We start from the raw sequence: 1090338 nt of genomic DNA on the forward strand, positions 1-1090338 counted from the left end.
ACCAACCAAACTAAAAGGCAACCTACAGAATGAGAGAAGGTATTTGCGAATGACATATCTGATAAAGGGTTAGTATCCAAAACCTATACAGAACTTCTCAAACTCAACACCCCCCAAAAATTCAAATAATCCAGTTAAGAAATGAGCAGAAGACATGAATAGACAGTTATCCAAAGAAGACATCCAGATGGCTAACAGACACATGAAAAGATGCTCAATATCAGGGAAATACAAGTCAAAACTACAGTGAGCTATCACCACACACCTGTCAGAATGACTAAAATTAACAACCCTGGAAACAATAGATGTTGGTGATGATGAGGAAACAGAGGCACACCAATGTTCATAACAGCATTATCAACAGTAGCCAAATTATGGAAAGAGCACAAATGCCTATATATATATATATATAATTTAAAAAGTGAGACTTTCGTCATTTGTGACAACATGGATATAACTAGAAGGTGTTACGCTAAGTGAAATAGTCAGAGAAAGACAAATACCATGTAATTTTACTTTCTGTGGAATCTGAAAAACAAATGAACAAACAAACAGAAACAGAGTCATACATACAAAGAACACATTAGTGATTTCCAGAGGAAAGTGGGGTGTGGGGATGGGCAAAATAGGTAAAAGTAAAAGGTACAAACTTCCAATTAATAAATAAATCACAGAGATGAAAAGTACAGCATAGAGAATATAGTCAATAATATTGTAATAATTTTGCATGGTGACTACACTTATGGTAAGCACTCAGTAATATATAGAATTATTGGATCACTATGTTGTACCCTTGAAGCTAATATAACATTGTCAGCTATACTTCAATAATTTTAAAATATTATTTTTAAAATTATAAGACATAAAAGACAAAAACCAACCCCTTATCAACAGACAAAACACTCAACAGAACCAGACACAGAGATGACTCAGATGTTTGTACTATCAAGTAAGGAATGGCTATGATTAATATGTTAAAGTGTTTAGTGGAAAAGGTGGATGATTTACCTGAGCAAATAGGGAATTTGACAGATAGATGGAAACCATAAGAACAAGTAAAATAGAAATGCTAGAAGGAAAAAAATATATATTTAACAAATTGAGAATGCCTTTGGGCTCATCAGTGAAACTGGACAGATGAAGAATCAATGAACTTGAATATAGTTAAACAGGACAAAGAAAATAAAGAGTTAAGCACACATGTGTGCATGTGTGCACATGAGCAAGAGCTGGGGGTAAATTGGCATCTTGTAAGAAGAAAGGAACACTGAGACAGACAAAATATTTAAAGAGATAACTGCTAAGAATTCTCTTGGTAAAATGAAAGGTATCAAACTGGGAAATTCACAGAGCTCAGAAAACCTCAAGTGGGATTTTTAAAACAGAAATAACAAATTGAAACTGCTAGAAAAACAAAGATAAAAAGAAAATCTTAAAGGCAGTAAATGGAAAAATTCACATTATATACAGACAACAAAAATAAGAATTACAGCAGACTTCCTCTATGCAAGACATACAACAGAGGGACATTTTTAAAGTGGTGAAATTTTTAAAATTGTCAATCCAGAATCCTATGCCACTGAAAAAAAAAACATTCAAAGAGGAAAACCTGTGTTGTTCTTGGACAAAAGCTGAGGGAATTCCTTAACAGCAGACTATAGTACAGTAGAAGCTGTAGGAAATTCTTCAGGCAGTGATACCAAAACACCAGATGGGAACTTTGATTTATACAAAGAACTGAAGATGTCTGAAAATGGTTAAAATAAAGATAAACATAAAAAGTACTTGTTGTCTTATTCTTCATAATCCTAAAAGACAAGTGTCTAAATATATGATAACAACAATGTATTGTGGATTTATAGCATATATAAAAGTAAAATATATTACAACAATAACACAAATGATGAGGGGGATATGTTGGGAGTAAACTGTTACAAGATTCTTATATAAGAAAAGGTATAATATTATTTGTATATTAATTTAAGCCAAACATTGTAAATTTTAAACAACTTTTTTTAAATAGGGTTAAATAGTAAGCCAGTAATGGAGATAAACTTGATCATAAATCCTTAATCCAAAAGCAAGCAGAAATATAAAAGGAAGAAAGAGCACATAGAACAAAAAGAAAACAGCATGCAAGATGGCAGATTTTTATCTAAACATCGATAATGACAATTAATGGAAATGTTCAAAACATACAAATTATGAATTAAAAGATTATCATATTGAGCAGGATTATCATATTGAGCAGGATCATACTTACTATACACTTCCTGAAAGAAATCCATTTTAAATATAAATGTACAAATAGACTAAAAGTAAAAGGTGGAAAAGACATACAATGTAAACACTAAGGAAAAATAGAGTGACTATAGTATTATCACACATAGTAGACTTCCGAACAAGACACATTACCAGGGCTGAAAACTGACATTATGTAATGGTAAAGGTGTTAAGTAGCCAGGAAGACATAACAATCCTAAATATGTGTCCACCTAACAAAATAGCTTTGAAATACAGGAAGTAAAAATTGATGGAACTAAAAGTAAAACCAAACCCTAATTACAGTTAGATATTTCAATACTCCTCTCTCAGTAATTGATGGCACAAGGACAGAAAGTATTAGAAGACCTAAACACTGATCAACATTTATAGAACACTTCTCCCCAAAACAATAGAATGCATACTATTTTCAAGTATACATGGGATATTAACCAAAATATACCATATTCTGAGTCATAAACATATATCAACATATTTAAAACAACCAAAATCCTGTAAAACATGTTCTCTTACCATAAGAAATAAATAGAATTCAAGATCAGAAAGATATCTGGAAACTTCTTAAGTATTTGGAAATAGAACAATTCTAAATTGCCCATGTGTCAAGAAGGAAGGATCAAGGGAAATTATAAAATATTTTGACTGAATTGAAATGGAAACAAAACATCAACATTTGTGGGATGTACATAAAGTAGTGCTTATAGGAAAACAGTGGCATTAAATGCTTACATTAGAAAAGAAATCTCATAGCAACAAAGTAATCTTCTCTATTAAGAACCTGGTGGTAGAAGAGTAAATTAAATCCAACACACACAAAAAAGGGCAGCAAATGAAATTGAGAAGAAAAGCAATAGAGAAAATCAGTGAAATCCAAAGCTGGTGTTTTGAAAAGTGAACAGAATTGACAAACCACTAGCCAGATTCATTTAGAAGTGAGAGAAACCGAGTTTAATTGCCAAAATCAGGAACGAAAGAGGGAACATCACGAAGATCCTACAGACATTAAAAGTACAAAAGGAGCTATTACAAACAACTTTATGCCCACAAAATTGACAACATAGATGATATAGACAAATTTCTTGAAAAATGCTGACTACCAAAGCTTATTCAAGGAATAGATGGGGGTGCCTGGGTGGCTCAGTCGGTTAGGTGTTCATCAGACTCTTGACTTCAGCTCAGGTTATGATCTCACAGTTTGTGAGATTGAGCCCTGTGTCATATTTTGAGAGAGTACGAGTAGGGGAGGGGCAGAGAGAGAGGGAGAGAGAGAATCCCAAGCAGGCTTTGCATGGAGGCAGCACTTGATCTCAGGACCATGACATCATGACCTGAGCCAAAATCAGGAGTCAAGGGCTTAACTGACTGAGCCAACCAGGTGCTGCCCCCAGCTCAGTTTTTGGAGCTAGCATTACCCTGATAACCAAACCAAAGACATTACAAGAAAACTACAGATAAATATTCCTCATAACCATAGATACTCTAGGCAACATATCATTTAATTGAATCCAGCATAAAAGAATAATACATTGTGACCAAGTGGTCATTTTCCTGGTAATGTAAGGTTGCTTAAACATTTGAAAATCAATCAATTTAAATAGCAGATTAAAGAACATACAGACTAAAGAAGAAACACCATATGTTTATACTAATAGATGCATAAAAAGTGACAAAATTAGTATATATTTGTGATAAAAAAATTCTCAGCAAACTAGGAATAAAAGACAACCTTTTCTTCCTGATAAAAAGTATCTACAAAAATATTTACAGCTAACATCATGACTAATGGTGAAAAATTGACTGCTTTCCTCCTATGATTGGGACCAAGGCAATGTTCTCCAAGCTCCCCACTTTTATTCACTGTTATACTGGAGGTTTTATCAGTGCAATAGAAAAATAAATAAAAGCATACAAGTTGGAAAGGAAAAGATAAAACCACCTTCATTCACAGATGACATGATTGTCTATGGAAAAAAAAAACCCTAAATATACAAAAAATTAACTAATGAATCAATTTAGCAGATTTGCAGTATGCAAGGTCAATATACAAAAATCAATTTTATTCCTATATACTGGCAGTGAATAATTGGAAGTGGAAAAAAGTACAATTTATAACAGCACAAAAACCATTAAATATTTAGATATAAATCTATTAAGATGTGGACAAATACAAAACACTAAAAAAAGAAATCAAAGAAAACTTATATACATGGTGAAAGATCACGTTCATGGTTTGCAAGACTTAATATTGTTAAGACATCTGTTCTCCTCAGATGGAACTACTATATCCAATGCAATTCCAATCAAAATCCTGGGATACTCTCGCTGAAATTGACAACTTGATTCTAAAATTTATATGGAAATAAAGAGGGTCTAGGATAGCCAAAACACATTTGAATAAAAAGATTAAAGTCAGAGAACATACATTATCTGATTTCAAGATTTTTATGAAGCTACAGTAATCAAGACAATGTAGTTTTGGTATAAAGATAGACCTATAGATCCATAGAACAGAGTAGAGTTTAAAAATAGACATATTACCGATATGATAACTTGATTTTCAGCAAAGGTGCCAAGGCAATTCAATGAGGAATAGATCTTTTCAGCAAGTGTGCTTAATACTTAGACAACCTTTTTGTAAAGAAATGAAACTTTATACCTACACATATACAAAAATTAAACTAAAATGGATAATTTATCTAAATGCAATATCTAAAACTATGAAACTTCTAAAAGGAAAACAGGAGAATCTTGAATTAGGCAAAGATTTCTCAAATAGGACATAGAAACAATCACTCTAAAACTATAAAAGGTTAAATTGTACTTAATATTAAAACAGCTGTTTAAAAACACAGTTAAGAAAATTAAAAGACAATTTTTAGACTGGGAGAATACATAAAATATATCTGAAAAAGAAGTTGTATCTAAACTATATATAGAACTACAACCCATTAAAAAGACCCCCTAAAAACCGTGATTTTAAAATGGGCAAAGCATTTGGCTAGAGACTTCACTAAGAGATACCACTGAAAACATGAAAAATGCTCAGCATCTTTAGTCACTGGGAAAATGTCCGCAAACCCAAAAAACCACAACAAAACCCCACAGTGAGATACCACTACACAGCCACGAAAGTGGCTACAGTGAAGAAGACTGACCACACTAAATCTTGGTGATAATATGGGCCCACTGGAACTTTATCTTATACACTGTTGATGGAAATGTAAAATAGTACATTTACTTTTGGAAAACAGCCTGGCATATTCTAAAAGAGTTAAACATGCACTAACATACAGTCTAACTATTCTCCTAGATATTTACCCAAGAGAAATAAAATGTATATCCAGCTGAAGTCTTATGTACGAATTAATATTCCTAACAGCTTTGTTCATAATATCCCAAACTGGAAACAAGTTAAGTGTCCACCAAATGGTGAATGGACACACCAGATTTGCTACCTCTATGCAATAGAATACTTCATAGAAATAAAATAGAATGAATTATTGATACAATATTAATAACTCTTAATGCCGAGTGAAAGAGGTATACAAAAAAAGTGGAACCTGCGTAATTCCATTTATATAAATTCTAGAAAATGCAAACTTAACTACTTGACAAAGTAAATCAGTGGTTGCCTGGAGATGGGTGTTGGGGGAGAAAGGGATGGAGAGAGGGGAAGGATTAAAAAGGAAATAAGGAAACTTTGGGACCTGATAGAAATGCTCTATAACTTGATTATAGTGAAGATTTCACAGGTATATACATAGGCCAAACCAGCCCCTTGTACACTTTAAATATGTGCAGTTTATTGTGCATCAGTTATACCTCAATGAAGTTGTAAAAAAAAAAAAAAAAAAAAAAGAATGCTGCATTAATAAATTGCTTTCTGATTTTGGATTGTACTTTTTGGAATAATATTTTTAGAAGAAGATAGCCCTTTTTAAATGCCTGTATATGGTTATTTTCAAATCCTTTTTGTAAAGTCTAATTTTTTTTTTTCTATCTGAAGATACCTTATTGAAAACTAGATGAACATTCTTTCTGGAGCTAGTTTGAATGACTATTGATGTTTGGATTTGGGGTTGAAACTTGAAAGATAATCAATTCAATTATTTGCTTTCTTTCCTTCTGCACATCCTATTGTGTGATCTGAAGCAGCAAATTGTTTTCACATTTAAAACTATTTTTAAATAATTTGGCTTAAAGTTTCCATGGAGTACAATGACAATAGAACTTGGCCATAGACCACTTTTCTAATCAGAAACCTTTATTTAAATTGCATTTAAATCCATTCTTCAGTGTAAAGCCTATCAGTGCTTTGAAAATCTTGTTAAACTCTAAAATTGAATGACTAGTATAAATAATGATGTGCCATACTCCCAACTTATTAATTGAAAAGTAGCTCACTTTTATCCCCTGGAACGTCAGATTTGTAACAACAGGTAAGTTGGATAATACATAAAAGATGTTTAATACAAAAAAGAATAACCTTTAATTTTAAAAAAAAGGCAAAAAGTGGTCATTTATTTGAAGATTTTTTCAAACTACTTGCTCTTTATTATTTGTAATCTTTTATAGATATTTAAAGTGTCGTAGTTGTTAGTTTTTATTTCAGCTTATTCATACCCTATCCTATGCCTTTGGTAATTTTTATGTTAGTGCAAATTAGTTTGGGCCATTACGGCAATGTTAGTTATCTTCTACAAAATGAATATATCAAGCAATAAGGATTTTTAATTTTTATTATTGAGAAATATAGGAACAATAAATTATCTCCAGCTATCTTTGTTTTAAGCATTGGAAAAGATTTTGAAGAATATGGGTGTTGCTGCTGTTGAACTGTTGTTTAAACATTATTTCTCACACTGTGGCTAATGGATTTAATTATGGTTCACACTCTTGTTTCTTTATCATCTCTTCAGATGGGGAGCTATACAGAAACATTGTAAACCACTACGAGAACATGTTATTAGGCTGTCTCTGCTGATGAAGGTATTTTCAAATTATGTTGTAAAAGTCCCTTGCAAATGAATTCCATTAAGCACTGGCTTTCTCCTGTAGTTCACTAATCATAGTTGCCCACGTACATCAAGTACAAAAAAAAGCCAACACATCCAAATAAAAAGGTGTTATTGTGACTGGACTCCAAAGGTTGGCAACAGTGATTAGTCTAAAATCCATTTAACATGGAGAGGAGCCCATCAAAAATATTTCTTTAACTCTTTTGTAGCCCATCGTGGCCCCTCGGGAACTCATACTTCAACTGGGAATAGTAAACTATCACAATGAAGTAAAATTTAAAACTAGTAAGAGCCAACCTCTGACTTTATGTACATTGGTATTTTTAGGAAAGTGGGTTGGAGAAAGATCTACAATCAGGTTTGAAGAATAGGTGGTTTAATATGAAGAAATAATATGAGCAAAGACAGGGTGTAAGTGAGCTTACTATGGTTTACACTAGGGAGTTTTGGAAAAACTAGCCTACTTTAGAGATGTAGTTTTCTACTTGGAAGTAATGGATAATAGGATGGGAAAAACTATCAGATTATAGAGGGCCTGAAATGCCATGAAGTTCTCATTGATCTTGACACAATGGGCAGTCATAAGATTCATTTACATTATTCTTTAATTTATAATACATACCTTCCCAATAAAATTTAAAAGGCACAAAAATGCAATGCATGAAAAATAATTGTCCCTTTTAATAAAGCGTAACAATCTGATTGAAATATCTATATGAAGAGCAAAGATGCAGGAATAGCTGAGAAACTCCTGCATAAGAGGAAAATTAGAAGGAAGAGGAGGAGGTGGGGGAGGAGGAGGGGGAGGAAAGCAACTTGACTTACCAGATAGCAAACTTACTATGAATTTATAGTAATTAAAAGTTTGTTATTAACACAGGATAGAAAATTGACAAAATAAGAGAGCCCAGAAACAGTCTGTACATATATGAGTGCTTGATTTATGACAAAATCACTGAGGAAATAGTGCTGGGACAACTTTTGGTTATCCATGTGGAAAAGAATGGATCCCTTCCTCATGCCATATAAAAATCAACTTTAGAAGGTAAAATAATAGAGCACCTGGGTTGCTCAGTCAATTGAGCATTCAACCCTTGATTCAGCTCAGGTCATGATTCCAGTGTTGTGGGATCAAACCCTATGTCAGGCTCTGTGCAGAGCATGGGGCCTGGTTAAGATTCTTTCTCTCTCTTTCTCTCTCTCTCCCTCTGCCCCTCTCCCCCACTTGCACGCATGTTCTCTCTGTCTCTCTCAAATTAAAAAAAAATGTTGTTTAAAAAAGGTAAAATTTTGAAGAAAACATGGGAACTTTGTGACCTTAGGAGGGAAGAATCTCTTAAACAAGATACAAACGGCACTAATCATAAAAGAAAAGTTTGATAAATTGGGCTGCATTAAAATTCAGAATATCCCTTCAGTAAAAGGCATCATGTAAAAAATGAGACGTGTCATAAAATGAGAGAACATATTGCAGCACCTGTAATTAGTTATTTGGAATAATATAAGAACAACTACAAATAAATCAATAAGGAAAAAACATAACTTATATGAAAGTTAGGCAATAGAAAGTAAGTATTTCACAGAAGAGAAAATGTGAATGGCTCAATCCTGGTAGTAATCAGGAAAATACAAATCAAAACCAACGAGATGCCATTTCATACTCACTGGATTGTAAAAATTAAAAAGTCTTACAACCAGTGTTGAAAGGGACGTGTCTTAGACATTTCTGGTAAAATGGTAAACAACCACTCTGGAGAACACATTGTTGTAATAATACAGTCACATAATTTACTACTCTGTTCTTGGCATTTCCAAGAGGATTTCTTGCACATGCGCATCAGAAGACACAGATGAAAATGTTCATAGCAGTGCTATTCAGAGTAGCAAAAATCTGCAAATAACCCAACTGTAACAAAAGAATGAATAAATTCCTTGTAGTATAGTCATACAGTAGAATATTATGCAGCCTTGATAATGAACTGCAGATAGTTGGGCTCTGTGCTGATAGCTCAGAGCCTGGAGCCTGTTTCAGATTCTGTGTCTCCCTCTCTCTCTGACCCTGCCCCGTTCATGCTCTGTCTGTCTCTGTCTCAAAAATAAACATAAAAAAAAATGTTTTTGAATGACTAATCTTAGAAACATAATGTATGAACATGGCAAGTTACGGAAGACTATAGCCTACCATTTTATAAAGTTCAAAAAAATATCAAGTAATACATGATATGTGTGATTAAATTTTCCTAAAAACCTGTGGGAATGATATACATTAAAATCAAGTGTTACTCTATGGTGCCAGTGAGGCATAAGGCAGGAAAGAAAGACAAAGATAGCTACAGATCTGGTAAACTAGTTGTTTTTATTTTTTTAAGTTGGGAGGGTGAGTGGGGTCATAGGTATTGTTTTATTTCTTAACTCATACATATTCTTTGTATGAAATATAACCTTAAAATTATAATTTGGAGAAAAAATATATTTCGTCCTTCTACTCACTCAACCATCCATTTTCCTTCACATAGAGACTTGTTAAATAAACTGTAGAACAGCCATACAAGAGAATGCAATGCAGCTATCAGAATAAAGCAACCCTCTATGTTCTAAATGGAATGACAACTGGATTACATTGTTAAAAGAAGTGCATGTATAATGCTACAATTTGCATTAACACACACACACACACACACGCACACGCACACACACATTTATATATGCATGAGTCAGCTATCTCTGTAAGATTACCAAGAAACTGGCTCTCATGAGTTCTTGACTCTGGAAGTGACTTACGGAAGCCATATTTTTAAAAGATTGACCCAGCCACATGTAGGAAGTGAGGTGGTGGCAGTGATAGGGTGGGGCCGTGAGGGAGCGACATTCAGTAAAGAAATCAGGGAAAACGGGGAGACCAGCTGGAGAACCATCACAGGAATGCAACCATGAGGGAACCAGGGCTGGAGAAGGGTGATGGCTGTGGGATTATAAACAGGAGAACATAGTGAAGTGAAAGGTTTTGACACTGTAAATGATTAAACAGTTCATTCTGCCTAATTACTCTTGCCAAAACCCAGTAGTCTACAAAGTCATGTAAAACTGCATTTTTAATGTACTAAATGCAATTTATTTTATTATCCTAGTTAAGACCTGTTAAATTCAAGGGATGGTCATGGAATGTTACAACACAGATGGTCTTCAGAAGGTTTTGTGGTATCCGTTTTCTCATTAAAGCCACAAAGGGAGAAGAAAATCTGAAATCCTTCCTGATTTACCTTACTTTTTGACCTTTCATCCCAAGAAGGATTTAATTGATAAATCTTCTATGAGATTATAAAAATATTTGCCTACTAATGTGCCCTATGCAGCAATGCCGAAAATACCCTCCTAATGGGGTATTCTAAGAGAAAATACTTTTAAGGCAGAAAGTAGAGATTACAGGATTTATTCTCTTGACACCTATAATTAAATTTAATTAAAACATTATAAACCTTTTCTTCTACCCAGTTACATTATGATATGAATTTTTGCATATCGGTTATATCTGCAGTTATGAATTGATTTCTCTTAAATTGTCCCATCAATTATTGAAATGCCCATACTTTTACTCAGTGTTAGTAAAATCTGCTGGCAATCTAAAATAAAATGGTCCCATCCGCTCTCTCTTCTCTCCACCCCGCCCCTCCTATGCCTCCTTTCTTCTGCACTTCTTGCCCTCCTCACTTCTCCTGCAGTTGATCTTTTTGCCAAAATGCAGCCAGGAATTAGTTGTGTGCAGATGTATTGATTATAGTTTGTATGTGTGAGTCTGTGCTGTCCTATTTTCCTGCACCTCAGATGGAGTTGTCCCTGTGCCGGCACCACCACTGACTTCTGGTTGAAGTCCCTGAGTCTTTGAACATCTGTCGTCCTTTACGTCATTCATGGGACTCAGAAAAGATCTACTTGAAGTTTTTCTTTCATACCACAGGGATTTTCTAAAACTTGTGTTATTTCCTGTGGCCCAGAGATTGTTTCATTTTCCTGCAAGAGGAGAAAAAAAAGGGATCTAAATGCTTCCTGTGATTGCATAAAGTTTATTTTAGGAACTAAAATCTGTGCTTTTTCTTTTCTATTACACCCTATTTTCCTTGCTCAAGATTTATAGGGAATGTTAGGTCATGTTTGCTCCTTTGCACCAAGGAAAATGTTTTTTACTGACTAGAAAGTTTTAAAGTAAATATTCTATGACCCTTTAGTTCAAGTTCCAGGCTTGATGTGTTTTTCAGAAGAGGAAAAAACATCACTCCGTATCTAGCTCCTTACTCTTTATTTAGCATTCAGACTGTTGCTTGAAACAGTTAACGTTATTTAGTCTCCACACTAACCAATTTTTATAAATAGTGTATATAAAATCACCAATAAGCAAAAATATCAAAACTTTTCATTAGTTTATGTCTTTTTGTGGTGAGGAGAGAAAGGTTTTACTGTCTTTAATTAGTAACTAATTGTTTTCTGTTGAATCAGGGAGATTTTTTATCCTTTTTAGGAAGGAATTTTTGTATACACAAGTTTTTGTATATGTATAAGGCTTCCAGTTAGTTACATTTTGCAAGGAATATCAAAAATGGAGATTCATTATAATCACTTCCTGTTAGCAGAGAATAAGGCACAGGAGCTATTTAGTCAAGTTGCTTTTTTATAAAATTAGATATTGGAAGGATAGGAAAATATGCCATCTAACCATTTAGGCTGGAACCTGTAGAATCCACTTTTATTTCTGAATGATGGCTTTATAGCCATGCTTTTTAGAATGCATTAGTGTCCTGAGCTTTTAGAAACAAGTGTGTATGTGACTTGCTTGCACGTTTTCTAAGAGCATATTTTCCAAATGCAGAAGAGGTGCTGCCACTTCCTTTTTTGTTTCACTTCACAACTCTGTTAATAAAAATCCCTCCTGCAAATTAATTTTCCTTAACAATTCATAGCAACCTTCACATGTTATTGTTTTAAGCAATTATTGAAGGAGTTATCAATTCCCATGTTAATGAGAACATTAGTTACCATCTTTAAAATTGGTTTGAGGAAGGGGTCGAGGGTTGATTTCCTGATGATATAAGAGACCAAACTGTGGAGAAAATCTCCTTTTGTGTAGTTAATTTATCTGTGCTGGAATGTAGCTTACCCACATGAATTTCTTTTCCTGTATTTTTTCATGTATTGGTAAGCCTAAGGTACCCATCTTTTCAGGTGGAAGAAACAGGAAGTAAATGCCCTTTGCCTAAATGTCCTTAATGCCCTTTGCCCATTTAATAAACTACCTATATAAGACTATCAAAGGAAAATATGCCAAAAGAAACTCAGGAATCATGATAAGCTTTTATTAGCTGAAACAGTCCACAGTATTAAGTGGATATCAATGATGTGAGTAAGATTCTATTCATATTGCCCTACGTTATCCATCAGAATTTCTTTGCTTTACTCACTGAAGACCTCAATGTGAATTTGAAGGAAAATTTTAATCTAAACAACAATACCAGATAAGCTAAAATAAATGTAAGTGGCATCCTTGTTAAATTAAATATTAATGAAGAATATAACTTTGACTTCTTTTTTTCTTATTCTTACTCTCCTCTGAAGATTGGTTTTCTTTTATAGCTTTAAAGACATGCTGTTTTCTCCCAACTCCATTGCTCTGGTATTTTAAAAATAATGATTGAGGGAAGCACTTGAGAGAGGTTGGCATCTGGGAGAAATAAGGAGTTTGCCTCTGATTTCCCCACCACGGAGGGTAGTGAGGAGGAAGTGCGGGGCGCTTGAAGTGATTAAATCTGCTGGGCCATCTGGTCATCAGGAAAAGGCTGTGTTTTCAATTTTGCTGTGAATAGGGAGAAGCTTATTAAGGAAGGAGAGCATTTAGTCTAAGGAAAACAGAAATCGTACTTTATTTCTACCCCTCGAGCCTCACCTACCTTATTTGTTAAAAGAAGGGTCACTTGTGGAAGACACTGACCATTGGTGCGACTATATAAATGATGCTGCTGTCTGAGTTACTAGGACCACTCAGAGTGAACACACAAGGGTGGCCACTTGGAATGGAGTCACACTAGTCCCCTGAAGTCTCCCCCCACCCGCATACCATCTTTATGGAGGGAAGAAAATGAACAAAAAGGGTTAATTTTTTTTCAGGCCCAAGGAAAGAAATCAGAGCTCCTGGTTCCTTAAAGTTTACTGGCACAGTCTCTGATCCGGGTATCACTTGGAAAGCTGTGAATCAAGCGTAATCGATTAACATCCATCCACTCTTCTATTTAATGAACTACCTCATGCTTTAAAGGTAAAAACCAAGTTCATGTTTTATTTACCATTTTTTAAATAGAGCACTAAGTTCAAGAGAGGCTATAGAGAGAAAATAAAAAACAGGAAAAGAAATCAATGCACAAAGCATATATTTGCACTAAACATTGGAATTGGAAGTCTGGTAGAGACATGGCAATGGACAGTAGTATGCAAAAAATTAAGAGCTTGGATGTGAGTCCACCTGTTGCCACCTGCTGCTGTCTGTTTGTCATCTTTGTGATTAATTAATACAGTTTCTGATACTACCTGAATTAAACCTGGAAAGCTCAAATCCTAGGATGTAATTGAGATTGAACAGCCTGAAACTTTTTTTAAAAATTTACTTATTTTTAAAAATTTATATCCAAGTTAGTTAGCATATAGTACAATAATGATTTCAGGAGTAGAATCCAGTGATTCATCCCCTACAGATAACACCCAGTGCTCATCCCAGCAAGTGTCTTCCTTAATGCCCCTTGCCCATTTAGCCCATCCCCCCACCCAGCACCCCTCCAGCAACTCTCAGTTTGTTCTATGTATTTAAGAGTCTCTTATGTTTTGTCCCCCTCCCTGTTTTTATGTTATTTTTGCTTTCCTTCACTTATGTTCATCTGTTTTGTATCTTAAATTCCATATATGAGTGAAGTCATATGGTATTTGTCTTTCTCTAATTGAGCTTAGCATAATACACTCTAATTCCATCCACATTGTAGCAAGTGGCAAGATTTCATGAGTTTTGATTGCTAAGTATTCCATTGTGTGTGTTTTATACTATATATATATATATATATATATATATATACACACACACACACACACTACATATAGTGTATATATATATATATATATATATATATATATATATATATATACATACATATACACACTACATCTTCTTTATCCATTCATCTGTTGATGGACATTTGGGGTCCTTTCATACTTTGGCTATTGTCGATAGCTCTGCTATAAACATTCGGGTACATGTGCCCCTTCAAAACAGCACACCTGTATCTTTTGGATAAATACCTAGTAGTGCAATTGTTGGGTCATAGGGTAGTTCTATTTTTAATTTTTTGAGGAACCTCCATTCTGTTTTCCAGAGTGGCTGCACCAGTTTGCATTCCCACCAGCAGTGCAAAAGGGTTCTTCCATCTCCACATCTTTGCCAACATCTGTTGTTGCCTGAGTTGTTAATGTTAGTCATTCTGACAGGTGTGAAGTGGCATCTCATTGTGGTTTTGATTTGTATTTCCCTGATGATGAGTGATGTTGAGCATTTTTCATGTGTCTGTTAGCCATCTGGATGTCTTCTTTGGAAAAGTGCCTATTCATGTCTTTTGCCCATTTTTTCACTGGATTATTTGGTTGTGGGGTGTTGAGTTTGATGAGTTCTTTATAGATTTTGGATACTAACCCTTTATCTGATGTCATTTGCAGAGCAGCCTGAAACTTTTTAAAGGATTTGTAGTACCTGCAGTTCCACAGAAAAGTGCAGTTTTCTTCATTCAAGATGTAACTAATCACTGAGCATAGGAAGAAGTTTTCCTGACCTTTTAAGAGACTATTGCCTGTGGGACACCTGGGTAGCTATCAGATAAGTGTCTGACTCTTGATTTCAGCTCAGGTCATTATCTCATGGGTTCATGAAATTGAACCCCACGTCGGGTTCCTTGCTGACAGCGTGGAACTTGCTTGGGATTCTCTCTCTCTCTCTTTCTCTCTCTCCCTCTCTCTCTCTCTCTCTCTCTCTCTCTCTCTTTCTCAAAGTAAATAAATAAACATTTAAAAAAGAGAGAGACTATTGCTCAGATGGTCTTTGGTTTACTAGGAGTACTTGTCAAGGTGAGAATTTGTTTTGGCTTCATTTGAAACTGGCAGTATGGAAAAAGAGAAACACGCTGAGGGGTGAATTGCCCTACCAAGAACTGCAAGAAGCATGGGGTGTGCAAAAGCTAGAAGGCCAAGAACTTGGTCAACTTCCAGATCACAGACAAAAAGGTCAGTGTGGCTGGGATGGGGCTGAGCAGAGATGAGCTGGGAAGGTGCAAAGGGCCAGATCATGAAGCACTTCCTACCATGTGAAGGAGTTAGACTTTCTCTGAAGATGATAAAGAACCATTGGAAAATGTTAGCAGGCAGTCTTGCCTGTCTACTGATGCCCTGGCTCACAGTCTTCTTTCCTCATTCCAAGCCCATGAACTGAGTTTACTGCTTTAGTGTGCAGCTCTTGAGCCTCAAGGGCTTTTTCACTTTCCACATTCTCTGCATTCACTCCTCTGACTTTGTTCTCATTTACATCCACTCTCCATCTGAAATCTGAAACTCTCCTAGCTCTGAATGTAGTTACTTAACAATCCTTCCTGTTCTCCTGTTCCCTTACCCTCACTAAAGTTGCTTTTCAGGATTCCCAATGCCTTGATGTCTCTTAATAAAGTCGTTCCCCTCTCTCTGGACTTACCTTCTATATTAGTTAGGATTCTCCAGATAAACAGAATTAATAAAGCGTGAGTATATATAGGTAGATGGATAGGTGGATGTAGCTATATCTTCCTATCTGTCTAATGATCAACTGAGAGGTGATTTATCTATTTATTATTGACATTATCAATGGACATATAATGTTAGTTTGAGATGTGTAACATAGTGATTTGACATTTATATATATTACAAAATACTCACCATGGTATAGTTATCATCTGTTGTCATACAAAGTTAATACAGTATTCTTTACTATATTCCCTATGCTATCCTTTACATCCCCATGATTTATTTTTTTTATTAACTGGAAGTTTGTACCTCTTGATTCCCTTCACCAATTTCCCCAACCCCTACCCCACTCTGGCAACTGCTAGTTTGTTCTCTGTATTTAAGAATCTGTTTCTATTGGGGCACTGGGGCACCTGGGTGGACCTGTCAGTTAAGTGGCTGACTTTGGCTCGGGTCATGATCTCATGTTCGTGTGTTCAAGCCCTGTGTCGGGCTCTGTGCTGACAGCTCACAGCCATGAGCCTGCTTCGGATTCTGTCTCTGTCTCTCTCTGCCCCTCCCCCACTCATGCTCTGTCTCTCTGTCTCAAAAATAAATAAACATTAAAAATAAAAGAATCTGTTTCTATTTTGTTTATTTAGCATATAATACCTGCTAGGTCCATCTGTGTTGTTCCAAATGGCAAGATTTCATTCTTTTTTATGGCTGAGTAATAGTTCATTGTGTATATATACTACATCTTCTTTTTTTTTTTTTTTTTTTCTTTTTTCTTTTTTCTTTTTTAATATATGAAATTTACTGTCAAATTGGTTTCCATACAACACCCAGTGCTCATCCCAAAAGGTGCCCTCCTCAATACCCATCACCCACCCTCCCCGCCCTCCCACCCCCCATCAACCCTCAGTTTGTTCTCAGTTTTTAACAGTCTCTTATGCTTTGGCTCTCTCCCACTCTAACCTCTTTTTTTTTTTTTTCCCTTCCCCTCCCCCATGGGTTTCTGTTACGTTTCTCAGGATCCACATAAGAGTGAAACCATATGGTATCTGTCTTTCTCTGTATGGCTTATTTCACTTAGCATCACACTCTCCAGTTCCATCCATGTTGCTACAAAAGGCCATATTTCATTTTTTCTCATTGCCACGTAGTATTCCATTGTGTATATAAACCACAATTTCTTTATCCATTCATCAGTTGATGGACATTTAGGCTCTTTCCATAATTTGGCTATTGTTGAGAGTGCCGCTATAAACATTGGGGTACAAGTGCCCCTATGCATCAGTACTCCTGTATCCCTTGGATAAATTCCTAGCAGTGCTATTGCTGGGTCATAGGGTAGGTCTATTTTTAATTTTCTGAGGAACCTCCACACTGCTTTCCAGAGCGGCTGCACCAATTTGCATTCCCACCAACAGTGCAAGAGGGTTCCTGTTTCTCCACATCCTCTCCAGCATCTATAGTCTCCTGATTTCTTCATTTTGGCCACTCTGACTGGCGTGAGGTGGTATCTGAGTGTGGTTTTGATTTGTATTTCCCTGATAAGGAGCGACGTTGAGCATCTTTTCATGTGCCTGTTGGCCATCCGGATGTCTTCTTTAGAGAAGTGTCTATTCATGTTTTCTGCCCATTTCCTCACTGGGTTATTTGTTTTTTGGGTGTGGAGTTTGATGAGCTCTTTATAGATTTTGGATACTAGCCCTTTGTCCAATATGTCATTTGCAAATATCTTTTCCCATTCCGTTCGTTGCCTTTTAGTTTTGTTGGTTGTTTCCTTTGCTGTGCAGAAGCTTTTTATCTTCATAAGGTCCCAGTAATTCGCTTTTGCTTTTAATTCCCTTGCCTTTGGGGATGTGCCGAGTAAGAGATTGCTACGGCTGAGGTCAGAGAGGTCTTTTCCTGCTTTCTCCTCTAAGGTTTTGATGGTTTCCTGTCTCACATTCAGGTCCTTTATCCATTTTGAGTTTATTTTTGTGAATGGTGTGAGAAAGTGGTCTAGTTTCAACCTTCTGCATGTTGCTGTCCAGTTCTCCCAGCACCATTTGTTAAAGAGACTGTCTTTTTTCCATTGGATGTTCTTTCCTGCTTTGTCAAAGATGAGTTGGCCATACGTTTGTGGGTCTAGTTCTGGGGTTTCTATTCTATTCCATTGGTCTATGTGTCTGTTTTTATGCCAATACCATGCTGTCTTGATGATGACAGCTTTGTAGTAGAGGCGAAAGTCTGGGATTGTGATGCCTCCTGCTTTGGTCTTCTTCTTCAAAATTACTTTGGCTATTCGGGGCCTTTTGTGGTTCCATATGAATTTTAGGATTGCTTGTTCTAGTTTCGAGAAGAATGCTGGTGCAATTTTGATTGGGATTGCATTGAATGTGTAGATAGCTTTGGGTAGTATTGACATTTTGACAATATTTATTCTTCCAATCCATGAGCAGGGAATGTCTTTCCATTTCTTTATATCTTCTTCAATTACCTGCATAAGCTTTCTATAGTTTTCAGCATACAGATCTTTTACATCTTTGGTTAGATTTGTTCCTAGGTATTTTATGCTTCTTGGTGCAATTGTGAATGGGATCAGTTTCTTTATTTGTCTTTCTGTTGCTTCATTGTTAGTGTATAAGAATGCAACTGATTTCTGTACATTGATTTTGTATCTTGCAACTTTGCTGAATGCATGTATCAGTTCTAGCAGACTTTTGGTGGAGTCTGTCGGATTTTCCATGTATAATATCATGTCATCTGCAAAAAGCGAAAGCTTGACTTCATCTTTGCCAATTTGGATGCCTTTGATTTCCTTTTGTTGTCTGATTGCTGATGCTAGAACTTCCAGCACTATGTTAAACAACAGCAGTGAGAGTGGGCATCCCTGTCGTGTTCCTGATCTCAGGGAAAAAGCTCTCAGTTTTTCCCCGTTGAGGATGATGTTAGCTGTGGGCTTTTCATAAATGGCTTTTATGATCTTTAAGTATGTTCCTTCTATCCCGACTTTCTCAAGGGTTTTTATTAAGAAAAGGTGCTGGATTTTGTCAAAGGCCTTTTCTGCATCGATTGACAGGATCATATGGTTCTTCTCTTTTTTTTTTTGTTAATGTGATGTATCACGTTGATTGATTTGCGAATGTTGAACCAGCCCTGTCCCAGGAATGAATCCCACTTGATCATGGTGAATAATTCTTTTTATATGCTGTTGAATTCGATTTGCTAGTATCTTATTGAGAATTTTTGCATCCATATTCATCAGAGATATTGGCCTGTAGTTCTCTTTTTTTACTGGGTCTCTGTCTGGTTTAGGAATCAAAGTAATACTGGCTTCATAGAATGAGTCTGGAAGTTTTCCTTCCCTTTCTATTTCTTGGAATAGCTTGAGAAGGATAGGTATTATCTCTGCTTTAAACGTCTGGTAGAACTCCCCTGGGAAGCCATCTGGTCCTGGACTCTTATTTGTTGGGAGATTTTTGATAACCGATTCAATTTCTTCGCTGGTTATGGGTCTGTTCAAGCTTTCTATTTCCTCCTGATTGAGTTTTGGAAGAGTGTGGGTGTTTAGGAATTTGTCCATTTCTTCCAGGTTGTCCAATTTGTTGGCATATAATTTTTCATAGTATTCCCTGATAATTGTTTGTATCTCTGAGGGATTGGTTGTAATCATTCCATTTTCATTCATGATTTTATCTATTTGGGTCATCTCCCTTTTCTTTTTGAGAAGCCTGGCTAGAGGTTTGTCAATTTTGTTTATTTTTTCAAAAAACCAACTCTTGGTTTCGTTGATCTGCTCTACCGTTTTTTTAGATTCTATATTGTTTATTTCTGCTCTGATCTTTATTATTTCTCTTCTTCTGCTGGGTTTAGGCTGCCTTTGCTGTTCTGCTTCTATTTCCTTTAGGTGTGCTGTTAGATTTTGTATTTGGGATTTTTCTTGTTTCTTGAGATAGGCCTGGATTGCAATGTATTTTCCTCTCAGGACTGCCTTCGCTGCATCCCAAAGCATTTGGATTGTTGTATTTTCATTTTCGTTTGTTTCCATATATGTTTTAATTTCTTCTCTAATTGCCTGGTTGACCCACTCGTTCGTTAGTAGGGTGTTCTTTAACCTCCATGCTTTTGGAGGTTTTCCAGACTTTTTCCTGTGGTTGATTTCAAGCTTCATAGCATTGTGGTCTGAAAGTATGCATGGTATAATTTCAATTCTTGTAAACTTATGAAGGGCTGTTTTGTGACCCAGTATATGATCTATCTTGGAGAATGTTCCATGTGCACTCGAGAAGAAAGTATATTCTGTTGCTTTGGGATGCAGAGTTCTAAATATATCTGTCAAGTCCATCTGATCCAATGTATCATTCAGGGCCCTTGTTTCTTTATTGACTGTGTGTCTGGATGATCTATCCATTTCTTTAAGTGGGGTGTTAAAGTCTCCTGCAATGACCACATTCTTATCAATAAGGTTGCTTATGTTTATGAGTAATTGTTTTATATATCTGGGGGCTCCGGTATTCGGCGCATAGACATTTATAATTGTTAGCTCTTCCTGATGGATAGACCCTGTAATTATTATATAATGCCCTTCTTCATCTCTTGTTACAGCCTTTAATTTAAAGTCTAGTTTGTCTGATATAAGTATGGCTACTCCAGCTTTCTTTTGGCTTCCAGGAGCATGATAAATAGTTCTCCATCCCCTCACTCTCAATCTAAAGGTGTCCTCAGATCTAAAATGAGTCTCTTATAGACAGCAAATAGATGGGTCTTGTTTTTTTATCCATTCTGATACCCTATGTCTTTTGGTTGGCGCATTTAATCCATTTACATTCAGTGTGATTATAGAAAGATACAGGTTTAGAGTCATTGTGATGTCTGTATGTTTTATGCTTGTAGTGATGTCTCTGGTACTTTGTCTCACAGGATCCCCCTTAGGATCTCTTGTAGGGCTGGTTTCGTGGTGACAAATTCCTTCAGTTTTTGTTTGTTTGGGAAGACCTTTATCTCTCCTTCTATTCTAAATGACAGACTTGCTGGATAAAGGATTCTCGGCTGCATATTTTTTCTGTTTAGCACACTGAAGATATCGTGCCAAGCCTTTCTGGCCTGCCAAGTTTCAAAGGAGAGATCAGTCACGAGTCTTATTGGTCTCCCTTTATATGTGAGGGCACGTTTATCCCTTGCTGCTTTCAGAATTTTCTCTTTATCCTTGTATTTTGCCACTTTCACTATGATATGTCGTGCAGAAGATCGATTCAAGTTACGTCTGAAGGGAGTTCTCTGTGCCTCTTGGATTTCAATGCCTTTTTCCTTCCCCAGTTCAGGGAAGTTCTCAGCTATAATTTCTTCAAGTACCCCTTCAGCACCTTTCCCTCTCTCTTCCTCCTCTGGGATACCAATTATGCGTATATTATTTCTTTTTAGTGTATCACTTAGTTCTCTAATTTTTCCCTCATACTCCTGGATTTTTTTATCTCTCTTTCTCTCAGCTTCCTCTTTTTCCATAACTTTATCTTCTAGTTCACCTATTCTCTCCTCTGCCTCTTCAATCTGAGCTGTTGTCGTTTCCATTTTGTTTTGCATTTCGTTTAAAGCGCTTTTCAGCTCCTCGTGACTGTTCCTTAGTCCCTTGATCTCTGTGGCAAGAGATTCTCTGCTGTCCTGTATACTGTTTTCAAGCCCAGCGATTAATTTTATGACTATTATTCTAAATTCACTTTCTGTTATATTATTTAAATCCTTTTTGATCAGTTCATTAGCTGTTGTTATTTCCTGGAGATTCTTCTGAGGGGAATTCTTCCGTTTGGTCATTTTGGATAGTCCCTGGAGTGGTGAGGACCTGCAGGGCACTTCCCCTGTGCTGTGGTGTATAACTGGAGTTGGTGGGCGGGGCCGCAGTCCGACCTGATGACTGCCCCCAGCCCACCGCTGGGGCCACAGTCAGACTGGTGTGTGCCTTCTCTTCCCCTCTCCTAGGGGCGGGATTCACTGTGGGGTGGCGTGGCCCGTCTGGGCTGCTTGCACACTGCCAGGCTTGTGGTGCTGGGGATCGGGCGTATTAGCTGGGGTGGGTAGGCAAGGTGCACGGGGTCAGGAGGGGCAGGCTTAGCTCGCTTCTCCTTAGGTGATCCACTTCAGGAGGGGCCCTGTGGCAGCAGGAGGGAGTCAGATCCGCTGCCGGAGGTTTGGCTCCGCAGAAGCACAGAGTTGGGTGTTTGCGCAGAGCGAGCAAGTTCCCTGGCAGGAACTGGTTCTCTTTGGGATTTTGGCTGGGGGATGGGCGAGGGAGATGGCGCTGGCGAGCGCCTTTGTTCCCCGCCAAGCTGAGCTCTGCCGTCCGGGGGCTCAGCAGCTCTCCCTCCCTTTGTCCTCCAGCCTTCCCGCTTTCTGAGCAGAGCTGTTAACTTATGACCTCCCAGACGCTAAGTCGCGCTTGCTGTCGGAACACAGTCCGTCCGGCCCCTCCACTTTTGCCAGCCAGACTCGGGGGCTCTGCTTGGCCAGCGAGCTGCCCCTCCGCCCCGGCTCCCTCCCACCAGTCCGTGGAGCGCGCACCGCCTCGCCGCCCTTCCTACCCTCTTCCGTGGGCCTCTCGTCTGCGCTTGGCTCTGGAGACTCCATTCTGCTAATCCTCTGGCGGTTTTCTGGGTTCTTTAGGCAGGTGTAGGTGGAATCTAAGTGATCAGCAGGACGTGCGGTGAGCCCAGCGTCCTCCTAAGCCGCCATCTTCCCTCCAATCTACATCTTCTTTATCCATTCACCTATTGATGGATACTTCATCTGCTTCTATATCTTGGCTATTGTAAATAATGCTGCAATGAACACAGGGGTTGCATATATCTTTTTGATTAGTGTTTTTATTTTCTTTGGTAAATTCCTAGAAGTAGAATTGCTGGATTGTGTGATATTTCTATTTAAAAGTTCTTGAGAACTTCATACTGTTTTCATTGGTGATTGCACCAATTTACATTTCTACCAGCATTACACAAGTGTTCCCTTTTCTCTTCTACTAGCAATTGTGACAGTGTGAAGTGATATTGTGATTTTGATTGGCATTTCCCTGATGGCGAGTGATGTTGAACATCTTTTCATGTGTTTTTTGACCATTTCGCCATCATCTTTGGAAAAATGTTTATGCAGGTCCTCTGGTCATTTTTAATCAGATTGTGTTTTTTTTTTTTGTTTTTTTTTTTTTGATGTCGAGTTGATTGGGTTCTTTATATATTTTGGGTATTAACCCCCTATAAGATATATCATTTGCAAATATCTGCTCCCATTCAGTAGATTGCCTTTTTGTTTTATCTCCTTTGCTGTGTAAAAGCTTTTTAGTTTTATGTAGTCCCAATGGTTTATTTTTGCTTTTGTTACTCTTGTATGAAGAGACAAATCCAGAAAAATATTGCTGAGACCAATGTCTATGAGTTTACTGTGTATGTTTTCCTTTACAAGTTTTTTGGTTTCAGGTTTTACATTTGGGTCTTTGATCCATTTTTAGTTTATTTTTGTATATCATATAAGAAAGTGGTTGAGTTTCATTCTTTGGCATGTAGCTGTTATTTCCCCAACACCATTTATTGAAGAACACTCTCTTTTTCCCATTGTATATTGTTTCCTCCTTTGTCAGATTGACTGTATAAACATGAATTTATTTATGGGCTCTCTATTCTGTTCCATTGCTCTATGTGTCTATTTTTATGCCAGTGCCATAGTGTTTTGATTCCTACAGCTTTGTAGTATAGTTTGAAATCTGGGAGTGTGATACCTCCATCCTTCTTGTTCTTTATCAAAGTTGCTTTGGCTATTTGGGGTCTTTTATGCTTGCAAACCAATTTTAGGATTATTCTACTTTTTTTGAAAAATGGTATTGATAATTGTTAGGAATTTTATTGAATCTGTAAATTGCTTTGGATAGTATGGACATTTTAACAATATTATTTCCAATCCATGAGTACAGTATATCTTTCCATTTATTTGTGTCATCTGCAATTTCTTTTATTGGTCTCATAGTTTTAGAGTACATGTCTTTCACCTCCTTGGTTAAATTTATCTCTAGGTATTTTATCCTTTTTTATACAATTGTAAATGGGTTAATTTCCTTAATTTCTCTCTGCTAGTTTGTTATTAGTGTAAAGAAACAGATTTCTCTATATTAATTTTGTATCCTCCAACTTTACTGAATTCACTTATTAGTTCTCATAGTTCTTTTGGTGGAGGTTTTATTGTTTTCTGTATATAGTGTTATTCCATCTGCAAAGTTTGACTTCTTCCTTACCAATTTGGATGTTCTTTCTCCCTTCCCTTGCCTTCCCTTCACTTCCCTTCGCTTCCCTTCCCTTCCCTTTCCATTCTTTGTCTGATTGCTGTGGCTATGACTTCAAGTATTATGTTGCATACAAGTGGTGAGAGTGGACATCCTTGTCTTGTTTCTGATCTTAGAGGAAAAACTTTCATGTTTTCACTACCAAGGATGATGTTAGCTGTGGATTTGCCATATATGGCCTTTACTGTGTTGAGTTGTGTTCTCTCTATATCCACTTTGTTTAGAGCTTTTTATCATGAATGGATGTTGGATTTTGTGAAATGCTTTTTCTGCATCTCTTGAGATGGTTATATGATTTTTATCTTTCATTTTGTTAATGTGATATAACATGATGGCTGATTTGCATGGAGAGAGGTATATTTTAAGGAATTGGCTCACACACTTAAGGAGGCTGGTGAATCCAAAATCTGTAGGGTACATTGGCAGGATGGAGATCCATGGAAGACCTGATGTTGTGATTCAACTCCAAAGACTATTTGTTGGCAGGATTCTCTCTTGCTTAGGGAGGTCAGTCTTTTGTTGTATTCAGGCTTTCAGTCAAGTGAATAGGCTTATCTACATTATGGAGGGCAAACTGCTTTACTCAAGGTCCATTTATTTAAATGTTAATGTCATCCAAAAACCCTTTCACAGTAACATCCAGAATGATGTTTCACCAAATATCTGGGTGCCATGGCCCAACCAAGTCAAAACATAAAAGTAACCATCACACCTTCCTGTCTTCTCTAACCTGGACCTATGCCATGAATGGTTCCATTGGCTTCTTCCTTGCTCCTTTACCTTGTTGTGTAACTACCACACCTGCTTTGTTAATGCCAAAGTTTGTATTACTCTGGAAATCTGCTCCCTCTACTCCTGAAACTGTTCAGCAACACTGAAGAAAACCACACACCAAGTATAATGGTGTTAAAACAAGTGAGTGGTCCCTGGCTCCAGTGAGGTCCTCAGGACTGCTTGTGTTTCCCTGGGCAACTCCATCTCCAATCCCACAGAGAGACTTTCAGACCTCTATGGTTCTAGGGAATCCCTTCATGTCCCAGTCTCTCTCTCTCAGCTAATGAGCTTAGCTATTACTACACAGTGGAAACTGTGGGTTTTAAACATGAACCACATCAACTTGCTGCTCTTCGTCCCTGTCTGAACCATTTAAATGATCTTGGTTTGCCCTCATAGAAGAATGTTGGGAGCAGGTAAGGGGCCAACAGGCATATGCACTTTGTCTTCAGAATACATCCAGTGCGACTGTGCCTCTAACCCCCTACCTAGGACTCTTTGAAGGTCATTACCACCTGCCTCCTGACTTCACCTGCCCCCTCCATGGTAGTCCATTCCATCTTTCAATTTGCCTCACCTACTAAATGCCCACTTTCACCTCCTTATCTGACATAACAACTCAGAGTGATGAATCCAAATAGGATTTAGAAATGTTAGGACATGGTGTCTGTATGTGGTTGGACGGATGGTACCAGTCATAGAGATGGCAGTAGGAAGTGGAGCAGGGTGTTTCAGAAGGAAGATGATAAGTGGTTTTGGCCACAGTAAACTTCAGGTGCCTGCGGAACATGTATAACCACTGTGATCTCTTAAAGGGCTTTTTATTAGGCCTAAATCACACAGCCTGATTTATTCCCTCCCTCCAGGCCATTTGAGTTCATTTTTCATCTTGTAGGTTGCTAAAACAAAAGGAACAATGTTGATCACTTAATCCTAGTTGTTTAAACAAGAGGGGATTTATTAAGTGTAATTGAAAAGACCCTCGTTACAGCAGGAATACCTTGCATACATCAAAGATAGGTCCCAGCCCATGACAGCATCAGCAATCTGTCAGTCTCTGTACTATAATCTTTTGCTATTTTTGCTTGTTTGTTGCCTGAAGTTCATCCCAGACTCTGGTGAGGTTATAGTGAGTAATTCTAAAGTTATCAGCTGCTAGTTGTATTGTTTGGGTCAAGTGTGTAGTTTCTGAGAACTGTTAAATAATGTTCCTTCACAACACCTCTGTTTACTCATCATTTCATTTAAGCATGTAATATAATTGCCAGCAAGGGAAATGGGTGGTGAGGACAGCCCTAATTGCACGGCAGGCATTTGGGAGGGGCTAGGATTGTCAGCGGCTATTTGCAACATCGGTCAGCATTAGAAACAGACACGGAAGAAAACAAGTGCCCAGACATCTTTTGAGTCTGTTTCTACACTGAGAACCTGACTCATTTCTCACACAGAGACCCACTCTTAAAAGGCTATTTCATGTTCTTGGTGGCAGATGCCAAGTGTGTGTGTGTGTGTGTGTGTGTGTGTGTGTGTGTGTGTGCGCGCGCGCGCGCACTTGAGTGCTGAGCCTTTGAAACAGGCCATGCAGACTTCTATGCCATCAGAGTGATAGTGTCAGAAAGGCAACTCTGTGTCTAGCCTGAAGCTCATAAAGGAGACTGGGTTGCACACAGAGCTTTGGGAGTCATTACATGCAGGTGGAGGTTGAAGCATTTTGTTCTTAGATAACCTTTGCATCCTTCCAACTCACAGATTCCTCAATTCCAGCATGAGGAATTTATGTTCTCCCTGACTGTACCAAAATTCAGCAGGCATGTGACCCTTTAACATGAAGTTATTAATGATTTTCCCCCCATCATCACATAGTTGTAAACATGCTGGTATAGGGTATAAATAATCTTGTTAGTAGAAAAATAAAGGGTGGAAACATTGTAAAATGTTTAAAGAGGAACATTTAAAAATGATTTTTATTAATTCCAGAAAGATTGGAGAATGAAGACAGATCCTCTAAATGTCTTACAAGAAGGAAATCCTTGAAGATTTTGCAATCACTAAAAAGGTATCAATAGAATGTATAGAAAAATGGGCAAGTCAGTTGTTTTATTTCTGTTTTTTTTCTTCATTTGAGGTATTTAACAGACATTTTCTCAAAAATGAATTAAGGGAGGGGAACGTGGGTGACTCTGTTGTTCTACTTCTTAAATAATGAAGTACATCTAAAGGTGCACCCAAATACAAAATTACAGAGGAATGAATGAATGAATGAATGAATGAATGAAGTCAGTAAATTCTCCTTGAGAGTAAGTTAAACTCTTTAGGATATTCCTTTTCTTCCTCAGCCTACTTATAAGTTAATGGATGGTGCTCCTTTAGTGCCTGAGGATCTTCCACTACTCCTAAGCCAAAAGCAAAAAATGATAGCTCCAATGTCCCTATTAATTCATTAGTTATCTTTGCATTTTTTCATCAAGTGCCACCAAGGAATTTCTGTCAGTCACCCAGTTTTTCTCTTTCTCTAGTGTACAGAGCTGCTGCAAATAATATATGCTTTTCATTCATTCTCTGTGTCAAATCTCCAAGAAAGGTGGCATCCCAGGGCCAGGAGACCAGACTTTCAAGGTTGGTGACAGTAGATCTTACACTGATGAAATCAAATATGTTTTGCTGGGAATATTGATAAAACGATTCATTTTTACTGAGGGCTATTCACATTGATAGATGGTCAGATGCAAGAAGCAAAATAAATATGGATGATCCTGGCATTACTGCCTCTGACACATTTTTTTTTATTCCTTTAATATTTTTCTATACAATCTGTAGGTGTGGATGAATGCCAAACTGCATTTAATTTTCCTATGCCTCCTGGAATTGTGGATGTGAGTTTTATGTACTAATTCTTACAGGAAAAGACATTTTTCTATATGAAGATATGGTGCTTCAGCTTGATAATATGACTGTTGCTTTCTAAATATGTTAAATTTTAATTAACAGAATGTGTGTCTAATGAGATATGCAGATTAATTGAAATATAGAATTATTAAGACCTTCCTAACACAAACTTTTTATAATTCCCTACCTTAATAAATTATATTCAGTATAGTCTATTTACCTTCCTTTGATTAATCTCAATTTTGTCATGCTTCAGGCTATAAATAATCATTTCTGCTTCTACTATAATATATATGCATAAATAGAGGGAGAAAGCAATTCCCCTCTCTTTATTTCCAGGATGTGGCCTCAGAATTGCATTTAAAACAACAACTAAAATCCTTTCTGTCCATTTGTTTTCTTTTTGTTACCTCTTTAACCCACAAGCTGAGTACTGTCCCAAATTCAATTTCATTGGGAATTTAGTTATTTGAGGTTTTAAAATCACTGTTAATCCTTTTTTTCAATTTCATTTGGAAGTCATACATTTTTATAAGATATAGTGAAGTTGCTGACTAAGTCAAACAAATAAGCCTCCCCTGAGTTTTAGAAAGCAAGCGTTTTTAAACAAAATCCTAAGTTAGATGACCTGAAATGCGAATTTATCTGCTGTTTGAATGCTGTAATCATCTCTGGTCTTTCTCCTAACTCTTCATTCATTGTTCAGGCAATGAATATTTATCGAGTGTTTACACCTTGTCAGACAGTGTGAGATGCTGGGGAACACAGAAATGACAAATGACAATCTTGTCTTCACTGCACTTAAAGGCTAGTAGGGCATCAGACTGTTCAGCATCAATGGTTGATAGACTACAGTCAAGGCTAGATTTCAAGTTAATTGTTCTCAGTCAATAAAAAAACCACAAAATTTCAGCAGCCTTCCTGAAAAATTAAGGCTTTCTGGTGGCAAATGTTTGCAAGAGTCTTCAACAAATAATGGTACTAGATCAGTGGTTTTCAAACTCTAGTATGCCGTGGATTACTAGAGGGCTTATTAAAACAGATTGCTGTGCCCCTCACCAGAAGGGTTGATTCAGCAGGTCTGGGGTTGGAGATGGAGTGGAGGGGGAATTTCATTTCTAGGAAGTCCCCAGGTGATACACAGACTGCTGGTTTGGGAACTGCACTTTGAGAAGCACTGGTCTAAAGTATTTTGTTCCTCAGTAGACCCTCCCTTTGGTGATGATGATAATGTTAACAATATTCATGTAGTGAGCTCCTGTGGAGTGACAGGTACCTTGCCTGTTACATCCATCATTACATTCAGTTCTCACAACAACTTCATGGAATAGATCCGATTACTCTACTCATTCGACAAGTAAGGAAATATACTTGGAGAGGTTAATTTGCTCAATGTCGCAGAGCTAGTAAGTGACAAAAGCCAGGATTTGAATTTAAATTTTCCTGTTACATGTCTGTTGTTCCAACCACAGTGTTGTTCTGACTTCCTATGATGGCAAGCACACCTAGGCAGTGATGGGCACAGTCTCCTTAAGAGACACCCATGGATGTCCACTGGACCTGTGTCCACATGCACCTACACCTAGGGGATTCTGAATAGATGGCTTTTTAGGTTCTCATGGGAAGGAGATAGCAGAACTTCCATTGTCATCTATTCTAGTGGCTAATAAGCTTTTTGTGATGGGAAAAAAGTTTTAATTAGATAAAGTGTTTCTGTTTTACCATTTTTTAAAAGCCATTCAGTCACAGAGAATTAGATAACTGTAACACAGCACACCCAGTTGAATTGAACCCGTATCTCTCGATGAAACAGGATTTGACAGCTGGAACCAGGTGTGCCGCTTTATCCAAAAGGTCAAACACCCCTTTCCAGTCCTCATCCCCTTGCAACCCATTAAAAGATGTCTTTGAAATTAATTTGAGCTCTTTGGACCTGAGTTAAAATACTTGTTGCATATCACCTAACATAAAAATAGTAATTATTTGATATATTAATTAATAGTTCTGTCAGGAAGGCTCAGTGATCTTACTCACAGGGTGAAGAAAATCAAAGAATGTGCTGGTGGTTCATCAGCATCCTGGGAAGGGCCAACTTGGTTCCTGGTTAGACAACATTTTCTGTTGAGGAGTTGATCTCATCTCCTGACCTTACAGCAGACTATTCTTACACCTACAGAGGATACAGTGGTCTTTCAGATGGGCTATTAATGTAATAATATGATATTATTATTATTTTATTATTATTATAAAAAATGCAGATACAGAAAACAACACAAAACAATTATTCTGAGTTATTCTGAGGTGAGTTATTCTGAGTTATTCTGAGATGAACATTCTTGAAAGTGCCAAGTCAAGAATTACAACTTTATCACCCACCATGATGGCTAATTTTATGTGTCGACTTGACTGGGCTAAGAAATGTCTGTATAGTTGGTAAAACATTATTCCTGGGTATGTCTATGTGGGTGCCTCTGGAAGAAACTAATATTTTAATCAGACTGAGTAAAGAAGATTGCCCTTAACAATGCAGATTGGAATTATCCAATCCATACAGGGCCTGGAAAGGCAGAAAAGGAAGGGTAAATTCACTCTGCTTGAGCTGAGATATCCATCTTTTCCTGCCCTCAGACATTGGTGCTCCTGATTCTCAGGTTATTGGACTCAGCCCAGGACTTATACCATCAGACACCCCCGATTCTCAGACCTTCAGACTTGGACTGGATTCCACTATTGGCTTTCCTGGTTTTCTGGCTTGCGCATGGCAGATTATGGAACTTCTTGGCCTCCCCAGTCATGTGAGCCAATTCCTATAATAAACATCCTTTTATATCTGTATATATCCTATTGGTTCTCTTTCCCTGGAGATACCGGACAATACTCCCACCCAAAAGTTCCACCTTCCTCACAAAAGTAACCTGATCCTGACTTTTTGTCATAATCACTTTGCTGTATTTTTATATATGCATATATGCCTTCTTAGCACTATCATTTAGTCTTGCTCATTTTTAAAATTTGATAGATCTTTAAGTTTCTTTTAATTTATAGAATCCCTCTCCATCACCTTTCCTCTAAATTTATGTGGAAGAATCTAGGCCATTTGTCCTTTAGAATTTCTCCAAGTCTGGATTTAGCTGTTTGCAGCCTCTTGGTGCATTACAGTATGTTGCTCTGTCCTCTGTATTTCTTGGAAATTGGCAGCTGGGTGCAGACAATGGAGCAGACTCATGTTTTCTCCCTTTGACAAGATTCTAGATCGTGTTTGGCTAGATGGTAGGAGGCACATGGTATCAGGTTGTCTCTCTTTTTATGATAGGAACAGCTTTGAGGCTTAATATCTACATCTTTTCATTAGATTAACAAAATGATGTTATTCTTATTCTATAATTTTTCCCACTTATTAGTTGGAATACACTTAAAAAGAAATACTTCATTTACTGTTGATTGATCAGTGGTATTGCTCATGCAGGGAGCAATTCTTTCCTTTTACTTGCCAATTCTCAGGAACTAGCACTTGAGAGGTGACTAATTCCTCTTTTCAAAGATTATTTAAGAACTCATGGATTTAAATATGTTTATAGGTTTAAATACATTGCATTTATTATAATTGCTAAAGCTCAAATGGCCACATATTTGATCAGTGGAAGCCTCTTCAAGGTAGCTCCTGAGTCCTTTTAATGTGACCCAAGTAGTCATTGATACCTTCCTTGCTTTCTGTTATGGTAGGATGTTCCAGCTTGTCTTGTATACTTTCTGTGTCATGCCTGGGATCCACAATTTCTCTAATAAGGTTTTTTTTTTTTAAGTGAGAAATTATATCTTAAAACTATATGTGGTACTAGGGATGCTCCTTGCTACTGGATCAGTCTTTTGTTTCTAGGCCTTTTCAGTAGACTGAGCTTGAAAAAGGCACAGGTGTGTAGACACATAAACACATGTGCATATATTTTGCATCTGCTCTCTTCCCTAGTTTTTAATAGCTGTACTTTTTCTAATTGTTTATATAGATAGTATGTAACTTTTGGGCCTTTTTGTATCCTATGTCAATATCACCCTAGTCATCTTGGTTGTCTGAAGCCCATTTCTCAGGAAAGGTTCTTGGGAATAATAGTCCCTGTGTCCTTGTATATTGATAAGTTTGTGCCCTTTGTACTCAAAAACAAGTTTTACTAGGTATTAAATCTTTGGCTCATTCTTTGAGCATCTTAAATATGTTACATCATTTCCTTCTGGGAAAAAAGCATTGCTGTGGAAAAAAAAACCTAATAACAATCTAATTTTCTTTCCCTTGTAATTCACTTGTTCTTTTCTACATGCCCAAGCAAAATTTCTCTTCCTGTCCCTTCTCTTCTCTTCCCAGGATGGCTCCATAGTGGTCAAATTATATGTGTGTGTGTATGTGTGTGTGTGTGTATGTGTGTGTGTATATTTTATAATTTTTAAAAAATTTTTCTTGAGTTACAGTTTTTAGTACAGTAAAACCTTGGTTTGTGACATAATTCATTCTGGAAACATGCTTGTAACCCAAAGCACTTGTATATCACAGCAAATTTCCCCATAAGAAATAATGGAAATTCAGATGATTTGTTCCACAATCCAAAATTATGCATATAAAAATGATTACAATACTGTAATATAATACAGAATAATAAAGAAAATACAAAATATAAAGAAAAACAAATTAACCTGCACTTACCTTTGAATACGTTCGCAGCTAGTGTGAGGGAGTCAAGGGAGAGGTGGATTATTGTGTAGGATGACTTTCACTATCACTAACAGATGTTGACCACAGTACAGTATTAATAAAATCTTGTCATATGCTGTATTTAATGGCAATAAAACAGCACAGGAAAGGGTCTATATGTGCAGGCAGCCTGACCTAGAATGAAGCGCAGCATTCCTAAGCTCACTCTTGTATGGAAAAGCAAAGGACTGTCCATAGGTGGTTTGAAGTGACAAAAAGTACACTAGCGCCAGTTGTGTGCACCTTCCAACGTTCTGAAAAATCACTGATTTCTGCCAAACTTTGTGGCCTAAGACCAAGCATTTGAGCATGCGAGGTGATCACCTCCAATTCTGCAAAGAGGTGGTGGGGGTGGGGGTGGGACGAATCATTGGCTCAATTGTGATCATGTGACATTTGGCATCACATACTACTCGAAGCGAGTAAACATTGCTCGTTTATCAAGTTAAAATTTATTAGATATATTTGCTCATCTTGTAGAACACTCACAGAACAAGTTCCTCACAATCCAAGGTTTTACTGTATGTGTTCTATTCCCTTACTTTGGTGTTTCTTTTACAGGGAATCCTATCATTACATTCAAGCTCCATTGCATACCTTTATTTTTTTTTAAATTTTTTAAATGCTTATTTATTTTTGAGAGAGAGAGAGAGAGAGACAGAGACAGAGTGCAAGCAGGAGAGGGGCAGAGAGAGGGAGACACAAAATCCAAAGCAGGCTCCAGGCCCTGAGCTGTCAGCACAGAGCCTGACGCAGAGCTTAAACTCACGAACCATGAGATCATTGACCTAAGCTGAAGTCGGACACTTAACCAACTGAGCCACCCAGGTGCCCCTGAATATCTTTAATGTTACTCATTTTCTTTTGAATCTTTCTAAAAATTTCTTTCTTCATTACTTTTTGATTTTTAAGAGATTTCTTTTTTGTACATTTTGTTTCTCTTAGGATATTATCTGTTGTGTGTATTTTCTCTCATGTTCCTTCATGTTTACTCTTCATTCTTGAAAGGATTTTTTATTTCCAATTTGTATGAGTTCTGTCACCTCATTTCCAAGTTTTTCTAATTTTGATTTTTTTTTCAAGTCTTCTATCAGTTTCCTAATGTCTCTGAACTCATTGTGAAGTATTAGATTACAATTTTGTTCTGTGTTGTGGACGGGTCTTTCTGGCATGCTTTCTTTGCCTATGGGATGCTATTCAGTTCCTTATTTTCTTTTTCCTTATAATAACTTGGTATGGTATCTACTTTGATACTTCCCTGTAGCATATTTCTTAGTGAAATTAGCTTTTCTGAACTTCAGAAGGGGCAGGGGTTCCATGAAACATTTCTTATTTCACAGAGCCCCCTCTCTAGTTGTTTTAGCCCAGTGTTCAAATATATGGCAGCCTTCTCTCTCAGCTTTCTTGGCTCTGTTTCTCTCCCCGACTTTGGTCTGAACTGTCTCTTTCCATTGTCTCTGTTTCCCTGTTCTGCCTGGTTTTCACTGCACTCCCATCGCTTGTCTGCAATTTGGGCAAAGTGCTAGAAAGGAGACCTGATTCACTAGCTTGCTATGGGAGAGAGCACAACCACCCAATTTCAGCTGCTGTTCTCAATTTGGTCCTCCCTATTTTCATAGTATGGTTTTTCTGTTCTCGGGTCCATAAATGAGAAGTCCCATTGCTTCCTTCTTCCTCCTGTACAGATGGGCCACCAGGCAGGTCTTGTGAGGTTGGGTTGTCTCCACCCACTTATATTTTGGGGTTCATGGGGACACCTTGTCACCTAGTTTTGTTATAAGTGTTGTCCACAGTTTTGCTATCTTGTTCTGTTTTTATGTGGGAATTTGGAGAGATTGAAACACCGTGCTTGCCACACTGTTGGCTTCCCAGAGTCGTCCCCTACCAATGAACTCTGGATAAATATTCCCCCAGTTTCCATTTCACTTAGAGCAGGGAGGACAATTTTAGCCTTCCTGGTGAAGACATTTAAGCGTTTTTGACAGATAAATTTCTCTCTTCTCTTCAGCCTCCTCTCAAGCCCTGTTTATCCTTCCTTGCCTGCCCTGGGCAAGTTTTAGCAGGATGGAGGGGGAAACAGGTATGCTTTAGAGCTTAACACTGTGGCAGGATACTTGGAACATTTTCCCAGCTTCCCCTCCATAGACTGAATTGGAAGATCAGTGACAGCAGAATGTTTCAGAGATGAGAGCTATTTCTGTCTCAACTGGACTTTTGGTGATTCATTCTTAAAAAGGAGGAAATCATTTCAAATACAGTTTTTCTGGGACTGATATTCCACTTCCAGGTGGAAGCAGACACCACTAGGGGAAATTGGCACTGTGACCTGAGAAGCATTTCAATATTTTTTTTTCTTTGGGCTGGCTACTTTATTGATGGAAAATGACAAGGTAGGGCTCCTCAAGCCCCTCCTCTTCTTCAGGGGGCCTGGGATGGAAACTGTGGAGGTCGGGAGACCCTCAGTGTGTTGGGGGTTGAGCTGGGGCAAGGGCTCCCTAGCAGCTGAGGACCTTTCTCTTCCTCTTGCTCTTGCTGGGGCTGGTGGTCCAAGGGCCCTTACTCCTTGGAGGCCTTGTAGACCATAAGGTCCACCACCCAGTTACTGTAGCCAAATTCACTGTCATGCCAGGAAATGAACTTCACAAAGTGGTTATTGAGAGCAATGCCAGCCCCAGCATTGAAGGTGGAAGAGTGGGTGTTTCAGGAGACAAACCTGGTCCTCGGTTTAGCCCAGAATGCCCTTGAGGGGGCCCTCTGATGCCTGCTTCACCGTCTTCTTGATGTCATTGTATTTGACAGCTTTCTCCAGGCAGCACATCAGATCACAACTGATACATTGCTGGTGGGGACACAGAAGGCTATGTGGGTGAGCTTTCAATTCAGTTTAGGGATGACCTTGCCTATAGCCTTGGCAGTGCCAGAAGTAAGGATGGTGTTCTGGGCAGCCCCTGAGAAGCATTTTTTAATGTTTATTTACTTCTGAGAGAGAGACAGAGCACGAGTGGGAGAGGGACAGAGAGAGAGGGGGACACAGAATATGAAGCAGACTCCAAGCTCTGATCTATCAGCACAGAGCCCAATGCGGGGCCCGAACTCATAAACCATGAGATCATGATCTGAGCTGAAGTGGAACACTTAATGGACTGAGCCACCTAGGCACCCCCACTGAAAGGCATTTTTAATGCTTTTATTCATATGGTGAAAATTGGAAAGGTGTAGGATTTTAAACTTTATTATTATTTTTTATTTACTTATTTATTTTGAGAGAGAGAGAGAGAGAGAGAGGAAAGGAGGAACAGAGGGAGAGAGGAAGAGAGAGAATCCCAGAATCCCAGGAAAGTTCTGCACTGTCAGTGCAGAGCCCTACATAGGGCTTGAACCCATGAACCATGAGATTACCACCTGAGCCTGACTAAAGAGTCAGACCTTTAACCTACTCAGCCACCCAGGCACTCCAAAAGAGGTATAGGATTTTAAACCTTGTTATATGGAACAGTTTTGTGTGTGTAAAAAAATGCAGCAGTCCACCCAAAGTGGTTTTCTTCCTCACTCCCACTTCTGGAGGAAGGCAGTATATGACTGAACTTGGCACTCCTTCTTCCCTGCCTGACTGCCCTTATGCCCTCCCCGGGCCAGTGAAGGACCATCAACTCACAGCCTCTGTAGTTTTTCTGTGCAGGTGGTGGACACCCTTAGAAATCCAAGTGCTGTTCTGCTTTGGGCTATCTGACAGCTAGGACTCCTGAGTTTCAAACCAGGCAGAAGGCCCCTTTGATTGGCATTTCTTTTATTAGCCAGGAGCCTACAAACAATCAGCCCTTCTACCATGCCAGCTTTCAGTGTTTGGCTCGAAAGTGTCTCTTGGTGACCTTTATCTGCATTGGCCTGCAGATAATAGTAAGTTTCCTTAGTAAGGAGGAGATGGGAGGAGGTAAAGGGCATATGTGAAGCCTAAGTATTAACTGTGAGGACTTAAGTATAGGCTGTGCAGCCAGCTCTGGCAACCTCAGTTCCGTTGCCCTTTACGACGGAGACAATGACTGTATCATTAGCCACCCTGGTCCACCACCACCGTGGGGACACTCACAAGTTCAAAGATTTTAGAGATCAAACTGCCACTGTCCTTCAGAGGTCTCTAAAACAGGAAGCTGTGCCTCGTAGCTGTGGAAGGAATACAACTTTGCCATATAAGAGAGGTTGCCAACTGGCAGCCTGCAGATGAGTTTTGTTTGGACTTCAGAGAGTTAAAAAAAAATTTTTTAATTAATTGCCAACATTTAAATATCAGACTTTATGTTTAAAAAAAAGAAAGAAAGGAAAGAAGGTCATTTTCTGGCTTCTCTTGAGTAACCAGGGAACTGGCAACTATTAGCTGGAGCTGAGTGGCAACTGCCCCCTTTTGTAGGGGCCTGTGTGCCCCACGTTGCCGTAGTCTCTCTCTCTGCTCTGCCATCGTTTTTGCTCTTTCCCCTGGATTATTCCCACCAGCATAAACACCTAATGTTATTTCTCCCTTCTGAAAAGACTCAACTGTTTCTGGACTCGACTTTCCCTGTGAGTGCTCACTCCCGTTTCTTTCCCCCTCTTCACAGCACAAACTCCTCACGAGAGTTGCTCACACTCAGTCTCCAGCATCCTGCTCCTGTTCTCTCATTCTCTCTGAGGTGCTCTACAGTCAGGCCCTGGTCCCCCAGGTCCCACTGAAACATGGTGAGGCCCCCAGGGGTGCCAGGGCTCATGTTTCCTCCAAGTCAACCCATGGGCCACCTATGACTCTGGCACTTGGTCCCTCCCTGACTTCCGTGCTCACTTTTTGCTCACCTGCCCTCCATGCTCCATCACTCTTGAGCTTTCCTTTCTGTCCACACTCTTAGCTGGGAGACATTTAGATCTCTGCCCATGGTCCTTTGTCTCCCCTCACCCCTTCCTGATCACCGTCAGTTTTAAGGCTTTAAGAAGCATCTGTGTATGAGCACAGAAGAGCATTATGAGCATTCTCTCTGCACAGAGCCTGGCCCTCTCTACCCTGTGGCCCAACCTTCCTGTCCCAGTCGAGCAACTGGAGGTGAGGTCAGTGACCTGAGGCTCACAGGCCCTAGGGAATGGTGTAAACAGGGTTGGACCTGCCCTGCATTCGTGGTGTTTCCTGTGTCATCAAGTCAGGCTATTAGTCCTGAGAAGAGTGTTCTAGAGCCAAACTCATAACGTCCACGCATTCTGGAGATTTCCTTGACTTCAGACCCCTGGGCAAATGCCTGCAGTTGTGTGGGATCAGGCATTGCAGCCAGATTTGGATGGAGGAAATGACGCTGGGCTGTTCCTTCCTCGTGAGCTAAGGAATGACCATGGTTGGAAGGACTGCACTGGCTCTCAATGAACTTGTAAAGGAGGCAGCATGTGTCACATGCTGACCTCATCCCCCAAATGCATCCCCTGGCTGAGCTGGAGTAATCCACCAGTTAAGATGCTGGACCACAAGGAAAAAAAAGAGTATGATTTTGTGTTTTAATTAAAATGCAACGCTAAGCCATGAACACAAGCTGACCTATTTCATTTTCATTTCTTACTGTCCCTCAAGTTGCCAGGCCATGTGTTTTCTCTAGACCTGGGAATTTAAAGGACCATCTTTTCCTGCTGCACACTGCACTGCTGACCTTGCCGCACCAGTATTCTTCTCAAAGCTAGAACAAACAACCCTAAAATTTGTATGGAACCACAAAAGACCCCCGAATAGCCAAAGTAATATTGAAGAAGGAAATCAACGTGGGAGGCATCACAATCCCAGACTTTAGCCTCTACTACAAAGCTATAATCAAGACAGTATGGTATTGGCACAAAAATAGACACATAGACCAATGAAATAGAATTGAGACCCCAGAATTGGACCCACAAAAGTATGGCCAACTAATCTTTGACAAAGCAGGCAAGAGTATCCAATGGACAAAAGAGAGTCTCTTTAACAAATGGTGCTTGGAGAACTGGAGAGTAACATGCAGAAGAATGAAATTAGACCACTTTCTTACACCATTCACAAAAATAAACTCCAAAAGGATGAAGGACCTGAATGTGAGACAGGAAACCATCAAAACTCTAGAGGAGAAAGCAGGTAAAAAAACCTCTTTGACCTCAGCCGCAGCACTTTCTTACTTGGCACATCTCCAAAAGCAAGGGAATTAAAAGCAAAAAATGAACTTTTTGGGACCTCATCCAGATAAATAGCTTCTGCGCTACAAAGGGAACAATCAACAAAACTAAAAGGCAACTGATGGAATGGGAAAAGATATTTGCAAATGACATATCAGATAAAGGACTAGTATCTAATATCTATAAAGAACTCACCAAACTCCACACCCGAAAAACAAAGAATCCAATGAAGAAATGGGCAGAAGACATGAATGGACACTTTTCCAAAGGAGACATCCAGGTGGCCATCAGACACATGAAAAGATGCTCAGCATCACTCATCATCAGGGAAATACAAATCAAAACTACAATGAGATGTCATCTCACGTTGGTCAGGGTGGCTAAAATGGACAGATCAGTATACTATAGGTATTGGTGAGGACGTGAAGAAATGAGAACCCTCTTGCATTGTTGGTGGGAATGCAAACTGGTGCAGCCTCTCTGGAAAACAGTGTGGAGGTTCATCCAAAAATTAAAAATAGAACTACCCTGTGACCCAGCAATAGCACTGCTAGGAATCTACCCAAAGGATACAGGAGTGCTAATGCATAGGGGCACTTGTTCCCCAATGTTTATAGCAGCATTTTCAACAATAGCCAAATTATGGAAAGAGCCTAGTCCATCCACTGATGAATGGACAAAGAAGATGTGGTTTATATATACAATGGAATATGACTTGGCAATGAGAAAGAATGAAATCTGGCCATTTGCAGCAATTGGATGGAACTAGAGGGTATTTTGCTAAGTGAAATAAGCCAGGCAAAGAAACCAAAGATACCATATGTTTTCACTCATATATGGATCTTGAGAAACTTAACAGAGACCATGGGGGAGGGGAAGGGGAAACAAAAGTTACAGAGAGGGAAGGAGGAAAACCATAGGAGACCCTTAAGGACTGGGGACAAAATAAGGGTAGATGGGGGGTGGGGGAGAGGGGAAAGTGGATGATGGGCAGGGAGGAGGATACTTGTCGGGATGAGCACTGGGTGTAGTATGGAAACCAATCTGACAATAAATTATATTTAAAAAAATAAAAAATATTTAAAAAATTTAAAAAAAAGAAAAAGAAGCATTTGTGTGCTGGGTCCTGAGTATATATTTCCAGCTCAGTCATAGATGCAGCTGTCTACCTGACACCTCCTCTGGATATACAATAGATGTCTCGTGTTGGCACATGCAAGCCGAACCCTTGGTCTTTCCCCCTCTGCCGGTGATCTTCCATGGATCTCCATGTACATTCCTCACCTTCCCTCTTCTCTCCCACTCACTAACCTGCAAGACTGACTTGTATGGGCTTTTCCACAATCAGGCTTCTGGTTGGTTCTCCCAATGCAAATCCCAGCAGGAACCCAGGAGAGGGAAGTCCTGGAGTTTATTTCTTGGACTCCTTCCCCACAGGTTCACCTTCTTTGCACCCTCTGGTTGCATCCCTCTATCATTTCCATATGATTCTATCCTTTCTGAGTCTGGATCTGGTCTCTCAGACATAGGGATGCTCACTGCCCCACTGTTTACTAGACTTGGAGTATCATTCTATCACTTGTGGTTTGCCTCCACCCTGCCTACACCTTTGTAAATAGTCCCTCCAGTAAATCCTCCCTGAATTATCCTAATTTGAGTGTGCCATCTGTTTCCTGCTGGGTCCCTGATTGTACCTCATATTATTGCCCTTTTTATTTGAAGAGGATGTTATTGAGAATGACCATTCCTTGTGTGAAGACACTTAGAAAGGCAGATGTGTGTCCGTCATTTTAATGTTACACGTTGATAGAAGCCTGAGGGGAAACAGAGCGACAGAGTCATTTCAATAAATATCTGTGACTAGACCTTCACCCAAGAGGAAAGATAACAATTTGGAAGTAGATGCAAATGAGATAGAAGAGCATTTACCTTAGATAACAACTCTGCTGCTCATGCCACACCAGTTGTGGACTCACGTGGCTCACTCCAGCTGTGGGAATATCAAATTGAAATTGATAGAAACCTTCCAAGAAGGATGCAAACTGTATTCCTACATCTTTTCAACCATTTTGCCAAGATACATGTAGTAGAGAAACATTGCATCTCCTTGATATGAAGAGTGGGCATTGATTTGGCTCCAGAGACAGAGGAAGCTGGAATCATTATTAATTTATCTACAGACACTGACCCAGCCATTCAATAAACAGGAGGTCCATTGCTAGGATTATGTTTCATCGATAACTATTGTTTACTCTTATTGTTAATGCTATCTATGTGCTCAGCAAAAATTCAATTAAGCAAGATCCTTGCTTGTTAATGCTTCATGTTCTTTTTGCATCTGACTGAGTATAAAAGGAAATAGAGTAGCTCATCTGCGTGCTGATTGGGACAAGAGGAGACATCCCTTTATGTGTAAATTGTGAGGTAGTCAGAGATTTTATCTTGAATCTTCCATTTCCTGTCCCTTTCCCCCTCTTAGAACACCTTTTGCCTCTAACTTTCACAAATTTAAATACAGCCTCATCTTTTCTTTCTGCAAATAAAACAATCTGATAAACATTTTTAACATGAAACCTTCAGAGAAAGATCTGTGGGCTTTTCCAGGGCATTTTTCCTTTTAAAACCACAAGAAAAAAAAAGGAATAGTAAAGGTAAAACATAAATCAAGATAAAGTAAGTATCATTTATTGCATCATTTTGGGGTCAAATATTATTTTTAAAAGTCCAAATAAAGGAAAATAAAAGCCAAAGAGGCAAATAGAGAGGCAAAGTTTTTATACACAAGGAGGTTTATTCCACATAGAATATTTATCCTGACAGAAGCAACAAAAATATGCTACATAAAAAGAATTGTTAGATGAAGTGTGATATATTCATACGATAGTTAAATAAGTTTCTATACACCCATATGCACCCATCAAACATTATCTTTTCAAAGTATATTTGAACACATAGGACACTGTTCAAAATAAAATCTTAGGTGAAAAAAGCAGCTATATGTTTAGTATTATCCCTGATTTGACTATATACATGTATGTGTATTACATATATGCATACTGATAATAATTGATAAAGATTTAGAAGGGTATATGCTAAAATGCTAGTGATGATTATCTCTGGATGATAGGATTATAGATGATCAATAGTTTTTTCTTTATAAGTTCTGTATTATATATACATATTTTTTCATTAAACATATAAACATGTTTATTTTATAATTAGAGGTAAGAAATTACTCTTTAAAGGGGAAGACATTGACTTACAAGACATTTCCACCAAGGAATGGTGGAATTTCAGGCAGCAAGGAATTGGGCATTTTAATGTGTGTGAGAGCCTCCTATTATATCAAACATAACAGGCAGCAGTAATTACCAACAGGCTTCACAGAATAATAGAAATGAACCTTTTTTGCACATTTACTTTTTGCCAGGCCCTGTGCATTAGCATACTTCGTATTCATTGCTTCTCTTTTAATCCTCTTTTTTTTTTTTTTAATTTTTTTTTAACGTTTATTTATTTTGAGACAGAGAGAGACAGAGCATGAACAGGGGAGGGGCAGAGAGAGAGGGAGACACAGAATCCGAAACAGGCTCCAGGCTCCGAGCTGTCAGCACAGAGCCCGATGCAGGGCTCGAACTCACGGACTGTGAGATCATGACCTGAGCTGAAGTCGGACGCTTAACCGACCAAGCCACCCAGGCGCCCCTCTTTTAATCCTCTTAACAGCAGTATTGAAGGTAGGTGCTAGAATTATCCTGAAGAGGTAAGTGAAGTTTAGAGAAGTTAAGTATATTGGTTAGGGTAAAAACAAAGTGCTGTAATGTAAACTTTAAATCTCATTGGATTAGCCAAAGAGAAGCTGATTGCTTAATCACATAAAACTTATTTCTTAATCGTGTAAAGTTCCATTGATAGCACCTGGTGGAGGGTGGGGTGAAGTTTCTACTCCATGCATGGAGGCCCAGGTGTCTTCAACACATGGCTTCCAAGATTGCCCTGGATATTCATAGCAGGCCAGCAGCCAGGGTGATTGAGATAATGGAGAATTCTGAGGTTTTTGTGGGCCAGAATTTCTGCCTACTTTTCAGTGGCCAGAACTCAATCCCGTGGTTACTCCTAACTGCAAAGGAGGCTAGGAAATGGAGTCTAGTCATATCTCCAGGAAGAAAGAGGTAAGGATTTGGAGAATGGTTCACTAAGTTCTGCCATGTGGGGTATCGTACTAGAGATAGCACACCAAGCAAGTGGCAGGGCAGGATTTGAATATAGTCAGTCCTATTCCAAAGGTGACATCTTAACCACAAAGCTGTACACATTCATGCCACAGAGGACTAGAAGTTTGAAAGCCAACTCCCTTAGGCACTGGCTTATAGAGCAGCAGAGTTGCTGTCTTTGGAAATGAGATATTCAATCTTTTATTTTTACTTACTTTTGAAAAGGAGATTTTACTTTTTTTTTTAAGTTAGATTCAAAATGAAAGGAGAGGTTGAAGTATGGCCGAGGCTACATACCCAAGAGTGGAATAAACATCCAAGAATTATGGATAGGATGAGCTGAGGTATGTGAAGAAATGCTTTCAATTGCAAGAAGGTAGATTTTAGAAGAGTGTAATGTAAGAAGAATAACTTCTTCTTACTGTTATAGACTGATGACAGAGGAAAGAAAAATTGCTTAATGCATATTCTATCAAGAATAATCTTCAAACAAGAAAAAGCAGAACAATTTAATTAAGAGGGACTTGGAACTGAGATACAAAACAAAAAGGATCACACAGTCCGTTGTCCAATAAAGTGAGTTCCGGGACATCGATTTTATAGAGATGGCCAAGGTGCGCATTTTGCCTGCCATTACTCCCCAGCTCCAACCAAAATGAAAGTAGAGAGGTACCAAAAGGAATAAACCCATACCAGAGAAGAGAATGGAACTAAGGTTCACAGAAGAAAGAGACTTCAACACGTTTCTGGAAGGTGGAAAGTGGTTGACAGTGAATTGACCAATAGAGACAGGTAAGGGTGATAGCCTAGCACCAGGGGCAGGGGACAAGGGAGCCATCTGCCCAGTGGAGAAGGCTTTGGGCTGAGAGTCAACAGATCCTGTGGAAAGGAGGGATGAGCAGTGGGACCAAAAATGGCAGTGAGGGGTGGAGGGAAACAGATATATGTGTTGAAGATCTGTCTATTGAAGAATCTATTAATGTAAGAGTCAAAATATACCTGATGTAAGGAAAGAAATTGGAAGGGTAGGGAGTCAAAAAAGGATGCCAATTTTTATGTAGGAAGAAATAGAGGTTTGAATATTATTTAATGTCATAATGGTCATTAATAGAAAATCTAAAGAAAAAAAGAAATTTAAACATTGAGAAGAGGAGAGAGGAATGCATTAGTATAAACAAAATCATTCTCTTATGTATCAGGGAGTCAATAAAAATGCTTTATTTGATAAGTTAAGAAATAGAAATATTTCTTAATATTTTCTAATAAATTATCCAGTGGAGATAATAACCTCCAAAAGAATAAAAATAAAAATATTAAGAGTTTGCCTTTTGGGTAGTGCCCCTCAGGGCGGAGAAAGAGCCAGTGGATTGTAAGGTCTCACTCACTATTTCAGTTGTTCATGTATTTTCTTCATGGCAAGTAAAACTCAGTGCAACTGTCTAGATTTCCTTTACTTTGTCATGCATAATATTTTCCCGGAAAGCCCGTTAGAACGTAGATTTCCAGCCCCACCTCCAGCAACCCTATGAAGTAGATACAATTGCTATATGCATTTCATAGATATTGTTTAGCAGGGGGTTCTGATACAGGCAATGGGCTGTACGCTAGGAACCATGGCTGTACACTGTGAAAAATTATGTCATGTTTCTGCCAAAATCATAGGTATGAGAGCAGAACCAGTGTTCTCTGCTTCCACTTTTCTGAAAGTGGCATTCAAATCTGGCTGCTCAGTTTCTAGCAGTTGGGAGCGTCTCCAGGGAAAGATCTGAGAAGCTGTGCCCACAGATCAGCCTGAGAAGATAGCATCTCCTAAGTGACTTCTCTTGGTCCATGGCCAGAGCCTTCTGTTTTTAAGTCCAGAAACAGTGTTGTCTGTGCCCTCAGAAAGTCACACCACTGCATATGACAACAAAGTCACTTTAGTCATTTATAATGAGATGGTGACTGCCACTTGAACTTGACATCTGATTGCCCAACTAGAATACCATCTTCTTATGGAGAAACCATTGAGAAAACCAAAATAAATCTAGAAAGTTGCCTTGTAGATGTGGAGTCAGTTTATGGGCTGAATAGGGTATTTAATAGATCAATTGTTACTAAACGACCTCCATAGCATGTGTGTACCTAGCAGGCCCACACTTCCCAACCCTAGCTATACCCTACATCCATGGATGGAGCTTTTCCTAAGTACTAGCATAGGCTCCATCCTAGATCAGATCAGGTGGGATCTCTGAAGGGGGGGCCCACATACTGATAGTTTTGTTAATCTCCCTAGAAGATTGTAACATACTGCTGGAGTTGAAAACATGCATTCTGCCAAGTTGTCTGAAGCCTCTCTTTCCTCTGATCCACATGGGAGACAAACTAGTATGTGCTTCAGGGAAAGGCCTACATGCCTGTGGCATCACTTTGGTGACTTCATATGGACCATGACTGACTAGTTCTTTAACAGGTCCAGAAACTCAATGCCATCTATAATACAAGTAAAACTTTGCTTTATGTGTGTTAATTCCTTTAGTCATCATAGCAACCCTATGAGATAGATACAGTTGTTATCTGCATTTCATAGATGTGGCACCTGAGGAAACAGAGAGATTAAGTAAGTGCCCAAGGTCACACAGTTGTTAGATGGGAGAGCTGGGATGTGAGCCCAGATGGCCTGGCTTGCAGTCTGTACTCAACCATTCTGCTATATTTCTTTACAATCACAAACTTTCCCCTGCTCCCCTTTTGGCTGATGGACTTGCTTCTTACTTCACTGAGAAAACCAAAGCAGTCAGCAAAGGCCCTGCATCTGCTTGCACAACCGCACCTATGAGCCTGCTGCATCTGTGACCGTCCTCTGCATTTGTGCACCAGATTCCGTCTCCTCTTGCTGACTCAAGGACGTGGTTCCACTGCTGAAACCATTCTGTCCTCCTTCTTTCTCACTAGCTGGCCACATAGTAGCTCTTACACATATGCTATACCATCTTCCATGGAAAAAAAAATTCCTTCTTTGATTCCACATCTGTACACCTCATTCCAGCTGCCATCCTGTTTTTCTTTTCTCTTCTGCAGCCAAGTTCCTCAGAAGAGTGGTTTGTATTTGTCTTCACTTCTTTTCCCATTCTGCTCCAATCAGACTTGAGAGGTCCCTTCCCCCAACACACACACTTATTCTCATTGCTTATCCACTGGTCTTAGTGCTTATCCACTGGACTCCACTCTTGCCAACTCCAGTGATCCTCTCTGAGTCTCTGCCTTTTCCACTTACAGCAGGATATGGCAGTGTTAATGACTTCACCTAAGAACTTCTGGGACTCCACTCTGGTTCAGCTGTCTTCTCCTATGTGACTGACCATCTATTCTTTCTCAGTCTCATCTGCTGATTCCCCTCACTCCTTCATTTTCTAAGCATGGGCATGCCCTGGGCCTGAATCCAAGATTTCTTCTCTCTCTACAGTCGTTCCATAGGTGATCTTATCCAGTACACTGATGGTCCTCAGATTTCTATTTCTAAATATCTTCATGACCAGGGGGTGGGAAAAGATTTCTTAAACAGAACATAAAATGTGCTAAGCATATCAAGAAACATGGAAAGTCAAGCTCCATTAAAAATTTAGACTGCAGGGGCAACTGGGTGGTTGAGCATTGGACTCTTGATTTCGGCTCAGGTCATGATCTTACATTTCATGGGATGGAGCCCCAAGTTGGGCTCTAAATTGACAACATGAGGCCTGCTTGGGATTGTCTCTCTCCTCTCTGTTCTCCTCTCTCTCTCTAAAAAATAAATAAAATTTAAGAAATTTAGACTGTAAATCTAAAAAAAAATTTTTAAAGGTGCCTGGGTGGCTCAGTCAGTTAAGGCCTGACTCTTGATCTCATCTCAGGTCATTATCTCAGGGATTGTGAGTTCAAGCCCCATGTAGGGCTCTGTGCTGACAGTATGGAGCCTGCTTAGGATTCTCTCTCCCTCTCTCGCTGCCCCTACCCCATTTGTGCTCTCTCTTTCTCTCAAAATAAATAAATAAACTTAAAACAATTTTTTTTTAATTTTAGACTGTAAATCAAGACACTATTCAGAGACTGAAAAGGTAAGCCACAGAGTGGAAGATAATTATAATGCATATATCTGACAAAGGACCTCTATCTATATTATGTAAATAACTCATAAATGATAAGAAAAAGACAAAGCAATACAAAAAAAAATGGGCAAAAGGCTTTAACAGCCCAGATCTCTTCTTTAAATTCCAGACTTGAATATACAACTGCATATTCATGATCTCCATTGAATAGGCATCTTAAATATAACCCATTCAGAACATGCCTGCCTTCTCCCCTCCCTTTAAACCTACTCCTCCTTCAGTAAATGGCAACTCCAGATGCCAGTTGCACAGGCCAAAACCCTTGGAGTCATCATCAGCTATTCTCTTTCTCTTAAATCCCATATCCAATCTATACTAGTTCTCTATTGCTGTACAACAAATCATTATACTTGAGTTTCTGTAGGTTGGGAATCTGGGCATGGCTTGGCTATCTCCAGGTTCATTCCCTTACATGGCTTTAGTCAGGGTGTCGGCCAAGGCAGCAGTCATCTCAAGGCTTGACTGTGGAGGACCACTTTCAAGCTCACTCATGTGGCTATTAGCAGGCCTCACGTCCTTGCTAGCTGTTAGTTAGAGACAACAGTTCCATGCCACATGGACCTCTCGAAGTGAAGATCACAGTGTGCCATCTGACTTTCCCCAGAGTTAGCCAGAGAGAGAGCTAGCGAGGGCAACTAGACAGGAGTCAAATTTTGTAACCTAATCTTGCAACTGACATATCATCACTTTGCCACATTCTTTTCATTAGAGGTAAATCATTAGGCCCCGCCCATAGTCAAGGTGAGGTAGGAATTGTTGGGGGCCATGACAAAGGCTGCCAATCACATACAACAACAAAGTCTGCCATTTCTACTTTCAGAATATGTGTAGAATCCAAGTACTTCTCACCACCTTCCTTGGTAGCTCCCAGGTCCAGTCCTCTGTTATCTCTCACCTGGCTAATTTCAATAGCCTCTTACATGGTATTTTTTCCTTCATAACCACTCCCACACACAAACTGACATACAGTAGTGAGAGTGAGCCTTTGATAATATGAGTCAGATCTTGTTAATCCTCTGCTAAAAACAAAACAAAACAAAACGAAACAAAAAAACATACCTCCAATGTTTTTTAAGGACCCAGGTGCTCTGCTCCTATCCTGACCTCCTCTCCTACTATTCCACTCTGCTCATTCAGCTGCAGCCGCACTGGCCTTCTTGATATTCATTGAACACACCAAGCATGTTCTCACCTTAGACCCTTTGCATGTTCATGTCTTCTCTTTGAAATCTGCAAGGTTGTATAAAGGTCACCTTTTGGTGAGGCCTTCCCTAGTTGCTCTGTACAAAAGGCAATATGCACACCCTCCCCACCCCCTTATTCCCTACACCATTTAACCAGCTTGTACTTACCTCCATAGTACTTGAAACCTTATGCCTTGTTTTACTTGCTTATTTTCTGTTAAATTCAGGATTCTTAAAAGTTCTGAAGAATTTATTGGCATAGAATAGGAGTGCAGTAAACATTTATTAAATACATACATACCCTCGATCAAGTTACACCAAATTCTTGCTCTTCCTGTGGCTGACACAGGACAATTTTGTGTGTGTGTGCCAGCTTTTCATAGTTGACTTCATCTGAGTTGTGGAGAATTCATCACTTAACTTTATTGTAGTGACAAGGATAGGTGGGGATATGAAAGAGGGGTAGGAGGACAGATTGGCTAGTATGTCCCTAGTCCCCCAACAGTTCCTTCCAACCCCCTGGTTCTTCATCTTCTTTTAAAAACCCTTTCTTCCCTGAGCCTCCTGGCACCTGGTTCATATTTGTACCTCCTTGCTCTCATTTCCAGACCCATGTTCCAGACCCTGCATTCATCCAGGACCTTAGGCTGGCACCCTCAGTTTAGACCTGTGGCTCTTGCTTTACCTTTGAAATCACAAACTCTGGAATATCAGTCTTTGACCCCAAATGTCTAACCTTTCAATTTATTCTCCTTCTATTTGTCCTTGAAACACCCTGAGACCTCCACCCCTATGCTCCTCCATTTTCAGCCAAACGATTATCCCTTTTTGGCTTTATGTCCTGTATCCAGCCTACACACCTGATTTATTTTCTCATTCTGTACAGAGAAGATGTAGTGTAGTGGTGGGAAACATAGGTTCTGGAGATGCAGACATAGGTTCAAAGCCTGGCTCTACCACTTGCTAAATCACCACTTGGGTGAATTAATGTGTCTCAACCCGCTTTCCTTGACTATGAGAATAGGGAGGTTGTGAGACTTGCATGAAATTTAAAAAAGCTTTTAGCTCATAAAGAGAACAATAAGTGGAAGTGATTGCTATGAATGATAATTTTTACATGAGTTAATATTTTAAAATGTTTATAACAGTGCCTGGCACATAGTAATTACTATTTAATGTTCATTAAATAAATTGATGTTTCTTTTTCTTTCTATATCATTAATTTCCTTACCTTTCCCTCTTGCTCATAAACTCCCAGTTTCTGTTGCTCCAAAAGGAGTTCTGTTCGATAAAATCACACACCAGGCAAAATGAGGAGAGTAAAAACCAGCACCCATCGCAGCTGAACAACCTTTCAGTTGTCCCTCAAAACCACCATCTCTTCTCTGCCTAGCAGTTATCTCACCCCTTCCCTTCTCATACTGAGGGCCCCTCTTACCATGTCTTCTCGCACACTGAGTAGATGTTCTTAACCTCCTACCAGACAGAAAAAGATGGAGGTCTGGCACAGACATCTGCTTTTCGACCCCGTAGCTACAACTCTTCTTCATTTATACTCATCCTCACTCTTGTCTCCCACCTAAGGGCTCTATCTTGTCTGGGCTCCTCAAGAATGCCACATTCTCTGCATATTTAACCTTCCTCTCTCTGCTGCTTCTGCTCATCTTCTAGATGTGGACGCAGGAAAACACAGTGGTTACACATGTAGCCCTGTACCCAGAATCGTCAGGTATGGACCCTGGTGCTCCTGCTTCCTGACTCTGTGGCCCTGGACAAGTTACTTCACCTTACCCTTGCTCGATTTCTTCTTCTATAAAATAGGGAGGATACTGGTAACTATCTCATAAGGTGGTTGTATGAAGGAGTACATGTGAAACACTTAGAACAGTCCTGGCATACAGCATGTTCTCAATAATTGTATGTTATTATAAGTCATTCTAATCTAAAATGCACATAAAACTTTCATATTTGTGTCTTCTCCTAGCAACTACTTTATCTAGTTTCCTTTCACATTGAAGTTTCTTGAGAAAATAAATATCCTTCGATATGTTTGTTCTCCCTAACCCTAGTGCTTGTTTATTCCCCTCTGCCAAATGCATTGTTCAACTCTTTCATTAAACTGCTTTTGATTAGGCCTTGCAAATACCAGTATGTGTATGTGTGCGTGCATGCATGTGTGCACGGGTGTGTGCTCACATACTTGTACTGGCCTCCCTTGGACCTCTGGCACTGGACCATTTTCTCTTCCTTCACGTCTCTCCCATGGCCTTCCAAGACAACATTTTCTTTTCATTCTCTGATCTCTCTAGCCCAATATTTTCCTCTTTTCCCCATGGTTACCCTATAAATGGTGGTTGCCTCCAGGACTCTTGTCATCAGCCCTCCTCCTTTTCAGGCTGCACACTCTCCTGCAGTCTACCCAAGCATTCAGTGTCCCCTTATGTGGGAGGACTCTCAGACTGAACTCTGACTTATAAACTCATCTCTTCCAAGCTCTACTTATAATTTTACTTAGTTGTGCTACAGACTCACTAAATTTATCATGCCCAACTTGAACTCTTCATCTTCTTCACCAAACACACTGCTCTTTCCTTATTCCATATCTTTTTAAATGGTACCATCATCTACCTGTTGCCAAAACTGGAAAATGGAGTGTCACTCTCAACAACACATTTTTGCTCCTATTACTCTATATTTAGATGGTCATGAAATCTCAGAGATTCTACTTCCTGCTTCTAAAATCTGTCCCCACCACTCCACTCCTGCTGTCTGTCTCTTGGCTAATCTCTCAGTATTCAATATTTCTTGCCAGGATTATTGCAATTCCCTCCTGATGCAGTTTCCTCACTTTACTCTCTAGCTGTGCCAATCTGCGCTTCACAATTCTACAGAGATGTCTTTTTAGCATACAAATCTGCTTATATTATTTTTTTTTGCTTACAATTTCCAATAACTCCTATGAAAAAAATTCAAATTGCTTAGCCTGACATGAGGCTCTCATGAATGCGTCTCTCTGCCTTTCTATCTTCATCTCGTAGCATTCCCCTTTGTAAATTCTGTGCAGTTCTCTGAGCACATCATTATCTCCCTTACCTTCCTGGCTTTGCCTGGAACATCTTTTCCTGGTTTTCTGTTAGACCAAATTAAGATTCATCCAAGCTTTGGGGTGCCTGGGTGGCTCAGTTCGTTGAGTGTCTAATTCTTCTTGATTTGGGCTCAGATCATGATCTCATGGTTGTGAGATAGAGCCCCACGTCAGACTCCATAGAGCTCCATGGATCGTGGAGCCTGCTTGGGATTTTCCCTTTCCTTCTCTCTCTGTCTTCCCCACCTGCCCATGTGCTTGCTCTCTCTCTCTCAAATAAATAAATAAACTTAAAAAAAAAGATTCATCCAAGCTTTATCTTCTCCTGGAAGACTTCTCTGACAACCTCCAGACTATATTAAATATCTCTTTGATATAGTTAGGAATTTATTGTAGCCAATGATCTATTCAGCTAGCTTAAAAAAAAAAAAGGCCAAGTAGGGAGGAATAATTGCTCATAAAATTACTAGAAGGGCTAGAGGAACAGGCTCTAGGCTGAGTTTCTAATTGGGACTCCTAGACTAACACTGCACAAGTGGCCCATCAGGGGATGGGTGCCTCTGTTGTGATCCGGACACCAGAAAGTAAGGAAAGTGCCACCACAATTCTTAGCTCTAGGTCCACACTGCCTCTGCCAAGGTCCATATCAGCATGGGACCTGGGAAGATGGGGCTAGATGCTGGCACCACTGCACTGAAAAATCAGAAACCTCCACAACTGCTTATCATTATAAACAATAGAAGCAGTACCATGTGGCCTCCTTCTTGGGGTGTTTACACACACGTTCTCTTTCCAGAGAGTAGGGACACCTGGATGGCTCAGTCAGTGAAAATCTTGATTTCAGCTCAGGGTCATGATCTCAGGGTTGTGAGATTGAGCCCTGTGTTGGGCTCTACATTGATAGCATGGAGCTGGCTTGGGATTCTCTCTCTCTCTCTCTGACTCCCCCTCCCTCTCTTTCAACCCTTCCCTGCTAGAGCACACTCGTGCGCTCTCTCTCTCTCTCTCTCTCTCTCTCTCTCTGTGTTTCTCTCTCTCTATGAAAATAAATAAATAAATAACCCTTTAGGTCTTTCTAGAGGGTAAATATGTGTGGGGAAATCAAGCTGCAAGGCAACTGGGAAGTGTAGACTTTAGTTCTCCAGTCCCTAATGTGCAGACAGGCATGCTAGAAGGCGGGTGGAATAGAGCAGAGAGAGCCATACGTGCATTTACCTCTCGCTCCTTTGTGGTCTCTTGCCATCATGTACACAGCTCTGCAGTAATACCTTGTTCTACTTAATTGCTTAATTATGTTTCTGTCTCATCTGAACAGACTGTCACCTTCTTGAAGGCACAACTGTTTTTATTCATCACTCATCTCAAATTGTGCCTGGCACATGACAGTTTCTCAGTATGTTTGTTAATTGAATGAATAAACAAGAGGTTTTAGCATGATCTTGGAATCATGCTCCTTTAATCCACCAACCAGCAGTTTCTATTAAATCTATCTTCAGGGGCATCTGGGTGGCTCAGTCAGTTAAGCATCCGACTTTGGCTCAGCTCATGATCTCATGGTTCGTGAGTTCAAGCCCAGCATGGGGCTCTGCGCTGACAGCTCAGAGCCTGAAGTCTGCTTTGGATTATGTAACTCTGTCTCTCTCTGCCCCCCCTCTCAAAAAGAAATAAACATTAAAAAATTCTAAATATATCTTCAAAATGCCCTTCCAGTGAGCTCTCATCATCTCACCTAGTACAACAACCTCATTTTCATATCTGTTCCATTCTGTGGTATAAACTCCATATCACCACTACCTACCTTTCTAAAGCACAAATCTTCCCATATCACTCCCCTAAAAGGTAAAAACCTAAAAGCTTCCAATGGCTTTTTCATTTAGGAAAAGTGCAGTTTCCTTAGCATAGCATTCAAAGTCTTCCTCCCTCTGTTCACAGGCTCTTTGTTGAGCTTCGGCTCACATCACTGTCTCATGCGCTCTCTCAGCACTAATGGCTCCCTCAGTGCAGCTGGAATGCCAGGCTTCCCTGCCTTTGCTAGAGATGCCCCACCAATTCAGCCTTTGCAGTACCCCCTATTTTAGGGTGGTTTTCCATTACGTGTTCTTTATAACCTTCACTGCCCAACACTCTGCATCTGACCAGCAGATTACTTTCATTCTTCTCCGAAGTTCTAGAGCAGCGGTGTTTACACTGTGTTGCTTAGGACCCAGAGGCTCCGCAGGGCTTTTTCTAGAGCTTCTGGAGAGCAGAGAGGGAAGCCAAGTAGGTGAGGCTCTCAGCCTCCATTTCATTTCAGCCATAGCAGCTCTGCTCCAGTCTGATTCATCTGTTGTGTTTCATATAAGACTGTGTTGAGAAAAAGCTTATGTTGCTATGAGAAAAAGAAAAAAAAAAATACTGTGGGTATAGCAGTCATCCTAATGAATTAAGTTTAATTATATGTGTGTGTGCTACTGCATCTGGCTCATTTTCTAATCCCTTCTGTTTAACCCAATGGAAGCATCCAATAGCGTTTGTCTATTTGGATTGAAGAGATAAGGCCTAAAGAAGACATCATAGTAGTCATCAATTTCATACAGAACCTTAAGGGAGAAGAGAGTTGGACCTCCTCTACTTCCTCCAAAAAACAAAAAGTAAGAATCAAGGGAAGTGTTACAGAGAAGTTTTCGATTCATACGAACAACTATCCATTTGACCTAAGCTGTGATGAAGTACCTTGCAAAAGCCTCTCAGCCAGTGGGATTATCTGCCATGAAGAGCACATAAGTGATCTCAGTGTGGGGTTGGCCATTCCACTGGAAGGCCATGCAGGTGCCTTTGTCTTCTGTGCTTCCATGATCTTCTGTTATAATGAACAGTAAGTCCCCACTGAGATTCCAGATGGCTCATTATCTGGACTTTCAAGACTATAATATTTTTCTTTTTAGTTGGAAATGAATTGATTTGATACTTTTATATTATTGAAATGGTCGCTGTCTGTTTCTGACTAAGGCCATTCTAGAAAGGCTGTCCTGGAATTGTAGTGGTGTCAGATGGGAGAGCCAATGCTGTTACCAAAGCAATGTTGTTGGCATTTTCTGGTCACAGATTTGCTACGGCAGCACATTTAAAGGAAAATTTATAGCTTCTGCTCCTTAGTAGTAAAGTAAATTCACTTGACAGAGGTAATGGATTGTGGGGGATTCTGTGATTGTCTCCGTGGGTGGTCAGCAGCTGTTTGTCAGCTGCATTAAAGTTAAGGGTTTACTTTGCCGCCTATTTTACGCTATACTTTTACTGCAGTTTGATTGAGTTTTCCCACTTGGAGATTCGGTAATGGTACATTTTATTCCCAGAACAACTAACTTTGTACTAGAAACCAAGAAGATTACTTATTATTTCCACACCCTGGGATCTTTTGCATGGCATGTTTTGGAATGTATTGGCAGGCAAGAAGAACAATGACCCAAGAAGTGCCACGGTTCTCAGGGAATTTTGACACAGTATATACAGTACTTAGAAACATTGAGAGAATTTGTTTGCTCACTGAACTGGACCAAATACCTTTCTTTACTAGGAATGGTTTATAAGATATAAAAGTACTAGTTGTAGTTTAATAATTCTGTTTTATTAATATTATTCTAATTAATTCTTGAAGTCCTGCCAATTATCTTCAGAGCAGAATGGCTAGCACAATTAATTAATTTTATCTCTACTTTTCCTGAGATGGTTTTTTAATTGAAGGCTCTTGGCATAATATTCTTCTTTAAGACAGAGAAATGTTTGATTTTATAAATCTCATATGTCACATAAGGGCACAAATTCAACAAATAAACTTCAAAGAACATTTCTCTGTGTCAAGACCAGATATTTTCCTTGATCATTTATCCTTGTGAACTGAAGACTAAACAGAACTATAATTTATGCATTATGTAATAGATCTCAGTTATACTGATATTCATACTAAATACAGGGCTGGTCTATAACACTGTACAGTTTGTGATCACCAGAATATTTTCTTCTGTAGCTTAATCTGTCCTGTATCCCTTAGCCTCTCATGCATATATGCACACATTCCATGTCATGGAAATGGAATTCTCCCTAATTCGGTTATGTCCCCTGCTGTTACTGCCAGTTGCTAATAGGGCAAAGGAGAAATTGCAGTATTTGAAATGCTATCTCCTTGGATGGGCATTCTTTTGGATCCAACCATTGATCTATAGCTAAAGATTCCCTTTTAAATTTTGGCAAAATCATTAGGTGTCTCATTTTCTAACCTGACGCTACATTAGCAAGATAGTTTAGTTATTCAGCATTTGCAACAGAGTGAATAAGAAAGGAATTTATGTAATTGTCCACAGCTTAAACTAACAGGATTAAAAACCCAGAGAGTATGTGTTACAAGCATATGGCCCATTTTCATGACGAATCACTTGAGATATGTAAATGGTGTCACCATAGAAGCAGCAGAAGGAAATATAAAAATATGTGATATAATTATGTTTCAGAGGTGAAATAACCAATTATATTACAGAGGATCAGCTCTAAAAAGAATCAAGAAACTTCTTATGTGTGGCTAAGGATCAAACACTGCTTTATTTTACAGGCTTAAATAATTTCAGAAACCACAGTCCAGGATTAAAAGGACTGTCATAAGAGATGCAAAATGCTTAGCACAGACACAATCTTTGATGCAAATGTCACAGTTCTAAAACTCCCTGATAGCATTGGACAGCCTTTGATATTTGGTTCATATGTCAAGCTTGTCGATAATGCTACCCATTCTGCCAGAGGCTTAAAATTGGTTCTTTTCTTGGTTCACTGGGGTGGGGGTAAAGAAATGCAAAATTTTTTGCTTATTCATTATATGTACAAGGCAACATCTGTTCTCTACTCATTTTTTGTCTGCATTTCTGCCTTCAGAGTCTGTTAAATAAACATAAAAATGAACTTTGTGGTTGAAATTTGCTAACTAAAGGTGGAAATAGATAGGCAGGCACCTTACCTGGGCTAACATTCAGCTGGAATGCACAGCTGTTAAAACACTAATCCCTTCCGTGTTGGTTGGTCAATAGCCACAATCCTGACACTCCCAAATACTATCGACTCTGGCTGCCTCGGCCCCTCCTTCGGGACTCTCTAGGCCTTTCAATAATTGAGCAACAGGAGGGATAATGCCTGGTTCAGCAGGGTCTCCAGGACCCTGCTGGGGCGGTATGTTACATATTTTGAATAACACCTCTGCATATTACCTAACTATCTGGAAAGCAGATTTCCATTAAAAGACTGGAAGGTTTCAACCCCTCCATATCGAGCAGTATAACATTTCCAGTCAGGATTTTAACAGGAAAGGATGACATACCCAAATTGAGATGATCTGTTGAAAATCAATTTATAAGGGAACTATTTACAAAGATGGGGCTGGGGTCGTATGTGGGCAGGGGACCACAGTGTAGCCCAATAACCCATGGCTAGAAGCAATAAAACTGCCCTCACCCTGGGTCCTAGTGAAGAGTACTATTGGTAATAGTGAGAAGGCTGCCTTGAAGGAAGTGACCTTAGGTCAAGCATATGGTACACCTGAAGCAATCCTGAAGGGAGAGATTCTGATTAGCCACGGACAGTTCTCAGAAGGCTCATCTCCTGTGAGTTCCCCATTGGCAGAATCCAGTGGGAAAGAGGCCCAAGAGACCATTGACATCATCTATGGGTTGTGCCTCCTGGGGCAGCACTCTGAGTGGAGAAGGTAGAGAGCCTGTTGGGAGGGTTGAAGGGAAGACATCTAGCCAACTGTCTAGTTGTTGTCTTTCTTTTTTTTTTTAATGTTTATTTATTTTTGAGAGAGAGAGAGAGAGAGAGAGAGAGAGAGAGAGAAAGTGCATGCATGCAAGTTGGGGAAGAGCAGGGAGAGAGGGGGACAGAGGATACAAAGCAGGCTGTGCGCTGACAGCAGAGAGCCTCACACAGAACTCAAACTCACAAATTGCAAGATCATGACCTGAGCCAAAGTTGAACACTTAACCAACTGAGCCGCCCAGGAATCCCGAATTGTTGTCTATGGAATTTTTCAAACTAGTTCATATCTCACATGAAGTGCTCTTCACAAGGAAAAAATATGAAAGCTTTAGCTTGTTTCTTTGAATTTATTACTTTAGGAAATGGAACTTTTTGTTTTGTTAACTAACTTCATTCTCCAGATTATGCTTAGCACCATACCAAAGCCACACCTTTCAAATGGATTTTTTCACAATCAGGTTTACACAAAATGTCAATATTAGAATGAGAAAAAAAAATAGGTGTGTAATTGGTCAGTAGAGATTCCTGAAAATAAAGTGACAGAAACTCAAACAGGTGTAATCACTCCTGAGGTAGGGCAGTGTAATTATTCTCAGTAAGATTCGGTTGAATCCTTGTGATGTCCACAAGTGTGAAAATACAACTCTCTTAGCAGCTCTGTGTGTAAAACATACTGGTTTAGAGAGGTCACAGTGATCTCTGACCAAATTGACTCATATTAGTTCTCCATGCAAGAACAAATACTTATGATCTGCATATTCAAGGATCAGAAGATAGATTATAGGTCAAAGAGAAACTATACTTTTTTATTTTTTTATTTTTTTGCCCTTGTTTCTTTCCAGCTCCATCTCCAAACTGTTGAAAACACAGTGGCCTTATTCAGAGATGGATTTATGCTGCTGACTTCTTGCCCCCAGGTTCCCAGGGTCCCACAGCTTTCCACTGCCACTCACTTGCCACTGCTAGACTTTAAGGAGCCATCGAGGTAGCAGAGTACGTGCATGGGTAGCCAACAGTGATAGAAATGGTTTCCAAGGTGTGGGAAAGCAAAAATCCTATGCCCTGATGAGATAGTCTAGTTGGAAGCATTGCCATTTCCAAATCCAGGTCCCTCCTGGGGGGCATGCTGCGATGCCTGGGGTGGTTACTCCTGGGAATAACAACATTAATCCTATGTTTGGTATCATGGGAGAGCTGAATTCTAGATTTCAATTAGGCAAATTACTTAGCCTCTTATACATATTTTACTTTAGTGGATATTTGTGAGCATTACTTAGAACAATGGTGGCTTGCCCTCGCCAGAGGGGTCACTTTCCTTTTAACCAAAGTCCTGACTGGCCATTTTTATTCCTTGGTCAACAGTAGCTTTTGCACTCATGATGATGTCAGCCCTCCTTGGATCAAACTAAGGAAACTATAATGTTTTTACTTCTTAAGGATATTATCTAATGCAAAAACATACAAACAGCTTTGTATATGGATAAGTATTCCAACCAAACAGAAGAGAAAGGAATGAGTTTTAAAATTCTCTGAGTATTGAGGGTTTTTTTGTTTTTTGGGTTTTTTTGGTAATTATATGCTTCAAGTGGGTAGCAAGAAACTCAGATAATGAAAAAATAACAGGGAATTCCAAGTTCAAATATTTGTTAAGGGTCTACTGAGTGCCCAGCATTGTTCAGGGTACTGACATAATGATAGAATATGATGCCTACCTTGGCCTCCAGAAGCTCATGGTCTAATAGGAGAGTACATTTAGACTTAGGAACACAGGGGATGCAAAGTAGGGAGTATTTAGCTGCTGGAGGGGGAGATGGAAACAGGGCTGGACTTTGAAGGAAAAATTCTAGGCAGAGGGAAAAACAAGGCAAAGGCATGGGATGTGAAAAACAGCATGGTGGGTTTGAACAGGCATGGTTGGGGAGGATGGGTCTGGAGGGGGAGTAGAGGCTTGTGGAGAGCCTGGTGCTAGGAGCTGGGATTTTATTTAGTGAGAAGGGGGGAGCTATTGCAGGACTTTAAACCAAGCAGAGACATGGTCACATCAGCATTTGAGAACCAGCAGCCTCATGTGGGTGCAAGGGATGAACTAAATATTCCTTTTGCAACTATGTCTATTGGACCTAAGCATATATTAAATAGCTTTCTAATTTGCGTTAATTTAAATTAACAGAGAAATTACTTGCATATCAGTCCGAGTCCTGTCAGGAGTCAGAAATCACATCAGCTTTTTGTTTGTTTTTTTTTTTTTTTTTAATTTTTTTTTTTCAACGTTTTTTATTTTTATTTTTGGGACAGAGAGAGACAGAGCATGAACAGGGGAGGGGCAGAGAGAGAGGGAGACACAGAATCGGAAACAGGCTCCAGGCTCCGAGCCATCAGCCCAGAGCCTGACGCGGGGCTCGAACTCACGGACCGCGAGATTGTGACCTGGCTGAAGTCGGACGCTTAACCGACTGCGCCACCCAGGCGCCCTCACATCAGCTTTTTGAAGAGGGAGAATTAATACATAGAACTCTTAACTAGGTGTTGAAAAGACAAAGGATACATGAAGGTATCATGGTACCATGACTGAAGGAAGTAGCTGCCAGCCCAAGGACTAGAGGAGCAGGGGGAGAGGTCAGCATTATTAAAATGTAAAAGATTTTAGGGATGGTGGCCATGTACTATGAGGCTAGTTCTGTTTTGGAAAAACTGCAAACTAGAATCACCTACTTCTACCGGAATGAAGGGCCAGGGCCACCACGAGGGCCAAAGCCGCGACACTGAGGAGACACCTATAAATCAGAAGTGAACAGAAAGCACAGGAGAGAGCAGGCCCCGTTTTTCCTCTGCAGACCTGCTGGTTCCGTCCAGCTCTCTTTCCTGGCAGAGCCTAACAGGGAGCAGCCAGCCACAGAGTCCCAGCCCCAAACTGCCAGACAGAGCATAGAGGGGCGAGTTTGGGTCTATTATGGCTTAGTAACTAGCCCAACTACAGTTCCCACAGGACTGTGGGTGCCAATGGATGGGAAGAAACAGGGCAGACATCCTAGAAGCTAAAAATTTCCTGAAACATTAGCAGGTAATCATTCACCTTTTAGGCTTATTTTCATAATGACCCATGAGTGCTATTAGCTCTTTTTGTGACCTCTAATTCTCATCTGCTTTGATGTCTTTTCCTCTGACACCTCCTACCCCAAGTCTGCTGTCCTGCAGACCCTGGAACTGTAGGGAAAAGACATGAGTGGGCCCAGGTGCCACAAAGGTAGGCAGTGCTATTCTGGTGCTGCCACCTCATGCTGATCTTATCAGTCACCTTGGATTATCTGAAGTGTATGTCATTGATGGAAAAATCTTGCTTCCAGGGGCACCCAGGTGGCTCAGTTGGTTGGACGTCCGACTTGATTTTGGCTCAGGTCATGACCTTGGGGTTCAGGGGACTGAGCCCCTCATCAGGCTCTGTGCTGACAGCATGGAGACTGCTTGGAATTCTCTCACTCCTTCACTCTGCCCCTCCCCCACTTGCTCATGCCCACTCACACACACTCTCTCAAACACAATTTTTTAAAAAAGAAAAATCATGCTTCCTTCAGTCACTCTACTTTATTAGTGTCCCTGCCAGTATTTTGCTTAGGGCCTTGCTCTTTGTGGGCATTTGTACTTGTTTGTAGAATTGAATTAAGGCCTATCAACCATGTGGATTAAGCATTTGATTATGTATTGCTGGTGTTTGTCTCCAGTTAATTTCTATGTGTAAGTCTTGCCTCACCCACTAGATGACAGTCTTCTTGAGGGCAAATCCACGTGGCAGGAGAACATGGATTTGAAGTCAATAGAATTAGGTTCAAATCCCAGCTCTAAAACATACTAAATAATTGAAGTAAGTTACTTAATCTAAGACTTAATTGCCTCATCTGTAAAATAGGGGATAGTAGGGTTGTGATGGTAAAATGAAATGATATCCTAACACACAGCCTGGTACTTAATAGGTGTTTAATAATTTACTTCCCTTCTCCCTTTATTTTATATCTCCTCCACCATTTCTCATTACGCCAGGAATGCAGTAACTTGGGTGACTTAACAAAATAGGGAAGTTGTGGAATCCTTTTAGGAGAGAGTCTGAAATGTCTTTATGTAGTTTTCCTCTTCCCCAGGCATCCAGAACATTGGGTACACCAATAACAATTTTAAAAACTATATAATGGCTGGAAGTTATTTCTAAAGAGGAAGGTCATCTTCAGTGTGTAGACATGAGCAGCCGGATTGTGTCAGAACAATAGCTATTCATTGTGTCGGTTTCAAAGCTGGCACCGGCAAGCTAGTATTCCAGTGTTGTTCCCACACAAACAGATCTCGAGCAAAATTTCCATGACCCGACGGATTAGTGTAAACAACTCATTGCAAGAGCTTTTTACATCTATCCCCATGTCATTCATTTAAACATTCAAGGCTTTGCAGAGAGTCTTGTAAGTACTGCTTCAGATTTTTTTTTTTTTAAATTTTAACAAACGTTCATCAACGCTTACCCTTACGATTATGTTTTGTTGTTGAGTACACAGGGTAAAGCTTGGTTCCTTCCACTGCGGCTGTAGGTGGGAGATTCAGCCATTGGATATCACAGGTTAAGGGAAAAGTCCTTTAAAGGCACCAAAGTGTTAATGGGCTGGCCAAGGCATGCAGGTTGCTAGAGGTCTTGACCCCTGGACCAAAGAATAATGACAGGCTTTTTATTTTTAAGTGGTAGTTAGCATTTGATAGCACTTCATATTTGCAGTGACCTTTACAGCCATTGTTATTAGTTATTCCTCCCAGTGGCTCTTTGAACTAAATGACAAAACTATTTTTACTCAAATCCACCAACTCCCTCCCCTTCCGTTCCAATCACAAGACCTGGTGGGGTTCTCTGTACATCACGCTGACATTTCCTCACAAGCAACGATCTCACTGATAAAGAATATGTTCAAGTCAAAACAATATGAAATGCAGTGCATTTTAATATATTCAGTGCAAGTTAGATCATGTCACTCCTCTGCTTTAAACCCCAACGACAGTTCCTCATCTTACTTGGAGGACCTGCCACTCTTCCCTCACTGTTTGGACCTTACTTCCTACTCCTCACCCTCTCCCTAACTCTGCCCCAGTTTCATGGGCCTCCTTGCATCTCCTCCAACCACACAGGCTCTTGTCCCAGGCCTTAGCTTTGGGTGTATCCTCTGTCTCCAATGTTTTTCCTTCAGATATTTACATGACTGACTGTCTCTTCCTTCTGGCCTTTGCATACACATGACCTTCTCAAAGAGGTCTCCCCTGCCAGCCTAATTTAAAACTGCAACTGTGATCAAGTATGTAAAGCTTTCTAATATGCTATATAATCTACTCAGCTATTGGGTTTAGTGTTTATTTTCTCTCCCCCCACAAGACTATAAAATCCACAAAGATAGGGATCTTTGTCTGGTTAGCTCAGTGCGATACACCAAGCACCTGGAACAATGCACAGAGAAGGCGTGTAATAAATATTTGTTGAGTGGACAAATACTGCTCCTCTGAAGGTCATTGTCATGAAATTTGAACTACAGACTTAGAATGTGTCTCTATATGTGGTTTATCTTTATATTCCTTAGCCATGGGTCCTATGCTTATTTTCCACTTGTATCAAACAACTCCTTTTGATAGCATTTCTATAGAGATAAATGAGGTGCACAGGTTCTTAAGGTTGCAAAGGAAGCATAATATCTCAGTGTTGCAGCATAAGAAAGACTTTATGGGTATTGTACTGCAAACACTCATCTGTTGGAATCCTAACAACGTCATTGCCATGTTGCGTTCATCTCCCTTTCCATCTTTACAGGGGCGTAGATTGCTGAATTGGTTAAAAGGATAGGATCAGGTGCCCCTATCAGCTAATTCATGTTCCACCAATGTCTACAGTGTGACTTTCAGAAGGTGTTTTAGTTTCTCCCAGCCTCAGTTTCCTCATCTGTAAAATAGTGATAAAAATCATCTCTATCTCATACGGTTTTATGAAGATTAATGAGCTAAGGCATGTAAAAAGTTTGATACAGGCGTCAAATAAATACTTGCTCTTATTATTAATTCTGATTTTAAACGAGTCCTTAATGTTGAGTTTAATCAAGTCTTATTTATTACTTGTATATGACTGATGTAAGCTACCTCACAAGTTTCTGGGTGCCAGGATACAAATAATAGGTGTATCTTTTTCCCCCTATCAGTTGCCAGAACACCTTGCTGTTCACATGAGTAGAGATTCCAAAATTTCTCTCTTAAGGCCCCAACCACCTCCCACCTCTTCTAAACGTCCAAGAACACCAAGAACACCCTGGTCTTAATTCATTCCAAAGGGTCAGTCTTGAGTCTGAGTGGTTGGCCAGTGTTGCTGAAAACTGGCTCAACACAGTCCACCACCACTTCCCCACTGCTGCCGGGATTCTCTTGCTGCCCTAGAGCCTCTACATGTATGTGTGCTTGGGCTCCAAGATCACAGCTCTTTTAGTTCATAGTGCTCAGTCATTGTTCTCAAATCACACCTACACCCTGAAGGGTTTCCAGCCTCAGCCATGGCCTGTGCTGGAACCAGCCCTCTCCAACTCCTGCAGGGGTTACCCTGTATCCTTTCTGTAACCAAGACCCTCAGTCCAGATTGCCCATTTTTTCATGGTGAGTTACCCCTTTGGGGTTTTTGAGGTCCCTTTCTCCCAGAAAGCTTCTTATGGGGTCTATCCTAACCCATCAGGGAGACTTAAAATTTTTTTTTTTTTAATTTTAGAGAGAGAGAGAGAGAGAGCAGAAGTGGGGAAGACGGGCAGAGGGAGGGAGAGAGAGAATCTTAAGCAGGCTCTGTGTTCAGTGGGAGCCTGAGGATGTGGGATCGTGACCCTGGGATCACGACCTGGGCTGAAATCAAGAGTCTGATGCTCGGGGCGCCTAGGTGGCGCAGTCGGTTAAGCGTCCGACTTCAGCCAGGTCACGATCTCGCGGTCCGTGAGTTCGAGCCCCGCATCAGGCTCTGGGCTGATGGCTCGGAGCCTGGAGCCTGTTTCCGATTCTGTGTCTCCCTCTCTCTCTGCCCCTCCCCCGTTCATGCTCTGTCAACGTTGAAAAAAAAAAAAAAGAGTCTGATGCTCAAGAGATGCTCAAGAGACTGAGCCACTCAGGCATGTCCATCAGGGGGACTCTTGAACTCCACGTACTTTCCCACATCTCGTCTCATTAGAGACGTGCTCTCCATAATAAGGGGTACTAGACATGCAGGCTTTGTCAAGCCACAGGAAGCTTTACTGGTTCTCTCTCTAGATTGCATCTTACAGCATCATAAGTAAGAGTGACCACTTAATGACTTTTCCCTGAAGGAGGGAGATAGGTATTTGCTTAGGCAGAAAAGTAACTTGGCATTACCTAGCTGACTAATTTCAGGTCGCATTCTACCCAACTCCCTATTATACTTACATTCCCTGAGTCTGGTTCTACTTCTTGAAGTCAGTATAAGCCTCTCTTCTTCCCTGTGACAGACCTTCACTTGCTAGAAAGTAATTACCCAGGCCCCTCAGATTCTTTTCTTCTCTACTGGTTCCCCAACTTGCAGAGTGATCTTAGGTGCTGATTGAGCGTACCAACAGCCAGGCACTGTGCTAAGTGTTTGAATGCATTAACTAATTTAATCTTCAAACGACCACATGAAGTAGGTATCATAGCCCCCTTTTTGTAAATGAAGAAACTGAGAGTTAGGAAGTCTTAGTAGCATGCCCAAGTTCGTGTATAGCTGCTAGGATTTGAACTCGCGCTCTCTGGTTCCATAGCCCAGTGATGTAATGCTGTTTCCTTAATTCAGTTTCACGAGTTCAATCCTTTCATGAATTCAATTCAGCTCTCAAAAACAGAGATAATACTTATCTCAGAATATCATGATTATGGTAAGGATTAGATGTGATAAATTATGGTAAAGTGGTTAATGCACTAGCTCCACTAGTGCTCAAAAAAACACGCATTTGCCACCTTTTTTCTTCCATTCAAATGAGCATCTCATAATTTAACTCCTTCACATTTTAAAAGTGCCTGACACAGAGTGGGTGCTCAGGGGGTGGTAGCTACTGCTACTATCACAGTGTGTGGTTTGAAATCCCCTCCCTATCCTGATTGTTCTCCTCTAGCTCATTTATCATTTAGATCTTAGATTGTGGTACCCAGGCTCAAATAGATAACAGAGGGGAAGGGGACAGTCATCTTCCACAGGGAAGGAGGTCCCTATTAATATTATATCCTATTGCCTGCAGTCATTACTTATTTAGTTAATCATTTATACTGTCAGTAGGTATTGAAATTGCTGCCAGTCAAGTCCTCAACATCTCTTAACCTTATACTGATCATCACCTCACTTGGCTTGTCCTTGGATGATTGTCTTTTTCTTTTCCAAAAATGTCATTCTTCCCCCCCCCCCCGATTTCTTAAGTACTATGTTTGTTGTGGAAGCTTTGAAAAGTGCAGGAAATCATAAAGAAGGAAATTAAAGTCACTGTGAATAGCACAGTCTAGAGATAATCACTATTAATATCTGCATATGTATCCTTCCAGTATACATGTAGGGTGTATTTCCTTTTTATAAAATTAGGATCACACTATTCAACATATATTTTGAGTCTTCCACCATTTACCATTTTCTCCCAGCTTAAGACAACATCATCTGTTTCTTAAAATACCAGAAAACTATTAAACTACTATCCCCCCACATTGATTTCCCTACTTCCATTCTTACCCCCTCTTCAGCATATTCTCCAAAAAGTAGCCAGTGTGATCCTTGAAAATCCTAACGACCTGCTCCCGACCTTCCAGTGGCTTCCCATATCACGTAAGGAGAACCCCCAGTAGTTCCCTTGGCTGGCAGGTGTGTGTGTGCAGGCCTCTCTGACCTCAGTGTCTTCCCTTCTGCAGCATGCCCTCTGGGCTTGCTTCCAGCCCCAACCTTTTCCTGCTTTAGGGTCTTTGCTCTTTGCAGCACTGCATGGCTCGGCTCCTCATTTCAGTCCCTGATCTAATACCATCCTTCAGAAACCAGCTTCCTAGAGTACCTCTACTTCCCCCACCTCCTCTCCCTTACCCTGACTCACTTTCTTCCTTGCCTTAATCATTCTTCTGTAATTTATCACAAATATTTTCTCTTTACAGCTTTCATCTTGGGGGGCTCCACCATTTTATCCTGCAACAGGTGTTTGGGATCCTGATAACTCTCATAATCAGGCACTCGTCTAAGTCCTTTTATACATACTAATTTAACCTATGTCATCTAGTGAGGTAGGTACAATTATTACTCCCATTTTCTAGATGGGGAACCTGAGTCAGAGCATATGAGTACCTTCCTTAGCATCACACAACCAGTAGAGAGTGGAGCTGGGATCCCGACACAGGCTCTCTGCTTCCACAGCTGTGCTCTTAACCCCTCCTCCACCCACCGGCTGCCTCCTGGTCTTTCTCCCAGCAGATGTCAGTAAACTTCCTTGTCCTGAAAGTCAAGATCGCAGACTGAACAGAAAGGCACTGAAGACAGAGTCAAATATCATTAAAATCCTTCTCTAGATTTATGCTAGCCTCTTTTCCAGCCCTATTTGGAGACTATAGTTGAGCCATTCTGAGTTCTCCTGATTATTCTGTTATGTAGCCTTTCTCCCCTACCTGCTTCAGGAAGAGATTGGTACAGCTTCACGTGTTACCATTTCCTACCTCTGTAACACCCGTGGCACAAAGCTCCCATCTGAGGAATCCTGTGAGAGAGATGAGGATGGTGTGACCAGTATTAATCTTCCTGGATCAGTAGTACAAGGTTATCCAATCTCTGTTAAAATTTTGTTAAACATATCTGTTACTATAATGGAGCACTTTGTTTCTCTATAAGTTTCTGGAAGTTCTACCATGCCTCAGAAATTCTCATATGTTATCTCATTGCTACTTTTTTTCACAAATTGATGAAATCCATGTTCTTTTTTATTTATTTATTTTTTTAATATTTATTTATTTTTGAGAGACAGAGAGAGACAGAGCATGAGCAGGGGTGGGGCAGAGAGAGAGGGAAACACAGAATCCGAAGCAGGCTTCAGGCTCCGAGCTGTCAGCACCGAGCTGCACGTGGGGCTCGAATTCACGAATCACGAGATCATGACCTAGGCTGAAGTCAGTAGCTTAACCGACCGAGCCACCCAAGCGCCCCGAAATCCATGTTCTTTTAGGGTTTTATGGCTGTTTATTTTGCTGTCCGAGTTGCAGTCAGTTTTGGGTGCATGTTCGGATGGTGCTGAGGTGCAATTGAGCAGAGTTTGGAGACTTCAAGACAGCAGCCAGGTGCTCTCCTCCTATCTCCTTACTATCTCAGACTTTAATTTCCTCTTGGCCATGTTTTTGCTCTCCTTCCTGGCTTGCAGATCATTCTTCTTGATAGAGAGGATGGGGACAAACTAGGAAGTGAGTAATTCTGTTTTCACCGTATCATCTCCAAGTTAACTGTGTCGTCTGCCCCAAGTAATAGGCCAACACTTCTCCTGTCCTTTTCTTGTTCTGTGCCCACCCCAGTGGCTCTTATTGTTGTTCTATGTATGCTTTAGTCCCAGGCCCCAGCCTCCCACCTCCCTGACTTGATTCTTTCATTTTATGCCATTCCTTTATACCTGCTCTTGGCTTCAAATTCCTCCCTCCTTTGTAAGTGTCCGTATAAAATATAAGCTGATTGGAACACACAGTAATTTTTTGGATAATTCCCTCTCTTCTTCCTCCCTGGAATTATGTATGAGTAGATGGTCAGGATTATATTATGTGGAACCTCCAATATTTCTAGAATCAATTTCTATCTGATTAGAGTCTCTGACCATGGGGTCAAAGAGCATCTAGCCTAGTGCCTTACACATAGGAGGTCTGCAATATGGTTCCAACAACACCAACAATGATAGCCGGTCTTTATGTGATTCAGACGTTGTGTTAAGGGCTTTCTGTGCCTTACCTCATTTAATTCTTAAGGGAGGTTGTGTTACTTATGACTCTACTGAGGAACCTGAGATACGGGGAAGTGTATCTGTGTAGTTGTAAGGGCAGAGTCAGGAGCCTGACTCAGGTCTGCCCAGATTCCTGAGCATATGCACTTTAACCTCCACAGTATGCTGCCCATACTCACAATATGCTGAGTTTAAGTCCATTGACTCACCCCTTCTTCTCTCTGGACCTGTGGAGTTTTCTGCTTGCTTACAGTTTCAGGAACACAAGATGCTCATATTCCCTTCTTTGGCTCTTACAAATCATATGATGACATGATTCCTTTTGTCTTCTGAGTGCCAGTCACCTCCACTCTGTCATCCATGTAGTTCTCCCTTATTGGCTAAAAATAGGTCCCTATCCTTCTGTCATGTGAGATTGTCATCAGAGCAAGGCTTGAGTGAATTAAATGCTCTGCATCTGGCAGAGTAGGGCTCTGAACAGACCTCTGGATGGTTCTTCCAACATCCCTTGGCCTGCAGAGAGTGGGGCCTGGTAGTGGAGTGACAGGTGTGCCTAGCTGGGTGGGCCCCAGGGTAAGCACCCCTCTGTCCTGCTGCTTCCCCACTGAGCTTTTCATGCTCTGGGATTATGTTGTTTTGAAGGTTTTTCTTCAATTATGATTTATATGCCACCTACTCTCAGAAAGAATGTAAAGTGGTTTACAATAAAGCATGTCTACAACAGGACAGTTAAAACACATTTTAAAAAGAGAGGCAGACAGAGAGAGGTCAGAAATCACTTGGTTTGAATTCCTGACAAGATGTTTTATAGCACATGAACGTATTTGATTAATTCCCAGTACAAACGTGTAAGTATGTGGGAATGGGTAAAGAACTCTGCTGATGGGGAGAACCTAGAACAGCAGGGCCCGTTTTATACATGTAATCAAAATCAAATGGCATCATGCCTAGTGACGTGTCTCATCTCAGGAAGCCTCTGGGGAAGGCAGCCGAGGGATAATGCTAATGGGTTAATCCTAAATTGAGAGCAGCCAGTCTGTCTGAGGGTCCTAGCCAGGATAATTCATCACTGTCATTGACAAAGGACCACAATAAATTTGTCTTTAAATTTTAATACCTCATCACATTTATACAGATAGAACTCACACTGTCCATTTATCTCTGTGTTATTATTTTTAAATACAGAATAGGTATAATCATAATGGAACCCTTTAAAATTAACACATTTGCTTCAAGGGAAGTTTATATTATTGCTTATCTGCTGAACAAGATGTTTAATAGGGAATAGATGAGTAAGGAATGAATGAATGAGTGCCCACATGGTCCCCTAACACCCGTGAATCAGTATCGTCCTAGCTGTGCTACAAACAGTTCATTCATTAAGGCTGGGTGTGTCCTCTGGCTGCACTTCCTGTTGTGACAAAGGCTGGCACTGAGTCAGACTGGCAGCCAGCACCGTGACTCAGGACATCAGGGGGCAGGGCAGGCAGTACAATGACCTTGCTGACTCTATCCAGACACACACCTACAACCACCTTGATAGGTTTGCATATGACCAAGTTCATCCTATAGCCAGATGGGAAGATAGAGAAGGAGCATTGGCAGGTGGGGTGGAGAGAGGGCTTGTGAGTTTCTATGCCACCAGAGACATAATAGACACTCAAAGTGGCAAAATGAATCAGAGGAGAGATTCATTGAGATCCCTGGTAGAGTATTTTTTCCCTTCCCTACAATTCTGTAGGCATGTTTCTGTAGTTCATTGAATGGAATCAGAGTGTTAAGGCAATCTAGGAACTGAGGTCAAGCCAGGCACTGTTAAAAACAAACAACAACAGGCATGAACTATGAAATATCACTGAACAGATCCAACTAAAACTATTTTCTTAGTTATTTCTGCTTCCCTCATATAATTTCTAAAATTGTAGGTATTTATGGGAGCAGTAGTAGTTATTTGTTATAGGCAAACACTGATATTCTCTTGGGTTGAGGAAGTCATTACAAGTAAAAATGGCATTGGTAAGTCAGCGTATAACTATTTTTCATCAGCCTCATAAATTTTTGGAGAATATTAATTTTTAAAGACATCTTATAAAGCTGGATTAAAATTTATATTGTAAGAAGCTTTGAGATGACATTATAGCAAAACCCAATCTTCACAAGTGTCACAAGTGCTTATGTGAATTTGCTCAATTCACCAAGTGTTTATTGACCACTTGGTTCTTTATCCATCCAGTCCATCTATTCATCGACCTACCCTTCCACCATTTACTCGTCCAACACTACTCATCAGCTCCAATGAGCTGAATTTTGTGACATCCCCCACCCACTGCGAATTTATGAATATTTTGAAATCCTAAAGTCCAGTGCCTCAGAATGTGACTGGTTTTGGAGATAGGGTCCTGAAAGAGTTAAAATGAAGTCAGTAGGTGGGCACTAATATACTATGACCACTGTCTTCAAAGAAGAGGAGATTTGGACAGAGACATACAGAGGAAAGACACATGAACACATAGGAAGAAGACCATCATCTACAAGCCAAGAAGACAGGCCTCAGAACAAACCAATCCTGCTGACACCTTAATCTTAGATATTTAGCCTCCAAAATTGTGAGGAAATAAATTTCTGTTCTTTCAGTGCCCCCCCCCCCACCCCGAGTCTTTGGCACTTGGTTATGGTAGCCCTAGCACACTAATGCAAGTATCTATAATATACCAGGGCACTGTGTTAGATGTGGAGAGATCATCTCTACCTTCAAAGAACTCCCAGCCTGCCAGGTACAGAACATTGCTAAGTGTTGGGAAAATTGCAAGGCTACAATGATAAGTCAGCTACTTAGTTTTTGAGATGTTAGCATTCTATAAAACCAAAGCTCTTGTCCTCCGTTGGTCTGATTGGCACATGCCCTCATTTTATTTTGAATTATGACAACAATTTTTTCCAGGATGAGGAATCAGTTGGTGAAATATATGTCAGCCACAGAGAGCTAAAACCTGCAGAGGTATGGGAGGTCGTGTTTTGTTTTTTAATCCATGTGGCATTATTTAGGTTTAAAGTAGGCTTCAAAGCATTTTTGCTGTTTTAAACTCATCAGAAAACTCATTTTCACAGTAAAATCCTGTCTTCATGGCAGATTCATTTATTCCCAGCTCACCCAGCTTTTGCTGATCTCCAGAATAAGCAGAAGGCACAGCAGTGACCCTGGCTCACTTGGATTCTGTCTGTGCAATTGCTGTTTATAGGGAGTCACTAACTTAAGGAACAAATCATGACTAGAACCAAGGCGGAGGACATAGACCAGGGCCCTGTGGCTTTTGGAGTAGTGTAGTCCAACATTTTAACAAACAGCAGGAACCAACTGTAAAAACATGGAATTTTTAAAGCTTTAAGGGATTTTGGGGCACCTGGGAGCTCAGTTGGTTGCATGTCCGACTTCGGCTCAGGTCATGATCTCACAGTTCATGAGTTTGAGCCCTGTGTCGGGCTCTGTGCTGACAGCTCAGCGCCTGGAGCCTGCTTCAGATTCTGTGTCTCCCTCTGTCTCTGCCCCTCCCCTGTTCACTCTCTGTCTCTGTCTCTCTCAAAAATAAATAAACATTAAAAAAAAAAAAAAAGCTCCAAGGGATTTTGGGTATTGTCTAGTCTGAAAACAGTCCCTCATATTTTATTGATTTGGAGCTGGGGACACAGGTTAAGTGTTTAGTGACTCACTTAAGGAAACAACAACAACAACAACCACCAAAAAACTAGTAGCAGAAATGGGATGAAGACCCTCATCTCTTGCTGCAAGTCCAGCTGTCTTTTCTGACCCTGTAGGTTCAGGTTTGGGAAATTATCCTCCAGAGATAATCCCCTCGCGTACACTATGTCTGTAATTCAGGTGCATCGTTGCTGAGTAGAGAGGGCTGTCTATCTGTGGCTTTGGTCTGAAGTGACTAGAATTCCTATCAGTGTGGGAAACCGAATAAAGCAAGGACAGCCCTCTTTTCCACTCAGAAATAGAGCTGCTTATTAACATCACAAATGGGAAAAAGAAGCAAATCAGGTACAACAAAGCGGCAGACAGTGTGCCATCACTTCGAGGCAACCGAGGTGGCAGGTATGGCCTCCCGCATTTTGCGTATGAGAACACTGAGGGTTCAAAGATTATATCTCTCATCCAAGATCTCACAGTACCAATGGGTAGATCCAGGATTTGTTTTATTCCAGTCTGTGATTCTCCCGTGTTTTTATGCTGCCCTCCTCAGCATAATTAATAAGTGTTATAGGATAAGGCCAAATTAACTTTATGTTAAGATATAAAGATACACAAACACAGAGTTATGTCTTACTGGTTCACCTTTAACCTTTTCTCAGTCGGTCACTGTTAATACAATACTGGTTCATCTCTAGGCTAAAATTGAACACCATTGAGGCTCAATTTGAACTTCTGTTGGCCAGGTAAATTCCTGGCCCAGAGTTATATAACTTTGGGACAGTTTTGCATTAACCGCCATTGCAAGAAGCTTCACTTACCCTTATAAAAGAGGAGAGTCATCATCTCCCTGGGTCCTCTTGTCTTACATAAGAGATCTGGCTGCTTTCTCTGCCGAGATGTGGATCCTCCTATGAAGACGACTTTTTTTTTTTTTTTAATTCCAGGAAGACCTCGGGTACCATGTCCTGTTCTCATGGCCAGAAATCTGGGTACTTCGATCTACTGTATATTGTTTTTTCTTTTATAGACAGATAAAAGAAAGGCCAGTGATCCACAGTGTGTTAGTTTGGCACAGTTAGATTCTGTTTGTGGAGTTCCCTTTTCTATGGAGCTAATATTTACTGAGCACTGATGTCCCAGACACCACATGGTGTCCCAGACATTATGCTGCCCCTCCTATTTTACGGAGGTATAAACGCTCACTGAGATCAAACATCTCAGCCAAGTTTATACTGCCATCAAGAAACAGTCCTGAGCTTTGAACCCAGGCTGGTCTATGCAAACTTCTGTGCACACTGCCTCCTGACCCTGTGTTTCTTTGTGCATTTCCCTAGTCAGAAGGTTTTTCTCCACCTGACCATTTATTTTCCGTAATTTTTGCTCTTGGAACAGATGATTTCCAAGATCCTTTCGAGTATTGAAATTCCGAGATTGATTAAAGTTTGTAATTTATGCAGATTGATTAATTTGCACCAACGCCTGAGTTCGTTTATTACATTAATTATTTCACTGAAGACTCCAACAGTTTTTTAGTTTACTTTCAGGTCTCCTGATGTTAAAGGAATCATGCTGCTTTTCCCAGAATAATATTTAAAACCTGAATTTTAAAATTTAAGGTTTAAAAACATATCTGAAAGGATTTTACCATGCACACAATGTATCAATTTTCCATATGGACCAAAACAGTCATCTGAAACCCCCATTCTCTTGGTTGTCTTTCCCCAGTTTCACAGATGCAGTGCTAATTGCTTGCAGCTTCGGGTCCTTTTTAACATGAGGTAACAATTTCAGCATCTTGGGGTTGAATGCTGCATTTGTCAGACATGCCAGGTCTGTACTTGGTGTTGGCTTGTCAGGAGACTGACTCCACATGGGGATCAGCTCACGTGACCTGGGGAGGCTTCCTGGAGAAGGTCCTGTGTTTGCCACTCTTAAACTTGTTGTGACTGTGTGGTTCCGCGGCCAGGGCGCCTCTTGGTCAACCTGGCAGCTTTGAGTGATGGCCTGTTGGGACTAGCACAGGCATTTGAGTCCTTCCAGGCCAGCTGTGGTTTTTGAAGAATGGTTCTGGAAGTGGCATTTATTCACAGACCTACCAGCTGGGCTGGTCTTAGTGACTGACTTGCCCTTTGCCGCTGAAGACAGACTCCACTTGGGACACGTCTAAAATTCGTTTTGACTGGATTGAGAAGACCAAGAAGGCCAAAAAGAAGGGAAGTGACAGGATTCTGCTATCGCATCTGTAATTAGGGAGCCATGGGTCTAACTTCGGGGAATGTCTGGACCTTGTCTTGTTTTGCACCTTGTCTATAGTTCTGGTCGTTGGAGTCAGGCAAGACTGGCTTCCAACAAAGCTCTGCTATTAATGGCTGTGCAATTAGGGGATGGCATTTGACCTCCCTAGCCTCAGTTTCCTCATCTATAAATTGAGATGATGGTACCTCCCGCATGGGTGTGTTATGAGGACGACAAGGTGTTGCTGAAATGCCTAGACACCTTGTGCTCTGACCGGCCACTGCACGGTCAGCGGCTACATGATGTCATTTTGACTCTCTTCTCCTCCTCCATATGGGATACACAGCTAGAAAAATAAGGCTCTTGCAAACGAGTGTTTTAGGAGCACTTATATAGGTGTGCACCATGTAATGCATGTGTGCTTTATGAGGTTTCAGTAAATTTAATGTTGAAATTATATTTTGAATATACTTAGGGAAATATAGAAAGGTACTCCAGAATAGGTCGCTTTATAGAGACAATAATAATTATTTGAATCATTTTGATTTAGGCTTTTTATATATCATATTTGTGTAAAATGAGACAACCCCCTCACCCCCATGGCTCCCTAGAGGAGCAATAGCAATGAGTAAACAATGTTTGCCTCCCAGAGATGCTCACACTCAGTCCTTCCTGTGTTTCTCCAAAGGGCAAGCTCATTTAGTGCAGTGGTCAGGGGCTTGCTACCCTTTTTTGTGATGAGGGATTGGCCCCAGTCCTCAGCTGGCTAAGACTTGAACTAGGATGTTAAAGTTGAAGAGTCAAGATGGGTCTGTGTGACAGAACAAGCAGCAGAAGGGACAGTCCACCAGGGAACTTCCCGAGGCCACCTTGGTGAGGGTGGTCCTCACCTTGCCCCAGAGATCCTATTCCTAGTAAATCCATGTGAAGCATTAGAACTGCACCTGACACACAGTAAGTGATGCGTGCTGACCATCATTATTACCACTACTATTATTACAGTACTGGTTGAAAGATGCTCTGGGATTTCTCTTGGGTTGTCTTTCCAAAAGGGTCTTCCATTTTACAAAATCAAGGGGTGGATTTTGGAGCTAGTATCTGCACAGCCGATGAAGGGGCAATTTGACAGCCTTAGGATTGAATCTACAAATCACCTCAGACCTTCTATGTCCTCCTTAGTCTCCCTAAACAGCCAAGACTAGCTGAGCTCTGGCTGGGTCTTTCCGATTTACCTGGACTATTGCCGTCTGCAGAATCCTGCAGAAGCGATGAGCACCTCATTGTGTATTCACCCGATGGGCTGATGGAAATGGAATGCAGCCAGACTGCTGAGTCCACACTGTCCTGCATTTAGGCCTCAGAAATCTGACTCTGAGAATGTACATCTTGCATTGCAATCTAGATTTCCAGAGGAAAGTTTTGGACAGAATAACCCAGATCCAGGTCTGGGTAATTTAAAGACTGGGTGAAATGAGGCAGAAAGATCCCAGAATATACAAGTCTGAGCTTTGGCTGGGAAGATGTGGAAGAATCAAGGTGCCAGACAGCTGGCTTCCCTCCAAGTGTTTACCATACTGGGGCCGTGGGGTGTGGGCAGCCCATGTGCTTATTTTCCCTTCCCCCTTCCTCCTCCTACCTTTCTTCTCCCTCCTCCTCATATTGTACATAGGCTAAAGAAATTTAGGAACCTGTGGGACCAGAGGGAAGGTAATGAGACAAATGAGCCCAAGGAATAAGACTTTGCCCTGGTTGAGGATACTGTGGGTTTACAGTGGATGATCCCTCAGACTGCAAAACATAAGGGCTGGCCTTGGACTTTGGATCCCAGTGTTTACCCTCCTCTGCCTGGGTGTGGACCTTCTTCCCCAGAAGGCTTGGTCTTTAGGAGAGAAGATGGCATGAGGCCTGGGGTTGTATCTAGGAAACAGGGAGATTGTGGCAGCCATGGATTCAGACCGAGCTAGTGACAACCGGGCTGCTGTTTTCTCCCTGCCCCATGCACCCGTCTCTGCCTACCTACCTCTCATTCTATGGTGCCCAGGCTGCCTGCACTATGTAGGCACCACAGACCTTGCCCTGGGCCTCCTAAGAGACCTCTGAGGCATGCAGCTGGGATCCCGTTCGTGGGCCTTTCTCTGAGTTCGCTTCCCAGGGGAGAAAGCACACGCAGCTGGGGCCAACTGCAGCTCCTTACTGATGTGCCTGCTACTCAGGCAATAATTGTTGTTCAGTCTGGGATTGCTTTCTCTTCTTTCTAAAGCATCATGTCACATCAAGTCCTGAGCTCTGAGCCCAGTCTAGCCTCTTGAACAGGAGAATATGTGCTTTTATAAACCCATAATATTGCCGGTGCTGCCCAGAGGACATATTTCCCCAATTCCTCCCCTCCTCCTGCAACTATGTCCCAAACTAGAGGAATTACTTTAGTAAGATGAGGGTGGGTGTCTTGTGACTGTCACTGTTCCACTCCCTGCAGGGGAATACTAGAGGCCAGGAGGGTGGTAAACGGCAGACACAGCCCAGGTTGCGTGTCGGGTGGGCAGGGGTGGGGGGACACTGGCACTGTGTGCACATCTGCAGAGCCCTGACTTCCCTCTCGTGTACCCCGACACACCTATCCCGGGGCCACAGTAAAGGCGGGTCTTTCATCCATGGATCTCACGGTCACCAAAGGCCTCAAATTTTGATTTTTGAAAATTTTATCTCTAAAGATATGCTAATAGAACTGGAAGAAGGGAGTGATCATCAGCTTTAAACTTCTGCCAAATTTTGCTACCATGCCTGTGAATTTTAAAAATAAATCCTGCTATTATGTTGTGAATAGGATGATCACATTGCCTTGTGTATGTTTTAAATTTTACATGTGCTACATGTGCTACATGTGTAAGTTTCTAAAATGTATCACAATCTTCAGAACCCTATTTAGACATCTCTTTGTTTTAACATACCTGGAGCCTCAGACCTCAGGCCTTGCTTGACGTCACCTCTTGGTAGACTGTGGGAAAAACTGTTCACTTTCCACATGTCATTTCAACTTCAGGGAATCTAAAGAACTAATCCCTGTTTCATTACAGTGGCTGACCGAGAAACTTAACAGAAGACCATAGGGGAAGGGAAGGAAGATAAGTTACAAACAGAGAGGAGGCAAACCATAAGAGACTCTTAAATACAGCGAACAAACTGAGGGTTGATGGGGAGGGGGTTGGGGGACAGGGAAAATGGGTGATGGGCATTGAGGAGGGCACTTCTTGGGATGAGCCCTGGGTGTTGTATATAAGTGATGAATCATGGGAATCTACTCCTGAAGCCAAGACTACACTATATACACTGTATGATAGCTAATGTGACAATAAATTATTTAAAAAGAAAGAAAAGAAAAGAGAAAAGGGAGAAGAGAAGGGAAGAAAGGAAGGAAGAAAGAAAGAGAAAGAAAGAAAAAGAAAGAAAGAAAAAGAAAGAAAGAAGGAAAGAAAGAAAGAAAGAAAGAAAGAAAGAAAGAAAGAAAAAAAAAAAAAGAAAGGAGGCCTTTTAGGTTCAGCATGCACAGTTCAGCCTCTTTCTCATGCCATTTTCTGTACTGTACTGTCTCACACCCCCACCACCCCTTAGGAAGTCAGTCTCACTCACTTACTTATTGCAGCCTGTTCAGCTCTGGCTGATAGTCTTGAGTCCTTTACCTTTAGATGATAGGGCACAACCATAGCTGCCCTTGGAATCAAGGGAGGAGTTTTTTAAAAACTGCTATCTGGGTCCCACCCCCAGAGATTCTGAATTACTTGCCATGGGGTGTGATCTGGGCATGGGGAAAGCCCAGGTTAAAAGCTCCTCAAGTGATCTTAATGTGCAGCAAAGTTTGAGGAACAGAGCACTAAGACATCGATTTGAAGATATAAGCATTGGAACTACCCTACAACCCAGCAAATGCACTACTAGGTATTTATCCAAAGGACACAAAAATACTGATTCAAAGGGATACATGCACCCCAGTGTTTATAGCAGCACTACCAACAATAGCCAAATTATGGAAAGAGCCCAAATGCCCATCAATTGATGAATGGATAAAGAAGATGTGGTAAACACACACACACACACACACACACACACACACACACACACACGGGAACATTACTCAGCCACAAAACAAAAAAAGAAAGAAAGAAAGAAAGAAAGAAAAAGAAAGAAAGAAAGAAAGAAGGAAGGAAGGAACAAAAAAAAAGAAGAAAGAAAGATCTTGCCATTTGCAATGACATGGATGGAACTAGAGACGATTATGCTAAGTGAAATAAGTCAGACAAAGACAAATACCATGTGATTTTGCTCATATGTGGAATTTAAGAAATGAAACAGATGAACATAAGGGAAAAAAAGAGAGAGGCAAACCACAAAACAGACTCTTAACTACCTAGAACAAACTTAGGGTTGATGGAGGGAGATAGGTGGGGTATGGGTTAGGTGGGCGATGGGTACTAAGGAGGGCACTGTTGTGATGGGCACTGGGTGTTGTATGTAATTGATGAATCACTAAATTCTATTTCTGAAACTAATATTATGCTGTATGTTAACTAACTAGAATTTAAATAAAGACTTGAAAAAGAGGCAAAAAAAGAAAATATTAGTATGTATCAAAATAATGTTGGGGGCTTATTAAAAATGAGATTGCTGGGCCCCATCCCCATAGTTACTGAATCAAAGTTTCTGGATGGTGCCTGGTAATTGCATTTCTAACAAGTTCAAGTTCCTAGGTGATGCAATGCTGCTGATCCAGGGACCATATTTTGAGAACCACCGTCCTAAAAGAAAGGAGCCAGGGACATGTGCTCAGAGGGAAATATGAGTGAATGCACAAATATCCAGCTATTTCTTATTCTCAAACTCTGCAGTTGGCTTTCCAGGCCAGGACGCTTCTAAGCTCCAGAGTACGGGTCACCACAGCTGCCACTGTACAGAAAGTCCAAGTGGGGTTAAGTTGGGGTCCAGGCAGCTGGAGGCCCAGTGGTTAGGTAAGGAGTGGGCCTGGAACAGAGTCTGGGGGTCTGGAAGGACTCTGACCAGAAATGTGAGTCACATATGTAACTTCCTATTTTCTATCCACACTCAAAGAAAACTAGCAAGAAGCAATGAGATTAACTTTAACCTAATTATCCAAAATCTTATCATTTTAACAGGTCACCAACATTAAAAATCACTACTGGGAGAGTTTACACCCTTTTTTTCATGCTAAGTCTTGGAATCAGGTGTGTGTTTTGCACCTAGAGCACATTTCCGTTCAGACTAGCCACCTTTCAGTGGCTGCATGCACATAGCATAAGTCTGGATACACCAGGCTGTGGGGCCGTGTACTTCTGAAGAAGGGCTGATGTACACTGGTCCCCACCTCTCTCAGCAGCAGGCATCCTCTCCTTCCTGTCCTTCCTAGAGCCTGGAATCTGTTCTCAGGGTCTGAGAGTCTTTCCCACGTTCTTCACCAGCAGCACTTCTGGAGAGCACAAAAGGTCGACTGGGCCAAATCATGTCTGCAAGGCTTGTTTCCTCCTGTCTGCGCGTCTGAGGTCAGGATCCGAGAGGCTCTGTAGATAATAAGCAGAGCCCGGGTGTTTGGGGGCAAGGAGGAGGCTTTTGTTGGAGAGAAACGGGTGTTGAAATGGATGGAGGAATAGAGTGAAGGGAAAGCTGTGGTTGAACTGAGCAGTAGAACCAGGATGGAGTTTCCTTTGGGATGTGGCAGGCAGGAATGAACAGACCTTTCTAGTGCTTATGCTGGCCACAGGAGCCCGGAGCACTGCAAGTTTTTCACAGCACTGGGTCAACAGTTACTGTGCGCTCTGTGGCATGCTGCCCTCTCTCTGAAGCCATTAAACGCTCAAATGTCGAGAGTGCCTACTGCATGTGCAAGCATACTGGTGAGGCAGTCGATTGTAGTTATCGGAATCACATGTTTTAGAAAGTCAGGCCTGAGTTCAAATTCCCATTTTTGCCGTATGATCTTAGGCGAGTTATTTAATCTCTAAGCCATGGTTTCTTCATTTGCAAAATGGGGATAATAACACCTATACCCCAGAAATCTTGTGAGGCGAGGTGTGTCATTTCTTAGCTCGGTGCCTGGCATGCAAGCACTCAGTGGACGGTGGTGGCTGGGACTAGGTGAGGGGAACAAGGTACATAACGTGCAAATTTTAAGGAGGCACTTGTTCTCAGGGTCACGCAAGTTACACCGTGTGGAACTCTCACTGCCGTCACCACTGTTGCTGTTGTATCATTACACTGTGGTCAGTGCCTTGGGAATTACCAGGCTCCTTCTCTCAAGGAGCATCGGGTCGTTGGAGGGAGAGAAGATGTACACACAAACAAATCAGAGATGGGCTAGATTTAATGATTGCCGTGAGCAGGAAGGAGAAATCGCTTCTACTTAAGGGATTCAGAGACTGTGTCCTAAAAGAATAGATGAGATATCTGTAGGCAGATACTGAGGGGAAGGACAGTATAGAGAGAGAATGGCTTGATCAAAGCCATGGATGTGAGGGGAGGTTGGGTAGCTCAGTCGGTTAAGCATCCCACTCTTTATTTTGGCTCAGGGCACGATCCCTGGGTCGTGGGATTGACCCTTGCATTGAGCTCCATGCTGAGCATGGAGCCTGCTTGGGATTCTCTCTCCCCCTCTCTGTGCTCCTCCCTCTCCTTCTCCCCCTCAAAATAAATAAACTTAAAAAAAAAGCCAACTGTGGTCAGGGAACATCAGATGATTGTGATACTGATGCACGGAGACAGTTAAAAGGGAATGATGAGAGGCTGGTTGCAGGACATTAAATACCCGACTGAGGAGTTTGGATTGTACTTGGTAAGAAATGGAAAGCCACAGCCCATGTTCCGGGAAGGAGTAACAAGAGTAACGATGAATACCTTTTCCTTTTGAAACAGGGATTTTGAGAGTCAGAGTTTATTGGCATTTTCCTGTCAAAGTTGAACACAAGCTCTCATGCATTGAGACACATGTAACTTGTAAGTCATGTTATCCACTAGCACCACTTCCAACCCCACTCCCCCAAAGTAGCCACTGTTAGCATCACGGTATGTATCCTCCCAGACTGTCCTCTGTACATAGACAATATAGAGAGATTTTAAAATTTTAACCAACATGGGATCACATTATATACTTACTGTTCTGCCACTTACTTTTTTTATTGTAGAAAACATATAACATAGAATTTTACCATTTTGAACACTTAAATGTATACAGTTCGGTGGCATTAAGTACATTCACATTGTTGTGCAGCTATTGCCAACACCCATCTCTGGAGCTCTCTTTATCTTCCCAAACCAAAATGCTGTATTCATTAAACACTGCCTCCCTGTTCTCCCCTCCCCAGCCTCTGCAGCCACCACTCTACTTTATATTTTTATGAATTTGACCACCTCATATGAATGGAATCATGCAGGATCTGTCCTTTTGTGGCTGGCTTATTTCACTTAGCATAATGTCCTCAAGGTTCATCTATGTTATAGGATGTGTCAGAATTTCCTTCCTTTTAAAGGCTGAATAATATCCCATCGTGTATATACACGATATTTTGTCACTCTGTCCATTGATGGACACTTGGGCTGCTTCCATCTTTGGTGTGCTGTTGAATAAGAAATACATTGTGGACATTTCTCCATGAATTCCTATAGAACCGTCTCATTCTTCTTTTTTTTTATTTAATTTTTTAATGTTTTTATTTTTTGAGAGAGAGACAGAGTGCAAGCGGGGGAGGGGCAGAGAGATAGGGAGGCACAGAATCCGAAGCAGACTCCAGGCTCTGCACTGTCAGCACAGAGCCTGACATGGGGCTTAAACTCATGAACTGTGAGATCATGACCTGAGCCAAAGTCGCACGCTGTACCCACTGAGCCACCCAGGTACCCCAAGCCATCTCATTCTTCTTAATGGCTGCCTAATAGTCCATCACATGGAAGTGACCAGTCTAAAATCACAAAACTAGCTGGTGATGTAGCGGGGATTTGAACCCATTTATTTTTTGACTCCAAAAGCTGAGGGCTTTTCCCACTCTAGGAGATGTGAGGGATGTGTACATTTTGAGCCACCACATGAACAGCAAATATAAAATAATATGATACAACCTGACCGGGTTCTGAGAAGACACTGATAAATGAAGAGAGTGGGTGGAGGCCAGATCCAGGCCTGATTGAAAAGTCCCCACTCTGTCCTCTTCCAACATGGTTATCACCAGTTGTCTGTCATTGCTCACCTGGGCCCTTCTCAGGGTAGCTCTGGAATGCAGTGGTCCCCCCTCATCCACGGGACATACATTCTAAGACCCCCAGTGGATACCTGAAACCATGGATAGTACTGAACCCTACATATAATATGTTTTTTCCTATCCATGCATATCTGTGACACAGTTTAATTTATAAATTACACACAGAGAACAATCATAAAATAAAGCAATTATAACAATCTACTATAATAAAAGTTATATAAATATGGCCTCTCTCCAAAATATCTTACTGTACTGAAGTCACTCTTCTTGTTGATGATGTGAGACGATAAAATGACTGCCTGACGAGATGAGGTGAAGTGAACTATGTAGGCGCTGTGACGTAGAGTTAGGCTACCATTGACCTTCAGTGACAGGAGAAAGTCTGTAAGAAGGATGCTACTGCCTAAGTAGCATAAGTATCCTACTGGATAAGAAGGAGAATCGTCTGCTTCTGGACTGCTGCTGACCATGGGTAACTGAAAGCTCAGAAAGTGACACCGCAGAGGAGGGGACACTACTTTAATAACAAATAGTGGCATCTTTAGGCCAGAAGGAACCTTAGAGTTAATCTGACCCAAATCTTTGTTTCAGGAGAGGAAGAAACAAGCCATCTCTGGGCCCACTCCATGTGAGTTTCTTCTGCCTTCACCTTGAGGATGCACCTGCTAGGTAAGCAGTGTGGTAAGAGGCTCCATGCTGTTTCCCATCCCAACTTTATTGACTCAGTCACCGTGTTGATGCTGGAAACGCATTTTCCCAAGTGCATTATTTTTACTGTTTCTTTCTCTTGTACACACATATTCTTCCAGCAGCCTGTCTCAGCTTTATTAAAAGATATTTATGTTTTCTGATCACTTCTGCTTCCTTCTGTTCCTTCCAGGAATGAAAAATCAATCTGAGTGTCATTAAGAGGATAGTCCCTGAAGAAGATTGCTGGTGACAGTGGATTTGTCACCCAACTTACTTTCTTTTACTGAGCAATTGGAATTTCTTCCACAGGGGATGAGACCCGGTGTTATTACACTGTCTGGATTCAGGCAGGCCTTTTACTGACTCGCCAAGTTTTCATTCCATTGTCTCTCTGTCATTGGCTCATTTGATCTCTACACTGATTAATTAGTTTCAAATCCCCTCATATTGATCTAATAAAATCCGCTTGTTTAATTCACGTCGGGAAATCCTGAGAATGTTTCATTTTGGACTTTGATGAGGGGTCTTTCTCAGTGTCCTGTCGGAGACATCCCTTGGGAGAGAGATTGCCTTCTTGCAGTATCTTGAATTTCACAGAGCAGAGGCTGAAATGGTGGCAAGAAAAGGGAGAACCCTGCTGCCAGGTCTGGATGCTTTCACAACAAACAGTTCTGCCTTTTAATGGGGCAGTTTTTTTCATGTCCTCTCACCACAGGCACGCTAGACTGCTGTCTTTTCCACCTCTAGAGGTTGTCTGAGCTGGTTCTAAGCATCAAAACCTAGCCTGCCACCGTGGGGCCTGCTCACCATCCATCCCTGCCATCGAGCGCCAGGACAGAGCCACGGCCACTTCACCAGCCCCAGTCTCTGCCACTTGATTTATAAATGCCTTCTTTTTATCTACCGGCTGTGATCCCCTCGGGAGAGGCTGGACTGAAACTCGCAAAGTTGAGTGTTTTTGCTTCTGTCACAAAAAGAAATGGATGGGCAGATACAAGTGGCCTTAAAGGGGAGAAGAGAATGGAGGTAAGAGCTAACTCCTAGCTCAGTGAGCACTCAGTGAGATGCCCGTGGGAGTGTGGTTACTCACTGGCTGGAATTAAAATTCTAATAGCTACTTTCCCAATCAGCAACCGCCAGGATGCAGGGAGCTTGTTTATTTAACACTATCAGACCATATCCCGCTAAGCTCTACTTGCCTATCTCCCCTAAGATAGCTTCCATAAGCATGTGTAAACATGCTCTTAGAATCCTCTTAGAATTCCCGCAAAGCCCCCAGCGACTGCCTGTCCTCCAGCCCAGGCTGTCCAGGCAGTGGCTGAGGTGCCCGCTCAGTGAAAGAGTTCTCCTACCTCTCTGCCAGGCAAGGCGAAAGCTGCAGCCAAAAGTGGGCAGCCCCCACAAAGCAGCTTCCCTGTGAGGCAGGGCCCTGGGAGCTGCTGTGCAAGCTGCCGCGTTCGGCTGATTCATTTGTCTTCATTAATGTTGCTTATAGCTGAGGCCTTTGTCACATATGTGATTATGTGAGATTCAATTCTCCTGAATGTGTAAACACAGAGCTCTAGCGTGAGGCTCTGAGCCCACAGCAGCCTGGAGAGAAGCTTTTCTGCTGTCACTGGGATAGCATATGCTTTCAGCCCTTAAGGATGGGGGCCATGCTGGGGACCCACGTCTAAATGTCAGGAACTGGTCCTTGGAATGATAAAGGTTAGAGATGTGCTTCCTCAGTCCTTGGCCCCGGAGATTCATCTCTGCCCCTTGGTCACCTCAGTGAGTATGTCTTTAATCCAATCCTCCCCACCAGCTCCACATTCATCAGGTCCACTCAGTGTTACCCCCTCAACATCTCTTCGCTCAGTTCCTTTCTCTCTTCTTCTCACCTCAGGCCACCATCACCTTGTGGCTGGGTTCCTACAACAGCCTTTTAGTCATACTCCCTATAACTGCAGTCTTGTTCCCCTCAAATCCATCCCACACCCTGTTGGTATCCTGATCTTTCTGAAATGCCTGTCAGTTTGGGCCTCTCTCCTTCTCTGGGAAAAGGTCAAACTGCTTCTTCAGCTAGCCTGGAAGGCCCTTCAGGACTGGGTCCCCAGAACCCTGCCAGGGTTCAACTCTATCACTATGCTCATTGCCGTATTCCCGCCCCCACCTTTCCTTCCATTTTTTAGTTTATGCTTTGTCACAGGGTTCCAGAGCAATGCTACCTTATGCCTAATATCTTAGGGCTTTTAAAAAAAGTAATTTTTAAGTTTTTTAACTCACTCTGCTCTTTCTCAGATTAAGACAGGAAAACATGGAGACGTGAATCCAATGAAATGTCCTGGTCACTACTTTGCTATGTGTATTTTTTTCCACGGACTGAAGTTTCCTTTCTGAACCATCATACTCAGGTCACTTTAGGTTCAAGAAAGACAACAATCAAGTTACCAGAGGAATGGGGGTGGGGGGGATTTGTTAAAGGATATGTATGCATGAGGGAACCCAGAGAAATCGGGCTTCAGGAAAGGCAGAAACAAGACAGCTCTAGGGCCGAGCCAATCTCTGTCTCTCTCTCTCTTCAGTTCCTCTCATCAGCTTTGCCTCTGTCCATTCTTCTCACATTCTCTTCACCAGCTTCCTCTGCTTACTTATCCTGTACACAACCCAAAATGGCAGCCACGTGCTAGGGTCTACATGGGCTTCCAGCTTAACACCCACCCTCCACTATAGCTTCCTATTGTCTGAGAATGGCTTTGATGGTCCTGTGTCATTTCTCTGAGCCAGCAGTCGTAGGTCCTGGCAAGCTTTAAGATTGGTTGTCCTTGGCTCAGAACTCCTTGCATTCTTCCCCCTAGCTTTGACCCAAGGTGAGAGGTCACAGGGGTGTTCTGCTTTCTCTATCCGGGTCTGGAGGTGGAGGCAGCTTATCAACGGGAGGCTGTATTAGTTATTAAATAAACTGTGTTAGTAACAAACAACCATAACAAATTAACAAAGGAGGCTGTATTGGTAACAAAGTACCACAAACTGGGTGGCTTAAACAACAGAAATGTATTACCTCACAGTTCTGAAGGCTGGAAGCCTGAAATCAAGGTGTTGATAGTGTTGGTTCCACTTTTTTTTAATTGAAATTTTTTTTTATTTGAGTATAGTTGACACACAATGTTACATTAGTTTCAAGTGTACAACATAGTGATTCGACAAGTTTATACATTATGCTGTGTTCACAAGTATAACTACCATCTGTCATCATATATCGCTAATATCATTGACTATATTCCTTATGCTGTGCCTTTTATCCCCATGACTTAATTCATTCCATAGCTAGAAGCCTGTATCTCCCACTCCACTCCACCCATTTTACCTAATACCCCACCCTTCTCCCCTCTGGCAACCATCAGTCTGTCCCCTGTATTTATCCAGGCATCTCATTCTGCTTTTTGTTTATTCATTTGTTTTGTGGATTTTTAATTCCACTTATGAGTGAAATCATATGGCATTTGTCTTTCTCAGTCTGACTTGTTTTGCTTAGAATAATACACTCTAGTTCTTTCTGTGTTGTCTCAAATGGTATGATCTCATCTTTTTATGACTATATAATATTCCTCTGTGTGTGTGTGTGTGTGTGTGTGTGTGTGTGTGTGTGTGTGTGTACCACATCTTCCTTATCTGTTTAGGTGCTGCCATATCTTGGCTACTGTAAATAATGCTGCAATAAACATTGAGGTGCATATATTTTTTCAATTAGTGTTTTTGTTTTCTTTGGGTAAATACCAAATGTTGGAAATATTGGATCATATTTTTTTAAGGAACTTCCATACTGTTTTCTACAGTAGATGCACCAATTTACATTCCCACCAACGTGTATGAGGGTTCCTTTTCCTCCACATTATTGTCAATATTTGTTCTCTTAGCTTTGATTTTAACCATTCTAACAGGTTGGGTGTAATGTGATATTTCATTGTGGTTCTGATTTGTATTTCCTTGATGATTAGTGATGTTGAGCACCTTTTTATATGTCTGTTAGCCATCTGTATGTCTTCTCTGGAAAAATGTATATTCAGGTACTCTGCCCATTTTTTAATTGAGTTGTTTGGGGTGTTTTGGTGTTGAGTTGTGTAAGTTCTTTATATATTTTGGATATTAACCCCTATTGGACATATCACTTACAAATACCTTCTCCAATTCAGTAGATTGCCTTTTTGTTTTGTTGATGGTTCCCTTTGCTGTGAAAAAGCTTTTTATTTTGATGTAGTCTCAGTAGTTTTGTTTTGTTTTGTTTTTACTTTTGTTTCCCTTGCCTTAACAGATGTATCTAGAAGGACGTTGCTCAACAATGTCAGACAAATTACTGCCTGTTCTCTGTTCTGGGACTTTTATGGTCAGGTCTCACATTTAGTTCTTTAATCCATTTTGGGTTTATTTTTGTGTATGGTGTTAACTTGTGGTCCAGTTTCATTCTTCGGCATGCAGCTGTCCAGTGTTCCCAACACCATTTATTGAAAAGGCTGCCATTTCCCCCATTGTATATTCTTGCCTCCTTCGTCATTGATTAATTGACCATACAATTATGGCTTTATTTCTGGGCTCTCTGTTCTGTTCCATTGATCTATGGGTCTATTTTTATGCCAGTACCATATTGATTTGATTACTACAGCTTCGTAGTGTATCTTAAAATCTGGAATTATGATACCTCCAGCTTTGTCTTTCTCAAGATTGCTTTGGCTATTTGGGGTCTTTTGTAGTTCCATACAAATTTTAGTATTATTTGTTCTTGTTTAGAAAAAAAATGCTTATTTTGATAGGGATTGCATTGAGCCATAGATTACTTTTGGTAATGTGGACATTTTAATAATTCTTCCAATCCATGAGCATGGGAAAACTTTCCATTTTTTGTGTCATATTCAATTTTTTCCATCTATGTGGTGTAATTTCCAAACTTTGGTTAAGTTTATGGGTTGGCTTCTTCTGAGGGCTATGATGGAAGGATCTGTTTCATGCCACAACAACGGCTGATTTGTTATGTTTCAACCCAAAGCATATGGTAAGGGCAGGGCCAATAGCCACCTCTATAGTTTCTCTCTTAGGTCTCCTCAGGAGCTCCCTGGACACCCACTTTGCTAGTCCTTCAGATGCAACTAGATACTAGACAGAGATGTTAGGTTCAAATTGAGGTCCCCTACAGACAGAAAGAAACTTGTAAACTCCACGTAAACACATTCTACAGGCAGCAATGCGCCACTACACCCTTTCCAGGAATATAGCCTTTCAGTATTGTGAGACCTCTAGAGAAAGATTATTTATAACGTGGATAGGACCATAGCTCTGATAGCAACTACTAATGTGGTCATACTATTTACAAAAATAGTGATAGTACTGTAAACCACATGTGTGGTGCATTAGAATTGTCAAAGCATTTTCACATACGTTATTTTGTTTCATCCTCACAGCAACTATGTGAAGTAGGAAAAGCAGATTTTGTTTTGTTTTATCATTTTTTATTGAGGAATAATTGACATACAACATTATGTTAGTTTCAGATGTACAACATAATGATTCTATATTTGAACATACAGTAAAATGATCACCATGATAAGGCTAGTTAACATAAATCACTATAGTTAGTTACACATTTTTTTCTTGTGATAAGAACTTTTAAGATCTACTCTCTTAGCTACTTTCAATATGCAATATAGTATTATTAACTATAGTCACCATGCTGTACATTACACTCCCATGACTTATTTATAAGTGAAAGTTTGTACCTTTGGACCTTCCTTCACCCATTTTGCCCACCCTCCAGCCTCTACCTCTGGCAATCGCCAATCCATTCTCTGTATCTACAAATTTTTGTATTTGTTTTATATTTCACATGTGAGTGAGATCCTATCATATTTCTCTTTCTCTGGTTTACTTCACTTAGCATAATGCTCTCAAGGTCTATCTATGCTGTTGCAAATGGCAAGATTTCATACCTTCTTAATTGCTGAATAATATTCCATTGTGTATATAAACCACAATTTCTTTATTCATTTATCATCTATGGACACAGGTTGTTTCCACATCTTGGCTATTGTAATAATGTTGCAACAAACATGGCGGTGCCAATATCTTTTCGAGTTAGTGCTTTTGTTTTCTTCAGATAAATACCCAGAAGTGGAATTATTAGATCATAGGGTACTTCTATTTTTAGTTTTTTGAAGAAGCCCCATACTGTTTTCCATAGTGGCTGCACCAATTTACATCCCCATCAACAGTGTACAGAGGTTCCCTTTTCTCCACATCCTCACCAACACTTGTTATTTCTTGTCTTTTTCTTAATAGCCATTCTCACAGGTGTGAGGTAATATCTCATTGTGGTGCCTTTCCCTGATGTTTAGTGATATTGAACATCTTTTCATGCACCTGTGCAGTTTTTTCTTATATTATCTCTTTGTGCCTCGGTTTCTCATCTGTGAAAAAGAGATAGCAATAGCTACTCAAAGGATTGCTGCATAGGTTAAATGCATTAATAACTTTAAAGCACTGATACCTTGAAAGCATGATGTAACAGATGCTATTTTCGTAACTGTCATTCATATTACAGAGGGTGAAAGGAGATGCAGAGGTTAAGAGTCTCAGACAAGACTCCCAAACCCATGACAGAAATTGGACTGGCCCTCAATCAGCAGGGAGAGGATCAAATGAGTACATCTGTGAAACCAAGAAGGCGATGCCTCTCCATTTCTACCCCCTATTCCTGTCATAGCCTAGAGTTTCTTTGCTAGTGGCTCATATAACACCATTTCTTTACACTGTGTTTTCATTGATTTTATTTCCTGTCAAAGCTAGTCTGTTGTTACCAAAATTAGGAAAGTATAAAGAAAATACATTTTAGTATAAATAACATGCAACTGTTTAGTTAGGCCTATAATATCCCAAGATCATGTAGTGCAGTCCTTTACCAGAAAGGGAAAGGGACAAGAAAAATTATGTGCCCATAGGGGTGTGCATGTACACACACACACACACACACACACACACACACAAACACACACACACGCACACAGTTATTATTAGAAGATATATGGGATCTGGGAGATTGTACAAAATGTTTCTTTTCTCTACTTTCCCCATCACATCTCCTTTCAGTCTCTACATCAAGCCCTTCTCAGACCCCTGCTGCATCTCCTGCCCTCCCACACATTGCGGGCTTATTCTCTCTCCCCCTCTTGGCTCAATTCTAAAATGTCAGATTGGGATCATCAGAGGCAGCTGCTGACATGAGGTACCAAGTGAAAGTGATTTATTAGGAGACTTTCCTTGGAAAACTTAGGGTTGGCGGTGCAGAAGGGGGAGCCAGTAGGGAGGTATAGAAAGGTATCAAGCAGGGTCCCCACGGAGTTGCTCTTGGAGACAGAGGAGGTCTTACTTCAAAGTTTTCTTCATCAGCAAAGGATGGATAAGGAGCTGGAGTAGTTTACACCCTTGCAATCAATAATCATTGGTTGTTAAGGTCTATCCCTACCTTCCTCCCCAGGAGGAAAATTCCCATATCACTTCCCAGCAATCTCTGTAGACCTGAGGGTCCTTTTCAAGAGAAGCAGGTGCTGGCTGTTGGGAATAAAGGCACTGCTAAGGCTGGTGTGTAAGTAGGTTGTGGAGAGATCTGGGGGGAAAGGGGTCTGTTCCATCACGTGCATGGTGACTCTTGGAGATTCTGTACGTAACTTCCTCATGTAACGGACTGCATGAAGTCCCTCCTGAGGTGGGAAGAAGGGGACTTTAGATCCTTCAGATGGACAGTCTACAAAACAAACATCTTTTTGTTGTTCCCGGGCACTGACTCTTTTAGCAAAGTTCTGATGTTTTATGCTACTCGGGGGCCTATTTTTATTTGCTTTACTAAACTCAGAGAAGGGAAAGAAATGACAAGACTGAAGGTGGAAGAAAACGCCACCAGTCCAAAGACATGAATATATTTTAGTTCCATTTTACTGATTTTTGAATAAACTAAAGATTGGTGAGAGTAATTTTGCATGCCAATTAAATCATATCTTAGGTCTACGGGTCTGGGGGCATCTGCTCTCCCGGAAAGGGTTTCTGATTTAATGTCAGGTGCCCCCACATCCTAAGACTCTCACCCCGCATCTTTTTTGTTCTTTGCCTCGCTCTTGCTTCTTGTGTCAAAAATTGGCCTTAATTTCTTATTTCCTTCTCCCTTTTACCTCTTTGAAAGTAGTAAATGGGTTCACTAGTATGGAAGAGACACTGATAGAGGGGATTGAACACCCAGTTGGATCCTTTTGGGGAACACGGTTTTATGTGAGGTGAGGAGAGACCTGGTGAGCTCACCCTCAATGGCAGCGAAGGAAGATTTTATGAGTGGCAGGCGTGAACAAAAGGGAACAGGGAAGTACAGAAAGAACATGCTGCCTGGGCTCTGTGTGTCAGAGCTGATTTCAGAAGAGACATATTTTCCCTAATGAGGGAAGATGGGTTTCTGGCCTCCGTAGAGGGCAAGTGCTTGGTGAGAAGGAGGCTGTTGGCAGCTGGCACCTGTTGCAGAGAACTGGGCCACTCACCTTCAGTGCCTCTTGGCAGAAAGGCAACGTACTTCCTAATGGAGACTGATGAAGCCGGAACTCAGAGAGATAACGAACTGAAACAGGATTCCTCTCTGAATGGAAAGTCGGAGCTGGTGGTAATGAATGCAGTTGTCTCTGTTGAGCCTAGAAGCTCCACTTGGCGTGGAATTTTGTGAAATGAGGCCCTCCTTGTAGAACAACAGATTGTGAGGAGAGGAATCTATGTTTAAATTGCTGTTAAACTGAGCTCAGCAAAGTTAGGCAACAGGCTTCCACCTCAACAGATTGATCCTGCAAACTAGGTGCTCAGAAATCTCTGAGAGGCTTGAAGTTTTCTTGAGTCTTCCAGCAAACTCTGAAAGGAAACAGGTGCAAAATTCTTTCTGCCACGTAGGCGCTTAAGCATCTCAATGGCAACCTAAGACTATTGTCAACGGATGTTTCTCTGAATGGAAGGACATCTTCAAGATGGAAGCTTGTGATATTATGGGGAGACCAAAAGAAGACAGAACCCTCAGGTGCAAGTACTTTGGAAATCTAGAGATGTTTTCCTGGCCAGGGAGTATCAACAAAATGCCCTAGACTCTGGGGCACATTAAAAGAAGGAACTTAAGGAATATTCATCCTATAACAATGTTGGATAACAAATCAACTGATCCTGAACTTCCAATATAACTGCCAACTTCATTAGCATTTCTACTGCACTGAATGGAAAAAACTGGGGTCTGAACTGGAGAGATTTACTCTTAAGGTAAGATATTTTAATGATTTTTAAACTAATCTATATCTGCATAGTATTTGATATTTGCATGGTCATTCACTAAATTTTTAACTCATTCCCTACATGACTGTCAATAGCATGTACAGTCTGTACTTCAGAAAAGTTTGTGTAAATTAAATGTTTGTAAATCAATGAATTTTGATGATTTAAGGTGATAATAACCCCATACATCTATAAATCATCTCCATAGTTTACAAAGCATGTTAGTACGTATGGCATCAATTTTCACAACCTCTTCATGGAGAAGTATCTTCATCTTCATTTTTAGAAGAGGGAACTAAGACTCATGGGGATGAAGGGATATATTCAACCTTCTGCTGTTTCCTAGATTGTGCTCACAAGTCAGTTCTCCCAATTGTAAATCTTATATTCTTTTTTTTTTTTTTAACTTGGTACTCCTTCATTAAGTTAATCCCCTCATAGAGTAAATGCTCATTCTGAAAAGTTAATTTTTCTGTTTTATGTGTATGTCAACAAATACTTATTTTTATTTATCAAATTGTTGTAAGCTGGGGAATAGTTATAGTGGGTCAACATGGAATGATTGTCAACTAAGAATCAAATAAGGATTTTATCCCTATGTTGTAAGAAAATGAAAGAACAATGAGGTTAAGTATATTTCCTAAATTCTTACTGAAATGATAGTATCAGTTCTGGGTAGTTCAAGCCTCTGGTTAGCCTATAAAACACTCCTATATTTTCATTTCTTGCTTTGATAGCCTGGTTATTTGCAACACCCATAAGAACACTTTCAGTGGAAGCATAATATGTGAGCTTACCCAAGGCCCAAGAGCAGATCCATGTATCTGTGCTTTGAAGGTTACACAATTTGGCAGAACAATTTTAAGAAAAAGAGCACACAATTAGTGAAGGACTCTGAAGATTAAGCTCCATTAGCTTCATAGTAAATCTCCCTCTGCCAATAGCTGGGAGGAAAGCTCCAGTAGCTCTCTTCCAGATTCTTACCCCACCCCACATCCCAGAGTTACACTATCCCAATGGGCACAGATGAGTTGGTTTTTGTCCTCCTTCATCAATGAGGATATATCCTGGAGAGATGGGGTGAAGCCCCAGTTGGGGACAAAGATATTGAGAGAAGCTGGCCATTGGAAATGCATTGTAGTCTGTAAGCCCAGATGAATAACAGTCCAGGGAACAAAAATAATTTAAAGAGAAGATTGAGGAACAAGCTTTAACAGTCTTTGAACAATTTACCAAGGATTGAATATCCACAGATGAGAGGGAGAAAATGTTACCCCAAATTTCAAAAGTGGATTTTGGAAACTGCAAACTGGTAATCTTAACATTAACCATCAACACATTTCTAAAATGGGTTATCTAACAAATTGTTAAAATGTAGAAAAGGGAGACATGATTACCAGATTCTCACTTGGATTCACTAAGAAAGAAATACCACAAATGAAGTTCATTTCCATTTTTTAAGCTGAAATATTAAACTCAATGATCAGGGGGATACATCTGGGTTTTAGAAGGCTACTTGACAGGATCTTTTGTGATATCTTTTCAGACAAGTTAGAGAAATGTGGATTGAACTACGGAATAGTTTGGTTGATAGGGTGAGATGAATCAGTGCTGAAGGGAAAGTTAGAATTGCCCCTTTCTTTTCAACTCTTGCTTGTCAGTGACAATGGAGATACAAAGATGAATATGACGGGGCTCCTGCCTTTGAGAGTTCAGCAGGAAAAAATGACATACGTATAAACAACTAGCTCTGATCATTGTGGGGAGGGTTGCAGCAGGGATAGATACAGGAAATGGGATGACTGAAGTAGAACCACTTGGGTCAGGGGTGGGAGATTTTTATGGCAATTTGTGATGTCTGGCTGTTACACAAAGCTGTCTTCTCGAGTGGTGAGGATTTCAACTACAGACTACGTGACTGTTGGGGTAGGACGTTGAAAGAAATGACTTTCAGGTTCTGTTCAAATGCTCAAGTCCTGCGTTTGTTCATGGTTAAATCCCCGCAGCTGCTCTCAACATAGCCACACCTGCTCAAAGTTCTGAGGATGAAACTCCACAGCCAGGTTCAGGGTGGGTGTGCAGACAGACGTAATGGCTGAGGTGGCTGACAGAGTCAGCTGGCAGACCGCGACCACACTAGGAATGAAGGAAGGCTAACGGAAGCTTGTTAGCTTGTTCAGATTATTAGGGTCCTCGCTAAGGGGAATATACTTGACTGTTTAAAAAATTACAAGCCAATGGTCCAGGAATTAGAGGAAACGTCCGGTCTAGCAAATGAAAGCTGGCAATATGAGTGGGAGACCCTCCACTCGGAGAGATTGTATTTATACCTAAAAGTGCTAAAAGCCTCCATATTCTCCTCATTTCAAGGCTTGTTCATGCCATTGAAAAGACTGATTCTGCTTTTCTAAAGAACAATGTGGGTTATTTATTATCATTTGTAAGAAATATTTCTGTAATGCTACCTCAAGGTTTGAAACTAGCCTTGCTGGATGATATCTAAAGTCTGAAAATCCTAATAATGTCAGCCTTGTTTCCTGTACAGAGTGTGGTTTAAAATGAAATATTAAGTTATTGAGTCATTTAAGTACCTGGAAACAACTCGTATAGACGGGGAAGCATTTATTAGAAAAACACATCTCATTCCCCCAACACAGGAGCCCACAGCTCACTGTGCAAAATTGTCCGCAGCAGGGTTCTATTAGATTCTATCATTGGCAAGTGTCCTGGCCTAAATCTAAATTCTGACTGGGCATCGCCTCCCCACCCGGAAGTCACGGTAACAAGATAGCCACACATCCTCAAAATTCTTTATAAATGTGTCTCCCTAGAGGCTCACCCTTTCTCAGATTAACACCCTCCTCTGAGGACAAAAACTGGGCATGTGGTACCAGCAAAGCCCTTTTTACCAGGCCGGCTAATTACGCACAGCCTTTCCCAGTGTACTCCGAGTCAAAGACTGGCAAGACAATGAACTCATGTTGCAGAGCTCTGGATAATGCTGGTTATTTAATGTGGTTGAATATTGCAGCCAGGTTCTTCCTGTTTCCAAGCTGGTCAGTAGTAGAGTTGTGGGTTTCTGGGTGTGTTCCTCAGCCTTTCACCATCCCATAGAGAACAAAGACGAGTTTGATGTTTGTGCCCTGAATACTTAGTGTGAGATGTGGACGTCCAGCCGTTGCTCTGCCCAGCAACAACAGGCCGTGGTACTTGGACAAATTAGGGTAGAGCTCAGTGTGCAAGACAGCACCATGCCTCTGTACTCCTAGGTCTACAGATAGGATGTTCTCAGCATGACTGGAAGGATATTCAGTCACAAAATAATATCTCTTCTCCTGCATAAACACACAGACATTGTACTTCAATTCCTTCAGGAGCTTATAAATATTAGTTGGATTTAACCATTCATTTTTGCATCCTGGCATTCCATGTTTTATTTGTAAAACCACTTGTGTTCTTTAAAATTTAATGAAACAATATTAAATAAATAATCCAGAAGTGGCATAATAAAATGCCAGTACCTCCAGGCTGTGAGTCTGTTCTGAGAAATGGGTGATGTATAAACCTCGCCGCCTTTCTATCCAGGGAAACACTCTGATTCTATGAATGTGGAAATGCAGCTGGGATGGGCCTTTCCCCTTTGGATCTCAGTAATAGAAAGGGAATACAGACTTGTGTACAGGCAGTGTCTTCATTTTATCCATAATAGCTTGGCAGTCAGATTATCCCCATGTTTTGGTTGAAAAAAAAAATGCTATGAATAACAGTAGGATGTGTGAGTCCAATCCATCCCTCCTTCCTCCCCCTTATTCCCCACCCTCTATTGGAACACTATTCTAAACATCTCAGGCAGCTAAGAATGAAAATCTAGAGATGCTATAAAAAATGTATCCTCATGCTCCTTCCTACACCATGTCTAGCAAAGTACTCAGGACTTCTGTACACTTGGCTAAGAATACAGTAGATGGGTAGATAGATGAATGGATTTAGACAGATAATTACATTATCACTTAATTTTTATGGCATGAAGTTCCTTTTAAGTACATAGAGGAAAACCAAGGTATCATTCCTAGAAATGGTCAAGCTATTTTAAATCTCTTTTAAAATAGTCTTATCTCATTCTCTTTAGCACCCTTAACCAGACAGCTCAAGGTCTTATTTTAGGAAACACCAGCCCCAGGAAACCTTCCATGACTTCTCAAGACTAGGTTGGTTGCCCTCATTCTGTATCCCCAACACATGCTATTTGTTCCCTGTCAGAGCATCATCATGCTAGACTGTATTGTTACTGCTTGTTTTACTGTCTATCTTTTCCGCTGTTCTGTAAGTTCCCTGGGGACCATGCTGTCTTTTTCACATTTTGATCTTTAGCACAGATTCTGCCACATGGTAGCTATTCAGTAGGCATTTGTTTAATGAACCAATGACCTCAAGGTCACACTGGACTTTGTAGAACCAACAAGCATGAATTGTGACCCTTTTATGTGTGAACATCATGGTCTGTCTGGTTCTCTTGAGGCCACCAAAGGATATAAGCAGTGGCCCTGCTCTCAAATCCCTTGCACACTGGGTAGACAAATGAGACAATCAGAGTCTCATTAAGGGTCACACTGAACCATTGACTTCAGCTGAAATTCAGAGGAGCAAGAGATCAGGGGAACATAAGAAATCCTGAAAGGCAGGGAATAAATGGAACTTCAGCTGGGTTTGAAGGAGGGATAGAATTGGATTAAGCAGAGAGAGTAAGGAGGGCATTGCAGGAGGGAGGAATAAGAAATGGAGGTGAGGACGAGTCTGGCATGAACAGGGATCAGGGAGGAGCCCAGCTTCTCTGGAATGGAAACCCTAGATCTCCATGAGCTGTAGAGGTTGGGCTAGATTATGGAGGTTGTGGAAAGCCAGACAGAGGGGTCTGAGTGCCAGACACTGCATCATGGGATATCAACATAAAATTTGGAGTAGGGAGTTTCATGATACAAAAGTCATTTAGGAAGAAAGTCCTACGGCCATAGCAAGGAAGACTCATGAGGGAGAGAGCTGTGCTGACAAGGTCACATAGTAGCCATCGCAGTTGTCCAAGAATGACATGGCACAGTCTGGGCTAGGGTGATGTGAGAGTGAAGAGAGGAAAATGAAAACCAGGAAGATATTTTGGAGAAAGAAATGGCAGGCTGGCCTCAGCTAGAAGCACTGATGCTCTTTAAAAGTCTAGGGGCACCTGGGTGGCTCAGTCGATTAAGTGTCTTACTTTGGCTCAGGTCATGATCTCGTGGTTTGTGAGATCAAGCCCCACATTGGACTGTCTGCTGTTAGCTTGGAGCTTGCTTTGGATCCTCTATCCCCTCTCTCTCTGCCTCTCCCCTGCTCTCTCTCTCTCTCTCTCTCTCTCTCAAAAATAAAACATTTTTTAAAAAAAGTCTAAGAGGTCTGATTTCTCTGAAGGTACAAAGGCCACTGGCCAGGGACTGCCTGGCTGATGAGGAGGAAGGAGATGGCTTTTGAGATCTGCATGCTGTGCTAACTCATCTCATACAGGTTTTTGGCCAAGCTTCCCTTCCCTGGGACTGTGCTGCTGTGCAACCTCTCCTCACTCCCAGAGCAGAGCTCAGCACAGGAGGGTAAACTTCTCTGGACACCACAGTTCTGAATTCCAGGTGGGGTCGGGGTTATGGGTAGTTGTTGTCTTGCTGCCTTGCAGAGTTTTGAGACCCTCCAGGACAAAGCACCCAGGCTGTGCTGGAGGCTTAGCTGACAGGACTGTACCAGTACCAGCTAGGGAGGAATTATTATTATTATTTTTTAAATACGCCAGCCTCTGACTGCCTTCTCTAAGGCCTCACATTCCTGCTTTCCCAGTTGGCTCCAGTGGCTTTTCATCGTGGTCTTAACAACCATCATGTGGACGCATTTAAAAGAAAAGGTGCCACTTTCCAAAATGGACTCAGGAGGAGTAGCCACCACTCCCAGTTAAGTTCTTGGTCTGGAGAATGTGGGGACTCGTTGCCATGATTTATCATTCTGGTGTCATTCCCAGACAGTCTGCCTGCTCCCCTGGTTCAGCCTTTCATCATCTTTTCAGGGCTGTTTGCTCAGCCTTCACTATTGCTGTTGCAATTGTGTTTTGGACCTGACCTTCTGGCAGGCTGTGGGCTTGGCTGAGGAAGCTGGCAGATGCTGAACGTGGCAGAGGAGAGCAGACCCAACCTTGTGAGGAAGGGGAGGAGATGGGGAAAGGACTCTGAGAGGTGCTCCTGCTTTCTTACTTGGAAAGGGGATTCATCAAGCAACTAGCTTAGGTGCCCTTCCAGAGCATCCCCTGCAGACAGGGGTTCCCACGGAGGAATGGCTCCCTGCTTCAGCTCTCCTCAATTCCATCTCCCCCCTCAGACTTTCTTGCTGTTGTCACCTCCCAACAAAATGATTCTAATTCTCTCCAAATTGTGCTTCATTTGAAATGAACCCAAAAGCAGCCCTGAGGGCAGCGAACAGCTGCCTGCCTCCACTTAGGAGCCAGGACCCTGGGAGCCTCAGGGTCCGTGGGCTTGCTGAGTTTCCCAGAGCCTTCTCCCCAATGCCCTCCTGCCCCCCAGCCTGAGTCTGAAGGCCAGTGAGACAGTAGAGAGTTGGAGAAGAGAGAAGAACTTTGGGCTGGATATCTGGAAATCCAGGAGTTCAGAATCAGCTGTAAAGCAGACTTCTCTTGTGCTGCCTACTTTATAAGAACAAAAACAACAACCTTCATCCTTGCCTTGGAGGGATGGATTTACATACACTGTTAATCCTTAAGACAGCCCTTAAGACGTAAATATTCGGGATGGGGTGCCTGGGTGGCTCAGTCAGTTGAGCATCCAACTTTGGCTCAGTTCATGATCTCGCGGGTCATGAGTTGCAGCTCTGTTCTGAAAGCTCACAGCCTGAAGCCTGCTTCAGATCTCTGTCTCCCTCTTTCTCTCTGCCCTTCCCCTGCTCATGATCTGTATCTATCTCTCTCAAAGATAAACATTTAAAAAATATTTTTTAAATAAATAAAAATATGAAAGTAAAAATAAAGACATAAATAGTTGTGTCCCAAATTCATAGTTGCTCAGAGAGTAAAAGTAATAACTTAAGGCTGTACAGCTAGTAAGTGCTAACGCTGCAATTGAGTCTTCCTAACTTCTTTTATTCCGCACTGTCTCTGAGAAAGGGTGGGCCAGCCCACGCACTGACTCTTCTGATCCATAGTCAAACAAACATATTAAAAGGCTGTTTTCAACATCTAAAACTGTTTATTTATTGAGTCCCTTCAATGTAAGGCAAGAAAATGCATCTACCTTCTTGGGGAAAATGCCATAGAAAACTCAGATTAGGTACATAGCGGCTCCTGCCTGCTTTTCTTCAGGGCCATTTGATTACCTTATGATGTGAACTGTCAGCATCATGCTTTCTCCTTTCAGCCCAGATGAGTCAGCACTGTTCAGTGGGAAAAGTGTTCTTGAACAAGAGCCTAAAGGCTGATCCCAGCTGCCTTACTGTAGGTCAGAGAACTCATCATGTAGCCTGTCTGGGGTTTAGTTGCCCCACCTCAAGAGAAAATGAACCCCATGCTCCACAGAGCTATGCAGTGGAGATATAGGCGAAGCATGCCAAACAAAAATGCTATGCTGGAGGTAATTTTCTGTTGTCCCCTCCAGGGAAGACAGGAGAAGAAAGAGTACTCCTCTAACCAGCTGCCCTGAAACTCAGAGAGGACCCCTTCGCTTTGGAAATAAGTCCTTCCTTCCTTGTTTTCCCATCACCCCCAACACAGGGACAGATGCAGTTTGCTCCATCCAGTTGTATAACATCAGGATTTTCCACATGGACAGGGGATCATGGGGGTACAGGCAGCTTATAGCTGAGGCATGTCTCCTGGGTGAACTCAATTATTCACTCAGTCTGGTGCAGAATTAAGTTACTTTACACCCCCTCCAGTGAACTGGCTGCTCCACTAGACTCAGGCTCTGGGGTAACAGACTTTGCCAAGTCACCCGACTTCTTAGCTTAGTTTCTTTGGTCTCTTGGACAACAGGACCTTTTTCTGTCTGGGTCTCAGATCCAGCCCCAGGGCACTGCTTGAGTTAGGCTGGGACTGTTGTCCACGCACCTAACAATTTACATAGGTTCAAGCCAGACCAAAGATCTCTGTTGTCCATTGGGGTGCCGCCCAGGTCCCCTTCTTGTCTTCTGTCAATGACCTCACATTCTTTCACAGCCCTGTCCTTCCTTTACTCTAGCTCAGCCATGACTAATGGCTTATATTATGTCTATCAACACCAACCACCCAGTAATGACTGCATGAAAAACAGTGTTGGCAAGAATTCTAAAGTTAAACCTCAGTTTGGTGGGAAAGAATAACCTAGCCTTGATTAGCACTGTCTGCCATGGGCATGGGAGGAAAAGGGTCAACATGCATGCAAGGTATTTGCCGTGTCTTGTACCAGCATTAAGAGCTCGTTTCTCTGGCTTCACATCAAGTGTTTTTTTTTTTTTTTTTTTTTTTTAAATCTTTATTCAGCTCACATATTTTCCTCTTGGATGTGCTGTACCATTTTTTCTCCTGATAAGAGTGGCATATTTTAAAAGCACACATTTACATTTTATCATAATTTTCCCTGCCCAAAACAGTGATTTGGGAAGGAAGGGTACTCTTTTTGCCAGTGAATTCTGGAGAAAATCTTACTACTATTATTTCCCTCCTATCTCCCTGAGAAGTTAGGAAAAAAGGGAGAATATCTTTTTTTGGAGATAGGTACTAGAAATTTATTTACTCAATAAATAAATTTTAATGGAGTAGTTATTATGTGCCAGACACTTCTAGTCACTGGGATATAAAAGGAAAATGACATGGACAATTCCTATAAGGAGCTCACATTCTAGCCTGAAAAAAGCCACATGTTAGAAACCAACTATAGAAATAAGACAAAGTCTCACCACTTTCTCTAAGGGAAGCTGCCATGATGTTCTTGGAATTGGACAATTGTTCTCATCACCTTTCATTTTCCTAAGAGGCTAAGCTGTTCAAGGAAGAACCACATTGTTATCCATCAATGATTCTCAGTTTCCAGTGTCAAAGATCCTGTGGTGCCTTTAAAATGCTCCCAGGCAAAAACTGCTGAACTGGGCTAATAAATCTGACTGAGGTAGCAACAAGCTATTTGGCAATAGTCCGTGGAACCGCCCTGTTCACCCTGTTCAGCTTCCACAGATTCCTGTGTTCATTACTTGGCCGCCCATCCTGGCTCCTGAACCAAGTCTGCCCCAGGCTTGAGATCTTCAGACGATGCCCCCTACTCCTAGTGCAAACTCACATCCCTGGGCTTCAGATTTGGGTCTTCATCCTGAAACAGCACTTGGTGCTTCCTCATGTGAATTCCCATGGCTGACACCATTGCCCACCTTCAGTGTTGTCTTCAGATCAGGCCTGACCTAGCTTCACTGAGCTGGCATGTCCCAAATTCCATTTTTGCTAAGAGTTACTTCCCAGGAATGGGTCACCCATGTAGTTGCTAAATGGTGCTAGAGCATGGGGAAATGCCTGAATTACTTTGGCTATGTCCAGGTATTTCACATTTGCTTTCATTGTGATTCTGGGCTGCATTTCAGTGCTCATCAACATGTTTGGCAATACAGAGACTCAGCTTTGGCCTGGAGGAGGCTGAAGCCATCTGTTCTTTTAAGTGACAGAAAGAATGAAACTGGATTAGCTAGAACCAGGATAACACAGGAATGCTTTCTGAAGAGCATGGCCTGGGTAGAAATTTTGCTTTGTGTGCTTATGTGGAGATCCACAAAACTTTTGAATGCACTGGTCAGAAGTCTATGGTCAGAGATGGAGTGTAAGTTAGTGGTTGCCAAGGGCTGAGGGCTGGGAGATAGTGAATGATGGCTAATGGATACAGAGTTTTTGGGAGAAGCAATAAAAATGTTATAAAATTAGATAGTAGCTATAATTGCACAACTCTGTGAATAGAGTCAAACCCACTCAATTGTATACTTTAAAAGGGTGAATTTTGTGGTATATGATGTATATCTCAATAAAGCTACTAGGTGAAGAAGAAGAAGAAGAAGAAGAAGAAGAAGAAGAAGAAGAAGAAGAAGAAGAAGAAGAAAAGAAATCAATGATCTATTATAGCCCCTGAAAAAACCCAAAAGCAAAAACAACCTGGTATACATTTAACAAACTATGCACCAGGTTTTGTTGGAGGCATGAGAGGCATTCAGAAATGAGATAGACAAGGAGTCTGCAGCTCTAAGTAACCCTTTGATGCAACTGAACTTCCTCCTTGCCCACATCGAGGCACAGTGGTTACCTTTGGACTTCCTACCAGGAAAAGACTGCCTGTCTTGGCAACACCAAAGCTCTTTCATCTTCGGGGAGTGTTTCACTTATGAGCTGGATTATCTCACTTGTTAGTAATCACAGGAACAGAACAGGTTGCAATGAATCTTTCTCTTTCCCTATGCTTGTGAGAGTCATCCAGGCCATCTCTGGGGCTCCATAGTCAGAAATATGGTTATGAGACCTCTAATAGAAGACGTTCTGAGTGGGTGGCACTCTTGCAAGGTGGAATTACCTGGCAGTTTCAAGCTCCTTGGTTGGCTGTTGCACTCAGTTTTCATCTTTGCCTTGTGAGGCTAAGTCCGTGGATTAGCAGTCATGACCTAGACCTCCACTTCACCTTTGGGACACTGTATCTGCTTTGACAAAAGCAGTGTGTTGTTTATGTGAAACTGTTCTTAGCCATGGTACCCAACCACACCTCCATCTACGACCACAATTAAAAGGGGTTGGAAGCAAGCAGTCTTCTATCCTCCCCAGGCTACATTTTCTAACTTCTACAAATGCTCAACATCCAACCCTCAAACTTTACTCTGAACCAGAGCAAGGCCAGGCCCTGACCGACCCCATTAAATACAACCCATTGTCCCAACACCCACCTCTCTCCTGTGGAACAAAATCACTTGTAACCAGATGAGAAATTCCATATGTCCCAAATGAGCTCTCAGTCAGGAAAAGAAAGGGACAGTTTTGAAAAGATGTCATGCAGTATGGAGACAAGCAGGAGTTCACATCCTGGGAGCCCGGGCTATAAACTGAGCCTAGATTCCTGTTCTGAGACACACATACACATCCCTCAGGGAAAGGAAAGCTGTGCAGATAAGCACAGTTCTGGTGATGTATTTGGAAACTGCAGGAGCAGTGAGGAGGGGCTTGTGGGAAGACAGAAGGACCCAGGGCATCTAGAAACCAGACACTTCCAACCTAGAGGTTGTCTTGGGAATTGAGTGGGGCTCTTGATGCCTTCTGTGAAGACTTGCACTAGGTGGGGAAGCTTGCTTGGCACAGGTGATAGAAACAAGACAGTTCATTTTTATTTTTGATGAAGTGGAACTTCAGCTTAAAAAAAATTCTGTTGTGACCAGAGCACATGTCACAGATGAACGCAGAAAAGCACTGGTAGCTGTTGCCATCTCCTTTCAGAAATTGTGCCTTCAAAATCACAATAAGTGGCAGCTTGAAGGTCATGAACAGGTCCTGTCCAGCTTTCTCACAGGAGAAAACAGGCAAGCAGAAGGGAAAGAGTATAAAATAACAAGGGGGCTCTTTAAATAGAGCTATAAAACTGGGTGGCAAACCTAGTCCAAGGGTTAAAAACAAGCTTTTCCTCCAAAGTTTCTATGGCAACTAGATAAAATCTACAGCAAGAGTGTAGTTAATGAAATATTTCTTCTAGATCAACATGTAGCAGTAAGTAATGAAGGCTGACTTTGTGTAAGGATCCAACATAGGTTACATTTTTAGCTGCTGCTTCTTTTTTTTTCCTGGCGAGAATTGGCATGGAGTTTGGTGAGACTCCATATATTATACACCCTGATCTTTCTCATAGAATAGAGTCTAGAGGACTGGGGCAGAAATACTGGTGTCGATCCAAAACACTTGGAGTGGAGTGATACCTTCTCCCTCCCTCTTCTTGCCCTCCCCCACCCCACGCCAACAGTTTGGATTCATTTGACACACACTTACGATGTTAATTTGGACATTTAGAATAAATGCTTTTGACTAACTAATTTTATCTGTACACAAAGAATAAACACAATCTGGTGAGGTTAGTTGGGAGTTACTTGTGTTGTACATGACTAAAAAGCACTCAGAATGCTTAGATTTGGAGGACTTGAAATACTAGCAGTGGGTCTTTGGGCCTATTATTTGATCGTTCTGTGTTTCAGTTACCCATTACATGGGCCGAGGGTAGTACCCACCCAAAAGCTGGTTTAAGGATTAGAGGAGATTAAAATACATAATAAATGTGTCTAGCAGTGACTGGTATAGAGTATGGGTATTCAATAACTACTTATTGAATCTGCTTAAATTTCTTTGGCTGCATATAACTTCAGGATTCTGGAGACTCTCCACTGTTTCTCACCAGGAAAATTAAATCCCAAATCCTTTCTTTTAAGGTGGCTTCTTAGAGAACAATTTAAAAGTATGGGATTGTTTTGTGTCAGGCATTGTTCTAAGCACTTTATATGCATTTGCTTGTAATTTGCTTGTGATAGTAGTAGTACTATCTGTTTAACAGATGAGAAAATCGAGGCATAGAGAAGTTAAAACGCTGGATAAACCCCTAGATTGTTAAAGTCACTACCACTATCATTATCAATCTAACATCTCCTGAGCCTGACACGGTGCTAAACATTTTACATGTGTTATTTCATCTCACCCTTTTTTTCCCCCATACTCCCTCTCCTATTTCATCTCATCCTTATAACTTGGTATCACTGTTGTACAGATGGGGACAATAAAGTTTGTTATACTAAGGAATTAGGCCAAGATCACAAAGCTACATCACAAAGCAAGTGGTGGAGTCACCATTCAACATAAGCAATCATGCCATTTGTAAATAGAGAGTTTTACTGTTTCTTACAGATCTTTATGCTTTTAAATTCCTTTTCTTGCTTTATTGCACTGGTTATGACCTCTGCGTGCAATGATGACTAGAAGTGGTGAGAGTAGATTTTCTTGCCTTATTCCCATTCTTAAGGAGAAAGCAGCCAATATTTCACTACTAGGATATTTGCTGGAAGTTTTATAGATGCTCTTTATCACACTCTGGAAAGTTCTCGTTCTCATTTAGTGATCGTTTTTACCACAGATAAATGTGGAATGTCAAATGTTTTTTCTGCTCCATTAAAATGGTGATATGGCTTTTGTCTTTTATTCTGTTAAAGTGATAAATTTCAGTGGTCAGCTTTCAAATATTATGCCAATTTTCATTTGAGAATAAACCCCACTTGGTCTTGATACATTGTAATAACAATTATATTGATGCATTTGATTTGCTACCATCAAATCATAAATTTTTGTGTCTATAATTCGTGAGCAATATTGGTCGATAATTTTCTTTGCCTGTATGTTATTGTCAAGTATTGGCATCAGGTTACTTCTGGAATCATAAAAGGAGTTGAGAGGTGTATCTATTAGAGTTCCAACAGAAAAATATCTGGTTGTATATATATATAGGAGTGTGTGAGTGTGTGTATGGTGATATTGCAAGGTATAGGCTTATAATTATGGGTGCTAGCTAATTGAGCCCAAAATCTGTAAGAAGGTCATCAAGAAGGACAGGTTAGAAACATTCAAGCAAGAGTGAAACTTTCATCCACAGGCAGAATTTTTTCTTCTTCAGGGAAACCTCAGTTCTGCTTTTAAAGTCTTTTAGCTGATTGGGCCTGACCCATCCAAATTAGTGAGGATAATCTCCTTTACTAAAGTCAGCTGATTGTAGATGTTAATCACATCTACAAAATACTTTCAGAAAAACACCAAGATGAGTGTTTGATTGAATAACTGGGTACTATTGCCTAGTAGAGTTGACATAAAACTGATCATCACAATCTATCTCTTGACAGCTTGGCACCCATACACATCTCCAGAAACCATACTTAATCTCCAAATAAAGACAGTACCCAAGCCCTACTTTTTCCTAACATGATACAGGATACAACTATTCTGTATATAACCAAAAATACACTGACCCTTTCTCCAGAAGAGGATAGAAAGGTCTTGAGTAATTTGGACCCTTCTCCTTGATATCCTATAATTCAGATACCATGATGTAGAGTTAACTATTAATAATTATTATTAATACATCTTATATTGGGTGATACGGAGATAAGAGAAGGAAGAAAACAAAAATATCAAAATATCAAATTATGTATGTATATACATTAACATGTTTATAACACAATAAGTTAGAAATACTCGTAACAATTACAGTCCTCGTGTCTGCAACTGGTCACATGGTCAAAGCTGGTATTTGTAATTATCTTTTAACACTATTTAACACTACTATTTCCATATTCCTTTGCCTAAAGCAAACATCCCAGCTGGTGTTGGTTCTTTGCTTGGTGGGGTGACTCAAACCATCTTTCCTGAAGGGTCTGGGCCATTAGCAGTTCTGCTTGAATTGAGTTACTACAGTTTATCACTGACTTCAATAACAGGGAATGGTAATACAAAGAGACACCCTAAGGGATTCCTGTGTTCCAGAGATACTCTTCCTTATATCCATTGTATAGTGCCAGCCCAGCTTCCCCTTGACAATTAGGATCAAAAATAGCCAGTAAAGACCCTCATCTTGCCTGTTGACTCAGGGACATGAGGAACCCAAAGTGGCTGGATGGCAGTCATAACTTCCAGTTCAGTGGAATCATTCTTGTGTCTCCTGGTGGAAGTATTCCTCCCTTTGGAACTAAGATCAGTAGACAAGCAAAGTATAAGCTCAGAAGGATCAAAGCAAAAATTTTACAGCTGGATCAACAGATCTAATAGTGAGTGGTGCTACTCCTATTTCCACCCCTTAATTCTTGGATTCATGAATTCTAGCTGTGGGAAAAACAGTGCCACATATTGCATCTTGGTATAAAACACACATAACTTCTTGGAGGACATTGCTACAGTCCTTTAAGGTATTGTCACCTAGATGGCACTATGACTATATTTTTTTTTTAATTTTTTTTTTAACGTTTATTTATTTTTGAGACAGAGCATGAATGGGGGAGGGTCAGAGAGAGGGAGACACAGAACTGAAACAGGCTCCGGGCTCTAAGCTGTCAGCACAGGGGCCCGATGCGGGGCTCGAACTCACGGACCGCGAGATCGTGACCTGAGCCGAAGTCGGCGCTCAACCGACTGAGCCACCCAGGCGTCCCATGACTACATTTTTTAAAGGCCATTCCACCATTCTATCAAGGCAGCTGCTTTAGGATGATGAGGGACACAGTCAGACTAGTGAAATACATGTGCATAGGCCTGTTGCCACATAGCCCATTGCCACATAGTCCCTTAATCAGAAGCAATGCTGTATAGAATACCATGATGATGGAGGAGGCATTCTATAAAGTCCACGAATGGTAGTTTTGGCAGAAGCATTTGCATTCAGGGGAAGCAAATCCATATCCAGAGCATTTATTGCAGTAAGAACAAAGCTCTGCCCCTTCCATGGTGGACATGGTTCATTGTAATCAACTTGCCACCAGGTAGCTGGCTAATCAGCACAGGGAATGGTGCCATATCAAGAACTCATTGTTGGTTTCTGCTGCTGGCAGATTAGGTGCTCAACAGTAACTGTATCCAGGTTGGCCTTGGTGAGTGGAAGTTGATGTTGCTGATCTCATGCATAATCTCTTTCACTGCTGCCATAGCCACTTTATTTGTGACCTCTTTGGGAAATGGCAGGAGTGGTCAGGGAAAGAGGCTGACATTGTATCCACCAAAAGTATTATCCTATCTACTTGATTATTAAAATCCTCCTCTGCTGAGGTCACTATTTGGTGAGCATTCACATGTGACACAAATATCTTCTCAGCCCACGCAGAGAAGTCTATCCACATATCTCTTCCTCAGACTTCCTTGTCATTGATTTTCCATTCATGTTACTTCCAACTCTGTGCCCACTCAGCCAAACCATTGGCTATAGCACGTGAATCACAATAAACTCATACCTCTGACCATTTTTCCTTCCAAGCAAAATGAGCAACAAGGGGCGTTGCTTGAAGTTTTGCCCATTGGAAGGATTTCCCTTCACTGCTGTCTTTCAGTGACATCCTAGAAAGGGGGTGTGGTGCTGCAGCTGTCCACTTTTGGGTGGTGCCTGCATAAAATGCAGAACTGTCTATAAACCAGGCACAAGTTTTCTTTTCCTCAGTCAGTCAATTTATTGCATGGAACTCTCCATGATGCCATTGTTCTCATCTATATTTTCTATTTCTCTGCTGAGATTTTTCCATCTGTGCATTGATTTGGGCATCTTTTAGTTTAAGTCCTTTAACATATGCTCCTTTAAAGCACTTGTCTAGGGATATCTGGGTGGCTCAGTCAGTTAAGCATTGACTCTTGGTTTTGGTTCAGGTATTGATCTCATGGTTTGTGAGTTCAAGCCCCACATCGGACTCTGTGCTGACAGTGCGGAGCCTACTTGGGATTCTCTCTCTCCCTCTCACTCTGGCCCTCTCCCTCCCTCTCTCTCTCTCTCAAAATAAATAAAATAAACATTAAAAAAAGCACTTGTCTAATAATTCCAGAATCTGGGACATGTTGGATTCTGTTTTATTTTTTCTTTCTTTAGCTTGCGTCATATTTATCTTTTACTTTGCATGCTTAGTAAATTTTTATTGTAACCTGAACATTATGGATGATTCATTAAAGAGAGCCTGGATTATGTGTTGAATGTTGAGTTTAAAGAGTGTTGAGTTTTGTTCTTGTGGGCATTGAAATCATGGGTAGATCCTTTTTGGTTCTGTTAGGCTCAGTTTTGTTCATCATTAGGACAGACCTGTTTTGGTTTTGAAGCTAGTCCTAGTTGTAGCCTTTACTTTGTGATATGGTTCTTATTTCCAAAGTAGGAAATGTATTCCTAAAACACAATGTTTCTCCGGTCTCAACTGGATTCTAGACCAGAACTCAAATATCTGCCACTGCTATATGACTTTTGACATTGTTATGCCCAGAATTCGTGATCCCCAAATACCGCCAGGGAGCCGAGTCTGATGTAACAGCAAAAGAGCCTTTATTCGAGCTAGCTAGAGCTCAATCCCCTACCTGCACTGATGCAGCAGTGAGATACTGGGGAGAGAGAGCGAGTTTCAAAAGGACAAAGGTTTTATTGGGGCCTAGGGGCAGTTGGTGAGCTAATGGCTGTGGCCTCAGCCGATTGGCTGGGGAAGGGTCCAAGTCCTGTTAGGCAGGTGGAGGGGGGGTTACTCAAGGGGAGGAGGCGTGGTCAAGGTGAAGGACACAGAACAAGATGGAGTCCGCCTGGCATAGGCCCGCCCTTTCAACATTACCACTGGTATCACCATTCAGCTCTCAGCCCTGCAGCAATCACTCTTTTTTGGGCCTCATGGATTCTTGCCCTGTGCCTTGCAGCTCCACCCTTACCCAGGACCCATGGTGAATCCCCACACAGACTTTTGGGAGCTTTTCTCTGCACAGGTTAGTACCTGATCTTACAAACTCCAACTGTTTTAGCAACCCAAAACCATAATCTCTGCCTTATCTCTTACTCTGCTTTGTCTCCATCTCCCTGTTATGGCAGGAATGTGCCCAAGGCAGTTGTGGGTTCATCTCATGCTTTCCTTCTCAAAAATTAGTCCTATGCTGCCTGTTGTCCTTTGTCTAAAAACAATTGTCTCATATATTTTGTTCATTGTTATAGTTTATTTCAGTAGGAAGACAAGTCAGGTATCAGTTATTCTGTATTGTGGGACATTGAAGTCTGTGAACATGTCATCTTCAAACCATTTTGAAATATAGTAAAGAACAAATGCTTGCATGTGATACTTGCCAATGAAGAGATATCAAGCTTCTATAAAGAAAAATAAGGCTATTTTTTTTAATGTTTATTTATTTTTGAGAGAGAGAGAGAGAAAGAGAGTGAACAGGGGAGGGACAGAGAGAGGGAGACATAGAATCCAAAGCAGGCTCCAGGCTCTGAACTGACAGCACAGAGCTTGACATGGGGCTCGAACCCACAGACCGTGAGATCATGACCTGAGTGAAAGTCAGGCGGGGGCTGAACTGACTGAGCCACTCAGGCTCCCCAAGGCTATTCTCTATAATTTTTAATGAATGTTTAAAAGATACTGCAATTGGAAAATATACCATCATTAATTTACTTAATAGCTAAGAAGTATTACATGTTGTACTTAGTTTCTAGTAAAGAATGACAGAATCAATTCAACCAATATTTTTTTATAATAATCTTCAAGACCCTGAAAGAGGTAAAGAAAGAAAATAAAGGGGAGCTCTAATGTCTAGAAGCTTTTACTGTACCAGGAAAGGCAAGTATCAATTACAAAATAAGTTAAATATGAAGGCAAGGCAGAATGCAATCACATGATAAGACTTGTTGGAACAAATAAATGAGACAGACCTGACTTAACTTCCCCTTCTAGCTGCAGGAGAACCTCTCCATCACACATGATATCCATCCCCACACCCAAGTCACAAAAGCTGGACCAGGACTGGATATCTAATCCAAAGGGTACCAATCTATAGATAGGGCTTAGCCAGTGACAATCTCCTCTCAGAATTTTAGTAGACTCAGAGATTGCAGTACAGATAAGAGTGGTTGTTTGGTAAGGAAAGTCATATAGAGTTGGCAATGAAGGTGGCACTAGGGCAAGCCAAAGTCATGGCCAAGTTATGGATCTGGAGAAGTAAGAACCATTGGTGACCAGTCTTCAGAGAGACTAGAGTAGATGCAAAAGAGAGAAATAAAAATATTACAGAGGCTGAGAGAAAAATAGATTCCTACCCAACAATTTTCCAGCTAAGTGCTCTTTGTGCTTCTAATACTTCATTTCTGTAATAGTCCACTGTATACTTTTAATAACTCTCTTTTTACTTGAGATGGTTTCAATGGTTGTTCTTGCTTCCCCCCTCCCCCCCTTATAATGACATAAAGTCTAACTAGAACCATGGTTTAGATGAAAAGCGCTATAGGAATTCAGAGAAGATAGAAATTACACTGGACTATAGCAATCGAAGAAGACTTCACGGAGGAGATGAAACTTAAATTTCATCTCAAAGGAAAGACTATATGTATTTCAATGGAGCAGAGCATGGGTGATCTTCACATGCCTCAAAATTTTCCTGTGTAGTCTATGCTATACAATCTTTGAAAATATCCCAGTAGCTTAAACCTTGCACTATGTTTCCATTGATCACTGGTAGTTACTTCTCTACTTGCTTTCTATGTCAAAGGATAAGCCTTCTAGTACTTTGTGAGATCTCAAGGTTTGAATCTCTTATCCTACTCTCCTTTGGTTTTATATGCTTTACTCCAGGCAAAGAGCTCAGTAAAAAGTTACAGCAATGCTACTGAAACTCTATGGAATTATTTTTATTTTCACTCTATCTTTGCTGATACTTGTTTATTTATTTTTTGTGCTTTATTTTATGCCTCCAAGATGTAGAATCATTTTTGTAGCACTAGCACTAAATGAGAATCAAAACAGTAAGTTTTAATTCTATCTTAGCTAATTTCCCTGTGACCTCCCAGCACCTTGTCTCACTCTCCCTGTCTGTAAAGAGAATGAATATTGAAGGCCTTGGTCCTTGTTTCATATCAGTGTATTATCATGGGAATTAATAAGATCATGTTTATAAGAGGATTTAATATCTTCATTGTGGTAAAACATCAGAGATTGCAAATCCACCCAGCAATCGCTACCATGATTATAGTAAGCAATAGGGAATCTAAAGAGAGACATAGTTTTCTACTTTTTCTATAATTGTGAAGAAGATTGGGAAGTGAGAAGGAGGGGGTAGAGACACAAAAGCCAGGTTCACCTGGACTTAGATGGCATCTGCCTTTCCCTTGGAAGTGGATGAAGATAAGAGTCTCAGAAGGAATACAGTTAATTTCCTAATCATTTGCTCTGCATCACCACAGCCTTCTCACTGTCCCCTTTGAAAGAGTACCAGTGAAAACAGCTCAGTCCTTAACTAATGCTCTCCCATTTGTTGGGATAAATGGTGACATTTGGTATAATGGCAGTGCAGGTCAGGTTGAATAATTGTATTGCTGTAAAGGGACCCTACACTGACAGGAATAGTATTAAATTTGCAATGGTCAGTGAAATAAGGGCCTCATTTTGCATGTTTTGGATGGTTAACATATAGACAGCATTCTGACATGCATTGGCAGAAATATCAGGCAAGACTGCATGAGTGATAATGTTCCCCTTGAAGAGAAAAACTAGGGGCCAGAAGGCAACCAACTATCATAAAAGTAATTAATTGTTTTACTTTTTAATGGTCTGGCAAGATTGCTTTTTTAAAAAATGAATCATACAAATGGGACTATGATGTCAGACAGACTGTCCATTGAGACTTAAGAGACTAGTTCCTGCTATAAATTATGATAATGAGTTAGTTTTAAAAATGTTTTATGAGGTTGAGAAGAGCAATGTCAAATTATTTTTCTTCAATCTCTCATAGCTTTGAATGCCTTTCAGGACACAGAGGCTAACGTTTCCTTTCAAAAATTCCTTCCAAGTTAGCTATTAGCTTTACCAATCAGGTCTTTATCCAAAGATAGTTTTAGTGCATGATTTTCATGACTCAGCTTAAACTGAACAAGACCCTATTGTGGCTTTCTTGTTTTTGCACCAGCATTATTGACAAGATCTGCATAACTCTTGGGAAAAGGTCTGTTGTCTAATGAAGCTACTATGGAAACCTGAGCCAGGCCATTTAGAAGCCTAATGCCTTTTCCTCTTGAATTTGTGAAGAATTTTGAGGCTAGTCAAACTTTACTCAGAAAATATTCATCAGGGCAGAGGGGTACAGCTTGTTCACTACATTTCGCTTTTCATCTTGAATCAGCTTTGCAAATAGACTCACTGGCCCAGGGTGAGGGGCAGGTGGCACTACTCAAGGGGTCATTGTAAAGCATTCAGATTTCATTTATTTTATTCCTCACATTCTGTCTAGGCAAGAGTAGACAGAAGCAAGGCTTGGCCCCCTTTTTTTAAAAAAGCATACCCACAAAATTGATACTTGGTAAAAATTGTATTAATTGTTCTACATCAGTGAATAGCTCTTTATTCAAGAGAAGAGTTGAAACTTTACCTCAAACCTGTAGGTTCTAAAGAAGAGCTCAGAGATGTAGTCTGTATTGTATCTCCCATGAGAATTTTCCTCCTCCCACCCCTTTCCTTTAGATATCAACTTGGTAATTGAAATAACACTCGTGGAAAGTGAAGCTAGAATGCCTGCATCACACTGGCAGCCAACACCAGGAGTGCCCCAGGCTGTGTGGCTGGTCAAGGACTTTCCTCAATAAATTCTTCAGGGTATTTCCTTTCTTTGTTTATTGCTAAGTATCATGAGGCCTTAAAAGGGTAGAGGAAGGATTCACTGCCAATATCATTCGGTATAAATCTCATCCCTGTGAAACAAGTCTTGCAAAATTTATAATGTGGTTATTCATCATTATTTATGATTCATATATACTTAAACTTCATGATAACTCTGACCACAGTCATCTCTCCTGGAACAGGGGCCAGAGGGATGGAGCCTTGGGGATATTTCCTGTGAACATTGACAAGATTCCTCACTGCGTAACAGCTGGGAGATGGGAATCTGTGAGTTGAACAGTCTTCTTCTTGGGGTTTAATGTGCAGGATGTGCCCATGGTGTGCAGGCAGGGTACAGAAAAGGAGGAGATCATAGCCTTTTCATATTCTCCTTTCATCCTCCTCAGAGGTGATGATATAATTTTACCATTATCTGAGGTAATTGGGATAACACAATACACCAACTCCATCCCTAATTCTTGCCAATATTTCAAATTCTTTTCCTGCCAGATCTTTTATGCAAGCGCAAAACCAATGCTATTAAGGTTTATATCTACCCCCCTACCCCTATGCTCAAGTTATACAGATTTTGCCAGTAATTATGATGCAAAAGCAAAGCAAGGAAAAGGAACAAAGCAAGAGTTTTAACACCCTAATGCTAGATTTGCTGCCCTCAGTGAGGTCATTCTTGGCTCAGAGCATATAGCTGAAGTTGGGGTGTGGTTTGGGCTCCCTCAGATTCCCCAGAGAGAGGGCAGTTTCTTGCACAGTTTTATTTATAAATTCTAACATACTGGCACAGAGGTTTCAAGGAAGTGGTCTGATTCCTGGCAGGTTCAGGAAGAGGTAGATTCTGAGGCTAAGGTAAGGGCTATTTGATTATAAAATATTATTAGATTATTAATTGGCTCAATCAGTAAATTTTACTGAGTACCTACTATGGACCAGGCTCTGTTCTAGATGCCTAGAATACATCACTGAACAAAAAAAAAGACAAAGTTTCCTGCCTTTCTGAAGCTTACATTCTAGTGGAAATGAAACAGATAAAAATAGAACCAGTAAGTTAACAGTAAACGTAAGGGGGGTTCGAAGTGTTGGAAGGGTGCATTTCTGATTTTAGACAATAGTGATGAGACAGGGTGGCCAGGACAAATCTCACCGGGAAATGAGATTTGAGGAAAGAGTTGAAGGAGGTGAGGGAGTGCACCATGGGGTATAGAAGAAGAGCATTTAAGTGGAAGGCACAGATGGAACAAAAGTAGGAGGTAGGAACCTGTTGGTGCACTTAAGGACAGCAAAAAGCTCTGTAGCTGAAGCAGGGTGAGCAAGGGGGAAAGGAATGGGAGTGGTGGTCAAAAGTAATAGGGGTGGACAGAGCAAGTAGAGTTGTAGGCCATTGTAAGGACTTTGGCTTTCATTCCACATGAGGTGGACAGCCTCTGAGGAGAGGTAACACAACTGGACTTGCTGAAATGCATTCATGGGCTTCTGTAAGGGCCATTTCCCCATCACTCCTGGACGTCTGCCTTCAGCAAAATGCAGAGGGCAATAATCTCCCATGCACAGCATCAGGGTCCATGCTGGGCCTCAGGTCTACTTAGCTCAGGGTTCTTAATAGTTAAATCTTGAGCCTGGAAAGGAAAAAAAATCCTGGGCTTGAGAGGATACTTTAAGAGGACATATAGAGAAATTAATCACACACCTTTCAAGAGCCTTAGCTTCCAGCATCTGAGCCAAACAAAATAATTGTCTCCTGCCTCCCATATATTGAATTTAACCATCTCAATATATTCTCTTTCCCAAGCTCAAGCTGTTCTTGGACTGACTGGTAAGAGGAGCAAGCCCCCTATAGAGAGCATTTCTGATCTTTTGTGTCTATGACAGCTTCTCTGCCCAGGAATGGTGCAGGACCTGCCACGCCAGCTGCACTTGTCAGATTCCTTCTAGAATCTGCCTATGATGCCCAAGACAAAAAGAGTACTTGTGTGGCTTCTGGTTCCACATTAAATGTAAGACTTTAAATTAATACATGTCATAATATTTAAGGCATTTTTGGATTAAACTAATTGATTAAAAACATCAATCAAACAAATAAAAAGGTGCAACTCACCTCCTGTTACCTTTAAAGGGAAATGTAGGAGATGAAAGGGCATTCTTGGAGAAGGAAGAGGAGAGTATTTGGGAAGTCGATAGCCTGATCCGCATTTGTCCCTTGAGTGACTTCTAAATGGGGAGCAGATGACATGATGCCTGTGTCACATCATAGGTGAGCAGAGCTGGGGAGGACATGGGCTCACCAGTCAAGAAGCTAGAAACCCAGGAACTGTTGGCCTGGCTTGAAAGGATGATCTGAGATCATGACACTCCTCTGTGGGTCAACTGAGACTGAGAGATGATGGAGGTGAAGCAGTAAACTCAAAACTGGAGCTGTCACACAGCATGGTACAAGTGGAAATTTTGAGGAAATTAGGAATCAGGGAGAGCAGAAGAAGCCAAGTGTGCTAATGGTGGAGTGCTGGAGTCAAGATCTTCCCACCGTGGCCATTGAAGTCATGGTAGCTCTTTCTAGTTCTTGCCCTCAGGATACCTGCCCTACCAAGGAACCCCCAACACTCCCATTCTTAGATTTCTCTGAGATTCCTTCTTATTAAGGTAAATCCCTTTACTTGACATGGTTTGAGCAAGTGTCTGTTCCTATCAACTAGAGAAGGGATGACTAGAAAATATATTCATTCACTTGTTCATTTATTCAATCAACATTTTTATCTCTGAGGACCCAGCAATGAATTAGACAAAGCCTCTATTCCTATGGAGTTACATGAATGTGGGGGCTAAAGATGACAAACAAATAAACAAGTAAATCTATACTATATTAGATTCTGGTAAGTACAGTGGAAGAATGTGGGGAATGGGGTCACAGTGGAGGAAATGACAGAAGTTCTTACTGATAACGTGGCATTCCGAGAAGGTGAGTGAGCCAGTCCCACAAATACATGGGGGAAGTATTCCAGGCCAAGAGTATAGGAAATGCAAAAGGAGGCAGGTGCTTGGTGTATCTGAGTATTGGCCAGGGTCCTATGTGGCTGGGCTGAATGAGTGAGGGTGAAAACATCAGAAGATGCATCAGAGAGCCTGTAAGACATTTCAAATAAATATCCTTCATTCATTATAATAATTTTTATTAAACTCTACTATGTGCTAAGTTTCCTGAAAGTCCTGGAATCAAAAATTAGGATACAAGTGTCTTCTGTCATAAAGGCACCGAATTTTAAGTCAGCCATCTGACACTAAAATAATCTGTAGCTTGTATTTTTCCATTCTTGGAAAATGAAACTAATGTATTAGGAGAGATAAAGTGATTGCTTACTTCTTAGGGCCAGTATACCACATGGAAAGTGATACAGAATAGCAGGGTTGAAATGAGACATTAAAGTTTTGTTTATCTACTTCAGCCCCTGCCTGCATGAGGGAGTGCCCCCAAATGCAGCCTTCTTTGCTGTACAAGTGAGGAATTTTCGTAGCTTTCTTTGGAAATGCCTTCTACTAACGCAACATTGAATGTGTGCAATTCTGCATGAGAGCATAAAGCACCCCCCCCCCAATATACTGATACTACCAAAAATTTCACCAGGTGACCCAATTCCTTCATTCAAATGTTATTTTTAGTGAATGTCAGATAAAGGAAGAGTATCATTACGAAGCTGAGAACAAATCCCCTGTATATGCCTCCTCTTTTCATCTGCACCACCCATGGAGGACAAGAATGATACTTGGCCAGTTTCTCTCTCTAGAAGATGATATCTGACAATATCCCAAAATAGTTGTGTTTCAGCCAAAAGATGAGTCTGCCTTTTCTCTTCCAAAGAAAATCAAAACTGTCCCCAAATGAAGTTCCTAAATACATAACAACTCTGCTAAATAATGGACTTGAATGCAATTTATCATTCCCCCAGAAACAGAAATAACATTAATAACTATAATTTGGTTACAACTGCTCCTCAGATTTACAATCAATCTAAGAGATTATACTTGTTTCTGTGTCTTCTAGGAGGTCTAAACGTTGGCATGTGATCCTTTAAAGAAAATGCATGAAAGTGAAGTATTATCAAATCTCCTACTCTCATCTCCTAATACACAAATCACTCGTCACTCTTGTTTCTGCTGTTCTGCTGTTGGTTGCTGTGTGTGTGTGTGTGTGTGTGTGTGTGTGTGTGTGTGTGTGTAGAATTGGGAAAATCTACATTAGAAATCTGCCTTCTCCTTGTCCCATTGAATTTTTATTTTCTCTTCCTCTCTTCTTGCAAGTCAAGAACGGTAAAAAGAAAGCTTGCTCAACTGTCAGAAACTCAGATTTTTGCCATCTGTTTACTAGGGTACAAAAAATGAAATTGGTCAAGATAAGGCTTGGGATTTCATTAGGGCAATTGGTTTCTTTGGATGAAGGGCAATGCTAATATGACCAAGGCACAGCTTCAATCCCTTATGGGCTACCTAGAGTCGCATAGAGATGAAACCTGGCTTCATAGTATCTCTACCGTCTGAACCTTGATCAGTTGTCCTTTCAGTGTTGGCTGTTGGCCACATGATATGAGAATGGATCCATGAAAATTACTATAGACTAAATGTCTTAAACGTCTGGCCCTCCCTACAGGAAATACCATCTATATGATGTAATGACGAAATGACAGGATATTGCCAACATTTGTGCTTATGTAAACATAAAGAATGCAACGTCTGTACACAGATATCTGTTTTTCAGGATGATTACTTTCTTTATATATTCACTGGAGCCTAGTGGTTAGCATTTTGAGCTGTCAGAGTCAGAGAATTTTTAACTCAAAATCTTCCTTCATCTCTTACTTGCTGGGTCATCTTGGGCAAATTAATGAACCTCTCTAAGCCACAACTTCCTGTTTATTAAATAGAAGTTTAATAGAACCCAGCTCATTGTTACAAGAATTATGAAGATTATATGAGATGATGCATGTAAAGCAGTTGGCATAATATCCCCCATGATAAGCATTCACTAACTGTTGCTGTTATTATCCAGTATTATTTGCTTCTACAGATAACAATAGTGCCCATTGTATCAGGTGGTTGCAAACATTAAATGAGATAATCCAGTAAAAAGCTTAGCATAACACCTAACTCATAGTATAAAGTCTCAATAAATGCTGGCCATGATAATTGTGATAATAATAATAATAACCAGAGAGGTGAAGTAACTATCCCAAATTTACACAGCTGGCTAATGGGTGAGTGAGAAATAGAATCTGAGTATAATGTCACTTCTATACTATGCCTCTATATTAAAGTGTGAGCTAATAATTGTTAATGAAAATTATTCTTTTTGAATCTTAATATCTTTCATTAAGCAACAGCAGACAACTTCTTAGTATTTGAAAAAGTTGCTTACTTTGGGAAATCCAGGTTTTTCTAGAACCACACTTCAAACAAAAGTCTGCTTATTGTCCCAGCCTTCACATCGTGAATTTTCAATCTTCAGTGGACACATTGGTCATTTCTCATAAAGAAAAAGTTTATCACTTCTAGAAAGCTATTGAGTACCATAGCAGTAGAGAACAAGAAGGCCACATTAAGATGAAGTTCAAAATGACACATTTGGGGGTGCCTGGGTGGCTTAGTTGGTTAAGCATCAGACTCCTGATTTCTGTTCAGGTCATGATCTCACAGTTGTGAGATTGAGCCCTATGTTGGGCTCCACACTGAGCACTAAGTGTGGAGCCTGTTTTGGGATTCTCTCTCTCTACCCCTCTCTCTGCCTATCCCCTGCTCATGCGTGCATGCTTTTTCTTTCTCTCAAAATAAATAAACATTTAAAAAACGACACATTTCTATGCAACATAGAACTCTGTAGTTTCTTACAAATAGCAGAAATTGCAGATTGTAATGTGCTATTGTGAGTTACTCATATGCCAAGGGTCTGCCCTCCCCATTCATTTCCCAGGATATTGTTCTAGGAGAAATATTTGGAGAATTTGGAGAAAAGACCAAAGTAATTTCAGAGACCATTAACGTTAAGCCATCTCTTGGTATGCAAGTTTCCTATGTTTGAATTTAATCAAATTTATTTATTTTAAGTTTGAATAAAGAGATATGATAAAGGACACCCATTATCATAGTCAGTGGTAGAGACAGAGTTATTGTTTTAATCTCACTAATCCATCATGGTGATTGAGATGGTTAGACATGGAAAAGCACATTTCCTTGGTGACATGAAAGATTCTTTCAACAAATCTCATTTGGAGTTATAGATTTAATCATAATTTCTTATATTTAATTACTTATTATTTTGGATTCACACCAATTAATCGTTACTTTGGATTCAAGATAACAAGCATTTTTCAAAAGCCATTCTTCCTATACTAAGCTGAATCTTACAGAAGACAATAATAGATTTCCTAAGTGATAATCCCTTGCCCAAATGTCTCTGAGACATGGGAATAAACATATTTCTCATTTTGTTGCTTTTTTTCTCTTGTTAGCAGAAACTTTGTCTCATATTTTATGATAGTGAAAATTATTCAAAGGGTTATAAAAAATGGGAAAGGAGGATAATGGCAAGAGTTGAAAGAAAAAAACAGGTCTTGAGCAATATGTGATACCGATGAAGTAGATAGCCCAAAGGTCATTCTTCATCACTGACATCTGTCAGTGGAGATCCAAATGAAGCCCATCCCTCATGTGCATGGGTGCACTCCACAAATCTAAGCTCTCCTGGAATTTGGGTAGAGGAGGAAGGAAGAGGTAGCATCTCTGGCTCTTGATTCCTGCTTCTGGTGAAATGATGTATAGATCATCTGACCACCCATGAATGCAATCCTTGCTCACTTGGTACTTTCTCACTCATGATAACTCAGCACCATTCACTGTTTGCCAGAAGCAGATAAAACAGCTAAAAGTCCTCACCTGAGACCTTTGTGTGTATAGCGGACTTTATGTAAATATGTGTAGATGGAGGGATTTTTTAATGTTTATTTATTTTTGAGAGCAAGACAGAGCATGAGCAGGGGAGGAGCAGAGAGAGAAAGACACAGAATTAGAAGCAGACTCCAGGCTTTGAGCTGTTGGCACAGAGCCTGACATGGGGCTCAAACTCACAAACTGAGACCATGACCTGAGCTGAAGTCATACGCTTAACTGACTGAGTCACCCAGGTGCCCTGAGATTTTTTTATTTTTAAGTAACCTTTACACCCAATAGTGGGACTCGAACTCACAACCCTGAGCTCAAGAGTTGCATGCTCCACCATCTGAGCCAGCCAGGTACCCCAAAACTGACTTTAATACAGCCTCGAGCTTCAGCATCTCTGCTCCTCCCTTCTGAAACATTGTTCCGCCCTCTCACTTTCCTTTCTCTCACCTCTTAAGGGACAGTTTCTTCCATTTTCCTATGTATAATCATTTAGTTTTTCTTTTGTTCTGCCTTGTCCTTCCAAGTGCTATAGTTAGTCCATCTATATGGTTCGTCAGTAAGTTGTATATGCATTCATTTTCTTTCAATGAATACTTATCGAGCACCAGTTTTATGCCCATCACTGAGAGGTATTTGAAAAGAAGTAAGAGATCTAGTCCCCATCCTCAGGGAACTTAGTGGTCAATTCTCCTCACAAAAGAAATTCTGGTAGTAACAGTTATAAGATTAATTCTTTTTAAACTTCACTACATTATAATTGGCATCTGAACTTCCTAATTCATCATGGCATCCAACATTCTGTCATGATGACAACAATTTTCAAATATGTTAAACCATCACAGGACTATAACAGGGGCTATTCAGGTCCCAAGGAAGTTTCTGTACTTTAAAATCAACAAAGGGAAAACCAGATCCAGGGAGATATTTAAGATGCTAAATCCACAGGACATTATTGTGAACACTCCCTGAAGGCCTGGACACAGGCATGGCTTACCTCAGAGCCATCATGAAGAAGGAGGAGGAGAAAGAGCCCTGTTTTCACTGTCAGACTGCCTTCTTTGGGGAAAAAGTACAAGAGAAGTACGCAGCATGTTCCTAGGAGTATGGGTTAGAATAAATAGTGCATTGTGGATACATGAAAACAGCATTCTTTAAACATGTTTAGGCCTCAAATTAGAGATTCCCCAGGACACACAAGAGTGGAACAAGTGTGAGGGCCAGGAGTTTGAATTAGCTCAAAGGGAGTCTTTTCTCCTCTCTTACAAGTGCCATGCAGGTGCGACTGAAAAGCATTCAATTGGGGACAGCTAGAGACATGCAAAATAGGAGTCTAAGCCAGGAGACTTTGGTACTTGGGACTGGAAAGAAGGCCAGCAGTCAATGGGCAGATTGTGCCGGCTTCTTATCAGGCCTCACAAGCTAAATAGTACAGGACTTGTCCAATATGCAGATGGGGAAAGAGCATATTCTTGTTTTACTAATGGCCTCATAACTACTGTCAAGTGAGAAGCAATAGCAGTGGGTAGACAGTGGGGATTTATTTACAGCAAGAGGAATGGAATGGCTTGTGTTGGTCCAGGCCTCGTGCTACCAGCTTGTACAGCAGTGTGCCTGGGTCAGCCCTTTCCAAAAGAATGCCTGCTGCTGGCCAGCCTTGGGACACCGATGTGGCAGGTAGTCTTCTATTTGTTAGCGTCAGTGGAATGTGCTTCCCAAGTGAGTCTGCCTGGGGAACCTTCCTGCTACAACTCCCTGGAAATCCAGCAGTTCGTTGAATACACACAGAAGTTGGAAAAGTTGGTTGCATTCTCCCCTTTTATGTAAGAAATATATTAGAATATTATACTCTACTCCATAATATATTGCTATTTTAATATAAAATTAAATTACTAGTTAAATTGCTCTGTATGTCCCAACCCCCAAATCTTTGGGGAAAAATATATATTCTAGGAAGATGGACTTTTTTATCCTTTGGCTACCAGAACTGAGCACATGGCACCATATTCCCTGGGATTAAGGAGGTGAGTATTCTGGTTTGAGAAATAGAACATAATGGAAATGAATAGCAATACCAGCAAAAATGTTACATATACCGGGAGAAGGGAAAAATTGTTTAATAAGTCATCATATTGCTACTGCCACTACCACCCTCTCCTCTTTCCCATCCTGTGTCATTTGAATGTCATTTCCTGCCAATTCTCAGTCATTTAAGCATGATAAACAATCGCATAGCCACCTCCTTAATAGATTGAAAAGCTATGCATTATTTAAACCCACTTGTCTCGCCTTTCACAGACAGAATCAACACAGCCTCTGTCCTCTCTGGATGGACCTATAAGAAATGGTCTGAGACAGAAATGATCAAAAGTGGTCATTAGCTTCTTCCTCTTTCATTTGGAAGTGAAAATAATGGGCATAAAAGCAGATGTGTGACTTCCATCTTTCTTAAAATAGGATAGACACTGAGAATAAAGCAAAGTAAAAGAACCAAAACTTGAATCCCTTCCCAAGTTCTAATATAACCACTTAGATGCAGGTAATCCATGTGAGAGACGTGTGAGACTCCAGTTATACCTCAAAAGACAGGTCTCCAGAGTAAAACAGAATGTGGAGACAAGTATCCAGATAGAATTCTAGCCTGTCCCTAAATTAACCTGGATGATTCAGATATAAGTGAGATTTTGCCTGAATGCCTCAGATAAGTACCTAATGTCCCATGGCCATTGAGATGGTGAGAGCTTGGCCCAAATGAGAAATGTGAATACAAGTGTTTGAGACATTTTCTGGCCAAAAGGATAATTGGCCAATTACTTGAAAAACTTGGTTGCAGAAAAACAGAATCATGACTGTGCTTCCCAATCCATTATTGTTAATGGATTATTAATAATAAATTAATAATAATTATATTATGTATTGGGTGGAATAACAATAATAAGTTAATCTCCTCTTTAGTTGGAAATGTCATTTGATCCACCCAGCAAAATCTGGAAGGCATTCCACCAGAAGACTGAGGACACATTTTCACATGGGGTATGTCAAGGAAATCATACCTGCCAAAGCAGAGGAAAACTGGCTCTCCTTTAATTTAGAGGTTTGCCTTCAGGCTGGGTGCTGGGAGACTTGCTCTTTGAAATGAAACAAGAGATCTCATGGCTCCAAATGGGATTATTTCAGTTTGAAATGTACACTAGAGGGGGTGGGAGGGGCTAGCTAATGAAAATGCTGTCATGGACAGCTGGCTTGCCAAAATCCATAGAAAATGAGAACTGGTGATCAAATTTGAAGTCACTTCTGAAATTCTAGTCTCAAAACCAAGAGAAGCGAGTTCACACTCCATGTCATAGAGTGCCAGTGGAACACTCTACAATCAGGAATTTTGAGGATATAGAGGATGCTCCTAGCCCATGCAGCCTATTCAGGATAGAATGGGCAGGGCCCTTCTAACACTTAAAAGGGTGAAGATAGCTTTATCAGTACCCAAAATAAAGCTGGGTGTCAACTTTTCTTTCCTTTGTTCTTTTTTAAAAGCAAGCCTTTACTCTCAGGAAGAATTGCCAAGGTACCAAAGCTGAGACTCTATTGACCTAATTAATTTGACATTAGACCCCAGAAACCTCTGAGCTGCAAACCAAGGGCTGTAGGTCAAGATTGTAAAGAGTCCATTCTGAGAACAGCGGAGTTCTGAGTGTGTGTGGGCAGGTGTGCCAGCCCAGCAGTCCAGGGAGTGGAAACAAGGCATAGAGTCTTCCAAATCACTGGCTGGACCAATGAGATAAGACTGGTCTGCCTGCTCCCTCTCCTTGCATGGCTCTGGCTTACATATTCTTCCACAGGGCACGAGCAGCATTGTGGACAGGGTCGGCTGATATACCTGGGAGCTTATGCTGTCTCCAGCCCCCCTTACAGAGGGGGTAGCCCAATGAACAAACTCCCACTGGCTTGTTAATGACTCAGTGTGTGGTTTGTGGTCTTCTCCCAGGAGGTGAGGGCAATGATGGAATTTCACGGATGCTATTGGGCCTGGGAGGGAGTGTTGCCTGGGTATAGGGTGTTTTCATCTCCCCTCCATCCCCACTGCCTTTTCTGACAGCGTTCATGAGGTCTGCCCACACTCTGAGCTCCACACTTTCTATGCTAACATGGGACTGGCCATCTGCTTTCCTGACCCCAGAGGAAGCCAATATTGTCTGGTATATTCCTGTCCATTGTGAGGAAAAATGTATGTAGTTGCCTTTTCTGTAGCCACCTGCACGTCCTGGGAGATTAGGGAGTCTGTGAAAAGGCAAATAGTTACATAAGGAAAGACAGACTCACTTTAGTTCTGGATCTTGTGTAGGGCCTGCAATACCACGTGGGGCATTAAAAAATAATGTGGGGATTAACGACATCCCCTCCCTGTTTGTTCTTCTGAGTCATGCTCCACTTTAAGCAGCAAGAAAGATGATGACCTTTCTCTTCACTTTAACTTAAGGAGCAGCTGATGTCTAATGGAAAATTTTGAGAAAGTTATTGTCATGAACCAACTCAGTGGCCAGAGGATCTCCTGCAAGGTTTTCTTCTGGAGAAAAATGAATTTCAGGGTGAGAATCCTGGGTGCCATGGGTCCAGGGAAGTATTAGAATGACAGGGAGACCAGAAATAAGTTCCCATTCATGGCTGTGGTTTTCAAATTTTCTTGAGATTTTTCTAGACTTCTTTTAAATTTTTATTTATTTATGAGAGAGAGAGTGCATGTGCTTGTGGGGAAGGGACAGAGAGAGACAGAGGATCCTAAGAGGCATCTGTGCTGACAGCAGAGAGAGCCCGAAGTGGGGCTTGAACTCATGAACTATGAGATCATGACCTGAGCTGAAGTTGGATGCTTAACCGACTGAGCCATCCAAGTGCCCCGAGATTTTTCTAGACTTTTAACTCAAGGACAAAAAGGGCCCTTTAGGCTGTGAGCAAGGCAGGAAGCTCATGTCCAGATCCTGGAGGTTTTCCTAGCTGTGCTGATAACCAGCTGGGAAAAATCACATTCCAGTTTCTTCCCTCATGTGGAGGGGATCATTCCTGCCCTTCATGAATCTTATAAAAATGTTTGGAAGATTAAGTGGTTAATCTTTGGATAAATAGTTTGGGTAAATGCTAAAGAACTGTGCAGTTAATTTCCAATCTGAAATTGTCTTATGGTGATTCTCTTCCCTATGATGGGTTCACCATACTGTGTACTAGGATGTGTTAGGAAAAGGCAGCAGGATCGGGTCTCATTCTCTATTCAGCTATTTTTCAAAGCCTTCCTTTGGGGGAGATGGCTAATGAATGACCTAACAGTAAAAAGTATGAAGGAATGTACTGTACAGAAGATAGGCACTAGTTAATCTCCTCTGTTGAGTCTGGACAGAGAAGAAAAAAGGAACTAGTATTAAAGCATGAGAGATGTAAGTTAGACATGATGAAGAACTTGCTGACGATAAGCATTTTAAGTGGCTGAGCAAGGCACATAACACCATAATCTTGGTCTTGGCTGATATAAAATGTGATAAAAAAAAAAAAGCCAAATTTCTCACAAGGAAAGAGTCTATAGTATCTGAATTAGTTCTGCTTTCTGGCATAAGCAGGCTCATTTTCCCCACAACCAGCACTTGAACCTGTAGGCCTGACAACTTTAGGACCTCTCTCTAGAAAAGTCCCTTTTGGAAACTAAAGTCTTTCTCATCACTGTGAAAGTGAAGATTCTAGAAAGATTATAGATTTTTTTAAATTGAAGGGTTTCGTCTTTCCTTCCTCCCTCCCCCATTCCTCCCTCTCCTTCCTCTACCTTTCTTTCTCTCTCCCTCTTCTCTTTCTCTCTTTCCCACTCATTCTTTCAACCTGTTTTATTCAGTCTGTTAAACCATCACAAACCCGGATTCTTCCCAGGGGGCTATTTCGGTCTCCCATTTACTGAGACTACCAGGTCATATCACTTGTTTTTGATTAGCCCCCAGCTTTCTAAAGCTGCGATTAGGCATTGACTGCCTTACTAGACACCTGCTCTCCAGTCTCCCTCTTCTTCCTGCCAGCCTAGTAACCCCCACTGCCCTTCTACCATCCTATATTTTCCTCTATCCCTCCTGCTTGCCTACACCCTCCTTCTCTTTCCCTTTTCCCTCACCTTCTCCAGATAGTGCCCTTTCCTTCCTTTCTGCCTTTTCCTTCTTTTCCCTTTTAGCTGTGTTCATTGCACCTTCCAAAGCCATATTGTAAAAGTTACATAGTGTCTTGGAATCTACAATAGAAAGCTTGGCTGAAAATCACTCCTGGGAGGTCCAGTAAAGCCAGAAGAGGCGGTCAGATTTGTTTATTCATTCAACAAATATTTACTGAGTAGCTACTATGTGCCAGGCCCCTGCAACTAAACTATTGGCAGTCTTTAAACTGAGAGAGAGATGGTCTCACCCATCTGACATACAAGTGTCCTTGAAGATTAGAGGTTGCACTAAAAGATCTTGTGTTAATTTCTAGACCTGTGTTCATAATCGGTGATTATTGCTGCAAAAAAAGTGCAACCACAGACCTTTTACAAACATCCCAACAGCCATAGTGGGTTGCCGTAGAATGTCAGTAGGATTATGTGTGGTAATTAGTTTCCTTTTCTTCCAGCCAAAGACCCCTTCAGCACAGTAGTGTATGACCCTTTCAAATTCTTTTTGAGCAACCAGTTTCTAGATCATTATAATCAATTGTTTCCTATGGGCAAACCCTTGTCGATAATGAGCTCGCCATCCCATCAGGTGAAAATACAGCAGCACAATTAATATTTGGGGATGCAAATAAATTACTGTTTTCTGAATAATGAGCCCTGAGTCTGTTTTAGAGCTGAATATGCAGAGCAAGACCAAAATTTAATTCTTTTCATGAGAACCGACAGACTTTACTTCAAACCAACTACACTTCATTAAAACTCTGATAAGAGTCTGCAAAGCAGCACAGAAATATTGCAGCTGTGGGCTCTGAGAGAGAAGGAAAGAATCCTTATATTGTTCAAGTATGACACAATGAGTTTGTAATGGAGTAACTCCATTCCAGATATATTCAGATTCAATGCATTAATTCTCCTCGCCTGCCACCCGGGTTCACTTAATGGTGAGAGGGAGGCAGCAACCAACTCTCTTACTTGTTTTAGACTGTGCAGGAATTGAGCAACCAAGTTGGGGTGAGGGGAGGGGCAGAAGCATGAGAAAGATACACTCCCTCTGAATAAGAGGCTGGTACCAGGACCGACAACAGTTTTAGCAAGTCATGTCCAGCCAAGATGTGAAGGAGGGAAAAGTGAGTGGGCAATTCAATAGCCCTCCACAGAGGTGGAGGTGTTGTTCAACCTTTGTGACTGCCTTAGTGACTCTTTCTCTTGACTACAGATGGGGGATTCTGAAGCCACTCAGAGAACATCTCCTCCAGAAAGCTTTCTGTAATGTCTCAGACTAAGTTAGGTGACTTCTCTGAGCTGCCTAGGTATCTTGTACATCCCCCTTAATATTCTTACCACTGTCTATTGAAATTGTCTATTTTTTCACAGTGGTTGCATCGTGGCCTTTCATTTGACCCTGTCACTAATTAGCTGTGTGGCCTTGAGCAAGTTACTTAACCTCTCTGAACCTCAGCTTCCTCATGAATAAAGACTGGAGGTAATAATACTTAATAGGGTTGATGTGGGAATGAGGTGAGTTAGAAAAGGGTCTAGCATATATTAATCATTTTTACCATCATCATTAGTAATATCATCTTTGTCACCTCATCATAAGTTTCTTATGTACTCAGAGCTCAGTAGACAGGATGTTCTCAATAAAAGTCTATTCAATGGATTTCATAACAGTAGCTTCCAGCATCGAGTAAAAGGCTAGATGTGCCTCTCACGGGATAATGATTTAGCCTGGAGAAAGCTAAGGGTCAACAGAGATATGGAGGGGTCACCTACTCTTGCACTGTATCTTTGCATTAGTCAGTGAAGAGTAATAGGAACAGACTTTGCTATGAAGGGTTAGCATAGATTTCTTGATAAGGAGATGGTACAATGAATCCAGAGAATCTTGCTTCATTTGCAAGCTCCCTGCCACACTCAAGTATGTCCATTTGGAAGGAAGTGGCTATTGGGGTATGTCTCCCAGGAAAGTCTCCTTGATAAAGAGCCCAGCATAGGGGTTCCTGGGTGGCTCCATCGATTAAGCATCCACTTCAGCTCAGGTCATGATGTCACAGTTTGGGAGTTTGAGCCCTAGTTTGGACTCTCTGCTGTCAGCACAGAGCCTGTTTCAGATCTTCTATCTCACTCTCTCTCAGCCCTTCCCCTACTCGCATGTGTATGTGCTCTCTCTCTCTCAAAAATGAATAAACATTAAAAAAAGAAAAAGAGCCCAGCATAATGTATTTAGAACATGAAGCAATGGTTACCTTTGTATTTCCTTCTCCATCTGCAATGCCTTCCCTGGACCTCCAGGGGCAGTGAGGGGTTCTCTTGTTCCCTTGGCTGCTCATTATAAAGTCTGGCCATGGTGTGTACTCATGTGGGGTTCACTCTTAGTGAGACTTATTAGAAACTAAAGGGCAGTTTTGAAGGAATAGTACTCTGTACAGTCAACTCTGCTTGCATCTAGGATGCACGGGTATGGGCATGTCCAAGAAGAACAATCTGGATAACTTCTTAAGCTCCTTTGCAGCATATTTTGAGTGCAGGAAATAATTGTTTGTTGTTGTTGTTGTTGTTGGTGGTGGTGGTGGTGGTGGTGGTGTGTGTGAAAGAAAGAGAGAGAGAGATGAGGGTAAGAGGAAGAGGAGCAAAAGTCGTGACATCTCGAACCAAATTGTTTTCATAATTTTGCCTGTCTTAAAATTAGCATAGCTAGTAAAATGAAGAAGTGGCTTAGAAATACTTCAGACAGCAATGTTTCCACCAGTTTATCAGAGATGTCACTAAGAAAGAGAATGACTAAAATCTGGTGGTATAAACACTGTTTTCAGCAGCCTTTCTCAAGGAGTGAGACTGGCTAGTGTCTGGTACAATAGACTTCAAAATTAAAGGGGGAGACATTCATGGAACATGGTAGCGAAAATACACCTAAGGAGAAGGCCTCATTACTGACCAGGGCATAGAGGAGGAAATGCCAAATGGGAGTTAGGAATCTGTCCAGATCCTGGACCAGGATCTGCTACTAACTAGTGCGTGATCTTGGACAAGTCACTTTATTTCTTCAGGACTCAGTTTTTATATCTGATAGCAGTAGATGGTAGTAGTCCTGGTTTATAGGAGTCCTCAGGAAACTCCTGGATAAAGAATTTGAACTGAATCAAATTTGAAGGAGAAAGATGTATCAAACACTAAATTGCAAGAGCTGTGCAGTCCATGGGCAAACGTTTATCCTTAAGGGAAGAAAAATTCTGGCACAGCAAGCTGGGCTGAGCAACAGGACTTAAGGATCAAAAGGAGTAATGACTCTTGATTCAGCACGGAGGCTGTTATTTACAGCCACTGTGGGCCAATTATTCTGGTGTTGTATGCTAGCCCTAGAGGGAAGAACAAAGCTAGATAAAGCAGTGCCACCAAACTCTGTAACACCCCGGAGCCCAAGCAACCCCACTGCAGGATGAAGCCTCTCCCCCAACAGAGCATAACACCAGGGTAAACACCATTTCCTTTCTGTGTGGCAATTTACTAGGTGGCCAAGGCAAGGCTCTGCCTTCAGATCAGAACATGGGCAATAGCAGGGCTATCAGCCTGCAGGGGCAGAGGCTGTCACCATTGGGAAAGGGATGCATATAGAGGCATTTCACACTAAGCACAGACCCAGAAGGAGCTGCAGGCACTTTTGAGACATCTCCCCAGGTCTCCCAAGAATACCTACAGGGTGAGGGACTGCTGGAAAACAGTGAGGCAGATGGAGTCTTACAACCCAGTACAACTCCATATTAAGGACAAAATTGCTTCATTAATTCTTACAGCCTGGAGACAGCTTGGTCACACTTCTTTGGGAATATGCTTTGGAAGGGTGTTTGAAATACTTATGTTCTACTTCACGTATTCTCAGCCTTACCTGTCTGTTTCCAGCCACTGCAGCACTTGCCATTTCTGTGTGGGCTTCAGCGGACTTCCGGTGGCTGACATTGTCTAGCCTCGTAACTGCACTGCAAGCCATGTACTTTTTTCCCAGGACTTCCCTATTGACACCCAAGCATATGTCCCTACTAGGTATCCCTGCATGAGCAACAACCTAGAAATGCAAGATAGTTAATCCCATCGTTATTAACCCAGTGGGAGAGAAATTGTTCCATCTTTCTGTCCCATTCCAATACAACATACAATCTTTAAGATTCAGTTTATATAGTTTCTTGAAGGATGGTTTCATCATATGGAACAAGAAGGTATAGAGAGGAAACATGTAGCTTGACCTATGGGAGTGGGCACCTCGTATGTAAATCTTTGTGTCTCAAAGTAACGATCACCAAAGAGCATCCACAACAGAGGAGGATTTTAACAACCAGGAACAGATGAGTCATCCTACGGATATAAGCCAGTGTCTCTCCTGAGCTACCCCAGTGTTCATGCAATGATCCCATAAAGAGAGTGACCAAGGTAGCAAAGAAGGAGCCTATGCATGGGTCCAGGAGTCTGGGCTCTAGCACTGTCAGAAGCAGAGACTGATGCTTATTCCTTGGTATGATGCGATTCTTCAATGAAGCCAGCCAACCACTTCATGGCAGAACAGTTACATTGGTCCCTTTTACCCCCACATGTAGTAATTCATTTTTACTGGAATTGATACCTACTCTCCATATGGGTTTGCTTTACCTTCCCAAAGTGCCTTCTCCAGCATATCCATCTGAGGCTTTACAGAATGCCTAATATACTGATGTGGTAGCTCTCATGACATTACATAAGACCAAGAGACCTATTTTACAGCAACAGCAAAAGAAGTATGACAACAGTATCTACCATCTACCTGCTCATCAAGAAGCAGCCAGTCTAACAGAATAGTAGAATGCACTATTAAAAGCTAAGTTGCCACCTTAGGGAAAATACCCTGCAATACATGTGTTGAGCTCTTAGCCAATATATGGTGTTATGTTCCCAGCAGTTAGAACACATGAGTGGGTTTGGGAAGGGGCATGGCCTCTCTCATCATCACTCCCAGCAACCTTCTTATGAAAGTTGTGTTTTCAATCCCTACAAACAGAATTTTCCAGGTTTAGAGCACCTGATGCCCAGAGGTCACATAAGATTTCCACTGAACTTGGAACTGCAACCACTACCAGATTACTCTGGGTTCCTTATGCTGGTGGATCAGCAAACAAAGAAAGAGTTACTGTACCGCAAACCATGAGGAGCTGATGTTGCTCTGCACCATGTGAGCAGGGAAGAGTACAGCTGAAATTCACAGGATTCATGAGGATGTATTTTGGTACATCCATAGAAAATGGGTAATTATAGCTATCACAGCCCAAGGACAAAGCAATAAAGACCTCAGACCCCTTGGGAATGTAGATCTCACTTACACTTCTAGGCAAGTGCAGTGCATATCAGTGGCAGACTGCTGGCCCAAGTGATAGAAATCTAAAATGGGAAGTGGAAGAGGAACATGGTGAATGTCAGTTATGGCCTTAGGATGAGCTGCAACTGTGAACTGCATCTTATTTCACTCACCCTCTTGCCTTGGATCTTTTTGGAAATTTCAACTGCTACCACCCTGAAGGAAACTCTGTGACTGATTAGACTCAGACCAAGAGACACTTAGAAGACTCAGACTTAGACTTCGATTCAGCCCTTCAAGGAAAAAGTGAGGGCCTGTTGTTCTTGGGAAAACCCCAGAGTATATAAGTGAGCCAGATGACAGAGGGCACAAGCAGGCTGTGTGGTACAGGGGTGGACTGAATTAGACCATTCTCACCCACTGCTTTAGATCTTTCAGCTTCACTTGTCTCTTGCTCCAGCTGTCACTGCAGCAAGCAGCTCCACAAAGGCATAGCCTGGCTGAGCTTTGCCTCACACCCATGCTATGCAATGCTTGCCTGTTACTCTAAGACTTCTCTGATACCAAGATGTAGACATAGAAATTCACAGCAACTCTTACACACACACATCTGGGTGTGTAGGAGAATTAACTCTGTAGAGTGAACCTTTGACCAATGGGATATGGGAGCAAGGGATAAATTCTTCCCCTTTTCTCCCCTAGAGGGACATTCCTGAGACATTGTTTATATGGCTCCACAGAAGATGTTCCTTTGATACCAAACAATTCGTTGTACTCAGGGGTGGCAAGCTCAAAACACTTTCTTGTATGGGTTCTATCTCTTTTCCTATCTTACTTCCCATGTCCTTGACTCCTGATTCTTGGTCAGCCCTCCCTCACAAAATAGTAGCGCATGAACCTTTGCCTCAGGCTCTGCTTTCTGAGGAATCCAGGCTAAGAAAATTGTGTCTCTGACAATAGAAAAATAGATAAGTGTACAAAAATGAAAATATTCCCCTCCACAGGAAAAAAAAAAAAAAGATAAGTCAAAGTTTAAGCCTCACCATAGATAAATAGTCCATGGTACCAAGTGTTCACTATGGGGATGTGATTTGGGCTTTGAGTAGCAAGAGCTACAGGGTAGTTTATAAGCCTTTTTAAATTGCCCTGGGACATCTCCATTGGAGTACCAGGAAATTTTTATTTAAAATTCAGGAGCAGCAAACACTCATATAAAGATTTGTGTTGGCCCAGGGTAGCCTGGTAAGAAAGTGAAGTTGATCCTTAATGCTTCTCTGTAGACATTCTTTCAGCATCTTGCACTCCACTCCGAGAACATTCAGTGCTATGTTCTCTTTTCTGTGTCCTTTATCCCAACCTTTTTAGCTACACATTACTTGGAAATGGTCACTTAAGATTTGCATTTGAGTGTTAATGACCAGTGGAGCCTAATCTGGTAGTCCTCCAAAAACCCCAGGCGGTTTTTATAGACTAACCCCTTAACTCAAAAGACTGTGTTTCTAATGGGGGAATTTCTGACATCAACAGTTGGCTGGTAGAGATAGATTTGAAGGTTCCTTTTTAAAAATCACATATACAATTCTTACTTTTCATTCATGTCTAGAACTAAGTCTAAGGTATTTTTTCTGTGTCCTTTCAGATTATGATCTTTATTAGGGGAAGGGGGAAGGGGTAACCTCAGTTGTTCCCACCATGTTGCCATATAATATTAATAATAAAGTTGAAAATTAAAATAATTTTATATGAGCAGGCTTATACCTACCACTTAGATTTTTTTCATTACTATTTTACTATACTTGCATTCTCACATATCTACATATCTACCCATCTCCATATCCACAGAACAATCCATCTTATTTTTTGATGCATTTCAAAGTAAATTGCAGGCATCAGTCCTCTTTTCCCTAAATACTCCCTTGGCTAGATTTTTCTCCTAAATAGTCTGCATGTCAGGACAAAGCGAAAAAGAATTCAGCTATCCCTGCTTAAAAACTCATTCATTATTTTGGGAATCGAGGCAAAGCGAAATACAGGGATGGAATGAATTCGGTTCCCTCCTATTTGTCTAGCAAGAAGGTGACAAACCATGAACATTCGTTTCCTGGAAACTGAAGCCCTGATTTATTAATCTCTCTAGTAAGAAAAAGCCATCACACATTAGCTCCTACATAGCCACATGCAATAGTAAAACCAGCTGTCAATTGTTCATTTTTTATAATCAAATTGTTTTGCAGTATCTTTGTGTTTATAGGTGTTTGAAGCCATAAATCATATCTCGAACTGAGCGCAAAGTTTGAGTCAGACCAACATAAGTTGTCTGATTGCATTCCTGACCCACACAGATACCCTTTGTGGATAAAAACAAGTTGCCCCATCTCGATCCTTCCTAAATTTATGTTCTCCCTGACACTCCCAGCCACTGAGTGTGCAGCTTCTCCACCAAGTGCCCTTGACAACTTCAGCCCCAGTGCTCTCTCTTGCCCAGCTGGCACAGGGCTATTTACAACCACACAGTCGAGCACTTAATTGCTTATTTATTTTGCATAGAAAGGTCCTGTCTCCCTCTTGGTGTCTAAGTTTCTGGAACATAAGAAGCCTGTCTTCTGAATCTTCTACATTCAGTGCTGGGTGCTTGGCACAGTGCTAGGCACATGCCTGAGACTTTACGTATCTTAAAGCTTTCTTATATTCTCTCATTTACACTTAATGCAGAGCAGTGGACTGCTTGGCCTACTTGCTTCCAAACAACAGGCTCTGGATACTTGCAAACTGTTTCTCCCCGGATACGTGATCACGGCAGTTAATATCAGCCAGAATACTCTCCAATAAGTCCGCAGGCAGTCATCATGAGCAGGGACTTAGAGACAGGGCTTTTCTGTGTCAGAGCCAGAATTCAGAAATGCTCTGCTTTTCTTGGGCAAAAAAGACCCAGGGTTTTTCTTTTCAACACCCATTTGCACTGACCTCTTTTTCTGGCTTCTCAGTAAAAGGATTAAGGACTCAGGAAGCATTGGGGGGGGAAATGGCTTATTTAGTTGGAGAGGGGGCTTCAACAAGTGTGACACTGCGGGGGTGGAAAAACCATAAAGGAGCTTCCATTGCTCTGTTTCTGGCAGTTCTACAAAGCCAGGTCCCTGGGTCATCCCACAGTGAAGTGTGTGACAGTATGTCTATTGTGTACATTGAGATGAACTGTTCCCTCAAGTAAGCACCTTCTGGGAGTTAGCAGGACACAGGGTGCTGAAGCACTGGGGCAATTCATTAACCAACACCTTAATAACCCAAATCATTTATGTCGACTTCCAGAGAGTCCAGTCTCTTCTGAGACTGTAGCCCATGGCAATGTGTTGATCCTTACATGTGACACCTTGTGGGCGTTTAAATAATAAATACACTGATGTGCTTAAAAAAATGAAAACAGATTCAGGCGATAGATAAATATGCCTCTCTTTCTTCTAAATTTCCCCAGAGAAGCTTCCTTCTCATTCTGAATTTTATATGATAGAAAAATCATCTACAAACTCATGGAGCTATTGAAAATCATTTCACTGAGGTCTGATGGTAGATGATAGCAAGTGGGTCCCATGTCTTGTCCCTGACCTGAGCTGGTTTAATTCTAGAACCCAGGTGGGCAACAGAATGACCTTCTTCTCATTATCCTTGTTTTTACTGTGATTTTACATTGGTTTCAGTGAAGAACAGACTGAAAGAAATCCCTAGGGCCTTATCATCAAAGTTGGATATGGAAACATAAGGCACCCAGCAAGCAGCCAATTGTCTAGAGAAGAGTGAGTCCCAGAACTGCTGCTTTTGTGTTTCTTCTTTCCTCTGCCATTCTATAAGATCATCGCCTTCAATATTTTTCAGATCAGTCTTCTCAGGAGTGGTCTGGAAAACAAAAAAGCATTGAGAACAAATTTTGCCAGAAGAAACATAAGTGCACTGGGGGAGCAGAGGTGGGGCAGCTTTACTGTGATCTTGGCAAAGAAGCATCAATGTGATATTCAAGGCACCACTCAGTTCTCCCATCCTCATCTACACATGTGGTGGGTGGCCTTACATTCCCACCAGAGCCCACATGCTATGGTGACTAGAGTTTGAGGAGATCCCCTACAGCCACCTCAGATACAGCCTGTAGGTTGCCAGACCGGAGTCCCAGTGACTCGTCAAGATATTTACATGCAGCAGCTGGCCCTGCAGGAGCCAGGAAGGCCTACCTATTTTGTAGCTAGATTCTGCTCAGAAGTAGGATTAAGAATGAGTAACTCCCTCCCCCCTCCTTAAAGCATGACTCTCACACTGGAGGCTGTTATCAAACCAACAGCCTATTTAAGAGACTTCCCAGAGCAGATTAAAGAAAATCAGTCACATACTGTTAGGAGGGAACATCCTAAAAAGTTTTCACCAGAGGAGAAATCAGTACATGGTAAGCAAAGCCAACAGAACAGCTGGAGGCAGAGACAGCAGGGCTTAAATGCTGGGTCAATAGTGACAATATTAGATGGGATTGTTCAGCAGATAGCAACAGAAAATCTACTGTGAGAATATCCATTGTTGACTGAAGAAAACCTTGAACTAGGCAGGTTTCCATCAGCATCTTCACAATGCAAGTATACTGAGTCAGAGTCTTTGCAATTCTCTTGGACTTTCCCCTCATGGTCACAAAATGGTTGCCATAACTCCAGGCATCATGGCCTTACAAAGCCATTTCCAAAGGCAGCTAGCAGAAAAATTTGTCATGAGCCTTCTATCTTTTATTAATTATAATCATAGCTAACATCTTTTGAGAATTTACAATATGCCAGGGACTACCCTAAGCACTTGATGTGTTGTTTCATTTAATTCTACAGCAGATGAGAAAACTGAAGCCTAGAGAGTATAATTAGCTTTATCAGGGATTCACAGACAAAAACTGATAGAGCTGGGACTCAGACTTGGGCATTTTGGCTCCAGAGCCTTAACAGTGCCAAACCACCTCTGAACTAGGGAAGAAGAGATTTCCCAGAAGCCCCCTAGCTTCTTTACCTTATGCTTTATTGTTTAAACCTGGGTTACATGACCATCCTGGCTGTAAGGGAGGCTGAGAATATAAGTATTTGCCTATTTCAACCTATAGAAAGATTGGGGCTGTGAAAGGCAGTTGGGTAACCAACGAACAGTATCTGCCACAGTTACAAAAGAAACAATGGCCTTTGTCATAGGGAAAAGATTCTGGTGCACTGGGCTTAAGTAAAAGTTCGGGGTCACCAGGCTTTTTGGCTTAATGCCACTAGGGGAAAAAACCAAGCTTCTGCTCTAGAACAACCAGCAATAGTAAAAATGCCAGCAGCCTGACAGTCTTATCTTTCAACCACTCACTGGAGTTTCTGTGCCTAAGCAGTTCTTAATAAATTATTCATCCTGATTTAATGGGGAGGAAATCAAATGCAACAGGTGTGGTTCTTCCTGCTTGTTGAATGGCCTTAAAACAAGCTTTCAGACACTGGTCGCCTCAGGGAAAGTAGCAGGAGGACAAATCAGCTGTATTTTAAACTAATTACCAAAATGCTACAATACCTGTCACATGGGGACATTTTGTTCTAGTATCAGTGGTCATAGAATAGAACTCTGGAAAGGAAAGGAGAGTATTACATAAGCAATTTGCTTTACATATACAGTACACTGAAAAGCAAGACATGGTCACATTCCAAATGTTATTGTACCTACTTGTAAACTTGGGTAGAATCTCATTTCAATAAGCTTGAAGAGACTTCCAAATTGCTGCGTTAGATCCAAATCTCATTAAACTTGAAGCCTATTTCTGTAATATACTAAAATATACTATATTGTTTCCTGGGTTTAAAATTCACTTGCACAAAGCAAATGTTAGGTGCACAATTTACTTGCAAATGACATGTAGGAGGGAGGAAGGGGTGGATGCCAAAGGATGTGCCTGCCTTGTGCCAACCCATTAAGAGCCAGAGAAGGTAAATGATGCTACATCCTTCTGCAATGAATGTAGTTGAATGCAACACAATATCTTAATGAAATATGACATGTTTTTCAAATGTTAAGTGGATATGTTTTGCAATTTTATAAATTGCATGGTTTGTTCTTGCTCCAATTTTTCTGTTTTTTGGTCAGGAGCTCATTGTATTAGTACTAACAGCTAAGGAATGCTGTAAAACAAACAGGGTTCTGAATTGCCATTATCTATTTGGAAAATAATTCAAGGTTCACTAAAGATAGTCTGTAACTGGAAGATGGGTAGAACTCCAAAGCAAATCTATCCAGACCTGCTGCTTTCTCTCCCTGGCCCTGGAGAAAGCCATTACTTCTACTGTCCCTAATGTCTTTCAGCCTCAATTTTCTTATCTGCAAGGTGGGGAACTGGGTGTGATTAATTTTGAAATTGTGAGGTTCTAAAATTCTATGATACCAACACCCTGGATCAGGATTTAACAGAATCTTCAAATTTGATAAATGTCACTGAGACAGCTGACATGCTTTTCCATATGCTGTTAAGCATATTTAACAAAGCAGACAAAACACTATATGAAAAGGAAATATCTTCATCCAAAAAATGGTTGATTAAAAGGATAAATATTTGTCAGTGCTTTGTCAGTCTGAGATTTCTCTCCTTTATATTGTTTCTACACCGACAATGTTAATATGTAAAGCTCTCTCAAGGAATGGAAATAGCCTTGTTCACTTGGATGTTAAAACGGCATTCTCCCTCCATTATGCTTTATGAATGGAAGGCTAATGAAATTGTGCATGTTTCAGTTTTCACTCTGCAGGTTATTTTCTAATAGGGATGAGACTGTTCTGCCTTTAAGTTGGTGTTTTATTAAATTAAATGTATTTCAAAGGAAGGGCCATTTTATTCTGCTATTCTGCCTTATATTCACAAGCAAGAGGGCATGCTAACTGCTTCTCTCATTGATTCTTTAGAAGTCTCCTGTTTCCAGTGAATGTGGTATACACCCATATTTTATGCACAAGAGAAAAAACTATAAATTTTCTTTACATCAGAAGTTTTTTATTTTAATATTTATTTATTTTTGAGAGAGAGACAGACAGAGCATGAGTGGAGGAGGGGCAGAGAGCCAGGAAGACACAGAATCTGAAGCAAGTTCCAGGTTTGAGCTGTCAGCACAGAGCCTGACACAGGGCTTGAACTCACAAATTGTGAGATCATGACCTGAACCAAAGTCAGACGCTTAACCAACCAAGCCACCCAGGCACCCCTAAATCAAAAGTTCTTAAACTAAGGCAGGAGCTTCCTTTTGGATTCCTATGGTTTACTCTCATCTCATCTTTAAAAAAAAAAAGGCATATCAATGGTTAACCAATGGTTTTCAACTAAAAGGCTTACTATGTCCCTTAACTCAAGTGGTTCTCAATTGGGGGTTACCGGCATTGGATGGGACAGTATTTAGTTTGCATGACTGACCCATGCATTGCAAGGTATTTGACATTCCTGGCTCCCACCCACTAAATGTCAGAGAACGCACTGATCATTGTGACACTCATACCAGCCCCACACACATTTCCAAATGCCAATTTCTCTGAAAGAGTCCAAAGTGGAAGTGTCCCTCTGCAAAAAAAGGAGGTCTAGCAATAAGAGATTACCTTTCAAAAACCCAAAGAGGGTATGAGTCCACATGTGGATAAACATGACTTTATCATGTTTTTAGTTAACATACATTGGTGACATCATCACTCCCCCGATGATGACATTTATATTAAGAGAAAAAGCATAAGAGAGGATGTTTGAAAATCACGTGACATAAAAAATAATACACTTTTCCTAGATTTTAAATAAAAATGGGAGCTTTCATCATGTAACCTTGTAGAAAACATAGACTTATTTCCCTTTCATACCATGTAGAATAGACTAAGTGTGGTCCACCATAAAATAACCCTTGAGAAGTAAAGATCCTGCATAATGGGAAACACACACAAGAGAACGAGTAGATTTTGTTTTCACGTTCCAGATTCCTCTGTGATGTCAGGGTTTTGAATTCCAATAAAATTCAACAAACGGGCATTGAGTGCTAAATGAGACAGATGTTCTCTTGGGCCCTGGAAACGTAAAAGATGAATAAGACACATTCTCTGCTTTTGAGGCTCAGAGCTGTGCCTGGGAGACTAACTCTTGGGTAATCAGGATGTAAAATAATAAACATAACCACAGAAGTATGTTTACATGCTATAGGAATCAGGTAAAGGGATAGTTGGTTTCACCCAGGCATAGAGGGGTGGGGAGACAGGGAGACAGAGACTGAACAATTCAGAAAAACACTTCAGGGAGAAGGTACCAAGTGAGTTGGACCTTGAAGGATGAATGAGTATTTGCTAGGTGGAGATGGTGTGGGGAACAAAATTCCTAGCAGATAACAGCATATTCATGGTCCAAAAGTGTGAAAGACAATGGAGAAAATCCAGTGTGGTGGTACTGGTGGAAGGTGGTAGAGAGGAGGGTAGAAGATAGCCAGGAGTGGCAGTGTCTAAAGGGCCTGGCATACCTGGTGAAGAAGCTAGAGATTACGGTACAGGCAGAAAGGAATCACTTTATATTTTTAATCAGGAAAGTAGAATAATCAGATTCATATGAGGATAAGAACTCTGATGGCAGTATGGAAGATGAGTAAATGCAGACAAACTCAACCAGGGGTAACAGTTAAGTGAATTGACCTTAATACTTCACCGTTAAGCATTCGTTCATAAGATTTGGGAAACTAAGTTAATCCATAGCAAATTAAAGGCAGATAATAGGTTTGAGGATTTTCGCCAATGAAAACAAATGTTTTTTGATTGAAGTATAATTAATATGTAGTGTTATATTCAAAAGAATGTAACGATTCAACAGTTCTATATATTACTCAGTGCTCATCACAATAAGTATACTCTTAATCCCCTTTATCTATTTTACTCATTCTCTCACCCACCTCCCCTCTAGCAACCACCAGTTTGTTCTCTGTATTTAAGAGTCTGTTTTCTTGTTTGTCTCTTTTTTCCTTTGTTCAGTTTTTCTTAAATTCCACACTTGAGTGAAATAATATGGTATTTATTTTTCTCTGAATATTTCACATAGCATTATACCCTCTAGGTCCACCCATGTTGCTGCAAATGGCAAGATTATTTTTGATAGCCAAATAATATCCCATTGTGTATACATACCACTTCTTTATCCATTCATCTGTCAATGGACCCTTGGGCTGCTTCCATATTTTAGCTATTGTAAATAATGCTACAATAAACATAGGGGTGCATATAACCTTTCAAATTAGTGTTTTCATTTTCTTTGGGTAAATACCAAGTAGTGCAACTGCTGGATTGTAGGGTAGTTCTATTTTTAACTTTTTGAGAAACTTCCATACTGTTTTTCAGAGTGCTTGCACCAGTTTGCATTCCCACCAACAGTGCATGAGGGTTCCCCTTGCCAATACCTTTTGTTTCTTGTGTTGTTGATTTTAGCCATTCTGGCAGGTGTGAAGTGATATCTCATCGTAGTTTTAGTTTGCATTTCCCTGATGATAAGTGATGATGAGCACCTTTTCATGTATCTGTTGATCATGATGTCTTCTGTATGTCTTCTTTGGAGAAATGTCTGTTCATGCCTTCTGCCCATTTTTAAATTGGATTATTTATTTTGGGGGTGTTGAGTGATATAAGTTCTTTATATATTTTGGATATCAACCCTTTATTGGATATGTCATTTTCAAATATCTTCTCCCATTCTGTAGGTTGTCATTTTGTTTTATTGATGGTTTCCTTCACTGTGCAAATCTTTTTATTTTGATGTAGCTGCAATAGTTTAACTTTGCTTTTGTTTCCCTTGCCTGAGGAGAAATATCTAGAAACTATTTCTGTGGCTGATGTCAAAGATATTACTGTTCACCACTGTAAATTTTAATGATTTGCCCTATTCCTGATATTCTGAGTGCTGGCTCCAACCACTATTCCTTTTTAAACAAGGAAGCATAAAGCATTTTTTTTGTACCAGATCACCATGTTTGTATGATATATTCATACTGCCACAGGCACAGTCAGAGATTCATAGTAGGCACAAAAACAGCCATCAAAAGCCTAGGTGGATTGGCTCTGGGTTCTGACCAGTGACAGGTGCCCTATATTGGATAAGGGCTATCTAACAATCAGATCCTCTCAGAGTATCTGAGCACAAGACATAGACAGAGACTTGCAGAAAATACAATGGCAAAGAAGCCATCATACTCAGATAAAAGCTCACAGAAGAAAACAGGAGGTGCTGAGAAGAGCAGAGTAGTCAGTCAGAAGCAGCAGAAAAAAAGAGATGCTAAACCAATGAGGAGCTAACTCCTGTGGGTAAGGCAGCCAGTGTCCCTCTTGAGAAGTACTTCTGAGCTTCTAGGCCCTTCTCATCACCTATGTAATGCTCTCATGCCAAGAAGCTAGTTGTGTGGTTGCTCAGATTTTTTCCTGCTCTTTTTTTATGCCCTTGCATCTCTTAGAAAGTATATTCATGTTGACTGAGATAACTTTTATATGTCTCTGTTCTTTGCAAACTATAGGAAACATACCCAACTCACTAAGTGAGATGGTGGCATTTCTTCATAATTAAGAATAAAAACACCATTTGCTGAGTGCTCACTATGTGCCAGGCACAGTGACAAGGGTTGTATGTTCATGATCTCAGTTAAATCCCATGGCAACCCTGTGAGACAGATCCTTCCATTATTCCCATTGTACAGACGAGAAAAAGATCTCAGAAAAAAGTGAAATTAGCATGCCTGCATGCACAGCTAGTGAGTGACAGAACCGGGGTCTGGATCCAGACTCACTGGACCCTACAACTGGCATTCTCGACAGTTGTGCCACTGTGGCAAAGATGGCTTTTGCTCCCCACAAGTTATGCTCCACTTTCCATAGAACATAGTTGTTTCTGAGAAGCCACTACCTAGCTGGTCACTACATTTCCCAAAACCTCCTTGCTTTGAGGGGAAGCCATGAGACCAACTTTTGCCAATGGAATATGAGCTTTAATTTTCTGTGAGCAGAGTGCCCTCTCCATACTCCCCTCTTCTGCCAGCTGAATGCAGATCACAGGGACAAGGCTGCAGGGAACAGCGGAGACACAATGTGGAAAAGCCCGTGTCCCTGAGTTATAACATAGAAGAAAATTACCAAAGAGGAATACCAGAATTGTACTATTTAAGCAGGAAATAAAACCAGGTGTTTGAGTCTTTGTTTTCACAGTCTGACACAGGTGTGTTGCCTCCCTTTCTTGCCTTGGACGTAAAAAGCAGAATAAGCTTGAAGCTTGAACCTCTCATGCCATGGTAGGTTACCCAATGTTGTTAAAGGACTATGGTAACGGGGTGCCTGGGTGGCTCAGTCTGTTGAGTGTTTGACTTAGGCTCAGGTCATGATCTCACAGCTTGTGAGTTTGAGCCCCATGTCAGGCTCTGTGCTAACAGCTCAGAGCCTGGAGCCTTCTTTGGATTCTGTGTCTCTTTCTCTCTCTGCCTCTCCCTTGCTTGCACTCTGCCTCTCTCTCTCAAAAAAAATAAATAAATAAACTTAAAAAAACAAAGGATTGTGGTAACTATCTCAACTTCACTCGTTTCTCACACCAAGTATAGCTCCCTTGTTTTACTCAGCATTACAGAAAAACCAGAAGGTGTCATAAACACAAAGTATGTTTGTAAACACATTGTTCTCATGCCTTCTCAAAATCCTTGAAAATTCAGGAAGAAAAAAAAAAACCAGCAGAGCTTTGAGCCTAGTAGCACCTCTCATCTTTTAGCAGCCTCCATTCTAGTCCAACTTATGTTTAGATGTCACTTCCTATTTTACGCCTCCACCTGCTGAATCGTAGCCACCTTTGGTGTGAAACCCAGCACCTGCTTAACGGGCTCACAAGAGATGACACAGCTGTTTTAGGTAATAAGCAAAAGTGTAACACACCTGGGAAGAGGCAGAGCGACTGTAAAGGACAGAAGCTAGGAATTTGAAGCATTGCCTCTATGGCTACCCACTTGTGGATTATGTCACTTGTGGATGTGGCCAACTTGGATCCATACTACAGGGCTCCCAAAGAGAGAGAATGCACCTGGAGTTATCTGCCTGAGGACTAGAAGAAGAAAGCATTTACCCATGAGGAACCATTCCCTATTGGTCAAGAGTTGCCCTCTGGGTTGGTAAGACCCCTGCACTTTCAGCTTCCACATTCCTAAGGACCAGTTTTGACAGTATACCATGCTCAGGTATCAAAGAGGCCCCATTAAGGGAGGAGAGGGGAGGAGAGGCTCCAACAGTGTGTGATATAGACCTCCCTGCTAGAAAATGCAGGCGGGACTTGAATCCATACTTTCTAATGCTGAAGTACAATGTCACTGCCCATATGCCACTGCTCACCTGCCTTGGGGGAAAAATTGCAGACCTGGGAGTTGGAACATTTGCCTCTAGTTCTAGAATTGCTGTTACAGACTACTTGACCTAGGCAAAACATTTAATATCTGGACCTCTGGGATGCCTGAGTGGCTCAGTTGGTTAAGCGTCCAACTCTTGATCTTGGCTCAGGTCATAATCTCATCATTCATGAGTTTGAGCCCTGCATCAGGCTCTGTGTTGACAGCATAGAGCCTACTTAGGATTCTCTCTCTCTCTCCCTCTCTCTCTGCCCCATCCCCACTTGTGCTCTCTCTCTCTCTCAAAAATAAACATAAAAAAATCTTTAAAAAAATATATGGACCTCAGTTTCCTTATTTCTAACATAGGGATACTGGACTACTTCATTATTTCCCAATGTGTGTCCAATTGTAATGTTGCAGAATGTTAATTAACAGGGATAGCTGGGAAGAAAGGATTTTGTGCCCAAAGAAGATTAGTAAATGGAACTAACAAAGTTGTACAGATTTCTTCACTAAAGGTATGTTAGTCTTTATAGTATATACTACACAATATCCTTTATTTGAGAACCATCTCACAGACTTAAGTTGTTTTTTTTTTTATTTTAGTATTTATTGAACACTTACTGTTTGCTGGGAATCATGCCAAGAATTTATCATTTTTTTTAATGTTTATTTTTGAGAGAGAGAAAGAAAGGGAGAGTGCGAGTGGGGGAAGGTCAGAGAGAGAGAGACAATCTGAAGCAGGCTCCAGGTTGTCAACACAGCCCGATGTGGAGCTTGAACCCACGGACCAAGAGATCATGACCTGAGCTGAAGTCGGATGCTTAACTGACTGAGCTACCCAGGCACCCCAAGAATTCATCATTTAAAAAAAATTCATTTATTTTTTAAAAACGGTGTTCAATGAGCTCCTGCTGTGTGTACCACATTGTTTGTTGCACTGGGAATACCTCCATGAACAAGACAAGGTCCTGAGGTAAGATAGAAGAAAGGCAATAAACACATAAACAAATACACGAACAAAAAAATTGGCATGCACCATTTCGTCTTATTCTCACAACCATAAGTGACACAGGAACTTTTAAAATTATGCCCATTTTATAAATAATAAGACTGAGGATTTGAGAGGGTAACATTTAAAATCATAGAGGTAGGGGAGCCTGGGTGGCTCAGTCAGTTGAGCATCTGATTCTTGATTTTTGATTTCAGTTAAGGAATAATCTCATGGTTGGTGAGATTGATCCTCACATCAGGCTCTGTGCTGACAGCATATAGCCTTCTTGGGATTCTCTCTCTCCCTCTCTCTCTGCCCTCCCTCACTTGTGTGCACATGCCCTCTCTTTCTCTAAATAAATAAATAAACAAACAATTTTTAAAAATTCAAAAATCATAGAGGTAGAAATTACAGAACTAGGATGATATCTGGATTAAAATCTGCTTTAACTTTGTCGACATCAGGTGCGCAGCACTGAAATAATCAGTGTCCTGCGTCTCTTACCTTGTCATTGATCTAAGTTCAGCTCATGCCTATCACCACTACGGTGTTAACTGCTCTGCTCTATTGTCTTTTCCTTCTTGAAGGTGGGTGTCCTGCAAAACACCAGTCTGAAAAACAACACACCAGATAGTCTGGAGAAAGGAACTTCCAGGCCTAATGAGACAAGCTGCAATAAAATTTTTTGCTCAAACACATGGCAGAGATTCAGAACTCAGATTGAGAAGTAACAGTATTGCAAAGAACTACATTAAGTATTGTGAGTTATGCCTTTCAACAATTCTGAATAGACTTACATTTTTCTCTTCTTACCATAATAATTAAATTTTTTCTCCATAAAAAGTAAATGATGTTGTGGAAGTTCCTGCAACTTTAATAATCTAAGGAGTGACTTGTCAGTGATAAGCTGATTTAAAAAGCATATACTTTATCTTGACAACTTCCTTTGAAGAAAATAAAAAATCCAGGGCCCAATTTTAATGATCTTTCATTCGGTCTGTGATATCACTATCAGAAATAATAAAGTAGGGAAAGGAGGATTATACTTTCTGGTATGGCCTACTGAAATGGTCAGGATGGTTGAATATTAGGAATAAGAAATATCCTTTGAAGGTATGAACTATTTGTTTGTAGATAACACTTTCTTTGGTGATTTGCTATTTTTACTATTGAAAGGCTCCTCTTAAAACTCAATCTAGATCTAATCTGACTTAAAAACTTCTCAGACAAAAGGAATTTGAGAAAGTTATAGTTTGTATAAAATCTCCACAGTAGATGGAAACATCTCTCACACACAGACAGACAGACACATAAACACACACACACACACACACACACACACACACACACACACTATTATCTTTAGATAACAAAGTAACAAGATGTGAAAAAATGGAAAAAACAGATTGCTTTTTTTCCAAATTTTCACATTAAAGGGTCACTAACAATTAAGACAACACAAGATAATCTTAAACAGATGGGACCCCAATCATCTGAGGCTTTTATAAGCACATCCCCATTGGTGTTAGGATCTAAGAAAAAGATATCAGGAAACTGTAGCAGAATAGTGCCTTTTACTTCTACTGATTGACATTCAGTGGGGTCATGCTCTTTAGGTGTGTAGTAGGGAAAGGGATGGGAAGGGAAAAAGAAGCAAGAGAGTCAATGTGTTGACCATTCACTATAGACTATGTGTTGTTGTTTTTAATATATTATCTTATTTGATAGGGCTGAGGCAGGAATCATGTATTTCTGATTTTTGACTTAGATGCAAGTAAAAGTGACTTGGAATGTGTTGGAGGCTGTGCTGGAATATTAAAAGCCTAATAGTTATATGACTCATTATTAACCCCTAAGGCAAGCCTCAAAAACTAGTTCTCTGCTTCTCTAGAAGAAAATATGGTCATCTGTGAGCAACCTCTTTGAATAACCAAGGTTTCCTCAAACATGGGGTAATTATACAATATTCAAGTAAATGATCAAGGGAAATGTATCCCCTGTTCTAAACAGGTCATAATGGAAAACTAATTGCAGATGATTGCAAAAAGAAAAGGGCAGGGTGTATGGAGAGATATGAAGCAAAAGCTATCTCATTAAGTCTTTGAAATTATTGATTCAGGATTCCTGGGCCTTGGTTAAGGGGAAGTAATGTTAAGCTATAATTCTCACCTTGTACAAGGTGGAGGCCATTTGCTACATATATAAGAATTCTTTGGATACTCATGTAAAATCAGAAAGAAGAGAACAGACCCTTGCAAAGGAAACTCTTGCCTGTCCTAGCAGAATAGAATCAGAATGTAACTGCTTTTTAGAAATTACTGGGATAGAAAAGGTCTGGTGTTTTGTTTTAGGGGGGGATTTAGTGCAACTACACCCCCTATACTTTGATCCTTTCTGTCTTGTTGTCACCTAGTTTAGACCTTCCCACCCCCCGCCAACAGGATCAAAAATCTGCCTCTAGTCTGAGATAGCCTACTTTTTCATCCAGATGACACAAACAGAACACTTCCCATTCTACAAGACTATAAAGGTGGTCATTAAAAGGAACTACCTATTATAGGTACACGTGGCTAATTTTTCCCTTTATTAATCTATCAAATATGTACTGAGGAATTCACATGTCTTTACCAGGCCTTGGGAACACCAAAGTGACTTACAACTTGTCTTCTTTGTAGAGCTTTCAGTTTAGCATGAGAAATAAAGTCAGAGCAAAGCACAGTGTGCTAGTTAATGGGGCAGATACAAAGGCCTAAGAAGACCTTGGGAAGTCAGTGAAAGTTTCACAAGTTGCCAAGTAATAATGACTATAAAAAGATTTTGATAAAATATTTTCTTTATGTACATGGTTCTCTTGGTGTCCAAATATACAAAGCTCCTTTTGCAAGTCTACACTACTTCTTTTCCCTGAATGCTGCCAACTCTTGTGGTGGGTTGAATGACTCTGGCCCTGAGGACCTGTTGGTGGCTTATTATGGAACGAATGTTTGTAACTCCTCAAAATTCATATATTGGAACCACACCCCACATTGCGATGTTATTAGGAGATGGGCCTTTGGAAGGTTATTAGGTTAGATGAGGTCATAAGGATGGAACCCACATGAATGGGCTTAATGCCCTTCTAAGAGTCACGAGAGATTCCTCTCTCTCTTCTCTGCCATGTGAGGATACCTCAAGAAGTCGGCAGTTTGCAATCCAGAAGAGAGCTTTCACCAGAACCTGACCTGTTGGCCCCTGATAATGGACTTGCAGCTTCCAGAACTATAAGAAATAAATTTCTGTTTTTTTATCAGCCGCCCAGTCTATTGTGTTTTGTTTTAGCAGCCTGATCTGAGTAAGACATGGCCTCTTGCTTACCTTCACTTAGTCTTACAGGTCACATTGCTTACATGCTGTCTGCATCCTTTTCCAGGCTTGTTACAAAGGCAGTGCTGGGCACAGATCCAGTTGAAGAGCTTGGCCTTCATCATTGTCTTTTAAGCAAAGCACAATGTCAGCTTTGTCTCTTTTATTATGCTGATAGTCGGCACTAATCAAATTTAACATTTTTGTCCTTCTATTCATTTTCTATAGCTATCATTCCTTTGATACTTCATTACTGACTTCTTCAGAAGAAATAGTTTTTATCCAAGGTGGCAGGAGTGATGGTGGAGAAGAAGCTGATTGCAAAAGATTTATCTAAGCAGACATTCACATAAAATCAGTTTATATCAATTCAACAAAGAATTAAGTGTCTATTATGTGCCAAGTAGAGGCAAGTTAAATTTTGGGTGTATATGTTGACATATATATAAATAAATGAGTAGATGCAAAGCCATCTACAGATTTAATGCAGTCCCTATCAAAACACCAATAGCATTTTCTACAGAAGTAGAACAATCCTAAAATTTGTATGGAACCACAAAAGACCCTGAATAGGTAAAGCAATCTTGAAAAAGAAAAAACTTGTGGTATCACAAGTCCAGACTTCAAGTTATATTACTAAGCTGTAGCAATCAAAACATTATGGTACTGGCACAAAAACAGGACATATAGATCAATGGAATAGAATAGAAAAAACCCAGAAATAAACCCATGATTATGTGGTCAATTAATCTTCGACAAAACAGGAAAGAATATCCAATGGGAAAAAGATAGTGTCTTTAACAAATGGTGTTGGAAAAACTGGACAGCTACAAGAAAAAAATGGAATTGGACCACTTTCTTACTCCACACACAAAAATAAAGTCAGAATGGATGAAAGACCTGAAACCATAAAAATGCTAGAAGAGAGCACAGGCAATGTCTCTGACAGTGGCCATAGCATCTTTTTTTCTAGATTTGTCTCCTAAGGCCAGAGAAACAAAACCAAACACAAACTATTGAGACTACATCAAAATAAAAAGCTTTTGCACAGGAAGAAAACAATTGACAAAATTTAAATGTAATTTACTGAATGCAAATGTAGCTTGTAAATGGTATATCTGATAAAAGGTTAGTATCCAAAATATATAAAAAACTGATACTACTCAACACTAAAATAACAATTAAAACCGGGCAGAAGACATGAAAAGGGACTTCTCCAAAGAAAACATGCAGATGACCAACAGACACATGAAAACATGCTCAACATCACTTATCATCAGGGAAATGCAAATCAAAACTACAATGAGATATCACTTCCCACTAAAATCAACAACACAAGAAACAATAGGTGTTGGCAAGGATGTGGAGAAAGGGAAACTCTCATGCGCTGTTGGTGGGAATGTAAACTGGCACAAGCACTCTGGAAAACAGTATGGAGTTTCCTCAAAAAAGTTAAAAATAGAACTACCCTAGGATCCAATAATTGCACTACTAGCTATTTACTCCCAAAATACAAAAACACTAATCCAAAGGGATACATGCACTCCTATGTTTATTGTAGCATTATTTACAATGGCTAAATTCTGGAAGCAGCCCACATGTTCATTGATAGATGAATAGCTAAAGAATAGATATATGCATATATATATACATATGTATTACACACATGCAATGGAGTATTACTCAGCCATTAAAGAAGAACGATACCTTGCCTTTTGCAAAAACATGGATGGAGCTAGAGAGTGTAATGCTACATTAAATACGTCAGTCAGAGAAAGACAAATACCATATGATTTCACTCAGATATGCAATTTAAGAAACAAAGCAAATGGGCAAAGAGAGAAAAAAGAGCAAACCAAGAAATAGACTTTTAACTAGAGAACATACTGATTGTTACCAGAGGGGAGGTTGGTGGGGGATGGATAAAATAGGTGATGGGAAAAAAAGAGTACACTTACCATGATGAGCACTGAGTAATGTATAGAATTGTTGAATCACTATATTGTACACCTGAAACTAATATTACACTGTGTGTTTACTAGAATTAAAATTTTAAATTTAATAAAAATAAAGAAATAAAATAAATGAATGAGTGGAGGGTCAGTTGGATGGATGGGTATGGGTGAAAGAACAGTCAAACAGATAAGGCAGGTGCCTCTGCCCCGAGAATCTCACTAATAGGCAAACAGTTCACACCCCTAGTCGGATATATGCCATAACTACAGTTGCCATGTTGTCTAAACTAAGACTGCCAAGTACTGGCATGCTTATGTGGATAAACTGACAGAATATTTGAAACTGAGATTGCCAGAGAGCTAGGACTTAAGTTTACTTTACCTGTAATGCAAAATAAAATCAAAGAACAAATTCATTCTGACCAAGAAAACAGGGATGTCTACACAAAGGAATTGACATGTAGGTTGGCTGTGAACAGTAAGCACGATTATTCCATCAAGCAACCAAGAAGGAAAAAGCATCGAGACAAAAACCAGTGTGAGCAAGGGCACTGAGCTAGGGAAGCCCATTATCTAGAACAGCTGAAGAGTTGGGATTCTGCCCTGAGGTGTTGGGAGATGAAGCTCAAGAGAGGGATTGGGGCTGACAATGAAGGAGTTTTGCTCCATAGAAAATGAGGAGCCATAGATGAAGAGGCACTTTAAACCTGAAATGGGAAGGAAGTCAAGGAAGACAACACATCTCAAGCTCCAGAAGGCCAAAAGCCGTGTCTTCTAGGTCAACTCAATTCCACAAATAAACATTAGAGCTTGAAGGAAGATTAGAAGTGATCTAGTGTCTAATCTGGCATCCCTCACTCCAAATGAGAAAAATTAATGACTCAAATGATTCACGTAACTACTCAAATGACTCATGTACTACTTAGTGATAAAGCCAAATTCCTGCTTTGCCACTTACTATCTCTGGTTTTAGGCAAATTACTTAACCTTTCCAACTCTTAGTTTCCTCATCTGTAAGATGGATGGTTGTTGTGATGATTCACTGGTAATATATGTAAAGTGCTTAGTAACATGGCTGATATGTAGGAAAAACTCAATATTAACAAAACTTACATTTAACAACAAAAATAATAACTATAATGTTTTTTTAACGTTTATTTATTTTTGAGACAGAGAGAGACAGAGCATGAACGGGGGAGGGGCAGAGAGAGAGGGAGACACAGAATCTGAAACAGGCTCCAGGCTCTGAGCGGTCAGCACATAGCCCGACGCGGGGCTTGAACTCACGGACTGCCAGATCATGACCTGAGCCGAAGTCGGCCGCTTAACTGACTGAGCCACCCAGGTGCCCCAATAATAACTATAATATTATCAAAGTTCCCTCATTCTGTTCAATGCTCCTTTATATATGCCAGTAGTGCCTAATCCTGCACCCGGGGTGTTTTAGGCAGTCATAAATTTCCTGGCCTACCCCAAGCCTACTGGATGTGAATCTTGAGATGGTTGGGGAATCTGAACTTTTGAAAGGCTTCCTAGATGTTCCTGACAATAAGAACTAGGATTAAAAACAACTGTCCATATTTACTGCTTTTCAAACTTTATTTTCTTAATCTTTGAATAAGAACATTAAATTATTTTCCATGTTTCAGTCCTTTAAATGTAGAGGTAGGAGCTGAGGGCGGGGGAGGGGATATTGCACATAACGCTGGAATCCCAGGAGGTTAGAAACACACATCTGTGCTCAAAAGAAAGGAGAGATTGGACAACAAGGTTGGAAATGGGATATTCATCACTGATGGAAATGATTAATTATGCCCATTTTGCACATACATTTGCATGCCTCTTAATATAACATATGCAAATACATCTTTAATAGCATGACTTGTTTGCCAATGTTGAATGCTAACTGTAAATAATTTCTATTTTTTGTAGTGTTTAGGAAACTTCAATATGGCACTTGCTGGCAGGCAGTTGCTGTCTCCTGGATTTAGCAACATATTAAGTAATCATTACAGAAACATTTTTCACTTACTACTAACAAAAGATGTCTAGACAATAATTTGTAGTTGTCTATGGAAATAGAGGATAGGTAAAGCAGGAATAATTTAAATTTATGGAAAACTGAAAAAATGTGTCCTATAGTTTCCTTTTTTTTCTTACTCTGTTTGCTAATACAGAACAAAATAAGCCATTCAAAGTTTTGCCCCTTCTTTTAGGACCCTACTTACTTATTCTGATGATGTCAACAACAGCCAACAAAATATGGGCAATAGAATAAAGGAGAGAAAATAACTATGGGCCCTGGCAGTCAGTACCTGGAAATATTGATCACTGAATACCCCGCTGTTGACATCCCCCTCTCCCTGCCCTCCTCCTCCCCATCCCTAGACCCCAGTCCACTGTTTTCAGTCTGTAGAATTGTAGAAGCACTTGTTCAACCTGCAGATTCCTGGGGACCCACTTCCAGAGCTGCCTCCCAGATACAGCATATCTAAGGGGTGGGCCTAGGGCTCCACACTAATAGCAGTAGCTTCTCTCCCCAGTCATCCCTGTGTTTTTGATAGAGATAGTCTTTAGGGTACACTTTGAGAAACACTGTCCTGGGTAATGTAGGACCTCAGTGTGGCTCCTGGACCAGCAGCGTCATGTGCATTACCAGAAATGCAGAATCTCAGAACCCCCTCCAGCCCTGCTTAGTCAGAATCTGCATTTTAACAAGACCCTTAGGTGATTCATATGCACATTCAAGTTTAAAATGCACTGGGTTAGAGGAAGCATCTTCTTACCCTTTGCATGTGTGAACCTATTTGTTTTACCCATAGTCTTCCCTCCTCAACTTCCTGGGATTGCTGAGTTCTCAAGGTGAGTCCCCAGATGAGTCAGAAACTCTAGAGGGAGGACCCAACAGTGTGTGTTCTAACAAGCCCTTTAGTCCAGGTAATTCTGATGTATACTGAAGTTTGAGAACCACTATGTAGCTGATGTTACTTCATTTAAAAATGAGGTTTACCAGAATACTCAGTATCTTCTGTTGTATATAACAAATGTTATATGATATAAAGCAAATGACACAGACTCTTGCTTCATATTGTCAATCCTCCAGAATCAGTCAATCCCGTAATATCTCCTACCTCCTACTTCATGGATGAAGAAGATGCTTTGATGAATACAGTGTCAGAGGTGATATCACCTTCTCTTGTAGTAATCAATGAAATGCCAGGACCTGAGAACAACCTGGGTAGCTGTGCCGTAAAATGGTATCAGGGGATGAATGACTCAGACAGTTGAGTCTCAAATGAAAAATAACTTCCTGATCCAAAAACCTTGGAGCTTACAAATTAGTATTCTCCACTTTCTGGCGACTGACCCAACTGGAACAGCCTGAGTGAAAATACCAAGGTTAGAGGACACTCAAAAAAGAGACCCTGGACATGAAGTAGGGTGCAATGTGGTGGGAAGGTCAGAAAATTTATGACTGGGACACTGAGCAAGTCGATTTAAGCTGAATACATCCACCTTTGTTTCACTCTTGTTTGAACTCTCCAGTAGATTGTTATACTCGTTGCCTAAACTAATGCCAACTAGCTCTAACTTAGAGGTTGTTGTTTCTCTCTCGCCTCTCTGTCTCTGTCTCTTCCTCTCTCTGCCTCTTCATCATACTCTATGTCCTCTGCCTCTCCCTCTCCCTAGCTTCCCATCCCAATCTCCTTAATGAAAAGATTCAGCATACCTCCCAAGGGATGGAGGGGGGGAGGAATGGATTTCAATATGGACAAAGGCAAAGAGGCTGCCAATAAGGTTTTTGTTGGTTACCGTTGATTACTTTTTCTGCTGTTGGAGACTTACTTGTTATATGCTATCTCTGCTCCCCCCCCTTTTTTTTAATTTGTGAATGTTTGCCATAGATCATTATCTTGATAGTTCTCGATGGGACTGGAGTACTAGTTTATCAAAATGTCAGCATCAAGACCAAAAGTCAAGCAAATTTGCTGCAATAAGGAGACGCTGTAAATTTGCTGTCAGTTAAGAAATCCTCTCAAATTCAAAGTGCAAGCCTAGCTGAAAGCATTTTTTAATAATTGTGACTAAATGAGTGTGAGGTTAACCCAGTGTGTGTGCACTTTGATCTTGTGCCTTGTTAAATTTCTCAGTTTTAATAATTGGAGCCATTATTTATGCTATGGTTTCTGGAGCTATGCTATCAGGGAATGCCTAAAATATAAAATCAGGTTCATTTTGCTAATTTCATTTGTTGAAACTCACACTATCCCCCTTTTATTCTTTTTGAATGTTAATGATGATGTACCCTGAAATAACTCTCTTCTTCAAGCCTTAATTATAGTCTGGTTGAAAAACAGAACCATTTAACATTGAAAATATTTGGCAAATCAGCCTGATAAGAGAAATTTTATGAAAGTTCTCATTGTGTCTTGGATATAAGCACAAAGAGATAAACGTGTGGAGAAAGACCTTTATCTCCTTGGAATTTTATGTCTTTCTGCAATACAGAAAACAGTGAAGTCACAGCAGACAAAACAAAAAAAAAAAACAAAAAAAAAAAGAAAGCAAGGAAGAAAGATTTCCTCAAATCTAATTATCAAAAAGCAATTCATCTTGCTTGAGTATTTCAATCAACACATCCCTGAAGCCACTTTCTCAATTTGCCCTCCTGTCTGATGTATGGATTTTTGTGCGTGTGTTATCATTTGGAGAAACCTCTTAGCATATGGTGGGAAAAAAAGGCTGTTTTGCTAATTTTATGTTTTATTTCTTAATGACCTACTTCTCTGCAGCAGCTTTAGTGGAATGGTTTAAGCTCAGTCTGACTTTTTTGAGAGTCCTTTACTCTGTGGCAGTGACTCAGCTGGGATACAGCCAAGATGTTTACAGGACTGTGGTGGGGGAAAGGAGGGTTGGTTGCATCGCCTCAGCTTTTGCCACTTTTGGAGAGAGCTTACAAAATGTAAGCACTCAGAGTAAGTGGCATCATTAGTGGGCATAAAATGCCCTAAGGATGTGGGAGTGATTTAGAACTCTAGGATTCAGTGAAGAGAGAGGAAGATAGGGGCTCAGTTGTCTAAAGGACCTGGATCCAACAGTAGTGCTAAACTGTGACATTGGGTAAATCACTTGACCTTAATTCTTTTACCTTTAAGTAAGGTGAATATATGCATTTTCCTTTTATTGAAATACTGCGAGTTATCAGGGCAGTATTGGCCAAGCACAAAGAAATCTTTTCACTTTAAGACAATTATTTTAGTTAATATTTTGCAGAAGACTGCTTAACATAGGCAGCTTCAATCTAAGATTCTATGCAAATTGAATGTGCATAGAGGATATTAGCTCCTAACTGAAGGGGTCTTTGGCAGAATAATTATTTCCCCAAAAAGGAGAATGGGCTGGGCTCTTTGTACCTTTAGTCTTTTGTAACTAAAGTTGAAATTGTATGAATAATTTAATCAGTCAGTATTTTGTAGCCTAGATCAAATGATCTTGCTTACATTAATATTTCCATTAAATGTGAATACTCTTGGTGAATCAATAAAGCAAAACACAAATACTCAATTGAGTTCCTTCTATGTAATCATTATGTTATGCACTGCTGGGTTTCTAGAACTTTTGCTATGTATAGTCTTTGTCTTCCAAAGGTTTATATTTTAGATAGTACCCTCCAATAGAACTTTCTATGGAGGTAAAAATGCTATAGAGATATTAGTGCTATCCAATATAGTTCACACCAGCTACTTATGGCTATTGAGCACTTGATATATGGCTAGTGTAGCTGAGGAACCAAAAAATTTAATATTATTTAATTTTAAATGATTTAAATTCAAATAACCACATAAGGCTAATGACTACCTTATTGGATGGCCATTTTAATCAAAGACAAAATCAATGCCCATAAAACCATTAGTGACCACCCATAAGGAGGTATATAAAGAAACATTATCTTGGACAGAGGGGATCTTGAGCTGAACCTGGTAGGCTAGGGTAAGGCAGAAAATGGAAGAGAAGAGTAAATGTTCTGGGCTGAGGGAGTAATAAACCAATGACCTGAAGACAAGAAGAGCCTGCTGTTATATCTGAACAGTTAGGAGATCACCTTGATGGGCACTGAAGGAAGGTTCCTGCTAGAGCTGAAGAGGAAAAAGGACTGGTGGTGAGGGAAGAAGAGTGGGGTGCAGGGGGAACACCTATCATGTACCAGGCTTTTCACATGTATAATATGATTTAATCCTCACAACTAACTGATGTATGGTTAGTGCTATTATACTTATTTTATGTTCAGGAAATAGACCCAGGGAAGTTATGTAATCTCCCCCAAGGTCATGAGCTAGAAAATAGTGAGCCAAACTTTAGAACCTAGGTGACTATTCTCTTAGCGCCATGCTCTTTAACCATATCACTCCACTGCAGTGGTTGAGAATGCTGATTCTGGAATCATTGCTCTTCTGTCTCTGTTAGCTTGTAAGTATAGGCATCTATAAATTGAGGAGAAGAAAAGTACATCATTTAAGATTGTTATGCTAGAATTATATAAGCTATTGCATGTGGAGTACCTAGTAGTGCCTGGCACATAATAAGGGCTCACTACATCTTTGCCTAATCTTATCATATCAGAAATAGATTCAAAAGGCCGCAGAGTAATTAGGACTTGCTTGAGGAGGCATTAGACAATTATTGCAGCTTCTTGAACCAAGGATTGACATGTTCTGTTATAAAGGACAAAGGACAAGAGGGGAAAAAGGAAGGAAGACTGGAATCAAGGAGGCCTCCAAGAGGCAGATATTCAACAGATGACAAAGTGTGGTTTTATTTGCCCCTAGAAACAAAAGTAATAAATATTGATTGGAGATAATTTTTAGATTTCAAAAGAGGACAAGAAAGAAAATTACAGTCTCCCATAATACCATATCTAAGAGATAATCACTGTCAGTATTTTGGTATATATCTATCCGGACTTTTATGTTTTTGTGTTTTTGTGTGTTAATTCACATTTTAAGTTTATCATATTTACCTGTATTTAAAGTCACACTTTTGGTGTACTACTCTATGAATTTTGACTAACACACACTGTTATGCAATAACCAGAACAATTAAGATACAGAACAGTTCCATCACTTTAAAATTTTTCTTTTGCTGTCCTTAGTCCTCTTACTGCCAACCCTTGTCCCTGGTGACCAATGATCTGTTTTCTGTTCCTACAATTTTGTCTTTTCTGGAATGTCATATAGTGGAATTTTATAGGATTTAGCCATTTGAGTCTGGCTTCTTTCACTTAGCATTGGCATTTCAGATTTATCCATGTGTGTATGAGTAGTTCGTTTCTTTTTATTGCTGAGTAATATTTCACTGTATAGTTGTACCACAGTGTATTTCTATTCACCAGAAGGACATTTGAGTTGTCTCCAGTTTTTAGCAATTTGAAGAAAGCCACTGGAAAATAAGTTTTCATTTCTTTTAGGTAATACCTAAAAATGTGTTTGCTGGATCATATGTTATGTAAATGTTTATAAGAAAATGCCAAACTCTTTTTCAGAGTGGCTCTACCACATTGCACTTCCACCAGCAAGTATAAAGTTTCTAGTTGCTCCACATCCTGACCCAAACTTAGAATGATCAGGTTTTTTTAAGCCCCTCTCATAGATATGTAGTGGTATATAATGGTGGTTTAATTTTCATTTCCTTATACTAATGTTGAGTATCCTTAGATGTGTTTTATATCTTTGAACAGAGAAAATTTTATTTCTCCTTTTCCAAGTATCTGCCTTTTGTTTCTTTTTCTTGACTTATTACATTGGCTAGGACCTTATGTCCTAGGAGTGATGAGAATAGACATCCTTACCTTAGTCCTGTTCTTAGAGAGAGAGTATTCATTCTTTCACCATTGGGTATGATGTTATCTGTAGGTTTTTTTTTTTATAGATGCCCATTTTTAACATAAGGAATGTCCCTTCATTTTCTAAGTGGCTAAAAGTATCATGAATAGATGTAGAATTTTTTTTCAAATGCTTTTGTGTAATTATTGAGATGATCTTACAATTTTTCGTCTTTAGTCTATTGATGTAGTGAATTACACTGACTGATTTTCTAATGTTGAACCAGCCTTGCATTCCCATGATAAGTCCCACTTAGCTATAATAAACTATCTTTTATATTTGTTGTTGTGCTTAATTTACTTGTGTGTATATGTGTTTTTGTGTATGTATATTTTTAAAAATAGTCCCATACATACTTGTTTGTAGTCTTTTTCTGAAAACTCATATTTTCTTTCAATGTAGAAGAAATACATGTTTGTAAGCTGCTCTCTGATTACTTCAGGAAGTTCATTTTTTCCCTATGTGTTCTCTTGGTAGAAGATAGGTACCTCTCTAGGTAGAGGTAGTTATTATATGTATTTTGTTTCAGTTTCATTAAATTAAAAAACTGGAATGAGAAGTTTCTAACCCACATAAACAAACTCTTAGCTGATAAATTTTGAAAAGAACTATTTGCATCTTGACAAAATGTGAAGAGAAAACTGCTGTAAGTTTTGAAGGCCATTATAAATGCTGAAAGCAATGGAATGAAGGTAGACCCCTGAAATGTAGCTATTCATCAGGAATCTATGGAGTCCAAATTTTCTGTCATATGATAGTTACCTTAAATAACTGAATATACAACAGACAGCTCTGATGTTTATGAAGTGAGTTTTCTTTCTTCCATTAATAAACACTTGGGGTACCTGTGTGGCTCAATCAGTTAAACATCTGGCCCTTGACTTTGGCTCAGGGTATTATTTCACAGTTGGTGGGTTTGAGCCTGCATGGAGCTCCATGCTGACAGTGCAAAGCCTGCTTGGGATTTTCTCTCTGTCCCTCTCTCTCTTCCCCTCCCCTGTGCATGCTCTTTTTCTATCTCAAAATAAATAACTAAAATTTAATAACCACTTATGTAGATAGATAGAGATATACATATGCACATACATAAGCTTAAAGAGAGCATCGACAACTTTTTGATGAATTTTATTCTGAAGCTTTCTTTTTTTGAGGTATTTCTTCCCTGGACAAGTAAGGTTTTTTGATTTTTAAAAAAAATAGAAATATGAAAGTTTTCTACTCCAGAAAAACGCTTTCAATACTAATATACTCCAGGAACCCACTTTAGGCCTATTTTTAGAATTCCAAAAATCTAGTTTTTTTGCAAGATTTATTTTAGAAGCTACAATCTAGTTACTCTTCACATCCTCATAAAGAAAATGGCATTGCTTCATTTTACATGTGAGACAGAGTTCCAGATCATGGTAAATCTCACCAAAGGTCTCAAGGACACTAAGCATGAACTTTGGGAGGAGTTTTTTGGGGTTTTGTTTCTTTTTTTCTTGGTGTCTCTCATTCCCAGTCCAGGTTAAGATGGGTCTGGGTCTCTGAAAATGTTTGCATGAGAGGATGAACTTCAATGTTTGCATCGTTTCCCCTGTTTTACACTCTCCTCGCATAGACCACAGCTGAGACTTTTAGAGAAAAGGCGCTTTGGGCAAGTGCAAAGTGGTATTGTCATGTTGCTACTGGAGCTGTCTGTGAGAGCCAAGAAAATAGGACAGAATGAAAAGGAAGTAAAATAAGTCATAGTGAAAACTTCTCCCTCAGAGGAAGGAAAGCAAACATTGAAATATTGCTTTTTCCTGGCTGCTTATTAAAGGGGAAATTTGCCTACTGTGCTGGAAGAGTCTTTTATTCATCGTTCTGTTGATGCACAGCATCCAAGTTCGGGTTTGTTTTTGTATGCATAACCCGTTCTGTTTCTTAAGGTGAACTCTACTGACAGTAAGTATTGAACAGATTCAGGATTTCTCTGATTACAAAACATGTTGATTTGTTTTAATCGTTCAATAATCTATACTAGATCAATTCCCCAAAACAATTTAATTTAAACATGTGTTGCTGCAAAATCTGTCCAAATTTTTAAAATATACGAAGTCATTGTTTATATGAGAATGGACGTCTTATTTTATTTTTAATATGGATCACTTTGTTTGAAATAAGATGCTACTTGGATATTTTTGTAAAACTTACATAATTTTGTCACTTTCAGAAACGTTTAGGTACAGGCTATTGTAAATTAATTAACTAGTATGAAAACCTTGAATTTATAGGTATAGAATTGTAGTGCCACATTATGCAATTAAATACCCCACATTCTATTTTCACAAGTATAAGGTCATTGGTCTACAATTACAATTATATGATTTCTGTTATGATTATTGGTGATTGGTATAATTTGACTAATTATTGACTAAACAATAGAAGTTGGCTGGGACTCAAATTGCAACAAATGCTTTTTTATATGAGAAGAGCAAGGAAACTGAATGCTTTTCTTCTTTTGTCATTCATTACGATGGGCTGCAATTAATCATAAATATTGCACTGGGGGGTGTAGAAAGCTTTCTTTATTTTCCAGGACCATCTTGCTTGAACAGGATAGAAGGAAGCCCTCGAGAGAAAAATAAATGATTGTGTTTAGAGAAACATCACATTGACTGACTAATTGGAAGGATAGTGGAAAAATCCCACAGGAAATAGTCTGGAGCCTGTGACTTTTATAGTCAATACTCTTCTTAGACAGAGCAAACATTCCTTTTAATGGCATAAAAATCCATTTAAATTAAAAGTACCATCTGCCAAACCTTCTTATCTGACCAAGGGTCAAGAATAACCACTGTCAGATAAGGTAATAATAAAAATGTTTTGTAAAATATAGGAGAAACTTGTGTTTACACAATAAGAGTGCAGTTACAACTTTGCACTTTTGAAAAGGCACAATAAGAGTGCAGTTACAACTTTGCACTTTTGAAAAGGCACTTGTACTTTTAGACAACTACATATTACATAATTTACTAATACCTTTTTAGCCTTTCCAACTTTTTCCACTAATTTCTTTGGCTGTTTTGACCACAAGCTTTGAATAAATTGGTGATAAGAGAATCTGGTCGTTGTCATTTTCCAAAGGCCTGGAGATATGTGTGAGTGTAGATAACACAGAATGCCACAATTCGAAATAGAAAGGTAGGGAAGAAAATAGTATGCACTATTTAGCTGTGCACCCGAACATGTTGGAAATTGCACAGGGTTCTTGGAATTCCTTGGCATCTCTGCTGGGGCTGAGGAAACCACTGGCCCCTACAAGTGAGTAGGGAGCTGTAAGGATCCACTGCTGAAGTACTGCTGGGACATCCTAGGCCCAGAGTTGGTGACAAGTTCCTCCTGAGAGCCTCTAGGCTGTGAGGTTTTCCAAGTTAAAGTGACAGAAGTGAGAATTCAATCTGTCTTATGGCTACTTTCCACAAATTCTAGGAAAGGGTTGCCCCATCTTCTCCAACACCTTGCAAGGAGACTTGTCACTTGGAGTGTGTTGAAAGAGGCCCTAAGTCCATGTCTCTAAATGTTGTAGGCTCAATGCAAGAGAAATTCCTATTGAAAGAATAATATTGTATAGGGCAAATTTTCCATACTGATATCACATTCCCAAATTAATAGTATGGATTCTGAAGTACTGAATGAAATAAATTGCCTTTAGTACTGCACAATGTAGCATAAATAAAAATGTAAGTTCCTCATTTAAATCTCATTTGAACATTTTACGTTGCTTACCTTAGAGATTGTCTCATTTCCTTGGCAACTAATCGCAGGTAGGCAGAAACAAGCTAACCATTGTAGAGCTGGACTTTGAGGAAACAAAAGAGGCCTTCTGGGAGGTGGTATATCATATTGCTTAAACATGTCAGATCTGGAACCCTGTGGCCTCAGTTAAATTCTTATCCTGCCGTTACCAGCTATGAATCTTTAAGTTGCTTAACTTTTTGGACTTGTGTTTTCTCATGTGTAAAATGAAATATATAATTATACCCACCTCAAAGGATTACTATGGAGATTAACCAAGATCTTTTGTGTCAAATACTTGATAAATTTTAGCTGCCAGTATTATTAATTCATTTCATCTACTTTGATATTCCTTCTTCTAGCCTTCCAGACCCCGAGATTATTCAGAATTATTATTAGTTGGAATTATTATTGAGAATCATTTAGCCTACCCAAATTCTGAATACCTAAACAATTCTAGAAAAAGCTCTTTACTATTTAGGTACAGAATAGACACATTTCCACTAAAAGCCTTTCTGTGTTTCTCTCAGCATTGATAGGATATTCTTACACCATAATTATACTCAAAGTTATTTAAGTGGGCCCAATGCTTCTAAGAAATGAGGTAAATGCAAATTTTTCAGGCCAAGTAGAACTCTGACGATTTCTGAAAGTCATGATTACAGATGTCCCTGGCCCACTAGGGACATACATACTCTTCTCATTTGTCTTGATAGAGAGAGCTTTGTAGTTCCACTGGCCCCTTTCAGACTCACAGAACTGGTTTTTTTTTTTTTCCATCTTACAAGATATACTAAAATGTGAAGGGAGAAGGTACTTGAGCGCCTACATAGCCTAGTGCCCCCCCTTGGCCTTTGATGGGTTATCAGTGGTTTGGTTCTGGAGTTCATATTTTGAGTTATATGTGGATTAGAGGTTATTGGCTGGCATTTTTTTTTTAAAGCCAGGCCAAAAAAATTTTACTTTGGTTTTTTTAGGTCATAACATTTATGAATGTTATTAAAGATTAGTATGGAATATAAAAAAAATTGTTTTCCTTAGAATTCTTGACCTAAAAAAGTAACCTTTTCATTTTAACTTCTGAGCTTACCTTGCAATACAAGTAAATAGACTGTAGCAATATTACACTCCTTAGCTGCAGCAGAAAACATTTTATCTTTCTTGGATGCTGCAAAATCATAAACTGGAGAAGTCAAAGTCAATTTATGAACTCTCCAAGATCTTGCTAAGGAAATAGCTAGAAAAATACATAGAAAAAGAATATTTATCCTTATGATACATACGAAATAATCTCAGAACACTTCCCTAAGTGACTCTACTATGCTACACAGGCCATGTAAGATTATGAATGCAGTGAGTTTACTTAATATGATGCTTTTGGGAATGTGGTATAATTGAAAGCTTTGGAGATAAAACTAGCATCAATTGAGTTGAAAAGTTCCTTTTTAAATAAGAGCTGTTAAATTATACTGCAAAATGCTGGAGAAAATATTACACACTATCTAAATGTGAAATTAATGTCTCCCTCAACATTGCTATAAGTAGTGCATCTCAACTTAGTTCATAATTGAATGAATGTGTTTTTTTGTTGTTGTTTCTGATGATTCAGATTTCCTGTATAACAAAATACCTTTTTCTCATTTCTCTGTAACCAAGTTCTGCCACTCAACTAGGCTGCCCGAACTAGCAAATTAATGCCTCCAAGGAAGGTGTTAATAAATTACAGGGCAAAGAGGAGCATTTCCGAGGAGGTAAATGTCTACACAGTTTTCTGATAAGTACAGCAAGTTTGCTTCATGATTTTCCTCAGTGAGTTAGAACCATAGCCATTTCACCGGTGCTCTTTTTTTCTCTTTTGTAACTTGTGTCTTCATTTATATGACTCATTTCACTTGTTAAGCTTGTCTCCATGCACACTAACTGCCCAATAAGTCACACTTGGCATTTTAAAACGAGATGTAAATCAACAATTCTCAACCTGTGTTTTCGGTATCCAAGGATGTATTGATGTAAATCAAGGGGTATCTTTAGTTCTTTAAAAACAAGCTCAAAATAGCTCTGGACTTCAAGGTGCAACTGAAAATGAGAATGAATGATTGTGTAACAACTTGCTTTCTAAGATTGGAAATACTATGTACCTGAAGAAGTCTTAGTCTATAGGCAACTACCTGATTGAAGAAATTGGTTGCTAAGCAAACAACTGAACTGTCTTAAAAATATAACTGAAGTTATACCTGCTTTCATTTTTGGATTCCATCCCCTTCCCCCAAACCCATGATATTTGGAGGCACTGTGTTGATATAAAATTTATAAAGAAAGCAGAGTCTGCTTCTTTCGTTTCATCATTGAAATGTTTAGACCGTTTAAGTCATTATCACTTAAAATATTGGCTTTCTGCAGCCAAATAAAATCAGAGATGTGTGATTTTAGAAACTCTTCATTTTACAAATGAGGGGGCAAAGTCCCACAACAGTGAAAGGAACTGTTTGAGTTTACCCAACTGGTTGGCAACAGAGTTCTACCAAGGCCACTCCCACCAGTATTGTATTTTTTCCCCACTACAACAGACTACTGCCTTTACTCATACCTCTACTACTATGGCATGGCTCCATCTGATTTAGAATAAAGCAAGTGACAAAGCAAGGCAATAGTTACCTGAGACTTGGCAATTCGGGGTAAGGTCTGTGACATTGTTTCTTAAAGTGTGATCTGAGGACCACTTACATTAATTACCTAGATGCTGTTAAAAATATTGATTCCTGGGGGATGCTTGGGTGGCTCAGTCGGTTAAGTGTCTGACTTTGGCTCAGGTCACAATCTCATGGTTCATGGGTTTGAACCCCACGTCAAGCTCTGTGCTGACAGCTCAGAGCCTGGAACTGCCTTGGATTCTGTGTCTCCCTCTCTCTGCCATTCCTCTGCTCATGTTCTGTCTCTCTCTCAAAAATAAATGAACATTAAAAATTTTTTTAAAAATGTTGATTCCTGGACCCTACACAGACCTATTGAATCTCAATCTTCCAGGGATGGGACCCAAGAATATGCAGTTTGAACAAGGTCTCTAGGTCATTTTTCTTACAGTTTGCATTCATAGACCAATGATATCTTACATGTTTCATTAGAAACTTTTTAAATAAGTTTTAAATTGTCACTATAATGTGATATATTCCCATTTGAGAAAAGTGTAATGTTTTGCAGTGGATTCTTTTTTTTTTTCTAAGTTTATTTATTTTGAGGGAGGGCCAGTAAGGGAGAGGCCAAGAGAAATGGGGAGAGGGGATCTGAAGCAGACTCTGTGCTGAGAGCCTGATGCAGGGCTCGAACTCTAGATGGTGCGATCATGAGCTGAGCCAAAGTTGGACACTTAGCTGACTGAGCCACCCAGTTGCCCCTGTTTTGCAGTGGATTCTAAGGAATGGTGCAGAGGAGGCCTGTGGTGAAAGGGAAGAACATTGAGTGTAGGTTCCAATACAGGCTCTACCACCTTGCCATGTGGGGCTGGGCAAGTTACTTAAGTCTCTGAGCCTCCAATTTTTCCTCTTTAAATAAGAATAATGCAACCTTTACAGGATTACTGAGAGATAATGGATATAAAATACCTGGCAGGCACTGGGCCTAGTGTAGAAGAGGCCTGTACCTATTAATTACTGTCATTACCTAAGCTAATATAACTATTATTTTCCAGGCCTCTTCCCTTACTTTGTAAGGTGCAGTACACTGGATTCTACATTGTTTCGGACCTAGCTACCGTTTGTGGATTATTTCTGTCCTTTGTTCCTCCTCCTCCCCTCTGTGGCCTTCTGCCTACCTTTTGGCTACTTCACTGTTCATTCGTCATCTCCACCAGAAAGAAAGGGAAAATAAGACATTCGACTCAAGGCATCCATTTTCCTTATATGTTATTACTTTTACTAAAAGGTTTGGTTTGAGGGAAAGAGGCTGAATCACTGGCCAAAGTACTATTTTTTTGTTTTCTGAGAGTTTAATTGACCTATTTTTTAGATCATTTCTATTCCTACTCTTATAATGGATAACTTAACATACCCTCATTTGAAAACAGTGATTTTAATCAACATTGCATGATAAATGGACATTTCTAAATGAATCATTTTGATTTGGTTTTTAAGGAAACTGAGAAGATTTGGTTTAACAAAACTCATTAAGATCCTACGGAGAAGGAGCCAGAGTATGAAGTAGGTCAGATTCTATCTTCCTGGTCATGCCCTACAGGCATTGCTGACATGAGTTTCTAGCTTGACAGAAGCGGACTGTGTGTGGATGGATTCCTAGATTGCAGAGCTCCTCCGTCCAGGCTGACACCTAATGGTAAGGTGACTCTGCAGGGCGTGTGGTCAGGAGTCTTGATTTTCATGTAAAATGTCCTCAGTTTTTTCACATGTTTGGGTTTTGCCTCATGAAAGGCCCTGTCTCCCAGGTGCTTGGTGTTAGGTATCCACTGGTTGGAAAGAAGAGCCACGAACTCAGCTGCAGCCACCGAGACTCCAGAGCCTGTGACAACCCAAAGCCCCACACGAAAGTGAGTGTAGCAAGAGGGAAAATTTTTCTTAACCATGCTGGTACGTAGTCAGACTCTGGCAGGAGATCAGGGGTGCAAGGTAGGGGTGGGGAGCGGCAGCTGTCCAGAAGCCTGGTCTTGTTGCCTCCCCATTCTTTACCTATTGTCAGGCTTGTGCCCTGACAGGATGTTTGATCTTGAATGTTGACTGTTGATCTGGTTGAGACATGTGGCATGACTGAGCCACTAGAATGGCATCTTCTGGAGGCCAGGTATTTTTGTCTGCTTATCCACTGCTCTAATCCTACACCTGAAACCAGGTCTGGCATAGAGCAGTCACTCAATATATATTTATTTGTTGAACAAATGGATGAATTAATTATGAGAGTTAATAAGTGCTTGTTGAAGCAGAGAAAGAAAAAGTGGGGGGGGAGATGGGAGAGGAAAATGGTGAGATGATGATGGCTTGCTTGAGTCAATCTGATTATGTGAAGACTGCCTTTTTCAGATAAAAGAAGATACTTCTTTGGTCAAAGGCATATGAGATTCCTGCTACTGTTAGGCCCTCCAAATAGTTTTAGTGTCTACTCCTGATGGTATTAATGTTGGTGACTGGTTGGATTGGAAAAATAACAAAAATGAGGATAACAGCAGCAGCAGCAACTAACATTTATATAGCATTTACACCATGTGCATTATCTTTTCCAATCTGTTTGTAAAACTTGATGAATGATAATACAAGTTTAATGGCACTTTGCCACAGCAGTGTGAATACTATATCCCATTTTGATAATACATGGTAGCAAGGCCGTTTAGTCACTGGAGTGTGATGTTATAAACAGGTCCTAAAGGCAGAAGGCAAGCCTGGTTTCTCTAAAAAGATACTGTGTGTATGTGTGGGTATACATCTAAATGCCTAAAGCCTCCTCAAAATCATTTTAGTAATAACCTCGATTCTGGAAGTTGGGTTGCTAGGTAAGGCTAAGTGTCATTTTTACCTTAATACAACATCCTTTTATTCAGATCATAGTTTTCTGGGAAGTTTCCCAAACCACAAATGCAAATGACACATGTATCTCTAGAAAATTCCCTTTTAGGAGAATGGCAGTATGCCAACAAGGGTGAAGTATAGAGCATACTTTTTAAAAAGATCCCCAACAAGGCCTGTATTTTATAGATCTGCTGTGTGACCCTTATTTTGTCCTCTGTGCTGCTTTAACACTTTGGCTTTTAAAGGCACTTTATTTAAATTCAATGAAGGCAAACTGGAATGAATGGAACCATTAAATAAATTGTAGTGTCCTTGAGTGTGTCCTCTGTGAAGGGCCATGGGTTTTGGAGGAAGACAAACCTGACTGGTGTGAATTCCAGCTCTGCCAGTGGTCACTTGCATGACCTTTGATAATTTTCTTAGTAAACAGAATTCTCCACAAAATAGTAATAACTTCTAAGGGTTGTTGTAAGGATCAAGTGGTTAATATATGCAAAAATGCGTAGCACAATAACATGGCAAATACAAGGTGTCTACATAATTATTTCCCTTATTACCTGGTCTTATTAACCCCCTCAGCATCCTGCACAGTAGAGACTGCTTAAATACCTGCACATCCCAGAACTAGAGGAAATTAAGGAAAAAATTAATTGTTTCTTCTGTGTCTTCTGCTTTACTTTCACACAGAACACTTCACTTCTGATACTTCTGGTCACCAAATGTTTGTGTTTTTTTCACCCACAACAAGCAATTCTCTGTGACATCCGCTGGGTGTCCTACAATTTAGCTCAATTGTGACCCTATCTATTTGGAGACAGTGTGTAGATCCCACAGGTTAAGTGCTCACTGTCACAAAACAGCTCCCATCTCACTTCAGATGCCAGTCATAAGTAGTACATCCCCAGGTTATCCCAAACTTTTGTCTGACTCAGTTTCAAGTCAGAGGTTCCCACTACCCCCTCCTCAGGTTTGATTAGTTTGCTGGAGCAGCTCACAGATCTCAGGGAAACTCGCACATTTACCACTTTCTTAAAGGATATGGTAAAGAGTACAGATGAACAGCCAGAGGAAGAGATAATTAAGTCTGAGAAGGTCCTGAGTACAGGAATTTCTGTCACTGTGGACATGGAGTGCATCACTTTCCCGATGTGGATATGTTCACCATCCTGGAAGCTATCTGAACCCCATACTATCGGGATTTTATGGAGGCTTCCTCATATAGGCATGATCAAATATTAACTCCATTTCTAGCCCCTGTCCCCTCATTAAAGAAGTGAGAGTGGAGGAGAGCTGAAACTTCCAAGCTTCTAATCATGGCTTAGTCTTTTTTTTTTTAAGTTTTTTCTTAAGTTTTATTTATTTATTTTGAGAGAGACAGAGACAGCATGAGTGGGGAAGGGGCAGAGAGAGAGAGAGAGAGAGAGAGAGAGAGAGAGAATCCCAAGCAGCCTCCACGCTGTCAGCTCAGAGCCCAATGTGGGACCCGAACTCACGAACTGTGAGATCATTACTGAGCTGAAACTGAGTGGGATGTTCAACTGACTGAGCCATCCAGGTACCCCATCGCTTAGTCTTTCTCATGATCATCCCCCAAACAGGGGCCATCTAGGCACCCACCCAGTGTCACCTCATTAGAACAAAAGATACTCCTAGTGCTCTTGTCACTTAGGAATTCACAATGGTTTTAGGAGTGCTGTGTCAGGACCTGGGGACACAGAGAAAATATATATTTCTTATTATAAACCACATTATCAAGTAAGAGCCTCAGGGAAGACCATTCTTTCTCTCCTATACTGTTGCAGTTAGAGCTAGACATTGTACTCCAGCCCACTCTCTACATTGACACAAGCATTACCTTCAACACACATGCACACACACACACACACACACACACACACACACACTTTTATGTTCCATACCCGTGTTAGCTTTCTGCTGCCTACAGGATAAAGCCTAAGCTCCTTGTTGAAGCATATAAGCCTTCCTCTCTAGCTCTAGGTCTGTTGACTCGTTTCTTGCTGATCCTGATGTGTTTCTTCAACCTTGCTATGCCCTTTTATACCTCTGTGCCTTTGCATATGTTGTTGTTGTTGTTGTTGTTGTGTGTGTGTGTGTGTGTGTGTGTGTGTGTGTGTGTGTGTGTGTAACAGCTTAGAATGCCCTTCTGCTCTTCTCCACCCAGGGAATATCCACTATTCTTTTTTTCAAGACAAAGCTCAAAGCTCAAATGATATCTCCTCTATAAATCATCTCGACTGCCTGAAGCCTTCCTAGCCTGAAGCCGACTTCCCTTTATGCCTTCCTAGCTCCCATAGTTCTTTGCTTATATCTTTATTATAGCAACGTCATGTAGTAATTAAACTCAAACATGCCTAGCAATGCCACTTTCTGGATGTGTGACCTTGGGCAAGTACTTAACCTCTATTAGCCTTGTTGTCTTAATTTGCAAAATTGAGGCAATATTAGTGCCTAACTGACAGAGTTATTTCAAATATTAAATTAGATAATCCATGTAAAGCACAAAATACAGTGCCTAGAACATGGTCTTTATCTTAGACTTTATGTTAGACTGTAAGCTTCTTCATTTTTGTATCCCTACTACCTAGCACAAAGCCTGGAACATAGTAGGTATTTAATATATGTTTGTTGGAAGAAAAGAAGGAAGCAAACAAGCTACCATTCATCCATAAAGAAACAGAAAATGTTAAACCATATTTATGAGGAAGGGTTAACTGTCTTTTCTTTCATATTTTAGTTAATTTTCTTGGATCTTAAGTTTCACCAGCTATAAAATGCATGCTCTCTCCCCTCTCCCCAAAAAGTTTACAAGATATAATATATAAAAATGACACTGCCTTAAGTCCTGTAGATATTTCTTAGCTATATAAACTGAGCCAATACTGTCCCAAAAAAGAGAAGAAAAATTATCTCCTATTTTAAGAGTACATATAAAAAGTGAATTAATCAAACTTGGTAAAATGGAGGTCAGATAAGCCATTCAAAAGCATTTCTAGAATCTTCTGTTGTTGTATATAGTGTCAACATTTTTGTCTTCAGGAAAATTCACTTGCCCAATTATCAATTCTTTTCTAATTAATTGTTAATTAGGGGCACCTGGGTGGCTCAGTCGGTTGAGCATCCGACTTCCGCCCAGGTCATGATCTCACGGTTTGAGTTCGAGCTCCCCCCCCGTTGGGCTCTGTGATGACAGCTCAGAGCCTGGAGCCTGCTTTGGATTCTGTGTCTCCTTCTCTCTCTGCCCCTTCCCCATTTGTGCTCTGACTCTCTTTGCCTCTCAAAAATAAAATAAATGTAAAAAAAATTTTTTTAATTGTTAATCAAATAATATTGTTGTCTTCTACTTAAAATTCAAGACCCAATTATTAAAAATGAACACAATGTTTCACTGTAATGGTCTATTTCATCTCATTTATTTCTGTTGGTTTACGTTTATTTATTTTTTGAGAGAGAGACAGAGAGAATGAGTGGGGGAGAGGCAGAGAGAGAGAGAGGGTGAGGGGGAGAGAGAGAGTCCCAAGCAGGCACCACACCGTCAGCATGGAGTCTCATGTGGGGCTCAAACTCACGAAATGTGAGCTCATGACATGAGTCGAAACCAAGAGTCAGACACTTAACCGACTGAGCCACCCAGGTGCTCCTGTTTGTTTAAAAGTTGAGCATCATTGACAGTGTGCAGTAAGATTTTTGAGTTCTAGTGCAGGAGCAGTTATTGACAAATTGATTAATCCAGCCAGGTTTATAATTTACCATATTCATAGCACTGCTGATTATCTCTCAGATGCTTTGAAAATTTTTAACACAATTTTTTCTACAGTTCATGTTCCTTATTTGCAAAAGAAGAAGGTACAAATACTTATGTGAGGGTATGAAGATTAGACGTGAAGGTTAGATGAATAATATATATAAAACATCTAATATTATGCTTTGCATGTAGCAGACACCTAATAAGTATTATGTTCTTTCTCATCAGGATTTTGCTTACAACACCATGTTTTATTAAGATCAACCTGTTTACATATGCGTGTCCCTTACTCTGCTATAAATTCACCCAAGACAGGAATTATGTCATACTTATCTTTGGATCCTGAGCACCCAGCACACTGACACATTACAGGTGTTGAATACATAGTTATGAAAGGCAGGAAGAAAGGATTAGAGGAGGGGTGCCTGGGTGGCTCATTTGGTCAAAGCTTCTGACTCTTGATTTCAGCTCAGGTCATGATCTCGTGATTTGTGAGTTTGAGCCCTGCATCAGGTTCTGCACTGACAGCGTGGAACCTGCCTGGGATTCTCTCTCTCTCTGCCCCTCCCCCACTTGTGCACCTCCTCTCTCACTCTCAAAATAAATAAATAAACATTAACAAAAAAAACAAAAACTATTTTAAAAAAAAGAAAAGATGGTAGGAAGAAGAGGAAGAAGAAAGGGAAAAGAAAGGAACTAAATACCATGAGTACCATGGGACAAAAATGCTTGTATGATTATTCAAGTTATTGTTTTGAATATTTATGTTTTCTCATATTAATTCTAAAAATTCTAAATTGCCATCATTATAAAAATATAGTTGAATACTCTTTCATACCTTTGAAATGAAAGAGACTGATATATGTCTTCTTTTGTTTTATGCAATTTCATATGAACAAACATTACTGAATGAAAATTGCTTGTCACAAATGTAACAAATGGGAGATGGGGCTGTGATTTTGATGGCATGTGTCATTTATGCCAGCAAAATGAAGAGTGTCATCATGTTTCAGGGCTCTTATGTGGCAGTTAGAAAACCCTGCCGTGTGCAATCTACTCATTCTGTGACCTAGCCAAGGTGATTTATCACAGGTAAAAAGCATATGTTTCATGCTTTTTTAGTGACATGCTTGACACGTATTACAAAATGATACAATCTGTATGGCATAAAGTTGCAGTGCATACCAATCAGAGTTGTTATGCTTTGGGGTTACACAATGCACTGTTTGAAAATACCTTATCTGATATCAAGAAAAGATCAAGAAGTTGCTACCAAGATAGTTTTTAGTCTTCTCAAATAGACTTCCAGTACCCTTTTTCTGATGTGTACTGTGGCTCCTGACTTTCTTCGCTTTAGGCTTTTTGTTGCATTGCTGTTCTTTTCTCTTGGTTAACAGTTAGTGAATACTGTTTACTTTTTAATTTTTAAAACAGTTTTAATCATATAAATGACAGCAACATAAAAGCTTGAGAAGTAACAAATTCCCCTTTGATATCTACTTACCCCATTTTCATGCATTCTATCCACTTTCTTCCACAGCTGGGCATCCTTCCCAACCTTGCCTATATATCAGATGTATAGACATATGTACATGTACATGCACATACATTTTTGAATATAAATGGGATCCAGCTATATACATATGCATTATTAAGCAAAATTATTTTCTCACTTAATATGCCTTGGAGATTTTTTCATGTTAGTACACATAAGTAGATCTCTCTTTTTTTTTTTTTTTTTTTAAGAGAGAGAGTGCATGGGCGCCTGGGTGGCTCGGTCAGTTGAGCATCCGACCTTGGCTCAGGTCATGATCTCTCAGTTTATGAGCTCGAGCTCCGAGTCGGGCTCTGTGCTGACAGCTCAGAGCCTGGAGCCTGTTTCTGATTCTGTATCTCCCTCTCTCTCTGCCCCTCCCCTGCTCATGTTCTCTCTCTCTCTCTCTCTCTCTCTCTCTCTCTCTCTCTCCTTCTCTCTCTCTCTCTGTCAAAAATAAACATAAAAAAAATATGAAAAAAAAAGAGAGAGTGCACATGTGCACATGAGCTGGAGCAAGGCAGAGAAAGTACCTTAAGAACGCTCCATGCTCAGTGAGGAGCCTGAGGCGAGGCTCAATCCCCCAACCCTGGGATCATGACCTGAACCAAAATCAAAAGTCAGACCCTCAACTGACTGAGCCACCCAGGTGCCCCTACATTTCATTCTTTCTAATGGTTGTACAGTATTCCATACCATTGTTCTAACAATTGATGTACCCATTCCTCTTTTAATCAGAATAGTTTGTTTTCCTGTTTTCATGATATAAATAATACAACAATGGACATTCTTGTCTATTTACATCCCCATAGGACAGAGTCCTAGAAGTAGAATTGGCCTGTTAAAGATCACACCGTTTTTGGAGTACCACTTAGAGCAGTCTTTTGCAATATTTAGTAACCATTGCATTTTGTCATTCTTTCCCATTTTACATGAGGTTGGAATTTTACTCTGGTTTAATTGATTCTTCAAATACTATATTGAGATGTCAGCATAAAGAGAACTTAGCTTCTTAAACGGAACGGGGAAAAGGAAAGATTGTGCCACTAATGTTAATTTAATCAGTAAGTTTTAATGATGTGATATTTGGATTTTCACCACAACAAAACTCATTTTAAAGTTGAATTCAGCTTAAGTTTTGTATTTATTTTATGTTATGCCACATCTAAGGAGATTTTAACTATTTGAATGGGTAGTCTTATCTTAAAAAACTTATCCTACATCATGGATTTGAAGGGAAGGGTGTTTCAGGCAAATATGGGATGAAGTGCTTTTCCGCATATAAGACTATTGCAATCCAGTTCTGTTGAAGTGCTACAAAATGATTTCTGCTAAATTTAATGTACATTTTCTGTTTTGTTTTCTTTCTGTTTTTGTGTTGAAACAAATACTTCCATTATTTCCTTTGTATTGAATAAGGGGAAGCACCTAGAATTCTGAACTTCTAAGTGTTAAAAATGAGGAATGTAGGTTATCATTATATGGGCCATATTTTGAGCTAACTTTCAAAAAGGGCCATATTTTGAGCTAACTTTCAAAAAGGTAATGGAGATATTTCTAAGAATGGGGATATATCGCAGCCTCTCAAATGGGAAATTATGAATAATGTTCAAAGAGGGTTGAGGAGTTAGGGTCATATTGGCTGATGGTTTTTATGGGCTGTTTGATGATGCCTCTCAGATTCCCTCCTGTATTCTCCCAGTTCCTTTCCCCACCTATCCTGACTGCTGTAGTCACAAATGAAAGTTGATCTTTTTCTTTTTTTAAATCACTTTATTGTTACATTTGTGTCACTGCTTTAAAAATCAGAAGATTTTAAAGTGGATAAAGAGTCCTTGGCCATTGATTCCTTTCTCTTGCCCTGAAGCAATAAAACTCTAGTGTAAACACAAGTTATCTGTCTTTCCAAATGATTCCTACTGAATTTCTTTCAGCTTTTTTGTAATTAAGAAAACTTGATGGCTGATGAGAATGGAGTGATCAAATCAGACTCCTCCCTCTCCTTGCCCTCTGCACATGTGCCCGTTCCTTGATTCTTTCTGACTTCCTTCACCATTGCAGTTCCTCCTCTTCCTCCTCTTTCAAGCTCTGGTTGGAAGCATCCCTTGCTACATCCTCACCCCAGAGGAGACTTTTCTTGCATCATGTTTATCACTATGATTCGAGATGGTTCTCCTGTTTGTCTCTCCAATTAAACAGTGAGGAGAGGGAATGTGTCTCTTTCTTCATATGTCTAGTACCAAGCACAATATCCAGCTCTCAATAAATGTTTAAATGAGTGAGTGAATGAACAATTGACTGAAAAAACCAATGGACAAATACTCCATCCTTATATATCGTAAATGTATTTCAATCTAGAGGAAGAAAGATGGGTTAGAGGTCCCTCTCTATTTTCTGAGTCCATGTTAAAGCAATAATCCTCTTATTTAGACTCTTTAAAGTCTTTGTGTGAAGATGATAACCACTCACTTTGGACAATGACTACCACATGATTTGGTGTTTGTTAATGTGCCAAAAGGCATCATGACAACATTTGTCCATCCATCATTTGGTAATTTCCTGGATTCTTAGGCAATGGAAGTGATTCCAGAGGTTTGTCGTAGAGACTTTTGATCGTTTGGATTGGGCCAAACTAATTTATACAAATTTGAATCTTTAGGGGGCATTTGTACCAAGAAATATTCTAAAATTTGTGTGTGATTAAGTCCAAGTTTGATTGCCCACACCCCCCCCCTTTTTTTTAAATTTGTAAGTTGAGGGCAAGATTGACAAGACAAAATATGTCATGAAAACTGCTAAACAGTGGCATTTGGGAAACATGGTGTGTGCTTTTGTGAAAGTGATTAAACTGAAACAGGATTAGCAAAAATTTAGGGTTCAAGATTAGCATAGAAATTAATTTCTGAACAAGCAGGTTGTCTTGTTTCATTTAATAGCTTCCTGTGTGATTATGTAAAGCTGAAATTAATTTCTGAACTTTTTTAAGGCTTGAAATAATAGTAGTGTCTCTCCACTTTCTACTTGTGTTTGTGTCTAGATTCCCATCTTGTGTCCTCCCCTCATGCAGTGGCCAATCAAGAGTTTATTTTTACCCTCATGAGTTTCTGAGCAGTTGCTTCTGCCCCTATTTATCTCATGTGGCACTTTCCAGGTTGTATCTGAACCATTCCTTAATCAGTATATTTTTGAGGAAGATCTTTACCCTGCTAAGCAATCCTGGGAAAATTTTATGAAGAGACTGCTCAGCAGCCTTGAATTCGCAAGTGCTTAATCAGAGCACAAACTTGCTCCAGCTTGCAGAGTCAGTGTCCTGAATGCATCCAAATCCACACAGCAGAGTGACTGTGCAGGGGGCCAACCCTTTACAGGGACCTGCAATGTGGACCCATCATCCTACTTCACTGAGGAAGAAGAAAGATAAAAAGAAGAAAGAGTTGAGTTGACCGAAGTCTCAGGTGCTATACTTCCTGGCTCTACAGAAGTTTTCTGGGTTTTAGTTCCTTATGATTTAGGCTCTATTTTTTTTTCCTTTCCACTGCCAGCTAAACCCCTGCCTCTTTATCATGCCTATCTTGATATGATTCCTTAGATTCTTAATAAAATGTTTTATGCCTGTGTGAAGTGTAAACATACTAAACCCTTGTTAAACTGGTACTAGTTTATTCTGGACAGAGTTCTCTTGCTCCAAATTGAAAGCTACTCTTCTTCCAAGTACATTAGGTGCTCAGTTGAGCTTAAAACATTGGCTACCCTAAGTTTCTTGAAGGAGAAATATCTTTATTTCTTAACTTCTAGTATCCTAGAACAAGATATTTTCCTGTAGTTAGGTTTTAAAATAATGGTGCAATTACAAATAAAAGTTATTCCTATGGCTACCTGAAATATCCACTGAGAGTTCAAAGTGATCGAGAAGAGGAACAGATGTGTGCATGGCATTTAAATATTACATATGCATACTGGTGTATAAGGTCATATTAGTTTTGTACATAAGCTCACTTCAGGAAAAACATAATCAGAAGAGTAAAATAAATGCTAAAAATAACACTAGAATTTGCTGAAGAAAAGTAAACATATCAAACAGATATATAAACATTAAAATGTGACTTGATATTTAAAATTTTTAAAGTACACTTATTGGGGCAACATTCAGTTGGTTGCACATCTGACTTGATTTTGGCTCAGGTCGTGATCTCACAGGTTCGTGGAATGGAGCCCCAAGTCAGGCTCTGCACTGACAGCATGGAGTCTCCTTGAGATTCTCTCTCTCCCTGTCTCTCTGCCCCTCCCCTGCTCTCTCTCTCTTTCTCAAAATAAGCACTTAAAAATAACAAACTAACTATAGTATATTGAAATATACTAAGAATAGCACTTAATAGGATTCCAGTAACTCATTCACTCTCAAAATTTTCCTGAAAATACTATTTACATGCAATAATATTAATATTAAATATTTAAGGTAGAGTTTAACTTCAACATTTAAGAAACACACAAATCCTGAGATAGCAGCATTATAATCTTTTAATCAATTACAATCAAATAGCATAAACTAGAAAAATACTGAGTTAATAGTCATCAGTAATTAGGACAGTGACAATTTTGGATAAGAAAATCATCTGCCATGATTATTTCAATAACTTACTCATTACTGTGAAGAGAGCATAAACAGATTCTTTTACCGTTCTTTTAGTGTTCTTTGCAGAAATAATCAAATGACAGCTCCACTCTAAACCATGTCACTGACTTATGTGATCCTTTGGACAGCCTTCATTGTTTCCATCAATAAGGATAAACATGTTGAAACCTAATTTTTAAGATCTATTGACTAAATGAAATATAAAAAATAAAGCAGTATTTAAGTATAGGTATACTGGATATTTATAATGGGTTCACTAAACATGAATACATAGGAATATTGACAAATTTTTTATAAGAACAACTTCCCTAGCATGAAAAGCATATTAATAGTGCCACACATTGACATTTACATCCACATATGACATTTAAATCCAGTTACATATGGTTGCTAAATAAAGGACCTGGTACAATCAAAGAAGTTTTAGAGCTCAAAGGATTCTTGAGAGCAGCTAGTCCAACCTCCTTATTTTATGGATAAAAAAATTATGGTTCAAAAAAGCGAAGATATTCACTCATATGTCCAAGGAGTTACTGCAGATCTAGGTGTCCTTGGCTAGGTGGGGTAGTTATTCCCTTAGAGGGCTGACTTTTGTTGGGAACTTTGAATACGTATGCCAAACATTGTCTGGAATATTAACACATAACTTTCCACAGGTGCAACTTTTCCAATGTATATATGCCACTGGGATTAACAAAATACACTCTTTTTAAAAAATGTTTATTTATTTTTGAGAGAGAGAGCGTGTGTGCGAGCAGAAGAGGGGCAGAGAGAGATGGAGACACAGAATCTGAAGCAGGCTCCAGGCTCCAAGCTGTCAGCACAGAGCCTGATGCAGGGCCTGAACCCACAAACTGTGAGATCATGACCTGAGCTGAAGTCAGGCAGTTAAACCACTTGAGCCACCCAGGCACCCCAACAAAATATAGTCATCTTAAAACGGTTTTAAAAATTGGTGGTAGTTTTTTGTTGTCATTTTGTATTAGTTTCATCAGTAGATTCTCAAAATACAAAATATCACATGGAAACCATTGAAAAATTTTGAAGTGAATATGAAGTTGGGCAACCACAACCCAATATTCCTTTTCCTTACCTATTTATTGAAACTCATAATGATTCAAAATGTCACAAAAATGGGAAAGGGATAATGATTTATTTGTTACCGATTGTTATTATTATTACTATTGTGATGATGATGATGATGAACTGAAGGAATGGAGGACCAGTAGTACTGATCAAAAGATAAGTCTGAAACTAATGAAACAGTAGAAGATAATAGTAATTCTGATATTGGTATGTACCCCAGGCCACTGGAGCATTATTACCATGTGCTCATATCAAGTGAAAGATAATCTTTACACACTTGTTAAGATGCATGGAACATTTGATTTTAATGGCATTTTCCACTTAAGAGTAGCATCATAGGAATATCTGCCTAATCCTTTATCCTGACTTAACAGCAGCACCCCTGATTCTCTCTCATTTTTAAACATCTCTAGAGAAACCTGCAAAACCCTATGGGTATCTAATTTTTAAAATCAGCACTGGCAGGTCTTCCTTCTTTTTAACCTTATGGCAGGGTAAGCTTATTTCCTTTTGTTCATTCATTCTTCATTGCATTCTTTATATGCTTAAAAGTAGTATTCCTTTTCTCAAGCAAAAGAACCCAAGTTACTTCAGCTCTTATAAAGCATCTTTCCCACAAATTAGCACACTCAAAAGTATCTGTATAAAATTTTGCTCTGTGAGTAGACCGTGAACATCCCTAGAACAAAACACTCTGCCATGAGTCTGCACAAAGGCAGGGTTTGAGAAAATATGCCAAGCCTTTCCCAGATGAAATGAGGACCCGGAACACAACCCTTATTACAATTCAACAAACCAATTGCTCATTCACAGTCAGAATGTTCTCAGAGTCTCCTCTGCTATTATATTCTGTGGGTTCTATGCTCGCCTTGATGAGTGCGCCTCATTCCCATTAACTTTAATGAGTTTTACCCGCACATCAAAAGAGACTGACCCACTGTATGTGGGGAACTACCATAGGCTTTATTTCTCAGGAAACAAGATGCCACAGGGGTAATCTTACATGGTATGATAGTAGCGGTCTTCCTTAAGGTCTCCTCTCCATAACAGAATCTGTTCCTGTTTCTCTTTGTATTTAAAGTGCTTGGAATCCAAATAAACTTTTGCATTTAAAAGAGAAACTAAGATTTTTAGGCTACAAATTTGGCAACCCAGAAAAACCTAGTTTTCATTTCAACAATTTGAGAAATAGCACAAATTGCTAAAGAATTGCGACTATTATTTGTATTGAATCAACTAATACATGTACAAAATGACATTTTTAACTCTTGGATTTCTTAGATTTGTTTAAAAGGGTTGACATTTTATGTGCTTAACTATCTTAGAATTATTTTTCTATACTACTCTTACTACTGGTCTTGCTGTTACTACCGTTAACATACTACCAAAAGGACTTGCTGAATAAGAAATCTGTTTTGCTTGTCTTAAACATCTCCCTTTCTCATTTTTTTTTGGAATGTCCTGCCAAAAGTTTAGTTACATTGAAGGAAATGGAAACAGTATATGAAGGAGGGATGGCTTTTATGAAATGGAATTTGTGGAATGCCCTTATTTTGGATGAGTTGCAGACTTCCAAATTCCATAGAAACCCAAATAAAAACAGTTATATGCCAGTTAAAACAAGACTTCACTCAGACTTGGAACAGCCTCTGTGTCATTTGGTGGTATGGCACTAACCTAAAGACTGCAAAACAAAGCCACAAGACTACAACATTGACAAAGGAAGAGATACATGAGTTGATTCAAAGTGCCTCTAACATTCAGCATGTAAGTCTGAAAATATCCTGATCACAAAAGTAATTTGAGCAAGCTAGTTGTTTAATTTGATTAAGAAGAAATTATTGTCCATTCAAATTTGTCATTCTTCAGTAGTTTATCTATCTATCTATCATCTATCTATCTATGACCTACCTACCTGTCTATGCTTGTCATGTTTATAATAAGAAATTATAAGTGATTAAGCTATTATCAGATAATAGAGATTGAAATACTTATTTGCTCTTCATTAGAAGATGCAATCTATGGGCCTACTTCTAGGACATGATCCCATCCTGACTTGAAAATGAGCTCTTTACAAATAGGAACCATGCCTTTCATGTTTATATTTCTGATTTGAGCACAGTCTTTGGCACATAGTGGGTACATATTGATGGTTATTGAATTAGAGGGCATATCAAAATGGTATTCCAGGGACGCCTGGGTGGCCCAGTTGGTCGGGCGTCCGACTCCAGCCCAGGTCATGATTTTGAGGCTTGTGGGTTCCAGCCCTTCATCAGGCTCTGTGCTGACAGCTTGGAGCCTGGAGCCTGCTTTGGATTCTGTGTCTCCCTCTCTCTGCCCCTTCCCCAGCTCACAGTCTCTCTCTCTCTCTCTCAAAAAAAAAATAAATAAATAAATAAACATTAAAAAAATGTTATTTCAAAGAGATAGTCTACCTAAGTTTCAAAACTCCTGTTCAATATATTCTGCCAGTCAATGTAATTTTAAGGAATGTTGTGAATGAGAAGGTATAATTATGTGCAGCATTACAAAAAATTCTCTACTTTAAATTCTAAGAAAGAATGTAGATACATGAGAAAGTATATATGAGAAAGTATATAGGATGCACATGTAAGAAAGAATATATGACAATATATTTCTCAGAAAATTACCCAGAGATAGCTACTGTTAATGTTTTCACATATTTTTCCCCAGGCTACTTAAGTATTCATATTTTTTATATTAGAACAAATTTGGGATAATATAAAATTTCCAGAATATATCAAACTCCAAATATGTTTCATATATAAAATAATCCAGAGTAAACTGAAAATAACTACCCTATAACCTGCGTGCACTTAATATATATCACTTTCAAACAATAAGAGTTCTCAACAAAATTAATCTAAAAACTTAAAGCAAGTAGGGTTTGGATCATTGAAACAGGACTAGTGAGACTCAGGAGATTCTTGGATCTCTAGATGGTCTGCATTCCTGAAGTGTTTCCACCTGTATGAAGATTCCTCTATTTTTTAAAGGACATTTCATTTTAGTAACTTTGTGTATTTATTCTCTATGACTTAAAAGAGTTTGATGGGCAAGTCTTTCCTCTAAGTTGTATGTGTACATGGTAACATCTGATCTAAAAATACCCTCACAAATATCTATTATTGTGATGATTTAGCTAAAAATACTCATCTGAATGGCATGGGCTGTGGCAGCTGATTACAGCCGAGTTAACTGATGAGATGACTGGGGAAGGTGAAGAGCTTTACCCTAAGGTAAAATCAAAGAATTGTCAGCAGCCTGTTCCAATACAAAGTGAACATACAGAACACTGTCAAAGCCAGAGCTCTTTTATTAGGATTAGGATGACACTTGGGATACATACCACAGTAACATGAACCCACAGGCCACACCGTGGATGTACACATAGTAAATCAGAAGGGAGGACTGAAACTGCAGTAGCCTCTTTTCTTTCTAATCCCTAAATCACTGTGGCACATGATTTCTTTGGGGCCAAGAAGTTGCCTTGCACTGCAAAATATTAAAAGGCATGGCAGTATTTTGAGGCATCAAATGAAAAGATCACTTTGAAGTGCTCTAAAATTATACTCCTTTGGCTGAAAAGAGTTAACTCACTTTCAAAAATACTTACAACTGAAAACGAATTAGGCACCATGGAGAAGAAGATTAGTTGCAGTTACTCACTTTTGATTGAAAAGACTCAAAAGTCTTGCTCAAGGCTCATGTTATTGAGATCCTAATTGGTGTGGATCAGGGAGCTCACTGTTTAATAATCCTACACCAGTTTTTCTGATAGAATGAATATACTGTTTCCAACAATAAGATCAAATGGGATAATTGGCTTGATGCTATACTGTTTGAATAAGGAGGAATTGGGAAAGAAAGCTTGATAAACAATGTATTGCCAAATAAATAAACTGGCTATAAGAATGCCCTAGAAGGGTAAGTATTTCACTCAATGACGTTTTATCTTTTCCAACTTTTTGCAAGTTGGGAAAAAGAAGTATTACAAACTTGCAAGGAAGTGATTCTTGGGAAGTATTGGGAAATATTAAAATAAAGTCATAGTTGCAGGACACCTGCAACTATGTGATAAACATGTAAGTGTTAAACACATAAGAAATGCTCAACATCACTTGTCATTAGGGAAATGTGAAGTCAAACTACAGTAAGACATTACTTCATACCCATTAGAATAACTTTAATAAAAAAGGCAGACAATAACAAGAATTGGCCAGGTTGTGGAGAAACTAGAACTCTCATACATTGCTAATAAGACTATAAAAATGGTACAGCAACTTTGGAGAATGTTTGGAATTTTCTTATAATATTAAATATAAATTTACTATAGGGGCACCTGGGTGGCTCAGTCGGTTAAGTGTCCGACTTCAGCTCAGGTCATAATCTCATGGTTTGTGAGTTCAAGCCCCGTGCCTGGCTCTGTGCTGACAGCTTGGAGCCTGGATGGAGCCTGCTTCCAATTCTGTCTCCATCTCTCTCTGCCCCTTCCCCGCTCATGCTCTCTCTTTCAAATATAAATAAAACATTAAACAATTTAAAAAATATATATAAATTTACTATATGACCCATTAATTTCATCCATAGGTATCTAAGAGAAATGGAAACATATATCCACACAAATATTTGTGTGTTCAGAGCAGCATTACCCATAATAGTGAAAAAGTGAAAACAATCTAAATGTCAACCAACTAGTAAATGGATAAATAAAATGTGGTATATGTATATAATAGAGTACTAGACAGCAATGAAAAATAATGGATTATTGGTGCATGCCAATATATGGATGAACCTCAAAAATGTTATAGCAAGTAAAAGAAGCCAGATGCACAAGACACATATTGTATGATTACATTTACATTAAATGTCCAGAATAGGCAAATCCTGAAAGAAACAAACAAGATTAGCATTTGTCTGGGGCTGAAGATGGAAACAGGATTGTCTATATGGACTCAGGGAGAAAAGACATGGACTGTTGGGACCCAGTATTGACTACTTGGATGATTTGGATTATACTGTTTGAAGAGTATGCAAAGTGATGAATACATTGTGGGAGAGTTGTGGACTTAGAAACCACAAGGCAACCTTTTGTCAAGGAAGATTCAGAGCACTTGACCTTATAACAAGGATGGGGCAGTCTTTCTCTGGGAAATCCAGAGGTTCAAACCTAATGAAATAGATTTTAGGGATGAATATTAGAGTATTAGAGTATTAGTATTAACTTTCTTTCATTAGGATAAAGGCTTTTTTGTTTTGTTTTTTTCTCTTTATTAGGGAGAGTTGATGTAAGGGCCCTAGACAAAACCAATAGGGAGACTAAGAGTAACAGCCTTGTCTGGGTGTGGTGGTGGGTATGGGTAGGTGTTTAAGTGCAAACCAGAATAAAGTGGTCCCTGGGCTAACCCTGCAAAATAATTTCAAACTTAATAATGTTAGAGTGGTAAAGGCACCATTTTGTGGACACAGAAATTTCAGCTCAGAGAGCTTCAATGACTTCTGAAGGTCACACCATAAGCAGAACCTGAGATACTAATTCAGGTCTCCTGACCCCCAGTTTGGGTCTTTCTACTACAAATGAATTTGTGCCCCAGCATTTCTTTGCAGTGTAGTAAGACCATTTTTGCCTGTTCTTTAAACTGGTAATTGATTATCCTGTGCTGAGGAGGATGCAGTGAAGGAGGAGTACTACAAGATAAATGCTCTGACTTAAAACAGCAACCCTCAGTTCCCTGGGGTGATGGAAGCCAAAGGTAACTTCCAAGTATCAGGAAATCCACATGGGAAACCATCCAAATGGAACACATTTTATCATAATCCTTGTGGTCCAAAGGGGAATACCAGAGCATGTGGAAAGATCAGTTTGGCTTTATCAGCAGTAGAAATTCTATCTATTGTCTATGTCAGAAAGCTTTTGAACAGTCTTAGTGTAGAAACAGTTTAAAAATAGAATCTGTGCCATGAAATCATCAGCAATATAGGCAATAATATGGGCAGATTTATATAATTAAAAATAAAGTCATTAAATATAACAAAATGTACATTCTTTGATATATTTTGGTCTGTAGGACCTTTAAAAAAAATTCATCAAAGACAGGCTACAGTCCAGTGGTGGCAATATGTTTATCCAGGCCATTTAATTCCATTACATCAGAGGTTGCTGCAGATGGAACCAGTCAATGCCCAAGGTGGCCTGTAAAAGGCCCAAGAGATAATTAAGAGAGTAGGAAAAGCAGATGGAGAATCAAAAAGGAAGGAAGGAAGAAAGAGGAAACAATCTAAAATAGGAGTAAGAGGGAAAAAAGAGAGAAGTAAAGGAAATAATAAAAGAGAAACGAATAGAGATATATGTGGTAGGCAGTTCATTGCTTCAAGAGAATTTATCTCATCCTGCTTTATATATTCTCTCTCCATTTTCAACACCACCATAATCCAACATTTTATTGCAGAAGAAATAGTTTGTTGTAAAAAATTAGAAAATATAGAAAAGCAAAAAGAAAATTAACATTAGCTATAATTCCACCATCTAGATTAAATCACTGTCAACATGTCAGTCAATAACATTGTCATCTTATTTTCAAAACATTTTCTTTTTACAAAAATGGAATCATACTACCTTTATTTCTTTGTAGCCTGATTTTTTTCACAGAAATCATTATAGATATTTTTCTACCTCAAAAATATATACTTTTAGGGGCGCCTGGGTGGCGCAGTCGGTTAAGCGTCCGACTTCAGCCAGGTCACGATCTCGCGGTCCGTGAGTTCGAGCCCCGCGTCAGGCTCTGGGCTGATGGCTCGGAGCCTGGAGCCTGTTTCCGATTCTGTGTCTGCCTCTCTCTCTGCCCCTCCCCCGTTCATGCTCTGTCTCTCTCTGTCCCCAAAAAAAAAAAAAAAAAAAAAAAAAAACGTTGAAAAAAATATATACTTTTAAAATATTTTATTATTACTTTTTTAAAGTTTATTTATTTTGAGAGAGAGTGCCTGTGTGTGCACACTTATCCGTGCAAGAGAGGGAGGGGCAGAGAGAGAGAGGGAGAGTGCGAATCCCAAGCAGGCTCCACTCTGATAGTGTTGAAAGCGTGAAGCCCTATGTGTGGAGCCCGAAGTGGGGCTCAATCTCATGAACTGGTGAGATCATGACCTGAGCTGAAATAGAGAGTCGGATGCTTACCCAACTGAGCCACCCAGGTGCTCCTAAAATATTTGAAATATTTGCCTGCATCATAATGTAATTTCATAAGAATTTGATCTACAGGACACGTTATGAATTTTTGCTACTTTACTTTTACTTTGTTACCATGTTTGTAAAATCTCAGAATTTCTAATGTAAATACTTTTTGAGGGAAGAAAAGAATTATTTGTGGGTACTAAGGCTAGAAACAAATGAATTATATGCTGAAGTCCTGTACTAGACTGTGCTGAAGAGAGATTGGAAGCCTATTTGGGGAAAGAGGAATATTATTATTCCTTACTATGTAATAGATGTGTTTGAAATAAGTTGTGTGTCCATCAGAAAAACCACATTATTATTTGAGAAGCTTTTTGAAGAAAATGCAGAAGCATGGATTGGCAAAGCAAACATTTATCATCTACTTGCAACTTATAATAATAGGGAAAAATAACAAAGCCTTAATTATGAAGTGATTATACAGCTTTTCATTGATTTCAGAAACTCTTATGCTGCACCAGGTCTTTACAATGTTCCCTGATATTTCAGATCCACAGTTATTTGTTGCTAGTAACTCACATTTACCTTCTAGAGAGATGTGATTTAGAGAAATGTGGGTTGTACTCAGGGAAGGGCATCTAACTTGACTTTCACTGGCTAATTCAGCGACTGCTTTAAGTGATTTGTATTTTCCAAAGTGATTATCTCAGCTGGTATTTCAAAATATAATCTAAATCCTTCTGTTAGTAATAAATCCACAGAAATCCATAAAACCTAAAGTGTTTCATGTTATTATTATTATCAAACATTCATTGAGCTTTCTGACTATGTTCCAGGTATTGTATAGGGCCAAATGTTCATTTGCGATTCTTACCTAGAGGGGCTCACAGTCCAAATTTGGCCTAAAGAGAGCAGGAATAAGGGATATTTACAAAAAATTATGTTCTTGTGGTTAGTCAATGAATATAATTTCCTGTTTCTCACTGTAATAATGATTTATGAATGACAGTGGTAACAATCTCAAAGAGACAATTCCGTTAGCAACCTCTGCAATTATTTTTTAGCTTTGTGGGGTTAACCTTATTGGGGTTGATTAAATTCAAGCTGTGATATTTCATAAAAACTCAATGGAGGGTCCAGATGGCCCAATAATACCTCCTTTTGTGAGAGAAAATAACTTGAAGATTTTTGTCTAAGGTATTTGTGCTGGTGGGACCTGAATGAATTGTTATCCCTTTAAAAGGAGTCTGCATTACAAATAATTTTTATAAAATACTAATTATTAAAAAACAGAATTCTGCTTTCACTATTTCAGTTATGTTCTAGGACCAGAGTGGCAAGAACATGACATTTTGAAACTAGACTCTGATACCATCTTTGGGATTTCAGTCTGAAAATACAATTCTGGAAAATCAACAGAACAAGGCTCTGTGGAACAAAATGCCAGGAAGGTCAATGCATTACATTCCTACTGTTCCAGTCCCATGCTCACAATTACCTTAACTCTTGTCAAAATATTTTCTACAGTAACAGCCAAGACATAATTAGCACCTTTTCTTCACGCTGAAAATATCATTGGTAGCCATAAAACATAAATAAATTTGGAGAAAGCCTTTCAGCACCCAACTCAGCAAGTGGTTACAGGGGTTATTGGGTATATCACGATTTGCCTACTAGTGGGAATAGCACCCCATCTTACTCTGGCTTCTGTTTGTCTGGAAGTTCTACCTGTATGAGACAGGGAGAAAGAGAGAACTTTCTCTTTCAAAGGTGGGGGTTGGTGGGAGGTGGAAATGAGTTATGAAATTCAACAGGAAATTACACAATAAACAATCATTCAGTGCTTTAATTATTTGGTTAATTTGCCTTCCTTATACTCCAACTTCCTTGTGTATTTTGTGTGTAATCAGGCGACATTGGGAAGTAGTTTGTTCTTCAAACTACTTTGCCTGTCTTGTATCAGAAGGGCAAAAGGTATTGGTCAATTTTGCCATGAATGCAAAGGCCCTTTATTTGGCTTTTTGTATGTTCTTGGTGGAGGCTACAAAAGCGAAAGTGGTTATGATCGGAGATTTCCAGCAGGGGGTGCAGCCGCTTCTATAGGGTAAGTTCTTTTGAAGCCAAATCACATCAAACATCTGAATATTGCAGATGGTAGAGTTGGAATTTTGATAACATTTATGGCTGTCTTCTCTTTTGATCCTAGAAAAACCATGCATATTAATATTTTGTTAGGATATGTTAAAGAACTAGAAATTTGTGGAGAATATTTAGATTAACAACCTAAAATGCCTGACTGAAATCTTATTCTGCTAATTTTTTCAAAGTAAATGACAAACAAAGCTTCGGGTAATTTTAATTATCCAGTAGAGTGGAATAAGTGGTTAAATTTTTTATGTTAGATAAGAAGAGTAGATGGTCTGAAAGAACTTGGTAATATTTACTCATCTCTCACTCTCTCTCTCGTGTGCATGTGTAAAGAATAAATCACTTATTTTCTCAAAATTTCTCCTTTGGGTGGGGAGGGTGGGTGTTTAAAGCTATTTATCTGAAGGCCTGGCTCCTGATAAACTTTAGGAGATGCCATCTTATTCTTTGTCTTTTATTTTTTCCTCTTTATTGCCTTTTATTTGTAGATATCTGAGCATTTTCAGCCATAGGACTTTGGCCCCCAATCCTCATGTTCAGATTTTTATTTGTACAGAAAACTATATGCTTCATTTTTTGAGAAGAGTAAGTAATATAAAAACAATAAAAATCTGTTAACTTTTTCATAATAGTAAGCAGTTTTAGACTATGTATTAATAAGGAGCAAAGTTCTAAATTTCTATACCCCTTAAATCAAGATGGATGGACTAATAGTAATGTCAGCTCTGAAAATTATCCTTTGAAAACCATGGCTATGTTTTTTTGTTTGCTACATTTTCTGGGTCTTCATTATGAGATAATGAGATTTCAAGTCTTTTTTTCCCTCCAGAATCAGGTCTTGATTCTTTAGTATCATGTCCTGTTTTAAAGGAAGCATCATCATATAAAGAAGGTATAATTTTCACCTTCTTTATATGATGATGTTTCCTTTAAAGGCCCTGATTTATTTGACTTTGGTTTATGTTGATACATGTCCACGGTTAGGACATTTCTGATTATTTAAGGGAGTAATTTTTTAAGTATCTTTCGGGTGGACACCTTATAACACTTAACATTTCAGAGTCAAAGTTGTGACTCTGAATCAGCTTACTGTATTTTTAAGGACTCTTAGTACAAAGGTCATGAAATGCATTTAAATGCATGAACTTTCCTACCTGTACAAGTGGTATGGGTACTTTAGGGCATTAGTACCTCACTTTGATGGTTCCACTCCCTTTCCCCAATTTATTCCTCTTCTCTTTTTCTCCTTTCCTCCCCTCTATATTTACTTTAATTGTAAGTTTTCTTTTGCATCCTTCCCTGTGTATGGTTTGATAGAAAATAAGTACCTACAGTCCTTAACTACTTAACATCTTTGGCAGCATTCAAATGCAAGAAAGTGGCTACAGTAAGGAATTTTAGTGATGCCTTTTTACAGTTAGGGAGTAAGAGAGGAATTAAACACCTCTCTTCTGCTTTGTCTATTAAGTTTACCTTTGAGAAATAATGCAGAGTAGAGGGGCAGGGGTGTGAACAAACCTGTGCTGGAATACTGGAATAGATTTACTGACAAATTTTGTAATTTTTACGAAAAGGCACTTTTGTTTTTCTAGCTTAGTAACAGACCATAAATGTACTTCTGGTTGGCAGCAGCTGCATCATTATAACACAAAAAAGCAACCTTGGCTACCTCCAGTACCTTATGTAAGAAATAAAGAGTAACTTGAATTTAAAAGACTTTTTAAATGTTAACTTTACTGATGATTAACTGTTTTCAGCGTAGAAAACAAATCTTCCCCCAAGAGAAATTCTTCCCCAAATTACTTCTTTTAGACCTAACAAATTGGGGTAGATTCATGTTTTTGCTCATTTTTTATCTGCTGGCAACTATTTTCAGATCTCTAAGATTCTGATGACCTTGGGAAAGTCGCAGGACTTCAGTTTCTTCAATGGTAAAAGGAAAGGCATTTTTCTACTGTCCGTCCTTTCTCCACCTTTCAGTACCAATGCCCGGAAGAGAAATACATCGAAAGCCCAGGGCACCCCCAAACTTGTAAAATTTCTGTAAGCTTAAAAAAATATTGAATATACTTAAGGCTGTATAATAGAAGCCTGGTGGCCGATGTTTCCTAAGATTGGGCTGGTAGTGGTGTGGAGCCGGCGTCTTTGGGGCCACCTTAAACCCCTAAATCTTGGTATCTCGCTCAACTTCCATTAAGAATGGAATAAACCACGGGCCTGTGAGTCTCTGCCATGTCGATGGAGAATGGGATTCTTGCTCCCATGGAGTTTTGCCTTCTGGGTGAGTATGGCACCAGGTCCCGGGCGGGTGATGTCTGTAGTAAGCAAGCGATCCCCAGACAGGAAACTGGCTGCACATGCAGAAGTATCCATGCGAGCAGGTCCCCGCCAACGTGTTAGGGCGCATATTTTCCTCTCTTCAGTTCTTTAATGCTCGGAGACCATAGGGGAATTTACCGAAAATCTTTCAGTGCCCGTGCGATATTTTGCAACGGCTAACACGGTATCAGGTTCTTTTGCAGTACTGTGGTTTGCTCTCAGTTTCAGCCAGAAACCGGAACAGAAGGAAAGGGAGAACGCAGGGAAGGTTCGGAGACTACCGCGCTCAGGGCTGCATGGTCTGCAGCTTCTAAAGCGTGGAGGATGGGACGGAGGAGGAGAATACGGAGAAAGGGGAAAGCGGAGGAAAAATACCCACGCCAATGGGTAAAAGGGAAAAGGTGAGAAGGAATGGAGTAGGAGAGGGAACCAATGGGTGGGAGAGGCGGAGGAAGAAGGGGGAGGGGCAGAAGCCAATCGAGGAGCCCGGACGCGAGCGAGGACGCGGCCCCGCGCTTGCTCCCCTCCCTCCGGCCCAAGCGCTCGCGCCTTCCCAGGCTCCCCGGAGACGAGGGCAGGGGCGGGGCCCAGCCGGGCGCGCGGCGCGGGAGGCGCCGCGAGGTGAGGGCGGCGGGGGCGGGGAATTGTGGGGAGGGCGGTGCGGGTACGCGCGCGCGCGCGCCCCGTCGAGGCTGCGCCGCCGCTCCGCCCCCGGCCGGGTGTGTGGCTGCGCGCGCGCGCGTGCGTTCCGGCGGTGCGCGCCGGGAGAGATGCTGAGGTAAAGTTCGGGAGAGAGGGAGAGAGATCCGTCAGCGCGAGGGAGCCCGAGTGGCCGCCATTACTGAGCCCGGCGCGGCGGCGGGCACTGGGGAAGGGGGGAGGGACGGGGCCGCCGCTGGTGGCGGGAGGGAGGGAGGGAGGGTGGGTTACCCGGCAGCGGGAGCTGTAGGGCTTAAGGTTTCGGGGCGTGTGTGTTGGGGAGGGCGGGGGGAGGTGGCTGAGGGGACGCGGCGCTGGGTGAGCGCGCCGGGGAAGAGAGGCGAGCAGAGAGTGGAGGAGGAGGCGGCGGCGGCGGGAGCGCTCCCCAGGAATGTCGCTGCCGCCGCCACCGCCGGGGCCGCTGCCGTTGAGGAGGAGACGGAGGAGACCCACGGTGTTAGGTAGGACCTTGCCATCTCAGCCCCTCCGGGCCTGCCCGCTCGCCCCCTCCCCGACCGGGACCCTCCCGCCACCGGCTGCCCCGCTCGGTCGCCGCCGCCGGTTGTAACCAGTTCAAGGCGCTGGGGCCCCGCAGCCACGGAGGGTAGCCTGGCGCCGCGCTCGGTCCTCGCAGGCCGAGCGGGGAGCGGTTGCCGTGGGGGGGGATACGGTCGGCGTGAAGGGCAGAGAGGCCGGGGGAGGGGGCGCTTTCTCCACAGGTGACGCGGCCGGGGTCGCCGGAGGCCTGGTTGTGGCCGGGGATCGCGCCGGCCCCGCCAGGCGTCCGCTCTCGCCCGCCGCCCTCACTTGCCCTGCTCTCCGATGGTACGTGGGGAGGGAAGGTGGCGGTGTCTGTTGGCTGGGTTGCTGCTGTTAACGAGTTCCACCTGGAAGGGGGAGCGGGGGGGGGGGGTGGTGGGCGCATATTCACGGAGACACAATCTTCATTGCAAACTTAAGCGCTTTTCAGGGGGATCGGCCCTTTCACTTTTCCCCGATCTCCCCCACTCCTCCCTGGGTTGTGTTCACCAATTTCCCATCTGCTGCGAAAGCTCGGGCAAGGGTGTGAGAAGTTGCACTGCGCAACCAAAACGCGGGAGTCTTCTGGGTTGACTGCGTCCGGCTTGAGGCTTTGATACTGAGTGTTTGCTAGAATAACCTTTAGATTCTTCCTCTGTTTCCACTAAAGAAAAGTATCGGGGTGGGGGTGGGGAACCGCGCGGGAGCGCGCGCGCACTTATCCACACATAAATACTCACTCCCTCACACCCTCCCTCTTCAGCGTTATTAGAAATGCAAGTGAGGTGGAGGCTGTGGGTGTAGCTGACGCCGAAAGGTGCTCGGAAGTAAAGGCAAACTATTGGGACGTTTGGTAAAATTCCGACAAAGTTGTAGGGAGACGCTTATACTTTTGCCATACGATAGAAATCCAGTTTTGGCTCATGCTTAATAAATGGGAATTTTAAGTGTTTTAAGTCTCGACCAAAATAGACCTACGTACGCCCGTTTTTAAGTTTAAATTCCTAAATATAATTTGCCTTTTTCTTTGTGATAGGAAACGATGTCATTTTTTAAAAATACTCAGTTGTAAAACGGTGGAATACGTCGTTGTATTTACTGGTATTTGCTTATGCTGCCTTCTACAGGTGTGTGTGTGTGTGTGTGTGTGTGTGTGTGTGTGTGTGTGTGTGTGTGTGAGGGGTTTTGCCGGCTTCACCTAAAACACCCAAAATCAGTACTCAGTTTCAAAGTATATGGCGGGGGCGGGGGGGGGCAGACGAGTTATTTGCATTGAATTCATTTGTATTCACTTCTGGAAATATTTCTCAAAATCTTCGTTTAAAATGGTTCTTTTCACAAAAATTTGATCCAGATGCAACATTTGGAAAAATATTTGGTTAAGATATATTAGTAAAATGTGTTTTGGAGATGTTTTACTGTCAATTTCACTTGACTTCACTATGATAAAACTGTATTCTTAATGAGTATTTTTAGATATATGTACCATATAGGTAACCTACTACTAGACAGTTGCCAAATTAAGGTTTTATTTCCATTTTAAATTGCTTTCTCATTTTTGGCTCTTTCAAATTGACCCATATTTCCCATATGTGTAGTAGAGCAGAGGAAGAGAGTGTTAAGTGTGGATCACCAAAAAACTTGCACAGGCCTTGGAGCACTTTATGAGACTAAACGTACATGATTGAAAATCTGTGTATACCTATGTATGTAACTTTCAAGAAATAGCACTATTGATCTGACTGACTTAAAGCAGTCTTTAGTCAGAAGGACACAGATGACTAGATGACAATTGATTTGGTTGTCATGTGTAGGCTACATTTTTTTAATCCACCTTAGCATATATTATTTTACCATTCTTTGTATATGTTAGTTGTAAGAGCATTGGGGAATGGATCAGTTATACTTTGCTATAAGAAAGAATTGTTGCAGAATTCTGATATGTTTGTCATTTTTTAGTACCCCACTCCCATTTAAATTACTTTAGGGTTTTTTGTTTTGTTTTGTTTTTAAGGAGAGTGTGCAAGCGGAGGAGAGGGGCAGAGGGAGAGAGAGAAAGTCATAAGCAGGCTTCACACTAAACTCAAAGCCAGACTTGGGACTCCATGCCACGACCCTGGGTCGTGACCTGAGCCGAAATCAGGAGTCGGATGCTCAGCCGACTGAGCCACCCAGGTGCCCCACTTTAGCAATTTAAAAAATGTATTCCAAAATTAATATCTTAATTCTGTCACATCAGTAAAATGTTTTAAGCCCCACATTTTTTTTTTTTTTTTTCTGTTGTAAAGCAGAGTTAGTACACTTAACTCTTTTGGAGAAAATAAATTATTTTGACCTAGAAAATTAATATATTTTTTTTAAGGAGTAAAATACTGTGTTTGCATTCCTTTTTTGGAAGTTGTGGTACAGCTTAGAATAATAGTTTTTAACTCATTTTTTTAATACTGAAGGAAAAGTTATGTCTCAGGAAGACTACTAAGCTTTTTCAACATTAGCAGGACTTCAGGTAAGTGTTGCCTTTAGTATTCCTCACTTAAGTATGAAATGGCATAGTACAAATTTTCTTGATAGCTACAGAGTAAGTTTCATTTGTTGCAACTTCAGGTTCCTTAGAAATTTTAAAAAGTATTAGAGCTGTAAGACCCAAGATTTTTTTCTTCGCACACAAGAAGGTATGCAGAGAATATAATTGACTCACGTGTTCTGCTTTAGTAGTATCGCTGTTTCTAAAAAATGTTTGTAAAATACATTTAAAGTACACTAAGAAAATTTGGGTAAAATACATTTAAAGTACACTAAGAAAATTTGGTTTTCTAAGAATGGTGAAGAAACCTTGATAAAGTCATTCATCTTATGGTGACTTGAGTAAGCAAGCTTCTATTTGTTTATTTTATTTTATTTTTTTCAACATTTATTTATTTTTGGGACAGAGAGAGACAGAGCATGAACGGGGGAGGGGCAGAGAGAGAGGGAGACACAGAATCGGAAACAGGCTCCAGGCTCTGAGCCATCAGCCCAGAGCCTGACGCGGGGCTCGAACCCACGGACCGCGAGATCGTGACCTGGCTGAAGTCGGACGCCCAACCGACTGCGCCACCCAGGCGCCCCAAGCTTCTATTTGTTTAAATGCAGGTTGTAGTTAATCATTTTATCAAATCAGGAAAAACCATATTAGAAATTTTAAAAGTTCAGTGCTAAAAATATTAAGTATGAACTTTAACTCAGTTGGTTTTAAAACTCTGGTACTTGAACCCCTTACGGATTTTTCCTGGATGGCATGAGACCTCCTTTGACAACCCACCCTCCCAAACCACAGTCACTTCTATTTTTGGTAAATCTATTGTACTTAAATATGAAAATTCCTTTGAAAAAAGAAATCTATGTGTAAAAGAAGGCCTTTGATTTGTTATTCATTAATTCATATTATCTTTATTTAGCATTTGCTATGCGCCTGGCCTTGAGGATACCAAGATGAATTAGAGATTGTGTAGCTTGAGCTTTAGTTGACAAGGTAGTAACTATAAAGGAGTAAATACGTACAAGTACTAAGAGATGCAGAAAAGAGAACAACTATTTCTATCAGGGTCTCTTTGGGAATCGTTTACAGAAGAATTAATCATTTGAATTGGGATATATTAACTGCAAATAGAAGTTTGAGATGGTAAGCAAGGTTGATTTTTTTTTTTCCCTGTATTTTGGAGGTTGCCTGTCCACAATACTTAGATTTGCAGTAAAAGTAGATTATTAATGTTTCGTCATGTCTTTGTGTTGGACTCCTTAGAACTATTACTTGGGAATAAGAGTTATGAATAAATTTATAATTTTAAGGTTAAAATATGACCCGTATGTGTCTCTTGGTTAGATTCTACAGCTTTCATCATGAAGAGTTAATGGTAAAAGTGAGTTTTCATTTTTCTAGCTTCATATTAGATTTAGCATATTTTATTCCTGAACAATATTTTATTGAGCAGCTATAGCACTGTAAGTGATACAAGGAAATATAAAATATTACTCCCTTAAAAGAGCTTATAGCTTTGGTGGAAAGAGAGCTGGACAATTTAGCAATGGTTAGATGCCAGCTCAACATAGAGTAGAAGGAACCATATAGAAGGCAGGACATACTGATTTAAAAATCAGTGTAAAGGAATTAGATTAAAAAGATAAGATTTGGAAATTGAAGAGGATTGGAATAAGTAAGGAAAAAACAATTAGATAAGTTAATGACCTTGTAGACCAAAAGCACAGGGAAGTGAGGATAGGTTGGCAGGTGAGAGGAAAATATAAGGTAAAAATGTAAGAGCATCAGTTTGTACCTTTTGAGAAAAACTGAAAGATGTGGGGAAAAGTTAATAGGTTAGATAGATCACTCCTTTAATAGAAGGAGTGATGGGGGAAAGAAACAATTTTTGTGTTACTGTTTATCCTCTTTGCTGTATTTGGCATTACCAGCAGCCTTGAAAGAAGTTGTACGTTGGTTCTGATAGTTTGTTAGTTTTCTTCCCGTTTATCATGTGTTCTTCCTGATCCAAAATTTTGTTTCTTTCCATACTTAACTTTTCAAAGCCAAATAATAGCTCTTTTTATTTACTTATTTTTATTTTGGTTGACAGTTTATAGAACTAGTGGAAAATTAACATTCCTATATGATCTGAGCTTTGAAAAATCCAGATTTGCTACTCTTCTTTGTTGACTAATTACTTAGATGTTTTTTATAAGAGTAGTAAATTAAATGATCTCTTACATAATTTTCTTAAGGTTATGATCTTCAAATTTATGTTGCTAATCTTGATGTTGCCTTATTTCATTTCTTTATTTTCATTTTTCTTCAGAAATACTGTCACCTGAAACTCAAGTGATACTACCGTCTGTTGCTGAAACTGGGTTTTTCATTAAGAAACATTGACTCATTTGTCTTTATTATCATTAGCAGCCAGTCACCAAATTCTTTTTTCTTGGATTGCTCTTTTCATTTCTGTGATAGTTCAGGTGTTTCAAGTCTCCAGTATTTGTCCATCTCTTGGGCTTTGTGCCTCAGCAAATCTAATTTTGTATTCCACTGCTAGTTTATAATGGCTTCTTATTGCTTATTACAAGGTTTAACTCCTGCTTGCCCTTGAAGACCTTCTTATTGTTGTACCTTTTATCTTTAGAAATAAGTGAAATAAGAAATAAGTCTACTTTTCATCATGACAGCTATGCTCAACCACTCCACCCTAATCACACACCTAGAATTACTTCTTTTTAAAATTCAAATCCAGTCTATTTTTCAGAGTTGCCTCCAGTCCTTTCTCTACTCTGAAACTTAATCTATTCCAGGAGTTTCCAAGTTATGACCCTTGGACCAGATCTGGTCTTTTGCTTCTGTATAATGCCTTTTTACATTTTGAAATGGTTAAGAAAACAGTTAAAAGAATAATATGTGTGATATGTTAAAGTTACATGAAATTCAAATTTTAGTTCTCAGACACAACCATGGTCATTCATTGAAGTATGGTCAATGGCTGTTTTTGCGCTGTGACCACAGAGTTGGATTGTTTTAACAGACACCGTATGGACGCAAAGCCTAAAATATTTACTGTTTGGCCTTGTGCAGAAAAAGTTTTCCAAACCCTGATCTATTCCAACTTGCACTGATCTTTCATTTTTTTGAATTCGTATTGCACTTACCAATTCCATGGTGTAGCACATTGTCTTTGTCTTCTCAGTTATGGTGCTGTAAAGTTTCTTTAAAAATAGTGGAGGAGGTACTTTTAAGCCCCCCCCCCCCCCCCCAGTATATACCTTCTTTTTAGTCTATACATCTTTCTGAGATTCTTATTCAGCCTCTTAATGTTCCCATCACGGAGACAATTGTTAAGCCTTATTTAATGTAGTTTGTATCATGAAAATAATGATTTCCCTCTGGTATAGCATTATAATTTTGAATGTGAAATCATGCCCTTCCCTTCACTTCTCTGTTTTCTCCAAAGCGAGAAGACTCAGACTCTGGAAGGGAGGTGAACATTTTCATAGTGCCAGCTTAGTGGACTTTCCTGCATATACCTTTGTACCCTCAAAACTTCTGACATAAAGCTGAGCAGATAGTGGTAACCACAGTAAATTCTTAATGGATTGTTTACATAGGTTGATATAAATCAGGCGACCTTTGGTTCTTCTGTTTTCACTGGAGTGAGGAAATGGTCTAGAAAGAGTTTAGAATAACTTTCATACCAAGGCGTGGGACATAGCATGTTGTTAGAGGAAAGTGTCGATTAAATAATAGGGTAGGCAGTAATTCTGTTTGGAAATATTTTAGGTCATTGGTTTTCAAATATTTTATGCAGTGAAACTTTTTTCAAAGAATAAATATTTGAAATATCAAAAGATAAAAATGAATGAAAACAGAATTATCTTTACTGAGTAGGGCTTGGGGCGGGAGCTCCAGAGTACTGCCTACTTGGACCCTCCTGGAAATACTTCCATTGAGCCTTCAGGCTTGCCTAATTTGTGTTAACCAGCAAACTGTTGGTCTTGGACAAATCTGGACTTTTTATATTAGAATATTACGCTATACTAATAGACTTAGGGCCCATAGCATTGTGCAATTTTTGTTAATTTTGACTACAAATACAACTTCAGTGGTTTAGGATCTGAGTTTGGAGACTGGCCCAATTACTCATCAAATATTTGAACAGCCAGTTTGTGTCAGGCACTGTTTAGGGTGTTGGGAATGTGGTGAAAACAACAGCAACAAAATCTCCATTCTAACGTAGTTTAATCCTAAATCCTAACCAGGATATGCTTCCAGGTTATTTAGTCACTACATAAATTGTTGAAATTTTTAATAGATTCTCTTTTCATTCACTTGATTATAATCTTGTGTAAAGACCAATTCATTGGAATGATGTCTTTAGTGTTCCTTTCAACCTTAAGATTATGTGCTTATGTGGTAGAATACTTGGTCAAAGAAAATGTTGTGGAATATAATTGACTCTTCTACAAGTATTACATTGTTTAATGACTTAACTATCGTATATGTTAAAAAGGCTTTTTCATTTCCTCTTCTAGTTTTTCGCTAATAATAAATTTGTTAATTAATAAATTTGTTACTGAGAATAAGAATTAAGTAATACTGTATCAATATTGTACCATATTCATCTTTAGTAAATCAGTTGATAACTTTTATTAAGCTAGGTTACATCACCTGAGACTGTGAAATATATGACAGTCTTCGGGCTCCGATCTGTCTTTTCTCAAATATTTGATTATGTAAGAGATAACTTTGTTTGACTTAAAGAAGCTGGAGCACGTAATTACAAAGATCCTTCTGTTTAGTTCTGGAAAATGTACTTTCTTATAATATTTCTGATTCTAAAAGTTTCAAAAATTAGGGCTAAATGTATTATAGATCATAGTCTTTATTCTGGTGGCTTAAGTTTTGACTGTTTTTGGAATCTTGAAATATATGTGCATTTCTTCCATTAATAGCTTTAGATTAATATATTACAGTGCTTATTCAGTAAACAAATGTGCTTTCCTCTTTTTTTGACCAAAGAATTGAGAACATTTTGATTTTAATATTTATTAGCATTCATGCATTTATTGAGTACTAAGTAGGAGGCACTGTTGGAGCCTTGTGGAATATATTGATGAAATAAAGATTTATGCCTTTGTGGATCTTTGTTAAATCTGGAGTAGGTGTGGAGAGAGGGATAGAGTCTAATGACAAGTAAATAAGTTGCAAGTAAATTAGGAGGCAAGGTGGACTTTGGAAGTTATTAGGAAAAGTAAGTGTAAAGGCAGAGGCATGCTTAGCATGTTAAGAAACCGTGTTAGTGTTCCTCAGTGTGTCTAGAGCAGAATGAGTGTGGGAGAATATATGAGAGTAGGTCAAAGAATAAGATAGGTTTGGAGAAGGCAGATCTTATGCCATAGAAAGGATTTGACTTTTAGGAGCCACTGGAGGTTTTCGGACCTAAGAATGGGAAGCTCTGACTTACGTTTTAAAAGAAACTCTGGCTGCTCTGATAGTGATAGGGGAAGGGGAGCAGGAGTGGAAGCACGAAGATTAATTGGGAAGCCTTGGAATAATCTAGGGCCAGATATGATGGTGGATGGGTCAGATTAGAGCACTAAATGTAATGAAAAGTGATAAATTCTAGATATATTATGAAGATAGGACCAACAGGAATTTCCTGATACGGTGTAATAACTTAAAAGTATAAAATAATTAAGATATCACACCTTTTATCTATGAATGCAGAAGTTCTGTGAGAAGATAGAAAACAAAGTTTTAGTTTAAATCCAGAATTACTAAGAATTTATTTTTTTCAGTTTCCTAGATTCCTTGTAGAACTTAAAAAGCTTTTGTTTTTGTTTTTCATGGAAAGCCACTTCATGTTATTAAAACTCGATAAAGAGGAACAAGTTGTGTTTGAATGACTTAGTAAAATATCTTTGAAAACTTAGTTGTATAGATTGCTTCATTTCTGAAACAATTGTAGGGACCACTCAAGAAGAATATTAGGCAAATAGTTGCTCTCTCCCTCCAACTCTCTCATCACCTGTAGCTCCACTGAAGTTAAACATTTTTCGTTAATTTCTGTGAAGATACTTAATCTAAACATTTCCTTGAAATGGTTATAAGGTAAACTTAAAGGCAGAATGAGAAAGAAACTGCATTGCAAACATAAAAAGCAGTAGTCCTGCTTAAGAAAATAAAGATGGGTCATCCAGAGACTCATTTTAACTGGATTGCTTTGAGTAGGTCATTGCTACTTTTGTCTTGGTTCCTTCATGGGTAAAAATATGAGAAAATGAGAACAAGTTATATGAAAGAAAGTCACACCAAAAATCAGAAAGATGTAGGAATCAACATTATCAGATATTACCATTACACATATCTGAAAGGAATTTTCAAATTAAATTGAGTAATCTGCATATATATATTAGCCATTAGTTTATTACTGGGAGCACACAAAAAAAGAAAGGATTTTTTTTTTTTTTTTTTTTTTTTTTAAGCACAGAAGAAAAACTGCCTCAGTTGGTTAATGGACAGGAATTTTGACCTGGATGTTGAGGGCCAGAAGGTAATTCATGTAAGTATATACTATCCAGGTGTCTGAAATTAAATGCCCTTATCACCTATTACAGTCAACCTCATGAAAGCTATCTTTCTCCCATGAGGTACCATACTCACCTAAACAAATAGCAAAATGTTTTGGATGACAGGTGACAGTTGTTTTTTTTTTTCCCTAGTCTATGGTTTCTCAAACTTTTTTAAAATCTGAAAACATTTTTTATTACTATATTTTATTTTATTTTTTAACATTTATTCATTTTTTTTGAGAGAGGGAGAGAGGGGGGGAGAATGTGAGTGAGTGGTGGGGGTGGTGCAGAGAGCCAGGGAGACACAGAATCCAAAGCAGTCTCCAGAGTCTGAGCTGTCAGCACGAACCACGAACCATGAGATCATGACCTGAGCTGAAGTCAGAAGCTTAACAGACTGAACCACCCAGGCGCCCCTGAAAACATTTTTATTAAATTAGGGCTTTTGAAAAAAAAATTAAAAAAAAATCTTTTGGGTTAAGTAAACTTCTAAATTAGATAAAGAGTGCACTGCTTTGATGAGAGATTTGGAGGGAGAGAACAACTATTTGCCCGGTATTCTTCTTTCCTACCTGTAGGTGAAAGAATTTTCCATCATTGTTTGAAAATCACTATGGTGACTCATGACATAAGCTCTGCAGCTGACTTCATAATACCACCAGGTAGCCTTCTTGAAAGAAGAACATGGATGTTACTTAAGTGTCTAATTGATAGTTTACTGTGAATTTGGTGTGAAAACCATAAATGTCATGTAGAGCTACCTTATTTCTAATTTAAACTTTAATATTCATGATTCAAAGCCTGCCACTATCAAATTTATTAGGATGTGTAGAAGCCTCATTATAAAATTTGATATAATAGTTTTATTTCTCATTAGATAGGAAGCTTTCCATTTTTCACTGACCTGTGAAAGGGTGGTAACTTCATGCCTTCACTCATCTTCTTTTAATTTTAAGACCCTTTTCTTTCTGAAGTTTTTATTTTTAATGTTTCTTTATTTTTGAGAGGGAGAGTTCAGGTAGGGGGGCAGAGAGAAGGGGACAGAGGATCCAAATTGGTTCTATGCTGATAGCAGTGAGCCTCATACAAGGCTCGAACTTGTTAATTGCGAGATCATGACCTGAGCTGAAGTTGGACGCTCAGCCAACTGAGCCACCCAGATGTCCCTGTGAAACTTTTAAAATACATTCTACGATAAGAGTGTTTTCATTTCTGCTTACACTCTATAGCTTAAGACAGAAAGCTACCTCAGTGTTTTGAGGTACATGCTGTAGGAGAGCAGAAACGTGTCTGTCTTTTAATGTTTGGGTAAGCATATATGAGGAATGAATAGTGACTGTTAAGGCAAGGGATTAGGTTTGTAGTTGAGAATTTTCTATAATGCTTAGGTTCATATGACAATGTACTGTTACTTTTCTGTTAACTTTGTGTCTCTTAAACTGGAAGGCAGGGGACAGTCTTAACATGCTTTGAATTGCTTAGTTTTCAGAATAGATGTTTGTTTAATAAAGAGCCATATGTAGTGCTAGTGTTTATGCTGTTGAACATGAAAATTCCCCAAAGTAATCACTAGGTAGGTTTTCTTTTGATGTACATTTTAAATAGTATTGTCTGCAGTTTTCTGCTTTTCTAGTTAGACGAAAGGATTCTATTCCTTGTTTTCGATTTTTTTTCTTAATTGTTAGTTATGGGATCATTGTGTTGTTTTCCCAAACTAATTTCCTTTTGCCTTTTTATCACTGTATATAATGTTGTTATCCAGTTCATTCACTGTGTTTTCTTACCAGTAAATACAAATATTCTTTTACACAGTTTAGGTAAAGAAAGTTAAACTTGTGCTAGGTGTAAATACCCAATTTGACCAGATTAAGATTTTTTAAAAGGTTTATTAATGAAAAAGCGTTAATAGGATTGGAGGGGCTGCCCCAATTTCTCTTACTTCTAGTTATCATATACATTGCTGCCAGATAAATTTTTTTAAGTCACAAGTCTGACCAGATCATTTTTTTGAAAAAATCCTTGACAGTTTCACTGGTTCTAAGAATCAAATTAATAAACAGAACTAGTGCTTATTAAACCCTTTGTTGGCTAGGTGCTTAACATTTAAAAAAATGATTTACTTCTTAAATTTGTATAGATACACAGCCCCATTTTATAGATGGGGAAAACATGTATCAAAGCAGTTTTGGTTTTACTGTTGTCATAAACTCAAATAGATTTGAAATAACTTTAACTATTTGTGTTGCTTTTTCTACATAGGATTATTTTATTAGGAAAGTGAATCTAGTAAATGCTTTGAATATCATATGGCAGATGCTAGTATTTATAGTTGAGGCTAATAGAATAAAGTACACGAATACAAAAATCTGAAATTTTACTTTTTAATATTATTTTACCAGAAATGTTAGTCATAATTCTGAATTATAATTTCTGTTACTCATTAGTTGTTAGTATAGTAAATAAATGTACAGTATATTTTGAATAAATGTTTACTTGCATTTGAGGTCAGTGTAGAAGCCAGGTATTTGGGGCAAGTGGTGGTTCTTTTCATACCTCTGTATTTTTTCTCTATGTTCTTTATTTTGTTTGAACTGAAGATAATTTTCACATATGTTGATGTCCAAATATATTGCTTTTAATTCAACCTCAAAAGAATGAGGAATCTATAAATAAGATTATTCTAAAAGACTGATTCATTGCTTCCACATAAATAACCTAAATTAAATTGCATGTAGTTCTTTCAGGTTATTTAATGTTGCTAGTGTATCAAATACTTGTAAAAGATTGTCTCAAATATATAATCTCCAAATTCTTTAGCTTAGTGCTACTTAAAATGTGGTCCATGAGCTTTTTGTAGCTACTCTTAGAGGAAATAAATACAGAAATCAAGAACATTTAGAAATAATTTGACAGTGATGTTATGTCTCTTCAATCTAATAATTGGGGCTTGGATTTTTAAAAAAACCGCATTTATTGCATTTTGCAAAATTGAACGTGCAGATAATGAAATAAAAATTGATCCTTCGCTTTGATAGTTTGAGAAACTTTGGTCTGGTTAAATACTCTCAGTATTTGTATTAACTGTCCATTTCTACTTACCTATTGAAGTGTGTGAATATTTTAAATTTGTTTTTGGGCATAAAATTTTATAGATTTCGCAGGAGCGTGTTGAAACTTTATGAAAAATTTTATTTAATTCTAACATCTTGCTTAATTTGTATGAAATTCCATTTTAGGGAACAAGTTTTGGGGAATAATGTAATAGAAAGCAGGTTGTTTTGAAAGTTGTGAGGGAGTTGTTAAGGCAACTAGTTGCTTTAGTTATCAGCAAACGTACCTCCAGTCACAGAAGGCAGGAAAATTGAGGGAGGGGAAAGGACTAGTTGTTTCTTTAAACTTCTAGGAAGGAATAGAGACAAAACGCACATTTGGTAAGTAGGGGCTTAGTTTAAAGCTTGTGAAACATTAAATTTTGTATGTAATTATTTTAATTATTAGATTTCTCTTAAATTTTGAAGTCTGGTTGCATTTATAATGGTAAATCATAAGCAGTGTTTAATGGTGGTTTCAAACCTAAAATACATGTAACATTAATATCCATAGTGCTTTGTTACGAACATCTGTAGTATGTATATAATTTAATATGTAATTCCTGATTAAGTTTTGTCCTTTTTCTCTTCTTTCTAGGAAGATGATCATTATGATCTTGAAGACCTTTCTGCATAGAAATGAGGGAAGTACAAAGAACCAAATATAGTTCTGAACTTTCAGATCTGTATTTTGAGATGATTTTATTTTCAGAATGAGAAGTATATCTGGTTATCTTTATGAATGTAGAGACATGAGAAGAGAGTTATGATGGCAAAAAACAAAGAGCCTCGCCCCCCATCCTATACGATCAGTGTAGTTGGACTCTCTGGGACTGAAAAAGACAAAGGTAACTGTGGAGTTGGAAAGTCTTGTTTGTGCAATAGATTTGTACGCTCAAAAGCAGATGAATATTACCCAGAGCATACTTCTGTGCTTAGCACCATTGACTTTGGAGGACGAGTAGTAAACAATGATCACTTTTTGTACTGGGGTGACATAACACAAAATGGTGAAGATGGAGTAGAATGCAAAATTCATGTCATTGAACAAACAGAGTTCATTGATGACCAGACTTTCTTGCCTCATCGGAGTACGAATTTGCAACCATATATAAAACGTGCAGCTGCCTCTAAATTGCAGTCAGCAGAAAAACTAATGTACATTTGCACTGATCAGCTGGGCTTGGAACAAGACTTTGAACAGAAGCAAATGCCCGAAGGGAAGCTCAATGTAGATGGGTTTTTACTGTGCATTGATGTGAGTCAGGGATGCAATAGGAAGTTTGATGATCAACTTAAATTTGTGAATAATCTTTTTGTCCAACTATCAAAATCAAAAAAGCCTGTAATAATAGCAGCAACTAAATGTGATGAGTGCGTGGATCATTATCTTAGAGAAGTTCAGGCATTTGCTTCAAACAAAAAGAACCTTCTTGTAGTGGAAACATCAGCACGATTTAATGTCAACATCGAGACATGTTTCACTGCACTGGTACAAATGTTGGATAAAACTCGTGGCAAACCTAAAATTATTCCCTATCTGGATGCTTACAAAACACAGCGACAACTTGTTGTCACAGCAACAGATAAGTTTGAAAAACTTGTGCAGACTGTGAGAGATTATCATGCAACTTGGAAAACTGTTAGTAATAAATTAAAAAATCATCCTGATTATGAAGAATACATCAACTTAGAGGGAACAAGAAAGGCCAGAAATACATTCTCAAAACATATAGAACAACTTAAACAAGAACACATAAGAAAAAGGAGAGAAGAATATATAAATACTTTACCAAGAGCTTTTAATACTCTTTTGCCAAACTTAGAAGAGATTGAACATTTGAATTGGTCAGAAGCTTTGAAGTTATTGGAAAAGAGAGCAGACTTTCAGTTATGTTTTGTGGTGCTAGAAAAAACACCTTGGGATGAAACTGACCATATAGACAAAATTAATGATAGACGAATCCCATTTGACCTCCTGAGCACTTTAGAAGCTGAGAAAGTCTATCAGAACCATGTACAACATCTAATATCAGAGAAAAGAAGGGTAGAAATGAAGGAAAAATTCAAAAAGACTTTGGAAAAAATTCAGTTCATTTCACCTGGGCAGCCGTGGGAAGAAGTTATGTGCTTTGTTATGGAGGATGAAGCCTTCAAGTACATCACAGAGGCTGATAGCAAAGAGGTGTATGGTAGGCATCAGCGAGAAATAGTTGAAAAAGCCAAAGAAGAGTTTCAGGAAATGCTTTTTGAGCACTCTGAACTTTTTTATGATTTAGATCTTAATGCGACACCTAGTTCAGATAAAATGAGTGAAATTCATACAGTTTTGAGTGAAGAACCTAGATATAAAGCTTTACAGAAACTTGCACCTGATAGGGAATCTCTTCTACTTAAGCACATAGGGTTTGTTTATCACCCCACTAAAGAAACCTGTCTTAGTGGCCAAAATTGTACAGACATTAAAGTAGAGCAATTACTTGCCAGTAGTCTTTTGCAGTTGGATCATGGCCGCTTACGGTTGTATCATGATAGTACCAATATAGATAAAGTTAACCTTTTCATTTTAGGGAAGGATGGCCTTGCCCAAGAACTAACAAATGAGATAAGAACACAATCCACTGATGATGAGTATGCCTTAGATGGAAAAATTTATGAACTTGATCTTCGGCCAGTTGATGCCAAGTCGCCTTACTTCTTAAGTCAATTGTGGACTGCTGCCTTTAAACCACATGGGTGCTTCTGTGTATTTAATTCCATTGAGTCACTGAATTTTATTGGGGAATTTATTGGAAAAATAAGAACTGAAGCTTCTCAGATCAGAAAAGATAAATACATGGCAAATCTTCCATTTACATTAATTCTGGCTAATCAGAGAGATTCCATGAGTAAGAATCTACCAATTCTCAGGCACCAAGGGCAACAGTTGGCAAACAAGTTACAATGTCCTTTTGTAGATGTACCTCCTGGTACATATCCTCGTAAATTTAATGAAACCCAAATAAAGCAAGCTCTAAGAGGAGTATTAGAATCAGTTAAGCATAATTTAGATGTGGTGAGCCCAGTTCCCACCAGTAAGGATGTATCAGAAGCTGACTTGAGAATTGTCATGTGTGCCATGTGTGGTGATCCCTTTAGTGTGGATCTTATTCTTTCACCCTTCCTTGATTCTCATTCTTGTAGTGCTGCTCAAGCTGGACAGAATAATTCCCTAATGCTTGATAAAATCATTGGTGAAAAAAGGAGGCGAATACAGATCACAATATTATCATACCATTCTTCAATTGGGGTAAGGAAAGATGAACTAGTTCATGGGTATATATTAGTTTATTCTGCCAAACGGAAAGCGTCAATGGGAATGCTTCGAGCATTTCTATCAGAAGTTCAAGACACCATTCCTGTACAGCTGGTGGCAGTTACTGACAGCCAAGCAGATTTTTTTGAAAATGAGGCTATCAAGGAGTTAATGACTGAAGGAGAACACATTGCAACCGAGATCACTGCTAAGTTTACAGCACTGTATTCTTTATCTCAATATCATCGACAAACTGAGGTCTTTACACTGTTTTTCAGTGATGTTCTAGAGAAAAAAAATATGATAGAAAATTCCTATTTATCTGATAATACAAGGGAATCAACCCATCAAAGTGAGGATGTTTTTCTACCATCTCCCAGAGACTGTTTCCCCTATAACAACTACCCTGATTCAGATGATGATACAGAAGCACCACCTCCTTATAGTCCGATTGGGGATGATGTACAGTTGCTTCCAACACCTAGTGACCGTTCCAGATACAGATTAGATTTAGAAGGAAATGAATATCCTATTCATAGCACCCCAAACTGTCATGACCATGAACGCAACCATAAAGTGCCTCCACCTATTAAACCTAAACCAGTTGTACCTAAGACAAATGTGAAAAAACTGGATCCAAACCTCTTAAAAACAATTGAAGCTGGTATTGGTAAAAATCCAAGAAAACAGACTTCCCGGGTACCTTTGGCACATCCTGAAGATATGGATCCTTCAGATAACTATGCGGAACCCATTGACACAATTTTCAAACAGAAGGGCTATTCTGATGAGATATATGTTGTCCCAGATGATAGTCAGACTCGCATTATTAAAATTCGAAACTCATTTGTAAATAACACCCAAGGAGATGAAGAAAATGGATTTTCTGATAGAACCTCAAAAAGTCATGGGGAAAGGAGGCCTTCAAAATACAAATATAAATCTAAAACCCTGTTTAGTAAAGCCAAGTCGTACTATAGAAGAACACATTCAGATGCAAGTGATGATGAGGCTTTCACCACTTCTAAAACAAAAAGAAAAGGAAGACATCGTGGAAGTGAAGAAGATCCACTTCTTTCTCCTGTTGAAACTTGGAAAGGTGGTATTGATAATCCTGCAATCACTTCAGACCAGGAATTAGATGATAAGAAAATGAAGAAGAAAACCCACAAAGTAAAAGAAGATAAAAAGGTAAGTTTAACTTATAAAACTTTACTGAACAGTAATAATGTTTATGAAGATGTTTGTTTTGCCTTTTAAAATATGTATTTTTTAAGGTAACGAATATTATTGAGAACTTAGGCTGCATTAGGTCGTTCGGTAAATAATTAGCTCTTTTTAATGTTTTTAGTATTTTGTGAGGGTGAATTATTTTCATTACTTTTTAAATTGCATTTTTTACTTGTGTCTTTAGAAGTTTGAATTCTTCAGTGTAATTATTCTAGGTGAATATGCTTATTTTCCTTTTAGAAACGGAGATATAAAGTGATTTTGCTCTTTTTTTTGTTTTTACATATCCCACTTATCTTTTTGCCTTCTTGACCTAGCAGTTTTGCAAAATTAATTTGACCTACCAGTATCAAAGATACTAAAATATAATTAATAATTTGTAATATTGGAAATTATTCGCAATTTTGGAATTTACAGTTCCAGGAAGCTTCTTTGTGGATGGTGGTGTCCTGCCTAAAGACATGCAGAAAGGTTTCTGAAGTTTGAATTGTAACGTTCTGACCAAATAGCAATACCGTATCCATTTTCAGTAGATATTAATTTACCTGATGGTATTAAGCATTAAAAGCTTAAATATGTATGCTATTAAAGTTATAATTAATAATTTTAATTAGATCTTTATCACAGTGGTACCTTAGCACCTTTACTTCCAGTACTCTTTGACTCTTGAGTGTGCATAAACTTTCTTCACATTTTTTATGGTTTTAAGATAGTCTTTCAGCAGGCTTTCATTGTCCATGTTGATAATTTTTTCATCAGTTATGTATGTCCATCATCTTAGTACATATTTACTGCAGGTACTCACAACACATGCTACTAGCTAACGATCTTTCATACTCAGCTATTAATCACTAGTTTTTACTATACATTTTATCACCACCAAAAGACTTCAGTATTTTTTCTTATGTTATTAAAACTACTTAATGCATATTAACAAAAATAAAGCATTTACAGCCTTTCCATTTTAAATTGCTTTTGTGTATATGTGTGTTATTTTTCTATTTTTGATCATAAGTTTACTTAGTCGTTTTGGTAACTTTTTTTTTTTTTAATTTTTTTTTTTTAGTGTTTATTTTTAAGACAGAGACAGAGCGTGAACGGGGGAGGGTTAGAGAGAGAGGGAGACACAGAATCTGAAACAGGCCCTGGGGCTCTGAGCTGTAAGCACAGAGCCTGACACGGGGCTCGAACTCACAGACTGAGATCATGACCCGAGCTGAAGTCGGACGCTCAACCGACCGAGCCACCCAGGTGCCCCGGTAACTTTTTATTATAATTTCAACTTGGAGAATAGTTGCAGGAAGGATAAAAGCTTTTGTATATTCTTTACTGAGATTTACCCTCAGGAAGCATTTTGTTCTGCTTCCTTGATCTATTTGGTGTGTGTGTGTATTGAGGTTTATTGTTTTGAGCCCTTTGAGATTAAATTGGAGATGTTGGACTCTTTCTACCATTAAATACTTCATTTTGTGAGAACAAGAACATTCTCTTAAATAGTAACAGTACAGATACCAAAATGAGGAAATTTGATGATGGTGCAGTACTATTATTTAATATACAATCTATGAGCAAACACTTAGGTTTTCAACATCTATCTCAATAGTTTTCTTTATATTTCCCCATTATTCCTAATTTTTATTTAGTTGCAGTAGTAGTGTATATGTGCTTTTTTATTTTTTTCACTTAGTTGTATTTTTCCATATTGCTCCATAGTATTTCAGGTAATACCTTTACTTATTACATTGTTTTCCATTTAACAAATTGTTTTAAAACTGGGTGGCTAGGCTTCTAGGTTTTTAATTTTGCTATCATTTTTTATTGCAGGGGCCAATTTGCATGAAAGATTGTTCTTTTTCGATTATTTTCTTTTTTAAATGTTTTATTTTTGAGAGAGAGAGCATGCAAGTGAGCATGGGGAGGGGCAGAGAGAGAAGGAGACCTAGAATCTGAAGCAGGCTCCAGGTTCTGAGCTGTCAGCACAGAGCCTGATGTGGGGCCCAAGCCCACGAACTGTGAGATCATAACCTGAGCTGAAGTCAGACATTTAACCTACTGAGCCACCCAGGCACCCCTAGGTCATTTCTTTAGGGTAAAAATGTTCAACAATTGAATTCCAAAGACTTAAATGACTCGATATTTATTATTACTATAGTTATTTTAGTGTTAATTTCTTAACTATGAGCATTGTGAGGAAGGAATATACCAAAATTGTATTTATGTTCTGAAATTTTAGCACATTACCTGATTTCAGTTAGTTTAGTAATAATATTCCTTGAATTAAATGTTTCTCATACATGATTTGTCTTACATAGTCACTTAATTATACACATGGTCCTTGACTTAGGATGGTTCCAACTAAGATTTTTCAGCTTTATGATAGTGCAAAAGCAGTAGCACATTCAATAGAAACCATACTTAGAATTTTGAATTTTGGTCTTTTCCTGGGCTGGTGAGATGTAGTACGATATTCTTGTGATGCTGGGCAATGGTAGCAAGCTGCAGCTCCATTCAGCCGTGCAGTCATGAGGGGTAAACAACCATTCTTTGCCCACAAAATCATTCTGTTTTTCACTTTCAGTGCAGTATTCAGTACATTTCAGAATATTCATCACTTACTAATAGCATAGTCTTTGTGTTATGTGATTTTGCCCAACTGTAGACTAATGTGTTTTGAGAGCATTTGAGGTAGGATAGGCTAAGCTATGATGTTCGACGTGTGAAGTATATTAAGTGGTTTTTTGATTTAATGATATGTATTTTCAACTTACAATGGGTTGAGCAGGATATAACCCCATCCTAAGTTCAGGAAGTTCAGGAAGATAAGAATTTTACTGAATCTAATATCCAATGTTAATTGATATTATAATTAATATAGGATTTTATTGTTTCTTTTTTAAAGATACATAAAGTAATGGTGGTATTTACATTCACCACATCTTAAAATCACTAAATACAGTAATTTGTCTTTAATTTTTGTTATTATTCCACAGAGAAACATGGGCCTAGGTTCTCTTCTTCTTCACTTGCAATGGTTCATAAATTTGCTTCTACTCAGCCTTTTGTAATAATGTACCTCTTTTCATTTGGTGTCATTCTTGTCCTCACTTCTATTGAAGTGGTGCATTGGCTTTGGGTCGTATTTATAATCTGCTTTCAGTTGACTTAACTCACGGTAGTTTGCGCTATTTTAATCTTTAGAGCTATTTTAGAATTTCCTTGTACTTTCATATAACATTGCTTTAGTTTTTAGATTCATGTATTAGGATATTTGAACTCTAAGAAAATTGAAGAAATTCTATTTTAGAAGTTTTTAGGTCTGTAAATAATTTTTAATTTTTTAATTTATCACTTAAATGTTTAGTTTCTATACCTGTGATCTTAAAAAGATAAACATAGTTTACAGTGAAATTTTACAGAGACAGTGTTGGACCACAGCTATATTTTATGGATTTGTGTGTATATATGCACAGTATATGTCTTAGCTCACTCCAAAGCTAACTTTATATAAATTATCCATAATATTTTTTTTTTTTTCCAAGCAAGGCTGGAGCACTTTAGTGCAACTTAATTTTCCTAAAAATTATTTTCATTGTGTAAGCTGGACTTGAGTAATTGTCGTCTCATGTTTCAGTTCAGTAAGCATTAGCTAATAACCTGCTAAACACTTAAATTCTGTACAGAAAGTTGTTGAAGGATATAAAAAAAAGAACACACATCCCCTTAAAGAGTTTAAATGGTAGTTAGAGAGACCATACCTTGTGCTTGGGGCAGTGTTAAGAAAGTACTGCTAGAACAATTTAAGGAAGTGTAGTTAAGGGCACATGGTTTGTTGGAGCCAGACTTCTGGGATTTGAATCCAGGCTCTGTCATTTACTAGCTGTGTAAGTGTATAATCATTCTCCACTTCCAACTAGGAAAATGGAGATAAACATACTTCTTGGGACTACTATGAAAAATCAGTTCATATTTATTTATAGCAGTGCCTGACGCATTAGTAAATTTGTTAAATAAAGTATGTACACTATTTTTTGATAGTATCACTTAAATATAAATATTAAAGGAATACAGGCCGAGCTATTACCCTAGAGTTTATAGTTAATTTCACAAAGCTTCATGAAGAAAAAGGTACGTCACCAGTTTGGGGTATTTTGGTTGGCTTTAAAGAAGGAGAAAAGATTTTAGGTGGGGAAAATCATGTTTACAGAGGCATAAAATTGTTACTAAGTAAGGTGAGAGATGATAGGAAACTGCCCTTATTTTGGGGATATTGTGAAATAGCACTGCATTTATAAAAATCTGCTAAGTTGAAGAGCTAGTTTAAATCCAAAAGCAGTTAGTTAAGCAAGGCCTGAGGAGTAAGGAAAGTTGTGTTGGATTTCAGGTTGCAGGTAGGGAAGTGATTGGCCTCACATAGTCTAGGTGGGAAGCTGATGTATATACTCCGTTTATTTTTACTTATTTTTTTAAGTAATCTGTATACCCAAAGTGGAGCTCGAACTTAGAACCCCAGGATCAGGAGTCACATCATCTACCGACTGAGCTTCCTTACATATTCATTTTTTAAGTTAGAGAGCTACAGAAACCAAATGAGAAGTCAATAAAGCTAAAAGTTGACTCTTTAAGAAGACTAGAAAAGTAGACAAATGTCCTTCAAGATTAATCAGAAAAAAAGAGAAGGCATAATTAAATACTGACAATGAAAAAGGGAACATAATCACAGATAGATTAAAAAATAATAGAACATTGGGGCACCTGGGTAGCTCAGTTGATTAAGTGTCTGACTTCAGCTCAGGTCATCATCTCACAGTTCATGAGTTTGAGCCTTGCGTCACGCTCTGTGCGAACAGCTCAGAGCCTGGAACCTGCTTCAGATTCTGTGGCTCCTTCTCTCTGCCCCTTTACTGCTCATGCTCTGTTTCTCTGTCTCTTTCAAAAGTAAACATTAAAAAAAATACTTAAAAAATAGAATACTATCAACAGTTTTATGTCAGCATATTTGAAAGTTTAAACAAAATTAACACAAACTCAGAAAAATACAGACAAGAAAGCTTTGAATAATCCCATAACTATTTTTGTTGTTGTTGTTTTTAAGAGAAGGAGAGTGAACGCAATGGGAGGGGTGGGGGAGAGAATCTTAAGCAGGCACCACATCCAGTGCAAACATGATGTAGGGCTCAATCTCACGACTCTGAGATCATGACCTGAGCCAAAGTCAAGAGTCAGACACATAACCAACTGAGCCACCCAGGCACCCCAGTCCCATAAGTTGTAGAGTAATAGTTTTATCTTGCACAAAAATACCAGGCTCAGATCATTTTATAGGAGACTTTTCAAGGAATGGATGATTTCAGTGTTCTTCAAACTATTCCAGAAAACAGAAAGCAGGAAAATACGTTCTTTAATTCATTTTCTTGAAGTCATCTAGTCTTAATTTCAGAATCAGGCAAGGATGGTATAAGAAAGGAAAATTATAGTCCTATTTTGCTTAGGGGAGTGTACATGCAAAAATCCTAAATGAAATACAGGTCCGCAGGCCCTTGACTGCAGTTTTGAAATGCAACAACTTCTGAAAACCAAGTTTTTTGTTTTTGTTATTTTTTTTCAGACTTTGCGACACAATCTGATTTGACCTGCTCTTGGTTGCAGAATCTTATTTGAGCCTATTTTTAATCATTGCTTATCTTATTTAGAGTAAATATCCATACAGTTCACTGCAGAACCGACCCACACTTTAATGGGGTTACATAATTGACAGTTTTTGTACTGTACATTATGGCTAATGACTAAAAACTTCCAAATGCTAAAACATATTTTCCTCAAGGGTTTTAGATAAGGGATTTTGGACATATAATAGCAAAAAACATGCAGCAACAGTGTATGGAAGGCATGTTATTAAATTTAATAAATTTATAGAAAACTATATTATGAATAGATAAGAACCTTAACTTGGAAAAAAGGTTTCTACAAATAAACAATTGAAATCTGCAATAAATATCCTGCAACAAATGCCCTAAATGGGGAAATGGACTCTCTTTTCAACCAGGAACAAGATAATGTGCACACTGTCACCACTTTATTCAGTATTATGTGGAGGTGCTAGTCAAAGCAATAAAATAAAAAAAATTAAATGCATGAATATTAGAATGGAGGAAGCAAAATTGTCATTATTGGCTGATGTGATTGTCTATGTAAAAGCCATAAAGGATCTACAAATAAATTAATGGTAGTAGAGGAGTTAACAGAAATAGTTTGAGTAATATCAGTTACCAAAAGTCAATTGCTTCTCTATATATTGGCAATAAATAGTAAAAATAATTGGAGAAGATACTAGTTACAGAAGCATGGTAGATTATCCAGTGCCTGGGAGTAATTATAACATGTGCACACCACTATGTGGAAAGGTATTGAAAAACAGTGAAAAAGATCTAAATAAATGGGGAACTCTAGTGCTTTCCTATCCATGAATATAGCATATTATGAAGAAGTCATTGCTTTTCAGACTAATCTCTGGATTCAGTGTTTCATTCAGAGTGTCAGGGTTTTTCAGGTTACTTCACACAGTGTTTTTAACCCATGTATGGAAGAGTAAAGAGCCTAGAATAGGACACTTTTTTAAAAAAAAGTTTATTTATTTTTGAGAGATAGCAAGAGAGGGGCGGAAGGAGGGAGGGAGAGAGAGAGAGCGAGAAGCCCAAGCAGGTTCTGCTTTAAGCAGAATTGCGATATCATTACCTGAGCCGAAATGAAGAGTCAGATGCTTAACTGAGCCACCCAGGTGCTCCTAGAATAGGCCACTTAAGAAGAAAGGCAGAGGTGGAGTGGTGGTGATGGGTGTATGTGCTTATTTTATCAGATAATGTAAAAGTTTAGCATGTAAGACTGGTATTGGCACAGAGATAGGCATATTGACCAGTAGAATAGAAAAGTGCACCTCAAAACATCTAGTCTTCTGTCTTGGAACTGTTATTCCAGTATGGTAGCCAACGGGGCTATTGAAATGTGGCTTATCTGAATTGAGATGTGCTAGTATAGAGGGTGAGGAAAGGCCTCCCTGAGAAGTGTCATTTTAAGTCAGATATGATGGGTTAATAGGACTTAACTAGTGGAATGGTTGGATGGTTGGAAGACTATTTAATGCTGAATGAATAGAGTGTTCATGTTGTGAGAGGGAATGTGGTATGTTCTTTAAAGAGGTCACTGTAAGTGGTCATTAATCTAAGGAAGGTACTGGCATACTTTCCATAGAGTCAGGTAGTATTTTAGGCTTTGCAGGTAATGTAGCCTCTGTTATAACTGTTCAGATCTGCTGTTGAAGTATAAACACAGGCAGCAGGCTGAATTGCTGACCCTTAGTTCTGTGGGAAAGAGTAGTACAAGGAGAGACTCGCGGGTTGGGGCTAGACTTGGACCTATTTAGCATTGTTAGACATTTCTGTTACTTAGCTTTGGAGTGATACATTAGACAGTGGATGGATTTGAAATCACTTGATTTCCATGTGGTGAATGGGTTGAGCCATGGAAGACCAATTAGCATATTACAGTAGTCTAAATAAATCATGATGAAAGCTTTTGAGTAGTTGTAGTGGGAAGGGAGAATGATGGCAGTGGAGGGAATGAGATGGATTTAAGAGTACCTAAAATCTCTAAGATTTGATGGTGTATTGTTTGGGGAGAAAGAGTGAGAATGGTAAATGAGATAGGAAAGATACCTTCTTGGTTTCTGGCTTATGCAGCTTTAACAGTGTTGATGCTGTTTATGATGTAGAACATTAGAGATTTACCAGGTTTAGAGTTGGGGAGTGGAAATTATAACTTTAGTTTTAGAGTTCAAGTGGAGATGTTAATTTGGCAGTTAGATGTTCTCACAGGAGAGGTCTGAGTTGGAGATACATATTTAGGACACACTGAAGTAGAGATGGCAGATGAAATTAACCTTGGGGAGTACAGAGGAGTGCCTACCAGAGCCTTGAGTAACTGCCAGTGTTGAATGACTAGTCTTTTGTTCCATTACGGTGGATTAGTTTCTATATTCATTTTTAAATTAAATACTCTTATGAATTCTGAACCCAAGTTTATACATTTCTTTGTGTTTTTTTTCCCTCTAAGAGGAGAGGTCATTCTGTTTACCTTTGTTCTTTGATTCCAAGATGGGAGCTGTAGTCTTAAACCTTTTTTCAGATTCCTTAATACCTAAAAAGTTATGACTTTTGGGTATTAGTGGCATCTAAGGAAGATCTGTTTCTCTTAAAGTGGGCTTGTCATTCCTGCCAGTCAAAGAAGGCTTTATGTTTGATCGTCCTTTATTCTCTACTCCAAAATGAGTTTAGTGTTAGTTATGAAATCAAAACCTTTTAAGATATTTCTTGATTGCAGCCATCAGAATTACTTTGTTTATATCATACACATAAATATTTCTACATAGATGAAATCTCAAAAAACAATACATTATTTTGTTTTTCTAGTCCATTACAGTGAAATAAAGAGGTGCTGGTTGTGACCTACTGAATTGATTTCATAACTTACAGGTGTTTGAAAAAGTGCTTTAAGACCATGAACTGAATGAGAAATTTGAGTTGCATTGGTAAAATTGCCAGTTTTTAATACACTTATTCAATGAAATGAGGTATACCTGTGATCAAGCCAGTTTGGTTTTTCTTCAGTATCTATTTCTGTTACGCTAGCTTGACTCAGATCGGAAATAGTAAATTATTTGTTGAATTTTATGGTGCATTAGAGTGAGTTGGTATTTCAGCTTCTTTTAATACTGTTTTTCTGTCTTGTTTCCAGGTCCTGAGTCTTTTCATCCTCTTATTTATATTAGTGACTACCAATTCCTCTTTTATTCTCAGATGTTGCTTCTAGTCTATATTCTTCTCGATGTATTTTACTGCTTCTTTCTTACTAAACCTGATTCTGAGATAATGCCTTAGAAGATTCTGCTGCTTTAGCCCTTGTAATACGGTTTGAGGAAGGATACCAAAATAGGCATGTTACCTTTAAAAAAAATGAAAGGGGTAGATGCCTATGTATGTAATGAGTCACAAAATGTTAATTTAATATTAATAAATAGTGAATTGATACCTGCTATTAATACTTTAGATTCTTTTGAATGTAATGAATCTTAGGTTTAGTTTTTACTTCTGACTTGTAGAATCTGTCTTTGTTAAATAAAGTACTTTTAAATATACTGTTAATCAAACAGTGGTGGCCAGAATTTTTTTTTTTTATTTATAAATTGTTCATTCCAGATGTAAGAATGAGATATATATCTGCATTGAACTGTTTTGTCTGTATCAAAATGCATAAGTTACAGGGTAAGTTTGCCTTTCACTTCTAGTGTGTATCCCTTAACTTGTTGACAGTTAATTTGATGGACTATCAGTGTTCACATCTGGGAAAAACTGAAATTCTTTAAAGAATTTTAATCAAGGCTAAATAAAAATTGGATGCTAAAAAGCTTACTGTAGAAAGAACAATACTTTTAGATCAGATACAGATAGAGTAGGCTTAGACTTTGTTTAATGAGCAAGGTCATTTAACGGAGCCTTGAACTGCTTGGAAGTTTCAGGTTTTCTATTTTATATTTTGGGAGAGTACCTTAGTTTTCTTGTTGGCAGAGTACCCATTATATTGATTATTATCTTGCAGATATTCCTTAGGGGAGAGAGAGTGTGGGTCACTCTTGTAAAGGTGATATATTCAGAAGAAAGGGAAAGCTGCATTCCCAGACTCTCCTCAGTCAGCATCTTTTCTAGACTATGTATCTTGATTTGGGACTGTACCCATTTGTAGCCAGGGAACTCTGGCCAGGAGAATAGAGTTTATGGTACTAAATATAGGCCTGAGCCTTTATCCCTAGAACTTTGGGTGGAGTTGCCTTTCCCCCAAATTGGGTAATTTGTTAAGGGATGAAAACCATAATATCTGTTACAAGGAAGATTTATATCTTGTTTATAATAAATTTTTATGGCCTGATACAGTATGTTGACTGTTGTCAGTTGAAGTCAGTATGAGTATGTGGCTTTGTTTTTGTAGTGGTGAAAAAGAACCCTTTATGTGTGTGTGCTTTTTTTTTTTTTTTAAGTAATTACCATTTAGTTTTGACTTAAGGAAACTGTCAATTTATTCAATGAGCATCTTATTGAATGCCCACTATGCTTGAGCGCTGTTTGAGGTTAAGGGTACAGGAATGAATTGGTGTGTGGGCTCTGCTGTCAAGGAATTCAGTCTAGTAAAATTTGTTGTTGAAAATTAAACATTTTATACTTAATTGAGATTTAGCAGAACTTATGGTTCTTTAATATTTCCATTCTCATTTGGAAAGCATTTGGTGAGGTGTTCTTTAGTAACCATTTCAATTGCTTTCTTACTGGCTATTGGCTAAATTGGTCTATGCCTGATTATTTACATGAAGTTCCTAAAATTTCTCATAAAGTGGGTGACGTTTCTGGTGCCAGATACATCACTTTATGACATTACATAGGTGCGGATATATTATGTGAGTATTTCTGTTTGTGTTTTACAATTTGCTATTTATTTGTTCTGTGCTGTCCATTTGACCATGATTTTTAACTTTTCAAATTCATATTGAAAAATAAGTACATGGGTGAGGTTTTTTTTGTTTTTTTTTTAATGTTTATTTTTGAGAGACCGCATAAGTGAGGGAGGGGCAGAGAGACAGAGGGAGACACAAAATCTGAAGTAAGCTCCAGGGTCTGAGCTGTCCATACAGAGCCTGTTGCAGGGCTTGAACCCACAAATTGTGTGATCATAACCCGAGCTGAAGTTGGGATGCTTAACTGATTGAGCCATCCAGGGTCAGCCCCTATATGGGTCAGTTTTTAAAGTATATTTATTTTACTCATGTGTTCTAATAAGGCTTAATTTAAATACTTGTATCATTGGTGTGTTTTTTTTTTTTTTTTTTACTAACTTAGAAGCAAATGGAGCGGCACCTGGATTGCTCATTTGGTTAAGTGTCGAACTCTTGATTTTGGTTCAGGTCATGATCTCCCAGTTTGTGAGATTGAGTCCCCAAGCTCCGCGTCAGACTTTGTGCTGTCAGCGTGGATCTTGCTTGTGATTTTGTCTCTCTCTTTCCCTCTGTCCCTCACATATGCTTACTTTTTCTCTCAAAAAATAAATAAATAAATTTAAGAAAATTAAAACGTAAATTTCTCCAGTGTGGCATTCTTTTCAAACTTTTTTTCTTCGCTTTCATAACAGCATATTTTGAATGTTTAGCAAAAACTGGCATACCACAAATTCTGAAATTTTGTTTTTTAATTTTTTTTTAATGTTTATTTTTGAGAGAGAGAGTGTGAGCAAAGGAGGGATAGAGAAAGAGGGGGGACGCAGAATCTGAAACAGGCTCCAGGCTCTGAGCCATCAGCACAGAGCCCAATGCGTGGTTCACACCAGCAAACTGCGAGATCATGACCTGAGCTGAAGTCAGACAGACACTTGTCTGACTGAGCCGCCCAGGCACCCCAGTATTGAAATTATTCTTAATTCTACAGCACACTGATTGTAATTGTTAGAACATGTTAATATATCAAGGAGTCACTTAACTCTGTTAACATAGAAAATTAAAGCTTATAATTTTCTATCAGTGGTCAGTTGTTACTGTTCTAAGACTTATGGGTAATTTTACAGGGCTGTCACTTTTATGTACTCCAAAATTGGGTATACTACAAATTGTCCCACTTTAATCCTAGAAGAGTTATTTCTGTAATAGGTATAGTTTTATGATTTCTAACTGTAATGTTTTGTCATCTCAGCTGATGTTGTAAAGGAGTCCTCGAGTAAAAATGACTTAATTTATGAGTGTGAAAAGAAAAACCCCAAAAGACTGCTTTTTAAAAATAGTAATTTTTGATGTTTCCAATTTTTAAGGACAAAATATAAGTAACGAAAGTGATGTGAGTGTATCTAACTTTATCCATGTGGAAGGTAAACTTCAAACATTTTTTATAAAGTAATTGTTTTGAGCTTCAGGGGAATTGTTCTTAACCTTTGAAAATTTGAGGAAAAGTTTGGGTATTTGCCCTGGAAAAATGCACATGCACAAAATTTTAAGGGTTTCATATATTTTCTAAAGCTGTGGACTCTAGCTTAAGAACCTCTGTTGATAATGAGGAAGGAAGAAGACACACTGAAAATTTTATCTATTGATGATAGATTGACAATGATTGATGTCTGATTGACAAATATTGATGTCTGATTGACAATCGTTAGAGTAACAAAGTACCTAACAGATTAGTTGTGAAGCAAAAGAAAAATCAGTGGTTTTAAAAGGAAGTGCTGGGGGGCTTCTGGGGGGCTCAGTCAGTAAGTGTCCAACTCTTGATTTCGGCTCTGTTCATGATCTTGTGGAGCCTGCTTGGGATTCTCTCTCCCTGTCTCTCTGCCTCTTCCCCGCTTGCTCTTGTGCTTTCTCTCTCAAAATAAATAAAAATTTAAAAATAATGGAGTGGTGGATGTAATAGAAAACATATTTTTATGTGAATACAGTTAATAATATGTATTTGAGGAAACTGGGAGGAAAGCCATCCATTATTCTTTTAAATAGCTAGATGTTTTGCTAGGACTCTCCCCAGATGATTCCATGTTTATTTTTTGGTTGCTGAAGTTGTTAATGGCATTAATAAAATAACTACCAGGTAGATAATTTATATTGAAATGCTTTATAGGAAGATGGCATCTTAGAGATGAATCATTGCTAGAAACCAGTTTGTCTGTTAGTATGTAACAAGAACCCAGACCACATTTATTTATCCTCAGTTACTGTCTCTTCCTTCTTTTTGCTGAGTGGTAGCTTAAAGGGTGTGAAAGAGCCTTCACAATATCCCTGATTTCCAAAGTGTGTTTATACTCTCAGCTAGCACCTACAGCTTTTATAGACTTTTTGAAAAAGGATTGAAGAAGCCTTCGGGGAATCCTGGCTTCCATTTAAGGCTTTTCTTCTCTTTTTCTTTTTCCCTTTTCCCTTTCCCTTTCCCTTTTCCTTTTCCTTTTCCATGCCCAATGTGGGGCTTGAACTCATGACCTTGAGATCAAGAGCGGACACTTAACTGACTGAGCTGCCCTAAGGCTTCTTTCTTATACTGACGTAAGTGTGTGATATGATATAATACTTACTCCTCTCACCTAAAGTAATCACTTTGAAGTAGTTTTATCACTTTGTAGTTTTTTTCTTACTACACTGTAAACTTTTTGAGGAAAGTTCTGATTATCATTCATCTTTGTGTACCTTACAGTACTATTTCTCAATCTTGAGTTACCTATTGAGCTTTTTTAAAGTTAAAATTCTCACACTTCCCAGAAATCTGTCTGTAGCTATCTCCCAAACTTGAGTCCTTCATCCTTGTTTTTATTAGCCTAGCACGATTGTTCTCAACCAGGGTCAGTTTTGCCCTCCAGGGTACATCTGGCAATGTCTGGAAACATTTTTGGCTGTCACAACTGGGGTAGGGAGTTGCTACTGGTAGCTTTTGGGTTGAAGCCAGGGATTCTGCTAAACATCTTAATGTTTGTGGCACTCTCCCACAACAAAGAGTTATACAGCCCAAAATGTCAATAATACGGAAGTTGAGAAATCCTGTGTAGCAGAATGTGGTCTTTAAGGAAATTCCTGTGAGATTCTAGAAGTCAGTCATACAAGGCATGTTTGTACCTGCTCTTTATGAAAGGCAAGATTTCCTCATAGGTCATAGATTTTACTTCCCTCTCCTTAACATGATTGGATGAGAATATATTTTCAGCAAGGAGCTACTGTGGGCCAAAGCTACATGCAATTGCTATTTATCCTACTTAGCTGATCTTTATTCTGCTATAAAATACATTGCTTACATTTCATTGTCCTAGTCTTTAAAAAATTTTTTTAATGTTAATATATTTTTGAGAGAGATGGAGGGGCAGAGAGAGAGGAAGACACAGAATCCAAAGCAGGCCCCAGGCTCTGAGCTGTCAGCACAGAGCCCAACACGGGGCTCCAATCCACAAACCGTGAGATCATGACCTGAGCTGAAGTTGGGCCCTGAACTGACTGAGCTACCCAGGTGCCCCCATTGTCCCAGTCTTAAATTTGTCATAATTTCTTACTTGGGTTATTGCAGTGATCTTTTCTTTCTTCTTTTCTTTTCTTTCTTTCTTTTTCTTTTTTTCTTCCAAGAGAGCATGAGCATGGGAGAGGGGCAGAGAGAGCGAGAATCCCAAAAGGCTCCATGTTTAGCACAGAGCCCAATGTGGGGCTTGATCCCATGACCCTGGGATCATGACCTGAGCTGAAATCGAGTCGGTTGCTGAACCAAATGAGCCACTAATGATCTTTTTCAAAATAGCAATTTTAATATGAGATAATTATAGGTTGACATGCTCCTATAAAATAATGCCAAAAGATCTCATACACCCTTTGCCCAGTTTCCCACAAATGTAACATCTTGCAAAAATTGTAATACAATATCACAACCAGGGTATTGACATTAATATGATTCACAAATCTTAGTTTTCCCCGAGTTTACTTGTACTGTGTGTGTGTGTGTGTGTGTGTGTGTGTGTGTGTTTAGTTCTGTGCAGTTATTCACATGGGGTAGGTTTGTATATTGACTACTGCAAGGTGCAAAACAGTCTATCACCAACAGATCTCTTCTGTTGTCTTTTTATAGCTATGCCCTCCCCTCTCCTCAATCCCATCCATAACCCCTGGCAACCACTAATTTTTTTTACACTTTCTCATTTCTTAATTTTGCCAGTTCCAGAATATTATATATAAATAGGATCATACCATATGCAACTTTATGGGATTGACCTTTTTTTTTTTTTTAGCATGATTCCCTTGAGATTCAGTCAAGTTGTTGCCATAAATCTATAGTTTCTCCTTTTTTTTTTCCTTTTTTAAAAATTTTCCTGAGTAATATTTCCACGGTGTGGATATACCACAGTTACTTAACCTGTTGATGGATATATGTTCTTTCTAGTTTTGGGCTATTATGAACAAAGTAGCTGTAAACTGTAAAATTTTATACAAATTTTGTACAAATTTTTATATAAATACAAGTTTTCATTTCTCTGGGATAATGCCCAAGAGTTTACACTGGGTCATTTGGTATTTTCATATTTAGTGTTAGGAGAAACTGCCAGCCTATTTGCCAGAGTGGGTGTACCATTTTAGATTCCCACTAGCAGTGTGTGATGGATCCAGTTTTTCCACAGCTTCATTAGCATAGGTGGTACAGTAACTTACGTTTCTATGTCTCCTGTTTACCTTTGCTTCACACTGTTGTTTTATGTTGCTTTCTGAGGAATAATACTGAAATAGAAGTGCCTAATCTGTCTGTCTGCAAAATATGTTTTGTGGCCTCTGTGTAAAGTTCATATTTCTTAGGGACATACCTGAACCCCTTTGCAGTGTGGTCCTTACCTTCCTTTCTATCTACATTATTTGTGCCGGCACATTCCAGGTGTACTGAAATAGGTGTTAAATAGATGCAAAACAGTAGCTGTCTTAGAGTTATTGTGACAGTTAAGATTATACATGTAATATTACCAAGTACATAGTGTATAGTTAGCAGTAAATAATTGGCAGTTTCTAGTGATTTCTGATTTCTTATGCTGACATATGGTAGGCACCCAAATGTTCAGATGAGAAAGTAAGTGACCTACAGACCAGATTCACTTCTACATTCCTGAAATATCCCTGAACTTCATCTCTTACTTTTTAAGTTCTGCCTTTTGAAGTCTGAATTTAAGCCTTGCATCCAATTATTTTGACACTTAGTCACATACTATTTTTGATGTGCTGTTAATTAAATGATAGGTAGTGAGATTTGTTTTCTTTATAACATATTTCTTGAGAGCATTAACCTTACTTGCAACAATTTTTGTTTTGCACAATACCTAGCATGATGCTATGCACATGGTGCTCAGTTCTTATACACTATTGAAAGTACATCACCTTACATCCAAATGAATTCCTACAGAGTTGGCTGTTTAATTCTTCTTGTAATTTTATGATGTGTAATAATTATTCTGTGCAAATCCTGATTTTATAGCTTATGTACATGCATATAGTGACTTTTATAAATAGATCTGCAGAATTAGGTATAATGAAACTTTGTATAAACTGGTAAGTACACCAACAAACAGTACTTTGTGTATTAACAAATCTTATATGGTAAAAGCTTTCTCTGGTTCCTGTTGTAATTTTGTGTGCTTCTGTCAGTGTTTACTGAGCATCTGTTTATCATGTAGTATCACTGTATTTTGTCAGTACAGGTACCAAAAAAGGGAAAAATGGACAGTTTCTCCATAGTATTTTGGAAGTAATACCAACAGGGCTTCTTGTGCAATTGCTATGGAGAGTAAGGGAAAAGGGAAAAATCAAGATTGACTCCAAGATTTATGGTCTAAACCAGTGGATAGATTTACTGAGATAGTGAAGACTAGGGTGAAAGGTTTCAGACCAAAGGGAATCAAGATGTCTGTTTTGTGCTTTTTATGTTTTATGTTAAAATATCTAGGTCGAGATCCCAGTGAAATTATAAAGGTTACATGTATGAATCTGGTACTTAGAAGAAAAGTTGTCATTGTCAGGATGTAAAGAGATTTACAGCTAGGGATTAGATGAATTCACCTATGGGTACAGTATAGTCAGAGAAGAATGGGGAGCTCAGAACTGAGTTTGAGTAAACCAGGAAGAGTTGTTGGCAGGTGAAACTGAAAAAGGAATCCTTTGAGCCAACAGTAGTGAAATGGGAGCGAAGAGAGCAAGTGTTTAAAGAAGTAGTCAGGAAAGAATGTTACTTAGAGTTCAACAAGGATGAAGAGAATTGTTTCTTTTTAATTTGGTAGTGTGGAAGTATCTAATCTTAACAAGAAATTACGTAGAATCGAAGAGAAAACAGAATGGAAGAGAAAACCAGATGGAAGAATGGGATGTGAAAAATAGTAGATGTAGATGGCATCTCCAAGAAGTTTTGCTGTAAAAGGGAGTAAGACACCTGAAACTAATACATAACACTGCGTGTTAATTAACTGAAATTAACACAACTTAAAAAGCCAAGAAAAAGAAAAGGAGCAAAATTGGGGTAATAGCTAGAAGTTAATGTGGAATCAAAAGGGTTTTCGTGTTTGTTTTCAAAGATGACAGGTGGTAGGGGGTACCTGGGTGACTCAGTCATTTAAGCCTTGACTCGTGATTTGTGCTCAGGTCATGAACTCACCTTTCATGGGTCCTGACTTAGGCTCCGCCCTGAAGGTGCGGAGCCTATTTGAGGTTCTCTCTCTCCCTCTATCTCTGTCCCTTCCAGGTTCACTCGCTTGTGCTTTCTCTCTCTCTCAAAAATAAATATTAAAAAATATATAATTAAAAAAATAAAAATGATAGGTATTAGAGAGTATTTATATGTTCAGAAGAATGACCTGGGGAGGGACAAATGTTATAGAAGAGCAGGGGTAGAGAATTAGTGGTAACTCTTTGTATAGTTCAAAGAATTTAGCCTTGAAGACAACTCCAATGTTAACATTGCTCCTTAAAAAAAAAAAGTCATTACTTTTCCTGTCCTTTTATTTTCAACTCTTAGGAGATCCTTTGTTTCAATGGCATGTGTGTAATTGGGTTTAATTTTGTACCAAGTCTGATAATCTTTTATAGTTAATCTTACTCCATTTATATTTATTTTTGTAAGTTTCAGTTTGCTTTTTTTCTTGTTTCCTATTTTTATTCTACATTAGTAGGGAAAAAAAGGGTAAGAAAGAAAAATGAAGGAACTGTTAGTGTGCCACTTATTTTTGTCATTAAATATATATTGAACCTCTATTTTACTTTATTATCTTTTTTACCTTTCCTAATAGTCTATCATAATATTTTGTCATGCATTAGCACAATTACATGATCTCTTATCTTTTCCCCTTATCTTTTAGAGTATGTTGAGGCTTTTGGTTCTGGCCTATTATCTAGTTATTTTTACATTTTGTAGCTTTAGCCACAGAATTGTAGGTAATATTTGGTTATTATATAGCCACACCACTGTAACTTAGAATTAGTTCTGTGTGTTTAACTATATACAGTGTTCATTCTTTTTTCCATAACACAAATTCTTCACATATAAGTTCTTTATTATCAGTGCTATTCATCATGTGTTTTAAGATTTTTCAGGAGTTTGTGCTGTAATTTAAATACTAATTATTACATACTTGAGAACTTTAAAAAAGGTTATTGTTGGTTGTTACGCACATCTGATTTGGCATACTAGCTAAGTAAAGAATTCTTGACAATTTTTTTCCTGTTAACATTCCTATAGGTGAATCTTCTGACTTCTAGTTTTCCTGAGAACTTTAAAGCTAGCCTGATGTTTTCCCTGTACTGTTGGTTCTTGATTTCTTCTGTCTGGATGTTAAGATTCTTTGAAGCTTACTGAGTTGAATATGATATATCTGTAACTTGATGGTTCATTCCTATTTTTTTATCGTTGTTATTACATGATGAGATCATTTAATTTAATCTACATTGGTGTTCATTATTTCAGAAGAGATCTCAAATCCCTTTGTACTTTCTTTTTTACAGGCACTATACTAGATCTTTGGAGTATGTTGATGAACAGAGCAGATAAAAACCCCTGCCCTTGTTTGGAGCTGAAATTGTAGCAGGGGGGCACCAAAAGATATAATAATAATATAATAAAAATACATGAGTAAAATATGTAGTGTTGTGAGTAGAAACAGCAGTATAAGGGATTGGGAATACTGGGCAGGAGCTAGAAGACAGGCATTAAAATTACAGTTTTTAATACAGTGTAGGTAGAGGTAGGCCTCATTGAGATGGTAAAGGGAACAGCCAGTATAAGAGTCCTAGGTCAGGAGCATGCCTGATTTATTAAAACACCAAGTTAGCCATGTGGATGGAGGAAGGGAGTAAGTGATGAAGAAAGTAGAGGGAAATGAAGTCAGATTATAAGAGACCAAGTTCAAGGCATGCAGATTTGTATATGGCTTTATAGGCTGCTGTTTGTGTAGCCACTATCATTCTGGCTGCTTTGTTGAGAATGGTCTGAGAGGATGGTGATAGGACCAGGGGGAATGGATTCAAGCAGTTGATCTAGATGTGCGAAGTGATAGCTCTAAGAAATAGTTAGATTCTATATCTAATACATGTGCTTGACAGTTGGAAGTAGAGTATGAGAGAAAAAGAGGGATCAAGGCTAAGACCAAGATTTTTATAGCCTGAGCTACTGAAAGGTTGGAATTGTCAGTATCTGAGGGATAAGGCTGCATTTGGGGAACATTTTAAAGAAATCAGAAGTTTAGTTTTGTACATTTTTTTAATGTTTGTTTATTTTTGAGAGAGTGAGCATGCGCACATGGGAGAGGGGCAGAGAGAACAGGGTGCAGAGGATCCAAAGCAGGCTCCATGCTGACAGCAGAACTCCAAATTGGAGCTCAAACTCACAAACCATGAGATGGTCACCTGAGCCGAAGTCAGATGTTTAACTGACTGAGCCACCCTGGTGCTTCTAGTTGTGCACATATGAAGAATGATCTGTCTCTTTGAAATTCAAGTGAAGATGTCCAGTAGAATGTTTCAGATGAGTCCAGAGTTCAGGAGAAAGGGCTGAGCTGGAAGTATTTGGGTTATCAGCAATTGGATGACAGTATGAAGAGGGCTGGGACAGATGTTGAGAAAAAAAAGATGGTCAGGGACTGAGGCCTGGGATATTCACAGCATTACAAGGCTGGCTAAGAGGGATCAGCAGAGGAGACAATTAAGGGGAGAGTGAGTGAGGTCATACAGGTTGGTGTTCTGAAAGTCCAGTGAAGAGAGTGACTGCTGAAAGGTCAAAGAAGGTGAGAGTTGGGAACTAACTGTTGCAAAACAAAACCTTGATAAGAACAGGTTTATGGAGTAATGAGGGTGATAGACTAATTTGAGTACATAAAAGAGGGAATGAAAGAGGAATTGGAGACCTCTAGTCTATATGACTTCTGCAGAGTTTGTCTGTAAGAGAAAATGGCATTATGGGGCAAATAGGAGAAGATGATTGAGACTTTTTAATGTGAAAGAAGGGGTGCCTTGGTAGCTCCTTCAGTTGGGCATCAACTTAGCTCAGGTCATTATGTCATAGTTCATGGGTTCAAGCCTCGCATGGGGCTCTGTGCTGACAGCTCAGAGCCTGGAGCTTGTTTTGAATTCTGTGACTTTCTCTCTGTCCCTCCCCTGCCCTCTCTCTTTCTCTCAAAAATAAATAAACATTAAAAAAAAAATAAAATACAGTGGAAGCAAGAGTAGTTTTTGGAGTGTGTCGTAGGAGTGATAGATACAGTAGATGAGGGATCTCTGATGATGTTTTTCACTTTATTCTGATATTTTCAATTGAATCTTCACTAAAGAGGTTTTCATTTCTTTAATTGGTTTTTTTTCTTCAGTTTCTTTACATTTTGCTTCCTCTTGTCTCATTTTCTTGATGTGTTTTTTTGTTTTTTTGTTTGTTTTCCTCCCAAGAATCCCATCTTAAGAGAGTAGAGAAGACCAGATATTCTTGTTTCCTGGGTTCATTCTTTGAAAGCCAAGTTAACTGCTTTTTGCTATTTTTTTTTCTTTGGTTGGTTGTTTACAAATGAAGCAGTTGAGGCATTATGTTTTTTAAGTGTTATTAATTACAGTAGTTATTTGACAGTGTTGCTTATTAGATGCCCTTCTTTGTTGTGTTGCTGATCTTCGTGAAGCGGGAGCACAGCTCCTGGAAGAAGCTATTTATATACCGTTTCCTGGTCCTGTTTTCTTATACTAATGATAGTTTTTAATATCTGCTGGACATTTAATTGGTAACATTGTTTACATTATTTGTGAATGGGATATTTATTTTATTGCAGACATTCATTTGTAGCAGACATGACATGAGATTTGCCTAAGTGGCCAGAAAAAAAAGATGGTGGGCATTTGCATTTAAGCAGAAATGAGGATATGTGTGACTGTAGTATGAATTAAAAATTGGGTTATCGTAAATTAGATGTTTTCCTGCTGGCGTAATTATTTAATTAGGGCTGCCATTTCTGACAATGCTTCTTTAATAACTGTGGAAATAAATTAGCAAATAACCATACTCCTCTTTTTTTTCCTTGCATTTCAGAGAATCTTGATGGCATTTTTTTATAGCAATTGTAATCATCTAACCTTAGTTTAACTTAAAACATTCGTTTTTGAATTGGTATAAATTTATCGCTATAGATCAGCAACTCTTAACCAAGGGGTGTATATCAGAATTATGTAAAGTTTTTCAAAATTCACATTTTAAAAGAAATCCTTGAATTCTGACGATTAAGAACTATCTCTATTAGAAAAAAGGAATCGTGTATATTTTTATTTATCATAAACGCTAACACAGGAATGTCTAATCCAAAACTTTTTCTGCATAGAATTTTCTTTTATATCCATGTCAGTTAGTAGAAAAATTAGTAAAATCACAGAACTTTTTACTCTTTTTTCCTCCTAATGTATATGAATTAAAACTTGAGCTGTCAGGGCAGTTCTGTGTTAGTCAATTATCCCTTTAGAGTTTGCCAGAAATTCCATGCTGTAAGACATTTAGCCTTTCATTACCTTAGAGTACTATCCCTGAATCTTGGTATAACTACAGAATTAAATAATTTGCCCTTGAAATTTTACAGACCTTGGGGGATATTCCCTGAGCGTAAGCCACAGAATCAATCTGCCTTACTTTGCTTCCTGTCTTCACCCTCCCAATTTCAGTCAAGTATTCAGTGCTTACTAGATGAAGTTTACACTTCATTTTTTCCTCCTTTGTTATGATTCCAAGGATAAGGGGTGGAATATTTTTAGAGTCATCTGAAGGTTTAGATTGATTCCTAAAGGGCAGTATTAAAAAGAGGATTTCTTAAGAATTGACTGGAACATTTAGGACCAACCAACTTACTTTTCTACAACTGTGTTCTTTAAGTGGCAAAGATGTATTAAGATCTTTGTATCACTTCATTCCTGTTGCTCCTACCATAGGCTAGGCATTGCTGTTTTCATTAATCTACCTAAGTATAATCTTTTTCATTGTTGTATTAACTCTTTAAAGAAAATACATTCATCTTTGCCTCAGTTTTCAGTTTTCTAATCAAATTTTGCAGCTGATAGTTTGCAGGCTAGAAAGTGCCTAATGCTCCTGAGAAAGAGGACTCTGCCACTATCCTATCTCAGTTTTGAAATTAGAGTGTCTTCATTTCCACTTCCTTGCATAATGTTCTGCTTTGGTGGTGGTGGGAGTGGAAGGATTATTTAAGGAGTAAGGATCTACACTACTGGTGGGTTTAGGTCTTGACCCAGATCAAACACTCCAGTGCTTTCTTGGCAATATCCTAGATACCTAGTTATATTGTATATGATTTGTACACACCAGGTTTGTATATAATCCCTATCACCATTGTGATATAGTACATGTGGATTTAGACATTGGGTTTCGTGAGCTCTGGAAGTTTGCTAGGTGGAACAGCCTAAAATTGAAATGAAGAAAGGACTTAGTTAATTATTTAAGATAGCCAGAGACTTGGAAGAATACATTGGGGGATCCATCCAAAGGAGAGACTCCTGCAGGAGGAATGGGAAATTAAGATGAGGAGTATTGCTTTAGGGATAGAAAGCTCTCTCTCCCCTTTTCTGATAAGAAATGTTGTGTTTTTATCCTATTTATAAGTCAGTAATGATACTTATGACAAATATGAATAGATCTATGATTTATAACAGAAAATAAAAGTTCGTAGGTAAACTAAAAAGGGAACAAGGGCTGTCAATAGAAGTGCTCTGACATCTTTGAATTTCTGAAAATTTACTTATCTTCGTATATTTTAGAGATTCTCAATGGGGGATACATAATAGAATTATCTTTGGAGATGCCTATAGTATCCTACTCCAGAAAAACTGACTCAGAATCTCCTCAGCAATTCTAAACCTCGATAGGTTTTTCAGATGTTCACTTCTTGGTTAAGAACCCATTTTCTCCCAGTGCTGTATTGAAGTTAAACTCTAAAAATCAGTATTTCATTTTGTTTTTACTATTGTGAAAATGTTTTATCAGTTAAGAAAACATTTTAACATTTAAGATATAGTCAGTACATGGGAAGAAAATGGGAAAATGAGGAAAGATAAATGATGGGACTAAAAGTCATGAAGTTACATAGCTTCACTGTATAATCAATAATTAAAGTTATATTATGTTTTTATAAATATACCTATATGCAAAAAACTGACTTGGACCTGCCCTAAAGACCAAATAGAGTTAGTAAACCACACCTAAACTGAATTGAGCATTGCTCACTTTGAGCTTTTCCTTTGAGTTGGTATTGAAAAATGACCTTTTCTAATTTCCCTACCTATCCAGTTTCCTATTATTTTCCAGAGGGAACATTTTTTTCTAGTCATATTTCCTCTGTTCACTTTTTGTCTCTTTCCATTGCTCAGGTTGATGCTTCTGGCAGAATTTAACTGAGTCCCATATTGATGGTCATTTAAGTTGGATGTGGCTTTTAAATAAATCTTTTGATATCAAATGTGTATTTACATTGCTTAATACTCATGCTATTTTGAAGGAAATTAATTTTAACAGTTTTAACTTGAATATGTTTTCTTATAGCAGAAAAAGAAAACTAAGAACTTCAATCCACCAACACGTAGAAATTGGGAGAGTAATTACTTTGGGATGCCCCTCCAGGATCTGGTGACAGCTGAGAAGCCCATACCACTATTTGTTGAAAAATGTGTGGAATTTATTGAAGATACAGGTAGGATAGAAGTATCACTGCAGAGATTTAATTTAAAATTTCACTTTTGCTATACCAACAGTTTGTCAAATGTTCATGATTTATAAAAGCTAAGTTTTGAAACATGTGTAGTTCTCATTAGGATTGATTGTGTTGAGTGTTCACTCTAGACATAACTATCTGATATTTTCAGAAAACTTTGTTCTTAGCCATTAATGCTTTTGTTGGATTTCTCTCTAATAAATGTTAAACTTCTCTCTAAAATGTTAAACTTCGCTTATCTGGAATTTAGAATAAGTTGATGATTAAATTATGCTACTATTTAATGATAGTTACAATTTAAACAGATAATTTTAAAGTTTTGAATATTTTTTAAGTCTAGTACTATTTTTATTACCCATTTTACATATGAATATTTTAAATTTCATAGCAATATTTATAAACGTATGAAAGACTGCTGATTTGAGATGTTACCATTTATTTGTTAGCAGCACTAGCTCTATGTGGTTTATATGCTGTATTTTTAAATATTTTTTGAGAGACACAGAGAGAGAGAGAATGGGAGTGGGGAGGGTCAGGGAGAGAGGGGGACAGAAGATCTGAAGCGGGTTCTGTGCTGACCCCAGCAAGCCAGATGCAGGGCTTGAACTCAGGAGGGACTGTAGAGATCAAGACCTGAGCTGAAGTCAGGTGTGTGCAGATATCCTTGCTATTTTATTTTTTTGTTTTTGTTTTTAATTTTTTTTATATCCTCACTATTTTAAAAACAAGCCTGTGTTACGTTTACTTTGCCCAATGTAAACTATTAGCTGAGGGTTGGAGTAGTCTAAAGTTGAGGAATAAAGGTAGAATATTACCATGTTTATTTGTATTTAAAGTGAACATAAGTTAATCATGAAACCTCAGTAATTGACTGGAGTATAAAATTGGATGGTTTGAAAACATGAACTAATCCCATCTTAGCTTTATTTGTTCTTAATGATCTTCTTTGATAAATAAGCATTGTTTAAAGACAAAACTAGGATGTCTGACCTATCTAAAATGTCAGGCTCATTTTTACTTCAGTGTATATTTTAGCCTTTTTAGTCTGATTATTAGCTAAGTTCTATACTAATTGGGTTGTCTGGTGAGAAATGCTGACTTCCTGTTGTAAAAAAGAAGTGGAATATGGGGCATTAACTGTTATCCACTAGTGTTAGAGTTGAAATAGCCTGTAATCTTCTCCCTTCTTTTAATAAGTGTTAATTTATAGAGCATACATTTGGATATACTCTTAATCATTTGTGTTTTCCTTCAACAAAGTGTAGCTTTAGCCATATTTCTTATCTATATTTGTATCCATCTTTAGTATAATAGAAATGTAAAGATTCTTAGAATATTAGCTTTCTGCTCTGAACTTAAAGAATTCTTATTTGCTCTAATAATATAGTTAGGCTTTATGGAAATAACTGAGAAATTAGGAAATATTTTTCTTTAGTAATTAGAAAATAATAAAGTAATAGTCTTTTGTACATTTATTTTTATAATTAAAAATTCTCATTTCTTGAATATCTTCATGGTAATTGAGTGATTTGGTTTGAGGAAAATGAACGAGTTTCAAGTGTAAGATAAAATGAAACTCTATCCCATATTTTAGCATAATTTGAATTATTTCATTTAACTGACAGATAATTTATATATTTAAGTGCTTTGTTAGAAGTATACTGAGGTGGGGCTCCTCGGTGGCTCACTTGGTTGAGCATATGACTCTTGGTTTCGACTCAGGTCACGATCTCACAGGTTTGTGAGCTCAAGCCCCACATAGGGCTCTGCGCTGACAGTGTGGAGCCTGCTTAGGATTCTCTCTCCCTCTCTCCCTCTCTCCCTCTCTCCCTCTCTCCCTCTCTCCCCCTCTCCCCCTCTCCCCCTCTCCCTCTCTCCCTCTCTCCCCCTCTCCCCCTCTCTCCCCCTCTCTCCCTCTCTCCTTCTGTCTCTCCCCCACTTGCACACTGCTCTTTCTCTCCCTAAATCAGTAAACAAACATTAAAAAAATAAAAAGTATACTGAGGTACTGTAAGATCACGAGAATAGTTATATAGAAGTTTCAAGTCCACTTCTTTTGTGTTGTTGGTGGTGGTAGTTCTAATTGATTTTACTGATTAATGCTGATCAGTTTTAGAAATTCTCAGTTGTTTGAATTCAGTATCAAATTCTCAATATGCACTGTGGCGCAACCATCTTCTGTTGAAGGTTCAACTTAATGTAAATATATATCAGATACTTACTGTTTAAAAGTTGAACTTGATTATAGATCTTTAGGCATAGTAATATAAATGAGCAGTACTTTTATTGTTATAATTAAGTCTTGTTTAAAGAACTAAACTTTTTAAACAATCTTGAAGAAGCTATTACAGTAGTTTTAAAATTCAATTTTATTGATATAATTTATGTACAGTAAAATTCATCAATTTTAATAGAATGGTGAGTTTTGATAACTCTGTAGTCATTTAAGCACCACCACAATCAAGATACAGAACATTCTCATCACCCCAAAAATCATCCAGTGTATTATCATTAAGTATGGTGTTAGCTGTTGGGTTTTTCATAGATGCTCTTTATCAGGTTCAGAAGTTCCCTTTTCTTGTGTCCAAAATCGATGTTGATTTTGTTGTGATTTTTCTTCATTTGTTGAGGTGATCATATGGTTCTTTTAAAAGTCTGTTTAATGGTAAATTATATTAATTGATCTCCAAATGTTAAAAACTTGCGTCCCTGAGATAAACGCAACTTGGTTATAATGTTTTGTCTTTTTTATATGTCACTGGAGTTAGTTTGCTAAAATGTTGTTAAGGATTTCTGCTTCCTGAGGGATATTGGTCTATGGTTTTCTTGAAGTGTCTTTGTCTGGTTTTGGTATCAGAGTAATAAAATGGACACCACAGACTTGAATCTATTTTCTAAAAAGTTTGTACAAAATTGGTAATATTTCTTTCTTAAATTTGATATAATTCACCAGTGAAACTGTTTGGACCTGGATTTTTATTTCTAAAGAGGTTTTTGACTGTGGATTAAAATTTTTTTTAATGTTTATTTTGACAGAGGTCACACATGTGTGCAAGTTGGGGGAGGGGCAAAGAGAGAGAGAATCTCAAGCCGGCCCTACACTCTCAGTGCAGAGCCCACATGGGGCTTGACTCATGATCAGGTCATGATGAGATCCAAGACCTGAGCTAGAATCAAAAGTGGAATACTTAATCAACTGAGCCACCCAGGCACCCCTGGATTAAATTTTTTAAATAGATACAGGGATGTACAGATTTTTTATTTCTTCTTGAGCAAGCATTGGTTTTCAAGGAGTTTGTCCATTTCATCCAGGGTGACAGAAGATTGTTTATAACATTCCTTATCAGTGTTTTAATGCCTGTAGCATCTGTAGTGATGGCTTCTCTTTTGATTTTGTATTACTAATTTGCGTTTTTTTCCCCCCTCGTATTAGAGATTTGTCAATATTACTGATCTTTTCAAAGAGCCAGCTTTTGGTTTTATTGATTTTTTTTTCCTTTTGTCTATTTTTTAATTGAGTGAATTCTGCTTTTAATTCCCCTTTTCAGCTTTCATTTGACTTCTTTTTAGTGTCTTGAAGTAGAAGCCTAGATTAATGATTTTGACCAATCTTATTTACTATAATATTTTCTGTTAAACATTTTCCTCTAAGCTTGTTTTAACTGCATGCCACAAATTTTGGTGTTCACATTTGCATTCAGTTTCAAATACTTTGTAGTTTTCCTTTTGATTTTTTTTTTAAATTTAACTCATTGGTTATCTTATAAGTATTTTATTTCTAAATATTTTCCAGGTATTTGTCTGTTACTCATTTTTAGTTTAATTCTCTTGCAGTTGGAAAACAGCAGTTTGATTTCACTGTAAATTTACTGAGATTGCTTTATGACCCAGAATATAATCTGTGTATGGTGGGACCTTGAGTAGAATGTTCATTAAGATTTCAGGTGAAGGGTTCTGTAAATGCAAGTTAAGATGCAAGTCACATTCTTTGAGAGTACCGGTCAAGTCTTATATATCCTTAGTGATGTTTTTGTTGTTGTTGACTTGTTTTTTTAAATTACTTAAAGAATACTAATGAAATCTGTAGTTGTGATTATATAGGTCTTTCTCCTTTCAGTTCTCTTAGGTTTTGCTTCATGTGTTTTGAAATTCTTTTAGTTAGGGTTATGTCTCTTTATGAACTGAGCTGTTACTATTATAAAGCACTCTCTTTATGCTTCATAATACTCCTTGTGAAGTCTACTTTGTGTAATATTAATATAGCCAATGGTATTTTCCTTGAGTAATGTTTGTGTAGTGTATCTTTTCCATCCTTTTAGCCTATTTGTATCTTTATATTAGTGATGTACTAGTATTTGAAATATGTATCTTTAAACACAGTTCATTATCAAATATTACACCACTATCATTTATAATTTAAGAACCTTGTAACAGTATATTTAACCTTCTGATCCCTTTTTCTTTTGTTACACATTTTAATTATATATTTTTTCTTTTCTTCTTTTTTTTTAAATTCCAGTAGTTAACATACAGTGTTATATTAGTTTCAGGTGTACAATATAGTGATTGAGCCATTCCAGAAATCACCCCATGCTCTTCATGACAAGTGCACTACTTAATCCCCATCACTTATTTCACCCATCTCCCTACCTACTTCCCCTCTGGTAACCATCAATTTGTTTTCAATAGTGAAGAGCTTGTTTTGGGGCATTTGGGTGGCTCTGTTGGTTGTGTCCAACTCTTGATTTTGGCTCAGGTCTTGATCTCCCAGTTTTTGTGAGTTTGAGCCCCAGGTCAGGCTCTGATGATGGTGCAGAGCCTACTTGGGATTCTCCCTCTCTCTGCTCTTCCCCTGCTTCTGCTCTCTCTCTCTCTCTCTTTAAATGAATGAATGAATGAATGAATGAGCAAGCTTCAAAGAGAGAGTGTGTTTCTTGGTTTATCTCTCTTTCTTTTTTTCCTTTGCTTGTTTGTTTTCTTTCTTAAGTTCCACCTATGAGTGAAATCATGGAATTTGTCTTTCTCTGACTTATTTTGCCTAGGATTTTACTCTCCAGCTCCATTCATGCATTACAAATGGCAAGGTTTCATTATGACTTAATATTCAATTGTATATATATACCACTTCTTTGTCCATTCATCTGTCACTGGAGACTTGCACTGCTTCCATAATTTTGCTGTTGTAGATAATGCTGCAATAAACATAGGAGTATATATATCCCTTTGAATTTGTGTTTTTGTATTTCTTGGGTTAAGTACTTGGTAGTGCGATTGCTAGATTATAGGGTAGTTATATTTTTAACTTTTCAAGGAGCCTCCATACTGTTTTCTAGAGTGGCTGGATCACTTTGCATTCCCACCAACAATGCACAAAGGGTTCCTTTTTCTCTGCATACTCCCCAACACTTGTTGTTTCTTGTGTTACTGATTTTAGCCATTCTCACAGGTGTGAAGTGATACCTCATTATAGTTTTGATTTGCATTTCCCTGATGGTAAGCGATGATGAACTTCTTTTCATGTGTGTGTTGGCCATCTGTATGTCTTTGGAGAAATAAATGTCTGTTCATTTCTTCTGCCCATTTTTTAAATGGATTATTTGGTATTTTGGGGTGTTGAGTTGTATAAGTTCTTCATATATTTTAGATACTAAGCCTTTATTGGATATGTCATTTGCAAATTTCTGCTCCCATTCTGTAGGTTGCCTTTTAGTTTTATTGACTGTTTCCTTTGCTGTCTAGAAGCTTTTTATTTTGATGAAATCCCAATTTTTGCTCTTATTTTTCTTGCCGCAGGAGACATATCTAAAAAAGTGTTGCTGTAGCTGATGTCAGAGATGTTATTATTGCCTGTGCTCTCTTCCAGAATTTTTATGGCTTCAGGTCTCACATTTAGATGTTTAATCCCTTTTAAGTTTATTTTTGTGCATGGTATGAGAAAGTGGTCCAATTTCATTCTTCTGCATATAGCTGATCAGTTTTCCCAGCTCCGTTGGTTGAAGAGACTATTTTTCCTATTGGATATTCTTTCCTCCTTTGTTGAAGATTAATTGACCATATGATTGGTTTATTTCTGGATTTTCTGTTCTGTTCCATTGCTCTATAATTCTACAGTATGTTTTAAACATCACAATATATATTTATAATTTTTGTTTTGAAGAGATAACAATTGTTATTTTTAAAAGATATTTTCTTTCAAAAGAAAGAAAATATTACAGTATAAATCTTTTTATTTAACAGCTTTACTGAAATATTCATATATTCTATAGTTCACCCATTTAAAACGTACAGTCCAGGGGTGCCTGAGTGGCTCAGGTGGTTAAGCATCCGACTTCTGCTCAGGTCATGATCTCACGGTTCATGAGTTCCAGCCCCACATTGGGCTCTGTGCTGACAGCTCAGAGCCTGGAGCCTGCTTCAGATTCTGTGTCTCCCCTATTTCTGCCCCTCTCCCACTCACACAAGTGCACGCGTGCTTGCGCTCTCTCTCTCAAAAGTAAGTATTTAAAGAATTAATAAAAAAAGTGATCTGCAACGTTTCAATGCAGCCATTTACCGTTTTAAATACATACATACATACCTACATAAATAAAATGTACAATTCATTGGTGTTTTAGTACACAGAATTATGCAACTATCAGTGCAACCCATTTTAGAGCATTTTCATTACCCTAAAAAAGAGCCACATACCTATTTAGCCATCACTTCCTATTGTCCATACCCACCCACCCTTAACTTTCTGTCTTTTATTGATTTAACTGTACTGGTCTTTTTGTGACTGGCTTCTTTTAATATAATATTTTCAAGGCTCATCCATATCATAACATCCAGTAATACTTAAATTTTATTGCTCAATAATTTTCCATTGGTGAGCATTTGGGTTGTTTATTCTTTCTGAATATTGCTGCTATGAACATTCCTCTATAAGTTTTTGTGTGGACATGTTTTTCACGTGAGTATATATCTAGACATGGATTTGCTAGATAATATGGTAAGTCTGTGTTTAACTTTTTGAGAAACTACCACTGTCATACAAACTAGCTGTATCATTTCACATTCACACCAATAATATATGAGTTCCAATTTCTCCACATCTTTGCTAATACTTATTTTCCTCTTTTTTGATTATAACCACCCTAGTGAATATGAAGTGATATCTCATATGGTTTTCATTTGCATTTCCCTGGTGACAAATGATGTTATGCATATTTTCAAGTGTTTATTTTCATATCTTTGCATATCTTCTTTGGAGAAATATCTATTTAGATCTTTTGCCCCTTTTTAAATAGAATTGTTTATCTTACTGTTAAGGGCTCTTTATATATTCTGGATACAAGTTGCATTGAAGTATGAGTTGCAAAAAATATTTTCCCAAAAACACATTCCTTGATGGTACTTTTGAAGCACAAAAGTCAAAAATTTTGATGAGGCCCAATTTTTTTTTTTTTTTTTTTAATGTTTGTTTAAGGGCTCCTGCAGTGGCTCTGTCGGTTGAGCATCCAACTTCAGCTGAGGCCATTATCTCGTGGTTTGTGAGTTTGAGCCCCTCATTGGGCTCTCTCCTGTGAGCGCAGAGCCTGCGTCGGATCCTCTGTCCACCTCTCTCTCTCTCTCTCTCTCTCTCTCTCTCTCTCTCTCTCTCTCTGTCTGTCTCTCTGTACTTCCCCTGCTTGCGCTCCTCTCTTCTCTCAAATAAATAAAATTTAAAAATAAAAACAAAGTGTTTATTTTTGATAGAGCACAGGTGGGGGAGGGGCAGAGAGAGGGACAGAAGATCCAAAGCAGACTCTGCGCTGACAGTGTGAGCCCTAGGAGGGACTTGAACTCAAACCACAAGATCATGGCCTAAACTGAAGTCAGATGTTCAACTGACGGAGCCACCCAGGTGCCCCATGATGAAACCCAATTTTTTATGATTTTGTCACTGTTAATGGTATGATGTCTAAGAAGGTTTTCCTCAGTCCAAGATTACAGAGATTTTTATTCCTGTATATTCTAAGAATTTTATTTGCTAGTGCTCTTACATTTAGGTCTGTGATTCATTTTGAGTTTATTTTTGTCTGGTAAAAGAAAAGGTCCAGCTTGATTCTTTTGCACTCGGATCTCCATTATCCAAGCACCATTTATTGGATTTTCTTGTCATTCTTTTTGAAAATCAGTTGACCATAAATGTGAATATATCTGGGCTTCTCCTTATAGTTCACTCGTCTATATGGTTATCCATATATGCTGGTATCTCTCTATTTTCATTGCTGTAGCTTTGTAGGCAAGTATTGAAATCAAGAAATATTGAGTCCTCCCACTTTGTTCTTCTAAGTATACAGTTATAGGCTAATGGATTTTTTTTCTTTTCATTCAGCTTTCTAAAGACTGTTCATTGTCTTTTTCATGATCTCTAACAGTTTGCTATTATTCTTTTCTGTGTTCCTCTGTGTGTGATGTGTTCTCCTTTCTCCTAAAACTCATAGATGCTTTTAAGGTTATTCTCTTTTTTTAAAAAACAATTTTATTTAAAATGTTCCTTAACATGTGCTTTTTTAAAAAAAGAAAATACTTCTACTTGAGGTTTCTAGACCTCCTTGGATCCTCTTGGTTTGAAATTTTGAATTTGTAAAATTTTAGGCCAATGTTTATTGAGATATCTTTTTTTTGTTGTCTTACTCCCCCTACTTCTGCTCTGGACTCTCAACTACATGTATGTTAAACCTTTTAAAATTTTCCCACAGCTAACTAAAAGCTGTTTGTTAAGCCTTTTTTTCTTTCTGTGTTTCATTTAGACTGTATATCTATTGTTTTGTCTTTAGTTTATTGATTTTTTTTCTGTATAGTCAAATCTAGAAGTTCCATTTAAGTCTGTTTTTACTGTGTGTCATTTTTCTACCCATCATGTTGGTGGGGTTTTTTTTGTTTTTTGTTTTTGTTTTTTTTACAGCTTTGAGTATACTTAAAAAAATTAGGGATGCCTGGATGTCTCAATGGGTTAAGTGCCCAACTTCAGCTTAGGTCATGATCTCACAGTTTGTGAGTTCGAGCCCTGTGTCGGGTTCTGTGTTTACAGCTCAGAGCCTGGAGCCTGCTTCGGGTTCTGTGTTTCCTTATCTCTCTCTGCCCCTCCCCTGCTAGCACTCTGTCTCTCTGTCTCTCAAATAAACATTAAAAGAAGTTTTGTTTTTTGTTTTTAATTTATAATAATTGTTTTAAGGTCCTTGTTTTACTACTCTTCCGTATTTCATTTCTGGATCTATTTTTTTTTTTTTTTTCTGTTGGTTTTTTTCTTGATTATGAGTAACTATTCTTGGTAGTTTTGGTTTGATAACAGATATTTTGAATCTTACATTATTGGGTGGTGAGTTTTCTAAATGTTCTTTTTAAAGAGTGTTTAAATTGTTTTGTCACGTGTTAAGTATTTGTGAATCAGTTTGACAATTTCTAGGCTCATATATGTAAGTTTGTTTTGGTGAATCCAGAACAGCTTTTATTCTATTGTTTATTTAGATCTACAATAAGGTGAGAACTTGACCCTATATCCTGTATATTAAAGGTCTTCTGAGAATGGAACTTGAACTATTCTCTGCCCCATCCCCAGGAAATTTCCTTTCCTACATTTGGAGTATTCAACCAAAGATTTTCTGCACGTATCTGAGGGTCTTTCTCTGTGTATCTCAGCTTCTTTTTTGGTACTCTACCCCTTAAATTTTGGCCTTCTCATCCTTTTTGAACTCCTGTCTCCTGTCTTCTCAACTCTGGTAGACCATTGTGCTCTGTTGTGATTCTACCTTTCTGTATGTTATCTAAAAGCTTTTTGCAGGCACTAAGTTGGATTATTCAGACAGTTTAACTTATTAGCTGTTTTTTCCCCCCACAGATCACTGTTTTGAATTGCCTGTGTCTCAGTGTATGAAAACTTGTTTTATGTAATTTTTCCAGTTTAGTTCTTTGCTGAAGTAGAGCAGTTTGCATAGTAGTTAAGACCTTCATGGTGGAATCAGATGTTTCTATAACAGTTTTTTGATAGTACTGTATAAGTTGTGTTAAGGTCTAGTTGAGAATGACCCTTGAAGTATGAGTGTAAGTTGAAAGTAGACAAAAGTATGTGGAGGAGAGAGATTAAAAAGAAAGGGAATGATAGACTTCTCTCAGGGATTAGTATGATAACCTGATAGATAATGAGGTTGAAAGATAACTCAAAAGTGCCCCTCATATTGCAGGTAGGGCAACTGTAGGTGTATCATTAATGAAAACAGAAATTGTAGGATGAAGAGTAGAAATGATATTTTGATAATGGATTCATATTATGTACATGTTAAATCTTCAGGTGCCTCTGGATAATCCATTTAAAAGCCCCAAGACTCCATTGGCTGTGTGGCTATGGATCTTTGGAAATGGTTTAATCTTAAGATTTTGGCAATTGTCATTGTATAGATATTAATGTAAGTTATGTGTAAGCTATGAAATTCAGGGTGAACATACAGAGTAAGAAGAAAAGTTCAGCACAAATAAGCTGTACAAAAGAATGGAGCTCTAAAACCCCAGAGAGAAGAAAAATTTTAATAAAGAAGCATCGTTATTAACATTGAATATAAAGTCAGGCGACTTAGAATGATACTTTTTAAAACATTTTTGTTGAGGTAAAATTCATATGACACAAAATTAACCATGTAAAAATATACAGTTCAGTGACATGTAGTGCATGTACAGTGTTGTGCAACCACCTCCTTATCTAGTTTCAAAGATTTTTATCACCCTAAAGGAAACTATACCCATTAAGTAGTTACTCCTTTCCCTATTCTTAATTGGGCCCAGGCTGGCATCCCACCTACCTGTTTTCTGTCTCTTTGGATTGACTTACTCTGAATATTTCATACAAATGGGATCCAATATGTGACTTTTTGTCTGTCTTCTGTTACTTTGCATAGTGTTCATTTATGTTGTAGCATTTCTCATTGTATGGATATACCACATTTTGTTTATCCATTGATAAGTTGGTCGACATTTAGTTTGTTCCACCAGTTAGCATTTGTAAATACCGCTGCTGTAAATATCCATATACAAACATTTGTTTGAGTGCCTGGTTTCACTTATGTTGGGTACATACCAAGGAGTGGAATGTTGAGTCCTGTGGTAATTCTTTATCTTTCTGCATAGCTGTCAAATTATTTTCTACAGTGGATTCACCATTTTACATTTCCACAAGCAATGCACAAGAGTTCAAATTTGTCCACATCCTTGGCAAATGGGAAAGGCAAAATAAGGTTATCAGCAGGAGGGGGTGCACTGATAAAGCAGGAAATTCAAAAACTATAAAATGTAGGAAAAATCCACAAAGTCTCTAATAGGAATGCCTCAACAGATTCTGAAGGTAGCACACTTTCAAAACCAGAGAAAATTTTCATTAAAATACCATTTTAAAGGAGGAGATGAAAAAGAAAAAAAGGTGGGGGGGAGGAGGAAATGCTTAGAAATCTGCTGTGAGTCAGGAAAACATGGCAGACTTAGCCTTAGTTGTGCTTTTGGTTAGCCAATGAGATTCTCTAAATATTGGTCTGAAAATTGTGTTTTATTGCACACATCAGTGATGTGTGAAATAATTGAAGTGTATGAGTCTTTGTTTTATTGCTGAGGTGAATATAACTGTATTAACTAAAAGCCTTTTTATTTAAACTTCAGCATTCCTACTTGCTGTTTGGAAGAACTCCCATTTTTTCATCACTTGAACATTTTTTCACAAACATTGTTACCCTGTGTCTTCTCTCCTCTTTTGACTTGCCTACATTTCTGAGTCCATTTTTAAGTTCATTTGCTTGCATACTTCCTCAGCCCCCACCATGTTACTCACTTGTCAAAACCTCAACTTTGGTTAAACTAACCCCCTGCTTACTCTGTCTTGGACCAGCAAGTGGGTTATGGCTATGGATAAACATAAACCATGTGTTTCACTTTAAGTATATAAATGCACATCTGAAGAAATCCTACAATTCCTTAGTTTGTTCTCCTAAAGGATTATTTCTTCTTCAATAACTATTTTGTCTTCATTTTTTTCCTCATACTTTGGAACATATTCAGATCTTCACAAATGTTACAAGGATAGTATGGCTAAACATTCATATACCTTTCACACTTATTTTTGTCACATTTCTTTCTTTCTTTTTTTTTTTTTTTTGTCAAATCATTTCAGTAAGTTATGAGAGATTATCACACTTCACTCTTAATGAATCTTTTAGTGCGTATCTCCCAAGAGCTAGGACATTTTCCCCACATAACCACAAGTGTCACCTTCAGGAAATTTAACATTGATAAAATTTCCTCTGTTGTCCCATATATTATATATACATATATATATCCCATTATATTTGGTCGTGTGTGTGTGTGCATATATTATATATATACATATATATACATTTATATATACATATAAATGTATATATAAGTGTATATATATATATGTGTGTGTGTGTGTGTGTGTGTGTATAATAGGATATTACCTCCTAAGAGCTTTTTGTTCTTCAGTTCAGATCAAGTCAGGAAGTTCCCTAGACTTGTGTGTGTGTTTTCATGACACCTTTTTTGAAGATGTTAAGCCCATTTTTATAGATTGTTCCTAAATTTTAATGCCTGTTCAGATTTAATTTAAAACATTTTTTGGCTACATAGGGCTGATGTATCCTTCCTAACACATCATTCTAGGAGACCCATGATGTCAGTTCCTAAAGGACTTTTTATGTTGCTTTTGAAATTCTAGGCTTTCAGGGCACCTGGGTGGCTCATTCTGTTGGTGAAATCAAGACGGAGCCCTGCGTTGGGCTCCACACTGACAGCAAAGAGCCTGCTTGGGATTCTTTCCCCTCCCCCATTTGTGCATTCATGTTCTCAAAAATAAATAAACTTTTTAAAAATGGAAGTCTAGGCTTTTATTAACCTCAATAGTGTTGAAGAAATGCTAAAAGTTGGTATCATTGACATCTGAATTTAATGATTCAAGTGTGACCTGTTTATTTTTGATCTAGCGAGGAGGAATTATAAGTTAGTAGTCCCTTAAAGAGTTTCTTTAGTTTTAGTATGTTGTATCTAGCAGAAACTCCTTGAGTCTCCAAACATTCAATATTGGCATTTATCCTTGAGATTTTCTGGTATATTAATACTACTTTTTATGGTTTATGGCTCTGGAATATATTTTTATCTGTTAGCTGGAACTTTGTCTTCTTGAAGTAGCTAGTACTTCTTGAAGTAGCTTAGAGTAATGCTTTGTTGTTGTTGGTTTTTATACCGTAGCCATTAGATAATAATCTTGATGTGAGTAAGGACCCTGAGCTCGTAAAACCCATGGCTGTGGTACATATAATTAAGTCCTTACTTAATGTTTAAACAGTTTTTTCATAATAACTGAGTATTTGTCCTTGTGACATTAGTTACACATGAAAAATATTTTAGTCTTTATTTTCTAAGCTACAATTAGTGTTTGTTGTTTTTCCATACAAAGAATGCATGATAAGTGCAAAAGATGAGAAAATGGAGGCATTTGTGCTACAGTGAGATTTCTTAATTTAAATATGTATCACCTGAATAATTTGCATTATGCTGAACCCCCCCACTAAGTTATAATATCCTGAAAACACGAGTTTTGCATTGTAATAATAACATCAAGATGATACACAGTGTGCAAGATGTTCTCTGGTTTTTCTGTGGAGACTATTCTTAGGTGAAAGCTATTTCAAATGCTTTACATGTATAGTAAATTTTTAGTATTCTATAAAATAACTTGTTCATTTAATTTTCATACCTCTATGAATTGTGTGTATAGTTACTGTATCTAGAGGTGGAAACAGGTTTTACAGAGGTGGAAACAGGCTCAGAGAAATTAATTAATGCATATGAGGTCACACAATTGGATTCTAGCTCCACTTAAAATTACTGCTTACAAGTGACTTTTGATAATCAGAGTGGTTTTTTTATTGTTAAGGAAAGGAATTATCTCTTTTCATTATAGCCAGAAAAAAAGTACAAATAAGTCCAAAAAAACCTGAAAAAAACACTTGTAATTTTATGATCATGAGATAAGTTTTATTTTTGTACATATTTTTACAATATATAATACACTTTTAAACATACTGTAGCTTTTTCAAAAGGGGATAATTAAACAAGGTTTTGTAATATTTTTTTAATGTTTATTTTTGAGAGAAAGAGAGAGACAGTGCACAAGTGGGGGAGGGGCAAAGGGGGAGAGGGAGACACAGAATCTGAAGCAGGCTCCAGGCTCTGAACTGTCAGCACAGAGCCCAGCGTGGGGCTGGAACTCATAAACCGTGAGATCGTGACCTGAGCCGAAGTCAGATCCTTAACCAACTGAGCCACCCCAAGCACCCCTGTAATGTTTTTAGTACACAAGCAACATCATTCCATGCAATAAGATAGTTGTCTCTGGAATTAACTTTTTATGACCTGTCATATTCTAACATCTTGATAATCATAGTTTGTTCAGTTATCCTATATTTCTGAATTAAGTCTCCACAAACATTCACTATTGGCAGTTATTCTTTTATATATACATGTTTATATGCTTGCATTTCTGGGCTGTTGTTGTTGTTGTTTTTTCAGAAAAAAATGTTAAGACCCAATTTTTCTATGTGCAACCCCTAATGGTAGAAAGTATGTAACATAAAATAAATGGGGAGATAATATATTGAATGTGACAAACTAATTACTGTAACTTGTCTAATGTGTGACCTTGAGAAAGTCATTGCGCTCTTCAAAGCTTGTTTCCTTTGACATTAAGGCCTCTAGTCAGTTATGTTGAACATGGAATGAAAATGATGCCTGAACTAAAATTTTTTTTGATTTAAGTAATCTCTACACCCAACATGGGGTTCAAACTCACGGCCCTGAGATCTAGAGTTGCATGCTCTACCGACTCAGCCAGCCAGGCACTCCTACATTTAATCATTATAGTAAAGAAAGTAACAAAATGAAAGATTAGGAAACTACTGTTGTTTTTTTCTCCTATATTAAAGATTTAGTGGCTAGGAAATATAGTGACGTTTTAATTCAGTAGATTGAAATTATAATAATTAAATAGTAAATAATAAAATAATAATAAATACTGCCTTTAGCCTTATTATTCCTGTAGTAGCCTGTGCCTAAAATGTTACTTACCATTGCTAGAAGATTCTTACTCCATTGATGTTACTTCTTCTTTATAAGCTTGATGCATAGATTTTTTTTTTTAAAGAGGAATTTGAGGTTTACAACAGAAATTTCCCATATATTTCCTGCTCCCACATGTGAACCCCACCCCCACCGCACATTACCACCTTTACTCACCAGAAGAGCACATTTTTTTTTACCAAGGATAAATCTACATTAACACATCAAAATCACCTAAAGTTCATGGTGTACATTAGAGTTCACTCTTGGTTTTGTATATCCTATGGGTTTGGAAAAAAATTCTCTGTGCTCTTCTTCATCTCTCTCCCACTATCCCTAACTCTACCGTACGCAACAACTGATCTTTTTATTGCCTTCCATCATTTTGCCTTTCTACACTATCATATAGTTGGAATCATACAGTAAGTAGGCTTTCCATATTGGCCTCTTTGACTTAGTAATATGCATTTTAAGATTCTTCCATGTCTTTTCATGGCTTGATAACATTTCTTTTGGTACTTAATAATGTGCTAGTTTGTTTATCATACACCTACTGAAGGACATCTGAGTTGCTTCCAACTTCCAGCAGTTATGAATAAAAATGCTGTGAACATTGTCTGCAAATTTTCATGTAGATCTAAGTTTTTAACTCCTTTGGGTTAGATAACAAGGAGTGTGATTGTTGGATGGTATGATACATGTTTTGTAAGAAATGCCAAACTCTTCCAAAGTGCCTGCAATTTTGCATCCTGACCAACAATGAATAAGACTTCCTGTTTTCCTGTATCCTTGCCAGCAATTGGGGTTGTCAGTGGTGTTATTCTAATAGGTATGTAATGGTATCTCATTTTAATTTGCAGTTTTCTAGTAATGTACTCTGTGGAACTTATCTTCATACATTGTTTGCCATCATCATATCTTTCTTCATGGTGTCTCTTAAGGTCTTTGGTTTGTTTTGTAATGGAGTTTTCTTATTACTGAGTTTGGAGAGTTCTCTGTATATTTAGGATAATACTCCTTTATCAGATGTATGTTTTGTAAATATTTTTTCCCACTTTGTGGCTTGTCTTCTAATTCTCAAGATATACTGTCTTTCACAGCACAGAAATTAAAGTCTAGTTTATCAGTATTTTCCTCAGGGATTGTATTTTAAAAGCATCACCATAACCAAGGTCATCTAGGTTTTCTGCTGCTGTCCTCTAGGCATTTTATAGTTCTGTGTTTTACATTTAAGTCATTTAATTTTTTACATTTGTAATCCATTTTGAGTTCATTTTTGTCAAGGTTGTAAGGTCTATGTCTAGATGCTTGGTTTTTGTTTTTTTAATGTAGATGTGTAACTTTTGTAGCACCATTAGTTGAAGAGACTATCTTTGCTGTGTTGTATTTATTGCCTTTGCTCCTTGGTTGAAGATCAGTTGACTTTTAATAGATTTCTGTTCCTAGGCTCTCTATTCTGTTCCCTTGATCTTTTTGCATGTGCTTTCCTCAATAATACATTGTCTTGTTTACTAAAGTAGCTTTATAGTAAGTCTTAAAATCAGGTAGTGTGAGTCTTCCAACTCTGTTCTTCTCTTGAATATTGTGTTTGCTTTAAGTTTTGACTTAATCTTTATATAAAATTTAGAATCAGTTTGTTGGTATTTATAAAATAATTTGCTGGGAATTTGGGATTGCATTGAATCTGTAGGTCAAGTTGAGAAGAACTGACATGTTGACAGTATTGTGGCTTCCTATCTATGAACGTAGGATATCTGTCCACTTAACCTAGTTCTTGGAGTTTAATTCATCAGAGTTTTGTGGTTTTCCTTATATAAATCTTACTGATGTTTGTTGATTTATTATATAATTTTGGGGAGTGCTAATGTAAATGGTATAATGTTTTTAATTTCAAATTCCATTTGTTCATTGATATATAAAGAGAACAATTGACTTTTATTTAAACTTGTATCCTGCAATCTTGCTGTAATCACTATTAATTCCAGATTTTTTGCCTGTTGGTTTTCTACTACATAGATGATCATGTCATTTCTTCCCAATCTTTATGCTTTTTATTTCCTTTTCTTGTTTTATTGCTTTGGCAAGTATTTCTAGGATAATGTTGAAGGGCATGGTGAGAGTAGACATCCTTGCCATGTACCTGATCTTAATGGCAAAGTTTCTAGTTTCTTACTGTTAAGTATGATTTCAGCTGTAGGTTTTTTACAGTCTTTATCATATTAAGGAAGTTGTCTATTCTTGGTTTACTGAGAGTTTTTATCATAAATGAATGTTAGATTTTTATCAAATGCTTTTTCTGCATATTGGTATGATTGTGTGATTTTTCTTTTTTAGTCTAATGATTTAATGGATTGATTCATTGATTTTTTTAATATTGAACCTGCCTTGCATATGTGGGATAAATCCCACTTGGTCATAGTGTATAATTCTTACACATTTTTTGATTAAGTTTGCTAATACTTTGTTGAGGATTTTTGCATCTATTTTCATGAGAGATACTGGTCTGCAGTTTTATTTTCTTAAAATACTTTGGATTTATAAGTTTTTTAGCATGTAAAAAATCAGCTTGAGATTAATGGACATATTACCTCAGCATTTGTTTTAAGACTCAACTGACATGTTGAATTATATACTGTGTCTTATTTTATTTTTTCTGTTACATGCATATTCTAATACATAGCACATAGTAGGCATTGTATTAAGGGATATTAAATTCTGTTTCAAATCAAAACATATCATAGTAGGTGTCCACATGTTCATATTTTTTTCTGCATTTATGAAGTACACCATTAATTTGAGGAAGATATAGCTGTCCCATTTAGTGTTCATCTCATTTATGCATACTCTGTTAGACATTTTGTTTTAGGCTTGGGACATCATGTCTAAGAAAATAACTCCCAGATCTTTTTCTCACATCCCAGTGTTTTCCTGTATTCCTGACTGCCTACTAAACATTTCTATTTGGATGTAATATCTTGGGTTTTATTAAAATTTAGTTATTTTTCCCCCAAGCCACTTCCTTCTCTTAATTTCCTTTTTTCTGATAGTGCCAGTTTGTTTTTCCCAGTTTTATGGGCGAAGGCATTTCACTAATCTGAGTCCTCTTTCACCCTTTGTGCCCACTCATATGCCATTAATTGCTAAGCATTGCCCTTAGTATTTTTCTTACATCTGTTCTCTAGTGTCACTACCATATAAAGATCTTTTTTAAAAAATCACATGTATACTGTTATTGCTTCCAATCCCTACCCCCAGATGTCTCTTCTACTTAAAAATATTGAGCCCTTAGGAGAAATCAAAACAACTGAATTCCATAGCCTAAGAATTGCTTTTAAAATCTTAAATTATTTTGGTTGCAAGAAACTAAATGCAAAAAATACGCTTAATTGAAAGCATACTCATCTGTGGAAGCCAAGAGTCCACCCCAGTGGACTAGAATTCAGGTAATAGTATCATCTGTTTTTCTGTGTCCTTTTCTCTCTCTTAGACTTACCTTGTCTATTTACACATCCTATATTTTTTGTTTTAATTTTAATTACATCTTAAACCTAACCAGATATCTTTGAGTCTCCAATTCGAAATTCTCAGAAGAGAGAATCTTATGAGTACAACATAGCATATTATATTGACTAGTTTGTTGGTTTAGCATTACCAGATAATCAAATTATTTAATTTTTTAAAATAACCAGGGGCACCTGGGTGGCTCAGTCGGTTAAGCGTCCAACTTCAGCTCAGGTCACTATCTCACAGTTTGTGAGTTCGAGCCCTGCATTGGGCTCTGTGCTGACAGCTCAGAGCCTGGAGCCTGCTTCAGGTTCTGTCTCCCTCTCTCTCGGCCCCTCCCCCACTCACACTCTGTCTCTCTCGTCTTCAAAAATAAATAAATAAAATAACTGATTAATGTAGAATATGTGTTGTTTTGTCTAAATATATATTGCATTGTGCAGTTTTCTTGAAATATGAGTTTGCCTTAATACTACTTTTGACCCATCTACCTCCCTCTGTGGTTTTTACATTTCTATCAAGCAATAAGAATACATTTTTTATTGTGTAGCATCTAGCTTGAATAAGCTTATATCCTACCAATTCTTCATTTTTTTCCCCACAGGAGCTTTTTAGGGTGGGTTGTTTTTTTGTTTTTTTTTTTTAGGTAAAAATCATATAACCTGTAACTTAACCATTTGAGAAGAGTACAATTCAGTAGCATTTAGTACATCCACAGTGTTGTGTAACCATTCACCTCTAATTAGTTCTAAAATATTTCATCACTCTAAAGGAAATCTTGTACCCATTAAGTATGCAGTTATTCCTCATATTCCACGTTTTGTTCATCCATTCATGGCTCTTTGGGTTACTTCTGTTTTGTGTCTCTTGTGAATAGTATTTTTATGAAGATGTGTGTACAAGTATTTCTTTGAATACCTGTTTTGAGTTCTTTTAAAGTATATGCCTAGGAGTATGTCTAACTTTTTGAGGAATAGGCCGTACCATTTTATATTTCTGCCACCAGTGTATGAGAGTTTCCATTTCTCCACATCCTTACCAACTCTTGTTTTCCTTTTTTCTTTTTTAGTATAGCCGTAATTCCTTCATTCCTGTGTATGAAGTTACACCTCTTTGTGATTTTGGTTTACATATCCCTAATGGCTAATAATGTTGAGAATCTTTTCATGTGCTTGTTGGCCATTTGTATATCTTTGAAGATGTATCTTTTGCCAATTTTTACATTGGGTTGTCTTTCTGTTGTTTGGTTATGAGAGTTCTCTGTATATTCTGGGTATTAGGCCCTTATCATGCAAATGATTTGCAAATATGTTATCCCACTTTATAGGTTGTCTTTCTTCATAATGTTTTTGATGCAAGTTGTGAATTTGGTAAGTGTTTCTGATGAAGTTGTAAATTTTCATAAAATTTATTTTTATTTTGTTCCTATTGTATTTTAAGATACATGTCTGCCCATTAACATAGATTTATATAATTCTTGTTTCATGCATTTTTTTTTAATCCTAGAGAAAAAGATGCTACAAATCAAAATTGCAATACTACTGGTTTATAAAAAAATTATCTGTAACTACTTTTATTTTAGTTATTTTTTTTTGGTGTGACTTCAGGTTAGTGTCTGATGGATTATTTCAGCTTGGAGGACTCTAGCATTTCTTGATAAACTTTGTCAACTTCTGTTTACCTAAAAATGTCTTAATTTTTTTCTTCATTTTTGTTTTGCCAGAATTCTTGGTTGATAGTTACTTTCAGGACTTTATATCATCTTATTGCCTTCTGGCCTCTGGTTTCTGAAGAGAAATAAGCGTTAATCTTAATGTGGATTCCTAGGATATGGTTAAGTTTCTCTTGTTTTTTTAGTGTACCTCTTTTTGAGTTCATCCTGCTTGCAATTTGTTGACATTCTTGGATGTATACATTTGTGGGTTGTTGGTTTTTTTTTTTTTTTCCATATTTAGTTTTAGCCATTATTGCTTTAAATATTTTCCTTTCCTTTTAGGAAAGCCCTTGCACATGTGTTGGTAAATTTGATGGTGTCCAGAAATGTCTTAGGCTCTGTTCATTTTTCTTCATTCTTTTCTCTTTTTGCTCCCAGACTCGATAATTTCAGTTAACCAGTCTTTAAGTTCACTGGTTATTTCTTCTGCTTGCTAAAATCTGCTCTTAAACCTTGCCAGTGAAGTTTTCATTTTTGTTACTCTACTTTCCAGTTCCAGAATCTCTTTAGTTCTTACTCTAATTTCTTTGTATTTATTGATACTCACTTTATTGTCATCCCTCTGGTTCCTTTCACTTCTTTGTTCATGCATTTTTTTTAAAGAGTTGATTTAAAGTCTTTGTGTAGTACAAAGACTGGGTTTCCTCACAGACAGTTTCTGTTCATTTCTTTTTGTTCCTTGAGCATACCATATTGTTTCTGAGCATACCAGTTTTGTTTCTTTCTATGCCTTTTAATATGTTGTTGACAATAAGGGGTTTTGAATTTTGTGTTATCTCTGGATATCAGATGCCCCTACCTTACCAGGGTTTTTGTTGTTGTTTATTGGCTATGTTTGCTTGTTTGGAGACTTTCCTAAACTACTATTTTAAAGTCTGTATTCTTTGTCATTTGTGGCCACTGAAGTCTGTATTCCATTAGCTTAGTGGTTAGCTAGTGTTTTGACAGTTTGTTTAAATGCCTGAAGTCATTGGGAAAAAAATTCTTTCCAAGTCTTTGCACATTGTGTTCGCTTACTCTTTTAACACTTACCCAGGCCATTTATAACTCTGCTTGAGCCTTCACTTCCAGCTTGAGCAGAGCTTGTGGTTAGCCAGAGGTGAAAGTTTCTGATCTTTTCAGGCATTTTCTGAGGATGTATCCGGCTTTCAGCATGCATGTGGGCTTCTTGATTCCCTCCATATATGTAGACGCTTTTAAACTCCGTAATCCCCCACTGTCTCCTTTCGCCAACATCTTCCATGATAGGCTTTCCCTCCCATTGCTGATCCTGTTGTTCCTGTCTCCACATTGCTGCAGCCAGTACTTCTGCCTTTACATGCCAGTGAAGCCACCTCAGCCCTGGGAACACTTCAAGTTGAGTGAAACATGTAAAAAGCCCTTGTGTTGTTCCATCTAGGAGACTGGTCAAAACCCGTCACCATAGTTCCTTAAGAATAAGATCTGTATTGCTTCCTCTGGCACTTGTAACCTTTGCCCAGAGTGCAGGCTGCCATCATCATGGTTGTTGCTAATCTGAAGTATAAGGGTATGGTGGGTGGATAATTAAAAGCTGCTTTCTTCACCAAGCCTTCTAATGGTTGTGATTTTCTTTTTTTTTTTTTTTTTTTTTTTTTACTAGATTTCATCCTTCTGCAAAAATTGATACACTTTTTGACAGCTCATTAGTTGCTTTTTTGAGGGAAACAAGCCCTGAAATTCCCATTTCCATCTCGTTACTGATGCCATTTCCACATGGATGCATTTGTCTAATTTATGTGTTATTTAGACATTTTACTTTTTCTCTTACACACTGTAATCTATTTTGTGACTTAGTATTATTTCATCCTGAAGGTACAGAAACAGGCTTTGAAACTCTTATTTCATTTTCTTCATTAGCAGCTCAGATAGAGCTTGGACCATTTTAGAACTTCAGATACCAATAAGTTTGTACAGCACAAGGGTTACTTTTCTAATAAAAGAAAAAAAAGAGGATTTGGTTTAAAGTTATTTTCAATTTTTAAATTTTTATATTTAGTTTCAGAATATTGGAATATATTTCTAATGCCTTTATTTATTGCTTGGAGACCCATGATAGATACCTTGGGTGATTTTAAGTCCAAGTAAAACTTTGATAATTCACGTCTTGATAATTGAGTTGGGGGTGTTTTTTCATTTTTTTTTTTTTTTTTTTTACATCATTTACTTATTAGTAAATGGAAGGCAAGATTTTTAGTGTAGATGATTAAGTACCTTAAAATTTTCACTTAACAAGTAATACTAAATGCTTATCTCTGTCAGGAATTGTCAACCTCAGTTAATGACATTTGGAGCTATTTAATCCTTCATGAGAGGAGCAGTCCAGGATATAATTTAATTTAGGTGTATTGCATTTAGTGATCATGTCTTTTTCAACCCATTTATTTATTTAATTTTTTAGATGTTTTTATTTATTTTTGAGAGAGAGAACACATGAGCACGAGTGGGGGAGGTACAGAGAGGAAGACGCAGAATCTGAAGCAGCTCCAGGCTCTGAGCTGTCAGCACAGAGACCAATGTGGAGCTTGAACTCGTGAATGGTACGTTCATGACCTGGGCCTAAGTCGGAGGCTTAATTGACTGAGCCACCCGGGCTACCCTTTTTCAGCTCCTTTAATTAAAAAGAATTTTTGAGATTATCTTCAGACTTTTAGCCACTAGTTTTAGACTTTATTGATTTTTTTAAATCTAATTTCTCCTGTGTTTATTGGTTGACATTTCAGTATATAAATGAACTACTCGTCTCAATTTGAATATCATGTTTCCTCATTATTAGATTTGAATTATGCATTTTTGTTAGAAATACCATCAAGGTTGTTGTATCTTTTTAAGTATGTCATACCTGTTGAGACAGTGTATCAGTTTGTCCCAATAATTTTGATTATTTGTTGGTGTCTGCCATATTTCTTCATTGAAGTTAAAACTTTAATTTAGTAACTTTTTATTTATTTATATTGGTATGAGTTCATGTGTTCTTGTATTCAATGAGTTATAATGCATTAATGTTACTCAGATCATCCTAGCTTAGACTCCTTCATGGATTCTATGTCCTTTGAAGATACGTCTCTATAATTTTTTAAGTACTTCCTCAACTTTCTGGCACAAGATGTACCAGGCATGGCTTATACTTTCCCTGATTCATCCTTGGAATCCACCTTTTCTCCAAATTGCTCTGGTTTGTTTTGGTAGAGAATGGTATTTAGAAACCAATATTGGGGCTACTTCTGGACCATCTCAGCAAAAAAAGCTAAGAAAGCTAAGAAATGTATGTATGTATGTATCTATACTTATTTCTGTAGCAGTTTGTTAAAAACCATGAATTTATGTTGTTACCTTCAATTTTAATCTAATACCATACAGTACATTTAATTCTAGTTCCCCTTTTGTTATTAATTCCCTTCTTGAACAGTGAGAATCCATGCTCCTTTTATTCTTCACATATTTACTCATTTGCTCAAGTCTGAAATATGCAAAAAGTATACATACTACTCTAGATTTGAAACCTGCTAAGTAGAGTTCAATAATTTATCACAATTTTTCAAAATTTTTTAAGGGCCAATTAATCTAATTTTAATCTAATACCATACAGTACATTTAATTCTAGTTCCCCTTTTGTTATTAATTCCCTTCTTGAACAGTGAGAATCCATGCTCCTTTTATTCTTCACATATTTACTCATTTGCTCAAGTCTGAAATATGCAAAAAGTATACATACTACTCTAGATTTGAAACCTGCTAAGTAGAGTTCAATAATTTATCACAATTTTTCAAAATTTTTTAAGGGCCAATTACATAGAGTGAAGTTCACCAAACTTAAGGGTACACTTAGATTCACTTGTGACAAATTCATTCCCCTGTTTAATGCACACACCTGTCAAGCAAGATACAGAACATTTTCACGACCCTTTATGTCTCTTTCCAATTGCTTTTCCAAACCACCCAAGGTAACTCGTCTAACTTCCCCCAGCCCCCACTTATAGATAAGTATTGCCTTTTTTAGAACTTGATATAAATGGAATCACATTAATAAATTCTTTTGTGTCTGGTTTCTTTCACTAATCACAGGTGAATTCATGTTGGCTATGTCAGTAAAACCTTGTAACATTTAAATAACATTAGGGGCGCCTGGGGTGGCACAGTCGGTTTTAAGTGTCTGACTTTGGCTCAGGTCATGATTTAACAGTTCCGGAGTTTGAGCTCCATGTCACCCGCTGTGCCAACAGCTTGGAGCCTGCTTCTGATTCTTTGTCTCCCTCTCTCTGCCCCTCCCTTGCTCACCCTCTGTCTCTTTATCAAAAATAAATAATAAACATTAAAAAAAATTTTTAATATAGCAACATTAGCCCATGAAACTTTGTCAGATTGGATTTTTGTTTCCTTTTATATGTTCATGAATTTCTGAATATTAACATTTTCCTCCTAGCATGAGATATACTTCATTTTTCTTTCATATTGTTATGTATTCTTTGTAAAGACTAAAATAATTCTAATAACTAGGTAAGAAATTAGAAGGAATTAAAAATACATTGTCCCATGGAAGCTGTGACATTGGTCAAGGAATAAGTTTGAGATAGTCTACTTTTTCATTGATTTGGTTTGTTTTTATTTTTTTGTAACTCCTGTGATCAGAAGAGTATAATGCCTTACGAAATTGAGTCTCTTTTAGAAGTGCTTTAAGAAACTTCCTGTTGAGCACAGACAATAGGTATAGACTTTTGGCCAGTGACATAAATGTTAGGTCTTTTGTTATTGTCCATAATTCCCTGAGGCCTTTCTTTTTTCATTCTTTTTTCCCCCCTCCTTTTCCAGTATAAATTTCTTTATGTTGTTCAGTCTCTGTAATTTCTATTGATTTATTTTCAAGGTCACTCGTTCACTGCTCTGTCGTCTCCATTCTATTTCTTTTCCTTAGTTCTAAAGTTTCTAGGTCTTACTATATTTCTGATTTTTTATGAAACTTTCAATTTTTTTCAAGTGTGTTTATAATTGTTCATTGAAATATTTTATGATAGCTGCTTTAAAATCCTTGTCAGATAATTCCACAGCTGGCACCTTTGTATTGGTATCTGTTAATTATCTTTTCTCCTTCATGTTGGAGATTTTCTTGGTTTGTGGTATGATGAATAATTTTAGCTTTATTATTGTATCCGGGTCATTTTGGATATTATGCTATGAGACTTTGGATCTTCTATTTTAGTGAACCTCTTCTGACTGCACCAGCAGTTGGGGATGAAAGCCCTGATGCCCTATTTGGTCTCCATGGGCCTCTACTGACACTACCATGGTGGGGAGGGTAATTTCCCTCTTACCTCTAGATTCTGGTCTCTATTCACCCCTATTGACACCCCAGGAAGAGGAAGGGGGGGTATATGCCATTTTTACCGCTGGGTAGAAGAAGTGGAATTCTGATCTCCCTACTGGGTTACCACTTGTGTGTGAGGAGTGGGTTTCATGGTCTTCGGCTGGAGGAAGGCAGTTCTAATAAAAAAAAATGTTTTGTTTTTGCTTTCTAAGGCTACACCTTTCACAGTCCTTCCACTTGAGAGAGCAAGCTTTTCTTGTGGTTGGTTTTCTGTTATTTTTTCTTTCTCTTTTTTTGCCTGTGCTATGTGATATTTCTGGGTTGAAGCTTCTCTGTTGTCCAGTCCAGTATATATGAGGCAAAAAGAAATCCCAGAGAACTCACTATCATTTTGTTCTGCAAATTCCAGTGTCATTAGACAGTCTATCTTCTCTCCACCATTCAGAATCTTGATGTTTGCTTTTTATATATTGTGCTCGGGAATTTTAGCTATACTTAGTGGAAGAAATAGGAAGAAACATGTTTTTTCATTTTGCATGGAACTGGATGTCCTAAATGATTTAAGAGAAAAAGTGGTCCATTAAGAATTTCAAAACAAATGCCCCAAAATTTTTAATTCTTAATAGTATTTTACCACCATATTTTTCTAAGTTACTAAGATGTGTTTAAGGTTGAGTGTATTCTATTGTATATATGTATGTATGTATGTATGTATGTATGTATGTATAAAACCTTATATATTTCTTTATTCTTACAGGATTATGTACTGAAGGACTCTACCGTGTTAGTGGGAACAAAACTGATCAAGACAATATTCAAAAGCAGTTTGATCAAGGTGAGGTATATAAAAAATACAATCATTTTTAAATTATTTTCCTTACTGAAATTTCATGGTGGGAAGACTGATTTTTATAAGGAAGTGGGATTTTGGGGAGGAAAGAGTCTTGAAGCAGGATTTTAAATGTGTGATAGAATATTTACCACAGTCAAGAATAGGAGAGCTATAAATCCGTTACCAGAATTAGAAAAGCAATCAATTGACTTATGACAAATCAGCATCTTTCTAAGTCAGAAATAATACTTAATTAAAGGTGCAGTTTAATTTTTTTTCCATGCTTTAGGGCCAGCTAACCATTAGGAATTAAAAAAAACAAATCAAAGTTTTAAATGTAAAAAAACTATAAGCACTATGGAGAAAAATGAGTGAATATTTTATAATCTTGGAGTAGCAAGGCCTAAACTTGATATGAAATGTAGAAATCCTAAACAGGATGATAACCTGGACTGCTATCTCTGTGTGAGATAGTGGATAAAACGTGAACAAAACCGGGAGACAAACTATAAACTTGAGGGAGGTGTGGAATAATCTTGGATGGAATAAGCAGTTCACATCAGAAGAAAGAGACGAAAGAGTATATGAAAATATGCTCTGTCTCTGTGATTTGTAGTACAAACACTAAAATGAATTGATTTTGATTTATTATCAGAGTGAAAAGATTGTTGATAGAGTGTAGAGAAGCAGGTATGTTGTACACTGTTGGTTGTGGATACCTTTTGAGAGGTAGTTCATGTATAACTATTAAAATACAGATACTTTGCTCCAGAAATTCCACTTATAAATATTTATGTTACAGAAGTCTTTGTATAAGCTTACCAAGATATACTTGAAAGAGCATTTATAGCAGTGTCGTCTCAAATTTTTTTAAAAAGAGGAGGGGACATATCCACGTTCTTTATAAGTGGAATACTAGGTTCCTGTGTAAAATAGTGTAGATTTATGTGTGTTAAAATGGTAAAATGTCAGTTATTGAGTGGTATGAAAGCTTTGGAAGTATTTTCTATATATAGGACTTCATTTTAAATTTGTGCGATTTCACTTACAGTAATTAAGGAATAGGTTATAGTCAATACTATGGCCTCTTGAATTATACTTCATGGTTTTGTTTTCTCGTTCTGTCACTTACTGTGCCTAGGGCAATTAATTTTTCTAAACCCTAACTTTTTCATATCTAGGAGTGATAAGAGGAACTGGGATGAATAATGAGATAATGAAGAGTTTTCTGTGCCACACACCATATCAAATATTCATTGGATAGCTCTTGTTATAGAAAATGTAGCCTAAGAAAATAAGCTTTAGTATATAATAGTGTTTATCATAGCATCTTTAATGTTTTTAAATAAAATCTAAATGTTCAGTAATAAAATATTATGTAAATTGTTAAATCTTGGGGAATATTTTGTGGTCATTATAACCATTTAGGGCAAAAGGTTATTAATGGGTTAAGGATGTGTGAATTCTTAGTACTATTCTTGCAAATTTTCAATTATATTACAATTAAATGTTACTTGGTACACACAGAAAATGTTTTAAACGTTTGCTTGTGAAATTTTAATCATCTTAGATAATGCCTTAAAAACAAAATCCAGTATAAAAATGTATTTATGATTTTTCTAGTTTTTTTTTTTAATGAATAAAAAGGGATGAAAGGAAACATGCCCGAATAAATAAAATGTAAATAGTGATTGTTTCTAGGTGATGGGGGTAATTTTTTTCTTGTTGTTGATCTGTGTTTTTACATTTTCTGTCATAAATATCAAAATTTGATATCATAAATACCAAAATTATAAAAGGAAAAAATAATTCTTTTAATAGCAGATTAACCTTGTGATACACCTTTAGTATATTCTATTCTTGTTTTTTAAGTCAGAACTTCACTGAAAAGGGTTGAGATGAAACTATTCCATACAAAAAAATCAAGTGTAAGCTAGAAGGTGTAAACTCACCTGATTTCAGCAAGTATAAGTAGAAGGTTTAAACTAAAATTTATATGCTTAATTCCTATCTTTTGTCTTTCTGTTTTTTTATGGCCTTTTTTAAAGTTTGTTTTGAAAGAGAGAGAGTGGGGAAGGGGCAGAGAGAAAGGGAATCTGGTAACCCAATTGACTGAGCCACCTAGGTGCCCCTGTAAAATAGCTTATGTAAACAAAATATTTTAAAAGGTAGGTATTAGTGAATGCTCATGCTCTATTACATACTAATAAGCCTTAACAGCCTTTTACATTTGCTGTAATAGAAGATGCTTCCTGCTTGGTTCTCTCTTCCCTTATGTAGGCAAACTTATTAAAACAGAGTAGGAGGGGCTCCTGAGCATCTCAGTTGGTTGAACATCTGACTCTTGATTTTGGTTCAGGTCATGTCACAGTTCATGAGATGGAGCCCTCATCAGGCTCTGCACTAGTAGTGCAGAGCCTGTTTGGGATTCTCTTTCCCACTTCTTTCTCTCTCTCTCTCTCTCTCTCTGCCCCTGCCCCATGTGCTCTCTCTCTATCTCTCTCTAAAAAATAAATAAACTTAAAAAAAAAAAAAAAACATTTGGGGAGGGGTGAATCAGCCTGTAAAGAAACACGGCTGAGGAGAAGACTCTAATACATTTGGATCTATAAGTACCTATATTTAGCTTACCTCTCTTATAATTAATTAAAATTTTATTATATAAATTACAAATTTAAATTTTTGTCTTGTAGATCATAATATCAGTCTCGTATCAATGGAAGTAACAGTAAATGCTGTAGCTGGAGCTCTTAAAGCTTTCTTTGCAGATCTGCCAGACCCGTTAATTCCGTATTCTCTTCATCCAGAGCTATTGGAAGCAGCAAGTAAGTTGTAAGCCTCCTTTTTTGGAGAGAGATGATGATGGTGGGTTTAATGTACTGATTGCTTTGTGTTAAAATCATCCATGCACTAGAATGTGTAGCTAATAAAAATTCAGCTTATAAGACTCTTTCTTAAAGGTTATTTTCCTGCAAGTAAACAAAATCAGAATCCGGGGGAGTGATCCCCAGAAATATTTAGTTGTAGCTGGTCTCTCAGGTGACTCAGTGCTTCTAGCAATTTGAAGATCATTGTACTAGAAATTTGTGATTTGTATTTTTATTTCAGACTTAGAGGCTGTGTAAGAAAATTAAATGAACTCTTCATGTGAATGTATCTCTAACATATTTCAGTAAAATATTAACCTGTGTATGGTGTGTACACATGTGTATTTAAGTTTTTTAAAGTCAAATTAACTTTGACCTCATATCTTAAGTCATTTTTTGCAAAAGTAAGGTAGGAAAGTAGGTGCTTATTCAGTATAACCATTTCAAATTTTATCTCTGAGTCAATTTGACCTTGTGATTAGCTTTACATGCAAAAAGGCTATTGTAATAGATGATAATGTATTTAGCAGGTTTCTTAGAACATTTTGTTTTTGTTTACTTATTCTCATATGCTTCAAACAGATTCTTCATTGTCTTTTACAGTAAGCAAAGCAGGAAGCTTTATCAGATATTTTTAAATGTGTGTTTCAACAAATTCCTTCCTACTTTGATTTTACAGAAATCCCAGATAAAACAGAACGTCTTCATGCATTGAAAGAAATTGTTAAGAAATTTCATCCTGTAAACTATGATGTATTCAGATATGTAATAACACATCTAAACAGGTATTTTTATTTTTTGTTTATGCAGTTGCACTGTAAATTTTAAACTTCCAATTTTAAATTGGGTTAATAATAAGATAGAGAAAAGGAGGCAAACTAATTTTAAATATAGTTGAATTTTGGGTCTTCTCTGGATTTTTAAAATAGATTTTCACAACTTGTTTAAAGAAAGGTATATGATTGTGACTCTTTTAGTACATGTAATGATTATATAAATAGTATAGTAAGTATATTATATAAGTAGTAAGAATATTGCTATTATTCAACAGTTCTCTTCTATAGACTCTTAGAATTTTAGGTATGAAATGACTCTTAACCAAATGAACCTATTTGAAGTTGGAAAAATTGAGGTTTAAAGAGGGAAATTAGATACTCAGTGTCACATAATTAATAAGTGACACATCTTATGAGTAAGACCCCAAGTCTCTTAGAGGTTTCACTTAATTTTTGTATCACACTCTGTTGCTTTTGTATATCTTGCTTGTTTTGTTCGGGTACAGCCCACAAAGTGAAATTTTATCAGAAACTTAAATTCATATTACCGTCCATCCTGTTAACCTGAAATGTAGGACATTAATCCTGCACTAAAATCTTAAATATGTTAAACTTCAAGCGTATCCTTTTTTGTAAAGTGATAACTCTCTTCACAATACCATTTATTAAGTGAAAGGCAGTATTGTGTCATAGCTTAAAGCTCAGACTGTTGAGTCAGAGAGGCTCAGATATGAAACATTTTTATTAGTTATGTGACCTTAGGCATATTACTTAACCTTGCTTAAGTCTTCATTTTCTCAACTATAAAAATGAGAAATATAACACCTCACAAAGTTGTTCTTAGGACTAAATAGAATTACTAGTATTTGTGCTAAGTTTTTCAAAAGTCTGCTCCTTATAATTTCTATTGACACTAATGAAGTTTTTTTTTATTTTAACTTATAACATCAATGTTGAAACCCAAGTACATTTCAGTTTTGTATCTCTTAAATGTTTAAAGTTTTATTGTTGCAATCAGTGTAGTATAAAATTATATTAAGGTTTCTAGTAACTATTCTCTGAAGTCTCCCTCCTTGAGAAAATACCAGCATACTAGTATTGTCATAAAATTAGTGGAGTATCATCTTTTGAAAATTATCATACAAATGGTTCTTGAAATGATAACGGATGTGTACATGGTACTGTTAGAGACCTTACCCAATATAGAGTGTAAAGATGGTTTGTGAACATATTATTGTTTGGCCAGATTAAAGTGCTGAAGTAAGAATTGGTGCTTTATTTAAAAAAAATTTTTGAGAGACAGAGTGTGAGCAGGGGAGGGGCAGAGAGAGAGGAAGACACAGAATCCAAAGCAGGTTCCAGGCTCCAAGCTGTCAGCACAGAACCTGATGTGGGGCTTGAACTCATGAACCCTGAGACCATGACCTGAGCCATAGTCAGACGCTTAACCAACTGAGACACCCAGGCACCCCAGAATTGTACTTTATTTAAAAGAATAGGGAAAAAAGACCAAGGGGAAAAGCATGGTCAGAGAAGCATAGTACTAGTCCACTAGCAATATTATTTTAGACAGTACCATGTTTGGCTTCAGTAATAGAACCATACAGCAGCAGAAGCATACATGATGTGTTGAGGAATGGCAGAGGACTTTGTGATTCCAGTAGAGAGAAGGATGAACAGAGTAAGAGGTAAGGTCAGAAAGGGAAGAGAGACAGTGTGAGATTATATAGGACAGTACTTCTCAGAGTGTAATATGTCTAACTTTAATCTTTAAAATGTTTTATTGACAAGGAAATTGCTTATGAGTGTATGTCGCTAAGCACACTGTTGACTTCCAACTGACATTTGTGAGGAGGTGAGGAATGAGACTTTCTTAATGAAAATAGCATGGCATGCCTGTCACTCTGAGTGGTAGGGGGACCACTGGAGAGTAAAGCAGAGAAATAATATCATCAGACTTAAATTTTAAAAGGATTGGTCAACCAGACTGTAATGGGAACTCTGTGTGCCAAGTATTCTGAAGAGTGCTAGGGACACAGAAAGTGAACAAAGCAGTCACTCATTAAGTTCTAGTATAAGAAATGAATGATAAATAAATATATAATAGATCATTGGCAAATTGCAGAAATGAATCCATGGAGTTACTCTTTTGTTATATTCTCTTTCAGCCTCCATATTCAGTGAGTTCCTGTGTTGAATCACTTTTTTCTCCTCTAATTATTTTTCCTGTTTGTTCCTGTGCCACTGCTTTAGTTTAGCCATTATCATTTCTCATTTAGGTAACTCTAGTTTCATTGTAATTAAGCTCTCTTCATGCCAGTTTTCCTCTTGATCCTCCTGTGATCCTGATCTAAGAATGATCTTTCTATAAAGATGTTTTTTAATTGAATAACATCTTATATCCTAAAGAAAAAAATGTTCAACATTAAGTGGTCTAGTTCTCACTTACTCAGTTACGCCTTCTTTCCATTTCCTCTAAGCACACAACACAGCAAGTAGCTGGATTAATAGCATTTAATCAGAGGTATCAATTTGTGCCTGTCATTACATCTTAATATGACTGCCTCAGTTCTCAAAATGTAGTCCTCAAACCAGCAGTAGCAGCATCACCCCAGAACTTGTTAGGAATGCAAATTATCAGATCCCACCCCAGACATAACTATCAGTCTCTGTTTTAACAAGCCCTCTAGGAGGTTCTGATACACACTGAAGTTGAGAACCACTGTTTTGACTGAATTACCCTCCCTTCCTACCATTTTACCAGTTGCCCATCACTCTTAACTCAAACATCAGACATTACCTCTTCAAGGAAGCCTTTCCTAGGCACCCTCATCTCTTACTTGGTACCTTTCTTTTGTAGTTTTTGACTGAGCAAATAGACCTGATGCCCATGCTGTAATGTCTTTCAACTTTACAGGTGTTTTTGTTTTTTGCCTTTCGTTTTTTGTTCGGTTTTCTTTTTTCAGAATCTACACTTGTCTACTGCATAGAAACAACTGAATGGACCCACTATAGTTAGTCAGCTTTATTCTGAATATTCTAATTTTCTCTCTTAACAAATAGTAATAACTTTTACCATAGAACACATATTTTTAGGGCATATTACTTTACCTCAGATGAACAATTCCTGTGGTTGGGGGAAGGGGTTTCTTTGGTTTATATTTAAAATATTTTGATGTGCAAATTTAATTACGAGATTTTCCCACTACCTTCCATCCTGGATTATTTCTTTATGTGTGGAAGAAGAGCATCAGATAGAAATACTAAGATTCTTCCCCAATTTAATAATTTTGATTTATAATTTAAGATTTTTCTCTTAGGTTTCTTATTACAATGGTAGAAGTGCTTGCTCACATATTTAAAGAGCTATATGTAAATCTGTTAATACAATGTATAATCATTTATAAATTCTTAAGTAAATTCTTAAGTGATAAATTCTTATTAAAATTCTAACTAAGAATTTTAAGGTGGAATGTGTTTCTGTGAACTGTTGTCTTTCAAATTAAATTTGTAGCAAGGTACAATATATTTAATGATGGAAAAGATTCTTTTTTGCAATATTAGAAACTAAGTTTTTTGAAAGTTGAAAAAGTCTGTTGGTTGGAGGATATGATAGAGTAATTTTTCTAAAGTTTGATTTTTCCAAGGATCAGTGAGCTGACAATACCACGGTTTGTCTTTTCATCTCTCATAATAGTCAAGGAATTTGGATATGCAGTTAGAATTTTCGGTCTCTGTTGCCAGAAACTCATTAAAGTTTGTCACGTGTCCTCCTTACTCTGAGAAAAAGGTTTTTTTTCCACACACATTAAGGAGGTTTCTATACATAAATTATAAAACCCCTGGTACCACGTTTTTTTAAAGACTATCTTTGATTTTTCACAAGGAATGGATTTGCTGTCTCCTGTTACTAGAATGTAGTTGAAAATCTTAGAATGCACAAGAAGAAAGATGGTTTAAATGTGACGTTAAGATAAAAAATTTTTAAAACTAAATCATCTGAGATCTCTGATACTTAAATTGCCATGAATTTTGATTGGTTTCTAATTGTTTTTTCCTATCATAATTTCAGGGTTAGTCAGCAAAACAAAATCAACCTAATGACAGCAGACAACTTATCCATCTGTTTTTGGCCAACCTTGATGAGACCCGATTTTGAAAATCGAGAGTTTCTGTCTACTACTAAGATCCATCAGTCTGTTGTTGAAACATTCATTCAGCAGTGTCAGTTTTTCTTTTATAATGGAGAAATTGTGGAAACTGTGAACACTGTGGCTCCTCCACCACCTTCAAACCCAGGACAGTTGGTGGAACCAATGGTACCGCTTCAGTTGCCACCACCTTTGCAACCTCAGCTGATTCAACCACAGTTACAGACAGATCCTCTTGGTATTATATAAGTACGAACTGATTGCAGACAGCCTGAATTTGGACAAAAAGCAAATCTAGGCATGCATGTTTCAGGGTTCAGTAGTATACTTGATTTTTCTTACAGGTAATTCACAGTCAAAATGATGAGACATTTTCTCTTTGAACTATATGGTATAATTCCTTAGTCATTTACATTACAAATCTAACATGTGATAAGCATGACTGGAGAGGTTTAATTTTTATAAACAAAAATAGCTATAAAATACAAAGCTGCTGTTGCATGCAACCTTATTGCAATCAGTATATCATTCCTGTGGCATTTTCTGTCACATTATATTGTGAATAAAATTTTTCTATAGAAATTAAATGATTTAAAAACTCATATATGAAACATTTAATGCTTTTCAGCCTGCTTTATGGCTGATTTTGTTATTTGATGTGCTGATTTGGGCAACTTAATTTACATTTTAGCAGTCTGTGTAGATAACTAAAAGCCCAGTTAAGTATTTTATAATTTCAGGCTACTTATGCCATGCTTGGGATGTTGTTTGAAAGAAAGAAAAATACACTTACCATATTTCTGCACCTTCATCTTTACTTCTAAATAAACCTGTGGATGATTTGATGAGGGGTAAATGAACATATTTCTTGTACACGCATACCAAGGATATACTTGTGGCTAAAGTGAGTTGATAATATTGTGCAAAGGATAGTTGTCACCAACTCATTTCTTTATGGTCCATAATGAAATAAACATCTTGTATACTGTTAATTCTGTAAACAGATGCATGTTCAAAAGATCTATGATGGTCTTGTAATCTTAATCTAATATATTTTAGATATTTTAATTTTTTCCCTCTTGGGAAATACATTTAGTATAGTGTAGAAAATACTTCATGACATTTTCATATAAGGTTATATAACTTTTCGTACATAAACATGAAATTTGTTGTAGAAAATTCTTTAAACCAAACATTTTAATCTAGGACTTCAATTTAATCTGTTCCTTGAATCTATTTTTATGTGGCCCTTAAAAACATATCCAAAAATCCATTGCTAATATAGCAATAAAAATACTTTGGGTACTGACAGCCTCTTTGGAGTGTGTACATATAAAGTTGCAAACTTGTATTCATATTCTTTTCTGTGATATGTTGTACTAAAATCCAAAATGCTTTTGCACCATTTTTTAAAACAATTTTTTCTTTTGATGTTGGTACCAGATTTGCTGTAAATGATTGCTGCTTTGGGGGTTAAACGTTTTGTTAGTAAAGATCCAACCAGAACACTAAATTACGGATAAAAATTTCAGAACTGGTGGCATAAATTTTTTTAGGCTTTATTCAAAATTTGTTTATTACCAAACCATGCCATTTTTTTCTGGAAAGGAAAAAGAAATGGTTTGTTTTTCCTTGTTAGGTTATCTTTTCCTGTAGGAAAGAGGAAATTCTTTGGTCCGTGTTGTAATCCTCATTCATAATACAATTTTAAGGTTGTCTTATGTGTATTATAGTAAATAGATGATTTTGAGATTGGAGGCTCCTAAGAGTTTGATTTGCTCCATTTTTCCCTAAAATAAATACCGTCTTTCCCAACTGTTATGTCCTAGGTATTGTACTTCTAATTTTAACTTCAGAATCAAGATGTCAACATCAACCAGGCTGCTGTTGAAGTACATGTATATTATAAATTATCTTATTTGTGTTATACTCTTACATGTTATTATCTTTTCTAAGAAAACAAAGTCCCTATTATTCCTATTGCAAAGCACACAGGAATTAAGAAAGTACAGTAATTTTTAAAAAGAAAAATCCGGTAAATGTAGTATTCTTAACTTGTTCTATATTACTTAATAACCTATTGTCTATATAGCTTTAATTTATAGCTGTCAGTTTAACATTGGCATGTCTGGCAAAGAAAATTAAACTTTAAGAGTTTTATAAACTGTTTCTAGGTTGCTAAAGAATTTATTTTTCTACTATATATGGTATAGACAAAGCTCAAAACTATGTACAGGAAAAAAGCCTGACTATTTCTTTTGGAAGTAGGCTGAAAAGAGAATTTTCAGAGCTGTTCTTGTCTTCAGTTCATTTGGTCATGACTTTGCTATTGTAATATGTGAATCCCAGTTTATTTAAGCTATTCTCTTTTATACTTTGTTAATTTAACTTTCATGTACATTAAGTACCATTTTTGTTATTAAAACTAGCATTTATCATTTTCCACATTAACTACCTTACACCTTCCCCAAAACTTATCTCCACTTTTCTATGCATTCTATAATTGATTTGAAAAGCTTCGTAGTGGGTCATTTAAAATTCTACATTTGGTTCAATTAACCTATAGGTTTCAGTTAATTGAAAATTAAAGTACAGTTTAAAGCTCAGTCTGTTACACTGAATTGATTGCGTTTGTTTTTGCCAAGGGTTTAGATATGTTTTTAAATATTAGAAAAATAATTCTAAGGACAGAATAATATAATTAAACTTTGCTTTGGTAAGTTACTGGAAGGTCTCACTGTTTAGGGACATATTATATATGAGACTTAAAGGATGAAAAGGATATTAGATAGTCTCATAATTATGGGTAAACATTAAGGCATTATATTTTACAATTTTAAATAAAATTCCATCTACACACATGTTGCCATTGTTTCATTTAAGCTTCAGTGCTTGTAGTTACTACAATATTGTACTTAACAGTGGTTAGGTTAGCAATATAAAGATGCATAGTGGTACTCCTTTTCAAATTTTTAATAGATTTATTGGAAGTCAAATTTATTTCAACAGACACTAGGATATACAATTAATTTTAGAACAAAATTCCAGGCATAATGTATTTCCATTTGAAATGGTATTTGTTTAGTGCTTTTTCCCCCCAACATTGACGATGTAAATACTGTGTAGGTAACCACAATCTAACTTAGCCAAAAAGCAGCTTTTATTTTCCATACTGTGTGTAAATAATGTAGACCCTTTTTTTTTTTTTTTAAGGTACTGGAATTTAATTTCTAATATCTCTTAGATATAAACAAAAGGGAACAATTGGAATAAGATTTAGGCCTTAGCTTCCATGGTGATTTTTAGTTTTTTATACGGTAATAATTGTGATGCTATTTGTCAACTGGATATAAATATATATATAATTTTAAAAAGTCAAAAGTGCTTTGTTTCTTTGTTTATAATTAATGTAATTTTGTGCTTCACCCACAGGATGCTGCAGTAAATTAAATATCAGTGAAGCTTCTTCTGTATAAAGAATGCTCTGAATAAAACATTAAGAAGCTGTGTAATTTTAAGTTATAGTTGCCTCTAATTTTACCATTTCATTGGTAAAAGCTATTTTCTTTTTTGTGTAAAATAGGAAAATAAAAATAAATTTTTCAATATGATGAAAGTTTTAGTAGGGAGGTATATTACTAAGCTTTTATACTATACCATGAGAGGAGATCCAAAATTCATTTTGGATGTACGCATACTGGTGAAAATTCAGTTTTTAAATGTTCAGGAAAAGATTGATTGCACAGATTTCTGATTCCACTGTTACCTGGACCTGGTTGAGCTGTGGCTACACGTTCTTTTGAGCCACTGGAAATATTTTGAAGCCTATTTTAGTTTATTAGCAGAGCTGCTAACATTGAAAAATATACTTTTGTTTTGTCTTAATTGGTTTATGAATATTAAGCCAAACTTTATGGATGTATGTTCTAATATTCTGTGGATCTGATGAAGTCTGACTTTAATTTTTGTTTTTCTTGAAATTGGTAATTTTAATTAATTACCTTAATTCTTAGGCTGAACAATTTCTGATTTGTTTCAACAGTTATGGGTTTTATTTACTTTTTTATTGTATTTGAATTCTTGACGTTCTCAGCAGCCTTTTCAGTTCCTCAAATGTCTGAAAATAAAATTTTCTAAGATTTAATAGGGGAAGGAACCACTCTTCAAAATGGATTTCTTATGGTAACATCGGTGTGTAGTTGAGAAAACTGTACAAGCATTAATATCTCATACCCAATATCCAATCATTAGATATCCAAGTACTGTGATCTCTTTACATTAGTTAAAATCTAATTAACAAACTTTGGGGATATTTACTATTAAGTTGAACCTTGTCATCATCCTATAAGCATGATTTCTGTCCCCAGCCCCAATATTAGTTTTATCTCTGTGGGTGTGGGAGCAGGTAGGTGGGGGGATCCACAGATGTCATATCAGTTAAATCTTAAAGTGTTTAATATTAGTATTTCATAGAAATTTTTCAGGCAATAGAAATGATTTTGGAAGGCTAATGGTAGTCAAAGTTTTAAGATTTCAATCATTACTGTTTAATATATAAAATTTATAAACCCTAAAATTAATACAGTGCTAGCAATTTTGGTTGTCATTTTACAAGTAGTGCTAAGATCTACAGTAAACACACTGAGTAGTTGTCACAGAATTTATAGTTTAGAAACACTTGTTTAATTCCCACAGTGCTGATTTTCTATTCAATTTTATTTGCCTCGTGTAAAAATTATGAACATTTTAATAATGGCTCTCCTGTTCTAAAAGTTTGCCTCATTTTTAGTTAAGATTCTCTTAGTGTTGTGACCTATTTTTTCAAAATTATTTTGTATTATATTTTATTCCAATACAAGTGACGTGGGCTTTAACAATTGACCTGTTTACTCATTGCTTCACTAGTTCATACAAGTTAGTTGTAATTATGTGTCTCCACTCACCAGATCATTTTCTTGTGACCTTAATAAACTAAGTGTTTTGTCCTAATCATTTAATATGTTTTAGGTACTTGTAGTTCTTAAAAGATCTTACCATTTTAAACGTGGAGCTCTTATTTTCTTTCCCTTCTCTTCAGATTCTGGTATTTCATTTTATCTAAATAATTGTCTTTGTAGGGGTTAGTGAAGCCACTTTATATGTAATACCCTAAAACTACAAGTAAAATTAGAAGCAATCCACACTATCCCTTCTGTTATTATTTGTGTAGGACTTGAGTTATTTTAAATGTGTAGGTGAAAAGATTTTAAAAACAAAACAAAAACCGAAGCTATGAGAACAGAGCCATTCGATCCTCTGTTAAATTGATCTCTTAGAAATTTCATTTTCAGATTTTTCATTTTTGTCGGTGTTCAGACGTTTAGTTGCCAAATGTTTTTGGTTTATAGAGAGAAACCATTACCAGTGATGCATTTTTCAAATACAAACTAAAATGTATCCAATTCTTTAGTTTCAAATTGATGGTAGAGGGCTGCCTGGCTGGCTCAGTCTTTGGAGCCTGTGACTCTTAATCTCCAAGTTGTGAGTTCGAGCCCCACATTGGGTTGTAGAGATTATTTAATAAAATCTTTTTTTTTCAATGGCAGTTATAAGTTACTTAAAAATGTATTTAAATATTTTCATGTAGATTAAGGTGAGCAGACGTTTTCTGTGTAAGGGCAGATTGTAGATATCTTAGCAGGCCATATGATCTATGACACAATTCTGTTGCAGTGCAAAAATAGCCATAACCAGTATAGAAATAAATGAACATGACTGTGTTACAGTAAAACTGTGTTTACAAAAAAGAAGCAGCAGACTAGAATTGGCTCACAGACCAGATGATCCCTGGCAAAGATGGTTAGTAAAGTTCAAGTTTCCAACTAGGTGGAATAATTTATGATAGATTAATTCCAAATAATACAGGTCAAAGAAATAATTTGCAGAGGGTGATGATAATTGTCCTGTTTTACCACCCTTTTTTCCCCAAAAGGAATCATCTTTCTTAGTTTTAATAAATGAGCTATGTGGAATAGTTCTTTAAAAGATCGTAGTAAATTATTAAAACATTGTATCCAGTAGGTAGGATTGGTGATACAATTGTATATATCAGGAACACCTGGCTGGCACAGTTTGAAAGAGTATGTGACTCTTGATCTTGGGGTCCTGAGTTTGAGCCCCACATTGGGTGTAGAGGTTACTTAATAAAACCTGAAAAAATAGTAATTGTTTATATATGTAAGAATTGATTTGCTTTCACAGCCTTCTATTCTTAAAGATGACTTAGTATTTTTGAGGGTGGTAATTGCATCTCCACACACTGTACATTAATGAGCAAATGTTAAATATTTCAGTAAATTGTGACATTAATGAAGTGATTATTTTTGAAATACCCTTAAATACCAAAATCATGTCTATAATGGATCTAAAAGTATGTGACCACTATTAATAGTAGGTTTCTGCTTCTGAAACCTTTTTTTGGCTGTTTTTAGTCTACGTAAGTGCCATATGAGGCATACAGGCAGCAAATCTTAATTCAGTCTGAAATTCAAGCAAGGTCCTTCAAGTAAAAATAATCTTAGAAGTTTTAAGAATGTGCCGGGTTTTGAGTATTTTTCTGTTTATAAGCCATGGTTCCCAAATCTCAGAATCACTAGTGGAAATTAAGACTCAAAACTATCCAGAAGGCATCCAACTATACAAATCTTTGAGGTACAAAAATAAGATATTTATTCCCAGTTATGTGCTTATATATTCCATATGGGGAGGACAGAATGGGAGTTTCTGGAAGAAAAAGTTCACATGAGAATGGTTCATTACATAGAAAAAACCTTGATATTCAAATTTAAACTTTGGGCACCTGGGTGACTTAGTTGGTTTAAGCATCTGACTTCGGCTCAGGTCATGATTTTGAAGTTCGTGGGTTCAGGCCCTGCGTTGAGCTCTTTGGTGACAGCTCAGAGCCTGGAGCCTGCTTCATGGCTTCTCTCTCTGCCCCTCCCCCACTTGTGCTCTGTTTCTCTAAACATTAAAAAAATTAAGAAACAAATTTAGACTTAATATACAGACTCGATAGTTACTGAGCAATTTTATAATCATAAGTTGTAATAAACCAGTGAAAAGTAATTTATTGGCAAAGATCTAGCCATCTTACTAAGGAAAGTTATAGTGTTATTTCTTAGAAAAATTCAGCTATTTATTATGTCATAACTTTGTGAACAAACGGGTTCTGTCAAAGAAGAAACTGATAATAAAAAGAATTGGAGGAGTGAGTTGCATTGAAGAATGTTTTTAGTATTCTAAATTTATACATCTCACAAATTACCAAAGTCACCATTTTTGTTTTCTACCACTTGTAAATATTTGCGTTATAAACACTGTACAGGTTCAATGTTTTACATGAGATGTTACTGCCCACAGCAGGTCAACACACAATCTAACCTATTAAAGCAGGATAATTTTCAAAAGCCGTATTTTTAAAAGCACCAGTGTGATACGGAAATGCTTACACTAGACTCCCATCAGGGGAAGAACTGTTCAGAGGTTAGTAGATCAGAAACTTTTACCCTCCAGTTTCCTTTGTAGAAGCTGGGCTCAGTCTGGGGGTCTGGATTTGGCCTAGGCAGAGGGCCACATTAAGAGAAACCAGCTGTGCTTTTACTGATTACGCAGGGCTGGAGTGGCAAAACGAGGTTTTGAAAGCCTTAAAAGAATAGCCAGTTTATTTCTATCAAGATATTTGTTAAATGTTGAAGCTTAGGCTAAAAATCTAAGCTGAAAATTTCTGAAAGGCAAAGCTGAAGAGGATACAAAGGTCCCTCCAGTTTCTCAATTGAAAACTTTCTAGGTCCACACCCTAGAAATGGATAAAATTTGGACTTTGGACTAAATCTTACCAAAACTGCCTAACAGCAAAGGGGAACCATTTTCAGAGGAAGAAATTGTCTTGGAGATAATTTTTGAGATTCTACAGTTCTTTTATATACAGTATCCAGCATACTGTTTAATGATTACTAGGTATGTGAAGCAAAATCATGACAACCAAGAGGGAAAAAAATGTACAATTGAATCTAAATGATCTAGATTGTGGAGTAAGGCTATTTTAAACGATTGTGATTTAATGAGGAAGAAAATGGAGAGGATTGATATATGAAATATGTCAAGGAATGATTCATGTTTTGTGTGAAAGGACATCTAGAACTCAAAAATTAACTCCCCATGACCCAGAAGACTAGATTATCACTGGATAATCTCAGGATATGTTCAAAGTGTCTGGCATGTATTTTGGAGTCACAAAAGGAGAGCACAATTAGGGTAGAAACAATGCTTGTAGAGGTTATGGTCAGCAGTTTTCTAAAACTGATAAAAAGCAGACTCAAGTTCAGACAATCCCAGTCCAAGAGAACTGTTTGAAACTATGCCTAGCTACCCATGATAAAATTATTGAAAATCCAAAATGGGCCATGTTTTTTAAGCAGCTTGAGAAAAGATATTCAGTATAACACCAATAAGACTGACAGTTGATGTCTCAGTAGAAATGATAGGACAGAAGACAATGGAATGACATCTTCAAAATGCAGACATGGGGCAGATACAGTATCTGCCAAGGAAAAGGCCTTGTGGAATAAAGATGGATCCATACAAACAAAAGCAAAGATACTTCATCACCAGTAGGACTGCAATAAATAAAAATCAAGGAAAGCAGAAGTGGTCCTTAGGCAATTTAGTATTGTCATTGAGATTTCCAACTGTTCTTTGGAGACTGACTTTTGAATCAAGTTCCCTCTAAAACCCACAAACTTTGGAGGTTTTGGTGTCTTGGATAAAAGCACTTAAGTTGAGCCTGAAGAGATCAGTCGGAGACTAGAACCCCTCTTCTAGCAACTCTGATCGGAACTTAAAGACAACCTAACCTTCTTCCATCTCCTGTGGAAAACAGAGTTAAGAATATAGGCCAAGATGAAATAAAGTAGGAAAGATCTTGCCCACCAATCAGTACTCAGGTTCTTTTGAAGAATTCGTATACAAAAATTATATGTATATGGAATATGAGCAGGTCTTTAATCAGAAGCTGTTTGAACATCAGACAATTCATACTGGAGAGAAACATGGTAACTGGGACCATGTTTCTTAATCTGCAACCATTCAGAACAAAAATATTATACATGCATTAAATACGTAGAGACATTTACCAAAAGGTCACACATCTTTGCATACTGTAATGCTCACACTAGCAAGAAACCTGTGAATGTATTGAAATTTGAAAAGGCCTTCACCTGTTAAGTCAGTCTTGGTTGCACTTCAGAAAATTTACACTGGCAAAGAAGCCATGTGAATGCAGTAACTGTGGAAAAGCATTCACCCAGAAGTCACAACTCCATGTACATCAGAGTTTCATACTGGAGACAGACTAATACATACTGAGTTTGAAAAGTCCATCAACAAATCAAACTGGCTTACTGAGTGATAGCCAGCCATCAAAATGGCCCTCATGGCCCTGGCTTCTGTTCACGTTTTTGTATGGTCCTGTACCTTCTACCAAGATTGGTCTTGTGTGACCAGTAGCAAACAGCAGAAGTGATGGTATGTTAGATCCAAGACTAGACTATAAAGGACTGTGATTTCCTCTCTTGGGCACCCACTCTAAATGATCTCCTGCTCTGAGGGAGGCAAATTGTCATATTGTGGGGTGCACATGGTGAGGAACTGAAGTCTACCAGCAATTGGGAATGAGCTTGGAAGCCTCCAGCTGACACCTTGAATGAAACATCACAAGATAATCAGAACTAGACCTGTGCAACTAGACTTCTCCCAATTCTCGTCCCTGGTAAATGTAGTAAATGTTTTAAGCTGCTGAGTTTGGGGGTAATTTACACAGCAAAAGATAACTAATACGGTTGCACATTGCAGTTCATACTGGGGGCTACTATGTGTTTCTAAATTTCCAAGTCACAATGCCAAGTGTATCAGAAACTGCACACAGTGAAATATATGTAGTGAGTTGGAAAACAGTGCTAGATTAAATGTATCAGAAAACACACTGGAGGAAAAACTATGCTTCTACTAAATAAGAGTGCCTTCATGGAAAAATCTTGTTTTAAATACATGTCAGAGAACATATTGTAGTAAGTTCTCTAGAAAATGCCACAGTAGCATCAGCAGATTGACAAAGGAGAAAAAACTATGTGTTTGTGTGTGTGTAAAGCTTTCCCCAACAGATTGTTTGATATGACCAGGGTACCTGAGCCACTATTTACTGTGGCAGAGACCTTGGCAGTAGTTTCCAGTATATATCAAGAGTTCATAAATGAAAGAAAATTATTTATTCAAAGTAAGAAAGCTTCTCACAGGATCAGTGCAATTACACATAGATTTTATGTAGCTCAGAAATTATATGGATATATTTGTGAGAAAAATTCTGAAGAGAACATCTAAGAATGTGTTGAGGAAAAGGCATCTTAAGTAATTCACAGGAAAAACTTGCCAGTTTGAAATATTAGGATGTGGACTGGCAAACTTGATAAAGGGCCAGATGATAAATATTTATTATATTTTTAATTGAAATATAGCTGACAGTGTTACATTAGGAGGTGGTAAATATTTTAAGCTTTGCAGCCCGAGAGGCCAAAAGCAAGGATATTCTATAGATACTTGGGGGGGGGGGGGAAATCCATAAAATTTTTATTGGCAAAAATTTAAAGTGTTATTACATTGCAAATTAATCATTTCCAATTGAAGGTTGTGTGGAAATTTCACATTCATATGGTTAAAATATATTTTGAAATATAGAAATTTCCTTTTGTAAGTTTATCAAGGTACAAAAACTGCTGCTGGAAGTATAGGATGAGCTTGGAAAGTACATCTAATACAAATTTGGAAATGAAATTATTTTTTTTGTTTTAATTTCTGATAGTACAGAAAATGTATAGAGCAACTGAACATTTGCTTGTGATTCAAACAATGTTATCATGAAATGCATTCCCTGCAGCATAGACTTTGCATGTTATCTACTTTGCCTTGTAATATTAGGTTGAATTCATTACAAAACATCAAGTCAGTAACAATAAGCTAATTTTGAGAAACATTCAGTGTTCAATAATGGTGGTTGGGGTGGGTCCTCTCATTCAGAAAAGTTTCAGTCCTGGCCCTGAGCTCAAAAATGTGCAAACTTTATCATTGCTAAGAAATTGAATTGCTGTGTGGAAGGGCAAATCAGGACATTTGGCTTCTGATAAAGTCATGGAATTTACAATTGATAAGTCTATAAAAATTGATGAAGTCTACCATTGATACTACTAACACATGATAGTTCAAATACTTTCCATAAAGGACCTGCTGATAAATAATACAATGAGTAACCACATATTTGAAGCCTTAATATTGAAAATCTTGATAAATTTGTTGTACAAAGCTTCTTTCTGTTCTACACCTATATTTTGCCACCATCAATTGTAAGATTAGATTCCATTTAAGGTTGTACTGAATATTTTCTCAACTCTCTTTAGTTGTTCCACAATACATCCATTGAGGTTATTCAGTCAATTCAAACTCAGCATTGACTGAGTAGACAGCAACTGAGCAGTCTTGGTAATATCGTCAAACCCAAAACTCAAGGAAAACCACTTGAAATAATTTGCATTGTATTTAAATTGATGTCACCTAGTGCTCTAAACTAAGCAATTATTCTCACCAAAAAGCTATTAGCCTTCAACAATTTTCATCTGGAAACATTTCCTAGGCTGCTGTAAACATGATTTCATTAACTCACCAGATGTTAACTTTATATCTCTTCGAGAAAATTGAAGAGGAGCATTGTGTCATCTAATTCTATAATGCCAGCATTACCCTGATACCAAAACTATATTAGAAGAAACTATAGACTAATATATCTCCTGAATATAGATTAAAAAAAAAAGTCTTACCAGCAATTTAGGAAACTGAAACTATAATAATATACAAAAAGGATAATATGCTATGAACAAAGATGCAGAGTTAGTTTCACATTCAAAAATGAGTTATAAATTACTTCAGTGAAATTGGCACAGTAGATAGCTCCAAGGGCCATCTCTCCACAAAAGAAAGATAAGAATTTTATATGAACATAAGATGAAATTTGAAAGGAGCCAAATTTAGTATACGAGTTTTTTTTTCGTTATTTTTTTTTTTTTTTACCACAGTTCCCACATATCTTCACCTTTCTTATGCTACGTTTACAGGAAGTCAGAATCCTATTTAGTTAGAATGTAGATGGCTTAAAGCAACAAGAAAGGATTTCCATTTTTAGTATTTCCAGGTAACATCATTTGGACCAATCCTCCAGCTTAGGAAACCTAGAAAAAAGATGGATAAAATTGCTTCCAAACATCAGTTTGAAGGCTATCAAAAAACTAACAAGATTGGGATGCCTGGATGGCTCAGTTGGTAGAGCGTGTGACTCTTGATCTCATAGTTTTGTGTTCAAGCCCCATGTTGAGTGTAGAGATTACAAAAAAAAAAAAAAAAAAAAGCTTAAAGAAAAAAAAAAAAGCTTACAGGATAGTGAAGGATTACAGCCAGCATGAGGGGGAGAAAAAAGGCCCAGATAGATAAACTCTCCTTTGGGACCACAATTCTTTAAGGGGTAACTGAGAGGCTGAACAATACTTCTGATGGCCTGCCATAGGTGTAGGTGGACAGGTATTGGATTTGAAGACCTCAAAGTATTTCTACAGTTTTGCAAATTTGATGTCCTACCCAAAATAACAAGGCATGTGTGCAGACAACCTGAATTAAAACTAACAAACAACACAGACTGTATATGCTAAGCCCAAGGAAATAAAAGTCAAGATAGAGGATTTCAGCAGATGACTACACAAATACATAAAGGTACCAAATGGAAGTTAAAGAACCCAAAAATATATTAGCTGAATTTAAGGACTCAAAGGATTGACTTATAGCAGATTAGACACAGCTGAAAATAGAATTCATGAATTGAAAGTGGTTAATAGAAAATACAATAAAAGAACAAAAACTGAAAAAATTAAAATGTAGTGAAGAGAAAGTCTTGTCATAAATTTAATTGAATTTCCCAGGAAGAGCAGAGAGAGAAAGAAGCAATATATGACTAGATAATGGCTGAGATCTTTCCACAGCTATCAAGACTACAAACAACTCTTTCAAGAGCTGTGAATCAATGACAAGCAAGGAAAAAAAAAAAAAAACACATACTGAAACATACCATAATAAAACTGAAAAATAAACAAAAAATTAAAAGCAACAATAGAAAAAGGATTCCCTACAAGAGTACCACTTAAAGCTGCTTTCTCAGTCAAAATATTAGAAGCCAAGCAGCAGTGAAATATTTCCCTAGCATTCAATAGAAAAAAAAATAGTCTTATAAAATAAAGGTAAAATCAAAGATATTTTCAGACAAAGTAGAAAATGATTGTAAAATGAAGTACTGAATACTTTTTCAGACAATAAAACTATCTCCAGATGAAATGTTGATATGTAGGAAAGGATGAAAGGCAATAGCAATGGTAAATATGTGGGTAAATCTAATGTTAATGATAAGTAAAAAGAGTGTAACATTGAAGAAAGAAAGGAAAAAATGGAATAATAATAAATGTTTAAAAAGAAAAAAAGAACAGAGACACATAGGACAAAAATGTATTACAGTACATTTAGATCCAAACATATTAACAAGTACATTGAATTAAAAAAAAATTAATGTTCTAAGTAAATGATACAGGAAGTCCGACTGGATTCAAAAACTGACAAAACCACATTTACAAGGGCCATCAAAAGTCATAAGGATACAGAAAGATTAAAAGGATAAAGATGGTATTATAAACAGCTGAATGCCAATATATTTGAAACTTTGAGTGAAATAGAAAAATTCCTCCAAAGTACAACATATTAAAACTTATATGAAAAGAGTAGAAAATACTAACATTAGCTTGATATGTATTAAAACGAATCTATAACTTCAAAGCTTACATGCATTCATAGGCCCATATACGACTTTGCTGGTGAATTTTACTAAATAAGAAATAGCACATATTTTTGATAAAGTCTTCAGTAGGATTGAAAAAGAGAAAACACTTGATTTTAGAAGGCTAACATAATCTTGATAAATTCAACAAGGACATAATTATAGGGCTGTGTCATGAATATAAATTAAATATCTTAAGTACGTTTCACAAAATGTTTAAAGGAACATACATATTTGGTTTAACTTTCAAAAATTAGTCACTGTAATGTTCATTTATAGAATAAGAAAAATATATTGCTGCTATATCAATAGATAAGTATAAAGCACTTTATAAAAAAGATACATAATGCAAGTACTAAGAGCTGATGTTGCCATACTATTATAAGACAGTAAAATGTAAGGGAAAAAGCATTACTGGAGATAGAGAACATTTAATAATGATAAAGGTTTAATTCAGCAAGAAGAGAACAATTCTAAATTTGTAAGCACCGAGTAGCATAGCATTAAAAAAAAAAAATCGCTTCTCGGCCTTTTGGCTAAGATCGAGTGTAGTATCTGTTCTTATCAGTTTAAAATAAATAAAACCAAAACAAATGTTGGAAATACAAGGAGAGATAGAAAAGTCCACTATCCAAGTAGGAGATTAACACATGGAACAAGCAAATAAAAAATATCAGTAAAAGTATTGAAGATTTCAACATAAGCAAACATGACATAAGGAACCTATTTTAGAAGCCACACCTGATAACTGTAGATAATTAAATGAAACTATTACAAAATTGAATATAAGCTGAACCACAAAGGAAATCTCAAATTCCAAAGGATTAAAATCACAGAGAATTTGTTCTCCGGTTATAGTAAAAGTTAAGATAAAAGTTAATAGCAAGATAAGAAAATCTCCAAATGTTTGGAAATAAAGTGTATACTTGTAAAAAAGTTCATGGGTGAAAAAAAAAGTAAAGAATGGAAATATTTTGAACTAAAAGATAAAATAAATCTTGAGGGATGCTGAATTGTGGGAGGTAACCATGCTTGGAGATTTATGGCTTTGCATACAAATATTATAAACAGAATTTCATAGCTTTGAATCATCCATTAGGAAGCCTAAATTGTCATCAGGGAGAAAAAAGTAAAAATTAATGAAGTAGAAAAAAATGTACAGAGAAAAACCATAACTCCTATCTTTGATAATACAAATAAGTAGTTGGCTATATTTTTAGAAAGGCCCTTATGACAGCACATTCAATGGTATTGGAGGAATCTATGATGGGAAAAGACAACAAGGAGTTTATGGAATTCCCCAATGGGAGAATTACAACATAGACTCTTAGGGTTTTGGAGCAATCCACACCATTCCTACAGAGAATTATATACCTTTCAAGAAGTTCTTGGTATGCTTCTACACCCTGGAAAAGACACCATGACCATGGCTATCAAGTGGCCATGTGGCCAGAACTACAATAAGGTAGGTTCCATCAGATCTATCAGGTCATAAGTCAGATGGACCCAACAGCAATCTATCATAAGATGGAAGTGGTACGTCTGTGATTGGGCATTAGTGCCAGAGGACTCCATTAAGTTGCATGAGCAAGTATTCCTGATCCCTATCTCATCAACTACTGTTGCCCTATCAGCTGTTAGTTTTCAGTTGCTGCACTTTCAGAATTCACTACAACATTTAAACTCAAGACACACTGTTCCTGGGCACCTGTAGCCGATGATCAACTAGTGGGTGGGTGTGGACAGACATTAGGAACTGGACATTTCTGTATTCACCAAGAAAGACTCCCTGACCCTGCATTTCACAAGACCATCAGGAATGTTTTTATGAGAGGGACACCAGTATCAAAGGGAGTTTATTGGTGGCTTCTGTCATGTGTAGGCTGGGGTTGGTGGTAGGAAAGGTGGTCACAGAACTGAGCTCATTAACAGCAATAGGGATAATACTATCTCAAAGCAGGTGGTACACTAAACTTCTAGAAGCCACAGAGCCATACTTACCATAATGATCTGCAAAGTTGGAGAGAGAGCCGTGAAAGTTTAACCCTCTGGGAAAAAGGGGTGAACATTCAATGATGGTGCTACTCAACATCTAAAATATTCTTAAAGAGCAAATATGGGGGCACCTGGGTGGCTCAGTCGGTTAAGCGTCTGACTTCAGCTCAGGCCATGATCTCGCAGTCCGTGAGTTCGAGCCCCGTGTCAGGCTCTGTGCTGACAGCTCAGAGCCTGGAGCCTGTTTCAGATTCTGTGTCTCCCTCTCTCTCTGACCCTCCCCCATTCATGCTCTGTCTCTCCCTGTCTCAAAAATAAATAAACGTTAAAAAAAATTTTTTTTTTTAAAAAAGAGCAAATATGGAGAAGGAAGAGGCCAAGGGCAACCTTACAATAAAAATTAAAATCCCTGTTCGATTCCCTGACCTGAGCCAGTGACAAAACCAAACCAACTGACTAAAAAGGTGAACAAATCTCCAGGAGGAAAGGCCCTACAATACCCCAGCAAGTATATAAGGTTTTCCCCGTAATTTCCCAAAATGACCTAGGCTATTTAAGTAGATGATTGATTGTACATTGGGGGAAAGGAGGATCTTACATTTTGAGGAATATTAGACACAAGGTCTGAGTTGATGTTTGTTATCTAATGATCCCAAAGCATCGTTATACTCTTTGTTAAGATAGGGGGTACATAGGGGCCAAGTAACAAGAAGAACCCTGTCGAAAGTCCAGCTTATAATGGGTCCATTATTTCATCAGACCCCTACAGTGGTTATCTGACCAGTCCTAACGCGATGGGATAGACATACTTGGTGGTTGGACTAACCATCATGTGGTTCTTGGCCTGTGGAATAAGATTTACTGTAGTGGAAAGGACAAGATGTGATGGTATCTTCAACCTTTACACAAGATAGTAAAGAAAATACATTATCTCATCCCAGAAATGGGAGTAGCAGAGATTAGTGCCACCCTTAAAAAAGCAAAGCGTGATAGTCTCTATCAAATCTCTAATTTACTAGTCTGGTCCCTGAAGAAAGCAGGTGGATCCTGGAGAATGTAGCCTTACTGTAAGTTCAACCAAGTAGTAGCCCTAATAACAGCTGTTATGTTAGACATGATACCATTTATAGAGCAGATTAGTAAGTCCCCAGGTACATGTTACATGGCCATTGATTTGGCAAGAATAAGAATGTCTCCAATTAGGGAAGAGAATCAGAAACATTTTTCATTCAGGTACATCTGACAATATTCATTTACAGTTTTACTTCAGAACTATGCCAGTTCTCTTAATATCTGTTATACATTTTGAAGAGAATTGATTGTCTGGAATATCACTTTGATTCATTACATTGATGTCATATTGATCAGACAGGGTGGGGGCGCCTGGGTGGTGCAGTCGGTTAAGCGTCCGACTTCAGCCAGGTCACGATCTCGCGGTCTGTGAGTTCGAGCCCCGCGTCAGGCTCTGGGCTGATGGCTCGGAGCCTGGAGCCTGTTTCCGATTCTGTGTCTCCCTCTCTCTCTGCCCCTCCCCCGTTCATGCTCTGTCTCTCTCTGTCCCAAAAATAAATAAAAAACGTTGAAAAAAAAAAAAAAGATCAGACAGGGTGACTGGAAGATAGCTAGTATTCTGGGGTCCCTAATAAGACAATATACTCCAGAGGAAAGAGATAAATCATACAAGGATCAGGGTACTCTCACTTCAGTAGGGTTTTTAGGGGTCCAGTTGTCAGGCTGGATATTCCCTCCAAAATAAGAGAAATTTGCAACATCTTGTATCCATCCTACAGATAAGGAAGCCCATCACCTGGTAGGCATCATGCTCTGAAGGCGACATATTCTACACCAGATTTTCTCAACTTTGGCACTATATTGGAATGTTGGAACTGATAATTCTTGGGTGTCATCTTGTGCATTGTAGAATGTTTAACAGTATTCCTGGCCTCTACCTAAATTGATGCCAATAGTACTCCTCTTACTCTAGTCATAAAAATTAAAAAAAAAAAAAAAGGCTCCAGACTGCCAAATGTCCCCTGGGGAGCAAAATCATTTCTGGTTTAGAATCATTATTATATACCTAGGAATTCCGCTTGAACCCACATAACAACTGAGAGGGAAGGCTGCCAGATTTCAGGGTTGTCCAGAATAGCAAAGAATCCCATAGAAGATACAGGGTTTGGTATATGTAATTCTGCTGCTTGAGCCATGCTATCCGGAAGACTCTATGGTGTTGGAGGTATAAATAGTGGGAAAGATATAATAATGTAGAATTTATGGAAAGTCTTAAAGGGACAATTAGAATTCAGGTCTCTGGAGTTCTGGAGTAAGGCCATGCCATTGAACAATTGAACATGGACACCAAGTGATCATACATCTGGAGCTGCCCATAATGAATGAGTTCTATCAACCCTCAATTCATAAAGATGGGCAGGCCCAGAAGCAATCCATTGTAAGACAGAAATAGTATATGTGGGATCATACCTGAGCAGGACTCTAGATTGCACAAGTAAGCTAAGTAAGCAAGTAGTTCAGATTCTTGCATCACCCACCACCTTATAAGAGGCCTCCTATGACCAGCTGAAGGGAAGAAAAGAACACATGCACAGTTTATAAATGGGATATTTCCTTTCACTAAGTGGGTACAAATTGAAAATATATGTGGCTACATCTGGAGTGATCTTGAAAGACATTGGTTCCAAATGGGTGGATCTATGAGTGGTACTCCTGATCATTCACTTTTTGTAGAAGTAACCTGAGGTGAGAAAATCTGTGGATGCGCAGACAGTGGTGAATAGCCTGGCAATCTTGCCAAGGGGCCTGAAAGAGGAAGGACTAGAAAATCAGAGATAAGGAGGTCTGGTGTTGAAGCATAGAGCTGGGAATATGGGAGTGGATATGAAGTATGAACATTTTTTGTATTACATAATAATGCCCATCAGAAAGCATTAACCATGGAAGAGGCACCGAACAACTAAATATATGAAATGACTTGGCCAGTTGACATTAGCCACCCTTTGTCATCAGTTACCCCAGTGGCAGAGTGAGTTCATAAGCAAAGTGGTCACTGTAGAGAGATGTGGGCACAATAACATAACTCCCACTTAAAGCTCACCTGGCTACTGATTCAGCTGACTAAGCTAGTCTTAATATCCAATTTGCTGGCAAGAGACAGCAAGGCTGAGCCTCCAATATGGCACTATTTCTTTTTTTTTTAATTTTTTTAAAATGCTCATTTATTTTTGAGAGACAGAGCATGAGTGGGAGAGGGCAGAGAGAGAGAGAGAGGGAGACCCTGAATGTGAAGCAGGCTCCAGGCTCTGAGCTGTCAGCCCAGAGCCCGACACAGGGCTCGAACTCACGAGCCATGAGATCATGACCTAAGCTGAAGTCGGAAGCTCAACCGACTGAGCCACCTAGGCGCCCCGGCACTGTTTCTTGAGGAGACAAATCAGTAACTTGGTAGCATATTGATTACATTGGTAATCAATTGGTAGCATATTGATTATATATATGGTCCTCTGGAAGGGCCCAACAGTTCATTCTCACAAGAACAGACAGCAATTCCAGGTATGGGTTTGCCTTTCCCTATCCCCAGAACCTCAGCCGTCTCACTATCTGGGGACTCAGAGTACTTGGTTGAGAGTCATGAAATCCCACATAATGTAGCATCCAATGCAGAGATTTACTTCACAGCAAAAGAGGTGCAGGAGTGGGCCCATGACCATGGAATACACTGGTTCTATCTTGTTTCACACAATCCAGAAGCTACTGGCCTGACAGGCTTTCTCTGCTTATTCTTGCTCCCTCTTCTCATTATCTTTTACAGGGTTTACCTTCAAAAATATCTTGCATTTTCAACTCTGTCTTGCTGTCTGCTTCCTTGAGAACCCAAACTAACACAGGCTATGATCAGATGATGGAAGAGAAAAAAAAAAATCTAGGTTTTTTTCATAACTGGATAGTCTTAGAATGTGGGTACAAACCAAAAATTGACTATAGCTTCACCTCAGCTTCACTTAGGCATGGCCTTAACAGACAGCAATGAGAAGAAATCCTCCTGGTGAGCAGAGAGATTCAAGTGGCATACCTGATCATCCACCTTCATAGAGAGAATGGACTCAGGTTAGCATATATACAGACACATGGGCAGTGGCAAGTGATCAGAAGGGAAAGAAGAGAGGATAAACATTGGAATTTTAGGAAAAAGGATGTCTGGGGGAGAGACATTTGGATGGACTTATTGGAGTGGGCACAATATGTGAAGATCTTTGTATTGGATGTTAATGCTCACCAGTGTGCATATGCCATGGAAAAGACACTAAACAACCAATTAGCCAGAATGACTTGACTGGTTAACATCAGCCAAGTTCTATCATCAACTACCCAATGCTGGCACAATGAGTGCACAGAATTACCAAGATGGCAGGGCTGGAGGCTATGCACTGACCTAACAATGCCAGCTTCCACATCCTGAGCCTGAACTAACTATGCCACTTCCAAATGTCCAACCTGTCCAAATTTCCAGCAACACAGATCAAAAGTGAGTCCCCAGTACCAACTTTCAAGGAGACCAATCAATGACTTGGTGACATGTTGACTATTTTGCAGCCCCTTTTACTCTGGGAGGGGAAGTCACTTATTTTAATTGGAAAAGATACATTTTCTGATATGGATTCACTACATGAATGCTAAAGAGTATGTGAGCCATCAACAATAGGTAGAATACATGAGTCTAGGAACCATAGGATTGTTCTTAATAGGCCTTTGGGGAATTTATTCTTCGTGTTCCCACAGTCCTGGGTTCTGTGGATTTAGAGGTTATGTTTCTCAAAGTGGGGATGCTTACACAATAAAAGCACTATTGAAATTTAAGCTATGGCTACCACCCAATTACTTTATGTTTCCATGTCAAGGGATCCAGCAGACCAGAAGAATAATCTCACTACTTTGATAAGAGTAATTAGCCTTAATCCTCAGAGGGAAGAGGAGCTTCTGTTACACACTGGGACCAGGAAGGAATAGGTAGGACACTCATGTGATCCATTTGGGTGTGTTTTGGTACTCTTGCTTAAATTTGACAATAAACAAGCAAGCACAGCAACCATGACATGAGAAGCGCATGGTGACCAGAGGCTCAAAGTTAAGGATCTGAGTCATGCCACTTGTAAGTACCGAAATGAGCAGACGTGCTAGCTCAGGGCAAGGGAAATCCTGAATGGAGTGTAAAAGAGGGAATCTATGAGTATCACTTGTGGCCTCGGTAACAACTACAGCAGTGGGCCTATAGTTTGTCCCACTAATGTTCTTCTTGTAAGTTTTTCCCAGAGAAAGAGATCTACTGAAAAGGAAAAATGGTTCTAGAATTTATAAGGAGTGGTTCTGAGCTGTGAAAAGTGTAGACTACAGTGGATGCTCTGCCACACTGCCCACCCCTCCTTATAGCAGCGAAAGACTCAACTTCTGAGAGTAATGCAGGATGACAGGCTTCAGCCGTCAGTCCTCTCTAGGAATTGTCCTTGGCTAAAGAGGACTACTTTGCCTAATGTTGCAATCCCTTTCCTGGGAGTAGTCAGCATCCAATTATTGGTAAATATGCGGGTATAAATACCCAGCCTTTTTACCTCAATTTGGGATAACTCTGAAGGGCCATGTCAGTTTCAGAGCTCACAGTGCAGTTCAGTGAGGTCTTTGTTGTGAGTATATCTTAGCCCACCACTTCCCTTTCTTCAATTCTGCTTTCTTCTCGTCCACCATTGGCAGTGGTGTCTTGGAGTGAGTTTGTACTGGATTATGGGAGCCAATAAATAAATTTGCAGAGATCTTGCAAGCTTATTGATGTCAGATTGTCAGCTTAAAATCAGTCATGGTGGCAGTATTTATACCATAGACATCAGCAAACTCTACAAATCAGGGCTTCCCACCAATGCCACCCCAGGGAAACAAGTTAGTATTTACCAGTACAACACTACCCACAGGTGTGATCAGAGCGTTCCCTTTTAAATTTCCTACGTATGAATCTGTGTCTGTGTCTGCTTTCCAGGGAATCTGACTTGAAAGATGTAGATCTATCAGGTAGTGATAGATCTTTAATTTATTTCTATAACCTAGTACATAGAAACGAAGCACAAGAAGTACTTGAGTCAAGGCACGAATTCTAATCAGTACTTGGTAGAAAATAGGGTGATCAACTTGTCCTGGTTTCCCAGCGCCTTCCCTGGTTTTGGCATGAAGAGTCTCATGTCTCAGGAAACATTTCAGTCCCAGGCATACCAAAATGGCTGGTTACCTAGTAAACAAGTAGGTAATCTAGAGCAGAAAAGGCTAAGCTTAAGGTATTGGGCCGATTTGGTGGTTAGGGCAGGTGTTTTAGTGCGGAGCCAGCAGTAAGCACATTACTTGGGGATTACTTTTGGGGATTGCAGGGATGGTTGTTGATGGTGGTCTGATCAAGCAGGCCGTAGGCTTCTAAAACAAGGATGCAGTCATGGGTCTGGGATTTGAGGGCAGGATTCTAGTACCCCAGAGCATTAGTGAAGGTAAGACAGGGAGGAGAGAGCAGAACGTGAAGGAAAGGACACAATGCAGCGATTCCCCTGCTGTCTGAAAATAGATGGTGTAAAGTGAGCAGTTACCATGAATTTATTAGAAAAATTATTGGAGCGTTCTCAGACCCCCCAAAAATCACCTCTCTTAGGCTTTTCTGATCCCTTAAGAAACATCTTGCTAAGGGATGCACAAAATACATTGAGACAAAGCACACATGCTCACAGACACCCTTCAAAGCTATGGTGGTCCGATGCTGACAGGCTGAGTGTAGTTTCAGGGGAAGGAGCTTGGCAGGACCACTCTTGCTGCTGGGGTGCGTGGTGCCTGTACAATGGATCACTGCAAAACAAATGCAGAATGCAATATTTTTACTTTCAGACTTTTTCATAAAAGCAAAAGTCCTCTTTGCATTTCTTTCAGTTAGAAAAATAGGGGGTAAGGTGGGTCTTTGATAAAAGTGAAGTGGCCTAACTCTAACTTTCAAAACACGGTACACACCTGTGTTGAGATACCACTCGAATTCACAGCATAATCACAGAGAACCAAGTATGGGCCTCATTTCTACAAGGTGTGGAGAATTGGGGGTAGTAAAATCTATAAAACTTGATTAACTCACAGTTGCTGTAAGTTAGTGATGGGGTTCTTTAATTCATCTTTGAGCCTGGGGCAAAGCTGCACCTGTAGGAGCAAACTAAATGACCCTGGCTATAGGCTTTAGAGGGCTTTATTTGGGTAAGTGCTAACACTGAGTATTTTTTTTTTTTCAGTGTCCTCAGCACTAAGTGTACCTAGTCCACGAGAGTGAGGGTGACACAGTGTCTGAGGTCCAGACCCTGTCTGGAGCCCAGGACTCAAGTTTGTAAGGAACACAGTTCATATCAAAAATCCAAGTCTGTCATCTATGACAGTGAGGCCATGACCAAATCAGAATGATGTCTCTGTCTTGTAACAAATCCAGGAGGTATGTCTGTAATCTCTTTACAACCATCTTCGAACAGGAAACACCAACCAGCCTAGAAGGTGGGCAAATTTTTCTTTCATCTTCTTTGTTCTCATCTTCGTCTTCCCAGCTCCTGGCTAACAGAACATTTCCAGTCTTGATACCTGACTGTTTAATTTGTATTTTCCCGGTCCAGAATGGTAACCTTAGTCAAATACAAGGAAAATTTTAAAGTATCGCTTTCCAAAAGTTTTTTATAATATGGCCAAATTGGTTATTCTCCACATTAAGCAATAGTCTCTTGAGTCAGAAATATATTTTATATTGGTAAAAAGAAAACTCAGGATTTTTGTGGAAGAGCAAAGAGGGAAGAGTACTAACTAGTGAGAGTGAATATAGGAAGAGGCTCATGGTCAATGCCATTGATAGCTATATAAATGTGCTTCATTTTTAATCTGGGCCATGTTTCAAGAGAAAGCCCTTTAAACAACATTCTCTGTATTAATCTCTAGTCCCACAAGTGTTAAATGACAGCATTCTTTAATCATATAATGAGTTAGATTAGAAGCTGAATTACAGCTTGGTAGAAAATGGCAAAGAAAATATTTGATTAAAATTAGGTTTTTATAGAAGTCTATTTATAAAAGCATTTTTATGTATTTTTATGATATCAAAGTCTATCCATTTCAACACAGAGTGTTTGGCTGCCTTTTATTTGGAGGGCACCATGATAAACCTATGGGATATGTTCTTAAATGAGTACCACATAGCCCCTGTCCTTCAAGACCTTATTATAAAATAGACAACAGGTGAAATTAAGCCTCAAGCCTGATTCTTCATCCCTTTAAAGGGAATTGAGATTCACCATTCATTTTTAGCAGATGAAGACTTGATGAAATAAATGTTGTAAGAAGATGAATTGGGTAATGGAACTTCACTATAACTTTAGGTGGTAGTCTGGGCATGGGGATCATCTAGGTTGAGACCATTACAAAGGATGTGCCCTCCGTCATTTCCATACTAATAGCCCACCAGCCATACTGCATCCATATGGGACCTGTTATCAGCTTTTCAGGTACTTGGAGCTTCTTCTCATACCATACCCCTTTTCTCATCCAGCATATATCTTTGATGTGCAATATCAACCACCGTGCCACCCACAAATGATTTTTGCAGACATGTATACAATTGTGATAAGGAAAAAAACTGGTTTATTATTTATAATTTCTGAGGAGAATGATTCAGGATGACAGGAGCAGTTTATTTACTTTTTCACTGAGGATGCTGTCAAGTGATAGGTTTGAGAAGACAAAATGGGAGGAACTAAAATGCTTTGTCTCAGGAAAGGAGAGTGGTGAACAGAGACCCTGGAGAGGTAAAAGCAGCCTCAATGGACAATGCGGGTGGTGGTGGGGGGCTGGGGGGTGAGGGAGAAGGAGACTAAGTGGTTGGTGGCCTCCGTAAGCTTTCAGACAAGAACCTAGAAGTCTGCCGGCGACTTTTGTCATCCAAGTAATATGTACACTGTGAGGTAAGCCTCCTTACATATCTCCCTCAATGAGACCAATAAAAATCTCATTTGCTCACTGGTGTTGGTGGAGAGGCTGTTTTGTTTTGTTTTGTTTTGTCTGAGACTGTAGGATGGAGACAATAAATACTCCGTCCTTTAAAAACAGAGGCTGCCGTAGACACCCTCCCCAACACTGCAGCTTAGAGCCTTCCTTCACTTTCCTGTTTCCACCAAGTCCTCCTTCTCCTACTCAGGGTTGTTGAGGCCCTTCAGAGGCAGGGGGTGGGGTTGGGGTGGTGGGTAGTCCTGAAGGAGGAAAGAGCCTGGGGAGGCAGCAGGGCCAGGCCCTGAAGGGATTCCATGACAACCAGGATTCCCCAGCTCCCCTCAGTTCTGCTGGGACAGGACCCCGCCCTCACCCTCCTCCTTTCTTTTTGCTCTTCCCCATCCACCAAGCCCCTTCTCTCACTACAGATTCACCGCTTAAGTACAGGTGGCATATTGGAGAGCAAAAGTCAACCTCCACAAGCTAGCAGGTGGAAAAGAGGAGGCATTCGAGAAGTAACGAAGAAATCATTGAATATTTTATTACGTGCTTTTACATTTCATCTTTTATAGGTGAAAGCTATTATTTATATTTTATAGATAAAAAAATGGAGGCCAAGAGGGATTTGGTGACATGCTTGATGTCATAGAGCCAGAGACTAGGCAGGTTATTCTTACTGTAAATTTTGTGCTATTCCCTCGACCCACTACTATTCTGCTGCACAGACGAAGGTGGGATGCTAAGGAAGATATTGGAACTTCATATTACAGAGCAAGAAGACACCTTAAAGATCCTCGATGTTTTATCCCTGAGGCAGCTGAATCCAGAGATGTGACTACTTTACTCAAGTCATCATCAGGTTTATGGCAACCAAGTTAGGTCTCTTTTACTCCAGGTTAGTAAGTATCTCACTTCATAAAATGAAAATGATTGCATTTTCCCTATGGAACATTGCTACACTCAATTTTGGGGGTATTTAGTACTCTGAGTATAGTACATTGCAGGTGAAAGATTTTCTAGGCTGGTTTGATAAATCTTTCTCTTACATGATGCCTTCTGAGTCCTCAAAAACTGGCTTCCAAAGCAAACTTGAACACCAGGAACTGTCTGTTGTGTGTGTGGGTATGTGTATGAGGTGAGCTGCGAGGTCTCAGATTTTAGAACCAGGAAAGAATCTTACCCTCCACCCCTGCCTCATACCTTTCTGCCAGTTCACATGGAACAGCAGCTTTCATTCTCATTTTGACCATGACCCAGGGTAAGAAATACTTTTGACATCATGACCCACTGTGTGTATGTACATCCACACATCCACACTCAAACATTTAACACAGAAAGTTTCCTAAATATCCCTCTATATATGTTTTCAATATTGATCATAACCAGCTAACCATCACTGCCGTCCTTCAGAGCAGGTGATTTCACAATCCAGTAATAGGTTAGGTCCCCAACTTTAAAAGAAACCAGAGGTGCCTTGGTGGCTCAGTCAGTTAAGCATCTGACATTGGCTCAGCTCATGATCTCATGATTTGCGGGTTTGAACTCTGCGTCGGGCTCTGTGCTGACAGCTCGGAGCCTGGAGTCTGCTTCAGATTCTGTGTCTTCCTCTCTCTGCCCCTCTCTGCTCAAGCTCTGCCTCTCTGTCTCTCTCTCAAAAATAAATCAAGCATTTAAAAAATTGAAAAAATTGAAAAAGCAAAGAAACCCAAAACATCAATGTTGAGAGATACTTTCCTAGGAATTCTAGACTTGAAATATAGCTTGATAGCAATATATACTCAAAGATTAATTTGTCAAATATGAACAACTTAGTGGAAGTCAGTTGTTTGGACAGAAAATAGACTTCCCACCAGGGGAACATATCTTTAAAAGTTTCAAGCAAGCCAGTTCACAAAAGTTTCTTTTCATATATTTACACACACGAACAAGACACTAGTACAGCAGCATATTGGTGTGGACAGCCAGCCACTTCACGGATAGCCTTATGACTTCTCTTGTCTCCTCCCACAGCCATTTCAAAGCAGGACATTCTCTGTTATAGTACTAATCCAGACTTTAAAACGCTAATCAGCCCCCTAGAAAGTATGATAAAACCCAAAATGCAAAATTTCTCAAAATTGAACATTTTGGTCCAAAAAGTAGGATTATTAAACACGTGATGCATACAACTCCCTAAGCCACATCCTAGGGGGAAGCATTTTCATTGTACATAAGTTATACCTAGTTAGAAATAGGTTTTGCCCACCAATACTGAGAAAGGGTCAGGGATGAGAACTACATTATAGAGCACCTATCAACTCCACAATAAACACTTTGCATAAAAACACTTCCTGTACTAAATCCATCTATGAACAATCTCATATTTATTTGGCAGGTGAGGAAAATGAGATGCACAGATATTAATGTAATTTTCTTAAGATCATGCAAACTCCATGGTGGATTTGAACCCTGGTTGTTGTAACTTCAGAGCCCATGTTTTTGCACAGTCTCATCTGTTTCTCAGTCATTTGATTAGTTAATTGAGCGAAGATGGTGCAAACTCTCGGTCAGGTGATGAAGAAGTCCATATAGTGTGATGAGTTCTTATTGCACCAGGAAGTGGAGGGGGAGCCTGAAAAGCTGATATTACTCCAGTTTTGATCAAACTGAAAAACATCCAACTCCAAAGTTAATGCTCTATCGCCTAAAACTTGAATTTGTGAGATTGCACAAAATAATGAACAGAAAATGAGTTGTAGAGGCATTTTTTTAATAGGAACTCATTTAATTCCACACTTGATATTGCTTTCCGTGGTCTATAGGGTTCTGGTATTTAAGCCTTTTTGCACCCCATTCCCACCCTTAAATAATACTTAATTTGTCTTTTACTCTACCATCACAGATTTAGCATGTAATTTGAGAATTCAGACAGTCCTCCTTTTTCTAGTCGGGAAATATCCAAACAATCTTTGAAAGATCATCAAAAATATCATCCCTGTTTCATGTGAGTCTGAGAATTCTTAGTGAATTTCCAATTTATACCATTCTGTGAAAGTATCAGTCTGATATAATTTAATGTTTTCCTGGGTTTTTCCTTTCATCTAAACTGTCAAATCTTTTGACACAGTTATTCACATTTTTTTGTCATTTTATTTCCTGCTTTATCTGTAATGTGCCCCCCACTCCACTCCAAACATGGCTTGTTTATACCTCTTCTCTTTTTGTCTTGATTATTCTTGTCCAAAGTTTATCAGTTGTGCTAGTATTTTCAAAGAAAACTTCTTGCTTTATTGGTTCTTTTATTATGTGTTTGTCTTCTGTTTCATTTGCTACTTTTATTTTTTTTATTTTGCAGAGAGAGAGTGTGTGAGCAGGGGAGAAGGGCAGAGGTAGAGAAGGAAAGAGAGAGAGAATTTTAAGTAGGCTACACACTCAGCATAGCACTTGATGTGGGACTCGAACTCATGAACCGTGAAATCATGACCCGAGCTGAAATCAAGAGTTGGAGGTTCAATCGACTGAGCCACCCAGGTGCCCCTCATTTTCTACTTTTAATCTCTTATATCCTTCTACTTTCTTTGGGTTTGTTGTGTTATTTTTCTAATTTCTCCCCTTGGTTGCTTAAATCATTCATTTTTAGTTTTCCTCTTTTTTAAATATGTATTTAAAGCTATAAGTTTCTCTGTGTGGGGAAATTTGCCCATTCTGATGTACAGTGTTTTTAATCATTGTTTTGAAATATTTTCTAATCTATGTGTTATTAGAAGTATTTTTAATATTTTGTATACAGAATATGTATAGTTATGTTTTTGTATTATTTCCAATTTAATTGAATTTATTAGAGATCATAGTCTTTCTAATAACACTAATTTGAAATTAGTTGAGATCGATTTTGTGGACAGTATGAGTTTTCTTTCCATAGGTGTTTAGAAAGACTGCACAGTCTCTAATTCTTGGGTACAACTCATATTCTGTATGTGTCCATTATACTAAGCTTTTTAAATTGTGGTGCCTGAATCTTTAATACTTTTACTGATTTTTCAGGGATCTTTTGCTCTCTGTTACTAAGATAAGTGTGTTACAATCTTCCATATGGGGAGCCTGGGTGGTTCAGTTGGTTAAGCATCTGACTTTGGCTTAGGTCATGATCTCATGGTTCGTGAATCCCAGCCCCTCATCAGGCTGTCTACTCTCAGGGTAGAGCCCACTGCAAATCCTCTGTCCCTCTCTCTCTCTGCCCCTCCCTCACTCATGCACTTGCTCTCTCTTTCTCTCTCTCTCAAAAATAAACATTAAAAAAAAAAACTTCCATATGATGTTAAATTTGGCAGTTTCTCCTTAAGTCCTGTCTGTTTTAGTTTTACATAATTTAAAGTCCTTTTATTAGGTACATAAAACTTCATAATTATTAAACTTTCTTGGTGGATAATGTTATCATCTTAGAATGTCTTTCATCTCTGTTTATGCTTTTTGCCTTAACATCTATTTTATTTATCATGAATACACGTCTGCTGCTTTCTTTTGGTTAGCATTTCCTGGATGTCTCTCTTTTTTAATCCTTTATTTATTTTTTTAGATTTTATTTTTAAATAATCTCTACACTCAAAATGAGGCTTGCATTTACAACCCTGAGATCAAGGCTCACATACTCTTTATCTCAAACTATAGATACTTCTTGTGTAAATGGCATAGAGATGGATTTCTTTTTATCTGAGAGCAGGTTTTGCATTTCAGTTGGAAAGTTCTACCATATTTCTTAATTTTTTTTCAATGTTTGTTTATTTTTGAGAGACAGAAGAGACAGAGCGTAAGCAGGGAAGGAGCAGAGAAAGAGGGAGACACAGAATCCAAAGCAGGCTCCAGGCTCTGAGCTATCAGCACAGGGCCTGACATGGGACTCAAACCAACAAACCATGGGATCATGACCTGAGTCAAAGTCAGAAGCTTAACTGACTGAGCCACCCGGGTGGCCCTTTGTAATCATATAGATCTTTGGATTTCTTTTTACCATCTTATTTTGTGTGTTCCATTTGATCCACCACCTCTCTCCCTATTTGTCTTTGTTTCTTGACTGTTTTTTGGCTTTAACTGAGTTTTTTATTTTATTTCTCCTCCTCTACTAATTGGAAATTGTAGTCTATTTCTATTCTTTCAGTGTTATTCTCAAAAATTTCACATGCATTTTAACAAATCCTAAAATTAGCCAATACAGTTATCCTTTTCTAGATTGTCACAGGAGCTTGAATGTTTGTTTTATAACTCTGATTATCCACCACCCTACCTATGTGTTATTGTTTTCCAGTAATTTAATTTATAGCCCAATAAATTAATTCCCAGTATTATTATTTTATACAGTAAACATTTGGTTTTACTTATCCACATTATTACTATTTCCTTTGCTCATGGTTCCTTCCTTCATCTTAGATCTTGCTGGGTTTGTTTCCTTTCTTCTGGAATACATTCTGTATGAATTTTTTTAGTGAGAATTCTCAGTCTAAATTTTTCAGAAAACATCTTTATTTTGAATTTATTATTTAAAAAAAGTTTCACTAAATAAATGTTTCTAGGTTCATAGTTGATTTAAAAAAACTTTTTTTACATTTATTTATTTTTTGAGAAACATAGAGAGACAGAGCACAAGTTGGGGAGGGGCAGAGAGAGAAGGAGACACAGAATCTGAAGCAGGCTCCAGGCTCCAAGCTGTTAGCACAGAGCCCGATGTGGGGCTCAAAATTACAAACCCACAAACCATGAGATCATGACCTGAACCAAGGTCGGACGCTTAACCCACTGAGCTACCCAGGCACCCCTCTGCTTTGGATTTTTTAAGTTTACTGAGCATCAGTTCTAAAAGTTCTCAATTATTATGTCTTTGAATAGTCTCTTCCTCCTTCTATCTAGTCTTGCCTACTTTTTAAAAAAATGTTTGTTTATTTATTTTTGAGAGAGAGAGAGAGAGAGAGAGCGAGCATGAGGGAGGGGTAGAGAGAGGAGGAGAGACTGAATCCAAAGTAGGCTCTGCATTAACAGCATAGATATGTGGCTTGAACCCATGAACCATGAGATCATGAACTGAGCCAAAATCAAGAGGTGGATGTTCAACTGAGCCACCCAGGCATCCCTAGTCTTGCCTACTTTTATGGACTACTGTTATGGACTGAACTGTGTCCCACCAACATTCGTACATTAAAGCCCAAGCCCCCAGTATGGTTGTATTTGGAGATAGGGCTGTTATAGATGTAATTAAGGTTAAATAGGGTCAAAAGGGTGAGGCTCTAATCCAATAGGACTCTTGTCCTTATAAGAGAAAGAGACTGGGACTGATGGTCTCTCTTGCTATAGATACACAAAACGAAGACAGCTATATACAAGCCAGGAAGATAGACCCCACCAGAAACCAAACCTTTATCTTGGACTTCTAGCCTCCAAAACTTTACATGTTTTAATATCTGTATTCATCAGTAGTCTCCAGAGAAACAGAATCAATAAGATGTATCTATCTTTCCCTACTATATAACCAATAAGATATACTTATGTCCATATCTATATTTATCAAGAGAGACAATGAAAGAAGAGGAGAGATGTATTATGAAGAACTGGCTCACATGACTATGGAGACTGAGAAGTCCTGCAATCTGCCATCTGTAAGTTGGAGATCCAAGAAGTTGGTGGTAATTCTAATTTGAGTCCAAAGGTCAAGAACCAGGGGAGTCAGTGGTGTAAATCCCAGTTTAAAGGCAGGAGAAGATCAATGTCCCAGTGCAGAGGCAGGCAAGAAGGGGACAACTCCTACCTTCTTCAGATTTTTGTTCTATTCAAGTTCTTGCCTGCTTGCATGATGCCACTCACATGGGGAGGGCAATCTACTTTACTGAGTCCATAGATTCAAATGCTAAGCTCATCCCAAACACCCTCATAGGCACACCTGAACATAATGTTTAATCTGGACATTCTGTAGCCCAGTCAGGTTGATACACAAAATTAACCAGCACAATTATATTCTATGTAATTTTTAAAAATGTTTATTTATTTTGAAATGGGAGGGGGTGAAAAAAGAAACCCAAGCAGACCTCACCCTGTCACTCACTCCCGTGGGGCTCATTCCCACGATCTACAAGATCATGACCTGAGCCAAAATCAAGAGTTGGACGCTCAACCTACTGAGCCACTCAGTTGCCCCTATATTCTGTGTGATTTTTAATTCCATCTTCCATGTTAGTAATTCACTCTTTAATTATGGACAATTTGATATTTAAACCCAGTTATTGAATTTCTTATCTTAGTTACACTTTTCATCTTTAGATGTTGCCTTTGATTTTTTTTTCTTTTTTTTTGTACCAGATCAACTTGATCATTTTTTATAGTCTCTCATTCTTTGGGCAGAACTCTTGATACTCTCTTGTTTTTTAAACAAGTCACTACAATCTGGCATCACTTGAAACTAAAACTATAGTTTATCTAATGTCAATTCTGGCCTGTACCCAGAGGATGGTGGATTTGTGATTAGGAAATCTCAAGAGAACATTTTTCCCCACTCTGCTCAGAAATAAAGCTGAGACTGGCATGTTTCTTAATTATCTCCCTTTATGTAGATGGGTTTTGCCCCAAGTTCATCCTTCCATTAGAATGACGCTTCTCAGAGTCTTAGCTAAATGCCACTATCTTATTTTGATTTGCCACTTTACATGAGCCCTCAGTTTTGTCTCCTGCCTCTTGCATGCAATCAGTTAAAACCAAAAGCTGTATACCACTGGGGCCTGTCAGATGCTTCAGGCAGCTCTCAGCCCCAGTGCTCATTATCTGGAGGTAACTTTCTTGCCAGCCCAGCTCTGCATTTGTGGAGACTTTTAAATAAGACTTATCCATATCTCCCTCCCTCTTTCTCCCCTCGTGTGTGCATGCGTACGTGTGAATATGTGTGATACACTGAGACAATTCCTCAGGGTATCTGGTTTTCATATTACCAGAAATCATATTATACAATTAATAGTCAATACTCTCTGATGTTTTGCTTCCAGGATATTCAGTTTAATTGTACTAGCAAACTCCTCACCACAAATTCAGATTTATGAGTTAATAGTTAACCTCTAGACATGGCTAAATTTTAACGATGGAGCCTATTTAAGTCAGTAATGTGTATGACTGATTGAGCCTGAAATTAATTCTTTCATTTAAATATGTAATTCTGTTATATTTGTTATATGTCAGTTTTGTTCCTGGTGCTCTTCTAGGAATAGAGATAAAAAAAGAAAAGAAAAAGAACTGAGATATTAACCCCAAGGTTTTCATGATCTACAGGGGAAGACAGATCAGTAAAGAAACAATTACAGCTCAGTGTTACAAGAGCTTTGAAGACAATATCCCCAGGGAATGCGAAGGCTCAGGAAAGGTCACCTAACCCAGTAAAACGGGATGACTCCTAGAACACCAGGTTGGTGCAAAAAAAAAAATTGCTCCATGGTTAACAAGATTTGATTTGATCAATTGATTGGGATAAGTTGTTTTTGAGACCAAAAAGATAAATTCTTTGCCACAGAAGCTTCTTAACTTATCCTAGCCCTGATCAGATTGCCTGTAAATGCACGTACCTCGTGACAACCAAGGGCCTAGGCAAGAGGGAGTAAACGGATCCATCAAACTTTCAGCCTTACTAGAGAAAAAGATCTTAGAGCAGATGTCTCACAGCTCCTATATGGATAGAAACATTTTTTGAAATGAAGGATAAAGGGTGTTTATTCTAGTGAACATGAAACTATGGCTCCTCGGTAGGGCATTGGAAGGTGAATTCAACATGCTGAAATTTAAAAGAAATTATTTTGCTGTTGCCTCTGGATTCTGTACATGAACAAATTATATCCATATCTTACACACCTTTCCTGCTGGGGATACCTCTCCTGCTCTCCTCTGCCTTTAAAAACTATACATTTTTAATTAAGACCACGTGGTATTGGCACAAAGGATAGACCAATAGATCAAAAGAGCCAAAAGAGAGACCCATGCTTTAAAGGTCAAAGCTATACACAAAGGTAGCGTTGAAGGTCAGTAGGAAGGATGACTTGTTTAATAAACAGCATTGGTTTGCTAGTGTATCTATATGGAAAACAAGTCTTGATTTCTGCCTCCCACCTTACATTAAAAAATCGTCTTCCATAGAATCTATATCCAAATATGAAAAGTAAGATAATAAAGTTTTTAGATAATAATAACATAAGAAAATATAGGGGCACTTGGGTAGCTCAGTTGGTTAAGCGTCCGACTTCGGCTCAGGTCATGATCTCACAGTTCGTGGTCCAAATCTGGTAAGACTGAAGAACTTAGCACTCTATGAACTATATGAGCTCCTGGAAATAAATCCTAGAGAAAATTTCACATATGTACATGAAGAGACCTTTGTAATAGGTCATCAAATTGTTTTGGTAAAGGGACAAATAGTAAATATTTTAGGCTTTATGGAGTATATGATGGTCTCTGTCACAACTATGCAATTTTGCTGTATGTGCTTTAGAAAATACATAAATAAATGGCCATTGTTATGTTTCAATTAAACTTTATTTATGGACACTGTGATTTGAATTTCATGTAATTTTCATGTGTCACAAAATATTAGTATTCTTTGATATTTTCAATTATTAAAAATTGTAAAAAGCATTCTTAGCTCATGGGCCATACAAAAATAGGTAGTAATGGGATGCCTGGCTGGCTCAGTTGGTATATAGACAACCCTTGATCTTGAAGTTGTAAGTTCAAGCCCCACGTTAGGCATAGAGATTACGTTAAAAGAAGAAGAAGAAGAAGAAGAAGAAGAAGAAGAAAAGAAAAGAAAAGAAAAGAAAAAGAGATGCATGCTAGTTTTAGCCCATGGTGGTAGTTTGCCAATTCCTTTTCCATAAGAATGTTTTCAGTAGCAAAATAATTGATGAAATCAAAGTGTTTTTTATGGGAGAGTAAATAAATAAAAAAATTAGTGGTATATTCAGGCAAGAATACTGGCTAGGAACTACATGTATTACCATGAGTGAACATCAAAAATATAATTTTAAGCCAAAATAAAAAGTTGCAGAAGCATAACATGATACATTTTTTTAAGTTTATTTATTTCGAGAGAGAGAGAAGCACAAGTGGGGGAGGGGCAGAGAGAGGGGGAGAGAATGAGAATCTGAAGAAGGCTTGCACTGTCAGCATGGAGCGTCATGTGGGGCTTGAACCCAAGAACTGTGAGATCATGACCTGAGCTGAGACCAAAACACACTTAACCAACTGAGCCACCCAGGTGCCCCAATATGATTCAGTTTAAACCAAGTTTTTAAACCCACAAAAGAACACTATATATTGATTATGGATGTATATATGTGTGTGTGTGTATATACAGAATTAATTTTAAAATTCATGGAAATTGGTATTTGGGAAGAGAGGAAGAAGAATGACAGCTGAGAAAGGCACATAATGGGCCTAAGGTATATCTGTAATTTTTACTATTTTTGCAAAGTTTGAAGCAAATTGGGCAAATTAAGATTCTATATATAGGTTTTTCTTCTTCTCAATACTTATATATTTGAAATATTTTATAATTTTAAAAGTTAAGATTTAATTAGTTTGCATATTGATATCAACATGGTGTAAATTGCACATCCTGCTTTGGAAAAAAAGTTTGGGGAAGTAAAAAGACAGGAATGAAACCTCAGACAAACTTTTTTTTTTTTAAATATAATTTGTTGTCAGATTGGTTTCCATGCAACACCCAGTGCTCATCCCAACAGGTGCCCTCCTCATTGCCCATCACCCACTTTCCCCTCTGCCCCACCCCTCATCAACCCTCTGTTCTCAGTATTTAAGAGTCTCTTATGGTTTGCCTCCTTCCCTCTCTGTAACCTTTTTTCCCCCCTTCCCCTCCCCCACGGGCTTCTGTTAAGTTTCTCAGGATCCACATATGAGTGAAGACATATGGAATCTGTCTTTCTCTGCCTGACTTACTTCACTTAGCGTAATACCCTGCAGTTCCATGCACGTTGCTACGAATGGTCAGATTTCATTCTTTCTCATTGCCAAGTAGTATTCCATTGTATATGTAAACCACATCTTCTTTATCCATTCGTCAGTTGATGGAAATTTAGGCTCTTTCCATAATTTGGCTATTGTTGAAAGTGCTGCTATAAACATTAGGGTACAAGTGTCCCTGTGCATCAGCACCCCTGTATCCCTTGGGTAAATTCTTAGCAGTGCTATTGCTGGGTCATAGGGTAGATCTATTTTTAATTTTTTGAGGAAGTTCCACACTGTTTTCCAGAGCAGCTGCACCAGTTTCAGACAAACTTTTAAATATGTTTGGATCAAATGGAAGGAGTCCTTTGGATTCACAGTGTGTCACCTGTTAGCAATCTGAAAAAAAAACAAACAACACTCTAAAAATCCAAGCAGGTATTATTTTCTGTTTGTTTTCTTGAGACACATACACATACACATTTTAAACCTTTTTTCCATTGAAATATGACACACATGTAGAAAAGTGCATAAAACCTTGATGTGTAGCTTAATTATCCTAAAGTCACACCAGGTAGCCACTACTTTGATCCAGAACACTGCCAGCTCCCAGAAAACCCCCCAGTGCTCTCTCCTCTCCAAATATGGTGGTCACTTCCTTGCTTTTTTTTTCAAGGTAATATTTTTAAAGTTTATTTATTTATTTTGAGAGAGACAGAGACAACACAGTGGGAGAGGGGAAGAGAGAAAGGGAGACAAAGAATCCCAAGCAGACTCTGCACTGTCAGCGCAGAGCCCTATGTGGGGCTTGAACTCACAAAACCAGGAGATCATGACATGAGCCAAAACCAAGAGTAGGATGCTTTACTAACTGAGCCATCCCTCAAATTAATGTTTTTGATTAAATTTACTGTGAAAACAGTATTTGAGTCAGAGATCTTTGGAATGCCTGTGGATTCAGAGAAAAGGGGACCGGGAAATTCCTTGCCGGATTGTCCCATCTTCCTGAAAGGGAAGCCCAGGGTTATGCTGTGCCTTGAATGTCAATACCAGCTACCCAACTGTCCTCACTTCAGCCCGTGCTGTACAGCAGGCACTACACTGCGCATTGTGTATGCTTACCTCATTTAAGCCTCAAAACAGCCACTTGAGATGAGAAAACTGATGTTCTCTAAAGTCAAAGGGCCAAAGAGAAAGATAAAGGAAAGTTGCCCTTAATTCATAAATATTCCAGACTATTAATTTACGTACACTTTTTCCAAGGTAAAATGTACAAGGCATGGCTTCAACTGACTAATTGGATTTGCCTTTTAAAAAATTTTATATACTTGGCATGTACTTTGTGGAGAACTTGAAAAAATAAATTTCCTTGGATCAAAGCATTTTGAACACATTTAGTGCTCACTAAAATTCTTGTTAGTGTTATTAAAAATGTAATACATATTATATATTGTATGTATTATCTATGTATATGGTCAACTGTGCTGTAAATTGCAACTATTGGGTGTTCAGTTGGCAAAAACTGGAATAGTTTGGCAGATTTATTCCTTGGGCTCCTCTTGTTTCACTGGGAAGTTCATCTAACCATATATGTCACAAACTAATTCAGGACAAAAGCAAAGCCTCAGCTGAATCGTGAAAACAAATAGCCCATCTAACCTACAAAGACTCTGTCCACCTGAAGGAAGAGGCCATCAGTTTAAGTGAATGCTACAGAAAGACATGTCTAAAAATAAAAGCAGCCTGCCTATTCAAGAAAAGAAACATCACTGGGCATTTTTAGTATGGATTTATTTCATTAAATTGCTGAGTATATATGAGTTACAAGAAGTAAAATTGAATATATAGTTTCAAGTGCATACTCTGTTTAAGGCATTGTATGGTGGGCTCTAAGGGAGACAAAGATGAATGATCTGCCATCCTCCCTAATAAGGAGGTTATAGTCTAAGGAACGGTAAACTATAAGAGATACACAGATAACTGATTATATGAACCATGTGTTATAAGGTCTAGGGAAAGAAGCAGAAGACAAATGAACCAGTAATCGTGTACCTTTCATTAGCCAGGCATATATATATATATATATATATATATATATATATATTTTAATGTTTATTTATTTATTTTTGAGAGAGAGGCAGAGAGAGAGAGAGGCAGAGGGAAAGGGAGACAGAGAATCCCAAACAGGCTCCACGCTTTCAGTGCTGAGCCCAACGTGGGGCTCAAACTCACAAACCATGATGAGATCATGACCTGAGCCAAAATCAAGAGTCGGATGCCTAACCGACTGAGCCACCCAGGTGCCCCCATATATCATTTTTTAATCTTAAAATAACATGAAGAGGTTGGTATTATGCCTAGTTCAAGGAACTGGTTAAGTTCAAAGAACTAACCCAGGATTACACTAGTAAGTGGCATAGCTGAAATTCAAATCCAGATAGGCCTGCCTGGAAGCATATTCCTCACAGCCCCACAGGTTAAGAGCCATGTGACCTATAGAAAAGAGGTCCTTACTGACCATGTGTCTCAAATAATAAAAAAGGAACCAGGAGGATGAGACATTTTAGGATGATGTCAGATAACATTATATACACCATCCAAAGGTGATTTGGATATTTTCTTAGTGTAAAGTATAAAGCACTTCAGCTGGAAGGCATAGAGCAAGATTTAATCAACAGGCATTTTCCTGTCTCTGCCAATCTTCCTCAAAACCTGCTTTTAAATGATAAAATTAATTGAGTTTTATTGTTCCTGTGGGTGCCAATACCGTGCATGTATTTTCATAAATTAGGAAAAAATAATACTCAACTCTATCGTATAAATTGTAGGGGTCCATTTTCACTCTTCTTAATATTACTATTTGTATAAATGATTATTTTGATTCTTAATTATTTTTCTTGGTTCAGGTGATGATGCAGCCCCGGTCGTCTTTTTCTTTAGTTGCTTGCCTTTACTTGAATACTTGCTCCATAGTTGCTCAAGAGCTGCTGTCACTGTTATCATTGTTATCTTGCAAGGTGAATGAACATAAATATAGACTTTCATCAAGTGTAGGTAGACTCAGCTGACAATCAGGGTTTTTCTTCCATATGAATTGTGGGGTATGGAGGGGATGCTAGAAGATTAGCCAAAAATGAACACTTTGGTGCTCTCTGTTTTAATTTCAGTTCTGCCAGCAAGCTACTGGACAGAGAGAGCACGCTGCCTTCTGGCACCGTTTCTGTTTCTAAGCAGATGACAGCTAACCATGGTTTCACCCATTGTTTTCCCTAAAGTGTTGATAGGGTTTGCTAATGAAAGACAACACCATTTCTCAAAATGGTATAAACCACTGTAGAAACTAAAATAAAGGGAATAGTCTCACCCACATTTTGGCTTGCGCACAGGTCTACCTGGCTTTGCGAGAGCTGTTTCTATGACAGAAGTTGATCTGCCATAGTTGAGGCTACTCCAATTCTAGTGTTTCATCGATGTCAAACAAAACTAAAACAGTAATAGTTAGCATCTCTTTCTGTTCCTCCACTTATGAGAACCAAAAAAACCTTTGAAAGATTAACAGTAACAATACCATTGTATGGCACCATGCTTACACCTGGTGAAATCATGTGACACAACTGCCTGAGTGCCACACTTCCAAGGGACGAGATGCTAATAGACTTAAGAGTCTGAAACGTTTACTCTCTATACTATGCTTGATATGATGAACGAGCCGTTGGTAAGTGGTCTTTCACAGGTCACTTCAAGCCTGTAGGTTTACAAAATTCCCAGTCACTTATTACTATAATTCCTTAAAGAATCAAACCTTGAGGAGAAAGTGAGTTCCCAGTGAAATTATGATGGTGGATCTTAACAGTGTGGTATACTTTACTTAAATGCACAGTCCATATGCTCTATTATTTGTGTGTAATGATCTGGTGAATTGTCAGTCTGTCCTTTTTAAAAAAGTTTATTTATTTTGAGAGAGAGAGAGAGAGAGAGAGCATGAGCTGGGAAAGAGCAGAGAGAGGGATAGAAGGAGAATCCCAAGCAGGCTCTGCACTGTCAGCGCAGAGCCTGATACAAGCTCAAACTCATGAACCATGAGATCACGACCTGAAAAAAATCAAGAGGTGGATGCTTAACCAACTGAGCCACCCAGGTGCCCTAATCTGTCCTTTTTTTTTTTTTTTTTAAATTTTTTTTTTTTTAACGTTTATTTATTTTTTGAGACAGAGAGAGACAGAGCATGAACGGGGGAGGGTCAGAGAGAGAGGGAGACACAGAATCTGAAACAGGCTCCAGGCTCTGAGCAGTCAGCACAGAGCCCGACGCGGGGCTCGAACTCACATACCGTGAGATCTTGACCTGAGCCGAAGTCGGACGCTTAACCGACTGAGCCACCCAGGCGCCCAGTCCTTTTTAAAAGAGTGTGTAAGAAATTAAAATATACATAAATGTGGGTGGATGAAATAGGGCTTCATGTTTTAAAAATGTGTTCTCATCATATAGTGGGGACAAAAGCATTCAAGAATTGATTTTTGAAATCATAATGGAGCTAAACATGATATGTAATTGACATGTAAATACGTAATACATATGTTTTGTCAGAAATGAATAAAATTTGGTCAAATATTTTATTTTCTTCATTGTGTTTATCACCACCTGAAATCACCTCATTTATTTATTTGTATACTTTGTCTCTTCCACACTCAAGTGAAACTCCATGAAGCAAGGTGTGTAGTGTTTTGGTCACTGCTGTATCCCTGCAGCCTACAACATTGCCTGGAACATAATTAGTGCTCGATAAATATTTATTAAGTGAAGGAATTAATATAAGTTGAAAAACATTCAATGTACTACTTCAGAAGTATATTTATGAATTTCTCGAATCAACTTGATGAAGCCTCCACGGTGGCAAAAGCTACCAGCTTTAGTAAGTGCCTTGTTATTAGATGGAATTAACATGTTTAGTAAAGGAGTATAGCTAGGGTGTAAAGTTCCAGGAACGATGCTGCACTTGTTAGAAACAGCAAGCCCTTCAGCATTAGATCTCAGCAACGGGTCTTTTGTTACTAATGCTTTTTTCTTTTTCACTGAAGCCCACTGTCTTGTTGCAGTATAATTTGTAATGGTGATATGCTTCTCAAGTGTATATTTGATGTTTTGGCAAATGCATATACCTATATAACCCACGCACGGATCAAGATAATAGATCTTTACATCATTCCAGAAAGTCCTTCTGAACCATCTTTTAGAGAGTTCCCCATTTCCCCCTCTCTCCTAAGCAACTTCTGTTCTTATTTCTATCACTACCGCTTGTTCTTGAACTTCATACGAAAGGAATCATTCAGTATGTACCTTTTCATGTTTGGCTTCTTTTGTGCAATATGCCTGTGAAGTGCATCCAGGTTGTTGTGCTTTTTAGTACTGTGCTCCTTTTTTATTGCTGAGTAGTATTCATTGTATTAATATACCACAACTTATCCATTTTCCTGTTGATGGACATTTGGATTGTTTCCAACTTGGAACTATTATAAATAAGGCAGTTGTAAACATTCTCATATGAATCTCCGTAGACACATGTCTTATTTTCTCCTCGACAAATACATAGGAGTGGAATTGATGGGTCACAGTGTCAGTGTATGTTTATCATTATAAGAAGCTGCCAAACAGTTATATGAAAGTTATACAAGTTTACACTCCCACCAACAATGTAAGAGCTCTAGTTGCTCCACACAATTGCCGATGTTTCATATTGTCAATCTTCTAAATTTTAGCCACTCTAATAGTTTTGAAATAGTAATAATTGTGTGTTAACTGTCAGTTCTCTGACAATTGATGATGTTGAGCATCTTTCTATTTCCTTATTAGCCATTTACATATCTTTTTTTTGGGTGTGAAGTGCCTGTTCAAGTCTTGTACCCATATTTTATTTGGGATTTTGTTCACTTTATTGTCAAGGTGAGGAGTTCCTGATTTATTGTAGATGTACATCCTTTTCCTGATATTTGATTGTGAAATTTTCCTGATTATTTTCTTCTTGTCTCTGGATTGCCTATTAAAAAAAAAAAAAAAAGGTGGGAGCACCTGGATGGCTCAGTCGGGGTAAGCGTCTGACTTTTGATTCTGGCTCAGGTCGTGATCCCAAGGTTGGCGAGACAGAGCCCTCCATGAGGCTGTGCACTGACAGCACAGAGCCTGCTTGGGATTCTCTCTCTCCCTCCCTCTCGGCCCCTCCCCGAATTGTGCATGAGATTTCTCTCTCAAAAACAAACCAACATTAAAAAAAAAAACCCACAGGTGTCTTTTGATAAGCAGGTTTTCATTTTGATGAAGGCCATTTATCAATTTTTTAATAGTTGCTGCTTTCTATGTCCTATCTCAGAAATCTTTAATCCCACAGTTGCAAAAATGTTTTCCTGTTTCCTTTTAGAAACTTCATCTCTAATTTTTTTGCATGCTTAAAAACAATAATGGAGTTTGACCTACGTTTTTAAGAGCTCTTAGAAATGCTAGAACTCTGTGTCAAATCAACTGGGAGTCTTTAATGAAAACTATTTGACTGATTTTAGTTGATAAAACATGCATTCAAATAGTGAATTAGTATTTATTTTGTCCAATTATTTTTCAAGAACTACATTTTAACTTATCATTTTTTTTATTAAAGACACAAACACTAAATTGTTATGAATCATTTGTTTTAATGGAGGACAACATGGGCACAGAAATCCTGTCTCAGGTCATTGTATTATTTTTTTAAAGTCATGGGTTTTTTCTTCTGTTTTTGTTTTCTGACTATAACAATTGTATTACTTTTTATTTCATTAGTAAGTTTCAGTAGTCTAAAAGAGGTATCCCAGAAGCATTTTGGAAGATAGAAGTGATCTGGTTTGAGATTGACTGTTTTTCTTTCATAATCTAGAAACAGTATATCTAGAGCTATCTGAAGTTTTTCATTTTCTCATGTTCTGTGTATGGATTGCCCAAGAATTTCAACACAGTTCATAAAGATTTTCTTGGTTAAAGCTATATAAAAATACCTCTAATGTTAAATCATATTACAAAATAATAGAAGCAGCATGGATGTGGATTCTGAGGATCCTGAGTTTGAATACTATCTCTCCCCAACCCATTTTTATTACCCATATGAATTTAGGCAGGGTACACAATTCCTTTGAGCTTTATTTTCCTCATTATAGAATAGGATAATTCCTACCTCTCAGAATAATTGCAAATATTAAATGCAATCTTGTATGTAAAGTGCCTGTCAAGTAGTTGGTGCTCAATAAATATACCCCTCTCCTACCTTTTCTGTTTCTAATTCTTTTTTTTAAATTTTATTTTAACTTCATTTTAGTTAATATACAGTGTTATATTAATTTCAAGTGTACAATACAGTGATTCAGCAATTCCATATATTACCCAGTGCTCATTGAGATAAGTGTACTCTTAATCCCCTTCACCTATTTCACCCATTCCTCCACCCACCTCTCCTCTGGCAACCACCAGTTTGTTCTTTATTGCTAAGGGTATGCTTTTTAGTTTGTCTCTCTTTTTTTCTTTGCTTGTTTGTTTTGTTTCTTAAATTCCACATATGAGTGAAATCATATGGTGTTTATTTTTCTCTGATTGACTCATTTCACCTAGCATTATAGTCTCTAGCTCTACTCATGTTGTTGCAAATGGCAAGATTTCATTCTTTTTTATGACCGAATAATATTCCAGTGTGTGTGTGTGCATGTGTGTGTGTATTTATATATCTCTCACATCTTTATACATTCATGTATTGATGGACACTTGGGCTGATTCCATAATTTGTCTATTGTAAATTATGCTACAATACACATAGGAGTGCATGTATCATTTGAATTAGTGTTTTGTTTTGTTTTGTTTTGTTTTGTTTATTTTTTGGGTAAATACCCAGTACTGTGATTGCAGGATCATTGGGTGGTTCTATTTTTAAATTTTTGAGGAACCTCCATACTGTTTTCTAGAGTGGCTGGACCAATTTGCATGCCTATCAACAGAGCACAAGGGTTCCTTTTTCTCCATATCATCACCACTTGTTTCTTGTGTTTTTTATTTAAGCCACTCTGAGGGGTATAAGACTGTCTTTTTCCCATTGCATATTCTTATACTGTTTTGATCACAACAGGTATGGGTTTTTCACCTAAAGCCTTTGTTATGTTGGGGTATGTTTCTTCTAAACCGACTTTGTTGAGTGTTTTTATAATGAATCGACGTTGTACTTTGTCAAATGCTTATCCTGAATCTATTAAAATGATCATATAGCTTTTATCCTTTCTTTTATTGACATGATGTGTCATGTTGACTGATTTGAGAATATAGAAACTTCAAATTATTGACTTATTCTTTCAAGGAAAGAACGCATATAAAACGACACAAACTCCAGAAATTATACTTTTCTATATCAGCCTATAGTGTTTCCCAAATTGGTATTTAGTGTTTCCCAAATTGGTATTTAGAACCTCTTGGATTCTTCAGACAGATTCTTAGGGGTCAAAGGATCTTCTACAGGAATTTTTTTTTGAGATGCTTGTCTCAAAATATTGAAATAAGCAGAGTATGACACATTGGAATAAGTTATATTCAGCTTATAACTAAAGCATTGCCATGAGATCCCAATGTGAATTTGCATTTCCATTTGCCATTTCATCATACTGAGCTGAGGGGCCATCAATGTGACAGTGTAGATAACTGGCTGCTGTTTGGTTGTTGTGTCCTACTAGTTAAATGACAGCAATGGCCATTGAACATTGAAGGCAATGTTTCTAGTTCCTACTGATAATATTCATATAAATAGCATTTTAAATGACCAAGATTTTAGTTTCTTATGTTTTTAACAAATCAATACTTTGATTTCACATCACGAAAATGACATGCCACTGAGTAATGCACTATTTTGTAGAGGCTAATGGGAAATGAACAGAGGCAGACTAAATAATATAAATGATGTATTTGTACCAAGCGAAAGCCAAATGCTTTCAGGACATTCTATACAAATAAAGATTTAATGGTAATTTGAATATTCTAAATTGAAAACAGTGGAAGCAATAATAATAAAATCTGATTTATGATCAATTTTGAAATGGTGTAAATGAGATACTAATTGCCTCTGTGAAACTCTTCGTTCTCAAGCCTCATTCATGGCAAACATGGAGCCTGTTTGAAAAACCACAAGGCCTGTGATGCCTGCGTTAGGCTTGTTTTGCTTTAGGAAACTGTCTGCCTTGTTTTGGGAGTGAGAGGGCATTTCTGATTATACAAATTCTCTGTTAATTCTTTACTATCTTGCCAGCAATTGTTGAAATATTTGCCAGAGTCCCAGGCATATATAAAATAAAACACTATGAGAAGCCTAGTTCTGTCTTTATCTTCAACAGTCTATGAGCTCAGGGCTGAAACAAGCAAAACAAACAAAATATTTAAAAAATATTTCTAAGAATTTAAAATAACTTCAGATATTATTTTCTTGTTTCAAATTTCAGCAAAATTTGATGATATATTTAGTGGTGATTTCAATTATATTATTATGCTAACTCCAAGTTGGAATAAATAACAGAGTCATCAAGTAATATATTGGCATTTAAGGATTTCTCACTAACAGAGTGTTAAATATGAGGTCTGATTTTCTTGAACTATGCTATTTCATAGACTCTGAGTGCCCATGTACTGTCTATTGTGTCCTGATTTCATAGATGTTAAAATAAGAACAAAATGTCTGTTCCAGTATCTATATAATTTGGTAGTAAATAAAGGTTTAGTGTTTTTAGAACATATGTATGTTCTTGGTATTCTCTGCAACTGCACAGAAACAGACTAAGTAGAGAACTGAACCTGAGGCTACATCTTTCCACTATCAAACCCAACAGTGGTGATTTTGTTTCAGCCAAACATCATCTACAGCAATAAATTAATGTTGTTAATTTGACTTGTATTGACTTGTAGTTTTGTATTTAATATGTAAATCTGCTTTGGTTTTACAGTTTATAACAGCTTATTTGAATAAGTGGTTTCTACCCTGTTTTATGTTTATACATATTTAAATGACAAAAAAAATAGAAGTAATTTCAGCAATGCTAGCGGTCTAGAATTTTTTGCTTTAAAAGGGGTCAAACATAAATCACCTGTGGGAAATTCTGCTGTAGCTTGACAGCACATTGTGCAGGAGTGCCATGACATCTGATAATTTAAAACCATTATAAAGATTTTTTTCTCCCAAAAGATTTGATGTCTTGTAAAGCTTCAACTTTTTCGTTCTGTAAAAGTAAATATTTTTTTCTTTTTTTAGAATATAAAGGGTTTAAACGTGGTCATCCAGGAGTGTAGCCTGACTGAAGAGCTTACAACCAGTAGAGACCTCAAGTTCATGACTCTGGAACTCTAACCATCCTTCCAAATATAGACTCCTCTAACCATGTATCTCTTAAATTGGTTGTAAGGTTTCTAAAGAGAGCAAGAACATGAAAGGGTTTTGATATATTTCTTCAAATCATATAATTGAACAACAATCTACTATTTTTTTAATAGCTTTGAAATCAGAAATGGCTTATTGGAAAGACAAGCCATTAGAAAAAATATATCAAAGCATATTTTATTTGTAATTGGGCAATTTAACTCAATAGGCATGTCGTTTTTGCCTATTTTTTTTTTGAGGGGGAGAAGAACATAGTGTTTTTATTACTTTTCAAAAGCTGTTAAAGAAAAGAATTATAATGGACAAAGGGAAAAATAGGTTTACCAATAATCTCTGTAGGCTTTCTGTTTCTTCTCTATTTTTTGTCTCAGCAATACCAGAAACTTTCATACGGTTTCACACTACTTTCTTTTTGTACATCATAAAATTGGGTACCAATTAAAAAACTTCTTGGGCACCTGGGTGGCTCAGTCGGTTAAGCGGACAACTTCGGCTCAGGTCATGATCTCGCGGTCCGTGAGTTCAAGGTCCATGAGTTCAAGCCCCGCGTCGGACTCTGTGCTGACAGCTCAGAGCCTGGAGCCTGTTTTGGATTCTGTGTCTCCCTCTCTCTGACCCTCCCCCGTTCATGCTCTGTCTCTCTCTGTCTCAAAAATAAATAAATGTAAAAAAAAAAAATTAAAAAAAACATCAAAATTACTGATCTTTCTCAGGTCTTTACTTCAAAATATTGTGTCATATTTTCAGAGCAAGGGTAGGACAACCATAGGCAAGAAAAAAGAAACAACGGGGCACCTGGGAGGCTCAATCGGTTGAGCGTCCAACTTCAGTTCAGGTCATGATCTCACGGTTTGTGAGTTCCAGCCCCGCCTCTGGCTCTGTGCTGACAGCTCAGAGCCTGGAACCTGCTTCAGATTCTGTGTCTCCCTCTCTTTCTCTGCCCCTCCCCCGCTCGCGCGCTTGCTCTCTCTCAAAAATAAATAATAAAATAAAATAAAATAAAATAAAATAAAATAAAATAAAATAAACACATTTAAAAAAGAAGCAAAACTCCACTTATTATATACAAATATGCCATATTCCTTAAGGGTGCCATTTTAACACAATGCAGGCAAACCTCTGCCCTTCATTTTACTTCAATATATGGAGTACTGTAACCATTTGAGGCCCTCATTTCAAGACCTTTGGCCCTCATTTCACAAGGCCGTGACTTGAGCAGTATGGTTTTTGCAGTATGGTTTTTGCAGTAGTTCAAATCAAAATAGTTAACACTAACATTCCAGTATTCCCTGCAAAAAGCTCTGCTGCGCTTGTTTGTCATAACAGGGCTAGGGCTAAGGTGCGGTGAAGTATAAGGAAGTACAAGAATGATTCTCCAGTTCAATTCTAATAGTGTGATTCCTTGAATCCGCCTCTGAGGTCAAACAGGTGCGCTTAACCGCATTCTTCAGCGTTCCATCCGGTTGCTGGCTGCAAATGACCTAGGAGGAAGGCACCTGTGAAGGGCGTGGCCACCCATCCGGGCTCCTCCGCACCACCTTCCCGGTTCCCACTGGCGCCTGCGCAGAATGGACTGGGGCCAAGACACGTGCTGGTTCTCGCAAGCCCCAGGACAAGCTAGAGTGTGGTGCTCCGTGTTCCGAAGTGAGTGGTCAAATCGTTGGCGGTAATCTCCCCGAGGGCTGGACGCTGGGCTCATTTCAACAAACCCTTCTGGAAACTGGCAAAGGTCCCTGTGTCACGGGTGAAATACCGGTGACAAGTTACGTACTTTGCTGGGAGGACCCGTGCTCCACCCTGCACCAAGGTAGCCAAGCAGGTCAACCAATTCGCAGTCTCTCAGGGAAACCTCAGTCGCGCCAGCCCGGCCCACCCAACGCACCACGGCGGCCTCACGGCCCGCTCGCCCGGCCCTTGAGGCGCCGAACGCACAGGGGCTTTCTTCGTGTTCGCCCCTCCCGACATGCTCCGCGGAGCCAGAGCGACCGCCACAGGACCCACGGTCCAGGGCCTGGATCCCACGAACGGCCCTCTTACCCAGGGTGCTCCGGGCGCGGCTCTCATTTGCATGCCCCACCCGGCAGGTAAACTCGACAGGTCAGTCGCGGCCTAGCCAGCATAGCACCAAACCTGAGAGCCTCACGAGTCGCTCCTGTCATCACATTTCCCCCAAACGTCCCGAGGTCGCCGGGAAGACGCGCACATCAGTCACCCTAACTAAGAGAGGCAGGAGGCTGCGGTGCCTTATATAATTGGTGGACGGAGGACATTGCGTGCTCGCTTCGGCAGCACATATACTAAAATTGGAACGATACAGAGAAGATTAGCATGGCCCCTGCGCAAGGATGACACGCAAATTCGTGAAGCGTTCCATATTTTGCGCAGCTCCCCCGCGAACTATCGATATCCTTTTGAGGACCTGCACAAAAATGGGGGATGGGAGGGTAGCTCTGGAGGCCCGCTGGGAGTTTAAGCATTGCAGCTAGCAGCTACCAGTCCAGCACACCTGCGAGGTTCTGCCGTTCCACTGAACCCTGTGTGGTTGGAGGTGAGACCACCTTGATGGCCCTCTGACATCATTCTGTGGGCGCCCACCACTTTATTATTATTGAATTACCTAGGTAATCCTGGTACCTGCATCCTAACGCTTGTTCTCGTTGGTTAAAATCTGCTTTTGGTTTGGGTAATTAACTTTCCTCTTAATCAAAGTTCCCATCACAGAATCCGTCTGATTTAGACAAACCGGCGTTTCTGAATACTTCTTAGATGCCATTGATGTTTTAACAGGTATACAAAGTGGTCTCAGACAGATGTGTGAAAGCAGGTCCCAGTGGGCTTGCTGCTTCTAGCCAGTTCTCTTGGTCCTGGAGATCTAGGATCCACAGGCCGCAGCCAACATTGATCTAATCCGGTGTAACCACCCCTTGTAAAACAGTTAACAGTCCCTGCCTTAGTGCACCTCCTCGTGACAGAGGGTGTATGGACTCAGTTATAAAACGACCGAAGAATGTCACAACGTAGACGCAAGAAATGTGCGCTGATGTTGCTTACTTCCTTTAGTAAGGATTCATTGATTTAGCAGTTTAATAATTTAGGAATGATTTGATAAGGATTCATGGACCAATTTATGTGCTAGTGTTCTACTCCACCGGAGCCAATACTCTTGGGCCTTCTGGAATTTGTGTTGTTGAAGGAGACAAGACCATACATAAGCCAATTTCAGAATTTTTAGTTCTATAAAGAAATTCAAGTTGACATCTTGTTTCCGTGATATGTAGAAACGACATATTTGCACATAGATTTCCAGCTGTAACCCAGCTTCGTTTACAAGTCATAGACTGTTTTACAGGAGTGTTTTTCTAGTGAAATGTCACAATTTTATCATTCAGTGCCGCACATTGTGTTCTGACATGACACCGTTTCCTCAGAGGCAATCGTCAGAGTAGAGGCTCGCCAGGGAGCTGCGCAAAATATGGAACGCTTCACGAATTTGCGTGTCATCCTTGCGCAGGGGCCATGCTAATCTTCTCTGTATCGTTCCAATTTTAGTATATGTGCTGCCGAAGCGAGCACGCAATGTCCTCCGTCCACCAATTATATAAGGCACGGCAGCCTCCTACCTCTCTTAGTTAGGGTGACTGATGTGCGCGTCTTCCCGGCGACCTCGGGACGTTTGGGGGAAATGTGATGACAGGAGCGACTCGTGAGGCTCTCAGGTTTGGTGCTATGCTGGCTAGGCCGCGACTGACCTGTCGAGTTTACCTGCCGGGTGGGGCATGCAAATGAGAGCCGCGCCCGGAGCACCCTGGGTAAGAGGGCCGTTCGTGGGATCCAGGCCCTGGACCGTGGGTCCTGTGGCGGTCGCTCTGGCCCCGCGGAGCATGTCGGGAGGGGCGAGCACGAAGAAATCCCCTGTGCGTTCGGCGCTTCGAGGGCCGGGCGAGCGGCGGGCGAGCGGGCCGTGAGGCCGCCGTGGTGCGTTGGGTGGGCTGGGCAGGGCGGTGCCGGCGTCACACTTTTAGAGCACATTTCCCATTTAAACTTCCCTGAAGAATACTCAAAAAAAAAAAAAAAAAAAAAAAAAAAGGAAGCACCTGGAAAGTTAAGGTAATTCCTTAATACTATCTAATATCCACTCTAGGTTCAAATGTCTTTGACTTTTTCGATGATGCATTTTATAGTTGGTTTGTCCTATGTACCCAAAGGAGGCCCCGTCCCACATTGTATCTGGTTGCTTCTAGGTCTTTATTATCCCAAGGACTTCCCATTTCTCTTCATGCCATTACTTATTGGCGAAACAGGATATTTACCCTGGGGACCGTCACAATTCTTGCATTTGGTTCGTTTCTTATTGATGATGTGGTTTAACTCTTATTTCATTCCTCCATGTTTCTTGAAAATTTAGATATAAAGGCCTAACTAAATCCTGGTTCCAGTTTTTAATCTTGTGGTTTTCATTGGCGTTTACTTCGTATTGCATCTCAGCCTAAGGTATGTAATGCCTGGCTGAATCAGTGGGTTCAGGGGAGGTCTTCAGCCTGACCCTCCATGATGGTTTCCCAGAAATCTTTTACTTCATGATTTTGGAGTACCATGATGCAAGTCCAGTTAGAGGGTCTGGTGGTTTGTTTGTCGGTTTGTTTTTAACCATTGGCTCATGAGCTGTAAGGATCTAAATAAACCCAAACCCCAGGCCCCTGGTGTCCAAATTATATGCCCCAAGGAAGAAAATTGAGAGAGAGACTGGAAGAAGACATGAAGGAAGAGTATTGATGTTTGAGTCTTTGGATCATTCTACCCTTTCCATAATTTAAGTGCGCCAACAAATTACCTTTCTTGGGCTAAACTGAAGTTGTGTTTTTGTTTCCTAAGAGACTCTTCTGGAACCACTTAATGTTGGTCCTGAGTGCTGGGTCTCTAGGTGCCTGTTCCTCACAGTCCGATAATCCTTCAGCTACAAGAATTCTTGTGTACAATCAGTTGGATTAAGAGATAAAGCTCTACCCAGCCTCATCCCTGTTTGAACGCAGCCTGATGTGTTTTTATTTTCTGAACATTGCTTTCTGTCAGGCTATCCATTAATTGAAAAGCCTCATCCAGTAGATAATGTGCTAGAGACATTCAAATTTAACATTTTCGATTTCCTTACTCTATTCTCTTGTTTCTTTTACACAGTTGCCCTTTTCCCCCCAAACTTTTGTGTTCCCCTACAGTGCTGTTCCTCTTGTTTCTTCTTCCCCCGTAACTCCTCCCATCTACATTGCATACCTCACTGACTGAACACATTTGTCCAGTTCATGTATACATTTGTAATCACACTCATGTCATCACAATACAAATTTGCAACACTAACACTATTGGCTTCTGCTAAACCAAAGAATCTTTAAGATCCCATATTTACATTTTGACAAAAACAATTCTTGCTCTTTTCACTGGTTTGGTATGTGTAAATCTCCAATCACTTTCTTAGGGGGAGATAGTGTTCCTCATCACATCTTTTGGAAGTTCTATAGAAAAGTTAGAAGGCAGGTGGCCTTTTAGTTAGATATCTTTTGTATCTTAAGAATTGACTATTAAGAAAAGAAGAAAGTTTCAATAGGTGTTGTTAACCAATTGACTTTAGGAGAGATTGATTTAAAGCATTTTTCTTATAAAAAAATTAAAAATGAAGATTTTTCTCAGCTCATTGAATTTTTTAATAAGAAACATGAGTTTTATTTTTATATTCTGGAACATTTGGGATTTATTACCAAAACTGTTGTCATAATCATTCCAAGTGTGTATATTAGCAGTGGAATAAAACGATTATCTTTCCTTTTTTAAGTGGTATGTAAAACTATGGTGTGTCTTATAATCAGTAGCATTTTAGATCCAAAGAGATGTAGCATCTCATTTTTGAGAAAAGAAAACTGAAGCTGAGGTAAGTGTGTAGTGATTTCTCTGGGCAATATTGGCACTGGCTGTCCTGTCTTGTGAGGCCAAACCCATTGCTGTTTCCACTGTACCACTTGTCGTATTAGTAGGCCATACTGTTTGCAGTAGGTTACAATGCAAAGAGTAAAAGACTTCAAGCCTGCCATTTTACAGCCACATTTCTGAATTCTTGTTTGACTACAACAGTAGGATAGTACACACTGATAAATGGAAAGTCGACCTATTCTTTTTCTTTTTATTCACAGAAAGAGAACATTCAGTGATATGACACAATTGAAATCACAGGGAAAAAACCACAAGTCATTTCCTCTTCAGGAATTTTACTCTAATTATCAAGAAGAAACTCAACCCAAATCCTCACATCCTCTTGAGTAGGGAACAGAGAAATCACTTAGAACCATGGCATCAATGATCAGCTTCACTTGGTGAACTCCAGCTGGGGGACAGGGGTTATCAACCTAGGCTGCAGGTTATAAACCACAAAGAGCTTTTTAAAGGGCCAGAGCCCTCCCCTGAAGGTACTGATTTAATTGTTCTCCATTTCTCTCTACTGTGAGATCTCAGCCTTCACAGATCTGCTTCAGGCTTATCAGCACCCTTCTTTCTTGCCTCTTGTCTCCTTTCTTTTCCAGCAGACACACTGTGCATCAGCTGAAGCTTGTGTGAGCTCCCCACCAGGCCCCTTCCTTTGCTACTCCCTCCCTTTTATGGCTCTACCCCCTTCCCTCGTGTTGCACTCATTGACTGCCCAGTATTTCTCAGTACTTCTCCTAAATGTCTCACCTGGAAGGAACTCCAAGGATCTTTCAAAACTCACCATTCCTGGGTTTTATTTCTTCAGGGCTCTGCTAGTGAACCCGATAAGGTAAACTATGCTAGAGCACTGTTTCCCAAACTTGCCTAGTGATAGATTCCTAGACCTAACTTCTTAACAGTGTCCAGAGGATTAGCCTGTGCCGACGCATGGAAAGGACGATCCGGCCTATCTTCCAGATGACTTATCTGTGTTTTACAGGCTACTTTAAATGAAATGAGAAAGTCACTGTGGTAAGGCTGACGTGAGATATTTTTATGCATGAATTCCTTTCACAGCAGCCAGTTCCTTTTATTTGTAGCAAATAACCTCATGTTCTGCTTCACTGAAGGAAAAAATAAATAAAACAACAAGAGAGACTATCAGAGATGAGCTTCCTTAATTTTTTGTCCTTACTGCAAATTTACCTAAATACACAGGCATCTCTATTTCCTGTCTTCTGGTTTCAGGGGAGTGGTGTCCCTTTATGGGAAAAACTTGTGCCCAGGTGGACAACTTCATTGTTTAGGTTCGTGAGAATACCCTCCAGGGTTATCTGTTTCCAATCCTGTGGAAACTCTGTAAATTGTAGATAACTGATAGCAGTGCAAAGTAATTCTTGTTTATAGATCTGAAATATCTGTCCTGACCAGTAGAGGTTCAATTGACTTCTATCACTATGGAAGAAGTTAGTTTTGCTACCGTTTGCACATTCATTTCAATATCCATTTACTTCATACATATTTGTGATTTTTAATTTCTCCTTTGAAAGGGTTACAACATCTACCTTCATTGATTAATATACTCTAATATCTTTAGTACATATTCATTTTATATCTGTATGAAAGGCATGATTTTTACCTTTTTAAAAAAAAAAAATCCTTCCTAAACCTCACCTTTTTCCTTTTTCCTTTTTCCCAGCTGTAATTTCTGGATGCAGTTCTGTGCTCCAGGTATTTTAAGAACCAGTTACCTAAGACCTCATGTTGAACAGTGTCACCATCTGGGTCTTCTTGATACTGCAGTCTTGTAACATATGCAGGCAGGACACCTGCCAAATATGGGCACTTTTTTGTTGTCAAGTTAAATTCTTCACCAGGAGTGAAAAGGGGGCTTCTGGAACTCTTCACCACACTGTGGTGGGATGGGTCGAGAGTATCATCTGAACGGCACTTCCTGAGTTCATCTTTGAGTTCTGCCATTTTCAGTATTCTCGTGTCTGAACAGGCCAAGTTATTCAATTGGCTGGTCTTGCACACAAGTTAGTTCCAAAGATGAGCTCTTTGTAACACATTTCCAGTCATTAAAACTCAAGTGTAGAACATTCCTTTAAATGGCAGGGTTTAACAATCTACCATCCACCACTGTACATTTTGGGAAGATGTCTGTAGCTTATGTTGCTATGAAATTAGCTCTTGCAGGATATGGCTGTCTGTCATTTTGATGTATTTAAAATTTTTAAATCGTCTTTTAACAGTTTGTAGGTCTTCTACTGAGATGCCCAATGGATTTACCTAACAAAACCAGGTATACTTTTTACCATGTAAGTGTAGCTTGTGGGATACATATATATATATATATATATATATATATATATATATATATATATATATTCTCAAAATGCCACTAGAACTTTGCTGAGTGTCTGTGTTTTCAAACTTTAATATTGTTCTCCATTAATTTTTTGATTTGTCTTTGTTTTGCTTACAGCAATAAGTCATTGCCTACTGTTGGTAGAGTGATTGGGAATATAGTATTATTGTCTGGTGAGCTGTGTGCATGGATTAAAGATTTGTAGAGATCTAGTCCTTGTGGGTGAGAGAAACAGAGAAAGTAGTTTGTTAGTTTTGTCTTCCTGTTCATCTGTTTGGGCTCAAACCAATTAAGAATGTTGTGTTCCACCAGGAAGGAAAAGAGTCTCTGATAATCTGAACCAGTAAATTTTTTGTGCTTCCGTGTTTACTCTTGACAATTGAAAATTTGGAACTAAAGCTATAAACTCTGTATCTTTGTGGATGTGTGTCTGTAATTCAAAAGGTTTTTCCCTCTCATTGTATGAATGTATAATGTTTTTCTAAATCTAGGTGGTATTAATAAATTAGATTATAAAATCTCCAAAATTAAAGGAGCCCTGTTCTGATTGGCTTATGAGATAAGTGCTTATATAAGTATAATATTTCTATAATTCTCAGAAAATAAAATATAACTTCTAAGATTTAAAAAGTGGTGGATTTAAAGGGGTGTCTGGGTGGCTCAGTCGCTTAAGCGGCCAACTTCAGCTCAGGTCATGATCTCACAATCTGTGGGTTTGAGCCCCACGTTGGGCTCTGTCCTGACAGCTCAGAGTCTGGAGCCTGCTTCGGATTCTGTGTCTCCCTCTCTCTGCCCCTTCCCTGCTCACACTCTCTCTCTCAAAAATAAATAAACATTAAAAAAAATTATAAAAAATTCTAGATTTAAGAAGTATTTTAGAAGGGAAACCAGCTCAGAAACATTTTAAGAATTCAAGTTCACATAGTTTAAGTAAATAATTGTGGCACACCTGGTTAGTTTTATAATTTGGTTTAATAAAAACAGCTATGTCTTCTGTGATTTATCAGTAACATATGTAATACAAGTGTACCTTTTTCTTACACTTGGGTATATTTTTCTAAACATATACAGGTTTACTGATCAAATAAGTTAGCATTACTTCTACTTAATGCTTGCTTATGAAAAGTGTAAATTTCTGTTTGACCAGCTCGATCCTCAATTCTGATGAACTTTATTTTATTAGTAATTATGTTCTATAGTGTATCAACCTGAAGATGGATTTCTAAGATCTAAGTGACTTAAAATCTTGGATTAGTATTTCTTAAATTTACTTATTTTGAGAGAGAGAGGGAAGGAGGAAGGGGCAGAGAGTGAGGGTGAGAGAGAATCCCAAGCAGGCGCCACACCCAGATCGTGATCTGAGCCAAAATGAAGCGCCGGACATTGAGCCACCCAGGTGCCCCGCGGATTAGTATTAAATTGGGTTAATTAATGGAAAAATAATTGGATACCATCATTTGTAAATAAGATTTAATACTAAAGTATTAATTGTTAATTAATTAATTGATTGATTTTAACTTCTACCTTTGCTTCTTATTTCTATATACTATTGAAAGATGGTATCTTTGGGTCATGTTCACAAACATGTTCATTTTTGCCACATTGAGAAATTGTATAGGGGATATTAACAACTGTAGAAAGTTATGTTACATGAATTCATGAATTCTGGTAGTCTGATAAACTACTGGGGTGTGACAGTTCACATTATTCACCGATCCCCTCCCTCCAGTTTTCTCTGTAAAATGGAATTACTTTGGCTAAAAGTTATAATTATTATAAATGATGGAGACTACACTGAGAAGGAATAGTTACTGAGAAATATAACTTGTATGTGCTTCTATTTTTTCCAAAAAATACTGATTTTGTCCTAAAGCAGCAGCATAAAGTGTTTTCTAATATTACTTTTTCTTTTAATCTCTCCAGTAGCTGTAATGAGGTCTCCTCTTTCATTCCTGATGTTGATAATTTCTGTTTTGTGTTATTTTCTTGATCTGTCTGGATAGAATTTCATCAATTTTATTGTTCTTTTACCAACAAACCAGTTTTTGGTTTCATTTTTTTTTCTATTGTTTGTTCATTTCTATGTCATTGATTTTTGCTCTTTATTATTTCCTTCTTTCTATTTGAGTTGCTCTTCTTTCTCTGGTTTTATTTAGTGGAAACTTAGATTATTAATTTTAGATTTTTCTTTTTTTCCAATAGAAGAATTAGTTGCTTTAGCTGTACCTCACTAATTTTAATGTCTTGTGTTTATATTTTCATTTAGTTCAAAATATTTACTTTCCCTTTTACGTTTTTAGTTACATGGATTATTTAGATGTTTATTTTTAGTTTCCAAATTTTGGGGGGCTTTTCTAGGTATCTTTGTGTTTTTTTTCATAATTCTCTTGTGGTATGATTTCAATTATTTTAAATTTATTAAGACTTGTCTTATAGCTTAGGATATGATATGCCTAGTGAATGTTTCATCTGCATAGAAAAAGAATGTGCAGTTGTTGGCTGGAGTGTTCTAGAAATGTTAATAAATGTTGTTCAAATCACGTATATCCTTACTGAGTCTTTGTGCTGTTTCCATCACTTATTGAGAAGGGACTGATGAAATCTCCAGCTCTAATTGTGAAGTTCTGTTTGGCCTTTCAGTTCTAACAGTTTTTGCTTTGTGTATTGTGAAACTCTGTGTTAGATATGTATACATTTAGGATTACCATGTCTTCTTGAGGAATTGATCCTGTTACCATTGTGAAACGTTCCTCTGCTATCACAACTACTAAAATTAATCAAATGGACTTTTGATGATTTATAAACACATTTAAAATAGAAACACAACTTGTGTTTCTCCAAAGCCACATCCCCTTTATCCTGCTTTGATTTTTTCCATGGCAACCGTCTCCACCACACAATTTATTTGTTTTCTGCCTTCTCCCACTAGGATAGAACTTCCAAAGAGTAAGATTTCATCTGTTTTGTTCACTGCTGTATTCCAACTACTTGTCACAACGTGTGACCTCAGTAAATACTTTCTGAATGAATGAATGTACAAAAGGGCTGCAACAAGTGTAAGAACATAATATTTCCTGACTCTCCTCTGTTTACTTCACAGTAAGATGCCTCTGCTCACACAGGGGCTATTTCAGAAATAACTTCTACACCCAATTGTGTTCTCATGCTTTCCTTCCACACAACTAGTGCCACAAAACAGTGTTGCCTTGAGTTCTCAGGGTCTCAGGAAGCCCTTTTGTTTTAACTTTCTCTTTGTATCTTATCCATCCACCTTTAATCTGGCTAGCATTTATTCCTGAATCATCCAAGAATAGTGAATCTGAGGGACAGACACGCAGACCCTAGCCCCTTACCCTGGACTCCTATTATGAGCCTTCACTCCTACTGCAGGTTCTTTAGGCCCTCATATACGATGGACCCTTAGGGCCAGCCTCACTGCTTTTAGGAGTGGTTTTCTTATATCCCTGGATTGTAAAGTGAGTAGGAGTTTGGTTCTGATACAAAGAACCCAGCTACATGAAGCATTTACATTTCACATCTCCTCACTGTGGTTTATCCAACCAATTGTGTTTTTTCACATAGCTTAAGGTTTTTGTTTTCCCAGGAAATTCAAGCTTCATTTTTCCACCAGAAAAAGCTGAGTCTACCTCATTGTAGTGTATGACAATGTAAACTGCAAATAAAACATTTATCAATAAAATTTTCCTCTGAGATTTATCTCTAAAGAGGGAAAATAATCTCTTTTTAATTACTTGTATGTTTTGAGTATCGTGGGAAGATCCCTGCGATGGTCACAGTTCATATCTCAACTCCATGCTGTGGACAACCCATACCTTCTGTGGAATAGATAATAGTAATGTCTGTCTTGCTTGCCTCTGTGGATTGGCAGAAGGATCTGTGAGAAATGCTCGGGAAAGTGCCTTGTGTATTGCAAAGCTCTCCAAGTGTGTCAATTGCTATTGTCACTATGAGAAGGTTTTTTCAACTTTAAGGTTTGTAGTAATTGAATATTTTTAGTCATTAATTCAAGAAGAGCATTTGGCTATTTGTTGCCTCAGAGGCCTTCACTCATCCTGAAGAGCATCTGCCTACAACTCTTAAACTGGAAGAAATACTACCCAATATCCATTGCCTGTTACCTTGGAAACTAGGACCATTTCAAAATACTGGAAAGGAAACAATATAACTGGGAGGAAAAGCACACATTGGGGCCAATCACCCTTTTCTCCCCCAAAGATTAAGATACTAAGCACCTGTTTAAACATTTCCTAATCATTTTTTAAAACCCAAAAGTTGTGTATGTTTGGGTTGCATTTGTAATATACATGATAAAAATGAGAGAGATATCTTTTGTCACTTTGGGGAGGTTAATGATGATAATGAGTGATTTTTTTTAAGATTTATTTTACCTTTTTTAGAGAGAGCACATAAGCTGGGGAGAGGGGCAGAGAGAGAGAGAGAGAGGGAGAGAATCTTAAGCAGTCTCCATGCTCAGCATGGAGCCCAACATGGGGCTCTATCCCAGACAGTGGGATTATGACCTGAGCTGAAATCAAAAGTCAGATACTCAACTGAGACACCCAGGTGCCCCAACAATGAGTGATGTTGAGCATCTTTTCATTTGCCTGCAGCCTATCTTTATGTCTTCTTCGGAAAAATGTCTGTTCAGATCCTCTATTTTTGAACTGGATTGGTTGTTTTTTGCTGTTGTATTTATGATATCTTTATGTGTATGTTTTATATATATATTTAATATTTATTTATATTTTATATTTATATATTTAATATTTATTTTTGAGAGAGAGAGACAGAGCATGAGCAGGGAAGGGGCAGAGAGAGAGAGAGACAAAGAATCCAAAGCAGGCTGCAGGCTCCCAGGTGTCAGCACAGAGCCTGACATGGGGCTGGAACTCATGAATTGTGAGATCATTACCTAAGCTGAAGTTGGACGTTTGACTGACTGAGCCACCCAGGCACCCCATATGAGGTCTTTATATATTTTGGATAATAACCCCTTACTGGATATATGATTTTTCAATATTTTCTCCCATTCATTAGGTCATCTTTTCATTTTGTTGATGGTTTCCTTTGCTGTGCAGAAGGTTTTTAGGTTGATGTAGTCCCAATAGTTTATTTTTGATTTTGTTGTCTTTGCTTTTGGAATCAGATCCAAAAATTCATCTCTAAGACTGATGTCAAATAGCTTATTGTCTGTGCTTTCTTCTAGGAGTTTTATGGTTTCAGGTGTTACATTCAACTCTTTAATCCATTTGAGTTAATTTTTCTGTATGGGGTAAGACAGTGGTCTAGATTCATTCTTTTGCATGTAAGTGTCTTGTTTTCCCAGCATCATTTATTGAAGAGACTGTCCTTTCCCCCCTGTATATTCTTGCCTCCTTTATTGTAAATTAATTGATCATATATGCATGGGTTTATTTCTGGGTTGTTTATTCTGTTCTATTGATCTATGTATCTATTTTTATTCTAATATCATTTGTTTGATTACTATAGCTCTGTAATACAGTTTGAAATGAGGGAGTATGATGCCTTTGTATTTATTCTTTCTTTCTCAAGATTGCTTTGGCTATTTGGGTCTTTTGTGGTTCCATACAAATTTTAGGATTATTTGTCCTATTTCTGTGAAAAATATCATTGGAATTTTGATAGGGATTGCATTGGATTTGTATTTTGCTTTGGATAATATGGGCATTAACAATACTAATTTTTCTTTTCTTTTTCCTTTTTTGCAACACAAGTTTATTGCAAAGCAATTGTGTTCCTGCCTGCAAGGATCTCAGTCTTGGGGAAGCAGTCTTTTAAAGGAGTCTGGGAGATATGAATAATTTAGAGACCAGAACCCCTTTAGGGGTGTAGGGAAGGTTGAGCCTAAGCTTGGCAGTGTTGGGAGGGCAGACCAGTAGGAGCAGGATGGGTACCCTGGGCAAAAGCATGATGGTTGGAAAACTCCATCAGATTTCCTCAGTGCCTGGGGAGGGAGGAGGGAAGCCAGACATGGTTGTCAAGGTAACCTGGGTTAAATCATGGAGGGCCTTGCTGTGAGGCTTAAGAGAAGTGTCAGGAGGCAGGAGGCTTCTGAACAGGAGAGGAGCCCAGCCAAAGCCAGGCCGTTAAGCTCTCTATGGTGAACAGGAAAGAGCTCTGATTGGCTGGTGAGGCAGGGCTGGGGTCATCTTTCCCTAGGGGCAGCCTAAGGCTGGAGGAGACAAAGGGACTAGGTTATAGTGACTGTCACTCAGGGAGAGGGAGGCCAGAAGAGGCCTTTGAATGAGGGGAAGACCACTTATCTTTGCAGCCAACCCTGGACCTGACCCTGAATCAGGGACCCTGAAGTTCCAGGAGGGACTGTGAGATATTCTGGGGAACCCAAGTCATTTACCTTCTGTTCACCAGGAATTCCTTAGAGTGAAATTAGGCCTGTTCCTGCTCCATACTGTAGGATGGTTCACTCTGCGGGTACTGGACTGTTGCCTTTTCTCTAGCTAAGACCTGTGGAGCCCTCTGCCTCAGGGGATCCCAGGGAAGGCCAACTCAGCTTTCCCAGGCTGCAATCCTCCCCTACCCTCCTTGAGCACAGAGTTGGAGGGTGTGCCCTGGATGACCAAATCAGGTCGTCGGTGCCCTTCATGAGGGCCTCGAGCTCAAATTGGGGACACAGGGGACCCCTACCCCTCAGGCTCTACTATCAAGGGCGTCGATAGCCAGACTTGGGTTCTGAGGCCTGGGTACATAGCGGGGCTCTGCCTAGGGTCAGGGCCAGGCAGTGAGGGAGGCTTCTGCAGCCTCTAGAGGCCCAGGTTGGAGTTGGGGAGCCTCTAAGCCCCAGCCAGCCTGTGGCCCTTTGCTACTGGCTCCCATGGCTGGGCGGAGGAATGAGGCCTCTTCCTGCTCCTGTGGGTCCCCAACTTGGGCCCAGGATCCAAGATGGCTGCAGAACATGCCCTCCTCATGGAGGCCTACCCCCTCGCCAGGGGCATCCACACAGGTGGTGGCCTGGAACCTGGCAGGGGCACACCCACCTCCCCTCCCCTCAGCCCCCTAACAATATTACTTTTACTAATCTATAAGCTTGGAATACCTTTCCAGTTCTGTGTGTCTTCTATAATTTCTTTCATCAGTGACTTCTAGTTTTCAGTATACAGGTCTCTGACTTCCTTGGTTAAATTTATTCCTTGGTATTCTTTTTGATGCAGTTGTAAATAGGATTGTTTTCTTGATTTCTTTCTGATAGTTTATTGTTAGTGATAGAAATGCAACTGATTTCTGTATATTGATTTTGTACCCTGCCACCTTACTGAAGTTGCTTTTTAGTTCTAACAATTATTTGGTGTACTCTTTAGGGTTTTCTTATATAATAATCATGTCACCCACAAATAGTGACAATCTTTCTTTCTAATTTGGATACCTTTTGTTCTTTTTCTTACCTAATTGCCCTGGCAAGGACTTCTAATACTCAGTAGAATAAAAGTGGGTAGAATGGCATCCTTGTTTTATTTCTGATCTTAGAGGAAAAGCTTTCAGTTTTTCACTGTTGAGCATGATATTAACTGTGGGCTTATCATATATTACCTTTATTATGCTGGGGTTCACATTCTCTCTATACCCACTTTGTTAAGAGTTTTTAATCATAAATGGGTGTTGAATTTTTTCATATGCTTTTTCTGCATCCAAATACTTTTATCCTTCATTTTGTTAATGTGGTGTATCATGTTGATTGATTTGTGGATGTCTTTGCATCCCTGGTATAAATCTCACTTGATCCTGGTATGATCCTTTTAATGGATTTTTGAATTTGGTTTGCTAATATTTTGTTGATGATTTTTGCATCTAAGTTTATCAGAGATACTGGTCTGTTATTTTCTTTTTTTGTGTGATGTGCCTATCTGGATTTGGTATCAGGATAATGCTGGTCTCATAAAATGGGTTTGGGAGTGTTGCTTCTTCTTCAGTGTTTTGTAAGAGTTTGAGAGAGATTAAATCTCTTTTGAATGTTTGGTAGAATTCACCAGTGAAGTTGTCTGGTCCTATACTTTTGTATGTTGGGTAGTTTTTGATCAGTGACTCAGTCTCCTTACTAGTAATTGGTCTATTCAGATTTCCTATTTCTTCCCAGTTTTGTCTTAGAAGATTAAACAGTTCTAAGAATGCATGTATTTCTTCTAGGGTGTCCAATTTGTTGGTATATAATTGTTCATCGCAGTCTCTAATGATCCTTTGTATATCTGTGGTATCAGTTGTAACTTCTCTTTTATTTCTGATTTTATTTGAGTTTTTCTCTTTTTTCTTGGTGAGTCTAGCTGTTTGCCAATTTTGTTTATCTTTTCAAAGAACCAACTCTTAGTTTCATTGATCTTTTTCTATTGTCTTTTTAGTCTTGATTTCATTATTTATATTCTGATCTTTATTATTTCCTTCTTTCTACTAATTCTGGGCTTCATTTGTCCTTTTTATTCAGTTCCTTTAGTTGTAGAGTTTAGTTGTAGAGTTTGATTTTTTTCTTGACATAGGCCTATATCACTATGCACTTCCTTCTTAAGAACTACTTTTGTTACATCCCATAGATTTTGGTATGGCATTTTGATTTTCATTTGTTTCTAGATATTTTTAAATTTCTCCTTTGATTTTTTTGTTGACCCAGTAATTTTTCAGTAGTATGTTGTTAAATCTTCACGTATTGTGATTTTTTTAGTTTTCTTCTTGTAATTGATTTCAGGTTTCATAGTATTGTGGTTGGAAAAGATGCTTGATATGATTTCAATCTTGATTTTATTGAGACTCATATGGTGGTCTAATGTGACATATCCTGGAGAATGTTCCATGTGTATTTGAGAAGAATGTATATTTTGATGCTTTTGGATGGACTGTTCAGTATATATTAAGTCCATCTGATCTAATGTGTCATTTAAGGCCAATGCTTCCTTATTGGTTTTCTGTCTGGGTAATCTATCCATTGATAACAAGTGGAATGCTAAAGTCCCCTTCTATTACTGTATTGCTGTCAATTCTTTCTTCAGATCTGTTAATATTTGCTTTGTATATTTTGGTGCTCCTATGCTGTATGCATATATATTTACAAATGTTTTATCTTCTTGTTGGACTCTTTTTTTCATTATGTAATGCCCTTCTTTATCTTTTATTACAGTCTTTGTTATAAAGTCTATTTTGTCTGATATGAGCATAGCTACCCAGCTTTCTTTTCATTTACATTTACATGGAATATCTTTTTCTGTCCCTTTACTTTCCATCTGTGTGTGTCCTTACAACTGAAGTGAGTCTCTTGTAGGCAGCATATAGATGGGTCTTGTTTTTAATCCATTCAGCCATTCTATGTCTTCTGATTGGTGAATTTAATCCATTTACATTTAAACTAATTATTGATAGGTATGTACTAATTGCCATTTTATTAACTGTTTTGTAGCTGTTTTTGTAGTTGCTGTCTTTTCCTTTCTTCTATTCCTCTTTACCTTGTGGTTTGATGGCCTTCTTCAGTGTTATTTTTAGATTCTTTTCTCATTTTCTTTTCTGTATCCACTGTAGGTTTTGCTTTGCGGTTACCATGAGGTTCACATATAACATCCTGTATGTGTAACATTTTATTTTAAGTTGATAGCAACTTAAATTTCCTTAACTAATTATTTTAGTGTTAGATAATTTTATTACTTTTGTCTTTTAACTTCATTCTAGTTTTATAAGTGATTGAGCCACTATCTGTACTGGACCTTTGCCAGTGAGATTTTTACTTTCATATATTTTCTTGTTATTAATTAGTACCACTTCTTTTCAGCTTAAAAAAGTCCCTTTAGCATTTCTTGTAAGGCCAGTTAAGTGGTAATGAACTCCTTTAGCATTTGCTTGTCTGGAAAATCTTTATCTCTCCTTCAGTTCTGAATGATAATCTTGCCTGGTAAAGTATTCTTGGTTGGAAGTTTTTGCCTTTCAGCACTTGGAATATGTCATACCACTCCTTCTGGACTGCAAAGTTTCTGCTGAAAAATCCGCTAATATTCTTATAGGGGTTCCCTTGTATGAAACAAGTTGTTTTTCTCTTGTTGCTTTTAAGATTCTTTCTTTAACTTTTGACATTTTAATTAAACATGTCTTGGTGTTGCTCTTAGGGTTCATCTTATTTGGAATTCTCTGTGCTTCTGGGACCTGAATGTCTGTTTCCTTCTGTAGGTTAGGGAAGTTTTTAGCCATTACTTCTTCAAATATGTTTTCTGTCCTTTTCGCTTTCTTTTCCTCCTGGGACCCCTATAATGTGATGTTATTCTGTTTGATGTCACATAGGTCCCTTGAGCTATCTTCATTTTTTAAAATTCTTTTTTCTTTTTGCTGCTATGTTAGGGTGAGTTCCATTGCCCTGTCCACCAGATTGTTGGTGTGTTCCTCTGCTTCATCTAGTCTGATGTTGAATCCCTCTAGTATATTTTTCAGTTCAGTTATTGTGTTCTTCAGCTTTGGGGTTTCTTTTTGGTAGTTTCTTACATTTTCTGTCTCTTTGTTGAAGTTCTCACTGTTTCTTTATTCTTCTACTGAGTTAGGTAAGCATTTTTATGACTATTACTTGGAATTCTTTATCAGGTAGATTACTTATATCTGTGCATTAAGGTATTTTTCTGAGGTTTTATCTTGTTCTTTTATTGGGAACATAATCTTTTATTTCCTCATTGTTTTGACTCTCTGTGTTTGTTTCTCTGTATTTAGACAAAACTGCTACCTCTCCCAGTCTTAAAGGAGCAGCCTTGTGTAGGTGATGAAACATCTTTCAACCTTGCCCTAGCACTTGGTTGTCTCTTGAACCTTTGTGACTGCTTGCATAGCCTGATTTATTCTGAATAGGTCTCTGATGTTGAGGGTGGGCCAAGACTTGACAGTGATTTGAAGGGAAGGATCTTATTTAGCACCTAGTTTCAGGCTGATTCGAAGCCAAACCTTCAAACGGCAGCTTTTTTTTTTTTAATGTTTATTTATTTATTTTTGAGAGAGTGGGAGATTGTGAGCCAGGTAGGGGCAGAGAGAGAGGGAGACAGAATCCCAAGCAGGGTCAACACTGTCACCATAGAACCCAATACAGGGCTCAAACTCATGAACCATGAGGTCATGATCTGAGCTGAAATCAGGAGTCAGATAGGCTCTTAACCAACTGAGCCACCCAGGTACCCCTTCAAACAGCAGCTTTTAAAGTATAAAAATATATACATTCCTATAGGGCCACAGTCATAAACTCTGCTGGTCTTCAGATAAGGAGATCTAGAGGTGTCCCCTGATGACAGTTGAAAAAATCAGGTCTCCAAATGAGTGTATATGCTCCTTTCTGGGAGGAAGTATTATCAAGCCGTGGTGAGGCCAAGGAAGTACACAAGGATGGTGTCTGCCTAAGCACATCTGTACGCTTTAGATGTGTGGCAAATCTGAAGCCTATCCCTCATGTTGAAGATCTAGGACAAGTAAATAGGCCTTTTTCACAGGACAGGTTTTTAATCTGCTGTCTCTGCCATGCCCTGGAAGTAATTGTCTGCCAGGACTGTCTTTCTGATTGTTCTAGTCCTATGGAGCCCAGAAATACAAGCCCCCTTGGCCGTTAGGGCTAGGCAGTCAAGGGGCATCCCCTGTGTGGATTGCTGGTGCCTACTAGCGTTAGTGAGACAACTGGAGAATATAGGGGGTGGAGCACACTTGCTAACTTCAGCAAGGCAGTGGGAAAATGCCTTGACTACATGTGCCAGCAGCTTCAGTTAAATAGTGGGATAGTGCTTTGTCTCTGTGCACCTGCCAGCCCTAGCAAGGGAGTGGGAGAATCCCCAGCCCACTTGCATTGGTTGGCCTCAGCCAGGAAGCAGGGGTGTGCTGCAACTCCCCCTTGCTAGCTTTAACAAGGGAGCAGGACCATGCCATGACTGTTAATGCTTGCTAGCCCCAGCCAGGGAATAGGGTAGTGCTGTAACCTTTCACCCCACTGGATTTAGCAAGGCAGTGGGAGGGTGCTGCATCTACATGCACCTGTCTGTGCTAGGAGGATAGAGTACAAAAATGGCATCTACCAGGACCTGTGTTTTTGGAGAGTCCCAACTGTCTCCTGCCTCTCCAGCAGATGCTTTAAGATTAGCAAACGGATCTCCTCACACAATGTCTAAGTACTATTCAAACTGTTGCTTTTGTACTGAGTCCTGAGGTGAGTGAGACTGCATGCAAGCCCTTTAAAAGGAGAATCTCAGTTACCTAGAGTCCTTTTGGTCCCTTAAATGCAAGCCCTTTTGGTTTTCTAAACTGGATAGTTTGGGGGATTGGCTCTGTGGTACAGGTTCCAAGGATACCTGATGCAGAGATAAATCCCTGGCTCCTCTAGGAGAACCTCTGTATTTTTGAGATCTCTTTATTGTGGGTTGCTGCAGAGAGGGTAGGGTTTTGGGCAAGACTGTCTCTCTGCTTCTCCTACCCCTCTTATTGGTCCTTTTATCATTTGTTGTGGAAAAGTGGTTAACCTAGTTTTCAGTTCTTTTTTAGAAGGAATTGTTTCATATATATCTGTAGATTTGGTGTGTCTGTGGAAGGAGATAAATTCAGAATCTTCCTACACCACCGTCTTGGACCACTGCCACTTCCAACTCATTTAATCCAGATTCCCAGATTATTATTCTATATGTCTGGAGAGGAGCCCTGGAATCTGCATTTTAATTAGCACCAAAGGGATTATGATGCAGGGTTCTGTGGGCTACTCTTTGAGAATCATTGTGTTTTCCAACTGCTCACCTGATTAAAAAAAAAATTCTTTTATCTTAAATTCTAGATATAGGTTTCACTTCCCTGTCATCATTCCTGGACCAAAGTTTTGTAAATGTAATCATTGTAGTCTTTGTTCTTTCATGTTTCTTTTTTCCTTCTTCCTCTTCCTCCTCCTTCCTTCTTTTTCTTCTCTCTGTTCTAGTCATTCATTAAGTCCTGTTATCTTCTGTTGCACAGTCTTCATTCATGTTACATTTCATTCTTATGGCCACTCCTCCAAAACCCCCACCCTCACCAACTTGCACCTGGACTATCCAAAAGGCTTCTAGCTTCTCTCTTTCTTCTTTAATCCTTCTTTCGCATAGTGGACTATTATTTTGTACAAACATCATTTTTACCATGCCAGTCACCTACTCAAGAATAAGTAGTGATTCTGTATCTTCCTTACCAGGACTAAACTTCTCGTCCTAATATTTTGTATTATCTATCAACTACACTCCTCATTATTGCAAATTATGTATTTTTAGTCTCTGAACTAGTACCTCCAGTCCATTATTTAGAGAGAGGTTTTACTCTTGCCTTTGAGTATATATTCTTAAAATATATTTGTTATAAACTTCCATGGACAGAGAACTACTTTGTTAAAAGGGAATGTTGATATATTGACTACATTATTATAAATCCCTTCCCATACAGAAGGACTGGGGAGGAAAACAAGTGGACTGATGGACTGTTTGGATGAGGACTCTACACTTTATTTTTTCACAGATGTAATCTTCTCTTTGCTGGTTTCCTTTGATTAAATTGGGTTTGTCTTGCTCAATGATCTTTTAGAAGAGGTAGAGTACTTTTCATATGTTACCTATTGGTAAAATTCCCCTAAAGGTGGCCAAAATTTAATTTAATTTATTTTTTGTTTTGTTTTGCACAATGTAAGGTTTTATTGCCCAGACTATGGCCACCACGGGTGCAAGAAACTGTCTAAGGGATCTGTCCTCCATGCAGTGGCTCAGCATGGATGGCCAAAAATTTAAGTCAAAATATTGTTTTGAACACCTTAAAAAATATTTCCTTTTTTTGAACACTTGTATATTTAGTTTAACTGAATCTATTAAGACAAGGCTCTGACATGTTTTAAAATTAGAAACTGTTATCCAGAAATTCAGGAGAGAGAGCTGGTCACTATCCTAAGAGATCTTTTGCTCTGTGTATTCCAGCCCTTTGGTGTCTCTGGTAGCCGTAGAAAAGCTCATGTTTGAGATGGTTTAAATTCTTGATAAGTTAACATATGTTTCTTTTCAGAGCACATATTGTTGAGGTTGACCCCTTGAGAAAGACTTTCAGTTCTCTCTTTTCACCACAGCATTACACCCCTAAGGGAGACCTTATACACCCTCTTTCCGACAGTAACAGAGATGTACTAAATCAGTTTTCAAAAGATCCCTCCCTTTTCTCCTCTCTGGGTAATATGAGCAGTGTATGTATTATTTGAAAAAGTTCCTCAGGTGCTTCTGAAACTCCCACCCATTCTCCACTGGGAATCACAGCTTTCAAATCTCCTAATTGTACCTTGATTAATATAACTAAAATTTATTGGCTTGATTTATCAGTTTCTGAAAGATCTACCTTTGTATTTATAGTTCTGAAAAAGTATCCATTGTAATTCTATCACTTTTGCTTTATATAATTATGTGCTTACATGTCCAAGATTGTTATATCTTTTCAGGGTATACTTTATCTCTGTTAATGCCACTGCATTAGCTTTTATATTGTTCGATATTAATATTGCTAAGTATGCTTTCTTTGGTTAATATTTGCTTGGTATATCTTTATCTCTTCATTTTCATACCTTTGATGTGATTTTTTAAAATGATGCTTTCTGGGGTGCCTGGGTGGCTCAGTCGGTTAAGCATCCGACTTCAGCTCAGGTCATGATCTCGTGGTCCGTGGGTTCGAGCCCCGCGTCGGGCTCTGTGCTGACAGCTCAGAGCCTGGAGCCTGTTTCAGATTCTATGTCTCCCTCTTTCTCTGACCCTCCTCTGTTCATGCTCTCTCTCTCTCTCTGTCTCAAAAATAAATGTTAAAAAAATAAAATAAAATGATGCTTTCTCATAAATAGCATTATTTGAATCTTTAAAAATTGACCTATATTCTTATCCCATTTTCTAATAAGTGGTTTTAATCCAGGGATTTGCAACATTTTCCTATAAAGGAACAGACAGTAAATATTTTTGGTTTTGTGGGCTGTATATATCTGTCATAACTACTCAAAAATAGCCACTGACAGTACATAAATGAATGCACGTGGCTGTAACTGGCCTGGGAGACATAGTTTGCCAACCTCTGGGCTTAATCCATTTACATTTTTGTGATTGATAATACTACACTTGATCTTAGTCAAAAGGCCAAGAAGCGATCGTGATTGATAATATATCTGGATTTCTTTCTGTTATCTTATTTTGTGTTTTTTGTTTACCATCTATATTACTTAGGGTAGTGCTACCTGAGGTTACAGATGAACCAAAAGTAATTATTATTTTTATGGTTAAGGATTAAGTATACCATTATTATATTTTTGTCAGTTTCTGTATTCGTTGTCCTGGATTCTTTCTTGCTGAAGTGCATTCTTTAGTTTTTGTTTGTTTCTTCAGTGAGAGGCTCTGGTTGGTAAGCTCCCTTAGTCTATTATACCTGAATAGCTGGGTATGGAATTCAAAGTGGATGCTTATTTTCTCTTAGTATGTGGAAGATGTTACTCAATTTTCTTTTAGCATTTATTGTTGCTGACAATGCATCTATTGTCAGTTTAATTGTCATTGCTTCATAGGAATCTGTCTTTTCTCTCTAGTAACTTTTATAATGCTCTGTAGTTTGACCACACACTATGATTGTGGGTTTATGTTTGTTGAATCACATTGCCTCTCAGAGTCCTTTTTCAAACTGTGACTCTTTTCTTCAGCTCTTGAAAATTATTAGCCGTTAACCATTTGAATATTGCTTGTCTTCCATTAACTCTCTGTTCTTGTAGAACTGATTAGATGTATTTTGAAGCTTCTTAATATATTCACCAGGTCTCTTAACTACACATTCATAATTTTTTTTCTCTTTCTCCACAGTTTGTTTTCAGTGCAATTTTTCAATTTCCTAATTTTCTTTTGAATGCGTATAGACTGCAGGTGATCCCATGTATTAAGTTTTTAGTTTCTTTATTTTTCATTTATTATATGTTTCATCTACCTCCTGTAATTTCATCTGTGCCTTTTTTTGTTTGAGTTTATTTTTTTATTTTTAGAGAGAGAGCACAAGTGGGGCAGAAGGACAGAAGGAAAGAGAGAATCTCAAACAGGCTCCACACTCAGCATGGAGCCTGATGCCGGGCTCAGTCCCATGATTCTGGGATCATGACCTGAATTGAAATTAAGAGTTAGATGCTCAACTGACTGAGCCACCCAGGTGCCCCTGTTTAAGATTTATTACTATTTTTTTTTAATGTAAGAAAAGTCTTCTTCTTCTTTTTTTTTAAATTTATTTATTTTGAGAGAGAGCAAGTAGGATCAAGGGAGGGGCAGAGAGAGAAGGAAGGAGAATCCCAAGCAGGGTCACTGCTGTCAGCATGGTGCCCATTGTGGGACTTGAACTCACAAACCGTGAGATGATGACCTGAGCTGAAACCACGAATCAAATACTTAACCAACTGAGCCACCCAGGAACCCCTGTTTGAGTTTCTGTTTATGTATTTATTTAAAGGTTTTTTTAATATTTATTTTTGAGAAAGAGACAGAGAGAGAGAGAGAGAGAGAGCGCCAGTGCAAGTGGGGAAAGGGCAGAAAGAGAGGGGGACAGAGGAACCAAAGTAACTCCACACTGACAGCAGTGAGCCCAATGTGGGGCTCAAGCCCATGAACAATGAGATCATGACCTGAGCCAAAGTCGGACACTCAACTGACTGAGCCACCCAGGTTCCCCCCCTGTTTGAGTTTTTAAGTGAATGTTCTTCCTTCCTTGACTTCTGTGATGATTCTGAAAATACATAAACACTTTTTAGAGTATTCTATTATTTTATTTTTTTAAATTCTATTTAAGTTTTATTTATTAAAGTAATCTCTACATGCAACATGGAGCTTCAGACTTACAACCGCAAGATCAAGAGTTGCATGCTCTTCCAACTGAGCCAGCCAGGCACCACTATTCTATTATTTTCATTTGCAAAGTTGACTGATTTTCCTTGGTTGTCTTTTTTTATTGACAGATTGTCACTTTGTCTTTCCTTTTTTTCTTCACTCATCCTTTCCTCAATGGTTGTCTCTACCCCAAATCCCTTGGGACCCCTGTTTAGAACCAGGTATGGTATAGGTGGTTAGAACGTCCTGCCCTATGTGTTACTGAGTTAGTCATAGGTCCATTCCCTGCATTTGTGGGCAGCCTTGATCGGGTCCTTGCTCATGTCAGCTCAATTTCAGGATCGTGCTGGTTTCCTCCTGTCTCCTTAGGTTTGTAGCTTTGCAGGAGGCTTAACCTCAGGCAGCAGCTGCAGAACTTCTCCTGTCATGGGTAGGGGGCATGGGCGACACTGGTCCAACCCTGGTTTCCTGCAGTGAGCCTGGCTCAGGGCACCTGCCATTTGTGGAGCATCTTTAGTCTCCATGAATTCCCAAGAGCTAAATTCATTTGCATAGTAAACATACCTATTTATTTGGAGAAGTGGTAGGAGTGGTATGCTCCTGTTCCTTTTCTTTTAGGAACAAATCACCCTTATTTAAGAGCTTTCCCCTATTACTTTTGATTCTTTCATGAGTGATCATACTGCTCAGCCCATTTTTCATACCTCACATCACTACTGAATCCCCACTTGCACTCAGAGCAAGCGAACATGAATTGTTCTTGATAATTTTTCTCAGAGACAGAGGGTGGTGGTTGGACTTGGTAACACGAGTGAGTCTCAAGGGCTGTATCTAAGTGAGGTTAGGACATGGCTGGCTTGGCTGTGAATTCTGGCAGGGTCACCATGTTCCCTGTATCCATGCTGCTCGTAACATCTCTGTCCTCAGCTAGCCTGGCACAGACTGATGTCCCGGTGCACAGAGGGGTGTGAGAAGGCTGTCTTTGGTTTGGGCTGATGCAGACTTGACACCTGTCACCTTTTCTGACACTCTGTCTTGAGCCTAATTATTTTTATCCCCTAAGCTATAGAATGGGGAAGCTCTGTGTGGCTGTTTGTTGCAGCACTGTGCCTGAGCACAGAAAGCACCAAGGGATGAAATCATGCCCATGTTCCAGCCAAGCTGTGCATCCACAGAGCTGTGTTCACCCAGAGTGAGGGCCTTCTAATTTATACATACACTGTGGTGGCCATACAAGGATGCATCGATAAGTTTCTTATTTCCTCAGATAAGATGGTCAGGCTTTAAACCTCTTATTTGCCACTCTTATAGACAGATGTTGCTGAACCCCATAAAGGGGATACTTTTACTGGGGCATGATGAAGGGGGAGGGTTAGGGCCTGGGGCCAGGTTGTTGTGCTACACAACTAGCTGCTGGAAGAAGCTCCACAGGCTGGGCTTCCTGACATTAGTGTAGAGCTGGCAGGTGAGGTACCAGGCTTCCCCTTTTATCTGGGTAAGCCTCAGACCTTTTCTCCAACTAGTGACACCCTCAAACTTCCAAGTGGCCAAAGAAGTTCCCAGCCTTTCTTCCTTCCAGGGGCCAGCTTTTTTGTGCACAGTGCCACTGATACCTTTGGCCTGGATCTAATTCCCCCCTCCCTACCCTGCCACCTCACCAAGTTGTGCAGCTATTTCTGGCCATAAAGCTATAGGAAATTGGCCCCAGGGAAGGAGTTGCTGGAAATCCAGCCCTTGGTATAAGAAAGCCATGGCAAATGTCACCTTGCAGTGCTGCTGAGATACTTTCTCTTAATTAATATTATAGCTTGACTCCTTCTCAAGGGACACTTCTGTGCTAGTGCCTAAGATAGCATAGAAGCATATAGTTTCTAGAGCAAATGAATACTTTCTTTAGTTTCTCCTTTCCCCCCTCCCCCTCCTCCTCCCCTCCCCACTCCCCTTCTCCCTCCTTTTCCTCCTCCTCCTTCCTCCTCCTTCCTCCTCCTTCTCCTCCTCCTCCTCCTCCTCCTCTTCTTCTGGTTTAACTGGTCCTCAATATCCTTTCTACTTATAATTGATAGAATTTGCCATAGAATTCCTTCAGAGAAGCTCAGGAGATGACACAACGAAAGAGAGGCTCATTTGTAATAGGAAGAAAAAGCAGCAATTATGAACAGGATAGAGAAAGTGAGAGAAAGAACCAACTCACGGACTGCAAGATCATGACCTGAGCCAAAGTCAGACGCTTAACTGACTGAGCCACCCAGGTGCCTCTGTTTCACTTTTCTACTTAGCCATCCACTTCTTTTCTCTTACCCCAACCATTTTACCACTTACAGTAATCCTTCCTACCATCATCAAGAAAGTTCCTGCATAATAAAGAAAAGAGACTGGGAACAAATTCAGTCCAAGAGTTTCATGTGATTGGTAGAATTGGGTTGGAAGTCTCATTCTCAAGAATGTCTTGTGCTAGCCAGCATCCCTGAAGCCAGTTAGTAGGGACAAGGGAATGGGATTAAGGAACCATGAAGAATCTGTTTTACAGCTGGGGTATGCGAGCCAGGGAGTCAACCTAGCAAAGTTAAGCCTTAGAATTATGCAGGCTTTTAATGAACTACTCTTCTAGGAAGTATTTTACTAGGCTAGGCAGAGTTTACCAATGCAGGAGGGCAGAAGGCCAGCATTTAGAACAGGGCGGTTCTTCCTTGTGTGAGAAGCTGTTTCAGCGAGGCACTGTGAGCCTTTGGAAGCCTGTATATGCCTTCCATGATTGCCATGAAAAAATATCAACCATGGGCCCTTGAACAAGGTAGAGTAGAAACAGATAAAATTCTTAGAGAATGAAATGGGCATGGATTCTAACATCATGAAATTTAGCAAATTATCTATAAAATGGGTAGCTGTTTTACAGACAAGAGAAATCAAATGTAGAGATATGACTGTCATGGGCACCATGGGAGATACGTAGGACTTAAGAACAAATAAACAAAGTATGTTCTTATGATTGCAGCTTTCAGAGAGTAGGAAGCAGAAGTTTGTAGGAGAATTATAGACTGTGTAATGAGGATGGAACTTGAGACCCATTGGAAAATCAGGTTTCCAGGAGTGTAGCCATTTGGGATACTGGGAAACCAGAGTCTGGGAGAACTTTCCTACATTGTGCTCATGGTTTATTCCATATCTGTTTCACTTTTGTTTTTTTTTATGTTTATTTATTTTTTTGAGAGAGACAGAGACAGAGCTCCAGTGGGAGCAGAGAGAGAGGGAGACACAGAACCCAGAGCAGGCTTCAGACTTTGAGCTGTCAGTTCTGAACTGTTGGGTGCTTAATCGACTGAGTCACCAGGTATCCCTGTTTGACTTTTCTATCTACTTAGGCATCTACTTCTTCTCTCTTACCCCAGCCATTTTGCCACTTACAATAATCCTTCCTACCACCATCAAAAGAGTTCCTGCATAATAAGATACCTAGGAATAAACCAAAGAGGTAAAAGGTCTGTACTCTGAAGACTATAGAGTATTTATGAAAGAAATTGAAGAGGATACAAAAAAATTAAAAAACATTCCATGCTCATGGATTGGAAGAAGAAACATTGTTAAAATATCCATGCTACCCAACGCAGTCTCACATTTTATGTAACCTCTATCAAAATACCACCAGCATTTTTCACAGAACTAGAACAAACAATCCTAAAATTTGTATGGAACCACAAAGGATTCTGAATAGCCAAAGCAATTGGCTGAAAAAAGAATAGCAATCCTGAAGAAGAATAGCAAAGCTGGAGGCATGATGATTCCAGACTTTAAGCTGTATTACAAAGCTATAGTTATCAAGATAGTATGGTACTGGCACAAAAACAGACACATAGTTCAATGAAACAAAACAGAAAACTAGAAATGGACCCACAACTATATGGCCAACTAATCTTCAACAAAGGAGGAAAGAATATCCAATGGAGAAAAAACAGTCTCTTCGAAAACTGGTGTTGGGAAAACTGGACAGCAACATGCAGAAGAATGAAACTTGACCACTTTCTTACACCACACACAAAAATAAACCAAAATTGATGAAAGCCCTAAATGTGAGATAGGAAACCATCAAAATCCTAGAGAAGAACACAGGCAACAACCTCTTTCATCTCGGCCAGAGCAACTTCTTACTAGACATGTCACTGGAAACAAGGGAAATAAAAGCAAACATGAACTATTGGGACCTCATCAAGATTAAAAGCTTCTGTACCATGAAGGAAACATCAGCAAAACTAAAAGGCAACCAACAGAATGGGAGAAGATACTTGCAAATGACATATCTGATAAAGGGTTAGTATCCAAAATCTATAAAATCCAAACAAATAATCCAGTGAAGAAATGGGAAGAAGACACGAATAGACACTTTTCCAAAGAAGACATTCAGATGACTAACAGACACATGAAAAGATGCTCAGCATCACTCATCATCAGGGAAATACAAATCCAAATCATGATGAGAGACTACCTCATACCTCTCAGAATCAGAATGGCTAAAATTAACAACACAAGAAACATCAAGTGTTGGTGAGGGTGGGGAGAAGGGAAACACTTTTGCACCACTGGTGGAAATGCAAACTGGTATAGCCACTCTGGAAAACAGTACGGAGTTTCCTTAAAAATTTAAAAATAGAACTACCCTACGACCCAGCAATTGCACTACTAGGTATTTACCCAAGGATACAAAAATACAAATTCAAACAGGTACATACACCCTGATATTTATAGCATTAGCAACAGTAGCCAAACTATGGAGAGAGCCCAAATGTCCATTAATTGATGAATGGATAAAGAAGATATGCTGTATATATATATATATATATATATATATATATATATATATATACACACACACACACACACACACACACACACACACACACACACACAATGGAATATTATTCAGCCATCAAAAGGAATGAAATATTTCCATTTGCAACAATGTGGGTGGAGCTAGAGTGTATTATGCTAGGTGAAATAAGGCAGGCAGAGAAAGACAAATACAATATGATTTTACTCATATGTAGAATTTAAGAAACCAAACAGATGAACATATGGGAAGGGGGAAGAAAAGAGAGAGAGTGAAACAAACCATAAGAGTCTCTTCATGATAGAGAACAAACTGAAGGTTGGTGGAAGATGGGTGGAGTATGGGTGATGGGTATTAAAGAGGGCAGTTGCTGTGTTGATTACTGGGTGTTATATGTAAGTGATGAATAACTATATTCTACTCCTGTAAACAATATTACAGTACATGTTAATTAGCTAGAATTGAAATAAAAATTTGAAAAGAAAAAAAGAGACTTCCTGCAATGCTACTTGCTCACCTACTGGGAAAAAAATAGAGTTCCTATAATGTTGTGGGCTTTGTGCATGTCACATGCATCATCTAATTTCATGGTCCCAGCAATCCCATGAGGTACTTATGAGGGAGCTTTCAGAAGACATCCAAAGGGGGTTTAAGATCCCTGGGTCTGCCTTTGTAAAGGTGTTTCCATCCTATAGAAACAGAGAGTACTAGTGAATTGTGACCACTGTTTTTAAATGTGATTGACAAAAGTCATTACAAGAAGATCCTGCAACCTCTTCTTTGACTAAAGAAAAATGAGTAACAGATGCTTTGTTTAGCTTCTTTTAAGTAAGCAAACATGTCTGGAGTCCAGTTGGAATCAATGAGTATCAGTAGCAAGTTAGGGAATGTTGTAACCTTTCTAGGCAGATGTAATGAAATAATGTTTTTTGCCGAGGAGGATCAAGGGTTGAAATTGTATTGTTGAGCCTCTTGAACACACACTGGTTCAGGAGAGACATGGAAGGCTGAGTAATGGATTTCTCATTGGTGGACCTGAGCTGGCCAATTTGTAGAAAACTTATTTACTCAAACCCTGTTTTCCAACTAAAGACAGATGAACCTTTGATCTGAGATGTTTCGCTCATCATCCAAGCTAAGCCAGGTACTGTGAGCAGAGACCGTTTTTGATTGCTAGAAATCACCTTGATGAAGTTATGTAATCCAGAGCATCTGATTCAGGGAAAGATGGGAGCAGTGAGGGAGCATAGAGATCCGAGGGGCTTCTGTCAAGGGTGTTAGAAGAGAAGTAGTGAGACATGGGAATAGGAGATAGAATGAACATTTACTACTGTTCACATGGAGCTGATGGGAGAAAGAAATTATCCCTGACCAAATAATTAAATCAGAGTTTGAGGGATGGGTAGAACTTAAGCAAATGAACCCCTCATTGTGCAGATGAGAAACTGAGACCCCAGGAGATTTTCCAAGGCCATACAGTTGAGAATGGTTAGAATGGAATTCCAATCCATGTCTTCAGACTCTAACTTTCCATCACATTATGTGGAGTTGAATTTATTTTTTTATGGTTCCTAACATAGGAACCTTAGGAGGAAATGTGTCTCTTGTTTCCTTTTCTGAAGACAGAGGCTATAGATCTGCTATTATTTCCTTATTAGCAATGATGCTTGAAGCTCATAAGAAGTTCACACACTTGATAATAAACACCCTCTCATAGTCTGAGAGAAAGGTTGAAAAAAATTTACATGAAAAATATCAAAATCCCAAACTCAATGGATCCAGTTCCTACTAATATTCCTTTTTTGTCCTACTTGCCTTTATTTTTGTGATGGTTTTGGGCTTCCTGAAGTGAGTGATTTATCTTGAACAATATAATTTGTTCTTGAATCCTGCTGGTGTAAATGCTACCCTAAATAAATAGAAATAGATACAAGTCCACAAATAAATCAGACTCCCTGCTTGAAAAACAAGCACAAAATGCAGTTCTTTCTTTCTGGAAGATAAAAATCCACAAAGCTAACAGTCCATTGCCTTGCCCATGTATACGACCTCATTCAAGCTATTTGTTGACTTATTTATTTGTAGTAAGACTGGGATTTTTTCCTCCCTTGCTTCCTTCTTTTTTTCTCTTCACTATTATTCATTCTTGGAGGGGTCTTTGGTAAGGCAGCAAAAAGGGACTTTGTCAGCACAAAAATATATGAAAGACTATAAAAGGTGGTGAATATTAGCAAGGAAAGGTATGTTAGAAATGGTGTCCCTCTGAGACTCTGAAGGAATTAAAATAATCAGGAGTCATAGAACACAGAGAAGCTGATTCACACTCCCCTCTCCCAAGGGTTGAGATAAGACACTTGAGGGAAACAGAGGGATGGAAGAAATAATGAAGACACAGGTAAAGAGATCAAAAGGGAGACCGGAGAGAAAAGAGCCTCACAGAGTCCACCAAAGACAAGCTCTTCAAGGACTGAGGAGTACTTGATGGAAAAAAGTGAGGGGCCCTCTGTGTGTTTGTGATCATCTAATTAGTGGAAAACATTCCTTTTGGTGATAGAGTATATAGCTAAGGTAAAATTTAGTTTGTTATCCAAACTGACACCTTTTTGCAAGTGAAAGGGGGCAATAACTGATGATGCTGACTCAACAGGTGTAAACTGGGACTATGAGGCAAATCTGGACCAAATATGGTCACAGAATCTACCTGTAACCCCTCCAGACTTCATGGCCATAACTAAGAGGTTAGACCCAATCATAGCACTGTTGTTAAACACTGATGTGTCCAGCACTGTGCTTGGCACTGAAGATACAAAACTGAGCTCTTCTGTTTCTATACCAGATGAGTTGTTTTTTTCTGTGGCCAAGACTTTCATGACACTAAAGAGCAAGGCAAAACCTTCACAGTCCAGTTCCCCAATTATGATACTTGTTAGCAGGGATTGTGTACACGACTTCCACCTGGTCTCGCCTGCAAGGTGGTGGCTGTGCACCCTGCGGCCTGATGAGTCAGAGTGGTGTAATTTTGTTCTGCTTCTGCCCCACATATGCTGATTTTAATCAAATGAATGCCTAATCCTGTAGTGAATTTTATTAAACCCTTTGCCCTTCCCCATTCCATCTGTTACGTGTCTTATTCTCTATCCTGGAATAAGCTGTATTTTTTCTGACTTTTTTTTCCTTCCGTGTTAGATATCTTTCAGAAATAGGCCTGGAGTCAAGAATTACAATCAGATTGAAGTGGGTCTGACTGAGGATTTGCAGTATCTGAGTTACTTTCTCTAATGCAACGCTTCTCTTATCAGCAAAGCCTCCAATTTTGATGGCGTGTAATACAGTGTACTGGGGAGCTCTGCAGTTGGTTTCACAGACCTTCCTGTTAGGCCTGCAATTACGGTCTCCCCAGGCTCTAAAAGACCCTAGAGGCATACAGTTATGTGGCAACCACTTGGATCAGGATGTCTGGACTGCGAAGCCCAAGTGCCTGCTGATGGATACCTCATAATCTTGCTTCAGTGGGCCTTTCTAATTCTTTTGATTTATTCAGCTATTTTACTATATTATTGACCATATCTTCACATACATAAAAACCAACTCAACTTGAAAACAGGCTTCAGGGCATGTTGTGTCCTGGGAATAGCAAAAGAATATAAACAAATCTTCCCCAAGGAGTTTATTTCTGTTTACTATAGTTTCTCTCCTTGGCAGGTATGATAAGGTTTTAGTTTAGAGGAATGAAAATCTTCTAAAAGATGTTGATGTTATGGCCAACTACAAATTTGGTTCTCTTTGAGGAAGCACAAGCCCAGATATCTGGGTTCTGTTCCTCATTTATTTCATGTCTGTGTCAGCTTCCCCTATTTTTAAGCTCCTTTGAGAGGAAGCTTCCTGTATCTCTCATCTTTCACGGCCTTCTTCACCCTACTCTACTACAGTCTAGTGCTAAACTCATTTTTTTCCACAGAGGAGGTATTTGATAGATGTTTCTAAACTCAATAAATATCTTTGGCCTGGAAATCAGTAATTCCCTTATTTGATGCTGACTGAAAGACTCACTGACAGGTTCTTGGAGGGAATGCATGGGTTAATGTCCTTTGAGTAACAAGGCCATGCCAAAGGTGTGGAAAATATGAAAGTCACTCCATGCACACTCCATGCCACTCCATGTGGGGGAGGTTTTGCTACCACAGTGGCTGAATCTTCAGGTCTCTAGAGATGTAGGTAAAACATAGGGTTGATACCACATCCAATTTTTTAACTCTCTTGCTTACTGCTTGTGCTGTTTGACCTACACTCACAAACCTACTTTGTGATAGGGTAGAAGGAAAGGTGTCTTAAACCTAGGAACACTCAGCTAAATTAAAGCCCAGGGCCTGCCTTAAAAGAAGCACCTGCCCCCCCAAAAGAAGCACCCAGAATCCTCACTTGCTTCCCAAACCAGATTCAAGTAGGATGTGCCCTACCTTAAAATAGGCAGGAATCAAACTAGCCTAAAAAACCAAAGGGATTAAGACATATGACAAAAGGCCGCTTGATTCTCTACATCCTATTCCTTACTTTTTTTAGTGTTTCAACCCAGCGGTAGTGTGCTTGTGCTGTCTACCCTATTTGACATTTTCATGTTGCTTCTCTCTTGATAGTCATTGGGTTTCTCGTCAGTTAGGGATGATGATGCTTTATTACTACCTCTGGGTAAAACTCTGGTTTCCAGGAATTCTATTTGTGTTATATGTGCTAACAATCCAAATTTCTGCCTCATTGAGGGTGGGGAAGGTGGGCCAGGACTGGCCATTATGAACAGATGATGAAAGTTCAAGGCATTGGAGAACTTCACATGAGTTTCCAAGTAGAGAGGAAGTATGCAAGTGTTTTATAGTAATTTTCTCTGTTTGGTAAGCAGATGCCCTCTTGTTCAGGGCTGAGTGGTGAGAAACAGGAGAAGGTGTCTTCCATTTATGTTGTGATAGCCATGACTTTAGAAGGCAAAGAGGTGTCACACAGGGCCTGTACAAAGTCTGCCTTTAGTTGTGAGGAAGCGGTGATATTTTGTCATTTGTTTGCTCAGAGAAGATACCTTTTTGCAACTCTAGTAATACAAAGTCTTATAGTCATCTGCCTACCAAGAAGAAGGAACAGTATGATCAATATTGTGTCTCCAACATCAAATTACATTCCTAACTCAGTGAAGACCTAGAATATAGTCTTTTGATTCTAGATAGGTGTTTTTGCCTAGTTCCATCATTTTGCTCTGTGTATGACCAGGGCTAATCAGAAATGCAGGGTATTACATTTCTTCAGGATGGCTCTTCCCTCCATGCCTTTTCTGAGGCCCATTATTTTAAACTTAAAAATCTAACACCACACATAGCTACTAAGTGTAGGGTTTCTGGCTACTGAGAATACTTGCTGGTTAATATCAGTTGGAGTGCCTTAAGCAACCGCTGAAAAATCCAACAGAAACTTAGAGTTTTGTAATCTAGGCATTAACAACTAGTTGATGCTTCTCTGAAATGTAGAGATAGGGAGAAGATTTGTGGGTCCTGGTTTGGTAGAGAAGGTGGTAAAATATTCTGTTAAAAGTGAATATAGGCACAAGCCAGTTGTGTCAGGGACAGATAGTTTCTTTGTGTGGCTTGAACTTACATTTGAGGAAAGGAACTAAACTTCATAAAATTGAACTTTTAAACTCAAGTTTAAGAGAAGCTATGAAATTACAAGTTCCATAGGCATGGACTATGTCTTACACAGTAAGTGTTTTTGCAACTGGCAAGGTATTATTTTACTCTTGGTGGACACACAATGAATGTTCATTGAATTGTATTGAATTTTCTGAAGATATGGATGAAGTTGGTGGAAAGCCCTGATTTGGGTATTTTTCAGTCTGTTTTCTCTGTATAATTCTGGGATTTCAGGAAGGCTAAGAGGCAAGAGAGAAAGCATTACTTTTGAAGATCAAAGAGATTCATTGCAGATGGAACATGAAATGTGAAGGAATTCTGGTGAGAGATGAGGCTGGAAAGGTCTATGGAAGACAAGTCATGCAGAGTCTCTTCAGTTGGTTAAGGCATTTGGACATCATCCCAAAAGCAGAGTGGAGCCACAGAAGGATTTTTAGTGAGGGGAATGACATGCTTAGATATACATATTGAAAAATCACTAGGTATAACATACAAAATGGATGAGAAGAGCTCAAGTAGGGACAGGAAAACCAGTTGGTAGACATCTCAAATTTGAGAAATGATTATTTTAACCTGAACTAGGCTAGTAGGAGTGAGTGTGGAGAAAAGTGAATGGATTTAAGAGAGGGAATTGACAGTTCTTGAAATGGACTAGATGTGGAGGAGCAAAGGGTGATAGATGATTCCAGAGTCTCTGATTTGGGCAATGATAAAAAGTGGTGCTATCAACATGACAGAGAACAGAGCAAAAGAGAGGGGTGTGGAGAGGAGATAGAGAAGATGATGAGTTCAATTTTTTACGTGTTGAGTCTGAGGAGCTTGTGGGACATCCTAGAGATGTGTAGTTGGCAGTTGAATGAATGAGTTTCAAGTTCTGAAGAGAGATATCAGTCGAAGTACAGATTTGAGAATGATGTAGACATGGGAGTAGATGAATTTGTTCAGGGAAATACCAACATGTAAAGGCTGGACAGAGTTAGAAGGGTGCATAAAGAAACCTAACCATGAGTGGTTAGAGGGATAGGAGGCAAACAGAGGTGTGCACAGTGGATGAGAGAATTTAAAGAAGGAATGGTCCACCTTCTTTACCTTTAAGTCATCCAATCTCTAGGTTCCCAAATATTTCACATTACTTTGGTCAGTAAATCCTAGATGAAGAAGAAAGAAAGAAAGAAAGAAAGAAAGAAAGAAAGAAAGAAAGAAAGAAAGAAAGAAAGAAAGAAAAAGAAAGAAAGAAAGAAAGAAAGAAAGAAAGAAAGAAATCATATCCAACCACTACTGTGTGAATAAGGTAGCCCAAGGTCATTGGTCTGTTTTATTTAAACATCTCTAGGTCCTGCTCCCTGTGAGGATTTTACCTATAGCAGAGAGAAAAAGAAGAAATCCTCTTCATACACTGTACAGCTGCACTGAAAGTAGCCAGCAGGGAGATTGGCCTATAAATACTATGAGCACATTAAGGTAAGTACATTTTAAAAAAGTTATGTCTTCTGGCTATGATTTAATGTGATGATTGGTGGAAGTGGAATTGAAGAGTGACAGGAAAATATTAATGGAAGGTAACACACAGTGCTTTGGCCTTAGAAAGAGCAGTGGGCTATATCTGTTCCCAGAGGGAAAGTTTGATGACTAATGATCTTAATATACACTTTAAACATTCTGACAGTGATGCAATGGGTGCTGCTTTTACTCTTAGGATAGCAGATTCTCCTATGCTCTGGTGGGGTCTCCTACTTCAAGTCTGTTTAGAGGACTACCTAAGGGTACAATGGCAGAAGCATCACGACTCCTATATTCCTATTCGAGGCTGTGGGTGCTGTAAAAGACCTACTATAAAAGGCTGTAGGTGGGTGCTGTTTTCCCTGCAGAGGAAAGGGAGCAAATCCAAGGTCCCAAGAAGGCTTGCTTTCCCAAAATATCGCACTCCCCATGTTGCTGATTAAGAGCTGGTGATTCACATTTAGATGCCCTTCTGCCCTCACCCCCATCTTAACAACACAAAATTTGAGTCAAGCTTGAACCTTGCTAAGAAAACAGTGTTGCTCTTTTTAGTCTTAGCAGCACTAGCATCTAAAGACAGCCTCCGTGGGAAGGCAGAACCTTAGTTACCTCCTCCCCAAGCTGTTGCAGGAATTTCAGACCTCTGCCTGCCAAAGCACTTTTATAGAGCTTAGGATTTTTTCTTTTCTTTTCTTTTTTTTTTTTTTTTTTGGTGGGGTGAGGGAATGCCTTCAGTGACTCACTCAACTTCTCTCTCTAGGCCTCAGTTTTTTCCTCCTGAGGGGTCTGGATTAGGAGATCCTTGAGGTCCCCCAGGCCTAGTCTGTGTCTCCACCAGTGGGGCCCAGTAGCAGAGAGCTTGTTCTCAGCCAGGCCCTTCCCTGGTGAGCTCAACTGGCTTCTAGAGGACTGCTCTGTATTTGAACAAGGCAAGTCATGATATATCAGTCTGCAGAAAGGGAGTTTGTTTGGAGTGGGAACTCACAGGAAGAGGCTTCTGCATTGAAAACACACATACCCCTGTGGGGGCTGGGAGGAAGATAAAGAGCCCTAGTTTCTCTAAGGGATCTAGAAATCAGAACAGTTAGATTCTGCCTGGCCTGCTCCTGCTTTGCCTGATTTCTTGGCCTTGTAAGTTTGTCTTCACCTGTGAAGAGGCTCCTGGTTTAGAGAAAGGGTATTGGAAGCAGACAAACCTAGTTCTGTTCCTTGGCTGATGTGTAACTGAGTGAGTTATTGGACTTTCTACACCTCATTTTCTTTATCTGTTAAATGAGGATGTCTTATAGGCCTGTCATGAAGATTAAATGAGAACACACATATAAAACAACAGTGTAGAGTCTGGCCTGGGGACACAGTGCTGTTGCCTCCCTCCATCCCCAGTCCTTCTCTGTACTTTTACCTTTTCTCGCATTATTCTTCCTGCCTGTATCGTTCTCTCTACGGCTCTCTCACTTGCAGTGCTCAGTGAGGTCCTCCTGCCCTTACAGTGCTTGAGTCCTCTTGCTGTCCCAAGCATGCATTACCTGGCTTCACACTCTGTTCACTACCTTCTTTCTATAATATTGTTTTGTTGATTCTTCCCCCCTGGATTGCTGACCTTTGATAGAAGGAATCTGTCAAATACTGGTTATCTTTCTACAGTACCTGGTAAGATGTCAGGTGCATAGAAGAGGCCTAAGCAATATGTGAATGAATGGATGCAGAAAGTTACAAGGAAAATGAGGGCACAGTGTATGGTTAAGGCCTGAATGCTAAATAGGCTGCCTGAGTTTGAATCCTGGTGCTACCAATTATGGACTTTGGAACTTTACAAATTGTTGAATCTCTGTTCCTCAGTTTTCTTATCTGCTCAGTGATGGCGATGGTAAAAACAGTACCTTCTCCTTGAGTTGTGAGAATTAAATAAGTTAGATTTGAAGAATGTAGACAGCAATGCCTGGCGCATAGTACTATGTAAGGACATTATTATTATTTTAAAGAACATGAGTTTAAGATTAGACAAATCTGATTTCAAAGCCTGCTCTACTGCTGACTAATTATGTGACCTTGGACAGAAGTTACTCATTTTCTTTATGCTCTAATTTCTTTATCTATAAAATAGAGATAATATAAATTGTTGTGAAGACAAAATTGAGGTAAGAGCCCAGCACATAGTATGTGCTTGATAATCCATTGGTGACTAGATGCCTGCTTCAGTCTTCCAGAAGTAAGAATTTGAAGTGCCTGTATGAAAATCATTGTGGTGGCTCAGGCCCCATTAAGGAAACTGAAAATAGGTTTGCCCTGACTGGAAAGGATTGAGAAAAGAGTGGAAACAGGGGTTGTGGGTGTATTGCAGGAAGGACTGGGAAGTTACTTTGTGCTGGTTGCTAAGCTGTATCACCAAAATTCTGACCAAATTAAGTCATTAAAAATACATTTGGAAGGAGCTAGAGACTTTTGCCTGTGTGAAATCCCAACACAGGTCCACAAGTCACCCTTCTGTGTATCTTTGATTATGTAACATGTTTCTTGTGCTTTGTCCTGACTTAGCCAGCTGTGTTACTATCATGGGGATGTTGTAGGTGTGGGCTAGTGGACACATGCCATCCTCTGCCGGCCAAGTGCATCTGTGATTCTCGGCTTCCAAGAAGGTGAAATATGCCAGCTCGGAGCATGGGTATCTGAAGGGTGCCACTTGGTCTCTTCTTCTGAAGCCAAGCTGGGACTCAGAGAGTCCTAATTTCTAGGGTTCAGTCTATTGATTCTCATAACCAAGATCGCATTTGGTGCTGAGTGATGTTTTCTTTTTATTTTTTTAATTTCTTTTTATTTTTGAGAGAGAGGATAGCGAGTGGTAGAAGGGCAGAGAGAGGGAGAGAGAGAATCCCAAGGAGACTCCATGCTGTACGCACCAAACCCAATGCAGGGCTTGATTCCAGGGACTGTGAGATCACATGACCTGAGCTGAACTCAAGAGTCAGACACTTAACTGACTGAGCCATCCAGGTGCCTCAGTGCTGAGTGATGCTTTAGGCCCCAACAGGAGCTATGTCCCCTTATTCTCTGCTAGAACTGAGGGGCCGAATGTTTTCTGCCATTCAGGGCAGAGGGGATCTGAGTGGTTTCAGTCAGGAGCCCCACTAGGTCCATTGTCCTTACAGGAGGGAGTTGGGAGGGGGAGCAAAGGAGAGGCAGGCAGGGTGGCCTTGACACTGATTACCTCTTTCCCAGTTGTCTTTGCTGTGTTTGAATCACAGGACTAGGGATTTAAACCTCTCCACCACCATCTGGATCTGTGTTTAGACTTTTCATGGTGCAAGCTTCTCATGTCCCTTTTTTCTGTCTTTATGCTGCTTCTTTGTTTGAATTTAGTGCTAAGTCTGCAATGCAATAAATTCTTTGGAAAATAAAAGTAATACGTGTCTACCTCAAATTACAAATTTGCTGCCTATTTGCAGTGTCATCTCACCATCTCATCAACATCTTGTGGCTTCACCGTTAGCAGCGCCAACAACTGGTTTCAAATATCGAGATAAAAGTACCTACTTTCTTTTTTCATTACCACAAAATTCTTTATTATTATAGTCTTATTTTCACTATATTCAGATGGGAGGACTCTTGATTAACTTCATTTTGCAGAGTAAAATTCAGATATGGGAAAGTTTAAAGAAGACTGTTAATTACATTCAGGTAGTAGGCCTGGCTACACCAGTTCAGTAGTATCAACCTGGCTGTGCACCCGAGGAGTTTAAAGAAACATGATGCCTAGGTCTCACCCGAGCCAATGAAAAATGACAGTCCATTGAGGAGGTGTCAAGTCAAGGAGATTTCAGTCTTTTCGGGTGAATCTCATGGGCAAACATAGTTGAGATTACTGCTGAACTTACTAAGAAGGCAAGATGTCATTTTCATTGTTGGAATTAGGAAATCACAGGAATGACTGTAAAATGACTGTATATTTAAAAAAATGTAACTGATAATGTTAAATTAAAACTTGCTTAATGCTATTACTTTTCAAACCAATTAGCATTTTGTTTGTGAAGGTTTTTGGATAGCAACAGGTACAAGCATTTGAATTTGTATTTTTTGTTTTAAAGAATAAAACTCCAGGGTATTAGGACCAGAAATGCTCACTCATTGTTTATCAGGACCTTATTGACTATAGCGAGTGTATCTCCGTGCTCTCCCCTACTCTCCCCTGCTCTCAGGCTTGTAGTCATTGCTTATGACTGTGCTAACCTTAGTGATTTCCAATGAGGTTTTGAGCAGAGTGCCCCTAGGGGGCTATTCAGAATTGCTTTCTCAGAGTAAGGCTTTTTGAAACTATACCCTACAGTCACATCCTTCAACCTCCCCATTCTGATCTGTTCCCTAAGGGTCCTAGTTAAGTAATACTATAGCAGTCACCCTTGATAATTGATAGGAGTGTATCTTTTGGCTATGTGAGAACAGAAATTAGGTTGAGAGCCACTTTTCTTAAAAGTGTCCCCAACACTGTTTAAAGTATGATATATTTACCCTTGACTTTAGAGGTTTATATGGAAATGTCAGGATAGTTGTCGCAAAAAACCTGGGATTGGATATTTTTTGCCTTTCATCTGAAAGTTTGATGCATCTGTAGTTGGGATTCTGTCCCTTTTAGGAATAGAGTTCAGAGCAAAAAGTAAACCATTCTGTGGAACATTTGCTCTAAAATGGCACCTCATGCTGTCTGAGTCCCTCTTGAACCACGAAAGGGATTCTTGAAGTTTCTAGCTTGGCTGGGTTGCTTTGGGAGCCAAAGAGAGTTCTAGTCATTAGCATTGGTGAGTTGTTGCTCATTAGCATTTGTGTGAACCAACAAAGGGTGTGAAACCCTAGCTTGTGGTGGGGGGGAGGGTGAGAGGGATTGTTTCTCCTTGGATTAATACCAGGGTTATTTCCCTTGGTGCAGAGCCATTCTTCTCTGTGTGGGAATGTTTAATGTTCATACTGTTAGGTGAGAGTCTCATTCAAAGAACTTATTTTAAATACACATTTTTCTCAATTTATATTAAAGAACCTACAAACCCAACAAAATACTCTTTGTCATGATGGTTTGTTCAGAAATTTGAAAAGGCATTCTGCTGTCTGAGAGAGAGTTTTCCTGCAGTGCAGGTCCAACAGTCATTCAAGCAAAGGGTTAATTGAGGCCAGAGAGGCTTCTCTGGCAGCCTGCAAGCTTTGTGCAATAGCCAAGCTGGGGGCTGGGAGAGGCTGATATTCATTTGTTTGTGTATAAGGCTTTCATTCCCAAAGTCTTAGACATCACATACCAGGAAAGATGATTGTGAAAAGCAGGGACAAACTCAAGTGGTTCCTGGCTGTCCTGGTTGCCTCTGATACATTTAATTCTGCCTGACAGTGTTTGCCACTTGGTTGTCTAAACAGAATTTTCTTCTCCAGTGGTGAGTGAAGATTAATTGTTAATGTCCAGTAGTCAATGATGAGTATTGGAGTAAAACTTTTAGTTTGGAGATCTTCAGCCCTCCCCTTCCATTGCACTACGTTTAAGCTTTACCCTGGATTTGTTATGCTTGATGAGGTGTAATGGTCTTTGACTCTGAGAAACTGTGCAGAGGGGTTATGCAAGAGACCCAGCTAGAAATGTCTCCCAGGACCCCGAAAACTCTGTCACTTCCTTTTCCTCCAGGTTTCCAAGCTCCTGGGATCTGGATATAGCAACAGCGCCCCCTAGTGTATGATAGGGTGAGGATGGGCTCCTGGTGAACTCCAGGAGGAAGTGTTCTGCCTTTACACAGTGAGTGAGCTGTGAGAAACAGGCAGCTTGCATTTATTTAACACTATGGCTGAGACCAAGTATGCAACGGCAGTGTGTCTTCTAGGTTTTGATAACGGAGAAAGGAAGATAGAAACAGCAGGAAGACAGTGGTTTAGATGATTGTACAAAGATGTGAAAGCTAAGGAGAGCCATAAAAGCGAATCAGATCACTAGGGAAGGGAGCTGTTCCTATGAACAATTTGCCATTCTTCCAAAGAATTCAAAGCTGGGCCTCCTGCATGGAGAGGAGGATGGATAGGGCCTGGCCACAAAGGCTTTCCATTGCTGACTGAGACAGGGCCTGCAACCGGGCCAAAGCCTTCTTTTAGAGTAAAACTGAAATTACAGACACTGCAAGCAGCAGCTTAAAGGCCACTAACATATAAATGATTGATAAACATTACCTGCCAACAGAATTTTGATCAAAGGAACTAGACTTAAGTACAACAGGGAGCAAAAGGAGGGTAGAGACAGACTACAGAGAGAAGGGAAGAGGGATACTTCCTTCCCTCATTTTGTTCATCCAATAAATATTTATTGTTGAGCAGTTATTCAGTGCCAGATTTTGTTTTAGGGATTGGGGATACAGAAGTGACTAGAACAGAGTCCCTGCCCTCTTGGAACTTATATTCTTTACATTTGCTAAGGGGCAGGTCACCACAGCTCAGTGATTTATTTCCAGGTAGAATGTGATTTGAGGACATGGAAAGTACCTACCACTCAAAACTGTGTCTGCCCCAAAGCAGTCTTTTCTGAAATTGCTAAACTGGAGCCCCTTGTTTATCAAAGATGTGTTCTCTGAGAGAACTAATAATGAAGCCAGAGGCTTTGGCTCCATACCTACTGTTTGGTGAAAATGAACAACCTAACAAGACTTAGAGGGATGAGGATACTGAGGGGTAGAGTTATAATGCTGGCACTGGCAAGTTGTGGCCTTGAGGAATTTATTTTTCAGGACCAAGTTTTCCTCATCTGGAGAAGCAGCTATGTTAATTCCTCCGTCAGATCCTTTCTAGCTCTAACATTCTTTTTTGCGTGGCAGGTAGCATCCAGGAAAGCACAGAGCCTGGAGCACCCCTGAGAACACTGGATAACTGTTTGGGAGTGGGAGTGGGACCAGATTAGACACTGAAAAAAAAGAGAGAGAGTATGGAGAAGGAGTGTGATTTGACCATTAAATCTGGGCTATTTAAAGAATGTTTCTGGGGCATTTATTCCTGGGTCCAATTTCTGACTAGAAAATGCCCCAAAGGGAAAGTGGTGGTGTGGATATGGTTGCTGCAGATATGGGGGGAAGCCCAATTATTATACTTTTATAGGTCAAATAATAATTATTTACAGAGCTCCTGGTTCTAGATCATACACCTGAGCTGCAGCTGCTTTAAAGAGCTTTGTGGGGTGGATATTCTTGTTGTGTAGTGTTTTTCCTTTCACACTCCTGTTCAGGATAGAAATGGAGTACCATAGGCTGATATTCTTTGAATCCTAGAGAGCAAGTGACCTACTTTACTATTGTGCCTGAAATATTCAATTAGAGTGTATTTTAGGAAACACTTTTTCAGCTTGAAATATGATTTTTGCTTTTGTGAAAACACACTGCAGTAGAGAGATACCCTTTTTGTTTTCTTGGCCGTTCTCGTGACCTAGTGTATAACTCTGGATACTTACATGACTTCTGTCCTTGGAATGAGGCAGTGTAAAATCCATGGGTTTCTTTAGAAAAGATAATATATAACTGTACCTTTATAAACACATGTGATGAAGATTAATGAAAACTTTGATTGGGTTTAGAAATTTAAAAATGCACAAGTTATATGCTGGACTCACTAACAGCTAGATGTTGATCCTGGTCTTTGCAGTTCACTGGTTAGGCTCTGTCTTAAAAAAAAAAAAAAAAAAAAAAAAAAAATATATATATATATATATATATTATATATACATATATTATATATGTGTATATATAATATATGTATATATAATATATATATTAAATGTATATGTACATATACACATATGCATATATATATTTATATTTTTAATATTTATTTTTGAGAGAGGGAGAGAGAGAGTAAAACAGAGTGCAAGTGGGGGGAGGGGCAGAGAGAGAGGGAGACACAGAATCTGATGCAGGCTCCAGGCTGAGCTGTCAGCACAGAGCCCAACATGGGGTTCAAACCCAAGAACCTCGAGATCATGACCTGAACCCTACTGAGCCACCCAGGTGCCCTGGTTAGGCTTTCTTGACTTTGCGGTCCTTTTTCTTTGTGAAGAGTTTTCAGCCTCTCTGTGAAGAACACAGTACTGTATAAACAGGATTTAGGGATGGAATGTGGGTGGAGCTTTTTATTTGCAAAATTTCTTCTTATACATGGCCAAGTTTTAAAGAAATCAGGCCAAGGACCAAATGAGAGGCAGAAACCTTGGGTGGCTTTGGAGTTTTCTATGTGTGTGTTCTGCCATCTGCTGGAAAAGGATCACCAAGCTTGGAAAGCTGACTGGCAAAGTGGAAGAGTGTGAGCACGCCTGGCACCTCCATCTCTCCCAGGGCTGGGCAGAGAACAGCAGAGCTCATAAAATTCCATGATGCACTTGGATTTCTGTTGGATGACCTTAATTCACAACTAGAGTTGTATCCCCCAGGGACTTCCCCACCAGTTGTTGAGCTCAGGGCCAGATGCCTCAGGCTCAGGCTGCTTTGGGAGCCTGTATCACAACTTCCTCTGGATACTCAGTGTGTTGACCAGGATTGCCTTGAAGTATTTTTCATTGGCTTTAAGTGGAAACAAAACAAAATTTTAGATCCAAAATAGGGGCCAGGGTGGCTGCCTTTGTTGTAATATCAATATAAGAGGGCCTATTGACCTAGTGAGGAAAGGAATGCAGTACCCTTTTTTTCTGAGATTATAATCTCTTTACTTTTTGGTGTTAAAAGCCCTTTTACAAAATGATGATATTGGTTGTGAGTTATCACTTTAAGCATGTATTTGCTTGACAAAAGAAAAGGCTACTGTAAGTCAGTTCCCTAATTCTTTCAAAACCTTCTCTTGTCTCTGAAATCCCAAAGTCTGGGCAGATGTGGTGTGCCACTCCCTGTGGTCTCACCTTTCCCTGCATGTGACAACTTGAGTGGAAAAGTGGGGTCAATAACTTCCATATTTTCCCTGGAAAATTCTCCGTGGATTTTTCTGTGCTGTGACCCACATAGAAATGCAAAAGTAATAGTGTGGTAGAATGAGGATAATATCTCTTCATTAACTGGGTCGCTACTTTATAGATGAGTTTTAGTCTGTAGTGAATGCTTGGCCTGGTTTCACACCCCTTTGGATCATTTTCTTCCTCTGGAGTTCTGGATGGAATGTGACCTTCCTGGCTGGATATGTATGTGGAACTCTCATGGGAAAAACTTAGATTTTTGGCACTCTGACCCTCCAGGCAACTAGGACAGGATGTGGACATCCAGCCTCTCTGTTTCTTGCAATTTCTCAGAGGTATACAGTACTTTTGAAAGATTTTTAAATGAGAACATGACATTTAAAGTCTATGATTAGTTAGGGGCACTTGGGTGGCTCCGTTGGTTAAGTGTCCGACTTCAGCTGTCATGCTCTGTGCTGACAGCTCAGAGCCTGGAGCCTGACTCAGATTCTGTGTCTCCCTCTCTGCCCCTTACCCACTCGTGTTCTGTCTCTCTCCCTCTCCAAAATAAATAAACATTTAAAAAAGTTAAAATTAAATCTATGATTACTTAAAAAATTCTAGTAAGTAAACTAATGGAATAGACTTTCTTTTTTATTAAAGGTTATAATTACAGAAGAGTAATTTTTTTCCCAAATTTTTAAAAGTTTTAATTCAAATAAAATTATAAAGCTAAAAGAAAACAATGAAAGTGGAGCTACTCTGATTGAGGTAGGGTTGGTATTTGATTCTGTGGAACCTGAACTGAAAATTGCTAGTGTAGAAAAACCGAACTGAAATTTATTTTTGAGAAGATATTTTGTTAAGAGGGCAGATTGTTGAGATCTAAGTAGGTGGAGGCCGAGAAAATTAGTTTGTACTGAAGCCAGAACACGTGCTGTCTTCATTGGAAATAGATATTCTCACAGAAAAAACTTTTCGTATATTTACCTGTTGCTAACAACTGCTTCTGAACAAGCAAGGACATTCAGGATTGCAGGTTGTGAGTTTCATATGGACACACACAGAGGCTTATGACCTAAAGACCATGTGAAGAAGGCAGAAAAATCCAACCTAGTTAAATTATCATGGGCCAGATTGTTAGAAATATGTCCAAGAAGTGATTTCATAAAACTTTGGAAACTTGGCTGAAAACACTGGCAGATCTGTATCATCTGGTAAATATTTAGGACTTTGTATATATTATCCTCAAGGAAAGGCAGTACACTGTAGAAATTATTTTTTTTCAACAAAAACAACAAAATACTGTAAGATTGTTTGCTTTTTAAGCTAATAAGAATTTTGGTAAGAGAATAAGTTTTTTTTCTAGAGATGGGGTGGGGAAGAGGTCTTATTTCTGACAAAATTAGTTCAATTAAAATTCTCTTTCATTGAAGATAAGCAGATTGAAGTTTGCTATGATTTTGCTTGTTAACTCAGCAAAGTCTGGACATATGGTAGCTTCATTTTTCATCACCTGGTGTTTTTTTTTGTTTGTTTGTTTTTGTTTTTGTTTTCTTGCCTGAAAGACCTATGAGATTTCATCATTACCTGCATCTTAAAATCTTAGTGTGTAACTGAATGGCAGTTGAAAATGTGAATTCTCCTATGTCTTAGGAGACTTGGAAAGCAAAAAGATGGAGTTCAGGGATAATACTCCCCAAAGGGAGCAATCAAACATTAAGGCCACATCCTGGTTTCCTCAAGTCATAGCCTTCTCTTAATGACACCATCTTGTATTTCATTCCCATTGGGGTTCACACCTGTCATCTCATTTGTCTTTCAAATATCCATTAATGTAAATGGATATAGTAATCATGCACCTGTTATACAACTTGGGAAACAGAGTCACAGATGAGGAGTTACTTTCCTGTCTCCCTTTTCTGCAATTCATTGTTCTATTGGTAATAAGTATAATAATTCACTAATTATGTCAACCGTTCACTAAATGCCCAGCACTTTACATGTATTATCTCATAATTTCTTGTGAGGTAGGTATTTACCTCAGATGAGGAAATAGTGGCTTATAGAGATCAAAAACCTTGCTGGAATTTATACAGCTAGTAAGTGGCAGAACTAGAGCCAACCCAGGTCAAATTCATGACCCATGCCTGAAACCATTACACCGTACTACCTCTCCAGTCATATGCTACTGGGAAAGCAGCTTCCGCAGCCCATTTGAACTCAGCTGTCTATGTCTGGGCTCTCAGCCCAGTTACCCTCCTTTACGTCCGGCATACAGAAAAGTTAAGGAGTTCATTTGGACCTCCTAGGAAAGTGTTCTGGAGAGGCAGCAGGGTCCTGCTCTCTAGCTAGGGATAGCTGTCACTTTTAAGACCCTCTCTAAGATGTTCTAACAAAGTACAACAGAGACTCTGTACATGAATATATGGTCTATGTAAAGACTCAGTAAACAGTTACTCAGTAATTTCTCAAGGCCTAAGCAGGCAAGCAGGAGGCCTCAAACTGGACATGCCTACCCAGTGTGTAGGCAGACACTATCTCAGTCTTTATTCCCGTCTGGGCCTCTTCCCCTTTCTGCTGACTTGGGCAGAGTCCCAACTTTTCCTTACAAAGAATCAAAACTAAGACTTCTTGGCTGCCCAAATCAGATCGTCACTAAGGTTTGGCCGACTCTCAGAAAAGACAGGCTGGGTTGGCCTGAACTTTCCTCCCTTGCATTCCAGGAAATTAAAACCCCACAGAAGGAACTTAAAACCAACAACTGTCTCCTTCATACCATAGTTTTGGCTTTGACTCAAAAACTGAATGTATCTGATTGCTAAGTAAATGGCAACTTTGGGGATACTGTCCAGACTCCCTAGCTTTTAACTCATTTATCTTTAGAAACCTAACCCTTCTCTTTCGGCTCCCAGGCCCGTATAAATGAAATTGTTTTGGGTACAGTTTATGCTAAAATAACTTTTTGGACTGTTACCGTTTTTAAATCCTAATAGTTACCTTTGTTACTTTGTTGATTACGAGTTTTCTAGAAGAAATACTTTTGTAGAACTTATGTTCTTTGGATCCTGTTTGTACAAAATTTACCTAAGGAAGGTGCCTTAAATGCCTGAGTGTACTATTTGTTTTAGAAGGAGAAGAGATATGTAAGCTCTCCATTTCTCTCTCTCTCTCTCTTTTTTTGTTTTTGGTTCTGTGAGCTAGTGAGATGTAACTTCAATTTCTCCCATTCCTCAAAAATTCAAATATCTCAGCTACCCACCACAATAAAATATCACAAGTGCTTTAGGAATTTTAGAGGAGTAAGGGTGTGGTCAGAATCCTGCCTTTTTTCTCCTAAACACAAACATCTATTTACTTTCTAATTCACCATAGAAAATGTGACCTTAATTTTAGCCTCTGCATATTAAGAACATGATTTCTGACATTCCATTCATTACAGCAAAAGTTCATTATTTTAAATATCTGGTCTCAGATGTTCATTATAATGCTTTGTTTCCTCTTCTGTTTCCCGAGAGGGAAGCAGTGTCCCTGCATCTGGCAAATGGGAAAGAGTTAAATAGATAAACTGTGACTCATCAAGCAACTCAGCCCTGGCCCCAGGCAGCAGGTGGTTCTTTTGATCTCTCACTAAACTCAGACTTTTACAGGAAACTGCCCTTGAGGAAGGCAGTTGAAGGGATTTGGCAGTTTTGTAAGCAGCAAACAGGTGAGCAAGATAATCCTTTTGCACTCCAGAGACCTTATAAAATAGTGCTGGAAACAGATGTATAGGGGGCCCCAAACATGGCCCAAACATGCAGTTTCTGTAAGGCACGTATTGTCCAATCATGAACCATAGAAGTATAGTTAATGATGTCTTACCTATGTCTTAAATCCCAAACTAAAAGAGAATGTGAGACCCTACTTTTAGCAGGTTTTCATATGATATCAAAGAAAGCTCTGTCTCTTGGCAGAGTGCACTTCCTTTTGGAAGAGGACCTCTAACCCTGCAGAGCCTAGAGTAATGAGGATAGGAAATACAAAGATCCACTGTGGGGTCACTGGAAATGATAATAAGGCAGGGGGCACTCCTGTTTCTGCTTCTTGGTTCCCAGACCCATGAATTCTTCCTTCTGAAACACAGGGCCATATAGATTTGTTACCTATATTGCATCTTGAAGGATGACACCTTATCCTTGTAGAGGATTGCTTCCAAGCTTGTATCTCAACTCTACCTTCAACCAGGACATTCCAGGGCTCTATCAGGCCAGTGGCTTCTGGCAGGTACAGTATGTGATATAACCAATGCATTACATGGTCATGGACCCACTCCACATGTCCTTCACTGTAGAATTGGTTCCTTGGTTGCATGCTGTGTTTTGTGGGATTCCATGTCTGTGGAATAGGCACCCTATGATCCCTGGATAGTGGTGCTGTTTGAGGCTCTGCAGATAATAAAGCAAACTCACACTCAGAATAGGTGTCTATATAGCAGGATTCTCGCACAGAGAGACAGGACACTGAGGCTTTCTTTGTCCAGGAAGCAACTTTATTCATTGTGCCAGCACTGGCTCAGTGGGTTTGTACCCTAAAAACTGAGCCCTGAGCACAGGGCAGTGTAGACTTTTATGCAATTTTTATTTCTTTGTGTCCCTTATATGGTGATACATATAGTCTGATTGGGCACAGTCCAAGTTACAGAGTCATATCAGAGCTATGCACACATGTATAGAAGTTGATCGGGCCAAGTTGCCTTTCTTTGTTCTGAGAAGGCCTCCACCGCATTCCTTAGGGAGGGGCTTGACCACACCTACTCCTATGAGAGTGAATCACTGATCCTTGAAGAGGTATAATGTCAACTTACCACCAAGTGACCAGTTAGTCTCCTTGAGGATTAGTGCCATATAGGATGCAGAGCATTAATCTCTGAGGTTGGAATTTCAGAAATGGAAGTAGCTAGATTGGCCATGGTAACTGGGAATCATGCTTTGGACCCCAGTATTGCCTTGGTCTCTGCCACTGTGGGTATGCACCCATCTTATATGTTTCAGGGTGGTTAATGATAAAGGCTGACTCATGTCAACTGCTAAGTCATTTTGCCTATTGTTCAGTGCCTGTTCCAGGTTCTGATGGGCATCAAAATGTAACCCAGAAATCTTCACACTTCATGCTCACAACTATAAATCTATTCATATGGATCTTTTTGTCTCTGATTTTCTGGTATCTTTTCCTTCTAGTCCCTGACCAGCCAGCTGCCTTCTAGCAGTTGTAGTAATTTTGTTCTTCCAGCTTGTGTGCTATCTATTGCTCTCTATTGCTCTGGGGACCCATCAGCCTATGACTATCAACAAGCTAAGTTTTGTGACTGCCTCTGGTACCATAGGCTCTGGCCTATAGAGCACAGCCACCACTGAAATTCTTAGTGATGCTGTTCCCTTTCTCACTAGCAAATTCCTGACAGCATTTGTAAATGAAGTGTCCTCTTGGCTCCACCATGAAATATAATCCTCTGGTGGGTCATTTGGCCAAACGTGATGCAGAGGTGGCCTACCACTGCTTGGTAGGAGCTAGCACATCCCCCATGCAGGGAGACACCACAGAGAACCTGTCTGCCGTTGGGAGCACATGCTACCTAGATGAATGGTGCTGCTTCCCTCCAGTATACCTGTTTCCCTTAGCCTCTTTATCCCTTCGTCTGCTGCCCGCTGTGGCAACCCAAGCATTTCCACTTTCCTTAGCACAGGCTATCATTTTCTCCAGGCTTCTAGGGGTCACATTGCTTGCAAGTTTGCTCCTTTCCTGGAGTCCTTGCCAGAAGGTTAAATCTCATATCTCAAGAGAGTGACCCGAAGAATTTATTCTTGCTTATATAGTCTTATATTCCCTCTTCATGGATCAAAATCCAGCCACAGAGGCCTTTCTCTGGGCTGTCAGGACATGCTGACATGGCACTGTCAGTCTGAAAACCGTGAAGGGAGAGAAGAAAGAAAAGAGGAAAGGAGAGGAAGAGCCTGAGACCCAGCATAGCTCTGAGACAATTTCAAAAGGCAGGAAAGGAACCAGAGCAAAGATTACCCTTAGAGGCATCCTGCCCTATCAGGAATGGCCCCACTCTAGAACCCCTGCTGGGTACAGTCACTGGCTGAGTGTGATGCAGGGAGCTCATGGCCTTGGCCTGAAGGATACCTTGAAGCCTAGAGGTGTATCTGCTGGAGATTGGCAGCTAACTACATGCTGTGCAGCAGGGAGATCTGAATGGCATTCCTCCATGATTGCCTCCCTGCCTGCCCCCCTCCCCCTCCATCTTCTCTGTCTTTAGTATTCCCTATCTTAAGGGCAACAACTCCTATTCGTAGGTCAAAATCATGAACTCCACATTTATTCTTTTTTTTTTTCTTTTTAAGTTTATTTATTTATTTTGAAAGGGGGGGGGAACAAGCAAGGGAGGGGAAAAGAGAGAGAGGGACAGAGAGAGAATCCTAAGCAGGCCCACACTGCCAGCACAGAGCCTGATGCAGGGCTTGAACCCTATTCTTTTCTTTTTTATATTCCCCACATTCAGTCTGTCATCATAACCTGTGACCAAACCTTCAAACCCTATCTAGAATCTGACCACCTCTCCTTACCTTCTCCACTCTCCTTGATGTGAAGAGACACAGGGAGAGGATGGCCATCTACAAGGCAGAGAACACCTGAAGCTACTAGGAGTTAAGAGACAGGCCTGGAACAGACCCTTGCGTAGGGCCTTCAGAGGGAGCATGGCCCTGCTAACACCTTGATTCCAGATTTCTGGCCTCCAGAACTGTGAGCCAACAAGTCCCTTTTGGTTAAGCCACCCAGTCTGTGGTTCTTTGTTATGGCAGCCCTAGGAAATGGATACAGATATCATCTTTCATTTGGATTACCACAAGAGCCTCCCTATTGATCTGTTTGCTTTCACCCTCTTCCTACAGAGCAGTAAGGATCTTGTTTAATGTAAGTCAGACTATGTCACTCCTCAGATCAAAAATCATCCAGAGGATTTCTGTTTTAGAATAGAAGCCAGAGTGTTTACACAGGTCCAATGACATGTGTCCCACCCCCTGCCCCTTTCTCTGACCTCCTTTTTTCTTGCCCACCCTGCTCTGGCTGCCTACCTTTAATCTTCAAGCAGGTCAAGCTCTTGCCCCCACAAGGGCCTTTGCATAAGCTGTCTCGAAATGCCCACATAGGCTTGTTCTCTTACTTTTTCCAAGGTGAGAGGAGGTGGAGGAAGCCTACTCTGACTATCCTGCTTAAAATCGCAATCACTCCCCCCTGTGTACCTGATCCCTTTTAACCTACCCTATTTTGTTCTTTTTCATAGTACTTATTACTTAACGTAGGATATAGATTATTATAATTATTCCTTATTATCTGTCTCCTTCCACTAGAATGTTAGGCTGTGAGGGAAAGGATTTTTGTTTTATTCTCTGATGTATCCCAAGAAATATAACAGTGCCTGGTTCCTAGAAGTTGCTTAATGTTTGCTGGGTGAAGGAATTGGCTTTCCAGGATAGGAAACAGAATAGAATATTAAACTCTATAGCTTGCTAGCACAAAAATATCCCTTCCTAATTTAGTATCTGGTTTTAATCTTGTACCCAGAACTACCAATCTTTATTCACTTAAGAAATATCAAAAACATTCTGTTGTCAGGCACTGGGTTGAAAAGGAACCAAGTTTGGTCTGTGTCTTTAAGAACTCCGAGTCTTGTGGCTGGAGGCAGGCAAATGCATGTCATAGATTTTCTTTTTGTCATCCCTCCCCCTTTTCCTATATAGAATTAAGGCAAGGGGTGCTTGGAGATATTGACAGGGCCAGGTAGATTTATTGTGCTTCATTTAATCCAAGCAGGCTTTTTTTTTTTTTTTTTTTTTTTTTTGATGGCAAGTTGAACCCCCTGTCAGGTATCATATGTAGATTTAAAATCTTCCCAACTCTGCCCTGTATCTAACCAAACCGTATAGATTTCTCATGAAAAAGATGTCATTTTGTGACATGTGACAACATAATGATTAACTTATTGTGAAATGCAGTGATGTGTCTATTAACGAAAAATTATGGTCATTATGCATGTTTCTGACTAATCCTAACTACCTCCAGGTCATTTTCATGAAAACTTGTAAATAAAATGTGCTGCTGGCGGATTTATGCAAAAAGAAGACTTTAAATTGTCTTCATCTAAGGCTGCTGAATGCAGTGAAAGATAAAAATAAACTAGGTAGTAACCTATTGATAGTCTTATGTAAGAAAATAGGTATTTTTAGTCTTTTTTGACTTTAATTCTCTCAAATTACTTTTTGTGATCTGTCAAAATATATAACATTAAAAATGGATCTATGTCTGAGAAGTTTTGAGTTTTGTTTAACTGAATTAAAAAAAATTTTTGTCTTTGATGTGACTTAGAAATCTTAAGTGCTGTCTCAAGGGAAAACAGTACTTTAAAAAAATTTTTTTTTTATGTTTATTTTTTTGAAGGAGAGAGAGACAGAGTGTGAGTTGGGGCGGGGAGAGGGCAGAGAGAGTGGGACACACAGAATCTGAAGCAGGCTCCAGGCTCTGAGCTGTTAGCACAGAGCCCAACGTGGGGCTCAAATCCACAAACTGCGAGATCATGACCTGAGCTGAAGTTGGACACTCAGCTGACTGAGCCACCCAGGCGCCCCAGGGAAAAACAGTATTTTGAGTGCATGTCTGTATTTCTATTGTCATGTCCTCATTTATTCAATGTTTGTTGAGTGCCTACTACATACATACTAGTCTAGATTTGAAAATGAATATTTTCTCTATTTTATGGAGATAAGAGTTCTCTGATATCTCCTGAACAGGGCAGAAATATAAGGAACTGTCCATTCTGTATTAATTGCAGTGACTTTGAGGGAAATAGTTGTATACCTCTTTTGGCTAAAAATTCTTCTGCAAGAGGGAAAAAGCCTTGTATGTAATTGAATGAAGATAAGAATAAACATTCTCAGGAGTTCAGGGTTTAAGAAAAACACCTTTATTTCCACCTGTAAGTGACAATTATTATTTGCTTTAAAATATCAATTTCTCCATTTTTATTAATCTCTAATTTTTCAAAAGAAGAATGGCTACTTTCTTCCTTAATGTGATAATTTTCATTTATGTTCTTTTCCTCTCTTTAAGATAGTTTTTCAAAATGTTTTCTTCATATATGATATTTTCTTCTCTTAACATTTTGTGACATTTCCACATGTATTTTCTATTTTCTATTTTCTTAGTAGCTTTTAAAAAGCTCTAAAAGCTCACCTCAACATTAACTTGAGCAAATCAAATTATTCTCAGATTATAAGGGTATAATTCCTTAGCCTTTTTTTTTTTTTTTTTTTTTTTTGTCTTTGGCCTTTCTCTTCAAAGACATCATCTTATTATTACTTTTCTTTCTTCTCTTTGAAATACTGTTAGCCTACCTCTTTTTTGAAATTTTTGGTCTCATTGATTTTCTGTATTTGAGAAATCTTTCAATAGATTTCAAAGAGCTGTTCAGTTCATATTACATGCTAAAATAAGATTCTTTACTCAGAAAACTTTCCTCTTTCACATTTCTGGATGTTTCTTTTATTTCAGTTCTATCTTGTTCTCCTTTGTCCTTTTTGTCTTCTTCTTGGAAGACACCAAATCTCCTTCTTTCTGAATTATCTTTGGTTTACTGACAGAGTGATTTCAAGACAAAATGTCAGACATTTTCCCTTTTATTCTAGAAAGTTTCTCCCAACATGCTTTCTTTCAGGGCCTGTGGTAGGTTCATTTGTGTTTACCTTTGTGAGTAAACAGTCGCTTCTGTGATTTTCCAATGTTTGCTTCCTCTTTTGGGGGCACTAGATGGCTTAGTCCATATTCTTATGTTAGACAGGCTCACTTATTTAAGTTCCACATTCAAGGGCTGTCTGGCTGGCTCAGTTGATAAAACATGTGACTCTTGATCCTAGGGTCGTGAGTTTGAGCCCTTCATTGGGCATAGAGATTACTTAAAAATTGAGTACCGCATTCAAAATGTCAAAATCAGGTGGTCTTGGGTTGTTTACTTTTGTTCCATTAATTTATCTGAATTAGACAACACACCTTCTTCCAGTTACACTTAATCTGTTAGGCTTCCTCAGATATTTATTTTTTTTAAGTTTTTATTCAAATCCCAGTTAGTTAACATATAGTGTAATATTAGTTTCAAGTTTACAATATAGTGATTCAACACTTCTGTACAACACCCAGTGCTCATTACAAGTACAGTCCTTAATCCCCATCATCTATTTAACCCATCCCCCCCACCCACCTCCCCTCTGTTAACCATCAGTTCTCTATAGTTAAGAGTCTGTTTCTTAACTTTGAGAGAGTTTGTCTCTCTTTTTCCCTTTGTTTGTTTTGTTTTTTAAGTTCTACATATAAGTGAAATATATATTTGTCTTTCTGTGCCCGACTTATTTCACTTAGCATAATACTCTCTAGCTCTATCCATGTCATTGCAAATGGTAACATTTTATTCTTTTTTATGGCCAAGTAATATCCATTCATCAGTAGATGGATACTTTGGCTGTTTCCGTAATTTGGCTATTGTAGATAATGCTGCCATACACATCAGAGTGCATGTATCCCTTTGAATTAGTACTTTTGTGTTCTTTGGATAAATACTAGTACAATTGCTGTATTATGGGGTAGTTCTATTTTTAACTTTTTGAGGAACCTCAAACCTATTGTTTTCCTAAATGTTTAATTAGAAATTTCTCTTCAAGGGTGCCTGGGTGGCTCAGTTGGTTAAGCATCTGACTTTGGCTCAGGTCATGATCTCATGGGATGGCTAGCATAAAAAAGATAATAACAAGTGTTAGTGTGGATATGGAGAAATTGTAGTTCTACACCCTGGTGGCAGGAATGTAAAATGATGCAGCCATTTGGAAAAATAGTCTCATAGTTCTTCAAAAATTTAAATATAGAGTTACCATATAATTCAACAATTTCACACGTAGGCATATACCCAGATGTTCATAGCAACAGTATTTATAAGAACCAAAAGGTGGAAACAATGCCACTGCCTTTCAACTGATGAACAGATAAATAAATAAATGTGGTATATCTTAAATGGAATATTATTTGGCCGTAAAAAGGAATGAAGTACTAATAATGCAACAACATGGACGAACCATGAAAGAGACAGACACAAAAGAGCACATATTGCGTGATTCCATTTATATTAAATGCTCACAATAGGTAAATCCAGAGAACAGAAGGCAGATTAGTGGCTGCCTAAGGGTGGCAGTTGGTGGTGCAGGGATGGGGAATCACTGCTAATGGTATGGAGCTTCTTTGTGGGATGATAAGAATGTTTTAAAGCCTTCTGTGATAATAGTTGTACATATCTGAATATACTGAAAACCAATGAATTGTACATTTTAAATGGGCAAATTGTGTGGTAAATGAATTATATATCAAATCTGTTATGAAAATAAACGTAATTTAAAAATGGATTGACTTTCCAGTGATCAATAACACTTCTTCATGAAATGTTTATTTATAAGAAATGTTCTTGTGTTGTCTTGACCTACATTTTTCCCTTCTTCTCAGAAGTCAGTCTTATTCTTCTATATGATAATTGCATTTTATCATGATAGAATCTGTTCTGCTTCCTGTAAGTTTCAAAATAAATCCAGATTGTGCTTTCTTCTTATGAGGGATAAAGCTAAGTCTTTACCATTTTGAAACAGTAAATGTTGTAAGTTTAGGTCGTTCAGTTTTACAGTGCACAGTTAAATTTATGATTTTTAACTACACATCTCAAATATATACAAAAATAGGATAGTTTAATGAAACCCAGCATTCCCATCACTTAGTTTCAGTAATTACCAATTCATAGACAATCTTATTTCATGTAGACTCCACCTACTTCCATCCCTGCCATCTCAGTAATTATTTTGAAGCAAATCTTACATATTTATTTCATCTGTAAAGATTTCCACATTAAGCTTTTTTTTTAAAGAAAATAAACATAACACCAATATCATACCTAAAACTAGTTATAGTAACAATAATTAATAAAATTAAAAATAGTAGTCAATACTGTCTAATATCTCATGTTCACATATTTCCTTGACTGATTATATATAGCACTTTGTTACAATCGGGATCCAAATAAAGTTTAATCATTGCAGTTAGGTTTCTTAAATTTCTTTTAATTTATGGCTTTACTTCTGTCTTTTCTTTTTCTGTTTCAATCTTCTTTGTTGTTGAAGTAATCGGGAGTTTCCCACAGTCTTTATTTTGCTGATTGCCTTTTCATGGTGTTGATAAATGTGTCTCTCTGCACCCTGTTTTTCCTATAAATTCAGGGTTAAATTTAGTGGTTGATCAGATTAAATACTTGATAGGTTGTTGTGTTGAGTACTCTGCTAGGAGGTACATAATGGCTGGTATTCTCCCTGTGGAGAGGTTAGCAACCACTGACGATTATTTTCTAGATACATTAATTCATAAAGCATTCCGAAGGGGGATATTCTATTTTTACTTCTTCCTTTATTAGTTGGAATACTTCCATCTTACAGAAAATCTTTCCCTCAGCAACCACTAGGGTTCTCTGAGGTTTGGTTCATAAAGGAAAGGTGGGAAAGGTGCTTGATTTTTTTTCCCTTTGTAGGAAGTGGTTCCTTAGCATGCTCCAGTGATGACTAGTGCTTTTTATTATCATTGTAAACTTATGGATTTAAACACATGTGATATATTTAATCCATTGCAGGTATTTTCCTTATTGGCACCTAATATTTTCCATTATTTGGCCAGTGGGAGCATTCAAGTTGGCTCCTGGGTCCTCTAGATGCAACTCTAATAGTGTTTGATGACTTCTTTTTGGTCATAACAGACTGTTCCAGGCTCATCTTTTACATTTCCTGCTCTAGAACTGATTCTGCCATTTCTCCAGAAGCCCTGAGGTATTTTAGAGATAACTACCAGAGTACTACAGGTGCATAGTGTTTCTACTTTGATCATTATTTCTAGGTGTTTTCAATGGACAGATACAGGAAATATTTAAGATAAGATAAAATTTGAATTAATACTGATACTTCTGATTTTAAAATTTTGGTTTTTACTTAATTTCATTGATCTTACATCCAGGCCTCCTTTCTCCTACATCAAGATCTTGGTCCTTAACACCATTGTAATTACTCATTTCCCTTGTTCCACACTAAGCACACCTAAGCAATATGATTAATTTGCAGTTCTTTTTATGAGAAGTGTATATTGCCAAAAGAATGACCAGACACATTATTGTGTTTTAAAGTCACTTGGAATGATTTGTTGTGGTGGTTATACAATCAACTGGACATACATTCAAGTCTTCTGGCTTTTTATTATTAAAGATTTTATATACTTCTTTTTATTAAAGTATAATTTATATACTGCAAAATCCATCCTTTTAAAAAAATTCCTCTTTATTAATGTATGGTTCTGCATATTTTGACAAAAGAATACAATCTTGTACCCTGCACTAAAACTGAGATAAAGAACAGTTCCATCACACCCCACAATTGCCCTGAACATTCCTAGCAACCCCAGATTTGTTTTCTGTACCTGTGGTTTTGCTTTTATCCAGAACGTCATATAAATGGAATCATACAGTATAACAGCTTTTTGAGTATGGACTCTTAGCTTAAGCTTAAAAGGATTGCTTTTTAAAATTTAATTTTGTTTTATAATGATATAAAATATTTACACGATTCTACAGTCAAATCAACAAAAGTATATGAAAAGAAATCCAGCTTCTATCTTTGTCCTCTCCACTTTCTTTCCTCCTGCTATAGATACCCATTTTCTGTTTTTTGTTTTGTTTTGTTTTTTAAGATTTTAATTTAAAGTAATCTCCATACCCAATGTAGGGCTCACATGCACAACCCTGAGATCAAGAGTTGCACACTCCATTGACTGAGCCAGCCAGGTTCCCCCCCCCCACTCCTGTTTTGATATCTATCTATTTCATATCTTCCTTTCCTGTCTTAAACAGTTAACATATTATGCACACTTTCTCAGGTGGTATAATTTAAATTACTTTTAGAAACTCAGAATTAAAAGGGCCTAAGCATAATATATTTGGTTAACCTATAGTTTTATTTACTTTTTAATGTTTATTTTTGAGAGACAGCATGTGTGCAGGGGAGGTGCAGAGAGAGAGGCGGACAGAGGAGCCGAAGCGGGCTCCATGCTGACAGCAGAGAGCCCTATGCAGGGCTTGAACTCATGAACCATGAGATCGTGACCTGAGCTAAAGTTAAGTCACTTACCCACTGAGTCACCCAGGTGCCCCTGATTAACCCATAGTTTAAATAGTAACTGTAGGTTTGATAAAAAGGAGTAAATCACCCCCTTTCGTATTCTTCCCTCCTTTTCTTATTTTCAGATGTTATGAAATGGTGGTGGCAATGTGTCCACTGTTAAGGACTGGCAGGATGGTGTTTGTCCTGTAGTTTAGGGTTGGCTGGGATTTCCTGAGTCCTCAGTGTCAAAGTGGGTGTTATGCAAGTTTATATTACAAAGAATAGCGATTATTATCCAGTAACTACTTGTGCAGGTCAAATGCGATATATGGGAGACAAGATTAGGAACAAGCCAGATGCTTTCCTGACCTCATGATCTTGCAGTTCTCTGAGAAAGGAAGAGAAAAAGGTGAGGAATGTCTGTAAGAATGTGAGAAGGTGGGGTTTCCTATTTGCTGGTGCAACAGCCACAGCTTTCCACAAGAGTAGCCAGACTAGGCAGCCACTTATGTTAAGTCCCCCTTTACCTTAAAATATCTCCTTCCCAATCTGAGGACTGAAATGTTCATTTCTGCAGAATTCATTCCTTTGGGTTACCATTATTCTCAGAAACACTTGTTTAAATGTATAAGGTAGGGGTGGCACATTAATATATTAGATCTCATTCCATTCTTGCCCAATGCCTTTCTAGAAGATAGAAGGGCCCCAAGGAGTATTAATAAGAAAGGGTTGGAAAGGACAGTTAGGGGTTAGATTGTAGCTATAATGGGTGCACCTGGGTGGCTCAGTTGGTTAAGCTTACGACTCTTGATTTCAGCTCCCATGATGATCTCACAGTCTGTGAGTTTGAGCCACTGCATTGGGCTGGCTCTCCACTCTCAGTGCAGAGCCCGCTTCTGACCTCTGTCTCCCTCTCTATCTGCCCCTCCCCTGCTTGCATGCACTCTCTCTCTCTCTCTCTCTCAAAAATAAATAAGACATTAAAAAAAAAGATTGTAGCTCTAATGAAGCTTAGAAAGATAATATACAGAATGGCAGATAATCAAAATGCTCTCCATAGGTTGGGAGGGTGGGCCTATTTCAACAGGATGAAATAATATATGGATAAAAGTAATATTTAGAATTCTTCATCACAGAGCTAAACACACACACACACACACACACACACACACACACACACACACACACACTTGGCCCAAGAGTTGGAGAAGCTAAAGCAAGATCCAGGGGAAAGTAGAGCAAGTTTTAGGCCCAGCTCCTGCCTAATGATAATGAGTTGAGCCAGCAAAGATAAATAGCAGCCTGTGGGAGCTACAGATTGCTGCTGATCATTTCTGCCTACCAAATCTCCCACAGGAATCTTTCCTATGGCCAGCCCTCATTGGGAATATATAGGAAAGGGAATTCTGGAAAGTGTAGTTCAGTTTAGCCAAGTTGTACATGGGTATATACTATAGTGATTTTTTGGTGGCATGTAAGACTCCAGTTAAAATTAGCTAAGGAAAAAATAACTTTCAAGATAACAAGGGTTACTCAAGTAACCCAGAGCAAGAGTGTAGCTAGGCCTATGGAGGGCCTAGAATCAGTCATGGCACACTATCTTGATTCTTTCATTGCTACCTCTTGGTATGGTTGCTTCATTCTGTCCATAGACCTATTTCCTCTGCCCCTTTGATCATAAGATGGACAGCCCACAGGTCCAAAGGCTGTTTTCATTGTAACTGGATGAGGCATCACAATAGACTAAGCCAGTCTGTCTCTTTCCATTCTTCCTTTGCCACTATTTCAGTTCAAATATTAGCAAATGAGGGGTGCCTAGGTCGCTTAGTCAGCTAAGTGTCTGACTCTTGATTTTGGCTCAGGTCATGATCTCACAGTTCATGGGATTGAGCCCCACATTGGGCTCTGTACTGACAGTACAGAGCCTGCTTGGGATTCTCTCTCTCTCTCTCTCTCTCTCTCTCTCTCTCTCTCTCTGTCCTTCCCTGCTCATGATTGCATGCATTCTCTCTCTCTCAAAATAAATAAATAAACAAATATTAAGAAATGAATTCTAATTGGTCCAGCTTAGACCTCATGTCTATCCTTGGTTCCATCAGGGGAACAGAGTCACACTCTACAAAATGGCTCTGGAACCAAGACCTGCCACTGTGAGGGGAAGTGGAAACCAAGGAGAATTCATTCAATGAGTTTCTAGAATTTGTTCATTAGTTAAATTTGTTCTAGAATTTGTTCCTCAGCAAGCTGTGACACCATGGGAGTTGCCTAGAGTTTCCTGTAGTTCTGAATAGTGCAAGATGTCTTTGTTTTTCCACCTTTCAGTCTTTTCTCCTTTCCCCCTTGCAGTGCTCAGAGGTCTGATGCCCCAGTACCTCCAAGCCTAAGGAAAGCAGTCAATGTATGACCTCCTCACTCTTACTCTGAACTAGACTATCTCTGTTTTTAGACAGAAATAGGAGAGGGCAATGTAGTATTTAATCTAAGGGAATTAAGCATAATTTCTTGACCCAAAACAACAACAAAACCTAACCAACCAACCAACCCACCCCCAAAAGCCTTTGTAGTAACCACTTATTTTGATTCTGAGGTAGACAAGCCTTGGATTTCAGAGAAACCAAAAGGGCAGAGCAAGCTTGGAGGCTGAGCCAGCCAAGAAACCAGCATTGTCATTTGGTTTAGGCCAGATGGCAGTGTTGAAAAGGCTCCTAGCATTGGGGCAAATACAAAGATACTATTCAACCTCATCACCACCAAGACTACTTGTTAGGCAACTCATTGTTTTATCTTTAATAGAGGATTGCACAGAATGAATAGCTAGAAAGGATGTGACCACTGTTTTGAAACCACCTGTGGAGCAATAAATTCTGTTGCTTTCTGTGAATTGTGAAACACTAGAGTGAGAATAATCAGTTGCACTGCCTGGATGTTAAGTACTTATTTGTGATAATTGGGCTGATAGTGTTTTCAGGCCAGAAATACCTATCAAAGCATTGCCAACATAGGGAAGCTGTGGAGGGATGAATTTTGCAGTCTGTGACCTATGCCTCCAAGCCCACCTCACTCAGTCATTCAACAAATATTTATTGAGTGCTGACTATAGGGTAGGTACCATGCTACTCTCCAAAAACTCTCACTTAAAAAGTCAATAGAGAGGCACCTGTGTGGTTCATTCAGTTAAGTGACCAACTCTTGATTTAGAATCAAGTCATGATCTCACGGTTGTGATTCTTTGGTGTTGGGCTCTGCACTGGGCATGGAGCCTGCTTGGGATTCTATCTCTCCCTCTGCACATCCCCCACATCTACTCTCATCTGCTCTTTTTCTCTATCTCAAAAACAAGAAACAACAACCAAAAAATCAATAGGTCCTTAGATTTAGAAGGGATTTTATTGTTTTAAATGTTGATTTTGAGAGGGAGAGAGTGCAGGGCAGAGAGAGAAAGAGGGAGAGAGAATCTCAAGCAGGCTCTGGGCTGACAATGCAGAGGCTGATGTGGAGTTTGATCTCATGATCATTAGATCATGACCTGAACTGAAATCAAGAATTGGACACTTAGCTGACTGAGCCACCCAGGTGCCCCTAGAAGGGATTTTAGAAGAGAATTGAGACCCACTCTAGCTAGGAATGTCCTTCAATGACATCAAGTGTTCTTATTCAAAGGCAACACCTTCCAACAGTGGTCATCTCTGAATGGTAAAAAACTCTTCCATATATTGTGATGAAACCTCATTCCTCTATTTCTACCTATTGGTCTAATCTATACCATGGAGAACACAGTCTTATTCCCACTTACACATGACAACTGCATAAGGTTTGCAGATATTATCGCTTTCCTTTAGGTCTCCTCCAAGGTGAGCATCCTCAGGGCTCTTGGCTGTTCTTGTGCTGTCACATGGGCACTCTAGTTGCAGATGTTCCTCTTCAAACGTGATGCTCGGAATTGGACATAATGATATATAAGTGCAGAGCTTAGTGGCTCTGTTATACTTGGATACTAATGTAGTCCACATTGACTTGAGTAATTATTTTGAACATAGTAAGTTTGGATCAACTAAGACTCCAGGGGGAAGCCAGATCTCTTTTACCTTCTACTCCTGCCATTGATTTCTTGGATTCAGGTATATCAGCATTATAATCAAAGTGCTGTATTAGTTTCTTATCATTTCTGAAACAAATTAGTACAAATCTAGTGGCTTAAAACAACACAAATCTATTATTTTACAGTTCTGTAGGTGAGACAGCTCATATGGATCTCTCTGCCTAAAAACCGTATGTCATCAGGGTTTTGTTCCTTTCTGGAGGTTCTAGGGGAGAATCTATTTCCCTACCTCTCTGGCAACTAGAGGCTACCCACATTTCTGGGCTTGTGACTCCCTTTCTCCATCTTCTCAACCAGTAATATCGCATCTCTCTGTGCCTTTTTTCTCTAGTATGACTCATCTCTTCAGCCTTTCTCTTTTATTTTTAATGACTCTTGTGATTACACTGCCCCCAGCCCCTCCCCGGATAAACCAGGGTAATCTTTCTGTTTTAAGGTCAACTGATTAGTAATCTAACTCTAGGGTAGAAAGGAGGGCTTCTCTTCTTTATGTTCCCTTTTAAGGAGAGGGAAAAATTTCCTAGAGCCTCCTTGCCTGCAATAGACATCCCCAGTCACCTTAGTGGCTAGAATTGTGTCACTTGCCCATTCCTAACCTAACCACTGGCAAGAAAAAGAAGAAGTGACCATGATTGGCTTTGGCTAATCAAGATGTATTCCGTGAGGCTGAGGAGGGCCCAGCATCCCAGGAGGAGGCAGGTAGGCCTCTGACACCTGAATCAATTGAGCTTCTGGTAATAAGAAAGACATGGAATATTGCTTTTGGGTATAATTTATTCTATAATTTCACCCTGATAAGGCCTAATAACCTGAAGGAGAGAGAGGGTAAGAGCATGAGAGCATGAGAAAGGTATTTTAAAATTATTTTTGCTTTTTTCTCTCCCACTTTGAAAAGAGCAAAGAGATTTGAGGTATCTAGAGAAAAGAAAGTATCAATAGATTTTAAGTATATGGGTGTTAGGTTTCAGAGAAATATATATATTATATAAATATTTGGATTATATAAACATATATGGATATATATAAATCCCTAGTTCTCACAGTTAGGTAAGGTCACATCCATGTAACAATTTCCTTAATATACATGTACATACGTATGTATAGATACACACATCCACACACAAAGGGATGTGTTACAGGAATGTGACCTTATGTAATTTTGGGAGCTGGTCAGGCAGCCTTTTGAAAGGCTGTTATCTTCACATGTGATGCTGGAATGTGTGGACACAGGTCAGGCAGGGAAGCGAACATGCCCCTAAAGTGCTAAGTGCAGAAGAACAAGAATGAGCTGGAACCACAAGCACAAGCAGGATCCCACAAGGATGGACTGAAATCTCAAAAATTCTTGTCTCTGGTCTTTCTTTAAAGTTGAGTGAATCTTATTCGGATTCTAGTATTTAATTTACTCAAGATTTATTGCTATTCCTGGATTTTCCTCCCTATATTTGAACTTTTCCAGTTTAGGGACACTGGCAAATTTAAACGTTAGAACTGGTAATGTCCCTTGATTAGGGGCCTTTACTTTAAGGGCTCCGCTTTCTGTCAGCAGAATAAGGAAAAGGGAAAGGGCTAGTTTAACAATTTGTATTTCATGTATCCTTTTGTTTACTTTCCTTTGCTGTGCTGTCTAAGGCTTATGAGTGATTTACAAACTCCTGAGACATTTGTTTCTCTTTAATAAACAGGAGTCATATATTATCCTTTAATAATCCTCCTTACAGTCCATTTTCGGTTTGGCATTGCTTTCTGGTTACTAGATTTTTTTTTTTTTTTTTTTAAGTAAACTCTACTCCCAACATGGGGCTCAAACTCACAACCCGGAGATCAACAGTCACATGATCTATGGACTGAGTCAGCCAGTCACCCCTTTGGTCACAAAATTGAAAGATGATCAGATACAAAACTCCTTTTGTCTAAATTCTCTTGGTTAATAAATGCCAATTATAGTGTTTAAGGTGAAGTGGCTATATCCTTAACTCAGAGTAATGGTCTCATAAGACAAATATTAGCAAAAGAAATTTTAAATCATGCTTTTTGGCATTATTATTTTTAAAAATATTTATTTATTTTTGAGAGAGAGAGAGCATGAACAAGGGAGGGTAGAGAGAGAAGGGGGCAGAGGATCTGAAGAGGGCTCATTGCTGACAGCAGAAAGCCCAACATGGGGCTTGAACCCACAAACCATGAGATCATAACCTGATTTGAAGTTGGCCACTCAACTGACTGAGCCACGCAGGGGCCTCAACTTTTTGGCATTATTAACTGCAGTCATTTGTTTATTAATAGTGTCATGTATATCTTAGAAACATTTGTGCATAAATCACTCATGTTTGAATTAAAGGGAAGGGGATTAAATTTACTGAATGCCCAGAATTTATGTGCTGCATGCTGGGTGTCCTGAAATCACTAATTCACATTATAACCCTATGGGGAGTAGCTTTCCAATTTACAGTGAAGGAAACCATGCCTTAGAGTTGTCACTCATTTGTTTCCTCAACTTTGCACAGTGGAGCCAGGATTTAAATATGGTTCTATGTGATTCCAAAGCCCAATATTTTTGTTGTTGCCATTTAATTAAAAAAAATTAAGACTGGTCCTAGTAAGATTGGGTTTCCTTAGTAGTGTTTGTTATAGATACACTATAAGATAATGCACTTGATGACACTGACTTGAAGTAAAATGGTAGGGTGTATGTGTATGCTCATACACATATGCTCATGTACACTCACACTCACACACTTTTCCTGTTAGGAAGAGGGATTATCTAATATGATTCTACATTCAAAATATGAATTCTACATTAAATAGTCATGTTGGTAGGATGGTACTTTTTTTCTTTTAAAGGGAATTATTAGTAAGGTGTATATTTATATATGTAACTATAATATTCATATTTTAAATTTAACTATTGTAATAAACCATGATTATCAGCATTCTTGTATAATTCTTTTTTTTTAAGCTTGTTTATTTATTGTAAGAGACAGAGAAAGCTGGGGAGAGACAGAGAGAGGAAGAGAGAGAATCCTAAGCAAGCTCTGGCTGTCATCCCAGAGCTTGATGTGGAGCTCGATCTCACAAACTATGAGATCATGACTTGAGCCGAAATCAAGAGTTGGATGCTTAACCAAGTGAACCATACATGAACCCCTCTTGTATAATTCTTATATCACCTCCAAGAAGCTACTTAATTCTTTGTATCATATTTCTAATTTGAAAATGAAGAAAAGAATTGACTACCCAAATCATCTTATTCAAAACCAGTTTATCAATTCTTGGAAGTTTCCTTTCCTTATCTTTCTCTTTCACTTTTTGTTTTATTATCTTCAATTAATACAGAGTTTTAATACATTTAGGCATTCTTAACTTATTTTTAAAAATTTATATCCAAATTAGTTAGCCTATAGTGAAACAAAGATTTCAGGAGTAGATTCCTTAATGCCCCTTACCCATTTAGCCCATCCCCCCTCCCACAACCCCTCCAATAACCCTCAGTTTGTTCTCCATATTTATGAGTCTCTTCTGTTTTGTCCCCCTCCGTTTTTATATTATTTTTGTTTCCCTTCCCTTATGTTCATCTGTTTTATCTTTTAAAGTCCTCATATGAATGAAGTCATATGATTTTTATCTTTCTCTGACTGACTAATTTCACTTAGCATAATACCCTCCAGTTCCATCCACGTAGTTGCAAATGGCAAGATTTCATTCTTTTTGATTGCTGAGTAATACTCCATTGTGTATATATACCACATCTTCTTTATCCATTCATCCATCGATGGACATTTGGGCTCTTTCCATACTTTGGCTATTGTTGATAGTGCTGCTATAAACATGGGGGTGCATGTGTCCCTTCGAAACAGCACACCTGTATCCCGTGGATAAATGCCTAGTAGTGCAATTGCTGGGTCGTAGGGTGGTTCTATTTTTAGTTTTTTGAGGAACCTCCATACTGTTTTCCAGAGTAGCTGCACCAGCTTGCATTCCCACCAACAATGCAGAAGAGATCCTCTTTCTCCGCATCCTCCCCAGAATCTGTGGTTGCCTGAGTTGTTCATGTTAGCCATTCTGACAGGTGTGAGGTGGTATCTCATTGTGGTTTTCATTTGTATTTCCCTGATGATGAATGATGTGGAGCATTTTTTCATGTGTCGGTTGGCCATCTGGATGTCTTCTTTGGAGAAGTGTCTATTCATGACTTTTGCCCATTTCTTCACTGGATTATTTGTTTTTTGGGTGTTGAGTTTGATCAGTTCTTTATAGATTTTGGGTACTAACCCTTTATCTGATATGTCATTTGCAAATATCTTCTCCTATTCCGTCGGTTGCCTTTTCGTTTTGCTGATTGTTTCCTTCGCTGTGCAGAAGCTTTTTATTTTGATGAGGTCCCAGTAGTTCATTTTTGCTTTTGTTTCCCTTGCCTCCGGAGATGTGTTGAGTAAGAAGTTGCTGCGGCCAAGATCAAAGAGGTTTTTGCCTGCTTTCTCCTTGAGGATTTTGATGGCTTCCTGTCTTACATTGAGGTCTTTCATCCATTTTGAGTTTCTTTTTGTGTATGGTATAAGAAAGCGGTCCAGGTTCATTCTTCTGCATGTCGTTGTCCAGTTTTCCCAGCATCATTTGCTGAAGAGACTGTCTTCATTCCATAGGATATTCTTTCCTTCTTTGTCAAAGATTAGTTGGCCATATGTTTGTGGGTCCATTTCTGGGTTCTCTTTTCTGTCCATTGATCTGAGTGTCTGTTCTTGTGCCAGTACCACACTGTCTTGATGATTACAGCTTTGTAGTATAGCTTGCAGTCTGGGATTGTGATGCCTCCTGCTTTGGTTTTCTTTTTCAAGATTTCTTTGGCTATTTGGGGTCTTTTCTGGTTCCATACAAATTTTAGGATTATTTGTTCTAGCTCTGTGAAGAATGCTTGTGTTACTTTGATAGGGATTGCCTTGAATATGTAGATTGCTTTGGGTAGTATCGACATTTTAACAATATTTGTTCTTCCAATCCAGGAGCATGGAATATTTTTCCATTTTTTTGTGTCTTCTTCAATTTCTTTCATAAGCTTTCTATAGTTTTCAGTGTATAGATTTTTTCCTCTTTGGTTAGATTTATTCCTAGGTATTTTATGGTGTTTGGTGGAATTTTAAATGGGATCGATTCCTTGATTTCTCTTTCTATCACTTCATTGTTGGTGTTTAGGAATGCAACCAATTTCTGTGCATTGATTTTATATCCTGCAATTTTGCTGAATTCACGAATCAATTCTAGCAGTTTTTTTGTGGAATCTTTTGGATTTTCCATATACAGTATCATGCCATCTGCGAAGAGTGAAAGTTTGACCTTCTCCAGCCAATTTGGATGCCTTTTATTTCTTTGTGTTGTCTGATTGCAGAGGCTAAGACTTCCAATACTATGTTAAATAACAGTGGCAAGAGTGGACATCCCTGTCTTGTTCCTGACCTTAGGGGGAAAGCTCTCAGTTTTTCCCCATTGAGGATGATATTAGTGTTGGGTTGTTCATATATGGCTTTTATGATCTTGAGGTATGCTCTTCTATCCCTACTTTCATGAGGGTTTTTATCAAGAAACGATGTTGGTTTTTGTCAAATGCTTTCTCTGCATCTACTGAGAGGATCATATGGTTCTTGTCCTTTCTTTTATTGATGTGATGAATCACGTTAATTGTTTTGCGGATATTGAACGAGCCCTGCGTCCCAGGTATAAATCCCATTTGGTTGTGGTGAATAATTTTTTTAATGTATTGCTGGATCCAGTTGGCTAATATCTTGTTGAGGATTTTTGCATCCATGTTCATCAGCGAAATTGGCCTATAGTTCTCCTTTTTAGTGGTGTCTCTGTCTGGTTTTGGAATCAAGGTAATGCTGGCTTCATAGAAAGAGTTTGGAAGTTTTCCTTCCATTTCTGTTTTTTGGAACAGTTTCAAGAGGATAGGTGTTAACTCTTCCTTAAATGTTTGACAGAATTCCCCTGGAAAGCGATCTCGCCCTGGACTCTTGTGTTTTGGCAGATTTTTTTGATTACTAATTCTATTTCCTTACTGGTTATGGGTCTGTTCAAATGTTCTATTTCTTCCTGTTTCAGTTTTGGTAGTGTATATGTTTCTAGGAATTTGTCCATTTCTTCCAGATTACCCATTTTATTGGCATATAATTGCTTATAATATTCTCTTATTATTGCTTTTATTTCTGTTGTGGTTGGTTGTGATCTCTCCTCTTTCATTCTGGATTTTATTTATTTGGGTCCTTTCCTTTTTCTTTTTGATCAAACTGGCTAGTGGTTTATCAATTTTGTTAATTCTTTCAAAGAACCAGCTTCTGGTTTCATTGATCTGTTCTACTGTTTTTTTGGTTTTGATAGCATTAATTTCTGCTCTAATCTTTATTATTTCCTGTCTTCTTCTGGTTTTGGGTTTTATTTGTTGTTCTTTTTCCAGCTCCTTTAGGCATAAGGTTAGGTTGTGTATCTGAGATCTTTCTTCCTTCTTTAGGAAGGCCTGGATTGCTATATATTTTCCTCTTATAACTGCCTTTGCTGCGTCTCAGAGATTTTGGGTTGCGGTGTTATCATTTTCATTGACTTCCATGTTCTTTTTAATTTCCTCTTTAACTGCTTAGTTAGCCCATTCATTCTTTAGTAGGATGTTCTTCAGTCTCCAAGTATTTGTTACCTTTCCAAATTTTTTCTTGTGGTTGATTTCGAATTTCGTAGCGTTGTGGTCTGAAAATATGCACAGTATGATCTTGATCTTTTTGTACTTACTTAGGGCTGATTTGTGTCCCAGTATATGGTCTATTCTGAGGAATGTTCCATGTGCACTGGAGAAGAATGTATCTTCTGCTGCTTTAGGATGAAATGTTCTGAATATATCTGTTAAGTCCATCTGGCCCAGTGTGTCATTCAAAGCCATTGTTTCCTTGTTGATTTTTTGATTAGATGATCTGTCCATTGCTGTGAGTGGAGTGTTGAAATCTCCTACTATTATGGTATTACTATCGATGAGTTTATGTTTGTGATTAATTGATTTATATATTTGGGTGCTCTCACATTTGGTGCATAAATGTTTACAATTGTTAGGTCTTCTTGGTGGATAAACCCCTTGATTATGATATAATGCCCTTCTGCATCTCCTGATACAGTCTTTATTTTAAAGTCTAGATTGTCTTGGGGCGCCTGGGTGGCTCAGTCGGTTGAGCATCCGACTTCAGCTCAGGTCATGATCTCAGTCTGTGAGTTCGAGCCCTGCGTCGGGCTCTGTGCTGACGGCTCAGAGCCCGGGGCCTGCTTCAGATTCTGTGTCTCCCTCTCTCTCTGACCTTCCCCCGTTCATGCTCTGTCTCTCTCTCTGTCTCAAAAATAAATAAATGTTAAAAAAAAAAAAAAGTCTAGATTGTCTGATAGAAGTATGGCTACTCTGGCTTTCTTTTGTTGACCATTAGCATGATAGATGGTTCTCCATCCCCTTATTTTCAATCTGAAGGCGTCTTTAGGTCTAAAATGGGTCTCTTGTAAACAGCATATGGATGGATCTTGTTTTCTTATCCATTCTGTTACCCTATGTCTTTTGATTGGAGCATATGAGTCCATTGACATTTAGAGTAAGTACTGAAAGATATAAGTTTATTGCCATTATGATGCTTATAGAGTTGGAGTTTCTGGTGGTGTTCTCTGCTCCTTTCTAATCTTTGTTGCTTTTGGTATCTTTTCTCCCCTCAGAAAGTCCCCCTTAAAATTTCTTTTAGGGCTGGTTTAGTGGTCACAAACTCCTTTAATTTTTGTTTGTCTGGGAAACTTTATCTCTCCTTCTATTTTGAATTACAGCCTTGCTGGATAAAGAATTCTTGGCTACATATTTTTCTGATTCAGCACACTGAATATATCCCGTCACTCCTTTCTGGCCTGCCAAGTTTCTTTGGATAGGTCTGCTACAAACCTGATCTGTCTTCCCTTGTAGGTTAGGGACTTTTTTTCCCTTGCTTCTTTCATGATTCTGTCCTTGCCTGAGTATTTTGTGAATTGACTATGATATGCCTTGTTGATGGTCAGTTTTTGTTGAATCTAATGGGGGTCCTCTGTGCTTCCTGGATTTTGATGTCTGTGTCTTTCCTCAGGTTAGGAAAGTTTTCCACTATGATTTGCTCACATAACCTATTTGTACCCCTATTTGTACCCCTATTTCTCTCTATTTCTTCTGGGACCCCTATGATTCTGATGTTGTTCCTTTTTAATGAGTCACTGATTTCTCTGATTCTTAAATCGTGCTCTTTTGCTTTAATCTCCCTCTTTTTTTCTGCTTCGTTATTCTCTATAAGTTTGTCCTTTATATTGCTGATTTTCTGTTCTGCCTCATCCATCCTTGCCACCGCTGCATCTATCTGTGATTGCAGCTCAGTTATAGCATTTTTAATTTCATTCTGGCTATTTTTTACTTCTTTTATCTCTGCAGAAAGGGATTCTAATCTATTTTCGACTCCAGCTAGTATTCTTATTATCGTGATTCTAAATTTTGGTTCAGACATCTTGCTTGTATCTATGTTGGTTAAATCCCTGGCTGTCGTTTCTTTGTGCTCTTTCTTTTGGGGTGAATTCCTTCATTTTCTCATTTTGAAGGAGAAAAGGAATTAATGAGGTAGAAAAATTGAAATTAAAAAAATTAAAATAAAAAAATTAAAATTAAAAATTAAAAATACACACACACACACATAAATCGAATAGATGATGCTAGATCCTAGGTGTGTTTTGGTCTGGGTGTTGAAAGTGGTTTTACAGATTAGAGGGGAAAAAAAAAGTGGGGGGGAGAAAAAGAAAAAAAAGGAAATCGTTTGAGAATTTGAAAAAATGAATACACTGAAGTAGACTAAAATGAGATGACGGGGTAAAATAGAATTTGAAAAAATTTACACAAAAGTAAAGAGTATAGTAGAAAAAAATTAAAGAAAAATATTTTTAAAAAATTAAGAACAAGTATGAATTTTTTTCTTTGTATTTAAGAAAAAAGAAAAGAAACAAAAAAGAGAAAAAAGATTTAAAAAAGAAAAGAAAAAAAAGAAATTGTTTCAAAATTTGAAAAAGTGAATACACTGTAGTAGACTAAAATAAAATGATGGATGTAAAATAGAATTTGAAAAAATTTACATAAAAGCCAAAAATATATAGTAATAAAAATTAAATAAAAATATTTTTAATAGAAATTGAAAGTAAAAAGGAAGTTTTTCTCTTTCTGCATTCAAGAAAAAGATAAGAGGGGTGCCTGGGTGGCTCAGTCCGTTGGGCATCCGACTTTGGCTCAGGTCATGATCTCATGGTCTGTGAGTTCAAACCCCATGTTGGGCTCTGTGCTGACGGCTCAGAGCCTGGAGCCTGCTTCAGATTCTGTGTCTTTCTCTCTCTGCTCCTCCCCCATTCATACTCTGTCTCTGTCTCAAAAATAAATAAACATAAAAAAAAAAAAAGAAAAATAAAAAGAGAAGAAATGAAAAAGAAAAAAAGAAAAAGAAAAAAAGGAAATTGTTTGAAAATTTGAAAAGGTGAATACACTGAAGTAGACTAAAATAAAATGATGGAAGTAGAATTTGAAAAAATTTACACAAAAGTAAAAAATAGAGTAATAAAAATTAAAGAAAAATATTTTTAATAAAAATTGAAAATAAAAATGAAGTTTTTCTCTTTCTTTTGCGGCTTCTTACTCCCCAAATTCACCTCTCTGTGCCGCATACCTGCTGAATTCTGTGGTTTAGGTTGTGCAGATTGTTGTGTTAATCCTCCAATCAGTTTTCTAGGTGTTTAGGATGGTTTAGTGTTGGTCTGGCTGTATTTCAGGGACACGAGACACACAAAAAACTTCCATGCTGTTCTGCCATCTTGGTTCCTCCCCAGGCATTATTAATTTTGAACCACACTTTAAAAAATTTAACTTGTGTGTAGAGTAAGTAAATATTTAAGGCTACATAAATTCATTTTGTTGTTTCCCAAACATGTTCATAATACATTACCCTATTCTGTTTCCTTTTTATTCAAACACCATCTAGTGCTTTTTATGGTCTACAATGACTGAAACATGCTTGGATGAGAATGGACACACCCATTTCTTCTTCCATGTTGACATCTTGGCTCCAGTGATGTCGAAAGCTACCATGCCAACCTCTACTAGTCACACAAGCCAGTTTCGGATTGTATCCAGGTTAATGTGTATAGATAGGGGAGTGGAACTCAATAGTGACTTAGGAAAGTGAGGATACAGACCTTGTCTATTGCTTATGGAGTAAGGGAAGATGGGGAGGGAAAAAGAGCTGAATTTTGTGTGAGTTGCAGAATTATGGCCCTTAGAAGCAACAGTTCTTGGTTTCTTATGATCGTATGTTATATGCATGGGCAGAGACACTGCTCACACCTCTGTCCAGTGCCCAGGGCAGGAATATTTAGTGTCTGCAGAAGAGAAGTGTTGTTGGGCCAAGGACCTTCTTCTTCATCCTGACCACTTCATACCAACGAGCACTGTGGCACTGGATATTAGCTTCTTTCCTTATAGATTCTGTTCAATTTCTAGTTTCTGAAGTAGCTAAGACTGAATTTCTTTCTTCTTTCCTTCCTCCCTCCCTCCCTCCCTCCCTCCCACCTTCCTCCCTCCTTCCCTCCCTCCCTTCCTGCCTTCCAGCCTTCTGCTTCATGTCCAGCATGGAGTCTAATGTGGGGCCCTAACTCAGGACCCTGAGGTCAAAACCCAAGTTGAGATCAAGAGTTGGTCAGGGGCGCCTGGGTGGCGCAGTCGGTTGAGCGTCCGACTTCAGCCAGGTCACGATCTCGCGGTCCGTGAGTTCGAGCCCCGCGTCAGGCTCTGGGCTGAGTTCGAGCCCCGCGTCAGGCTCTGGGCTGATGGCTCGGAGCCTGGAGCCTGTTTCCGATTCTGTGTCTCCCTCTCTCTCTGCCCCTCCCCCGTTCATGCTCTGTCTCTCTCTGTCCCAAAAATAAATAAAAAACGTTGAAAAAAAAAATTTTTAAAAAGAGTTGGTCACTTAACTGACTGAGCCACCCAGGTGCCCTATGACTGAATTTCTTATAGAAACATGGAGACACAAGATTTTACTTTAAAAGAAGTTAGGATTTTGCAATTGTAAATGATATCCAGGATTAGAAATTGAATGTAAAATTGTGCAAATGATTTGTCTGTTCATGTTGTGTGTTTTTGGGTGGATTCTTGGCTTATGGTCATGCCTATTCTTTCCATAGTCACATATCTAGATTTTGAAAACAGTTAACTTACCTAGCCAGAAACTACTATGGTGGTTTTATTTCATGGCCATATCATTCAAATAATTTTCCCTGAATTTGTTTTGGAAGCATATTGGTTAAATAAAAGCATATACTTCAATTGAAACACTGTTCAGCTGTTAAAGTAAATGATAGATCTACAGGTCACTATAGTAACTGGAATAAAGCAAGTAGCAAAAGAGTGTATAATATCAAATTTTTGTCTTAAATATCTACGTATATGTACAAACAACACATAGAGTTCTCTTTGTATGTCTGTAAAAAAAAGCTACATAAAAACACTGAATTCTTATCCCCCGGGGATGTAGGTTTATGGGGCACATTTTCTTTCTCTGTTAATGTATTTAAAAAATGTCTCAACTTTTAATAATTATCATGTGCTTGTTTTGAAATAAAATGCATACTCCAAAAACACCCCATTCTTTTCCTCTTTGCTCCTTCAAAACAAGTCAAGAGGCCCAATCAGGGGAAGTATTGGGTCTGAGATCCTGAGGGATCTGAAAAATTAAGCACTGGGCATCCCTACTCGGTATGATATTTTATCTAAAAAATCTTATCCTGACCAAACCATCAAGCCTAATTAAAAATGGAAAATTCAGGGAAGGAGAGGCCTCTCTGCAAGCCCCAGGGGAGCCATTCTTCCCTGGCTCCCTCCTGAGTCTTCCAGTTCATTAGCTAAAAAGGAGTTAGAGTAGTTGTCTCTGGCCACAGCTGCTGCCTTCTCCAGTGTCGCTCTGATCTGGTCAGCAAACCCCTGGTGGAAAGCAGCAGGCTCTGAGTGGCCTGCCTGCCCAGGCTGTTGGCTGCCTCCAAAGCAGGCCTGCTGGCTGGGCCCACCCTCCCTCAATCTCCCCTCCTCCCTCTCCAAGCCATTGTGCTATGGATAATCATTAGGAAACATGAGAATTGAAGGGCTTTATGCTGCAAGACAGGCTGTACCAAGAGTGAGGCAATCAGAACCTGGGGCCTTACTAGGGATATCCCAGACCTGAGATCTTAGGGATGACCAGAGCCAATAATATCACCTTATTTAGGTGAGAAAGATCATGTGCCCCATGGCAACTGTGCTTTATACAGAGGTGTATAGATTATAAAAGAAAAACTGCTATTCTTTGCAGTTTTTCCCTGTGAACCTCCGGCCTCCTTTGTGGGATGCTTGCCCTCACCATGGCACATGAGAAGCCCAAGGAAGGACTTAAGACTGTGAACAAGGATCTCATTATTTTGACAATTGCAGGGTAAGGTGAGTCACATAACAATCCCATAATGTACACCTGGATCAGGTTCTAGCGTGGTGGCAGCGTGTGTGAGAATGGAAATGGAGGAGGGGGATTGGGATGGTCCAGCAGGAGACAGAAAGTTTAGCTTTTCAAAAGGTTCCTCCTTGATCCTTAGCTCCAGAACTGTGCTCCCATAGATCACATTTCAACGCAGTTAGAAAATTGCAATTTACTTTGGTCATTTCCTGACCACTACACTAGACTTTCTTTGGCTTGATTGTCTGGCCCCCACCCCTTTTGCAGGTCTGATTATATTGAAATCAAAAGAGATGGGGCAGGCAAAACCAAACTCGTTTTGTGAAAATAGACCCTTTCTTCATTTAGGGCCTAATTATTCAACTTCCCTTATATCCTAGTAAATCTTTTGCTTTCATTCTTTAATAAGAAACAAATCTTGCATGTCTTGATTAGTTAGATAATTTTAGAGCTTTTCTTGTGTTACTGTAAAACAAAGTATTTTTAAAGACACATCTGTGGGCAGCTAATTTAAGTAGGGCAATCTCTGTATTTAGGGAGAGATAAATTTCACTAAAGAAGTTAATCTTGGGTTTCTCTTTCTTTCTTTCAAGTCAAGGAATTTGCTACTTGTGGCAGAGGCCACTGAAGGTCCAAAACTAGATGTCACTTCTCAGCCTCTCTTGCAGCTAGGTGTGGCCTTCCTTGCCTGTGAGATATGAGTGGAAGTCACTGCTCCTCTCCCAGGCCTGACTTGTAAACATCTCCCGTGGGCAAGCCCCATTCTCTTCTACATTTCTCTGTTGAATGGAGAGATTCAAAGACTTGAAAGAGATCAAAGTTAGAGGATAAAGGAAACAGAGTCCTGAGAAACTTTGTAGAGCAGAGTCCTTCTCATGACCCTCATTGGACCATGATATGAACAAGAAATAAACTTTCAATGTACTAAGCCACTGAAATTTGTGGGTTCTTAGCTACAGCAGCAAGTCTCTATTAATTTAAATGAACTACTTTAAACTAGGATTCAGAAGTACGTTCTTTGTACCTTAACTCTTTTCAGTCATAGGAAATACTACAGAAATATTAATGTTCTATACTGTTAGGCCTTCATTTAGAGAGAGAGAGCTAGTTCATGGCATCAATCACTCTTTAAGGCAAGCTTTTTTTTTTTTTTTTTTTTTACTAGCAATATCTTGTGGAATATTTATGGGCAAGCCCTAGAGACTGTTTACACTAGAGTGCTGTTATTATCAAGGACGAAAAATTGACTTTCCATGTAGCAAGACTAAGCACAAATTAAAATGCTCACTTTCTTCATTTGCAACACAATGGTAAAGGGTAAAGGAACATTGTTATTAGATCATTCCTAAGATGCCTTCCAGATATGATGTTCTGAACCTGTAAATTTGCTTGTAACAGAAGCTATTATGAAAAGAAAAAAAAAAAGAAGCTTACTGAATAGATTTGTGTAGTTCACACAATTACAGAAAATAAGATGTCACAAGTATAGAGGCCATGGCAGCCCCAGGCATCTCAGTTAGAGGAACTCATGGAAGTCTCTTTAGTGGCCATCAGAATAACTCAGATCCACTTATCTTCCATCTCTTCATCTCTTGCCCAGTATTCCATTTCCTTGGGGAGAGGGTCAGATGTAGATTGTTTACATGCTGACCCTTTGGCCAGGATAGGGTGTCAAAGCTGAGAGACCCAGGAGTACCATAAGGAGGGCAAGAAGAGAACATTCCCAACAGAAAGGCAGGATTCTAAAACATACCTTTAAAAACAGAAGGTGGTGTCAGGAAAAGTAGAAGCAAGTTAAATGGCTTTCCCTCTTGTGTGTGTTTCTCCTCTGAAGGATCTGTGCCTTCTTTCCAGTCTCATAAATGTCTGAAATGGTGAGGCTGCGTCGACACATAGAACTTATATATCTATAGATCTATCTTCATTTATTTATTTTTATTTTTATTTTTTAAGTTTATTTATTTTGAGAGAGAGAGAGAGAAGGAGAGAGTTAAATGAGTTACCAATTATTAGAAAAATAGTAGGCAGTATCATCAAAAACTTAAGATATATTTACTATTTTAGTTTCTTATAATATGAATGGGATTTCTGGGGATACATTCCAGAGGTGAGCTGTAATTATTATAAGCATGTGTCATTGTGGGTAATTGCACTTTTTAATACTGTTTAAATTAACAACATTAACAATTTTAGCTGGGAAGTATCTTTGGATTGACTGCAATTTTTAAAGTCATTACTTCATTTTAGTAAGAAGCAATGTTTGGATTCATTAGTGTCTGAGGCCAAAAGGACTGTAAGCGAATCAAATTAAGCCTGTTTATTGATCCTTGAGTTACTGGATGTGTATGTACTTCACCCAGCTTCTTCTAATGTTAACATTTTATGTATGCATAATTACAACCATTTTTTAGTGGTTGAGCCTGAACACAGTCATTTAGACTTAAGAGAGATAGATTGATGCGTTTAAAGCAATGGAGTTTTGGATTCTGACAAACTTGGATTTGGGTACTATATCCCAGCCTTCCAGTTCTGGCACTTTTCTGATGCTGGGGGAAAAGATGGCCTTTTTCACCTCAGAACAAAATGTGTCCACATCACAAGCCAGGACATGGAGAAATTATAAGGAAAAAAATGAAACTGACTATAGACTGTAAACTGTGAGTGTGTGTGTGTGTGTTGGTGGGGGGGAGGGTAATCAGATAAAAATACAAACTATGAAAAACAATTCAAACTTCGCGGTACTTTAACCCTGGAAGGGATTTCTAGTACATGAAGCTCAAAACTCTGGAACCAAATAATCTATTTTAACCAGGTGGGACTCAGATCCTTGATGGGTTAATCTCCTCTCGTCATTTACTCTGATGGATGTCCACGGGGAAGGGTAACAGTACAATACTGGCACCATTTCACCTCTCAACAAAAATCTGCTTAAAACCAGATGCCTGGTAGCCATATGACAGATGCTCCACCCAGAAGAGGGGGCTCCCCTCAGGGATCCAGGAGAGGCATGGATGATTATGCTGCATGCCTGCTTCTAAGCCTAATGGGCAGGCTGGGAGGGAGAGATGGAGCCCTGAACATCTTGGAGGTGACACCCTCTGGGCCGTAAGTGCTCCAAACAGGATTTAGCTTCAGCTCAGCAGCTGTCCCATGGCAGCAGCTCTTTTTGCCATATGGGGGAGCCATATTTGGCATGGAATTGGGATTCTCAGGCTGGTAGAAACCCCAACCATGTCAGAATGTGGGTCAGAGGCCTAATTTGAGAGTAAGGGAGAGAGAGAGGAGAAAAGGCACTGTCAATCTCCAGTTGCCTCTTTTTTTTTTTAAATAAAATTTTATTTTAAGTCAAGGACTGTTTTTGTAATGTCCAAGACATAATAGGAGAGGGAGATGAGTGTTTGTCACCACCAGAGATCATTACAAGGAAAAGACGATAATCAGGGTTAGGCTGGTAAGGAGTTTTACCAAGAGGAAATGCTTACCCATGGTGGGTTTATTTGGAAGTCCATCAGGGTCATTGAAAGTGTCGCAAAGTGAAAACATGACCATTCAGTAAAGAAAATGGAAGTCAGATGTGAGGCAAGTAGTATTTCTATAACAGCTACACACCCAGATTTTTAACAGGGCGGGAAGCAGGCTGAGGCAGGACACAGGACCAGAGGGCGTCTTCTTTGCCTGAGTGATGTTGCAAGGGTGGGCAGAAGAGGGATTATTGGGAACCTAATTTGTTGTGGTTAAAGATTGAGTCATTATCATTAAAACATGTTGGCTATTTTAGCTCTACAGAGGTGGCAGAAATATAATCATTTTGACTGTGCTCAGTATTAGGGAATATTCATGTTTATGGATAGCATATGTCACCTTTTCTTTTAGAGGTGCTCACATGTCATATCGATACAAATATGTGATCTAGTGGAAAATGGTGGAGCAACAAGGAACCTGATTTACAGTGTACATTCTTTGGATGATTTGCATCAGTTTCTTTTCTTTTCTTTTCTTTTCTTTTCTTTTCTTTTCTTTTCTTTTCTTTTCTTTTCTTTTCTTTTCTTTTCTTTTCCTTCTCCTCCTCCTCCTCCTCCTCCTCCTCCTCCTCCTCCTCCTTCTTCGTCTTCTTCGTCTTCTTCGTCTTCTTCGTCTTTTGCTTCAGTTTCTTTATTCATCAATGGGAATGAAAATAGTAGCTAATACTTCATTACTATTAGCTTTATGCCAGGTACTTTCTTGTGTATAGGTACTATTATCAACCTTTTAATTCTATAATGAAGGAGCTGAGACCTGAGTTCAGTAATTTCCTGAATGTCATATGGCTAGTAAATGACAGAGCCACCATTTGACCTTAGGTTGCCTGACTCCAGAGCCTATATATTCAACTCCCACCTCATACTGTCTGCTCTGTTTACTCAGAGGGTGTGGCAAGGATGAAATTAAGTAATAGAAAGGAACTAGTCTTGAGATGGCCATTAGTAGGAAGAGCCTACAACCCACTGGAGCCTGACAAAGGTGGATTTGAATTCTACTATCACCTTGTACCTAACTACAAATTACTTAATCTTATAATTTTTGCTTCTATCATTTTAAATAGGAGTGGTAATGCCTATTTTGCTGGTTGCTAGGAGATTGGAGATGATGTGTATAAAGTGTTCAATTTGTAGTAGGAACTTGAAAATTGGCAGCTATCATTGCTTGCTCCCACTTTTATACATTAGTCTTGAGATCTGGGACTATGCATATATTTTTGTATCCTGCTTTAGTTGTAATAGGGCTGAGCACAAAGCTGTTGCTCAGCTATTAGTAACAGTGGCTAACAGTTACTGGCTCACCATGGGCTACATGCTGTTTTAGGTTCTTTATATATACTAACTCATTTAACCGCCTCAAGATGAAGAAGACACTCTTAGTGCCCTGATTTTACAGATGAGGAACTAACTTGTTCACAAGTTGTCACAGTTTGTGACAGAGCTGGGATTTGAAGCAAGTCGTCTAGTTCTTTTATTTTTTTTTTAATTTTTAAAAATGTTTATTCATTTTTGAGAGAGAGAGAAAGAGAGAGCACAAGCGAGGGAGGGACAGAGAGAGGGGGAGACACAGAATCCGAGCCAGGTTCCAGCCTCTGAGCTGTCAGCATAGAACCTGATGTGGGGTTCGAACCCATGAGCTGTGAGATCATGGCCTGAGCCAAAGTCAGATGCTTAACTGACTGAGCCACCCAGGCGCTCCTGGTTCTTAATTACTATCTATTAGTCACAGATTCATAAGGTGATAAAGTTGGAAGAGGAAATAGAGGTTTGATAGCTCAATCTTGTGCTCCACAGTGAGAATTACTTGCTTGATATTTCTGAGAGTTGCTTACTGAGCTTCTGTTTGTCTATATTCAGTAACAAGGTGCTTGATGGCACAATGAAGCAATGCTTTCAATTGTTGGGTAACTCTTTGTGGGAGCTTTCTAATGTTAAGCTGAAACCAGCTTTAGCTTTTCCTTCTCCATTGATCTTCTAGTTTTGAGGTGATCAGAACAAGGTTAGCTTGCTCTTCAACATTACACATATTTGCTACTTGAAAACCACTATCTCCTCTTTTCTAAGCCATCAACTTCAGTTTCCCTCAGTGGTGACTCATCATCCTGGTTGGCCCTCTATCTCTTTTTATGTGTGGTAGTGTGACACTGGACAGTTACTGTCCATCAGCAGTACGTTGTTCCTTCCTCAACATAGATGTAAGATTGCATTAACTTTGTGGACAACCTTATCACACACAGTTTGCTTCCACTGGCTTTAGGTAACTGTAACCTCCTGTGTGTTAGTCTGCTTAGGCTTCCTTAGCAAAATACCATAGAATGGGTGGCTTAAACAACAGAAATTTATTTTCTCACAGTTCTGGACATTAGAAGTCCAAGGTTAAGGTTCTGGCTGATCTGGTTTCTAATGGGAATTCTCTTCCTGGCTTGCAGGTACATATCTGGCTATATCCTCACATGGCCTTTACTTGGTACAGATGTGTGTGGGAGAGAGAGAGAGATCTGGTATCTCGCCCTCTTTCATAAGGACACCAGTCCCATTGGATTAGGATCCACCCTATGACCTCACTTAACCTTTATTACCTCTCTTAAGGCCCTATTTCCAAACACAGTTATATTGGGGGTTAGGGTTTCAACATGAATTTTGGGAGACATGATTCAACTCATAGCATCTTATGACCATAGGTTTGTGGATGGGGGCTGGAGACCTGTGATGGAGAACCAAAGGAAAGGGTCATGACTGCCAAATCGTGGGCTGCAGAGTAGTGTGGGAAGACTCAAAACTGCCCCTCTGCCTTCAGGGGCTGTGCTTCTTGCCTCTCTAATCTCACTGAGCCTCTGAGCTTCCCATTCTTGGTTTTGAGTAGCTGTCATACTGACAAGATGGGGACAAAAAGGGACACAGCTGAAATCTGTTATTGCATCAATAGCTCTGAGCTTCACACCCAGTGATTTCCCTATCTATCTCACATTGGGCATTTTGCCTTCCTGCCATAGGAAACAGATGCAGGGAGGGCAGGTTGTAGGCTGGAGCCCTTAATCATAAGGGCAAAGGGAGCTCTCTCAGGACCTTCACTGCTGCCAGGATGTCTGTGAAGACCTGCCAGAGAAATCGCAGCAGCCTTTGTGGTGAAGCTTAAGGTGAGGAGACCCACTGGTCCTATGATCCAGCCTGCTTCAGCCCAGAAGAGAGTTAGGACAGGGCAAGCAGGACATCTATTTATTAAGATTTTCTTGGTTACAAGTGCTAGAAAAACAAATCTAAAGTGCCTTAAGTCAGGTGGGAACGTATTCACATATAGTCCAAGGCAGGCTGAGCTCCCAGTGTGGTTTGGTGCAGTGCTCAACTATTATCACAGGGATCTGTCTCTAGGCTTGTTTTGTCTGCATGTCAGCTTTACCAGCTCACTTTGTGGTTTCATATCCTCACATTACCAATTCCAGAGGAAGACCAAACATGTTTTCTTGGCTCTGACTAGTTTATGTGCCATTCTGGAACTAATCGGTGTAGACACAGGGATGGGATATGTTGTTATTCTAAGCCAGTTAGGGACTTTCCCCCTACTCCCACCTCCACCCCTGGACCTAGACTTGGAGTCAATTCCATGGAAACCACATGACTGAAAAATAGTGGAGGGTGGTTTCCCAAAGTAAATTTTGGATGCTCTTTCTCAAAGGAAACTTTGGATCTCCTGAAACTTTTGGAAATGGCTATTGGACAAAAACAACAGGTATTTATTACAGAGCATTCCTGACGTGGTCCCCCAAACAAATCTGTAGTCAGCATTCCTGTAATGTCCTTGAGAATTGTAATAATGTGTCACTTTCTCTTCATACTCTTAGCAATTTTTGGGTTTTTATATGCTGGAGCATAAGACTATAGTCCACTTAGATTATCCTCCATTTGTTTCTGAGATTTCTCCCTTGGTCTTATCGTTTATGCCCATCCATTCAAAAACAAGTACTTATTAAGTGTCTACTGTGTACCAAGGAATGCTAGATTCTGGGAATGTTGAAACAAACAAGAGAGAGATGGCCACTCCCCTCATGGAGCTTTCAATCTATTGTTCCAGTCTCCTTATCAAGCTACTGTGCTAGTGTTTGTCCCATCTTGTCATGTGGCTCAGGCATCTCTGATCTTTGTCAGGCCATAGCTGCCCCCACTACCATACTGACCCAACTCTATTCTTTATTATGCTGTGCCACTTGGAGGGCAGGATTTTCCCTTAATCCTGCACAGCATGGCAGAGACGGCTGTGTGCTCTCATATGTGCGGTATAGCAATTGTCACAATTGTCATGAATTTTCCATACATTTATTTGTTTAATATCTTTCTCTCTAGACTAGTAGAAAACTAGTGATTAAGTCTATCTTAATCACTATCATTTTGCTTTGCCTAGTATAGTGCCTCTAGTATACTAGGCATTCAAGTACTAGAAAGATCTGCTAGACTGTTAGGCTTAACAAGACTTGTTTAGGTAAAGGAATAATTAAACAAAAATACAATACCAAAGGAATCCTGAAATAGTTACTAAGTGTGTGTCTTGGTCAGCTTAGACTGCCATAATAAAATACCAATAATACCAATAATAATAAAAAAGTACCAATAATAAAATGCTGTGGCTTAAACAAAAATTTATTTCCTCACTGTTCTAGAGACTGGAAAATCCAAGATCAAGATGCTGACCACTTATGTTCCTGGTGAGAATTCTCTTCCTGACTTGTAAACAGCCTCCTTCTTATGTGTACTCACATGGTGGAGAGAGAGAGAGAGAGAGAGAGAGAGAGAGAGAGAGAGAGAGTGAACAAGCTTTCTGGTATTTCTTCTTATAAGGACATTAATCCTGTTCAATCAGGGCCCCACCCTTGGGACTTCTTATAACCTTAATTACCTCCTTATAGGCTCTATCTCCAAATATAGTCACACTGAGGGTTATGGCTTCAGTATATAAATTTGGGGGGGGGGGAGGACACAATTCAGTCCATAGCAGTGTTGCTAACTTCAGAATCCATAGCTCTACAGTACCTGCAGGGTCTTTCTAGTGTCCACTATCCTAGTTCCCTCTATGCTTCTATGTGGCAAAGGCCAGCTAACCATACCCTGGAGTGCTCAGAATATGTCTACTCATTGGAGAATCTAAGCATACTTTCCCCAAGACCCAGAAAGTGAATGAGGTTCCTCTGCTACCAGTCTAAAGTTTGCTTTCTCAGTCCCTATTTTTTTGTCCAAGTCTCTTTCTCATCCAAGGATTGGGAATATCTACTCTCTTTAAGGGAACTTTATCCTTAGACGATAGCTCCTCTCTGAAAAAGCCAGGACAAAAATCTCTCCTAAAGAGGGGTGCCTGGGTGGTTCAGTTGGCTAAGCATCCATCTTTGGCTTATGGTTTGTGGGTTCGAGCCCCACATTGGACTCTCTGCTGTCAGCATAGAGCCCACTTCAGATCCTCTGTCTCCCTCTCTCTCTGCCCCTCCCCCACTTGCTCTGTCTGTCTCTCTTTCTCTCTCTCTCTGTCAAAAATAAATGTTATTTAAAAAAAGTCTCTGAAGACTATTTCAAGCTTAACCCAAAATGAAAATCTTTCCTACCAAACAGAATACTTATATTTTTAATTTGAAACATCTGTATCTAGATTATTTCACATTATTCTCCAAAAAAAAGTTAGTAGGTATAACCAAGGGTGAGTTTGGATGTTTTTTTCAAAACAAAGGATCCGCCTACCCCAAAGGGAATTTAAGTCCTTGTATCTGGACAGATGGAATTGCTTTCAGCACTTAGATGGCAGCCTCTCTCCCACTATAACTTCCCTTCAGATTTTACCCATCAAGACTTGGAGATCTTAGGAATGGCGAGAATTCACATTATACTGACATTGCCTGAGTCTGGTACTAACTCACATACTATAATATTTTAGTCTCTGAACCAGACCTCTGTATTTATGAACCATGATGGCTAGAATAAAGGAAAAAACTAAAACTATCCTAAAACTGCCAGAAATGTGTTTTCTGTGTACATAATGAACAGAAGCAAGAATAATATTTGGAACATAGTTTTTCTTTGTTCTGACAGCCCTGTAGGTCATATAGCTGTAATTAAAAAACTGACTTGTGGTTGCTTAGAATGGCCTCGAATATTGGTAAAGTCAACCAAACACAAATACCTCAAGTTGGGTGGTATACTTGTTTTCTTCAGTAATGGGAAATATGTTTCTTGAAGAGAAAGTCAAACTTTCTCTTCAAACCTGCCATCTTCATTTATTGATTGGTCTAGGATTTCTATGGAGAATATTTGACATGACTAACAAGTGTTTTGAAGTTCAGTGAAGAAACTTCCTGGACCATTAATAGCTTAAAAACAACAAATAAATAAGGGGCACCTGCATGGCTCAGTTGGTTGAACATCCAACTCCTGATTTCTGCTCAGGACAGGATCTCAGTATTGTGGGATTGATCCCTACATTGGGCTCCACGATGAGCACAGAGCCTGCTTAAAGATTCTCTCTCTCTCCACCCTGCTCTGCTCCTTTTCCATGCTTATGCTCACTCTCTTTACCTTTCTCTAAAATAAATGAAAAAAAATTAACAACAAATAAGACTAAAATCTAATTTCCAAATGGTTGAGTCTGAGTCTTTTTGGTAATAATAGTAAAGATATCAAGTAACATTTATGTAGTGCTTTAGAGTTTATAAAATGTTTAGTGAGTTACCACTAGGTCTATTTTAGTGATGAGCACTCAAGCCCAAGCTGGTAACTGCAAATCTCATCATTCAAATAACTTGGGGGTATTTGTGGTGGGAGTGGGGCATAGTTTTGCCTCTTCCCATCCCCAGTGTTGCCTCTGTTTCTGCTAGTTTCCTTCATTCTGTCAGCCCTGTCACTACCTGCCCCCAGTATTTCTAGGGCTTCTGCTGCCTCTGAGACCAAGGGGATGAGGGAGTCTCTGCCACCAATGAAAAAAGAGCTGACTGTGAGGATGCCCATGTTATTTGACTGAACACAAAACTACTAACTCATATCCTTGTACTTATGTATTCATCCTGGCTTGCCCTCAGCCCTATTTGATAGATAATTACTACTACACACCCTTTTAATGCCACCAGATTATTTTTCCATTACCTAGCTGAGGCCCACATTGGCAAATACAGAACTTGGTGAAGGTAAGAATCTAGAATCAGGAAATCTGTTTCTGGATGAGTCAAGGGAATTTTTAAGACCTGTGAGCCCTGACTGTCCTTGGGGACCTGGAAATGACAGATTTTGCTCTGAGAACACTTTCTTCCAGCATCATTGCCATATCACCAACCATGTGTGTCACCTGCAGAGCAAGAGAAACCCAAGTTTTCTAACCGTTGTCTTGTCTGCTCAGAGAGTTCTGAGCAAAACTGCTCCTCCCCTTGAGGTTCAGTCAAATGGAACCTCCTTTGTGACCTCTGCATTCCTTTTGCTGAGGAAAGAGGAAAACGCTGGGTTCTGGAGAGCTCATCTAACCTGTTCAAAAGACAGGATTTCTGACTCTTCTCAGAGGGCAGGTTTTTGTTCCTCATGTGAACCTTAATAAAAATACTGTCCAATAGTGGTAAGTCAGAGTCTTCTTGATGTATCTTATTTTAATTCCTTTTAGTCATTCCATTAGGATGTTTATTTTATTGTGTGTTGTCATTTTGGTGTGCTATGTTTCTTTGGCTGTTCTGAGTCTTGTATATATGAATTTGGATAGGTGTGCTAGTATTACACATATATTTGCTAACTAGAGAATGTGTTTGCTCCTTTGGAACTGCTCTGATTGAAAGAATGTTTTTTTTAATGTGTGCTTCATGGTTAAGCTTTAGCTGTGTTTGACTCTATGTAATTGGTTTTTTTAAACATATACCCATGTATATATTATTAAGTAAACTTTCTCTTCCTTGTTCCCCATGGGAAGCCATGCATAAAAAAGGAATGTAATAGAAGACGAAATTCCAGTGCCTGGGCGCTCTTTGTTACTTTCCCAGACAATGGTTAAAATCTTTACCGTAGAAAGAAACTCTTGCTGTGCAGATGGTTAGAGGAACTCATAAACTGTTTTATTTTCATGACTTCCCTCTGGTCACTCTCCTAATATCTTTGTCATTTCCCCCATGTTACCCAGGACCAACTTGGATCTCTCAGCTAGTTATCTGGGCCTTTGTGGTCTTGCCCTGACTCCTGAAGCATGGCATTAAACCTGAAGGATTGTAGTCTCTTAAGATTTCAGGGTTTTGAGCGTCAGAGAAGAAAGTTCTGACTTAGGTTGGAGTTTGAGATCACAAGTGTCCAGAATTGTTTTCAAATATTGAATGAATTGATGTCACTGCTCTGTTCATAAAGATGCTGCATCTTATACCAGTGGAGATGACAACTTACAGGACTAGTATGGAGAAACTAGGATGGAGTATTTAACATCCATTAGCATTTGAGCTTCCTCAACTTGCAGGGTCTGCTCAATTTCTTACTGACCCAGTGCCTATAAATCAGTGCTTATTTGAATGGGAGACTTTATCTTCTTGGCATAGAGATAGATAATCCATTGTATAAGAAAGAACAGGCTAGGACAGCATGGCAATTGTTGCTACTGTTATTACTGCTGCCCTACTATTACTTGTGTTGCGGTTATTGATGCTGCTACTTGCTTCTCTGACAACAATTACAGCTGATGCTGCTGTGGCTGCTCCCACTGCTCTTAGTACTTCTGTTGCCGTTGCTAGTCACCATTCACATGGTCAGTTCTATGCTAGATGCTGTGGGAATTAAAAAAAAAAAAAAACATTGTCAAAGACTTCAAGATGTTTGTAATTTACAGAAGACCAACCTGAGAAATAATGGCTGGCAAACAAGCACAGTAATTACCATTTATTTAGCACCAGTATGTGCCAGATGCTTTACATAATTAGCTCATTTAGCTATCTGGCCACCTTAAGAGACAGGTCTTATTATTAACTTTTTTCAATAGATCTGGAAACTATGTTCAGGGTGGGCAAGTAATGTGCCCATGACCACACAGCTAGTGAATGCCAGAGCTGGGATTTAAAGTTAGGTCTGTCGGGCTCTAAAACTTATGCCATTTTCATTAGGCTGGCTTGTCTTTAAGTGTAGAAAGCACATACCCCTTTATTATTTGGGGGGAATTTTAGAATAGTGTCCAGAAACAGCAGGGCATGTATCATGAAAAAACAGAAACACAGAGAATATAAATGACCCTCAGAGCTAGTTACCGGGACTGAGACTCATGAACCCCAATTCCTAGCTGTTGTTCTGCTTCCCTATAGAGCAACAGTGTTTTACTGATTCTATTTATAGAGCAATCCTGAAAATTACCACAGGCCCAGAGACTTTTAGGCCAGGGAGACAAAAGTTCTAGCAATTATTAAGATTGTATTTCCTTGTATACCTGCCATGTCATGTGCTTAATGCAACCATATTCACTTTGATCAGCAGCATTGTCTTTTTTTTTTCTTCAATGTTTATTTATTTTTGAGAGACAGAGAGAGACAGAGTATGAGCAGGGGAGGGGCAGAGAGAGAGGGAGACACAGAATCCAAAGCAGGCTCCAGGCTCTGAGCTGTCAGCACAGAGCCTGATGCAGGGCTTGAACTCACAGACTGTGAAATCATGACCTGAGCTGAAGTTGGACGCCCAACCGACTGAGCCACCCAGGCACCCTGCAGCATTGTCTTTATAGCACCTTTGCCCCCTGAGCAGCATTGACGTTATAGCATTGAAATAAATGTCTGGTCTGGGGCTCAATAGTTTGGAGATGTATGTATTGTTTTGATCAACAAGAAATTATTGAAAATTCACCAGTGTCAAAAGGTACCTAGTTTTTGTAGGCAAGACATTTACAGTTGGTGGCCTTTAAAATGCAAGGAATTGTTAGAAGCTGTTTAAGTTTCCTCTCCATGATCTGTACATGGCTCACATAGTGTGGATTATTGGATTGAGTGCTTCCTCTTTTTTTCCAATGCTGGTTGAATTCTGGGCTGCTACTGGGGGAACCAAGATGGTGAAGTTAGGATGCCTGGAAAGATATGTTAATGAGGGAAGGTCTGTGTTCCAGATGTAAATAGAAACATTTTGAGGATTATATTTTATGTCTTGGAGGTTAAGGGTATAGGCTTTGTGGTGAGTCTACCTACCTGGCTCTGCCACTGTATAGGCAGCAAGATGTTGGGCATCTCTGGATGCCTCTGTTCCTTATTTGCAAAATGATAATGAGTACCTCTTTTCCAGGATTCCTTTTTTTCCCTCCCAGATTAAAGATTTAAATGCATTAATAAAGATTAAATGAGTTAATATGTACTCTAACAGTGCCCGTCACATAGTTAGCTATTATAAGCATAATTATTATTATAATTAAGTAGCTCACCTTTGACAAAAATATTTTAATGCCTTACTCTATATACCTTTGCTGTATATGCCTCCTTAGTAATTTAAGTTGAGAGCGTATTTTTAAAAGGTAGCTTTTAGAAACAATGAAAAATGGAAGAAATATACCAATTTATAGATTAATAGAAGAGCCCATTTCTGAGAAGCCCAGATGAGCAGGAAATATTTGGAAAGTCTATTAGAAGAATAGCATTTAATTTTTGCCTTTTCCTAGTTTAAATTCTGGATGGCTCCATAACCCTCTCACCTCCTAGACTGAGGAGGTGAGTCTGAAGGCACCTCCTGTGCCTTCTTTAAGGCACATTCAAGATCCTTTCATTCTGCTTCCCTGTCCAGCCTCATCTTGCATGCTCCCCCTCACCTTGTGTAAGTCAAGTGAACAGGGACAGTGTGGATCAGTACAAATAGGTCAGTCTTAGTAGAAAAACTCAAATGTTTCTCTTCTAGCCATAGCAAGTTCGTAGTGCTTTTTCATGTACATTAATTATTCACTTATACTTCACATAGGACAACGCATTTACTCTCCATTTTCACATGTGAATTATTTAGTTCAGTGGTTCTCAATTCTGACTGACCATTAGAATAATTGGGGGAGGCTTTGAAAAATACATGTAGTAGTTCAAATATTATAGTGGTTGATTTCTTCTCATTGAACAGTCCACTGTGGGTATTTCTGCTTGAAGGGCAATTCTCTCCCACTGATGATGCTCAGGGTTGTCCATCTTGGGGACTTAGGGATGCCCAGGTCTCCCAGGTATCATCTCATTTGCCTGACATTTCTTCCCTTCCCCATCAAAGTTTACCTATTCCAGGAAGTGGCAACATAGATGGGCCCTGAGGGCATTATGCTAAGTGAAGTAAGCCCGAGAAAGACAGATATTACATGATCTCATATACATATGGAATCTTAAGAAAACAAACAAATCACACTCATAGATATGGAAAACAGATTGGTGATTGATAGAGGTGGGCGGTGAGAGGTGGGCAAAGAGTCGAAGGACGTCAGAAAAGTACAAACTTCCAGTTACAAAATAAATAAGTCCTGGGGATGCAATGTATCACACTGTGACTACTGTTAATAATACTGTATTGTATATTTGAAAGTTGCTAAGACAATAGATCTTAAAAATTATCATACACACACAAAATTGTCACTGTACTGTATGTGGTGATGGATTTTGGTGATTATTTTGCAATATATACATATACAGAATCATTATGTTTACACCAGAGACTAATATAATGTTATATGTCAATTACATCTCAAAAAAATTTTGCTCTTTTGAGTTCCATTTCTCCATAGGAATGGAATCTGGCTAATCTAATTTGGGCTAATAGTAATATGTTACATTTCATAATACCTTATAGTTTATTAGTATTGAATGATAATAATAACCAACATCTATTGAGTGTCTGGTATATGCCAGGTATCATACTGGATGCTTCAATTCATATAAGAATGTAAGCTCCCAAAACACAGGGATCCTGTGTTGTCCACTGATGTATACCAAGTATCTAGAAGACTGCTCAATAAATGTTGAGTGGATGAGTATTTATTAGATGTACAAATGGATAATATTATAATAATAACATTAAAAAGTAGAATTATTATCCCCATTTTCCAGAAAAAAATGTGAGGCTTGGAATCAATGCTTTGCCTAAGGACACACACTTAGGTGAGTACAGAACCTAGAGAGGAATTCAGGTTCCAAAGCCTACATTCTTTTATAACTTTTTATCTTTCTTTCCTTCCCTTTGCTTCTCCTCTTCTACTTTCCATTTCCCTCACTCTTTTTCTTTCCCATTTTTTCATTCCTCTCTCTCTTCCCTGCCTATTTTTCTCTTCCTCGTTCTCCTATCCCTTTGACTCCCCTTTCTCCCTTTTGCTTTTCCTCTTTTCTTCCATCTCTTTTCTTCTCCTTTTTCCTTCTTCCTTCCCCTTCATGCATTCTTCCTTTCCATCTTTCTTAAAGCACTTATGGAATTTTACTTCTTAGACTCTCATAACATTATTAGGTAAGCAGGGCAGTAATTCCTTATTTGCAGATGAGGAATCTGAGAGACTTTAAATGACTTGGCTGATTTCCCATGGCTAGTTAATGTTTGGGCTTCAACCTAATTGTCTTTCCACCATCCTGGTTAGTGCCTGTCTCACAGCATGCACTGCCTTGCAGGTATCAATGGTTGCTGATGGCAGATGGTGATACGTCTCCTCCAAAAAATTCATTAGCTTCCAACTGAGTGGAGTGAATCCTGAGGTAATTTAGGAGCCAGAGCGGGTGTGGGGGGGAGACCATGGGGAAGGTGGGACTTGGATTCTCCTCAGATCCCACCATCTGAGTAACATTTACTCATAAAGCTATCTCCTGCAGAAGAGGACTCCAGACTGATTGCAAAACCCACCAATGCATGGCAGCCCTACCCAGCCATTGGAAGTAGTGCCTCAGGATGGAGCCTCTTTTGGGGGTGGGTGTTACTATTTACTTTTTTTCAAAATCACCCCTTGAAGCCCCACATAGGTAAATGGTGCTGGCTCCTCTTTCCTTGGGGCATCGTCTTTTTCTTCACTGTAGCTCATCTCATATTGTATATTAGTGGTATTTTACAGCACATCACTAACACCTCAAAACCTTGACCACACATTGTTGTAGTGCTGACCAACCACAGTGGCTACTGTCTACAATGATGCCACACTTCTTGGGTATTTTAAAACATTAAGCCAAGGGCCAACACACAAACTAAAACAGGCCCTGAGTATTTTAATTTTACATTAGTTAGGAAAAAGGTTTATTTCTTGACCAAATTCCCTACAAGATTTGGATGTCTTTTGTTGTTGTTGTTGTTGTCATTTTCTTTTCTCTCTCTAGCTTTACTGAGGTATTTCTGACAAATAAAATTGTAAGATATTTAAAGTGTACGATGTGATGATTTGATATATGTATACTTTGTGAAATGATTACCTATCACCTCACATAGTTACTTTTTAAACTTTTATTTTATTTGTTTTTGGTGAGAATGCTTAAGATCTACATTCTTAGCAGATTTCAAGTGTACAATACAGAATTAACTATAGCACTATACTGTACATTAGATCCTGGGAACTTATTCATCTTATAACTGAAAATTTGTACCCTTTGACTAAGTTCTCCCTCCAAGTCCCCAGCAACCACCATTCTACTCTCTGTTTCTAGGAGTTCAATGTTTTTTTTGTGTTTTTCTTTTTTCTTTTCTTTCTTTTCTTTTTTTTTCAGATTCCACATGTAAGGGATACCATACAGGATTTTTCTTTCTTCATCTGGCTTTTTCTACTCAGCATAACCCCCTAGGTTCATCCATGTTGTCACAAATGGCACTTGTTCCTTCTTTTTTTTATGGCTTAATAACCCTCATTTCTTTATCCATTCATCTGTTGATGGACAGGTTCTTTCTGCATCTTGGCTAACGTGAATAATGTTGCAATGCACATGAGAATGCAGGCATCTCTCTGAAAGAGAGATTTCACTTCCTTTGGATATATACTCAGAAGTAGAATTCCTGGACCATATGGTAACTGTATTTTAATTTTTTGAGGAACCTCAATACTGCTTTCCACAATGGTACCAGTTTACATTCCCACCAACAGTGTATAAGAGTATAAGCGTTCCTATATATGAAAGACCCACCGCTAATATCATCCTCAGTGAGGAAAAATTGAGAGCTTTCCCCCTAAGGTCAGGAACACAACAGTGATGTCCACTCTTGCCACTGTTATTCAACACAGTATTGGAAGTCTTAGCCTCAGCAGTCAGACAACACAAAGGAAAAAATGCATCAAAATCGGCAAGGAAGAAGTCAGACTTTCACTCTGCAGATGATATGATACTCTATGGAAAACCCAAAAGATTCCACCAAACTGCTAGAACTGATTCATGAATTCAGCAAAGTCGCAGGATATAAAATCAATGCACAGAAATCGATTGCATTCCTATACACCAATAATGAAACAACAGAAAAAGAAATCAAGGAATCAATCCCATTTACAATTTCACCAAAAACCATAAAATACCTAGGAATAAACCTAACCAAAGAGGTGAAAAATCTATACACTGAAAACTACAGAAAGCTTATGAAAGAAATTGAAGAAGACACAAAAAATGGAAAAATATTCCATGCTCCTGGATTGGAAGAACAAATATTGTTAAAATGTTGATACTACCCAAAGCAATCTACATTTTCAATGCAATCCCTATCAAAATAACACCAACATTCTTCACAGAGCTAGAACAAACAATACTAAAATTTGTATGGAGCCAGAAAAGACCCCAAATAGCCAAAGCAATCCTGAAAAAGAAAACCAGTGATGGAGGCATCACAAGCTTGGACTTCAAACTGTACTACAAAGCTGTAATCATCAAGACAGTATGGTACTGACACAAAAACAGACAGATCAATGGAATAGAATGGAGACTCAGAAATGGACCCATCAGTGTATGGCCAACTAATCTTTGACACAGCAGGAAAGAATATCCAGTGGAATAGAGACAGTCTCTTCAACAAATGGTGCTGGGAAAACTGGATAGTAACATGTAGAAAAATGAACTTGGAACAATTTCTTACACCATACACAATGATAAACTCAAAATGGATGAAAGACCTAAACCTAAGACAGGAAGCCATCAAAATCCTCAAGGAGAAAGCAGGCAAAAACCTCTTTGACCTCGGCTGCAGCAATTTCTTACTCAACACGTCTCAGGAGGCAAGGGAAACAAAAGCAAAAATGAACTATTGGAACCTCATCAAATAAAAAGCTTCTGTACAGTGAAGGAAACAATCAGCAAAACTAAAAGGCAACCGATGGAAGGGGAGAAGATATTTGCAAGTGACATATCAGATAAAGGGTTAGTATTCAAAATCTATAAAGAACTTATCAAACTCAACACCCAAAAAACAAATAATCCAGCGAAGAAATGGACAAAATACATTGAATAGACACTTCTCCAAAGAAGACATCCAGAATACAAATCAAAACCACACTCAGATATCACCTCATGCCAGTCAGAGTGGCCAAAATGAACAAATCAGGAGACTATAGATGCTAGAGAGGATGTGGAGAAACGGGAACCCTCTTGCACTGTTGGTGGGAATGCAAACTGGTGCAGCCACTCTGGAAAACAGTGTAGAGGTTCCTCAAAAAATTAAAAATAGACCTACTCTATGACCCAGCAGTAGCACTGCTAGGAATTTACCCAAGGGATACAGGAGTACTGATGCATAGGGGCACTTGTACCCCAATGTTTATAGCAGCACTCTCAACAATAGCAAAATTATGGAAAGAGCCTAAATGTCCATCAACTGATGAATGGATAAAGAAATTGTGGTTTATATACACAATGGAGTACTACGTGGCAATGAGAAAGAATGAAATATGGCCCTTTGTAGCAACGTGGACAGAACTGGAGAGTGTTATGCTAAGTGAAATAAGTCAGGCAGAGAAAGACAGATACCATATGTTTTCACTCTTATGTGGATCCTGAGAAACTTAACAGGAACCCATGGGGGAGGGGAAGGAAAAAAAAAAAGAAAGGTTAGAGTGGGAGAGAGCCAAAGCATAAGAGACTCTTAAAAATGAGAACAAACTGAGGGCTGACAGGGGGTGGGTGATGGGTATTGAAGAGGGCATCTTTTGGGATGAGCACTGGGTGTTGTATGGAAACCAATTTGACAGGAAAATTCATATATTTAAAAAAAAAACGACATCCAGATGGCTAAAAGACACATGAAAAAAGCCCTCCACATCACTCATCATCAGGGAAATACAAATCAAAACCACAATGAGATACCACCTCACACCAGTCAGAGTGGCTAACATTAATAACTCAGGCAATAACAGATGTTGGTGAGTACACAGAGAAAGGGGAACCTTCTTACACTGCTGGTGGGAATGCAAACTGGTGCTGCCACTCTGGAAAACAGTATGCATGTTCCTCAAAAAATTAAAAATAAAACTACCCTACAATCCACTACTGGTAGTAATTGCACTACTAGGTATTTATCCAAGGGATACCTATGTGCTGTTTTGAAGGGTCACATACACCCCAATGTTTATAGCAGTGTTATCGACAATAGCCAAAATATGGAAAGAGCCCAAATGTCCATCGATGGATGAATGGATAAAGAAGATGTGGTACATATATATACAATGGAGTATTACTCAGCAATCAAAAAGAATGAAATTTGCCATTTGCAACTACATGGATGGAACTAGAGGATATTATGCTAAGTGAAATTAGAGAAAGACACATACCATATGTCTTCACTCATATAAGGAATTTAAAATACAAAACAGATGAACATAAGGAAAGGGAAGCAAAAATAATATAAAAACAAGGAGGGGGACAAAACATAAGAGACTCAAATATAGAGAACAAACTGAGAGTTGCTGGAGGGGTTGTGGGAGGGGGGATGGGCTAAATGGGTAAGGGACTTAAGGAATCTACTCCTGAAATCATTGTTGCACCGTGTGCTAACTAACTTGGATACAAATTAAAATAATTAATTAATTAAAAAAATAAAAAAACACTTCCTTGAGAAAGAAAGTATAAGGGTTCCTTTTTCTCCATATCCTTACCAACATTTGCTCTCTCATTTTTTTGATAATAGACATCATAACAGGTGTGAAGTGATATCTCATGGTTTTGATTTGTATTTCCCTGATTAATGATGTTGAACATCTTTTTATATTTTGCTATTTGCTCTATGTGTATCTTCATTGGGAAAATGTCTCTTCAAGTCCTTTGCTCATTTAAAAATCTGGTTTCTTTTTCTATTGAGAGAATTCTGAGAGTTCCTTATATATTTGGAATGTCATTGGTTATATGGTTTGCAAACATTTTCTCTTTTATTAATTGTTTCCTTTGCTGTGCAGATACATTTTAGTGTGATATAGCCTGCTTGTTTATTTTTGCTTTTGTTGCCTATGTTTTCTGTGTCATATCACGAAGAACCATTGATGGAGCTTTTGGGTGGCTCAGTCAGTTAAGTGTCCAACTTTTGATTTCGGCTCAGGTCATGACCTAGTAGTTTTTGAGATCGAGCCCTGCATCAGGCTCTATGCTGACATTATTGGGATTCTATTTCCTTCTCTCTCTGCCCCTCCCCCAATCACACACACACACACACACACACACACACCTCTCTCTCTCTCTCTCTCTCTCTCTCTCTCTCAAAATAAACAAATAAACTTAAAAAAAAATCCTTAACAAGACCAGTATCAAAGAGGTTTTCCCCAATATTTTCTTCTAAGAGTTTTATAGTTTCAGGTCTTATCCTTAAGTCTTTAATCCATTTTGAGTTAATTTTTGTGTAAGATATGGGCCCAGTTTCAGTTTTGTATGTGGGTGCTCAGTTTTCCCAGTACCATTTATTGAAGAGGCTAGTTTTCCCCATTTTTTATTCTTAGTGACTTTGTTGAAAATTAGTTGACCATATATTCATGGTTTTATTTCTCTATTCTGTTTAATTGACCTATGCACCTATTTTTATGACAATACCACAATGTTTTCATTACTATATAAGATAGTTTGAAATCAGGAAGTATGATGCCTTTTCTTGCTCTCCTCTTACTGCTGAAGGTTGCTTTAGCCTTTTGTAGTATTTTATGGTTCCATGCAATTTTAGTATGGCTTTTCTATTTCTGTAAATGCATTGGAGTTTTTTTTTTTAATTTTTTAAAATGTTTATTTATTATTGAGAGACAGTGAGAGATAGAGCATGAGCATGGGAGGGGCAGAGAGAGGAGGAGACACAGAATATGAAGTAGGCTCCAGGCTCTGAGCTTTCATCACAGAGCCCCACATGGGGCTGGAACCCACAAACCGTGAAACCATGACCTGAGCCAAAGTCAGATGCTTAACCGACTGAGCCACCCAGGTGCCTCTAAATGCATTGGAGTTTTGATAGAAATTGAATTATGCCTGCAGATTGCTTTGGGTAAAATGCACATTTTAACAATATTAATGATTCTAATCCATGAATATGGGATGTCTTTCTATTTATTAGTGTCTTCTCCAATTTCTTTCATCAGTGTTATATAGTTTTCAGTGTATAAATCTCTAGCCTCCTTGGTTAAATTTATTCCTAAGTTTTTTATTCTTTTGTATGCTATTGTAAATGGGATTGTTTTCTACTTTCTTTTTTGGGTACTTTGTTGTTAGTATATAGAAACACAACTGATTTGTGAAGACCTGGATTTTCTTAATCTCTTTGGGATACTGAACAGAAATACACTAGATTGGGTAGTTTATTAACAGCAGACATTTATTTCTCACAGTTGTGCAGTCTGGGAAGTCAAAGATTAAGTGGCTGGTAGATTCAACGTCTGATGAGTACTCACTTCCTCTTCACAGATACCTCTTTGCTTTTGCCATCACATGGTGAAAGGGGGCAAGGGAACTTTCTCTGGCCTCTTTTATAAGGGCACCATCCCATTCAGGAGGGATCCACCTTCAAGAACTAATGACCTCTGAAAGTCTCCACCTCCTAATACCATCACCTCTGGGGTGGGTATTTCAACTTTTGAGTTTTTGGAAGGAACACAAATATTCAGTCCATAGCACTGAGTAAGCACTATGAACATAGAGCTAGGTCAAGCAATGCTTTTATGACTTGTTTTTTCATGATAATCTCAATATATGTGTTTATATATAACCCTTATAAACCCTTATGTGATTTATGTGGTATATGTTCTTTATGTGACGTGTATACTTATGAATATTTTAGATTTACTTTTATGCTTATGTCTCTGTAATCCCTTTCAAAAGAATTCCATGAAGCAATATATTTTGTATTATGGTGAAATGTTTTTATAACAAGTATGTTGATAGAATGTTTATTTCAGCAATAAATTGGTAAATTTAATAATAAAATGATGTTGCCTAGAGTAAAGGGAAAGATTGGTAATGTGTACAAAAACTCATTCCCACCTATGTTTCTGAGTCTATATGTATATGGTGTGTTTATATGCACATACATTCATAGGAAAAGAAATGACTTTTTCTAACTAAAATTATCTTGGAAAACCACATCTTTCTAGAATGTATTATGTTTATGCTGGAAGAATATTTATAAATGAGGGTTAGTTATTATATTAATAATTTTCTCAGTAAGAGGAGGAATCTAGTTTAAAAGGTTGTGGAGGCTAAAAATGCTTTGTTAGTTATAAGACTGAGTTCTAAATAACTTGAAACAGATATCCTGACCGCTATCCCCTCTATGTCTGATGGCACATAGTAGGTGTTTGCTTGCTGACTTGCTTTATCATTTTTGGTCAGATCTTCTCAGTAGTACTCTGAAGACTGTTTTCTTGAGTAGACAAGATTCAGACCTATGAAAAAATTAAATTCTAAAATAAGGAAGCTTCAGAAATACAGTGCAGAGTTTAAATAGCTTGTAAACCCCTGCTTCATAAGTTGGTCCCACCTGTTTTCTTTCCCTGTGTAAAGCAGTGCAACTGTGCTTCCACCAGCACATTAACGCCACTTGGTTTCATGTTAAAGGTTTGTGTTTGGAGTTAAACCTAAGTGAAGCAGTAAACCATACTCTCTATAAAGTCAGGCAAGATAAAATCTTAAATTCAGGAGGATGGCAGGGAAATGTCTCAACAGGTTGAAACCAGTTTCTATGGACAAAATCACCCCAACGTCTGCTTCAGGCTCCCAATCTACGTGTTCATTCAGGGTCTAATCTACCTTCCCTGGGGTTTTTGAGGCTTTTTGGCCTTTATTGATGGGAATTTTCCCAGGGAAAGGACATAGGAATGGGGCTCAGCCTGATAGGGGTGTGAGGTCACTGTCATCAATCCAGGAATGTCCAGGAGAAAAGATAATGCCTTGCATTTTTCTTGTGGGAGAAATCTTGCCAATTCAGGCCCTGATCCTGACACTGTTAGGGTCTCATTGCTGAGGCTCAACACTTCAGAACCCAACCTTTTCTTTCCTTCCCAAGGAGGCTACATGCTAATGGTGCCTAGTTGCACCTTACACAATGTCTCTAATGGCTTTCTGGATCAGTTAGGTCTCTGTTTACTGTGATTGAAATCCTAAAACATACTGGCTGATGCAGAAAAATGGACCTTTTGGCTCTTGTAACCTACAGAGCCAGAGTAGGGCTGATTTCTGGCTCAAGCAGTCTCTCCAGCTCAACTCAACTCTGCTCTGCTCTTTCTTTCATTGGCTTTATTCCTAGACAGGTTCTTCATTCATGAATGCAAAATGGGCGAGCAGCTTCAAATTTGACATCCTTTCACTTTTAGAACCAGGAGCCAACAATGATTTTCATTAAAATGTGTCATTGCATCTCATTGGCTTCAGTGGGGCCCCATACCCATCTCTAACTAATTAATGTCTGTAGGTCAGGGGAATGTAACAAACTGGCTGGCTTAAGACTGAGTCGCATGCTCCATTCCTTTAATTGGATTCCTGCCCAAAGCATATAACCTAGGATGTTGGAAGACGTGATGTCTGGAAATAATAAATCCAAACTTCAGGTAACCACATTAATAACTGAGCTTTTATATCATTATTATGGCTGAAAGTTCTATTGTGACCACCAGTGATTAATAATTTTCAGACAAGAATTTTTGCTTTATATGGATATCTAAAGAACGTAGAGAGATGCTGAGCATTCAACAATAAGAGTCACTAATGTCCACTATAGTTTGGTATTCAAGTATTTTTGGTTTCCAGATATCTTCAGAAAGTATATAAAATATACTGATTGAAGGGGCATCCATAGGCAGCCTGGGTGTGTGGTCATAAAAGCATGTGGTTGAAGTGTTTGAATGCTTGAACATTTTATGAATGAAGGTCAATTTTGAAGCCAGAATTGGGCATTTTTGTTAGAAGATTAGCTAAACACTTTATCCTTTTGTGAAAGAATTTGACCTTTGGTTAAGCTCTGTTCTCCTGGAAACCTGAAAATGATAAAATGTCAGTAATATTTTTAGGCAACAATGCTATGGGGAAAAATGGCCCTTTGTTAGTAAAAATTACTACTGGAAAGTAGGAGAATTTCCCTGCTTTGGTCTCAACTGTGCTCTCTAAGAGGAGCTGTTTGTCCATTCTGCCTATGGCCCTAGCTTTGGGGGAATCTCTAAGAGGTCCCCTCCCTACCATCCATTATGTTATCTGGCTACATCTGCAGTGAGTGATGAGGGGCAAGCCCTTCTTAGTCTGGATTGAGATAACTATAAATTCTGAGAGGAAGCCATAGGTTGGATATTTTCTGAGTTCAGTGATTCATATAACTGGGCATAACTTTTGTGGGAATCCTGGAAATTATGTCTCTGAAATTGTTACAAAGATATGGGCTTCTATGAGGAATAATGCTTTTAAGGCTGGGTGCTCTTAAACTTGCCTATGTTCTGCTCATTGCTCTTGAGCTGTCACCTAGGGGCCAGGTAAAATAGCTCCTGGATACTGTGTGAGTTGCTGAACTGTTTGCTGCAAGACTCCTGCAGAAGAATAATGCCTGATGCTGCCTTGCTGGCAAACTCTCTGAGCAGACTGGTTGGCTATGATAGTCTTGTGTGTCTGAATGTTCACTTGGGCTCAAGAAGACCCATTGGTGGTATTGCAGACACATATGTAAAATGTAGCCCGAAACAAGGCTCATATTCCTGATATCATGATGTGGCAGATAACTATATATTATGCCTGTTTCCTTTTCTTCCTGGGTACAAAGCTAGATTGTATTTCCCAGTCTCCTACAGTATGTGTGGCTATTTGACCAAATTTTAACCAATGGAATGTGGATGGAAGTGTAGAAAAGTACTTCCAGATCTGGCCCATAAAAACCCTCCCTGTGCCATCTCCATCTGCCCAATGACTGCCAAGGACTCTAAGGTTCTAGAGGAGGGCAAAATCTCAAGATAGAGTCCCTGAATCACCATATAGAAGGTCACCTGCAATCAGAACATCCATTTAGACTTCCAGTGAACAAGAAACACACCATTGTTATATTTATCCAGGGTATTTTGGAGGCTCACCTGTGAAATCAGCTAGTACTTCCCCCAGCTAACAGTTGCTAACTAACATCTACTAGGCCTCAGATTCAGACATTTTAACATAATACACTAAGGGATGCAGGCTTGTCACATTTCCAGGAATAACTTCAGGGTTTTTTAAACCTCTAAAATGCAAACAGAAGATGTATGTTTACATCGTGAGCTGTTGATTTGGAAATAATACTCATTTACTCCTGATATGGTAAGAATTTGGGACACAACTCCTAATTGTAAGTAGGGGAAAATGGCCAGGAGGAAACATTTGTATAAATGTTGCTCTGTCTATAATAACACCACCAATTTCTGCCTTGCCAGTTCAGAATGGCAGAGAAAGGCTGCAAGTAGACTGTTGTACTAGAGATGAGAGAAGTTTCTACAGCCTTTTCTACAGCCTCCAGACTGAAACAGGGACTCAAGGGGATTCTAGCCCATTGTTGTTTACAGTCCTGTTTCCTACCTAGACTGTGGATGGACAGCCAGTGGAAAATTAGTCCATGGAAAAAGGATTCTATGGTCAAATAAATTAGGGAAATACTACATAGTATATTCTCCCCATGAGGGATCTCAATGCATATAAGCAAATTAAAGACTCTGAGAAGCTCTGTAATAAGGAATCCTGTTTTTAACTCTGTAAGTTTTTAGTAAGTAACAGTATATTATAATTTTATTATATGTTATTATATTTTATTAAATTATTTAATTTATATTTTTTAAATTGTTATAATTTTATTTATAATTAGATAATACATGTATAATAAACTACCCCCAAATCTTTTCAATACAGTAAAGGTTTATTTCTCACTCATTGAAGTTCCATGTGAGTCAGGGGGTGATTGGGAGAGCATGGCTATACCCCAGGTCATTGGGGCCAGAGACTCAGGCTCCATTCACAGTGTGGGGCTGTTATCTTCTAGGGCTTCAGAATTTTTCACTAGATTCTTTGCATCCAGCTAGCAGAGAGGGAAGTATGGGAAAGGTACACATGCTCCTAACTAACTTTAGAGATGTTTCTTTTTAGTTCCACTCACATTCCATTGGTGGGAACCAATTCTAAGGTCCACCTACAGGTAAGGGCACTGGGAATGTACCTGGAGGAAGAGGAGACACATGGATAGTGGTGAGCAGTCTGAGTAGCTGTCACAAGTTGTCCTGCTGATCCCCAAATATTGTTTTCTCCTTTTTGCCCTATGACAAGCATATTCAAACCCCGCAGAAGCTACCTAAATTCCCATCTAGTCATGACATTCAGCTGAAAATCCAGGAGTTTTTAGTGATATAGAGTCGTCTCTGTCAGAGGCAAAAAGGAAGACACATAGTGGTCCCTAACCCACAACCGTTCTGAAATCCTTCTCATCATTCAGGTCTGAAGCTTCCTGCCTCATTTCACTGATCTGGCCTTGATTCTCCTCTGCAGAAGAAATTCATTTATTCTTTGTTGTCCATGGCCCTGGCTCTGCACCCTGAAAGGATCTCCTGTCCATTATCTTCCTTGACCTCATCTGAAGTGAGTGGTAAGGAGTAAGCCCTCCTTGGTAGCAGATCTTACAAGCCATTTCCTAACCATCTTAGTCCAGGGTCCAGAATCTGGCTGGATGTACAAATGAGAGCCACAGAGCCTCCCCTGATTGGAGTGAGTGGGCTATTAATGACAGTAGTAATAAGGCTTGACATTTCTGTGATGCTGGTTTCCAAATGCTTTTATATACATTATTGTATGCAATCCTCAAAATAAACTCATGAGGTGGGGATGTTTAACAGTGAGAAAGGCCACTGGGAGGCCTAAAGTTAACTATTATAGGCCCATTCGCAAGGCAAGAAAACACTTTGTGACTTGCTTCTGTTTTTTGGGTCCCCCCACCTTTTTTTTTTTTTTTACATGATCTGAGCCATTTTTGGGGTTAGTTATTCAGCCATATCAGGTTGTTAAGAGTCTGACCTCAGATTTGATGAGCCACCATCCATCTCTTCCCAGTGAACAAAGACTTGCTTTTGGTAAAGGAGACTGACAAGGTTCTTCTCATTCTGAGAAACCATATTCAAATAGGAAATACCTGATTCTGCCCTGCTCTCTCCTCTTTATAGAACCATGGGGTTTCAGTTCTAGAAAGGCCAGTAATATTGTTCTAGATCCATGACTCATTCCATCTTCCTCAGAGACTGAAAGGTTCTTCAGAAGTGTCTTCATGGGTCACTTCAGAGCGGATGAGGTAGGGGGAGTAGGGGTTGAGAAAGGTTCATCAGTTTTGGTTCTGGGCTTATCACCCCTCAATCAGGGCAGCTTAGCTTTGGACTGTAGCATTAGAATAAAGCATTCAAGTATCAAGAAATCTTGAAAACCATGGTTATTAGTGAAATACATTATCTCTGCAGATGAAAAACTTGAAGTCCAGAGAGGTTAATTGGCCTGAATGCACATAGATGCTCACTGGAAAAACTGGCATTAACACTATGTTTCCTGAATCCCAGATAAGTGTTTGCTCTGGAGTGGCTGCCTGTTATTTCTCTTGGTATATACCATGTGGTCTAAGATTAAGGATGGGAGTCAGGCTCTGCCCGTGACTGAAGCATGGGTAGCTTGGGCAGGCAACTTCGACCTCTTGCTCTTGGTCTCACAAGTACTCATTAGGTGAAACAGGAACAATCCTAGCTTCCCATCCAGGGCAGGGCTGTTCTGTGAATGGCTGATGATGCACACTGCTAGAATCCTGGCATCTCTCAGGCATTTTGTCAGCCCCTATTTACCAAGGCACTGCCTGAATTTCTTCTGCCATTCTGTCTCTTCATCCCCCATGCAGTTAGCCAAAAATGCCATTTACAATCTCAAGTTAGAGAGGACAACATAATTGTCTTGTTAGATTTTGGGCTTTTAGAATATTGTTCTTCTCCAGAGTTTGAGGATAGAGTGGAGGGAGGTCAGCTTGATTCTGTCTCAACCCATGGTCTAAGAGTATTAAATATGCAAAAAATGGCTGCTCTGTTCATATCTTCTCCTCCCCATACCCCTTCTCACCACATAATATGTGTTTATGCATAGGAATAGAAAAGAGTGATTACTTTAAATTTGCATTTCTTTCAACAATTGGGGAAATACCTTACTGTATCTTGTTTAAATGTGGCTTTTCAGGGGCACCTGGGTGTCCCAGTTGGTTGAGCGTCCAACTCTTGATTTTGACTCAGGTCATGATCCCAGGGCTGTGGGACTGAACCTCATGTTGGACTGTGTGGCCATGGAACCTGCTTAGGATTCTCTCTTTCTCTCCCTCTGCCCTCATCTCCTGCTTGCACATTCTCTCTCTTTCTAAAATTAAAAAATTTAAAAAAAATGTGACTTTTCACACAGTTCCAGCTTTTGTCGGGGGAGAGGTGCAAGTAATTTCCTGCCGTCTTATTGTCCTCAGGGAAGGAAAACAGAGCTCCAATATTTGGGGTGTCAGTGACTGTGGAGGTTGGTTACTTGTTCCAACCACCAGGTTTGTTCCCAAAAAAGATTTGCATTTTGCCTGTGAGCAGCAGAGGTCCTCTGCAGGCCAAGGGATTGGGCCCTAGGATTGAGAGTGATGTGTTATGCCCCATAGATCATCCTTGCATGTGCCTGTCAATGCTCAACTGAGAGCTGGGGCTGTACTACATTAAGAAGGTCCTGAGGGTTGGTTTCCATCAGGGGAAATGACCAGGGCAGAGTTCATTGGTGGGAGTTTGCTCATATTTTGAGAATTAAAACTTATTTATTTCAGAGTTAGAGTCACTTTCTCAGCTGTTTATATTCCATTTTTCATTTTTTTCCTGCTCCCTGCTTTGTTCTTTCAGTTTTTGACAAGTGAACAAAAATTCTTTTTAATAACTTTTAAAAAGATGTCATCATGCTGTCCAGAGAGGAATAAGTGATCAAACTGCCTAACAGAGAAACACTGTGCATTTGTTTTTATTTGCTCAGTATTAAATCTATATCTCCCCCAACCTCATTCTTTTCTAAATGTGTAACAACAAAGTAGGAGATAATTTTTATTTTTTTCCAATGTGCCTTCAGGGAAATCCCTTTTAAATCTATGGATTTTAGTCCAATGAGGGATCCTCTCCCTTTAGTCTACATTTTGCATATCGTCTGTTTCTTACAGGGCTTCCGTATTGTCTCAGGCTCCACTGGAAATGCTGCAAGGATTCCTAGCACATCCCAGTTGCCATAGCAACAGCAGTCTTTCCCATAATGAGCTGCATCATCTGAACTGATGTCACAGCATCATGCAGCAGGTCAAACAAGGCATCTCCTAGTATTGCATCCTACAGATGTGCTGTAAACATCAAAAGGAGACGGTGGGAGCGGGAGATGGTAAGTGTTGAATGTCCGGGCCTTAATTGCACGGCTGTTTTGTTGGTTAGTGGGTGTCTGCTAAGGCGGAGATGGGGGGATGTTGTCTGCTTAAAATGGACTAGGGAAAGAGGAGCTGTTTTACCTAAATCTGTTTTTCAGGCTGCTGGGTTAAGACAAAGGCCTGTAAGAGTCATACAGGAATCATAGTACATAGAATTATCCTTGCTCCATTTCTGCCTCTTATTTTTGCTGTTCTCATAGAATTTTTCATAAGCATAAGATAATTTTCTATTGCAAAATCCCAAATAGGCTCTGAAATGAGCAGTTCACAGCATTTCAGCATTGTGAAGATATATATTTCTTTTATTTGTTGGGCAGAGCTAATTGGTCCCCTATTTGCTCTTGTGATTTTTGAAATATTTAGTGATTTACAGTATGAAATTTAGTATCTACCTCGGTTGGGTTTCAGTTTCTTCATGGCAAGGAGCGAATGCTGAATAAGCATTTGACATAACCCTGATGTGAAAGGGGATTTCTTGCCTGTTCACGATGGAATTTATTAAAAGCATGAAGACCCAAACCAAATGAAATTACTTGAGCCTTTTGATTTATATGGTCGTCCTTCAACCCACGTCCTTCATAGTTAGTTGAAAGCCTGCCACGATATTTTTCCATCTCCAGACAGTCTCTAAAATAGCTGGAGTTGTTTGCAGGCGGACTTGTAACAAGTCTGTTCTCTGCGGCAGTTGCAATGAAGGGTAACGCTGAAGAGAGCCTCTGGAAGTGCCAGTGGGTGCTGCTGTTAACTTTAGCCAGAATCTGTTAAGACAAATAAATAGCAGAGTTCCCAGGGACTGTGGGGAATACAGATCTCTGGGCTCAGTCATAACCTCAACTTAATTCTAAACTACAGTAAACATATACCATGTTCATTTCAACTCTTAGCTATGTCTTTAGGCATCTTCGTTGCCTATATATATATATCCCTCCCCCCCCCCCAAAAAAAAAACAAACTGTAGTCTGACAGTACCAGTTAAGGAGTAGTGTGTTGCCTTTTGTTTTAGGAAATGAAATGGATTTTTCTGGTGCAGCTGATTGCTACGAAGACAGAGAAAGGAGGAGGCACATGTCAGTTCAGTTGATCAATATGTCCACTTGGAATCAGGGAGTGGTCTTTTGGCTCGGTGCTGCTGAGTTGATAGTTTTTATTTGAAAAGTCTTAAAGGAAAGAATGGCAACCCCCAAGTTGCCCTTCTTTTAGGCTGTTTATTGAGCCTAAAAGAGATGTATCCTAGGAAGCAGCAAAAGCAGTATCTCTAGTGAGCTTGGAGTGATTCTTTCTTTCTTTTTTTTCCTCACAGTCGATCATATTGGTCCCATTAGGCACTAGCTGGAATAAGAGACCTTAGATTTTAATTAGTTTGTTTATACATATCACATACATACTACTCTCCATCCTTTAAGCTTATATGGCTGACATGCAGCTCTATGGGATGGGAGAGGTCAGCTCAGCCTGGCTTTATTGCAAGCACTTAGGAGCACGAATTGTTCATTGCCTGCTTTTTTGTTGTATAATGCAAACAGAAAGCTTTGCTGGGACTGCTGGGTATGAACGCAGCTAAGTCAGAAGCTGTAAGGTGACTGGGAGGAGTCCTAGATGGAGATGGGGGAAGGGAAAGTGTATCTAGTTGCTGGATTATGAGTCTGGAGAAAATCACCCAGTGCCCATTAGAATTCTTTTAAAGTATTATTTCCAAGGAAAAGCAAGGAAGAAAGACTTGTTTGGTAACATGAATTGTTAGGAGTAAAAATAACCAAAGCCAGCATTTTAATGAGTTTTCTATTTGCTTAATTTTTGTTTCTTTTGTCTAACAGTGTGTTCAGCTGCTTCATCATGGGTGATTTGTACAATTACTGGAAGTCACAGAAGCCAGATTCCTTAAGGGTAGTGTTAGAAAAAGTGGAGTCATGCTTTGAGGGTGGGGAAGGCGCTGGTGGGTGTGGGCTGACGCAGTTATCTGGTAGAATATTCTCTCCTTTCAGAGGAACCTGTGACCCCCCCCCCTCCACCCCACCCTCCCCTGTTCCTGCAAGTATTCAAAATGCAGTTACAGTTCTCCAACTTTATGCTTTTGTGCTCTTTTTGCTCCAGGAGAACAAAGCCCTAGTAATGGGAGCTGTCATCCTGATCCTCAGTTTCTTTGCAGAAGGCCACAGCCTTCTGTGCTGCTCTCTGATTAGCTGCGTGTCTTAATTACTGGCTAAGGCTATTTCAGTTGCCTTAGTTTTAATATATCCCCAAGGGGTGGATGGTGTGTGTGTGTGTGTGTGTGTGTGTGTGTGTGTGTGTATGGGGGAGGGGAGAGATTGCTCTATGGCTGCATTTAGTGGTGTTTCACTGAAACTTTCTAGAATTGAAAGAATTTTGTTTCACAGTGATGAATGAAAGGTCATAAAGACCATGTTTACTATGTGGCCAAGTTTCCACCATGGAAACCTCACAAGAAGCTAACCTTCTCCGTGCTTTTGGTTATGGCCTTTCTTTCCCCCCTAAATTATAAAGTTGCAAATAAGTTAATTATTTATGGGAGTGATAGAAATAGTAACCAAAATAACAATTCTCATAATGTTCTCATTATGTATCCAGCACTGGACCTAACATTATATATATCTCATTTAGCCCTTATAATGACATTATGAGATAGAGAATAATAATTGCATTTTTAGGTTTGGGTGGTGGTATTCATGTTTTGCAGAAACCAAGTCTTAGCCAGGTTAACAGAGTTGGCTAAGTTAATGAGTGATTGGGTGAGGATTCCAAACCAATGTGATTTGACTGTGATACCCACAGAAATTTTGGTTTTGTGACATCTTAACTGTGTGTACCATACAGATCAGTCATCTTTACTCTATAATACTTATCTTACCCTTCTCATTCTAATTGGAAAATCAGATTTCACATTTTCACACATAGAATGAAATTCCATTTATGACACTAAGTTCAATTTTACTGCACAGAAGAGCTTAAATTTTGGTGAGATCTTTATCTGATCCTAGAGATTGAACGAATGCAGAATTGAGGCTTAGAACTTTTGCCAGTACCCTGGCTCAACATATATTTCTAGTAGGATCTACATATCGGAAATGCTAGATGAATGACTATGGGCATGATGGAATTGCACTAAAGGCAGGTCTTATCTAGGTCAATAATGAATCAAGTTTGTTGATTTTGTCTCATCAGCTACATAAATAGTGCTCAGCTAACTTTAAGACAGTTGCATTCCCTGGTAACACCAGACAAGGAATAGAAGAGGAAACTTCTCTCACAGCCAGAAGGTGTACTCCAAATCTATCTCTTGGGTCAAGAAGATAAAAAGAATTTTTTTGCTGAGTGTATCAGTGGCTGAATCCAAATGCTTTCCTATCTCTGACAAAGTACCAGAATGATGGTATTGTGCAACATCCTGGAAGCCTTGTGTTTGAGGAGAACTGATACAGTCATCTCTGCATCATCTTGCCCATCCCCAGCTATGCAGCATCATTAGTGGGCTCTAAGGGCTGTTCTTTGTTTGACTGTGGGGCTAATGCATACATGACAGCACATTGATATTGATTCTGGTATGGTGAATACTTAGAGATATCATTCCACGGAGCTCATTAGCCTTTTCTAGGTTCTGGGAAGACGTTAACCTTTGTCCCAGCTTGCTCCAAGGAAGTCCATGCTTGTGTCTGCCTGAGCTACAGAAATGAGAGGCTGACATGAAAGCAATAGAGTTAGTAGGTACAGTGACTGCATGAGTTAGATTCTAACTAGGGAATAAAAAGGTCAGTGGAATTTAGGGAAGTCTGTAGTCCTGCTACATGTGTCTGATTTCCTCCTATTCCTAATCCTAGAATCAGTGAATTATAATTTGTTTTGATCCTATGGATTCAGTTCAATTCAAGTATTTATTGAGTATCTACTATGTGCCAGGCAATGTGAGGGAACATAGGAGTAAACAAGACAGATGCAAATCTCTCCCCCCATTATATTCTAGAGGGGTAGACAAAAATAAACAGGTAAATTTATACTGGAATAATTTATTCTCTCTGATACTATAATACTATTTCTATTTAGTTACGTTCCACTTGGTAATAGATATCATATATATATATATATATATGATATATATAAGATATAAGATATATATAAGATATATCTATCTATCTATATAAGATATATATATCAATATATATCTAATAAGATATATATATCTAATATAAGATATATATATATCTAAGATATATATATCTAATAATATAATAGATATTATTTCTGCACATATGTATAGGTGCCTATGCATGTGTGATGTACATGTGGAGGTAAAGTCACTGCATCAAATTATAGCCTTGTTATCTTTCTGCTTAGGTTTGGATTAGAATTTTGCTAGGTATAAACAAAGCTTGCATGGCAGTTATCATTCTGTTGGTATATGAGCTGTTCTGGAAGGTATAATAGTCATCAACCACAAAGTACATATCCATCTCAATTGACTTCAACCTGACATATGGAAATATGAAATATATATGACAGATCAGTTAAGGAGAGATTTTTTTGTCACTTATATAAAAGATATTTCTCACTTTTAAAAACTATCCTGAGAGCCTTCTAAATTGATTGTTTTATCCAGTGAGCCAGTGGAGGTATATGCCACATGGGCACAAGTTCAGTCACCTCCAGCCATGAGCAACCTGTCCATTCCTCCTAGTATGCCTTACAAATATCACTTTGAATGAGAGACATTTCTTTAAGTGATTATATTAACTAAAGCATTTAAAACTGTGATTGTATTTTCATAAACTTTCCTGAAAGTTTTCAGGTGCATGTTCATACATATGTAAGTTGTGTCTGACTTGTGACAATCAATCACTTGCAGATTATTTTCCTTTGATGGCAATTGCATATACCCAACTCTGTAAATGGGCCATGAGTGGGAAGGCATTTTGGGGGAATATCACTTTTTATAGGACTTTGGCCACAACAACAGACTTTTAGGTATTTTGAATTAATAAGGCAAAAGATATTTTTCTCTATAAGCACATCCCTATCAGCAGGTGAATCCCCCAGCTGGTTTTGAGACTTGGTGAGGACAGAGGAGAGACTTTGTTTCCCTTGTAAGCCACCAGTGATGTTTTTATCTGTTTTTCAGCTAAAGGGCATGTTTCAAATTCTTCCAGGCATTTTGCAGCTGGGTGCTTTGAGTCACAAAGAGAAATGGGGAGAGATTGTAGAATCTCTAGAACATGGTCTCAAGCAGGACAATTCATGAGCCAAACTTGGCCTGCAGGCCTCCAGGGCGGGCTTCATGTGCTTGTAGCCCATGTAGTCACATAGGGCCCGTGCTAAGAAGAGTCCTCACTTGATTTAATGTTCTGCAGTCACCATCGTGAAATTCATAAGAATAATTTTGAGCAGGGGGTTCTGCATTTTCATTTTATACTGGACCCTGCAAGTTATTTGGCAGTCCTGTATGGCCATTTTGATATAAAAAATTGACACTCAAATTTAAGTTCCAGATTTCTCTTTAAGAATTAGATGATGTGTCTCATTTGGCAAGAGTTGACTTAGCAGTACTCTCCAATTCATCATGGTCTCCCATCAGTCCCCTCCATTACCCCCAACTGCTACTGCCTGAGTCCTGTAGATACTTGAGTTTGAGACCTCTGCTCTGGAACAATTCAAACAGAAATTGTAGAGCTTAAAATAACTGAAGTACCATTGTCAAAACAACCCAGGGCAAAGACTCCATATGTGGTAATTTAAAGGCATCCATGGTAATTCAGTGCCATGCACAGTAATTCAGTGGCATTTCTTTTATAGGCAGTGGGGGACATGTTACATTATACCTGAAGATATTTGGTAGGTCAGGCCTATTTGTCATTACCATTGCTTTCAGGGGAGAAATCGGATCTTTGCAAAGCAAGCTAATGAACCATCCTGTGGGTTCATTGTTTATATTTATTCTCCCACTCTTTGTTTACTCCTTGATTACTTTTATCACCTTTTTTGTTTAACTCTCATTTAAATTACACAACATTTTTATGCTGGCTGGATATTTTTTCAGCATTATCTTTTTTTACTTTTTTTTTAATATTCTCTCTCTCCAGGAAACTGGGGACCTAAAATTTGAGGTTATACTACTACAGAAAGAGTTCACATTTTTTTTTTAATTAAAAGGGGAATTATAGTCAATATTTATAATGAACCCTTCCCTAGCAAGGCCGTCCCAGCCATGCTGATGTTTGTAAGTCTGGATCTACCATGACTATTTATAATAATGAGATATTGGTAATGGACTCCTGGACCTTATAGTATGTGAAACACTCTGACCCATCATGTTACAGTGAGAAGAAGCTATATTAATCTACAGATGTACAGAGAATTGTTAGAGAATTAATATGAATAATGGCACTTGCTGCACAGGAAAAAGATAACTTTTTTTTTTGGTTGGTTTTGACTGGATGAGAGTAAACAAGGACCTGACAAATACTTGAGGGGCTCTTGTCATTTCTTAGAGAACTAAGGGGGCGTTGGAGTTTTCTCTAAGGATCAAGCACCAAGGACTCATGGCCTTTCTGTGTACTTGGTAAAGATCCTAATGCCCACTGTGGCCACCATTGTACAAGCTGTAAAACCAGCTGTGTTAGATAATTTCACTAGTCAGCCATCAACAAATGTGTCAGCTATCTACCATGTACAAGATCATGTGCTGAAGGAACAAACACTTTACAAATTAGGACAACCAAAAGCATGTGCATGTATATTACCTGGAGAGCTTGTCATAGATTTAACATCCTGTTGCTTGGGCTGTGCTTGCAGACAGTGTGGACTAGTTCTCTTTTTCTAGAGGTTCTCTGAGATGGAGCTCTAGGTATATCTCAAGCTACCCTCTCATCTTTCGTTCTTTTCATTCAATTCCTTGATTTAAATATTTTTCCTGAAATAACTCTTTACTTTGGTCCCCTCACAATCATTGTTTCACACCCCTCTCAGCTCTTTCAATTCTTAGAGTTCATAGTTTGTTTCTACCCCACCAGTCTCTTACTTACTCCTGTTACCTTCTGGCATAGCTCTGGACCCACCATGATTCTCTCCTCCAGCAGCCCTCCAGTCTCCCCAGCCACAGTTTGTTCCCATTACATTAGCATAAAAATAGCCCATCTAAAACAAGTAACACTGGTGCTCCCCTAGTGAAGTAATCTGCTTACATTTAGCTTTAGTAGTTAATTCAAATATCACACTGTATTTAACTTTTTTTTTTTTTTTTTGCATGCATGTGTGTATGTGTGTGTGTGTGAAGTAAAAGAGAATGACTCTTTTTAAAATTTTTTAAAAGTTTATTTATTTATTTTGATGGGGGGGAGGGGCAGAGAGCAACAGGTGGGTAGAGGGAGAGAAAATCCCAAGCAGGCTCCCACTGCCAGTGCAGAGACTGACACAGGGTTTGAACCCACAAACCTCAAGATCATGACCTGAGTCAAAATTAGAGTCAGACGCTTAACTGACTGAGCCACCCAGGCACCCCAAAAGGGAATGACTTTTTAACATTTATTTTGGTCACTCATGCAGGCAGCCTGAGTGGGATTAACTAGAAATATTCAGAATAGCAGGACCTTAGGCAAAAATAAAAGCAGGTATACAAATGTAGTTAAAAAATTTGTCCTTTAGTGTTGTTATTACATTACTTTTTCAATTAAAAATAAATAAACATAAGAAGGAGGGTGTGGTGAGAAGGTGGGCAATGCAGCAAGGCACCACAGCAGTGTATCTTTCTTCAGCTTCAACTAGGTGTGTCATTCAGCTTCTAGAATACCATAGGGGAAAACCTGTCTCAGAAGAGCAGCTGCTTGAAGAGAAAGGACAGATTTGAAAAGAAAGGCAAGAAATAAAAACAACCTCTAAAACTATCTCAGAGAACTAACGATTGCTTTGAGAACTAATAAAGAATTAGACTGGTGAATTAAGATATTATGGTTTTCACTAATTTAGCAATAAATAATTGATGCATGATTTGTAAACATGTGAATTTTAACCAATTAAACTGAAAAGGAATAGGCTAAGAGGCAGAGGACAAAGAAAAAGGTAACATAACCAGCTTAAGAAGAGACATGTTTCACCAGGATATTTTTTACTCAGAGAGTTTTTCCTTTTGTTCTTTGCTCTGGTTAATATTATTAGGTTTATTTGTTGTGAAGGTGAATAAGCCCACATGTTTTGTTTTAATTTTGGTGGAGGAGGGGCAGGGGGAGAGGGAGAGAAAGACTCTTAAGCAGGCTCCACACCTAGCTTGGAGCTGGATGCAGGGCTTGATCCCATGACAGTGAGATAATGACCTGAGCCAAAATCAAGAGTCAGATGCTAGACTGAGCCATCTAGGTGCCAAGTTTTATTTATTTTTTTATTCTTCTTCAAGAAAATAACAAGAATCATGATCTTTGTCATGTTGTTTTTCTCTGGTTCTTAGATGTAAGATCTTAACGCCATCCTTGTATAACTACCATGTATGATTAAAAACCTAAACAAGAAGTAGTAAATGAGTGGGGTCAACAAGCTTGAGGACAAAACGAAATGTTCCTTTTTAAAGACAGTCTAAAACTTCAGATGGTGATGGAAATGTTGTATTACCAAACCTAAAGTGATTTTTTTTACAATAATTTGCACCAAATGAGGGCTTCCATTTTGGGTTTTAGAATCCTAAAATCCAATAATTTACACAAATGTATATATGCTGATATTCTCTATGCAGGAGATTTGTGGTAGGGGAGGCTCCCTTCTTGAATCACTCCATCTTCTGACACCCTAAACAGAGCTTGGAAGGGTAAATTTTGGAGCTAGGTGTATTTACCTTTGAATCTCAGCTCTAACATAAAATTATTATTATTATTATTATTATTACTAAATATTATTTATTTTGCAGAAGAACATGTGGGGGAGGGGAAGGGAAAGGGGACAGAGGATCTGAAGAGGACTCTGCACTGACAGGCTGACAGCAGTGAGCCTGACACAGGGCTTGAACTCACAAACTGTGAGATCATGACCTGAGCTGAAGTTGGACGCTCAGCTGACTGAGCCACCCAGGTGCCCCTCTAACATATAATTATTAAATCTTTGATTTTGAGTTTCCTAGAGTGTCATTTTCCCCACATATAAAATGAGGAGAATATCCATTTTACAGGTTGAAAATACATTTTTATGTAATCTTATTGGCACAAAGCATTGATAAATGAGTTATTGTTATTATTATTTTTTAAGTAGGCTCCACTCCCAGCATAGAGCCCAGAGCAGGGCTTGGACTGGCAAACCTAAGGTTAAGACCTGAGCTGAGATCGAGAATCAGATGCTTAACCAACTGAGCCACCTAGGCACCCCAAATGAATTATTATTATTTTACTTCTCTGAAGTAGTGGGATAAGATTACTATTCTCCCAAGAAGAAATTTAATTTCTCAACTCCAATCCCTAAACCAAGGAAATAATTTTCAAAGCTTTCATTAATGTAGAGAAAATCCCTTTAATATATTTTAAATGGTTATACTGTGCTGGGCACATGTATTAGTTCACTTAATTTCCTTTCCCTGCTTAATTTTTCTCCATAGCACTTATCGCCATCTGCAAACTATACATTTTTCTCATTGTCTTAGTATGAAGCAAATTGCACAAGGGCAGAGATTTTTTTGTCTGTTTTGTTCATTGATGTTTCATTAGCTCCTAGAATAATGCCTGGCATATGGTAGATGCTCAATAAATATTTGTTGCAAGAATGAATGAATCTATATAACCCTATGAGGGAGGCAATATGATTATATTCAATATGTAGTAAATGGGTTCTCTTTTGCAGTGATGCTTTTCAAGTTTCTAAGCATCCTTGAGTGGCTCTTATTATTTCAGATGGCATGCCAGGAAGCCCTCGTGGTTGATGGGTAGGCCATCATGCACCATCCAGTTATTCTAAATTATTCCATTGAAAGCAGGCATATTGCCTAGGCAGTTCTGATGGGCTCTTACTCTTTACAGGGTTTCTGTAAAATACCTGGGGTTTCACAGGTCATTTGAAAGATACACTGATACTTTTATTGGTTGTCTCTTTCTTTCTATCTCTTTAGTGAACTTGAGTCTCCTTCAGAAACAGTTATTTATTCTTCTTTCAACCATGAATCCTTAGGTGTAAATCTCAGATTGATGAATTGGTGGTTATTGAAAGAATCTCCAGGGAAAGGACAAGATAGGGGGAATGATAAGCTATGACAGTCAATCCTTCCCTTTTGCTATTTAAAATACTCTAATGGGAAGTAAAGCAAAGCACAGGCACACAGCAATACAGTTGTTTATCCAGAAGAACATACAGCTTCATAAATGAAGGTAGTAATTAGGATAGCTGATTTCCGCCATTTATGTTGAATTAGAGGCAAACTGTGTTTTAGCAGTGGATACTGATAGCTGGATTTTGTACCAAAGACATATTCTAAATGTCATGCTTTTGAACTGAGTATTTATTTCTCAGAGAGCAGGTGTGAAATTTTTTTTCTTGAAATTCAAGCCATTTTGACAGCATCCTATTTTTAGAATGCCTTTCTCTGTAAAAGGGCAAAACGATATCCAAAAGTAATTAGAAAAACATCCTGGGAGGGGCTGTGTTCTGGTTATACCATAATAATAACAGGCTGAATAAGAAAATGTAATGCTGTTGAATTTTAAAACTCATAGTGTTTTTATTTTATGGTTATGAAACATATTTAAGATGCCTACTTTAGCAGCCTCATCATGCTGCAGGATAAAAGTTATGCCTCATGAAAATTTTCTTACATCTGCAGTACATGCCATGGCCAGTTGAAACACACAAGGACATTTTTGTGTTCAAATAGAATGTTATTCTGATCTATTTAATTTAAAGTATTAAAAATTTTTTTAAAACGTTTATTTATCTTAGAGAGAGAGGGAGAAACAGAATGTGAGCAGGGGAGGGTCAGAGAGAGAGGGAGACACAGAATCTGAAGCAGGCTCCAGGCTCTGAGCTATCAGCACAGAGCTGGATGTGGGGCTCAAACCCACAAACCGTGAGATCATGACCTGAGCTGAAGTTGGACACTTAACCGACTGAGCTGCTACCCAGGTGTTCCTATTCTGGTCTATTTTAAAGAGCCCTGGACTGGAAGTAAGGAACCTGAGTTTTAGTATCTGCTGAACATTAGTTTCCTGTACAAAAAATCCAAAGGATTAAATTTATTTATTTATTTACTTTTAAAATTTTATTTCACTTATTATTATTATTTTTAATAATTTATTGTCAAATTAGCCAACATACAGTGTAGACAGTGTAGTCTTGGCTCCGGGATTAGATTCCCATGATTTAACACTTACATTCAACAGCCAGTGCTCATCTCAACAAGAGCCCTCCTCAATGCCCATCACCCATTTTCCCCACCCCCCCCAACCCCATCAACCCTTAGTTTGTTCTCTGTATTTAAAAGTCTCTTATGGTTTGCCTCCCTCTCTGTTTGTAGCTTATTTTTCCTTCCCTTCCCCCATGGTCTTCTGTTAAGTTTCTCAAGTTCCACATATTAGTGAAAACATATGATACCTGTCTTTTTCTGACTGACTTACCTCACTTAGCATAATACCCTCCAGTTCCATCCACCTTGTTGCAAATGGCAAGATTTCATTTTTTTACATAGCTGAGTAATATTCCATTATATATATATATATATATATATATATATATATATACACATACATACATATATATATATATATATATATATATATATATACACATACATACATACACACACACACACACACACACCACATCTTCCTTATCCATTTATCAGTTGATGGACATTTGGGCTCTTTCCATAATTTGGCTATAGTTGATAGCACAGAAGGATTATATTTAAATGATTTTTTGTTTCCTTGTAGCTCTAATATTTTATGCCTCAGTTATAGGGTTTTCCATATCTTTCGATTGTTCAGTCTTTTGAGTTTTTCCAAAACAATGTTCTATAGAACATTTTAAATTTTCTTAGTGCCTTCATGTAGATTAAAACATACTTTAATTTATACACCATTTAAATTTCACACTTGTGTGTTTCATTAGGCTTGTGTTTCATAGTAGTCTTTGTGGTTAACCTATAGTCAATGTCTAAGTTAGTACTTACATCAGCAAATTATTGTTTTTCACAATAATTTTTAGTTGTAAACCCTTTTAACAGTCCTTATTTTGCAAATTCATGTATTTTATATTTGTTATTTCTCTTTTTAGCCATAATATGTATTTTCTGTTAATGAGGTGAGTGAAATATTTGGTTCTCTTTTACCCTTCCTGCTTGATGTAGAATCTTTTTAGAAAGTCACACTGCTTTTCTAGACATTTAAAAAAATAACAGTGTATGTACTTTTTAAAGGTCAAATTACATGAAATTTCCATTTCTGTAGGTCAAAAATGGCCAAACATTGGCAGTTTCATGTGGTTCAACGCACCAATTTGTTAATTACCATAGCAGTGTTAACCATTACTATTTTTATAATTCAGTGATGAAAGTTAGGCCTTAAATGAGTAAGTGAAGTAATGCAAAGAGCACTCAAGGGCTTTGGTGAAAGACCGATCTGATATTGAATTCTGCTTTTTGCTACTAACAGTGTTCCTTGGGCAAGTTGCTCAACCTTGCTGAGCCTCAGTTTGTTTGTCTGTAAAATGGAAATGCTGACACCTGCCTCACAAGCTTGCTGAGAAGAATGCCCATGACTCCCAGAACGGTCCCTGCTTCATGCTCTCACTTAGTAATTGGTCATGATATTGTTACTAGTAACCATTGTATTACTCCCTCAACCATAAATGTCTAAATGTTCAGCTACTAAGACAAACAAGTGGACCTAAATTGACTAAATGAGAAATGGTTACAAGGGGAAGATCTCTGGGAAAAAGAGTCCTATCCTCTAGGACAGAACAGGCTTTTGACAAGGTTACTAAGGGACATTTGGGGGAGCACAGGAAGACTGCCTGTCATGTCATCCTCAAATAACTGTCTCTGGAGTAGTAATTCTATAATTTACTTAGCATCTGCCAATTTACTTCAACTATTTTACTATATATATTTAAGTTTATTTATTTATTTTGAGAGAGAGAGAGAGAGAGAGAGAGAGAGAGAGAGAGAGAGAATCCCAAGCAGGCTCTGTGCTGTCAGTGTGCTGCTAGACATGGGGCTTGATCCCATGACATTGGGATCATGACCTGAGCTGAAACCAAGGGTCAGAGGCTTAACTGACTGAGCCACCCAGACACACCTATATTTTGTTTTTTGAGAGGAGCACTAATAAACTGCTCTTATGAAAACTATGGACTATACTACATTGTATGTAAATGCAGCAAATAAATTTTACATTTTATTCTGTAAAATTGTTTGAGCTAAAAAAGTCATAGAGATTAAATGTTCACAAGTGTTCTATATGTTTAATGCCTACTACCTGAACAAGTGTAATGTTTTATTTGGTCTAAAATGATTCCCATGAGACCATGGGTCTGGTTCTAGACTGGAAGGGACAAATCTTTAACCCTCCATCTTTTCTTTAGAGGGTCCTGTGCTGGTTGATGCCTTCTCCTACAGCTATGTGTGTCTCATGAATTCAGATTTCTAGGCTCTGGTTATTTTTTTCTGAGATTCAGACTTCTATTTCTCCTGCCTTCTGTATGTCTTCTGGATCTTCCATGAGTACTTTCACTCTGCATGCTGAAAATGATCTCATCCTCTTCCCTATTCCAAATTTGTTCCTCTTTCTGAACTCCCTGTCTAGAATAAAGCCTTGCCTTCAGTCCCCTCCCTCAGGGTAGAGACTGGGCATCATTCACAGCCTTTTGTTCCTTCTTTCTTCTCCCAGACCCAAGTCTGCTGAATCACCAAGTCCTGTACAGTTTCTAATTCTCCAGGATTGGGTGAAGATGAGCTTAGGGGATCCCCAAATAATTTTTTATTATGTTATAGGTTTAGGGCCTGCTCCCTGACCTCCTGGCTTTCCCTTTTCTAAACCACAGCCCTCATATTATTAGACATTCTGTCATGGAAGCCCCTTCCATCCGCATGATCTTTCTAGCTGTGCTCTGAACCTTTTGAGCTCTATTAAAACCTGTGTCCAGGGCAACCTCAGGTGTTCAGTATGGCTAGTGTGCTGTGGTGAAACGGGGGAGAAAATGCAGTGTGAACACTGGATAGGGACTCTACGAACAGAGATGTGTTATCCTATATGGAAAGAGTTTGGGAATCTTTTTTTTTTCACTTTGAAATAAAAGTTTATCTGATCAGAGCATTCCAAAAATTGATAAATAAAGTTACTACATCCCGACTCAAGAGAATAACATACTGCTGACTTCAGCACTAGAATGTATTTCTTTTTTGCAGGCATGATTCTCATTTGTCTTTTGAATTAATTCCAATGGACAGGAGCCAGTTTTAGCTCTGTGGCCCACAACACTGGCATTGTTTACAGTAATGTTCACAAGAGAACAAAGCGGCAACTTTTCTCCCCCCACCCTTGAAGGATTCAGACAACTGGTTCCCATGAGGAAGGCAAGTGGCATGTTGGTGAGCTTGGTTTGGGATCAGTTAGATCTTGAGTTCAAATCCTAGTTTCATACTACAAGCTCTGTGCCTAGGGAAAGTTTCCTAGCCTTTCTGGGCTCTGCTTTTCTTGATAGTACCACCTTGTCAAGTGTTATGTGGTTTAGACATGTGTGTAAAGCACCTAGCACAGTGCCTAGGATACAGGAAATTCTCAGGAGTGGTAAGTAGAGGCTGGGGCTATTCATAATGTAAAGGGAGGAGGACTATCTGGTGAGCAGCCTCACCTATTTTTTTTTAGGAGAATTTATGTTCCTATCCCAGACCTCTGGGATTTCAGTGATCAAGTAAGTCTTGTACCAGCATCTTGTCCAACTACCGTGTTTCTCCCCTAGATTGGGTAGGTACAACCACATAACATGACCAATATTTATATATCAAATTTTATTTACCTTATGCTTCCTTTAATTTGTGGAAAATGTTTCTGTAGAAACACATTTTGGGGCCCAGTGGATAATAAAACTTACCATTAAAACTCATAATCTTTTGAAAATGTGAATTTACATCTCTAATACAGATTCACTTCACACAATCTGTTACACACTTGGTATTAAAATACTCTATACAGTTGACTTCACATTTCCCCCACAGATGTTGAATATACAAGCAGACACAGGAGTTATATATCCTTCCTCAGGGAAAAATTTACCTAGAGGGATTTTCTCAGTACAGGTAAAGCTTTGCCTTGGAAATGATTATGTGATTTAACAATGAAGGGTTAATATTCCTTATAGTGTCAGCTCTGGTATAGCCTGGAGCCTCTCCTCTTGAAATGCCTCCTCACTGAGTTTCAGATATGTCTGGGTATGTACACTGAATGTCTGCCCTATGTCTGTGATGAGTTGATGCTTTGTCCCATCAATAAACAGAGTGTATTGGTACCAAGGTCAGAAGAGAAGTCTTTTGGAAGAGAATTCATCCTAAGACAGGAGGAGTTAGCTACAATGAGCTTTAATCACCAGAGGGTGGATTGATTCTGAGCCCAGTTTGATGTGGGTCATGAGGTATCCTCTCCCGGTAGGTCACTCCCTGGACTCAGGGCTGAGTCCTATAAAAAGCCAAGGAGGAGCAAGTGGGCTGTACAGAAATGCATTTCACTAGAGAATGTGTACCTCATTTGAGCACAAGATGGCTGCTCCGCCTTCAGCAAAATATATCGTGCAAGAGGGAGAAAGTCATGCTCTTCTCTTTCCATGGATTCTAACTGGAGGTTTCCAAATTCTATTGATTGACATCCTTATCTGTTAAAAATACCTAAGCCCTCTCATATTAATATATTATATGTTTTATGAAACATACACAAAAGTGAAACTTAAAACAGATGAAATAAGAATTGAACAGAAACCCTTAATGTTTTCTTCACACTCCTGAAGGTTTGCCTTGTGTCTTCCATGGAGTGAGCCACTACCTTGCAGACCACTGCTCTAGAGCATCAGTGGGAAAGACCTGTTGGTGCAGCTCTTCCTGGCGAAGGTGCCCACGCTTTAATGAGTGTGCACATGGAAGCTCCACACGGAAACTTTGTGAAATTCTACATAGGTGCCTAGGCAGCCCTCCCCACCACACCCACACACCAACTTTTTTTCCCAGGGAGCTAAACTCTGGTGAGGCAGGTAAGAGAAAGAGACCGAAAACCCAAGACATTACCAATAATGTGATTCTATTTGTACCTTCAGGCTGGTGAGCCCTGGGGCATATTGGGTTGTGCAAATCAAAAACATCTCTGAGACCATATGTCTGTACTGGATTTTAGAGATTACCATCGGCTTTTCACATGTAACTCTTCAACAACTCTGTATAGTGTATGAATGATGGAAATTGAGAATTTCCTTATAAGTCAATTTGATCACATCCAATTCTCGGATTTTTTGTTTGTTTTGAAATTATAGTGGCCACCTCAGAAGTTTGAGATGGTGATAGTTTGTTACTCTTCCACAACTTTGTTATTAAATTGTAATGAAAGTAAGCCTCAGATCGAATTTACTAAACACAGATATTCATTGGACTACTATTCACTAGTAAAGTAGGCACAAAATATCCTATATGATCTGTTTGGGAAGTTTGATGAAGTCCTAGCTCTCTCCCCTTTAGGTGGTTTCCAGCCATATCTTGAGTAAAAGCTTTCCTTGAGATAGGACTCTGCATCATTTAGTAAGCATCATGCAGTCAGAAATTCTTCTAAACCAGTGGCTGGAGACAAGGACACACTAGGGATTGAGCCTCAGACAGCATTATTAAGGGTATACCTGAAGATTCTTGTCCTTCTTTTTGCAAGTATTTCTGCAGTATTTTAGTTAATTTGCGTTGAGTACCATTAATTTTACCAAAGAGAATCTTTCTAACTTTCCGCTTGCTAAATGGTAAAACAGTGGTTATTGAGGTAGTAGTGAGGCTACCCCCTTTCTGATACAATGGTGGCTGGCACATACTACCACTCCTGGACTGTATATTCCAGATATCACTCTAGCTGATGACACCTAGAAACGAAGCTTTAACTGTCATGCATACCATGTAGATTATACTGAAGTATTTTAAAGTAAATTATAGATCTTGTAACATTGGGTTACCATTTCACACTGAAGCTTACGATCTATGATTTGCCCAGAGTTTCTTAGTTGGGTGAAGGATGGATCAAAAACTGATCCCAGGCATAAATGCCTCTCAAACCTATGTTTCTTTTGTAATATGAGTGCACCTGACTATATGCACTTCCAGTGCTGCCTCCTGGGATTGAAACCCTTTGCCCCTTGGCCACTTTTTAATAAAGTCTAAAAATTTAGTTAATAGTAATATCCCAAGGGGTGCCTGGTTGGCTCAGTCAGGTAAGTGTCTGACTTTGGCTCAGGTCATGATCTCATGGCTTGTGGGTTCGAGTCCTGCGTCAGGCTCTGTGCTGACAGCTCAGAGCTTTAAGCCTGCTTCAGAGTCTGTGTCTTCCTCTCTCTCTGCACCTCCCCTGCTCATGCTGTGTGTGTGTGTGTGTGTGTGTGTGTGTGTGTCTCAAAAATAAATACACATTTAAAAAAATAGTAATATGCCAATAGTAGAAAGTGAGGAATCCACCTCTTCTCCTAACCTGGTCCTTCCTGTAATTCTTTCTGAGGAAAGGAAAGACAATCCCTACCAGAATTATGAAGTTTTACTTGTATTCCCCAAAGGTGGCTTTGTTTGCTTTGATTGTGACAGCTCTTTTCATCAAATAAATTGGAATATATTTTCCAGGGCCTGGAGGACATTTGCCATGACCCAAGGGCAAGGACTAGTCTGCACAATGAGGTGGAGATGAAGGACTAGGGGATACGTCTGGGTGGGACCATGCCGACAGCAACAGTGAGGAGTTCAAGGCAATCCAGACCAGAAATATGCTAGACAAGCGCCAGGAGATTTTGGATGGCACAACCTATGGGCTCAGAGGAATGTAGGCCTGGGACAGAGAAAGAATAACCAAAAATGAAATTAGTGCATTCTGAGATATACTAAGAGCAAAAAATAGTTATCCAAAAACAAATAGAAACCCAGAGTGTTTAGTTAAGAAGAATGTGGATACTGAAAACCTTTTGTTTTGTCAAATTGGGGAATTTCTGCTTCTTTTATCTGCTAGCATCACTCTGCAGTGCTTTTACTGTGGACTGTATGAAGCTTCTGACATATCTGAAACTGGGGTGAGTTTTCACAGTGCTCCCCACCCAAAAACTCTGCAGGGCCCAGGTAATTCCAGAAAGGTGTGAGTGATCCTGTACCTTTTGCTATTCTTATGTGTTCTTCTTATTTCCTGAGCATGCCTCTTCATCTCACGGTCCTCCTCACAGATCCTTTCAGAACACCTCTCTGATTCATACCCAGAGGATTCCTGGTGGCCACTCTAACTGGCCAGAGTACTCGAGGCCTTTAAGGTATCCCCTTTGGACCCTTGCTCTTGGTTATCTGATTCATAAAAGGGACCCTCTAGTGCCTACTATTCATTAATAACAGTGGTATTGGTATTTGACAGAACAGGAATTGTTTGAAAAGGCTATTACAGATCTATTGGACAATAGCCAGTTCTATACTGATGACATTGCAGTATTTCAGAACAACAGCTATTTTGGGCAGGACTTCAAAACTGCACTCTATAGATCCAAAGTGAGTTTGACTTATATATGGTAGTGATTATTTTTTAAATGCCCTTCAAATGTTTCATTTAACTTGAAAACAAAAATCAAGGGACATCTTTTTCCACAGAAGTCTTTTGATTTTATGGCTCTGTGTAATATGCTAGGAAAGGAAGAAAAAAATGTTTTATGGCCAAAGAATGCAGAATCCTGGACCAGGGGTGAAGGAGTGTCTATTTCTTGGCCTTAGATAGTCCTGAACCTCAGAAATATAGAAAGATCTGTGGACCTATTAAGGCTTTATATAATGACTAGTGGGATACAGTTTTGGTTTAGGAGTTAGAAGTTCCAAATTTATTAAAAACATACATCATTGTCGTCATTATCATTATCACAACAGTAATGGTTTTATTCCATTTTTGAGTGCTTACTGTGTATCAGCCTCTATGTTAAGAAGTATTTCATGTAGGGGTGCCTGGGTGGCTCTGTCAGTTAGGCATCTGACTTCGGCTTAGGTCATGAACTCTCGGTTCATGAGTTCACGCCCCATGTCAGGCTCTGTGCTGACAGCTCAGAGCCTGGAGCCTGCTTTGGATTCTGTGTCTCCCTCTCTCTCTGCCCTACCCCTGCTTGCTCTCTGTCTCTCCTCTGTCTCTCAAAAATGAATAAATGTTTAAAAAATAATAATAAAAAAAGTACTTCATGTACACTAACTTATTAAATCTTGAGAAAATTTATTATTTTGTATGAAATTTATTGTCAAATTGGTTTCCATACATTGAGTAAATTTATTAAAAGGTAGTGGAAGGACATACTCAGTGCCCAGATCTTGGTTTCTAAACACAATTCTTCAACAAAAGGAATCAGAGCTCCTAGGAGAAATGGCTAATTCTAGGGTTAGGGCAGAGAACAATGTAAGATGAGTGTGTCCATCATGCAGTGTGAGAAAGTAAGGAAGTGCCCAAAAAATAAAAGGGTGGGACATATCACAGGGACACAGAAGTCAAGCCAGATGAACTCCTAATGGCCAAATCTGGAACACTGAATAATAAAGTAAGAAAGGTACTATTGAGTTATAATCCAAAGTGCAAAATAAATGTCCATGAGTACATATTCATTTAAATAAATAATTTAATTAATTAATACACAGGGAAGAAGAGACAAATTTTCCCTACAGAAGAATTCCAAATAATGTGTGTAAATACTCCTATGTCTAGGAGTAAGAGCTTAACCCACCCCTGAACCCCACTTAGGCTGGCTAGGCTTAGTGACTTACTTCCGAGGAACAGAGTATGGAAAGAGAAAAATAGTAAATTCACAAGAGAGAAATACGGCAAATACCACCTTAGGCAAGTGATGAAGGTTAGCATCATTAGTGATATTGTGCCGGTGTCACCTGTCTCTTATATGATGTGATGATAAGAGTTCTTCATCTCCACAGTATTCCTTTCAAAAACCTACAACCCCATTCTAATTTTGATGTGAAACATCAGATAAACCCAGATTGGGGGTCTTTCTATAGAATAGCTAATCTCTCTTCCTCAGGACCGTCATGGTCATGAAAAAAAAAAAAGACAAAACAAAAACAAAAACAAAAACTTTTCAAAAAAAAAAAAAAAAACAAGAAAAGCCTAAGAAACTGCTACCAGAGGAGACCAAGGAGATGTGTCAAGTAAATGCAACGTGGCACTGTTCCATAGTGGGTCCTGGAAAAAACAGGGCATTAATGGAAAAACTGGCAAAATCCAAATAAAATCAGAATTGTAATTAATAGTAATGTGTTGTGATCAGCTTTATAGTTTTTACATATGTACTTTAATAGTGAGATGTTAACAGTGGAGGGCAGGAAGGTATTACAGGATACTCTATACTATCTTTGAAGGTTTTCTGTGGACCTAAAATTATTCCAAAATAAAAAGCTTATTGAAATAGATAAATGAATGAATAAATAAGTAAATGAAATAGTTGAAAAAATTTAGAAAGTAGTAAAGACTCATTTTTTTAAAAATCAGGGTGTTGTATTATAGAAAGTAAAAAGCAAGTTCCTCTCCTCTCTAAGTAGGAACTCCAGTCCCATCTCATCACAATCCCAGAAGTTAATATAATTTAAAAATTTGATATAAGTACCCCTAGATATTTTCTCTGATCTATATGTACATTTAAAATGTATAACTGGAACCTTGCTTTTCATTCTATCTGGTTTCTCATTTTGTTCTATACTAAATACTAAGTCATGGACTTGTTTCAAGACAGATTATAATGATTTTCCAGGTGGTTTTTAAATGTGGGGGAGAGTATTGCTTCCACAGAGTCACTAACTATCAAGGTTATAACTTTATTTTTAAGCCTTTTAGATGTATCTTATAGACATATCTTAGACATTTATGAATTTTTGTCATAGTACCCAAGATTATTACCTGCTGTGCTCTAAAAATAGTATTTGGTCGGGGCACCTGGGTGGCTCAGTCGGTTGAGCAGCCGACTTCAGCTCAGGTCATAATCTCATAGTCCATGGGTTCAAGCCCCGCGTCGGGCTCTGTGCTGACAGCTCAGAGCCTGGAGCCTGTTTTGGATTCTGTGTCTCCCTCTCTCTGACGCTCCCCTGTTCATGCTCTGTCTCTCCCTGTCTCAAAAATAAATAAAACGTTAAAAAAAATTAAAAATAGTATTTGGTAATCATTGATTTTTAAGAAACAAAGACTAAGGAAATAAAGTTGTTAATCACTAAAAAAAATGAAAGTAATAAAGATGTTGCTATTTGACCACATTTAGGTCATAACTTTGTAGATGGAATAGCATCCATAACTGAAGCTGTTAGTGATAGAACTGGAATGTATATGTATTTATGTGTGTGCATATGTATATATGTATACATATGTAAAATCTAAAAGAATTACTGCTGGATCAGGAGGGGAAAATAGTAACCTGACTGAGCTCAGAGCCAGAGAAAATACTAGTTTGAATAAGATGTTCTTTATTTTCACCCTTTCTTGTAACACAGTCAGAGCTGGGACCTGAGTATTGTTCAGTTCTGAGCATCAGACAGCACAGCTTCCTACCCATACTGGGTAGCCCTGCTCTAGAAGCTGAAGAGGGTTACACAGCCATGCGCACTGTTTCCTGTGCAAACCTGGGAGACTGTGTGCATGTTCAAGTGCACAGGAGGGTCTGCAGCATGCTCCTTGGGCCTTTTCTCCTATCCTATTTCTCTCCTACTCTCAGCCCATGTTGTAACCATCCTTCCCTGGTCAGACTTGCTGGGCCATTCCCAAAATCCCATTTCTCCACCAATGGTTGGCATATCCTACAGAGAGAAGCAAAGCTAAATGCTAGGAATTATTCCCATGTCCTGCCTCCCTGATACAGGGATATACCTGTATATCCCAGGGTATACCTGATATACCCCTGTATCCCTACTTTCTCTGGGTTTTATAGGAAGAGGCATAATGCTGTTAAAAGCATGGGTTTTGGAGTCAGGAAAAAATGGACCTGTTTCTGGCTCTGCCACTGTAGCTGTGTAACCTTGAACAATTTTCTTAAAACTTTATAATTTTCAATTCCCCAGCCTGTCAAATGGTCATAATTATTGTACCTACCTGGTAGTGTTAGAAGATAATGCAGGTTCAGTCAATTCAGCATGGCATCTGGTATAGTAAGTGCCTGGTGTGGTAAATGGCGATCATGACTTCTGTCTGTTCCAGATTCAATCTGCTTTCCAGGGCTTACCCAGCTAGTAAATTTTTCCTATTGCTCTGGCTTCTTCCACTGTCTATAAATATGCTCACATCTTCTCTAGGTTAAAAGTAAACAAGAACCAAAAAAATCTCTCCCTGATTCTGGTTTTATTTCCTATTGATGTTCCATTTCTGTTTTCTCACAGTCAAGTTTTTTAACAGGGTAGGATACCCTGCTTCACTTCACGACAGCTCTTAGCCTAAAGCAATCTGGATTCCATACTTACACCAAAACTGAGCTTCCTCAGGTTGCCAGCAAGATGTCTCTAAAGTGGATATCTGGGGGCGCCTGGGTGGCTCGGTCGGTTAAGCGTCCGACTTCGGCTCAGGTCATGATCTCGCGGCCCGTGAGTTCGAGCCCCGCGTCGGGCTCTGTGCTGACCGCTCAGAGCCCGGAGCCTGTTTCAGATTCTGTGTCTCCCTCTCTCTCTGCCCCTCCCCTGTTCATGCTCTGTCTCTCTCTGTCTCAAAAATAAATAAACGTTAAAAAAAAAAAATTAAAAAAAAAATAAATAAATAAAAAAAAAATAAAGTGGATATCTGCTTTTGCTTACCTCTCATCTTTCCCCTTTTTGGCTACCAGTGCACCATCTCGGGAGCTGTCCTTCCACTGAGGATCTTGGTGTAACTATCAGTTCAGGTGCCTTGTTTTCTTCCAGCCCAAGGAGTGGACACAGGACCCCAAGTCAGGCCAAGCAGACAAGCAATTTAGGGGAGTGGTGGATGGTGGCATTACCTTCCTGCTACCCTGTCCTCTGGGACATTCTCTTTTCCTGTCTTTTCTGTGGGTGAATTCTTCAGGTTTTCCTTGGAGTCTGTGATCTGCTTTATATTCCTTCAATACAGTTCTTTTCACTTTTGTGAGACAGTTGCTTCTGTTGCTTATAGCAAAAGAACTCAAACTGATACAAGTTCTTTGAAGCTTCTTTGATGCCTCACATATAGTCAACCCTTCCCTTTTGCTTTCGTCCTTAAAACTAGCATATGTTTCTAGTAAAGTTCATATTAATTTACCAGGTCGTAACACATGAATTATAATCATGTATCCATGTATTTCTTTTTTCACTAAAATGTGAATTGTTTTGAGGAAAAGGGCCATATTTTATTCATTTATGTATTTCCAACCCCTAGCACGGCAGGAACTGTTACCATGTAGTTGTTCCCAACAAATATTTGTTGACATATTTAGTGTTACTAAAAAACCAAAAACACTATTATGTAATTCACGCAGAGAATCAGTTTGTTTTAGGGTATGTTGAATGAGTCTCTTCCATTATAAATTTAGGACAAAATTTTAGCCTCACTGTTGTAACATAATTGGACCTCTTTAGTGAGAAAACTAGGTCAAGGAACTGGTGTAGTGCATGGAGAGCAAAATTGTAGACATTTTAAAAGCTAGTCTGAGTTTCTGTATATAAAGTTCGGTCAATCACGTCCATTTTAAGGTACTGTTTTAGCTAGATATATTATGATTTTGTATGAAATTGTTCTTTTTATTCCCATAAGTGCTTATCTGAATTCTGTTTAGATTTACTGTAAGTGGAGATTTTTAGGCAAATAGCCAAAAATGTCAGGAATATTTGTAGGTTCTTTTTTTTTTTTTAAGTTTCTTAATGTTTTTATTTATTTTTGAGGCAGAGAGAGACAGAGCATGAGCAGGGCAGAAAGAGAGGGAGATACAGAATCTGAAGCAGGCTCCAGGCTTTGAGCTGTCAGCACAGAGCCTGACGTGGGGCTCGAACCCATGGACTGTGAGATCATGACCTGAGCTGAAGTCGGACGCTTAACCCACTAAGCCACCCAGGAGCCCCAGGAATATTTGTAGGTTCTTATTTGTGGACTGACATTTAAGAATTTAGTGACAGATGGGGTGCCTTGGTGGCTCAGTTGGTTAACTGTTCAACTCTTGATCTCGGCTCAGGTCTTGATCTCACAGTTTGTGAGATGGAGCCCCGCATCAGACTCTGTGCTGTGCTTACAGCAAGGAGCCTGCTTGGGATTCTCTCTCTCCCTCTCTCTCTCTACTCCTTCCCACTCCCCCACTCCCCCATCTCTCTCCCCTTTGCACTCGTGTGTGCTCTCTCTCAAAATAAATAAATAAACATTAAAAAAAAGAATTTAGACACAGAATTACTGAATGGAAAGCAGTCTTAGAGTGTGCAATAAAATCATGGCTGCTGTAGGGGCACCTGGGTGGCTCAGTCAGTTAAGCATTCTACTCTTAATTTTGGCTCAGGTCATGATCTCATGGTTGTGAAGTCCAGCCCCACATCAGGTTCCACAATGGGTATGGAGCCTGCTTAAAATTTCTCTCTCTCAATCCCTCTTTCTCTTTGCCCTATCCCCCCCCCCCACTACTAGCCCTCTCTCCCACTCACTCACTCTAAATAAATAAATAAAACTGACATCAAAATCATGGCCGCTGCTAGTCCATATGGCACTTATATGTAATTTAGAAAAAAAGACATTCCTTCCTTAAAACACTTTATTATCACCTTTAGGAAATTGTCATTGTAGATTATTTTATTAGAACAGGGCGTTTTCCTGACATCTTCTGGAAAACCACACTAATAGATATGCAAACCTAGGGTATCTGTGATGTGTCCCCACCGACCCCAATCCCTGGCCCAGAAGTGGAGCTTTTGTTCAATGCACAGCCTGCATTGTGACGCACACGGCAGCCTTAGCTATAGGACTGTATTTAGCATTCTCTTCTTCTATGTGGATTTGCTACCAGTTACTTGTTCAGAAGAGGATGAGAGTTTGCAGATGAAAACCAAAAAGTGTTAGTTGCATTTTACTGAAGGGGAGAAGAAGCTGATTTTGGGCTTACTGAAGTGATTCTCAGATCACATCCAGACAACTGTCTCCTATAGAATGAAATCGGGCACCGAAAATCACTGTTTAGGCTGTTGCTTTCCTGACTTGAGAAGTATAAGCTCAAGGGTTCTGAAACACTATGTGCATTAGCTATGGCTCCACAAGGATCCACTTTCAGTTCCCAACTTCCTTCCAGGACAAGATTTCCAAGTACAGATTTTAGGTTTATAGTAAAGCACCAAAAACTATGGCCAGTATTTGGTCACTGTCCCTTCTTATACTTCCTTAGTCAAAGATTTGGCATCTCTGTTCTTATGCAAATTCTGTGGTTGATACTTAACATATATAGCCAGGAAACTATTTGTTCCCTGAATAAAAATGAACCCTTGCTTACTTCCTCATAAATAATGAAGTTTTGGATCTAAAAGAATTTGGACGTACTTTGTTTCCCTTGTTTTTCCCCTCTAGGTTTGTTCTCTGACTTGTGTGTTGGGTGGGGACTTGGGATGCAGTGGGCCATAGCAATTTACTCCAGGTATATTCTAGTTTTTAACCTTTCAGGAGGACTGTCATAGCAGGAGAGTTGTGATCCTAGTAAAACTGGGAAGTGAATGGAACATTCTGAGGATGGGTACAGGTTGGAGGTAAACTTGTTTACTTTGGACCTGGAGTGGCAGGTGGGGTTCCCCAGGGGATAGTGCAAAGGGAGAGAAGCTGTCAGATATGATAGGAGCTAAATGGGAAGATGCCTGTGCCAGTATGAAAAGAACCCTGGGTAAGGGTCAGTGTATTTTCAGTAGAGCCCAGGATGGTAGAGATTTAAATCATCCTGCTACTGATCCATCATGGAGCTCTGGTAGCATTGTATCAGAACAGACACCTGCTGAGGCCCCAGGTGCAGAGGAGGTCTGGGGACACAGCAGCTGGCAGACTAGTCCCTAAGCTAGGCTTGGCTCAGGGACTGGCCTTGGATGGATGGAGGCTTCTGTCTATGACAATAACTCAGCTGACACTCTTGGATTCTAAGTGTTCAGTGGGATTAAAAGGCCCTTGCCTCCTTAGAGCTGCCAAAAAGAGACACATAACAACTATAAAATAAAGTAGGATGAGCTGAGTGCTACAACAGAGTTTCTGAATGGACAAAATCCTGTGGGAGTGCAACATAAGGAGCATTTTACCCTCTTGAAAGGAGCCTTCTCCAAGAAAGGGTCTTTAGAAATGAATATCTTTGTTTGCTCCTGATTTTTTAAGGAAAACATGATATTAGAAAAATGGAAGTACAAAATACATATAAGAATCAGAAAAAGAGAGGTGCTTGAGTGGCTCAGTCAGTTGAGCAACCAGCTTTTGATTTTTGGCTCAGGTCTTGATCTCATGGTCATGAAATAGAGTCCTGTGTCAGGCTCCACACTGAGCATAGAGCCTGATTGGGATTCTCTCTCTCCATCTCTCTCTCTCTCTCTCTCTCTGCTCCTTCCCTGCTCTCTCTCTCTCTTTCTTTTTCTCTCTCTCAAAATAAATAAGTAAACTTATAAAAAAGAAAAAGGTATACGTTTAAAATGCCTTTATTTTGAAATGATTTTAGATTTGTATAAGAGTTGCAAAGATAATACAGAATGTTCCCATATGGCTTTTGCCCATCTCCTTCCAATGTCAACATTTAATGTAACCATGATATATTTACCAAAAGTAAGACCTTACCATTGGTACAGTACTATTAACTAAACTATAGACCTTTTTCTTTGAGATTTTCTATTTGTTCCATTAGTGTCCCTTCTCTGTTCCAGGATCCAGTGGAGGATCCCACATTATGGTTACTCATCATCTGTTTAGTCTCATCTGATCTATGATGGTTTATGGAGTCATTATCCTTCCTTGTCTTTTATGACCTTGATACTTTTGAGAACTAGTGATCAGGCATTTTCTAAAATTTTTCCCTCATTTTGAGGCTGTCCAGTGTTTTCTCCTGAATAAACAGGTTATGGATTTTGGGGGAGAATACCACAGAAGTGATCCCTCTCATTACATAAATCAGAAAGCTCATACTATCCACACAACTGATGATATTAACCTTGCTCACATGCTTAAGGTGGTGGTTTCCAGTATTATTTTTCTCTTTCCATGCTCTGTTAGAAACAAGTCACTAAGTTCAGCCACACTCAAGGTGAGGGGACTTGCACTTCACCTCTTGGAAGCAGGGGCAGGGGTGGTCTATCAGAAAATCTGTGGGCATATGCTAAAAGTCTTAGTAAATTTGGGAGGTAGTATTCTGAAGCCATGCAAATATCCTCTTTCTCCTGAGTATTTTCCCTACTGATTTTAGCACTCATCAATGGATCTTGCCTGTAGTAATTATTACTATGGTGTTATAATGGTGAACTTCTATATCCCTCATTCCCATATATTTATTAATTGGATTTTTTTTTTGGTAAGAGATGTTACTCCTACATTTCTTTATTTGTTCAATCGTTTATTTATATCAGTATAACTAATGGATATTTATTTTACACTTTATATTATACATCAACATTGTAGTTATTCATTACATTGATCAAATTCTTTCGGCTTTGGCCATTGAATATATATTTTTGAGAAGCTGGTGAATGTCACTCTAGGCTGAAAACACGGCGTGAATAATGATCTGGTAGAGGAGGAACCTGATGTGATCAGGGAATACAGGTTAGGTTCCGCAGTAAATGGCAGAAGATGAAGGGGAATGGGAATAACAAACACTTGCCAGGAGGCCCTCGAGGCCAGCGCTGAAAAGAAGGCAGCAAACAGCCGTGTTGGCATCTATTTCAAAGCACAGTAACTAATGAATCACTGGACCATTTACAGGGACGCCATCTAGAGTTTTGTTTTGGATTCTGCTGGGTAAAGTGTGATGTGAGGGATTAATTAGAATTTCTTCCTCATTGGCTCTGAAATCTTTCTCCTTCCTGTAGGGGATATTTCCAGCTACAGTTTTAATAAGGATTGGTTTCTTACTGGTTTTTATTAAGCTTTACACGTTACATGGCTCAATCTCAACAGAGACCAGGGCTCACTTAGACTAAAATCATTTGATTTCTGCTCGTTTATTTATTGTCCTTTGATTGCTCTTTCCCATTCACTGGGGTGAGTGGGGTGTTGCTTTGCTTCAGTGCTTAAAGAAGGCTTACTTCCGGCTGTGCAGACTTATCTTTGAATTGCACGTGAGAAGGGGTCTCTGCTACTGGCTGGCTACAGAAACTTGGGCAAGTCTTTTCTCCTTTCTGAGCTTCTTCTCTGCCACTGAAAAGGAGATAATTTGTTTGCCTCACAGATCTGTTGTGACAAATGAATAAGATGATTGATTTAAAAAATCACCTAGCGGGACTCAGTTGGTTAAGCATCTGACTATAGCTCAGGTCATGATCCGGTGGTCTGTGAGTTCGAGTCCTGCATCGGGCTCTGTGCTGACAGCTCAGAGCCTGGATCCTGATTCAGATTCTGTGTCTCCCTCTCTCTCTGCCCCTCCCCAACTTGCACTCTCTCTCTCTCTCTCTCTCTCTCTCAAAAATAAACATTAAAAAAAAATTAAAAAAATTACCTAGCATAGTGCCTAGCCTGTTGTACTATTGTACTCAATAAATGCTATGAGAATCTTACTAGAACTGAGAGCATCCTTAACAGATTATCTAGTCTGTTCTTCTGCCTGTGGACCAGTGAGTGCCCCCAACTTTCAGGTTAAATGTTATGTATTTTCTAATATTTCCAAACATGTAGACTCCACAGTCATCTTCAGTAATGGTGAAAACATTTATTTAGAACCTCTTATATGTTGGTACTATGACTATGTGCATTACAAATATGAGTAAAATATATCTTGGCCACCAATAAGTTTACAGTATTGTAGGGGACACAGTTGTGTAGACAGAATCAGAATTCACTGCATTAAGTGCTATACTGGGGGTATGAACACAGTAATGTGAGTGCATTATGAGAAATGAATGAATTTTTCCAGACTCAGGAAAAGTTCACAGAGAAGTTTACATTTGAACTGGACCTTTATCCCAAATTAGAATTTGCTAGGAAAAGGTGTGTGCATGCATGCATATGCGTGTGTGTGTGTGTGTGTGTGTGTGTGTGTGAAACTCCATACTGGTAGTAGTGGAGTTCCAGGTAGGATGACTAGCACACACAAAAGCTTGGAAACAGGAGTAAGCATAGGGTGTACCAGTTTTATGTGACTTGAGTGTCAGGTGAGTAGATGCCTGGTTGGGGCATATAAGTCCATGGGACTGGAGAAGTGAGCTGGAGCCATGCTAAGGAGTTAAAACTTTATCCTTGTGAATTGATAGGTCACACAATGAGAACTGTGCTTTAGAAAATCACTTTTGTAACAACCTGAAAGATCAGTGAGTAGTGGGAGGACTGAAAGTGGTGAGCAGGTTATTGTCATAGGCCAGGTAAGAAAAAACAAAGGCTGGTATGAAGCTGTAACAGTGGAACTGGAAAATGGGAAAAAGAGTCAGTTTCAGAGGTATTTATATCAGGACTTCAATGGAGTGAGGGGACGGAAAGAGATGAACCAAAGCTGGCACTGAGGTTTGTAGTGTGAATGATAAAATGGATGGAATATCATTATCTGAGATATGGACTAGATAGAACATTTTTGTTAGTTTGCTGCTGGATGCCATGCTTTCCTGGGCACTGGAGCTACAGAGAGAAAACACATTGTCCCCTCTCTCATACAATTTACCATCCCAGTAAATAGACAGAAGCATGAAACTGACCAACCAACAAACCAGCCAACCAACCAAACCCCTGTCACTAACAGGTTGGTTATATACTAATGCTATGGGAACACAGGAAAAGACGCATGTAAGTCTACCTAGGTCAGTAGAGAGAGGTTTCACAGAGGAGGTGCCATCTGAACTTCTACTGAAAAGACAAATGGATGGTTACTAGGGAGATAAGAGGGCAATGGCTAGTCCATGGTGAGGAAGTAACCTTTGATAGGTAAAAAAAGAATGAAAGAGGATGAATTGCAAACGAAATGGCTGCATTCCCCATTTGTGGGGCGTGGGGTGTGAGAAAGAAGGTGGCAGGTTTTGAAGGAAATAAACTGATAAAGTAGTGCATTTGGACCAGTTTAGATCAGTATTCTCTAAGATTCTTCTAGAAACAGATGCGTTGTAAGTCCCCTACTTTATATTTTAACACAACTAGGGCCCTTGGAAAATATGATTGGTTTATAGACTGTAAACTCTGCCTGGTGGACAAAATGGAGTGGTTTACCCAACTTTAGATTTGTAACTGTAAAATCAGTGCCCCTCCATAACCCTCATCCCATTTGTTGAAGGGTGATGGTGGTGGTGGTGGCAGGAGGGAGAGGGATTATTTAGGTAAATATCTAAGTAACTATCCCATTGGCTAAGGTAAATAGCCATAATTGTTTTTGATCTTTCACACTGGCAATATTTTAAACTCTTTTTTTCATTTGGACCCTGTCCCCCTGTCCAGTCCAGATTTATCCATTTCTATCTCACTCCAACCTCCCATTGAAGTATAGATATTTCAAGGTAAAAGAGATTAGATTTTAATTCCAAAGGAAAAGCAAATAGGGGACTTTTTAAATAATTTCTCACAATTTGTATTCCCAAAGTCTCAACTGGGAATAATACTTTTCTAGATGATAATACAACAAGAATAGCAAATCATGACAATTGCACTGGGGCCCCAGTCAGAATATTTTTGTTTTATTCATTGCTAAGTGGTAGGTTTACATTGCCAGAGATGGTTGGACTCTGGAATCAGGCATTTAAATTATAAATAGATTTAGTGTTAGAAATATAAAGAATAATAGAGTTAGGAAACAGCTTAGAAAATCATCTAGATTCTACTCCGTCTAGATTCAAACTCCATACTTCACAAATTCAGAAGTTCATACTCAAAGAGTCTAAGCCATGTGCCCAGGTTAGCACAAGGAGCTAAGCTATACTTGTTCCTAGAGTCCAGACCTGGCTCCCTGATTGACTGGTATTAACCTCTGCTGCAGATGACAGGACACAGTACCACATGCTCATTCCCTAATTGCTTCCAGGCTGTTTTTATCTCTCTTGATTGCATAAGCTATATGGTGGCAGTACCTGTGTCGAGTGAGTCATCTCAGGACAATAAAGTTACTTATCTAATGATAAAGTAATGGTACAGTAGGGAGAGAGATTCTCTAGGCAGAAGTTTTTCTGTAGCTCAATAGTCATTGTTTTTCCCATGCTAGGACCTAGCATGCTCTCTCCTTTATAGAGCACTAATGGGGGCACCTGTCATTAAGAGTATCTGATGTCTTAACCAGAACTTACTGACAACCCCAGGATCCACTGAGCCTTCCTTTGGAACTGGCCATATAATGTGTACTTTTTATGGTTGGTTAACCCTCTTGACTACCAATTCTAATCCTTTTCCATCTCCTCTGAACAGCTTCCTCCAAACTCTCTGGCCCTCAGAGACTACACTCTTCCTGTGATTCTCTGTGGGTGCTACTCCTGAAGGGCCTGTATCCAGGCTGAGTGTGAGGAGGGACTCTGGGCCATCTAGCAGTCTTGCTGGTCAGCCTTTTCCCTGTCTTCTCATCAACCAGTCCTCACTTTTACCTCAAGCCTCTCTTTACTACCTTACCTCCTCACTCTCAGGAATACCATGCCTCTGACTTCCCCAAGAAACTGTTGATCATAAGGTAGAAACAATTCAGCTTCCATACCCCAGGCTTGCTTACCACCATGTGCACCCACAATTTCCTCCTTCATCAGGGGAAAGGTGTCCCTGCCCTGTCCGCAGTTAGTCTACCCCACTTCCCCTTCCTGGGGTCCTTTCCCACTGGTCAGCCCCTCTCTATTCCTTGTATATTCAAACCTCTCTTCACTAACTCTTCTCCTCACATATAAACACCCTCAAAATCTCTCCCATTAAAATAGGACAACATAAAGAAAACTGCACACATCAAACAGCAATCTGTTCGTCCTGGCCTTTCCCTGTCATCCTAACCTTCCTTGTTTGCCCCTTTCCATGAAGGACCACCTCTGCTCAGCTTCATGCCATCACTCCCAATTCTGTTCCTACCCATTTACAGTCGCCTGATGTCTGATTGCCATACTTCATTCTTTTATCAGCCAACACATCTTCTTTCACTTAGAAAGTGAAAGAAATATAAAGAATAATAGAGTTAAGAAACAGCTTAGAAAATCTTAGAAAGTAGCACTTGAACTAAACTTGATGCCGGGGATCCCCAGAAATTAATTCTTTGTAGGGCAGTGCCTTCTGGGGTCAGTTGCCTCTGAATGTTGATAGCCTGTCTCCCACACCACACTGACTGTGGGTGGGGTGGGGAATGGCTGTGATCCTTGGCACGTACTCTCTGACTTCAGTCCAAGGTCTTTAGAAAACCATTGTGAGATCAAGACAGTCTGCCCTGAGAATGGAGCCCTTTCACTTTCAGAATGTTGACTTTAACTGGCATTGCATATTTCATCTCTTGCTGTGTTTCTTTTCTAACTAGAGAGTGACATCTTCTTTTCTCTACATTTGGATTACAAAATGCGTGTGTGTGTGTGTGTGTGTGTGTGTGTGTGTGTGTATTTTGGGAAGTGCTGTTGGTCATTAAAGCTATAACAAGGATTTCCGTTTATGTTTAGTCTGTTTAGTCAAAATGTTAATTATGTTAAGTTGAGGTGTTTAAATCTCAAATTTGTCCCCTAGGAGAAAGAGAGTCTTGTGTGAGGTCATAGCACAGCTCAAAGGAGGCTGGGGGAAGAAGTTCTAAGGCATACTACACCGGACTGCTTTACTTTACAAACAAGCCTGACCTCTCTCTTGATGAAGCTCCCAGAGTAGGTTCTTGAAAGACACCCACATGATAGCCAAACAGAAGGGCATTCCCTGCAGTGGGCTGCTCCAATCAAACCATGAATTATTCAGAAGGTCTTTTGGAAGCCCTCCTGGGAGCACTGGCCCCACTGGGGCCACTCTTTTGCATGAGAGGCCCAGCTACTTCTTCCCTCTTTCCTGCCCCACTAAATCCACAATACAACAGGGCCTTCAAAACAGAGATCAGTGTCATTAGTTTGTCACCAGGAGTCTTATCTCAGAGACTGATAAGACATGTAGTTTTATGCCAGTGACTCGAAGCTTGGGTTAAGAATACATATTAAAAGAGAGACAGAGAGAGAGAGAGGGAGGGAGAGAGAGAGAGAGAGAGAGAGAGAGAGAGAGAGAGAGAGAAGGAGGGAAACAATTCATAAGAGACTCTTTTTTTTACATTTTTTTTTAAAGTTTTTCAGTTTACATCCAAGTTAGTTAGCATATAGTGCAATAAGATTTCAGGAGTAGATTCCATTGATCCATCCCCTATGTATAACACCCAGTGCTCATCCCAACAAGTGTCTTCCTTAATGCCCCTTACCCACTTAGCCCATCCCCCTTCCCACAACCTCTCTAGCAACCCTCAGTTCTCTGTATTTAAGAGTCTCTTATGTTTTGTCCCCCTCCTTGTTTTTATATTATTTTTGCTTCCCTTCCCTTATGTTCATTTCTTTTGTATCTTAAATTTCTCATATGAGTAAAGTCATATGATATTTGTCTTTCTCTGACTAATTTCACTTAGCATAATACCCTCTAGTTCCATCCACATAGTTGCACATGGCAAGATTTCATTCTTTTGGATTGCTGAGTAATACTCCATTGTATATAATACCATATCTTCTTAATCCATTCATCTGTTGATAGATACTTGAGCTCTTTCTATACTTTGGTTATTGTTGATTAGTGCTGCTATAAACATTGGGGTGCATGTGCCCCTTCAAAACAGCATACATGTATCCCTTGGATAAATATCTAGTAGTGCAATTTATGGGTCATAGGGTAGTTCTATTTTTAATTTTTTGAGGAACCTCCATACTGTTTTCCAGAGTGGCTGCACCAGTTTGCATTTGCACCAGCAGTGTAAGAGGATTTTCCCTTTCTCTGTATCCTCGCCAACATCTGTTGTTGCCTGAGTTGTTAATGTTAGCCATTCTGACTGATGTGAGGTGGTATCTCATTGTGGTTTTAATTTGTATTTCCCTGATAATGAGTGATGTTGAACATTTTTTCATGTGTCTATTACCCATCTGGATGTCTTCTTTGGAAAAGTGTCTATTCAAGTCTTTTGCCCATTTCTTTGCTGGGTTATTTGTTTTTTGGGTGTTGAGTTTGATAAGTTTTTTATATATTTTGGATACTAACCCTTTATCTGATATGCCATTTGCAAATATCTCCTCTCATTCTGTCAGTTGCCTTTTAATTTTCTTGATTGTTTCTTTGACTGTGCATAAGCTTTCTATTTTGATGAGGTCCCAATAGTTCATTTTTTGCTTTTGTTTCCCTTGCCTCCATAGATGTATTGAGTAAGAAGTTGCTATGGCCAAGGTCAAAGAGACTCTTAATGATAAAGAACAAACTGAGGGTTCCTGGAGGGGAGGTGGGTGGGGGATGGGCTAGATGCGTGATGGGTATTAAGGAGGGCACTTGTGATGAGCCCTGGGTATTGTATGTAAGTGACAAATCACTAAGTCCTACAACTGAAACCAGTTTACCATATATGTTAACTAATTAGAATTTAAGTAATAATAGGAGCACTTGGGTGGCTCACTTGCTTAACCATCTGACTCTTGGTTTTGGCTCAGATCATGATCTCAAGGTTCTTGGATTTGAGCCCCACATGGGGCTCTGTGTTGACAGCATGGAGCCTGCTTGGGAATCTGTTTCCCTCTCTCTCTGCCACTCCCCTGCTCGTCCTGTCTTTCTCAAAAATAAATAAATAAACATTAAAAAAAAAATAAAAATAAAAAAGTATGAAATCTTCAGAAGTGTTCACACTCATGTAATTAAGTGGTCAAAAACTCCATCTCTTTGCTGGTTGTTTTTTAAAGTATTAATTGCTCAGGAGCTAAGATTATGAAAATACATGTTATTTACGTTTATTATGAAAAAAGGCAGATCTTTCTTTCTCTTCACCTTTAATTAAGGTGAACAGATTTTTCTTTTTCTTTGTTTTTTATGAAGTGGACTAGTAATTCCAATATCTGTTTGTATTTTTTATTATATTTTAAATAGGAATGAATTTCCATCAATCATATTTTTGAGATTTTAATTTTCTCTTCAGCGATTGTGTGACCATTAGTATCCTGCTTGCTAAACCTCCCTTTTTGTCTTACCTGAACAAGCCTATTTTTCTCTACAGGCATGAGGTATGGGGACAGGGCTGAATTCCCAGCTACCTCAACGAGTTCTGCATAGGAGTCTTCCCTTCTAATCTTCCCTTCTAATCTGATCAAGCTGCTTAACTACTTCAATTTCTACTATTTTTCTTCTTTGCTACTTAAGATTAAAAATAACATAGTCCAGGGGTGCCTGGGTGGCTCAGTCAGTTAAGCGTGGGACTTGGGCTCAGGTCATGTTCTCATGGTTCATGGTTCATGGTTCAAGCCCCGCGTTGGGCCCTGTGCTGACAGCTCAGAGCCTGGGGCCTGCTTCTGATTTTGTGTCTCTCTCTCTCTGGCCCTCCCCCACTCACACTCTGTCTCATTCTCTCTCTCAAAAATAAATAAACATTAAAAAAAATAAAAAAATATAACATACTTTAACCTCATATCCCCACCAAGTTGCATTTGCCCATCATGGAATGCTGCTGGAGACAGGAAACTCACTACCTCACAGACAGCACATTTATTTCCAGGTAGCTCTTACTGCTAAAAAGCCCAAACCTGTTGCCTCTAACTTCCTCTCACTAATCCCACCAAGACCACATAAAGCATGTTTAATCTAGAAATTGGAAGGCAGTTCTCATGTCTTTTATTTCCTCTTTCCCTGCCTCCCTCCATGTCTCTTTTCTAGGCAGAACTATCTCAGTTTCCATTAGTCAGTCTATTAGCCCTCCTGATTATTTTTCTCTGAGTAGGCCGGGGCTTTGTTTCCATTAGCATATGGTACACAGGACTGAACATAATCGATTGCAGGGTAAGGTGGGACTGTCATACCATTTCATCTTTATACTGTACCTTTAAGGTCACATTAGTTTATTTTAATCAATTCAACAGTAATTTATTAATTGGTTCCCAGGTGGTAGAAATTGTAATAGGTGCTTGGGTTCCAGGACTGTGTATAAGTGCTATCATGGAACAAACAGACTAGGAAATTAAAAGAGAGAGATAGAGCAAGTAAGTGAGTACAGAAATAGTTAACTGGAGAGTATGATGAGCATTAGCCTAGGAAAGGCACAGGGTGGTTGGTGTGCATAGAAACAGTTAGAGCACATTTCCTAGCAGGCTGGGGAAAGCCTCCCAGAGGAAGTGACTTTCAAGCTGGATCCTACAGGAGCTGAGCGGGAGATGGGGGGGATGAGAGAGGTAGAGGTGTGCAAGGGAGAAGAATATATCAGGCAGAAGGAAGGACATATGCAAAGGCCTAGAGGTGAGAAAGGAACTGAACACAGTAAGATCCAACTGAAGATTAGCCTGTGAAGAAAAGGCAGAGATGCAGTAGGAGACAGAGGCAGCACCCAGACTGTGGGCCCCTTAAAAGCCAGCCATTCAATGCATATTTGAGCCCCTACTATGTGCCAGCCACTGTTCAGGGTTATGACAGTTAACAAACAGACAATAAAAAAATCCCTGCCCTCATGGTGCTTATAGTTTAGTGGCTATCAAGACGTCAAAAAGCCTTGTTGAAGAAGTTTAGGCTTTACTCTGAAGCCACTGAAAGAGTTAAACAAGGGAGTGATGTGGTTAGAATTATACTGTTCGAGTTAGGTATATGATTTCATCCAACAGAGGAGGGGACTCTTGAGAATGAAGATATTAATAATAATTATGCTGAACAATAGGTGTAAATTGGGCAAAGTAGAAAAGGTGGGAACCCTTTTAAAATGCGGGGGAAAAGACTGTGGACAAATCAGTGTAAATCAGAAATTGCCATTGAGGAAGCAGTGTGGTGCTTGCCCTCACAAGAGTAGCATCACTGTCACACAGAAGGGAAGGAGTTTCTTGGTTCCTGGTCCCTATCATTTTTTGTCTTATAAAGATGATGCTCTTGACTGGATGGTATTGTTCCAGGTTCTTATGAGGAATGCTTATAAAATTTGTTGCTGAACACACTAGATATCCAAAGTGCTATTTAATTGCTTAATTACCAGAAATGAACCCAAATAATGACTGAGTTTGATTTCCTGCAGAGTGGAATTGTTCCTGATGCATGACATTAGCGGGGTTCTGCCGTGTCTCTAATTGCACAGTCCTGAGGCTTAGCCATAAATAACTTACTGATTGATCAGGGAGGAAACCAGTGGTTCTATTAATGCTGGTGAAATGGAAGAACAGGGTAATTTGCATAAAATAAATTTTTTATTTCACTGTTAAATGATGGGGGTGGGGAGAAGATAATTTCTTAAAGCTAAAATATATTACTCTTATAAAGGCTCTCAAAATATAAACAGATGAGTAAGTGGTTAGAGATATGTTTGGGGTTTGTAGTTTCTGGGTTTACTGGCCACGCAGAAACGTGGGCAGGTTGGTTTTAGTACTGGACTGGCTTGGCTTGCCTCATTCTTCATGTATTCTGCTCCATAATAGCATCCTCTTTCCTTGTGTAAGAGGAAGAGGAGTGACTCATGATGACTCCTGGTTTTAGTTTCAGTCGATTCCTGAAGGTGCAAAACTGTGTTAACAAAATAATTTTCCTTAAACTTTGGTTGATTTCATTTGAGGGGAGCTATTTGCTAGTTTAAACAGTAATGTTGAGAAGCAGAAGTTTATAGATTAGACTATAACAAAAGAACTTCAGAAACGTGAAAATTAACTGTCCAATTTCCTAAAAACAAATGCTGATCTTGTTTTCTATGACCTAAAAGACATCATAAGCAGTACAAGAGCTATAACCCCTACATCTTCTTCCTTCCTTTCTTCCTTCTTTCCTTTCAACACATGTTTACTGAGTACCTACTTATTCCTGGTGCTGTACTCTGTGCTGGGATATAGAATTGCACCCCCCTCCACTGTTGTAGAGGGGATGAACAAACAAATTGCCTTGTAGAAGGATACATGTGGTTCTGAGGAGGCCAGCATGCTGAGGGAGTATCTGACAGGCTAGGAGTCAGGGAATGCTTGTTACACAAATGAAAATTGTAACCATTTTGTAAATGTTGTTTATTAACTTAACATTTTTCTTTTACTTTTGATGGATCCTTTGTGGATTTCTGTGACTGTAGAGTTGACTATTGAAGATTTCTGTAAAGAAATACGCACTTGGCAGACAGAGGAAGGGATGTTTTAGTTCAGTGAACCTTGGACCAATGCAAATTTAGTGGGTCAGATGTAGTGTTTGTAATAGATAAGAAATATTAGTCATCTGAATCAAATGCCAACACAGTGAACCCGGAAATAGTCACAGTTTATTTCACTATAGCAACACTTCTTTATAATAAAGGCAAATGTTAAAAATCATATTTTTGGTTTTTGGACACTAGAGACAAAGTAGAGGAAATGGCAAGTCTCTCAGGTTTGTGGAATCAAGCATTAACTCATTAATTGAAAATAATTTTTCTGAACACAGTAAAAGGACAGATTAGGAACTCCCAAATAAATAGTTTTTTTGTAGTTTGGAGACTGTTTCTTATGAACACCAAATAATTAGAGAGAAGTGAAGTGAGAGGTTGAAGTGTTATTGCTAATTGTTGCCTGTCAAGTTTTAGGGAAAGATAAGAAGGTTAGATGCAAACTTTGGTAAAATTTTTGAGGAACTTCTTAATCTTTTGGAATCTGATGGTCCTGGTTCTTTATAATATAAAATTTCATTTCAAAACGTATTTGTGTGTGTGTGTGTGTGTGTATGTGTGTGTGTGTGTGTGTGTGTGTGTGTGTGTGTGTATTCATGCCCGCCAGGTCATTGTTAGCACTTCTGGGAATAGACCAAGCATCAGCTAGTTGTGAGTGAGTTTTTCTTCACTTAAAATCTTTATAGGAAGAAATAATTACTACATAATTATATAAAACAGACTTGAAATGTGTGCATCCATTTGATTAATATATAAGAGCTGTACATCCTGATACCATAGTTATCTATGGTTAAAGATGAGGGATAATGAGAACAACTGTTATATTGGAACAAATAACAAGCATATTGCTACCGAGTGAAGGAAAAGGCCCAGAGACAGCAACTGACAACTTAGTATAAGAAATAGCACACTTCGGGGTGCCTGGGTGGCTCAGTTGGTTAAGCGTCTAACTCTTGATCTTGGCTCAGGTCATGATCTCACAGTTTGTGAATTTGAGCCCCATGTCATGCTCTGTGCTGTCAAGAGCCTACTTGAGATTCTGTCTCTTCCTGTCTCTTCCTCTTCCCTGCTTGCATACCCTCTCTCAAAATAAATAAATAAACTTAAAAAAAACTAAAAAAAGAAATAGTACACTTCTTAGCTGGTATTCAGTTTAATTCAGAGACATGCCTTCAGGGCCTAGAATGTGTTGGGACTATGCTGGGTATTGTATATACAAAGATTGAGACATAGTCTATCAAGCAGCTTTTAGTGCATTTGGGAAAAATACATACATAAGCCCCAGCCCCAGCTCAACAATAACTGATTGATGTATCAGTAAGCTAATTTTTTCTAGGAAGTCATCCAAGAGGAGATGCTGCTGTTAAGAACACTTAAACAGTTGCCAGATACAGAAATAATGGAAGGGTCTTCCAATGAGAAAAAGAAAAGGATGACAAAGGTGACAAAGAATGACAAAGCCTTAGCCACAGGAGAGTATATAAGACATAAAGGAATGTTGACTCATTCCATTTGGCTAGAACATAGGGTGCAAACTGGGGGGAGAATGAGAGGCTGGTGTGGTGGATAGGAGCTAGATTTTGAAGGGCCCACCTAAGGTGTTTGGATACTCTCCTCTAGATGACAGGAAGCCTATGAACAGTTTGTAAACATATAGCAAAGTTGAAATAATTCTATAATGAGTGCTTGCATAACCATCATCCAGATTATGCTATTAACACTGTACTGTATTTCTTTAATCACATATGTATCCATCCATCCATCCATCAATCCATCCTGTTATAATCCATCAATCCATTTTATTTTTTGTCCATTTCCAAGCAAATTAAATATTTCAGTAAATTCCTCTGTAAATACTTCATAATGAATATCATTAACTAGAGTTCACTCTTTGAGATATTTAATGTAAAATTATAATCTTTATAAGTTTTAAAGTATAAGAATAAGGCAATCAATTTTGTATTTGTGAAATATATTGTGGAGGATCACTTGGAAGAGGGAAGCAAATTAGAAACCTGCTTCAAAACTCTAAATGAGAGATGGTAAGAATGTGATGAGAGCCTGTGGTAGGAATGGAGAGGTACTAATTAATTCAGGAGATAATCCAGAAATAGAATCAGTGGATCAGTTGACCAAATGAATATAGGGATGGAAGTAGTGGAGGGCAAAGGCAGGGTTGGGGGAGTATAAAAAGTAAAAAATGACCACAAAAGACTCCAAATAGCCAAATCAGTCTTGAAAAAGAAAAGCAGAGCTGGAAGAATCACAATTTTGGACTTCAAGTTATATTAGAAAGCCATAGTAATCAAAATAGTATGGTAATGGCACAAAAATAGACACTTAATTCTATGGAGCAGAATAGAAAATCCAGAAATAAACCCACAATTATATGGTCAATTAATCTTCAACAAAGCAGGAAAGAATATCCAATGGGAAAAAGACCACCTCTTCAACAAATGGTGTTGGAAAAACTGGACAACTACATGCAATAGAATGAAACTAGACCACTTTCTTGCACTATATACAAAAACAAACTCAAAATGAATTAAAGACCTAAATGTTGAGACCTGGAACCATAAAAATCTTAGAAGAGAACACAGGCAGTAACTTCTTTGACATTGGCTGTAGCAACTTTTTTCTAGATACATTCCCCTGAAGCAAGGAAAATAAAAGTAAAAAATAAACTATTGAGACTACATTAAAATAAAAACTTCTGCACAGTGAAGGAAACAATCAACAAAACTAAAAGGCAACCTATGGAATGGGAGAAGATACTTGAAAATGACACAGGTGATAAAAGGTTAGTATCTAAAATATATAAAGAACATATACAACTCAACACCCAAAAAACAAAGAATTCAATTAAAAAATGGGCAGAGAAGACATGAACAGATATTTCTCTAAAGAAGACATCCAGATGGCCAATAGACACATGAGAAGATGCTCATCATCACTTATCATCCAGGAAATGCAAATAAAAATTATAATGAGATATGACCTCACACCTGTCAGAATGGCTAAAATCAACAACACAAGAAACAACAGGTTTTGGTGAGGGTATGGAGAAAGGGGAACCCTCTTGCACTGTTGGTGGGAATGCAAACTGGTGCAGCCTCTCTGGGAAACAGTATGGAGGTTTCTCAAAAAGTTCAGAATAGAACTCCCTATGATCCAGCAATCAGACTCTACTGGGTATCTACCCAAAGGATTCAAAAACACTAATTCAAATGGATACATGCACTCTTATGTTTATAACAGTATGGTTTATAATTGCCAAGATATGGAAGGAGTGTCCATTGGTGGGTGAAAGTATAATGAAGTGGTGTGTGTGTGTGTGTGTGTGTGTGTGTGTGTGTGTGTGTGTAATATTATATTATATGTAATATAATATATAAGTAATATATAATATTACTTAGCCATCAAAAAGAATGATATCTTGTCATTTGCAATGACATGGATGGAGCTAGAGAGTATTATGCTAAGCAAAATAAATCAGAGAAGGACTCATATGTGAAATTTAAGAAATAAAAAAAGCAAATGGGGAAGAAAGAGAGAGAAAGAGACACCAAGAAACAGACTCTTAACTATAGAGAACGAACTGATGGTTACCAGAGGGGAAGTAGGTGGTGGGATGGGTGAAATAGGTAAAGGAGATTAAGGCATGCACTTGTCGTGATGAGCACCAAGTGATTAAAATAAAAAGTGGAAAAAAAAGTGAAAAATGGATCCAAAATTTTCCAGCTTGGACAACTGGGTGTTGGATGATGAGATATGGATACAGAGGAGAAAAAGGTTTGGAAGTAGAACAGAAGATAGTAAACACAGTTTTGAATATCGTTTGAATAACGTTAGGCGCCTGCATAACGTTTCAGGTGGGTATGTTCAGATGGTGTTTGGAAATACTCTCTGGAGTTTGGGAGAAATATCAGAGCTGGGGTTGTAGTCAAGGAATGCATCAGGCCAGGTAAGTTGAAGCCATCTCTCAAGGAGAGTATTTAGAATAAGCAGAAAAAGGGGCTAAGGGGACCACCCTAGGGAAAGCCAGTATTTAAGGAACAAGAAGACAATGCTGAGCCAACAAAGGAGGTAGAGAGAAATACTAAGAAGGCTAGAAAAGAAATCAAGCCTTAGATAGATAGATAGATAGATAGATAGGTAGATAGACAGGTAAAGGTTTATTATGTATTTGCTATGTTCCAGGCATTCTAGGTGGTTATATTCATGGATTCATTGAATCCTTATAACAACCCTATTTTATAGATAAGGAAATAAGGAAACTCAGGGATAGAGAAGTAATTGCTGAAGTTCTTACAGTTAGTAGTGGCGAGCTGGTTTTTGAACTGAAGTCAGATTAGTTTGCTTTATTAGGAGGGCCAACGGAAGAGGGAGTTTCCAGGAAAAAGCAGTCAGTAGGTCACAGTCCTCCCTAATCTATCTTTCCAACTTTGTCTTCTAATTAGTCTTCACCTACCCAAGCCTTGTCAATTTCTAGTGCTCCATGTTTCCACACAAGCTCAAATTCTGCTACAGCTTACCGAAGTGGTTTGTGGGTCACCAGTTCCATGAGATGCTCTGTGAATAAAAGTGTCCTGTGGTCAAATAAGTTTGAGAAATGTTGCCAACTCTATTTTTCTTTTGGGTATTTGCAAGTAACATTAGTCCATCAAAAGTATTGGGAAATAAATAAAGAATGTATTCTAACTTTGTCTGCCAAGTGTTTCCAAAATTTTTTGAACTTATTTGATCTTGGGCCATATCCCCCCTTTCCATATAGACAATATATAAGCTTCCTTCAGAACTAAGGTTCAAGTGAAACCATGGCTACAAGTGAAACATGATTTTTCTTTCCTTCAGGTGGTCTTATGTGAGATGCACATAGCTTTTTCTGCCTCTCACTCTCGATGGCCACAAAACTCATTCTCCCCTATAATATCATTATTCATGCCCTGCACCTCTCCCATGGCCCAAGAGAATGGAGTCCACAGCGATTTCATTTTGGGGTTTTACATAGGATCTTCTGCAGTGCCTCTTACATAGTCAGTGTTCTGTCAGAGTCTATTTGTTGATAAATAAAATGTACAAAATACAGAAGAAATTAGTACCATTTCTTTTTACATAAAAGTTTTCTATTAAAAGGACTTAACTGTTCAAAACACGAATGCAAATAGACTCAAAGCTTTTCTTGGAGAATAAGGTGGGTGTATATTTTCTCTTTTTGTTTCCATTTGAACTGTTTGCTTTTGGTTTTAGTTGAGTAAACTGAGGAAGGTAACATTTTGGTTATTACTGTCCCAACTGCATATGGGGTATACCACGAGATCTTGGAAATACCACTTTTCTTGAGCAGTGTCTGGTCTTCTAATTTGAAGTCAGACTTGGATTTCTTAGGTAGATCAGTGCATACCTATACCTTTTTAACTCTCTTACTAGTTTGATATAATTATTTCTTTTGCTTATTGCAAAAGACTGTTGGCAGTAGTCCCACTGGTTTCATTATTTTACTTGTGAGTCCTTATATAGACTTTAGTCAAACGTGGTGTTGTGTCTGATCTTTCTCTCCTTTGAATTATATAACACATTCAGCTTGCCCTACTCTGTTTTCCCTATGAGACTAGAGTAGAGATTTCTCTGACTCCCTCCTACACCTTTTCTGCATCCTGTGGCAAAGAACTCCCACATGTGGTTAAGTCATATAGAAGTGTGTGTGTGTGTGTGTGTGTGTGTGTGTGAGAGAGAGAGAGAGAGAGAGAGAGAGAGAGATACGGAGAGAGAGAAGGGGGGGGGTGCCTGGGACGAAAGAGAGAGAGAGAAAGAGAATATGTGTGTACAAGTCAGCATGAGTCATGCTGTGGGACACAGGCCAGCAATGAGCACAGGCAGTCCAAGAGCATGGAGTTTCCTAGCAAAGGCCTGAACATTTGGGTAAAATGACTACTTTGCTTCTTTATATCAACTGCACCTGCATTGAAGTTTTGTTTGTGTTTTAGCTGGCTGTCCTACCTCTGGAGAAGACTCCTTGTGAGTTTAGAGGGCTCTGTAGGAGTTTTATTAGCCCACAATACTTGTTTAAGAGCCCCTGATTAACCATAATTATTGTTTTAGAATGAGTCTCAGCTATTTTTATGGAGAAGGAAACCCCTACTTGGGGTATATTTTGTATTTTTGGAGTCTCCTCAATGCCATGGAGAGTAAGTTATTTTAATTTGCATATGTTAATGTAGTGGTAGTATATTAATAATCATTATTCAGAGAGAGAACAGTCCTGGTGGTCACTTACACATAAAGTTCTAAGTTTATTATATTAAATGATTTGTAATTTGGGAGAGGAGAAGAGACCCAAGAATCAGATCTGGCCATATATATTCTTTTATTATAATAAAAGAACATTATGCTATCAAGAATAATTCTCATCAATTTCCTTAGCAACATTATGGTATGCAATTAAAATGGCAATATTCTACATGGTGTGACAACATTGTATTGTCATGGCCACCATGTCATATAGGGAGAAAACTAACAGTATCACTGTAATAATACTGAAATATTTAGAGCAAGCATTAGAACTTTTTTTAAAGAATGAACAACTATTATGATGTCATCAAAATTGAAAGTGTTGTAAAGGGCAGAAAACACAGTTTTGGCTGAATGCACAGGGAATGCTGATGGTATTCATTAAGCATAAAATAATATGAGGAAAAAAATTTCCATCTCTGTCCCCTCCCTTATGAAATATCTTCTGTGTTTTCATCGCTCCCTTTGAAGTCAATATAAGATCTTTGCTTTAATCCATTTTTAAAGCTTCCTTTGAAGTCAGTGGGAGCTCATGCCTGGAAGAAAGGAAAGTAGCTGAAGACTGGGTGCCTGCTGGGGAAGAGGGACCAGCCTAATCATCACCAGAAAAGAGTATTTGTGAGAAGATGTGATTGTCCTCATGTACATGGTCTATTAGGCTCCACAGCAGAGTCATTTTTAAAATGGTTGATTTGTTTTCTAGTATTGTGAAAGTATTAAGATGACCCAGACCAGTTACTTTTTTTTTTTTTAGGACAGTGTTTTCATTTAATGTGATTGAAGAAAAATGAATATTTATAAATGGAAGTAATTCTTTTATCTTGATACTCTCACAAATGCTGTTTTACCTAAGTGAATTTTCCAGATAATGAAACTAATAATTATCTAATAGAGTAATTCCTTCAAGGACAATTGAAGAGTGTAGGATTATTTTCTCTGTGAAATTACTTTAGACTGCTTAGCTTTTTTTTTTTTTAATATCATTAAATACTTGGGAGCAAGATAGGAAGTAATTGATTAGTCATTCTTCCTGCCTCTTTCTTGCTGCTGCCAGTTGTCCTCTGTGATGCAGGTCATGTGCTCTGTTTCTATTCTGCTCTCTTATTTTACACAAAGTTGCTTGAAGAAGGTTGGGGAGGCCTGAGGTAGCTTTATACCTTTCCTACAGGGCAAAGCACTAAGACTACCCCTTTCCTCATTTTCTTTTCCTCTCTCCTCATCTTGTCCTGTTCCTCACTTCCTGTCTCTCCTTGCCTCAGTCTGCTTCCTTTCCTTTCCTTTCCCCCTGTGGCCTGCCCTGCTCTGACAATGCCAGCCCCCTGCCCCGGGCGCAGAGGGGGCCTGCATCCATGTTTGGCCTGTAGACTTGGGCGCAGGCTTGCACACTGCCTCTCTGATTGGATTTGACCTGGATGCCTCTCAGGACCTCAAACTCAACACTTGAAAGCTGAGCTCAGCAGCTCCCACCAAGATTTTTATTTTTAATCTCTGTGAGTGGGGTCATGGCATCACCTTCTACCCAGCCTGTATCTAGCCTGAAGATCTGTGAATTGTCCTTGAAAATGTGTCTTCCTTGTCACTCCACATTTAATCATTTAACAAATCCTGTCATGTCCATCTTGGAACTCCATGATCGGCCCATCTTCTTCACTCCTCTCTGCCACATCTGGTCTAGTCCTTATCACATCTTGCTGGTAACTACAGCTGCCTCTCTTGTTATATCCTTGTACAAACTTGTCTTCTCACTGTTGCAAGTTTTCTTCCTAGAATTTGATGCTTACTACATCATTCCCAGACTTAAGAATCTCCCCGTTTGCCTCAGCTGAGCATCTAAAGCCTTTTATAATCTGAGCTGCCTCTCTAGCTCCTTTTCTATGCAGGAAATCCTTTGCTCCTGCCACTGAAAATGCTGCTTGATTCACTTGGCAAATGTCTGTGTGTCCTTCCATATTAGGTGGAGTGTTTTTTCTGTGAAGCCTTCCTTACTACCTTCAGGCAGACACCTGCCTCCATCTGGGCGCCCACCTTCTGTTCTTTCCTCATTTACAGTACTTGGCATGGTGATCTACAATGATCTCTTTTTATGTGTGTCTCTAGCACCAGAATAAATGCTCCGGGGGAATGTAGTATATAGTTCATTTCTCTCTTCATCCTCATCCCAATGCCTACCTGACATCAGGTACAGATTAATAAACATTTGGTGAAGGAATGAAGATTTTGAGAGGTCTTTTTCACTTCCTTTGGGCTTGAAGTTATGTTATTGAAGGTGGGGTTCAGACATTGAAATAATAAAACATTTTAACAGATTCTCCCTTCAAGGGGCATATAGTTAGAAAGGGTATAAATTTTTTTTTTTTTTATCTCTTATAAGGGAAAATAATGCCTGAAGCTTGAGGATGATCCAGAACAAGGACAGAAAGTTCTGGTCCTTAGTGATGTCCTCAAACCCTTGAACTACCTCCAGTATCATCTGCTGCTAGAGTCCTTGTTACATGAGAAAAGTAATCCCCTATCATTAAAACCACTTTTAGTGGAGTACATCTGCTTTAGAGCTTCCACTTTGCAAGATTTCTGGAAGGATTTCAGTTAAGAGCCTCTTACAAAAGCGTTTTTTCCTTAGTGTCTTTGGCAGGGCCTATGAATCAAAAACAACAAATCCCCAAAGTTTTATTTAAAAAAATAATAATAGAGTGGGAGAAACATGCAGCCAAAATACTTAATCTATGATAAGAATGAGAAACCTTTTTGCTTTGGAAGAAATGTAGAAAATGTCAATGAAGTACCCATCCTTACAAAGAGAAACTTGGTTTTAATCCTAGTGATGTTTCTGGGGAATGACAGAGATAGGAAACGATCCATTTAGCTAATTTAAAAATTGAGTGAGAGCGTCTGACTTTATTCAGTAAATACATAAAATAAAAGTATGCTTCAGTTCCGTTGGTTGGACAATTAAAGGAAAGAAAAAATATAAGACAGATGTGGAGGCAGAGCAGTGGGGGAAGTAGGAAGCAGAACACAGCTTGCTTTAGAGGGAAAGCTGGGCAGGTAGAGCTTCGTTGTCCCTCCCTCCTTTCTAACCTACCCCATCTGGCCCTGACCATCCTCCAAAGGTATGTCCACCCAAGGTACTTCATGTTCTTCTCTCAGTTTCTCATCAGTCTCTATCCTCATTCTCTGCTCCAGACTCTCACTGGCCTAGGGCCCAGAGTCCCATGAGCTGTGGGGTCTCATTCCTCCCTTCCCCCAGATGGATGAAACTTGGACCTGCTCATGCGCAGCTCGGTGGCATCCTAACTAACCTATGGTGTGTTATTTAACCCTCTGGGCCTCGGTGTCCTTATACATGCAAAGAAGATTAGTAATACATACCTCACAAGGCTGTGAGTTACCCAGCAGGACCTCAACAAACATTTATTTTCTTTCTCTCTGCTTTTTTGCTTCTGTTCTAGTTACCTCACTTCCCCTCTTGCTGATATCAGTGCTCTCCAGTCCTCTTACCACCTAAGCCACTGGTTGGAAATTTGCCTCTGGAATTCTCCCTGGAGTCTATCCCTGTGTCTGAGAGTAGGGTTTCAGAGGGAGGCTTTGAGGTGAGGACATCTTTGCACTAGCTACAGAGTGAAACATCAAGTCTCAGGTCCTAGTTCCATCATGTACTTGCTGTGAGAACTTTCGACAGGTTGTATTTTCACTTTGGACAGCTGGTCTAGTGTCCTCATTGGTAATTTAGGGATAATAATTCTACTTCTAGGATTGTAGGAAGGATTAAATAAGCTATTTTGTTGAAAGTATTTAGTGTAATGTCCAGCACATTGTAAGTGCTCAATAAATGTTATAAATACCTCAATTTAGAAAATTTGCTGGGGCGCCTGGCTGGCACAGTCTGTTAGTGTCCAAATCTTGACTTCAACTCACATCATGATCTTACGGTTCATGAGATCGAGCCCTGTGTCGGGCTCTGTGCTGACAGCTTAGAGCCTGCTTGGGATTCTCTCTCCCTACCTCTTTCTGTCCTTCCCTGCCTCAAAAATAAATAAACTAAAAGAAAGAAAGAAAGAAAGAAAGAAAGAAAGAAAGAAAGAAAGAAAGAAAGAAAGAAAGAAAAAAAATTTACTGACTAATGGCATGTTGTCCTCAATGTCCTACTTTCATCATCTCATGTCAGAAAGCACGGCAGGATTCAAGTGCTGGTTACAGAGGTGTGTCCAGAGCAGGCCCTTGATAGACATTTTCTGGCATTCACTGCCTGTGGGGGAGGAGGGAGTTTCAAGGTGGACACTGGCTTTGCTTTGTTTGGGAAGGAAGCTATCCCAAAAGGGAAGCATGCAGTGGCTTGGTTGTGGCTTCACATGAAGGGAGTTGTGGTGGCAGCTGGAATGAGGAGAGTAGAAAGGGTGCTGCTGCCATCACCTGAACGCTTTTGGTATCACCACCAGCCTCACCTTGTTGCCTCCAGCTTAGAAATCACCTAGTAGCACCAGAGCCCTGCAAACCCTGCTTAAACAAATTCTGCTTTATGGGGCTCCTGGGTGGCTCAGTCAGTTAAGCATCTGACTTCGGTTCAGGTCATGATCTCCCAGTTCATGGCTTCGAGCCCCGCCTGGGGCTCTGTGCTGACAGCTCAGAGCCTGGAGCCTGCTTCAGATTCTGTGTCCCCTCTCTCTGACCCTCCCTGGCACATACTCTGGCTCTCTCTCTCTCTCTCTCTCAAAAATAAAATAAACGTTAAAAAAAAACTACTTTAGAAAGATCATGTGCCATTCCAAGACAGAATTTTGAGATTCTACTCAGGAGGGCAACATTCACATATTTTTTTTCTTAGTGAAAAGTAGGGAGAGAAGCTGAAGATCAAACTGTTTTCAAAGATTAGCAAAATATTTAGGTGTGCCCAAAAAAGAATTGTCCTAAAGCAACTTTAAAGTATATCTGTTATTTAACTGTTTGTCAAAAATATTATCATATAACATTCTGGCCACAGGACTAGAATGCTTTTAAATAGGAAACATGAGTTTGTGTGTCTGAGTGTGTCAATGTACATAAAGGTACTATGCTATTTCTTATTCTAGTCTGAAATAATGAATGAGTTATCTTTCAAGGGCCTGTATTATTTTCTAGAATCACTTTAGTTTCTGAAACCTATAATTTATCACATATTCTGAGTCAGAGACAATACCTGAATTTGGCCAGTCCCAGAAAATCCAATATGCTTGCCTGGTGACAGTATAGGGGAGTTAGGTCATGTGTAATTTAACATATGCAAATTCAACCAGGAGCATTTGGAAAGAGATTTAAATATTGTGATTCATTCTACATGCCAATTCACTCCATAAGCCTAGGCCTGCTGGAGAGCTCTCTTGAGATGGGAGACACCCTTTTTCTTTTCCTCAGTTGATCTCAGCTCCCTTGTCATCCCCAGGGTGGAGCATCTCCCTGAGCTAAGGGTGCTTCTGGGTTTAAACACAGCTCCTGAATGCAGGCCAACTTTTCATCTCTGCCTAACCCAAGATAAACTTAACTCTTCCAACCCTGGTGGAAAATAGTGTTACTGAGTGGCCAAGTATGAAGCTCTAATGTGGTGCTTTCCTGATGGATTTTCAGGAATGATTTTCAAAAGGAGTATCTTTTGCCACATCTGCAGTTTTGGGAGTTTAAGCCCTGGTGAACCCACCACTAATTACCTCTCTTATTTACCATTCCACAGTCCCTCCACCAACTCATGTTTTCGTCTTTCACTTTTGTGCATATAAGTGACTAGGGAGGCTGTAGAAGGCCTAGTTCATGACCAGCAAATGGCCACCAGTAATGGGTTCAGTGCTGGAATTAGGAGCATCTGCGTAGCCACTAGCACCCTGAAAACTAAAGGCTTAGGTTTGGGGAAACACTATGAGGGAGCAGTATCCCTTAACTTGTGACACCAGACTCTAGCCCAAGAGGAATGTAGTCATTGTGTTCCATCTTGCTAGAATAATGAGAGGAAGACTTTCTTTCTAGACTATGTTAATTCTCACAATACCAGAGCAATAGGTAGAGTCTCTATGTGTCTTGAATTGCCCTAGTCTGTGGAATATTTAGGATATTTTTATTTTATTTTATTTTATTTTATTTTATTTTATTTTATTTTATTTTATTTTATTTTATTTTTAAACATTTATTTATTTTTGAGACAGAGAGAGACAGAGCATGAATGGGGGAGGGTCAGAGAGAGGGAGACACAGAATCTGAAACAGGCTCCAGGCTCTGAGCTGTCAGCACAGAGCCCGACGCGGGACTCCAACTCACGGACCGAGAGATCATGAAGTCGGAAGCTCAACTGACTGAGCCACCCAGGCGCCCCTATTTAGGATATTTTTTTAATACCACTAGACAGATCCTCATGGGGGAGTGGGAGGCCAACTCTGGGAAATTTAAGGTTGTCACCTCATGTTTTGTTGCTGTTCCTTAGTGATAGGAGGAGAAAAGGAGCCAGGGGTAGCTTTAATGGCTACCTACAAAGTCATAGAATCATAGAATTTTGGTAAAGGAGAGAATCTCAACTCCACTTCTTGAGTTTTAGAGGGTGAAATGATTGTTTGAGGTCAAAATATGTGGCGGAACTAGGACCAGAACCTCAGTTTCCTGGCCCCAGGCTGGGGTTCCTTATGCTGTTACCATGTCTCCGATGAACTGGTTTAATAGGAACAGGTTTAACCTGTTTGGTGGTTGCACAGCCCCACCCTTTAATGCTCTCCCTGAAAAGGGGAGAACAAAGTCCATTTTATTCTTATCTGTTTTGTTTTTAGGGTGCATGATTGATTGTCACTGGCAAAGTGCCATGTGTGCCTAAGCTCTAAAAACTTTTGCTTGTATGTGCAGGGGGTGGGGATGGATTAGAATGGGTGGGTTAGGGTGGGTCAAGGGGTATGGTTTATGCTAATAATGAAAGTCACAGTTGCAAAAATGGATGCTTTTGGTAATGGATGCTTATGGGATTGATAGGGGTTTTATGAATATTTCATACTTTGATTTATTTGTTATTAGGCAGATCTGCAAGGAGTAAATTTGAAATGAGAAATAGTTTTAGACGACTTTCTTGGTACTTCACCTGTCATTGGTCTTGCTATTACTTCACCTTTGATAAGAAATCCCCTCTATCCTCATGATACCCTGGAAAATGGGTGGGCCTGATAAGCTGAGAGGCAAAAGCAGCCATTATGCAGATTGAAGGCATTTATTTAAATGTTTACTCTGATTCAAGCTTTGAAGTCCAGGAGTTCCTGTCACATGGCCATAGAAGGAAAGGAATTCTTCTTCCCCTTTATCTTTTAACGGCGTTGGTTTGAATGGAACTTCTATTTCACTGATATTACTACTGTATTTTTTTTTTACCTGCTAGTAGTGGCCTCTGGTTTTTTAATTATTGTATTTGCTACAGTACAACATGTGCCACACCCAGCAGAGAATAAATCTTGTTTAGGTACCAGTGTATAAGGGTTTGCTTCTTTGTGCTGTAGATAGAGGATTTACAATTGTTCTCTGGGACCAACTCCACCCAGACACATTTCCTCAATTGCACCAGACTCTTTACTGAGAACTTTGTGAAAGCAGCTAAGAGATTAAGTGCAAAGGACTTGAGATTGCTAACTGTTAATTTAAATCAAATGGCAAATGACATGAAGTGTCACTCTCACATTGATTTCCAGCACCTCCTGATTAGGAAGTTGGCACAACTCCTTGACTCAAGTATCTCTGCTCTTGCCTTATTCAGATCTTCTCTGATGTCTTGCTCTTGGGTCTATACCTTTTCTTTCTCTACATTAGAGAGTTTATTTCCTTCCTCCCAGGCTTTTATTACCAACTGGGAAAAACTTGCAATGTCTTTACCAGTAGTGGTTGGGAGCTCATATATATAGACTATATAGGCTGTAGGTGTTTCTGTTCCTACAGGTTTCTGCACAAATATGTAAAAGTCTAGCTTTTTAAGAGGTTTGTTTTCCTACAAAGCATGTTCTTTGGAAACAGCTTCTTTCTGACCTTTGTGCAGTTGAGAAAGCAGTTGTATGATCCACCTGGACTCTGACTGGGAAGAAAGCTACTTCTCAATGGATTCTGACCTAAAGCCTCCTCCTCTACAAAGAAGTCACCGACTCCATATGACACTCCTGGGCTACAACCCACAAGTGTTCACAAAGAGTTGATGGGGATAGGGAATTCTCTTAACTCAATTCTGAATGAGCTAAATCAGCATAAATTAGTATTCATGCATAAATGATTTTGTCATGAATCTTATAGGCAAATACAACTCAGCAAGTTTACTAGCTTTCTGATTGTTGGCTGTGTGACTCTATTCATGCAGTCAGTGAGTGAGAAAAGAGAGAGGGAGACAGGTTAGAAGAGGTAGAAAGAAGGAAAAGCATGGGGTAGTGGGTGGAAAGAGGGCAAGGGGATGGGGGTGTGAGAGATTGAGAGACAGAGTATTTATCTGAAGGCTTCACCTTCTGCTAGATTATGTTAATTTCTGATTTTAGAATTGGCCCCATTATTCAGCAGTATCCCTGAAGATGAAGATGATACATTTCAACTGCATTTTTAAAGACAGAAATATATATGCTAGACTTTCAGATATGCCACAGGAGGAATTTGGCTGTATTCCAGAGTGTCATTACAGAACAGAAAATATCTCTAGAATTCTAGTGTGAGAGCTGGAAAAGATCTCAGTTTAGCTTGTCATTTCCTGGTATCAGAAACTGAAGTACAGTGATGTGAAGTGACTTTGCTAGAGCTCACCAGCTGAAGAGGCAAAGCAGGGATAGGACACAGTTCTTCTGTATTCTGTGTGCTTTCTCCTGAACCCTGGACACGTGTGCATCATCAAATGTGCGAGAAAACTGACAACGTCTGGGAGACTCCAGAAAAAATGGCTTGGTTGGTATTGAAGTCAGGAGAGGCTGACCTGTTTTTCAGTGGGAACAAGGCTGAGGTAAAGATTTTGATGGAGGCAGTTCCCTCAGGCAGCCTCTGATGGGGCAGGGTGGGATCTGAGTCCTGGAAGAGGAATCTGTGAGAAGAGATATTATCATCTGCAGCAGCAGATCTTCAGTCTGGGGTTCAGCTTGTGGTGACCAAAAGAATAAAGTTACATGGCTGGTATCTTTCATATCTTAACTCATCTGGCTAAGCAGAGGGAGTGAGCAGGAGAGCACAAGGCATCTTGATGAAGGCAGTTGACAATGAACTGCAGAGAAAGGAAATGTTGGCAGTGTCTGAAATTTATCATATTAACTCTGCAGTCTTATCTAGTGTTGACCCTTTGCCTGTCAGCTATATGCAGGTAAGTAGATTTTTAGGGCAAGTATATTTGTAGGGCAGCAGTTCTATACAAAGACCTTAATAAGGATGTTGTCATTGGTTGACACCAACAAAAGTCTAATTCACAAAGGAAAATTCACCCCTGTTTTAGGTCTGGGAAAAACTCATTTAAATATTTGGGGATCTTCCTTCCTAGCATCTGTCTGTGCATATTTACATGTGCATACACACATTTATTATTATACAAATGTGATCATACTATACATCTTTGTAGCCTGCTTTAAGTTTTAAATCACTTTTATTGAATCCAAGAATTGAAGAGGCAGGTGGCAACATAATCCTCTCTTCAACTTAAGTTTTTCTTTCTAAAAAAATTGAATTTTTAATCCAAAAATTATTGAAGTATAATTTATATGAATAAAATAAACCCACTTAAAATGACTTAAACATTTTTTAAAATGTTTTATTTATTTTTGAGAGAGATAGAGAGACAGAGTGTGAGTGGGGAAGGGGCAAAATGAGAGGGAGACACAGAATCTGAAGCAGGCTCCAGGCTCTGAGCTGTCAGCACAGAGCCCAATGTGGGACCCTAACCCATGAACTGTGAGATCATGACCTGAGTCAAAGTCAGAGACTTAATCAACTGAGCCACCCAGGTGCCCTGATATACACCCACTTTAAATGTACAGTTTAAGGAGTTAAGAAGACATAAAGAACTCTTAACAATTCAATAATAAGAAAACAAGTAACCCACTACAATGGAGCAAAAGATTTGAAAAAACTCTATGAAAGAAGATATTTCTCTATTTGGTTCCATCAGTTTTTACTTCTTGTATTTTGAAACTGTTAGGAATTTGAAAATCTATAAGATTGTTACATATTTTTGATGAATCAACCCCTTTATTATTATCATATATCCCCCCTTTTAAAAAATTTATTTATTTATTTTGAGAGAGAGAGAGAGAGAGAGCACACCTGTGCATGTGCATGCCAGCAGGGGAAGGACATAGAGAAAGGGAGAGAGAAAATCCCAACCAGGCTTCACAATTCAGGGCTCAATCTCATGACCCATCGAACTACCATGAGATCAGGACCTGAGTAGAAATCAGGAGTTGGAGGCTTAACTGACTGAGCCACCTAGGTGCCCCTATCATATGTGCCTTTTACTCCTTGGTGTTACTCCTTGCTCTGAAGTCTACTTTGTTTGATATTGAAATAGATGCTTTATATTTCTCATGGTATATCGTTTTCCATTCTTTTATTTTTAACCTATTTTTGTCTCTATATTTAAAGTAAGTTTCTTATAGACAGAATACAGTTGGGTCTTGGTTTTTAATCCCTGCCTTTTAATTGGAATATTTAGCCAGTATAATTACTGAGTAGTTGGATTTAAGCTTACTACCTTCCTATTTGTTTCTTATTTGTTCTGTCTGTTCTTTGTTCCCTTTTTCCTATTTTCCTGCCTTCTTTTAGGTAGAGTATTTATTACTTTCGTAGTATTATTTAGTAGTGAATATTTATTATTCTGTCTCCTCTATCTCCTTTATATTTGGTATACTGATTTATTGCTCTAAAATTTACCGTATGCTTTAACTTATCATAGTTTATATTCAAATAATACTTCTTCATGTATACTTCAAGAATCTAAAACTTTTAATTTTTCCCCTCCTGGCCTTTGTGCTATTATTGTCATACATTTTACTTCTATATATGTTGTTAATCTCATATATGTTATTATTATTTTGCTTTAAACAATCAATTATTTCTGAAAAACATTCTTTTAAAGATTTTAAGTAATCTCTACAATGTAGCACTCGAATTTACAACCCTGAGATCAACAGTCATATGCTTCACTTACTGAACCAAACATGCACCCGTTAAAAACATTTTTAGATGAGAAAATATCTTATGTATATATGTGTATCCACATATTTGCCCTTTTTAATACTCTTAATTTCTTTGTGTAGATACACATTTTGATTGAGTTATTTACATTTTGTCTAAACATCTTTTAACATTTCTTATAATACAATGTTGCTACTGATAAATTTTCTCAACTTTTGTTTGCCTTAAAAATAATTTCTTTTGAAAGATATTTTTACTGGTTATAGAATTCTAGGTTGACAGTTTTTCTTTTACACCCTAAAAGGTCATTTAGTTGTCTTCCGCCTTGCATGGTTTCTTACAAGAAACCTATGATAATTTTTTATTCGTTCTTTGCAACATAAAATATCTTTCCTCTGACTACTTTTAAGATAATTTTTTGACTTTTTTTTTTTTTTTTTTTTAGCAATTTGATTATGGTTGTCTTTGTGTGATTTTTTTTTTTGTATTTATCCTACTTAGAGGTATTGACTGTCTGGGATTTGTGGGTATATAATTTCTATAAGAGACAGAAAATTTTCTGTTACTATTTTGGATTGGATGCCAGCCCCTGTGAATTTTCCATTGTGTGCACTGGATTTTGTCATATTTCTTTAAAGGTTTTTGAACTTTTCTCAAGAAGAAGTTAGATGGTTTGCAAACCATTTCAATGTTTTAGAGTTTTACTTATAAACTATAGTACTTGTCTGGAGCAGTCTTTACTTTATGGGTAGTTCAGCCCTACTACTAGGGTGTGACTCTTCTGGAGGCTCTATGAATGCCCTGTATATTGAAGGAAGTTTCTCTTCTCTGCCTAGTGGGAGTTAGAATGAGTCCCAATCCTCTGTGAGCTTTGAGAATTGTTCAACTTGCATCTCTCTTTAATTGCTATTTCTTAGGAAGCTGACTGGCCTTACAGGGTTTCATCCTGTGCATCCACAGATTGTATTCAGCCAAAAACTCAAGATTTCTACTCATATTTCTGGAGCTATTTCTTTTTCTAGCTTCCTCTTTTCTGTATTCTTCCCTATCAATTTAAGGTGCCATGCCCTCTCTAAACTCTAATTTCTGTCTCCTCAACTCTGAGACCATCAGCTATTTTTAGGCCTCCTTTCTCTGCAATATGGTCTGGAATTTGCCTCTGGGCAGAAATCTGTGCCTACTATAGTGCTGACCTCATTTATTTTCCTTTTTCCAGGAATCATGGTCATGTTGCTCTCTTTGGTTCAATGGCTAAATACAGGGCTAAGACCAGGTTTAGGAGAGGTACCAAAGGTATAAAATTTAAGAAGGCACTCACTCTCAGGCTCATGCAAGTGCAAGATTGGCTTTTAAAAAGGAGTGCCTTCTTGGGGTGCTTGGGTGGCTCAGTCATTTAAGCGTCCGACTTCAGCTCAGGTCATGATCTCACTGTTCCTGGGTTTGAGTATTGTGTCAGGCTCTGTGCTGACAGCTCAGAGTCTGGAGCCTGCTTGGGATCCTGTATCTCCCTCTCTCTCTACCCCTCCCCCACTCATGCTCTGTCTCTCTCTGTCTCTTGAAAATAAATAAATGTTAAAAAAATTTTTTTAAAAAGGAGTGCCTTCTTAAATTTTGCACCCTAATCACCTGTCTTGCCCCCCCTTAGTCCCAGACCTGATGAAAATAATTGTCATGTATTGTATCCAGTTTTCTTATTGTTTATGGTGGGAAGGTAATTCTGGATTCTGCTAATCCCTCATTGCCTAAAGTGTAAATCTCTTGTTGTTTGCATATTTAACTCACCAATATGTCATAGACATTATTCTACATCAGAGAATTTAGATATTCACCACCCTATAAAATGATTGCTGTGTATTCTGTTGTGTGGAATGGATCTAAGGAATTATGGAAAGTAAAACTCATTTCCTAAAACGACTCCTCATTCTCAGATGTGACATTAGTGTATTACTGAAAATGAAATATGAGAATGTACATAAACAAACATTTCATTTAGAAATATGCTTTTTACTGAGTGTATTAGCTAAGAAGCAAGAATAGCAGATGGTTTTTCAGTACACTTCTTGATTTGTTACCTGCAAGTATTTATTAATCCAGAAAGTGGTCTGTAAATAAAATTTGTCCTTGTGGCAGTGTTCAGCATTACATTCTGGAGCATGGGGTGACCTTAACGGTGAATCAAAGTTAGCATTTTGAGAGATTGACAAGACACATAAAAATTACTATCTTGTGGATGTTGCTCAACTGGTTTTCTTTCTCATTTAACAGTTTTTTAATAGAGATAAAGGTGAAATAAGAACATTAAGGTTTATTTAGTATTCAGAAACAAATCTAAATGGAGAATAGACTGACATATGTTTTCCCATTTTCAGTTTAACAACAAACTAGTTACCTAAAAAGCATAGTTTGTGCTAAAAATACTTTTAACCATCTAAATATTGTTCTCATTTGTAACTTATATGGTGCCTATTAATTTCTGAACTAGATAGAAACATTTTATCATTATCATTATAGCAATTATTAGACATTATGTAAAACCAATAAAAAATTCCAGAAGGATATACAGGAAAATGATCCAACATTGATTGTTTGGATGGTAGGATTTGGAGTGGTGTTTCATTTCCACTTTATCCCCTGTTTTTTAAGGTAGTTATCACACTTTTAGAGTAGAAAAGTACATTTCCATATCAAAATGGAATGCAACAACAAAATATTAGCAAGTCAAATCCAAAAATAGGTAAGAAGAATAATACAGCACAACCAAACTAATGCAATCCATCATATCTACATGCAAAATAAGAAAAATTTCATGATCATATCAGTAGATGTAGAAAAAGTATCTGACAAAATACAACACTGATTAATGGTAAAAAGTCTTAATAAACTAGGAATAGAGGGAACATCCTCAGTTTGATAAAGAACACTTACAAAAAAAAAATTCCTACACCCAATTCATACTTAATAGTGATGAACTAGAAACTTTCTCACTGAGATCAGGAACAAGGCAAAGATAGTCCCCTCTTACCACTCTTTTCAACATTGTACTGGTAGTCCCAGTAATGCGATCATACAAGAAAAAGATATGAGAAGTATGCTGAATGGGAAGGAGGAAATAAAACTATCTTTGTTCATGGATGATATGATTATCTTCTGTCTATATAGAAAATCCAAAATAGATTCTTAGAGCTAGTAAGTGATTATAGCAAGGTTGCAAAATACAAAGTTAATATACAAAAGTCAATAAATTTTCTATATACCAGCAATGAATAATCTGAAATTCAAAATACAATACTATTTACATTAGGCACACACAAAATGAAATACTTAAATATCAATCTAGCAAAATATGTACAAGATCTATATGAGAAAAAGTACAAAATTCTGATGAAAGAAACCAAGGAAGAACTACATAAATGGAGAGGTATTCCATGTTCATGAATAGGAAGACCCAAGACTGTCAACATGTCAGTTCTTCCCAACTTCATCTGTAGATTAAATGCAGTTGCAATCAAAATCTTAGTAAGTAATTTTGTAGATATTGACAAACTGAATCTAAAGTTTATACAGAGAAACAAAAGACCCATAGCCAAAACAATATTGAAGGAGAACAAAAGAGGTATTGGTGGAAGAATAGACAAATAGATCAATGGAATAGAATAGAGAGTCTAGAAATAGACCTACAGAAGAATATTCAACCGATCTTTGACAAAGGAGCAAAGGCAATACGATGGAGCAAAAACATTCTTTTCAACAGATGGTGCTGGAACAACTGGACATCCACGAAGAGTGTTAAGACCTTACACTCTTCTCAAACCTTAACTCAAAATGGATCATAGACCTAAACGTAAAATGCAAAACTATTAAACTCCTAGAAGATAACATAGGAGACAACCTAGATGACCTTGGGTGTGTGATGATTTATTAGATACAACACCAAAGGCACATTTCATGAAATAAAACATTGATAAGTTGGACTTTATTAAAATGAACAACTTCTGCTCTGTGGGGCACCTGGGTGGCTCAGTCAGTTTAGCGTTCAACTCTTGATTTTGGCTCGGTCATGATTCCATGATTTGTGAGATCAAGCTCTGCGCTGAAGCATGGAATGGAGGCTGCTTAAGATTGTGTCTCCCTCTACCCATCTTCCCTGCTTGTGTGTGCTCTCTCACTCTCTAAAATAAAAACAACAACAACAACAACAACAACACAACAACAACAAACCCTTTTGCTCTGCAAAAGACACTTTTAAGACAATAAGACTGGGAAAAATTTTTGCAAAAGACATATCTGATAACGGGCTATAACCCAAAGCATACAAAGGACTCTTAAAACTCAACAATAAGCAAATGAACAACCTGATTAAAAAAGGGACCAAAAGGGGTGCCTGGGTGGCTTAGTCGCTTAAGCCTCTGACTTCGGCTCAGGTCTTGATCTTGTGGTCCGTGAGTTCAAGCCCTGTGTCGGGCTCTGTGCTGACAGCTCAGAGCCTGGAGCCTGTTTCAGACTCTGTGTTTCCTCCTTTCTCTCTCCTCCCCCACTCATGTTCTGTCTCTCTCTTCTCAAAAATAAATAAACGTAAAAAATTAAAAAAAAAAAGAGGGACCAAAAAAGGAACAGACACACCATGAGAGAAGATATACAGATGGCAAATAAGCATATGAAAAGATGCCAAACATCATATGTAACTAGGGAATTATAAACCAAAACAACAATGAGATACTACTACTTACCTAAGGTGACCAGATTCCAGCATACTGACAACACTAAATGCTGATGAGGTGGTAGAGCAACAGGAACTCTCATTTATTACCAGTGTGAATGCAAAACGCACAGCTACTTTGGCAGACAGTTTGGCAGTTTGTTGCAACAGTAAACATACTCTTACCATATGATCCAGCAGTTGCACTCCTTAGTATTTACTCAAACAAATTGAAAACTTATGTCTACACAAAAACCTGCACATGGTTGTATATAGCAGCTTTATTCATAAATGCCAAAACTTGGAAGCAACCAAGATTTTTTTAGTAGGTAAATGGATAAACTGTGATACATCCAAGCAGGGAAATATTATTCTGTGCTAAAAAAAAAAGGGAGCTATCAAGCCATGAAAATATATAAGGAACCTTAAAACATATTACTGAGTAAAAGAAGTCAATTTGAGATGGCTCCATACTATATGAGGCCAATTAAATGACATTCTGGAAAAGGCAAAACTGTAGAAACCACAAGGATCTGTGGTTGCCACAAGTTAGCAGGGAGGGAAGGATGCATAGGTGGAACATAGAGGATTTTTAGTATAGTGAGACTATACTGTGTAATCAATGTCATTATACATTTGTCAAAGCCCATAGAATGTACCACACTAAAAGTGAGACCTAATGTGAACTATGGACTTTGGATGATAATTATGTGACAATGTAGATTCACTGATTATCATAAATGTACCACTCTGGTGTAAGATTTTGATAGTGGGAGAGATTATGCATATGTGCGAGGCAGAGAGTACTTGGGAAATTTCTGTACCTTTAGTTCAATTTTTCTGTGAACCTCAACTCCTGTAAAATAAAGCCTATTGAAAAAAAATTCAGGGGTGCCTGGGTGGCTCAGTCGGTTAAGCGTCCGACTTCGGCTCAGGTCATGATCTCATGGTCCATGAGTTCGAGCCCCGCATCGGGCTCTGTGCTGACAGCTCGGAGCCTGGAGCCTGCTTTGGATTCTGTGTCTCCCTCTCTCTCTGACCCTCCCCCATTCATGCTCTGTCTCTCTCTGTCTCAAAAATAAACAAACATTAAAAAAAAAAATTAAAAAAAAGAAAAAAATTCAATATAACACTGAATAAAAATAAATGTTATAAGGCTAAGAGTTTTTGCTTAGTTTCTCTAGAAAGCAGAGCCCAAGGCAAGAATTCAGGTGCTTTGCTTGAAGGTGCAAACCCAGGTAGTGAGGATTGAGAGTAAAAGAGAAATGAAGCAAGGAAGAATACCAAGTTATGTGATGTAAAGCATTATTGTACTGGCTAGCCCTTGACAATGAGGAACAGATCACTCATCAGGCAATGTCCTTAGAGACTCCTCTGAAGAGCTGCATGAAAGACCTGATCCTTCAGGTATTTCATAGAATCTGAAAGTGGAGGAGCAACCCAGTCCAGTGGGACACTAACCAAGAAAAAGAAAAAAAGGAGGTGGTTAGGGCAATATGAAGACATGCAGGTTTTGTGTACAAATGTATTAAGGAAGAAAGAATGAGGAAAGTGTAGGAAGAAATGGCATCAAAGTCAAGAAGGGCAGTAGGCAACTATAGCAAGGTCCTGGACACATGATGTTCTGGAACAAGGACATTAGTTTTAGAGTTACAACTGGATCGAAATCCATGTTCCATAATGTAGCTTTTGTGTGACTCTGGGAGAAGTTAGGGAGTTAGATTACCTTTGTAAGCCATATTTTTCATTGTCTCTGAAAATGAAATGAAATATAATTTCATAGGGTGGGTTGTTTTTTAAATCTGGTTTTATTTTTTTAATTTTAGAGAGAGATCATGAGTGGGAGAGAAGGGCAGAGAGAGAATCTTAAGCAGGCTCCACACTCCACACAGAGCCTGATGCAGGACTCAGTCCCACAACCCTGGGATCATGATCTGAGCTGAAATCAAGAGTCAGATACCCAACTGACTGAGCCACCCAGGCACCCCTCATAGACTAGTTTTGAGAAATAAATATATAAGCTTAATGAAATTGCTTGACTCTCAATGTACATTGCTTCCCTCTGTTCCAATTCTGTTCTCTTAAAACAATTTTTTTTAAGTTTATTTATTTTTGAGAGAGAGAGAGAGACAGAGCACAAGTGGGGAAGGGACAGCGAGGGGAAGACACAGAATCCAAAGCAGGGTCCAGGCTCTGAGCTGTCAGCACAGAGCTTAACATGGGGCTTAAACTCACAAACCATGAGATCATGACTTGAGCCAAAGGCAGACACTTAACCGACTGAGCCACCCAGGTGCCCCTATTTCTAATTCTCAGTGGTTAGCTATTTGCATTCCTTTTTCTTTTCCTCTTATTTGTTGTTCAGCAGTTTGACACTGCTTTTGTCCTCATGTCTTTTCATTTTCATTTTGGAGATGGAAAGCTTTTAAATAGAAAAATGGCATCATGGAGAATATCTCGAGTCTACATTTCACCAAGTTGATGGAAATTGGTTATTAAGGGTAAAAAAACCCCTAAAATCTTTTAGTATATAAAGCACAAATATACATATAGTACATGTAGAGTCTATCTGCGGTGGTAAAATTTTATGAGGAGTGATAACAAAAATATGGTGCTAAAGCAGCACCTGTGGGGTATTGGTATGAAAAAACAGGTTCAGAAACAGTGGTTGAGAGCCAAGAAAGATAATTTATAAAAGATAAAACTGTCTTATGGACTGAGGGCTTTCAAATAACTGTCTCTGTTAACACTGTTTTATCTGTTAATGATCATCAGACTACAGAAAATGCTGATTATGTAGAAGTTAATTGTCATTTATATCCTTTCTTTTGCTTTCTAGCAATGTCTTTTCTTTAAATGTTTATTTTTAAGGGAGAGATAGAGGACATGAGAGTCACATGGGGCAAAAAAATGGGGGACAGAGGATCCGAGGCAGGCCCTGCGCTGACAGCAGTCAGCCCAACACAGGACTCAAACTTACAGACCACGACTTTGTGACCTGAGCCAAAGCCAAACCCTTAACTGACTGAACCACCAGACACCCCTTTCTAGCAATGTTTCTTGTGTTTTTGTTTTCTTTCTAGTTTGTTGGTTCTTGTGGCTATCTTTCATTGTTCTCCAGTGATGATTAAATTATGTATTGACAAGATCAGAGTCAGGGTTGTTGGAGAGAGTTGGGACTTTAAAATCATCTCTTTCGTTTCATTCCTCCACAAGTAACTGCTTTCTCCTTTTACCTTATTTCTCAACTCTATACTTCATTAATGAAAGAAAAAAAATAAGAACCATTGGTTCAACAATAAACAAAAATTTTCTGGTGTTTCTAGCCATTTTATTGGATAGGACTCTGTTCTGAATTTCCAGGGTACTTTTTATACTACCTTCCCATCATGAGCTTGGCTTTATAGCCTTTTTCTCAGTTCTGTTCTACTGTACTCCTTATCTTCCTAGCTCCAGAGTGTCTTAGGTCCATAATTACTGGCATTCAGAAGGTGCCCAATAAGTATTCATTAATATCTAGTTAAGGTAGCAGATAGTTAAAATATAGCACCAAAGAGAGATACCAGAAATAGTAATTTAATATCTATGTGCAGAATTTTTCCAAACAAATGCTTTCCTGTAAATGAGTGAGGAGCTGTTTTGTGCAATAAAAGGAGGAGTCCTGCCAAGCTTAGGCATGCATGTCTGTGAAACAGGTGTTTTTAGAAACATTGTTCTCTAGGAAATATTAGTTGAAATCTTCCAGAATTTGAACAAGCTGTTGCATCATTTTCCTCCATCCTTCTGGAGAAAATACCACAAACAAAAGACTTCAAAATAGATTACAATCTCTGTGAACTGATATGGAATGGTTTCTTTGGTATATTGTTAAGTGAAAAAAGCTAAATGTAAATGATTATCTATAGTATTGTACCTTTCATGTAAGAAAGACAGACAAATAAGAAAAGGTTCATTTGTGAAAAAAGAAATACAGGAGGGATGAACCAGAAACAAATGAGATTGGTTATATGGAGAAGGCAGGAGGGAAAAATATGTGTGTGTTGGGGGTGGGGGTGCAGAATAGAAATTGAATAAAAGAGGTGAAGAGGACGTGATATCTCTGAATGTATATATTTTTTGTATAGTTCTGACTTTGAGAACCATGTTAATGCTTTACTTACTCAGAAAATCATCCTGGATGTGGCGAAAGACCAAATAGAATATGGTGATATCAAATGAACCTAATTATTACACATGAGTAAGGTAACCACAGTAAGTGGGATGGAAAAGGAAAGTAACTTTGGAAAACAATTTTTGACTATATAATGTAAGACCAAAAACCAAAAGAACTGCACACAAATAATGTCCTGTGGTTAACAGCTTATCTTTTTCCACAGGGGTGTGGGTTAGAAATTTTGAAATGATTTCATGTGTATTCTAGAGCAAATAAACACATTGTAGACAATGAAAACCAAGTCTGTTACTTTCAGGGAAAGTAAATGTAAATAGAGAGGGGATGACCCCTTCGATGGATTAGAATTGGAGGTATCAGTATGAACACATGGTTTTAACATATACACAAACATATATAGAAATAGCTATAATTGTGCATGTATGGGTTAGTATATGGATATTTCCTACTTCCGTCCACCGAGAGGGCCTAGAAAGAACAAAAACCCAGTGGCCATGAGCACTACCAGCCTGGACCTTGGTTTCTAAATATCTTTCTCAGATAAAAGGAACTTCAGCTCCTCAGAAAAATGGCTAATTGCAAGGCTGAGGCGGAGAAAGAACAAGATGAGCGTAGAGTTTCTTATTATGTCAGAAAGTAAGGACATGCTCAAGAAATGATTGGGACATGCCAAGAGGACATAAGAGCCAATGTGAAGGAGCTCCTACTAGCCAAATAGAAAACAATTTGAGCAACAAAGTAATTAATGATAGTAATGGATTATAATTCATGGATAAAATAAGGATCCATGATCCCACAGTATTAAATTTAATAAATAAATGGGGAAAAGAGACATCTCTTCTTGTAGTAGAATTCCAATTAATAAATACAGAAGAAAAATGGAAATAGAAAAACTATCATTTGTTAAATACTAGAACAATAATCGCTATAATCAAGAATCATCAACGGATGCTTAAACTAGTAGACAGGAGCATTTGCTAGTCTCAAAGTATCTGTCCATGAAATATTTATTAATTTCAAAGGGAAAATACTAACTTTACAGTGGAGAAAGCTGTTAGATACCCCTTACCCAAATGATCAAAGTTAACCTCATCTGTAATTAGACGTATCAACATCATGTGTTTCCTGCTAGGATACACTGAGAAAGGTACAATATCACTTCTGTGGTATTCCTGTCGAAAATGCATAAACTGACTTTATTAATGAACAAACATCAAACAAACACAAATTGAGAGACATTCTACAAAATAACAAGTCATTAATCTTCAAAATTGTCAGGGCTAAAAGACAAAGAAACACTTAAGAACTGTCTGTCCCAGGTTGGAGGAGACCAAAGGGACATGGCACATAAATGCACTGTGTGATCCCGAACCGGACCCTAGACTGGAAAAAGGACATTAGTGAGACAAATGGCATAATTTGAACCAGGTTTATAGATTAGTTAATAGTATTGTATCAATATTTATTTCCTGGCTTTGATAGTTGTATTGTGGTGTGTAAGAGATTAGCATTTGGGGAAGGTACATGAAGAGTTCACTGGAATTCCTTATGCTATTCTGCAACTCTTTTGTAAATCAACATGAACAATTAAAGTTGTTGTGAAATTTAAATTTAAAAAAACTGCAAAGAAGAATTGTAGCAGGGAGAGATTTAAGGACAAATATAGTTTCTTTTTTTTTTTTTTTTTAATTTTTTTTTTTTTTTTACATTTTTTTTTTAATTTTTTTTTTTTTTCAACATTTTTAATTTATTTTTGGGACAGAGAGAGAGCATGAACGGGGGAGGGGCAGAGAGAGAGGGAGACACAGAATCGGAAACAGGCTCCAGGCTCCGAGCCATCAGCCCAGAGCCTGACGCGGGGCTCGAACTCACGGACCGCGAGATCGTGACCTGGCTGAAGTCGGACGCCCAACCGACTGCGCCACCCAGGCGCCCCAAGGACAAATATAGTTTCTAGTCCTCTTCTTGGCCATTTTATTTCTGGGTATGACTAATAATGATGAAAAAGGAAGAAAGTGCTCTTCCTCTAAAGAAATAGATATGTTCAAAACACCTGAGATTTGTCATGTGTTTTAAATTCTGTTTCAACTCTAACTTGAAAAATTGAGTATATGAGTAAATAATAGGATGGGGTGTGGAAATTATGTTGGAAGGGAAGAACAGTTTTTTAAAAAGAAAAGAAATCGTGTAGAAAATATCCACCTTCAACCAGGTTCTCTAGGCTTCAATTACTGCATGTTTAAAATCAATAATGACCATGAGGCCCTCTCATCTACAGCATTATGTTAAATGATTATATTTAACACAGGTGCATATATTTTGCTTTTTCAAGTATGAAATTGATAACTAGTAGTATCACATTCATTAAGATGATCTTTGAGCTGTAAATGAAATTGAAAGCCATTTGATAGTGGTGTTTCAAGAGGAGTTTTCCTGATGCTCTGCTTCCAGGGTCATTTTCTACTTTCAATATAGCTTACTGAGCATTCGTGATATGTTGAGTGTCACCCACAAGGGATATGCTCTCTGTTTGCTTGAGGAAAATGTTTTAAAATTCCAAAGATTTAGGATTGCAAAGGAGTCTGGCAAGTATGTGTTATAACATTAGGGAGGTAAGTTCAAAAACTGGGACAGTGGGCAGGGGGTAGTGTATGACCTTTGGCCTTATACTTCTACAGGATGAGACAGAACATCAGAGTCTCAAATAAAATAAAAAGTCTTAAAGCACAGCAAATATGGGTCACATGCATGTTGGCAAACAGAGCAAACAGCAATCAAGGTCACCTACTCTTAGAGAAATGTATATTCCCATCACATGGTAGTTTTCTTTTCTTTTCTCTTTCCTGCATCTGAATGCAAACACACATACAAAGACACATACACAGATTTCCCTGGATGTGGCTGCATCATGTTTGTTTGTTCCATGTGTCTTTTTTTGGTGGGGTAACCTTCAGTTCTTTTCCTAGTCAACTGAAAAATAGTTTTTTTAATTTGAGTTCTGTCATTTAGTTGGAGAAGCAGTTACTGACCTGTGGACACAGCTTTATTTTTGTGTTAAAGGTTCTGTAATTGCCATTCTTAGAAACTAAAGGAAGAGGAGAAAAAAGACCTGGGTCTCTTGAAAATTGTGGGGCAAAACAAATTTGCATGTAAAAATTAAATGTCTTCTAATTAGAGTAGATCCTGGTGCAAGTCAAGGTCACCTTGGTGTTCTTTCCAGGGGCCTTAGTTACCACAGGTTAGGAGTTGACCTCAGAAATTGAATACTAACAGCATTAACCTAATAGCTGTTTTCCTTACCTTTTCCGACCAGGAGCTCAGAACAGATCCTTTTCATGCCTACTATGGGCAATCATGGGAAACTTAGGGATATGTTCCATCCCCCTGTAGGCTAAATATAACTCTATCCCTTTTCTCCTCCACCTCTGAAAGCACATAAGAATGCAGATGATAGTAACAGAATTATAGTGATAACCTTGAACCTGCTTTCACTTATTAAGTAGTGAGTTATTTGCATAGTTTGGTACTTTATTATTCATAGCTAGTTACTTTCAATGTATCTCAAAAACATATATAGCCCTTGAACACCTGCACTGAAGTGGAACATCCTGTCCTAGAACAGGTCTGCTGCTTTGTTATATAGACGAAATGCTCTGTTGTCTATGCTGCTATCTGTGTTACTTCTTTTTTTCTTTTTTAAGATTTTATTTTTAAGAATATGGGGCTCAAACCCACAACCTGGAAATCAAGAGTTGCATGCTTCTCTGATGGACCCAACCAGCCGCCCCGTCTGTGTTGACTTCTAAAGATTGTCCAGAAACTTGCACTTTTCCCCCCATTTGTCTTTTTTTTTAAGTTTATTTATTTATTTTGAGAGAGAGAGAGAGATCAAGCAGGGGGAGGAGCAGAGAGAGAAGGAGAGAGAGAGAATCCCAAGCAGGCTGTGCATCGTCTGCATGAAGCCTGATGCGGGGCTTGAACTCATGAACCATGAGATCATGACCTGAGAAGAAACCAAGAGCTGGTAGCTTAAACAACTGAGCCACCCAGGCACCCCTCTCCCTATTTATCTACCAAAACCTTCCCGGGGTATCACCTCCATCCTTCATATCTCAGATGGAGTTCATTGCTTTGATGTCTTAGTACATTTATAGTGTAAGCATACAGCTGTTATTGCCCCCTGCACCTGTATTGTGTTCATTTGTTCACTTGTCTGTCTCTCCATTTCACTGTGGATTCTAGAGATGAGGACCCATTCTTATTTATCATCGTATCCCCTTTGCTTAACACTGTTCCTGGCTTAGAGTTGCTGCTCTAATTAAAGCCTGGTGAGCTGTGGAAATAACTCCAAGATATATTATTTGTGAGTGAAATATGTCATTCATTATCTACAATGTGTATTCATATCACTGGGGAAATGGCCAAAAGACCTCTGCTATTCAGTAGATGAGTAAAGAGTATTGTTAGGGATGGAAGAAGAGGGAGAAAGATGGGAAAAGAAACAAAGAGGAAATAGTTTTCCTTTTTCACTTAACTCCTAAGTTTGCCTGTGTGATTTGATAAATTTCATTCCAGACTAACTGCCATCCAACAGTAAGGGGTGGAGTTTATGGTCTTGACTTACCAGCTTTAAGATGTTTAGCTTTAACTGCCATGTCAAGAACAGATGATTTTCCTTCCTAACAGCATGTTCTTGGAAATGAGTTGACTTTGGAGTAGTCTACCTATCAACCATGTTTCCTTTCTCTCCCCTAGCTGAAGCCTGATTTCCTTTTGGCACCCAGCTTCCCTCTACACTAGGCAGGTGGTCTGAGCAAGGGATAGACCTTGCTCATGGGGGAGGAGGGGAAGTGCAGAGCTGACTCTACCACCAGATGCAGGAATAGGCCTGATTGATCAGTCCCATCCTTCTGCCAGTAACTGGTTCAGGAATGATTTTGTGTTACAACCTGGACCCATGATAAAAGAGGAAAGGTGGGCTAATGATTTCTGGGAAAGTTTTCCCTCACTCTTTTGCAGAAGTGAACTCTCTCTCTTGTGCTACAGGCTTTTGTGGACAGCTGTGAGACTGAAGGGCTGCTGCCATCTCATTGGCATCCTGAAGATGTTGACCCTCAGACGTTGGCAGAATTAATAGAATTCTGGGGAAACCAAGCCAGGGCTGGTGGATTAGGTCACCCATGGAATCTGCCCTTATGCTACTTTTCTAGTTATGTGAGCCAATAAATGTTCTTATTGTTCAAGCTAATTGATAAATGTTCTGTTGTGATTACAGCAAAAGTGTCACAACTTGTTAAAATAACAAAACAAAACTTACCCAGTTTTGAATAGATGGAAAATGGAAACAATGCAAGATAGTTTAGAAGGTGGGAGAGTCTTTAAAAGACAGTTTCCTTAGACAAGTGCTTCTCAATCTTGAGCATACATGAGAATTGTCTGAAGACGTTGTTAAAACACAAATTGCTGAGACTTAGTCCCAGAGCATCTGATTCTGAAGCTCTGGGTGGAACCCAAGGATTTGCATGTTTAGCAAGTTCCCCCATGGTGCTGATGCTGCTGGTCCGGGGACCACACCTTAAGAACCACTATGTCAGATTCCAAGTATTTTGCTTTTTCTGTTGGGATAGTCAAGGGCATTGGGCAAGGCCATGGTGCCAAGAAATATCTCTTCCTGCAGGAGGCACTGAGCTCTTCAAAACAAGTTGGGCAGGTAAACCCACATAATGGGCCAAGTTATCAAAACATGATTGTCTTCTTAAACAAACTATATACTTCACGAAGAGGGCATCTATGACATAAATATCTTTGCTCCCCATCGGATTTAACACACAGATCTAAGCACATTGTAGGCACTCAGTAACACTTGATTAACCACCGGAAGGAAAGTGCTATCTGCCAGGCTTTTTTGGTTGGATGTTTTAAGGCAAGAGTGGATACGGTATATGTGAGGCAGTCTAAAACTAACACAGGATAGTGATTAAGTAAAAAGCTCCCCTAGTTGCTAAGAAACTCTAGCAAAAATTTGCTCTTTAGGGAAATGGTAGCACTGAGATCTTTGCTTTGAAGTTTTAGACTTCTGAATGGGAAAACTGTAATCACCTATCACCCTCTACTTACTTTTCATACTAACCACAGAATAAATTTCTGATACTTCTCTACTTATTTGGCAATGTTGCTTTTGCCTCAAGTATTTACTCCCTCTGTAGATACCCCAACTCCAGGTTTATAATAAAGGAGACCTATGTGTTACAGATAGATAACCAACTCTCACTTTCTCAGAGGAGAGAGCTTTCCTGCCCTCTGTGTACCTTGCATTCAGATAAGTAACCATTTCTTAAGTAAGGAACATAATTGATGTTTATGCACAGGCTGGAAGTGCTTCCACACGGTGGGTCCCAAATGCAGTGACACTCTGCTTCTGACCTGTGGTGGGAGGAAATCCGCAGTCAGCAGGCATGAGGCATGAGGCCTTCTCACTGGCGGGGAGTTGCTACTTCCTCCAAGCCTTTGTTTAAACCAGGTGTTTGTTCACCCTGAGGCACCGTCAGGCAAGGACTTCTTGGCATAGGTAGTCTTTTGCATTTCTTTTGGCGTCAGGTTTTGCCAAGTGATTCATATATGCTGGAAATGCAGAGAGGAACCTGAAGGAGTAGCCTTTACTTTAGCCAAGAATGGATTAAGACAGGAACTTCATATTTGATGAGCAATCCCTGTGCTTTTCAGCCATCCACAGATGTTTTCAGGCCATTCCCATAGCTTCAGGCTTCTGCTGAGTCTGGGCCAGAAAGAGTGGGGCAGTCTCTGTGAACAAGTGAATTTGCGATGATCACCAAATTTGCAGACCTTCCAGGTGGTTGTTGCTCCAACACTGGAATTGAATTTTTATTTTGTACAAATTGATGGTACTCTGCATACTGCTTTCTTCCCTTTGTCTTTCCACAAGTTATTAGAAATAAAATTTCAAGAAAATATTCCTAATTTAGGTAGTCAGAGGAAGACACTATTAATAGTTTGATAAAGACTCACTTAGATAATCAGAGGTTTCAGTTTAATCTGGTATTTTCTGAAATGTTGGCTTTGTTGGGAAATACCATAAAATATAAATATTAAGCTGAAAAGTTAGCATATGATAAGGAGATCTACAGAGCAAGAATTTTTCAAAGCTTTTCATCACATGTTCCCTTCTTATTCTCAAAAATATCATTGCCAGTCATTTAATTGTTGTCTGATTTTCACCTTGTTACTTCAGGGACAGGGACAAATCTTTCCATGTCATGGTAGGAGTAGACATTTGGTACCATATAAAGCTGAGCATTTTGGGAACTCCCTGATCAGATGCCCAAATTACAAAATGCTTTATGGAACAATAAGCTTCCATAGCTTCTTTGTTCCACCCAAGGCTGATTTCTCAGTGAGGTCATACATTTCTTGTTGAGAAAGATAGAAGTTGGGAATTTCCCTGTCGTATCCTTTTCAAAACCGCTTGGTTCTTTTTTTTTGATATCTTATTCCTTTCTCATATTTTTATTCCTTCTTTTACTTTTAAAAATAATTTAAAACCTACTTGTCTTTTCGCCTGCCCTGATAATTCTACTACATGGAATTCAGATTTGTTGTTTCTGCTCACTTTTGTTCACAGTCACATGTTCCTTCAGGTATTGTGATTTAGGGTTGGGAGTTCTTGTTATCTGTGAGAACCCTTTATGGCCTGAGTTGAGGATATGTCTTTTTACAAAGAGGCTTCCTGTTTGTTCCTTATTAAGCCAGGACCTCAGGGACAGTGAGATTTGGAAACCACTTTTGATGTTAATTTCTGTTTGAGGTTTACCTGCCCTTGTAAGTAATATAAATGTGTATTTCAAACCCACATGAGGGCAGGACTGTGGTTACAAATTACCAGGGGAGATTTTTTTCCCTTAGAGTTCAGCCTGAGGTAGAGAATGTTCATTGTTTCCTTCCTCTGTGGGTAGATTTTTTTTTCTAGTTTACCTGTTCTCAGAGAAAGTCCTTTTAGGGTCCTGGCTCAACACAAGAGTCTCAGTTTTATTGCCTCACCATGTGGCCATCTTATGTGTCATTTACACAGAAAGCCCTTTATTACTGAGCGTGTCAGTGACCTCCAGAGTAACAGAAGCTTGAGTACCTGTTTTTCAGATTTCTATTTGAGGCCTTTTGAGGTTAGCCTTCCATTTTCAAGATAGGAAAAAAAGGTCTCTGTTTTATTTCTGGACCATCTATTGAGGCCTCTAGACTCTAGACTCTAAGGAGCAAGGAGGCCTCACAACCTGGAATTTCTTACAATTCCAGAACCTAAGGAAGACTGTAGACTTGAGGACATTTCTCTGGTTGATCTTCATTTAAATATGAACATGAAGGAATTTAGAGCCTCCCTAGAATATGGGTATGGGCTGGGGTAGCCTACTTTGAGTTCTGGCATAATAGAATGAAAACCAGATTTAGAATCACAAGACCTAAGTACATCTTGACTTTGCTATATAAAATTAGGTAAGTTCAAGGGATACAGGAGTACTGATGCATAGGGGTACTTGTACCCCAATGTTTATAGCAGCACTCTCAACAATAGCCAAATTATGGAAAGAGCCTAAATGTCCATCAACTGATGAATGGATAAATAAATTGTGGTTTATATACACAATGGAGTACTACATGGCAATGAGAAAGAATGAAATATGGCCCTTTGTAGCAACGTGGATGGAACTGGAGAGTGTTATGCTAAGTGAAATAAGCTGTACAGAGAAAGACAGATACCATATGTGTTCACTCTTATGTGGATCCTGAAAAACTTAACAGGAACCCATGGTGGAGGGGAAGGAAAAAAAAAAGAGGTTAGAGTGGGAGAGAGTCAAAGCATAAGAGACTCTTAAAAACTGAGAACAAACTGAGGGCTGATGGGGGGTGGGAGGGAGGGGAGGGTGGGTGATGGGTATTAAGGAGGGCATCTGTTGGGATGAGAACTGGGTGTTGTATGGAAACCAATTTGACAATAAATTTCATATATTTTAAAACAATAAAAGAAAATAAAAAAAATAAAATTGGGTAAGTTAAATTGTCTGAGCTTCCATTTCTTCATTGGTAAAATGTAGACAAAAGTAGCTGACGGAATTGCTGTGGAAAGTTAAAGGGTATAGTATAGGTTAAAAAAAATCAGAATGGAGCAAGCATTCAATAATGCTAGTTGAATATAAGTCTTTAGTGATCTTAATGGTTGTTGATCCAGGTGTCCTGGTCATGGTGGTTGATAATCCAACACCCATTCCATTCTAAACTGGTGGTTCACAAACTTAAGTGTATACTAATCACCTGGAATGCTTGTTGTAAAATGGATTGCTATGCCCAATTCTGGAGATTTTGATTCAGTAAGTCTGGAGCTGGTCCTAATAGTTCACATTGTTTCCAGGAATTGCTGATGGTCCAGAGACCACACGTTGACAACCAGTCATGGTAATCCTAGTCTTCCCACTGGTAATTTGTTTAGGAAAGAGCATGTAATCTAAATCTGAGATGTGAGGGGAAGTCTGCTGAGAGCTTTCAGGAAAGGTTACCTCAACCCTGAGGAAAGACAGGAAAATCTGGTCCTGCTTTCCTCTGGACATTGTGTCAGAACATGATGCCTAGAACTGCCACAGGCATCTTGCCTTCATCCAGAGGATGAAGCCATCTATGGTAATGCGCAGAACCAAGAGACTCCCAGTGCAGAGCTGGAATCCTAATAGCTCTTCCTTGTCTAGACACTACCTACCTCTGCTATTTCTCTATGTGAGATACTGTGTGAATGCAAAATTAAAAAAAAAAAACTTTTTAAATACTGTTTGAGTCTGTTTCCTGGTCATTGAAAACTCCAAATATTCTTTTTTTTTTGGTCTTTTTAAATGTTTATTTATTTTGAGAGAGAGAAAGAGCACATATGTGTGAGTGGGGGAGGAGCAGAGAATCCCAAGAGAGGGAGAGAGAAAGAATCCCAAGCACACTCCATGCTGTCAGCACAGAGCCTGACGTGAAGCTCGAACTTATGAACTGTGAGATCATGACCTGACCTGAATTCAAGAGTTGGATGCTCAACCAACTGAGCCACCCAGGCATCCAACAGCTTCAAATATTCTAAGTGATGCAGCTATCATATGGAGATGTTGTCTTATTCTCTGCCACACCCAGCTATGCTAAAGTATTTGAGTTCATTTAAAATTATGCTTTCATTCCTTTTTCTTGAACTACTAATTTCCTGTGAAACTTTCTTCTCCACTTTACTCCCCGCCTCCCCATGGTCCTCTGGGGGATGTGCTATAACACTGTCAAAATTGTGAATCCTTTGAAAGGAAGCAACTGCTCCAAACTTGCATCTCATTTGCACATGTGGGACTGTAGGATCCATTTCTGGTTGAATGCATGATGACAGTTTTACTGGATGTCTACTTTCTTGTATTCTATTTCTATACATTGTTATTTTCTGACAACCTTAGGTAATTAGGAATGTAATCTGTCTCCTTCAGACTTTAATTTCAGTTCCTAGAATTTCCCAATCAAGTTAACATTGATTCTACCAGAATTTCAAAAATACCCTGTCCTTCTGGGTTGAATTTTTGCGGGAAAGAATTATAGCAAGAATCAGGGCCACATGATACAAGTGCCTGAATCCTGAATCGTGACCAGGATTGCAAAGAAAATAATAAGGGAGCTCTCTAGAGAGTTGGGCCAGGTCAGCACCTCCACATGAATCTGAAAACTGAAAAAAGGAACAGTGATTTTTTTTTCCTTCTTTTTAATCCTAGTTTGGACAGCTTCTTTATTCAGAACATCAAGGACTGTTGACAGATGAATGAAAAGAGTAGGGGATCATGGGATTGCTAATGAGATAGAAAGCCACCTTGAAATCAAAATACATTTTTTTTAACGTTTTATTTAGTTTTGAGACAGAGAGAGAGGGAGACACAGAATTGGAAGCAGGCTTCAGGCTCTGAGCCATCAGCCCAGAGCCCGACATGGGGCTTGAACTCACGGACCGTGGGATTGTGACCTGAGCTGAAGTCAGACACTTAACCGACTGAGCCACCCAGGAGCCCCTAAATCAAAATACATTTTTATCTGTTGGCTCCTCTGGCCCCAAGGAAATTAGTTGAAAGTCTCAAGCTAATTTCTATTGACAGGTATCCTTATCATGGTTAACAGTGTGATGCATGTCCTAGTTGGCTTCCCAGATGGAAGGCCAAGGGCTTCAACTTGTGTGTTTCCTTCCCAGCAGATAGCTGGGCTGTGGTGAGCAAATTGGTACTGATGAGTCATGAAGCACACTATCTGGTAGGATGGTAAGGTTCTTTTTTTTTTTTTTTTTTAAGTTTATTTATTTAGAGAGAGACACAGTGCAAGTAGGGAGAAAGTACAGGCAGAGAGAGAGGGGGAGAGAGAATCCCTAGCAGGCTCTGTACTATCAGCATGGAGCCCGATGCAGGGCTTGGTCTCATGAACCATAAGAGCGTGACCTGAGCCGAAATCAAGTTGGATGCTTAACTGACAGAGCTACCCAGGTGCCCTGGACAATAAGGTTCTTAATAATTATAGCTAACATATAATATTTCTCATTAAATTACATTTTTAAACTTACAGATCCAGGCAAGTGTTAAAATGAATTCTCTTTTTTCCTGATATCAAATGCCTTTTCCATTTCCTCTCCAATAGTAATCATATCTATAGGCTAGATCATATTCCAAGTCTTCTTTTGAAGCCTTGCTTGACATCCCAAGCTAGAAATAATATTTCTTTCTTCTGATCACCCAGAGAAGTTAATCACCATACTATTATTTTATCTTACTTTGTAAAGAGCTACGCAGCTCTTTGAAGGCAGGGATTGTATGATGTCTTTTCCTATATTCTCCACAGTGGTTAGGTATAAGGGCTCTAAGCCAGGCGACCTGCGCTTGAATCCCAGTTCTGTCACTTACTGATTGTGTGACCTTGGATAAATTACTGAAACTCTCTGAATCTCAGTTTCTTTATCTGTAAAATGGGAATGGTAATAGTGAGCTAATTCTTGGGGTTTCCCTGAGGATTAAATGGTTCAATACCTGTGAAGTATTTAAAACAGTGCCTTGCACACATAGTAAGCATGATGTGTTAGCTGTTATTATTGCTATTGTTTTTGTTGTTCAGTTTTACCTCATTTTCATCAGTACAGATTAGCCGTGGTAATTATGTCTTCAGTGGCCCTTTCCACCACCACATTCTCTCCCAGGTAATCACTTATGGGTCACAACAGATTGATGAATTGCTTTGCAGAAATTAGGTAGTTTTACCCCGTATCAGGTATAATTCTCTATTTTCTTGCTAGAGTTTACTTGGCATTCTGAAGTCAAGTTCTTACATTACGAAAGTACGTAAGTCATTTTAAACATTACAGGGGGAGAGAATCAAGATCCTTTGAGTTTCATAAGTATGCCTTTTTTCTTCATACAACATTAAAAATATCTACAAAAATATTCTTCATTCTAAGAAAAACTTTTAGTAGGGTCTTCTTACTGACATTTTAGTTACTGTTTACTTAGAAATAGCTAAATGAAAGGCAAAGAATGCAGACAGATTGAAGTCAGTATGGTCTAGAATTCATTCTTTCTATTAGCTATAACATTAACCCTTTAAAACGATAAAAGGTTAGGGGCACCTGGGTGGCTCAGTCAGTTAAGCATCCTGATTCTTAATTTTGACTCAGGTCATGATCTCAAGATTCGTGAGTTCGTGCCCTGCGTGGGACTCTGTGCTGACAGCATGGGGCCTGTTTGGGATTCTCTCTCTCCCTCTTTCTCTGTTCCACCCCTTCTCTCAAAAAGAAATAAATAAGCATTAAAAATGGTAAAAGTTTTGATTTAATCCCAGAATGTATAAATTTCATTTGCAGAGATGGTATGACTGGTGACTTCTTAGTTCCCACTTCTGAGAGAAGCAGAAAAGTGATGATGTGTTTTTTGTGGAGGGAGAAATTGTACTAAATGAGGCACTTTTCATCCAATGTTACTTTTATGAAGTGACTAGTAAACATTTGAGAAGGGAAGTTATATTTAGAGGCTGTGCTGCAGAGATTCCTCAGCTTGGTGCATGTTCTGTGATATTTCCCCTAATATTCCCTGAACCCTAAAACTATAATTAAACAACTAATATCAATTACTCTATTCCCAGGAGTCTAAGAGCCCATGGAATTAGAATATGCATATTTAAGGAGGAGAAAATTTCCATTTGAGGTCTAGGATAATGATGGAAACTGGGGTTATAAGGGGGTAAGAATATAAATTAATCAGAGTCTTAGCAGGAAATAGTTGATATTGGATAATTTCAGAGTTTAAAACTAAATTTATAAAGGTATGAGAAATGGTAAAGGATAGTGCAGTATTCTTAGGCTACTAAGGGGTGAGGGCGGTGTCTGTTCACCCGTGTGTCTAAATTGGGAAAAAGAATAAGCAATAATTGTAATCCAGACAGACACACACACACAGACCCCCCCCCCCCCCCACACACACACACAGAGGGAGAGAGACAGGGTGGGAGATAGGGAATGTTGAGAACCAGCTGTGTGGAAGGAGTTTCTGATAAGAACTCTGAAATCTGACCATAGTCAGAGGATGATGGGAATATAAAATGGTACACTACAGCCATTCCGCAAAACAGTATGGAAGTTCCTCAAAAAAACTAAGAACAGGGGCACCTGGGTGTCTTAGTAGGTTAAACATCTGGTTCTTGATTTTGGCTCAGGTCATAGTCTTGTCGTTTGTGAGTTTGAGCCCTGCATCAGGCTCTGTGCTGACAGTGTCGAGCCTGCTTAGGTTTCTCTCTCTCCTTCTTTCTCTGCACCCTGCAACCCCCCCCTTCCCCCACAAAATAAAAACATAAATTAAAAAACCTAAAAAATTGAACTACCATATGATCCAGCAATCCCACTTCTGTGTATATATCCAAAGGAAAAAAAAATAACTGTCTTATAGAGATATATGCACCAAACATTCATTGCAGCATTATACACAGTAGCCAAGTTATGAAAGCAACCTAAATGTCCATCTACAGACAAATCGATAAAGAAAATGTGATACAGCAGAATAATATTCGATGAAATATTATTCAGGCAAAAAGAGAAGGAAACCCTGTCCTCTGGATGATCCCAGGGGAACATTATGCTAATTAAAGTAAGTCAGACAAAGACAAATGCCATATGACCTCACTTATATGTGGTATTTAAAAATACCTAATTCATGGAAAAAGAGAGTAGAACACTGGTTGCCAGGGGCAAGGAGGTAAGGGAAACAGGGAGATATTAGTCAAGTGGTAAGAAATTTCAGTAATGTACAGCATGGTGACTATAGTTAATAACACTGTATTATATATTTGAAAAGTGCTAAGAAAGTAGATCTTAAGTGTTCTTACCACACACATGCAAAAAAGGTGAATATGTGTAGTAATGGATAGGTTAATTAGCCTTATTGGAGGAATCATTTAACAATGTATATATGTACCAAAGCATCATATATATGATATTTGTCTATCATACCTCAATAAATCTGGGGAAAAAAGTCAAACAATATTATCAGACTGAGGCAAGCCTGAAGGGAAAGGAAGACATGAACGCCCCAGTCTCATTCTTCTTACCTGATTTATACTAGTGGTCCTTTATGAGTCCAATTGGAAGCCAGAGGGCAGGGAAGACAATGTGCTCCATGGAGGTAATGGCGTACCAAACATTTCTGACACCAGAACAGATAATTTTTAATATGCCTCCCCCTACCCCTATGGGATAGACAGAATTATTTTCAATAATAGTCATATACATAATCAGTCATCGTCATTGTTTTCTTGATTCATTCTTAAGTTTTACAAAAAATAACAGTTTAGAAAGAATATAATGTTAAAATTATTCAAATTCAGTAAAATATTTTATGTATGATCTTAAATTTGCATTTATCAAACACATGATATAGTTGTACTCTGCTTTACTGTTTGCATGTGTTCTAAATTTTAAGCATGAATTAAAAATTCCAGGGGGTCACACAAAATGGCACGATTAATATAACTCAGGTTTTGGTTCTTCTTGATAATCACTGTTTCTAATACCATATACTATTTAAACAAGGGATATGAAGTACTCTAGGGGCTGGAGGCAAGAAATGCTTCTACAGCAAGCTCTGATGATTTTGGACCCTTAGAACTTAGTCTGGAAAGGAATGCCTGTAGTTGGGTCTCTGTGGGTCAGGACTGACAGTATAACTGGAAGCTTTTTGAATTAACTTCCATGTAGAACATAATGTTAATTAAAAGTAAAAGAGAGAAGGTTGGAGGCCTATATACACATTATTAAAAATGTAGCAATTCTTTGTTTCAGAATTTAGCCATAGTGTTAATAAAAACAGTGAATTTTGGTTGGTTCATTATTGTTTTCAAATTATCCGCAAACAGTTCTCCTCTTATTGCCTACACCAGGGGCACAGAGCAGGGTAGGAAGTGGATCCAGAGGGACAGCAGCAAAGCATCTTGCTGAGGACAATAAATTATGAATTGAGAGTTCTCTAAGCCAGGAGTGGTGAGCTCTTACATCCCTGTTTTTCTTCCCCTTGTTTGTCTGCATGAGGTTGTTGGGAACATTAGCCTCTGATTACAGATTTTGTGACAGCTATGTACTCAACATGAGCGGCTGAGTAGAGTGATTATAAGAAAATAGAACATAATTCTATATAACAAACGAACACTTTAGGAGCTCTTCTCTAGCTGCAAGACTGCTTCCTAGAGCTTTTAGGAAATGCTGTTCTGGGATAATTTGTATTCTATATGTGTATTCTCTTTTTTGGGGAGTTTGCATACACCCAAGTGCCTCCCATTTATCTGCCTTCCTCTTCCTTCTGCTTCCCCATGTCTTCAAGATATGCTGGCTGTTTTTGCTCTCTTGGCCTTCTCCCCACCCCACATCTTGGCTACCTCTGTTTCCTTCTTCACTGGACCAGACATGAATTTGTTCTGGGAACTTTTAGTAATCTATGGAAAAAGTTGTTAAAGGCTTCATGTCAGATGTTCAGTTGCTTGGTAACCCAAAGAACCTCCTGCCAAGTTTATGTTCAGAGAATTAGAAAAATGGTTCAGTCCCCACTGTTTTTGGGTCTGGGCAGCATCAGTTCACCCACTCAGCTATGTCTAAGGAGATCCCCATAGAGACACAGAGAAGAGCCTCAGCCTCCACACTGAGGGAGAGGGCAGTGGCAGAGCCCACCTGGCCAGGCCTGAAGAAGCACCTGGGGAGGCTGACCTGTACAGAGGTGTGTGCACCTTTGTAGAGCAACAAAAACAGACTAGTCACTGTATGTTGGTGTGGTAGTTTGAGATGATCTCAGTTTCTCTACTTTATGATCTCTCACATTCTCATTTCACGTCTTAGTGTCTTTTAGGAAACCCATAATTTTAGACTTAAAGACTCTAACAGCTGGTATCAAGTAACCTCAGAGCAATGGCACTGAACACACTCTTGTAGCCAATCTCTATAAATACACAAAACCAAACAAAATCCCCTAGGATTATGGATTGGGAGATACCAACTTGGGGGAAATGAGGCTTCCATAATGGCGGGTAGGATAAATCTGGGTAAAATATTTGGTTTTAATGCCTGTTAATTGCTGAGGCACCAGAAACACCCCAAGGTCCCACAAAGAGTTCCTTGCTGGACTACAGACTATATTTACCTCCTGATGATGTGCCGAAAAGTGCCAGAAGAGTAGGCTCCTTCTGAACAGTGTCAGGATCCTCTATTACATGCACAAATCACTGGCCTTGAAACTCCCCCAAAATGTAACGCCAAGGAGGTGGAAAAGCTTCTCAGAAGAAAGGAACTGCCACAGCATGAATAAAAATTAGCATTTGGCACACCCTGGTTAGGGATGTGGAGTGGGAGGGGAAGCAGGATTTTCTCCAAGACTGGCTGGCTGGGAGCCAGGATTATTCAAGTGGAAATGAATAGGGAAGGAAGGGGAAAGAACAAAAGTCTATTGAAGGGTACAATAAAAATTTTAGTAAGTCTTCAAATGTTGCATTGTCTTGTAAAAGTAGTTATTGTATCAGTTGTAAATTAACTTTGAAATAATTGAATTGGGATAAAAACTTAAGAGTGATTACAAGAAAAGAAAAGATCTCACATTAGCAACAATATTTATACTAAAGTTTTCAGTGTTCAGAGTAACAGATTTTGGTGATGGTTTTAAGTGTTATGACCTCATTTGATTTTCATTTGAATGGGCAAGGAGTGTCTCTAAATAAGAATGAGATCTAGGGCATCTGCTGCAGTTTTCCCTAAGAATACAGGTAAATTGAGTATGACTTCATTTTAGCTTCTTTTAATAATTAGCACTATTAATCATATTCTGCTGTAGTTTAAAAAAGTATCTCCAAGTAGGTATATGTAGGGGAGGAATATGAATTTTGTGCCTTTACTGTCATGGCCTTGGAGTAGGAATAAGGATCCCTGCTTGGTGGATATTGACGAAGGGTGTGTAAGTTCATGTCCGCAGAGAGGATGATCCTAGTGAGAAGCTGCATGTGTGGGATAATTAGTTTATATAATCAATCACGATTAGTTCAGATAAGCCACCATCTTGTACAAAGATTCCCTTCCCTTTTGAAAATGCTAACTACTGAGATGACTTTGAGTGTGTTTGAAAGGAGTTAGGAAGGTACAAAGGGGTTTGGTGGCATGGATGCTCAGTCAGGTGGCTTAAGAAGCTTGTTTTGCTCCCTTATTTCTTGATTTTGCTGAGGTTCGGGAAAATTTGGGGGGGATGCAAAATTACATGGGTAAAGGAGGAGCCCAGAACTCTTGAACTGAAACTGATGAATTAGAGAGAAAAATATTTTTTTTTCTTTAAAGAAAAAACTTGACCAATGGGTCAAAGTTATAAAAGCACATTTGAATAGCTTTGTAATTGATTCATAGCTGAACCATCTTCTTCAAAAAATAGCAGCTCTATATCCTTGACATGTAGCAGGAACTTTGAAGTAGTTATTTTTCCTGGGATGGGAGGTTGACAAATGACTCTTGAGGTTCCTTTCTACTCTGAAATTGTATGGTTCTCATAAAAACATTTTTCTTATATGCAAAATGCACTTCACATATTGACATAGCTTAATAACAAAGGTTTTCTTCTTTTTCTGATTTGAAACTGACATTAAAACCAGTAGGGGGCTTGGTTAAGCATCTGACTTCGGCTCACGGCATGATCTCGCAGTTCATGGGTTTGAGCCCCACATTGGGCTCTGTGCTGACAGCTGAGAGCCTGGAGTCTGCTTTGGATTTTGTGTCTCCCTCTCTCTCTCCCCTCCCCCACTCATGCTCTGTTTCTCTCTCTCTCAAAAATACACATTAAATTTTTTTAATTAAAAAAATAGTAAATAATGTGAAAGGTAATAAAATTCCACATGTTCAACCTGATGTTAGATGCTCATCTCTTACAAGAGGACCAGAACTTCAGAGGTGTCCTCATGAGAATCTACCTGACTTACTTACCTGTCTTGATCATGTATGATGAGGTTTTTAAAAGGTGATGATGATGATAAATGTTCCTTGAGTGAGAAAGAGAAAACTAGGATTTTATGAAGTAAAGTGAAACCTAATTCATTTCTCATAGGTAGACAATGTTAGTACATTTTTTTTTGTTTTATTTTTCAATTCTTTTGGGATACTTTTAACCTTTGATGTTTTTTTTTTAATTTTTTAAAATGTTTATTTATTTTTGACAGAGAGAGAGAGACAGAGCATGAGCAGGGGAGGGGCGGAGAGGGAGGGAGACACAGAATCTGAAGCAGGCTCCAGGCTCTGAGCCATCAGCACAGAGCCCGACGTGGGGCTCGAACTCACGAACCATGAGATCATGACCTGAGCCGAAGTTGGACCCTTACCCAACTGAGCCACCCAGGCGCCCTTTGATGGTGTTTTTTAGGAAGTTTTGTTTAAGGTTTAGATCTTATAAAGAAAAAAAACTAATTTTAGTTGAGAAGAACTAGACCATACTATGCTTCCTAAATAGCTAATTAATTCAAGCATAAATTACAAGTGTATCTATATTTACCCATACAAAATTTTACTTAATATCTAAGAAGCTGATTTGAAGTCCTGAGTATGTGGGAGAGGCATATTAACTGTGAGCAAGGCATTGGTTCTCAACCAGGAGTGACATTGCTACCCCCCCCCCCCCAACACACATACCGTAGGGACATTTAGCAATATCTCAGTGAAGTGCCCTGTCACTGTGCTTTCTGCTGCATTCAACCACAGCTCTTAGCACCATGACTTGAGGAAAAAAGCTCTTCACATTTTTCTTCATTGACTGATGGTTAAATCCAAGCTGCAAGAACCAGTGTTGGATTTCTACTTCTCTATGGAGCACATCCTCATTCTCACATTTTGGGGTTTACCTTTAATGTTTTGTCCCAGGCAGAAGGATGAGCCCAAAGTGGAGACCTAAACTGGCAGCCAATGTAGAGGATCAAAGGGAAAATATAGACACTGAGCACAGGAGATGCCAGTGTCAGAAGTTAATCAGAGGTTTAGCTAGCCAGAATCTAGAATGCCAGATGAAGGGTTCCAGTGTGAAACTAGGAACATATTGAAAGAGGGACATAAGCTTATCAAAAGCAAAATGAGAGATTCAGAGTTGAGGTGAAAAAGTAAATAAAATGCGAAGCTAAGCATGGCTTTCAGTTTTTTCTCCTTTTAATACTGATTGATTGAGTTTGGGTCAGCTGGGGCACATAGGAGCAGAGACTGTTGAAGACAAAGGGCTGGGAGGCAGGATAGGAAGATTTCTTGCTTTTGACTACATGAAGTCTGGAATCCATACTCTTTTTGTATACAAGTGATACTTGGAGTTTTCTAGAGCAACGTTCCCCATAGTGTTCCCCAAAGGATCACTGTTAATGAAGAAAAATATTTGGAAAATAATAAATTAAACAAAATTAAGAAGTTTCTTCCTGAAGACTCCTAGGAGCAAATGTGCACTACATATCCTCCCATAGGAGAAATGTGTAAACAGTGTTCCCCAAATTGTTCAACCTCCAAACCTCTTCTTACCAGTATTATGTGAGCCACATTTTGGGAAATGATGTTTTGGCTGCTATCTGGATGTTCATGTAGAATTTCCATGTCTTCTGCTCAGAACATTTTGTTCTGCTGGCTGTCAGAGCTCACCTTGTGAAATTTTGTAGCTGAATCAATCTATTGATATATTTTTATACTTACTTTCAAAGCATTGTTTATTAAGATGACAATGCATTGAGGAAAAATTTGAAGCCCTTTCACCTTACAGCCAAGTTACAAAGAGAGAATGACCACAGTAAAAGTTTTGGGCAGTTCAGATCTCTAATTTAGTCTTGCCTTAGGTAGAAAATAATCTTGAACAAATTACCAGATTAATCTATTTACTGAGTAAAACTTGCCTTTGCCCAGATAACTAAATTTGGAAGCATGTTTAGTTTGAAGTAGAAGTAATTATTTCACATATTTCACATATTTTTTACATATTTTTTAAATTCCTCCCCCCTGTTCAGTTTTGAATAGAGGATTGCTTCTTGGCCTTTTGGCTAAGATCAAGGAGAGTTTTAAATAGAAGTGATTGATCCAATTATAATCTAAGACTGAAATTTTGGATATTTTTCTCCTTAAATATTTCATAGACACACAAATAACCAGTAATACTAGAAAAAGTCAAAGACAAGAAGAAGAGGTTAAATCTGTATGATGATGAATTATTTTGGGGGTATAATGTGATGTACAGGTATAGAAGACCCTCTGTTAGCCATTGGATGATGTCATCCTACAGTGTCATTGTATGTAATGCCCATGAATTTGCTAAGATTTTTAGGTTAATGATTTTTGTGTGTGTGTGTGCCTATCCCAGTCCATTAAATGAGCAAATACTCAATACCTATTTAAGAATTACCTTTGTTATTTTAAGACTTTTGACTAATTTTTGAATAATAAAAACAGTGTTATTTTAATTCAAGTGACTTCTTCATAGTTTGAACCCAAGATTTATTTTAAAATGTTTTGCCCTCATAAAGATAAATATTTTAAATTTTGTAGTAAAAGTACATTGTTTTACTTGTGTTTGCCTGAACACTGAGATCATTTTATAATATAAACCTAGTTATATTTAAGTGTGTGTGTGTGTGTGTGTGTGTGTGTGGTTTAATATATAAATGTAAATGTAGAAGGTTGTAAGAACTCTGTGAGGTGATAGCCAGATATTTTCCTTTGTTGTAATATAGACTGATAAACTTGGCTTAAAAGTAAAGAGACTTGGCCCAGCAGGAGATATTCCCATCTTGGCCCTGGATATCCTAAAAGGGCCCTATACTAGGCATTAGCCCCTTGCTAGCCACAATCTGTGACAGTCCTGTTGGAACAGGGACCAGAAAGGAGAAACTCCTGTCTGTATCCCCAAAGACCATAGAAGGGCCCTATACATGGCTCCAGCTTCCTCACAGCCATAGACTGTCAGTCTTCCAGCAGTCTGGGGGCCAGGGTCCCAGAGGGAGACATTTCTATCTGTGCCCTGGGAGATCCTGAAAGGACCCTGTATTTCAGCCCCTCACACACTCAGTATGTCAGTAGTTCTGGTGGCACAGAGACAGGGAAACAGATACTTTTGTACACTTTCAGGGTATCCTGAAAGGGCCTTAAACTTTGTTCTAGGCCCTCCCAGGTGCAGGCTATGAGTAGTCCAGCTGGCACAGGGACAGGTGGAACATCCTCATGTCTGCACCTCAGATCCTGAAAAGATGATACACTTGGCTCCAGCCCTCTAGTTATTGTCAGGGACCAATCCAGCCTACTCAGGGACCTGATGGGAGACACACCTATTTGTGCCTCTGGAGGAAGGGGCAGACCTCAATCTTAGCTGTGGAACCTAAAACAGCCTTATGGATTGAATCTCAGCCGTGGTCCAGAGCTGGTCCTGTCCACCCAGGGACTCATCCAGGAACCAAGAAGTAGTCTTCCCAGGGTCCTGGCAGGAGCCACACCTGCCACAGACATGGGAATAGGCCCCCTGTCTGAGGATACAGCTGTGAGCCTTGAAGTGGATACTTGTACTGACACCACTTTACTGAAGAAGTTACTAGAGGTAGTCCCATCTACTCAGGGACCAGGCACAGTACATACCTACCTGAGACCCTGGTAACAAGCCTGACAACCATGGATCTTGCTGCATACCCAGTCACAGCTTTATAACAAGCTCCAACCCAGTGCAACTGTGATTCTGGAGGTAATCCCATCAATCCAAGGAACAAATAGGAGAAGGTCTTTTCCTGCTGAAACCAGTCTGTAATGACTGGAAAAGATGTTGGCTCTTTCAAACGCAAATGCATCAGTGTGGGACTATATGGATCATAAAGAATCATGCAAATTTGACACCACCAAAGGAAGCTAATAAAGCTCCAGCAACTAACCCCAAAAGAAATATCTACAGTTTGCCTGAAAATAATTTAAAAAAAATTATCTTAAGGAAACTGAATTAAATGCAAGAGAATATAGATAGGCAGATAAATTAAATCAGAAAACCAATGCATAAACAAAATGAGTTTAATGAAGAAATAGACACCATAAAAAAGAACCAAACAGAAATCCTGGAGCTGAATATACAATGATAGAACTGAAAAATTTAAGAGAGCGCTTCAACAACAGACTTGGTCATGCCGAAGAAAGAATCAGTGACCTTGACAGATCTTTACTTTTTTTTAAGTATTTATTTATTTATTTATTTATTTATTTATTTATTTATTTGATAGAGACAGAGACAGCGTGAGTGGAGGAGGAGCAGAGAGAGAGGGAGGGAAAATCCCCAGCAGGCTCCACACCAACAGCACAGGGCCCAACATGGGGCTTAAACTCACCAAACTGTGACATTATGATCTGAGCTGAAACTGAGTAGGATGCTAACCGACTGAGCCACCCAGGCACTCCTCAAAGACAGATCTTTTAAAATTAGCCAGTAAGAAGAACAAAAATAGAAAAAAATGAGAAAGAGTGAAGATAGCCTACATGAGCTATGGACACCATCAAGCAAATGAACATCGTATCATGGGAGTCCCAGAAAGGGAAGAGAGAGAAAGGAGAAAAAATATTATAGAAAGAAATAATAGCTGAAAATTCCACAAATCCTGGAAGAGATATGGACATTCAGTTACAGGAAGCTCAAAGGACCCCAGGCAAGATCAACCCAAAGATTACTGAGACACATCATAATCAAATGTTAAAAGTCAAAGCATGGAGAGAATTTTGAAAGCAGCAAGCAGAAAATGACTTGTCCATGCAAGGGAAACCACAAAAGGATGTCAGTGGATTTCTCTGCAGAAACCTGAGGGGCCAGGAGGCAGTGGGATGATATATTCAATGTGTGGGGGGAAAAAAAAAAAAAAAAAAAAAAAAAAAAAAAAAAATATATATATATATATATATATATATATATATATATATATATATCAACCAAGAAAACTGTACCTTTATGCCTTAAAGGCAAAACTGTCCTTCAGAAATGAAGGAGAGAGAAGAACATTCCCAAACAAAAACTAAAGGAGTTCATCACCACTAGACCTGCCTCACAAGAAATGCTGAAGGGAGTACTTCAAGTTGAAATGAGAAGACACTAAATAACAATATGAAAACACAAAATTCACTGGTAAAGGTAAATATATAGTCAAATTTAGGATTCTCAAATAATGTGATGGTGGTGGGTAAGCCACTTTTATCTCTAGAATAAAAGCTAAAAAATAATAACATTAAGAATAGGTATAGGGGCACCTGGTTGGCTCTGACTCTTGATCTTAGCTCAGGTCTTGATCTCAGGGTCATGAGTTCAGGCCCTTTGTTGGGCTCCATGCTAGGCATGAAACCTACTTAAAAAAAACAAACACCTACTCCCTCAGACAAAACAAAGTAAAACAAAACAACCCCCAAAAATCCTATAGATAAAATAATTTGCTAATGGATACACAATATAAAAAGATGTAAAGTGTGACATCAATAGCATAAAATGTGGTGGGAGAAATAAAAGCATAGTTTTTTAATAAGGTTGAAGGAGAATAGTTATCAGCTTAAAAGACCGTTATATTTATAAGATGCTTTATATAACCTCATGGTAACCACAAGAGAAAAAACCCTTAATAGTTGCACAAAAGACAAAGAAACAGGAAATAAAAGCATACCACTACAAAAAAAATCATAAAGGAAGACAGTAAGATGAAACAAAGGAACTAAAAAAACAGTCAGAAAATAATAAATCACAATAGTAACTAGTGATTACCTACTAGTAATTATGTATAAATACACTAAATTTGCCAATCAAAAGGCACAAAGTGGCTGAATGGACAAAGAAATAAGATCCAGCAATATGCTGCCTGCAGGAGACTCAATTTAGCTTTAAGGACACATGTAGGTAGAAAGTGAAGAAATAGAAAAAGATATTCCATGCAAACAGTAGCCAAAGGACAGCAAGAGTGTCTATACTTATATCAGATAATATAGACTTTTAGTCAAAATCTGTGATGAGAGACTGTCACTTATAGTGATAAAGGAGTCAATTCATCACGAAAATATAATAGTTGTAAAGATATATGTTCCCAACATTGGATGACTAAATATTAAAATTTTTTAAATGTTTATTTATTTTTTGGAGAAAGAGAGCAAGCAAGCAGGGGAGGGGCAGAGAGAGAAGGAGACAGAATCTGAAGTAGGCTCCAAGCTCAGCACAGAGCACAATGCGGGGCTTGAACTAATGAACCACAAGATCATGACCTGAACCAAAGTTGAATGCTTAACCAACTTAGGTCCCTGGAATGCCTAAATATTTAAAGTGTTAATAGAACTGAAGGGAGAAATAGATAGCAATACAGTAATAGTAGGGGACTTCAATACTCCACTCCCAACATTGTATAGTACATCTAGACAGAAAATTAATAAGGAAACAGCAGACCTGAATAACAGTCTGGACTAAATGAGCTTGACAGATATGTATATAGAACATTCTATAAAATGTCCCTAGAATACATATTCTTCTCAAATGCATGCAGAACATTCTCCAGGATGGATGGTATGATGGGCTGCAAACCAAGCTTTAACAAATTTGAGAAGATCAAAATTATATCTAGTATCTTTTCCAACTACAATGGTATAAAAATAGGAGTAAATCTGAATATGGGGAAATTAAACAACATTCCTGAACAACCAATGGATCAAAGCAGAAATCAAAAAGAAAATCAGAAAGTGTGCTGAGACTAATGAAAATGAAAACACAACATACTAAAATGTATGGGATACAGCAAAGTAGTTCTAAGAGGGAAGTTTATAGTGATAAATGACCACATTAAGAAAAAAGAAAGATCTCAAAAAAAAAAAAAAAAAAGCTTAACCTTATACCTCAAGGAATTAGGGAAAGAAGAACAAACTAAGCTCCAAATTAGCAGAAGAAAGGGAAAAATAAAGATTACAGCAGAAATAAATGAACTAGAGACTAGAAAGACAATAGAAAAAAATCAATAAAAGTTGGTTTTTAAAAAGGTAAAATAATTGGCAAACCTTTGGCTAGACTAACTGAAAGATTACAACTACTACTACAGCAATACAAAGTATCATAAGAGGCTACTATGAAACTATTATGCCAATGAAATGGATAAGCTAGAAGAAATGGATAAATTCCTAGAAATATATAACCTACCAAGACTGAATCAGGGAGAAATAGAAAATTTGAGGAGACCAATAATGACTTAGGCGATTGAAGCACGAATCAAAAACTTTTCAACAAATAAAACCCCAGGACCAGATAGCTTCAATGATGAATTCTACTAAACATTTAAAGAAGAATTAACATGAGTCATTAAATGCTTCCAAAAAAAAAAAAAAAATGAAGAGGAGGGAACACTTCCAAATTCATTTTTGAGGCCGGCATTACCCTGACACCAATGCCAGATAAGGACATTATAAGAAAAGAAAACTATAGACCAATATCCTTAATGAACATAGATGCAAAAGTCCTCAACAAAATATTAGCAAACCAAATTCAGGATCATACACTATGATCAAGTGGGATTTATTTTTGGGATGCAAGGATGTTTCAACATACACAAATCAATAAATGTGATATTACACATAAATAGAATAAAATATAAAAATCATATGATCCTCTCAACGTATACAGAAAAAGCATTTGACAAAATTCAATATCCTATCATGATTAAAAGCTCTCACATTGGGTGTAGAAGAACATACCTTAGCAGTCATATATGGCAAACCCACAGCTAACATCATATTCAATGGTCAAAGGCAGAAAGCTTTTTTTCTAACATCAGGAACAAGACAAGTATGTCTACTCTCACCATTCCTATTCAACATAGTACTGGAAGTGCCAGTCAAAATAATTAGGCAAGAAAAGACACAAAAGGCATCCAAATCAGAAAAGAAAAAGTGAAATCATCTCTGTTTGCAGATGACATGATCTTATATAGAGAAAATCCTAAAGACCCCACCCAAAAATTGTTAGAACTAATATATGAATTCAATAAAGTTGCAGGATACAAAATCAACATAAAAAATCAGTAAATTTTCTTTCTTTTTTCTTTTTTTCTTTCCTTCTTTCTTGCCTTTCTTTCTTTCTTTCTTTCTTTCTTTCTTTCTTTCTTTCTTTCTTTCTTTCTTTCTTTCTTTCTTTCTTTCTTTCTTTCTTTCTTTCTTTCTTTCAAGTAGGCTTCATGCTCAGCACGGAGCCCAGTGCAGGGCTTACACTCATGACTCTGAGATCAAGACTTGAACTGAGATCAAGAGTTGGATATTCAACCAACTGAGCTACATAGGTGTCAGTTGCATTTCTAAATGCTAGCAAAAAAATATTTGAAAGAGAAACTTAAAAAATTCCATCATTTATAAAAGCATCCAAAATGATAAAATACTTAGGAATAAATTTAACAAAGGAGATGAAAGAGATACACACTGAAAACTAGAAGGTATTGATGGAAGAAATTGAAGAAGACATGAATAAATGGAAAGATATCTTGGGTTTGTGGATTGGAAGAATTAATATTGTTAAAATGTCCAAAGACGTCTATAGATTTCATGTTATTTTTACCAAAATTCCAATGGCATTTTTCACAAAAATAGAAAAAAAAATCTTCTGAAATCTGTATGGAACCAGAAGAGACTCTGAATAGCTAAAGCTATCATGAGAAAGAAGAAAAAAGCTAGAGGCATTACATTTCCTGATTTCAAACTATACTACAAAATAATAGTAATAAAAACAGCATGATACTGACATAAAAACAGAGACCATGTGGAATATAATAGAATAGAGAGCTCAGAAATAAAACCATGTGTATATAGTCAACTAATATTTGACCAGGAAGGTAAGAATATTCAATGGGGAAAAGATAATCTTTGCAAGGTATGGTATGGGAGAAAATATTTGCAAACTATGTATCAAATAAGGAGTTAGCATTCAAAATATGTAAGGAACTCATAAAACAGAGCAGCAAGCAAACAAACAACACAATTAAAAATGGGTAGAGGACTTGAATATACATTTTTTCCAAAGAAGATATGCACATGGCCAATACATGTATGAAAAGGTGCTCAAAATAATGAATCAGCAGGGAAATGCAAATCAAAACCATGATGAGATATCACCTCACATCTGTTAGAATGACTATTCTGAAAAATACAAGAAATAGTAAGTGTTGACAAGGATGTGGAGAAAAGGAACACTTGTGTACTGCTGGTGGGAATGTAAATTGGTGCAGCCACTATAGAAAATAGTATGAAGGTTTCTCAGAAAATTAAAAATAGGGGTGCCTGACTGGCTCAGTCAGAGGAACACATGACTCTTGATCTCAGGGTTGTGAGCTCAAGCCCCATGTTGGGTGTAGAGATTACTTAAACAAAAAAATAAAGAATTAAAAAGCAAATTAAAGATAGTACCGCCATATGATCCAGCAGTCCCACTTCTGGATATATATCCAAAGGAAATGAAATCACTATCTTGAAGATCTATCTGAAGCCCCATGTTTGTCGCAGCATTATTCACAATAGCCACAACATGGAAAAAAAAAAAACCTAAGTGTTCGTCAGCAGATGAATGGTAAAGAAAATGTGATATGTATATAATGCATCCATAAAAAGGAATGCAATTCTGCCATTTGTGACAACATGGATGGGTCTTGCAGGTGAAATGAAATGAGTCAGGCAGAGAAAGACAATTACCATATGATATCACTCATATATGGAATTTAAAATAAAGCCAAACTCTAGAAATGAAGTAGAATGGTGGTTAGTAGGGGCTAAGCGTAGGGAAATGAGGAGATGTTGGTCAAAAGGTACAAACTTCCAGTTATAAGATGAATAAGCTTTGGGGAGCTAATGTACAGCATAGTGACTATAGTTAACAATATACTTTATTATACGTTTTAAAGTTGCTAAGAGAATAAATCTTAAATGTTCTCACCACATACTAAAAACTGTAATTATACAAGCTGATGGATATGTCAGCTAACCTTATTGCGGTAATCATTTTATAATATATATGTGTATCAAATCAGTTTGTACACCTTAAGCATACACAATGTCACATGTCAATTGTATCTCAATAGGGCTGGGGAAACAAAGAAAAAATGGAAAAAAAAAGTACAGAGGCTGAGTCTTTATGTTCATGATCAAATTTCTACAACCTCTTCATCCTTACAGTTCAACTGAGAATTAAGTACACATAGAAGCTGCTAGACCTTCGTTTCCTGGACCTGAAGTTTCTGGAGGGTGGGTAGTTAGCAAGTGTTGACTGAACTTGGTTTCCAGACTACCCAGGAAAGTGTCAAACAAAGTGAGATGCTCATTAAATACATTTTTTTTCTTAAACTCTAGTGTACATAAAACTGTCAGGCTGATATATTCTTCTACCTCCTTATAAATATGTCTAAATCTGTTTTCTTTTACATTTGCATCTTATTTTGCACATTGTGGTAGAAGAGGAAAACCATATTCTGTCAACTGTTTCTGTTTTTACATTATGTTAAAAAAATGAAATAAACAAAACTCTCACTTTATAGACTCCAGCTTAATTAAAGGGCCATTCCAAATGCTCTTATTTTAAAAATTGAGTCAACTGCATGTTAATAAAATATTCTGGATTATTTGTCTTCAGGCATAAGTGATATTTCTTACTCAAGAAACTCATTCAAAGGACCTTGGATATCTAAATCAGTGGTTGAGTCATACAGAACTATTAACAATGACAGGATCGTGGCAAAGGCCACAGTGAATAGAAGCTATGACAAGCAGAATCTGTCTGAGATGCATTTGTATTTGGCTTCAAATGACTAAGTAAGACCAAAAGTAGCTGTGTCATGTGATGTATGATATGATTGTTTTTCAGTAACTGAAAAATTATAAATGGATGATTTCTAGAGCCTATTGGAGAAAGGCCAGCTGTTTCTGAGTGTCACATCGGTTTTAACTATTGCTAACAAAGAAAGATATGAAAAATAAGAATAAAAAGCTTAGGAGACAGTCAGCTTTCAAGCATTTGAATCCCTCTTGGATGAAAGCCAGGTGCTCATGTGCCTGGATGATAGAGCTTATCGAAGACTTACCTAAGTAGGGCAAGAAGTGAAAGGCTCGGAAATGATGACCTCTCTGGGAACCTCCTGCTCCTTTTCTTCCCCGCCAGCCACCGCTGGACTTGGTTCATGGTGAGTGATAAAATCAAATGGCTGGAGGGTTTAGCTTTCAGCTTAGGCTTTACACTCTCATGGCAGAGGAGAGAGAATATGGGTTTGTCTGTTACACTGTTCAGCATTTTCCCCTTTGTACTCCTGTGATTTAGAGGAGTACAGAAAAAATTTTTAAAAAAGTTTTTTTTCTGTGTTTGCTGAAAGGAAAATCTGGCAAAGCATCTAGTAATATTCAGTTTATAACTAATTTTCTAGAATTGACGTAGGATCTGCTGAGTTCTTTTTAGAGGCTTTTAAGTAATTAGCCCTTACTTAGCATTTTCTATATTGCTATTTATTTCACTAAGCAAGGGAATAAATAATTTATTAAGAAAAAGATAAAAATTCAATGAAGGTGAATTTATGCTTAAGCTGGTCCATGCCTCAGCCTTTTATTGTCTACCAGAATACACAGCCCAAAAATATTTATGAGCTTATACTGTCTCTATACTTTTCACTAGAAAATATGTATTTTGTTTTTCTTTGAAGGTCTGTGATATATAACTTTTGTTTGTTCTAGGAGTTATTTTTCAAAACGCTGATTCATATGACAACAAGTCATATTTTATCAGACACTCACCTTCAATTTAGATGGCTGGTTGCGCAGAAATGTTTGACAGTATTTAATGAATGTGATGCATATGAAACAAAACCATTGTAATATATTTAAAAAAACAGATTCTACTTGGCTAAAATTGTTTCTTTGAAAAGCAGACTTAATTATTCCTTCTTTAATAAAGAATATTCAGAGAAAGATCTTTGATCACATCAGATCTTTGGATATTAAAAGCCTTTGCCATTGCCCGTTGATATTTTTTTAATCTGACATCAGAATCTTTAAAAAAAAATCATTTTTGCATGTCTGGGAGGCTAGGGTGGGAAGGAAATAATAGTGAATAGGAAATAATGCTTTTGAAAATCCTGGTCTTTATGAGAGTTCATCACCCGTAAAATGCCTTCTGTTTATGGAAGAACAGCAGCATGGGTAGTTATTTGATGTGTTCTCATGTTGCAGCATGAACAGCAAAAACGAATGTAATATTACTTGAAAGATTTGGCTTAAATTCCTTATTTGGTATTTCACTCTGATTCATTGTCCTCAAAAATGAAAGTTGTTTGCTAAAGCATGTATCTCTTTGTGAAACAAATAATAAAATAATTTCACCTTTAACTTGATCACTTAATCACCTGTGGCTTTTATCATGAAATCAGATTTAGTTTATAGGAAGCAGCTCTTTCTTAAAGAGATTGTTTGAGTGAAATAAATACAACCTTATTATTGAACTGAGTCACAGTAAGCACTTTGTTTTAAAAACCACGGTGTTTTAGGAGGTGGGTAGGTACAATTTTAAACTTAGTATTTTAACCAAGTGCCACATCCAATCTTGTAACATTCTCTACCAAAAATCAAAGACTAATAATTTTCATATTCACATAAGTTTGGAAATTAGTGACCCCTATTTAGAAATGCTCAGTGTACCTGAGAGTATTAAAACCCTGTCTGGCAATTAAGAAACTCTTTTAGGGGTGCCTGGCTGGCTCAGTTGGTTAAGCATCCAACTTCGGCACAGGTCATGATCTCATGGTTCGTGAGTTCTAGCCCCGCATTGGACTCTGTGCTGTCAGTTCAGAGCCTGGAGCCTGCTTTGGATTCCGTGTCCTCTCTCTCTCTCTCTGCCCCTCTCCCGGTTGCACTCTGTCTCTCAAAAAATTGAATAAATGTTAAAAAAAATTTTTTAATAAAAAAACCTCTTTTGTTTTTTAATCTATCTATATATATTAAATTTTTTAGAGACAGTGCAACTGGGGGAGAGGGAAGAGGGAGAGAGGGAATCCTAAGCAGGCTCACGCTCCAACAGGAAGGTGGGGAGGAGGGGCTGCATCCCACAATCCTGGGATCATGACCTGAGTCGAAATCAGGAATCAAACCCTCAACCAACTGAACCCTCCGGGCACTGCTTAATCTAGATATTTTTAAGTTTTATGTTTGCATACAAATAGTTAAGAGTCAAATATATGCTCTTCTTTTCCATGTCCTGTTTTCCCAAGGAGAACAGGAGGAAGAGTTCTACCACTTTTCATCTTTTCTTTAAAAAATGTTTGTTTATTTTTGAGAGAGAGAGAGAGACAGTGAACATGAGTGGGGGGAGGTGCAGAGAAAGAGGGAGAGAGAATCCCAAGCAGGCTCCATGCTGTCAGCACAGAGCCTATTGTGGGGCTTGAGAGATCATGACCTGAGATCAAGAGTCAGTCGTTTAACTCTCTAAGCCAGCCAGGCACCTCATAGACTTTTCATCTTTTAACTGATTTTTTTGGTACCAACCTCTGTGTTGAGACAATAGAATTGTATGACTACTTCCTATTTTCTCTCTTTTTAAAATTCAGGTATACTTAACATACAGTGTTATGTTAGTTTCAGTGTGCAATGTATTGAATCGCTGTTCAACAGTTCTATACCTTTCTCACTGCTCATCAAGATAAGTATACTCTTAATCCCTTTTATCTATTTCACCCATCCTCCCACCTACCTTCCCTTTGGCAGACCACCAGCTTGTTCTCTATATTTAAGAAGCTGTCTTTTTGTTTGTCTCTTTTTTTCTGTTTGTTCATGTGTTTTGTTTCTTAAATTCCACATACGGTATTTGTCTTTCTCTGACTGACTTATTTCACATAGCATTATACCCTCTAGGTTCATCTATGTTTTTTGCAAATGGCAAGATCTTATTCTTTTTTATGGCTGAGTAATAGTCCATTCCATACATATAGACACACATGCACCACTTCTTTATCCATTCATCTATTGTGGACACTGGGGTTGCTTCCATATCTTGGCTATTGTAAATAATGCTGTAATGAACATGGGGGTGCTTATATCTTTATGAATTAATGTTTTTGTCTTCTTTGGGTAACTACTCAGTAGTGGAATTACTGAAACACATGATAATTCTATTTTTAATTTTTTGAGGAACCTCCATAATGTTTCCCCACAGTGGCTATGCCAGTTTGCATTCCCACCAACAGTGCACAAGGGTTCCTTTTTCTCCACGTTCTCATCCACACATGTTATTTCTTGTGCTTTTGACTTTAGCCATTCTGACAGGTGTGAGATGATAATCTCATTGTGTTTTTAATTTACATTTCCTTGATGATTAGTGATGTTGAGCATCTTTTCATGTGTTTATTGGCCATCTGTATGTCTTCATTGCAAAAATGTCTATTCACGTCCTCTGCCCATTTTTTAATTTGATTATTTGTTTTCTTGGTGTTGAGTTGTATGTTCTTAATATTTTTTGGATATTACTTCCTTATCGTATATATAATTTGCAGATATATTCTTCCATTCATTATGTCAACTTTTGCTTGTCGATGGTTTCCTTTGATGTACAAACCTTTTTACTTTGGTGTAGCCCTAGTAGTTTATTTTTGCTTTTTGTTTTGCTTGCCAGTGAAGACATATCTAGAAAAATGTTTCTATGGTTGATGTCAAAGAAATTACTGCCTATGTTTTTTTTCTAGAAATTAAATGGTTTTAGGTCTCACATTATGTTTTTAATCCATTTTGGGTTTATGATTATGTATGGTGTAAGAAAGTGGTCTAATTTCATTGTTTTGCATGTAGCTGTCTAGTTTTCCCAACACCATTTGTTGAGGAGATTGTCTTTTCCCCATGTATTTTCTTGCCTCTTTTGTTGTAGATTAACTGACATTACAAGTGTGGGTTTATTTCTGGACTCTCTATTCTGTGTGTTTCTATGCCAGAACCATGCTGTTCTGATTACTACAGCTTTATAGTATATTTTGAAATTTGAGATTGTGATACTGCCAGTTTTATTTTTCTTTTTTCAGATTGCTTTGGCTATTTTTGTGGTTCCATACAAATGTGACTTTTCTCTTGTCTTTATCTGTTGACTTCTTATTATGAAAGATGAGAATTTATTTAGCTTGCCCCCATCCCATCTCTCTGTCACCCTTTCACAAGGGTGCACATGCATATGTGTGAGCCCACTCACAATTCCTGCTCTCTCATTCATCCTGTAAAATTATGTTGTGACTTGGATTATATCAACATTTAGAGTTTATATTATTAAGATTAGGTAAATGTAATTTTTTTTTTAGCTAAACCACATAGAGTAATATGATTCCTGATTTGTTTTTGTACACTCTTTAATTTTTTCTGGAATTTATAATTACTGTTTGCTTAGTTTTCTATGTTTATTTCTATTTCAACCCCCAATTCTCTACCAGTTGAGTAAGTCTCTTCTAAGTATATTAATTTACATCAGGTTTTCTCTCAATGTCACCTGTTTGAAGCAGTCTTTCTGAGAGTCTTCTGACCTGTTCCATTCTGGACTGGATGCTTCCTTGTCTGGTACACAGCTGCCATCCTGAGATTTCCTTTCTTCATAAATCTGGAATGCTAGGTCTCCTGGGTTCTGATTCCCATGGCTTCCTCTTTCTTGGTTTCCTTTGTTTTGGTAGAGTGTCTAGAGAGACTTTGATATCTTTTGATAAAAGTATGTGGGAAGTTAGTTTTTGTGAACTTAAATATCTGAAAATATCTTTATTTTATCCTTACATTTTACTGTTTATCAATCTGTATTTATTTTGGTATACAATTCTATGCTATATTTCTTAACCTTTTTTTTTTAAAGTAAGCTCTACACCCAACTTGGGGTTTGAACTCATGACTCCGAGATCAAGAGTCAAATATTCTATTGACTGAGTCAGCCTGGTGCCCCTCTATGCTACAATTCCTTTTCCTTCTTAAGGAAAATGTTGTTTACAATGTAGCTGCTATAGAAAAACACACTCTTGTGTGTCTCCTCTATTTTCAGTACTCTACTTCTGGTACCTTTGGTCACTAACTGTGTGGTGGTTTTTACCACACCAAGCAATTCTATGATAACAGCTGGGTATCCTATATTTTAACTCAATTCTGACATTATCTACCTGAAGATAGTGTCAGAATCCACAGGTTAAGGACTCAGTTCCTCAAGACTGTCCCCCTCCCTCCACCCCCTTTAAATGTCAATCTTAAGTCCAGGTTGTTACCTGTGTATCTGACTAGTTATAACTCATACCCCTCCTCAGGTTCCTACCACCCCCTTCTCAGGTTTGATTAATTTCCTAGAGCCAGTCACAGAATGCAGGAAAACAATTTACTTACTAGATTACCAGTTTGATAGAAAGGATATTAAAGCATATGAATGAACAGCCAGATGAAGAGATAAATAGGGCAAAGTCCAGAAAGATCCTGAGCACAAGAGCTTCTGTCCTCATGGATGTGTTTTTGTTCACTGATCTGAAGGCTCTCTGAACCATTTTTGGGGGTTTTTATGGAGGCTTCATTACATAGGCATGACTGATTAAATACTGATCGTTGGTGATTCATGCAGCTTCCAGCCCTTTTCTTCTTCCCCGAGATTGAAGGGTGGGACTGAAAGTTTGAATGCTTTAATAATGGTTGGTTACTCTGGTAAGCAGCACCTTCCTTAAGGGCTTTCCAAAAGTCACTTCATTAACATAAACTCAGGTGTGGTTGAAAGGGACTGGTTATGAATAATAAGGACAGTCTTTACCTTTTTGGTTTTGGTGCTATTTCAGGAACCAAGGGCAAAAGACCAACTACTATAACAAAAGATACTTTCCTTGCTTTGTGCTTAGGAAATTCCAAGTCTTAGGAACTCTCTGCTAGAAATGATGACATAGACCAGAAATATGCTTCTTATTATAAGTCATAATATCATAGCTGCTTTTGAGAAATCCAAAGCAATCTAAGTTATGATTCTTTGTATATGTCTATACCTCTAACCTAAATTTAATTTTCCCTGATATTCTTAGATTCCAAATAAAGTGCCTTAGTGTTTGCCTATTTTTATACACTATGTGGGTCTTTTTAATCTAGAAACTTATGTCCTTCTATTTCTTCAAAATTTCATTGATGATTTTTTTCTTTTCTCTTTACTTTTGCCTTCAGGAACTCCTGTTCTCCAAATGTTGGGCCTCCTAGATTGGTGGCTAATTATCTTACCTTTTCTTTCCTAATTTCTGTCTTTTTTTTTTTTTTTGCTTTACTTTCTGTGAGATTTTCTCAAGTTTATTTTCACCCATTGTATTGAGATTTCCCTTTTTGCTATCATGTTTTTATTTTTCCAAAGTTCTTTTTTGTTCCAAAAATATCTTTTAAAAATAACATTCTCTTCTTTTTTATGGATACAAAATCTTATCTCTGATAATATTTCATTTTCAACAAAATCATCTTTGTGCAGAACCTGTTTCCTACAGGTTGAGGTTGTTTGTTTGCTTACTTCAGGCCTATTACCCATATTAGAGCTTTCCCTAAATCTGTGCTAATTCTTGAGTGCCTGATCATATTTAGGAGTGGGAGACTAAAATGCTGAATGAATGCTCTGAATATGTGGACAGACCTATTGACTGTGGATGTCACTGTAGGGTGATATGGATGTGCTAGTTTTATATCTTGTCTTCTTGTACTGATCAGACCTCTCGGATAAAGGGATCTCTAGTCTTTTGACTAGAGGGTAGAGACTTTGGAGAATCAAGTTGGGAGAGAAGACTGGCGGGAAGGGGGTTCTCAACACACAGAATGTTATGTTAACTCACTCCCTCATTTTCAAGGTACTTCTTTCTTCAACTGTGTCCAGTGTCCCCAAATCCAGAGACCTTTTGATTGATCTTTTCTGGAGAAGAAACCTCCAGTCTTCTGACAGCATTGGGTGTGAGAGCAACCACCCAGCAACACAGAGTAAGGAAAGATTTAGGGTTATAAGTTCTTTTAAAACATTTTTCAAACAAAATAAATCTCAATGTGCTATTGCCCCTTTACCCAGAGTTAGGCCACACTCAAGGTTAAGGGCACAGTCCTCCAAGGCTGTCAAGTGAGCCCAAGACTTCTGACAACAGCTGCAAATTCAAGGGTCTCCAGGGATATCCTCACCTTAAAGCAGCTGATTATAAATTTAGGGATCCTCACAGACTCCTTCAGATTTGATAATTTTATAGATCAACTCACAGAACTCAGAAAAACACTATACTTGTGCTTATAATTTTATTATAGCAAAATAATACAAATCAGAACCAGCCAAAGGAGGAAATAGAAAGGGTGGAATCTGAGACTGAGAAGGTTTCAACTGCAGAGCTTCCACATCCTCAGGGATACATTACCCTCTTGTCATTAATGTGTGACAATAGTCATGGAGTATTGCCAACTTGGGAAGTTTGCTTGAGCTTCAATGTCCATAGTTTTTATTGGGGCTTCATTACTTATACATGATTGATTGATTGATTGCTCTGGTGGTTGCTCAAAGCCTGAACTCTTTAACCACATGGTTGGTTTTTCTGTCTGGCTAGCCCCCATCATGAGTCACCTTGTCAGCATAAACTGTCAGGTGTGCTCTGAGGGGCCCACAATAAATAACAAAAATACTCCTACCATTCTGGAAATTCCAAGGTACAGAGGTTACCTCCTAGAAGTCAGGACAAAGGCCAGACTTCTCTTTTTGTAAAGTTAATTTTTCTCTCTACACTCTTCTTTCTTTACTTCAGAGGTACCTGGTTCGACCAGTTCCAAAATGCTTAAAGGATTCTGAAGTAAACTCAGGTTGGTTCTTTGTTCTCTGCTCTTCTGGGTTAAGATTTAGCTTTCTTGAGTCAGCTAAAGAATTTATCACTTGTTCATACAATTTTCTGTTTCCAAAAAGATTATTGTTTTTCCTCCCATTTTTGAATGTTCACGTTAAAAAAAAGAAAAAGTCCCAAATAAAAAATACCTCTGCAATGGTGTTAGTGGGATTTCTAGAGGAAGCAGAATTAGATATTCAGTTTGCTATCCCTACCCAGAAGTCACCCAGAACTCTCAATTTATTTGTCAGAATTTATTCAACTTCTAGTAGAATACCTATTACCACTAGATAAATAGATACTGAGTTAGCAAACACTTGTATGTTGGTTTATTAATACAGACAACTAATTTAGACTTCAGAATCTTTAAAAATGACTGTCCCTATAAGGCTCATTTCCTTTCTACTTTACATAATGAGGTCACAAAAGATAAATAGCCTCTTATCACTTATTGACTGGGGATAAAAATATAGGAATAGAGGAGGATCTTTTAACTTCAATGTTATCTATTTTTACAATATTTGAATTAATATATATTAATTTTTAATTAAAATAATTTTAGAACAGGAAAAAGTAAAAACATTGCATAAAATAATCCTTATAAAATTTCCACTTCACATCTATGATACTAGGGTTAATGGAGAACTAAAAATGGAGAAATCTTTTTATATTTAATGGAGTAGGTAGGACAGAGCACAGAACTCCCTTAATTACTCTGATCTGAAAGTCATATTTGTAGGCATCTTTTCTTTTTCTGTAGGCTTCCTTTCTTTTTCTTTCTTTCTCCCACCCACTCTCTTTTCTGGACCAGAAAGAGGTTTTTAAGCTTATGTTTTTTTATATTAATGAAGTCTACCTGGAAAAGAGGATGTTAGTCCTCTCATAATGCTGATTTCTCATTTCGTTTTCTTGGTAAATAAGTGTAGATGCATTGATTTTCCTGTCCCATTTTAGAATACAACTGCAATCCTTTTCTCTTCTTTACAGTCTTTTTCAAGTTTCTGCTTCCTGTGAGATTCATTCCAAACTCCTTCCTAGCATGGCCTTTGCAGTACTCTTATATTATGCCCACAACTTACTTTGTAGCCTTGTCTGTTTCTGGTCCCCATCAAGCTCCCATTTCCTCTCAATGCTGAATTATTTGTTGATTCTCTTAACTTGGTGTAGCGGCATTCTCCCAGGCTGGAATTGTTTTCCCACTTCCCTTCTACCCCTGCCCACCTAAATCATACCTGTTTTTACCAGCCTATCTCAAATGTTACCTGGTTCAGAAAATATTCCTTATCTTTCCTCCTTTCAGGATTAATCCCAATCCACTAGGGCCTTCACAGGGCTTTGTTTGCCTACCTCCTGCTTGTGTAACAGGTATCAGTGGGTGAGTGTGTGTGTGGGCTTGGTGGGGAGAGAGTGGAGGGAGGGACAATTATAATATTGTCCATATTATAATTTCCTTGAGGGCAAATATGATGAATCATATATACACATAATACCTTATATAAAGTTGATTTTCAGTAATGTCAGTTTTCTTTCTGTTAATAGCATTGACGAGAGCAGAAGTAGTGTAGATTATGTATTAGAGTTTTACAAATCCATTTCCTCTCAAGACGCTTTCTTGAACAGTAGAAAAGTAGCTGCCTAACAGTTAAAGATGATTATTAGCAACTTGGGATGAGAGTAACAAATATGAACACTCATCACTGAATCCAGGTCCACGCACTCATGAGCATGGGCACCATTTGCAACTGACCGGTTGATGCAGCCAAGTGAATCTCTGGGTGACAGGAGCCGACTGCTGTGGTGGGGGAAAGAAAACACAGGAGTAATGACTAGACGAGTCAATCTTGGTGTCCCTGCCACAGGAGAAGGACTTGATAATCAGGGTGGAGGGCTGGGGAGTAGGAGGAGAAGCCAAGGAAGGAAGATGGTTTGATGAAGTGTGTTATGGCTGATGGAAGACTCTATGCTCTGGGTGAGGGAGTTAGTGGTGACTGAAGGGAGACTGGGAGAGGTCCCTGTGTGATTAGCAGCATATAATCAACCATCTGCCTGGGGACACAGTTGTGCACAGAGGACATATTAAAGAGGGAAAAAGAGAGAGGGGAAACAGCAGTGATAACACCAAGAAAATCGTTTTAATTGCAGAAGTCTGTCAGGGACCCACTATTTACATGTTGTCGCCCCCTTCCCTCCCTCCAAAGTCCTTCTCGCGGATATCCTATCCGCTTGCAGGCTGTTCTGTTGTGGCAGGAGGATTAGAAAGTGAGACTAATCTGGGGTTATGGCAGTGATCTCACTAAACCTTGTTACTCCAGGTGAATGCTGCAGGGCTTGGAGCCAGGAAGAGGGCTAAGGAGAAGGAGGAAGCAGCCAGTGATTATGGAAACTTCCTTAGGAGCATCTTACAAAAACCACCCTTTATTTTTCCCCCCAAGAGCAAATCTAACTTAACACTTGTCAGGAACTCTTAGGCTCTCATCTTTAAGAGCTTAGAGCCATTTAAAGTTTCCTAATGTTTGACCTCGCAAGAGGCCAGGAATGTACACAGGCAGCAAGATTTAAAACCGGATAATGAATTAGAGCCTCATTCGTCTAGGTAGGCCATGACATTTAATTCAGCCATTTATTAAACTTGTTTTTGTGTTTTCTTCGCAGAGCCTGATTCTAGAATGCCGGAACCAGATACAGGGTACCCCTCTTAAGTTTATTTCTTTTTCCTTAATGTAATCAAAGCATAAGAGCTTAACCTTGGACAAAAATGAAAACATTCCAGTGGAACTTTTTTTTTTCCTTTCAAAATTCAGTGTCTCTATAAATAGGTTCTGTAAAGGATGATTATGAGAACATGAAAGAGATGAAACGAGGAGGGAGGAAAAAGGATCCTCAGTGATGCCTAACATAATTTTCTCTGTCTCAGTTTTGTAACATGTGCGTAGTAGCAAACATATCTGTTAATTTGGCTAGAATTATGCTTTCATCTCTCACTTGTTTTTAGGGACTAGGCAGAGCACAGAAAGATTGAGAGCAAGTATTTAGGTTTGGGTTGATTTACATGGATGGTAGAACTGCCTCTCACATGATACACAGCATGATGTTCTTTACTTGGAAAGAGCAATTTCTTCCTAAGAAAGGAAAGGGGGCCTGACCCTATTCCACTCAGATTGGCTTTGTCAGCTGGTTATGTTAATGTAGTACTATTAATTTAATTATGCATTTATTAATTTATTCTGCTTTAGGATTACTCAGTTTTTAGGGTATGTTTCGTCTTGGTTCTTCTGAACTGTGACTGGATGTGTTCTGTCCACCCAAACACTCTTTTCCATAGTGATCCTTGTTTTGGCAACTGTCTCCTTTTTCTCTGCTCACTTATCACGGCTTGTTTGCAAAAGACCCAACTGTAACCGAACAGGCCTGGAGCTTATACATTAGTTTCCAAATAGGGACAGCGGAGTAGCCTTCTCTTTTTAAGAGATTTGGGCTACTAAGGACTTATGAAGCTGGTGCCCTGCAGACTCACCAGTGTCCTGCTGGCATGGAGCAGGCCTGACACCGGCCTTTATCTTATTTGGCCACAGGAAGAGAACCCGAGGGGGGTGGAGAAGGAGGAGCCAGACGCTTAATCCCGAAGGACCTTTAGGGACAAAAGCATTTACAGTGAGTACATACGGCAGATTTCTGGCTTTTCTATTCTTTTATTTAAGAGAGAAAGATTACTAGAGAAGGGAGAAGGAGGTGGGCAGCTTTGATGGCTGTGTGGCTGCATTTTTCGGTCTCCTAGCTTGGTACAAGAACACTCTCTGATTGAAATGTGTCTTATTCAAGTCGAATGCATTCTGCTAATGTCAGGTTTCAGCTAAAAACTTGTGGACTGTCAGGAAGATAGCAGAACTGGTCCGTGTCAGTAAGCAATTTGTGGCATGTTTCTTCTGTTTCTATAGGATGATAAATAGAGTATGGTGGGAAAAGCCCTCCCACATATTTAAAAAAGAAAAAAAGAAAAAGCTTTTAAATCTTTACCGCTTGCAGCTCTTGCACTTTAAATGTTGAATCTTCTTTGGATTTGTGGAAAGGGAAGGATTTGATTTATGTTATTTTTAACAGCAGCTGGGATAAAGGTGGTATTATCTCTAATGCTGGAGAGGTGGCCACAGATAATTACTTGATGGGGGAGGGGAAGGGGAGGTTACTGGTTTCCAAAAAGCTGGTTGATCACTCCTGTCACACATGCACCTTTGGAACCTGAGTGAGTGGGTGGGCACCTGGGCACATTTGGGTCATTGCTTTCATCTGTATCGTCTGTTGTCTAGTGGCTTTTTAAAAAACTTTCTCTGTGCCTGGAAAGGAATCTCATTTTAAGACGCCTTGTCAAGAAAGAATACAAAACTTACAGTATTTAGAAGAACGTATAATAGACCTGTGCTGAATTTCCTACTATTTGCATTCAAATAGAGTAATTAATTCAATGGAAAAGCAAGCTTGAATAGGCATGATAGGGGCAGGAAAAATATACATAAAGGTTGTTACTATAGGTCTCTACAATGTGAAGCAGTTTTCCTTTAAATTATAAATTTATCTTTGAAATCAGATGTGATTCTGTGAAAATCAAAAAGAGATTGGTTATCCATGGGGGCATATTAAATGTGAACTACTAGAATGGAAATTTAAATGTTTATGGTAATTACTTTGCATGAAAATGGATAATTAATCAATTTTATGCCACTTTCCAGGCTTGCTATGCTGTTACAACACAGGCAGTATTCCTTTCCCAGTGGCAAAGGTATACTAGAGGGAAAATAGAGATTAAAATAAAACTTGAGTAACCCCTGCTTTGCTTTACTTCTCTGAGATACTGAAGTTTTCTTGTTTATACTGTGCTCAGTTAAATATAGAAACATCACATCCAGGTTGAAATTTTATAGACACAGGAAAATTTTGCTTTGCGGCTTGAATATTAGGTTTCCTTAGCATTTACTCATGTGTGATGAACACCAGCTACATTTTTGTATAATGTTTTTATTTTATTCTGTGTGTCCTCTACATATACAGCCACATCTCTGTTGTCAGTCTTTCGTTTCAAACTCTGAGAGAATCTCCCATATTTGTTTCTCTGGGAAGAATTAGCAACACATAATGTGTTAATAATGATTTATAAAATGCATTTGCGTGGTAATACTTTATTTCATTCCATTAAGTAGGAAAATCTATTGATGCTGTTCATGTGCTTTGTTAAAATGGAGGACCAGCACTTGGTATCTACACAGCTCTCAGTATAGGCAGGATGATGCTATTTTAATGGCTTTGGAATCTCTGGAAAATAACCCAGGGTAATCACAGATTTTTATGGTCTGATGGGATCTCATTAATCACCTAGTCCAATTTTGTCATTTTACATATGACGAAACTGAGACCCAGAAATGTGGAGCATCTTGTCCCACATAAAACTGCACTGTGCCTGCTTAGTGCACAGCCTGATGGTATCTATGGAAATATTGTATATTAGGACATAAATTGCTTTGAGTCGATTTTTTATATGTTCTTTAGTTTATAGTAGGATGTATATTCCAGAGAAGGCCCTGTGTTGATTCAGGAGTTTCAGAGAAAACACAATGACCAAGCATCATTTTTCAGTTATGCAGCGTGCTTAGGAGAGATCTGGGGTTGCGTGTGTGAGTCAGTGTGTGGGTGTGGCAGAAATAGTTCACTGTACACTACCCTGGCATTTAGTTTTCTGATTTGGGTGAATCCGGTTTCTTATAAGAGGTAACCATTGTGATACCATTGTCTTCTTCATTTAACACCAGGTCTATGACCTTCCATTGGAAACCTTTATTAACCTTTGTGTATCCGATTCCTTCTCTGGGATTGTGATTCTAAACGGATCGCCCAGAGAGCAAGTGAATTGATTAAAAATTTAAAAGTGCTTTGAGAAATCAGAACCAGAGCCTGTCTGAGGCTAGGGTATGAATAAGTAGATGGCAGCTCACTCTTCCTGGACTTTTATTGCTTCTGAAGTTTTGATATCTCTTCATTGTGTTTTTTAAATAGCCAGGTCTAGGGGTGCCTATGTGGCTCAGTTGGTTACGCTTCTGACTTGGCCCAGGTCATGATCTCACTGTTCATGAGTTTAAGCCCCCCAGCAGGCTCTGTGCTGACATCTCAGAGCCTGGAGCCTACTTCGGATTCTGTGTCTCCCTCCCTCTCTGCCCCTCCCCTGCTCATGCTCTGTCTCTGTCTCTCTCAAAATAAATAAACATTAAAAAAATCTTTAAAAAATAGCCAGGTCTAGTATGATTTTAAAAATTGTATGTAAGAGTGGTTAAGAATGTGGGGCATGGATTTCTTTCTCTCGCAATTAGATGGAGAAAACTGTTGAATTGAAGCCTAAAATCACTTTCTAAGGCCAGTACCAGAGTGATAAACTTACCTTAAGACATAATATTTTATTTTTACAAATAACTTTGGTTTCAAAAATTCATCCATAATCCTGCTTATCATCTAATTTAAAAATTAAATGTTCAAGAAATTGGGAGGGGGGCAGTGCAATGCAGAGTTGGAAGGTTTCTGAAATAATATGTCATAGGAATAACTTATTCTTAAGGCTTTTGTCAATTCAATAAGTTTTTTCATTCTCTGTGCCCATTTCTGTATGGAAAGTTACATGTTGCTGGTCAAAATGGGAGCTTTCCTGATTTTCCCCCCTCTATTTTTGTAGGTAAAATAATTTTGCTATTGTTACTAAGTGAATAGTGAGAATCTAAAGAAATAAAGGCTACTTTCTGGCAATCACATTTAATTTCATATTTTGTTCAACCACATTTCATCTTTGGAGAAGGGAGCTAGAATGTGTAGAACCAGAGAAAGTGTCATAAAAGAAGAAGAAACCCAGGGATGCCAGAGTGGTTCAGTAGGTTAACTGTCTGACTTCAGCTCAGGTCATGATCTTGCAGTTCAGTTCATGAGTTTGAGCCCCAAACTGGGTTCTCTGCTGTCAGCAGGGAACCCTCTTGGGTCATCTGCCCCCCTCTCTCTGTCTCTGCCCCTTACCCACTTGTACCTTCTCTCTCTCTCTCTCTCAAAAGTAAATGGACATTAAATATTAAAAAAAAAAAAAAAAAGGAAAAGAAACCCACTACCTTGAGTAGAAGAAGCTGCTTCTGAAACTAAAAATGTCTATTTGAAATGTTTAAAGTACAAGATCCTAAACGTTGTCATTTTATGTTAGACTAGTTCTAGAAGAAAGATAAATTATATAGTTTAGATCATTACATTAGTAAGCTAGCTTACTAACAAGCTTATCAACTTTACTTTAAAAAGAAACTTTATTATGACTTACAGTTATGTTATTTTAAACATATTTAGTTAACTTCTTAATGTTAAGTGTTTAAGAGCAATTTATTACTCTTGAAATTCTAGAAGCTTCTAAAATTTTCAATATCACCAAAAATTAATGTAATTTAAGTTGATAGTTAATTAGATATTTTGTATATACTAATCCTGATTTATACTTTCTGGCAAAGTATAGGTTTGGAATTACTGCATGATATCCTTTTATCTAACATATCATAGAAAGGAGCAACCTCTCCTGAATTCAGCATAGTGTTTTTGTTAATTAGAACCTTGTTGCCTCTCTAGTTATCCCACGTATTGAATATACTGATTATAATAGCCAAGATGATGCTTAGGTGCTTATAGTAGAAAAGCCCCAAGTGATAGTGACTAAAACAAGATAGAAGTTTGTTCTTCTCTCAATAAAAGTAGTTCAGGGCAGCAGTCTAAGACAGATACAGTAGCTCCTTGTTATCCTGTGGGATCCATGTTCCTACCACCTTGCTCTATCATCCTCTACTGCCATACCCAAATGCATCTCCTGGTCAGAGACAAAAACTGGAACTCTAGTCATCAAGTCCACATTATAGGCTAGAGGCAGGGGGAGAAGCAGAAGGGCAGAAAGGAGGCCCCTCCTAAATTAAGTCAGCTCCTTTTAAGCAGCTCTCCCACACATTCACTTACACCTCATTGGTCAGAACTTAGCCACATGGCCATACCTAGCTGTGATGGAGATAGGAGATGTAGTTGTAAATTCTTGGCAGGAATATGCACAGCTGAAAAGCAGGATTTTATTAGTAAGGAATGAGGAGATGATGGATGGTGGGGTAGGCAATACCACATGGTTTTGTGTTCCTATTATATGCTGGGTCTTGGAGCTACTATGTAGAAACTCACAACACCTCCTTCTGTTTTTGCCATGAGCTATGGTTTCTTAATTTAGAAATCTGGCTTAATTTAGAAATCCTGTTTCTTCTGTGAAGTATGATTTCTTTATTTGGCAATCTTGTCTGACTCTTGCTTTCTTCTTTCCTCTTGCCTTTCAGCTGTTTTGGAAAGAAGTAAGGTTTAGACTTCTCCATGTTAACCATGAGCGTGACACTTTCCCCTCTGAGGTCTCAGGACCTGGATCCCATGGCTACTGATGCTTCACCCATGGCCATCAACTTGACACCCACTGTGGAGCAGGGTGAGGGAGAAGAGGCAATGAAGGATATGGATTCTGACCAGCAGTATGAAAAGCCACCCCCATTGCATACAGGGGCTGACTGGAAGATTGTCCTCCATTTACCTGAAATTGAGACCTGGCTCCGGATGACCTCAGAGAGGGTCCGTGACCTAACCTATTCAGTCCAGCAGGACTCAGACAGCAAGCATGTGGATGTGCATCTAGTTCAACTAAAGGTAAGGAAGGTCTCTGGACTTAGGTCCATTCTAGACAGAAGTCTGAAAAAGGCTGTAGCACCTGGCGCCTGAGTTCTGTAACTCGCAATGAGGAAATGTCCAGGAAGAAAAATAGAATACCATGTTCGATACACATGGGCAGAATTCATTCTTGCCTGATTTCAATTCATGGGTTGGCTCTCTGGAACCAAACTGATCTTAGGGGGTAATGCAGACAGGGGGGAAAAGAGAAGGGCATTTTGGTGCAGTGTCATAGAAATCAATTATGAAGAATAAAAGTATTTTAAAAGGTTTAATAAGCCTCTCACAGGTAAAACATCAAATTGAGCTGTGATTGTGAGTGTGTGTATGTGATTATTATCTTATATTGCAGTTGATGCCACCTTTGTGGCATACAGTGAGTTCTGGCATGATGGGGAGGGGTAGTGTTTGCCTTTTAGAATGAGTCCTTTCATCCAGGTACAATGTGTCATGAAGAACAAAGGTGCTTTTATAACAACTCACTCAATGTTCAGATGTTAAAAAAATGTCTGTGGATTCTAGAGCCCTTGAAAAGCCTGATGTTTGTTAATCATGAAATGGAGGTGCTAGTAAAGAGTGTTATTAATAGAGATTCTGGCCTAGGGACCCCACATTACAGTGGATCTTGTCCTGTCATAGCCACTTATCTCATCCAGGTCCCTGAGGCAGACACACGCTCAGGTTAATGACCAGCAAAGCAAGGCAGATTTGTCATCAATCAGGGCATTGACCCCAAATCCTAATGTAAATTTCTAGTTAGTTAGATGAGATCTTAAGGAGAATTTTTTTACCTAAGCGAATTCATCCCAAATGATCTGAAACCAAAGACCAAACAGATTCCTGGATCTTAACACTTAAATGGTTTATAGGCTGCAGCCATCAGTGTGAGAAGAGAAGGTGGGTAGTTAAGGTAAGAGAACACGTGCCCCAAAGCCTAGAGCAGAGCTGACTCAGCCTTTAGGCTGGGTCAATAGATCCTGAGCCCGTCTTCCACATTAGGGAGAGTCCCAGAGAGGAAAGGATGGAACTGGGGGAGAGAGAGAGAAAACAAAAGAAGCCAGAATAGCAAGGTGGCTAGCTGGGCTTCTCCCAGGTTGAGTAGGCTTGGGTGGTTTTCTTTCCACAGGTTTTTTGGGAATGAGAAAGTGCAAAAAGGATAATAGAGAGAAGGCTAGGAACTAGTTTCAGTGTAAGCCTGCCTGTTTCCCCACTGTGTCCATAGGGAATAATTTGTCTCAGTCTTTGAAATATGGTTCCTTTAATCAAAGGAGCAGCTCTCCTTGAGGCTGGAGTGAAATGGAAGTCAGGGGCTTCACCTCATTCCTCCTCTCCTCTGTTGCCTCTAATGCTGCACTTACATGAGACTCCTGTAAGTAAATACAGGGTTGGGGTTGTCAGGCAAGTTGACTGTTGCTCCGCCCAAATCTTGCAGATTTACACAGAAAAATTTAAATCTTAATTTCATGCAGGAATGTAAAGTTTTTATATAATCAGCCAGGGTTAGGGTTAGTGTTTGAGAAATCACCTCTAGGGTGATTTGCTTGTCTTTTTCTCATTGGAACTGTCACCTTCTCACTTTAGTCAAAAAGCATGTAACACCTGCCTCCACCCAGCTCTGTCCCAAGGTGTGGTCTGTCTCCTCTGCTGAAAAAGGAGCCCCCCAAAAGAGCAGGAATTCAACATAGTAATCACAGAGTAGTTAATCAAAGACTGTTAAAGGGATGAATTGACATTGTCTTATATTAATTTAATTTTAGGGTTTCTATCACTACTTTTTTTTATACTTGTCTCATCAAGTGACTTAACCAACATTTTCTGTTATGTTCTCAAATATTCTGTAATAATAGAGCCCTTTCACACTGAGCCCAAAGTCAACAAACTCTGGTCAGTGAACTGAGACTTAATCTACACAAGTCTCCTAATCTCACATATGGTTAAATTTCCCCTTTATTTGTGTAATATTTCTTTATTCAACCAAGTAAGCACTTTGATGCATTTAAAACAATTTTAAATACATGTCAATTTCTCAGATTCCCACATTGATCCACAGAATAAAGGGGCAACTTGGACATAATGTTTTATATGTGAAAGCACAACAAAACAACCTTGTGGGAGCAGCTCTCATGTAAGGGATATGGCAAAGCAGAGGGGCAGACCCAGCCTGGGCAAGACCAGCCATCTGCTATGGGATGTCCCATTTTGGCTCTTACTGCCTTCGTGAATAATTCATTTTTTTAATTTACCATGAAAAATAACCATCCCAAGGATGGTAATGCCATGGCTTTAAGGACCTTCTAGGCACAGATAATTTCTAGATTTATATATCTATCCTAATGTTCTCCCAGGAACCCCATCTGCCTAACTGACATCTCTAATTGTGTCTTTAAGTGAGAATCTCAAACCAGATATGACCATTGAAAAGCTCTTAATCCGTCCTACCCCCATGTCTTTCCAATTTCAGTGGAAGGCACCACACATTGCAAAGCCCAAGTGTGACTCTCCATCCCACCCATCTGTCTTATCAACAAGTCCTATGGATCTGTCTCCAAAATATGACTTAAAGCCATTCACTTTTCCACAACACTACTGTTGTCTCCCTAGACAAGCCACAAGACTGCTTGCCTGGGCTACTTGTGGAGTCTCCTCTACCACCTGCAGTTTATTCTCCACACAGTAGCCAATGGAATCTTTTAAAAATGTAAATCAGGTCATGTTTTTCCCTTGCTTCCTATTGGCTTCTAATAAATCCGAAATCTCTTCCTGTGGCTCTGCACCTGTTTGGTTCTCTGGCCATGTCTCCTGTTACTTTCTCCTTGTTCATAAAGCTCCAGGCACACTGAAATTCCAAAGGAATGTTAGGCTTTTTTTAAGTTAGACATCTTGCTTCAGAACTTTTCCTGTTGCCTCTGCCTAGAAACTTTCTTCCTCTGTCTTTGCCTGGTAGAGTCTGGATTCTCATCAAGCAGTCAGGCAGAGGCGCAGCCAAGTTCTAACATCTGGAGGTGCAAGCCTAAGAGAGAGTTAGGCAGGGGTTGGGGTGAGGTGGGGCCTGCACTGTGTTTGATGAAGGGCAAGCACAAAAAAAGGCACTACCTTTACCTTGCTTGTTTTTGTGCCTCACACTCCCTTTCAACATTGCTTGCTCTATGTCTTGTTACCATGGTCTTCTCTGCCATTGTGTGGATGTCTGACTTAAAAAATCAGTTGAAAAGTGCTTTTGGAAAATGCTTAGGATAGGCTAAGCCTATGGTTTGTTTGCTTTGTTTGGTTTTTTAGATTCCATATATAAGTGAAATCATATGGTATTCTTCTTTCTTTATCTGACTTATTTCACTTAACATAATGTTCTCTAGCTCCACCCATGTTGCCACAAATGGTAAGATTTCATTCTCTTTTATGGCTGAGTAATATTTCATTGTGTATATATACTGCAGCTTCTTTACCCATTCATCTATTGATGGGCACTTGGGTTGCTTCCATATCTTGGCTATTGTAAACAATACTGCAATAAAAATAGGGATGTATATATATTTTGAATTAGTGTTTTGTTTTCTTTGCGTATATACCCAGTAGTGGAATTACTGGATTGTATGACATTTCTATTTTTAATTTTTGAGGAAACTTCATACTGTTTTCCATAGTGATTGCACCAATTATATTCCCACCATCAGTGCATAACAGTTTCCTTTTATCCTTACCAATGCTTGTTATTTTTTGTGTTTTTGATTTTAGCCATTCTGACAGATATAAGGTGATATCTCATTGTGGTTTTGATTTGTATTTCCCTGATGGTTTGTGATGTTGAGCATCTTTTCATGTGGCTGTTGGCTCTCTGTGTATCTTCTTTGGAAAAATCTCTATTCAGGTCCTCTGCCTATTTTTTAATTGGATTATTATTTTTATTATTATTTTGATGGTGAGTGGTATATGTTATTTATATATTTTGGATATTAACCCCTTATCAGATGTATCATTTGCAAATATTTTCTCCCATTTAATACATTGCCTGTTTGTTTTGTTGATGGTTTCCTTTGATGTGCAAAAGCTTGTATTTTGGTGTAGTCCAAATATTTCAATTTTGCTTTTGTTTCCCTTGCCTGAGGAGACATATCCGTAAATATGTTGCTAAGGCCAATGTGCAATAGATTACTGCCTATGTTTTATTTTAGGAGTTTTATGGTTTCAAGTCTCACATTTAGGTTATTAATCAATTTTGAATCTATTTATTGCTTCAATTTTTATTTATTTATTATTTATTTTTATTTTATTTAAAATTTTAGTTAGTGACCATATAGTGTAGTATTGGTTTCAGGAGTAGGATTCAGTGATTCATCACTTATGTATAACACCCAGTGCTCATCACAAGTGCCTTCCTTAGTACCCATCACCTGTCTTTTGCATATGGTGTAAGAAAGTGGTCCAGTTTTATCTTTTTGCATGTAGCTGTTCAGTTTTCCCAACACCATTTGTTGAAGAGACTGTCTTTTTCCCATTGTATAATCTTGCCTCCTTAGTTGTAGATTATTGACCATATAAGCGTGGGTATATTTCTTGTCTCTCTAGTGTGTTCCATTGATTTATGTGCCTATTTTTGTGCCAGAACCATACTGTTTTGATTACTACAGCTTTGTAGTATATCCTGAAGTATGGCATTGTGATACCTCCAACCATATTCTTCTTTCTCAAGGTTGTTTTGACTATTCAGGATCTTTTGTGGTTCAATACAAATTTTAGGATTATTGTTCTAATTCTGTAAAAAGTAATATTGGTATTTTGACAGCAATTATACTGAATCTATAGATTGCTTTAGGTAATAAGGACATTTTAATGTTAATATATAATGTTACTATATATTAGATGTCACTTTCTCAAGGAAGCCATTCCTGACCCCTATTCTAAAACATCCATCTTCTTTCCCAGCAATTATCTAGTCCATTATTCAGCTTATTTATTTATTTAGTAGCGATCACTAGCTGCAATTATCTTATTTATTTGTTTACTTATTTGCATTAGCCCCAACGACCTCAAATGTCTAATTCTCCACTTTATCCCTGTTGCCTAGGACAAGAGCCAAGCACTTGAGGGGGGCTCAGTTCACATTTGTGGTTGAGTCCAAGTTTGTATGGTTAGTGCCTTCTCTCCCCATAGATAGGCTTGCCCTGGAAGTTCACACAAGGAAGGCTGTTTGTCAGGGGTTGAATTAGGATGGAGGCATTGGATGAATCAAGGCTCAAGTACATTTGGGGTATTACTTTCTCATCATAGAGAATCTGAGTGGCTCAGAAGTCTTGGCGATCGTTCCTAAGAAAGTCTTCATGGAAGAGTCTAGGTGGCTTCTTTCTGTAAGTAACTATGCCTGGTCCTTCTCCCCCTCCTCACTTTTCTGTTTGACTCCTTCTTTGGTAATGATTTTAGTCAATAAGCATATGCTTAGGTCTTTTGGACTCAAATCCACTCTTTTTCTTTAAAGGTAATTTTGCTTATCTTCTGGTCATTATGTTGATCTCAAAGTTTATTTATCAGAAACTGTATTTATATCAACCTTACTTCCAAGTTCTTAGGGGAAGTTTTATTGTAACCCCCAGGATGAACTACAAAGCACTATTATGAAGTTCCCATGTTGGCAGGTGGAGAAGTGATTGTTTTAGAGAGTGAATAAAAACATCTAACCTTAAGACTAAAATATGGAAACAATGCAATATATTATACTGTGTAGTTTTCCCATTATTTTTAAGCTGAAAATATAATCCACATATCTTACTTCTTAGCTTCCAGATATTCTTTAGTTAAGAAGTATGAGAAACCAACTGAACCATTTTTAGAAACTTTCCCCTCTCCTCCCTCTCTTCTTTTGGATTCTGAGGCTGTGCTGTGTAGGAAAACCAGACTAAGAACCTCACAAGATTTTGACTTTAACTGAGACTTCTTGTCTGGATGAATGTATTTGGGTGCTAAACAGGCAAATTCAGCACCCCTGCTTCCTGATTAACAGTCTTCTTAGGGAAAATATTATTTGTATTCCTGGAAACATGACAGGGAAGAGGTAAAGCTTAGTCTAGCTAGCATAGGCTAAATTATGTGCCTACATGACAAATAGAAGTCTTGACGTGACATAGCTGGAATCAGCTCCTCCAAACAACCTACTTTAGATAAATTGTGCTCTCAGCCACCTCCAAATGAAGTTTGTGTCTGTTTCTTGGATTTGGGCCTGGTTCTCAAAGTTAGAACATTAAACAGAGACTCTGTTTACAAGATGTTCTGACTGGGCTGTATCCAGACTGAGATGTGCCTGATATCTGGAGTTGAGCCAGATACCCAGTGACTCACGTGGGGTCTGGAGGGCTTGCTGGAAAAAAAAAAAGCTTGAATTCTCTCTGTAGCTGAAGTTGGCACATCAGATGGGCCTGATGGACTGAAAGTGATGGAGGTCCTAGGATGAGGGAGCTCTTAGGAGAGAATTCACCCTCATCATGGGGCCAGGGGTCTGTCCTAGTGCAGGAGGGAGCATAGGGAGGGGGGTAGTAGTTTGTGGTAAAGTGTGTTTCTGACTCTTGGATCCATCCTGAGCAGCCAGCCAGGCGGCGTGAGGACCCAGGGAAGGGAAGAGGTTGTGGAGGTGACTTGGAGGACCTGCATCAGCTGACTCTCTGCCTGAAATTCTTCCCTCCTCTTGTACAGCAGGTGTAGAGGAAGGAGTGTTCTCTTTCTCCCACTACTGGAGCATAATTAGCTGAAGTCTGCTGGAGGTGGCAGAGGTTGTTTCAGAGTGGCAGCTGTGAAGTGCTGGGTCTGCTGGCCATGACTGAGCAGCAGCCAGGGTTGATTCTTGGGCACATCTAAAATATGCCCTAGGATTCTCAGGAAAATTCTTCATAAAGGGAACCCTGAATGAAACTAAAGTTCTGACATTAACAGTTTGGAGCTTGAAGGATTCTGATCTTAATGTTAATATGACCAACTTGAAATGTACGTTAAAATGGCAATCCCAAAAGCATATTCCAAATTCCAGGAAACTAGAAAATAGAGCTGAGTTTTCTGTCGGTAGGTATAAAGATATTACTTTGTTTTGACTTCCCCAAGCCCAGATTTGTGGCTGGAATTTCTTATATGGTTGATGTGAATTCCTCGGAGGGTATTTTCCCAGGAAAGCTGGATGTTCATTGTCTAGTGTTTTGGGAGTGTGGCTTCAGTATGGTGCTTATCAGTGGACAAGTTTTTCCTATGGTTAGTGCCTAGATTATGAAAAAGTGTTTGGTGTCATTGACCAATAAAAATGGATGAAATAAAAAGAGTGTTTAATGTTTGAAAAGCTAAGTTTAGATATTCGGGACACCCGATTATGTGGAAAATTCATCTCAATCTTGGAATAAATATCTCCCCACTTCCCTGCTCACACATCCAATGCTAGAAAACTGGCTGTGTGCTAAATAAATACTTTTTGCTTGTTGACTGGTTAATATATTTTCATCATGATTTTGGGAGATGATCTAAAAGTCTCAGATCTAGCACATGTTTCCTACTACAAGTCAGTATTCTTGGTTAAGATTTAGGAAGGGCAACATGGAAAAATTAACATTGGTAGCTTCTGACACATACTACTATGGAAAATTTTCGAGTATATATGAGCCTTACTCACATACACTAATGTATTTAGAGCTCAGGATGGGAACATTAATTGTCAAGGTGGCCCAATAAGTCTACCAGATTTCCCAGCTGTGTAATTAAAAAAAATTTTTTTTTAGTATTTATTTTTGAGAGAGAAAGAGACAGAGCACGAGCAAGGGAGGAGCAGAGAGAGAGGGAGACACAGAATCTGAAGCAGGCTCCTGGCTCTGAGCTGTCAGCACAGAGCTTGACAAGGGGCTCAAACCCACGAACTGTGAGATCATGACCTGAGCTGATGTCAGACGCTTAACTGACTGAGCCACCCAGGCGACCCCCAGCTGCATGATTTTTAATTAGCAATAGTAGCATGGAAAATGAGGATTATTATAGACTTCATAATTTGAAAGAAACCATGAAAACAGAGTTTAGAGAGAGGTAATAAATACCATAAAAGGATTTGAAAGTGAGACCAGTGAGAAAAGTCTGAAGAAACACATTATTTTGATTAGAGAAGTCTTACTGGGATTTGTTACTTAAAAAAAAGGGGGGTTTAAAATACTGTTGGTATGGTACAGTCTTCCAGTTATGGAATGAATAAGTCATGGGAATGAAAGGTACAGCATAGGGAATATAGTCAATGGTATTATAATAGCATCACATGGTAACAGATGGTAGCTACACTCATGATAAGCATAGCATAACACAGAGAGATGCTGAATCACTGTTTCATACACTTGAAACTAATGTCGCATTGTATGTCAACTATACTTCAATTAAAAAAATAAAATAAAATAATTCCAGGATGAACTATCACTGAGCAACACTACTTATCAGCTTTCACTTATCACCTAACTCAGCGGATTAGGTGTTTGTAGGAGCAGTGCACCAGAGGCAAGATATTAGTTAACTGTCTTTCCTTGCCTAGAGAGTTTTCAGTTCAGTAGCATTCACTGAATGGCTGATATGAACCAGGAGTTTTTATTTACAATATTTTATTTAATCCTTACCATAATCCCCTATCATGTATGAAGAAGTTGAGTCTTAGAAAGGTTAGAAGCTGATCAGCTTGGGAATCAAACCATGCTCAAGAAAAGCCAAACCATACTCAAAAAGATTCTTAAGTATGAATATTCTTTCTACTTTAGTGCAGTGGTCTCATACCCTTCTACATTGTGAGAAATTTTGGTGGCTATAAAGTATAGGGCAATAAGTTCTGGCTTTCTTGTATTAGATGTTTAAGATGAATGGATTTGAGAGTGGGGGCTCATTGTTTTTCGTCTTCTTTTTTTTTTAATTAAGAAGAAGATCTAAACTATGGGTATTTTAATTCATCACCAGCAGGAATGTGAGGGTTTTGAAGTGGGATATAAATGAAATCCTGGGGTCCCTTTGAGTTAGGGGTGTTCACAGCTACCCAGAACTAGGGAGAGAACTTGTTTCTTTTGTTTCTTTTCATTATTTGCCGCTACTTTTCCCACTCTGCCCCCTTCAAAATGTTATATCCCAAAGAGGTAAACATGTGATCTAACTAAAGTGAAATGATTCCAAGCTGTGAATTACTAGTATTCTAGCATGGAAGTGGGTGGAACAAGCGATAGACATCTTTAATGAGAAATGTTAAGAAATCAATTGATTTCCAGGTATGGCATGCGTAGAGACAGTGTTTCTTATCGTTGGCCGCACAGTAGAATCTCTTTGGAAGCTTAAAAAAAAACAAACAAACAAACCCATTTATCAGGCCATGCTCCAGACAGATACATTAGAATCTGGGTTTAGACCTAGGCATGAGTCATTTTAAAGACTTCTCAGGTGATTCCAGTACAAGCTAGAGCTGATGACCCTTGGAAGATGATTTTCAGCAAAGGGCTCTTGGATTCATTTCTCTTGATCAATGCATTTGATCCCTTTCCTCCCCCACATGCCACCCCCCCCCAAAAAAAAAAACCCAGAGATTCAGAGTAACTGATTTAGGAGCAAAGACTCCTACATGACTCTTTTGAGGTCAAGTGACCTCATAAAGTCAGTAAAAACAGTGATAGGGAAAGGAATAAATCCATGCCAGATACCAGCCTGTATGTTTTAAAAGTATCAATGTTATTCTCTTAAAATTCTTATAAACAAAAGAAAAACCAAATCCAAATAGAGTAAATATTTCTCTCTCATTTAATTCATATAACTTTTTGAATTAGAAATTATTTTATAGGGAAGTCCAGGCACAGGGCTGCCCACCTATAGTTGTACAGGCTATGTATAAATGGCACCTTTTTTTGGAAGTTGTGCAGTCTACCACATGCACAGCTTTCCATGGCTGCCTTGTATAAGCAGGGGATATTGCCTGAGCAAAGAGTGCTTTGAATATGAAAGACCGAAGGGCTTCTTTTCCCTGGAGCCAGGGAATGATGAATGACACATATTATTGAAGTTAGTGGAGACACATTTTGAAGGACCATAAATACTTTGAATGCCTCAGAGGAGTCTGGACTTGATCTAGTAGTCATAAAAACATCTACAAAGGAATAAATGGTAAAAACCTATGTCTTACAATGAGATTACGGGTATGTGCAGGGTGCTCTGGAAAGGGGAGAGATGTGACACAGCTATAAGATTGTTTGGTAAATGACAAAGGGTGGTGAAAGTGGGAAGCAAGAAAAAGTCCATCAGACCAGGTGGCTGATGCAAGCCCAGAGAGGCCACTTGGGAGTCAGAGGCGACTGGTACTCTGCCACTGAATTTGCCCTCATCAGGCTCAAATTGAACTGCTATGTCTATTGTCACTTTGTGTTAGGGCTGAGGGCTGTATTTCTTTGTATTAATGTGAATAGAATAGAAAGGAACAGAATAGAAATCTCTCTGGTGTTCGTTTTAGCAGTGTGACTGTTATTAGTGGGCTTTTTAGAGTAGCTGCTTCCATTGTTCTATGATAACTTAATGCACCAATTTTCTTCATTATTTGAATGCAGCAAATCTGCCAAATACATCATTAACTGGAAAAGGAATATATGAAATGAAAGTGAAAAGTGATCTGTTCCTCTCCTGAGGAAGAGGGAATGAGTATAATAGCTGCTAGAGAATTGGTTCACAAGGAGGGAAACTGACCTTAGGCAAATTATGAAGAAAGTCTTCAGAGATGCCTGGGTGGTTCAGTCAGTTAAGCATCCCACTCTTGATTTTGGTTCAGGTCACGATCTCACAATTTGTGAGTTCGAGCCCCGCATCGAGCTCCACACTGACAGTGCGGAGCCTGCTTGGGATTCTGTCTGTCTCTCTCTCTACCCCTCCCATGCTCGCTCTCTCTCTCTCTCTCTCTCTCTCTCAAAATAAATAAACATTTTAAAAGATCTTATATAAAAAAAGAAAGTCTTCAGTGCTTTCTTGCAGTTTCTTCTAGAAACCGAATTTCTGTCAAAATACCCTATAAAGTAATTCAAACTACAGTGTTAACAGTGGCTGCAGCTCAAACTTTTTCTTTTGCAGTGGGAATATTATCACACTGGCCAAAGGCATCCACCTCTGTCTGTAATTGTGGGAGTCAGGCGTTAGTGACAAGGTGGAGACAGAGTTCTTCAAGTAACACCACATAGGAGACTACCTCCTTTATGCATGGTCTATGCCCCCATCTTGGAAATAACTAGGAATTAAATGTTGTTTGAAAAAATACTATAGGGGTGCCTGGGTAGCTCAGTCTGTTAAGTGTCCAACTCTTGATTTTGGTCCAGGTCATGATCTCACAGCTCTTGAGTTTGAGCCCCACATTGGGCTCTGCACTGACAGCGCAGAGACTGCTTGGGATTCTCTCTCTCCCTTTCTCTCTGGGCTTCCCTTGCTTGCATTTGTGTGCAGTCTCTCTCAAAATAAATAAACTTAAAAAAAAAAAGAAAAAGTATTTTAACTGCAATGTTTACCTGCCTTAGCTTTCAGGTGCCCTCCTAGATAAAGTCCAAATGCCTGGGCATGGCTCATAAGTTACTTCACAGTCTGGACCCAGCTGGCCCACTGTGTCTTCTGACATTTCCTTTCCTGCACCTCTAAAAAGTTAAGCCCTTTTAGAAATCCATGTCTTGGAACATGGTTTCTCTTTCCCTGGGAAATCACCTCACTCTTTACCCCAAACTTCTGTCTGTATGAAAATAGCTACACATCCTTTGAATTGCAGCTGAAATATTATCTGGGGTGAAGGCAATTTGAAGGTCAATTTGGTCACTCCTTCTGTACTTTCTCCCCTTATTTTCATATGGTACCCACTGTAGCATGGTGGTAGACACAGCCTTCAATCTGAGTTATTAATACTCTAGCCATTATGAGGAATCCTATTTTCTCCTCTTGTCCAAGCTTGATATACAGCTTATGTTAGCATAAAATATATTTCCTTTGAATGTTTGGTTCATTGAATGCAAATTGATATACTTAGACCTGTCAATAATTAGCAGGTGTTATGAAGGGAGAGTTAGTTTCCATATCTCTGTTGGAAATCTGAGGGCATGCATGTTTGCATTTCATTTGACCTTTGACAGAACATCCCGGACACTTTGCACTTTAGGGATATGACTTGGGGGAAGACCCTTACCTCAAAACTCTATTTGCAATTCTAAAAATCATGCGTCAATGAACATTTAAAGGTAAATCATGTTGGTAATAAAAGCTTGGTGTCATTAAAGAATAGTTCCTGTAAGGAGACATTCAAAGTTGAGGTATCTTCAATTCTTTTTTTTTTTTTTTGTACTATGTTTTGTAGACAAATGTAGGATTTGTATAAGTGGGTGATTTTGTCATTATCGTGGCAAAAACTATTAAACAGCATGTAGACTTGATTTGCTGGGTTCTTCTTTAAATATGTGAACTCTAGTAGTTTTCCCTGGGGTGTATATTATCTATCTGTTGGATTCTGGTCTTCTACAATAAGTAATGAGCTAGATAAACCAAAAGGAATCTAACCTCTGCATAATTAATACAGTAGCTGAACATTATTTTATGTGCATATGATTACATGCTTTCCTTTTCATTTTTTCTCTTTTCTGCTTCTTGTGATCTATATGTATCTCTTCTTAATTAGTTATAAACCTGAGGTGTCTGTATTTCTCTAAATAGTATTTCTTTTTAAACTTTTATAAATTAAGTTGTAGATAATGTAGAATGTATTCAGTTAGAAAAACCAGTGAATGTTCATGTCAGAACTGGTGGACATTTGTTTTGTTACTGTTGTTTGTTTCAGGTTTTAAAGTTACTGGGCTTAGTTTTTCCTACAGATCTACACACAATTATAATTTTGTCTCCCACAGGACCATAAATAAGAATAAATATTTCATAACTGTTTAACATGGTTATTCTAAACTTCAGCACATCTTTTAAAATGCAATTCCATAAATGTGTTGCAGGTTTCCAGAACAAATTTACTGATGCTTAAAGCACAAGATTTTATAAAGACTATGCATTTAATAAAATTTTATGATCTCTGCTTTTATTTTAAAAAGCAAATGTAGTCTATTTTATTTCTCATCAAATTTAAGTTCTTTCATTTCCTTTGGTCTGTTATTGATAGTTTTCTAGATTTTGTAGCCAAAGATAGAAAAAAATGTAAATCATTGTGTTTCCCTTATATCATGATGCCAGCTGGACAGTGCAGCACCAATTCTAGATTCACAGCTACTCTCGTCCACATCAAACTTACATTCAGTGATCTAAGACCTAGCACACAACTCTTCTCTCCACTATAAAACCCTTCTGGTGCTCTCAGCCTGTGCTGCTCAGCCCCTATTCTCTTGATCCATAATTTAGGGCCAGGGTTTGCTATCTTGCATTCTTATTTGTTTTTTCACATGTTGTTTTCTTTTCTTTCTTTCTTTTTTTTAAAGTTTATTTATTTATTTGGAGAGAGAGGGAGGGACAGAGAGAGAGAATCCCAAGCAGGCTCTGTGCCATTAGCACAGAGCCCAAAGGGGGCCTTGATCCCATGAACCATGAGATCATGACCTGAGCAAAAATCGAGAGCTTGATGCTCAACTGATTGAGCCACCCAGGTGCCCCTCATATGTTGTTTTCTAATTTACTCAAAGAAATCTAAAAGTTTTTTAAGGGAAATTTCTCCCATTTCTTTTGTATAAAATTGCGAACATTTTTGGTCAGCCAGTTGACTAAATCCTCACATTATCCTTTTTAACTTTTCTTTCTGCTCTACATGCAATTAGCATGCCAGGGAAACCATAACTTCCCAAGGATATTTCAGTGAAATAATAAAATATGTTCATAAGCATTTTTAAATTAGTATAATTGTTCACAGAAATTTTGGGGTTAGGGCTTGGTTGAAACAAACAGAATTTTGTTGGAATTAACTCAGGACAAAATCTGACATTTTTCTTAATAAGAATGGAGTGATGAAGTAACCTTAATTAAGTTCCTTCAAAGACAAGAAACTCCAGTTAATATAACCCAAAGTTTGGGCCAAATTAAATCTCTGAGTCCTTTGCAAGCCTTTTATCAGTTCAGTTCTAATAAATCTCCAGTGTAACACATATTTACGTTTGAGAGGAAGTGGAATTATGAATCTCTCCATCTTGGGCTACTTGTCCAAGCTTAATATACAGCTTAATATTCATTTCCATCCATTCTCCATCCAAATGAGAGCTGGTATGGAAATGTGCTCCCTCACGACATTCACTTGAATACCTCCTGTAGCAGGAGTTTTGGTTTCAAAGGTTAAAACAGGTGCACTGACATAAATCAGTCACACATCTACCCACGCCCTGCTTTTCCTGTAGTAAGGAGAGCAAAGGGGGAGGAACTAGAAATGAAATGCACTGACATCTTGATTAATGATGCCTAGGACCAAAGGTCCTCTCACAAGGGAGGCACAATGTCTATAAATCAGGTGAGGCTGAATGGCTTCTGTTTGTAGTTGGATAACAGTGGTACCTCAATGGCAGCTTCTCTTTGTTTTCAACCGCCTGGAGTAGAACCAAATCCAGTGTCCACGTTCTGACACTAACCTTATGATGCGGCAGTGCTCCCCTGTTCTGGGCTTCCTCATTTGTAAAAAGAGGTAACTACAGGGCTCCTTCCAGTCCTAACATTTTGCAGAATCACCAGGCACACTCTGAGCAAGCTGTAAATCTTGCAAGTCTGTGGCTCTGCTCCCACAATCTCCTCTTTCTGTGTCTGGATCGGGACTCTTGTTTGCTCTTGAAGTTCCTCAAGTCCTTTACTCTGCTAGTAACAATACTAGCCAGTTACCTAGCATTTATGCTTTGCTTTCCTCAGAGTGGTTTGCCTCTCAGTTAATCCTTACAGTAGCACCTGGACCTCTGGTGCAGGACCTGAGGCACAGAGAGGTTAATTGACTTGCCTAAGGTCCTACAGCTAGAAAGTGGTCAAGTGGTAAAGCTAGGAATAGAAGCTGAGTCTTTATAATCCTAAAGTCTGTTAACCATTTGTAGATTAACATTTTCTTTGAAAATATGTTAAAACTATAAACTGTCTTCTCAAGACATTGCACACACATGCCCAAAATATTTTGCATACTATTTCAAGAGACCCTTTGAAACCCATTCGTGGGCACTCCAAGTTAACTTCTCTAGTATAATATATCATACTGCTCTTTCAATTCACTTTTTCTTGATTTCAGAATGCGGAGATTCAGAGAGAGAAGGAGGGAGATGGAAAATGCATAATTGATTCCACCTGGATTCTCATTTGCATTAGTTTTTTTCCACGTGCATGAATGTCAGGGGCTTTGGGGGAGGCTCCCATTCCCAGAAGGATAATGGAATAGCAGGGGAGATCTTCACCTTGAAAAATTTGCTTCCCAGACTGCTCTTTCTCTGTCCTCACAAAGGCTTTCTTTCTATAATTATAGATAAAGCATTAAATATACATGTCATTGGGATAAATAATGTATTGGCTTACATTCACATCAAGAATACATACCAGAGGCTTTCTCAAAAAATGTTTTTTGGTGGCGGAGAGGGTTCTGGGCTTGTTTCTGGAGGAGAGGAGATGGAAGGGAGTGGCTTCAGACAGAGGCCTTGCTGGTGAGGGGAGTCTTTGAGTCATATAGCCTCAGGACTGCTAATGTAATTCAAGCAGAAGAAACTAGATTCTGAGCACATGGGGAGTAACTGCTAAGACAGTTGAAGGCATTCTGAAAACAGAGTTGAGGCTGTCTTCTAGAGTTTACAGGGCAAATTGAGATACCCCAGTCCCTCTTCGTGATGGTGGCTCATTTAGTTCAAGCTGCCTCAGAGATTTCAGAAGCATATTGGAAACAGTCAAAGCTCGTTGCCTCCTTCGTATCAACCAGCTTAATAATGCTGGAATGGAACTTTCTCAAATCAGTGACAATCCGTTGTCACCACTGCCCTCATGCCTCCTTCCTTCCTTCTGGCCCACTGCTCAGAGTGAGGCAGAGTGGAAAGCCCTTCGAATTTGGAGATGGTGGGCCTGGTTCTGATCTGGTCTCTGCTACCTACTGGAAGTGAGGTTCCAAGCAATTCAGTGATTTCTATGAGCCTTAATTTCCTTAACTATAAATATCTACCTCTGAAGGCTATTATAAAAATTAAGTAAGAACTTCCTTTGGAAGAACTTTGAAATCTCTCAGGTGGTACATAAATGTTAGTAGTTCTGGTTATGATTATTATTTCCCAGTCTAAACACTGCTGACTGCATTTGTGACTGTGGCAGGGTGAATAGGCAAAGTATGTGTATGTGTGTTATGGTTGAAGGAATTATATGCATTCCAATTATAATACGCTCTTCTATAATTTGCTTTTTGCCATTAAAACACAATATAGCCTTAAGACCCACAAGGGGCAGGACATATTTAATTTGATATTTTTAGTTAACAGAATGAAATAAAAAAAACAAATTTGATTTTATGTTATGCTAAAAAATGTTCTACAGTATATTAGCACACTTCCTTCCCAAATTTCAAGCTCATGGTACTGAACATACCTAAATCTTTTTCAGGATTGAAGGTATTGCAGCTTTTGAGGTTATCACTTGGAACATCATTTTTACAAAATAATGTAGATTTAGATGTAGTAAGTGATTTATGCCAAAGTTTTCTACTTCCTTCAATGTCCTTTTTCAGGATTTGTTTTTCTTCTCCTAAAATGTGGAATATGGGGAGGATGCAGTTTTGGCCAATTATGTCTGTAAGAAGGCATCTTTAAATTCCAAATACAGGGACAAAAAGCCTTCTATAAGAATATGTTTACTGTATCTTGTTGATAATAGCATAATGTTAAGAAAAACAGAAATGAGGAAAGGGATGATGTTTTATCTACCTCATAATCCAGTAGTGGAAAAAATAGTTCCCTCAGGGGAAAATGTTGCTTTAGATTTGCAAATAGATTGGAGTCTGGAAATACCTGTGAACAAACAAACATCCTTTCTTTAGCCTATTGCTAGTTTGCATGATTATCTAAGACTAAATTTTATACTGGCTGGTATATTGCAATCCATTTTGATAACTAATATAGATCTAGATATATGAGAAAATAAGATATTTTGTTGCTGTAGTACATTTTGATGTAATCAATATTTGTAAGGAGAAAACATGAACTTCCTGATCAGTACAAATCCATTCAGTTAGTTGAATAATTTATCATCCTTTCAAAAAAAAAAAAAATCTGGCCTTACTTTCAGTGCTCCTGCTTCTATTTTCTGCTTCTTTCCATTTATCACTTTATCACTCTTTCTTTCTGGTCTATTCTGCATAACTAGCACAAAGGGCATAGCTTTCTTGGCATAAAAGCTATTTATTTGCTAGTATGTGAACTGGTATCTAGGAAACTTGCCAAATAAGCACAATCACGTTTAGGTGTGGAAAGTACGCTGGTAAAACATAGACTGGGGTCTCATGCTGCAGACATAGCAGCTCCTTAGATAAACCTGTTGTTGAGTAATTTATTTCTGTGTCTTCTAGGCACAGGTGTGATGTTTAAACAAAACATTTTGTATTTTTTCTGATTATAAAGTAACACATAGTCATAAAATCAACATCAGTGTCTATAAAGCTGTCCAGTATGGTAGCATGAGCCACAATGGATATTTAAACTTAAATTTGTTAAAATTAAATAGAAGTAAAAAACAAACAAACAAACAAACAAACAAAAAACAACTCAGTTCTTTAGCCTCACTAGCCACACTTTAAGTGTAGTTAGCAGCAACTGTATTTGATAGCAGCAGACTTTTCCATAATTGCAGAAGTAGTATTGGACCTTGGATTGATGTTTTAACTTGTACTTTATTCACCTCTTTTCTTTCATTCAAGGGTAAGTTGTGTCTGTATTTCCACTTAAGTAACTATAGCTGTATGCTATCACTTTTAATGCTGCATCGTAATCCACTGCCTGGATGTGCCTTAATTTATTTGTCCAGTCTCCTATTGACGGTCATATAGCTTGCTTCTTTTTTTTCTCCATTATAAAAAGTGTTGTGTTCATTACCTTTGAGCATGTATCTTTTTGTAGTTGTCCAAAATATTTAAAATTTCAATTGCTTGGTTAAGGCTATTCACGTTTTACGTTTTGGTACATATTGCAGAGCTGCCCTCCAGACACTGTATTTGTAAACATTCCCTTGGTTAATTGTGAAAGAAGCATTCATATCTACTAGAGCAAGTCACTTAACTTCTCTAAGTCACATTTAATTTTTCTATTCAAAATAATACCACTTGCCTCACTAGGTAGTTACTAGGAATGGAATAATATTTGTGAATACTTTAAACAAATAAAAGGAAAAGTGTGTCTGTATGATATTCATATTATTAAAATATCTGTTGATTGTAAATATGGACACCAGGGACCCTTAATCCTCTGAAGTCTAGTTGAACACCCCAAATAAGGAATAAAGGTGGCAGTAGTGGTGGAGAGAACATGCCTTTGAACATTTCATCATGGGAATGGGACCCCTGGCCTCAGAAATATCATTTATTGCTGTACACATATCAGTATGAAGGTAAGATTTTCCATACAGAAACATTTACAGAAGTGGAATAATTTTTATTTTAATGTTAGAAGGGGGTGAAACCTAAGAGATCATCCAATCCTACTCATCATTCTACAGATGAGAAAGGAGAGGCCCAGAGAAGTTAAATGAGTTCTCAGATTTACACAGTTGACAAGGGCAGGATCTAGGTTAGACCCCAGTCTTCTGATCCTCCAGCCAGAATCCTTTCCTCTACATTCTGCAGCTCTAAATGATGTAGGCAGGAGATAGCAGGGTCTTTGCTATCCCTCAGATGAAGTTTAAGTGAGTCTTGCAATCCATTTTGATAACTAATATATATCTAGAAATTAATTCTTGAAATAAATGCTTGTATAGGCTAACTGGGCTATTTGAGAGTCAGGCTGCTAAATGCTTGTCAGCAACTTGAAATTCCTGTAGTGATAATAGAACTTTTCAGGCTCTGTAAGCCAAATTACGAATAAAATCTGTCCCATGAATGGCATCTAACTTAGCACTGCTTAGAAACAAATTGAGGAAGCTCTGAGTCCCTGTCTTTAACTCATCTTTCGTACTCAACCTTGATACCTTAATTTATGACTTTACTTAAGAAACCATAAGTACGAGAGCTGCAAGTTATGTGGAGGATTTTGATCAGCCTGCAAAACCAGCCATATGGCCAGTACCACCCCTCCCCCACCCACTCCACTGTCTGAACATGCCTTCAGAGTCCATTCCCTCAGTGTGTGTGCCTAGTTGTCTCCCTCAGGATTTCTCTTCTCACTGGCATTTTTTTTTTTGAATGTGCAATAACTGCTGGCAATAAATAACTTAGAGAAATTAAGGTTGATGTCTGTCATCCTATTTGCATATGGGTCTTCTAAGGAAGAGAGTAAGAACCCTTAAATCTAGAAAGGGCAGACCACCTTCAGTGAGTTGTGCGCTGAATTGCAACTCAGTGACAGTGCTAGTCCTTCTTCAGGAGCCAAAGACTCACACGTTTTCCATGCAAAGCATAGTTGCTCCTGTGGCTGTGTGTGACTCCCATATCAAAGGGCTTTCCATAAATGACAATACTTGGTCTTGTACTTGCTGATATAAAGTATTAGAAGATGAGGCAACACAGTGTAAGTACTAATGGTTTGCTGGAACAGACCAATAGGGAGATAACTTACAGTGAAAACTTGATTTTTACATGAGATGAAAAGATGAAGATAATAGACATTTGTAGGTGTTTAAACAGCTGGATTTTTGTGGGTTTTTTTTTTCGCATTTCTTTTTTTCTGTAGTTAAAAAGGCATATAATTATAGATTTGGAATGGATTAGGGTTATTTGCCCCAACATAAATGCTTCCTTATGTTAAATTGCTTTCCTTCTTTTTTGATTTAAAGATGTGTGTTTTTCTTGAATATAGAGCAAGTGAATAGTGTTTTTCTTGAATATGTAGCAATTGAATGATGTGGATATGAGAATTATCCATTGGAAGAGAGTCTCAGGTATTTGCCAAGTTGTCCTCAAACATGGTTGGCTAAAAATCCCAAGAAGTTATTTCTGGAAAATAAATTTGCTTGCCCTCTCCTTTTTATTGAAGCAAAACTGGTTCACTCCAAAATTTTCCTTTGTGATGTTGATACTTGGGTATAAAAATGGTGAGCTTTATAGTTTCTGTCCCCTTTATCTCCTTTAAGAGACTCTGATCTGCTTTTATCAGGACTGTCCTATTTTTTAATTACATAACATTTGTAACCTGCCCCAAACCTACTTTGGAAGTACTCAAAGTATAAATCCCAAACAAATGATTGAGTTTGCTGACTGACTGCTCATTTCTCTAGATAAAATGGGTTGGTGGGAGAGGTGATGGTCAAAGCAGGACATTCTGGAGTGGCCACTTTGATGAGAGTAAGGGATACCTCATTTTTTAAGGGGAAATGTTTGGGGCTTTTTGTTTGTTTTATTTCTACTTTTTCAGCGGTGGAGGAGCATATGTAGGGAAAAGTGATACACATGCATTTCAAAAATGTAAAAGTGACTAAGGATTAATATTTTATTTTGATGTGATAGATGAATGAGAATATTTTACTATAAAGCAGATACAATATACTAGTGCTAAGGCTGTTAGGGTCCCTGGAAATTGGTCTAGTTATTATCAAAATGCTTTATATGAAAAGCCGCATTAACCATGGTTTAATTTTAATGATGAACAGTCTTTGAATGCCAAATAGTGCCATAGTATTTCATTTGGTAAACCTTCAAAATGAAGAAAAAACATAGGAATATCATCTTTACTTCCCAGACATGTTTGATTTTGACTTCAAAAAGAACAAACAGTAGAGATTAAAATTCTTCTTTTGGGGCACCTGGGTGGCTCAGTCCATTGAGCATCCTACTTCAGCTCAGGTTATGATCTCATGGTTAGTGAGTTCAAGTCCTATGCTGGGCTTTGCACTGACAGCACAGAGCCTGGTTGGGATTCTCTGTCTCCCTCTCTCTCTGCCTCTCCCCTGCTTGCACTCTCTTTCTTTCAAAAATAAATAAACATTAAAAAAATTTAAAAACTTCTTCTTTTTACAAAAACCAAAAAATCAGAATAAAAGCTATAATAATATGTAAAAAAATCACCAACTACAACTGTTTTCAGAAGTAAAAATGGAAGATTGGTTTGTTTCAATATCAAATAACAAAAACACAGAGCCGATAGCAGACTTTCAAAATGAATTATGCTCTCAAATTGAAACAAAAAACTTTGGTGGATATAAAATATAACTAACCAAGCTTTTATGATGGTTTAATAATGTTTGTAAATGGCTGGGTCAACATATCTGTTCCAAAATAAGTACCTTAAATTGTCATGTGTCTGTGGGTGGCAAACAGGGCTGGTCACGACCAGAGTCAGAGAATTGGATCATGTCCAGGGACCTCAAATATAACTCTTTAATGGACTCACTACTACTTCCTTAGTGCTGATAATTATATACATTTTAACCAAAGATATTATGTTCCCCAAGAGAAGGGTATAACACATTATGAGAAATAATTTGATGTGAAGAAAATCAATGATCTTCAATCTGTAATTTCCCAACAAATGATACTCTTCAAACTACTTTGAAAACTTCAAAAAGCCTGATGGAAATTGTACATTTATCTGTGATATGGTTTTACAGACTGATTTTTAATTGCCTTCTATCTGAAATTCTATCAAACCAATGAAGTAACAAACATGTTTTATCTCATTTTGTTAGGGAGCTCTGAGAAACATTTGTATTTGTAATTGAGTAAAAGGAAAAATGGAAAAATAATATTTTCTAAATAAATTTAGCTTGTCCAACAAGAATAATCTTTCAAAACATGGGGTTTATGGTGGGAAAGGATAAGATATAATGAGGGTTAATGAGAGGTTTCTTGGTGAAGACAAGGTTGAGGAACCACTGAATTAATCTACTGAAGAGGTCCTTATCTACTGAGTAAGGCTTTAGGAAATTCACTATGGAAGAGGTAAGTATTGATCAAGTGGGGGAGGGGAAGGGCTGAATACCCCCCTCCTCATCCCCTGCCCCGGCAAAGAGCATTTTTAGCAGTATCAGGTGAGGTCATGAGGATTCTGAACTCAGTTTTACCTGCTTCTCAGTTTGGTGCTCAGATGGCCCTGGTGTGGAGTGAAGGCAGCTCAAAATTAGAAACTTGCCATGGCTACTTGAAAATTCTCTATGTATCACATATAGTGAAAGCACATCTCTCCACCTAGCTCTCAGCTCTGGGCTGGGGCAGGTAAAACTCAGAAATCCCAAGCTTCTCGTTAATCTAGGATCAACTTCAGGATCTCGACACAGTAGTAGACAAGAGAGTGAAACCAAACAGAGATATTTGTGTGATAATCACACTTGAAATTCTTCCCTGTGTGCTGCTCGGGTTGACATTCTGATAAAGTTCAGGTGTCTGGTGAAGCTGCACAGATAGGGCCTGGTCTCTAGACCACATGTTTCTTGTCTACGTCATAAACATGAAATTTCTGAATTATTCCTGTTGGCATTTTTTATCTCTGTTCAGAGGCCACAAACCTTAGTTTTATAATTGGGACCCAAGTTATGTCAAAATAGAAAATTTAAACATTTCTCTTCCATTCACTTACCTGAAACCTACTCCCTAGCCCCCCAACCCCTGCCCAGGTCCCATGCCCCAGCCAACTTTGCAAGACTGACCTAGTCATCATTTTAGTAACTCACAATTATTTACATTGCTATCTGGAGATTCTATCAGTTTTGCTACAGAGATTCTCCAGTGATCAAAGTCACATCTTGTTCAGTCTGCCTACTTGATATCAAGGTTAGTATAAATAAAACACCTTGACAAATACATGAAAGTATATAGAAGAAAGTTACCTTATTCAAAATGGTAATTCTTCTACTACCCTAATGCTATATTAGTAGTCAGTATATCAAATTTGCTTTCATTTTTTTAAAAAGAACCCTAGGCAGAGAAAAATCTAACTAGAAAAGATAATTCTTCAGTTTAGAATAATGAATTTTCATTCCAGTTATGTACATCTTCATATATAGCCTGGCAATTAAGAGCCTTGTATTATAATATTGCCCTATTGTTAACTTGAAGCTTTTAAATTTCTAGTGTATCAGTTTCTTTTTCGGTAAAGTAAGGATAAATACTGACTTAATAAAATTCAGGGACAGTAATAATGTTACCTACTTTCCACAGATAACAGAAGCCATATAATTATATGTGTTGATGATGCTATACTTAGTTTACATATTCCTTTCTTAGTAAATTTCCATATATTATTTGTTATCCCAAATGTCTTTAAAAGTATTATTATTAGCCATAATAGTAATACAGAAAATGAACAACAGAGAAGATTGATTACTATACAAAATTACTAATTTTTTTTAAAAAGAGAGTAAGGAGCAGACTAACATCTTCACAGAGAATGAAATCATGCCAGAAAGATGTGCCCACAAAACATATGAAGATGATACTTAATATTTCCAATTGAGCCAAAGGCAGTTGAATAAAATGAGGGAAGCTATGAAATACAAACATAGATCATAATTAGAAAAACTTAGAAGTATGGTGATTAAGGAGAAGGTAGATTTTGAGACATGAAAAACTCAGGGAAGAATTAGAAATACAAGGGAAAAAGTTCAGGAATGAAGTCTCTACTAAAAGGAAGGAACACAAGGGCAAATAAATACAACAGATCATTAATACCTTAAGAAATAAAGAATATGGAAAGAAGGAAAGATATTCATGAGAGCCAAAAGGAAACAACCAAAATGCCCATCACCTGGGTGAATAGAATTTTTCATTTATCCACAAAGGAGCACAACTTACCAATAAAACGAATGAATCAATTATACATGAATTAACATAAATAAATCTCAGTAGCATAATGCTACGTGAAATAAATAAGAAAAAGACTACATACTGTAAGATCCCATTTAACTGATCTTCTACTTTTTAACAATTTTTATTTCTTGAGAGAGAGAAAGTGCACATGCGTGCACACTCACACAATTTGGGGAGGGACAGAGGGAGAGAATCTGAAGCAGGCTCCACAGTAAGTGCGGAGCCCAACACAGGCTCAGTTTCATGACCATGAGATCATGAGCTGGACGCTTAACAGACTGTGCCCACCAGGCGCCCCTTAACTGGCATTCTAGAAAAGGCAAAATATAGGACAGAAGGTGGATCAGTAGTTGCCAGAGGCTGGAGGAAGGTGTGTATGAGGGGAAGAGAAGGTAATTGACCATGCTGAGGCCTGAGAACACTTTCTGAGGTGATGGAAATGCTATATTTATCTTGGTTACACTCCTGCATACATTTGCCAAAGCTTACCACACTATATACTTAGAAAGGATTAATTCTATTATATGTAAATTACACCTCAGGAAAAATAAAGATAAAGACATAAAAAGGGATTTGAGGAAAGTAATGAATACAGGCAGATTGCTAAGAAGATTACCCATATGCCTAATAGGAATCCCCAAGAAAGAAAACTAAAACAGTAGAATGGAACCAATAAAAACATCTTTACTTAATGAAAACCTTTTTGAAATAAATTTTTAAATTATTTAAAATTACATATTGGAAGCTGCTACATGTGTAATGAGGTAAAAAAAAAAAAAAAATCTACCCAGAAAACTAAAACCTATTGGACTATAAAAAGGAGAAAAAAATGGAAGAAGAAAAAAATCCTGTGGTCATCCAGGCTAAACAACCAAGTAATTGTTAAGGCAAAGAATATTAGATTGTCACTAGATTTTTGTCAGCTGATTTTTTTTTTCTGCCAGAAGAGAATGGAGTAACATATTTAGGATATTTGGGAAAGAAAATGAGAGGCGCCTGCGTGGCTCAGTTGGTTAAGCATCCGACTTCGGCTCAGGTCATGATCTTATGGTTTGTGATTTCAAGCCCCATGTTGGGCTCTGTGCTGCTAGCTCAGAGCCTGGAGTCTGCTTCAGATTTGTTTCTCCCTTTCTCTGCTCTTCCCTGACTTGTGCTCTGTCTCTCTCAAAAATAAATAAAAAACAAAAGCAAAAACAAAAAATTGAGAACTAAGGATTCAGCCAAATAGCACTTCAAGTATAAAGATCACAGAGAAACTTGCCAAAAGCCAGGATATGTTGTTTCCGGAGTGGTTACTGAGGAATCTACTGGAGAATATATGTGTTAGCCAGTCAGAATAACTAGAGAAACATCTAGGTGAGGACTACTGGCAGTGATTTTTATTAGCTGATAAAAATCACAGAAAGGAAGACAACCATATGCAACTCTTGACAAAACTATATACCACCATCCATGAATTAGTCTTGCCAAAAAAAAAAAAAAAAAAAAAGGAAAAGAAACTGGAATATGATCAAGTTTAATTAACTATTAATTTCCAAGAAACATAAGGGGGAAGAGAAAGTGTCAAATCATACCATGAGGTTGTAGTCAGCAAAACGTAGACTGTGTGAAATGTGATATTCAACAGGACAGACAACTGAATCTTCAATAAACTTCCCACATGGGAGAGAGAGTGGGAAAGAAAAAACATAGACTGATACAGCTATTAGAGTCATATTAACCAATCAGTGTGTGGACCTTGTGTGGATCCTGATTCAAAATGCAAGCTACACAAACAAGATGTTTATAGGACAATTGAGGAAATATGGACACTGATTGGATATTTGATAATATTAAGGAATTAAATTTTGTAGGGGTATAATAAGGGTATAGTCATTGTGTTTAACAAAAGGAGTCCTTGTCTTTTGGCAATATGTACTAAAATATTATTTAGATGAAATGACAGCATGTCTAGGATTTGCTTCAAAATAACTTCAGAACAGCAGGAGTAGGTGGGAACATACGTGAAGCAAGATTGGCCAGGGTTGGTAACTGTTATTGCCGGACAATGGGTACATGGTGATTCATTATCCTGTTGTCTCTACTTTTGAATGTTTGAAATTTTCCATAGTAAGTTTAAAAAATGAATGATTGACATTTATATCAGGTTTTTCACAAACCTGTAGCAAAAGGATTATCGTTCTCCAGGACAAGAAATGGAGACTTAAGGAGGTGATCATTTGGCCCAGGACACTTAACTAGAGAGTGTCAGAATGATGAATCCAACCCTGCTTCTTTGACACCTTGTCTTATCTCTGCTCCTCTAAACTGTGCTGTCTTAAAAGCCAGGTGGCTCTTTTCCTTGGTTGTTTGGGTGACTTTTCCTAGTACTCTGATCTTAGTTATGGGAGAGGTGAGAATCCCAAGAGGTTGGTCTATGATTCCTGCTTCACACTTTTTGCTTTACAACGAGAACCCCAGTCTTCCTGAGCTTGCCTTCAGGCACTGCACCTTTTTTAGGGCTCACAACTCCATTTCTTTCCTTCTGTCATTATAAGTTAAATTTTCCCTGTTTTATTTGCTTTCAGTTTTCTTTCTTTCTTTCTTTCTTTCTTTCTTTCTTTCTTTCTTTCTTTCTTTCTTTCTTTCCCTAGCCTTTCTCCATCTGTCAGGTGACTTTTTTTTTTTTCAATTTTTTAAATGTTTATTTTTAGGAGAGAGAGAGAGAGACAGATCATGAGTGGGGGAAGGGCAGAGAGAGGGAGACACAGAATGTGAAGCAGGCTTCAGGCTCTGAGCTGTCAGCACAGAGACCAATGCGGGGCTCAAACTCAGGAACCACGAGGTCATGACCTGAGCCAAAGTTGGGTGCTTAACTGACTGAGCCACCCAGGTGCCCCTGTCAGGTGACTTTTCAATGGCTGATTACGATCCTTTTCTTCTTGGCTCTGCTGCAGATACTATTTCTTCTCCCTCCTTCTCACCCTAATGATTGCCTCCTTTTCAAAGAGTTGGATTTGGGCGATTTTGAGAAACTGAATCAGTAAAAGGAGCACTCATAAGGCAATCCTCATGAAATAGGAACCCAAGCAATAGCATTTAGAATCTAGAAAGACTTATGAATTTTCTATTCAAACATTAGTACAAGAGGAAACCTGGCACCATGAGCAAAATAGATGCCCTATTAATATTTATGGCTGCCATCAATGAAGAAGAAATGAAATGACATACCAGGAAGAGCTGGTTGCATGAGAAAAATGTTCCTCACTCCATGCTTTTTGACTTATTGGACTCCATTTTCATCCCTGTATGCTTTGCTATCTATATCCAGGCAATGCATATACCATAGCCTTGTGAGACAATGTGTTGCCCTTTCATGGAGTGAATGAAAGTCAGCCCACCTGGTCAGTGTCGCACAGAAACACTTGAGGGCAGAGACCTCATTGATTCATATTTACATTTCTGTGCAGGGTGTTGGAAGATGTCATCTCTCCTGTTCATTTCAAGTGTTAGGAAGGGTCTCTGCTAAGTCACACACCTGTGCTGTCATGACCTAAGGTAAAACGGCAAAATGGGACTTTTGTTTATGGTTCAGTGCCTCCCACCTCCCATCTTTGTCTGTCTGTCCTCTCTCTCAGGTACTCCATACCCTCTTACCCTCTTGTTTTCTCTTAATCAAAACTCCCCTCTCACCACAACAGCCTCCAGAGACTTGCCAGTCACCAAGTGTCCTGTGTTGTAACTGGATTTGCCCCCTTTGCTCTAACACTCCTATCTCACCTTTATCAACATCATTACTTCTGAGGTAGTGATCTGAGACAGAGCATTTGTTTAAAGTGATTCTTTTTGTTTTGTGTTTACTTATTTTTGAGAGAGAGAGAGAGCGAGCATGGGAGGGGCAGAGAGAGAGACACACACACAGAATCTGAAGCAGGCGTAGGCTCTGAGCTGTCAGCACAGAGCCTGACTCGGGGCTCAAACTCAGGAACCATGAGATCATGAATTGACCTAGTCGGGAGCTTAACCAACTGAGCCACCCAGGCGCCCCTAAAGTGATTCTTAGTAGGATATGAATAATAGGCAGGTTTTGTTGAAATTACTCTTTGCTTTGTGGAATGTGTAAAACAGTCCTAAACTAAGTGATGCTTTTGGAAGACGTATTTAGTAGGCATTCCAGCTAGAAAACTTGCTGATCCTCCCTCTGCTTTGTCACTCCTCCCTGATTCATGGGATTTGTGGTGAGAACTCATGCAGCTTTGGGGAAGTGCTTTCCTGTTCTGCTAAGAGACCTTGTGCCAGGAAATAATTTCTAGGCATTGTTTGCTGAAGTTTAACAACTTGCTTCAGCAGGCCTATGAAACTAATCCAGCAAATCAATAGAAAGTTTTGTGTTATTCTTATAGATCTCTAAGGAAAGAGATTTTCACAACCTTTTTTGTATGCCAATATATCACAAACTTTGTGACCATTAAGATTTTCCCATGTAATTTAAGAAGAACTAAAACACACATATGCACACAAATGCTCATTCATTTAAAAAACCATTAAGTTATATGCCGTATTCAACTTCCAGTAGATTTCCTATAGCGTTTCTTAGAAGTAGAAAACTTTTAAAACATGTCCAATTATCTGTACAGAATGAACTCAAAATCAGTTTTTACTTTAATCTGTAAGAAAGTAGAGAAAGTTTGGTGAATAATTAAATCATTAAGAATTGTATCTTGGTAACGGAAGGGATTGGATGTACTTTTACTGTTTACTTGTATTATAGCACCACCTAGTGTTGATAGAGAAACAGGCTCTCCACAGCTTTCCTAGCGTTTCCTTGCCTGGCTAGTTAGAAAAACAGAAACCTAGAGCATACCTTCTCGGCCTGTGAGCCACAGAACTGCTGCTCAGGGATGGTTCTAAGTTATGAAATACAGTTTATATTACGTTTCTGAAATGAAGGATTATACCTTCAGTTACCTCATGATCAGAATGAATTTTTTTGATATGTGTATTTGACATATTTTGTCACTTTTAAGCCTAATAATATCCATTTATCTTATCATTTCCTAACAAACTAGCCTGTAGATGTTGGGAAATGACCGATTTGCTTTAACTTCAGTGGCTTTTTCAACAAACAAATCTTTAAGTGGTGAAACAGCCATTGCTTCAAATATGGTGATGCCATATGAGGTTCAAGGTTAGCATGTAAGCACATTACTGCCACCCCCAACAGAGAATCTTCACCCCTTAAAAGGCCACAAAACGTCGGGGGGGTGGGTATTGACCTTCACAACTTCACTACTCAAAGTATGCTCTCTGTGGACAAGAAGCTTGGGCAAACCTGGTAACCTGTTAGGAATGCAGAATCCCTGCCCCCACCCCAGAGCTACAGAACCAGAGCCTGCAGCTTAACGAGATCTCCAGAGCTGACTCATGTGCCCATTAAAATTTGAGAAACACCATTTTAGAGATGCCCTCTCCACTCCCCAAAGATTGAACAGCCATCAAACCAAGAATAAGGACTTTAATGATAATTTGGGGTTTACGAGATTTTATTCTTGGAAAAAATATTGTGGTTTTCTTGTCTGACTTCGGACTTATTTCAAAGAAATTGTATCACTGCTGTTGTTGGAACTCACATCAGCAGCTGTACAAAAGCAGCACATCCCTGTCCTACCAGGAGCCATCAGCTTCATCTCTTGGGAAACATCATCAGAGCCATGTAAAGCAGCTGAGAGGAAAACTGCCAACTCTGAAATTTTAGAGCATGAAATGCTAAGAAAATATTTAAATTAAGTTTGCTGTGCTAGAGAGATTCATAGTTTGAAAAGACACGAGGGGGTGAGGCATAACACTAGGGGGTGAGGCATAAATAATTCCTGACAATTGAGGTAGAAAGGAACACTTAGAGCATGTATTATTATTAAAGTGGGAAATCTTAAAGCTTGATTTTTCTTAAGCCTTCATTTCCTCTTAAATATCTCTTGCTTCTATTTATACATCTAGTAAGTTTAGTGTAAAAATAAGAGCAGTCACTGCCATTTGTTTTTTGATTAATGTTCAATTAGCTCATAAGTGTAACAAGTTAATAGCATTCACACATTTATTTTTTCATTTTTTTTTAAATTTTTTTTAAATTTTTTTTAACGTTTATTTATTTTTGAGACAGAGAGAGACAGACCATGAACAGGGGAGGGGCAGAGAGAGAGGGAGACACAGAATCTGAAACAGGCTCCAGGCTCTGAGCTGTCAGCACAGAGCCTGACGCGGGGCTTGAACTCACGAACCGTGAGATCATGACCTGAGCTGAAGTCGGACGCTTAACCGACCAAGCCACCCAGGCGCCCCCCACACATTTAAATTCCTAAAACATTTTAACCTCTCTAATGATCTCTGACACCTTAGATGAATAGGACAGACCTAGAAGCTTAGCTAAATTAATCTTTCTATCATGTAGACAAATTAGAAAATGTAATAAACCAAACTTATAACTATGATAAAAATTCCTTTATATTAAACAATTAATCAAATTATTCAATTAAAATCATAGCTGATACCTATTAAATATTTCAAATTAAAATTTAAAGGCAGGGGCACCTGGCTGGCTCAGTTGGCAGAGCATGTGACTCTTAATGTCGAGGTTGTGAGTTCAAGTCCCATGTTAGGTGTAAAGATAACTTTAAAAAAAACCTTCAAGGCAATATTATATTTCAGAGTCTTTAAAATATTTCAAAATTTGATTTAAGAAAATTTTTAATGTTTATTTTTTAGAGAGAGAGAGAGAGAACATGAGTTGGGGAGGGGCTGAGAGAGACACACAGAATCCGAAGCAGGCTCCAGGCTCTAAGTTGTAAGCACAGAGCCTGATGTAGGGCTCAAACTCATGAACTATGAGATCCTCACCTGAGCCGATGTCAGACACTTAACCAATTGAGCCACCCAGTTTCCGCAAAACATTTCAAAAATTGTAAATAAACACAGATTACCTCCATAATTACAAATCTTACTACAAAATTTAGCTTAAAGTACCATGGCTTATGTCATCCTCTCTAATACCTATTTCTACATTTTCCTAGTGTTTTACAGTCATTTACACAACTAAATGAAGCAGAAGTTATTTGATCCATGACCAGTCCTTTAATCCAGTCATGGGCAGATATAGTAACTAAGACAGTCTAGACCAGAATGTAAGACTTGGGTGCTACTTCCAAAACCATAGATTACCATGCTGAACCTTCTTATATACAGTTTAATTCTTTCTTGCCAGTGGGGCAATCCAAGTCTGTGGCTATTAAGTGGGACTTAATTTGACAACCCTGTGTATCACTTGTCTCCAGGATTTATTCTATCTTTATTCCATTAAAAAAAATTTTTTTTTAATGTTTATTTATTTTTGAGACAGAGACAGAACATGAGTGGGGGAGGGGTAGAGAGAGAGGGAGACGCAGGATCCGAAGGAGCTTCCAGGCTCTGAGCTGTTACTACAGAGCCTGATGTGGGGCTCAAACTCACAGACCATGAGATCATGACCTGAGCTGAAGTTGTACGCTTAACCGACTGAGACACCCAGGCGCCCCTATTCAATTTTTATTGTAAACTCTTTCAACATTCTCCTACCTCTTTTGGGTGGGTGGAATTCTGTGCCCCCTAGCAGGGTTGCAGCTAATGTTGTCATTGCACAATTAGCACTGATTGAAACCTGTGCTGCTATCCAGGGCATACACTGTCTTTATTCATCTGCCTCCATTTTACAGTCATTCTATTGACATTGCACCATGACTGGAGCTTGGCTGAGAATGAAACACTGGACATTGTGTTACTGGACTCCTCTGAGTAAGCACAGATACTGCAGTGTGTCATTCATTCTGGGTTATGACTTCAATGTTAGCACAATTATTGTGAGTAAACCAAATTATCCCTATGAAAAATAATCCCTATGAAATTTCTTTCACACTTCAATGTATAGAAGCCCATGGCTTGTTCCTTAAAAGAAACTAGAGCTTTGATAATGTATTTGACATCATAGGTTGTGTTCCTAGGAAGCAGATTCTCAGGCTCTGGGATTTGCTTGCTCGAGGCCATTTGATAAAACATCTGTGAGAGGTGTGAGACATCAGATCAAGCAGGGGGGAGGGTTGAAACCCAGGGCAGCTGCAATAGAGACCTCAGTCATTCCTACTGGAGACTCCATGGAGTTATGTCCCTACCCCTTCCCTGCTAGGGTTTATACTCCCTCCCACTGAGCAGGCATTGGATGTAGAAAACTCCCAGGGAAGGACATGACCTTGGGTGAGGCAGCTGAGGGCAGTTCCCAGAGAGGGTCTTAGCTGAGAGCAGTAAGCAGCCAATACTCCTGGAAGATGGGAGAATAAGTACCTCAATCAGAAGTGGTGGGGGAGTATGGATACTTCCCATAGCATTCACTAAACTGTTTTCTCTGTTTATTATTATTATTATTATTATTATTATTATTATTATTATTACAGGGCTTAGTCCAGAATAGGTCACGGTCTTTAGCCCTGGAACTTAACTCTAGGAGAGACAGTGTAACAGCAGACAGATCCCTGTGATGCAAATGAAAATGCCTCTCTGCTGAAGGGCATTGTAGAGAGTGCATGAAAACATGGCAGTGATGTTGGCAGGGAGATGGCAATGAGGTTCTATGAACCAACTGTCTCCTGCAGCTGTGAAAAGACACACAGCCCGGCTGCCAACTGTTGGGTTCATTGTGCTTTGGCTGAATTTAGTTCTCTCTTATGTCAACTTGCAATTCTATGTTGAAGAAAATTGGTCTGGTCTGCCACCATCTCCATCTCTTAGCAACTGAGAGAGATGGAAACAACAGCTGGGTAATTTGATATTGGGAATTTAAAGGTCATGAAAATGGAATATAATGGCTGTTTGTATTAAAGAAAAAAGAGAGAGAAAATGATGTAACTCTAATGCTTAGAAATGTTTGGAATGCCACATGGGCTACAAAGAATGAAAAGCTAGTTTAAACTGGTTGGACTATTCCTCTCTCAGAATGATTAAAGTTGAGGCTAGGAGCACTCCCAAACACATGTATTTGCCTAAATATAAATTCTTGTGGAATGTTGGATTGGAACATAGAAAACAGTTTCTGTTTTCTGCATTAATTTTCTCTAAGATTAACCTACTGCTTTCTTACTCTGGGCTTTGAAACAATAATTCCAGTATAACATAGATGACAGCTTAGAGTTATATTTTGTTTTCCTTCTGGTGGCCAATGGTCATGGAGATGAGAGGTGAAAATGGGAGAAAAGGAGGGGTGGTCCTCAGAGGCAGTGATGAGCCTCCTCTGGAGGCAGGAAGCCTGCTTTATAGGCTGCTCACACTGTCTCCAGGGTGCATGTACAATAGGTAGCAATGGAATTGGGTGTTTGAAAACTAGAAAATGGAAAGCCAAGTGGAATTGTTGATAATAAGTTGTTTTCCCTCTTCCCTGGGGCCAGTGAAGAGGCCATCTGGTTTTCAAATTAGGAAAGCCAGAAAATATAGTGTTTGCTCTCAAATATCACACTCTAATGAAAATTCCAAAGCGGAGGGAAAAAGGCAAGAGAGAAGAAGTCTGGGGGGAAGAAGAGCTTAAAATGCTTAATTAGTGGAGTGAGCTGCTTGCTGCTTGCATTCCTGTAGGTTCATAATCTAAGCATTTTTCAACTGTTTAGTAAACCTGCCTGGAAAAGGTTCATTTGAAGGGATGTGGACTACAAGGGAGGGGATTGAAAATCTAGTGTTTTACGTGGTAGGTAACTGCCTGATATTTCTCAGAATAGCTTGTTCATCCACCACTTATGCAGCTTTTATCCTAGCACAGTGGGCAGAAAGCCATTGTTTTCTTAACATTGTTAGTGGTTCACTTCCTTGCCACCTTCCCGTATGATTGGGCCATGGGTCTACTGCTGCTGTCACTGTGAGCTTCTCTGTCTTTTTTCATTAATGCTAAGAGGACCACATGAAATAGTTCCAGTTTCTCAACAAAGTGTTTGGGTTTATGACAAAACAACTTTGAAGGGGTGACGTAAAAATTGAGAAATACATTTCTTCTTCTTATCCATTCACTTCCCTACCTCCCAATGCCCCCAAGAAAACATTCATCCAAATGTTTTGTAAATCCAAAACATTTACAACAAATGAAATGGAACCATATGAAATTGATTTTTTTTTAGGTCAAAGGCAGTTAAATGTAGGTAATTTCACATGATTCAACTTCTACATATACAGACAAGTTTCTGATTTAAAACTAACAACTGAGTGATTTTGAGTGATTCTAAGTGATATCTAAGGATAACTGTCCTTAGAAGAATTCTCTGAGGAGAGAGAAAACATTTCAAGGTAAACATACTGACAAATTTATTTGTAACCAAACTAAATTCCAGATGGGGCTGGCTTATGGTTTACAGATGGAAGAGAAATAGGGATTGCATCTTGAAGGAAACTAGTTTCTGAGGGAGATGAGGATTTAAGTTTTCTTTGTAGGATATGTTTTCAACTTACTTGGTCTTGCACTTATCTTAAAAATTCTGTTTAAGACTAGAAAACTGAGAGATGCCTGGTTGGCTCAGTCAGTGGAGCATGAGACTCTTGATCTCAGGGTTGTGGGTTCGAACTCCATATTGGGTGTGGAGATTGCTCAAAAATAAAATCTTAAGAAAAAAAGAATAGAAAACCCAGAAAAGGACCTACAACTATATGGCCAACTAATCTTCCACAAAGCAGGAAAAAATACACAATGGAAAAAAAGCAATCTCTTCAACAAATGGTATTGGGAATACTGGATGGCCACCCACAGAACAATGAAACTAGACCACTTTCTTTTCCCCTACATAAAATTCAAAATGGATTTAAAGTGAAACCTGAAATGGAGCAAATGTGAGGCCTAAAAATTATTGCACAGGCAGTAATCTCTCTGATATTGGCCATAGCAACATTTTTCTAGATATGTCTCCTGAGGCAAGAGAAATAAAAGAAAAAATAAACTATTGGGACTTCATCAAGTTAAAAACCTTCTGCACAGCAAAGGAAACAATCAACAAAACTAGAAGGCAACCTATTTTCAAATGACATATCTTATAAAGGACTAGTATCCAAAATCTCTAAAGTTAAAAAGCTCTGCACAGCAAAGGAAACAATCCACAAAACTAGAAGGCAACCTATTTGCAAATGACATATCTTATAAAGGACTAGTATCCAAAATCTCTAAAGAACTTGTCAAACTCAATACCCAAAAAACAAATAATCGAATTAAGAAATGGGCAGAAGACATGAATAGACATTTTTCCAAAGAAGACATCCAGGTAGCTACAGACACATGAAAAGATGCTCAACATCACTCATCATCAGGGAAATAGAAATCAAAACCATGATGAGTTACCACCTCATGCATGTCAGAATAGCAAAATTAACAACACAAGAAACAACAGGTGTTGTTGAGGATGTGGAGCAAGGGGAACCCTCTCACAATGTTGGTGGGAATGCAAACTAGTGCAGCCACTGTGGAAAAACAGTATGGAGGTTCCTCAAAATGTTAAAAATAGAACTCCCTACGGTCCAGCAATTGCACTATGGTATTTACCCAAAGGATACAAAAATACAAATTTTAAGGGGTACGTTCACCCCAATGTTTATAACAGCACTATCAATAACAGCCAAACTATGGAAAGAGCCCAAATGTCCATTGACAGATGAATGGATAAAGAAGTGGTATATATATACAATGGATTATTATTCAGCCATAAAAAAGAATGAAATCTTGTCATTGCAACAGCATGGTTGGAACTAGAGTGTATTATGCTAAGCAAAATAAGTTAGAGAAAGAAAAATACCGTATGATTTCACTTAAATGTGGAAGTAAGAAACAAAACCGTTGTACATATGGGGGGGGGGGAGAGAGAGAGGGAAACAAACCATAACAGACTGTTAACAATAGAGAACAAACTGAGGGTTGATGGAGGGAGGTGGGTGGGTGATGGGCCAGATGGGTGATAGGTATTAAGGAGGGTACTTGTCATGAACATTGACTGTTGTATGTAAATGATGAATCATTAAATTCTACTCCTGAAACCGACATTGTCCTGTATGTTAACTAGAATTTAAATAAAAACTTGAAGGGGCACCTGGGTGGAAGTCGGTTAAGTGTCCGACTTCAGCTCAGGTCATGATTTCACAGTTCATGAGTTCGAGCCCTGCATTGGGCTTTGTGCTGATGGCTCAGAGCCTGGAACCTGCTTCGGATGCTGTGTTTCCCTCTCTCTCTGCCCCTCCCTTGCTTGCACTGTGTCTCTCCCTCAAAAATAAACATTAAATAAATAAATGATAAATGGAAATTTGAAAGATTAACATAAATTCTGTTTAATATTTGTGGTTCACTCATGTTTAAAAATTTGTTCTGATTTCAGATCTCTGTGTTACATTTAAAAAAAATTGTTCACGTGCTCCTTGCTTTAGGAGGTATATTAACTTTTTTAGATGGAAACTCTAAGTTTCCATTCATTTGTGGGAAAAGTATACATTTGCTCACTTTCTCAGCTCTAGAACATTCATTTTCAGTTTTATATTTTTGAGACACAGGAAGTATATTTGTTTAAATTTTCTCTCTGACAGTGAACCCAAAGCTACAACCCGGTGAACATAATGCAAAAGAATGGAAATCTTAGTGCAGTCTTCTTTTATACTTCATTTTTGGTGGCTTATGAGTGTTTAATAACCATAGTGAACCTTTATTCAACAGTTATGTCATGTCAGGTACTATGCATGTACTATCACGTTTAATCCTCATTCTATGACATGGGTCCTAGTGTTAGCTCACTTAACAAATGAAGGAATTGGTGCACAAAGATTGTTTCTCTTCTAAGGAATCAAAATTGTTAATAGCAGTGCTGAGACTAAATTTCAGACTGTCTCTAGACTTGTCCCTAGACTTGTCTCTTAGACTTGTCTCTCTTAATTTACTGCACCATCTCTTAATTTACTATACCATTCTGCTGTCATACTGACTGTAACCAATTCAGGCATTCCCCCCCAATTTATCATGTTTAGTGAATGTTTTTGTTATCAGTTCTTTTTTGAAGGTGGGATTTGGGCAAGATGTCTTGCAGGACTGAAGGCAGGTATGTTGACATTTTATGAAGAGCAAAACTTCAAAAGAAGCATTAAAAAATTTTTTTTAGTGTTTAATTTTTGAGAGACAGAGAGAGAGAGAGACAGAGAGAGCAAGAACAGGGGGAGGGGCAGAGAGAGGGAGACACAGAATCTGAAGCAGGCTCCAGGCTCTGAATTGTCAGCATAGAGCCTGACGCAGGGCTCAAACCCACAAACTGTGATATCATGACCTGAGCTGAAGTCGGATGCTTAACTGACTGAAGCCACCCCGGTGCCCCAAAAGAAGCATTTTAATGAATTTTCTTCATGTAGAGATGCAAGAGAAACCAGCTGTGTTTGTAACACTTGCATACCACCAACCCGCTTCCTTGAATCCTTGCATTTTACTTCATTTTATTTTTTTAAGGTTTATTTATGTATTTTGAGAGAGAGGAGCATGAGCTGGGGAGGCACAGAGGGAGAGGGAAGGAAAGAATCCCAAGCAGGGTCGGTGCTCAGCTCAAAGCCTGACACCAGGCTTGATCCCATGACCATGAGATCATGAGCTGAACCAAAATCAAGAGTCAGATACTAAACCAACTGAGCCACCCAGGTGCATTTTAATCTGATGAATCAAGGGGCACCTAGGTGGCTCAGTTGGTTAAGCGTCCGACTTTGGTTCAGGTCATGATCTCCTGGTTTGTGAGTTTGAGCCCTGGGTCAGGCTCTGTGCTGACAGCTCAGAGCCTAGAGCCTGCTTTAGATTCTGTCTCTTTCTCTCTCTCTCTCTCTCTCTCTCTCTCTCTCTCACTCTACCCCTTCCTGCTCATTCTCTGTCTCTCTCTCCTCCAAAAATAATAAACATTAAAAAAATTTTTTAATCTGATGAATCAAGTCTGTAGACAGAAATTATTATTAGCTCTTTGAGCTCCCCATAAAAAATGTTTTGAGCCCTCTTTCAACTATACAACATTGTAATTATTATCTACCTCATACTTTTAAATTTTCTTGTTTCTATGCTGTTTCTATGAAACAGAAGTTCAATGTATTGTTTTAAGACATATTTATATGCTGTGTTTTCTACTATCTTATATATTTATCAGTTCAGCAAATATTTATTGAGAGCCTACCATATGTCAGACATTCTTCTTAGCATAGCAGTGAACAAAACTGGCAAAAATTCTGACCTCAAGCACTTAACATTCTTGTGGTGATTAGTTTTTAAAAGGGTTACCAACAGAAGGCCAGAGAAGGAGGGTGGATCTATATAGAGTCAACTCCTTAGAAATTATTGAGAGGCCTGGGGAAAAATTTGCAGTGCCTTCTTATTCAGGAGGCCCCAGAGCCAGCTCAGACTCTACTCAGATTAAGAGCAAACAGCTAAATGGGGGCTGGAAGAGGTTCCAATTTAGCTTCCATTGTGTGGATCACTTCAAAAAGACATCGTAGTAAGATATTTGCATAGCAGTCTAAGACTCTTACTGGACTTTAGCCTTGTGACCCATATATAGAATTTTTTCTAGCCACATTTTAAATGTCACACAAAGATGAAAACCCTTAGATGTTGGGCACCAAGTTGCAGATCTTTCTGAATCCCAGAGTTAAAAATAATAGAAAAATTCCCTAAGTAGAAGCAGCTGAAGAGGGAAGCTGAGGGTGGGGTTCACGGTTCTCCCAAGGAGTGGCTGAGCCTGGCTGGTTGAAGCTCAGCTCCGAGGCAACTTGGCTCCCGTGTGTGTGTCTGTCCTGACAAACCAATTTAGTGCCACAGTTCCAAGTCTAGTATGTATCACAGACTTGCAAAAATGCTCTGCGGTATATTTACTACTTTGGTCCCCCAAATCAATTGAGCAGGATCTTTTCAGTAGCAAAGCAATTTTATTTATAGAGATCTTGCTACAAATGAGAGGCAATTTAGAGTAGTGGTTAAAGGAGTTGATGCTTGGAGCCCAACTGTCTGGGTCCAGATTCCAGCCCCACCTCTTACATGGCTACACAAAGCAGCTCACTGTGCCTCATTTTCCTTTTCTGTGAAATGATGGTCATAATAATAGCATCTGTCTCATAGGATTGTAATGAGCATTAAATGAAATAGTATCTGTGAAATGCTTAGAATGATGAGTGGCCATGGTAAGCACTATATAAATGTAGCTCATATGACAGTCTTAGATTCTCCTGTCAATAGGCATTGCCTGGCTGGGGTTTAGCATCCACAGTGAATCTTTCACATAGCTTTCCAGACATACTGGCATCACCCCTAAATGCCAAAAGTAAACTCTAAGATTTAAAGTAAAGGCATATACTGACCATAGCCATGTATGAAGTTTTACGTTTTCATATTCAATGATTAAGAGCCAACATTAGTGAACATTGTTGCCAAGAAGCACCCCCCCCCCCCCAGGCTTGTGGATGTGTGCCCTCAGGCCAAGTGCCTGTGTGATTGCCTTCAAATGTGTCCGGAAGACATTACACTCAGATCTATGAAATCAAGGGATAGATTTTAGGGAGATGAAGGTCCTTCTGCTAAACAGATGACTGGAAAGATTAAGTAAGTAAATAGTGAGGAGGAAAATTCCAGGCTCCAACTGGAGTCAAGATGTAAAGCAGCAGCAGCTAAGCTAACAGGCCATGGTGACAAGGATTAAAGATGAACTGAATGTCCTCAGGGAGAAAGCCAAATGAGGATCTCTGCCATCAAAAAACACAAAAATGTATTTAATGCCTAAACAACATAATCAGCATGTGGAAAACTAGAGTTAGCCTGAGATAATGTTTGCTTAAGGAGCAGGTCTGGGAAGGAAGATGAACACTAGAGTAGATTTTATGGGGAGCTCCCAGAACACACAAAATACATTATGATGACTCGAAGTGAAGAAAGGTGGTTTTGGCTTTTAGGCAGGCGATGGGCATGTATAGAGCCTGGTCACATGGGTTAGAGAAAGAGAGAGTTGTTGGACTAAGATAGGGAATAGAAGTATAAACAAACCTCCTCGGTGCAATGGAATTCACCCTTCACAATTAGAGATCCTGATTTCTACTATGTTGCCCTCTTTGGCTCAGCATAAAATTAGTTTCTATGAGGAAGGAGCTAGTCTCAAGTTAGAGGGTGTTGAGGAAAATGTATTCTGAGGAGAGAAGAGAGAACAGAGCTCCCCAATCCTATTTGTATGAGTTTGTCTCTTAATAGCCTTCCTTTGAGTAGGGCATTGTGAATACATTTGCATTTCTTAACTCAAACAAATGATAGGCAGCTGCTTGGTTGAGAGAGAAACATTGGCTACTATGTTAGATATTCAGGATAAAGAAGAAGTGGAACTATATTCAGAGTTGGGTGAAAAAAATCATAGCTCTAAAGTAAGAGAATGTTGGGGTCATGTTTGAAGGTGAAAAAATTTACAACTGGCTTAAATAGTGAGTTCTCTTATATGGGCTCTTTGTTAATTAATGGACGATCTGTGTTAAGCCCTCAAATCTTATGATTGAAATAATAGCACAATATGCAGTATTCAAAGGGCTTTCTTCTTAAACATTTGTACCCTATTCATAGTCAGTGCCCATTCATAGTCAGTCATGCTTTCTGATGCTGGATTTCTTTCCACGATTTGTACATATTTGTGTACAGTGACTCACATAACTATTTTAAGGAAAGAAGAAACAGTTTTGTGATTTATCATAAACTAGTATGGAGCTCAAAGATTTTTAAAAACCCATTTTCATTTACTATTTGTTTGAATTTAGGTATCACTAATAGTAGGTAAAGTTTGGTAGGTAAAACAATGCAAGACAAACTCTCAGGAGCCAGAGTTCAGTACACTATCTGATCAACCCCAGTCTGATTATTCTTATTCTTCTTTGGCCCTACCCACATGTGCTCATGCCTGCAGATCCCAGTGGCACAGGAAAGTATCTAGTTGGTTTCCTGGTTGCTTTAACACAAAGAAAATTAATTCATATTTACAGATTCATGTATAGTAAAAGTACTTTTAAAATGTGAAATACATATTTTCCTTATATACAAGATTGTTGTAAAAAAATCAAACAATAGACAAGTGAGAACTTTCCTTTTATATTCTTAGGGTTTACCCCCATTAACAACTTGGCATATATTCTTCTAGACCGTATTTATATTCATATTTATGTAATTTTAAAGCATGTTTGTTGCTCTTGTTTAACCAACTGTCTTGCTTCCTATTATATTTTAGGATCTCTTTCTGGATCAGTGTTACAAAGATCTGCTTTAGTTGTTCCACTTTATTGATTGACTGATTTGTGCATAATGCATGCAAAGATACAAAATGGCAAACATTGAAAAGGATGTCTCTCTCTTGCCCCTAATTCTCCTGCCTCACAGTTCCCCTCTCCAGAAGCAATTATTGTTATCAATTTCACATATATCCTTCCAGACCAAATGCAACCTTCATTATTCCCTTCAGTATACAAACAAGCTATACAATATCACAGTCTGAAAGAGGAAGAACTCTTCCTCAAGTTGTACATTCCCTTCCAGCTACCATCTCATTTCTTTGCTCCCTTACAGCAGTAATCCCTAAAAATTTTTCTCTAATTATGGTTTCCTATTCCTCTTCTCACACCCTTTGATGAACTCACAGCAATTTCGATCTTTATGGTCTGTTTAAGAACTCATTGGGCTATAAAGGTTTGGCTTCTTCTTCTACCTTGGGGCAATTTGGAGAGTCTTCTCCATTTCAGAACTCCATGTAGGTAAGCCGATGCATTCTTTGAGACTGCATTACAGCTCAACTTTCCCCAACCCTGCTTATGTTCTTCCTCTTCCTCAAGAGTTCATCCCAAGAATACTCCCTAATAAACTTCCTGCACACCAATATCCACTGTAGAGTCTGCTTCCCAGGAAACCAACTGTGACATCCTCTAGTGGTTCCCCATCTCAGAGGAAAAGCAAGTCTTGCAATGGCTCTGTGTGTCTCTCCTTCTTCCACTGCCAACTTTTCTGGCTACATCTCCTACACTCTCCTGTTTGTTCAGTTTTATTTAGGGGTTCCCTAAGTATACTAAGCAAACTCCCACTTGTGAGATTTTGCACTGGCTTTTCTGACCTCCTGGGGTATGCTTCCCCCAAATACACTCCTGTCTCAGTCCTCATTTCCTTGAGATCTCTGCTCAAATATCACTTTATCAGAGCTTGTCTCTTTACCGCTCTGTATAAAGTAGCATCCCCACTACCACCCTAGTACTCTTTATTCCCCTTCTTTTTGATATAAAATGTACTAAATTAATTTTATTGTTGTCGGGGAAGGTGGCTGAGGGAGTTCCATGTTCCTGCTTTGTGATCCCCTTCCAGCTGCATTTCTTTCCCTAGGGACCAGGCACTCTTAAGGAAGGTGGGGTAGAATCTTAGCCTCAGTTTGAAGAAGTTGGAGCTGAAAGGGGGCTGGGGGTGCACCATGACCAAAGGGGCCATTTCTCATGTTTCTTTCCTCATTTTCACTGCCTCTTGAGCTAGGTGGATTTTCTCTTCTTAGCAAGTAAGAGTATTTGCTAGGGAAAGCAGGTAAAAAAATAATAAAACCCATCCCCTGCAGGAAGAAACCACACCATCAACACCAACAAATTGCTGTGTTCCTTTTACAACAAAAGGGACTTGAATTTTTATAAAACCAAATGTGGTATTTCAGTGACTTTTTGATAATGTACAGGCCTTTTTTGTGAGTTTAAATTTCTTTCTTTCTATATTTATATTTTAGGACCGATCTCATTTTTTAAAAGTTTATTTATTTATTTTGAGAGAGAGACAGAGGGAGTGCAAGCAAGAGAGGGGCAGAGAGAGAGGGAGAGAGAGAGAATCCCAAGCAAGCTTTGCACTGTCAGCACAGAGTCCAGTGCAGGGCTTGAACTCACAAACCATGAGACCATGACCTGAGCAGAAATCATGAGTTGGATGCTTAACTGACTGAGCTACCAAGGCTCTGCAGGACGATTCTCGTTTTTAATAAGGTTTAAAAAAAAAAAGTGTCTAGCGAAAAATAACTTTTGTTTTTGCCATGTGATGTTCCACAAGTGTAGCTGTAGAAAAGTGCTTATCAGTTGTATAAAAACCACCTTTGATAGAAAAAAAAAGAGACAATTATATTCCCTTTTATGTAATCTTTATACTAATACTTTTTAAATAAACTTTGTTGGGATTGTTGCTCTTTTACTCATTAACTTACAGAAAATGTAAATATTTGTGAGTGCTTTTTTGTCTGTCTTTTATATTTTAACTTTGTTTCTGATGTTTTATTTTTCATATAGAAGTATAACACTTTTGTGCAGTGGAGTTTATCAGTTTTTTCTTATGGGCTTTGTGTCATGCTCTAATCTTCCTCACTTTGACATTACAGATATTTTTCTCATATATTTTCCTGCAATCCTTTTAAGTTTTGATTTTTTACATTTTAAATATTTTTTTACTTGAGAATTTATCCTGATGTACATCTTAAAAATATGGGAATATAAAGTTTTTTTAAAATCAAAGATCAATAGTACCATAGTGTCCAAATATCTGTTGAACAAATTGTCTTTTCTCTCACTGATGCCAACTCCATCAATTTCTATTTCTAGCTTTATATTCTGTTCCATTTATCTATTCATTTGTGTATAAATACCACATTACTTTATATATTATAGCTTTATAATGTTTCTTTAGTTATCTGGCTGGTTTTATCTCTACCCACAACTAAAAGTTCTGAAATTAATGATATTTGCAAAATATTTCCATCTTTGTTGCTTATTTTTCCACTTAAATTTTATAATCAACTTGTCTCGTACCAAATAAAATTCTATTGGCTTTAGCATTTTTTTTTGTATTTAGAGATGAATTAGGAAGAATTAACATTTTCATAATCTTCAGTCTTCTTATCCAAGAAGTTTCTTTATCCAAGTCTTTCTACATTCCTGTCACCATATGTTTCCTTTTTCATGTTTTTAAATTGTTGTAAATATGTTTTTATTCTGAATGTATTGAGATTATCATATGATTTTTTTAAATTTTTTTTCAAACTCTAAGCTAACATTGCTTTCCTGGAATGAATCCAACTTGGTCATGATTATTATCTTTTTTATGTATTGTCTTCATTTGTGAAAACTGGTCTACTTTCTGGTTTACCTGTACTCCTCTGGAGTGCTCCCTTAGAGCTCCCTAAAATGTTGGATTTTTACCAGTGCCCCTTCTCTTTGGTAGATTCTGAGCTCCAGTTGTCTTCCCTCCAGCAGTGAAAACGGCTAAAACTGAAATCTCAGCTTTAAACTTCTTAGCTTTGCTTACAAATCTGCAAAGGCCTTAAGGGGTAAATGGTTCCAGCTATCTCATCTCTGAACTTCCATTCTCTGTGGGATGTTAAGCTCTCAAATCCCTGCTGCCTTGGCAAATCTCTCATGCCTCCAAACTGATTCTTTTTTATTCAGCATGTATAGCTGTTCTCGGTGAGATGGTTTTTCTTCACAGGCACATCTGCCACAACCGGAAATGGAAATCAAGAAATGATATAAAATAGAAGTTTAAGGTGCTGTTAAAGTGTAGTAGTGGTATCAGGAATTATAATTTGTGCCCAGACCTTGGGAGGCAATGAAAGTAGCACAAACTACCTCAAATACCAAGAATGTCATTTAGCACCGCGTGGGATGTGCAGATGATCTGGCTGTGACATCCATCATTGCACCTATCGCAGGCTGGTTCTGCTCATCTCAAGGCTGGCTGGCATCTTCTTCTCCACAAACGCTTCATGTGCATCCCATCAGATACCTCCTCCAGGATTACTCAGTTACCCATACCTGGAAATGAAGAGTTACTCATGCTCAGCATCTCTGTTTCTACACCCACCAGGTCCATCTGGTTACCAAATCATGTCTGTTATATCCCCCTATTGTTTCTACAATATGTTTACTCTTTTCCATTCCCACTGCCTTTGCCTAAATCCAACTATCATCATTCTTTTTCTGAGTTGTTGAAAAGACCCTTAATCCCACCCTCCTATTAAAACAAAGAATGATCCTTCTAAAATACAACTTTCATCCAAGCTTTTGCTACTGTGCTTAAAATCCAACAGTAGCTGCTTATAATTCATAGCTTATAATATGTAATATATAAAATTATATATATTATGCATATTTGCCTCGCTCCCCCACCCCCAGCAAATACTAAAGGCAGGCACTGTGTGCTATGGGATACTCAGAAACCTCTGTGCTTGTACAGGGGCTGTTCCTGCCTAGAATATGACTGGACCAAATGACAACCTCTCTGGACCGTGGTTTCCTCCTCTACAATAAGAGGAAATTGAACCAGGAGATTTCCAACTCCAACACTTCGTGATTGTGAATCATTGCTTTAGGATGTGTTATGTGTGGCTTTAAAAATGAAGTTGATGTTTATAATAACATCCATATTTACGTTGTGAATATATAGAGAGAGTAATGTAAAACATCAGTTATGTAATGTTTTTGTAACAACAATCGATTTTGATCTGTGTGAATTCATGAGTCAAATGGGAAATTAAATCATGACTGAATTCAATTGTAATTGCAGTCCTCTGACACTAACGGCCACAGGAGCCCCTTAGGATTAAGATGTACTGTAAATTGTGATCCTAGACATCCCTTCCTCTGGGCTGGCTTCAGGTGTGACGAGTTCTCTTATTTTCTGGTTCTATTTCTTGTCTCTCTGCTCACTCCCTCCTTTGCACTCTTGGTTTCTCATACCAAGGTGTTTTCAGCTCCTGCATCAAACTGCCCTATACTCTCCTGCTTCCAGGTCTTCCTGTAGGATGCCTTTTCTTCCTGGAATGCTTTCCTCCCAAATCCAGCTCTGATTCCCTCTTACTTGTTCTTTAGAACTTGGCTATGCCTCACCTCCTCTGACCAGCTTCTCTTATTCTGAGCAAGATACCCACCCCCTCCTTCTCATTCTCATGACACCATCTGCAGATACCATCACTGTGCTTTTCAAACATTATTATTTACTTATCTGCTATCTCTCCAAATTCTAAGATCCTTGAGGACAGGGGCCATGTTTTTTTGTTTGTTTGTTTTTTGTTTTTTTTGTTTTTTTGTTTTTTGTTTTAATTCCAAGAGCTGAGCTCAGAGCTTAATATATAATGAATATTTTATAACATATTAATTTATAATTAAACAAATAATTGGGGTATCTGGGTGGCTCAGTTGGTAAAGGGTCAACTCTTGATTTTGGCTCAGATCATGATCTCACAGTTTGTGAGATCAAGCCCAGCATCAGGCTCCACACTGGCAGCAAGGAGTCTACTTGGGATTCTCTCTCTCCCACTCTGTCTGCCACTCCCCTGTCTCACAGAGTACAAGGTGGGAAGGGGCAGAGAGAGAGGGAGACACAGAATCTGAAGCAGGCTCCATGCTCTGAGCTGTCAGCATAGCCTGACATGGGGCTCAAACCCAAGAACTGTGAGATCATGACCTGAGCCGAAGTCAGACGCTTAACCAACCAAGTCATCCAGGCACCCTTTAAAAAATGTTTAAAAAAAAATAAATGAATGATTATATTTCACAATGAGAGCCATTAAAGAAATACATTTCCCTTATAGGAATCTTAGAAGAATCCCTCTTACAGCTAACTTTGTCAAGTGCTTCTATGCCTCTATTTGGAAATTTTATATACACACACACACACACACACACACACACACACACACATATGCATGTACATATTTATACCTGTAAACTTTTGGTGTTTGACAGACTTAGGGAAAATTATGTTTAGATGTTTCTTAAATTTTCTGAAGAATATGTAAATTCTCACATAAACATAGTTTTCCAGACTGATATTAATACTTGGTTCTGATCAGAAAAATATTGTTTTGATTTTATCATCTTTCTTCTTTTGTGCTGGCAAGAGCTGACAGCTATTTAAATGAGAATTAAAAATAGGACCCTGTGAAGTACATGTTCCTTTTTTTTTTTCCTGCCAGGATATAACTGACCATAGAACTGAGGTTACATCTCTCTCTTTTCTAAAATAAAATTGTCACAGACTATGCTATCAAATTCTAGATAAAAGCCAATAATGAAAAAGATAACTCCTAAGACATATTCTAGTAGTCCAAATACTTTCTTCACTTCTAGTAGAAAATATGCTTTTTCTCCTTACTCTTGAAAGTTGTTCGAAGAATTTGAAAGTTAAAGTGCCACCAGTTGGTAGCCATATAGTCTGTGATTCATCCACACTGAGTTGTTTTGACTGCTGGATGTGTCTTCCCTTTCTGTATTATCATCATAAATGAAAGAACCTCAGCTTAAAGGAAGCAGGTGCTGGGGTGTGAAAGAAATAGAGTAATTGCTTGTCTGAGAGGGAGCTGTGGAAAAGCCTTTTGGCTTTGGGAAAGCAGATTCTTATTTATCATTGAAACTTACTGACTAGACCAGGCCCAGTTGGAGTTGGAAGCTGGAAATGGACTCTAAGTATATTCCTACCCAAGATCTGACATGCCATTATTCATTCATTTGCTCCCTCGTCAGACAGTCATTGAGTTTTGTAACAAAGAAGTCTATATGACATCCATTGTGCCACCTCAGAACTGCTGGTCACTCTGACTTAACAGTATCTTAGGAAAGTGGGAATAGGGCGGGAGGAGCTTGTTGAAGGCAGAGGCAGGCCCGAGGTTCTTTAGTGATTCTCTAACATCCCAGAACTCATTTATTTAGCAACCATTCATTGGTGTCTGTTAGGGGCCCAGTGGTGTTTTAAGCCATCTGTGCAAAGATAAACCTGAGAGAGCAACTGCCAACTAGAGTGCGCTGTTTGAGAAGCTAGGAAGGAAGTACCAGACCATTAAGATGTCGGGCAGTAGCAGAGCCTGGGAGCACTGAGGAGGGGACATGAAGCCAGATGAGGGGAGTCATGAGGCTTCCAGACCAGGTAACCACTGAGAAGACTGTCAAGAGATTAGGAGAGCAGTAGCAAAGGCAAGAGAAGAGATTGAAAACCTCATCTGATTTGGTGCTCTCTTTAGGGAGACTATGGCTGACCATTCTTAATAGAATTTTCAACCCTTTTATTTAAACTTCTCTCCGAATGATGTTTGGCTAATTCTTCCTATAAGTGATTCTCAGCAAATCTCCAACCCAGGAAATTCTTTTATCTAATTTATATCTACCCCACCCCCCACCCCTCCTGGAAATTCAAGTGCTCTCCTTTAGTTCTGATTTTCGTGGAAACCATGAGAAGGGTGCTGATGAGGAAGTTGAAAGTTTTGTGCATTTATCTGACCCTGGGAGTCAGAATGCTCAGTGCTTCGTGGAGGAGCTCACTGGTAAGGAGGCACAATGCAATTTTCTTCTACTATTTCTTTTTTGGTTATTTCTCCCATGAGATATGTATCTATAAGACAGTCCCATTAACCAGTAGGTGGTGTAGTTTATTAGGAATACAAGGCCTTAGCAGATCTGTATCAGTTTCTAAAGGGGAGCTAACTTTCTTAGTTATGAAGAACGTTCAGAGTATTTTGTATTTGTAGTTTTATCTATGCGAGCCTGGAAGGGCATGAATAATCTTGACAATATTCTGGGCAGTATGTTTACTTTCACTGGGGCTTCCTGAGGAGCGGTCTACTACATGACTGGACACTGCCAGTCAGAACTTAAAATTCTTTTCTAAAACAGCTGTCCAAGTCACTTGCATGCCTCTACTGAATTATTATTATTCATGATTGGTCTGAGCTGTTTTGGGTATTAAAAGATAGTTGCACCATTTCAGTGTGTCTCCTTAGCTAAAGTAAAAACCCATGCCGCGGGGTATCGAGGAAGCCCTGCACACAGATTGTAAGCTTCTCAAATGAGCTTTCTTTTGTAACCAAGCAACCGACACATTAGACACCCCTTTGCCATCAGCTAACATTCTCTGAGAACTTAGGTCAGTGCCTAAAATAACCCTGCTAATTGTGAGGGGGCACATGTGGACTGGAATTTCAGTTAGCAGTCTGGGAGCTGAGGGACTGAGGATTTGAAACCTTACTGTAGTTACGGTTCATAACTTGTAGGCAGTTAGGTCCAAAGCCTGTTAGTGTGCAGGTAAGGAAAGAAAAGTTATATTTTGTGTTTTATGTTCGTTGTTCATAAAGCTGGTTAACCGGTGACAGCTGGTTAAAAACCAGGTCTGCTTGAGTTACAAGATCTTGGCTAGCTGTGCTCTGCTTTAACCTGCTGGTTGGTTGTGGAGTAACTGACAGAAGTGGATTGTTTGGCTGAGGAACGTGACATTTCGGCAGTCTGTGTAGGAGCCTACGGTACTTTGGACCCCTTCTTGCCTCACAGTGCAGGTAGGATGTTGTTTGTATGGAATTCTTTATAAGCTGGACAGAGGTCATAAACTGTTCAATTCCACAGCTGGAAATGAGAGTCTCCAGTGTCGCTACTGCACCAACGTAGTTGGTGGGCACTACATTTCACTCCCTACCTTGACGTTATGCCGAATGAAGTTCTTCGTGTTCTTACCCAAGTGCACTGAAATTCTAGGACATTAGGGAAACTAATGGAGTTCATACAAAGTATGATTTATCTGGCATGTGGAAAATGCCTCTTTACAGTTTATCTTCCTCTTTTCTGTATCACTTCCCTTATTCTAGATCCAAAAGGCAGGCTTTTATATTTGTGAAAAATGATGGGAGGAGATGTTAAGCTTCTTAGTATAATTTTCATATATTTTAAGAGCACTTAAAAAATTTTATCTTTAGACTAAGATGAAACTTACCACTACTCTTTTCCAAATAACCTCACTTAACTTTCTGTTTGTGCCCCATATTAGTTTAGTTAACATAAAATGCTGCAGTATTATTGTTCATCTTTCTCCAATGTTGACCTATGTTATGAAGTATCAGATTTAGTTTTGGCTTCCAGGTATCTGGCATATAAAATAAGTCTGTAAATGCTGCAAATGATGCTTTGGACCTTCCACCTAGTGGGTTATTTAATCCAGTAATTTTTCAAATTCATACATATACCTCATATCATATGACTGACGCATTTCTGAAACATATGTCAAGTGGGGTTTTATAGTTGGAATTATTTAATAAATACTTAGAAAGCTGATCACTTTTAAGAAATCCTTGTGTAAAACGAAGAGGAAGTCACAACTTAAATTATGCTTTGATCATTCTTTTCGCGCATCAGGTTCTTAATTTGAGGTACACTAATGTTGCGTAACTTAGGATAAATTTCTCAGGAGCAAAACCTGCCTTTTCATTATCAAGGAAAAATGTGTATATGTATCTGATCATGCGAAGCCTTTTGGGTATTTCTAGAAAAATGTTTGTGTGGTGAGATTTGGGAGTGGCCTATTGGCTATGTTGGATATTAAATTGTGGCTTTGGTAGAGAAAGATTTTCTAAAGGTAAGGATCATGGTCTGAAACAAAATAAATTAAAAAGTTAAAATTGAAAAGAATATTATCCTACTCTTTGTGCATTATGTCAATTTAATGAACCTGAAAATATGTAATATTGTGGCTTTTTATAACACATTATATCTATTGCAATCTCAGGAATTATCAACTTCACCAATAAAAAGTTGCAAATATTTGACAATCTTGGACATAAAAATGGCAATTTTGTGTGGCTCATTCCAATTGTTTAATGAACATAAACTCATTTTAATGAAAGTTTAGCCTTAATCACCAAAACAATAGTAGCAAGTGTCAAATATTCTCATCAAGTATGAGAGCTATCTTGTTAAAAACATGATCATCAGGGGTCACACTTCCTGTGAAGAAACCCAGTAGTATGTGTTATTCCCCCCCCCCCCCCCCCCCCCGCTTTTGTTTCCCTACTCCTTAGCTTCTTTGGTCTTTTAAAAAGAACTTACTGTGTCTGCCAAGTCCTACCTACGGTATTTATTAGATCCGGTGACTGTGGGAATACATCCTTAATGACTAAGGGTAGCAGGGTTTGGGATGTCTTTGAGAAGGTTCTTCCTGTAGTAGCTTGTCAATGACCAAATGTAAGTTGCAATTTTAGGGTTTCTCTATGTGTGCTATCTCAGTGCTCTCCTTTTTCTAATTTCTAATTTCCTTAGGTCATTGTTTGAGACTTTATTATGTAAGTGTTCAGTGCTATAAATTTTCTCCTAGATGCTGCTTTAGCAACAGTGTAAGAAATTTTATATGCTGTATATTTATTTCTATTAATCTAAAAATGTCTTCTAATTTACTTTTCGATTTCTTCTTTGACTCATGAATTATTTAAAAGTGTATTATTTATTTTCTACCTTCTTAGGGATTTTCCAGAGGTCTTTTGTTATTGTTTTTATTATTCTACTTTAATTTCACTGCAGCCAAAGAGCATACTTTTTATGACTTGAATCTTCTAAAATTTATTAAAACTAGTTTTATGATTATGATCCATCTTGCTAAATACTCATAGGCACTTGCTATTGTTTGATAGAGATTTCAAAAATGTTAGGTCAAGAAGCACATGGGTGGCTCAGTTGGTTGAGCATCCGACTCTTGGTTTTGGCTCAAGTCATGATCTCAGGGTTGTGGCCTTGAGCCCCACATCAGGCTCCGTGCTCAGTATGGAGCCTACTTAAGATTCTCTCCCTCTATCCCTCTGTCCCTCCCCTGCTTGCTCATGTGTTTGTGTGCATGCACATGTGTTTGTGTGTGTGTGTGTGTATGCACACTTGTGTGCTCACTCACCCTCTGTCTCTAAAAAATAACATAACATAGCATAAAATGTCAGGTCAACTTGGTTGCTAGTGTTGTTCAAATATTCTCTCTCTATAATTGCTTACTGATTTTATGTCTATTTGTTCTATCAATTATTGACAGAGGGTTATTGAAATATCCATTCAAAACTGTAAATTTGTCTAAATCTTCTTGTAGTTCTATCAGTTTTTGCTTTATGTATTTTGAAGCTCTCTCATAAAATCATGGACATTTAGGGTTATAATGCCCCCTTAATGAACTTGTCCCTTTATTGTTATGAAATGGCTGTCTTTATCCCTGTTAATATTCTTTGCTCTGAAATTTACTTTTTATGATATTAATATAGCTACTCCAGCTTTATTTTAAAGGCTTTCTCTGTTAAGTTTCTATCTAAAGTATTTCTGTAAAAATAAACTACATAACTTTTATGTATTAATATATTTAGCTTATTAATTAAGGTATAAGTAGAATTCACTAATAATTTTCAGATGTTCTTCTACAATTCCTTCTTCACAGTGGCAGGGTTTCTATAGCTATCATACCTCCACTCTTATGTGATTGTCATTGTATAGTAACCTTCTTTCTATATAATGCATGGTATTTATATATTTAACATGTAGCAAGAAATGGGCACTGACCAGTCACAATGGATGCCAGCAAACAATAGGTGTGGCCTTACTGCTGCATGCTGGCTAAATATCTGTCCTTGAATATATAACAACTGATGATCCCTGAGTTAGGTACAGGAACCGTTTTTCCAGGCATACATATAATGCTACCTTTTGTAAAAACTTTAAAAAAAAAACATTGCATAGGGATCTGCTTTTTTTTGTTTGTTTTAAAGTTTATATATTTATTTTGAGAGAGAGAATGAGTGGAGGACGAGCAGAGAGACAGGGGGACAGAGGATCTGAAGCAGGTTCTGGGCAGACAGTAGAGAGCCCAATGCGGGGCTTCAATTCACGGACTGTGAGATCATGGCCTGAGCTGAAGTCAGATGCTTAACTGACTGAAACATCCAGGTGCCTGATACTTTTTTTTTTTTTTAAAGAATGCTTATCTGTTTAGAACCCCTAAAGCTATTCAATAAGCAAGTTAACAAGTATATAGACTTCTTAAGGCATGCCTTCCTTATATTAAGGGAATAATCCATAAGGGAACTCATTTTTAAACTTTTATTTTAGATTTTGGCTGATGTTTCAGGTAGCAAATATTTGTTCATTAATTCACTAGTTATTTATTGAGGCCCTCCCCTATCATATGTCGGCCATTGAGAATTCAAGAATGAACAATACTACCTTGTCCCTGCCCTTAAGAAGTAGTCAGGGAGGGAGGTCTATTGAGAGTTTTTGCAAAACCCAGGATGAGGTACAGCAGTGTGTGGGTGGTGTCTAAGAGGGCACCCTTCGTCCTCACAGGATCTCTCAGGATGTAAGAGCCAAAATAAATTAATCCATTTCCCAAAAGGTAGGACCTATTTTGTAACATATATGTTATTTTTATTCTTCCAGGGATTTTTACCATTTACTTGGTCATCAGTGCATTTTCAATGATTAATTTTTTTTGTCCATGTCTGGGGTTTTACTAGAGCTTTCACTCCACTTACCATACTCGATGCAGGGTATATTACCTCGTGGAGTGCCTTACACACTCTTGGAGCTCAACAAATATTTGTGCAATGAATTTTTACTTCTGTGCATGGAGGATATAGGAAGAAATTGGAGCTGTCCTTCAGCCCTGTCATGAGCTGGATATCACCCAAAGGAAGTGACTGTCACCAGATGACACTCCATGGCAGAACTGGAGGAGGCATCTTCAGGGAACAGGAGTGGCTATCATGATATGCATATAGGACTGAAATCAGAACAACAAAATAATTTCGTGTGTAGAGTCTTCTGTGTACTGAGAACAGTTCAGGCAAAAGCAGCTTACGTCACCGCAGGCCCCGGGTGGGATTTACACATGCCTTTGTTCCTTTCCATACAGTGTAGCCTCAGCAGCTTGGCCACAGGAATAAATTAGCTTTAGTCACCAGCTAGTTCAGGCAGCTTCAAGAGGGCTGGCCTAGGGAAGTCTGGCTGTTTTGGTTGTACTACTGGCAAAGCCATTTAGAGGATTTGAACCACAAGTCAGTAATAGTAGGTAAATCGTTACATGTATTTTCTCCCCTTTTCTTTTTCTTGTCAAAACACTTTAGAAAGTGTTAGATAAACCCAATTTAGAAATGAGGGAAATTTCTAGGAGTGTCTGGGTGGCTCAGTCGGTTAAACGTCCTGCTTCAGCTCAGGTCATGATCCTGCGGTTTGTGAGTTCGAGCTCCCGTAGGGCTCTCTGCTGTCAATGCGGAGTCTGCTTGGAATTCTCTGTCTCCCCATCTCTCTCTCAAATATAAATAAACATTAAAAAATTATAAAAAAAAATGAAGGAAATTTCTAGAGCTAGATGACGGGTACATGAGTGTTTATTTTATTATTGCTCTTTATACTCTACATATAAATTATGTATTTCTCTGTGTGTTAAAACATTTCTCATGATAGAAAATACACAAGTATGAAAAAATGTTTCAAACGTAATGTTAAGTGAAAGAAACAAAAGAATACATACTGTATTCTTACAGTATTGATTTCACTTAAGTAAAGATCAGAAATAAGGAAAATTAAACTGTTTTATTTAGGTGTGCATACTAATTAGCTAAAATGATGAAAAAAGAAGCAAGAAGTGATTACTATAAAGTAATAGCCTTGATCACCTCTAGGATACATGGGGAACATCTTGGCTGTCAGCAATGTTCAATTTCTTTAGCACAGTGGGGGTTACGTATGTTTTCATTTTATGATAATTTGTTAAGATGTACATTTATGATTTATAAACTTTTATCCATGCTATATTTTACAACACAAAAATAAAATTTAGTGTAACAAATAGGAGAGAAATAAAGAATTTTCATTCTTATTCATTTAGAAGTATCATCTTTTTTTAATGTTTATTTTGAGAGAGAGAGAGAGAATGAGCAGGGGGAGGGGCAGAGAGAGAGAGAGGAAGAGAAAGAATCCCAGGCAGGTACCACACTGTCAGCACAGATCCCAATTCAGGGCTCCATCTCATGAACCATGAGATTGTAACTTGAGCCAAAATCAAGAGTCATATGTTTAACCTACTCAGCCACCCAGGTGCCCCAGGACTATAATTTTTTATACAATTAGGAAGGCTGCTACTTGCAGAAGGTTTTAGATATTGATTTTGGGCTTGCATATACAGGTCTCTATCTGTTATAGTTCAGAAGATGAATGTTGTCGATAATGCAAAGCTTTGATATTGATGCTTAGAAATAAAACTTGGATAACATTTTGACACAGCAGTAGTAATAGTAAACAATATCACTACGAATATATGATGTTTGGGATAGTATTATACACATTTTCTATCAGATTTATTATTATATATTTGATATTGTTATATATTATCAAACTAAAAATGATGAGTGTTATACATTTGACATGCTTAATTTTTGAAGCATCAATCACTTAAAAAGAGAAACAGATCCACACAATGTTCATTTGTTACATGGTTTTTAACTTTAAAAATCCCACAATTACAGTTGATAAATTTTTACTTATACCGAACACTATTAAAAGTAGAACCTGTTGAGTAAGTGCATATGTACCTGATAAGAAATTAAAGCTTTTCAGTAAGAAGTTGTGTTTGTATGAACTGAAACAATGTATCTATACTTAGCTATTATTTCTAAGCTTAACTGTAATTGATATATCCAAGAAACTCCTGAAACTTAGAGATTTTGCTTCTTTAGCCTCTTTGTGTTTGACCCACTTATAAGAGGTCTTTACTGCCAAGAAAAAAGAGATGAGAAGAAAAGCTAGGGAACACTCACTAACATGTTTCATCAGCTTGATCCATGGAATTATCAACAGGAAACAGGGAATATAAACAGATTATTCTTAGCAATGATCTTGCTTGCAAAAACCTGAGCAGTTTTTTGTGGAGAAGTGGGCACCCTCATACATCCCATAACCTGATAATTTGGCAGACTGCTACAAAGTATTTACTTGATAAGATTATTAATTAATATTTTGTGAAAATGAAAATACTGCAATATGTCTGATGGATTTTTATTACAAGAAGAGAAAGAATATTTAATATTCAATCACTTACCATTTCCTATACTTTTGTCACTTTGGGACACTGCACATCCTTCTCCTCAGTCCCTGGTTGGAAGGAGGGTGCAGGTACCATACAGGTTGTACAGGTGCCAATGGTTATAATTGCATCCATATAGTGTATCTACCAGGATTGGTAAGTTGTTGTCAGTGTGAGTGCCATTGTTACCTAGAATGATAAAGCTTTGGATAGAAAAAATGGAACTGACCAGTTCTATGCTGTAGGGCTAATCACCACCCATGGGGAGAAATCTATATCCTCCAATGTTTATCCTTTTTTTTTTTTTTTTTTTACCAGTTTTGCCAAATGTTGCTGGAATCTAAAGCTGTAAGTCATACTTACCATCATGTTATAAGATACTTCTCCCCCATCCTCTTGACCCTTGTTGTGAACAAATCTCTTTTTTCTTTATGTCAACTGAGTCAGGTACACATGCAGGGAATGCTAGGATGGATTCCCAAAGGAACAAGGGTAGATGCTTGCAGCTCCTCCTTTCAAGTACATTCTGGAGTGGTGATGACACAGCACTGTAGCAGGGCAGTTCTGCTCTGTGCAGTCATTTAGGGATCAAAGTTCTTTACATCTTAACCAGTGCTGTCCAGTAAATTATAATATGAACCGTGAGTGTGAATTCTATATGTGATTTCAAATTTTCTAGTAGCCATATTAAAAAAAAAGTAGAAATGGAAAGGTAAAATAAACTTTAATAATATATTTTATGTCACCCAAATGTCAAAAAATCATACCTTTTCAACATGCAGTCAATATAAAATTATTAATAAGTTACTTAAAAAATTTTTTTTAATGTTTTATTTTATTTTTGAGAGACAGAGAGAGACAGAGCATGAGTGGGGGAGGAGCAGAGAGAGAGGGAGATACCCAATCCCAAGCAGGCTGTAGGCTCTGAGCTGTAAGCACAGAGCCTGATGCGGGGCTCGAACCCATGAACGAGAGATCATGACCTAAGCCGAAGTTGGATGCTAAACCGACTGAGCCACCCAGGTGCCCCAATAAGTTACTTTAAATTCTACTTTAATATTAAGTCTTTAAAATCCGATGTGTGTTTTACACCTACAGTACATCTCTCGATTTGGACTAGCCACATTTCAAGTGTTATCAGACTGAAAAGTGCAGATATAGAGGCTCTGCCATTTTTCTAGGACATCACATTCCTCTGTTGGATCTTTTGAATCCAGCCAGCAGACAGGGAAGAGAGTGCATAGAAGAGCCTCAAAGAGATTTTTGGATAGGGCTAGCAATGAAGTATGTTACTTCCATCCCCATTCCGTTGACCAGTACTCAGTCACGTGACCCCCCTAAACTGCCTGAGGCACCTGGGAAAAGTGGTTCAGCTGGGTGCCCAGGAGGAAAAGGAAATGGGTTGGTGAGCACATGGCAGAGCCTCCACCACAGCAAAGAAGGTATTATTAACCACACTTTGCAATTCAGGAAATCGATGCCCAAGAAGTTTAAATCCTGGGCTAGTTAATGGGAAAATGTAAACAGAATGCAGGGCTTTACTCCCTAGAGTGATATTTCTTCCATCAGACTGCCCTGCCTCTTCCCCTATATTTGTTTCTCAGCCTCCCATTTAAGTTTGTCCTATAGATACAGGTCTTGGAGAAAACCTGATGATTCTAATATTTTATCTCATCGGCTCTCCTAGGCTGCTCTATGACTTAATGACAGTATCCTGTTACTGCTGTTTTGGAAAATGACAAGCAGTCCAGTATAATGAAGCAAATATGCCTTATTACTGAACGGTTCAGATAATAGTACTATTCTGAGCACTGCATTATCATTTTGAGTGGGCCTTTTCCTTCCGTGTACTGAAGCTCCTCATTCAAAGCAAAGGATTATTAAGGTCCTCATCAAGCCGTTCAATCAATGGATAAATTGCATTTTATGTTATAATGAGCAGTCTGTTCAATTGGAGTTTTCAGCTTTTTAAAAGTGCTTAGGAGAATAGTAACAGAAGTGCTCTTAATGGTAAAATTATTGAATTGAAGTGCTTGGATAAGCTGCTTTATTTTTTAGATGGAGAAATAAGATAATATTCCTCAAAGCAGACTAGTGGTAAAGACTGATGGTTCTCCATGGACTACTGATTATAACACTGATTATAAGTGTCCATCAAAGGCAGCTTTTATTGAAGAAAATATAATTAGACCACTGTCCTTTAGCTTTAAATTATCCATAGCAAACTGGTTTAGGGGTTTTGTTGTCTTAAATTTTTGAATATTTTGAATACATTCACAGAGTTCAAAACTTTAAAAACATTAAAAGGTATACAATGCAAGGTCCCCCTTCTGTCCTCTAATGCAGAGGTTTAGCCCTTCTCTAGCTCCTCCCTCCCTACGCCAGCTGGGTAGGTACTGATTCTTACTGATTTTTAGAACGATCTTTCTAGAGCTTGTATATGCATGTATAATGAGACATGAATGTATATTCTTATTTTCCTCCTATGTTATTCTTTTTTTAAATTTATTTATTTTTGAGAGAGAATAGAGTGGGGGAACGGCAGAGAGAGAGGGAGAGAGAGAGTCTCTGCACTGACAGCCAAGAGCCTGATGTGGGGCTATCTCACAAACCGTGAGATCGTGACCTGAACTGCAATCAAGAGTCTGATGCTTAACTTCCTGAGCCACCCAGGCGCCCCTCTTCCTATGTTATTCTTTACACACCGTTCCACATCTTGTTTTTTAAACCTAATAGGAATCTTTCTATGTCAGAATATAGAACCTTTTTGTCATCATCATTCTTTCTTATACTGTGTAGTATTCTACTGAGTATCTCATAATTTACTTAGCTAGTCCCCTGATGATGGACATTTAGTCTGTTTCCAATCTTTGGATATTACAAATTGTATTGCAATAAGTAGGCATGAATATAAGTCATTCCACAAAAAGTCCAAATGTATTTGAGGCATAAATTCTCAGAAGTAGGTTTGCAAGTCAATGTGTATATGTATTTGGAGTTTGATAGAAATGGCCATATTGCTCTCCCAGTGGTTGCACTAATTTTGCCTTTCAACCAGGAATGTGAAAGAGTGCCTATTTCTTACACTTTTGCCAATAGTTTTTGTTATCGAGTTTTTGAATTTTACTTTATAGCTGAAAAATGATATTTTGATGTTGTTTAAATTTATATTTCTCTTACTGTGAGAAAGATTGAGCAGCTTTTTGTATATTTGAGGACTGTTTGTATTACTTTTTCTGTGAACTGTGTTCATTTCCTTGCCTGTTTTCAGTTGTGTTGTTGGTCTTTATTGATTTATGGGAGCTCTGTGTTGAGTAGCAGGATAAGGCCTTGGGTATGAGCTGAAATATTTTTTTTTATGGCTTGTTATTTGTCTTTTGACTTTGCTTAAGGTATATTTTTCATCACGATGAAGTGTTTTTTTTTTTTTTCCCAATGTGGTCAAGTTTATCTTTCTTTTAAGGACTCTGGAAGCTGAATCCAAAAGGCCTTCTATACTCCAAGGTTATAAATAATTTACCTGTTTTTCTTAGTAATTTTTTGTTTTCATTTTTTATATTTAAATATTTGATCCATTTGGGATTTATCCAGGTACACAGTAGCTTCAACTTAATTTTTTCCCAAATATTTATCTAGTTATTAATTTTTTCTCCCACTAATTTGAGATGCCTCCTTTATCACATGCTCAGATACCCCATGTGTATTTGAGTCTATTTCTAGACTTATTCTTTTTGTTTGTTTGTTTTTATTTATTTTGAAAGAGAGTGGGAAGGGGACCAACAGAGAGAGAATCCCTAGTGCAGAGCCTGATATGGGGCTCAAACTCATGAACTGTGAGATTATGACCTGAGCTGAAATCAAGAGTCAGATGCTTAACTGACTGAGCCAGCAGGCATCACATTTCTGGACTTATGCTAACTGTCTGTCTGCATTTTGTGCCAGTGTAACATAGTTTTAATTACCAAGACTTTATACTATACTTTAATATTTGCTAGACTAGTCTGCTTTCATTGCTCTTTTGTTGTTGTTTTCTCTGGCTATTCTTGTTTGTCCACTTATATATTAGGATCAGACTCCCATCCCCTTTCTTCAACACATACCTCCAATAAAAACTTGTTATTTGTATTAGGAATTGCATTACATTTGTAAAATAACTTAGGGAAGTTTGATATTTTAATGAGGTAGAATCTTCCCATCCAAGAACATGTTTTTTTATCACATTTTTTCATTTTTTAAAAAACTTTTATGGTAGTATTTTAAAGTCTTCTTCCTTTGGGTCTTCCACATTTCTCTTAAGTTTATTCCAAGGTACTTTATCTTTGTTGTTGCTGTATCATTAATGGAATCTTCAGTTAAAGCTCCCAATAGCTAGTTATTTGTGCATATTATGAGTATTGATTTCTAGGTATTAATTTTTAAAATTTTTACCCACTGTCTGATGAAATTTTCTTGTTTTTTGGAGTTTTCCAAGCATACAGTCCTATCATCTTTGAATAGTGGTAGGGTTACTTTTTCCTTCCCAATAGTTACTCTTCTGGTGCAGTTGGCTTTTACTAAGTTATTTTGTGGAAACAGGCAACTTGTAGATCATCGCATTCTAGAACAATAATGTATATTTATTTGTTGCTCATACTACATGCCTATCACAGGCTGACCTTAGCTCTGCTCAATGTCTTTGTCATCTGGGACCATTCTGAAGGAGAATCTACATCTGGGAGATGCTGGTCTCCTGAAATCAAGAAGGAAAGAGTGATAATAGAGCCACTCCATGGCTCTTAAAATTCCAGCTACCTTCTTTTGGCTCGCATTTCATTGGCCAAAGCATGTCATATGGCCAAGCCTGATAATCGGTGGGACAAGGAAGCATAATCTTTTTAAAGAGAGGAGCACTGGTTATTAGAGATCAATAATACAGTCTACTATAAGCTCTAATTAATTTTTCCAGAAAAGCAGCAAACTTTGAATAACATAACCATAGTTCTTATAGTCCACCAGCCCCAAATACTTAATTTGTCATTGTTCTATCAGTTAACTCTTGAGGCTTAACATCCACTCCACAATTCAGTATTTATTTCGCATGTCTGTTGATTAGCTGGTGGTGGCTGACATAGGCCTTGCTTAGCATTGGGGGTTTTGCTTCATGTCTCTGATCTTCCTCAAACTAGTGGGCTAGCCAAAGCAGGCTGAGGTTAGGTTGAAGCAAGTGAGGGCTTGTCTCAGGCACAAAATGTAAGAGGGTGACAAAAAATTTAGTAATCAAAACAAATAATATTTTAATGTAGTATTTTATAAAGCTAAAATTAAAGCAGACAAATCCATGATGAACAAAATATCAAAATTTTAAATAAAGGCAGGATCAATAACAGTGCAGTGTTAAGCCATATTGGAGTCTGAGGCAAAAGGAAAAATCAGTAATACTGATCCTGTCTTTATGAACAATTATTGAAAACGTATATTTATTGAGTGTTATGTATAAGGCATTATGTTACATACATGATGTATATGTAGATCTTGTTTATGAGATGTATAAATACAAATTTTTCCATTTAGTTAATCAGTTGTAAGATATTTATAGCAAATAAATATACTCCTTTTCATAGTCACAGTAGTTATAACATACAGTATATAATATACATGGTGGGTTATTTATTTTTGTGTTTTATTTTTTTAATTTTTTAACATTTATTTATTTTTGAGAGACAGAGAGAGAGAGTGCACAAGTTGGGGAGGGGCAGAGAGAGAGGGAGACACAGAATCTAAAGCAGGCTCCAGGTTCTGAGCTGTCAGCACAGCATAATATATCAGTAATAAACAGTTTTATGGCATTTGCATCTGTCTTTCATATGTAGATCTCATTTTAGTTATTTCACCTTAAAGAATACCCATACAACACATACACACACACACACACACACACACACACACACACACACACTTCTTAGGAAGACCTTAAGAAAAATAAAAAATATATTTAGTTACATGAGTAAAAAGCAGTGCTTACTGTGAGTTGTAGAATAGGAAGAGACATTGGGGGCTAGCATAAGGTATTCACTATATTAGAAGGGTTTTGTGGATTTTTTTGACAAAGTTATGAAGTAAAACTCTTAACCATCTTCTTTCTAGCTTGCTCAGTATTGTCTATCTATCCAATAATTGCTTGTTATTTGTCAATGATGTCAGTCAGTTAGAGGAAAATATCATGGCAAACCTCGGGCATTTATAGAATTACTTACAGAAAAGTAACCAGACTTGGTCAAAAATTTGTAGTCTTGTAGGAATACTAAAATAAGTCAAGCTTCTCCTTCCCTTCCAAGGCCTTAGTATCCAGTGCCTCAATGTATAAAAAAAAAAATCTTGCTTTTAAGGTGGAAAGCCTTAAAATTAGCAAACCAGAAACACTGGCCTCAAATGAAAAGTTTACATTTAAGGTAGGAAAGGGTTAAGGAAAACATCAAGATGCAATGCCTGGTTGGTTGTGCTTATTGAATGGTGTGTTCCAGTATCAGAATGTAATTGGCTGGCTCAGCACATTGTAGGTTTTGTTTTTTGTTTTTTGTTTTTTGTTTTTTTTTTTCCCCAGTTCTACCCTCCTTTTCCTTCTTACATAGAAGAAGGAACTGTTTCACTCAACCGTGAAATATTTAGCATTTCGAGGCAATGTATAATTAAATGCTGGAGTGAGTGGGGCAGGCAAATGCTGTTGGAGATCAGAGGACAAATAATTGAGCTTGGCTTGTGAAAGGCACTGTAGAAGAGACAGGGTTTGAACAGGGCCTTGAAAAAAGATTCGATCACATACAGAGGCAGGACTGAAGGACAATTTAGGGAACAGTAATGCTGTGAGCAAAAGACAGGAGCCAGAATGAGTCAGGTTTATTTTGGGGTAGTCTGAAACTGTCTCCTCTGAATCTGGATAGGAGATGAAGCTGGCAAGGTAGACTGGGAGCTAGCTGGTGTGGCCTGAAGAACAGGCCATGGCCTGAAGGCCAGAGATTGGGGCTGTGCCTCTAGCTAGTCATGCGTCCTTGGCAAGTCACTGAACCTTCGAAGCTTCAATTACCTCAAATGTGAAATGATGGTTTCCGGGTGAAAAATCGCTAAGGCAGCTTCCTATTTGAAAGCAACCTGTGATTCTTTTATGGTGGTCATTGATAAACTAGAATAAAGACTTTTGATTTTATCCCAACATTGCAGAGCCTTTAAGGTTGTTCTAAGGGATTTATGTAACAAAAGGGGAAATTTACCACATAATTAAAGGAACATCCATTGGTATTAAATTCAGTAAGGGATGATTATCTTGGGAAAGGCGGTTAGACATACTGGAGGAAGGAACCAGCTCAGAGGCTATGCAGATAGTTCAGACAGGAGGAGGGCAGTTGAAGTAGGAATCAAAAGAAGGGGAAAGACAAGAGTCATCAATCATTCATTCTTACTGATAATAAAAAGTTGTACTAGGTTCTGGAGATACAGTGGTAAGTAAAACAGAAAAGGTCTTTATTCTTTTTTCTTAACATTCAAACAAAAGGAATAATCAGCAGAATTTGGTGATTGACCAATAGGGTATTTGTGTCTTGAAGAGAATGATACTTACTCCAAGTCCAAATATCCAGAGGATTGGTTTAAAAAATATTGTATATTTATAAAACAGAACACAATGCAGCCATAAAGAATTATGAAACATATTTACTGATATGAAAGAATATTAATGATATACCATTGAGTGAAAAACAATACAAGTATAGAACACAAAATAGAAAGTTGTCTACCACTTTGTATGAAGAGTAGGATTATTGGTGATTTATTTATTATTCTTCAGTGATTGTGAGGGCCTACTCTGTGTGAGGCAATGTTTTGGGCTTTAGGGATAAGTGGTAAATAAGACAGACATGGTCCCTGATTAATTTTTTGTCTTTTTTGAAAGATCAGGGTGCTTTCAGGGTGGTATGGCTGTAGACACCTGTGGCTGATTTTTTTTTGTCTCTTCTAACTTTTTTGCAGTGAACTACTCATATTACCTCTGTTGAAAACTAATTTTTTAAAAAAGTTTAATAGATTCTTCCATTGGTCGTCTGTGTGGTGCGCAAGTGTGTTTTATGACCTCCTCCTTGGCTGTGCAAGTGAAGTGGAGGTGGTGCTGTTATAAATGACACTTGTCCTGGCCTGTGTTTCCTCCAGGTGCTTCCCCGAGAGGGGAGGTGGTTCCGGGACACCAGCCTCCTGCTTAGGGGACATCAGGGCACTGCCGGCGCTTTGGCAGCCAGAGTGGTCAGAACTCCCAGACGCAGTCTGGCTCCAAGGCAAATAGAGTCCTGCTGATGAGACTTTGACTCTCTGGCTTTTTATAGTCCTCCTGAGGGCTGGTCGTTCCAGCCTGGTGTCCATTTACATTTGCTGTACGTTACTTGACACTCCTTTATTCCCGTTGAAGTTGCCTCTCCCGGAAATCTCTGTCATTCCATAAACACTGGCAACTGCCTGGCAGTGCAGCTGACCTCCCACAGTCTGAAAAACAAAATATATTCTGGCTACATTTAAAGGAAGTTTTGGGGGTGAGTTCATGGGTGAGGATTTGGCTGGAAGACGTTTGTGGGCAGAGCACCTAAAGGGTGATCTGGCGCTGATGATCACTTAGGCTCCAGGGCTCTTAGACAAAAGCCTTTGTGTTATTTTTTCCTAACCTCCGAACAGCTCTTCTCCCATGATTGCTACTAACCACGTCTTTCTGCTAGAATGCACTCATCACTGCCTCCTGTTTTTAAAAGGCAAGATCTTTGAGTATATGCCAAAGAGCAAACAAGCCAGCAAAAACCCCACTAAATTGCTATTTTTTGAGAAAGCATTTCTGTTCCTTATAATAAATTATAAAATATAAATCAACTTATGGATACATAGATGAAGAAAAAATTACTTGCTGTCCTATTCCCCAGAGATGTTTTGGTATATTTTTTGTGTACTTATTTTGCTCTCTATTCACATAGTTTTCAGGCTTTGTTCTATCACTTATGTAGCCTATTTATAGATCTTATGCTGCGTCTATACCAGTATTTTCCATCTAAGTAAGCCTATTCTTTCTATAGCAAATGAAAGCTATTATAATTCAGCACTTCACTGCTTCCAACATTAAGATGGCCTCTACACCCTGAACATATAACGACAGTATGTTTGTCCATTTCAAAGAAGCATTCATTTATTTTTTCATGTCAGCCCTGGCTGAAGGAAATTACTATAGTCAATCTAGCTAATCAAGACCTCACTCTTTGTTGCTCTGTGATGAAACACCAGGGGCATTTTGACGCCGAAGTCTCCTCAGGGTCACTGATGGTCTTGACCATTGCACCAACCTGAGAGAGAAAGGAGGAACAGAGGTCCCTCTGGACTGTATCATCCTCCGTACACATTCTACCCTCTGTTTGGAATGTGAGAACCTTCTTGACATTTGTATGAGCGGTCCTGGATTACAAATCCTCCATACAGTGTAAGTGGACAAGCAACATGGAGAAAGTGTAATCACAGAGTCCACTTTTCACTAGTTTCAGAGATAAATTTCCTCAGGAATTTCCTTGTCAGTGTTCTCTCTCTGATGTGAATGCAGCCCTCTCCACCCTAGGCGTCTCTGCACTGGGCTCTTTCAGCTGAATCTTGCTTTTACCTTCCCCACTCAAAGTCTGATTTATTGTCATTAAGATGTCATGCAGTTCTAAAGAAGCGAGATCTTCTGAGCTTGGGTGTTCCAGGTTTTTAGTTCACTCTACTTACAGAAATCACCTACTGTGACCCTCTTGCATTAACTGTTGATAATTCCTTTATGTCTCTAATTTCCCACAGGAGATCTTTTTGTTCAGCCATCCACTTATGGCCACACATTTTTCTCCTCCTTCCATAGATCTGCACTGAGTGCTAAAATGCAGCAATGATCTCATTTGAAATGTCTTGTTCATCTTTCTCCATCCTGCTTTTTTTGTTTAATAGTATACTTCACTATTTGTAAGCCACCATCAATCTCTCCTCTTTTTTTGTAAATAGATAAGGTCTAAATCATAAAGAAACAATATAAATGATCTTATCCTTGTAAATCTCCCTTGTAGTCTTTTATTATTCATATTGTCTGTATCTCCAGCTCATTTGCCCCTTTGTTTCTTTAATTTTATTATTCATTATCAACTTACTTGTACATACCTGAATTTTCACTAGACATTCACAAGATGGTTTCTGCCTGCAGTTAAATAGGGGTGGAGGAGCATAAGACTTAGGATCCTGTAGGCAGGAGATTATTAATCATGGATTAAATGTTGAAAGGAATGACCTGAGGTTCAGTTGATATTTGTGCTTGCTCAGAGCTCATTTATTGTCCTGTTTTTCCTTTTGTGTGCTTCCTGAAACCCTGCTCATTGTTACGTACAAATAGAATTCTGTGTGTGTAATCAGAAAGTTCTTCCTCACTAAGTTTATAGTCAATCCAAATAAGCAATGAGGTTAAAAATGACTTTATAGGTAAAGTTAATCTGGATGTTTGGGAAGTGAATTGAAATTGAATTTATTTCTTAGCTGGTTGCTGATTTCAAATGCAAAGGCCTTTGAGGAGGCTTAGTTGGGGTTACAGGACTGTTTGAAAGGATCCTTCGTCCTCCATTTTGATGTGTCATTGGGACATTAATAATGGATGGTTGCTGCACTTGGTGGTCAGATATGTTATTCTGATCCATTTTTATTTCCCAAAGGGGCCTCTGGAAAAGGGCAATGAGAGTAAATTTAAAACCACATTATTGGAATTCAATAACTTTTGTCTTGCTTTGTATGTCTAGTGCTTGCTGAAGAGTAGTTCTAATATGGAGAGTCAGTCAAGCATGGAACAGGCAAAATACCAAAATGGATTTTTTAAACTAAGATATAAGCTAAATTCTATGTTTTAATTTGGGCTCTGATCCTTAGCTTTAAATTTTCCATAAAATATGTTAGATGTATGCATTTTGCTCTTTTTGATTCTGTGGATGAAGGGATGAGCATAGGAACAAAACAAATCCATCAGTACAAATTATTTGGGTTGATGGAAGTAAACAAACATATAAATCAATTAGCAAGAATTATTTATTTTAATAATCCCTGGCAATTGTGAAGGACTGAACTTCTGCTTATATAAAGTGTGCCCTCGGGAGGACTGAATTCTCTTTAGATGTCTTCACCTCTCTGATAATTACTCAAAAGCTAGAGTAGCTTGAAAGTGGAAGATTCTGAATCCTAGAGTATGGAGGTCACTCCTGGAAATAAACAAAGTCTTACTTTATCAATTGGTAGAATCTGTCCTTAGAAACATCCCTCCCTGGTGGGTTTGTATGAAAATGTAGAAGAGGGTTGATGATCTATTCAGCCATACTCTAGGACAAATCAATCAAGAGGAAGAGAGGATGAGTGGTATTTACATTCCCACTTATTTCACTTGTTGAATGTTTTTTTTTCCTCACCCATGTTTTTATTTCAAATCTGCTGAACTTAAAAAAACTAATCAAGCCAAACAGAGTTAAAAGCTTTAATAGCCAGTGATTACTACCTGGCTGGTAGCACCTGGCCACCTGACAGAGCAAACTAAGAGATTGGTGGGTGTGGACGAAGTGAAGCTATTTCTCTCTACAAAAAGAATCCTGGGAGTCTAAGGATCCTGTTCCTTTGACATTGTTCTTCCTCAGTCACCTTGATATCGCACTTTATATCACTTACTATGCCTAATTTGACCTGTACTTCTTGACTGTTGTTTTGCTATGTTTGCTATGGACACTGACTTTACTTCTTTGTTGTTCTTTCACTTTTACTTCTTTGTTTTTCAAGAAAGAAATGAATCTTTAGTGGGGAAAACTTAAAACATACAGGCCAATAGTACATTAAATGTCATTTGTAATACTGCCACCTATGGAAAATACTATAAACAGCTTTGACATCTTTTTGAGTTCTTTCTGAGTATATGTGGCTATCATTTTTTTTATAGAACTCCTTTATAACTTACTTTTTCAATGTGTCTTGAACATCTGATGCTAGGAAATATATTTTCCAACATAATTTTTAGCACCTGTGTATGTTTTCATTCTATGAAGTATCACATCAGGTTAAACCAATCTCTTTTTTAAAAAAATTCAAGTATATTGACTCTTAGTTGTATTAGTTTCAGGTGTACAATACAGTGATTCAAAAACCAATCTCCCTTGTTTTGATTTTTTTTTTTTGGTTAGTAGAATTTTTCACCATTATGAACAATTCTGTGATAGCATTTCAGTAGGTGAATCCATTATTGCCTTAGGAGAGATTCCTAGGAATGAAATTGGGTCAGTGGGAGGCACCCGGAGCTGTCCAGGAGGTTTATTGATGACTTGTATTCCCATCTGCCCTATATGAATGCATGGCTTTGGCTTTAGAATTTGGATTTGTTGTTACCTCATTTACAGGGTCTTAATCATGGCCCCTGAAATTAGTTCTTAGGACTCTCATCTTATGAGGTTTCATTTCCTCTTCTAGATTCTTTCTAGAATTCTCTTTAGATTCCCTAGTTTAGGGATCTAAAAACTTGTGTCTATAATGTTAGCCCCCAACAGGCATGTTGTAGGTGTTTAAACAGAAACCAACAGCCAAGCTAGTTGCTGTGGATATTTATGTGGGGGTGGAAGACATAGAAACACATCCTTAGAAGCTGTGCCATGGTTTTAGTGGTCTAAATATATAAACAGTGCATCTAAGAAAGAGGTTGACCAGCTCAAGGTCACATCATGAGTCAGCAATGAAATCCCAAATAGGACTTTCATCTTCTTAACCTTTTTATCCCACTATAAAGAGTACTTATGAATAGGTCAAGAGAAAGCATTTATAAATGAACCGGTAAGGCCACTTATAACTTGAAGTGCTCAACAATTTCAAGAGAGTTACTAGAAAATTCCCATCTCAGGTAGGCAAATCTAAATTGCCAAAAGGCATTGATAGATTTTTAGAAAATAAAATATAAAGTGACTGAAATGAATAGAGAGTTATGGTGGTATAGACAGATGGAAATAAACCTCAAAGGAGTGTGCATGTGTTTGTGTGTGTGTGTGTGTGTGTGTGTGTGTGTGTGTGTGTGCAGGGGGTGGGGATGGAGTGGGAGGGACATTGGATGGGGGAAGAGTAATAGCCTGAGCCTACCATAGTGACTAAGGAACACACAACCAAAGAGGCTCCTCAAAACATTAACCCTGGTGTGAAGGTAGAGGTCTTATGAATGAATCATAGATATTTCCTCCTCTGCCTGATGGTATGGATCTGCACTGTTAAATCAAACCTGTGGCAGGGTTGCTTGTAGGAGCCAGAGAGATACTGTCCAATGTCCCCACGAGTGGGACTCAGGTATCCTGATTCCCAGTCTAGTGCTCATTCTAGTACTAGTAAGAAATCATGGTCATTTTACCAGAGTTTTCAGAGATACACAAAAGTTTCTGGGTAACTAAAGCTCAGGTTCTACATTATGCGAAGGGTACACAAATAAAAGAGAAAGGAAACGAAAGAAAACCTTGGAGCTTGAGGGCAGAGATCAGTCATCCAGCACTGTTTTTATAGATGAGGAAACTGAGACTCAGTGAGTTATTGGGACATAAGTAATTAGTACATACTAGGACTAAGAACTCAGACTTTCTGACACTCAGCTTGATACAAAGTGATTTAGGTATAGCTTGTGATTCATTTATTCTTTTTCATGATTGTCTTCAAGCTTCTATTTCATCATTTGTGAATTCAGTATCACTAACATCAGCATGTATTAAGAATCTATTTTACATGTGGTGCTGTACTCTATAAAGCAAAATAGACAAATGCAGCACTTGACACATAGGAATTTCAAAGGAAGACAGATCTCATAGAAGTAGACAAAAATGACTTATAGACAACTAAACAAACAAAGCAAATACGTAAATTATACAACTTATGCCATGTGAGATGGTAAATAAAAAGATTCTCACAGTCCATTGCATAAAGAGATGACCTATTTTCATAGGTCATCATAGAAGAAAAATAGTATATAATGTGGCACACCTAGCACCATGGTACATGTAATAGTGCTATTTCTTTGGTAATTGTTGATTACTTCCTTCTCTAATTTTTGTCTTTTGCATATTCTCTGATGGTCTGCAAAGACTGGGAGAGTTTGGTGAGGCAAGAAGCCTTGAAGTGAATGCCTTCTAAAACCAAAGCATTTTTCCTGCCCTAGAGAACTAGTTAATAGTCATGTGGTTCTTAGACATATTCTTACTGAGGCCTTTTTTCCATTTTATAAAGACCTTGAAGATGAAAAAGGAACATACAAAACCCTCAAACATTTGATCTGTATAACTTGAACTGTGGTGAATATGAGACTAGGCTGTATTTTCTGTTCTCTTGAAGACTAAAGACAAACCAAAGGTGACCCTGCCCTCTTCTATGGTAACAAAAGCCACTTGGCCAGGTATCTTCATAAATGCCTGACTTAGTCATTTGCTTCAGAGCCAGTGTCAGTAGTAGTAGTATTAGGGTAGTATTGGTATTAATGTTCTGAAACTATCAAATGTGTGATACGTTATAAAACAAATGAGTAATTATGGGATCTTCTAATTCTATCACCCCTGGTTCTTGAGAACCAAGATTCTTGGTGTGGAAGAAAAGAGATATTGATGTAGTACAGAAGATATTTGATAAAATCACTGCAGTCATGAATTTGAAATGGAAATATCACTTATGAACTCATAAGGTGTTTTATTTTTATTTTTTTAAATTTTTTTTCAATATATGAAATTTATTGTCAAATTGGTTTCCATACAACACCCAGTGCTCATCCCAAAAGGTGCCCTCCTCAATACCCATCACCCACCCTCCCCTCCCTCCCACCCCCCATCAACCCTCAGTTTGTTCTGTTTTTAACAGTCTCTTATGCTTTGGCTCTCTCCCACTCTAACCTCTTTTTTTTTTCCTTCCCCTCCCCCATGGGTTTCTGTTAAGTTTCTCAGGATCCACATAAGAGTGAAAACATATGGTATCTGTCTTTCTCTGTATGGCTTATTTCACTTAGCATCACACTCTCCAGTTCCATCCACGTTGCTACAAAGGGCCATATTTCATTTTTTCTCATTGCCACATAGTATTCCATTGTGTATATAAACCACAATTTCTTTATCCATTCATCAGTTGATGGACATTTCGGCTCTTTCCATAATTTGGCTATTGTTGAGAGTGCTGCTATAAACATTGGGGTACAAGTGCCCCTATGCATCAGTACTCCTGTATCCCTTGGGTAAATTCCTAGCAGTGCTATTGCTGGGTCATAGGATAGGTCTATTTTTAGTTTTCTGAGGAACCTCCACACTGCTTTCTAGAGTGGCTGCACCAGTTTGCATTCCCACCAACAGTGCAAGAGGGTTCCCGTTTCTCCACATCCTCTCCAGCATCTATAGTCTCCTGATTTGTTCATTTTGGCCACTCTGACTGGCGTGAGGTGGTATCTGAGTGTGGTTTTGATTTGTATTTCCCTGATAAGGAACTACGTTGAGCATCTTTTCATGTGCCTGTTGGCCATCTGGATGTCTTCTTTAGAGAAGTGTCTATTCATGTTTTCTGCCCATTTCTTCACTGGGTTATTTGTTTTTCGGGTGTGGAGTTTGGTGAGCTCTTTATAGATTTTGGATACTAGCCCTTTGTCCGATATGTCATTTGCGAATATCTTTTCCCATTCCGTTGGTTGCCTTTTAGTTTTGTTGGTTGTTTCCTTTGCTCTGCAGAAGCTTTTTATCTTCATAAGGTCCCAGTAATTCATTTTTGCTTTTAATTCCCTTGCCTTTGGGGATGTGTCGAGTAAGAGATTGCTACGGCTAAGGTCAGAGAGGTCTTTTCCTGCTTTCTCCTCTAAGGTTTTGATGGTTTCCTGCCTCACATTCAGGTCCTTTTTCCATTTTGAGTTTATTTTTGTGAATGGTGTGAGAAAGTGGTCTAGTTTCAACCTTCTGCATGTTGCTGTCCAGTTCTCCCAGCACCATTTGTTAAGGAGACTGTCTTTTTTCCATTGGATGTTCTTTCCTGCTTTGTCAAAGATTAGTTGGCCATACGTTTGTGGGTCTAGTTCTGGGGTTTCTATTCTATTCCATTGGTCTATGTGTCTGTTTTTGTGCCAATACCATGCTGTCTTGATGATTACAGCTTTGTAGTAGAGGCTAAAGTCTGGGATTGTGATGCCTCCTGCTTTGGTCTTCAAAATTACTTTGGCTATTCGGGGCCTTTTGTGGTTCCATATGAATTTTAGGATTGCTTGTTCTAGTTTCGAGAAGAATGCTGGTGCAATTTTGATTGGGATTGCATTGAATGTGTAGATAGCTTTGGGTAGTATTGACATTTTGACAATATTTATTCTTCCAATCCATGAGCAGGGAATGTCTTTCCATTTCTTTATATCTTCTTCAATTTCCTTCATAAGCTTTCTATAGTTTTCAGCATACAGATCTTTTACATCTTTGGTTAGATTTATTCCTAGGTATTTTATGCTTCTTGGTGCAATTGTGAATGGGATCAGTCTCTTTATTTGTCTTTCTGTTGCTTCATTGTTAGTGTATAAAAATGCAACTGATTTCTGTATATTGATTTTGTATCCTGCAACTTTGCTGAATTCGTGTATCAGTTCTAGCAGACTTTTGGTGGAGTCTATCGGATTTTCCATGTATAATATCATGTCATCTGCAAAAAGCGAAAGCTTGACTTCATCTTTGCCAATTTTGATGCCTTTGATTTCCTTTTGTTGTCTGATTGCTGATGCTAGAACTTCCAGCACTATGTTAAACAACAGCAGTGAGAGTGGGCATCCCTGTCGTGTTCCTGATCTCAGGGAAAAAGCTCTCAGTTTTTCCCCATTGAGGATGATGTTAGCTGTGGGCTTTTCATAAATGGCTTTTATGATGTTTAAGTATGTTCCTTCTATCCCGACATTCTCAAGGGTTTTTATTAAGAAAGGGTGCTGGATTTTGTCAAAGGCCTTTTCTACATCGATTGACAGGATCATATGGTTCTTCTCTTTTCTTTTATTAATGTGATGTATCACGTTGATTGATTTGTGAATGTTGAACCAGCCCTGCATCCCAGGAATGAATCCCACTTGATCATGGTGAATAATTCTTTTTATATGCTGTTGAATTCGAATTGCTAGTATCTTATTGAGAATTTTTGCATCCATATTCATCAGGGATATTGGCCTGTAGTTCTCTTTTTTTACTGGGTCTCTGTCTGGTTTAGGAATCAAAGTAATACTGGCTTCATAGAATGAGTCTGGAAGTTTTCCTTCCCTTTCTATTTCTTGGAATAGCTTGAGAAGAATAAGTATTATCTCTGCTTTAAACGTCTGGTAGAACTCCCCTGGGAAGCCATCTGGTCCTGGACTCTTATTTGTTGGGAGATTTTTGATAACCGATTCAATTTCTTCGCTGGTTATGGGTCTGTTCAAGCTTTCTATTTCCTCCTGATTGAGTTTTGGAAGAGTATGGGTGTTTAGGAATTTGTCCATTTCTTCCAGGTTGTCCAATTTGTTGGCATATAATTTTTCATAGTATTCCCTGATAATTGTTTGTATCTCTGAGGGATTGGTTGTAATAATCCCATTTTCATTCATGATTTTATCTATTTGGGTCATCTCCCTTTTCTTTTTGAGAAGCCTGGCTAGAGGTTTGTCAATTTTGTTTATTTTTTCAAAAAACCAACTCTTGGTTTCGTTGATCTGCTCTACAGTTTTTTCAGATTCTATATGTTTATTTTTGCTCTGATCTTTATTATTTCTCTTCTTCTGCTGGGTTTAGGCTGCCTTTGCTGTTCTGCTTCTATTTCCTTTAGGTGTGCTGTTAGATTTTGTATTTAGGATTTTTCTTGTTTCTTGAGATAGTCCTGGATTGCGATGTATTTTCCTCTCAGGACTGCCTTCACTGCATCCCAAAGCGTCCAGATTGTTGTATTTTCATTTTTGTTTGTTTCCATATACTTTTTAATTTCTTCTCTAATTGCCTGGTTGACCCACTCATTCTTTAGTAGGGTGTTCTTTAACCTCCATGCTTTTGGAGGTTTTCCAGACTTTTTCCTGTGGTTGATTTCAAGCTTCATAGCATTGTGGTCTGAAAGTATGCATGGTATAATTTCAATTCTTGTATACTTATGAAGGGCTGTTTTGTGACCCAGTATATGATCTATCTTGGAGAATGTTCCATGTGCACTCGAGAAGAAAGTATATTCTGTTGCTTTGGGATGCAGAGTTCTAAATATATCTGTCAAGTCCATCTGATCCAATGTATCATTCAGGGCCCTTGTTTCTTTATTGAACGTGTGTCTAGATGATCTATCCATTTCTGTAAGTGGAGTGTTAAAGTCCCCTGCAATGACCACATTCTTATCAATAAGGTTGCTTATGTTTATGAGTAATTGTTTTATATATTTGGGGGCTCCGGTATTCAGCGCATAGACATTTATAATTGTTAGCTCTTCCTGATGGATAGACCCTGTAATTATTATATAATGCCCTTCTTCATCTCTTGTTACAGCCTTTAATTTAAAGTCTAGTTTGTCTGATATAAGTATGGCTACTCCAGCTTTCTTTTGGCTTCCAGTAGCATGATAAATAGTTCTCCATCCCCTCACTCTCAATCTAAAGGTGTCCTCAGATCTAAAATGAGTCTCTTGTAGACAGCAAATAGATGAGTCTTGTTTTTTTATCCATTCTGATACCCTATGTCTTTTGATTGGCGCATTTAATCCATTTACATTCAGTGTTATTATAGAAAGATATGGGTTTAGAGTCCTTGTGGTGTCTGTATGTTTTATGCTTGTAGTGATGTCTCTGGTACTTTGTCTCACAGGATCCCCCTTAGGATCTCTTGTAGGGCTGGTTTCGTGGTGACAAATTCCTTCGGTTTTTGTTTGTTTGGGAAGACCTTTATCTCTCCTTCTATTCTAAATGACAGACTTGCTGGATAAAGGATTCTCGGCTGCATATTTTTCCTGTTCAGCACACTGAAGATCTTGTGCCAATCCTTTCTGGCCTGCCAAGTTTCAAAAGAGAGATCAGTCACGAGTCTTATAGGTCTTCCTTTATATGTGAGGGCACGTTTATCCCTTGCTGCTTTCAGAATTTTCTCTTTATCCTTGTATTTTGCCAGTTTCACTATGATATGTCGTGCAGAAGATCGATTCAAGTTACGTCTGAAGGGAGTTCTCTGTGCCTCTTGGATTTCAATGCCTTTTTCCTTCCCCAGTTCAGGGAAGTTCTCAGCTATTACTTCTTCAAGTACCCCTTCAGCACCTTTCCCTCTCTCTTCCTCCTCTGGTATACCAATTATGCATATATTATTTCTTTTTAGTGTATCACTTAGTTCTCTAATTTTCCCCTCATACTCCTGGATTTTTTTTATCTCCTTCTCAGCTTCCTCTTTTTCCATAACTTTATCTTCTAGTTCACCTATTCTCTCCTCTGCTTCTTCAATCCGAGCCGTCGACGTTTCCATTTTGTTTTGCATTTCGTTTTAAAGCGCTTTTCAGCTCCTCGTGACTGTTCCTTAGTCCCTTGATCTCTGTAGCAAGAGATTCTCTGCTGTCCTCTATACTGTTTTCAAGCCCAGCGATTAATTTTATGACTATTATTCTAAATTCACTTTCTGTTATTTTATTTAAATCCTTTTTGATCAGTTCATTAGCTGTTGTTATTTCCTGGAGATTCTTATGAGGGGAATTCTTCCGTTTGGTCATTTTGGATAGTCCCTGGAGTGGTGAGGACCTGCAGGGCACTTCTCCTGTGCTATGGTGTGTAACTGGAGTTGGTGGGCGGGGCCGCAGTCAGACCTGATGTCTGCCCCCAGCGCACCGCTGGGGCCACAGTCAGACTGGTGTGTGCCTTCTCTTCCCCTCTCCTAGGGGCGGGATTCACTGTGGGGTGGCGTGGCCCGTCTGGGCTACTTGCACACTGCCAGGCTTGTGGTGCTGGGGATCTGGCGTATTAGCTGGGGTGGGTAGGCAAGGTGCACGGGGGCAGGAGGGGCAGGCTTAGCTTGCTTCTCCTTAGGTGATCCACTTCAGGAGGGGCCCTGTGGCAGCGGGAGGGAGTCAGATCCGCTGCCGGAGTTTTGGCTCCACAGAAGCACAGCGTTGGGTGTTTGTGTGGAGCAAGCAAGTTCCCTGGCAGGAACTGGTTCCCTTTGGGATTTTGGCTGGGGGATGGGCGAGGGAGATGGTGCTGGCAAGCGCCTTTGTTCCCCACCAAACTGAGCTCTGTTGTCCAGGGCTCAACAACTCTCCCTCCCGTTGTTTTCCAGCCCTCCCGTTCTCTGAGCAGAGCTGTTAACTTATAACCTTCCAGATGTTAAGTCCCACTTGCTGTCAGAACACACTCTGTCCGGCCCCTCTGCTTTTGCCAGCCAGACTTGGGGGCTCTGCTTGGCCGGCAGGCTGCCCCTCCGCCCCAGCTCCCTCCCGCCAGTCCGTGCAGCGCGCACCGCCTCTCTGCCCTTCCTACCCTCTTCCGTGGGCCTCTCATCTGCGCTTGGCTCCGGAGACTCCGTTCTGCTAGTCTTCTGGTGGTTTTCTGGGTTAGTTAGGCAGGTGTAGGTGGAATCTAAGTGATCAGCAGGACATGCGGTGAGCCCAGCGTCCTCCTACGCCGCCATATTCCTGGAACCCATAAGAGACTCTTAAGGTGTTTTATTTTTAAATATTCATATTTCTTTCTCTGTTAATTAAAAAAAAAGAAACAATGACTAACTCAGTAGTAATGAGCATCCCTATTGCACAAATTATAGTCTGGAAAAACTTTTTCCATGAAATGAAACCAAGACTTTTTAGAGAAATGGCTAATTTCAAGTCTATAAATAGACAAAATGAGCAAGGAAGTTATTGAAAACAACTAGAACAATCAACTTGAAGTCAAGTTGAAGGGGATCCCACTGGCCAATGATGGACAATCTGAGCTTCAATAAGATTGAGAATTGTAATGGATCAAAACTCATCAAATATGTTTAAGTTAATGAGTATTTGATACTAAGTAAATCAAATGGTTGGTTACCTTCTGATTTGACAGAAGAGCAGTTCATTATCTTGAAAACTGAGTAACAAAAAGAATCAAGCATTTATCTTGACTTCCCTTTGTGAATTGTATCACTGTAAACAAATAGTTGATAAAGGGAAGCTTTTTCTAATAAAGTTATTCCAGCTATTAAATGAAAACAAAATGATAGAATATCATCATTCTACAACCTCCAAAGCATTAACAGATTGAGGCAAAGAGCACCAACTATCAGAATAGTTGGTATCATCAACTGTCACAGAAGAGCTAAACCAAAGTTAAAAGCCTCTTGCTGAAAGAACACAACAGTACTTACACTTTTGTTAAAGAAATTGAACGTATGGCTAATTAGACCTCAAGATTCAGCTGCCAATTTGAGGGAAGTAGAGCAGACAGAGGAATCTACATGGTGACTGCAATCAACAAATCCTAATTATGGGAAACTCTGCAGGTCTAATGCCCCACAATCTTCAACAGATAAATTGTATGAAAAAGGAATATGTATGGAATCTATAGATTGAAAAAAGACTTAAAGGACATATCAAGTGAAAAACTGGGCAAAAGTAAGTCATAGTATCTAGGAATGCATACTTGGGTAATAAAACAGAACGAGATTCAGAAAGTGATTGCTATGTGAGTCAGGATAGGGGTCACTTTCACAGAGATAGAGGACCTATGATGGGGAGGAGGTACATGGCTGGAGAATTTTTGACCTGGGTATTGGTTACAAGGATGTTTGCTTTATAATAATTTACCAAGCTATATGTTTTTGTGTGATTTCACATATCTGTTTCATTCTATAAGTGTAAAAGAGCAGAAAAAAAAGCATGTTAAACAAGTCTGCAGGCTTGATGCTGACCTAGAGATTATCATAACACTGTCAGCAGTGGGTAAAAAAAGTTGTGGAAATCATGTTCTGGGGCAAAATGAATGTAAGTTGTACTGTAGACACATCTGGATAATGTCAGTGGTGGGCTACCTCTCAAGCTGCTGGGAGATTTTGTTTTTATGATTCTGTAGCAACAGGTATGCATGTGGTTCCCTTTTTAGTATCAGATGGACTAGACAGATGATCCATCTTTGTCTCAGTGTTTTTCAGCATGCAGTGCTGAGAACACTGGCATCATAGCCACTCTGTTGTGCTTAAGAAACTGCATATCTCTTGGTCCCATCTCTCTTCAAAGGAACAGCCACAGAATCTGTATGATTCACAAGCACACTGTAGTGTAAGAACCACCACTGACTTCTCTGTCAATTTCTACCTGAAATCATTTCTATGAAGATGTGGGAAGTATAGATCTTCTAAGCAATTTCCAAATGGGCTGTTTAGAGTCAAGGCCACAGCTATGATTTTTGTTAATGAATGAACTTAGATTTTGAATCTTTATGTAGTTGAGTCATGTAGAACACTGTGTGTGAATGTGTCTAAGCAATAGCCCAATAAAACATTTTATCCAGTGTGCAATAACAATTGTCAATTTTGTTCTCATCTTTTTTTGCTAAGGGTTTTTTTTCCCTCTCATACAAGTGAAAGCCTGAGATTAGGAAGTTAAAGTGATATTTCTAAAAAAAATTTTTTTAACATTTATTCATTTTTTTGAGAGATAGAGTGTGAGTGGGGAAGGGGCAGAGAGAGACGGAGACACAGGATCTTAAGCAGGCTCCAGGCTCTGAACTGACATCATAGAGCCTGACATGGGGCTCGAACTCAAGGACCGTGAGATCATGACCTGGGCTGAAGTCAGACGCTTAACTGACTGAGCCACCCAGGTGCCCCAAAAGTGATATTTCAGTCAATGAATCCTCTGAAGTTTTTAAATAACAATACTAACAACAACAGCAACAAATTTTAAATCATGGAAAGAAGAACCATCTAGATTTGGATGTGGCCAGGTATGGCCAGATAGAACTTCCAGCTGGTCCTTTATCAGCGGAAGACAGAGGAGACTTTCAGAATATGAGAGTGGAAGTGTAAAGGCTTCCAAGTCTATATTTGCCATATTCCTCCTCTTTCTATCATCCTCTTTACTCTCCCCAACCTACATGCTTTTTCAGCCCCTTTACTGATCAAGACAGCTGACATCCAGTGTCAGCTGCTTGCATTTGCCAACTGAGCGCCACTCAGTGTGGATTCACTTAGGAGAGGACACTAAACTAGTCCTCACTTTATGGGGATTGATTTGTGAAACACACTTTCTCTTCAGTTGAATTCTACAAACATCCTCTGAACACTGACCAAATGTGTGGCAGTATGCTACTAGCAGTGTGGCATGATAGACACAGAGACCATTAAAACTCATTTCCTGCATCTAGAAAGGTATAGTCTGGTCCGAGAAATGGATGAGTTATAGCTAATGATAACAGCAAAATCATTTGCACATAAGTAATCTCCTTTCAGTCATACTTTCCAAACTGTCGCAATTAAAAGGGTAACAACTGTTTGCAGCCATAAGTTCTTCAAACTCTGGAGAGAAGTATGTACTGTGATGACCATAAAAAGTCTCAGGACCCCTCCCTCCCTCCCACCACAGCCATTCTAATATGATAAAGATAGGAGATATGATAAAGAAGAAATGATATGATAAAGAAGAAACCAGGACCACTAAGAAAGTATATTTGTGGGGTGCCTGGGTGGCTCAGTGGGTTAAACGTCAGACTTTGGCTCAGGTCATAATCTCAGGGCTCCTAGGTTTGAGCCCTGCACTGGGCTCTCTGCTGTAAGCACAGAGCCTGCTTTGGATCCTCTGTACTGCCCCCGCCCCCCCCCCCCTCACGCCCCTCCCCTGCTCATGCTCTCTCTCAAAAATAAATAAACATTTTTTTTAAAAAGTATATTTACTCGAGGAAGGGAAAAAAGAGGGAGAAGTCTAATTTGGGGAAATAAAATACCTTGTCATAGGAATATCTGTCTGTTTTTTTGGAGAAAGCACAGCTTTGAAAGTCAACTGAAGATGACATTAATACTCTGCAATAGGAAGTTTTTAATATAAACTTGCAAGGTTCAGTTCAAATGGCTCACTTTCACAGGGATAGGCACATATGAGGTTTTCTTTTTCTTGTTTTTAAACCAAGTGACTGTAGTGTTCCCTTGATCTGCACTTTAAAATAAAAGCCCATGTATTAGGTAGGAGTCTCCTCTCAGTTTTTTTTCTAGTGAGTGAACACACACATACAGTGGGCATATCTACAATTGCTAATAAACAAAATGAGCAGTCAGGATGACACGGTGTTTTGCAGTAAGACTAAAATATGTATAGAAAATGCCTCTTGATATTTAAAAAAAATTTTTAATGCTTATTTTTGAGAAAGAGAGAGACAGAGTGTGAGCAGGGGAGGGGCAGAGAGAGAGGGAGGCACAGGATCTGAAGCAGGATCCAGGCTCTGAGCTGTCAGCACAGAGCCCGATGTGGGGCTCGAACCCACAAGCTGTGAGATCATGACCTGAGCTGAAGTTGGATGCTTAACGAACTGAGCCACCCATGTGCCCTGCCTCTTGATATTTAATTCTAGTCTTAGTGACTTTAGATTAGGAAAACATTTTATAACTGTAATTCAAAAATGTAATTTACATTTTTCTAAATGTAGTGGTCTGTGCTGGCTAAGATGAAGATTCAAGAATTTTGAAACTCTGTTAGGAAAACATTGGAAGTGGAAGTGAGACCTGACTACCCTTTAAAAAGCATGCTTTAATTCATAATTTCTTAGAAAAGACATTTGAATGTGTCCTACAGTTACACAAATATAAGTCAGGAATGTTTTAAGGGAAACAGTGAAATTACTTTTAGGAGAAAAAAAAAGAGAACATTATTTGGGGTTGTAGATGAATGGAGAAGTCCCTGCCAATTACTGTTTGTTCCTATGGAGAGGCAGATTGTAGGTATTGGGGGGATTTACTGTGTTTTCTCATTTGGGGATTGCATGTGGGGCAAAGCAAGAAGTGGAAAGAAGTGGGAAGGACTGTATTAATGGGACTTCATGAAACTGAGGTGCCTAGTATTGCTTTGGTACCTGGGCGAGGAAGTTGTAGGGAGGGTGGATTTCCTTCCAAAAATACACACAGAGCCTGGAGATTGACACTTTGGGACCCTTTGGAAGAATGTTGGTCCATGGATACTTGTACTTTCACAAGAAAACCTTCAAGATGTCTTGAGAATGGTTGAGAAGGGCATGGTGGCCTTATAGTGAGACAGCAAACAGATCCCTTCCCAGGGACAAGTAGCAGAAGCTGAAGCAATTAGAGCACTGCCATGAAAGGTATCCTCATCTTTCTCCCATGCTAGTGGAAACTGAACATACTGCTTAAATACATATCAGTACTCTATCTAGAAAAGATAAGATACAACTGAAAAATATACAGCAATCCTACACACAAAAAAGAATAAACATAAACACACATAAACACACAACTCTCTTACGTAAACACACAAGTAAATTAAAAGAAAAACACCCAGGGGTGCCTGGGTAGCTCAGTTGCTTGAGTGTCTGACTCTTGATTTAGGCTCAGGTCATGATCTCACAGTTCGTGGGTTCAGGCCCCGCTGGCAGTGCAGCCTGCTTGGGACTCTCTCTCCCTCTCTCTCTCTCTGTCCCTCTTCCCACTCATGCTCTCTCTCTCAAAATAAGTTAATAAATTAAAAAATAAAATAAAATAAAAATAAAATAAAAGCACCCAACCAGCTGGAGTTTATTTGTAAACTCCAGCCTCAGGTCAGTGTTTATGTGAGCTGCTTCAGTAACCACAGGAGATTCCTGTTTCAGACAGGTGGCAGCAGCTGCAATTCTGAGACCACAGGTGTCAAGAAGGTTGAGTAGAGTGGGCAGTTGGCAACATAATGTATTCAATGCATCATATTCTGTGAGTAATTGAATGCCACAGAGACTACTGTGCTGTGTGTGGATTAAACAAAATGAAGAACGTCACTTTCCCACGTTAACACAGTCATGTCTAAGGAAAAAGTCTTGATGCAACTTTGAAGATATATTGGTAACCACTGCCATTTGGTTTAGTTCACTTTGAGATGGGCTCTACATTAGTCTCATTTTCTTTTATACTTGACAGGAAATAATGTGGAAGTTGTGGAATCAGGGATGTAGATAATAGTGCCGTGTAATGAGTGTGTTCTTTGTAATTTCCGAGAATCTGAAGGGAATGTGTGACCCGAAATTAATTTTTATATGCATTTTACTAAGAGACTATAAACCGGTTTTCTTTTCTTTCATTATTTTAAAAATGATCATACAGCAACATTGACTTTCTTTTTGGTACAGTTCTTTTTTGTACAGTTCTACAAATTTTAACCCATTTGGAGATTCATATAACCATCTCCACAGTCAGAATACAGAACAATTCTATCACCCCAAAACTCCCCTATGCTCTCAGTTTATAGTCATGCTGTCCCAACCCCAGTGCCTGGAAACCACTAATGTATTCTTCATCACTATAATTTTCTTCAGAGAATGTCGTATAAATGAAATTATATAGCATGCAATCTTTTGAGACCGGCTTCTTTCACTTAGCATAATGCCTTTGAGATTTATACAAATTGTTACATGTATCAATAGTTTTTCCCCTACTTGTTGTGTATTATATAGACGTGGTGTAATTGTAATTTGTTTATCTATAGACGTGGTGTAATTGTAATTTGTTTATCTATTTACCACTGAAGGACATTTAGGTTTTGGTGATTATGAGTAGCTTCTTTTCTTTTGTGTATGTGCCTAAGTTTTTATCTCTCTAAGGCAAACACTCAGGAGTGGGATTGCTGGGTTATATGGTAAGCGTATGTCTAACTTCATAGGAAACGCCTAAACTGTTTTCCAGAGTGCCTGTACCCTTTTGCATTCCACTAGCAGTGTAGGAGAGTGTCAGTTGCTCTGGCACTTCTGAGCACTTGTTATTTTTTATTGTATTCATTTAAAAAATATAGGGGCGCCTGGGTGGCTCAGTCCGTTGGGTGGCCGACTTCGTCTCAGGTCATGATCTCGCGGTCCGTGAGTTCGAGCCCCGCCTCGGGCTCTGTGCTGACAGCTCAGAGCCTGGAGCCTGTTTCGGATTCTGTGTCTCCCTCTCTCTCTGCCCCTCCCCTGTTCATGCTCTGTCTCTCCCTGTCTCAAAAATAAATAAAATGTTAAAAAAAATTTAAAAAAAATGTATACAAGTATACATGCATACAGGTATCTCACTGTAGTTTTAATTTGCATTTCTCTAATGGCTAGATGAGGCTGAAAGTTCTTTTTCATGTGCTTTTTTACCATCATTATACCCACTTAGGTCAAGCGTTTGTCCAAGTCTTTGCCCATGGTGTAATTATATTGGGTTTTTTCTTACTGTTGAGTTTTGATAATTCTTTATATATAGTAGCTCCCACTTATCTGTGCTCAATAGTAGTCTGGAAGCAGATGATCCTCCTTCTGACGTATCGTCAAAAGGTCAATAGTAGCCTGATGCTACATCACAATGCCTATGTCATTCACCTCACTTCATCTCATCACATAGGTGTTTTATCACCTCACATCATAGGAAGAAGAAGGGTGAGAACTGTACAATAAGATATTTTGAAAGAGAGGGAGAGAGAAAGAGGCCATATTCATATAACCTTTATTACAGTACATTGTTACTATTGTTTTATTTTATTATTAGTTATTATTAATTTCTTACTGTGCCTAAGTTACAAACTAAACTTTATCATGTATATGTATCATGGTATGTATATATAGGGGGAAAACAGAGTATATATAGATTTCAGTATGATCTTTTGTTTCAGGCATACACTGGGGATCTTGAATATATCTCCCATAGGTCAGAGGGAGTTAGGGTATTCTGGATATAAATCCTTTATTGAATAGGTGATTTGCAAATATTTTCCAAGTAACTTATCTTTTCCTTAAAAATACCTTTCACAGAGTAGAAGTTTTATATTTTGATGAAATAAATTGTGTTCTTTTATGAGTTGTGTCTAATATGCCATGACTAAGAAAAATCAGTGCCAAACCCTGGGTCCATATTTAGGGCGACCACATTGACATCTTCTACTCCCTGGAATGCCCTTCTCCACCTCACCTTCCTGGTCTCCTTGAAGACCCAAACTTTACTTCCTTAGAAAAGCTTTCTTGTCCCTTTCCTCCTTGCCTCCTTGGGCACAGTCATTTCCTCCTCATTTGTGTACCCTCTGTGAATACTTATCTTCCCAACTATGGCTTCTGGTTACATGCTCCTTCCTACCAGGCAAGGAACTCTGGGGTAGGGGGGCAAGCCCTGGCCTTATTCAACTTTATATCCCCAGCACATTCACTGAAAAAACAGAAGTGACTGATTTCTAAAGACATTATTCTTCTATCCTTGATAATTATGGGTCGTTCCAGGGACATTTTAAGGATCTCTAAAAACAAATGTTATTGTTTGAACAAGAACATTTAAAAACTACCCTAAACTTAAAATTTTGTTATTCTTTGATACATCTGTTGATCGAGTCAACTAAATGGGCTTGATGGAGAATATCTTTTCTCAGAGGAAAAGATATAAGGGAATAATATATTGATGTAGAGTCATGGGAGCTTTTATGTAGCTAAAGCAATTGATACCAATTGATGATATTGAAAAGTAAAACTAAACAATTCTATCTACTCAAGTTTTTGTTTATTGTCAGTATGTTGAAGTAAGATCCTGATTGTCAAAATTCTTGAGTGCCCAACTTACTGATAGGCACTGATTATATGAAGAGGTGCTGGGGAACCAATCGACTAGTTGGGGAGAACATTCATCAACCAAAATATACACTCTGGAAATGAAGCTACATTATGATGATGATGATAAAATCTTCACAAATTATATGAAACAGCATTTTTTCACCATATTCATAGGAAGTTAGATGATTTTTTTTCAGTTGTTCATAAGAGAACAGGACAGGCAAACTTCTGAAGGTTAATGGTTTGTCTTGGTATCCTTTGCTGCCTTTCTCTGGATCTGCTTTTCTCCTACCTCCACACAGTCCCAGAGTCCTCTAGCTCTCTGTGGACATGGCATACTATGGATGAGAGCTGCCTTTAAGGGAAAGAGACTGAATTTGGGGTTTTAGAGTGATAGAAGACTGGACTGGTGGGTCTGTCCATGGTCACCTTGTCCCAAGTGAGGCATATTTGGGAATCATCTCTCCCTTTGAATCTGGAAAGGGTTCCATGGCTGTCACTCATACAGTCTTCAACGTCCTCATCCCCTTCTTGATCTTATCTCCTTTACAGACACTCAGGTTTCTGCCTACTAACACCCTCTATAGAAATAGGAAAGAACCTGAAATCAAACATTAACATTTGTTATGAATTTTAGTCATCAAATCAGCTTAACCAGTCATTGCCATGTTAAATTTGACATCTCTCATTGTATAATGCTAATGTTAGTGTTAATGCTCTCAGTAAGCAGATGGAGAGAAATATTTTTGCTTATACATCTTTAAAACGTGTGTGTGTGTGTGTGTGTGTGTGTGTGTGTGTGTGTGTGTATACAGTCCTGAACCGGAAGGGATTGTTTCTTTTTGTCTTCCTAAAAATTTGTGAATCTAAAATTACTTTTTTTCTAGCAAGTAGCACTGCAGTGCTCAAAAGTTTGTTATATGCTGAGCAGTTTGGCCATGTGAGTTGAGTCCAGTCTCCAGTTGCTATCTACTTGAGTCACATGTCCAGTCAAGGCTGAACACTAGTGATTCTTTATATGCATCAGTGGGACTCTGGTCTGACCCTCCACTCCCCCCGACCCCACCTCAAATGCTTCCTCTTCACCTTGCTAATTTAGTGCCCATAGGGCCTCCAACAGGTCAGATCTCTCAGAGCCTTTTAATTCCAAACAGTCTCTGCTGGAAGGAAGCCATTTAGCAAATCCTTTTTAAAAGTTTCTAATACCTAGTTATCTGACTGCATTAAAATAAACAGAATGTCAATAATATTCAGCTTCTTTCATATGAACATATGGCAAATTGGCAATAGTTAAGGGTCTAAGGCTTAGAAGCTTCAAACTGATTATTCTTTAAATGTTTGGTTGACATTTATGTAGAGGGACAGAGGAAAGCAGATTTTATATCATTAAAAAGTAAGTACAGATTCAGAATCACTCAGTTATTTCTCTCAACAAACCTCTCATCGAATATTCCAAGTATAGTTTTATGTTTGGGGGAGGGTGTACATACTTTCACACACACACACACACACACACACACACACACACACACGCCCTACACATACATCTGGAATTCTTGTTCTACAGTTTGTGTGTGCATGTAATTTTGTCAAACCAGACACCTGGTGACAGAGTAGAGGGCATACAAATGATTAAATAAATGAATAGACCCCAGAAAGTTGTACCATGCCATGCATTATTTAGTTTCAAAATTTCAGCAGACACTGCATGTGCACATTGCGAAAATACTCAATAGAGAGAGGTGAGCTCTTGTGGGGATAGTGTTTCTTTCTCTCAGGGCCCATCTGTTTCTGTAGGAACAGGGGTAATTTCTATTTCACAGATATGTAAGGAGGAGGGTGTGAAGACCTTAGTTAACTGGCACTGTTGATGCTTTAGTGCCCCTTATACATTGTTTCCCCTGGATAGTTGCCTGGCAATCTTGACCATGGCCTGGGTCTGACTAAATTCCTACATTCATCATGAAGGAACCAAATGATGTGTAAGAGGAGTGATGGCATGTTGTTTTGATGGTGCCAAGACTGTATATAACATATTATATGGGAAGGTGGAAGTGGGGTGGTTGAGAAATGACTCTTTGGCTATTCTGAGCAGGTGGCATAATAGTTACCCAAACCTTTTCCTGTCCTAGGTATATAATGTATTCTGAATCAGCAGGATCATAGTAGGGCCCAGGAGACTGATATTAACAAATCCAAGTGAGGAAATCAAGAATGTGAGAAAGTGGAAAACACTGCCAAGGGAGTGGTTGAAGTGATCACTATAGAGGCTTTGCAGGAAAGGGTGGTTTATGAGAAAAAGGGGTGGAGGGGGCTGGTGGCCTAGATGAGGTTGGAGAACACCTGTAGTGGGAGAATGGGAATGAAAAAGACAAAGAGAGTTTGGGGGCATAGGAGACTTTCTGATACTGTTCCACAGGTAGAGTGGTGACAAGGTCCAGAATAGAGATATGGCAGAGTTGTCCTAATGGAGTAGTCATGAAGGTCTTAAGGGTTGTGGAGTAAAGGAAACTTGAGGCAAGGGTGTTGGTTGGTTCATCAGTGTAAACATTACCTCAGGTAATGGTCTGCTTAATATGGAGAGGAAAACTGAACCACATGCGTTCTTCAGTGTGAGGAGTGCAAGAGAATATAGGTAATAGCAATGAAGAAGGAAGATGGGAAGGCATAGCAGAGAGTAGACACCTAGTAGAAACAAAGGGTGTTAGTATGAGGGCAAAAGACTAATGATCAGAAAGTGTAAAGAAGCAGTGAGGCTTGCCCTTCCCCCATATCTCAGGTGAGGGCTGGGAGAAGGAACAGACTTCAATGGGATAGCAGTGGGGGAAGCAGGAACCCGGGACAGAGTCACGTTTGGGTAAGAGCAGGAGATACATGTACTATTCTGTGAAAAAGTTATGGAGAATTTCTTATACAATGGACTGGGAGTATTAGCCAGGAAAGTGCACAGTGTTTGTAAGAGATCAGCAGTGGGAGGAAGGGAGTTCCCCAAGGTAACACAGTACTACATGGAAATGAGCATCCTAAGAGGGCAAAGGATACAGGACATTTACTCTGGGGTGGTGGTTGAGGTATCAAGAATAAGAAGTGTGGGAAATAACTGGAGTAAATGCTCCAAGGAGACATCTGTTGAGATCCCAGGCAGTATGGACTATTTGATGATAGCAGTTAGAGGCCTGCCCTGATGTGCTGAAAGCCAGCAGAGACTGGCTAATCTGGCTTTGAGTGGTTTCCATGTACTGGTTGATGAGGTAATGTGATTTTTACACCAAATCTTTTTTGGACTGCATGTGCTCATGGGCCACATTAGTCAGAACTTTACCTAATTAGGATTCCAAAGTCTGTTTAAACTTTTGATCTATTTCAAATTATTACCACCAATTTACATAAGTATCACCAATTAGTTCTTGAGTTTCAAGAAATAATATTGGAGCACTTATTGGAGTTTTACAATAATTTTTATTAAAAATTCAGCACAATTTTATGTCATTCTTCAATAGATTTTTTTTTGCCTACTATTACACATTAAATACAGATTCCATTTTAGTTTTTCTTTAAAAATGAGTAATTGAATTATATGAAATTGAAAAGTTATGTTTCCAGCTAGACTGACTGTTTGGATAGTCATGATAGGGCTCAGACCTCAAATGTTATCCTACATTTTAGCCTTAATAAAAATCATAAATAAAAGTCCCATTTAAAAAAATCACTGATGCATAACTAAACATGAGTCACTGAGTACTTTAGCTGACATGTTCATCCTTTTGATGCTTAATGGACTCAAATTGCTCGAGTAAATATTACCATTGATGCTACCCATTTTGTGCTGCCAGCCTCTGACAGCACAATTGAAATTTGGGAAATTGTAAGGACAAGTGACATATCCGGCACCAAATCTGCCTACCTAATAGTATGTGTGGAGGAGATTGAAACTTTGATTTAGTAATGTTTTTATTTAAAATGTCCAGGTCTTAAAAACACAGCCATATTTTGTCTTTTTTGTCCTTGGAATTTTTCTGACTTTCTTTCTCTGTCAGAACTATAAATATAGAGAATAAATTGATGGTTTCCAGAGCGAAGGGGAGGATGGGGGGTGGACAAAATGGGGGAAGAAGAGTGGGAGATACAGGCTTCCAGTTATGGAATGAGTAAGTATCACAGGGATAAAAGGCACAGCATAGGGAATATAGTCAATGATATTGTAATAGTGTTGTATGGTGACAGATGGTAGCTATACTTGTGGGGAGCATAGCATAAAGTTTAGAGAATTTGAATCACTATGTTGCATACCTGAAACTAATGTGACATTGTGTGTCAACTATAATGAAATAAAAAGGTTTTAAAAAAGTGATTCTGATTACAAAGTGTGGGTTGAAATTTAGATACTCATTATGAATTTAAAGATGAAAATCTGTTCTTGTGGGAATGTGACAATTGTCCCTTACATCAAAGACCCCATGGCTTCTTGAGCATGGTTGGGTGTTCCTATGAAGTGCACATTCTAGCCCACATTTCTCCCTGCTACCTGTCTGGATGATGCCTCTCTCCTGAAACACTGTGTGCTCAGAGGAACTCGCCACTAGCAAACAGATCAGCTGTTGGCTCCCTTGCCAGGATCACAAACAAACAGTAACTAAAGAGAATAGGGAGCGGATTTATGAGGTGACCTCTTACCTTGGCTGAACTTTCAATCTGAAAGAGTTGAATCTGAAAGAATAGTAGCATTTTTGTGGTTTAGAAAAAGATCAACTTACCTGCATGTACTGAAGGTCCAGTGGCCAAGAATACAGCCTGCAACTATGTATCTGATATTAAATAAAGGCAAGTTAAATGACCATCAATAGGGGCACCTGGGTGGCTCAGTCAGTTAAGCATCCGACTTCAGTTCAGGTCATGATCTCACAGTTTGTGGGTTCGAGCCCCGCGTCGGGCTCTGTGCTGACAGCTCAGAGCCTGGAGCCTGCTTTGGATTCTGCGTCTCCCTTTCTCTCTGCCCCTCCACTGCTCATGCTCTGTTGCTCTCTTTCAAAAGTAAACATTAAAAAAAATGTCCATCAACTGATGAATGGATAAAGAAGATGTGTTTTATATATATGATTGAATACTAGCTGGCAATGAGAAAGAGTAAAATCCTTCCATTTGCAACAACATGGATGGAACTGGAGGGTATAATGCTAAGTGAAATAAGTCAGTCAGAGAAAGACAGGTATCATATGTTTTCCCTCATATGTGGAACTTGGGAAACTTAACAGAAGACCATGGGGAAAGGGAAGGGGGAGAAATAGTTACAAACTGAGAGGGGGGGAGGCAAACCATAAGAGACTCAAATACAGAGAACAAAGTGAGGACTGATGGGGTAGGGTGGGGGAGAGGAAAATGGGTGATGGGCATTGAGGAGGGTACTTGTTGGAATGAGCACTGGGTGTTGTATGTAAGCAATGAATCACAGGAATCTACCCCCGAAACCAAGAGCACACTGTATACACTGTATGTTAGCTAACTTGACAATAACTTATATTTTAAAAATAATTAAAAAAATAATTTAAAAAATTAAAAAAAAATAAAGGCAAGTTACCCAACCCGCAGTTTACCAGACCTGTTGGCCCTGGCAATTGGTGTTAAGTGAAGGAGTGACTTTTTTTTATCACCCCCCCCCCCCAAGCCACTACTGTCCCTAGGTTAAAGGAAAATAGCCTTCATGTATTTTGTTTTTCTTTACAGGACATTTGCGAAGATATTTCTGATCATGTTGAGCAAATCCATGCCCTCCTTGAAACAGAGTTCTCCCTGAAGCTGCTGTCCTACTCGGTCAACGTGATTGTGGACATCCACGCCGTGCAGCTCCTCTGGCATCAGCTCCGAGTCTCGGTGCTGGTCCTGCGGGAGCGCATCCTACAGGGTCTGCAGGACGCCAATGGCAACTACACCAGGCAGACGGACATTCTGCAGGCTTTCTCCGAAGAGACAAATGAGGTGGGTATGTGAAGCCAAGTCATGTGTCATCACGTGTGACCATTTGAAGAATGTTCTCGGCTCAGAGATGTGGGATAGGAACTTCTCGTAGGTAAATAATCAGGGCCTGAGCTGGGCTTTGAATCTAGGTATAGTGACTGGAGGCTAGGGTACTTTTAATGTGAATAAAGCTTTAGACCAGAGTTAATTCATACCTGATGGTTTGCCCAGATACCACCCACAGTTGGTACTCACCTGGCTTCTTGCTCCCCATTCAGTTATTTGATAAATATTTATTGAGCACTTACTATATGCTAAGCACTAGGTGCTAAGAGTATAATAGTGATCAAAATGTGGTCTTTTCCCTCAAGTGGTCTAGTAGGGGATAGAGACAGAAGGACAGACATTAAAGGCAGATTGTGATTAAGTCTACATATTGCTACTGGAAGACAGAAAAGGGGAACCTAATTCAGACAGGAAAGTCCCAGGTTGGACCTAAAGGAGAAGCAGTATTAGACTGGGTAACAAAGGTAGAAAACCTTCTAGGCAAAAAGAATGGCATCATCAAAGATCCAGAAGTAAGAGAAAGAATGACAGTCTCAGAGAGCTATAGAAAGGATTGGAGCAAAAAGTTTAAGGGACCAGGATTACCTATTAGGTAAGCAGAGGTCAGATTATGAAGATGAAAAGTCATACTAAAACTCGTATTAAAAGAATTAGAATATATTTTAGGGAAAGAAAAAGAGTTTGGGGAATTGACATGATTAAATTCATGCTTTAAAAAAAGTCATTCTGGATGTAAGAAGTCAAATGGGTTTCAGAATTTTACACAACCAATATATTTGTATTTTTTTGTACTCATATTAAGGGTATTTTAAAGAGCTTATTGCTGTCGCTTTTGATGCATGGCTTAAGAATGAAGACTGTGAATTTTAATCCAAGTGAACTCTCCTAACTCCAAATAAAATTGACATATGTATGAGAGCAAAGCATTGTGCCAAGCAGGGGCTGTGGTGTGTGTGTGTGTGTGTGTGTGTGTGTGTGTGTGTGTGTGTATGGATGTGTAGATAGATATGGTGTGTGGAATCATAGAATGTGTGCATATACGTGTATATAGTCCCTTGGCTCTTGACATCCAGTTTAGTGCTCTACCTTTGGTTTTGTGGAAAATATATATTATAGAGGTTTACAAGACACATAAATAAGTAAGATTAACAGGTCTTATAATGAGTGTTGCATAATTTAGTATTAATGTTTCAGTGTCTCCAGCAATATCAACAACAACAAAACAAGTTTGTGCTTATTCTCATAAATGATTTATACTTGTTGATTATTGTTTTCATGATGATGCTCTTGCTGTAGCAAATTCCCTGAAGGCCCTGGAAGTTTATGAGAATCCAAATCTCCTAGGCTCACCTCTAGCTTTATGTCGTGTTCTTTGTTTTCATTCAGCTTTTGCTGCCATCAAGGCAGTGGGGGAGGTGATACCAACTTCAGTAGAGCCCTGTTTTAATCATAAGGTGATCCGTTGGTGTGTGTGTTAAGTGCCCAGATGCCATCCCTCCCCGGTGCGATCCCTAGGTGGTCCTTGATTGGGACTCTTGTGGTCCTGAGAGGCTATTAAGAATCCCAAACTGTCCAACTTTGCCCTAAATCTGGTATTCATGAGGTATATGTAATGAGGTAGAGATGAGAGTTGGGAAAGATTTTTCTAAATTCTGAAGAGCTCTTTAGAAATCTACCTGCCATCTTCAATCTATATATTTTTGTTGTTGTTTTTCCTCTTTATGTGTTCTGCTGGCTCTAACATCCAGTATTGATCAGTCATCAGATCTGCCTACTTTCTACTACTAGAGGGGGCATTAGAAATTATTGGATCAAACCAGTTCCCTTTATATATTTATTTATTCATTAAATAAACATTTACTAATCACCAACTCTTTGTTGTTGAGTGGGGGATAGAGCAGTGTTCTAGGATTTATTGTTATCATTGTTGTTGTTTTGTGGAATACTTTCATCATGTATTTGTGTCATTCATGAAGGGTAGCCCAGGTAATGATGAAAAAGCCATTGAGGCTAACTAATTGTCACTGGCCACTGTTTTATGTTTCAAGTTTATACTAAGTAGTATCCATTATGGTTCTCACAATGTGAGCTCAACAGTTATTTACACATTTGATTGGAAACAATTTAGTGCATTTTCATATTTGGAATTCTTTAGTTCTGTCATAAATATGCAAGAATATGTTGTGTGAGGGATAAAGGAACAGTGGATTCTCAGCCATCGGCTTTGTTGACATTTTTCTATGAATTGAAGCACTGTTTCCATTACCATCCTTCCCAAAGCAATGGATACCTGATCCTATTTGTTTGTGCCTCTAGTGTGAATTCCATGAGACCATTTCAAAGACTGCTTAGTTTTATTTGTTTCTGCCAGCAAGCACACTGGGACTGTGAAAAATGGGAAGAGAATTGGGTTAAAATTCTAAGCTTCATCAGAATAAAATCAGCTGTGGAAGATTTCTAGAATGAAGAAGGAAATGGCATAAAACAGGCTGATGACCTGGAATAGTAGATGTCCTTCCAGTGAAAGTGAATTCATTTTCTCTTTTTGTAAGTCAGTTGAGTTTCTGAGCCATATTAGAGGATAAGTTGGGAAGCTGAAAAAGTGGCAAGTTCTCTCTTTTCTGTCTTTGCAAAAACAAAATGTTAAGTTTCATTCTTGTATTTAAATATGAAGCAGACCATATTTGAAAACAAATTAACAAATGTTGTATTAAGATAAAACCAATCAAGTAAACAAATAAAAAGAAGAGGGCAAAGCTCAACATTGTGTAAAAATGTGTTGTACTGAAATTTTTTATATTTCAGATACTTTGATAAACACTTTATATTTATTGTTTCATTTAGTAAGGAAGGTAAGAGATATTAAAAATAGTTCCATTTTATAGATGGGAAAAATTGAATCTAAGAGAGGTTAAATGACTACCTCAGGGCATAAATCTAGGAATAAATAGAACAAAGAAAACTACCTCTTAATCAATCTCTGTTATAATAATAGTGATTCTTTCCTCCCTCTCTCCTCTGTCCCTCCCTTCCTTCCCACTTTCCTTTCTACCTCCCCTAAATACTTATCGATTTCCTACTATCTGTAAGGCAGTAGGCAGTCAGAGATGAATGAGACCTGTTAGGAATCACCTTCATAATTTTGTTAGAGCCTCAAACAGTTCCGGAGGGCAGGCAGGGATGGTCCCAGTATTCTTATTTTACAGATGATACTCTTGTATCCATCTTACAGATGACATGACTGAGGTTGAGGTAAAATCACACCAGTAGTGGTAACTATTAATAATATTAACACAATAGCAAACAGTGATTAAGCCAGATGGTGTGGCAAGCACTTTACCTAAATGATACTTAACCCTCTCTGTGGGAGTGCATTTATCCTTCCAGAGCACACACACCATCACCCTTTGTGTTCTATGAGTACTTGTCACAGGTCAATTTATATAATGACAAAGTATACGCTAGATCTGAACTTCATGAGTGTTGGTACTGGATTATAATCATCTCTATCAACCACAGCACCTTATTAGAATCACTGTATATAAAAATCTGATGGGTTAAGTTGAATTAAATAATGAAGATAATCACTGCTTTAGGGATAGAAGACGGAGATACTATTTTAGGTTGGTGGAATAGGATCAATCTTGGAAATTAATCATTTGACTCATAATTTTAGCCTGTAGAAAATAGAGACTCTTTGAATTTATTCCTGTGTGTTTTCCTCTTGCCCACCAGTAAGAGGTCTGTGACTTTATATGTTGGTAGTTGAAACATAACAAACAGCATGTAGTGAGATTAGAGGAGGAAGGGGAAGGAGGGGCATATAATTTTTTTTTACTGTACCCATGGTTAAAACCAGTAAATTCTATTTCAAACTCTCTTCTCAGTAAGAACTCTAAATAAGGGCACAAAACTAACCCTGATGTGACCATGGACACTGATATAACTTTGGGGGCTTTTTAATAGGGAGATATTCAAATCTCTAAATTATGAGTATTAAATCTCATATTCATTGGTAGCAAAATGCAGTTGTATAAAAAGAAAAGGTCTAAGAAGACATTTGGAAGAGCTTCAGTTAATCATAGGTGAGGAACAAAGCAAAATTTTTTGTTTTCAACTGGGGGCAGGGGAAGGGTTTCCTTGATGTCTGAAACCAGATAGAAGCCAGCAATAAAGTGAATAAATTATCCATCAATAAAGTGAATACATTACCATCTCCACAAAACATAAGCTTCATCTGAGAAACTGCTTCATAGCATATGAAATGGAGGTATATTCGAGCTTAGACATTGCTAGGCACCCATGACACAACTCACGGCACTACGCAATTAAATGTGATATCTCTGAAGAAAAAAGGACAGTAAAAACAACGCTCATTCTTCCCCACCTCCCTATCCACCCGAGACTATTAATTACACACATTAGAAAACTGTCTGGGACGACTGGTCCAGAAGAAAGCAGTGGGGCTAAAAATATTAGTATTACTAAGCAATATTTTAGGAAATGAAACTCATTATTCATCTGCTCTGAGATACTTCAGAGAACTTTAAAAAAAATGCCCTCTGCATGGTGAAATCTAGAAAAAGTACTTTTGAAGAATGTTCTTAGTAACAAACTGTGTTTAAAAAATACCTCAGGTACATGCTTATCATTTGGTCTTTAGGGTATGAAATGGATACTCTATATGCTGTTTTTTGTTTTGTTGTTCAGGGAGGGATTTTTTTTTTCACATTAAAAGTGCAGCATTATTAAAAATAGTTACCCCTGAGTGACACTCAGCCATGACAGAAATCTTGGCCTGGTTGGGAACAGGACGGGAGAGGGTTCCCTTTGGAGCACTAAGTGTCTTTGAGTATGGCATTTTCTTTTCCAAACAAAGGACTGGCTAGGGAAGGGATCTCTAGGGGAAGACTTAGGAAAAGGCAGCCATACCCTGTTATCTGAGATGTGGTTTCATGCCATATATTCATCTAATATTTCTTGACTACCAGTTATTTTTGAGCATAACAGTCTCCCTGATCTTAAGATACTTAAGACAGTATCTCAAAATGGAGACCAAATACTTTCCCAGGGCTGCAGTATTCTACATGGCCAGAAACAGGCGCCTGACACTTGTAAGGGTCTAATTTTTACCTGAACTCTCAAATTTGTTTTTCTCTACCCATCATAGAAACACTTTTACTTAAAACCTCTTTAACCTCACTGAAGTAGCTGCAGCGCTGTACTTTCATGACACAAATGATAGAAAATAATGCAAATTTCAACTAGTTAGTAATTTAAATACCAACTTATGGGATAGCTTGGGAACTTAACTATCATTAATAATACTAATTTTGTGAAGGAATAAGTTCTGAGTACTGAATTAAAAAATTTAAAAATACAACCTTGCTTTTATTTATTGTTTAGCTTATTAATTAATTTGTTTTTTAATTTATATGTGAGTTAGTTAGCATATAGTGTAACAATGATTTCAGGAGTAGATTCCTTAATACCCCTTACCCATTTTGAGCATCCCCCCTCCAGCAACCCTCCAGCAACCCTCTGTTTGTTCTCTTTATTTAAGAGTCTCTTATGTTTTGTCCCACCCTGTTTTTATACTATTTTTGCTTCCCTTCCCTGGTGTTCATCTGTTTTGTATCTTAAAGTCCTCATATGAGTGAAATCGTATCATATTTGTCTTTTTCTGACTGACTAATTTTGCTTAGCATAATACCCTCTAGTTCCATCCACATAGTTGCAAATGGCAAGATTTCTTTCTTTTTGATTGCTGAGTAATACTCCATTACACACACACACACACACACACACACACACCACATCTTCTTTATCCATTCATCTGTTGATGGACATTGGGTTCTTTCCATACTTTGGCTATTGTTGATTAGTGCTGCTATAAACATTGGGGTGCATGTGCCCATGCGAGAAAGCACACCTGTATCCCTTGGATAAATACCTAGTAGTGCAATTGCTGGGTTGTAGGGTAGTTCTATTTTTAATTTTTAATTTTTACTGTTTTCCAGACTGGCTGCACCAGTTTGTATTCCCACCAGCAGTGCAAAAGAGATCCTCTTTCTCCACATCCTCACCAACATCTGTAGTTGCCTGAACAACCCTGCTTTTAAAAAATTTTTTTAAATGTTTATTTATTTTTGAGAGAGACAGAGACAGAATGTGAGTGGGTTAGGAGCAGAGAGAGAGGGAGACACAGAATCAGAAGCAGTCTCCAGGCTCCGAGCTGTCGGCACACAGCCTGACGTGGGGCTTGAACTCACGAGGCATGAGATCATGACCTGAGCTGAAGTCAGATGCTCAACCGACTGAGCCACCCAGGCACCCCAAACCCTGCTTTTAGATAAGAATTTCCATATTACTCTCTTAAAAATTGCATAAAGTATGACTTTTGTTTGACTGGCTCATTCGTCAGTGGATCTGTCTTCTGACTTTGTTATTTCATGGGCTTAGTCCAGGAATGAAGCATAAAAGCCACACAATTTCATTTAGATAATTATTGTTGAGATTGGCAGTTAATAATGGTTACTCATTTTGTACAATGTAATTTAGCATAGGGATACCTCTCATTTTGATGACACTTTCCCCCTCAATATACTTGATCAGTAAAAGTAATAATATAATAAGTAGTAAGAGTGAACATTCATTGAGCACCTATCCATGTGCCAGACTTGTGTTTTGCATATATTATCTCCTTTAAAACTTACAACAGCCCTTGACATGGTTTATCATTTGTTTTTTACAGATGAAGGAAATGAGGTTTAGTGACATCAGGCTACTGGCTGATGGTCACATAGCTAATTAGTGTTGGAGCTAGAATTGGCTCTGAAACTTGGGCTTTTAGTCACTGGAGTCAGCTAAAACTACATAATCAGAGGAAGAAATTACATGAAGGCACAGAGATACATTCCAAAATATCATCATTCACCCATTCATTCATTTATTCAACAGATGTATCTGTGAATACTTACTCTATGCACATCACCATGCCAAATGTTGCAAATGTTCTGGTGAGTCAGCCATTTTTCATGTGCTTGATACTCTCATGGTACTTACAAAATAGTGGAGAAACAAATTAATCAAGTAATCACAGAAGTATTTATTTATAGTTTGATGTAAATGCTTAAAAGAAAAACAACATAGTTTTATGAGAGCTTGTAAGAAAAAATGCCAACTTAGGTGGGAGTTTGGAATTTTGAAGAAGTGAAGCTTGGTCTGAGGTTTGAGGGGTGAGTAAGAGTAAACTAGTTAAGGGGTATTGTAGGTGGGAAATGTTCTTGACAGAGGAAATAGTATGTACAAAGGCCCTGAGGCAAAAGAAACGCATTATGTTCAAAAACTGAAAGGAGGACATTGCGGCTGGTATAGCCAGGGAGGGGAGAGTGGCTTGAAAGAGTCCTCTACATGACTGTCCTTGGAAGGGTTTGGATTTTTAACCCAGCAGCAGGAAGCTAATAAAGACTTTAAGCATCACATTTGTAATTTGTAAAGATTACTCTAGTGACAATGTGGAAAACAAACTGGAGGAGGGGGTATGTCTGTTTAAAATAATAGCCAATGAATCAAAGAAAATTATGATATAGAGGTCAGAGTGTGGACTCAGGGTCGGAAGGCCTGCATTTAAGGCCTAGTTCAGCCCCTAGTTGTGAGGCTTTATGCTAGTTACGTAACTTCTTTTGGCTTAGGCTCCTCCTATTTAAAACAGGGACAATGGTACAGGCCCCAGAAGAAAGTTATTGCAAGGATTAAATGAAAAAGTAATAGTAGTAATCAACCATCCCCACTTATAGATGAGGAAGCTGAGGCTTAGAAAAGTTAAATGAGGCTTATTAGTATTTATCTGAATGTTGTGGGTACCAGTAATGGGAGTAAGAGATAAATGCAAGGTGAAGGTGGGAAGGGAGAGAAAATTTCCAAAAGTAAAACAAACAAATGAACAACAACAACAACAACAACAACAACAACAACCAGTGCAAGGTCCTAGAATGACCAGATCGTGGGATAACCTGGCTGAAAGGACACAGGGTCCAGTGGCCATGTGACCTCTGCCTTCAGTTTGCTCACCCGGTTCTTCCTCCAGGAGAAAAGAGGCCTGAAGGGATAAATGACCCTCCATGTTTTAGTTTCCTTCCTTCATCTCCTAAGGGGATAGATTAGACCAGGCTTTACTTCGCATGGTAGGCATCACAGGATTCCAGGGCCCTTCTGTCTTCAGCTAATCATCCATCAAAAATCTCCCTGTTTGTTGTGTGATATTAGAAACTGTATTAGTGATGACACAAAAGCCTTAATCACATAATTAAAGATTAAAAATTAAAAATACTAGTAAAGCTATTTTATGGCATAGGGGGGTTTCAAATCAAACTGGGCTATCTTGAATTATAAATAACAAGGGAGAGAGGCACCTGGTACCTAACACACACAAATGGGAGTGGGGGCAAGAAATGCATGCCGAGAGAGAGAGAGGACAGGGACTGAGATGGTAAGGTTTTAATATTCATTACTCTTCCCTAGGTTTACCTGTGTCTACCTTCAAAAGGGTGGGTACAAACAGAAGCTGGTCTTGAACTATTTCTGTGATGTATGCAAATCATAGTTCACCTTCCTGTGATTTGTGAATATGACAAATATATATGAAATATGTAGTTAACATGTCAAACTTAGTGTAATTAATTATACCACTTAAAAATATTTATTGGGCATCTTCTATAAGCTAACCACTGTGGTAGGTGCTAGAATGATAGCAAGGGGCAAAACAGATGTTCATGGAGATTTTACTCTTAACGTTACTTGGTTCCCAGAATATCATTACATAAGGCATTGCATAAAAAAAATGAATTATTCAATGAACGGTATGCTATTTTAAAATAGAAAGTTAAGGCAATAATGGATATTTTTGGCTTGACCTTGACCATTTCTATCAAGGCTTTATTCTCCAGATTAAAGGAATATCCAATATTTAAGAACAGGATACTATATAAAGCAATATAATTGATTAATATGCCTTTCTGTATGTTAAACCAGAAGAAATTGAGACAGCTGCATTTTTGACCTTTACAGTGGCCTCTGCTGAGATTTCATTTGAACAGCAGTTGAGTGTAATTGATGTTGCATTTACTGAAACTGTTGCCCTTGTCTGTTTCAGGGCCGACTTGATTCTCTAACAGAAGTGGATGACTCAGGACAGTTAACTATCAAATGCTCTCAAAATTACTTGTCCCTGGATTGTGGTATTACTGCTTTTGAACTGTCTGACTACAGTCCAAGTGAGGATTTGCTTGGTGGCCTAGGTGACATGACCTCTAGCCAGGTCAAAACCAAACCCTTTGACTCTTGGAGCTACAGCGAGATGGAAAAGGAGTTCCCCGAGCTCATCCGAAGCGTTGGGTTACTCACGGTGGCTACTGACCCCGTCCCTCCCAACTGCAGAGAAGCAGTCAGGGAGGAGAGGTCGCAAGTATCTCTTTCAGCAGATGACAGAGGTGGATGCGAGAAAAACAGTGCTTCTACCGTCGAGGAGCCACCAGGCTTAATGCCCGGGACGTCATCTTCAGGGGAAGCTCTGACAAGTGCTGAACAACCCCCTTCTGAGGCTGTGAAACAAGAATCCAGTTCCTCCTCCCAGCTTGGGGCAAAGAACCAACAGCCTCTGCCTTGTGAAAATGCAACTCCCAAGCGATCCATCAGAGATTGCTTTAATTATAATGAGGACTCTCCCACGCAGCCCACATTGCCAAAAAGAGGGCTTTTCCTTAAAGAGGAAACTTTTAAGAATAATCTGAAAGGCACTGTTACAAAGAAGCAGATGGCTGATCTCAAGCCTGAGTTGAGCAGAAGCACCCCTTCTCTGGTGGAAGCTCCTGACAGATCCAAGCTTTGTCTGGTGTTACAGTCTTCCTACCCCAACAGCCCGTCCGCTGCCAGCCAGTCATATGAGTGTTTGCACAAGGTTGCAGATGGGAATCTTGAGAACACAGTCAAAAGTCACATTAAGGAAATATCCTCCAGCCTGGGGAGGCTTAGTGACTGCCATAAAGAGAAACCTCGACTTAAGAAGCCACACAAGGCCCCAGCAGAGGTGCCTCTGTGCCGAACACCCAAACGGGGAGCCGGTTCAGGCAAGCAAGCCGAAAACATGAGGAGCTCAGTAGTGTCGAATGGGATTCCTTCAGGTACTTCCAATGCCACAGAGAGGCCAGAAACAGACTCCGTTTCCACATCCTCACTGGAGCCGTGTAACCAGAGAAGTTGGGATGCTAAATTGCCAGTGAGGTCAGAGACATCCAGTTCACCACCTCTTACTCAAAGTAGTGAATCTTCTGCTGGCTCAGACAGCATCCTGTCTCCAGTGCCCCTTCTTTCAAAACACAAAAGCAAAAAAAGTTACTCCTCCTCCCCAAGTCACGTCACCAGGAACGGTCAGGTCGTGGAGGCCTGGTATGGCTCCGACGAATACCTGGCACTGCCCTCACACCTCAAGCAGACAGAAGTTTTAGCTCTGAAATTGGAAAACCTAACAAAGCTTCTGCCTCAGAAACCCAGAGGAGAAACCATTCAAAATATCGATGACTGGGAACTGTCTGAAATGAATTCGGATTCTGAGATCTACCCCACGTACCATGTCAAGAAGAAGCATACGAGGCTAGGCAGAGTGTCTCCCAGCTCGTCCAGTGACATAGCCTCTTCACTGGGAGAGAGCATGGAGTCTGGCCCCCTGAGTGACATTCTTTCTGATGAGGAGTTGTGTATGCCTCTCTCTGGTATGAAAAAATACATTGATGAGAAGTCGGAGAGAGCTTCATCCTCTGAGAAAAACGAGAGCCATTCTGCCACAAAATCTGCTTTAATTCAGAAACTGATGCAAGATATTCAACACCAAGACAACTATGAAGCCATATGGGAAAAAATAGAGGTAAGGTGGTCTTCTTGACTTGAAAGAGTTCCTATATGATCTTTGGAAATAATGCTGGAAAAAGGTCAACCCCTGCCCATCACCATCATAAAAAGTGTAGCTATTTTTCATAATCCTGATTCCCCGAAGATATAAAAGAAAAAGCACAATGATCACTGCACTGTTGCAGAATGTGCATCATTAGGAACGACCCTTGTCAGTGCATTAGCTTGGTGTGGCGCTGCTTGGTGCAGGAATCTCTGTTGATATTGGTGACACCCATCATGACTCCTGGTGAATGGTGGGCCCCCTTGAATGGAACACGAAATAAAGCAGAACGGCAGCCGTGCACAGACCAGTACGTCAGGAGTATGTGAATGGAATATTGTAGTTGTCCTCACTGCTTTTTGATTGGTTTGTTCTAACCCGAGAACAGCTTACCATTCCCAATGTTAGCTCCCTATAGAAATAGACCAGATGTTTCTAATTAGGGGGGAGACCTTGTTTTTCTTCAGTCTTCCTCCTCTTTGAGGCCCCTGGCTGATCACCACGCTCTCTGTACTGTGTACCATCCATGGGCTCTGAGATGAGGTGGGGGTGATATCTTGGATAAATCTGTACTTTTAGAATGGACTATTAGATGAAGTATTTGAAGGCAGATGTCAAAATTCTCTGGACTGAGCTCCATAATTTAAGCTGTGATTTAAGACACTGGATAAAAGTATAGTACACATGGGCAGGCTAACCTGGAGGAGGAAAATGAAGGTGCCTAAAACAAAGGAAGAGTTAATGTCAGTAGACAATCATAACATATATTAATGATTATTTTTACTAAGAATTTATATATTCAATCCTCACAACATCCCTATTGTATGGTTAAGGAGACTGAGGCTGAGAGAGATCAGGTACCTGCTCTAGAACCCATACTTATTAACTAAATGCTCCCATGCCTCTCAGTAAGAAAGTGATCAATATATACTGCATGCAAATACCATAGTATTGGAAAGAAGAAATAATATCAGTGGAGTTAGGATTTGCCTGGGGCGTTCTTGTCAAGTGCGAGAACTTCAGTGGAGTTTTGAAGAGTATACCAGGATTTAGACAGAGAGGACAGTGGGTATTTCAGGCAGGAGGAGCATAAACCAAAATACAGAGGTGGGAACTGGGAACGAGCATGTTTATGGGGGGTGGGGAGGTACAGAGAACTGTCCTGACTGGAAGGTTTTAAACAGAAAGCAATGAAAGTTCCGATATATGTAATAGACCTGGTTGCTACAAGGCCCTGAAGACCAGAGCAAGGCAATTAGAATTTCCTCACCAGACACCTATGGAAACTTCTCTGAAAGTGAAGTTACTCCTACTGTGAGTAGTAATGTAAGCCACAACAACTAATGGTTCCCGGGCTCTTATTTCATGCTTGGCTCTGTGATAAGAGCTTTATGTGCTTTATTCTGTTTAAGTCATAGGAGGTAGGACTTTTTTAGGTGAAGAAACTAAGGCAGAACAGATTAGAAAATTTGCTTTAGGCCTCATAGCTAGTAATCACAGAGTAAGGATTTGAACTCAGAGGCACCACACTTAAAAGCAGTGTAGGCCATGGCCTCCAATAGCCTTTCTGGAAGACTTAGTTGACAGGAACAGGAAGGAGGTCATGATAAATGTGATGGTGACCAGGGCAGAGATACTGGCCTGTGGCAGCCAATCTGAGGGACTTCTGTGTTGTGGGACAGGCAAGGGTGGGGAGGGCTGTTGAAGGAAGTGAGCTGGATCCAGAAAACTGGCTCCAGGCCTTGCTCAGTCATTAAAGCCTAGAGTGGCCCATGGCTAATCATGTTTCGTTCTGGGTCTTGTTTCTTCTTTTGTAAATAGAAATGTTTTAAGCAGATAATGGCTACAATACCAACTTACAATGGTAGCACGTTTTGTTTCCATTATTGTGTAAGGATGAAGCCAAGTGTTCAGCCTCTTCCTTCCTCAGGAGGAAGCATTTGGATGGGTAGCTGGCTTGAGGTGGAGGGGAGGCAGGTAATTTAAAAAATAAATACACTGATGTTGATTATATGATACAACTGTTAAGGGAAAGTGTCTTGTAGGGAGTTGGAAATTTTGTCCCCGAGTTGGCATATGAAGCAAAGGCTGAAAGAAGATTAAGACCCTTGGTCAGTCTACCCTCCCTTCCCCCTTCAGTGGGGCAGCTGCCAACCCCCAGGTCAGTTGACCTAGGATATCACATTCCAGCTTTGATCTACCTGTGGGCCCAGAGAACCTTTTCTACCTGCAAATGTAACATAATAACAAGGGTGTTAACCATCCTCTTGGTACCAGGCTTCTACTAGGCACTTTCCCTGCAGTAATTCTCTCATAGGATTCTCAAACAGCCCTACAGCATAGATTTTATTACCCAAAATGGACCACTTCTTTTTCCCCCTTGTGCTCCCACTCTGGTCCTAGCCACCATCATCATCTTCTGTCTGGTTTACTGCACTAGCCTCCTAACCGGTCTGTCTGCTCCCATCCTGCTCCCATTATGGTCTGTTTCTAAGACAGCAGCCAGAATGATCCTTTTAAAACATAAATCAGATCATATCATGCCTCTGCTCAAAACCCCAAACAGTTCCTGTCAATTGAGAGGCCCCTGATTTCCTCTCTGACCTGATTTCCAACTGCTCTTCCTCACGGTCACTTCACCCCATTCCCACTGGCCTCCTTGCTGTTCCAGGAAGGAACAAGCTGGGCATGCCCCTGCCTTTAGGACCTCTGTCAGTTCCCTCTGCCTGCATCTTTCCATCAGATGCCCTCATTTCTAATTTTGTTAACCTCTTCTGTGTCTACTGAAATACCAACTTCTTAAGGGAAGCCTACCCTCACCACCTTTTAAAAGGTGTCCCCTGAACTGTTTTATTTTTTTTCTACAGCTCTCACTGTATTCTACCATTTTATTCTGTTTACTATGGTTTTTGTTTTAGTATGTTTACTGTTTCCCTTGCTTGAATGAGAGGTCTGTGAGGGAAGAAGTATTTATCTGTTAAGCATGCTAATGAATATAATGAACTTATAACAGTGCCTGGTACATAGTAAGTGCTCAGTAAAGACTGAATTCATTCGAATGAATGAATCCCATTTTAGAGTGGCTGAATCTGAATTCAGAGAGACGAAATCATTTTCCTAGGCTTCCCAGCTAGTAAGTCATAGAGCAAGTCTTCAAGCCCCATGTGCTTTACTCTATTCACTAGATAAAGTCTTGAGAATAGATGAATTCCCTGAGAAAATGAGGATAGAGAATAGAAGAGGGGTGATAACTGAGACTCAAGTTGTAGCCCAGCTATAAGGCAGAAACAAAGAATAGGCCCATCTGTAGGGACCAGGAAGGGACAGAGAGGATTCTTGGGTGTTAAATAAATGGATGGAGAAGGGATGTGAGATGGATATTAGCTTTGTTCTCTGCAAAAGGGAGATTGAGAAGAATAATAACAAAGAAAAAAAAAACAACCCTTAGATTTAGTTGAGAGTCAGTGAGGACCTTCGAGAAAAATGGACTCAATGAAAGAGTAGAAGTAGAAGCTGGAATACAGATGATTGAGAAGTGAGAGAATCATTCCTACTAGCTCAAGGAACTAGGTTGAGAAAGCAATATGAGACAAAAGACGATAGTTGAAAGTAAAGTCAAATAAAAGTTTCATTAAAAAAGTAAAGCTTATTTGAAGGCAGAAAAGAAAAGAGAGATTGAGGTGGCTGGGAAGAATGTGTAAATGTGGCACACACTGAACCAAGAAGGGAGGGAGTGTGCAATCTGTGGGGAGAATTCTGGCCTGATATAAAAAAGTTATAAAATGCTGAAGAATGTATCCTGCTTCAGACTCCACCCTTATCAAAGGGAAAGTGGGGTGTTTCCTCCTCCCTTCCCATCCCGAGTTCCCCTGCCTCCTTTCTGAGTCGCACAGAACACAAGGTAGAAGGCACATAAAAGGCCACTAACAGACTAGGGATTTTATGGGGCTGTGATAGAATCCCTGGGACAACACCCGAGTGACAAGTGTCACAGATGCCATTTAGGTTCCTGTCATTCCCCACCCCTCACATTTGGGTCCTTCTTAAAGTGGGCTGGTTTTGTGAATGTGAAAATTTTCTCTTTATTTTTTTTATTCTGTAGGAAAATTAATTTCTTTGAATAGATAATGTATTCACATGGCTTAAAAACATATATGTTTAAAAATATCCAGTAAAGAGTTTCTAGATAGTTCAGTCAGTTAAGCATCCAACTCTTGATTTCATGATCTCAGGTCATAATCTCACAGTTTTTGGGATTGAGTCCTCATTGGGCTCTGCACTGACAGTGTGAAGCCTGCTTGGGATTTTCTCTCTCAATCTCTCTCTCTGCCCCTCTCTGTCTTGTGTGCTGTCTCCTCTCTCTCTCTCTCTCTCTCTCTCTCTCTCTCTCTCTCTTTCTCTTTCTCTCAAAAACAAAATATCCAGTAAAAAACTCTCTATCCTTATTCCACATCTTGAGTTCCCACCCCATCAAAGGTGATCACTGTTGTTTTGGTTTATGTGTCCTTTAAGAAGTGCTTTACACATATACAAGCAAATGCAAACATATTTATTAAGTGATATTTTAAAACCTAAGAAACAAGTTGCAGCCTGTTCTTCTCCGCAAATAAAAATGTTTCTGTTAACTAACTCTGTGAGTTCCTAAGGGATGTCCCTTTCCCAATCTCTCAGTGGGAGTTGAGGGAATTTTGCTGAGACATGGTTGATCCTTCCAGAACCTATTATGTGGATGAGGTAATTGAGCATTTCAGGTCTGAATGTTCACCTCCAATAGGAGCTTCTCAAGGTGTAAAATTAAAAGTGAAAAACATGAGTCAAGTTATTGAACCAGACCCATTTATTGCAAAACATTTAAGAAATGTTCAAAAAAAATTTGCTGACCCCTGCTCTAGAGTCAGGAAGAAAGAAGGGAAATGATTTCTTATCAGCATCTACTATGTGCCAGGTTCTGATATAGGTTCTTTCATTTAACTTGTATGACAACCCTGTGGAAGAGCTCTTATTGGTCTTGTTTTACTGATGTTGGATCTGAAGCTCCAATGCTAATGACTTGCCCAGGGTCATACTGCTGCTAATATGAGAGCTGGGATTCCAACTGAGATGCCAGGACTGACCTGGTTTTCTCCTACAGATATAGTCCAATGCCAGGGGAGTTAGACAATAATCACATACACAGATAAAATCTATTCAGAAAACCCACAAACCACTACTAGATTCATAAGTGAATAGCGTGACTTCTTCCTCATGACCTGACTAGAAATGAACTGCCTAATGAGTAGTCACTTGTTTAAGGTGAGCAATTTTGACACCAGATTAACAGCTATATGATTTGCAGGAGGGCTGGGAGAATGCAGTACAGTGTGGTGTCACCTCAGTGAAGTATTTCAGGAGATCTGTCCTTTGGGGTATAGTGCAAGGTCCACTTTTCACATCACAGACTTCCTGCTCACACTAAGTTCTCAAAGCTCATCCTGGAAGATGTTACTCCATTAGGTTGAGCTCACTGGTACCAAGTTGATAGATACATGACGTAACTGATCCCTTTTCTCTCCACCAACCAGTGTCTTCAAGTGCCAGATTATGGCATCTCAACTAGAGTTCAGTGACCCAACTCTTGTTAGCATTTTATCTCAGACGTCTATAACCTGATTTTAAAAACTTCTTTGGTGCCAGCTAAGGATGTCTTTGCACATAAGTTATTTCAGAATCAGTGCAGCAAATACTTAGCCAAGTGCTTGCTTTTTGTAACTAGGCTATGTAAAATTGTAGTCAAGTCTGTGGTAGCAGTACGAAGGCAGCCACCCTTGCTACTGCCTCAAGATGGAGCAGGGAGCTGGTTGGTTAACCCAGAGTAATGTGAATGTAGAAGAGATTTGGTCCTGGGATTAACTTGGCACTGATTCCTTTTTTCAGGAGATAAAATGGGTCCATATAGAAGTTGTCCTATCTTTTACCCTCATTTTGACTGTATGTTGACTCATCGATGATACCATGCTGATGATGGCAGTCGTTAAAGAAATAGCACATAGTCCTGAGTTTTCTTCCTTTTCTTTTCTTCATTGTGATGAAAAGGACATAGCATAAAGTTTGCCATTTTAACTGTTTTTAACTGTACAGTTCATTAGTGTTAAGTATATTCATACTGTTGTGAAACCGATCTCAGAACTCTTTCATCTTGCAAATCTGAAACTCTACCCACTAAACAGAAACTTCTCTTTCCTCCATCTCCCTCAGTCCCAGTAACCACAATTCTACTTTCTGTTTCTATGGATTTTAGATACCTCATATCAGTGGAATTATATAATATTTGTCTTTTGTGACTGATCTGTTTCATGTAACATAATGTCCTCTAGGTTCATCCATGTTGTAGCATATGACAGGATCTCCTTACTTTTTAAAGCTGAATAATAATCCATTGTGTATCTATACCATATTTTGTTTTTTCATCATCTGTGGAAGGATATCTGGTTTGCTTCCCCCTCTTGGCTATTGTGAATAGCCCTGTTATGAATGTAGGTGTGCAGATACCTCTCTGAGACTCAGTTCTCAATTCTTTTGGGTATATATCCAGAAATGGGATTGGTGGATCACATGGTAGTTCTATTTTTAATGTTCAAGAAACCTCCATACCATTTTCCATAGAAGTTACTCCATTTGTAATTACATCAGTAGTGCACAAGAGTTCTATTTTCTCCACATCCTTGCCAACATTTGTTATTTTCTGTTTTTTTTTTTTTTTTTAATAATAGCCATCCTAATGGGTGTGGAGTGGCATCTCATTGTGGTTTTGATTTGTAGTTCTCTGATGATTAGTAATGTTGAGGCATCTTTTCATATGCTTGTTGGTCATTTGTATACCATCTCTGGAGAAGTATTCAAGTTCTTTGCCCATTTTTAATTAGGTTATTTGATGTTTTGTTGTTGAGCTGTAAGAGTTCTTTATATATTAGGGATATTAACCCTTTATTATACATATGATTTGGAAAGATTTTCTCCCATTCTGTAGGTTGACTTTTTACTCTCTTGAATGAGACCTTGATGCACAAAAATTTTTAAGTATGCTGTATTTCCATTTGTTTTTGCTTTTGTTTCCTATGCTTTTGGTGTTATAGCCAAGAAATCGTTGCAAAGTTCAATGTCATGAAGATTTTCCTCTATGTTTTTTGTAGGAGTTTTATAGTTTTAGGTCTTTGAGTTTTCCTTTATTTTTTCTCAGTGTGATTACTGCTCATGTTTTAAGGATCTCACCCCAGGCTTTCTTGTGAGATAGGATGCAGCTTCATAGCTAGAGCCAAGTCACTTTCTGGGATTTGTTTAAACACACACACACACACACACACACACACACACACACACACACACATTCGGAGTCACTCTTTTTAATAATCTCAGCTGGGCATTATTTATTTGATTTGAGATTTGAATAAGTCTCATTTGAAATACAGATTTATCTTTCTTATTCACCCCCAAGAGTAGCTTATAATCAAGGTCTGCCACAAATTTGATTCTCACTCACTTTTGACATTTCTTTTATACCAATCACGTACCAGTTTTCCTAGAGTCGTTGGAGTGGTAGTCTGCTCTTAGGTGTTGATATGATCTCCTAAGAGCATCAGGTAAGAAGCATTTTAAGTTTATTGGATTCGACTGTTTTTCACTGGCATTTCATTTTGTATGTGCATTTCCTTTATGATAACTGTTTTCTTTTGGTTGCTGGTCTTTCTCTTGTCTCTCATTTCCTTCTCTTCCTTACATCTTCTTTCTCATTCCTTTTTCTTTACTTTTATTTCTGGACTCTCTAGTTTTCACTTTCTGGCTCCTGTTTCTCTTTTTAATTTTTTTCCCAAGAGTATCTTCTACTTTCTCCCTTTAATATTGCCCTAGATTCTCAGATTCCGGACATGAGAGCACTTTGAGTTGGCTTTTCATGACTATCTAAGCTTGAATTTCCTCCCTTCAGTGCATTTCTTAGTCTTAGAAACATGTATCTAGAGATTTGAGGAATTGTTTAGATGCAAGAATAAAGAAAATAATAATTTAGTTTAAATATCAAGGAAAAAGATTCTTAATGAATTGGGAAGGCTTAGCTTTGTAGTTGGAAGATTCAAAAGTCCTAAAGGATCACTAATTGAACATAAGTTGATAGTACAGAAGATGATTCAACAAAAGGTGTAATATAATAGCAGAATGCTGTAGGAACTCTGTATTCTCTTCTTTATTTATACTATGTACAACCTAAATTTTTGTCTTAGAATTTGTCTTCTGGGCTTAGACAGAAGCCCAGAGGAGTTTTATAGGAGTTTTATAGTTTTAGGTCTATAAACTATAGACCTATTTTTAATTATGTTGTCAACATAATTCAAAGTGCTGTGCTTATTACTACATAAGATAGTATTTGGTAAATACCATGTGGAAAGTCATACAATGGGGGGACAGAGGAAAGAAGATAATAACAAGTATAACTAGATCAAGCCTCATAGAAGAGGAACTACTTGAGCTGGGTCTTGAATGGTGAGTAGAATTTAGATAGAGATGAGGAGGTGGAAGGTTAATGACTGAAATTTTGGCATAAGCTAAGGTTAAGGTCAAGAATATTTAAGATGTATTTGGGAAAGGGTAGAGAGATGCTTGGTGTTTGGAGTATATGTTAAACTGCTATAAACAAAGGGACCCCAAAGTGTAATATGATAGAATTATCTTTTGTAAATAACAAGAGGTAGGCAGACAGTCCAGGAAAGAGGCCACCTATGCATCCAGGTACCTTCTCCCTATTGCTCTTCTGTGGCTCACCAATTCTGTCTGCATTCCAGCTCACCAGAAGAGGGAAGTGGAGAGCAGCCAACTTTCTTCTCACACATACAACCTGGAAGTTGCACATACCGTGCGTGTTCACATCCCACTGACCCAGACTTTGTCACATGGCATCACCTAACTGCAAAGGAGTTTGAGAAATGAGCCTCTAGACTATGAACATGGGGAGGCAAATGTCTCTTAACCGACTGCTGGTTATAATAGCGTTTGTTGTAGGGACAAAATATGATGGACTTTGAATTCCAAGTGTTTGCATAGTACAAATACAAAAATAAATACCTGTCTAATGAATGCATGAATAAATGAATGAGGGAGTGGGTGAGTGAATGAATGTATTGTTCGATTTGAACTTTATCCTCTAGACCAGGAGCTACAAACTAAAATGCCTCTAAGAGTTCAGACAGATAACATAAGTGAGTCACTCAGCCAGGTGTAAATGGGAAGGGATGGGAACCGAACAACTGGAGGGTTAGTGCCATATCTAAAGGTTATCCACTGGTCAGCTCCAGGTGATTGTTGTGCTATGATGTGGACCCTGTGTGGCAAGATTGTGCAATGTTTTAAAAAGTAGGAAATCTCGGTTTTATGTGACATCTTCCAATTTAAAAAATGTTGGGTCCGAACAATTTTAAAACAGGCCAAATAAAACACATATATAGGATAGATGTGGATTTCAAGTCACTAATTTGCAATCTTTGTGAAAATGAGAAACCACTTAAATTTTTTGGTCCAGAGAGTTGGTATGAAGGTTAATCTGATTGTGGTGCACCTGCCTGGATATACCACTTGCAAAGTGGTTCTCTATTGTGGCTGCTTATTTTCATTCCTAGAGAGATTTGAAAAAAATCCCAACCTCAGGCTCCACCCAAGACTAACTAAATTAGGATCTCAGCAGGTGGGTAATTTTAAGAGCTCTTCAAACAATTATGATGTGCAGTCAAGGTTGGGAGCTAGTGCTCTAAGGCTAATTTGGAAGGTTATTACAATAGCCTGGACATATAAAAGAGTTTGAACAGTGGTTTTGGAAGCCAACTGAGGAAATAAAGAGATAGAGGTGGCAGATGTTATAAAAGACAAGTCGATAAAAATTTTTGGCTTTTTAAAAATAAGGGAGTGGGGGAAAGGGGTCAAAAGAATTGGGATTTCAATCTGGTTTGGGGGGCTGAGAGATGTAAGGAGTTTAACAAATAGTTGCAAGGGACATATGAAATTAAAGTACACAGTGAGTGAATGGGGCAAAGGTAAATGTTATCTTATATGTAAACTCTGTTGCCCCAATCCAAATTGAGAATTCTAAATCAGCATAATATTTTTAAAGATAAGGCTATACTTTTTAAAGGATAATAAGCTTTTGTGTACATTTTGTTTGTTTCAATGCCAGGAAAAGCCTGTGAATTAACATTGCTAATGGACTTGTTGAGATAGTATGCCAAGGTTATTGCTCAAGGTTGTTAGAAAAGAACCGTAGGGATCCAAAGCAAATTCCTTCCTGGTTAATATGTTAGGAATATTTCAGGCCTGCATCACTTTGGTTTCTGCAGAGCCTTAGATGTGTCTCAAGGCTTTATCGTGATGATTTAGCACCACCATGAGGGTATATCTAGTCACTGCATCTGGTTTTTGGCCTCATTTATAAAACAAAGAGGTGCAGTTCTTTTTGTTTATAGTTGTAAACATTAAATGAAAATAGTTCTTTGTTATTTTCTTAGTATGGAGAGGTTCTGATTAAATAATATCTTGTCTAAAGATAATGAAAATGCCTAACCACATTTGACAGGAAGTATTTCTGTGATGATGAAAATCAAGAGTGTTACATTTTTTAATTCAACTAAAATAATTCTTAGAATTATAGTGAATTCTTCTTTATCCTTAAACCTAATGTCATGACCCTTTATTGCTAGTAGGATGCTTTGGAAAGATAACAATTTACAAAACCAAACCAAACTTTGACATTTGTGGCCCGCTTACAAGTGTGTCAGGTGAGGTACCAAGAGGTTTATTCATTTCACACATCATCACATTTAATTCTCAAGAAAAAAGCCCTCTCTGATACAAATACTCTTCTGTTGTATCCCCATTTTACCAATGAGGATAGAGAGGCATAAAAATATGGTCATTTTCTCAAGGGTAAAGGAGTTGAAGGCATGAACTTAGGACTCAGTTTATACAACCCCCCAACTTTTTTAGTCTTTAAAATGGAATATTAATTGTTTTTCATGCCATTGCACAGATTGCTATATGAAATTACAAACAACAATGGCTCATTGTACTAGTCTTACCATTAGTGTGACTTCACTTGTGAATACAGGGAATCAGTAGCAGCTTCAGTAAAATATTTAAAAAAAATTTTTTTTGAGAGAGAGCATGTGAGAGAGGGTGAGCAGGGGAGAGAGGTAGAGGGAAAGAGAGAGAGGGAGATAATCCCAAGCAGGATCCAAGCTCAGAATGGAGCCCTAGACATGACTTGATCCCATGACCCTGGGATCTTGAACTGAGCTGAAATTGAGTCGGACACTCATCTGACTGAGGCACCCAGGTGCTCCAAGAATAAGAATCTTAATTCTGCCCCTAAGTAGTATTTTTACTTTGGAACTTTAATCTCTTAAACCTCACTTTTGAAAAGTATACATTAATAAAGAAGGTGAATTGGATGACCTCTAAGATCCTTTTTAGGTTTGAAATTTTGTGAGATTGACTGTAAGGCAATAACTAAGCAGCCATTTCTCAGTAAGATACACAGTGGAATATATCACTTCAACATGGTTGGCTTTCTGTTCCATGGGATTCTGGGTAAATTCTCCTGACAAGATCCTCCTGGTACATGAATGTGAGGCTGTGACATCAGTGAGCCTGAAGGTATAACACTATTCAGGCTGCATTCCTATCACTGTAATATGACAAGAACTAGACATCCTAGAGGAATTTGGGGCCTGACTAGAGTTCATAAGATGCCACGAGACCAGGAACAATGGTGACAGTGAACAGAGTAACCCAGTAGGAATTAGATATGGATTAGCCTGAAATTATAGGAAATCAGGTAAGCTAAATGAAGCAGATAGGAAGCATTCACCTTGGCAGACTTGCCATTGTGATTTCTTAAAATTACCTGTCAGCACTGCTTTTGTGCTCTGTTCAGACCATGTAGGGGAAAATCATTCCAAGAGGGTGGGTTCTGTGTCAAGGTCACTCAGATGTCAGACCATGTCTGAGGCTGCGGATATTACTATATGAAGATGATTGGCCTGAGTTTTGCATGGCAAATAAACAACTTTACCCAGGAAAGATGCTGCCTGGAAGCTCAGGCCCATATGCTTTCCATCTACCATTTTGATGCAGACCTCTGCATTACTTTTTAGGAAGCCAGTGGCTTTACTGTTTGCTTTAATTATTTATCCAGGAATAAAGGAAGCTGTTGTTACTTTCTTTTTTAATGCTTTTAAAATAATCAAACCAGAGAGGTGTCACTTAGAGGTGGTGCTCTGATATTTCTGATTTGTCTGGAGACTTCAGCTTGAAAGGTGTGTGTGTGTGTGGGGGGGGTGTGTGTAAGGGAGAGAGGGAGAGTGATAGGCAGACAGAGAGAAAGAGGTGTATGTCACAATTACAATCTAGTACTCTTCCTCTTTCTTCCTACTGGAGCCCATTACTTTATAAAGATAAAGCTGATAAGTTGAATTAACAAAAATATTTTTTTTAATTTCCTATAGTGTAGAGAAGACTATTTGTACCCATATAAAATAAAGTCCCATTAAAGCCCTTTTAGTTATCCTATCCTCACTACATCTTTAGTTTTACATTGTTTGGGGCATGCCACAGTATTCAAGAGACTGTCAACTAGTGTATCTCCATAGGATACAGGGCTCATGAAAAGTTATATTGTGCCCATTCTTCTTTCTAGAGACACATTTATATGAGCAAAATATAGCTGGAAAGAACTCCTAGAACAGTAGACTTTTTCAAGATGCCAAAAGAGATGAATATACAGCAAAGTACTAGGTAGAACCTTACGGCAAAGGAAAAGGTAACGTTGGTAGGAAGTGATTTCTGGAGTCACCTGTATTAACAGATGGGGGAGCTTCTGTGGTGCTACATGGTGGCAGAGTGTGGTGGCTGGGAATATTATGTTGTCTTCACCAAGCGATGTGGCCTTGTCCCAGTTTCCTCCTCTGCAAAATAGGGTTAAAAGTGTTATCTTCCACGTAAGTGTGGTGACTAGTGAACGTGTTAAAATGTATGAAGAGCTGAGGTGAGTACCTGCTACGTAGTAAGCATTCAATAAACGTTCGCTCCTGTGGTTGCTGTTGTTGTTATTATTACTATTATGAGAGGGCAGGGGTCAGGCCTTAGCAGCTTCCTGTATGTAGGTCATTCTGTCTGTAACCTCCACGTTCGCTGGTGCTGTCTCGGTCCAGCCCTCAGCGGCTACTTCATGGTGTACTGTAGCAGCCTTTTAACTGGCTTCTCTGATCCCACCCTTACACTCAGCCTTTTGGGATCAGACGTCACCACCCTGTTTTCTCCTCTCACCTCCAGCCACCTCGGTCATTATGAAGCCTCAGACCCCCACCCACAATGATTAAGGCTACTTCTCCGTCCTCTTGGGAACTGTGCTGGTTGCCCCAGATTTTTGTACTTCTCTTCTCTATGAGACTCTGGGCCTCCTGTCTTGGCAGATGATTCTTATATTGTATTAGAGATAATTCTTCTCTAATTGGCCCAATAATTTTAGTTAATGTACTTCTTGACATTTTAGGAAGTTTATGTAGGGGAATTTATGCTATGAATGTGTGTTCAGACAAATACAAACAAGCTGCTAGTTTGTAATATTGTCACACAACAACCTTATAAATAATATGTACTTACTTATTTATAATTTGTATTTATACATATTTATAATACTTATTTATAATTATGTGCTTATAAATAATAATTCTTACAGCACTCTTTAACCAAAGGGAGGGTCATTACAATGTATTACAAGAAGAAAAAGGAAGGGCCTCCAGTAGGTTTAGAATTATCCCTCAAAGCTCTGATTGCTAAAGATGGAAAGAATAAGAAAGTGTCTTGGGAAGGCAGTAATAGGTTGGGTGATTTGTTGGGAAAGGGACATTTAGGCTCAGTGTCAAAGGATAGACATGGTGAGTGGATTGGGAGACATTGGGAGTATGTGAAGGTCACCAAGATCAGTTTCCTAGCTAGAAGAGAGGTGGTCAACCACCTGAACATATATAGCTTTAAAGGAGGCTCTGTATGCAAGAGCCACAGATATGAATGGTCAGAAAGGCATGAGGAATCATTCAGCTCAGTGCCCTCATTTTATAGCTAGAACCTGTCTCCCCCAGTCCAGAGTACTTCCTATGAGAACATCCCGTCTCCTGGTTATACCATATCTTGCAACCTTGTCACAAAGGGGCAGCAAGTACTTTTTTTTCAGAGATCAACACTAAAATGTTCCTAGTGCCCCACAGCTGTCGGCTTTTATATCATTGTAGCCCTGAGAAACTTTGAAGCAGATTCTCCTTCTCAGAATTTGGCATGTGTTTAAAGAGTTTCACAGTTGATTTTGAGACACAGCCCAGTGTCAAGAATCACAGACAGACATGGAATAAGGGACTAGAGTGAAGCATGTTGAGTGCACTGCCCTCTGGGGCCTCATGATGTAGAAGGCACAGTGGATATGCCCCTCTACACTGTTCCCAGGTTATCTCATCCATGCTTATGGTCTCCAGGACCACCTGTATGTTTCTTTCTCTAACCCAGGTTTTGCTCCACACCTCAACTGAGTTCAGAAAGCAAACTCACAGTCTCTAATAATACCATGTTCATAATCTGCCTACAAGCTGTTTCTTCCTTCTGAATATCTTATTGCTTCTTTTGGAGAAGAGTACCTGCAACTAAAATTAAGTTGGCTATCATTTTGGATTCTAACAAATTTCTCATCCTTCACATCCAATTGGTCCTGTCCATTTTAACTTGTCTTGCTGTGTAGCCTGACACCTCTCCTGCATGCCCACTGCTGCTGCCTTGGTCCAGCCCTCACTGACTACTTCATGTTGTACGGAGCAGCCTTTTAACTGGCTTCTCTGATCTCAACCGTATGCTCAGCCATTCACTCTCTACATTGCAGCTAGAGTGAGTCTTTTAAGATGCCAATCAGATTATCTCACTCCCCTGCTTCAGAAATCCGGTCCCACCTCATTGTCTTCACGATACAGTCCAGACTCCAGGTGTGTTATGTGTGGTCTGGCTCCTGGTCAAGCCCTTCAATCTTATTTCTCAGTTTTTCCCTCCCTCCCACCCACGCCACTACCCCACAGTGTTAGCCATTCTCAGCTACATAGAGTTCTCAGATGAGCTGTTCCCTCTCAGACTTTATCTGCCAGGAATGTTCTTCTCTGCTCCTCCCAGTACCCTTTTATTTATTTATATTTTCTGAATGAATTACACTTATCCTGCATGGCTCAGCTTGCTTGTAATTTCCTCCTAGAAGCCCTTGATGCCCCAAGACTGAGTTAAATGCCTTCCATTGACTCCTGAACACCGGGATGATCTACAACAGAGGTTCCCAGGCTATGATCCAGGTACCTCTAGGGTTCCCAAGATCCTTCAGGGGGCCCACAAGGTCAACTATTTCATATTAATACTAAAATTATGTCTGCCTTTTCACTCTCATTCTGTGTACAACGGAGTTTTCCAGAGGCTATATGGCATATGATATTTCAGTAGATTAAATGCAGAAGTAGAAATGGCATCCGGCTGTCTTCTATCAAGCCAGACATTAACAAGATTCACATACAGCTAACATCATGCCACTCTTCACTGTTTTTGAAGTTATTTTTCATAACAATGTACTATGTGAATATGCATATAGATTATTGTTGTTATTATAAATGAATTAATAAATATTTTTAAAATTTCTAAAATGAATATTGATACCCATAGAAACAAAAGCTCTTTGGGGCCCTTAATAATTCTTAATAGTCTAAATGAGTTCTAAAAGTTTGAGAACTGCTGATCCACATTATCACACATCACACTTTATATCACTATGCTTCGAATTCTGTAAGAGAGGCATCTGGGTCATTTATATGTGAGTTCCAGGCCCTATACAGTTTCTGATACATAGTAAGCTTGCAATAAATAGTTTTTGAATAAAATACCTAATACATACATGTGTATGTGTATGTACGTACACTTAGAGTTTGAATGAAAAAAACAATTTAATCTTTACTTGAGCTGGCCTAATGCAACCCAATCTAGGTAGTAATACATAATTAAACCAATAGTAGTCTGAAAGTTTGCACTAATTTTAAAAGCTCTAGTTCTGTCCTTTTTGTTGTTGTTGTTGTTTAAATTTTTTTTAATGTTTATTTATTTTAGAGACAGGAGGACAGAGCACAAGCAGGGGAGGGGCAGAGAGAGCCAGAGACAGAATCTGAAGCAGGCTGCAGGCTCTGAGCTGTCAACACAGAGCCTGACGCAGGGCTCGGACCCACGAATCACAAGATCATGACCTGGGCCAAAGTCAGACAGTTAACCGACTCAGCCACCCAGGGACCCCTGTTGTTCTTTTTTTCTGAGCTTTAGAAATTTTGGCCAAAGAATGTCTCTGAAAACTTTGAAATTTGAGCTGTATATTGAATACACAACACCTGAGTTCTTCTGACTTGGCTATCTACTCATTGTGTATCAGTCAAGTATTTAACCTTTCTGAGCCTCAGTTTTGTTATCTGTAAAATGGGGAGCATTAAACTACATGGGTCCTAAGGGCCTTTTGAAGACTAGATCTGTGTTTCTGATTTGCATGTAAACTTTTCTTCTTTCCAAGCACACGTATTTAGATAATACTATTTTCTGTCTTCTTGGCTCTAATGATAGATAGTGCAGTGGCTGAATTTGTATCCTTTACTGACTTGCAACCCTGAAATTCTCTGGTAGAAAGGTGGCTATTTTCTTCTTTTTAAAAATTTGTTATTAAACTATAATTGAAATACAGTGTTACATTAGTTTCAGGTGTACAGCATAGTGATTCAACAACTCCATAAGTTATGCTGTGCTCACTGCAAATGTAACCACCATCTGTCACCATACAACACTATTCCAATACTATTGACTATATTCCCTGTGCCGTTCCTTTCATCCCTGTAACTTATTCCTTCCATAACTGGAAGCCTATATCTCTCACTCTCCTTCACTCATTTTGCCCATCCTCTACCCACTTCCCTATGGCAACCACCAGTTTGTTCTCTGTATTTATGGGTCTGCTTCAGCTTTTTTTTACATATGAGTGAAATAATATGGTATTTGTCTTTCTCTGATTATTTCACTTAGCATAATGTCCCCTATATTCACCCATGTTGTCACGAATGGCAGGATCTTCTTTTTTATGGCTTAGTGATATTCCCAAATACACATACCACATCTTTATCCATTCACCTATCAAAAGAAGGCACAGTGGATATGCCCCTCTACACTGTTCCCAGGTTATCTCATCCATGCTTATGGTCTCCAGGACCACCTGTATGTTTCTTTCTCTAACCCAGGTTTTGCTCCACACCTCAACTGAGTTCAGAAAGCAAACTCATAATATCTAATAATACCATGTTCATAATCTGCCTACAAGCTGCTTCTTCCTTCTGAATATCTTATTGCTTCTTTTGGAGAAGAGTACCTGCAACTAAAATTAAATTGGCTATCATTTTGGATTCTAATAAATTAGAATCCTATCAAAAGACACTTGGATTGTTTCCGTATCTTGGCTATTGTAAATCAAAAAACAAACATAGAGGTGCATATATATCTTTTTGAATTAGTAGCTTTTTTTCCTTTAAGTAAATACCCAGTAGTAGATTTACTGGATCACATGGTATTTCTAATTTTAATTTTTTGGGAAACTTTATTTTGTTTCCCACAATGGTTGCACCATTTTGCATTCCTACCAGTAAGGTTCCCTTTTCTACATATCTTCATCAACACTTGTTATTTCTCGTCTTTTTGATACTAGCCATTACGACTGATGTGAAATGATATCTCATTGTGGTTTTGATATGCATTTCTCTGATGATTAGTGATGTTGAGCATCTTTTCACATGTCATTGACCATATGTATGTCTTCTTTGGAAAAATGTCTATTTAGGTCCTCTGACCATTTTTAAATCATATTATTTGTATTTTTTGGTGTTGAGTTGTATAAATTCTTTACATATTTTGGATATTAATCCCTTATTGGATATATCATTGCAAAACTCTTACCCCATTTACTAAAGATGGCTATTTTCTTGCTCACTCAGTGTGATAATTCCATTTTTTTCCCTAAAAATAATAACCTTGTCATTACTAAAGAACTCTGTGTTCCCCAAATAAAGTTGAGAGTATTTATATAAATAGGAACTCAACAATTGCAGGTAATCTTTTGAATGATCTTAGCATTCTACAAACACTCCCATCTAGCCACGTGCATTCTTGTTCCAGATATTGATTTGCAAGGAGGTAGTACTAATCAGAAAGTTTAGACCTAATCTAAACACAGGATTATAACAACATTTTCAGCTCTGCACTTTAGCATCAAGAAGCAGCCCCTTTCACCAAAACTTTATGGACGTGTTGGGAAATGTTTATTAAAAACTATTAATTAGCTCCAGTTAATTAGGTCAGGGGAGACTTAAAACTATAGAAAAAGAGAAGGAATGAGCAGGGAGAGAGAAGAGGAGAAGAAGGGACGGGAGCAAAAGAAAGGAGAGAGGAGTGGAGACCAAGAGAAGGAAATGATTAGAAGACGAAAGAGAAGAAAAAAGGCAAAAGAGAAACAGTGGTCAAGAAAGACAGAGAAAAAGGGGGATTGAAAAGACCACAGATGCAGGGACTTCTCTAAAACAGAGGTGGCTGTAATGGGCATGGTTGAAGCTGTGTGACTCAGGCTGGGGTTTCACAAAGGCTTGGGAAATAAGAATGGGGTACCTGGGTGGCTCAGTCAGTTGGGTGACCAACTTGGGCTCAGGTCATGATCTCAGTTCATGGGTTCACGCTCTGTGTCGGGCTCTGTGCTGGCAGCTGAGATCCTGGAGCCTGCTTTGGATTCTGTGTCTCCCTCTCTCTCTGCCCCTCCCCCTATCACACTCTGTGTCTGTCTCTCAAAAATAAAATAAATAAACATTTAAAAAAATTTTAAAAAATAAGTGGACCACATTGGGTGTTCGTGTCCTTTTTTTTTCTCTCTGTGAACCTCATGGGAATAAGTCTGGTCAGAAAGTCAGTGTGATAGCTCAGAGCTTGGATTCTGGAACAGAACTACTTAATATCTATTTAGTGGCTTTGTGACCTTGAATAAATTGTATAACTCCTCTATGCTTCAGCCTCTTTGTACAATAGGGAAATTCATAAAGACTCAATGACTACATAAGTTATTAGAAGAATAGCTGGTAGACAGTCATCATCCAAATGTTAAGGATTGTTGTTTATAATACAAAATATGAAAAGCCTATAAAGCATTCAGCTATCATAATCCTAAATTGTGAAGTGTGAATATCTAAGGTGTGAATCCTCTTGGGGATTTAGAGGCAGATAAAGATGACCTGATTTGCTCAGTCAGTGCCTCTGGGGAATTGGGGTGCTTGATGCAAGATCTCCTTTAGAGTAAGTAAGCAAAGCTTTGGGGCAGCCAGACTCTGTGGGAAAATCCCTAGCTTCACTCCTGTGGAAGTGTTCACAGTTGTGCAAGTGCAAATGCATGAGCTTGTCTATATTTCAGTTTTCTCCTCTATAAAATAGAGGGTGTGGGAATCTTATAGCGTAGTGTCATTGTTAGAATTGAATACATTCCTGGCACATAATAAGTGCTCAATTAATATTAACCTGTTATTAGTTCCAGTCTATTTCCAAGTCTTTTATTCATTCGTATTTTTATTAGGCTTTAATGATATGCATTTCAATCTTGTTTTGCCCTTAAATATGTTGATTACTTCTTTTTATAAAGCAATAGGCAGCAACCGAACTCAAACTCTGGATTTGTTGGAGGAAATTCTTTCACATTATGAGAATCAGGAATCTTTCTGGGCTCTTCCTTTCCCAGTTGAAATTATTGTCAACAGTATTGTCAACAGTCATTCAGCTCCATTTATCCCTTCTGCATGATAGAATAGAACTTCCCACCTGGTCAATTTTAGATAATACCATTCCATGCCTTTTTTTTTTTTTTTTTTTTTTTTTTGCTCTCTTTCCAACTGACAGCCTTTTACTTTATTCTGGGATAATTTTATCAGGAATATTTTTATATTCTAAAGACATTCCATTCAACCTTTAGAAAAGAAGCTTAAATATTTCATAAAACATTTCAGTGTTTGAGTTTTCTTGTGGCATCAGAGTTAAAACTGCCTTAAACCATTTCATTTTCTCTTCAATCTTTTTTCTAAAAGCATACACCATATCCTCCCTTCTGTCAATTACTTACACTGTGTTGGATTTTGTGGGTAGGAACATTGGTAAATGTGTGAGGTAGTAGAATCTAAAACATCTCTTTTAACTCCTTGGCATTTTATCTTGAGCCTCTGGATCTTGGGTAGCACATTAAGTATACGGATTACCTTTCCTCCCCCTGCCCCTGCCAAAAAAAAGGAAGGAAAGGTAAATTGGAAAGTAAAGGTGAATTGCATTGAGTACTATTGTGTAAAACTCTGAATTAGGCATTTCATATAGGAACTATGTATATATGAATTAACCGGAAATGGAAGGCTAAATATAGACATTGGTAGATGTACGTATAAAATCTCAATGCATACTTTTGCTTCTAAATGGAGTTCTAAGTCTTCCAGTTATCAGAGCCTAAATAAAGCTTCCTTGTGGGTAGGGTAAGAGGATTGCAATTACTCGTTGGTAGCCATCGCTAATGTAAAGATTGGCTCCAAAGCCTGTGGCCTGTTTTAAAAAATTAAGCCAGATTATTCTTAAACTCTTGGCTATTTATGGAGAAATGTGATCCCCTTCAGACCTACTGGTGGAATAAGGAGATAGGGGAATCCATACTAACTTACAGGTTTAGAGGTTTCCCCTTCCACATTGTCTCATCTGATGATCTGAGACAGAAGTCACGCCCTCCTCTGCATGCCCAGAGCCTCGGTGCTCCCTCTCCTCTCACCTCATGGCTGTGGGGGGACTTTCCTGATCCATCTCCCCTGTGGCCTAGCACCGTGCTGCACACTTAGTGAATAATCAAAGCTTTTTGAGTGAATTAGATAAAAGATCAAATTAGAACTTGTTAATTAGGAATGGTTTTTAAAAATCATTTATCAAGCCCTAGTTTTACATCAGGCCTTAAAATATATACATTTTTTTGAAATCCTCATGTAAACCCAAGATGGAAACTGCTGTCCCTATCTTACAGATGAGGAAGTTGAGATTCAGCGACATTAGGTAGCTCATTTGGTTTATGATGGTGGTAAGAGGTGGATGGAGCCTGGAATCAAATTCAGTTTTGTCTGGTTGTAGCAACTGTTCTCTTAATAATATCCATACTGGTTCATGATGGGGGTGGTTTTTCTTCTCTTTTAATATAACCTCTTCTACCCTCATGATTAATCCTCATTTAAATGTTTTTCAACTTCCAATTTCTGCCAGGGACTTAGATAAATTGTTAGATCAGTTGGCCTCTCACGATTTCCTGTGGTGCCAGTGAGGCTCTCTGGATTCAGGTTCTGAATCCACTATCTTCTGGCCATATGGCACTGGACAGGTCTCACCTCTCAGGGCCTCAGTCTTCTCACCTGTAAAACAGTTCACAATACTACCTACCTCACAAGGTCTTTATGAAACTCAAACGATCTAATGGATATAAAATACTTTTAAAAGGTCTTGGCACACAGTGAGGGCAGTTTGAAGGTTACATACTGTTTCAGCTAGCATCATTCAGATGAGATCATTCAGTGAATCTTTGAATCTTGGAATACTAAGAAAAAGGTAAATACTTTTTAATAAATGTTTACAAGATTCAACAATAGAGACTGAACAATTTTTTCATAAATATAGTGAAAATAGTTTACTTTTGTGATGCTCTTCAGATCCCTATCTGAACGCAGCTAATTTGATCTAGACGAGGTCAGACATCATGCTTGATTTCTTTGTCCACTGAGAAATGAGAATCTTTCTGGCGACACACACACACACACACACACACACACACACACAATAAAACAACAAACAACAAAAATAAATTAGCAGTTGAAGTCCTTGGCTGAACTCCTGAGAACCAAGGGCCTTCTTCTCATGATTAAAGTATATCAGATTCATCTATAATTGAGGCAGTGATAAAATGGGCTAATTGCAGCATGTAACTGCCTGCATGTTTGGTTGAAATTTTCCATGAGTTACAAGTGAAATTTACAGTGATTTTTGCTTGCAAACAAACAGACAAAAGGTGTGTGTTCCTTGTTAAGCATCTAGCCTCATCAAAGACCTCCCTCCTTTCAGAAAAATTAACAGAAAATAGTGAATGTGAAGGTGGAAGCACTGGAAGTTTAGAGAATTTTGCCTCAGTGCCAAGACTGTGAGGCTGGGAAGAATTGTTGCTTCCCTTTCATCTGGGTCCCGTGACATGTCTCTGAGAGTACTATTGTTAGAGGTCAGTGTGGTGGGGCGAGAGAAATAGACTTCGGAGTGAAATGTGGGGTCAGGTCCCAACTCTGCCATTGGAAGTCACTCACCTTCTTTGACCCTCAGTTTCCTCATCTGTAAAATGACCAGAATCAGGACCACTCCACAGATGTGTAACAATACAGCATCTCCTGTCGTATATGCCCCCCTTTCCCCTTTTAGAGAAATAGGTTTCAATATCAATTTGGTCTAAAAATTATGTAATTCTATAAAGAAAAATTACCTGCTAGGCTTACAACACCATAAGGCGGAGACTATGTCTTATTTTATACTGTATTGCTATCTTCTGGTCCCATACCTGGCACCCAGGAAGGCTCTCCCTTTTTATTCCTGCTCCACATGACAGGCTTGCTGGAGGGCAACAGTAATCACCTCCACAGGTTTTATTTAACCAAACTAGTTTGTGGTAGAGAGAAACAGGTAGGGACATAAAATAAATAATGGGCATTCTTTAAAAACATTTTTTTAATGTTTATTTTTGAGAGAGAGAGAGAATGTGAGTGGCGAAGGGAGGGAGAGAGAGGGAGACACAGAATCCGAAGCAGGCTCCAGGTTCTGAGCTGTCAGCACAGAGCCCAATGTGGGGCTTAAAGCCATGAACTGTGAAATCATGACCTGAGCCAAAGTTGGATGCTCAACTGACTGAGCCATCCAGGTGCCCCAATAATGGGCATTCTTAATCTGTCATGAGGGTGTAGCTATGTGCAAGACTTGAGTGTAAATTTTCCTTGTGAATATGATCTTCAAATCTGAAAGTGTACATTTGCACACACTTTTTGCTGCTTAGTCTTTAAAAAGATTGATGCTTTAGAAAGTTTAAAAGTAAGATTTTTAAGAAGCACTTCATTAAGGAACTTTTAAAATGCAAATGATTTGGAAGTGTGAAATGTGCTTTTCAACTGGTGGTAACAAGTCTAACTGCTTTCTGTTTCCTCTCACATTGGATGGCCAGGGTTTCTTCTGGGTGTTGAATCCTGGCTTGACTCTAGTGAAGAGTATACAGACTCTCAAAACATGTGTCAGATATGAATATGCCAAGGGACTTATACAAAAGGATATAATCAAGGGGGGTGGCCTGGGAAGATTGGTGCTTGTGGACTGAGTCACACTCAGTGCTCTCCTGGAGAGCTTGGCAGGAGTCAGAGAAGCGTAATGGAAATGGACAATAAGGAAACTCGTGGTAGAAAAAGGAGAGAGACAAAGCAGATAAGATGCATCAACAGGAGTTTGAACAATGAAGGCTGAAATGTGGCCTTTCAGAAGTTTGTAATTCAGCCTGTAGCAATGAGTTGAATGTGCGTAAGATGTGCTTTTATATAGTGCGATGGCAGCATTGGATTGTGTCACGAAGAAAATCTGGTTTTATAGTCATCTTGGACTCTCAGAATAAGTAAGTATGAACTCAAAATATTAGAGAAACAAACAGAGGTGGGTCACATAATAAGAATAAGAACAAATTTGGATACAGACAGAATTCTGATACAGGCAGAATATATTTCACAGAACCATCCAGGAGAGTGTTTCAACTCTTTATTGGTGGTAAAATTTTTTTAACTATTAAAATTAGTTGAATTGAGTAGGCAAGTGTTTACTCATGCTTTAAGTTCTGCTGAAATTTGTGCCTCACTGATGTTTATCTTTTTATTCTCAACAATGTCCAGAGGTGTGCTTTATACAGCGTAGGCACTTAATAAATATTAGTTAAAAAAAGTGAATGAGTGCCCAGTATTTGTTATACTAGGATTTGATCCTCATGATAAAATAAATAAAATTTTGTATTTTCCCCTGTGGTTTTTTATGTAACCTCATTTTCCTTTATTCACACCACAAGGACTCTACAGAGCTTCTGAAAATTAGCATCAGATATTCCCTGCATACATCCAAATGTGAATTCTCCTGCACATTGCATGCCTGGTTTGATATACTGAGTGGCACTTAGCTGGTCTTTCTAAGAAGAGCATATCATGATATGGGGATAGTACACAGTATACTGTCCATTACACAGTACACTGGAAAAGCACACACATAAAGAGGCTGGGAGAGGTGGACAAACAGCAAGTGACAAAGGTATCAAGGATTGGATGGATTTCACTTTCATCTGCCTTTATGATTTCTGTTTATGTTTTTGTGGCTACACATACTAGCAGGAGGGGAGGTGGAAAGCTAAGAGCTCCCTAAGAGGAAGAAGTGTTTAGCATTTTATTATAAGATTGCGGGGATTCTCTGGATTTCTGTTGCGATGGATGGAACTTTTAAGCACTGGCAAGAAAAGAGTTGAGAAAATGTGCAACAAATGAAAATTGGTGAGGTAGGGATATAATTCAGAGGAAACCCAGAAAGAAGCCTTGAAAAGGACCTGTTTCATCTGTATCAGACAGCCTTGGTTTTGTTCTCTGGCTAGGCTATGCAGAAAGATCATCCAGAAAGTTTCACCTGGGTCCCATGAGTTTGCCTAATCTGCACCTTACGGATTTCAGCTAACTCTGTAATCATGGTTCTGTTAGGAAATCTGTCACACATTGTTCAATACTCTTTGGCTATGACCAACCTTTTGTGATGAAGTACCCATGCAATCACATATACACATATTTTGTTTGCTTGTCTTTTGGAGGAAGAGAAGATAATGAATAGTATATAACTGGTCATATTTCAAATAACATCTTTTACTATTTGTCTTCTTGGATTTAATCAGTTCTTTCCAAAATAATTTCCTTCCTGACTTAATGTTCTCCCCAGACCAATTTGCAGATAAAACAACTCAAGTCCAAATTCAATAGTAAGTACTATTTAATGATATAAAGTACTATTTCATCTCACAATTATCAACCATCTAGACTCTGGTATTCTGATGAGGCTCTGTAGATGTTTCAGTAAGTCCACTTGGCCAACAAAGAATATCTTAATTTTTCATAGAATTTAATTATGAGAGCATGAAGAATTAGGACATCAGTTCTAACACACTCTACCATTGTTTCTGCTCACAGATTTACTGTACATATCTGTAGGGATCTATGGTAATCATCAAGTCTGATAAGAATTTCTTATGTATTCCGAGTCGTAGGCAGTCTACCAGAAAGAGGGATTTGGGGAGTGATGTTTAAAACAGGTGGGAGGCTCGACTGAAAACAGGGAGCCTAAAGTAACATCTGTGTTAAAAGGCTTGAGTATTTGGAAGGAAATGAAAAACAAAGCAACTCTCAAATTTATGGAAATGTAGAAAAAGAGAAAGAGCAGACAAACTGATACCCTCAATCTATGAGAAAGGGCAAAAAGAATTACTTGGCATGGATTCCTACCATTGGGTGGATCATCAGAAAAATGCATTTGGTAGGGGAGTGCAGTATTTGACATTCGTGAAACTATCCCTGTTGGACACATTTTCACCTCACCTGGAAGAAACACTTCTGAGTGATGACCAGAGGAAGTCTCAGTGAGGTCATTAATTTGGGGTTGGAGGCCAGGACATGAGGCATGTTAAACAACCTTCTGGTTCCCAGCTCGGTCCATTGCAAATGCATAGGCCTTAGCTTCTAATTAAGATGACTCTAATATGATATTTTTTATTGGCTGTACCAAAACAACTTGATTAGGGTAGGTTTTCAAAAGGATGAGTGTGATTATCGTTTGACCTTTGCACAATAGGGATAAAATAGGGAAAGCTTTGGGTAGCTTTTCGAAACATGGGATAGATACACTACCATGTGGGATGATTGGCTGAGCTCTGCACAGGCTGATAGCAGTACCAGAGTATCGTGGGACAATCTGATGGACTCCAGGTGTACCGACTGGTACAACAGTCTTCTCTATCAACCTTTGACAGACAGAAATGTGTTTCTGAGTGTTACTTGTCTGTCTTCCTCTTTACCATCCTTCTCAGTCCCATTTTCTCATTTCCTAACAATCATTTTGAGGCCAATCAACTGCTAGAATTAAGGGGTTATAAATCTTAAACTATCATTCAGGAGAAACTTTAATAACAAAGCCTAGCTTTGGGGCATCTCGGTGGCTGTCAGTTAAGCCTCCTACTTCAGCCTAGGTCATGATCTCTCTGGTCCCAAGTTCGAGCCCCGTGCCAGGCTCTGTGCTGACCGCCTAGAGCCTGGAGCCTGTTTCTGATTCTGTCTCTCTCTCTCTCTCTCCTTCTGCTCTTCCCCCACTCAAACTCTGTTTCTTTCCTCTCAAAAATAAACATTGAAAAAGAAAAAAACAAAGCCTAGCTTCTGAGAAGCATGATAAAGAAAATGAATTTTCACCTATTCTTAATTTAGTCTCAGGATATCCTAAGTGAAGCATTAAAAATATTAACCAAAATTAATCAAAAGGCAAATCTGAAGAACGGGTTAAGTTTAATAAGAGAAATAGCACTCCCAGCCATTTCGGTGAGTACAAATGTAGAAGCCGGTCCTTGCTCCTTTCGACCTCCAGGTGGTGCTGTTTACCTAGACACAGAAAACAGGCGCCCAGCCCCATTTCTTTCCCCTAGGTTAGTAGCTGGGCTTTCATTTTTTCAAAATAGTTTCCGTTTCTACAGATGTGTTCTTTTAAATGGTCAATAAATTTTTATAACCACTATTTGAAAAATTGCGAGATTACTGTGATTTGTGCTTCCTAGCCAAGAATATTTCTTTATGTGCAGGACACACCCAGTCAGGTGTTTATGTTTTTGTTCACTGATCCCACCTCCTCTACCCTTCCTTGCTTCTTAGAACCCATGCTCAAGCACAGACAGTTGGGCTGTCAGTAGAACTCATCCAAATCCCTTTAAACACTTATGTGATTTAAAAATAGATATGTAGTTCAGTTAAGGCAACTCAACTCCATAGGCTTCTGAGTAAAGAACACCATCTTTACAGGAATGCTTTTATCCCCCAAATCCAGTGAGTGTTCCTAGCAGGCCTGACCTGATTTTTTGCTTTGGGGGCACTTGTCAGACACCAGAAATGTTTTGATGATTTGAAGACATCTTTACGAAGACATCTGACAATCCAATCCAAATTCCTCAGAAAAAAATGTTCCTAGGGAAAAACTGAGAGGGAGTCATGCACAATTTCTTTCCATTTTGATAGATTTCAGTGCTGGGAATCGTGGAAATTCCATTTACAGTGTGGAACCAGAATGGGAGTCCAGTGGTATCAATTTTTACCATTGATGACGTTTGGGATTTTTTAAATTGCCTAAAGAAATGACCAACTAACATGCTTTTCTTGTCCTTTTCTTCCCCCTTCCCTTTTTTTGTGTCAAGGGGTTTGTAAACAAGCTGGATGAATTCATTCAATGGTTAAATGAAGCCATGGAAACCACTGAGAATTGGACACCCCCTAAAGCAGAGACGGATGGCCTTAAACTGTACCTGGAGACACACTTGGTAGGCAAAACTGAGTTGCTTTTGCTGTTAGTAACGGGAGGATTTTAATGCACTGCTTATTTGTTTATGGGGAGTATCATTTTTATTTATCACAAGACATTATATGCTAATGAAACCAAGTTTTAATGGGGCAAACTACAGAAGCTGAAAATTTACAGGCATTTCAATATATTATGAAATCTAAATCCTCCATATTTCAAGCTATTTTTTTCAAAACTTTTTCCAGGAAGGTGAGTAATTAACTTAAAAATACCTTAGAAAATATACTAGACCCTTGTTCTCTAAAGCTATGATTGAAGGCTTTCCTCTTCTTAAAAAATAAATAAATGAAAGAGATAATTTTGATGACCATTCTAAGCTTTCTAGAATTCTTGTAAAATTAATGAACCTCTCATTATCAAGAGGGTCTACATTATCTGTTCTACACTGGGTTATTTTAATAAAATATTTAAAACGATGATCTCCATCATTTTTGCTGCTATGTGGGTTTTTCAGCATATAATTAATACAACTGTCATTACACCCGTCCCTGTGCACAGGGAAAACCATGGAGGGGAAGTGGAAAATACTTGGATGAATATGCTTCTGAATATGTTAGAAGCAAGAATTATAGACTGGGGGACATTTGATGAACCTCATGAGGTTTTTACTGAATGCTTCAAATGGCCGATATCAATTATGAAGGGGTGGAAACCAAGTAGTGGAGTGTGATAAAGCATGAAGAAAAAGCACGTTGTCATAGGAAATGAAAATTCAAGCTTTAAGGATCTCATCTTTATTCCTTTCACCGATAGTATAAAATTGACAAAGGCAATGAACACGAATCCTTGGGTACCCAACTGTGGGGTTGATTTTCTGCCCCTCTTACACACTCAGAATTTGGATTGAATAAACATTGTGTGGGAGTCCTACCTTTGCGTGAGTTCACAGGGTTCCAGAACGTTCCCTGTGATGTTAAATGAGAGAATGACAAAGAGGGAGGTGAGAGGGGGAAAGAGGGGAAAGAGAAAGAGGATGTTTTAGTCTTTTGGTGTTTGTGTTTTGCAGTATGTTTTATGTCATTGCAAGTAAAACAGACTCAAAATCCTATTGCTGCATGAAACTAGCTTTGTGGATGATAAAAGACACAAAACTATGTTTAAGAGGATGAGTGTATTGTTTCCATTTTTAGAGACCTGGGTTGATTGTGTGTAAAAATGCCAGTGACCCCAACCACCTCTCTTGTACATGGGTTTTTAAATATTGCCCTTGGTACTCAATTCCCTGTTGAGTAGAGCCTTGATTTTTTTTTTTTAAAGAGGGCATTTCATAATAGCAAGATAAAGATATTCAGTGCTTTATAATGTAAATTGTATTAATTAGAATGTCAACTTTTCACTGGCATTGTTCTGACAGAAATTCTAATCTGTGTTTAAACAGGAGTATATGAACTTTATTTCACATTAAGTGTGCTGTCTTAATTTCTCTTGATTTAATATTTTATGGAAAACACACATTTAGTTTTTGAGGTCCCAGAGGGCATGGGGACATACAAAGTGCTTTAACTCTAGGCTATTTATTGAAAGCCAGGCTAGAAGAGTATGAACCAGGGTCTCCCCCTCTCTTCAGGAATTGAGCAACATGGCCTCTTTGTAACCAATGCACTCTCATCATTCTCAAGTCCCCATTACAGAGTTCCTTCCTTAGCATCCCTTTGTTGGCCTCAGCCTCATTCTAGCCCTAAACTATCTGCTAGAACTTTCTGTAAGAATGGAATATTCAAGGTTGCACTGTCCAACATGGGAGCCACTCACCACATGTATCTGCTGACCGCTTGAAATGTGACTAGAGCAACTGAAGAAATGAATTTTTAATTCTAATTCACTTGATTTAAATGTAAATTGCCACATGTAGCTTGTGACTACTGTATTGTAGCCTTAATAAGTTGCAAAACTCTTAGCAGCTGACCATAATGAATTGCACGTATGTGTACCTGCCTCATAGTGACAGTCTCATCCAAAACATGAGCCCCATCATCCTCTTTACACTCTACATTAGATCCACAGCAAGGAGTCCTCCTTAAAATGTTTAGCTCTTAAAGAATAATTTTTTTGTTGCCTAATGATCAACACTTTCTTGAAATGAGTTTTCTCTACTATCATGTCTAATTATATTGGTTGGGATAGAGATAACATAGGAACATCTTCTTTATCTCTGCTTTGCAAATAGTGAGGGGCTGTGTTCTCCAGCTCTGCTCTGTGAGTCTTAAGTCATAGTCACAATTTTGACTTGCGAAATTATGAGCAATCCTGGCCAACAGTTACTGATGACTTAGTGTGCATGGATCACCAGTGATACTTAAGGACACTTACTGAGTCACCGCTGTGCTGTGTGCAGTGTCTGTTACTCTAGATACAGCCTGTTGTTTAAATGTCTTTCAAACAAACCCTGAGTTACTCTGTGTCCCTGAGGACAATGTCTACATTGTCCTCCTGATCGATACTGTCATTTATATTTTTTATTGTATTTCCTTACTGTGGTGCTGAGTTAATATTAAGTTATTCTTTTCAAAAGAAGGCAAAAAATATATACAAGTAAGAAAGTATACAAGTAAGCCCGGAGATTTATATCCTTGAGTTCAGCTTGTGTAAGTCATTAGTATTCCTTAATGAGTGGGCCCGTGGTATTTGCAAGATTATCCAGGATGTAGAGATAGCGATACAGGTTTCTTTAAACACCTTTATAGATTCTATAATTTAACATTAAGTCAGCAGATGTGCAAGCTCTTGAGTCCAGTGTCTTCCCCGGTTTAATCATGTGTTAGAATAGTTGGCACCCTGCAATGATCATTGTAAAGAAAAACAAACATAAAAACAATAACAAAAGTTGTACATTTATATTTTGATGTTTAATTCAATTATTTTCCATGACGGTAACCAAGGGTTTTTACCAACACAAATCAATTAAAGCTTCACAATACCTTTATGAGAGATATGAAAGAGCTTTATTTTAACTGTAAGAAATACTGTGAAATTGCGATGATACATCAATGATTTTCCATGATAATTAATCATCTGCTTGCAACCTGGCTGCTCCTTTCAAAAATACAATTCCTGTCTTCCTTGAAAATGACATTCTCAGGAAAATGTCATTCTGGAAAGGTATTCTGCAAGTAGTGAACATCCCTCTTCTTTGAAAATCACTTTCAAAACAGTATTGTATACATATGTTTTTGGACAGATTCCCTTCTTCTTCACCTCTGTCAACTTTTTTTTAAAGAACTTTATTGGAGTATAATTGACATGTAATAAATTGTATGTATTTAAAATACATATGCCTACAAGTTTCAACAAACTGACAAATGTATGCACCCATAAAACTATCCTCACAACCGAGATACTGAACATATCCATCACCTCCAAAAGCTTCCTCCTGACCCTTTGTAATTCCTTCCTCCTTTCCCTCCTGGCCTTTCCCTAACCCCTAAGCAATCACTGATATGCTTTCTGTTATTATGAAGATTATTTTGCACTTTCTACAATTTCACATAAAAGAAGTCAAACAATGTGTGTCCTCTCTCTTTTTATTCTCGTCTCCTCTCTCTCTCCCTCTCCTTCTCTACCTCTCTCTCTCTCCTTCTCTCTCTCTCTCTCTCTCTCTCTCCCCCCCCCCCTCCCACTCCCATTCATCTGGTTATTTTTTCACCCAGCATACTTTGGTTTCTTTCACCCAGCATACTTATTTGGATGTTACATATTTCAACTGTTTATTCATTTTGATTGCTGAGCAATATTCCATTATAGAGATTTATCACATAAATCTTCATCGACAGATTTTGGACCTTTAGGCTGTTTCTCTTATCACCTCTTTTTAATGGCTTAAGAAACAGAAGTTACCAAAAGCTACATTTGACTGGATGGATCATAAATAGAAGAATCATAAATAGTTCTGGGCAGACTATTTAGATTTTTTCCTTTAAGATAATTTATAATATCTTAGCGTGCTTAAGAGTAAAGCAGCAGAGAAGGACAGCAACTTCTCCCTCTAGAGATTTCATTTCATGTCCATTTGCTTCTGAAAACATAATTCTGATCTCCCAAGTGGTTTTTATGTATGCCTAATTCACCAAATGGGCACCATATCATATGAAACCAATTGTAGGAAAACAGGCCAATAGATTTTTCAGTATACAGCCAATCAGATATCTAGTTGGAGAAAGCAAAGTCTAGCTGACCCCAGATAGCTGTGTAAGAGTTAGGACAAAGAACTAAGCACAGAGCCTGTATTAAACTTGGGAGATAAATTTGCATAGGTGGTACCATGTCATGTTGGGCAAACATTAGCCAACCACATAGAAATAGCATTAGAGAAACAATATTCTTCATTCAGCTTGATGGATGAGAAAACATGGGGGAAATGGTGGTGATGAGTTCATGTATATCAAGCACCTGTGAGTGCCAGGAAGTTATGTAGGTACCAGGAATACATGATGAATGAGTTTGGCTTCTTCCTCCCAGGGTTTTGCAATCTGAGGGACATGACCATAGATAAAATGTAGTCATCTATAGAGCCATAAATGATAAATGTAATATAATTTTTTAAAGTTTATTTATTTTGAGAGAGAGAGAGAGTGTGTGTATGTGCACATGGGCAATAGTGGGAGGGGCAGGGAGAGACAATTCCAAGCAGGCTCTGTGCTGTCAGCATAGCACAGAGCCTGATGCAGGGCTTGATCTCACAAACCATGAGATCATGACCTGAGCCGAGATCAAGAGTCACACGCTTAATTAACTAAGCCACACAAACACTCTGATAAATGTAATATAATTTTGATCAGTCAACTTCTTGCAGGAGACACAAAGTACTCTTAGGAGCACAGAGAGAAGTTTTATTGGTCCTTCCTGAGAGTAACGAAGGCTCAAAGAAGTAATTGGATGTAGACCTCACAGGACATACATGATTTGCTGGATAGAGAGGGGAGGAGAAGAGATGGAAGGAAATTTTATTGGCAAGTAAGGAAGGTGTGGTGAACCACGTCATGTGGCTGAGAACCAGGTTGAGGTTGATGGTCAGATGGTGAAGGAGACTGAGTGTCTTTTTATTGGATTGAATATTTCTTTGGGAGCAAAGGGACTAAGTGACAGTTTGATTTTATTTTAAAACAGGAGAATGACATGAATCAAATGTAAATTCCATTAGGTTAGGGTCAGTTTGACATAGATTAACTGGATGAGGTCCATGGCTTAGAGAGAAAATATCTATGGGGATAATAGAAAATGTATTTGAGTATAATATTTGAAAGATAAGCTAGTGCAGACAACATTATCAATTTCTTTAATGTGATTTTTTTTACTTACTAATATATGAATATAACACAAAATTCTAAAGGTAAATAAAAGAAGCTAGTAAAAAAGTAGAAAGTCAAAAGTAAGCCTCCTACCTCTGTTCACCCAGTTACCAATTCTCTTGCTCTGAGGCAACCAGTGTTACTTGTTTCTTTATAGTCTTTCAGAGTTAGTCATGGTATCTGAAAACAAATGCATATGTGTACTTAACTATGGTCCCTTGGTTTATGCTAACAATAATTCAAAATCAATAAATGTAGAACTACTTTATGCTTTTGAATGGCTGCATAATGTTCCATTTATGAATATGCCATAATTCATTTAGCCAGTTCTTTATTGATGAAAACATAGGTTGTTTGCAGTCTTTTTAAAAATTTTAAACAGTGCTTCAGTGCATATCCTTGGATATTCATCATCTTGTATTGTTTTAAGTATATCCTTAGAATAAATATCTTACATATGAAATTTCTGGGTCAAAGTTTTGCACATTTAAAATTTTTATGTCTTGCCAAATTGTCCTTGATAGAGATTGTACCAATTTATACTCAGCAAGGCATGAGAACGCCCTATCTGCACATCCTTGATATTGAAGTATGTTATCACATTGCTTGATCTTTGTTCCTTTGATAGTTACAAATGGCAACTCATTGTAGTTTAGTTTGTATTTCTTGTATTATAAGTGGAGTTGAGTACCTCTTCATATTTTTAGGAGTCATTTGTGTTTCTTTTCTGAAAACTGTTCATATTCTTAGCCTATTTTTTCTGTTGGGTCATTGGTTTTTTGCTTCAAGATTTATGGGACCTTTGTATATATTAAGGAAATGAGTCCCTGGTCTGTGATGTGAATAGAAAGTGTGTTAAAAATATACTGTTTTTGGAATTCTGTTCCAGAAGAACCCGGATATCTCAACAGTTTGAGGAATCCAGGCTTTGGCAGACCTCAAAGCCAGGCTGATAAGCATGCAACAGGTCTCTCTACCCATGGCAAAAGCATGTTCAGATTCCAGTCCTGGAAAGACCAGTGTATTCCAGGGAGCTTGCTTACCTAGGCATGGGTGGAACAAACCTAAGATCAGGGAAGCTTTTGTAGAATGCATGGAGTAAGTCATGTACAAGCCATGAGAAACCTGGAGAGGATGTGAGTTAAGGTCAGGTGGGACTTAGGTAAGAACAGAGGAGAGGGGATAGATTAATGAGAAGGGGAAGGATCAGAGTTCTCTTTTTGATGCTGTCTCTTGAATAGTTAGAAACTTCATTGCCAATGTCTATTTCATTTTTCCCTAGTCTCCCCTAATATCCTCAAGAACACCACAGCAAGGCCTGATACCCCACAGCTGACAGAAATCTGACCAAGACTTGAATGTATTGCAGAGTGTAGAAATTGGCAGGAAGCTTCTCTGTGTGGAGTGGGACTGAATCTCTATGCTTCTGGGGGTGTGTGAAACCAGAGAATGTGAACATTACGAGAAGTTTTTACATGGGAAAGAGGGGGCAGATGTTACAAGAACTCATTGACCATCAGGGGCATGTGCTGAAGGTGGACTTTCATGCAACTGCTGATATTATTGCACTCTAGTTGGAGAAAAACATTATATTCACTGGAGAAAATTCAAGCCATATAAAAGAGCATAAAAATAAAAGTAAAAAGTCTTACCCTCCCTTAGATAACCCACATAAACAGTTTGTTCTATATCCTTCTGGACCTCTTTATGTAACAGTGCATACATTTTAAGAATTTTTAAAATTCATATTATACATACTGTTGAATGACTTGCTTTTTGTGCCTAAAGATATCGCAGTCATCCTTCTGTCAGTACATGAAGATCTACTACACATTTTCATTTTAGCAGCTCCTTAATATTTTATTGTGTGGATGTACCACAATTTATTTAATCATTCCCATCATGATGGCCATTTAAGTTGCCTCCTTATTTATGCTTTTACAAATAATACTGCAATGAACATTCAGTTTTTTGTTTTTTGTTTTTTTTAATTAGTTGGAAGTCTTCTTGTTGGCCCCTTAGTGTCTGTCTACAGCAGCAGCTCAGGCCACCCATGTGATGAGAGTCTTCCATACTCTTGGGGAAGCTTTTGCCATAGGTCTGGAAAAGTGGTAGGGTCCATGTTGATGTGTATACAGAGGTTGAGTTTGTGTTTATAGGGGTAGCTTTTAAAGCCCACCTTCTAGAACTTAGTTGTTTATTTTAGGATTGGTACCTGCAATTTGAGGTGGCTACCACAAGGTGGCACAAAAACACCAAATCCTGCAAACAATGCTTCTATCTTGGTACCTTTGAAAGGTTTGAAATTATTTCCTTACTGTGCCATTACCCTATTTATAAAGACAGACTGGATTAAACTGCTAATGTTCCTGGCTAACAAAATCTCCACACAGATACTTCCATGCATGTATCATCTATATTTAAAACTTCATGTTACATTGTTGTATTAAATAGTTTTCATTTGTTTCATTTAAATAAAACAATATACTTCTCACAGAGCTTTTAGCCATACAAGAAAATTTCTCAAAATACATTCAGCTGTTTTTCTTTTGTTTGCTCTCCTGTCTCTATGTCTGCTCCATTTTTCACTGCTTGAAGTTAAGGGATGATGGGCTTTCCTTTTTCCCACTTCCTGGTGCCCACTGCTCCCTGGCTACCTTTCTCTGCTGAGATGAGAGGCAGTCCTGGCCCAAGAAAGCAGAGCTTCACAAGACCAGCAACTGCCACTGTACAGCAGCGGCTGTATTGCTCAGCTAATGGGAGATAGTCGGTTAGACTTCAAAAGCCCAAGCTGTGTGAGTTTGGCCGCCACTTCCCTGAGCCTTGCTGAGCAGAGCTGGTGGCCTCATAGGAGCTTTGAAGTTCCATTTGCTTGTTCCCCTTGATTCCCATCAGTTTAAGGTAACTAGCTGAGAGTTTAGTAGGGAGCAGCGTTACTTCTCTTTGGGGGATTTAAAATACTCAGCTCCCAGCCTTGAGTTGCTTCATTTGGTGGCTTGGGAATGGAAAAGTCTGTCGCGAATTTGTAAGGATGCAGGCATTTTTAATTAGATGTGTGGGGACAGGAGGCTCATTTTGGACATGTAAAAAGTCCTGGACCACATTCCTTTGCTCGTGTAACTAATTCTGTACCTCTAGGAGACATATAGCATTGTCTTCCATTTTCAGGTTAGGAGTCCCAAATTGCTCACAGCACCTGGGAATGTACTTTTTTTTTTTTATATATGAAATTTATTGTCAAATTGGTTTCCATACAACACCCAGTGCTCATCCCAAAAGGTGCCCTCCTTAATACCCATCACCCACGCTCCCCTCCCTCCCACCCCCCATCAACCCTCAGTTTGTTCTCAGTTTTTAACAGTCTCTTATGCTTTGGCTCTCTCCCACTCTAACCTCTTTTTTTTTTTTTTTTTCCTTCCCCTCCCCCATGGGTTTCTGTTAAGTTTCTCAGGACCCACATAAGAGTGAAACCATATGGTATCTGTCTTTCTCTGTATGGCTTATTTCACTTAGCATCACACTCTCCAGTTCCATCCACGTTGCTACAAAAGGCCATATTTCATTCTTTCTCATTGCCACGTAGTATTCCATTGTGTATATAAACCACAATTTCTTTATCCATTCATCAGTTGATGGACATTTAGGCTCTTGCCATAATTTGGCTATTGTTGAGAGTGCTGCTATAAACATTGGGGTACAAGTGCCCCTATGCATCAGTACTCCTGTATCCCTTGGATAAATTCCTAGCAGTGCTATTGCTGGGTCATAGGGTAGGTCTATTTTTAATTTTCTGAGGAACCTCCACACTGGGAATGTACTTTTAACTGAACTCGGTTTAAGCACTTGAGCCATGATACCCAACACTTCTCATCATTTTGGAAATTGTTGGTGGCAAAACATTTTACTAATTTATTATTTTGTTTATTGCTCTTTTTAGGATGTAATGACTGTTTTTAATTAGAATGCCAGGGAAACACCACATTTGTTAAAACACTTCCTGTTTAGGGCAGTGATATACTAAGGGCTAAAGAGAAATTTTGTAGACTGGCTTTGCACTATGAGGGTTCAAACACAGGCTGCTGGACACTGGACAAAAGCCAGCGCATGTCCTAACTCAGCTAAGTCAGGGTGCTGTCACCTACCACGTCTCTTCCTGGGGAGACACATGTGCACATTCTATTTACCTACTGCATGACATGGAATTTTGGACCCTTGAAGCAGTTTATCCAATATAAGGGATATTAAGGTAAGAACTTCAGGCCTGAAATAGATCTGCCGTATCTACTGAGGATTGTTGCGAAGACCAGATAAACATGTTGTATGTGAGGATACTTGGTTCGTTTCGGGGGAATCGTGAGCATTTTCATTGGAGACATGAGAAGAATATGTGGCAGGAGAAGTTGGATTTCTTCCCGTCCACCCAGACTGTCACCTACTTGAGGGGACAGCTTGCATGTCTCTTTGCTGTCTCCTCTGACACCCAGCCTGTGCAGAATAGGTACTAAAAATATCTGCTGGAGGAATGAATGAGCATTTGTAAGAGCAGTGTTACAACCATTACAGGCAGCAAATTATAACTAATATTGTAAATCAGCAAACAATAACTGAGAATGTCTGCAAGTTAAATTATTTCCTCTACTATTTCCAAACCAAAATGGACTCTGGTCACAGAGTTTTCTGGGTATTGTCTGGTATATTTGTGACAAGAGAAAGGCCTATAGAGGGAAAAAAATTGGAATGCTTTCTTCTGTTTTCAGGACATAATTCATTTCCTTTGGCAGAAAACACAAGGAAAATAAAAATGTTAACTCAGATATTAGAAAGATTTGAAAAAATTCCACAGGTTAATGTTACTGTTTCAAAATACAAAGAATAAATGACTAGACAGGATGTTAATGATTTGACATTACAAAATTTATTAAATTTATTTTTAAAGCAGTTTGGTTCTCCCTCTCAAACGCACGAAGCATGTGGGAGTTGGAATAGATCTGCCCCAGGCTGCCAAACAAATTTTTAATGGAACTGGAGTCCTTCAGGGATTGTCCTAAATCCACATAATATTCTTAAGTCTTGGTGTTTGCACTGGGACCTGTATATTAGCAGATGTACATGCGAATAATATACTTACATCCATCCATCACCTTGGTGACTCCACATCTGTAGGGGCTGCTGCACATCAATTATTCCACTGCAGGGGGTTGAGGGATATTTGGGCCAGCATTGACCTCTTTTTCAATCAGAGCCTCAGAGCACTGTATTCTGGAAGTCAAATGGTCCCTTTAGACAGAACCTCTGTTTGAGAATCTGTTTGGCCTAATGTGGCCATGCTAGGAAGTCAATGTGATCACCTGTGCCAGGTGTGAAGGTGGCAACCAGAAGAGCGAATGAAAATTTGCTCGCTAAGAGGTACTGTCAACATTTAGGATCTCTCCCATGTATCTAATTCTCGCATAAGATATTAGCAAGTCTATCAGAAAAGAATGTCAACCTTAGTAAAACACATTTACCTTCCACACACACAGAAAATGCAACTGTTTGTTTGAAAGAAATTGTGATTTGTTTGAAGAGCTAAATTCACTTTCAAATGCTTGGAAATGTTTTTATTATCTGAGGTTTTAGGAAGGAAGTCTTCTCAGGAAGAATGAGGATTTTTGTCTTTATAGCTTAGTGCTTCTTCTTTTTTTAAGGAAAACAAAATTTTTATAATGCTTATATTTTTTATCATAAACTTGGCATTTTTTCCCTCAAGACTACATGGGGCTTTTACATTTTTTAAGCTTCTGATATTATACCTGGAGGTGTGTTGCATGTTGTCATAACTGATAAATCAGTTGCAAATGTAGCCACTTCGTTTTGTTGGGGAGATATACAATTGTGGTGGTGGCTGACCATTTATTTAATTATATGGTAAGTACCATATGATGAGAGGGTAAAGTTGAATTGATGATTTAGGCTATCTCAGCCAGGGTACAGTTTACATGGTAATTACACTGGGATCATCTAAGTGTAATTGGCAAGTAATTTTGTAAGTGAAGGAACATGACAGCTCATTTACATGGTGTTCGCTGAGTAAAATTTGGGGACATTTATTAACCACTTTCAAGTGAAGAGTGACTATACCAGTATCTCCCAAAGTGCCATACACAGTTTGAAAGCTACATGGAAGGTTTTTGGTACAAATCTTTATTTGTTCTGCGAACATTCGTTAGGTGTGTCCTGTGTACCAGGCACTGTCCTAGGCACTGTGGATTCAAAAATGAGTGAGAAGGAACTCGAGGAACTCATGTATGGGAAGCAAATGCATTGCCAATAATTACCCAACATTGTAGTAAGTAGAGTCTTGAGGTCTGCACAGGTACCTCGGGTGCTGAGGAGAATGTGGAAGCCCAGAGGACAGAAGAAAGTCAGGGAAAACTCGCTAAAGAGATTCACACCAGAGATAAATCTTAAAGGGTGAGCAGGGCTTAACCAGGGGAAGGGGAGGACTGTCCCTGCCAGTCTTCGTCAGAAGTAGCAGCAAGACCAGAGTCTCAGAGGAGCAAGATGGCTGGTGTAAGCTGGAAACTTTAAGCAGTTCAGGCACATTTCAAGGCAGACATTAGACCTGAGAAGCAGACTTGGCTAGGATTCTAGAAGACCCTATAGGTCATGATAGAGAAAGGACCTTATCCTGCAACACTGGGAAACCATTAGAAGATTTTGAGAGAAGGAGCATCTTTTTCAGAGTTGTTTTCGGGGCAGGCCATTATGTGTAAGAAGATGTTTTATTGAGCTATTACCATATGCCAGGCTCTATTCTAGTGGTAACAAGGCATTTATTTTCCACAGTAACCTCATGAAGTAGGCACTAACATTTCTCCCTTTTTACAGTTGAAGAAGCTGTGTACCCAGAGGTTGCCCAGAGTCACACAGTGGGTGATGGAGGAGCTGAGATTTGAACCCAGGCTGTCCATTTCCAGAGTTTGTGCTGTCACCAGCACCTACATTATGGCCTCCTTGACACAATTGCTGGCAACTGACTGTTTATAAGATGCACATCTTCCATCCCTCATTAGACTGTGAGCTCTGTGCGGCCAGGGGCTATATTCACCTAATTTACAGCCACATCCTGCATGCTTAGGACAATGTCTGCACCTTGACAGGCATGTGACAAATAAGGAATAACTGTAGTTTTGAGGGACCATGACAAAAGATTGTTGAAGTCATCCTAGCAAGGAGTGATATGAAGGCCTGAATCTAAGGCAGTGCTAGTCAATATGGAAGAATTGAGGTTGGGGAAATAAATTGGCAGGACTCGGTGAGTGATTGGACGTGTAGATTTTGTTGGCATATTCTCATGATGTTTCTGATTTCCAACTCCTACACTGGAGAGATGACTTGGCAAAAGAATCTGAAGCAGAGGAAAGCTCGTGCTGCTTTTCACAGAGCTCTTAAATTCCTGAGAAGAAATGTTGCGGACTCAGGATGAGAAGTTAGAAGAGACTTCCCTGGAGATAGTTAAAAATAGAATGAACACATCTGCCCAGGATGGTTGAGGGACAGAGCTGCTCTAGGGTAGATGAATGGTTAGATGGCCTTTGGGATTCTTCCCCCTTTGAAAATTTTCTAGTTTAGAATAAATAAAAAGTCTCCCCAGCCACCTATCCTTAGCTGCCTGGCTGAAAGATAAAATCAAAGTGTCCAAGGACTGGAAAATATTGAGTCCAAATGCCTGGACTGTAGAGAAGGAAACAGAAGCCCAGAAGGGTTAGATGATTCACCCAAGAGCGCACACTTGAGGCAAAAGGAAGCCCCAAATCATTGGCCTCTCAGCCTGTGCACCCTCTTCCCAAATCTCAGGTAGCAGCACCGATCTTTTGGTGCCTGGTGTGGGCAGGCCTGTGCTGGATGGTGACACTAAAGCAAAGAGAACGTGGTTGGTGTCTGCACTCAAAGAGTTGATAGAGCCTCAACAATAAGTGCTACTTGTCACCTAAAGATGGCACGAAGTACCGTTTACTACACAGCACATTTGGAAAATAGAGAAAATGAACTTAAAAGTCGTAATGATTTCTCTTTAGTTCCACTTATTTCTGGGCACTGCTTCAGTGCTTTACAATCATTATCTCTAATTCTTACAATAACCTAGAAGTTAGTGTTATTTTCATTTTATGTTTTGTAAAGCTAAAGCACTGAGAACTCATTCCATAAGATTAGACTCTGTTACCTGCAAGTTCTACCCTGCGCAAATGATGTTAACATTTTGTTGTGTTTCCCTACAGTCTTCTGTTCCTGTGCACTGGGACTATTCATTTACAAGCTATACTGTTACCATAGATATAGTTTTGAATCTTCTTTTTTGGCTTGCAATATGTTCTGTTCTGTGTACTTTTCACGTTATTTCATAGTCTTCATTTGAATGGCTGTATAATATCAAGTTTTTAGGAAGTTTTTTTTTTTTTAGGATTTTTTTTAAGTTTATTTATTTATTTTTGAGAGTGAGAAAGCCTGAGCTGGAGAAGGACAGTGAGAGAGAGAATCCCAAGCAGGGCTCTGTGCTGTCAGCACAGAGCTCAACTTGGGGCTTGATCTCACAAACCGTGAGATCATGACCTGAGCTGAAATCAAGAGTAGGACACCTTAACTGACTAAGCTACCCAGGCGCCCCTAAGGTGGTTCTTTTTTCTTTTCTTTTCTTTTAATGTTTATTTATTTTTGAGAGAGAGAGAGAGAGAGAGAGAGAGAGAGAAAGAGAGAGAGACAGAGCACGAGTGGGGGAGGGTCAGAGAGAGAGGGAGACCCAGAATCCAAAGCAGGCTCCCGGCGCTGAGCTGTCAGCACAGAGCACGATGCCAGGCTCAAACCCACAATCTGTGAGATCATGACCTCAGCCGAAGTCGGACGCTTAACTGACTGAGCCACCCAGATGCCCCTTAGGAGGTTCTTAAACAAAGAAGTGTTTACTCATAAAAATCTTTCAGTTCTTGGCACATGTGGCATTTGGAAAGTATATTTTATATTTTGAGGACCAGATGATCATCCTCTTTCGATGGCACTGGGCAAAGGAGAAGAGGAGCTCCCAGCCTCGGCACAGGGGATAGTGGCTTTCTTCCTCAGCAGGAACCTCTGTGGGAACGCAGCATGGTGGTAGGCATAGCTCAGAGTGGAGCCTGGGCAAAGATGGCCTGAGGCAGGTAGCAGGTGACTTTTTAAGCCTCTGCTTTTTCTGACTGAACACACATTCTTCCTCCTGCCCTTGTAAAAAAGCAAGTTTTCATTTTCTTAGGGTAGTAAAAATCTTTTGTGTGAAGAAAAAGTGTCATCAAGTGCCTTATTCATCAGCATATATACCATCTCTTTAAAATGACAGTGGGAGTAAAAGTTCATCAGTTCAATATGTCTTTCACATTGGGAGACTCCTGACTAATAACCTCTGGTATTTATCATCAGAACAGCCAAAGAACTAAATTCTGGCACATGCTGCTCTCACACACTGAGAAAAACTTAAAAAGACAGAAGATTTTCTCCATTTTTTTCTTCTTTCATTCATTTAGAAGAAAAGCATACCTTTTTTTAATTAAAAAAAATGTGAGCGTGCAGAAACATCTGGCCTCTATTACCATAGCAGCCTCCTAAATGGCCTCCTTGTCTCCAGTCTGCCCTTTCAAAATCAACTCTACACAACAGCCAGAGAGATCCTTCTAGAACACAGAACTACACCAGGCATTCTCCAGTGTTGCTGACATCTTCCTCCCCGACTCTTTCAAGGCCCTTGGAGTTAATTACCACGTGTAGCCACAACTTCCACCTCCCCTGCTTGTACCCTGTCCCGGCCACACCAAGCTGCTTATGGCTCCCCATTTCCTGCTACAAGAAGTGATATCTCCAGGCCTGCATACATTTCAGTCCTTTCTCCACAAGGTCCCTGCAAGGCTCGGTAGAACCTGGCTCCCAGCTGGGGTTCCCAGAGCACGTATCAAGCCTTTACCACACTCCTACGGAATACAGCCCACAGTCTTGGTATCTCTCACAGCATAATACTCTAATTTAAAAAATAAAGTAAAATAAAAATCTCATTTGGCAGGGCATATCATTCATTTTGCTTAAGGCCCACCATTCTCTAATTCTCTAACCAAACCGTAATTCCACATTTATTCTATGCTGGGTCGTATGAAGCTACTGGCTTTTTAAATTCTCTTTTACCCAAAAAGATTATACGCTGCTTGTGCCAGGATAGTGTGTTGTTACCTTTTGTATCTATAGGCCTGGAAAAGACTTTTCAATGAAATATCTATTATGTTGATTTATGCTTTAAAAAATACCTAAAATTAGGTCAGGAAAGACTCAATAACTTATTTTTTGCCTCTCTGATTGTTTACCAACAACCCCAAAACTCATGGACCTTGATGGACCTGGCAGACATTAACAGTATTTCATTGGATGATTGAAAGTCTATGTTCATGATACATGCTGCTAAGGCTAGCAACTTTGTATCTGTAAGCTTCTGAATGTGATTACAGTCTTCCCCACTCTCTCCTGTACCAGGAGATCCATATCTCTTCTTCTCATTCCCCTGGAGTAATCATCCTTTCCATTTGTCATAGTTTTGTCCACCAAAGTACACATTTCCTTGATTTCATTTCGTACCTACATGACTGCCATACTTCCATCAAACTGGGCTCTTCAGAAATTTGAATAGAATTGAATGAGATGTAATATTTCATCTGTTTTGTGAAGTCTGATCATGAACAAAGTAGCAGTCAGGGTGCTTACCCAAATTTAGACCCTGCCAAGGAGTAATGCACTCAGATCTATCTAAGCTGGTGAAGCTAGAGATTGCAGTTATGGAGATACCCATTGGTCAACCTCTGATGTACCATCTTTTTGATAATCCTGCCTTTGTCTCAGTCACTGTATTTTCCATTTCCTTAGTTATTCTTTTCTAGATGTTCAATTACATGCTGCTTTGAAGATACTAAAAGATATTTGGTGTCTCATAGAACCCAGACTACTCATATTTATGGAATTTCATATAATCACTGACATAGGAACGTGGTACCCACCTATTGCAATGTGGTTGCCATAAATTAAATCTTCAGAGAATGCCCTGTATTTTCAGGGAGTACTGTGGATGTTGCAGAAGGACTCTATAGTATAAGGCATTGCTGAGGAAATGTGTCAGGAGCATAAGAATGGAAATGTGTCCAACTATCAGGTTCAAGGAAAAAGAAAAAGAAAGAAAATAAAACCCTTTTGTCTAAGCTTCCTTCCCTAGGGAAGAGGCAGGGGCAGAATGGGGAGAGCTTATTACAGACCTTAGCGGCCAGAAATTTCATTGGCAATTTTGTTAGCATGCCTGCGTGACTGCCTTCTCAGAGGTCCATTGTGAATTCCTTAGTTGATATTATTAATAGTTAATGGGTGCACCTGAAATCAAGCAATATTGGGCTATTTGGGTAATAGACATATTAAATGGGTCTTTTCTACAGCATCAAGCTTATCAGCTTATCTTTTTCCTAATAATGAATATCTCATCTTTTCCACTTGCCTAATCAAATGCTTCCACATCATCTTGAGGCAGAACCAGACCCAGCTGCATCTATTCTATACTCGTGGCTTCAATTACTTCAAATTACCCAACCTACTCACAGGTCCTTAGTTTCACTTTTGCTCAGAGACATAGGCCTGATGCACCTCTTCAGATGCTCATGATTACTAACCATTCAGCACAAGTCTGTTGTAAGTAAACAGAGAATCAGAGAGAGCACTAGGCTAAATTTACAGTTATGAGGAAATCTCTAGAAAAGATTTCTTCCTAAATTTTGGTACTCTTGGGTTGATCTCAAGTGTTTTTCTTTTCCCTGTCCCTTCTCCCTGAAACACATGTGAGCCTTTTTCTGAGTGACATTGCTTCAAATTGAGGATTTCTACTGCAGTGGCAAAAAGTAAAGGCAGCCATATTTTGGCTACAAAATAGTAAACATTTATTTTTTCATAGATATTATACTGTTTTTATTGACCACAAGCATTAGGCTTCCATACTTTGCCATGCTTTCTTTTATCCAACCATATACCTGTAGCTGAATGAGGACAATACAAGAAACAGTGAATAAATAACTCATGGGGAAACTTAATATTGTCTCTTTCCATTATGTTTGGCTAAAAATTTACGATTTCTTATGCCTCTTGTCAGATGAAATGGTTCATCATTTTGGAGTCAAAACTTTTTTTAGTCAAAATTCTTACCTTTATACTTGATGATTTGATCTGTCCCTTAATTTCCAGTTTCTTTTATTCTCCTTTTTCCTCCAAGCTTTAAAAAGACCCTCTAAAAAGAGAGAACCCAGACTCACTACTGAACATCCAAGATGACTCAGGCTGTCCTGTGTTCTCCTACATGTTCAGGTGCCCTTTGATGTCTGAGGTCATGTTTTAAACCCCTTAAATCACTGTTATTCAGTATTACTCAGTCCAGTGTATAGAATAGGCATGATACATGGTTTTTAAATGAATGAATGCATGAATAAATGATACCTGATTTCACAATTTATGGTTGTTTAACCTCTTTCATCCAAATTACATTCTAACTGGGTTTGTATCATCTTGAACTTCTGTTATATATTCTTAATACTAAGTTTAGTGCAGTCCATATGGCTATTGCTTTTGGAGTCCTATCATGGAGAAGCCAAAATTTGGCACACAGTATTTCAAAATTCATGTTCTAGTTAATCAACTCAAGGGATTGATTTTCACCCTGAAGAGTAACCATTGATTCAACAGATTGGTTACTATGATTGCTCTCCTTTGGACATTCTATGGTTGGAAGGCCTTATAACATTACAGAAATAGAAAATCTTTGGAAAATCATCTGTGGTTCTTGAAATATCTAAATGGAAGCCTTCCCCTTCAGAGAGTATTATCAATCTAGTTCAACAGAGAGCCATTATTTCTGCAAATTTATTGAACATCTTGGAGATAAATGTGAAACTGGAATTTCTTTAAAATTGCTTGTAATTTGGTAGCCAAGTGTAGAAATAAAGCAGAATACAGTATGATAAATTCTGTAGTAGAAACACATACAAGGAGCAGAGAGAAGGGGCGAATTAACTCCACATAAGGCATGAGAGAACACTTCCTGAAAGAAATAGCTCTGGGTTGGGATTCCCCCATTCCAGCAGTTTCTGGTTTTTGGATGACTATTGTGAGTGAAAAATGCCCCTGATGTGCTTGATGTATTTATTTTTAAAGGAGAGTCACAATGTAAGAAATAAACCTTTAAAAATCAAAGATTTGGAGAGTATTTGACTCCTCAGTATAGCACCTGAATCTACCTTGTTCTCTGGTTTGCGTGATAGCTGAGAAAACTGCTGAATCCAACCCCTACTATATTAATGGATTTATATATGCACACATAAGGCTAATATATTTTATGCTGCCAATTTTTTTATGGTTTCATAAATAGTGCTATCACTAACATTTTTAAAAAGTGAAGAAAAGCGCTCATATGTGCTGGTAGAAATGCAGTGTATTTTATAGAACACTGCTACTCTTGATATAGCCTACGGGATGTGACTTTTCATAAAAACCTAATGAATTTCTCGATTTGTCAGCTGTTTCCAAACAGATGCACTCTGCTAATCTAATGGAAACATTTTGAGCCCAGATCCCAAATATCAATAGCTTTTAGTATTGCAAATGAGTTTGTCTATTGGGTAAATTGGGCTGTGTGGTTTTTGATAAAAAGTAGCTAGTGGTTTTGTATGGATGTTTTATGTTTAACTGCCTCGCCAGGGTTTGATGCTCCTATTTTTCCTTGCAGAGTTTCAAGTTGAATGTAGACAGTCATTGTGCTCTCAAGGAAGCCGTGGAGGAGGAAGGACACCAACTTCTCGAGCTTATTGCGTCTCACAAAGCAGGTAAATCCTCCTGAAATATTGCAAGCCTTTATGTCTCCAGACTATTAAGAATGAAGAAGCATTGCTGTAAATTACTGCATATATTCACTTCCTTATGTATTATTAATATTTACATTATCAGATTGACCTTCAAGATTTATAAATGTTTCATATACTGCATACAATGCTGTGATACTTATAAGATGAAATACTGCCTCCAAATGGTCTGTTCATTTTATTTTGGGCTTGCTGTTCGCCTGAGTTTCAATTGAAATCACATTCCTGAAAACTTCACGTTGACATGCTTTGTGATGTAGGTGCTCTGGAAATAACATTAAGATAATGAATGAGAATGGTGCAAATAGTTAGAATGCATATGCATTAGGGTACTTATAGATATCATTACAGATATGAGGCAGGCGGTGTAGATATATCTGATTATTTCCCTGCCAATTCACACACATGAACATTTTGCATGTTTTTTGCTGGTCATTGCATTAGCAGAGTTTTGGCTTTAAACCAACTCTTACCCAGTATTAATGTATTTATGAGGAACAGATTATAAATAAAAAATAGTTTTGTCATTTGGTTATACTTATCCTGGTAGTAAAAGACCATAAGACAGGATGAATTATAATTTAGCTCTTGCTTTGAGCTTACCACAGCTAAATAAGGAAAGAGCAGCATTAATCCGACATGCTAATGCTAAAGACTGCCCTCTTAATTCTGACCCGTTTACTATATTCCTCAACGAATTAATGTTACCTATTTCTGTACATCTTTCTGGTCATTATAAAGCCTCCACACATGTACACACAGGGCCTTTTATATGGAATGTGAAGCTTTAGAGTTAGTAATTTTCATACATCATGATTTTTGTTCCATATGCATCTTTTTAGTCCCTAGACTGAATTTAACTTGATTCCCAACCATGCATCTAGGTGGTTATCCCATCTTTGTGTCCTTATGCCTCATGTGAAGGCAAAAATTCCCATTCCCTTTCCTTAGTGACAAACGCTTATACGGCAGGCGATGGGTAGTGGTCATTTAAAATTACGTTTACTCTTTGAAATATTCATCTAATTTTTCTAAATAAAAGCGAACAATGGGTAAAAATGCAGTCAAGTCTGTAACTTGTGGTTTCCCCTCCTTTTGGAGAAGGACTGAAGGACATGCTGCGGATGATTGCGAGTCAGTGGAAGGAGCTGCAGAAGCAAATCAAACGACAACACAGCTGGATTCTCAGGGCTCTGGATACCATCAAAGCTGAGATTCTGGCTACTGATGTGTCTGTGGAGGATGAGGAAGGCACTGGAAGCCCCAAGGTAAGTGGCTTGAAGTTTGCCTTATTTCCTCTCATTTCTGCCTTCTTTTGAACTAGGCACCACTGAAGTTTTCTTTCCACCCCTAAGGCTTTTTGTTTCTACTGGGTAAACTTTATATATCCATATCTATTTCTATATCTAACTATATATAGAGAGAGAGGGAGAGAGAGAGAAAAATGAGAGAGACGAACACAATGAAATGGTTTAGTTTAAAATAACAACAACAAAACAAAACAAAACAAAACAAAAAACCCTGCAACTTTCAGTTTCTCCAGGAAGAGGTCTTTCTGTCAAAAGTGGCAGAGTAGGAGGGGGACAGTACTTTAGAGGTAGGAGAAAGGGGGACATAAAACATTTAGTAAACAAAACATAAAGCATCTTTAACGTGAATAATCAGAATGGTTTTAAATTGTTTTGTTGCAACTATAAATCACTATAATCAGTGCAATCACTCAGCTCTGACATCCATTAGCCGCTTGGTTACAGCAAATTAACAAAGAAGAGAGAAAGTGATTCATTATCTCATTCCTGTTAATGACTATCAGATGCATTGCCTAATTAGGGGATGGTCATTGTAGTGGGAAGAAGGTCATATGCTTCGCTACAAATCTTTTTGCTCTGAGTGTAAGTTCTCCATAACGGTGCATGCACCGAATACAACAAGTACTTTAAAAATGACTATTGACATGTTTTGGTTATCTATTTTAGATTTGCAAAATAACCCATAAAGCATATGCAAGTAAACTTTAAACGAATCACCTTTTCATACAACGCACTGCTTTGCTAAAGGTATCTTTGGACTCATGATGTGGAAAATAATTTTATTTATTTTATATTTTCATGTAATCTTTCTTTTGTATTTATTCTTTTGTGAAAGTAAGTGCAGAAAACCAGTCTTATAATAGACTCAGCATCGAAACATATTGCAACGTGTCGGTGGGGCGGGGGGGGAGGAAACAGATTTAAGAGTTCATGGTTTCTATTCCTGGCATGGACAAAGTAATTAAATCATCATCGAGTCACATTTATTCAGCGTCCATGTGGATTGGCCTTGTGCTAAATGTATACAGAGCAAGTTAAACAAACCCTTTGCCTTCTTAGACTCACATTCTTAAGTGCAGGCAGAGGAAAAACCCACCCTACCCTGCAATGGTGAGACCATGCAGCCAGTGAAAGGCTCAGAAGATTTATAGCTTTGGAACCTCAAACAACAACCTTTAACTTATTTGTTGGAAACAGAGAATGGAATGATGAGCTCAGTTCCACTTAAAGGAGGCTCCTTGGAGGAGGTCACATTTCAGGAAATACTTGAAGGAAGGAAGAGCAGTGACTTGGCACAGGAGCACACATTTTAGGAAGTGATGTGGCGAAAGGATCAAAGCTGGAACTAATAACATGGAAGGGAGAATGCATTCAGATTTTTCGGGGCAGAAAGAGGGCTCTTTCAAGGAACAGAGTGCAGGGAGAAGTTGATGGGGCTAATGCATTGGCTGGAGTAGGGGGCAGTGATGATGAGAAAAGATGGACTAAAAAGTCTGTTGTGTTCTATTTATTTAATGAAGTACACTGATTGCTTACTTTTAAAAAGCTCTCCTGTACTGGGTGCACTCTACAGACCAGACACTGTTCTACAGCACTTCTGTGGGTTCTTTCTTTTAATTCTCACAACAAACCTATACAGTAGTTTCCATATAATCCCCAGTGGAGAAAATGGAGGTACGGAGAAATTAAGTAACCTGCCTAAGGTCACACAGGTGCTTAGTAGCAGAACTCATCTTTGAATCTGACCCCTTTGGCCCCAGAGCCCTTGTCAGTCACCACGTAGAGTACTGCCCCTCACTGTACTGCTCAGGGCCAGGTATCGTGATGAATAATTAGTCTCAGTGGCTGTCTCATGGAGCTTGTGGTGAAGTGGGGAGACAGATTTAAATTTAATAGTCATGCCTTTGTAGATGGTGGTGTACCGTGAAAGAAGAGAGAAGGGAGCAGCTGGAGGTTGGGCTGGGAGAAGTGATTTAGATCAGGGCATCAGGGAGGGCTTCTCTGAGGAAGCAACATTGTATGAGCAGACCAGTGCAGTTGGAGAGAGAGGGAGGAGGGTTTGATGGAAGCTCCATAGCCTGTGGTTATATGGGAGGGTTTTGGAGCTAGCAGAGAAATGGTATCATTGATTTGCAGCATAAAAAGCTGTTTCTGGGTGTGACGTGGAGCATGGGTGGTGGGTGGAGTGGGGTAAGAGGGAGTCAGGGAGGGAGGGGAGGTGCCAAAGAGGAACTGTGGAGACTTAATTAATTAATTAATTAAATTTAAATGAATACAGAATTAAATTAATTAATAAAAGACTGAGGCTAAAAATGAGTAGCTGTGTTCACCAGGGCCAACTTGAATTTCATACTTTTGAATCAACTCATTTTGTAGGAAGGTGTTTTGAGATGGAATAAAGAAGGTAACCCAATGAGGAGAAAGTATTATGAAAGGAAAGGCAATGTCTGCATTTTTCAAAAAGAGAAGAACCTGTCTAGGCCCAGCCTTAGAGACATCCTGACTGGGGTCCCAGAATCTGCATTCCATAAGCTTCCAGAGAACCACTGTCATATAGGCTCCAGGAAGGCCCTTTTCCTGCAGGGCTCCCGATTCGATTCGTGCACAGCCAGGATCCTCACACACTCTGAAAGAAAGAGTGTCTGTCACATTGTTGCTTATGTCTAAAATAGGGACTGTTTAATGTTATGCTACATCTTATCCTGATGAAAGTTATCTAGCCATTTAAAATAATGTTTTAGAAGAGATTTTTTAAACATTGGAAAAAGTCCTGTAATGTGCAATATGATATATGCATAAATAAAATATGATATATTTTTAAATATCTTTGAATTTTCCCAATCTCTACAGTGACTAAAAGTTATTTTAATCAGAAAAATAAAGAGCATATGTAAAATACAAGAATTAAGAAGAGATTTAAAAGGCAAAATAGATGACAATCGTCTGTAGGGACTTGAGATATAAATTTCAAGGTCAGGAGGAAGAATAAATACATCTGGTTCTTAATGATTTGGGTACCTCAGTTCTAAAGAAACAATGACACAAACCTCTCTGCTCAGATCATCCCCAAAGTGAAAGTATCTTCCTTGACTCACACCAGTTTGCAAAGAATAACCTAAGTGTTTCTCATGAATAATATTTCTACGCAAAGCCACTCTGTGTCCCAGTATGTGCACCGTGTCGTACATCTAAGAGCAGCTCCCGGAGAGGCACTTGTTGGGATTGGCACACGTGGGACCTGAGGGATGTGCTGGGAGTGCGACTGTGATGTGACAGAGTCACCAAAACCCCAGGCCTTCCACCTCCCAACTAGTTCTCTCTTGCCCAGTCCAGGCTGAATTTTCTCTGGACAGACGAAGTCCTCCACAGCCAAGGGTAAAGGTGAAATCAACTGTAGACGAAGAAAATATATTTATAACTTAAGCTTCTTTCTCCAGTTAGCTAACTTAAGCTAACTGGAGAAGTCAGGATGATTATTCTTTTTATTTGCTTAATAGTCATGAACTGCCTCCCTTAGTCTGTTGGGCAAGCACAAAGAATAATAGGGAAGGCTCAGACCCTGAAGTCAGACGGCCTGAGTTCAACTCCTGGCACTTACAGCTATGTGTCCTTGGGAAAATTACTTAACTTCTCTATGTCTCAGGTTCCTAATTTTTAATATGGAGGCAATGATAATACCCACCACAAAAGGGTTCTGTTAACAGATCAAAGAGTTGATGTATCTGAAGTGCTTTTTTTTTTTTTTTAATTTTTTTAATGTTTATTTTTGACAGAAACAGAGACAGAATGCGAGTGGGTTAGGGGCAGAGAGAGAGGGAGACAGAGAAGCAGAAGCAGGCTCCAGGCTCTGAGCTGTCAGTACAGAGCCTGACGCGGGGCTCGAACTCACGAGCTGTGAGATCGTGACCTGAGCCGAAGTCGGACGCTCAACCGACTGAGCCACCCAGGCGCCCCTAAGTGCTTTTTTTTTTTTTAATGTTTATTTCTTTATTTTGAGAGAGAGAGAGCACGAGCAAGGGAGGGGCAAAGAGAGAGGGAGAGAGAGAATCCTGAGCAGACTCCACGCTGTTAGCACAGAGCCTGATGTGGGGCTCGATCTCATGAACTGAGAGATCGTGACCTGAGCCAAAATCAAGAGTTGGAGGCTTAACCGACTGAGCAACCCAGGCACCTCTGAAGTGCTCTGAACAATGCCTGGTACATGGGAAATCTTAGGTTAGGGTAAATGTACAAGCTTTCATTTCTGGTGATGGAGACAGTAAATAAATATAATAGAATCTGAAAAATACTCTACTGAAGATAGGTATACAGGCCTATGAGTACACAGAGAAGGAAATAATGAACTCTATTTGGGCGTATCAAAGGAAAGATTTACAGGGGAGTTGAAGTTTTAAATGAGGGATAAAAAGGATTTTTGCCAGCATGAAAATAATGAAAAGGAAAGATTTATAGGGGGGGTTGATGTTTTAAATGAAGGGTAGAAAGGATTTTTGTTAGTGTGAAACATATGCAGAGACCTAGAGGTGTAAGAATGTGTGGCATGGCTGGAACGTGACATCTTATTGTGGACGAGAATTAGGCCGGCTTGCCGCGGTCTGCACCAAGGCTCACATTGTGACCAAAAATAACCGTTATGACCAGTGGTTTGAGCAATAATTCTTCATATGTCTGAAATTGACGCTGTCCAACCCAGAGTGAGAACCCTATACAGAATATATCTCATATATACTGTTTAAAAAGAAAATTTCCTTGTGATATTGCCCATAGAGCGAACTTAAATGGGTTTACCCCGAAGTTGTCCAAGACTAAAAAGCATGGATTCGACTTGCTATCTATCATGTCAGTTCTCCTTCCATGACGTGACCTTGCATAGGTCATGTACAAATTGTGCCATGAAATGCATCTCTAAGCAGAGCAGTTATGATCATCTATTTCATCTTAGACCAAAAAGAGGAACTGAAATTAAAACATAATAAAAAAATAACTCCAGAATTCATCTAAAGTTTACTTCAGAAGCTACTGGGAACTTGAGAAGCATAATAGAAAATCTAAAGAATATATCTAGGGGGTATTTTTCTTTTTTACCTTGTTTGAGAGACTGCAGAAAAGGACTTGGTCTTAGAAATCTTGTAAAGAAGGAGGATAGGAGGAAATTCAAAGACTCTGGGAAACTTCTCCCCCAGGACTCGGCAGCATACCTTATTTGTTGTATTTCATTTTTAAAAAAAGTGTTTTCCCAGGACTGTGAGATCTTTTATACATGGAAATAGAGAACAGAATTCACCAGTTCTAGAAATAGAGCTTCAGCACTCACTTCCAAGAATTGAAAATATGCTTGTAATTATGTGTTTTATTTTAAGATAGATTGGTTAAAGTTTATCAGCTAAAACTAGGCTTTCAGTATGTTGAATTTTTGAATGGTATATAGCTGGAAGCATTTCAAAATGTGGAACACCCGACACCTAACAAAGGTTACATTCCTTTTTTTTTTTTTTTTTTGACCTTTCAAGGCCGAAAACAAGAATCCTGAAAGCAAAAAAGCATTCCTAAAGTTTGCACATTGCCTCCTTTAGGATGTCCTTCCTCTCTGTTTCTTTACAGCTATTCAGCCATCATTACAGCTATCTAAGAATCAAGTCCAGGATGTGCCTAAGGTGATGTCTCAAACCTTCCATCACAGAAATCACAGTGGTTACTTTGTCCTCTTTAAAGAAACAGATCAGTTTCCAAAACAAAGAACGTTTGGAGATTTTATTGTAAATTCAGAAAACTTTACAGCTCCTAGAAGGGTGACCTAGCCTGGGTTCCAACCCACCTCTTCATTTCCTTAGTGAAAGGAGACACAGGGTTAGCTCCTTTGAACTCCAGGGATGTGCTTCTTTATCTGCCTTCTTGGAGGTTCTTAGATTGACATCTTAGATTGTCATCCCTTGGAAATGGATATCAGACTATGAAGGTCATCAGTGTTATCTGTTCAACAGTAGCACTTAGAGCAAGCTTAAGAACATATCTTAAATATGTTTCCTCAGCTGTACAAATGACAGTTTTAGATAGCGGCTAAGAAGGAAGGTATGCCTGGCCTCTGACTTGATTATGTCACTGAGAACCTGGACTTTATTCAGATGTCTAGAGAGAGCAGGTCCAGTATTAAGACACATTTTGTTTTGTTTTGTTTTGTTTTGTTCGTTTAACAGACACCCGAGTGTTAACCTAGTATTTATGTTAATGAATTATGGGTAACTTTCTTTAACTGAAGTGGAGAGAAAGAAACTGATTTGGAGAGTACTTTTGTATGATATTTTCTCTGTATTCTATAGTGCCTCTTGGGTAATATTGCAGCTGGATATTATTATCCTGGAATGGAATTTGATCCTGGTGCTTCCAAAGCATTGTCTTTGTATTCTTTCCCTTTCTGGCTCAAAAGCTTATGTAGCTAACATGTTCTTTAATAGAGGATCTTCAGACACAGCATGAAGGTAATGAATGGTAATTGCATTTATGTTGTGAGTCCCACATACCTTGACACATGCATGTAGAAAGAATTCCCTGAGATACTTTACTTTCTTCCTCATGCAAAAAAGAGGACAGCTTTATGTGTCAAGAGGAACCAGAAATGAGATAGTAAGATTAAATTGTGCCTGAACTGGTAGAGAGAAAGACAACAGGCAAAGGCCTGGCCATTATTGATTGAGTGCTGACAGAGAGCTCTGCCCAGTGCTAGGCCAGACATGAGGGAAGACATGCTCAGTGCTCTTATCATCTCAGTGTAAGCACACAGTGTAACATCTTGTCTAATGTAAATTGGGCTATCTCAGATCTAGAATAATAGATCACCTAAGATTCAGATCATCTTAATTAGGATGTTGGCAGATTGAAATGGAATGTGGTTCTTGATGCAAGCAAATGAGTAGTAAATGCATTACCAATTCCACCTCTTTCATGCAGAATTCTTCCCAAAAGCCAGTATCTGATCCAGTTCCTTTCCTGCTGAACTATATAAACAGAGTCCTGATATGCAGTACCTAGGGAGAGCCCTTTCTTCTACTGTGGATTCTTCAGTAGTTCTTTTTTTTGTTGTTATCAGAAGGGCAACTTTTCTTCAAAAGTGTTTTTGAAAGACAGAAACAAAAGTGAGTTATTTCTTTGAAGATCAGTTGTCGTTACTAAATTTATGATAGAATCGAATAAAAGATAGTTCCTCTAATCTCCTTGAGGCACTTAAATTTGCATATTATCAGATGTATGGGTGGATCCGAGATGAGGATTTTTTTTTAATGGTCTGCCACTCTAATGAGGTGACTGAAAAAATGGTTGAGATGATAAAAATATATACTAGGTCAAAGGATGGCTAATGGTTATTCCTATCATGGTCTATATGATATGTAAGACCATAGCTTATCTTAATTTTTCATACTGTACTTCCATTGCTGGTGGCCTTAAGGGTAGAAATGTTTGGGTCAGCAAAAATCTGAGAGTGAAATTCTTTGGTGTCTCTAATCAATACAGAGAAATGTCATTGACATGAGTAGGTAGTCTATTTTTTTCCCTATTTAGTGAGAGTGCCTAATCTTAGAATCTATAATACCTAGAGTTGCAAAGATGCATGGTATTGTATACAAAGTTACATTCAGTGGAAAGCAGCCCTCTTTTATTGGCAGAACTCACATTTTGTAACTCAGCCTGATCTATGTTAAAGATAGTGTATAGTAAATACATTAGGGGAACTTTTTTGGCATGAGGTGGAGGTCAACATTTTTAAAAATCTATAAGCATGTAAGGACAAAACGGAAGGCAAGATACAGAATTGCTTCTAAAAACACTTTGAAATTAATAAGTAAATTCTTTGAAGGTGTGAAACAATTACCTCAGTGTTTGATTTACCCTTTTTCCCGGGAATGTGTTGTTTCTGGCAGGGGAGCCGTCTGAGTTGAGGAGAGCCCTGCTAACGGGATTACTCTGCTCTGGCTCTTGTGTTTATTGAGTCACCTAGGACTTCTTATAAAACAGCAGCTTTCAAATGTACACACACCTGCACTCAACACCCTGAATACTCCAAACGTTTGTTTAACTGTTCTCATACCCAGAGTATCTCTCCCATCCAGTGAGGTCAAAAAGCATCGAGAGGTCCACATTCTGCATTTTCCTTCGCCTTGGAAATCACTTGGAATATAGCCATTTGTGTGGTGCTGATGTAAACAGAGATGCAGATCTTTTCTTAGTGTAAGGTAGTGCTCTTAGCCACTAGGACTCACAGAACATTCCCAGTCTTACCTCCCACTGCGCCTAAATGAGGGTTAATGTTTCTCAGGAAATGTTAACTAGATTGGAGGTCCTGCTGGGCCAGAGCCCAGGGAACCATCTCAATGCAGCTTCCAAGCCATTTTGCACTGGGCTGGGGTGGTGGCTTCTCATCTTTGTACTTAGTTGGCCTGCAGAGGCCAACACTTGTTTAGCATTGCCCCTTGCAGCGCTAAGCAAAGTCACAGATCTTGCTGAGTGAGTAGCAGGACAGGGAAAAACATGAAGCCTAAAGCTAGAAACTAAGACAAAGGAAAAGAGAGGGGAGAAAGAGAAATAGAAGGAATAGAAGGAGAAAGACAAAAGAAGGAAGTATTTGTCCAGTGAAATATAGTAGAAGCTAATTGTCCACATCTGTTTCATGGACATTTATGCTTTTGTCTTTCTGTCTCTGTCAATGTCTCTCTCATTCCATCTTTTCTCTAGCTCTGGAAATCAAAGTCAGAAAAGCTTTCTTTTGACATCTTAGATATTATTGTATAACTATTGTACGTGTGTGTGTGTGTGTGTGTGTGTGTGTGTAGTAACTACTCTGTTAATGGGATTAGCACTTAGTGTGGGCTTACTATGGTGTAGGTTTGTGTCACGCCTTTTACGTGGATTGTCTCATTCACTCTTCCCAACAGAACTAGCAGTCATGGGTCTCCTGGGTGGCTCAGTCGGCTAGGCTAAGCATCCAGCTCTTGATATCGGCTCAGGTCACGATCTCATGGTTTGTGAGTTGAAGCCCCCCATTGTGTTGAGCTTTGTGCTGACAGCATGGAGCCTGCTTGGGATTGTCTCTCTCCCCCTCTCTCTCTGCCCCTCCCTTGCATGCATGCACACACTCTCTCTCTCTTTCAAAATAAATAAATAAACATAAAACAAGAACTAGCAGTCATAATCCTTCTAATCATTTTCTCTTTACTGATGGAAAAACTTAGGCTCCAAACATATATAAGATATTCAGGTTTATTCAGTCTTTTTAGGAACCTTACATGACAGGGTAAAAGGCAAACTCCTTACCCTGTCATTTGACTCCACCTGATTCACTATCTTCCAAGTGCATTTTCCCCTTTCTTTTCTTTTTTTCTTTTTGCCCAGGGCTTTTCCTATTCTCTCCATCTATACTAATCTTATCCAGTCTTAAAATCAATTATTATTGAATATGTTACCACACTGTGATGTTATAGCTCTGGAGAGGACACTGTACCTCTCCTTGTTCACTGCCCATCAGTGGAGACAAACTTACACATATGTAATTGTAAATTAAAGCGGGTTGCATGATAAATCCTATAATAAGGCACAAAAGAGATAGAGAAATTAGGGAAGGGGACATTATTTCAACCTAATAGGGTCTGGGAAAGTTCCTTCCACCCCTAAGAGAAAATGGATTTTTGGAATTCTCTAATATTCTGATAAATTGTTGGTAGGAAGATATTAGAGGGAGAACATTCCAGGCAGAGGAAATAACATGGTCAAAAGTATGGAAAAGGGAATATATGAGGGACTTCTAGAGAATGGCAAACAGTGAATAGTTTGGCTCTTTCAAGCATAGGGTGTCCATGGGAAGGGATGAGGACCTAGTAGAAAATAAAGCCTGATAATTTTTGAGCTATAATGGAGAACTCTGAATATCAGCTGAAGAGTTTGTACTTTACTAGTGTTCCGTGAGTGTTTTTAATGATTGGATTTAGCCATAGGAAACAGATGGCAAAAGTAGGATGAGAGAGGAAAAACCGAATTAGGAATCTAGTACAATAACTAAAGGCAGCTGAAGTAAAGCAGTAGCTGTGATAACATAAAGAAAAAAATGGAAGTGATATTATAGAAGAATAAATATTAGGTTTTGGTATCTGGAGAATGAGGGGCTGAGGGAACAGTCAATGATAACTCAAAGGAATTGAGCCTGAACAATTAGGAGAATTGTGGTAGCATTTACTGAGGTTGGGCACATTTTGATAAGGAGCAGTTTTGAAAGCTAAGTAAAATGACCATGGTATCCACTTAAGAAGAATATCTGGGTATGTAATTTGGGCATAGATATTTTTGTAACCTCTGCAGGTGATTCCAAAGTGCAGAAAAGTTTGAGAACAATGATTTAGAAATAAGAGAAGCCTGAAAATCATTGATGTGGTTACGTGCAATATTCAGGAGGGGTCAATGCTAAGGATATAACTTTAGCAGTCAAGATAGAAATAATAGCTGTAGCCTTGGAAGTTGATAGTGACAAGAAAGGACTATTGTATAAGAGTAAGAGAGAAATATGATAGAACCTTGAGGAATGTCTGGAGTAACTGAGAGCAAGGATGTCATCTTAAAACTGGGGATTAAGTGAAAATCTACATGCTCAACAGTGAAACTCCCAGAATGCTGGCAGTCAGGGGAGAATAGGGATGTAGGTCAAAGGAAATTTTCATGGAATATGAGTGACCCTACCATGTTTATAGACCAAAGAATACATCTAGTGAAAAAGAGACAGTTGAAGAAGAGAGTTTTAAGAAGGACAAGAAAGAAAGTGAATTGGCACAGTGATTCAGATGAGGGAGAGAAAGTAAATCAGGTGAATCTCTGAAGAAAGGAGGATGTATCTTCTAAAACAGGAGAGAAAGAAGGAATGTTGGGTGGTAAGCAAGAGTAAAGAGGGAAGGAAGCCAAAGGATTTAGAATGAAGACAAATTCAATGTGATTAGTCAGTGAGAGAATTATTTGATTAGAGGGAGGCTTTAGGGTGAAGAGAGACTGGAGAACAAGATTGCAATTCAAATTCCGCTGTCTCAATAGAGATTTCCTGTAATTTTCCAGTCCTAAGTGATTGCGATCGCCTCTAAACTGTATTACCTTTACTGTTTGTACTACACGTTTAGTGATTAATCACACCCAATCTTGTGACACCATTTCCATTGTTGTCTTGAACTTCCATTTATATCTTTTAAAGTTAACTTTTAAGGCGATTACATTCCATGACTACAAACTCCCCAGGGCAGCATTTACAACATAAACTTCTTTGTTGTACTCACTTTAAACATTATTTGAGCTAAAAATATACTTTATTTATTCTTAATTGGTTGATATATAATACTCTTATTAAAGCTAAGGACAAAATTACACTTTATTTTCTCATCTTTCACGTACTTTATCTTGGCTGTATAAATAATGGCACAATTCTGTCTTATCACCTCTTTTTTTTTTCTACAATTCTCTCTCATTGCCTTTGCCTGTTGCTTTTTATTATGAATAAGACAATCTTTAAAAGAGCCGTTTCACCTATTTCTCCCAAAATAACTAGTAATCTATGCCATAGAAAAGAAAAACTATGATTCTCTTATTATTTTTGTGCTTTCTTGATTCAGGTCTAGTTGATTAATTGTTTTAATAGGTTCTTTGATTTTTTAAAAAGTCTATTTAAACAGACTTACTGAAAGAATATACTGAGTTGCTTCTTCGAAAAGGACTAAAAGCATCTAATATAACTTACCAGCTGACCAGCACACTGGTTGATAAAATTTGTAGTCTTTGCTCTAAAGCTCTCTAACAAGATTAGGTGAAATTGAACCTGAGAAGGTAAAGGTCTCTAAATTGACATAAACTGAAAGGGCAGAACTGGATCATACTACTATTTGAATCTCTAACAAAGTCTAATCTCTGACATATTATATTTGGTGTACTATAATCTGTGTACATACACATGCTTCTAGTAAATGATGAATGAGGTTTAGCTAACATAATATAGTTTATATTCTTCTAGACCTTTGTAGGAAATACAGGGTTGAGGCACTCTGCTCTGTAAAGTGACCTGGATTACTTCTCTGGAATGGCGTCTCCGTAAGACACACACACTCATGCATTTTTTCCAAACCAGCTTAGTCAAATTTATTTTCCTTCTGTCATTCATTTGGTGCCTCTTCTGGCTTCCATTAGATAGATGGGGTGGGGTGGGGGGTTACTGAATTTCACTGGATAGTTCCATCTGGCTAAAACCAGTAAAGCAAATAGTTTCTGATGGGAGTTGTTGGTCCAGTTGCAAGACTAGAAAGAAATTAATACATATGAACGTCCATACTTATTTCAACCTTCTAAAGTTCATCCATAATTTGAGGGCTCTGTATTTTGAATTATGAGGAATTTTGAAAAACTCTTTTTTGTCTCAGCTCTTTTCTCTTTTTCAGACCCTCATGCCCAAAGCTTGTTTTTCTTTCCTAGCTGAAAGTAAACTAATAACCACATAATGTAAACTCATGATTCCAACGCTAAGGAGGCTCAATAGTATCAGTGATACTATTTTAGGATGTCAACTGCTTAATGTGTTGGAATTTTTCCCATTACTCAAGATTTTGGAAATTCCAGAACCTGGCCTATTGTGCACTTAGCAAGTGCTTTATACTCACCACACCCCTCCTCTTTTGACCATTATTTCTCTTCTTCACAAACTCTTTTAGTATTACATATTTATAAAATGGCAGCTTTCTGGGCCCACTACCCATTATCATTAATGAAGTTCTTATGTTTTTTTCTCTCAAGTATGTTAAACTAATATGATTCAACAGAAAACCAAATTGTATTTTTCAAAATTATCATTAAATAGCATTGCTATTCATTTTTGCTGCATTTTAGGGTGAAATGAAATCATCTCATTTCCTAACAGGTTGAGAACTTCGTAACTAACTTCAGTAACTATTTCTGTTAATCAGTAACTGAAAATCCCTCCCATCCCCCTTTTTTGGTGGAAGGTTAAGAATTATTAATGTATCACACAAGACAAAGAGAACAGCGATGTGAACAAAGGTATCATTGGATAAAGGCAAATTTGACGCTCTGAGTGGTTTTCTTCCTTTGTTTTACTTTTGTATTTTCTCCAATTGTATAGTAGTTTTCAGTTGTGTTTTTGCTTCAGACCTTTGACAAATAGCATCTCCTATCATTACCTGCAGATTCTTTTAGTGTCACTTGTACACAAAAAGCTTAATGACTGTTCTCTTTTGGCTAATATACAAAAGGGGAATAGAGTAAAAGAGTTTGAAGATAGGATCTCTTTGGAAATCCTGCATTTTAAGCAGTGTTGTCTCACAAAAGCTTCTTTCAATGAATGCCTTAAAATAGAAACTCTTGTTGTGTGTACTTTTCCTAAGCAATCGATAGTTCTCTTTCTTCCCACAAATGATAAGATTGGATATTGGGAAGTATAGGCACATTTCTCCTCCTAAGAGGGAAATGAGTTGGGGAAGATGTACTAATGACTAATCATAAACAGCAGCATCAAACAGTGCTTATTAGGCTTCATTTGCAGACATGTGGACTGCCTAACCAATGGCTGTTACCATCCCCCCCCCCACCCCCCTTCTGTACTGTGTGGTTCAGGGAGGTGGTCCATATTCTCCAGGCCAGGCAGTGAATCACAGTCCATCAAACAACCATGAAGCCTCCCTTGCCATGTTAACGATTGCTTTAGGCACAGCCAACTGATGCACTTCTGACCAGTGAGATATGGAGAAAAGTCTCTCCATAGTCTCTCCATAGTCTCCATGGACTCCATAGACTCCATAGACTATGGAGTCTCTCCATAGTCTCCCTAGAGTATGGAGAAAAGACTCTCCATAGTCTCTTTCTTGTAGAAAGAGACAAACAAGAAGGAAAGATTCCTTTTCAAACTCTGGATGCTTTCACAAGGACTTGAAGCTTAAACTGCTGTAGCCATTTTGTGACATTATGAATAGAACTAAGTGGAAGTCAAAGCTTACGTGCCAAAGATGACAGAGGAGAAAGATGGATCTTTTATATCATTGAATAGCTGAATTAACCAACCCTGGGGATACCCTACCTTTAGCATTTTTGACAATCTTGTTCTTTGTTTTGGCTTCTATTGGTAATGGAGTTGGAATTTTCTGTTACTGGGGACACATACATTTTAACCAACAAATTCACTGTTTTAGTGAAGTGTTTTTGCTCCTGGGTATGCTACACTTTGAATCTTTCTCTACCTTTTACTTTTCAGAATACTTTTATTTTTTTTCCCCTCACTGTTAAACCATCATCTCTTTTTTAAAAACTTCTTCTCAACTCATTGCTACATGGTGCCTTTGGCCACAGGTACTCTATCGAAATTATCCTTATCAGTGTTCACTCATGACCTCTTGGTTACCAAATCCGTCTCTGAGCATCAGTTCTCCAGTCTATAAACAAAACCTGTGATCTCGATTGGTGATTTTAATTAAAGAGGTATTCACCAATTAATTTATTTCAAACCAAATCTTACTCATAACCCCCAGTATATAAAACCAAAGTGTAAAAACAAAATAAAAATAAAAGCTGTTTTTAACAAGAGAGAGAGAGGACCAAAGTGGAGTTTCTTGGTTGACTCAGAACCCGATGGCTTTTCACCCTGCTTATTGATACCTTAGCCTTATCTAGCCCTCCCTGCCCCTGACCTCTGCAGAACTTACAGTTCGTACAGCACATAGTTCTAAAACCAGATTCCAAATTGACCTCCTTGTCAGTGCCTCTCTTGCCTCTTTTCCATTTGCACTGTAATTCTCCCACGTGGAATGCTTTGGTGGTTTTCCATTGCCCACCTCTAAAATTCCCTCCACCCTAGGTTTGCCCCTTTCAGTCTCCTTTGTTTTCATTTGCTACAGCCACATGGGGTTACTTGTAGTCTCCAAAACTGTCCCATTCGTCCCTTTTTCTATGCTCTTCTCATTCTCCACCTCATATCTTTGCCCATCTGCACCTCTTCAAACCTTTTCACTCCCACCTGTACACTTCTAAGTCAGAGTGACTGTCAATTTCCTGAATGTTCCCACAGCATTTGTACCTCGGTTATAACACTTGGCACATTCTTTCTTTGAATTTTGTATGAAAGCTATTCCTCAAACTGTATGCTCTCTGAAGCTCTGGAACTATTTCTTGTTCATTGTGCTGAACACTGTAGTGCTCAGCATATGTCCCTCGAAGACTACTCTCAAAGAATGCTTGTTAATGAACAAAAAATTTACAACAGAAATCAAAATTTTTATATTATGTGGGAATTCTTTACGTTATTTATTTCTGTTTGTCTTTTAAATATTTGTATCAGTTTTATAAATTGATCTATACTCTGAATTTATGCAGATTCAATTGATTGAATTTAATTGATATAATGAAACATAAGCTGGTTATATTCTATAACTAAGGTCAAGTACTTTTTGATGCAAAATGTTTTATAGCTTTTCATGTCATAATTAAAAAAAGAAAAACAAAGCAGACTACTATACCCATACTTGGAAATTTGCCTTTTTTTGACTTTTTAAGCAGGGTTACTTATGAGTTAGCTCACTGACGTCACAATACAAGTTGTGAATTAATGGAAAGTGTGGAAGCTATACAATACTATAATTTTCACTCACTTACTTTTAATTTAAGTAAAGTTATTAAGTTATCAGGAATGACAATCAAATATGTAATTTCAATAAAGTATATCTCTTTTTTTGTTTTCCTGTTTTCTATAATCACTGTAAGATTATCACATCTTAATAGAATGTGCTTGACAATTACACTAAGTTTAATAAAAGTTATGAAAGTTGTTGAAGGAAAGGATGTACCAGTGTACAACTATTTAGTTTCTATTTCATTTTAGCTACTTTATGCTTCCTAGTTTTATTAATATCACTAAATTGTTCCAATGAAAAGGAAAAGGTATGCTGACTTGGTCAAGTTAGCATTTCAAATGAACTATAGCAGGAATATATCATGTAATACAGTAGTGATAGCATAGTAACTGATATGCTTTTGAGGGGAAAAAATAAATTAGGAAGTTTTTTTTCCAAGACTCATGATATCAATATTTTTCATAACTGGGAAGTAACTGACTTTGGGACTAGAAATAACTGATAGAGACAAATAGATATATTCCATAATTAGATCACTGAAAGCTTGAAATAAGTCTCTGTATCCATAAGAAATAGGCAATGGAAGGTGCTGTCTCCAAGGACTGTCAAATCAGAGAATCCTTTTTTGCTTTTTTACCTGCAAACGAGGAATGATATATATAAATATATTGTCAGAGTTGAATGGCTGACTAATTCATACATTTTGCTAAGAAGATTAGAGATATGTCATATATAAGCTTCTATAGTTGCTTCCAAGGTAGGTGTCTGACTCCCTGTTCTCATACATGGTGAGTAGGGGGCTGGAGCCATGGTCTGGGCTAAAGTGAGGAGCTTTAAGTAGAACATGGAATGAAGGAGAATCACAGCATCCAGGGAGATGGTGGGCATGATAACCGAAGACACAATTGAAAGCAAGAACTGAATCCACAACTGGAGGCAGAGAGGATGGATATGAAAAGGAAAATGGGAAGTTGAGCCTGCAAAGAGCCACTTGGAGGCAACGGTACTCAGAGCCATATGCTTCACAATAGGGACGTTGGATGATACCAGAGGTGGTAATGGTAGGAACTATTAAGGCGCAGGCCATGTCTTCTAACACCATTCTGTGATGCCTGGGGTTCCTCTGCAGTGCAAAAATGCTTGCCCTGTACACTCCATAGATTCAGTGTGTGACATCTTCATACTTTTGAACTCTAGCATTATACCGTAAAGTTACTAACTTCTGAAATTTAAAAGGTACAGGATCTGAACTCTTAAATTATGATTTTGATATTTGTTACTGTTATTGGAAATAATTATTATGATACCTTGTCAAGCATCTTTTATATTAAGATTTTATTAACATGTATCTAGAGATCTAAATTAAATTGCTTCTATGACTCTGTGTTCATTATCTATTCTTGGGAGGAGGTATAGTATTCATAGGGCAACATTGGAAACATGCCAGTTGGCTGGTGATTTAACATTGACTTGGTTGCTGATCCCTTTCTACTTTCCACATTCCCCCATTCCTTGCCAGTTAATTCTATAAGACTCAGTTTAAATAAGTAAAGGAAAATGGACCAATTAAAATGAATATAGTTAGGGAAAAGTTCTGGCTCTTATGGCCTTGCCCATAGGAGCATCAGTAATTTCTTTCTGCAAAGTAATGATGCTTGCTGCTTAACTACCAGCAATACCTCTGTGGGGTCAGTCCCTAGGAAAAGAGAATTGTGGCCATAGTCGCACACCAAGAAGACTCCAAAGAGGATAAGGAAGCTTCTTCCAAATAGCTTTATCTATTTCAGCATATACGGCCCAGTCTTTAAACTCCTAGCTCATAAAGCAGTATTTCCTAGTGTTTTCCATACCTTGATCCCCTAACAAGCACTAAGCACTAAGTGGGCTCCACTGTCTGTCTGCATCTGACTGCCCCAGCTGTGTTAATCATCATCTGTTCACAGAAGCATGGAAACCCTGGAGGGATTAGTGTTTGGCAGAGTCAGTAAATTGGTCGGTTTGTGCAAAATTTTGGGAAAAGAGAATAAAGTGGCAAAATGAGATAATAGTGGCAACATGAGTAAAAGTGGTGCTAAAAATGCAGAGGGACAGCCTCCTGTCTAATTGTATTGTGATTTTGAATAAAAAGATCTTTGTTAAGTGCAACCTTATTTTAGTAATCTTCAGTGCTAGTAGGAAGCGATTTATTTAGTGCGAATGAAAAGCAAGTCTGGGTTTATGAGTCCAGGGCCCCACACAACTGTGGAGAGCATTGGAAGATACTTGTTGTATTAGGTGGCTATAAATGACGACAAAGCACAGGACTAATAGGACAGATGAAAATATGCTCTTCGAGAAAAACAGTCTCCTTTTCATAAAACACTTGACAGTCCTGCATCCTGCATCTGCCATGATATAATGACCCTATTAACACAAAAGAAATGAAAAATAAAGAGTCAGCATGGTTGTTACCTAAGCCCATCACAACATTTTAAATTGCTTGAAGTTGCAATCTCCTAAAAAGAAATTATAGTTGTTGAGTGGCCCTTTTGGCTACTTGGCCAGATCTGTAATTCAAATGGTTTAGGAATTAATTCTTATGAAATTTTGTTTCAGTTTTTCTGTGTAAAAGGGTCATAGCATTTTATATATTACAAGAAAATATGAGATGATTAAGGCCAGAAAAAATCGGCAGGGAAAAATAGGAAAGCATACCTCTTTCCCTGTTTCATAAAACTGTGGTAGAGTACTAAGTAAGACAAACAACCTTATAATTAGAAAGAAAATTATGAGAAGTTATTTTTATTCTAAAAATCACATTAATGGCTTTGTCTGCAGCACAGTTATTACCAATTGCCATTAACTTGTTGGCACAAACAAGCTTAAAATTTACTTCATATTCTGTAGTCCTAATAATTTTTTTGAAAAAGTGTGGCATTCAAATGATGTAATTAAAACAAGTAGAATAATAAACATGTATTTATGAAGGGTTGTATATGTATTTGTTTTAAGTTGAACAGATAATTTTTAGTGGTTTTGTGAGTCACCCAGTGAATAATTAAAATAAATTTAAATTCAAATATTAACATTTCAATTTCCAGTTTGGTGAACATAAGCAAATTATTATAAGTTTGTTTTCAATTCCTGCAAAGCATATTAAAATTAACTTTTCCTCCATTTAAGTAATGTGTATAACTAAACTTCCTTCCTACTGTGAAACAGTTTCATTTATTGCTATTTGTAAACTGCCTAGGATAGAGGCAGAGTGGATTGGGCTCGAAACTCCTTGAACAGTTTCTTTTGAAATAACACTACATACGTTAAGCTCAATTACACATCCAAACAGCCACAGCTCACTTTTGGTAATTTATTCATTGATTTAACATAGTACCCAGAAGAGCCATGCCTGCTGTCATTTTTGTAATATATTATGTTTTAAATATACTCATGCTCACCCATGCACACCATTAAGGTGTGCATAAACCTGTGTTTTTCTCTCTTGACAGCTATAAATGTTTGTTATTATTACACAAAACATATGTTCATGTTGTTTTTGTCTAAATTATTCTATCTGGGGCTATAAAGTTTTAATGTTATTAGTTGCCCTTAGAATTTTAATGTTTCACTGCTGTAACCTTCTTAGGATTTCTGTGCAATTAAATAGAAACTATTTCACTGCAGCCTGGAAGAACAATATATTTTATACAAATAAAAAAAAAAACCTTCTTGCTCCATTTTCTTTCAGTGTAGTAAAAATGTTTGCTTGACAGTTTTTCTTTTTGGTGGAAGCCTCACCTGTGGTCATACCTGAGCACCAGCTGCATGTAGAACATTGCTCGTTCTGTTTCTGGCATCTAGGGGAAAGACATGACTAAAGCACCATTTCAGCCATTTTAGCCAAAAGGATATTTTACCAGCCCTTCAGGGGTCATTCCAGGTGCTGTTTAGTTGACTGTACTTGGAATTGGCTTTGGTCTAATATGTACAGACAGCAATAAGGACTAAATGGGAATCCCATTATAATGCCAAATTTATGTCTAATTTGATTTGTTTTCCCAGCTTGGGTCAAGGATGATTCATCAAGAATGCTTTTATTTACACATCATTGGAGCACTAGCATTTGGCTGAACCATAGAGGTGCTTTTCTCTTACTTCTCATCTCTTCTACATCCACTCATTTGGTATGGGCCTTGTCATTCTAGCCAGATAGGGTTGCGGCTAATCTTGGAATCTGATTTCCCACAGACTGAATCAGGGAGTTGCAAATAGTTTGTATATTACAGATGAAGTTCCTGACTTGTTGGCCTATAATCCTATAGTTAATGTTGGCAGTGCTCCCCTTACCCTGAGCCTTTCACTGTTCGACCACAGTGCTGAGGTGGAGTAATGTCCTTGACTTAATTGACTCTCAGCTTCAATATTATCTCTGTATACTGATCACTCTACTTCCATTGTCATCTTCCTAATATACATGTTGGATCACATGAAATGCCAGCTCAGAAGCCTTGCCAGAAATTAATCCGAACTGCTTAACAAGGTATTCACAATTTTCCTTGATCCAGCAACAAATCACTTTTCTGGGCTCATTGGCCCTTAGTCCTGTTGCCCAGCCCTTCCCTCAGCCCTACTTCTCCAATGCCTCACTTGACCAACCACAGGTCCAAGCTTATTCCCCAGGGATGGGTGCTCTTCTCTGCCTTCTATCCATCCTGACTCAATTTTTTTCAAAGTCCATCTCAAATATTACTTCACCCATTAGGGTCATCCTAATTCTCCCTCAGTTAAAATTAATCACATTTGTTATATTCCTTCGGCATGTTGCTTTTGTTTGAAGCAACACGTATTTCTCATAAATTTCATTCTACCTTATTGTTGTTCATTAGATTATAAACTCCATGAGGGCAGGAACTGTACCAATTTCATCTTTGTTTTTGTACCAATACCTTACGCAATGTTTAGTTGGTACTGTTTTATTGGTGAATGCATGAACAATATTTCTTTTTTCTTTTTTAACTTGAAAGAAATGGGAATCACTGAGCCTTTAAAAGGCTGATATCAACTGAAGTTTTATTTGGTCTCCCTGCCTTTGTTCAGCACTTATGGACATGTATATAGACCTAAAGCAATATAGACTTAAAGTCTGACAGACTTATAAAAAAAGTGATTATGTGACTCCTTAGAGCCCCTCCCCTGCTGTGCTCATGCTCTTCCAAAAATAAACATTAAAAAAGAAAGATACATTATAAAATAAGAATTTCTCAATGTTTTCAGGAACTGAGCCTACTAGGATGTTATTTTAACAGAAAATTGGGTTAGTGTCCCTTTCCTTTCTTCTCTGGCCCCACCCTCAGTTAATGGCAGTCTCCAGGAAAAGGCAAACAGGAAATGAAGTTCTTAAAGGATTTGTGGGAGTCTCTCCTGTTAAAATCATCCTTTTGGACCTCTTTTTGTCTCCCATATTTTCCACTCTAATACCATATGCAAAGTCCAGTTGGAAAGAGACTTAGAAAGCCACATTTAACTTCTTTTTTAGGCATTCATTTTTTTCCCCTTCTTTTTCTTTAGAGTGGTCTCAAATGGTGGAGATTAAGGTCCTTAATAAGCAACAGTCACTGCACATGAATAGCAGAACCTCCTCTATGCCATTGTAATTACATTTAAGGTTTTTAACAATTATATGATAAACCTCTGCAGGGCAAGGGGAGGTGGGTGGGAGGAGCTGATGTGGAATTGGAGCAGCTTTCTCTTTTCCAAATGGAACACTTGTAATGGAAAAATGCAACATTTGTGGAAGAATGGTGATAACTGATCATGGTAAGTCAAGGTGCTGGGTTCCACAGTAATCTCCCATAGAGTGCTCATTACTGCTAAATAATTGTGTTCTAAGAAGGTTTCTCAGTTAGGAAAGGGTCAAGGAGGTCAGTTATCTGGTGGTAATGACCATAGCGGTCATTAGAGGGTATTAATGCTGTTAAGAATAAAACTTTAACTTTTTATGGAAGTTTTTATTTAAATGATATTAACTTCAATTCAACTTTTAATTGAGGTGCAACCATCCAAATTCTACAGCTGGGCACCAAGAAGTAATGAACATAAAATTACATGTTCTTCTGATAGGTTGATGGTTCTTTATTAGAATTTCAAGGGCCTCCACAGAGCTGTTATTAGACACAAACTGCTCTGAAGTCTTCTATTAGAATTAGGGCTGGGTGAATGATTCCCAGAAAGAATTTCACTATGGACCATTGCAAAGCAAAAAAAAGAGGGAATGATAAAGTTCCTTTTTTTTTTATTTTTTATTTTTTTGCTTTCTTATTTTCAAGTTGAAAGTGTTCGTTTTTATGGCTAGGTTTGGGTACATATACCAGGCCCATAAAACACAGTATACATCCTCCTTCTTTCCGTTCTTCCTTTCTTTTTTTTCCCCTTTGTGTACAAATAAACGGGGAAAAAATAGAAAAAGTTTCCCCCAAAAAGAGGGGTTTTTTTTCCCTTCTAAATTTGAAGGAAGCTCATCTCTCTTGATAATTACACACATATGTGTGTCACTGGCTCTTTTACAGTAGCAGCCCCTGTGAGGAATCAGAAAAAAGAAATGTTTTATTAAAATATAGAAGTTGAACCACACAAAAGTGAGAATCAATGCCAGAACTTTGCCATTTATGATTTATAAATAAGTTGTTTTCTAAATAAAAACATCCAACCACCTGCAGTTCAGATCTCATAAAGTGGGAGGGACGTGTATTGTGGGGAGGGAGGCTTCTATTACTCCTTTTCTAGGAACAAAGGAGGGATAAAGCAATTTCAAGGTTCATAATTTTACCTCTTCGAGCCAAGAAGGAAAAAGCTATGGGTAGTGAACAATTTCATAAACAAAGTCGTCCATACCTAAAACGCTTTGTTTCATTGTATTTTGTGAAGATTTGGTGTTAAGTTGGTTGGTTGCCATTTTACAGCAAAGAAATTTGCTAAAGGAATTGATAATGGCTTTTTTTCCTTTGGAAAAATATTTAAACTACTTTACATTTTTGGTAGATAGCCAGAATTTTGTCATTTAGACATGTCACATTACTATGAAAACATCATGCATCATAACACAGTGTAACCATGTGATTTGCTAAGGTGATAGTTTCTCAAAAAACAAGAAAAAAACAAAAACAAAAACAAAAAGGAAAGAAAAGGGGGAGAAAGAAATGAAAAAACACATGCATAAATGTTTTCAATATGAAAGACATTCAGCATTTTCCTCCTCAAGATCCAGTAGAAGAATGCTCTTAAACTAGCGCCACGTCTCTGGATGCCCAGGTATAAGGAGGATTTTTCTGTAAATGTGAGAGGACAGCCCTAAGCTTTGTTCCTAATCAGAGAACATACATGTAAGGTTATGACATTGTCTAGTGAGCTAGTTGCATGTAAGCATTCATCAGGAAGCTGTAAGGGTTAGATCCTAGATTTTTATTTTATGTTTTATATTTTAAGGAGGCTCCATGCCTAATATGGGGTTTGAACTCACAACTCTGAAATTAAGAGTCACATGCTCTACTGACTGAGCCAGACAGGCATCCCTAGACCCTAGATTTTAATTTAATTTAATTTAATTTAATTTAATTTTATTTTATTTTATTTTATTTTATTTTACTTTATTTTTATTTTTTAATTGTTTATTTTAAGAGAGAGAGAGAGAGAGAGAGAGAGAGAAAATCCCAAGCAGGCTCCATGCTGTCAGCACAGAGCCTGACACAGGGCGTGATCCCATGGTTCATAAGCCAAGATCAAGAGTTGGATGCTTAAGCAACTGAGCTACCCAGGCACCCCTAGACGCTAGATTTTTAAACACAACCAAACTTCTTCAGAGATTTGAAATTATGTCTTGGTAATACTCTGCTGTATTACATGGACTAACCAAAGTAATTACATGGACCAAACCAAAGTTTGGAATGACCTTGATGTGAAGGGAAAAGCAAACTGCTTCCTGATAACTAGGTAAATATGGGCCATTTCTGTGTAAGACCCAGGAATTTATTCTAATATGTGGATTTCTCTTTTCCTGTGTGCAAACTGAGGCTGCAGTTCTCAACTGCCTCTTACTGTCCCCATTAAATAATGTTGTCACAACATAACATGTAAAATTTTTCATTGAAGATCTCATCTCATTTTAAACTTGGGTTTTGAGAAGATCTTGTTTCATAAGCCCATTTAATTTACTTCAAACCATCTTTAAATTGAAATTAGAAATAAGGTCCCAGATGAGAATATAAGCAAGCAGCTTATTGTATTGTTCAACATTTAGAAAATGAAGGATTTTTTTTTTCAACTATAAAAAGAGGATAATGGGAATTACCTCATGTTGCTGTTTTGGAAAAGAAAAGCAATATAATGCATTGCTTGTAGAATTTGATGAAAAACCTGTTAATGCAATAGAGTTAGATATCAGCATTGATTTTATTTTCTGAGACATTTTGGTAATAATTTTTACAATAGTTCAGGGAAAAAGGCAAGATGCTTTTGTATCAGAGAGAAAATATCCCTATCACAACTAAGCTCTCCTGCTAGGACTTATATGCAAGCAATAACTCCAACAGAGTGAAATTATAACTGATAATGTGAGCCTTCAGTGTTCTTTCAAACCTGAGGTAAATGGTAAGCCCTTCCACATAGAACATATAAAGTCAACTTAACAGTATAACCTTTTCCTGATTCAAAGGTGTTAGTTCTTTTAAAATTTTAAATGATTCATTGTTCTTTCTGATATCAATAGTAATGGATGTTCAGTGAAGAAAACCTGGAAGCTACAGACAACAATAAAAAAATAATTCTCTTATCATTGAAGGATGGCTAAATTTCTTATGTATAATATTTCCTTCTAGTCTTTCTTCTACTGCCAATAATTTTGGTGAATTTTAAAAAATTCACAGATTATATAGAAAGAGATTTAAATTCAGATATGTTATACTTCCTATTTTCTATTAAGAAATATCCTTCCCATGCCTCATTTTCCACAAATAGCATTTCATTTTGTTAGGGAGCTTCATTCTCATGTTTATTTTACTAAAATCTCACATTGTGCTTGAAATATCCCATCTATTGTTTATCATGTTATTTTTAGAAAATTATTCTTTAAGTACCCTATGTTTGTGTATAAGATTAAGATTAGCACCACTTCTGTGCTTATGCAAATAAGCTCATGATGTTATAATGACAGGTTTTATATTTACCAATTTTCCACTTTTCAGAATGCTTTCTTGGATAGTTTATGATTTCATGATTGGATTTCATGATTGAATAGTTTATGATTTTTTAAGATTGAGATTGGCTAGATTTTAAATAGGTTTTACAAATGTAGCAAAACAGAGTTAGTAAACACTATATATTACCGTTGTGCAGTTGTACAAAAGTAGGAGAAATACATTTATTGATCTCCTGAGAGCAGTAATTGCAGTGTGAAGAGATGGGATTCTATTCACATTCTTCTAGTGCTTCAAAGTTCGTTGCTATGATTGAACTCAGCACTCCAGCATTTCACCAATAAGATGTAGCTCATAAGACTATTTGAGTTACTGTGTTGAAAGTAGCCTTAGAATAAGCTGTTGAATTTGCCACATAAATGAGATGTTTAAAATGATTTAAAAATTTACAGCAGCATTTCTATTGTCAATTTAGTAAAGGTCTTTAGAAAGTAAATACAATATACCGTAGATGTGGTTATGCTGTGGGTTGTCGGTATTCTTTTATAAATATGGTTATCTGTAGTAGATCATTGTAATACAAAAGAAGCCCTCTTAGACTTTGATGACATTCTAATAGCATTCTATAGTATTTAGGAAATGACGTTGTAGATGATGGAGTGTGAGACAACTTTCTCTTCCTACTGGTAGAATTTTCACTATTATATTCATTCTTTTCTCCAGGGCTTATAAATACTTCTTTTATTTTTAAAAATAGGGGAGGCGGGAGATGGTGGGACTGGACATCTTCTTTGCTGTGAACCATTGACCATACTTTTTTCTCCCTCCTTGCCAACTAAACAACAAATATTTATTGAGCATCTTATATGAAAAACACATATGGTATTCTCTTTAAATGTCTTTGAATGAAGGATTATGAGCTTTTGCTATATAGGAGGGACTTAACTGCTATAATGATAAGTTTGTCAATTTATTCTACAAACACTTATTAAGTACTTAATATATACCACAAATCCCAATATGTCATCTTCCCCAAACTTTCAAGTTTTGTGTTCTGGGAAAATTTGGGCTTCCCCTAAAAGATTTGGTAGTATTGCAAGGAAGGAGAGAGACAGACCGCTTTCTAATTGAAAATCAGGCAAAACTGATCTTTAATGGGAATGTTCTGCATTAAGCAAATGTTGTGCTCAGATAAAATGGTAAATTTCCAGAGATATACATCTGTGTATAAGAAGCCAAACAAGAGAGCTTGATGGGGAGCTGAGAAGAGGATCAAAGAACCAGGCTTTGGACTAGAGAAACAGTGACCTTTGAAAAGACCTTGGAATCTATAAATGACTAGTAGGGACAAGAAATTTGAACAAAAAACCAAACAGACATTGTAAAGCTAAGATTCAGGCTTCAGTTTTGTAGATTTCAAAATTTCCAAAGAAAGCCTTAGAAACAACTCATTCTAAGAATACCATTAGATCATTTTTATTTGCTTTAATGGTTTGCATATTTGGGGGAAGCTTGTTTAGCACCCAAATGTATTTAGATTCATTCATTCTTAACTATCACTAATTTGTGTCACATATATATTGTATGCAGCTAAAATATTTTATTAGGTCAGCAGCCACAAAGAGTCAGCAGGTAAAGGCATCTTAATTGTAATGCCATCTATGATAGAAAATCAAGAAGGTATGACACCTGTTAATTGGGTCCTTTCTCTGTTTATTTTTCAAAGTTAATTTCATTTTAATTGTGATGAACCAGAGTATAAAGGATTCATATCCACTCCACAATTTATATAAACTCTCTTTGACTCACTTTTCAGTCTTTGACAGATTTTAGGCACAGGATGATACAATCATGCACCATAAGGCTTTTACACCAGAAAATATGGAAATAGAACAGCAGTTGTTCTCCTTAGGACAGAGCCCTCTATCTGAGGAGAACAAGAGATTTCACCCCCTTCTATGAAGTTTACTCATTTCGGTCTGTTGCTTTAATTTATAGTGACAGCATCTTTAAAGAGCGCAGGCTTCCTCTGGTAGATTGCATTATTGTTCCCACGATTCACTCCCCTTTCCTGTAAGAGGATTATACACCCTTGCCTACTACCATGTGACTTTCAGGCCTCCTGTGGAGGAGGATGCACCCCTGTCCCATCCATCTTGAGCTGAAGGTTGGCCATGTGACTTCCCTTTGACAGTGGTAAGTGAGCAGATGTTTTAAGAGCTATTGCATATCTCTGTCCACTCTCTCGCTCTTTTCCTCTGCCACAAGAATAGCATGACCAAATAAGGGCTGCTCCTTCATCCTGAATTCAGGAATGAAGAAGACAGATGGAGAAAACTCACAACTCACTCACAGCCATCCTTAGCAGACACGTTATGTAAGTGAGAAGTAAACATTTGTTTTTGTAAGCCCCCAACACTTGGGGGTTGTTACTGCAGCAAAGCTTACCCAATACAATTACCAAAGGTCTGACTGGGTATTTCCCCATCTTCATCAAACCAGTCTATGCTTCTGCATGTCTCCCCAACTCTGTCTTTTTCCAACACTGCTCTCTTGCTCACAAACCTTCCATAGATCCTTATTTCAAATTCAAACCTTTTTTTTAGTACTAAGGCAGCCTATAGTCTAATGCATATGGCAAACTTACTTTCTGTTTTCACTTCACATAGCTTCTGTTACTGGTTGGGCCAGGTTCCTCATTGCACACATATGTTTAGGGCATTAGAGTATAGTGATTAAGAGTGGCTTTGGATTGAGACAACATAGGAGGGAACCCTGCTCTTACTACCAACTAGCTGGGTGACCTTGAATAAGTTACTTAGGTTATTTAAGGTTCAATTTCCTTAGCTGAAAAATGGGGATAATAAGCATACCCAAGTCACAGAGCTGTAATATTAGCCAATGTTAAGCATGTACAGTGCTCGGTGTGGTACAATCCCCTGATTGTGAATGATCAGTAAGTGGTAACTGGGATTATGTTGTTGCTTTCACGTAGAGTGCTTTTCTTCTTCTGATTTATCTCAGTTTTAAACAAACTTTAGCTTTGAGTTCAAAGTTCACTTTCTTTATGAAGTCTTCCAATTTTTCTGGTACTCTCTTTATTTATTATTATTTACTTCTGGTTTTAATATTTTGAAAACAGTGATGAATGAAACTTACTCTGTGTCTTTCTATAGGCTGAGGACATCATGGCTATCCAACCTAATCAATTAATAGTAATTCTCTTGTTGAGGTTATTTGCTTGAGAGCTAGGTATTTGGTGGAAGTGGGATGTAGGGGTAGATTCAGTGTAGAAATGGCCATAGTTTGAACAGAATATGATTTTCAGACCAGTGTGAAAGTGATTAACATCTAGCATATCATCCAGTTGCCTAATTACACCACAAGCTTGAAAGAATCATGTAGACATAACAATTGGTTTCATGTTAATATAAAAACATGTCAAGAATGCAAAGCTAGGGGTGTCTGAATAGCTCAGTTGGTTAAGTATTCAAGTCTTGATCTTCTCACAAACCATGAGATCAAGCCCCATGTCTGGCTCTGTGCTGACAGCATGGAGCCTGCTTGGGATTCTTTCTCTCTCCCTCTTTCTGCCCCCAGCCCCCTCAAAATAAGTAAATAAAGTTTAAAAAAAGAAGGGAATTCATAGCTAAAGAAAGTGAGGGCCAGACATTAGGGTCAGTTCTCAGTGTAGGGCTCAAGGGTGACCTCAATATTACTGAGTTTAATCAGGGAAGTTTTGGAAGGGAAAATCATTCTTAGCTCAGTGAAGTGTACATTCTGTCAAATTGTCTTGTGTTATTTGGGACTCACTGCTGAGTACTTTATTAATTGTTTTCAGATTGAAAAATAAAGTTACAGCCTTTCCAGGAAACTCTGGGAGTCAATTTATTTTAGTGAGGGAATAGGGGCATGGAAAAGCAGCTTGCCAATTCTATACAACTGTGAATAACAGGGAATTATGGAAAGCTTGATGTATGAGTCATGGTCAGAGTAAAAAGTCTTTTCTTCAAGGCTTAAGGTATATGTGAGTTATGTACAAAATAAGTAATGAGGGCCCTGGGTTTGGATGTTTTATTGTCTATTTTAGTTTGTATCATTCACTAAAAAAAAAAAAAAAAAGAATCACATGAAGCAAACACATCACGGATCCATCTGTAATTATTAAATTGAAAGTAAATTTAGAAAGTACTAGCCTCAACAGAGAACTTCATTATTAATTGGGCTGTGGCTAGGAAGCTGTCTTAGAGCTGGGAAATAGGATAGATGAATGAATTAGAACAAAATCTGATTGAAGAACACTGATAGAAATAGACAATGGTTATACTCAAGGTATTGGTAAGTATGGTGTGGGGGGAAAGAATGTCCAATATTTTTATGGGAAAATTATGTTTCACTGGACATATTTTGCTAAACACACCAAGAATATTGAAATGAGTGATTAATTACAGTATTTAATTTTTTTAAAGTATGAGTACATCTGTGAAAGTTGTAGGAATATATATGCTAAGCCAAATAATGGTAGAAGAGGAGATTACTTCAAAGAACAGGGTGCCGTAAAGCCATGTTTATTAGCTTTTGTGAGAACAATGTCGTACCATTCAATTTGTTCGTTGCTTTATGTTAGATAGTTCTCAAGAGACCTGAAATCCACCATTAAGCTTACTGATTTACATGCAAATAGTTGTCTTCTTGCTCAGTTGTATATAGACTAGTATTTGTAAGGACTTTGTATTTTGCCCAGAACTGTTTTGTACTTATTTAAAAAATTATTTAAAATGAAGGTGTCCCCGTATCTATTAGACATTTTAAACCAAAAATCTATATACCTTACAACATAACAAACTTTGAAATGCAGCAAATGGTACATGTGCAGAAATATCTACACATATATAACATAATTGCTGGCAATCAAATGACTTGCCCATCAAAACAAGCAAATGGATTCTGTTTTACTCTAAATTCATGGATGCTATCTTCATTAGGAGTGTTAACTTAGCACAACATCATTTGTTTTGCGCTTGGAAAATGATAAAAACATTTCTTTAGGTGTATGATAGAATTGGAGAAACACTCTTGATGTGTGGGTTCAAATCAGGACAGCTAAATTAGAAAGAAGGGATTGAAAAGTGACTATTGGAGTTCTTCTATATTGATAGGCACTGTGAGTAAAACTGGTGGTTCAAAGTTCAGAAAACCACAGTCCTTCCAGCCCTACAGGAACTTCTAGTTGAGTGTGAAAAAGTGACATGTAACTCCATGCTGTGAGTGAAATGTGGTAGGTCACAATGGTGGAGAAAGGTGTCTACACCAGGGGTTATGAAGCTTCCCGTGCTGCAACTTAGTTTTAAAGATTGAATAAAAATAAATTGAATGAAAGTATACTTCATGCAGTGGCCACAGCGTGACACTGTTAGGGAATAATAAATAATTCCATTTGGGTGTGTGGGAAGGAGAAAGTGGCATGAGTTGAGGACAGAGAGGCAGGCAAGGGGTAGACTGTGAACAGACTTGTGTAATAAGTATGACCACTGAACTTTACCGTGATAGTTAAGGGGAACCTGTGGAAGTACTTAAGCTGTGAAATTTAGAAGAGTCTCTGGCAGCAATGGAGAGCATGGATGGGGGACATGGAATGGAGCCAGGAAAAGCAGTGAGGAGGGGGGCCTCTTGTTGAGCTGGTACAAGGTAGTGACAGTGGGAAAATGGGGGAGAGGATGAGTCCAAGAGATGTTAAGGAGGTAGAAGGATTTGGGCTTAGCCTAACATCTCTAGTTATACTTTTCATATGTATAAAATGGGAATAATAATAGTACTATGTTCTCCATAGGGTTGCCGTGAGGATGAAATGTAAAGCTGTTAGCACAGGGCCTGGAACATAACATAAGTTGAGTGAAGGTTAGCTTATGATATATCATAATACATCAGCAGAACTTGGTAACTGATGGGAGGGAAGGGAGAACATAGGCAACCGCTGGCTTTTGATGAGGTAATGGATGAAAAGCAGCGTATTGTAAGATAGGCAGTTGTGGAGGAAAGACTGATCCTGGAGAACAGGAGCCAGATTGTGGTGGGTCTAAGAACAATTCAGAGTGAAGAATTGTAGAAAGGAAGGATTACTCTAACAAGACACTTGATTGTGAAAGGAAGGAGAAAATCAAGATCATGGCCAGAGAGATACTATATAAAGATTTTCTTTTGTTGTTTTGTTTTTGTTTTGGGTTGTTTGTAACATATATAAGACTATTTCAACTGAGTCAAGAATCAGGGAATAATGGCAAGGGGGTGGTTGCTATAGTGAACCCTGAGATCTGGGTTGGAAAAAACAGGAAGACAAAAGATTACTGATATATGAGCAGGGATTATAATTACTCAAGACAGGTCTAGAAAGAGTAAACCCATTAACAATGAGGGAGAGAGAGAAGGGGAGGACAAACACAAGTGAGCTGGGAGAAATAAAAGATTGTGGTCAGAGAAGTGGGACATGGGAGTTTACATTCATATCCTAGATATGTCAAGAAATGGTTATGGGAGTAGATTGAAGAATGCTTAGTTTATCAAAATTGAAGAAGTCAAGGAACTGGAATGTGGGAAGAGTCACTCTCATGTAAAATGGAATTGTCCAAGGCACACTGGAGTTGGGGCAGAGATAAAGATCCTGAGCCAGGTGCCTTAATCCTCAACTAATGAATGGGAAAAATCCAGGAGTCATGGGCCACACACAGAGATTCGAGATAAGTCTCAAGGCACATGTTTTTAAATTACGGTAAAGGAGCAATGGTTTGGAAAAGATTATGGGAGACACAGACTATCTCTCTTCACATTATGGTGAGTGTACAGGGGAAGAATGAGTAGCCTCTACCTGTGAGGAAAGGAATGGTGAAGATATGCAGAAGATAAGTTGGGAGCAGTAATGTGTGAGATTAGGTGAAAAGACAGAACAAGGGATTTCTTTTTTGAATAGTTGTGAAGATTAGCAAGGACGAGAAGCATAGTAGAACTAACTGGCCCCAAACTTCCATTTTGATACAGCAGCCTGCAGCCTAATAGACAATATATTCAACTCTATGTTTTATATGTTTCTTTTTGGTTCCTTTTCTCTTCTATATCCAACATTTTGCCTATTTCACTGTGTATTAGCATGTCAGCCAGATAATTGAGGGGAGAGAGATAGTGAGAAGGAATGAAAATCTAATCAGCAGTTGATTGTATATTGTGGCGAAATCTTAAAAACTGTTGAGTTTGTGAAAAATAACTCAGCAAATAGTTGATATTATCTAATGGCTTGATCCAAGCAAACTGATGTCATCAATGGAAAACCACTTTTTCTATGTACCTCCTTTTTTTTTCCTGTTTCCTCCTTCCCTCTCTTTCTCACTTTAATTTTTCTCCCCTCTTCCATTTAAAACATATACACTGTGTTTTAACTACCAAAGCACTGTGCTTCGTTGTTGGTGTGCTAGAGTATTGGAAGTGGTATTTAATGAAGAGAACTTGGTTCTTATTCCTAAGGTTGTTATAGATAAGGAAAAAAATTAACATTATACATAACTATAAGGCCAGCCAAAAACATGGGCTAAAATGAAGGTATAAATGATCTCTTATGGAAGTGTAGAGGAAGGAGCAATTAAAGAATATGAAATGCCTTATGAATTTATATGCCTCAGTGGGGATTTTGGTCCTAATATGGCAATAGTGGTCTCTAAATTTCAAAGTCTAGTTGGCTTTGTATTATATATTGGATTTACTTTGCCTCTCTGCCATCATCATGGAAAACTGGTATATATGCAATATATAGTATTTAAATACCATTGCTATTGAATAGCTCACAATGTATTAATGTTATAATGTAGTAATGCTTACAAATAAGACCTGAAGATGATTAAAGGAACTGTAAGTGATCCAGAAATACCTAAGTTGCTTTTGCATGAGTGTGTATGAAATTATGGTTTGTGGTTAATCACTGATGTGCTCAAAGAACTGAGATATTTACTCTTGGAGAAAAGGTTTCAAGTATATGTCAAATTTTTTACAGAGAGGATACTGCAGTCATCTTCGTCAGTCTCACAACTAGAACCAATGATTGCTTGCATCTGTACAACACCAACCACTTCAATACAAAGGGAAAATCATTTATTCGTTCATTCATTCATTCAGTTGTCAAATGCTTTTTGAGTGCCTTGAATGTGCTAGGAATGACATTAAGCTTTTAGAAAAACAATAGTGAGCAAAATCAGATGGGGACTTGTCCCCTCATGAGGCTTGAGAAAGATGGAATGTAAAAATAAAATAAAATTTCACCTATGAAAAATACCACAAAGGGAGAAGTTCAGAGTGTTGGGAGAACCTGTAGTTGATTTGATCTAGTCAGGGAGGTCAGGCAGGTGTTTGCCAAGGAAGCAGAGTAGAATAGAGACCTAAATAACAATTAGATATTAAATGGGCAAAAGTGGAAGGGGAATGAGGGACTGAAAATCTTTTTCTAAGAGAGCCCTGGTATGGGGTGAGGTTTGGGAGGGAAGGAACAGCCAGATTACTTGGGGCCTTGTGGTACTTCTTTGCCATAAAGCCACAATATATAGCAAGTAAATTCAATTTTTATTCATATCTTTTACTTTAATATAGATACATCTCAAGGCAAATGCCTTTCCCAAGAATAAAGTTGAAAAGACATTATCATCATGATGGAATATTTTAACAAAATGTAAAAATGGTAATATTCTTTATTTTTTCTTTCCAGGAAAGGTGAGGTAGCACACCTCTTCTTTATTCACAAAATAAATATATAAATAAGAGGAAAAATAAGATCTCTAGCTCCTATCTTGTTTATCCTAATCAGGATTAGCTTTATCCTAATCAACAATCTTATATTCAACCTTAATGATATTTCATTAGCTTCTCAGAACCACCTTTCCTGTCTAGGTCTAATTATATCTAATGTAATGTATCTCAACTCACTATATTAAATCATTTTTAAAAAAACATTTAAAAACATTTAAAAATACTCCAGAGCTTTGATTTAGGCCTTAGAGAGGATTGAGCCCTCTTACTTCTTTTTGGGGTCCATGACTTTTCAGTTTTTTCCCTCAACATTTCTTTTTTATTTTTCTCATAACTGACTTAGCGAGATGAAAATAAATAATTTTCCTTTTGTGTCAATTTTTAAATACCTACATAAATAAAATTCAAACATAAGCATGTATTGTAATCAATCCTTAAAATAAGTCAGTTATTCAATATGCTTCACATTGTGAATAGAGACCAACTCTCTCTTGTCTGTGTTCACATTAGCCCTCACAGATAACCCTCAACTGACTGAGAGTCTTAGGAACATTTAGTTGTATATTTTAATATCCTGTTATCCCTCAAAGAAACCAAGGTTCTAAACCTTATGAATGCTAGACTTCAAAGAATGTGATTTAGAAATGACATAGAAATACTACCTCAGAAAATTTATTATAGTAATGGCACGGGACTCTTTGTTGCACAAATGTACAATCAAAAAATGTACAAACAAAAGTTTGCAAACAGAAATGTACAAACAAAAATCCAAAGTTGTGGGCACATCACGGATACCATTTTTAGTGGAGATGAAAGAGAAACAGATTACTGCTCTTCTACTCCCTGGAAGATTCTTGTGAATTTTTCCTTTGCTAAAAATAATGTTTTGGGACTAATAAAGAAAAATATGCCCATCTCCTCTCTGTGATGGTAATGAATAATCAGGTGTGTGTTCGATTAAATTTGGCATGCTCAGTATACCAAAGGGTAGATCTGAAGACAAGAGAAGAATACAAAGTATGCAAGTGGCAGAAGTGGAATATACAATAATACACAACACAATAAAGAAAATCAGAAAGCTAGGACCTACCAGGCAAAGAGAAGGAGAACTTCTTCCCGTCTCCTAGTTGAAAACTGAAGAACGTAAACCTATTGCAGTTGAACTTGGGAGTTATTTCTAAGATTAGCTGACAAAAATGATGGCCTCTAGAGGACAAACCTTGAAGGCCATCCATGGAGATTGGTTAAATTCATTGTGGTCCCTTAACTTCCACTCGGTGAGAAACAACAGAGAGCTACAATTAGAACTTGGGTAAAGGGGAGTTTATTTGAGGAGGCTAAAAATAGTGCTATCTATAGGTACATCCTTGATAAAAATTTCAAATAACAGAATGCAAGGGTTCCATTAAAGGAAGTGGGGAACCTTTTGTCTTTAGGGTATTACATTTTAACCTGGCAAGAGAGAAAAAGAAGCCAACATTATTAAGCTAAAAGTTGTTTTTGAAAATATTCTGAGTAGTTGGAGACTTGGAGATGGCAAATCAGCAAATAAATGAAGGTGTCTTTAAGGAAAAAGGCTGTTAACATTATTTTTCCAGAAATGCAGTATCATTTACTTGGAGGAACAGAAATGATTAATATAGTCTTTTTTGTTCAGGGAAGCTATTCCACAAGATAAAAGGCTAGTAATCTAATAACTAGCATATCAGTATTATTTTATTTGCTTTTTCCTGTTTGCAAAATAACTTCAGTGCTATCTTGTTATTGTTGTTATACTTGGCTAGTTATACATCTACGATAAGAGAACATAATTAATGTGAAAAATTATACTGAAATGGTTGTGTTTATTTTGTGTCACTTTAGCAATGCCCCTTCAGGAGTGCTATTCTTATTTTCCACTTGCATTCAATAATAGGCTTGCAGCCAGTGGCATTGTATTTACACAGTTTTTGTCAAAACAATTTTATCTCTAATAGATTTTTATCTACATCGACTGAAAACTTCTGTTTCTGTTTAAAACTTTAATGTAATTTCTTGCATCTCTATTTCAGGCAATAGAAAAACTTTTGAACTTATATATACTTGGCAGCTGTATATTTTTTCTTTCACAGAGTTGATTTATTTTTTAAAATAAGGGAAGAATGTCCTTAAAATTAGGCATCTTATTTTGAAATGGGCTTTGAAGAAAGCAACAAACCTGAGCATAGTCTGTTCCATTCGTTCACCACAGAAAGAAGCATTTAAAAAATACTCCAAATTCTGTGACCTTCAGATGATTAGAATTGGTTACAAATATAAATGAATTCCCCACAAACATTAAATGAACCCCCAAGAAACCTTATTTGAGAATATGTGGAGATATATTTTCATTTGGATGTTCAAGGATTTACATGTGTGGCTCCCTATTAGCATTACTCAGGTAAATCCCATTAAAAAATGCATATGCCTCTGTGTGTATAAATTTATACATGAAGCACAGTTAAAGTATATCAGTGTTAATACTCTACCGTGGGAATACAATATGACAAGGAAATTGGCAATACAATTAAAGTTCACATAGTATTAGAATTTTTTTCATTAAGATAAAAAAAGTTTTCAAGACAATATAAGAGGATGAATTGAGACTTACTAGTGCAACTGGAACAAATGCACATGTTTCAGTATAGCTCTGAAATACATATAATAAGGAAGGTTAATGTTCTGGATCTCTTGAAAGGGACTCTCTTACCATCATGTTGTCCTAATGAGTGTTTGAAATCTTCTGGCCCTGAAAGTAGAAAGTAAAACTCATCTACAAGGATGTGTATTGTGATGAGAAAAGTGTTTACTGCTCGCCTCCCTCCCTTTTCTTTTTCTTGCCTTCTTCATTTTCTTCCTCCATTCTCCATTTCTGCTTTTCTCTGCACACTCTGCCTCCACAATTGTTTTCCACTCTCCTGATTCATGAATATATTTCTTGTTGTTGTTGTTTTGTGTTTTTTTCCCATAAACATTTGTGCTGTTGAAGAAGGGTGAAGGGTTACAGTGTTGCCTTATGCCAACTATGAGTCATCAGGGAAAAACATAAAGATAAGAGACATCCTTTACATAAATGGATATTTCAGCTCTAATGTGTGTAGTACTTAGTCTTCATTCTTTGCCCAACCAAAGCCATCTGAAATTGAAATGAAAAATGCGTGGTTCTTGACCTTCACATAGGATTCAATTCATAGGCTTAACTTACTCATAATGCTGATTTTGGTTATTTGCCTCTTTCCCCTGTTTCTCATAGATATATTCACCTGACATACTGAAATATTAATGAATCCTACATTAATAAATGCTCATATATATCTGTATACACATATAGAGAGAGCTCATAATTTTGACTTATGAAAGCTACTCAGTTGCAGACGCTTGAGGATGAGACATTTGCTGGATAGACCATTTCTGACAGATCATTTGATGTTAAATGATCTGATTTAGTTTGGTGATCTTCTATTTACCACAGACTTATACAGAGGCATTGGAAGTCCAACATCTACATAGATTTTAGTCCAGATGGAGTTGGGATTGCACTCAAGGAATTTGAAGAGGTTGTAGAGATGGGAAGTTGCTACCCTCCGAAGGCTGTCAAATAACATCCAGAGAAGTGGCTCTTTCTGTGAAGGTCATTTCTCTGTCCTCTCAAGTGTTTCCAGGCCAGCGTCAGAGAGGAAAGCTGTCAGTAATTTCTAACCTGGCTGGGTTTCATCTGGTGACCTTGGAGCAAAAAAAAGTCTAACGCAGTGCTGGTTTCTTGAGACATTCACTTGATCTCTCTGTAAATACTGCCCAAGGGGTTTTGTTTCCAAGATGTTCCCGAGAGTTCTACTGGCCTAGGAAGTAGAAAGGCTTTTAAGCACTCAAATTCTTTTTCTAGTTTGCGTTAAAAAGGCACAAAGTCTATATAACAAGGCCTTGAATTGTTTTAGTTCTTTATTTTTTGGGGGGACCAAGATTTTTTTTAATCCTGCAGCTTCTCTGTTTCTCTCTGCCTGCTTTCTTTTCTCTCTTCTCTCTACTCACCAACTCTCATATACTGAAACATTTGTGTTTCCCTAAATATACAAATTATTTTTTAGCCTTTTCACTTAATTTCCCCAGTTTGTTACAGAGACCTCAAGAGTTCTTCATAGGATTCCCCAATAAAATTTGCTTCTGTCTTTGTTCAAGAGAGGCTTTTGTTTTTCTAAAAAGCTGCCACACGGTGATGCTTCTGGTCTTTGACAGACTAACAGGTGTGTTTACTGTAATCAATGGATCATTCAAGCACAAAAGTTACAAACCAGTCACCTCTCAGTTGCGGATTTATTTCTGTAACAATCCTAAATCTTTTGTTATCATCTTTGCTGTAAAACATGCATCAGTACATTGCTTAAGGTGGTGCTATTTTCTAGCTGAAGAAAAAGAGTATTTACTTTTGACAGTGACTTAATCTTGATAGGTTAAATTTTACTTAAATTCTAACTCTGTGCACAGGAGAATTAGGTCATTAAATAAAAACGCAATTATTTGTCTATATGCATAGTATCAGGAAAAACGATTTCATCCTAAAAGGTGCACAGTTACCAGAGCAAAGTAGCATTGAGGAAACTTTCAACCTCGAGTATCTTATTTAAATGCCATGAAGCTATCAGTAATGTTTGGTGCACTTCCTTTCCCATCATTGCTGCTTGACAATAGATTTGTGGGTAAACAGACAATCTCTTTTATAACTGGCCTGCTCCTACCCTGTACACTCTTTGATGGCACTTTCTAGTGTGGGTGGCAGAGGACCGCACTCTTGTGTTGAGCCTTAAACAAGGCTGTGTGGAATTCCAGTGAGTCTGGCAAGAGGGACAGGAGAATGGTGAGGGAGGCAAATGCTGTTTATACACAGTTCTTGGGAACCTGGCAGGAAGATCAGAGCATGGCAGGGAGAAGGAGTCTTCAAAAAATATCACACAAGGCTGACTAGCACTTTTTAATGGGAAATTCTTGTTTTGACTCTAATTTTATGCTTAGATGCTTTTAATTTGATCCACATTTAATTTGCCATTCCTTGGAGAAGGCATTGATTATATGAAAAACTATCTGCTCTATTGCTAACAAAACAGGATTGGTTTCAGGAGCTACCATGATGGCATTGTATTTTAGTGGTGCCTTCCTGGAAACATTGAAGCACACACCTCTGGAGCCATCTCTATTATTTCTGTGCCCACTCTTCTGATTATGTTGCCTAAAAGCTTTGTTAAAGTCATAGTTCTGAAGAAAAATGGGCCAGGATTGGGTCTTAAAAGATCAGGAAAAAAAGCCAAGTTTGGCCATGTGAGTTATAAAGCATTATAAAGGATATTTAAAGAGCTAAATGGCAGTTGTACATCTGAAAACACATACAATAATATATAATAGGCATATTTATATATATTTGGATTTCCCAAAACCCAATCACTTTGACATTATAGTGAAAAATAATGGCATTCAACACTGGTGTGACAAGTTTCAGAGAGGCACAGATAGAGAGTCTGAGTTTAGGCTAAGCACATGCATGGTTAACAATTATTTTAGTTAGACATCTGAAGCTGCATGCAGAGAATTCACGTCTTCTAGGTTTTAAAAATTAGACGTCCATTATTTCTGAAATTCTAATGGCTGAACTAGCAACAGTAAAGATGTCCAGGTTTCAATGAAATATATTTCATAAATTAGCTTATCATTGCACTGATTTAGCATGCCTAGCAGGTGAGAGACAAAAACATGTGTTATCTTCCCTAGGGAACCTTCAATGAATGTCATTCTGGCTTCATATGTCTTTCTTCTCTCCCCTTCTTGAACTAATATAAAATTCTAATGTGTGCCCTCTAGTTCCATCTTCATTGAAATCTAGCAAAACTGCTGAAGGTAAGATAGTGGCAATGGTGCATGAAAAAAGGGAAAAGGAATACAGTGATTCATAGCATACTTGAAGAAAGTTGCAATTGTTAACAGCACTACTTTTGTATGTAGACAGGTTAAAATATGTCACATATCAGTGATAAAAATAAAGTTATTCATCTTGGCTAGTTTCTTAAAGTTCATGGGAAAGGCACTAAAACTATATTAGTAACTTGAAAATATTTCCATATGTATCTGAGGGCATACCAAGTCACTATCTCCCAAAACAGTAGTCAAGAAAGTAGGTGTATGTGCTAGGACTATCAGCAATCTTGACAAGTGGTTGTTGTTTAAGTACCAGAAATGATAGATATTATGAAAAACCTGCTTCTATTATTATGAAAATGAAACCTGACATTTTTAAAGTATAGTAGCTCAGGCCAACTTCTCTTATCTCTGTGTCTTTGTTCTTCTATGCAAATTTAAACTGTTGATTCAAATATCATTTTGCAAATGGTGTTCATTGGTCTTCATTTCCAGTGAAGCAGATGCTGGTGCTTTTAGAAAAGAATGATCCTTCTCCTTTAGCATTATGCCCATTTGCTAGATGAGAAAACTGAGGTATATAACCAAATATGTTTCCTTTTACTAGTAAGAAAAGTAGGCTTTGGAATCCTCTCCACTTTCATTTTTGCTGGTCCTCTTTTTGCTCACATACAGCCCTTTTCCTTACCTTTTTCTTAGGAAGCCTTTCTCAGGAAGACTTTAAGTGGCATCCCCACTTTTTGAATGGAGCTCTCTGGAAGAGCTTTCGCCAGAATTTTCTTCTGATAATGACAGGATGAAGATGTATCAATCAATGGCTTGTTACAGTCTTTGAGAAAATCCACATAGTTGAAATTAGATCGCTAAAATCTAGGCAATAAATGTTGGTACCACTGGTGTAATTTAAGAATATGAGTGCTGAAAATTACTATTCTTTTTAGTAATTGAAGCTCAGAACTTTATGTCTTTGGAGCATTGAGCTACCATGAATCTACTCTGCCCAGCCCTATGAAATATGCCTTTTTATTCGGAGCACAAACATATCCAAGAACCCTTCTAGAGTTACTTGAAGAATTAAAAGAATTATATTATCAGCATGACTACACTTGCCTTTCTCCATCAAAAGAGAAAGTATGTCAGTGCACCCTGAAAAGGTATACCTTTAAGCTATCAAAAGCAAACAAACCCCCAAATCATGGTATATGAAAATGCACCAAAACAGGAATTTATCTCAAGTCTTTGGATCACTATTTCTCCCTTTATTGTCTTTCCATTCAAAATAATGCAAATGACTGCCATTGGTTCTTGTAGCCTAATCATGAGCATGAAATTGCATGTGTTCTCATGTCTGTGACTTCAGCAAGCCTGACCTATACAGTAACTCACAAAGTTAGCTAGAGAAGAATTTAGAAGAAGCTGTTCAAAGACAGACATTTTAGAAAATGTGTTGATTTGAGCTGGTTTTGGTTTAAAAGCTGCAACAAAATATCTCATTGTTAAGTAAGATTTGGTTTCCATTAGTTACCTCCCAGGTCGTCTTTTTTTACTATTCGCTTATGTAGAAATTAGTTTTTTGGCACTATTTTATAAATAATAATAGTGATCATTTTTAGATTGCCTTTTTGAGGAGCACATGTGAATGCATTCCCTTTTGGTCAATTGCCTCAAGCAAGAAGTATTGGGTTTTCCTTTCCTGTTTATTACACTTCCCACTCTGTCATTATCAGGTCTGATGTTTAGCAAAAACGCTTTCCAATTGCCTGTTTGTGCTTTGACAGAACTGACAGTAGAAACTGTATCTTAACTTAACTTGAATCAGTGCTGTAGAAAAGCACCCAGGCATGCTGAAGACAGCTTTTATGAGGTACATTTTGTCAGTGTAAACAGTATGAAATCCAACACATTTGGAAGAACATACTCTGTATTTGTTAGAATGAATGAATCACTAATGGATTAAAGAGCACAGCCAAATAAACCTAGACTAGTCATAAGCATATGTGGCCTAATATTCAAATGTAGGAAATCCAATTAAGCTCCAGCTCTCCTTAGTTTTTCATTCATGAGGCAGTAGCTCTACCGAAAAAGCAAATAACTAAAAAGTTTCTTTTACCAAAAAAAAAAAGGCATTGCATTTTTAAAATATAAGTTTGAAGTTAGTCTTCCACAGATAGCCAATTTAATTATGCTAAAAATGACATTTTTAATTAAACACCAAGGTAAGCATAAATGGATTTCAAAATAATTAATCAAACATCAAAAAATTGAAACCTTTTTCTGCTTGAGCAGCAGAAATGAAAGAACCAGTCTTCGGGTCTCATAGAGATTCAATCTAATTTAATTCTCTGTCTTCTCTAAATAAACATTCCTAAAACCTTTTTTTCATCTGGGGGAATAAGGATGAGAGGGGTAATCAATATTTCTAGCATTTTAATTAAAACCGTTAGTGGAATAAATCCATTTAATTATCAGTTAATGAAATACAAGGTCATTTACCTGACAGGAACTTTGAGGGTGGATTACTAGCTGGAATAAAGCAGAAGAACCCAATGTCACAGCCATTTAACTTCTGTCAAATTTAAGGTTAAAATCCTTTTAGACTGTTTAACCTATTCTCTACCATTTTTCTATTATGTATGCCAATTGGCAAGAGAAATGCATGTGAAAACTTATTTTACATTTAATTGTGCTGCAAAGTTTTCATTAAATCTCTGCAAATATCTTTATATTTCTAAGGCATGAACTGAAAGACTACAGTAGATTTCAATGTAATTTTATATTTTTATTTTATGTTTATCACTTATGAACATTTGTTTTTTTACAGCAAGTCTTATGCATTATTTTTTCTTCTTTTATAAATATGAATTAATTAAATATAAATTTCAGCAGTCGGTAAATTTAGTATGCAAATATGGAACAAATAGGCAATAGTAAACAAATCACTTTAAATAATTTATGGTTAATATTTTATAACCCGTTTTTGAAGGGGCCTGGATTTCATAAAAATAATATTAAAATGTAAGAGCTGATTGGTCGCTAAACTGCGTTTGCAAGTTGATGTGGTAGATGATTTTAAGTTGGTTTCACAAATAAAGAGAAGGCAGAAAGTATGTTGTAGAGAAAAGTTCCTTGCCTTTGATGGAGACACAGGGTTTCTCTGAGCAGCTCACATGGATCACATTTTATCTAGATCACTTTTAAAAATGGAGCCTGAGAAGGGCTCTTGTTCTTTCTTTTTTAAACATAGATGTTGAATTAATTATCTAGGGTTTGGGGTTTTCTTATAATTTTGTAGATTTGAGTTCGTCTCATAATCATAAATGTCAGAGTTAAAAAGGTAACTTGTTATTGGAGTCTTTTTCTTCTTTTCTAAAATGTAGTCATGTACAATGCAGACAAGTATATGCAATTTACTCTACAGTATTTCATCTTGAGCCACATTAGCTGTGTATTGTGCAAGGAGCCCAGTATATCTTACAGTATTTTGCCTATTTTTTTTAAGTGTATTTTTTTTCTTAGTAATCTCTACGCCCAACGTGAGGCTCCAACTCATGACCCCGAAATCAAGAGCTGCATGCTCTTCCCAATGAGCCTGCATTGAGCCAGCCAGGTGCCCCAGCGATTTACCTTTTATTTATTATTATGATGATGATGATGATTTTTTAATGTTTATTTATTTTTGAGAGAGGAAGAATGTGAGTGGAGGAGGGACAGAGAGAGAGAGGGAACAGAGGGTTGAATTAGGCTTTGTGCTGACAGCAGAGAGCCCAATGTGGGGCTCAAATCCATGAACTGGAACCATGAGATCATGACCTGAACCAAAGTTGGACACTTAACTGACTAAGCCACCCAGGCACCCCAGCAGTTTGCCCTTTAAAGACATACTAGTGATCCAGTCTAACTTCTAAATGCTAATTGCAATAAATTTATGAAAATCCATACCAACTAAAAAAGAAATCACTTACCAGCTCAAATATGTTTTAATCAGACCAAGGTTCCCCATACATATACAATAATAGCCAAAGCAGCATTGTTAGACCTATTTTGCATTCATCTAGACTGTGCATAGATTTTTAATACTTTGAGAAAATAGTAAAAACTATTTGGAAGGCTGGTTTAGGCTGGGTAATTCCAAGAGTTCTCTTTCTCTATTTCATATTCTTTAAAATTTAATTCTTGTGACTTACCAAAGAGGATTGTAAAATTTGCTTATTCTAAGCCATAAAGTGAGACATATAAAGGAAAAAATTATATATGATAGCTGATTATTTTAACTTTGATTGGAAAACATAGAAATAACCAAGGATAGCCCCATATGGACACAGAAATCCTTGGCTCTTGCATAGGTTATTGAATGCTCTACCTACTGACCAGTCACAGGAATTTGCCCAGTAGCCTCTCTCTGCCCTTTCACACATTTTAATGGGTGGCCCACCTTGGGTGGCCAGTGAACACACTTATGCAGTGTCTGCCTTGTCCATTCCTCCACATTTCCAACCACTTTCTCTACTTTAAGCAAGGTGCTCGTGTCTATTCTATTTTGTGCCTCATGTCAGCCAAGCATCATGAAGTTAACTCTTTATACATTGTTTGATTGGCTCTTTGTCATCATGGTGGTGGCATGGTGTCTAAATGTTACAGATAGTCTAGCTAGTCTATGGGGGGTCAATTGCAGCTATGTGTACTGTGGAAGATCTACTTCCTATAGAGATTATAAACAACAATTTTTTTTAATGTTTATTTTTTTGAGAGAGACAGAGACAGAGCATGAGCATGAGCAGGGGAGGGTCAGGGGGAGGGTCAGAGAGGGAGACACAGAATTTGAAACAGGCTTTAGGCTCTGAGCTGTTAGCACAGAGCCTGATGTGAGGCTTGAACTCATGAACCCTGAGATCATGACCTGAGCCGAAGTTTTGCGTTTAACTGACTGAGCCACCCAGGTGCCCCTAAACAACAAATTTTTATGATTTCCTTTAGGTCCCTTATATCCTAGATTCATTGTTTTTGACTACCCTTTTTCCTCCCACCTTTGACTATCTTCAAAGTCCATTGTAAATCTTTCTATATACATATTCTCTTAGGAGTCTTATCATTTATGATGATTTCAACCACCATCATAAGCAGTGGTGTCCAGATGTACATCTCTAGTTCAATCACTGTGCATTTTGCATCCTACAGTTCCATCTTCAATTAATTCTATAGAAGACTGCCAGTTTTATGTCATGGTGACACCTAAAACTTTCCATAATAACTAAATGTATCTCTTCATCCTTTTCTACTTTTCCCGTCATTACCCTGCTAGTACTGCCTTCAGCAATAGATACCAGAAGTCACTTTCACTCTTCTTCTCTCTTTTATTTCCCAAATAGGAACCATCAGCCACCAACTTCTACTGAATCTTCTTTGATAAGGCCTCTTGGAATTGTACTTGTCCATTTCCCCAGCTGTCCCAGTAGCCTAGGCCTTCATCTATTTATGTCTCGATGACTCCACCAGCCTCTTACCTGTCTTTCCTTCTCTTAGAAACCCAGAATATCATGGAGCTGGATTATTTTTAAGCATTCTTTTGCCTTCTGATCCTTATAAAACAGAAAATTTTCCTAGAAGGAAATTCCATGCATTATAATCATTCCCTGTTGCATCAGATCCAAGTTATTTGGCCTTTTCTTTAAAGATACTTCCAGCCATCACAACAAATCAATTTTTCATTTCCAGTCAGGAAAATTACTCTCCATTCAAGCTAAAACTCGGCTGCTTTCCTCTGAACTTCTTCTCCTTTGTCCTTGCTTGATATTTCCTCCCCTTTCTTCTTTCTGAATGTGCATCTCTCAAACCTCTCAATCCATTGCTGAGTTACTCCCATGCAACTTGGTGTGTCCTGACATTTAAAGTGCTAAGGAATTGCTGTATTAACTGGTACATATTTGGCCTCAATTTAGGTATTCTACCATTGAAAGTTTAGTTACGCTGTTTGGCCTGTTTTGCTTTCTTTCTCTTTTATTAATCTATAAATAAGGTTTGTGTATCAATTTCCTCGTCTATAAAATAGGTATAACAATATTTATCTCAGTGAACATGAAAAAGTTGTTAAGTATTAAGTAACAGGTTTGTATTTGTTCATTTGCTTTTTCTGGTCTCTGTGTTAGCAAAACTAGAGCAAACCAAAGATTGCCTCATTTTGTGTGTGGTCATGAATTAGCATGTTCAACGGAAAAACACGATAATTGATTTCTACCATTTCATGTTCATGCAAGTTGAATGAGTGGCGATTTCCAGGTTTCTGCCTATTAAAAACCTGTGCAGACTCATAGCAGCAAATCAGAAGACCCCTGTCTTGGGCCATTTGGGTTCTTCTGCCATGTTCAGAAGTCTAATTTGAAATCATTGTACCTTAAACTCTTACTAATTGCTCAAACTTAAAGTCATTATTTTAGATCATTATTAAAAATCAGACTTAGCACTATAAAATGCCCATAATTTTTAGCAGCTATATATCTGCTGTGTAATTTCCTCTTTCAAAAAATGTCATGCTCAATTTAATATTGGTCTGTCGTTCGAAAGTGGCTGGGAGTCTTTGTGAGGCCATTACAAACTCTAGTTTCACAAGAGTTGGGCTCTGAAGCCTGCACCACTGACATTCTGGGTCTCTTTTCCTGTCACAATCCCACAGCATATTTTTCATACCCTAAGGGCTCCCCTAGGGGATGTTCTGTCATGGAATGAAGTGGCATTGACTAAAATGAGAATTTTCTCCTCTATGAGAAAGTGAATTGAGAGGAACCCAATCACAAATGCAACAAACCAATTAAAACAAAACACAATTCTATGGATTTATTAGTTAAGAATGAGATATACTACACTGATAATCTTTTAGGAAGATACCTTGTACACAATTAAAAATATTAAGCAGATATTTTTATAAAATATATAGAGGATACAAGAGAATCATCTTTTAAGCACTTCTATAAATTCACAAAACTATGTAAGATTTGCAATCTTAATCTTGTTTAATAATTAACTTTTGGTTGTAAAATATTTTGATGAGGAAAATACAAAGTGAGGAGTTGAATTCAGAAGAATTCATCAATCGAAATACTGTGTCAATGGTTAAAATTGATTATTGAAAGAGAAGTAACTATCAGGAAAAGCATGAATATGCAGCAGATTAAGAAATAGTTGACTGTGGCAGGGATTATTATCTCATCAGAAAAATGAGTTTTATTTGAATAATTTAATTTGAATTAAGATATAAAGAACCTTTTGTAATAAAATATTTTATGAATTGGTAAGCATAAAAATCACTATGGTTTCACCATAAGACTTTCTACTTTATGTTCAATTAAGAACGGAATTCAAGTTTCAATTTATTTCATGCATTGTAAACCTATGCAGAACCTATGGTTCTGCTTGATTTTTAGACTATTCCTACAAATTCCTTGAAGGACCGAAGTATCCCACTGATTCTACCATGTTTTGCCTGTTTCACCACAGGATCACTACTCTTTGTCTGAACAATGTTAGATTCAGTCTCTGAGGAGAGAAAGAGAGACAGAAAGTGAGAGAGTGAATTGGTTGTAACTGGGGGAGATTATCACCTTTGTTATCAACCTTTCTTTTCTCTCAATTACCTTCTACCCTGATTATACTATACAATTCAATAGGTAGCTCCTATTCATTAAAATATTTTTCATTTTTGAGAGGAAAGGGACAATACAGGAGAGAAGAAGAAAGAAAAGGGGAAGGAAAAAAGAAAAGCTGGCAGAAAAAGTAAAAATTGTCCTCCCAAAGAATTTTCAATCACTCAGAAATGTGTGTGGGATAAATACATATAGTAACATAATGTTGTAAAAGCCAGGGATTAAGGAGGGCGCTTGTGATGTGCACAGGGTGATATATGGAACGATTGAATCACTATATTGTACATCTTAACCTAATATAACACTATATGTTAACTAACTGGAATTAAAATAAAAATTTTTTAAAATAATAAAGAAAAAAAGGCAGGGTGGTGATATATTAATTTATGACATGTGGATGAATATATATCAGAATTAATCGCATTTCATATTTTTATTGTCTTTCCTGTTTGTCTTTCAGGTTTTTTTTTCTAGTTTAGCTAATACAGGGTTACTTCTGAGGGATGGTAGAGTCAGTACTTTGAGGATTGTATACCACTGTACCTTTGCATACTCTTCTACCCAATAAGGTACTACAGATTGCAACTGAGGGGGAGTGGAATACACTACCCCAAAATGTGCCACTTTGGCATGTGGACTGTTGTGAGCTGAGCAGTTAAGACCCAGTGGACTCAGGAAAAACTTTTTATCTCTGTCTAAAAGGATTTAGGTGGAGGGCCTGCAACAGGGAGAGGGCTATTGCCAAAGGTAACTTTTTATATTAGATGTATCTGCATGGTGTAGCAAACGTTTGTTTACAAAACATTTGCTCACCAAACATTTGCTCTTCTCAACTTCCTGTGAATTGTCTTTCCCTACCTTGAAGCCCCAGACCCCTACTTCCTTATCCTTAATTCAGGATGCTATATACAATTTTTTCTCCCGAACACAACAAAAGCCTCATTTTTACTTAGAGTTAGGGATAGATAAGAAAGTGCTTTTCCATTTTTGTGCTATTTTCTTTAATAATGACTATCATTCTGAAAGTTTGTTCTAGAAATTGAATATTATAAAAAAAATTGAAGTCAACCCTAACTGTAGCAGCCTATGATTCTGATAATTGAACTTCTTTCACCTGAACACTTACCTACTCACTAACATTCTATTATTACCTTCTGTCTTGGTGATATCTGTGAACTATGTGAATCTATCTGGTTCTCAGCTGGATTGTAGATGAAAGATTTTAACTGTAATTCAAACTAAGGACTAAACCATATAGCATGTTTGCATAATTTATCACTGGATCTTTTAGTAAATCTGTTTTTGAGTGATTTATTTTATTTTATTTTCAAGCTTTTTTTTCCAGTTTTATTGAGATGTAATTGGCATGCAACATTGCATAAGCTTAAGGTCTACAACATAATTGTATATATATTATATACAACAGAATTATATATATATATACACATATACATGTATATACATGTATATATATGTATATATTACATATATATGTATGTAATATATATATATTACATATATATATGTAATATATATATATATATATTACACACACACAGTGATTACCACAATAAGATCAGTTAACACCCATCACCTCGCATAGTTACAAATTTTTTTTTGTGATAAGAACTTTGAAGACCTATTCCTCTAGCAACTTTCAGATATACAGTACAGCAATGTTAACTATGGTCGTCATGTTATACATTACATCCCTGGGACCTATTTACCTTATAATGGAAGTTTGTACCTTTTGACTACCTTCACCCAATTCACTCCCCACTTCACCTTCTCCCCCTCTCACCTCCATGTTGATGTAAATCTTTTAAAATATTGATAATCAAGTTTTGATGTGTAAGGCAAGGTTTTACATGCTTTGGGAGATTCCTTAACTTTAAAGAGCTCATGCTTTAGTTAGGAAGATAAGACCTACATACCTGCACAGATGTTTAGTGATTTCACTGCCAGTGCAAGGTGGTCTGTGATGCATAGTGGAAGAATAGAAGTGTAAGGGTTGGAACCAGGGAGTTGGTGTTTGTGATGGCTCTTAGAGGACTTTCTGGTTTTAAGTAAGTAAGAAAGCAGACTAGAGAAGGTATTTCATACAGAGAAATGTTGCTTACAAAGACATAGGGGTAAGAAGCTTCTATTTTGGAGCCAGTAATGAGTAGACAAATGGCCTAGGGAAGAAGGTTGTGTGCAAAGTAATGGGAGATAGATAAGATTGGAAAAGGATATTGGGGTCAGACTGAAAGAAGACTTTTTTGCCAACCTAACCTTTTTGTGTAGGTAGGTGAGTTGGACTCTATTTTCTCAGGTTTATGGCAATCATGTTATGTGAAATATAATCAGAAATATAAAGAAAGTTAGTATATATTAAACTTGTCTCTTTTAAGATAAATCTGTTGGTTTCTCCAAAGATAAGTCTGTCCTTTAGTTATTTAGTGAAAATCAGAAGGAGTTGCTTGACTTGAACCATGAGAAAGATTCAGCCATCTACTAGTGAAGTAAAAGAAATAAAAGTAATATACTCTACCAGCAGAGCTAATTTTGATTTATTTGTTTTGTTTTGTTTTTTAGGTTGATTTTTTTAAAGAAATGTGTTTGAAAACTCCATGCTTAAAAATGTATTTATGAAGCAATATTTACAGCAGAGATGACTATAAAAATATATTCAAAGTAAACATAGATCTTTCCATTTTTATGTGACTTTTATCTGCCCACCAAATTTTGTTCATTATCAAAAGTGACTCTATTTTAATAAATCTTTTTCTCCCTCAAAACTTTTTTCCCTCTCATATTAATCTATTTAGAGGCTGTAAGACTAGGCATGGAATATTTTGCTTATTTTTAAGACAATTTCTTGTAATATAATAAATAGGAAACTGGTTTCTTTTTCTTAGAGTTTCTTCTGATTTACTATGAGTAAACATCACCTGGGAGTGCTGGTTAAAACTCACCCACCCCCAGAAACTAGGATTCATATGATGCTAATTGGGCCTTGGAACCTGCATTTTAGTGAATCCACAGGCTGATTGGGAAGCTGGTGGTCTCAGAAACGTTATCCAGAGTGAAGGAAAATAAATCAACTGAGTGGAGAGTGAACTCTCTCTTGTCTTAAATATGTGTATAAGAGCAAACAAATGACTCAGTGCCTGATTCTGTGGGTCTACTCTTGCATCTCTGAAGGCCTTCTCTAAAGAAGATCTTTGGAACTTAAAACCAGAAGGGATATTTGTGAGGGTTTGTCACACATTTCTAAAACCAACATTCGGTGCTTCTGTTTCTCTTCCTTCTACTTCCTTGCCTAAAAGCCCAGTGAATTTAATGGGCAGAATGTGGAAAATACTGACATATGGCAACCCTATTATAAGGAATTTTGTCATAATATAGTCTCTAGAATAGAGAAATAATTTCATAAAGCCTCAAATGCATTTAAACAGAATTGAGAATTCCCCCATGCATCAGTTTCCAGGGCACTGCCCTCAACACTGATCCAGGAAGAATGTTCCCATATGGTCTTCCAGGAGCCCAGGCCCTGATTTGCCAGAAGAGAAAGGACGGAGGAATTCATTGTAACAGCTTGGAGAATGGCTTTGCAAACACAAGAAATATTCATTTCCTAGTTTGTCAGCTGAAAAGGAGCTCAGAGAATAAAGATACTGATTCATGCTGACCCTATGGTGGGCTATGGTGAAGGGCTCAATGGTGGCAACAGGAGAGAAGCCCAACTCTCTTTTAAGTGGCAACAAGACACTTTTAAGTGGCAACACTGGCAACAAGAATTTTCAGTGGTAGTAACTGCCTAACACAGCAAGTGGGCCTACTGATCCACCTGCTAGCTCTTGTCTCTCATTGCGCCAACATTTACCACAATGGCTGTGATTTCTGGTATTTTCAGTTTCAGATTTAAATGTAAGCTCATGAGGGACATTTTTTGTCATGGTCACTTGGGTTTCTCTCTGCTTAAAATACCACCTTATTCATAGCAGGGTATCAATGGGAACTTTTGTGCAATATTATGAATGTTTTTCTTAATGCTTTACCAGAATATGAGCACTTTTTCTAAAAATGTGTTTTTGGAAAGGCTTGCAGGTTTTTTTACTATAATCTTAGCATGGCTTGGGACAAAAGAATACAGTGATGTGTTACATGGGTACCATTTATTCCATATAATGATGAAGCTGTTTTCATTAAAATGATTAAAAATAAAAAGGTAGTGTACACTATTAACAGTACTTGAAAATTGGCCCATCTAATTGATATAGTAAGGAAAGAACATGAAAGTCAGTTTTGTATTTAACAAGAATTCATTTTAATAATTAATTGTTGATAGTCCAGCACATGGTAGGTTGGCAATAAAGAACTACTCTAACACATCTGGATCTTTAAGATAAAGCAACATAGATTGTTTTAAAAATGAAGTTTCTGCTGGTTTGAGGCTTCAAGTATGAAATGACATTGCAACTGATGCTTTCTCTGGTCTCTGGGAAGGATAAATAGAGGTTAGGAGGTAGATAGTCACATTGATAATATTAACTCTATTATAGTCATTTGTTTATTACATGTAAGAAAGGTGCCCATCTGTGGAGATTTTTCAAGTCAAAGGTTTCTGCCCCCCAAATGATCATTGAAAGATTATAATGTCACATCTTTAAAATGTGAAAGCTGTGGGCTCTATATTTTGTAAAGAATACTCTTTTTCATTTTGACAGAGTTTTCGCTCATATTGTATGTATCTCCCTCTTTAATATTTTAAATTTGGTGTGTACTTCAAAACTGATCGCTGTTTTGTGATTTACAACCTTGGAGAAAAATAACATAGTAGTCATAACTTTGCAGTTTTTTTGTGATGCATGAAGATCAGATTTTTTAATGTTGGTTAATGCTTTGCTAATTAAAGTGTGCATGTTAATTAAAGCAGAGGCTAATGTTAATTACCTATATTAATGGAATCTCATGTAGCACCTGCCTGAAGCAATGGGTTCAATTTTCAAAATATCTCAATTAAGGCTGAAACTTTTGATTTGCATCTAGTAGGGTTTCAATTAACTGCATTGAAAACTTAAATAACACTCTTAGGGGTGCAAAATATCAGTGATTATATGAAGTATGGTGGAGTTTGGTAGGTGAATTTATAGAGACTCTTTTTTTTTTAAAGTCTAACTACATTTATTTCTTGTCTGCTGGTCAAAATTCTGTTCATCAGCCACGACCCAGTGAAAACAATATCTCTTCCATGAGGTATTTTCCAGTTCCCATTATAGTATCAGCACTTGTTTGTTGCTCTTCTTTTATGCCATTCTGCCTTGTATTATAATTACTTGTTACAGTCTGTGTCCCTTGCTAAGTAGAAGCTTCTTAAAGGCCTGTCTCCATCCCTTACAAGGGCCAGCACACCTGATAAGAAGCTAGCATGTTTCGATAAGTTGAAGACAGTCTTTAATTGTTTGCAAAGCAACTAAATACATTTATTGACTGAAGTGGAAATGAGTGAACTTTTCACTTTTAGCACATGACAGTTGCACTGTTGCTATATTTATGCCTGCTTTAAGTAAAGCATGAAATTGCTGTTTGTGATCTTATTGCTTTTATAACCTTAAAGATTGATGTTTTTGTTAATTTCAGTTAACTATGAGCTGGAATGGGGAAGAGGCTACTTGTTCAAGATAAAATGGTCAGTGTTATGAGACCAGAGGACCTGTGTTTATGCTGGCAGGGGTGATGTTAATATCCCCTTTCAGTCCCAGGTTTAGAATCTGACCATTCTGCATGCAAATTTAGCTCACGACCATAAGCACAGACACTTTAAACAAGCTGTTCATTTAAGAGAGCCATAGAAGGTTTGTTTTATCTTGGAAGATAATGCATGGGGTTGCCACGTAGTGGACCCAAATCTTAAAAAAATGAATTAAAAATATAAATAGATGGCTAGAGACAGATACATTGTAATTAGTATGCTTATCAATTCTCCTGAACTTACTGTTATGTTTGCTGAAGACCCAATAACAAGTATTTCTATTGGGTCTTTGGAAAGGATTATGAGCTAATGGTGCTAACCTTTTTGACATCTAGTATAATCCTGGTTTCAGAAAAATATTTTCCATTACTCTGCATAATAGGGGAAGCAATAATCTCCTTGATAAGTATACACAAATAGATCACACACTGATTTGCAGCTCCTGGAAATAAGTACTAGTTACTGGTGTTCCTTCGCAAACTTTGACTCTGACTGTTGATCGCAGCGGGGCCAGGATTTGTCTTCATTCAACTGTGGAGAATATCAAATAAGCATAAGATTTCTATGTGTAAAGTATAACCAGCAAGGTGTCATAAAAGGCACTGTTTACTGTCCTGATGTACTATTGGCATGCTGGTAAAAAAAAAAAAAAAAATTAAGGTAAAAAGGATTAGTATTGATTGAGCAAGAATATGTCATCCTGATGGCAGGCCATATGATTACTGGAAATGAGATGTGAATGTATCTGTTAATGAAGAGCAATGCAGGTTTAGATGTGACAGTGAGAGAGCTCTCTTACTTCATGTCACAACTGGTTCATTGTTGGTTAGTTAGTAGGTGGAATAAATGCAACTATTAGCTGGAGAAATATGACAAATATGCAGATCAGATTTTCCCAGGATGAGGCAATGGGCCAGGTCTTTACAACTCGGAGAGCAAAGTCACCAAAGCATCCATTCCCCATCGTGGCACCATTAAGGTGGCAGATGGCAGAGCATTAGCAGAAAGACACTGGGAACAGCTGGAAAACATCTGGTAGGAAGTGACAACCTAATGGGTGTGCTGGGCTTTTCCTAATTGTGAGGCAATCACTCAAAAAGCCTGGAAAGAAACTTCAATGTTTTGGTGGTGGGAGAACGGAGTTGGATGGAGTACTACATTCTAGTTCAGTGATTTGAGGGAATTCTGAAAATAAGTGGACTTTAGAGCCTGGCGAAGAGAAAAAACTATAGAAAATTAATTTGCTTTTCCCCAAGCGTTAAATAAGAACACACTTTTTAAAGGTGTCTGTGAGGCTCACAATGGACCTGGAATCTACTTTAGGAAGAAATTTGATTCATCACCAAATTATGAATAATATTTAAAATGTGGGATTTTGAGGGTATATGGAAAGGTTAGGTGTTCAGAGAGAATATGGAAACACTAATTAAACTGGAGTGAGGAAGGTGGACTACTTAATGACTCTATTCACCATTCCTCTCTCTTGATTTACTGTCTCATGACTTTTCTGGAACCTAGATGAAATATAAAAAGGCTTTTTGGCTATTTCTGTCTCTATATTTCTTCACTTTTTTTTTCCACCTAGCCATTTGTCCTTGACTGTCTATGTCTCATTGCTTGCTCTCCCACTTTCTGACAAGGATCACCTAACTTTTCATAACCTCTCTGTCAAGATTCACCATACAGAGAGTGACATTTCATTTTGGAAATTTATTATTTCCCATAGAACAGGAACAGTGAGGACAACTTTCCCTATGGGGCTGATAGGTAGAATTTGGGGAGACAAAGGCCACCGATGCCTGTTACATTATTAGGGCAGATTTTCTCACAGGTTACCAGATAAGCCCTTAGTTACTCCATGAAGCCTGTGTTGGTGCCAGAGGATCCATGAATTTCCCAGTTGCTGTTCAAATCACTTAGAGGATTAAACCAGACTGTTCAAAGTACAGCCTTTCAATAAATGTTAGGTCCATCTTCCCCCTTAACCACTGGGCTGTATGTCTGTCCTGCCCTTGCGACCCAGGCTCAAACAAATAAGTAAATGAAAACAAGAAGTGGAACAATTTACTATACGCAAGGTCTGACCACCTTACTTTCCACACGTCTGGCGTGTATGTGTTCTCTTCAGAAAAGGCAGGTTGCTGTGAGCAGAGGGTCAGGTGGAACCCAACTACAGAGAAAGAGGCGGGAGGTGGAGGGATGAGGGAGTGAGGAGCCAGAGATGAGAGGGGAAACAGTTGAACAAGAATAGTTGAGTCAGGATGGCACATAAACAAAAGCCCTAGAGAGGTAGTTCAGAGAAATGGTGGTAAACAGGGAACAGGAGGTCACAGGGGAATAGGTATAGTGTCTCCAGAAAGGAATAGCTGGGAGACGAACTGTATGTTCAACATGTACTGCAACCCCAGCCCTAAATTTCTAAGTTACCACAGGACCCCTATTGACAGTGTATATCAATACATCATGATAATGGTAATAAATTATTACTGACTGGGAACCAGCAATCAGAATTGTCAAGAAAAAGTTCCTTACAGCGAGGCGGCATTACTCATCACACCCTGGACCTATGAAGGGAAGGAGTGACAAGATGGCTGAGTGGTGAGCTATTCCAAGGCAAGGTAATAATTAGGGCAGAGAAGGAGCACATTGTGGTGGCACCCAGCAACTAACATTTCATAATCACTGTAATTTCTAGAGGTAAAGGAGCAGAGAGGTGTTTGTTTGTTTGTTTGTTTTTGTTTTTTATTGAGTCCACGAATCACAGGATAAGATATGTTGAGCCTTGCAAGAAAGTTACTGATGTGTATATCTTACACAGGGACTTCGTGCCACACCCCAGCTATTTCAGTTGCCTTAGCCAGGGACTGGTTGGGGATTGGGAATCATGGTTGCAGGACTGCCTGCTTAAGAGGATGCCAGAGATGGGTAGTAGAAGAAGCTCTAGACTGGGAGCCAGAAACCCCTGGCTCTTCCTCTTTACTTATGTGACTTTGGACAAACTCATTTATCTGATCTCTGGCTTCTGCATCTGTTCAGTGGGGATACTAATACCAGATCTCCCTGAGCAGAGCCTAAGATTGTTGTACCTATCAAATGAGAAAATGTATGTGAAATCACATGAGTCATAGAGGGACAAATGTAATGTATTGTCAAAAAGTATCACTATCCTATTCTGAGTGATGATCGAAGCATTTATTCAGGTATGCAGTGAATTGTGAGCTAACGTAGGTGAGAGATAGTGAACCCAGGATCACCACATCCAATTAACCTGTTAATTTACATACTGAGTCAAATAACAGAACAAAATCAATACTTGTTTCAAGGAAAAGAGATTATTTGGGGTGGAACTATAAAATATAAATATCTCGTTATGTAAATATAAAATCTTACAGTTCTCTTCACATGTCCAATAAAAAGGTGGAGAGTTTTTTTGGGGTATGGAATTCTGACTAAAAGCAAGCTCTGTATCATTTTTTAAAATACAGTTCTTTCTTAAGGCCAGTCCTCAAACTGCAAAGTAGGATATTGAAGACAGCTGCGCATTTAGTGCCAATATAAAATGACTTTGTTCCTCACTGTCATCTTTTATTCCCACACATTTCTTTCTGTCTCAGAACTCTACTCAAGCTGAAGTCCCAGCCGTCTTTAAATACCAATGTGAATACACAGGTGAATTGTCATGTGAAATGTTTTATGTTCTAGATTTGTCTGATTGATTCCTCACAGTGTCTTGTAACTTTTTTCTCTGCCCCCTATTTCCTGGAAACTGTAAGTTTTGTCCTGATGCTTGCTTGGAATAAGGTTAAACATTTTGGCAAGTGTACTTTCTATGGCATCTCATTAAGTCAGGTTGTCCCTTACTTGCGATGCTAACGTGGTGACAGCTACATACATAGATTTCCCTTGTCATTAGCAGGTAATCTATAGGGCAGTGCTTTGACATCGTGTTAATATTCAGTTCACCATGAAAAGTTTGCTTAATGATTTTAGAATCCATTGATGAGTCTTTCTGGAATCAATTATTTCTTTGTAAAATGGTAGTTTTCTAATTCTATTGTTTCTTTCACATTTTTTTACCAGGCATTATTTGTCTATAAATCTTCCTTTTCAACTTCAGATGAACTACAGTTCCTCTTTCTTCTTTCCTTACCAAATTTTGAGGTAAGGAGTTGCTGTAATAGTCACCTTCAGTAGTGACACTCCTTTTTTCATTCTCTATTTTGAGTAAAATTATAGATTGATTGATTTTATTCAATATGCTACAATCAATTAGAATAATTCTTCTTAGGATGCTTAGATTGTCTCAAATTTTCCAAAAAGGAGCCTCATCTTGATGACTTCTGTACCCTTTTGACAGATCCCATTAGTCAATGAATGCTTTGCTTTCTGGCACAAGATGTCCCAGGCTCACTTTATTCTTTTCCTGCTCCAAATTTGTAAAAGGATTTTTAAATGATATGTTCGGCTATTTTTATAAGGAAACAAGCTGTACCAGACTGTCTCTTTGCCTCATTCATTCATTTAGCAAGTACTTACTAAGTGTCTGCCATGTGCCAGGAACCTGCGATATCAAAATAAATCTGGCTTATGTCCTATTCTTGGGGAGCTTAAAATCTAATAGGATAGAGGAGTCAGGAATATCTAAAGGTGGGAAGAGATACATGTTTTATAATAGAAGGGCGTATCATATGTTGAGGAAATTCAGGTGAGGGGGAAGGTTATTGGGTCTGTTGGAATGTGTGGGATGTGGAGTTGCAGAGACGGAGAAAGCTTGTGAAGAAGCAGAGGTGGAAAGGTTGTGTACCTGGGAGGACATGGTTCAGTCTAATGTGAGTATATGTGGGGTTTGCTATATGTTAGAAAAGGAAGTCACAGAGGGTACAGAGGAAGGTGGACTGGGATCTACCAATGAACAGTGTTTAAATAGTGTTCTAAGACATTCGAATTCTATTCTAAAGAAAATGGCAACCATGAAAAGGCTTTTATTCTTTGTTGTTATTATTTTATTTTTAAACCAGACAGTGATATGACAGATGTGCCAGAGGAAGCTTCGCAGAGAGGCCTTTTCTCATGTGGGCCATCATAAGGAGAATGTAATCATATTGCTGGTCAGTTGGATGTTGAACCAACTGGCTAGTAAAGGGTATAATGACTAGAATACCAGGGCACTAGGTACTTCTGTGATATTTCTTACATGCAACAGCAGATCACCAACAAAGTTTTTTTTTTAAGTTTCTTTAAAATTTTTCTTAATGTTTATTTATTTTTGACAGAGAGACAAAGCATGAGTGGGGGAGGGGCAGAGAGAGAGACATAAACAGAATCCCAAACAGGCTCCAGCCTCTGAGCTGTCAGTACAGAGCCCGATGCAGGGCTCGAACTCACGGACCGCGAGATCGTGACCTCAGCCGAAGTCGGACGCTCAACCAACTGAGCCACCCAACCGCCCCACCAACAAAGTTTTAATGTCACTTCATAGTAAGAATTGGTTCAATTGCCTGTAACTATGAAAAATCCCATGCAGCCCACATATCTTTCTCCCAAGCACAGAACTCCTTCCTTCTTGGTTCTTTCTTGAAATCTTGATATTTATACCTCCAGATATTAACTTTTACATGGTCAACTTTTACTGTATAAGCTACAGCACATAAGCAAAATACCTGAACAACTGAAATGCTGCTGAAAATTCAAAGCCTAGGATCTCACGCTCTTACTTTGAGGCTACTTAACTCTTGTTTTTGATACTTATTACAACTTTCATTATGTAGTTTCCCAGCTTAATTTAACATATCATGTCAAAGATAAGACAAGCTACTAGAGGCTGTCACATCAAGAATTGCAAGGAATAATTAATTCTTCTAGCCTAGATATAGTACAGGGCATACATTGTTAAATGGGAAACAAGAACCTTAAAATCATTGGGTCTAAAGCCATTCTGTATGACGAAAAGCAGCTCTAATAATGTCTGTAAGTATAACTGTTGTTTATATCTTGACAGTCACCCACAGAATAGATTCAGTTTAAGGATATGTAATATTTCAGACTTCCATCCTAAATGGAAGAAATTAAATTCAAAGAAATATTCTTGGCACTTCAAGAGGTAAAGTGCTCCATCCCTCTCCCCTTTGATGATTGACAGCCTAATTAGAGGGGTTTTGGATTTGTAAACTCAGCTTAGGAAGTTTGACTATTTTTTAAGCATTTTCATTTTCTGTTGGTTCCTCGTGATTTGAACTTTCCTATCCTGTTATATGTCGTTCAACTATTCTTCCCTACAATGACTTTAAAGATTCTGCTTCTCACTATAGCCTGGAATGTGATATATTTTCCCCATGTCTGAGCTCAACTGAGTCTTTTATCACTAGGGTTAAAGTGTCATAGAGATCTGCTAAAATTAAACGTCACCACTTTAAATTAAAATGTGTAGCATGGAGGCTTAGTACCCCCTAGGAATTTTTTTGTTTGCAATTCATAGACAATCCAAACCTATTTCTTAAGCTGAAAGAATCTCAGTCAAAGCATCCCTTTTTAACAGTATTTATGCTGCCACAGTTCAGGAAGTCCTTTGAATGTCTCCATTCATATCTTGGCTCTCAGACTGGCAACCTGAGGTATTTGCAAGCACTTGCCAGGGATCTCTGCTTTCTACTAGGACATCACTTCTTTTTCAGGCCTTCTACTGAGATTGTTCATGAACTTCTGCTCACCACCCTTCATTCACTCATTCATTCAGCATACAATTTTCTGAGCATTCGGTATGCAATTATGAATAAAAACAATGAGGTTTTTGCTTTTGTGGAATTTACATTTCAGTGGGATATGGATCAGAAAAAAAGCAAGCATACATGGAGTGCATGAGTGGCTCAGTTGGTTAAGCATCTGACTCTTGATTTCAGCTCAGGTCATGATCACATGGTCATGAGATTGAGCTCTTTTTCATGCTTTGCACTGAGCATGGAGCCTGCTTGGGATTCTCTCCCTCTCTCTGTGCCCTTCTTCTGCTCACATGTGCACATGCTCTATCTCTCTCTCTCTCAAAATAAATAGGCATGGAAAGAAATTAAGAAAAAGCAAGCATGCAAATAAGCAAAATAGTTATTCAGTCAAATAAATATATTTGTAAGCTAGTAAATATTAGGGAGGAAATAAATAAGACCTGAGAGAGAGCATACCAGGAGACACCTGTCCTAGGTGAGATGATCAAGGAAGGAAGTAACATTTAAAGTAAGAATTAAAGGGGATACGAAGGTGATGTCCAATGTATTCATGATGAGAAGAAGCAAGGTTCATTCAAGGAATTGAAAGAAGCCTAGCATAGCTAGAATAAGTGGACAAGGATGAGAGCTGCTCAGGAGGGGTGATGGACAGTGAAGACTAGACAGGCAGGCCCCTGAAGATTCTGGTATTCAAGGGGAGATATGTCTGCAATATACAAGTTGAGGCCCAGGTCAGATCTTTCCTCTAAATAGATTTTGAGCATAGTATCTAATATCTACCCTTATGTTGTCAGTATGGGTGGTGGAGGGATACAGAATAATGGAAACATAAGATAATAATGGAGAAATTTGTGGAAATTTTCTGTGGACAGAGCAATGCTTAGGAATCCTCTATAACTAGTCTTTTGGTTCAAGAGATAACAATAATTCAGTTTTTCACTCTAGTCCTAAAATAAAGAGCAGAAAAATATATAATTGGGGTAAGCAAAGGTGAGGAAGCAGGAGGTGAAAAAGCAGGAGGATATAATTTTTTAACCTGTCCTTAACTTAGAATAGCACTATGCCTGATGGGTAGGAGGAATCAAGTCACTGGACAGGAAAAAAAAATATGTGTTTTTTTTTTCTTCCCAGTCTCTTCCAGATATAATAGCAATGAACTAGTGGGCATTTTCAGGAAAAACAAAAACAAGCCAACCTTTATGAACTCTAAGCAGCAGTGATGATGGTGGATGTATGTAGTCATAAAGATGGTATGAATGTATAGGAATCACTGTTATAGAGTTTCGTGCAAGTGTGTTTGTGAGACAGATCTACCAGAAAATAGCACCAGTGGCTACTTAATTTGGGGGAACTTGTAGAAAGGAGGAAATAATTAGTGTATATTGTCTTAATTGGCTTGGGTTTCTCTAAAAGAATACCATAGACCAGGTGGCTTATAAACAAGAGACATTTATTTCTTATAGCTCTGAAGGCTGGGAGTTCCAAGATCAAGATGTTGGTACATTCAGTGTCTGTTCAGAGTCTACTTGCTGGTTCACTGGGACCTTACATGGCAGAGGAGCAAGGGAGTTCTGTTCTAATCCCATTCATGAGGGCTCATGACCTAATCACCTACCAGAGACCCCACCTCCTAATACTATCACATTGGGGATCAAGTTTCAACATATGAATGGGGGGGCACAAATATTCAATCTATAGCAAATATGTTTTGAGTTTTAGTTTGAGTTCTAGAGTTTCATTTTTGAGGGTATTGAAACTTCAGCCTACAAAAGAATTATTGAAGTCAAGATTTTTTTAAAGAACATTTCATTTTGGGTTCTGTGGGCACAATTGTGACAACCATTCTTCACACTCATCCTTATTTGCTTTTTATATTTGCTCTTCCCTGTCCCTATTCTTGTCATCCCACTTTCCTCCTATTGGGTCTCCCTTTTGGTTGACATGCATAAGGTAACTTCTAAGGCTCTGCAATCTTCCCTGGCTATGCACATTGGGGCCACATAGGAAATTCCAGCTTCACATGACCTCCTCCTGCCTGATACCCAGATCACCAGGAACAGGGCCAGGATAGGTCTTAGGCACAGACGAAAGAGGTGGACATTCAAGACTTGGGTGTCTTTTTCAGGCTCTCTACTGTGAAAGTAGATTTTCATCCAGTCTTTCCTAAAGTTATCTTGTAGATTTATGCATTTCAGTGTTTAAATGAAGAATATTGAAATTTATGAGCTTGGAGATAACTACCATGTTAAGATGTTAATGCCTGTGAATATTTACTATGAATTAATATATTGAAGTCTTTTTTAATTCAATAGCTAACCAAAGTAGGGATCAGGGGATGGACAAAGATAATGGGAGCTTTTGTGTGGAGGCTGTTACATATGGCTTTGAAATTTAATGGAGTATTCTTATCCAACATTTGGGGTTGTCTTACACAGAGGAAGTGAGTATTCTTGGCTTCCATTAGAATTTCCCAACTAAACACTGTTATCACCTTTATATTTTTATTATAACTTTAGTAAATTGATTAATAAGCAATATATTGAAAAGCAGAGGGTTTTTTCTGGAAAAATATTTTCATATTCCCTATAAATATGGTTTTAAATAAAATATTATAAGTTTTAAAACAACTCTTCTGATTCTCTTTCTTTTTTTCATCTTTATTTCTCATTTATCAGTGAACCACATCTCAATATAATATCCAGATTAAATGCTATTTTCCATCCTTTTAAATACTTCTATATTCTCATCTGTTTTTATGGCACGTTGCTGCATGTCTCCAGAGACACACAGCATTTTTATTTTCAAGTAAATTTATATTAGTTACAGTCTCCAGCTGTTTTAGATATAGGATCATTTCCTGTCGGTACTGTTTCCAGGACAATTCTTTTTCCCCTCACAAAAATGAAAAATGTAATTTAACAAAGACATCCTATAATTGCCTTCATATATAGCAAGGTATCTAGCAATCTAAATACTTATTTTATTTAAAACATCTGTCTACATAATATCTAGTGATTGTCCAGGGCTATATCATCCTTGGGAGAGGCAGATGCTGCCATTTTTATTTAATTTATAAGGAGCCATCAAAAATGTTTCCTTAGTATTGAATCTTCTGCCATTATGTCAAATGTGTGTGTGTGTGTGTGTGTGTGTGTGTGTGTGTCTGTGTGTGTGTGTTTATGATAATAGCTTACCATTCTGGTGCTTGCAATTAGTTTAGCCTTTTTCAAATTGGGAAAGATCATTCTTCTAAAAATCACTATGGAAACATTCTGCAAGAATAGTAAGAATAGTAAGTAAGAATAGTCATATATATATATATATATATATATATATATATATATATATATATATCATAATAAAAATGGTGGCATGTGCTCTACTCCTAGAACTAGCCTTACACTAGAATCATGTTTTAATTGCCACATTCATTTAGAGTCACTTGTCTGTAGTGCATTTTCTTTTCATTTATTAAAAAAACTGTAAAGTTTTTATTGTGAAGTCATTCTGCTGATTAGAGCAGCCAGCTGATATTTTTTGCTATTTTTCAGAAAACATATGGACGAAGATGGAAGTTTCTATAAAAGCTCTTTGTTTTGGGGGTGATGCTGAATGTTGCTTATAGAAGAATCCATTCGTAAACTCTATTTATTGTGCACGACCCTTGGAGCCTCAGATAAAGTGTTTAACTTTTAATAGATTGTATCAATTTAGGCTCAGCTGAATGCCAAAAACAAGAGACACCCAGGCTTACAATAGTGTGTCTAAATGAGAAAGTTTACCTCTTCCAGGAAAGTAATGAAAATATTCCTTTTTGGAACACTAAGAGTATGAAAGGGAAATGATTATGGTTCCCTACTGACATACAGTTATGATTGACAGGAAAAACCAACATGCGTGCCACCTGAGACGTCTTGTTCAGGAACTTTCTGGAGGGTAGTAAATTGGTGTTGGCACAAACACAAAAAAATAAAATGACTTGATTCAGCACTTTTCAATTCTAACTCCCCAAACACTAAAGAAAGAAGTAAATATTCATCAAATGATCAAAATTTATATTGATTTTTATTCTACATTAGCAGCTCAAAGTCGAGATTCTTGACAGGGTGGATGTCGGTTTGAATGATTCTCTTTGAAATGAGGATATAGGCACTGAGCTGAGTGCTACCGTGCATTCCTGAACCATAGGCCCTGATTATTAGAACCCTAGGAGGCTAAATTTTTAAAAGAACAGTATAAAGGCACACTTGTTCAGTTCTGTTTTGATAACTAAATTGTTATTATTAGTATGTAAAGTAATTCTTGTTGTTCCTGCTTCATTCCTTCCTCTCTATCACCATCTAAGGACAACTATTTTATAGAATTTCAAAGGAACTGGGGAGCATGTTGTAGCCATAGAGTTAATAGCAGCATTTGCCAGCATAATTGTACTTGGGAAGGAACTGCCAGTCCTGCAGGGCAAGAGAAGCTAAGATTGTATCTTCACATTATACATCTTTAATTTTTAGTTTCTGCCAGAAAGTAAATAAGGATTTGCTGTAGTGGAATTTGGAAGATGGGAACAAGGTGCAGCCATAGAATATAAACACAGACTTGATGCCTGTGTCATTGTGCAGAGATTTGCTAAGGAAACAGTAATGGAGAAACATCGAAATTCTAATCATCCCCTCCAGTCCACACAGTGTAATCACACTCCCTTCCCACCGTAGCTCATGACATAAAATGCTGAATTTTTAATGATTTTAACTACTTGCATTATAAAGAGGAGGATGGTGGTGGGTGAGGCTCTCCACAAATGCAGTTGCGTGATGTATTTGTTCTTTATATTTGTTAGGTGGAGGTGGTGGTGCTGTTTTTAATAAACAACTCATTATCATTAAAATGGAGGAGGAAGGCATTTTTCTTTACACACAAATGCAGAATAAATAATGAAATTAGCATTCATGTTAATTTGTCCACTTTGTTTAAATGCTCACCATTTAACAAATATCATTAAAGACATAGCTTTAAAATTGAATTTTCTAAAGATTATCATGAATGTTTTTAATGGCTTACAAACAGCATCAAGTCAATAGAAATAAAGATGACTTTTGAAGGATATAAATACAATATTTTTCACTTAAATCAGTTATCTTTTGTCTGATTTGATTATCCATATATCCATGAATGAAATATAAATAAACCTTGGGAACCTAAGGCTTGGTTTTCTGGAGCTGCCAGTATGGTCATAGGAGTTTTTGTATCCTAATGTAAAAGATTAGTATATACAGTAGTCTTTTCTGAGTATAATATTGAGGTAGCTTTGAGTCACTTATTAAATACTTGATGTATATTTCATTCTTAACAATGGAAAAATATTTATGTTTTTAAATACTTTTATAACTCTCTTATCCAAGAATAATGTTCAAAAGAACATTCTAACTAACTTACTGTCTCTTTGTCAACATTTTTGAAGTATAATATTAGTTTTATCCTTGGATGAATATTTTAGCTCCTATTATGCAGTACAATTTTTCTGTAATTCTAAGTTCTACGTTTCCTGAAGGCAGGGACCATGTCTGACCCAGATTTGTAACTTGCACGATATCTTACACTTAAGACTGGCAAGATATATTTGTCACATGAATAAATGAAGGCCCTTAATCAATTTTACTACAGAAAATACGTTGCTCCGTAATCCTGTGATTCTCTGCTCCAACTCTGTAGGAGAAGGAGGCTTTGCTATTCCACTTAGTCATGCACACAGGACTTAAAAATGTGAGATTCTGATCCACTGTGATGCCAAATGTTATTTGTACTTAGCCAGAATGTAGCTAATAATAAACATATTTAGAGAGTTCATTTCTGCACAGGGGAAATGAACTTTTTTTGTCATTGAGGTAAAATTGGTATAACATTAGATAGGTTTCTGGCATGCAGTGATATACTTTGATATTTGTATACACTACAAAGTGATCACCACTGTAAGTCTACTGACCATCCATCATCATACAATTGCATCCCTTTATCCACTTCACCCACCCCAAAGCCCCCTTCCCATCTGGTAACCACCAATCTGTTCTCTACCTATGGGCTTGCTTTTGTTTTGTTTTGTTTTGTTTTGTTCTTTAGATTCCACATGTAAGTGAAATCATATGGTTTTTGTCTTTGTCTGGCTTAATTCCCTTGCATAATCCCTCAAGGTCTATCCGTGTTGTCACAAGAGGCAAGATTTCATTAATTTTTATGGGTGAGTAGTATTCCATGTATATATATATTCCACATCATCATTATCCATTCATCTATTGATGAACACTTAGGTTGTTTTCATATCTTGGCTACTGTAAATAAAGCTACAATGAACACAGGCGTGCATATATCTTTTCGAATTAGTGTTTTTGTATTATTTGGATAAATATCCAGAAGCAGAATTTCTGGATCATATGGTAGTTTTATTATTAATTTTTTTGAGAAATATCCATACTGTTTTCCATAATGGCTGCCCCAATTCACATTTTCACCAGCAGTGTATGAGGCTTCCCTTTTCCGCACATCTCCTCCAACACTTGTTGTTTCTTATCTTGTCCAACAAGGTGTAAGCTGATGTCTCATTCTGGTTTTGATTTTCGTTTCCTTAATAATCAGTGATGTTGAGCATATTTTCATATTCCTTTTGGCTGTCTGTGTGTCCTCTTTGGAAAAATGTCTATTCAGATCCTCTGACCATTTTTTAATTGGGTTTTTTGCTTTTATTGTTGAGTTGTATGAGCTCTTTATCTGTTTTGGATATAACCCCCTTATTGGATATGTGATTTGCAAATAACCTCTCCTATTCAGTAGGTTGCCTTTTAATTTTGTTGATGGTTTCCTTTGTTATGCAGAAACTTTTTATTTCGATGTAGTCCAATTTTTAAATTTTTGCTTTTATTTCCCTTACCTTTGGAGTCATATTCCAAACAATACAAAACAAAACATTGCTAAGACCAATGTCAAGGAGTTTACCACATGTTTTCCTCTGGGAGTTTTATGGTTTCAGGACTTACATTCAAATCTTTAATTCATTCGAATTAATTTTTGTGATTGGTATAAAATAGTGGTCTACTTTCACTCTTTTACGTGTGGCTGTACAGTTTTCCCAACACCAGTTTATTAAAGAGATTGTTTTTTCCCCATTGTATGTCCTTGCCTCTATTGTCAACAACCAGCTGATCATATATATGTGGGTTTATATCTGGGATCTCTATTCTGTCCCATTGATTATCTGCCTGTTTTTATGGCAGTATCATACTGTTTTGATTACTACATCTTTGTTGTATAGTTTGAAACCAGAGAATGTGATACCTCTAGCTTTGTTTTTCTTTCTGCAGATTACTTTGGTTATTTGCGCTCTTTCGTGGTGCCATACAGATTTCACAATTATTTGTTTTTGTTCTGTGAAAAATGCCATTGGAATTTTGATAGGGATTACACTGAATCTGTAGATTGCTTCCTCCTGCTAGCTTTGATTTTTGCTTGTTCTCCTTTTTTCTAGTTCCTTTAGTTATAGAGTTAGATTGTTTATTTGAGATTCTTTTTGCCTGTTTATTGAGGTACGCCTGTACTGTTATAAACTTCTGTCTTAAAATTGCTTTTGCTGCATCCCATAGAATTTGGTATGGTTGTATTTCCATTTTCATTTGTCACCAGGTGTTTTTTGAACTCTCCTTTGATTTTTTTGTTGTTGTTGTTTTTGTTGAACCATTAGTTTTTCAGTAGGATGTTGTTTAATCTGTGCATATTTTGATTTTTCTAGATTTCTTCCTGTAATGCATTTCTATTTTCATACTGTTGTGGTCAGAAAAGGTGCTTGATATGATGTCAGTTTTCTTAAATTTGTTGAGACTTGTTTTGTGGGCTAACATATGATCTATCTTGGAGAATGTTCCTGTGCATTAGAGAAGAATGTGTATTCTGCATTTGGATTTCAGATGGAGTATTCTGTATATATGTATTAAGTCCATCTGGTCTAATGTATCATTTAAGGCTGATGTTTCCATATTGGTTTTCTGTCTGGATGACCTATCCATTGATGTAGGTGGTATTAAAAGTCCTCAACTATTGTTTTATTGTTGTTAATTTCTTTCTTAGGTTTCTTAATATTTAAGTTCTCATATGTTGGGTGCATAAGTATTAACAAATGTTTTATCCTCTTGTTGGATTGACCCCTTTATCATTATATAATGGCTTTATTTGCCTTTTATTACAATCTTAGCTTTAAAAATTTTTTTTCTGATATAGGTATAGCAGCACCATCTTTCTTTTTTTAATTTTTTTAAAAGTTTATTTATTTTGAGAAAGAGAGAGAGAGAACATAAGCGGGGTAAGGACAGACAGAAGGAGAGACAGAATCCTAAGAAGGCTCCACCCTGTCAGTGCAGAGCCTGAACACCATCTTTCTTTTTATTTCTATTTGCATAGAACATCTTTTTTTCAGCACTTCCTTCAGTTTCTGTCTGTATCCTTAGATCTGAAGTGAGTGTCTTATATGCAACATATAGATGAATCTCGTTCTTTTATTCATTCATCCACTCTGTGCCTTTTGTTTGGAAAATTTAGTCCACTTATATTTAAAATAATTATCAACAAGTATGTATGTATTACCAGTTTATTAATTTTGTACTTCCTCTCTGTTCCTTTCTTCTATTGTGGTTTGGTGATTTTCTTTAATGTTACATTTAGATTCTTTTCTCCTTATCTTTTGTGTATCTAGTGTAGATTTCTGCTTTGTAGTTACCATAAGATTCACATGTAACATCCTATGTATATTACAGTCTATTTTAAGTTGATAGCATCTTAAGTTTGAGCACATTCTGAAAAGTCTGCATTTTTACTCCCCTCCTCAATGTTCTGTTTTTGATGTCCTAGTTTACATTTTTTATTTTGTGTATCCCTTAACTAATTATTATGGTTATAGTTAATTTTACTACTTTTGTGTTTTAACCTTCTTATAGCTTTACATGTGGTTAATATACTACCTTTACAATATACATGTATTTACTAGTCAGAGTTTTACATGCACATGTTTTCTTGTTACTAGTTAGTGCCTTTCTTTCCATTTTAAAGAAATCCCTTTAATATTACTTGTAAGGCCAGTTTAGTGGTGATGAACCCCTTTAATTTTGCTTATCAGAAAAACTCCTAATTTTTCCTTCAGTTCTGAATGATAAACTTGCCAGGTGGAGTGTTCTTGGTTTGAAGTTTTTTGTTTTGTTTTGTTTTGTTTCTTGTTTGTTTGTTTGTTTGTTTGTTTGTTTTTTCCTTTTAGCAGTTTGAACATATCATACCACTCCCTTCTGGCCTGTAACATTTTGGCTGAAAAATCAGCTGATAACCTTATGGGGGCTCCTTTGTATGTAGCCATTGTTTTTCTCCTGTTGCTTTTAAGTATTCTCTCTTTAACTTTTGACATTTTAATTTCAATCTGCCTTGGTGTGGAGATTTTTGGTTCATTTTATTTGGAACTCTCTGCTTCCCGGATTTGGATGTCTATTTCCTTCTCTATGTTAGGGAAGTTTTCAACCATTATTTCTTCAAGTAACTTTTCTTTTTTTTTTTTTTTTTTTAATTTTTTTTTTTTTAATGTTTATTTATTTTTGAGACAGAGAGAGAGCATGAATGGGGGAGGGTCAGAGAGAGGGAGACACAGAATCTGAAACAGGCTCCGGGCTCTGAGCTGTCAGCACAGAGCCCGATGCGGGGCTCGAACTCACGGACCGCGAGATCATGACCTGAGCCGAAGTCGGCGCTCAACCGACTGAGCCACCCAGGCGCCCCTTCAAGTAACTTTTCTACCACTTTTTCTTTCTCTCTCTTTTCCATCTATAATGCAGATGCTTTTCTCTTGATGTTTGGTGTCCCACAGGTCCCTTAAGCTATCTTCACTTTAAATTTTTTTTTTCTGTTCTCCTTGGATGAGTACCACTGCCTTGTCTTCCAAGTCACTGATCCTTTCTTCTAGTTCTTCCAGTCTGATGTTGAACTTGTCTAGTGTATTTTTTAGTTCAGCTATTGTATTATTCAGTTCTGTGAGTTCTGTTTGTTACTTTGTTATGTTTTCTATCTCTTTGTTGAAGTTCTTACTGTGTTCATCCATAGTCCTAAATTCATTAAACATCTTTATGACCATTACTTTGAGCTCTTTATCAGGTAGATTATTTATATCCATTTCATTAAGGTCTTTTTCTGAGCTTTTGTCTTGTTTTTTTAACTGGGAACACATTCTTGTCTCTCTTCATTTTGCTTGACTCTTTGTGTTTGTTTCTATCTATTAGATGAAACAGCTGCCTGTCCTAGTCTTGAAGGAATGGCCTTATGTAGGTGATAGAACTTATGGTTCAACCTTGCTCTCTAGCTTTTGGTTGTTTCTCAGACCTTTGTGATTGTCTAAATAGCCTGATTTGTTGTTGATAGTTCCCTGCTGTTGAGGGTGTGCCTAAAGCTCTCAATGTTCTAAATGGAGGGATCTAAGACAGTGCCTAGTTTTAGGGTAATTGTAAACCAGATCTTCAGACAGCATCTTTTAAGGTATTTAAATATCTACAGTCTTGTGGGTCTACAATCATAAACCCTGCTGACTTCTAGATCAGGAGATCTGGAGGTATCTATTGGACAATAGTTGTAATATTGTGGCTTTTGATGTGTGTATAAGCACCTTTCTGGGAGGTATCAGCTAGCTGTGGTGAGGCCAAAGAAGGATGAAAATATTATATCTTTCCACCCATATTCCCTGGGGGGCAACTCTGTTGCCTCTGGATGTAGGGCAAACCTAAAACCTGCCCCTCAGGCCTGAAGCTCCAGGACAAGAAAATAGGCCTTTTTTATATGATGGCTGTAGGTGATGGTCTAGTGTTTGTGCAGTGCCCTGGGGGTGGTAGCCTGCCAAAGACTATTTCCTCAATTGTTTCAGACCTTTGGGAACCGGAAATACAATCCCCCTGACTACCAGAGGCAGACGTTCAAGGAACATCCACTGTATGGGTTGCATGTTCCCACCAGCTACTGTGGAGAGGAGGGGAGTAAGGCTTGGAGATGCGGGGTTGGGGGAGCACTCAGGTAGTCCTGCTATGATGCCTGAGGGATTATGGCTGTGGTGTGTGGGGGCAGTGTGTTCAGCCAACCTAGCAAGGGTATAGTGGGGCATGGCTGCAACTCCTAGATGTAGGCACTCCCACCAGAGCTAGCAGGCTAGGAGGTAATGTGAAAATGTCTCATGGGGCCAACACCAACAAGACAGAAGCAGAATGCAAAAATGGCTCCCACCAGTGCATTTGTCCTCAGAGAGAGAATTCCAACAGGCTCCTGACTTTCTGGTAGATACTTTAATATTAACAAATGAGTGTCCTTCATTTATGATAGGTGCATTTTAAACTGTGCTTTTGTGCAGGGTCCCTAGGCTACTGGGTCTGTGCATGAGCCCTTTAAGGGCAGATTTTACATTCCCTACAGCCGTATAGTTTTCCTAGAAGTAAGTCCTATTGGTTTTTGAGGCCAGACGCTTTAGGACCCATCTCTCCATTGCAGTTTATTCTTTGCTGGGGAGGTGCTGTTCAGCTACCTTTCAGGTCCTTTTCAGATAGAATTGTTCCATATGTAGCTGTATATTTGTTGTGTTCATGGGAGAAGGTGAGTTCAGGATTCTTCTATACTGTCATCTCAAACCCTCCTCAAAGGAGATGCACTTTGAATTCAGTTCCAGAGGTGAGTTATTTTAGGAAATTATGAACCACCTACAATGACAACAAAAGCAAAAATGCCCCCAAATAACTAGAATCTTGAGGGAAAAAAACCCAGGAATACTGTAAAATGATAACTCTAAATCCTGGAGTGAGTATGGGGAGCTCTACCAAACAAAATTATGGAGATTTACAGTGTAGATTCTAATAAACCCTGGAAGTCCTTGTCAGGACTGTGGGGTCTTGAGACCTGTAGGTGCTTCCAGAAGAAGAGGCAGTCTCGGCTAGTTGCATGAGAGGGATACAATGGGGAAGAAAAAGAGAAGTCATAGTAAATATTTATATAAGGAGGAGAAGAAGGCATGTGCTTACATTTACTGCATCAAAGGTTAAAAAAGTCTGTGTAGTAAAAGTAGAAATATATTTCCAAATGACAAAATTATTGCCAGAAAAAGTACTATCTTCTCTCTTTTTTACCCCCCCCCCCCCCACATTATATTAAAGGATCTTCCTGAGCAACTGTGGACTCTTCCAAAAACAAACTATGGCATTGTTAATGTCTCCTCCAAAAGCTCAAATACTCTTTTTCTTTAAAATGAGAAATCAGATTTTATTAAGCTAAAACAAGTTCCTACCCAGAAGACTTAAAGACTTAAAACTTGTTTTGAAACGCATTGTGAAGATAACCACATGAAGAAAATAGCTCAAGTTTTTATTCTATGTGTGTGTGACTGCCGTCATTAGTTTCTAATATAGTGTATGACGTATAAGATCACTCTGTTAGCTGAATAAAACATTATCAAGTGATTCCTGAATTAAAGCTTTCCTTTTCTTCTTTTCTTCTTAGAGAAAAGTAAGTAAGTTATATATTTCAATAATTTTCTTTTGTGAAAGAAAAGAATCTCCTTTTTGAGTGAGAATGATGCCAACGGTTTCAGAAATCAAGCTGAGGCTGCAGCCTTCAAACAATCTATTTTATTTCTTTGTACATTTTAAACTGTTTCAGATTTTCAAACTCAGTAAAATTTATTCAGCCAATTTTTATAGAGTACCTGTGATATACCCTATGCTGTGCTAGGTGCTGTTGGTACTGCAACAAGCATATAGACAAAGTCTCTGCCCTCATGGGGCTTCTAATCCACTGGAGGAAGATGGACAATACAAAATAAGTAACATATTTTGGCTAGATATGGTAAATATATATGAAAGAGTATAAGGATGTGGGGGGTGGGTGTAAGTTGAATTTTTAAGTAGGAGATCAGAGAAGACCTGAATGAGAAGATGACATTTTTGCAAAGACCTGAGAGGTTAGGGACTGAGCTGTCATGCAAATAAGGCCAAGTGCCCCTAGAGCATGCCTACTAGCCCTGCTGGAGCAGGTCAGTATAGGTTGAGGACTGAGGACTAACTGTTGGCATGGGGAATGTGGACAAAACCCTGACTGGAGTGTGTTCAAGAGAAAATAAGAGAGGAATTGGACATAGTGAATAGATAGTGTATATCTATATAGTATAAAAGTGACTTTGCAATAATGGAGAACAGAGAAATGGGGCTTTGGCCAGGGGATAGATTAGTGTCAATTGGTATATAAGGATTATTTTTCCTTTTCTTTCTTTCTTTTTTTTTTTTTCTCAGCAAGGGAAAAGCAACAGCATTTTTTTCTGGCTGATGTGCTGATGAGAATAATACAGAAGAGAGAAAAAAACTTTATGCAGGAAAGAAGGGTGATTTACCACAGAGGTGACAATCTTTATGTAGATAAGAGGAGATCTGGTGCACAGGTGAAGGGGACCAGACTTAGAAAGGAAAAAGGACTGTTTCCACAGAAACAGGAGGGAAGGAAGAGGATGTGGACCCAGATGTAAGAAGGCAGGTAGTTGTGGTGGGAAGCTATGAAATACAGTATGAATGAGTGGGCAGACTTCTAATAGCATGAGTTAAGAAATAGTGAAATTAATTTTAACATTCTCAGGATACTTAACCCAGCAAAGGGTGCTGGGACATGCAGCAATGATGAAATAATTGATATTTCTTGACTAAATCAGTGCTTTTTAAGGCAAGGAAAAGGGATATGTCTATATGTAATTATAAAAGTGATTATGTGTTTAATCATTAAAGATTGTTAGGACACAATGGAGTACTACATGGCAATGAGAAAGAATGAAATATGGCCCTTTGTAGCAACGTGGATGGAACTGGAGAGTGTGATGCTAAGTGAAATAAGCCATACAGAGAAAGACAGATACCATATGTTTTCACTCTTATGTGGATTCTGAGAAACTTAACAGAAACCCATGGGGGAGGGGAAAGAAAAAAAAAAAGGAGGTTAGAGTGAGAGAGAGCCAAAGCATAAGAGACTGTTAAAAACTGAGAACAAACTGAGGGTTGATGGGGGGTGGGAGGGAGGGGAGGGTGGGTGATGGGTAGAGGAGGGCACCTTTTGGGATGAGCCCTGGGTGTTGTATGGAAACCAATTTGACAATAAATTTCATATATTGAAAAAAAAAGATTGTTAAGAAATTTAACCCTTCCCGCAAATTTATCATGGGTTAGCTATATTGTTATTTGATTCAGTATCAAGGGGAACTGTATGGTTGAGTAATTATTCAGGCCCTAAAAGAAGATTATTGAATTTGGATCACTACACATGAAGCCAAATTTAAGTAAACTATTTTAACACACTGTGCCTTATATTCTGATTAAGTTATTAATGTGTAGTCTAAATTTGAAGAGGTGTATCCCTTGTGACTTAGGTTCTAGGTGCTTATAAAACAAAGGCACAAAGGTGTTATTAGGAATAGCGAAGGAATGCAAAGGAATTATATTCAACCTCAGATGGGAAGGCAGCGTTTCTAACTTTATTATGTGTATTAGTCTGCTAGGGTGGCAATAACAAAATACCACAGACTGGTGGTTTAAACAGCAGAAATGTATTTCTCACAGTTGTGGAAGCTAAAAATTCCAAATCAAGATGTTGGCAGGTTTGGTTTCTTGTAAGGCATTGCTCTTTAGCTTGGAGACGTCCATCTTCTCGCTGTGTCCTCACATGGCCTTTTCTCTTTGTCCCTACTTTTCATCTTCTTATAAAGACACCATTCCTATTGGATTAGGGCCCCACCCTTGTGACCTCATTTAATCTTAATTCCCTCCTTAAAGACTATCTCCAAATATGGTCATATTGGGTGTTAGGACTCCAACATATGAATTGGGGGTGGGAGGATCTCAGTCCATATTATGTTAAAGGTTTACTAGAGGTACAAGTTACTAGAATCTCTTAGGCATTTATTTGGGACACTGGCCTTCTGGCCTGATGGAAACTTGATTCCTTCTCAATGCAGTATTCTCAAAGTACATCAGGAGGTAAGTGCTTTATGAGCATATTTGGACTAATCCATCAGATGACTCCCTTGCCATGAGAGAAAAGGGGAGATGGAGGAAGATTAAGGCCATTACAGAAACAGTGGCATCTTCTGTTGTCATGTTGTTGGATAGCATCCAAATTCTCTAACCTGACATCCTCTTCTCTGTAAGACTTTTCATCTAAATGCCCCAAAGCTCCAGCCCCCTCTCTGAACATGCCATATCCTTTCATGACTCTAGGCCTTTGAACAAACAAGTCACTGCCTATAAAGAATCTATCTGCTTCTTCACCTGACAAAATCATACCCATCCTCCCAGATCTGGCTCAAATGACACCTCTCCTAGGCTTTTACTGCCCATTCCTCATTTTCAGACAATTAGTTGTTTGTTTTTTTTTTAATTCCAATCCTCCCCACATTCATTTTACACAGCACACTTGAGGCTATCTGTTGGCATAGCTCTTTCCTTCTCCAAAGGGACTGTTTTTCCCTCGTCGTACACATAGTCCCGGGTGCAGTTCCTGACACATGTTGAAGGCTCAATGTACATATGAGTAATAAGTGGATAGATGGATGAATGTATAATTCATTTATTCAACAGTTATTTACTGAGCCCCTATCATATTCTGCCAAGGTGCTGGGAGTACAAAATAACAAAGGAGATAGACAGACCCAGTTCCATTATGGAGCTTAGAATCTGGAGACAGAGACAGAGTATAAACAAGTAAATATGAGAATTTTTAAATTGTGATATATTCTGTAAAAGAAATTAATACTGTTCCAAAGGAGAAAAAAAATAGAATGAATATACCTTTGATGATCAGGGAAGGCCTTTCGAGAGATAAAATGTCAACTGAGAAGTGAAGGATGAGAAGACATTAGTAAGAGAGTGTTCCAGAGAAAGAGAACAATATGTGCAAAGGCCCTGAGATTGGAAAGAGTTGTTTAAAGAACTGAAAATAGACAGAGATGACAGGGCATAGGGATCATGAGAGAGACAATTAGAAAATGACATCTGAAGAACCAAATGTGTTGGAGCATAGAAGTTTGGGATGTTTGTTTGTTTGTTTGTTTGTTTGTTTGTTTTTGGGTTTTTGTTTGTTTTGTTTTGTTTTGTTTATTTTTTTATGAGAACCACTGAGGCCACTATAAAGGAAGATTGGAGGGGCAGGAATGGGTGAGTAGAGATGAATGTTAGAAGATAACTGTTGCACTGCAGAGGAGAGGTGATGAAGGCGTGGACTAGGCTAGCAGGAATGCAGATTGGGGACACAGACTGGAGAGACATTTTGGAAGAAGAATCAATGGAATTTAGAGAGTAAATGGCTGTGGGAAATGAGTAAAGGGAGGAATTAAGGACAACTTTCAGTTTTCTGACCTGAGCAACACACGGTGCCATTTATTTGAAAGGAAGGACGTAAGTGCAGAATGTTTTGGGGGATGTGGTGAGGATGAGAATGAAGCATTCAGTTTTGAATACTTGTGCCTAAAGTAAATCCAAGGAGCATTGTCAGGTGTTTGCTTGGATGTATAATATGGAGCTCAGAAAAGATTAGGAGCCATTACTATATAGATTTCAGTGAAAGCCATGGAGAATAGTATAAATAAAGAAAAGCAATCCAGAATTAAGCCCTGAAACAACAACTAGTGATCTCAGCTCTGATTCAGAAATCAATCGGTGAACCATCTGTAAAACAGATTTGGTGATGGTAGAGAAGGAAGGAAGGAGAGTGATTGAGAATCCATCACATTAGGTCAGCTAAGGGGTAATGCAGACTTTGAGTAGAATAAGTGAGAACTGATATTTTTTTCTGTCATCATATACTCTCTCCCATGGCATTCTCATTTCCTCTCCTAATGTCAGCCATTGCTTCTAGGTTTATATATCAGACTTAATTTTTTCCACTTGTTTACTGATCATCTCCTTTTGGGTGTTCCACCACTACCTCAAACCAAAAGACTCAAATCCAGATCATCTGTTTCATCCATCCATATTGCTGTTTTTTTTACACCTACTCTAATTGATGGCACCATAGGCTTTTCAGCAACCAGGAAGTAACAAGTTGATCTGTCACTGTATTTGCACCCTCTTTTTCCTTTATTTTCCTTAATGAGTAAGTTGCCAAATTCTGTTGATAACATAACAGTAATGTTATTTAATCAAGTTGAGCTACCATTTGTAAAATATAGTATTTTACAGAGTATCCACTATTATCATAAATGCTAACAAATAAAATTCCTTTAATCAGAGATTCAGTGTTACTGTTTTTTAAAGTAGTATATTTTCTTCATATCTTCCTCCTAAAAATTTATCTTTGGACTAAGATATACTATGAGAAAAATTTAACCAGTCTGCAGAGAGTTAGACTGGCACAGCCATTCAACCTTAGCAGAAGGAGCTATTTTGGTTCTATTTTTATCATCACATTTAGGAATGAATCATTGAAAGCAGAGAGAGAAATAGAGATGGATAGGAAAGACTTGGGCCATCTAATTCATCTCTTTGTTAGTGCAGGGAAGTTTCCTATGTCAAATGCCTGTGAGATATTGTGCAATAAAAGTCTTACATTACAACATTTCAATCATTTTCATAAGGTGACTAATTATCTTTGAGTTGCTCTCCGCATTGTTCTCTGAACTCCTTTCCATGTATCCCTGTCATATGAGAGGTGTGTTCCTTTGTACACAGAAATGGCCTAGGGTCTCTGAGGGATGAGTTCCAGTTATTTTTCTATAGTAGTGATGTCTACATTAAGTTGACTTTATTCTTGATGATTCTTTTTGTGACCAGTGACACACATTTGTGAGATCATTATCCAGAATGAGGATGGTCTGGCTTGTTATCTTAGGATGTTTAAAAACTTATGAGAATCTCTAGGGATCAGACATGTCCCTTGGCACCTAATGGTGGAGAAACATTATTTGAATGGGTTTTCCAATAGAATACATGGTATGGGAACACCTCTTTATTATCCCTACAGCTTGGAAGAGGGGAAGGATAAAAGGGGTTGGCATTTGGGAGGATTATTGTTTTTAAGTTCTTTGACTATTACTTTCCAATTAGTTTGGGCAAGAAAAATTCACATGAACCATTATATCGATTATAGCTTTTAATTGATTTCTGAAATTTCAGTGATCAAAATATAGTAATTTTAGCATTTTTATAAGTTCCTCCTCCATAGTCTAGAGCGTTCATAATTAGCTGCTTGTAGAAAGCAACAACATACGAACTTCAGAGATCTTAACATTTCATAAACTACCCGTTTCATTTACAGAGTCCTGATTTGCTGTTTTAAGCAGCTGCCACTTTGTAACACTGTTTTTGTTGTTGTTGTTGTTGTTGTTGTTGTTGTTGTTGTTGTTATTGTTGTTTTGTTTTGTTTTTCTTCCGTGGTCAAGTCTATACAGCCAGAGAGCAGGCAAAAGGCCTTGATTGGTTCACAAAAAGTAGGACCTCGTGTCTGCCTTGGCTTTTCTTAAACATTACAGAATTCTGGCAACTACCCAACAGCTGACCCAGAACTGTTTTTAACACAATATGTAATTAAATTAGAAAGAAGTAGCAGTTTTAAGGCTTATCAGAAATGTTAACAGACATGGATGGATTTTGTGAAGTACGCCAAAAGAAAATAAGATTTCCTTTGGTGCACAGTGCACATGAAGTCAGCATTTCTCCCTCCCCTCTACCATGGGCACGCATTCCCGGTCTCATCTGGTGTTCTGGGGAACCCTAAAGCCACAGGGATCATAACAGCTGCAATAAATAAAGCATCTATTCAATAAATTTCCATGCCAAATATTATTCAGCATTCTTTTGGCCTTGGTTTGATAGAAAACAGCATGGTGAACTTACTACCTCTCTTTACTACAGTAAGCCCCAAGTAACTATGAAAGATTTAACAATTCAAACCAACATGTAAGCAAAATCATGATTCTGTCTGTTTTAAAATTAAGGTAATAATACAGGGGACCCCCCAAAAAAGTAACAAAGGAAGTCTATTGTCATTATTGAAGATACATTAGAATTTGTACTAGGCTTTTATTCTTCTCAGGGAAGATAATGAGAAACGTTCAGAATATATGTCCATGAAAATGTATGGGTTTGAGGGAGATCTTTAAAAAATAAATGTTACATATGTGGCAATATAAGGAAGAATATTATTAAGGAATTTCACAGAATTTTTATGTAAAATCTCATCATGCAGTATTATGATCACAGGGATATTTCGTGATATTTACTGAGTCTTCTGAGAGTTCACTTATTCAAGTCATATTTTAAGGAGGAACTTATAAGATTCAGATCTAAAGTATAATTCTGTAATATGCCCAGCTGATCCCATTAAATCCAACCCAAAAAGGAACGGTATAATGATGTGAACAATTCCCATTCTTTGAGTTGTTACACCTCACTTGAAATGCATTCCTTCTGGATTAAAACAGCAATTCCCCTTTGTTTCTCTCTCCAGGCTGAGGTTCAGCTATGCTACCTGGAAGCACAAAGAGATGCTGTTGAGCAGATGTCCCTAAAGCTGTACAGCGAGCAGTATACCAGCAGCAGCAAGAGGAAAGAAGAGTTTGCTGATATGTCAAAAGTTCATTCAGTGGGAGGCAACGGGTAGGGAGCTATTCTTTTTGTTGTTTTATTCTCACTAATCTCTACTTTTTCAATGATTCTCCACTGGTTAGTGTTAGGCAAGGCATTTCCTCCTTAGCTAACAGACCAGTCGAAGCTCAGTAGAGTAGGCGTTTACGTTCTTTTCCATTTGTGCCAGAATGGAAGAGTGTGGATTTATCAGACTCTCTCATCTAACCCAGAACTTCCAAACTTTCTTGTTATTTTTTTTCAAAACAGCCTTTTTGCAAGCTTCCAATCTCTGTTTCAAAGTAGTGATGTTGGGAATGTTTGTGTGACTATGTTGTGCTTATAGTATTGGTCTTTCTTCTTCATAAATTTTTTTCAGTGTTTTTTTTCCCCCTTTTAAACTTCACCGTTTATTTTAAAGTCTATCCAAGGGACTTTTAAATATCAAAATCTCACTGGAAATTTGGTACTACATAGTTTTCCTGAAAACATAGATATTTAATAATTCTTCATAGACACTGGGTTAGCCAGTTGCATTCACATAAAGTTAATTAGAATAACAGTCTAGCACTAGAATTGTCCATGGTATGTGAAAGGACCCAACAAATTCAGTGATCCATCAACAGCTTCCCTCAGCCTGACACACATGGCTGTATTTACATTGTACTAAATACCCAAATATACTATATTCAATTTATACATAATATGTTCAATTATACTATTGAATAAATAACTCACACTTTCAGATATTTCCAAATGACTTAAAAAAAAATTTTTAACACTTATTTATTATTGAGAGACAGAGAGAGACAGAGCATGAACAGGGGAGGGGCAGAGAGAGGAGGAGACACAGAATCCGAAACAGGCTCCAGGCTCTGAGCTGTTAGCACAGAGCCCAACGTGGGGCTTGAACCCACAAACCGTTAGATCATGACCTGAGCTGAAGTCAGATGCTTAACCAACTGAGCCACCCAGGCGCCCCACTGTGCCACCCAGGCGCCCCTCCAAATGACTTTCAAGTTATGCAAATACTGCATGTATATATATTTTTTTCTTTTTTTCTTTTCTGGCTCAATTCTATTATTTTATAGGTGATTATTAAAGAATAAAAGAATACTAATTAAATTTAATTATTTCATTATTTTAATGACTTAATAATAAGTATACTCATAAAAATGGGGACAGTAACCTATTTCACTTTTATACTTGTGCCAGACAATAAGGGGGAGAAACTGTTCCCTCAAGTTCCATTACATACATGTTAATAAGCGTCATATGGGGTTTAACTGTAGCCAAAATATTCCCTGAAAAGGCAGGAAGAAAGAAATCTTTTTGTGCACTTGTTTGCATTTACACTTTAAATGCATATAGTTACAGATATTTTGGGATAAATTAAGTACTGATTATAAATTCTGTCTTGTGATATAACCTAAGGTCTAAGAATACGGGAAAATGATGCAGGTTATAATTCTGTTTAGGAAATGGACTAAATTTTCCTAATTTTCAAATTTTCAAATTTCAAATTTTCAAATCTATATAATTTGTTGCTCTATCAAGATATTAAAAAAATTTTTTTGATGTTTATTTTTGAGAGACAGCATGCACACGCACATGCAAGCAAGTGGGGGAGGGGCAGAGAGAGAGGGAGACACAAAATCCAAAGCCGCCTCCAGGCTCTGAGCTGTCAGCACAGAGCCCAGCATGGGGCTCAAACCCATTAACCATGAGATCATGACCTGAGCCAAATTCGGACGCTTAACCAACTGAGCCACCCAGGTTCCTATCAAGATATTTTTTATATACAGATACATTATGTATATAGAAAAGCATTGCAGCATATCAGAAAGAAAAGGTTAGGTCTTGGAGCATGAACAATAAGCTGTTTTGAGGCTTTAATGTGCTTTAATTTCTCTCTGTGCCTAAATAGTCTTTGGCGTAGATGCAAGCACAAACTTTAGGTCACATTTTCATGTTTTCTGAAAGCCCTGGGGACTGAGCGGGCACCTCGTGCTTCTGACCTCAGATTCCAAGGACCCAACCTGAGTACTTACTCTGGGCTTCAAAAATCATAAATTTGCCCTGGGAATTGCTTAGTTAACAACAAGCATTGTTCTGTGAAGTGGGAGTAGGTGAACTTGCCTGGTATCCTTTGTTTATGCTCCTTGGGGTGCTGAAGGCTGTGCATTGTGCAGAAATTTAAGAGCGTACTGAAGAAAAGGCAGCTATTTAATACTAAAGACAAAAACCATATACTCCTTTCTATTTTCTGTTTACATACAGAAAAGCATTGTTTGAGGAATGCATGTGGGTGAGGTTATCTGGGGTGTCCTGCCCCCAAGACTCCCTGCTCCCACAGTCAAATCCTTAATTCTGGAGCCTTAAGAACACCGCCTTGTAAAATTATCTGCTCCAATGATACATAAACTTCATTAATAGTTAGTTTTGTTGCATAGAATGAGCATTGTTTCCAATAAGCAATTGTGGGAATAGTGTGGGCTTTCTAGGGTCTTCATTCCATATGCAGACATCCAATCTACTAAAGAGAAAATTAAGGACTCCTGGGTGGCTCAGTTGGTTAAATGTCCAACTCTTAGTTTTGGCTCAGGTCATGATCTCACAGTTTGTGAGCTTGAGCCCCACATCAGTCTCTGTGCTGATAGTACAGAGCCTGCTTGGGATTCTCTCCCTCCCTCTCTCTCTGCACCTTCTCTGTGCACTCTCTCTCTCTCTATCTCAAAATAAATAACTAAACTTAAAAAATTTTTTTAATTAAGCTGGTGATACAATTTGTATATTTTTATTTCCTCCCCATGTCTATATGCACACTATCAGTATGTGGTTGAAAAAATGTATAAGCTACTCCAGGGAAAACTCAGCAGCTGGATAGAATGGTGATCTTAAATTTCTAGGAAGTTTACATAACCACAGTATTGCTTAGAAATGAATTTTAATCGTTTTTTGGACTTTTGGCTAAGATCAAGTGTAGAAAAATGAATTTTAACCTCAGGGCACCTGGGTGGTTCAGTCGGTTAAGTATCTGATGCTCAGTTTCAGCTCATGTCATGATCTCAGTTTTGTGAGTTTGAGCCCTGCATTGGGCTCTGTGCTGATCGTGTAGACAGATCCTGCTTGGGATTCTTTCTCCCTCTCCCTCTCTCTCTACTCCTACCCTGCTCAGGATGTTTCCGTGTCTCTCAAAATAAATAAATGAACTTAAAATATTTCTTAAAGAAATGAATTTTAACCCCTCTGGCTTAATGAAAAGTTGGGTAGCAAAGTGATAGAACAGAGCTTATATACAACTATGAACTGTGTGTTGAACAGTCATGAATATTTGTGGTAGGAAGATTTCTCTGAATATGTGAGGCTGTGTGAGTACTAGTAAGAGTTGTTTACCTATGGGAGACCATTGGCACTGGCTCCAGCACCACAAAGCGGGAAACTATGGCTTCCTGGAGGGACATGCAATGCACGAATCACTGATGATTATGTATGGGAGCAGATTGGTGCTTTTTGATTCCTGCCAAGTTAAATGAAAACACTTACAGATTTGTTGTTTTGTTTGTTTTTTTGTTTGTTTGTTTCCTTCGCCTAGTAAATATCCACTGAAGGCCTACTATGTGAATGACACAATGGTCTGAGCAAAGTTTGTCAAGAACACTTACCTTTTGTATATTTTGTAAAGTGTAACCATCTCTTTTCTTGACACCTCTTTCTATCCAGACGTTGTCTGATTTCATTTTTTAAATGAATTTCAAAGATGCTGTTTAATTCATTAAGTAGCATCCTACTTGCTGTCAAGACTTACTGTCTATCACAAACCATGTCTTTTGTTCAGTTTATAAATGATAGAACTGGGAGGTAAAAAGGCTGGGGTGACTGGCATGCCCAGGATGATTTTTTAAGTTGGAGCTAAGACTTCAGTGCAGGACCCTGGGTCTGAATGCAGTAGACAGTTCAAAAAGTCATGCTTTGCCTTCTCTCTGAGGTTTTCATTCAGACTCTCGATAAACATTTTTCCCCCCTCTAAATCCTATGTTGTGCATATTCCATAGTGTATGAAATTTAATTATGGTATTTTTCTACTATGGAGAAATTGAAGAGTCTTAAGGAGATTTCATTAAAGCCAAAAGGAAGTTTGAGCAAAAACATTCGGAAGTAGGCTTAAGTGAAGACAAAATTGACTTCAGTCATTAATTTGACAAATATTACTAATATGAAGTATAGAGATTAAAGGCAAAAAAGAGACGTTCACAGTTTGGTAGAAGGAGCCAGTTTATAAACAACATGGAATAAAGGATCACAAGTGCTAAGTTAGAAACCGTTATTTGGGTAGGGGCTTCGGCTCAGGGAAGACATAGTTCAATTCTGACTATGGTAGGAGATCTGGAGCAGATTATGAATGACAGCAGGGAGAGGATTTTTGAAAGAAGGCTTGGTCAGTGATGTTGAACATCTTTTCATGTGTCTGTTGGCCATATGTATGTCTTCCTTGGAAAAATGTCTATTTAGGTCTTTTGCTCATTTTTAAATTGGATTATTTGGGGTTTTTTGGTATGGAGTAGTGTAAGTTCTTTATTTATTTTGGATACTAACCTTTTATCAGATATATCATTTATAGATATCTTCTCCTATTTAGTAGGTTGTCTTTTTGTTTTGTTAATGGTTCCCTTTGCTGTGCAAAAGCTTTTTATTTTGATGTAGTCACAATAGTTTATTTTTGCTTTTGTTTCCCTTGCCTTAGGAGACATATCTAGAAAAATGTTGCTATGGTTGATGTCAGAGAAATTACTGCCTGTGTTCTCTTCTAGGATTTTTATGGTTTCAGGTCTCACATTTAGGTCTTTAATCCATTTTGAATTCTTTTTTGTGTATGCTGTTAGAAAGTAGTGCAGTTTTATTCTTTTGCATGTGGCTGTCCAGTTTTCCCAGCACCACTTATTGAAAAGACTGTTTTTTTCCCACTATATATTTTTGCCCATGTTTATTGCAGCACTATTTACAATAGCCAAGACACAGAAGCATACTCAGTGTCCATCAGTAGATAAATAAATAGGGAAAATGCAGGGTATATACACAATGGACTATTATACAGCCATAGAAAAGGATGAGATCATACCATTTGAAACAACATGGATAGACCTAGTGAATATTATGCTAAGTGACATAGTAAGGCTGAAAAAGACAAATACCATAAGACTCCACTCATAAATGGAATTTAAAAAAAATTAATAAACAAACAAAAAGCAGACTCAGAACAATAAATACAGAGAACAAACTGATGGTTTCCAGAGGGGAGGGGGAAGGGGGGGGGGACAAAACAGGTGAAGGGAAAAAGGAGATACAGGCCTCCAGTTACGGAATGAGTAAGTCATGGAAATGAAAAGCAGAACATAAGGAATATAGTCAATGATCTTGTAATAGTGATGTAATGGGACAGATGGTAGCCATACTTATGGTGAACATAGCATAATGTATAAACCTGTCAAATCACCAAGTTGTACACCTAAAACTAATGTAACATGGTGTGTCAACTATACTCAAATTTAAAAAAAGAAAAAGGAAAGAAAGAAGGCTGGGTCAGGGGAAGAGCTTTTCAATTTAATCTGAACAAATATTTATTTAGCACCTACAAAGACAGACCACGGTCCCTGCCTTCATGAAATTTACAGTCTAGCAAGAAAGTATTTACCTGGGAAATGAAAAAGGGAAGCAGAGGATGCTGAGGAGCTCAGAGCAACAGTGTGGGCTCCATGAGGCAAAGCTGCATCTGTAGTGCTCACCACACTCTGCCCTACACCGGGTGCTAGGCTTGTGCATGCTACATGGTCAGTGAATGAATGGATGCATAAATTAGTAGCTCAAATTGATCTGGGGCTCAGAGAGAGGGAACACAGGTCTGGAATCATCAGACTGCATGCTGGTTCCATATGACTGGAAAGCGGGATAGAAAGCCAGGGGTGAGAAATTAAGCCTTGGGAAGAAGGCACAGTCCAGGTCCAGGAGTTAATCATTGAATTCCTAGTTGTTACTCAGAATCAGAATCACCTGTGGAGTCTTTAAGCTGAGAAATGTCTGCCTATCCCACTCCATTGAAAATTCTGATTCAGTAGTCAGGAGTGAGCCAAGGTATAAATATGTTCTAATGCCCACTTCAGGTTTGAGAACCAATGTGCCATTCATTTTGAAAGTGTGTTCTCTGGACCAGCAGCATCAGCATCTCCTGGGAACTTGTTAGAAATGCCAATTCTCAGTCCCACTCCAGACCTACTGAATTGGAAAGCCTAGACCTGGAGACCAGCAATCTTTGTGTAATGAGCTCTCCAGGTGATTCTGATGCTGCTATTTGAGAAGCACTGCTTTAGTCAATGAAGATTTCAGGTTAGAAATTAATTGAGTATGTGGAGACTGGATTGGAGACTAAAGCCAGAAAGAATTGATAAACCTTGATGACCCATCAGGTGAGGGGAATGAGGGAGAGAAAGGAGCCACTCTGATGTTCTGATTGCTAGTTCAGGGAGGAGAAAGAAGATGAGAGAATCTGGATTCAAATGGCTTTTGTGTCATTTAATGTTGAATTACAACTGTTAAGTGCAGGCTGTACCGAGCATGGAGAGACAATGAGACACAGCATGTGGCAGGTGTGTGCAAGTCAGGAAAGCCTTCCGGAAGTGTCATGGAATATGCCTCAGGGTCAGAAGTGACCATGAGAATGCTTCCTACAGAGGAGGCATTGTGTACAAACTTCTAGGACCAGTAAAGCCTGCCCAGACTGACTAGATGGTCAGTTTTGAAATGGTATCTTGGCAGTGGTGAGGAGAATAGATTGGCATGGGCAAGATTAGATAGTGTTCAATTAAGATCCTACTCTAGTCATCCAAGTGAGAAATAAATAGGGCCTGAGCTAGGACAGTAGCAATGGAAGCTGAAAGTTTCCATTGGAAACTGAAAGAAGGAAGTTGAAGACAGGCCCTGGACACCAAGCAGGTGACATTAAGGGAGGGAAATTTAAGAATGGACTTCCATGATTCAGGCTTGTGCAGTCTGGCAGATGGACATGTCATTCACTGAGGTGGGGAAGAAAGGCGAGGAGCAGGAATGGGGGAGAGAAGCTGAGTATTTGCAACACAGTTCCAAACTATTTGATAGTCTGTGGAACATACAAGTGTAAATGCCCAGGAAGCAGGTCTGGGTCTCAAGAATGTTTTGCGCTTCTTGACCATCAACAAGGACAGTGTGGTAACTATGAGGCAGCAGACGCTGAGAGAGGTAGGAGCTTACTTTATGGTAAACTACTCCCTCACCCAGGTGGACATAACGTTACCTTTAAGGAATGCTTGTTTTAAAAAGTGTGGATAATCAGAACGTTTTGATTTCAGTTAGAATCTTTCATGCTATAATATACAAGGCTTCCAAAATAAAAACTACATCATTGAGAATTCAAGGTGGTATCTTGATTGGCAGGAATTTAGGACCACAGTCAACTATTATTTTCTGCCTCAAAGCTGCAGGTAAAAGCTCCTGATCCTAGATATTAGAATGAGTTAAGACTGCTCAGATTGCTTCCAACTGCACAAATAACATGTACCTTTAGGGGTAGTCATGAATTCAGTCTAGTCTAATTTCTTCAAGGAGGAAAGAGTGTGTACTAGATTAAAAACTAAAGACTGGAATTCAAGTTGGCACTCTGATGCTTTTTAGCAGTGTGACTTTGATTGGAACACTTAACCTTCTCAAGATGCAATATCTCTGTCTGTACTTTTAAATACCTAAAATTTTTTGTTATTGAAGTATAGTTGACATACAATGCTATTTTTAGTTTCAGGTGAGCAACATAGTGATTCAGCAATTCTATACCTTAAGCAATGCTCACGGTAGTAAGTCTAGTTACTATCAACAAACGATGTTATCACAATATTATTGACTATATTCCCTATGCTGTACTTTCATCTCTGTGACTTCTTTATTTTATAACTGGAAGTTTGTACCCCTTAATCCCCTTCACCTATTTTGTCCATCCCCTTACCCCCCTACTCTGTATAGTTTTTGTAGCACAGAAATACAATAGTCTATAAGAAAATGCCTAAAATATTTATAATGTAATACACACACACACACACACACACACACACACACATATATATATACATAAGTTAGTTAATGAAATATGCATTGACTAACTACTATGTTGCAGGAAGTGGTAGGAGATATTAGAAATAGAAAAGATAGAAAAAAAACTTAATCTCTATAGTCCTCAGTCTAGTGAGGGAGAAAGACACTCAGATAATCCTTATGAAACAGTGGTAAAATTCAAGATAGAGAGTATTATGGGAGTAATTAGGAGGTCTGCCTAATCAGGGAGACTTATGGGGGCAGGGAATATCTGAGCTGTCAGAAAAGGTGCATAGATGCTAGCTATTAGAAAAAGATTTGGTAGAGGGAAGGTGAGGATTTTGGCCAGAAGACAGTAACTGTGCAAGGAGAAAGAGAGAGAGAGAGTGTGTGTGTGTGTGTGTGTGTGTGTGTTGAGGTTACTATAAATAATAATCTGATGTTATTGAAGCAGAAGGGCATGGAGATTGTTCTTGACTCTGCTTCCTGGGATCAGGAGGGAATACCAGGTGAGTTTTTAGGGACTTCTGCTCTGGTGGTAAAGTTCTAGAAGATACCTCAAGTCTCACTGGCCATATGCCAGGCTTCCTCTGGCTATGGGGAAATTTGAGCCATGTCTCAGAAAGAGACGCAGTCAAGGTTTCTGTCCTAAGTCTAAGAAGTAGGAATAACTCACTCCTCACCATGCAAGGTTTCAGTGTAAATTTTACTCCCAAATACAAACAGAATATATAGGTAATTCCCAAGCACAACAGGCTGAAATGAACTTTAAATAGATAAAAAGTTAAGTTTGGCAGAAAGGATGAGTCCATTTTTCTTTAGAAAAAGAAACATCTCTGTACTGGTGTGAACAAACACATACATACATATACATACATACATATATATATGTATGTATATGTATGTATGTATATGTATATGTATATATGTACATGTACATATATATCTATATATGCATTGTATATACGTGTGTATATGTATATATATGTGTGTATATATATATACATATACACATATATATGTACATGTGTATATATGCATGTATATGTATATGTATACATATACATATGTATACGTATACACATATACTATATGTGTATATATATATATAGCATCTCCAAAGGGAAATGATTTTGATAAATGAAAACGAATAAATCACTATTTAAACTATTGTTTGATTAAAGATCAAATTTGATTCTTTAAATTAATTAAGCAGTAAGATACACTGAATGATTTTAACCTCCTGAGAAGGGATATAATCAACCTGGATTTTACTGCTGCAGGGTGATCTTCCTGGTTTTCTGTTGAGCAACATGCCAAAAATATCTCTGTTGCAGTTACATGAACATTCATGCTTACTCATATTCTTTCTCTCTTTCTTTCTCTCTTTCATACACAAAATGACCATTTTGAATTTCTGCTCAATGGGTGTTTTTTGGAACATTGCTATGTAAATGTTTTCTTTCTGGTACACGCCAGCCATAAAATGAAGTACCATCTTTTATTTGTGCTAATGTTGGGAATGCTCTTGCAGATAAATCACTAGGCAACACACATTTTATCTCCACCATGAATTTCTACTTTCTTCCTCTCACTCTTGGCTTGTCTCAATCTAATGAATAGCTAGCTGATCTGTGTTCATTTCAGGTTATTTTTGCTCCATCCTTTGTATCGTGATGTTATTAAATAGAAAGATCAGGATGTAGTCAAAGGGAGCAAAAAGTACCCGGCTACCCTCTGCATAACTGATATTCTGGGTACTATGCAACTGTTAAAATAGGTCTTTCTGGGAAAAAAAAACACCTTACCAGTAGAAATGTATTCATTGGAGTCATGATATTATACCCTTTTAATGTGCAAATACATTAAACTAATTTTAGACCTGGGCAGTCTTCCACTTCAGTGATCTAATGCCATCCATGCCAGAATCAAGCAAAAGGCAAGCCAGAGAGGCAGAAGCATACTTCCTGGGAAACTGTTACTTCAAAGTTAACAGGAAAGTCAACCAATAAAGAGATATATTTGTATCTCCCTTCCATCTTAATTTCTGTACTGCTTTGGAGGGCTGATGAGGCCCATTGAAGAGGCAGATGCTAGCAGGGGCAATGAGTGGGTACCTAAGACAGATCTAAGCTACCTTATTGTAATGTGCAGAGCTTAACTCTTCACTTTAAAATTTATTCCTTTTCATACCCCCATCTTCACAAAGGATTTGAGTCAACTTACAAACATATTTGCAATAAAATAAAATAAATATTTGACTGAAATAAGTTAAGCAAAAGTAAAATACATGTAAGAAAACAAGCAGATATGTATTCTCTGCATGTCCTCAAGAAGGGTTGTGATTTGGCTCTCAATTTTACATACGAAAGAAAAGAAAAAAATCTCCTCTATCAGAAAATGTATGGTGTCCTAAGATTAAAAATCATATGTATCTAGGGAAGCCCAGCTTCTTATGCCATTGAGGCCCGAGAATTTCTCTTGTGGCTTTAAGGAGAAGACAGGCATCTGTGATACTACAGCCCTACAAGAGAAACAAAATTCTGAAGGCAGTTTTTAAATGTAGGCTGGAGAAGTGATGTCAAAGCATAATTCAGTAAGAGCAGTTCTACAAGTAACTAAAATTGTAGTCTGAGCATAGCACTCTCTGGGCAGAGTCAACAACCTTGATGAAGGAGATAGAATCATTCTGGGAGAGCTCTCTGTGTTAATTCTGCCACCAGGCTTTTGTTAGGGACTAGGTGGCAGAGGATAATTTCCAGATTATTTACTTCCTGCCCTAACCCTGAGAGTCCGTATTCTCTGTTGCCTATTAAATCTTTGAAAACCAGTGAGGCCTAGGGTGTGGTAGTCCTTTTAAAAAGAGCAAGCTGCCTGACGCATCCCAGTGTGCTGGTAGCACGTCTAGATCCAGCCCCTCTAACACACAGATGATACATAGGAAGATTTATTCTTTTTTTTTTTTGAAAAACAACATTGTCTCTTGCTTTGTATTGTTCCCCCATTTGTGCTAGAATCACTACTGAATCTACATTCTTCAGAATGTTTTCCAGTTCTTTGTCTAGAGCTTAGTCCAGTGTATTATCTGGAAATTTAGATAAGGGTTTGACTTCCTGACAGCCTAACAGAATCCTCCAAATACATCCAGAAATATGCACTGATATTTCTAATTGATATTTTCTAACCTTGGAGATCAGAATTTTGTTTTGCTTTGTGACTGTTATTGTAATAACAACTGTTTATGGACAGGCAGCCCATAAGCCCATGAGAAAGTGGGGCCAGTCATTAACAGATTTGTAGGGTTGATTTTATTTTTCTCAGGCATTTTTACATGTATGTGGGTATATATGAGAATTGAGAAAATTACTGCTGGAAAGAACTCCATATTCCTTTTTATTTATTAATGGCAAAGGCAGACTGCTTTTCTCATGAGGAAGTCGCTCATGAATTTTCATTCAAAATAGTAAATTAGTGTCCACACTTTAATATGTTTAGAGTGGAAAGGGATTCTACATGCAACTGTGCATATCAGATTCCATGTCCAGAAAGCTAAATTTTATTCTTTAATGATATTATGATTGGGGCAGGTGCCCCTTCTGTGCTTACATGCCACATGATGTAGAGGATGATGGGAAATTCTGATCTATTATTAGTATTTCACTTCTGTAAAATTCTTAAACCATATTTTTACAAGATTTTGTTACCACTCCCTTTAGTGTCTTTTTTGAAAAGCAGAGGCAAACTTCCTTGAGCAAATAATGTGAACAGTGAGCACTTAGTGAATATTTGGGGAAAGAATCAATATGCTAAAGAAGCTAGGAAAATTGGATCATTTAATAGAAGTCCCAATATAGACAAGCTGGTATTTCAAGAACCGGTCTTGTGTTTTTGGATGTATTGGTGTGAAATGAACCATTAAGCATATAAAAGATGGATTCTTAAATGCTCCTAAATATATGTCACTGAGACTTAGGTAGAAAAACTGCCAGGTCTTTATAGTGTTATCTTTTCTTCAACCAATAATTGCTCTATTTTGATGATTTCTTCATTTGGTTGTCTGTTTTAATCAAAATTCCTCAGTGGGCCAAACTGAAACCTCATATATTCACACACACCTCCCATTGATTTCACTTGGGTGAAACTTTATCTTTTAAGCAAAGTTTAAGTTGAAATGTTGAGTTAATGATGCTCACTTTAAATACCAAAGGCTGAATGCATTTATGTATTCAAACACTTAGCTAGTCAAACATAACTCCCATCAGGGTTTAGAGGAAGGATTATTTCTTAAACTATGCTAGCCTTACAAATAATGTATTGCTCTCCAATCTGCAGGAAAATAATACTGAATAAGCTTGTTAGTATTTTATTTCTGTGGTGAAAAGAATCTTTTTGTAACCTTGAAGAGGCAGAGTAAAATGGTGGACAGGATGTTGGGAAATATTTTTGGCAATTACCCATAGTAGTGAACCCAAACTTAGAAAAAAATACTAAAGAAAAAGTTACACATTTATTTCTCCATAGATTTGTCTCCATCTCTATTAAATTCTCCATCTATGAAATAAATACACTCATAATTCTGTGCTTCTCTAACAAAAACTGACTTTGATTTAGAAGACTGTTTTTCCTCATGTGATGAAGGCTTTCAACCTCCTAAAATGGGAATATTATACCTACAACAGTGTCTGACTCTTTTATTGTGAACCCAGTTAAGATGCAGTATATGGCAATTTAAGGAAGTATCCAAAATAATACTATTTGGGTGATGTGTTTGCTTTGTAACACTTTCATAGAGTAGATATGAGTTTGCTTTGTAACAGTTTCATAGAGAATATAACAGATTCATACAGTACTGAAAAGGTATACTTTGAGAGCTTTTAACATCTAACAGATTACATATTTGAGTGAAAGAGTTAACACAAACCAAAGCACAACTGCAGAGAAAATTTTGTGAGGAAAATTCCTCCAAAAGAGTAGTTCCTATATTTATACACTTATAAAATTCTGAGCCACTGGCCACAGTTTCAATTACCTCTCTCTCTCTTCTAAAAAGAAAGACTAGGGCCTTTGTCACCAAGAATTCAAGAAAAGAACCTTGTTCTGAATTCAGCTGATAGAATCAGCATATTCTTCAAAGGGATATAAAACTATTAACTAGTTCTATGCTACCCCTGATAAATTCGCTCATTGATGATCCTGTTTTCCTGTATAATAGCTGGCACTTTTCCTGGAAGACATCCTTCCTAAAATCACTTGAAAAACACTTAGCACACCTTTGCAGGTAATGTAAACATAAGGAAGTAAACTACTTTCTTACCTAAGAATTTTCCTTAAATAATGAGCACATTAAATTGCATTCATTTCAGAAGGTTTCAAAGAACCAACAGAGAAATTCTAGTAATTTATTTGTGATTTGCTACAAAGTTACATATTTTATTTTAGTAAATTTAGAAAGCTCTCAGGTCTTTTCTAAGCTGTGAATTAACACGTGGCCAAGAATCTGAAATCGGGCCCGAATGCTAAAAAAAGTGTTTTCGTCTTCAGCATTAAGACCTTATAAGAATTGTTGTTTGGCAGACACTGGTGTTGATTTTATGCTAATGAAGCAAAATATGAAACCAAAGCATTTACTGTACCTAACAAACTCAAGCCTGCATATTCCCAGCTAAAATGAAAATAGGCTAAAGAAAGGGTGAGCATCTGTGTTAGGTTCATTTGCCTCTGGTGGGTCTCCAGTGTAGACTCTCTGAGAAGTCTGAGGTGCATTTAACTAGAAGAAATGTTTTTTTGTTCCAAGCCCCTTGATAAGGGGTATAATAGGAGGGAACAGCTCAGTAGACATAAAGGTGAAAAAATGTCCATGGTTCTGAACATTCTACCACCCTATATATGTTTTGTTTATTCAAATCTGCTTTAAGTTTCAGTGTAGAAAAGAAGAAAATGTGGAAGGAACAGGAGAGCAACTCACATTAATTGAGAATCTACTGCACATAATATATTTTTTTATTAGCAAATGCGCCATTATCATGTACTAGAAGGCAAAATCCCACCTTCCAAATGAATGAAGAAGCCTGTCCATGTTGCACTGGTTGTGTTGGTATTGGCATTTGAAGATAAGATACTGTGCTCTCTGTCACATGCTGAAGTCATTCTTGCCCTACTAAAGGTTTTTGGCTTCATTATCTACATTCATTCATCATCATTCTCCAGGTGCTATGCTGAGCATTAGCAATGCAAAGATAAACTCATATCTTACCCTTGCATTGTTTGGTCATAATCAAAATTTCTTTTTTTCAGACACATATGGAAAAGAAAACAGGCCTCTTTGTTTTCCTTGCTGATTAATGATTTTTATGAAACATCCTAAACACATAATTTCCTGGTAAAGCAGGGAAAATTCTTGTTTTAAGATCAGAGCTCAGGCACTTAAACACGATGCTTATAGCCTCCCCTAAAATTTAACATTGTCATTAGGGAACTACCTCTTGGGGTAAATGCTGTTTTTCAGATTTATGTCTCTCCCTGCTTTTTTCTAAGATGGCATCTGGGTTTATATGACTTTGTGATTCGAGGGTGCAGTGAGTTCCCCTGGCTTACCATGACCTTTGGGTATAGTCTGGCTGGGTTCAATGAAATGGATCTTGCCCTAGATATTCCAAGGTTGTCTCCCACTGAGGACTGCGTCTGTGTTGTTATCTCATGGCTTGGACAGAGGGTATTTCTTGCTGACCAGGCATTATCTTAGCCCTCACTGACCCTGCCAACTCTCTGAGGTCTGGCTTCAGAGGTTCCTCCTCCTCTCCTTGGGGTCACTGTGCCTCTGTTGCTATGGCAACACCTTTGTCAAGTTCATCAGGTGAACTCCCAGAAACTTCATGGGAGAGAAAAGTGTCCTCAGGGAGGGGATAAAAGAGCAGGTAGCAAGGGGAGTCCTGACCAGAGTTTCCTCTGACCATAGCATTCCCACTCCAGTTATGGTGAAGGAACTTTAAGGAAGTCTCTTCCCAGACTTCCTAGCAGGTGATGGAGCTGATATCCTTGTGCTTTTGGCTTTCTTTTCAACCTGTCTCACATACTTCCTCTCTGGATCTTAGTCCAAGAGATGGGAGGATATGTATCTTAGTACCTGCTCCTTTTGCCTTTATTTTTTCCTTATTCTCCAGATCCATACATATGGAAAGGGTGAGCTTTTCCCTTTATTTCTCCTTTGCTCTTAATATTCCCCTGAATCATACCTTCCTAATTTGGGGGATGGCATTCTGCTTTTCCCCTGTCTTTATGGTTAAAATGTGGGAGAATGCAAGGAGAGAGAAATGATGACCATAATTCGGGTGGTATTTCTAAAAGAAAATTTTAATGTTTGTTTATTTTTGAGAGAGACAGAGAAAGAGTGCGGGCAGGGGAGGGACAGAAAGAGAAGGAGACACAGGATACAAAGCAGGCTCCAGGCTCTGAGCTGTCAGCACAGAGCCTGATGTGGGGCTCAAACTCAAGAAACGTGAGATCATGACCTGAGCCCAAGTCTAATGCTTAACCGACTGAGTCACCTAGGAACCCCTCAGGTGGTATTTCTAAATGATTGAAACTTCATGTGAGCAAATGCTTATTAGTCATTTCTTACTAGTAACTCACAGAGTTAATAAAGAAAGCTTGATGGTTTATCTGTCCCTGTTACAGTGGTTTTTGTTTGTTTTTTAATATTTTGAAATAAGATCCTATTTCAGATTTCCAGTGAATGCTGGAATTCCTTGCTATTCAAAACGAGGTCCATGACCAGCAGCATTGCCAGTTGCCAACAATTGTTAAGAATGCAGAATCTCAGGCCACACCCTAGAATTACTGAATCAGGATCATCATTCAACAAACTCCTCACTTGGGCATTAAAGTCTGAGAATCACTGTTCTGGGCCACCATAGCCTTTCTGAAGCTTTTGGTCATATCACCTATACCCAAGATCAGCATTCAGCTAAACATTAATTCTACATATCAGTTAGTGACAATCCTTGCCCTTGGATGCTTATGGTCTTAACCAGTAATATTTATAATGATGGTAAAGTAATTAAAATAAAATTGACAATTCTAGATTCAGTCTCCATCACCAGACCCACCTTAAGTTGGGTTTTTTTTTGACAGATTAAGATTAAATTGTAAATTATGAAAAGTGGATGTTCATTTTTTTGAAAAGCAGTCATTTAACGTACAGAGACAGGAACAAGATAGTAATAAGATACTCACTTGATAGATAAATCCAGATTCGTACTTGAGCCTGCTGCTTCATTGGTACTGATAGGGTTTTGCTCAGTTACAGTTTGGCAAGGATGTGATTTCTTTTAAAGAGATGATTTTTGGAGAAAGGACAAAGTCATAGTTTTTCATCCTGCACTTTCATTTTCTGATCACAGTGTTTTAGAAGAATCTGGGCTTTACTTATGCACCAGGCTTTCAATAGAGAATCACATTAATCCTTTTAAGCTCCTTATTCTAATGATTTATTTTGTTGAAAACCATAGTGATCCTCCTTTGAATTTTAATGATTGCTGGCTATTCAAAGATTCATTGTTTTGACTTCCTGTCCTTACCTTTGTTTCCTACATGTCTGTGGGGAACACCTGTCTAATACTGGATCTGCCCCTGGTTCTCACTGGCTTACCAGAGTCACTCAAGCCTATCTCTCAGTGTTAAGCTGAAATGCTGGCTACTCATCCATGACAATAAATGTAGCATATATGTTTGCAGAGATAGGCAGGTAGACAGCAGAGGGACAAATAAATGATTGAGTCATTTCCCAGTGAAAATGATATTTAAGATATGATAAGAAATTGTGACCATAATAGAGAAATTAGTCAAATTAGTATTCTTAATCATGGATGATTTTAGGATGTGATACCTATGAAAACCTAGTAGACGATAAAGAGATTTGAATTTTCAGGGTGCTATTCTGACCCCAAATTCTGGGCCATGTAACTTTCACAAGACACTGACCCTCCATTCCTCACACTGTTAATATGGCAATGCTCTCTTTCAAGGACATAGAAGTAGTCATTTTGTTCAAGTGCTGCAAATCCTCAAAAAGTGTTTGCAGATGGAAAGAGTGATGATGTGTCGCTGGTATGAGCATCAGAATTACATGTTATGTTTTCAAAATCTATGAAATGCTATGTCACAGGCTTGAGTTTCTATTTTGCCCACTGTGTAACCACACAGAGAATTTTTCTCTTCTCTTTTTACAGGTATCACCTAGGAACATCATGGGTTTTCAAGAATATATTATTCTAATATGAGATTTTAACAACTACACTGTATTTATGCATAATACATTTTGTGCCTTATCTTCAGGCTTCTGGACTTTGATTCAGAATATCAGGAGCTCTGGGATTGGCTGATTGACATGGAGTCCCTCGTGATGGACAGCCACGACCTGATGATGTCAGAGGAGCAGCAGCGGCATCTTTACAAGGTTAGAGCTACCCTTCTTGCCTTTACCTTGCTGTGGAAGATCTGATTAGCCTGACAAGTCTCTCTCTCTCAGGATATCTTTGCGTTCATTGTATGTATCATGGTGTCTATTAGAATTCCCTTCCCTGTCCCCAAACTCATTTCCATCCCTTGTGTGCTGACAGGCTGCACCGACATCATAATTGCAAGAAAGTTCCCTTTATCACATTCTATTTGGTGTAATTCTATAGAAGGACAAAGATTTATCTCCAAGATGAATAGCAATAAATGAAACTGCATTAATAAATAGACTGAAACAAAATGAAGGATAAATGGACTGGTAACATTTAACAAAATGTGTTTTCATTGGAGCACTCAGGTGGATTCTATCCACCCCTCAGATCTTTGCAGAGAAAAAAGAAATTTGCCTTCAGTTTGGCTTGCTACTTTCAGGGTAGAGGGCTCATTCAATTTAATGTTTATTAGTGATACATAGAGCAGACGTTGTCATATTAAGTCAATACATTTTCATGTGATTTAAGAAAACTGGCTTGGAACTCATATATTGATTGCAGGCAATCCATCTAATAACTATCTATATTGTTTTTCCGTGTCTGCTAATTCACCTTTAGCCTAGTATGTTTTACCAATTCTACTTAAATAGTCTTAGAAGCTCTTATAAAACATCTATGTGATTTTGACTGAAAAAAAAAATGGTTGCAAGATTCACAGTGTCTGAAAAAGCTGTTGGGGAGGGTTAGAGGGACTTTCCACTGAAATATCAGATTGCAGTAAATCTTCCTCATTTAGGCAATTTTTATTGGAGTAATTCTGACAGTTGTCATCCTTGAATTGCTTTGAGCATATGGCATATTTCAAAGAGCAGATTGTGAATCATAAAAAATAAAATTAATAACTAACCACAGAATCAGCAACAGTATAATGACAAGAAACAACTACCCTCTAGCTTTAAAAAATTTCTTATAGAATAAGAAGTACATTCAAGGTCAAATAAAAGTTGTCTTCTTTCTTCCTCATTATTTATCATTTTGAGTTCCTTTCCTTAATATATTAACTTTTACCTTCTCTAAAGAGAGATCTTTATTTATACTTTTCAAGGGTCTGGTTGACTTTAATTAGTGTCCCCTGAGAATCGTCTTGGTTAAGAGAAGATATAAGCTCCCCAGGGAGTCAGCACATGGTGATATTTTATTCCTTAAAGAATTGTGTTCCGACATTAATCGAGTTTGTTGACTATTAGCTATTTCCTGTATGGATAGCTGTCCACATTAACAACAAAGCTATCCAATATATCTTCTGAGCATAATATATTGTTAGAGTTACAGTCTTCACCTAATGTAAACAAAGCTAGGTGATTTCACATTTCATGTCAGGATCAAGAATTATGTATGAAAAAATGCCCATTAATCTTTATTAATTTACTGATACAAAAATATTAGTTTTATTCCTAATACTTAAGCATTAAAAATCGAGCCAACCAGGAAAAAATAATACAAAAGTTAACTAATCATAAGCCATTATCTCAGATTTTATTGCACTCTTGATGCCAAATAACATTTCTTTTCTTCTTGATGCATTTTGTATTTTGCACATAAACCACTATTTTTTTTCAGAAACAGTGCTATTCTTTGTCAAAATCACATCCATATAATTTACATCACAATTAATAGGAAATCAGTCTTCTTTTTCTTGTGGTTTCCTTGTAAGTGCTCTGCCTGAGAATTCCCATTCTGGCATATTCAAAGCTATTATTCCACCCACTCAGTACTTCTGGATTATAGTGTTTTCCCAAACATTTTCCATACCAGGGTTCTTCGTTTGTGACTCATGTCCTGTTATCATCTTTCTGCTTAGAGGTGTTCAACATAGCTAACTAAGTTCATGAGACTAGCACTAACTTTGCATTTGGCTTATAAGCAAAATTAAAGATTGAATTACACACCAAAGGCGAATGCTACAAGAGTTCAGAGTCTTTCTTTATACAAACCCCCACATTATTCCAGAGTTTTAGAAACCTCAAAAGCAATCCTGAGGATATTGGCTAAGGAGTCATTTAGAACTTGGGATGGCTCCTGAATTAGAAAAATTGATGGAGGAAAATTAATTTCAGGTCTTTGTCTAGAATCCTCAGGGATTCTTAGGTTAGGTCAACATTTTCAATGTCCCATTCGTCTGTTCTAATGCACTTTTTCAGAAATCAACTCAACTGATGACTTGAGGGAGGGAGGTTTGAAGTCTATTGATCATAGAGACCCCTGAGTAATAGGGCTTTTCAGTTGGTCCCCAGGCCTTCCTAGGCTTTCAATACCATTTGAGACTTTAATCTTTAAATTTGTTGGCCCTGAAAGATATCAATGCTTTCTCAGCATTTTTCATCAAGGGCACCACTGACATTTGGGACAAAACAATTTTTTGTTGGTGAAGGGGACTACCCCGTCCACTATAGAGCATTTACTATTCACATTCCCTAGTCATTGTGACAATTCAACAGGATGCCCAACCACATGTCACAGCATTCCCAATCCATCTTGACCTATGTACATCATCTTCATTTCTTAAAATGCTTCTGTAACACCCAAGAAAAATTCCTTGCTTTTGTATTTTGTACATTGTGAGGTAAAACACCTTATATAGCTGATGTTGAACCAATAGTTGTTGAGTGAAAAAATTAAGGATGAATGCTTGCTTCAGCAGCACATATACTAAAAAATTAAGAATGAGAATGAAGTTTGTGATCTCTGGTATTAATGTAAAGAATGAAGGGGAAACGTTTAAGAGAGACCTTCAGCTGAGCAATGGTAAAATCCCAGGAACTGGAGACCAGGACAGAATCATTATTCCTGTTATCATAGAATCCAAAAGTTTTTCTGTCCTCTCTCTGGGGGGATCTCTATATTTCATCACTCAACTCTTTTCCTGGAATAGATAGTCATGCCCAGATCCTGGTTCATTACATGCATTATACAGTCCTAAGTTGATCCCCAAAGTCCACATTTGGATAGGTTGTGTTAGAGAAAGTATAATAAGTTGGTAGTCAATGAGAGTGAAGATTTTTTAGCATTTTCAACATCAAGTACTACATGCCTGACTTTACCAATTTATTGTATATTCTGGTCTTCGATAGAAAGTCATCTGACCTTTACTCCTAGATAGGGAGGTACCAATAAATACCTTAGACTATTCATTCAGCAGACCTCCCAAGTTGGGTGCCTATTGTGGTATATTGGTTACCCTAAACCAGCAAAATACCAAAGGGATTTATTAAAGGAAAGGAATTAGACTTAATAGGCAAAGAATACATTGACACAACCTGACATAATTTAGAACCTTAACATTACAATGGGCTACAAAGTGGATTTTCTGTTTAAACCATTTCTTGTTATTTTCAGATTGTTAGAAATTGAAGACCATTTTTTTTTCTAAATTTTCAACCGCAGGGTCTTAAGAGCAACCTGTATCTTCCTTATATATACTTTCCTTGTATAACCGCTTCCTTAAAAATACTTTCTTACTTGTTTTGAGATAGTAAGCCATACTGCCAATATCTTTCCCTCTCCCTTCTTTGTCCGGCCCACTGACCCAACCTCTGAATGGGGACCTTCTATAGCTATTTTCTAATAAACACTGGCAGTATTGTCAGCTTGGAAAACAGAAACGTAGTTCTTTCTCGTTTTTTCTTCCTCAATGTGAGAATCACCTCCAAGGAGAATTTGCTCCCCCTCTCTCACGTTCTTTTTCTTCATTCCTTCTACCTTCCTAAGTAGGACAATTTAATTTGTCAAAAGTAACCACCGTGATTTTGAAAGTTCAGCTCCTATTTGGACTGGAGTTACGTAGCCAGAATTCATAATCACTGGGAGCTGTCACTCTGCTGGTCTGCATGTGCATTAACTATTAATGGAGAAATATTTAAAACCCACTTGCAAAGGAAGAGCTCCATTTTTTCATTTCTACAGATCAAAGGTGGCATTATTCTTGGGCTCAGGGAAGCTTAAGACACCTCCTCCCCCATCCTATGAATTTTATAGACTGAGTGACCTAGAAGTATCTCCACGATCAACGAGGCTGGAGCTCAGGCTGCTGCTGTTGCTGTTCTGCCCTCTGCAGCAGACACAGTTGACTCTGCAGGGCTGGGAGGGTGTGCCCTGGCCAGGGCTCCTTACTGTTGCCACAAAGCACTGCCCATTCTCTGCCAAGTGCAAAGCACAGATGACAGAGCCCTTCGTGATCCTGGATTGGTGTGGAGTTCTAGAGTCCAAAGGTTAATTTCAAGGGCCAAATTCAAAAGTTGCAGTCTGGTGATTACTACTATTATACTTGAACAAGAGCTGTTTTCAGATAGTATTCAGATAGTACAAAGCTCACCAAAAACAGCACATTTATGGATTTACTCCTTGAGAATGGTCTAGCTGCTCCTCATCAATAAAATATTAGATTATATCATTTCCAAGGGGTTAAAATAACCCTTACAGCTTAAAAATTGTATAAATTAGTACGCATTTCAACTAAGACCTTTATACTTTCAAGGAATTCATACTGAAGATTTTACATTTCATTTTGAGGGTTAGTTGCTCTCATATAGTTCTGCTTTTATGGCAAAAATGCAAATGACCTCTATCTTTCTCTGTTGGTATAAGTGTTACACAATTATGTCCTATGTGCAAAAGGAAAAGGCCCGTTCACTTTGCATAATACAATGCTCACTAAAGAGGCTAATTACATTTTTACTCTGCTCTGGATTTGATGTTGCTTATAAGAATTCACAGGAAAATTTTTAAAATGTTTTTAACACCAAAATACAAATCAGAACTGGGGAAAATATACATAGACTAGAGTCCCTTTCTCTGAGAAGAGTTAATATGTAGGCATATAGACTGTATGGTCCTACACACTTAATAAAGATCCCAAAACTCCACTCTGGGTTTCCTGGTAGTGAAAGCGAAGAGGGAAATGTGCTCAATCACAAAATTTACATCTTCCATGAGAAAAAAAAATCACACTTCATTTGAAGACATTGTTTATTTTGATACTTAGATATTAATACATTTTCTTTTAGGATTTTTTTTAATATGTAAGGGATTAGAATGGCATGGTAGTGAAATATCTAACCACCATATTTCTTACAAGTTTCTAAATATAATACTTCTACCAAGTGAATTAATTATTTTTCTCTAACTCTGTTGTCAGGTAATGTTTACAGACTTTGATCACAGCTCTCACCCGAAGGTGGCACTCCTCTCGATGATAGTTTGGCCAGGTGGAATTAATAAGAGAGGACATCAATATTATATATTTGAAGAGAAGAGGATATTAGGAATGTGAGAGGGAAATATAAGCATTGAAGAGAAAGAAACACAGTTGAAATTAGTTAATCTACAGTTTACCAAACAAAAATGAATAATTTAAAACAATTAAATAGAAAAGAGTAAGTTTAAATCATGGGTGGGTGAATGAATAGATAAGAAAATGCTAAAAAAAAACCAAATACAAACAAATAAAAAGAGCTAAACACTGAAAGGATTGTTTTAGGAAAAAAACAGATAAGAGAAAGGGATAAATTTTAAAGGAGAAAATGTCACTTTTAGAGAATTTGGGTCTGTATTAAAAGGCAAGTATTATGACTTTTAAAAGAAAAACTCCTGGGGAATAAGAAACAGCATAAAAAAAGAAAAATGGGACATAGCTGGCTTGCTATTTTATAACTATTGATGCCAAAATGATGTTGTCATAGCTATGAACCAATCAGAGAAAACAGATTAATCACTCTATCTCTGTATTTTATAAATTCACAAATTTCAACCCTCTCTAATAGTTCTCTTTTATTTTGTTCTGGACCAGGTCTAAATAATTTCATATGTGGCCTGATACCTTTAAGACTGAACTTGAGCTTCTAAAAATATGTTAGGGTGGTTCATAGTCTAGGTCATAGGAGGTAGGCTTAAAATAGAAGAAAATCCATTACCTTAAAAAAAATTTTTTTTTTACATGTTGGTGTTTGGGTATAAAAGAAGTGTGTCAAAAAATTAAATTCTGTTAATTAGGATTTAGTTTGGAATTTCAGTACCAAAATGAAGCAAATTAGTTATTGAAGCAGACAAGGTAAAAATGTACCAGATATATCAGGCACAAGAATCTAATGATAATTTTTTACCTCTTCCTCAGTAGATTAATTGTAGAGCTTAATTGTATGTTAGATTAAAACTCCATTAAGATAAGAAGAATATGCTTAAAATCATTATAATATTTCAAATAACATTATCTAGTCATTTTAAAAGTGATCAGAATAGGAAAATCTAGGCTACCTCCACTGCTATGTAGAAATGGATTTGTTTTTCCATTTTTATTAAAGCTAAAAAGTCCTTAGATTAACTGCCATATTAATGTGAGCATTGATGAATCAGTGTTTGCTATGAAGACTTCAATATGCATATATTTTTCTTTTCTTTCCTTTTTTGAGAGAGGATAAAACTCATCCTGAACATGTTCAGAGGAAAAAGTGGATGGATGTGGTTTCTGAACAATATAGGAAACACTGTTTTTGCTGGAGCTTACAATTCCTGTTTGAATCACTTTTTTAAGAGGAAAAAAAAAGAAGGATGTTAAGAGAATAGTATGCCAAGAAATAGTTGGCTGTGTGTGCATAGGGGCAAGCGAGGAAAGGCCGCCAGCAGTCTTTGTCTCTGGTGGGTGAGCTACTGTCCGGAAGGTGCGTTGGCTCTCTGGGCTGCCTCTGCTGTATTGTGCTGCTCCCTCTCTCCCTGGCCTGGCCTGCTCTGGCCTAGAGTGGATCAAACAAGCCGTGGGGAAAGTTCCCCTCATTTGCATCACTTCTAGACAGCCCTGTCGTACTCTTTGCTGACAGGAAATCACTGTCTTTGTCACCTTTTCTCAGGGCCCTCCTTTTGGCAGAGATGGGCCATGTGACCACGCTTAATCACAACAACAGGGCTGGCTCAGGACTCAATGACATGTTTTCCTCAGCACTTCAATAAATGGGGTAGAGGAGTCAGGAGGAAATGACTACATTAATTTTAAAGTGAAAAGATAATTAACACTTGAAGGACTAATGCTACAACCTATGGAATTATTATTCAAATTGAAGTTAATTTATCAAAAACTTGTGAAAACTATCTCCCCTAATGCAACTGCTTAAAAAAAAAATAAACCTTGAATAGTAAGAGTTGGGCGTGTTGGAGGGAGAGTGGGAAGAAGGCGGGGAGAGAGGGGCTTTGGATGGAGAGGGAGAGAGAAAAGGGGGGAGAGAAAGAGGGAAATCATAGCAGGCATTAGCTGTGTTTGAAAAAGCAACTTAAATGGGCTAACACTTCAACATTTGGGACTGAAGGCTGGAGCATGTAAAACGCTTACTTAGATGATATGAATAGGACACTGGCAAACAAAAGCAGCAGTGTGCTCCTAGAAAACTGTGCTTCAAGGAGTTTCCTTGGCAACAGAAATGCAGTTCCAAAAGTAGACAGAACTTTCCTCAGAAAACATACTATTAATAACAACCTTCCGGAACAACTTGGAACAATTTGACGACTTGGCAATAATAATGCCAAGTGTTCTGCAAATTAATCTAACACATAACAGTTATGTTTCCCTTGCCCGTAATTCTGCTGGACCCTACCAAGAGCTAACTCCTTGCTTTTCAGTGGCAAAATGTGAAAAATATTTCTAAATGTTGTCATGGAAAAAGAAAACCAAAAGGAGTGCTGGTGGCCAACGGTGTCCAGTGATTGTGTTTAGCCTTTTGGAACCTACAATTGAATTTAATGAGATGAGTTTACTCCAATTAGAGCTACTACGTTTAGTATCTCATCCCAACAAAGATGCTTCCGTGAACAAAACTTGTTAAAGGGTTAACAGCCTGAGAATTGCTGTGATGTGAAGCACATCTTGAGGCCATTGGTTATATAAATGTAACACTTCACTAAATACGTGCTGGGTGTTATTTTTAAAAGCATCATCATTTCTTGTCAGCCCAGAGAATAAACTAATCTTGGATCTACTTGGCCAATGGGAATCATTTGAATTCTCCTGAAGGCAATACGTTTGCCAGCCATGAAAGGTGTAGTGTTCCCCTCCTCTGACCTTTCCTGAATCCTTGGATCTAAAGGTTAAAAGTAATCAATATCTCATTGCGCAGCTTGGTTTCAGGGTAATAAGTAATAACCATCATGTTAAAATCCAAATGATTACAGATAGCACTTAAATGAGTTGACCTGTTTGGGAGCTTTTATTAATTGCAATTATCAGGATAATCATTAGAGTTTGCTAATAAAATTTGGATTAAATTGCAAAAATTTCAGCCTTTAACTTTTGAAAAACGACTCTTAATTAGATGTGAATGTGCAGTGTTCCCTCCTGTGTTAAGCTGAGAGATTTGGCTTCAACCCCACATATTTGTAGATTTCTTTCTGGTTTTTTGTAAAATAAATTAGAGGAACATTTAAGCTCCTCATAAGAAAGGGTGTTTGTTAGGTTCACTGCCACCTTTGGCTCCAGAACTGCTCCATACTATGTGTATGTTTCAGTTAAGTGACTGCATGGAAATGTCCCTCACCTACTTTTTTGCATTTCCTATTTTTAAATTATGTATCTTCAATGGTTATAATCATATGTAGGCTAATCTGGCTTGTAGCTAGAAAAAAAAATGTATGATGTATGATTACACTTTACATGATATGAACTGGGAATTATTTGTTTTTTTTAAAAAAAGGACTACCAAAGTTTAATGATGAAAACCAAGTATTATCATTGTCAAAGTGGTCTTGATATAAAAATAATAAATGTTAGGTTTAATGTTCCATACATTTACATCAGTAAGGCACTGGGTGTCATCTATAACTGCCTATATCAGGAAGGCATTGGTTTTCGTAACCATATCATAACGACACTAAATCATATAACTTACAATGTAAGTTATACCATAACCAAGTGTATAAGATATGCTACTGAACCCAAATATTATGTCTGTATGATTATTCCAAGTTTTTATAATTTATTAGAATTTCATGCATGTATTCTCAAAACAGGAAGGTGGGGATAGAAGGGAACCTAGATGATATTTTAGTTATTTCAAAAAAGGTCCTCGGCAGTTGTTGCAGTCTTCGGCAACACATACACTAAAATTGGAACAATACAAAGGAAATTAGCATGGCCCCTGCACGAGGATGACACACAAATTCATGAAGCATTCCATATTAAAAAAAAAAAAAAAAGTCCTGGTACCTGTTCAGAATAGTCTGGAGAACCCTGGATGGGAAAAGCTTAACCATAGTACTTTCACAGATAAACTCATTAACTTGCTTTTTTCTTGTCCTAATCTCGCTACCATGTCCAACCTTAGAAAGAGGTAGATTTGTGGTTGAGGAACATCATATTTGGAGTATTAAGATTGTCCAAAAACAACTATTTCCTTTACTAAATTTCCATCCTGCCTTAAATCCCAGCCTTAAGATTCATTTCTTTGGGGACGCCTGGGTGGCTCAGTCGGTTAAGTGTCTGACTCTTGATACTGGTTCAGATCACAATTTCACGATTCATGGGATTGAGCCCTGCATGGGGCTCTGTGCTAACAGCACAGGGCCGACTTGGGATTCTCTCTCTCCCTCTCTCTCTCTGCCCCTTCTCTACTTGCTCTCTCTCTCAAAATAAATAAACATTAAAAATTTTTTTAATTCATTTCTTTGAGGTAAAAAAGAGTGCACTTTACTGGATGCAGGTATTCTATGGGGGTAGGAGAATAATACTGAATTAAATGTCAATTTTAACATTTAGTTTAAATGGAAGGGCACTAGGAGGGGAAGATAGAAGGGGTAGAGAGAAGAAATCTAGGAAGGGGACCAAGGATAGATGTTATTTATTCCACCATTTAATAAAAAGGGAAGTACATTCGTGTGTGTGTGTGTGTGTGTGTGTGTGTGTATGTGTGTGTGTGTATGTGTGTGTGTGTATGTGTGTGTGTGTGTGTGTGTGTGTGTGTGTGTGTGTGCGTGTTATGAGATAGGAGTAGGATGGAGGGAGAAAAAAAACTAAATTGGTCAAATCTTACTATTTGACTATGTTAGTGCCCCCTGTGCACATTCTTATTTAATGCTCACAATGATCCTGAATTATTTTTCCCTACTTCATGCATCTGAGCCTGAAACACAGAGAGGTTAAGTGACTAGCCTAAAAGACAACTTGTGCCTCAGGTTAGACTAGGGTTTGCTGAAATTACAAACAACCCCCAAGTCTCAAAGGTTTACGGTTATGAAGATTTACTTCTCACAGGATCAGTCACCCTCTTAAATATTCCTTCAATGTGGCAAAGAGAAAAGAGAGTTCTGGAGGGTCTCACTCTTGCCATTAAACCTTTACCTGGAAGAGACACAGTTCACTTCCTTTCAAAATCATGACCAGAAGTAATCACACGGCTTCACCCTACTCCAAAGTGGATGGGGAAATGCATCTCTACTCTATGCCTGAAAGGCAGAAAGCAAAAAATTGTTGTTGGGCTGTATCAATAACTATCACAAGAAATAAGTCACTTTGAACCCAGTCTGGGTGGCTCTAATACCCACAATCTTTCTTTCACGTGCTCCTTGCCTGCTCACTATTGTCCCATATTTTCTCCTCCACAAGAGGAAAAATTCTTGCAAATGCATTTTCCTCCCTCCACATGAGCTTTTGGTGCCTAGATAAGAAAGAAGGCCCTACATATTAAATGGAACATCAGCAGAGAAAGCATGATGGACTTGGGTTTGCTCTATAGCCAATCATCAGGCTATTCTGTGAAACTCCCCAAACTTTCTTAAGCACCTTAGCACCCTGGGAAAGTGTTACCATTTTGAGTCTCACGGGAACCTCCCATGTTTTGTCAGACTCAGGAAAGCTAAGGCTGAAAAAATTTATGTTTTTGGGTGAGATGCACTAAAGGCAGCATTGCCCTAGGAAGGTTCAACCTCATGGATCCTGTTATTGCCAAAGGGAGTTACTGAAGAAGGGTCCCCATGGAGAGATACTCTAGAGGAATATCATTTGCAGAAAAGCCATTTTCCAGTCCTGTCAAGGAGGCAATTTTAGTTCTCAGAAACAAGGGCATTCCCAAGCATATTTTTAATAATGTTGGCATTTGCAGAGCTCATACATTCTTAAACTAGGCACTTCTGTGACACTCTGTACCTAATGAGGCACACTGGGGTAAGCTAAGAAGGAAGTGGTGCTCCTGCTGAATCTTCATTCATTTACATAAGACACAAAACATAAACATACACGCACATACATACACACCCATATTTTCTTGTACTGAAGCCAAGAAAGAGTCAAGCAGGCTAATACCTTTGGGGTTGTATAATTTTTATTCTAAATATTTTTAGACCACAGATCTCCAGTCTTTCTCCAGAAGGACATCTATACATCCCAGTAACTCATCTGAACACACTATTTCAGCCTCTTTCTAAGTAATTGATTCTATATGCTCACTGACATTTGCTTAAAGAAAATTTGTGACTTGTGATATTTCCCTTGTCATCTTATTTTATCCATTAAAAAGTAGGAAGTTTTGTTTTTGAAAAGTAGGCAGTTTGTGGGAGAGGTATAACACACACGTGGTTATGCACACACATTTATGTGTGTTTACAGATATACACATGCGTCTACAAAGTATTAACTCATTTAGTTAAAAAAAATCTTTCATCAGGATTGAATCTGGATGAAACCAGATTCCTTGGACCAGATATGCTTGTAGTCCCAAGACATTTAAATCATGCATTTGTAAATAACTATATAAACTTCCTTCGTATATGCCAAGTTTCAGTTTGGAGCTCATTTCTAGGTTATAAATCTGGGCATATTGGATTTTGCTACCTTAATTAGAATAGTTTACTCCTTCAATATTCATAGGTGCATCCCTAAAAGAGCCCTCCTTGAGAATAATTTAGCCATGAGTACTTTGTTATAACTAAGTGCATATTTTTAGTGATGATAGATTTGGACTATGTGGACCAAATTTGAGAATGAATGATTATAATTTTTGTTAGACTCCACACTCCAGGATGGCAAGGTTCATGTCCGTGTTGTTTATTGCCATATCTCCACTGCCTAGTGCAATACCTGGCACATAATAGAAACTCAATAAATGTAAGTTGAGAAGCACTTCTCAAATAGGTTTATTTAATAATCTATTAATTAAATACTATCAATCAGAACTATGCTATCATTTCATTACTTTTGCAAGAGAACAACCCTATTGTCATGCTCTGGTAATGAAACATCATGGCATCCTCTTATATTGTATAAAAAAAAGAAAAACAAAAATCTCTCTCATTTAAAAACCAAAGTGCATTAAGTGTAGTTCTTAATACTCAGAATACTTGAATTTGACCAGATTGGTATCAGGGAGAAAGACAGGGTGGTAAGGAAAGAAAGAGGGAGGGAGGAAGGGAAGGATAATGATGCCCATGTCTAAGACAAATGGTACAAAAATGTATAACTAATCACCATAATTCTGTAGCTAGTCTACCACCTCTCAAACTGTAATATTTGTTGATGTATTTTATTTATGTAGACATTATAATTACTTATTTCATATAAGGATAACATGTATCATGCAAATATAAAACCTAAAAATAGAACAATAGATACAGGTGAACATGCACAGCCATTAGAAATGGTAGGAATATCAGCACATTTTTTTCTTCTACCATGATTAATGGGAGAGTTTATTGACATATTTGTTGTAGAAAATTGGCTTCAGAGGAGTACATATATCTAACAAAGTTGTCGTGAAGGAAGTGAGAAAAACAATAAGAGATTTGGACTCTAGCTCATCATGATGAGGGTGGATGGATGGAGCCTAAAAGACTGATTCATCGTTCCAAAGCTACAGCTAACTAACTCAGAATATGCAACTTAAAAAATCCACTGCTGTAATGTCAGAAGGCTGAAATGTAATGTTGAAATTTTCTCCCACTCTTTCATTTAAAAAAAAGTTTCACACTTCATAATTTTAAAACTAATCCTCATATATGGTCATTTATATTTTTTACTTAGCCATTAATTATAAGATTTATTGATTTTAAGCAATTAAGAAAAAGCTAAAAGATGTACTATTTATAATTAGAATTTGAGAAAGATTTGTGATGAATTTATTGCTCCTATTTATGTCCACCTTGACATCCTTCCCACTGAACTTTGTCCTTCCTCCTCAGCTTTCTTCAGCTGAGACATGTTGAGATTTGAAAATAAGTGTGAAGAGCATTCCTCTCTGTGTGATTTTTCTCTCTTCTTCCTCAGTCTCTTCTGCCTGTTGATGCTGAAGATCCATTCTATGAATCACTGGATTTCTTACAAGCCATGAACAAAAATCCTCATGTTCATTAAAACTTAAGCTAATTGAATTCTTGTTCTACAACATGGGAATATAGCAAAATAACTCAAATTTGGCTAGCATTTTATAATCCATGTTTTGATGATAGTTTAAGAGGCTCTGTCCGTCCAAGTTTGGGTTAGAAAAAGAAATGAAGTATGGAAACACTGTCAGAAGCCTTTTCTGTTTACAAAAAGATCCAGGGATACCATGAGTAATGCCAGAAATCTCATGTGAAAGCCAGCTCTTGTGGGATTTTTTTTGAGCTCACCAAGTTCAGGAAATAGACAGTTCCAGAAAGCTGATTGGAGTTCAAAGATTTTTTTTAAAAATTAACTGAAGTGAATAATTGTATTCTCTGTCCATTGGCCAACACTGCTGCTCAGATCTGTGCTCTGCTGGGGGCGTACGTCTCCCTGGGGCTAGGTAATATTGGGCACTTGGTAAATACTTTCTGATTTAAATTGCCTGCGTAATGAGTGTTTTCTTCTGAATCTTCCAAAGTGAATCTCTTAGAGGTTTTGCACAGTTATTAATTTCCATGGGAAGTAAGGATGTTACCTGGAGTTTCAGGACTGCAAGTGACCTCATAAGGACCTTCATTTCATTTCATCTCTTCCAAGGATTGTTTTTCCTCCATCCCAGATAGGAGAGAATTTGTCCTCCATTAAAGATCTTTCCAGAGGGAATTCCACAGCCGCCCATTAAAATGTTTAACAACTCTCTCTGCCCTTAAAGTCTTCTTATATCTAGTGTAAATCCCTTCTGTTGTTAGGTTTAATTGTCAAATCGGCCAGAATCCATGGTCTGTAATTAAACCTCTTCTTTCTGTTTTCTATACAGTCACATTTCTCAAGCTTTTGCAGGTTTCTTTTCAAGTTAAAAAATCTTTTAGAAGTCCTTTATATCAGCTTTGTCTATACTCCATCTAACTGAAACCACTTCTGCCCTCTTTCGTAGGAGAAAATATGCTAATATTGAGACAGTACTGGTAAATCCATGTATTTGAGGGGCTTTAACAAGCTCCACGGATTTCTCCATCAGGTTTTTCAACTCTCTCTTATTAACAGTTAATAAAATACTTCATGGATGGTTTGGAAGAGGAATATGGCCTGTCTGAGATGGTATGACTTACAGTGTATACCTAAAGAAAAAGGAGTTTGAAAAGGAAAAGAAAATGATATAAAAGTGGGCTAAAAAATCCTCTTCCCATTTAGGGACAGAGCTGCTGCTTCTCCCAGTGGATGTGTAATATATTATTTATGTAAGAGAGAGCATCATGCTTTTGGCTCACATTCCATTTGGAGCACATACAGTATGACAGTTTCCTTGGCTTATTGTTGTATATATGGCTATCTATTTTTAATACATTGCTTTTGTCTTTTTTTCATGCTTGCTTACATCTGTTGTTATGAAAACTGACATAAAGTTTTTAAACATAAAAGAAGTGATGGAGAAGGAGATGGTAAGAGACAAACAACATTTCAAAGGAATGCAAGATGGAGAAACAGGAGCAAAGTCTCCATGGAGAGAACCCAGAGCAGCCTCTTCAGGATAAATGGGAGGGAGGGTCAGAATATATCTCTGTAGTCACAGAGAAAAAATGGTCATGAGGCTACAGAAAGCATTTCTAAGTTAGAAGGAGCATAGTACATTTTCCACCAAAGTGTTTAGACTTTTTAAGCTGTAGTTTTCAAACCTGTGAAATGGGGATAGGGATAGCACCCACTTTGAAAGGTTGTCAGGGTTCAATGAGTAATGTATGTAAGGGGTTCATCCTTGTGCTTGGTAAATAGCTTAATACATAAGTAATACAGAATCAGGGGCTAACAAACTATAGTCTGAAGGTCAAATCCAGCCCCCAGCCTGTTTTTTAAATAAAGTTTTATTGGAACATAGCCAGGTGCGTTCATTTATATATCACCTGTGACTCTTTTTATAGTTCAATAAGAGGGTTGAATAGTTTCAACAGTGACCATATGTCCAGCATGCCTAAACTATCTGACTCTTTGCAAAAAAATTTTACCAGTCCCTGGTATAAATAACTATTATGTCAACTCTTTCGTAATATACATTATTCTACAGACTTGAATGATTTTCCAATTCAAATTTTCTATCTGTTGTATCACAATAATACCTGTTGAATATCGTTCTTTTGCCCAAGGTTCTAGTTTTCCTTTTGTAACAACCCAAAGTCGGCCTGTTTTCCTTGCTTTTCAATGTAGCATTAAATGGTTAATTGGTTCATTTCACCACCAGGTGGCCTCCTATGCTCTATTGTGCTTGTGGGACCCAAAGGAAAGCAGAAAATGGATCTAATGCACTTCTTTTAACTTTGGCTGTGATTCTGCTCTTATTAGCACTTCTCTGGTGACTCCACTGCTCTGAAATCGCTCTATATTTATATTTGGCCCCGAAACATAAATTCACATTGACCTTTTTAGAAGATGAATTATAGATCAGAGTTAGAAAGAGTTAAAAAGTAAAAACAAAATAAAAATATATAAATGCATACTCACACATACATCAAAGTGATTTTTTAAAAAAAGAAGTTTGGCTATCGCTATAAGAGGTTTACCATGATTCAGTATTATTCTCATATGTGTACTGGCAGAGTTAACTAATCCTGAAGCTTCCACAGGAAAGACAAAAGCCACTGCCACTCAGATCTCCATATGTTAATTTCTCTTGAAGAGCATAGGTGGACTTCACCTCAGTGCCCCAGTTTTATTAAGTTATTTTATTTTCTAGATTCTTATTTTGAGTTTTATTTTATCTTATTTTTGAGCTTTACTAAAGACCAGTGCTTGGCGAGGAAGATTAGAAAGCTGTGTGATAAAGTGCTAGAGAAGGAGGCTGGATTCTCCGTGGGCAATGACTCTTCTCCCCGCAGGTTTCATTTTCTTCATCTGTTGTAAAACCAGAAGGATGGACTGGGAGCCTCTGAGGCCCATTCCAACTTCAGTATTCTCTCATTGGTGAAAAATCAATGATTGATCCAATTAGTAATTCATTTGATATGAACAATCTGGCAAAACCAGAATTTTAGGAACTCAATTTCAAACGGTAAGGAAACAAACTCATGGGTAAATATAATTTTTTGGAAAACTACCATAAAAAGTGTATAGTTTCTAAATGTCAAATTATTTTGGTTCATTTCATATGGTGTTCATAAATGCATACTTTATGAGACTTCTAGACCTTTCCTTTACATTTTACTTTCGTTCAGTGGTAGATAATATTCAGTTGGATTCTCAACAGTGTCTTAAATCTGTCATGGAAGTTTAGCTTTCTCTTTGATGTCTTATTTTCTACACATTTAAATTTTCCTACCTTTTTCTTTGGACACAATGATCAAATCCTCAGATTTCTTTACAGCAGAAAATAGATATACTCACTTATATTTCCATTGAAAATGGGTCATTTTATATGGTACAGACAACTTGTTCTTACTTTCTGCCTGAGTTGGGATACGCACATCACTGGTTTGTATTTGAATTGTCACATTGGATGTCATGGCAAATACTGCTAAAGGCATTTAGCTGTCTATGAGGAAAGGACCAGAATTGTCCCTAGGGCATTTTGGTAAAGAACAGGCTCACGTTTGAATTCAGAGTTACCCAGGGAGACATTGTGACAGGCAATCTCTCTAATTCCGAATTCCCTACTGGGACTACTTCTCTGGAGAGCTATCTGGTTAAAGGCAGATTCATACTTGCTTGGGGAAAAATTGATTACAAGGTTTTTCCCACTTTGCAAACTGCACTAATTAGTATCAAGCTCAACTAATAATATATGAAATTTGCATTACTTTCTGTTTGCATAAGCATAAACATTTCCTACTTTCTTTTTTTCTCATGTATTTTTAAATATATGTTCATATGTCACATGTTGATGTCTGATACATATTAGGAATGAATGGTCTAATACTTCACCTTTACTTTAAAAGTAGGGAAAAGTAGAAAATGATGCTGTCCAGTCTGTTGGGGATTATTATATGCTTTGAAAAAACAAAATAAAAGGAAGATTATCCTTTTTCTTAAGTAATTTATAATCCATTTGGAAAAGCAAAACCAAAAAACACGAAAGAATAGTAAAGATAACAAATATGTGTGGTACCAAAAAATAGTGCTAGCCTTCTTAGAACATCTTCATAGAAGAAATGATATTTGAATTGGGACTCGCTGGATGGAATGTAAATAGGTGGAATGGATATAGGTGCATTGCAGAAGAATGGGATGTGGGGGAGGAAAACCTTCAGAGGTAGGGGTTGGTTTGGTGTGACACCCAACGAGGACTTTACCAAAATCAGGAAGATACACTGGAGAAGAGTAGGAAATGAGCAACACATCATAATACTTTTGTCCATGTGTTCAATTAAAGTCAACAAAAGGCAAGAGACTTTTCTATTGAATGTTGAATCCTAGATTCAGTGTTTTCTTTAGTGAAGGGAAGTTATATACATAAACATACAAACTAATGGCATAAAGGAGATGAGAAAAGTTATGCAAAAGGTCATATTTTCTTAGCAGGCAACATTGGATCAAGTTTGAACAAACACTTATATATAGTGCTTTTTATGTAACAGAGCTGTTCTAAGATCTTTGCGTATATGAATGCATTCAAACCTCACAGCAAGCTTGTGAAAGAAGTATCGGTAGTATCCCCAGATGAGCAACTAAGGCACAGGGAATTGCACAGTTAGCAAGCAATGCAAACAAATTTTGCTGTCCAGTTTGTTGGGGATTATTATATGCTATGAAAAAACAAAATAAAAGGAAGATTATCCTTTTTCTTAAGTAATTTATAATCCATTTGGAAATGCAAAACCAAAAATGGGCAATCTAATTCCCAGCATATATTTTATTTTTATTTATTTATTTATTTTTGCCAAACTCTTTGAATCTCACTGATTCACAAATCAATATATTTGGCATGGGTCCTTGTCTATTACCATGTTTATAGAACCTAGTGATCAAATGGTTATGTGTATGTAGGTTTTGAGAAGTAGTTTTACTAGGTAATATCAACATATTCCCTCCTCCTTCCATTAATGGTAGAGAAAAATAGTAACATTTTGTTGATATATTTTCTAGAAGAAGGAAACTGTATATACATAGTTAATAAATATGTATTATAATAAATATATATAATATATGTTATATATAAATATTATTTACCTTTTCAGTGACTCCATTCCTGTGTGACCTATTTTATTCTCTAATGTGAACGGCAGTTACAATACATTATTCCTAAGACATATAACAAAAACAAATGGGAAATATGCAGTCTTACCTTGCAAATGGGTAACAGATGAGAATGTCATACTACAAACATATTAAAATCAAAGACTTTGTTTTAAAATAGTACATTATACATAGAAAACTGAAATTTCATACAAACAAGATCTATTTATATCTTAAAATGTCTATGGTGGATAAGTGGTAAGTATATCATTGTCCCTGTTTTACAGATGGGATGACCAAGGAAATATGAAATAAAGTCCCTCACTATAGCAAGCCACCATAAAGCAAAGGCAGAAGTAACAGTCACAGAGAAAGTGGTGCCCAGTCCAGGGGCTCCCTATTGATATGCTTAGAGAAAATCCAACAAAATCACAAATGTTAGGACCTATTTCTTCTTGAAAAGTTATCCAGCGTTATGGCTGCCCTAAATGGCCACATTCTAGTACTTCTGCTTTTTTTTTTTGTTTAGATCTCCACTTGCTAGATTTTTGCAGCCCCTATGCAAAATTTTAAGTCATCATTATCATATTCTTTCATCTGATTATTTCAGAGGAACCATTCACCGAAAACCTTCTCTCTAGCTGTGATTTCTTTCCCCTTCTGCAACATTCTCTATTTTTATTAGTTCTTATGCTTTATTCTCTGTGGACTGTTACTGTTTCCCCTATCTGGGAAAACCTTTGTAATTTCCCCTATTTACTTATTACTTTCTCTCCATCTATCTGTGCATTTCTTTCATTTTGTTCTCTAAATCTTTACTCCCTCCTCTTTCTCACTTTTATCACTCTTGTGATTGGATACACACACACACACACACACACACACACACACACACACACACATTGTGTTTCTTTTTGATGGATCTGTTCCAATAAACTTCCTTGAATGTTTATGGCAGACTCCCTCACATAGCTGGAAAAATGCTGAAAAGCAAGTATCATAACCAAGGTTTGTTTATTCTTTGTAGTCTTAGTTTATGCTAAGAAATTTTCACCTGTACCTTAGAGCTTCTTTAAATTATGAGCCATTTTTCTTCTGAACAACTATGACTATCAGTGAGAGCCTATCTGCCCTTTTAGCCTCAACTTCATGCTACCAAAAATTTGTGGAGGTTTGGAAGATGAAATTATACCAAATGAATCTGGCCATAGAAGCTGCAAGGGTGGAGTTCTTAAGTGTGTTTTGACCACCCAGAAGTCACTTTATTTTTTTGTTTGTTTGTTGTGTGTGTGTTTAATTTATTTATTTAAATTAAATTCAATGAACATGCAGTGTAGTATTGGTTTCAGGAGTAGAACCCAGTGATTCATCCCTTACTGAAGACCCCACTAAAAGGGAGAATTACAGGCCAATATCCCTGATGAACCTGGTTCCAGTCACTTTGAATGGCATTCTTGACCTTATTTACTTTGTACTCCCAGGGCCTACTAATTTCTTCACAACTCTGGACTGATATCTACAGATGTGTTTTCAAGAATAACAGCATAGCCTAGCAAATCAAGCTAAATTCCTTCTGAAAATTCTGTTCTGGATTTTAGAGATATCTTACCGACCTTGGGCAAGTCACTTAGCTTCTGTGTATCAACTTCTAATCTGTAAGACAGAAGTGATATCACTTACTTTCCCCATGGGCTTGCCATAGGAGAACAAAAAAGAAAACAATCCATTGAAATGGCAAACTTTCTGATGCTGAAGCAACAAACAGCGCTTAAAGCCTGAAGCCTCTAGTTTATTTCCTTAAGATCTCTCTGTAGTAAATATGGACACGTACCCCAAAGAAACCAATCAAAGAGGCTACAACAGAAAGATTTTTAAGTCTATAGCAGACTGGCATTGGAACTGGAAATTGGACCCAGCCTCTTGCATCGTGGTCAAATATTATTGCTATGAGAAAACTGTGAATTCCCAAAAGGTGTCCTTAAATATTGAAAAGGTTTCTTTCACCTTCCTCTTTTCCCTGATACTTTTTATAGAAGCTTTTCTTATGTTAACCATTCCTGGCCATGGGAAACAATTAACTTTGTTCACAGTTTCTGTCTAAAAATTGAGAGTAATACTTCTATATTGGAAGTTCTGATCAAGTAAGTTTTTCACTGAGCATGATGTTCATATTATTATTATTATTATTATTATTATTATTGAGAGAGACAGAGACATTGTGAGCAGGGGAGGGGCAGAAAGAGAGGGAGAGAGAGAATCCCAGACAGGTTCCGCACCATCAGCACAGAGCCTGATGTGGGGCTCGAAGTCACGAACTGTGAAATCATGACCTGAGCTAAAACCAAGAGTCGGATGTTTAACCAACTGAGCCATCCAAGTGTGCCTAATGTTCAAAGATAAATGGAGCCAAAACACATGCTTCTCATTTCTGTGTACTAATACTAGACCTGACATATATTTCAACAGATGATATGGGCTCCCTTGGCCTTTTTGGGGGGAGAAATTCAAATGAATAAAATGTTTTCCAACTACCTTCTACATCTAACCCATAATGCTAAAAGTTACAGTGGATAAAGGGTGATCAACACATGATCCATGATGTTACACACTCCACTGTTGGAATTTATAATGTAATTCTGTAACTACATTCATCCTCATCTGCTGTGAAGGTACTAGAGTACCCTCAAAAAAGTGGCCTAAGGCATCAAATATTTGACAGTTCAGGGATTTGGGTGGTCACCAAGAAAAACTCCGTGGCATTTGGGTCTGTTAAGATTATAGATGTAAAAAGTCATAAGTGCTCTAAAAAGAAAAAGCCTCGCTGTGAATACATAAAGGTGCGATGGCATTTCCATTGTGTTTTGAGAGCAGTAACTCTGGAAATGTTTTGATTGGCTTTGTCTTAAAACGTACAAACATGGTGAGTTGTGGATATGTTTCTCAGAGCTAGTGGCCATAGTCCCTGGGGAACGCCCATTTGCACTAACCTTGACAAGATAGTTTTTTATAATGGCAATATGGGGGAAAGTGCTTTCGGCCTTCATTTGGGCCACTGATTCTCATGGATTTCCAAAGTCACCATGTTCTGAAGCAATATCTTTTTGATAAACTACTATGGCTACAGTATTCTACCTCTCATTTTTCTTGTCATCCTCAAAGAGAAAGCAAGGCATTCTCTTTGAAGAAGCATTATCAACAGCATTAACATGAGAAATATATAGTCTCTTCCTTATGAAATTAATTTGGCATTATTTTTGAGGTGCGCAATATCTTGGCAACTGCTTTGGTTTAAAACTCTGTGATTTGGGAAAAGCACGTTTCAGAATGTTTAATTCAGCAATACAAAAGGCACTAATGAAATATGCATGTATGAATTTTATATCATATTAGTTCCCTCTTTCTTGAAATCTGAATAAAAGCCAAACATCTGGATTATGTTTGAAAAGCCTGAATTTCCAATTTTCAGAGAGATTCAATCTATTTTGACATTGCACACTTAGCCTTAACATTTACAGTGTGCTATTAACATTACTTGCAATTGTAAAAAAAAAAAAAAAAAGTCCAGATTTAAACAAACTCGGTGCCTCCTAATACTAAAAATATATCTATATTTGAAATGGCTGCCGCTGCACAACCATATACGTCCATGGTGTTTAGGCTTCATCAGCATTTCTATTATAAATACTTGCATTGAACAGGCCTATAATTCAGCTATAGAGATATGGGGGTAAGCTTTGATATATAAATTCTCCTATGGTTATATATTAAAACAACAAACAGCATTTCATGCGTCATTTCATTTGAGAAACTATTCATTGACTCAATGTTTTCTAAAGATCTCAAATATTCAAGGTACTCCGTGATTGGTCAAACAAAGTATAGTCCTCATCCTTTGAGAGTTTATTGTTCAAATATAAGACAAACATTAAGATTGCTGTGTTTTTTTTATAGATATTTGAGTATATTTTGACAGCTAGACTAAAGGCAAGTATATATTTATGGTCCTAATTCAGGGAAGTTAAGTGTGGATATCAGTGCTTTATCTCATTTCATTATCATAGTTTACTTAAGACATAGCTGGTCAATCAAGCTTTAAGGGGTAAGGTAAGAAGTTCTATGTCTACACAAGAGATTAAAGAAGACAGAAGAAGGTGACCTTGTGTTTGAAGTTTGCATAATAGTAAGCCTTCAGTGGACTGTGCTTTCCTACATTGAAATTTTTACTGGATTTCTAGCATATAGTAGATTTCTAGCATGTCTCATTCTTCTGTGACATGTGGAGAACAGCTCAAGTCAGATGTCCCTTTTCTCTTCTTATTTTGCCTTATTAAAAAAAATCCATTAAATTTTACAGTAGTTCCCAATTAAGCAAAAATAGATGTATTTCAAGGCATTTGTTTAGGTTAGAAGATGGAAAGCAAAAGAAATAATACTTTTAAATTGGAAACTTTTTAAAAGGAGAAAACTGAGTTTCATTACATTAATTGCTGCTCCTCATGTCTTTTTTCTTCCTACATTGCGTACTCTAACAGATATTACATAATTGCATAACTATTCTTACTATGTGCTGACATGACATTACGACAGCCCTGATATGGTGCATCATAATGAAACCGTAATTAGAACAGTCATGATGTATTATGGCAATGATCCACATCGTCACTGAAGTGCATTGGAATGCACAGAAAACCCATTGAGATGTGCAGATTTTCAACATAATATAGCACAACCATGAAGTTTCATAGCATGGAGGAGAAATTGCCATTATGCCCACACTGCTGGCAGCAAAAGTATGTAACGCATTTCTTCAATATGTTAGAGAAAGTTCTGCATTGATGGAAGAAAATTTTTGAGACTGGTATTTGTGATGTTTTGTCTTAAAAAAATCTACAAGAAAGACCTTGTTGAAATATGGACTTAACTGCATATATTCTATAGAAGTTTCCTATAAAATATTTAGGTTTTGTTTAATACCTCAAATTCAATGATTGAAGTATTTTTCCTGAAGTAGGACAGATTGAGGATGATTTGAGGATTTTCATTTAATCTTGTCTTTTCTTCTCATTTTTCGTGCCCTATCTTGAGCTTAGATTGTATGGCTTACATTTTATGTGGTTGTAGCTTTGCTCCCTTATTGTTCTCCTGGGTTTCTCTACATGAGAATCTTATATGTGAGTCTTGTTCAGTAAATGATGGCTTCTTCTTAACTTGGTGTGTTTTGATCTTGGCATTCTTTCTATACATAATAATATGATTGTTATGGCTTATTTGGCAGATGTGAGCCCAAAGAAACTCAACTTTTTAAAGTAGAGAACTTTCAATTTTATTTTCTAGGCCAATCCTCATTTAATGCCCTATTGTCTCATAAAATTTCCCAACCAGATAGACTTCTGGTCTCTGTTTGAATACCTGTGGTAAGTGGAAACTCACTGTTGCCCAAGCTTCATTTCTACTTACTCTTTAGCCTCTGAGCCCATTCCTGATCTCTGAGATCAGATGAAAGAAATGAATATTTTCTATTGAAAGCCCTCTAAATTTTCCAAGTCTGCTAACATGTCCTTCCTGCTCTTCTGTCATCTTCATTTCTTCCTTATTCCTTGGCTGAATATCTTCAGCTCCTTCAACAGCGTGCTCCTTGGAGAAGTGTTGAATATTCTGCCTTCCTTGAATGTTCTCCTTTGGACATTTTATACATTGTCTAAGTCTCACTTGGAAAATGGAACCCAACCAGAACCAGGAAGGCAGGTTTGGACTTAGTAAATCATAGTCGAGCTGATTTGTTACTTTTCTTATTTATAACCCTGTGATTGTTTCAGTCCAGCTCCAAATCATATTTCCTTTTTTATATTTACCTTCCACTATCCGTTGACTCAATGAACCTAATGACAATGAAGCCTATTAACTTCTATTGTGTGTACAGTTTTTGTATTTTTTTTTTATCAGGGAGAGATTATGAACTCAGACTTGACATTGATCTTATCTCCTACTTAGATTTAATCTACTATGCCAGCATATTGTGTTCCCTTTAGAGTATAGTATCGTCATAAATAGACACTGTGAAGCAGTTGCCTACGCATTCAGATCCAACTCAAAGATATAGTTTGGCCTGTAGGTGTTAAAAACTTTTAATCCAACATATAAAAGTTAGGAGATTTCACATAAAAATATATATTTCTATCTGCTCTTAAATACATATACCTGTCCATATAGAAGCCATATTGAAGCCGTATTCTCACATGTGAACAGTTGGCAAAGCTGACTAGCGGCTACCCCTTTTAGAGGAAACTTGTATTCTCCTATCCTCCACAATCCACACTACTTCTTCCTATTGCCCCTTCACTGGGATCATATATTAGTAATCATCACATTTTTGCATTGTTTTTCCTTTAGTAGAGAAAACACTTCTCTTTTTCCAAGACACTAGCAGTAGTTAGAATATGAAAGAAAATGACTTAGCTCAGCTCAACTACTTTGGTTAGTTGCCAGTTAGTAGGCTATTGGAGCTGGCCAGTACTGGCTCAAGAGAGCTTATTGTTAAATATTCAGGAGTTTTGCTAGCAGTAGCAACTTTTGGTAGTTTGAAATCTGCCATGGTGGGAGTACATACACCAGGGAAATCAGCAAGCACCATAAATCGGGCTTCCCCCACACCCCCAGAGAGCTGGGTTACTAGTATACCACCACCTGTAGGTATTTGAATTTCTGATCTCTGACATAAGATATTTATTATTATTTATTGGTCACTGAGATTAGTGTAATCAGCCAATCAAATCAACATGCCATATATGTATTTTACTCATATGTGTCATTAATAAAAAAATATTGAATAAGATGACCAAAAAACAACCTGTGGTATAACCTATCCATTAAACAGTGATCATTACATATGGTTGTTCAACAGGTTCTCAGGAAAACTCCTTGTACTTCTGTGCTTCTAAATGATTGCATGCTTCTGCTCCCTTTATGCTTATGAAAATCTAATAGAAGCACATACACCTGATACAGGAATTCACATCCTTGCTGTAGGGATTTAAGTCATTAGATTTTGGGTGTATGTTCTTAGCAATCTAATTATGTTTAAAATCTGGTTAGTAGTGTAGTAAATAACTGGTATTGCTACAAAATTGCATTGAGAAGGTAATAGGATTGAATTTCTACACAAGTTGACAGTCAATTAAAATTTCCATATATCCAATGAGTTAGCCAGTTCTTGGCCGGGGAGCTAGAACAAATGCCTTCCTCCTAAGCCGATCACTTCAAAACAGGCAAAATTTTATAATACAGTCAAATCAAGACTCAATGCCTCAACTAAAATGTGAGTTTGGCTTATCAAATACAGATCAAAAGCAAGAGATAGACTAGAGAGCACCCACGATATTTCTTCCTTAAATTCCTCTATTTTTTATTGTCACTGGAGGAAAAATAACACATTAAAACCTCCTTACTGAATTACTGTCCTAAACCAATAGATCCATGGGGCTTGTTCAGCTAAAAACCACAACAGACTTTGTAATGCAGTGATGTAATCTTGGCTTTGTGTCATTTATATTCAACCTAAAAAAAACAATTTTCTTGAATAGACAGGCTGACAACAATATTGTTCGGTGTGGGTTTTTATTTGGATTCTTTCCAAATGGTTCACATGCCTTCACAGTAACACATCATGCTTGCTTACGTTTTTTGCCTGAATTCCAAAGTTTGCCCCTTTTACTAGCTTTCTATTTTTCTTTTAAGGTCTCAGTTATGTTTGTAAAACTAACCAGCTCCACCACAAAATTAGGATGTATCTTGCAGAGTGCATTCATTTTACTTTTTGCATATTTTTCCTGAGGTCATGTCAAGGTTAGTTTGAATTCCATCCTACATTAAGACTTCTTTCACAGCTATTTAGCTCGGCAGCCTACTCCCCGCTGGGGTCTGCCCCTTGGGCACGTCAAAGCTTCAGACCTGACAAATCACACACAGATGAAGCTGTACAGTTTTTTAAACAGTTTCATCAGTAACTTTTCTTTATCTTTTTCACTATCCTCCTTCATACTGAGATTTTTTTTTCCCTCCGAATTACCATTTAAGGAATCTTAAATTCTATTTGGAACACTTTGTTTTCCATCGGAATTACAAACTGGCAATATCATTTATTTTCTAGTAAATCATACTAATAGCCTCCTAATCACCAAGACTACATACTGAAAGACCTGTAGACCGTTTCTGACTAGTATAAGTGTAATTCCACTATTAAAATCTATTTGTAGCAGGAAGCTTAGTTTTAGATCGGTGGCTACATCTACCCGAATCAGGAAAAAAAAAAAAAAGTCAACCATAAAAATGCATCGAGTTTATGACATATTATGGGTTGAGCCTGGAAATGTTTCTCAAATGGTTAGTAATATGCCCTTATCAGTATTTTAGCAAATTGTAAAACTAATGGTGCAACTCCATTTCCTGTTTAATTGATGAAGTTAAAATGCTTGGTTGCTAATGAGTGTATTAGCAAACAATGTCCCCTCTACAGGCTTAAGTAGATCAGGATTTTTTTTTTAAAGCAGCTTACAGTCCTTATTTTTATATAATGAAAAAAGTTGGCTGCCACAGAATTGCTAGATCAACTGAAGAAATGGTGTAATTATTGTTGTGTAGTCACTTTGGCAATGTCAAACGGCCAGATTATAGTTTTCTAGTTCTCACACTAGAAAATAGTTATTTTCTTTTACAAACCATAGGCTTTTCATTACATTTTCATTCAGGACAAACAATACCTGAAGATCTTAACTGCAGACTAAGCAGAAAACTTAGAAGTGCGAAGAAAAAATAATATCTGAATGATTCTCCTCTCCTCAGTCCTCTTTTACAGTTAGCTCAGTATAAAAGTACCCAGCAAAGGGGTCTATAAAGGTTGCTTGGTTGAAACTAATTAAAGACAGGTCTAAATAGAAAAAGAAAAGAAAAAGGGATCAAAGGAATTACATTAGGTGTCAGGACGCTGTTTGGGGAGATTTATTTAGAATTTTGTAATTCTATTACAGGAAAAAGCTAAATTCTAAAAATGCCCATTTTTGCCCTAATTCCATATTTGCGTTATTTTTGCAATAAGATACGTGTCAACAGGCAAACATCTTGAAGAAATCATTTCGGCGTTGGCGCATTAACACATTATGGTGAAAAGAGAGGCTTGTGCTTTTCACGCAGCGCATTTCAGTCTTCAATTAATGTGAAAGCACTACAATGCCTATGCAACTTCTCTTGCCTAGTGGTGCACCATTTATCATTGCAGTTTTACATTGACCTTGACACCCACTTCATTAGAATAAAGATTGTCTACCATTTAGGTTACATTGTTCCTCTGCACAGAGACCCCATGCAAATTTCTGTTCAGATAGAAGAGCTGCGAGGCTGTCAGAGGTCATCTGCATTAAATGATTGCAGCTATTTTCCAACTGCTTCTTTTCATTCTACTCAATTCAGGCTAGGAGGATCAATCAAGTCCTCTGCCTGAAACAGTGGGACTGCTGGGAATATAACTGTTTTTGGTAGTAGTAGATATGCCCTAAACAGTATTAAATATTTAATATAAACTCATTAAAGGCCATGCAAAGGCTTCAGAAAGATATCAGATTTATAGAGAAATGTAAGGGACTAGAGAACCTTTAAAAGATAAATAGAAGGAGAATCAATTTTATAATTTTAGAGAGTAAGATTACAATAGTTCTTAAACTTAGTAAATCTTTTCAATGGAGACTTTTTTCTCACCCTTGACATGGGCAGGGAAGGGAGAAGACAGGCAGGCTTGGTGTTCTTAGGCAGTATTTTACAGGAAATCAGAATGAAAAGTTTTCAGTTCTTGGTGTTTTTAGTTTTGTTCTATAACAATGAATACCGTTCTGGGTATTTATTTTCAAAGGCTTAGGTATTTGTTATGTAAAAGAAATGATTGGAGAAATAAGTTGCCAGGTTTCCTACTTAAGTTTTCTGAGTGATATAATTGGAATTAAATTATTAATGGGAGATACTTTAAAAAAGATTGTTTTATGATCTTCTATTAGGGAATTTGCAATTCATTTTAATATTTGTAGTTTGATTTATATTAAAGATAATGCAATCTATGTCCAATTAACAATACATGGCCAATGTAATGTGATTTCCAGATCATGCAAATGGAATAAGCTAGAAGAGGGGGTAAAACTCAATTCTTAACCTCAGATGTAATTTGCTGTGCGAGTTCTGGCAATTTTAAATGACATTGCACTTTTTAATTTTTCCAAAGGCTCAGCAGCAAATTTATCCCAATCAAGAAAGCCTATTATTAATTTACAAGGACAATTGTAGGAGTCTTTATAATTTCTCTGTGCAATTATTCGCCATAAATTGCTAATGGTAAAATACAAAGAGTTTGTAAGAAATAACGACTCTTATTTGTCGTGGGCTCGAGCCGCCTTCTTCATTCTCGAACATCTTCCCAAAGTGTTGGTGAAATTGGCTCCAGGTGAAACATCACATGCGTCATCAGATGCTGGACACTGGTGTTCTGGAAAAGGGGGCAACACCAGAGGTGCTGCAGAGACGACACTGGCCTCTAGCAGATTCCAGCATGCGGGGGCATGTACAGCTGAGCTGTGGACCCTGGACTTTCATATAAAAAGACTCTTTGTTCACCACTGAATGGCATTAGGCATGGACTTGCTGAGGGGCCACCATGAAGTCTCGCATGAGGAGGGCAAACACTAGCCAGAAAACACAATGCGGGAGTCATAGACAGACACATCTCTGCATTTTTGTGCAAAAATGCCTATTTTCCACATATAGTTTTGCTGGTAGTTTGGTGTTTTGGTGTGTTCCTACCATAGGCTTTCTTGTTAAAAGACTAAAATACATTCCTCCCCCCACTGTATTTTCTCTATCTGTTGTGTGTTTACAGGAAAGGAGATTATGCTGGATATACAGGTGTTTGTGGTATTACTTGGTACTTGGAAAGATATTCAAATTTGTTATTCTAATGACTAGATCATTTTCCTTGCTTAAAGTTTAACTCTTCCTAATATAAAGTCACATCAAGCCCAGTTAAAATATGGTATAGGATGTAAATACTTAAACCCCGAAGACACAGAATCAGACAGTCCCGTTCTAATAATCAAGAAAATTCTTTGGTTTAATTCTTGTGCTTCTCGTAGCCAAAACTTCACTCTCTGCTCAGCAATGTCTGGTCTCTTTTCAGCATAACCAACAGAAGCACCATACAAAAGTCTTACAATGGATGTCTTAATCTCTCTGTGTGCTTTTAGAGCATTATTTTGAATTCCATCATGCTGCCTTTTTTCTTTCCTCTTCTGAAGTTTTATTACAACAGCAGAATTCCCAGGGAGCTTTGGGGGCAAGGTTCACATAATATAGCCCTGAAGTTTTGCTTAGGTGGAATCCATCCCCCAATCCTGGCCATCTTTTGATGATCTTTCTATTTCAAAAAGATTCACTGGGTAGAATCTTACAGCATTAGCTGTATGTAGTTTATTTTCTATTTTTTTATTTACTAGACAGTGAGTATCTACAACCCTTTCATGATGCTTTCTTTCTCTGACCTCACCGTGACAAGGCATCTTGTTCTTTAACATTGAGGGAGGCAGAAAAATGCTGGAGTTTCTCAATGTGTGCCTTCTATACCAGTTTCAAAATGGCTTATTCTTCTGGTTTCCATGGTGACAATTAACACTGTTTCAAGGCATTGTTCCAGTCTCCATTTAGGCAGAATTTTTGGTGTGATTTTTAACAAAAAAAAAAAAAAAAAAAAAGATTTTAGGAGGGAAAAGAGCCTTTAGCATAACTGTCAAAAAAGTTATCTCAATCAAGTCTTTATGCATTTCTAATTATATTTACTTCAGAAATCCCTATTTTTACTGGCTTTGTTTTATAATTCAATTTTAGCGTTTGTACTTTTAAAAAGAAAGGACTGAGTGAGAATTTCTGAAAACTTCCTTAATTTTTAGTGACAACAGCAAGCTAACATTGGTGGTTATTTTTAACTCTGTTTTTAAAGTTTTCTTTGTATACCTTCTGTACACCTAGGAGTGGCATTTAGGATAGAAGTGGCCTGCGTTTTTAATTTAGATCATTCCCGTATCTATTAGGAGGCTTCATTAGTCAAAATTGAATTGGCCAAGCAAATACACTTAATAATGTAAATATGCCCTTTCAATAGAATATATTTTATTTTTGACTAGACAGAGAGGCCCACAGCAGGTGCTGTGGGGAAATTAAATACTGGATGCTTATTTACCTTAGCACTCAAGAAAAGCCATCTGACTTTAACTTCGTTAATCTCATTTTTGGCTATTGAAGAGTAGTCTCTATCATAATATCCCAGGCTATAGGACACAATGGGGCAGCCTCTGCTCACTTACTGCTGTGGGTGAAATGAATATGAAGATTAAATTATCTTCTCACCACAGGATAAAGTAGCCCTACTTGATAGGATGACTGATAGAGCAGGCTGTTGATTCTCCTCGTCTGATGCTTCTGAAAAGATGTTGGAGAGAGAAGAGCAAAATGTCCTGAGCATCAACAAAAACAACGTTTGCATTATTATATACGTATACTGCTTGAGGTCTGAAATCATATCAGATTCAACCTTCAGAGTGCCTCAAAAATAAGAACAAATATTTTTGCCTTAAATTACATGACATTCTAGTATCTTTCAGGTACATACCAACACACCTAATAATTGGCTGGATTATCTTAGCTTTTATAGTTTGAAGGCATTGTCCATCAATCACATCTTTAATCAAGCTCTTTATACAGTAGGTTATGTGGGGACAAGACCAGGGAGAGTACATAAAGACAAGTTTTTTTTAATGTAATAACCGTTTATTAGAGGTTGCTGTGACTACTTGTACCACATTTCATAGAGAAAATTATTTTATTATGTCTAAAATTAAATTAATTGCTTTTTATATTTTTATTATTATAAGACTATTATTTTTATGGGCCAAATCTAAACTGTTCTCTTTCTTGACTGATCTGCTATGTGGGAGCCATTAAAAGTTGGGATAAAGAGAGGGGATGAGATTGTCACAAGTGACAGTGATAACTGGTTGAGGCTGCTCCCAGGTGGCACAGCCGGAGGACTCCCTCTGTCAGGGCACGTGGCAAAAGCAAAAGATTTGAATAGGACTCGTCTGCCTGCCCGAAATGCTGGTTTCCCCAATATTATGTCAAAGAATTCTTACCAAATTAATTATGTAAATCTTTGTCGGCAGCATCATCTTTAGATGGGAATCTGATTACATAAAGCAGATTGCCCTCTCCTCAATCATCACTCTGATAAATAAAACACTATCTGGGTTTCTGGAATACTTGTTGAGTGTTTGGTCCAGAAAACTCGAGTGGCCAGTGTGTTTTTTAAGTATTGGAGTAACATGATCCTGGTAATTGCCTGCCATTAGAAATGCAATCAGAATCTCCCACCTATCACAGGTCAAATTCTGGAAGAGTTCTCAAACAACCCTTGATTTTTTTCGTTATGCATATTCATGTAATTTTGGATACTTTGACACCCTGATCAACATTCATTAATACTATGAAATGCTTTACATCACCTCATTTAAAACATTTTGTTCTGTGATCCACAAATGACTAACATTTGGAGAAGTTTACATAATACAAATGATGTGCATGCTTAGCGTAAATGGAAGATTAAAATAAGAAACTAAAAGTATGCAAACATATGCACGTAAATGCTGAGGATCTATTACCCAAAACAAGGATTTCACACCTTCTTTTCCTTTAAGCTGCTGCCAATCGTATTTTAGTTTGGGATCATATACAATATCATGGTTTAAAGGTGAATAACATGCTTGGGCAGGTTTTGAACTTGCTGATTTGCTGATTTGCCCAGACAAAAGCTTTTCTTATTAGATCTGTTAAGGTGCTCCTCTTAGTTTGGTTAGAGCAATGGAGCAGTACTACCAAGAACCTTAGTGCCCCAACTTTTATGGCTCAAAGAAAAAAAATGGGGATTGCCATTATACTTTGACAATGTGCTGAAGTTGTAAAATATGTGTAGTATTTTAACTAGAATCTAGTTTTCAGCTCAGAGGTGTTTTTTGTGTGTAGTACCTTTTAAAAATATAGCCACAGTCATTTATAGCTATTCATAATACAAGACTTTCTAACTATGAAGTTATCCAAATAGAGTTATTTGAAGAGAGTCACTATAGTAACTGCCATATTAAATGGCACTTACATTATCTCTAGCAAAACATCTTTTAGCAGAGACTCACTTGGCAGTTTGTTACAATACAATGTATATTGGGGGAGAGGGGACTGTAATCAATTGTGATGTTTGGGGACATTTTACAATAATCAATAAAGAAACATAGATTTGTAACAATTTCAAAGCTCTGGTTTGCTCTTTTCTCTATATAAGTACCTCTTCTTCAAGCCCATGCAATTTTTAAGTAAAAGAAAATGGGGGAAAAAGGGTTAACTGGGAACTCAGGAGACTTACAGAATAAGGAGGAAGTTTACACAATCTTTAGGGATCATTTTATTTGTACCACCCTATACCACGAGTCCTTTGTGGGGCAGACATGAGAGATGGGCAGCGCTCTGGAGCCAAATGTTGACCCAAATTAACTGTAACAGTATTTTCCTAGACCAGGTATTTTCCTACTTGGAATATTTTAAATTAAAGACCCAATGTGTGTGTAAACTTTACTTTAATGTGACATAAATTTTAGTCAACTAAATGGAATACCTTGGATGTTTATGTATGTGTGAGTAATATATGCTTTAACTGTTTTCAGCACTATTGCTCAACGACTCAAGGTACTTAGGTTTAGCCTTCCCATAAATTTTATTGGAAACAAAAACTTTTAACCCTCATGAGCGTCACTAACTCTGTGCTCAAAGATTTGCAAAGAACACCTGTCTCCCTAATGATAGCTTTCCTTCTCTCTTCTCGTTTTAGAGATACAGTGTGGAAATGTCCATCAGGGACCTGAAAAAGACAGAGCTGCTTAGTAAGGTTGAAGCTTTGAAGAAAGGTGGCGTTTTACTACCAAATGATCTCCTTGAAAAAGTGGATTCAATTAATGAAAAATGGGAACTGCTTGGGGTATTTGCATTTTTATTACTGTTTGTAGGTTATGTGTACATTTTTTGTGTAGTGAAGTACTCTGTCTGATTTCTAATTTGAAGCACAAATATCTCTCTCTTTCAATTCACTACCTACATTTCAAACAAGCTATTTATGCTATTATGAGGAAAAAACACTGCTTTTCCTTTTCTGTGGGATTTTTTTTTTTACACTGAGCTTGTCTCCTCTCAGATTTTAATAATTTTGGTTCTTTAATACATACAAAAGTAAGTAAAATATGCCATGTATTATGGGTATGCACCAAGTGAACTATAATACAGTATATCTGATATACACTGACTGTCATGCTTGAATGAATGTTAATAGAATTTACTCTGAAGGTACATGTTAGAGACATCCACTGTGTAACTATTTACTGTACCCTTCAGATGAAAAGGGGAGTTGTCACTACAGCTTTCAAGTGACACTAAAGCCACCAAAACAAAGATGCAAATCTGACCCAAATCTGAATTGCAGAATGAAATCGGCCTCTGTTTTGTGCCTCAATTTCCAGCTCACTTTTAACAAAAGCCAAAAAAAAAAAAGTTTCATGTAATTCATTTCACGCAATGATGGGCTGGGTCTCAGCCAAAGCCTGAGATGCAAGAATCTGGCAAAAAGGCAATATAGAGATTCTGTTACCCAGAGACCTGGATGGCACTGTGCACGAGACAGTACTGTCCTTTTGTTGGAAGACAGCTGAGAGAGAGAGAGGTTAGACTGTATTTTTTCATCAACTTCTCTCCTAAATTGCCTTCACTTCAAATCAAGGGTAAGCTAAATTTGTCAATTACTTAAATGATTAATTATAACAGCAAAGTATGGGTGGTGTCAGTTATGGAGCATAATTTTGCATGCCTTCCATTTCCTGCCTCTTTTTTTTTTTAATTTTAAAGAAATAATACTCCAAAAATATTTTGAATAAAAAGCTCTCCGTGTACCTTGATGACTTGGAGGATTGCCAGTGTTCAGTTTATGCCATACTTAATCTAGGTGATTAAAAAAACTGCAAGTTTAAATCCTTGCTTTCTCATCTAAATTCACTAGGCTCTACACTTGTGCAAAGTAACTTAAAACATGGAAAGTTTTTACTCTGACCTACTGTTACATTACTTTTTAATAGTAATTAATGGCTTCCACCTCATAATATGGTGATTTAAGTTGGAACCTACTAACTTGTACAGAATTCATTGATCTCCTGCAGGAGAAATGTGGTTAGCGTATGACATTTTTAAAGGGTTGTTTTACTAAAGAGATGAGAACAGCAACTTTATGTGCTTGATAGAAAGAGCTGTAGTTTAATATATCTGTTTCTAATTTGATAAATAACTAAACACAATCTTTTTTGAAAATTATTTGATGTCACGTATATTGCTTCCTCAACAAAAATTTTAAATCAACATAATATTAAAGAAACAGAATATTTAGCTATCCTTCATGAGTCAGATACCCGAAAAACGGTTGCCATTTTGACAAAAATACCATTTGAATACAATATGCAGAGTTTTGTCATGATTTAGGGGGAGAGAAGGGCGGGGGGAAGATTTTTAACAAAACCTGTGCTGCAGTAACACCACCAGGCATACCGCTTTAATTGGCATGATTACATTTTAATTGGCATGAAAAAAATTTAAAGACAAGGATTTTAACTTCTAACAATAGTAAAATAGAGGGATATGGTTTTTAATATTACTTTCATCTAAGGTGAACAGTGTGGAATGGAAATACATTAGAATGAAATGTCAGTGGTGCGTACAGTTTAATCTGTGAAATTTTGTCCCCTGTGCTGCATATTACTCTGTCTCAATTGCATATTAAACAACCCTATCAAGGCAGGCATTGGCATCTGCTGTGCTGACACAAATTGTGAATTAAATGAAATTGATGTCCTCTGTCGTATATTTATGAAGACGGACCATTCTCTGAAGTATTCTGTTTATGAAGAATTTATGATTGCAAACTGTTCCAGAACAAAAAAGTGGCAATAAATTCTTTTTTGTGACCCTACCCTCCAAGGGCATTGATTTCACCTCCTGCTGCTACTTTTGTTACAGCATAAAAACAATAGCTAAATCTGGATTCCACTGAGGGTCTTCAAATTATCAATATTTGCACCATGAAAATACAAGGGTGTTGCCAAGAAAGGCTATTTTTCTGTTATGATCTCCTAAAGATACTATTTACAGAACACCACACAGCAAATGAATGTTTGTTGACTTAATTTTATTTGTGTTTTAAGCTTATTTTTGTAGGTTTAATTCATCATTATAGATTAACTCCTACTGATTCTCCAGAGTGTTTTCCATTAAAAAAAAAAAAAGCCCTCCCAACTGCACATTCATGCCATAGTGGTTAATCTAAGAAGGCTTCTAGCATAGTGGATTGGGGCTTATTTTGACACATATATAAGAAAATCTAGCAATCAGAAATGCAAAGTGGTTAAGGGTGGGGTTGAACAATTTCCAAGTCAGGTAAAATGTGCCAACAGCACCGAGGAGGCTACCCCTTCTGAACAGCCCTCAGTCATATATGGTTTGGGGAATTATACTTTATGAAACAAAACAAAACAAAACAAAAGGAATTTAATTCTCCATGCATAATCTACTCCTGGCCTCTTTAGTATATTGATTAAACTCAGACTTCTATCTCCTGAAAATGTTATGCAGACACTAGTTTACTGTAAACTCCCATCATGAGAATTCAAATGAATTTTCATCAGTGTCCATGGTGAACTTTTCCTTCCTGTTAAAGGAAATTATAAGTGAATGAGGTCTTCTTAAGCCTCTGGTGGTGGTCAGAACAACACACATGGCTCAAGAATTCGAAAATCCTAAATGGAACAATGAGCTAATCTGAACTGAATGTCAGTTGTGAAGTAGCAGGTGTAGCCGGACACCTTCCAGGTGGCTCTTGTTACCAGCCAAACTGTGATATGTTATTGGTACCTGAGCTAATCTATGTTTTTGTTTTTTTTTGTTGTTGGTGGTGTGTTTTTGTTTTTGTTTTTGTTTTTAATCCGATGCCTTAGAAAACCCTAGGACAGAAGATCCAGGACACAATGGCAGGGCACAGTGGGTCTGGTCCACGTGACCTGCTCTCTCCCGAAAGCGGAAGCCTGGTAAGGCAGCTGGAGGTCAGGATCAAAGAACTGAAAGGGTGGCTAAGAGATACAGAGCTTTTCATCTTCAATTCCTGTCTGAGACAAGAAAAGGAAGGAACAATGAATGCTGAGAAACAACTGCAATACTTTAAGGTAATAAAAAAACAATCCAAGTTGATAAAAAGCTTTCTTTATGGGAGGGATGAAATATTTATCAAGTACATAAAGTATTATACCCATGTATCTATGTATCACTGTGCACTCAAATGTTTCCTTGAATTTATAGACACCCTCCACGTTTCTTGTACGCCAACGTCTGTGTGTGTATAAAGATGAACATTAAGCATATCAAATACACATTGTATGGGGGGGGGATCTCTGCTGCTTATGTGTTTTGTGCAGTGCCTGTGGAGGGAGGGCTTTGATAAATTAAAAGCAGACCAGCAAACACTAAAGATTCCTGAGGACTTTGAAAGGCAGACCTAAATGTTCCATAAATAATGTGGCTAAAAATACTTCCATGAAGTGATATGATAAAAGCACATGATTTAATTGAATACCATTAATGCTAACAAAAAGAAACATAATTTTTACATGTGAGAGTATCAATTATTTATGGAGGGAAGAAATAAAGTAAGAGGTTCCTACATTACAGGCATATTCCACCATAGAAAAATGCCAACCTTAGCAACACAGCTATGTGTGTGTTCACTGGACGTCCACGAAGAAGCATGTACCTCATTTGTGTCCATGGTTTATGCACCATCTATTCAAAAGCAGTTTAAAATTCAAATATTTTCTTGTATTGCCTATGCTAGTCTATTCCCTTTGAATCTTCCTGTAAGTGCAGTGATTATTTAGGCTCTGGCTGTTAACAGTCTGAGGCTCTGGGGTTACAGGATATGAACTTGGTGCCAAGAAACCTTCTGGCATAAATAGTCTCAAAGAGGAGAAAGGAGAAAACCGAGAAGGAAAGAACTTCTTAGGACCAAGGAATTGTCCCTTTTCGATGCTTTCCAGGACCAGGTTTTATTCACTCCCAGCCCCTCCCCCCACTGCCATCCCCTTGCAGCCCTGCAACCTTCCAACTGTCTATCATAGAATTGAGTCACATGATGGCTCCCTTTCCGTCTGCCACATAAGCAGGCTCATGTTGCTTACTTGCATAGCCTTAGAGGAGGAGCTGTCAAAGGTAAGGCCACAATACTTCCCAATAAACTGTCTGCATTACACACCTGCAAATTGCTTTGGTTGAAAACCTTCTCTTCTGCCGCTGAACTGACAAGACCAACCTGGAAATGAAATGAAAGCCTCTTTCCAAGGCAAATAGGTTTTACTCTCTAAACTCTAATGTCCAGAAGATTTGTTATTTCATCTCTACTTGTCTTGCCCTAACCCCCATCGCAGGGAGACGGAGCCTTCTGGTATTTCCCTGTGTTATTTGAACATAGCATGCACCTTGTAAAGCATCCTGGTCATTAGTAGGCTGGATGTTGTGAAATATATTTTTTCTCCACAGTGTCTATGTCACAGCATTAATGAACCAGTTAATGACCCCAGACAGCTGTGTGACCTTGGTCATGTTCCTTATGTTATCCCTTGGTGCCTCAATTTCTTCATCTAAAATATGGGATGCTGATAGTATTTATCTCACACAGTTATGAATTTATATGTATAAATTATTATTTCTGCTTTTTTTGTAATGGTACATTTAAAGGCCAGAAATCTCTTAATATTATAAACCCAAAAATGTTATACAATAATTGGAAATAAAAACAGGAAGTTTGTTATTACAATTATTTATATACCTACACCATATCTTATAGATATTTATAAACAACTCCCCCTCCCATGTTTGTTGTTATTATTATAAATGTAAGAGTGAGCTCTTCTGCATTCATTTTGCTGACGCTTCCAAAAGACATTAGCTTTATGCTTTAGCTTTGTATAGTGTCATGATTTTCAGCTATCCTAGTAACAAATTTAAGAGAGTTTAAGAAACAAAGGAGAAACAGTGAGAGAGAAAAATCTCTAGACTTCCAGATCAGTAGATAATTCCTAGGTGTCCTAGTCATTTGCTAATACTTTGTAGCCACTAGGGAAATATTCACTACATCTGAATCACTATTTACCATGTGCATTTTAGTGCCTGAAAATAATCCTAGGATTTTTATTTCAAAAGTGCCAGAGACTATCATATGCTCTTTGCTGTTTTATTTGTTTTCCTCAAAGATTGTTTTTTCTTAGGGCATTTTTATATTTTCAGTGTCGCTGGTCATCAAACTAATTGCTTTTGTACCCCATTCTTATATATTTAACTGGTTTTAAAGTAGGCATAGACATTTTTCTATCCTGCCCCTCCCACAAAAGGTAAGACTTTGATGATAATGTTCATCTCTCGATCTGATTTTCTGGCCCTATTCCATCCCCTGCCCTCCTCACCTTAGATAATCATGAACCCCACATTCTTTGTGCCCTTGCTTTCCTTTGATAGGAAAGAATATTTTTTTTATTTTATTTGTTTTTAACTTTATTAAAAGGTAATCATGCTGTCTATTATCTTTTAGGACTTCTTTTTTCATTTAATATTGTAATGACAGGATTCATTCATGTCATTGAGTATGGCTATAATTCATTTATTTTGATATTTGTATGATATTCCATTGTGAATATATACCTGTATCTAATTTCGTGCTAATAGCAGCCTGTGAAGTTGGTATAGGATCTTGATTTTGCAGGTATGGAAACGGCCAGTTGAAGGTTAAGTTTTGTATGTCTAAGGCCAGAATGAGTGGTGGAATTAGGGTTTTTTTTCTTTTGTTTTCTAAACAAATTTTAAGTTTTTTATTTATTTTAAGAGACAGAGAGAGCAAGCAGGGGAGGGGCAGAAAGAGGGGGAGAAGGAGAGAATCCCAAGCAAGCTCTGCACTATCAGCATCGAGTCCTACGTGGGGCTTAATTAAACTCAGGAACCATGAGATCATGACCTGAGCAGAAACCATGAGTCAGATGCTTAACCAGCTGAGCTACCCAGACACCCCTAGAATTAGGTTTAAATCTAGGGCTGTCTGACTCTAAAGTCTATTCTCTGAACTACTATGCAAAATTGATATTTATTGATATTTACTGAATTCCCTTCAATGCTGGATGACTCAAAGAGAAGAGCAGAACAGAACTAAATGTCACTATTGCTTTGTGGTTGGTTTATCAGTCACAATCTTCAGCAACTGGGCCAGAATAGCAAATAGTTTTGGCTATTGAAGATCTTGGGAGGTGAAAATATTTGTGTTTTTATTTTACAGTTTTATACTATATCAGTGTAGACCTTTATTTTTGTAATGTGTCACTTTTTAAATTGAAACTTTCAAAATTTTTGAGATTATGGAGTCTTGATAATTCTCTATAACCTGAAACTTGGGTCCCTTCTAAAGTTTTGACCTTGAGGAATTTGATCAGATAAGCTAAGTGGATCTAGCATGATGGCACTTCTTTTTTGTTTTTTAAGAAAGCTTTATGCCTGTCTGTTGGAATAAATGTCTTTCCTAGCCAGAATTTTAAATATTTCTGAGCTGTTTACTCTTTAGTGCTTAGTGTATGATTAATCAAGTGTTCTGTATATTATCACGTTCATTGGAAGAATCAAACCAAATGTTTGTAATATAATAATAATGTAACATAATGTTTATAACCTGTCAAAATCATAATTGATAATAAGCATATGCAGAATAAAAACTTTTTACTTACCACAAATCCAAAGAACAGATACCCTCTGCCTTTTTACGTGATAAAATTTCTCAGATAGGCGTTATTAAAGAATTTTTATGTGTGGAACTCTTTGCCACAATTTGCCTCTTCTTGTGGGTTCCCAAATGTCTACTGCTGTCATTGGTCACATGGAAGACAGGCTTTATCCATAGGATTTAGCTTTATGATTCTCCATTCTCTATAATCTCAGGCTTTTAATGGAACAAACTCCTTTATATGACACCCAGAGTAATGATAGATAAGCCACAGTGCACTACCCAGGAGAACGGGTAGGAGGGTGCTGCATATGAAAAGGAAAACCTGTCCCTTTGTAGACAGAACTGTTTCCTTCTTTGAGTTTGGTCTGGGATGAGAGAAAGGATCAGGATCTTAAGTTTTCAGAAAAAGGGAAAAAGCAATTGTGGAATGTATTCTTTTTCTTTAAGGCAGTAAGTGTGATAAATGTGGGATTAGACACAAGGTGAAATTCTACCTAAGAAACAAAGAGTCAAAGCCCAGCATGGGAAGATACATGAAGATGTGAACCTGAGACCCTTGGGACAGAAATGCAAAATTGTCAATGAGTGAACACACCATTACAATAAAATGTGGAAGGCACGTCAGAGATTTCATGAGGTCAGCTGGCGAGCTGTTTGCATGCAGTTTCAATGCCATTGCCTGGAAAGCACTACTTTTTAATGATGGCCCTTCAAAGAGAAAATAATTACCTAATCATATGTTTATTGTATTCCATAACTAAATTCATTATTCTAAAGACTCAAATTGGGGAGAAATTGTTCATTACCAGCCAGAGGAGGCTGCAGCACTGGACTGGGCCCAGAATCAGCCTGGGAAGGACAAGTTTAGAGTTGCCAAGAGGCTCTGTCATCAAGAAGGTGAATGAATGAGTGGAATAGATTTGGTAAGCTTGGCAATGATTAATGCCCCAAATTTGCTTAGCAATTTAAGTTTGACCAAGCACTTTTATGCAAGCTATTATACTTAAACCTTAGACTAATTACTAATTATGTAAGTTGAAAATTGTGGTCACTTCTTTAAGAATGTTTTTATTTATTTTTATGAATGAAGAACTTGAGATGTGGAAAGTCAACATGACTTGTTTGAATCCACATAGCAACAAGGAGCAGAGACAGAGCAACAACCATGGTCTTTGGGTTCAAATTCCAGTATTCTCCCTGTCACTCACTGATCCTTCAAAATGAACACTGAAACCTTGTTTTACTCTAAATCAAGGGTTGGCAAACATTTTCTCCAAAGGCCAGATAATATAATCTCTGTCACAGTTACTCAACTCTGCTGCTGTAGTGTAAAAGCAGCCACCAATAATATGTAAATGAATTAGTATAGTGTGTTCAATAGAACTAAGTTACAAAACTATTTACAAAAGTGGACAGTGGGTCAGGTTTGACCATCAGGCCTTAGCTTCCTGACCGTGCTCTAGATTACAAAAATTATCACAAGCATGGCAATGGTACCCTCTGCATCTCCTTTGAGGAAAGGAGGCCATGTGGGAATTGCAGTAGAAGGAGACAAAATGTTCTTTAGTAATTTTAACAATGACACAATTACAACTGGTACTTATCACCTGCTCATAGGATGTAAGTCACAGTTTCGAAATGTCTTACCTGCATTTGCCTATTTAATCCTTATCACCATGCTGAGGCAGGTAGTTTTTTATTCTGTATTTATAGATGAGAAAGCCAAGGCAGGGAAAATTGAAGTAATTTACTTAAGGTCATTCAGGTAGTAAGTGTTAGAGCCAATAGTCAGACCTAGTAAGTTTATTCCAGAATCTGCCACTACTTTGTATACTCAATAGTCCCTAGGTCAAAGATCTACAAAACACACATCAACTGGTAGCCTGCTCTCACCCCATGTCTGAATACTTGACAGCCAGCTGAAGGAATCAGCAAATCAATGTTTGAAATCTTAGAAATTAAAATTTTTAGGGTACAGTCTTTAAAAGGATTTCAAATTAACTATTAAATGTGCAGCATTACTAAGTAATTACTCCGAAAAGGGATATCACTAATGTACTTAAAAAAAGAGAGAGATAAATAAAAGAGCTAAACACAGTTCTCATGCTTTAAGAAACATTTTCTCAAATCTCACTGTAATTTCCAGAAGTAAAAATTGGACCAATCTGGCCAAGACATTTAGAGGGAATTTCCCATGTCCACTGTGACCAATCTCAATGGCAGCATAAATAATCACACTGGTTGTGTCCCCGCAAACCCACATTTTTAAGATTAGGTTGAAAGACAGAAGAAAATATTTTGGAAGTTTTGAAATATGTGAAAGGAAGCTATGGTTCCTACAGGTTCAGGATCATCCCTGCTGCTGTGTCCTGGAGCCATTACAAACTTTGTAATGATGTTGTTGGCAAAGCTGCAAAGAATTACAGTGATTCAATCTGGCTGTGACAAAAGCATGCAAATGCTTTCAAAATCAACAGACATCAGACAGGATTTAATCTTTTCTATATGTCTTAGATACAATTTTTTAAAAAGCTATTATATTAACCACGTTAGGTTCATCAAAAGAAAATACTGAATTCAGCTTTTATCAGATATTTTGTCCCACCACGTATAAGAAATCCATCATCTAACACTTTGGAAGTAATTTTAAGTAACTGGATACAATCCAGAACTGTCTTTTAAAAAATTTGGCTGGGTTAAGGTTTGAATTCAAAGAGAGATTTAAATAAATGTTATACACACTACCATTTGGGTTTGGTGGGAAGATCCACAGGAAATTTTTATTGGCAGTCTTAGTGCAGCCTTCTAAAGTGAAAAAAAAAAAAAAGAAGAAAAGAAAAAGAAGAAAAAAGAAAGAAACAACAAAGACCTAATTCTTTCTGAGCACACCTTTCACTAGAAGGAGATACTGAATGATTCCCATGAAGGGGAATGAGTTGAGGATACAAAGATATAGCCGTGTACTTATTTCAAAGGTGTCATTCGTATTATTGCTATCAGGTAAACCAGATTCATGGAAATTAAAGGCTGCAATGCTAACCTAGGAAGATGAGAGGGAGATCTCACCCATCTTTACTTTATCGCTGCTTAGAAAATCAGACAGAATTACATTTAGGCTCTGAAGCCACTGTGATTAATGTTTCTATTCTTAAGTCTTAATTGATTTCTTAACATTATTTCAATGTTATTTTTATTGTTAACACACTCAATTTGGGTAGAAAATGGGGAACAGAATTGTAAACTTGTCTCCATGCTCTCCACTTATCTAAGTGTAGGGTGGGAGCAGTGAATCTGTTCCACGTTAGGGAAGAAGCTTACACAGGTGAGTTCAAGATGCTTGGGTTTATCATGACTCTATTTCTAATCCCTGATTTTAAGCCCCTTAGGTTTCTCATCTTACAAATAGGGATAATAATAGCACTTAGCTCATAGAGTGGTTATAAGATACTATATATGAAAGTTGCTTGCAACTAGAGCCTGCATAGTAAGAACTCAATATATATTAGCATTATAATTACTATAGCATAAACTGGTCTTTTTTTAAAAAGTATTTATTGCTAATACAGCAAAGTAAATAGATAAGTAGTAAACATAAAGAAAAGTCCATGGGGTTTCAGTTACTTGAGGTAAGTTTTATGCTCAATAGGAAGTGAATTATCTATCTTATTGTTTGGTCATTGACCTATAATCATGTAGGTAAAACCACAAGAGGATTGTTTTCCTCTAAAGGCTAGCAAAAAAGGAAGCAATCAGTACACCTTCCAAGTTTCCCCTCTCACTTGGGAAAAGGACAGTTCTTTTGGGATGCAGTAGACCAGATCCCGGATTATCAAAGGTGGATCTCCACATCAGGCTACTTTTCGGCTTTTGAGCAAGATGGCAAAACAGCTGCTTAGAGTCCCTTTTCTTCCCCATTTTCTGTCTCCCTGACGTTCTTTTATAAACACTCTTTTTATATCTTCATCGTATTTCTCCTGGTTTACTGCTCTACACACACAATTAGAACTCCACTTAAGGAGAGAAACAAAATTTATTTTTTTAGTGTTAATATTGAGTTGTGAATCCTCTTCTGTAACTTTAGTACCACATCATTCTTTTACAGTTTACCAATTAATGGTAGTTACAGAGTACCCTTACTAGGTCATGTTTGTTGGCAACATTATGACCTAGGATTTCCAGCTGCGTGATCTCAGTAAATAATTTCTTTTTGCCTGATATTATTTATTTGTAAATTTAGGCTTTTTGTTTGAAAGGCTTCCCCTCACCTCTAGCATTCTGTGACTGTGTCGTAGCCATCTTTTTCCTTGGATGAATCTATTCAATTATAGATGTCATTTAATTCCTCTAAACAACACTTTCCATTTGCCATAAAACTTCTGGTATACAGACAATTCTGTATTCCAGGAGTCATGTTTACTTCGTTGAGAATGATGCTTCAGAAGGACAAGGGCATCTTTTGAACCAAAGTTTGTTGCCTTTGGCACCACAGTAGCCAACTTTGTCTTTATATCCATTTCATTTCTAACATTATAATATCTTTATAATTTGAATAGACATGCGGGTCTAAAATGGGAAAGAAAAGGTTTTCCTAGTTATAAATTTCAATCAGAAAGGTGGCACAGGTAACATGAATATATATGTTTTTGTTGTTTTATACATCATCAGGACTCGGTTGATTTAAAAGTGCAAAGAATTATACAAATGGCTGGTATAGTGATGGCAAGCAAATGTACAGGTCTGTGAGAAACAGAATACAGAACACTCTTGGTTAAAATTAATGACCAGGTTGAAGAGATGCGGGATTTGAATGTAACAGAACTAACCAGAGACCCTACAATCAGAGGCATTGCCTTATTCCTTTCTCATCTATTAGGTGCCTTGAAGTCCTTCACAATATGTCTAAAGTCTTCATATATCTTTGCCTGTCATTTGGTTATCAAATTTTTAGCATGTTGTTTTAGGTGATTTTTTTTAATAAATTGCATTCTAATCAAATCTGAAAGTCTCTATCTTTTAATAAAAAAATAAGCCCTTTCACATATAGTTCTTTTTTTAATTTGAGAGAGAGAGAGGGGGCACATGTTTGAGCAGGGAAGGGGCAGAAGAAAAGAGAGAGAGAGAGAGAGAGAGAGAGAGAGAATTTTAAGCAGACTCCATGCTCAGTGTAGAGCCTGACATTGGGCTTGATCCCACAACCCTGGTATCATGACCTGAGCCAAAATCAAGAGTCAGAAGCTCAACTGATTGAGCCACCCAGGCAGCCCACATTTAGTTTCTTGATTAAGATTGCTGATCTTTTAACTCATCATGTTCCTTCATTTATTCATCCAATAAATATTTCTTGGACACCTACCATGTGGCAGGCCCTGGGCTGAGTGTTAGCAATGCCTGAGGCTTACACAGTGGTCTTGTCTAAATATTTTGCTATAAGGCATGTTGTTTTCTTCATTTTTATCCTAGTGAATTGGAATTTTTTAAAAAAGATATCCCTTATATCCAAGAACAAAAATGAATCTACCTTTTATTGATGCCACTTTTAAAATGATAAATTGACTTTTCTGCATCCTCTACGCTATTTCTCCATTTTTGCTGGTATCATCTTGGATGCAGTTATTACCTAATGTTATTATTATTTTACTAATACAATGACATTCTTTATCATACTTGCAATAATTTTTTTTATGTTTGCATTATATTTTATAGGAATATGAAACATGATTCAGAATTCTTTATAATACTCATTTCGTTGCTCAACATCAGTTTTTTTTAATACCACGGTTTTCCATTAAAAAAAATTATTCTTAGTACTATTAGATTATCTTCTAATAATTTTTATAGGAAAAGTGCATTCTTAGTATATGCTACAAACCTTGTGTGTCAGAAAATATATTTTACTTGACCTCACAAATGAACAATAGCTTGGCCAACTGTAAAATTTTGTCATGGAGAATATAACCTTTGACCATCAAAACTGCTAATGATTCTTTTGGCATTTACAGTCATAAAGAAGAAGGCTGATTTTTGTTGCTCCATAGTAACCTTGTTTTTCACTTATCTATGGCTGGGTGTTGGTCCCTTTGTATTTCTTTTGCTGGGAACCTGGTGAGTCTTAATTGATTTTTGACAACTGAAATTTTGCTTTAGATCAGAGAGTTTTGCCTACCATTTGATTATCACAAGTTCTCCATATGTTTAGTTTAGTTCCCTCTTTCTAGAGGTCCCATTCTGTGTATATTAAGTCCCCCAGATCTTTCCTTCACTTAAAGAAACCTATTTTTATTTCTACTTTTTAATACAGGGACTTTTGGTGGAATTCTCAAGGTTTTCTGTTTTTGCAGTACCTAATTTTATAGTTTTTCACTGCAATTTTTAATTCAACAAAAGTTCTCTTCATCTTTGTACAATCTTTCCTGTTCTTGATTTGTTTCATTTGCAGAAGTGCCTACCTACTTCAGTGCCATGGATGCAATATCTTTTTGCATATTTTTGAGAATTAGATTAAAATGTTCTAAGGTTTTCTTTTTTCTTATACTAATTCTATTTCAAAAGGAGTCTATTAGTCTGTTGCTTTGAGTGCTCAAACTGGGCCCTCCTTTTAACTACAATGCCTATTAATCTATGTGTTGATTTTTCTATGTCTCTTTGTTCTTAAGGAGAGAGTTTTGTTTGCCAGGACTGAGTGTTAAGGTAGGTCCTCTGAGAGAGTCTGTAAGTGGCTTCCTCTACAAATATTTCAGGCCCTGACAAAAAGGAAATGGAAAATGTAGATTCCCTTGAGTTTTATGAAAATTCAAGAATGAGAAAATGTAGACCATATACAAGGGATAGCCAATTGTCCATTGATACTGAAACATGGGTACCTATATAACTAATATCAGGTGAAGTTTAAGGCAAGCTAAGGAGTCAATATTTTTCTCATTCATCAGGGGCATCTTCAGTGTCCCAGAGCAGCAGAGTGGTCTTGCAGAGTTGTGTGTCCATCAGTGTTCAGAGAGAAAGCCCCATTAGAAGGTAACTATGCTGTAACTTAGGTGATACGTTCTGGGGACTTGAACTAGTACAATTATAGTGGAAGATAGGAGGAGGCTGGATTTAAGAGAGTCCTCCTGTTAGAGATGACAGGATTTAGAAACTGCTAATGCTGGTAGGGGTGAGGAAGTAGGAGAAAGCCTTCTCAGGACTCACTCCCACTAAGAGCTCCTCTTTTCCTGGAATGCAATTGCCTCTGCCTTCACAGTCCCCTTTAAATAAGAAAATCTTCAAGAAAAGGCATTGGAAGTAATAGAACACATGTAAGGATGGAGAGGCTCTGGTACCTAAAAAAAGAAGCCAGTTCAAGATTATTTGGAGTTAACATAATGTGCTATGGAAGTAAATGGGGCATTCCTGGGGAGGGACAAGGAAGTTACTAGAGTGAGTGACTCTAAATTGACATCTGAAGTGAAGGAGGGGGAGTGTGAACAGAATAACATGTGCATGTGCATGGAGCTCTGGAGATAAGAGACTTCTGTGTTGTTTTGTGTACTTATTTAAATGTTATTCTTGTGTGTATAGGTATGAATCTATGTGTCTAGGGGCACCTGGGTGGCTCAGTCGGTTGAGCGTCTGACTCCGATTCAGGTCATGATCTCACAGTTTGTGAGTTTGAGCCCTGCGTGGGGCTCTGTGCTGACAGCTCAGAGCCTGGAGCCTGTTTCCGATCCTGTGTCTCCCTCTCTCTCTGCCCCTCCCCTGCTTGTGCTCTGTCTCTCTCTCTTTCTCAAAAGTAAATAAACATTAAAAAAATTTATGAATCTATGTGTCTTATCAACAAACTAGAGTGTAAACCTTTTTTAAATTAAGCTATTTTTTAAAAGCAGTATGAGGTTCACAGCAAAATTGAGGGAAAGTTACAGAGATTTCCCATATACTCCCTGTCCCTACTCATACAGAGCCTCCCCCATTATCAACATGGTACCACCAAAATGGTACATTTGTTACAGTTGATGAACTTACAATGACATATCATGATCACTCCAAGTTCATAGTTTGTATTACAGTTAACTCAATGCTATACATTCTGTGGGTTTAGACAACTGTATAATGATATGTATCCATCATTGTGGTTTATTATACCAAGTATTTTCACTGCACTACAGATCTTCTGTGCTCTGCCTATTTATTCCTAGCCCCCTTCCCCCTGCCCCAACCCCTGGCAATCACTGATTTTTTTTTTAAGACAGAGAGAGACAGAGCATGAGCAGGGGAGGGGCAGAGAGAGAGAGGGAGACACAGAATCTGAAGCAAGCTCCAGGCTCTGAGCTGTCAGCACAGAGCCTGACGCAGGGCTTGAACTCACAGACTGTAAGATCATGACCTGAGCTGAAGTCGGATGCTTAACCGACTGAGCCACCCAGGCGCCCCATCACTGATTTTTTTTACTCTGCATAGTTTTGCCTTTTCCAGAATGTTGTATGGTTGGAAACATACAGTGTGTAGCCCTTTTAAATTGACTTCTTTCACTTAGCAATATGCATGTAAGATTCTCCCATGGTCTTTTCATGGCTTGGTAGCTCATTTCTTTTTAATACTTAATAATATCCCATTGTCTGATTATAACATAATTTATTAATTCATTCACCTACTGAAGGACATCTTGGTTGCTACCAAGTTTGGGCCATTATGAATAAAGCTACTATAAATATCCATATGCAGATTCTTGTGTGGAAATAAGTTTTCAACTCCTTCAGGTAAATACCAGGGAGCACGATTGCTGACTTGTATGGTAAGAGTATGTTTAGTTTTGTAAGAAACTACCAAAATTTCTTCCATAGTGCTAGTATCATTTTGCATTCCCACCAGCATTGAATAAGAGTTCTTTTTCCACATCCCCTTCAGCATTTTGTGGTGTTAGTGTTTTGAATTTTGGCCACTCTAATAGGGGTGTGTTGATATTTCATTGTTGTTTTAAGAGTATAAACTTTTTAAAAGTAGGAACCATCTTAAAGTATTTGTTTTGCATACCCTTTATAGTACCATAGGCAATGTACTTTAGAGTCACTAGATACTTAAGAAGTACTTAGCAGATTGCAGATCATCATGAGATGGGACCTGAGATCATTTAGCTACCTTAACCTTCTTATTCCGAAGAAGAAAAAACCAAGTCTCTGATAAATTAAATAACTACCCAACCAGAGCCAGATGTCAGCCCACATCTCCTGAATCCTAATCCAGGCCATAGTCCAATAATACCAAACCAATGATTTCATGTGAATTAATACTGATGTCTTTGCAATTTTCACAACTCAATTTTTTCTCTATAAAATAGAGATAATAAGTCTATGTTATTTGATGATTGGAAATTTAAAAAAATGATCATTACAACAGACATTGTGATTGACAAGAAATGTAGAAATGCTTGTTAATACTGTGAAGTCCTATTTTAAATAGTGTTAAAAATACATATGACAATAAACCAAGACTCCTCTGGTATTGGAATTCAGAGACTTACCATCTTGACCTGCAACAGCTTCCCATTTCCAGGGGCTTTGCTCTGGAAGTTCAACTCAGTGTACAGTTTGCTATCATTTTTCACCTTCTGTTTATGTTGCACCTCCATATGAGGAGCTTAAAGAGCTTTAGAGACATTAGCTCATTAATCCTCCCCAAACCTCTCTAAGATAGGACGGAGGCATAAATCATTATTCCCATCTGGAAAAAAAAATAGCCTAAGTTATCTCTCTTAATTTCACTGATGCTCTAAACTGTTGATTAAATCCTAACTTATACCCTTACATTCAGAATATTGCATTCTCTTCCCCAAGGATATTTTTCTTTCTTTTTGAATTTAATGTCATGAGGATAAGTGTAAAAATAGATCAATGGGTCTGGTGTTAGAAGTTCTTTGAAAAGTACAGGATAGGTGGTAAACCAGGTTCTTCCTTCCCCTCAAGCTCTCCTCCTTTTCTCAAAATGTCCTTCTTTATAACCCTTCAGTCATGACAGGAGAAATGACTTTTAGGAATTAGAAGGATGTTTCAAGACCCATTCATTCCTTTATCTGTCAGCCAAGATTACCACCAAGAGAGCCAATGGATAGCCATTCAACCATGCCATCCTAATTCTCAGTAAAACACTGGTGCAATGGACTTCAAAACTTCACAAACGTAACAATGGAAGTTAAAATTTTCAATCTTGTGTGCTTTGCTTGGGCATGTGGTTCTCACTATAAAGATATTTGGAGCTAGACTTTGAATATGTTAGAACATGAGCAGAATACATGAGCAGAATCTGAGGCCAAGCAAGGTTGATTCATACAAGTGATTGCAACAGAGCACTTGCCCAATTAGTTTCCTACAGTTCAGGACAGTGAAAGGAAAAATAAATAAAAATGAAAGATGAAATGAAATTAGTATTCTTTCACTCCTACAAGTTCTCCAGAGCAGATGAGAGTCAACTTGCAACTGATTTGAGAAATATTCAAAGTTGTATTTTATTATTTTTTAGAAGTCTGTCTTAGATAGACTGATATTTTTCCTGCCTCATAACAGAACAAGATTATGTCATAATCTGATGCCAGATGTGAAATGCTAAAGGATCATTGCATTTTAGAGAAAGAATATGGAGGGAACATAAAAGTTACATGATTTACTTGAGATAATACAACTACTTATTGCCAAACTAGGCAAAGACTCTAAGTTGTGTTTTTTTCCCCTCAGTCCAAGTTGCTTCTCAGATGTTTAGTTAGAACACCTTCATGCCCTGATGACATATATTCTGCCTTGCTGCCAAAATACTAGACGAGGTGAATGAGGCCACTGCCCCCCAATATACTCATTCATCTTTTGGGGAGCAAGCAGGAAAGAGATGTGGTATCTCTTCTCAGAAGAAATGAAAACATCATCCTTGTAAAAGGAAAATTAGGGGCGCCTGGGTGGCTCAGTCGGTTAAGCATCCGACTTCAGCTCAGGTCACGATCTCGAGGTCCGTGAGTTCAAGCCCCGCGTCGGGCTCTGTGCTGATGGCTCAGAGCCTGGAGCTTGCTTCAGATTCTGTGTCTCCCTCTCTCTCTGCCCCTCCCCCGTTCATGCTGTGTCTCTCTCTGTCTCAAAAATAAATAAACGTTAAAAAAAAATTAAAAAAAAAATAAAAATAAAAGGAAAATTAACTTTATTCAGGAAAATGCTCTCAAAAAATTCTCCTAGACCTCTGCTTTATTTTAGTTATGGGAGTGTTTAAAGAATGAAGTTCTTATTACATTTCCTTTTCACAAGGTTCTGGAATATTGCTTTGAGCTAAATAATCATTATAGCAATTTACCAGTTGGCTAATATTGAGTCAGCATCTCTCTACTACCTAATATAATGGTTGAAGAGTGTGTTGCTGTTATATATTAGTTAAACTTCTAAACGACCCTGAGAGTGTGGTTAGTGTTACTGCACATCTGGGAATACTGAAAACTGGCGAGAAGGAGTCAAGTTGCCCTGGGCTTCCACCACAAAAGCAAAGGAAAAGAGCTAAGAAGCAATTTCCTAGTTATCCAAACTCACAGGAAAATGTCCTGTTTAGATGCCATAAAAATAAAATCAGAAATATGAAGTTTGTAGAGCTGTCTATACCTCAGTTTCTTCCAGGTCAGGGAGGAATAAATGAATAAACAGAAGGATCTTTCTAGTGTTGACTTTTTGTCCCTAGTATCATTTTCCTCCTTTTTAGTGTTGTTATTCCCCAAAGCCTAACTCTCTTCCTGCATTCTTATTGTGTCCCACGTGTTCTTGAATTCATTTATTTCCCATCTGCAGGATTCTGGAATAACAGTAATACTTCCCTAAAATACCAATTCCTAGCTGTTCTACTTCCAGTAACACTCCGAGCTTTGTGACAAGTGCCAAGAGTGGCTTCATAGGAAATAAACAATGTTACTCAGAGATAAATTTGGGAAAATGGGGTCTGATAGAGGAGAGAAGGAGTCAAATGTATGAATGAGAGAGCTAGAAAATACCATGCAACAGAGCTGAGCAAGTCATGAAACCAGTTAGTTCAGTAATCTGTCCTCTCCTGCGTGTTCCACACTACCCCTGGGAATTCCTCCCAGGTTATCCTTGCTCCTGTGTTCTCTCACTTTCCTTCTTTCTCCTTGCTTTTCCTTGCTATTTCATTCTTCAAGTGTGGTCTTTATGATGATCCTTCTTTTGTAGATTTGGCCTAATGGATGTATTGTGCTGTACCTTGTCACATAGAATTATTTTCTTCCTTTCCTCAAGACCAACTTGAATATTCCTTTGACCTGGCTAGTGAATACCCAACATCCATTAAAAACGAAGATGAGTTCAGGTACCTGGGTTCAACAGAGAATCTAGAGGAAGAAAATCAGCTTTCTCCATTCCCCAGAATTACTTTGAAATGATTCCCATGGAATCTAACAAGAGATAAAAAGCACAGTGGGTGTTGTAAATAGATTTCAAAATATAATAATGTAAAACTAAATGGCAATTAATACCTTATCTGCTTATGAAAAGAGTGATTGTGGAATTTTAAGAAAAGGTATTTTGTAGTATAATGGCTAAGTTGCATTTATATCCAGCACCCTTTCCCCCTTTTTGCTAAAAGTTACCTTTCTATAATTGCAGACTAGTTTAGCATCTTAACAATAATGGACATGTTTTTAAAAGATTATTGCCAAAAGTGCATTCTTTATTCCAGAGAGACTCTGTAATAGATACCAGCATTTTAGTAATGATACAAGCAATCTGTAAGCTATTACAGTTTTCTTTAGAGTAACTTAATCTTCATATTGTTTTGTATGTCTGGAATTTTAATAGTGTTTTTAATTTAGAAAAGGAAGTATATAACATATTACTAATTACATGTGAATATGAACTAAGCACACGACCACTGAGCTTGATTCTTAAAAACAAACATATTTAAAAGTACTTAACCTAATGTAGGGAAAGTCACAAAATTAAAGAATACCACACAGGGATAGCAACAGTTTTTATGGAATAACAAAGCAAGGTCTGCAATTCTAAAATGGTTATTATATTTTGGTCCACAGCTAACAAAATAGCCAACAGAAATAGAAATCTCCTTTCCAAATATAATTAATGTTTTTCAACACATGAAAAGTACAAACAATTAAATGAATGTTTGTAACAAACTGATTAGCTTTTATCTTGATGACACCATTCATCCAAGAATTTATAGTATTAACCAATAGTCCTGGTGGCCCTAAGTGATCCAATCTAGTATCCAAGTGAGAGGATACTAGATTGCAAGAAAAAGTAAAAGCTTTTTCTAGGTCAAAGGTCAAATTAAGTAGGCCATGAAAGTTAAGGTAACTTGACTTTGGACCTCACTCATTTGCTGCCTCCATGAACAGAGAGGAGATGATTTTTCTTAAAAATGGAAGCACTCACTGGAAATATTTTGATTTTAAATGGTTATAAGAAATCATTTGGTGTTAGAATCTAGACTTATATTGTCATGTACAATTTTGAAACTATTTTGGCACACATCCCAGACCATCTTCAAGGAGCTGATAGAGATGTGCTTAGTAAACCAATTCAGGGGTCTTTAATGCTATTTTTAAAATCCAGCTTTTACATTAAATAAACCCGTGTGTTATTTTGAAAGAAGTTATAATCTACTTAAAACTGTCATTCTGTGTTTCTAACTTGCAATTAGGTGGTATTTCCAAAATGTCAGACCTAGATTCTGCTTCTACCATCACCATAATAAAATGTGACAGCCAAGATATTATATCAATACCTTTTCCATAATTAGCAATAAGGATCCTGCCAAGGGTTAACTAGAAAAGTTTCATAAACGTTTTTCTACAAATGGTTCTGAAGGCAGTATTATGCTTTTGAAATCTGCTAATGTAGCAAAGACTCATGACAACCAGGAGACAAATCTATGAGCAAAACTGTTTGGAGAGAATAGTTTTGTAGTGTATGATGTATGTTATGTAAATGAGCTTATTAGGACTCTCATCTATTTTATTATTGGTGACCAATTTAATAGAGGCATTTAAAAAACAATATTTCTGCCTGACTCCTAGAAATGAAGAAGATACATTGATATAATTGAGAGCAAATGATTGCATGTCGTGCCATTTAATCGTGTCATTTTTCAATTGCTATTTTTTGCACTTCACTGCATGCTTATAGAATATTTAGCTTCAATATAGATTAAGTCCCAGGGTTCGCAACTGAGCTGAGTTCCTATATTGGCTGACGCTGTCTTTTAAGTTTGGAATGAGTTAAAATATGCAGACGTCATTTGCCCATATTTCCTCTAAAATATGCAATTCATCATTCATACCTCACTTGAGGTATTTTAGTTTTTTTGCTGTTTTGAAGAATTACCCCTTTACAATTTCTGGATGGAAATTCTTAATTGCAACACTATACACTAGATACAGTTGAGGTAAGCACATAATTGGCTCAAGAATGGTGCTCTCAAGACCAAAAGATCTGCTGACCTTTGCTGGGAACTCTGATAATCATTTGCCTAATAAATGTTTCTTACTTTTGTTCAATCTCTTTTTGATTATGTATTTAATTTACATTTTTCTCAGAAAAAAGATTATCCTCCACTGTCTGCTAGAATATGAGGGTCTTGAGGGTAGAAAGTTTGTCTGTTTTGTTCACTGACACATCTCAAACACTCAGAACAGTGCCCATTACAATAGGTGCTCAATAAATATTTGCTCAGTAAATGAATTTGTGTTTTTTTCCATCTCTGCTCTCACAACCACGCTAGAATTAAGAAGAATTAAGAATAGCAGAGTACTATTTTTTTAAAGATTTTCATTTATTTTTTTTCATTTATTTTTTTAATGTTTATTTTATTTTTGAGAGAGAAGGGGAAGAGGGACAGAGAGAGAGGGAGACACAGAATCTAAAGCAGGCTCCAGGCTTTGAGCTGTCAGCACATAGCCTGACGTGAGGCTGGCACTCAGGAACTGTGAGATCATGACCTGAGCCGAAGTTGGACACTTAACCAACTGAGCCACCCAAGCGCCCCAAATGATTTTCATTGTTAAGTAATCTCTACACTCAACATGGGGCTTGAATTTACAACCCCAAGATCAAGAGACTTATGCTTTACCAACTGAGTCAGTCAGGCACCCCATAGATTACTAATTTTTAACTTAGGTCTAGAAACAGGTATAAGAGACACCTATGAAAAGTATACTGAAGTACATTGTTGGCTCTCTTATCAACAATAACTTTATGGTTGTGGCCACTTCTGGTTGGAAATAAGGGACAGGAACAGTCTTAAAATGGAGACATTTTATAAGCCTCTTCAAGCCTTTTAGAAAGGAAATGTAGCATAGTGTTTTTATGAATTAGCTCAGGATTCAAGTTGCATGGGGTAACATCCTGCCTTTGCTGCTTATTAGCCATGTTATCTTTGGTCAGTTACTTAACCTCCTTGTGTCTCCATTTCCTCATTTGTAAAATAGGTACATGACAATAATATATATTTCATAGTGCTGTTGTGAGGATTAAATGAGCCAATACATATAAAATACCTGAAGAATGCATAGCAGAAAGAAATACACAAATAATGTTTGTCACCAGTGTATGAGATTAGTGAAAACTAAAAAAAATACTAAGAATAGTGCTCTAGCAATTTAATAATACTCAATGATTGTTGGCTATTATTTTGCAATCAAGTAAATCCTTGATTAAATATTCGAGGAGAACATAACATTTAAAAGATTTCTTATAGGTTCACATACATATAGTTAACTTAGAATGACTGTTGGTAAAATACATGAAGTACATCTGATATGTCACTTTTCTCATTTTCATATGGACACCAACAACACAATGGATTACAGTTTCATAAGATGTGTGATCGTGCATGAAACTCACCACTGCAGTAATTAGACTTAACTAACATTCTTTAATTTCTACATTTTCTTCAACTCCTTTAACAGATCCATGCTCTTCTATATATACTTTTCTGTTTATGTTTTATGATATTTCTAGAAGTAGGACAGCTATATTAAAAACAGCACTGTATTATTTTTATCATATAACAGAATGTCTTATCTGTTGACTGAGATTTATAGGTTTGCAGTTATGACTCTATCCCAGGGAATTGTATAGCCATTACTTTAAAAAAAATAAATGAAAGCTCTAAGTTTGCCTTTATTTAAGTGTATTAATATGTGTTTGAACTCACTGTTGCAGAACTGTGATGTCTGAATGGTATTAGTAATATCATAAGATCTCTTGTCATGACACACCCTAAATGTATGTGTGGTAAATTCTCTGATTCTATTACCAGTTATGTGGCTAATAATATATACCTGGCCTTACCAAGAGATTAAAAAAATAGCTTTATTGTGATATAATTCACATACCATAAAACATAATTTCAGAATGTTTTCACCAGTCCCCAAAGAAATCCCTTAACCATTAGCAGTCATTCCTTATCCCCCACTGACTGCAACCCAAGGAAACCACTAATATACGTAGTATGCGTTTGTCTGTTCCAGACATTTTATATAAGTGTAATCATACAATTATGTGGCCTTTTTGTGTCTGGCTTCTTCACTTAGCATAATTTTTCAAGGTTCATTTATGTTGTGGTATGTATCAGTACTTTATTCCTCTTTTTTTTTTAATGTAAGCTCTATGCCCAACACAGGGCTTGAATTCATAATCCCAAGATTAAGAATCAAAGGCTCTACCAACTGAGTCAGCTAGGTGCCCCTTTTGTTCCTTTTTATGGTCAAATAATATTCCATTGTATGAATAAAAAATACTACATTTTTTGGATGCATTCTAACAATTTTATTTTATTGTATTTCATATTTTTTTAATTTTATTTTTTATTTTTTAAAATTTACATCCAAATTAGTTAGCATATAGTGCAACAATGATTTCAGGAGTAGATTCCTTAGTGCCCCTTACCCATTTAGCCCATCTACCCTCCCACAACTCCTTTAGTAACCCTCTGTTTATTCTCCATATTTATGAGTCTCTTCTGTTTGTCCCCCTCCCTGCTTTTATATTATTTTTGTTTCCCTTCCCTTATGTTCATCTGTTTTGTCTCTTAAAGTCCTCATATGAGTGAAGTCATATGACTTTTGTCTTTCTCTGACTAATTTCACTTAGCATAATACCCTCCAGTTCCATTCACGTAGTTGCAAATGGCAAGATTTCATTCTTTTTGAATGCCGAGTAATACTCCATTGTGTGTGTGTGTGTGTGTGTGTGTGTGTGTGTGTGTGTGTGTGTATAAATTTTATTTATCCATTCATCCATCAGTGGACATTTGGGTTCTTTCCATACTTTGGTTATTATTGATAGTGCTGCTATAAACAAGGGGGTGCATGTGTCCCTTCGAAACAGCACACCTGTATCCCATGGATAAATGCCTAGTAGTGCAATTGCTGGGTCTAGGATAGTTCTATTTTTAATAACTAAAATAGAGGAACCTCCATGTTGTTTTCCAGAGTGGCTGCACCAGCTTGCATTCCCACCAACAATGCAAAAGAGATCCTCTTTCTCTGCATCCTCGTCACCATCTGTTGTTGCCCGAGTTGTTAATGTTAGCCATTCTGACAGGTGTAAGGTGGTATCTCATCGTGGTTTTGATTTGTGTTTCCCTGATGATGAGACATGTTGAACATTTTTTCATGTGTCTGTCACCATCTGGATATCTTCTTTGGAGAAGTGTCTATTCATGTCTTTTGCCCATTTCTTCACTGGATTATTTGTTTTTTGGGTGCTGAGTTTGATAAGGTCTTTATAGATTTTGGATACTAACCCTTTATTTGATATTTAATTTGCAAATATCTTCTCCCATTCTGTTGGTTGCCTTTTAGTTTAGCTGATTATTTCCTTTGCTGTGTAGAAGCTTTTTATTTTGATGAGGTCCCAGTAGTTCATTTTTGCTTTTGTTTTCCTTGTTTTCCTTGTTTCCTTTTGTTATCCTCCGGACACATGTTAAGTAAGAAGTTGCTGCAGCTGAGGTCAAAGAGGTTTTGACTGCTTTCTCCTTGAGAATTTTGATGGCTTCCTGTCTTACATTGAGGTCTTTCATCCATTTTGAGTTTATTTTTGTGTATGGTATAAGAAAGTGGTTCAGGTTCATTCTTCTGCATGTTGCTGTCCAGTTTTCCCAGCACCACTTGCTGAAGAGACTGTCTTTATTCCATTGGATATTCTTTCCTGCTTTATCAAAGATGAGTTGGCCAAAAAATACTACATTTTTTTAATCCATTAACCATTGATATATATATATTATATATATAATACATATATAAATATATATTAATATATATTTATATATATTAATATATATATAAATATATATTAATATATATTATATATTATATATAATATATAAATATATATATTAATATATTTATATATTATATATAAATATATATATTAATATATATTAATATATATATATATAGTTGTTTATGCTTTTTGGCTATTATGAGTAACATTGTTATGAATATTAGTCTGAAGGTTTTTGTGTATTCTTTTGGGTATTTATGACAGAAATTGCTGGATCATGTAGTAATTCTGTTTAACTTTTTGAGGAAATGTCATACTATTTTTCTTTTTTTGAGAAAGAGATAGAGAAAGAGAGGTGGGAGAGGGGTAGTGAGAGAGGGAGAGAGAAAATCTTAAGCAAGCTCCACACCCAGCATGGAGCCCTAAACAGAGCTCTATCTCATAATTGTGAGATCATGACCTGAGCTGAAATTAAGAGTCAGATGCTTAACCAACTTAGCCACTCAGTTGCTCCATGTCATACTATTTTCCAAAATGAATGCACTACTTTGCAATCTCACCAACTGTGTATGAGAATTCCAATTTCCCTATATCTTTGCCAATGTTGTTATTTTCGTCTTTTTTATTTTAGCTATCATAGTGTGGGTGAAGTAGTATCTAATTGTGGTTTAGATTTGCATTTCCCTGTTGGCTAATGATATTGAACATTTTTTCATATGTTTATTAGTCATTTGTATGTTGTCTTTGAATAAATGTCTATTGAATACTTTGCCCCTTTTTAAAAAGGGAGTTACTTATCTTTATATGGTTGAGTTTTAAGGGTTCTTTATATATTCTGGGTACAAGTCCTTTATAAGATATAGGGTTTTCAGATATTTTCTCCCATTCTGTGGGTTCTTTCATTTTTTTATGGTGTCATTTGAAGAGCAGAAGTTTTTAGTTTTGATTAAGTTGTCCAAAAGTCACTTGTACTCTTGGTGGCATCTCTAAGAAATCACTGCCTAAGAAGTCAGAAGTCACTTCTACTTTAGGTGTCCTATTTAAAAAACCATTGCCTATCCCCAGGTAATGAATATTTACTCCTATGTTTTCTTTTCAGATGTTTTTAGTTGTAGTTCTTTTTTTTAATGTTTTAATGTTTTTATCATATTTTTGAGAGAAAGAGACAGAGTGTGAGCAGGAGAGGGGCAGAAAGGGAGACACAGAATCAGAAGGAGGCTCCAGGGTCTGAGCTGTCAACATAGAGCCTGATGTGAGGCTCCAACTCATGAGCCATGAGATCATGACCTGAGCTGAAGTCAGATACTTAACCAACTGAGCCACCCAGGCACCCCAATTTTAGTTTTAGTTCTTACATTTAGGGCTATGATTCATTTTGAGTTAATTTTGTATATGATGTGAGGTGGGGGAGTTCAATTCATTCTTTTGCATGTGGATATGCAATTATCCCAGCCCCTTTTATTCAAAATGCTTTTTCTGACTTAATTGTACCAAGATCTTTTTAATTCCACTTACTTTATTGGAAAGCATTCAATCATTAATCATTAATATCCTATACTTAATCATAAAATATGCCTTTTTATGGCCTAAATTGGCCATGTTACAAACATTATCTTGTCTAAATTATTGCAGCATCAGAACACTAAGTTATGTTGTTTCTATATCTAAATGTTTTATTATGTGAGGTTACCCCCTCAGAGAAGCTTTACTGACTATCCAGTTTAAAGTAACCCCCACCACTTTCCACCATTTCACCCTATTTTATTTTATATCTCATCATTATCTGATATTTTCTTGTAGGTTTATTTATGTTTTATTTCCAGCCTCTTACCACTACCCCCCAACACACACAAATTCAAATGTAAGTTCTATGAAAGCAGAACTCTTGTTGCTCACTGCTATATCCCCATCCCTGAGAACAGTGCCTGGTACATAAGAGGCACTCAATAAGCGCATTTGGATTGTTGGATGGATGGATGGATGCATGGATAATTGAATTATGATTATCATCATTGTCCACTTGAACTTCCATCCTGTTTTAAAATGTTACCAAAATTGTAGTTTCTTGACCTTTCTTATGTGACTCTTCCAACTGTAATGTCTGACCTCTCTTCCCTCCACCTTTTTGATCTTCAGCGACTTTAACATAGTACTAGGTCTATGAACCTTAATCTATATACTCCTGCTAGTAATGATCTTTTCATCCCCCAAGTCAACGTTTACTTTGAGGAGGGAGAGTCTTTTCTTTACAGCCAAATAACAAGCACCTAAAAACAGGTGCCACATCTTATTATATTCCCCTTAATTACTAATTCCAACCTATAATGAAAAGTGTGGTGGTTAGCACATAGATGATACTCAATAAATGTTTATTGCTGTAAGAAATACCATTCATATTATCTTTGGCATCCTTGCCCCAAAATAATAATCCAGAACCAACCAATGAAAAGCATCTTTTGAAGGCTCATAGAGGTACCAGTATTGCCTCTCATTTTCCCCACATACTGTATGTTCTTGTTAGACAATGGCTGTAGCATTAACATTATCTGCATCTGATGCTTTGTACCTTCTGAACAATCATCATGGTTTTGTTTTATTATATACACTTTCTGAGAGAAGCATCTTTAGCACAATGACACATGTATTGGAGTCATTAATTACTAAATAATTTCTTTGATAAAATTGATTAAAAGGAGAAAAATCCCCAAATATAGTATTCAAACAACCTAACATATCATCATGCTTAATAATTATACTGAAAATTCCAAAGATCATCAAGCACGTACTAATAAGATAAAGATATCTCTGGTCAAAAAGACTTATTCATTGATTGATTGATTCTTTTTCTGGCAGTAATTCAGTAACAATTAAAAAAAGAACTGAGCACCATTGGTGTGGTCTCTAGGCTCTTGGCTAACAATGTGACTCCAGAAACAGAATTGTAACTTCTATTTTATACTTCTAAAAAAAAAATCTGCTCAATTGGATTAATTCTCTTATCTATAAAACTAAGTTCCTCTGTTTCCATAGGCCAGTGTTTTCAAACTTCGGCATGCATTGCAATCACATATAGTGTTTGTTAAACCATAGCTCACTGATGCCTGTCCCAGAGTTGCAGATTCAGAACAGGTGGAGTGGCCCTAGAGCACTGGCATTTCCAAGTTTCCAGGTGATGCTAGTGCTACTTGGCCTGGAGAAGTCTCTGAGAATATTTGCTCTACAAATCTGGTCACAGGTAGCAGACTAAGAGAAGACAGTTTCCTACCTTATGAAATTAAAATGATAAAATACAGAAAGTGCAAAAAGGAAAGACAACATGAAAAAGTGTGGGGGACCCTTGCAACAAAGAGGTGGAGCTATTTACTTGTGACTATTTAAGCCAGAAGAACTTGCATGTCTTTTTCACTTTTTTCCTCTCTCTGTTATTTCCTCACTCCAACTAGATTGAAGGCAAGTATGTATCATATATGCAGGTTAAAACTTCTTTATTGTGCTTACTACAGAGAGGGCCTACTCAATAGATATTGTTAAAAACTTGATCAATCTAGAAAATAAAGTTATGTTTGCTCTTATAAATGGAATTGCTTCATAAATAGTCTTTAGTTGACAGATCATCTAATGTCCTATCACTTTGTTAATATTGACCTATTTAATGATGTTACATTAACCTGCTGAATAAAATTATGTAAGAGATATAGACACAAATTGCTTTGGAGTTTCTTAAACAGATTTTTTTTCTGCTTAGTTTTGGTATTTTAAAATTTTTATTTTCCTCTTCATCTCTCTTTTCTCTATTTAGTTCTTATGTTTTACTTATTGTGTGGTTTGGTTTTTGGTCTAATTGTAGTTCTTTTCTTGTAAGCTTATTTATATCCTTCTGTGATAGTAGATGACACTATTATTTAAGGTCAAGAATATGGGTATACAAGTAAGTATAATATTATACAATATATGTATGTATATGTGTGTATATATGCATATGTTTAATATATAATGAAAAACGAAGTATCAGTATTGGAAGTCTTACCTTTAATCGTGTTAAACTGAAGCCAATGTCAAAAAGGATGTTACATCACATTTGGCTAATAATAGAGTGGCTTAAACAGTCAAAAAGGCTGACAGAATGTCAGGAGGGGAGAAAGAAAAACCCTCATTAAAAAACAAATAAACAGGGGCACCTGGGTGGCTCAGTTGGCTAAGTGTCCAACTTCTGCTCAAGTCTTGATCATGTGGTTCACCAGTTCGAGTCCTGCTTTGGGCTCTGTGCTGACAGCTCAGAGCCTGGATCCTGCTTCAGATCCTGTGTCTCCCTCTCACTCTGCCCCTCCCCTGCTCATACTCTGTCTCCTCTTTCTCAAAAATAAATAAAAATGTTAAAAATAAACAACTAAATAAATAAAAGACCCCCCCCCCCAAGATAGACCAAAAACATCCTTTGCATCACCATTGATTAATTGAAAACCAGACCGTTTATACGTGTGATAGAAAAACCTTCAGCCTGTTGGCAACTCTATTGTAACACGTCGAAAAAGATGTGTTGAGAAGGTTGGATATCCGATTATTGTAAAGGAAAACAATGACTTAGAAATTTTGATTTTTACTTTTCTACACTTATAGCAAGTCTGCCTTTTTAATAACATGAGGAAATTGAATAGAAATGTAAAATAAAGAAAATAAGAGATTAGAAATTTAAAAGTAGCACACCAAACTATATTCCACCAATTGGATTCTGAAGTGATTTAAGACAATGACCTCCATACTGAGAGGTAGTCTTCTAAGAAGACATTGCCTAACAATGACCAAATAATAGGACAACTAATACAAAAACATTTGGAATCTCTTTCTTAGACATACTGATAATTAGTGGGGGTTTTTTTCTTTCTTTTTAAATTTCCTTTACTCGGGGCACCTGGGTGGCTCAGTCAGTTAAGCGACCGACTTTAGCTCAGGTCATGATCTCACCGTTTCTGAGTTCAAGCCCCATATCGGGCTCTCTGCTGACAGCTCAGAGCCTGGAGCTGGTTTAGATTCTGTGCCTCCCTCTCTCTCTCTCTCTCTCTCTCTCTCTCTGCCCTTTCCCCACTCATGCTTTGTCTTTCTCTCTCAAAAGTAAATAAACATCAAAAAAATTAAAAAAAATAAATTCCCTTTACTCTTCTTGTCTTTATACTTTTCTGTGAAGGCAATATGACTATGCTTGAGAATCAAGCATATCTCATCAGATATCAAGGAAAATGCTTCAGAATTGGCAATAATGAAAAACATTACAAATTTTTCTGTTCATTACTTCCTGTCCAGTTGCTTCACTGTCTCTTCTCCCTAACACACTAGGTGCTCCTGCTGCCCCAGGCTACTTGCTTCCCGAACCTTCTATCTTTATAACCACGACCATTCAGCTTGGACCATCTGGTTCCCATTATTTCCCTGGAGATTTCACCAACTCCTCCAAAAGCAACTTGCACAAACATTCTGTCAACAGGTCTCTCTCTACATTACTCTTGGTACCATGCTTATTTGTGGATAGTCCGCCTTCAGTAGACCTCAGCTCCTTGAGAGAAGGAGCAGGAACTTGCTCCTGTTTGAAGCCTCCATGAATAAACCACTGCCTAGCAGACAGAAGGTACAATGCACATTTGAGGAAGTCTAAGAGGCAGGGATGAGTTTATCTTATTTCAGTGCCTTGCTTAGGTTATTTAGTTTGGATTTGTGTTTAAAAGTGCTTTTCTCTGAAAATGTAAGCCAGGAGTAGTTACAATACTTATTTGTTCCTGTGTAGTTACATTTAACATTTTTCTGTGCATAGTTTATCATGGAAATAACGTAAACTACTGACTCTAAGAAACATCACCAGAAAATGCACTGGTTTTATTGAGTATGTGTTTGTGATTATAAATAAATATGTATATTTTAATGGTTGTCATGGAAACTCATTTATGTAGAAGAATGTTATTTTATCAGTTATATCTCCTAGATATAAAAAACTATCAAAAATTATGTTGGCATTTAAAATTCTCAATTTTTGCCTCCTTTTTAAAGTAGTGTTATTTCCCACTGTACATATAGGATAAATTATTAATCCAGAATGTAGACCAAGTTCTTTAGATATTTAAAGTAAGAGAAAAAAAAAACTGTGGAATTGTGAAGATCCCAAAATTAGGTAGTGAATGTCAACATTCAATAAAATCCTATATTGAACATCAAAAACAGCTTTCACAGTTTTTTACCTGGACTGACTCACATTAAGATGTGGGTTGGGGTTCATCTGGATACTTAAATACTGGGTGCATTCTAGATACTCATAAAAAGATTATGGCCAGTGACGTTTATGAAAATTTCCCCTAGTGATCTCACATGCCCTGTTTCAGAACTTCAAAAATGCCTTTAAGGTGCATGAAGCTTATTTGGGCTACTTTGTAAATGTTACCAATGTGGCTGTGCTAGCTACACACATATGTTTAGTGCTGTCCATGGCAAATTTTCATTTGGCTAAGAGACATGGGGACTTTTTGCTAGCTTGATGAATGCAGTTACTGGTCTAGTCAACTTCAAACAGAGTTTTGCAAGATCCAATTTTATGGTATGGAAATATCACTCTTGATTTTTCTAGCCCTTTATTGTTAACAAATGTATAACAAAACAAAACAAAGAAATCCTCAATATTCATATTCATAGGACTCATTTCAATGAATTTCAGTTGGCTATATTATTATCTTGAAGTGTTAATATTGGATCAAAATTTGGCAGGTATTAATTGGACTTGACAGTTTGACTTGCTCAACAGTTCTAGAGCAAGAGAGCAAATTGTGTGTGTGTGTGTGTGTGAAAGAGAGAGAGAGAGAGGGAGAGAGAGAGAATGTATTTAGGAGGGGGAAGTTAGCAGGATGGGAGGAGATGGAAACAATGCTTTTTGCTTTGATAGGCCCTCAAGTTTTATCTTTGAATGTCTAGGGGTTTCTCCTCATTCAGCCTTGAACAAATGAATAGCATCAGTAAAGAAATTTGTCAGACCTGGTGGTTATATTAGGAGTTATGTAGGAAAATAATAATGAATGCTAGGAAAATAAATAAGGGTAAGTTCAGGAAACATAACTAAAAATGCTGCACTGGTGTAAATTGAATAATAAAATTCCTAGTCATATTTTGCCATAAATAGAGGTTTGGGAATTTGTCATTCACCTTATTTAAAATTCAGAAATATTAAAGGTACAGTGTTCTTTCATTACAGAAATAATAGAATTTCAGCTATTACGGAGCTAGGGTCATTTAAATGGCTACTGCATGTATTATATCAGTAAGTGGAACATCTGTATGAAATGTCCACCTGCTGATCTACTACCACTCTGTGCACATTTCAATGAACCACATTTAATCATTTTAAGACTTCTACTAATGAAGCCTTATCTAGATTAACATTTTAAGCACAAATACTTTTAGGCATTAAAACTCTCACACTAAATGAAATTGCATTGTCTTGTTTACCCTTGTTGATTAATAAGCAATCTGTTAACTGTTAGAACAGTCCAATTGTAGCAGTAGAAGGAGATTAGTAATTCAGTGATGTTTGTGGATATAATCATCATTTCTCCTGAAGGCTTTGAATTAGAATATCACTTACACACTATCCGTAGGCAAAGAAAAGATATAATATTTTTAGACATGTGTACCCACTATTTTGCTTGAATCGTTCAGCTTAGGGTCACTGCAGCAATACAAATGCTTCTGGGGGCAAAATGCTATTTTGATGCATGCATATCCTTCTTAAATTGTGTGAATGTCTATTAAAAGAAACAGCAACCAACAAATAGTGCAGTAATAATCCAGTATCCTAATTTCTGTTCTCAGAACATTATTGCTTTGTTAATCAAGCTTCGGAAGAGAAATGTTGCTTATCCATTTTTCCCCAATAATAGATGTTAGGTATGAAACTTCTCTGCAATCTTATTTAACTTATTCCCAGCCAGTAGAAAACTAAACTTTTGGCCTCAGAAAATCTAGGAGTAAGTTTGGAAAATTTCCATTTCCTTTTGGAGCACTTCTCTATCTTTTGTGTTTCCTGTCACCTGGAATTAAAGCAGGTCAATCTGTTTGGCATTCATATGACCTAAATTTCATTAAGTTGTAAATTGTTAATCACCTAGGTGTCCAGGTGGGACCCAGCGTTTTAGATGGAGAAATCATTGAAAAAAAGGGAAGAAGAGTGGGATGCAGCTAAATTCTTTGGCATTAGTTGGGTATCAGTAGACGGTCTCCAATCTAAAGGCAACTCCAGAGCCATTCTTGTCTTATTCATAGCCAAGCGTATCACTATAATTTGAAATTATGGTGGAAGTAGGTGTTTCAATTTGGGGGGAATTATGCTTTATAAACACCCACGGATGAAGCCCTTTCTGTGTTGCAGTCCCTCTGTGGTGAAATCAAACAGCGACGACGTGGAGTGGCCTCCATCCTGCGATTGTGCCAGCATCTTCTGGATGACCGGGACACTTGCAATCTGAACGCAGACCACCAGCCCATGCAACTGATCATTGTAAATCTTGAAAGAAGATGGGAAGCCATTGTCATGCAAGCTGTTCAGTGGCAAACACGGCTACAAAAGAAGATGGGAAAGGAGTCTGTGAGTGATATTTTTTTTTAAGCATAATGGTCTCTTATTTTTCTCAGAAAAAAATTATTTCAGAACTTGGAAAATGTATTCATCTTACAAGTCGTTTTGTGAAAGAAAGGGATAGATCTCTCCACTAGATGAAATTCCATTTGTCATAGCACAGAGATTTATTTGCCTACCTATAAGAAGTGTTTCAGTGTATCTCATTGTCTTGAAAAAAATCACAGGAAGAGTTGGCTTAATCTTGCCAAACTAAGCCATTAATTCCTTCAGTCATTCCTTCACCGGTGATATTCTTTAATCATAAAATACCCCATGAAGATTTTGTTAGAAGGCGGCTTTCTACTCTGAAAGCACGTGTAGCAATGTGTATGCTCTATGAGGCATTGCTCTATGAGGCAATGACATAAAGTATACTGCTTACCTTTTCATTACATGATGACTTAACACTGTTCGTACAACAAACTCCATTTCTTTTGCTTAGAGCTTCTTTTGATAGATATGCATTGCTGAGAGCTAGAAAGTTTCCTCTGTGAATTCTAATGCAGTGTTCAAGGTAGGGGTAGGGTCCCTTTTAAGAATTTTCCAAGTTGATTATAAGTTCAAACCATTGACACATGAAGGAAATATATGTGACTAAGGTTGTTTAATAATAGTAGAGAATAAGTTCTTGTCCAGAAAACCTTCATATTCTTAATAGAAAAGATTTATTGATAAAAAAATTACATTCCCCAAATGACTTTGAAGTCACTGACCATTAGTTGAATACCTAATTTTCATGTTTGACTTACATAAATGAAACACATACATACATACATGGAATGGAAAGTTATTGTTATATGTTTATATTATCAGTTCTATGGGTTTGGAAAGTCCAAGATTCAAAATTGAAAAATCAAATGTAATAATCCTGCCACTGAAAAAAGTCTTCTCTTGTGAATTCTAATTTTAACAAATTCTTAATATTTGCTGTCTGATGTGTTTGGCATTGGGGACTGGGAACAGAAGGGACAATGAATCAGTAAGCCTTCTCACTTTTTCTGCATCTGCAGCTATGTTGAGTCTAGGGGGTGATTGTATCATCAACAGTTCAATTTAATTGTTTTGAGCTGAAGTTGTTAAATTTCTTAAGACTTCAAGTTATTACCAGTAATCAGAGTCTATATAATTGGATGTCTTTCCTGGAAAAGACCTATGAAGCTATTTAGCTAGTGTGTTTTTTCTTTCTTTCTTTCTTTCTTTCTTTCTTTCTTTCAGTGTTTGGAAGGGCAAAAGAGGTTATTTTTTATTCTATAGTTTTGAAGCCTCTAAGCATAGTAGTGACCATAATAAAACTTACACAAAAACCATCTGCACCTGGAGAAGCTCTGACATTTTGGAAGCATTCAAGCTGCTTTGGAGGAGACAAAAATGGCTTTCTTTGGGGATTTACTTGAAATCATATGATCAGGGTTGCAGGACTAGATCTCTGTGGACTAGATGTAGACATTTTTATCCTGCTTCTGTGGTAGAAGTAAGCTTTCATTTTAAAACCCCGGCTATTTCTTAGAGGCTCAAGCTAACACATAGAGGTAGATATAAATTGCAGGTAGAGAAAAGTCTCCCCTTTTCTTTAGGTTGTCTACTGAGTGTGTAGGCTTTTGGAATGATGGAGGTAGCAAATAAGGTCTGTGCTAAACAAGGTTGAAAATCACTGTCAAGAAAAGGATAGAACAGAGTAAGACTAATGGCAACAATTCAGTCAGCAGAGGGTACCTAATTAAGTTGGAGATATTTCTTGCTTCTGATCTCTGTTGTTTAGTAAAGAGTCCATATTGCTTTGATGGGCAAGCAACAATTGACCATTGTGGGAGGCTACCTATGCAGAAAATCAGAAGTCTCTAAGTGGTCTGTTTGCTTGTTTATCATATGCCTCACCCTCATGCCATCCCCTTGGTCCTTCATGCACAGGGACTTTCAGTGTCTGTTTGCAAGGCCTGGGACGTACTTGCACATGGTAGATGTTTGACAGATATTTGCTAAATGAATGAGTACATGCTTTTATTTAATACATTTTCTTTTATTCTGACATTTGGTTTAAAACTATATCTACATTCATGATCATGGTTCATATTCCTCCAAAATGGCTTTGAGTATTATTACATTTCTATAAGACTATTCACCTTCATGAGACCACCAAGAAGATGCCTTTTGACCTGTGTGATGGTGATGTTTCCAATGATAGTGACAATGTTTCCAAGTTCTAAAACATGATGTGAAGTATCTGGTGGTATACTCTTTTCTTCAAAAGTTATTTCTGAAGGAAATTCTGTATGAGCTATTGGATAAAAATGTGGACTAGGTCAATTTGATACCACACATTAGTAAAAGAAAGTATAAGAACCGCATAATCCTCTCAATATAGAAAAAGCATTTGACAAAATACACAGCATCCTTTCTTGATAAAAACTCTCAAGAAATTAGGGATAGAAGGATCATACCTCAAGATCACAAAGGCCATATATGAAAGACCCACCACTAATATCATCCTCAATGGGAAAAAACTGAGAACTTTCCCCCTAAGGTCAGGAACTCAACAAGGATGTCCACTCTCACCACTGTTACTCAACATAGTGTTGGAGGTCCTAGCTTCAGCAATCAGACAACAAAAAGAAATAAAAGGCATCCAAATTGGCAAGGAGTGAGTCACACTTTCACTCTTTGCAGACAACATGATACTCTATGTGGAAAACCAAAAGACTCCACAAAAAAACCGCTAGAACTGATCCATGAATATGCTAGAGTCACAGGATATAAAATTAATGCATAGAAATCGGTTTCATTTCTATACACCAATAATGAAGCAGCAGAAAGAGAAATCAAGGAATCAATCCCATTTACATTTGCACTAAAAACCATAAAATACCTAGGAAATAAACCTAACAAAAGAGGTGAAAAATCTATACACTGAAAACTATAGAAAGCTTATGAAAGAAATTGAAGAAGACACAAAAAATGGAAAAAAATTCTAATCTATGCTCATGGATTAGAAGATCAAGCATTGTTAAAATGTCAAAACTACACAAAGCAATCTACATATTCAATGCAATATCTATCAAAATAACACCAGCTTTTTCACAGAGCTAGAACAAATAATCCTAAAATTTGTATGGAACCAGAAAAGACCCTGAATAGCCAAAGCAATCATGAAAAAGAAAACCAAAGCTGGAAGTATCACAATTCTAGACTTCAATCTATATTACAAAGCTGTAATCATCAATATAGTATAGTACTGGCACAAGAACAGACACTCAGATCAATGGGACAGAATAGAGAACCCAGAAATGGACCCACAAACATATGGCCAACTAATCTTGGACAAAGCAAGAAAGAATATCCAGTGGAGTAAAGACAGTCTCTTTAGCAAATGGTTTTGGCAAAACTGGACGGCAACATGCAGAAGAATGACCAGGACCACTTTCTTACAATGTGCACAAAAATAAACTCAAAATGGATGAAAGACCTAAGTGTATTACAGGAAGCCATCAAAATCCTAAAGGAGAAAACAGGCAACATCCTCTTTGACCTTGGCCACAGCAACTTCTTACTTGACATGTCTCCAGAGGCAAGGGAAACAAAAGCAAAAATGAACTATTGAGACCTCATCAAGATAAAAAGCCTCTGCATAGTGATGGAAACAATCAGTAATACTAAAAGGCAACCAATGGAATGGGAGAAGATATTTGCAAATGACATATCAGATAAAGGGTTAGTCTCCAAAATCTATAAAGAACTTATCAAATTCAACACCCAAAAAACAAATAATCCAGTGAAGAAATGGGCCAAAGATATGAATAGACACTTTTCCAAAGAAGACATCCAGATGGCTGACACATGAAAAAATGTTCAACATCACTCATCATCAGGGAAGTACAAATCAAAACCTCAATGAGATACCACCTCACACCAGTCAGAATGGCTAACATTAACAACTCCAGCAATGACAGGTTTTGGCAAGGATGCAGAGAAAGAGGGTCTCTTTTGCATTGCTGGTAGAAATGCAAACTGGTGCAGCCACGCTGGAAAACAGTATGGAGGTTCCTCAAAAAATAAAAAATAGAACTTCCCTACAATCTAGCATTTGCCCTACTAGGTATTTATCCATAGGATACAAAAATGCTGATTCGAAGGGGCACATGCACCCCAATGTTTATAGCAGCACTACTGACAATAGCCAAAGAATGGAAAGAGCCCAAATGTCCATTGAGTGATGAATGGATAAGGAAGATGTGGTATATATATAAAATGACATATTACTCAATGAAAAAGAATTGAATCAAAAAGAATAAATCTTGCCATTTGCAACAATGTGGATGGAACTAGAGTGTATTATGCTAAGTGAAATAAATCAGTCAGTGAAAGACAAATACCATATGACTTCACTCATATGTGGACTTTAAGATACAAAAGTGATGAACATAAAGGAAGGGAAGCAAAAATAATATAAAAACAAGGAGGGAGACAAACCATAAGAGACTCTCATATACAGAGAACAAATGGGTGTGGTGTTGGGCAGTGGGGGGATGAGCTAAATGGACAAGGGGCCTTAAGGAGGACACTTGTTGGGAAGAGCACTGGGTGTTATATACAAGTGATGAATCACTGAATTCTATTCCTGAAATCATTATTACACTATATGGTAACTAACTGGGATTTAAATTTTTTTTAATATGGACTAGGTTCTGATACTGCAAATTAGAAGCTCTGATTCAGTCACTGTGTTATAGGATTGTCTTCATTAGTCATTTTGGAAATAGCTTATATAAGAGATGTCACTTAATCACATATGCAGTATTCCTTATGGTTCAATTGACATCTGTTTGTGTGATGATTCGATTACTATTGGTCTTCTCCATTGGTCTGAAGAAAGCAGCCACATAGCCAGTTTCTGTTCACCTCTGCATTCCTAAAACTTCACATATGGTTTAATAGGTACTTCATAATATTTGTTAAATAAGTGAATTTTCTCTAAGAGATGCTCTATAGTAGTCAGTGTTAGAGATCCAGCAGTAAATTAGATCCCTTCCCCTTCCTTAAAAAGCACAGCTCGAAAGATAATACAAATGTACTATGTAATGTAACTATCATCCTAGGTAATATTCATAGCTAATTACAGACAAAAATATGGAAAAACTTTCCATAATATTCAGAAAAATTTAGGTAAGTGTATAAATGTCAAACTTCCCTATTACCCCTAACTAGGTAAATAATGAATATATTTATCTCTTTTTCAAAAGTTACAAGAAAGCAAGAGATCTTGTATAAAACCTCCAAAGCACCTTTCTCCCTTATCAAGTATCTTGACAAATCCCAAAAGTATCTTTTTCCCTTATCAAGATTTTGAAATTGCATAATTATTTTACATTACACTTGTTCTTCATACATTTAAACTCTTTACCCAGACTTACTTTTGTGTGTTTGTGTTTGTGTGTGTGTGTGTGTGTGTGTGTTAACTGTAATATTGATGTGTGTACATACTTTTCAAGCTTTAATTCTAATTTTCATTTGAATTGTATCTTTTGGTTTTTTTCTTTCCTAGTCTTCTGCCTTCTTTCTTTGTGAGCCAAAGAAACTTGAGCTTTGTTCCTTTTATTCCTTTCATTGATTCAGGCCCATATCTTGACTGACAGTACTATACATTTATGTTACCTTAAGCCATCCCATCTTCCAAAATAGCATTCTGAATTTATTATGTGTTTATTATAGAGAACCAAGATTTTACCAGTTTAAATATCACTTCTTACAATATATGAAAATTAAAATGTATAAGACAATCCATAGTAATGACAATCATCCATACCAATAATCTATAAATTTACTCAGAACAGTGTTTCTTATCTTTTAATAAAGAGGCCATAACTCCTTGATGAAGGCTGTGGGCCTTCTTCCTCTTAAAATACATAAGCAGATATCCACTTTCAGCCAAGATAAAGTATGAGATCACATTTACCCTTGTACCTGAAACAACTAAAAAACTGGGCAAAATCACATTGATTTTTTTTTTTTAGTTTTGAGAGAGAGAGAGAGAGAGAGAGAGAGAGAGAGAGAAAGTGGGGAGAGGCAGAGAGAGAGAGGAAGACACAGAATCTGAAGTGGCTCCAGGCTCTGAGTTGTCAGCACAGAGACCAATGTTGGGCTTGAACCCATGAACCATGAGATCATGACCTGAGCCAAAGTCATCCACTTAGCTGACTGAGCCACCCAGGTGCTCCCAAAATCACAAATTTTAACCTTGCATTTGAAATGAATGAAGTGATACTATGGTTACCCAATTTTCTGCCTAGAAATTCCAAGGCACAGCATATGGAGAGGAAGTCTATGCAGATTCTGGCAGTCTCACTGAGTTGAAGAGACAGGTCTGGGAGTCTGAGGAGGCCAAGACAGCTAAATGTGCTATAGGACTATATCTATTTTGCTATTTGCTATAGAGTACTAGAGAGGAGAGAGCTGTGGAGAGAAGCTAACTTCCAAGAAGTTAGACAAAAATATTGTGCATATTAAGTATAAACATTGAAGATATCTGTCAAAAATCAAACTTTTACAGATAAAAACTATAATAACTGAGATGAAAACTACACTGAGTGGTATTAACAGCCAATTAAATATTGTAGAAGTGATTCATAAACCTGAAAACGTAACAATAGAAACTGTCTAAAATGAAACACAGAGGAAAATAAGACAAAATAGAAAACAATGCATGAGTGAGCTGTGAGATAACTTTAAGCAACACAATATATATGTAATTGGAATCCCTAAAAGAAAGGACATAAAGAGAAACAATTTTTGAAGAAATAATGGCCAAATTTTCCAAATTTGATGAAAAGTATAAACTTATACTTGTCAGTAGACTTTAGGCACAATAAACATGAAAAAACTACACAAGGGACATCATAACCAAATTGATTAAAACCAGTGATAAGGGAAGACCTTCAAAGCATGCAGAGAAAACAGAGTTATTATTAAGAGTTATTATTATTAAGAGTTATAGCAGAATTCTTTTTCAAAACAATGCAGATCAGGAGACAGTGGAGCAACATCTTTAAAGTATTGGGAAAAAATAACAACCAAGAATTCTACACACAGAGAAATATTCAAAGAGAAAGATAAAAACAGTTTTCAGACATCAAAAGAAGAAAAATATTATCACTAGCAGAGCTGCATTACAAGAAATGTTAAGAGAAATTCTGCAGGCAAAAGAAAAATGCTATCAGTGGGAAACTTGAATCTGTACAGAGGAATGTTAAGTACTGGAAATGGCTACTATGTAGGTTAATATGAAACTATTTTTGTATTATTTAAATCTCTTGAATTGATAATAGGTTGTTTAAAACAAGATAGTAGCAATGTATTGCAGGATTTACAAAACATGTAGAAGTAAAACATATGACAACAATATCACAAAGACCAGGAAATGGAATTATACTGTTGAATGGTTCTTATACTACATGTGGTAGTATAATATCATTTAAAGATAGATTGTGAAAACATAAAATGTATACTATGACAAGAAACTGTATCTAATAGTCCATCGAGGGAAATGAAATCATTAACCATAAACACACACACACACACACACACACACACACAATGCAGGAAAAAAGGGAAAATGGGAATAAAGCACAGGTGTAACAAAGAGAAAGAAGTAAGGTGGAAGATTAAACCAATCATATAAGTAATTCTACTAAGTGTAAATGGACTAAAAACTTCAATTGAAAGGCAGTAATTGTCAGGTTGGATTAAAAAAACAAGATTGAGCTATATGTTGTCTATAATAAACCCACCTTAATTATAGACAAAATAGGTTAAGTATGGAAAAACATACATTAAACTAACACAACTGTTAATATGTAACAGATTTGATTTCAAAGCAAAAATATTATAAGATGTAAAGAAGGACACTTTTTTTTAATGATAAAGATGTTAATTAATTTAGAGGACACACCATTAGTAAATGTTGATGTTCTAATAACAGAACTTACATGAGTCAAAAACTGATACAAGTAGGCAGGGATACACAGTTTTGGAAAGAGATTCCAACACTTTTCCTCAATAATTGGCAGCATAAGCAGACAGAAAATCAGTAAGAATATAAAAGCCATAAACACTCCATAAATGAACTTGATCTAACTGACATTTAAAACACCTCATCCTGCAACAAAAAATATACTTTATTTTCAAGTGCACACAGAACATCTACCAAAAATGACTCTTTTCTGAACCACAGAATAAGTCTAAAATGTAAAACGACTCATATTATACAAAGTATGCTCTCTTATTATAATGGAATTAATTTAGAAATAAATAATAGGCATATATTTATAAAATCCTCAAATATATGGAAACTAAATAGCAAATTTATATACAACTCATGGAACAAAGAAGAAATTAGAAGGGGAAATTATCAAGTGTTTTTGTACTGAATAGAAATAGAAAAAAATTAAAATTTGTGCCACCAAAATTTGCTATTAAAATAATGATCTTAGCTTTCACCATATGCAACTAGAAAAATAAGGGCAAATTAAACACAAAGTAGGTAGAAGAAGGGGGGGAGGAAATAAATATCAGAGCAGAAATCACTAATTGAAAACAGAAAAACAATAGAGAAAAAAAATCAATGAAATAAAAAAACCTGTTTTATTGAAAAGATAAAAGCTTTATCAAGACTGATCAGGGAATATGGAGAAAATACACAAATTATCAACATCAGGAATAATAGATAGACATCACTACATATTCTACTAATATTAAAAAATATGAAGGGAATATTATGAATAATTATGCCATTAAGTTCAACTATTTAGATAAAATAATGTAGAAACTTTATCAACTTAATAAGGATGTATACAAATAATCTATTTTTTATTTTTTATTTATTAAAGTTTATTTATTTTTTTAGAGAGAGAGAGTGAGTGGGATAGGGACAGAGAGAGAATCCCAGGCAGGCTGTTCATGGTCAGCATGGAGCCCGATGTGGGGCTTGAACCCATGAACCATGAGATCATGACCTGAACCAAAATCAAGAATTGGATGCTTAACAGACTAAACCCTGCAGTAATAACCCCTGCAAATAATCTAAAGCTAGCATATTTAATGGTAAAAGACTGAATACTTTTCTCCTAATATCAGTAGAAGGCAAGGATGTCCATTTTCACCATTTCTATTTAACATCGCACTGGAAGTTTTAGCCCATACAAGAAAGCAAGGAAAAAAGGAATTAAAGGCATGCCACTTGGAAGATAAGGGACCAAATTATCTTTACTCACATGCTTCATGATCATCTATGTAGAAAATGCTATAGATTCTCCAAAAAAAAAGATCCTAGGGCTAGTAAAAGACTTTAATAAAGTTATAGTATACAAAACCAATATACAAACATCAATTGTATTTTTATGTGCTATCCATGAACAACCAGAATTTAAAATTAAAAAACCAGTATCATTTATAATAACAGCAAAAATACGAAATACTTAGGGATATATCTCACAAAATACATGAAGACCTATTCTCTCAAAATTACAAAATATTGGTGACAGAAATTAAATAACTAAATGAGTGATGAAGTATACTATGCTCATGGATCATAAGGCACAATATTAAGATATCAATTCTCCCCAGATTTATCTGTAAGATCAATGTAATTCAAATGACATTTCAAGTAATGTATTTTGTAGAAATATATAAGCTGATTCTAAAATTCACATGGAAATGCAAAGGCATTAGAATAGTGAAAACAATTTTGGAAAAGATGAATAAAGTTAAAGGACTTACACCTCCTGATTTCAAGACTTAAAACAAAGCTACAGTGTTTGGGAGAATATGGCTTTAGTGTCAAGGCCAAGAAATAGATCAATAGAACAGGGTAGATATTTCAGAAATAGAGCTGCACAAAAATGGTCAATTGATTTTTGACAAAGATGCAAAGGCAATTCCAAGGGTAGTCCTTCACCAAATGATCCTGGAACAATTTAACATCTATATGCACAAATATGAAATTGAACTCCATATTGCATGCACCATCCTGAAAAATTGAAGTCAGGGAACCTGGGTGACTCAGTCAGTTGAGCATCTGACTCTTGATTTCGGCTCAGGTCATGATCTCATGGTTTGTGAGTTTGAGCTCCACACCAGGCTCTGCACTGACAGTGTGAGGCCTGTTTGGAATTCTCTCTCTCCTCTCTCTTTTCCCCTTCCCTACTCTCTCTCTCTCTCTCTCTCTGTCTCTCAAAATAAATAAATAAATAAACATTTTTTTAAAAAGTTTAAAAATAAATGAAGTCAGAATGGATCATAGATCTAAATGTAAATGTAAAACAAAATAGAAAAAAATTATAGGGTAAAATATTTGTGACCACTGGAGGAATTATGAAGTGTAATGAGGAAAATTTTGGGGATGGTAAATATAGTCATGATCTTGATTGTAGTGATAGTTTTGTGGGTATATTTATATGTCAAAATGTATAAAATTGTACATTTTAAGTTATGCAGTTATTTTATGCCAATTATACCTCAATAAGACTATTTTAAAAACACATGGGGATATACAGAATTTTACATGTAGTTATAAATGGGTTGATAGATTGCCCTGAAGCCTGACAGTGAGTATCCTTGCTTTGGAGTAAGTAAATAAAAATAAAATGGCCCTTTTCTGAAGGGCCAAAAAACAACAGCAACAAAAATAATAATAGCTAACATAGTAACACTTACTAGGTGTTAGGCCCTTTTCTGTTACATGTTAATTCATCTAAGACTTTTAATAGTCATATGATATATGTACTATTATCCTCTCAATTTTGCATAAGAAAAGTTGAAGCAGAGTTTCAGCAACTTTTCCAAAGTGACCCAGCTAGTTTGTAACTGATCTGTCAAAGCCTAGACATCTTGGCTCCAGAGTCACTGTCCTGAATCAGCATCCTAAATTGTCTCTTTAAGATAAGTTCTTTTTTAATGATATGAATGTTGCATATGCATCCACTCTTGTTTTAATTAAGTAAATTAACAGGAGTTTTATAAATACGTATTAAGTCTATTGGATTTTGAAATTAGGTAATTCCATTTTTCCAATACAATTTAGGAAATTATGGATCAAATTTATTCATTATCACAAGTGATATGTGAAGAAGTTTTAATTGCCAAAAATTAACCATCTCTAACTCATTTATGAAAAGGAGTAATATTTTTTTTACAAGTATCAATGTATTATGAGGGTCCTATAACCTTTGGCAAATGAGATAAAAAGAACAAATGTCCCAAAGCTTCAGAAGGCATACATTGTTCCCATAAATACGTTTGAATAAAAAGTTACAGCTGCAATGTAGAATATGGTATCCACTGGCCATATGTGGCTATCTAAATTTAAATTAATTAAAATTACATAAAATAAAAAGATTAGTTTCTTATTGACACTAGCCATATTTGAAGTTCTTGTAGTTATATGCAGTTATTGGTTACTGTACTGAATAGCACAGGCAATTTCCATCATTGTACAAAGTTCTATTGGACAGCACTAGTTTACAGTGCCAAGATTTGTAACAGTTGCTCTCAGAGTCTAGTGTACATATGAATTACCTGGGTATCTTGTGTATTTTTTTTTATTTTTTTATTATATGAAATTTATTGTCAAATTAGTTTCCATACAACACCCAGTGCTCATCCCAAAAGATGCCCTCTTCAATGCCCATCACCCCTCCCTCCCACCCCCCATCAACCCTCAGTTTGTTCTCAGTTTTTAAGAGTCTCTTATGCTTTGGCTCTCTCTCCCACTCTAACCTCTTTTTTTTCTTTTTTTTTCCTTCCCCTCCCCGATGGGTTTCTGTTAAGTTTCTCAGGATCCACATAAGAGTGAAACCATATGGTATCTGTCTTTCTCTGTATGGCTTATTTCACTTAGCATCACACTCTCCAGTTCCATCCATGTTGCTACAAAGGGCCATATTTCATTCTTTGTCATTGCCACGTAGTACTCCATTGTGTATATAAACCACAATTTCTTTATCCATTCATCAGTTGATGGACATTTAAGGCTCTTTCCACAATTTGGCTATTGTTCAGAGTGCTGCTATAAACATTGGGGTGCAAGGGCCCCTATGCATCAGTACTCCTGTATCCCTTGGGTAAAATCCTAGCAGTGCTACTGCTGGGTCATAGGGTAGGTCTATTTTTACTTTTTTGAGGAACCTCCACACTGTTTTCCAGAGCGGCTGCACCAGTTTGCATTCCCACTAACAGTGCAAGAGGGTTCCCGTTTCTCCACACCCTCTCCAGCATCTATAGTCTCCTGATTTGTTCATTTTGGCCACTCTGACTGGCGTGAGGTGATATCTGAGTGTGGTTTTGATTTGTATTTGAAAAGGAGTAATATTTTATACAGAACCTTAAGAAAGAGAACTAAGCAAGCATTTTCCCTTTTACAATACCAGGAAAAAATAAAAAAGAGAATTTGGTTTGTCATGTGAGTTGGTTAACCACTGATATTTCATTGACACTTATTTATTTAAACATTTTTTTTAAGAACTTGGAGGTTCTTATTAATTCACAATTGCTTCACAGAAACTCCTGACTTTCATGGAATTTGTACCAAGAAGGTCAGTTTTCCAGTGGTGAATTCTATATATCACAAGTCAGATTTCTTTTTTCAAATGCCATTTCAATAAACCTTTACCAGACAGGTTTGGTCTAATATTGACCAATTCCCTTAGGGAAACCCAACATTCCTAAAACAAGGTATCAAACATTGTGAGGGCATGTGTCTCTCAGTTTATTTTATTTTCTCAAATTATTTTTTTTGATTATCTGGACAATATCCCTATAAAAAGCCAAGGAGTATTAAGTGTCAGTCACTAAAAGGATGGGGCTGTTGTGTTATTTGCTAGCAGTATTGAATGTGTACTTTGTCTTAGTCACTGGGTTACCATCCATTGTGTCATTTAATCGTGATAACATTGTAGATGACGAAACTAACTTTTTGAAAGATTAATTACCCACGGTCATAGAACTAGTAAGTGGAGGAAAAAGATCTGGATCCATGAATATGTGACTCCAGGGCTTTAAGCTCTTTCACAGCTCTTAAAGGCTTTATTGATATAATTTCTTGCCTCACCACCACCCCCAATAATCTTATTTTTCCTTTATATTAGAAACTTCCTAGAAATCTTTTTCGAATTGCATCCAAGAAAAATCATATAAACAAATGGCAACACAGTAATTTCTGTTAACATACTATTTTTTATTAGATGGTCAGTCCTAAGACTTTGTAAATGATATGTTGAAGATCTAAAGACTCAAGCTAAGTTGGATTTAGTTAGAGGATTCCATTTGAAAGTAAACCCAGTGCTTCCCTGCACTCTTATCCATTGGCTCTCATGTAAAGAAAGAATTGGATTCATTGGAAAAAATACACGGGTATAGTTAAGTATTGGATTATTTGGAAAAAATAAATCAAATAATGAAAAATCACTGAATAAAAAAGAAAAATATTTGATAGGAAAAAAGTTGCTTTTGAAAAATGGAAAAGTTTGAATAATAGAGTAAAGTTTAGATTTCGGCATGTATTTTTATGACTGAAATGTTTTGGTTATGATCATCACACATCATCATTCCATATTTTTTTACTCTAAAAGTATTTCTAAAAGTAATAGGATGACTTCTTTGTAAAATTTTCTTGAGTTTGCTATTGAATTCAAAGAAAAAATAAAGGGGAAAATGACATGACAGTTAATCTATGCAAGAAGCTAGATTAGAAAAGACTTCAAAAGTGTTGCAAATACAAGGCTTTTGGGATGTTGATTGGAAATAAGTCTGGGTTTCTGCCATAAGTATCCCTGCGTTGCCAGTTTTTAAAAGTTGTAGTAATCAAAACAGTATGGTACTGGCACAGACATAGACACATAGATCAACAGACTAGAATAGAAAGCCCAGAAATAAACTCATGATTATATGGTCAATTAATCTTTGACAAAGGAGACCAGAATACACAATGGGAAAAAGAGAGTCTCTTCCACACATGGCATTGGGAAAACTGGACAACTACATGTAAAAGAATAAAACTGGACCACTTTCTTACACCACACACAAAACCAACTAAAATGAATTAAGGACCTAAATGAAACCATAAAATTCTAGGAGAGCACATACAGCAATTTCTCTGACATTGGCTGTAAGAATATTTTTCTAGATATGTCTCCTGAGGCAAGTGGGGAAAAAAAGCAAAAATAAGCTGTTGGAACTTCATCAAAACAAAAAGCTTCTGCACAGCAAAGGAAATGATCAACAAAACTAAAGGACAACCTACTGAAGGGGAGAAGATATTTTCAAATGTCATATGTGATAAAGGATTAGTGTCCAAAATATATAAAGAACTTGTACAGCTCAACACCCAAAAAAATTTTTTTTATTTAAAAAAAGGGGCAGAAGATATGAACAGACATTTTTCCAAAGAAGACATACAGATGGCTAACAAACCCATGAAAAGATGCTCAAAAGCACTCATCATCAGGGAAATACAAACCAAAACCAAAATGAAATACCATTTCACACCTGTCAAAATAGCTAAAATCAAAAATTCAAGAAACAGCAGGTGTTGGCATGGATATGAAGAAAAAGGAACACTCTTGCACTGTTGGTGGAAATAGAAATTTGTGCAGCCACTGTGGAACACAGTATGGAGGTTCCTAAAAAAATTAAAAATAGAACTACCCTATGATCCAGTAATTACACTATTGAGTATTTGCTTAAAGAAAACAAAAGCACTAATTCTAAGGGATGCATACACCCCTATGTTTATTGCAGCATTGTTTACAATAGCCAAATTATAGAAGCAGCCTAAGTGTCCATCAATAGATGAATGGATAAAGAAAGTGTGCTATAAATATACAATGGAATATTATTCAGCTATCAAAAAAGAATGAAATTTTGCCTTTTGCAACAATATAGATGGATCTACCAAGTATAGTGCTAAGAGAAATAAGCCAGTCAGAGAAAGACAAATACCGTATAACTTCATTCATATGTGGAATTTAAGAAACAAAACAAATGAACAAAGGGAAAAAAAAAGACAAAAAAAATTTTAACTGTAGAGAACAAATAGAAGGTGGTAGGTGGAGGAGATGGGTGAAATAGGTGAAGGGCATTAAGAGTACACTTATCTTGATGAGCACTAATATATGGAATTGTTGAATTGCTGTATTGCACAACTGAAACTAATATAATCCTGGATGTTAACTACAGGAATTAAAATAAAATAATTGCAGATAGTGATAAGTGTTATGAGGAAAAACAATAACTAAATAAACATACATACAGTTGACCCTTCAACAACATGGGTTTGAGCTGCACAGGTCCACTTATATGCACATTCTTTTTCCAGTAAATAGGAAAAATTTTTAGAGATTTGCAACAAATTGAAAAAACTTGCAGATGAACTGTGTAGCATAACAACACCAAAATTAATTAATTAATTAATAAAATAAAATAAAATAAAATAAAATAAAGTGAGAAAGTTAGGTAAAAAAATCTTTGCTCAAGACAGTGGCATAGGAGGGTCTTGAGCTTACTTCTATCCATGGACAAAATAAATATACAACTACATATGGAATAATTTCTTCAGAAAAAAGCCCTAAGAACTGTATAAACAGAGCCTCCCCAATGAGAGACAAAGGGATAGCATGAAGATGGGTGGGAGTGGCAGAGACAAGGTCTTGCCAAAGAAAGAAAAACTGCATCTCAGGTGTAGCAATCCACAGTTGGGAGGCATATTAGAAGGAGAGAAATTTCCTCTAAGGACCAAGGTACCCCACATCAGGCACTTCAACCCTTAAATCCTGCACAGGAGAAATGAGCCCCCCAAAAGCTAGGTTTTGAAAACTAACAGGGATTATGTTCAGGAGAACCTACTCTCAAAGAGCTCATGTGCCGTCTCATGCACCCTGACACTTAATGATAAAACACCAGTTTTAGGAAGAGGACCTAGAACACAGATGGGAGAGACCCACTTTCACCTGCGGTGTTAGCCACACAGGGAAGAATCTGCTGAGACACTCTTTGGGGATGTAGACAATGTTGGATGCCACTTTTGCAGTCCTATTCTACCTTACCAGTGCCAATACTGGTGGGCACGATCTGGGAGCTCTCACTCTAGCCTGCTAATGTGGGCAAGTGCAGTTTGCTGACAGCCCAAGCCACTGCCACAGTTGCAGCAGCACCATGGTGTCTCAGCCAGCTGGGTCCGGGGGACAGACCTGCCCACCACTGTGGTCACAGTGGCAGTTGTAGTGCCCTAGCTAGCTAGACCAATGTGGAGCCCTTCTCATGGCTACAGTGGGGTGCGGGGTGGCATTGGGGGGTGAGGAGAGACCTCACCCACTGCTATAGCCACAACAAAAAATGTGGTGCCCCAACAACCTGTGCCAGGGAGAGAACATGCCTGTTACCACATCAGCATCCACAGTGGCAGCCACAGCACCCCAACCAGCCTAACTAGGACAGAGCCTTTCCCTTAAGTGCAACCCCAGCCTCCTGGGTCAGGAGAGAACACTTCTTCCACTTCAGTGGCAGCTGTAGTACCCCAGCCAGCTGGGCAGGGCAGAGAGCTCTGTCCACTGCTACACCACAGCCACTGCCCCACCACAAAATGTGGGCACACATAGCACACACAGGAGATTTCCTTTGAGCACCTGGCTCTGGTGATCAGGGGAAGACTATGCTTCTGATCCCCATAGGACACCTATATAAGATCACTTCTTCAAGACTGAGAGAGGTAGCTGATTTGCCTAATACTCAGAAATAAACACATAGAGTCAGACAAAATGAGGAGACAAAGGAATATATTTCAAAAGAAATAATAATGCAAAACCTCAGAAAAAGACCTTAATGAAACAGAGCTAAGTAATCTACCTGATAAATAGTTCAAAGTAATGGTCATAAGAATGCTCACAAGACTCAGAAGAATGGATGAACACAGTGAGAACTTCAACAAAGAGATAGAAAATATAAGAAAGTACCAATTAGAGATGGACAATATAGTAACTAAAATGAAAAACAGACTAGAGGGAATCAACAGAAGATTAGATGGTACAGAACAGATCAGTGACCTGGAAAACAAAGTGAAAAAAGAATTTTAAAAAATGAGGATGGTGTGGCGGCGGTGGGGGACACCTGGGTGTCTCAGTTGGTTAAGTGTCTGACTTGGGCTCCTGTCAAGATCTTGCAGTTCCTGGGTTTGAGTCCCATGTCAGGCTCTATGCTGACAGCTCCAAGCCTGGAGCCTGCTTCAGATTCTGTGTCTCTCTCTCTCTCTGCCTCTTCCCCACTCATACTCTGTCTCTCTTTCTCTCAAAAATAAATGAGTTTAAAAAAATTGTTTTAAATGAGGATGGGACACCTGGGTAGATCAGTTGATTAAGCACCCAACTCTTGATTTTGGCTCAGGTCATGATCTCACAGTCAATGGGATCAGGTCCCACATCAGGGTCTGTGCTGATAGCACAGAGCCTGCTTGGGATTCTCTCTCTCTCTCTCTCTCTCTCTCTCTCTCTCTCTCTCTCCCTCTCTCTCTACCCTTCCCCCACTCATACTTTCTTTCTCTCTTGAAAATAAATAAATATATTTTTTAAAAAATTAAAAAATGATAATATTTTAAGGACCTCTGGGACAACACCAAGCATACTAACATTAGCATTTAAGAGGTCCCAGAAGGAGAGGGAAAAGAGAAAGGGGCTGAAAACTTCCCTAACCTAGGAAACGGATATCCAAGCTCAGAAATCACAAGAAAGTCTCAAACAAAATAAAATCAAAGAGATACAGATCAAGCAAGACACATTATAATTAAAATGTCAAATTAAAAAAAAAAGAAAGAATCTTAAAAGCAACAAGAGAAAAACAACTAGTTAGATACAAGGGGATTCTCATAAGGTTATCAGCTTATTTTTCAGCAGAAATTTTGCCGGCCAGAAGGGAGTGGCAAGGTATATTCAAAGTGCTGAAAGGAAAAAACACAGCACAGATTATTCTACCTCACAAAATTATCATTCAAAATTGAAGTGATAGTTTCCAAGACAAGCAAAAAGTAAAGGAGTTCATCATCATTTAACCAGTCTTACTAGAAATGTTAAAGGTACTCCTTTAAGCAGTAAAAAAAGACCATAAATGAAAGACAAAAATTTCACTGGTAAAGGCAATTATATAATAAAGGTAGTGGATCAACCTCTTATAAAACAAGTGTGAAGGTTAAAACACAAAAGGAAAATCAACTTTTTCTATAATAATTATTAATTTTGTAATACACAAAATAAAAAGATGTAAAGTATGATGACAAAAACATAAAACATGGGGAGGGGCTCAGTAAAAATATAGCACTTTTAGAATGTGATTGAACTTAAGCAACCATCAGCCTAAAATAGACTGCTATACATCAGATTTTTCTATATGAATGTATGGTAACCACAAACAAAAAACCTATAATAGGTCCTCAGAAACAAAGTGAAGGGAGTCCAAACATAGGAAACTAAAGAAAAGAATTAAGCCAGAAGGATGAAGAACAGGAAATAAAAGGAATAAAGAAGAGGAGCTACAAAACAACGAGAAAACAATTAACAAATGGCAATAAGTACAAACCTATAATAATTTTTTAATGTAAATAGACTAAATTCTCTAATCAAAAGGCATAGGGTGGCTGGATGGATTAAAAAAAAAAAGCAAAAACCATCTATATGTTGCCTACAAGAGATTCACTTCAGATCTAAAAATACACAAAGACCACAAATGATGTTATGAAAAAAGATGTTCTATGCAAATAGAAAGAAAAAGAAAACGGGGGTAGCAATACTTATACTAAAAAAATAGACTTTAAAACAAAGACTGCAATAAAAGACAAAAAAGGACAAATAAAAGGACAATAAAAGACAAAAATGGCAAATGGGTCAATCCAACAAGAGGGTATAAAATTTGTAAATATTTATGCACTCAACAGAAAGCACCTAAAATATATAAGGCAAGTATTAACAGATATAAAGGGAGAAATTGACAACAAAACAATAATAATGAGAGACTTTAACATTTCACTTACATCAATGGGTAGATCACCCCCAGGTAGAAAATCAAAAAAAACCACTGGCTTTAAATGACACATTAAAACCAAATGGATTTAATAGATATATACAGAACATTTAATCTAAAAACAGGAGAACATATTCTTTTAAGGTGAATGTGGAACATTCTCTAGGATACACCACATGTTAGACCACAAAACAAGTTATCAATAGATTTAAGAAGACTGAAATCATATCAAGCATCTTTTTCTGACCACAACAGTATGAAACTAGAAATTAGTTACAAGAAGAAAAATGCAAAACAAAACAAACACATGGAGACTAAACAACACACTATTAAACAACCAGTGGGTCAGTGAAGAAATAAAAGAGGAAATCAAAAAAATGAAAATGGAAACATAATATTCCAGAATCTATGAGACATAGCAAAAGCTGTTCTAAGAGGGAAATTCATAGCAATACAAGCTTACCTAGAATATCAAGAACATTTTCAAATAAACAATCTACTTTACACCTAAAGGAATTAGTAAAAGTAAAAACAAAGCCCAACATTAATAGAAAGAAAAAAATAAAGATCAGGGTGGAAACAAATGAAATAGAGAGACCAAAAAGGAGAAAAAGTCAATGAACCAAGAGCTGGTTCTTTGAAAAGATAAACAAAATTGATAAACCTATAATCAGACTCATCAAGATAAAAAGAGAGAGGTGCAAAATAAATAAAATCAGAAATGAAGGAAGAAAAGTTACAACCATAGAAATACAAAGGACCTTAAGAGATTACTACCAACATTATTTACTGACAAAGTAAAGTAAACCTAGAGGAAATGGCTAAGTTCCTAGAAACACACAATCTTCTAAGATTGAATCTTGAAGAAATAGAAAATCTAAATAGACCAATTACTAGCCAAGGAGATTGAATCGGTAATCAACCACCGCCCTTCATCCCCCTGCAGCAAAAGTTCAGGATCAGATGCCTTCACAGATGAATTCTATCAACATTTAAAAAGTGTTATTACCTATATTTCTCAAATTATTCCAAAAAAATTGAGGAGGAAGGAATGCTTTTAAACTCATTTAATGAGGTCAGCATTACCCAGATACAAAAGCCAGACAAAGATGCTACAAAAAAAGGAAATTACTGGCCAATATCCCTGATGAACATAGATGCAAAAATCCTCAACAAAATATGAGCAAACTGAATTCAACAATATATTAAATGGAGTATAAATCATGATCAAGTGGAATTTATTCCAAGTATGCAAGGATGATTTAACATCTACAAATCAATCAACATGATACAGCACATTAACACAAAGAAGGGGAGAAAAATCATATAGTTATCTCAATACATGCAGAAAAAGCATGTGAGAAAATTCAATATCCAGTTATGATAAAAAGTCTCAACAAAGTAACTATAGAGAGAACATACCTCAACATAATAAATGCCATATATGACAAACCCAAAGGTATCATCACAGTGTTTTTTCTAAGACCAGAAACAAAGAAGAATGCCCAATCTTAGCACTATTATTGAACAATGTGTTGGAGTTGCCCCCCACCCCCCTCACTTAGGCAAGAAAAAGAAAGAAAACGCATCCAAATTGGAAAGGAAGTAGTAAAACTGTCACTATTTGCAAATGGCATGATACTATCTAGAGAAAGTCCTAACAATCACACCAAAAAATTGTTAGAACTAATAAGTGACTTCCGTAAAATTGCAGGATACAAAATTCATATTCAGAAATCTGTTGGTTTTTATACACTAATAACAAACTACTGAAAAGATGAATTAAGTAAACAATGCCACTTACAGTTACATCAAAAAAGAATAAAATACTTAGGACTAAAATTAACTAAGGAAGTGAAAGACCTTTACTCTGAACACTTTAAGACATTGATGAAAGAAACTGAAAATGATACACATATATGGGAAGATTACTCATGGATTGGGAGAATAAATATTGTTAAAATGTCCAGACTTTCCAAAGCAACCTAAAGATCTACAATCTCCTATCAAAATCTCAGTGGCATATTTTTCACAGAACTCAAATTTGTATGAACAAATAATCCTATAATTTGAGTGAAAACACAAAAGATCCCAAGTAGCTAAAGCTATCTTGATAAAGAAGAGCAAAGCTGGCAGCATCACTCTTGCAGATTTCAAACTCTACTCTCCAAAACTACAGTAATCAAAACAGTATGGAGCCGGCACAAAAAGAGACCCATAGATCAATGAAACATACTACAGAGCCCAGAAATAAACACACGTATATATTCAATTGATTTACAACAAAGGAGTCAAGAATATACAATAGTAAAAGACATTCTCTTCAATAAATGGTGTTGGGAAAACTGGAAAGCTACGTGCAAAACAATAAAATGGACTGCTTTCTTACAGTATATACAAAAATAAACTCAGAATGGATTAAAGACCTAAATGTGAGACCTAAAACCATGAAGTTCCTAGAAGAAAACATTGGCAGTAATTTCTTTGACATTGGTCATAGATTTTGGCTAACATGTTTCTAGATATGACTGCTCAGGCAAGGGAAACAAAAACAAAAATAAACTACTGGGACTACACCAAAATAAAAAGTCTTTGCACAGTGAAAGAAATCATTAACAAAATGAAAAGACAACATACTGAATAGGAGAAGATATACAGAGAACTCATACAACTCAACACGAAAAAAACAAATAATCCGATTAAAAAGTGGACACAGGGCTTAAACAGACATTTTTCCAAAGAACACATACAGATGGCCAATAGACACATGAAAAGATGCTCAACATCACTAATCTTCAGGGAAATGCAAATCAAAGCCACAGTGCAATATCAACTCACACCTGTCAGAATAGCTAGAAGCAAAAAGATAAGAAATAACAAGTATAGGCAAGGATGTGGAGGAAAAGTAACCTTTGTGCACTGTTGGTATGAAAGCAAATTGGTAAAGCCACGATGGAAAACAGTATGGAGGTTCCTAAAAATATTAAAAATAGAACTATCATATGATCCAGTAATTCCACTGCTGGGTATTTACCCAAAGAAAACAAAAACATTAATCTGAAAAGATATATGCCTATATATCAACTCACCCCTATGTTTATTGCAGCATTATTTACAATAGTCAAGTTATGAAAACAACTCGTGTCCAGTTATGAAAGCAACTCGTGTCCATCAATAGATGAATGGATAAAGAAAATGTAGTATATGTATATATGTAATGGAATATTAATAACAGTAAAAAAAGGAGATCTTGCCATTTGCAACAAAATGGATAGACCTAATGTTAAGTGAAATAAATCCGAGAAAAAAACACTCTTACATACAGAGAACAAACTGGTGGTTTCCAGAGAGGAGGTGAATAGGGGAAGAGATAGATGATAGATAGATTGGTAGGTAGGTAGGTAGGTAGGTAGGTAGATAGATAGGTAGATAGATAGATAGGATTAAGAGACACAAACTTCAAGTTACAAAATAAATAAGTCACAGAGATGAAAAATGCAGTGTAGGTGTAGGGAATATAGTCAGTTATATTGTAAAAATGGTGTTTAGTGACAGATGATTATTACACTTGTCCAGTGAGCAGTGAGTAATATATAGAATTGTTGAATCCCTATGTTGTATCCCTGAAACTAATATAACACGGCATGGTAATTATATTTCAATAGAAAGTTTTTTTAAAAAACTAAAAATGGATTAAAGATATAAATGTAAGACCTGAATCCATGGAACTCCTAGAAGAAACGTAGGTGGTAAGTAAGCTATTTGATGTCAGTCATAGCAATATTTTCTTGCCTCTGTCTCCTCAGGGAAGTACAACAAAATCCATGAAACAAATGTGACTGCACCAAACTAAAAAGTTTTTGCACAGTAAAGGAAATCATCAACAGAACAAAAAGGCAATTTACTGAATGGGGGAAGATATGTCTGATAAGAGGTTAACATGCAAAGTACATATATAAAGTACTCACACAATTCAATATTGAAAAAAATATTAAAAATGGGCAGAAAAACTAAATAGACATTTTCTAAAGAACACATACAGATGGCCAACAGGCACATGAAAAGATGCTCGACATCACTCATCATCAGGGAAATGCCAATCAGAACCATAATGAGATATCACCTCACACATGTCAGAATGACTATTATCAAAAAGTCAAGAAATTAATGTTGGCAAAGACATGGAGAAAAGGGAACCCTTGTGCACCGTTGGTCGGAATTGAAATTAGTACAGCCTCTATGAAAATCAGTATGGAGTTTCCTCAAAAAATTAAAAATAGTACCACCACATGATTCAGCAATTTCACTTCTAGTTATTTATATGAAAACACTAATTGGAAAAGACATATGTACCTCAACGCTCATCACAGAATTATTTATAATAGCCAGCCAAGATATGGAAGCAACCTAAGTGTCTATTAATAGATGAATAGATAAAAAAAAAAGTGTGTATATATGTAATGGGATATTTCTCAGCCATAAAAAAGAATAAAATCTTGCCATTTGTGATGACACGGATGAACCTAGTAGTTTTATACTATGTGATTTAAATCAGACTGAGAAAGACAAGTAACATATAATTTCACATATTTGTGGAATCTGAAAAGCAAAACAAATAAACGAACAAAACAAAATAGAAACAGACTCATAGATAAAGAAAACAAACTGGCGGTTGCCAAAGGGGAGGAGGGTGTGAGTAGGGAAATTGGTGAAGGCAATTGAGAGATACAGTCTTTCAGTTATGAAATAGATACAACCCGGGAGTGTAATGTACAGCGAGGGGAATCTGTCAATAGTATTCTAAAAACCTTGCACAGTGAGAGAAGGTACCTACGCTTATTGTGGCAATTATTTTATAATGTATATAAATGTCAAATCACTGTTGTACACCTGAAAATAATATAGTATTGTATGTCTTTTATATTTCAATTAAAAAATAAAAATTGAAAAATAAAATAGATCTTTGAACAGTACAATTCCTCCTTTCTCTTACCACTTTCCCAATTTAGTTTCCTCTATCATCTGCAGCATATGAACAAATGTTTTACCAATTTGGAAACACTCAAACTAAATCAAGATATAAACTAATAAGTAAAAGGACAGAAAATTTTCTTCCGCTTTTAGAAATCTGAAAATGTGATTTTTTTCAAATATAAAACCTTGTGAAGACACAGGGATCATTCTCAGAGAATGAAACTGGTTTGACATAGTGTTAAATTATATTTATGGATAATGGCCCAAATAATTTTCTAAGTCATTCCTAGATTTTCATGGAGAATGACCAGGAGTCATTCATCATGACTACAGACACCACTGGCATTGGATGGATGGGTTGGGGAGACAGTAAGAGTGCATAGAACCAACAATGGCTTTTTCCCGACAAACATTAGTCGTGTCCTCATTGGGCAACACTATGTATTATAACCATTGTATAGTGGTCTCACCTTCACATTCATGCTGGGACCAATCTCTGTAAAATATTATCATGCTTGTAATAGAAGTCTGTAACGTACTCAGTACAGTTCTGCTTAGCCCTTTTTGAAACCCAAACTGTTAAAATTTATCTTTTCTATCTCTGTTTCCTCACCTAACTCATCATATAAGGTTTCTGAATGGTCCCATCACTACTTTCCTAGTTAGGAGGAGTAGTTGTCAGTAATAAATAAATCATTATTGCTTTTCAAACCGATGTTTTAAACAGAAAAATCTGTATTCTTTTGAAATACCTTTAGTTTAGCAAATGTACCTTTGACTCCTTACTGAATTTAGGATTTTACGTTTTTATTCTTTTTTTCCTTTTGCCTTGGCATTCCAGAGCTCTGGCATTGAAAACAGAACCTTGCATTCAGAAAACCCTTGCACAGTTATTGGCCTTGAAAGTATGCAACACATCTAGCCACATAATTGAAAATAATAAGGCCACGATAAATGGGATGGCCCCAGGGTAAAACACCCAAGGGATTCAATTGGTGTCACTTTGCATCAATGTCCATGCATCATGGTAATTGAGGTAACATAACCAATTACCACATTTTAATTAGAGTTCTAAGAACTTGAGAAAATTTGCAATGATGAGACAGCTTACTTTTAAAAGGAAAAAGAAAAAGAGGGAAGGAAAGAAGGATGGAAGGATGGAAGGAAGGAAGTGAAGGAAGGAAAAAAAGGGGGGAACCTATATATTTTGTTACTCAAGCTTATTTCATGCAAGCCAATGTTACATAAAATTGTATTTTGTGAGTCTTCTTTATTTCTAATGATTTTTCTCTCTCTTGATCTTATTTGGTGATGTGCTTTGAAAAACCAAGTATTTTAAAATGCTATTTTGTGAGTAAAGTAATAGCACTCTCACCCAAATATGACTGATGGTTTTAGAAATTTATGACCAAGGAAATTCTCTAGAAAGTGGCCTTGGCTTATGATTTCATTTCCCAACTGTTTCTCACCATTGTAACTTGGAGATTCATTCTAAGTTTCAAGTCAGTGTCTGAACACAGTGACACATTGTTAAATTACATATTTCTCTGGCTCTGGTTGATAAACAAAAATAGACCTAGATTCCTTGCCCCCCCCCCTCAAAAAAATTAAAAGCAGAAAAAATTACTGCATTTAGAAAATAATTTTGACTTGTGGCAATTATTTTTATAAGGCTAGAGTTTAAGTGAAAAACCTCCTGTAAAATTTTAGTGCTGCTACATAATCAAGTAATTATGTAATTACTTGTACTTAATTACTTACAAGAGAGATGGTTGTTAAAAAATCTTTATACATGTCAAAAACAGCTTTCTTCTTTAGAGTATTTCTAGCCAAGCTTTAAATACCAAAAAGCTCTTTTAAAAGTAATTTCCAATAAATTTCTTTTTCTTTCATGAATTCCTTACTATTTTTTTTTCAAGTAGATGAAGTGCATTATATACAGTTTTATATGCCCTCCCTCCTGTTTCCACTCAGCCAAAAAAAGAAAGAAAGAAAGAAAGAAAGAAAGAAAGAAAGAAAGAAAGAAAGAAAGAAAGAAAGAAAGAAAGAAAAGAAAGAAAGAAAGGGAGAGAGGAAGGAAGAAAGAAGGAAAGAAAGAAAGAAATGACTTTTTAATGTTTATTTTTTGAGAGAGAGATAGAGAGCAAATAGGGGAGGGGCAGAGAGAGATTGGGAGAGAGAAAATCCCAAGCAGACTCCACACTATCCGTGCAGATCCAGATGCAGGGCTCGAACTCAGGAACTGTGAGATCATGACCTGAACTAAAACCAAGAGTTGGATGCTTAACCATCTAAGCCACCCACGTACCCCAAATTATAGTTGAAGGGGTTAATGTTAAATATAAGATCTGTGTCCTTAATATAAGGATTTTCAGTAGACAGAGTAGGAGAAATTACCTCTCCTTGAATATTGCTGCAGTAGAATGTGGTAACTAAGAGCTTGGGCCAGACTTGGCCCCTTAGCAGCAAAGTGATTATGGCAAATTATTTAACTTTTCTATGCCTCATTTTCTTCATCTGTAAGATAGAGATAACAACAATATCTACCTCAGTTTATGTGAGGTTTAAATGAATTAATAGTTGGGAAGTTCTTTTTTTTTTTAATGTTGTTATTACTTACTTTTATAGAGAGCGAGTGGGGGAGGGGCAGAGAGCGAGGGAGACACAGAATCCGAAGTAGGCTCCAGCCCCTGAGCTGTCAGCACAGAGTCCAACTTGGAGCTGGAACCCACAAACTCGAGATCCAGATCTGAGCCGAAGTTGGATGCTTAGCCAACTGAGCCACTGAGGCACCCCAATAGCTGGAAAGTTCTTTGAACAACTGCTACCTCAATGAATGTTAGCAACTATTATTATTTACTACAGGGGCTGAGTCTTATTTACCTTTGTAATTGTCTAGAAATTAATACATTGCCTGGCATACTGAACAATCAACATATTTTTACTTAATAAACACATGAACAAATGGCAGAGAAGTGAGTAGTTAAGGAAATCTTGAATGATAGATTCTATGGTTAACATAACCTCCTCTCATCTTTAGCCTCCTTTCCAGCCAGAATTGGCCAAACCTAAATCAGTTGAATTAATTCCAGACACACCCCTCTCAGCCCTGGTTGATTTGATTTTCTCCATTGTTCTCTTATTTCTACTTTAATTGATGTCTCCTTCCGCATTAGGCTTAAATTGCTTCCCCCCCCACCTCAGTTTTCTAAAATAGGAGCTTAGTTTATTAATTTTTAGGTGTTTCTTCTTTCCTAATATATGCATTTAATGCTATAATTTCCCTCTAAGCACTACGTTTGCTGTATCTCATGATCTTGATGAATTGTATTTTAATCTTTAGCTTTAATATTAAAAAAATTCTCTTGACACTTGCTTAACCCAAATGTTGTTTAGAAATACATCGTTTTGGGGTGCCTAGGTGGCTCAGTTGGTAAAGCGTCCAACTTTGCTCAGGTCATGATCTCGGGATCTGTGGGTTCGAGCCCTACATCAGGCTCTGTGCTGATGGCTCAGAGCCTGGAGCCTGCTTCGGATTCTGTGTCTCCCTCTCTCTCTGCCCCTCCCCCACTCATGCTCTGTCTATCTCTCTCTCTCTGCAAAAATAAATAAACTTAAAAAAAAAGAAAGAATGTTGTTTAATTTCCATAATTTGAGGATTTTTCAGCTCTCTTTCTGTTAATGATTTCTAGTTTAATTCCACTGTGGTCTGAGAGCATACATTCATTGTATGTAAGATCTTTGTTCTTTTAAATTTGTTAAAGTGTGTATTATGGCTCAGAATATGGTCCGCCCTGGTGAATGTTCCATGTGAGTTTGAGAAGAATTTGTATTCTGTTGTTTTTGAATGAAATTTCTATAGATGTTAATTAGAACCAGTTGCTTGACAGTGGTGTTGAAGTCAACTGTATCCTTACTGGTTTTCTGCCTGATTGATACATTAATTACTGAAAAAAATAGAACTAAAATTGAAATTTACTATAACAAAGAATTTTCTACTTTTCCATGCATTTCTCAGTTTTTGCCTTACATAGTTTGATGTCTTTTTGTTAGAAGTCTAGGATTGGGAATTCTTCTTGGATCCTTGGATTCTTCTGATCCCTTTATTATTATGTAATGCTCTTTATCTCTGACAACTTTTCTTGTTTTTCAGTCTGCTTTGTCTGAAATTTATATAACTACTCCAGCTTACTTTTGATTGGTATTAGCGTAGTATATCTTTTTCTATTCTTTTAACCTTTCTGAGTTTTTGTATTTGAAGTGGGGTTCTGTAGACAACATGTAGTTGGATCTTATTCTTTTATCTACTCTGAAAATCTCTTTTATTTTATTTTATATATTTTTTTCAATATATGAAGTTTATTGTCAAATTGGTTTCCATACAACACCCAGTGCTCATCCCAAAGGGTGCCCTCCTCAATACCCATCACACACCCTCCCCTCCCTCCCACCCCCATCAACCCTCAGTTTGTTCTCAGTTTTTAAGAGTCTCTTGTGCTTTGGCTCTCTTCCACTCTAGCCTCTTTTTTTTTTTTTTTCCTTCCCCTCCCCGATGGGTTTCTGTTAAGTTTCTCAGGATCCACATAAGAGTGAAACCATATGGTATCTGTCTTTCTCTGTATGGCTTATTTCACTTAGCATCACACTCTCCAGTTCCATCCATGTTGCTACAAAGGGCCATATTTCATTCTTTCTCATTGCCACGTAGTACTCCATTGTGTATATAAACCACAATTTCTTTATCCATTCATCAGTTGATGGACATTTAGGCTCTTTCCACAATTTGGCTATTGTTCAGAGTGCTGCTATAAACATTGGGGTACAAGTGCCCCTATGCATCAGTACTCCTGTATCCCTCGGGTAAATTTCCTAGCAGTGCTATTGCTGGGTCATAGGGTAGGTATATTTTTACTTTTTTGAGGAACCTCCACACTCTTTTCCAGAGTGGCTGCACCAATTTGCATTCCCACCAACAGTGCAAGAGGGTTCCCGTTTCTCCACATCCTCTCCAGCATCTATAGTCTCGTGATTTGTTCATTTTGGCCACTCTGACTGGCATGAGGTGATATCTGAGTGTGGTTTTGATTTGTATTTCACTGATGAGGAGCGACGTTGAGCATCTTTTCATGTGCCTGTTGGCCATCTGGATGTCTTCTTTAGAGAAGTGTCTATTCATGTTTTCTGTCCATTTCTTCACTGGGTTATTTGCTTTTTGGGTGTGGAGTTTGGTGAGCTCTTTATAGATTGAAAATCTCTTTTAATTGCAGTACTTAGACTATTCACACTTAAAGTGATTATTAATAGAGTTGGATTAATATCTGTAATTAATATCTGTAACTGTTTTCTGTTCATTGCGTTTGTTCTTTGTTTCTTTTCCTCATTTTCCTGCTTTATAAAATTTAAAAATTTTTTAACATTTATTTAGTTTTGAGAGACAGAGCATGAGTGGGAGAGGGGCAGAGAGAGAGGGAGACACAGAATCCACAGCAGGCTCCAGGCTCTGAGCTGTCAGCACAAATCCTGACGTGGAGCTCAAACTCATGAACTGTGAGATCATGACCTGAGCCGAAGTCAGACGCTTAACTGACTCAGCCACCCAGGCACCGCTGCTTTTTAAAATTTTAATGGAACATTTTACCTTTCATTTTGTCTTCTCTTTTAGCATATCAGAACATTTTAGTGGTTGTCCTAGATCTATCAATATATACATTTAACTAATCCAAGCCTGCCTTCAAATAACACTCTTTTCACATATGTAGTACAGATGACTTATAACATAGTATTCTCTATTCCTTCCTCCTATTCCTTATGACATCACTGTCATTCGTTTCCTAAAACATTGTTACTATTACTACTTTAAGTAAACAGTATCTTTTAGCTCAGTTAAGAATAGGAGAAATGATTTTATTTTACCTTCATTTATTCCTTCTGTATTGTTTTTTCCTTTACAGAGATTCCAAGTTTCTGATCTATGTAATTTAACTTATTCCTGAAGAACTTCTTTTAACATTTCTTGCAGGGAAAATCTGATGACAATGAATCTCCTCAGTTTTTGTTTGTCTGGGAAAGTCTTTATTTCTCCTTCACTTTTTAACAAATGATTATTTATTTTGAGAGAGAGAGAGAGTTTGCACACACATGAGCAGGAGAAGAGCAGAGACAGAGGGAGAGAGAGAATCCCAAGCGGGTTCTACACTGTCAGCACAGAGCCTGATGCAGGCTCAATCCCATGAACCATGAGATCATGACCTGAGCTGTACCTCACCAACTGTGTGATCATGACCTGAGCTGAAGTTGGACCCTCAACTGACTGAGCCACCCAGGTGCCCCTCTTGTGATAATTTAAACATTTCATTCCAATCTCTTCTTGCTTGCATGGTTTCTGATGAGAAGTTAATTGTATTTCTTGTCATTGTTTTTCCATAGGTGGGCTTTTTTCCCTCTGACTTCTTTCAATTTTCTCTTTATGTTTGGTTTTCTATGGTTGAGAATATGATAGACCAGTTTGGTGTTTATCCTGATTCCTGGCTCTGGGTTTGGTGTGTGCCACTAATTTTGGAATATTCTGTCATTCCACATCAAATATTTCTTGTCCTCCATTCTCTCTGCTCTTTCTGGTACTCCAATTACACATCTATTGTACCCTTTGAAATTATCCCAAAGTTCTTGGATGTTTCATTCTTTTTTTTAATCACTTTTTTTTCTCTTTGCATTTAGGTTTGGAATTCTTTATTGATTTATCTTCAAGTTTATCAGTTATTTCCTTGGCCATAACCAGGCTAATGATAAGTCTATCAAAGGCATTCATCATTCATTCTACTGGTTTTTTTTCCTTAATGTTTTCTATTGATTCATTCCTAGAGTTTCTATCTCCCTACTTACACTGCCCTCTATTCTTATATGTTGTCTCCTTTTTTCATTATAGCCCTTAATATATTCATCATAGTTATTTAAAATTTTCTGACTGCTAATCTCCAAATCTGTGTCATATCTGGGTCTGATTCTGATGATTGCTTTGTCTCTTTAGACTATTTTTTTCCCTTTCCTTTTAGCATGCTTTATAATTTTTTTGTTGAAAGCTGGACATGGTGTGTCAGGTAATAAGAATTGAGGTAAATAGGGCATTAATGTAGGGTTTGATGTTAATCTGGCTAGGAGTTGACCTGAATTTCATGTTTGCCATAGCTGTAATTCTTTTATGCCACACTTCAAACTTCTTTAGTGTCCTGTTTTTGTTTTCTCTATTGCCTTTGAGGTTTCCTAAGGATTTTTCAGATATTTTTCCACTCTTTTAGCTCTAATCCGCTGTTACTTCACTGGCACCCTATGTGGTGTAGGTAATAAGTGAGGGAGGAAAAGTGTTCTATAATTTTAAGATTAACTCTCAGTTCAGTGGCCTATGCCCTGGGGCGACATCCTTCATAAATGTTTCTTAGCTTCTCCACCCCTTAGGAGAGACAGGAAAGCTAAAGGGAGTTCCAGCCAGTTTATGGCTCTAGTAGCTTCTGCTTTAGGTGAGTAGATCTTATCTATGATTATCTGGACTTGCCTAAATCTGTAGATTTAAGAATGACAGTTTTCCTGGCAACCTTAGAGCTTGGAAGGGTCCAAGAGAAGTCATTGGATTTCAGTTTGTTTAGCTTTTCCTTCTTTTGAAGGTGGGAGTGACAACATCCAAAGCTCTTTACCTGCCAAAGCTAAAATTAGCTAGTTGAAATGTTCTAACCCAAACTAGCTAAAATTAGCTAGTTGAAATGTTCTAGCCCAAACTAGGACTCCAGAGTTTCATACTAGGTGCAGGAGAAGGGCATACAAGATCCAAGGCTGCAGGATGTAAATTCAGGAGAAATCTAAGATGCAGGATCAGGATCAAGCAGAGCTAAGAATCCAAATCTTGGCAAACATCGATCCAAGAGGTCCCAAAAAGGAGGTTGAAATCTGTATTGAAGCAAATGGAATATATGCACAGTAAGCTCAAGGGCAATGAGAGTGATTCCCAAAGGAGTGCAGACATTTTTAAGAGAGAATCTGTAGAAATGCAACTGTTAATGGTGCAAGTGGTTTGGGGCTGGATATATGTAGGCTTCCATTTCCCTTAGTAACTTTTAAGTGGAGTTGGTGAAAACTCACACTCTCCTTTTTCTGTTTTCACCCTTTTAACTCTAATCCACTATTGGCACAGCCTAATGGCTAGTGTCTACTCTTTGTCAGTGTGTTTATTTCCAACTAGCCTCTTCAGTCTGCTCAGCATACCACTATGTGGCTTTAATGACAGACATGCTGTTGTAATGATGTTATCTCCCTGAACAAGTACATGTTATAGCTCCATTTTGCTTAGAAATTAGAGTTCATAACCTTCCAAGCCACCATACGCTGGCTGTACTCTTGACTACTGTCAACCTAAAGAAGGAGGTGAACTGAGGCAAGCTTGAATTACCAGAAATTGAGTTTATTCAGGAATAGTAGAGGAATTGCAATTCAGGATATGCATGATGTAGCAAGCTACAGGTAAGTCCCCCTGAGAGTTTGGGACGAGCTGTCTTTATCTGCAAAGAGTGCAAAGGTTGGGAAATCCAGCCAGAGTCCAAGAAGTAAGTTCATTGGCTTGAGGATGGGGAGAGATTCATTGGTCAGGAGAGAAGTTTCAATTTTCTGTAAATCAGGAACTTAAGAGAAATCAGTTTCTCAGTTCTTAAGTCCTGTTCTTCTGAGGGAGCATGTGTGAGATTCTCCATTCTGTATACTCCAGTTTCATTTTATATTAAAATTCTTTCACACTACATAAACTGTTTACCCTAATAATTGTGCATCCAGTTAGTTCTAAATACTCAAAAATTTCAAAGGGTATGATCAAATAATAAATAAATACAATTTAATAAATACAAATGGTTACTAAACCCATGAATAAATAAATATCCAATCTAATGACAAATTCCAGTGTTAGAGAGGTTAAAATGAGTTGCAAACTGGCGTAATTATTTATTTAGCTATTTATTAATATCCTAAAAAGTGTGACACCCTTTGGTCTAGTATTTATTCTTCTCAAATTTACTCTCAGAAAATAATCTGAGCTATTTATATGAATAGGTCTATCATACTTTAAAAAAAATCAAACAATTGGAAACAATAGGGATTTGTAATAATATGTATTTAAGTAAAGTGTAAATTGATGGAATATTTAAGCCCATTAAAAATCATGTTTTTCAGGTCCTGTTAGTTGTAATTTCTAAATAGCTCTGAAGTCCATCCAGTTTTCCCTAACGGTACACCACATTAGTCCAAGCTAGTGGCACCACTCATAAGGTGTTTAGGGTATTACCTGGCACAGAAAAAGTGCTCAGCAAATGTTAGTTATTATTTTTACCTGTACCAATGCAGTAGTCTCTATGGTTGCCTGCCTTGTATCAACTTTTGCCCCCTTTCCTGTCTGATATCTTACCTTACAGCCTATGTAATCTTTTAAAAATACTCATCTGATCATTCCACTTTGTCTGCTTCTCCAGACTTATTTCCAGTCTCTGCATTTCCTCTCTCTGCAGGCCAGACCCACTGCCTGCTGTCAGGCCCCCAAATGTAGCATGTTCCCTCCTGCCTAAGAGCCTTGTTCCTTCTGCCTTCACCACACACCATGCTGTGAGTTCCCTCCCAGAAAATTCTTATTATCCTGCAGAAATCAGTCAAAGAGCCACTTCCTCTGGCAAGCTTTCTTGACCTCCTAGAGTAGATCAAGTCTTCCTCTTATATCTTATCACAGATTATAATCTTACCTACTAGTAAATCTTACTCACTAAAACCTTTTTTATTCAGTACAGGGAATTCAATAAATATGTGCAGAATAAATTTACTGAATACATATTTATTGAATGAATGACATTTTCTAAAAAGTTCATATCAACTTTCTTTAGTCTACCTATTTATTTTTTCTTCCTATATCAAACTGCCATAATTTCAGTCTTCATCGACCCATTTCTCCATGTTCTCGTATATTCATGGTTTTCCCAACCAAAGAAACCTCTAATTATATTTATGTCGAATATAGCTTCCCACCCATGTACCTTATATTAGTTAGAGGTGAGCTAAGATATTGAAACCGTTATTCCTCCTGGTGTGTGGAAGGAGGGGGGAAATGCTGGATAGGGCATGGGAGGAGTCCAGGTCATCTGCCTTCTGTAGTAACCTCTTCCTTCCTTCCTGGTAAGCAAATATATATTAGCATTTTCTATATGTCATGACTGGAAAAAGATTGGGAAGCACTGGTCTAGAAATAATATGTATTAAGCCTCAATACCAACCCGCTGATCTTGAAGCAACAGTCACATTTAAATTTTGATTGAAGAGAAAACATTTAATTGAAAATGCCACTGGGGTTAAAGAATTTTCTTAACCCCCTAGAAGATGATCAGATTTACTCTAGTCTTCTGTTTTATTCAGGTCTAATATTTTAGGTCTGTTGTTTCACTTGAATTGTGTTTATGATTTTTTAACATATAAATGGCAAAGTTTACTGAACATCACAGAAAAGATTTTATGTTTTGTCATCCAGGAGGTTAAAATTGATACCAGTACTGAAAAAGCTAACTTTTGCATAGAAGAGTATAGTAGTGCAGTATAGTAAAGGCAGATCCATAGGCCCTAAGTCTGAAAAACTAAAGCTATCTCAACCTAGGTTAAATATTCTTTCCATAGCCATAATACCATCAGTGTATCACTGCTGATCATGCAAGAATTGGATTCTGAATATTTGCAAGGATGGTTTCTCATCTGATTCCACTGGGTCATGGAATTGGAAGGGACTGAACCCATAGACAGATAATCAAGACTACCTTGAGTACTTACTATATGCTCAGCATTGTCCTGAGATTTATCTACACAGAAGTAGTACAGGACATGATCTTCACTCTGAAGAAATTTGCAAGCTGTATTGATGGTAAGGTAATATTGATATAAATGAGATAATAATTATTCCAATCTGTGTTTGGGTTGAAAATGACAGCACCAATTACAAAACTAAATATAAAGCTGCAAGATACTTGAGAGGTGAGTCTGTGCTCAATTCATCTGTGCTCAGTGATTGGGTGGTAGGTCATAGTAAGTATTCAGTGAATGTTTGTTGAATGAATAAACAAATGTAAATACTAAGTTACATGATTCTATAACTGGTGTATGAATCAAATGAGAAACCACTGAGGGCAGAGTATCCAGATAAATTTTTATAGGAGAGTTTAAGAATGAATTTTGAGAGACTTGGTGAGGGCAATAGAAACCATATTCATTCATTCAGAAAATATTTATTGAATACCTATTATGAACAGAGGCATGGTACCATAAGTGAGTGAGGGATATTCATGAGGCAGTTACTGTGGTGAAGATGAAATTTGGAAGCATTAAATTGAATTTCAGTCATTTAAAAATTTTTTTAATGTTTATTTTTGAGAGAGAGAGAGAGAGAGAGAGAGAGAGAGCATGAGCGAGGGAGGGATAGAGAGAGATGGAGACACAGAACCCAAGCAGGCTCCAGGCTCTCAGCTGTCAGCACAGAGCCCAACTCAGGGCTTGAATCCATGAGCCATATCATGACCTGAGCTGAAGTTGGACGCTCAACAGACTGAGCCACCCAGGAGCCCCAAATTTTAGTCATTTTTATATGACCAGATTATGGAATGCCTTAAAAGTCAGTCAGAATAATTTAAAAGAGAAAATAGCGACTGAAAGTTGTTGTTTGTATTTGTTTTGTTTTTAGTGACAGGGGTAGTACCATGAAAGGATTTATTTTAGGAAGCTTGGTTTGAAAGTGGTGAGTAGGATTATCCTGAACACATTATTCTCCCTTCTGTTTTTAAAAAAGTCTAGGAATAGATTTTTTACAAACTTTCATGGGAGTCTATGAGAATGTTTAGTTGCCCTTTTATTTATTTATTATTATTATTTTTTTAATGTTTATTTATTTTTGAGAGAGAGAGAGGCAGACTGCAAGCAGGGGAGGGGCAGAGAGAGAGAGGGAGACGTAGAATGGGAAGCAAACTCCAGGCTCTGGGCTGACAGCTCAGCACGGGGCTCAAACCCACGAACTGTCAGATCATGACCTGAGCCCAAGTTGGATGCTTAACTGACTGAGCCACCCAGGTTCCCTGCCCTTTTATTTTGTTTTGTTTTATTTTATTTTATTTTATTTTATTTTATTTTATTTTATTTTATTTCATTTTATTTTACATTTGTTTTTGAGAGAAAGAGACAGAGTACTCATGGAGGAGGGGTAAAGAGAGAAGGAGACAGAATCTGAAGCAGGCTGCAGGCTCTGGGCTGTCAGCACAGAGCCTGATAAGGTGCTTGAACTCATGAACTGCAAGATCATGACCTGAGCCAAAGTCAGTTGCCTAACTGACTAAGTCACCCAGGTTCCCCTTTTGTTGCCCTTTTAATAACAAATCTTTTGATGTGTCTTACCTTCTTTTTCTTGCTATATTGTAATTCTATTTCTTAAGCTTGGAGCTTTGGAAACAGAGAACTGTTTTTCTGGTTTTGTTTTTTAAATGCTTGTTTATTTATTTTGCAAGAGAGAGTGGGTGAGGGGCAGAGAGAAAGTGAGAGAGAGAATCCCAAGCAGGCTGAACACTGCCTCACTCAGGGCTGGAACTCACAAACCCTGAGATCATGACCTGAGCTGAAATCAAGAGTTGGACGCTTAGCCAACTGAGCCACCCGGGCACCCTGGAAATAGAGAACTTTTTCATTGTCCTAGTCATATAAACCTTCCAAAAGCTATGAAAAATAAGTCTTTCGCACCAGGTAAAATAGCTCCAACTCCCTTGACCTTTCTTAATGGTTTGTTACTTCAATGTTAAAGAACATTCCTTGACTATTAAACTTTAATGATATCTAACTAACTAGATTCTGCCACATGGCTCTGATTTCTCCCCTTGTTTTTACATTTATGCAAAAGTATAATGGCAATTACTTCTAAATATTAAAGTACTGGAAGCTCCTAAGATAATCCCATTTCAAGGGCAGTTTGTGCATAAAAAAGTCAACTTTGTCCAGTGTGGGGTAAAGATTTTTTAATTTGGTGGAGGCTAAAAATATCTAGCATTCTCTTTATTCCTCACCTCGTCACTATCATCATTTGTTAGGTGTTACTGTCTTAGCTCTTCATATAGCTCTTGTCATCCCCAAGGACTGAAAAAAGAGTTATGGCAGTAAATATCTAGAGAGTTGTCCCTTCCTCTCTAGGACACCTATCCATCTAGCTATGAACAAGTAGGGCCATTCATTTGTAGCAATCAAGCAATCAGCATGTGCAGAAATGAAGAGAGAAGATAAGTTAGCTGAGGGGTCTGGGCAAATCCTGTCTACTATATGCTGTTTGCTGCTGGAGCTTTAATGGGCCCAAATGGTCTACTGTACCTCCCAACCCAAGGATCCCATTCATGGAACTTAAAATCTCATTAAAGAGCAATGTGCTTGGCCAAAATTATCAAGGGAAGCAAAAGAACTAGGTGGGGGGGGGGGGCCCTGAGTGGCTCAGTAGGTTAAGCATCTGACTCTTGATTTCAGCTCAGGTCATGATCTCACAGTTGTGAGATAGAGCCCTGCATCAGGCTCCTCTCTCTTCATGGAGCCTGCTTAAGATTCTCTCCCTCCCTGTCTCTCTCTCTCTCTCTCTCTCTCTCTCTCTCTCCCCCTCCCTCCCTCCCTCCCTCCCTCTGCTTCTTCCTCTCTCTCTCTCTGTCTGTAAAAAAAATTTTAAAAAAAAGACTAGATAGGAATTCAGGTGTGTGTATATTATAGGTTGTTCCTGTAAGATCACTAACCCATTTCATTCAAATTGACGTACATTAAAATTGGTTTAGCTCCCAAAACGAAAGCATGGAATATTAGGGGATCCAAAATAATCCATGCCTTTTTGCTCTTTTTCTTGTTTTATGGTCTGAAAGAACCACTTCAAATGAGGAAGGGAGTCCAATTTTCAAAAAGCAATTCCTCCATTTTTTTCTCTCTCTCTTGAGTGGCACTCACACAGTAGCGGTGGTAAAATAAACAACGATGTGTTGGATTTTGTTTCTCTTTATCTATATGACATTTGTGTCATCACCGTAGCTCTAATCCATATTCAGGTCTTCATGTTTGGTGTGCAGGAATATGTAAATGATCTTGCCAGCTGCATGGAGCAGTGTTTGTTTATTCTATTTCTTTTGGCACTTCACAGAACTGAATTTCTGCCAAAATGGGGCTGCTTCAGGGAGCACTAATGCTCCAGGAGGAAGTTTTGAAAGGAAACGCACATCATAAGTCTTCACTCTGTGAAGCAGCAAAATCAAAACAAACTTTCTGTTTACTAAAATATCGGTATTATGAATGTAAAATAATGTGTTTGTTAAAATATAATGAGCACGCTGCCCATCTCCGGGATGCTCGGTGTACGTGGGTTTTTGGAAATGAGGACACAATGCTGAGAAAGCTGGTGCATTTTTATTCTTGGAAAGAAAGTAGGTGAAATGAAACAGACAGAGACAACATCTAGAAGTTTAAGGGGAAAAGAAATATTTCAACATGCATATTAATCTCAGGAAACACATGGCATTTACATGCATTCAAATGTGGACAGCTGTGGCGTTTAAGTGTTAAAAAATTTCATTAATGATGCATAGAGCTATCTACTTCTGTTGGCAGGCCTTTCAGTCTTCAATCTGACACTTCCTTTTTTATCCAGCAAGCTAATTTCCCCTCTTTTGTGAGTAGTAACTGTTTTCACACTACTGCTTACCCAGCAAGCCTCCTTATTGTTTTGTGGTTAATTATCTTCTCCAGCTTCACCTTCCCCTGCGAAGGGAGCAGGACTGTTCCTCCCCAGCACTAATGAAAGCTGGGTTTTATGGGTACAGCGTGTAAATAAATGCAAGGTCTGATCAGGCGACATAATAAATGAGTTCCTAAAGTTTATGGAGTCACAGCTCATCTAGTGATTTTACTAAATAACGAGAGAAAATGATTAATTTGGTGGGAGGAGAGACTTTGAATCTGGAGAAAAAAATAATGCCGTGTTACCTTAGTATGGAACCTAACTGCAGATAAACATAAGGGATCTCTATTTATCCAAGCGTTCCCCATGCTTCTTAATAGCAGCAATGATGTTTGCCGGGAGAAATGTCTTGTATAGAGTAGACCTTTGAAGAATATCGTTGATTTGTTAGGAGGTGGAGGTCACCTGCATTATATTTCCCTGATTACTTGCTATTTATTAAGGGGGGAAAAAAGGCAGTGGAGGTTTATGTAGTCAACGTATGCTATGCTGTGCACCGACTAAACACAAAGTAGAGATAAGTCACAAATGCTACCGTTGTCCAGTGTCTGGAGTAATAGATTCAGCAGATCTTGCCCAGGTGATTAGCTCCCCTGGCTGGTCAGTGTCCTGCCTCCCTGGACTATAAAACTCAGCATATTCTCTAAACTGCCAGTGTAATGACCCATATCTGAAGGTTTTGGGGCTTATAGTTATTTTTGGTTATTTCTTGCATTGTAAAAGGATTTTAAGGGATTAAGGTGACCCTAAACCTCTAATACTGCTTTTTAGAAAAAAAAAATTACAAAATGAATTCACATTTTGAGATCATTTTTCCTCTAGAATGAAATTTACATGTCTTTGATTTGGGTACCTTTGATTTGGGTTACAGTTTGAATTAATGTCCTGACATTCAAAACTCTCAAGTGCCTCCTCCGTGAGATACCAGGACCAGAGCTTCTATGGCAATCAAGACGGAGTTTTTAAATCTAATCGGAATCTTAAGATCCTTAGTATTTTTCTCATGAGATCACAAAAAGAAAACCCCTGAGGGATTGTACATTTTTAACATGTCTAAGGATTTAGGAATCAGAAGTATATACTATAAAGTCTCTTGGAAACTTACTTCAAAGATGTTTATTACCTTATAGGAAAATTCATTCTGAAATTTCAAGCAACTTTTCTAGCATCAAGTGTAACTTGTATATACTCTCTCATCCCTTTCACGGAGGTAATAGTGACAGTGCAAGGAAGGTGTTCTAGCAATTCTGAGAATGTTTCATTCTCCCTAAGTCTAAAAGCAGTTACCTTTAAAGGAGCTATTAATAATATAAATAAAATCAAATAAAATCAGGTATAGAAACAACGGTTAAGCTATTGTAAGAAAATGAATCATAGATGACCTACTTGCACCTGTACCATTTTTGATAATTCTTAATTTTTTTTAATCAAAATTGGCCAACATTTTAGTCTTACTTTTTTCTCTGAACAGTAAGTTGTAGTCAGTCTTAGAAATAAAAAACCAAGGGGCGCTTGGGGGGCTCAGTCGGTTGGGCGTCCGACTTCAACTCAGGTCATGATCTCACAGCTCATGAGTTTGAGCCCCGCGTTCAACTCTGTGCTAACAGCTCAGAGCCTGGAGCCTTCTTCGATTTCTGTGTCTCCCTCTCTGTATGCCCCTCCCCTGCCCATGCTCAGTGTCTCTCTGTCTCTCAAAAATAAATAAAACATTAAAAAAATTTTTTTAGAATTAAAAAACCAAACCAAACAAAACCCCCATGCTCTATTTGTCTGAGAGGAACAAATGGTTAATAATACCACATCGCACTTAATATGTATCTTGTTGAGAATGAAAAGACACAAAATTCTCTTCGCTAATATGGACTTTGTAAAAGGCGTAGGTCCTGAACGGGGTAAACACTGTTATCTGATGTCCGGCTTTTCAGGCAGAACTTAGCATGTTGACAAGGCTCTCCTTACACATTAGGCTACCTTGGGAACATGCCACAAATCTTCTGTGCTTGCAATTCAGTCAGAAAGTTGTAAACCCCAGCCTATGTCACAGAAAAGCCACAGAAAAACTGCACTTGTTTACAGGACTCTTCCCCTCCTCTTTACTACAAACATGCTTTGTAGTTTTAAAAATTAGAAGTTTTTATTAATGGGAGATCCTTATCATAAAGGAGGAACAAGAGTATACTTTTCATTAAAGCAAAGGTGAGGCAAAACTATATCCACAGGTACAAACCTCAAATGTTATGTCAATTCTGAGAGTTAAAAGGCAAACACTGGGGTGCCTGGGAGGCTCAGTGGGTTGAGTATCCAACTCTTGGTTTCTGCTCAGGTCATGATACCAGGGCCATGGGATTGAACCTCACATAGGGCTCTATGCTGAGCGTGGAGTCTGCTTGGGATTTCTCTCTCTCTCTCTCTCTCTCTCTCTCTCTCTCTCTCTCTCTTTCAGTCTCTCTCTACTTCTCCACCACTCATGCTCTCTCTCTCTAAAATTAAAAAAAAAAAAAAAAGGCAAACACCAAGCCACTTAAATAATGCCAGAAAAATGAGGCCACATGTTATATCATTAGGGGAAAAAAAATTGTTTACTAGACTTGTCATGTGGTTCTGTCATTGTCATCCAAGAAGGTTTACCATGTGCTAGAATGTAGAAAATACCACCATTTTATTGTGGTTGGGTTTTTACAACTTTATTGAAGTTCTGTTCCTTCCCTACTTTCTTTTATTTGTTTCGGTTCTATATAATACTGAAGAGGTCAGATGAGGAAATTCTTTTATTTAAAAATCTCTTCCTAAGTTCTTTTTTTTAAAATTCATTTTTAAGCAATTCTGAATTCAGTTACTTTCTTGAAACTCTGGGGAAAATTTTTCAGAGAAATAAAATAATGACTAAGAAGAGAAAAATAATTTTCCTATTCAGTCTGTTCTGAATATAATAAAAATTACAATGTATTTGTATATAAAGCAACAGTCAAGATAAAATAATTTATTTGCCGGTAGAAGTAGATTATTTTTCTAGTAACTTCTAGTAAAAAAATCATAGTTGGGTGGGAAGGTATCTTTTTTCTACAGTGGATTCCTAACAAATATGAGTAATGATTTATACAATAATTAGCTTAAGAAAAACATAGCTTGAGGGGAGCCTGGGTGGCTCAGTCAGTTAAGCCTCTGACTTCAGTTCAGGTCATAATCTCACGGTTCATGAGTTCGAGCCCCTCATTGGGCTCTGTGCTGACAGCTCAGACCCTGGAGCCTGCCTCTGATTCTGTGTCTCCCTCTCTCTCTGCCCCTCCCCTGCTCACGCTCTGTCTCTCTTTCTCTCAAAAATAAATAAACATTAAAAAAATTAAGAAAAAAGAAAAAGAAAAATATAGCTTGAAGCAAGGCATTTGTCACCTAGCTTTAATACTGCCAACACTGAGGCTACTGCACCTAAGAGTTATTTAGTAATTATGACAACACCTAAATTTCTTTAATTTGGGGTGCCTGGGTGGCTCAGTCGGTTGAGCATCCGACTTCAGCTCAGGTTGCGATCTCACGGTCCATGAGTTTGAGCCCCACATTGGGCTCTGTGCTGACAGCTCAGAGCCTGGAGCCTGCTTCGGATTCTGTGTCTCCTTCTCTCTCTGCACCTCCCCTACTCACACTCTGTCTTCCTCTCTCTCAAAAATAAATAAACATTAAAAAAATTTTTTAAATAAATAAATTTCTTTATTGGCACAAACATACTACTTCTTTTTTTAAAAGTTTATTTATTTATTTATTTTGAAAGAGAAAGAACACAAGTGGGGAAGGGGCAGAGAAAGAAGGAGAGAGACAATCTCAAGCAGGCTCAATGCTGTCAGCACAGAGCCCAACGCAGAACTCCAACTCAGGAACAGTGAGATAATGACCTGAGCCCAAACCAAGAGTCAGATGCTTAACTGAATGAGCCACCCAGGTGCTCCAGACATACTGCTTCTTAATCTAAACAGCAGTCCTGTGGAGCAGGCCCTCCAGAGAAACAAGTAGAAAGGGAAGAAAGAAGTGCTTATACTTTGTGTATCCATCTTTCCTCTATAGAATTCCTTCCTAAAGCCTCATGATCACCTTGCTTATTAAACCTTATACATTCCTTGGCTACCATGGTTTCTTCACTTCTGTTTTCCTTCCAAGACTGATCCTGGAGGGCAAGAAAGGTGGTGAATAGCACCGGTGAGGACAGGGCTCCAATTTCAACAGCAATATTACTGTGGAACCAGGATTCCTCTGGCTAGTCTCTTGCTCATTTCCTCACCCACCAGCCTCTAGGACCTGACCTCTCTCAGTTTACAAATAACTTTCTTCTTGCTAATTCAGTGACTTTCCCTCACCTCCCATTCTTACCTTTTCTGCTCTTATAACACTCTTACCCACCCACTACTTTAAACGTCCCCTTCTCACAGCTCCCAGAATATTATACCAGTCCTACTTGGATTTCCCTGCTGTTTGTTTGCTTTCCTGGTTGCTCTTCCCTCCTATGAAAGTACCCATAAAGCTCTATCCCATCTGCCTTCGCTGCTTATTGTTCCCTCTTCTCGCAATGTCCCCCTCCCCCAATACTTTCTCTGAATTCTTTTCTCAACACAGCCTATATACCCTTCAAAATAATAGACAACAGCAATGTGGCAGCAGAGACTATAGGGTGAAAAGAGGCAAGACAGGACTGTGAGGCACACTGTCATCTAAAAGGCAGCTGAAGTGGATTTTATAAGAAGGCTTAGCATCAAAGTAATCAAAAGAGGAGAAAATTTCAAGAAAAAAATGGAGTCAACTACTATAGAGGAATCAAGTAAAATAAGGTCGAAGGAGATTGGACAATCCCAGCAAATAAGGGCTCTGTTAATCCTACTCCTCTCTCCTCAAAAGAGACTGCTGCATCAAAATGAGTGAAGTTGAGCTGAGAGAAGTACTATACACAGGATGTTCTTTTCTTCAGCATTTCTGAAAATGATGAGCATGTGTGCAGACCAAAGAAGCCTGTGATATAAAATTACTTTATTGATAATATATGCACAGAGATATAAATGAATTCAGAAATATTATCTGTTTTAATATTTTTATAAGCAAGTTCCTCAATAGAGTGATGAAGTCCTGTGTTTTTTGAAACCCAACAGGACTAAAGACTCCTATTCACTTGTTTGTTTGTTTGTTTGTTTCAACTGAGGTGAAATTAACATAACATAAAATTAATCATTTTAAAGTGAGTAATTCACTGGCATTTACAGGTGGTGTCACCATCACTTCTGTCTAGTTTCAAAATATTTCATTAAGCAATTCCTTCCCTTTTCCCTTTCCCCAAGCTCCTGGTGACCCCCAATTTTTATTGTCTCTATGGATTTACCTAGTCTGGAATTTCATATCAATGAAACCATGCAGTATATGGCTTTTTCTATATGGCTTCCACTGAGCATGATGTTTTTGAGGATACTAGCTTTTTTTTTATTATTAAGCTTATTTATTTATTTTGAGAGAGAGAGAAAGAACCAGCGGGGGAGGGGAAAAGGGAGGGGGACTGAGGATCCGAAGCAGGCTCTGTGCTGACAGCAGAGAGCCCAATGTGGGGCTCAAATTCACAAACTGTGAGATGATGACCTGAGTGAAAGTCAGTCTTCCGAGTGAGCCTCCAGGTGCCCAGACGATACTAGCTTTTTAAACTAGGAGGTAGCAGTTAGAAAGTCACAAATTCTCCAGGTGTTTCACTGTGGCAGAATTTAACCTTGGGACCTTTCCCCAGATCTCTACAATAGTTTGTGAGACCACAGCCCAGTCTTTCCTCATTCAGTTCACTCATTTTTTGAGAACCTGCTTTCTCCCAGGCACTGTTGTAGGTTCTGGGGCTCTAGTGGAGACAAGACAGAGCCCCTGCCCTCATGGGGTTTATATCTGGGAGGAAAACCCCTGATTCCTAATATTGGATCTCTTTTGTCTCTGGTCCCTGTTGAGAACTAAGACAATTTTTGCTATTGTAAAACGTACTTTAAAACAACATCTAATGGATTTTTCATTTTCTACTATTTCAGAAATGTCTGTATAGTCAAGACTAGGAAATATGTCCATGTCAGTACTCATTTTAGTGAGATTTGTGAGATGACTTTGGGTTTTACTTGTCTGTTTTGAGTTTCTGATCAGCTTTGTTATTGAAAAAGAGCATTCGCTAGAACAGTTTTTGATCATTAGTGTGAGATAGACTTTCAAAGCATTTTCTGAGCTGAGACAAGTTACTTTAACATTATTGTCAATCTGATAGATAGTGAGCAGGATTTGATTGCTCTCATGTGTCAGTTGTGATAGGATTTCACAGACAATGGACCTGCCTTTAAAAAAAAAGATTATTTTCAGGAAATAGAAAGTGCTTGAGTTATGTGCCTTGCAGAAGGCTGGGCAGGTGTCTTTTCTCATCTGGTTATTCCTGAGGGCTAAGCCCAGCCAGGACATGGAAAGACAAACCCACACCCCATTTACAGTGCAATGGGAGTGAGTAAGGGGTCTAACTGATGTTTATTTCCTTAAACTCCATGCATGTGGTTGTACAAAAAGATTAGCCAACCACCAATCTTCATGCAAACATGGTTACAGTTATTTAATGGTTAGTCACACTCTCTTCCCCCTTTTCAGCATGGAGAATCTATGCCAAGAGCTACCAGTCATTGGCACCTACTGTGTACCAGCCTCCCACCCCCTCCATAGGACTTTACATGCATTTTCTCATTTGAAGCTCCCAACACCCCCTAAGGTAGACTCAATGTACTATAGTTTTCTTGGATATACAAATTATTTTAGTTGAACTAAATAACTACATAACTGTCAAAGAACCTGCCCAGGATCACAGAGCTAACATGTAAGGTGGGATTGGGGGGCATCCAGGATTCACACTCAAATCTATTTGAGATTCTGCCCTAAATCCCAAAATGATTGATAAACAGTGAAAATTTTTGCTTTTCATTCTATTTCTTTTTTCATCTATATTTTTTCATTCCAACCTTGAATCTATTCTTTGCCCAAAAAGAGGCAGAGTACTACAAACCCTGAGTTCTCTTAAAAGCTGTCTTTGCATTTTCTGAGGACTAGTGGTTTGTTATGGGTGTTGGTGTTTTTGTTTTGTTTTGTTTTGTTTTGTTTTTTGAGAAAATATCTACTCAAGTCAAATTTAGGGAAATAGTTATGCATCTAATGTTCAGATACTTTGGTTTTAGATTTGGAGGGGGATACGAGGGGAAATATTTGCATCAAAAAAAGCACAGTGAATATATGAAAGTTGAAATTTTTTAACTTGTTTAATTCGATTCCCCTACCCTGATCTATGTATATTATTTCTCCCTCCTGTCCATCACCTCAAACTTCCATGTGGTCTCCTGGGGTAGACCAGGGGTAGACATGCAGATCTTTATTTGATTACAATTAACGATGTTTATGTTATCATTTTTATTTATTTGTGTGTTTCTGTTGTATTTCACTTTTCTATAGATAAAACTCTCTTCCCAGGACTTTGCAAGTGGTGTTGCTTTACTAATCTCCTGGATCTAGAATAAATGGGGGGAACACAAATTGCAAGACCTCCTAATGGTGTAGAGTGCCAGAAGTTCGACTGGAACATCCAGTTCATCCTGATCTTTCTGACATTCTTTAATTTTTCAAAAGATGCAACCTTTTAAAGGAAATTAAAGGAGTCTAGAAGTAGCTGTATTGTATCTCTGTTGGCTTGTTTTATAGAACGTCAGATTCCTTTGTCCCCATTCTTTAGCCGGTATGTGTTTCTCATCTCTTACAAAAACCCACAATGTAACCTAAAATTTTTAGAAAATCCTAGAAATGTGATCCTGGAAGACCTAATTCAATTGAAGCCATACAAATGCAGAAGGAAATGAGTTTGGATAGATATTACTTACTAGAATTGGAATCTTCATTCTCTCACCAACATCATCATCTCTTCTCCAGCCCCTTTCACTTTCTCTGTATATATTGTGTTGAAATAAACCACCTGTTTCCAAGAATAAAACAAAGAAAAAAAGAGCACCAATTAATTCCATTTGTTTCTTGAGCAGATCTTGAAGGGCTGTGTGTGTGTGTGTGCCCACAGCTATTTATATAGAGCTTTAGGTTTAGGCCAAATTCTATACCAGTGAGGCAAAGTTTATGAATGATGGACCCTTGCACAAATTAATTTAATTCTGAATTATCCCTGAATTGCAGACTTTCTATTGGAACCTCATGTACTACTCACCATCCTTTTGGTTTCAGTCAAATATTCTTAGATTTTGTCTGAATTCATTTTTGATTTATCACTGTATCAAAGACAGGAACATTTGTGTCTTTAAAAAAAGTACCTGACAGAACCTCTAGAAAACAACAACAAAATACAGTTAATTAGCTTGAGCATTATTGGCCATTGAGCTATCATCAAAGAGAGCATTCGACCAAATAATTTTCCTGCCAGTTACATCGCTCTAACATGCATCATTTTTTTCACAGATACTTTTTAGTTATATAAATATTCCAATGCCCATCCTCTCAGAAACTTTACACACTCTCTTGCCCCCAGGGGATGTTTTATGTTTGACATTAAGTCTTGAGGAAATGGAGATTTTATTGAAAATATTGACAGAATTTAATCCACAACAGAAGGGAGTGAATGAGGGCAGAACAAATAGCACTTCCTTAATATGTAAACTTTAAAGTCTAAAGTGAATGATTTTTCTAAAGTATCTTGTCAGATATTCCCAGGAATTGACATATAAAAAATGTCAGCAGTTACAATAAATTTAAGAGATGTAGAGGAAGAGAGAGTTAAGGAGGCGAAAGGACAGCATTACATCCAAAAGTGTAATCTTTTCTGATGGAAATTTCCCACTCCAACTATTTTATTGAGCAAAGGATTTGCTCTTTTAGGTGCTGCTGTAAGTTTTGAGGCTTACATTTGTAAAGTCACAGAGGCAGCATTTGGTCAGAGAACAACTGTGTCACAGAAGACAAGTCCAAGTTATAGGCATCACGTGGGCTGGGCTTCTGACACACACCCAGATGGCACAACTCCTGCATCTAGAGTGAGCCCCCAGGTTTGGGACTCCCAGGGAAAATCTGTGCTGCTAAATGTTTAAGTCGACCAGAGAGCTACAAAGGGAGCTTCTTTGAAAGACTAGTTCAATTATTTATTAGCACTCTCAGAGTACAGTGTCAGGCAAGATAGTATTTGAAATTAATATACTATTTGATTAGACTGATTGATTGTTTCTACAGCTGAAGATGTTAACATTCATTAGCCATACTAACCGGTCATTAGTACTTCCTTTATCGGCAAGCAAAGAATAAACAGAAATTCTAATAAAAATTCATCACCGTGAATGTACTCCATACCTAAGTGAGTATGATGACTGCCAGTGTTCTAGATTAACTGCTCTAACATTGGCAGCAAGAAAGATTTCTGTTATAAAATTTAAAAATATCCTTTAATTAATGTTTACTTTGTAACTGGACTCTTTTAAACTTAAGTAGGCTAGACAGATAATCTCTTACATATCCAGTATAATAAAGTGCTAATGGGTATTTTACACTTAATGAGACTGTGTGGTATCCTTTAAGTACTAGTTTCAGGAAGGATTGAGGGCTTCTTAGGAAAGTTTTGTGAGTGGGCTGCTGGTGAAGCCTTTTCCCCACTACTGAGGAAAAAAGCATCATTGCTTGTTTTTCAACCATACTGTTAAAATAATTCTGAATTGTAATGCAAATATGCTGACCTATTATACTGTGTGACATCTCTCTCTACCTACCATATCATGAATCCCTTATGGTTTTTAGGACAAACTGAAAGGAATAATGAGAAGGAGAGAAGAAGGTGGGCAAGAAGAACCCATTATGAATGGACTGAACCCACTCTAGAGCAATGCTACATGTATTCAGAATTATAGCTACCTTATATCAATGGCCTCCTCAAGCTCTTTGAAAGCATTAGCTTGTTAGTATTCAGAATCCTCTCAAAATATAGATAGTCCTAACCCCCCTTAACAAGTGATATAAAGGGATTGGTGCTCTGAAAGGCTAAGAAACTTGCCCAAGGCCACGCAGCTGGTAGGCAGCAAAGTCAGCATTTCACCCATTCTGCATAGTTTCAGAGCCATGGTCATCTGCCTGACTACCCTGCATAAACATAAGCCAAGCTGAAAATTCTATTTGAGTTTCTGTGTATAGGTGAGCCTGTCAGGGCCTGCACACTCATATCACCTCTCTTGGCTCTAGCATGAATCCAGACAGCTGGGCAGCAAGTGAGGATGGTGAAGGATTTTGGACAGATCCAGGAACTCATTCAAACCACTGTGTCCCACTATGTGTCAAGCTCTACTTAAACCAAGTTAAAACCAGGAAGTCCAAGGAAAGATCAAGGATCTCAACTGTGCTGGCAGAGTGCAGCCCAAGAGAATCTGGGCTAAATCAAACTTGAGAGCCAGAAAAGTCTTCAGATAGTTGTTATTCTAGGGCTACAGGCGGGCCCTAGGGGCCTGTAATAAATAGGGGCAGGACTGACAATAGTGAGACAAGTTAACAAGATCAAAGTAGAATCTCTGTCATAGAAAGAGACTGGGGAAGAGAGAGACTGAGAGAACTGGGGCCCGAGACTCAGGGTCCAGAAAGATATAGGTGAGGAAACCAGTCAGGTGTTGCTTGTCTTGGGTCTATTTGGGAGCAGGGCCAAATTCTCAAGAGGCAGAAAGCCCTGAAAGGGATGGCAGAAGAAAGGAGAGACAAGGAAGGGTCTCTGACCATGAATCGTTCTACAGGTGGCCGTAAGTGTATCCCATTTCCCCAAAGCAAAGGCCGCTTCAAACGGAAAACCAAGAATTAGATGCATGAGGGGGTTTGCCATTTGTAGGTGTAGATACTATTCCACTGTGGACTGCCAAATGAAGAGCATCAGAGTGAATGTGCCTTAAAGATGTCGTAGGCTGTCCTCAATTTACCTGAAAGTTTTATCTTCTCCCAATCCTAGGTTAAGAATGTAGAAGAATCAATAGGAAATGGTTAATTCCAAAACTTACAACTGGACTGTAATAATCTTACACTTTAATCAATGTGATTGCCTTCAGTGACAAATTGCTATTGGTAGAAAAACCTATTTCAATAATTTTGGATGTTATTCCAGAGAAGAATAGAGCTGATAATTATGTTCTCTTTCAAATCCATGCTTGGGGAAAATTTCTTTCCTGATTCTTCCAAGAGATTTTGAATGGATAAAGTGTTCATACATGTGTTCCCTAATTCTTCTTTTTTTCCCCCTTTCTCCTACACAGGAGACTTTGAATGTGATTGATCCTGGCTTGATGGACCTAAATGGGACAAGTGAGGATGCCCTGGAATGGGATGAAACTGACATAAGTAACAAGTTAATTAGTTTGAATGAAGAGTCAAATGACCTTGATCAAGAACCCCAATCTCTCATGCCTTCCTTAAAGCTTGAAGAGATAGGTGGTGAGGACCCTGGTTATGAAGAAGAGGCAGGTGACCATGGGGGGTCTCAGTATGCCTCAAGTGTCACTGTCCCCTCTAGTCCACACATTTACCAAGTGTACAGCCTTCACAATGTTGAACTCTATGAAGACAGCAACATGCCGTTCTTGAAAAACAACCCGAAGTTCACCAGCATGACACAGCCTAGTGTTTTAACTAAGAGTCTCAGTAAAGACTCTTCATTTTCATCTACCAAGTCTTTGCCAGACCTTCTAGGAGGTTCCAGTTTGGTGAAGCCCTGCCCGTGCCATGGAGGAGACATGAGCCAGAATTCAGGCAGTGAGAGTGGAATCGTCAGCGAGGGAGACACTGAAACCACTACCAACTCTGAAATGTGCTTGCTCAATATGGTGGATGGGTCCCCAAGTAACCCTGAAACTGAACATCTGGACCCACAAATGGGAGATGCAGTTAACGTGTTAAAGCAAAAATTTAAAGATGAGGAGGAACGTATTAAGCTTCCAGATAGCTCTCAGCCATCCATTTCACCAGTGGGTTGTGTAAATGGAAAAGTTGGAGATTTAAACAGTGTTACCAAATATACCCCTGATTGTTTGGGAGAAGAATTACAAGGAAAACATGATGTGTTTACATTTTATGATTACTCGTACCTCCAAGGCTCAAAACTCAAATTGCCAATGATAATGAAACAGTCACAAAGTGAAAAAGCACATGTGGAGGATCCCCTGCTTCGTGGTTTTTATTTTGATAAAAAATCCTGCAAATCTAAACATCAGGCTACAGAGTTACAACCAGATGCACCTCCCCATGAAAAGATTTTGGCAAGTACATCCCATGAAATGGATCGAAACTCATCTAAAAGTGGCGATGTGCAGAAGACATTCACTGGCATGCAGAATGCCAGACAGCTCTCCCTTTTATCACATAGTTCATCTATTGAGTCTCTTTCTCCAGGGGGTGATTTATTTGGATTGGGCATCCTTAAAAATGGCAGTGACAGCCTCCAGCGAAGCACTTCTTTAGAAAGTTGGTTGACATCCTATAAAAGCAATGAGGATCTTTTTAGCTGTCACAGCTCTGGGGACATAAGTGTGAGCAGTGGCTCAGTTGGTGAACTGAGTAAAAGGACATTAGATCTCCTGAATCGTTTAGAGAATATCCAGAGCCCTTCAGAGCAAAAGATAAAGCGAAGTGTTTCTGATATCACTCTCCAAAGTAGTTCCCAAAAGATGCCCTTTACTGGCCAGCTATCATTGGACATAGCATCCTCTATCAATGAAGACTCGCCAGCATCTCTTACAGAACTTAGCAGCAGTGATGAGCTCTCTCTTTGCTCAGAGGATATTGTATTACACAAGAACAAGGTCCCGGAATCAAATGCATCATTCAGGAAGCGCCTGACTCGTTCCGTGGCTGATGAAAGCGACGTCAATGTCAGCATGATCGTTAATGTCTCTTGCACCTCTGCTTGCACTGATGATGAAGATGACAGTGACCTCCTTTCCAGCTCTACCCTCACCTTGACAGAAGAAGAGCTATGCATCAAAGATGAAGATGATGATTCCAGTATTGCAACAGATGATGAAATTTATGAAGAATGCAACTTGATGTCAGGGCTGGACTATATAAAGAATGAACTACAGACCTGGATTAGACCAAAGATTTCCTTGACAAAAGATAAAAGAAGGTGTAATATCGGTGATGAAATAAAGGGCAGTAAGGATGTAAGTAGTAGTGAGATGACCAATCCGTCTGATACCCTGAACATTGAGGCTCTACTAAACAGCTCCATAAAATGTCTCTCTGAAAATAATGGAAATGGTAAGAATTTATCCAACACCCATGAGATAGGGACAAAGGGTGAAAATAAGAAAAATGTTTTCAAAGTTAATAAAGATCCATATGTGGCTGACATGGAAAATGGCAATATTGAAGGCACTCCAGAAAGGCAGAAAGACAAACAGAATGGGATTTCAAAGGAATCAGATAATCTTGGTTCAACTGGGAAAAAGAATTCAGACAGTGAGCATTGTAAGTGTAAAGTATTTATGGATAGCTCAGATGATTCAAATATTGCTGGAAAAGAATCTGTTCCCCAAACCGTTAGACATCGTCCAAAGAAATGTCAAAACCACCACCATGTTGAAAACCCAACTACTGCTTCTATTCCCACTGAGAAGTCTTGCCCAGAACTGCCCTCAGAAACCAGCATTATCAATAGACAGGATTCTGAGGTACTGAAACCTTCACCTAATGATGTACCAAATATGGCTGGAAAATCTGCTCCCTGCTGCCTAGCACTTGAACAAAATGAAACAGAGGAGAATGTTTCTGTCAGCGACAACATTTCCTGTTGTGACTGTGAGCCAGATGTTTTCCATCAAAAAGATGCTGAAGATTGCTCAGTACATGACTTTGTTAAGGAAATCATTGACATGGCTTCAACGGCCCTAAAAAGTAAATCTCAACCTGAAAATGAGGCAGCTGCTCCTACCTCATTAACTCAAATCAAGGAGAAGGTGTTAGAACATTCTCACCGGCCCATCCAGCTGAGAAAAGGGGACTTTTACTCCTATTTATCTCTCTCATCTCATGACAGTGATTGTGGGGAGGTCACCAATTACGTAGAGGAGAAGAGCAACACTCCATTGCCGCTGGACATTAGCGATTCTGGCTTAGAAGACAAGGAGGACACGGAATGCTTCTTTGAGGCCTGTGTTGAAGATGACCCAGATGGAGTTGAGCCCTGTCTCCCCAATGCTCCTCCAAATGAACCTGTTTCCGTTGAAGCTGCCTTGCCACAACAAGCAGCATCTGGCTCTTCTAAGTTCAATGATATTTCTCTCGTGGCCGATGAGGAAGACATGGTGGCTCTTTCAGGTTCTCCCCATCAGAAAGAATCTGATGTTGGAAAGGAAGGGGGTGGTTTACCCCGAGCTACTGTCCATGGGAAAAGCTCAGAGTTAACTACTTCAAGGCTGGGCAGTGAAAAGGAAAGTTTGGAAAACACAGGTGAATCTGGAATGCCAGGAGAACATAATGCTGCTTCAGCCAAATCTAGAGTTCCAGGGCTCTCCTCAAAGGCAAAGCAGCCAAAAGACAAGGCTGCATTGCATCCCAACCCCAAAACTTTAACCTGTGAAGAAAACCTTCTAAATCTTCATGAAGAACAACATAAAAATATGCATAGGTAGAATGCAACCCTCTCCACGCATGAAAATCATCTCATTGAAAGGTATGTATAGTCCTCATTTTAATATATATTTTTAATATAGTTTAATGTACATATTTAGTGTATGAGTCAACAATGCCATGATAGGAGAGAGGAGAACAGACTAGTCAAAATGACTGGTCATGCAGATACTGATCTGAATAAGACATTTAGGTGGAAGGCATATTCCCAGCAATGCAAGTAACTGTGAAGCAAAAGGGAGAGAAACAGTCACAATTGACATTTTTAGTGACATTATCTTTATGACATCATTCTGGCAAGAAGAATACAAAATTTGAGGAAGTAGCCAGATAATTTAGGACCTTCCATGGAGGGAGGAAAAAAGGTTCTCCCAATTACAATTATAGCCTCTGATCAAAATGCATGCACAGTGACAATGCTTCCCACTTCAGTTTCCTGCACGCAGAGATGCCCACACCCTTCAGTGCCTGGAAATGAACAATGATTAGGTTAAAGGCTGCATCTCCTGATCTGGGCCTTCCTTTTATGCTTCTGTCTAATGTAACTATCATCACATTTGCTTCCCCAGTGGAAGGCTGTGCTGTCACAGCTCCTGATCATGGCCGAGTCTGAGGATTCAAATAGGAGGGGAAAGTTGATGTTAAAGAAGAAGCTTTTATTTATCCACACACAGACCGAGAACAGGCCCAGAAAGCAAATGCAGAGAGAATACATGACAAGTTAATGGCGTTTTGATAAAAACAGAATTTTTGAATTTTGCCTCAAGGTGACAGGCTGATTTCCATCAAAATTTTTAAGAAAGTCATTCCACTCTTCGTATTTAATAAGACAGCTATTGATTGATTATTCTGAGATGATGATATAGCTCTGAAAGTGACACAAAAATTCTGTTATTTTCCATCTCTAAACCCCAGTGATGAATATACTTTCTCAATCAAGTCTAAAGAAGAAAATTTGAGCTTTTGAATGTTGAGAGTTGTATTTCACCAAAGTATGAGGTGCCGAATGGTGTCTCCAGCCCCCACTCCAAGAAGCTTAATGCTGTAACCTAAACTCGTGCTATAGGAAATGAATTACAGAAGCAATCTACCCTAATTTGTTAACTTATTCAAATAACAGTTATTATACTTAACTATGCTAAAGATTATCTTTTTTGTGGCAGATTGTTTATTTTTTGATGAGCCTAATTACTGATTTTCTAAAAGTAATTTACATTTATTACAAATACATCTTTTAAAATGTGACAGATAAATGTTGTTCCCATAATGTATTATGAAAAAAGTTACTATTTAAAAACACATTATTTAATTTGAAAGATGAATGGCAAACATCATTATTTTTTTTTCCTGCAACACCTGTGCCCTAAGCTCATTAAAATGTGTGATTCCATGTAGAGCTGCTAGAAATGGGGAGGGGGGAATCTATACCATATATATACCCTAAAAATAAACTCAGTATGCAAAACTGAAGGAAGACATCCTACTTACTCATGTAGCTCAACTAATTTTCTGTGTTTCAGACTCAATTTACAATTGGCTGCAAGTGGGAACAAAAGCAGGAGAGAGAGAAATGTATTTTCTGTGAAACATGTCCACCCTATAATCACATCCTCCATCAGTATGCAGTAAAACTGACCATTAAGGGAGAGTAACTGCAATTCCATAAGCTGCTTCTAAACAAGTTCTATTAGTACCGATTGTACTGCTGGCTCTGCCAACTTCGGCAGAGGCTGGCGGAGCCTGGCTGATTTCTGCCTTCTGAAAGGGGATAAAAGGCTTGAAAGTAACACCACTCTGAGCATATCATGTGACCATGACTCTCAAGTCACCAGTCATGCTGAGATCCGGAGCTCCAGAAGCTCTGGCACTGGAGAAGTCTCCGGGTCACACTCTTCCCTTTTAGGCACTCTGGGAATTTCTTCTGTCCCTTACATAGATAGAGAATTGACATGTAAATGACAAGCAGCTCCACCTTTAGACCCGGGGAAGTGAAAGTGCTGTTGGATCTGTGCATCCCTCACCTTTTACCGACACCACAGTGTAAACCTATCAGCTAGCCCGCCTGCCAGCCAGCAATATTTTCTTGAGCACCCCCCTGCCCCGCCCCCGAGATGTGGTTCCTGGCCCTATCTCAGGCAATGGGGAAGCAGCCAGATTTTACTTCTGCAGAACTCACATCGCCCCCAAGTGACTTATTATCACCCGAGGGCCATTTAAATAGCCATGTTTACTGCCCTATTCATTTTTCTCAGTATCATGCAGACAAAATACCCAAATGCCCAGATTTTTCACCAGTCATTAGCCTTGGGTACCTGGGTACAAACATTTACATTTTGTTAAAATACTACTAACCAGGATGAGTTATTTAATCTCAAAACATTGACATGCCCTTGGTGTTATCAGAATACATAGTAAAATTATTTGGTAAATATGAGACTTCATGTCTCTAAAAGCTTAACTGTTCTCATTGTTCTTCCTACAAGGTTCAAGGGAGCAAAAAGTGGTCTACTTTTTAAAGTCACTTCAAAACCATCAGTCAGGGTGCTCTATCAGGGTAATAAAATACACCATATTCAATTTGCTGGGCTATTGTTTTTTTTTTTTTAAGAAATAAGTTCTCAGGTGATGAAATTATGATGTCATCTGGAGGAACTTCAACTTAGAATAGCAGATACAGTCTGCACTGGTAACAAATATTTTTTTCAAAAATTTTTGAGAAGGTTTTTCAATTACTGCTCTAATTAAAAACCCACTGAAACCGTTGGAATTTTAAACATGATCTAACACAGGATGCATTTCCTCTGATTTCTAGGCACACTGCTGTGCTTTTCACTATTTTCATTTATGTGTCATGTTTCTACAAAAATAGAGAGGTCAGTTCTAGCAAATCACATCAAAGGAAAGGTAACTGGGTAGATCCAGATATTTCTGCCTAATTTGGAGGAAGCACATAATGTATGTCTAGAGTGCCTCCTAGGACCTGCCTAAGAGATGTACTTTGCACTAATCTTTCTGCTGTATTCTGACAGTTATTTCTTCATAATCCTCATCATAAGCCTCTGATCTTTGGTGAATGATTTAACCGTAAACTTCAGGCTGGATAAATCCTGTGGTATAAAAATTTAACTCATCACATGCAGCCAATGTGTCCTTTCTTTTTCCCTTTTGGTTTACTCTGTTTTTCAGTTTTGTTTGTGTGTTTGTGTGTGTATATGTGTATGTGTTGGAGGGGTTGTGTTTCCTTAGGACTCATATATTTCCTTCAGATCTTTTTAGCGCCATTGCTTTTCCTATCTTATTGGTCTGCAAATTTGATTGTTGGTAGTTCAAAGATTTTAGATTTTCAGCAATCACTTATAATTACGCATGCTTGAGCATACACATACCTAGTAAAATTGCTGCTACTCAGTTTTTACAAACTGAGAAAACTTGAACACCACACATTCCTCACATATACAACATAAGTTCTTATTCTGTTAGTTTGATTGACACTAAGTATTTAATATGATCTGAAGCTGGCCAAGCAGGTTTAAGAAACTACTCTTGGTGATAGTTTATTAGTTTTTCACTAAAGAATACAAGTATAATCTTATCAAAGTTACCTTCAAAATCACTTTAATAAATCAAGGTTCTGGTGGATATGAAATGTTTTTTAATTATTCAGCACTTCTGGGGGCGCTAGGGTGGCTCAGTCGGTTAAGCATCCAACTTCAGCTCAGGTCATGATCTCACAGTTCGTGGGTTTGAGCCCTGCATCAGGCTCTGTGCTGACAGCTGAGAGCCTGGAGCCTGCTTCGAATTCTGTGTCTCCCTCTGTCTCTGTCCTTCCCCTGCTCATGGTCTGTCTCTGACTGAAAAATAAATTAAAAAAAAATTTTTTTAAATATAAAATTTAAAAATTAAAAAAAATTATCCAGCCCTTCTGAGTAACTAGCCCTACCATGCTAAATAATGAAGATTTTATTTGGCATCACCTATCACACACGAGCACACACACACACACACACACCCCAGATCTGTGTTTCAATCAATTTTGCCTGTCCCTCTCCAAGTGAGCCAAGTTGAAAGAATTGATTATCCATAGAGAATTTAAATACCAGCATTTGGTAAGGCCAGCTTTGCCTCACCTAAGGAGTCCTTACTCAATGTCCAGATTTCCAATGAGTCATGTCCTCAGCATGTGAACAATGCACCATGATATTTCTTGAGTTATTGAAGCATTTTACTGTACCAAATTTTGTCCCATCTGTTCCTGTCTATCTATCTCTCCACGTTCTTGAGAACCTGCCTTTTCTCCCCAGCTTCCTGTGGCTTCAGCCCAAACCTAATTTGCTAGTTTTTCTGGCTTTTAAACGGGTTACAAGATTATACAGAGAGAGAAAGATGGAGAATGATAATATTTAGTTCTAGAAAGATAGTAAAGCAAACTGACATCAGACATCAGAACTCCTTTTAAACCCAGACAAGCAAAAGCCTGCTTTGTTTGAGAGCTGGTCAGCAGACTTAAAGAAACTAAATCTTGTATTGCCTGTACCTGGAATTCAGTTGTTCCTCACATCCGACTTGTTGCTTTCAGCCAATTAGAAATAGGCAGAACTGACTGAGTTTGGAACGAATTTGTATCTGAGCTATCAAGATGTACAGATATAATTGAGTCATTCTTATTTGCACAGTGCATCTGTACCTTAAATGAAATGCATTCGTATTTGACCTAGAAGCCCAAGTTATCTGCTTTTACAGACAAGGGGCTGAAACATTTGGGAGTATAACGATGCTATGAATACTCTACCACTATGTAATAGCCGAATTGTTCAGTTTTGCTGTCACACATACAGTCGCTGAAGTAAAGGTTAAACCACCTGAGGGCCCAGGTTCCCAGTCGGTGAATCACTGTTGATATTTTGCTGCCTCACTTGGCACCAGCAGCCTCACATTTTCATAGTGATTTGAAGCTATCTTGAGTGTTTGAAACCAAGTTCACAAGCAGAGGAGCAGATTATATCCAGGGAAAAGGTCAAACTTGATGACTTTTCTTGTTTTATTCAAAACCATGTCACTTTAAAAAAAATCAATGTGTTTTTCAGTGGATTCTGAAACACTGTTGTCAGTAATACGAATCTTGGGCTATTAAAATTACTATGTTTTATGTATCTTCTTATTTCAGAATATCAGCAGGTAGTTCCAAAATGGCAGCATTCCTCAAAGGGCTGGTTTTGCAAATGAAACAGACACTTCTGATACCTTTTCTTGTCACTTTCTTGTTTCTTGTAGATAAGCCTGGCTGTAACTCGGGGGTGGCCTCGTAGTCCCACCCTGGGCTGGTCTGTGGTTCCATCACGTCACTGCCATTTGTTACATTGACCTCTCCCAAGATGAAACTTCCCTCCGAATGCGATTTGTCCACATGAGCCTTGTGATCTGGATTGTGCACTGGTTTTCTTTAGGTGATTGTCTTTGAAGTTCGGCAAAGCTGCTTGTTCTCCCATGGATTCCTCTCCCAAGCTACCTCTACCAACCCCGCCTCTCCAGCGAGACTTTTCTGTTTGCCTCCTCCCTCCCCATCTACTCTTTAAAGTTCTGCGGTCCACCAAATTGATGGTCCATTAAATTCACCTGTCTGGAATGACCCCCTCCCCCCCTCCCTGCCGGTACTTGACCAATTTCATGTTTCGATCTGGATTTTTTTAAATGGTATGATGCCTATGTTTATTGAAAGAGATTTACCTAAAAGGCCAACATTTGATTTGATTGCAGCATACAGAAGAAACACTGGTCCTTCTTTCAAAATTAAGCAACTTATAAAAGCGCAGTTTTATTTATTTCATTTTAAAAATAATTATCTATGCAGCACTTCAAGAAACAACTATATGGTGTTGTATATTATAAACTGGTGACATTCTACTATTAAATTATGTACAACATTTTCGTTTTTTATGCTTCTTGAGGTGGTAATGAGAAAAAAGTTTTTTAAAAAAGTGTGCCTTGCTGTATTTCTTATACCATTTATTAAAAAGCTGCTTTCACGGTAAAATTATGTTGGTTTGAAAGGAGGAAATAGCAAGGTTAAGATGTGTGAATAATTTCTGTATATATGTATAACCAAGTACAAACATTGATGTATAATGACAGTATAAAATGCTTTCATGTTTATGATGTCTAGTGATGTGGAAAATATAAGCCTTAAACCATTAGATTGCATGGTAATTAAAATTGGCATAATAAACATAGTTCATTGGGGGAAAAGGAAAATCAGTGATCTCTTCTACCTGTGTTCTTTACCAAATTATTACATCTGGTTCTGGAAAAACTAGAATATGTAGTAGCTTCCAAAATATCCATATCGCATAAGAGGCTTAAAATTAAACTACATGTGAAGCCTTTACAATTTTCAAAATCTTTCTGATCACTGCACAGATCTTGGAACACAAATGATTAAATGCCAGGTCCCCTAAACCAAGAAAAACTTATCTTAGATTTTTTTATTTCTACTTATCATTAATGGTTTAATATTGGATTTCAGAATACCTAGTATGTCTCATATTTATTCTATGTAATTCTTTTGAATGGGTTTGATAGAAAGATGGTAGAAAAGTCTAGAAAATTTGACTATTTTGATTTAGAATATAGATTTCAGGTGTATTTATTTTGTGCAAAAAGAAATCAGCTGAAAAATATTCCATTTGGTCTTTACTGCTCTTGTTAAATGCAGTTTTTAATTTATATCCTAACACCTACTAAAGTGCCTGATACACAGTAGGTATTCAGTAAACATTTACTGAATTGAAGTATTGAATTAGGCAATATGTATGACATGTACCTTTTCATTTTGAGAGACCTACACTATAACATATAAACAACTAGAAAAATGTGTAATGCAATCATTCACTCAAACGATAGTTAATTAACACCTTTTATCTGCAAGGACTATTGTAGATGTGGGGAATGCAACGATGAACAAAGGTCCTGCCCTTCGGAGGTTTACCTACACTGTGGACAGAGTGAACACCCAAATGAGATGCAGTGGTTGTCCTGCAGGCAAGGATCAGAGCAAAGTGGTAAAAGAGGCACAAACAAGTAGCAAAGAGGGACAAGAGGGAAGAAAGGGGCTAGAAGGGAACCGAAAGTTAGACCATAGAAAAGGAGTGAAGTTTTCTTGCAGAGGTGGTGAGAAAACAGGTAGCCTGGGAGACCTAATGAGGGGTCTTTTAAAAAGTTAAGTTGGAGCTTTTGTATGTAATACGGTAGGTAGTAAGACTTTGTGGAGTCTTTCTTTTGCACCTGATTTTATTTATCATTAGAACATTAGTACAACACCAAGAACATTTTTAAAATACTAGTCTATGATTTTCCCATTTTAATAACAATTTGAATTGTTATGTCCCTTCTAATCTTTTCCATACGTATTTCTAAATTGATTAATCATTCTAGGCTTTTGCATAGGTAGTAATTATTCAAAAGAAGTTTTAGGCAGACATCTAGTAGCGGTGGGCAAGATGATGACAGGGGAAAGAGATTAGAGATAAATGTCTCATTAGGAGGCAGCTGTAGAAAACAAGGGAGGCTTGAAGTAACAGAGTAGGCAGGGATAGTGACCGGAAATGCAGAGAAAGAAGAAATCCTAGAGTCTTGAACTACCTAAGAGCATTCGGGATCCCTGTTGAGGTATTGAACTATTTTATATATTGAGACAACCTAAATTTTCCTTGGGTGATGCCAAGGGCCACATCTATTGGTAAAACCTTCAAAGAACAAACTGACCATTATGTTCTATTTACCTGTTATATATGCTCGTTTAAGACCATGAGGTATTAACAATATTCGTTTACTAATTATCTACTTAATTTTAACACTGAATTTGTAAGATGACTTTTACTGAACAGTACTTTTTCTGGTTGGAAGAGAAGGAATCACCTCAACCTCTTGCTGTGTGTAGGCACGACTTCCCCAGTTATCCTTGAAAATGGTCACACCAAATCTGCCACACCTTCCGGTGACAGTGGTCCATGATTTGTTAAGGCAAGCTGTCCCATGATTGGGAGTGTCTCTTTGTTGGAAAGTTCTTTCTTAGGTGGCTAAAAGCTGCATAGGGCGCCTTTCCCCCTGCCTTTCATTATTGCTCACGATTCTAGCTCAACCCTGAGGAGCCGCTCAGAGTGTTTGTACCCCTTCTTTCTCATGGCAACCTTGAAGATAACTGAGGTCAGTTACTCGTCTTCTCCCAGCTGCTAATGATTTCTGTTCTTCATTCCCTCAACTGCCCTTCATATGCCATGATTTTCAGATCCATTTCAACCTGAATGAATGTTAGCAGACAGAATCCTTGAAACTGAGGAACTGTCATCATCATACATGTAGAAAAATATCTGAACATTTAAGTGGTTTTCTCTAAAAGTATATTCAAGATATATGTTTATTCTATTATTGTAAATTTCAATAAATAAATAAATAAATAATCCATTACATCCTTTAGTGGACCAGTCTAGTGCCGGAGTCCTCTTGAATCTTTTCCTTACATCAAATCCAGACCTAATCTGTTTCCATATTAAGCAGGGTCCTCCACCCCCCATTTATTTATTCATTTATTCAGTCATTCAACAAACATTCATTGAGTGGCTACTTGTGTGAGGCACTGTGTTTGGCATTAGAGATACAAAGGCAACTAAAACATGGTCTCTGCCTACAAAGGGTTTATAGTTTTCCTTGTGAAAGTGCCTTTCATATCCTTGAATAGAATGATGTCTCCAAATTAAATGATGACCCATTTATTCTGTTTTCTATCTAGTTTCTCTACATTTTCGAAAACATAGTGAGCAAAAATAGTATGCAGAATTATCTGGATCTGACTACTAGAAGAAGTGAAATGTTCTTTTGTATTTGAAATTTTTAATTACAGAAAAAAAATTTCAGATTTCTGGTCACTGAATAAATATTCATCTTACACAACAACAGAACAATCTAAATTCAGGGCTTTTGCGAATCTGAGTTTAATTATTTTGCTGTGTTTGGTTCATCCAGTTTAGGTTTTACACATGCTAAAATTCCTGGGAACAAATTAGATACAAATATCAAAACATACTGAAATAATCCAGCTATTTCTTACAAGTCGAATTATTTTAATTTCCAAATGAGTTTAGTATTTTTTAGAATTTTGATGAATGTATTTCAAATTTTCTAACTTGAACCAATTAAACTTACAACTGTGTTTTTATATACTTTTTTCAATTTTTATTTTGAATAATTTCAGACCTATTTAAAAGTTGAATGAACAGTACAATATTTGCATGCTCATCACTCAGATTCATGTATTGTTAACATCTTACCACCTTTGCTTTTTCTCTCTCTTTACACACATACATTTTTTTGTGTGATTGAACCATTTGAAATTAAATTGCAGATCCTAACACTTCATCTGTAAATGCTTCAACATAATCATCTAAGAACAAAAATATTATTCTACAAGTCCACAATACCATCATAACACCCAAGGAATGTAACATTGATATAGTAATATCTGATAATCTATATCAAATCTATATTCAGATTTCTCCAAATGCCCTAAAAATGTCCATTTATAGTTGTTTTTGTTTTAATCCCAGATCCAAACAAAGCTCATGCATTGCTTTCATGTTTTCATGCCTTTTTCACTTTGAACAGTTTCCCTGTGCTTTTATTCTTTCCTTCTTTGGTCTTTCATAGCTGACATATCTGAAGAGTCCTGGCCACTTTAATAGAATGACCCACAATCTGGATGTGTCCAGTTGTTTCTTCATTATTGAACTCAGGGTAAACGTGTTTGTCAAGTATAGTATATTGTTCAGTACCTACTCTTTAATGAGGAATGAATGAGTCACTGACAGTTTTGATGTGTCTTGAAGTTCACAAATTACTCTTACAGCTCATGCTTTATTAGTTTAAGGTAGGGGTCAGAAAACTACAGGGTGGGCTAAATCTGGCATACTGCCTGTTATTGTTTGGCCTATGAGCTAAGAATGGTTTTTACTTTTTAAATTGTTGAAAAAAATCAGAAAAGTATTTCATGACATGTGAAAATTATTTGAAATTCAAATTTCGGTGTCCATGAATAAAGTTTTATTGGAACATAGCCACACACATTTGTTTACATATTGTCTATGGCTGCTTTTGCACTATAACTGCAGAGTTGAGTAGTTGTGACAGAGACCATATGGCATTCAAAGCCCAAAATATTTATGATTTGATCAATTACAGAAAAAGCTTTCCCATTTCTGGTCTACGGTATTCTAAATTCTGACACCATTTTCTTACAGGCAGATAGATTTCCAATTGCAAAATCAATGTAACATATTAGCACCTAGTTATTTTTTGCTTTTTAGATTTTGTTGAGGCCTCCATTTTAGTTTCATATTACCTTTAGTAACATAAAGTGTGCCTTGTTTCATAAATTTAAGATTGTTCCACAACCACAGTTGGTTTAAGGATTTAAATTTAGTTCACTTATTATAGCCTGGCTTTGATTGATTTAGAGGGTTAGTCAATTACAGACTAAGTCATTAGTTCAGTCAGAACCAACAGGAAAATTGACATAACCTAAACTCACTTCAATTCACTGATAGACTGGAATCCTTTCTCTAAATGTTTTTCTAAAGCATTTTTTTTTTCTAAAGCATTTTAAAATCCAGGCCATTTCAGAATCAGTTTTTCAAACTTATTTTTCATCCCAAACAAAGGTAAAAACATAATCAGTGATTGTTTCAGATACACTTTCATTTCCCATGTACTGATCATTATTAACAATCTGAATTCGCCAACGAAATAAGTATTCACCGCAGACCCACTGTGGCCATAGGTGGGCCTTCTTATTGAATAGAAGATGTCTGAAAGATACAAGTTAATTTACCTTTGCGAGCCCTACCACCTCCCACTGCCACATGCTTTTGGAGGGGTCACTCAAGGAAGGCTTTTAACTACTTCCTCCTCCTTAAAAAGCAACCACATACATTTTATATAGCAATGGCCTCTAAATATGAGACTTGCCATGGACTTGCATTTTACAGAGTAAAATAATGCAGTGATGTGTGCAAGTCAGGCCCACAGTAATATGGTTTCTTGTAGCAAAGGCATTTTGGCCAATGCCTTCAGACCATCTGATCCTTTATTGATGGGCCCTTACCAATGCAGAAAATATTCAATGTTACTTGCACTTGTGTTTTGAAGTATAACAAGGCCTTGCATGAAGCAACTTGTATCATTCTCTTTTCTGTTGTAACACACAAAACTAGAAGATGTTCACATGTGTGAGACCCTTCCAGGCTTTTACCAAGCATTAATAAGCAATTTCCAGTAAGGAAAGACCCTCTGCCCATCTCTCACTCATAAAGGGGATCATAATACAGCTGAATGGAGTGACATTACTCTATACATAACTTTGAAGCAAAGCTAATTCATACTTAAAAATTATTTTTAAATATTGATACCTTATTATTGGTTACAATTTCCTTATGACATCATGTTTAAGAATCACTGATACTGAGGCTTGTACTCTCCTGGTTGAAAAGAAGTGCCTCAAAACCTGGGAAAGGACTTCCAAAGAACAAGAGAAACAACCCCCCTGTGCATGGATGGACAGCCCTGGATACTCCACAACAGTGAAAAACTCAAACTCTCTGGTGAGTATGTTCTTTAAAACAGTGAATTTAAGGGAAGCAAATGTAAAATGCAACAAAATTTGGCTCTAATTTACATTGGAAAAAAATGGCCAATGCTCATTAGTTAGCTCAGGTAACTTCACGTATGGTTAACTACAGAGGCATAAGATAGGGAACATTAAGATCTGCCAGAGTACACAAAACCTTTTGTGCGTCTACCACGTAAACTGCCCTGGCCGTCAACGTTATAGACTGTGACGTTGCTCTTTCTCCCTTCTACATTTATTTTATGTGGGAAGTTTGGAATAAGATTACCATATGTATAATTTGGTGTTTTTTTCCACACCATCAAGACATATAATAATGGATTTTGTCAATTTAATAAAAATTAATAAATACATGATTTCATAAGTAACAATACTAAAATCATTAAAATATTTCTTTGTGCTTACACTTATCCTGCCATTAAAAACACATGCTAACTCCCTATAAACAAATGGGCCATTACAGGCATAAAACAAACATTATTCAGCAAAATTTATTCAAGGGCTAACATGACAGAAGGTATTAGGATCATAAAAACGCATAAGATCCTCTTTAAATCCCAATATTCCCTAACCACTGGTTTATAAAAAAATACTTTAAGGTTTATAGAATTAGTCTGGTTCTATTAGTTGATCAAGTTACTTACACTGTCAGCAATTCAAACCAAATAATTCCTTCTGTGTGTATTTGCTTGCTTGCAAATATGTTTCATTTATTTTAAAGTGTCTTTTTATATAGAAATCGAAGTTGCTGAAAATTTATCTTGTCATTAAAATGGTGTGAAAATCAAATCAGTCTTCATATAGGTTCTCTTATCCCTGATGATCTCAAATGACTAATGATGCTTACAACAAGGTTTTACAAAACGAAAGCTTCTTAACTTTTCAAGAAGCAGTTCTTTTTTTTTTTTTTAATGTTGATTTATTTTTGAGTCAGAGAAGGAGGGAGAGAGAGTGGCAGTGGGGGGGGGGGGGGGGACAGAGGATCCGAAGCAGGCTCTGCACTGACAGCAGAGAGCCGATGTGGGGCGCAAATTCACAAGCCATGAGATCATGACCTGAATGGACATCAGGGGTCTGATCCTTAGCCAACTGAGCCACCAAGGTGCCCCCAGGAAACAGTTCTTTTTTACATGAACACCCATTTTGCCTCTCTTCTAAATACTTTTATAAATGTTCTAAGTTCAGGGTGGTCCTGTTACCAATGATGTCTTTCCCTACACACTATATGTAAAAACATTTTTTAGAAAGTAAAATTACTAATTATTTAAAGGCAAAGAGACATTTTCCATAGGAATGAAATAATACTCAATAGGTATATTATTTTTCAAAAAGAAAACAGATTCTGATTTAGAATGATTGTAAATCAGAGTATTCTTACTTAGAACCTAAGGGTCTAATTATTTAAGTCATCTGTGGCTTAGTGACAACTCGAACATTTTCAAACAAACGTATTCTTTGATGATTCAGCATCACCATATTGATTACCAATTATTGTTTGGCATAGCAAATGATTAAGTTATGGGAAATCACTCTACGTCAATAAACATACTCTGGATATTATTTTTTAAATCAATCTAAATAATAATAAAATAACTCATTATCACCCAAGTGCTTCCTATGCACCAGGCACTATGCTAATCGGTGATAGCCATTTTACAATAAAGGAATACAATACAATAAATGGACTAAAAGAGGTTGGCTACTTATTATTTGCCTCCTTTTCATTAAAGAAGAGTATGGAGGGAAAAAGGCTGTTTTAGAAATTTTCCATCTGGATAAATAAGGAGTTATTTTACAGAGTTCACTTACCATTCATACACACGTTGCTAAATTTCCTGTCTGTATTACTTATTGAACATAAAATTCATGCCAAGCCTAAAGAAAAGATTTTCACTTAAAAAAATTTTTATGAAAATTCTATAGGAAGAAATGATAGCTAAATTAGCACTTGAAAAAGGCCAAAGAAAATTATATATTGTGTATAATTATGCCTCATTATGACCTCTGCACATTTTCCAGAAAAGTTAGGCATTAAAACACACACACAACAGGAACACCTTAAAGGTCAGAGCCTGATGAAAGAAAAGCGCAATAGTTAATCATGAAGGATGAGATTAATGTTCTAGCAGGAACACACATTTTTATCATTACATTTTGCTTGATAAATACTTTAAAATGTGTAATTTCCCTTCTATGTATTTTTTCATATCTGAAAGTGGTATTGAAGAGAGAGTTCTATAAAATATAATTTAAAATTTAATTTAATGAAATGAAAATTGGGCTTTGTCATGATTCCTGGCATTCTTTATATGATTTTTCTTCACATGGGTCTTTTTTCCCCAAAGATATTCTAGCTTTAAGAGTAAATAATGAAGTCTCACTTTCCAAAAAATTCATCTCAAAATTTCTCTTTTATCTTCAAGAGATATTCTCTAAGATAGAAGAATTCCTGAATCATATTTATTGGATTTCACCCTGGCAACACACCAAACTATAAACATTTAAAATAACAAATTCAATGTTTCTTTTATTTTTTATAATAGAATAGCTAGATTTTACAAATCAGTGTGAAAATAAGAGGGTCCACTTTAACCAGGTTTGCCTATTGTTAATATCCTACCCCATGTACTTTATCATTTCCTTTTTTATTTTTTTTTATTTTTGAAGTATAATTAACATCAAATGTTATATTAGTTTCAGGTACATAACATATTGATTCGGCAATTCTATGGATTACTCAGTGCTCACCATGATAAGTATAGTCAACATCTGTCACCATACAACATTATTACAATATTATTCACTATATTCCCTATACTATAAATTTCATTTTCATGACTTATTTATTTTATAACTGGAAGTTTGTGCCTCTTAATCCCCTTTATCTATTTTACCTATCCCCCATTCTCTTCCCCTCTGGCAACCACCTGTTTGTGTTCTGTATTTAAGAGTCTTGGGTTTTTATGTTTGTTCATTTTGTTTACATTCCACACGTAAGTGAAATAATATGGTATTTGTCTTTCTCTGACTTATTTCACTTAGCTTAATTCCCTGTAGGTCCATTCATGTTGTCACAAATCTCATTCCTTTTTAAGGCCAAATAATATTCCATTGTATGTATATACCACATCTTCCTTATCCGTTCATTTATCAATGGACACTTGGGTTGCTTCCATATTTAGCTATTGTAAATAATGCTGCAGTAAACATAGGAATGCATGTATCTTTTTAAATTAGTATTTGTATTTTCTCTGGGTAAATACTCAGTCATAATATTTCTGCTTTATCATTTTCTATCTCTCCATCCATATAGTTGTTTTCTGAACCATTTGAAGATAAGTAACATACATCATGGCCTTTTATCTCTAAATATTTCATTGTATTTTTCTTAATAGTGACATAGGTATATTCTCTTATATAAACCATAGTACAGTTATCAACTTCAAAAGTTTATATTGATACGATAGATTTATCTTATCTACTTTTCACATTCCAATGTTGTCAGTTTCCTTAATAATATCACTCATAGCATTATTTCATTCTTCAGTACAACAGAGTAGGTATTAAATTTAGTTGTCATATCTCTTTAGCCTCCTTTGATCTGGAACCATTTCTCCAACCTTTGTCTCTTTATGATGTTGATAATTATGAAGAATAGACACCCCCCAACCTCTTTTAAAAATACATTATTTCTCATTTTGTATTTATCTTACCTTTCTTCATGATTAGATTGAAGCCATGCACTCTCAATAGGAATATAGATGTTCTTTCCTTCTCGGGGTATCATATCTGGAGACACACAATGTCTGTCCAATTGTCCCCCATTAGTGATGCTAATTTTGACCATTTTGTAGAGAAACACTTTAAAGCCAGCAAATATCCTGCTCTACCTAAAAATTTTCCATATATTTAACATTCATTGGTAATTTTTGTCTAATCTGTTCCTTACCAAGATGGTTGCAAAATTATGATTTTCCATCTCCACCATTTATCAGTTGACTTTGGTATTAGTCTGTATTCCCTTAGCCTTGTAAGTCCACAATTTTCATTGTCCTCTGCTTTCTCTGTCCTCTGTTTCTTTCTGTAATAATAAGCAATATAGATAAAGCATATATATATATAAAATATATATATAAAGCATATATAAATAAAATATATATGTATATATAAAGCATATTTTTTTCTTATTTTCTTGTCTAGCACAAAAGAGCATATTATTGTGTCTTTTGCTTTATTATTATTATTATTTAATACTGTCCCCTGGAAATCACTCCATATCATTTCATAAGGATCTTCCTCAATCTTTTTTGTAGCTATATGGCACTCACTGATCACAACTTTTTTGAAGCCCTTTTGCAACTACAAAAGATTTTGTGTGAAGATTAATTGAGAGGTTTTTTTCAAGTAAAATGTTGGTATAAATGGTCATATCTGCTCTGTTTATTTTCTAAGAGCATTTGTGTTTTGAGTCCATCATTTCATGCTTCTCTTGATTTTCTTTTAGCAGTTATCCCTATCTCCCTGTCTCCCCTACCCCCACCAACAACTTGAAGGTTTTCCTAGGCCTAGAAACATGCTTAAATATCTGTGGTCGTCAAAAACTTTGTCTCAAAGAGTGTTGCCTCTGTATACTGCACAAAGACTCCCAGTTGGGGGGACAAGTCAGGATAAAATATGGCCAATATTCTGCTGGCCAAGTCATGTCAGCACTCACATGGGAATATGTCCACCCAGAACAAGGGTCAAGTTTTCATCATTTTCAGAAAGGCTCTATAGAGTCTGACATCAGCTCTGTCCTCCATGCTTCTTTCCTATCATGGTACCATCATATTGCTCCAGCCTACACTATCTGAATTCTCAGAAATTTTATGCTAGCATATCCTTCCCATTCATTCTCCCTCTGTAGTCTTATTTCTGCCTCCTCCACTCCTCTGAAACTGCTCAACCACAATTCCTCAGGAAATTATAATACTACTGGACAGCAAAGAAGCTTCTGGCACTTGAAACCTTTCCCAAAGCCATTTTTCTTTTGACTTCTGAAGCCTATAATCCTCTTCCTTATATTCTCCTTTTTTAAAAGTTTATTATTTATTTTGAGAAAGCATGAGTGAGGGAGGGGCAGATAGAGAGGAGGGAGAAAATTCCAAGCAGGCTCTACTCTGTCAGCACAGAGCCCAACGTAGGGTTTGATCCCATGAACTGTGAGATCATGACCTGAGCTGAAACCAAGAGTCGGATGCTTAACTGACTGAGCCTTTCAGGTACCCCTACCTCCTCCTTTTTGACATGTGTCTCCTTCCTGCCCTTTCTGCTATATGTCTTTCTCCAGATTTCCTTTATAAGCTTCCTCTCTTTTCAATCTCTAGTTCCTATCTATGTCCTACTTTCATAATTTCACCTCAATTCTAGGTGTAACTTTCCAGCAGCTCATTACCAAGCTTGACTTTTCTCAGGAATTCTAGGTCTAGTTCATTGTACTCAACTGTGTTTCCACCTGATGGTTCACTGTGGAACTCATACTTTGAAACCAAACTTGTAATTTTTCACTCTTTTATACAATTCTCTATCTCAGATACTGACATTAACCTTTTCCTACTTGTTCAATATTCAAATTCCAGGATAACTCTGATTTCTCTCCCTCTCTTTTTAATTCCACAAATGTGACTAGGAAAGTTGTGGTGTTCCTTCCTCCCAGATTTTGAAATCCTATTTAGGTACTTTCTGTTCCTACTGCCACCCTGATCCCAAGCCTCCCATGACTCATGTTTCATAGCAATAATTTTTTAATTCATTTTGGGGTCATTCATAGTGCTTATCAATTTCTCTCACACATTTGATTTAGTGAAGTCCTTTGTGAGTATCTAAATTTGTGCCCTACTGTAGCTGAAGAAAGTGCTTGTGAAATGTAAGAAGTATGTTCTTGAAAGTTGTTTGGCAGCTATGATATTCTGTTTAGTCTGTAGAAGCTTGTGAAAATGAAGATTTCCAGTGCCCACCTGTATCCTGATCCAGTAGATCTGGCGTAGATCCTAAGCATATGTATAAAAAATAACCAAGGTTATTCTTTTGCAGGTATTACACTGACCACATTCTTCCAAATAGTCCCTAATCTAGTACCAATGCCTTGTTGAACAGATGGTATTTTTCATATGTATTTTTACACTACCTACTTCCAAAAGTGAGGTGTGATATGAGGCAGCTTACAATAAAAATCACAATTACGTGGAAAATCATTAATACAATAAAAGGCACGAGCCAAGAAATAAAAACAATGAGGGAATAATTATTTGAAAATCCAGACTAAGGGAAAGTACTAAAACTAAAGCATAAAAATTCACTCCAAGCTTCTCAGCAATCAAGGTAAAGAAGAAAACATGACCAAGAATATTCTTTGTCTAGTAAAAAGAAGTAACTTCCTGTCGCACCTGAGCTTTGAGCAGAATTTGCCCAATGGTTCTTTTTTGGGGACCATTGATAATATAATTTAAATCTTTTTTTTTTAAAGAAGCCTGCATAGAGCTACTTCTTACTAAGAACTTAGGTGAAAACTGAAGGCATTATATGGTAATATTTTGGAGAATCTTAAAAAGGAGTGAATGGGGGATTCTTTCGATTATCTCTTCTTTCTAAGCATCGATAGTCTCAGTCAGGCTTTTGACTGAAGATGAATAATAGACAATTCACAATTGAGAATACTATCTGGTTCTCCTCAGAGGTTGTCCACATTTCTGATTGAAAAAGATCCAATGTGTGGATGACAAAGATGCTGTTTCCTTGTAAAGATAAAATGACTTGTCTGATATTTTTATCTTAATGGAGAATCACTTTACCTCTGGACAACATTGAGCTAACTGAGTACTTTCAAACAGATAAAGGGCATTTCTCACAAGCATTTCTGTATCTGTACAAATTAATGGCAATGACAGAATTCTGTACCATAAAGCACAAAAGAAATAGCCTGCCTTCAAAGGTTTTGAGGATAAGAAGTGCTAAAGGTCTGTCTTGACCACAGAAGATCCTTAACATGACCTTTGTTAAATGTTTAATTTTGAGACCAACTATATACCAAGGGTTAACAAGGTAAATCACAAGCTGTGATCCTAAGAAACTACATATGGCAATCATTTGAGCAGACCAGCTTACAATTATCCATTTAGATGTCACAGTGTGTCTACCAAAATTGATCTTTTGGTTTTAAAAGAATTAATATTTAGTGGCTTTTCCTGACATAAGTTGCCCAATAGGTTGAATTGCTTGTCAAAACCACTTCTGTGACCATACAGGAAGGCATGTCATCAACACATGAGAGGTACTTGTCTTGCTGTGGCTAGGTCATCTAAAACCAGCCAATTTGTTTAGTTATAAAATTAAAAAGAGGGCACTTGGGATCCAGCCCTGTTTTATGCCATGTGAAATAGACATTTCATCTGTCAAAAAGAGGTCCTTTTCTATCCATGTTAATTTGTGCCACGTTGTTCATCAGTAATGGCTCTAAGAGAGAATTATAAGCCTAGAATCTCTATTGAGATCATACACTTAGGCCTCTTTATGGATTCAATGTCCAATGATAAATCAATAAGTTCCATGAAAAGTCTTAAAATGCTTCTAACTGATTGAAAGACTGCATTTTAGCTTCAGAAATATATTCTGCATGCTGATTTCTCCATTTCAATTATCCAAACCTACTTCTCAATCTATCTTCATGCCTCTTCTTACATACTGTTTCATATTTATTTTAACATATATCTTATAGGTCCAATTAGTTTTCTGTTATACTGGATCATCCAAAGTCTTGAACAGTTGTTCTATAAATATATGAATTCTCTCAATGTTTGTTTAAAAAAAAGAATGAATAAATAGTGGGTAAATGAATAAATGGATGAATATATCCTATTTTGGCTATGTTCAAAAACAGAGTTCCTAACCATACAATTTGGAAACAGAGAAGGAAGAAGCAAAGTCAAAGAATGTGATGAATGTGATCTGTTTTTTTTTTTTTTTAAATTTTAGTTCAAGGGGTTGTTTTGGCTTTCAGTCAAGAAAATGTGGAATCCTATCACTCCCAGATTTTCAAGGTACAGATTTTGAAAATGGATGGGCTCCATCAGCACTTGTCGTGAAGTTATAGACCTTGTCACATTGACCAAGCCATTACAATGTTCCAGTTGGATTCCTCTAATGTTCTTAAGGAAAATGTAAAGAACACCTAGAAAATCTGAATCATGAAGACTATAAATTCCTTAATTTTTTTCATTTATCTCGTGGTTCCCATGTGCATATCAGGGAATTACCTTTAGCTTCCAAAAAGTTTTCAGTTGATGGCTAATACATTTGTATTTAGATACCAGCTCTTTTTCAGTACATTACACAAGCCAGTCAAGGATTTCTTATATTTTTCACCTCATGACTTACATAAGAAGTGATGATCTCATACTCTGGAGTGAAAGAAGGAGGCTGGTCATGGTGATAGGCCCTCTGGGCCACCATGGAGGCTGACAGGATCCAGCCTCAGCCCAAGAGTAACACTATATTCTGGTGTCTGACAGACTAAAGTTTGGGAAGCCCTGGTCTTCAAGTATAAAATATCAAATTTTAGAGTAGAAAGTGGTTATGAGGTCCAGTTTTTCATTCCTAGGCATTAGATTAAATGACTCTAAATATCCAAGATAGGGATTGTTTACTATCTTGGATTGGAAGATTTCTGAAGTTTGTTCAAAGACCGTTCTGCTGAAAGAATATCATTCCTATACAGTCTTTATGTTGGCCACCTTACTCTCTGCTATTTATAGTCAGATCCTTTATCTTCTCATAAATGAAAGTCAACATTCTCATAAAAACTATCCTTCAAAATCTTGAATAAGTCATTTGTCAGTGTTTTCAGGTAAATAAGGTCAGTCTTTTCTATCTCTTTTCTCAGGTTTGGGTTCCTATTTCCTCAATATTTTATCTTTTTAAATTTTTGAACTTTAAGTTCACTGTGATTTATCTGAAATTTTTTTTAAATACAGAAATAAAGAAGTGACAAATTATTCCAGAAACATTTGACCACCACTGCCATATGCTGTTCACCTCTCACTGTGGTCTCCTAAGATTCTCATGTATTATTTCATTCTAAGTGCAGTCAGTTGATGCCACTTATACTTAATCTTAATAGATGAGAAACTGTGGATAAGGGACTCAAATAATAAAAATATAAATATTAATATTAATTATATAGCTGTTGGTGAGTAAAGCACTATACTTAATAAGTCTTGACAAATGTTATCTCATTTAATTCTCACAACAACCTAAGTGGTAGATATATTAGTATTTCCATTTTATAGTGAGGAAACTGAGGCTCAGGGAATTAGACAACTTGCTCTTGAATTAAAACAGATTAATTCTTTGACCATCACTACTTACTGTCTCTGAGAATAGTAGCTCAGAAGAATAATAGCCAGACCAATTTGCAGTATGCACATTATTCTGGTTCTATCTGTAGTTACCTGTTGTAGAGGCCAATTCACATTAAAAGTTGACTTCTTCAAATTTTATTGAATATCTCTTTAAGAGGACCAAGTATAACTCCAAAAGTGTTAATGTTTCTCAAAATCTGCTTCTAAACGTGTTTTTTTCTAATCCATTATGACTGTGTTTTTTTATTGAGGTACATTTGACATATATTAGGTGTATAACATAATGATTTGATATTTGCATATATTGTCACATGATCACTGCAATAAGTCTAGTTAATATCCATCATACATAGTTACAAATGTTTTTCTTGTAAGGAGAACTTCTAAGATTTACACTTTTAGCAACTTTCAAATATGCAATACAGTATTAACTATAGTCAGCATGCTATACATTACATCCTCGTGACATCTATAACTGAAAGTTTGTACCTTTTGATTCCCATTTTGTTTAGTCCTTAACCCCAACTCCTGCCTCTGGCAACCACCAGTTTGTCCCTGTATCTCTGAGTTTGTTTTTGTTTCTTAGCTTCCGCAAATAAGTGAGGTAATACAGTATTTATCTTTCTTTGTCAGACTTATTTCACCTAGTATAATGTCCTCAGGGTACATCCATGTTGTAAAATGGTAAGATTTCCTTCCTTTTTATGGCTGAATAATATTCTAATACACACACACACACACACACACACATAGCTTTTCAAGTTAGTTTTTTGTTTTATTCAGATAAATATCCAGTGGATATTATCGATCATATGGTAGTTCTATTTTTAATATTTTGAGGAAACTTCATACCATTTTTCAGGGTGGCTGCACTAATTTACATTCCCACCAACAGTGTACAAGTGTTCCTTTTTCTCCACATCCTTGCCAACATTTGTGATTTCTTTTTTTGATGATAGCCATTTCAACAGGTGTGAGGTGATAATCATGTTGTTTTTTGAAAAAACATTATTAAGCAAATAGTTGTATAACGTTCACCATGTGTCTAAATATTCTTCTAGGTACTTTATAAATATGAGCCCATATAGGGTTATGAAATAGCCACTATTTTAAATGTGGAGAAACTGAGAGAGAAGTTAAATAATTTCCCCAAATCCCAGAAATAGTATGGAAATAGAGCTGGGATCTGAACCTATGAATCAGAGATGAAGCACTTAACTGCTCTCCAATCCTCTATTGCTTTGCTGAGCAACGTGTTATTTATAGAATGAATGATGACTATTTTAAGTCTATTACTGAACTTAAAACCATAAAGCACGTGTTTGTTGATAAGTGTGTGTAGGCAGACGTACGCATGCAGATACACCTTTTGAAAATTTAAATGGAAATGAAAACAAGCCCTCTTACTCAGAGATGGTTTTATTCATAGTTGCATAAGCCAAGAAACCTATGGTCAAACATACCTCAAGTTTCAAATCTTCCAGTGCAGTAACATAAATAAATAGGAAGTCACCAAAACCTCTCCCCTAGTTTGGGATACTGGAGTTTTCAAGCAGGTCCAAAATTCGGTGTCTTGACTCCATTCCAAGCAGCAGAGCTGAGACAGGATTGAGAGCTCTGAAAATTATCCTGGACTTAGCCATCCTCAATGCAAACTGAAAGGCCTTGAACGTTTTTCAACCTTGAACCTCCATAGGTGTTCAGTCTGCCTCTGCTCTCATTATTGGAGAGGATATTATTCAGCTACGACATATCAGTCATTTTTTAATGGCAACTGCATAAATATATCACAACTATTTTACATTCTCAAATGTTGGCCACTGTATCTCATAAAAAAGGCTGTTCAATTTAAATAAGGACTTCTAGCACATGATACCCTCTCTGTGGTTAATTTTAAATAATGTGATTTGGAAGGTATTTGGGAGTTCCTTACTACCTAATTTCACTTTAAGAGGCCTGGGACATTTTGACCTTTCCTGAAATCAGCGCATATTTCAATTTGGTGAAAGAAAAGAAGAAATGTTCTGTCTTATAGCTTATGTTTGATATGAATAACTGCTCCTAAAGCAAGACCCTAACAGTCAGACACCAAGTGGACTTCTAACAGATACTATGTATAAATAAAAGCATTGCCCAGGCCAGCAGTAAATCCCTTAAGGAAAACTGCTAAAAAGAGGGTAGGCATGATATGTTTTGGACATATACACAGTAAAGGAAGAGCTCTGGGCATTGGAATTGCAGGGCCTCTGTTTGAATCCCAGCTCTGCCATTCACCATTTGTATGTCTCTTGGAGAATTACTCATCCTTTCAAAGCCTCAGATCCTTGACTGTATAATGAGCATGCAAATAATTTGTAAAATTGCCTTAGATATTATAGATAATGTATTAATTAGCCCAATTGCTGGCTCTTTGTAGGCTCCCTTTATGAACTCAAAAGCTGGATGATGTGTCTTAAAACGTCTAATATTGGGTGACTAACACATACTCATCCAAATACTACAGGCAATAATGTGGAGCCAAGTGTTTGCTCCATCATCCTGGCTCATTGTGAAATATTTTATTTGAGACAAAAACAAAGTACACAATTTCAATTACTAGATAGGTTTCTATGTTGCAGACACACTCATCCAAAATAGGGTCATCCTGCACAGGCTTACAGCTCCGCACGGTACCATAGGCAGCATGTCTAGTCTATGTACACTTTCCCAGATGTAGCACAATGTGATAAATTATATCTCGACAAAGAAACTACGCTTATTCAAAGCAAGTTTGGAAACAATATTTCAGGAGCCTAACCCTTCCTTAATCATATACTTTGATGGAAGAATGTTCTTATGCACATCAGCTCAGCTCAATTCCTTCCAGAAGGACTGACATCTTAAACTGCACTAAACAATGAATCACCTTGTCAAATAAAGTGCAAAATGGAAAACCTGTTACCAAACTCATCTGATATAATGACATTTACAACAACATGTTTGAAGTGATAAACCGACAATAATAATTATATTTCCTTTAGACTTTGATTGTACTTTGAAAGTTCGATGCAATCATACTTTCTTCCTTCAGGAAAATTTTACACCCCGACATTTAATTTCTGAAACTTCAAACCTTCTATGAACATGCAAATCACAGTTGGCATTAAAAGAAGCACTCTCAGCTCTCTTTCAGGAGCCTGCAATAATGATGACGATGATGATGCCAACAATGGCTAAGTATAGGAGACTTTGCCTGTAATTCAAGGTTGATGGAAGCATTTCAGTTCAGAAATGACAAATAGAGCACTTTTCTCTCCCTAACAACAAGATCCTGCGGGGGGACGAGGAGAATAAAAGCAGAATTAAGGGCGTGCAAAATGCCCACATACACAGGGTCTTTGCACATAGTAGACACTTAATTGTTAGTAAATAAATAACCATGGGATATTCCATATAGTGTTCTGAGCATTTAGAATAGGCTTTTAATTACCCTCACAGAACAGGCTGGGCTTTTCTCCTGCCATGAGTTTAGGCCTTGCACATATTCCTGGCTTCCTCGGCGGCCCTAGAATCCTGATGGGTCAACAGACACCCCTAGCAGCTCCTGGGCAACTGCCCTGCTTCCTTCTGGGGTGGCCAAGCACTGGACCCCTTTCCTACATTCCCAAATTCTTACTGATCCAGCACTCGTGTTCATGGCTCATACTTGCTAGCATTCTCCATCCATTTTGCTGTGTTTAGTAGCACTGGCTGAAACTGTGGTGGGGAAAAAAACTAATATTTTTGACTAAAATGAGGTTTATATATTCATTGGAGGTACAGTTATCCATGTTCTATCATGTAAAAATGGACATTCCTTTTGAGACATAACAGTTTTAGGTGCTCTACTGAATATAAAAATGGTATATCTTAATGTCTGGAAAGTTGTAATCTTACATAAGTGAAGGACATACCATACCATATATTTTTCTCTGTGACTCCTCAAATCTTATATAGCCTCTCGCAAGAGATAGGAAACCGTAATACCAGACCTAAATTATGAACACGTTTGTTAAATTACTTGTTGGATGTCGGGGCACCTGTGTGGCTCAGTTAAGCATCTGACTCTTGATTTTGGCTCAGGTCATGATCTCACGGTCTATGAGTTCAAGCCCCACATCAGGCTCTGGGCTGATAGCCTGCTTGGCTAGCCTCAGCCTGCTGATGGAGCCTGCTTGGGATTCTCTCTCCTTCTCTCTCTGCCCCTCCCCTGCTCTCTCTGCCTCTCTCAAAATAACTAAATACACATAAACAAATTACTTATTTGAAATGGTGTGCATACAATTGCGTCAACTATCAGACTGCAGATTCCTAGCGGTCTGTGCGCTGTTCTGCCAATGCTATCACCATCCCTTCCAAGTGGGCTAATGTTGAAATGAATATAAGTGTTTAGATAAAAGGTATCCTGGCTTTCCAAAAAATACCAAAAGGCAGTTTGATAGTTCTTCCAAAAGTTTGACAGTCTTCCAAAAGAGGGGATTTCTAAATCAGCCTGATTCATGTCGGACCTAGCACATAATATATCCACAGTTCGTATTTGTTAAATGAACAAAGGAGGAACAATGGGGAGATGTTTAATGTATGGAACGTGAGACAGCATTACAGGGTAAAACTCAAAGGAAGGTGGTCGTGCTGATAAATGAATAAATCAGGGTGCCGTGAAGCCATGACAATGACCACTGCGATTGCTCATGACATGGCAGCGACTCCAGATATATCTCTAATACACACACTACCTCTATTACCTTGCAAGGTGTTTATTATGAAACCCATTCCACAGATGAATATAAGCCACTTTTCTGAGGTCAAACAGCAATAATGGGGCTGAGCCAAGATTTGAAGTCAAGTTCGTCCCTTCCAGAGCCTATTATTTTCCCACTACCCTGTGCTGCCCTGCTTGTCACCTGAAGTCCATAAAACCAATGAAAGCCAGGGCAGGGAGGGTGGGGAAAAGACATCAGGCTTACAGCATTTCAGACTCATCACAGGCAGTGGAGATTTGGTATCATAAGGTCAGTTAGGAGAAGGGGCTACGATTTTGTTGATTCTAAAAATGAAACTTTTCTACATACGCATGCATATGACTCTAGTCAATTTTTAAAAAATTCTTTTGACCCAAAGTGTAGAATAACACTTGCCCATTCTTTGAAAACAATAAGAGATGATTGGTGACCACATGCTGAAACGGTTATCTTCCCCCTGCTCTCCACATCATTATTTGTAAAATCATTGACAGGGGGAAGGTGATAAAGACTCCATATTGTGCAAGATACTGCTGCATTCAAATAGCTTTGTCCCTTTCTCAAAAAATCAGGCAGGAAAACTGGCTAATTGGAGGGCCAGCAAGCCCATGAAGCCTACATAATGAATTCCAGGGACAAGGACACATCAGGGTTCACATTCTAGTAAATGACTTTACTAGTAAAGAAATTGGGAGGCTGTCTGTCTTCTTATGCACGGCGTCCACAGGAGCAAGAGCTTTGTGTAGCCTGCCAACATCATACACGTAGAGTCTGGGCTAATGTCTGTATTAATTTAACTTTTCGCTAGAATTGCTGTTCAACTTTTTTCTTTTAAATGATTCACTGCTTTACAAAATGAAAAATCTATAAAATGTAACAAGGACTCTATGACAATTAGTGCCGTATGCTCTTTTTTAATCCTCTTTTGGAAACTGAATTTTTCATGGTTCAGATACTGTTCCAATAATTAATTTGAAAATTTGCCATATTTTTCTGAATTAGTGTTCTTCATTTTTCTCCAGGGAAGAAGGTGAGGAACTGCAAACCACTTACTTTTATAGCAACCTGGTTGAAACCACAAGTTAAATGATAGCAATAGCAATCATACTTTTGTGTCTCTCTCCAGACCAGTCATGTTCAACAGTTGCCATGCAGCTGCCTCAGCCTGCATAGTTCAGCCACTGAGAAAAGAATGTGGGCATCAGGCATTGGTGATGTGCACAATTTGGGGAAACTGTGTCCAGAATGTCCATGGGTACTTCTAAATATCACAAACACAAACTGGATCTATTAAAGTCCAAGCTGAAGTCAATTCACCAATTTAAAAAACATTTCTAGGGCATCTACCATGTGTTGGGCTGGACGCTAAACACTGAAGATACAAAAATTTCTCAATCCACAATCTTGGAAATCAGCCCTGATAATTTGCCCTCATGTCCCACATTTGATCCTTTCGCTAGTGCTGCTGATTCTCTATCCAAAAAAATCTATTGCTCTCCCCATTTCTTTTGCAAGAGTCCAAGCCAACATCATTTCTTGCCTGTACTACTCTGGTATTCATTCATCTATCCATCTCCCAATCTACTCAGCAAGCATTTGTTGGGCACCATGTGCCAGGTGCTTTTTTGGGCTCAGGAGACACTACTGAACAGGACAGACAGTGTCCCTATTTCCACGGAGCAGCATTCTAAAGAAGGAATACAGAAAATTGTAAAAAGAAGGAAAAACAAGTCAGTGATTAGTATACTGATGGTAATAAAACAGGGTTCTGTTGTCAGAGACAGTGGCAGGAAGTAGAGATACATTAAATTTTTCTTTGGGTCTTCACATTTAGACAAAATACGCTTTTTGTCTTTGACTTCAGATTTCAGAAGACAAAAAGTTGCATGCCCACTTCAAGGTTGTTTTTGGCATCCCAAATTTATCAGTTATCATGTAGGGTAATCATGTAGGTTTCCGATCAAAATAACATCAGTGATATAAACAGGATATATCATTAAGATTTATTGTTAATGTCTGTGCTAACTTTTGACTCTAGGTATGCATTCTAGATAGAATTTGGGATAAAAAATCTAATTTTTGCTTTGAAGTCTACAAAGAGTTTGTTAAAATCAAAATATTTATTGTTACCACAAGAATAACTGCTATACTATCGGATGATTATGAAAGCTATTGATTTTATTTATGTATAAACACAATTGTGAAGAACTTTCAACCAGTTAAATAAGTAAGGAAATAGATCAGCAGATTAAAAAAATATTTAAGGTGTATATTTACATTTCAATGATCAAACTCATTTAGGTTGTAAATTTGAGAAAATATCCTCTTTGGTAGTTCTTTGCATCTTGTTAAGATGAATTAAAAATAGTACACCAAGTTTCACACTCAAAATTTCCTAATAAGGTGGAATTCTAAAAAGCATGTTTCATGTCACCCATGATGAGCCACCATTAGTGCAATCATAACTGCAGAGTACAAAGTGCTTGAAGACAAGGAGAGACTTTCAGAGAAAAATCAGGAAACCCAAAACCATCCTGCTTCTCTACTGAAGTTACTAGGAAGCAGCATTATAGTGGCTGGCAGTGCTGAAAAATTGTTTCTGCCCTGTGTTTTCACACTTCTAAAGTTAACTATTAAAATCTTCCATGATAAAATTATAGAAATAAATTTATGTATTCAAACGTTAGATTTATTTTTTTTAATCCAGATGTTCTCTTTTATAATGAACTAAATATTGAATTTAACACTTAGCAATTCAGCATTTATCCAAAGAATAGTATTAGGGATGCATCTAGCAAGAAGCAAGAAAGGCCTCTCTGAGAAGGAGACTAAGCTGTGACCTGAATTACAAGACTGAGCCATTTAGGCAGTGCTCTGGGTGAGGAGCACTGAAGGCAGAGAAAACAGGGCAAAGGCCTATAGGAAGCAACCAGCTTATCACATGTGAGAGGAAGAAGGATGTGGCTGGAGAACAGGAGGGAAAGAATCCCGGTGAGGACTGAGTGGTGGGCAGGTGCCAGATGCTAGACCTCCTCTTCTACCCTCATCCTCCTCCGTCGCTATCCTGCCTCCCAGGCCCCTTTCATTCCACTGTCAGTATTTGGCAGGATGGTCTATTTTTCAGGGTAATTACATGTTTTCCCTCCACTGCTAGGCATCCTTCTATGGTTTCCCACAGCACATAGAATGTTACCCAAGCTCCACTGCCAAGTCTGTAAGACTAGCCCTTGCAGACTGCTCTAGGCAGATCTCAGGACTGTCACTCCTTCACTCAGTGACTTCTAGCCCCTTCTCTCTGCCCATTCACACACAAGCTCTGTTAAATCTGATGTGGCACATACTACACCTTTACCAGGATCCCTTTCATTCAGCTCTTTGAGTGATAACTAATCCTTTTCTCAGGTCTCAGCCTCACGTTTTAGGGGTCTTCTCTGATGGCAACAACTACAAAAATCAGGTCTCCTTCCCCACTGCTCCCTGCTAATATCCCCCATCAGTTATTTTCCCCTTGAAATTTCTTTTCCTATTTGTTGAGTCTCTTCCCCACTAGACTGAAGGCTACCTGAGTGTTTGTGCCAGGTTCATGTTCTTTACTGCTGTAGCCTCATCATCTAGCATGATGCCCAGCAGTGGTAGGCCTTTAGTAAATATCCATTGAATAGACAAGAGAAAAATGAAAATAAAGACAACAGTGATCCTTTAAGTTACAGTCCACTAGGAAAATAAACAAATCAAATAATAATAACATGTAAAATGAATAGCTTCCATTCTTAAACCGTTCACTCTATGCCACATGTATAGTATGCTCAGTGTTTTATTTCATTTATTGCCCACAACAAATCTAGGACCAAGATGTTACTTTCCCTGTGTATTTTTTAAAAACAACTAAGAAACTAGAAGCTCAGACAGAAAAAGTATCTTTGCCCAAAGTCATTGTTGGTAAGTGGTAGAACCAGGAACTGGTCATGGAAAGCCTTGAATTCCGTATGCAGAATGAAGATTCTATTTAGCTGACATCTCGGAGGTACTAAAGGTGTTTTGAGCAAGTAAAATAATTCTTGAAATGTTTTATGGGTAGGAGTATTCATTTCCAGAATTATAATAGGTCATTTGTACTTTTTAGCTCTGTGAAACCTAAATGGAGCTGATATTCAATTTCCCTCCCAATCTTTGCCTGAGGTCTCTATTTCTTTTTCTTTTTCTTTTTAAATATAATTTATTGTCAAATTGGTTAACATACAGTGTGTAAAGTGTGCTCTTGGTTTTTGGGGTAGATTCCCTTGGTTCGTCATGTACATACAACACCCAGTGCTCATCCCAACAAGTACCTCCTCAATGCCCATCACCCATTTTCCCTCTCCCCTCACCCCCCTCTCATCAACCCTCAGATTGTTCCCTGTATTTAAGAATCTCTTATGGTTTGCCTCCCTCCCTCCCTGTTTGTAACTATTTTTTCCCCTTCCCTTCTCCCATGGTCTTCTGTTAAGTTTCTTAAGATCCACATATGAGTGAAAACATATCTGTCTTTCTCTGATTGACTTATTTCACTCAGCATAATACCTTCTAGTTCTATCTACATTGCTGCAAATGGCATGATTTCATTCTTTCTCATTGCCAAGTAGTATTCCATTGTATATATAAACACATCTTTATCCATTCATTAGTTGATGGACATTTGGGCTCTTTCCATAATTTGACTCTTGTTGAAAGTGCTGCTATAAACATTGGGGTACATGTGCCCCTATGAATCAGCTCTCATTTATCCTTCAGATAAATTCCTAGTAGTGCTATTGCTGGTTTGTAGGGTAATTCTATTTTTAATTTTTTCAGAAACCTCCACACTGTTTTCCAGAGTGGCTGCACCAGTTTGCATTCCCACCAACAGTGCAAGAGGGTCCCCTTTTCTCCACATCCTCGCCAGCATCTGTTGTTTCCTGAGTTGTTAATTTTAGCCACTCTGACTGGTGTGAGGTGGTATCTCAGTGTGGTTTTGATTTGTATTTCCCTGATGATGAGTGACGTTGAGCATCTTTTCATGTGTCTGTTGACCATCTGGATGTCTGCTTTGGAAAAGTGTCTATTCATGTCTTCTGCCCATGTCTTCATTGGATTATTTTTTGGGTGTTGAGTTCCACTCTCTTGATTAAAGAAAACTGGGTTAATGCTCCTCTGACATACAAGTAGCCCCAAGGACAATTAAAATGATAAAATCTTAGACTAAATGTGAAATAAAGTCAAATATAATTTCTCCTGAATTTTTATAACTATTTTTAAAGATAAAATCATGTACTGTGCAAAACTTCATGAACTCTTATTTTCTTTTTCTTTTTTAATTTTTTTTAACGTTTGTTTACTTTTTGGGACAGGGAGAGACAGAGCATGAACGGGGAAGGATCAGAGAGAGAGGGAGACACAGAATCTGAAACAGGCTCCGGGCTCCGAGCTGCCAGCACAGAGCCTGATGTGGGGCTCGAACTCAGGAGCTGTGAGATCATGACCTGAGCCGAAGTCGGACGCTTAACCGACTGAGCCACCCAGGCGCCCCCATGAACTCTAATTTTCAAGAAAGAAAATAGCACAATTACAATAAGCTCTACATAAATGTGTTTTTAAACACATTATTTATACCAAATTTTTAATGTGTAGTATTTTCAGTGTACCTGGCTTGGTTCGATCCCGCTAAACAAAAAAAAATTCTGCAAAGTGTATTTCTTCATGTGACTAGATCTATTCCCATGTTGTGAAGAAGCAAACTGTGTACTTACATTCTTCTTTCTTCTCACTTATGAATATAAAGTCAGGGACAAAATGTATCCTTGAGCAACAAACTAATTTGTGAAAAGGCTACACAATTAAACAAGCATTTTGCCAAGACAAAAAAAAGTAATAAGGGAGCATGCAAGCACAAAAGAAATTGACTTTCAAGCTGTAAGGGCTGATTTGGAAAATTTTGAAGAGAGGTACAAGTCACATATAGTTATGTGACTCTTTTCCCTTAAAAATCCATTTTAATAATTTTCCTGTCGTTAGACATTCTTCACCTTTCTTTTTATTATATTCCCTATACTGTACCTTACATCCCCATATCTTATTTCTTTTAAAACTGAAGACTGGCCTCAGTCTTCTTCACCCTTTTCTTCCATCCTCCCCACTTCCCTTCACTCTGTGAATCACCAATTTGTTCACCACGAGTCTGTTTCTGTTTTGTTCAATTTACTTGTTTTTATTTATTTATTTAAAAATGTTTATTTATTGTGAGAGAGAGAGGGAAAGAGAGAATCCCAAGCAGGCTCCACACAGTCAACACAGAGCTCGAATTGGGGCTCGAACTCATGAAACCGTGAGATCATGACCTGAGCCAAAACCAAGAGTCAAATGCTTAACTGAGCCACCCAGGTGCCCCATCATTTATTTGTTTTTTAGATTCCACACATAAGTTAAATCTTGTTGTATATAATATATACTTCTTGAACATGAGGCTATGTCATTATGTCTTTAACAAGGTTTCCTTTTATATAGCAAAATTTTTGTTCAAGATACTTTTTTAGTTTTTTAGTTTTAATAATGTAAAAAAAAACCCACTGGAGTAAAAATCTTTTAAAATAAGCAGCTTCATTAAGGTATAATATACTTACAATAAAATACACCCATTTTAAGTTGTATTTCAAGGAATTTTAGAAAAACTATATGCCCTACATTCACTATTGCAAATTAAAATACAGAATCTTTCGATAAAAAAAAGTGTCCCTTTGTGTTCCCCCCCTTCCCTGGCCTAGGCAACATCAATATGTCAATATAGATGGGTTGTGCCTGTTCTGGAATTTCACATAAATAGAATCACACAGTATGTATGCTTTTGGATTTGCATTGTTTTTACTCCTCATAATGTTTTTGATATGTTTCCACATTGTTGTGTATGGCAGAAGTTCATTACTTTTTATTGTTGAGGAGTATTCTATGGTATGGATTTACCACTATTTGTTTATTCTTTTTCCCTTTGAAATATTTGGGTTGCTTTAGGTTTTGGCTGTTTTGAGGAAAGCTGCTATGAGCATTTGTGTACAAGTTTTCCTCTGAAGATGCTTTCATTCCAAATACCTAGGATTGGGGTTTCTGGGTTATATGCTAAGTGAGTGCTAAACCTTTTAAAAAAAGTTTTTTTAATGTTTATTTACTCTTGAGAGAGAAAGACAGAGCATGAGCAGGGGAGGGGCAGAGAGAGGGAGACACAGAATCTCAGGCAGGCTCCAGGCTCTGAGCTGTCAGCACAGAGCCCGAGGCAGGGCTTGAACTTACAGAGGAGACTGTGAGATCATGACCTGAGCCAGTCAGATGCTTAAAGGACTGAGCCACCAGGTGCCCCAAGTGAGTGCTTAACTTAAAGAAAAACCACCAAATTGTTTTCCCAAAGTGATTTTCCATTGAACATTCCCGCCAACAGTGGATCAGAGTTCCACTTGCTTCAAATCCTTGCCAACACTTGGTATGGCCAATCTTTTTAATATTAGCCCTACCGATATGTTGTACTGGAATCTCACTGTGACTTTAATTTGCATTTCCCTAATGACTCAAGTTGTTGAGCTTTTTCATATGCTTATGTGCCATCTGTATATCTTCTTTGCTGAGGTGTCTCTTCCAATCTTTTGCCTATTTTTTAAATGCGTTTTCTCCTTATTGAGTTTTAGGACTTTCTTTGCATCTCCCAAACACAAGTCTTTTTATCGGATATATTTAGTGCAAATCTTTTATTTCCATTTGTGACTTGTCTTTCCATTTCTTAATGGTATATTTTGAATATCAAAATGTAATTTTAAATGTAATGACGTTTTTGATATTTTTCTTTAATGTCTTGTGGTTTTTGTGTCCTATCCAGAAATTCCTACCAACAGCATGTCAATAAACTTTGCTAATTGATTAAGTGAAAAATGAATAGTATCTTGGTACTTTCTGAGATTAAAATATACTCAAACTCTATGACTTCACAGGGCTATTGTGAGGATTAACTGAGGTCCATGTAGAACAATTAGCCTGGTGACTGGACGCACTACTGTTTAACACATGTTAACTTTTATTAGGGTTATGTTTGTCAGAAACGTGTATTTCTTTTTTTGTAAATTCCTTTACACACAAAATTGTAAGTACTGTATAAGCAGGAAACAACCCTTCTTTCCCCATTTTCATTGCTATTTTGTCCTGCAGTAATAGCATTTTGTCTTTCCAATTTTTCTCATTTTATTTTTTCTGTGATTCCCACCTCCCCTGTGGTTTTCAGTTTTGGAAAGTCCTTTCTCATCCAGAATCTGTTCTAGATATAAGAATTTAATATATGATACAACGGGTAGTGCAACATGATGGAAAAACATGGGGCACGTAGGTGGCTCAGTTAGTTAAGCATCTGACTTTGTCTCAGGGCATGATCTCACGGTTCCTGGGTTCGAGCCCTGTGTTGGCCTCTGTGCTGACATCTCAGAGCCTGAGGCCTGCTTTGAATTCTGTATCTCCCTCTCTCTCTACCCCTTCCCTGCTCATGCTCTGTCTCTCTCTGTCTCTCAAAAATAAATAAATGTTAAAAAAAATTTTTTTAAATGATGGAAAAAAGAAATCAATAAGCTGGGGACTACTTACAAGGTATTTTAAAATTTAGAACCTTACTTCACATCACTATTTAAAATACGTTGCAGGTGAATTAAGGATCTCAAGTTAACAATAGGGCAAAAGTAAAATGAACAGGAGTATGGCATCCCACCACCTTTGCCATAGTCTATTGGTCAGAAGCAAGTCTCATGTCCCAGCCAACTTGGAGGAGGAGACTGAAAAGGTCATGGCTCTGAGGAGGTCACATTAGCTTGCATCTGCTACAGCTATTGACGTGTGTTAACACTGATGAATTTCAAATTCATTATCCTGAGTGGAAAAAAAAAATAAAAATAGAAAACAAAAGAAAGCACTTACTTTGATTCCATTTACATAAATTATAGAAAATGCAACTAATCTCTACTGATGTGTTCCCCTCCAAGTACAACCTGGAAACTCAAGGGAGTTAATACCTTGTGGGGAGAATCCTTGGCCGGGAGGTGATGGAACCTTGGACAAATGCACCCTTTACCTTGCATCATTCTCCTCTGCCCTCACTTCTGCCCCCTAGGATGGTGTGGAATTAATACAGGGATTGCACATAGGCTTTCTGCCTGGGGCTCTGCTTCCTGGGGAGCCCAGGCTAAGGCACTACTCAAAGAAAATGTTTTCCTAGTATTATTATCCATAAGAGACATTCTTAGACTGCTCTGTTACCACTTACAGATATTAATGTGCTAGAACATGACACACTCTCCAGTCACCCCTCTCTGGCTGCATGGGGAATGGCAAGAAATCTGTAGCAGGAGTCATGAAGGCAAGTAGCTGGTAAAATCTGATGTTGGCATAATCTTTCCTTAGTTGGCGTAACCTTCCAGGTGTGGCTACCACTAGGTGGATATTTTCTTCCTTCCTGTCTTCTTCTTTAATCTCCTTCTCATAAAGCAAACAAAAAACTGAACTAAAACCAGAATGCTTTCATCAAGTCAGGGTGGGATCCTCCTCCTTGTCTTAGTATGCCACATAACTTCTCATCTTCAGATCACTACATTTGGCCTCTTCTCTTGCTGTCGCCTAAAGGATGCGGAAAACATTTGAGAATTAAAATTGCACAGCCACAACTATGTATGAGAAATTAGCCCAGACACTGGTCTCCAGGAACAACAAACCTAATGATGTGGTGTCACACCAAGCTGATAGGCAAAGCTCCGTCTTCGTCCTCCCTGGAGTCAGCGAGACTAAAACTCTGAGAATACATTATAATTCAGTACCAACATCCTACTAATGTTGGAAGGTCCCTGTGTGCTGTGACTGGAGTCACACAAATTCTGTCTTTCCTCCAAAAGCTATTTCGTTAGCTTGCTAAGTTTCTTGAAATTCTCTGGAGTTTCTTCTTTAGTTTAGTAGATATCTGTCAGCAGACCTTGTTAAATTGCAATATGTTATCTTGTAGTGCTCAAACCTTAATGCAGGCCCACTTGTTGAGTGTATTAGAATAGATTTGTTTACCAGTTTATGAGAGAACTTTACTTTCAAGAAATAGTACACAGGAAAGGAAAATTTTGCGGGGCGGGGAGGGAAATCTGGTAAAGATTCCAGGAAGGGTCTGGAAAATGGGAGGGCACTACGTAGATTAGAATAAGGTAGGTTGGTATAACAGATAGACCCCCAAAGCTTGGTGGCATTAGAACAAAGGTCATTTCTTGTTTACAGAACAGTCCACGTTGTTCCACATGGTCTTCGAGGGACTAGGGCTGACGGTGGCAATGCCATCTTCAACACAGAACTTAAAAGATCACTCTGAGGGTTGTATCCAAATCAGGCATAAAGGCAAAATAGCATGGGGAAGCACAATTGGGAAGTTTTATGAGCCAGGTTTTGAGTTACGCTCCACTGGCCAGAACCTAATCACATGGCCTACCTATCCTCCAGCGAGGCTGGAGGATATAGTCTAGCTGTGTGCACTGGAAGTTGAGGAAAGTAGATTTTAGTGAACAATAACAATCCATGAGAGCACAAGGACTGTATGGATCTTGGCCTTCAAGTTTAGGAATTTTTGAGGCAACTAGAAATCAGATGGGAGATGAAGTTCAACATTAACTATCTACTGCCATGTAACAAATTACTACAAAACTTAATACATTAAAATAACACAATTTGTTTTTTGTTTCTGTGAGTCAGGAGTTCTGGACTCACTCGGCTAGGCAGTTCTGGCACAGAGTATCCCATGAGGTTACTTCTGATAGTGGCTGGGGCGGTATTCAACTGAATGTTGGACAGATCTTGAAGGATCCACTTCCAAGGTGGCTCACGTGGCTGACAAACTGCTACTGGCTGTTGGACCAATTCTTCCTCATATGGATCTTTCCCTAGGGCCTCTTTTGTGCCTTCATGGCATAGTTATGGGCTTCTTCCAAAAAAACTGAACTAAGAGAACAAGGTAGAAACTTCATTGTCCTTTATGACCTAGCCTAGGAAGTCACCTCTGCCGTATTCTATTGGTCACACAGACCAGCCATGTTTCAGTGTGAGAGGATACTACATAAAGGCATGAATACCAAGAAGCAAAGATCACAGGGGACCATCTTAGAGGCTGCAATGTAGGATTTCAAAGATCGACTAGAACTAACCTGCAATCAGCTGTTCTATCCGTTATTTTACTGCTTCATTGATGAACTGAATAAATTAGCTATACACACTACAGGCAAACTAAGTCAATCTGTTCAAAGCCTATGTATCCACCTTTCTTGGGCATAAATCACTTGACACCTGAAATAAGTCACTCAATAATCTTTGAAGTAAGCATCAGGAAATATCTCCTTACTCTGATTTAAGTTCTTACTTTCCTCCAGTGAGCTCACTCCACCAGCATCCCTGACCAACCTGCCCAAGAAAGCACTTCTTAGATTTTAATCTGAGTGCCTCATACTTGTCATTCCCGGCATTCTTCTCTTTGTAATGCCCATATCTCACTAAGAACTTCAAATAGGAAATAAAACAGAAATGAGCCTTCTTCCTGTTTTCTCTCCAGAGTTTTTATTATGAATAGTCTGGAGTTTCTAAGAGGAAAACTGACACTTGAGGAGCCTGGCTATGATCAGGTGCTAGATTTCCTAAGAATGTGGCTGGTGTCGTACGTAGTGTTTGTTACCCTTCTTGCATAGAGAATAGTTAACTAGGAATCAAAAAGATCCAAATCGGCACGATGCCCAGTGGTGATAACTCTGAATCTCACACCATATAGGATATATCCAGTCACAGGCAAGCTCCAAAACAGTCTGCCCAAAAGACCAGACCAAACCAAAACAGATTTATGCATCTAAAAGTACTAATCTGTAGCTGATAATCTGAACTTTCTGAAATGTTGATGCTTTGAAACTCTTTTTTAATCTTGGAATACTTTTATACCTTGACCTACATGTGAAGGTGCTATAAAACTAAGGTTACCTGGATGTTTTAATAAGGCAGGAAATTTTTTTATGCTCTATCCACCAAATGATCCACTTTAGCAAGCTGGTGTCTCCCATAATTCAGTAGGATGAAGCCACAGAAGTGTAATTCTCAGACAACAGAAGAGCAGTGCTCAATAAACAGAACATGGACTGTGGCAGAAACCACTGTCACACCAAACCTGACAGGTCCAGCTGCCAGGCGGACCATGGACGGCTTTCTGGACTTTTCTGCCTTTTCTGCTCCTTTCTGGACGGGGATGTGGACATGAATGTCTTTGGGTGGCATCTCCTGAGAGTTATTCAGATATCTGGTAGGAGCACATTATTTTCATCGCCATAGTATCAACTTCACAATGGAAAATACTATCGGTGTTATTTATATTGCTTGGGTAGAAAAAAAGGGAATACTTCAGAAACTTTTCTGAAACTGTGATGGCCACGCAACATGACAGTGATGAATGCACAGTGCAGAAAGAGATGCTTCTCTCGGAGGACTCTGCAGCCTGGGCTTCAGAAATTGGAAGCTGCCTAAAAAGAAACTCAGATTGTCGGTATTTATTTATTTATGTATTTCTTCCGATAAGAAGAAAAATACTCATCAAATGTGGATCAAATTAAAGTTGTTGCTTCTTCAAATAAAACACTGAGTAAATATATTTAGGTCTCCCTTCTGAATTTAGGATTATTTGCTGAGAATAATGTCTTCATCGTAGTCTTTCCTCCATGTATAAAAATGCTTCCTGAAGACTACACGTTCTTTTCTCTTGCACTTACCTCTGGCACAATTTACTTTTCTGGCCATTTCTTAATAAACAGTACTCAAATACATATTTGTTCAGAATTTCCTAGCATTTTTCATACAAATATATGTAAATTGGATGTATATGCTCTCTAAAATATATTTAGCAGATGGTAAGGAAAACCAAATTTAGAGATATTAGGTTCCTCCTCACATGTAAGATTGAGACTTAGATTCCCTTGACTAACTGGACTATAGCAATGCTTAACTGTTCAGCTGTCACTATTACATAATTCCAGCAACTTCTCTAGAAACATTTCTTTAGAATTTCTCTGTACATTTGAAAAATGGCAGGGTGGACAACAATAAATGTAGCTTCGATACTCTCCTTGCAAAGTATTTTTTTAACCCCAACATTTAGCGACCAATATCCTGTAAACTGGTTAAAAGAAATGCTGGAATAATTCCACATTCCAGGGTAATTGCAGGATGTTAGATTCCTTCTGGTCCTTAACTATCAGGATCAGAGAATGGGAATAGTCTCCTTGATGTCCTCAGGATCAAGTGCCAAACCAAAAGGCAACAGAATCTGTCAGAAACCATTGGCTCTTTACCCCTGTGGACTAGAAAAGCTGCTGAAAGCAGACTTTACACAGCAAGATTTCCCCTACTTCTCCAAACATGCCACACCGGTTGGAAACTTTCTAATCTTCTCTTTCGCATGTTCCTTCCCTTGCCTAGACCACAGAGGCCCCTGATAGTTTCCATGGCAAGTCACTGCTCATCCTGGCTGTGGAAGTCTTACTCTTGGCACGTCTCGTATCAAAAGCCTGCTTTATGACCATTGTCCTTTGGGCTGTTGTTTGTTTACATGATGGTCTTCCCTACTAGACTGTAAAGTCATTGAGGGCAGGGACTGTCGGCAGTGAACTCTTTCAGTGCCCAAGCTCAACTCAGCACGGCACGTAGCATATACTCAATAACTATTTGATAAAGAAATAAACAGGGGCACCTGGGTGGGTCAGTTGGTTAGGTGTCCGACTCTTGATTTCAGGTCAGATCATAATCTCGCAGTTCATAAGTTTGAGCCCCGCCATCAGTCAGCATAGAGCCTGCTTGGGATTCTCTCTCTCCCTCTCTCTACCACTCCACTGCTCATGCTCTTGCTTGTGCTCTCACTCTCTCCCACCTTCTCTCTCTCTTTCTCAAAATAAGTAAACTTAAACACATTGTTTAAAGAAATAAACAAATTTTATATTCTTCAAGTGTGCTTCATATCCTTTATTAGGGTACCTCTTTTAAGATAAAAGACCTTGTTTTAGAATTTTGTACAAGTTTCTTCATTTCTAGGGGAAATTTTGCTCTTGCCAAAGTTGGATGTCTTAATTTCCTTTCTGTCAAAATTTCAAATTATGTACTTTTTTTTTTCAAGTTCCATACTTTTTAACCTATTATAAAGTGCAGCCACCAGTCTAAAATATTTAGGGATGCACCAGAGATTTCAGTTCAAGCACTTGGCACACAAATGCATCATGTAGCTGTACATAACAATGATAAATAGTATTATCTCACTGAAAGCTAGGGTCTATGCCCTTCTCTGTAATCTGAGTGGGCTTGTAACTGCTTCAAAAAAAGAAAAGAAACAAAATGAATCTTAAGTTGAAACATTATACTAGAAGCAAATGTAAGTGCTAACAATAGAACTTCTACAAGAAAACACAGGAGAGGGGAACCAGGGTGGCTCAGTTGATGGGACTTCGGCTCAGATCATGATCTCGTGGTTCGTGAGTCCAGGCCCCATATCAGGCCCTCAGCTGTCAGCACGGAGCCTGCTTTTGACACTCTGACCCCCTCTCTCTCTGCCCCTCTCCCGCTTGCTGGCACCCTCTCTCTTTCTTTCGCTGTCTTAACAAATAAATAAGCTTTAAAAAAAATAAAAGAAAACTTATGAGAAAAATATTTAGAACTTGGCAATAAGACATGACGAGCAGGAACTATAAAAGAAAAAATTGGTAAGATGAACTTCATCAGAATTTAAAACCTTTGCCCTTCCAAAGGTAGTTAAGAAAATGAAACACAAGTTACAGACTGGGAGAAAATATTTGCAATATATGTTTGATAAAAGACTTGTATTCGGAATGTATAAGAATCCCGACAACTCAAAAATAAGAAATCAACCAATCTAATTTTGAAAGGAGAGGGTGGTGGTGCAAAAGACTTAAATAGATATTACGAGAGAGAAGATACACAAATGGCAGACGAGTACACACGAAGGCGTGTCAGGCGGCAGGAAAATGTAAACGAACACAACCAAGAGATGCCTCTCGTCACATCTATGACTATAATGAAAAGGTGTGACAATGCCAAATACTGGCAAAGGGGTGGAGTAACTCGAACTCTCAGACCTTAGATGTGAAAATATAAAATGTTTGGCAATTTCTTAAATATACACCTACCTCATGACCCAGTATTTCTACTGCTAGGTATTTGCCCAAGATAAAGAAACATGTTTGTTCCCCAAAAGACTTGTTTATAGCAGCTTTGTTCATAATAGCCAAGTCTGGAAAGGGTCTAAATGTTCAACAGGAAAATGGAAAAACCAATGGTAGCATATCAATACAATAGAATAGCACACATTAAAAAGAAATGAACTACTCACACACACCACATGGATGAAATTCAAAAACATTACGTTTAGTGAAAGAGGTCAGGCAAAAAAGAGAACAGATCTTATAATTCCTTACATGCGAAGTTTAGGATTAACCACAACTAACTCACAGTGATAAATATCTCCACCAGCCGTTGCCTCTGGTGGGGTTGAGAATTGACATAAGGGAACTTTCTCAAGATGATGGAAATATTCTTCTGGTAGATATGGAGATATGCTCCCTATTCCAGGCCTCGTTGCCCCAGCAGCTGGGGGTGTTGTCTACGAAGAGCAGTCAGCTGTCAGCCTGTTCTGCACACATTCAAATTCCCTATTTTCAGGCCCTGCGTGATCAGACTCTAAACCTCTAAGAGTGAACCTCATGTTGTTCTCCTCTTTGCTTGTTAGAAAATAGCCAGCCTGGCTGGCCTGATGTTTTCAACTCTGGTTCCTTCCTTCCCTTTTCTGGACACTTCTGGCTTCTTCAGCTCAAATATCATCCTGTGCGGCCATCTCTGACCACTCTGTATCAGTAACCTCCCTGCACATTCACCACCTCTGTATATGTCTTCCAAGCACTTCTCTTTACAGAATGACTAACTTTATATCTTGTCTGTCTCTGTCACTGCGCTGTGAGCTCTAACCAGGGACTAGTTTGCACACGACTCTGTTCCCAGCCTCTGGCGTGATGACTACCGCTTAAGTGTACTCACTGTATTCGGTCCAATGCGATGTACAGATTGCAAAGCTGTGACCATAACTGTAGTGTCTTTGATATGGCACACGTCCTCATTTTTTAAAAATCACATTAAATTCAACCTTAAGCCTGGGTTCTGCATGGATGGTGGGAAAATAATGTCAATTAACACTGACTCTTAGTGTGAGGAGAGGGTATGCCCACTACTCTTCACCACCCCTGAGTCCTCAGCTGGTGATCTCCCAGCTCACTACTTGTGACCCCAGTCCACTCTCATGTGAGGTCTTCCACATCCTGTGGCCCCAGCCAACCCCGAGCCTGAGGCTTGCAGGAACCACATCCCTTCCCTTCCACTCCAGGACTGCTAAGATCATCTCTTCAATGATAAGAAAATTTTGCAAAAGAGCAAAAACATTCACTTCAAATTCTGTTCAGAGGCAAAGGAGTATACCCTATGGAAGTGGCAATGGAGAAAGAAATGTAGGAGGGCAAAACACAAATCAGTATCTCAATGAACTGGTTTTCCACAGGGAAAGATAAAACGACTAAATGAATGAATAAGCGTCTCCAGGCCATGAAAGCTTATTATTTACTATTATTGCAGCCACTGGTTATCTCAGCCACCATTACATTGACATAGCCACTTGCAACATGATCTTTCAAAGGCTTACCATTGCTCTTAGTATAAAGACCAAAAGCCTTCAGAAGACATGCAAGGTTCTAACAGGGTCTAATCCCAGCCTTTTTCTCCGGCCACACTCCCCCTAACTCTAAGGCAGTAGTTCTGAATTTTCACTATGCAGTAGAATCACCTGGGGACCTTAAAACAAACAAAGAAAAAAAGACAAAAACCAGAAAAGAAAGGTCAGTCCCATCTCAGAATGATTATAGTCAGATCTCTGTAGATGGGGCTCAGGACCTTATATTTTTTAAAGTCCCCCAGTGTAGTCAGGGTTGGGGAACTCTTCCTTCAAAGTTTTTAGCTCCTACGGCCATTTTTACTATTTGCTGCAAAGCAGAATGATTCTTCCCAGTTTTTCAAACTAGGTCAACAAACTGGCATTCAGTTCTAGCTTTATCCATTGTGAATGACCAGTAACCTTCATGCCTGAGTCTGGCTATCCTCCTCAGAGAAGTCTTCCCTGAGCCACCAAACAAGATCAGGTCCCCTTTTCATACACCCGACGTACCCAGTGCATCTTCTTTAATTTAATTTCTTTAAAACAATGTTTGTTTGTTTTGAGAGAGAGAGCGAGCGAGAGCATGAATGGGGGTGGGGCAGAGAGAGAGGGGGAGAGAGAATCCAAAGCAGGCTCCACACTCAGCATGGAGTCTGACATGGGGCTTGATATCACAACTGTGAGATCATGACCTGAGCAGAAATCACAAGTTGGATGCTTAACCAACCGGGCCACCCATGCACCCTAGGACATCTTCTTTAGATCACTTGTCATGGTTTGCAATTATTCTCTGGTGTGACTTTTTAAAAATTATTGTCTGTCTCTCAAATTAGATTGTAAGCCCCACAAGGGCAAGAAGTATTGTGGAATTTGTACATACTTATATCCAGAGTTTAGGGCCTTATAGGGAAACAACAAGAATTTGTAGAATGAGCACTTAAATAAACAAATGAAAGAACAGATGAATATGGGAACCTATAACATTGTACTTGGAGTATACAAGTATATCAAGTATATAATACATTATGTAGTATATGATAAAGGTAAGAAATAATACTTTTTTAAAATGAAGTTTGAAAGACCTTGAAAACACTTTCATAGATGGTAAGTTAACAAACGTAGTTTTCAAATATTTGTGATTTTAACATTTATACCACATAGCATCCATGAATATTTGATATTTTAATTATTTAAATTTAATTTTCCACCTTGAACAAAGAAAACAGTCTTATAGAAAAAGAAAATCTTGGCTTGTCATTGAATGAAGAAACAAATAACTTCCAAAGCCTTACAGACTACAATATTTTTATCTAGGCACAAAAGTCATCCCTACAAACACCAAAAATATGTCAAACAAAATTAGAGTATCCTCTCCAGAAATTTTTTAGGAGATAGAAACAGTTTCTGTATTCTATAACACAGTGTTTTGATCATTTATTTACTCAAAAACAAACTCTCAGTTCAGATGAACTGTGGGTTTTCAGTGAAGTCCTGCTAAATTTAAAGTATTTCTTTGAGAATTTTACAGACTTGTCCAACAAGACTTTTCATAAAAAAACCTACAGAATTTTACTCGAGTATCTTTTTCTTCTTTCTTTAAAATGTGCTAGTATTAAAGGGTTGTAGTTCATCATTTAAACTCTAAGTATGAAAAATAGTTCTCTTTCCCAACAAGTCAAAGTTTAAGAAACCGCCTAGATGATGAAATTGCAATTTATAGGTTGAGCCATTATTTAGTTCTTAGGGTGTTTTTCTTATAATTAGCCTTATAATTGCTTTCATATATGACTTCCCTAATTGTAATGTCTATGGTCCCTATGTTAGAATGTGTAAGATACTAATTTTGTTTCTTTTAAAGATTACGTCCGGGTGTCTCTATTCTATACTTTGCAGATACGAGTATACATATCGGTATTTCACATTTAAGGAGACGTGATAGTTGCCAAGTCCTTGAGCAGCTGTTTCTAATGTTCTGCGCTTTGCGTTTCGTTGACGAGGGGCACGTGGCAGGGGGATCGCACCCTATTCAGAGGGAGGCAGTCAGAGGCTCTCCCTGAGCCCGGGAACGCTTGTCTCAAACAACGAGGTTCGCTGATGACATTTCCTAAGCTACTATGATGGCTTTTCCGCCCTGAGTTGACCATCGGAATGGTGGACGTATTTGCATTTATAGAGGACGTTCTACGCAATATTTATGAAGCAAACATGACTGGGAATCTTTCGTGTGCCAGGCACAAAGTGGAGCCCTGGAAAGACAAAGGTAAATGCAGTTTCTATTCTTTTTTGTCAAGGCGTTTGTCTTTACGGACCTGACATCTTTTTGGTAGAAGGAAGATAACATTTGTCGGCCACCTGTTAAGTGGCAGGTTATTTATTTTCATACACGTTAACAAATCCAAGTCTATGCCTCAAAACAACCCTCTGGGATAAGAAATGTTTTAGTCTCATTTTGCAGATGGGAAAACTGAGGCTCAGGAAGCTTGTTCACTCGCCAATGAGCGAGTGGCAGACTGACACCATGCTCCCTGGGGAAAAGTCCCCGGAAAGTAAGAACTCCGAAGAAATGGCAGAAGGTGGGGCCACCCTGCTCTTGTGGAAGCATTGCTCGTTAGCGGATCCAAGCAAACTCTCACTAAGAATATTAGGGGGAGGGAGGTTGGAACCGTGGCACAAGGGGAGAAATAGATGCTTTTGAAAATGGCAGAAGGGTCAGCCTGAAAACGAGAATGGTTTCCCAAGTGCTCGACGTTAATAAATTGCTCCCCACTCTTCGCAGTGAGCTTGTGAGTTTTAACACGAGCACTTCTTTTGTATTACAAGCATGACACCCATTTTTCTGCTACTCGTACGGAGTCACTTAACAATGAAACGATGCAAATATTTGTCTCCGGGTGCTAGGCACACTGTATTTCATTCAGTCTGAGCCCTGCGAGTAGTAGCTTATGAGCCACCTCTAATGGTACCGAGCATCTTTCCTCAATCTATATTCACATCAGTTCCATTTTCAAATGAGTCAAATGGGAAGCTGAAGTTAGCCAGTCAGAGCTTAACACCTCTGATTTATGGTCAGAAGTATCTTAATAGGATCATTCATTTTCCTTCGCTCGTTCAGAACATCTGATGTTACAAGTTTCTAGAAATGTTCGTGTATCCTCTGGTTCTGCAAAAATATAATCTTTATCTCCAAAAGTGACCTTCAAATGAGCAGGAAATGAAAGCCGGCCGTTCTTTCTCAGTCACCTTGCCTTGCTTTATTGATGTGTCATAATGGAAATCTTGAGAGCCAGAAATCTCAGAATTATTATGATATTTTAATCTTTTTAGGTTAAGTGTAAATGTGAAGGTGTAGGGCAAAAAGCATTAGTTTAGGCCCAGCTTTATGAAGTATCTCTTTCTTGCCCTTTTTCTCCTTGCTCAGTGGCTTCAGAGAGGATGTCTCTTCCACAAATCTGCAATTTCTGGGCTTTTGTGAACTTGGTCTTCTCCTTCGTATACTTTTATAAGTCACTTGATTTATGAAATTGGTGGGGACAATTCTAAGCACCCACGCACCCACCCCCACGCTCCTCCCCTTTCCCTCACCTGAGCACCTCAGCACTAGGTCCTTTGTTTCTACAACATATTTTAATTTTTTTAATGTTTATTTATTTTTGAGAGAGAGAGACAGAGCATGAGCCAGGGCAGGGGGCAGAGAGAGAGGGAGACACAGAACCCGAAGCAGGCTCCGGGCTCTGAGCTATCAGCACAGACCCTGTCGCAGGGCTTGAACCCAGGAAATGTGAGATCATGACCTGAGCCGAAGTCAAACACTTAACCGACTGAGCCACCCCAAGCAGCCCTCTACAACATATTTTTAAACCATTTGCAAGCAAACCTAACTGCAGTCTGGCTATGATCTCCATTGTCACAAAAAAATATGTCTGTTTAACCACATGCTTTGATCCGTTTGAGATGCACCTGCCAGGGTGCAGAGTTCTCTGCCCAGAGCATTCCAACCTTCTAAGTAGCATAAGATTGCCAATGATGTCCCTCACAAGCTAAAAACTTGCTGTTATTCTACTTTTTGAGCATGAATTCCCATTTCCAAATCATCATAGTATATATGTATAACACGCAACCCTAGAATTGATACTCTAAAATGTTTTTTTGTTGGGATGAACTCTCAGCAATGGATGATTGCTTACCTGGAATAATCATTTATTCTCCCCAAAGAAGAAATAATTGCTGACTACTTGATTCTAAATGCATCTCAAGTGCAATAAAAAATTAGGGTGAGTTAGTGGATTTACAGATCTGCTGTAGTAAATATTAAAATGACCCTTCTAAATGTCATGATGTCTGTTTAGCCTCAGAATCACCCCCAAAACAATTGATCTTAACTGTGCACTGAAACTGTCTGAGACTACCAGACAGTAGTAGTAGTACTTTTTTTTTAAAAAAAAAAGTATTTTTTTTAAATGTCTCCTATCACTTTATACATACTTTAGAAAAAAGGTTGTATTGACTTTATTTTTAATCACTAAATTTCACTAATAAATTCTCATTGAAAAAAAAATCAAATGCAGTAATGGACAAAATGAAAAGCAAAAGCTGACTCTTAACAATCTCAGTGTCCATAGATAACCACTTAAGACTTTAATTTGTATCCTTCCAGGCCTTTGTGTAAAAGTAGATGAATAGATATGATGTTCAAACACATTTAATATGGAACGACAGAGTATTTTTATCTTACTATTTGTATTATGTCCTCAGCTTTACAGTTTCCATCTTTTTCTGAAGGCTGTAGACTGTGACAATAACACCAGAAGGACTGTCTTGAAATTGGGGGGTGACGTCTCAAATCTGCACTTGGGCCATACTGAATGGATTGAACATCCGACGCATTACATTTTAAGGTCTCAAGGAGATATTTTATGATCAGATTTAACAGACCACATACTCTTTCCTTTAGGGAGGCCATAAAATTCCCAGATTATGGGAGTAGATCTTGTGCTCAAATATTCAATTCCCTATTTTAAGCCTGATTTTTCTCTTATTAAGATCTGTCAGTGGCACTTTGGTTAAGTTCCCTTCTGTGGCCAAAGACTCCTTTTCTACATATTTGTTTTTATAATTGTGTGGTTTTTAAGAAGATGTACTTCCCATCTAAGAAAATGTAATAAGGAGCATTCTTTTGTTACTGAAAAGATCTACCTGAGTTAATGAGGTTGTTAATATAAGTCTATGAGGCCAAAATGTGAGAGCTCAACAGTAGTCGTAAAACCGAAGAGAAGTTTCCAGAGTAGAAAAGTATCTTTTCTAACTTACAATAAACTGAACAAAGAAGAGTCTGGTTTAAGGTCCTTTTTATTGACAAGGAAAGAAGGTAGAGGAGGTGGGATCTCTCACACATTAATATGGTGTAAAAAGCAGAAGAGACAAAACCTGGGTTTTGTCTTCAGATAAATTTCACCAACTGAAGGACAAGCCACGAATAAAAGCGTGTTTGAGTTTTATTTTCTGCTGGTCGCCACCATTGGATGGATGTTTTGTTCCACCAAGCAGAATTTCAAAGTCTTTGTTGCTGTGAGTATACAACTGCCCCGGCCAGCTCTCTCAGTCCGTTTTGGTGGTCAGAGACCTTCAGTGCAAAGTAGCCACATGACAGCTTGTTTTTTTATTGTCTCTTTTCCATTTTATTTCTATTGACTGTAATCTTAAGGCATCTGAATCAGTTGCTTGCCTTCTCTTTGTTAATGTCCACTGGAATCAGTCAAGTTTCCCACTTTCCCATAAATAGGGACATAACGAGAATCGGTCTGGTTTCGCTTTCTCTTCTCTCGTCTCTTCAAAATCAGAGTCAATAGTCAGCAGTTTGTGCTCACATAAATCTTGTTATTGTTTATACCGACTCACCCTTTCTCATGCTATTAGAACCATGGTGGCCATAGACCCCAGAGATTTGTTCATCTGAAAGCTCTGAAACTGCACCACTTTTATGACAACAGTAAAGCCTTGAGCTGTCACTTTCTCCCTACGACTGTTATTCACCGTGATTACTGGCATTTCTTTCTGGCTCATTCTCTCTTGCTCCCATCCCCCATTTGATCGTTTGAAAGAAAATATTTGGAACAAATAAGGTAAAGGACTAACAATTAGCAATTCTTAGCTAAGGCTGCATAAAATTCTGTGCCTGTCTCCACAGAATCTGCATCCTATTTAATATATCTCCCATCCTGAGAACTCATCCCAGCATTCTGGTGGGCTTTAAAGGAGTCCCGAAAACAAGAGGGATTAAAAAAAACCAAACAAATAAAAACAAACAAACAAACAAAAAAACAGGGCCCTCTCCCTGATGGGGAACCGGCTGTGTCCAGACATGATGCTTTGTGGCAGTCCTAGGTTCAGGGCAGAAGTCTGCTGCTTCCTTGGTGTGAGACTCAGGCAATATGTTAGCTTCTTCATCTTTGAGTTTTCTCACCAAGAACACCACATCTGCCTTACAGGGCTGCTGGGAGGATCAAACAAAATGATGTTTGTGGAAGGGTATTATTAACCGGTGATCACCTTCTAAATAATAGAATTTAACAAGCGTGTGGATTAGAGAAATGGGAAAAAAGGTTGAGATGTGCAAAGGAAATAGAACTCATCTGCTCAGGTATTTAAAAGTCATAGTCACGTGGTCCAGTGGGTTTTGAAATTTAAAGACTGATATTTTAGAGTGTGCCTCTACAAAACTGGAACTTTAAATTTTGTTTTTAGTTTTCATGGTGTTGTAGAATAAGAAGGTATTGTTATTCTCATTTTACAAATGAGGAGAATGGTATAAAAAAATTATGTCCCTTGCCCCAGGCCCCTTATTACTCGGAATCAAAAGCTTTCCAGTTTTGACAGCCTAGATATTTGTCTCACAGCCTTCAGAGAAAGGAGAGGATTTATGTGGGAAGTTCATCCTGGGAAAGGTTACACGTTCTCTGACGTATGTTCATTTCACATTAACACTTTGCTCTATCCCAGAATTGTGTTAACTGTGTCTTAAAATTTATTCTGCATTTCCCTATTAAAATAAGCCTGTTTTTAAAAATCTTATTGTAAAAATGCATTGAGAAGCTGGGTTGATAAATAGAGAAAATAGGGCAGAGAGACTTGCCTAAATCAGCAATACATATTCAGGTTGAAAGCTCCCCTTTTCCCTTTTCTTTTTCTTCTCTACCTTAACAGGTATAAAACATGCAAAACATAATTTTTAAAATGAGGTTAATTTCAACACTGTGGGACGGTGATGGTGGTATTAGAACTGATTCTTTCTAGGAGCACCTGGGTGGCTCAGTCGGTTGAGCATCTGACTCTTGATTTCGGCTCAGGTCATCATCCCAGGATCATTGGGACCAAGCCCACATCGGGCTCTTCACTGAGCGTGAAGACTACTTAAGATTGTCTTTCTCTTTCTCCCTCTCACCCTCTGTCCCTTTCCCTCACTCTCTCTCTCTCTCTAAAATAATAATAATAATAATAATAATAATAATAATAATAATAAACAATAAGGAAGGGAAGAAAGAAGAAGTAGGAGAAGAAAGAAGAAGGAGAAGAAGAAAAAGAAAAACTGATCCTTTCTATTAAGACTTAGACGAATGGAGAGTTAAAATCTACTGTCTTGTCTATCCAAAAGGACTTTTTTAAAAACATTCACACTGAAAATTTCACTTGGAACAATGCTTTAGCTCCTATTTTGACAAGTCAGTGCATATATGAACAAAATAACAACGTGCATGTTGAATGAGATAAATAATGTGTAGAGTAGACCTGTCTGGGAATTTCCAGTCATTTCAGTCTCTGAATCTTTTGAGGAAATTACTTAGCCTAACATCACCAAATACAGCAAATAATTGACCTCGGAAGAATAATCCCAGAAGCTCCCAATTTATGAGTGGATTCTAAGAGTTAGTAGAAAAGTCAATTGAATGAAATTTGCGATTTATTTTTTCTCTGGAAGTATTTTTTTAAAATGCAGTCTGGTTCCCCAGCTAGTCTGTGAAAACTTCATCCATCGTGAATCAGGAACTTTGATGTTATTCCAGCAGAAATAAGCACTCCAACTTCTCACCCTTCTCTCGGCCCTGGGGGCATCAACAATAGAGGGTACAGATTCAGAGGACAATGGCTCCACCAAAGAGCAGGTGGATAGGTATTTCTGAGGTCTCGTGACTTCTCTCTCATGCGTTTGTCAAAGTATTCTTCTAAATAACTTACTTCCCACAGTTATTTATTTCCCACGAAATAACTTTAGTATTCCCTAAATAACTTGCTCCCAGTATTACTGTGGAGCAAAGGGATGGTGCTTATAAGAACTGTGGGTTTGGGGTCTGCTTCCTCCACTAAATGTTTCTGCACACAGATTGTTCTTTGGTCAGGCATTTATTATTTGGGGAATCATTGACAGGGTGCCTAATTCCTATGCACAAAGGGCATGTGTATGCAAGTGAATGTGTTGGAAGACGGACCTACACAAAACCAGAGTTTTGGAGGTTTTGTCTCGCACCAAGTTATTATTTTCAAAACACATGTAATGTCTTAAAACTTTAAAAATGGCCATTGAAAAATCTGTTTGTAATCTAGACAACCAAAAAAGCGTCAAATTTGAGTTGAGGAATGCACTTTATCCTTTCATTTTAGATAGAAAAATGATATCATCGAGTATCTTATAGAAACTTCTTTATGCATAAAGAAAATATATTCACAATTTAACTTAGATGCTATGAAAATTTACTCTCAGCAGATGGTTTTGAAAAGAAGACAAATTAAAATGTACTGGTCTCCAAATGGATATAGTAAAGTTAACCATTAGTTTTATGTAACTTTTTGGGAAAAAAAGACAAAAACTAAAACTTGAAGGATTAACCCAAATATTTGAGTGGAAATCAAGCCTTACATTTGATTCCAACAGCCAGTCTTTATCAAGGGTGATGGATGTGATATCCTAAAGTAAAAACAAACAAACAAAAAAATGGATTTCTTTGGTCACAATAGCAGAATAAGTGAATCTTATGATTGGATGATTATCTTATGCTAGATTCGGAATATATGCCTTTATAGCCACGTTCTCTTCCCTCTTTGTCTGCCAGCTTGTGCAAGCCGGGTTCTTCTCATTCTCTGGGATGACTTCCAAAGGGGGTGGGAGAGGTAGGGCACATGGCCCCATATGAAGCAGTATTATCCCAACATTCGGATCTTTGTGTTTCAGAGTATTAACCAGATTACGGGTCATAATCTGTAAAAGCTCCCCTGCTAGTGCCCTGCTTGACTTCTTTCCAGATGAAATCTCTTCAAACAAATCCTGGATCACAAAGATTCTCCGTTTTGTGTCTGGAGCCAAAGAGAAAAAAAAATATGCATAAAGAAAGACAAGTATCCGCCAAGGGTAAAGAGCTAGATTGATGAGGTTCTGCGTTTATCACCTCTGGAAAAAAAATTGTTCCTGTAAAAGAAGCCAATTGCAACATTTAGGATGAAGTAATTCATCTAGTGATTCTTCTTCCATTTGAACTTTTCATTTCCTTGTGCTTTTTTATGGATGCCCAGTTTGAATGTGTCTAGATAAGGACATGACTTATTTATTGGCACTAAGAGCTTTTTATAAATTTAATGTAATTTATGGATTTTTAATAATCCCTCTAATAGTTTCTTTACATGAGTTACCACTTTTTTTAAAAGCCAAATTTCATTTGCTTTATGGCAGCAAATGAGTAAAAGAGAAAATTAGGGTTTCAATAGAAAGTTATCCCACTTGGCAGCCCAAACCTATCCTTTGGCTCATAAAACACTACTGATGGGGGTACCCTATTATTTTTAAGGGGTTCATGAAATGGACAAAATTCAATTGTTCCCATTTGTTCCCTCAGCATGCAGACAGGATATTTATAGGAAAGCACTCTCAAAAAAATTAAAAAAAAAAAAACCCAACACATCCTTCCACTCTCAACGGAAAGGTCTGAGGTAAAGTGGTTGTAATCAAGCTTGCTTGCTAAATGCACTCAATTTTTCAGAAGCAATTCCCTATTTTTCACAAAGCTTTTTTTTTTTTCCCTTCCAGAGGGTAACTTTCTAATTCAATGGATACTTACTAGTATCCTTTAGCTTTACACTTGTAAATTGTTTAGAACTTGTGCCTTGGACACACACCCAGGGGATATCTTTAAATAATTCCAAGGGGACTATCCTGCAACAAAAGGTCACTGATCTCTGGATGAATGTCCTCTAGACTAGGAGGTGTTCTTTTCCTTCCCAGTGCGTCTGTCAGCGGCACACCGCTGGGATGAGTCTCTGTGTGTTACTCTCATCTATTACAGCCCTTCTTGGCCCATGCCTCCTATGCTGATATGCTCTTATCAGTGAACTCATTCAAAAGGCCTCGTTCTTTCCATGATTACTATTTAGGTAGAGCTATGAGCCTCCTGTGGCTCTGATCACTTGTGGCCCTGAATCCAGTAGGTGACGTAAACAAGAGTGGGTGAGGGAGCTGCCACTTTAGAATAAGAGACTCCCTTCCCTTCCCATTAGATCTCCAAAGTCCTTTCTCTGCTGGGACCTCCAGGCTGTGGGCAATCTTCACAGACTTCAACCCATGCCTCCCTAGAACTGCTCTTTACGTCCTACTTAGCCTGTTCTGATAAAATCTGTTCCCATTCCATGTAAAGTTTACTTTTTACTAATAGCTTTAGTGAGGTATATTTATATACAATATACACTCATTTGAGGTATACACCTTGTTAAATTTTTGTAATTATATTCAGTAATGTAATCTCAGTCACAAGCAAAATAATAGAGCAATTCCATTCCTCTGAAAAATTCTCTTGAGCCTCATTGTAATAGAAGCCTTCTGATTCCCCAGTCTAGGCAACCATTGACTACTTTCTTTCATGGTAGTTTGGTCTTTTCTAGAATTTCATATAGGAGTCATACAATATGCACTCTATTTGTATTTGAATTTTTTCACTTAGCCTAATGTTTTTAGGTTCATCAGTAAGTTAAGTGTATTAATATTTCTTTCCGTGTTTTTTGCTGAGTGTATACCACAATATGTTTATCAGTTGATTAGATAACAGATTCATATTGATTTTTTCCACATCTTCCATGTCTTTTGAAACTAATTTGGCACTGGGTGTTGTATGGAAACCAATTTGACAATACATTTCATATTTATATACATATATATATATATATATATATGCAAAATAAAAAAAAAGAAACTGAATTGGAAGTGAATCTCTTAAGTTTCAAGGTGTCTGCTTTAAAAAACTTAACTAATTAAACATATGTGCATTTTAATGTCATGGAAAAGGTCCAATGAAGCAGAGGGTTCCATAGGGTCCTTACAAATAAACCACATTCCAGTGAACTAATGCTCTCTGGGAAATGTGGAATTATTCAAGAGAGGGAATTAATGCCATATTGGAGAGGTGTAAAGTTCATTCAACATCTGACAGAACAGAGACAATGAATAGTCTGGTCTCTGCAGTGGTCCCTCCTGTATCTCTTTAAGGTGAAGTTGCTTAATTTCTCCCTCCTACCTTATCTGTTTCTTGTAATGGCCACATAGATTACAGGCAAAATGTAATGAACTTCTGCAGTCATTTAAACATGTAAGTCGTGTGACAGTTCCTTCACATGTGCCCTTAAGTATTTGCTTTTTTTCCCCTATCTACATCAGCGCTGACATTTAACAATCTGATGATCAATTATTGAAAAGAATTTCCATTTGACTGAACTCACTAGTCAATTCGATAAAAACTGGTTGATCTGTGCTGATATAATGTAATGTTATGACTTCAATAGTGTTTTTCAAAATTTAATGTGCATAAAATGACCAGAGGGAGATTGACAAACATGAGGATCCTAAGCCTTCCCTTTATAGATTTTGATTAAGAAGTTTGAAATATGGTCTAAGAATCTGCATTTTATAAGCATTCTAGGAGATTCTGAAGCAAATGGCATGTAGATCCCACCATGACAAATGTTGGAATACAAAAGATATACTATAAAATTCTGGTCAAGGGGTCCCTGGCTGGCTTCGTCGGTAGAGCATGCATTCTTGATCTCAGGATCGTAAGTTCAAGCACCACATTGGGTATAGAGATTATAGAAAGGAAAGGAAAGGAAAGGAAGAAGAAAAAAGTCTGATCAAACTGGTTATTTGTCAAACTACATACATTAATAAGGACTCTTTCAGTTTCAGGTAACAGAAACCCAAATCAAACTGACTTAAAGCAAATATATATTAACTCATGTAATTGGAAATATAGGATCAGAGCTGACTTCAGTAAAAAAAAATCTATCTGTTGGCTTTCAAAGGATATCATCCAGACTTTATTTCTCACTCCATCTTTTGGATTTGTTTTCCTCTATGTTGGTTCCTTCAGGAAGACTCTTTGTAAAAGTTGGCAAGTTGGCCACCAACATTTCTATGCTCATATGCCATCTTCTCAGCAACTTCATTGGAAAGACAAAAGTCCTAGGACTGAGCCTAATTAGACTGAGTTTTATCATATTCTGATCCCTAAAACCTTCAGAATGCTCTGAATGGCCAGGCCAGAGTCATCTGCCCAGTTGTCCCCTTCCACCTCCGAAATGAGTGAGTGTGTGTGGATGTGTGTGTGGATGTGTATAAACACATGTTTGTGTGTGTTGGGAGACAGAGGGAATGGATCTAACTAAACGCCACAGATTAACCATTGGGTAGAAGTAAATCTCTCCTCCACAACAACAAAAAATCAATGTGTTAGTTATGGAAAACAGTACAAGTCTACTATATAACACATTTCACATCAATAGATGCTAGTAAAATGCTACATTTTCCTCCACCTAGCTGTGTATGTGGATGATCTTAGATTTCAAATTCCTAGTGACAGAGAACTAATTTGTTTCATAGAGGGTTTAGTAAGCACCTGCCAATGCATGCTTAATAAATTCAATTTAATCTTGGTCATTAGTATTGCTATGACCAAGTAGCTTTTGGAGTGATTACTCGAGAAAGGAAGGATGGTACCCAATAAGACTGTTTCTGTGGATTAGGGTCTGTTGGATGGTGAGGATTATGTTTTTTTGAATTGTGCTTCTAAATCCATAACTTAAACTGCCATCACTAACTATGATGATGGGGTGATGAATTATATTGAAGAAAAAAAAATCAGCTTAAACTACCTCATCATTGAGAAGTGAGAGGTAAACTAGGAGGAATTAAAAAACAAATAGCAGAAATAATTGAAAGAGCCTGAACAAAGAAGATGAAGACTACAAACTGTGTGTAGGACTTCAGTCAGGACGATGGGAGTAAGATGACCCTGATGTGAGCAGGTAAGAGGAGAGTGTGATGGAATTGGGCAATCAGCACTTTGCTGTGCGTTAGAAAGACCAAATCTAGAACTGCTGGGGGCACAAGACCTACAAGTGTAAAGCAGTTTCATCGACAGTATTACACACAATAATATTATTATGAAATTTAATTTCATAAAGGGTCATCAGTGAAGAAATTTAAGGCCAAAGGGAACAGTGCATAAAACAAAAAATAGAACAGGGCATAAAAGACTGGCAGGAAGTGGGGTGCCCGTGACCTGAAAGGTCTCTTTTGATCTCAGTTTTCTATGATTCCAAAATAAATGTGTTTCCTCTGTGAATTCTTTCTAAGCAACAACAATTCGAGGTTCACTTGAATGTCACACGTGTCGGGCCTTCTCCCAGGCCTGCTGTATGGTACAGGTCTGGTAAGTGTTCATGGCTTATGACTCAGCAGGTTCAGAAAGTAACAAAAGATGTCTTTGCTCTGTTTGTTTTAACTCCTGACTGATGCTTCTTAGAACTTAAAATTTGAAACCAAAAGTGTCTACAAGTGGCAAACTTCAGCTCAAAATAGACTCAAAATATTTCATGACTTATCGGTTCAAATTTCAAAAGTTCAAGGAATATGGCAGAGTTCGGTGGTGACATTACAAAAGATTTCTCTGAGAATCTAGTGATCTGACAGAATTATATGCTTTTATGTATATATTTTTAAATTACTGTGTGCATACATATTTTTCAAACTTTCTCTGGTGATCACCGCATGGTATCATTGTGTATACGTATGGTTTGTTTCCTGACATTTTCTCTTAGCTGAATTGACCGCATATCCTACTTAGGGAAAAGCAAGTTCAATGAAGCTACAGTAAATTAGACACCAAGAAAAAGACAAAAGATGTGAATGTGAATTGAAATGACTTTAAGGGCTGGATATGGGATGACATCAGCATGTTGGCAAGAAATAGAAATCTACAGCAGGCTAGACTGTCTGATGTTCTGTCCAGGGTGGAACAAATGAAGATAAAGGCAAATGCAGAGCTATAGCAATAAATACAATTGTCTAAAACGTGACCTTCATGGTTATTAGCATATTTATTTTCTAGCATGAAGGAAGTTATTTAACATATATGATTCATATCTCTCCATGCTTTCGTCTCTATCACCTCTGCTCTCGCTCTGATCTGTCACCCATCCGTTCACCCAGAGGATCCTTTAGAAACTTACATTCTGTAATCACTTCTCTTCTTTCAGGGTTCCTTCCTCCTCAACCTAACTGAAAGCTGACCTTTACTTGACCATGAAACCTTCTATATTGCTCGCTTGACGGCTTCTACTTACAGATAAGGATCCTAGATTCCTCCAACAAAACAGGTCTGCCACAAAGGCTTGCATTGAGTTGGGATAATTTTAAGAAGCAATCCCAGGGAATAGAGTGGGAAACTTGGAGGGATGACCCCAGGAAGGAGGGAAAGCCAATACAAAGATGCCTTATGAAACTGATCACTGCCATGGACGACGGGAGAACAATCTATGTGGGACACCCCTTAGTAGCCTTACAGACAGCACCTCAGAATTGTTTGCCCAGTAGATGGAAGAGGGGAGCATGTATCCACCAGCTAAATGTTGGACAAATATTGTCCTAATTGGTGTCAACTCCCTGTATGTTAGATTGCCTTTAGAAAGGCAGAGGTAGAAGTCAACAGCCGAGTGATATGCTTGAGCTGGGCTGCTGTCAGGTTACATCTGTGTGAAGTTGGTGGTTGCAGCAGTTTCTAAAGTTTTCCATGGCTGAAGGGAATATGAAGAGAGGCACAGGGAATGTTCTAAGTAAGGGACAACCACTTCCTTAATCATTGCTGCATCCGGCATACTGTTCTAACTTTACTCAGTCACTAATTTTGGGGGGTACATGAGATCTTCCTAAACTACTCTTTCCCTCACTTCCACTTTCCCTCACATCCACCAGGATGCTGTTCCAACCTCCTCAATGGAATTACAATCTCATCTTCTTCTCTGGGTCTGTCACCATTTTCCGTGGCTTCAGTACTGATGAGGATGACTCTATTACTTCCTCGTCTCAAAACTCCTCATCTTCAGGCGTCGCTCAACTTCAGTTAGCCCTGCCATAGCCACACATGTGGCTACACTCCCACCTGGGCCTTCCATACTTGTACATCTTTTTTTTTAATTTTTATTTAGTTTTGAGAGGGAGAGAGACAGAGCAGGAGCAGGAGAAGGGCAGAGAGAGAGAGAGAAGGAGACACAGAATCCAAAGCAGGCTCCAGGCTCTGAGCTTTCAGCACAGTGCCCGACATGAGGCTCGAACTCACCAACTGTGAGATCATGCCTGGAGCTGAAGTCAGACACTTACCCGAGTGAGACACCCAGGCACCCCTCCACACTAGTATATCTTGAACACAGGAATTATGTTTGATTTTGGTACATAATCTATTCACTTCCTCATTCCTTTTGCTCTTCACTTTGTTCTCCCTATGCCCTCAATACTTCCCTTTTTCCCAGCCCATATCCATGCAATTTTGATTTTATTTGCTTCCTTACCTAGGCTGGACTCTTGAAATGAGCAATCATGTTAATAACCTATGAGATGCCATATTAAAACCTTAGGACTCTTTTACCTACTGTCTACTCTCTTGTTTCTGTATCCTTGGTTCTTATCAAGGATGCTGGAGAAAAATCTCAAAGCCATGATATCATTCTCAGCTACAAATTCATACTATCTCATCTGCTGAAATGGCATTCTTATTTTATTGTGTATTTTTCAATTTCTGTATGAGTGTATTCCTTTCATGCCTCTTCCATATTCCCCATGCTTCTACCCTAACCTTATGACTCATTTTCAGTAGATGGCCTTGCTTCCTACTTCACTGGAGGAAAAAAGAGAGAGAGAAAGAGAGAGGGAACCAGAGACTGATGTTACAACCTAAGGTCTCTAAATTTCTCTTATTTCCACCCCAAATTGGTACCTTTAGCCAATCCCTTTCTTTGGTTTTATCTCTGAATAAAAACTAGCCCACCTTTAGGCTGTAGGCTAATTCCACCCTTTCAGGCAATAATACCAAAAGAAATACAACAGGCTCTAATCTGAGTTCATTCAACTGTTTCTGTCAGCACACCACCATGCTCAAAGTCCTCCAGGTTTTCCATAGCATGTCTCTTTGATTTGTCACCATCTTGCTATACCAATCCATGGTCAACTGAATGCATTCATCTTTGGAAACAAATTATAGTTTCCTTTCTTTTGCCTCCTGTGATAGTCCTCTTCACACCCCACCTAGATCAGAGCACTAACGTCCTGGCTGGTCTTCAGGATGCTCTCACAATCATTACCTCATACAATCTCTTTCATCGATAACTGATGGAATGCTTAAAGTTGCAACCTTGAGTAGTGTTAAGGACCTCTACGATCAAGCTTCTCACATACCCACATATGCTTCAAAATTTTTTTTTAACGTAGGAGGATGTTCTTAGCACATACTGTGTCTGTTACCTAGAATATCTCTCTCCTCCTTTGGACTGTTCACATTCTACTTATTCTCCACAAATTACATCAGTGTGTATGAATTTTTCCCTTCCTCAAATGTCTACTGTATATTGTAGTCTGTATTATATTTGTTTATACATTGATTTTATTATGTTTATTTATTTCTTCTGTTTAGGACTTGACTTTCAAGAGGGAATATGTTCCTTAGGAGCAAGGACCTTATCTTATACATCTTTTGTCCTCACAATATTGGTCACTCATTAAGTACTTACTACAAATACCCGTTGACTTCATTTCAATGAGTCAGAGCTTTTCATTTGAAAAAGGAACCTATGAATGGGCACCTGAATATCAAATAGTATAAACCAGCTCTTGAAAATTCATGATTGGAATGAATTGGCATAATGAGGATCATCTTCTTGTTTTTTTCTGAATATTGGTTGTGAATGACCTACCTTCATGGGAATCTTGGACCACAGGAATCATCCTGAAATTTACAGTTTCAACTAAGCACAGTGCCTAGGTGTTGATCCAAAACTAAGTTGATAGCATAAAGTAGCCTGCGTACATCATAAACACTCAAATTAAAATATGAAAATATAAAAATCTGGAAACACAAAGGTTTGGCTGGGTTTTTTGTTAAGTTTTTATAGAGATGTTGACAGCAATAATTTTGGAATTTAAATATTTGTTTGGGATTTATACGAATCTGAGATAAAACATAAGAATTTAACTCACAAATTTTATGTTTGTGGATACTTGAGTCATTAGAATAAAGCTAATTTAAGCAAACACTACAAATCTCTTTTCTTTTAAAAAGAAATTTGATAAATACTGGTGTAGCCTAACTGAAGCCCCATATAACAATCCTCACTGTAACATTCATCTCAACCTGTTTCAGTAGCACTGCTTTCCATGATAGGAAGCTTAACATCTCTTAAGGCAACCCATCACATTTGGGGACAGATTCTGTTTTTAAAGAATTTCTTTATCATTTTATTTTACAGGAGTTACATAAGTTCAAATATCTGTATGTACATGAGTACAGCAGGCCAGGTGTGATTCAACAGGGTGTGGTGGGGACTGTGGGGACTGGAAGGTGCTACTCTGTTCCAGCTGAATACCTCCAGAGGAGTGAGGGGCCAATGTGGCCAAGCCTTCCTGTGACTCAAGAGATGCCAAAAATCTAGATAGAGCTGTGAAATCTGTGGCCTTTCAACATGATAATTAATTCAAACTGTTAGATAAAACACTGTGGATGAGGTTGGTAGATTAAATACACATATCTGTGGGTTAAACCTGTCTGTAGCCCTTCAGTTTTTTAACTTCTGCCTCACCTTTTCACCTCTGTGGGGGGTGGTGGTAAAAAACATGTATTAAATTTATATTTTACTCAAAAAAGAGGACAAAAGTCAAATATTTAAGGACGACTATTGTTCTCCATATTTACCCCAGTCTTCTTGAAATTCCTTGAGTCGTTTGAACCCAAAGTACATCTAGGTTCTAAAATCATTTATGCAGATCAATATTGAGATAGTTACGATTTAGAGAGTTTCTTAATGTACAAGAGCGATTTCTGTTAGGATTGTTTTGCTTAGTTTTAGCCTATGGTGAAATTTTCACTTGGAAACCAGGCCTAGTATCTTCCTGGCCTCCCGACTTGACATCATGAGCAAATTTCACAAGCATAGCTTCTGTGTCCTCGTTTAGATCGCTGTTTGAAACTAAACTGGGCTTTCCTGGACCAGATAACTGTCCAATGGGAGGCCACTAGTATGACTGCAATGGTCCCCAACCAGCTGGCATATTTCAGTCAATGATCTTTAAATTTCTGGAAAAATCAACTAACCTTTTTGAATTACTCTCTTGGTATCTCAACTTTATTTCTCTTTCTTCATAGGAAGGTTTCAATGTGGAGTTTATGAAAAACTCTGTCAAAATATGCGGTGCCTGGGTGCCTCCGTTGGTTAAGCATCTCTCGTTTTTTGGCTCAGGTCATGATCTCACGGTGGTGAGATTGAGCCCCACCTGTGGCTGGACATGAAACCTGCTTAAATTCTCACCCACTCTGCCACTCCTGTGTGTGCACTCTCCCTCAATAAATAAATAAACAAACAAATAAATAAATAATAAATAAAATCTGTCAAAATAGAAATACATTACGTAAATTATTTTCCTTTTTTACCAATGAAAAGGAGTTTGGCTCAATATCATTGTGTGGCACACCTCAGGGGGCTTCATTCATGTTGTCTTTTGCTCACAAGTCAACCCCTCAGCATAACTCATAGAACACAATGTAGCTAGTGCCCCCTGGAGTTGTGCGTCCACCACAGCCCTGAATGAGGTTTATTTGGCAATAATACTCTTGAGGCATTTATGCACATATGGTAGCTCCTGGTGATCATGTTCATAGGCCAGGCTTAAAAAAGATAACAAAAACAAAACAAAACCCTGATTCAACAATTTGCTGGCATCAGGCATACTTCAGAATACATTTCTTTGATAAATATTTTGGTGCCGTTTGAATTTATACAAGAAATTATAACTTGGTTATATAATCAATTTTTAACTTTGGTAAATGCTATGTAACCCCAGAGAAAAATCTGAATATTTCTGGCATTCCATACGTATTACTCACGCTTAATGAACGTTATCTTTCGTGGTTAGGATGATCTATTTGAGCAAGGATTGACGAATATTTTTGTAAAGGGCTGGACAGTAAATACTTCAGGATTTGCAGGACACATATGGTCTTTGTCACATATTCTTTGTATTTTTCTTTTTTTTCCTAGCAGTTCCCAATGTTTCAATGGCTGGTAATTTAATAAACAGCAAATATTGTTTCACTTTTATATTTTGGTTTTTTCTCTTGATTTTTGGGACTACATGCACACACCATCCTGAGTAGTTTTTGGTATTGAGCCGTGTTGAGATGCTCACAGGAATCCGGGGAAATAGGTTGTCTTGTTGTTCCTGTGCCTTAGCCTGGAGAATGAAAGCATGGCAGGGGTTAAACAAGTTGCTCAAGTCTTCGTGATGATTTTGCTCTTACCAAGAATGTCTAAAAATTGTATCTTATGTACATTAAAGGGTGAAAATGAGTGCAAAGTGGATGCAGGGAATTGTTATTTGTTTCTATATAAGGTAAAATGGCCTTAGCCTTTTCCATTTTTTTCCTTTATACCACAGAGTACAACTGCAGATGTGTGTGTTTTCACTGTATTTTGAAATGATAAACTGATATGAAAATATTTTAAATAGCATGCCAAAAATGTCTTCACTGAGCACAAAATGGACAAAGTCCAAATGTTAGTTTAAATTTCATATTATCTACCAATCTTCCCAGCAGAATCTGAAAGATGTTATTGTTTTAGTCACGTAGTTCTTCTGAATAATCTTTTCTTTGTAAACAGTTGGCAATCCAAACTCTGGATTTTTCCATTTAACATTTGAAAGAAACTCATTTTTAATCAGCATATCTGTCACCTTCTTTTTTAACCCCCCCCCCTTTTTTTTTTGGCTTTTCCTTTCTGGTACCGGTGAATTTTTGACTTGCAACTTTAAACTGGTGTTCATTTTCTTCTTTAACACTGCAATTTCCAATTCACCCAGGCTTGTATTCCCCAGTTTCTTCTAAAACTGAAAATTAGTGGTCGTTTTTCCAAAAGCTGTAATTTTTACATTAACCTTGTTTCTTCTTTTAATTGGTGTTTTTCTGTCAGACAATGGTAGGGGGCTGGTGACGCGTGTTATTTATTTTGAGAATCCTGTTTCAGTGAGGCTGGTTGTGAAATAAAGGCTGGAGAGGAAAATACTCCTTAAGGCTGCTGCCTGTGGGGTGAAGAGGAAGGAAGGAGAAGGGAAAGGGCTAGTCTTAGGGGAGGTAGCAGGAGTGGGCACTGGAATGTTCTCATCATTTCAGAAATTAGAGACCAGTCAGAAACCGTAGCCAAAGGGTTTCTTCCAGTTTAAATATGAAGCCATGTCTAGGTCCCCATAAATCCAAGTTGCTAAAAATGTCCCCCTCCCCACAAGCCGTGACCAGCCCCCTCTGGCCACTGAACGTGAGGACAGCTAAATAACAGAATTTTCTTTCAACACGTGCGTGATACACATTCAAGATGAAAACCCATGGCTAAGAGAAAGTGACTGTATTAAAATACCTTTTAGACAAATGAGTAAGTATTTGCGTTTCTTCTCTTTTGTTGGTTTCCCCCTCTGTGGGCTACTGTGCTGCTGCCTCCTGTCAGCATTGTCTCCTGTTTTGTTTTGTTTTGTTTTGTTTTGTTTTGTTTTTACCTATTATAGTTAAATGGTTTGTCTCCTGAAAGAAACTTAAAGCTGTTGAGGAGGGTTCCCCTCAACTAGAGATGGTTTGTAAATATAAACTAGTATAAAGAAATAAATCATATGGGATTTCAAACTAAAATCTTTTTATTTTAATTTGGACAAAGAAAACGGGCTAGAGAATGAGAAGATTTAGGTACTGTTATATTTGATCCACAAATTATAATTTGCTTAACAAATTTTAAGCATTGTTTCAAGTCGGACAAATAATTGTTCCAATCTTCATTTTCTTATTTTACACAAACAGTTGAAAGAAAATATGCAAAATTTCTCTGAAAGTTTCAATTAAAAAAAAAAAGTGCCTGGATTTTTCTTACACCATCACAAATATTCATTATTTGAAACTCATAGTTTTTTCAGCCTTTTTGTCCCAGTTTCCATGGCTTTAAAGCTCTGACGGTGTTACATTTAAATATTACTTAATTTTAAGTATTGGTTTTCCTGCCTCAGTATTTTAATTAACGAAACTGTGTGTTATTTTTAGCATGGTAATCCAATCAATAGGACATACTTGTACCAGATTACAATAATTAGAAGGCATTGTTTACAGTAAAATCAGCATAGGTCTATCTAGAAGTAAATATTTATATAGAGAGATGCTAATAATTGTTAGATACGAGGACGAGTTTTTAAACTTTTATTGAAATATAATGTACATGCAAAAATTGTAGGTGTAGTACTCGGTGAATTTTACAAACGATACTTACATAATCAGCACCCAGATCACAATGCAGAATATTCTAAGCATTCCTAAAGCTACTCATTCTTCCACCTCAAGGGGTATCCCCTTCCTATCTTCCAACAACAGGGAATAATTTTGCCTGTTTTGGAACTTCCTATAATTTGAAACATTCTGTGTGTACTATTTTGTGTCTGACTTCTTTTGCTCTACCTTTGTTGGTGAGATTTAGTCATGTTGTATACAACTGTTCTTTCTTTGTCATTTTATCTTGAATATGCTTTGATTTATTTATCCATTCTCTTGTTGATGAATTTGGGGGAAATTTCCAGTTTGTAGTTCTGTTTTGTCAAAAACCTAGAGTTCTCCCCCTGTGTCTCTCTCTCTTACTTTCACAGAGGACACTTCACTTCTGGTCCCCACACGTGTGGGATTTTTCCCTGCACCAAGGACTTTGGTGACACCAGCTGGATGCCCTACAATTTAACTCAATTCTGACACTATCTACTTGGAGATAGCATCAGATACCACAGGTTAAGGGCTGTCTCATGAGGCTGCCCCTCCCCCACACTTTAAAAAAAAATTTTTTTTTTAACGTTTATTTATTTTTGAGACAGAGAGAGACAGAGCATGAATGGGGGAGGGGCAGAGAGAGAGGGAGACATAGAATCGGAAGCAGGCTCCAGGCTCTGAGCCATCAGCCCAGAGCCCGACGTGGGGCTCGAACTCACAGACCGTGAGATCGTGACCTGACCTGAAGTCGGATGCCCAGCTGACTGCACCACCCAGGCGCCCCTCCCCCACACTTTAGATGCCAATCACAGATAGTAGGTCCCCAGGTTGTGTCCAAAGTGGCTCCACATTTTGGAGGTTGCCATGACTGCCTCCCCTGTGGATTTGATTATTTGCTAGGACAGTCGTGGAACTCAGGGGAACACTTACATTTACCAGTTTATTAAAGAATGTGACAGAGCATACAGATGAACAGCCAGATACAGAGATACATAGGGTCAGCTCTGGGAGGGTCCCAAGCAGAGGAACTTCTGGGGTGCATCACCCTTCTGGTATGTGGATGTGTTCACCAACCTGGAAGCTCTCCAAACCCTGTACTTTGGGGATTTTACGGAGGCTTTACCATGTAGGCCTAATCAGTCATTTAACTGTGTTTTCAGCCAGCTTTCTAAAGAAGTTCAGGAGAGGCAGAGCTGAAAAGTTCAAGCTTCTAATCAAGGCCTAGTTGTTTGTGGTGATCAGCTCCCATTCAGAAGCCAAGTGCCCACCCAGAGTTGCTTCACTAGAACAATAGATACTCAGGGCAATTGGGTGGCTCAGTTGGTGAAGTGTCCAGCTGTTAATTTTGGCCCAGGTCATGATGTTGCTGCTTCGTGGATTTGAGCCCCACATCAGGATCTTTGCTGACAGTGCAGAGCCTTCTTGGGATTCTCTTTCTCTCTCCCTCTCTTTATCTCTCTCTCTGCCCTTCCCCTACTTGTGCTGTTTATGTATCTCTCTCAAAAAAAAAAAAAACAAAAAAACAAAAAAACAAAACCTCAAAAAAAAAAAAAAAAAAGAACAATAGATACTCCCTGTGCTCCTATCACTTAGGAATTTATAAAGGTTTTAGGAGCCTATATCATAGTTTGGGGACATGGACCAAGGATTACAAGACATGCTCCTAGCACTCTTATCATTTAGGAAATTACAAGGGTTTTCAGAACATTATTCCAGGAATGAGGGGCAGAGATCCCCCAACATATATTTTTTCTATAACCCCACAGGTTCATGCAAATAGTGTTACATGAACATTCTTGTGTAGGACCTCTGGTTAATAGATTTACGTGTTTCTGTTGGGTACTTTAAGGAGAAGATGCTGGGTCACAAGGTATGCATGCTGTTTGGATATTAGACAGTGCTGGTTTTCTAACATGGTTGTACTGATCTACAATCCCACAGGCAGTGACTGAGAGTGACTCCACATAGCTTCCGGTACGTGGTCTTTTCTGTGCTTTACATTTGAGGCATTCTAGAAAATTTGTAGTGGCATCATACTGTTTTAATGTGCATTTTCCTAAAGACCACTGTGATAAATAGAAAAGCACACTGCCACATTGATCACATCCTCCTAGCAATTTGTACTAATGACAAAACTGGGCTCCAGTGGATTTGTGATTTACTCAAATTCACTCAGCTTGGATATGGTAAACCAGAATTAGGTTTTACTCTTTAATGTGGCACATGATAATGATATTTTTGAGTCAAAGGGATTTTGGAGGCCATGCCATCTAAAAGTTTCTCGCAGATGAAGAAGTTAAGGCCCAGAGAATTGGATGTGTTAATTACTTCAGACATCACATTTCTTTTGGTTTTGTCGGATGAAATACAATGGCCTAGAGGTCTGGACTTGATTCTGGATTCTACCGCCTACCAGCTGTTTGGCTGAGTCAAGTCACCTGCTTTCTCTGAACATCTATTCTTTAATGAAAGCTGTATGAGCTCAAACATGTTTTCTTGTGTGTTGATAGCCATCCAGGAGACAATTAAGATAAAAACAGCAACTTTCTGTGTTTATAGCTGCGAAAGACTTGAGTGGTCTTCAATGGCCTGTCTCCCCTCTGTGCCACGAGTGCCGGTGTTCAGCGAGGCTCAGCAGCAGGAAGCCATCCTCAGTTTTTGACTCATATTCCAAGGTAGCTGGGTAGTTCTACCTCAGTACCTGCAGTCACCTCAACTTAACATGTTCTAATCCCAACATGGCTTTCCTCTCCACTGCAACATGTCTCCTACCTTAGTTAGTATCACTGACCTTTATCCTTTGTCTAAGCTACATTCCTGTCTCCTCTACTCCACGACATTGCCCCAAGTCAAGCATTTATCACCACACCACTTTCTACTGAAATAGTTTTCTAAGAGGGTCCATGGCTCCAGTGTCTTTCCCCACTAATCCATCCTGTGAAATCTGGTAGACTTTATCTTTCTATATTAGGATAAGATCATGCCATAATCTTGATAAAATAAAATTAAAACATCTTTCATAACTTTCCATAACTTTCCCCATCCCTCATCACAAAGTTGTACTCCAACCTTTCTCACATGGCACTCTAGTCATTTGTTCGTGTGTCTATCTTCTCTGCTGCTTGAAGCTCCTCAAGCATCAGGATGGGATCCATCCATCTCCATAACTCCTGTGCTAAATGAACATAGATGCTCAGTGTGTATTCCTTGGATGTATAAATGGATTTATTGAATCTGAGGAGGCAAACAAATCAAGCTCTCCTTAATAGCAAAATACCAAGATACAACTTCTCTCCTTCCTTATTGATATACTCAAGTTTTATTTCTTTGCTTTTCTTATCAATCCATATTTTTTTAACTAGATGTTTGCAGTGATGGCAATTTACATACAATTTAAGTGCATCTAATTGCAATTACGGCCTCTTGAATCTAAAGATCTGTGTGGGACTACTTGAGGCTTTAAGTAGAATATTGTAGATGAATTTCCTGAAATCAAATTTATCTTTAAAAAATAGAAGGCCAGAGAGTTACCAAGTGGGGTGTGTATCATGGGGTATACCTTTTTTGTTGCCTTGCTCAGTCTCGGTCTGTTTCTCTCTGTTTCCATTTTGCAGTGCGTAAACCTGATGTACTAGGCTAATTATATAACAGTCAGCATGTGATTGATCATAATGTTGGTTTTAGAAAAACCTGGAAAATATTTTTAAAATCTAGCTTATGAAAAAATCCAAATACATTTTAAAATTAAAATAATATAATGCCTGGGTGAAACAAATGAAAACCTACAAATAAATCTTCTCTGAAATAGAAACCCTCAGATGGTTTATGAGCCCTTTTCTAGAAAATAAAAAATTATAAAAGAATCAATTACTCATAAATGTATAAATGTTTCACCTTTTCCTTAAGGTATTTTATGTGGACACACTCATCATTCAAAAATTTAGCTTTTAATTTAACCTTTAAAACCTAAGCTTGCTGATTTGTAAAAAATACTGCTATAAGAATACATTATAACAACAAGGGACAGGGACTCTCAAACCAGCAAAGTCTCTTTGACGTTCCTTATAATAATTAAGTAAATAACACTGCACTAGAAAAAGTTCCTGTTAATTTTCCAAAATGGTTTTCATCTTACAACATTCCAGATTTTACACAGAAGACCTAAAGAATAGAAATGTGCTGAACAAAGAAAAGGAACATTTTGAGGCAAGTCACAAAAAGAAAAATTAGTAAGGATTAAACCTTCTCCACACTTTGTTCAAAAGTGCATATTTTGATTTTGTTCTCACTTAAGTAATGCTAAATTACAGTATGAAGCCCACGTTAGTAACTACTCTTCAATAGCCACATTATCCAGGATTACTGGCATTAAATACTAAATTAGCATTAGCTGACTGCTATTGTTTATAAATTAATTTTTTTCCTGTTTCTGCGAGTTCTATGAATTACATCGTGTAATCTCCTGTCTCTCTAGGGATGGAGTGTTACAGTGAAAATTACTGTGGCCTAGAAACTGAAGACTCAGAATCAAAATGTGATTTGCCACCAAGTGGCTCTGTGACCTTAGATAAGTCACTCAACTAGTCAACTTGTGCTGCTGCTTCCCTTTTTTTTTGTTTGTTTATTTTATTTTTGAGAGAACACTAGCAGAGAGAGAGACAGAGACAGAGACAGAGACAGAGACAGAGACAGAGACGGAGAATCCGAAGCAGGTTCAGAGCTGTCAGTGCAGAGTCCGACAAGGAGCTAGAATTCACAAAGCGTGAGATCATGACCTAAGCCAGAGTCAGACACCTAACCAACTGAGCCGCTCAGATGCCCCTGTACTGCTTCTCTTTTAAAGGCGTTGGGTTGCAACTGGATGCTCTGTGAGTTCTGTTCTAATTCTCACATTAAGTACTCTTTTTGAGCCCATATTAAGGAGTATTATGGCTTATACCACTGTCCAGTCCTTTCGCTAACATTTCTGTAGTAAGACTCTTCTAGTTGAAAGGGACTGAATCTATCTCAAACAGCCCAAAGCCAAAAAGACACTTGACTGGCTCCTGAAACCCAAAAGTCCAGGAGTCTCGAAGTCTGGAGGGATCCAAGGGTTCCAGATATATCATCAGAATCCAGTTTCTCACATTCTTTTTCTCAGGTCTGCTTTCCTCTGTCTTGGCTTCATTCATAGGCAGGCTCTCTTCAGGTGGCATTCCCTGGTAACTCCAGATTACCTCGTCTTTTCAGTCAGTGACACTGGTGGGGAACAAAAACTTAATTCTAACGACAGTCCTGACTGGCCAGGTTTTGGTGGTGTTAGGGGTGAGTGAAGACGGGGATGTGGGGCATTTCCATGTGAACAGAGAGTGGTGATTCCTCAAAAGAAAACTGAGGTACAGTTTTCCGAACAGGGGACATGGATGCTGAATGGACAAAATTCACAGGTGTCCCCCTGCAACTTGGCAATTGTCTCATCCGAAAGCTTTCCCTGTCAAATAATGCTTTCTTCCCTTTTACCTTTCAAAAGTGTTAGCTCTCCCAATAAATCTTGTTCATTCTTAACTTTGTCTCAGCATCTGCCTCCTGGAGGACCCAAACGGATAATAAGATGGGGTTTGGGCCTAGATTATTCAGCATTTACCTGGCAAGTACTTGGATGGTAAGCAGGGTACACATAGTCCTTGGCACAGGTGGTGACTCCATTACTGAACCTTCACAGAGGGGTGACCTGGGACAATGTTGCAGTGGAGGGGAACAGCCTGACTGCAACAGTGATTCAGGACTTTGAAAAATGTTGAGTATGAGATGGGTGGGGAAAAACGTGTATAAGGACAATACATTTGGCTTGCTGTTATAAGGCTGAATTGAAACTCTAGAGAAAAATAATGACAAGCTGAGGGTAATTACCAAATTGAAAAGTAAGGGAGAAGTCCAGGGGACCTCTTTGGTGCTTCAAAAGTAGCCTTTACCTTCTGTGGAAGGAAAGCAGGAAAAGTAAAAAAAAGAAACTCTAGAGTTAGAATCACTGAGCTTCAGATGATTAAATGCTCAGCAGAGGCAAATCTCATGATCAAGGCACTTTTTGGGAAAATCAGCAAGCTTGACATATGGTGTGGGGGCATCAGAGTAGATACACCTAAAGATTTTGGTTCCCCAACCCTCTGAACATTCAGAGTTTGCAGAGGGGTCTGCCCATCCCTACCAAGAGCTAGAAGTCTCTCCATATGGGAAGACACTGCAGTCTTCCTCCTAGCAAGATCCCCTTAAGATCTGCCTCCAGAACTTCCGACTTTCATGCTGGTAACTAGGATCAACTCTCAGCATAATCCAGCTAGAGATGTGCTGAACCTGGCAAGAGATAAAGCAATCATGTCCTAACTATGATACAAAAACTAGTAAGCATATTCCAGCAGAAGCTGGGGAAGGACCCCTGGTATTAGATTTTGAGGGTGCTGGACAAAGGGAGCCAGAACATAAGACTGGATATTGGAGACTTAATTGACCTAGGAGTGCCATCTTGGAATACAGGATTTCACTTTAGTGAGAACCTCAAGACATGATATGCAGCTTTTGATTTGGCAAATGTTTATTACTTTCTATCCTAATCAAGAAAGATGAACAGATATAGTTCACCTTGGTCCACATGGTATGGTCAACAATATACATTGACAGTTTTGCCACAGGACTATGGGAACTATGTTATAGTTCTAAGAGATCTAGACCACCCAATAACCTTGAGAATATCACTTTATCCATTGCATTGATTATATTATGCAGATCAGGCAGGTTGAGTAAGAGGTGGCTAACATCCTGAAAGTCTTGGTAAGGCATATGTACTCCAGAGTACAAGAAATAACCACGAGAAGATTCAGAGGCCCATAATATCAGTAAAATTTTCAGGACTCAGCAGCCAGAGACATACTAGGACATTCCTTGCTAAGTAGGAAAAGAAATACCAGTGACTACAACAAAGAAAGAAGCATAATTGTATAATGGTGTTTCTTTGGGTTCTGGAAGAAACACATTTCATACTTGGGAACACTACTTCAGCCCAAATGCCAGGGTGTAGGGCTCTAGAGCAGGAGTCTATATTTCGAAGATGTCAGTAGTGGAAAAGATGCAGTGGGGTTGATGGCAAACTCCAGCCAGAGAATCTCACTTCAGGACCCTGAGGTTCTAAAGTCCAAGCTATCTGCAGCAGATAAATAGACACTTCTGAAAAACCATCAAGACCATAGAAGTGATGACTGAGGGCAAGGAGAACTTAGAATGAAGAGTACAGAAAGGCAATGACAAATAGCAGTTGCAAAAAGGATTACAGTTTTGTCGTAGGAAGAGAGACCCACAGGAATCCTGAAGGACTGCTAAATACATGGAGAAGTGGATCCATATGGCATGAGGGTGACCTGTGACCACCATAGAAGTGTATTGCTTAGATCTCCCTTCAGGAAAAATCTTTCCATCCAACTTCAAGGAATTCAGACAGTTGGCAGCCTCCAGTGACAGTGCTTTGGGAATATGTCACAACTTTTGAACCAAGGCTATCCTCTTCCCTGGTGGTCCTCAATGACTGAGCAATATGGGGGTACCAGAACCTGACCACTTTTTCCCAGTGTGGGATTCTTCTGACACATGGTCTAACTCTCCATGTTTCACAGTCTAAGACTCTCCCTGACCAATTCTCCCCTCCCCCTCCACTTCCCTTTCACACATCTCAGATTTATATCCTGGTCTACATCTTGGCTCTATCCAGATTTATATCCCAACTTTCCTTGCCAGATCCTGTTTCCTGTCTCTTTATTTTTCATGGGCATTATTACCATCCCCTTCCCACACACCTTAGAGCCTCTTGGACTCCTATCTTCACCTTAGCATTTAATTCCCAGTGAGTAATAACTGACTAAATAATCTGGTAAAATTCTGATTTGGGCTAAATTCTACATTGCCTACCTGCTTCAAGATCAGTCAATTCTCCTCCAGTTTAGTTCACAGAACTTGTTGACCAGTGCCTGGTGAAACTAACACTAGAACCTTTGCTTCAATGATGTTCACTTTAGCCTCATTTTTCAAAACTGTAGTGCAAGTCAAAGCTCTGTGGCAAACAGACTGGGGCGATAATTTCAGCTTCAGAAATCCTTTCTTTACTACTTTTTCTGTTTGTATGAAAATACAATTTAGTCTCCTTTGCTTCCTTTCTCTTATAGTTTACAACAGGTCTCTGCCCAAGGAGTTGCTGATGAAATAGAGGGAAGGGCATCCATACCACAGAAGGGCAAGTGTGCGTGTGGGAACTATGGCCACTTTGAATGTGAAACGTTATTTTGGATCCTTTATGTCATGTTTCCCAACTTATTCTGAAGTTAAAGTCTCCAAATATTATTTTGAATGATTTTTTTTTTTTAAGTTTTTCCCTCTGTGTCAACAGTATTTCTGCAAGAGCTTCGAAGGTGTTTTCTTGCATGGATACTGAGAAGGAACACTGATTTTAAGAGGGATCTGGTTTCCTTTCCTTTCCCTCTCATTTTTTACCCACTCATTTTAGACTTTTCTGTAACTTTTATTAAGCTATCTTTGAGTTCAGAAGGCTGAGAGAATTTTTCTTTTAAGAAAGAAAGCTTGCCCACCAGCCAGTTTTATATTTTTCCCCAAGCACTCAACAGTCTAATCTTTTTCCCATTTAAAATGAGAAAGAGTTTTGCAAGAAATTGACTTGATGTTAGGACAGGAGCTTCGGGAAGCTCTAATCTCAGTGACAGCTTTAACAAACCAATCCGGCTCTCTGGCCTCCTACATATTGAACAGGAACTGCTCCTTCTGGCCCTCCAGGTAGGAAAGTAAGTCTCTAAAGCACATTTGTGAGGGCTCTGTATTCTCCCTTTCTGTTGGTTTTCTCTTCGGTGCTTTCAGGATCTTAAGTCTTTGCAAAATATTCTCCACTCTTTTGGAAGCAGAAGAATTTAGGAAGGGAATCAGTCTTTGGTTTCCTTTGAAACATTTGCTACAGTTTTTCGACCAGCGCAGCTTCCAAATGGGTGATATTTGGAACTGTTTTGAAACTGGGAGTTTATAAAAGAACGTCTTGGCTTCCGCTTTCTCTTTGCATGGGAGGAAACTAAGGACATACATTTTTTAGGCAAAGAAGAGAGATCCTTGCCTCAGAAAAAAGTAGTATTATAATGGTCCTTAACACTGTTTGTTGGTCACTAGTAGTAATCTTCAGACTTTAGGGCACATTGAAATAATCTGGAGGATGTTGAAACACAGCTTGCCAGGCCCCCTATCAGAGGACTGCATTCAATAGGTGGGGCTTGAGAATTTGCATTTCTAACAAGTTTCTATGATGATAATAAAGATTGGGAACAGTCCTAGAGAACTGTTGATCTATACCATTATTATATTCCTTAATAGGAAAAAACTCCTAAAATCTCTGTGAGCTTTCCTAATTGAATGAAAGTGTTATAACTGTTTTGTATTATAACTAATTGAACTTAACAGGAAAAGAAAATAAAAACCCTGATTTATTTTAGGACAATTACTTAAGATATAAAACCTGTCATTTATCTTCTCAGTCTCATTGGTGGCATTACATTCCTTTGTTTCTTACAGGAAAAGTACTTGTGGCCAATTATTTGTAAAACGATAACTGGAAACTAAAAAAACATAAACGATTTTAGTTGTCTTTTTCTTTAGTTGTGTCAAATATTTACGTGAATTTGTTGAAATTTAGAAAGTTTTCCCATCTGGAACATGGGGCTAAAAATAGGTACTTTATAGGATTGTTAGAAGGCTTAAAAGAAAGTGTATCAAATGCCAAACATAGTGCCTGACTAGCAGCAGATAATCAAGAAATATTAATTTTCCATCTTCATTTCTTTACCCATTTTAACACCATTAGTTTTACTCAGTATTTTAAAAATATATGTATTTATTATTTATTATATATAATGGCATATAATATATATTACATTATATATTATATATTTGTTATTATTTATTATTTTTACTCTGAAAAATCAGAGAAATAAGAAAAAAAGGGTATAAATCATTTTAATGTGGGATTATTTTTTATTAGATATTGCAGAAATTTTTTTAATCAAGTAGAAATTAGATAATAGGGGGACACCTGGGTGGCTCAGTTGGTTAAGCCCCTGACTTTGGCTCAGGTCACGATCTCACGGCTTGTGAGTTCAAGCCCCGCATCGGGCTCTGTGTTAACAGCTCAGAGCCTGGAGCCTGCTTTAGATTCTGTGTCTCCCTCTCTCTCTGCCCCTCCCCTGCTCACGCTGTCTCTTGGTCCTTCAAAAATTTCAAAAAAATTTGTTTTAGATAATAGGAGTAACACCTTCAATGCAGACCAGGCATGTTATTTTAGATGATTATTGCAAAATTGAATTTTTTGATTCATACTGTTCCCAAATCCATGTAATATCAACAATAGATAATAGATAGGAGTATGTGTACATGTCAGGAACTAGGCTAAACTTCATTGCTTGCCTTAATTCATCCTTATAACAACCCTATGAAGTTGTCTTTTCTTACTATTACAGATATTTGTTTATTGCTATCTCCTCTTCCTACAGTGAAAGCTCCATTAGCAACAGCGTTGTTTTATATCCTTCTGTAGACCCACTGCTCAAAAGAATACTTGGCATATAGTAGGTAGATGCTCAAAGAGTGTTGAAATAAATTTATGCATCAATGAAAGGAAATGAATGAAAGCAACTCTTCCCTGAGAAGTTAAGAAATTTGCCTCAAGTCCTTGGCCATGTTAAAGTCCGGGTGCTCTGACTCAAGTTTTTCTTCTCCTGACTCTTAACGTATACTTTAGAATCTGGACCATTCTAAACTATTAAAATATCTGAGTTTGCCTGTAACTTTCAAATGGTAACAGTTAAAAAAAAACTTGGAATTTAGATAAAAGTTCAAAATAAGCTTGAGTTGAAAGTTAGAGAGTCTTTAGTAGGGAATGGCTGGAATCAGCAAGTTATTCAATAGCTGTATCTTGCCTTTGTGCAGAAACAGATGTTAAGGACATCTGAGATTACCAAAAGCAAGTTCTCTCAATCTCAAACTGTTGAATGCCTGCAGCCATTTCCTCAATGAAAGGTGTGCGTGAGTCTTCCTAGTGTCCTTGGAACAATAGTTGACCACATTATTATTGAATAAATACTATGTGCACATTTGTCTGGGTTTTATTTAGTCATAAATCAAATGAAAATTACACAGCACAATATAACATTTCCTATTACACTGAAACTTAAAAGTTTGTCAACTTCTTACCTTTAAAAAAAGAAAAAAATGTAATCACATTTTATTCCTATATCCCTTTCTCTTTGGCTTAAGTTGCAATCAGAATGCATTTCAGCTTCATTGGTGAATACCTCAGAATGTGGTTATTAGATTTCAAATAAATACTGTTTGAAACTACACCTCATAAACTTCAATGAAGAGTCACTTCTCTGGATTTATTTCTCTCCTAATTTCAAGTGGATTTCTGGGTTGGACTGGCTCCTTCTTCTACAATAACGGAACTCTTGATTTGTATCTGGCCACATGACTTTATAACAGAGACTTCATTTCCCAGCTTATCTTGCAGCCATTCGTGACCATGTGACTAAATTTTGCTAACTGAGATGTAAGGGTGGTATGTGTCACTTCTAAAGCATGTTCTTAAGAGGAAGATCCGTGCCCTTCTCTTCCTGACTCCTGGTACTTCTTTGCTGCTGCCTACAAGGTGAATATGGTAGCTGATCATCTGGGACTATGTGGATTAGTTCAACGGTCTTGGTATGATGGAGAAACAAGGTAGAAGTCCAGGCCCCTGTGTGATAATCCAGGTACATCTGTCTTGTACTACCTTCCAAATGTTTACATGAGAAATACTTCTATCTGATGTAAGCAATTATTATTTTGGGTTTTTGTTATACACAGCTGAAGTGATTTCATATACAATATATTTTACTTCTGTAATGTTCAATTTTTTTTAGAAAAAGTGAAAGATGAGGAAATCATAATAAGCAAGATCTTTGACAACAAGGCACTTGCAGAGTGAACATACTTGGTATCATTCTCCAAAATAAAACTAAATAAAATTGGCAAAATTTTGAAGTGGAAAAGTTGTTTAGATGTTTTCCCTCATATGATTCTTTTTTATTTATTTATTTTTTTTATTTAAAAAAATTTTTTTTAACATTTTTATTTATTTTTGAGACAGGGAGAGACAGAGCATGAACAGGGGAGGGTCAGAGAGAGGGAGACACAGAATCGGAAACAGGCTCCAGGCTCTGAGCTGTCAGCACAGAGCCCGACGTGGGGCTCGAACTCACGGACCGCAAGATCATGACCTGAGCTGAAGTCGGCCGCTCAACCGACTGAGCCACCCAGGCGCCCCTTCCCTCATATGATTCTTAATGAATCTCAAGTTTGTAGTTTTCTTTGGCTTTGACCACACAAATCACTTTTTAGCAGGGATCATTTCTCTCAGTCAAAATAAGTAAAATTAAAACAGAGTTTTAAGTGTCTTTGCTTTGGGCAGACTTACACAGATACCGTTTCTCTGATGACATTCTTTCTTGACTCCCCTGAGATATAACCACTGGAGAGTTGTCTCTGTAAACAAGTTAGCCAAGAAGCTGCGTCTTTTGGAACTTTAATCAATATTTATCTGATAGTTGAGATACAACTCTTGAACAAGATTATTTTAAATGATATATTAAATGATTAATTCTTTGGTAATTCATCATCTCTTTGAGATAAGTCTTTGATTATGAATCACTAAGAACAAGTAGTGTTCTTTAATTTCAAAAGGTTCAGTTACCTCTTCCTACTTGGTCTGTATCTTGAGCAGCTGTCCAGGGTACTTAAAATTAATTACTGTAAATACTTAAATTACAGATTTTTTCCCTTTTTTTCTTGGATTGTGGGTTTTGAGAAAATGAAGCTGCTTTTTACAATAATTTAGTTTTTCCATTTTGAACAAGACTTTGAATAATGATAAAGAATAATGGTAATAAATAAAATATTTGCGATTGCCTATGTAAATCATATTAGAAAGATTGTACAACACTGAAAACAATGTTATGATGTTTGGCTTATGGTATAGAGATAATATAAATTAAAGATTATGTGTGTAAACGTTATGAACTTAAGGGACATTGACCCTAACCAACCCCTAGTGAAAAATTTCTTCATCGGAATTCCTAGAAGGTAGTCATCTTGTTCTGCTAAAATACCTCCAAGTAAGGGATGCTCAGCACCTCCAGAGGTGGTCCTCTTTAGTTTCTGTATAGTGGAAAACTTCTTTCTGCTCTGGAACTTAATCTAGCTCCTTATGTGTTTCATCATTCCATCCTTCTGGAGCAGCGTTCTAATTTTTGTATTCTCATCCTTTTTTGTGGAGAATGAAGGGAAAACTAATTTCCTGTTCCCAGAGCTTCAATGTTAAGTATTTGAATTGCTTTGCTCCAAACTATGCCCACTTCCTGAATGACCATATAAGACAACAAAGCACCTATTTCTGAGTTCTGTTCAAAATCAAAATCCTAATATGTTCATAATAATCCATTGATGATTTGATAGCAAAGCAATACATAATTACAGAGTGTACAGCAAATGAAGACTTTAAACTTCTCTTATTTATTGGTTGTAATAACTTGAGACTTGCTTACTATTCAGATGGTTGTTCTCAAAGTGTAGGCTGAGGAGTTTATCAGGGTATCACTATTTTACAATAATACCAAGACACTACAGTATTTGCTTTCTTTGTTGTGGATGTCTGAACTGATGATGCAAAAGCACTGGGAAGTAAAACGGCATTAGAGTGAATCAAGCTGTACTGGTAGTCACTGTATTCTCCCCTGCCACATATTCACAGTAAAGAGTTGCCTGTATCATTTAAGAATATCCTTGATGAAGCAGTAAGAATTATTAACTTTATTCAATCTGGACCTTTAAACACATATCTTCCAAATATTCTTTCTGCTGAAGTGGGAAGTACACATAAAGTACTCTTATTGCAAATTTCTAATTCTCTCTCTAAAAAAAAGTACCTGTGCTATTGGAACAAAAAAATACTTGTGCCATTTCTTGAATTATGAGCTGAGCTAGCCATGTTTTTTTTTTCCCATGGAACATTGTTTATACTTGAAAGTATAACTGACACACTATGGTTATTCAGATGTGGGTATTTGGCAGACATTTTCTTGAAAATGAATACAATGCATCTATGACTTTGAAGATACAACTGACAGAGTTCGGTTGCCAATAATAATATTTGAGATTCCAAGTGAAAATTAGTATTTAAGAAGCTTGTATTTGCTATTGTGAGCTTGACAGCTTCCCAATATGTAAAGACTTTACTGATCAGATGGGTAGTGATCTTAATAAATGTGATTTTCTGATATTGTGCAATGAAATGTGTTAACATTTGGAATATTTGCAGAATACAGTCAAAGTGTTTTAAAAATCATCACTGCTTGATGATACAAAGTCATGCATCAACCAAAAAACAATCTATAGTTCAATGGATTTCAATGATTAGAATATAACAAATTTATTGTTATAATTCCAGATTCTACAGTGCAGCTAAGTTTTAAGAATCACTACTGTGTTGTGTGAAAGGTTAGCTCTCCCCTTGACAAGGATGGAAGAGGCCCTTGGGCCTGACAACATAACCACATGTGTATGGTAAAGAAATTACTACTTAATGAGTGTTGGTGTAATAACAAAGAATAATATCCAGTTATTAATTCTTTAGTATTTACACATATCTCTGTGTGAAGTGAATTTTCTTCACATACTTAAACCAAAACAACATACTATAGCAGGTTGAATGCAGAAAAGATATGGGAGTCTGGCTCTCTTATACAGAGCCAGGTATTTGAGAAAACCAAAAATATAAAACAATATCACTCTTCTGGTTTTTTTGTTTGGAGAAAAATAGTTAATTTTTAATTGAAAATGTTATTTATGTTAACATGTAATGAGTTCATCATTTTTTATCATTTTTAAATGACCTTGATGAATAAGACATTTCTACATGTATTTAAATTTTGACTGCATTAAATATTGATAAATGTGATATGTATCATCCTAAGCTCTTTGAGTGGCCCGAAAACATTTAAGAGTTAGAGGGGACTTGAGACAAAAACAGTTGTGAATGACTCCACTAGGGATATTCTGGTCAAAGTTTGCAGCAAGTCATACCCTCCTTCATTCCAAAAGATTGGCAAACAAACAAACAAACAAACAAACAAACAAAAAACAAAACAAAAAAACAGAACCAATGTCTTCATTCTAATAACCAATAGTATTGTATTTACACTTTGTTAAGCTATTTTATTTTATGCCTCTACACATCTTGCACACAGTTAATGCCAGAATTTTACTGCCCTTCGTGTAAACTAGAACTTGAAGCCTTTAAAAAAGTGTACCAAACTCCATGGAACACCTGCAGTATTTTTATCTGTTACCTTTCTTGATTTTGATAAAAAAAAAATTAGTCATTCATAACTGCAGGTATAATGTCCTGGAGTTTAAAATAAATAACTGCTTGAAATTTTCTCTCTCATGCTTGCTCTCTTCTCTGTCTCTTGCAAAATAAATAAATAAACTTTAAAGTGAAAAAGGGCACCTGGGTGGCTCAGTCAGTTAAGCATCCAATCTTGGTTTCGGCTAAGGTCATGATCTCATGGTTAATGAGATTGAGCCCCATGTCAGGCTCTGCAGTGACTTGGGATTCTCTCTCCCCTCTCTCTCTCTGCCCCTCCCCCGCCTTCTCTCAACATACATAAATAAACATTTAAAACAAAAGGTATTTCCCAGTTGACTGTCCTCTCATGTCTATCAGTAACTAGTATCATTTTGGAGACTTTTTCACTGTAATAGAAATGAGATGTACCTGAAAAAGTTTAAACTGATAAAAAATAACTAATGAAATTAATGGGATAATTAAATATTTCTGTGCTCTCAGAGTTTAAAAAAGGAAGAAAAAAACAGAAGTAGTCAAAAATGAGAGTGAGTCATTCTAAAGGTGACTCTGAAATTCTCTCTGATCTAGTTTTAAACGCCTCAAAGATGGAAAATAAATAAGGACAGTGGAGAAAAGAAAACTCGCTGCCAATCCACCACCTATAGATGACCACTATAAACAATTGAGGTATGTCTTTTGGGGTGCCTGGGTATCTCAGTCACTTAAGCAACCCATTCACGATTTCGACTCTGGTCATGACCTCACAGTTCGTGAGTTGGAGCTCTGCATCAGGCTCTGCACTAACAGTGTGGAGCCTGCTTGGGATTCTCTCTCACCCTCTCTTTCTGCCCCTCCCCTTTTCATTCTCTCTCTCTCTCTCTCTCTCAAAATAAATAAATAAACGTTAAAATGAAAAAGGGCACCTGGCTGGCTTAGTCAGTTAAGCATCAGACTTTTGACTTCTACTCAAGTCATGATATCACGGTGGTGGGATGGAGCCCCAGGTTGGTTCCCACTGAGCATGGAGCCTGTTTGGGATTCTCTCTCTATCCCTCTCTCTCACTCTCTGTCCCTCCCCCACTCACACTGTACGCTCTCTGTCTCTGTTTTTAAATAAACATTTAAAATTTTTAAAAATTTAAAAGAAAATTTTTAAAAATTAAAAAATAAATAACTCTTTAGACTTGTAGACATTCATAAATAGAGCATGTAAATATTGCATAACTTATCTGGGTAAGTATCAAGATCTTTCCCATCTCCAAGGAAGAGATCTTAGAAGATAATTTAGAGATTGTTGTCATGTCTATGACTACTTTTCACTGAGTAATTAACATGAGTCAGGAACTGTCCTAAGTACTTTATATACTTATCTTGTTTCTCAAGAACAGTGAAAGGTAGAACTGTATTCAAACCCAGAGTGCCCTGATTGTCACCCCAAGCTGCTGACCATGTTTTGTTACTTTTCATTTGGTTCAACTCCTAACCTCCCCCACTTGCTACTTTTGTGCTCTACACATGAATCTATTGTTGCCCTTAGGATACTTTGTTGCAATTCATTTCTTTATGTATTTGCCTCTGCTAATCAACTTCTTGCTCCCTGAAGGAAGGAACTGTGTCTGAATTCCCACCGCACAGGAAAATCCATTTTTGCTGGGCTGAATTAATACCATGTTAGGCTATAGAAGCTGAATGAGTTTAAATAGCTTTCCCACTCAATCAGTGTGTATTGTCAGGATCTGAATCTAGGCCTCCCATCCTAACCTTCTGTGGTAAACATTGCAGGTAAGTGCTTCTCAAATATGGTGCATGGACCAACTATATCAGTATCGCCTAGGAATTTGTTAGAAATGCAAATTATTAGCATCCTCCCCTCACCACCACCCCCTTATTGGATAAGATTCTGTAAAGGTAAGGCCCGGAAATCTGTATTTTAATATGTTTTTATTGTGATTCTGATGCACACGAAAGTTCCAGAATCACTCTTCTAAGTGAAGAAACCTAGCAGTTTAATAGAAACAGAATGGTTGACTCAGCATGGAGCATAATAAAACCATTCCTTTGATTTGCTGTGTGATTAGGTTTATAAAATATCCTGTAGAAAATGAAAAATTCAAGCAAAAACTCATCTAGCATGGTTGTTTTTATTTTGAAAAAAAAAAATTAATCCAAAACAATAGCCACTCCTTTAAACAACCCGTCACTGAATTAATAATGATTAAATTCACTCAAAAATTCAGTGAAGAAAAGAGTCCATTGGCTAAATAAATATGCCTACCTGGAGGAACCAAAGCAAACAAATGAAATTTCCAGTTAGCACTAGGTATAATTTTCACTGAAATACAAAGGTGCACGGCCTCTGGACCTGTGGTGCAAGTACCAACCCACACACACTTAGGGGCTCTGTGCAAATTCTAATCATGCTGACAGAAGAAACAACTAGAACCAACATTTGTGATTCCTTTATAATGACAGGTAGATTTTAAATATTCCCCTCCAAAATTACAAATATTAGATTCAATTGATTTGCAGACATTTTGGAATAATATGTGCTACAATGTGAATATTATAACTAAAAAAAAAAATCATAAGGATTTGAGACCCTTTCCTACTCACTAATTTTTTAAAACAATTCCTCCTCCCTTACTGTCTGCTGCTGAATTTAAAAAATAGCTAAAGGATTTCCTCTCTTAACTAAATCTCTTCTCTTTCTAGCTATATATTTATAAAGTCCTCTGAGAATTAGTTTAGCATAATAGCTTGAGATATTCAGTATTTGATATAGGTAGTATTAATATGAAAAATTCTCAGTACTCTCCTTATATATTATATATGAACATACATATATTATAAATAATGATTTATTAGATATTCTCTCTTAATTCCTTAGTTTCTCTTCTGGAATATCAAGAAAGTGTATATTGCTAAGTTTATGTTACTTTTTTTCCTCCCCTGACATTATAGTCTTGCTTTTGAACAGACTAGAGGACATATTAATAGCATGGCAAATTTAGCAGTAAGAGCTTGAATTCAGTTTGCATTGAGGAGCAAAGATGGAAAATTATTTAAATCAAATATTTAGCCCCTCTACAGAATGTAAGATCTCCTTCCCATGGTATGGAGGGATCTTCATTGTAACTCATGGCTCTTCCTACAATGAAGACTCATCTCACAGATTGTAGTAAATGATCACAGGAGGTTTTGTTTTTGTTTTGTCTTCTTTTAAGTAGAAAAAGAAAATCTCTCTTGCATTGTGACCACTTTGCTAAAACACTCAACATTTCAGAGTAAAACATCTCTTACCTTATTCATGACATCCTATATTTTCTTTCTATTTATTTTGTTTTGCTTTATATTATCCTAATCTCTATGCACTGTTTTATTTTCCTCTTAAATATCTGACCAAAGTAACACAAACATTAGATACAATCAAGCTGTATAGCCCCTCTTTCCTTGGTAGCTTCCAACAGGCAGTAGTAAAAATTCAAAGTCCAACCATTTAACTCTAAGTACAGGGAAATGAATTTCCAGAGAATAGATATTTTTATCACATGAGAAAAAGGCATAGTTTTACAGTGACAACAACGATGAAGATGTAAACATGTAATTGTGATATAGCTGTGTCTATATCATATGTCCGTATTGAGGATTAAAAGATCGTAAAAGTCTTTCTAGATCTCTACAGACACAAATATGTAGATTTCAGAGCGGGGGGGGGGGGGAGGAGAATATAAAATGAGAAAGTATCCAGTTTAATGTTAACTGGAGCCCTTTTAGTTGGATGAGTGCCAAAACAACTTTCAAAATATTTCAAAACAGCTGCCAGCATGTAAAGATTTTAACTGAAAGAATACAGTAATGAAATCTGAATTACTAATGAGTGAATAAACTTATATTTTGCTTAAGGTCCCTAATGAACATGGAGATAAGCAGGTCCAATAAGAAATTTGTCTCTCACGCATGCAAACCAAACTTCTGGACTTACACATTTAAAGACAAAATACTGAAACAGAATTATATGCATTCTAAGGTAACCTACTGTGCAAGTCTTCTTCAAGTATTCTGTGTATTTCTATTTTAGGAAAGAAAGTTTCTGGAGGGCAGGAAATATATTCTCTTAAATATGGCGTTGACAGCTTGGAACTTTGAAGTTGAATGTACTCATTAAACTTGCTTTTAATAATATAAAGTAGAATTGAAGTGAGCTTCAGCAAGTCTAGTCTTAAATGTCTAACAACAGATCTCACACATTCTTTCTATTGGGACTCTTTTGACCTTTAGGCTTTCAAGAAAAACTTGCCCTCCAGAAGGGAAGTGAAGCAGGACCACAAATTTCCAGACCAGCTATTCGGTAAAATAAGTAGTCCATAAAATATAATCACTGGTTTTTTTTCCGTACTGAAACAAAGAAGAACTGGGATATTGTTTATAAATATAACTCACTGTTGGTTGTGCAGAAAGACTTTAAAAGGGAGAGTAATCTAAAAATTCTGCTCTTTTGGCCAAAGAGGGTTTCCCCCTTTGGCATCATTTGGCACATTGGGAATGCCTCTGGATCCATGGGATCTAGCTTGGAATATTGCATTATGCTACTGGAGTCAAAGCACACATGGAAGCTGGACCTGCTTGCTGGAAGCCTCCATCAACCGGCTGACCTAGATATCAGGTGGCAGGCACAGCATCACCCCACAATGGGCCAATAATTCAGACAAATTCTATTTTATAGAAAGCCACGGCCTGGATCTGTGTTCGTTTTTAGACTGATTCCTCAGCCATTTTACTTGGCTTCCTTTGGTCTACAGTACTGCTGGCTGGCCTTGACCTCTGCAGTCAGAGGAGAACTTTTCCCAACCCCTGAAACATTCTTGACCTCTCTAGAATTGCAATGAACTCCCATTTCTTTCAACTGGAAAGCCAGCTTGGAGTCAAGGGATGCCTTTTTGAGATCTCTCGCTTAAGATCCGGCCCTGAGGATGAGAGATGGAGAGGAGAGGGCTCAGAAACCAAGTCAATCAGCATCTCCTGGTCGCGGTGCTCCTACAGGGACCCACATCTGTGACCAGATCCTTACAAGGCGGCTTTCCATGTACTCAGACCATCCACTCTCTCAACACCCACCCCCACTCCGTTCAATGACCTTGAGTTTGGCCTCTGAAAAGCAAGTATATCCGAATGAAATGCCGTTAAACTAGAGAATGACCCCTTTCCAGGAAGGAAGGAGTCAGGACCTGGGTTAGGTCTTCAACTAACTCGTGGGATCCTTAGCACACGCCACAGATGCTCATTACGATTCTTTTTACGTGCAACATGTGGGGGACGAAGCAGTTTCATATCTCTTGGTATTATCTGCCGTCCAAAGCATTTTCTTTGAGAGGAAAATGGAAACGCAGCTGCGCCGTGGGCCCGGCCAGCGAGAGCTGGGGCTCCCTCCCTCTGTCTCCCTGTGGCTGCCGGGCGCGGGAGGCTCCTCCGGAAACTGACTCGGGTTAGGGGAGTGCAGAGATTGCCTAGGCAGGCGCGGGACGCTGCTGGGGCGCGGACGGGCCTTTGTGCCGCTCTGTGCTTCCCGAGAGCCGCGAGGGTGGAAGGGGACGGCCAGCTCTACAGCTAGGGCAGGCGTCTGGCCCCTAGCCCGTGTGCGGGAATGCTGGGCTGGGCAGGCTGCCGCCCTCGGCCTTGGCAACTTCTGGCCAATCCGCCCTGCCCCTCTGGGTCCCCGCCGGCCGGTTGCGCCCCAGGCTCAAAGGGTTAAGCAGGTGTCTCGCCCGGCGAGGCGCTATTGGCCGAGAGCCGGGGCGGCGCGGCCGCGGTCATCATGCTCCGCCGAGCCCAACTTGGGTTCGTGCGGCGGGCGCGGCGGCCGCTCGCACCCCGGCTGCCGGGCCGGAGCTTCCGCGCGCGGGGAGAGGAGAAAACGAGATGGGGAAAACCACATCAGCACCAGCAAAGTGGGTCGCGGGTGGGTGCGTGCAAGAGGAAGGGAGCCCTACAGAGCCCCGCGTCCCGCAAGGGACGCGCCCCTCTGCCCCGCAACTCGGGTCCCGGCTTTCAAGCCGGAAGAAAGAGTGAGGAAGTGGGGCAACAGGGGGTCCTGGGGAGGGGGTGGGGAAACGGTCCACTCCCACTGCCCCCACCTACTAATCGGGCCCGAAGGAGTGCAAGTTGTCATTAAAACGGCGCGCCGAAATCACTAGCATCCCTCCTCACCCCCTAAGAAATACCGATGTAACAATGCAGAGAAGTAACTGGGAGACACGAGGAAATAAATGCACGTGTTTTCTCTTTTTGTTTCCCTGGTGGTTGGAATTTGCAGAGTTCGCCTCAGTTGTGGCTGCTAATTTATTCGTTTCAACGTTTGAAAAGGGCGTGTAGAGATGGGTCATCGGGAGCACACCCGGATCCCTCTAGCTGGACCTACACTCCCCAGCTCACAAGTTTGTCCAAGACTAACCTGCCCGCCCACCAGGAGCAAGAAGAGTCCCTTTTGATAAAGGGAACAAACTCTCCATTGCACAAAAGCGGCTTCTCCGCCCGCCCCCCTTTTCCTTTGCACACCATCCCTCCTCGATAAGCAAGTTCTCCAGTAGTCCAACTTGCAATTGGCAACCCCCGCGCCGCCTGGTGTGCAGAAGACTGGCAGAGAGGGGTCCCGGGTGGGAGGGGAAGGTCTGCGCCCCCATTCCTGCACACGCGGGCTGAAGTCCAGGTTGCTGGAAGCTGCGGGAGGCGCGAGCCTGCTTGGATGGTGGTTATTTCTCTAGAGAAAAGAGGGGAGAGAGCGCGCCTCAGTCTTGCACTTTGGGTCGGAAGTGCGCGGTGTGTGTGTGTGTGTGTGTGTGTGTGTGTGTGTGTGTAGAGGGGGCGGGAAAGAAAGACACCCTCCGCTGCCCGTCATTCCCTTGCACCGGCCAAGTCCTCGCCAAGCCTCCCGGTGCATCCTTCCTCCGCCACCCCTCCCCTTCTTCCCTCAGCTGGGCTCGCGCCGCGCAGCCGGAGCAGCCAGTGAGAGCAACATCCTGGAAAGAGGGGGGAGCACCACCGCCCCCCAAAAGGGAAAAAAAGGCCCCACCCTGACACGTTTTGCTGTTTGCAAGTCCCTCGCACGCCCCCCCGCACCTCCTCCTAGTGCTCGCGGCCCCCCCACCCCAGCCCGCTGCGCGCACATCAAAGCGCCTCTCCGCCGCGCACAGTGGCCGCGGCTCACTAATGGGATTGCAGGCTGGTGCCTGGCTCCGCTGCTGCCGCCGCCGCTGCTCGCCCTGCTGCTGCTGCCGCCGCCGGAGCCCAAACCAGAGCCCCCGCCAGCTCTCGCCCAGAGCCGCCGCGCCCGGGGGCCGAAGCCGCGGCGATGATCCGAATCTTTCCGGATTTCAGCGTGCAGGTGACGGCCGCGGCGGCCGGCGGGGCGGCCGCGGGGGTGCCGGCGGGCGCGGGCATGGGGAGGGCCGGCGCCGCGGCCAACGGCACCCCGCAGAACGTCCAGGGCATCACCTCCTACCAGCAGCGGTGAGTAGTCCCGCCTGGGCTGGGTTAGTGCCCCCGCCCCGGGGTGCTGGGGTGGGACTCACTTTGCCTCCTGTTTTATGCGTTACAACACACATGCACATCGTCAGGGCTCACTTCGCTTGCTCCTCGTTCTACAGATGAGAAAGAAAAAATTAATTCACAATTCGGATTGAAAGGCACTCCAGTTTACTGGCGAAGTGAAATCATCCTTTGCCCTCTGCCTGGCCCCAAATCCAGAACCCCAGCCCCGCGTAGCCTAGGAGTTGCAGCGAAGTCTTAGACACAAGCACAAGGTGCTTTTGCAAAGTTTGGGATCCCTGTCCCCTTCCGCGGAATTTTCTCACTGCCTCTGCCGGGTGCGGACCCGCGCTGACCGGCAGCCAGGGGGGCAATTGATCACGGGAGACTGATTGATCATTTGTTTCCAAACAGAATAGGAACGATTTTCACGTGTAGCTGTAGACTCGCAATTCTACATAATAGTGTTATCATGTCACCTGTTACTACAGGGAAATACAGCATGAAATCCGAGTCTCCTCGGCGCTGTTAAGTATTCATCTTAAATGCATTATAATGCAAATGCGTAAGATTCAGAGATGCGAGTTAGGAAGCAAATTTTACAAAGTTAGGCTAGGTGGGTGAGAAAGAAGTTTTAAAGTATTACTTGTTTGCATTTCTCCCAAACATTTATAGATATTTAATAAAATAGAGTTGTGACATTGAATTAGTAAACATTCTTTGATGCAATTAGGAAAGGAAGTGTATGTGTGGGGGGGATATACTACCACCAACAGCTCTAGAACCCTAAAGTTTTTCCTTAAGAACAAGTTGTAATCTTCCAATATTTTATCAAAAATGTAATCCACAAAAATGTGTTGAGAAAAACTAACAATGTAGTATGAAAGGTAAGCTTCCCATTTGTGGGGCTCGGTTTTAGAGAAGAAGGAAGAAAAAACACGTGAAAGTGTGAAATTAAATATTTGTGTTTCCCAGATTGCACACGATTAAATATCTGAGAGATTTGCCAATGGCATTTAACTTAAAATATACACAATGCATAATTCAAATAACAGTTCCTATTTTTACCTTGTATTTCAAACTTCATTGATTTGAGAACCTTTGATTTGAACCAACAGTGTTTAAACTGAAAAGGTTAAGATAATCTATCACTGCCATATTTTGTGCTTTCTAACCAATGGCCCAGCCACCAGAGCAGATTTTGCATAACACACTGAGTGTTTTCCAAGTTGATGCCCAGGACTGCAAATATTCTGTAGAAGACTTCATTATATGCTCTGGGCACTGTTAGAAGTTTTAAAAAGAGTCTTGAGAAAAAACAGGCTATTTCTGGTCAAAGGATTTTTTTTAAAATTTAAATTATTTTAGTCTTGTTTTACTTCAGTGATTACAAGAACCTTTAATACAAAAGATCTGGGAATCTTTCAAACATAAAGGACTAGACAAGAATTAGATTTTTCCTTTTCATGGTTCAGGTAAGGTTTTTTGGTCACTCACAAAACATTTAAATGACAATATAATCTGGTGGTCACTTTACCTAGGAGGTGCAGGCAATAGTCACAACACTATGGTTGTGACCTAGGGAGTCAAGGGCCAGAAATGTCAGATGGCCTTTGGACAATTTCAGAGACCTCCAACTAATCCATGAGATATAAATGGAACATAAGAAGTGGTCGTGAATTTTCAGCCTTTAGGTTTGCCCTCAGAGTGTTGATGTCCTTCACCACAAAGATCTTCCCAGGGCTAATTTTCCCAATAAGCCAGGAGCCTCCAGGGGGAATCCTCCATAGCCTCCCACCCTGAAAAGCCAACTGATGCCTTCCACCTTCATCTTTGAATCTGGGCTACTTTATCAAGTCTTTGAATCCCACTGTGGTTCTAAAGACTAGAGCTTTAAAAATAATCAACTTTAGCCTTTGGGTGTATAATTTCCTTCCTCCTTTTTTATGTTCAGTCATAATGACTGAAGAGAAGGTGCTAGCTGTGGGAAATGGACCTTTCTTTGGTTTCATTAGTCAGATGACACCTGTTACTGCCTTTAATTTTTGTTAATTTGGGGACAGGAGAGTGAGCCAAATGTTTAAGGGAGGATTTGAGTCATGAGTCCCCCGTCCTCTGGCACTTCTTCATCGGACCACCAGCATGATAGGCTTCAGAGGCTTTGAGGGGCAGACTTAGTTTTCACTTTAAGAGCTGGATATGTTTGCTAAAGTGAATGGTGACACATCATTCTATCAAAATGTATTTTTGCATTAAGTGTTTTTGGGGAGTCTGATGAGGGAGTGACAGTAGTAGAGGGCTTTTCCAGCAAGAGTGGCCTGTTGGGAGAACAGAACTTCTCTCATTTGTCATCTTTGGGCAGAAACACCCTAGGCTGGCTGTCCTGGAGCCAAAACTTCCAACCGGCAACTTTTCCCCCTCCCTGCCAGCCCATGTATATCTTGTACTCAATATCTTGTACTCTCCACTTCAGTTCATTTTTCAATCACTCTCATCTTCTACCTGTAGAGTGTACTCCAAAGAGAACTCAAACACCATCATGCAGATTAAACGCCTCTGCAACGAAAAACACTTGTGTTTTCAAAGTTTCCAACTCTCCCAGCCACACTTTACTGCACCGGTAGGACCGAATGGGACCCCTTTCAGGTCTTTTTTTTTTTTTTCTTTTCTTAAGTTTAAAGTAAAATGCAAAGCCTCGCATAGGAGTGATGTTTTCCGTGTGGCTCTTTCATTTATTCAAAGTGGAAATGCATTGGGAGTCCTTTCTGCTTTCCTGGTTGACACATGACTGACCCAAGTCTCTGCCTAAAAAGCTGCCCACACTCGGCAGAGTAAGGTTTAGTGGAGGGGACGCTCTGACCAGGGTCTACGCAGGTAATAGGATTCCAGCACTGGCCCTTCATTGAGTGGCCCTTTCTCTAGGCCTCGCTGAGCTGTAAACTGGGGAAACCACAGAGAGATGTCCGTAGTCCGGTCCGGTCTTAGGTGCCAGGAGCCGAGTGGGGACAGGCATTTGTATCTAACTGCGTTGAAACTCCTGGGGATTCACCTGTGAACCCCTGGGTCTGCAGACATGTATGCGGGTGAATAATGCAGATGCTCCGGTCAGGAAATGTTGGCGAGAGCGCCGGAGCCATAAGGTGCCTGTGCAGCCGCTGCGCTAGCCCACAGGGTTCTCGTGGCTCCCGGTCTTGGTCAGCGCACGCCCACCCGCGTTTATTTCCACGGTCTCGGAAGGAGCTCCCGGGACGGTGTCCTGTCCGAGGCCGCTTCCGTGGCCTCCCAGTTCCTCTCCGCCTCTTTCTCCCGGACTGACATACTCCCGAGAAGGGAAGTGTTCGCAACTGCAACTGAGTGGCGTTGTTGCGCTGGCAGCCGAGCTTCCCAGTCCCCCAACGAAAGAGAGCGAGCGAGCGAGAGGGAGAGAGAGGGGAGAGAGACGGAGAGAGAGAGACGGGGAGTGAGAGAGTGTCGGGAGAGAGAAGGGGGGGGTGTGTCTGCGTGCGAGAGAGCGCTCTGGAGCAAAGCAGCTGGAAAATGCCCAGAAATACTTTCACAGCGGTCAAGCTGGGAACCCCCGCGTGTCCTCCCCTCCCCGCCCCTCCCGGCCTAGGCCCCGACCGCCCCCCGCCGCGAGGGTGTGTGCCCCACCTGCCACCAGGCCAGCTCCGGGTGGCGGCGGTGGGGGACGACACGGGGGGCGGGGGGAGGTGTGGCGGCGCGCGAGGGTGAGAACCCGGAGGCGGCGGGGCCCTGGGCCGGGCTGCCCGCGGGGCCGCGCGGCGGCCTCCCCCCCGCCGCCTTCTCCTCCCCCTCCTCCTCCGCCGCCGCCGCCGCCGCCGGTCGCCAGTCTCCGCGCTGGGCATGTCTCGGGAGCCGGAGCGGCCCGGGCCGCGGGGGCTCTGCGGCGCATGGACGGCGGCGGCGCCGGGCGAGCAGGGGGAGGAGAAGGCGCAGGCGGCGGAGGAGGCGGCGACCTGCGGCGAGAGGCACCGGCGGCGCGAGGGGACGGCCGGCCGCCGGCGAGGCTCCGGCCCCACTACTTTTCCGTAGCCTCCCAGCCTCAGCAGCACGGCCGCCGCCGCCGCCGCCGCCGCCGCCGCCACGGCCACGGCCAGGGCCACGGCCGCCGCCCGCCGGGCCGCCGCTGAGCGCCGCGCACGCCCGCACTCACTCCCGCCACCCCACGCACACGCACACCCCCCGCCCTCCCCACGCCCCCCACCCCGGGAGGGGGGAGAGAGGCAAAAAGTAAGAGAGGAAAAAAAATAGCAGGAAGATGGCGCCCACCAAGCCCAGCTTTCAGCAGGATCCTTCCAGGCGAGAACGGTAACACTTTTCTGTTTATTGAACCTGCCGCCGGGGCGGCTGCTCCTGCCGCCGCCGCCGCCGCCGCCGCCGCCGCCTCCGCCGCCGAGGTGGCGGGGCCCGCTCCGCAGTCCGCCTCCTGGGCCGCGAGCCCACGGGGACCTCGTCTGCGGGCTTGCGGCTCCGCGCTCGCCCGCGGTCCCCGCGCGCATTGTCCGCCCGCGGCGGCTGCGGCAGCGAGCGGGCTCCGGCGGCAGCGGCGGCGGCGGCGGCGCCAGGCTCGCTGAGCAGTCGCACCTCCTCGGCTCGGCGAATGGAGTGACTCGCTGACAAAAAAAAAAAAAAAAAAAAAAAAAGAAAGAAAGAAAAAAAAGAAAAAAAAAAGAAAAAAGAAAAGAAAAAAACAGAAAGAAAGAAAAAGAAAGAAAGAAAAAGAGAGAAACAAACAAAAAAGAGAAGGGGCTGCAGTGTGACGGGGAGCAGCAGTGAGGGTGGGGGGCCGGGGGATCCCCGGGGCCGCCGCAGGTCCCTTGGCAGCTGCTCTCTAGGAAGGAATGAGGCTGGGGAGGGGGAGGGAAGGCAGGCGAGAAGCGGGAGGAGGAGGAGGAGGAGAGGAGGAGGAGGAGGAGGCCGGGGGCGGGGAGCGGAGCTCGCGCCAGGCCCGGAATGTGTCGCGGAGGGGCTGTCTCCGCGCGGAGCAGCTAGGCCGGGCCGGGCGGAGAGAGGCGCGCGGCCGCCGCCTCCCCGCCGCCCAGGCTGCGCCCCTAGCCTTGGCAACTTGTGGGTCTCCAGCTTTGCCCTGCTGTGCTCTCATCTTGCCCTCCTTTCCACTCCTCCGGTCCCCAAAGGAAAAAAAAAAAAAAAAAAAAAAAAGAAAAAGGAAGAAGAAAACCCTCAAATCCAAATTAGCAAGTAAACAGCGAGATTCAAAATGTGCCAACAGTTGGAACATCTATGCCCCGTTAGTTACTGTTTGGGGATCTGTGTTTTAAAAAGTTCCTGGTGAGAATTGTATATCCAGGCAAGGGGCTCAGCCGAGCATGTCTGTTTGAAGTTAGTTAAACTAAAGCCAAAGGGAAAGGGAGTTTGTATTCAAAATATCCTTAACCGTCTTACGTGAATGGCATTGTTAGGTTTCAGAGTAACTAAGCACCCCCCACCCCCACCACCCCACGTGGTTTTCCCTCCTGCTGTCCACCAAGCCTACTTTGTTTGGAATCCTATTTGCTATTAATTGGCAGCGTTAATGACATTAATTGCATATAGCATATTGGTTTGAGCAAAGTATCTTTTTCTGTCTCCGAAGAGGAAATGCTCAGTAGGAAGTATGAAATGTCAGGCTTTGCTTCTTGAGGAAAACAAATGTTGTTAGATACATGCCCCCCCCCCGCCCGCCCCCGCACTTTCCTCATAGGCATAAGTGAACTTGAGAAAAAAGATGAGGGAAGTCCGTAGTAGTTGCAAGATTTAATTATTATTACATGAGCAGTTTTATATTTGATACAACTTAGCATTTAACCTATAGCTTACATCAAGAGAGGGTAGAGAGGTATTTAAACAAGCTATTCATTAGAAAGCTTCAATTGCTCTGTTGCTTGTTTCCTTCATACAGTGGGGACAGAAGAATTGTCAGGATTAAGGAAATAATTTTGTTAAGTAGGTACATAAGTGACTAATTGTAAACTCTGGATAATTTCTGTATAAATTATATACCTGGGAGTAAATCACGCATAATCCAGTTTTTAAAGATGTTGAATGTGTATAGCATTAACTGACAATTCATACTAACTAAAAGGAATACTTAGTGGTTTATAAAGAATTCACATATTAAGTACTTTGCTCTTTTCTATCTTGTAGATAGAAAATAATTTTCAGAGTATTGTGCAGGTCTCTTCATCATCATTATTATTTTTTAATTTAACATTTAACAATTTCAGATCAGAAGTTTGTAACTGATTTCCTTCCTCCCTTTCACCCTTCCTCCTTCCCCAGTTCTGTTGGTAGTAAATGTATTTACTGGGATGACCCCAGTAATCTCTCTAGCAGAGGCCTATTTGTGTGCCATTTTGGGAATTTTTCTGAGATAGGAATCTTGAAGATAGAATTAATTTCTAGAGGAAACTTCATAGCCTGTGCATGAGCGCGTTCTTTATCACCTGTCTCCATTTGGCATTCGAAGAAGGTAAATCAAAGTGCGCGATTTGTTATTCTGCTCCACTTGAGAGCTGAACTAAATAACACTTGGTCTGAAATTCTGATTGAAGTTGTAGGAGGATATACTGTATTTAATTTAATGCCCTTTAATAGCATCTTCTTGTTCAGCTCGGATGCTGTCATTTTAAAGGTTGGATCTGAGAAGGTTTAACCTGTAGAGAGAGGGAGGAGTAATAATGAGGTAGGGGGCAGAAGGAACAGTATAGAGGAAAGAAGGAGTTATAAACTAAATGTTTCAAACAGTAATAACCTCAAACTTGGCCCGTTATCCAAACAGTTGTTTTATACCCCGAGGGTTCACTTTGTTATTAGGGCTTTAAATGCTCTTAACACTTTTAAGTGTAAACATTACACATGTTAGTTGATTTGGTTTTGTAATGAGAAATGGAAAGTCAGATGGTTTGTTCGGGAGGGGGGTGTTTTTCATAGTTATTTGCTTCAACTAAGTAGAGTCATTTCACCTATATGTTCACTTTGTGCCTGAAACTTGTTGGTTAGTAGTAGTATTTCTGTCTAATGGTTGAACACAAGTATGTTTATAAAAGACGACTTCCTGTGGACATGCTTTAAGGGACATCCTGACATTTATTTAAAAAATGGTTTCCAAATAATCAATTTCATAAAGGCATTTATAGACACTACTCTTTACTGCTTCTCAAATACACTAGTAATTGAAAACTTACATAGAAAAAAAATATATCTTTTGAATTGTCTTGTTGATTTATAAAATACCTGACCTGAGTTTAGTCATACAGAACAAAAGTCATTTCCTTCCAATAGTGTTTACAGAGTAATTTTTGGAAAAAGAAGCTTCTTAATAATGTTTTTGGTTACTATTTACTACTGTTGAAATTTCTGTGGCTCTTACACACAGAAAGTGGCTTTTTAGAGCCTGAGAGGAGTTGAAAACCTTGTATATTTAAATTTGCTTGATTTTTCTTTAAACTCCAATAGGCTGCATAGGCTGCAAATTATATAGCACTGCCACAGAGTTTTTCCACTATGTGGATGTATAACCAAGAAGATTAGACAGATAGAAGTGTCAAGCATGTGATGTACCCATGCTGGTTTGCAAAGCATATTCCAACAGCACGGGGCTTTTGGTTTAAAAAGTCGAAGGTAGTGGTGGAGACTTTTTTTTGGAGGTATTTCTTTTTACATTGTAAGCTTAAACACAGAGTGATAAATGATGATATGCGTTGTCTAACACTTGCTTATATATAAATAGCTCCACAAGATTGCTTAAATGATAATCGAAAATATGAAATAGGATGGCCTTCATATCACAAGGCCAAGGGTCTACAAATGGAAAAACTGAAATAATGAAATATTTCCAAGGCAACAGGCTGTCAACAAGAACTGTAATGCATGGGCATATCATAGAACCACCAGAGAGGATATTAGATAGTATAGCTCTGGAGCCAGGAGTTATAATGACCTTTATTAGTAGGACCCTCCCACATTGCAACATCTTTCCATATTCCCAATTTCTGATTTATGAATTGAGAGACAGATCGCTATTCCAAATTCTGCATGTTCTGTAATAATGCAGTTACTAGGTTTGATTTGTTACGAGGAGCAAACTTGACTTCAACATTACTTGATGCTTTGGGTTAAAAAAAAAAAAGTTACATGGGGTATTTTCAGCACCAAGTGGTATTATGAGTACAGTTTTTGGTTCCCGTATCTTTGCATATTCTTAAAAAGATGACTTTCATTTTACTAAAAGTTATGTGAAAATTAAGATCTCAGCAATGAATTGGTAAGAACTGCATTGTGATTTAAATATAATCTACATCTTGCAACAGTTTGATATTTTTAGTGACAAGAAGTTTGATTTCCCCCTGAAATTCTACACGATGGTTGCCCCTACAATGGAGCTATTTTATGGGAATGCCAGAGTTTCCATGAACCCCTTAATAATTTTGCTCTGTCCCAGATCTTAGCATGGATGGAATCCAGTGGCACATTAAAATTGCATCTGTTTGAAATGGGTCCTGATGTCCAGGATCCCCTGCTCTGTGGTGAGGTTTTCTTTGACAAGATGTATAGTTGTATGCTTTGGTAAAGCAGCACTTTTGGGGGAGGATTTAGACAGTGTAGCTTTCATTTAGTTATGTTTAAAGCTGTAGAGCTTTATATTTTGGGAGATATTTGTGGGGAATATGTCACAAATATTTCTAAATCACTCCTAGTAATGTTTTTCCCTTATAAACTTTCTTAAGTGCTTCCCTATTAATAAAGACCCCAGTATAAACCTTAGATGGTCTGTTTTTGTTTTCTTGTTTTTCCTGTATTCCTGTGATCCTCTTTTCCTCTTAGGAAGAGGCATTTAGAATGCCTCTTGCTAAATTTAAAGAAAACTCAGCATGCAGGAGAGCAGAAGTAGCCCCTCATGTTAAGTTTACATGGCCACTCTTTCTACAGTGTAACATTTCATCATTTGAGTTACATTTTTAAAAACTTTGTGCTTCTCTTGGCTTAAAATCTAACTTCAGGTGTTTTATAGACATTCCTTAATTGTTTACACTAGATAAGGCCGAAACTTAGTAGGCGAGTTGGTATGTGGAAAATTTACTTGATTAGTTGATTAAACATTAATTTTAAAATTTAAATGCTATCAAAGTTGCACATAATGGAATATGTGAAACTTTAAATATTTAAATCTGTACTGTGATATGTACCAATATTTAAATCTGTACTAAGAATTTCTAGGATTTATGGGAAAATTCAGTTATATTGCTGTGGGTTTAATGATGTTAGTATTTTCACAGTAAATAGTGCCCCCCCCCTCTTTTTTTCCTCATTGGGCAGTGTAATAAACCAACTGTAACTGAATGGTATTTTTACTGCTCTGGGCCCCATTAGTGTGAATAGGATGTTTGCACTATTAAGTTTGATAGAACCTTACATAGTTAGAATAATTTGTAGTAATATTAGTAATACTACAGTGCATAAGCAGGACATAGCTTAGTATCAGTAAAATGATTGCTACCATATCTAAAATGACTAGGGCGGTGACAAGATTAAACAACACTTGAAGTTGTTGTCTGGATACATTTTTAGAGCGTAATGTTTTGGTAAATTAATTGGAATATTTGTAGTCTTGTGTACAAAATCATGAGACACAAGATGAAAATCGTGTATCGCTATGGCCCAAATTGCTCGTGGCCTTTGACTATGATTAGTGATTGTTCATTCACTCAGCCTTATTTATTGAACCTCTGCTATGGACCATCATGACTTGTGCCAGAGTTGATAGTAAATAATACTCCGTAAGAGCAGTTGCTCTGGTCATAGACTTGCCCTTATACTGGACATGCAAATATTATCAAAAGTGAGAAGACATCCTTTTCTGCAAGAGGAGGAAGAGCAGAATTCATAGAAATATAAATAAGGCCCTCTCTTTTGACTTCTGTTAGTTTAGTGTTCAGGGCAGAGGGGGGCAGCTATTGAGATTGTAAAATATTGTAACTAATGACTATGAAATGGTTAGAGGTTCTTGGAGGTGAGAAAGAAAAGATGCCATATAAATGCAAGTGAAATCATAGCAAATTTTTAAAATGTTCTCTGATGGGATTAAAAAATAAAAATAGATCACGTATGACAATAGTAAACATTTAATATTGACCACCATGTTTCGGGCTCTGTATTAAATACTTGACAAGAAATTTCTCAGTGCCCTGTGAGGGAAGTGCTAATATCCCTACTTATGGTCAAGAAAACAGAAGCTAATCCAACCAACAAAGGGAGTAGAGTTAGAGACTGAATGCAGGTTTGTCTCTGTAGGAATGCACCGTAACAGCAGCGTGCAGGGCCTCCCTTTCTGGACTTTTCTGGAGCCGGGGATTTCTACACTGATGCCAGAGAGCTCTTGGGGCAGAAGACCCTGTACACTCTGGATAGTGAGCTAGATCTCCGCTTCTTGGTCATTCGTCAGCGGTTTGGAGAAATTCAGAAATGCGGCAATTATAAAGTTAGAAGAAGAATTAATATTTACATTATTTTCCCTCTACCCCTTAACATTCCAGCAGTTTTGTGGGCAAGCGCCACAGCTCTGTCTACCGCAGGGCAGATTTTCTAAAAAATGGTTTTAGAATCGGTTTGCCACGTACACTCACCTTTTTGGTCATAGACTGTGAAGTATTCCAGGGCCTCTTCCACACACGTTTTCCATCCTCAGAGTGGGCCACAGTTTGCCTAAAGATTACAGTGGAGGCATTTTTATTTTGTAATAGTTTTGCCACTGAATGGGTTGCAACAGCCTCCTCGAAGTTCTGAATAACAACTTTCATACTTAACTGTATTGCTGGGTATTGTCTTTTGAAATATATAAGGACTCCTACAAGTTGGCTTCCTGCCAAATTATCTGGCATTAGAATACTGACAGCAAGCATTTATATAGCACTATGTGACAGGTACTAGTCTAAGGGCTTTACATATATTAATTAACTCATTTAATTAAAAACTTGTTTAAAATGGACGACAATAAATACATAAATGATAAGTTCTCATTACTTAGTCCCCCTTCCCCCGTGGGCACACACAGACACTTGTGGAATCTCCAAGAAGGCGGTCTTTGGTAACATTTTAATTTCTCTGATGTCAGGAATCAGAGGACTCGGTCTGCTACGTAACAGTTCTTTGACAAAAGCTACACTTTGGGAAACTTTTACAACATCTGACTCCATTACTGCTCGTTGTTGAATGTCAGCTAGATTTGAGGTAGTAGACAGGCATGCCACATTTATCTCTACGGTTTTGGATGTAATACTGTCAACCGAATAGCTCTTTAAAAAAAAAAAAAGGTATAGTAGGAATTTCAGACCTTGAAAGGACTAGATAAGCAGTGCTTGAGTATTTGTGGTTGAAAGAACTGAATGTTTTGCTTGTGTATATTCCTAAAATATTCACTTTTACATTCAGAAAATCTCTTGTTTACATAAAGAATAGGTTGCCTTATACAATGTTGGAAAGGGCTCAGAGAGATGTTTTACTAAAATATTGAAGATAAAAAGCAGCAGTCAATAGGAAGTATGAGTGAAAAATAGGCTACAAAATTTAAAATAGCATTCAGATCATCTTAAAAGAAATTACTTCTGATTACAGTATTTTATTATCATCAGTATGCTAATGCAGAATTAAAGGGCTCTGACTTGGTACCTAGGTTATATATAACATTAAAGCTTAAATCTTTATCACATATTTTTGTAAGTGGTGCCACATAGCATTTTAAGACCACTTTATAGAATCATAGGTCATTTCTGTGATATCCCATTACTTCTGATAGACAGGGGCTTTTTCACTTGTAAGATTTATAAGAAGAATTTTATTGTAAAGAAAAATGTAATATTGGATTAAGGGTCATCTTTATGTGGATGTAGCTCAAATCGACACCCTCTCACCCTCCGATCTACGAATTTTCCTTTCTGCCGTGGTAACACTACAGAAAGGGATACTGGTCCTAAACTTCAGCCAGAAGCACTTTACTCAGAAAGACTGGTATTTTGGTAGGGGCAAATGGGATAACTGAAACTGTTTCCAGAACCTTTATCTCTCTGGTCTTAGAGAATGGAGACATCAAAGAATAAGGGTATTTTAATAGCTAAAATGTACTGCACTGATTGAGGGAGCATTTTTTCTACACAAATAATTTATTCCTCAGGATCTATTTCTGGAAAACATAAGCATTCTATTCATATATGAACGGGATTTTTTTATTGTTCAAGATTCTATATATACTGTGCATGGTTCATATGTGAGACGTATCTATAGATAGATAGATAGATAGATAGATAGATAGATCGATAGATTGTTTACAACATAACATATATAAAATATAAACCAGATCTAGCATGTTTATATATATCTACTAAAGTGCAGAAGTGTTACAAAGATATCTTGAACATATTATAAATGTCTTACTTTAGATCGAGTTAAATTTAAATATATGCAGTGAATTGGTGACTTTTTGTTTTCCTAATGCTGTAAGGAAAAGTAGGCTCATCATTTTTTTTTTTTACACATTTTTATTGTTCTGTGTAAATGTAATTTGTTAATCCTGTGAAATTTGTCATAGATAAATTTGCTTGGATTATCTTGTCACCACCGTATCTGCATTCTTTTGTTCATTGCTTATTCATAATTTAACAGTCTGGCAGTGAGCCTTTTTGGGATGCTCACAAAAGATATATGACCTCTACCAGCTGCTACTATAACCTGCAGAATGCACAGCAAGACATTAGAAACGTGAGGATTCCTCTACTGATTAAAGTGCTCTTCATTTAAACAGTCTGTTCATAAGAATCTCAGGAATCTCTTGCTACCAGCAGTTTTGATTTTTTTTCTCTTCCTAACAAAATTAATTCTAACAATTGAATCTTCATTTGATATATTTTTTAGATGATCCAAAGGAAATTAATTTCTTGAATGCTGTTGCTTCTTTATAACCAAATACTCAAAAATCTTATACTTGGGAGTGTTAAAGTTATCCAGAAATAGTTTTATTGGACAAGGAAGGATAGACAGTAGAGTGACAATATCACATCCTAATCTTAGAAGAAACGGTTGGTTTAATCCTACTCGAATCCAAGCACTTTACAGTTTATATTCTAAACACCCCATATTTTGCGGTATGTGGCAGACGTTAAAAATAGAATGTTACTTGAAGTGTAACCACATCTTTAGGTTTTCATTATTCTGAATTAGTTTAGCATATGAATTTATTCTCATCCCCCCCCCCACCCCCCGCCTCTCTCAAGAAATCAGCAGATCAGTTTATGAGTAATGGCTAGTTTTTGCCTCTCTTCTGTGCAGGCATATGATTACGGTTCAAAATAATTCATTGCTAATCCATGCAGTATTGGTTCATCTCCATCACTCTGTTCTGTGATTAGAGCCTCAGGCCTGCTGCCTTGCTTTCTGCCCTGATTTTCTTTAACTGCAACCCTTGTTTTAATATAGTTCTGTAGTCACCACTGTCCTGCTAGCCCCTCTCCATCCCTCATATATATCGATTGCAGTAGATTAATATTTATTTGAAGCTATTTTTCAGACTTTGTGAAAAATGTATTCATTTCTTACTGTGAATCTTCATCTAAAGGGAGGGGGAGAGGGAAGATGTAGGACTCAGGTATGCAACTCTTGTTATAAAGTCAAGCTATTGCTTTTCCAGCCTTCTTCATTCTTTGCCGCAGTCACTGTTTGTTCTTTATACACAAATCAGGAAGTTTAATTTCCTTGAAAAAATTTTTTTGATAGATTAAACTACGATGTTAACAGTTTAACTCTTGTTTATAACAGTTCGAAAATGGATTTCTGCGTTTTCTAAGTACATACTGTAGTCAGTGCAATCACCATAATATACATTGATCAGCTTGCATCGAATATTTCCAGACAGGGACACAAAGCTATCATTTTCCTTAACATCAAAATTTGCCAATTTCACCAGAAGGTCATCTAACAGATTTTTTTTAAAGACTTTGTTTCAGATCTCAGTAGTCCAGTGTTCCTTTTAATAATTACTTTCGTCTCATTGTAGCCGTGTGTTTGAAAGTGTAGGTCAATGAGGATGATTGCATTCAGAATTTCATGATCTGTGTAGTGGAACAAATTGAAAGCAAAGCCTGTATCAATCACTGTGAAGGGAGGGTTAATTGTTACCGCTTCTCAAGCCTCTGGACAGATAAACCAGTAATGAAATACTTATTGCTCTGATATGTGAATGCTAAAGGATGAAACAATGGAAACAGAAGCAGTCTTCAGAGATAACCAAAAAGGCAAAGAGAAAAAAAATAAACCGGATGAAAGTATGAAACTATGTGCTGCATTAACTCTCTTAAAAGTAATATTGTTTTTAGTTTCCTACCCATCTTTTTCTGGCAGGTTAGGGCAATATCATAGATCAGGTTGCTAAAGCCAAATAAGAATATAAATGGAAAACTCTCTTTCTGTAAAAATAAAAGAACCAAAACAAGTACAGTCCTGTGCTTTATATGAACTCCGTATATTTTATAAAAATATGTGAGTTACTGTTTAAGGTTTTCTCTTTTAAAAAACTAGTGATACATACATTAAATATTACATATGCATATATGGCTTAACTTCCAGAATATTTTAAAGGACTGTTTTGTTATCTTTAAAGAGATTTTGGAATTACTGGTCCATTATAGACCAAAGCAGAGAGGAAATCATGAAATACATAAAGAAATTGTAAAATAAGAATTAGTGTTGCGAAGAAATCATGAGATTAGAGTAAACACATTTAACCATTTCTTCCATATGAACTTAACATTTAAACATCTGTTAGTTACTTATATGTTGAAATATATGCAAAAATATTTAGCCAAATTGAAGTCTTAGGCCCATGACAATCATCTCAACACAGTGGGTAGTTCTGAAAATTAATGAGAATGATAATACTGTAAAGACTGTTCCAGAGTTTGCCCAAATTCATTATCTAAGACTCTTGTTAAGAACATCTCAAAGAATTTTAACCAGGAAAATATATTAATGGTTCAAAAGCATTTTCAAAACCCTGAATTATAAAAGTATAATGGAATTATATATGCAAGAGTTATAGTTAGCAACACAGATAGCAGAAGACATTAATGATGGCATATTTTCCCACAACCTATACTCCTTTTGTACATGGTTTCATCCGTAGGGTTTAATCTCATGCATTATTTTCTTGTTTTTAGAGCAAGAAAATCAGGATCATTCCTTCCCATTAATGTAGGGAAGCCGCTATCTGTAAAAAGTTAGATGTGTTTTTTGGCAGTCATTCCGGATTTGATACAAACAACTACTAACAAGCTAGAACATTTTTAGCAAAAAGAAAGAACTGTCCCACATCCTTTTAATTTGTCTTCAGAAATTAAGAATTTCCCAAGGTCTGTTTCTGCATGGTGTTGGTGTAGCTGAATAGAAACTTAGACAAATGATTGGGGCATAGCCTTTTTTATGACAGTAGCACCATCCTGCAGCTAAGGTGGTTTGTATATGGTAAAGATTAGCCATAATAGTAGTACCGTAACATCCCGGGGCCAGGATATTTAGAGTCAGTAGCCCTAACGTACAGCTTTCCCAAAGGGTATCAAGTGTGGTATACTACAAATGGCAGGCAAAGAGCAAGGAGAATTCCATTACTCAATAACAGATACATACTTAACACAAGGCCTATGCATATCTAGATTGTCATGGCAATACATTATGAATTACCATTGGTTGCTTGCGTGTTGGGTATTAGTAGAACAGCAGATAATGGCCTAAATCCCAGTGACCCGTTTCGGTCTTTCATTATCTTTATAGGAAGTTGTACTCTACCAGGTCCTTTAACCATTTAGAGCCTTAGTTTCTTCATTAGCATATTCAGTTGCTAACATTTCCTTCCAGCTACAAAAAATCTATGACTACATGATTTGAGTGATTGGGACGTATGATACAAAATAATGAGTTGAGGTCTGTGGTGTTTTTTTTTTCCTTTTTTTCCTAATGGTATTACAAATATTCTTCACTTATAAGCTATTAAGTAAAATTTTTAGATCAAATGCAATGCTTGTCATGCAGGTTTCAATCAACAAAATATTGTATATTTAAATATTTCTCTTCCATGAAAACACCTTTGAGCAGAAACTTTTTATTGCAAAAATGTCCAGAGAGACATTGCAGTGGAAGCTATAGGCTATATTAAGTTATATTTTAAAGTGACATATTATGCACATGACTGAAGGTAGCACTAAAGGAAAACACTAAAAGTGTTTAGCGATAAATACATTTCTTGGTTAAATTCAATTGAGATGGTAGAATAACTCTGGAAATATTTGAAAACCAGATGATATACCACAAAGAAGGAAGTTAACAATGTAATGTTTGATCGACAGGCGAACACTTAGGGGAATAACTAATCTCTGAAAATTTTGTGTGTTCCTAAAACATTTATAAAGGAATAAATTTCTGTAGTGAGTTATTGGCCCAAACTACAACAATTATTTCTTTCTTTCTAACCTTGTTTTTTTGAAGGAGCTATCTTCTAATTTTTCTACCTTACTTGTAAAGGTGAACTGATTTAGTGTTTATGGTATAGACAGATTTAAATATTTATGATTGGATAAGATTTCTTCTAATAGATTAATGACTTTTTAGAATAGATATATCATTTAATCACTTATTTATTGTTTCCTTTGAAAGTTTCCAATTAATGGATGCTACAAGTATATTCTTTAGAGATAATTGACTTTTTTTGCCTAATTTCTCTATATATGTAGATTATTTACACCTATGTTTTATATGTTATCTGTAGATTTAAGAGTATTTTATCCCCTAAATCTATTTTAGGCTTAATTGTCTGTGGTCATTTAGCAGCACTGGTAAAAATATTTTTTCCTAAAGACACTGTTCCTCACAGGATAACTTTCCATTTTTTCTCTTATGAAAATACCCAGGAAAATAAAATTAAAAAAAAAAAACACATCACAGTGTAGACTGGACTTCTGTAACTCCTTTCTTTCCCTCTTCACTCATCAAAATCCTACTTTCTCAAAACTAACATTGGCTGAGTGTTAGGAGATAATCTGATTAGACCAATTTACATTTTGGAATGAGGCTATTTTCATTTTTTGAAAGGAGCCCATAATACCAAACAGATTTTCAAATTATTAGAACATGGAAAGTCTTTAGTATGCCCTTGCCTGTCTCTCCACATCACACATATAATACTCCTTCCCAAAGATACATTAGTCTAACTTTGAAATATCTCTTCTGAAAATTGACTATCTCATAGTGATATTGTGTTAGAAATTATACATTAATTTTTTTACATTATTGAATATAAACATGGGTGAATATATGAGTGGGGTTAAACACATGTGCTGTACATATTTTCATTTGTAACATTAAAAAAAATCTAGTTAAAAGCCTCTCACTGTGGTAAAAAGATACCAGCAAGTGAAGAAATTCAGAATTGGGTGATATGTTGTGACAGTAAGGTTGGCAGGGTCTGCTCAGTGCTGAAGTAGAATTTAAATGTGGCACTTATAGGTATCTATAGAGTTCTTGGTAGAAAGGAATCCACAGCAAGTGTTTAAGAGTTGGGTCGAACCAAACCACAATAGACTTCATGATATACTGTCCCTGTGCCCCTTCTGCAGTCAGGTTCACTTACCAAGTCCTGTTCCAAGGGCAGACGTTACCATCTAACTGTATTTTGCTGTTATTCATTTGTCAGCAGCATCTGTTCCTTACGTGATCACAAAGGCTTTTGATAAACTCTGAGAGTGTAGCCTTTCCTGACCTACACAGGGATTTTTAACCTGTGGTCCATCAACCTTATAGCAGTCGGTAAATGGGCTTCAGGGGATCTGAGAGTCTCCTGAAATGGCATATTCATACATTTTTATCAGTTACTTAAGGGGATATATTTTCCCTGAAAATCTGTGTCTAGAATTGTGAAGAACCTGAGATTTTACCCTACTTTCAAGCTAATAAGTTAACCTTCCACAATTTAATGGATGCTGAGAGAAGATGTGATATCCTTGGACTGGATACGAAGTTTATTACAGCATTAGCAGTAGTGAGAGTATCAGAATTTAAGGCAATTCTCTGATCTCCAGTTCCTAAAAAGGGGGCCACATAATACCTGTGTGTGCAGTAGGTTGTGTTACAAGAGGAGCTCTGAATTTAGGGAACCTGAATTTTTTAGCATGGACGGTAAATATGTCTTCTCTTTGCTCTGGAGGGAGAAACACTAGCTCTGTACTGCAAGGCTGTTCTCTATGCACATAAACTGGAATAGATAGTCTGGCATAAAGGGTAGTTAGTGCCTTCTCTGTTAGATGTGCAGAAATGCAGGAGACCCATAGAAACTTGTCTCTCAGCAGTCTGAACCACTGTTAACAGTGATTATTTAGAAGGCTGAGAGGATGTAGTGGTGTAATTGTCCTATAGTTTAGAGTTTCTTTGAGCTTAATGCAACCTAAACTCAACTATTTGAGAAGAAATGACAAAGTTTGCAGATATGTGAAAGGCTCCCAAAATTGCATATGATGTAGTATATCAAACTTATATAGGTTTAGTTGATCCAGTAGTGGATAGGTCCTTATGATGTTAATATATGAACACTCTCATGACTTATATTTATCACAGTTGATTTTTGTCCCATTTTGTAATTATGCTCTCTTTATCCATAAATTTTAACTTGTTGAGAGTTCACTTTGTGTCTTTGCATTATATCCTTGAAGTTTCTCCATAGCTCAGTAAGATAGGTTCTGTCAGTATCTCCACTTTATAGTTAAGGTCACGGTTAGTAAAGATTTGGAACTGGGCTCTAGCCTCAGTCTATTGTTTTACTATATGATAGAACTGACATCCTTTGACCATACCAGCTTCCTTCTGATTCTTAGAGAATTGTGTTCTATTTTCATTCTTTCTTCTGGGGCTGCTCCATTTTCCCACATCATTTTCCTGCCTCATAATGTTTTTTCCCTTACCTATACCCTAGCCCTCACCCCACATGGGCCCTGATGATGTTATAGGTCCCTTCTTACATATTGACTTTTAGTACCTGCCACACTTTTAGGTATTGAATCATTTTGCAGCCTCAGATTATACTAAATCATCACCTTATCATCTGATTTCATAGTAACTGTCTCTATAAAGCTAATGATTACAGTGACAACATAAACAAATCAACCCAAAGTTTGCAGATCACACGTAGTCCTGTGATAAGGTGGTACATTAGAGATTGTTATAAAGAAATTATGATCTTGTTTGTAAGTTATAACCTGTAGTTCTATCTTCTGCATAGTTTCTATAACACTCAGTTGTGAATAGATTTACATGTTGTGTGTTTTGGTGGCATGGGTCACAATGTATCCCTATCTTTTTCATAGTAGCATTGCACTTTTGTTTATACCATAATTTGTTGATATAGCTCACTTAAAAGCCTTGGTTAAAATGACCGTGGCTTCTGGTCGATTCCGATTGAGTTATAAATTATAAGTGCACCTCCAGTCAATGCCCAGTGACTTGGCACTTTGCTTTCCCATTTTCTAGTCTTTCAGCCTAATGTTTATCCTATAGGACTTAACAATACCATACTACTATAATTTAATGAAAATTAATTATCAAAACATGATCTAATAGCTCACAAGACCACTCTTGCCCAAATATTCCCTATTAGATACATTCCATAATTGTTCTCTGCAATGGGGATGTTTACATAAATATCAATGAAATATCTGAAGATCATGATAAATTATCAAACCGAAAGATGCTCTTGAGGAAGTGACACTGGAATATAGAAATCATCTCTCTGTTGAGAGCAGATTCATCATCAGAATCTATTGTTAAGATCCTAAATATCCATAACCAGTATAGAGTACCATTAACCAAAATTATGGATGATGAAGAAATAATATAATTTATTTGTTTCTTGTGTTCTGTCTTTCTACATAGACTGTGATCTCTTTGGAAGGGGAGAAATCATTTTGCATGCCCAGTGGTGAAACACATTCTTGGAACAGAGTTAATGAATGAAGGAATGAATGACTTCCAGTTCTAATTATGCCTATTTCATATTTACATTTCATCCCTGGAAATCCCCATATCTGCCAAAAGTCTACACCTAAGATTTGCATACCTCATGATCTCTGATCTAAAAAGGAAATTAATAGGGAAAATAAGTGTTTTATAATTATGAATATTTTACCAAGGCTTAGAAATTTCTAGTGTATTCTGTGTTTCAAAGTTGAATTATTTACATCATCTGTTCTGATTCCCTGAAGATTACACCTCTATAACTCTGTAGAGAATAGTTTTAACTTTAAAGTGTGTTACAACTCTCCATTTGCCAAGGAACCAAGAAAATTTTCATTAGAACCAAATATACCATCGGTAGTTTCTTCACCTCCAAATGATACTACCAAATAGGTGAATTCTGGAGCAGTGGAATATTTCAAATTAGAATAGTATTAAACCCATTTATAGTTAATTATAGTTCCATAAAATTTGAATTCCATTAATTCTACATTTCACAAAATTGTACCCATAATAATTTAAGTTGATTAGACCAAAATTTAAAAGTTCAATCATGTAAAATAGAACAGGTTACAAAGAGAACTGACATTTTTCTAGGGAGCTCTCCTCTAATACCCTGGTTCAGTCATCAAGTGGCCTTGTGTACATAGTATCTGTAACAAAAATCTTTGCATGGAAAATATCATGTAAGGATATGCTGAATAACAATGATTAATTTAGCTCTTTGCCATGATTGAGTAATAGTAGTGAAAGCTGTTACTTTCATACAAACCGGTAGAGGGATAAAACTTGATAAACTTGCTTGAACTTAATATATATAAAGAAATGAAATAATTAATGACTCTAGGGAAAGCAGGGATCAGTAGTTCAAATATACTTATTCCTTTCTCTCTTTACTCTGAACATTGCTCACTTTCTCCAAAGTTTATTATCTGTAGACACTAAATTTTTTCTTCAGTGCATATTATCCATTTCAGATATACTGATGTATGTCTTGAAGAATTTTTGAAATAAAATTTAACTACAGATTTATTAACGTACAGGTAAGGAAACACATCCAATTCTCTGAAACCAAAATAACATCTGTCATGTTGGATGTATACACTTAAATACGTCCAAACACGCACACGCATGTGCCATGCACGCACACGCACACGCTATACAAATAGAAATGGAGCTCTACCCTATAACACATTTAGAAATTCTATTCGGTGTTAATATTGAAAACTCAGTGTAATGGGCAAAAGCTTTCTCTTTGCCCAAAGAGAGCACTGAGTTGCAGAAAAGAATATAACCATGCATGGATATTTGGTATGGTATCCTGGCATGATGCTGATTTTATTTATTTTATCCGGATCCACTCTGGCTTCCCTGCTCCAAATGAAAGTGGTCTTCTGTATCCAATATCTATTTAGGAAGACTGCTCTTTTCTGAAAAACACAGGCTATCTCTGGATTATGTTTTCTTCCCGGAAAATTTGAGCAACTACACACTTATGCAACTATGTCTTAGAATTTCAATAGTAATATTTTAACAACTGCTGTTTATTGCATTTTTATGTGTCAGACACAGATAAGCTCTCTAACGCATTATCTTAATTTCCGAAATGTATGAATTTGTTACTTTGTTGATTTCATCTTTGATATCTTTAAGTGTTGCTCATTATAAGCATTTATTTTCTATTCCAAGTATTTATATTGCATTTGCATCTTGTAGAAATTTTGAGAGCTGCAGAAATTTCAATTTTGTTTAACCAAGTCCCTCCCTCATCCTTTGGACTGACCTTTGTCTGTCAGTTCGGGGAATGTGCGCTTCTTTTTTATTTTTTTTTAAACTTTTTTGAATGTTTTATTTATTTTTTGAGAGACAGACAGAGTCCAAGCAGGGGAGGGGCAGAGAGAGAGGGAGACACGGGATCTGAAGCAGGCTCCAGGCTCTGCGCTGTCAGCACAGAGCCCGATTTGGGGCTCGAACCCACATTTGTGAGATCATGACCTGAGCCAAAGTCAGACGCTTAACTGACTGAGCCACCCAGGCGCCTGGGGTCTGTGCACTTCTTAATTCCGAACATGGTGGTATCATCACGGTAAGCATTATAGGCTTAGGAGAGTTCTCGTGTTCTCTGATTTTATAGGTTAGGACATTTTGTAGCCTACACGTCATACCTCTAGCTTCTGAATCATAGTGATTACCCTCCTGCTCCCCACCCCAGCTCAGCATAAGGAAAGTGCAGTTCAGCTGTCACATTCTGACCCCTCTTCTTGCTTCACTCTTTTATCTGGTGCACTCAGGATTTCTTTAAACATTCCTCAGTTCCCTTAAAGTTGAGCCTTTCCATTTTCAAGTTTGTTTCAGTTTTCAGAGGTTTATTTCTCTTTTTGAAAAAAGCCTGTGACCCCTATTCTCTAGTTTGATTTCTATTTCTTGTTATCTTATAAATTCTTAAAAAGGACAGTTCTCCTCCCCTCCAGTAAGTGAATGCTTCCAGAAGTGTTAACACATTCTTCCTTACCCTACAAAGCTACCATTACCTTTGCCAACTATATTCAGCTTCCTTGTATACCTTCAAACCTGAGGTGACCTTCGACCAACAGACACTTTCAGTCTTTATCTCCATAATCTCTTGACAACATTTGACACTACTGGGTACCCCTTCCTTTGGGAGATACCCTGTTCCCCTGACTTCTGTGAGACCATGCTTGTCTGGTATTCTTCCCAGCTCTCTGTTTGTTGTTCAGGGTTCTGGCCTGGTTTTTTACTCCCCTCATCCTGTACTCCCTACAGGAATCTTCCCTACATTCCTATGGCCTCATAAAAGGAAACAGAGATGCTGACAACACGACAGTTATTAATTTTCAACCAGGATCTCTCCTGATCTCTACACCCATATGTGCAACTGTATATTGGTCGTAGCCATTTGTTCCTGCTTGGGCACCTCAACGTCAAAGAGACCTGAAACTTAACTGTACGATGCTTGGCATTTAGTACGTATTTGGTATATGAGTGAGTGGTAAATAAATAAATACATGGACAGGAAATGTAGCCCCAGAACAGGCTCATGCCAACAGGTTGATGGTGATACTGTTATCTTGCTCTGTCAAACTATTGACTCATATACTCTTGACTGTCTTGACCATTGAAATTTGTCCTGAGTGTCTAAACTTTCTTTTGACCTTCCAGTTTCCAGACACACTATTTATTTGACTGATTCTTGAACACCTCATGGTTTTATATTCCTAAACTTTTGCTTCTTATGTCCCAGAAACTACAAATTATTTATTCCTGAACCTGGCCTGATTTTTGACAGTGGATGCATGCTATTTAATAGGCGTGTTTGTGTGTGTGCGTGCGCATGGGCGCACATGCATGCTTTAACTGTAGTTGAAATCAAGACTCCAAAAATGAACAATGACCTTGAGTCTAGTGTTAAGGTTGGACAATTGCAATATTCCAGCCCTTTAGAAAACTGTGTTTACATTTACATGAGCATTTTGCCATTTTTAGACCTCTTTTCTTTCATGAAATCTGTAGTTGGAATCATGTTCAAATTTTTGGTAGACACAGACTTAATTATGATTGTGACAGCCAAAGGGCAAACCCATTCAGGGAGAGCCCCATGAAGACGTGTGTAGTGCTGGTTTTAGAAGCACACGCTTCAATCCCTCAGTGACAGCATCACTTCTTTGCATTGAAATTCCTGAATATTTTCAGGTTTACTGAGGAGAATATCCTATTTCCTGAATTTATCAAGTAGTAAGTACAATGCAGTGCTATCACTATAGTCTTTTTAAAGTCAGTTATACTCCACAAAAAGGGGGTATGCCGACTGAAGTCAGGTAGCTTGTGGAAACCAGAATAAGCATTTTATGGACTTAAAGGACATGCCATGTATGATGTTTTATGTGAGTTTTCATTTACTTTTTTTGTGAGTAATGGTTAATTGCTGAATTAGGCAGAATCTGTAGCTTTTCCTATCTTTTTAGGTATGTATCAGAGGACTCTGGAAAACAAGAGGATATATTGATTATGAGATAGGCATCAAACACATGGAGGAACTTTGTTTAAAAAAATTTTTTTTAATGTTTATTCATTTTTGAGAGACAGAGAGAGACAGAGCATGAGTGGGGAAGGGGCAGAGAGAGGGAGACACAGAATCCGAGGCAGGTTCCAGGCTCTGAGCCATCAGCCCAGAGCCTGACGCGGGGCTCGAACTCACTGCAAGATCATGACCTGAGCTAAAGTCGGTCACTCAACCGACTGAGCCACCCAGGCACCCCCACATGGAAGAATTTTAAAAGGAAGATCATCCAAGAAGGTTTCCTTACTTCCATACTTTCTTTGTATTTATATAGTTCTTTTTTAATGACTTAAATATTCTTTATTGTCATTTTTGGGAAAGAAGCATGAAAGAATTTATTACGGTAGCTAGCCATGGAGAAACCATCCCTTATTATGTGTTTATAGCCTTGTATATTTCTTGGAACAGGAGAAAAGTAAAAGTAAAATTCTGCACTAAAAAAAAAAAACAATCAGTTCAAATACAAATGGAAACTAAAGAGACCTAACTCTTCTTGTGCCCTAATGGTGTCCGGCTGAGAGATCTTCTCAGACAAATCACCAGGAACGCCACAATGGAATGTCAAGTTATAGGCTTTTTTTTTTTTTTGGAGGGGGGAGGCAGTTACTCTATTCACTATTATAGCTTTTATTAATTCCAAAATAGCAAAAATGGATTTTCCTCATTACTCTATCAGGGAGCCAAATGTCATACGTTGTTTGGGTCTTAAAACATTATTTGGGTCCCTTACCATAGAATAAAATTTTTTCTCATCTATAAATTTTATTCATTCAACATGTATCCTTATGTGTTAAATGTGGAATTAGGAAAAAGGAAAGTTCCATGGAACTTAATAATGATTCTGAAAGACATAGTAGGAGAGGAAAACCTGCAGTAAGACAGCTTCATTTAATCCTAAGAACCACAATTACAGTGTCTTGTGTTTTGGTTTATTGGGTTTTGCCAGCATATGCGTTTAAACATATTCACCAACCTCTGGAATTATTTAGAGAAATGTTTGTGCTGCTTAATTCCCCACGTAAATGGTAATTTCATGGAAGTTCTTGAAATAAACATTTTTAAACTTGAAAATATTTTGTGTCTATTTCCATTACAGAAACAAATATTTAAGACCCAAAGTAATATTTTACCAGTAATTTGAAACCTAATAACATTTCTCTGAAAAATGCGAATTCATATCTGATTGTAGTGCTGCCATCTTATATTGGTTCTGCTCTCTTTCATACTTAATCTGAATAACATGTTGTGATAAATTGCTCCGTATCTCAAGTTGAGGATGCTTTTCAGTTATTCACAGTGGGAGTATTGTCTGATCTCTTATGTGGCCACACCCTCCATTTTCATCATCATTATCATCATCATCATCATCATCATCATCATCATCATCATGGTGAAGGCAAATGCTTTGAGTTTCTATATCTATATCTCAGGCAATGTGCTAAGAGTTTTACACATGTTATCTCATCTAATTCCCACAGAAACTCTCTGGAGAAGAGGTCATACATCCATTTTATGGATGACGAACCAAGTCTTCTCTGCTACTCAGTCGTGGTCTTATTTAAATTATTTTAGAAAGCTACATTTCAGTGGACAATAAAAAGTAAGAGTTGAGAGTGGTTCAGAAGTTCAAGTACAGAACAGCATATGATATTCAGTTGCCCAAATAGAACATAAACTAAAATCCTTTGAAGTAAATAATCAAACACAAATATTAAACCCTTCAAATAATTTTTGTTTATAGTTATGGAGTCAAAAGAAGAAATTTGTTTTTTTTTTAACTTTAATTAGTAAAAAAAAACTTTTTTTTTTTTTTTTTTTTTTTTTTACTTTGGAGAGAGAGAGGGTGCAAGCAGGAAAGAGGGGCAGAGGGAGAGAGAGAGAATCTTAAGCAGTCTCTATGCTCAGTGTGGGGCCTGACATGGGGCTCGACCCCAAGACCCTAGGATCACAACCTGAGCTGAAATTAAGAGTTGGATGCTCAACTGACTGACCCACCCAGGCACCCCACATTTTTCTTTCTCTTTTTCTTCTTCTTTTTCTTTTTCTTTTTCTTTTTCTTTTTCTTTTTCTTTTTCTCTTTCTTTCTCTCTTTTCTTTCTTTCTTTCTTTCTTTCTTTCTTTCTTTCTTTCTTTCTTTCTTTCTTTCAACAGATATTTTGGGACAGGGGTATGCTGCTTCTTGATGTCAGTGAGAAACTGTGTTTGACTATCTGAGTTTAGGGCCTTAACTGGATTGAAGGGAGGATAGGCCATTATGGTGAGGAGGTGTTTTGAAGAGTGTCCTTCTACCTGTAGAGGATGCCGAAAATAGTGAGTTCATTGATTAATATTAGTTTGAATTGAAAAATACAAAGGCTGGATTTTTGTTGTTTGAGTTATTAAAACTGGATTTTGAGACTATTAGACACTACCTGGTTTATTTCAGACAGCAAATAATGACATCGTCTTAAAGGTAGACCTAGGCAAACAATTTAACAAATCACTGATAAATGATGAAAATGTTAATAAGAGTTTGTGCTTATAAATGGAACTGTTTTAAGTGTGATCATTAACAAGAAAGAGATTATTAACATTATAGGAAATATAAGAATATACTAAAGTTTAGGAATTTATACCACAGTTTTAAAGCTCATATTTCTTTCTAATTCAAGACCCCTTTATGTGCTTACCTTTTGAAAGCTATTTATTGTTTAAATAGGTACTAAACAGTGACTTTTCTCATTGTTAGTGGTGATAGATGACGATCCTGAAGAAAGTCTAGATAGATTTTAATGATAAAAATGACACTTTCTGGGCCAAAGGAGTTGCTTTAAAAACACAAGCAGTTCCGAATGCAAATAAATAATGGCAAAACAGGTCTTTTCTCTTTGCTGTAATAAGCCCCATATTAGCTCTGTTCCAGATTTTAAATACAGAGTAGCATTTGATAAGAGAGCTTTGCCAAGTGGAAAGAAGACAGCAGATAAGGGCATTAAATTGAAATAATGAGCAGCTAAAAAAGATAATGGATAAGGCTGCTTCCAAAACAATTTGTGGGGGGCGGAGGAGAAGAAACTTTGTAACTGGGTTCTCCAGCTTTTTAAAGAATGCTCTCCTCTTACCTCAACACAATATGTGGGCGGAAAGGAGGGAGGGCATGAAGTGGGTGTAAATGACATCGTTGGCCCTGAGGAAGGTGTACTGAATCGCTACTTATTGACTGGAATCATACTTGTTGACTTGGTGTCCCACAGCTTCCAGCCAGCCCATCTCTTTCTTCCCCTGGGAGAATCATTTAAGAGACCGAAGCAGCCATTAGTACTAGGAGCAACCTTGAAGTTAGACAGAATTGGGCTCCCCATTTTACTGTTTAAATTAATTTTACATTTGAAATTAATATTCAGTTTCCACTAGAACTTAGTGTACATGATTCAGTGGGATAATGCATGGGAAAATGCTTTATAGATTCTAAAGTTCTCTATAAATACCAAGTAATATGACAATTGCATGGCATAAATAATTCTGATGCTCAGTATTTAGGACTTTTGTTATTACAGAAAAAAATAGACTGGGGAGAAGCTATGGTTTGAGAGGTCTGAGATGCCATTAATTAACAGAAGATTCCATTTTTCGCTGTCTGTTCTTCCTTGATACACCTGAAAATTATATTCATAGAATAATTACTTTGCCTTCACTAAAATGCAAATTCCAAAGTGATCACACTTATAAAAATAATGACTGAATGTGGACTAAATGACAGATAATATCCAAAACAATATTGCCCCCAACTGGGACATTTTCTGCAGCTCTTCCTTTCACTTTTTACCACACGAAAACGTGAAAAACATTCACTGATTTAGTGCTTGCTCTATGCAAGACTCGGGCTAAGAACATATTATACATTATTCATTCCCTATTCAACCCTATGGGATAGGTGTTACTGTTGCCATTTTATGAATGAGGATGCAACAGTACAGAGAGGTTAAGTGAATTGCCTAAGGTCACACAGCTAGTAAATTTTATAGTCAGGATTCCAGCCCAGGTCTCCTGCACTCCAGATCCCAGGTTCCTATCTGATATACATTATCAGAAAAAAGTATCTCAGTGTCAGTGAATTTACCAGTCTTCTACTTGAAACATAATTATGGATTACTTGTTCCTAAATCCAATGATAAAGCTTAATAATGGTACATTTTCAAGTTTAAATCATATAACTTTTCATACCCAGTGCACTGTATGATACTGTTTATTATCAAACACTTTTCTGAGGGGCATGAATCCTGGAGTTCCTTCCCATGGGTGATTTGGGCTGAGGGTCTCTCCTGAGATTGCAGTCGAGTGCTGAGGCTGGAGTATAGCTTCCAAGATGGCTCAGCTCACATGACTGTTGGCAGGTCTCAGTTCTTCACTGGCTGTTGGCTGGAAGTCTCCTTTCCTCACCTCAGACTTCTCCCTAGGCTGCCTAAGTGTCCTTACAGTGGCAGCTGGCTTAGTCAGAGTGAGTGATGGGAGGGAGGGAGGAAATAAAGGAAGGAGGGGGAGGGAATGAGGAGGGAAGGGAGAGAGGGAGGTAAGTGAGGGAGAGGGAGGGGAGGGAGGAAGGGAGGGAGAAGATAGACAGTAAATGGAAGCTGCAGTCTTTTAGAACCTTAGAAGTGCCCTACCGTATTCTCTTGGACACAGACACCAGTCTTTCAGTGTGGATGGGAACTACGCAAGGGTGTGAAATACTAGGAGGTGGAGAGTTAGTGGGAACCATTGCGGAGGCTGATTACAAGTATTTTATTAGGAAAAAAAAAAATGTACCAGTAATGCCCCAAAGTTTTTAGGAGGGGATATTGCCCATATTGTGTCGCAAAAACTGTAGTTTAAAAAAAGTATGAACCCAATCCTGTCCCAACCTTGGTATGGCTTGGTGATTTTGTTGCATTGAATTTGTGGGTTTAGATGGAATTTGTTATAGCAGACTAAAAAGCCATTTTTTATCATGGAAGAACTATGGTTGTTGGATTTGGATGTCTGCTGCCACTTCTGAATCTCAGCTTTCTTACCTGTGAGATAAGAGTAATATTAGCTTTGTAGACTTGTCAGATCCTAGTTGTTAAAATCCTAGTCTGGTGATGAAAAATAAATGGTAGATAGTGGAGCTAGCAGATGGGGAGACAAAAATATATTTATTTTCAGAAACATTTTTTAAAGAAAAGATGCCTTACAATTAATTTTAAGTGCTCTGCCATAATTCAGAAAAGAACATCAGGTGGGATTTCCTCTTACAACTACATAAGTAAAAAGAAATCCTTATTTCTGATAACTTAATATAATGAGGCTAATTGAGAAGAGCAAAGAGACACAAACATGTGGATTGGATGAAAGATGAAATTGGAACTGGGGTTTTTGGAGCATTTGCAATAGTGGGGACTAAAATTTTAAAACACATGGAGGTAACTGGCATTAATAAACATAATTATATAAACCTGGAAGGAAGTTTCCAAGGAGAGGATGAAAGGAATCAAAGGTCATTAATGCAGAGCACCTGAAGTTCATTTTTCCTCTTTTTCTATCAGTTGATCCTAGGCTGGAGGTAGATTGAATTGACGTGTAAAACTTCTCAGTCTTTGAGGGAAGGCGAAACCTTACAGTTTCCCTGGGGTTGTCTTTACTTGCTTCTGTTACTCTCACGCTCCAGGACTTCATCACTTTCACAAGCCAGAGTCCTAATGTAATATGTCCATTTTGATTCCTGTGCAGTTTTATGGCGTTTTCTTACCCATCTAAAGGAATGGGTCTTCTTGGAAAACCTATATTCAGAAAAGTCCACATACAGCATATGTATGTCAGTTTTTAAATAATTATAAAAATAATTACTTTAGTGTATTCATCTTCTAGGGCTATTGTAACCAAGCTCCACAAACTGGGTGGTTTGAACAACAGGGCTTTATTGTCTCACCATTACAGAGGGTTCAAGTCCAAGGTGTTGGCAGGATCGGTTCCTTCTGAGGGTTATGAGGGGGAATCCGTTCCAGGCCCCTCTCATAGCTTCTGGTGGTTTGCTAAAAATCTCAGGCATTCCTTGGCTTCTCTGTGTAACTCCCTGGTCTCTTCCTTCATCTTTATAGGACGTTTTTCCCAGTTTTTCTTTCTTATAAGTACACTGGTCATATTGGGTTGGAGCCCACCCTAAGGACCTTAACTACATTGGCAAAGACCCTGTTTCCAAGTAAGGCTATGTTCTGAGGTACAGGGGGTTGGGACTTCAACATAGCACCTACTCTGGGTAAGATAGATACAACCCATCCCAGAAATGACCACCTGGAGGTGTGCACTCCCTCTCCTCCCTGTGGTAACCTCGCTTTGGACTTTTGTGAAAACGATTTCCATGTTTTTCTTTATAGTTTTACAATTTGTGCATCATCTCTAACGGAAATAAAGCTTTTATATAAGACTTCATTTATGAGATGGATAAGTTTTAAAAAGTAGGACTGGGAATTATATGCCAGGTATAATGTTATCTTCAGTTCCCTGGGGCAATATTTGTTAAAAATGCCTACTTTTAAGGCTAAAAGTAAGTAACTTAAAAAATAATACTTATAACTTTCAGGAGGCAAAATAGAAGTAATATTTTGTGAGCTTCAGTTCGGGTCACATATTAATTTTTCTCTACAGGCTGCCTGCTCAATTGATGACAAACACCTTCTGTGAAATATACTGTATTTCTCTGAAACTTCTCTGAAATATATTGTGTTTCCCCAATTTGTTCATATTGTAATGAAATCCATGATCATGGTTTCCCAGCTTTTCATTACTAAGGGTCAAATTATTATGTTCCCTCTAGACCCATTCTGAAATACCTTCATCTTGTAAATAGCACTTATTAAGATCTATTCAGGTCTTTTTTTGTCTTCATTTCTTAAATTCCACATGTGAGTGAAATCATGTGGCATTTGTCTTTGTCTGACTTATTTTATTGGGCATTATACCCTGTAGGTTCATCAGAAGAACAGATGCTTACATACAGAAAGCAAACTAGTGGTTGCAGAGGGGAGGCGGGGTGGGGATGAGCGAAATAGATAAAGCTGATTAAGAACACATGTGTGATGAGCACTGAGTTATGCATCGAATCGGCCGATCATTACACCATACACCAAAACTTGTATAACACTACATGTTAATTGTATTTCCTTTAACAAATCTGTATATACTTAAAAGATATGTTCAGGTATTACCATTCTTTATTAGCTAGTGATAGATGTCTACCGGTGGGACCGTTGGTCAGCCTGAGATACCCTGTGTAGTAAAACACTGCCAGGATCATACTAGTTAAAATCAAAGAAAGTTGATATTTTAGTCAAACCTTATTTAGGAACAGATATAAGACTTCTTTTAGCTTTAAAAAAATACTGAAAACAGTTCATGCCTGCTGCTTCCTTTGAAGATTCCTAAAGATCAAGGTTGCTCAGTCTCACGAACGCACATGCACATACACACGCATGCACGCACACGCAGCCTTTGCTGAAGTCTGCGTGAAAGCACACTTAAATTAAATTCCTTGTAATCATGTTTTTGTTTTAATTAAAGCCTTCAACCCCATAACTACAGATGGTTGCCAAATTTCAAATGACCCATAATAAATCCGGCAGGTTGCCCTGTTCTCCCCTTCCTCTCTTCCTTGCTAAAATCCCTGCTGTGTCTACGGTAGGGAAAGGGGTAAAAAACAACACTTTGCCACATAGCAGATCCTCCTTATTTCTTGGTTGAACAAAATTTTAGAATGGCCGCTGAAAACTGTGAGTTGTTGAGAACTGTGAGTTCAGTTAGAAGGATTGATAGAGGGATTAGGATAAGGTAGCTTACCATCAAAGTTTACTCATTTCAACCTTGTTTTCTCACAGGAAATCCTTCCCTATACATGGAGAGCTGCTGCTCTGCTTTACCTGAAATGCTCACCTCACCTTGATGGGAGGGGAACTCAGCAGCTAGATACATTAAGGTTAACACACATTCTCTTTTTACAAGGGAGATACTTCCAGAGAGCAGGATCACATAGCCTTCCTTCTTATACTTGAGGTAAAGGTGGGCAAGGGAGTGGTCTTGGTGGTGGTGGGGGGCTTCTGTGATATAGGAAGGGGTGCGGTTATTAATATTTGAATGAAGGCACTTGGGGCTAAGTATCTGGGAAAGAGAAGTCTCAAAAGGAAGGAAAAATTATAAGAACACATTCATCTGTTTGAAGTGTTTGCCTTGAACTAACTCCAGAACTGAACAAGGAGTGGTATAGAGTGGAGTTGATTTAATTTTTTTTAATTTCTTTTTTCACTGACTTAGTGTTCGTGCTGGGACTACTGGGCCCATAATTCTGCCACATTAAGGTTAAACAGTCGTCAGGGGCTGATTAAATACCTGACCATAATCCAAAAGGGTTTATTTTTTTGGAAAGTTTTCTAAGTTTACAATAAAAATATATTTCTAGAAATTCATTTGTTTGTAAGTTTGGAACTGCTTGTAAATGAAAATCTGTTTATAGTTCAACAAGTGTATTTTGAACTTGGAATATCATTTCTACAGCAGGGATACCTAGATTAGGTAACCCTTTCAAGTACTGACGTCTGAAATAGGCCATAGGGCATAACTTAAGGTGAATATATTTTTATTTTTTACAATAAATTACTTTATTTGAAGTCAAGAACTATATCAAATGGATTTCTCCTCCTTTGACACATAGTATATTGCCTTACACATAGATTAATAAATTAATGTTAAGGTTTGAATGAGTGAATGGTTATATAGAGATAGAGTGTATGTATAGAATCTACAACAGGAGCCATTCACATGAGGACATGCATGAGTTTAATTATTGTTTTCTAAGTGACAAAGGAGATTATCCTTTATTATCAGTAAATTCTTTCAATAAATATTAAACTGAGCACTTATGATTGCTAGTAACTGTGCTAAGTGCTTTTGGGTGAGCCAAGATGAACAAAATGGGACCTCAGCCCTCAGTTTCCAGTGGAGAAATAGTCACAGTAATAATACATAGGAACAGTGTGAGGGCCACAGCTATACTATACAGATAAATTGCTTTATTTAGTATTTCAGAAGAGTAAGAATAATTCAGGTGTTTGGTGACACCTGATTTTGGAAATGTGATGAAGAAAAAGAAGGTGCACATCAGTAAAGGGATATTTTCTACTGCAGACAAGAGAAAAATCGGCTAGCGGTGGTTTAAACAAAGATTAGTCATTTTTTTTTTTTAACATAATGAGAACTATGAGGTGGGTGATCATTATTGTTGGTTTAACCACCAAACAAAGACAGAGCTGGAGTCTCCTTTCCTTTTCTTGGCTTCTTCTCTATGGTTAGTAGGTAAGTACTCCAGCTACTGCTCCAGAAAGGGTGATGACTAATGGAGGGACAGCCACTTTCGTGCTTTTTATCAGAAAAGCAAAGACTTTCCCAGAAGTTCCATGCTGACTTCTGTCTACATAACATTGGTCAGATCAGTGCTACGTGGCCACCCTTCATTATCGTCATACCATCCACACTATACCAGAGAGATATATATATAAAAAAAGGAAAACCAAACAAAAACTCACACAAAAGAACAAACTAAAGAAGGTTTTAAAGAAGGTTTCTTTAGTGTTACTAATGAGAATAAATATAGAAAGACGTCTGATCAATACAGTAATCTGTCAGAATTGGGTTAGGCAATCAATCATGATCTCTAGATTTGTTGGAGGGTGATATTGGTAGAGTAGTTTTTTGCTGTACCGTACTAGCACAAATATGGCATAAAAGTCTGCACTAAGCACTTGAATGGTGAAATGATGGAGTATTTGAATAAAGAATCTTTTGCCTTCGGACCAAGTCTTTTAATACTCCCAGCTTGGAGAACTTGTATTAACAGCTGAGTGATTCCTGATCTTCTTTTGAGAAAATATGGTTGTTGTTGTTGTTGTTTTTTCCTTTCGGTTTCTAGAAGAGTCTCGTTTCCATTATTTCTTTCAAATGGTCACGGGCACATTTGTTGAGGTTGTCGACAGAGGAGATTTATTAAAGAAGCCTCTTTTGCTATCTTTAAATCATTGGACCAGTGGGATGGTGCCAACGGTGTTCACCATTTCTTATATTAGTATCATAGCAGTTTTTTTTTAAATTTTTGGATTTTTATATTCTTTTCTTTAGTAGAATAATGTGAAGTCCTTTGTAGGAAAGGAAGACTAAAAATGCAACAGATCAAGGAGGATTTATAGCTCCTGTAATTAACAGAACAAAATGACAGCACACAGCTATGCATTTTTGACAGCGTCTCTACCTCTTACAGGTGATTTTCTTCCCTGGAGGTTTTTGCTGCTGTTGTTATGGTTGTGTTGGTAGTGGTGTGTGTTGCTTGAATCCCTCTAAGCTTAGACTTCTTCTGGCTTCCGTGAAGACCACAGTGAAGAAGAAGAGGAAATCAGTCTCTGGTCATCGGTGTACATCAGTGGCTTTCGAACATTAGTATGCCTAAAATTCTGGGGGGAGCTTGGTAAGGCTTACAGGGCTACTGATTGAGTCAACAGGAATGGAGCCTGGGAACCTATAGGTACTTCAGGCAATTCTGATGGAGGTGACCCCTGGACTCTGGTTGAAGAAACATTCATGTAGACAGTCAGTGAGGTGGTAGGATCTGTTCAGAAGACAACTCTCACATTAGGGCTTCATGGGTCCTACCTGCTCTGGATCTTTAAAATCAGGGGTCTTCAGAATCGGATGTGTGTAGTCCAGGTGGTTTGTAGGAAGACCCATTTTGTTTCAGGAAGGAAATAATGAAACTTCTGCTTATATTCAGTTGTTTAACTTTCCCTTTTAAAATGTATTTCTTATTTGTATTTTGTAATGTCCATGCTGTATTTGCACAGTTGTACCTATTCATAATTTAGAAATGGATATCGTTTGTGTGTATTAAACACCTCTTCTAGAAAATGTCTTGATAGGCGAAATCAAAGAAGTTTGGAGATGACTCTTTTAAATGATTTACAAGGCCCAAATCCATACTTCTTTCCTGCTCTTTATAAGAGTTTATGGTTCCTTAATTGTTTTTCATTTAGATATCGATATTAGTCATTGCTTCTTTCATTAGCATGTACATAAACACAGTGCATACCAGAAGAATGAGAGGAGGAAAGGGCTTTGCAATTTATGTCAGGTGGAAATATCTGTCTACTAAGGTTAATTGTCAGATCTAACACCTTCATGAAAACAAACCCCTACTGAAGAATCAAGAAAAGAGTCAAAGTAACTCCAACCTATCAGGTTATGGATCACTTCCACAATTTGCAGAGCTTCGTGTCTCATCACAGCACACCTGGTGACTCAAGAGTGGGTATGTTCAAATGTGGATTTTCTAGAGACAGCTCATTCTTTGTCTTTAAACCTTGAGTTAGCTCCTTCTCTCCAGTGCTCAGAGGACTCTTTCCTATCAAGTATATCTCTTCAAGTTTAAAAAAGAGGCATTGTTTTAATTCCATAAAATTATATTTTTAAAGCTATTTTTTAGATTGCAACAGCTAAAAACACCCAATGTCACCATATTTATGAATATAATTCATTCGGTAAAATTTTCATTTCCCTTATTTGGAACTTGCTACACAATTTGCCTCCTCATATTTTCTGTGCTTAATAGATAGTAGGACCCAAAAATGCCATGATTTTCTATCCCAGGTTCTTCTAGTTGGTGTTTCTAGACCAACTAGTAATAAGGCTATTACTACTTTTTACAAGTTTTCACACACACACACACACACACACACACACACACACACGCCTCTAATCTGTCTATTCAACTGAATTGTCAATAGTGGAGAAAACACACACGCGTGCGCGCACACACACACACACACATGAAATTGTTGGCTTGAGAAGTTTCCGCAGCGTCTGTCAATATTGTCATTCTTTTAGTAGCCACACAACATGCGTAGTGTCTAAAGATCTGAAATCTATTTTGGAGTCTCAAACTTTTTTTCAATTTTCATTTAAAAATGTCCTCTCTTCTTTTAGTGCTACTTTTTCCTGGTGTTTCTCAGAAGTATTATTGGATGGATCTGGCTAAATTGGAGAGGAATAGAACATTGGAGCTGAAATGATAATGAATATAAGTAACCACTCTTGAGCCCGCATGTGCCAGACATTGTTGGGTGCTTTATTATCTCACTGGGTCTTTTCAATAACCATATGAGTTGGGTGCTAGTGTTATCCTGTTTACAGATGAGGAAATGGAGACTTGGGGAGGTGACAAAACTTGCCAAGAGTCATTCGGCTAGTGTGTTGAAGAGGCTGGATTCCAGATGGGCAAGAGTCTGTTATTCAGCAGGGTACATGTATTCTGCTTTTGTCCCTTTTGTAAGATTTGGAGTTGGGTTGGGGAAAGACCACTATGGGGAAAACAAACACGTCTTATCCTACCCCCAAGGAAAAGCCCAAATACACATCAGGGAGTAGGGCCATGCCTTGTCCAACCCACAGAGCATGATTTCTGTTGTACTTGAAGTGAATGGTGTCCCCTAGAGTTGTGCAAAGTGCTTGTACTGGCTGAGAGCTTCTGTCTCAGGCACAGGAGGTTGAAAGAAGGTAATGGAGTATGTGTATATAAATCTTTTTTTCATGTATTTCTTTTAGGATTTATTTGGTGGTGTGTGTGTGTGTGTGTGTGTGTGTGTGTGTGTGTGTGTGTATGTATAAATCTTAATAGCTGTGTCCAGATCTGGCTGGTAGGATGCTAGGTGGATGGAAGGCCCCCTAGACTCCTCATGGGGTAACTGGCCTCTGGCATTGGAGGGCCTCACTAGGTGTCTGAGTTCCAATCCCTAGGAAATGTTCTAATTGCATTTTTAAAACCTGTATGTAATCCGTAGATCCAAGATTATGAATACTTCTGTATTACTCCTCTGTAAGATGGAGATGACCAATGTTTTATGTACTAGAGAAATGAGAAATGTTGCATGGATTATTGAGAAGAGGTTTTCAAGTGGTTGGTTATTTTTTTCCCCACAAAATGTCAGCTAATGACCATATTCAGTTTTAGATTGGTATTTTACTCAGTCCCTAAGGTGACAACTTTTTAAGATTGTCTAGGTGTGATTTTTGTAGAAATGAGAGGCCAGGAGTCCTGTCTCTCCTCTCATGTTTATATTGCCCATGCCTAGAATGTTATAAGAATTTAATAAGTAATAGTAATTTAGCTATTGTGAGCCTCAGTTTCCCCTTATCTATGAAATGGGGATAATAGTCTGAATCTCTTAGGGTCTTTAAGAAGATTACATTGATTAACATCCTAAAAAACTTCCTATGGTACACGATAAATGTTTGCTATTATTATTATTATTATTATTATTATTATTCTCCTCATTGCTGGTTGTTCCTAAAACATCATTCCTGCCTTTGCCACTTAAAACTTGTGTGCCCTTGAACAAACTAGTTGAACTATCAGGCTCCCAGTTTTTTATTCTGTAAAATGGGAATATAATACCCACTTCACTGATTGCCTCAATGTTTAAATAAGATTCAGAACAGTTTATTTAATGCATATTATGTTCACCACCGAATCAGGCATATTTTCTTATTTAACACTTCCCCAAATCTCTTGAGATAGGCACCGTTGTTTTTATTTTACAATTTAGAACTGTAGGGCTCAGGGAGCGAAGGTTTCAGTTGAAGGTCACAGATGTAGTACGTAGACAGTGTCTGATGCCACTCTCCTGTACTTTACAATCTCCAAAGCCATTTAAAAGGACCATAAGGATTTCTGGGCAATTATTTGCGACATCTTTCTTTGGGCCTGTGGGTTGCAATATAGTAAGGCACCCTTGCATAATTTGCTCTTTTTAGGTATTTAAATATATCATGGTGGAATGAACATCTCAGGGAATCACATTTTCCCAAAAATTCTCTTTATTTTTAAAATTTTCAGACTTTTTTCCAGTCTAAAAAATACTGGATCCTGGATTTTTCAGGTCAAGAAAGAATAAAACTATATAACCAATGTTTGGAATGGGGTCCTTTTTGCGTTACATTGCCTATTTTGTGGGCTTTGAAGTGGTTATTAAAGAAAAGCAACTTCTAAAGTAGGTGCGTTTAGTTTTAAAATCATGCCGATTGACTTGTCAGAAAGTTTTTTTTTTAAAGAAAAGAAATGGTATATTATTATGTCAATTTTAAGCAGCTAGATAGAGTTTCTGTGAGTGTTAAAATTATGCCAGAGGATCCTGGTTTTGAACATATCACATATCCAGAGACCTGGAAGCTAAGACTAACTACTTTATCACTCCGTTTTTCCCTGGGGTGTCTTAATTAAAAACCAATTTGAGAAACAAGAAGAATCCATTCCTGGCTTGATATATTGTTTCTCTGACAGATCTTTCCTTGCTGGAAGTCATCCCAAAGTTGTTTGGAGTGTCGGGTTCAGAGTTAATTGGGTTTTCCTATCCAGTGAGAAGAGGTGACTCTTTTATTTTGGTCTGTTGTTCCCATGGTTGTGAGCTTTGGAAAGGTTTGACTCAGAAACCATGAGATACTAACACAAGCACTACATTTTTTGAATTAGTGTTGATTGACAGGTCTCTATTCAATGTAAACAGCTTGAAGGGCAAACTGCAGGTATAGAAATGGAATTTGCATTTAAGAACATTCTCTTGTAGGACATAATGATTAAGTTTCACATTAATCAAAATAACAAAACGGGAGATATTAATTTTTTCTTGTAGTGTGTTGAAATGAGAATACTGAGCTGAGAATAAAATGTGTTTTTGTTTAGGTTTTTCTTCTCAGATGCTACCATTTCAAAAGAGCACCGTTCACGTGAAAGTCTGAATAAAATTCACGGAGTAGCATCAAGGACCTCTGAGCCCAGGAAACTGAGTTTGGCAGTGCTAATTTGTATTAAAGTTGTTGTTGCATGACAGCCGGAAAAAGATTTAATGCTTGCCACCTGAATCAAGGCACGGAACATTGGTTTCTATAACTGCCATGAATTTGAATCGAGGCCAGTATCTCTAAATTTGAAATAAACTGATACTCTGTCTTGAAAGAAGATACAGGCCACTTATGTTGTGGAAGGTATTTAGAAAATAGTATTTCAATTTAATTTTTTTTAGCAATAAACACACACGCGCGCACACACACACACACACACACGCACGCACACATGCACACACGCGTTTTTTTCAGATTGTTAGGCTTCTCAGCCCTGTGGCCTGTAGTGGTTCTTGCTGTTAGAGGTTCACGCAGGAGAACCAAGAAATGCTTGCAGCCATTTATTACCCACTTCCAGCCAGGAGTTAGCAGTGAGTTTGCACCCCGTTCCAGGTTTGGCGTTTCTCCTCTTACCACAGAGGAGCTGCTCACTTCATCAGAAAGTCATTATCCCCCTTGAATGTCACTATGGTTCAAAGTATTACAGTATTGCTTTAGGAATTTAGATTTTAACCCAGCCACCCTGCTGTGGTAAAACCTTGGAGCCACCAGATGCAAAATCCATTCACATGCCTCGCACAATAAAAATGATGATGATGACAATAATTCATATTTTGCATTTGCAAAAACATCTTTCATCTGAAGAGCTTTTGTAAACGGAACATGCATCTTGAGACTACTTTATAGAAAGTGATCTTTGAGTCCAATATGGAAATGAATCCTCCTCTGAGGTGAAATGTGGCAGCCATTTAATTATTTTTAACGGGGTTACGTATGAAGCGCAGTCCTATCTCGATGCAGTAAATGTTTTGCTGAGAAACTATATAAATTATATGTTGCATTAAAAGTTTCTGACTTTATTTTTACTCTTACTGAAAAATAACATGTTCTTTTGATTAGAAAAATTCTCAGGAAGTTTACTATTTAAATAATAAATCTCTACTGAGCTCTTTTTTTCAATCCATGGAGCATCCCTTGAGGGTGTCACAGAGTTGTCTCTCAGGTGTTCTCATTGCACCACATCTCTTATTTCACCTTCGTGGGTGGAGTTGTAGTAAGAGGTTCAGCAGCATGCCATGTTGATGGGCAAGACCCAGAACAGCCAGCTCTTCCTTGCATAGATGCAGATAATCCCAGGCCAGTATCTTCCCTGGGTGATCTCACCCATCCCTAGGGTGTCAAATAGCAGCTCTAGGCTGATGGCCCCCTTATGTTTCATCTCTGCTTCCTGTGGCTCACCTCAGTTTCTTTCTACCCTCTCAAGGTATCAACCCAGCACCACAAATTCCAAAATAAGATACCCCTTAAAATAATGTCTCTGTCTGTATGAACTCCTTAGCTATTAACAATTTAATTGATTATTTTTTATTTAATTAATCTCGCTTCATGTTTTTACTGCTGTTATATATGCTCAATACTTGGCGGTATTGGAGACAACCTCCTCCTTCCCAAGTCCAGTAGCTTCTGAATTGTATGTACTTGGTTCCTTACGTCTATGCACTCCTTTATCTGAACCAGTCAATGGGCTATTACTGTTCACCGTAGGATAAAGGACAAGAAAGAAAGTGAAACCAAAATCACTCTGTTTCCCACCTGCTAATATCACTCAGATGGTAGAGGCAGGGTTAAAACTATTGGCTGAAATAAAGCTGGGGGTAACGTGCAGCTTTGAGTTATTGTGCTATAGTGACAGGACAAATGTAAAAGTTTGAGGCTGTGCCAGAAATGATGTGTGTCTGGTTTGGCCGTTTGCAACCGATTGCAGCATGGTACACAGTTATAAATTATCTTAAATGAAGGTGAAAGGGCGGTTGTTTTTTTAGGTGTAATGAAAGAAGAAAAACAAATTCCAACATATAGAACTGTACATGTTTGAATAGCACATTGCCATTACACACAAGTATTTTCACTGTCTTCAACTAATAATTGTAGTGAATATACTCTCCATTAAAGATGAAGAAGTTCCTCAAGTTCTGTGCTTTCTTAGAGTATTTTGTAGGGCTTACAAATTTGAAAAAATTTTCTTTGTGAAATTTTTATATTTTTCTTTAGACTAGAAATTCTCACCTTACTTCACCAAGTTTGTGTGTGTGCTTTATATTGACAGAATTATTTATTAAATTAAATGTATGCGTTCCCAGTGTATTCAGGGAGTGGGACACTCGCTTGTATTAAATCACTAATTTTTGAGATGAACACTTTCATGTCTGGCCTTGTAGGTTTTCACTTAATTTTATTGCTCCAACGATCTCAAATGCAAAATTTCCCTTTATAAGTGAAAAAATATATACAGCAGTATTCATTACAAAAGTCCTTGCCAAACACGATAAATTTAAATCTTTGGCCGAACCCCTGTGCTACATTTTGGGTTTCCTCCTCCAATAATGGCTGTAAATTAGGGAGGCTGTACTATATTTATGTAATGTATCAGAGCTTATCAAATGAAATAGTATTATTAGGTGTAGTACAGAAAAACTAATTCAGAAGAAAGATTGTTTGATACAATGTGGTTTAAAATGAAACCTAACTGGCTAGATTCAATGATTCAGTATATATAACATATTGTATGTCGCCTGTGTTCTGAAAGTGAGTTGGGAATTATTTAGATGTAACCCTGATCTGGGTTATAAGGGCTCAGTCTTAGTTTTGTTTGAGGTTAATCCCTGCTCTATCTTAGAATTTTACATGGAGTTAGAAGGAGAGTGAAGATTCTTCCCAAGATCTTCAGAGATCTTCTACTTGGATTGAGTCAGTGATGCCCTTATGTAAAACTTGCCAATTTTTAGTACTTACATAAGGTGAAAATGCTCAAAAAGGCTATATATAAAAGAGGAAAGAGATAAAGTATAACAGAGATCTGGTGTTTTTTTAGCAACATTTTGCCGTAACCCTTCTTTGGAGATGTGGCCATGTAAGTTGAATACCTAAGTACTTATGTTCCAATTTTCTGTAAGTCTTTCTTGTGCTGAATTTTGAACGGAAATAATATTTGAAGCATGTTTTAATTTTTTTGGTAACATTTAGAAAATTTATTCTAACATTATCAGCAAAGTGGGTAAGTTGGGATAGCTGGAATACTCTTGTGTTTGCATGTAATTTTTAGAGATAGGAACTGCTTCAAAAAAAACAATGGAACCAAAATAATGTGTTTATTGTTCATTCTTAACAGAAGCTCTATTTTCTCTTGTAGGGTGGAAATGGTTGACGTTAATTATCCTTAGTCATGTGAATATTCTGTGAATTTTTGCTCTGTCTTCTAAAAGAGTTTCTGGAGGATTGGCCACCAAGTCTGCAGCTTTGGTTTAGTCATTCCTGTGTCCTAAAAGCACAATATCTGGTTTAATTGTTAAGGACAATTACATCAAGGCAGGTTTTCTGACTTGACGTCTACCTTGGCAACCAACTAAGTCCTGGGTGCGATGTACGTAAAGCTGTAAGGAATTTGAGGGCCAAATTGTATCTATTCTCTCATAAAGGGAGTTCTTTAAATTATGGTAATGATTATTACTTGATATTTATGAGGGCCATCTGGGCATGACATTCCAGAATACTGTCTCAGCAAGATATGCTTATAATCATACTTAGACAAACGAGCAAATAATATATATTGATAAAGAAATGGAGAACCAAGAAAAGAATCCTGTGTGTGTGCTTCATAACAGTGGTTTTTAGATATGTCAATGTCTCAGTTTTTACTTAGGGAAGCTTCAGTGATGTGTCTTGGAGGAGAGAGGTACAGCTACATGATCTAGAGGCTGCTGAACATTTTTGAAAAGTCAGAAATTTACACAAAAATATGCATCACACATATAACACAGTGAAGGGATCTTTGGTTATTAAAAGTCTACCTTGTTGATATTAGGCTGTTCCTATGCAAATTGGGATCTTTAGTGTTTCAAGAATTAGTGTTTATGCTTGTTTTTTTGTGAAGAGTTTATCTAATGCCCCAAATGTATGCTATATTTAGTTAGGGAATTGAACTCTTTTGGAATTTTCAGTGTAGACTTCTGGGGAAGATGTCTTTTTTTTTTTTTTTTTTGCATGTATGTCAGCTAAGGATGATGTCTGAAAAACAAACAAAATGAAACAAAATCCACAAACCCATAAGAAAGGACACATTTTTGGAAGGGAAAAGAAGGCAGAAAAAGAGATCTCGGGCCTATAGGAGTGCAAACAGTTGATTTCCGTGAGCATTTCACAAGGGTGTTTAGGATTCAGATTCTGAATGTGGATGGCAGCAGCTTGATTCTTCATAATGCACGGAAATAGCTTGGAAGAAGCTATAAAGTTCTATCATGTCATGGGTTGGTGAGCGAGGATGGATTTACACGATCAAGGGTATAAATGGCTCTGAGTGAGTCGTTAGTCATAAGGTCCACGATTCTTCATAATTGACATGGCTTTCCCTTGTCATTCATACAGACAGCAGTAAGGATGCTGTCATTGTCACAGCAGCCCTGAGAGTCTGCATGGATGCCGCGGTGAGGATTCTGAACTCAGTACAGAACAGCATGCCTCTTGCACAATCTTTGTGTGGCTGTTTTCAGATGGTTTGCATCTTTTCAAAAATCATGGCTGAAACACCAGCTATGTACTGCCCCCTCTCATTTGTATTATTTAGAGACCACACTATGAGCAATGGGTTTTTTTTTCTCCAAGTATGAATATATACCTGCATTTTGAGAATAAGATGGAAGTGTTCTCTTGCCATTCATTAGGGCTCAGCCTTAAAAGTGCATTCTAATGAAGAGTCAGGAAAGTGTATTCTCTTCAACTGAAAACATGTTGGATAGATTACTAGGTGTCTACCTTCCAAGGAGTCATGACTGTTTAGCACACTCTGAGATTTGGATGCAGCTGGTTTCCTTTGGCCATCGGGGAAAGTATGGAGAAAGGAGAAAGGGAAACCTCCACGTGCATTGGTTTATGTGTGCTGACGTCAGCGGGGAGGATGAGGTTTTTGGTTCCATTACTGTATGTCAAGTATATTTTTAAATGTGACCTAAACCTAAAGGCGATGCTAAACACCAATCAAAGCCTTCTTCATTACCATGTTAACTTATTTTGGAGATGTTATTGGGCACTTCTAGCAGGGGCACAAGTTATAAAAATGATTTTGCAGGTTCCTGGCAGTTTAGAAAGTTAGCGGTCCCACTACCTAAGATTCAGTAAGAGCGGTATTGTAGCTTTGATTGAGCTGGGCTGTGGGAATCAGGTCTTTAGCTCAGGGTGGATATGATTTTACTTTATTATTTTTTTAAGGTGGAAAAATGAACGAGGCATGCATTCATGTTTTTCACCTAGGCCAAATGGAAGACTTTTCAGTGATGTAACCCATTAGGTTGGAGAAGCTTTTCTGTGGAGCTGCCCCGCGGTGCTGAGAATAAGTTATGAATGCTGCACTGTTTCAGCGCAGAGGGCCTTGCCGGGAAGAGAGCGGTGTGCCTGGGCCCCAGCTATTGAGAAGATGCCAGTCAGGGATGAAAACGTCTTTCATGAAACTATAGCTAACTTCCCTGTGACACATTACCATAAAGCCGAGAGTATTTTTAAAACCAATAGTGTGAAAATATGCGCAATACCTTACAAAAGTCAGAAGGCTTTATTTTAAAGTATGTGCGTTGAGTGACTAAAAATATACAGAATTCTTTTTAGTGAATTGGTCTAAGCAATTTCCCTGCTCTCTCCCTCTCTCCCTGTTCACAGCTCTGATTTCTTTTGCCTTTTGGTTACAACTACAAAAGATGTCTTCTGAGACAAATGCTGGTGCATGACATCAGGACGAAGGAATGCTCAGCCCAGTCCAGCATGTTTAAAAGCATCAGCTGCTTGAAAAAAAAATGTTACATTTTTCAGGATGGGTTAAAAAAATTAAGATGATCCCCGAGAGGGGGAAGTTAGGTGGCAGAGTTTTACAGAAGTATTTTGTTATTATTTCCAGGGATCAGAGACATACTAAAATTGGAATTGGATTTTGAACATTAGTAACATAGTGTTTTTCCTCAAACAGAAGATGTCCTGTGGTCATTATAAAACAGGTGATAGTAATAACAGCAATAAGACAGTATAAAGTTGTAAATTTTGTAAAGAGTGCAAACTTATAATTGCAGATTTTAAGCACTGAATCTTTGATTTTAGACAGTATAGTTTTATGGCTTTGTAAGATTAATTATTAAATGATTGTCAAGTAATTTTAATTTTTTTTTGTTCTTAGGAATTACCATGACTTAATTCAGAGGATTTTCATAAAATTTCCAATACTTAGGTAAAGTGTATATTAATTAAAACACAAACATTTTGTCACAGCTCAACATATGAAAGAAACAGTTTTCTTTTTTACAAAAACTATCAATATCCTCATAAAGTTAATATTATTATTAATTTCCACTTTTAGTTCTGTCTACATGGGTAGAAGAAAATGGAAGTTTTGGAAAAATTTGTAGCAAGTACGGTTTCACTAAAACATATCAAATATTCAAATCAGACTGAAAAGTCGTTGTTTTGGTGATTTAGTGCCTGCGTATTTAAGAATTATAATCTATTATAAGAAAAGATTGTAAATCTTTTCTAAATTATGGCTTAAAGTATTAATCATGTGAAAGGTAAACTGAGTCACATTAAAGTTTTTCAAGAGTTTATTTGAGCATACATCGATTCCAGTTGGGCAGCACCAAACTGAAGGTGGTTAGGAGTGCACCACCAACGGGAGTTAGGGGCAAGGGTTTTGGAGCAGAGACACAGAAGCAAAGCAAAGCAATTATTTCAATGGCTACAGCTTAAGCTGGTGCCTTATTTGGGAAAGCTGAGTTGGCCCTTTGTGGTTGGTTGTTCTTAAGTTTCATTTTATTGGATTCTAGAGCGTTAACTCTGGCTTAGGTTTTGGTTTGCTTAGGTAGCTACCAAGGCATTAGAGCCACCCTAGGCTAATGGCCTCCTTGTCTAATTACTTTAACAACCATTAAGTAATAGATGGTAAAGCTGTTTACACCAAGGAAAGTATTCATGGATCAAATGATTTCTGCCTGCAGGGAGAGGGAAAACAAACAGTAAGGAAAGGAAAAACTGGGGACCAGATGGACTGGGCCATGTAGGTTTAACACAGCAAGGCCAGTGAGTGCCTAACTGTATCCTATGGCGGTTCTAAACGTGCCTCCCTCTTGAACAGGAAAGGGGAGTTTGTGGGGAGAGTCCGCTCACCTAACTAGGCATTGAAGACTCCAAGTTGACTGAGGCTGGCAAAAGGCAACGTCTGTCTACTTTTTATGTGTGCTTTCTGGAAGCTGAGAGTACTAGAAGCGACAAGGAAATGATGAGACTGGACAGACCTTTCATTTACGCTTCATATCTTGGCCATATGTTTGCCGATGGTTTTTTTCTTGGGGGCAAGAACATAGAGGCTTTCATATGAGAACAAAATGAGGGAAAGATTATACATACAGAAGATAAAGCAAATCATTTTGATATACTCCAAGATAACTTTTCCAGTTGAACTATGAATTGAAGACATTTACTCCTCAATAGTCACAGCCTCTTTGACTTTCCTTCTAATAGGTTTTCAACTAATTAATTTCTCTACAATAAGTAGCTACAGTTGGCCCTCGAAAAACATGGATTTGAACTGCATAGGTCCACTTAGACTTTTTTTTTTGATAAATGCAGTACAGTTCTGTATTTTCCTTATGATTTTCTTAATCATGTTTTCTTTTCTCTAGCTTGCTTTATTGTGAGAACAGTATATATTATTATGTGTATATGTAAATATGTATGTTAATGGACCATTTACATTATCGGTAAGGCTTGCAGTCAGTAGTAGACCATTAGTAGTTAAGATTTTGGAGAGTCAAAAGCTATACTCAGGTTTCTAACAGTGGGGGCTCGGCATCCCCACTTTTGTGTTGCTCAAGTGTTCAACTGTACTTGCAGTTTTTGTAGGTACATTATAAACCATGTGAAGATTTTATAGCATTCAGGATAATTTGGGCAACAGAAAAAAATTCCTAGCTGAGCATTTGGCTTAGTTAATCTGGTGATCATGTAACTGAAAAAATGATTTTTTAAAATTCTATAAGGCTGCCTTTTCCATGTGCCCATAGCAGACCGTTGTCAAAGAAAGGAGTCAATAAGATAGCTTTCTTTTAATCTTTCATCTTCTCAGTTAAAAAAAAGTTGAAAAAGGTAATTCCTTCTGGTTTATGTCAGTAGTATAGAAACAGACACATTGATATGTTAACAGTGATTAAGATATAATAATGGATAACAACCTGACTACCCCACACACCGATTTAGGATTCAGGCTTTTGACTGGTCTGGTACTATATGAGAAGAATGAGAAAATTTTATATAATATCTTTCTTATGAGGACCCCGGAGGTTGCTGTCTATCATGGGGTCCCCCAGTCCCCTGTGAAGAGTGGCAGGAGTGGAGGCAGACGTGTGCAAAGCATCAGTTACAGCTGTTGTATGCTGTGAAAGAGGGAGGTATGGAACGTTCTGGTACCATAGAATTGGGACACCAGACCCATGGTAGAGGCTCAGGAGTGGATGTCAAGAGCATGGAAACCCTTCAAATCTTGAAGGATAAGAACTAGGCAAGTAGATAAAATGGAGAAGGACGTTCTAGGCACAGGGGCAGAAAAGCCATAGGGAAATCTACGTAGGCTGTTGTGACTGGTCACATTTGGTGATAGGACAGGAAACAAGGCTAGAAAGCTCTAGTTTGGGAAATCATTAAAATCTGTATTTTGTGCAATGAATTTTGAACTTTATATTTCCTATCACAGTGCCCGTGGTTTGAATTAAACAGAAAGCTGCAAAGGGTAAGCTTGAGAGTGAGCTGGTTAGACGTGCATTTTAGAAGACTAGCTCTGGTGGTGATGTGGAGGAGAGAGGAGGGAGGTGAGACCAGAGGAAAGAGGTGCTAGTGTGAGGCGATGTGGTCCTCCCAGCAAGAGATGGCATCCTGATCAAAGCTGTGTGAATAGGGATGGGCTTAATAACTTATGGGAGGCAGAAGCTGTAGAAATTAATTGCTGGATAGATGTGAGGAGTGAGGGAGAAGGAGAGTCACGATAAGCAAAGCTTTCTGAGTCATGAGATTGTGTTCTTATTCCCTGAAACAGGGAATGTAGGGAAAGGATCATCTTTTGTGTCAGAAGATGATGAGTCCTTTTTGGACGTTTTGCGATGGAGGATTTCCATTAAAAAGTGAAATGGCAGAAACTCAAATATTTGCAGACAATCCAGACTATGAAAATAATTGAATGTATTTGATAAGTGAATGCTTGTTGAATGACTGAAAGGATGTGTAGATTAGTCATCAATTCATTACATTTTAAATGACTATTATTGACTTGCTGTAATTATTTTAAAACCATACAGCACAATAGAAAGCATTCTAATTATTATAAAAGCAAAAGGAGAAGTAACCAAAACAATTTTTTTTGTTGCATACACATTTCCAAATAGGTTACTGTGACCATACATAACCCTTCACTTAAAGTTGATTAGTCTCACTGCTGCCATTTTGCTCTTCCCTGATTGCCTGGTTTCTTACATTTCTTAATTACAATGGAAGGCAACTTGTGGGTGAACCCAGTAGGTAAGAAGAATAAACTTGAGAAGTGACCGATAAAACACTTGAAAACTACGGAGGAGTGTAGGTTTTTTGTAAGTTGTTGGAGGATTAATCCATTTGGGTTCAAGATTTGTTCTTGGTGAGATTTAATACTGGAGGCTTGTCAGGATCAGTGAGAGGGAACAGGATGGTCATAAATGGTCCTCTAGAGGTATATTTGTGATCATTTTGTGATAAGGATTGATATTCTTCATGTTTGCCCTGGAAAGCCAGCCTGATTAATGGGGCTGTAATTCTAGAGGAATCAAGGCCCACGTAAGAAATAATCTGGACACCAGGGGTAAATTACCTTTCTGAGACTACCTTGGAGGCTTTCCCTCTGGGAGAATCAAGATCCTTAGGTTTCACAAACATAGGTTTGGTTTCTAGCCATCTGTCCGTCTGCCATAAGTTTTCAACAACACCTGTAGCATTGCCCTTTGAAGCTGTACGAGGTACTGATTTATATTTTTGCAAGGGCAGTAGAGACTGAATGTGAGTAGAATTCTTCCCCGTGGCCCTCCATAAAATAACACACATCATTCATTTAATGACTACATGACAAAAAATTTCGATGATAATTACTTTTCATCTCTTAATTTGCATCATTCAGATCATAACCCATGACTAGTTCAAAGCAATTTGATTGAATTGTAAGTGCTATCTCTTATATTCAACATTACAAAATATCATTCAGGGTTAGTTAAAAAATACTTACTTTTGTGTCTCCCTTTGAGCCTCACAGTAAGACGTTCATTGCCTCGGTGGTTGATCAGTGGCACAAGGTCTGTCACACAAGTTTAGCCAGTGTGGAAGTCTGATATTGTCAGCACTTAGAGGGCAGGTCCAGCTCTTCCGTGTGGACTCAGATTAACCACATTCATGAGGCTAATAAAGCCAGAACGCCGAATTATTCATTTACAATGAGACATACAATCACACAGATGGAATGCTTGTCTTAGCAAGACCCTGACATTCTTTTCTGACAGGGAGAGCAGATCCCGCTGAGAAGGGGCCTGGTGGGCATGGAATCAGAATGGGGTAGTAGGATGGGTCAGACTAACAGCCTGGTGCTGCCTGCTGGCTATAGATGGGCAGGGGGACAGGACTCTTCAAAGCCTGTTAACTGAGGCAGCTCCTTCATGGATAGCATGTGGAAGGGCACACTTGGCATTTGCCTCTGTTGCTCTCATGTTCTAAGTAGTGTCTGTGCTTAAGGCATCCCTTTCCGAGTGTCATATTCTTTCTTTAGGTCATCAGGTCATAATCACATCTTGATTAGAAGTCATTCTGTTTCTTTACAGTGACTTTGCTTTTTTTGTTGTTGTTCTCATTTATTAGTTACTATGGTAGAGGTTTCGTAGATCACGTTAATTTCCAGATGTTTAGACAGTGCCACTGATTAGCCACCAGGTACAGGCATTGTCTAGAACATAGTCAGCAAAGGCTGACTCACTGCCTGTCGCTGGCCTTGGAGCCACATCTGTCACAGAGCCTGACACGAGGCTGTCTGGCAGGTGAGTTGCTGTGGTTATTGTTGTTTTAGAAGTACAGGAGAAAGTAGGGAGTCAGAGAGTGTGGGGACCGCATTTTCTGAGCCCAGTATCAAGATACAAGTTATTTTATACCTTCAAATAAAGGCACTAGACATTAATGAGTTCTCTTTATTGAGAAAAATTATATGAAATCTCCATAATGTCATGGTTAAATTCAGGATGAAGAAGGATGAGGCAAAGATGACTCCAAAGTTTTGCGTGACTAGAAGAATGGCAGTATCAATGATCAACATAGGTAGACTGAGATACGGAGATAATTTGGCAAAGAAAAATGATTCCCTTGGGACTATGTTGCTCATGAATTGTGTGAGAGGATAGGGATGTGGATGTAGCTTAGTGAGTGACTGCTCTTAGAGGTTTGCCAGTAGTAAGAACGGAGAGACTCCAAAGGAAATTAAAAAAAACAAACAAACAACAAACTTTGAAGGAGGTGGCTCAAGAGTAGGGTCAGGGAATGCAAGGGGGTGAGAAACTCTAGAGGAAAATGTAATCAAACACAGTCAACGTCCGCATTTTGTGTAGGGTCAGGAGATCTAGAGAATAAGAAATATTAGAGGAAATTTTAAGCAAATGCACAAAAGGGAAAGATGATAGTGGACCTAGAACTGGCCAGTGAATTTGATAACAATAGCACATATGACAAAAGTTCCATTTATTAGCCAATTTGCACTTTTTATTCATTCAACAATGGGTTCTTTTCCACTTGACAGGCGGAAGTGCTGCACTTCACTGGCAGTTTGTGGTCTTTATCTCCCACTGTAAAATAATTATTCTCTCCAATTAATTTTGATGAACTTGATTTCAGTTTTGAATGAGGATGAAGTTAGTTTTTCAAAAAAGAAATAAAAGCATTAGAAAATTAAATATTGTTACCTTTTTAAAGACTGATGTATCTTCACGGCTTCATAGATACAGTCAAATTTTGATTAGTAAAATGGTGGCATGAGACTCTTTTTTAGTTCTTTCTGATATTATCAGATACTCTGTTTAATTAAGCACTTTTGTTTACATAAACAGGATCTTAGGTTATCAGAGCGCAGAAGGAATTTGAAGAGGAGGAGTTTTAAGTCAAATTAATTACCTTCTGCCCCAGGGAAAGGGAACCAGCAAGTTTGCAGAGATACCCTCCTTTGAGTTTTCTAAGTTAAAGAGATGATAGAGACACTGGGTGTCCTTGCTGTGGGGGTGGGGGTTGGGGGTGGGAGGAGGGATGGGTGATGGACTGAGGTAGTTAGTTATTATTTTGTTTGAAATATGATACTATGGGTTCCATGAACACCATGAATATGCAAGTACTCATATTTGTATTTGAAGTACTTATATTTGTATTCGAATGCACAGTATTGAGGAAAAGTGTATATTGGGATTTCATGACACTTTGCTGTTCATCTTTTACAATAGATTCTTGTAAACTGACTCCCAGGAAATTGAATTAATATATTGTCAACAAAGAGTTAAGATTGGTTAATACTGCTCATACCTCTCCTTTAGCAAAAGATAAAAATAATACATCAAAACTACAATAACTAAATATACAACACTTTTGTAAATTATGGATTAGAGAACAAAATGTTTTTCCTCCATGAATAAATGTAATTTGGTTAAAGCTTTCCTCCCTCCCTCTTCCTTCCTTCCTCCCTCCCTCCCCCTTTCTTCCTTCCTCCATCTTTCTTTCTTTCTTTCTTTCTTTCTTTCTTTCTTTCTTTCTTTCTTTCTTTCTTCTTTCCTTCCTTCCTTCCTTCCTTCCTTCCTTCCTTCCTTCCTTCCTTCCTTCCTTCCTTCCTTCTCTCATAGGCTCCATGCCCAATGTGGGGGCTTGAACTCACAACCCTGAGATCAAGAGTTGCATGCTTTACTGACTGAGCCAACCAAGTGCCCCAAAATGTAATTTAAATGAATAACAATGATTTCATGTAAAATAATCTACTTTTTGATGAAGTTTGCAAGATAACTATTTGTTATTGGGACCTGAAAATTAAAAAAAAAGTTGAGTAGCCATTCTAGTATTTATGTTTTAAATATTTAAGCACTTTGAGTTCCTTAAATTGAGATTGTCTACTTGAAGCAATTGTCATTTTACCAAGGAAGCAAGTAACTCTTGGGAAAATGTTATAAAGGCAAGAAGGAAAGAGAACTGTTTTAAGAGGAAATTGAAGTCAGGGCAGCTCAGCACAGTAGAAAGAGTATAGGTTCAAACCCTGGTTGTGACAGTAGCTGTGTGGTTTTGGGAAAATTATTTAACCTTTCAAGCCTCAGGTTATTTACAGATCGGCAAAAATGCCCATACAGGGCTTCTGTAGAGTACAACAGGGTGATATATGTAAATATGTCAGGCACAGGAGGCCTTCAGTACCTGATGATTCTGAATAGGAGGAACCCTGCTGAGCATTTTCTCTCTTGAAAAACCCAACCATGAACTAGGAACTAACCTTTCTATAGTAGATAACAACAAGGAACTTTTACATCTTGTTTGGCTCTTATCATTTCAGCTGTCCATTGTTTTTCTTCTTCTGCTTCCTTTTCACTCTCACAGTCTTAGGTCATCTTGCATTCTAATGTGTTTTCCAAACTGATTTCCTTGGCCCTCTTTTCTCCTTGTTCTAAATCTCTCCTGGAATTCCCTCGTTCTGTATATCTCCTTCATCTATCTTCTGTCTTAATCAGTGCTGAACTTATAGTAAAACTCAACATCATCATTTGACCAGAATTCCTCACGGCCCTTAGAACGTCTTTGGTAGATCTTTGGCTCTTGTAAATCAGCCCTTCCAACTCTGTGCCTTCACTAAGGGCTTTCTCCCTCTTGTTCTGTAACTTAGTTAATGGTTGAACCATTCATTCAGTTACTCAAGATAGAAACCTAAGAGACATTATTGATTCTTCCTCATGTAACTTCCTATTTGCTCTTAATTCTGTCTACTGATGTTTCCCTCACTGTGGTCCTAGCTCTGGCACTGCCATGTTTCAACTAGGTAACTGAGTAGCCTCTTAACTGCCTTTTTTCTATGTCATGGCCTGTTTAAAACCTTTCACTGATGGGATTATATCAGCCATCATGGAAAACAGTTTGGCAGTTTGTCACAAAGTTACCCAGCAATTACAGGTATCTACTGGAAAGATTTGAAAACAGGTACACAAACAATTACAAGTACACATATGTTCCTAGCAGCAGTATTTGCAATAGCCAAAAGGTGGAAACGGCCTAAGTGCCAATCAACAGATAAATGGGTAAGGAAATTGTGGTTTATGCATTAAAATGGAATATTGCTCAGCCATAAAAGGAATGAAGTAATGATACATTTACCGATGTGGATGAAGCTCAAAAACATTGTGCCAAATGAAAGAAGTCAGACACAGAAGGTCACATACTGTATGATTCCATTTATGTGAAGAGGTAAATCTGTAGAGACAGAACATGGATTGTAGGTGGCCCGGGCATAAGGGAAGCATGGAATGGGGAGCAGCTGCTTACTGAGTATGGGGTTTCTTTTTGTGGTGATGAAAATATTTGGCAACTAGATAGAGGTGGTGATTGCATACCTCATTTGTAAATACTATTGAAGTGTTGACTTTAAAATGATTAATTTTAGGGGTGCCTGGGTGGTTCAGTCGGTTAAGCGGCCAAATTGATTTTGGCTCAGGTCGTGATCTCACGGTTCGTGGGATCGAGCCCCACGTCAGGTTCTGGGCTGACAGTGCAGAGTTCGCTTGGGATTCTCTCTCTCTCTACCTCTGTCTCTACCCCTCTCCTGCTCATGCTCGCTTGCACTCTCTCTCAAAAAAAATAAACATAAAAAAAGTAAAAAAAAAAATGATTAATTTTATTTTGTTTGCATTTCACCTCAACAACAACAACAAAAAACCCCAACAAACTTTCACTGGCTCCCCCTTATGTACAGACTGAAATTCTCTTTCCCATCCGTATGGGATTAGGTGGTATTCCCTGAACACTGTGTTTTGTCACCATTTTGGACTTTGGTTTACACTATTCTCCCCTGGTAAAACACCACTGCATCCTTTGAGGAAGAACAGAAATACCAGAATATCCTCTGTGAAATATTCCCTGCTCTTGCCGTTTAACCAGACTGTTCTCCTTCCTGCTCCTTACTGTCCTAAGACCTGATCACAGCTTGCATCGTGCAATATCTGGGTTAGTGGCATTCCTGCCTCTTTCCATTATTAGCCTATGCTCCTAGGAGGCTGACACTTCATTTGTTCATGTTTGTATTTCATGCCTAGTACAGTGCAAGGAACACAGAAGGTACTCAAAGTTGGCTCCCAGGTTTTATTTTTAAAGGGTAATATTTACTTCTTAAATTTCAATTGCTGACCATGGTTTAAAAAATTCCAGTTGAACTTCTATCCCTTGATTTGTAAGAGGAATACTGTGAGGAATGAGGTGGGGATTATTATAAATGATATATTTCTTGTCAGATATAGTTGCATTTTGTAAATGATTATACAGTGTAAATCTCCATCCTGAACTATTTTTATTTCTAGTGATTCGAGGTATGTTTAAAAAATTATTTTCTTTGGGGCACCTGGGTGGCTCAGTTGGTTGAGCGTCCAAGCCTTGATTTCGGCTCAGGTCATGATCTTGAAGCTCGTGGGTTTGAGACCCACTTCGGGCTCTGTGCTGATGGTGCAGAACCTGCTTGAGATTCTGTCTCTCTCACTCTGCAGGTCCCCAGCTCAAGCTCTCTTCTCTCTGTCTCTCTCTGTCTCTCACAATAGTATAAACATTTAAAAATTATTTTCTTTGATATTCTGGAGAAGAAACAATTTTAAGCTTCTTACCTTTGCTAATGGTGCTTCAAAAAATTACATACTGGAGGGAAGAAGATCTGTTAATGATGTATTTTCCTAGGCCAGTTATTCTTATGTTCCTTGGTTTCTTTTTTTTTCCTTAAGCTTATTTAGATTGAGTTTCTGTTGCTTGTAGTAAAAAATATCCTGAATAATGTAACTTAGCATGCCACACGCTCTACACTGGCTCTGGGGTTGTGATTCGGAGTAAGATTCTGTCCTTTGTCCCATAGTGTTTGCAGTGGGCTGGGTGAAGCAGACAGGAGAGCCCACAGTTACCACCCAGAGTGATGAATGCTATAATTGACATGTATACAGAATGACCCAGTCTCACGCAGGAGGGAGACCCTCAGTCTCCTGGGGGGCAGGGAGCAGAGGAGGCAGCACAGGTGCCATTACAGAGTTAAGTTTCAAAGAGTGAGTTGTGTCAGAAGGGTCTGATGGTGATGGCGTCTGGAGAGATGGTGTCTGTCAACAGCCTCTGACTGAAAATATTTTTACCAGTTGTTGTCCAGGTCAGACATGCGTAAACCAGTTTTGATCAATTTGAACTTATTTGCTCCCAAATACGTAGTAGAGAAGGACTTATTTTTTTGTTGAATCTCCTTTTGTTTTGTCCCCCATTGTCCTATATATGTTTTTATTTGAGTATAGTTGACACACAACATTACGAGAGTTTCAGGTATACAACTTACTGACTTGACAAGTTTACACGTTATGCTGTGTTCGTCACAAGTGTAGCTGCCCTCTGCCTGTTACATCACTACGACAGTATCATTGACTGTATTTTAATGACTGTTGAAAAATGGCGACTTATCAGAGAGCACATTAGGCTCAGATGCCCGCTCACTGTGCTATGTTGTTTAGCCTCTCTGTTCCTCCATGCTGCGTTACATTTGACTGCCAGGTTTCCCTCTGTGGACCAGCTCATTCCCTGATGACGCTGGATAAACGAGGGTGCCACTGCAAGACTGTGCATGTATTTATGTTATAGACACAGATTTTGTGAGTTGTTACACATCTGGTGCAAGTATATGAGTAGAAGTTCGAACTTCAATTAGTTGAGTTTATGAAGCACTGACAGTGTAGGGCAATATATGAGGCATGTAGGAAATTACAAAGGAAATAGGAAACACAATCTTTGTTCATATTGAGTTTATAATCTAATGGAACAAATATAAATGGAGATACATGATAACAGATAAAATAAACATAAAAACATAGTCATAACCAGTTACAGATGGATAGAGATATTTGCACAAGTGCTGTGGGGTTGGGAAAATGATTGCAGTGACTACTATCAGCTGGGGTAAGTCAGGGATTGTTTTAATACAGGATGTAAAACTTAGGCAAAAATATTAAGGACAGGAAGGACAAGGATTAGGGTGGGGGAAATCATTCTAGGAAGTATGAATGAAAATGAATAAAATAAATGAAAACAGAGGGAGTAGGCAGGCTTTTGGTAGATGGCAGTAAGGTTTGTTTGAACAGCTGAGGTTTTATAGGAATCAGATTTATTTTTGGAAAACCTTAGCATAGACTGACTGCTGTAACAAACACTCCCAAATATCAGTGACTTAATGCAATCAAAGGTTACTTCTTACATCAGATCCAGTGGGAATCTGCATGTGTGTGGGGGTCTCTATTCTGTGCATTTATTCAGGGTTCCAGGCTCCTTTCAGCTAAATTCTAGGTTCTGGGAGTCTTCTTCTAGGTATACATCATTCAGGTGGTGAAAGGGACAAAAAATGGAGGCGAGCCTATAGGAAGCATGTGTGGGCCCAGCTGGGAAGTAACCCTACACATAGTTTGCTGACCAGAAAGCAGGCATGAGGCATGTGGCCACACCTCTAAGCACAAGGCTGGGAAAGGTAATCTAGGTGGGTGCCCAGGAGGAAAAAGGCATGAGTTTGGGGAATTACATAGTAGTCTTTTGCTATCATTTTTTTGCTAGTGTCCTCTGAACCTAGATCACGTCCTTATTTTCCATCTAAAGTTTGCCTTGTTGTCTTTATTTTTATTTTTTAAAAATGTTTATTCATTTTTGAGACAGAGGGGGGGTGGTGGGCAGAGAGAAAGGGTAACAGAGGATCTGAAGTGGGCTCTGTGCTGACAGCAGTGAGCCTGACGCGGGGCTCAAACTCACTAGCCGTGAGGTCATGACCTGAGGTGAAGTCAGGCAACCAACTGAGCCAAAGGTGCCTCCACTTTGTTCTCTTGAATTTGCCTGGTGAGTTTAGATGCTCTGCCATTATCTAACTCACCACCCCCTTCTCTCCTAGCTTTTTTATTCATTCTTTTTTAATCAACCACACGGTTGGTGTCTTCATTCTTTTATTACCTTAGCATGATATTTTGGACTCACTGGTAACCTCTTTTTCTTCTTTACTTTGTATGTTTAACAGTGTTCCTTCAGAATGTGCCTGTTCAGGATGTTCTTTTTTCCTTCATCCATCGTCTGCACACTCTTGTCAGAGACCCCATCTCCTTGTGATGGGACTGGCATGGCAGTTTCAGAACTAGCATTCCACCCTGAATGTTGCTGCTACATGAGCAATTACTTTCATCTTTTTCTCTTCACCTGGTAATCCTTTTTCCCCTCCCTTTGGTGTGAGGATGAATCCCACATTCCTCCAAGTTATACTTGAAGAATCACTGTTATCCTGCCTCTACCTCCCTTCCAGCCTCATTTCTGAATACTGAGCACAAGAAGGCTCTACTCCAGGCAGGCTGGTCACACTAGTGTCTGAATTTAGGGGATGCTAATTCCCACCCTGGAGATAATGAGCTTACCCTGGAGAAGGTGCGATTCTGTACCTTTTTGGAACCAGCTCCAGCTCACATCATATATAAGTCGTGAAGCCTTGGGCAAACACATTGGCTCTTAGTAATCTTTGACTTGCGTGTTCTACTCACTCCTACGGGCCCTTCGTCACATATGCCTTGTTTTGCTATAAAAATGTTTAATGTGTGCGTGTTTTGTCTTTCTACATTGATTGTTAAGATCCATAGGGGAAGGGATTATGTCATATATCTTATAATTTCCCACAGGGCCTAACATACAACTAGGCACAAAGTGATTACTCAATACCTCCTTGCTGAATAAATGCATTGAATGGAGATGGAGGTACTTAGGTGTGAAGATAATCATTCAGATAGGCGTTTTCATTTGATTCAAGAGGCAGTTGGGAGCCATTGATGCCTTGTGAGAACAGGAATCAAAAGTTACTCAGGGAAGAGGATTCTTCTGGTTGGATGTAGGATCTGTCAAGGTGAAAATAGACAAAAACAAAATATTGGAGGTAGAGTTAAAGCAAAGAGCTGCATTGTTCCTGTAAATGATGGAAGGGCTCTGTTCCCTGCAGGATTGGACAAAGCAGACCTCTGAAGATTCCTAGTAAGTACTGTAGCTGTGGGACAGAGGACATAAATGTAAGTGATGGGACTCATTGACACCCGGAGAGCAGAGGAAAGATGGCTCCCAAAAAATCGGATAGCAGCGGAATACTGATGGGAACAAATTGGGAATGAGTGATAATTTGAATATGATGCTGATTTAATACAAGTTCATTTTCAAGTTGCAACAGGAGCGTCAGATGCAGATGTTCTGCAGACATTGTCTGGATCATATGCTTAAAAGAGCTCTGCCTGTAGAATTAGGAGATCAATGATCGAGTCCTGAGTTTGTTGTCATTGGGGTTTGTGACCTTGTGCAAAGCATTTAAACTTTTTATATAGTATAAGTAGAACATTTTCATGGGGCGGATCCATTGGCAAAAGTTTCCAAAGTCAATCTATTTTGGAAATTCTGTATATTTTTCAATATTTTTAAAGAAATTTTTTAATTTGTTTTGAGAGAGAAAGTGCGTGAGTGCCTGGGGCAGGGGCAGAGAAAGAAGGAGAGAGAATCCCAAGCAGGCTCCACCCTGTCAACATGGAGCCCAATGTGGGGCTCAATCTCACAAACTGTCAGATCATGACCTGAGCTGAAATAAAGAGTCGGATGCTTAACTGACTGAGCCACCCAGGTGCCCCTCTTTTTCGACATTTTTAATGAGAGTTTCAAACCTAGAGAATAGTTGAAAGACTTTTACAGTAGATATCCATATAGCCATCACTTAGATTTGACAATAATATACTTGCCTTATTCTATATCTGGCCATCTGGCCATTCCTTTATCCAGTCATCATTTGTTGTTCTCCTTCTTCTTCTCCTTCCTCCCCTCCTCCTGCCTTCTCCTCTTTCTAAAATCATTGTTATTATTATTAGTATTATTATTAATGCTGGTGAAAAAGAGAAAACATAGTAATGAACTGTAGGGTTACAAATGTTCTCAATACTTGTAAGAATTTAGATTGCTTAGATATGAATCCTTGGAGTCACCTTTAAACATTGTTTTTTTATCCCACATCTAGTCCATCAGCTTTCTTTTGTTTTTAAAGTTTTTTTAATGTTTATCTATTTTTTTTTGACGTTTATTTATTTTTGAGACAGAGAGAGACAGAGCATGAAGGGGGGAGGGGCAGAGAGAGAAGGAGACACAGAATCGGAAGCAGGCTCCAGGCTCTGAGCCATCAGCCCAGAGCCTGACGCGGGGCTCGAACTCACGGACCGCGAGATCGTGACCTGAGCTGAAGTCGGACACTTAACCGACTGCGCCACCCAGGCGCCCCATTGTTTATCTGTTTTTGAGAGAGACAGAGTGTGAGTGGAGGAGAGGCAGAGAGATAGGGAGACAGATTCCGAAGCAGGCTCCAGGCTCCAAGCTTTCAGCACAGAGCCTGACATGGGGCTCGAACCCATGAGCTTGAGATCATGACCTGAGCCGTAGTCAGCTGTTTAACCAGCTGAGCCACCCAGGCACCCCAGTCCATTTTATTCTTGAATCATCTATTTTATACTCCACATTCATCTCATCTCTTCAACTCTGCTTTCAAAATATATCCCAAATCTGCTTATTTCTCACCAATGTAACTAAAACTGTCTTAAGCTACTATTTTCCCCCACTGGATGCCTCATCCTCTACTTTCACTTTCATTCGCCTGCTGTTCATGAAGAAACAATTAATCTTTCAAAATAAAAATCACAGCAAGTTACTCTTTTGCTCAAAATCTTCTAGTAATATTAATGTGGCCTGCTAGGCCATGTAGCTTTTATTCCCTTGCTCGCTCTTTGGTGACATTTTCTACCACCCTTTTTCTTATTCAACTGTGTCTACATGTTCCTGCCTCAGGACCTTTGCACTTGCCTGGAATACTCTTTACCCAGATAATTCGTGACTCCCATCCTAAAGTTCTTTTGGTTTCTGCTCTAATGTCACCTTATCATGAGGGCTTTCTTGATCACTCTATCTAAAATATTTTTTTTTGTCACCCTGCATTTCCTCATCTTATTTTTTTTTTCAGTGCACATATATTTATTCATTTTTTTCCCATGGGGGCAGGTATGATCACTGTCTATTCTAGGGATATAGAACAATAATTGGCCCATTGTAGATGCTTAACGTATGTTTGTTGAATATGCAAATTAATTGAAGATAAGTAACATAGACATAGAGTACATAGAAGATAAATGGCAGAGACATTGCACTGGTGTGGTGACTTTTAAAACTGATGCAAGTAAACTCGCTGACTTTATACCACAAAGTGATGTTTCTAAAATAGCAGAGTTTCCAGGCATGACGTGGTAGTGAATTTGCAAAATGCTACTGAAGTTGTGCATGGCTTTTCTCACTTGTATTCAACTGTGAGGAAGAAGATGGTGTAGGGAAAACCTTGGTACAGTGTGTTAGAAGACCACATGATGGTGAAAGTTGAGATGAAGTGCGCTGATCCTCAGCTCTGAGAGTTGAGAAGCATAGTAAGAAGAGAATTAAAATCTGGAAGAAAAAAACCCCATATTTTTCTGAGTTACCACTTGACTGTTTGCATTCCAAATAATTTTAGTATGTTTTTGTTAAGTGAAGCCATTTTGCATTGGGATATTGACTTTACTGAACATAGATGCAAGAGTTAAACTGTATAGGCATATATCTATTATAGCAACTTGGGAATTCTAATAAAAATAATAATTTTTTTCCTAATTTTTGTTTCATTTCTTTGCTCTATTTAAGACATCAAAATTTCCTTCCTTCTTTTTGCTATAAATATATTTCAGTATTAGCTCTTTTTAATCCTTTTCAACCACATCCACAAAATAAATACTTATCAGTTACTGAGAAATTGGAATGTAAGCTCAATTATGTTAAAAACTAATGGGTAACACTAACGCATAGTAACAGCTTCTTTTGCAATATTTAGTCTCTTGGTGATAAAAAAAAAAATAAGCCCAACAGCCCATTGCTGCAGAAAGAATTTAGCTACAAGTTTATCAATTTGAGCAGGCCAACTGCACAACTAAATGCATGTGAAACTTAACAAATCCCTTGGGGAAGCTGACTGTAAGAATTTTCTAGTCTGTGTCGAGTTACTGAGGTGCGACATGGTGGATTGGACTTAATGCCTTAGGCAAGCACAATCAAATAGAGACAGTTTAAGATTTTTCCGTGTCCATGAAGGGATCTCTGGTAGGTGTCTAAATGAAGCTTTCAGAGAGGAATATAACACCATCATGAGCTCTCTTCCCTGAATATTTTGGCGGTTATTTTGGTTTAGAAGAAATCCAAGTAAGATTTACACAGGGTAAGCTTTGTAACAGTTGAAGGATTTAAGATTATGATTTGCTTTATAGGAATATGGGAAAATCCGAAGCATTTCCCCTTCCATTTTAATTTTAATTTTCAAGGAGAAAATTCAAGAATAGTGTATGTGATTTACTGGAGTCACTTTGGGTTATGGCAGTTTAATTTTGTGGTCTTGTGAAGTTGCCCACCTACCCCAGAATTTCAGAAGAGTTTGGTGTAAGAGAATTACTGTAGCCAAGTAGTTGAGTGGGGAGGGTGTGGAGCCTGATTACCTCGGTTTGAATCCCAGTTATACCACCTATTAACATGTGACTCAGGGCAAATTAGTTAACCTCAGTTTTCTAATCCGTAAAATGGGTATAGTATCATCTGTTTTAAGGTTGTATGAAAATTAAATGAATTAATAAATATGAAGCATTTACAGCTTGACACATTACACTCAGTAAGGGTTAGCTAATTTTTGTATTGCTATTGCCATTTCTCAGGAGTCTGAATGATGTAGCATCACAGTTCCTCAGCTGCACAATACTTAGCTGATGACAATCTGTATGACAGGTAGGTTTGAGAGGACGGTCCCCAGATGCTGAGAAAGTTGGAACCCCTACCAGACAATGTTTTCCAACTAGGAGAGACACTCCTGAAGAGGAAATTCACTCTGACATAACCTGTGTCAGAAACTAGAAAGAACCTTTTAATCTAAAGAAGAGAAACAACAGACTGGAGTTGGAGGGGAAGTTGTTCTAGCTTTAAAGACAATGGAAATCTTCTCAATATCGTTAAAGCAACCACTCCTTGAACATGACCTGGCTATTGGGTCTTCAGGATTTCAGAGAGATTCTCCCCTTTTTTTTCCAACATCAGCATTCACAATAGCACTGGGGAGCCTTCACAGTCACTTTAGTCCTTTGATCAGGTGTTTCCAGCATTTTCCTATAAACTGTCCTCATGGGCAGTCTTCCCACAGAAACCTTGGCCCTGACACTTAAGTCTGCAGCCTAGACAGCCAACCTTGTAAGCATGTCATTCCCTCCCTGTGACCTGGTTGACTGAGAAGGTGGAGAGCCGTTGACATTGACCTCAGACTTCCCCTCGACCCTGTACCATCTACTACTTACTTCATCTCCTCTTGCCCTCTGAATTTCAGGGGCCATGCTGTTGCCAGCTTTCCCCATTGTTTTTTCTAATCCTATGCTTCCTCTTTCTCCTTTCAGAATTTTCCTAATCAGGAGACTGTCAAAAAAAGAGATGAAAAAGAGACTCTGGGGGAGACTGTGGCTATGGTTTAGCCATGAATGTTTGGAGGGGAAAGAGGGAGTTATTAATAATTGTACCAAGACAGCCTGTGTAAACTTGGTTGTCCTGGGTTTGCTCTGTGTGGTATTTCCCCTTTTCCCCATGCTTTTTTAGTGGTTTTATTCATTCATTCATTCATTCATTCATTCATTCAGTTTTTAATGTTTATTTATTTTTGAGTGAGAGAGAGAGAGACAGAGCATGAGCAGGGGAGGGCCAGAGAGAGGGAGACACAGAATCTGAAACAGGCTCCAGGCTCTGAGCTGTCAGCACAGACCCTGATGTGGGGCCTGAACTCATGAGCCATGAGATCATGACCTGAGCTGAAGTCGGACACTGGATGCTCAACTGACTGAACCACCCAGACACCCCTCCCATTCTTTATTCTTTCTACTCAACAAGAGTACCACCAACAAATGAATGTACTGACTTGTTGTTGAGTGGTTGCTGGGGAGGAGCAGTTTTTGGCTACCACAACCTGGTCATCTGAGGGACTAAGCAATCAGGTCATCCAAAAGAGGTCTCTAAAATGTCTGCCAACTGTCAGTCAGCAAATAATTGAGAACTCATTATTATTACTAATAGTTTTGATCAAACAGAATGCGTAGACAGATTTCTCCATTATTTTCTCTGTGTAGGGAAGAACAAACTGGGAATTCAATCCTTTGTATAATTATTGGGACCTTCTTTATAGTTTCTATAAAGTTTTGTAATGAGGAACACTGAAAATACTTCTAAGTTTATAACACTGGAGAGTGGTTGAAAGCATGATTCCCTTTTTCCAGAAGTATGGCACAGTCTGGAAACTTGAGTTGAAAATAAAACATTCTTATTTCTCATAAGAGCAAAGTCATCTGTGCATGCTTTGGGCCTCCTCATATTGTTTAAATAAGTGGTAGATTCTATTAGTAAATAGCTTTGTAAACACCAGTTCACTGTACGTGAGCAAAGAGTAAATAAACTAAGACTTTTTGTTGTTGTTGTTGTTAGGACCTGTTTTCCAACTGTAACCTAAATCTTACGGTCAGCAACAACATAGAGTAATACATTATGTCAATATAGAGAATGTTGTAGTGATTTTAAGTATTAAGTCTATGGAGTTCCTATTATAAGTACCTCCTTTTAAGTATGAATTGCAGGGGCCACAGAATGTGAGCATGGGGAAGGATATTGATATCACCTAATGCAACCACCCCAGATGCCAGAGGGTATGGGGAAGCCCAGGACCATATGTCACTTGGCTTGAATCACTAGCAGCTTCACTCTATAATTTTGTTCCACATCACAAATATTAGTAAATACTACTAGGCTATAGTAGGCAAATCGTTAAAAAAATTTATATTTTGCTTCAAAATGGCAACCTAAATCATCAGCAAGCTTAGGGACATCTGCTATTTTAATTGGAATCCCTAATTTAATTCATTTACTCCTTATCTTCAAAAGTGATTGAAGGACCAGAAGCAGAAATGACTTCACATTGCATATTTTCAGTTGTGAAATTCAAAAGAGATTGTTTTGTTCAGCAGATGTGGGCTATGTCTTTCGGTAGCAAGTGCCACTACAATTGTCTTAAAACATCAAGAAACTGACCCTTTAATTTGCACTTTGCATAAATAGAAAAAGCTTTCCAGAGGAAGGATATTTCCTGTTCTAGCATAAGGGTCAGCAAACTTTTTGGTAAAGGGAAAGAGAGCAAATATTTCTACATCTGTCATGACAACTCAGGTCTGCTGTTGGAGTGCACTGTGTGTGTGACAGACAATATGTGAGAGAATGAGCATGGCCGCGTTTCATTAAAACTTTATTTACAAAAGTAGGCTGTGGATGAGACTGGCCTATGGGCTGTAGCTTACTGTCTCCTGTTCTTTTGTAATGATATGATACTAAGTTAAATATTACCATAGATGAAAGCTAGATTTTAAATTTCTTCTAGGTAAGTAAAAAACAAAAACAAAAACAAAACCTCATATTGTATCGTTTATTGAGGAATGACGTATGATTAGGATGTGTGCTTAATTAAAATAATTTCTAATAAAATGTCACAGAGAACAATACATAAGTACTAGCAAGGAATATCACTGCAACATTATTCATAATAGCAAAAAGGGGAGACAACCCAATGTTCATCGATACAGAACTGAGTAAACAAATTGTGGAAATCTGTACAGTTAAGAAAAGAATGAACTACATGTATTTTTACTGACAAGGAAATTTCTCCCCAACACCATTATCTCAAAGGATAAAAAAGCAAGTTCTAGAATGGTGTGTGCAATATGACCCCATTTATGCTAAACAATCAAGTCACAAAAGGATACTGCACATTCTCTCTGGATACAGATGTATGTCAATTTATAGACAAAAGCTCTGGAGGAATACATACCAACTCGGTAACAGTGATTGCCTCTGGGGAGGAGCTGGGTTTAGGGGTGTGAGAATATGAAACCACAAATTTTAAAATGACATTAGAGAAGGGCATGTAAAAAATGTTAGACGGACATTTATGTTTTAAAACAGTGTAAAGAATGAGGATTTTTAAATTCAAAATTTTTAAGTTTAAAATTATAGCACATAAAATTTATAGCCTTTATAATTCTGAGGCTTCTATGGGAAATGAATGCTAGGCTAAGAATTGTACTTCCAGGGGAATGGGCATGGGTTTATTTATTGCGTAGGCCTTGGATCTACAGAAGATCTTTGAACATTATGAAATTGGAGAAACTTGGTAACCGCGCAAAGCTAGCAGACGGACCACCAGAGTGGTCAGCAATTTACGAGCTCTGTGTCCGTGTTACGGTCAGTCTGGCCTTAGGAATTTACACCTCTGCGAGTGTCACGCTTTAATAGGGACAGTTATTTTGCAACATGCCACCTTCTCAACTGAAATCTGTGAGGATCTGATGCCAGGGTACCTCAATTTAGCACAGTCGTGTTGTTTTAAAATGTGGCTGCTGTGAACTAATATAATATGTGAGCCTAGACACAGGATGGATGATATAAAGCAAAAAGATGCTTATTTATGGCTGAGAAGAGGCTGTATTTTTAATGTAGCAAGTATTTGTTGCAGACCTATTATGAACTCCTCACTGTATTAGAAAAGTAGGTGATATATATAAAAAAAAAAAAGTGAATGGCAGCCTCTTTCCTGACGAAGAAAACCACCTCACAGAGGAGTAAGAAAAAGTAGGTAACATCAACAGACATCACGTTTCAAGCACCCACCTGAGAATCCAGTAATATAGACAGCAGATCAGGGGACCGATGTGGGCAGGAACGGTTGAGGGCCAGCTTCTTAAGAGTTGTGTCTTGATTTGGGCCTCAGTGTAAAGCTTGGATAGATAGGGGAGGTAGAAAGGCATATATTAAGAAGGAGGGAGCTTGTGAGCAATGACACTGAGTCAGAGAGCGACTTCAGGCATCTCTTCTGAATCGGAGCACGGTGTGGTAATGATGATGATGGCAGCAACAAGGACACTAAGCCGCCGCTGCTTGCCATGGAAGTATTGATGGCATTAATAAGAGTAGTAATAATACTAAGATCATGATTTTTGACCAGGAGTTTTATGCCAGGTAAGATACTAAGATACTAAGTGTTTCATAGCATTTTTTTTAATCCTCACTAAGCCCAAGGCTATGATAGAACTCTTTTCCCCCATCACACAGGTGAGGAATCAAAGCTTAGAGGAGTAACATAACTTCTCCAAGAACATTTAGCTGGTGAATGTCGAAACCAGTCTGTAAAATACTGCTTGTCTGACTTCAAAGCCCCAAACCTCCAAAGCCAAGCTGATGCAGAGGACAACCAAAGTCTACCGCTGCTTTTGACACTGAGTAGCCCCCGACTCACTTTCTTCCATCATAAAATAAGGGTACTGGACAACACAATCCCTCAGATTTATTATGATCATCCTATGGTTTAGTGACCTCATCAGAAAATGGGACTAATAATTGTACTGTGCAGATTAGATGAAACAGTGAGGGGATGCATAGAACACCCAATAACATTTTAGAGTCCAATAAATAAAATATTGTTATCACTTACCATCAAATAGGCAGTCTAGATAATTGCTTCAACGTTTGTTCTGGTGGATATATTCTAAATGGGGATGAGGGAGATCTTGCAGGGTTGGCATGAAAGTATTTACATTCAGGGTGGAGAACTGCCCCGAAGATGTGGGTCATAACCAAGTGAGAGAGCTTATGTGAGCCCCTCTTAAATTCACTGACATCTAACTGTGTATATATTGTATTTTGCTAAGTGGCTGTGGTTTTCTAAAAGAAATAACACCCGTAACATGTTGGGAGTCAAAGGGAGAAGTGTGCAAGCCAGTTCTCCTTCAGACTAACTTTGAACAATTTATATAAGAGGGTGTGTGTCTATGAATTACAAGAAACCAGAGTTTGCCTTTTCCTACTTGTTTTTCCAGAAGTCTTTAAATCTTTGTAGCCCACTGATGCATAGAAAATAATTGAATTAGGCCATTTATGCGCTCTTTTTTTCCTTTCTGTTTTCTTTTTTTGGTATCTTTTCTTCACTTTAATGTTACTTTTATTGCATGCCATGACACTTGAGGCAGCCTGTCCAAGGTTCACTCCTGGTTCATGGCAGGGATGAATCAAGGCTTCAAGTTTCTAGGTTAGAAAGGCCTGGGGTCATATGCATTTTTTCCCTAGTGTTTTTCTTTTTGTTCTTTTTTTCTTCTTCTCCCCCTTCCCTGCCTAGCCACCCCCCCGCACCGGCCCACACCAAGAAATAGGCTGATTTCTTCAAATAAACTTATGCAGGAGCCCAGTGTGTACAACAGAAAGGGGAGATGCGGCTCAGGTTTGGCGGGAGCCTAGGGCCATGCCTGCTTTTCCCTCCTGTTTTCTTCCATCCCATCTCCATCCACCATCCAGGCCTCTGCCCAGGAAAGTTACATCATGGTCATTGATGATGCAGAGGCACTGTGAGTTTTCTCACCTGAGAGGTTCCTCAGTTAGTGACTTCAGTAGGAGTGTGCAGTGGGGGAGAACCGAGATCTCCTCTTGCATTGAACAGCCTTTAGTGGCTACCCACTGTAAATATTTATTTTCTAATGTTGCATCATTATTTCAGTAAAGGCATGCTATTGGTGGAATATAACTCAAGTTTAGTGAGAATTAATGACATCAAATGCTAGGGGGCACCTGGGTGGCTCAGTCAGTTGAGCGTCTGACTTCGGCTCAGGTCATGATCTCATGGTCTGTGGGTTCGAGCCCCGTGTCGGGCTCTGTGCTGACAGCTCAGAGCCTGGAGCCTGCTTCAGATTCTGTGTCTCCCTCTCTCTCTCTGCCCCTCCCCCACTCATGCTCTGTCTCTCTCTGTCAAAAATAAATAAACATTAAAAAATTTTTAAAAATAACATTAAATATTTGGATTGTATTTTGTAGAAGAGGATATGGATCAATCTTTTAAGTGAGAGTTTCACTTTTTAGATTTAGACCTTATGAAAATCTTCAGACTAAACTCTATCAGGAAAAAGGTATGATATTTTCATCCTCAAAGCCATATCTTTTGATCAGCATAAATAGTGGCAAAGCATGAGAGAACTTGGCTTGTTGATTAGTCATAAGTGATGGTATCCATCTAACTGTTCTTGGAGACCAAGAAAGTGGTGGGGATGAATGGTTTTCTGACTTAGAATGTTCAGGACCCTTGAGGGGTGGCAGATTCTAACAGTCTACTCCACTGGACTTCTGTCCTCTTGCTGATTAGCTACACTGATAAAATGAGGAAAAGAAGTTAGAAAAAGCATTGTATTCTTCAGTCACATTCTCCATACTTAAAGAGTGCATGCAAATCAGATGAGATGGTTTCTTTATACAAGTGGAATTATTTGCTCTTATATCATAAATACTTGGATCTCTTTATCCCTCATGGTTGTCTTGTATATTTCTCTAGATATTAAATGTTTATAGTAAGTTCCTTATAAATGTTTTAAGTCAGCTAGACTTGGTATTTTTTTTTTTAATGTTTATTTCTTCATTTGGAGGGGGAGCAGAGGGAGAGAATCCCAAGCCGACTCCGGCTGTTCAGCGGAGAGCCCAACGCAGGGCTCCATCTCATGAACCTGTGAGCTCAAGACCTGAGCCAAAATCAAAAGTTAGACACTTAAACTACTGAGCCACCCAGGCATCTCCAGACTTGGTATTCTCATGGAAAAAATGTTTCAAATGGAATTCAGGATCATGTGTATTTGGCTCATTTAGTTGGTTTAGATTTAAGATAATGATTTTAGAGATTTTATATTCTGGGTACTTTTACCCAGAATATATTTTGGGTTTATATTCTGCCCTCCTTTTTTGATTATAGATTTAAAGCATGCTTATTCTATGCCATACAATGCACATACATATAAAGACAAAGCTATTTGTGATCTCACCGAACAGAAATACAACCATTTAAAATTTTTGGTAGTCATTTGTAGACTTTTATTGCATTTATAGGTATACATTTTTAAAAATTGTATTTTACTGTTACATATGGATCTTAACCTGTATTTTAAATTAATATATTATGTGCAATATAACTCCATATCATCATTTTCTATACTTGCACATATTTAATTGCATAGTATTTTATGTAAGAAATTCCTTATTAATGGGTGTTTAAGCTGATTTCAGTATTTTGTTTTTATTAACAATTTTGTGGATTTCTTTGCGTTTATGTGTGTATTTGTCCAATTGCAGTAAAACCTTGGTTTGTGAGCATAATTTGTTCTGGAAACATGCTTGTAATCTGAAGCACTTGTATATCAAAGCAAATTTCAAGAACCATTGGCTCAGTTGTGATCATGTGACTTTTGGCATCATGGACCTCTCATATGGCAAGACATTGCTTGCTTATTAAGTTAAAACTTATTAGAAATGTTTGCTCATTTTGCAGAACACTTGCAGAACAAGTTACTCGCAATCCAAGGTTTTAAGAACTAGATTTGCTTAGGGTAAGTTCAGAAAAATAGAATATGCATTTAAGTTTTGATAACTATTGTCAAACTGTCTTTCTATAATTTTGGTTGTTTTTTTTTTTGTCATAGTAGTAATAACATGGAGATGTCACAAAAAGCTGAAATAAATAAAACCATTTTTATTTTCTAGATACATTCAAGTGAAACATACACACAAAATCAATGTGAAACATCTTCAGTACAGGATAAGTGGAGTTGATCTTACTGCTTATTTCCTGTAAGCCATTACTCAAATCAGAAAAGCAAATGTTAAAAAAAATACCCCCATAATTTTGTTTACAGTAGGAAAAAAAAGGGAAAATGTTAATTTTTGCATAATATTAAAAGACATATTGTCATGTTATTTTTGCAAGGATATGATTATACATTTTATGGCACAGACACAGATAAGGGACAGAGGGACTAATACTGCTTATTTCTAGAGTAGGTTATTTAAGGACTGTGTTTCATAGCATCATGATTTTTGTATTAAAAAAAGATGGATGGGTGCCTGGGTGGCTCAGTTGGTGAAGCTTCTGACTTTTGCCTTTGGCTCAGGTCTTGATCTCACAGTTCATGGGATAGAGCCCCACGTCAGGCTTTGCACTGACAGTGCTGAGCCTGCTTGGGATTCTTTCTGTCTCTCTGCCCCTCCCCTGCTTGTTCTCTCTCTCTCTCTCTCTCTCTCTCTCTCAAAATAGATAAATAAACTAAAAAAAAAAACCTTTATAAAAAAAGATATAAAGAATAGTTGTAGAGATATATATGTTTGCTTTTTGTTCCTGTTAAGGTTATAGAGATATATTTGTAATTAGTATGCTCAGTTTAAAATAAACTACTCACAGGCACCTGGGTGACTCAGTTAAGTATCTGACTCTTGATTTCAGCTTGCTTAAGGTTCTCTTTCTCCCTCTACCCTTCTCTTGCTTACACATTTTCTCTCTCTCTCTTTAAAAAAAAGAATTAAAAAAAAAACTATAGTCTCTTTAATGTGATAGGTAACATATATTAAATGACTAACTGGTGTACGGTCACAGCCTATTATGTTAAAATAAAAAATTATCTCTGTTCTTTTTAGTGAATAACTTGTTGGGTTCTGGAGAAAAGATTTTGTGTTTTAGATACCTGGGTAATAATATTCATTCTTAGATTATTTTTTGATCAGGGCAAATTGAAGAAATGAGAATCAGAGAGCAGTTGTAATCCACCATCGAGAGGTTGGTGAGTGTAGAAATTTGATTCCCCCCCTAGAAGAGAGGAGACTGTTCTGTCCCTTCAGAGCTGTTCAGCAGATGTGAGATATTCTCCTGGACCATGAAGTGGGGCCTTCTGAAGAAGCATTGTTCTCTCCTGTGCTGGACAGTGAGCAGTGTTCACAGAGAAATCCCATAGAGTGATTCCAGCTACGGTCACTCTTGAGAAGTGGAAAGAGATCGTAGGTACACCTGAAATGACTTCATCAGCGGTCCATCACATTCTGGAGTTGAGAATATTAGAATTGATGGCTGGTCTGTTAAATCTCATTGAACCTGGGGATTGATGAGTGCATGTCAAGGAGAGATGATTATAAGGGCCTGAGAATGTGTCTTCAGAGTTCTGGAACAGACTTACAAGGCTTGAAATATAGGTAGTATCTTTATCTCTTTTTCCACTTTTCAGGACTGGGAAGGATGGGCTGGACAAGGGATTCATTGTTAGGGCCCAAAGGGCTTTACGTTGAGATTTGAGGCTGGTAAAGAGAGAAGAAACAGGGGCGCCTGGGTGGCTCAGTCGGTTGAGCGTCCGACTTCGGCTCAGGTCATGATCTCACGGTCCGTGAGTTCGAGCCCCGCGTCAGGCTCTGTGCTGCCAGCTCAGAGCCTGGAGCCTGCTTCTGATTCTGCGTCTCCCTCTCTCTCTGACCCTCCCCCACTCATGCTCTGTCTCTCTCTGCCTCAGAAATAAATAAACATTAAAAAAAAAAGAGAGAAGAAACAAAATAAGCAAAAAATACCATTAATATTTGATTAATGAAAAAGAGTGAATGAAGACCCTGGAAATTCTCTGGAAGCCATAGCAGGACATGATAATGGGGATGAGGTCAATATGGCCAGATATCTATATGCTGGGCATAGATTTTTAGGATGAAAATTAATTATGGCATAAAGGCTGTGAACAAATCTTGGGCCAGGGTCTAAGGGTAAGGTCTGACAATGGAAAGACTTGCCCACTGCAAGAAACAGGTTAAAAAAATGTTTTTCATTTAAATTTAAACAGATTTATTTAAGAAATAATACAGAGAGGATTCACTGTATATCACATGGGTAATACAAACAGTACACACATGTACACACAGAAGATATATGTGCCTACATAGACACATATGTGTGCATTCTAGTACGTATCTACATATATTCAGGGAGGAAATATAGCAAAAAATATTAAAGAAAATACCCCCAGGCACTAACATTTTAAAGAATTCTTTTTTTCTGCTTTTGTTTATTTTCACTTGTTTCAATAGTAACCATCTATTGCTTTGAAAATGAAAATAGTACTTATTATTAAGTACTACTTTTAAACACCAGAAGCAGCAAAACATACATTTCAATAGAAAACATTTGGGTGTGGATGAAATAATTAGAAGTAGTTGGTGACCTTTCAAAATGGATGATAGAGACTCTGCTTTAATTATTGAGATTATAAAACTGCCATTGAGATGGGCATAGCCATGCTGGGTACTTTCATCTCTATAAATGATCTGCCAAGATTCTGAAAAAAATATGATTTGTCTTTTAAAAAATCCCTCCAATAATTGAGGGAACAGTGGAGTAATTGGCTTGTGAAGACTGTACATCGAACGGTAATCTGAGACTTCAGGGAGCAGATCTTTGAAAATCTAACGATTTTAGTTCCTTTAATTAAGGTGGTCTTGCATCACTTGACCCATAGTAAAGAATCTAAAAACATTATAGGTGGGGACATTTGGGTGGCTCAGTCGGTTAAGTGTCCGACTCTTGATTTTGGCTCAGGTCATGATCTCATAGTTTGTAAGATCGAGTCCTGCATCGGGCTCTGCGCTGACAGCACAGAACCTACTTGGGATTATCCGTCTCCCTCTGCCCCTCCCTGCTCACATTGCATATGTGTGATTCAGTGACTCCGGACACTGAAGGAATTTCTGGTATTTGGTAGACCCAGTAAATTTCTGTAACTAGTGAAGAATTAAACGAATCAAAGAGTGATTGAGTGAAGATGAGCCATTGGTATGGGAAGTCCTAATAATAACATTCTGACAATAATAGATGACTCCAAAGAAGAGAATGGTCACCCAAAAAATATCACACATGAGTTTTCAAAGTACACATGTAAAATATAGGATTATGAAAAAAGAGTTATGTTTGGAAACATAAAAAGAGGGAAAATAAAAGTTCTAGCTCATTGTTTAGTTGTGGGATCCCATACAGCTTGTTTGCTGTCCTATGTGTTCAGTTCTCTTTGCATTATACTTGACCATGTCTCCCTCTCTGACTTTCCTTCCACATTTTTTAAGTATACTGTGTCATTTTTGTGTTCCTTTCATTCTCATCAAATATATTTGCACATTCTAGGTGCTCTGTAAATATTTGCCGATTTGCGTTGTTTGGAACAGATGGTATAATGTTAAAAGACAACAAAAGAGAAACACTAGTAAATTGTTTTTAATTTCTGTTTTCTCTGTAAAGAATAATGATTCTTCAAAGTGTAAATGGCAGCACAACCATAACTAAAAGGAACCTGGAAACCTGAAGTAGGTGTAGAGATTCTAGTTTAAAAGCTGTTTGAAAATGGTACAGATTCATCCGTTGCATTAAAGGAATTTTCTGTTGGTATTGTGGAACTACTTTTGGAAATGTTTGGAAAAACCAAGAAAGGAAGAAATGAATCAATATCCTGATATTCTGAATAAAGTGGATGCCTAAACTTAAACCCATTCCAGGATAGGAACTTCTAAATGGATGAGTTAACAGCACTTGGGAAAAGACAGTAGTCATTAGATGACAGCCAGGATGCTAAGCTCACCTCACATTCTTCATAAAAAATATGATTACTGAATCTGTTGATGAGTGAAATTCCCAAGGTGTGGTTTAACTTAGTTTGCGTAAGTCTTTGAGAGTGTATCTTATGTCATAATTGTGGTCTTTTTGTGGATATATACATTGTGTGGTGAGGATTTTTGAATAAATGGTCTCCATAAGATAAATTAATCAAACTGGAGGCTGATATATAGACACTTTTTAAAAATTTTTTTAATGTTTATTTATTTTTGAGAGAGACAGAGACAGAATGCGAATGGGCTAGGGGCAGAGAGAGAGGGAGACACAGAATGGGAAGCAGGCTCCAGGCTCTGAGCTGTCAGCACAGAGCCCGATGCGGGGCTCAAACTCACGAGCCGTGAGATCATGACCTGAACCAAAGTTGGACGCTCAACCGACTGAGCCACCCAGGCACCCCTGTAGACACTGTTTTAATCTTGTTCTATTCAACAATTTTATCACAGGTCCATTTATTGATGCTTTACCAGTTATAAAAGAAAAATGGTCACTGATAGCATGGTCGTAGGGATGGCCTAAAGTCAAACCTGGTTCTGTCACTAGTTGAGTGACCTTGAGCAAATTACTGAACTTCTCTGTGCCTTTGGTTTGCATTTGTGCAATGGAAGCAATATTACCTGTTTGTGTGTGGTGCACACAGGGCCCTTAGCACTGTACCTGGCGCTTGACAAATACTTAATAAGTGGTAGCTAGTGCGTGTTTAGAATTTGCTGTGCTGAGCATCTTGTACACAAGGAAACTAAGGATTGGAGAGATTTAAGGAATGGATTTCTCCAGGGTTAGTAATGGACTAAGAAAATGAAATCTAAGAGCAATGGATGTAAAGTTCATTAAACTTATACTTTTGTTAAAAATCATTTGTATAACATTGACCTAGAGGTTTTAGTTACCTATGAGATAAATATGGTCCATGCTTCTATCATGGCTTTAGAAATAGGGACAGGAAAGAAATTGGTCCTACTACACTTGGGTTATTTGACAACTTCTGGTATATATTATTTTGTTTTTCCTCCTAACATGTGTTAAGGCGGAAAGATTGTGGAGGATAGACACAAAGGCACATTGGGACTAGCTGGAAGAACCTAGAGTTAATAAGTTGGGAAAAATGGAAGCTTTGAAGGAGGCATGATAGCTGTCTTAAAATATTTAGAAGGGATCGCTTGGAAGAGGGACTGATTGATTCTGTGATACTCTAGAATGGGTTATAGGGGTAGAAGTCATAGGAAGGCCAGTCTGGCCTTTAGATTTTTACTGACCTTCAGAAGTGGGATAATCTGCATTTCGAGGTGGTAAACATCTCTTCTCCAAGTCTTGGCAAAGGCAGGATTCTCTGAGAGATATTGTGGAGGGAATTTCCAAGTTAGATGGGGGGTAGATGACCTCCATTCTCTTCCAATATCAGCATTTATCATTCTGTGAGAGATTGAATCTTTCAGAATAATGCATTTCCTAACGATGAATGCTACCAGTTTAAGGCATATCTTCTCCTTTAACTTTATGAATTTAATTGATTTTTTAGAACATAAACAAGTTGCAAATATAAGAAATATATTTCTCCTTTTGGAAAGAGATGACCATTTCAGTGTTATTGGGAAAACCATAACTTTAGTTACTAAAATTCAAAGCACTGAATTCATTACAAGAAAAGCAATTTCCTCTTCACGATTAATTGTAAGACATTTCTGCCATTATTGAAGAGAAATCGTCTGTGTTTAAAGAGCACTTATGTTGAGTTAAGAAGGTGACATTTCTTTGACGTTTGTGTGTACATAAAGGTAGCTTGTAGAGAAATGTAAGAACACAAGAAGTGCAAACTTATAAAAAATAAGTTTCACATGAAAAGCCATTTGATATGTTTCAAGTATACTCTTCGACTTCATATGGCTATTCATTTTGGAACTCGGATTTTCCTTCTTTAAAAAAGAAATCTGTTAAGATTACTGGTTGCAGTAGTATCTTGCCCAGATTAATAACGTTGCGTTAGAATTTTGCTGAATACAAATGAGTCTGATTTTACTAGTGAAGTGTGCGTGAGTCATACCCTCCCCTCCCCACCCAGGTGTCAGGCCAGCCCAAGCTGTTCAGCACAATGAAAGTTCTTGTTTGACCATAACTGCACATCTCACTCCACAGGCAATCAGCATTGTAATTAGTGATTCAAAGAAAAGTCATTGTCGTCTCGTTGCTTTATCATAATTGCCAAATAATTTTCCATTGAATAAATAAATAATGTAAAGGAGAAACCTCCCCTCATAATGCTGCCATTAAGGCTTCATTTTTTTACCCCCTCATTTGTATTTGTATTAACACAGCCCACTTGAAAAGGAGTAATTATAATGGCTTTCTGATGGTAGCCGGTAGCCTATGCTTTTTAACAACTGGGGATGGTTCCCTTTTCTATCACCCTTTTGCACTGCATGGCTTATTTTAAGGTTTAGATAAAGGAAGCTCATGGTAGCTGGTGTCTCTTCAAAGGTGTGTGAAAGTGAGGGATTGATCTGCTGCGTGCCTCACTGGGACTAGGTGACTTGCGTTATGACTCTGATGTTCTGTGTAATTGATGCAAGTCCTCTCGTAGCAATTCTGAGATTGAAATCAATATTCATTTGGAGTGCAACAACTGTAATAAACTGCATTCCCTTTGTAAGCAGTGGTCTGAGGCTTTGTAAAGGATCAGTTAGGAGTGACAGATTAACATTTTGGTCGGGCTGGGGTCTATTTGAATAGATATGAACAATGTCTTCAAAACAACCCTGTTTAAAACAGCTGGTTTCACGAAATTAACTTTTCATTTTGTTGTACAGAAACTTCTTTTGCTTTTCCTTTATCCGAGTCTCTCTTCTGTCTGATTACAAATCTGGTCCCAAGGAAAAAAAGGAGTAATCATTATTTTCATTAATAAGGTGATTTTCATGAATAACTTCACGGATGTTATTTGCATATCTTGACAGATTTTTCAGATGTCTTGTCGGTAACATTATCCCTTGCAAAATATCAACGATTGACAATTGGATTTGCATTCTTTGTTAAAAATGGATATGCCTTGACAATATCTAGTATAGAGTAAAACTTCAGATACCAAAGAGATGTGTTCTGAAGAATAAAAAAAAATCAATATCAATTAATTTTTATAACCAGACAGCAAATTTATCATCTTAAGCATAGCCATGTGAGAGCTGTGGCATAGTTTAGAGGCCACACGTGCTGGTTCTTGGATCAGACAAATCCGAGTTCAAATCTTAGCCCCACTGCTGACCAGCTGTATGACCTTGGGCATGGGATGTAAATTTTAGCTTCGGTTCACTCATCTGCAAAATGCAAATGATAATGACCCACCCCAGAATAATGCTGGGATAATTAAATGAAATACTTAGAATCAAAACCAACACACTTCTTGGTCTATTTTAAGCACTTGATAAGTGTTGGTGAACTATACGGCCAATGACAATAAATTATGCTCCCCCCCCCTTTTTGGGTCAGAAGTATTTTCTCTCCACCCCACATCTACCACCTGGAAAGTGCCCTTAAGCCCGGCATTGCCTGCATGAGAATCTCTTCCTATTGTGCTTCCCAACTACCCTGCTCCTGCCAGACCAACCCTTTATAAATAGTGGTCATTCCCAAATCACAGTGAATACTTTAACAAGTCCAGTGTTTTTCTGTTCAATTCTTTCCACCCCACCGCCTCCAGTATGTCACTCTGTGAGTTGCAGGGTTAATGTTAGGAGTAGATGATGCCGTGAAAGGAGAGTACATCACATGGGGCCTGGTACTACATTACTGTTTTCATCACCAAAGCCAAAGCCAATGTTTGAGTGCTAGTCCTAGTCTTAGGCAATGTCCTAAGTGCTTTTCCTGAATTAAGAACTATTAAGTGAACAAAGAAAGATACAAATAAACCAAAAACCAGACTCTTAAATACAGAGAACAAATTGATGGTTGCCAGATCAGAAGTGGGTGCGAGGATGGATATAACAGATAAAAAGTATTAAGAGGTACAAACCTCTAGTTGTAAAATAAGTAAGTCATGGAGATGAAAAGTACAGCATGGGGAATCTGGTCAATAATATTGCAGTAATATCCTATGGTGACAGATGGTGACTACACTTACCGTAGTGAGCACTCAGGAACGTATAGAACTGTTGAATCAATATGTTGTACATCTAAATCTAATATAATATTGTCTGTTAGTTCTACTTCAATTAAAAAAAAAACTATTACCGCCATTTTATAGAAGAGGAAATTGAGACACAGAGGGTAATTGGCACAGAGCAGTTGCTCAGAAAGAGGTAGTTATTTTTACTATTACCCTCACCTGAGTGAGTGGTTCTCTGGTTTTCTCCATATATGTATATTTCTTGTGTGTCAGGAGTCACAAATGGCCCAAGGGGTCAAAACCAGCCTCCAGACATAGGTACGGGGTTTTAGTATTCAGGGATTTTTCACACCTGTGTCCCCGCTCTTCCAGCCTTCCAGTCTTCCCAGTCCCTATCTGGTTTTTAAAACAAAGACTGTGTCCTTTCTCACTGAAGTTCTCACTGATATTTTCAGTCTCATGTTATTGTCTCTTCTCTGAGTTCCCCCAGTACTTTAGACTTTATGCAAAATTTATTCTTTGATATAATAAGTATAATAAAAAATGTAGTATTTTATGACAGTGACTGTATCACATGCGTTGGCCACTTAGGTTCTTGTCATAAGGAATGATAGAATCATAGGAGGAGGAGGGGTAATACACCATAGTTGTTACCACTTATTAAGAACACATATTTTATGCATATAAAGAGCTGTCCGTGAAATTACACATCAAGGTAGGTATCATCATCTCCGGTGCCCTGATGAGGACTGAATGAAGACTTGCAGAAGTTCAGTAATATGTCCAAAGTCACAGAAAGCTGAACTGACTTTCAAACCAGGGGTGTGTCAGACCCTGACCCCATACTTTTTCTACCTCATTTATCTAGCTGCCTCTTTTCTATAGCCTCCTGCTCACTTGCCAAATTTTAAGCATGTCAGAGGAATTACCTTTAATAGGTATAGTTTGGGGACACCTGGGTGGCTCAGTCAGTTAAGTGTTCACCTTTGGCTCAGGTCATGATCTCATGGTAAGTGAGTTCGAGCCCGGCGTTGGGCTTTGAGCTGACAGGTGGGAGCCTGGAGCCTGCTTCGTACTCTGTGCCTCCCTCTCTCTCTGCCCCTCCCTCAGTTGCGCTCTATCTCTTTCTCTCTCAAAAATAAATAAGCATTAAAAAAATAAAAAATAGGCATAGTTTGGCCTTTAATAGGAATATTTATATTAGGTTACAAAATATAAGGCATAAATTTTCTCACGTCTATAGGAAAATAATGAAGATGGAGATTAGGATTCAGTACAAAATACTAGAATGCATGGGAGCATACTCTTTGAAGATGAAACAAAAGTATATATAAGCCTCTTGAATATCCTACAAGACATTTCCACTAAAGTTGTTAGAAATATCACATTTTTAGAGATTTTTAAAATATTACTTTTGTATAAGAAAATGCTCTTCATAGTCTAATCACTGCATATCAATAAACCTTGCAATGCCTTCCTTCCCATAATTACCAGTGTTTAAAGGACTAAAGAATATATTTTGGGGTACCTGGGTGGCTCAGTCGGTTGAGCTCCCGCCTTACTTTGGCTCAGGTCATGATCTCACAGCTCATGAGTTCAGGCCCCGCATCAGGCTCTGTGCTGACCGCTCAGAGCCTGGAGCCTGTTTCAGATTCTGTGTCTCCCTCTCTCTGCCCCTCCCCTGCTCATGCTCTGTCTCGCTCTCTCAAAAATAAATAAACATTTAAAAAACCTCTGCTATTCTTCCTAAAAATATCTATATATATAATTATTATAATATAATTAATATATTTTATTATATATTTATTATTTATATAATACATTATTTAATGTATATTATTTATGTAATAAATATGTTATATATATTATTTATATAATAATATATCACTTATATAATATATATTATTTATATAATATATATTATATATTTAATATAATTAATATAATAGAATTATTATTATTATTACTGTTGATCAAAATATATTTCCTATGATAGCTTATTTTATTTGCCAGTGTCATACTCAAAATCTTTTTTGTCTGGGGTTGCTTTACAGTAAGTTACCATGTTTTAGTAAAGAATTGACTCTGCTTTTCTGAGTGCTAACAGAATCTATTGCCTTTAAATTTTTAATCCAAGACTGTTAACAATTTTGTAAAAAAGGAAGCAATTCTATCCAAGAGCTGCCCTCAGTGACATCTGTACTCTTCCAGGCACACATAATAAAAGTAGTGGCAAACACAAGTTTACAAAAAAAAAAAAAAAAAGAAGCCACACTAAAACCCTTTTCAGTCCTGTCTTCTGGGTTGTCACCGTCAAATATGGCTACCAGTTAAGATCACATTTAACATCTCTGACACAGACGGTTTGACAAGAAGCAATCTGAAGGCTTTCAGAAAGAAATCTGTCTGGGGTAGTTTTTGTGTGATGTAAATATTACAAGGTCAAATTCATTTTTTTCCAGTGAGACAAAATGTTAACCTTACACTTGGATTCAAAGCTGACCCATGACATCACTTTTGGAATGAATATTTCTTTTCACTGGAAGGTGTGACCTAATCTCCATATTTCTTCTATGTATCTTATTTCCTAATTTGACTTTGAGTCAGAATCACCTTTTTTCATACATATGTTGATGCTTTCTGCTGCTGGAAATAGATCTGTAGGCTGTTAACAATTATTGTCATTCCTATTACATTCTAAACATGCATTCTAAAAGTGGATTGATTCTGTAGTTTTGTAATAACCTGAGTGTGGCCCTGGTAGAGTGGATGGGAAGAATATTCGGAATACATCCTTTTCATATTAGACATTTAAATCCTTCAGTGGTTTTGGGGTTTTAAGGGAGATGTATTTTCCTGATCTTGATGTGAATTGTTGACACATATGAGCTTTTTTGTCTTGAATATTACTTTGTGTTTGTTTACAGTATTTATGTTAAAGTTGAGAGGTTAGATTTGTTTGTTTATTATGCATATATTTATGTATTATACGAAAACCCACCATGGGTAGCCTGGCCTTTATTACCCTGTAAGTTGCAGACAGGCATTTGTTCAGATCAATTCGGCAAACATTTATTGAACACTTACTATGTGTCAGACACTAAAGCAGAACTGCAGAGATGAATAAGACACTGTTTGGCTCTTACATATTCATGATGTGGAAAAATTTCAGGCAAAACATATTTTTAGAAGGAGAGTGACTCGGTACATCTTTAAGACAAGACAAAATGCTAGCACATCCTTAAGTCCTTATAGTTAAATAGTCACATGTGGTTCATGACTACCATACTGGACAGCACAGGCCTATAGGATAAGAATATCATTCATTCACTGAAAATCTAATTCTTGAATACTATGAGATGGTAGGGAAATACTTATTGTATAATATTAAATGAAAAAGAAAGCCAGTTTCAAAACATTATTCACAGTTTTGATCTTAGTTAAAAATTACATGCACATGTATTGATATATACACACACAGAAATATAGAAATACACCAAAATATTCACATGGACTAATTTTGAATGTTGAGATTATGATGATCTTTATTGCTTTATATTTATCTGTAGTTTTCAAACTCTTCATGATGAGCATGCATTACTTTTGTAAGCAGAAAAAAAATGTGGAGAAAATTAATCTTTTTAATATGATAGGATGCAGAACTCTTTTAATAAGTTTTTGAAATCTAAATGGTAAATGAGATATAGTTTTACCTTTAAAATATACCTTATAGCTGTGCTTTCAAAACCATTTTATTCTTAACCTATTGATACACTTCTAAATTTACTAAGGTTCTGTTGAAATGGGTTGCCAGGCCCACTAATAAAAATACCATATGTGTCTTCATAGATTTTAAAGTAAGAAGCTTAGCAGAAAAAAGAGAGCACAGAGGGGGCTGCTACCTCTGCAGTGATTACTGAAATTTTGCAGAGTAGAGCGCAGTTAGCTTAATTGGTTTTGAGCATAAGTTTTTGGGAACAGACAAATCTGATTTTGGATTATGGCTTTGACACTTAAACAGGTTTGCATAAAGGTCTTTGTGAGACCTTGAATAAAGCACTTTAAGTTTCTGAGTCTTGTTTTCTCATCTGAAAAATGAGAATATCAAGATCTTCCTTGCTAGGTTGTTGCCAGAATTCAATATATAGTACTTGTAATATATCAGGCATGAAGCACACAGTAGGTGATCAACAAATGTTAGTTCTTCTGCCCAACCTCCTTTACTTCCAGCCATACAGTCTAGGCAATGACTGAGTGATATCCCCTTGCAAGGAAAATTGGTTAGAGCGAGTCTGCCAAGCTAGGAGGCACCAGTGAATTCTTTCAGACTCTGAGTTTCCAAGTGGGTTCCACAAAAAATTGACCAAATACTGAAAAAAAGATACATAGAATTTGATTATTTAAAATAAGATATTTCAACCCTTTGTCCTGTCTTCACTGAAGACTTTCTTTGCTAATATCAGGCTAGACTCTTGTCCACTCCAAACAAAAGATTTCAGCTCTCGTCTTGATTCTAGATGGTTAGGTGTATATGCCAAATCAAAATAATTTGTTTTGTATCAGATGACTGTTATTTAATGCAAACAGAGAGCATTTCCTTCCTGCTTGTCCTTTGGCTGGCTCCTATTCAACTGTCAGGTCTCGGCCTTGATGATGCTCTCTGGGACATTTTCTCGGACACCTCAAGCTTAGATCTGACGCTTCTGTGTGCCTCTTATCTTGCTTAGTTTTAGGTATACAATAATCAACTGTCTTCCTTTGCAACCAGCATATAAGTTTTCAGAGGGCAAGGACTCTATGGTCCTTGCTGTATTCATCGTCTTGAACACAATTTTGACCAGTGGTAGCTATTCAGTTAACATCTGTTCATGTTACTTGTTTGGGCAGAATTCACTTGTATGTTAATGGAGGCTACATGCCAACAGTGGTCTAATTGATTTTTTTTTTCATTTTTTTTATTCGTCTCTGTTCACAGTATTTGTTTGTTTTGTTTTGTTTGCTGTGTTTTCGCATTTTTCTGAAGAGCTAAGGAGGAATGTAAATCTATAATCAATCTCACCTGTCCCCATTTTAGTTCTTCCTCACAATGAACTTGTCCTTCTTTATACTCTTGCTTCCAGTTCACTCACATGTACTTTAGAGTCTTCCTGTTAGCTATAGTATACTGATTCATTAAACAGCCAGTTTAAATATATGTTTAGTCTCTCTTCTACCTTTTTGATTGATTTTGTTAATTAACATTTCATGTAGATAAAAATAGATTTGGCTTCTTGAATCCAGAACTCAGAGTTTCTCATCCTTTTCCTGTGACTTTTCTCCCTTTTCCCTCTGTATCACAGAGACTGTTCCTCTCATTATAGAGTCTAGCAAGGCTTAATCTTTAGCAGCTAAATTCCAGGCACTCTCTAGGACCTGCCAGCTCAGGGAAAGGAGTGGTGTTAAATGTGATGTGCTTCATGCCCTTCCTTCCTGCCTGTTAAGAGTATCATTTTCTCCAGTTGACCCAGCAAAGGAAGGTTAGCAAAATGCTTCTAAGTCCTAGGTCAGATCATAGCCTCCAGCCCAGACCACCAGCGTTGGCAGGGGATCCGGTCACTGCCAGACACGTGGAGATATGCACAAGGGCTCTATTTTTCTTGGGCTGAATTGAGTAGTCTTCCTGCTCCCTCCTCTCCTAGGAGTTTACATAGATGGAAAATAAGTTTTCTCTTTTGGCAAAATAGCAAGGAAGTTCAGAGAAAGACGTGTTTGGGCACCGAGTCAGGAGGAATAGGAATCATTGGCAAAGTTGGAGAAGTGGAGTGTATTCATTTTTTTCCCTGATTTTCCAGGATTTTTTTTTCCTTTTGTAGGTTTCTCTCTCTCTCTCTCTCTCTCTCCCCTGGAGATATGTATTGGTGTAATGAGTTTCAGGATTGTCAAAAAAAATTTTATCTTACAAAGCTCTCAAATATTGAATACCTGGTTAACTACTTATTCAGATTAGGTGAAGTTGGTCTCTCTCTTTCTCTCATTCTCTCTTTCTCTTTTTATTTCCTTGTCTTTGATATTCTAGTAGCCCAGCTTCCACTTAATTTTGGCAGCTTGGAGATCCATTTTATTTTATGAATGTTCATTGAAGAGAGGTAATATATATACCCCCACCCTCCAAACCATCTACATTTGTTTTCTGTATTATATGATTTAGTGCTTGGCTATAAATGACTCTATTACAGATTCCTTTCCCTTCTATGCTACCCTTTAATATGTGAATTTACAAGGGGCAGTAGATCTCCCAGAAGCAATATACATATTTTTAACAGTACTTGGGGAGGCTGAACTAACTTGTGCTGAGAGTAATGGACTGGATATGAAGGAAATGGGGATTGGCACAAATAGCTGACCTCAGTTACAACCTTTTCCTGTGTCTTGTCTTCTATACCACATGGTCCTGTCCAAAGTATAGTCAAATCTATAAAAGACAAAAAAAATATCACATCTATGGTAGTGAGTTTTAAAGCTAATACAGCTTAGGCTTCTTTCAGCCAATGCTTGGTTGCTTATAAAATGTCACTTGTTCTTTTACAAATTTAAGAAGTTTACTAGGGGTAAACATCAGTAGCTCATGCTTTGGACCTTTATGTAGGTCACGCTTCAGTCTCTGTAGTGAATCTTAGTGGTTTTTTTTTTTTTTTTTGACACTTAGTTTTTACCTCCAAGGGGAAAAATACACTTATACCTCAGAAACATGAGTTTTGCCTTTAAGAATAACTTGTAGTTTTGAAAAATATTGGCTATTTTCTGCAGTTCAACATCAAATCCATTGACATTTTTATTTCATCGTTTTTGGGGTGTGTTTTGTGACTAGACCCCAGCTAGTCCCTATTTATAAACTGTGATAAATGGATTTTGATAATTCTACTTTATAAGGCAGAAGCTTGCACATTGGTAGGAGTAATACAATAAAAAAGAACAAGTGAGTGAAACCAGAAAATGAACACAGAAGTGAACTTGTTACCAGAAATACCATTCTGCTGCTGCTTTTTTCTTCTTTTCATGCTGAACTTTCAATGTGACACAAGTTTCGTTATTTGGGATAAGGTTGGACTCTGTGGTTTTATTTTGTTCCCATCAGAACCTCGTATCTTTGGCAGTTGACATAGGTAGATAGATAGAGAAGTAACTAAAATGTCACTTATACATTGTGGCCTGGAGTTGTTGTGTGCAGGTACTGTGGGAACACCAAGCAAGGAATAAATACATTTACCTAGGAAAATTGAAGATGACTTCATGCAGGAGGTTAGGGGGAGATCTTCTGCAGAAATAAGAGTTTGACTCCACGGAAATGATCAGAAAATATGAGCCAGGGAGTACCACATATGCAAAGGCCATGTTGCAGAAAGGCCTGGAGAGACAGAAGACTAGGGAACTGTTTGACGGGGCTAGATGGAGGAGTTGCTACGCCTGACGGGGCAACAAGAGCTTAGCAAAGCAGTGCTTCAAATGCTGGTATGCCGGGTGAAGTTACTGGACTTTCTCCACTGTGCAAGGGGGAGCATTGACATTTTAAGCAGAGAAGATGACAGAGTCGGTTTCTTAGAATAACATCGATTTTAATATTTAAAAATGAATTGAAGGGTGAAGAGAGTCTTTTAAAGTGAAAATGACAGGAGACCTTGATCAAAAGTGAAGGAGATCATCTAATATTCTGGAGAAAAGTGTTTGTTACATAGGTACCAGTTTCTCAGGAGAGCTCTTGAATCTCTATAAAGAATAATTGTTTTTACCAGCCCTGTATTTCCATGAATGGTTGTCTTTTATTAAGGAGACATGCATTCTGAAGGATTTTTAAAATATGGTATATCACTGACTATCCTAGTATAAAATATGGGTTGGATGGGTAGCATTTCTAGCCTTTGGTTCGGACTCTCTGATATTGTGGTCCCAGATGGAATTGAGGACCATAAGCCTCCAGATGAAATGGAGTTGGGTCATTGCATTTCTGCTGCTGGGAAAGCCCACTCCAAGCTGTGAGTGAGCGTTACTTGGCGTAGGCATGGTGTGAAAATAGTGCTAATGCCAAAATGAGAAGGACTGAGCACTGCCCATTAAGAAACCACCCCGATGATTAATTGTACCGAAAAAAAGACATCCTTTAAATATTTGCCCTCCAAATGGATTATGCCAATTTATACATTATGTATTTGTTGATACCATCAGTATAATGGTGGTGGAATTACAACTTTGAATCAGACTTCCCCAATTAAACTGATGATTCAAGTGGTCTTAACTGTCTCAGTGAGTTCTACCTCCCTTTGGCAAGGCTTAATAAATGCAAATCTGAAATACCAGCCTTGTAGCTTTAAAAATATGCATATTTTCTGGCTGTTGAGAAAGGCAAAGAGTAAACCTGAACACTTGGATTTCAACCATTGAAGCAAAGACGGAGAGATGATTGAATTCAGTCTTAAATTTTATAGAACTAAATTTAATGGTGAGCACAATCGCACTCTGTGGTGATTGTTTTCAGTGCTGCTTTATTAAGTTATGTAATGGCAGGAGTTCAAACTCAGTGATTGTCGAAATGGTAAATTTAAGGAGTGTTTGAGATTGCCTGCCAATATGCAAGTGTAAGGGGTTTCAAAGTGCAGAAAATATTATTTCCACCTTCCCATTTCTGTAGCTTATTATTCTTATTCAAACAGTTTTTAGGGATTATATTTAATACACTGCCTTAAAAATGTTTAAAAATCTCATTTTATTCCCCAAAGATTTGTTTTTTGCTGTTGCGATTAGATGATGACAGCTAGCTGGCTTTTAAAATTGATCAGGAAGTATTCTGGCAGTCATTCAGTGTTGTAATAGCACTTTAATGGATATGAGCTATTCACCCAGATCAGACTCAATGTCAAAACAGGCGAAAATACAGCTGTCACTCTGGACAACAAGATACTCATATGCAAGCAGCTGCTTAATACACAGTAGAAAGGCAGCCTTTTAGTAATATTTAAAAGGTGTGTCAATGCCAGTGTATGAGTGTCCTATAAAGTTGGGGTGTGCCATTTAGAAAAGAGGAGGATGAGGACGTGCGTGCATTCTATCTGTACACTTATTCAAGCGTATCCTTTGAAAACCATCCATGTATGTATTGTAGATAAGTAGGGCGGCCTTAGACATTTCTTCTTTTTTAAAATACATACGAAAATGATTAAGCGTATGTGCACATACATGCATACACACAAATGCCCATTTGACTCTGTTGGCCGAAGCATGGTGTTAATGAGGTCAGAGTCCTTTATTCAGTCTCCATGTAAAGCTGGTACACTCTGCTCTGAACTAAATTCAAAGGCTGATCCCTCTCCTCAGCTAGTCAACGTCTACATGCAGGCTTTGATTTTGAGAGCCGACGCTGAGGAAAGCACAGTCAGGACAGTTACTGGTAAAACTACTCCCAGTGTAGTCATCTCTGTCATCCACCTGAAGGACAGTACCTCACTGTGCTAACCCCACTAACTGGTGATGTTCTGTCAGTAAAAAAATGTCAAACCAACTTCATTAATTTGTTTAATTCTTGAGTTTGTTATGGGACATGTGTGGCACAGGGTAGTTTGTTTGCCAGTTTTATGGGTGAGGCAACCGAGTTGCAGAACAGCTGAGTGAAAACCAGTGTCACGTGCCTGGTTATGACTGCAGCTTAGGTGTCAGACTCTGGGGTCAATTCTCTTTTGGTGGCACAATTCCTATTTTCATCATTCCAGAGCAACACATGCTTTATGAGAATTTATTGCATGCCGAGCATTCTCTAGATATGGTAGATGGTACCAGGTCAAGGTCAAGGTAGATGGTACCAGGTACAGATCAAGATCAATAAAGATCTTGATCTCATGGAGCTGAGAATGTGGAGGGAGAATGACGACAGTTACTGCATGTAAGTAGACACAATCCCAAACCCAGTAAATTCGACAGTGGAGAAAGAAATTAGATGCTGTGAAAGTACACAAGGGGGCATGTGTAAGGAAAGCCCACATGAAGGAGATTCCTCTTTTTATTTTTTATTTATTTATTTATTTATTTATTTTTTTAACGTTTTTTTTTATTTTATTTTTTTAATTTTTTTATTTTTGAGACAGGGAGAGACAGAGCATGAACAGGGGAGGGTCAGAGAGAGGGAGACACAGAATCGGAAACAAGCTCCAGGCTCCGAGCTGTCAGCACAGAGCCCGACGCGGGGCTCGAATTCATGGACCGCGAGATCATGACCTGAGCCGAAGTCGGCCGCTTAACCGACTGAGCCACCCAGGCGCCCCTTTATTTATTTTTATTGAAGTGTAGTTGACACACAATGTTACATTGGCCTCAGGTATAAAACATAGTGATTCAACAAGTCTGTACATTATACAATGCTTACCATAAATGTAGCTACCATCTGCCACCATAGATGACCTTAGTCATCTTTTGAAAAAGACTGTGATGAGGTCTAGACTTGCCCAGGTGAAGAGTAAGATACAGGCAAGGCTAAAAGTATATTCAGGTGAGTAGCGACTACTCACGTTGACCAGAATATAAGGTAAGTCCAGGAGCATAGCATATAATGTGACTGGAAAAAGAGAGACCGAAACATTTGCCTTAGTTCTGCAGACAAAGAGGACCAGGGAGGTTCTGAGCAAGGCAATGGCAGATTGGAACCACGTTTTCGAAAGATTGATTTGGCAGTGGTGCATAGGAGAGATTGAAGTGGAGAGAGGAGGTACATGAAGAGACCAGTTAGGAAGTGCCTACAACATTCCAGGCAAAAGGAAATGAAGGCCCCCACTAGGGTGGCAGCATGTCTTGTGGATTTCTAAGTGGAGCTTCTGAGTGCATTCAAATACCATAACGCACACCGTTAGTGCCGACAACCTGACTTCCAGTTGCCAGCATCCTCGCTCCAGGGATTTCTCTGGCTGTGGAAGCCCTTGCCAGGGAATTAACGTAGTGTCCGATGATTGAGAGAGATAATATGTAAGTACACCGGTTTCTTCACCATGTGGGTGGGATGATCCTTGAGGTGCAATATACACTGGCTCCCAGAATTCCTTGGTGGGGTTAAGCTCTAGTGGCTTACAGTGGTAATAGTGATTTCGTATCCTTACTGACCGCTCCCCCTTTCCTCTGTCACTTCCCCGACACCCTTCCAATATTGCCTTCACCTCCAAACAAATCTTTATCTCATTTTATGCTTCTGGGGGGACCCTAAACAAAGACAAGCTCAAGTTCCAATTTCATCTTGTGACCGACTCAGAAACTTTCACTGGTACCAGGTTCGAACTGTGATTCAGACTGGAAATTATAATTTGTTTCATTTTTGATCCAGAAATAGTTTCAGCATATCTGTAATCTCTTGATGCGTACGTCATACTGTCAAATCAAATAGGAAATCTAAGGGTGATTTGGCCCAATTTCTTTGTGTATACAAACGTGTAGATTTGAAAACATTTCGATGGAAAGTGGAAATAAAATTAATCAGTTGTAGTATATTAATATCTTTATTTCATTCAAATAAATATGTAGACCTATTTGTTCGTGCATATGTATTACATATTGTATATGTCCTCGTTAAAATCTGTGAACCAGTTAATGTCCATTGCCTATTAGAAAATTAGTAGATCGTGCCCACAGTGTCACATCTATTCTCTGCCCAATGGTTCATTTGCTTAACTGATGACCACTCTGTCCCATTAAGAGCCATCATACATCATATAATAATGGTACCTTCCATATTTACAGTCCACAGCTATACCAGTTACCTCTCAGTCACATTCTAACACTGGCCAAATGTCAAGCCTTGATTATATTTATTCCTTTGTCCCCACAGTTGGTATATTGACATTCCTTTATTGTGTTAAGAGTATGTAGTACGTTTCTTAAATTAAAAACCAAATTACCATTGTAGGCACAGTTATTCACTGACCCTTAGCTTTTGAACCTTATACATACTGTACAACCACATTTATTCAATGATATTTGGAGACATTATTTTAAAAAATAGCAAAAATTGTGTATAATAAGTTGAAGTAATGATGGTTATATAAATCAGATAATTAGTCACTCAGGAAAAATACATATAACAGTTTTTAATCATACTTTTTGAGCTGGCTTTTTGGAATTATTTTCTTCTAATTTGAGTGAAGAGCTATTTTTAATGGAGGCTTCAAGTTTATTTCTGATTTGCTTTTTTCACTTTAAGGACATTATTATAGAATTTAGTGATGAAAATACTATGCACTATTACATGAAATCAGTCAAATAACAATAGTATTTCTAAAATAGGGTTACCAATTTGAATTTTAAAAACATTTATCTTAAATATTGCAAAAAAGGCCATGTAATGTTGTAAGTAAATCCTTGAGTCTTTTATGTTCATTCTACTAAAATGTGATTAACTTCGTCTATGCTTGTTGGTACACTTGGTATATAGTCAGCTGGAAAATAAGATTAAAGATGATATTTTAATATGTAAAACTATGGAATTGCTAATATATAGCCGTTACTTTAGGCATTTAAAATGTTAATGTATTTGCCTACAGAATACATACGCATTTATTTTATATATTTAATTTTTTTTGAGAAAGTGAAAAGCACTACAAGGCATGATGTGGATATTTTGAAAGAAAGTTTCTGGCTGTAAATATTAAAGTAATTATATTTAATTTGGTACACCAGATATTCTTTTTCTGGAGCAATTGCAGATTATAGGGTCCTCTGAAACATCTTACTCAATGATTTTATTTCATGAATGAGAAAGCTAAGGCAAGGATTAGATAATAACATGACTAAGGAGGCCACAGGACCGATGATAGGCAACACTTTGGGACACTTTACTCATTGTCTTTTGAACCTAGCTCAGCAATTCTGATTTCTTGGGAAAGTTTTGTTAAAATGGTTATTTCCTTTTAAGATCATCTGTCAGTTTATAAGAAACCAATTTCATAGAAAAGTGAAAAAAAAGTCAGGCTGGTTGCTGTGTTTTCATCAATGCCAATCACATTGATTGGATGAATTTCTTTTACTTAATGACTGAACTGATCAGTTATTTTGATATTTTGCAGACACCTAATGAAAGAGCATCATTTGAAAAGTTAGTCTTAGTTTCTGAATGATTTAATGAATTTTGCATATAAATGAAGCCGACCAAACTATCTATTTAATACGTTCATAATATTCACTGTATGGGCGAGCAAAAATCAAGGGCCTTTTGAGGACATTTTTTACATTGGCAGTGATCTCTTTGACTTATTTTTATCTGCGTTATTATTACCTGAAGGCAGATTTTTGTCTGTTTTGATGGGGCTAGAACCTGCCTTGGGAGAATAACAGCCTTGCACCCTGAGATGGAAACACTCGCTGGTATTTTTTGACATTTCAAGTATTTTCATGTTGTGTTAGAGCTTAACCTCCACTGTGCACATGTCTGATCTTCCCAACTAAATTGTAAGCTCGGTCTTATATGTCTCCAAATCCCCTGAAGTCCCAGCAGAGTGCCTCATGGTTGCTGCTCAATAAATATTTGTTGTTTATTTCAGAACTAGTTTTAATCTTTGTTGCCATTCAGGGCTTTGAAAATATAAAACAGACATTAGGCAGAAACTTGAAATGCTTTTTATCAGTTGGTGCAGCATTTTCCAATTACTTTGCACAAGAGAGTGCCAAGGGACATTTTAGAATTGTCTGGGCTACCAATATGGCTTTAAGGGTAAACAGACTTCACTGACACGAGCTCTTGTCTTTGTACCATTTGTGCCTTACCCTCCTAAGCAGCATCCCTACACTCTTGGGCTTTGGGTAAATAGGACATTTTTACCTCTGTGGATGTCCCCAGTGCTTTTTGATCACTTCCTTGTGGATATCTGGTTTTCATAGAATTGTGATATGGGAGGCTAGTTTCTTGGTGTGAAGGAAGAACAGAGACATAGGATAACAAAGGCAAAAGCACTTTACGCTTTCCTAATTTATTTTGAAACTGCCCTGGGAGCCACTTCCTTTTTAATCCGTGGAGTTTATGCACAACCTATAGCTCTCTGGCTGGCCTTTACTGATGTCTGGGAGAAAAGGTCCCTGGCCTATGACACAACCATATTCTTCATCTTTTCCCAAGTCTGCTTCCAAGATAAGGAGCTCTGGAAAGCAGAGGCGTCAGAATTCTAGGAGGTGAGAGTGAGGATGGGGAGGGCAGGGTACTATAATCCTTACTTAACTTTCTAGCGATGGCTTCAGTAATGATAGGGAGCTCCGGGGCCATGAGTTCTGGGCCAGTTCTCTGAAGAGGGAGAATTCATTTGTAGTCAAATATAACTAACGATAAGACTATCTTTGAAGGATACAGAGAGCATGGACTTTTTCACGTACCTGAGCTGAAAAAATTACATGAGAATATGCAACTGACTTGCATTTCAGACCCATCCGGGGGCTACCTGCACACACACATACATAGGCATCTTACTCAAGTCATCTTTATTATTGTGTTGCAGAAAAGCCATATCCATCTTAGGAACTGGAGATACACTTTAAAACTGTACTTCCGACTAAACATCATCTTTTTAGCTTGAGAGTTTTTGGTATGGAGATTGAAGTGCTGTGCTTTTATGTAGAATGCACTTTGATACTATAGTTCTTGATTGAAAGCCTATATAGAGTAGGGAGAATTCAACACAGAAGCTAAGAATGATCATCTCAGGAATGCATATGAGAACTAGCTACCTCAATTAGGTTCAAAAACATTAACAATATATTTGTGAGTTAGAATACATATTGGAATAACATGAATCCTCTCTAAATTCATATTATTGTATATTAAGATTGGTGGTTGGGAGTTTGCCAAACTTCTGAAAATTACTTTGTTAGCCAAAATATTTGTTGGAGGAAGGAATCTGACTGTATACATTCAAGATTCTCAAAAGATCTATTTCCAATAACAAAAGTTTCTGTGAAATGCCTAGAAAAGTTGGATTGATGCCTTGAAACCATTCAGAAAAATGGTGACATGGAAGCCAAATTGCAGAAACACTTTAACGGGAACTTTCTGTATTACTCTTTACTGTATGCGTTTTACCCTATTGAATTGATCTTTCTAGATGACTTATTGGATTGATTATCCTTATGAATTCATGTGGAATTTTTTGTTTGATGTTTGGACTTTTTTGATACTTTGGATTCAAATTAGAGGAAATTTGGTCTAGGGAAGCAACATGTCACTTGATTTCTGTCAAACTTTCCCCTACCCCTGTGTACTTTCTTCTTATTTGTCAGTTTCACCTACGGGGTGTGGGGTGGGGAATCTATTTCTTCCTCTTCTCTGTTTTAATATTTCTCCCTATGTGAGCTTTTTAGTTTTCCTTAGTAGGATAGAAACAGAGTGTGTTAATTCCCTCTTAAGTTTTTAAACCTGTTAAAGGAGGCTTGGGAACGAATGAAATGATTTAAAAAATATATCAAGATATATGCTTTAATTGCCATATCTTTATTTCTGTGGCAGATAGCAAATTGATCCTCACTTACAAAATAACAAACAAGAGGCATGCAGGAAGAAGAGACAGGGAAAACGCCTGCATTAATGCCTGGTATCAGTTTAACAGAAATAATGATTAGGTAGAGAAATGATATAAATAATTTAAGAGGATGTCCCTGTGCTCTTTCTAATAAAATCTTGGTTCCCTGAAAAGAGAAAATATTTATTCCTGTTTCTAAACAGGAAAAACAAATGTTCCAAAAATAATATATAGTATGTATATACTATGCATAGCAAGGTTAGTATTTTTTAAAGGGATAATGCCACTATCATTACAAGAAAATTATTTTCCACCCCAGCTGGTTGCATCTGGGTTAGCTGTACTATGTGTTGAGTTCATACATGGGAAAATCAGTTCTCTCCAACGAGAAGACAATAACAAGGATGCCCTGTTTCCAGTTGTTTAGAATCATAAACATCCAGCAGCTAGTTTATTTTCCTAAGCTCACCCAAATGATCTAAATGTTGAAGGTGGAAAAATGCTGATGCTCACAGTAAAGGCAGAATACAGGGTCGTTGTGGCAAATTAATGGTATTTATTGGAAACGGTTTACTAGTTATCTTAGGACAACTTGAAGCAGGATGAAGTTTGGTATACATTGATGCCTGGGTCTTATTGAGTATGAATGGCTTTTCAGAGGTGAGGAACAAGGAAAGTCCATGTGCAGCGTGGGAACATGGAGTGACATTTTAGGATGCCATCAGCATCCTGTGTTTGACATCAAAGATTTACCCTTGAGGCCATGACCAAGAATTCTTTTTTGAGAGGTTTGTTTCCATTAATCGACTTCTCTCACGGAGTGGTCTGTAGCATCGTTTTGACTACCTAAATGCTGCTCGTTGTGAGGTCATTCTGCAGAGCTTGTCACTTGTATTCATCTTATGCTTTTGCATCCATGTCTGCTTTTATTACATTTTAATAAACAGAGGAAATGAACCTCTCACAACATGGTTACCTTTTTTTAAGGTACATCCTTGCTACCAATGGAAGCCTAATTTCCATTATATTCACTCTGCTACAGAAATACTTATTGCCAGGAAGAAGATATTTACTGGAATCCACGAGTCCAGAATTCATCATGATTCAGTGTGAAATCCACTGCCCTTTGCTCCCCACCCCCTCTCAGACTGGAATGAAATGTGCCTTAAACTGAAGTGAAATACATCACATGCAGCAACAGTGGGCCCTCGCTTTGCCTCTATTCCTGGTGTGAAATCGATACACTATCTTTCCTCCTGACCTGTTCCGTGACCTCCATTGCAGCTTTCATGCTGAACAGCAATTGCTTTGAACAGTCTGGGTCTGCCACAGCTCACAAATGATTCTCAGCTTCTGTCTAAAACTGGTGCTGATAACAAAGGCTTGATTTTAAATAATGCAGCTGTAGTCGTCTCCTAATTATGAATTACATGAAAGTACAAGCTCCTCTATTATTAAACACTTTCAATAGCAGGCACGGTACATGTGCAGGGTACACACAGGGGCCTGGGGCCTGGGAGTCAGGCCTGTACGTTTCTCTGGCTGAGTTCGGACTGATAGAGAAAGAAGAGATCCAAGGTATATTTACACGTTTCATTCATTTTCTCGATAGAATTCCATTTGGTGATACGTTAATTTTTTCCATGGAAGGCTCTATTTTTTTTCCTAAAGAAACATTTTTGAATACTAGAGTATAAGATCTTGCACAAGGAATGACTAGTTGACAAATATTTGCTTTTTTGATGAAGTGGATTTTACTAATGAAATTCCAGGTTTAGGCTGTTAAAATTCTGACTTACTGGAAGGAGTGGCAGTCACCTGCAGGGATATTTCTCCATTTGATCACTCTGTGATTGAATTGGGGGAAGTAGAAGTATCTTATGATGGCATTTTGGCCATTTTCAGGAGGCTATTGAATGGCGGAATTTATTGTGTCAAGCAAATAGTGGGCATTTTTACGTGTGCTAAGAAAGTGAATATATAATTAGCTGAATTGCTTTACTTGGCTTTGCCAGACTAGACATTGAAGGGATGAATGAAAAGCTGGGTAGGATTGGAATTTTTCCAAATAACTTGGTATGAAATAAGGGTAACAATGGATTTGGTGTACTTTGTAAAACCATCGTATATAAAATGAGTCATTCTTATGTGTATTTGTTTAGTGCTGTTGAAATGAAATTTGTTTCATAATAAAGGACACATACTCTCCACAGAATAGTCCATATAATGGCAATTGCATCATCAGTGGTGCTTTCATAGCACACACACATACACAGACACCCACATCTACATACAAGGAGGCATTACCACATACATGCTTTTTTTACTTCACTCCATGAGTGGAGTAGGCTCATGGAAAGAACATTAGAGTTATAAAGTAGTATTCTTAATACAATCTACTTCCAATACAGTGTGCTTTACCAAAGTCTTCTAATCTTTCATCATTTTGGTTTTCTCCTCTGTAAAATGTGGTTAGTGAACAAGATTATCCTTAAAATCTTTTCCAGTTGCAGATTTAGGTAATTATAACACTAATAGCAACCCTTCGCATTTGCACAGAACTTAGATTTTCCAGTGATTTTCCCCCATGCTTCTGACCTTTTGAAGCACACTGGTAGGCAGCCAGGACTTGCTACCGTCCCCAATTTCCTGAACAGGAAACCAAGACACAAAAATTGTTTGTCAAGGCCGCACGGGTAGTGAGCAGCAGAATTGAACTAGAACCAAGTCAGCTGAGTGCTAGTCCAGAGCTGCTTGTGGCGCGTTAGGGGGTGAGGATCTTTTATTACTGTTAGAACTTGAAAGGTAGAGACTTGTATCAGAGGCTCTTCATGGGTTTTTAATTGCTCAAATGAAGTCATTCCTTTAAAATGTACATACTGGACAGTCTAATGATTTGTTCATTGTTCTGTCTACATATCTAATGATTATAATGTGTTGTCTTGGGACAGCTCCAGGTCAGTTATATACAAGACAAATTATGTTTATAAATGGATGAACATATACACTTCGATGCAGAGAGTATTGAATGCAGGGAGATATTTATGAACGTAGTGACATACAACCAAACCTCGACTAAGGTTCTTCTAAGATGCAGTGATTTTGTGATGATGGTTATTTCTTCACAACAGGATGTAACTTGGATCGTTTGAATTAGCACATTGAAAGCCCTCAACAAACTGTCATGTTCCTTTTCTAAATATGTCACATTTTCTTCTCTTGTGCACATTAAACAGTGCTTTTTAAAGTGTAAATAAAGAGTGGCAGGATACCTGAGGAATACATCAGCCAAAAAGAAGGAAATAACAAACATAGAACAGGTACTATTATATCTTTCCACATCTTTAAAAGGAAAAGCTTGGGTCATTCGTCCCCGGAAACTTTTGGCTACAGGGGCCTCCTACTATCCTTCCATGTAGGACAATTCCTGTTATATTAAGGCTTCATCCTGGCACCTATAGGGATATTCCAACTAGATGGATTGCTTAAGTAATTAGAAATCATACATGGGAGGAAAAGAGAGTAGAGATGAAATGGATGTTTGTATCCTGGATGTAGAATTGTCTATTTAGAAGCACCTGTGATGTCCTTCGATGATGAGAAGGACAAATATGTTCAAGTCCTACTTGCTCACCTACCAGGCACGTAAGGAATTTTTTCGTCATTTTGTGAAAATATTTTTAACATAACACTATCTATTCAAAGTGGTGTGGAAAATCCCTGCCAAAATAAAACCACCCTTTGCCAAAATATCAATAGAACTGAGACGTATTTCTTGTTCTCTACCCCATCCTATTTAATTATATGTATTATTAGCTTTACTCTCCCAACATGCCCCTTCACTGAACTCATTGTGAACCTGGCCTCAGCATTAATATTATCCTTGATCACACTTCAGCATTTCAATTTTAAAGTCTGAATTTGAAGGTCTGCTTTTCCTATTAAGAGTGTTTCCATGAAAAGAGTAAATCTTGGCTAGAATTCAGTGGTAATTCAGCTTAACCAAGTTAAGAAAAGCCTTTTATTCATAGTGGTTATTTTGAGACAGTGGAGTACAGAAATGTGGGTTCTAGAGACAGAAAAATACAAACTTTTATACAGAGCCATTTTTTTCCTTTAAAGAAGACAGTGCTAATAAATCTTGTTGAATCAAGACCTTGAAAGAAACTGAAAAATATGTACAGATCTCTAATATAACCAAGAAAAGTACTTTATATTACCTTGCTGCTGCTGCTTCATAATGTAGTTTTAGTTGAATGTAATCTCCTCCACTCAAATTTATTTTTGAGAAATTGCCACACTGAAAGTTGAAACCATTTTTGTCATTCAAAAGAAGTGGAGATCAATACTGAAGCTCTCCTATTAGTTGGTACAGTCTACTTTAGTGTTAAAAGATTTATGATAACACATTTCTAAATATATATTACATTCCAGTGGTGTGGTAAAACCTCAAAATAAAACTTTTTTTTTTCAGGAGAAGGAGGTGGTCTATTTATTATTGAAATGCTGCACTAAACTATAATTCAGTGATATTTTATTCCAATTAAATTCTCCTTAGTAGTAATCCTTTTTTATGATAAGCAAAACTGAATAATACAGAGTATGTTCCCTCCAATGAATTGTTGTGTAACAAGACTTGATGGTAATTCTACCTTTTCCAAAATCTGATATCAGGCAATTTATCTTCTAAATAATACTCCTGAGTACCAAAGCTGAAATGTTTTGGCTTCAACCCAAATCAAACTTGAGGCAGCAGATTCTCCAGAGCATTTCCCTAACTCTGTAAATTTAATTGTTATAATGAATAGAATACATGTGTCAAGATTACTTGTGATTTTACCTGTTTACTTCTCTTCCTGAGACAGAAAAGAGCAACATGACAAAGGCTGTTAACTCTTACAGGAATGAGGAGAAAAAAGAGAAGCACTTCACGTAGCACATGATCCTTAAACATGAACTGATTTTAAAAGTCTATTTCCAGTTAATTTCAGAATAGTTCAAAATTAAAAATCTGCTGTCATACTGTAATAAAACAGACTGATGGAACTTAAAAAAATCCATAAATATGTGTCTGTAAGGCACAAAATGTTCCGATAAAATATTTGCATATGCAAAGCAATATCTTCTAATCCTCTGCTTCATAGTATTTAGTCAAATTTCCTCATCTTCAATGTCCTTTCTTTCATATGTCTGCAAACATGATCTATTTCTTGTATTTGACTTTTGTGCAGTATTTTTTCATAGGCAGTGAAATCCAGAGTAGTACTTAGATCAAGCCAATATTGGTATCATTGGCATTCATGCCAGACATCAGACCGTGGTAAAGTTAGTATTCCTGCCATCAGCTTCAAAAACTGGTTGGGGAGGAAGCCAGATTATGGTCATCATTACCATGGATAACCATATTAATTTTAGTAATAAAAATGATCAACATTAAAGACCTACTGCTAATGTAACTTATCAAAATTATTTTTTGCCATTTCTTTCCTCCATTCCATTGTAGTTATTTTAAAACCTTCATTTCTCCCATATGTTTGAACCATGATTTTTAGATGAGACAACCATTATAAATATATTTCTAATAGAGACAAAGGCCATGCCCCTAAGATGACTCCAAAATTTCTTATAATGCTTAAGCAGCATGATTACTGTTGACTGTGAATTGACAAATGTGTATGTCAATAACTGTTATTTACTTTCAGTCATTAGGAAAGTCTGTGTGATTTCAACTTCATTTATTCATTTAGAACTCAGTAAGCTGCAAACTTGTGCCACACATTGTGCAAAACACAGCATGTGATGAATTCTTGCCTTCGGGTCTCTAAGAGTTTGTTTTCTAGGGGAGGCTGAAGGGTAGGCAAACCATTGAAATAAATTGTGATGAGAGTTGTCATAAAGGTGAGAACAGAGGACTGTGGTGACTCAAAAGAGAGATAGATATGCTATGGGTGTCACAGAAACACTCCCCAGAAGAGCTAGTTTTTGAAGGATGAGGAGGAGTGGAAAAAGTTGGATAGATGTGCTTATTAGTTAGGTAAAGGCTAGAAGGTTGCAATAAAGAGACTATAAAATACAGTAGTGGAAAGAACTTTGAAGTTTTTTTTTCTCTTTTATTTAATAGCCCAAGATGAGTGGTCCAGTTGAAGGGTTGGCTGTGTTCCACAGGATCATTCAGGGGTCCAGGGCACTTTTCTTTTGTTGATCTCAGTGTTATTCTTGTCTGCATGGTCAGTGCTGGATTGTAGTTACTCCTATACAGCTTGAAGGAAGGAAAGAGTACGGAGGAGCCCATATGCAGTATGTAAGACCTAGACCCGGAAGTGGTATGCATCACTTCCTCTCCAATTCTGTTAGTGAGAATACAGTCATATGGCCATACCCCACTGCAAAGGAGGTGAGGTATCTAGTTACTACTTTATAACTAAGGCTGTCAGTAGACTGAGGCCAGATCACCAAGGGCTCTATATGTCATCCTGAAGTAGGAAAAGGACTTCACAGATTGCTTTTTTTTCCCCATGGGAATCTTTATTTCTGAGATTTGCCAGACAAATCTTAGAAAGATTTGACAGAGTGTGAGCCAGGGAGGGGCAGAAAGAGAGAGAGAGAGACAGACAGACAGACAGACAGAATCCGAAGCAGGCTCCAGGCTCTGAGCTGTCAGCACAGAGCCTGGCATGGGGCTGGAACTCACAGACCGTGTGATCATGATCTGAGCCAAAGTCAGATGCTTAACCAACTGAGCTACCCAGGCACCCCATCAACTTTTAAATCTTAAACTCTAAGTCATGAACTACTATGAACTGTTTTTGTTTCTGTTAATCTTTTCAGAGGACTTTATGTTTCTGATTTTATTTTTTGTCACTATCACAAATTGATTTAATTCATTTTGCAGGTGATCAAAAACCTAGATACTACATGCCCTTAACCATGCCAGGCAGCAAATAAATATTTCTGCTAATAGTAGGATATATACCATTACCCCAGGTTGTATCGATATCTTGTGTAGGTGAGGCTGATCCACTCTATTTGTGGGTTTTCATTTTTGTTATAGTCAAGAAAATTGTTAAGCTTAGTTCAGCTGGGCAAGGGGACTGCAGAGACGGGTCCTATGAGCAGTTCTTATCTGAGTTGATGGATTTTTTTTTTCATCTAAAAATAGTTTGGGGTAAGGCTCAACAAAGAGCCTGTAATTAGGACTTCAGGCTGTGTGGAGTAATTGCCTTACAGAAAGAAACATTCATTTCCAGAGCCTCTGCTACATAAGAGGGAAGCTGGGCTGCCTGGAGCATGGATCTTCATAGCCTATGGACGTGGTTGGCCTTAATCCATTTGTGAACCTTTCCTGAGTAGTTCTAGATATAGAGGACATGGGCTAGGAGGATATCAGCACGGAAGCACTTCTCTGTGCGTACCCAGTGGCCTTTTTGGCTTTACAACAATTTTTAGAATTGGAATTCTAAAATGTAAAGCTTATTTTTAGCTAAAGTTCATGCTTTGGAACACAAAAAACCAAAATAACCAAAGCTTTCCTAGAGGAAATTTTGTATCAGATAAAGGGGTGCTTTGCTTCTGGATGCGAGCCAAGTTAAAGTCATGCACTGGAGTAGTCCTGACGGACACGTGAAAGTCCACAAGGGATGTAAGAGGCAAGGCCACAGCAGGAGAGCACAAGGCATGTGTATTGGCACGTAGACACACGCTTGGCGTGGAAGCCACAAGGGGTGTGCGGTAGTGATGAGCAAAGGGGTGAGGATGGGAGGCTGGTGATGGGTGAAGCTTCAGAGGCAGGCAGGGGTTGGGCCAAGGTGAGCCTTGTAGGCCACGCTGTCATGCGGGAGAGACAACCAGCACAGCGATCCAATCAGTCTTGTATCTAGAAAGCCCTTTTCAGCCGGTGAGGCAGATGCAATGAAGGTAGGTGAGTGTAGGCCAAGGTAACTTGGAGGAGGGTGCTGCAGTGATCTGGACGAGGTGACCTACCTGCTCTAAGAACAGAGCAGTGTGAACCAACTTTACAGACAGATGGAGGAGACAAGTGTGACAGGGCTGGTGACTCCCTGCAAATGGAGAAGGAAGGAAGGGAAGAATAAAGGGTGACTTCTGGATGTGATCCTGGGAGAAGGTGGGGGGCTGATCCCTGAGGTAATTCCAGCAGGGGGTATAAGAGCCAGTTAGTGAAGAAAGGTGATGGTGTCTGCTTTTTAAAAGATCAAGTGCAAACTCCAAGTAGAAATGTCCAATAGTTAGATGAATATACAGGCCTTAGGTTTGGGATTAAGACAAGAGGTGAGGCTAGAGAATTGGGAGTCATTAGCATGTAGGCCAAAGCTGAGGCCAAACATATATGGTAAAAATTGGCCCACATAAAGGTATAGTGGTCACCAGTTAAAACCATTCTTAAGTAACTCTCACAACATATTATCTTTCCACTAATACTTTAATAATTCCAGTAAGCCAGAAAATTTCATTGCTTAAAGCATTTCTTTAAGCAAATGCAAGGTTAATCAGCAATGGTCAAAGTTGTCTGGTAATCAATAAGATAATTGAAACGTGACAGTCACCCCCTGAAACCCAAATCCCCATTGTGTATGCTACTGTCCTTTCTCACCCAGGACAAGAGCTGTGAAGAAATCAGACGGAAACCAGAGGCCCTCATATCAGGGGCTAGAATTTGGGTGAATTTTAATGTGTCCATTTGGAACTGTTCAATGATTTGTACCTATTTCTGGTGAGCCTTGGACACATAATTGTTCTCAAGATGGAGTGAAAAGTAGAAAGGGAAATGTTGGTAGATAGGAACACATACCTCTACCCATTTCAAAACAGATGCTGCAGAATGTAGCTAGGCCCCATGGAGGGTGCTCAGGAAACGCAAACATGGATGCTGAGGTTCCTTAAGTGCTGAAAAGTTGTTTGTTTCTGTCGAAGGCTTTTTGGCAGTGTCATCAAATGTAAAGAATACTGCCCCGGAACTCACACAGTATCTGGTCCGTATCTAGCTACAGTACTGTTTGTCTGGGTACAATCTGGCATGCCTCTTGACCCTTCGGAGTCTCAGTTTCCTCCGTGACAGGGCAGGGTTGTGCTAGGTGTTTGTCCTAGCTCTGAAAGCTGTCCACTTGGGACTCGCTCTATAGGGTCCTCTTCTCTAATGAAAAAAAGAGGCTTATGAAGTCTGAATTAGATAATTTAGAGATGATTATTTGCTTTGCAGACAGACTGTCTTCTTTATAGCAGAATTTGCTGGCGGGAATAGTCCTTTCCAGAAAATTGGATGTTGTTTGGAGAAAGAAGTATTAAGCTTGAGGTCGGAAGAGCTACTCTGGAAACCAGTCTCTACTTATTTATTAGTTATTTGGTGTAAATGTGTTAACTCTCAGTTTCCTCATTTTTAAATGAAAGTATTAATATAAATGCATGGCTATGATCCAGATCAGTTTTAAGGTGTAAGGTATTATGTAATGTAAGTGATTCTTGCCCAAGGAAGACTGGTCATTCTAACCTAATGTATACATATGTAATTCTGGTAACCTTAGGGACTGGTTGCTAGAAATAGGTTCCTGGTGGGATCAGCACCGTAGGGATCCATTGTGGCGTAGCCCTTAGGACAAACGGTAGGCATTTTACGTTGAAAATTACTCTTCCCTTCTTCAGATCTCTGAATTCAGGTTGTGCCTTCAGGCATAGGTACCCCCCACCCCCGACCATTGTACTTGCAACTGTTGGTCTAGCCTCTCGAGCTGCCTTGGCCTTGGGAGGACTCCCACCAACCCCGTTTTGCCTGCTGATCTTTTCCCATTTTTTCACCACGGTGAATGCGACAGTGCCTCAAGCCATGTGGAACTTGCATTTTAATGTCTTTTGTTTCTTTATATGGCACTGGCATAATTTTGCCAGCCATTATGTTGAGAACTATTCCTAGAACCCCAAATTAATGGAGAAAGTACAGTCACAGTGGTATGTTGCCCACTTTGCTGAGCAGACTCATCTCTGAATGGGACTGAGAACGTTCAGTAGCAGAGAGGTTTTGCAGTGTGATATTCTAACACCTGCGGAGTGAACGTTCCAAGTGCCGGCCGGCACCCTTGCCCTTATTTGCCAGCAGTGTACGTAGCACTCAGTGTGAAGGGAGATGATGTGTGTATAGACACGTTTGGGGAGAGAGGCTTTTGATGGAGGGGTTTCAGCTCCTCTCAAGGCACTGATCTATATAAAATGTGGATCAAAGGTGTTCTAGAGGTCACTTTTCTGTGATTACAAATCT

The 1090338-nt window shown here is 38.2% G+C and overlaps 3 protein-coding genes, 2 long non-coding RNA genes, 3 other non-coding genes and 2 pseudogenes across 22 annotated transcripts in view; 8 read left to right on the forward strand and 2 right to left on the reverse strand.

Moving 5' to 3' along the window:
• The first annotated feature begins 83043 nt into the window (after positions 1 to 83043).
• Positions 83044 to 83625, forward strand: LOC122239250. Its single transcript, XR_006218199.1, has 2 exons — positions 83044 to 83125; positions 83337 to 83625. It is a non-coding gene; the product is annotated as an uncharacterized LOC122239250 (long non-coding RNA).
• A 107852-nt stretch (positions 83626 to 191477) lies between these two features.
• On the forward strand, positions 191478 to 269376 carry ARHGAP5 (Rho GTPase activating protein 5). 4 transcript variants are annotated; one of them, XM_042989532.1, is made up of 7 exons: positions 191478 to 191531; positions 204746 to 208633; positions 232303 to 232450; positions 258902 to 258979; positions 261670 to 261801; positions 262523 to 262628; positions 266692 to 269376. In XM_042989532.1, the coding sequence occupies exons 2-7, from the start codon at positions 204914 to 204916 to the stop codon at positions 267017 to 267019; spliced, it is 4512 nt and encodes a 1503-aa protein (XP_042845466.1). In that variant the 5' UTR covers positions 191478 to 191531; positions 204746 to 204913; the 3' UTR covers positions 267020 to 269376. The 4 variants fall into 4 exon arrangements, with proteins under 4 accessions (XP_042845466.1, XP_042845464.1, XP_042845468.1 ...); XM_042989530.1 differs by lacking the exon at positions 191478 to 191531 and adding an exon at positions 191764 to 191913; XM_042989534.1 differs by lacking the exon at positions 191478 to 191531 and adding an exon at positions 191764 to 191913 and having other exon boundaries at positions 232306 to 232450.
• An 11861-nt stretch (positions 269377 to 281237) lies between these two features.
• On the forward strand, positions 281238 to 281354 carry LOC122240011 (annotated as a pseudogene).
• A 34050-nt stretch (positions 281355 to 315404) lies between these two features.
• On the forward strand, positions 315405 to 315511 carry LOC122239778. The gene has a single exon (XR_006219161.1). It is a non-coding gene; the product is annotated as a U6 spliceosomal RNA (small nuclear RNA).
• Positions 315512 to 316597: 1086 nt separating this feature from the next.
• On the reverse strand, positions 316598 to 316704 carry LOC122239779. Its single transcript, XR_006219162.1, has one exon. It is a non-coding gene; the product is annotated as a U6 spliceosomal RNA (small nuclear RNA).
• Positions 316705 to 350016: 33312 nt separating this feature from the next.
• Positions 350017 to 904922, forward strand: AKAP6 (A-kinase anchoring protein 6). 12 transcript variants are annotated; one of them, XM_042989537.1, is made up of 21 exons: positions 390004 to 390098; positions 398282 to 398326; positions 405653 to 405703; positions 406202 to 406285; positions 412412 to 412564; positions 414414 to 414549; positions 417429 to 417571; positions 420183 to 420394; positions 531061 to 531418; positions 621704 to 621955; positions 631155 to 632921; positions 660643 to 660765; positions 679890 to 679986; positions 681124 to 681290; positions 760440 to 760588; positions 778001 to 778121; positions 811617 to 811763; positions 814813 to 815037; positions 845274 to 845489; positions 895632 to 899044; positions 904273 to 904922. In XM_042989537.1, the coding sequence occupies exons 9-20, from the start codon at positions 531095 to 531097 to the stop codon at positions 899001 to 899003; spliced, it is 6960 nt and encodes a 2319-aa protein (XP_042845471.1). In that variant the 5' UTR covers positions 390004 to 390098; positions 398282 to 398326; positions 405653 to 405703; positions 406202 to 406285; positions 412412 to 412564; positions 414414 to 414549; positions 417429 to 417571; positions 420183 to 420394; positions 531061 to 531094; the 3' UTR covers positions 899004 to 899044; positions 904273 to 904922. The 12 variants fall into 12 exon arrangements, with proteins under 12 accessions (XP_042845473.1, XP_042845471.1, XP_042845469.1 ...); XM_042989535.1 differs by lacking the exon at positions 414414 to 414549; XM_042989545.1 differs by lacking the exon at positions 414414 to 414549 and having other exon boundaries at positions 681127 to 681290.
• Positions 576016 to 578871, reverse strand: LOC122239577. Its single transcript, XR_006218790.1, has 2 exons — positions 578805 to 578871; positions 576016 to 576200 (listed from the first exon to the last, which is right to left on the reverse strand). It is a non-coding gene; the product is annotated as an uncharacterized LOC122239577 (long non-coding RNA).
• On the forward strand, positions 787223 to 787331 carry LOC122239805. Its single transcript, XR_006219191.1, has one exon. It is a non-coding gene; the product is annotated as a U6 spliceosomal RNA (small nuclear RNA).
• A 73132-nt stretch (positions 904923 to 978054) lies between the features above and the next one.
• LOC122239989 lies at positions 978055 to 978133 on the forward strand (annotated as a pseudogene).
• Positions 978134 to 990717: 12584 nt separating this feature from the next.
• Positions 990718 to 1090338, forward strand: part of NPAS3 (neuronal PAS domain protein 3) — an 868317-nt gene continuing 768696 nt past the window's right edge. The window contains exon 1 of the mRNA XM_042989548.1: positions 990718 to 990768. Coding sequence (XP_042845482.1) covers positions 990719 to 990768 — 50 coding nt within the window. The 5' untranslated portion in view covers position 990718. The remainder of the gene's footprint in view (positions 990769 to 1090338) is intronic.

This window comes from Panthera tigris, chromosome B3 (genome assembly GCF_018350195.1).
Source record: "Panthera tigris isolate Pti1 chromosome B3, P.tigris_Pti1_mat1.1, whole genome shotgun sequence".
NCBI classification, from domain to species: Eukaryota; Metazoa; Chordata; class Mammalia; order Carnivora; family Felidae; genus Panthera; species Panthera tigris.

Bases quoted from the DNA above. Each gene is read 5' to 3' on its own strand.
- ARHGAP5 (XM_042989532.1), top strand. From the start codon at position 204,914: ATGATGGCAAAAAACAAAGAGCCTCGCCCCCCATCCTATACGATCAGT. The intron at 261,802-262,522 runs GTAAGTTGTAAG...TTGATTTTACAG, and splicing joins AGAGCTATTGGAAGCAGCAA to AAATCCCAGATAAAACAGAA. The intron at 262,629-266,691 runs GTATTTTTATTT...TCATAATTTCAG, and splicing joins GTAATAACACATCTAAACAG to GGTTAGTCAGCAAAACAAAA.
- AKAP6 (XM_042989539.1), top strand. From the start codon at position 531,095: ATGTTAACCATGAGCGTGACACTTTCCCCTCTGAGGTCTCAGGACCTG. The intron at 760,589-778,000 runs GTAGGGAGCTAT...CCTTATCTTCAG, and splicing joins CATTCAGTGGGAGGCAACGG to GCTTCTGGACTTTGATTCAG. The intron at 811,764-814,812 runs GTATTTGCATTT...CCGATGCCTTAG, and splicing joins AAAAATGGGAACTGCTTGGG to AAAACCCTAGGACAGAAGAT.